Here is a 1,075,885-nt window from a genome sequence, read left to right as displayed (position 1 = left end):
TGGACTACATCTCCCATCAGCACAATGCGTGTTTTCATACAGGGAGATGGTAGACGTCGTGCACTTTACTGCTGGCCCCTGATGAGGAAAAAAAATTCCGAAACGCGTCGGGCCTATTACAAACACGCAACTGCCCATACCAACTAACGCCTTGGGGAAGGCGCACGCAGGCTCGGGTGCTACCCGCTAGTTGGACAACCCCACTGAGCGGAATACATTAGCGGCGGTTCTGCCGCTGGGTAGCACCACCCCGAAGAAACGAGGGCCACGAGACCCGCTATCCAAGGAGTCTCGTATGTGGAGCTGCGTGACGGATGAGGACAGGAGTGATGTTTGGGGGCTCATGTTAGAGCCTTTGGAACGAGCAGTAACTTGTAAGTGCATCCATCCAGGATATATGGACTACATCTCCCATCAGCACAATGCGTGTTTTCATACAGGGAGATGGTAGACGTCGTGCACTTTACTGCTGGCCCCTGATGAGGAAAAAAATTTCCGAAACGCGTCGGGCCTATTACAAACACGCAACTGCCCATACCAACTAACGCCTTGGGGAAGGCGCACGCAGGCTCGGGTGCTACCCGCTAGTTGGACAACCCCACTGAGCGGAATACATTAGCGGCGGTTCTGCCGCTGGGTAGCACCACCCCGAAGAAATGGGGGCCACGAGACCCGCTATCCAAGGAGTCTCGTATGTGGAGCTGCGTGACGGATGAGGACAGGAGTGATGTTTGGGGGCTCATGTTAGAGCCTTTGGAACGAGCAGTAACTTGTAAGTGCATCCATCCAGGATATATGGACTACATCTCCCATCAGCACAATGCGTGTTTTCATACAGGGAGATGGTAGACGTCGTGCACTTTACTGCTGGCCCCTGATGAGGAAAAAAATTTCCGAAACGCGTCGGGCCTATTACAAACACGCAACTGCCCATACCAACTAACGCCTTGGGGAAGGCGCACGCAGGCTCGGGTGCTACCCGCTAGTTGGACAACCCCACTGAGCGGAATATATATATATATATATATATATATATATATCCAAGTTCCTAGGTTGCTCCAAAGGGTTGCGGTCGGCCCCGTGGGAAGTGGCGTGAACGCCGGCAGAGCACGCCGGTAACTTCAATTGACAATACTTCGTCTCACAATTCACCACGCTCTCAGACACCAAGTAAACGCCAGAGATCAGCAGGGTCCAAGGGTGTTTATTGACACCTTACGACATGTTTCGGCTTGCGAGAAGCCTTGTTCACGTAAGTTTGTGCGTCGCATCTGTACAGCATAAATACTGTACAACAACAGAAACAAAGGACTCAGGTCGCAAGTCAGATGGCAAAAAGTGTGTCGGCCATATTGGAACGGTCAAATTATGCTGTTAATGCGTCTTAACCAACATAACACATGCACATATATATAAAATCAAAGAGTCATGGTCATGACAACATGTATATCTTAACAAATCAAATTAAATGCATGTTATTGACATGTGCATAGAGCGAGACAAGTGCAGTCAGTGCTGGTACTCGTGTTAAATGGCCAAGCTAGATCGTGAATGATATATTGGAGGTGACCAACATGCATGGCACAAAAAGTAGAAGACTATCCAAATGGATGACAGTGTCTAAGCCAGTTACTAGGTAAAATACCTGGGTTCCCATAGTGCCTACAGAGTATTGCGGTAGGCGGCGAAGCGCCACAGTTTTATCAGGCGGCCTGGTCATAAAAGTCAATGTCTGTGAAGTGAAGCCAATGAAGGCGTGCTCTTATCTTATATCAGGAACGTGAAGGGAAGATGACTGGTGCAGGTGCAGTGAAGGGTCTCAATCCCAGTGATGTTCCTGTAAATTTAAAATAGCAGATGTTAAAATCTAACATGAAAAACAGCGTATGCATAAGGTCAATAAACCTGATGGTAGGCGCTAGGAAGGGAAGATAAGGACATGGAGAGCATGTTATATCACAGTACATTCAATGAGACAATAACAGGGTGTTTAAACATAATCGTTCTTGAGATGAATTGCTAGTTCTTCATCATGGTTCAGCCCCCCCGGGGCCTTGGTTTGGAAATTGATTATGTGTCTAGATTCCCTCTGTCTCATTTTGAGGACACGGTTCCCACCCCTGGGATTTCTCTCTATTTGTTCCAGAATGAAAAATCTCATAAGGGTGGGGTCAGAGAAGTGAAATTTACTAAAGTGGCGTGCCACAGGGTATTTCGCATCCTTGTGGATGATAGCACGATAGTGCTCTAGGATGCGTTTCTTAGCATGGGCGGTTCCTGATATAAGATAAGAGCACTCCTTCATTGGCTTCACTTCACAGACATTGACTTTTATGACCAGGCCGCCTGATAAAACTGTGGCGCTTCGCCGCCTACCGCAATACTCTGTAGGCACTATGGGAACCCAGGTATTTTACCTAGTAACTGGCTTAGACACTGTCATCCATTTGGATAGTCTTCTACTTTTTGTGCCATGCATGTTGGTCACCTCCAATATATCATTCACGATCTAGCTTGGCCATTTAACACGAGTACCAGCACTGACTGCACTTGTCTCGCTCTATGCACATGTCAATAACATGCATTTAATTTGTTTTGTTAAGATATACATGTTGTCATGACCATGACTCTTTGATTTTATATATATGTGCATGTGTTATGTTGGTTAAGACGCATTAACAGCATAATTTGACCGTTCCAATATGGCCGACACACTTTTTGCCATCTGACTTGCGACCTGAGTCCTTTGTTTCTGTTGTTGTACAGTATTTACGCTGTACAGATGCGATGCACAAACTTACGTGAACAAGGTTTCTCGCAAGCCGAAACATGTCGTAAGGTGTCAATAAACACCCTTGGACCCTGCTGATCTCTGGCGTTTACTTGGTGTCTGAGAGCGTGGTGAATTGTGAGACGAAGTATTGTCAATATATATATATATATATATATGAATCATCAAATGCCCTTGAGCTTTCCAGGACACACTCGTGTTCGGCCTGCCATCCGGCTTATCTGGATACTTCTCTCTGAGTTGTGGTGCCTGACGCATTTCAGGGCTTGCTGCCCCTTAGTCATAGGCGGCTCAGTATGTGCTGTTGAAAGGATCTTTTTTATTTGTATTTGATTTAAAAGCATGCTTTCCATTGGTTCCCTGCCCTCCAGGGGCTGCACTCGGTTCGTGTTCAGTTTTGTTGCATGCTGGGAGATATATTATTTACATTCGAGACAATATTATTCCTTTCAGTAAGTTCAAGGTCACATACTTGATTAGAGGAATTTTTCATGTCCCTGAGTGGGGTACCGTGAGTTGTGGCGAGTCCTTTACATCCGGCTTCACACGCTGGGCAGATTGAAAGCATTTCAATCCGCAGCCTCTCCTGTCCATTCCCCGCACACACGGTGACAGAAGATGGTGCATCCTGCCGCGGTAAGGGCCCCGCGCTGTAAATAGGAATCATCAAATGCCCTTGAGCTTTCCAGGACACACTCGTGTTCGGCCTGCCTTCCAGCTTATCTGGATAATTCTCTCCGACAGCTCCCAGGTGAGTTGTGGTGCCTGACGAGTTTCAGGGCCTGCTGCCCCTTAGTCATAGGCGGCTCAGTATGTACTGTTGAAAGGCTCTTTTTTATTTGTATTTCATTTAAAAGCATGCTTTCCATTGGTTCCCTACCCTCCAGGGGCTGCACTCGGTTCGTGTTCAGTTTTGTTGCATGCTGGGAGATATATTATTTACATTCGAGCCAATATTATTCCTTTATGTAGGTAAGCAGCTGATTTATGATTTATTTACATTCGAGCCAATATTATTCCTTTAAGTAAGTAAGCAGCTGATTTATGGTGCGCAATCAATAAAGTATAAAATACCGCAGGACAGGCGTATGCGTGTTTTCTCCTTCGCCCAAGCCTCTGAGGAAGAATAATTGAAACGCATCAGGCAGTCGTGATTGGGGCTGCTAAAGGATGTGGCAAGCAGGCGGCTTCTAGATCGAAGATTGGGCTGCATCTTGAGGCCCATGGCCGTGCTCGCGTTCCTCCCGCCCGTTGGTGCAAGCGTGAGCCTGATGTATTAGCGGCTGCCATGCCGCTGGGAGAGAACTACCCCGGGAGCCTGGGGGCCACGGGGGAGTGCATCCAACAAGCTTAATTATGTGGGTTCACGGACACTGAATACAGAACCTACCTGTTTGTCAGGGCCCATTGGGGGGCCTAAATTGCCAGCAGAACATTTTCACGCACACTCTGAGGGGATATCTACATACCTCTGCACTGCAGGTACCAGCAAGCAATGCTCAGGCTCATATGAGCAGCTGATTTATGGTGCGCAATCAATAAAGTATAAATAACACAGGACAGGCGTATGCGTGTTTTCTCCTTCGCCCAAGCCTCTGAGGAAGATTAATTGAAACGTGTCAGGCAGTGGTGATTGGGGCTGCTAAAGGATGTGGCAAGCAGGCGGTTTCTAGATCAAAGATGGGGCTGCAGCTTGAGTCCCGTGGCTATACTCACGTTCCTCCCGCCCGTTGGTGCAAGCGTGAGCCTGATATATATATATATATATATATAGCACACGAGCAGCAGCTTGATATATGTGTAGGTGAGGACCGGAATCCGCTTGCAGATGCCGCTCCGTAATGGATCTGCCCGACGCGTTTCGAAGATCTATATGCTTCTCTTCAGGGGCTTTAGCGTAAGCGGCGTGCGTGACCGCTAACCCACTTCTCCATTTTCCATATGACTCGCTAAAGCCCCTGAGAAGCATATTGAGCTTCGAAACGCGTCGGGCAGATCCGTTACGGAGCGGCATCTGCAAGCTGATTTCCGTCCTCACCTACTCATAAATCAAGCTGCTGCTCGTGTGCTACTCAAAGGTGGACAACCATGGAGCGATAATTTACATGCGGCCGTCCAGCAGCAGAGTATGCAACACCCTGCTATCCTTGGGGGTCACGGCAGTGAAGCAGCAGCCGTACATGGAATCGAGGACGGGCACTCTTGCGGGGTCCATACGGGACTTGATTTGTGCTTTCCGCACCACACTTCCCATAATACACAGTCTCATTTGAGCCTCCCATTAGTGGGTGTGTCATATGGAAAATGGAGAAGTGGGTTAGCGGTCACGCACGCCGCTTACGCTAAAGCCCCTGAAGAGAAGCATATGGAGCTTCGAAACGCGTCGGGCAGATCCATTACGGAGCGGCATCTGCAAGCGGATTCCCGTCCTCACTTACACATACATCAAGCTGCTGCTCGTGTGCTACTCAAAGGTGGACAACCTTGGAGCGATAATTTACATGCGGCCGTCCGGCCGCAGAGTATGCACCACCCCGCTATCCTTGGGGGTCACGGCAGTGAAGCAGCAGCCGTACATGGAATCGAGGACGGGCACTCTTGCGGGTTCCATACAGGACTTGATTTGTTCTTTCCGCACCACACTTCCCATAATACACAGTCTCATTTGAGCCTCCCATTGGTGGGTGTGTCATATGGAAAATGGAGAAGTGGGTTTGCGGTCACGCACGCCGCTTACGCTAAAGCCCCTGAAGAGAAGCATATGGAGCTTCGAAACGCGTCGGGCAGATCCATTACGGAGCGGCATCTGCAAGCAGATTCCCGTCCTCACCTACACATAAATCAAGCTGCTGCTCGTGTGCTACTCAAAGGTGGACAACCTTGGAGCGATAATTTACATGCGGCCGTCCAGCCGCAGAGTATGCACCACCCCGCTATCCTTGGGGGTCACGGCAGTGAAGCAGCAGCCGTACATGGAATCGAGGACGGGCACTCTTGCAGGGTCCATACAGGACTTGATTTGTGCTTTCCGCACCACAATTCCCATAATACACAGTCTCATTTGAGCCTCCCATTGGTGGGTGTGTCATATGGAAAATGGGGAAGTGGGTTAGCGGTCACGCACGCCGATTACGCTAAAGCCCCTGAAGAGAAGCATATGGAGCTTCGAAACGCGGCGGGAAGATCCATTACGGAGCGGCATCTGCAAGCGGATTCCCGTCCTCACCTACATATAAATCAAGCTGCTGCTTGTGTGCTACTCAAAGGTGGACAACCTTGGAGCGATAATTTACATGCGGCCGTCCAGCCGCAGAGTATGCACCACCCCGCTATCCTTGGGGGTCACAGCAGTGAAGCAGCAGCGGTACATGGAATCGAGGACGGGCACTCTTGCGGGGTCCATACAGGACTTGATTTGTGCTTTCCGCACCACACTTCCCATAATACACAGTCTCATTTGAGCCTCCCATTGGTGGGTGTGTCATATGGAAATTGGAGAAGTGTGTCAGTGGGTGCGCACACCGCTACCGTTAAAGCCTCTGAAGAGAAGCAGATGGAGCTTCGAAACTCTTCGGGCAGATCCATTACGGAGCGGCATCTACAAACGAATCCCCGTCCTCACCTACACAAAAATCAAGCTGCTGCTCGTGTGCTACTCAAAGGTGGACAACCTTGGAGCGATAATTTACATGCGGCCATCCAGCCGCAGAGTATGCACCACCCCGCTATCCTTGGGGGTCACAGCAGTGAAGCAGCAGCGGTACATGGGATCGAGGACGGGCCCACTTGTGGGGTCCATACAGGACTTCATTGTGTGCTTTCCGCACCACACTTCCCATAATGCACAGTCTCATCGGAGCCTCCCATCGTCGGGTGTGTCATATGGATATTGGAGAAGTGTGTCAGCGTGTGCGCACACCGCTTCCGTTAATGCCCCTGAAGAGAAGCAGATGGAGCTTCCAAACGCGTCGGGCAGATCCATTACGGAGCGGCATCTACAAACGGATCCCCGTCTCCACCGGAGTATGCACCACCGCGTTACCCTTGGGGGTCACGGAAGTGAAACAGCAGCCGTACATGGGATGGAGGACGGGCCCACTTGTGGGGTCCATACAGGACTTCATTGTGTGCTTTCCGCACCACACTTCCCATAATGCACAGTTCGGAGCCTCCCATCGGCGGGTGTGTCATATGGAAATTGGAGAAGTGTGTCAGCGGGTGCGCACACCGCTTCCGTTAAAGCCCCTGAAGTTCAAGAATACGCTTTTTGACAGGGAACATTGTGTTCCCTACGTATTTCTTAGAACATGGACAAACCAGAAAATATACACAATGATCAGATAAACATGTAAGATGTTTACTAATGTATTTTTTTTTCCACTGGAAAATACACCTACTTGACATTAGAACAGAATTTACATGCCTTGCATTTCAAGCAGGTAAAAAAGCCTTGTACATCATTTTTCTTTTGCTTGTTGATACTCACTTCATTTTTGCTCAATTTATCTCTTAGTGAGTCAGCCTTACGGTATGCTATACTAGGAGTGCTCCCCAAAACGTCCAACAATGTGGGTTCCGTTTTGAGAACGTTCCAATGTTTCTTAAGACTCCTTTGAACCTGCCAAGATCTAGAATGGTAAGTTGAAATGAATCTTACCACTTCATCATCTGTCTTCTCTTGTCTATCTTGGGGAACCAGCAATGTAGCATGACTAATCTTGCTGGCTTTCAGGAAAGCTTCCTGAATAACTTTCGGATGGTAACCTCTTTCTCTGAAGCGTTCTTTCATGCATTCACCCTCAAGATTGAAATCATGATCTGTACTACAGTTCCTCCGGGCCCGGAGGAACTCGCCATACGGTATACTGTGAAACAGCGATTTAGGGTGTCCACTTTCTGCATGAAGCAGCGTGTTTCCCGCAGTGGCTTTTCGATAAAGTTTCGTCACTAGTGTACTGTTTGAAACTTCAATTAAAAGGTCCAGGAATTCCATATGCTGATTATTGATTTTCCCTTCCAGTTTCAAATTCAAATCATTTATGTTGAGATCTCTAATAAAGAGCTCAGCCAAATCCTGTGAACCGTCCCATATGATGAACAAATCATCAATATACCGCAGTCACATTTTCACGTGGCTGCCGTATAGGTCATGTGTCCTTGCCACCTGCTGCTCCCAGCCCGCCATGAACAAATTGGCGAAGCAGGGAGCAAAACAAGTTCCCATCGCAGTCCCTTGTTTCTGCCTATACTACACATCGTTGAAGACAAAAAAATTATTCTCAAGGCAAAAGGTCATCATCTGCAAGATCATTTCTGTATGATTCAAAGTGCATAAGTCATTTCCACCACAGTGCACAATTATGAGGTCAGGGTGTGGGAGATGCATGAAGGATTTCACCAATGGTATCAATTGGTGACATCTCAATCCTCTCTGGCCAATCCATAAAATATCCACATTTGGTAAACCAAGGTTTAAAATTCCTCTGTTTGTTGCATACCTTTTAGACCAGAATACAAAGCTGTGTCCTACAAACCATACTGAAAGCATGTTCAAGGCAGATCTGGTTGTACTCAGATGAGGGCTGTAAATGAAATGGCAGTTGGAAAGCTTGCAGTTTAGAAAAAAAAGAGGAGGACATTCACTGTACTTGAAGCTTAAGAAATGATTGGTGCTTTCTGAAAATGCAAAAGAGCATATTAGGGTGCATAGTTTTGTTTTTTAAAAGAAGCAATTCTAATGGTTCAGAAAAGGTCATTGAAAGGAACATTGCACATGATTAGCTGGTATATTGAAAGCTCTAACAACCTTGCTGGATTCATTTGCAACATAGTATGATGAACTTTTAAACTCTGTTCTTCCTTAGGTGGGAGTTACCATGGTAACAGGTTGAATGAGCAGTAGGGGGTTGGGTGAATATTATGTGAGTTTGAAAGTGTGGAAATGTAGAACCAATTGAAATGTTAGTTTAGTTTTGAAATAGTGTGGGGAGACATTTCATTGGTTATGAGCAGAAATAAGTGAGAAGAATGAGTGGGAAACTCTGCCATTTCTGTCTCAGTGCCTGAGCTGCAGTTCAGGGATTCTGCTTTAGAAAATCTGGTGTGTGTTTCACATTGTTCTACATTTTCAAAAGTGTTTTTAAAGGTGAGTAATGGTTCTTTTAATATAGAGAGAGTGCTGTTTGCAGTATTGGGAAGCATAACAAGCATATTGGGCTTCATTACTGTTGTATTTTGAAAATAAGTCAGGTTTCTCAATTTATGTCATTAGTAAAATCCTTTACACATCTCTCAAGGCATTTCATATTCTTGTCTGTGTGCCAATTTTATTACTCTGCATGCATTTTCTGCTTGAACCCATGTCAAACATTGTGCAAGGGGCTTGTAAATATGCCTCTCTTTATTGTATATTCTATCTCAATTTATGCCATTAGGAAAATCCTTTACGCATCTCTCAAGGCATTTCATATTCTTGTCTGTGTGCCAATTTTATTACTCTGCATGCATTTTCTGCTTGCACCCATGTCAAACATTGCGCAAGGGGCTTGTAAATATGCCTCTCTTTTTTTGTATATTCTATCTCAATTTATGCCATTAGTAAAATCCTTTACGCATCTCTCAAGGCATTTAATATTCTTTTCTGTGTGCCAATTTTATCACTCTGCATGCATTTACTGCTTGTACCCATGTTAAATATTGTGCAAGGGGCTTGTAAATATGCCCCTCTTTATCTTATATTCCATCTCAATTGATGCCATTAGTGAAATCCTTTATGCATCTCCTGCACCATTTCATATTGTTTTCTATCTGCTATTCCTATCCCTCTCCATATATTCACTGCTTGCACCCATGTTAAAGGTTGCGCAAAGCGCTTGTAAAAAAGGAGCATATTTACAAACCAAATTAAACTATTAGCACTATCTCTGTACCAGCATTGAATTGAAGCATGAGAAACACTTTAAAAAGAAGTCTACCCTGTAAGCTAAAAGATACAAAATGTGAGCACACACAGCTAACATTATGGAAAAAGATGAAAATATAATTCCTTAATTCACATACACACTCAGTGTGTTCCTTGTCAAAAAACTTAAATCCAGACATTTCAACAAAAAACATTTAGTATGGTAAATCGTTTTAGACACAGAGAGTGAGATGAGAGACACACACAAAAAGACAGATGGTGTAGGCAGAGATTGAGATGACACACACATACAAACAGAGAGATGGTGGAAGGAGAGAGTGAGATGAGGCATGCAAAGAGGGAGATGGTGCAGGCAGAGAGTGATATGAGACACACAAAGAGAGATGTGAACTAGTGTTTATATTGTTTAGTTAATGTAATTGCTATGTGCTATGTTGGTAGTGGTCTATGATATGTCATATTTTTCTTTTCAACAGATTGTAAATATCTACAGAGTCATAATAGATTATGCCTACCAAGAACCGCAAACAAAGACTTTATAAGCAAGCTTTATCAATCAAGAGGACTCAATTAGAAGATTCATCCAGAAAACTATCTTCAGAGAAAAGAACAAATGCTCCTGGTAATGCACCTGTGCTTCCTGTTTTTTTGCAGGATAACTTGAATGGACTCTTGTGCAAAGGTTATTAGTTTCTCAAATGCATTGCATCATCAAATTCTTAAGTTCACGTTGGTTATTTGCAACCATTGATGCTTGCATCGGTGGTGCTGTTGCTTCAGAAGAAGTGCTGGGAGCAGAGCCCTCTTCCTCTGATGATCTTTTTATTACAGCTTTTCTCCATTTGTTTGGATGTATATTCCGGACATGGCGTTCCATGCTATAAGTTCCAAAGCTGTATTTCTTCTGTGGATCCCCTTTTGAAAGTACTGTGTCACAGATTTTACATGTGACAAAAGGCCCATTTACCTTTTTCTCTCTTTTTGGGTATTTTATAAATTTCCGTACTATGGACTTTCTCTGTGTTCTAGGGGTTTCAGGAACAAACTCTTCTGAATATGAAGTAGAAGAATCCTCAAGTTCCTGGTGTTCAGAATGCTCTTATTCAAAGGCTATTAGTTTCTGGCAACTAATGCATTGCATCATCAAATTCTTAAGTTCAGGTTGGATATTTGCAACCATTGATGCTTGCATTGGTGGTGCTGTTGCTTCATAAGAAGTGCTGGGAGCAGAGCCCTGCTCCTCTGGTGATCTTTTTATTACAGCTTTACTCCAATTGTTTGGGTGTATATTCCGGACATGGCATTCCATGCTATAAGTTCTAAAGCTGTACTGTTTCTGTGGATTCCCTCTTGAAAGTACTGTGTGACAGATTTTACATGTGACAATAGGCGCATTTACCTTTTTCTCTCTCTGGGTTTTTTTAAAATTTCCGTATTATGGACTCTCTCTCTGTGTTCTAGGGGTTTCAGGAACAAACTCTTCTGAAGATGAAGTAGAAGAATCCTCAAGTTCCTTGTGTTCAGAATGCTCTTGTCCAAAGGCTATTAGTTTCTGGCAATGAATGCATTGCATCATCAAATTTTTAAGTTCAGGTTGGATATTTGCAACCATTGATGCTTGCATTGGTGGTGCTGTTGCTTCAGAAGAAGTGCTGGGAGCAGAGCCCTGCTCCTCTGATCTTTTCATTACAGCTTTACTCCAATTGTTTGGGTGTATATTCCGGACATGGCGTTCCATGCTATAAGTTCCAAAGCTGTACTTATTCTGTGGATCCCCTCTAGAAAGTACTGTGTCACAGATTTTACATGAGACAAAAGGCACATGTACCTTTTTCTATTTTTCTGGGTATTTAAAACATTTCCGTACTATGGACTCTCTCTGTGTTCTAGGGGTTTCTCAGGTTCCTGCTGTTCAGCCATTTCAGTAGATTTTTCAAGAGCAAAGTGCTGATGAAAAAAGGTGTTGCTTCCTCGAAAGCCAAAGAAGAATGATGAAGAAGGGAGGGGTCTTTCAAGAATTAGAGTAGGAAGTATTATAAACCAATAAAATCTTTTGTTATAAGGTCACATGGTTGGACGTAAGCTTACGGAGTGTTTACGGAGCGTTTACGGAGCGCTCACGTAAACTTATGTTGCGTTTACGTTTTATTTACAGAGCGCTTACGACATCTTATGATGTGCTTACGTGGTACGCACCCTCATGAGATTTATAATTGTTTAAATAAAGTTATATATGTTGTTTAAAAGTTTAAAATAAACATGTTCTTTATTATCCCAGTTAATATGTTCCTTTATATTGTACAATGAATACGTAGATATAACGATTTAAATTTCATAAAACTTTCGAGGTAAATAATGAATTTCTGTGTACATGCATATCTATGCATGTACATTTGTGCCATGTGGCACACATACATGCCCTAAAACCATGTATGTGTGTGACATGGCACACAAATCAGAATCAAGGGTGCAACAGGGTGTCAAAGTGACAACCTGTCTCCCTTGACAATTCTGTAATTTTACCGATTCGGTATTTACTGATTCAGTAATTGCCATTCATTCCTATTGGCCTCAAGACTTATAGGAATCAATGGCAATTACCAAATTGGTAAATACCGATTCGGTAAAAATGACTCAATTATACAGATCCGGTAATTTCAAAAGAGAAATTATCTACATCCGAATTACCTACTCTTAAATATTGAAGTGGTATGATTTGGTATTTATGAGTAGGTAAATCGAGATTACGTACATCTGGCCCATTGAGTTGTAACATATTTATATACATATGTTACATTTCAGTGCCTTGGAAGTAGTACAGTATACTATAGGTAAACACCTTATAGGTTTATGCTGGACCACATCCTTATAGTTTGCACTTTGACATTTACTATGACAAACTTTTACATACAAACATAGAAATTAAGTTCTTTCTTTAACCAGTAGAGGTAGTTCTAAAAAGAACTGGGGTTTTTTTTGGTTTTGTTTTGCTTGAAAAACGATGTAAAAAATAAACTTTTAAGGCAGATAATTGTTCAACCGGGACAAACTATGAAAAATAAAGAAAAAAATGATGGGGTGCACCTGTGCTTCCTGTTTTTTTTGGCAGGATAACTTGAATGGACTCTTGTCCAAAGGCTATTAGTTTCTGGCAACTAATGCATTGCATCATCAAATTCTTAAGTTCTGGTTGGATATTTGCAACCATTGATGCTTGCATTGGTGGTGCTGTTGGTTGAGAAGAAGTGCTGGGAGCAGAGCCCTGCTACTCAGATGATCTTTTCATTACAATTTTACTCCAATTGTTTGGGTGTATATTCTTGACATGGCGTTCCGTGCTAAAAGTTACAAAGCTGTACTTCTTCAGTGGATCCCCTCTGGAAAGTACTGAGTCACAGATTTTGCATGTGATAAAAGGCGCATTTACCTTTTTCTGTCCTTCTGGGAATTTAAAAATTTTCCAAACTATGGACTCTTTCAGTGATCTAGGGGTTTCAGGAACAAACTCTTCTGAAGATGAACTAGAAGAATCCTCAAGTTCCTGGTGTTCAGAATGCTCAGGTTCCTCATGTTCAGAAAGCTCTGGTTCCTCATGTTCTGAATGCTCAGATTCCTCATGTTCTGAATGCTCAGGTTCCTGCTGTTCAGACATTTCAATAGATTTTTCAGGAGCATAGTGCTGATGAAAAAAGGTGTTTCTCCCTCGAAAGCCAAAGAAGAATGATGAAGATGGGAGGGGTCTTTCAAGAATTGGAGTAGGAAGTATGATAAACCAATAAAATCTTTTGTTATAAGGTCACATGGTTGGACGTAAGCTTACGGAGCGTTTACAGAGCGTTTACAGAGCGCTTACGTAAGCTTACTGTGCGTTTACGTATTATTTACATCATCTTACGATGCGTTTGCGTAGTACGCACCCTCACGAGATTTATAATTGCTTAAATATGTTAATGTTAATGTTAATGTTATTAATGGTTTTATATAGCGCTCGGCTACTCCGAGGAGTGTCCCGGCGCTTTTAACAAACCAGGTGTGACAGTTGGGAGCGGAGGAGGGACAGGAAACTATTGAACAAAGAGCCAGGACTTTAACTCTTTCCTAAAAGTCAACAAATTAGGGACTTTCCTCAAGTGAGCTGGCAAGGAGTTCCATAGCTTGGGTGCCAGAAAATGGAAGGAACGACCCCCGATCCGGGCCCAACTTATGAATGGAATAGATGCCAAGGCCAGACAGGCTGACCTCAGCGTTCTGGCCGGCATGTAGAAAGCCAATCGTTTTCTAATATATTTTGCTCCCGAAGCGTGCAGTGACTTGAAGGCGAGTGTAAGTGCCTTGAAAGCCACCCGTTTCTTAATAGGGAGCCAATGCAATTTTGCCAATAACTCCTTTGCACTGGTGCTACGATGGAGGCCATAGGTGGCTCTAGCAGCCGAATTCTGCACTACCTGTATGCGCGATATCAGGTAATCAGGCATACTTAGGTAGAGGACATTGGAATAATCCAGGCGGGAGCCTATCAAGGCCTGTACAGTGACATTTCGATGCACCTGAGAAAGCATAGGAAGAAATTTCCTAAGCATTTTCAAAATGCCAAAGCACTTTCCAACAAGACCCAGAATCTGAGGTTTCAAAGTAAGACCCTCATCGATCTGCACTCCCAGATTCTTAGCCCTGGTGGAAACAGCCGATGGAGGGAACATGGACGAGGACCACTAAGACTACCATCTGGGATCGGCGGGACCGCCATAAAACAGCAACTCCGATTTATCGGAGTTGCATTTGAGGCTGTGATGTTCAAACCACTCGAACACTGCCCCCAGGCAGCCTTTGATCTGCACGATGTCAAAATCTGATCCCTTCTTGCAGGTGAAGAGAAGCAGGGTGTCATCAGCATAGGAAACGATCTGGGCACCAAAGGACTCCGCCAGGGCCGCCAAAGGTGCCAGATAGATATTAAAGAGGGTGAGGCTCAGGACAGAGCCCTGAGGCACCCCGACCTCCAATGGCGGCATTTCAGCAGAGAAAGGGGGACCCAGACCATTTGGCGGCGGCCAGCTAGGAAGGACTTAAACCAATTGAACACCACTCCCCGTAGCCCGATCTCCCAGAGTCTCCCATCACCAGCATGGCCTTTCCACCTTCATCTAACACCTCACGGATGGCATCGGTGACTTCAAGGAGAGCAGTCTCCGTGCTCATGTTGGCACGGAAACCCGACTGAGTGTCATGAAGGATGTTATTACATTCCAAGAAGTTGGAGAGAGAGGTGTGAACATGCTTCTCCACCACTTTTGCCAGTGACGGGAGGAGGGAGATAGGCCTATAATTGGCATAGGCCAAAGGATCCAGATTAGGCTATTTTAACAGCGGCAGAATCCCTACCACATGTTTTAAGCAACAACCACCTACAGACATAGAGAGTCAAGGTATTCTTTCGCTTTGATCTCAGAAGAGAAAAACAGAGTCTTTCCATTATTGATTATCTTTAACTGTGCTGGGTTTATCCGGAAAGCCTGCAAGTTTTTATCCTGACAGGGCTTGATCAATCCTCTCAACCGCCACCGCCTCTCTACCGTGGTATGGCAGAAATCCGGCCTTACAAAAAATGAAATCCCTTCAGCGCTCCGTCTTGCATTTGGCCTTGCCAGATCTGATATAGCTTGCCACAAAATAAAATTTCGAATAAATATCGAAACGGTCCTTGGTTTATCCCCCTCCTTAGTGTTTCTTCTCATATTGAAAGGGGTGCGGTGAACTCTTTGCACCTCGGTAGACCAGTTCCATCCATTTAACTCAGGAAAAGCCTGACTAAATAGCTTGATTATATATGCCCTAATGTCCGACCCTTCGGCCCCCTCAGGAATTCCCAGCACTCACAAATTGTTCCTGCATAACCTATTTTCCATTGCCTCGAGCTTCCAGTGAATGTCGTTAATTTATGCACCATATGTATTAACCTTAGAGACTGCTTCAGCCACTTCGGTTTCTGTCGAGACAATCCTATCCTCTAAATTTGCCACTCTATCATCGGTGGTAGCGCAGGCCTTTGATAATTTTCTGACTACACCCTGCATCTTTTTCATGGCAATATGGGCTTTCTGGTTGTCTTTGCAGGTTTCCTCTCTATGGGCTATATTCTCCTGGAGTATTGTCTCTAAAAGTGACATCTGGGCGGACTCCCGACCGGGGCTATCCTGCAAGGATTTATTCGTGGGATGATCCCAGCTTAACTCGTGCTGGGCAATAGATGTCGCCCCCTTAGTTGTAGACCCTGAGATCTTTAGGGCCGTAGCTGGTTGATCTGGTTCAGGGTCGCTCTCAGAATCTAGATAGGAAGAGCATTCTTCTTCGTCCTCAGACCATTCTTGGCCATCTGAAGCCGAAAAGAAAGCCTAACTTGGGACGCTGTCCTTCACATCCCCAATAATGGCTCCGCTGATTGGTACTTCCTCGCCCCGCATTTCCTCTTCGGTAGGGGTCAAATGGACTACTGTCTCCTCGGTGGCGCCCGGACAAGTATCTAACAATGCAGGTACCGGGATCTGAGTACTGCCCTGTAAAAGCTCCATATCAGTCGGTGCCTCGCAGTGTCCCTGAGTCGCCTGCCCCTCATTTAGAATTATGACCATCTTCTTAGACATATTCTTAATCACCCCATCCGCCAATGTTAGTACTTCGCCTTCCTGCTGTGTAGTTTCCAACTCTAAAGGGGGCATACCAGAAATATTGAGTCCACCAGACGCTAAACAATCTTGGGGTAGCGCTGCAGCAGCTCCGTAAGCAGCATCCGTCTGAATTAATGTGAGCCCATCAGCCTTCCCGGCATCTTCAGCCCCCTTCTCCTTACCGGCTTTAGCAAAAAGCTCGGCGATTGACGCAGTTGCTAACCGGGTCCGTGCGCCTGTCGGCTGCTGAAGCTGTTTCTTCTTGCGGCGCTCATCAGCAGGGGGTGTATGCGCTCCACCGGTCCCCGCCATTTCTTACTCCCATAATACCTGCTGCTTCTTTCTGGCACCAGGGAGTTTGACAGCAGGATTAACTTTTCGGGGCCATAGCTTTTGGGGAAATAAAGCTCCTCTCTGATATGTGGCAATCACAACACTTCTCAGGCGGCAGCCGCTTTACGTAGACCTTAGTACTGTATTCAAGCTCAGGTCGCAGTACGGCTACGGCGTTCCGCAGCTGTGGATGCTTACGGCCCTTGCTCCGCCTCCCAGCCGTGTCGTATCCTTTCCACTTAGGCAGAAGGGCGGTAAGAATACTTGCCAAGTCCTGCAGGAGCTGTTTTGCTGATCCGCGGCAGGAAAGCACAGATTTCATCACTCTTTAGAAAGCCGCGCTTTGGGTTTTAATAGAGCAGTAACCAGTGCGGTGGGTCCCGAGCCATGCCTAGACCTTCAGAGCTCCGATCCAATACAACCTCACTGCACCACTGCTACAGCCGCTAGAGAGCGGCCGCCATCTTGCCTGATCTGTATTGATATTTCACTGCTACAGCCGCTAGAGAGTGGCCGCCATCTTGCCTGATCTGTATCGATATTTTTCTACTTACCATTATATATATAGAAAACAATATTTTTATAATTGATATTTTTGACACAATATTTTGGTATCACAATATTTATGCTTTCAATATTGTGTCAGTGATCCAATTTTGAAATGGTGTGTGCAGTGAGATCAATTGGTGGTGCCATGAATGAGGCTTTGTCGGAACAAGAGTGGCTGAGGTCAGTGTCTGAGGACAAGGATATTCAGGAGGTAGTAAAGTTTATTATTGGTTGTTGGCCTGATCATAACATTTCCCCTGAATCATTAATTCCTTACAAGAGATTGTCCGATGAGTTGTCGGTTACAGAAGGTTGTCTCCATAAGTGTGGGCGATTGGCGGTTCCAGTAGGCATTCACAAAAAGGTTTTGAATTTAGCTTATGAGGGCTATTTTGGTGTGTGTGTCATCAAGCGTAGATTAAGAGAAGATTTTTGGTGGCCAGAAGTAGATGTGGCCATAGCACTAAAGGTTTGCCATTGCTGTGTATGTCTCCTCAGTGATAAATTACAGGTGACATGTCCCTATCCTGCCACTCTAATTAAGTCACCCTGGTGCAAAGTAGTGGTTGATGTATCTGGACCTTTTGGAGATTTAGGTGGCACACAATAGTTTACCCTTGTTCTCATTGAATATTTGTCAAAGTAGCAAGAGGTGAAATTTGTAGAGCCTGTAAATTCCAGTGTCATCATAAGTTTTTTTCAAGGACATTTTCGTAAAAGAAGTCTTTCCCAAATAACTAGTGACAGATAACAGCAGTCAATTTGTATCAAAAGGATAAGTTATACTATGACTTCATTGTACTATTCCCGCACCAGTGGTTTGGTGGAAAGGGTGAACCTTGTCTTTAAGGATCAATTGCAATTAACATTGATAAATGGTTTAAATTAGAGATCAGTAGTCGATGTTATTTTGTGTGCCATGAGGACAACCCCTCATATTATCAGAGTGTCTCCTTTTACTTTGTTCAGAGGAAGGGTTACTGGGTCCAAATTGAACAAGGAATGGATGCACGGGAAGTCTGTTGATACTGTGAAATTAGCTAACGTGATGGAAGTGAGAACTTGCATTCAAAAGAAATATATTACTGTTGGGGAACATCACAAAACTGTTTTGAGATAAAAGACAAACACAATGATAATTCAAGTAGTCAATGGAACAATTTTAAGTACAGGAAGCAATACATAACACAAAGTTGATGGCGCCACCAGCACATTCTCACAACAGCTGTACTCTCAGCCCAAGGGGGCAGTTAACGGCGTTCACCATAGTCATCCCCAGCCCGCAGTGAACACGGGGGTTCCCACTGAACCCAGATGCCACACCATATGTCAAAGAACACATACAACCCAACATCCACAGGTCCCATTCCAATGAGCACTAATTCAATATCTCTGATTCGACATCTCCCTCTCCTGCAGCCACAGTTTCGCCATCAGTTGCTCATGCAAGAAATGCCTGATATCACCCCGTATATCTTTTGGTCGGGTATGGACCGGCATCAGGTCATGATAGGCATCAGAATGCATGTTGCAATATGCCATCTCTGCATGCCATTCCTTCTGCTTCGGAAGCGTCCCCTTGGCCCTTCGCTATTCTGCATTTCACAAGCAGCAGTCCCAGGGCACCCTTTTTGACATACCTTTGTCATAACCCTATAGTGCTAGCAAGGGGGAAGACTCAAAGTTCTAGTCAGTGATCTCCTGCAGCTTCACCAAACAAGCATTTGCAATGCAATAGGTCTCGCATTAGGAAAGTTTGAGCTATTGGTCTTGTAAATGACAATTTTTTTTATTTATGTGTTGGTTTTGAAAATAGCTAAATTAATAGCTTTGTCATTTACAATGCCAATAGTTATAACTTTTGCAAATGTGACACCAATAGCATTTGTAATGCAACATGTTTTGTATTTACGTGACTTAGCTGTATTGATATTACAAATCACAATGGCTTTTAATTTTTTTAAATAATGAATACTTAAATAAAAGGGATTTTAATTTATAATGGCAATAGCTTAAACGTTTGTAAATAACTTTTGTGAAGATTATGTTCAGTGTATTTTATTATGACGAAAATCCAAGAACAGAAGTGAAATATTAACATATTTTTGTGACATTTGTAATAAAGTTTGAAACATTGAGAGAACATATTCGAACCAGTTGTTGTTGAATGGTTGCGCAGATTGATGCTGGGGTGGAAATGTACTATAAAAACACGCTCAGAGCATGCCATAATATAACACTTTGTAATGTGCTGTAGTGTAGGTGTGCTGCGTGTCTGCTTGCGGTTGCATGTGTGTGTTGCAGCATAGATAAACAGCAACCGTTGCGGTTTATCTATGGAATCATATGTCAGTATTTTGTGTTTTCTCTGTTTGTGTCTCCGTTTGTTGCCTGTGCGTGAGGTGCTTTTGTGCTTGTGTGCACGTTATGTCAATTTTTACATGTATCTGTCTGTCTTTGCTTTGTTTTTTTTATATCTGTACATGTCTGAATTAGCTCATATGTGCGTGAGTGCTTTTGCGGTCATATATGTAACAGTAATGAATGTAACTGCATGAACGTGTGGGTTTGTGCTTGTGTGTGTGCGTATTGGGGTAACTGTGCATGGTGTGGGTTGCATGTTAGCATCTGTATGACTGTATGTATTTATAATTGCCTGTGTGTGACAAGTCGTTGTGTGTGCATGCATTTTACTTGTCTGTGTGTGTCGGTGAATTTGTGCTTAAAGATTTGTGGCTTTGAGTTCGTGCCATGTTTAGAGCAAACCGCAATGATAGAGATAGAGCGGGAGTAAGGGCTGGAGGAGGTGGACAGGTTGGGGGCAGAGAGGTGGTGAGCGCGTGTGGGCGGTGGAATGAGCAAGAGAGAGTCAGGAAGGAAGAGGAGAGGAGAGGGTGAGTGGGAGTCAGAGAGAGCTGGGGGAGGCAGGGGTGCGAGGGAGAGACAGAGAGCTAGAGAGAGCGAGGGGGAGGAGGGAATATATAATTTAGCTGCATTCATAAAACCCTATGCGGCTTGTACCAGCACAGCGCTAAAAAAGTAACGGAATGATTGCAATTCTATGGTTCCTGAAAATAAGGGGGGAAATAATTGCCTGCGACGAAGGAAGCAGTGGTCTTTTTATTGGACGCGGTGAATAGGTGTGAGGGGCATGTCAGGCCCGACCCTGGGCAGCGGCACCTGGCGAAGGGGGGCGGGGGCACGCGTGAGTGGAGCGCCTTCAAGGCTGCACTTAAAGCGCGGCTTGGTGCTGGCTATATTGAGAGACGCCGTTCCGGAAGCTTCCAGGGCTCGCAGTGGTGGCGTTTCTTGCTAATGCTGCGCTGATTTAAAGCCTCGAGCACACGATTCACTGCTCACCTGTTCCCCAGCAGCCTGACCTGCACAAGCTCAGGACACATCCTAAAACACCCACCTGTTTACTCCGAACCACAGCGCAAGGCATCCCTGTACCCCAACATCCCAAATTACCAGGTTTCAAAAGACAACCCAATATGCACGAACCCCAATGCATCGAACTTCTACAGCATAGGCAAACTAGCAACCGGAAGTTCGGCAGCGTGAAGCCGGTCGTGGGGCGGGAGTTCCGCCTTCGGCGTGAAGCCCGCATCCACGGAGTGCCAGAGAGCAGCATTGGTGACGCGGGCTCCCATGCCTGAGGGAGAGCCCCGCAGTGGCTGCAGAAGTCAGGAGTGGCGGCGATGCGGTGAGTGGGGCTTAGTTGTAAGGGGGGACGGGGGTGTGTGTGTGCAGGGGGGGTAGGGGGCGGCGGCGTGTGTATGCGTGCATGTCTGTGTGTGTGTGCGTGTCTGTGTGTGTGTGTGTGTGTGTGTGTGTGTGTGTGTGTGTGTGTGTGCAGGGGGGGTGGGGGGTGGCAGCATGTGTATGCGTGCGCGCGCCTGTGTGTGTGTGTGTGTGCAGGGGGGTGGGGGCTGGCTGTGTGTGAGTGCGCCGTTAGTGCATGCGAGCCAAGCGAAAGCAGGGGCTGTGTCTGCGTCTGCGCAAGCGCGTCTCAGAGCCCCGCTCCCGCGGTCAAAACTGAGAATGGAAAAGCTCGCGTCTGACTCGTGTCTACATTCCCAGAAACGGGTGACAATAGTTGTCGAGCAGACAGCAATCAATGCTTCGCATTGATTACACGTCGAGCTCGACCTAAAAACAAGAGGCCTAGTACCAGCTCTCTCATCAAAAGAAAAATCGAACTGTTTCTTCCAGAAAACATCTTGAGAACTGGTGGTCATGCTCAACCTGAAAAACCTATGGGTCTAACTTCTGATTCTTATATCAGGAAAGGAGCTATGGTCTCAAATTAGTACGAGTACCAGCTCAAGGCGTCATCCAGAAGATCGTTGCCCCTGTGTTAGCAAAATAAACACCCGTGTTGGATTCCCATCAATATCATGTATGACCAATATTCTCATGTGGTCCTCCGTCCTGGGTACAGTGTCTCTAGATCATTGAGACCAAATAGTACCGTCTGTGGACACATGGTTTACACATGCCAACACAAGGAACAACCATAAGGATCTGGTCAGACGGGTAGGTGCAGTGCAAAAAAGAAAAGTGTATGTGAAAAGTTAAAATAGGATAGAGAATCTCATTCCAATTTTATTCTACCAAGAACTCTTACTAATTAAAAACTAAGAACAGCGCAAAACTATACTACTGCAGTTTACCAAATATCTGCATGGGGGCCGACATGTTTCTGCCTAAGCGGGAGTATGACCCTAGGCTTTCATCAGGGCCTCTGTTCTCTCAATAGTGCGACTGCAAAGAAATTTGTGTGGGTGAAAAACTTCAAACAATAATTATGTGATATATCAGTAAAGGATATGAGTCTCCAAATACTGTGGCTTCACTCCTCCATGACACCTGGTAAATTTAGTAGATCTGTGGAGGGAGAAATAAAACATAACACAGGGAAACCATCTAAAAGCAAGTTATTAGCCTTAAGTATGCGTCTAAATATAGTACGTATAATCACTCACCCAGGGTGCCCGGGGAAGAGACCTCACCTCGTCCTGGTCCTGGCTCAGGCGTAGTGAGACCCCGCTCTGTAAGAGGAAAGCACACCGGAGCTGAATGTAGGCTGCGTGGAGAAATAATCCACTGCAAACCAAATTCAATTCTATACCAGTGAAAGTTGCTTTCCTTGCCTAAAAAGAGCTTGTATTGCTGAACCCCCACTCACTGGGACCTCTACCCACTAAAACCCTCCTCAGTTGCTCCTCACATGTCTTGGTAAGTGTGGTTTCTAGGAGGTGACTGAATCTCCTAAACAAGTAATATCTATCTCTCTGTTACTTTGCCACAGAGCTGTCTTCTGCTGTAGTCTGTCAGAAATTACTACATAAAAAGAGTCTGTCAGAAATTACTTCATAAGAATTACTGCATACGAGGAGAAGCACCATGTGGAGCTCCTTACCTGTCCGGCGTTGTCTCTGGCAATAGCTGAGACAGGGGGAGGCACCGAGCATACTTAAGGCTAATAACTTGCTTTTAGATGGTTTCCCTGTGTTATGTTTTATTTCTCCCTCCACAGATCTACTAAATTTACCAGGTGTCATGGAGGAGTGAAGCCACAGTATTTGGAGACTCATATCCTTTACTGATATATCACATAATTATTGTTTGAAGTTTTTCACCCACACAAATTTCTTTGCAGTCGCACTATTGAGAGAACAGAGGCCCTGATGAAAGCCTAGGGTCATACTCCCGCTTAGGCAGAAACATGTTGGCCCCCATGCAGATATTTGGTAAACTGCAGTAGTATAGTTTTGCGCTGTTCTTAGTTTTTAATTAGGAAGAGTTCTTGGTAGAATAAAATTGGAATGAGATTCTCTATCCTATTTTAACTTTTCACATACACTTTTCTTTTTTGCACTGCACCTACCCGTCTGACCAGATCCTTATGGTTGTTCCTTGTGTTAGCATGTGTAAACCATGTGTCCACAGACGGTACTATTTGGTCTCAATGATCTAGAGACACTGTACCCAGGACGGAGGACCACATGAGAATATTGGTCATACATGATATTGATGGGAATCCAACACGGGTGTTTATTTTGCTAACACAGGGGCAACGATCTTCTGGATGACGCCTTGAGCTGGTACTCGTACTAATTTGAGACCATAGCTCCTTTCCTGATACAAGAATCAGAAGTTAGACCCATAGTTTTTTCAGGTTGAGCATATTCTGTTATGCAGGGGATACAACCTATGCGTGGTCTTTAAATATCCCTTAGGCCCTCCCGAATGATGTGTTTATATAAACTGGTGGTCATGCCCACAAACCCCCCCATCTCAGTGGTGGTAATGCCCTACTCTATCAATGCCCCCTGTAACTCCACATTGGTGCCCTTACGAGCATCATAAACACCACAGCACATCTCATCGAGGGCCAGAAGAAATAGCATCACATCACTCCTATCCTAATGTAACTCTAATGGTGCCGTTTGCCAGTCTGCAGCACCATCTTTAAAACCAGCTGCATCATTTACAACGCCGTCACTACCTGCACCACTGCATATGCTATAGACAAGTTCATCTCTGGTGGTGCTCAGCACACCCGCAACCAGGACACTGTCCGACTGTCCAATAAGAAATTTAAACAAGTAATATAGAGTTAGTAGAGTTGCAGATAGTGAGTAGTAGATAGTAGAGAGTGATTAGTAGAGTGTGAGTAGAGCAGAGAGTAGTAGAAAGTGAGTAGTAGAAAGTGAGTAGTAAAGAGTGAGTAGTAAAGAGTGAGTAGTAAAGAGGAAGTAGTAGAGTGAGTAATAGTGAGTAGTAGAGAGTGCGTAGTAGAGAGTGCATAGTAGAGTATTAGAGTGAGTACTGGAGAGTAGTCGAGATTGAGTAGTAGAGTGAGTAGGGAGTATTAGAGAGTTGTAGAGTAAGTAGTAGAGTAGTAGAGTGAGTAAGAGTGGGTAGTAGAGAGTGAGTAGTAGAGTGTGAGTAGTAGAGAGTGAGTAGTAGAGAGTTCGTAGTAGAGTATTAGAGTGAGTACTAGATAGTAATAGAGTTATTAATAGAGTGAGTAGTAGAGAGTTGTAGTGAGTACTACAGTGAGTAGTAGTGAGTATTGTGAGTAGTAGAGAGTGAGTAGAGAGTAGTAGAGTGAGTATTAGAGAATAGTCGAGATTGAGTAGTAGGGTGAGTAGGGAGTATTAGAGAGTTGTAGAGTAAGTAGTAGAGTATTGGAGTGAGTAGTGAGAGTATTAGAGAGTGAGTAGTAAAGAGTGAGTAGTAGAGAGTAGTAGAGTTGAGTAGTAGAGAGTGAGTAGTAGTGGGTAGTAGAGGATAGTAGAGAGTAGTAGAGAGAGTAGTAGAGAGTGAGTAGTAAATAGTGAGTAGTAGAGAGTAGTAGAGAGTGGGTAGTAGAGAGTAGAGAATGAGTAGTAGAGAGAGTAGAAGAGAGTAGTAGAGAGAGTAGTAGAGTAGAGTAGTAGAGGGTGGGGGGTAGGGTGAGGGTGGAGTTTTATGGTGAGGGTGGAGTTGGTGGATGGAGTTGGTGGGTTGAGTTGGTGGGTGGAGTTGGAGGGTGAGGTTGGGTGGAGTTGGAGGGTGGAGTTTGAGTTGGAGGGTGGAGTTGGAGGGTGGAGTTTGAGGTTGGAGTTGGAGGGTGGAGTGTGAGTTGGAGGGTGGAGTTTGAGTTGGAGGGTGGAGTTGGAGGGTGGAGTTTGAGGTTGGAGTTGGAGTGTGGAGTGTGAGTTGGAGGGTGGAGTGTGAGTTGGAGGGTGGAGTTTAAGTTGGAGGGCGGAGTTCTAGTTTGTAGATACTCAGCTGATCCCAAAACCGCCACCCTTCTGTACGCCCCAGGTCTTTCAATACCATGGTCTCCCAGAGTCTCTAGTCTTTATTAAAATACAGGCTACATTTATGTGTGACTTTTTGTTTGAGAGCATCAACTGTGGTGGCTGGGGCTTGTTACTACACTGGGTCATAGAGACTGAAAGCCCAGAAGAACTGCACATGTAAGGTGCTGTTCATGGGACAACAACGCTTTTGGATTAGTGTTTAAAGGCCAAGGCAATAAATCTTTCTAGAACAAAAACCTCCTATCCTTCATGGGTTAGGACTATGGCCAAGTTATTCCTAAACAACAAGGTAAGCTGTTCTTGCGTGTAAGAGAGTGGCAGGTGTCATTCCACACTGTTTAAAGAAGAGAGAGGGGTATAAATAAGGAAAGAAATATGATTTTTTTTACTTGAGATTCCACAAAAACAATATCTACGCCAGCGGATTGGTCATGGACTGACTGATGGGGTAAGGCATCTAAAAGGAGGCAGTGTCAGTCTGTTGTGTACTCCAAATCAAATCATCAGAGAGGAATAATCAATAAATTTCTGGTATTGTAACTAATTGTTAAAAGTTTATTATTTTGCTTATTCAGATGCCCTCAGGGTAATCACAGTTGATCTTAGATTCAGATGGCGCCAACCTGTTCATGAGAGTGCCAAATTCTTTACTTGGACTCTCTGAATGAGTGTTGTGTAGTCTGCAATATGAGGAGGTGCTGTAATCAAAGGTGATGATTAATCGCCTCACTTTAAACCAAAGCACTATTTTTTCACACTAGAAGTTGGTTGGACATGCAGAGAGGCAAGTAATAGTTCCCTTGTTACTTTCTTCGAGGATGCTTTATTTATATAAAGTTTTATGTAGCGCGGACAAGACCCAGGCGGGTATCTGAGCGCTACAGATGTTCCCGGACCAAAAGAGGTAGGCCAGTAGGTCCGTAGAAACAACAGTGATTGGCAAGATATTGGAGTAAAAAGAGGAACAAAGGGATATATAGGAGCATATATGCACAACAAACAAATATGCTCGGTTCTGCACGCATAATTGGTAGGCTCGTGTGGTATGTGGTTGGTCAATAAATATATCTGGTGGTCACGAGTATTCTATTGTGGGTCAGGTACATTGAAGTTAATACATGCCACTCAAATGTATTGAAAATGTATTATGTGGCATATAAACAAAGGTCGGCTATTGGGATTTGCTGACAAGTTTTCCTCCTCGGGCAGACATGTAACTTAAAATATGAGTGATACAACGTCGTGTGAAATGTTGCCAGCCTGCAAAGAAGTACAGCTCCTGAAATCCAGACAAAATACTGTTTTTAGCTGCTTTGATACGAAGCTGTGACAGTAGGGGCCTGGTTTGCAGAAATCTAAGAGCTCCCATCAGGACTTATTTTTGTCTCGTAGCCCCCGTGTGGCCCACTCCTCACACGCACCCACACACTCAGACACTCTGCGCCCCCCACTCAATCACGGGCTCTAATTGTGAAGCGGCTTCATTTCCTCGCTGCTCCCACAGCGCTTCTCCATCCAGCCTGCAACCACTTGGCTCGCCCAGCTCCAGCTGATGCGAGACCATCATAGTTGAAATAAAAAAACAAGAGATGAAACGTGGATGAACATTTATCGAGATGAATTATAACATTTACGGATGTTGTATCGACCTCAAAATGATAAAGGCTGAAAGAAGTCAATTCCGTCAAAGAGGCTTTACACGCAACTTCAGTAGCAGCAGGTGCATTAACTACTTTGGCAGTGAACCATCGGAAGACGCCAGCGTTGGGAGAGTCTGCCAGGGGAGGGGGGTTGCTGAAGAAAGAGATGACCGCCTTGGACAAGCAAAGAGAAGAAACTAACAGTGAGAGCGCAGAGAGAGAGAGAGAGAAAAGACAGAGAGAGAGAGAGAGAGAGAGAGCAATGCGGGAGAGGGAAAAGGGAGAAGAATAGAGCAAAAAAGTGGGTTGGAAGCGTGGAGACAGAAGTGCGTGCCTGGGTTAAAAGCAAGCATTGGCCGCACAGCCATCAAACAATGCGGCCGCAAAAGTGAAAGTGATCGCGCTCAAGGTGGTGTGCGATGTGATTAATGAGAATGACAAGGATCGCCATATGCGCTGGGTCAGGCCTAAAAACCGAGACCCCAAGAAACTGGTTTTACCCTCTCTTTCTTCCATTCCTTTATTTGCACCTATGTGAAATGGATCCAAAAAAGAACAAGTCAAAACGAAACCTAATAGCCGCGCGCGTGAGCTTTTACCGTAGACAGCTCACGTCACGCGGCTCTTAGGTTTCGTTTTCCAAGGCGCATGGCAGAGTCGCGCTCGCACGCAAACAGCCAGCAGCAAAAGCGCGCTCACGAGGCCAAATCCGAGACGGAAAATGCGCGCCTCCGACTCGTGTCCCCATATTCAAGTATACTAAAGTATACATGAGGTCCATCGCTACGCTCGACCTAAAAAGCAGTCCAAAAATGCTATAAGCCAGAGCAGAAACAGGCCACCTGGGCAAATCCTGCATCCACAGCCCTGCAGCAGAAGCAGCAAGAACTGAGACAGTAAGACTTAGCAAAACAGTTGAGCAGGTGTGTAATTTGCTCTGATAAGATACTTGAAATGAGTTAGCTGGTGCCAATCATGGAAAGAAATAGACCAGACCGCAATAAGACCATTGCTGATCACTAATAAGTCAGCCCAATTCTTACTGCCTGTCCAGCTGTACTTTAAGAACTTGCAGTTGCAGCGCTTCCTGGAAGCATACTTACAGCTTTGCGATGATGAGCTGAAAGGTGTTTGCCTGTCTGTAGTAAGTAGGTCAAAGTAGGCAACTTGTGTGGTTTTGTAAAGGCTTGCCCAATTAATCCCACAGCATGTGGCACACCCTGTAGTAGTGAAACTGAGCAAGAGTAGTAGGTATGTCAAAAATCAGCACACTCACCTGCTCCCCACTGCAGACCATTCCATCTGTAAAGAAATTACCCAATCAAGGCAATCCCAGCTCCTACAGTGCTCTCGCGGCCACCCTTTCCTGACCCAGGGAAAACCACATGCATCACTACAGCAGTACATGCGGAGAGTAGAGCAATGGGCCATCGTTCAATGCAGTCATTCACAGCCAACACATTGTGTGGTGCACAGTAAGTCCACAATGTTATATTTTCGCATTAATTTAGCAAACAGCACCTTCTGCAGTGTCAGAAGGGTAGCTGCATCAGATGAGGAAGGTCGCCAGGGCCATGTAGCCAATAGTGGGCGAACATACATTGCGTGGCACTATTATAGGCTTCAAGGCCCGGTGCAATCAGTGCACCCAATGCATGTGGTCACGTGCAGTTGCTTTCTGGTCTAGGCCAAGCACACCATCAAGGAGCACAAGTTGCTGAAGGCAAAAGAATCAGAATATTGGAAAACAAGAGAAAAAACTAGGAAACACTACCATCTTCAGAATGGCAATGCAGCCGCACAACAGGTGAAGCCGGATCCAGCATTCAATTGCCTCCATGAGCTGCTGTGTTGCTCTGCCATAGTTGTATAACAATGCCACAGCAACCATACTGAGTCTGTTGTCCACAGTAGTGGGTACTCCATCTACCTATGTAAATTGTATTGGTGATTGGGTTAGCCATGATGGGCATATCTGATTTACTAGTAAATCCCTGTAAAGTGCACCAGGTTTGACCAGGGCCTGTAAATGAAATGCTACTAATGGGCCTGCAGCACTGATTGTGCCACCCACATGAGTAGGCCTGCAAACCTTCTCAGACCTGCCACTGCAGTGTTTGTGTGCGCAGGTTTAAGCTGCAATTTCAACCTGGGAAGGGCACTCACTTGCCAGGCTCAAACTTTCCCTTTCACTACATGTAAGGCACCCCTAAAGTAGGCCAAAAGCATCCCCATGAGCAGAGTGCAGTGTATTTAACCCCTTCCCTGCTCATGACGAGCTCAGCTTGTCAAGAGGCACACTGGAGCTGTGCTTATGATGAGCTGAGCTCGTCATGAATAAAGAAGAATAGCAATTTCCAGCACAGGATGGGAATTGCCTTAGCAGTCAAGGTGTTAAAAATTAACTAATACGACACATCAGCAGATACTTAATGGCTATGTAGATTTTTTGATTATGTATTTCAGCTAGACAGGGGACCCAATCTCTCTCACAAATCCGACCCACCAGCCCTAAAAATGACCCAGACTACCCATTCGCCTCCCACTGCCCTAAGGCCTAAAACCCTGCCCCTTTACTTACACTACCCCCACTAACCGCACTGTCCTTTAACCAACCACAACCTTTTCCACTGCCCTGAAACCTACCCCGACCCCAGCCCTGAAAACTACCCGACTACCCATTCCCCTCCCCTGCCCTAAAGCTTAAGCTAAAGCCCCTTTACTTATACTACTCCCATCCCCACGCTGTCCCTGAAGCTACCCCAAACCCTTTCACTGCCCTGAAACCTAACCCTCAGCACTAAAATCTACCCCAACTACTCATTCCCCTCCCACTGCCATAAAGCCTAAAACCCTGCCCCTTTACTTACACTACCCGACCACCCAGCCCCTCCACTGGCCCTTAATTTTCCCCAACCCCTTTCACTGCCCTGAAACCTACCCTGACCCCCAGCCCTAAAAACTACCCTGACTACCCATTTCTCTCCCACTGCCCTAAGACCTAAAACCCTGCCTCTTTACTTAGACAACCCCCATCCCCTGCACAGTCCTTTAACCTACCCCAACCCCTTCCACTGCCTTGACACCTACCCTGACCTCCAACCCTAAATACTTCCCATTTACCTCCCACTGCTCTAAAGCCTAAAATCCTGCCCCTTAACTTACTCTACTCCCCAGCACCACACTGTCCCTTAAACTACCCCAACCCCTTTAACTGCCCTGAAACCTTTCCCGACTCCCAGCCCTAAAACCTACCCCAACTGCAATTCCCCTCCCACTGCCCTAAAGCCTAAAACCCTGCCCCTTTACTTGCACTACCTGGACACCCCCACCTGTGCTGTCCCTTAAACTACCCTGAAATCTACCCCGACCCCCAGCCCTAAAAACTACCCTGAGTACCCATTTTCCTCCCACTGACCTAAAGCCTAAAACCCTGCCCCTTCACTTACACTACCCCCCACACTGTCCCTTAAACTACCCATTCCCCTTCCACTGCCCAAAGGCCTAAAACCCTGCCCCTATACTCACACTACCCCAACCCCATTCTGTCCCTTAAACTACCCCAACCCCTTCCACTGTCCTGAAACCTACCCTGACCCCAAGCCCTAAAAACTACCCCAACTACCCATTCCCCTCCCACTGTCCTACAGCCTAAAACTGTGCTCCTTTACTTGCACTACCCTGACCCCCACCCCTGCACTGTCCCTTAAACTACCCCAACCAATTCCACTGCCCTGAAACCTAACCTGACCCCAAGCCCCAAAAAACTACCCTGACTACCCATTCCCTTCCCACTGCCTTAACGCCTAAATCCCTGCCCCATTACTTACACTACCCCACCTCACTCTGTCCTTTAAACTACCCCAACCCATTCCACTGCCCTGAAACCTACCCCAGCCCTAAAAACTAACCTGACTACCCAATACCCTCCCCAGCCCTGATGTTTACACCCTGAACCTTTACTTACACTACTCCCATCCCAAACTGTCCCTTAAGCTACCCCAACACCTTCCACTGCCATGAACCCTACCCTGACCCCGCTGCCCCCTCACCTCACCACAGCATCTTCCTACTTCCGTCTTCACTGTCTGCCGTCCCTGCAGCAGCTAGACCACGCACTGCCATAACCATGCATATGCCTGGATAAAGCAAGCCTGGTTACGCTTGCATAGTCAGGTCACCTGTGATTAAGACCACAGTGTTCCAAATGTTCCCCTATGATAAAGCATGTCACCTCCGGGTAAGTGAGGGTTCTTGTCCTAAAAAAGGTCTCCTCTTTTTGACGCTGAGTACACCTTGTCTGTCACCATCACTATACTAAGCATGGGCGAATTTTGCGAATCTGACATTCGCGAATTTGCGTATTCGCGAATTCGCAATCCGCAAAATCCGCGAACTCTTGCAAATTTGCATTTTTTTTATTTTTGCGTGTTCGCGGGTGTTCGCAGGGAACTTTTGCGTATTCGCAGGGCGCTTTGCGTGTTCGCGGGGTTTTTTTGCCTGGTTCTTCACTGCCACCCTCTCATTTTTTATGCCCTTCTGCCCTCGGTACCACTTGTTTTTGTGCCTTTCTGCCCTCTGCCCCACTCTTGTTTGTGCCCTTTTGCCCTCTGCCCCACTGGTTTCTGTGCCCTTCTGCCCTCTGCCTAACTCACGCCCTCTGTCCCACTTTGTGCACTTCTGCCCTCAGCCATAAGCAAGCTTCAACAGGAAGCACTAATAGATAAAGTATAGCAGGTGCTTGAGTTGAAGGTCAAATTAAGTTACACAGTCATTAATCACCCCCAAGGTTGGGGTGATTAATGATTGTGTAACTCAATTTGAGATTCAACTCTAGCACCTGCTTTACTTTATCTATTAGTGCTTTCTGTTGAAGCTGACTTTTTGTAACTATTTTAGAGGCTCTGGCAGCTTGTCGGCGCCATTCTAAAATAGTTACAAAAAGTCAGCTTGAACTTTTGACCCAATCCGTTCCGTTCGCGGATATTGCGGGAAATTCGCGAATCTCGAGGATTGCGAATTTACCAAAAATCCGCAAAATTCGCGAGCGGAACGGATTTTCCGCCCATGCTTACACTATACTATATTCAGGGACATCAATTCCCCTTTCTCTACGATCAGAAGAAAAGCTCTCAGTTTTACATTAAAAAACAGAAAATTCAGATTAGCAAAATCAAGGAATATTATAATGTATTGGCCTATTTGGAGCAAGAATATGTAATGATGATAATGTGGGGTTTGCAAGAGGATGCAGGAATTCTTTATCAAAAGATAGCTCACATGTATCAAACATGAAGAGCAGTAAGCTAGGAATGAAGAGACAGGGTAGGAAGGGTATTTGCTTTAAAAACAAGGCAGAGAGAAACTCAGATAACCAATAATGCAATTCAAGATGCTGATGGGCAGGTGGTATATTTCACACATCATATCATAAGAGTTTTTGTGGAATTCATCAATATTTGTACCAGAAAGAACCAGTGTTATCTGCAATTGGGAAGAGGAGTGGCGCAGTGGCCATGGCAACTGACTCCGGAACCCTGGGGCTCACTGCTAGATCGCCAGTGGCAGATCAGCTCAGCATCATGTGACTATGGACAATAGCTCGCTTAATCTTCCCGATGGCCCCCAGCACCTTGACAGCCTCGGGTAATTGTTCGCGCTTTACAAATACTGGATATATATACTGGATATTTACGATTGGCATATAAGTCCCTAGTAATGTGCACTACCTGTGCCCAGAGACAGTAAATTAAAGGCTACTTTTGAGCCTGCAACACTGATTGTGCCCCTCCATCCACTTAAGTAGCCCTTTAAACATGTTTCAAGCCTGACATTGTTGCCATTTTTAACTACCATGTCGACCTGGCAAGTCAATCCTCTGGCCAGGCCCAAACTTTTCCTTTTCATACATATAAGCCACCCCTCAGGTAGGTCCTGAACAGCCCAGGGGGCAGGATGCAATGTATTTAAAAAGCAGGACATGTATTGTTAAGTTTTACGTGTCCTGGAAGGGAAAAGCTCTTACATATGTCTTTAACTACTGCAAGGCCTGTCTCTGATCACTCATCTGGGGTGGGTGAACGCTGAGCTTTCTATGTTTCCCCTAGACAGCCTAGACATTGTGTGTGGCCACAATGGAAGCTTAGGTGTGACCTGATGGGCCATCCTGACAGGATGTGAGGGAAGAGGTGGACACAGCCTCACTTACACCTGAAATAGGATGTGTCCTGTCCACACACAAAGGGCTGCATACCTCCCTGTAATGGGTCTGGAACCAGGGCTGGAAGGTATGGCCTCTGCACACTTCAAATGTATCTCTTTGACGTCCCCCCACATCAATGGCACCCCTGGGCATAAAAACTGGAACTCAGACATGATTATTTTAGTACACTTCTGAAACTGTGGATATTCTTCCAGGAAGAAGGACTGCTGTGCTGCAACTCTGCTGGACTGCTGCTATGGAAGAACTGCTGCCATTCTGCTTGCTGACCACTCTGCCTGGGTGAGAAGGACTGGACCTGCATCACTTGACCCCAGAACCCAGAGTGACTCCAAGGGCTAGTTGGCTGGCCTCCTGATATGAAGTTTCAAGGGACATAAAATACTTTCAACCACCCTACTTCTCCACATAGGTTCTTCCGTCTGTGAGCCTGCCCTGCCAACTGCTGCCACCCCGAGTCCTTGACCTTTGGAAGTGGGCCTACGGTGTTTGCTGTAGCTGGACCGACGCATCCTCTGTCAAACCGATGCATCACTACTATTTTGTGAATCAGAAACAACGCTTTAACTCTGCTGCGCAGATCAGAACCCATGCATTGCCTCTGCTGCATGGATTGGCACCGACGCATAGCCACTGCCACATGAATTGGAACTGGCGCATTGCCTTCAAATCCACCACTGCATGACTCTCTTCCTGGTGCAAGGTCTTCACATCCTTGTCGACGGCAGCCTCGATAATGATGCCTAACCCCTGCAATGCAGCTCCCTGGTCAGCGAAGCCTGCATTGCTGCTGCATGGATAAGCACCAGCACATCGCCGCTGCTGCATGAATCAGCACCGACACATCACCTCACCTCGACTGCACCACAAAACATCAACATCGACAAATCCAGGATTAAGGTACTTTTGTTCAGCGGGACTCACTAGGTCCCTGTAGCTAGCCAGCATGACATCACGGTCAGCCTGAACTTTTGACGTTATCCCAGTCCAAAGCGACCAGATATCCGAAATAGCCTTCTTTGACTTCTAGGCACTATTTTCACTTAAAAAGTTAACATTCAGTATCCCGGGTTTCCCTGATTGGATTTTGGTTCCTTTGATCTTGTTGTATTTATTAAAATATCCTTTGTTTTTCTAAACTGGTGGGATTATTTTGTGTGGTGTGTTCACTGTTACACTACAAAAATACTTTACACATTGCCTTGAAGTTAAGCCTTATTGCTCTGTGCCAACCTACAAGAGGGGGAGCACAGGTTAATACAGGGATTGCTGGTGCCTTATCCTGACTAGGGTTGTGGTTACTGCTTGACGATGGCTCACACTCCAGTCAACCAGGAACCCAATTTCTAACAGCCAGCTTCTCCTCAGTATATGCTAAAACAATTTTAGCTCTAATTAGATGCAAATGTTTAACCGCGGAAGATAGAGAGGCACTCATATTCCCACTAAGTATGATGGAGTTAAAAATAGCACTGAACTCTCTTGCCTCTAGTAAAGCAGTAAGGAATTCTACTGATGATTTTTCACTCTTCTTTCTGCCAATATCTTAGCAACTTTCACAACAGTTCAATAGGGAGTCTCTTTACCAGACTCAAGAACTACTACAAATATCATAGTATTTGTTTATTAATAGCAAGGCTGAAATTTGTTTTAAAATAAGGGCTATGTGTTTGAGTGGCATCATTGCAGATTGGTATGACCATGGCAGTATGCATTTGTCCCAGGTAGGGGCACTATGGGTCACATAAGACTGTTTGATATTGCTGAGGTCCAACACTCACCTTTGGCAATGATCCTGCTCAAAGCAGGAAAGGCATTTGATCGTGTTACCTGGGCATCTCACTGGGATGTCATGGATAGAATGGAGCTTGGGCCCTGTTTTAAGACTGCCAAACTGATAATATATAGAAACCCTTAAGCTAAACTTTGGATAATGGGATTATAATCAAACAATGTATTTATATCTAGGGGTACAAGGCAGGGATTTCATGCTCCCCCAATCCGTTTGCTTTATACATGATCCTTTCCTCAAAAAATGATGCCATCACATCTGTCTGTCTCTATGTGGTTAATGGCTTTGCTACTAAAATGTTGGCATATGCTAATGGTATTCGGGTTGTCACCAAAGATGCTGAACATTCCATTCATGAAGTGGAAATTGATGCTGTTAGCTTTGAGGAAATTCCAGTGAAGTACCGAAAATTATTTACAAACCCCCAATTATAGTCATTCCCATAAGCAATCCCATTCCCATTACCAATAATCAGTCGGTTGGCAGTGTAGAAGGTCCAAGCATTTATTGGAACAAACAAACTCTGCCAGAGGAGCTCCTTGCGACCTAACCCCACGAGGTCCGTCAAGAAGACTGCTGGCACATTGTCAGGACATCACATATATACAGTTGCATTGGCTAAACCATGGCCCAACATGGAAAAATACAAGCTGGTACAGGTTGGTGCAGAAAGGAAGAGACCATATAAGGCACACAAAGAACTCTTGGTTTAGCTCATCTTAGTTTAGCAAGGTCGAATGGGTGACTTCCTTCTGCCAGCTCCGGCACAGCCCACCCCACTCCCTCCTGGAATGTGCTTATCGGGCCTTCCTCTGCTACCTGCAACCTTGACAGGCCTAACGAGCTGAAGCAGCAATTCTGCAACAGTTGGGTTATTTCTCAGGAGAGCGCTGACAGAGGGAAAGGGATGAGTGTGGCTTGTTAGCTTAAGGCTGCCAGCGAGGCCACAAAATGGCACCCGCCAGGCTAAGAGAATGAAAGTGCGGGGAGTGGTGCAAGATGGAGTTCTAAAATATGACAAATGGTTTTATGCTAATGGTTACGTACATATGAGGTAACATTTAGATACATTATGCTAATTATAAAATATCGATTATGTGCATGGTATTCACGAAAATAATTGCTAGATTCTCACCAGGTTATTTCCTAAATTTTGGTAAGACCCAAATAATGAGTAATGATGATGCTCAGCTTAAACACCATGGAAAGAGAGACAGCACTGCATATCTTGAGGGTTAATATAACAAATATAATTACAAATGGTAATATCTTCCAGCCTGTCATTGATCCATTATTAGTTAAAATCAGATAAAGACTTGAAAAGTATGCATCATCTGCACTTAACAATTCTAGGGGCTGTCATATATTTAAATGGTTACATTGCTGAAAATTCTATGCCTTTTGATAGCGATCCCCTTAGAGTCCGAATTGAGCTGGTTTAAGAAGCTAGACCCGTAATCTCAAAGTAGAGCCCACGGGCCACCAGCAGCCTGGCAGGCCTTCCTTGGCTGTCAGCGGACCTTGTAGGTAATGTACCCATGGCCCCGCACAGAGAGAGAGAGAGTGGAGAGAGAGAGAGGAGAGAGAGAGAGAAAATGGAGAGAGAGGGAAAGTGGAGAGAGAGAGAAAGTGGAGAGAGTGGAGAGGGAGAGAGAGAGAATGTGGAGAGAGAGAGAGTGGAGAGAGAAAGACAGTGGAGAGAGAGAGAGAATGGAGAGAGTAGAGAGAGACCGACTGACTAAGAGACTGACTGACTGAGAGAGAGACTAAGAGAGAGACTGACTGAGACTGACTGAGAAAGAGAGACTGACAGACTGACTGAAAGAGAGACTAACTGACAGAGAGACTGACTGACAGAGAGAGAGACTGACAGAGAGACTGACAGAGAGAGACTGACTGACTGACAGAGAGAGAGACTGACTGACTGACTAAGGGAGAGAGAGACTGACTGACTGAGGGAGAGAGACTGTCCGACAGAGAGACAGAGAGAGAGATGGACTGAGAGAGGCAGAGAGAGAGAGAGAGAGAGAGAGAGAGAGAGAGACTGACAGAGATTGACTGACTGACAGAGAGATTGACAGAGAAAAAGAGAGACTGACTGGCTGAGAGTGAGACTGACAAATAGAGAGAGAGAGACTGAGTGACTGAGAGAGAGATAGACTGACAGAAAGAGAGAGACTGACACAGAGAGACTGGCTGACAGAGAGAGAGACTGATTGAGACTGACTGAGAGAGAGACTGACATAGAGAGACTGACTAGGAGAGAGACTGACTGACAGAGAGACTGACTGACTGACAGAGAGTGAGACTGAAAGAAAAAGTGAGATTGACAGAAAGAGACTGAGTGACATAGAGACTGACTGACTTAGAGAGAGAGAGAGACTGACTAGGAGAGAGAGAGACTGACTGAGCGAGAGAGAGACTGACTGACTGAGAGAGACAGACTGACAAAGAGAGAGAGAGAGACTGTGATGGAATTGGGGTCAAAGTGTGCTTTCTGAATACAGCATTGTTGCATTGTCTAATGATTTGAAACAGGTTTGATTTTTTCTACTCTAGCCCCGCTCCCCCCACTGACCCCGCCCCCACTGATCCCACTCATACCAGTGTACACACTATAATTTTGACCTCGACAGAAAGTTTGTGAGTACCCTTGAGCTAGACTCTATTGGTGATATCTTCCTCTGCAAGTATATAAAGGCAAGAAAAGACCTACAATTTCTGGGGCTACAACTAAAAAGAGGTGATTGGGCATGTCTCAATTTTAAATATTATTACCATACATCAATGTTACAGCATATGGATATCATTATCACAAGACAGAGTGGCTAGGAATTCAAGTTAGAGTGGTTATCAATAACATCTGAATTAACTTTGGAAAAAGAAGTTAGAAAGTGCTTTTGTTTTTTTATTTTGGAGGCAAGCTATTTAAAAATAGTGAGACTTGAGTCAATCAGTGTTGATCATTAAATTTGGACTAAGTTGAAGTCCAAATGTGGCTTAACAAGGTACAGCTATTATACCCCGCTTTGGCATTGTGCCCCTACTTCCTGCCATTTTTCAGGATAAGTATTGCAAAACCAGGGAACATGCAAGAATCTGGATAGGTGTGGAAGCAGAATCAATTTAAATATCTACAAATTATAGATATCTTTTCTAAGCTTGAAAAGAGCAACATTTTACTGGTAAAGGTATCAATTGTTCAATATTTTATCAATCCCAGTGGATCTAAAATAAAATGCTACATTACTTACTATTGGATCTTGAAATGAATTATATGGAATTACTATTGGCAAACTGAGCTAGTAGATTAAATGCAAGTGACTTTTTTTTCCAGACATCTCAAAGTCGAGGCCACAAGATATTATTGTGAACAAGATTGAAGAGACAACATTATAAAACAATCTAAAATGTTTATTATACGTCAGATAAATTATTTACATGGGGTAAATGTCTTAACCCTATGTTTCCTCGCTGTGGAGTCAGCGATGCTGACATTGTTCAAATTTTTTTATAAGTACAGGATTATCTACCTTTTGAAAGAAAATTGCTGAGTTTTTGGGTACTATTTTAAAAACCCAAATGATAATCACTGTGCATTTAATGTTATTGAGGTAGATACACAATAAATAGCAGATACAGCTTAACAATATCCAATCTTTGTGGCTATTGTTGTTGCACAGATCAGTATTGCAGCAGATTGGCTAAAACTGGGGCCACAAGCGTATGATTACTGGCTATCCATATTCTTATTGGTGTATTATATCTAAGAGAATCAGTATCAGAGTAAGAGGAGGAGAGGATAGTTACTGGAGCTAAGATAGTGATGCCTGTGTATAATTGGTTATATGCAATGAATCCTTGACCGTTATGTTTTTCTCCTATTTTTCTGTTAGGATAATGTTTGGTAACTATCGTCCAATAACAACCATCAGATAATTCACAATGTACTTCAAAGTATGATTATTTGCTAGGCGGACATATGGATCTTCCCTATATTCGAATATATACATTTCTCAGGTGATATATAATGGATTATTATGTATTTGAGAATGTGGCTGGGAATTTAACCTAATTAATACATTTATATCTGTGTTTCCTCCTCAAATTAAATAAAAAGTATATGGGTTATTCACTGAAAGCAAAGGTGAACGTGATGTTGTACTTAGGTCTTCTAATAATATAAAAGCAAATGTTTAAAAACAAATAAAACCCTGATATTCACCAGCTAAATTTTATTGACTATAACGTCTGCCCCACCATGCACTGCTGATAACCTCCCATATCACATCACTTAATACATGATAAATTACACCATTGATGGCATCACTGATCACCATCACTGATGAGATCATCAAAACTACTGCTTCACGATTAGAAACAGTTAATTACTGGAAACAAGTCTCATTCAGTATTGAGAGAATTATATGGTGCACATTTTAGATACCAGTGAAGTTTTAAGTGCATGCAGCACTTCATTAAAGCAGGGTAGAGACTGAGCGCAACTAGTGTGAATTGCCGTAGTACATTTCAAGTCGGCGGTGCTAATATTCAAAGGCCTGTTACTAAGCATATGTGAGAAAACTTAAAACTTCTCTTTACAATTCATTATTTTGTATACAACCTGGCAGTTTAAGAATTGCCGTTAAGTGCTACAGACAATTTATAAAAAAACTAGAAATATTATAAAGTGCAGATATTTATATTCAAATGTTCTGTGAAAATTCTGATACATACATTATTGTAGAATGAAATGTATCTAACAAATTGTCCAGATCATAGTATGATTGTATGCAAAAAGAACAATTGATGGACAGAATGCAGAACAATGTCATACATTCACCCCAGTACAGAGATCTGGGCCTAAATCCATTGTTTTGATGCTCACAATGCCATTCCAGTTTGGACCCAGTCATATGCCAATCAGTCTTGACCCTGCGCCCAAAGGGAACAGTCCAGGCCGAACCGCCAGGCCAGTTACACCCTGGACTGGAAACAAGCATCCGGTTTTGGGCTTTTAGCCCTCATCAGCAAGGATAACTTGACTCCAGTGGCATGGAGAGCACTGGACCCACGTCTAAGCATACCCGTCCCACTCGGGGTGACAAATGCAAAAAGAATAATTGATGAACAGAATGCAGAAAAATGTCATACATTCACCCCAGTACAGATATCTGGGCCTAAATCCATTGTTTTTTTGCTCGCCATTCCAGTTTGGACCCAGCCATATGCAAACCAGTCTTGACCCTGCGCCTAATGGGAACAGTCCAGCCCGAACTGCCAGGCCAGGTCCTCCCTGGACTGGAAACAAGCATCAAAGGGTAAGGGTATGCCCAGATGTGGGTCCCTTGCTCACTGTGCCACTGGATTCAAGCTAGCCTGGCTGATGTAGGGTAATACCCAGAAACCAGTCCCAGGATGCTTGTTTCCGGTCCAGGGAGGACCTGGCTTGGAAGTTCGGTCTGGACTGTTCCCAAGAGGCACAGGGTCAAGACTGATTTGCATATGGCTGGGTCTAATCTGGGGTGGCATGGTGAGCAAAAGATCGATGGATTTAACCCAGATCTCTTGTCTGGGGGTGAATGTATGATTTATTCAGCATTCCGTCCATCATTTGTTTGAGTAGCACATAGTATGATTGTAAGCATTGTTAAAATGCTGTACACCATTCTTCTTATTACAGAAATATGTGTATGCTATTTTTACATACTACAGAGGGGTCTCCCTAGGGCCTGGTAGTGCAAGCCTTATAAGTGGGTATTATATAGAAGTGAAGCTTTTGACTTAAAATTATATAACGGATGACATATTTAACAGAAACATCTCATTAAGATAAATAATAAACAAATGCTGTTTTTGAACAGCAATCAGGTCTAATAAGTTGCTGATGTCATTAATATCTAGAGAGTGATTTCAATTGTTACACACCTTTAAAACAGTTAGAAGAGAAACATATGTACTTAATGAGAGTGAATTCACAAATATACCTCTTGTTCTGCTGTTTCTTCTTGTTGCGAAATGTTACAGCAATTTGTACAATAGATGTCATGGAATATTGGATCTACATGTAGTTTGCTGAATATCTTCCAATATGAAGAACTTATAGCAACCTTTCATATTCTTTGGAGGATGTCATCAGTGATGTGATCATTGAAGTCATCAATTATGTCAATTGGGATGTTATTAGTAGTGTTATCAGTGATGTCATTTAACATAGCATGAGTGGTGTATCTTGTGAGATCATATGCAGTGCGTGGTGGGAGCACAAGGCATATTTAGGTCAGTAAGGTATAACTGGTGAATTTCAGTGTTTTTAGTTTTTTTATTGTAACTATAACTAAGTCACTTTAATTTTAGTTTTTTTCAGTGAGTGTCAGTGTTTTTTTTAACACATTCACCCAACTCTCTCACTGAGCATAGTTTTAGCCCATGGTTAACATTGTATGGCCATAAGCCTGGCCTTGCACCAACACCCGCTAGCAGCCAACCCATCCACTGGAGGCCAACAGCCCATGGACCCCTCAACCCATATTTTTCTGTTTTTCTTTACTTTTATTGCAGGACCACTGTAGTCTTGTGGTACCATCGATGCTGTGTGGTGTCACAGTACCACAGCTTGCACAACAGTGCTGCTGGTCCTAATGGTAGGCCTTGCTGGGTCCTGTAGAAGTGCTGCAGGACCCATCTGCGGGAACCAGGGGCACCATTTGTTTCATTAAGGCACCCTGCCATATCGGCCAAGGGGTCAGGGTACCACTACCCAGCTACTTGTATTTTAGTTTTTACCATAAGAAAGGATACTGGGACAGATGGCATGATTCCTGAAATGGCAGGCACAATATTTCTGTTTATGTTGCAGCCTGCCAATCTGATTACTCAGCTGAAGGGACCAAATGTCACAGAGCTGACACCTGACAGAAAGCCTTTGGCTGCTGCTTGGACCTGAGGCCCAGGTTTTAACACTTCTTGACTCCCAGAGGTAGGGGCGACTCCTTCTAGTGGCCATATTGCAGACAGCAAAAGAAGCGCCTAAGTAAAAAGTGCCTTCAGGAATTGACACCTGGAAGGAGGAAAAAGCCTGAGGGCAAATAACCTCCAAGATGACTTCTGGGCACTGAAGAGACTTCAAGTCAGGAAATAAGGCAGAGGTGAAGGGATCCAAACCAACAGGAGATGACTGGAGAAATACAGAGAGCAAACAGGAAGGAGACAGTCGATTCCTAGAGCTACCTAAGAAAGAACTGGAGAGCTAGAACACACAACAGGAGTTTCAGGAGCATTGTGACAGAAGGAGTGAACAGAAACCTTTCCTTAAATAGGTATAGGACAAGAAATAATTCACAGGAAATCAGACCACTATGTTGGTTTGGGACGGTCCCATAGAGAGCAATGGAGGAACCACCATTTTGGATAGAGCAGTATAACCTATCCCAGAGATCCTCACCAAAGGACTCCGGGAAGAAGAAGTATTTGCAGAATGGAGAGGCCAAGGCTGTCTCCCAGAATGTATCCAAGAAGAAAGGGTACACTGGCGGGCTAACCACCTTAAGGTAAGTAGTGAGAAGGATTGCGGCAGCCCATCAGTGCCGCCATGGTGTCTGTTGTTGTCTCTCTCACTCATGCCGAAATGCATATCCCTTCTGCCACACAAAGTGTTGGGTGCAGACTTCTGGTGGAACAGACACTGACAGGAAAAAAAAGCCCTCTTAGCCAAACAAAATACTTTATTTTTCAAATTTTCTGTACCGCTGGAGTATTGCAGGACTTCAGTGGGACCAACTACCCAGATATCACTATATTTTGAAACTAAGTTTCTGAAAAATGGCTAAACAGATTTACACCACATCCAAAAGCACGCATTCTGAATAAAACTCTAGCTTTCAGACAAATTTGATTTAATTCTGCTCAGTTGTTTTTTCTCTAACACTTCCCAAAATTCCAATAAGAATCTGCTTGTTAAAAAAGGAATTTGAAGACCCGACTTATTGTTGGCCCTTGCTTGAAGGATCACCTCAAAACTTTCCAGAAGGAGCTAAGGTGGATGGACATTTTTTTGTTGGAAAGTTTCATGAAGATTCGTCAAACAGCACAAAAGTTATGAACAAAGCCAAAAATACTCTTACTGTGGAAACTGTGACCTAACGTATAATTACACAGTTCTGACCACCAATGTGTAATAATAATAAATCCATACTTAGCTATATATACACCTACCTTCACAATATTTTGTTATTTGACATTCTGGATGCATTTCGGTACCGTGATATTTAAAATTTGATATTGTCAGTGCTTAATTTGTAAACAAAGAAGTGCCAGGGCACTTGTCAGGCGGTCACTGAAGCTTGCACCACCCATTGGCCCTGCCACCACTGCCAATGACAGTATCAGCACAACTACTAACCATCACATTCTACAAACGTGACAGTTCAGACTCGTCCAAGCCACACTAGGCTGTATGAAGGGCTTAGGTATCAGGCATGAGTTATTTTTAATGTGTATGAATCATTAAACAACTGTTGGTTTGCTCATCTGAAAATTAGACAGACAGCACTACCATTTGGTGTAGGTATTAATATTTAAGTGCTGGTGCCAAGCACCAGACCCCACTGGCTTAAATTAAGCACTGAGTAGTGTACCCCTGTTTTTAGCAGACACAAGTATGTTGAGAATTCAGAAAAAATATGCCTTCAATACTAATATTGTAGACCCTAAACACTTCCCTTTTGTACTACACTCAGAGTATCTGAACTATGCAAAGGTGAGAAAGAGACCATCCCTCACTTGCGTTTTCAGTGCCCATTGGCATATTACCGGTGGCAGAGACATATATATCAGTAGGTACATGTTGATTGTCAGGCAATTACGACTGGTAATAAGATTTATTTGCGGTAATAATGGTCCACAAATGCAAAATGTAGGAATTGTTATCTCCTAATTGCGATTCTTACTGAATTGCAGTCAGGAAATCGCAATTCCTACTGTAAGAGAATGTACATATATCAAATAGCGATTCCTAATGTGTCACAAATTGACCTATCTCATGATGTTCATATGTTTTGCCTTATGGATACCATGGAGCTATACTAATCTTGGTGTGCCAGAGTGGGCACTAGGCTACAGGTCTCTGAACAGAGGGCACTCAAAACAGACCCAAATGGTCTCTGGACGTAGCGTTCTGGTTATCCAAATATGTGTCAACTAACTTCGCTGTGTGCGATCCTGTGGGAGCAAGATGGATTCACAGAGGCTGGCTCCAAACTCCTTCACTAGACTTTTATCACTTTTAAGACCAAATAGTCACCGGAGGTAAAGTTAGCTCCTCAGGGGAAATGGGAATGAAATGAAAAGAGAAAGAGAGAGACTGCTATAGTTGCTGGTATCTGAAAGCCGGCTAGTCCAGCCTTTTTCCCAAAAGCCCAGTTCCTCACTGCTTGTTGCCTCATCTGAACTTATTCAGGCCCATATGGGAATCCATCTACATGTAAAAAAGAAAAAGATTAGTGGTTTGTGGTGCACAGTACATTGTTCTCTTTTCCATGGTTCCTGCTTCCCTTCCCTTAACATTTCCTCTTTCCCACAAAATAATCACTGGTACCCTGGAGCATCGGGTGTGTGTTTCTTCTGAACCCTAAAGGACTTTACACAAAATTGTTTATACTGTATTATAGTAGAATAGTTTTGCATTGTTGATTTGCTGTTTCTTTTCTTGTTTTGCAGATTGTGGTCGTCGTGTTGCTATCAACCGGTCTGGGGATCTTTGAGAATGAATCTGAAGATGAGAATGCAAGAGGACCTTCAGATTTATGCCGACATCTAATGAGCTTCTTCCTTCAGGTAGGTTGAACAATAACAAGCATTAAGTCATGATTTGGGCCTGGCTTTTATAGCCAGGTGAAACCAAGATGGCCGCCGCTTTCGTGAGTTCAATAAATGTTGCCTGAACTCGGTCAAATTTTATTGAGGGCCCACAAGATGCACATGCATACACTGCCCTCCCTGCTTCTGATCAGGGTATTTTTGGGCTTCAATTTATTCTTGCTTTCCTGTCAAACTTTTGCCATAATCTGGAGGTATCATGTCTTCCCTGAGCTACCTGCTGCACTGCATTATGTTTTCCCCGAGGCACACTTTGCACCGGCAATAAAGGTAAGACCACTTCAGATAGCAAAATAAATGCAGCTAAACAATATTAATGAAGATTAGGAAAATCCAGTGCGCAGAAGCTGTTCTAGCCACAGAGATTCACCACTATCTCACCTGTACACGCAGTAGTTGATTTCTTCGGGAGCCTGCCTCTTTCTCTGGAGAGGGACTTTTATTTAAACACAATTTTATTGATTTTCAAGGTTTACATGTACCATGCAGTGGTGCAGTACTGCATTAAATCGCAATATTCATCTTTCATCATTAGGAAAAACATGTTACAGCACTTCCTGTCCACTGTTCTACATTAACATATTTGATTTTCTTTTATGTTATCCACTTGACAATTCCTCTATGACTTGACTGTTGACATCACAATTCGTCAATGAAGTGGCATCATGTTAACTTTCTGCATCTGTACTATGCTCCTGTAACTGCTTAAAACACCGTGTTATCGCAACGTATGATGTACAAACCCACAACTGTACTTTTCCCTCCCCCCCACACCCTGGTCCTGTATACATACAAATTCTACAAGGTTGGTCATCGGTATTAACATACTTGCATCCTACAGTTTGCACTTTACATTCGGCTTATGTCTGGATCCGTGCCGGACAAAGTCCTAGTTTCAATCACCCCCTTGCGTATTATTAACAGTGATATCCTCTGGAGAGGGACTTGAGGAGCAACGTAGAGTTTACTGAACAACATTAGTAACTGTGATTGAGTCTTCAGTATACCACCTCGGTGCTTGTGTCCGGGGATAGGGTATGTTCAAAGCTCTCTCATGTCTGTCTCCCATGGCTCATTGGGTTGGTTCAGAAATGAAATGAAGGTCAATGGCAGAAGCTGGGCAAGAGAGAAGAGCCTTACAATGTTTTTAGGTTTAGTCCTAACCAGGAGGAGGTGGGCAGCACACCAGTTACATACTCAGGATGCACAACAGCCACATGGGTCTATGCAGGAGTAAATCCAAGAGATGATCTGTGAGCAAAAGGGCAGCTCCAGCTTATATTTCCAAAGCCAGAGAGTTAGACAGATGCCCACTACCAATCAATGACTGGGGGATCCTTACAGTTCAAAGATCCAAACAACCAAGTTGGGCAAAGTACACCTAAGAGAGGAATCAAGGATAGACCAGCTTCCCAAACTCCAATCGAGCACCTTATCAAGAACAACAAGAAATAAGTAGCGGATGGAGTTCTTCTCTGTGGGCAGCACTTGTCTTCCATCTTGCAAAATACCATGCTTAAACTTAGGTAAATGTTTGAAAACAATTGCAAGTAACCCTAATGACAGCTGCATCAGTAACATTCACAAAGTATTTATCGTACCATGAATTCTAATGTTCAAGAAAAAAAGTAAAAAGTGGTCTGCATCTCCGCTCAAGCCTCTAAACTTCAATTTGCGCAAGAGACCAGTAGACAACTCCATTTGGTGGTTTGGAAATGAGCAGCGCAAACGAAATACAACAATGAAATACTAAAAAATCATCCTTTCAGCTCGAATTAGCTCCTGCACCAAATTAGGTTTCAAATAAACAGCCAATCCTCCCTTCACCTATAAGCCATGGGTAACTAAATGTGAAAGTTTCACAAACTTCTCAATTTGAATTAATTCAGTGTTTCTACAGATATCCATGTTCCAGGATAATCAGTTAATGGCTTGACTAGTAAAGCTTCAATGTTCTAGCTATGGACGAACAGTCACCTTCAATTGTACACACAACCTCTGCAGTGACAGGCAAAAAACATTCTGATCATTACAAGATAACATTTCATGGAAATGGTGGTAATGGGTTTAGAAATATTCTCTTACTGTTCCTCCCACTTATTTGTATTCATCTAGTTATCTTTCAAATTGTGATACCTGTCATAAAAGAACTAAGCATATTTGAGAAGTAACAACCTAGGCAATTTAACACGTCGAATCACCTATAGATCAAAAGATATATAGCAATGGACTACAGCTGCTTAAAAAACAAGTTTTTATTAGTTAATTAACACAAGTAAAAAAGATTCATTTTATATGACATTAAAAATAACAGTAAAAAAGTTCCATAGGGTACAGTTGACAATCACAATTTAACACTTTACAGACATTAAAAATTATATTAGGGATGAGTGGCATGAAAATTCAATCTCTACGCGCGTTTCGGCGGCCAGCGCCTTCTTCCTGGAGCAGCCACACAATATCTAAAGATGAAGATATATACAGAACATACAATTATTTCGATTCTTACTCATATAAAACATGTGACTAACTGTTATACATTTTGTTTAAAAAAAAAGAGACAATTTTTGTAGCAACTGTAGATTAAGAAAAGCAGCATTGTGAATTGCATTTGTCTTGTCATTTCCTTGTGAAAACTGGATTTATTGTTTAAATATTTTTGAGAATGATGTTAGAGTAAGTGCCAATAATGGGCATTTGCCTAATGATTTTTTCTTAATGCAGTCCCAATTATCGGTAGGGCCATGATAGGCAATATATACTGCAATTTCCATAAGAGATCAGGGAATCTAATAGATGAGATAACATTTCCTTAATCTCAACCATGAGTATTTTTAAATAAGATTGTGATATTTCAATTTGGCATAACAAAAAACATTGGTCATCTTGCATTGATCTGATACTTACTAAATGGTAATGTTAACAGAAGGTAGTTGTTTAAAAATAGGTATTCAATTTCTTTTTTGAAATCCTTTCAGTGTCGGATGTGATACAACTAAGAATAAAAATAGGGACAGTAACATAGATACTTGTTAGTATACAGGGATAATTGCCCTTTTCTTTAACAGATAGTGCCAATTGTCACTGTTTTTACCTGATTGTATAGATGCTTAAGTATCTAAGCCCGCCAGCCGGAACCCTTTAGCGTGGATGGGTGCCTGATAAGGATCGGTCCTTGATGTTCTAGATTTAGGATCTTTGTTACGGCGGGTAGGAAAGAGGTAAAGGGATGTTTAATATTTATTTATTATTATTCTCTTATTTCATAAAGAAAAGAGAAAATTATGATACATAGGACAATTTAGGTTCTACATTGTCCAGGGTAGCGGTGTTATTCTTACCTATTGGATTATATTCGTTTCTTTTGTTTGTTGATATATATTCTCCTTTGATACAGTCCTGAGCCCTTAAGAGAAAGCACATCAAGAATACATTCAAGGAACCGCTATCTATTAATCACTTTATATAAATTCGGTCTCTTCTAATATAACCTCAGGTCTTACCTAAAATGTTGGGTACTTTTCTTTTTTAATTCTCCGAAATGTGAGAAGCTTCTTGATCCTCAATAGTGTTGAGTTCAAGAGATTAAAAGATCTCCCTGCCTAAAATAAGTGGGAGAGTATGATTAGAGGGAGGATAGTATAGTTTACTATTCCGTCTTCTTGATAGTAAGTTTTTCGGGGTTTGGGATCGGAGTCTTACCTAGCAATGGTCGGCAGGGCTCCCTATGTCCGGTGGCGGGCGGTACGTCTCGTCGGATGGTGAGCGCGGTAAAAAATGGTGATCAAGTACCTGTCAAAAGGCGTTTATATTTGTGTTCACGTGATTATTAGTGATTACTTGCACCTGTTCAGTCTTTGTTTTTCTCTTCTCTTTGGCGCGAAGTTGCGGAGTATCAAAGTTAGGTAAAGCGGAGTTTTGAAAACTCCCATATGATTGGATGTGTGTTCGTTGCGCCCACGTAATTGGTTACTTCGATGTAAACAGAAGGCGGTATTGGTGGAAATCACGCACAATACAAATGTGCTTTCCCGTTCCAAATGTAAACAAGGAGTTCTAGAAAATATTGAGGGGGCTAAATCAGAATTGATTGTTGTTTATCTAACATATTTACTACTGGGAGCGGAATAATAGGTGAATAATTTATATTTATCTTTAGCGCCATGTTCACTGAATTCCGAATTGGATGAAGCGGAATTTTCTTTCTGAAAAGCTGTTACTAGATTGAGTATATACTTAGGCAGCCTTCGAAATTGGTTGCCCTATCATGTTTTAAGTAAGACATTGAGTAAATTATGATGACATCCTATTTTATATTTCAAGGATTCAGCAAATAGACACAGCGTATATTGGGGAACATCTCTAGGGTGTGTTGGTTGTGCGTCTAGTGTATGGGAGATCATAATGGATGCAGAAGGGTCTCAGTGCAGAACTTGGTATTTTAACGTGAAGTATATATTCAATGTGTCACTAAAGTGGGGCTATTTCATTTTTAGGGTTAATGGGTTCGTTCAGGGGAGAGGGAACACTGGGATTTCATAATCTTTTAGCATCAGAGACAAGTTGTTTGAATTTATGGTAACCCGGGTCACATAAGGTCCCATGTCTCATTAAAGTATTCAGGTATGCAATGCATTGACTATAGTTCATGTAAACATGAACGTATACGACTAGTAGCGTTGGGGGTACTTTATTTTAAAGTATTGCGTGTTCCCACGGGATTTCGCTATTTAGGCCCTGTCTGAAAGAGTTAAAAACAAAAATCCAAAAGACTTCTCTTTTCTTTCGAATGGACATGCCTCCTTTTGAGTCTGGAACATGGATTTTCTCTAAAATCCTCCATTTAAAGTCGTCAACATGATGACCTTTATCCAAGAAATGTTTGACCATTGGGCATGCAGTTTTTTTAGTCTTTATCGCTGAACGATGTTCGTTCAAGCGTGTTTGAATTGCTCTCGAGGTCTCACCTACGTATCCTTGGGGACACGGACACTGAATAAAGTAAATTACATTGTTTGTTTTGCAATTCCACATTTCCTGTGCTTTGGTTTTGTGGCCATTGTATTCGAATTCCTCACCTGACAAAATGTTACAACATGATTTGCATGATGAACATGGAAAAGTTCCTTTTAGGGGGTGATTGGTCAAGATTGAACGTTGACTAAGGGTGTCATTTTTGGTATTCTTGGCAAATCGGGAGTGAACAATAAATTCTTTTATGTTTTTATTTCTCCTGTGAGCAAAAATCGGTTTCGTCAGTTTTTGGTCGTTCGTACAGTTACTGTTTAATATATGCCAATTGGAGTTTATGACATGTCTTACTCTTTCATTTATCGTTGAGTGCCTTGTGATGCAAACTAATTGGTCATTGGGTTTGGTTGGTTTTATTTTTAGAAGACAATCTCTGTCATAATATCGGGCCCGTTTATAGGATTCTCTTATTAATCGATGGGGGTAGCCTCTCTCGATAAGTTTAGTCCTCATTACCGCTGCTTGTTTATCGAAATCTTTTACATTTGTACAGTTACGTCTAACGCGTAGAAACTGTGAGAATGGGATACTATTTTTCTGAGTACGCGGATGGAAGCTTTGATAATGAAGTAAAGTATTTCTTGCTGTGGGCTTTATGTGGAGGTCTACTTCTAAAGTCCCAGCATTGTCTAAAATTTCTATGTCTAGAAATTCGACTTTCTTGTTACTGACATGGGAGGTGAAGTTAATATTAGGATTGGCTCCATTTATCCATTCAAGGAATTCTAGTAGAGTTTCTCTCCCATCGGTCCAGACAAAAAAGATGTCATCAATGTATCTGGACCAATGGGAGATCGACTCGTAGAAAGGTGCAACTTCATTATGTACAAATTCTTTTTCAAATGCTGCCATAAAAATGTTGGCTATGGATGGGGCCACTGAAGCACCCATGCTTACGCCCTTTATTTGACGATATAAATGATTGCCAAATTCAAAGACGTTCTCTGTTAATACAATTTCAAGACATGCAAGCAGGAATCTTTTTGGACAAGGGATTTGGTGTAGATCAATAAACCAACTGGTGGTTTTCAATGCGTCGGTAAGAGGGATGTTGCTATATAAAGACTCCACGTCCATTGTGACCAATAGGTCATTATTGGAATTGAAGGAAATTCCTTCAATCTTCTGTATTATGTGACCTGTGTCACGAATGTAAGATTCTATTTTAGGGACAAAGGGGCGTAGGTAATTGTCTACATATTTGGAAAGTGGCTCAGTAGCCGTCCCTATTGTAGAGACTATGGGTCTATAAGGGGGGTTATTGGCATCCTTATGGATCTTTGGAAGACCATAAATGCAGGCAATTTTTCCTTTGTTATGATTCAGGTAGTCGAATTCTTTAGCATTGATTAAACCATCTTCTAAGGCAGATTTAGTTAGGGACATAATTCTCTTTGATAGATTAATTGTAGAATGGAGTTTGAGGGGGACGTAGAAGGTTGGGTCATTTAGCATTTTAAGCATGTTTACTTCGTATTCTGAAGTATCAACAATCACAATTCCTCCACCTTTGTCACATCCTTTAATGGTGAGATCTTTATTGTTGGAGAGGGATATTAGGGCCTGATGTTCTTCTTTCTCTAAATTGTAAATGGGCTTGGGAATGTATCTGAGAGCTTGATCCAATTTTTTTAGCACTACTAATTCGAAGGTGGCTACTTCAGGTCCCAATTGTTCGAGACCTGGGCAAAAAGTAGAGGGAAGATGAAGTGGTTTAATAGAGGAGCTATCATCATCTGTGGTCGTATTTAAAGTGAAAAAAATTTTTAGACGGATTTTACGAAAAAAAGAAATGATATCACAGTGTAGTTCAAACAAATTTATTGTAGAGTGTGGGACATATGATAGTCCTTTGGACAACAGGTTTGTGCTATGATTATCCAGCTCTAACTTGGTTAGGTTGAAGATTGGGATTATATGCCTTGCTTCCAATATTGTCTGCTTCTGGTTTCTCGCACAAATTGCGGTTCTTCCTGTTGGTGGTGGTGCTGAGGTTGGTAGTTGCCTCTCGGCTGACCCTGGAAATGAACTCTGGGGCGTCCCCGTCCCCCTCTGCGGTTCCCTAAAAAAGGCTGTCTACGGTTGCCTCTGTTGGGTGTTTGGTTATAAAGTAATTCGGAGTCATAGTACCCCTCATTGCTTTCATTTTCAGAATCAGAGGTTTCTGAAAAGGTGTTTACTCGTTGGTTCTGTGGTTGGTTTTCTCTAGTGTCAGTAGTGTAATGATTCTGTTGGTAGAAGTCTGGTCTTAAATAAGGATATGTATTTTCTACGGTGGCATATCTCTTGTCTTTCATCAGTTTATCATTTTTCCTTTTTTCTAGATAGCTTGTAAAGGATTCTATTTCTTTGTTACATTCTTCTATCTTCTTTATGGCTTCATCTATGTTACCTATTCTTTTCAATTTGGTTTCTAATTCTTCTACTTCGGACCTTACTTCTGCAGCTAATTCTTTAGCGGTCTCAACGATGAGCATCATCAGATCCCTGGAGCATCTACTGGCTATTCTGCTCCATTTGTCCAGAAAGGCCTTGTGATGAACGAATAAGCCAGGGATATTTCTCACTCTGAGGCCCATGGGAATGATACCCAGCCTGAGATAGGCCAGCATAAATTCTCCATGTGCCTCAATTCTTTTTAGTTTCTTTTTTAGGTCTAAAAGTTTTTTAGTGTCATCGTTGTGTAGATTAGAATTCGAGGTGGAGGCACCAAAGGAGGACGGTATACCTACGAGTGTTTCAAATTCTTCGTCTGTGAAACCGAAGGTTTTTTGGAGTGCCATATTGATATTAATGTGAGGTAGAATCTAGAAATCGGTATAAGTGGCAGAATTTCTACAAGGAAATGACAAGGGGGAACAGAATGATATAATAGACTGATAATGGAAAAATAGCCCTACACAGACCAGCTGTGGGTAAACAATTGCGTATGTAACAAGGACCCCCTGAATAGACGAATTTCGTAATTCCTAGGTCAGGGAAAAGACATATTTGAGAAGTAACAACCTAGGCAATTTAACACATCGAATCACCTATAGATCAAAAGATATATAGCAATGGACTACAGCTGCTTAAAAAACAAGTTTTTATTAGTTAATTAACACAAGTAAAAAAGATTCATTTTATATGACATTAAAAATAACAGTAAAAAAGTTCCATAGGGTACAGTTGACAATCACAATTTAACACTTTACAGACATTAAAAATTATATTAGGGATGAGTGGCATGAAAATTCAATCTCTACGCGCGTTTCGGCGGCCAGCGCCTTCTTCCTGGAGCAGCCACACAATATCTAAAGATGAAGATATATACAGAACATACAATTATTTCGATTCTTACTCATATAAAACATGTGACTAATTGTTATACATTTTGTTTAAAAAAAAAGAGACAATTTTTGTAGCAACTGTAGATTAAGAAAAGCAGCATTGTGAATTGCATTTGTCTTGTCATTTCCTTGTGAAAACTGGATTTATTGTTTAAATATTTTTGAGAATGATGTTAGAGTAAGTGCCAATAATGGGCATTTGCCTAATGATTTTTTCTTAATGCAGTCCCAATTATCGGTAGGGCCATGATAGGCAATATATACTGCAATTTCCATAAGAGATCAGGGAATCTAATAGATGAGATAACATTTCCTTAATCTCAACCATGAGTATTTTTAAATAAGATTGTGATATTTCAATTTGGCATAACAAAAAACATTGGTCATCTTGCATTGATCTGATACTTACTAAATGGTAATGTTAACAGAAGGTAGTTGTTTAAAAATAGGTATTCAATTTCTTTTTTGAAATCCTTTCAGTGTCGGATGTGATACAACTAAGAATAAAAATAGGGACAGTAACATAGATACTTGTTAGTGTACAGGGATAATTGCCCTTTTCTTTAACAGATAGTGCCAATTGTCACTGTTTTTACCTGATTGTATAGATGCTTAAGTATCTAAGCCCGCCAGCCGGAACCCTTTAGCGTGGATGGGTACCTGATAAGGATCGGTCCTTGATGTTCTAGATTTAGGATCTTTGTTACGGCGGGTAGGAAAGAGGTAAAGGGATGTTTAATATTTATTTATTATTATTCTCTTATTTCATAAAGAAAAGAGAAAATTATGATACATAGGACAATTTAGGTTCTACATTGTCCAGGGTAGCGGTGTTATTCTTACCTATTGGATTATATTCGTTTCTTTTAAGATGTTGGGAAGGACTTGTTGTTTGTTGATATATATTCTCCTTTGATACAGTCCTGAGCCCTTAAGAGAAAGCACATCAAGAATACATTCAAGGAACCGCTATCTATTAATTACTTTATATAAATTCGGTCTCTTCTAATATAACCTCAGGTCTTACCTAAAACGTTGGGTACTTTTCTTTTTTAATTCTCCGAAATGTGAGAAGCTTCTTGATCCTCAATAGTGTTGAGTTCAAGAGATTAAAAGATCTCCCTGCCTAAAATAAGTGGGAGAGTATGATTAGAGGGAGGATAGTATAGTTTACTATTCCGTCTTCTTGATAGTAAGTTTTTCGGGGTTTGGGATCGGAGTCTTACTTAGCAATGGTCGGCAGGGCTCCCTATGTCCGGTGGCGGGCGGTACGTCTCGTCGGATGGTGAGCGCGGTAAAAAATGGTGATCTAGTACCTGTCAAAAGGCGTTTATATTTGTGTTCACGTGATTATTAGTGATTACTTGCACCTGTTCAGTCTTTGTTTTTCTCTTCTCTTTGGCGCGAAGTTGCGGAGTATCAAAGTTAGGTAAAGCGGAATTCGGAATTCAGTGAACATGGCGCTAAAGATAAATATAAATTATTCACCTATTATTCCGCTCCCAGTAGTAAATATGTTAGATAAACAACAATCAATTCTGATTTAGCCCCCTCGATATTTGCTAGAACTCCTTGTTTACATTTGGAACGGGAAAGCACATTTGTATTGTGCGTGATTTCCACCAATACCGCCTTCTGTTTACATCGAAGTAACCAATTACGTGGGCGCAACGAACACACATCCAATCATATGGGAGTTTTCAAAACTCCGCTTTACCTAACTTTGATACTCCGCAACTTCGCGCCAAAGAGAAGAGAAAAACAAAGACTGAACAGGTGCAAGTAATCACTAATAATCACGTGAACACAAATATAAACGCCTTTTGACAGGTACTTGATCACCATTTTTTACCGCGCTCACCATCCGACGAGACGTACCGCCCGCCACCGGACATAGGGAGCCCTGCCGACCATTGCTAGGTAGAACTCCGATCCCAAACCCCGAAAAACTTACTATCAAGAAGACGGAATAGTAAACTATACTATCCTCCCTCTAATCATACTCTCCCACTTATTTTCGGCAGGGAGATCTTTTAATCTCTTGAACTCAACACTATTGAGGATCAAGAAGCTTCTCACATTTCGGAGAATTAAAAAAGAAAAGTACCCAACGTTTTAGGTAAGACCTGAGGTTATATTAGAAGAGACCGAATTTATATAAAGTAATTAATAGATAGCGGTTCCTTGAATGTATTCTTGATGTGCTTTCTCTTAAGGGCTCAGGACTGTATCAAAGGAGAATATATATCAACAAACAAAAGAAACGAATATAATCCAATAGGTAAGAATAACATCGCTACCCTGGACAATGTAGAACCTAAATTGTCCTGTGTATCATAATTTTCTCTTTTCTTTATGAAATAAGAGAATAATAATAAATAAATATTAAACATCCCTTTACCTCTTTCCTACCCGCTGTAACAAAGATCCTAAATCTAGAACATCAAGGACCGATCCTTATCAGGCACCCATCCACGCTAAAGGGTTCCGGCTGGCGGGCTTAGATACTTAAGCATCTATACAATCAGGTAAAAACAGTGACAATTGGCACTATCTGTTAAAGAAAAGGGCAATTATCCCTGTACACTAACAAGTATCTATGTTACTGTCCCTATTTTTATTCTTAGTTGTATCACATCCGACACTGAAAGGATTTCAAAAAAGAAATTGAATACCTATTTTTAAACAACTACCTTCTGTTAACATTACCATTTAGTAAGTATCAGATCAATGCAAGATGACCAATGTTTTTTGTTATGCCAAATTGAAATATCACAATCTTATTTAAAAATACTCATGGTTGAGATTAAGGAAATGTTATCTCATCTATTAGATTCCCTGATCTCTTATGGAAATTGCAGTATATATTGCCTATCATGGCCCTACCGATAATTGGGACTGCATTAAGAAAAAATCATTAGGCAAATGCCCATTATTGGCACTTACTCTAACATCATTCTCAAAAATATTTAAACAATAAATCCAGTTTTCACAAGGAAATGACAAGACAAATGCAATTCACAATGCTGCTTTTCTTAATCTACAGTTGCTACAAAAATTGTCTCTTTTTTTTTAAACAAAATGTATAACAGTTAGTCACATGTTTTATATGAGTAAGAATCGAAATAATTGTATGTTCTGTATATATCTTCATCTTTAGATATTGTGTGGCTGCTCCAGGAAGAAGGCGCTGGCCGCCGAAACGCGCGTAGAGATTGAATTTTCATGCCACTCATCCCTAATATAATTTTTAATGTCTGTAAAGTGTTAAATTGTGATTGTCAACTGTACCCTATGGAACTTTTTTACTGTTATTTTTAATGTCATATAAAATTAATCTTTTTTACTTGTGTTAATTAACTAATAAAAACTTGTTTTTTAAGCAGCTGTAGTCCATTGCTATATATCTTTTGATCTATAGGTGATTCGATGTGTTAAATTGCCTAGGTTGTTACTTCTCAAATATGTCTTTTCCCTGACCTAGGAATTACGAAATTCGTCTATTCAGGGGGTCCTTGTTACATACGCAATTATAAAAGAACTAAGCAGCATAGTATGATGGCAGTCGGATGAGCATCTGACCACCAACACCATGGGCAGGGACTGCCCTACAAGAAATCGGCGGTCCCACCGCCCAATTACAATATGCCCGCTGGGCTGTGGGTCGAAAAGTGTTCAGTAACACTGCGGATAAGCTGCGGCCATGAAAAAGACCTACAGCACAAGCCGCAGTGTTATTTAGCACATTGTGCACATTCATGCACCGTGTGCCAGTAACAATGTGATGTCTGGCATACGGTGCATGATTGAGCATTAGGGCACTACATATGCCCCCAGGGTCACATTACAGTGGTCCATGGGGGACGGGCCCAGCTTGGGGCCCCCAAGTGCCTTTCTGGCTACTTTTTCATTGCAGTGGGACTGCCATAAACAGGCAGTAGGAACGGGACATCATGATCCTGACAGATGTGCCTGAGCAGGCACCGCCTCACGATTCTGACCGCCACCGAGTCGGGATCAGTAGAGCCTGTCGGAGGCGTCAGTCTGTCCCCCAACAGTCAAGGGTACGACCACATGCATCGAAAGGCAGCAGCCGGCCCGAAGGGCTGTCTGTCGGTGGGACCGCCACCAACAGCCTGTCAGTGGAGGACTCACTTGCATCATAAGGATGCCCAAAGTATGTAATAATAACTAGGATACTCATTAAGTCAATACTCATGTAGATAAAATGTTCATGGGTAGGTTATAACTATAAAAACTTGTAGTTTATTCATCACTTTATACCACACTTCCTCTATTTCAAGGTCTGTAAAGAAAAAGCGTTACTATTACCAAATTTAACAGTACTCTATTTGCTCACCTTAGAATGATAGAAAGCTGAGCTGGCTTGGCCAGGATTCTACCTCTTGACCTTAAGATCACAATAAATGTCAGTATTGAGCCATTTTCCTAGCTATCATTTGAGAGATAAAGAGAGATAGGAAGAGTAAGTGGCATCAGAAAGAATGCGATACCTTCAAATTTCTCAATTATTTTTTCTCAGCAAACCAGCTGCCTGTACGTGTTATCCTATCTGAAGACTTTGAGGGTTGGCGATAAGGAAAACAGTATCTAATTCATGTAAACTCCTCACATGTGAAAAAAGTAAAGTGTAAATTTAGAAAATGAAATCTTCTACTCCAAATTAATAAGAATGATTTGACAACTATAAGGCTGAACCTCCATTCTTACCAGGATATCAGTCATGCGAGCAGCTTCACTTTGTCACATCGTGATCAACTAATTCCCATTTTTTAGGTCGAGCCTGGGCAGTGCATGAGCTGCTCTGTTAGGCATGCTGTATTCGAGTATGGACTTGAAGCTCCGCCCACTCTCCGCCCATATTTGTCTTTGGCGTGTGTCATTGTCCTTTGTAAAAGCTGGCTTTTGATTTGCTAATAGGCTTGTTAGTCCCACCTTAGTACCGCCTTGTCTTCATTTGTAACCTCCCATGAGGACTGCCCCTTTTACTTCTGTTGTTACACTGTATGTCTTATTTAGTCTGTAAGCACTAATTTATTTAATGAGTTTCTCCTACTGAAGGCGCCACATGCTATCCTGCAACATTCAGCGCGCCATGAACGCTTTCACTTTCCAAGCAGCCCAGTACAATGGCAGTGAAACCGGTCTCGCATTTACAAGAGTTTGACCTATTGACATTTTAAATTACAATGACTTTTATTTATGTGTTCATTTTCAAAACAGAAAAGTAAAAGGCATTGTCATTTACAATTCCATTAGCTTAATCTCTCTCAAATGTGAAACCTATTGCATTGCAAATGCTTGTTTATGTATCAATCAAGCCAATCTTCCATCTCTACTTTCACTTTTTCAACTGTCCCTTCCTACACAAGACCTTTCAAGCTTAGCTTACAAAGCTTTACAATGTGAGCCTGAACACCAAGCACGCAGAGCACATTTCACAATTAATAAAACGCACAACATTTAAATATTAGCTCAAGTGTAGCCTCGCTTTATTCAAAATACGTTTTTAAGTCTGTTAGACCTGGCATCATTGGTGTGGGTTTCCCCTGTAGTTTTGCCTTTGCCTCCTGTTATTTGCTGTGTGTGGACTTCGTTTTTGCTGGTCTAAATGGTTTGGGCACTTAGCCACTGCTGTTTAGTGCCTAAGTGCAAGCGCTGCCTGTGAATTGGTATGGATAGGTGATTTAATGACTGGCATATTTTATTTATTATCAGTCCCTAGTAGAGTGCACTGTGTGTGCCCCGGGCCTGTAAATCAAATGCTGCTAGGGGGCCTGTTCTGAGCTGGGATGGTGCAGTGAGATAAATAACAGTGATGGATCAAGCCCTGATCTTTGGACTGGGTAAGAGTGGTCTGCTTAATTCAGACACTCTGTTCATCACCACCCCCTTTTCGGAATCGTTTTTGGCCACTATAGGTGTGGCAGGGTATACTCAGACATGAGTCCCTTTCTCACTGCATCATCAGGATTCAAGCAAGCCGGGCCGAAGACGGCTGAAATGCCAGATACCGGTCCCCGGTAGCTTGTCTCCTTTCTGGTGAAGAATTGGCTTGGTAGTTTAGTCTGCCCTGTTCCCATGATGCACTGGGCCAGGGACAGACTGATTTGCATATAGCCAGGTTCTGAGCTGGGATGGTGCAGTGAGATAAATAACAGTGATGGATCAAGCCCTGATCTTTGGACTGGGTAAGAGTGGTCTGCTTAATTCAGACACTCTGTTCATCGCCACCACCTTTTCGGAATCGTTTTTGGCCACTATAGGTGTGGCAGGGTATACTCAGACATGAGTCCCTTTCTCACTGCATCATCAGGATTCAAGCAAGCCGGGCCGAAGACGGCTGAAATGCCAGAAACCGGTCCCCGGTAGCTTGTCTCCTTTCTGGTGAAGCATTGGCTTGGTAGTTTAGTCTGCCCTGTTCCCATGATGCACTGGGCCAGGGACAGACTGATTTGCATATAGCCAGGTTCTGAGCTGGGATGGTGCAGTGAGATAAATAACAGTGATGGATCAAGCCCTGATCTTTGGACTGGGTAAGAGTGGTCTGCTTAATTCAGGCACTCTGTTCATCACCACCCCCTTTTCGGAATCGCTAGGGGGCCTGCAGCACTAATTGTGCCACCCACATAGTCAGCCTGTAAATGTAACTCGGTCCTGCCACTGCAAGGTCTGTGCGCAGTTTACTACTGCAATATTGACCTGGCAAGTGAACCCACTTGCCAGGCCCTCACCTTCACTTTTCTTAGATGTGAGTCACCCCTAAGGTAGGCCCAGGGTTCCCCTGTGGGCAGGGTGCAGTGTCTGCGAAAGGTAGGACATGTTGTGATATGTGTAATATGTCCTGATAGTGCAATAATGGCAATGTCGTTTTCACTATTGAAAGGCTATCTGCCCCATAGCATAGAATGGGAGTTTGTTTATAACATGTTATAAATATAACTTGCCATTGGGACAAGATAGGAAGGTAAAGTTTAGTATGCTTGAACTCAGTATATAAAGATACATCTTTTTGTGAGGATGATTTTTACATTCTGTGTTTGAAAATACAACTTTTTAGAAAGTAGGTATTGTCTTGCCTAACCACGCAGTGTGCCTCTGCTAGGTTGTGTATTGACTGTCTGGCTTTGGAGTGACTGGGGCTGGAGTTCAGACAGCCACTTGGGTGGGTTAGGTGTGTCCTGCTTTTCCAGAGTGAGTCAGGGCTGGGCTGAATGGACCTGTGCTGCATTCAGAGTAGGGGGAGGAGATTTTTTTCACATCTTAATGGGCCTGTTCGGTCTTAGACAATGCTGTCTCCACCTCCTGCCAGGAAGCTGCACCAGAGAGAACAGAACTTGTTTTGGCTGGGCAAAGAGTGTCTCTGCCACTAGAGAACAAACAATTTTGCGTTTTAAAAAGTGGGGCCCAGACCCCATCCTTTTGATCGCTTCTGGGAATCAAGAGGAGCCTTTGCCTAGTAGAAGAGCTGGAGAAACTGAGGAGGAGCAATACCCCTTTGCTGTTTGCTGTGTAGGATTTGCCTGCAGTGCCTGTTTCTGCCAAGGAAAAGAGAAGGACGTTGCTGTGTTCTGTGTTCCCTGCTTGAGGAAGATCTCCTAGGGCTTAAAATACAGCTTATCTCCTGTTCTGAAGTCTCCTGGACACAAAGACTTCACTGTCAGCTCCTCAGAACTTCCTTACTGGGAATTCTGACCCTTTACAAGGTGCCTGCTGCTGTTTTGGACCTCAGGTGGTTGTTTGCCGCTGGGAGCTGGGAAAGTGATGCAACTTCGAGAAGCGCAACACATCCGGACTTGTTTCTGACTTTCTGACACATCGCCGAATCAACCGACGTAGCGCCTGCAAGCGGCTCGAGAAATCGTCATATTGCCGCATCGAGTGCACCGATCTACAGAGGCTGAGAACACCGAACCGATTCTGATGCAGGCCCTGCTGTGCGGCTGCCAGAAGCAATGCATTGTGGGACCGTGGCTGAAGAAACCAACGCAAGAGCCATTGCCGCCACCGCATCGAGAACTGACTGTTCACCCAGACATCGCATCTAAGAGCCACGCCAGCAAGAACACTGGGGTCGCAGTAAAAAACGACGCATCACCTCCCCTTCAGTAAGGAACCAATACATCACCACCTCTGCGTGGCAGTGAGGCACCAACGTACCACCTCCCCTGAAGTAAGGATTCAACGCATCACCTTCCCTGCTCAGTTTTTGTTTGCGACGCATCCAAAGTACTGTGTGTGTAAGGTATTGCATCTGCAATTTGCTTTGAACAGAACTATTTTTAACTTTTGAAATTCACATTTTTATTACTGTATGGTGGATTTTTGTTGTTTAGGTGTTCTTTGGTTTAGATAAAGATTATTTGCCTTCTCTTTCCTGCTAGCAGCTAGAACAATCCCAGGACACACTGCGCCATTCCCACGCCAAGCATTGCAGTACGCGCATGCGCAAGCGTCGTAACGCCTGAAGACGTTTACATAATTTGTTTGACGATGAAGAGGTCTTGCACAGAACCCAACTTCCTTTGCTGCGCTTGTTGCAGCTGACCTCCAAGGTACCTGTAATATTGAGTTGCACCGAAGGAGGTCTGCAGAATCACCAGCGCGTCACAGCAGTGCTTCTTTCAACATCTTGCCGCACCCGCTCCGCGGGTGCCGCTTCGCTGTGTGAGGCAGGGCAGAAACAGCGTGGAGAGGAGTCCGGGTCCAGAGAGGCTGACAGGCGGTTCTGGGCGTGTGCAACCAGCGGGGCTGCGAGCGTGCGGGGACTTCAATACCCAGAAGTCCCTGCAAGACCGTTCCGGTCCGCTCTCCCTGCCGGCCCGCCCCCGCCCCCCTGAGACCTGAAAAGGGCGTCCTAGCGGCCAAGCGAGTGGGTCAACTTTACCTTTTGCTACAGAGTTGCACCGAAGGAGGTCTGCAGAATCACCAGCGCGTCACAGCAGCGCTTCTTTCAACATCTTGCCGCACCCGCTCCGCGGGTGCCGCTTCGCTGTGTGAGGCGGGGCAGAAACAGCGTGGAGAGGGGTCCGGGTCCAGAGAGGCTGACAGGCGGTACTGGGCGTGTGCAACCAGCGGGGCTGCGAGCGTGCAGGGACTTCAATACCCAGAAGTCCCTGCAAGACCGTTCCGGTCCGCTCTCCCTGCCGGACCGCCCCCCGCCCCCCTGAGACCTGAAAAGGGAGTCCTAGCGGCCAAGCGAGTGGGTCATCTTTACCTTTTGCTACAGAGTTTCACCGAAGGAGGTCTGCAGAATCACCAGCGCGTCACAGCAGCGCTTCTTTCAACATCTTGCCGCACCCGCTCCGCGGGTGACGCTTCGCTGTGTGAGGCGGGGCAGAAACAGCGTGGAGAGGAGTCCGGGTCCAGAGAGGCTGACAGGCGGTACTGGGCGTGTGCAACCAGCGGGGCTGCGAGCGTGCGGGGACTTCAATACCCAGAAGTCCCTGCAAGACCGTTCCGGTCCGCTCTCCCTGCCGGCCCGCCCCCCGCCCCCCTGAGACCTGAAAAGGGCGTCCTAGCGGCCAAGCGAGTGGGTCATCTTTACCTTTTGCTACAGAGTTGCACCGAAGGAGGTCTGTAGAATCACCAGCGCGTCACAGCAGCGCTTCTTTCAACATCTTGCCGCACCCGCTCCGCGGGTGCCGCTTCGCTGTGTGAGGCGGGGCAGAAACAGCGTGGAGAGGAGTCCGGGTCCAGAGAGGCTGACAGGCGGTACTGGGCGTGTGCAACCAGCGGGGCTGCGAGCGTGCGGGGACTTCAATACCCAGAAGTCCCTGCAAGACCGTTCCGGTCCGCTCTCCCTGCCGGCCCGCCCCCCGCCCTCCACGCCCCTACTTAAGTTCCTTTAACTCCCGCAGCGCGGGACGCAGCGTGGGCGAAGACGGGGCAAAGACTGGGCTGTTACAGACCGAATAAGACCGGACCGGGCCATCTCCCTTGGTTGTGGTCCATTTACATCACAGTACAATTTTCTATACACTAGGACAATATCCCCAACCTAAAATATGTCGGTTCGAGCCTCACGAAGCAAAACCACAAAAAGTGGCAAAAAGGTCACTGGGACACTTGATGATTTCATCACGAGGACTAGCCTGTCCATCGACAACGAGATTACTAAGCTCCAGCACAGAGTTTCCTTAGAGCTGGAGTCTGCTAGGAAATTGTCTATAGAACTGGCACTAAAAAAGAAATCTTCCTTGGGCCATATTGCTACCTCCAAAACACCGGAGCGCGTTAATGGCCCTGTCCCCATTATCGCTTTGGCTGAAATACACTCTACTAATGAGGGGGCAGCTTCCATTGTTACTACAGAAGTAAGTAGTAAACACCTACCTGATAGCATAGTTCTAGAAAACATCTTACCCTCTGAACTTCCAATTGAGTCAAATCAGGAGGCTAAAATACCGGGGGGAATTGGCTCAAGTGATACTCAAGACAATGTTAAGCCAGCCCCCAAACGCAAACGTAAAAACCTTTCCGTCTATGCTAGAAAGAAGGCCAAGGTAGCATCAAACCAAACATTTTCGGGGGGCCTGGAACAGCCAACCATTAACACAACTACTGGGACTGATCCTATTCCATCTAATAACCAATGTAGTACGGACAATACAGAGTTTCCTAATTTGGCGCCAAGCATGGATACACCAATAGAAGAGGGCGAGAATATCTCTACATCTAGATATTCTACACAAGGGGACAGGGAAGAATTTTTGAAAATAGTGTGGGAAACGCTTAAAGTGTTGCTGAGGCCGTTAGAAGTTAGGCTAGCTGGTATAGAAAATCAATTACTTGAAGTAGAGAAGAGGGTTATAACATTAGCAAGTATAAGCCTTAATGGCAATGAGGCGCCCATACAAGTTCAAACTTTGGCATTGGCTGTTACCCCAAATACCAACCCATTTAGTGTTCTAAAACAAAAAGAAGGGGTAACAAAAAATAAAAACTCAAACTTGAAAGTTACCACCCAAACTGCACCAGCTTCTACACTTTTGAAGGGGCCACCGGCAAATGCAACCATATTACAGCATCCTGGGGCTGCTCAAAGTAACAAATCGCAGCCAGTAAATGCTTCCACCACTAATTCTATGACCACTAGTTCTAAGCCCACTAATTCCTCTGTCTCCCAGAAGCCTGTGGAGACACCTAGACTCCATCAGGGCCCCAATAGATCCATGCAGGACAGGTCCCAAGTGCGTAGAACTGACCCACATAACCACCAGACAGCTCATCCAAGAAATAACTTCAGGGGAGGGTATATTGATTTGCCACCAGATGCTAGCCCATTTGTTATTGTCCTTACTGGTGTCCCAGAATTACAAAATCATAATGAAGAGAACTTTGCTTCACTAAAAAACAAGGTGATTTATTGGTTAAACACAAATAAACCGATTCCAAATCACATGAGAAGCAAAATTCTGATGGTACGTAGGGTGCCATGGGTTGGCCAAATGACAAAGTCAGTACCGGGTGATTGCATAGTTGTCTCCTTTGAAGAACCATATAGTGCGGAACAAATCTGTGCCTGGAAATCGTATGGAGACACATTCCCTATTACAGCTAGACCCCTTTCCTTTTTTTACCCTCCTCCTATAATTCCAAAGTATGGCCCAGCCTGGAACACTCCTAACTTGTTTCATGGCTACGCACCAAATACAGCCAGACAAGCTGAGCTCAACGCATGGTCTGGGGTCCCAACCTTCAACAGGTTTAGCTGTTTGGACGCAGTGGACTGACTCAAAACCATGCCCAATTGTATTCCTACGTTATATGACCTGTTCTGCACTTTGGGAGTGGGGCTAGATCCCCAAAGATCAGGAATAACTATTTCACATAACCTAAACATCTCTGAAGGTAATTCGGCATGTACCAGCATGCTGAAAGAACGTCATGGTGAAATTCTTAATAGTACAATAAGGGCAGTGGTTTACAATACTGAGAACCAAACAGATAGTATACATTCTTCTTTGTCGGCCCCAGTAGTGCCTACTGCTAACTGTAATTACTCCGATAAAGCACTAATTCCTAAACTGAAGTTCTTATCCTGGAATATTGCTGGGGTTGAAAAAAATTTGAAGGACCCTGATTGGGCGGATTATATTGATTCTGGTGAAATCTGCCTCCTGCAGGAAACATGGGCTATGGACACCCCACATAGGATGGGTTTTAAAACATTTGACAAAGTGGCAACGCAATCAGTGAGGGGAAGACCAGCCGGGGGTTTAATTATTTGGATTAAAATTACATTATCTGTAAAGGCCGAAAGTATAGATATAGGAACTCCTGATATCTTAGCTTTAAAGATCACTACTGCAATGGGGCATCAATATTACATTATTAATATCTACAATAGGCCTATAGGTCGTTCCAGAGTTTCACCCACGCTGGAAATTTTGGATTCCTTTCTAAAAACAGTAGTTGGTGATGTCCCAGTAATTTTGGGGGGTGACCTAAATTGTAATTTCGAGCCGATACTTGGCATTACTGAAGCCCTCGAGGATGAAGACTATGCCTATAATATCCCCCAGCTCGAGTCTGTCAAACACGTTAAGTGCACTACCCTAGCAGTCCAACTTCTAAGGATAACAGTCGACCATGGTATGCGAGCTTGCAATGGTCGCTTTCCTTCTGACCTATCCAAACAGCCAACCTTTGTAAAGTCTGAAAGTAGGCTTGATTTTATTATTGTATCATTGAGCATCTGGCACTTTATGGTGGGTTTTAGAGTATCTAACAGGGTCGAGAGTGATCATTTTCCCCTGGAACTCCATATTGAAGCACACATGTTCAGTGATTCTATGCCCAATGAAGCTGCAGTTGCACTATGTGAAAATGTACACATCAATAACAACAGACGTGCTTTAAAATGGCCGCACCTGCTATCAGATGGCAAAACCCTTGCAGCTGTCTATTCTCTCTTTGACTCGATCTTTGGCCCCATAGCTGGTTATCCTCTCCTAATTGAGAACTATGCGCATTTTGCTGAATTGCACAAAATCTTCTTTGACACACTCAAGATTCACATGTCCAAAATGCCAAAGAAGCATCAGCAAAATATAAGGATGGGTTGCCATGGGAAGCTTTGGTTTGATCGTTCGTGCAAGATGGCCAAAAGGAAACTTTTGACTGCAATCAAAGAGGGCTCTAAACTGGATGTCAAACTTGCAAGGGAAGAATACAAGCACGTCTTAAAGGATTCCAAAAAAGCCTGGGAAGAGCTTCTGTGGGCAGATATGTTGGCTGCTGCCAAAACAAACGATAATGCTGCCTTCTGGAGGTTGGTTGCCAATGGGGGGCATGCAGGAAGAGCAGTTAAGGATACTTTCTTGGATGAATTAACATGGGTAAACCACTTCACATCCATGTATAAACAATATGACAGTGCTGCTGTTGAGGACTCATGATCACCCCCACCTCCCGAATGCCTTGACTTCACACTGGAGGAAACAATGAAGGCAATAAACGAACTAAAAAGCAGTAAAGCCCCTGGTCCGGATAAAATACCTGGTGACCTTTATAAACATGCAATCGAAGTCTGGGCTCCTTATATTATTATTATTATTATTATTATTATTATTATTAAAAAATTTTATAAAGCGCGTAGTCACCCGTGGGTATCCCAGCGCTGAAACAAAACCCTAACCAGTGAGAGGGGAGGGGGGGGGGAAGGGGGTACAGCAATTTTAGACAGAAGCAATTTTAAACAGAGCAAAAAAGAAGTGGTTAAAAGCAGTTTTAAGGGAACAAGTGGGCTTTGAGTCGTTTCCTGAATCGTAAATAGTTTGATTCTTTCCTCAGGTCTCGAGGGAGAGCGTTCCATAGGCGTGCTGTGTGGATCGAGAAACGTCTTCCACCTGTTCGGGCTTTTTTGCACCTGGGCACGATGATGAGGGACTCCCTGTCTGATCGGAGAGATCTGGGGGCTTTATAGGGTTGTATGAATTTCCTCAGAATGGGGGGGCCCTGATTCTGCACTAGCCTATGAGCCAAGCTTAAGGCTTTGAATGTTATTCGTTCTCTCACAGGAAGCCAGTGGAGGAGCTTCAGGGCAGGTTTGGCCGAAGCTCTGGCAGGAGTATGTGTGAGGATCCGGGCGGTTGATTGTTCGTTCCCTGAAAGCTGGCGTGCAGCAGAAGTGGTACTAATCTTTAAAAAGGGTAGCAAGTCTGATCCCTCTAATTATAGGCCCATTAGCTTAATGGACACCCTGCAGAAACTCTATGCCAAACATCTGTTATTTAGAATGAATGATTGGCTGGAGGAGTCACAGATTTTTACTAAATTTCAGGCAGGCTTTAGGTCTAAGACCAGTACATTAGACCAGGTCTTCAGATTCTGTTGTATATACTGGAAGTATGTACAAATTAGGAAGGGTCATTTGTATGTAGCATTTGTCGACCTTAGAGCTGCATTTGATCTTGTTCCTAGAAATTTGCTCTGGGGTTCCTTGAAAAAAGCCGGGATGCCAGGGTGTCTGTTAAGCCAAATAATTGAATTACATGCTAGGAACCATGCCAACATTAGATGGGGACCAAATGGCGAATTGTCTCGCGACATTCCAATCGAGCGCGGCGTTCGTCAGGGTTGTGTCCTGGCCCCCACTCTATTTTCTATTTTTGTTAATGATATTCCTGAACATCTAAATGCCTGTACCAACGATTCACCCCAGCTAAATGGAGAGAGAGTACCTGCGTTGCTCTTCGCAGATGATACCATCCTTATATCTCAGACCAAGAGGGGCCTCCAGATACTCTTAAACTCATTTAGTGGCTATTGTGAAAAAAAAGGCCTGGAAATAAACACTAGCAAAACTAAATGCATGGCATTAAATCCTAGCAGACCAGATAGAGGGATCTTGCCTCTAAATGGACAAACTCTGGGAGTCGTTGACAACTTTTCTTACTTGGGGGTGGCAATCGACTCAAAGTTAACATGGAAGGCCCAAATTGAGAAGAGTAGGGTGGTATATGCTCAAAATGCCAAACCTATAATGAGCAAATTGAATGCTAGTATGAGTAAGAGTGCAACACCTGCTCTTGAACTCTTTAAATTTAAAATCCAATCTGCCTCTTTATACGGGGCTGAAATTTGGGGTCCGTGGGCCAAAGAGTGCTTTCAAGGATTGGATAATAAATTTATGAGATCTGTTGTAAGGGTTCCTACTAGCACCCCCCTAATCCCTCTCCAACTAGACCTAAATTTTAAACGCACTGATCACTTTACAATTTTAAGACCCCTGATGTTCTGGATTAGAATTTGGTCCACCCCAGAATTGTTGGACTATAGGAATAGTCTCCAAGAGGTACTAAACCTCGACACTTTTAACTCCATTCTATGGTTTGGGCATATACAAAAATGGTTTAAACTGCTGAGGTTGTACTCTTTTTGGGAACACCCCGAAAATCTGCCACCATTTGCAAAAACCATGGTGAAGAGAGTTTTTTGGTCCTATAACAATAACAAGGTTGTACACGAGAGCAGTACTGGGACCTTAACTAAAGAATTCCTATTGTTTAAAGATGAACCTTGTTTTGAAACATTTCTTGATGAGGTTGAGCCTCCTTTGGCCAAGACCCTCTATCTGAAATTCAGATACGGGAATCTAATGTTATCTTCCAATCTAGAACGATGGTCAAAGAAAAATATGGCATGTACAATTGATAATAACAGAAAATGTCCTATGTGCTCTGCCTCCTGTTCGGAGAATGAAATTCACATGCTTTTTGTATGCAAAGCTTACACAAAAGCACGGAAAAAATGGCTAAAACCGATGTGTGCTCTCCTAGGAACTAGAAGTTGTCATACTGCATATAGGATTGTTAAAACGAATACTGCCCAGTTCATTGTGTTCAGTATTAGCAGATTTTTAACATCAGTTTTCTTTAGTCGGAAAAAATTGGGTCAAATGCTTCGAGTAAATGTGTCAGATTCTCCAAGGAGGAAAACCTGTTGTGCACTTCTGTTGCTAAATTGAATCACGCTAAAATGAATTTTTTTACTGTTAAAACGTTTTTAAGGAGATTGTTGATTGGTGACCCTTCTTAGTAAAAACGCTTATGTACGTTTCATTTTATGAATTGAAAACTGGAATCTAATTCGTTCTGAATTATGTATGTATATATATGTGTCTTTTATGGCTATTTTGCCGAAATAAAGATTTTATAAAAATAAATAAAAATAAATAAAGATTACTTATTTTTCTAAACTGTTGTGTTGTCCATTTGTAGAGTTTTCTCACTGTATTGCTGTATGCATGCACACATGTTTTACACACTGCCTCTGAAATAAGCCTGTCTGCTCCTGCCAAGCCACCAAGGGAGTGAGCAGGGGTTATTTTACAAGTATATCCCCCTCACCCTGACTAGGAAAAAGGGTACCTACTTTGACAACGGTGCAAACTATTGCCAACTAGAGACCCCCATTTCTAACAAAGTCCCATGTTATACAAAATAAGGCTTTCAAAGTCACTTAGCTGTCAGTTTAGAAATTACGTTTTTCAAAAGTAGCAGCCTTATGTCATGAAGTAAAAAAACAATAAATGTAACATGAAGTAAAGCACTAAAAACCTCTCTGCAAATACAAAACTTTTTCATGTGAGGCACTTTATTATAAAAAAAGGGTATCCCCTTACCCATAGGGTTATAGTCTTTCAAGATGTCACTTCTAGTACCAATTTAACAAGGGCTCATCAAGATGGTGATTTTCCTGTGAAGGGGGGGCCCTGGGTCTTAATAGTGCAAAAAGCCAGAATTGGAAAAAGAAAAGAACTCAACACATGATAAAATATAAGTCTACAAATCTCAGGTTCTCTAATGTTTGAGAAGAGTCCGCTCCCATTATTCAGCTTCAAAAAGTAGAAGGGCCAAAGAACACTGTCCTTCATTCAGTGCACCAGCTAGAGTTCCCAGAAGTAACTAGTATGCCTTCCTTTCCTAACATACTAGAAGTACCAATCCTAGATTGCCATTAGCTGAAAAAGGAGCTCATGGATATGGGGGTAACTGTCCATAATAATTGGTGTGGCACGAACGTGGGAATAGTGAAGAATGATGCTGGGGATGGTAATGTCAAATTGGTGAAAACTGATGAAGAAGGCTCTGATGTGCCCCGAGAGGCTGATTCAGTCTTTAAAAGATTTTCCCCAGCTCTCCTTTGCTGAGAATCTTCTTTATATACTGCTACCAAATTCATGACGATCCTGAATGGGGAGGATCCACATTTTCTTCCTTCAGCACATTCACTTAATTCAGGGGCTGGGCTAAGGCATAATAACAATCCTGTTGATGGAATGGGTATTGGCCATCTCTCTATTACCTTGAATTTTATTTCCTGATTTAATTGTGAACTGGGCCCATTGAATAGAAGTTTTATCTTGCCGCTCTTATTAGAAATCGAGGCCCTATGCCTGGTGTCAAGAAGAGATATTGATTGGGTGCGTTTGGATCCCCTTGCTCCACTTCCGAGTTCAAGGGTTACAGTTAGCTCTAGGCTTGTTGTAATGCTAATCCTGGCCAAAGTGGACCATATCCGGACAAAAAACATTGTTGTTTTTCCCTCTGAAGTGACCATATAGTCCCTAAGCTTGATAGCCTTAGATTGGGCACACGGGAGTCCACTAAAGAATCATGCAGTAGCAGGGGGTTGCAAATCCGAAGGATGTCACAATTTCAGTTGGTAGAGATACAGGGAGGAGGGTGATAAACGTGGTGGGATATGAGGACCAGTGGGCCAGGGAATCTAGGAAGGGAGATGAGTTAGCCCCATGGAGTTGGGTAGCTGGTGCATTGAATGCTTCAAAGAAAAACATAAACTTCCAATGTTGCAGAGGTAGCCCTTTGGGTAAAATCCTTTTCTGGAATATGACAGGCTTGGAACACTCTAATTCCAAGCTAAACTTTTGTATGTGTTTCAGTCCGTTTATTTTTACTTACTGGAGACCTGGCTATGTTCTGATTTTAAATATGAGAATTATTTTGTATTTTCTTGTGTAGCAAAATCCACTGTAAAAAGGTTGTGCCAGTGGAGGTGTAGCCATCCTACTCAGTAGTAGTAAAAATTTGAATCTTAAAGTGTGTGTCCATCCATTAAAACTTTGCATGTGCTTAAATAATCCATTGATAATCCACCAAGGAAGGCGATGTGTCAGTTCCGAGCTGTGCAATGGTGAGGATGTGCCGAGAATACAGTCGATGCACCACACAATCGGCAATGCGTCAGAGTCTGCACTGGAGAAGAAGGAGTTAAGTAGGCCTTTGTGTGAGGACAGCAACAAGCCTATTCAAAGTGTGAGTGTGAGGCTGTGCCCTGCTCCTCCCTCTTCTCCTGCCAGGATTGCCCATCAGGTTACACCTAAGCTCCCTTTGTTTGTGGCTGTCTAGAGGGAATGCACAAGCCCAGCTGTCACCCACCTCGGACGTGTTTTGGAGACTGCATGGAAGCACACAGGGCTAAGAGCAGAAAAATGTCACCTTTCTAAAAGTGGCGCTTTTAAAACTGACTTGATAAATTTGACTTTACTTTAAAAAGGATTTCTCATTACAATTCCATGGGTGCTAAACAGACAGCTCTACCTCCATGTAATTTGGAATTACAGCTTATTGGATGTAACAAGAAATCCCCAATATTAACATATAGGAGGGGTAGGCCGTGTAACAGTCAAAAACGAATTTGGGACTTTTTGAATACCAGGACATGTAAATCTTAAAAGCACATGTCCTGCCATTTAAATACACAGCGCCCTGCCCTATGGGCTACCTAAGGCCTACCTTAGGGGTAGGTAATAAAAGGGGAGTTTAAGGCTTGGCAATGGGTTTTAAATGCCAAGTCAACATGCCAGTGTAAACTGCACACACAGGCTCTGCACTGGCAGGCCTGAGATGTGTTTTAAACGCTACATAAGTGGGTGGCACCATCAGTTCTGCAGGTCCACTAGTAGCATTTAATTTACAGGTCGTGAGCACATATAGTGCCCTTTACTAAGGAATTATAGGTAAATGAAATATGCCAATTGGTAAATTGCACAGAGTCCTAAAGCCAACAAAAACAAGTTCAGCAAAATTGGAGGCAAACAGGCAAAATATTTGGGGGAAGATCGCCCTAAGGCTGGCAGGTCTAACAAGCAGTATCCAGGAGAAAGACATGTTCAATCACTGAACCTGTGGGTAAGCCTGTCTTATACTTGCAAATTCATAAATAAGTCCAATTCCAATACTTTATCCAGTTTAAAACAATAATACAAGCATACAATAACCATGTAAAATTTCTGATCATCACACAAATATATGTACAATAAAATCATATCACTATATAGAGTCGATTAAAGTGCTGCAGTGCAGATTTAAATCAATAAGCTATTGATAAAAAAGATGTTATTCAATAATGCTTTGACCGGGGTATAAACAAGTCATATTTAAGCATGATGTCATACATGCCTACTCATAGAAGGCACTTTATGAATCAGGTCCAGAGTTTGTCCTGACCTGTTAGAAGTTCTTTTAGAAGACCTCGCACACAGCAGTATGTGCATCAATGATCACCTAAAACAAGGAATTCACTAGAACAAGCACATCACTCCATCCTCTGTAGGACCTACCGTTTTTGCAGGGTTATCCCCAAACATTTTGCTTCCTTCCTCCTATTTTGTCTGACCTGTTTGTGTTGTCTTTTTGACTCTGGGAACTTTACAACTGCTGATCGGTGCCAAAGTGCATATGCTCTCTATATAATTTGTGATTATGATTGGTTATCCATGATTGGCATATTTGATTTACTGCTAAGCTCTTGGTAAAGTGCACTTAGTGTGCCCAGGGCCTGTAAATCAAATGCTACTAGTGGGCCTACAGCACTGATTGTGCCACCCAGACAGGTAGCCTTACAAATGTGTCTCAGAACTGCCCCTGCAATGTCTGTGCATGCAGTTTTTAGCTACAGTGTCTACCTTACAAGTGTGCCCCCACTTGCCAGGCCCTCACCCTCCCTTTTCTTACATGTGAGTCACCCCTACTGTACGCCCAGGGAAGCCCTGTGGGCAGGGTGCAGTGTATGTAAATGGAAGGACATGTACTGGTGTGTTTTACATGTCCTTATAGTGAGAAATGTTCATTTTATTTTGTATTTCGCTATTGCAAGGACTAGCTCTCCCATAGGCTATCATTGGAGCTTCCTTGTAACATTTTACAAGCGTAACTTTCAATTGGTAACAGCTAGAGATTTGGAGTTTGGGCTCACTGAGCTTGGAATTTAATAACACATCTTTTAGTGAAGGTGGTTTTTAATTTGTGTGTTTGAAAATGAAACTTTTAGAAAGTGGTACTTTTCTTGTTTAACCATCATGTGCCTCTGTCATCTTGTGGAATCATCTGGTTTTAGATTGACAGGGACTTATATGCGCATTCACTCCAGACACTCACATAAAGGGAGCTGAGGTGTGCCCTGTATATGCTAATGAGCCATCCTGGGCTAGAGTGGTGGGAGGAGGAGTAGGCACCAGCACCTAAATAGGCTGAGGCTATCTTGCACATTGCTGACCCCACCCGCTGTAGAATTGGCTGGACCAGGGAGGACAGAACTGGTTTTGCTGAGCAAGAGAGACTTTCTGAACTAAGACTTCAAAGGGAAAATAGGGTATATGTATTAGACCTAAAACCCAGAACTTTAGAAGACATCTGGATCAAGAGGGACCTCGGACATGGAGAAGAGCTGAAGAGCTGTGAGGAGGGATACTGCCCCTTTGTTGGCCTACAATTGCTGCTTCTGCCTTAAATAGGACAAAGATGGGACTTTGCTGTGAAACTTGGTTGAGATGACTCTACAAGGGCTTGATGTAGAGATTGCCTCCTGTTCCGAAGTCTCAGGGACACAAAAAGTTCAACTACTGTAACCTTGAACTCCACTGCTTGGAGTACTGACCTGCCTCGTGGTGTCAAATCCAATTTCTGTGTCCTTGAAAGTTTGCTTGCTTACTTACTTAAATCTGTTTATCGCCCTTCCAGCGCTGTTTTTCCTGCTGCAAAGTGCGGTGCGGCCGAAAAACACATACATCACCGAGGTGTGTCCGAAAAGATTGATGCAGCGCCTATGTGCGTCCTGAAAAATTGCTGCAACTCGGGCCCTGAGCAAAACCAAAACTCCTCTTCCAACGCAAGTCTGCTCTGCACCTGGAAGGATTGATGCATCGCCTATCTGCGGCTGCAGAAAACAACACAGTGCCTGGATTGCCACTGCATCGACCTGCTGCACCTCAATCTTCATCACCCACGATGCACCAAGTTCGACTCCCGCAGACCCGAGCGGTCCGGAAATTGACACACCACTTCCCCTTACAGTCTGGATTAGACACAACACTCTTGGGTGCAGCAGAACTGATGCATGGCCTCCCTGCGGACTCAGGAATTGACGCATCACTGTGTCTTACCAGGACTCGATCTTCTGAGGCTGCTTTGTTTGGTGAATTTTGACGCATCCTAAGGTACTTTCTGAAAAACACCTGCATCCATAGTTTTCTACAGACAGAATTGCTTAAATGTTTCAAAAGTGGTATTTTGATAAGTGTATGTTGGAAATTTGTTGTTTGGGCCTTGTTTGGTTTAGTTAAAGATACTTTCTTTTTCTGAACTGTTGTGGTGTCCTTTTGTTGTATTTTCACTGTGTTACTGTGTGCTTAGGTACAACTGATTTGCACATTGCCTCTCAGATAAACCTTTCTGCCGATGCCCCGCTATTGAAGGGTGAGCAGGGGTTGTGCAGGTCCATGACCATGAATCCAAGGTAACTTGCAAGATCAGAATTAGAGCTATCTCTTCTTAAATCTTGGGTAACACAAACAGTACAATAATCATCCGAATGTTTTGACCAGTGTAAGCAGCTAAAATATTACAGCCATTTAAAATTTCTTTACTACTAATTTCCATAGGCAGGCTTGTCAGGGGCTCCTGTTGCTAACCAGAAATCAAAAGGTCTGACTGGGGACCGTAAATCCCAAGGTATTGGTCCTATTAGCCATGTAACTCTAGGAGTACCTACAACATCTTTTAGAAACTGAGATAACATATCTATATCCCTCAATAATCCAAATGTGATTAACATTGGTGAAAAGAAGAGGATGATTCACCAGGTAAGTTCAATTTCTTTTATTTAAGCTTAGATGAGGTCTAAGGTAAACGACCGGCCAGAGCAACAGCAAACTCCAACTGCCCTCCTGGCCATTCCACTTGCCACCATTCCAACATGGAACACGTAGTCATGGCGACATTTGGAGGTAATAAAGATATTCCGAACCCAACACATCTCTTTCCCTAAAACATAAAGAAAAGAATAGTTATGCAAAATACATATAACTGAAAAACAAACCAAAAGAGCAAAAACAAAAAGATATGGAAATATACAAAGAACTAAAACAGGGATAATCCTAAAAATGCATCAAGGTTTAACATAATCCTTAAACCAAACAGGAGGTCTCCGTTCCCTTGCAGAAACATTAGAACTAGGCTCACCGTGAATGATGGAACTGGACAGGCTTTGAGAAGTGGAACACATGCTTTGGTCACCAACAAATCTCTGTTTGGATAACCTCTCCGTATTCCACCATTTTCCATCACTCAGTTTAACAGATCTGTTTCTCAATGCAATGATTTGCATAGGATAAGAACATTTGGAATAACCTTTGGCAACAAAACCAGGAAGTCTCACTTTAACCCAATCCCCTTCTTTGAAAACCACCTGTTTTCTTCCATTAATTGGTTCATTAGTAACATACTTACTCTGAGCTTTGTCACAATTGTCTTTCACTAACTCAGGTTTCACATTAGAAACATTTAGATCCCGCATCCAGGGTCTAACCATTTAGTGGAGGCTGACCTACCCTTTAATAATGCAAAGGGAGATACTTTGGTGACAGCATTGGGAGTGGTACGTAAAGCCCAAAGCAAGTTTGTTAGTTCATTTTTCCAGTTCAAACCATTGGCTATGGACAATTGAATGCTATATTTTATGACCCTGTTGCAGCGCTCCACTAAACAACTGCTGCCGGGGGTAAACATCCATTTGTACGTGGTCATTACACCGCGTACCATTACTACGCAAGAGTTGCAACGCATGCGCTGTAATAATGCTTAGCCTTTACTACGCATGTTATTACTTTGCCTGCGATATTACAATGCATGCGTTGTAATGGGTGTATGGATGACGGGAGTCGGGGTATTGTTCGAGGAGGCAGCGATGACGGAATTGAATTGAATTCACGGAATTGCAGTGAGGAGGAGGCCAGAAAGACGGAGTGGTGGAAGGAGAACAAGTGATAACAGCATTGAAGGAAGGGAACGAGGGGCTCCGGGCACCCATTGAGGAGAGAGAGGTAAGAGGGACAGTTACATTTTGAAGGGTTTGTGTTTGAGGAGTAGTGTTTTTAGTTTAAGGGTAGTGTTGTGGTCATGTAAGGTAGTGTTTGTGTGTAGGTACAGGAGTGGGGGATGGTGGAGGGTCGTGCAGGGGTTAGTGTTTTAGGGATTAGGGTAGTGTTGTGATGTTTGTGTAGTGTAGGGTAGTGTCGGGGGTCATGCAGGGTAGTGTTTAAATGTAGGGAGCGGATTGGGGTAGGGGCAGGGTCGTGCTTGGGGTTTTGTTTTAGGTGTTTAGGGTAGTGTTTTATTGTTTGTGTAGTGCAGGGTAGTGTTTTAGGGTTTAGGGTAGTGTCAGGGGGTCGTGTAGGGAAGTTTTTGCGTGTAGGGGCAGGACTGGGAGTAGGGGCAGGGTTGTGCTTAAGGTAGTGTTTTAGGGTTTAGAGTAGTGTGTGTGTAGTGTAGGGTAGTGTTTTAGGGTTTAGGGTAGTGTCGGGTGTTGTGCAAGGTAATGTTTCGGCATAGGGGATGGACTGGGGTAGGAGCATGTTCGTGCTGGGGGTAGTGTTTTAGGGTTAAGGGTAGTGTAGTAGTGGTTGTGTAGTGTAGGGTAGTGTTTTAGGGTTTAGGGTAGTGTCAGGGGGTTTTACAGGGTAGTGTTTCAGTGAAGGGGACGGACTGGGGGTTGGGGCAGTGTCCTGCAGGGGGTAGTGTTTTAGGGCCAGATGTAGGTGAAATAGATTTACGGATTTTAAATTACCGAATTTGACCGATTCGGTAATTAAAAATCGGTAAATCTATGGGGTCGACATGTAGGTATTCCAGATGTGCTGGAATAACGAATCAGATGATTTCGGTATTTACCGATTTGTTAAATACCGAATCAGTAATGCCCATTCATTCCTATGGGCTTTGAAGCCCATAGGAATGAATGGGCATTACCGATTCGGTATTTACCGAATCGGTAAATACCGATTTTCACAAGGGTGCAGGGGGTGTCACTTTGACACCCTCTGGCACCCCCAAAACAGGCTTGGGTGCCATGTGGCAGGCATACATGCCCTAAGGGCAGGTCTGCCTGTCACATGGCATAGGTGTGCATGCACACATGTGCATGCACACCGGAATCGGTATTTTACCATCAAATTGGATATGATGGTAAAATACCGATTCGGTAAGGCTCCTGGGACTCTGAAGAGTCCCACCTACATATGGGTGGCTCAGATTAGGTAAATTTACCGATTTTTTTATTTTACCGAATCGGTAAAATTACCGAATCTGTAATTTTACCGATTCGGTAAAATAATGCCCCCTACATACCAATCACCTATTTACTGATCGGTAACGGCCAAAAATACCGATTTTCGGCCGTTACCGACCGACCTACATCGGGCCCTTAGGGTTTAGGGTAGTGTTGTTGTGTTAATATACTGGAGAGTAGTGTTGTAGGGTTTAGGGTAGTGTTGGGGTCCTGCAGGGTAGTGTTTGGGAGTAGGGACAAGACTGGGTCACAGGGCAGGGTCGTGCTGAGAGTAGTGTTTTAGGGTTTAGGGTAGTGTTGTGGTGTTAGTGTAGTGTAGGTTACTGTTTTAGTGTTTAGTGTAGTGTCAGGGGTTGTGATGGGTAGTGAATGAGTGTAGGGACCGGAGTGGGGAATGAGTATGTTCGTGCAGGGGGTAGTGATTTAGGGTTTAGGGTAGTGTAGTGGTGTTTCAGTAGTGTAGGGTAGTGTAGTGTTTGAGTGTTTTCCACTTTTAGATGTGTAGAGTAGTGTATTTCTATATATTATTTATTGTAGTCTTGTGTTTTAAACATTTTAAAAAAGGGGTTAAATGTCTTTTTTTAATATGACACGTTATTCTGCATACCATTTTTATTACTAGGCAAGTGTTTACTTCGTATACATTTACACTTTCAATGTAATGGTATGCGAACTAAAAACTTGCGAAGTAACGGTTATTGCTAACTAATAACCGCATAGTAATGGCATGCGAAATAATGGCATGCAAAATAACGTGTCATATTCGCTGCTGGGATGAAAAAAGGAAGTAGAGATGTGTTTGATGCCCCAATGACACAAAAACTCTTGAAACGCCTTAGACATGAACTGCACCCCATTGTCAATGACGAGTTTCATTGGAGCACCTTCCCTCAAAAAAAAAGACTTGAGAAAATCCATAACCTCTTCAGTGTTTGCCGACCTCACAAATTTCACCTCGGGCCACCTAGAACCATAATCCACCACCACCAAACCATACCTGCTCTGTTCATCCAATACAAATATGGGGCCTATGATGTCTATAGCTAATTCGACCCATGGTTTGTCAGGAACCGGGAACGGCCTCAATGGGACTGGGAAACGTGATTTGGGTCTCATCACTGACAGTGCATGAAATACAGTCTCTTACAAAATGATCAACAGAACGATCCATTCTGGGCCACCAGAACCCTTCTCTAAGTCTTCTCTTCATGACTCTTATACCAATATGGCCGTCATGTGCGAGCATCAAAATCTTGTTCTGCAAAGAAACAGGCACCCCCAATAAATCTATTCTCTTCAAAATACTCGAATCCATACTTAACTCAGGAAAAACATGTTTAAATGAACTTATTTTACCATCTTTGGTATCCAACCCTTACCTAACATGCCAACAGCTTCTTAAATAAATTCATCCTGCTGGACAGCAAACTTCCACTCTTCATCTGAAATACAACTAAAATCAGAATCCATCAATGTAGCCACAATACAAAATTCAACCTCCAATTGTCACCTGATTGTTCATTCGAAAGAGGCAATCTGGATAAGCAATCCGCAAAAATATTTTTAACACCAGGAATGTACTCCAAATTAAAACAAAATTCCATCAACCTGTAGTGCCACTTGGCAAAACAAGGAGTAGCATTACTAGCACCTTTAGTAGAGAACAAATTAACCAAAGGCTTATGGTCCATGCGAAAGATAAACTCCAAACCCCATAAGTATTTTCTCAAGTAATCCACACCCCACCAACAAGCTAAGGCCTCATGCTCCAAACTAAGTAAGTGGACTCGGCACCTCTTAAAGCGCAAGGCAAAAGCCACTACTTCCTCCTTCCCTTCTCTTCTCTTTTTCGAAGAAGAACAGCACCCAACCTGTACTGGCTGGCATCAGTGACAACAAATAGATTGATCATGTATGTTGAAAGGTTATAAAGGAATAGCATTACTCAATTCTAATTTTATCGACTGGAATTCCTTCTCCAGATAAGATAACCATAGGAAATGTTGCTTGTTCTTCATCAGCAGTATCATGTTATGTGTTTTATTACTGCAGTTGGGGATAAACCTAGAATAAAACTTTAACATGCCAAAAAAAGATAGAAGTTGGTCTTTGTTCTGTGGAGTAGGGAAACCCTTTATGGCCATAACCAAATCTTCCTTAGGTTCAACTCCCTTGGCAGATAATTTGTGACCCAGGTAGTTCACCTCATTAACAGCAAATTTACATTTCTCTGTTTTTAAAGTTGCACCTCGGTCTGTTAGAATCGATAACACTATGGCTTAAGTCTTGTCATGAGATTCCACATTTTTACCATAAACCAAAATATTGTCCTGAAAACAGTTGACATTGGGAACCTTCACAAACATAGCCTCCATGACTCTTTGAAATACAGCTGACGCAATACCAAAAGGCATCCTTTTGAATCTGCAGGCACCAGACGGAGTGACAAAAAATGTGAGATGAATGACGACAATCTTTCTTAAGTGTAATCTGACGATAAGTGGAGGACAAATCTAAAGTAGTGAATACTTTTGCATATTTAGTAGAACTCAACATCTCTGTGATGTTGGGCTGAGGATGTCTGTCCACCCAGATCCTTTCGTTTAGGTCCCTCAAGTCTATACACATTCTAAGAGCCCCATTCGCTTTTCTGGCTAAAACTACAGGGGACAACCATTCTGAACTTTCTATGGGCTCGATGATGCCTAGACTGCAAAGAGATTCGAGTTCTTGAGATAATTCTTTCCTCATAGCAAAAGATACTTGTCTGGCCTTGTGCACAATAGGTTGAAATCAATGCTTTAAAATAATCTGATGGGAACAATCTGTTATTTTCCCAAGACCTTCACTAAAAACATGTGGAAAAGATGCTCTCGAATCATGTGTCCCCACATTAAAAAATGGTTTAAAATCATCTTTAAGGAGAACTTGTTCAGGACTACTGGGATTCACAATGATACCCACATTTTTCTGCTCCAACCACCCAAGAAGTGAAGATCCATCTTCTGCTACATAGACAATGGTCGGAGTTGAGTGCTCTTTCAAAGTTAAAGAACAATCAAATTCTCTGAATACCTGAACAGGCTGGCCTCCATAAGCTACTGGTTTGACTAGGGATTTTCTCAAGGGAATATTAGTTAACCTACTCCATTCCTCAGGACCAATTAAAGTGAAAAAAGAACCAGAATCAGTCATCATGGAAATATAATTACAATTTACCCCAATTTGACAGTATGGTCGCTTTACAGTGGCATGTTGAAGATTTAGCTCTTGTGGATCATTAACCACAAGACTGGAATTACGAGAAACACGCAAAACATTCAGGGTTTCATTAACCTGATATTCATCAGCATTAGATATCATCATAATTTCATTCCCATCCTTACTGTCTGAATTATGATCCACTTCAGATTTGGTATCAAACGCAAGGACCTTTTTAGTTGAGGTTTTGATGTTAGTATCAGCAGGTCTGGATTTGCAAACCTCAGAAAAATGCCCTTTCGTTTTGCATTTGGCACGATATTTATAAGCAGCAGGACAAAAAGGAACATTTCCTAAAGGATTCCTACTCTAGCACCTGTAACATTCTAATGGTCTGCGTTTGTCATACTTAATTTCTTTCTTGTTCAAAACGTTGTCAACAGTGACAGCATTGACTTGGTCTCCAAAGCCATTTGGTCCATGTACATTGCTGTAGTTTCTATATTTTTAGCTATTTCCAAAACTTTATCCAAAGTTTAATTATCCGTTGTTAAATGTTTCTCTTAAATCTTTTTACTGTTGGTCTTCTCAACTAACTGGTCTCTCAACATTTCATCCTCCAAAGTTTTGTAATCACAAGTAGATGCTAAAACCCTTAGATCACTCAAAAAAACCTCAACAGGTTCACCAGGTAATTGTTTTCTCATACAAAACGTATGCCTTTCCATAATGTTACGCTTCTTTTTGAACCTGGAATCCATCATCCTTATGGCAGAAGCATATTCATTGATGGCCTCACCCTCCCCCATAACTACAGCTGGAGGCAAATGTTTTAAAACTATCCTTCCTTCTCTGTGCCCAAAGAGTGACGCAATAAAGCTAGATTTTTCTTTTGCCTAAAAACCTCTGCTTCAATGGCTTCTAGATAGGCCTCAAAACCTTCTAGCCACAACTCCCACTCCACAGGAGGATTTCTTGGAGTGGAGAGAAACGGAGACGTAGGAAGTACAGATTGTTGCATTTTAACTATTTAAAACTCAAAGAAAAAATGATTAAGTTAACACACTTTTGGGAGAAAAGAGAATGAAAAATGTTATTAAAAGGAGTTAAGGTGTGCGTGTCACAGATGCGCCATGAGGAGAAAATGCACTTAGACAATTTTAATAAAGAACTTGGTGTGTACGTCACCGACGGGCACTTGAATGTAAATTAGGGAAAACAGCTTAGGTGTGTGTATCACCGATACACAACATGAGAGACGCAGTCCGTGTGCGTCGTGATACGAATTGAGCTTGTTGATTGTCTGTGGTTGCTAAGGAAACCAAAGTAAGTACCTAGTGAAAACAAAATGTCCAGTGGGAGCCCGTCAGGAAACGTAGACATTGCAGAAATTTAAGGATGACACTGGTGTGCATGTCATCGAACAAGCAGTTTGCATGTGATATTAAGTAAGGATAGGTGTGTGCATCACCGTGATGCGCAATCAGCTGATCGCAAACTGAAATTCACTTGGTTAAATCCAGAAGAAAAATGTCTGCTATACTTTTCCATGTAACGTGAACATGTCGATAAGGACTTTAGTTGCGATACATCTAGAGCCAAAATGGCCGCGGTACATCGTAAGGAAACGTGGGCGCATTATTTGTTTATTTATTTATTTATTTTTTAAATTTCTAAAGCGCGCAAATACCTTTCGGTGTCTCGGCGCTGGAGTTTGCAGATTGCAGGGGTTCCACTGACGTCTTACTGGTTAAAGAGCCAAGTCTTGAGATGTTTGCGAAATGAAAGTAGTGAGGATTGATCTTTGACAGAGGAAGGGATCTGATTCCATAGTTTTGATGCTGCCACTACAAAACGTCTATCTCCCCATGATACTTTTTTTGTGCATGGGATTTGGAGCTGTTGGGCCAAGGAAGAACGTAGTGTTCGGCTGGGTTTGTACAGTTTGAATGCTCTTTTGAAAAAATCAGGTCCATTGTTGTTCAAGGCCTTGTGAATGATACACATGGCCTTAAACTGTATCCGGCTTCTTATTGGTAACCAGTGGAGCTCACGAATTGTGGGAGAGATAGAAGCGTGCTTGGGTATACCCATGAGAATCCTTGCAGCAGCGTTCTGGACAAGCTGTAATTTGCTCAGAACTTGCTCTTGTGCGTTAAGCAATAGACCATTGCAGTAATCCACCTTAGATAACACCAGGGAGGACATTAAGGTTTTACCTGCAGTTGGGGGAAGAAATGGGAGCAGTTTCTTCACCATTCTCAGGGTAAAGAAGGAGGCTGACACCACCGCGTTGGCATGGCTAAGAAACGTAAGCTTATTATCGAAAAGCATGCCCAAGTTTTTCACCTTGGCTACAGGTGGTGGGGGAGCTCCCAGTTCCGAAGGCCACCAGACCGGAGACCAAGACGGAGTTAGTTCGCCAAAAACCATCACCTCCGTCTTGTCGGAATTTAGCTTTAAGCAATTCCGATTCATCCATGAACTGATGGCCTTCATGCCCTCCTGAAAGTTCGCTGCCACTGCTTCTCCGTTTTTGTGTATCTCCAGGACCAGCTGTGTGTCGTCGGCGTATGATGTTAAACCTATACTGAACGACTTGATTACCCTCGCCAAGTCCGACACGTAGATGTTAAAAAGTGTCGGACTTAGAGAGGAGCCCTGGGGAACGCCACACGGGAGAGTGAAATCAGGAGAGCAGAAGCATCCCATCTTGACGGACTGTACTCGGTTGGCCAGGAAAGATGCCAACGTTGCTCTTGCCCTGCCCTGAATGCCTAGGGCGGCGACACAGTCGATCAAGATGGTATGATCGACCGTGTCGAAGGCCGCGGATAGATCTAGGAGTATCAGGATAGCTGCACCACCTTTATCCATGATTATCCTGACCTCCTCGGCAGCTTTTATCAGGGCAGTCTCCGTCCCATGGCCCTTCCTAAAACCAAACTGCGTGTTGTCAAGTAGATCATTCTGATCAATAAAAGTCGACAACTGTTGGTTCATTACCTTTTCAATTATTTTGGAAGGGTAAGGGAGAGAGGCGATAGGACGATAGTTTTTTGGCTCTAAAGGGTTTAGAGCGGGTTTTTTTAAAAGAGGTGTTACAATTGCTTTTTTCCAGACAGGGGGAAAAGCACCTGTCTGAAATATGGAGAAACAGATGTTGCTGAGTACTGGCGCTATTAGGTTGGGTACTAATTTAAGGATTCGTGGAGGACATGGGTCCAGTGGTGAACCTAATTTAACACTATTTATAAGCTCCACCATGGACAGGGGTGGAGAGAAGACCTCAAAATTAGGATTTGAAGACAAAAGGGGGGATTCCGGGATGGTAGGGTCAGTGATCGTTATTTTGGTAAAGTTATCGAAAATATCCAAAACCTTGGCCTGAAAAAAATCCGCTACCTTGTTGCAGAATATTTGGGATGGCTCAAATGGGAGGGGGGCTGGAGGATTGGCTAAATCTTTTACCACAACATTAGGCATGTTGATGGAACTGGTACGTGCTGCACCAAGCCCTGAAGCACACGTCACAGTCAGGAGCTCGAGAACAGTGTGCGGAACTTCATGCTCAGAAGCTTGGGGACAGCGTGTGGAACCAATGCGAGCTGCCAACTGCTAACACAGCAAAATCCAGCAAAACAGAAGAAAATAAAGAAAATGAAGATCCTAACAGAGACCAATTGGAACATGGAAAATGGAAGAACTCCAATTGCAAGTAAGAAGATGGTGGCAGTCAGCAATAGAATTCAATGAGTTGAGTCACAGCAAAACTTTCCAAGGAAGAAGAAGAAGATGCTCTCTGCTGGTCCAAGGTCCGCATCCAATCGTCACCAGTAAAAAGAAGAGGATGCTTCATCAGGTAAGTTCAATTTCTTTTATTAAAGCTTAGGTGAGATCCAAGGTAAACAACCGGCCGGAGCAACAGTTAACTTCAACTACCCTCCTGACCATGCCACCATTCCAACATGGAACACATAGTCAGGGTGGCATGTGCAAGTATTAAAGATATACAGAATCCAACAATTGGCTTAATATATTTCAGACTGTGTCATATTTCGCAAAACCATTCAAAAGACGTTAAGATTGGATCACTGACAAAATTTCGACCTCCAAAATATCGACCTACAGGAATATCGAGTCAAAAATATCGAGGGCAAGAATATCAACATCCTATCTACAACATGGTAAGTACAAAAATATCGAAAAAATAATATAGATGTTAAAAATATCGATGTTAAAAATATTGTTTTTTTAATATAAATGTAAAATAAAGTAAATAACACTAATAAATAAAATCTACATAGTTAAAAGTATCTAATAATATTTAAAATTAATAAATAATACATATATAATAATAATACATTAATTAAATATATACAGTAAAAATATTATATATATGTACTGAACAATAAGTTGCAATAATTATTTTATTAATATATAAATTAATAAAATATATTCTAAATTACAAATACATTTACAAACATAAAACAATAACATAAATAAAATGTAAAAAACATAAAAAATTAAATATAATTTTAATATTTTTACAATTAATTATATAAAACGTTGGATAGCGTAAGGGTAAAAATTACTATTCCCACTCCGGAGAGTGCAACAGTAGGGAAAGCGTTGGATAGCGTAGGGCTGCGGTTCCCAAACTGTGCGCCGCGGCGCCCTGGTGCGCCGTGATTAGCAGCCAGGGGCGCCGCGCCGCCACACAGGACAGGAAATGGGACATATGGATTGCAGGCCCGTAGGACCCTTTTCAAATCGGTAAATAAGCGTCTCTCTGTCTGATTGTTCCCTTCTTCTCAGACCCTGGCAGGAAGTTCTTTAGCCGTAAATTTGTCACATATGTTTATATTTTTGCTGTACATCCTGTGCGCGCTGTGTTTACATTATTTTCTTTTTACCTGCGTTGTTTTGATTCTATGGCCTGCTCATGCAAGTAGGGGAATTTTTTATCGTATGTGTGGCGTTATGGTTACATATTTAACGAATATGTCCGTTAGAATAAATGCAACAGTCCAACGCCTAAAATGACGGGAATAGGTTGTAATTACAGGCATATGGACTTGGACCACAGGCAGTATCATATTACTCAAAATCGGGGCATGCGAACCATTTGAGTTGGAAAGTTTCCTGACACGTCCGAGCCACTCTAGCAGAGTACAGAGCGATGACTGCTTCTCTCAAGCTCTATGAAAATTAGTTAACTTGAAACTAGAACAAATACAGAACCGTGGAGATAAATTAAGGGGCCGAACGATCATGTTGCTTTTGAATATGACATTGTTTATTGATGGCTACTCTTGAATCAATTATGTTTTTATGTCTCAACTGAACTCTTCAAAGTTGATGGGTGGGTGGGTCTCTGAACTGGGGAAATGTATTTATTTAAGAATGGAACGGTAGGGGCACCTGCAGCTTTTCTGCTAGCAACCCAAGGTTTTGCCTTTTATGTGGACACGGTAAGGTTAAAGGAGATGGAGGTATCACCAAGCAGGCCACCGCACAGATTTTTTATTTGTATTTTGAGAATTTATAGAGCGTGTTACACCCAAGTGCATCAAAGCGCTAGCAAAGAGTAAGAATGACTGCAAGACAGGAGACCAGACCTATCCATCACAGAAGAGCCAGGTTTTCAACTGCTTGCAAACGGCAGCATGGGAGGAAAGACTTGCAATGTGAATAGTTAGCGACAACTTGAAAGGACTGCCCCCTCACCTGCCTTTTTAAAATGTAGGTATCTCAACCTTCCTAAGAGAGGCAGACCTGAGCTGACTGTTGGGATACATGAGAAAATTACAACTGACCAAATTACAAAAGCAAACGTTAAGTTACATGAGGCAGTAATATGAGCAATCAAAATACAAGAGGTAGCAAAAGGTACATTACAGGGGGGAAAAGTGACATGTGTGCAAGTTACAAAAACGTACAAACTACAAGTAGAGGTATAATACTGCAATAATGGCAGACACTCAAGCACAAGAACAAACGTTATGTAGGCAATGGTGGCACTTGTGCAAGTATCTAAAGCAAACAAAATGTAAGCGGTAGCAAACAGTGTTACAAGAGAAAAGTGACGTATGCATGTTACAAAAGAGTACCAAACACAGGTAGAAGGATAATACTGCAATAAATGGTAGACACTCAAACCACAAGAACACACTGGGAAGGCACTTCCACAGTCATGGAGAAAATTATTTTCTGTACTTGAAGGTCTTCCTTAAGATAATAGAGAGGGCGTGAGTTACATTTGGAAGTGTCTTTGAATAAGGCGAACTTTGAGGTCAGTTTTAAAGGCCTGGGAAGAGGTGGTGGCTCCCGAACACATGTAGACAAAATTGGATTTGCCTGTTTAGCTTTTGCAGAAATTATTTGTGCTTTGCAGCATTTGCCTTTCGTCCCAGCAGAGTTCATCCCATTGCATCCTGGTAAATGCAGTATGCTTACTTTCAAAGTTGCTGTAGTCTTTCACCAAATTTGATGCAGGTAGTGCTGTTATCTCTAGACTGATTTGGATTAGAAACTATATGTCCGTTCTATAGCGTACTCTGTACTACTGTGATATGTCCTTGGCTGGGCCCAGGAATTATTGAAGTGTGGTCTTTGGTGTTACAAATCAGTCTGATGTACACATTAGCTGCAATTTGGCTTTCTTCATTGTTTGCAAAAATGTGCCATCTTAGATTTCATTACAAAACTGAATACTCTTTCTGTCTGTGTGGGGTACCAATAGGAATAATTAATCCAAATGGTCATCATCATCACGTGCTGCTATTGGAAATTAACATCAATAATAGATCCATCATTAGAAAGAGGATCACTTTTGTTCTTCTTATACTTGTCTTACCTGGATGTTTTGTACTTCAGACTTATTATACGTGGAGACTGGATGAGACCCGGAAGAAACCTGGAAATACTTGAGCAAAGGAAAAGAAAAGAAGACCAGGAACTTTACAGATAGAAAGGCTCCTCCATCGGAATAATTCAGACACGTGGAACTGATTTCCATCTTTCTGATTGACAATGAAGAGATTTCTAATGCCAAGTTCAAGTTCATCTGCGCAAAGTGAAGTTGGAGGTTCTTCTGACAAAGATGACGGGAAACGAAAGGCCAAGTACAGAAAGTATGATGACGGGTATCTGGATTATGGTTTCACGTGTGTTCAGGTTAATAATGAGGACCGACCTCAATGTGCAATCTGTTTAAAAGTTTTGGCTCTGGAATCCATGCTTCCAAGTAAACTTAAGCGGCATCTTGAAAGTCTTCACCCAAATGTGGTCGGAAAGCCAAGGGAATTTTTTGTAAGAAAAGTTGCGGAAGCCAAACTACAAAAGTCCATATTCTCTAAACAAACCAAAATGCATAGCAATGCCCTCCTGTCCTCATATCAAGTGGCCTATCTAGTTGCACAGAGTAAAAAACCCCACACAATTGCAGAAGAGCTGATTTTGCCTGCTGCTGTTAAAATGGTAACAAACATGGTCGGCGAAGATGCGGGTAAACAGCTGCTGAAAGTGCCTCTTTCTAATAATACTGTCAGCCGGAGGATAAATGATATGGCCGAAGATATTAATGATCAGCTCATCTGTAATCTAAGAGGAAAAGACTTTGCACTCCAGTTGGATGAGGCAACAAACAACCACAAAGACACCCATCTTATTTGCTATGTCCGGTTTGTTCACGAAAAACACATTGTTGAGGATTTGTTGTTCTGTAAAGAAATCAAAGGTGGAACTACAGGTCAAGACTTGTTTGTAGTTGTGGATGATTTTATGCAACATAATCAAATTGACTGGGAGAGATGTGTTGGATTTTGTACAGATGGGGGGTCGTTCAATGGCAGGATGCTACCAAGGACTTCAAGCTCGCATACGATCTAAAGCGCCCAATGCTGTTTGGACACACTGTATAATACACCGAGAAGCACTGGCAGCAGGAAACCTCAGTGAAGAACTGCATGGTATTTTGAAAATAGTAATCAAAGTGGTAAATCATATTAAAACAAGACCAATGAAAGCACGATTTTTGCTAAACTGTGTGAGGACATGGGTGCCGACCACTCATGCCTCTTGTTCTACAGCAGCTCTAGGTGGCTGTCTCTTGGTAATTCCCTGCTTAGAGTGTATGAGCTGAGGAATGAAATATACTCATATTTACATGATGATGAACATTGTTTTGCTGACAAATTTATTGATGCAGACTTTCTAATACAAATGGGTTTTCTTTCTGATCTATTTGAAAAACTGAATGTACTGAACAAGTCCTTGCAAGGCAATAACACTAACATCTTGCAACTGTCAGGCAAAGTTTCAGGCTTTAAGAACAAGGTGATCCTTTGGAAAAGCTGTGTAAGCAAGGGTGACTATAAATGGTTTCCTTCATTGGACCAGTTTCTGCAAGAGAATGGAATGGTGTTAAAGGAGGAACTGCAGACAGTTTTTGTTCTGTATTTGTCTCAACTGCGTTTTTACCTTGACAAATATTTTCCAGAGGATGAAGTGGAGCCAATAAAATGGGTGAGCAACCCTTTCAATGCTGAGATACCTCAGCATCTCAACAATGAGGAAGCAGAACAGCTTATTGATGTTGCAAGTGACTTAGCATTGAAAGCAAGGTTCCAGTCTCAGTCACTGTTTGAGTTCTGGTGCCAAGCTGGGGATGAATACCCAATGATAAGCAAGAGAGCCCTGCATGTTTTGATCCCGTTTGCTACTTCATACCTTTGTGAAGCTGGTTTCTCAGCAGTTGCAGTAATAAAGTCCAAATATAGGGCAAAAATTAACCTTGAAAAGGAAATGCGTGTTGCGATCTCAAAAATAACTCCGAGATATCAAGAGCTATGTAAGGGAAAACAAGCACATCCATCTCACTAGGATTTGCAAGGTAAATTTGGACTCTGTTGTTTTTCCTGGTCATTAAAAACTTCTGTATAATAAAATATCTTTTTCAAACTATTGTTGTGTGGTCTAAAAATGTCTTGTATTGTTTCTCACTTAACATGTTTTTATTAAACAACTTATCTTCTTATTTTGTTACTAATATCATTATAATACCTTCATTGCGTCCCAATTACTTTAAGGAAGACAACTGGAAGTACTCCCGATGTCGGGCTTGCATCCCGTCCACCGGTAAAAAAAAAATAATTGTGGGGAGCCACGGCCAACTGCTGATTAGGTCAAGGGAGCCACGGGTCAAAAAAGCTTAGGAACCACTGGCGTAGGGGTAAAAATTACTATTCCCACTCCAGAGAGTGGAACAGTAGCGAAAGCTTTGGAGAGCGTAGGGGTAAAAATTACTATTCCCACTCCAGAGAGTGCAACAGTAGGGAAAGTGTTGGATAGCGTAGGAGTAAAAATTACTATTCCCACTCCAGAGAGTGCAACAGTAGGGAAAGCGTTGAATAGCGTAGGGGTAAAAATTACTATTCCCACTCCAGAGAATGCAACAGTAGGCAAAGCGTTGGATAGCGTAGGAGCAAAAATTACTATTCCCACTCCAGAGAGTGCATCAGTAGGGAAAGCGTTGGATAGCGTAGGAGTATAAATTACTATTCCCACTCCACAGAGTGCAACAGTAGGGAAAGCGTTGGATAGCGTAGGAGTAAAAATTACTATTCCCACTCCAGAGAGTGCAACAGTAGGGAAAGCATTGGATAGCGTAGGGATACAAATTACTATTCCCACTCCAGAGAGTGCAACAGTAGGGAAAGCGTTGGATAGCGTAGGAGTATAAATTACTACTCCCACTCCACAGAGTGCAACAGTAGGGAAAGTGTTGGATAGCGTAGGAGTAAAAATTACTATTCCCACTCCAGAGAGTGCAACAGTAGGGAAAGCGTTGGATAGCGTAGGGATACAAATTACTATTCCCACTCCAGAGAGTGCAACAGTAGGGAAAGCTTTGGATAGCGTAGGGGTAAAAATTACTATTCCCACTCCAGAGAGTGCAACAGTAGGGAAAGCGTTGGATAGCGTATGAGTAAAAATTACTATTCCCACTCCAGAGAGTGCAACAGTAGGGAAAGCGTTGGATAGCGTAGGAGTAAAAATTACTATTCCCAGTCCAGAGAGTGCATCAGTAGGGAAAGCATTGGATAGCGTAGGAGTAAAAATTACTATTCACACTCCAGAGAGTGCAACAGTAGGGAAAGCGTTGGATAGCGTAGGGGTAAGAATTACTATTCCCACTCCAGGGAGTGCAACAGTATGTGGTTCCGTGGTTCCGAATTGGGTTCGATAGTTCCGAAACCCGATTTATAAAGATCGTCGGAAATGGACCATTTTGGTCTCCACGGACCGCAAATGGCGAGTATAACGTGTCTGAGTGTTTTCGTATGAATCGATATAGGAGAACACTCTGCATTTGAGGATTTAGTCTGAGTACTCGGGTTCCATTTTGTATGTGGCAGCCATCTTGTGTGGTTGCCCTAACATAGGCCCGATGACTGTGGCCGAACGAGTCCTTGACACGTACGCCTTAGCTGACTTCTGGTTGACCTGGCCGAACTGACTCCTTGCCTGGGGCGAATCACGCTGAGCCAGTTCCTTGTTCAGCAGCTGGCCTGATAAAGATCAAGGAGCAGGACGTGCCCGACTTTATGGCACACCGTTCCCACTCCTCTATCTCCTTTCCATCTGTTTCTGCCTTTCCTTTACAACATGTTCATCGATCTGGGTTGAAGGTTTTATGATGGGTTTGTCCGGCCTGATCGAACAGGAAACCAAGCATGTGTGCGATCGTTTTGGTGGGCTGGACAACGGAAAGTGGGATTATCTATGATTGTCGTCATTCGCTACTTTTTGAAATGCTACTTGTTCATTGGTCAGTTTGTATGCACCAAATGTAAATTGTGATGTTGCCAGAGGCGTAATTTTCGGCATAAAAGACAGAGTTTCGTTCATTGAGGTGGTGCAGCCTCTGTCGAACTACCCGTGTGTACTTCGTAGACCTCTGTCCCTGGTTGCAACCAATAAACTTTGGTCTTTGACGTCATCAAGAAGTATCTTGTGTCTCTGTTTGCCAAGACAGGAGAATCTGGGTGTTGCCCTGACACCGCTGGGTTATTGTAATAGTATCGGTTCCGAAAAACCCAGTACCTCAATTGGTGCCCAACGTTGGGCGACTTCAGCGGTACCGGTCCAAGCCAGAGGTTCGTGAGGAGCTTCGTGTGAAAATTCCAGAGGACGGCCAGCCACTTCAGCTGCCCCTGTATGTCGACGTGGTTCCGAAGGTCTTTGCTGCAAGGTTTCCTGCGTCCCGACGGCTACGAAGGACTGCTGCCCTGACTGTCGCCCTGTTTTGGAGCCTTAGACGTTTGTAGAGCGAGACGATTGACGGGTCTTCTGGTGACGCCATCGACAACTCAGTTAAGTATAAAGGGAGCGTCTCCTAGTGCTTAGTTTGTTTTGTATCCTTTAGTGGATAGCTTTGATTTGGTACCTGCAGGCCCCAAAGCCAAGGGATTCGTGTATTCACGAGCTTATCGATTTTAGATTGCCCTTGTTGTTTGAAGCTAGACTAGTGAGCAAGATGCCTGGTTTTAGCAGTCTTAGGAATTTGTTTGGTTGTGGTACTTTGAGGGATTCCCGGTTAGAGGATTCGTGTCCGGTTCCTCCGATCGGAACTCCTACATACGAGTTGTATGTGAAACATGGTGTAGGTCCTATCAGCTACAATGAGATTTGGGTAAAATACACGAAGAATGACGGTGTCCTACAATGGCCCCGTTATGGTAGTTTTGATACAGAAGTCTTAGATAACCTTGAAGTGAAGTTGTTCAAGAAGAAAGCCCGGCCGGCGATGTTTGACTCTTTCCGCATATGGCGCAAAGAAGCCAAACAGAAAGAAATTAAGTTAGCGAAGAAGAATAGAAAGGGTATGTCAATGGTGCAAGCTGCCGTTGCATACAGACATGATGAAGAAGAGAAAGAAAGTGAGCAGATGCTTAGAGTGAGGAAGTTAGCGGTAGACAGATGCTACCCAGTCTTGCCGGTTAAAGAGCAGAAAGACGAGAAGGATCTTGTGAAAGACCCTTTAATGTCGCATTTGCTAAATTCACCGCCACCTTACGTGCAGAATGCTACGGCACCACCACCACCGGTTGTGGCCGTGCAAGCACCTATTGCTTTGCCTCCTGTTCTTCCTCCACAGCCAGCTCCTTCGTTGGCTGTTGTTCCTTATGCGCAGCCTTCTCAGGGATTGCCAACTTTGCCTATTCCTGCTACTACTGTCTCTATGCCTGTTCCGACTATGGATCCTACAACTACTGCTTTGTCCCCTCTAGTCCTTCCGACTACTCCTTCTCCTAGACAGCGGATGACCGCTGCCTTCTCTAATTTTCTAACTCCTTGGTTGGGACAAATGGGTATGTCTCCTGTGAATGAGCGTAGACAGTTGCATAGCCAATTGCCCGATACAGATGAGCGAGTGGTTTTGGACCATATGGCACGAAGATGGGTGACGTATGAGACCCAGTATGATCTAGAGGGTATTATGGATGTTTTCCGACAATGGGAAGCACCAAAGCAACGTTATGTTTTTGAGCTTATTTGTGCTTCCCTCCATGAACAATGGATGGACGAATTGGGTAGAGTTCCTGCAGAATTGTCCCGATTACGTTCCGAATTTGCTAAAGGAATGATTGTGAGTCTACACGATGTCGAGAAAGCGGTGTCGACGTTATTGTCGCTGCGTAGCGATGTTCCTACTGAACGGCTGTTTGAGCCAGATTCGTCAGTTAGGAGACATGCGCGTCAATATCCAATGCGAGAGGTTCCTCCAGTATGGAGACCTGCTGATGCTGCTGCTATTCCACCTGTTCAAGCACACTTTCAGCGTGTGTGGGTACATGTACCATGGAAATGTGCAGAAGTTCTAGCGCTTAAGCAGACTTTGCCAGATCCGCGGAAGAATCCGGCAGGATATTATAAAGAACTTACGCAAACTGTGAGTTTGTGTGTTATGAATTTGGCGGATATGGGAAACATCACTTACAACGCAACTTTTACAACGACATACCATTACAACGGAACTTTTACAATGCAAAAACTTTTACAACGCATGTATTTACAATGCATGTTTTTACAACGCAGGTACCTTTACAACGCATACCATTACAACGTAAGTATTGGTAAGTATATAATTATATTTTAAATGTTATATGTTTGGGGTAAAGGGGTATTTTTAGGGTTCAGGGTCAGTTTTGGGTTTTTGGGTAAAGGGGTATTTTTAGGGTTCAGGGTCAGTTTTTAGTTTTTGGGTAAAGGGGTATTTTTAGGGTTCAGGGTCAGTTTTTAGTTTTTGGGTAAAGGGGTATTTTTGGGGTTCAGGGCCAGTTTTTAGTTTTTGGGTAAAGGGGTATTTTTGGGGTTCAGGGTCAGTTTTTAGTTTTTGGGTAAAGGGGTATTTTTGGGGTTCAGGGTCAGTTTTTAGTTTTTGGGTAAAGGGGTATTTTTGGGGTTCAGGGTCAGTTTTTAGTTTTTGGGTAAAGGGGTATTTTTGGGGTTCAGGGTCAGTTTTTTGTTTTTGGGTAAAGGGGTATTTTTGGGGTTCAGGGTCAGTTTTGGGTTTTTGGGTAAAGGGGTATTTTTGGGGTTGAGGGTCAGTTTGGGGTTTTTGGGGTACAGGGGTACAGGGTAAAAATAAATTAAAATTAAATTTAAATTAAATTACATTAAATTATATATTTTTCAATTATTTTACGATTATAAAATTAATATATATTTATCAATACTTACGTTGTAATGGTATGCGTTGTAAAGGTACCTGCGTTGTAAAAACATGCGTTGTAAATACATGCATTGTAAAAGTTTTTGCGTTGTGAAAAATGCGATGTAAAAGCATGCGTTGTAATAACATGCGTTGTATCATCATATATCCGGCGGATATAGATATGCTGTTTGGGAATGTTGTTCCACAGCCCATCTGGAATGTCATTCGACATACAGATCATGATAAAGAATTGGGTGAATCATGGGTGAATCTTGTTGCAGCAAATGATAGACAAGTTGGAGGTGCTAAGCCTGAAGATGTTATTGCTGAACTTCCTGGTAGAATTATCACTTTCATGAAAACTTTGATGCCTGAGGTCCGTGTTAATTGGGACAAATTGTCTGCTTGTAAGCAGAAGAAAGATGAGTCTGTTTCGGACTTTTTCTCGCGTTTCGAGGAAACGTTCGTTGACCATAGTGGTCAGGATATGGCTACCGAGGGTGGCCAGAGATTATTCGTTGATAAATTTGTGCACAACCTTCTTCCTGAGTTGTGTACCAAGTTGAAGGATTCCGAGAGTGCTTGGCCTGTTTCTACTTTGGCGCAAATTCTTGCTACGGCTCAGTACTACGAGAATCGTCGTAAGGATGAGTTAGAGAGAGCAGATAAGAAGACTAAGGAATTGAAGACTAAAGTTCTTCTACAACAAGCTTATCCACCCCGCGTTAATAATCAGCGCGATTATCAGCAGCCTCAACAGTATTTGAGGAACTCGCAAAGAGACGAGACTCCTCAACAGCGTATTCAGTATGGGCCTAATCAGTGTGCGTATTGTAGAGAAGAAGGCCATTACAAGAATAGTTGTCCCGTTCTGTTGCAACGTGCAAGTAGTGCACCTGGTGTTAGAGGTAGAGGTGCTCAACAAACGCCAAGAGGTAGAGATCGCAGACAAAACGCGCGCCCTTTGCCTCCGCAGAATTCAATGAACAGTTTTGACCAACAGCAGAATTCGTCTGGTAGGTCTACACAGTACTACGTAGATGATTATTATGTTGAAGGCGATGGAGAGCAAGGTAATGATTGTTAGGACAGCCATAGACAAAGAGAGGGAGTTGTTTCAGTTCCGGTAGATCAGAGTGGACCCTACGTTGAAGTGATTGCATCAGGTGTGTCAGAGCCTTTTCTGCTAGATACTGGTGCTACGAAGAGTTCTATTATGAATTCTAAACTCCCTGGCGCACCTTTGTCTGGCTTTAATAATGTTTCTATAGGTTTTCTGGCGCCCCCGTTATGAATCCGATTTCCGTTCCATTGCCTCTCTCTGTTGGTCCTCGTAGGTTTGAAGCACCCCTTCTTTTGACTACAGGTTGTAATGAGAACTTACTAGGCCTTGACTTGTTGAAGAGATTGTATGCGACTTTGTACTGTTCTCCGTCAGGAGTACATCTTACTTTGGGTGAGAATGTGATTTCTCCAATATATGTTTCAAAAGATTGTCTTCCACCTGAATTGTCTTCGTTACCGGATTCGCTATGGGCTACGGGTCCAAATGATGTGGGCCTGTTGGACATTCCCCCATATGTTGTGACGTTGAAGGCGAATGCTCAGTTACCGCGCATTCCGCAATATCGTATTTCAAGTGATGGTGAACGAGTGCTTTTGGCGATCATTTATGATTTGATTGACAAGGACGTTATTGAAGAGACTCGAGGTAATGTGTGTAATAGTCCGGTTTTGCCTGTCTTGAAGAGAACTGATTCTTCACAGCCTCCTGTATATAGGTTTGTTATCGACCTTCGTGAAGTGAACAAAATTGTTGTTCCGCAATGCCCTGTTGTACCCGACATTACTGCATTATTGACATTGATTCCAGCTTCTGCTACTTGGTTTTCGGTGATTGATTTGAAGAATGCTTTCTTCAGCATCCCGATTGCCATAGAGAGTAGAGATATCTTTGGATTCTCTTTAGGAGGACAAAGTTTCCGCTTTAAGCGCGCTCCTCAAGGCTATTGCGAGAGTCCATCGATTTACAGTCAAGCTCTGAAGACGCAACTTGACTTGCTGACCTTTCCCGAAGGTGCAGCTCTTATCCAGTATGTCGACGATTTGTTGGTAGCTGCCGATACTGAAGACATATGTAAGGATGCCACTGTGTCCTTGTTGTCTCATTTATCTGAATGCCATCATAAAGTTTCTCTCTCGAAATTACAATTCTGTCGCCAAGAAGTAACCTATCTAGGTCACCTCTTATCGAAGGAGGGAAGGAAACTGACCCCAGAAAGAATCCAGACTATTGCGAGAAGGAGTGTCCCTACGACACAGAGAGAAGTACATGCGTTTTTGGGTATTACGTCGTACTGCAGACAGTGGATCCCAAATTTTTCTCTTCTAGCGAAACCTCTGATAGCCCTTACGGTTAAGGATACTCCAAATCTGATTCCTTGGACTGGGGAATGTCAGAAGAGTTTCTCTGAATTACGCAATGCGTTGTTTTCGGCTCCTGTGTTGGGTACTCCCGACTACAGCAAGCCTTTCACATTGTATGTCCATGAGAGAGAGGGATGTGCATTATCGGTTTTGACTCAACAATTTGGCGGGAAGCAACGCCCATGTGCGTACTTTTCGTCAACCTTAGATCCTGTAGCTAGAGCGTTGCCGAGTTGCTTGAGAGCAACAGCAGCAGCGGCTGTTTCAATTCGACAGTCTGCTGGCTTGGTTATGGGCAATACGCTAGTGGTTATGGTTCCACATGCAGTGGATACCTTGTTGAATCGTACGAAGACACAGCACTTAACTAGTGCTCGGTTGTCAGGGTATGAACTTACGTTGTTAGCGAGCCATGTGCACATAAAAAGGTGCAATACTCTAAACCCGGCTACATTGTTGCCGATTTCGCTTGAGATAGACGATGATAGCGAAGAGCAACACGATTGTTTTCTGAGAACTGAAGAAGAGACGAAAGGGAGAATAGATTTGAGGGATACTCCTCTTTCTGACTGTGATGATGCCTTGTGGGTTGATGGTTCGTGTTTTAAATTACCGAATGGTGATACCACTGCAGCATATGCTGTGACGACTTTACATACAGTTGTCGAAGCTGCATGTATCCCGCACAATTCCGCGCAAGCGGCTGAACTGATTGCACTTACGAGATCATGTGCGTTAGCGAAAGGGAAACGAGTGAATGTGTATACAGATAGTCAGTATGCGTTTGGTGTGGCTCATAGTTTTGGACGATTGTGGCGTGAACGTGGATTTCTGACATCGCATGGGACGAAAATCAAGCATGGACAACTGGTGAATGAACTTCTTGAATCTCTTACGCTACCTTTGCAAATAGCGATCGTGAAATGCAGTGCTCATAGAAAGGTTACGGATGATGTTGGTCGTGGTAATGCGTTTGCGGATGAAGTTGCGAAAGAAACTGCTAGGAATGTGATGAGTCGAATGTATGTTGTGGGTCCAGCGAGATGGGTTCCAGAGAAGAGTATGTGCGAAGACACCATTGAGAGCGTGAAAGTGTTCCAGAGTGAGGTTACAGAGAAAGAGTTGGATGAATGGAGAGAGAGTAAGGGTAGGTTGGATGCGAATGGTTGTTGGACTGATTTGTCCGAACATCAGAGATGGTTGTTGCCTAACGCGTATGTGCTTCCAGTTGTTACAATGGCACATGGATTGGCACACATTAGTGTGAAAGGGATTTGCAAGTTGTTGGCTCCGGTTTGGCAGAATGTAGGGATTCCCAGATGTGCAGAGAATTTAGTCAAGAACTGTATGGTGTGTTTGATGCATAATCCTGGTAAGGGAATTCCAACACCAGCTGGTCATTTTGCTCCTCCTACGTATCCGTTTGAGGCTTTGCAGCTAGATTTTATTCATATGGAAAGATGCAACAACTTAAAGTATGTGTTAGTGGTTGTTTGCTCTTTTTCTAGATGGGTAGAAGCTTACCCCCTTAAGGACAACACTGCCTTGTCCACAGCAAAAGTTCTGATAAAAGAGTTTTTCCCGAGATTTGGTTTGCCAGAATCATTTGGAGTGATAACGGAAGTGAGTTTGTGGGTCAATTGATGAAGAGAGTGTGTGATGGTCTCGGGATTAGGCAGAAATTCCATGCTGCAAATCATCCCCAATCAGCTGGTTTAGTTGAGTGCTATAATGGCACTCTGAAGCTTAAGTTGGCCAAAATTCAAGAAAGCACTGGTTTACAATGGCCAGATGCTTTGCCATTAGCACTTTTGTCCACCCGAATGACTGTGCACTCGAGAATGGGTTTGAGTCCATATGAAGTAGTGTTTGGTCGCCCGGCGAATGTTTGGGGCGTACCAAGACCGACGAGGTTTAGTGACCTCGAATACCCTGTTTTGCTTGACTATTTGCGTGAATTGACAACTAAAATGAGTGTTTTACGCCAACAGGTATACGATACTCTTCCACAAGCTACATAAGATCCAGGCCACGCGATTGAACCTGGTGCCTGGGTCTTTATCAGAAATTTCCAGTGTACGAAGAACGATCAGCCCTGCTGGACGGGACCCTTCCAGGTCCTACTGTCTACGAGATCTGCGGTACGGGTGCGTGGGAAGCGCCATTGGATTCACGGCTCCCACACCAAGAAGGCACCCTTACCTTTGCCGTATGACAAGTGGGTTCAGGATGGTCTCGCAGATTCTGAGACCGAGACAATCCCGAAGTTTGTACCGTTCAGTGATGCTCGCTTGATTGGAACTAACGCAGAACAGGAAAGTGATCGACTTTTGCAAGCATCAATACCTCCTGCCGAACGATTGGACACTACCGAGCCTCATCTTCTGTTTGCCGATCAAGAGTTACCTGGAAGAAATCGATACAATTTGAGATCGAGAATTAAGGACTAATAAAGATCAATAAAGTTGATTTTTTTTACTGTTTGCAGGTTAACTCTCCACCAAGGATCTACTTATTTTTGTTTTTCTGAACTGCCATCCAGTTCTTGCTGCTAGGGTCGCGATTGCTACCAGTCTTGGGAGTGTAAGCCTGAGACGCTAGGTCTAGGGTTCTGTTGGTCCGAGGCAGTCTTCCTGGGTGCAGCAGAGGCACTCTCAAGCAGAATCAACCAACCACCGCGGGCAGCACCCTTAGTTTAGGATGGATTTCTTTGAGTTGGAGAGACCTGTGCAGACACTGACTTTTAGAAAATGTATATGCAAAATAGTGTCGAAGAAATGCTTTTTGATACCATGCATACTTTTGCTATTGAGTTTCGTAATTTTCATAGTTGGTTATGTAGCATTTGTTTTTAAAATGACGTCTAATTCCACTCTGCAATCTACACCTTCACCTACTATTTCTTCTCATTCTTTCCACCCTTTGCCAGAATATGAGGTAGTCAGACGTAAGTAATTCTCTAATAATTCTTTCATACAGCTTTTGCACCAGCATCAGTTAGTGATCAATACAACGAACTGCTGGATTTGTGGTTTGATGCCTCATACAACCGATAAAGGTATTCCTTATTTGGTCTTGCCCTTTAGTCTGAATGGTTCGATTCGAGCTTACAGAACCATGTTCATATATGCCCACAGTGTTGACCCCTTACGTTCACCGAGAGATAATCCGAAGAATAGTCCTATAGCTAGAGGCATAGTCGATATGATTAAAGGGACTAATGCAGTAGAGACTATTCCGAAAGATGAGAGGCAACCATATAGTGGTTGGAACGTTACTGGATATGGAGTTAGTCTGAGTATTAACCAGCGAGCGAAAAGTCCTCTACCGATCTGGATAGTGCCCCATAAAGGCTACTATTGTCTGCAGGGCAACGGTAAGAATCCGAAGGCTCAGTTAGGGAAGAGCGTTTGCGCTGAGACTTACGTGTTTACGTCTCAGTCTTCCCCAGCATTCTTAGCTGCTAAGGGTACCTATTTTGTTTGCTACGACAAAGCGTATACATGGTTGCCCTCCGACTTCTCAGGCATACGTTTTGTTTCCTTTCTGTTACCCCCCACTTTTACAGCTGCGGCAGATTACCACAAGACGAGAATTGCGAGAGATGTCTTTAGCCAAGAAGACACCGCAGGACAAGAATTGGGTGATTTCTTCAAGGGTTTTCTGCCGTTCTGGGGACCTATGGCTAACAGTAGGAATATTCGTCAGCTTACGAGAGTGGTCGAGTCCACCATAGTGGAGACTGCTGGTGCCCTTGGTAACCTGACTGCTGAGCTTCAGTCGGATAGACTTATGACACTTCAGAATAGAGTTGCCCTAGACGTTATTCTAGCAGATCGAGGTGGAGTTTGTAGACTGATTCAATCAAGCTGTTGCGTTTTTATTCCAGACAACGCTCCGTCAGTCCTCCAGGCCATTTCCAAATTGCACAAAATCTCCGATTCTGTCCATCTGGACAAAGGAGATTGGTCTTTGATGGGATGGTTATGGGGATTGATATCCACTTGGGGTTGGAAGATTCTGATGGTCATTGGGATGGTCTTAGCGATTCTGTTCATGTTTTGTCTCTGTGTACAGTGTGCTCCAGCTATTTGTGGCCTTTGTGCTACTTTGTGCGTACGGAAGCCTGTCCGGAGAGAGATGCATAGTAATAAGATGATGCTACAGCAGCATATCGATGACCTGATGAACATAGATCCGGATTCAGATTAAAATGGGTCTGGGTTTATTGCCTATGATAGGGCAAAAGGAGGGCCTGTTGTTCCGTGGTTCCGAATTGGGTTCGATAGTTCCGAAACCCGATTTATAAAGATCGTCGGAAATGGACGATTTTGGTCTCCACGGACCGCAAATGGCGAGTATAACGTGTCTGAGTGTTTTCGTATGAATCGATATAGGAGAACACTCTGCATTTGAGGATTTAGTCTGAACCCTCGGGTTCCATTTTGTATGTGGCAACCATCTTGTGTGGTTGCCCTAACATAGGCCCGATGACTGTGGCCGAACGAGTCCTTGACACGTACGCCTTAGCTGACTTCTGGTTGACCTGGCCGAACTGACTCCTTGCCTGGGGCAAATCCCGCTGAGCCAGTTCCTTGTTCAGCAGCTGGCCTGATAAAGATCAAAGAGCAGGACGTGCCCGACTTTATGGCACACTGTTCCCACTCCTCTATCTCCTTTCCATCTGTTTCTGCCTTTCTTTTACAACAAGTTCATTGATCTGGGTTGAAGGTTTTATGATGGGTTTGTCCGGCCTGATCGAACAGGAAACCAAGCATGTGTGCGATCGTTTTGGTGGGCTGGACAACGGAAAGTGGGATTATCTATGATTGTTGTTATTCGCTACTTTTTGAAATGCTACTTGTTCATTGGTCAGTTTGTATGCACCAAATGTAAATTGTGATGTTGCCAGAGGCGTAATTTTCGGCATAAAAGACCGAGTTTCGTTCATTGAGGTGGTGCAGCCTCTGTCGAACTACCCGTGTGTACTTCGTAGACCTATGTCCCTGGTTGCAACCAATAAACTTTGGTCTTTGACGTCATCAAGAAGTATCCCGTGTCTCTGTTTGCCAAGACAGGGGAATCCGGGGTTTTTGGGTGTTGCCCTGACACCGCAGGGTTATTGTAATAGTATCGGTTCCGAAAAACCCAGTACCTCAAGTAGAGAAAGCTTTGGATAGCGTAGGGGTAAAAATTACTATTCCCACTCCAGAGAGTGCAACAGTAGGGAAAGCGTTGGATAGCGTAGGAGTATAAATTACTATTCCCACTCCACAGAGTGCAACAGTAGGGAAAGCATTGGATAGCGTAGGAGTAAAAATTACTATTCCCACTCCAGAGAGTGCAACAGTAGGGAAAGCGTTGGATAGCGTAGGGATACAAATTACTATTCCCACTCCAGAGAGTGCAAAAATAGGGAAAGCGTTGGATAGCGTAGGAGTATAAATTACTATTCCCACTCCACAGAGTGCAACAGTAGGGAAAGCGTTGGATAGCGTAGGAGTAAAAATTACTATTCCCACTCCAGAGAGTGCAACAGTAGGGAAAGCGTTGGATAGCGTAGGGATACAAATTACTATTCCCACTCCAGAGAGTGCAACAGTAGGGAAAGCTTTGGATAGCATAGGGGTAAAAATTACTATTGCCACTCCAGAGAGTGCAACAGTAGGGAAAGCGTTGGATAGCGTAGGGATACAAATTACTATTCCCACTCCAGAGAGTGCAACAGTAGGGAAAGCGTTGGATAGCCTAGGAGTATAAATTACTATTCCCACTCCACAGAGTGCAACAGTAGGGAAAGCGTTGGATAGCGTAGGAGTAAAAATTACTATTCCCACTCCAGAGAGTGCAACAGTAGGGAAAGCGTTGGATAGCGTAGGGATACAAATAACTATTCCCACTCCAGAGAGTGCAACAGTAGGGAAAGCTTTGGATAGCATAGGGGTAACAATTACTATTCCCACTCCAGAGAGTGCAACAGTAGGGAAAGCTTTGGGTAGCGTAGGGGTAACAATTACTATTCCAACTCCATAGAGTGCAACAGTAGGGAAAGTGTTGGATAGCGTAGGGGTAAAAATTACTATTCCCACTCCAGAGAGTGCAACAGTAGGGAAAGCTTTGGATAGCGTAGGAGTAACAATTACTATTCCAACTCCAGAGAGTGCAACAGTAGGGAAAGTGTTGGATAGCGTAGGGGTTAAAATAACATACTTATAAATAAAAGCTTTTTTTAATAAAAATAATATAAACTGTTAAATAAATATAAACCATATGCAATACCTATACATAATAATAAAAAACATGATTAACTAAATATATTTAACCTAAAATAAATTTTAAAAAATACCATTTTATAATATTTAATTACCAAATATTAAGTAATTAACAATTATATTATTAACAAAACAATTATTTTAAAAACATTATTACTTAATTACATTCAAATTACTTCCCACCATATTCCCCTATAAAGCCACTACCCGCAACAGAACACATTTATCCATTTACGAATTAATTAAAATTATTTGCCAATCAATTAAAATTATTTACCAATTAATTAAAATTATTTACCAATTAAGTAATTTTAATTAAAATTCCTACTAATTAATAATTAATTAAACATAATTAAATAACTTCCCACCCTATTCCACTATAAACCCACAACCCGCTACAGAACATATATATCAATTAATCGATTAATTAAAATTAAATACCAATTAATTAAATTTATTTACCAATTATTTAAAATTATTTAATAATACCTACTAATTAATTTTTATTTTAACATATTTAAATTACTTCCCACCCTATTCCCCTATAAACCCACAACCCGCTATAGAACATATTTATCAATTAATCAATTAATTAAAATGATTTACCAATTAATTAAATGTAATTACCAATTATTTAAAATTAATTAATATTAACTACTAATTATTAATTAATTTAACCTAATTATATTACTTCCCACCCTATTTCCCTATAAACCCATAACCCGCTACAGAACATATGTATCAATTAATCAATTAATTAAAATTAATTTCCAATTAATTAAAATTAATTACCAATTAATTACAATTTAGTAATAAATCCAACTAATTAATAATCAATTTAACATAATTAAATTACTTCCCACCCTATTCCCCTATAAACCCACAACCCGCTCCGGTACTAAAACATATAATGTGCTTATAAATAAATGTATTAATATATAATTAATACACATATAATATAAAATATTTTAAATACTTAAGTAAAACATATAACACATACATAATAAAAAACAAAAAATTAGACAAATATCGATATTACTGTCATCGAAATTAGTAACATCGATATATATGCTATCGATATTACTAACTTCGATATAAAGAATTTCGATATTACTTACCTTAGGGTCGATATTCTGTCCAACGATATTCTTGACATCGATATTCTGCACCTTCGAATTTTCACACACAATATTTTGGTAGGTCGATATTTAATACTCGATATTTTGACTGTGTACCGTTAAGATTTTAAGTAGGAAATTATTACCTGAGGGTTACAAACTGGCTTTTGAATGCTGAGGAGCACCAGTGCTAATTTCTAGTAGGGTAATTTTGGTCCATAATTTCCTTTGAGTGGCAATTGGCAGAACTGATCCATTGAACAGTATCTATCGAAACCTGCAACACTTACCCCAAACGAAGGCTATTTTTGCCCATATTCTCTTGAATGGTGAGGGCCAGAGACTTGAGGCCACCAACATTGTTGTCCATTCTTTACTGAACTGCAATGTTACTCTATTAAATAAATTGCTATTTCTTTTTAAGTAACAACCCTGGGAGGACAGTATTTCCCACGTTCATTTACCACACATCACATCAGCAATGTTAACTACGATTACTTGTATGTTAAGTGGCTATAAAGGCCCTGGAGAAATTTTTAGGCCCTGGGATGAAAAGAAAAATGTCTTATACCAAAACCCTGCTATTATCTTTGCTCTAGAAGGTGTGGACTCTGAGGCTACAATTGAGGCTACATTTGGGTTACTGTGGTCTGAAATGAGCTGAAGTGCCTGAAGCCCCCTTGAGCTCCTGCTATGTGCTTGCCTGGTGAGACAGGAAAGGCACCTTCAAAGATGGAGTCCTAATTTATTTAAAGTGGCTGAAATCCAGCATCAGATTCGGAAGGCAGGCAGTCGGGAAATAAGAGTTCGGCTGCTTCCTAAGGGTGACCTGTGACCCGTTTTTTTTTTAGGCCTCTGCTTCATTCCTCCCCTGACAGGCTATAGCACTGAGGCGGAAATGAGTTTGAGAATAGGCTCTGCAGGGGGCAGGAGCTGCTCTGGCTGTTGGGCCATCTTCACTACACCAGGGCCAGGCTGGGGTGCATTCTCACCTCGGACCCCCTTTGGTCACCTGGCCCAGAAGCAGGAACTTTTCCCTGACCCCTTCCTATCCGGGTCATGCCATTCAGGCCATGGTGGGCAGGGGAGTGTAAGAGTTGCCCGGTCCTCTGGGCAGCCATGTCATTTTGTGACTATTTGGGCCACCTTCACCTCAGCCCCCAGAGCAGTAGCAGCTGTGTGCTTTTCTTGGCCCCTTCCCTGCCAAGCCATCCCCCTGAGACTATGGTGGGCTGGGGAGGGGCTGAGTAGAGAAGCATCCTCGGACTCGCTGGGGGCCCGGTGTTATCACCTTGGCCCCAATGCCTCCAGGCCTTTTGTAGAGGAAGTGTGTGCATTAGCAAATGCCTCACTTTGAGGTCATCATGTCCAGGAAACGAAATGAAGAGAATGTGCTTTTGGGCCAAACCTGCCTGACTTTGAAACTGTAGAACTCAATTTGGGTCCCAGCCTTGGCTGAACATCCTGTGATGCAGAGCAAATCACTTGATTACCCTATTCTTCAGGCAAACATTAATTTGAGGTTGTGTAGTGTAACCGGCACTCTTGAAAATTGCCCCAAAGCCACTGAGCTGAGTTTACCCTATATAAAACTGCAAACATGTAAAACAGCCATTACTTCATGTTTTAAGATTCTGCAATGGACCGCACAATAATTAAAGAGGACTCTTTACATTAAAACATCCATATTCTTTTTAACGTGACTTTTCTGCCTTTGTTCAATTTAACTATCAGTCACGATTCAATAAGCCAGCTTTGGAACACATTTTAAAGTGCTATCGCCTTAGGTTTACTGTCTAAAATGCATACTAATCAGAGGAAAATATACCAGCTTTGGGTAAATTAAAAACTAGCCAGGTGGCTACCCTAGCCAGATCAGGTGTTGTGGCTCTTGAAGGAAATGAAATGAGAGGGGCCCCTCATACCAAAGGGACAGGGCTCCATGTCAGACTATAAAGTCATAAAATATTCTCATTGGAAACAAAAATCATAACAATGACTCATTCATTACATTTCCATCTCAAAAACAGTCTCAGGCTTATCCACAACTCATACATACAACCCCAAAAAAACAAGTTTAGTGCCACAGAAGTCACTTACTGCAACAAATATTTTAATTAGACTTTGTGGTGATTTTTGTTTCCAAAGGGAATATTTTATGAATTTGTCGTTGTATCCCTTGAGCCATTTTATTCCATCTGATCCACCCAGCAAAAATGAAGTGCGTCTAACTATCACCAATGTTACTGGTTTTGTAGGCTGTAAAGTGCTTACGTTACCAACCATTTAACTCAAAATGATTCCTGCTAATCAAAGGGCACGATCCTGGAACGTGGGCCGCTTTTTGGGGAGTGCCCGGACTTAATTGTGATCCCAGTCCGATTTGGGCAGCAGAATATCGAGCAGTGCGCAAAGGGACTAGTGAAAGACAGCTGCACAAAACAGGAACGGATAACTTATTTTGTCCAAATAGAAAAGTAGTGGTACCTGTGCGGGCCCGGTGCGTGGCTTCACTTTCCAAGTTCCCGCGCATGCGCTCTCGAGTTCTCTCTGTCACAGAAGAAGGCTATTTCAAATGCGCCTCTCTCCGGTCCATTTGAGGAGCTGAACCTCGATTTATCACGCTAATTGCGAGGCCAGGCTGGCCTTCAGCTGAGCACCCCCCCCCCCCCCCCCCTAACCCTCCCTGCCGTGTTGCCTTTCAAGTTCTGCCTTGTTACTTGTTGGAAGCATTAAAAACAGATAAGGGTGCCATGTGTGCCGCTCTTTAATTCTTCCAGAGATGACGAGGGAGCAAGTCACTGTGAAATCCCCCAGCTACGGCCAATCCCCCAGCTGCAGCCAATTTCATTTCCAGGGGAAATAAATCACTGCGAACCAGGAAAATAAGCGTGATAATGTGCTGTTTCTGCAGGCCTGCTGGAAACATTTTAATCTGGCCATAAATAAATAATACTGACCCACTTAGCTCCCTAATAGGTCAGTTCATTGGAGAGGAAGGTGACCAGGAGAGGGGGGAGCCGGCTGCGATGTCAGCTGCTGCAGCCTCGCTCCTCAGACTTGCCATTCGTCGGCAATCGAAGTGGACGCACCCCAGAGGATAGACTGAGGAAAATGAACATAAAAACAGACAGAGTAAATGTCCTCTTGTTATATGGCGCTTAATAACAAAGCTCGTCTGCTTCTAAGCAGTCGCATCGTTGGTAGGTATCAGACCCGGGGCACCAAGACATAAAATACCTTAGATTAGGATCACACGGTGTGAGTATATGAAAGGCTCGCGCTGGGATTCGTTTTCTACCTGTGGAGGAACCTGCGTTAAAAAGTCGTCCGAATCGACTGCGCTTCCCGGTGCCAGTGTCTGGGGCAGAGCCTGGCACGGACCAGCGTCAGTGACATCAGAGCCCCTCAGTGCCCCTTTTCTTCACCATCAGCTGGCAGTCTCCTGGCGTGCAGCTGCAGTGATGTCAAAGTGGTGTGATTGGTCGCCAGGCATTGTCAAGTGTGCGTCCTTGGGCGCGAGGGGGAGCTTCGGGACCTGGTTTTGTTACTCACATCCACATCACATACCACACTGTAACGGTGCTGCGCAAGGTGTTTTAACCGACATTTGGAATTCAAATCTGACCTAAATACATCTAATGTTATGCATTAAATATACGGACAACATCCTTCCTGGTCTAGCAGAGTCACACGCCACGGTCAGTTCTGTGACCCCAGAGCTGATGTAGTCCTTTCAAGGTGCACCACTAGCCGGGGGGGGGGGGGGGGGTGGGGGGGTCGTAGATCAAATATGTCATGGCGAAGGGGGCAGAGGGAGGTTATTCCCACTACTTAATTTGTAAAAAAAATAAAAAAAAGTTCATGGGTCCTAAATTGATCTTGGGAACCCGGCCATTGGCCCCAAATTGACCTAGAGAACCCAAGGATGGTGCTGCTGAATGCCAGGGTTATCGAATACCAACACTGCTTATTTTTGATTTTACCTCATGCCTCTATCTGTCAACACTCTTCACATCTTGTCTTTCTGTCTCACTGTCAGCGGTTCTTTTAATCTCTGCTTTCTCTCCGTGTCACTGTTTTTCTATCTTCCTCCTTCCTGTTCCCTTTTCTGCCTTTTTTTAACTCTCTTGCCCTGGGTGAAAAGCTGATGATGAAAAATAAGGTTGGTTGCCTAAAAATGAATGTCGGTGCCCCTTACCTTGAAGAACAGACAGAAACTATGCACCAAACTGTTTTTGCATCCTACATTAGGCGACGTGGGTGGGGGAGTTGCACACTTGCTCTGGACTTGAAAGGATATTACCCAGCAAGAAGTGTACATTCTAAAATGCCCTACACATCACACTCCAGGGGCCTGTATTAGTGGCTACGAAGTACGCACATCATAAAGGGAAAGGGGTCAACAGTCACACTGTCCGCCTAGGGAGATTCTGGCAGAAGGTTCATTTGTGCTTCGTCTGTGTTCTTTTTTCAATTCGGCACCCACAGCACCCCTAAGAAACACCTGGCAAAGCACCGGAGAAGTAATTACCTCTATATTTTGTAATCGGCAGAAGCATGTTCGAATCCCGTCGTCCTACTGTAATGAACTTTCTGATCTAGAACATGTCACATCCTTCTACAATACCCTACTGGTCTTATTTGCCAAAATAAAAGGAAGGTAGATGTGATATAGTTCTCGTTTGTTAGTTGTGCGTTAACATGCATTTATTCAACGCTTCGTCGGGTGTAGTAAGCGCTATATTCAATTTACACGTTTGCTGTTCCGAAATCTCACAGGGATCTAGGCATCTGCCCTCTGGTCCTTCCGATAAAGGACTTATCTCTGTGAACCCTGCGACGTGCAACCACGGAAGAGACTGCCTTTGGGGAGGGGTGGCGGTGCTAGACACCTTGTGGGCGCTAGCGGTGCCAAGCACGGAGAGGCGCAATAAATGTCTGTGGATGAGCCGAGAATTAATGCTGCGCAAAAAGTGCGCGCTGCGCATTGAGGCGCGCAACACTTCCCTCACGGCGTCGCCAGGTGCGGCCAGGCCGGTGCCCAGGGCGGCTTTGGCTCCTCCTCGCAGGGGCACAGGGGGGTGAGCGCGGAGCCGGGAGCTGCCGCCTGTGCTGTGACGCGAGGGAGGGCGGGGGCGCTGCACCTGGCCTCGGCTCCCTCCCTCCGGTCTGGCTCTGCTGCTGCTGAAGCGCATGGAAGGAAGGCGACTCCGCGCCACTGCCACCCCTCGCCGAGCCCAGCGCCAAGGTCCGGAGCCTGGCCGTGTGCTCTGAATCACCCCCGCTTCTGGGGCACCGCTGCCTGCCCTCTGTGTCGCCGGTGGTCGGGGATGCCTGCTGATGCTGCCGGTAGGTGCGCTGCGCTCCTGCAATAGGTTGTCGGCTGGTTCACAGGTCGTGCCTGGGAGAAAAGGGGCTGTGTCAGGTGTAGCAGCGGGCACCAGAATGCCACTGGGTGGGTCTGACATTGGTCCTTGCGTGGCACTCACTCCGGGTGGAGAGATGCTGGCACTGCGGTCACTGACAGTCAGTAGGTGCACGGAGTGTCCCCTTGGAGCGGGGTGGTGGGGTTGTGGACATACTGGGACACCACTGGCAGCCTTTTACATGTGCCCCTTGTGCCAAGAGAGTGGCTGGGTAGCCCTTGGTCCATCAAGGGCGTCCTCTCTGCCACCGAGCATCCCAGCATCCCTCGTGCCACATCTGCCCGCTTAGCCAGCGTCCGAATGGCATACGTCCTCTTCCCCACATACGAGTTAAAGAGGGGGTTCTGGGTTTTTATCGGTTTTATTATCCCAGCTGCCCTATCCCAGTGTCTAGCAGCCACTTCCTGCATCAATGCGAACATCGCACTTTCCGATTTGGTACCGCACCCGGGCTCAGGCGGGCAATTTATGCAAACATCCTCTGCACATTCAAGCCCCTGACTGAAAAGTGCAACTACACCAGAGACCCAGTGGACTCTGAATCATATCAGGGTGATCTTATGGGAAGGCTGCGGACTTCGCTGTACTACACAATGTTCTTAATGCGCCCGTTCAGCTGAGTGCCCATATATATTACCAAGTGACTTTGAGCCGAACTCCTATGTCTACTGATGCCCCTACTGATGCCGTGATGTCATAACAACCACTGCTTCGTCACGTATTTTGGGCGGATATCCTACCAGGGTGCAGGGGCGTAGGTCTGGTGGTGGGGCTGTTAGTCCTTCAGAGGTGAGGTTTGAGGGGTGGGAGGGACGCCCCCTTGGGCCCGCCTTCGGAAACATCCAGGGGTGAGAAGGGAGACACACCCTAAAACTCGCAGGGTGTCGGGGAAGCTCTGGAATTTGGTTCGTAGGTTATCTCCGCTGAGGTGTGAGGGGATGAGAGGGCGGGGGCGTAGCTTCCCTTGGTGCAGCAGGTGCAGTGGCACCGGGGCCAACTGAACCCTGGTTATTGCTGGGTTTCACAGTTCAAACAGGGGCCAGTGGCCTATTACCTTCTATGCCCTGGGACCCATGGCAGATAGAGTCGTCGCCCGGAGAAACCCAGGGGCGAGCAGTGGGGGGCAGCGGGATGGCCCAGTATGAGCTTTAGGGGGATTGGAGGGCTGCACTCAGGAGTGAGTGAGCAGGGACACTGCATTCTATGGTACGCAGTGAGGGAAAGACCCTCAAGAGACCCTAGCGGTGCTGTTTCAGGGGCCGAAACGCAGTCGTCCTCAGATACACTTAGGGGCGAGTAGGGTTCCGCATTCCGGGTGGAGGTGTGAGGGGATGGGAGGGCCAACCCCGCGTGTGGGGACACGCCCACCACCATCGCTCAGGGGCGAGCAGGGCTCTGTCTGCACCTGGTGCTGAGGTGTGAGGGAGAGAAGGGGTCCCAAGAGCCTCCCCAGAGACACCCAGAAGCGAGCAGACGCCGTTTGGGCAGAAATGTGAGTGGACTGTACCTACCGTAGGCAGTACGCAAGTTTAACTTCAGTGCTGCGGTGCGCCATGGGCAGAGAGTGGGCAGATCTCCGGCTCCAGGATTCGTCCTGTTCCACTGCCGCTGACGGCAGGAAGATGCTGCCCATTAATATTTAAAAGGGGCTGTGTTTTTTCAATAGAGCTGCTCAGCTCGTCATCTTCCAAGTGCCAGGGCTTCTTGAAGCACCAAAACTCGGTGTTTTGACGTGTGTTAAACTGCCCTTCTTCGGTGCTGGTAGGCTGGAGTGTTTCCGCTCTTTGGAGGTCCGTCTTGGCGTGTCTTCTGACTGGAGATTTGGCCGGTGAGTCGCACAGACACTCTGAGGCGATTGTTATTTGCAGCAAAACCGAGCAGAATGTCGGGTACAGAGTAGTGTTAGCAAAATACTCTTTCGGCAACGGCCATGGATAGACATGAAAGAAACGCCAGCGCTGCATGCTTGTCCCATTGTCCCATTTTAAGGTTCGGTGTAATTTGTGATTGATTTTATTCGGTCACGAATGGAATCAGCGGAATATGTTGGTGTTTTGAGGAGTTTTCTTTTAGCCCGTTTATTGATAGGGTGACACCCTGATAGGAGAATTCTCTGTGAAGCTTCGTTCAATGTTACACTTGCTGAAAAGGAGTCTCGCTTCTGACTTTCCACACAGCATACAGCTGAGTTTGTCCTTACTGAGCACATGGATGGATGTCTGTGTAAGGAAGGCAGGCTGGCTAATGTATAAGAGTGGATGGATTGATTATTTTACTGGGTGGATGGATTGATAGACGGAGTTGCTGGGTGGGTGGAGGGATGGAGGGATGGATGACGGGATTGCGGGATGGATGCATGGATGGGGTTGCTGGATGGACGGATGGGATTACTGAATGGGTGGTGAATGGATGGATGGACGGATGGATGGGTGGGCAGAAAGACAGATGGGTGTGTGAATGGACCGGATGGCGGGTGGTAGGATGGATAGATGGTGACGGGACGGGAGGACGGGATGGACGGGAGGTTGGGTGGTGGGTAGATTGGTGGGTGGACGGACAGATGGATTGGTGTGTGAATGGACAGGAGGGTGAGTGGTAGGATGGATGGATGGATGCATGTGTGGATGGGTGGGTAAACAAACGGACGGATAGATGGATGGGTGTGTGAATGGACAAGAGAGCGGTTGCTAGGATGGATAGATGGACGGGTGGGTGAATGGACGGGAGGGTGGGTGGTAGAGTAGATGGATGGGTGGGTGGACAGACAGATGGATGGGTGTGTGAATGGACAGGAGGGTGGGAGGTAGGATGGATGGATGGATGGATGAATGCATGTATGGATGGGTGAATGGGTGGACAAATGGACGGATAGACGAATGGGTGGGTGAATGGACAGGAGGGCCGGTGGTAGGATGGATGGATGGATTTGTGGGATCAGGTGAAGGACGGATTTGTGGTTGAATGGATGGATAAACAGATGAGTGAACGTGTTGATGTGTGAGTTGGTAAGTAGGCAGACTGCCTGGGCAAACAGATATGACCAGTGAGTGAAAGATACCCATAAGTTTTTCTCTCACACTGATGGAGCGGTGTCTCCCTCACACCACCGCTTACCAAATAGGTATACATTTAACTGACCAATGTGCAGAGTTCATTTGCATCAGTTTCCCTGACGAATTACCTCTCTTTTGGTTGGGCATGTTAAGTTTGCTTCCACAGAGTGTGAAAATTGGTTAAGTGTATCGTGTATGTTATACACATTGGCATGTAGCAACAGGGTAGAAATTTTCTGTAAGGGAGGTTCCAGGGTAGCACTGAGCTATGCGCAGCCTTTTACAATACAGTGGGCACTAGACATGCACGTTTGCTTGTCCTCACAAGGCTGGACCCCTGAAGAGTGGCTCGCATGCCTGGCTTTTCTCTTTCGTTTGTTCATTTCTAGAGAGTACCAGCCGAGTTCAGGATCTATTGTCCTCACCCTGCTTTTTGTAAATCCAAATACAGCTTCAGTGTTTTCTCAAGCCCCAAGCAGAAACAGGCTTCGAGCACTGGGGCGCTGACTCTGAGATCAGAGGCACAGGTTCTGAACAGGGCTGCTCTGAACGTAGCTGCGCAGGCCTTGAACTGGGCTCTAAGTTTCACGCCTTGAACAGTGGTGGTCTGGGCTCAGAGTTTCACACCTTGGACAGTGGTGATCTGGGCTTAAGGTTTCACGTCTTGAACAGTGGTGGTTTGGGCTCTAAGTTTCACACCTTGAACAAGGGTGGGATAGGCTCAAAGTTGAATGCCTTTGAAGTGGTAGTGTGATCTCAAAGTTTCACTCCTTGACAGTGGTGTCCTGTGCTCAGAGTTCCATGCCTTAGAGAGTGGTGGTGTGGGCTCAATGTTTCATGCCTTGGAAGTGGTATTTTGAGCATAACGTTTCATGTCTTGAACAGTTGTGGCCTGAGCTCAAAGTTTCTTGCCTTGAACAGTGGTGGCCTGGGCTCAAAGTTTCATGTCTTGAACAGTTGTGGTCTGAGCTCAAAGTTTCATGTCTTGAACAGTGGTGACTTGGGCTCAAAGTTTAACTCCTTGAACAGTGGGGCCTGGGCTCAAAGTTTCACGCCTTGAACAGTGGTGGCCTTGGCTCAAAGTTTCACGCCTTGAACAGTGGTGGCCTGGGCTCAAAGTTTCATGCCATGAACAGTAGTGGCCTGGGATCAAAGTTTCACGTCTTGAACAGTTGTGGCCTGAGCTCAAAGTTTCATGCCTTGAACAGTGGTGGCCTATGCTCAAAGTTTCATGTCTTGAACAGTGGTGGCCTGGACTTAAAGTTTCACTCCTGAACAGTGGTGGCCTGGGCTCACAGTTTCATGCTTTGAACAATGGTGTCCTGGGCTCAAAGTTTCACACCTTGAACAGTGGTGGCCTGGGCTCAAAGTTTCACGCCTTGAACAGTGGTGGCCTGGGCTCAAAGTTTCACGCCTTGAACAGTGGTGGCCTGGTCTCAAAGTTTCATGCTTTGAACAGTGGTGCATGGGCTCAAAGTTTCATGCCTTGAACAGTGGTGGCTTGGGCTCCAAGTTTCATGCCTTGGAAGTGGTAGTTTGAGCTTAAAGTTTCATGCCGTGAACAGTAGTGGCCTGGGCTCAGAGTTTCATACCTTGGACAGTGGTGGTCTGGGCTCAAAGTTTCACATCTTGAACCGTTGTGGCCTGAGCTCAAAGTTTCATGCCTTGAACAGTGGTGGCCTGGGCTCACAGTTTCATGTCTTGAACAGTGGTGGCCTGTGCTTAAAGTTTCACTCCTTGATTAGTGGTGGCCTGGGCTCACAGTTTCATGCTTTGAACAGTGGTGGCCTGGGCTCAAAGTTTCACGCCTTGAACAGTGGTGGCCTGGGCTCAAAGTTTCATGCCTTGAACAGTGGTGGCCGGGGCTCAAAGTTTGATACCATGAACAGTAGTGGCCTGGGCTCAAAGTTTCACGTCTTGAACAGTTGTGGCCTGAGCTCAAAGTTTCATGCCCTGAACAGTGGTGGCCTGGGCTCAAAGTTTCACGCCTTGAACAGTGGTGGCCTGGGCTCAAAGTTTCATGCCATGAACAGTAGTGGCCTGGGATCAAAGTTTCACGTCTTGAACAGTTGTGGCCTGAGCTCAAAGTTTCACGCCTTGAACAGTGGTGGCCTTGGCTCAAAGTTTCACGCCTTGAACAGTGGTGGCCTGGGCTCAAAGTTTCATGCCATGAACAGTAGTGGCCTGGGATCAAAGTTTCACATCTTGAACAGTTGTGGCCTGAGCTCAAAGTTTCATGCCTTGAACAGTGGTGGCCTATGCTCAAAGTTTCATGTCTTGAACAGTGGTGGCCTGGACTTAAAGTTTCACTCCTTGAACAGTGGTGGCCTGGGCTCACAGTTTCATGCTTTGAACAATGGTGTCCTGGGCTCAAAGTTTCACACCTTGAACAGTGGTGGCCTGGGCTCAAAGTTTCACGCCTTGAACAGTGGTGGCCTGGTCTCAAAGTTTCATGCTTTGAACAATGGTGCATGGGCTCAAAGTTTCATGCCTTGAACAGTGGTGGCCTGGGCTCAAAGTTTCATGCCTTGAACAGTGGTGGCCTGGGCTCAAAGTTTTATGCCTTGGAATTGGTAGTTTGAGCTTAAAGTTTCATGCCGTTAACAGTAGTGGCCTGGGCTCAGAGTTTCATACCTTGGACAGTGGTGGTCTGGGCTCAAAGTTTCACATCTTGAACAGTGGTGGCCTGGGCTCAAAGTTTCATGTCTTGAACAGTGGTGGCCTGTGCTTAAAGTTTCACTCCTTGAACAGTGGTGGCCTGTGCTTAAAGTTTCACTCCTTGAACAGTGGTGGCCTGGGCTCACAGTTTCACGCCTTGAACAGTGGTGGCCTGGGCTCAAAGTTTCATGCCTTGAACAGTGGTGGCCGGGGCTCAAAGTTTCATACCATGAACAGTAGTGGCCTGGGCTCAAAGTTTCACGTCTTGAACAGTTGTGGCCTGAGCTCAAAGTTTCATGCCCTGAACAGTGGTGGCCTGGGCTCAAAGTTTTATGCCTTGAACAGTGGTGGCCTGGGCTCAAAGTTTCATGCCTTGAACAGTGGTGGCCTGGGCTCAAAGTTTCATGCCATGAACAGTAGTGGCCTGGGCTCAAAGTTTCACGTCTTGAACAGTTGTGGCCTGAGCTCAAAGTTTCATGCCCTGAACAGTGGTGGCCTGGGCTCAAAGTTTCATGTCTTGAACAGGCGTGGCCTGGGCTCAAAGCTTCACTCCTTGAACAGTGGTGGCCTGGGCTCAAAGTTTCATGCTTTGAACAGTGGTGGCCTGGGTTCAAAGTTTCACGCCTTGAACAGTGGTGGCCTGGGCTTAAAGTTTCACTCCTTGAACAGTGGTGGCCTGGGCTCAAAGTTTCATGCTTTGAACAGTGGTGGCGTGGGCTCAAAGTTTCATGCCTTGAACAGTGGTTGCCTGGGCTCAAAGTTTCACGTCTTGAACAGTGGTGGCCTGGGTCAAAATTTGATGTCTTGAACAGTAGTGGCCTGGGCTTAAAGTTTCACGCCTTAAAAAGTGGTGGCCTGGGCTCAAAGTATCACGCATTGAACAGTGGTGGGCTGGGCTCAAAGTTTCACGTCTTGAACAGTGGTGGCCTGGGTCAAATTTTCATGTCTTGAACAGTGGTGGCCTGGGCTCACAGTTTCAAGCCTCAAACAGTGGTGGAATGGGCTTAAAGTTTCATGCCTTGGACAGTGGTCCTCTGGGCTCAGAGTTTCATGCCTTGAACAGTGGTGCTCCCTAGCCATGGTTCTCTGTGCACAGTGACAGGTTCTACACAGTGGTGCTTTGATCCTACTGCTGTAGGTTCTGAAAGGTGGCGCTCAGAGCACAGTAGGGTTCTGCATGGTGGTGCATTTGACTGAGCGGTGCAGGTCTTTGACAGTAGTTCTGTGGGCCAAGTGGTGCAAGGTCTATGCTGTGGTTACTGAGATTAGTGGTGCAGGTCCTAAACAGTGGTGCTTTGAGTTCAGCGGCCCAGGTCCTGTGCAGTTGTGCAATGAGTTCATTGGTGCAGTGCTTAAATAGTGATGCACCAAAGTCATTGGTAAAGCTCCTCAACAGTGTTGCCCTGAGCTCAGCAGTCCATTACCTGTGCTGTTGTGCTCGGAGCTCAGTGGCACAGATCCTGTGCAATGGTGTTCTGAGCTCAGTAGTGCAGGTCTTAAATAGTGGTGCACTGAGCTCAGTGGCACAGATCCTGTGCAGTGGTGTTCTGAGCTCCGTAGTGCAGGTCTTAAATAGTGGTGCACTGAGCTCAGTGGCACAGATCCTGTGCAATGGTGTTCTGAGCTCCGTAGTGCAGGTCTTAAATAGTGATGCACTGAGCTCAGTGGCACAGATCCTGTGCAGTGGTGTTCTGAGCTCAGTAGTGCCGGTCTTAAATAGTGGTGCACTGAGCTCAGTGGCACAGATCCTGTGCAATGGTGTTCTGAGCTCCGTAGTGCAGGTCTTAAATAGTGGTGCACTGAGCTCAGTGGCACAGATCCTGTGCAGTGGTGTTCTGAGCTCAGTAGTGCCGGTCTTAAATAGTGGTGCACTGAGCTCAGTGGCACAGAGTCTGAGCAGTGGTGTTCTGAGCTCAGTAGTGCAGGTCTAATATAGTGGTGCACTGAGCTCAGAGAGGAAGGCTCTAAACAGTGGTGCTTAAAACTCAGAGGTGCAGTGGTTGTTACATGGTAGACTGCACTCAGTGGTGCAGCTCATACAAAGTGGTGCCCTGAGCTCAGCGGCCCAGGATCTGTGCAGTTGTGCTCTGAGATCAGCGACACATATCTAGGGCAGCGTAGTTCTGAGCTTAGTAGTGCAGGTATTTAAATAGTGGCGTACTGAGCTCAGTGAAGGAGGTTCTAAACAGTGGAGCTTTAAACTCAGAGATGCAGTGGTCGAGACTTAGTGCACTGAGCTTAGTGGTGGAGCTCCTGCGCCACGGTGCACTGAAATCGGTGGTGCGCATCCCGTGCCATGGTGCAGTGAGCTTAGTAAGGTAAGTCCTGAACAGTGGGGCTCTTAGCACCTGCGCTTTGGAGTTTTGCACTCAGTACTGCAGTTCTTGTACAGTGGTGGCCCTATCTCAGTGTTGAAGGTTCTACACTTTGGAGTATGGATCTCAGGGGCACGTGTCCTGGAATGTAGTGATTTCAGCTCAGAGGTGCAGGTCCCATACAGTGGTGCTTCAAACTTAGCGCTGTAGGTACCCTAGTGATGCGGGACCAGTACCTTGGTACTATGTGCACAATAGGCCTTGAGCGGTGGTGCATTTTGCTCCCAAGTGCAGGTCAACTGTTGCGTCCTGAGCTCAGGGGTGGAGGCCTCGAGCCTATTTATTTATTTATTTATGTATTTATTGTGACTTATATAGCGCCCTATAACCCAGGGGTCTCTAAGCGCTGATGGTGCACTGATCTGATTATTGGAGTTCCTGAAGGGCGCACCTGTGTGTTCAATGGCGCGCGCAGTAAACAGTGGTGCTCTGAGCACAGTGGTGCAGGTTCTGAAAGGCGTTGCCTCGAGCTCAGTCGCGCGCGCCCCAAAGACGGGTGGACTGAGATGCGTGCGTCACGAGCGCGTGCTGGCTGCCTTCCTCTCAGGGATCTCTATCTTTCAGTCACCGCTCTACCTGTCGTCTGACTGGTTCCGGGCGTAGTTTCCATTGGTCCCACAGGTGCAGTGGCAGCTAGGCCCAGAGAGACCCACTGAACCCGCAACAATGCTGTATTTCACAGTTCAAACAGCGGTCAAGGGAGGAAGGTAAGGGGGGGGGGGGCATTTTCTTCCTTGAACTAGGGACCACGATACACTGGCTACGCCACTGTGGGTGGCATCCTTTCAAAACGGAAGAGACGCGTCTACCCATGTAATGGGCTTAGGTGACAAGGAAGGGCCCTGTTGGTGTGAGATTAATGGAGAGGGTGTTTATTTCAGCGGATGCTGTGGAGGGGGGCAAACGCACTCAGACCCTCTGGTTCTAAACCCCCCACTTTGTGGTAATGAGCGATGGAGGGGCCGAGGTGCTCCATCACTGTTCCGCCCGTGGTCTCATTAGAGATCCGGGTGTCAGAGACTCTCGCTCTCTAATTTACCTAGGTGGGGGGAGATGGGGTTATCTGCAGACACGTGTGCTGAAATCCGATGCTTATCTCACAGAAAGGGGCTGGTAATTGTCTGCGAGAGGACAGCTCACAGGATGTGCCAAGCAGAAAGCAGCACTCGTGTTTTTAGGTCTCGCCTGTCGATGCGCATGCGCATCGAGCAAGCGAGAGTATTGCGACTTATCCACTCTTTATCCACACTGCAAGGAATCGTGGCGATTCCTTGCAGTGCCAGTGACTTTTAAGGTCAATGCGCATGCGCATTGAGCTTATGCGCATGCGCATTGACCTTAAAAGCGCGTGCGCGTGCACGTCCGTCTTTGTTTACCCGCTCCGCCCCCTCCCCTTCCCGCCGTGTCGCATTTCTCCTCCCCCTCCCCTCTCTTCCTTCCGTCTAACGCCGTCTAACTTCCTTCCGCGTAACACCGCCGCCCGCCGCGAGCCATGCTCATCTACCGGGCTGCAGGCACACTGATCCTGCCAGTCATTCCCACAGGCCGGTCGCAGCTCCCTCGGTGCCGCCCGTCCTCCAGCTGCAGAGCACAGCGTCACAGGCGCTGACCGGCTCCACAGAGTGCCCGCCTGCACAGGAGCAGCTCACAGCCAGCGGCCTCCCACATCCTCTGCAGGGCGGTCCTTGCCGCTTCCATCTAGGCCGCGGGACAACGCCTGCTTCACATGTACGGTGGCAAGCCTATTTTGTGTGCTCAATCCCCTACGAAGCACAGGTCAGCTTCTCTAAATTCTAATTATTTTGTTTACCGCAGCATATTGCTGTTCATTAGGTGGCAGCCAAAGGAGCTTGCCTAGAGCGCAGCCATCTTCGCGCAAGGCTAGCTCCATCCCTCTGTGTCCGCATATTTACAATAAAATACAAAATAGCCCTTCCCTGCCCTCCGTTTTGTTTCAGCCCTTCCCTGCCCTCAGTGTTGCTTCAGCGCTTCCCTGCCCTCCCTGTTGCTTCCGCCCTTCCCTGCCCTCCCTGTTTCCGCTCTTCCCTGCCCTCCCTGTTGCTTCCGCCCTTCCCTGCCCTCCCTGTTGCTTCTGCCCTTCCCTACCCTCCCTGTACACTGATCCTGCCAGTCATTCCCACAGGCCGGTCGCAGCTCCCTCGGTGCCGCCCGTCCTCCAGCTGCAGAGCACAGCGTCACAGGCGCTGACCGGCTCCACAGAGTGCCCGCCTGCACAGGAGCAGCTCACAGCTAGCGGCCTCCCACATCCTCTGCAGGGCGGTCCTTGCCGCTTCCATCTAGGCCGCGGGACAACGCCTGCTTCACATGTACGGTGGCAAGCCTATTTTGTGTGCTCAATCCCCTACGAAGCACAGGTCAGCGTCTCTAAATTCTAATTATTTTGTTTACCGCAGCATATTGCTGTTCATTAGGTGGCAGCCAAAGGAGCTTGCCTAGAGCGCAGCCATCTTCGCGCAAGGCTAGCTCCATCCCTCTGTGTCCGCATATTTACAATAAAATACAAAATAGCCCTTCCCTGCCCTCCGTTTTGTTTCAGCCCTTCCCTGCCCTCAGTGTTGCTTCAGCGCTTCCCTGCCCTCCCTGTTGCTTCCGCCCTTCCCTGCCCTCCCTGTTTCCGCTCTTCCCTGCCCTCCCTGTTGCTTCCGCCCTTCCCTGCCCTCCCTGTTGCTTCTGCCCTTCCCTACCCTCCCTGTTGCTTCCGCCCTTCCCTGCCCTCCCTGTTGCTTCTGCCCTTCCCTGCCCTCTGTGCTGCTTCCGCCCCTCCGTGCTGCTTCCGCCCTTCCCTGCCCTCCGTGCTGCTTCCGCACTCCCCCTCACCCTCACTCACCCTCAACCCCTCACCCTCACTCACCCTCAACCCCTCACCCTCACTCACCCTCACTCACCCTCAACCCCTCACCCTCAACCCCTCACTCACCCTCACCCTCAACCCCTCACCCTCACTCACCCTCACTCTCACTCATCCTCACTCACCCTCAACCCCTCATCCTCGCTCACCCTCAACCCCTCACCCTCACTCACCCTCAACCCCTCACCCTAACTCACCCTCACCCTCACTCACCCTCAACCCCTCACTCACCCTCACTCACCCTCAACCCCTCACTCACCCTCACTCACCCTCACTCACCCTCACTCACCCTCACCCACCCTCACCCTCCCTCACTCACCCTCACTCACTCACTCACTCTCACTCACCCTCACTCACCCTCACTCTCACTCACCCTCACTCTCACTCACCCTCACTCTCACTCACCCTCACTCTCACTCACTCTCACTCTCACTCACCCTCACTCTCACTCACCCTCACTCTCACTCACCCTCACTCTCACTCACCCTCACTCACCCTCACTCACCCTCACTCACCCTCACTCTCACTCACCCTCACTCACCCTCACCCTCCCTCACTTACACTCACCCTCACTCACTCTCACTCACCCTCACTCTCACTCACCCTCACTCTCACTCACCCTCACTCTCACTCACCCTCACTCACCCTCACTCTCATTCACCCTCACTCTCACTCACCCTCACTCTCACTCACCCTCACTCACACTCACCCACCCTCACTCACCCTCACCCTCACTCACCCTCAACCCCTCACCCTCACTCACCCCCACTCACCCTCAACCCCTCACCCTCAACCCCTCACCCTCCCTCACCCTCACTCACCCTCAACCCCTCACCCTCACTCACCCTCAACCCCTCACCCTCAATCCCTCACCCACACTCACCCACACTCACCCCACTCACCCTCACTCACACTCACCCACCCTCACTCACCCTCACCCTCACTCACCCTCACCCTCACTCACCCTCACTCACCCTCACCCTCACTCACCCTCACCCTCACTCACCCTCAACCCCTCACCCTCACTCACCCTCAACCCCTCACCCACCCTCAACCCCTCACCCTCACTCACCCTCAACCCCTCACCCTCAACCCCTCACTCACCCTCACCCTCAACCCCTCAGCCTCACCCTCACTCACCCTCAACCCCTCACCCTCACTCACCCTCACTCACCCTCAACCTCATGCTAAAGATTTACAAAAAAACCCATAATCAATTCTAAAAGCACTAACTCTAATGCTGCGAGACCTATTGCATTTCTAATGCTTGTTAACTGGGCAGGTACTGTAAAAAAAGATGACACGAATTTGCACAAACAGCTGTCTAGCTTGGCTTCATCAAAACATGTTCGTGTGTGACACGTACTCCTGCATGCTTACACTTTGGAAGTGTAGTAGTTTACGGGTAAAGCAACTGGGTCACAGGTAATCTTCAGATTATGTGTACTTCCTGGCACCCATCTTCTGGAACGAACTTCTGCGGCAAGAAAATGCCAATTCCCACTTGCTTTTCTTTCTGTGGAGCAGGGGTCAAGCACAGATTGATTCAACTTAGTTAGTGCAGTCTGCTGCTCGCAATGTATATGCTGTCTTCTGCAGTCAGTGCACAACCCACCGAGCTTTTTCACTAGGTTCAGACCTTTCGATTGCTCCTGGATCTGGTTAACAAACCCATGAACCCACTGAGCTCTTGCAATGGGGATTACATGTGCGATCTCCATATTGCACAGTGTGTGCGGCAGTAGACTTATTGACCTCCTGAGACATCTGACTTGAATTGCAAGTTGAGACCTGCTAGATTCACCAAGATCTGTGCCGCATGTGCACCAACCTGCAAAGCTGTTTTAACAGTTGATACACTTGACCAGCAGATCTGGCTGTTAACATAGCTCACTGGGTTAACATGCATACTGTGAACGTTTATTGGAAACTAGATTTCGTTATGGGCATCTCAGATATTCAACCATTTAAGGTTCAGAAAATGATTTAAATCAGTTTAATATGTTTTGTTTTAAACAAAGTTGGTAACCCTGTTGCAAGCCATCCTTCGCTCCAGCCTGTGGGGAGTAGTGGTGAAGGAAATTGACACATTTGTGCTATGAGAGGGTGGGGAACCCAGCACAGCTGGTCACTCAATTGACCCTCATTATCATCCTTGGTAGGTTCTTGTAGTGTGCTATTCTAACCTAAATGGGTAAATTCCCAAGATTAAGAGGAATAGAATAAGAGAGTTTCTGTTTTCCTCCCATCAATCCTCCTATTATCATCCCTAACCCCTTGCTGCTAACGGGAGGAAGTGAGCATGGGATAGGTGAGTCGAGAGGTATTGGCCGCTGTTGATTAAAAGTACTAGTCAAAGATTCTTTGGAGGTGTGGCTAGCATGTTGCACACATTTTTAGGTCTCGACTGCAGATGGATTTAGCTTTACATTACATAGGCTCACAATGGCATTGGGACAGCCCACTGCTTATGACTGGATGGCTTTGTAGTCTATCTCACATCCGTGCTCCTGTTTCTTTGACTTCACTCCCTGTTCCTGTCTTAGGCCGGAAGGAACATTTCAATCCCACAGTGTTTCGACAGGATGATGTATCTTTTCACTACCAATGTCTACCCTTAGACTGCAGGGCTTCCCTAATCTAGGGCTAGGGCGACTGACTCTGGAATCTGGGGATCATGGTTCAATCCCCGGGGCCGGCGGCAGATTAGCCCAGCACCATGTGACTCTGGGCAATAGCTTGCTTAATCCTCCCGACGGCCCCCAGCGCCTAGAGACCCTTACGGGTGATTGTGCGCTTTACAAATGTGGATTATTATTATTATTATTATTATCTCTCTCACTCATTCTCTCTCTCACCTTTTCTCCCTTTCAACCTCTTCCTGATCCTTTTTTCCCATTACCAACTCTATTTTTTAAACGACTCCCTTGCCACTCACCCAACATCCCCATAAACTATGAGTGGTGGCCAACATCACTATCAATAGCATTCATCTTAAATGGTCCTTGTTAGAAATAGGGTCTCTAGTTGGCAGTGGTTTGCACCCTGTCCAAGTAGGGACAAGATGGGATCAGTTTGGTTGGCCAGTGAAACAGTGATTAAAATTACAGTTCCAGAGTTACTAGAATTACGTATGGTTGGAACATTTTGATGAATAGGACATCTGTGGAGCGCTTCATGCAGAAGTGTATATGACTTGCCAGCAAGTACTTATAGGCTTTACTCCATCGCAACACTGAGTCCAGAGGATGATCTTGTGGACCTGATGTGCCATATCATACCGAAAGTCGACAATCTGTCCTCTCTTACAATATCAATGACACTGCATGGTGCTTTCAGACATTGATTTATAGTTGAAATGTGATGATTTGTATCTCATGTCTTGGATGTATATGGTTAGGAGGATTCTTGCACTTCCTTTGATCCCCAAACCTAATTAATGTGAATATAGGGTTCATAAGGTGGTATCAATGTTGCTTTGTGGATGTACAGATGTATACAAAATGTTATTTGTATTATATCATTATGCATAATTGATATTATTGTTCTGTTAATTCAGTTCTTATAAATATGTTCATGTTCACATCATAACTTTATTGGTTTAGTACATGAGCATTTTGTTGATGTCATTGGATCATTTTCTTGACCATCATAAGAATAACTGAGTAGAAATCATTTCTCCAGTAACATATTCTTTTGGTAAAACACTTTCTAAAAGTGGCATTTTCAAATACGCAATTTAAAAACCAACTTCACAAAAAGATGTATTTTTAAATCTTGAGTTCAGAGACCCCAAACTCCAAATCCCTACCTCCTTTCAATGGTAAATTACACTTAAAAGATATTTCAAGGCAATACCCATGTTACCCTATGAGAGAGATAGTTATTGCAATAGAAAACAAGCATTGGCCCTGCAGCCGTGAAAGTGACGCTGTTGCGTGGCCGTGAAAGTGATCGCAATCGCGGGCTGTAAGGGTGCCCGCGAGCGATGTGCTTAATAGCCATGATGAGACAGAAAAGCCAGATGGCGGCTGTGCTCGTAACTGTGCGCATAACCACACGCTCTAGGCCACACAAAAAGTTGTGGTTGGCTTTTTGAAGCCCACTTACTAAAAGTCTCGCCAGTGCAGCGCATGTGCTGGCTCTGGCGAGACCTAAAAATGAAGGGGCAGATGTACAAGCCCTTTGCGTCACTTTTGCGGCACTCTTAACATGGGAAAAGTGACGCAAAAGTGGCGCAAGGGGCTTGTAAATAAGCCCCTAAATTAGCAGTATTTCACTATTAGGACATGTAGACCATATCAGTACATGTACTACCTTTTGAATGCACTGCACTCTGCCCATGGGGCTGCCTTGGGCCACCCTTAGGGGTGACATACATGTAATAAAAGGGAGAGTTTGGGCGTGGCATGAGGGTGCACTTGCCATGTTAAAATGTCAGTTTAAAACTGCACTCACAGACACTGCAGGGGCATGCCTGAGACATGTTTGCAGAGCTGCTCATGTGGGTGGCACAATCAGTCCTGCAGGCCCACTAGTAGCATTTGATTTACAGGCCCTGGGCACACCTGGTACATTTTACTAAGGACATACTAGTAAATAAACATGCTAATCCTGGATAATCCAATCACCTATACAATTTACACCGAGCAGTTGCACTTTAGCACTGGTCAGCAGTGGTAAAGTGCCCAGAGTCCTAAAACCAACAAAAATGAAAAGCAGCACACAGTCAAAAAACAGGAGATCAGAAGCAAAAAGACAGGGGAAATCATGCCAAATATGTCGGGTCTAATAGTCCTCATCAAAAACTCAAAATTTGATTGTGGTTTCCTTAAATATTACAAACTTAATTTACAAAAATGGCCACAACTAATGTTTTCGCATTCATGGTGGCCATCTTTGAATAATTTTTTTATATGTGAACAAAACTTGACTTAAAGATGACTACCACAGAAACTTGCACATTCTCAGCAGAAATCTCTGATTGGGCTCTTTTCAAATATTGCAAAATGAAATTAAAGAAGGCTCCATCATATGCACGCACATTCACTGTGACCATATTTAAATCATTTTTTGTTATATGTGTACGAAAGCCCATTCAAAGATTGATGCCATGGCTGCACATGCATACATAGCAGCCATATTTGATTGTGATTATATTAAATATAACAAAATATATTTACAGATAGCCATCATTGATGCAGACATCTGAGTTGACTATCTTTTAATGGAGTGTGTAGTTTTGAACAAAAATCAAAGATGAGATTTTGTTTGCATCCCTTTTAAGATGGATACTACACTTCAGTCAGAAAACATTGTACTATTTGTCACGTTCTACATTTTTGACTTCTCCAGCAGAGCACACCATTCGCACACCCCTAATCATAGAGCAAGTTCTTATTAGACCAGGTCTACCACCACCAATGTGTTAAGCTCTGCGGGGAATGAGATTTTGATATCAATTTATGATTATGATCAATTCAATAATTTATCCCATTCGTCAATTTCGGACCGATTTGTATCTGTCTTTGAGTAAAAGACAACCCCCGCATAGGTTAGACAAACCCCATTAACTGACGCCACTCTGAAGAACCACTTACGACTGATAAAGTTTAAGAGTTTTATATAAAGTTAATTTGAATGCAATACAATCCACTCAGGATAAAATCTCAAAGTATACAAAATACAAAATCAGTTACAATATCAGCAACTTAAGCTTCAATGTGAAGTGGTTCCTTCTGCGTCATCTGCAGTAAGATAAAATAATCAAGTTAAAACTGTCCCTACTCTATGCTACGTGACATCCCTACTTCGCAAGTTTCTTCCCTAAAAAGGTGTCAGCAGTTTGACTTCCAAAGAAGTTCAAACTCTCTTAGCCTCTAAAGGAATCTTAAGTTTCAGAAGCAGTACCCTATCTGCCTACCCATCCGCTCTCTCTAAGGGTCCTCGGCCTACTGCTCCCTTGCGCTCTGATCTCTCAGCGCATCTGCTCAAGGCATCTACCCTTGCCTTCGCTCTGAGCAATTCGCCCTTCTCTGATTGCCCTCTCCTGATCGCCAATTGCTACTTCCTCCCCGGGGTGCTGTCCCTAAAATACACAATCACAGTGTGGGTGGAACGCCCCTTGACGCCCACCACGGACTTTCCCCGATGATGTCAGCTTCCTGCTTCTTCCATTGGTCCATTCCTTGCTTCGTTCCTTAAGTTGACCTTTCTCCTTAGTTGTCATCTTCATCATCTCATTGGCGACTTTTACTGACTCTTTCGGATCAAATGTCATATGAACTTAGACAAGTCTTTAACTTATACCTGCAACTCTTTAACCTTCTAGATCCTGTGAATGCTCTTGTCAAAACATAGTTCACATTCAAAAGTGTCTCTCCTCACGTTCGAGCAATAAGCTCCGTCCGGCATTGTCACCTTAAATCTAACAAGTGCTAGACTTCTTGGCTCTCACGTCCACATCAAGCTATTTACGACTTTTACAAGCCCTCTAAATTACATACATTTGACTATGCTCCTTCGAACTCTTGGTCAGTCAGGTTACAATCACAAATGACCTAAACTCCTCTAGCATTCCTGAAACCCCTCTACACAGTATAACCTTTGGCATACATTTATATATTCGTATTTTAGCAAAAAGTCTTAGTTATACTTTGAATACATTTTTACATAGAATATATATTACATAGAATACGACTGCGTAGAGTATAGCTTATGCATTCTCCTTGGTTACATCGTTATGTAAGTTCTCTTATACATTTATCCATGTTACATTTCTCTACGTCTTTCCATATAAAGTTACACACGTACACGAATTCTACTGTGCACGTTCTACATTTCTTAAGCATTTCTATATTTACCCATTATGTATATGGGCCTTCTAAATCTAATGCATGTTTAACACGTGAATATATTTACATTTTCTATACCATGTTATCACGTTAGTTGGCCTTTATGCTATAATCGTCAATTTTACATTACGGTATGCGTTTCATTCTTGCGTTTATAACATATGCGTCTAGATATGACTACTATATATTTTATATTCAAATTGCGCTCTCTCAGTTCCCCCCTTTGATGACTTTTAGGAGTCATCACTAAAAGCAATTTGAATACATCTTTTATACAGAACTCGTTACATCAGTTCCTCTTTTTATCGATTCAAGTGCTCTCAGACTTTTATACTGTTGATCTTGTAGAACAGCTAGTCTCCTTTCCTGGTCTCTCATCGATTTTGTAACTGGTTCGACCTATACCATTTATATAATTTTACTAATCCTAATAATGTAATTATGCAAATTAATACTATTAATACAGGCTTTAAAATGTACCATATTATACTTTTGCCAAGATTAGCAAACCAACTTCCAACCTTTCCCACTCCATTTCCTACTTTTTCCCAAACATTTATTTTTGATAAATCTTCAATTTCTTGATGAATCTGTGTAATGTTCCGTATGACTTTCTCAAGTGGTTTTGAATTATCAGGAATATAAGTACAACATTCCTGAACTTTCAAAGCTTTACAAACTCCGCCTTCTTTTGCTAGTATTACATCTAAAGCAAGTCTGTTCTGTAAAACCATTGCTCTGATCGACTGCATCTCACCTTCTACTAACATTAATGACCTTGCAGTACTGGCAGACAATCTATCCACGACTGTCGCTAACCTTCTAATTTTAACATCGTTGAGGATCAAGCCTAACAATGGAAACATCGCTCCAAATACATCTCCTACTACCTCTGCATCTCCTACTTCCCTTTTCGTTCTCGTCGAAGCCTTTCCTTCTGTTATCGCCAAATCCTTTGCATGATATATTTTGGGGAAGACAATTGCCAAGTAACATGAACCATACCAATTATCAGGTAGTTTTACATAGGCATTTCTCCCACATACAAAATACACATTCGGAATAGCTTGCATCCCTTTCATAAAATCTTTCGTGTAGTACTCCAGTTTAAAAGAGTGCTCGCAACTAACTTCACCTACAAATTCACTCTCATAATATGTCTTGCTTCGAGTTAAACATAACTTTCCTCTCTGCGTTCTATCCAATGCTATTGGACCATTGCTACCTTTCTTTTTATGTGCCTTCTCTTCTTCTGTCCAGTCTATTTTCCATTGTCCTGACATTTTTAGAATCTTCTGCCTTCTGTATCGGTCATCTACTTGTGCAATAAACCTTTTCTCTACCTCTGACACTTTGCAAGTCAGATTATTTCTACGTGCATATGATGTATCTAATGTATCCCAAGGAAGAAAGAATTTAGCCAGTCTATCCTCCTTTTTGTAATAGTCCCACTTATTCATTTGCTTATAATTCGGAACTTCAGGCAGTACCGAATCATAATTTGAAAAGTAGTACTCAAATCCTTCTCTACCATAAAATATGCTAAGCAGTAAACTACATGTTATCCCATAAGTCAATGGGAGATGGTGATATCTAATGCCTTCGTCTACAGAAGCCGGCAATTGCATACAAACGTAGCAATCTTTGGCCTCCATGGCATCGATATACTCATATAACAGTTTAGCGCATGCATTTGACCTAAAATTTCCCTGTGACTCGTCTACGTGCAATCTACGAGCTTCATCTGTAAGTAACGCCTTTTCACGTATAACATTGCTCTCTTCGTTCTTCCCCACAAGAGCAGGTTTCAAAGTCGTTACAGTTTTTACATTTGCTATTTCTTTATCGTTCTCATGTCCTATTATGTAAGATATTGTCACTACTGTAATTATGAGAGATATCACTACTGCTATAAGTGTACCTACTATACATCTAGCTTTTCTGTTTGGGTTGCCGCTCTCCATGTCATCAAACAGCGTACCTCGTTCTCTAGCAAATGGTTTCCTTTCCAATCTTCGGTTGCTTGGTTGCTTTCTCAGTCTTTAAAGTGCTTTTTATCAACAAAATCTCTTCTTTCACAAAAATGTCATTTCTCTTTTTAGCAGCAGACAACCCTAGCCCTTCTCCGTCCTCTAAATGTAATCCCTAATTTTATTCTTCTTTCCACTCGGCGCTAGGTTATCTTCTTCTTTATAACATACATACAAAAGTCCTTTTTATGCATCAACAATGATTTTCGGACCCGCAGCTTTCACAACAATTATCAATAATTCAAAGCGAATAACTTTTTCTTCTTCTTCTGACATTTGCTGACCAACTGTTGGAAATTGTAATCTTTTTAGTACTAGATCTTGAATTTGACTCAAACGTGGGGGTATGGGAAGTGTGAAAGTCAGTAACCCCTCAATCTCGAGTCCAGGCGCCAACATCCATATCTCCACTGCCACAAATGGATCGAGATCGATTACTTTCACACTCTTCACTCTCCCAGATTTCTGTCCCCAATACATCTGCTAGATAAGTCCACTCTGGGGTGGCGTACCTTCTGCAGGGCACACGTACCCTTCTCGATCTTCGTGGACTCTCCGTTCCTGAGTCTGTCGTTTCTTCCTCCTGATCCGATTCTTCAGCGATCGGGACAAGAGTTCTTTCTTTCTTTTCTTTCGTACTTGGCCTTTTCCTTCTCTCCGGCCAACTGGCTTCGTCACTCTTTGTCTTTCCGCTCCTTGTTCTAGGACCTGTCTCTTGGTCACTCTCAGTCTGCTCGATATCTGTGTCGGACTCCCAATTACTTTCTTCTCCTGAGGCGACTTCGGTCCCGCTAGTGTTCTGACCTTCGTCGTCCTGTTCCAACACAGTTTCAGTTCCTTCGATCACCTCCACAGCTTGGTTCTCCCCCTCTATGGCTTCTCCGCTTCCCGTCGGATTTTCATCCGAGAGAGGAGCTGTTTCTTCTGGAGGTGTTGGCACTCTTCGGGTGTGTGAGGCATGTATCCAGTTTGGCAGACCTCCACACTTCACTGCGGTATTCGTTACAAGTATGACTTGAAACGGTCCTCGCCAACGCACGTCTAAGCAGTTCTTCCTGACGTGCTTCTTCACCAGGACCCAGTCTCCTGGACTCAGGTCATGACACAAGTCCTGTACTGATGGAACCTCCGCAGCCTGGACCTGGAGGGACACAGAATTAACGGCATCAGATAGTCCCTTGCAGTAGTCCAAGATCAAATCGTCTGTGATGTTCACTAGCGCTGCAGTCGGAACCGATGGCAACCTCATAGCTCTCCCCATTAGCACTTCGTGTGGAGAGAGGCCTGTCCTTCTATCAGGTGTGCTACGTATGCTCATAAGAACCACTGGAAGTGCGTCTGGCCAACTCAGGGATGTCGATGAACAAACTTTAGCCAGTCTGGACTTGATGGTACTGTTAATTTGTTCTACAATCCCTGAAGCTTCTGGTCGATAGCTGCAGTGTAACTTCTGATCGATATTCAAAGCTGAACACAGCATCTTCACCACTTCGCTATTAAAATGAGTTCCTCTGTCCGATTCCAAAGAGGATGGCACCCCAAACCTCGGTATCAACTCCCTAAGCAACAATTTTGCTACTGTAAGTGTATCGCACCTACGTGTAGGGTAAGCCTCAACCCATCTAGAAAATATGCAGACAATCACTAAAACGTATCTGAGTCTGTTGCACGGAGGCATTTCTATAAAGTCAATCTGCATCCTATTGAAAGGCCCCCCAGACCTCCCAATGTGACTCAATGTAACTGGTGTTCTCTTACCCACGTTTAGTTGTTGACAGATCGCACATCGCTGACATACTGCTTCTGCCGCTACTCTAAACTTAGGATTGAACCACGTTTGTCTGAATACTCTCACCATAGCATCTCTTCCTATGTGTGCTGATCCATGCAATTTCCTTGCCATTGGACTAACAAGTTCATTTGGTAATACTGCCCTTCCGTCGGCAGAAACCCAGAAATTCATCTCACTTTTTCCGCAACCTGCTGTTTCCCAGCTCCTTTTCTCGTCATCTGGTGCATTTTCTTGTACTGCTCTTAATTCATCCCATGTATCTACAGTATCTAGTAACATTGTCAATTCAGTTCTTTCCTGGATTCCCCCCACTTTTACATCAGTGTGAGAATATCCCTGCTCCGCGCAATAGCGCGCTACTTCATCAGCATATCTGTTTCCTAGTGATACAAAATCAACATTTTTTGTATGCGCGACACATTTGACCACAGCTATGGCCATAGGTTTTTGCAAAGCCTCTAACAGAAGTCTCACGAATTCTCCATTCCTAATAGGAGAACCCGAGGAGGTCATGTAACCTCTTTGAGACCATAACTGCCCGTAATCATGAACTACCCCGAAACCATACTGGCTATCGGTGTATATGGTGACTCGAAGTTTGTCGCCTGCTAAGCAAGCACGAGTCAAAGCGACAATTTCAGCTACCTGTGCGGAGTGTACTCCTTCCAGGCAAGCGGCTTCTATAACTCTGGTAATCGTGCATACTGCATAAGCTGCTCTCAGCTGACCGACATCGTTTCTTACGCATGAACCATCAACGAAGAAAATTTCGTCTGGGTCTGTCAATGGCTCATCTACGATATCAGGTCTCGGTTTGGTACATAGTTCAGTCACATCGAGGCAGTCATGATCTGTACAATTTTCATCGTCCACTTCATTCGGAAGTGGCATCAAAGTTGCAGGATTCAAGACAGAGCATCTTTTTAGGGTCACATTCTCGGCAGCCAGTATGACTTGCTCGTAGCGTGTGAGCCTGCTATTCGTCAGATGCTGAGTCTTCGTCCTGGTCATTAACAATTCCACAGAATGCGGCACATACACCACTAACTGGTGTCCCATTACTACACTCTCCGATCTCTCAATGCTGACACCCGTTGCAGCTACGGATTTGAGACATCCGGGCAACGCTGCGGCTACTGGATCTAATGTAGCCGAAAAATACGCCACTGGCCTGCGCGCATCTCCGTGGATCTGAGCTAATACCGCTAAAGCGCATCCCTCTCTCTCGCAGCAGTAAAGCAAAAAAGGTTTAGTGTAATCTGGCATTCCCAAAGCCGGGGCGCGACATAAGTCCTCCCTCAGCTGCAAAAATGCCATCAAACAATCTTTGTCCCATGGTACCGGATCACTTACTCCTTTGTGCGTCAGTTGTAATAACGGTTTAGCCTTCAGTGAAAAGTTTGCTATCCACTGTCGACAATAACCGACCATGCCTAGAAACATCCTGACTTCTCTTTGTGTTGTAGGCGCGTTCATTTTCATAATCGCCTCTATTCTGTCTGGAGACACCTTCCGCTTTCCCTTTTCAATCCTATGGCCCAAGTATTGCACTTCAGTTTTACAATATTGCAACTTACTTGGAGACACCTTGTGCCCGTTCTCGGCCAAGTGATTTAGCAAGGTTATGGTGTCTTCTCTGCAAGCTTTCTCAGTTTCTGACGCAACTAGGAGGTCGTCTATGTACTGGACTAGAACCGAATTCTTGGGCAGTACTAGACTTTCAAGGTTTCATTTTAATAACTGGTTAAAGATCGATGGGCTTTCTGTATACCCCTGAGGGATACGACACCATGTTAAGACGCGATCTTCCAGTTTAAAAGCGAAAAGATACTGACTCTCTTCATCTAAAGGTATCGAAAAGAAAGCCTGGCACAAATCTATCACGGTAAACCATTCAGCTTGGAACGGTATCTGAAATAATATCACTGATGGATTCGGTACCACTGGACAACATGAGACAACAATATTATTAATCTTCCGAAGATCCTGCACTATTCTGTATTTTCCACTAGGCTTCTGCAAACCCATAATCGGGGAGTTACATGGACTACCCACGATCTCCTTCAGTATTCCTTGCTTGACCATGGATTCGATCACAGGCTTTATTCCTGCAATCGTTTCTGGCGTTAGCTTATACTGTGGTGTCCTTGGATACTCAGCATGGGGTCTTACCAAGATTTTTACCGGTTCCACTCCCTTGATCAATCCTATTTCTTCCCCTGTAAAATCCCATACCTCAGCTGAGACTTTCTCCCTCAAGTCCTGTGGAAGTTCCTCCACTGTTAAGGTAGGATATAGTTCCACACACTCTTTTGAGTTTACGACTTTAAAATCAGCATCCTCGTCATTAGTCTGCACTTCTACTCCTTCTGGTGTACAATGTATCGTGCAGTTCAGTTTACACAGCAAATCTCTCCCTAGCAAGCACACAGGACTAGAATCGCAGATCACAAACTGATGTTCGTCACTGTAATTCCCTATACTTACTGACACTGGTTCGGTCAGGGGATTCGTCATCCTTTTGTTCGCGACTCCTACCACCTGAACCATTTCTCCTGATATTGGCAGACCTGGGACTACCGCGGATCTCAACGTGGATCGAGTGGCCCCCGTATCCACCAAAAAGGTTGTAGGACATCCCGCTATTTCAGCCTCTACGTATGGTCCTCTCTGATCTACTTCCAAGGCGGCTCCTAGAGTACAATCTTCCTCCCTGTTCGCCCGCTGCCCTGTAAGTGGATCAACGTAGTAGCATTCCTCTCCTCCTACAAACAATGGCATCTGTCTGTAGGTTTTCCCTCCGTTTGAGATGCGAGGTGGTTGAGGAAACGGGGCTCGAGGAGTCTGAGTCCCCCCTTTGACAAACTTGCCCTTCGGGACTGTGGCTCCCTTAACCACGTTGTTCTGAACCTCTTCCTCCTCCTGCTCTAATTCCCCTGACTCAACATTGTAAGGACACTCGCGTCGCCAGTGTCCCACCTCGTTACACTGATGGCATCTCGTCGTCTTTTTCAGTGTCGCGATATCCATTCTCGGTCTCGGTCTTTCTTCCTCATCTCTGCCCTGATTATTCTGTTTCTTTGCCTGCATTCCTGTTCCCTGCTGCCGTGGTTTATCCTTTCCAGCAGCTTGCATTTGCACTAGCATTAACTTTTCTTTAAGCTTCTTTGCCTTAGAGTCTATCTCGTCACTACAGTACCTTGCATACCTCAGAATTTCATCCAAAGGTTTGTTCTGCCAACAGATCAGATGCTGTTGGATCATTAGGCATATTTCCGGTCTCAACCCGAGGACAAACTTTGAAACAAACTGTCCAATGTCCTTAGGATCCATTACATCTAACCCGCTGTACTGCTTGAATGCTTTCAGTAATCTCTCATAGAACTCATGAACTGTCTCTTTCGGTTCCTGAGTAGTTCGATCTATCTTAACCCAGTCTATGTCTTGCACCGGCACTTTCTCTTTTAGCCATGTTATTACTCTCTCGTATTTTTCCATGACTCTAACTGATGGACCATTCGTCCGGGTATCTCTCGGAGGCTCACAATTAGGCCATTCGACACTAAGCTTGCACACCGTCCACAAATCTCCGGGTACTACGATATCGAACAGTGTGTTCAAATCGATCCACAGTACCTTCGAGATCTTCACGAATCTTTCTACCTGTTTGTACCACTCAACGGGATTATCCCTAAGCTTTGGGAAGGAATTGGTAAATGCCGCCAAATCCCCCCTACTCCAGGGCACGTGAACGTAGCTTCCATTCGCGATTTCTCGCAAAGGGAAAGCTTCCATTCGCATCAAATCTGCGTCCTGGGACCTCCCAAGTGCGCTCCGTCTGACAGAGCCCTTCTTGGACCATCTTTCCTCCCATCTATCCAGATCTTTCCATATTCTGATACTTAAGATCAATTCCCTTATGTGTACCTTCAGCGCGATCGTTCTACGCTCATCCAGATCCCGATCTGTGCAAGTTAGCCTATGGTTACTCTGTAAAGCCTTAGTTCGCGACAGGTCTACCATATACCTGTTTGCCAAATTAGATAGGTTCTCATGAGCTGACCTTGCTCTACGAGTAATATCCTTGGATAAGAACAGTATTTCATCTGGTGTATACAAGTCTAATCTCTCTAGTGACACTGTACCATCAATTATTTCATCCAAGTCTGACTTCAAACTCATTACGTCAAGCCGTTTTGCTTTTATTTCAGCTTTCAGCATTTCTGTTCTGTGTTGTTCTCTCATATCCCTCTCACCTCCACTATGCGCCCTACGCCTGAGCACAGGTGAGTTATGAGGAGTCTTCCTTCCTTCTCTTCGTTCCCACCCCTCTAGATCCCAAGCCTTTCCATCTTCACGTGGGGTATGGTGGAATAATGCTCCGTCCCCCAACCCTACGTTCCGACTTTTCGGCTCGGTTTCTCCAGATGTGAGATAGGATCCACCGTTCTGTTCTAACCCACCGTAACTCGCTTGTTGTCTGGTGTCGCTTAATAAACGATAAGGTCCTTCACGGCCCTCCATGTTCCCGTGATCTCTTTCGCGATCACCGGATGGATGGCGAGACGTTTCGCGACTCCCTATGTTCTCCTGACTCCGTCCACTATCGCCGGATGCATGTCGAGACGCTTCGCGACTCTCCATGTTTCCGTGACTCCAGTGTCTCACATCTTCACCTGGGGCATGGTGTGTGCACCTAAAGGTATTCCGGTACTCCTGTGTCCTACGTTCCCCTTCACTGAAGGTGACGCGAGGCACTTCGCCACACCCTGCACTTCTGTCTTCGCACATTGGCCTATTGCCGCTATTGGTAGGACAAATATCTCTTCTGCTCTCTTGACTTCCTCTCTCCCACTCGGGGCTGCTTTCGCCAGCTCCACAATGGGAGAGAATCCTGTTGTCCTCTTCTCTCCATTCAGGTCCCGTTTCTAAACTCCTACCCCGAGCCTCTTCGACAGTTTCCCATTCTTTCAAATATTCCCTTAACTCCTTAAAAGACTTCGGTTTAGGACCTCTCAAATCCATTGGCCCTCTTTGACCTCCCTGTTCTATCCTGGGACCCGTTGCAGAATCTAATGGGGTACTCCGACTTATTGGTGCTCGTATTTGCCTGTGGGGATTCATTGTGGCATTCCTATTCTCCACTTCTGCTCTTTCACTGTCCCATCGTGCCTGTTCATCCTGCTGAACCCCTTCTGGGTTATAGATTGACACAATAGGGCCTATGGTAACCGGAACCTGCAAGGCGTCCGGCATTTGGTACGACCTAGCGCATTGCGTCTCTGGCACCTTCTGGACCACAAATCTTCCCACTACTCTCTGTTCAGAACTAGTTTGGGGTATTTCCTCAGTCTTGTTAGCGTCCCACTCTGTTACTGGGATCGATTTATATTCCCCCCATCTAGCTCCGTCTGCTTGCGGTAATATGGGACTCGCAAGTTCACCGCTGTATGGAGGTGGTCTATCTGTTAATAACCTCTCTATTAGATCCTCCTCCGACTCGCTTTCCTCATCTTCTTGTTCTAGAGGTTTCCTTTCTCCCGTAGCCTCTATCATGGTGAACAGTTTGTCCGCTTCTATCTTTTGTACTCTCCATTTCTTAGCTTCTTCATCCCATTTGGCATCCTGTACTGCCTTTACTGATCGTCTCACTCTCTCTTGGCGCCTCTTTACGCCCCTTTCGTGTGCTGTTCTAAACCACACACCAAGAGCTTCAAATTGTGTTGGCCTCGGTAAAGGTCTCATTGAAAGCATCGTCGCCTTCAGTTGGTTCAACACATCTAGTTTAAATGTTCCAAATCTCGGAAACGCCAGTTCTTTATGCCCTTCAGTTAGCCTGTGCCACTCGGAAATCCACAATATCGAATGTAAGCCTACATTGACTGCCATATGATATGCTGGTGTGCCTTCTGGTGGAGCTTCTTCTCCGGCATATAAATTTCTCCTTTTTCTTTTAAAGATTTTTCCTAAACCCTTGAAACACTTCATTTTGATCCTTGCTAATTCTCTTCCTTATTTACGTCTTGATGACTACCACCAATCCCTGTACGACTCTCGCTTCTCTTCTTCAGCAGCTTCCCTTGTTTCTCAACTCGTCTCACGATCTCACATGCGTTTTCATTCATACACTGAAAAATGACTACTTCCGTCCAAGCGATCACTTTTCTCTGACTGTACGGCCACAGTCTAACTGTAATTGCTACCTCAACTGGCACGGCGTCTTTCCTCTTACGGTCGGACACTTGCCTCAACTGATAGGTTACTTACACACAGTAAACGTACGACCAGCGTCCGCTACTCATTCACTCACACATACGCTCCCCCTATCATCGGTCTGTTGGGAAATCAATGGTACCTCATGACCCCCTTTCAATGGTAGACAAATTACTCTGGGTGTTCGATACACCCGAACCACTTAAGTCCTCTGGACATAAGATTTCATCCGGTTGCGCGCGCTCACAACCTTCCCTCAATCACACTACAGGCATTCAACTCCGCTTGACATCACAACACAGGAACAACATAAAACACCGCAATCTTACAACGCATGACCCTTATACTCACTCTCGACCGACTCTGCTGCTTTTCTCTTGGCGCACCGTCAGCACCGTCTTCGGCTGCAACTCTTCTTCTGGTCGACGATGACTAGGGACCTTGGGGTAAACTAACCTGGCCTAGGTCGTCTTCCTCAAGAAGATAACCATCATACTCTGCTACCAACTGCGGGGAATGAGATTTTGATATCAATTTATGATTATGATCAATTCAATAATTTATCCCATTCGTCAATTTCGGACCGATTTGTATCTGTCTTTGAGTAAAAGACAACCCCCGCATAGGTTAGACAAACCCCATTAACTGACGCCACTCTGAAGAACCACTTACGACTGATAAAGTTTAAGAGTTTTATATAAAGTTAATTTGAATGCAATACAATCCACTCAGGATAAAATCTCAAAGTATACAAAATACAAAATCAGTTACAATATCAGCAACTTAAGCTTCGATGTGAAGTGGTTCCTTCTGCGTCATCTGCAGTAAGATAAAATAATCAAGTTAAAACTGTCCCTACTCTATGCTACGTGACATCCCTACTTCGCAAGTTTCTTCCCTAAAAAGGTGTCAGCAGTTTGACTTCCAAAGAAGTTCAAACTCTCTTAGCCTCTAAAGGAATCTTAAGTTTCAGAAGCAGTACCCTATCTGCCTACCCATCCGCTCTCTCTAAGGGTCCTCGGCCTACTGCTCCCTTGCGCTCTGATCTCTCAGCGCATCTGCTCAAGGCATCTACCCTTGCCTTCGCTCTGAGCAATTCGCCCTTCTCTGATTGCCCTCTCCTGATCGCCAATTGCTACTTCCTCCCCGGGGTGCTGTCCCTAAAATACACAATCACAGTGTGGGTGGAACGCCCCTTGACGCCCACCACGGACTTTCCCCGATGATGTCAGCTTCCTGCTTCTTCCATTGGTCCATTCCTTGCTTCGTTCCTTAAGTTGACCTTTCTCCTTAGTTGTCATCTTCATCATCTCATTGGCGACTTTTACTGACTCTTTCGGATCAAATGTCATATGAACTTAGACAAGTCTTTAACTTATACCTGCAACTCTTTAACCTTCTAGATCCTGTGAATGCTCTTGTCAAAACATAGTTCACATTCAAAAGTGTCTCTCCTCACGTTCGAGCAATAAGCTCCGTCCGGCATTGTCACCTTAAATCTAACAAGTGCTAGACTTCTTGGCTCTCACGTCCACATCAAGCTATTTACGACTTTTACAAGCCCTCTAAATTACATACATTTGACTATGCTCCTTCGAACTCTTGGTCAGTCAGGTTACAATCACAAATGACCTAAACTCCTCTAGCATTCCTGAAACCCCTCTACACAGTATAACCTTTGGCATACATTTATATATTCGTATTTTAGCAAAAAGTCTTAGTTATACTTTGAATACATTTTTACATAGAATATATATTACATAGAATACGACTGCGTAGAGTATAGCTTATACATTCTCCTTGGTTACATCGTTATGTAAGTTCTCTTATACATTTATCCATGTTACATTTCTCTACGTCTTTCCATATAAAGTTACACACGTACACGAATTCTACTGTGCACGTTCTACATTTCTTAAGCATTTCTATATTTACCCATTATGTATATGGGCCTTCTAAATCTAATGCATGTTTAACACGTGAATATATCTACATTTTCTATACCATGTTATCACGTTAGTTGGCCTTTATGCTATAATCGTCAATTTTACATTACGGTATGCGTTTCATTCTTGCGTTTATAACATATGCGTCTAGATATGACTACTATATATTTTATATTCAAATTGCGCTCTCTCAGCTCCCACAAAGTGCAGTGTTTCTATCCATAGATAGTGCCCACTGGGTTCTGCCACACGAATTTAATGAGGTATAGTTAGAGCCTAATTTGTGCCAGTGTTTTGCTGATGCTCAGCACTGGCACTCATTTTTAAAAGTCCACCACAAGGTGCACTACTTGTCTATTTTAGAGCACAGCATATCAGCAACCTAGTGTGGCACTTCACTATGCATCAAAAAATATTAATGTTAGTTCAGTAGGCCATTCACACCGCTTTGGGTGACCTCTAGTAGTCCAAATGTCACATTCGTTGGAGTATGGTGGGTTGCAGGTGTTGTTTTTACTGATATTTGGCAGCACTACCTGGGACAGTGAATGGTGCAGGTTGCACCCTAGGGCCCTGGTACCTATTATTTATGTTATTGTTTTACAAATTAAGCACTGCTTTGAGTGATCATTGTGAATTGTAGGGAGTGATAATTCTCTAGGACTACCTTGAATGTATTGTCATAACGTGAAAGTTTGCAATGTTATCTGAGTTCTCTCCATCCCCTCCCCCGATAGGAGTGCAGAATATTCAGCTTTTTTACAGTTCTGTCATATAGCCTGTAAAACATTATTCATTTAATCCCTTCAGATTGAATAAACAGGCAACTAATCAGCCAGGGGAAACAAAAAATTCAGAATAACACCTTTGGTGGGAGCTCTGTCAGACAGGATAGGCTGAGCATTTCTGCTCCCTTCTCTCAAACAATGAATATGGCTACCAGAAGAACATATCACTCTGTATCAGCTCTAGGCCTAACCATAATCATCCCATGTATTAGCTTCTACTCAAATTTCACTAGAGTACCATTAAAACCTATTGTTCATGAAGGCAACAGTCAGTACTCGAGAGATGCCTACTTAACTACTATCTGAGAACTAGCTATATCTGGATAAGAGTACCTGAATTTCTCAAATCATTGGTCCCAAAACATTGGACTCAAACCAAGTACTACACTCAGCTCTAAACTGTCTACTCAGTATAAGAAAATTGTAATGTTGGGAGCTCCATTAAAGACAATTGAATAGCTCAAGGCTAATAATGGCTGATATAAGGCTTTCGCTCCAAAATTCCAATGTTTGTCATCCTGTTTCTCCCTTTTTAATTAAGACATTTCTACATTCCGTTGGTCGAATGTTCTAATATCCTTATATCCTTTCTACCTCATGCTATCCCTTGCGATAGGCCCTCACCAGTGGCTATAACTTACAACTTCGGTTTAGGTCCTTTAACAACTGGTATAGCCCTTGGCAGCGGGCTAAAAGGCTATATTACAGTCCGCTCCCGAGATCCTGAGCATACTTCCATTAACATGCATAGTGCATCATGCCTTCATTGTAAAGAGTTCCGACTCCCCATGGCCTGGTTCCACAAAATAAAACCATAAATAAATAAAATGAAGAAGTCCCCTGCCCTCAGTCTAGACGTTTGAAATTAGCTATTGCAAATACAGTCTATTGCTGTCATCGCAGAACAGTGTATTTCATTGGATTTATGGTCTAACAAATGGCTGCATGATGGGTAATTCATGTTCGGTTTCTTTCATCTCCACTTTTTTTGTCTAAATTACTCAACATTAATATCAGATCAACTTTTATGTCGTATTTTATTGGCCTATTGTAGGCAATTTCCCCTACTGGATTACATAAAAGGTGACGCTTTCCGCTCAATCACCAGGAGCTGCTGGAAGATAAAATGAACTGCATTTCTCAGATTCGTCAAATTTCAGAGTTTACGGAATTTATTGAGATGCATGGACGATGGTGTCATTTTTAAATATCTTTCTCTCTACTATTGTCATTTTCTGAGTATAAAATAACAAAACAATTTCACTTCAATTTGGACTTAGTTCTAAGTTAGGTAGTAAATGGGTCATGAATAAATCCTTTAAACAAATCTTTTTGGAGGAACATCTGAGATAGTGATACATTTTAAGTATTATAATTATTATTCATATATCCACGCAAAATTATTCTAAACCAGAAAACTGTCTACAGAACAGAGTTGTGTATACCGCTTTATTCAGAATTGTCGCTGTGGTAGGCACATGTTATGTTTTTTTTTAGCCATGCAGGTTTTTAATCTGCCTGTTTCTATAGACTCCTAAGTTTAACAGGTATGACAAAAGTGGCAGAATGGGATGAAGTGATTTGGTAAAGATCACACCATTTGATCAAGTGAGGTAGCTGGCCTTACAACTAGGAGGCTGATTACGATGTTGGACACCTTTGCTGTCTCAGGACCGACCAACTCACATCGTAATCAGCCCCTATGTGTTTCTGTTTTCACAAATAGAAGCCAAAGGACAGATCCTCAAATGAATGTGCAGTCAAAAATCCCCAAAACAGATTCATGGAGTCAGGTCTTGTGGGTATCTCTGATTACAGATTCCATTTGCAAAGTGTAAAGCTCCACAGTTGGTTAACTTTCTGCAGCCATATGTTTATGGTTAGAAGTAGTATCACAGAGTTTCAAAGGACAGCAGTTAGAGGGAGGTTTTTGGGAGAGTAATGAACATCTGGAAAGTCATAACCTGGTGGATATTCACTAACCTTGCAAAGGAACATTCATACAAACAATTACACATATGCTTAATACCAAAAAAGGGTGGTGTGAATGTGTGATTTGAATGTGGGAGTTATATTTATCCAGCGAAAAAATATAAAAGCTACCGGTGCTGATACCCAAGCCTACAAACCAGACTTCTGGAATTGTTCACTCTCTTGATAATCTCCAATTCCGCAGGAGTAAGTAGGGAAGGGGCAGTAAGTATGGAAATCTAAGATTTGTGAAGATTCCATGAATGCTCCTTGGGTCGTCTGTGAACCACACCTAAGTGAGAGCTAAATAAACGAAAAGTCTTAGTCTAAGATTGATTGATTTTTCAAACTTTTGAGATCAGGTTCATACCCAATAGATAGTGTCTCCTTAAGAAAGTAGTTTTCTTTCAGGTGTCTTTGCTTTACTTACTTGTGTTCATGAAGATTAGTTACTCTTGCACTTTTCAAGGTAGCATGTTCGACTGAGAATCTACATACAATTGGGGGCACCGGAAATCTAAAATACCTTTAAACATCCCTTTCTCAGTATGAGCCACAACAGTGTTAGGAGGAGATTAGCCCACTTCACTTACCCAAAAAATGCTATCTTAATGCGCCAGTTTGATTCTGACGTGGAAAACGTGCTCTTTTCTGGGGGTATCTATTATTTTTTTAGCTGAGTGAGAGAAATACCCAAACTAGCTTGTCGCTCATTATAAAATAGTGGAATATATTAGGCTTGCATGAATGATTTTCATATTGGACTGTGACAAGTCAACCGAGCAAAAAGTAAATTCAGGGATATGTTTTAGGATTACCAACAATGATGCAAATGACCGGCACTGCAGCCCATTGGATGGGAATGCTTCTCATGTGTATTCATTGCTGAGAGCCTGAAACCTGTTTGGATTGAAATATTTGGTGAGCCGACGCGCTCAGATCTATTTGTGACACATTATTGTTGGAGCATATTCTGCTTGCATGTGCTGCAGGAGTTAGGTCAGAAGGTTTTAGGTCGTTTTTCCAGAAAAAATATAATTTTTCTGGATATCACCATCTAGCTGTGAAATAGGCAAGATTAGGCATACTCTCCCTGTACATTGGAAGATTCAGTGCGCCCTTTTTTGGGTCTTTATATCTGTAAGGCTAAAGCATGAGTGTAAAGGAGGTTAGAAATGCACAACCCAGTCCAACATAGATTATACACTGATCTAAGAATTATTTGAGCACAAGTAGGACAGATCATGCTAAGTTTGATCCACAAACTCTCTATACTGGGAGTATGGCCAGAAGACCCCCCTCTGAAATACACTAGATATTTTCGGTAATATGAGCCTATTGGTTGGCAGGAGACATGTAGAAAGAAAATAGGGTAGCAGAGACACTCCAACATTATTGGAATGGAAAAAGCATGGATTGGTTATGCTTGCCCGAAAGAGGATATATGAATGTAGAGGCTTCTCTACTAAATACAAAAAGATTTGGGAAAGTTGGGAAAAATACTGGAACAGTAATTGAAAATGTGAATTGCTGATTCATCTGCTCTCCCAAGCTCTCCTCACTGTTTTACTGACTGCTCCTGTTCCAATCTCCCTGTACCTTCTCGGATAATCCCCATTCGAAGATTTGATTGGACAATGACAGAAGACTACATTATTTATGCCCCTGAACGAAAAAGATATATATTGTTAACAAAAACATTTAACTTTAGCAGCACAATTTTTAAGCAAATGATAGAAGGAAATACGTTTTGTAATAAAATAAGAATTTCAAAAGTTATATCTCCTGTGTGACCATGACCGGGATTTCCTTCAGTGATCATGAACGAATCAATGCAACACAGCCTGCAGCCACTTGATAGCTCAGGCCATGTGACTATATTTTGCTGTCCCTTCCATCAGATGGGCATAGTGTAGGGGCATAGATGGATTTCAAATCACAGTCCCACTAAACTAGAAGTCCGCCTCTCACTCATGAAGTCGAAATGATACCTTCAAGGTCCCTTTTCTTATTCTTTTGAAAGGTTCACTGAGCTATAGGATGTTCTTCAGGTGATGGGAGTGAGAATCAGCTCGAAAGCCAAACAACATTTAAGTGGTCTAGGTAGGGAATCTTTCGAAATATAGAACTTATAAAATAACCACAAGAATAAAAGAAATTGGTTATAAAACATAAACATTTTGTGGCCAACAATATTTAAGTAGTTTGCTTGGAACAAACAAAATTAAAGACTGGATTGATTTAACAACCAATAACAACAACGTCACTGATTAACATCATTAACAATTCACTTAGGAAAGCTTGTGCCATTAGAGAGCTTTTGGAGAACAACATTTCGATGCCCTTTGTTGAGTTCAAAGAAATAAAGTCCAATTGAGTGATGGGATGAATGTGTGCAATGGTATTCTACCTTAGTATCGACTCCAGAATATTGTGCTACCAATCAATCGATCAATCAAGGATTTATAAAGTGTGGCAAATCACTCATGAGAGTCTCAAGGCACTGGAGTTGCTACCTGCCAGGTGGGGATCTGCTCATTCAAACAGTTAAGTCTTGAGTCCTTTCCTGAATTGCTGGAGCGATGAGACGGTCCTGAGGTGAAAGGGTAGGTCGTTCCAAGTTTTGGTCACTAGGTGTGAGAGGGAGCGCACCCCGCCTGCTGTCGCTTCGGCGGACCCAGGGGTGTCTCCATGCAAGGGAGAGGGTGGCTGATTGTGGGTGTCTGATCAGTAGATGTAAGGTTATGCATTTGTTGATGTATGCCAGTCCTTCATTGTGCAGGGCTTTGTATGCGGTGGTCAGCATCTTGAAGCAGCATCTCTTACGGAACGGGAGCCAGTGTAGCTTCTTGAGGTGGGGTGTGATGTGGGTACGTCTTGGGAGGTCAAGGATGAGTCTTGCCACTGAGTTTTGTATTGTCTGTAGTCTCTTCAGTGATACCAACATAAAGTGTGTTCCTGTGGCCCAACCTTCTGGTTGAGAGGGCCCGCATGACGGTCCTTCTGGTGTTGACTGGGTGCCACCTGAAGATCTTGCAAAGTATGCGTAGGGGGTGGAAGCAGGCGGATGAGACTGCACTTACCTGATTATTCATAGATAGCTTGCTGTCCAGGATGATACCAAGGTTGCAGGCGTGGTCTCTCAGGTTGGAGGGTGGGCCAAGTTCTGCGCAGGCCACCATGCGACTTTCCATGGGGAGGTGCTGTTCACAAAGGTGAGGACTTCATTTTTGGCAGTGTTGAGCTTGAGACAGTTGTCCTTCATCCAGTCATCAACACTCATCATACATTGTTGGAAGTTGGATCTGGTGATAAAAGGTCTTTTGACAGTGAGAGGATGAGCTGTGTGTCGTCAGTGTAGGAGATGATGTTGAGTCCGTGCAATCTGACGGTGTTTGTCAGGGGGTCATGCATGTGTTGAAAAATGTGGGGGTGAGGGATAATCCTTGGGGGATGCGGCTGATTATCTTCTTGGGTTTTGAGGTGAATGGTGGAAGACGGATTGTCTGGGTTCTTCTGTTGAGGTTTGAGGAGATCCATTTGAGGGCATCTACCCAGATTCCCATGGATTCCGCATCAGAATCCAGGGAGATGCCTTGTTGGTCAAGATGTGGTGAGGATAGACAGGACCGAAGGCAGCTGACAGGTCCAGGAGGATGAGGGCTGCTGTTTCGCTGAAGTCCAGGAGGGCCCTGATGTAATCGGTGGCTGCCATCAGGGCTGTCCCTGTGCTGTGGTTGACTCGGAATTCAGATTGAGTTCCAGATGACTGATGAGGTGCTGGTTGATTGCCATCTCTAGAATCTTTGTCAAGAATATCATGGACAAAATATCAAGGACCAAAATATTGTGAAGGTAGATATATCAAAAGTATAGATTTACTTAGCTCCACTTATATGTTCCTTAATGTTGCATATATCTACAAGGTTGGTAGATGTAGAGTTAAGAATATTAAATCTATACTTGCCAATATGTTCCCACCTTCTTGATTTCTGGTACTTAGTATTTTGACCATGCTATTTAGGTAGCACAATGTTTTTATAGCCAATAATTTGTTGTACAAGCATGTGCAAGTCATATTGTAAGCTAACCCACCACTGTCCAAAGATGTCCCACTAAAAAACAAAGTTTGGTCATTGAATTTTTGGGACAAGATGCTTGCACAGATAGTGTCTTGGCTACAATGCAGGTCACTGGATGATCTTGAATATATTTCGCACCGGCCCCCAATAGAGATCCTCTGGGATTTGTTCTGGATCAGAAGCGACACTTTACTGTCTGCATCAGTAACACAATGAACAGTCCTACTTATATCTTCTGCAAAAGACAAAATGATATACTTCCTGAATCCTTTCAAAGATGTGAAATTGCTAGTCGTTTCCAGTATCTTGGAAACATTATTGGAGGGGTATCTAAAGGGGCACCTGTACTCTCACATACATCTAGCATAAACCAGTACACCTGATTTTAGGCACACGCCAGCTTAAGCCAAAACATTATTTTGAGGGTGGGAAAGGAGAGAGAATACCCTTCCGATTGGCAGTTTAGGTATGGTGGTTTATCAAGAAAAAACATACTTTCACTTTGCAAATTGAAAGAATGGTTCATACCTTTATGTGATATTGCTGCATACTTTAATGTATAAGTTTACTTGTGCATGGCTGAACATTTTTACACCGATAAGTAGTCCAGGGGATATGCAACATTTGAAACTCTACAGGAGTAGTTGAAAAATTATTTGAACATTTCTAAAATTGATAGATTTTGCTCAAAACTTAAAAATAAAGCCTAACAGAGCAAATTTCTATTTTTGTCAGAATTGGGTCTAATTTAAACATGTAACTAATGCTCATTAGAAACAACAGTTCCTGCATATTTCTGCATAAAGCGCACCACTATTGTTTGTTTGTACCTTTGAACAATTTAGAACATCTTTCCCGTAGGACCATATTTTGCTGTGAGCTCAAAAGATAATTAGTCTGAACAGCTATGTCTGGTTTTCTAGAGGCAAGCAGCACGAAAGCTGTTCAGGGATGAGCCTAATTCATCATTGCGCCTGAGTCCTGAAATTCCCCACCTGTAGTGACAAACTACCGGTCCCACCGTGTTCAGAAAGTGCTACAATGCCTTCCTTTCATGGCGGCCATGATTTATGTGTGGATGTGTCCTTCTGCAAGGATAAACACATTTCCAATAATTGCAGAGGAAAGGAGACTTCTAAGCTCGCCTCTGCTTTCACTGCCATGCAGCCTGGAGCCATGTATTGATTTTATTGGATCATATAAATATTGTGCTTTAATATACATACGGAAATGTTAGCGTGGCAGGGTACAGAGTGGCCTGATTTAAGGTCCCTCTCTTCTGAAAAGAACGATTTATAAAGTTATTTTACTTATCTGCTTACCAAAAACCCATTAACCATTAATGCAATTATTACTGTGCCTCGCATAGACGAATTGGCTCAAAGTGAAGACAAAGCATGATGCAAGCTCTATACTTTGATAAATGTATATTTCCATTAGGACAACCTTTCTTGTAAAAGGCATTGGCGATAGAGAACTGTAAAAGTTACTTTGCTTTTCCATCATTCAGGTTGACAATTCTAACTTGTGTCTAACATCTGGACTTTTTAGGGCAACATTTACAGGGTGGTGATAAAAGTAGTAAAAAAAACGAAATTACACTTAATCAGTGCTTAATTTGTGCCGGTGCTTTCTGGTGCTCAGCACCTGCACCTATTCCTCAGCACTTATAGCACCAATTAAGGACGCACTCATTTGGAAGGCATGCAATTTTCCCCAGAATCACAGGATGTTGAGCCACGCCGAGACACTAAGCGAGTTCCCCAGCTCCGAAATCGGCAGCTCTAGCCATTAGGCAAAGTCCTCCCCAGAATAATACGTGCCGGTAAATACTCGTCTTAGACCCTCATTACAAGTGGCCCATAAAATTTCGATCGCTGTGTAAACATCTGTTTATGCGGAGATCTCAAATTTAAGCATTTCAATGTAGATCACAGTGGGTAATAACCAGATCCCATAAAGATCGCTTCCCTTGTTAAATTTCAACAGGTCAAACCTGCCAAAACTTATAAAGGGGAAAAATGCCAGCTAAGTCCAAGCACATTAAGATTGTGATGCAATAAACACCAAAATCAGCATGTTATGCCCCACTTTGAGGGCAAAACATGCAATAGGCAAAATTATCGAATCCGATAAATTCTGAGCATATTTCTGTATGATTACGTAGGATGCATTAATGATTGCACCAAACACTGGGCTATTTAGCATGTAAAGATGTTTACAATGTTATGTTCTGTTATGTTATGTTTTGTTAATTTAAAGTGCACTTCTACCCAAAGGTGTCCTGGTGGTGAGCCGTGCCTAACTGGTTACCCCCCAAAAAAATGGCAATTCGGAAAACAGCCAAGTTTTCAGCCCCCTCCTGAAGGAGAGGAGCTCTGAAGCATTCCTGAGATGTGATGGTAGGTTGTTCCAGGCTTTAGCAGCACAAGCAATGAAACTTCTGCCACCCCAATTGGCTTTTTTAATTTGGGGGACGGCCACTTACTTTGCTTCCGTGGATCACAGTGTTCTCCCGGGAACATACCATTGAAGGAGTTTCATCAGATATTCCGGGCCCCTGCCTGTCAGAGACTTAAAAACTGTGCAAAGCACTTTGAATTGTGCATGCTGTTTCACTGGGAGCCAGTGGAGCTGCCTAAGTTCCTTCCTAACGGAGACAACCCTAGGTGTGCCGGTTAACAACCTGGCTGCCTCATTTTGCACTAGCTGGAGTCTGTTTAGATGTTTCTTGTGAATGTTCAGATACAGACTATTGCAATAGTCCAGCCGAGACAAAATGAGCACTGTGACTGCCATCCTAAAACTATCCTCAGGTAGAAAGAATTGTATTTTTCTCAACATTTTGAGGAGATAAAAGCTTGTTGAAACAACTCTGCTTACCTGTTACCCAAAGGTAGTTTTATTGTCCATGATCACCCTTAAGTTCTTGGCTTTCCTAGTAGGGGCTGGGGCATTCCCATTTCTTCAGGCCACCAGTCAGGGGTCCAGATGTTAGGGTTGTTGCCGAAAATAATGACCTCTGTCTTGCCTGCATTTAATTTCAGGCAATTTGAGGACATCCAGCTGGCAACAGCTTTCATGCATTCACAGCATTTTAGGCCAGTTTCCAGTTCCTTGACTCGCTGTAGGAACAATACAATTTGTGTGTCGTCTGCATAGGATGTTAATTGGAGCCCATAAGATCCTATCAGAGCTGCCAGCGGGCCCACATAGATATTAAAAAGCGTCAGACTAAGGGAAGAGCCCTGCGGGACCCTGCAAGGAAGGAACCCCAGTTTTGACCTATGCCTACCCAAGCCCACCGTCTCAATTCTGTCAGCTGTCAGCCAGGAAAGATTTCAAAAGATTCCAGGCTTTGCCTTGAACCCCTGCAGCCGATAACCGGTCCATAAGAGCTTCATGATGGACCGTATCAACGGCTGCCGACAAATCCAGCATAATCAGAATTTCTGCCCCACCCTGGTCCATCGCCTCTCGATTAGGGCAAGCTCTGTGCTGTGTTCCGCACAAAAGTAGAATAACGCAATAGCATGCCCTGTGTCAAGGTTTTCATCATGTTTGGGGTGGGATGTCTCATGCCCGTATGCAGTGAGCCAAAGGCAGCCATCAATATGCCAGGGTTAAGTCCCAGCATTCAGGGGATGCCCATGATACGTCAAGAATGACAATCCTTATACCAGGGCCTCTACGTTGCAAGGCACATGTTCCAAAATGGTAAAAGAGATCTTACATAAATACTTGGATGACAGGTTCGAGTTATTAAAACATTCTCAAGGAAATTCCTAAAATTATTTGTTTTCCTTCACTTTGTTTCATATCTGAAGAGTGGAAAGCTTTTATTACTTGTACATCTTACCCTCTGCAAAGTCTACGATTTGTGACACGTGAATTCAATAGTTTCATATTAATCATGATCTGTACACTTAGTAACATATGCAGCACAATGTGTCCTGAAGCCCAAAGCAGAAAGGAGTAAGCCAGATTGTAACATAAAAGGTGTAACTTGCACAGGTGTGTGTGGTGTATACTTATGCAAGATGTACTTCCACATGTGAAAGGCTTGCAGACGTAACTTGCACCATTGTAAGTGTTTGATATATTTCCTCATGATGTACTTCCTCACAAATGGATTCTGCAATCATAATGTTTGCCAACTTTGAGCATTAGTGTAATACCAAGGACGAGTCAGTGGGACGGTCAGGGAAATCACATGAAATTGTGGAGCACTGTGGTGTGCACATACTCAGACATGTGTATATGACTTTCTCATACTTTGCAGCACATGCACATTACCCCTAAAAGATCCAGTGTTGCTGAAACTCAGTGAAAGTGCGCAAATAACCACCAATTTCAGTGAGAGGCGAAGAAAGGAGAGAGTTGTTAGGAACATAAAGTTTTAGCTGAAAACAAAAATATAATTATTTTTTTTGCAAATGTCCTTGCATGAAATGTGTGCTGTACCTAGTGTGTAAGTTATGCCCTTGTAGTGTTAGAAAAGGTTTAGAAGGTCTAGGTAAGCTTTTTCCTGAATACCTTTTACCTGCACCTACTGTGTGTGACACTCATAAACTAAGCATGCATGTGTTACAAGTTTTGTAAGAACGGGCAGCATATATAATTTACTCCCAGCAAGGGCCTAAATACTGAATCAGGTTAACTCTAAATCGAGACAAATAAAACCTGTGTTTTCGTGCCTTTATACATAACTATCAGCCCGCCCTAGCGTTGCCCGGGGCAGAAGGGGGCTGGGGGCAGCATTTTCAGGCTTTCGGCAGTGTTGCCCGGGGCAGAAGGGGGCTGGGGGCAGCATTTCAGGCTTGCCTGTACCCATGGCTCCCGCCCGTCCCTCCGCCCGTCCCTCGTTGCGCACCGCAGCTCTTGGATGGTTCACTTACCGCGGCTCTTGGATGGTTCACTTACCTTACTCCCCGCTCCTCCTCGCGCTGCTGATTTTACCGCTCCACTGCTCCTCCGCTTCTCGCTGGTCATTACCGCTTGTCCGCCGCTCGCCGCTCACCGCTCACCGCTGCTCCCCGCTTGTCTGCAGCTCCTCCCGCGATCATGTCCTCCGCTCTTCCTGTTGCTCCTGAACGCTGCTCCTCTCCACGCACCCGATGTCATGACGCAGACGTCGCGGCCGGCGCTTCTTTCAGGGGACTACTTTGTTTTTAAAGTAAATTTTTTAAATGTACGTTTTTATTTTATTTTATGTAGCCTATGTCCATCTACACACCCTGACAATTTCAAGGATGTATCGGGTGTGTGGATTGGCGCTGTGGTTCCCGAGTTTACTTGGCTCAAAGGGTTGTGTTCTCTCTTTATAATAGTAGTATAGATAAATAATGCTCCATACCACTACTAGTTGAAAGTGGTATATAGGATTGAACCTTTGCCATATCAAGTGCACACATGTGGGATGCACACACTTTCTAGGCAGGCTTGCCAAGTTACAATGTGTTAAAGGGAAATTCGATGTGAGATCACATTTCTCAATGCTATTGGTGATGGTACACATGTCCTTCCAGGTCCATATCAGTGAAACAACACATCTGTAGAAAAAAATAGGGTAAATAAATAATTTTCCCTCTGCATCGTCCCTCGAAATCCCCCCCCCCCCACGTGGCCCCACCGCCCCACCGCTGTTACCTGCACAGACCACTGCTGTACTCATTGACTGTGTCAAATGCTTATGACAGCATTGCCAAAGCAAAGTATTCTGGTAACACGCATGTCTGGGCTAATGGAATGCAAAGTAGCAAATCTGAACGCTTAACAACTGCATAAACACATATTTTTAAGTGCAAAACTGATGGAATTCGTTTAAAAGAGGGAATATAAATTGCTTTGTCCGACATTGGGAATATTCTGCCTTGTGAATGAAAGACGAGGAGTTTGGTTGAGTAGATAATTGTCATCTTAAAATCTTGACTCAAAAGTCAGGTGGTTATTTACAAAATGACACTGCGGCTTATTGTAAGATATTTGCGACGTGCATTATGTCTCATAACATTGTCACTTGGTGAGTACGTCTTGTCTGGTTGAAGACTGAGAGAAGGATGAGTAGACAACACATGAGCGGCGCATAGATGTTAATCTAACAGAGGTAATGATGGCAGACACAAGGAAGTGGCCCAAAATTACTTTTGTGGTAAATGATACACAAATGCAGAAAAAATAGACATGTTTATTTGTTGAATATATAGCTTCATTACCATTTTTTTCACAGTCGTTATAAAACAGAAACATGTAATTTGTGGTCCAGTTGGGACCAGTACTCCATGATGAGATCCCTGAGAATACAACTCAAGTAAACCAATGGGAGATCATTTTAGACAAGCGAATGAGTGAGAAACTGGAACTAGCTTGCATGTTGGAATCATATGTATGCAAGTCATGTGACTTTTCTTATGGTTCATTTCCAGGTGTGAGTAATGGCCACTCATAATACATAGCACCTTACACCATGAATGGTTTATTGGCATGCTTCGAAAAAAGCCACTCAGGCAGTTCTTGAGGGACTATTACAAGTAGGCAACATACATACATGAAGTATGTGCGCCCTACATGCTTGCGGACTACATACATAAAGTATTGGATAGGTAAAATGTGTGTACATCTTCGTGGTCAATATGATTATGTGCAGCTCCTGCAACACTAAGATATGAACTGCAGGTAATCTTAATGTAGCCTCCAGGGGAGTGTAGAGTCTGCAAGTATCTCTGTCGCTGTGATAGGCTTTTTCTAAATGGATTCTCCTCTGTGTGACTAATCTCTTCTCAGTAATATCACAACAAATGTTGTACCCCTCCTTTGGGATCTCATGGGAATGTCAAGTACATTGATTTGCTCTTGATTCTGGCACACATTTAGCCTTCTTGGCATTTCTGACTTTCTGGGACCTAAAACTAAGTTTTCCCAGAATCAGCGTCCTGGTCTTGTGCCTTCTCTTCCACTCTTGTATTTGTGCAACTCCTGATAGTTGAACTACATTACACATTATGCTGATCCCTTTGCCTAGGATATATAAAGTATCATAATATTTTTGTCTTAAAATGCCTAACCCACAGCTGTTTGTCGGAATTGTATTTCAGAAAATCATGGAGGTAACAGAAAGGATTTTCTTGTCAGAGGGCAGGGTGGGCAATACCTTGCGGAAATCAAAAAGTACTTGAAAGCAGTACTCTAACAAAGTGGCATTATTAAAACGAATTCAAAGTGATATTGCTTCGCTGCCAACATGTATCGCTTTGCTATAGCAAAGATTGATTTAAGTCTGTGAAGCCAAAATGGAGGTTGTATGAGTTGTCTATGATTTGGTGCATTGTCTGACTTGGCCAACCGACTTGTAATGTGCTTACTGCAGAACTGTCCCTACATACTGGTCCGATTAGTAAAGCTGCCAGGTGTCAAAAAGAGCAAGTTCCTAGGTTCTGGTTTTAATAATCAGATGGGTTGTTGAATGGAAAACCTTTCCCATTACATGGTTCTTTTACCACCAACCAATGACGTACCTTCATAACCAGTTTCAAACGGTTGGAGAAAGTGTGTCTGATCAACCTATGGCGTCTCAAAGTATTATGGGGTTAAATACTCGGTGGTGCAAGGTGAATGTAACTTGCCATTACATGTTTGATCTAAGGACCTCTTAGTGGATTTAAATCTGTGGTGAGGTTAAATTTTTTATTTCAAACATACCAATTATACCATATTTCTCACCAGATGTGCCAGCATGCTGGTTAGTGAACAGTCTAAAGACTGTGTTAATGTCTCAGGATGAGGTTACAAGTAGACTTGCACTGCGAAGATTTGGCAAGGAGGCTTTGATTACATCAAGAGGCAGCATTCTACATCATAAGGGTTACTCCTCGCCTCCTCGTTCCTCTCTTATCTCTTATTGTGGTGGGAGGGGATATGTCTGCTGTAGAACAGTCTCTGTAGTTAAAATTGTATCAGATGAAAGACAAAAGCAAAAAATTATAACCTCCCTCATCATTGGCCTTGCGGCATTCAAGTCGGTAAACAGTCTTTCGTCAGGAAAACCAAGACCCTCCCACCTGGCTGAACCTTTGTACCTTCAGGGTGCCAAGAGATTACAGGATTCACCAGGCCATCAGAAAATTATCCTATAAGAATCAATCAGAAAGCGTTATTTGGTAAGCAGCCCAGCTGTGCATCACACTTTTTACCTGATATCGCAAATTATTAAAAAAGGGAGGAGATTCTCCACTGCTAGTTCCCAAGCAATTTGTGAACCACCAGCCTTTCAACATACCTTCTGCAAATACACACTAATGAGGTGCTCCAAAACCTTTTTTTGTGTGTTGCTGCTAACAATAGCTCACCTAGGCTAACTTCTCCAACCTCTTAAGAGACTGGGGAAAGGAGACTTTGGAGCTCTCTAAAGTACCAGCAAGTTGTCACCAGGAAACAAACCTCTCTTAGAAGTCTATTCCTAGCATTGTTTGTCTCACCTGGTGTGTTCAATGATATCTTACATGACCGCCATTAAGCCTGTATTCTGGGGACCTGGTAGAATCCTGTGAGACTTCTGCTTGATGGGAAAATGCAATAACCTATTGTGTATTTGTATGTTTGGCATTTGCATCAGCCTGCAGCATGATTCGTCCTTGCATACAACATCATCTTCTCATGGTAGAGAGCATGTCTAACATTTGGTTTGTCCTACGTGTGACCTCGGTGATGTAGACCAAGAGTTTGTTAACCCCATCTTCGATTCTGCCTTGCCTGAACAAAATCATCAGAAATGGGGTTTAGTGTTTGTCATAGAAAAAATGCTTAGTAGTTTTGATGTCCCTAATGGGCAACTGTTATAAACTTGTCTTAATTATATCCTTATTCATCTGTCATCGTGTTGTTCTCATTGTTTGCAAAAATATCCTTTAGAAAAAGAAACGTGTTCTTATTAAGTGCCATTTCGGTTCATAGCTTGAAAAAGGAATTCTAAGTATTTCAGATAGTTTGCTCAGTCAATAATCAGAACTTGGGTAGTTTCTTGGCATGGCCTTTTTAAAGTTGGCATGGATAATCTAGTGAGATAAAGCATTCCATTTCACCTCGTCAATCCCACCATGGGTATCTAGTGATAGATTAAAAATCCAAGCCTTGTCTTTATAAAGCAGTCAATGTTTCAAAGGTTAGACCTAGAACAGAGCTTTGTGTTGGCACTAACAGAACATAAAGCTATCTATCGACCAGTCCCAACTTTGGCTAGCACTGAGTTCATTGGGTTTACCAGCGTATTTGCTAAGACTTTTGCTTAGGTTACATCATGATACCTTCGTCAGGGCCAGGTGGAATACTGAAGGCTCCCTGACTAACACCGTAGCTGTCCAGAAGGGCGTTCGTCAGGGATGAATTCTTGCTCCTACAAAGGGTCTAGAAATAAATGGGCTGAAGACCAAATATACGGTCTTTAGTCCATATAAATCTAATAAGAGGAAACTTACCCAGGGCACGCATAGTCTGGAGCAGGTTGGTTCTTTTGACTATCTGGGTATCCGTATCAACGATACGCCTGAATGGACACAGCAGATAGAAAAAAGAATTGCGACCCTTCAGCATGTTGATTGTGCTATAGTTCAAAGGGCTAGAGCTTCTCCTTTTTGGCTAATATCTCCCATTATTAAAATTCATAGGGCTAGGGTATTGGGTGCAACCCTCAAAGGGGCTGAATTGTGGGGGTTGGAAAACCTGACAGAACTAACTTGTGCTGAAAACCAATTCATGAGAGCCATTCTGAATCTCCCACTGAATAAACCACTCCTGCCACTTAGATTAGATCTTGGCCTAAAACCTATTGACCATTATGCCATTTTGAGGTCAATCCTGTTCTGGATCAGGGTGTGGATAAGCAAAACACAGGTTCCCCTGAGGAAGGCTTTTGTAGAGCTGACTGCTCTGCATAATCAAACAGGCCGCATCAAGTGGTTTAGTAAGATCAAGGCCTAGTTTACAAAAATTAGGATGGTGCAGATCTGAGAAGACCCAGAGTCTATGACTAAATTTACGATCCCTTTAATCCAAAAAAGGTTCTGGGAACTAATTGTCTCAGAAAGGGTTGCCCGGTTGCACATGGCACTTTGACTGAGGGGTTTTTAAATATTAAAGGAGTATTTGCGTTTGAAGGGTTTCTGGATGATATTGAACCGCCCCAGGCTCGAGCTCTATATGTTCAGTTTAGATACAGAACCCTACCTTTGAATGCGTCGAAGAGTTCATGGGGAAACCTGTCTGTTAACCCATTGTGTCCTTTATGCCATATTTCACCTGAAACCACTGAGCACTTTTTTTTCTGCTGTTCCTTTTACACTGAACTTAGGAAAACTTGGCTGTCCCCTGTATGCCGTATTTTATCTTTTAATTGTCCATTCGAAGCCATGCGTATTTTTAAGTCAGATACCACAAGCCTGTTGGTATTCGCTGTTTTGAGGTTTTTAATGTTTGCGTGGTGGAAAAGGTCAAAAATGGGCAAACTTGTTCCTGTGTTGTAGCACTGTTCACATAATTCCAACCAGATTCAGTGGTATCCTTGTTCAGACACAGGCTCTTTTTTATGGAAAATGCATAAAATTGTCTTATTGTGTTATATAAATCACTTTTAATGGTTTTATACTGCTGTACTTTTTAATGGTATATTGATTTTGTTTTGTATTTTAAGATGTGAATGATCATATTTTTGATCGATCGAATAAAAAAAATTACCAATGCATGCTATACATTTTCCAGTACAAAACGAGTTTTGTACTAAGTAAGTGCAATTTTCACAATGCAAACAACCTGTATTCCAGCAACATCTACAAAAATTCAAACAATAGTCTGCCCCCATATGATCCATGTCAAAAAGTGGTAATATATTGTTTGCGAGAAACTGCTGCAACCAGAAAAGCACCTGAGAAGGTCAATGAAGCTGTGTAACCAAAGGAATGGCAGGCTCCCAGCGACGCTGTTAGAGGAGGGGCCCAACAAATCTGTATCAAGCGAGTGTGGTAGTGGCCTGACAGAGACAACTCGGCTACAAGAAAGATAGTTGATGGTCATCAAAGTGGCCAGAGCCCCCTGCAGAGATAGACAGTAGCACTGGGCTGGGCTGATGTTCTTATGTGGTGATACCTTGAAGGTGATCAGGGTTAGTGCAGAGAACGTGCCGCTGGTGGGTACCTGCTGTGAGACTGGGCCTGAGCAACTCCAGACTAAAATGCTAGAAACAAGGCCATCTAAGCAGAGAGGGGAGAAACCAGGCAGCTGCAAAAAATGCAAACTAGCCAAGACCAACTTTAAAGCAGTATCTGAAAGTATAGAGAGTGAAAACACAAGAAAGAATACACATTTGCTGAAATTATTGCAGGAGGAATAAATTGGCCTGAAACTCAAAAAGACAAAACCTAACACTGTTGCGGCGAGTACACAGTTGTGACAAATAGTTACCAGAGAAAGAACAGTAAATTGAAAGGTGGGAAAGAGTTGCTGGCGCCCATGATGTGAAAAGACAAGCAGTCAAGAAGTGTCAATAAAATAACGCATCGCACTGCTGCTATGATAGAAGAATGTATTCTGTTAGGATCACTGACATAATATTGAGGGACAGAATATCGACCATCAAGAATATCATTGAAAAAATATCGACAGACAAAATATCGAGTTTCTTTCTACAAACAGGTAAGTACAAAAATATTGAGTTAAAAATATTGTTTACTAAAATATAGTTTTTAAAAATATTGACTTTACTAAAAACAATGTTAAATTAAATTGATATTAAAAATTAATTACTAAAATATACTTAAAAATACTTAAATTAACTTATAATAATTAAATAATTAATGAAAGTTAAAAAAAATGTATTCATATTTGTTAAAACATATATATATAGTAACAAAATATAATTAAATAATAGCCAATATTATTACCGTACAATAACAAAAGTGTAAAAATTACTATTCCCACTCCAAAGAGTGCAAGCGTAGGGAAAGCGTTGGATAGCGTAGGGGTTAAAATTACTATTCCCACTCCAGTGGGTGCAAGCGTAGGGAAAGCGTTGGATAGCGTAGGGGTAAAAATTAATATTCCCACTCCAGTGGGTGCAACAGTAGGGAAAGCGTTGGATAGCGTAAGGGTAAAAATTAATATTCCCACTCCAAAGAGTGCAAAAGTAGGGAAAGCGTTGGATAGCGTAAGGGTAAAAATTACTATTCCCACTCCAAAGAGTGCAACAGTAGGGAAAGCGTTGGATAGCGTAGGGGTTAAAATTACTATTCCCACTCCAGTGAGTGCAACAGTAGGGAAAGCGTTGGATAGCGTAGGGGTTAAAATTACTATTCCCACTCCAGTGGGTGCAACAGTAGGGAAAACGTTGGATAGCGTAGAGGTAACATTTACTATTCCCACTCCAGGGGGTGCAACAATAGGGAAAGCGTTGGATAGCATAGGGGTAAAAATTACTATTCCCTCTCCAGTGGGTGCAACCTTAGGGAAAATAAATACTTCATATATTATTTAAAATTTTTAAAATGAATGTCTATTAGTAATTAATTAAAAATAATTAAGATTTTTATATAATATAATAATTAATATACTAAAATTACTAATTAACAATAATTATTTCAATTGATCACCTACTAATACAAATTAATTAAAAATTAACAATTAATTATTTAATAATAAAAAATTATTTAACAATTATTTCCAATTAAATAAATGTAAATAAATTTAATTATTAATAAATTACTTCCCACCCTATTCCCCTATAAACCCACAACCCGCTACAGAAAATAAATTATTAAAATTAACATAATTATCAATTAATCAATTAATTAAAATTAATTACCAATTAAAATGTAATTAATTAACAAATATAAATTAATTAACAATTAATTAAAAATTACTATCAATAAATACATTTACATATTTAATTAATTATAATTAAATGACTTCCCACCCTATTCCCCTATAAACCCACAACCGGCTACAGAAAATAAATTATTAAAATTAACATAATTACCAATTAATCAATTAATTAAAATTAATTACAAATTACAATTTTATGAAATAACAAATATAAATTAATTAACAATTAATAAAGAATTACTATCAATAAATACATTTACATATTTAATTAATTATAATTAAATTACTTCCCACCCTATTCCCCTATAAACCCACAACCCGCTACAGAATTAAATTACGCAATAATTATAAAACAAAATTCTTTAATTAAAATTAATTATAACATAAATACACACTTTTCACACATATTATAACATAAAAATACAATATAAAAAATTAGATATTATTAAAAATCGATATTTTTAACTATCTATATTATATACTTCGATATTTTAACTTTCTATATTTTTAACAGTCGATATTACATCACTTACCTTAAAAACGATATTTTGGTTATCTATATTCTGTCCTGTCGATATTTTGTCCAGTCTATATTTACAACTCGATATTATGTCCAATCGATATTTTGGACTCGATATTATGTCTGTGCACCATGCCGTTACAACGCATACATTTACAACATATACCTTTACAACACAGTTTTCACATCACAACATCCTTTACAACGCATACATTTACATCGCATACAACTACAATGATTTTTTTAAAACTACACTTACAACGCATTCCATTACATCGCACTATACCTTTACAACCCATACCATTTAAGTATGAGCGGAAAATCCGTTCCGCTCGCGGATTTCGCGGATTTTCGGTAAATCCACGATCCGCGGACTCCCGCGAATTTACAGAAAATCCGCGAGATCCGCGAGCGGCGGATTTGGGGGGCAAAAGTTCAAGCCTGTTGAACTTTTAACTATTTTAGGATGCCGCCGGCAAGCTGCCAGCGCCATCCTAAAATAGTTACTAAGTTAGCTTCAACAGGAAGCACTAATAGATAAAATAAAGCAGGTGCTCGAGCACCTGCTGTATTTTATCTATTAGTGCCCTGATAAAGCTAATTTAGTAACTATTTTAGGATGGCGCTGGCAGCTAGCCGGCGCCATCCTAAAATAGTTACAGGATGATGTGTGTTTTGTCGAGGCTGGGTAGGTGTGCGTTCTCCCCATATCTATCATTGAAAATTAGCTATGATGCTTGATGGAGGCCTTTGCATAATTGACTTTCACAAGCTCAATCCCTATGCAGTTCCTGTGACCACGAGCTTCTCTGATCCGTGCTTGTCCTTTTATACACACAAGAGGCATGTGAACTTGCATATAAGCCCCGTCCGTTTGGCCCCTCCCCACACACTAGTGGTGTGTGCACCGTCTTCGCTCCCTTTACCCACTTGATGGACAGCTCACTCGAGGGACCCCGGCGCTCTTTGGTGTGATGGCAAAGTTAATCAGCCCCCCAAAAAATGTGTGTTTTGTCGAGGCTGGGTAGGTGTGTGCTCTCCCCATATCTATAGTCGAAAATTAGCTATGATGCTTGATGGAGGCCTTTGCATAATTGACTTTCACGAGCTCAATCCCTGTGCAGTTCCTGTGACCACGAGCTTCTTTGATCAGTGCTTGTCCTTTTATACACACAAGAGGCATGTGAACTTGCATATAAGCCCCGTCCTTTTGGCCCCTCCCCACACACTAGTGGTGTGTGCACCGTCTTCGCGCCCTTTACCCACTTGATGGACAGCTCACTCGAGGGACCCCGGCGCTCTTTGGTGTGATGGCAAAGTTAATCAGCCCCCCCCAAAAATGTGAGTATTGTCGAGGCTGGACAGGTGTGCGTTCTCCCCATATCTATCGTCGAAAAATAGCTATGATGCTTGATGGAGGCCTTTGCATATTGACTTTCACGAGCTCAATCCCTGTGCAGTTCCTGTGACCACGAGCTTCTCTGATCCGTGCCTGTCCTTTTATGCACACAAGAGGCATGTGAACTCGCATATAAGCCTCGCCCGTTTGGCCCTGCCCCTCACACTAGCGATGTGCACAGTTTTCCCGCACAATCCGCAAAATCCGCGAATCCGCAAATTCGCGGATTTTGCGGATCGCAAATTCGCAAATTCGCAAAATTCACGAATTGCGAATTCGCAAAATTCGCCCATGCTTAATACCATTATAACGCATACCATTACATTGCATGTAAGGTAAGTGTTGGATAGTGTAGGGGTAAAAATTACTAGTCTAACTCCAGGGGGTGTAACAGTAGGGTAAGAGTTGGATTGTGTAGGGGTAAAAATTACTATTCTAACTCCAGGTGGTACAACAGAAGGGTAAGTGTGGGATAGTGTTGGGGTACTATGCGTTGTAATGGTATGCGTTGTAATGACATACAATGTAATGCCTGCGTTGCAGTGGCATGCGATGTAATGCCTGCATTGTAGTGTCATGCAATGTAATAGATGCATTGTAGTGACATGCATTGTAAAGGATGTTGCGATGTAATGCCTGCGTTGTAAATGTAGTGCGATGTAATGGTTGCGTTGTAAAGGTTGTTTCCCATGATAGAAGATACAATGGAACAAACAGGAGCACCAGCACATAGCCCTAAACTTCTAAATACACAACGAATGGCCACCATATTCCAGCAATCAAGGATACAAAAATGCCATTGAATATAAAATAGACATAACAGTGGTGAAAATGACACTGATACAAGCAGATTTGAAAAAAGTTGCAACAAAAAAAGTAAAAAGTGCAGGCAATCCTGGAAACCAATGTAAAAGGGTTTAGAAACAGTATACTTAAGCTACAGGAAAGCTACTGTACCTTCCAGGAAGGGGCAGAAAATGTCTGAGGAAGAGCGAAGAGAAATAATCTCCGCTTCACAGCTTTCCTGGAATGGGCATCAGATCAATCTGTGCAGAAATTTCCTAACAATGTATTGTCGAATTACTAAGACCGAAAGGGTTGTCCAAATGTGTTCTCAATAAAAGCCTTGACCTGGCATGCAGGCAAGAGCACTCATAGTCCGATTCCTTAATCAGTGCAACAGGGATATCGTCCTTCAAGCCACACAGAACAATACATAGGCACAGTATAAAAGTACAAAGAAACACGTCTTCCTCTCTACAAGTAGCTCGCTAAAAGAAAATTGCTGTTCTTTTGAAGCATTGGAACTGTGATATCTGGAGCTGAAATGTATGTTGTTTTTCCCTGCAAAGCTTAAAGTGAGGACAGGGCAAGGCATATTTCTTCACGACACCAGAAGCGGCCTGGTCCTGGGTTGAAAGATGGGAAGATCCTTAAAAGAATATTTAAATCTGTTAGGACGCAAAGACAGAAGAACAATAGAATTACAATAAACATTGCCTAGCACAGAAATTGATGAGGGAAGATTGGAGAAAGAGACTGAGGTTGAAAGAGTGACAGTGAATGGCAATAGAACACTGGGCATGCAACAGACAAAGTCGACACTAAAGAAACACACAGAGGCTAAACATAGAACTGTTTCTAGACCCCACCAAGAAGCTATATGTATTTTTCTGGAGAAAGCGATGACGGTCCTATGCCCCCCTATTGCAAGCGGAGATGGGGAGACTGCTGAAAAACTGTTTCCCCCTTGAAATGTGTTATTGAATGTAACAGATATTCATCACAGTAGAGGTAGTTTTTACTAGTTCTGAAAGTGTGGTGGCTATTGTGCACATTCTAATGGTGAAAGAGAGGAAAACACTAAACGTGTTGGACTGGGATTGATGAGATGGGATTAAGGGACCAAAATCAGTTCTGAGGAAGGGTGTGACATTTGTTGTAATGGCTTTGCAGTTCGGGCTGGAGGGTCCCCATGAGGCAAAGGGTCAGACTGATTTGCATATGGCCATGTCTGAACTAGGGTGGTGGAGTGAGCTAAAGAATGGTGATGGATTAAACCCAGATCAGTTCACTGGGAGTGAGTATTTGATTTGCTCCAACGCACCATCCATCATCCCCTTTGGTATCGATTTGTTGCATGGACGGCACAGAGATATAGAAGTAAGACATCTTCTGCACACCATCATGATGAGAACAGACAGCAGTGTAACTCAAAAGCCCTGATTTGTTAATTTCCAACAAAATCTTTGAACCACCATGACAGGTACAGTGACCTGGAATGTATGTGGGCTAAAGATTTTTAAGAAGCGACACAGAGCTTTGTCTTATCCAAGGCATCAAGGGATGGGAACCATCATGTTCCAAAAGACCCATTGAACGAATGCATAAAATTAAAAGCAAGCTACAAAATGGAAGTTTACTACTCCTCATTGGCATCATATTTTAAGAGGATGGCAGTATGGGTGCAGTGGGTGAGGAAGCCTTTATGTTGTTGTTGGAAATGGCACTTTTTCAAGGGTTATCCCTAAACTTTTTGCTTTTCCCTCCTATTTTTTCCTGACCTGTGTGTGTTTGTTTTAGGACTCTGGGCACTCTACCACTGCTAATCAGTGCTAAAGTGCATATGCTCTCTGTGTAAACTGTGCTATGGATTGGTGTTTCCATGATTTCCCTATTTGATGTATGTGTCAGTCCCTAGTAAAGTGCACTGCACGTGCTAGGGCCCATAAATCAAATGCTGTTGGTGGGCTGCAGCACTGGATTGTGCCACCCACACGAACAGCCCGTAAAGTGTAACTCTGGCCTGCCATTGCAGAGCCTGTGTGCAGTCTGGGGATGCCATGTTGACTTGGTAAGTGCACACACTTGCCAGTCCCTAAACCTTTCCTTTTCTACATGTGAGTCACCCCTAAGGTAGGCCCAAGGTGCCCCCATGGGCATGGTGCATTGTATGTGAAAGGTAGGACACGCCCTTGTGTGTGGCATGTCCTGGTAGTGAATTACAGCCTACTTCGCTTTTCACTATTGCAAGGCTACCTGTTCCCAGTAGGCCAGGATGGGCAGTTGGATTATAACATCCTATAATCCTAACTGACTCAGGGAACATGGTAGAAAGTTGAGTTTAGTATGCCTGAACTCAGAATGATAAAATGCATCTTTGAGTGAAGTTGGTTTTAACATTCTGTATTTGAAAATACCACTTTTAGACCTAACCATCCAGCCTGCCTCTGCTAGCTTGTGTATTGTCTGTCTGGGTTGTGAGTGACAGGGGCTGGGAGAGACTCCAGGAGACAAGGTGAGTTGGCACAGGGCTGAATAGACACATCTATACATAGATGGGTGGGAGGAGTATCATCTGGGTCTGAATAGGGCTGGGATTGCCTTCCACAATGCTGGCTCCACCTCCTGTGGTGCGTCTGATGACCCTGGCCCACGCTGACAAAGGAAGAAGGTGCACACTGGCCGAATGCACCCAGAACTGGTTTGAACTAGGTCCAGACTCCTCTGCCTTCAGAGGACAAAGGAATTGCTGGTATAAATATTGGGACCCAGTCCCCAAGACTTTGGAACTTGTTGGAATCTAGGAACCTGCCAAGAAGAAGAGCTGGAAGAGCTGCCAGGAGGAGTACTGCCCCTTTGCTGTGCTGTTGGATTTTTCAGTTGGCCTGCAGCTGCTGCTGCTGCCTTGGACAGTGAAAGGGCTGGACTGAACTTTCTCTACTTGTGCTGAGTATCTGCAAGGGCCTGAAACTGAGCTGGCCCCCTGTTAAGAAGTACCAGGGATGGCAAAGACTTCACCAACCTCTGGGTACCGCTCCTGGAACCGCTGTTTCAGTTGCCACAGAGAAGAGAGAACCGTGACCGACTGCGTCATCCGACTCCGTCGCTGGCCTTGTGTTCTGAAGGCACCGCAGGTTGCACCGTCTCGCCCTGCACCGCACGCCTTGGTCTCACCGACGTCGTCTGCATGACCATCACCAAGCCGCTGCTTGCACCACATTGGGAGGCACTGCAACCCGCACCGCCTCGCTCCACTTCGCTGGCCGGGTCTCACCGACATGGTAGCCGCTGGCTCGACACCCATGACCGCCTTGTCACGCACAGCTCTCCGGCTCAGCCAGCACCAATTCCCACTAACCGGCTCTGTCACTTGCATCACAACCTGCCAGCACCGCATTGAGCACCGTCTTGCCCTACACCGCACGCCTTGTTCTCACCGACGCCGTCTGCATGATCATCACCGAGCTGCTGCCTGCACTGCATCGAGAGCAAACCGCACCCTGCATCGCTTCCACTTTGCACCGTAACCGCAACAGACGCCACAACCTGCTCTGTCACCTGCACCGCAACCTGCCAGGAGGAGCAGCTTTGCAGTACAGCGTTGACATAAATGCACAAGGCTTGTTCCACACATTTGCCTAGGCAGCAGCACAATTTACATGTTCAGGGGACACTTCCTATTATTTGCCAGATTGGTAAAAGGAGCAAGATAGATATGGGAAGGGTCCCTGGGTAGACCACCGGAGTCATCCTCATTAATGACAATGAAGGCACTGACATCAGAGGGCTACAAGACACAGAGACAAATAGGGTGAGAAAGGGATGGAGAAGGGAGAATAAGAAAATGGATCGGTGAAAAAAGAGAGCATTTTTTTCCAGGGTTGTTTTTGGTTCTCCAGTCCGGCCATGGGCATGGTAGAGCATTCATTTTTGTGCACCACGTGGAAACGTTCCTCAGTACCAAGATAATGGTGTACAGTACTACCCACGTTGAAGGAGATCTCTTGATGTGGAAGTCAGCCATTGCATGCACCACATATACTTTTTTTAGTTTCGTTTTCGTTTTAAATTTTCGGATTAAGATTCCTTCTCTGAGCAACAAACACAAGCCAACAGACATACGTTTCTATGTAACTCATGCTTCTCTGGTCAAAGAAGAATAAAAAAGTGTGTACGTTCCTAATCTATCCTCTGAAATTATTTGTATTTCTGGAGTGAATATTTATAGATCTGTGAGGCAGCTGAGAAAGAAATTGTGTTTTTGACTGCTTTCTCAGTATACAATAAAAAAATTGCCAGCCTTACAGAGCATTTTATGAATAGCCTTCGTAATGACTAATTCAAACAGAAAATTGTTGAAAGGAACATGCAGTTATATGAGATTTAACAGCTACCAATGTTTAGCTGAAAGGTAATGTTTGGCGCTTATGTGAAAATATGTTTAGGAAAGAAAAACACTGAACAATAATCTTTACTCATGTCACTGTGGGGGATCAGCAAACTTTATGTTCATTGTGGCAAGCTACACTTATGTCAAGCCTGTTCCATAAGTGACAAATTAAAAGTGTCAAAACTCGTTCCCAGTGAGAGAACACGAGCTATTATGCAGAAGCCCTGGCGTTATGGATCTCACAAAAGGATCTATGCACATTATACGAAGAGGGATGGTTATTGATTAACATAGTTTAGTCTGTGCTGTGTGCAAAACTCCCGGAAGTAGATGCTGGTGTCATCACTGTCATCAAGAAACCATTCGAGTAGGTATATTTCACCTCCAGGGTAAAGGCAGACTGAGAACTGTATGGGTCACTGGGTAGCAAGAAAATGCCCCTTTTTAGATTTACATTTATTTATATTGTGCAAAAAATAAAGCCAGTAAATAGCATTTGCAGGATCCCAATGCGAAAAAGCTAATAAATGTAAAAAGGATTCAAGATGAGTGGGTCACCATGTAGCATAACAATAGAAATGTTTGTATTTGTCCTCAAATAGCAACCTATACATTGAGCAAACAGGTCAGCAGTTGGAGTTTACATCATCTTCATTTAAATGAATGCGAGAGTAAATCGAGAGATTACAAACATAATTTCAAAATCATTCTCACCCGTGATAATTATCACTGCAGTTGAAAAAAAAATAATGTGACATGAAATGCACTGATAACTGAAACACAGAACCATTCAGTGACACACAATCAGTGCTGTACAGAGCCAACTGTGTGCCTCTGCTATAACAATATCAAAGTGTAAATGAAATGAACCCTTCCTGGTTGTCCGGCCATTGTTCAGTAATGCTGTCTACAGTCACACCTTTTGTTTCCACTGCCTCTTAATGGAAGTGACAAACCACCATCCCCAGCGGCCCATTACATCCCTCATGCTCTCACTAGTTTTGCTTGAGCATCACTTCAATACCTAACTTTGCTATGGATATGTGGAAAACATTTTTTGCTGAATTTTCTCTGTACTGCAGAGATCAAATTTCGTGCTACAACTAACACTCCATGACCCATGAATAGTGTGAAAGACCAATTTATTAGGACATGGTTGCGCATCAACAACTTTATTAACCATTAACACCAACTTTATAGCTAATGCACAATCCCTTGACATCATGCGTCCACTCACTTCTCACACCAACTTTCAACCCCGAACATCATTTCACATTCAATTCTACCCCAAAAAGGTATCCTTTTCCTCCTGAGCACCGTTCTCCCCACCCCCCCACCCCCATCCCCCCAGGGTGTCGAAGAGTCCGCATGTGACTTTCCACCCCAAGACTTCCGCCTGCCTGCTAACCCTGAAATCCGTCCTAAATTTGGCAGAAGAAACACTGTAACATTGAAACAAGTCCCCCACTCCTTGACCACTTATAAAAGTAGGGTGGGGCCAACAAACTTAACAACTTCCCTGGACCAATAGACCCTACCCTGGTGATGCACGGGCAGGTCGCGCCTCTCTGTAACCTTAAGTGCTAATGACTCGTCCCCTTCCCACCTGAGCTACCTATCCCCACCAATGTCCTGTTGGGGCATTCCCCCAGGGAAAGATGTTGTATTCTCTTATTTTGTTACTGCTTGCATTTGTCTCTAAATAGAACATTCTAACTTGGCTGATGTCACGATGCAACTTGGTGTTCTTGTATTCTCTGACTGCCAGTTGCTCCTGAGCCTTTAATGGGAACACCAGCTTCTACTCTGTACTTCTATTAAATCATCATAACTACAAAAGACTAGTCTGCGCCCTTCTTTCCCCAGGAGCCAACAATCATAGGATGCAATTTTATGGTAAATGGTTGTTATACAAACTCATATTTTCTTTTGCACAAGATGAATCAGAGTATTAGTACTCAAAGCTTTCTACCTACTTCTGGGAAAATGGGCCCTGGGTTTCCGCTGGATGGACTTGTCATTTATTATCAATATACACTATAATTGAATGCGTATCATGAATAGGGAAGGGCACAGTGGGGAAAAAACGTCTGATACCATATTGAACAAAATGTAACGCTGTGCAGTGCAGAAAGTCACCTTGCTCTGCTGCGTTACAGGGCATGGCAGGAAGGCCCACAGTTATCCCTATACGATGCATTCCTGTCTTTTCCCAGCACTCGCGTACAATGTGCTGACTAGCACCAACGCAGGCACTCTTGCACCACGGTGATAGGGGGCCTGCGTTGTAAGGAGGATTGTTTTTGTGCAGGAAAGGACATTGGCCTACACAAAAACAATCCCCTGAGGCATTTACCCCTTACTATGTGTGCTGCACAATGCAGCACAGATAGAAAGATGAAGTAATGAGGAGAAATAAACATATTTCTCCTTGTTATGCCTCCCTTTGGAAAGGCGTTCCATTGTGATGCAAACCCAGGTATACCAGTAATGGTAAATCTGGGAATGCACCAATATCCATGGGTTTTGCCTGGGAACCCCCAACCACGCCTTTAGGACACCTCCCTGAGGCAGACTAACGCAATGCAGTAATTTGCCCTGCGTTGCATTGGAATTATTAAGCTGCTCAGGGCCACACAAGGTGTCCTTGCGTGGCTTGCAAAATCACAATTCAAGGGTTGCGTCAGTTTTGCACCATGCAACGTGGTTCAAAGTGACGCAACCCTTGATAAATTTATCCCTCACTGTTTATGTGCGAAGACCCCCGAACACCCAGTAGGTGGCATGAATCCTTCTCGGACCCTCCTGATGTTGATCCAATGGAGTATAATGCAAGCTATTACCTACCACTATGCAAGCTTCTTGATCAGAAAATTCTAACATATTGGGGCGCTTGGGGGAATTGATCATGGAAACTCTGTTACGCCACTCATTTGATAGATAAAGGAACTAGAGGTGGTACTGACTGCCTTTTAATCCGCCTAACCCTTTTGTGTCTTATGACTTGGCATTAATTAGCCCAATTTTGGGAGGTTATTTTTAGGGATAGGGACCTAATCTTTATATATTATTTCCATGAGATTTGTTTCTGAAATTGAAGGACCATCTAGCTAAGGCAGTCACCCAATCAGGAAATTTACAAAAGTGGAAATCAAAGGTAATACCATTTGTTATCAGAAAGTTTATGAAACAGGCATAGGGTGAAATTTTGGGAACGAGTAGGTGCAACAAGGGGTGAATTCATTAAAACATTCAATAGGCAATGGCAGGATTTTATGTAATATACAGGTGGGTGTGAAAATGATGGGTTTGTATGTAAGAAACGTTACTTTTTATCGTAACATTTAAATATTACATGTATTCTTTGAACTTTTCAGTGCAGTAGTACAATGGATGTCGTTACCTCTCCCTATCAATACATAAAAAATAAAAAGACATACCCCCAGATCCTTTTAATATCTGACGATTCTTGCAATTTGTATGAAGCCGGCTGTCACTAGATTTCCCGATTTCGTGCTGGTATGAGAGTGTGTAGGGGCACGAAGCAATGACGAATCTGTAGTGTAGTGTATTTGAACGTTCATGCCTGAGAACCTGTCCCAGCCTCTCATTATGAGTGGCCCATTATAGTCCTGGGAATTTCCCCACCTCTGTATTGCCATTACCGGAGTTCCCAGTATTTTCAGAGGTTGGTTAATAACGGGGATTATACATTTTTATGGAATGGCATTCCAATACCATTCCATACCATACCATACCATTCCATTTCATGTTCCCTATGTTTTCCTCCAGTATTCCACACCGAGATTTGCTGGCAGAAGGTACAGTCTGGGGGAGGAATGCAACTTACCAAGCAGTGTTCCAGCTAAACTCATAATACTGATGGCCCAGTGGCTCTGGTTAAAGTGTCCATCAAAATTAGCAGGTCACTTGTAATATGGGGACAGTGGCTGTCACCCATGCCCTAACTAGTAGAGAAACTGCAAAAAAAATTGCCTCTCAGTTCTGCGGTTATCATTTCATCGCTGGTAAAGTCTGACATCATTTTTACTCCGATATGTCTGGTTTTGGTGGCTACCGAGGACGGAGTCACTTGTTGGTCAGTATCTTTGGAGAAGGTGTCAATGGTATTGTCATTTTTGGTTATTTTATCTTTACTGTTGTATCCATGTGTGCTGTGTATTTGAATACTATAGGTTTGCTGCAATGTTGGGAGGACCTGTTAGAGGTGCCTTCATGGTGTTGTTGTCGGCGTGGGGAGTGGTAGCTATTTTTTAGCTCCCCACATCAGGTTTAGTGCTGCAATTGTACTGCTCTGACGGATGTCTGAGCTTCTCATCTTGCTTCCTGGACCAATCCGTTGCTCTGGTAGATTCAAAATCAGTGTAAAATGAGCCTCCATTTCTGATGGGCTTTTGTAGGCAAAGATGCAGGTATACTGCTTGAGCTGATGATGGAATGCACGTGTTGAGTGGCTCCCAGGTGCAAAGTAAATGAAACTAAGATCTGCAAAGTCAAAGCTTGGTGGTAGGGCAAAGTGATATTATTGTTGGAATTGTGATCAGATGTGAATTCCTCCAGTTTTGCAGATCCGAGCTTCATTTTCAAACAAGCTATGAGTTTTCTTCAGCTTAGAGTCAAAGAGGATTTTACCTGTGTGTGTGTGTGTGTGTGCATCACAGCTCTGAACTGTGCCCATCTTGAGAGGATGATATACTGATGGACAATGCACTGGCTGCTTTGTTGACATGCAGTTGTTTTTAAGTTAGCTGCATGTTTTTCTCAGTTTGAGTAAATTAATAGCCAGTTTTGTTGGTACTTGTTTTTTTCCTGCATGATGTCTAATTGGATGCATGTTTAGGGTGATGAATGAATAATCAACCACTGTAGAATGTGATGACACAGTGTCACCCTAAGGATTTTGGGAGCCCAGAGCAAAACATATTTTGGGGGTCTCTGTATGGAAAGAATGTGAATTTTATTACCCAATTGAAGCTCACATGATTCCAAACAATTCTAAATTATGTTAGTGCTGGACTTGGCTCTTTCTGCTGGGTCAACCCCAAACTTTTTGCCTTCACTCTTCTATTTTCTGAACCCGTTTTTGTTGACTTTTAGGACTCTGCACACCTTACCATTGGTAACCAATGCTAAAAGTGCCTGTGCTCTCCTTGAAACAAGGTAAATTTGGCTCACATCCAATTGCCACATTTAATTTACTTGTGAGTCGCTAGTAGCTGCATGTACCCCAGGCCCGTAAATTAAATGCTACTAGTGAGCCTGCAGCAGTCAGTGTGCCACCAACTGGAGTAGCCTTTTAAACATAACCTGTCTCAGGCCTTCAATTGCAGCCTGTGTGTACAGTTTTAAACTGTCAGTTCGATCTGGCAAAATAAACCTCTTGCCATGCCCAAACCATCCTTTTAAATACAATAAGTTAACTTAGGGTAGGCTCTAAACAGCCCATAGTGCTGTGAATTAAAAAAGGGTACAGTGTATTTAAAAAGTTGAACATGCACTTTTAAGTTTTGCAGGTCCTAGTAGTGAAAACTCTTACATTCGTTTTTCACTAGCAGGAGGCCTACCTGTCCAATAGGGTAACATTGGGTAGCATTATTACATTTAATAAGTGCTAGCCTTTCATTTGGAACAGGTAATCCTTTCATGTTTGGTGTCTGAGAAATTGTAATTAAAAATCCTCCTTAATGGTAAAATCGAATTTTAAGTTAAGTTTGAAAATACCACTTTTAGAAAGTTTACATTTTCCTGCCATAAAAATTTGGTGCCTGAACCCTATTTCTGGGTTGCATGACTAGGCGTAGTTGGCAGTTCGACTTTGTTTATTCACTCTAGACAGCTACACAATAGAGGATTCGGTTTGCCTTGAAGGGCCATCAACTGGCAGGATGGGGAACTGAGAGGGGCACAGCTCAACTTGCATCTGTATATGCTATGCCCTGCCTTCATCTAACTGACTTGTCACTCCTGCATTGGTCACCCACAGTTCCAGTACACCTCTGGACCTGTGGAAGACTCAAAAAGACTTATGTGCTGCTCTGCAAGAAGGACTGCTACTCGGTTGCCCTGCTGCCTCACGCCCTGCTACCTGAATGAAGGACTGGGCCTACCTCTTGAAGACAGGACCACCAGGTTGACTCCAAGGGCTAGTTGACTGGACTCCTGATCAGAGCCTCAAGAACAGAAACGGCTCCAACCACCTTGAACCCAGCATCTGGACTCTGTCTGCTGTGAGTCCTACCCCCAAGTGGTACCACCACGGTCCTGTGCCCTTTGAAGTTAGTCTGAAGGTGTACTGCCAGCCAGCTTTGGTCCTGTGAAGCAGAACTCACACAGTGTATGTATTTTCTCACAGCTGCATTGGAAACTCAACAGCACTATGCATCCCTTGATGCCAGACTTCGCATCATAGCTTCCAGTCTCTCCGAAGTGGCAGCTGCATGATGTATGCTTGATGCAGCACTTCACAAAGCAAGCCTGTTATATCCTGGTATGACACAACAAAGCCCTTCATTGACAGTCTCCTCGACGAAAATGCAGGACTTCGCACTGTAGCCCTGCTGCTTCTTTGGAACCAACCGGTGTTCAGCACATCTTCGACGCAGGACTTATTATCACAAGCCCCTTGTTGAATGCATCCTCAATGACAATGCAGAACTCCAAAGTGGACCTAATTTGGTCCATGTATCTGGCCCGCGCTCCATCGCAGTCAGCCTGCACTTGTGACTTTGTCCCGGTCAGGCGCAACCAGATACCAACAGTTGGCGCTTTTTGCTTCTATACACTGTTTGCACCTAAAACTTTGTATTTGGATATCTACAGTTCTCCTGATTAGATTTTTGTTATTTTGGTCTCAAATAATTTACTACATTTTACTCTATTGCTCTAAATTGCTGTGGGATTTTTTTCTTGGGTTGTGTTTTCACTTTAATACTGTTTTGAAGTGCTGCAAAATACCTCACACATTGCCTCTAAATTAAGCTTGACTGCGTTTGTGCCTAGTTACCAGAGGCTTAAACACAGGTTAATTTGGGGCTTGATTGTGTTTCACCCTGACAGAGATTGTGGTTGCTGCTTGAGTAGGGTTTCACCCCCCTTAACCAGTAATCCAATGTCCAACATTTACATGTTTTCACAGTCACACAAAAACAGTTGAAATATGTCTTGCCAGATTGCCAGAAATCCTATAAATGACACCTGTTATTAGAGACAGGGTTAAGAGTGTAAGGCAATGAGTTAGAGAAGTTTAGATAAAGAAATAGAATAGACAGAGATCAAATAGTTCAGTTGGAAACGGACCCGAGAGATTCGGGTCCTGAGCAATTGTCCAGTTTACAATGTCTTTAAACAGTGCTGTGCTAATGGACTGCTCTGGGTGTTAATTGATTGATTGAGTGAAACAAGCTTTATTTCGATATATTGCACATATCTTAAAAAGCATTACAAATACACATATATATTAAATGTTAAAAACTCAATACAATACTAAAAACATTTCGTTTCATTATTTACATGACAATATGAACATTGATACAGGATAGGCAACTGGCTATTAGGATACTGTTGAGAGCTTCAATGATCGGATCCGCCATGCCCAGGCCAGAAATTTAGCAAGACAGAAAGCAAACAGAGGACAGGGGTCAGATCTTAGAATTCGTAAAGCCTCAAGATAGGATCTGGTTCCGAAACTCCGGCACAAAGGCTTTAGCCAGATGCGGCGCGGGGCAAGATAGGCTGGGCACACAAAAAGTATGTGGGGCACAGACTCTAGCCTACTATTACAAAAAGGACAAGATGAAGATAAATGCGGCGAACCCCTCCAGCTGGCAATCAGTTTTCTCACTGGCAGTAACCCCAGCCTAAATTTAATATAGAGGGGCAGATTTATGTTAACTGGCGCATCCCCAGGGAAGCGCCAGTTAACATGCGCCACAGTGCGCCACAGCTCCGCCAGCCATGGTGCGCCGCATTTATAATGCGGCGCACCATGGTGCAAAAACGGCACAGATGCGTGACGCATCTGTGCCGGAAATGTGGCGCATTGCTAGAGTTGCGTTGCAAGCGCGACGCAGCTCCAGCAAGGCTTGGGGTTGCCCCATTTTAACAATGCTGCGCCAAGACCTACGCCTGCTTCAAGCAGGCGCAGGCTTTTGACGCAGCATTGGCTTAAAAGTGACTGAGTGAAATCTCATAGATTTCACTCAGCCACTTTGGCGAGGCGCACCTACCCCGGAACGCCCACCCTGCGCCGGAACGCCCACAAGCGGCGCAGGGCTTTACAACATGACGCATCTGCCTAGATGCGTCACGTTGTAAATCGGTCGTAGGGATGCGCCACGTTTACGCCGTCTTGCGTGATGCAACAGTGGCGTAAATGTGGCGCAAGGGCCTCATAAATCTGCCCCATAGTGCCCTGTCCCACGATTTGGTAATCAGGTCTAAATATGGCTCACAGTAAGGGACGTCCTTGATCAAAAGAAATTCAACAGAAGTTCTGCAAAGTTTGGAATTGCAATTTCTGGTGTCCGTCACCCATGACCAATATAGCGACTTTAGATGCTGTTTGGGCGGGGCAGATCTATTAACTCACGCGTCCTCAAGGCCAAGTTCAATGAGAAATGTAATGTAATGTAATGTATAGGCATTTATATAGCGCACTACTTACCCGGAGGGTCCCAAGGCGCTTCGACCGCTGCAAAACCCTTCCTGGCTTCCCTGAGAGATGGTCCCTTAATGGGTATCTCCAGGGTGAGACCAGGCATCCCCGGTGGTCTGGTGGGGCCGTTAGTGAAGATGAGGCAAGCTAATGCCCAGAGTTGCCGAGTGTGATCGCTGATCAGAGTGGGCACCGAGGCGAGAGAATTATCGAGTCCGCTGACCCTGGTCCAGAAACCTGCCGCGCCGGGAATCGAACCCTGGTCCCGGGCCGTCCTCTGCTCTCGGGTCTGCCGCCTCTAACCAGTGACTTCCTTGAGCCAACGGATTTTGGACCAACCAGGTGTTAAAAGCAGTTCCCTTAGACCATCAGCATAACTAGACAATTCTGGTACCCTCCAGATGCGAGCCCAGAGGAGGAGGGGGCGCAACCTCGCCTGGTCCCCTATGGGTCGAGTACCTGCGTCTAGGAAGATTGGAAGAACAGGAGTGCTATGTGGTAGGCCCATAAGGTCTCTGTGAAATTTGTTTTCCGCTCTGGTCAAAAGGTCTATGTTCTGGAAGCCCCATAGTTCGGATCCGTAAAGGGCTGCACTCACCCCCCTTGCCCTGTAAATGTCCAATACAGGACCGATGGGTTTGAGAACCGAGGCCCGTTGTTCTTTCAGAAGGGCCCCTACCACCTTCTTGTGGGTCAGAGATGCCTTTTGAAGGTGGGGTTGCCAGCTCATTGAGTCACTGAGACGAATGCCCAAGTAGTCAAACTCCTTTACCCTTTCAAGTGGGGCGAAATCCAGAGATGGTGGGATGACAGTTTTCTTCCGAGCATTCAGGACCAGTAACTTGGTTTTACTCACATTTATTGATAGTCCCCTTGCGTCGCAGAACTCCTTAAAGGCAGTAAGTAGGCGTTGCAGTCCTACTGGAGTTTTTGAGATCAGGAGGGTATCGTCGGCGAAGAGGAGAGTAGGAATTTTCCTGCCAGCCAGGGAAGGTGCATCAGCCGGATGTTTTAGGAGATGCTCCACCACTCCATTAACATATAATGAAAATAGAGTGGGGGCTAGCACCCAACCCTGGCGGACTCCCCTATTCACAGAGATACGAGATGTTTTTTGGCCCTGGTCTCCCCACCTTATCTGAGCAAAGCTGTCCTCGTGCAGTTTTTTGAGCATGATTAGTAAATACTGGGGCATGCCCATTGTGTCCAGAACGCACCACAGTTGGTCTCGTGGGACTAGATCGAACGCAGTACGTAAATCTATAAAGGCGAGGTACAAGCTGCCCTTACCCAGAACAACCACTTTCCAGAGGATCATTAAAAGCCGGAAAGTTTGCTCGATAGTACCAGTGCCCGATCTAAACCCCGCCTGATAGTCCGAGAGGATACTTTCCTCCTCAATCCACTGTTGTATCCTTCCTAGAACTACTTTGCCAGCTATCTTCTGCGTAGAATCAAGCAGACTGATTGGGCGATAGTTTGCAGGGTCGTCCCGAGCCCCTTTTTTGAAGATAGGGACGACCTCCGCTCCCTTCCAAGAGTCCGGGAGGGACCCGCCCATCAGAACAGCATTCAGAAGAACGGCGATTAAACTGCTCCACTCTGGTGTACTGACCCTTAATAAGTCACCTGGTATTCCATCGGGCCCCGCGGCCTTATTCGGGACCAGACACTTGATTGCCCCCTCGACTTCTTTGATGGTAAAAGGACCAGCCTCGTTGAAAACTGAGCTATTGGAGTGAGAGTGAGTGCCGGGATGTTGGACCATGGGGCCGGATGTAGGACCCCCAATTGAGGAATAGAGCTGGGAAAAATGAGCAAACCACACCTCCCCAGTAATGTTACAAGTCATAATGGAGTCTTTGGGTTTGTTTTTCAATCTCACCAGGTCCCAAAAGCCCTTCGAGTCTTTCCTAGAGCTCGCCACTTTTAAGTCAATCCACAATTGAGTTTCGTGCTCAAGCCTAGCCATGGTTAGTGCCTTCCGATAACTTTTCCTGGCAAGTTTAGTGAGGTTGGCATCCTTGGATTTCACTGCTCTGATGAGTTCACATTTTGCAGAGCGACAGGCAGGGGTGAACCAGGATGCTCCACCTTTTGCCGTATTTTTGCCCTTACGTTTCCCATCTGCTGGGGCGATGGTGAACAGTTCTCCCAAAGCTTTAGTTGTTTCAACAAAAAGGAACGGGACATCCGCATTTCCATGGCTCATGGCGTCAAGCCCCGCTTTAGCGCTGGACATTATGGAATTTGCTAAGGTCATCTTCCCTTCATCCATAGCAACTTTTCTCCATTTAAGCCTCCTTCCACAATTTGAGAGGCACACATCATGCGTTGATTTCCATAGGTGAGGAAGAGGATTTGACTTTGAACCCCTCCAAGGGGAAGACAGTGTCAGTGCTAGTTGGTTATGATCACTATCGGTGGTTGTCAAAACCTCCATATCGAGCAGGTGAGCCCAAAGCTTGTGGTTAAGGAGGATAAAATCAATACGGGAAGTATGACCAACCCTATTGTAAGTGTGTGCCCCATTGGAGTCGGATTTGGATCTGCCATTGGTTGCCCTTAAGCCAAATTCCATACAAAGGGTATTAAGATCTAAGGCCCCTTGTGACCATTCTTTAACAGGATTAAGTGTCAGTAAAGGGATACCTCTCCTAGTGTCTTCCTCCCAAGTGTCTAGGATGTCCTCACTGGAGAGAGGTTCGAAGGAATAATTAAAATCCCCAGCGAGTAAAACAAGAGAGTTGGCATTACAAGTTCCAAGTTCATCCTCTAACCCTGTCAGTGGCAACGTGGAGACACCACCCCTTGCCCCCCTTAAGTAGATGTTAAATATTTCCAGGTTTCCCCCCCCCCCGGCCTTTAGCTAATATTCTCTGTAAGTCAGGGGATTTAGTAAGTAAATGCCTGATGGAAAGGCCCAGGTAAATACTAACCCAGATTAAGAGGCCGCCTGATGGGCGCCCTTTGGTGCCAGATGGTTGTGATGCAGGGACAAAGTAGGTAGTATAACCCACTTTGTGGCGGGGTTCTAAACACCAAGTTTCCTGCAGTATGCAAATCCCAAAGGATTCAACGAAGATGTTCCAGTCGGGAATATCAAGGTTGCGAACAAGACCTGCTACATTCCAACTCAGGATCCGGAGCGTAGAGCCCGATACAGTGCTCACAGTAGCCCTCGCTCCCGATGTTGGAACAATTACAGGGGGAATCGGCTGAAGACCCAGGCTCCTGACTACAGGTGGCGCCATAACATCTACTATAAAATTATCCACTTTGGGATGAGACCCCACCCCAGCTAAATGTTTGCCTACCATGGGAGCGAGTACAAGGTCTACATTGTCACTATCAGTTGGTGCGAGTGTGGGTGACCGTGGTGGTAAATTAGGCTGGGGCGAAATAACCAAAGCATGTACTTCCTTATGGGTGGCATTACTCATCGGCCCCATATCAGCTTCAACATCTAAGGTTGGATATTCGGATGGATGGCTATTAGGAAGGTGGAAAATGGGGGCGCTGGGCAGTGACCTAACGGGCTTCTCTATTAAACACATGGCAGGGTTACACCCAGTTGGGCTGCTCTCAGAAGTAGGGGGAGCTGTGGTTGCTGGAGACAATTTGACCTTGGTTTCATAGGGTAAATTGAGAGGCAGAAAAAATCAGTCTACCTCTTCTAAACAACCAAATCTATTGGCGGTTTCTACTCCGTGCCACCACCCATTAGAGCCTTGCCAATCCCCTCTCGCCCCTCCACGTGCCGGATAGCGAGGTTTAGACCAATCGCACCCATAGTTTAAGGCAGGGCGTGGGGGGTAAAAAAATGTTAAGGGTCTTACAACAATAGGTGATTTGACCTCCCCAGTGTTCCATGCACAAATGTGTTGTGCAGTCTGTGGATCCTCAAAAGAGACTACAATACAGTCGCCTTGGATAGTTTTGCGTGAGGGTCCTATCCAGGGAACTCTATGCACCATTAGGACTTTGCTTCTCAAATGCCTTGGAATCTGCCTGTTAGTACTTAACCAGTGGATAATCTTATTTTTAAGGGACCAGTAATTTTCTTGGTTGGGACTCCCCAGTTCGGGAACACCCGCTAATACTACCACGTAAGGCCTTGCATCCGGGGGTAAATCAATGTATCCCCCACGGAAATTTTCGGCATTACGTGGGCCCTGCTTAGTACCTTGGTTATACTTGTTGTCGTTCGCCCTTTGGGCAACTGTCTCTTTGTTTGGTTTGATTGACTGTTGTAAGGGCTGCAAGGGTGGCTTAGCGGGGGGATTGGTGGATTTGAAGTCAAAGCCCTTTGTGCGTGGTTTGGGTATTGGTATGGCAGTACTGTTGGCACAATAATGGATGTGTCTACTTCGGCTACGGCGGGCCCTTTATTGTGTTGTAGACTAAGGCTTGCTAGGGTTAGAATACTTTTTTCCACCTCTAGAAGGTGGTTTTCAATGCGGGAGAGTCTTAAATCTAGCGGGGTAAGTAGCTTTTTGAGAGAGTTCCAAACTATACTTAGAAACTCCTCATCGCTTCCCCCAACCTCACTTGGTTGCGCCCCAGTATACGCCTCCGTGACGTCTGTGTCTTTGGGGTCCAAGCTTGGGCAGTTCTCAGCAGCACTTGGAAGGACCAAGTCTTGGACTACAGTTCTTACTGCTACTCCCTGTTTAGGTTGATTAGTGTTAGTTGAGCAGTGTACCCTGGCTATTTTAGCCTTCTTCCGTGAGTAGGCAGACCTTACAGTGCGTTTCCTTTTATGAACTGAAATATTAATAGTTTGGTCATTTTCCTTTTTCCTTGTTATTGTATGAGAAACCTATTTGTATGTAATTTATATATGTTGTCTATTTAATGTTTTTGGTTTCACATGTACACTTGGGACACTGCGCACAATTTTTCTATTTTTCTCTTTGTGTTCACATGATTATGTGACAAGCTGCATAGAATTGTACAATCTTGTGATCTGTGATTTAGTTTATAAACAGTTTTTGAGTACCCTCTCAAATTGACGGTGCGGCCTTTTTTGACATCCCTGCTAGCCTTTGTCTATTTGAATTGCTATTTAGCCATAGTTAAAAGATATATTTGTAGTACTAGTCCACGGGAGCCGTTGTTCTTTGATATAAATTCATGCCCTGGTTCCTATGTGAGTAGGGTTCTCCTTGTTCTTTTCTGAGACATTTGAGTTAAAGCATCTCACGCTAAGAAGGTACACTTGACCTGTTATCTGACTGGGAGTGGATAAGATCTAATCTGTGATATGAGACTGACTGATTGCCTTGTCCTAAATACATCATTGTGAACGCGAGGAGACCAATCAACCATTTTTCTCTTTAAAGAGAAAAATGGCTTGGTTGAAGTAAAGCCTCATCATCTTTGGATACTTAGGATTACTCTTTTATTAAACTACATTTACAATAATATTTAATACATGATACGTCGCATTAATCAGCAGTTGTTTGGCATTTAAGCAACCATAATGATAGTAATTTATTAGATCGCATTTAATTACCGAAGATTATGTTACATGACTTTTGTTAGGGCTAAATGAATCCAGAAACGTGTCTTATTATTTTAGTTACTTAGTATAATCATACAGCATATTCCATAACCCAAATGACAAGGCAGAGTGCTTTACATATTTAAAACAAAAAGCAAAATATACGAATAAGATATCAAAGCAATGAACCACCAATAAGTCATACAGCATAAGGTATATCAAAACAATAGGAGACTGATAAAAATGTAAAGATATTAATTATACAGTTCGGCATAAAAGCAAGATGTTTTAGACGAAATGTACACAATAATGCTACGGGTATCAATGTAAACATTTGGAGTAAGAGTGGGTGAAATTTAAATTATGCTAGTGAAATTCATAAATTGACCAATTTTTCATTCATCCGAATTCACAAATGTCGTGAAATTTAGCATTACGTGGCCACAATTTTCGACTGTGGGCGCCTGAGTTACATGAGATACTGGCAAACGGTATTTTGTGCTAAAAGATTACTTCCAATACATTGCCATTACAATTCATGAACATTCACAAACATGTACACATTTTTGCCCGTCCCCCAGGTCATACAACGAATAATCAATCAATCGACAGCTTGTTCTTCTGGTGATTCAGAGAGATTCTGAATCACTCTGAACTTTTTACATGGGAACCTACCAAATACTTCACACCATTTATACCTACCTATGGCTTCTGGTATTCTTCAAAAAATGCTGTTTCATTAACAGAATACTTCAAGTGCTGAGAATATTAATTTGCACAGAACCATTGTTTTATCCCTTTGTCCAACACACTTCACCTCTTAGGATACATGTTAATGTTGGTGTACCTTTCCCTACAACCTTTTCACAATCATAGGTGATTAATGGTATCAGAACTCACCAGTCATCTGCCTTTCTTGTATCTGGACATCAAGGATTACCATCACCATATTTTGTATCCGCCATTGTGTTATTCTGTTGATTCTAATACAAGGCCTTTCGTTAGAAAATGTATTGGTCATTCATTATTAAATATTACTTTTTTATTTTCCTCATTTCTCATTATTTTTGGTTGTCAGTGCTTCCTCGACAATCAACCTTGTAATTTTCTCCATGATAACTGAACATAATATGAACACTAGCAGCACATCATCAGTCTCCATATTCTAATTGTAGTCAGCACCATATTCCTTCGTATGTTGAGCCACAGCATCGTTAATCTGCAGTGTCCTTGAAGCACACAGTGGCTTTCTAGCACTCTTCCTGGGTCCTCTGTGCCCTTGCTGGAAGTCCTTTGCCACTACTTTCTGAGTAGTTATTAACAGAATTCAGTAATTGCCCGCGTACTCAACTCGCAGCAATCCTTACCTTCATGCTCTCTAATTGCTTTGTGCTAGTGATGACCTGTTGAATCATGGAACGCTGAAAAGCTGGCAACAATATTCCAATAGAAAAACATGCTTATTATTAAAAACTCAAATGTGCAGTGAAATTACCATGAACTGTTATTCTGAATTTATCCATGCACATTGCCAAACTGCGTATTCTTTTCGCCATCTTTCTGTTTCTTATTGTTCACCATTTTGCACCACCACCCACAAAAGTTTTTCGAGCACTTTATGTTCACCCTGCCCCTTGTGCACTTATGCCGTAAAAAGACGGCCAGCTTTGCTGGGATCAAGCATCCTGCTGGCCCAAAGGTCTAAAACCCGCCTGAATATGCCCAAAGTGCTGCTGACATCCCCGCCGAGCATATTATGAGTTGCCTTTTCACCGCCATTTTCATGGCGATGAGCCCGTCATGAAAAGGGTGGTGGATAGGCAACGAAGGGGGCCCTAACAGGTCCCTCTGCCTGATCTGAGTCTGGGGGTGCACGCAGGGTGGGGGCGCATGTTATACCCCCTGTAATTGCAACCCCTTCCTGCATGGCGTGGCATGCATGCCATACCATGCAGGAATGGGCTGCAGGCACTATCATGGAGGCGGGCAGTATAAAAGGTTCTCCTATGAACCTAACACCCCACCACCGTGAGACCGCCACAGCACCGCCCACCCACCGTGGATTACACTCATAATCCAGTGGGTACACTATGGGCTTGGCGGTCCTCCTGTCGGCTTGGCAGTGACTGGGCGACAGTAGAATGGCCAAACTTGTTATAAGGCCCTTATTATTGTATAATTGCTGAGATTCTGTTCGTGAATGATACCTTTAGGACACCGTTGCAGATATACAGCTTCATATTCCAGCACTCTGCAGCTCTTGTTAACTAATTAAGCCTTATAATAATAAGTTGCTTCTATATAACAAGTGCTACTGCATGTTGAAGTCATTCTGATGCTGTAAATAACAATAACACTAACAAATAATCAGCTGTTTGTTAATCAGATTTAGTAAGGGAATTCAAATTGATCAAGAGATCATAATCTACAAAGATTGATCCAAATTTCTTAAAAAGAACCTCTATGTGTTGCCCCCTTTATAGTATGTTAGTGTAATTTGGAATATGCAATCACTTTCATAGTTCCAGTTGTTTACAATGGGAAAGGATATTACTCCACTAGTAAATATATTGTATATCTAGAACTTCTTGCTATCCAGCATGTCAGCGTTGGTAAATACCAATGTTTCTATAAAATATATAAAGAAGCTCAAAGGCCGGGAATATGATAATTGTCCTTATCCTTATTTCATCGTTGACACATTTTCTCAACAAGACTGAATTACACAGGCACCGTACATTTTTATATTTATACTTTTGAGTAAGTTTACTACTTTTCCATATTCACAAACTGCACTTTTGTGGTAACTTACACTTTGCTAGTAATTTATTCTTTTGTGCTGAGTGTAGCACTACACATGACCACACATGACCACCCACTGATACTGCAACACCCTCCCATAGAAAGTAATGGAGGTAGGGACTTACTACAAAAGTGTTAGTTACTATACAAATGTATGTTTCGACAAAAATGCAGTTTGTGAACACTAAAAAATATTAATTTAATCAAAAGTGTAGGTTACACAAAAAGGCAGTCAATGAATAGCACTGTTTAGTGGTTTTGTAGTAGTACTATTGTAGTACTACATGGTGCAGTTTGTGAATCAGGCCCATATGCAGCCCATTTTTCTAGACTTTTTTAATACAATTCCAAAGAGCAAAGTCATAGTTTCTTTTTAAGTCTTTAACCTTGACTCCAGTAGCACCTGCAAAATAAAGGTTCCTTAAATGAAGAAGAAAGAAAGATATCACAAGCATATACTCAAATGTTTCAAAATGAGCAGGGGGGCAACTATCTTTCTTGTCTAGAGGCTTGATGCAAACCTTAACCAGCACACTAAAGGAATGCAAAGACTGCTTTTCAGGTTCTTCAAGTTTAATACAGTATTATTCTATTCTTTTTGCACTTTTATATTGTACAGCAAAGCTCAAAGTAATGGCATCAAAGTGAAGTCTACCTCCTATCCAACTTAAGCAACTTTAACCACAACCCTCCTTTTGATCTTTGTAAGGGAAGAAAGAACACCCCCTTCAAATAGTTAATTTGTGTGGACTCTATGTTCTACTGAATGGAAAGAATCAGAGATATTCACAAAAGTAACTTACACTTGTTAGTAACGTAGACATGTAATTTACTCATATACTTTTGAGTTACTGGCTATTAAAAAACAAGTGTAAAGTTACTCAAAAGTGTAGACTTACATGTCTGCACCCCCTAAAAAAGTGTCTGAAGCCAAATTTATGCCAGTAAGTTACTACTGCTAAAAAAAGAGTTGTAAATGCTGCCCCACACATGTCAATCACTGATAATGCTAAACCCTAGAAAATAATGCACACAGAGACTTAAAACAAAACCACATATGAAATAATGATAAACTACATTAAATAGTTTAAAAAAGTTTAACATATCAAGTAATAGAATTTAATGTGATAAAATATAAAATAATATATATGTATTAGTAAACATTTTAACAACCTTTTTTGAATTTGTAAATTAATGTAACATTTTTTGTATTATTGTTATTAGCAATTTATAAAGTGCATTTTTCACTTGACCGGTATCATGGAATTATCAAACCACCAAAACTGCATAAGAGACCTTTCTTAATATTGCAGCAGAAGACCCAGTGGCTTACATCCTCTGCTTAGGAAAGAGCCACGTTTTTACGCTCTTCCTAATACTCATAAGATTTCCGTTAGCTCTGAGGGAGTTTGGTAGACTGTTCCATAACTGAGCTGCTTTGACTTGGATAGATCTCCCGTCCATCCTTGTTTTCCTAAAGCTTGGCATGCAAACAAGGTTCGCACATGAATATCATAAGGGCTTTGGAGGTCTATAATGGCCGAATTTCCTGTGTAGTAAACTCGGTCCTGATCCATTTGTAGCTTTGGAGGCATTATACATGGCTTCAAAAATACTTCTTTCTTTGACTGGTAGCCAGTAAAGTTCCTTCAAGGTACTTGAAGCAGAGCTAGATCTGGATTTGTTCATTGTCAGTTTCATTAAAATATATTTGTCCTACTTAATTCTATGCATCGCTTTTAATATTTATTATCGCGTAATGAAACAAATATTTTTACTTTATGTGGGAATGCATTTTTTTATATGAAACTTCATAAAATACCTTTAATTTAATGTAATATATTTAAATTAGTTAATGTTAAATAATGATGTAAATAATATCATTATATATTTATTTTAAATATAGAACAAAAAACAATGGTACAGCACTATTTACTTGGATTTGGAATTACATCTTAATTAGTTTAAACATATGATATTAAATATTTTTTTAGGACTTTGAAGTAAAAAATAATATTTTGTATCCAATAATAATTATTAAAGGTCAGGTATATCATTAATTAAATGTAATTTAATTATAGTTGAATAAAAGTACTGTTACATTTATTTATAAATTCAAATGTTAGAATTGAACTATCAATATGTTTTGATTTTTAGCATGAAAATCCATTTATTTATATTTGTAACTATTTTAACTAATTTAATTATTTCGTATGGGATTTTATTTTAAGTCACTACCTCCCTTATTTCCTATGGAAGTTTGCTGCCTTACCAGTGGTTGGCCATGTGTAGTGCTAATTTACTATTGTGTTGGGTTCCTTTTTGGCTGTGGTATATTTAGGATGGTGGGCAGATAGCACCCGCCGGCTGGGGCGATCCGCCCGCCATCCTTGCAGCAAAGACCCCCCACCATATTACAATGGCTGGGGTGTCCGCGGCGGACGGAAAGTCCATCCGCCGCTATTCGACCTGGTCGACAAGTCAACCGGGCGGAAAAGCGTTTAATATGGTGGCGGTGTCTGAAAGACACCACCAGCCATATTACAATGTGGCCATTAACATGACTTTCCGTGGCGGCAAGGGCCCGTTGCAGGCCCCCAGGGACTCCGTGGGGGGGGGGCTAAGTGGTGCACATGGAGGGTACCTAAGGTACCCCCCTGCCTTGCAATGAACAACATGGTGGGCACTGTGCTGTGCCTGTCACGTTGTGCATTGAAACGCACAACCTGCCTTTGTGGCATAGCGGCGGGCGGTGCTCTCTGCACCACACGCCGCAATGTTGCAAATGCACCATGTACCGCCAGTGTGGCGGGGGCATCCTAATCGGGAGTGCAGGGCCACCACACCCTCAGCTAGCGGTCCCGTTTCCCGAGGGCTGCCCGCCATACTAATGGGGACCATAGTTTGTACATAGGAAGGGGCTTTCGTGGTGTGTGAATGTCCTTCCCTAAGCCCCTCAGTAGTTCTCCCTAACTCCTCCTTAACCCCTCCCTAGTAGTAATTATGCTTCATCTTAAACCATCCCCCTGGTTCCTTCCACATTTACTACAAGGGGGTCGATTTCGATGTCAGACAGACCTGAGTCCGTCTGACTTCGTTCTGGAACTGGGACTGAACGACCTCCTGTCGGCGGTCCCAAACCAGAAAGTAAGATGTGACCGAACACTGTTGGTTACACTCCTATTCTTTACAATGGGAGTGCTCTCATTTTGTAGTACTTTAGTAATACTGCTGTAGTTCTACTTAGCATACTACAAATGCAGTTTTTGATTAGTCTTCAATAAGTTCATAATATGCCAATGTTCAAATCCTTGAAAGCATGGAAGCCTATGTTGAAAATCAATATTGAGTAATGTCATAAAAAAAAATCCTTAGGGGCCAAATAAGTGAAGGAATATTAAGATAATATTATATTTTGTGGGTCTACTTGTAAAGAGGGACAAGTCCAGAGTTTTCCTGAGACTGGAATGTTTTACCATCTGTTAATTTAATATTAAGATTTGTAAAAAGCAAAGGGCAATCAAATGTCTATAGTGTTGGACCCTCATCTAATTTTGTTTTCATGTATATCATGGTTGCCGTTATTGGGCTTGTGCTGTTGTATTAACCAAACCAACAAGAAACATTTATTTTCATATAAAACTGGGAATGTATTTGTAATGTTGGGTGATGCAGTTTAAGATACAGTAAAACCCCTTTTGTGTATTTCAAGACAGAGGCGGCTGGTGGATTCTGAACATAGTGTTGCATAAATACTCGCTTTGAATTGAGCAAGTTAAGGAGGTAAGCCCAAGGAGAAAAGACGGACAACTAAGGAGAGGACAGTAAAATGTAAGTTCGTGTTCTTATTTTTCTGAATATTGAATAATAGCAACATATGAAAAAGGAACAATACTTTCAGCCTGTAATGGGTGTTATACCATGGAGTAGAGGTTTAACTTAGAACTTTGTTAAGGTTCTCTAGCGTGGTAGAAATTAAAGCGTTTCCACAATTAAATATGGTGCTTGAAAACAAATCACAAGTTTTATGTTAAACTACATTCTTGTTCTTTGTGCTCAATTGATTGTACAATAGTAAAACAGTACAAAAGAAACTACATACTGATATGCACACAAAAAGAACTGGAATAGTTATACTACAAGAGTTTGACCCTTCTTTTGAAACTCCCGGGTATCCAAAGATTTTGGATTAGACGCCGTACTCAATTGATCGTGAACTGCTTCATCATCGGCGCCTATCCACACCTTGGTAGGATGGTACCACCAGGGTGGACGCAGCCCAAAAATGTGATGGGAGTTCTTATGTAAATCAAGACTGGATAGGCAGGGATCCAGGTGAAGTGTATATTATTAATACCTACATGTATACCCTCCTCTTCTATTCTTTATTCATGCGTTACCTGTGATATGTTAAAAAAAGATCATTGGGGGTTTTGTGGTTCTATGTTCATTTATGCGTAATTCCATCTTCCTTGTTGTCATGCCAATATATTTTAGGCCACATTTGCATATGATCATGTATACCACATTTGCACTATTGCAATTCGTATGTGTATGTAGGAACCATGGAGTGCGTAAACCCAGATCCAATTCTTTTGCTGTTTTTGTGAATGGGTTACAAAAAAGGGGGTATACCCATTAAAGTCACTGGGACCTGGGTGCAATATGGTACATAAAGGGGGGCCCCAGTACGTAATATTTAGTCAAAACAAGGAAAACAAAAATCAATATACATATATACAAATACTGAAATACAAATGCATATCCTTAGTTAGCACACTGTTATTTAATCACAATGTGCATGGAGGTGCAGTAAATCATACAAACAATACATCTTATATTAAAATTACATTAGTGCCCCAGGGAGTGAAAGAGTGGGATGGGGTGAAGGTGAAGGGGAGAGAAAAAATATAGAAAATTATATGCGAGGTTTTACAAGGTAAACAATGCTGGTCCTCAGCTCAAACGTTTTAAGGGTGACTCAACCCTGGCTTCAACGTAGAGCAAGCTGAAAAAGGAACAACCAATGTTCATAGCATCGTACCAGGGTGTGGATAGGTGCTGAGGTTGACGCATGTCACGATCAAGTGAGTGAGGCATCTAATCCAAAATCTTTGGATACCCGGGAGATTCAATAGAGTGCAACTGTTCTTAGGATCTCTTGCTCTCCTACCATGTGGGAACTACATGATGATCACATAAAAGGAGGCCTGTGATTGTCTACTTCAAAAAATCCCCATACTGTGTTGTTAGTAAGGTACTGTCTTACCTACAAATACATGTTAATACAATGACTGAATGGGTTTTGCTGGTTATACATTGCATGTCCTTCATGGTGGCTTTGTGGCATTTGTTGATTGATGCAATAGAATTTAAAGAGAGGTATCTAGTCTCAATGTTTTGCTGAGTGATTTCTAGTTTGGGACTGAGTGCATTCAACCACTACCTTAATGAAGTTTTGTTTGGAAATCTATTCTTCTAATGGACATTATTCTAAAATAATTTTTTGGTGTCTGAGTTCAAATTAGGTGCAGAAAAGTATCATTCTGTTCTAGAGAAAATACCACATCTTGATTTGCACAACAGGGTTTGGCAGAAGTTGGCCGCTACAAATGTAATTCATAAATATGGAAATTGCATATATATTTTTAAATTTTTAGAGTCACAAACATATGATTGAGGTAGGTTGGCAGCAGTTATGGGGGAAAGGAGCTGTCTGCAAAAATAGATGAATACTCACAAACAAATGTTTTTCTAAATATTCACATATACATATATTCAATGCAGATTGTTTTACACAATGGAAAAATTGGCAAATTTACTCCCGTTTTCAGGGTGGGAATGGGTTGAGAACCACCATACATAGGCAAGGAATGTTGAGAAGAGGGGTTTACCTTGGGGAAAAAATGTATCTCCAGAGAAAGAAAAATATGAAATGTGCAAATTGTGGCAGATATCTGCACATTCAAGATCCATGTATGCAGGTGTGCGCGCACATGTGTGTTTGTCTGTCTGTCTGTATGTTATAGTTGTGTATTAGTAGCCGAGCTGCAAAAAGGCAGCAGATTGCTCACCGGGACAAGGTCAAAAAAAGTCAATAAATTATTTAAGCTCTACTTGATTCATCTGGTAGAGATTTCACATGCATACATGTTATGCTTTTATGCTTATGTGTTCTCCTGGAAATCTATAACTGTTAAAAATTTCGATGACTATTTCTGTTTTTTTTTTGTCAATCTTTCAAAAGACCTAAGTTTTTTCCAAACATTGAAGTGCATCTAAACAAACACGTTTCTGTCTTTGCGGGAAAAATAAGTATTGGCCGCTTGGGTTACACAGTCTGCATTTATCCCGAAGTAATGCCTGAAAATCTTTGTGCATTTTGTGATCAATGAATTGAACCGCGGTCTGGAAACAAGTGTGACTTTCAAGCACTACCCCAACCAATGTAGCATGTCCACAGAGAGTAGTAATTTCTTTCTGTCCCTCCAAAGTCAACATTTTTAATTGTATAAATTATTAGAACATGAGGTATTACTGTGGATATTGACAATGACCATTCTACTATTTACATCCAGGGGTTAGGAAAATCAAATCAGCTAATGTAATGTACAAGAAAACAGAGCAGCTCTTTCCCAGCTTCCTTGCATTTGATAAGAAGTACACTCCGTCAGATTGAAACTATGTTTCAAAGCAAATGGCAACTTGCATCATCCCTTGAAGAGTCATGTTCCTATCCCTATTTCTATAATGTAAATACCGTTTTAAAGGTTATTCCAAAGGCAAATCGTCTAATTAGAATATCATTTGAAGTTCTTATTCCAAATCTGAATGTATGTACAAACAAACATGACTAAGAAACTAATGTCTACTTCTTGATACATTAAGTACTGCAAATACTTGATATAATCAACATGTTCCCTATGCCACTTAACATTATCCCCTTTCTCTTTTTGCTGTATGTATGATACGATCTGCTTGAATAATGTTCATGCTATAGAAAAACACAAAATAAGTATGTTTTAAGAGCAAAAGGGGTACTACTAACTACAATACACAGGCAATGTGGAATTTAGTATAGTTTGAAAGGGTATTTATCCCTGCAGGAAGCTATAGGAGGGTGAACTAATCAACAAACACAATTCAAAACAGCTCAAGAGATAATACATTTAGTTTCCACACAGAAGAAATTTACTTAAACTTTTTTTTTTTACTAAACCAATGCTGGTAGAAAAACAAGATAGTAGACATACGCAAATCAAGATAAACTAGGGTTATCCATCCCACTGAGATTCAGGGTTAATGATTTAAAACTTAAGTTGTTCCTGGTACCCATTAGGTTTATTGAGACCATTTAAAGCTGCACAGGGGGCCTGCCAGCCCTTCATGTCAGTGGAGGCTGGGGCCTCTCTAGTGGAGGATTTCCTGCCATATTGTGCCATTCCTCCCTGCATGTTTAGCCCGTTATAAAATCAGGAAATACAAGTCCCTAGATGCAAAGAAAAAAACCTTAACTGGATGAACTACTCACACATGGATCTTGAAATCATGAAAGAGTTTTAGGCATTGATAGATGCACAAACTCCTTTGCACATGTGCATGTCAGTGCCTGCATTTGTGTACTATAAATATATTCTATGCATTACCCTTCCTGGACAGTTAGTAGCTTTCTTTGTGCCTGGACCATTCATTGTTATGTTGCCTGTATATCAACCATGTGTTTGTTTGCTTTTGCAAGCTGAATTCTTCATGCAGTTAACATAGTGTCTAAGCATAAACTTATCATGCAAACTAAGTAAGCATATCACAAGCAACTCTTCCTTTCTACGAGTCATGATCTCTGAATATTTATTGCAATTATCTTGAAGGATTTGCAACACAGAGAGATGAAGGTATTTAAGGTACATCTAGTGGGTGCACTCGAGTAATGATAAAAACAACAAACAGCGGGATTATTTACACAGCCAGGTGGTATTTACTTCGAATATGTACAGCATTGGCTAAATGTAATGATGAGCCTGTCAAGCACTCTCCTAGCTAATTGACTTCTAAATTCTATTAAACACCATAGTATACACCTAGTCATAATCATATTCCATCTCTGTAAAGAAATGTAGCAAAAAACAGAATGCATATTAATATTAAAAATATGCCCAAAGACTTCACAGAGTTGTTATACTGCAAACTGACAACATACAATGGCATGTTGAAAAGGAAGAAAGTTACATTGCATATAGTGGTAAAAGGTAAGTAGGAGCTCATGGGAGGAAAAGGCATGCATGGTCCATAAAGTGCTTCCGAAAATGTGAAATTCTGGACAATACTAAAATAACTTTCCACTGACGTAAAAAAGCGCACAATTGGTTTAATGCTCAGATATTTCTGAATGGAGCCAATTACTATTGCCCTAGATACAAACGTTATCACGGGGGGTTGAATGAAAAAATGGATTGTGAAGCCATTGCTGTACATATATAACACACTTTTGTGCTTATAAATCATTTTACAAAGAAATCCTAATCCAAAAATATTGTGTCTCTGTACATTTAGAAGTTGGGAAACCATTGAGCTTCTGTCGGCATGATTTCTGCTGGCTCCACCTTTGGAAGCCCTTGTCCTGGAGGCCCATTGTCCACTCAGTCAGCATCTCACAGTGATTATTTAGAGCATGCGACTATCACAGTTTTTTGTACTCTCCATATACCGAAACCATGGCACTCCTGAGAAAAATCAATTAGAAAAAAATGCCACTGATGCCATAAGGAGACATTTATCTTTAGCTTTGCAGCAACAAGCAGGCACTTTGGTGGCCCACTCAGCACTCAGTAGCAAAGAAAGTGCATCCGACTCCACAGCAGATTTACTTTGATTACCACGATCCCTGCCAGGCAGGAGGGGATATCTAATTATGGTGGGAGTCCACTGACAGCGGAATTAAGGCCAAGAAGGCCTGCCAAGCCACTCACCATGGTCTTACTAATGCCTAAGTTCCTAAACATATTATTTGCTAAATTTAGTTACCTGTTTGAAAAAAATCCAATAGCATAGAACACACTGAGTGCCTTTATCAGTGTTTGAATATATACTGCAGTTTACCCTTTCTTGCATATTGTATCGTAGTAAGATTAGCAGCAGAGTTAATAATTTGAGGTGTGTAAAAAAATTAATGGGAACCTTAACGAGTGTCCAAAGAATCTGCAGTATCATCAGTGTAACTCTGTGCCATCCTTCATTACAACATAAAAAGTAGGAAAAAGCCAAAAAAGTGATGATGAATGATCGGCTTATTTTATCCAATCACCCAAAACATTTTGCCAGTCATCAAAATTACAAAAAGCATGGACATATCCTGAAAATGCAAAATTGTGTGACCACTAACTAAATCAAATTTGTAAACGCGGAAAATTTAGTGAATAAACAAAATGTGCCCCATGCAGGCAACTGACCCCTACACAAATCCTGTGTTTAGGGCCAGGAGATGTGGTAAGCATAGATTACAACACCTGTTGCATTTTTCCTTCCTCTAGGAATGTCTGTTCTACCTTAGGTGAAATGTAGGCAAGAATTTCCACATATTGGAATTGTAAATTGTGTGAACCATTGATCATGATATACCTGAACGGTGGAGAAAAAATTTACAAATATTTCCTAAACATTGTGCGCGAAATGTAAATCTGTTATATAGTGGCCATTAAAGGTTCAAAGATGTTAATACTGCTACAGTGGTGGTGGGGTTTCAGGGTAAAATCCTACTGACCAGGGCAGGCCCCTCTCACCATTGTCACATCATTCATGAGAACAAATCCACAAACGGAATAGCGTGTCTGTCCTAGCTGTTTCGTTATGTATGGAAGGGCAAAATTCAAGCACACATTATGTCTGACAGCCAAGCCTTCCCATTGGCTACAGGTCCCATTTATAAATCATGACTGGCTGTCGAAAAAATGCAACCGCACATTAACAACTATCATTTTGCACATTACAAATATGAAGCCTCATTTTTTATGAAATCCAGTCTGTCAAGGCAGCAAGGAAAGTTCTAAAAAGTTTGTGGGGCTTTTTGTGTGTAGGGGCAACCAAGAGCAATTTACTCTACCAGGAATTTGCCAATTGGCAATGATTGATTCATTATTTCACACAAGAAAGGGGAGAGGGTGAATAGTGAATCTCCCACCCCGAACCCCCTAGATAATAATTATACACACGTAGAGGGGTGGAGAAAAGTGAACACAAACAACCCCAACATGTCCCACAAAACAAAAAATGTAATTGTTTTGAAAAAACTGCCCTCACTCACACACCGAAGTGTGTAACATGCTTCATCATCGGGTCTTCTTACAATACGTAGCCACACTCTGGGCGGAGCATGGGGGGGAGTTTAAACAAAAAAGACCACAGAACAACAATACACAACCAAACAACATATATGTAACAAAAAACAAATAGTGATCAGTGGATGTCACCAAGTGACTTGAGTGGGTGCGCAACACGTGCAGTTAAAGGGAATAGTGTTTAAAACTGGTTTGGGGATACCAGACAACACATTTATTAATAGGTTCCACAACCAGGATGAAAAAGAAAGAAAGGATGGAAGCTGTTTCCAAGAGGTAAGTTAAAGTTCTCAAAACAGCCCTCCTAATACCGCCTTTGCCAACATGTTTCGACCGACTTACTGTGCCAAGAAGGTCACCCCGGTCTTCTTCAGGGCATGTGCCGCCACCCGTCCCGCTATCGGTCACACCGTAATTCGGTTGGAGTACCGATATGCTGATCACATATGATTCCAATTGAACGATATGTTTGGAGGGGCTCCCAACAGTCCGGGAAACATATACTGGAAAGATAAGGGACCCCTATCAATGTGTTGTAAGGAACCACGGGGTGGGATAACATAAATCATACAATCATACACCCTATGATTCATTAAAGGTATTATCTTATTGTCTGTGGTGTATGGGAATATTAAATCCTATTCCCCATCAATATTCAATTAAAAACAATTAAAAACAATGCTGTATACTCTCTTCAACCTACATTCCTTGAAAGCACTATGGCCTCTGTCTCTGATGGCGCTTCCACTGATAACCAGTTTCACCCTCTACATTATTACTGGCAGTAAAGTGGTTAATGTATCAAATGCACGACTCACCGAGTTTATTGCGAGTGTAAACTCGACATGGCGTCTCGCAGGTCGGTGTCCCAAGAACACAACCTGTGATTGTAAAGAAAAAGACACAAGCACAAACAAACCCTGGAGCTACATCGTATCTCATATGTAATTACACCGAGCTCATTATAGCGCTTGCATCAGTATCATAGATAGCGTGTTAAAGTCCAAGCGCTACGGGCGTTCGTGCTAACCCAAAACAGCCCAGATCAGAACTTCTGCTCGCCGATATGCGAACGGCGCCTCAGTCCCGACCCCCTCGCTTTATGCCTCCTTACTGTTCCGAGGATCCCTCCTCGTGTGTTAGCCTGCTATTCAGATCGCCGCGTGGATGATGGCGATCCGTTTAGAAGCATAGAAATAGTGAAATTGCTCCACCTACAGCTGTAGCGCTTCTTGGGACGCACTGAAAGACGTCATACGTCATTCCGTAGCGTGTGCCTGCCCCAGGAAACTTGGGAAGTTAAGTCCCGATGTGTATGTTTGCAGATATCTCAGCCTCAATAACTCTAATGCGGTCACCCCTGTAAATAGTGTCCGATATTGAGTACAAGAGCATGATTGATCAGGGATGGGCATTAGGGGCAACACTTGCTAGGATATCTGGCAGTCCGAGTTAGGTCGGGCAGTATTCAGTTAGTACCAACCACTGCCCTTCCCCTGTAGTATCTATTACTGGGCACCCTCTAGGTATGATGACCTCTCCCAGGGCCTCCCATAAAGTAATGTATGCAATTTGGGTAATTGTGATTGGATAGGGATTCCTGAACTGACTCCTAGAGTCCTGACGTTTCTATTTATATGTCATGATGGAGGGAATCTCGCGCTGACAATATTAAACTTCTAGTAACCAAGGTTAGGGACTACTGTCTCCCCAGTGCTTGCCAAGGTATTTAATCGTTTAGGCCATTGATGTGACTTCTCAGGCGGTAAACCCATTTTTGCTCACGAAGTAGCAGAATCCGATGTTCATCTGTCATATGTCTCCCAAGATTTGGTTATTCAATTACAGTCCATTTCAGCTCATCAGCAGAATGTCCCATTTCCAGGAAGTGTGCTGTCATTCTCGTATTTGATCTACCACAGTGTATTGTGCTCCGATGTTCTGTAATCCTCGTGCGTACCTTCCTGCTCATCATCCCAACATAAAATTTCTTGCAGGGGCACGTGATTAAATAGATCACTCCCTGAGAATTACAGTTGGTATGGGATCTCTGTTCCCAGGGAGTGCGGAGGCCCAAATCCAGCTGTTTTGTGTTTGATGTCAAAGCCCACACACTGCAGGAGCCACATCTCGTGTGGCCCATCAGTCTAGGGAGACCAGTCACTTGTCTGGAATCCGTGGTCGTATTTGTACTCCTTGGTCTCGTATGGACCAACAGGTCCTTAAGATTTTGGCTATGCCTGAAAGAAATTAGAGGCTTCTCTAAATGGAGCCCCCCGTATTCGAGATCTTCCAATTCCGCAGTACCAGACGTCTTACCTGCTGGGATGCTGTGTTAAATGTTGAGACAAAGACAGGTTTGTTAGTCTCAGGTCTGATGGTCATTGTGAGGAGGGCGTCGCGATTGGCATTCGGTGCCCGTATCTTCCCTCTTTTAATGGTTTGGTCTGGGTATCCCCTCTGTCGTAATTTAGTGGTGAGGACATTCGCCTCAGTAACAAATTCTGCCCGGTCAGAGCAATTGCTGCTGATCCGGAAGAATTGGCCCATGGGTAAATTCTCCCGTAGGGATTTTGGATGGAAGCTTTGATAAGCCAACAACGCGTTTTTATCAATTGGTTTATGAAAACCCCTGGTTTTCAAGATGCCCTCACTGGGTTCCAGTAGTAGGTCCAAAAAGGGGAGGCTGGTCTTGGTCACCGTCGCGGTAAAATGGAGAAGGGGGTTTCTTTCATTCAACCACACAAGAAGGTTTTCACAGAGGTCTCATCCCCTCTCCAAATGACCAGGACGTCATCTATATAGCGACGCCATAGCCTCAAGTGTGAGGACCACGGTCCGGTGGTGTCTAGGAAAGTGAGTTGTTCAAATGCCCCCACGTACAGTCTGACCAGGCTGGGGGCAAAAACACTGCCCATGGACGTGCCATGGGTTTGTAAATACATTTTGCCCTCAAACTCGAAAAAGTTCTTGGTCAAAGCCAATTCTGCCAAATGTAAAATGAAGGCTCTGGGTGTGTGATATGGCCATTCCTCTTCAAACAAGATGGATTCCAGCATTCAGAGGGTTTCTCTTTGTGGAATGTTGGTGTATAGTGCCTCTATGTCGAGGCCTATGAGGAATTCCGTGGTAGGATCAAAGGAGATGTCTTTCAAAAGATTCAAAATATCCAGGGTGTCGGGCAGATATGCCGGTAGTTTCTGAACAAGGGGTTTAAAATAGAAATCACAAAGCTGTGACAAAGGTTCTAGTAAGGACCCCATCCCAGAGACAATTGGTCACCCGGGAGGGGGTCTCACCCCCTTATGAATTTTCGGCAGCATATAAAAGTAGGGAGTCTTGGGATGTTTGTTCAAAAGGAAGTCAGCCTCATGGTTTGTACTCCAATCATTAATTCGAGCTTCCTCAACTGTCATCGTGATTTCCCTAGTGATGGTATCAGTGGGATCCTCCTCCAATCTTAAATAAGTCCTGGAGTCAGAGAGTAAACGGGAACACTCGTTGCGATAGGTCACCTGATCCAGAATCACCGTGGCCCCACCCTTGTCCGCTGGCTTCAGGATAATCTCCCTGTTATCAGATAGTTCCCATTTATTTTTATTTATTTATTTTATATTCTTATAGAGCGCCAGATTAGACTCCCGAAGGGGTATCTCCGCGCTATTACTGTGCCACAAATTAGTGCTGTTACAAGAGAGTGGTTAGTATAGGGTAGCGAGGCCGGGAAGTGATTTATTTGTCAGAAAACAGATACGTTTTTAAGTTCTTCCGAAAACTCAGATGGCTGGAAATTGACCTGAGTTCTTGGGGTAAAGAATTCCAGAGTGTTGGGCCGGCATAAGCTAATGCACGGCCACCTTGTCTGGTCTTCTTTACTCTTGGTGTCTGCAGGAGCTGCTGTTGGCTGGAGCGCAAATGTTGTCCCGGGATGTAGGGCTGGAAGATCTTAATCATATGTTTCGGGCCCTCCCCTATCATGCTCTTATGGATGGTGCATAAGATCTTAAAGTGGACTCGCTTCCTAACTGGAAGCCAGTGGAGTCTCATCAGCAGGGGACTGGAAGGGGTCCTGGCTGGAGCATTCAGGACAACCCTTGCTGCTGTGTTTTGAATTATTTGCAATTTACTGAGCTGCTCCTCGTTAGCTCCGAGGAGCAGCCCGTTGCAATAATCCACCCTACTGATGACCAGAGCCTGCACGAGCGTTTTTCTGTGATGGTCTGGTATGTAGGGAAAGACTCGTCTCAGCATCCCGATAGCCCGGAAACAGGTACCAGCAACCTGATTGACATGTCCCTTAAAAGTAAGTTGCTGGTCAAAGAGCACTCCCAGGTTCCTGATGGAGCTCTTGGGAGTAGGGACAGGACCTAGTTCCACGGGCCACCAGTCAGAGGACCAATATGTTGCCGCTTGTCCAAAACACATGACCTCCGTTTTCCCCACATTGCACTGCAGACGGTTAGTTGACATCCAGTCTGCTATGGCTCTCATCCCATCTGCAAAAGATCTTTTTATTGCAGATGTGAGGGTTTTGAAAGGGAAAAGGAGTTGGGTGTCGTCAGCATACGACACCGGGGTGAACCCGAAAGATCTAGCTAAGTTGGCTAGGGGTGCCACATACACATTGAAAAGTGTAGGACTAAGGCATGAGCCTTGTGGCACTCCCTTATTGAGCTCCCTTAGTGTGGATTTGTGGGAGCCCAGCCTAACTTCTTGGACACGACCAGTCAAAAAGCTCCTCAGCCAAGTCAAAGCCTCTCCCACCACACCCACCTCACCTATGGTGATGTTGTTCCAAACCCGAGGTCTCCAAGTCATGGATAACAGCCTGTTCAAATGCCGCCATTTGGGATAGCAATAAAGACAATTGGGGACTGAACTGAGATTTAGGTCAAAAGGTGGTGTCACCTCTTTCCTGCTCCCTAGGCTCCTGATCCTGAAAGAAGACCCTGAGCCTCAGGTTGCGAAAGAAGGCTGCCAAATCTTGGCGGACTCTAAAAAGATCCAGGGGATGAGTCGGTACAAAACCCAGCCTTTTATTCAGTACCTGTTCCTGTAGTTTTGATTAAGGGTAGGAGGATAAGTTAACTACTAAAGAGGGGCTCCGCGGGTACTCGGCAGGCTGGTCTGTGCCATGCTCCGGGTGATTCGTTTGGTGATTTCCTGGTTCGGGTCCTCCCAAGTCACTTGTTGTTGACCCTTCTGCTTGCCCCTACGTGTGTATAATGATTGATTCATCCCATAGCTCCTTTTTAAGATGTAATGACTTTACCAAATATCCCTACATTTTGCTCCCATGTGTTCAATATACAGGACCCTTTACGCAAACTGCGCAAGACCTTGAATTTGACAAACAGCTACATTTTGATAGTTTTACCCTCTGGAATGGTCAGAGTGAGGGTAGCTCACTCTGTGGTGAAATTCCTTACCTTTGGCTGTAATGTAATAGGGATTCTTCTGGAACATTATCAAGACCTGGTTATTTCTTCAAGGGCATATTGCAAAAATGTTTCAGTCTAGGTTTGCAGTCATTTTCCATCATGTAATGATACCAGTATGGGACAAATGCTGCACTCTACAAATAAAATGTCTTACCAATGTCAGACAGAATAGTAACCAGGAAATGTAAGTGCTGTATAAATCAGTACAATACATATATATTTCAAAAGTCAAAATGCATGTAAAGGAAGATAACAGGCCAGCCTGTATGGGTATGGCCCCGGTCCCAAAATCTGAAATAAAAAGCTTAGGTATCTGGCTATACCAAGACCTCTCCTTCAAAATCCAAGCCAGGAAGTCGGTCGCCTCATGCTATGGTCTGCTTAAAATGATCCGTAAAGTACTCCCCCTACTTCCATACCAAGCAAAAAAGCTACTGATACAGGCCATGATCCTTTCCAGGACAGACTTTGGCAACACCCTATATCTGGGAGCCCGAATGCAGTGTTTGTGAGACTTCAGTTTGTTCAGAACTCGGCGGCAAGACTGCTTACCGGCACTGGCCATCGCTGTTCTGCAAAACCAGCACTGCACTCCTTGCACTGGCTCCCGGTGCAGGAGAGAATCAATTTCAAAGCCCTCTGCATGGCCCACAAGTCTCTTGAAGGGAATGGACCACCAATAATGAAAGCCTTGATCCGCCCGTATAAAGCCTCCAGAAGCCTCGCTCCATCTGGCAGAAGTGCCCAGAATCAAGAGAGCCAGAAGCCGGGGCAGGCTTTTTCATACAATGCCCCCAAACTTTGGAACAATCTCCCACTTCACCTCCGTAGGGAACCTAACCACCTTTAGTCCCAGATCTCTGTACTGGGGTGAATGTATGACATTGTTCTGCATTCTGTCCATCAACTCTTATTTTTGCATTTGTCACCCCGAGTTGGATGGGTATGCTCAGACGTGAGTCCCATGCTCTCCACACCACTGGAGTCAAGCTATCCTGGCTGAAGACGGCTGATAGCCAGAAACCGGTCCTAGGATGCTTGATTCCGGTCCAGGAAAGACATGGCTTGGCAGTTCGGGCTGGACTGTTCCCATGAGGCACAGGGTCAAGGCTGATTTGCATATGGCCATGTCTGAACTGGGGTGGTGTGGAGTGCAAAAAAATGATGGATTTAGTCCCAAATCTCTGTACTGGGGTTAATGTATGACATTGTTCTGCATTCTGCCAATCAACTGTTATTTTTGCATGTCTTTTTGGACTCCATACCCAAATATAGTACTAGTCATGTCATCCATGTGTCCCCCACAAGATGTAACTATGCTGAGCTCCTTCCTTGGTATGGCCGGTTACTGTTCAAGGCATGTACAAGACTTTGCCACTGTACATGCCCCATTGAGAGACTTAACTAAACAAAATGTCCCAGTTTAATGGTCAAGTGAATGTGAACAAAGTTTCAAGAAAATCAAGCTTGTAATTGACAACACATCTAATATGGGATGCTTTGATTTGAAATGGGACAGAGGTTATTGTTAATGCAAGCCCAGTGGGGTTGAGTGTGATCCTTGGCCAGCACAATGGACATCCCAATTCCCCAATACATTGTAGCTTATGCAAGCCGAAATTTGTCTATGACAGAACGTAATTATACACAACCAGAAAAAGAAAGCTTCGCTGTGGTGTGGGCTTGTGAACATTTTTGTGTGTTCCTGTATGGAAAACATTTCACAGTTGTCACTGACAACCAAGCATCGCTCACACTTTTTGGCAAATTTAAAGCCAGGATGCCCCCTCACATTGAGAGGTGGAGGTTGTGATTGTAGGAGTATGATTACACAATTGTGCATCGTCCAGGAAAAAATCAAAACCCTGCTTTCTAATACTCATGTGTACCAATCCAGTGTTTTGACTCTACTTCTAAAGCATCTGATGCCTATGTCAACTTCATTGTGAAGTTCAGTACACCTGCTGCCATACCGTGAGAACAAATATTGACTTTTTAATGAAGGACATATGATGTGTGATAAACAACAATCAGTTAACCAATACAGTAATCTTGTGCAACATCACAACAGCATTTGAATCCGGCATCTAATGTCAGATTATTTCATACCCCCACATCTGTGAAAGCAGTGTCTAGTTATACAAAAAAGGCAAAGCATAATAGGACCAATGTGTAACAGTATAGCAGTCAACAAATGACAATGGACCATGTAACACATTCTGGGCACGCATCTTAAATACTGCACTACATGGCTGTAGGAAGGCCCCGTTATGGCTCTGTCCAGGCTGCACTATGCTCTGCATAGAATGACTCAGGCTATGTATACTGCTGTGGTAGCAATTAGGGGTAATCTCACAGGGACTGAATACAAGGAGGTTTCATCCACGGAGTCAGATATCCGGGAAAGTAGGGAAGATTGAACAGCTCCCAGATGTCCCTAAGTAATGAGCTAGGGGGTAGAAATTCAGCATAGGTGGTCAGCTGATCTTTACAGTAGGTCAATTCTTGCAGTCACTCCTTAAATTGTGGCGCATGTCCCCTTCCCCATTTAAGCACAATCCTATGTTTGGCCAGCAGAAGGCTGAGCTACACATTTTTTAAAAACCAAATTCCACCCCCGTGTGTTCTAATATTGCCATTAGCAGAGTGAGGGTAATTTTTGTGGCCAATAGACCTGTATCTGATCACATGCCCAGGCCAGGTAGAGGAAGTCTGCCTCTGCCATGCCGCTTCGGGGACACCTATCATCAGGAGGGAGATTAAATCTGTACAGCTTGACAGGTATATAATATATTGATGTAAAAATGTGTAATGGATATTGTGGAGCCTGCTGCTCTAAGCGATGCACCCGGTCTGCAGACAACATAAAGACTATTGCTCCTCAGTAAGAGGCATCCCCAATTCTAGGTCTAATCTGGCATGAGTGCAATCAGCCGAACATGGCATCTCCAGCTGAGCCAAATGATACAAAATGGAGACCAGGTGTCTTGGGCCTGCGGATCTGAGCAAGGTGTGTAGAGGGCGAATGTGGGAGGTTCCCAAGGAAAGTCGGGGTAGCAGCTTTTACATTATGTCATAATCTGATCTATAGGAATATATCCAATGGCATTGGCGCTTCCCTAGCAAACAGTGTTTTGCAGGTAGCAAATAAAATATCTGAGGTCTTGGTGGCATAGAGAAATAATTTTTATTTTATTTATTTATTTATTTATTTATTGAGTTTTATATAGCGCTGGCTAGACCCGGAGGTATCAGAGCGCTTTGCATGAGGAAGAAACATTGTTTCAGAACATGGTTACAAAGTTACATCAGTTACTGGAGCGTAGTGACAGTAATTACAAGAGCACAAAAGCATAGCAATAACATGAGGGAAAAAATAGGTTAGGGGAGAGAGGGAAGGAATAGGGGCGGTAAACGGAGAATAATGTAGGGAAGAAGAGGGGGAGGGTGTAGGAGGCACAACAAGGAGACGAGGAAAAACAGTGTCTGACGTCCAGCTGGGTAGGTGACGGCTGAGGGGTGAACCAGAGTCAAACTCCTCTATAGCTGCATGCATCGGCCAAAGGTTGCTCGGGCACCTCAGTACATACACAAAAGGTTATAGTTTCCGCCTGGGGGGGCACAGTCAAAAGTTCCATCGAGCGCGCCGGTCACAGTGTACGGTGCTGTGCTCCCAGCAGTAATGGAATAAAAAATGGGAGAAATTCCACAAATGTGGCAAGATCCAGATCAATGTCCTGTAGGAGCTCAAAAAGGGTGAGAAAATTGTGTGATATAGCGCATCCAGGGATAAAACCTAACTGGCCCGGTCTAACCAGAAATGTCATTAAGAGACCGCTAAGGTGATTTGCTAGAATCTTTGTGAGACTTTTAGCATCACAATTGATAAGGGACAGGGGGCCGTAGGATTCGCAATTGTTTATCAGGTTTCAGAAGGCTGATTATCATGGTCCCCTCATGGAGGGTGGGGTAGACCGGAGTTCTTCGCCTCTCGATAGGCAGCCTGCAGACTCAGCAATAAGGTACCAATATAAGTCTTAAAAACATCTGTGGGTAGGCCATCAGTGTTGGTGGCTTTTCCAGATTATAGCCTTCAGTATTTCATCTTCCACTATATCAGCTGACAGATATTCCCTCTGTTCGTCTCTTAACAAACCCAATACCGCCCTCCCAGCATTTTGCGTCCTGCGAGAGATATCCCAGTTGCTAAAGAAAGTGGAGAAAACATTTAATATCTCTGGTGTGTCCCAAACCAATCCTATCCCAATGTCCATCACTTTATCTGATCTCAAGAACATTGTTTGTAAAATGGGAGTTGCGTGACATTGTCACCAGCATGTGACCTGGGCGCTCTCCCTCGCCGTATGGCCTCGCATATTTGCTATGGTACAGGCATTTGCATTTGGCCATCTCCTGAAAATCTGTAAAAAAGCAAAATAATTTCGTAGACACCTTAGGAGTTCCTAGTTGATTCTCCAAAGATTTAATGTCTCTTTCTCTCTCTAGCCCTCGCAGTTGATCGCTGATAGAATGTAAGACCCTTCCATTCTTGACCACATATATACCCCGAACATTAACTTTAAAAGCCTTTGGGACAGAATCTTTGTTCCTGTCAAAGAAGTCAACAATCTCCTGTATCACTTCCTCTTGGAAAGGGGTATCCAAAAGGCAATATGGGAGCACAGTTCAAGCAGGTCCTGGTAATGGTCTGAGTAAGTGATTGCAAAAAGTGTTACACCATGTATCCATGTACCTAAGCCTCTAGATATGAGCCAATAGTCCAGCATTGGCCAACTGTTATGGACCCCAGAGTAGAAAGCACCTTATTTGCCAGCGAATAGAGAGACTGCCATGTGTCCAGCATCTCATGTTCCACCATGATGGTACGGATATGTCGGGCTGCAGAGCCATGAGAAATGGATGGGGTGGGAGATCTTTCCATAGCCACATTAAGCACGGTATTAAAATTGGCTCCACAAATAACATGAGTGGAGCCGATCTCCATGACCCGCCCCCAAAGTCTATTGAAGTAGGCAGGGTCATCAGTGTTTTGTCCATAACAGTTAACAATGGTGATAGACACAGATACCAACCTGCCCCATATCAAGGTATAGTGACCTAGGGGATCATTCATAGAGCCCTGCGGAATGGATTAGAGTTGCAGTGCATATGAGGAATATGTAGTGCATTGCCTGTAGGAGGCCCAATAGGTAGCACAGGTGATGTGCACGGTTACACTAAGTGAGTCTCCTGCAGGAGGGCAAATTAGATGTTATGCCTAGCCAGATAAGCTAGAATGTGTCTACGCTTTTGTGGGTTACCCACTCCTCTAAAGTTCTGGCAGAAAAGAGGAGGGAAGCCTCTGCCATCAGTCCCCAAGCACACAGTCCCTGATTAGTAGTCACCAGCGAGGCCGTTTCAATAATGAATCAGGCATGAGTCTGAGCTTGAGAGACCCCAGCTCCAGCAGCAGAGCAGAGTGCCCCCAAGGTGTTTGGCTACTTCAGCATTACACACACTCATCCGGTGCCACACCGCCGCAGGCCACATGCCCTTGTGTATCAACATGCACTTCCTTGCATCATAGTCGGGAGGGGTGGAGTTCTTTGCCACACCCGGCTGAAGGCGCCGCCGGGGATCTCTAAATGAAGGGGTTATATGTGGCCCTCAAATCTTGGTATGTGCAGGGCCCCTGCTCAGCCACTTATCAAGCGTATGGTGCCAGACCACTGGTCCAAGTTGCTGTGTCCAGCGAGCAGCACTTGACTCGACTGCCTCCTCCTCACCAGGGTAGGGCACTACTGATGCTTGCAGGAATGTATCAGGGGTTGTCACATAGAGTGGGCGAGAGGGAGAACTTGTGCCTTATAATTATGGGGTTGCCTAGAACCTCAGATTTCAAAACCCATCAGAGGATATGAATGAGTCTTACAGCAGCGGGACCCGAGTTATGCAGGCCGAGCCCCATCAAAGGCACCCCTTGGCTGGCGCCTCGCAGGCATTGGCCCGCAGAATGCCACCCCTCCAAAGCAAGGGGAACTGGAGTGAGCGACAGTCAGTATTCTGGTCGCCCTCCCCTCTGCTACAGTCAGTCTTTTGGTTGCGCTCCCCTCTGCTACTCACTGGGGCCCTTCATCCGTGCCTCAGGCCTTATGCATTACGGCGGCCGCCATTACAGCTGTCCGACTTTTCGGCAGACCAAAAGGCAACAGCCTCTCTATGGAGGATAAGTACAGTAATCACACCCAGAATCAGCATCAGTCTTCTCTCAGCAGTATCTAGTTATCTGGAAGCAGTCTTTTTACGGCGTGATGTGGTAAATTGGTATCGGATCTATGCCCTGGAGTGCAGGAGCCTCACATTGGTGTGGCCATCTTGCTCGCCAGCTCTCAAGCGCACCCCAGAACAAATCATTGCTGCCAGGAGTACTGACAGGGATTTGCTAACACACACCAAACGTGGCAAACACATACTCAACTTCTTTATGATGACCTTGAATACCAGTAATTCAAAAATGTGCAAGAAAAACTTTCAGTTACTCCAATAGGCATGCTCTTACAAAGGTCGAGAATTGTCATGCCCGAGAGACTAAGACAACAAGTTATTGAACTGGCCCATGAAAGGAACCGTGGGGTTGTTGCTACGAAACAATCTTTACGGGACCGAGTGTGGTTTCCCTGTCTTGATGAAAGAGTTGAAAAAGAGTTAAAGGCGTGTAATTTGTGCAACAGTTTATCATCTAATACATCCCTCCATCCAGTTAACATGTCTGATCTCCCAAAGCATGAGGAGGGAGAAGATTGGAATTGATTTCCTTGGGCACGTTAAAAATGGATATCATCAAAGAGTAATTGTTGATGAATATTCCCATTTTCCTCTGGTGGAAGATCTGTCGTCAACTACTCATGACAGAGTCATTAAAAGACTCAAAAGTATTTTTGTGACTTGGGGTGTTCAGTCGATTTTTAAATCTGGCAAAGACCCGCCTTTCAATAGTCGTGAATTTAAAGGTTTTCTCATTCATTTAAATATCAAGCGTCAGAAAAGCACACCTCTCTTGCTACAGGCAAATGGTGTGGTCAAGAGATTTATGAGCACCCTCAAGAAGACTGTTCCGGGCGCTGTGCTGGAAAAGCTTGAACTCAAATCAGTTCTTCAATCTATGCTTCGTGCATATAGGTGAACACCGCATTCTGCCACGGGTGAGAGCCCTGTCACCTGAATATTTGGGAGAGCTATAGAAACCAAAGTGGCACAATGGACCACTGAGAGATCTATTAGCCTTGATAAACTTTGAACCATTGATTCGTCTCACAAACACAAGTCTGATGCTCCATTTTGATGCTGACCCACTGAGGATTGAAACCAATGAAGGACACTTGGTGACTGCTCACAATCCTGGAAAGTTCACTATGCAAGATTCTTTGCATTTCAAGCACTTGGCTCAATCTTATTCAACTCCAGATGTCAGGAGTGAGACTTTTCCACCTGAGAATCTAAAAAGTGCAACGACTGTACCAATGTCTCTGTCACCACTGCTAGTCATGGACATCTCTGCAGCCTCACATAACTAAATCTGGGTGACTGATTTGAGCACCAAAACAACCTATTGAAGAGTTGTAATGTGTATATGTATTATTGGTACTTTTTATTTAATCCTTTCGATGCTCATGACGAGCTCAGCTCGTCATGAGGCACAGTTGAGCTGTGCTGATGACGAGCTGAGCTCGTCATGAACAAAGAGGATTCATAAAATGTCAGCACAGGAGGGGAAAATGCACAGCAGCCATGGTGTTAACAAAGAGGGAGATGTAGTGTATTCTGAGTTAGAGATGATGGGACTCTTTTGGTTCCTGGCGGACTCCTTAGAACAGTGCCATGAGTGCGTGGGTAATGGAATTCATGATGCAGAATGTTTAGTTAACGTTTTCACGATGAGCAATTCAGATGTGCAATACTAAGCTCTGTGTGAGGCATGATCATTTACAAATACCCGGGCTGGGGTAATACGCAACAGTTATCATACCCGATAATTTTCAAATAGAGAGGTGTTAGATTTTATAAGATGTGATTATTATCGCTTTCAACAACTGATTAATCATGATCTAGTCCATAGCTAATTGAAGAATGACGCGCATGCCATGAATGAATGATGGGTGAATGGTTAGATAGTACGGGCAGGCCCTGTGTGTGCTTTATCAGTTCCAAGAAAGTACTTCTCCCACCTGACTGTCATCAACATATAAGCATCATAGTGAGCTGAAATGTCCATCTGACCTTTCCAATGAAACAGCCCAACTAGAACTCTCTCCGGAGGCTAATAGCATATTGTGGCACCTTGTCGCAAGCAGGTGGTAGATTTTGCTGCTTTTTTCATGATGGCCTTTGGATCATGGCCGCTATAAGAGCGGCCATTTTATTGTGAGTGCTGCTGACATAGTTGATAGAGCCACTTACGCGATCAGATGACATTCTGGCGCAATTCAAGCAAATAACTGTCAACAGGCAATCAAATCGCTGAAATAAAAAAAATAATAATACCCGCTGACTTCCGAAATGGGATTAACGGATAGCACATTGGGCTGTTGTCAGGCGTTCACAGTAACGATGGGCCAATTTGTTCTGCGTTGTAATAAATCCAGCAACTGTTGATTGAAAAAGTCTCACGTGCGCGTGCCTACCTCCATTTATCCTAATAGCCGCGCAGCACTAGATTGTATCATGAATTGAAAAGCCGTTGTGTTTTTGAAAGCCTTGGCAGCCTGCGGTGACCTTCAGGAGAGAAATGAAATGTTCTGCTGGCCGGGGAAACAATTGAACTGAAACCAGTGAGGCGCGGTGAATTCTGAGATAGACTTTCCAAATTAAAAGCTGTTAGCAATGGCTCAGTACGAGGGAAGTGTGCTGAGCACCCTCGAGCCTCCTCATTTTAAATGAAACATATGCGGCAGAGACGGTGAAGCTGGCCAAGGGAAGAGTACAGATATATTTCAGAACATGGAAAGTCAAATCTCTAAAGTGTATACACATACTCAAGGAGCCGGATTAAACACTGTGCAGAAAAGTCTGCACACAGCTTGTAATTAATTGGAACTAAGACCCAACTTGAAAGATTGTTCCTGGGGTTTGGGACAGTCGGGGGTGATAGGGCAATGATTATGACACTTAGGGGCATATTACCACCAACTAGCGATATTTATCGCTAAAGAAGCTTAGCAACTTTTTTTTATCGCCAAGCATCGCCGGATTTTATCGCAGAGATAACGTGCTATTAGCAATGTTTATCTCCAATGCAATAAAATTACTGGCGATAGCGGCGAAATGCGTGAATATCGCTGGAAAACCAGCAATGTTCACGCATCATCGCCAACAGGGTCTTAACCTGAATATCCACCTCTCATTGGATATGCAGGCTAAGAACTGGTCTGAGCAGGCGTTAGTTTTCAGCGACTGCTTTCAGTTGCTAACTGGTTGGGTACGCTCACTTTGCATGTCATTAGCGATAAATATCGCTGACATGCCAAGCGGGCTCCAAAGCGCTTGCTATCACCTAAAAGCTGTCGCTAACTGATGTTAGCGACAGCTTGCTAATAGGGCGATGGAATTATCGCCGCTTTGCGGCCGAAAACAACCGCAAAAGCGGCGATAATGTAATTTCGCCTGCCTTGATGATATGCCCCTTAGTGTCATTTACCACTGCCGTCAGTCGAATGACCAAATACTTTTAGCCCTTGTCTCACTGTAGGTTCAGGGGCCAGAGTGGGACTGGCCTATAGGGCAGACAGACAGTGTCGAAAGCACTGGCCTGACAGCTCAGTTTGTGGGCCCTTTTTCTGTCTCTTTTTAGACGGTTTTATTGTCTACTTGGCCAACTTTTACTGTTTATTTGCCTGATATTAAATCAAGCATTGTGTGCAAGCAAGCTCAAATCCATGCAGTCTTCCATACTTTGCAAAACACTTATACAGCGTGTCTTGATAAGTCCCAAACTGACCCAATTTGCAAACAAAGTCCACTTTTTTAGCTATATAATTCACTGATGGGGTCGCCTTTATTTTGGTGCCTGTGCCTATATCCTTACACAGTCCAACCCTGAGAGGGGCGAGCAGTTCAGGATCCCCTGACAACACAAGATTGACACAGAATAGCTCAACTTTCGGGTCACAAATGAAACACGTAAAAAATATTCATGTTATAATCGATTATATTAACATTGAGAAGACGAGACAGCGCATGGGAAGAGCTTACACAACATCTCAATAAGTTAAAACCACCACTGTTTAAAGGCTGCTTATAGAGATTACTTGGCAATGGTTCGTTAAATCCAGTAAACTGAATTTAAAATACGTAAAGGATATTAGTGCAGTTAAACATTTTCCAAAATTAAGATCAAGAAAATAACGGCAACAAGGTACAACCTTCTTCAAAAACAAACAATGCAGTTCCAAAAGGCCAGCTAAAATATAAATGACACTATCTAAAAATACCGTTTCAAATAGATCTAGAGCAAAAACCTTATCAAATGCTTTTTAAATTGTAATAAAAAAGTGAAAAAGTGTTAGAGAAGTCTTCACTCTAAGATTACAAACCAGAAAGTGTTGTAGTGCTGTAGAACTTTTTAATTTTTACTTGTTAGACTTTCCAAAAAGAAGCAATTGCCACTCTGAAAATTTCTGTATGCTCCTTATGTAATTTTGGAAACTAGATATTGCTGTGTTACAAGCTGCACTTCCTCATAAGCCATGAAGGCAACTAGATATTGCAGCTGGGCCACTCTAAATAGTTGAGTCAAACGAAAATTGGCGATATGGCATAATGCTTCTCTCCTAATACTATATGAGCTGATGCAGGTACCAAGGTCTTTACAGTTACTAAGTATGAAAGTGGAGTCCCATGCACCACATTATTCCCATCGTGAGCAAGGTGAGATCCTGCTGCATTATTTTAGAGTAGTCATGATGTGCTAGGGAATATTTGAACAACAGTAGGTGCATCAATGACAAAGATTAAATGACAGCAGACACATACTGTAACAGCTTGAAGGCCTTTAACAGTTCTAAAAATCTTCCTATGGTCATCAATTTCTATTATCTTAAGGTGCAAAGGGGTCCAAAAATTGATTCCTTTGGTTAACTGTCAAAAAACAAACAATATAACTGCTGACCAGTGTCTACACTTTATTTATATATGTGCTTCATCATCACAGTTATTCTGTTAAAAGATTATCAAGAGGCTATGTTTGAAGTTTCACTGTATTGAAAATTCATCTTATTACACGTTAAGGACCATTCCGTAATATTGTCTCTAAATCCAATAGAATTCATAAAATTGCATAATTTGCTTTAAGTTGTGAATTCACCTCCCAAAAACTGGCTATTTTGCACAGTTTTTGAAAGATGGAAATCTTGAAATCAAACTGGTATGTTTTGTTTGTATGACTTTATAGTTCGTGTTGTTTGAACGTGACATGTATTCCCTAATTTAAAAGTGACTACTATATTGTTAAGTGCTGGATTATTTTGTAAAGTGACCAACAAGGTACTTTTATGGATCTTTGTGGACTGCAATATGCTTGAATGTATGTGCATGAGGACATTGCTGCTTGACTAATTCTGCTGGGTCTACAGTTGTCCTCCATTGCTTGGCTTCTGCTGGCTGTCATGTTTTGAGGTATCTTTGCCCATAGTTGGCATGTACCCAGTAGTAGTGAGCTGTCCCTAAAATGTATTTGGAGTGGAGATGGGAGGAGACTGTGCATTTCCTTGTCCACTCCTCTGGTTGAATACAAAGAATCCACACAAGAGTGGAAGGATTCCACCATCTTCGATTTTAGGAGTGAACTCACTGTGGGATTTGCAATAGGGCAAACAGGAACTGCTAAAAGAAAGTGGGAGGGTAACTCCCTGAGAACATTTACTCCATTGGTGGTTAGGAAGGAGCCAGCAGTCCCTTCCACCCATAGGACAGTGCCAACGATGAACGTGGCACCCCAAGGAACCCCCTCAGAACTCTGAAAGATTGTACCCACCAGAACATGGATTACAAGGACATAATAAGCTAATAAAAACATATTTTCCTGGATGACCAGTTGCCCACTCACCACTAGACCTTCGCTGGACCCTGAACAAGGCCTTTGCCGAACCAAACACTGAAACCCTAATAGCCCTCTTTAAGCCTGGAAGCATTAGGTAAAGAGCTAAGAAAAAAGGGGCATACAGTTCAAAGTTGTGGGGCTTAGACAAATTCTGATTTCCAGCTGCCAGAGGACCGGGATCAACCATTAGAGCAAATCCTGCAAAGGCGTGACTTTGCTGTGCTGAAGTAACAGGTTTGTCCTACTTGGAGCTTTTCTGCAGCAGCAATTCTGACTCACCAAGCCCTCAGTGAGAAGGGTACTGAATTTATGGAGTTGTCGTTGGAAACACCGTGCCACCTTGTCCCACCGGAGAAATCCATTCTGCAGTTCAGAGACTAAGCGCCAAAGTAGAAATCGTGACTAAGTGAAGGCCACAAACGTATTCTAGTGAGGTGACATCAGGCCTGGGCAAAAAATTGACTTTTCCAACTCTGAGCTTTTCCTGTCAAAATGAATGGCTTCAGCTGGACCTTGTGCAATGCCTATCTCACTTCACTGAGACCTTTCATGATACAGCTTGCTGCCTCGCCCCAACAAAAGATTCAGACTTCCATTTTGCAGGCTAAATCCTTGCCTGGGCCATCCCTATGGGAGTATCCATCCTTGGGATCCATTGTAGTCAGTCTCAAAGTGCACTTAGATCCCAGTCTACTATGATCAGAGACTGTCATTGGCACTTGGTATGTTTTTGGCGCTATTTTCATTTCAAACTTTACAATTTTATATCTTTGGTATTTACTTTTTGGATTTTTGTCAATTTGATGTAATTTTGCTTTTAAATGTACTTTATTTTTCTAACTCTATTCGGGATTTTTATTGTTTATTGTTTTGACTTTATTACTGTTTTGGTACTCCAATACTCTAACACTTTCCACAATGCCTTAAGCTAAGCCTATCTGCTCTGTGCCATAGCTCCTAGGGGTTTGAACTCTGGTGAATTTAGTGACTTTTGGGGTTCACCTTGACAGGTATTCCTTGAGATGGTGCTTCCCAAACAATACTCCACTATCTTGTAGTCATTTTTTTCCACACCTGTTTTTCCGGTCGTGAGATAACCAGACCTGATTTTACTGTGCAATAATTCTGCATGGTAAAATCACATGAGGCAGCAGCAGCCAAGCCTCATTCACCCTTTTATTTTCCTGTCAGCTGGAAGCCTACCAGAAAATTATTTCCCCTTCTCTCTCCACTCTTCACCTCATACCTTGAAACACCACCTACATGGTCATGCATACATTTATCAACTACCCAGACCAGGTGGTAAATGTATGCATTAATCCACATAGAATTGGGAATGTCATGTGGTTATACAACTGGAAAAATCAGTCCCACAAAGCAATTACTCATTCCATGGGATTAAACTTGTAATTGAATGGCACTGGGGCAGATTTACAATATGGTAAAGGTAGAATTGCATGAGATTTTACTGTACCCAGAGTGAGGTGCAAGATGGTTTGGAGCTGTGGTGTGTGTAAGTTGGTGCCAAACGTAGTTTCTAAGTTTATCTGTTGATGAGGTGAGATATAAATGTAACTTGGCTAGGCTGAGATGCTGTGTCAAACTCTTAGCCAAATAGGTAGCTTTGAGCTCAGTTGTATATATACTGCCTATGTATAACGTGAACTGTTGATGTATGACTAGAACTTGATGAGTTGTCAAAGACTTGGTTAACTATTTGTCTTAGAGCTCGATGTGTTCTATTAAATTGGTTTACCATGTAGATTAAGGAGATTTTTATTGACTGGAGTCAAGGTAGATTTGTGTTCTAGGATGTATTGTATATCTGTTAGGAATTGAGTTGTCCTGTTTAAAAAATAGATGTCAACAACTTTAGAAATAATTTGGTAGAAAAATTCTAACCCTTCCACGACTGAAAATAGTACATGATGGATGTTTTTGGGTGTTCTATGGTGCTCTTTTCCTCAGCTACAATTTTTCTTTTCATCAGCTACAGTGTCTTATTGACCTCTCCTTTTAATACATGTCTGTGATATTTCTGGTTATGCGGTGTCATCATGAGCTGCAAACAGAGTAGGTGACACTAATCCAACCAAACTAAGTAGCTAGGGATAATTAAGGCTGCACAGCCCAGATAGTCACTCAGGTGTGTAAGTACCAAAGTAGTGGCAAGAAAAACCTGTTACCCACCTCCACGGTCCGCTGCTTACGGACCATACAATAATGCATAAAATACAAAAACAGAGAGGCAATATAAATATTCAATTCAACCAGCAAGAACAGTCTTCGGGTGAAGTTTCAAATTCTTCTTTATTAGCTTCAACCAGACAAACAAGCAGCCAAAGCATTTCTCCCTAAACAGGGCTTCCTCAGGGCTATCACAGCACCACCAACAAGTACTTATTTGAGGTGTAGCTAGTTGCTTGATAAACAATGTCCCACTCGAAATAAGTAGTCTTCTAAACAAACTGTCAGGAGATCTGTAGTGGGTCTGAAAAATGCTCAAGTCAAATGGTGACAAGAAGATGTCTCGAGAGACGTCGTCTAAGAGTTAAGTCCCGTGAGACACTTGTATGGACACTCAGTACTGCCCCACAAATGGAAGTCGTAGAAGGTTGCTGGTGCATGCCTTGTTCGGCTCAGGTTTCTGTACATGTAATCCGGTGAAGATTCGTCAGTCCAACAGTTGGACTAGTGTTGTATGGCGTTTTAGATTCCGAATGGATTTTCCCAATTCATGCCCTTATATAGGTACAATTCTCATTGCCCTTATATAGGCATAAGAAATCCAGCCCTTATTTAGGGATAGCTCATGCTATCCAAATACAGGCATGGCTACTTCCATCCGTTCACCAAACGTCACAACGATTTCTTGGAAAACCAGTTTAAACCGTTAGGGACTTCCCCTTTCTTGAATATTGATTTCTCCGGGAACTCAGTTACTTTACAATAAACAACAACTCCCCAGGGGTTCATTCATGACGTTCATATGCCTGACTTTACGCCAAACTATGGCATTCCTAAACACCTTCAAGGTATAAATATACCTTCACTTGCTCTAGCAAGATACCGTGGTTCGGAGCAGTTCTAAGACCTACTTGCCCGACACAGCTCGCTACAGCAAGTGCTGAAGAAAGCCAACTCTTCAGCTGACGCACTGATCAGGAAGCTGCCCTTCTCTGCTGAGAATCCAGATCCAGTGTTTCCGGCTCCCCTTGCGGGGTGTTGTGAAATCGAGCCCCGAGACAGAGATACCAGACCGCCTTCATTCTAATAAGGTATGGAGCTGATTAGAACCTAGAGAAACCTTTGGTAGATTCTTGGCAAAACTAAACCTATGCTAACAGACAAACACCTACTTCTTCCCTCGTACTAGACTTAGGTTAGGTACATTGGGGTAGGTGTGTTTTAGAAGCGCCAGTTGAGTATTTTAGTCTATGTTATTTATGTATGTATTTTTATATGGCTTAGAAACCATACAATGCTCTTACAGTATTATTTCATATTACTGTTTACACTGTACACATTATACTTCGCATTCTGCCTAATGATTGTAGCAGTTCACTTCTCTTGCATGAGAAAGAAGACTGTTCAATAAACTCTTTTATTGAAAATGCCCATCTCACTATTTCTCTGCAACTCTGTAGAAACGAAGCATGCACGATTGAATGAGTGAAATACTTATCTATTGTTTCCACGACTCTGAGAGATCTATTCTTATTCTTGGGAAACAAAGTTGTCATGTTTATGCGGTTGTCAGAAACAAATCCCTTCTTGTGTATTTGAGGAAGTTTCTAGTGACTCTGAGTTAGCTGGCACACACACAATTAAGTTTAGTATATTCGATAGAGACCTATTGACTTAAAACCTACGTCAAATCTATAGGATATTTTATTCCAATGCACAGAGCCTATTGGGAATATAGGAACTACACTACATGGCGCCCAATGTGGGGCGCCATGTAGTGTAGTTCCTATATTCCCAATAGGCTCTGCGCATTGGAATAATATATCCTATTGACTTAAGTCCTACATCAAATCTATAGGATATATTATTCCAATGCGCAGAGCCTATCAGGAATTTAGGAACTACACTACACTAGTACTGAGTGTCCACACAAGTGTCTCACGGAACTTAACTCTTAATCGATGTCTCAAGAGACTTCTTGTCACCATTTGACTTGAGCGTTTTTCAGACCTGCTAAGGATCTGCTGACCGTTAGTTTTGAAGACTACTTATTTATAGTATTGAAGAGTGGGGGGTTCTGTGGAGATTCAGCCGATGATTGCCGCCCCACTACGGCCGCTTTGTAAAGCAAGGGACTGGAGTTGGTAGCCCGAGATGGCAGGAAAGAGTGGGAGGAGGTCACTGCCCCCAAAACTAGTGCCGCCCGGGGCAGACCCCCTCTTGCTACGCCGCTGGAGTTGAGAGGAGGTGGTGTTAGGCTAAGATGCAACATTTGGAAGCATAAGGAGGGGAGAAAAGCAGACCCCTGAAGAGGGATCCAGAAGGAGCAGTTTGCAGAGGGTGACAGAGCTGCTATGGTTAGCCTTGATAAGGGTCATGGGAGGAATAATGGTGGGGACAGACTCAGGAAGTTGCAAGCCCAGAGAGCATAGAGGGGAAACTGGAAAGTGAGTTGAAGTGTGGGACAAAGGGACCATAAGACTTGAGCACTGTTGGGTAGGAGGTAGGTCAACAATACAAGCGGGCATAGGGTCATGCAGAAGACCAAGCAGAGGTTGCACAAGGAGAAACAATGAGCAGGAGGTCTAGTAAGGCGTGTGGAAAGTAGTAAAGTTAGACTTTTGGTCTAAGTTTACCTTTGTGAATACCGAGAAGTAGTAAAGTTAGACTATTAGTCCAAGTTTACTTTTGTAAATACCAAAAGGTAGTAAACATACACAAAAGTGTAAGTTTACCTTTGTGAATTGGGGCCGGAAATTGGAAGTAATGAGGAGAAATAAGGTATTTCTCCTTGTTAGATCTTTGTCTGGTAGGCACACTATTTTGGAGCAAATCCATGTTTACGAATCTTTGTAAATTTGGGTTTACGTCAAAATACAAAGATGGATGTTTGGGAATGCCCGTACTCCACCAATGTATGTGCTGCATTGTGTTACTCTGTATCTAGTAAAGCTCGTAAAGCCTCAAAGAGGGGTTTTGTGTGGCTTAGTAAAAAACAAAAAGGATTCTGCTTCTCCCTGATGCAAATCATATTAAATCTGGGCCTTGGTTAACCTAGTTCTAAAGTCTGCAGCTCTGGCCAGTAGCCCACATATTAATTATCAGAAGTGTTGTTGGCCTGGGAGACAGTGAAAGAATATAATGATTAAAAATGTACATATAAATATGACATTAAATAGATACCTAGGTTATAAACAGCAGATGATTCCCGGTATTTGTCTGCACCAAAAGGTTAAGTAATCACTTCTGGTATTTGTCAAGCTGATTTTAGTACACTGGGGATGTTGGAATTCCATTATAGACTGTTTATTAGGCAGGTTGTTTTATAATCAGAAGTTTAATTATTCTTCTCTTCCATTAATAAAATTTGGCTCTGAGGCATAAGAGTGCTTCCTAAATGGATGTACTTGGCAGTCATATGTGGTTGTTATACCCTTTTTAGATTTCCTTGCATAAGGTTGCCATAATAGGCCATTTCACTGCAGCTAAGCTATTCACTAGGAGGCTGCTGGAACCCTAGTGGTTTAAGACAAGCTTATGCCAGCCAAATTAGGCACGGGTTTACGGAAATAATTTAAGGGTCCATTATTTAATATTATAATATTACTATATATACTTAACATTTAATTTGAAGTTTCCCTTGCCCTCTCTCTGACCGAGAACTGGTGAAGATATGCACTGAGTTAGCAGGTAAATCAGAGTGAACATATTCAGTTTAAAAATGGCTGTAACTCCTGACAACAGCAGTTTACTAAAAACATTATGCCTGAGAAAGATATATATTAAGTGGTTCAGAGAAACACTGATTCACATATTTGAATAGTAAATCATTGTAGCTTGGAAAGTTGACACAATCCGGGGCACTAGGGCTGAGAGAAACAGAATTACTAACTGGGAAGTCAGACTCTGCTTTATGCACTGTAACAGAACAATCATAATTCACTCACTCTGACAAGGAAACATGAAAATGTGCATGAATTCCACTGCAGGGAGTCACAGACAGTCACTCTAAAGATAAACACTAACTGGCACTCTAGGACACAGGAACACTAACAACAGACCTGGTGAGGTTGATACTGGTACACACACATTACCTGAGAAACAAGACACAATGATCAAATTCGTACAGTTTTAATTAGTGATGGAGGACATAAGGACATTTTTATGTCTGGTATTAGTCAAGACTGTTTGATTTTAATACAAAATATATATACTTGTACATTTTTTCATACAGGCGCTTTCAATCAATTCTCTTCATCCAATAGTCTGTTGTGTCATCATTCACATTTTAATTCCACCCACCACATTTTACAGCATGGGATATTCCAATAACCCTCCTCAGCAAATAGTTAGATCCTGAGTGAGTTGCAGCATTCTGCCCAAGCAAAATGTCATCACTCATCAAAAGAAGTGTTGCATTCAGGGAATAGGACTTGTGAGACAATGTGCAGATTGGTAACAGCTCCCCACACACTGTTAACAGGCCTTCCCCACCAATTCCAGTGCATCACATCCTACCAGTGACAGAGTGCGAAATGATAGTGGCGCCCATACAGAATGTAAGTAGAAGCCCCTGAGTCTCCGATACCTTGCAGATATATATGTGCTTTTTGCTGAATGGGCCCCCCTTGAAGGGCTGGGGGGGCCTGAATGGTTGGGGCCACTTGTGCCGCAGGTGCTGCAGGAGTCTGTGTTAAACCCCTGCATCCTGTGTGTGCAATGCAACCCATACCCAGCCTTGAAAAGCATTGAAACTCTTCAAAGATGGTCTCTTTTGCATGTCCATGCACTGGCTGATAATTTTGAATGGGCTTTAAACCCAATGAAAAATGGAATGCACTCATACATGCATCCATCTTTTAATGTTTTCAATTGTGTAATAAACATGATTGTCCATACATGTACATATGTGTTTGCAAATGTAGGTGTCCATCTGTCATTGTTTCTGTTTATGTATGGAGGCATGTGTATACAGAGTCAGACATTTTTAAACTCAATTTTTTGTAAATAAAGTTTTATACAAACAATTTAGGAGCTCATTTATGAGCTTGTGACACAATGGAGCACAGCAAGTCACCTTGCTGCACTACACGACAGGGAAATAATGAATTGTTTTTAAGGCAATAAGGCTCATTCCTGTCCTTTCCCTTGCCCTGCTGTCCTTTTGGCAGCCTTGCTTCAACTCTTGCACCATACTGCAAGGGTGTCTCCATATCATGCAGAATTTAGTTTTGTGTAGGGAGGGACACCTTCCCACACAAAAACAATCCTGGGAGGCATATTCCTGCACACATAGAAAGAGGAAGAAACAAGGAGAAATAGAGATACTTCTCCTCGTTACGCCTCCCCTGGGAAGGTGTAGGATTTTGCCACATCCCCAGGTTTGCAAGTTCTTGTAAATCTGGGAATACATCAAAATCCTTGGGAGCTGTGTGGGAACACATATGCAACGCCCATCGAACACCTTCCCAGGGCTGAGTAATGAAAAGCAGTAACTTGCACTGTGTTACTCCAGATTTTTGAGGCCACTCAAAGCCACGCACAGGGCTTCAAAAGCTTACTTACAGGTTTACGTCACGCATGTACCATGTTGCGTGTTGCAAATGTGATGCAACCCTCTCATAAATAAGTCCCTAACGTGAAAACAAGTGTTGCACCAGACCTATTGGCTGCACTTGGTTTGGTAGAAACCCCTAGTCCGCCCTGCTGTAGCCACAACCAGGAAATACCAATCTGCAGATGGATTCGTCTAACAATGTAGATATCACTAAATGCACCAGGATACCCTTGCGCGTGACAGTGTGCTTTACAAATACACATAACATAACATTCCACATATATGGCAAAATCGGTGCTGCCCAAAATACACGCATCATGATGTCACAAAGGAAATACACACCTGCAAAAGCTGTGGAATTAATGTGTTTGCATTAAGTTCATTTTCACCCTATGCCTTTGCAACCTGTCATGTGTTAATGAATCATTAAGTACATTGCATTAATTCTCCATCCACGCGAGCCAGAGCAGAGAAATGTACATCTTCCAAGAAACTTCCTTTATCACTCGTCAGCGACGGAAGGTAAATATTCCAGACGTTTGACAAACCGGCTCTAGTATGCTTCTCTTCCTAGACGTGAATCTCTGTATCTGATGGCCTCGATGACAGTCCTGCTCAGTGATGCTAAGGACACGTTTTAATTGCTGCATTAATTCCTTGACATTCTCACACATTTTGCATTATCAGGTCTTGCTATCACTGGAAATCCCCTTTGGTTTCATTTTGTAAATATATTCTACTTTAGTCGTTACATCTCGACTAGTCTTTCACAAGTCAAAGGCCCTATAAATAATCACACGTGCGCGCACACACCTGTACAGGCATACACTCAAACACACACTCTTGGGTTTTATGAGCTTATAAAAGTGCCTTGAAATAACTATTTTACCTGAGAATTGCTGTAGGGCACAATTCTGAAAGCTTCTGTAAAATAAAATAATATCTTATCCATTAGTAACATTATTAGCCTAATGTGCTTTAAAAAGTCTCACCACGTACTGCTAAAAGAGTTTAAAGAAAATCTTGATTTGTGATACACGTTTCCTTTCAGTGCCCAGGGCTCTATTTTGTTTCAGTTCGGCCCCAATAACCATTTAAGTGACTTTTTTGCCCTTGAGCAGAGAATGAGCATCCCGTAAAGACAATATAATTGCTTTATTTGAAAACTAACCGAGTTTTATTATTTTTTTATTAAAAAAAATAAGATTCTGTCTATAATGTAATCGAAAAATGCTGGCAATGAAATTCAAATCCAAAGCCTCGGTGCATGTTTCTGTAAAAGAGTGATCCCCCCGGACTTTTGGAACCTATAGATTAGTATCTACAGGGACAATGTTCACAGCCACTGGAGTTATGCGGTAAGGGAGGAGCAAATTATGCACAGGGTTGGCTAAATTATGCAGCAAGAAAAAGCAAATTAGGTAACCGAAAGTGTGTAATTTCTTGATGGTATTACTTAACATGTTAACTCGGGCTGGGCAAATGTTCCACCTCATTAGTGCCAGTTTAACATTTAAATACAGTAATATGCACCTAAAAGATGACCAGTCAACAATGGAATAGGGCCTTTGACTGTGCAGCAGCACTTGTTGCCGCAGTTTTAGTAACTTTTTATCTTTGAGCTAGAAATAATCCTTTTTTAGGTTTTGACTAGCAATGCTTACGAAGTAAGCATTCGCTAGAAAAAACATAATGAGAATAGTATATGGGGCTTGGAATCCGCCCCGTCTTCTATTGGCTAGCTCCATAAATGGAGCCTAGCCATTGGACGACGGGCCTGTCCGTCAATGCCGGACCAGATTCGGGGGCGTTCCCGAGAATTTTTGGCTTTTGGCGACGTCACGCGACGTCAGCCAAAAGCCGGGAACGCCCCTGAATCTGGTCCGGCATTGCCGGCACCTGATTTTCGAGTATTTTGTCCGCTGGCAGGTGCCCACCCTTCCAGGGACCTTGCCGCTGTTGTGGTACCCTGAGCGAGTGCCCACCTCGCTTAATATTTAGATTTAAGGCCGGTGCCCACCCGGCATTGCTCCGTGTATTCACCGCCGCGGCCCCGAGTGAGAGGAGGAAGCAGCGCCCGCCTTCAAGCCCGGGCCCCGCTGGGATTGGCACAGCCGGCCGAGCCCCCTTCCGCGTCATCGCAGGAGGAGGAGGAGAGAGCCGGAAGGAGGAAGCAGCCTGGCCCCGTTCCCGCCCCCTCCCGCTCTCCGTGTCTCCGGCCCCGTTCCCGCCCTCCTCCCGCTCTCCGTGTCTCCGGCCCCGTTCCCGCCCCCCTCCCGTGGCTCTTGTATAGCCATTATGTGAAAATCAAGAAACCGTAAGAAAGAAATGCCATCACGGGACCACTGGGGATCCCGGCCCTCAAGTGAATCATGTAGCAGCAGTCTTGCATGGCCAATGGGTTGAACGAAAATATCACTGCTCGGGCCCTGGTGATAGTTTTGAAATCTGTGTCGAACAGGGGTGAATCATGATAATACCAATGCCCTAATATCAGCCTCATCAAAGTGGTAATCTGTGCCGAGCACTGACTGTGCAGTGGTGGAGGGAATACCGATGCCGTGATGTCATCACCCTGGTAAAGCGTTAATCTGCTCTGAGTTCAGCTGTGGTGTTGCTGCTCTGTCTGCATTAACCGGTCTGATCACATAGCGACAGTCAGCAAAGCAGCACGCCTTTCATTGGACCGCCCTGTCGACCAATGGAAACGCAGACTCCTTTCAGCGGGAAAGCAGTGACGGAAAGACATAGGGGGAGAAGGGTGGCTCGAAGTGCTGAAAATAGCAGGAAAGAGACATTGCCACAAAATATGCTCCCTAACAGAGCAGGGACGTAGAGAACCAATGCTTTGAGACGCAGAGAAGCAGAGACACAGAGAGGGAAACAAACAGAGAGGGAGAGCCCAATGGCAAGGCGGGCACGAGGATAGGGAGCCAGCAGAAGAGACATTTTAGGAATGAAGGTACTGAGAAACCGGCACCGCCGGCCGTAACAGGAGCCGTGGCAGAGCATGGGGATAGGGCGAAAGAGGGGCAGAAACTGCAGCGTAAAGGGAAACTCGGAATGGAATGGTGCAGATGTGTTGTGTCTGAAACATAATTAGCAAAAGTATTGCTCGATGCCTCAACTGTGACGATGTTGTTGTAAATTATGTCAGGAGATATTTTGTTAACATACATAACACAGAGAAGAGGAGTGAAGAGACACCATACTGCCAAAGCAGAGCGAGAAACAGCCATGGCAGAAGAGAGACCACCATAGCAGAAGAAACAGTGAGACAGCCATTGCAGAGGAGAGAGACAGATGTAGCAGAAGAAACAGTGAGACACCCATTGCAGAGGAGAGAGACAGATGTAGGAGAAGGAACAGTGAGACAGCCATTGCAGAGGGGAGAGACAGCTGTAGGTGAAGGAGCAGTGAGACAGCCATTGCAGAGGAGAGAGACAGCTGTAGAAGGAACAGTGAGACAGGCAATGCAGAGGAGAGAGACATATGTAGCAGAATGAGCAGTGAGACAGCCATTGCAAGGGAGAAAGGCAGCTGTAGGAGACGAAACAGTGAGACAGCCATTGCAGAGGGGAGAGACAGCTGTAGGAGAAGGAGCAGTGAGATAGCCATTGCAGAGTAGAGAGACAGCTGTAGGAGAAGGAACAGAGACAGCCATTGCTGAGTAGAGAGACAGCTGTAGCAAAAGGAGCAGCGAGAAAGCCATTGCAGAGGAGAGAGACAGCTGTAGGAGAAGGGACAGTGAGACAGCCATGGCAGAGGAGAGAAACAGCTGTAGGAGAAGGAACAGTGAGACAGTCATGGCAGAGGAGATAGACAGCTGTAGAGAAGGAACAGAGAGACAGCCATTGCAGAGTAGAGAGACAACTGTAGCAGAAGGAGCGGCGAGACAGCCATTGCAGAACGGAGAGACAGCTGTAGCAGAAGGAGCAGTGAGACAGCCATTGCAAGGGAGAAAGGCAGCTGTAGGAGAAGAAACAGTGAGACAGCCATTGCAGAGGGGAGAGACAGCTGTAGGAGAAGGAGCAGGGAGATAGCCAGTGCAGAGGAGATAGACAGCTGTAGGAGAAGGAACAGAGAGACAGCCTTTGCAGAGTAGAGAGACAGCTGTAGGAGAAGGAACAGAGACAGCCATTGCAGAGTAGAGAGACAGCTGTAGCAAAAGGAGCAGCGAGAAAGCCATTGCAGAGGAGAGAGACAGCTGTAGGAGAAGGGACGGTGAGACAGCCATGGCAGAGGAGAGAAACAGCTGTAGGAGAAGGAACAGTGAGACAGCCATTGCAGAGTAGAGAGACAACTGTAGCAGAAGGAGCGGCGAGACAGCCATTGCAGAACGGAGTGACAGCTGTAGCAGAAGGAGCAGTGAGACAGCCTTTGCAGAGGAGAGACGGCAATGGAAGAAAAGAAAGACAGTCAGAGAGAAACTACGGAAAAACAGAGAGGTCCACTGCAAACCAGGGAAATAGCCACGGCTGAGCTGAACAGTGAGACAGTCATTGGAGAACAATGAGACAGTCATTACAGAACAATGAGACAGCCATTGCAGAACAGAGGAGCCCAAGGTCAGCTATGACAAGGCAGAGAGGCATGAGGTTCTAAGGTATGAATGAGACATTATGCCAGGGCATAGCTGGGAGATGAGTAAGTAAGGCGGGAGGTGATTTATGGAGCTGTAAACGTGGCCTGGAAGGGAGCCCTGGAGGAGTCATTGTGTGGGGAGCTTTGTGTGGCTGTGTGTGTGGGGGGCTTTGTGTGGCTGTGTGTGTGGGGGCTCTGTGTGGCTGTGTGTGTGGGGGGCTCTGTGTGGGGGGGCTCTGTGTGTGTTTGTGTGTGTCATTTGCGAGAGATAAAGCTAGTGGCATTGTAAATGACAATGCCATTTATTTATGTTAAAAAAAAACATAAATAAAAATAATGTCAAGAGCAATGCCAATAGCTCTAACTTTAACAAAGGCAAAACCATTGCATTGTAAATGCTTGTTGTTAAATCTGCAGATTATAAAGCTGATGATGAATTATGTGGCAAATGTGGTAAATCTATACTTTTGTTCAAAATACCACAGAATCACATAATTCGAGTGGCCCTGAGAATCGTGCAGATTTTTTAAAATCACAGTGGTAATTGGGGTTTTGCAAAGTATCTAGGGCCCGATGTAGGTCGCCAATTACCGGTCGGTAACGGCCAAATTCGGCCGTTACCGACCGGTATTTGGGAATTGACATGCAGGTGGCATTTAATTTACAGAATCGGTATATTTACCAATTCGGTAAATTTACCGATTCTGTAAAATACCGAATCAGTAAATTTACCGAATCGTAAATACAGATGTAGGTGGCACTGGAAACAGTGCCACAGGCCATTACCGATTCGTTATTTACCATGTAATACTATTTCATGGTAAATAACGAAATCCAGTGTACATGCACATCTGTGCATGTACACCTGTGCAATGTGGCACACAGACATGCCCTAAGGGCATGTATGTGTGTCACATGGCACACAAGCCAGTAACAGGGGTGCAACAGGGTGTCAAAGTGACACCCTGTCCCCCTTGTAAAATCTATAATTTTACCGATTCGGTAATTACCGAATCGGTATTTGCTATTGAATCCTATGGGCTTCAAAGCCCATAGGAATCATTGGCAAATACCGATTCGGTAATTACCGAATCGGTAATTACCGAATCTTACCGATTCAGTATTGTTACCGAATTTTTTACCTACATAGCAATTACCGAATAGTAAATACCGAATCAGTAAAATTCGGTATTTACCATTCAGTAATTTGCTATTACCTACATCTAGGCCCTAGTGTATGATAATTATAACTGTATTACTTACTTCCTTCCAGAAACCAGTGCAGTAACCAGAAAGTGTGGGATACAGGTTTCCTTATATGAAGATTTATAAGCAAATGATTTCCTGTGTTTTGAATTGGAACAGGTACAGCGCCTATAGAGAACTTTACGCTAAAATATGGGGGCATATTACCAACGAGTAGCAATATTTATCGCTAACTAGGCTTAGCAATTATTTTTTTATCGCTAAGCATCGCCGGAAATTATCGCTGAGATAACATGCTATTAGCAATGTTTATCTCCAAAGCGATAATTTTTCCGGCGATAGCGTGAATATCACTGAGAATACAGCGATATTCACGCATTAGCGGCGATATGCTCTTAGCCATGTTATCCACCTCCCATTGGATAACATGGCTAAGAACTGGTCTGAGCAGGCGTTAGTTTTTGGCGATAGCGGGAATGTTTCCATCGCTACGCCTGCCTTGCTAATAGGCGATAGCGACGTTAGCGGCTGCTTTCAGTCGCTAACAGGTTGGGTACGCCCACTTTGCATGTCATTAGCGATAAATATCGCTGACATGCAAAGCGGGCCCCAAACCGCTCGCTATCGCCTAAAAGCTGTCGCTAACATCAGTTAGCGACAGCTTGCTAATATAGCGATAGAATTATCGCCGCTTAGCGGCCGAAAACGGCCGCTAAACCAGCGATAATTGCCTATCGCCCCCCCTTGGTAATATGCCCTATACACCAATAAATGCTGAGTACTGACATCAAATAATGTTCATATATATATATATATATATATATATATATATTAGAACAAATTATGAAATGCACCGCTCCAACAGTCAGTTTTACACCATATATCGGTGATAAAGTCCCTGTTCAAATTTTTTTTTTTTCCCAAATAAGAGAACGCTGAGTCCGTAATTGCAAAAAAAAGTGTTCAGAATTGCTTTAATGTTCCAATTGAAAGACCAGCCAACGCGTTTCGTTCCGTCAGGCGGAACTTCTTCAGGGCGTAATGGTAGTTGACAAATGTGGATATTTCTGTAGTATATGGTTATTGTTAGGAATGACGCGCGTGAACGCACGCGCGTCATTCACAACAATAAAACATCGTGTTGTGATTTGAATGTGGAATCGCTGCGTGTAGTGTTCGCGTGAGGTGTGTTTGTGGGTTGGTACCGCGTGTCTGTATGTTGTTCTTTGAATGTTTATGCGTGCATGCAGGTCTGAGTCGCGTGTGTGTGTCGCGTGTGTGTGTTGTTACTTAAATTAGGATGTCTTCGTTAAATAGGCTTGCCGTGCGGTTAAACGGCACTTAAGACTGTACGCTGCGACGGCAGGATGATATTAAAGGTTTCCCTTACCGGATCTGTCTAAATCTACTTTCTGGAGTATTTATTCATCTTCTCAACACTGGCGACGATCGGCAACACGTTCCCATACGTGCAACGAGTACATTTTCCAAGGATTTAGCTATTTTCTTCAACAAATCGTGCTGATTGGCTGTTACACAAGGAAGTTTTACACTAGTACTTTCTATTGGATGTTCTTCAACGTTTCTCATTGGATTATACCAAATGGACTAGTAAGAGAGCTCTTTTCATTGGTTATTTTCTTGGCTTCATAAAAAAAAAAAAAAAAAACTTTATTTATTTAGTTCACCTTGGATTTGGATTACCAACTACTGAACATTTTTGCCTTGAAGAGTATTTACCAAGAAGAAATTAACCGTAAGTGACATCTGTGATTCACACACACTGTTGTGAGTCATACATATTTATTTTCTTTGTTGAATAATTAATTTTCTTCACTGTTAAATCTTTCATTTCTTATTAACCATGACTGGGATTCAACCCCCTCCTTCATTTTTAACTAGTAAAGGTGATCCTCCTATTGAGTGGGACATTTGGGAACCCATGTTTTTGGCATATGTTGAAGTCTTAGAGGAAGAAGAATGTGGAGCAGAAAGGAAACTGGCTTTATTAAAGCACTGTCTTGGTGGAATAGCACTTAAAGAGTTCAAAAGTCTCCCTCCGTTAAGTGACACGTCTAATTTAGATGTATATCAAATTGCTACCAGGCAATTAGCTATTAGATATGGAAAAAAAATCAACATGGTTATGGAAAGATTTAAATTTTATTTGAGGAAACAACAAGCAGATGAGTCTATTGACAATTACGTATCCTCATTGAGAGCATTAGCAGTCACTTGTGATTTTGAGCACATTAACTCTGACCAAGTTTTAAGGGATCAGATCCTTATGTGTACTAATAACTAGAAAATACAACAAAGACTATGGACAACTTCAGATATGACTTTAAATGCAGTCATTGAAATTGCAAAATCAATAGAACACTCAGAAAAATTTGTAGATGAAATACGTTCACAAAACAACAGTAAATCTGATATTTCAACTATAAATAAAGAAAATGAAAAATTTAAAGATCCAGGGAAATATGGGAAATATACTAACACAAGAAATGACAACCAGTATAAGAATGAAAACAGAAATAGATGGCAAAAACCTGATCAGAGAATAAATACATGGCAAAGACCTGATCAAAGGATGAATATGTGGCAAAAACCTGACCCTAGAACTTATAATATGTACTGTTTCAGATGTGGTAGTAGTTACCATTTGGGAAACTCAAGATTGTGTCCAGCTCTGGACAGAGTTTGCTCAAGATGTGAAAAAAAGGGGCATTTTTCAAAAGTTTGCAGATCTGCACCAAGAAAAGTCAGTTTAATTCAAGATCAGGAACAAGGAAATTCAAGTGATTGTGAATTTGATGTGAATACCATAATGTGTATAACTAGAGAACCAAAAGTAAGAAAGTTTCCTTCATGTTTCATTACTATTAATGGAGTTTCTACCAAAGTATTTGTTGACTCTTGCTCATGGTACACAATTTTACCTGATGTCCTGTTTAAATCCAACTGGCCTAATATTAAATTGACACTACCAGATATTACACCAAGTGCTTATACAGGGCATAAATTGCAACTCGTTGGATATTTTATTGCTGAACTTAAATTTAAAAACTACTCCACACATGGGAAAGTGTATATAACTGAATCTGGTGATTCATTATTGGGTTGGCCACATGCAGAACAATTAGGAATGAAACTTGATCCTAATGCTGATCCTCCTGTTTATTGTATTGATTCTGAATCTAGCAAATCTGCACAAAGTAAAACTGGAGAAGACTTAATTTCAAAGATTAAAGAAGAATTTCCTAAATTATTTTGTGATGTTCTAGGCAAATATAAAGGATTCGAACATCGAATAAAAGTACATGCAAATGCTTTACCTGTCCGCCATAAAGTGAGGAATGTTCCTCTTTCCTACAGAGAAAAATTAAAAGAAATTCTTGATGACATGTGCAAAAAGAATATTATTGAACCCATCGAATCATCTCCATGGGTTTCTCCCATCGTAATTTCGATCAAATCTGGGGGAGATCTTCGTGTATGCATAGATTTACGCAGTTTGAATAATGCAATTTGTGTGGATTCACATCCCTTGCCCAATCTACATGAAATGGTTTCCACATTGAACAATGCCAAGGCTTTCTCATGTTTAGACCTAGCAAGTGCGTATCATCAAGTTATTTTGCATGAGGATTCAAAAGATTTGACTGCTTTTATTACACCTGAAGGGCTATATAGATTTTGCAGGATGCCTTTTGGATTAGCAAGTGCAGCCGCCGTTTTTCAGAGGCTAATGAAAGAGACACTGGATGGATTAACCGGAGCAATTGCATTCCAGGATGATATTTTAGTATTTGGAAAAGACATAATTGAACATGACAAGCATTTATTTAAAGTATTGAATGCCTTATCGGAGAAGGGTTTAACTCTACGTGCGTCCAAGTGCAAATTCAGGAAGGAAGAAGTAGAATATCTTGGACATTGCATTAGTGCTAATGGCATTAGACCTAAAAACTCACATTTGGAAAACATCAGCAAAGCTCCTATTCCTCAAAACAAAGAACAGTTGATTGCTTTTTTGGGCCTTGTGGAATTCTATGCAAAATTTATCCAAAACTATGCAAGTGTGATTGAACCTTTCAGGATGCTATTGAAGAAGAATGCAAAATTTGTATGGACAGAAACTATGACTAAAACCTTCGATGCTGTGAAGTCAATGATTACTAAGGCGCCCTGTCTTAAACCATTTGTAATTGGGAAAAAAATGTATTGTGACAGTAGATGCAAGTAGTTGTGGTTTGGGTGCTGTATTGATTCAAGAGGAATGGGGTAAAGAATGGATTGTATCTTATGCCTCAAGAACGTTGAGGGAGTCTGAACGTCATTATTCAGTGATTGAAAGAGAACTTCTGGCGTGTGTTTGGGGTGCTGAACATTTCCGACCCTTCTTATGGGGAACGAAATTCACCATCAAAACTGATCACAAACCCTTGGTACATATACTATCACCAGGAGGAGGACGTACTCTCTCTTCAAGATTGGCTAGATTATCTTCAAGATTACAGAATTTTCAGTATTCCTTGGAATATATCCCTGGGAAATCAAATGTTCATGCAGATTGCATGTCAAGACTTCCATTAGCTTGTAGAGATTCAGATGTGGTTGACAAAGATGAATGTTAAGTAGCACATGTTTATAATGATGTTAATTTAGTGTTTGGGGAACACTCTGTAGTAGATGAGGAAACATGGAATGAAGAAATGAATAAAGACTTAGAACTCATGAAAGTTAAGGAATTTGTGTTGGAAGGTTGGCCTGAAGGAAAGAACTTCATTGGTGGTTTAATGAGTTATCACAAAATTAAGGATGAATTGGCCATAGAAAACGGGATATTACTAAGGAATGATAAATTTATTCCGCCTTTCGGTCTCAGGAAAAGGTTTTTGGATTTAGCTCATGTTGGGCATTTTGGAATATCAGTTACTAGAAGACGTTTAAAGAATAATTTCTGGTGGCCAGGTATTGATTATTTCGTTGAGCAACAGGTGTGGATTATGTGCTAATAGTGACAAAACAGCTAAGGCTTTGCCCAGTGTACCACAACCTGTTAGTTTACCAGCATCACCATGGAATAAAATTGGGATTGATATCATTGGACCTTTCGGTGTTCTACCACAACAACATTCTTTTGGTATAGTGCTCATAGATTATTTCTCAAAATGGCCAGAGATAAAGACAGTCAAGGAAGTCACTAGTGATGCTATTATACAATTCATGGATGAAGTTTTCTGCAGGGAAGGTATTCCCCAAGAGGTAGTGACAGATAATGGACCGCAGTTTGTCAGTAAGCAAATGGAAAGGTATTTTAGCAGATGTGGCATTTTTCACAGAAGAATAGCAGTATTCCATCCTGAGGCCAATGGTCAAATAGAAAGATTCAATAGAGTTGTCAAGGAAGCTATCCAACTAGCTGTTAAAGGTGGATTGTGTTGGAACAAAGCTTTACAGTCCATGTTATTATCTTATAGAACTGCTCCCAATGCAATTACTTCACTATCTCCTTTTGAGATGTTAAGAGGGCGTAAACCTAGTACTAATTTAGTGCCTTGGTGGTTAAAGAATAAAGACAGTAATCGTGTTGACTTTGCAGAAGTGGATTTTGAAGAAATTCGCAGGAAAGTTGATACCTATAAAGAAAAGATGAAGAAAGATTTGTCAGGAGGTAGAACAGGGAGTTGCGTGCCTGTTCATGTTGGTGATTTGGTGAGGTTGAAAAAAGGCAGCTATGTACATAAGGGATTGGCGAAGTGGTCTGACCCTGTTAAAGTGATTGAAGTATTTAAGAATGCTGTAAGAGTGACTGATGGAAGTGTGTGGCATTTCAGCAGAGTTTCAAAATATAATACTGGCAAGGGAATCCCTGAAATTCCTTTATCAAATGCTGTTTTGAATGAAGATGACTCATCCAATGTATTTTTGGACGTTGACGCTAATGATTCCAAGTTATCTGTGCTACCCACTGTTTCCATTGACAGTGAATTATCTTCTGCCCCCATTGATTGTGACTCACAAGAGTTGTTGAGGAGCTCGAGATGTCGCAAGATTCCTTCAAGGTTCAATGACTTCGTTCTTTCTTAAAAAAAAAAAAGAGGGAGGTGTGTAGTATATGGTTATTGTTAGGAATGACGCGCGTGAACGCACGCGCGTCATTCACAACAATAAAACATCGTGTTGTGATTTGAATGTGGAATCGCTGCGTGTAGTGTTCGCGTGAGGTGTGTTTGTGGGTTGGTACCGCGTGTCTGTATGTTGTTCTTTGAATGTTGATGCGTGCATGCAGGTCTGAGTCGCGTGTGTGTGTCGCGTGTGTGTGTTGTTACTTAAATTAGGATGTCTTCGTTAAATAGGCTTGCCGTGCGGTTAAACGGCACTTAAGACTGTACGCTGCGACGGCAGGATGATATTAAAGGTTTCCCTTACCGGATCTGTCTAAATCTACTTTCTGGAGTATTTATTCATCTTCTCAACAATTTCCTGAGCCGGGATCACATGAAGCGATAAATATCCTTATCCTCTATCTGGATTTTGGCGACTACAGTAAATCTCCAGGTGTGAATTGCGAGTATGATGGTCACCTTATAGCTTCAAAAGAAAATACTCCTTGTGGGAGACCCTCCTATTTCTTCATCCACGATAACGGTAGGTTGTTTGATTTAATGCAGCGTATAGACCTTAGAGCATATGATGTGCAAGTTATTCACTGTCACTTAGTTTAGCTCGTACGATCCCTAGTCGGCTCCCGAAGACACAGTTACATTGAGGTAGTTACCTGTCAGGGTCCTATTCGAATCCCCAGTCGGCGTCTCTCTCTCTCTCTATATATATATATATATATATATATATATATATATATATATATATATATATATATTTAAATCTAGAATTAATAAAATGCAATGCTAAAATACATTAACATAAATGTGTATTAAATAATTCATTCCTTTATATATATGTATTTCATGTTTAAAAAATATTTCTTCAAGAATGATTTTAAATAAAATGCAATATCCAGTGTTTTTATTTGTATTTAATATGTTTTAAAATGCAATAAAAATATGTAAAAAATTCATATGAATTATTTTTAGTTGTTAATAAACGTTTTTGTACTTCATTACGTTTATATGTTACTGTTAATATTAAAATAAGTGTATTATGAGCTTTTATAATACTATAATAAATATTTATTAAATTTAAATATATATATAGTAACATTTAACAATATATATATATATTTTTTTATTTTTAACTTTAGAAGTGTCGTTTTAGAATAGTAGTGGGCTTACTCTTTTGTGGGTGGATATTTGCTTGTCCCTTCCTAATCCCTTCTGTAAACCACTTTGATTTAGATGTATGTATCTCTAATTTTCTGGCCACTCTCCCTTTGCCGTCCACGCCATCCACATGAATTGTTAAAACAGAAAGTGTCAATGGTGGAGGTTCAAGGACATAGATTAGTGGTTAGGATTTTGCAGTACATGAGTAGTACCTTAGTACTACTTCACCTACTGTAGAATTGAGCATGTGAATAGGTGTCATCTATTTATCAGGGGTGTGTGAATTATAAACGTTGCCTGCATAACCGGCCGAAATTGGAACACTTCATGAAGATGGGTGAAATATTTTGATTTCACAGAGGTATAGCTTCTCATTACCAAGTCCTATTCCCTTCACACTGAAGTCCTGTGTGATATCTAGCCACAGGGAATTGTTGTCCCTGCTGTCACAGCTGTCAATCCTGAGTGAGCAAAATAGGTACCATATTACAATATGAGTGCTTTCCATTGTTTGGTGCTGGTCTGTAGCAGCAGAAAGAAAATTCCAGCTGTCGGTTGGGTAACATTTTGGGACTTTTCTCGCACTTTGCAAAGCTGGTGGTCATATTACAAGTTGTGAAACACCAATCCTCACAATATTGCACACCCCAGCTCAAACCAATAACTCATTTAGGGATAGCACTCCTTTCTGTTAAACTGACAGACCACAATCAGTTCACGCATTTGGTAGTAGTTTAGAGAGCTTTAGCTAAATGTAGAGAGGATCTGGTAATTGAAGATGGAAGTGATTTCCATGTTTTTTCAAATACTTTTTCAGGTACAAACTATGTATTGAGTCCAGGACTTCAAATATTGACTAACCCTTTTCATCACAAATGCTTAGTCACATCTTACAATTTCTTATTTAAATGTTTTATCCTGGTAGTTTTGGGACATTGTAGTTACACATTGAATCTAAACAAAAATCAAATGTCAGCAATTATGTGCAAAGCCTCTCTTCTTGAACCTTCTGAAAATGTATTATCTGATTTTTCTAACTGAGCTCTTAGGCACTTAAAGGTTAACAAAATAATGTTAAACAATTAACATGGTTTACTGGTTTTTTTAATAGGATAGAAAGCACAAGAATATTTTACGAATGCATAGGTCATAAGGTGCCTAATCACCAGTGGTATCTCCATGGGATGGTTCTGTTATATGGTTGTTGGGGGAAGAAATATAACTACTGATTTTCCTTCATAGTGGCCTCAAGTGTCACCACAAACACATAGTTAGTTTACCTTAATAAAATGGTCGAAATGCAGAAAAGAACAGAAGAAGGGACTCTTTAGGCTGTCATTAAAGTGTGGAGGCATGTTGGGAAATTTAAGGATCATCGTATATGCGATACAGGATGTATTATCATTGAAATCTTAAAAAAAAAAGTTTTGGGATGCACTTCTCAATAGCTCTTGCTCCAGCAACTTTGAACAATAAAATGGTTTCATTTCATTGGGACCTATAGTCATCATGTAGGGGTCACCAGGGGCTACAGCTGTGACCCTGGCTTTCCCCTTGCGACCCACCGGGATCTGCCTTGGAAACCCCTGGCCTCAGAGATCAGAAACCAGTGCCAAAAACAGAGGGGTGTATCACAATATCCACATGAGTCTCCAACCTCGTTTTCTGCTGATTTGTATTACATTATTAATGAATAATAGGCTATTATACACTATTAGTGTAATGAAAAGTGGACCAGTAGGATATGGAACAAACCTTCACTGACATCTTAGGTAAGTAAAATAAAAGGGTTTTAAATGTATGTTGTGTGTGTGCATGTGGATGAAAATGAGTTTGTGTGAGACAACATGTGAATATGTGAGCATGTGTATTTGTTTGTGAGATTGTGTGTGTGTGTGTGAGTGAAAATGAATGAGTAAGCATAAATCAGTCAGAGTGCGAATGAGGGGAGAGTGCAAATGCGTGAGTCAGGTTCAGAGTGCGTGGAAGAGTCTGAGTAAAAACTAATGAGTGCAAGTGGGTGCTGATGAGTGAGCAAGACTGAGTGTGAGTGAATGAGGATGACTATGAGTAGGTGAATGTAAGTGAGCAGGAGTGAGAATCTATTGTTATGCTTGCAAGTCTGCTGTTGAACCTTGCATGTTTCTTGGCTTATAGAAGCACCCTGTGCAAAATGCTGGCACTGGCATACAGGAGGCAATACTTCCATATGGGATACCCGCTGCAAAATGCTAGCATTGGCACACTGTAGATGAAAAAGTGATATGGGGCACCCATGGAAAAATGAAAATGCTGGCATACTAGAGAAAATTCTTGGCATTGGTAGCGCCTGAGGCAAATTCCTAACACTGGCACATTGAAGGGAATTCCTAGCATATGTGAGGAAAACCTTGGAATACATCCGGGTGCCATCCATGACAACACCTGGTCCTCGACATACGAAATGCAACTTTAAGGTCCACCATAGTACATGCACAGTAATATTGGCAACACTCAGGGATTGGTTTATTGTATGTATTGTTTGGGCAAAAGGGGGACAAATGGCAAAATGCTGGCATTAGCAAAGGAGGTAATTCTTTGACATATGGGGGCATCCATTAGGCATTTTAAAAACATAATTGGGCCATCTCATGGGGACTGTCAGGTTTCATTAACTTGGCACACCATGCAAGGACTTTAATATTTAATGATGGTATTGGCAGAGCCTCAGAACCATGGATATTAGCTGATTTATGTGAACATTGTACATAAAAATGCACTAGAGACTTTTTTTCATGATTTTCTCAAGGGAGAGCATCCTCACCCTACAAATTCCCCTACCAGATGTAAGACTTACCCATCCTTGCTTACTACAATTCAGGTAGCAGTTCCCTAAACATAGCATGTCCACACCTTTATATAGATGATAGACAACATAGACGTGTTTGTGTTATGTTGTTGTATTAATCATGCAATTATTCTGGAAGTTCAGCAATGTTAATTATTGTGATATCACGAGGATGAAGATCATGTAACCTCTCTTTCTGGGAAGATTCAGGGTCAAAGGTCATATGATGTAACTTCCTCTGACTTTACTAAGGTCAGAGGGTATATTTTGTCACTTCCACTACCCCAGGCATTTTAGTGCATTGATGTTCATGATGGGATCTTTTGATAATGAGTTGAGATCACAATAATTATTGGTGTATTTATATATTTCTCCAATTATACATAGAAATCAATCCTGTTAAACGTGAATATTTTCTGCATGAAATTTTGATAAATCCTGGTAACGTGCACAGTTAATCTCCATCAATATGACAGGTTAAAATGTTAAAAAAGATTTGATCTGTATTGAATAGAAGAAATTCTAGAAAACCTAGTGTATGTCCTCTGCTTCTGTATGTGTGCACTTGGACCAGATGTGCTGTGTGCAGACCAGTGCCAGGCACATAATCAACAAGAAAAGCAGTGGCCCTCTCGCTGTCATCATTAGTACAAATACAAACAACAGAGTTCAATACACAGACATACAGTGATGGGTGATCAAATTACCACATGTCTGTACATGATGTTCCACAATGCTCGAAGAAGGCCTGGGGGCACTACAAATGTGGGTAACATGGTCATTTGCATAGCCCATCATATTAACATGCAAGGACTACCTCAGGCACCAGCATGAAATATCCTTCTGAGCAGACACTTCTAGTGCAAACCATGCTACAAGGTCTGTCTGTGAACATAATCACCTCTGGCCTTCTTTTTGAACTGGGGAAAGCAAACCCCCAGAATGGGCAACCTGTGATTATATCAACCTGCTGGGGGGTCTCACAAAGCTTTCTGGATCCTTCCATACCATCCCCTTAAAGGACATAAATGGGGGCTTTCTAAATATTTCCAAAGTCCAGGGATCTTCACAGTCAGCGTTAACCTCCACCGCCAGAGTCTCTTCAATAGTAATACCATGTCCCCTTATAAAAGAGGGATGGTCCATATTTCAACACACTCACACCTTAAGAGTGGGAGTGCATTCGGTTCTGAAGAAGGTGGCATCATTTTGATGTATTTCTTGCAGCGCAAACCATATACAACTATAAAGGCTGAATATTGACAACAGTTATTGCAAATAATATTCACAAAAATAAAGCAGTAAAGGACCCCCTCCCCGTTTGTGAATGTGTTCGTCAACATTTTTGAAGAAACTTACCACTGCCTACTCTTAACAAATGAAAGGGTAGCTTTTCATTTTTATTTTTGAAATAAAGGACCACCAGAATAAAATTGCTTTCGGGTACCTTGTGCCACATTTTATCCTCACCCACACTATCTACTCTGTCCTGGCTCCTCACCCCCACTTCACCCATAGGCAGTTGGATAAAAGATCTCCGATAAAGAGCCCATCTTTGAGGTGAGCCCGTTGGGCATTGCACCGCCTGCCCAACGAGGAGCATTGCTGATGATGAAGCATGACACTCGCAAGGGTGTGTGAGGCCATTATATCCAACAAATTGGATACCCAGGGGTTGTCCTCCATTGAGCACTAACCCTTTTTCCCTAGTGACCCTTTCCTTCTTCCTTCCCTAAGGAACAGCCCAGTCATCTCTTTTGTTGTCTTCATATCTGGGGCTACGACTGTGGCCGGACCTTCCATTCCCTTCTCTTGTGAATGGTAATCAATGCCCTACTGGATCACAATTGATCCTTGTCTTCCCCTACCTATTGTTACATGTTTATAGTGTACAAATGTATCAAAAATACACTGGCACGAACCAATAGATGTATTCCATTACTATAAAGCATGTTTTATTTGAATTTCTATAGCACCACTCCACCAGTTCGTATTGGAGTGCTTTACAGGCAACATTATGGGTCATATTCACAAGAAGTTATCTCCGATCTATCACCACCTTAACGCATCAAAAGTGAAAATAGAACTAACACCCCATTCACAAGCTGGTGCAAACAGCAGACATTGTCAGAATTCCCACGATAACAGCTACAAAACCTAACACCACGGCGAACACCACCAACTAACGCTAATGAGATGCAGAGTAGGCGTTCCTGTGCAGAAACACACAAAAAACAGCAACACCACTTTCACAACGAACTGACAGATCTGCGAAGCAAACTGAAAACACGTGATAAGCTGCGTTAACCGCAGGTATTTAACACCTGCCTCAAGCAGGTGTGAAGATGGACGACTACCTGCAGTAGGCAATGGAGTCCCGTACACAGCCAGACAAAAAGAAGGAACAACACCATGGAGCTACTCATCATGCAGCTTGGAGCGCCAACAGGGCCACAACACTCACTGCCACCACCCCCAGGACCGCCACCACCCCCTGGACCCGGACCCCACAGAGGCAGCGCAAAGTAAGACAGCAAACCTACCAAAAATGCACCCCTCTCACAGACCTAACGCCCAAGGAAATCATTGCCCACTACAGGCTCAAAAGGACAACCATTCACCGCATCCTGACCCACATAGCCCACAGGCTGATGGTCCCAACACAGCGGAGAACCAACATCCCTCCGCAGACAAAGCTGCTGGCTGTGCTGCATCAGTTGGCCTCTGGTAATTTCCAACCAACAACTGCCAGAGTTGGAGGGGTCTCACAGACAGCCCTATCAAAGTTCATCACACCTGTCCTGGATGCCATCCTCAGCTTCATACCCCAGTACCTTCACTTCCCCAACTCTGCGCAGGAACAGCTGGAGACTAAGCAAGGCTTCTACACCATAGCCAGATTCCCAGCCATGTTGGGGGCAATCGACTGCACACATGTCCCACTTGTGCCCCCTGCGGATACTGGACACCACTACCGCAACAGAAAGCACACGCATTCCATCAATATGCAGGCAATAGTGGACCACTGGGGACTCTTCACCAATGTCGTCGCCAACTACCCAGGCAGTGTGCATGAATCCTTCATCTTCTGACAGTCCATCATCAAACAGCGCTTCCAGGATGGCACATATGGGACAGAACTGCTCATTGGTAAGTACCAAGTCGTCAAACCACACATCACAATGCCTCCACAGCACAATGTACAACTGTAGGGATGCACACAAAACCAAACCATATTCAACATGTCAAACTAAATGTACACCTACCAGACATGAAAACAACACTCCATGGTCATCCTGGCCTACCCCTGCACCCTATACAGACTGGTGGTGTAGTTGCCAGCATCAGCTAATCCCCGCGGGCGAGCGAAAACTCACCCCACACACAGCCAGCCCAGGCGTCACTGGATTGGTGGACCTGCCCTCACATTCTGCCGAACCAAGTATTGAATCTTTTCTCCCTTCACTGTCACAGGTGATCAAGGATATGCACTCTGCCCTTCGATGATGATACCCCTCCGAGAGCTGAACATACCGGCCCAGAGGCAGTACAATGCAGCTCACATACGTACCAGGGGCATCGTTGAATGCACATTTGGCTTGTTGAAGTCACATTTCAGGTGCCTGGATGGCACAGGTGGGAAGCTCCTGTACAGCCCAGACATCATGTGCAAGCTGATCGTTGCAGGTTGTGTGTTACACAACATCTGTGTTCGCACCAGGACCCCATGGATCCCAGTTTCAGAGGTACTGGCCGATGATGGTGGTGATGGGGCAGGTGGCCCACATCCCACTGCAGCTGCAGCAGGAATGGCCCGTAGGAATACCATCATTGACACTTACGTCTCATGAGAACGTCACATTGTGATCAGCCATGGCAATCAAGCGACAGTCGAAAATGTCCAAATGCACTGCATGTGTGAATTAAACATTTTTGCAGGTCTCAGCTTCTACTTGTACATTTTGATATTATGTTTCCCCGCATTCCAGATGTGATTTGGCAGGTTGTGCACATTTGCAGAACCAATTGTGTCCTGTGTTCAAATGTGGTGGTGGTGCTGTTTCACCCAAGATGTTGTCACAGCCGGGGTGCATTCCTGATTGTGTGCGTTTGCTGCACAGTGGGTGTGTTGCTCCTGCGGCTCTGCTCTGTCTGCCACTGGTCTCTTTCGTGAGGTGTGCCCGTAGGTTCTGTTCTTCCACGGTGCTTGGATGTTGTGGTGTACATTTTGTCCTCTGCAGTTGGCCAAGGTGCATTCGTCGTACTCCGCAGTTGATGATTTTTGTTCAGTGGCATTTTCCGTGTGCTGTTCTTGCACTATTTTCCCGCATTGCGCATGAGTATTGCTGCCCTTGCGCTGGTTGTCACTGTTTTCTTATTGCGCTTTTGACCATCGCAGGTTTGTCGCATTGGGGATTGTGTTTTTATCTCCGTCGCGGTGGTTGTTTCACGGACATGGTCTGCGGTGTCATCAAACTATCGCATGCTACCGCGGTGTTGTGAATTCCACGTTGTCACCGGGTTATTTTCCCGCGATGGGCTGTGATGCTGAAAGTTGCATTACGCTACTCTTGCGGTAGTTATCACACATTCTTGTGAATATACCCCAAATTGTTTAAATTCGATAAGCTTTCAGGGCAACATTTGGAACCATAACAGTTAATCATAAGTGTAATGCTAAAAACCAATAATGGAATAAATAAAGATAATAAAAACAACAACAACGATAATAATAATAACAATAAATACTAGCACTACTACTATTTCTACTACTTATAATAATAAAATCTACTTATAATATTAAAAATAATAGTAGAATCAGAAATAGAAACTATAATAGTGATTCCTGCATTCACCCATTTAAAATGCGTCTGTCAGGACCTCAGACTTTTGTCCTAGGGCACTTGACACTGTAATATCAGTGTAGCCTGTCACAATTTTGTGGGAAAGTTACACCCAAAAGTATTAGCATTTTTTTGTATTTCACACACTATTTGTTTAAAGGGAACTGTTTTCCAGTATTCTACAAGTAAACATTATACACTATTCCCTATTAAAGTTAATCTCAGTTTTAATTTGTAATCTTGCCCATAAGGTTGCTTTAGTGCATGAACAGTGGCTCAGTTTTCGATGCAGCCAATGTAATTAGATCACCACTTTGATGCATTGTGCCTTTCCTCTTATTGACTCATCAAAATTGCAGCATCATTTTTATATTATAGGCCTTTAAAGCAAATGGCAACATATTTCACAAGAAACTGTAGTAAGCTGACAGTGCCCTGTCACAGATATTACCCTAGCTATGACAGACTGCTGCATGTAAGCACATGGTAGGCTAGAGCGCAATGGAAATCAATAGAAGCTTACATATCAATAATATTTAGAACTTATACTTGGCTTCAAGAATTGCAGCAAGGTAGCTGATTAAATGATACGATTATTTTTCCTCACAGCACTAAATAAATTGGTATACAGTCTAGGTCTAAAATGAAGGGAGTCCAAACTAAGGACAGCAAGCCTAGAAAAAGAACTTATGACAAAGTCATATTACATTTCAGCCACACCTTTGTTCTGTTACATAGTTGTCTAAATGAAAGGTGAATCTAAAAGACCTATGCACAAAATGGTGCAAGACAAATCAATTGTTTGTGTAAAATAAACACTATTTGAGATGCAACAAAATAAATAACATCTATTGTTAATTTGTCTCAGTCAATAAAAAGATATGCAGATTCTAAATTCTGACTTGAAATTATTGAGACCTGCTACATTTGCCTTAACACTTCAGGTTCCTCCCTTTGGTGCATCGGGCTTTTGAGTACAAACAACTCCGGTTCCATCAAGAATATATCCTGGATTTATATCGGTAGAAGATTCTAGAGGCTTATAGCGACCAGTCTTGAACAATGGAAAATCTTACATTTAGAAGCATGTTGATTCTATGACACGTGCATTGTAGTTTCAAATCTATTAGTATTAGGAGTTATAACAATCCCCTAAAACACGACCAGAAGTAAATCTATTTTGAGGAAGTAATGCCGCTGTAACCTTTTTCTTTCAAATCAAAATTGCAAGAATGCAGTAATAGCAGAGATGAGAGAAGAGGTGTCAAAGGCAAGGTCTGCTGAGGTGACGTGCTACTGCTTTGTGCAAATCCTGCCTGATTCGAAAACCATTTAAGTGTCAAGATGAACCTCCATATTTTTACCCAGAGGAATAAGTGAAAGGATCCCCTAAGGTCCCATATGACCTTTCATTTTAATTGCACATTTATTTTGTGTGTGAATCCTGTTTTTACTAAGTCATATTGGCATCCTTAAAAAATGACACCGCTTCTAATAAAAAACATGCCTCATAAAAAAATAACTACTAACCATATATTTAGGCTGTTGCTCTAAACAGCCACACATTTCACAAGACAGCTTCTACACTACAAAGAGTTGTGTAGGAAGAGAGGTTGTTTCTATAGTTATGAAGTTTGTTGTAGTTGTTCATTCATTTGCTTACGTGTTATTTTGTTGTATTGATACACACTTTGGTTCCTGACATTCTACAATTTCTAATAACAGTGACACAATAAGGGTAAATTATTTAGCAATGACAATATCCAATTCCAGTGATTCTCACAAGGATTTAAATGGAATGAATCAAAAGATTATCAAATGACCCACAGAAAGATGACCCATTTACTACTGAAGTAGAAGTCAGAGTAAAAGACATTTATCTGAGCAGTCATAAACATACTACTCATAAATCAAGCCAGATTGTAAGATTTGGGACTGACTGCACAATTAATCGAGCCACATTATAGTCAAAATTTAGAAGGTTGCCCATATAAAATCTGGAGAATATGGGGCAAAGATGGACTTGACCTGGAGGAGGTTGTGATTTAGTGCAAAATAGTCAAAGACAGCAGAGCATGCCAGTGGCGAAGAGACATCATTTATTCCTTTATATAATGATCTGTTTATTTGTATAGTCATTACAATTTTGCGCAACTTATCATATTTTTGCCTGTGACAAATATGTAGTGGGAGATGTTAGTGGAATTGACTAGACAGCCTACCTATGGCAAGAGTGGCGAGTGAGCATGTGTTCTGGAGACTTCAGGTAGTCTTTTGTGAAAGTAGGTTTTTGTTTTCCTAGGAAACCATGATGCAGCACATCTGAATTATAAATGTTTGTTTTAGGGGGAGGTGTTTGGAGAAGAGGGGAGTAGAAAGCATTGGCCTGGGCAAGAAAAGAGGGGACAAGCCGCAAACGGACTTGAACACCAACAATTGACATTTGTCAGTGGACTTGTAATCAATGCAGAGTAGCAAGTTATGTTGCATCAACAAGAAGACACAGTGGATTAATATTGTACGTCAATAATTTAGGTTGGAGATCGCTAGATTATTTTCATATGTTTTTGCTTGAATGGGGAAGAGGAGGAGGCCTTGTTTATGTTGAGCAGGTTCAGTCAAGCTGCATTGCCAGACTTAGTGATTTAAGTGGACATGTATATTTCACAATACAAAAGTCTGTTAGCTTATGGGCAGATGTGATGCAAGCTTCAGCATCAGTTGAGAGTGAGATGTAAAATGATGTGGTGTTCAAACAAGTGCTGGTAAAACATAGCTAATATCATGGTACAATTATAGCTCTTTACAAATATATGCTTTAATTTGCGTATTGTTTCTCAAAGCACAGAGGGAGCTATCCATTTATGTGCTCTATCTCAGTGACAATGACTTCTTGGGGTACTCTGAGTATCTTACAGACGGATCTATACATAACCAAATCATTCCATGATTGATTCTGGAAAATCAATTGCTTGTAATGTTTTTTTTGCGAAATCAGATCCTTCCATCTCCAAAAGAGTACAAAATAGATAGATGTACAATATTTAGATTTAACTAATGCACTAATGAATTCCTTGAATTGGTTCAGTAAAATCTCCTATTGTCACACAGATTACTGGAGTTCCAATTGTGGCTTGATAAAGCCAAATAAATGCGATACTGCAGAAATAAACAGGGACTACCTTCACATCTTATGCACTGCGTTGGACTTCGCACCATGCTCAAGTCACATTTAATTCATGCACTAGAGGATTCGTTGATGAGGAGTAATAACACCTTCTGTTGTAGCGCGCTGTGGCTGATTCCAAGCTGGGTCCTATGGAAAGGCAATGATTACACCAGTAAATTGCATCACAACGTGCATTGACCTGCCTCTACATACTTTGGATGCAGTTTGTAGCTAGCTAACATTGTATATACTTCCCTTATCTGATAAAGCTGCTAAAGCAATTGAACAGTAGCCTCCCATTCTCTCTCTCTCTCTCTCTCTCTCTCTCTCTCTCTCTCTCTCTCTCTCTCTCTCTCTCTCTCTCTCTCTCTCTCTCTCTCTCTCTCCCTCTCTCTCTATTACACTCTCACTCTTTGACCTCAGTGTCAGTCTTCAGAGGGTGTAACTACTTGAAGCTCCGCTTCGAGCCTTTGAAGCTTATTCACAAGCCTCTTGCGCTGCTGGTGCATTACTTTTAATATGTGAAAAGGTTAGGTAATAGTGGCGCCAGGTGCTTGTATAAGCCTGTTAGACCTGGCAGCGTTTGGCGTGTTTCCCCAGTCTTTTTGCTTTCTGGCCTCCTGGTTTTGATGGCACTTTGGACTTCGTTTTGCTGGTTTAGTACCTCTGAACACTTTTTTACTTCTGTTCAGTTTTAAAGAGCAAGGACTCATTCTGTAAATTGTGTTTATGGATTGGTGTTTCCATGTTTGCTTATTTGATTTACTGCTAAGTCCCTAGTATAGTGCACTGTGTGTGCCTAGGGCCAGGAAATCAAATGCTGCTAGTGAGTCTGCAGCATTGATTGTGCCACCCACACAAGCAACCTTTCAAGGGTATCTCAGACCTGCTACTGCAGTGTCTACATGCAGTTCTTACTGCCATGTCTACCTGGCGAGTGCCCCCACTTGACAGGCCCCAATATTCCCTTTTCTTACATTTAAGGCGTCCCTTCGGGAGGCCAAAGTACCCCCCCTGGGAAGGGTGCAGTGGATGTGAAAGGTAGGGCATGTTCTGGTGGTTGAGACATGTCCATATAGTGAAATACTGCCAATTTTGCTTTTCACTATTTCAAGGCTATCTCTCCTATATGCTAACATAGGAGTTGCTTTGTAACATTTTTCAAGTATAACTTTCCATTGTGACAAGATGGATAAATGGAGTTTAGGTTCTTTGAAGTTAACACATTTTTTCAGGGTGATGGATTTTTAATTGTCTGTTTGAAAATGGCACTTTTAGAAAGTAGGCATTTAATTGTTTGACCATTCTGTGTGCCTCTGCTGGTTTGTGTATTGACGTCTGGTTTTGGAATGACAGGGCTGGGAATGTGCATTCACTGTAGACTGTCACAAGGGGGGGTTAAGGTGTGTCCCGACATTCCTGGGTGACTCCTAACAGGGCTGAATAGGCCTGGTCTGCATTTAGAGTGGTGGTAGGAGTTTGCACTAGCACCTGAATAGGCAGTGTCTCCTCTGCACAATACTGTCTCCACCTCTATTAGTGAAGCTGTACCAGAGAGGGTAGAACTGATTTGGACTGGGCCCAGAGACACTTGCCACAAAGGAAAAATGTGGTATTAACATTGGGGCCCTGATCCCAGAACTTTAGAACTCTTTTGGATCAAGGAACCTGCCAAGAAGAAGAGCTGGAGAAGCTCTGAGGAGGAACTACCTCTTTGCTGTGTGCTTTGCTGGGTTACTGCAACAAATGATGGACGGAATGCTGAATGATTCAAACATTCTCCCGCAGTCAAGAGATCTGGGTTAAATCCATCATTCTTTTGCCCACTACACTACCCCAGTTTGGACCCAGCCATATATAAATCAGTCTTGACCCTGTGCATCATGGGAACAGTCCAGACCGAACTGCCAAGCCAGGTCCTCCCTGGACCGGAAACAAGCATCCTGGGACCGGCTTCGGTGTATGTCACCCTTCATCAGCCAGGATAGCTTGAATCCAGTGGCACAGTGAGCAAGGGACCCAATTCTGGGCATACCCATCCAACTTAGGGCGAAAAGTGTAACTGCAACAAATGATGGACGGAATGCTGAATGATTCAAACATTCTCCCGCAGTCAAGAGATCTAGGTTAAATTCATAGTTCTTTTGCCCACTATGTCACCTCAGTTTGAACCCAGCCATATGCAAATCAGTCTTGACCCTGTGCCTCATGGGAACAGTCCAGACCGAACTGCCAAGCCGGATTTGCATATGGCTGGCTCCAAACTGGGGTGGCGTAGTGAGCAAAAGAACGATGGATTTAACCCAGATCTCTTGACTGGGGGAGAATGTTTGAATCATTCAGCATTCCGTCCATCATTTGTTGCAGTTATGCGTTGCTGTGTTGGCCTGCAATGGCTGCTTCTGTCTGGGCAGAGAGAGGACTGGATTGAACTTTCTTCAACTTCTTTGCTTGAGTTTCTCCAAGGGCTTGAGGCAGATCTAGCTCCCAGTTCAGGAAATCTCAGGAACAGCAAAGAATGTGGGAAGTTCATCAGCAACCAGCTCTGGGAACTGTGTGTTTTGTGCTGCGACAGAAGACAAAGCAACCCGAAGCCGTTAATGACAACCCTGATGGCTCCTTGTCCAGAAGGCACCACAGACGGCACCACCCTTCACATCGCAACCCTGGTTTCACCGACAACGCTCGATGATGCCACCGAGCAGCTGCTTGCACTGTGATCTGTGGGCACTGCAATTCACACCGCCTCACTTCACACCGCTGCTCTGGAATCCCTGATGACACCACTCCATGCTGACATCAACACTGCTGCTTACATTGTGGTTTGAGGGCACCAATCATAAGTTACATGACACATAACCCTGCCCCACACCGCAACCTTGGACTACTGATGCCGGAGCCATCGACTCCAGTTCATCAGCCAACGATAGCGCTTCAGCAACACTGACACTGATTCCTGCCCCGTGACCTGCTAACACCACAACGAGAACCACACCACTTTGGACAGCAGCCCTGGTCTCACCGATGCTGCTGGATGACGGTCACCGAGCCGCTTCCAGCACCACGACCTGAGTGCACCACACGCCCAGCACTGCACTTTGCACCACAGCCTCAATGCCAGCAGATGCCAACGCTCCGGACTTCAACTGCACCGAGTTCACTCTGTAACGCATGTGACTTCCAGCGCCTGACACTCCTGCACCAACCTCCTGAACAGTGCCAGCTCCTCAAGGCTCATCGCGAGGCCACCGATGCCCTGCATTTCTTGAATGTACTGTTTGTGGGTCATCCAAACACTGTAGCTGTTCCACAACACCACGGTCAGCCAGACCTGTTTGGATTTGTTGTTCACGATGCTGTGATAGCCCCTTGTGAAGCAATCGACTTCAAGGAACATTTGTAGTGTTTTCACTGTATTCCTGCTGGTTAAGTGGAAATGCTTTACATACTGCCTCTGAGATAAGCCTGACTGCTTGAGCCAAGCTACCAAGGGGGTGAGCAGGGGTTATTTTAGAAGTGTATCCCCCTTACCCTGACTAGGAAGAAGCGTCCCTACTTGGACAGGGTAACAACCTGCCAACTAGAGACCCCCATTTCTATTGTTATTATTATTATTATTATTATTATTACAGTTGCTTGTAAAGCACAGCTGACACCCTTCGGGTAACCTGGCGCTATGTTAAGATGATAGCTGAGTGTGGAAAGAACTATAGCCCCTCCCAGACAGAATTAACAGGGACGCGGGGAGCATTCCCGAGGATAGAGCCAGGTTTTTATCCTTTTTCTGAACTGCAGAATATTATCTATATGTCTAATAGCCGATGGAAGTTTATTCCATAGGTGAGGGGCTGCCGTGCAAAAGGCCCAGCCTCCCTGATTTGACTCTATGCTCCCTCACCAGATTTGCTGAAGAAGAACGAAGCGTTCGGGGGGGGGGGCGGCGTACCAGATACATTTTTCCTGCATGGATTTAGGTCCATGTCCATGCAGGGCCTTGAACATTATGCATAAAGCCTTAAATTGTATTCTCTGCGAGATTGGCAGCCAATGCAGATCAGAGAGTGCCAAGGAGGCAGAGGAATGGCGCGGTCGCCCTAATGCTGTTTTTGCAGCCACGGTCTGTATTCTTTGCAATCTCTCCATCAGATATTGTGGGGAAACTAAAAGCAGAGCATTGCAGTAATCCAGTCTGCTGAGGATTATACTCCGGACTATCAGTGTTCTGGCCTCCAAGGAGAACATCGGGAAGATTTTCTGAAATGCTCTAATCAGACTGAAGCAGCTTCCAACTGTCTTGTTGACATGTTTCTCTAATGTCAATATGTTATCAAACATGACTCCCAGATTGTGTACAGCATTACTGGGAGCCAGTGAGATGCTGGCAGGAGTTGGCCAGAAGTTAGATGGAAGTGTAGGGGGAATTCTTTCTACTGCACAATGTAAAATCTCTGTCTGAGCCAGGTTGCTATATCCTGCAGACATGCATGAAAGTCTGTTAGGGACACTACTTGCTCACTCTCTAAAGACAGGATAAGCTGGGAGTCATCTGCATAATTTACTAGGTTAACATTATGAGATCTGATGATGGCAGGTAAAGGGCTTATGTAAATGATAAAAAGGATAGAGCTTATTGCCGATCCCTGTAGGACACCATGCAGTATGTTAGAAAACTTGGACCAAAAAGGAGGAGGGCTACTGCTTGTTGTTTGTTGGAGAAGTAAGAAAGAAACCACTTAAGGGCGGTACCCGTCACTACCACCTCTTCAAGCTTGGACAGGAGAATCCCATGGTTTACTGTATCGAATGCGGCAGACAGGTCAAGGAGAACCATATGGCCGACTGTCCCCTGTCTGCTCGCATCCGTAGAACGTCCATGATGGTCACCAGGGCAGTCTCCATCCCATGGCCTGGGCGAAATCCAAATTGTACCCTATCCAGGATGTTGTTTCTTTCTAAAAACTGGGAGAGTGCTTTACTAACCATTCGTTCCAGAATTTTTACTGGATATGGTTGGGGGAAATCGATCTGTAGTTCTTTAGACAGGCTGGGTCAAGTGTCGCTTTTTTCAGCAGGGGTATCATCGACGCCTGCTTCCAGCAGGCCTGCACAGTGCCATTCATCAAGGATTGATTACAGATTTGCCGTAATACTGGAAATAGTTCAGGAGCCATCCCCTTCCAGATTTTATGTGGCAGTGGATCCAGAGGAGATCCTGAGGATACTGCCATGGCTATTTTTCCAAAGTCACCTGTAGAGAGCATATCCAAGTGGTCCAAGGAATATAATTTCCCCCTCACGGCTCGACTCGCGGAGAGTGACTCCTTGGGCATATTCCCCGGATTTAAGCCATTGATAATGTTTCTAATCTTGTCCTCAAAGAAGATTGCCAATCTGTCACATAGTACCTGACTGGGCACAATCTCATTCTTTGAACATTCTGGGTTAATCAGAGTATCTACAATCCTGAATACATCCTTGGTGCTGTTTTGTGCCTTCAGGATGGAATTAGCAAAGTACTCTATTTTAGCTACCAGAATTTCTTTCCAATATTCTGCTACGGCTGTACTCTAGGAGGTTTTAGCCCCCTCAGCGTAGGCTCTGCACCATTTCCTTTCTGCTTGCTTGCAGCCCAGTTTCAGAGTTCTAAGTTTTTCATTAAACCATGGTGCTGATGGTCTGCCGAGTTTTTTATGATTTTTTTACGGGGCTATTTGATCTTGCCTGGTGGTTATATTATTGCAATAAATTGCATAGTTCTCCTCCACCGTCTTATTAGTGTCACATTTCTCAATGGGCACGAATACTGGGAGAGCCGTTGCCTTCTTTAGAAGGCCCTTCCAGTCCCTACTTTGGAAGTTCCGGTTGTTCTTAGGAATTGAGTGATTCAATCCAACATTGTATAACTGGAAAATGATCAAGTGGTGGTCCGACCAACAGACTGGTAGGGCCTCAATTGGTCCCATTATTTGTTCATTAGAGAACACTAGGTCCAATATATGTCCCCCCGTGTGTAGACTCCATAACCCACTGTTGTAATTTAGGGTTTCACAGGATTGAATAATGTTGTGGTATCCTGAGTCTAGTATCCCATTAGGCCATAAATTGAAGTCCCCTACAACAAGTAATCTGGAATTGGACAATTTCAGGTTGCTCATGACTTCGATAAGCCCTTGTTGAAATAGAGGGCTAGCTATTCCAGAGGGTCTATAACTGACTAAGCCAGTCAGTAACTGTCCCTTGGGATCTTTTATTGAGAATCCCAGAAGTTCTATGCCCTCCGGCTCAACAATATCAAGAGGGTGAAACATGCCAATTGTCTTTAAAGATATCCCCCACCAGCCTCCTTGACCACCCAGGAGAGGTTTATGGAAAGCTTTAGATCCAGATGGACCGGCCAGACCCAGCTTCAGGTCTGAGCCAGGACGTGTCCATGTTTCAGTCATGAACAACACACCCAGTCCATACATTTTACCAGTAGTTGAGTCTCCAGATAGCGCTTTGGCAGAGACCTTACATTAAGCAGCCCACACCTCAGGCTATCTCTTTTTACAAATTCGGATTCCAACCCTGCAGTCTCTTCTAGTCTAACCCTACCTCTCCTACCCCCTACTACCCCTGGCTCAATCAACTGTTCCCTTGCGTAGTAGTACCTTCTGCCTTCAGCTCCAATTTTCCTGATACGGACAGCATGGCTGGCACTGTGCGCAGTCGGTACGCGGACGGGCGCAGACGGGCTTGCCTTAGGCGTGCACGCTGCGCGGCCACGCCAACGTGTTGCTTTTATAGGTGTAGGGCTAAAGACTAGACCGGCGACCTTAGCGTCGGTGGGTCCGCTCTAACAGGCGGGCACAGCCAGGTCGGAAGGATTCCAGTAAGCACAGGAAATAATTTGTATTAACTGCGAGCAGTTTGAGCGAATTTAATTCTTTAAAACCAACACAGTACAATTTTTAAAAACAAGAGTTATTTATAAAGTGCAAAAAGTGCAGCAGCAGCAAAAGCTATCACGCTCTCGTGCACGTCGCGCTTAACGCACCAGTCACCTCAGAACACGCTGCGCTGCCACGCCAGCGTGTTACTTTTATGGGTGTAGGGCTAAAGACTAGACCAGCGGCCTCAGCGTGGGCGGGTCCGCTCTAACAGGCGGGCACCGCAAGGTCGAAAGGATTCCGGTAAGCACAGGAAAACATTTGTATTAACCTGCGAACAGTTTGAGCAAATTTTATTCTTTAAAATCAGCACAGTACCATTTTTAAAAAACAACAGTTATTTATAAAGTGCAAAGAGTGCAGCAGCAGCAAAAGGTCTCAAGCTCTCGTTCACGCAGCGCTTAATGTACCAGTCACCTCAGAACACGCTTCTAATAAAGTCTCTTGCTTTTATAAACAGTTAAGTGCTAATTAGGGCCAGAAAAACTCTTTACAAGTGTAAACTCTACGTTGATAAAGCGTTCTTAGAAATGGTTATTCTGCCAGCTTTGTAAAATTTGGTAACTATATGGTCTCTATACTTTCTTTTAATGCTTTGTAAAACAACAGTTTTTTTGCATGCTGTTCATGGCTCAGGTACCTCCTGTCAAATGTTTCAACTCTATAAAACTGGTAAAATACAAGAAAACGAAATAAAATACCTCAAGTGAGGCATTGGATACAGAAATAACAAGAGTTATAGGTGACAAAATGATGACTCGAAATATCAGACATCTTTGGGTCAGTGTTGTGTAATGAACCCTAAAAGATATTTTTTTTAAATTATGGTTCGTAAACATTCAATGATCTTCCCAAAAAATCTGGGGACACCACGAATATTCTGGTCTCCTGAAGCCAGTACATGATTTCATGAGATTTTATTTTAGCCCAGGGGCAGGGGGGTCGCAGACCCCAGCAAGGCAAGAGGCATTTCCAGACCTCAATGTATCAGAAAAATATTTGTATGTAGATGTTAGCCAAGAGCAGCGGAAAAAATAGTAATACCCTTTTAAAATGCATATGGGTGAGTGGAATCCAGTGCTAGCGCCTTCTCCCTTCCAAAGGTTTGGGTTGAAAACAATGGGAATATCTCTTTTCCTATCAAGACGTTTTCTTCCATACAAGTTAGTCTTGGCTCATCTGACTGCAGAGCATGCCTCTAAGGTTTTAATAATTCCTCCCGCACAGGTTTAGTTCTCAGCATGTTCAGCCTCAAAATTCTCAGATCTATAACGTGACTACATATTGCAATGGATTCTTTTTGTACTTCCTTCTTAAGAAGTGCATAAATCCACGTCAAGATATTTATTTTTTTATTATTTCAGTTTTATTTTGCACTGTTTTAACCTTAGGGTATCAGTGGTCTATAATGAGATCTAGGGGCATATTAGCAAGAAAATTGTTAAAATTATCGCCATTTTAGCGGCAGGAAACTGCCGTCAAAACGGCGATAATTTTAACGAGGGTCTTGCTAATATGCCCCCTAGTGAGTTGCAAGTAACCTCAATAGTGAAACAGATAAGGTGTCATGAGAGGACAGAGGGAGGGAGGAAATGGAGTGGGTGAAAGAGTATGTAAAATGCGAGAGAGAGAGGGTGTGCAGCCCTCCAAATATTTATGATAACTCAGTGACACAAAAAGCCACAGAGGTAGACAACAACAGAAAGAGAACCTTACTTGACATCTATCTGACTTCTGCATCTATACAATTAACATGAATGACTGTTTCATTCTCATATATTGTTGCACAGTGGTTTACACAGAAGCTGAGCTAAGCAGCTATGAGGGAGAGAAATCACATTTTAAGATCACTCTTGCCCTTTCTCCAATTATTATGTTTTAGGAGCCAATCGGCCCAGTTTCAGCTATGCGCTGCAGCAAATTGTATAAATGATGTGGAGAACCACAATGCGACTTTCTTCACTTAATATTGTCCTAATGATGCTGTGAATAGCTCGGAATCCGTTTTCTAACCTAATCAAATGCTAATTATTCGGAGGTTGCCACAGGAGCACTGTGTTGGACAATTCATCTTCTAAAGCTTGCTCGGCGGTATGCAGGAGGCATTGTACTTCTGGGCGGCCAGCGCGTTGGAAATGAGGACCCTGCTGTGTTTGGTGCACTGTTCTAACAGAGGCTTGTGCATGTTAATATGCATCTGAAACTATACCTGCTATAAAATCCCAATCATACAGATGACCATTTAAATGCACTTTATTTCATCAATAGGATATATGCACATGGGTGTCTTTGTGGGCCTGGAAGTGGTTGTGTGGCAAATTAAATATTGACCCATTCTTTAGCAAAGTCCACAGGCATTGTCGCCCTCACTACTGGAGGGTTTATGACATTCCTAGGATTCAAATAGTTATTATCGTACATCATCTCTAGACATTATCTTCCTACAAGACTATTCACACCTTGAATGCTAAGGCAATTCATCCCGGATGCTGAACTCCCTTGAATGCCATTGTTCATGACGAACTCAGCTCGTCATGAGCACACGAGCAGTGCACTGGTCATGAGCATGGAAGGGGTTAAATAGCTTTGTGGTTGGAATTTCATCTCTTGGGGCTCTAGTCACTGCAACAGGTAGCCAGACAATCAAGTGAGTTAGGGTGCACGCCAAACCACAATGAAACAAGACATCAAATTTCTAACATTGGGCTTACCATAGCATACTACACCACTACTGATATGGTCTTGAGAGAGTGGTTGTCTTTATGGCATATTTAAAAAACCCTATGGGCCTCATTTATGAAAAGTGATGCATCACTTCTCACTGCGCCCTTCTTGTGACATGCTGGATCCATCATAATTACAATATGACGCATCATGTCACAAAGAGTTACAGATATGTCAGTATTTCTGATGTATCTGTAGGCGCAAAAATTACGCATAACTGGAGTGTGTCACAAAAGTGACGCAACTTCAGCAATTGGTCATTTAACATGGGTATTTTAATGTGCCTGCGTCAGTCTTACACTTGCTGTGACACAGGTGTAAGATATTGACGCATTTGCGTCCTAGAAGGGGCGCAGTGAAATCTCATAGATTTCACTGCGTCACTTCTACAAGGCTTACTTGCGTCGGATCACCCACCCTGTATACATTATGCCTGGCGCATGTATAATGTGGCGCAGGGGTTTACAAAGTGACGCATCTACCTAGATGCGTCACTTTGTAAATATGATGCAACATTGTGCATTTTTTACGCCACTGGTGTGTCACAAAAGGTGATGCTCCGGTGGCCCAAAAGGACGCAAGTGCTCATAAATAAGCCCCTAAATTCCTAGTGGAGACCTCTATGCCTTCAAAAGGGTTTCTCTGTGGGGGATCCTATTACCGCACTGTACATTTGCTGAGAGGCTACCATGCTTCATACGACTGCTCTGCAAACAAATGTGTTTTTCAAAAATAAGCTGCTAAAGCAGGAATTGGTTTTTGATAGACCAAGCACTAGTGGCCTTGACACCTTCTGAAGTTTTTTTTCTGGGAGTGGGAAAGTAATTTTTGTGAATGTATTTCTCTTTGGCACTGTCAGGCTTTTTCTGATGGCCCAGAACAGGGGTAAACAGAACATGTTAGAACGGGTTAGGATAGGGTAAATTGTCTGGGGTACTTAGATCGATGGCTTAATATCTCCACAAGCAGAGCCAATGGGACTCCAGCACCAGATACATGATGGTGTGCCAAGCTCTAAATAGAGCTGGCAGACTATATGTTTGACAGGCAGGGGTTCTGCCATGTTTGTGGCAAAGTACTACGTGCATCCAATGCAAAATAACCCCCTTAGAGGGATAGATGTAAAATACACATTTATTTTTCCAGCCGAACTTAAACTGATCACTGAGAGAAAACCTGATTCATTCACTGAAGTAAAAGATGCACAGAACTGGACAGACCATAGGGCAGCTTCTAATGGTATTTCTGGAGTGGAATGCAGATGATTTAGTATTACTGGACAAAACCAGAATTGACATGAAGAGGGCCTTGGAAACATTGCACCGGTATAACACTAAGTACATTGTACGTGCCAATGCGACAAAAACAAAGGTCCTGGTATTTGGCCTCAAACCAAAAAAGCAATGCAACTCGGCCCCCTAAGAATAGCCACAGCCAACAAATATAAATAACTACCAGGGCATACAATTCTCAGACACATGCAGCCCAACCCTGCAGGCCAAGGCACTGGAAGTCAAGGTGGCTAAGGTCAGATACACACTATGCAAACTACACCATAACCTCCAAAGTCATTCTGCAGAGGGCATCCAATGAGTCCTAAAGGTGAAATTAATACCAACACTAAACTATGGGCATCTTGCCTCTCCGGTACTGCTAATTGAAAAAATGGAGCACCTACATTTAGTGGCATTCAGAAAGCTATTCAATCTCCCAAAAAGAATAAGGTGTACACGGATCCGGCTGGAATTTAATATTTCAACGATGGACATTGAATGCAAAAATGACATAGTCAAATATCACCATCATGTGACCAATGCGGACCTGACTAAAAGAAGAAAGCCCTAAAGGTGATTTTCCAGGATAACAAAAGTAGTTGGGCCAGGTACCTGTCAAGGGCCAATGATACACTCAGCCTGTCCTTAGAAACGATAACTGATACATCACAAACAATGGACAGCTTAAAAAGATGGCTAAATATACAAAGCAAGCACATCTCAAGGGAGCATGACATCAAACGGATTAGAAACATCCCCGGAGCAGAGGGACTCGCCCACTCACATAAAGTCACAGTGTACCAACCATACTTGAAGGCAGGTTTGGGAAGGCAAGCTTAATAGAACATGTTGTGGACCAAGCTCCAAATGCTTCCAATATGGAATTATAGGAGCCATTGGAAAAATACTTTGTCAGGAAAATAGGAATGTTGCCTGTGCCAATACCACACAGAATCAGACGTGCACATTGTCTGCTGTTGCCCAGCCTTGTCACATCAGAGGCGATTGTACCTCAGAACGATTTTTCTGCAAACTGGCACGAGAACTTGCAAAGAGGCCCTAACAAACATCTATACAACTGCGGTGCCAAGAGATCTTGCACGGTTTGGCAAATTCTATGCAGAATTAGGAAAGACATTGTGAATTTCAAATGAATTGAAGGCATAAAACAGCAAAGCACACGCTGAGGTTGAAGACTATCACCTTGCACAGACACCAATGTAGATGGACATTATCGTAGAAACATTCTCCTGGGAGGTACCTCATATGAATTGGGACTATATGGCTTCATACATGCACCTGTCACTTTAGGACCTATAAGCACACAGCCCGACGCATGAAGCATGCACTTTACAGATTCATGCGTGGGCCTGAATATGCATTCCACACCCTATGCACCTCCTGCACATTCTCTCTGGTGGGGCCGCCCACATGACTTGGCATCATTCGAACGTAAGAAAAAGGTGTGGGTCACGCACTCCTCGATGTATCAAATTTGATATTCTGTGGTGTGCTGCGGAGATATCACCCCCCGACAAGAAGGTGTGGAAAATTAATTGTAGTTGGTGGCACCTAGTGTAGATGCCAACTCTCAGCGCACAACCTTGATTGAAACCAACCAGTTTCTTAAATGAATAATTCCATCTTGTAGTCAAAAATTAAATCCAGTTCATCATTAATCATCCATGTTTAATTTCACATGTATTGTTTGTTTCAAATCAATGAGATAGACATGTCATGCATGTATCCGATATCACAAAGTATGAATGCATGTTGTTTCCCAATGCATTTCGGATACTAGATCCTTCATCAGGGGAATCCTAAAAGCAAAATAAATGAACTCAATATGATCCTCGACGGTGGAATAATGTGTACAAACATTTAAATGCAAAAAGATAAATTGAAGAAGATGATGGCTGTGAAAGAAGCCTAGTTGGAAAGGTGCGCGAAAACGTGAATGAAGCAGTGACGAAAAGACACCAGAAACCAGCGTGTTCATGCATAAGAAATGAAAGATAAACGCTTTAGAATGAGAGTGCTCGGGAAACATAATGTGTACACAAATAGCTACTCGCAAATGTACTAACGTATGCAGAAACATGGTAACGAGTCAAAATCACCCCAGAGTGAAAGCGCTGAGATAGCCCTACTAGCGTGAGCGTTAAACCGATTAAACGTGCACTTACGGAAAACTGCAGGCAAGAACGCGCGTCCTGCCGTTTGCGCTCTTCGCCATCAGCTGAGAAGCGTGGTGTTTGGTGAAGGCGGAAGTATAACGAAGATGCCGGGTGAACATAAAAAAAGGACCAAAGGTGTGGCGGCCATGTTAAAGTGGTCAAATAGGACGCTAGCCTCAAAAAATAGCGGGTTTGTGAGAAAACATATAGACATACCCAATGTTGACAAAATAAATGTGAAAAAGCACAAATCATTAAATGTCAAAAAGACATAAACAAACAAATGAACAACACAAAATTAATAAAAAATAGTTCACAGGTGAATGATAAGTATCACATCAGTTAAAGCAGTTGCACTACAAATAACATTGAAACTCCATCCGATCATTCAGACCAGATGGTTTCATGGTCTGAAGAAATTTGATCCAGTGATTTTCACGTTGTAACAGAAAATTGTTGTTGTCTCTGTCGTCTCGCCTATTCACCACTTCTACTGCAGCGAACCTCAATTGACTGATGTTGTGTCTGTGTTCTTTGAAGTGTACTGCTAGATTGGATTTGATGTTCACTGTCCTTATATTGCTCTTATGCTCGTTGATTCTTATTTTGAGCTTGCGTGTGGTTTTTCCGGTATACATCAGTCCGCACGGACATTTGATGATGTATATGACATTTTCAGTGTCACATGTGGCGTTCAATCTGAGTTTCACATCTGTGCCTTTCATGGGATGTTTCAATGTAGGGCCCTTGATCAGGTTATTACAATTCTGACAATTCAAACAAGGTTGGTTACCTTTGTGGTTGACATTTTGTATGGTTTTTGGTTTTTTTATGAGTTCCTTTAAGTTGTTGCCCCTTTTGTAAGCAAACAGGGGTTGTTCGCTGAAGATGCCATTAAAGTCTTGCTCTTTGCTGACAATTGCCCAATGTTTTAGAATAGAAGATTTGTAAGCTCTTGATGCCTCTGAAAATTTGGATACGATGACAGGTCTTGTGTTTTGACTCTTTTTTTGAGTAGCTAACGCTTCCTCTCGTTTGATTTTGTCACATCGTTCTTTGGCATGAGTCAAGATAGGTTCAGGGTATCCCCTTTTGGCAAATCGTTTCAACATCTCAGAGGCTTGTTCTTCGTATTTACAACTGTCAGATGCAATCCTTTTTACCCGTAATAGTTGTGAATATGGAAGATGGTTTTTGAGTGATCTTTGATGATATGAGTGATAATGAAGAGTGTTATTCTTATCAGTATCTTTCCTGTGTAAGTCCGTCTCCAGGTGATCTCGCATTCTTGTTATTCGTACATTGCACAGTACAGTGGATTTAATATTGCTTATTGTCGATGAACTGTCCAGAGCACTGGAAGAACTCAATAGAGACATCCAATTATGTAAACAAGAACTGAATGACATGCTGCCCAAGGAGGAATGGTCCAAGATATTGGAAGATATAACAATTCAACTCGACAAACATACCAGGGAAATCAATGAACGCAAAATACGCAAGTATCGCAGAGATACTATAGACTACAAGTTAGGCGAAGTATACTCTTGGGCAGAGGTTTACGCTAGGAGACGTCAAAATAAACCACCAAGGTCCAACACCGCTACAGAGACTTCATCCTCAGAAGACGACACACGACCTCGACCACAACCTACCAATCGACAAACACCTCCAACCAGTACAGAATCCTCCACCCTCTCTACGGTTCCTTTTTTAGGAGAAGGCCCGGGAGAAAACGACGACCCAGGAGGAGCAAAGTCAAAAGAAAGGGAGAAAGAAAGGGAGAAAGAGAAGGAGAGAGAATTGAGAAGCACCACACTGAACCAGAGGGTGGACAAACCAAAGAAGAAGATAACCTAGTTATCAACATATCATCCTATAGGCTGTCTGAGCAAGAGATCAATGTACTACAGAAGGGTACCTCGTTCATACCAACCAGCCATACCAACGAGTTAGAACTTGAGGTTAGTTTGTTCAAATTTATGCGTAGCTTGCGCTTAAGACATTTCTTTGACAATGTTTTACCTCCTCAAGACACCAACCGAGAAGACCAATTGAGAGGACTACGTGCCAAGAGCACATTCATGGCACCCATCAGCCATAAATCACTTGACATTTTTGAAAATCTGGTTAGAAATGACATTAGCAAAATCAATTTCTCCAAAAGGACGAGACACACCAACTTAACAAAAAAGGAATATTCATTGTTGATCAATTTGGCTAACAGGAAGGAAATCACATACCAAACTGCTGACAAAGGGGGTGCATTGGTACTCATGGACACTTCATTCTACAATGAACAAGTTCAGTTACATTTGTCTGATACCAACACTTATGGTCCCATTCACTACAATCCTACGAAGCAATATGGGGAAGTTTTGAACCACATACTGACTACTGCCGAAGAACATGGAATTATAGACAGCAAAACCAAGAAATTTTTGACACCTGTTAATTCCAGCACTCCTAGCATATATATGCTACCGAAAGTCCACAAGAGCATCACGCAACCTCCATTTAGACCCATTGTGTCTACACGTGGCAGTATCCATGAGAACACAGGCAAATTCATCGATCGTTACCTTCAACCTCTCATTCAGCAATCCCGGACCTATGTCAGGGATACCACACATTTCCTACAGAAGATCATTGACATTCGATTTGAGGAAGACACCACCATCTATCTTTGTTCCATTGATGTCAAATCGCTATACACAAGCATTCCGCATGATCTAGGGATGGAAGCAATGGAGAACATTTTGCTACAATCTGACCTTTCTAACGAGTTTCAAATTTTCTTGATGCAACTGATGCACTTCACGCTCTACCAGAGTTATTTCTCTTGGGGAAATCAATGCTATGCACAGTTGTCCGGGACCTCCATGGGCAATTGCGCTGCTCCGGTTTACGCAAATGCATTTATGAGATACTTCGAGGAGACTCATATCTTGAATCAAACACCTTGGGCACAACATGCCATGTCGTTCTTGAGATATATAGATGACATTTTCGTACTATGGAAAGGTGACCATGAATCCTTAACGAAAGCGTTAGAAGATTTAAATCACATCAGCGATCGAATACAATTCACTCATGAAATCAGCCTGAACACCATTACATTTCTTGATGTACGAATAACAAGAATGCGAGATCACCTGGAGACGGACTTACACAGGAAAGATACTGATAAGAATAACACTCTTCATTATCACTCATATCATCAAAGATCACTCAAAAACCATCTTCCATATTCACAACTATTACGGGTAAAAAGGATTGCATCTGACAGTTGTAAATACGAAGAACAAGCCTCTGAGATGTTGAAACGATTTGCCAAAAGGGGATACCCTGAACCTATCTTGACTCATGCCAAAGAACGATGTGACAAAATCAAACGAGAGGAAGCGTTAGCTACTCAAAAAAAGAGTCAAAACACAAGACCTGTCATCGTATCCAAATTTTCAGAGGCATCAAGAGCTTACAAATCTTCTATTCTAAAACATTGGGCAATTGTCAGCAAAGAGCAAGACTTTAATGGCATCTTCAGCGAACAACCCCTGTTTGCTTACAAAAGGGGCAACAACTTAAAGGAACTCATAAAAAACCCAAAAACCATACAAAATGTCAACTACAAAGGTAACCAACCTTGTTTGAATTGTCAGAATTGTAATAACCTGATCAAGGGCCCTACATTGAAACATCCCATGAAAGGCACAGATGTGAAACTCAGATTGAACGCCACATGTGACACTGAAAATGTCATATACATCATCAAATGTCCGTGCGGACTGATGTATACCGGAAAAACCACACGCAAGCTCAAAATAAGAATCAACGAGCATAAGAGCAATATAAGGACAGTGAACATCAAATCCAATCTAGCAGTACACTTCAAAGAACACAGACACAACATCAGTCAATTGAGGTTCGCTGCAGTAGAAGTGGTGAATAGGCGAGACGACAGAGACAACAACAATTTTCTGTTACAACGTGAAAATCACTGGATCAAATTTCTTCAGACCATGAAACCATCTGGTCTGAATGATCGGATGGAGTTTCAATGTTATTTGTAGTGCAACTGCTTTAACTGATGTGATACTTATCATTCACCTGTGAACTATTTTTTATTAATTTTGTGTTGTTCATTTGTTTGTTTATGTCTTTTTGACATTTAATGATTTGTGCTTTTTCACATTTATTTTGTCAACATTGGGTATGTCTATATGTTTTCTCACAAACCCGCTATTTTTTGAGGCTAGCGTCCTATTTGACCACTTTAACATGGCCGCCACACCTTTGGTCCTTTTTTTATGTTCACCCGGCATCTTCGTTATACTTCCGCCTTCACCAAACACCACGCTTCTCAGCTGATGGCGAAGAGCGCAAACGGCAGGACGCGCGTTCTTGCCTGCAGTTTTCCGTAAGTGCACGTTTAATCGGTTTAACGCTCACGCTAGTAGGGCTATCTCAGCGCTTTCACTCTGGGGTGATTTTGACTCGTTACCATGTTTCTGCATACGTTAGTACATTTGCGAGTAGCTATTTGTGTACACATTATGTTTCCCGAGCACTCTCATTCTAAAGCGTTTATCTTTAATTTCTTATGCATGAACACGCTGGTTTCTGGTGTCTTTTCGTCACTGCTTCATTCACGTTTTCGCGCACCTTTCCAACTAGGCTTCTTTCACAGCCATCATCTTCTTCAATTTATCTTTTTGCATTTAAATGTTTGTACACATTATTCCACCGTCGAGGATCATATTGAGTTCATTTATTTTGCTTTTAGGATTCCCCGATGAAGGATCTAGTATCCGAAATGCATTGGGAAACAACATGCATTCATACTTTGTGATATCGGATACATGCATGACATGTCTATCTCATTGATTTGAAACAAACAATACATGTGAAATTAAACATGGATGATTAATGATGAACTGGATTTAATTTTTGACTACAAGATGGAATTATTCATTTAAGAAACTGGTCGGTTTCAATCAAGGTTGTGCGCTGAGAGTTGGCATCTACACTAGGTGCCACCAACTACAATCATTCGAACGTATGCACTCCTCTTGCACTTTAGGATCCTGAACATTTCTGCACATTCCCTCGGGTGGTGCCTCCCACATGATTTGGCAAACCATGGATTTATGCACTCATTTTGCACTTGGCCCATGGCTGTATGCATGTACTCTGCATTTGATGGCTTCTTGCATGCTTCTGTTCTCCTCTTTTCTTTGTATATGCACATCCGTGTACTTTAGAGCCTCAAGCATGCCTGGCTATGGTCTAAAATGTCTGGCTCCACAATCTAACACTTGAGTAACCTACTGCAACTAGTCTATCCACACCTACGCACTTTACAGCTTTATGCATGCCTGTCTATGACGTAAAATGCCTGGCCCTACAATGCAATAACTGGAGCTATCTACTGTACTCTCAATACCTTACCATCGCACATTCTGAAGCTGCTAATTTTGCTTGGGCTTCATACATTGCACCAATATATTGTCTTAAATTGATTTTATAATCATGATCTTTATTTTATGTTGCACATACACAAGCTGTCAATCTTGTTTGGGCTTTAAAAAGTCATGCTCCTAAATATTGTCTTTAGCAGATTTTATGAACGACTTTCGCACAGGTTTTAACTTCCTGGTTTTATACTTGACCTTTGCTTTTATGTTGTAATAAAGATTGTTCCTTGTAAATAATGTTAAGTAATCATTCAATAAAGACCTTACTTACTTAATGAGTGCAAGCTGACCTGTCAAACACAGTGCAAAACAAAGGAATGGGACGTGCCTTTATAGAAGAACAAAAGCACAGCTAAGCATAAATCACAGAAGTAACCTTTAGTGTTGGCTAGGGTCGCCATATGGTGATCAGAAAATTCACCAGAAGTGATGACAGCTTCTGCAACAGTTACATCGCAGACATCAGAAGGCCAAGAAGTTGTCCATCACAGTCCACTGTTAGTATCCTGACAACAGCAGACAGCATTGTCTGAAATAATAGTTCTGGGAAAACCTTGGAGGACACCATGGTAGGACATTCAAGACCTTAGATACAATTCTGGAAGATGAGATGGTCCTGCTGCTTGAAATAATTCTATTGGAGTGAGGTGACTTTGCTGTCTGGGTCGTCGACTTTTGGGGTACAAGATTCAACTGTGGCATTCTACTCCCTGCCATGAGTAACAAACTATATGTCATTATTTAACTCATAATGGTAAATGGGAAGCAGGGAAGAGAAAAGAGCATACCCCACCATGCATCATTAACTCATATCTTCGGCTGACAAGGTTGTTTATTATAATTAGTTTTCTGTTAATTCTTGAACAGGACTAGATCTGTGTCCGGACCTGGGGGGAATCGAAGAGGGGTGTTACAAGGGTAGCTATCAAAATCGAGAATATATCAATTTGAACTAGAACACTATACACAAACCTCATCCAGTGGGGCTTATATAACTGTAACCCGGTGTACACCCAGGCACATTTTAATGATATATTTTCTCAGTACTACAGAAAATATATCACCTTATCATACAGATCCTCACCTACAACTGTAGGAGATTGTTCAAATTAAACAACTGAATTTTTTTAACTCAGCACAAGCTGAGGAGTTATTGTCTCCACTCACCTTTACAGAACCTAAAACTGCAATCTAAAACTGCAATTAAGTCCATGGCGAAAGGTAAAACGTTGGAAAGCTATGTCCTGCCCTTTGAATTCAATGCCACATTTCAGGATATACTGGCACCTCAACGACTGTTGGATATGTAACTGGCTATCTGAGAAGTTAGCATCCTTCCCCCTGCCATGAAGGCGGCCCAAGTCCCCATGAAACAAAAAAAGCATCCTTTAGATATGAGGGACCACTGCCCAATATCTATGCTTCATCTAGATTATAAAATACTCAGCAAGGTACTGTTGAGTATGCAATTCCGAATTCTCTTGTATGTTATATATCCTTATCAATCTGCATTTATACAGAAGCCTCTTACCAAATATCAGGCAATTATTTAATCTCCAGAATAGTTCACAGTGGGCAGCGCCTTCTCCTGTAGTAGCCTGGAGTACCATGCGAAAGGATACCTTAAACGTGGATTACTTTTTTATGGTCTTGAGTGAAATGGGTTTTGGTGACCTGATATTGTGCTGGATCAGACTTCTCTGAACTTCCCACACAACAAGTGTTAGAGCTGCCTTGGACAGTGCACAGAAGGATCCAACAGGGATGTTTTTTTAACATGCCTATTATTCCCAGTTGTGATGGAACCCCTGGCTGTATGACTTCAAAGAACCGTCTATAGGCACATTTGCACAATTATATGCAGTCAATCTCACTATATGCAGATGATGAATTGAATTAGCTTAGAGATGTACCCCCTTATCTTAGCCAGTTATGATGGAATTAGACTACTGTGTTGCGTTGGCTGGCCTATGAGTAAACAAGACAGTCAGGACACCTCAAGACTTTATTTCACAAGGACACCCATAATTAAATATTTATGTATCTAATTTCATCATTATATTTTTTAAGTTGTAGAAGGGAACATAACTAAGAACCTAGTAACAACCAGCCAATCTGTTGTGTTAAGAAGAATCTTCTTCTTTCAGCTCTCCCTAAGAAAAACACTTTCCTTAAGGATTATTCAACTCCTATTTCTTATACTATTTCACTAATATACCAGATAAACCACAATGATGAGAATTTAAAGCCCTAAACACAATATTTGTGCACTTTAGGTGTGCAGGAGCTCGACAGAGGATTTCCCACCGGAAACTCCAACTCGCAGTAAGAAGGAGGACTAAATGCTTCGAACTATGTACTTTACCATCTGACCTGACAATTATAGTGGGTGTCTGGGCGGTTTATTGATTTGATTACAGAAGAGGCTTGGGCCAGATGTATTAACATTAGGAATTGCGATTTTTCTAACTGAGTCGGTATTTAAAAATCACAATTCCTAATGTATTAAAATGTAAATGTAATTTAGCAATTCCTAGTGGGTCACAAATCAATCTTTCTCATGAATATTAAAGGGGTAGGTAAAAATGTACGACCTACTACGATCAGACCCATCACAGGGATGCTGGCTTGCTGGGTTCAGCAGACCACCATGTCTGTGATTGCCTTTCAATACAGCAGACTTTTTTTAAAGTGCAGCCAGTTTTCCTTAAAAGAGACGGGACCACATAAAAAAAAAGTTTCTTTCCTTTTTTTTTCTTTGTTTAAGAGGAGGACTGTGGACCACTGCCTCCTCTTAAACAAACATTTTTCACTCGAAACTCTGTCGCAAAACATTAATAACGACTTTTGGACTTTTGCAAGGGATGCTCTCAACATGCCCCTTCCAAAATACCAAATCAGATTTGGGTCTCCATCAGAAATTGTGATTCAGTTACAAGTTAATGAATCACAATTTGGTGTTTGCCCATTCAAAAAAGCATTTTTACGGTCACAAATGGCCCGATTCCTCAATTGGGCCATTTGAGACTCATAAAATGCTTTGTACTTCTGTCCCTAAGTATCTGCAATAAGCCTTGTGAACCTAGTATCATTAAGAGACACTATTTAGTAACTGGGATGAATCCTTTCATCATATCCTAAAAATATATACTGTGAGAAATTTCTAAAAGCGATGCCTTTCATGACCATGGAAAAGGGTGGCCTATGAACCACTCTTGCTAAACGGGTGCTCTCCTAGGTTCAGGGATTTGATAAACACTGTGGACACAACTAAATGGGCTAAAGCAGAGGTGATGTTTGTAGGGGACCTTCGAGAACTTAAATCAATTATAGCCTATCATATCTGGACAGTTCATACTATATGCAGGTTTGGTATGGGCAGTTCAGCATGGCTGGGGAGAGGAACTCAAAGAACTACATACACATTTAGGCCTCAACACAGTGTTCACATTGGGAGTAACAAGGAAAGCCATCAAATCACTATATCTCGGGATCTAGATGATGGTCAGGTTTGGACTGAACCCTCTCAGGGAATCGAGCAATGGGAAGAAATCTGACAGAAGTAGAATAGACACATTTATGACAAAAGTAGAATAAACACCTTTAGTCAGTTATTGAGTTATAATTATTATTATTATTACTATTGAGTTATTGAGTTATAATTGAGTTCTAAACTCCTGCGATTTTAATTGATTCAATGTAACATATTGTACCGGGCATATATCAGGTCACACAAATGAGATAAATACAATGCTAATGTGTTGGATCTGTGTCTCAGATATAATACCACTGAGGCTAACTTTATTCATGTGTTCTAGTCCTGTCCCTCCATGAAAGTATTTTCGCAGTCCATTGTGGATAGAATAACACAGTTAACTGGTTGATCAGCCGTTAGCAAATGAAAAATTGCCTCTTCAGCTTGTTGCAAACACATAAAGCTCTCTTACTGGAAAAGAGAAGAATTGAAATGCAGCTGACATTCCGTAATCACCCTCAAGCCTCCTCATTGCTAAATGAAGTAGTAAATGTGGCTTAGACCGAGAGTGAGGTCGTCCATTGTCTTCAGAGATTCAGAGATAGACACTGTAATGGACCAGATCCGCGAAGGAGACACACATGCATGCTTTGTACCCAGACCCTATAAGAAACTAAAGAAGCTCAGACCCCTACCTGGCTGCCTTGTGTCATTTCCCCCGCTTCATTACCACAGACACTGAGTAGGAATTGATTCTCATTAAATTAACTTGGAGAGATGTGGAGAGACCTCCATGAACTGCACCTTGAGCCGACACCATGGACCCTTTGCACCTACATCAGGCTTATGCTCCAGATTGAATAGGGATTCACTCCACTGAGCTACCACCCACTGAAACGCAATTGAGGCTTAACAGTGCATACATTCCCTCCCCAATATATTTTGCCGGCTAAGACTGAGTTCCTTTAAGAATAGAAATGGACCATGTGGCCTTCCACCGTCAACATCGGTTGTATTTGTGAATGATAGAATCTGGGTCTCGCTGATATATTTACCATTGGTGTAAAAAACTCTACTTACATTAACCTGCAGTAGCTTAACAATGACTTTAATTTTGTACACAAGAAATATGATAGTGCTTAGAAGTTCACAGATCTGTGGTACATGTGATATAAAAATAATTTTAAATAAAAGTGTTGTGCATACTGAAATCAGTGAAAGCGACATAGCTGCAGGAGAGAGGGATCCATGTCAGACTTACAAAGTAACCACTGACTATATAAACTAGTTTAATTTAAAATCATGGTAAATAACTTGATATAATTTGGATATCCACCTAGTTCTACGTTGAACAACTGCTTCTGGCCGTGCTGTACATAAATGATTAGTTAACCCGCCTTTGCTACATTGTCTTCTCGTTCAGAACTAAGGGGCCCATTAGGATGGCGGGCGGATCGCCCCTGCCGAGCCGGCGGTAGCCACCGCCGGCCCGGCGGGGGCGATCTGCCCGCCATCCATACCTAAAAGACCCCCGCCATATTAGGATGGCCGGGGGATCCACGGCGGACGGAAAGACAACCACAGCATTTCCGCCGGTCGATTCGTTAACCGGGCGGAAAACGTGAATAATACGTTGGTGGTGTCTGCAAGACACCGCCATCCATATTATGATGATTGCGGAGATGTGCCTTTCCACGGAGGCATTTCCACCATGGAAAGGCATGCAGTTTCTGCTTGCGAGGGCCTCTTGCGGTCCCACAGATTGTGGGGAGGGTGGGGGGTGCAATTGGGGGTACCTATGGCATCCTCCCTACATTGGCATGGACAAGGTGGCAGGCACCGCATGGTGCCTGTCACCTTGTGCATGCCAATGCACAAAGTGCATTCACTGCATTGTGGCGGGTGATGCTGTGAGCACTGCCCGCCCCAATGTTGTGAAAGAGGGATGCCACCGCCACAGCGGCATACTAATGCCCACAGCCGGACTGCCGCACTTCTGGCGGACGGTTCCGTTCACCGTTACAGTGGCGGACGGACAACATAATAGGGCCCTAGGAGTGGAATGAGATTAAATAAATGGAGGCAGCCACATCTCTCTGCTCTTTGTGCTTATGACCCGTACTGGAAACTCATTTACTCTTCCCTTGACACGAGTGAATCTCCAACCATTTCCAAGATAGCAACAAGCTGAGAAAAACTGATGAATAGCCAAAAAATGTTTTGGGTGCTCTTAAACTCTTTATGCATTTCTTCCCTCGGAACGCTCCTGGGAGAAGAATCACTCACTGGCGTAATGAAAAGTGAGGGGGCCTCCCTGCACGGTACTTAGAGTGGCCCCCTCTGGGCTCAATCAGGAGCTCTCCGGATACAGTGCAGTGCCGAGGGGGCCCCTTGGAGCTAGAGGCCCCCCCTGCACCGCGGGGGCTGCGTGGGCCTGTGTTACGCCCTGAAGAACATACATATAAAACCATGTTTTGTTAATCACAAATTTAGGTTTTCCTTTTTTAAAGTGTCTAATTTCATGCATACTTTGAGACACGTGTACAAATATACTTTAAGCTCCTATTTTACACATATTATGAGAATTACGTTTACAAATAAATGGGTCTCCAAGGACAAGTTTCTTTATATGCTTTGTGGTAAAAGACGGCAGCTCCAACCCTGATATTATATCTTGGGCAGTGCACACTCTAAAGTAGATCTGTGTGAAGTTGGCGATTGCCTGTGTTGTATAAATAATAATAACAAATACCTTGAAATAAAAAAAAAAGAGAAAATGGAGTTTGGTTTGCGCGGGGCAGTCAATACTATTCCCACTGCTAACAGCTCCTCCCAAGGAACCTCTAGCAACCTTGGATGAGAGCCAGCTGCTTCTTGAGGACCACTGGAGACATGGTTAAACAACCTCAATTGCAAGGCAAGTGACCTTTAGCCTGGTGCATCAAGAAAGCACTTGATCTCTTTCACACTGTATGCCTCTGTTCATCTGCAGAGTTGAGAAGCATGCAGCTGTAATCTGCCTTACATCAGATCGTACAGCAGCATCCTTCTTCAGACCTGGTGCGCAAAGTTCACCCTGTTGTCTGGTGTGATTCTTCATTAATTTCTTTTAGGTTATTTTTTATTTATTTTTTATTAATGATCTAATCTGCTTTTCACACTGATTTGGAAATAGCAAATGCCACCATTCATATCAGTCTGAAAAGAAAGAGTTTTCACAATGCTAGGTAAACATAGATTTTGTAGATGCTTATGTGTTAGAACATTTAATTATTTTCCAAAGTGCCTCCCTTGACTCAGTAAAATAAAATAACGCACTCAACATCCTTTTGGAGCTAGCCCACTGGTGAGTACTCAGTTACTGGATGTCCCTTTTACCAAGGATTCTTATTTTATTTCATGTAAGTCAAATCACAGATCATGACCTTCAGAATTAGAATATGATCCCAGATGGCACCACTGCAGAATGTTTGGCAGATGGATGGGTTTTTCACTGACATGAGTGTTGCTTCGGGAGTATTCCCTTGGTAGTTCCATGGACTGTCATGAGTAATGACATTTTCAATGTTGACAAAGCTGTACATTTGTGGGTATTTCTAAAACATTTCCTCTCCGTATTGCCACACATATTAAATTAAGCGTAGGTTGTGTAATGAGCATGAGAAAGTGCTTCAGTGAACCTTATTTTTATAGGTTGTTAGGAAGATGTATTTATTACAATTGATGATGATGATGACGGAGATTTATAGAGCGCACGCGTACTCCAAGGAGTGTCCAGGCGCTAAATGTAGGCTGCTTGCAGTAGTGCTGAGCGTCATGCTTGTTAGAAGGGCCATGTTTTTAATTTCCTCTTAAAGATGGACATCTCTGGTGTGGCACGAGGTTCCAAGGGAAGCTTATTCCAGGCCATCGGCCCAAGATAAGAAAAGGATCTGCCTCCAGTCCTGCCCCACCAGATTTTGGGAATTGTGGCCAAATAGCCATGGGCAGACCATACATTTCTGGGAGGGGCATAACCACAAATCAAGTACTCTGCTCCTTTGTCACATAAGGCTTTATGAACCAGGACCCACGGTTATAAAAAGAATCTTCTTGTTCATCAGAATCCAGTTAATCCTTTTCAAATGCAGGGTCATAAGGAGAGCACCCTTAGGCCAGAACGCCCTCCAAAAGTCTGGTGAAATAGGGCCAACAAACACAATCGCCATTGAGTCAGGATTACATTTTTGTGGTTAGTGGTCAGCAATATATTGAGGAGGCAGGTTTTAATAGCTTCTCCATCGAGTTATGCACCTTTTTCACATGTGAAAAGCAGCTGAGTGTCCTCGGTATAGGCTTCGCCCCGAGAGCCTCAGCTAACACCACCAAGGTTCTTAGATAAGTATTAAATAACATAGGGCTGAGTGCCGAACTTTGGGAGACTCCAACTGCAATCTCACATATAGGGGAAGAGAAAGTATGTGTCCGTACATGTTGCCTTCTATCAGCCAAGAAAGAGTTCAGTGAAATGAAAAAATTTCACATTCACCTATATTTATACTAAAAATTGTCACTTTCAGCCTACTGTGGCAACTGTGGATTTTTCACACTGCAGACAAGCTTTAGTTACAAGAAGTATGCCAGCGAGTTTGTCCTGCCAGGTGCAGATAATTTGAGAAGAATTTAAAAAATGTAGGCTTAGTCCTGTGCCTGCATGGATTTACAATTTTTTGTGGATCAGCCCCAACATCATTTAATTTCACTTTTGATATCAATCAATCAGGGATGTGAAGTGTGGCTACTCGCCTGTGAAGGTCTCAAGGCGCCGTCGTGAGTTAGGGTGTGTTGCAGCAAATCAGACTAAGTGCTGAGTTAATCCAAAGAGCCAGGTCTTGAGGTCCTTGATGAATTGAGTCTGCGAGGGTGATTTCCTTTGGTGGATGGGCAGGGTGTTCCATGTCTTGGAGGCGAGGTAGGAGTAGGACATTCCTCCGGTTCTGGTCTTGCGGATTCATGGGACAGTAGCCAGGGAAAGCTGGGTGAAGTGGAGGAGTCTGTTGGGTATGTGGAATGTGAGATGGTGATTCAGGTATGCGGGTCTTGCATTGTGAATGGCCTTGTATGTGTGGGTGAGGAGTTTGAAAGGTATTCTTCTGTTGACTGGTAGCCAGTGGAGGTCCTGGAGGTGTTAAGTGATGTGGCTACGACGGGGGATGTTGAGGACTAGAATTGCTGTGGTGTGATGGACATTCTGGATTCTTCTGAAGAGTTTCTGGGTGATGCCGGCGTAGAGTGCGTTGTCGTAGTCTTACTGAAGAAGAGAAATATTCTCTATTGTGCTTGTAAATAGCTGCAATAGCTGAAGTCTTGCAAAGTAGTTCTAGTACAAAATTTGTAGTACCTCTAGCCTTACATCAGTAAAATAATGTTAAATAGCATGACCTGCTCCAGGCTGGATTATGATGATGCCCGTGTGCTGTATGCACCATGTGGTTCTAATTGACATTTTGACTGCCCCGCATTAAAAAAACAGCCCACTTAATACCTGAAAGAAACATATCAGACTGCAAAACTCCAGTATTAAAAGCCATCCACTGACTCCTAGTTAGGGAACGAGTGCAGTTCTGCCTGAGCCATAAGTAAATTACATTTCTGCTTCCACTTTATTGACCGCAAAACTATATGAACTATGTAGACACACGCTTGGCCAAAATCACCAGTCACCTAACAAAAGATGCAACAATAAAGCGGGATGAACACGTAATAGAAGGAATGGACAGCTTTCTCATATCCACATAGGAAATCCAGTGGATTATTATAAAGATAGTGCATTCATTTTTCAGGAGGATCTTCGTGGTCTGGCTGCTTAGATGTTCTTTCGATGTCCATGAAGCTTTCGGGCTCCTAACCCTTAAATGCTCCTGATCTAATGTCTGCATTGATTCAACAGGTGTCCTTGAGTGTTTTCCCTCAGGAAGGACTTGATTTTTCATTTTCCCCTTCACTCACAAAGTCTGTCTTCACTGTCTTTCAAAATGTATGGTTATATAGTTGAGGTGTCATGTAGTGGTTGTCACAAAGAGGTGTGCCTACTGTGTTATGGTTTCACATTGAAAGTTTTGAACAGCATAACTAGTACATATATGTGTTAGTATTGAGCATTTGTAATACAAAATCTATAGATAATTTATGTCCTTTAGTATGACAAGCATTTTCCTTTGAATATAGACTCATTGGTGTCCCTTTGCACCTTATGTTCAATAGTCTTATTAATATTGCTATTTTTTCTTTAGGTTGACCCACCTATGGAAGGGGACCCTCAACTGGTTGTTCCACACCACAAAAGCACCTACATTAATTAATTTTGGGAATACTTTAAACATTATGACTCCATACTACAAAAAGAACATCACATATAATTTCTTAGAAACAAGTCCTCAATAACAAATTTGCTGGCAATACCAAATAATTGATAATATTGCATTATAGCCCTCTGTTGAGGGCTATACCAATTGGTAAAGGCCCCAGTGATGTACAAAATACCCCCGCAGGCCCCTCGGTGCGGGGGGCCCCTCAGCACTGTACCCTGGCCTGAGAGATCCTGAGTGAGTCCAGAGGGGTGCCCCTCCATTTACTTTGCAAGGGGGGCCCTCAAGTTTCATTATGCCACTGAAAGTCCCTGAACCCGAGTTATATACCTGAGCTGCAGGAGAGGGTCTGTTTAACCTCATGCGCGCTAGCGGTTTTCCCGCTGTGCGCTGAGTTTTTCAAAAACCCGCGTTACATGACGAGCTCAGCTCATCAAGAGCGTACGACAGGTGTACCTCATGACGAGCTGAGCTCGTCATGAGCGTCGAAGGGGTTAACAAAGGAGAGGGCCTTTAACAACCAGCTCAGCCCATGGCAGATGGGCTATAAGGCTATTAAAACATTCCACCGACTAAAAGTAGAATGTTCTAAATTAAAAAGGGAGAAACAGAAAGATAAACATTGGAATGTTATACCCGACATGCTGCTGTAGTCAATCGACCGTTACTAGCACAATAAATAGAATGTTAGTTTAGTGACCTCTGGCAGAGTTTTCCTTGAAGAAGTGGTATTTTGTCTGATAAACCCTGCAGCCTTTCAAGGGATTAGGTCACTCGCTGACTGCATTTGACTGGTTTTGACACCACAGTAAGAGCCAGACCAGTAGGCAACTATAGGGCGGCAGATGGCTACTCAATGAGATACCCACTAATGACACATTTATGCGAAGTTGAGTATGTAGAAAATCAATGGAAATTGCCCTGTAAGCCTGGATTCCTAGGGGACCCACATTGTCTGCGCTGCCCCAGGAGACAGCCGAGGAGGGAAAACAGAACAAGATCACGATTACTGCACAGTGAGAAAAACACACAAAGTGCATTTAACCTTTGCTCGTTGTTACTGGGAGCGCAGCTTTATTGCCTACTTCTGTAATCTGGATACTTCCCCAGTACACTGTATACATCTGATATATATTTTTTAGTTTTGCACAGACTTACATTGTGCTTGATAGAGTAGCTCTAGGCCTGACATGATTTTCTGTCACTGTAGTTTTTTTTCAGTGCTCTGTGTGCTCCCGTGGTCAGCTTGCAAGTGACATCTGTCGCAGTTGCTGCCATCCTTCTGGGTACCATCTGCGGCCCTTTGATAGTTTTTGATTTGCATGCCCTGGTGATTTTTGCTTGTCACTTATGTGTCCCGCCACCGGCCGAGTAGGCGTAGTGAGGTTTTCGTAAGTGCATTTGAGGTTTGCTACACAGCTTCTTCTCCCTAATTGCACAATCGGCTTTTGCAATTTGTTTACTTTGATTTATTGGTCTGATGTTTTAAAAATAATAATGCATTGGTAGCAGTTATTATAATAAACGATTTTACTGCCATAAGTGCTACTGACCTTTCCCACTGTGTCTGTGGGATGCTAATCACTTTATTACAGTCAGATCTTTAAAACGCGGCAGGAAAACAGGGTGGTGGGTGCCTTAACAGAAATAATTTTATTTAAAAATGTGTTTACTCATACCATGTCAGCATAGTATTTTCTTTCTTTACAGGGGTTGGTACTTCACACTTCAGGCTCTATTATATTATTTAAATGGGGTATAGTCAGTGGTGCAGAATCGTGTAATTGCCCCTCTTTTCACATTTTCTACCCACAGCCCTATTAAAAATCTGCTTTTATTACTGCAGTGATGCTGGGTCCACAGAAATAGGGATACTGCAAGAGGTGGTATTTACTGGATGTGGCGCTTGAGGATCATTCCAAGTTACGCACCACAGAATGAGGAATAACCTGGCAACACTGCATGTTTTTCCCTGCTCCAATCCAAATTGCCAAATTCGGAATGACTCACGCTTCCTAACACAAGTTCTGATACAAATCAGGAGCGTAACACTCTCCCCTGCAGCACCTGTGGCACAGGGTGGCCCCAACCCTTAGGGGCCCCCAAACCCTTCAGAGGGGCCATATTTCACCCAAGGTCAATGAATATCTGTGAGATATGGAAGACTCTGGGGCCCCTCTTCACATTCCGCAGTGGGGACATCAGTTTACATGATGTCACTGAAAGAAATCGTCCATGAAAAATCTTCAAGGTACAGCAATTATCATGCACCTTGGAATCCTGGTTAAGAAGCAAACAGAGATTTGCACCCAAACCATGACTCCTGTGGGATTCGTGTAAAACAATCTTGTACGAAACCATTGGCTTACTGGCTCGCACAGAAATGGTCTCCCTGAGAGATATTTCATTATGAATGCATCATTTCACATAATCCTTTGATAAATAATTATCAGTTTTGCAAAACCGCTGTTTTTCCCTCGTGTGTTCTAGATTCCAAGAACCTGCACTTCTCTTGTACTCCTTGCCAAGGTTTCTCCTTCACAAATACCTGCTTTGTCTTGATTTTGCAACCAAATATTAGTCACAAATTCAAATTAAAAATAAAGGGTGATAGTCATGAAAACAGGGACAACAAATAAAATGATCAAGACCTCGACATGCAAATTAGGGTCAAACCCACAATGTTTGATTTTTCAAAAATGTTACAAATGTGTAAACTTTTCACAGTTCTCATAATTTGTACTTGCACCAGAATACTTTGGTGCAGGTAAGGCAAACCAGTACTAAAAGTGTTTCTTTTAGTCTAATGTTTACATGATGCACATGTGAAGGTGGCATCTATTGCAGGAATAGGGTCAGAGGTATAAATGGCCAAACAGTAAAACGTGGAAGTTGATGACATTCCTATACCTGGGACTGGCATTGTGGCCTCTACTGCCTTACCAGCATCAGGCACAGGGCTGGATTAGGGAGTCAAAAACATTCCAGGCAAAACTGCTCAACGCAGCCCTGCTCAATTTCTCTCCTCGCTCTATCTCTCTCTTTCCATCCATCTTCTCTCCCACTCTCTCCTTTCACTTCTGCTTCTCTATCCCCCCGACATTCTCTCCCTCTCTATTGAAAACCTCAGCGCTTGTGGTAATTAACCTTGAAAAGCTCTGGAAAGTGACAGAGGCACCAGCAGCAGCTTTTGTTCTAGTCTCCAAGGGCCCCAGCCCACCGGGGAAGTGGAAGTGCAAGATGGAATAAAAGACCAGTCCAGTCCTGACCAAGAAACCGTATACTGCAGTGAGGAGTCTTGGAATTCTGCAAGACAGTTAAGTATTGGTAATGGGCACTTTTTCGTAGGTGCCACTGAAGGTAAGTTATTGACAGGCTACGTGGATACAGACTTAATCTGATCCATGACTGATATCTGACACTGTCCAAACAGAAGACCTCACACGGGTAGTCAGGTTTCAATAATGGTACTATTGTCTCACTTTCATAAGAAAGTTTGCCTGAGGTACAAACTGATCCTCAGCAACAACCACAAACTGTGAGGTGCTGTAGTTCATTTGTATTTATTTATTTTATTTTGGAACTCCGACGGAGGTCCACAAAAACACATCAACAGATTAAAAAATACAACTTTACATACAATACAAAATTCTTCCTTTATACATCGCTGCCTCCTAAGGGGAATTCTTATATCAAGCGTGCTGTATAATGTGCAAATAGTGCAATAAACACATAAAACAATAAAATATCCAACCCACACACATATTATGACATAGGAAAAAGAATACTATTAAAAATGTCCTAATAAACATAGAGACATTTTTTTAAAAACTGATATATCTTATGACACACCATTTCATTCGGAGGAGACAGAACCAGAGATCGGGCCTCCCATGCAGAGTGAATATTACATTTGATAAAAAAGGGCTTTAAGAACACGCACCTAGCACTTTGCAACTTTGTACATACAAATAAAACCTGATTTAGATCTTGGATTTGTAACTGGCACATTTCGCAGATTCTTTGAGTTGCTGTATGTAACAAACCAATCAAACAACAGCAGAGGTAAAGAGCTTAAAGAATAAGATCAGTAAACTGCTTTTAAAGCAAGAAGCCAAGCAACATTGCCAACAAACTATATGCAAACAGGGCTTCATGAATTTTAGATACATGAAGTTAGTGTTATTGGTAAATTCATGTTATTGAGTGGAAAAATCTCTGAGAACAACAAGGGAGAACAACTCGATTTTCAGTTTTGGCCAATTGGGATAGTCCAGATTTCAGAGTCAAGTTGGCACTTTGTGGCAATTGTCATTACTAAAGATGTGCATTGGTTTCTGAATAGAAGAAATGGATCAGGCATTGGAAAAAGATGAAGAACTGTTTAATAAATAAACAGTGTTGCTTACCAGAAAACTGATCTGGAGGTAAAATGCCACGACTGTGGTTAGACTGACCAGATATGTGTCTGGCTTTGAGTAATAAAATGTCATCGGACAGGATATGGGGTGAATCTGGGGGCCAGGGCCAGCATTTTCTTTAGATTCTAAGAACAAATGTTTAGTTTCAAGTTCCTAGGGATCTTTTATCGCTATCCCCATTTTTGATAAAAGACAGGGCAATAGCTAGGGCTCTCTATTTATCTTGTTAATTGGTGATTTCAAACACACCATTTAGAATTTCAGAAGTGGTAAACGGGGTTATGACTGACTTTCGCATTGAGAAATAAAAGTTAAGGAGAACAGGAGATGAGCACCACTGAAGAGGGGTTATTTTGATTTTGTTAGTGTACATATATTTTGCAATCCTTCTTAACACACTTGCATTAGCTCTCCTCGTTTTGACAATTTACCCTTATTTGCCCTTCTTGTGGACAAGGTTTTAGAGAAATGCATTTTAGCACCTTCCTTGCCCATATCTGCTATATCTTGTTCTATTTGTGTTCTAGATTTCTCTCAGCCTTCCAAAATCACTTTTCATTTTATCAAATATACTTTTCTGAACTTCTACTAATGAAAATCCATTCAGGTCTCCAACAGCAATATGTTTGCTCTTGCTTATTTTTAACACATCTATTGAGAACAATGAAGTTTTCCTCCCATTATTTTATCTAAAACACCCATTATGCATTCACCACAATGCACTACAGTGCCAGCAATCGGAGAAGCCACAATATGCCTCTGCTATTGTCTTTAATATCTATAGAATTCAGGCATTTGCAGTCTCTCAAAACAGCAACACACATTTGTTTTCTCTCTTGTGAATGGATTGAACCAACCTACTTGCTGTCTTTATTAACGGTAGCCTCTTCAGCATATCACTTCATGTGTTTATCCAGTTCCGGTTCTCCGAAGCCTCAGAGAAAGCATCTGCAACCTTTTAGTCACTAGATTTCTGCATATTTTAACCCTTGCTCCATAAACACAGCAGTTTCACCCCCTGAAACACTAAAGGTACCCCATAACAAAATATATTTAATATATTACACCCAATTGAGCACTCTTTTTGGCATAATATATCTTCAAAATGTCCATTGCATCATAACCCAGACAACATTCAAATCTAGGATTATTTTCTTTAATTAATGAGATATCAATCACAATCCGAAATCCGATAACATAAATTTTAAGATTGGTTGCCTCTTAAATATTTGTGTCAATACTGATTCAGTAGCTGCAAAGTATGTGGAAATGGCTTGATATCTACTAATGGTATGCATACACATTTCCTTCAATTGCAAAAAGATTTGTATGGTGTGAAACTTCCAGAGCTCATTTACTATATGAGTAAATGGAAGCCAATAACTATTGAATTCCCAGTTCAACCATAAAAGATGGCAAGAAGGTAAGCAAATTACGCATGGCATTTGCTGGACAACCCCATCATATGTAGTGTGAATGCTCCTCTAAGAATATAACAGGTAAGTAATCAGGCATTAGCGGATGTGCCGCACCTCCTGCTGTGGATGCAAAGGATATGCATAGTGTTACAAAGGATGAAAAATAGATTTAAATTTTCCTGGTTCAAGCTAAATCTTATGGTTTCAAATTGGGTCATTGCTATAAGACCTGTATATTCTACCTATCATTTTACTCAATTATCAATGAAGGAGCAAGTATGATGGGAAAATGGATTGATTGTGCATACTTAAAAAACACATTATTCTTTTTAATTGCACTTTAGAGTACTGCCCCTCTTTTCCTGGTTTTTCAGATTGCAGTCCTAGTTGGCTGAAGTGTGTATTTGAGGCAACATAACTCGACTGCCACACTGCAAGTCGGAAAGGGTAAGGTACATTGTTATTTGATGCAGGGCAGAGTTTACACAGATCATCCATGGCTTAGTCCTGGATTTCAGGAGTATGTCAGCAGTACTACTAGAGTAAGTCACATATATTGACCGACTGACTGACTGACTGACTGACTGACTGACGGTATTTATAAAGCGCACTATTGCCGAGGCGTCTTGGCGCGGAGGTAAAAGTGACTGATACATAATAACTGAACGTGTTAGGGTTGTGAAAACAGATAAGTCTTGATTTCTTTCCTAAAATCCGATCTGTTAGGTAGCCTTCTCATGTGTCTCGGTAGAGTATTCCAAAGTTTAGATGCTAAGAAGGAAAAACGTTTGCCTCCACATCCTACTCTCTTTACCTTAGGAAATTGTACCAGGCCAATAGTGGCTGACCTTAGAGACCTCGAAGGGAGGTAACGTGGAATCAAGGATTGCACATCCACCACCCCACCACCAAACAAGGCTTTGTGCACCAGGCAGAGTGTCTTAAAATCGATACGTCGTCTTACTGGAAGCTAGTGGAGCTGTTTTATAGCTTTAGATGTAGGATGATGTTTAGGCAACAAAAGCAGAGTTCTAGCTGCCGCATTCTGAATGGATTGTAGTTTAGCAAATTGGGCAGCGCCTGCTCCCAAATAGAGGGCATTACAGTAGTCGATTCTAGACAAGATGGTGGCTACTACCCTGTTTTCCTCAAGGTAAAAGGGATGTAAGGAAGAATCTTTTGCAAGCCCCTTAACATGAAAAAGCATGCAGAGGAAACTTGGTTAATCTGCGAGGCCCATGTGAGATTTTTATCAAATATAAATCCACGATTCCTGGCCTTGGTAACCGGCAGCGGACCGGTTCCGGCTGTTGTAGGCCATCATTGCTGTTTCCAAATTGAGACTTTCTAACCAAACTCCAGGACCTCTGTTTTCTCAGTGTTCAGCTTCAAAAAGTTGGAGCTCATCCAGGTCATCAAAGCCGAGGTGCAGTTAAAAAAATCAGCTGCCATAGCATCCGCTGACTCAGTTACAGAAACTATAAGCTGAGTATCATCAGCGTATGATACTAGTGTGAAACCATAACTCTTTATTAGTCTAGCCAGAGGGGCTACGTGCATGTTAAAGAGTGTGGGGATAAGGCTGAACCCTGAGGATCTCCACCAGGGAGTATAAATTCCTCCGACCGATATCCATCCCAGAGGATTATTTGTTTTCTGGACAGTAGAACGGAAGATAAAAGGGCAAGTGCTGTACCACTGATACCTGCATTCTGTAGTCTTTGAATTAATACCGCAATACTTACAGTATCAAAGGCTGCTGTTAAATCAAGCAGGGCCAGTATCGCCCTTCCTCCTTTATCCATCACCTTACGAATTTCCTCTGATGCCATAATCAAGGAAGTCTCTGTAGAGTGTTTCGAACGGAAACCATGTTGTGTGTTGTCAAGGATGTTATTGGTCCCTAGATACAAGGTTAATTATAGATTTATATTCACAGCAACATCTTTATGAATCAGGCCTTGATATACAAATCCACTGTGTGTGTGTGAAAATGTAATGTGTGTCAACTTGATTGTATGACTATTCTTGTGTCTCAAAGAAGAGTATAGCTGGCAGTAGTGTAGCAGGTGCTGAAGTACCCTAGCCAGGCTGTATGCAGGGCTCTTTAGAACCCAGGTATGTCTGCCTTTTCATAGAAAACTGTGAATTGGAAGCAGTTTTTCTTGCTTGAATTAGGGCCCCTGCTTTGGAATTAGTGCCTTTATCGCTTTCTATGAAGATAGGCTGTATTCCACACTTTTGTGAAGTTATTGTATAAATAATAGGCATGCAGGCAAGCTAAACCCCAGGAGAAGCTAGGCCTGTTTTCCATAGCTACTGATTGCCTGATAGAAATTATTCAATTTAGTCACAATGAGTAGGTTTTAAATTAAATTACATGTTGTCCAAAGCAATGAAAGCAATATTTAATTAGGCACAAGCCACAACTGCATTTAGCTGTCTGCAGCTTCATGCAGTAATGTTATTAGCTTTAAGGTAACATGCGGGGTCATAGAATGTATTTCTAACCTTGCTCTATTGATCTGATAAACACAAAATGAATACATGATATTGTTTGGGATTTTGTTTTCATAAGTTTAAACATACAATATAATAAAACTATTGGAGTAGGGTCAAACCCTGCTAAGAACAAAAACTTCCAAAAGAAGCAAGAAACAACACATCCGGGAAAGATTTAATTTATCAAATTGTATGGGGTTGGTCTATTGGGCGAGCACGGTAGCTTTGTAGGACTTATTTTCCAAAAAAGCACTAGAAGTGTTGAAAAAGATAATAGAAAATTGTGTGGAAATTTCAGTTTTATAGTCTTAGGAAATGTAATAACTATGGGTTTATCATTATTGGCGCTGAGGTCTCGAGGCTGACTGCAAGGAGATGGGTTACACCTGGAGTCAGATCGAAAGAAAAGCTCAGGACAGAGATATCTGGGGAGTCCTGATTGATGGCCTATACTCCAGAAAGGGTTGGAGGCATGAGCATGTAAGTAAGTTAGCATTAAAATTACTGCTGTTATCACATTTGAAGGCAGTGTGTTGCAGGTAGCCAGCATATAAGAAGAAAGGAGAAAGGAGACCCCTATGGAAAAAATTCTGTGGAAGCTTGAACTAATCTCAAAGGAAGTATAATTTAATTTATACCAAGTCGACTAGAAAACCAAAGGCAATGGAAGTGGACAAGAAAATGAATTTGCTTCTCTTAATTATTAATTATACAACAGCTAATACAAAATGTCTGATCAAGAATGTTCTATTGAAAAATATTCAATTAGAGGACTGGTTTGTCACAGTCGAAGGCGTAGAGAATATTACAAGATCATTTCTGCAGAAAGTTATTTTAAGTGCATTAAATATGTCAGCAAATACCTCATTTCTAAGTAGTGTATGTGTCTGTCCTTCTTTTCCAACAATGTCAAAATATATAGAATTGTAGATGGGTAACAATGAATTATATAGAGATGATTTTCACCGAGGAGTTCTGAGTGACGTCAGTGGGCAAAGCCCATGAGAATATATGATCTTTGATGATCTCAACAGGGAAGTGCTGGACAAATACAAAGACTTCAATGAGGCCACTGAACCTGCCAAGTTAAACAGTCTGACATACAGTATAATAACCTACACAAGCACTGTTCAAAGTGAAAACTATATGATAAAAGGAATATATCAACAGACCATATGAGAGTAAATTCTTTTATTGCATTTCTATGGATTTAATTTTCTTGGCCTTGCATTTTTATTCTTGCCTTTGTATAGTCACCTGATTTAGGGCCATATGTATCAAGCCTTTTGCGAATCGCAAAAGGCCTTTTTGCATGTTTTGGTATGTATGAAATATACGCAAAATAAGGAATAGCAAAGATTTGCGATTCCTTATTTTCACATAGCATTTAAGGAATCGCAATTTTGCGATTCCTTAAATGCTATGTATGTAGCATTTTTGGGCTGCGAATTATGGTTAAGAATTCGCAAATTACCACCAACTTGTAGTAGATGGTAACTTGCGAATTCTTTAAAAAATGCACAATTTGGCATTTTTGAAGGTGGCATGTGATGCACACACATGCCCATAGGGCATGTATGTGCGCCATATGCACACTCATGTACATTTCAGGGGTGCAGGAGGGTGTCTTTGAGACACCCCTGCACCCTTGAAATAATTCTCCAATTGCGATTAGCAAATTGCGAATTCGCAATTTGAGAATTATTTTGCAATCATTCCTATGGGCCTCCTGGCCCATAGGAATGAATTGGAAATTATTCCTTAATTGCGAATTCGCAAAATGCGAATTTGCAAATAAGGAAGATTAAGGAATCGCTAAAAAAAGTGAATTTCTTCATACATACCATTTTGCGATTTCTAAACAGCGATTCCTTAAAAATCGCTATTTAGAAATCGCAAAAGAGTTTGTTGATACATATGGCCCATAATGTTTTCAGCGTGGTTTAAAGTGATGTTCAAATTAGTTAGATATAAAGTGTCCAAACTCTTAATGGGCCAGGAGTGTATGTAAGATTAAATATATGACTAATAGTTTTATATGGCATCACCAGGTCATCAAGTTTCAAATAAACCTTGGACACTGCTCATAGGTCATCATCCTCGTCGGGCTGTCGCTCTCCAAAAAAGAGCCCCCTTTATGGTGCCCACCGGGCCTTGCAGCACTGGGCCAACAATGAGCATGCCCTATGGTGAAGCTTGACGCCCACATGAGTGTGTGAGGACCCTAGTTCCGAAAGGAACCATCCCACCAGCTCCAGTTCTTTTTTACTGACCTGATACGTTCCCTCCTTTGCTCTGCCCATGAACTGCATACCCTTAGTTGACAGTAAATAATGCTAGGCCACATGTATTGTCAATGGCATAGCATAAAACAGCTTTTAACCTTACTACTTAGGTCAAATGAAACTAGAATTATTTTCATGCAGAAGAAGCTTGCAAGCAGATCACTGGAGTTCGAGGCCCAAGACTGTGAAATCCCCTGTGCACCCCTAGAGATCAGACTCAACTCACCTTACTTCAGCAAACTTAAGAAAACTGAAAAATTCAGACTCATCTTTTAAATGACTCCAGAGTTCTCAAGGCTATGATCACAATACATTAGCTTTTAGATCCTCCCCATCTGGTGAAACTCAGAGGTACAGGAGGAGCATTCTAAAACCTCTAATTAAATAAATCAATAGACACATTCAAACCCCAGTTGGTCGAAATGAAGAACTTGTTTTTCCCTGTCGTGGATAAATAATAAACTTGATGAAAAGCAAATGATTTGAAATCTGAGCTCTTTGGTGAGTATCTATTGGAAAATAGAAATAGCTCCCTATACCCCTTCAATTACATAATGGGGAACGAATTTAATGTCGTCGATGTACCAGGTACACTGGAAAAAGGAATCAATGTATACAAGACAGAAAGCAATATGTGAGGACTTGTCCACAAACCCCTTGGAGCTACTATGTTTCACCTACATAAAAGAGTGTAAATTCGAGTTAATAACTGAGAAAAACAAGAACTTGAATCACTAATACTTAAAAATATACTAGCATGTTGTCTTTTTCAAAGCGATTAAATCTTATCCTAGAGGCTGATTGTTTGTGGGTGAGCCACGGAGCGAACGCCTATAAAAGAAAGTGAGGACTAGCACATCCAAATACTTTCAAGTAATCACATAACATTTGTAGGTAGATTCCCACCCTGAGAGCACTTGCAGATTTGCACCAGTCTGTGGCAGCTGTAATTCAGTTATCATGTTTATAATGAAGGAATACAGTCCAAAAATCGATGGGGAGTTAAAAGATTTTTTCTGGTAAATATTCATGCATGCGAGTATTCCAGGGAAGCTGTAACACTAGCAGATTCCCAGGTGTACACGTTCAATTGTTTGTGGATACTTAGAAATTAGAACAGCTGCTCCAATTGTTGTTATAGCTATGACTGTTCCTAATCAGAATTATAACTTTCTAAGGGTTGCTGTTGTGTGGGTGTGCTGCTAAATGGAAAGTCAATAAAGGCAAATAAAAGCACTGAACGTCATCAAATACAAATTCGCAAAAATGCTTTATATCAAGATCGTCAGCATTCCAAGACTAAGGGAGACACTTGTAAGGCAAACTCATTCAATAAAATTCAGACTTATACAATCAAGAGGCAGATTTAATAAGGACTTGCCTTTTCCTTACGCGACACAAGTTGTTGTAAGGCAAAGCAAGTCCTTATGGGGGGTTTACAAATGCGCTCAAGGGGTTATTTGCACTAAGCCAGTAAACCTGGGATCTCGCCAAAATTGTGCACCTACCACAGAGAGGTGTAATGAGGAGAAATATCTTTACTTCACCTCACTACTTCCTCTTTCCATCCTTGAGGCTTTCTGCCTCTTAGAATTGTTCTTGTGCAGGAAAGCATCTCTTCCTACAGAAAAAAATCCTGCATGTAGTGCAGGCAACCTTGCAGCATGGACAAGCCTGCCAGCATTGGCGCTAGGCAGCGCACAGTATGACAGGACCAGGAGAGAGCATGTTTTCTCTTTCTCTTTCACTCGTAACACAACAAGCCTTGCTCCGTTGCATAAAATATATGCAAATCTGTCACCAAGTAAATAGGATAAATTGTGATTGCAACATGTGCACTGCCAAGTAACCATACGCGCCACTTCTGCAGGTAAAAAGGTATGGAAAGTTGATATATACGCTCAAAATGAAGATACACAATGTGTAAGATGATCAGGAATCTAAATGACCTGAATATTGACATATCATTAAGATCCACAAAAAATTTAAAAATATGGCAGCCCTAATGAAATCTTCCTTTTGAAACTAAGAGAAGCACAGGACTTCTCCGTGATTTGCATATAGCTGGGTCTGAACTGAGGTGGCAAAGTGAGCTAAAGAATTATGAAGGATTCAACCCAGATCTCTGACTGGGGGTGAGTGTGTGAAAAGTTTCAGTACTCCATCCATCATCTCCTTGTGTTTGCTTTGTTCGCCCTAAGTTGGCAGGGTATGCCCAGAAGTGGGTCCCTTGCTCACTTTGCCACTGGATTCAAGCTACCCTGGCTGATGAAGGGTGTTATCCAGAAACCGGTTCCAGGATGCTTGTTTCCGGTTCAGGTAAGACCTGGCTTGGCAGTTCCGGCTGGACTGTTCCCATGAAGCACAGGGTCAAGACTGATTTGCATACAGCTGGGTCTGAACTGAGGTGGCAAAGTCAGCTCAAGAATGATGATGGATTCAACTCAGATCTGTGACTGGGGTTGAGTGTCTGAAAAGTTTCAGCACTCTGTCCATCATCTCCTTGTTTACTGCTTTGTTCACCCTAAATTGGCAGGGTATGCCCAGACATGGGTCCCTTGCTCACTTTGCCGCTGGATTCAAGCTAGCCTGGTTGATGAAGGATGTTACCCAGAAACCGGTACCAGGATGCTTGTTTCCGGTTCAGGGAAGACCTGGCTTGGCAGTTCAGGCTGGATTGTTCCCATGAGGCACAGGGTCAAGACCTTTTTTGCATATAGCTGGGTCTGAACTGAGGTGGCCAAGTGAGCTAAACAATGATGATGGATTCAGCCCAGATCTGTGACTGGTGGTGAGTGTCTGAAAAGTTTCAGTGCTCCATCCATCATCTCCTTGTGTTTGCCTTGTTCACCCTAAGTTAGCAGGGTATGCCGAGACATGGGTCCCTTGCTCACTTTGCCCCTGGATTCAAGCTAACCTGGCTGATAAAGGGTGTTACCCAGAAACCAGTCTTAGGATGCTTGTTTCCGGTTCAGGGAAGAACTGGCTCAGCAGTTCGTGCTGGACTGTTCCCACGAGGCACAGTGTCAAGACTGATTTGCATATAGCTGAGTCTGAACAGGGGTGGCGAAGTGAGCTACAGAATGATGATGGATTCAACCCAGATGTGTGACTGTGAGTGAGGTTCTGAAAAGTTTCAGTGCTCGGTCCATCATCTCCTTGTGTTTGCTTTGTTCGCCCTAAGTTGGCAGGGTATGCCCAGGCGTGGACTCCTTGCTCACTTTTATTTACAAAATATATTGCAGGAAATTTAGAAACATTATCCTACAAAATAGATTGCTGAATAAAAGAAGTTGCAAGAATCAATGAACTGAAGCACATAATACAAAAGGGAAGCCCGCCTCAAGAAAAGTAACAAAAGTACATCGAGAAGAGTAGCAAGGAGAATGACTAATCTCAGGTGGTGGGGAGTTCCACAATCTAGGGAAGGCACTAGGGAAATCTTGAGAAGAAATGTCATCATAACAGTATTTAGTTAGATCATGGTGCAAACGGTTCTTTCGTCAGTCTCACTGAACCCCCAAGCATTCTGTAACCAACAAACAACATAATCAAGTAACGCCACAACAAACGCCTTCCTAGTTGATGTAGCAAATGTAATGGCTGTTCTATATTGGTGGTGTAATCAGTTAAAAAATAAAGTAACACGTTTGATGAGATCAAATTTCCCTGACGAGGGGATGAGAGATGGCATAGGTGAAGCACTGCTTTACTAAAAGACAGAATGAGGAGGATCAGCAAGAATGATATTACAGCTGTACACACTAGAAACATTAAAGATTTGAACAGTGACGTATAATTTAATGCAAAGGAAAGTGGTTTGATCATTTCAGACTATCTATTTTAAAGGAGCAAGCACAGACCTAGAGAGATAGTAAAGTACGACAGTATTGGGCTACCAGGATTATAAGAAAAATAGTTGATTTGTAATGGCAAAGGCATAATGCTAATTTGCCTGGAGCACTAAATATCTATGCTTTGTTCTTACCAAGACCAGATTTCAGATGAGATAGAATATATATGTGGAACCAAGAGTGTAGCCCAGAGGTTTGACTAAGAAAGACCCTGGGGTGTTTCCAAGAGTGTGGAGTGATGAGAGCTAGAAAGCCTCTGTAAGATATTAACTGAGAGATTAATGAGTAGAAATCCACTTTTAGAGGATGTATGTTTTAGAGAGCAACATTACACCCTGACCAAGATAATAGCCAGATAGGCTCTGTGGTGTTGGAGGTTTTAAAGGCACAAGACCAAATATAGAGGTGCGCGTTAACCACAAAATGGTTTATTGAGATGGTTGTGGATATGGCTATGACCCATATCCACCAGTGACTCCAAACAGATGTTCAAGAGAGTTAGCACCAGAATGGAAATGTTGCTATTTTTTTAGGACATAGTGACAACATTGGATCTGTTTAACATATTTGAACAAGTTGGGAACAGCCAGAGAAACAAGAAAATACACATCCAGAGAGACTACCTTCAATACCCATGGATGCAGACATGAGGGGCAGGAACGCTGCATGATGAAGTGTACCAAAAGTCACCAAGAGATCTAGCACTGTGTGCAGAGGCTCCTCCACCATCCAACATGGTAAAGTTGTTATCTATTATTTGAACCAGCTGTGCAGCATTTGATTAAGATTGAGCTAATTAAAGTCTACTCAAAGATCCAGAACTTCAGTTGGTGATTAAGACTGTGAGTAGTTTGTTGGCTGATGGCTACCTCAGAGCAACCAGACCCAAGCGGATGACCTAGTTATTCCAGCCCAAGTCCTGTTGTGGAATTGCTGTGCAGAGACTGCACAGCTGAAGAAAATGTATAGTTGTGAAGCACTGGCTACACAAGACATTACCTTGGTCTGGACAATCTCACAAATGTGGATGATTTTAATGGCATTGTGATGTGGCATGTGGCATATATTGGTATGTTGATTGCAAGGATGATGAAATTAGTTTGGGCCAGGTGCCTACGGTTAGTAAATGGATGAATGTGTCTGACACACTGTGAATTCATGGCAACAATCGGTTGTGAATCAACAGCTGATCTAGTACCTGGAACCAAGGTTACCATCAACTCTCAGCATTCTTACTTTCAAGATGTCTGATGGAACATGCATCTGTTTATCCCAAACCTGAAACCTGACTGCTGGACTCCCAACAAAAAAAGTTTCTCTCTAGCTGAAGAGTCACTAGGTTGATTTTGGGTGGTCCATGTATGCTGAAGGTTGAACATAATGGAAGTCTCTTCTGCTATCCCTCCACCATGAGGTTGACTTAAGAAAGAATTTTTCAAATAAGGTGCAGCCTTCCTGTCAAATACATTCTTGCTCCTCCTCCTGCTTTATACTTCCCTTACTTCCCCCAATGCTATCCAAAGGGCTGCAAAAAATCTAAATGACACCAAGATCACTACACAAAAATAAAAAATATTATAAACATATGTCTAGCACAATAAATCATGATCCCATGGCTTTTGCAGTTTGAGATTCTATTAGACAGTACTTTCTCTTGAACTTATGCCACAACTGAGGAGCATCTAAATTCTCAGCTGGAACTGGTTGGCAATTTTTCTTACAAACTGCTACCCCCATCTTTATAGAAACAGTGGTAACTACTACTAGATACAAAGAATTATCTTTAGTTGTTAGGCTTCAAATATGGTGCAACGTGGCAGTAAAGTAGGTGTCCTTCAAGCAATGTGAGAGATAATTCAGTGACCATGACATTGTTCTTTGGAGCTTGTCTGTGGGTTTTTGCTCCTTGGGGCACATGACATATCTAGTGCAGACTGCTTCTTCACTGGCACCAAGCCACTGATCTAAACCTATGCATACCCCAGTTTACTGCTATGAGGGGGAAGTGACAGAAAACAGTTGGCTCACTAACACTGCTCTCAAACTCAGCTAGGCAGGAGCAGGAGTGTAATTAATGGGAAATTAAATAAGTCTGGGTGGAGAATTTTCTTTGAGTGGCAGCATAGTAAAGTGTACACGGTGTTCATTCCTAAAGGGCATGATTTGCATAGAAATGTTTTTGCCATGTTATGTTTTTGTTCCTGTTGTATGTGAATATGTTCTGTGGAATTTGACAACGTGTATTTCAGTGGCAGTGATATGGGGGAGCTGCCCAAAATGTTATTGTAAAACGATGAATAATCACATTTCTGGCAGCTTAATTCCATCAAGTGAATTGTGTACTGCTAAAGTGCAACAGCTGTTTCATTTCAACATCCCACAGTGATGTATGAGTTTTCAGCAAATTGAAAGCCTGCATAAGGGGAAACTGAAAAGTGGATTCACATTATAGCATTTTAACCGTAAGTGAGCTACCTTATATTTTGTGCCAGATACAAAAGTCAGTTGCATGTGCTGACATGAGTGTTACACACCGCAATTATGCATTGAATTCCCTGAGCGCACATGCGCATCAACAGATGACCATGCACACATTTATACTTCCACACATCTACAGTGGTAATGAAAGGCGCAAGTCCAAGCAGGGAAACGAGCCCCATAAGCTTGTTGAGCAGCAAAATGCTGCAGCCAAAAGGAATTCCATGGGTCCCTCTGCCTCTGGGACGTGGTGTCACTGCACCGCTGCACCATTGATCGCCATGCCACTGGATGTTCAGACATTCTGTTCCAAAGGATGTGAAAGCAAGCTATTTGGCAACCCCGCTGTGCATGATCCATAATGTACTGAGGGATGAGGTCCAGTAATTTGCTCTAGCATCCCTCTGCGCCTATCCCTACCCAAAGAACTAATAAATAAACAAGAAAAGTTTCAATGGTCACTTCTGGCCCATGAATACTTTGATGCTGGATTTATGGTCAGTGTGAACGCAGTTTCACTAAATGTCGTTCTAGGCTTTCAAATAATAGGTGAGGAGAGGATGTGGTGTTACGGCCAAAGCAGGCAAAGCAAAGACCTACAGGATGATATTGTTGTACGTTAAAAGGTCAGGAGACAGTTGCACTGTCAAACTGGTCCTACAAATCCATGTAGGTTAATAAATGCCCTCCTCCCATCTGTGCTGCTGCCAGAGAAAAACAACATAAATTATCTATTTATCTAAGATACTTTATTAGCATTACAATGTCATGTGTGTAACTTTGAAACTTCAATCTCAGGCATCTAGAAAATAAGCAATGATCACAGCTGTTTAGAGGGTAAGGATTTTTTTTGTAGAAGTACACAACTTCCGCCCAATCAAAACATGTACTCCTTGGCTCCAAGCATGTGGGTGGAACAAAAGGCCTCTCCTGCAGATTCTCACATAATTGTCTGGCGACAGCTGCGTTGTAAAGCCAGACCGTAATGAATCTGAACTTGTGCACATGTAAAATGTTTCAATGCCCTTGGGACTAGCTTGTGTATCAAAGATTGCAAAAATAAAAAATACAATTAGAGAAATAATGATATTTCCACTTGGCAGAAGCAGACACATAAATGCTGTTCCTGGTGATTAAGCCATCTTGAACGAGGAGCTGAGTCATAGATGATCAAGTGAACAAATGACAATTAAAAGCCCATGTTCAAGCCATGCTCTCGCATATTGAATTAAAGGCTCTCATGCTAGCTTGATATATGGAATTGGCTAGTCCTAAGTGGACATGTGATCTTTATGAGTTAGGGCTATGAGTCAGTGCTTAATTATTTAAAAAATATAAGCACAAGGGCCAAAAGATTTGTTAAGGAGCTCGCCCCCGGCACATGCTAGGTTTTCCAAACCCCATAGCTGTTAATCTTGAATCCACCCCTATGTTATTTCTTCCTCCACCCTACACTTCCGGTATGTTAAGGAACTTTTGCAGGTGCCATTCATCTCTACTTTCAATCTTTGTCATTGGTTTATCATTTCCTTCCTTCTTTTTTCTTCTCCATGTTGCTCAAGGAGAAAGTCACAAGTTGAAAAATAAGCTCTGATCACCAGAAACGAGTATCGGTTCCCACCACCTGTAATCACCAGAACAAAGTGAGCACTATTCTTAGGTCTTTGGGACAGCTTGATCAAAAATGCTGAAGGACAAAATTGAGTTTCTCCAATCCTACACAAACTTAAGAAAAATAAATCTGCATGCATATCATTCACAATATATGTGTTTAGTAGCATTATATCCCCAAGGGTATTCCATAAAAGGGTGAATGATCATAAGAACTGGATGCTTTGCATCCCCAGTCATAATGTGTGTATAAGATAGAACAAATTTGCAGAAGACTGGATAATTGCTTAGCCCTTGACAGAAGAGCACTATGGGAGCAACTTAATGGCTTCATTTGCATAGATACATAATTATTTAGGAGGCTTTGTAATTGCCTTATTCAAAGAAGCAAATGCCCTCACGATGAAAGAACTGTGGTGATTAAGAGCAGATGAAGAGGTAATGGAGTGTGAGAAGACGAGTTTGTCTGGCGCAGCAGTCTTCACAGTTTGTCGATCATAACGCAAAAAGTTTGCCATGAAGAAGTAATCTCTTAAAATTGAACACACGCTCATAGTTTTCTTTATATCGTGATTTCTTCTGTTCAACTTTCAAATGAGAGGTTTCCACTTGAACCCCCCTAAGAACATTTCCAGCAGTGTACACTGTAGAGCACACAAGACTTCAGTCAGCAAGGACCATCAGAACCAGAAGAAAGGTGCTACCTCCAGTTTCATAAATGACATGAAGATGGTTAAGGCGGTCACCTTGCACCAGAGGTGTATAATCTCTCATATTAAATCTCTTGCTATTGGAAAAAGGGTTCATTCTAGATTGTGTTGGTATGGTACTATTCATTCTGTACCTCAAATTGAGAGCAATGTAACTATGTCCTCTCTCTTTCTCCTTTTACTACCATTACGCACTTCAGTGCAGTAACACAGGACAAGTAAGAGCACCACTCTGGTCTTTCATGCACAACACAAAAGTTAACATAGAATAACAACAATTACAACACTCTGTCATCTGCATTCAACCTGTCGTGTAGCATGCTAACCAACCCCTGATGTGTTTCAGTGCCTCATCAAGGGTAAGAAGGGCTATACAAATTAAATTACAATAGAATACAATACATTGTCTACTTCTTAGCATTGGTATGGAAGGTTTCTCACAGGGATATATTTTGAACATCATTTGCTAGTACCTTAATTCTGGAATGCAATCTCCTTAGAAGCACCTGCAAGCTTTATTGGTTGTGTGACTCATCTTTGCAATTGTGTATTTACTTCTGCACAAAGCCATGCCATTTTTTGTGAATTTGTGTTGCAGTAGCGTTTGCATTGCTCAGAAATCTGGTCAACAACATTCAGTTCCAAACAGAATGAATCATGTTCATGACTACTGAATGTATGTTGGATGTGGAAGTGCTTTAGATTATGATATTTTTCAGTCCTCCTGCTTCTCGCTATTGAAGGAAAACTTAGTTGGCTCATCAGTAAAATATCTAACATGAATCACAATATGCGTCTTTTTATGAATGGCAGCACCGCCGACTTTTGTGCATGGTGGACCTTTCTGTCGGAGGTAGAGGAAGGGTGAGGTTAAAAAAGTGGTGAAAAGGGAGGATGGCCATGCAAACTTATATGAATACCCACTAGCCTTTAAGGGATTTTCACAGCGTTTTCTATGCTGGAACCACAAAGTGACCTAAACTACTCCTGAAAAAGCCTGGGACAGGTGTGTTTCCAGCCAGGAGAATAGATGAGAACTATCCCCCATTTTAATAAGGGTGTTCGGGAAAGATTTTCTCCATATTAGTCCCAATGAAGAAAAAAATAGGTTTACAGATAATTGCAAAAAACACTATAATTTAGATTTGGAAGCCAATGATGCCTTAGTGTGTAGGGGATGGGACTGCACCCCTACTAATGGGCGTTTCTTTTGTTTAACCCTCCAGACTTCAGTGAATTCCCCCCAAAAAAGAAAAAGAGTTAATATAGGATAACGTGGGCTTGGGAATTTTCAGATGGTTTTCATCCATTATTTTGTAAAAGAGCTCGAGGTGTACAGCAGCAACACAAACACAACAAAAACATACCCTGGGTTCAGATAAATATTCAAAAACATGATGCAGGATGCTAGTGGGCATGTGTTTGAATATTTATCTGAGCCCAGGTTACGTTTTTGTTGTGTTTGTGTGGCTGCTGGATGATGCACAAATTTGTATTCTCTGTACTTTTAATTAGTCACATTGCCGATGATTACCGATCAGCCTCACGACCCTAGCCATTGACTAAATGCAAACAATACTGCTGCCCCATGGAGAATTTAACTTCGTAGAGGCTTTAAAGGTAGGGTAAAGCATAGCCACAGTTTCAGTGTTCTCCTACATCCTAAAAAGGCGGCTTTATATTGCTATTTTTTCGTCTTCTCTGTGAACATGAGGGCACAAACGCTGCATGGTACCAGAAAGTCGAGAGACAAGATGGCTGCTCCTAATTACTCCCTGGAGTACGAGAGTACATAAAGGTGCCCTTTTTGAAAAGTCTGACAAGACTGCTGCCACAGGCCAAGAATTAAAAGAAGCCTCTTGTGATGACAGCATCGAAATTCTCATTTGTTACAACCCAGGATACATTATCAAGTCCATCATGGCAGCTGCAACTTTGAATTGCGGTGGTTTCTGGCACTATGTCACAGGTTTGGAACTGCTTTCATCATAAATATATTATTAGCTATGAATTAAAATCTGAACTCCATTGCATTACAGAAGGGATTTATGGAAGGCAGGCTTGCCTTGTGGGCAAATGCATTTACATTGTGTCGAACCTCTCTGTTAGAATCCGACTGGATGGTTTACGGGAAATACACGCTTCAATAGGATACAAAATCTGAAGAAATGTGATTATTTTCCGGCGATTGCAGGAATCATTTTCTTTTTTAAATGTATTGTGTACTTATATTTGTTTGCTTTTGTTGATAGATAAAGCAACTATGCAACCAGATCTGTGGCAACTGTATTCAAACAAAGTTGTAGGGGTGGGTGAAACTCGTGGAGTTTCACTCCAAGGAATTCTGTGGAGTTACCTAAAAACTCTACAAGATTCTGTGGAGTTTTGCCAACTGTGGAGTTCCGTACATCACGCTGCTTGTGCTGATTTTTAGCACCAGGAGCTTGTCCTGTGCTCTAAATTCTGCACAAATGGCACCATGCCATTCGCCAGAGGGCGTTGCTTCATTTTGATGCTTGAGTAGATTTTGTACTATACCAGCAGGTTTCTCAACGCAAGCGGCAGCTTTCTCACCATGAGCGGTAACGACCTGCAATGACCAGCATTCAATTTTCTTGCTTGTGCACACCAACTCAATGTTGGTGAGCCGCACATGAGAAAAAACTCTCCCATTCGGCGGTTGGCAGAGTTTTTCAGCAACTCAGCGGGGAGTGGGCAAAAGTCTGTGAACTCTTCCGGAGGAGTATAGTTTATCAGCCACCCCTGCAAAGTTGGTGACAATACCTTGTATTGAGATAAGAATTGAAATTTGTTTTCTCAGAATTTAAAAAGTAAAGGCTATTGCATCTTCGCCAGAATAGCATGATTTTCGCTGGGCAAACTTTTAGGTCTGATGTAGGGAACCTTATTCTTGAAATATAGAAGTCAACTTTAAAAATAAGAATGTTATTTCTTGGCTAGTATTGTAATGCTTGACCTACAATAACACCATATTTACCAATGTTTCATTCAATGTAGGGCAGAAACCAAAGTTGCAGCGCTATGTTGCGTGAAATGGATAGAGCAGAAGTGCCCCATAACTAGTAAGATATGGCACACTTCTGTCCTCTCCTAGTGCTGGTGCAGAATGCATCATGCATTGAAAGAAAACATTTGTTGTCCTCGTTATGCCATGCTCTGGGAGGCGTACCGATTTGGCACAATCACAGGTTTACAAACCTTAGTAAATCTAGAATTGCATCAAATCCATGGGTGGATTCAAAGGAATAAAAGAGGAGGCCATTATATTTAATTAACTACTATAATAACGATTTTACTAACGTGCCAAACACTAATCTAACATAATTATCTGATTATATATCCCTACTTCAGCATAAGATCTCAGACAGTGGGCAGCCAGCAGGAATATGCATAGGAGATGACATTTACACAAGGCTTCACTCGGTTTCCAGACATGTTTCTCACACAAGAAACCCGCACTCCGATCTAACAAAGGCTAGTGCAATTGACAGCAACCTTGATGGTCGGGACGCGAGTTGATGTCCCTGTTGGCCACATATGATCGAGTTAATGTTATGGACCTCACCTGTACTGATGCTGATACTTCCCCTATGTTTACAGGACAAGGTTCTGGTTCCACCATTGAGTACATCTTTATATCTTCCTTTTTATAGACCATTTACCACATGGTAATGTGCTTTCTTCCAGGTTCAGTGATCATAATCCCATTGAAGTCCATCTGATGATGGCTTCTCGGACAAAGTACAATAAGGCTATTAGGGAGCAAGAACTTGATCCCTCAACACAAGGCCTAAAACTAAGATGAGATCTGTAGCACCAGAACATCTTTTTCATAAGGTTATAGTGGGAAATCACGCCCTGGTACAGGCATGCCTCACAGAGACTGACTCTAGGAACGAGGCAGTAGTCCCCTTTATAGATCTCTGTAGCGCAATAAAAAAAGAGCTTACGGTCCCAAACTCAGAGTGCATTAGTAGCCCATGGTGTTTAACTAGGATTGCTCGCGTGCTAATAATCATTTGAGATGCACACTTAAAGCTATACCGAACAATCCTGTAGATATAGCCGAAGCACGAAAGCTATACAAGTAGGTCCTACAAAAAAGAAAAACTGAAGTGATGACTCAACAAAGGGTTTCACTTATATTAGCTGCAACCGGGAAGAATGGTCATCTTTCTTGGGCCTCAGTCGAACAGATGAAGCAACCTAATTGTATGGATCCTAAGATCGGGTGTCATATCTCTAGTCAAAACTAGGAGAATCATTATTCTAAAATTTACAACGCTAACTTAACTACAGATACCCTGCCGGACCCTGATTTTAGTTTAAATCAATTGACCCTGGAGGAGGTCGAGGAGGCATTACAACAGAGTGCCGTGGCAAAGTACCAGGCCCTGATAGAGTGCCTATAAACCTCTTTAAATATAATACAACATTTTGGGCTCCATTATTATTAAATGTTTTCAATAACCTCGCGACTGTTCCCTTTCCAGAATCCTGGTCAACATCTTTCATAGTCCCAATCTTTAAAACAGGGGACCCTTCTCTGCTCATTAATTACAGACCTATTTCTTTAATAGATACCACTTTAAAAATACTGGGCAGAGTTTTATATAAGCATATAAATGACTGGACACAAGAAAAAGCAATATTGAACCCCAGCCAGTATGGCTTCAGACCAAAAGTAGGTACTATAGAGCAGTGCCTAAATCTCACGTTAATTATAGGATTGTATGCAGTGGCAAAAAGCTCCCCTTTGTACCTAGCTTTTATGGACCTATCAACAGTGTTTGATAATGTTAACCGGTCTAAGCTATGGTCTATTTTAAATTCTCTTGGTCTTGATGAAGTACTAGTTCACTTTCTAGTATATATGCACAGAGGAATGAAAGCCAGAGTAAGGATCAACATCAATGGTGAGGTCTCAAATGATGTCAGTATTATGAGCGGTGTGAGAAAAGGTTGTGTTTTAGCCTCACTTTTATTTATTTTGTATATTAATGATCTCCACCCCTTTTTAACTGCTGTTACCACTGATGTTCCTTCGATCAGAGGCTCGCTGCTACCTGCTCTGTTGTATGCGGATGACGCAGTGGTAATGGCCCATACACCAAAGGCTCTTTCTCTTTTAGTGAACGGCTTTGTTAAATTTAGGGCCTTATTAGATTTGCAGACGAATTTTATGAAATCTTTTTTTATGTCCTGTGGCCCTAAGAAATATAAAACACCCTCACTGAAGGCAGGTGACCAAAGACTAATAAGCACAGGCACTTTCACTTATCTTGGTATGACTTTTAATGACAGTGGTACTTGGAAAACACACATAGTTAATAGCGGGAATAAATTGTCTAGAGCCGTAAGGTCGCTACTCAGCTTGCCACGCCCTAAGAAAGGGAATGATTTAACGCCTTTATTGCAGATTTACAGATCACAGTGCCTGCCATCTGCAACTTATGCGGCAGAGATTTGAGGGACTGAGAGTAGGCTCTCAGTACAAACAGAGGAAAATTGATTCTGTATAAAGATGCTGAGAGCACCGATCTCTAGCTCTAGTTTTTATTTGTCATAATGAGCTAGGCCTCCTCTTCATTGAGGATTATATTAGTGCCCGCCCCCTGCATTTTTGGTATGCCATTTGGAGAAACACAGAGGGAGCACTCACAAAAGACATCATAAAAGATTGTCTTGCATGTGACAATGGCAGAAAAAATCCATGGATAAAGTACATTGAATCTTGTCTGTGCATGATTGGTCTTAACCAACTATTTGAAAACCCGGAGGGCCCTTGTTCCATTACTAATAAACAGCTGCTGGCGTGTTGGTACCAACATGGGCAGGAAGAGAGAATAAAGAGGGAGATAATAAAACCAAGAGTCTCGGGCTATCTCACTAGGAATCAGGGACGAATTGGCTCACCCCAAAGTTACTTGACCGGCAATATGAGTGACTGGGAGCGCTGTTTACTTTTTTATTTTAGAGAAGGCACTATAAAATATCTATTGAACTTGCCATTAGGCTTCCAAGCTAACTTTGACACCCCTCCCTGCCCCTGTGACGGGAAATCTGATCAATCGATGCTGCACTTTTAATTTTTTTGTAATTTGTATCTCTTATATACTAAATCTATCCTTCTTCCCTTGATTAAGAAGCAACAGTTTAGTAATTTTAGAGAATCTAATGATGCACTACTTCGACTGGATGATGAGGCCATTACTAATTGTGTCATCTTGTTTCTGAAAGTTGCAGTGCTGGCATGCAAATCAATGTCTGCATTAGAATTTTAGTTTGTTTATGATTCTATATTTGTATTTTAAAATCTGTTTGATATGAATTGTGCTGTTTTTATTATATGTTTTTATCATATATTTTATTCTATCTTCATCATGTGCTTTTATGGTTTAAAATGTTTGAACTGAATAAAGAATCTATTGATTGGTTGATTGAATGATGCACACATATGTATTCTGTGTACTTTTAATTTAGTAACATTGTCTATGCATACTGATTGGCCCCATGACCCTAGCCATTGACCAATGCAAACAATACTATTAGCCCCATGGAGAATTTCACTTTGTAGAGACGTTAAAGGTAAGGGAAAGCAGATCCTCAATTACAGCCCCTCCTACATCCTAAAATGCCGGTTTCTTACAGCCATGTTTTTATCTTCTCTATGAACATGAGGGCTCAAGCGCAGCATGGTACCAGAAAGGCGAGAGAGAAGATGGCTGCTCTTAATTACTCCCTGGAGTACGAGAGTACATAGTGGTGCCCTTTTTAAAAGTCTGGCAAGACTGCTGCCACAGGCCAAGAATTAAAAGTAGCCTCTTGTGATGACAGCATCGAAATCCCCATTTGTTACAACCCAGGATACATTATGAAGCCCGTCATGGCAGCTGTAACTTTGAATTGCGGTGGTTTCTGGCACTATGTCACAGGTTTGGAACTGCTTTCATCATAAATATATTATTAGCTATGAATTAAAATCTGAACTCCATTGCATTACAGAAGGGATTTATGGAAGGCAGGCTTGCCTTGTGGGCAAATGCATTTGCATTGTGTCAAACCTCTCAGTTAGAATCAGACTGGATGGTTTATGAGAAATACACGCTTCAATAGGATACAAAATCTGAAAAAATGTGATTATTTACCGGCGATTGTAGGAATCATTTTCTTTTTCAAATATAGTGTGTATTTATATTTGTTTGCTTTTGTTGATAGCTAAAGCAACTATGCACACAGATCTGTGGCAACTGTATTCAAACAAAGTTGTAGTGGTGGTTGGAACGCGTGGAGTTTCACTGCAAGGAATTCTGTGGAGTTACCTAAAAACTCCACAAGATGCTGTGGAGTTTTTCAAAATGTGGAGTTACGTACATCACGCTGCTTGTGCTGATTTTTAGCACCTGGAGCTTGTCCTGTGCTCTAAAATCAGCACGAATGACACCATGCCATTCGCCAAAGGGCAGTGCTTTTTTTTTGCTAGTTGGATAGATTTTCTACTTTACCCACAAGTTTCCCAACGCAAGTAGTAGCTTTCTCACCATGAGTGATGACAACCTGCAACGACCAGCATTTAATTTTCTTGCTTGCACTCACCAACTCAATGTTGGTGAGCCACACATGAGAAAAAACTCCCCCCATGCAGCGATTGGCAGAGTTTTTCTGCAACTCAGCGGGGAGTGGGCAAAACTCTGTGATCTCTGCGGGAGGAGTATAGTTTATCAACCACCCCTGTAAGTTGGTGACAATACTTTGTATTGCGACAAGAATTGAAATTTGTTTTTTTCGAATTTAAACAGTAAAGGCTATTGCATCTTCACCAGAATAGCAAGATTTTCGCTGGGCAAACTTATAGGTCTGATGTTGGGAAACTTATTTCATGAAATATAGAAGTCAACTTTAAAAATAAGTATTTTATTTCTTGGCTAATATGGTAATGCGTGACCTACAATCTCACCATATTTACCAATGTTTCATGCAATACAGGACAGAAACCAAAGTTACAGCGCTGTGTTGCGTGAAATGGATAGAGAAGAAGTGCACCATGACTAGTGAGATATGGCACACTGCTGTCCTCTCCTAGTGCTGGTGGAGAATGCATCATGCATTGAAAGAGAACATTTGTTGTCCTTGTTATGCCGTTCTCTGGGAGGCGTACCGATTTGGCACAATCACAGGTTTACAAACCTTAGCAAATCTAGAATTGCATCAAATCCATGGGTGATTCAAAGGAATGACCATGCATCACCTATTCAGTTCCTACCAGCTTGAAATATAGTACAAGTCACTGTGTTGCATTACATTTCTTTACAAAGTCACATAAGGCAGAGCAAATAGATCATTGAAAGGCTTTGTAAATCTTACTAAAGCCTTTGTGTTGAAGGCGACCCAAGGAAAAACCAAAGGCTTAGTAAATATGGGCCTGAGTTCACACCAAATGTTATGGAAAATCCTTGTCAAAGTTTCACATGTGCAGGGGTTCTTCTTCGTGTTACTCAGAGTTTATGGATGGAATGATGAAAGAAAGCGATCACACCTTCATGGTACAGGGGTTCAAGAGTGGGCTGTAGTGGTTTTATGCTCTTTCAGAAATGTGTGTTCTAAGCACCTCTAGTCCAATAAGGATCACAGAGATCCCTCGCCAAACTGAAATGGTTATTAGGGAGTTGTCAACTGATTGTTCTAGAATTTGGATGGTGCCATGAGAGAAATAAAAAGGATGAAAGATAAGTACACACAAAATCTTTAGTCATTGTTTTCTAAGGAACAAACTAGAATTGTGCCACAGCCATCTGATTTTCATCCTTGGTACCTTTAATGGGCATTTAATCAGGTACTAACCCACTGTCACAATTTTATGGCCACCCTATCAGTGGTCTAAAACTTGTGCTCCCCAGATTTGGTATGGATTCAGTGGCATTATTTGTGCCATCAGAAGTACACCCAAGAGCATCTGGAAGAGACAGTGTGCATAGACCTATTCTACTGTAAAAGAGCTTCCATCAATGTTACAAATGCATCATTCGACTGCCAAGATTTTGCTAGTTTATACACACGGAACAACTCAGAGGAGAAAATGATGCCTCTCTAAATGGCTTCCTTTTCCCTTAAATTTTCCTCAGAGTTATGTGCACAGTACATTTTTTTAGTCCAGACACATAATTTACTTGACGCACAATTTATTTTCCCTTTCAGCAAATACGTATTTTCTTATTTTCACCCCTGCACCCATTTTGAAATTTTTTACCAAATGTGTATGTGGACCTATAAAGTGCTCTCTAGTTGTTAAAATTCCAATGAGATGGGAGAACCAGAGAAAGGGGGAAAAGGGGGAGCTCAATGATGTCAGGACTGTACTTGATTTCTGGATGTAGAGATGAAGTGTGTTATAGTTGCGCATGTGTGATGTGTTGCTTTAAAAGTAATGCCTTCAGTGTTGTCCGAAGTGCAGGAGGGAGAGATCCTAGCGTATTTGCATGGCGTGCAGTTTTATATCAGATATCAGAGTGTTGTGGCAAAAGTTCCTGTTTTCTACATCTTGTGAACTTTAGTATGTTGATGCTGTTCCTGTGAAGTCCTCATGATGTCTTCTTTCTGGCATGAAGGTTGTCTTTAGTGATCTCTTTGTAGAAGATGCAGAAGGATATTAGGGGTTGTGGCTTGTGGAGGGAGCCAATGTAGGTCTACGAGTATAGGAGTTAGACGGTCAAGAATACAGAGGCATATGATGTTATAAGTGTTTTTCAAGGGTGCCAGTTGGGTGTCCAGCACGCCAGCAAATAGTACAGTGCCTCTGTCAACATGTAGGAATTCTAATGTGTGTCCTGCCAATCTGAAATTATCTGCAGGGAACAACAGGTCAACTTTTTGGAGTACTGAAAGTTAAAGCCAGGTGTTTTTCGTTATCTATGTGATGTTTGATTTGAGGCTGAGGTTGTTGTTTATATGGAAGGCAAGGGACTTGGAGAGCCAGTTAAGTTGTGGAATGAAGTCCTACAGGTTAAGTTTGCTGAGCCATCTTTGGTTTCTTTACTCTTATAGGTGATAAAGATGAACTCAATACTGATTACGTTTAATTGAAGGTAGCTTACGGATGTCCATGCATGGATGGTTGTGAGGGAGGTCTTCACCTTATTGATGGTGTGGATTTTTAGGAATAGCTGGGTATTAATGGTGTATTGGTGGATGTTGATGTTTATTGTGGTCAATAACGTCTTGAAGAGTTTTATTCAGCTGTTTCCGACTGTTGGATAGAGATGGGACCTTTAAGAATGGTGAAGGTTACCAGGATGGGCTACTATTTGGATGATCTCCTTCTGGATCAACAGATATATTATTGTTAAATCGAGAGACACGTGTCTCATGTAGTCCATATTTTCATTTAAAAAAAAGAAATCGCTTAATCGCTTCTTCCATTCCTTCCATTATTGAGTTGTCCATTGTTCACTCATAACAATAAGAATTAATTAATCTGTCATTTCTTCCCTTGACTGACCTTTTTCTCTTGTATTATCTGTCTTGAGACTGAGAACTAAACACAAGGCTCTAAATGAACACTTATCATTATTGGGAATATTGGTACAACTTTCTTTATTTGTGTATGCCACAATTTGTTCCAGAAGAAGAAGACTTTGACCTATGAAGCTTGATCTAGTGGGGTGGATATTTCTCTGATCTGCCAAATTGGTAGGTAGAGTTTATTGCCCTTGGCTAAGAAGTACTTGGGACTTCTGGTGAGAGGTCAGGTTTACAAGTTGTCTAAAAAGTGGAATGTCTCTTCGTTGTTTTTAGTTGTTAAGAATGGCCCTGATTTCCTGGATCTTCTAGGGCACATTTGTCCTTCCAACTCAACTTCTATTGCTCGACCCAAGTAGACAGTATTGCTCTTAGCTTCCTAACTGTGTCATTTTGGTGTTCAACTCCAAGGCAGCTTTGTGAATGGTGCAAAAGATTTTGAGCTCAATTCAGCTGCCGTCATCGAAGGGCATTTAGAGCACAGTGGTTTTTAGGGCAAAGTGATCCATGTTCGTATTTTATATTGACCAAAATTTAAAATTCACCTGCAAAATTTGTTAAATGTTCTGTGTGTGCAAATTGCGACCCTTGAAATATTTTAAAAATATATCAAAACTTTATCTGCAAGGCAAACATTTTTAAAGTAGTTCTAGAAGAATTCAGAATAAAAAGTATTTTTGCAAGTTGTTTCTTCCACTAAAAGTGAAGTTTTGATCAGATTTGATTTACTTTTGTGGGATTGTTTAGCTCCTTTTAAACATTTATGAAAGTTGCAAAATGTGAAAACCTGTATCTGTAAAGTGCACCTTCAGTCCTTATGGAATCTTGTTTCTGAATAACAGTTATTAATTATTAACCAACTGATTTGTACTTGTTTTGTTGATCTTAGAGGAATGAAAGGCTGAATGAGTCCACCAGGATTTAAACCTATGGCCATTAGGTAAACACACAGATTCCTGGAGTAGATGCATTAGTCCTGTATGCAACTGGACCCAGCGGAATAAGAATGTGACTTAATTGTGCTCTGAAATGAATGATCAAATCTACCCCAGTCTAGAGAAGCAACTTTGTGGTTAATGATTGATTAAAGGAACGAAAATCAATTTGTGGAAGGATGCACATGTCTGATGGACTCTGATTTACTCGGGCAAGACATGTCATATTACAGCATCGCAGCAGAAGTTCTTGTAAAAAGAAATCACTTGTAAAATACGATAGTAAAGAGGCATTTGCACTGGAATCACCGTTAACCCAGCCTGTGCTGCAAACTTAGGGGCCTATTAGGATGGCGGACGGACCTGCGTCCGTCCACCACCCCAGAGGAGGAGCGACCGTCCGCAGGGGCAGCGGCGGTCCCTCTGTGCTAATTAGGATGTGACCGCCACCCTGGCGGTCACATCCTGTATTTTTAAAATTGCGGCGGGTGCTGCTTGAAGCAGCACACGCCGCAATGTTAAAAAAAAAATGTTTTCCTTTGCGTGCACGAAGCTGCAGGCACCGCGTGGTGCCTGCTGCTTCGTGCACGCAAAGGCAGGAGGTACCATAGGTACCCCCCATGTGCACCCCCAACCCCCTTCACCCCTGGGGGCCCGCAACGGGCCCCTGAAGACAACACCGTATGCCTTTCCACAGCAGAAATGCCGCCGTGGAAAGGCATATGACCGCAGCTATCGTAATATGGCTGGCGGTGTCTGATAGACACCGCCAGCCATGTTAGAGCTTTTCCGTCGCGGTCGGAAGGCGCCCGCGGCGGAAAAGTGGCGGACGGAAAATAGATCCCCCAGCCATCCTGATCTGGCGGGTGGTCTTTTTCCAGTCCGCAGCGGATAATCCGCATCCTCTTGGCCGGCGGTGGCTTCCACCGGCCCGGAGGATGCGGATTATCCGCAATCCTAATGAGCCCCTTAGTACGGCATTTACGGCATATACACTAACATTTTAACAGGTTCTCACAAATATGTGTTTGACATTGTGGTTGCTCTTTCAACGTCACATGTATTTTAAGTAAGTTCACATTTTCTTGTGGAGTGATTTTTTTCAGCATTTGAGGATCATGCTCTCACATAGTGTACAGAGAGTCAAACACAAGGAATATGTATTGGGATACTACAATCTCTGGGTCTATCCAGTGTATACTTTCTGAAGACAAGTGCAGGGGCCCAAAGCTTTTGTTAGGGGTCAGCCCCCAGTGCTGCCAAAAACCTAGGCCACCTAGGTGTGGGACCAGCACATCATATACAGAATATCAGCAAACCTAAATATTGTGTCCTAAATATTATCTAAACATAAACATACTGCCATGTCAGACTTAACTGTAGACAATATGGGACAATATTTTTGCACAATATATTTAAGACTCCATATTTATTCCAGGCAATTTTTCATTAGTATGGTCTAACATACAACTGGCTCATAGATTTGATTCATTCTTGTGGTACAGAATGCATGGAGTAGCATGGAATTCATGCATCAAAAGTGCTTAATGCCTTGTTAGAGGAATGAACTGCTCTATAAATCAATTAAAAAACAAATGACCTTTTTTCACCTTACTCTCCTTCCTGCAGGTCTTGTCTCCTTATCTCACTCTTGAAAGTTTTTTTTCCTCTGTGCTTTCTCCCTTTATTAATGTTTCCCTATTTACTCTTCTTCCTTTGTTACTTTTCTATTTTGCTCTGGGTCAAAGTCTAATGACAGATGAGTTATTTTCCCCAACCACCAGCTCAAAACATGCATTAATTGTGAATCTAGGGCAGGGGCTCTAACAGTGGTGACACGGGGTCAGGGACTGGCCTGTGGGGCAATCAGACAGTGCTTGATGAGCCCATCAGACAGGTCAGTGTGTGGGACCAATTTTCGGCTGCGTTTGGGCCTGTTTTATGGTCTGCTTGATCACTTTTCTCTGTTGATTTCACAGATATAAAAACAAACATTGCATGTAGCAAACTCAAGTTCCTACCGTTTTCCATAGTTTGCAATACACTTATACAGAGTGTCTTTGCGAGCACAAAACTGCCCCAATCTGCAAGTCACCCTTTTGCAATTTAATTCCATAATGGGGGCCACTTTTATCTTGATGCCTATTTTCTGTCCTAATCCGGCCCTGCAAGTGGAACTTTTATGAGTCGTAGTGTACTGACACGAGCTTCACACATATTTCTAAAAATCGATTATTTTGAGTTTACATAGGGCATGAATTAATTTTTTTCCACCTATGTGTGAATCTGCATTTTTTCCGAGGGCCGATATCTGGTTGTGCTGCGTGTCGTTTTAAGACTCGACGGTGCTGCTGACATTCAATTGAGCTGGACTGCTGGGGCTGGGAATGAATAGGAAACACGCGAAGTTCAGGGGCAGGATTAAAAGCCAATGGCCAAGAGCTATCAGTCCCACGTGCCCCAGAGATGACACAAATAGGAACCGGTCACGTTAGCGAGAGACAAGCCTCGCAGGGACGAGTGGAATAGCTGCGTTTATTCCACTTCCTTGCGCTTTCCTTTATTTTTAGCATCTGAGCTTCTCTCTGAATATATCATAGCCTCACAGTGTTGTTAGCAGCCTCTCCCGATTCTCTGGATAAGCTGTCAGGTTTTTATTTTCTAGCTTTAGAATAAAACACCTTCAATGCATCAGAAAAGATGCTTAAAAGATGACATTGCACATACCTTTTTCAGACCATCAGACCAAGTAAGCAGATCCTATTCGTCTTTTTTAGTTGTTGTTTTTACGTTCAGCTGTTTAAGTTAGTCTGTTTTCCATGGGCATAGGTCAACAGCAGGCCTCGCGCGTTTCTGTGAGTCAGGAGCTGAAAGCAAAAGGGGAATGAAACATTTGTGTCAAGGGAGAATTGACATTCTGACACTGGAGCTGCATCTTGCAAGCATTGATCCCTCTGACTAATAAAGAAGATGGCCACGTTTGTAATCTCTCTGTATTGGGTTGGCTAATTAACATAATTAGCAGTTAATGATGTTCAGTGTAAAGCACTGAGGCTTGCATGAGTGATGGGTCAGGACTCAGGAGCATGTCGTCTTGCTCACACTGGACTCTTCCATTTTCTTAGCAGTGTTGTGGGTCATCCTCAACTTCGCTTTTGTTTTCACCGGGTTGATATTGTCCTCCATATTTCTTGTTAAGAAGCAAAAAGAAGACGGAATGCTGAACATATCAAACATTCACTCCCAGTCACAGATCTGTGTTAAATCCATTGTTTTTTTGCTCACCACGCCATTCTAGTTTGGACCCAGGCGCATGGGCGTCCGCATAGGGGCAAGGAGGGGAGCTTGCCCTCCCTGCAGACACCCATGACCATCCCCAGGCAGCGTCTTCAATCCCTCGTTCACCCCTCTTTTAAACCTCACGCCAACTCATCTCCCTCCTACCTCGACTTTAAACAGAGGCGCAACTAGAGTCAAATTTGGGGGAGGGGGCCTAATTCATTCAGCCATAGGCAGAGTGGCGCTGAAGGGGCTCTTAGAAGGGGTGAAAACCATCAAAGCTTTGTTAGCAATAAATGGTCTTTTAAAGACCTGTGAAGTACTTGGGTGCGGCTGTGTGTGTGCCTGGGAAGCTGCCTCAGCCGAGCTGACACACACGAGGGGGGCTGCTGTAGCCCTTTGAGCGCAATGGGCATGGCGCACCTGACTTTAAACACTCTTGGTGCTAAAATCTGTGAATTTGTTGCTAGTTTAGTCTTCGATGGCAGCTTTGTCTCCTTTGGGTCTTTTGCTCCTTTCCCTATTTATTTGTGATTTTATTTTTTCCTCGTTCTTTCTCTGCTTCCGTTTGGTTTCCTTCTTTTCCGGTCTTTCTCTGCTTCTTTCTTATTTTCTTTTTTTTGCTCTCTTGACTTTTTCTTTCTCTGTGTCTCTCTTCCTTTTCTCTTACTCTCCTTGTTTTCTCACACATTCTCTTGCTCTCTTTCTCTTTTTATATTTCTAACCTTTTCCCTTACCTGTTTGGAGAGCAAAGGGACAACTCTTATCCTTCAGGACCCCAAATGTGAACCTTTTTCAATACAGTTCCTGTGCCATTATTGCTATATGCTCAGTGTTGCCAGACTGGGCTACCCAAGTGTATAAATGTTGACTGTTTGTCAAAAATACTGGATCTGTGAAATATTCATCAACCCTGATCAGGGAGTAGTGCTGAAATCGGGGTAGTCCTCTAATTACAGCCAGGGCACAAGTCCTAAAAAAAGAAGTGGGGGGATGCTCCAAGTTCGGTGGTGTCACCGGAAGTGACGTCACAACAGAAAGTGATGTCACGAAAGGTGGCTTGCACCATCAGACTCATTGGCTCCTCTCGCTCACCCCTTTGATGCAATTGCATCAGAGAAGTCAGCGATCTCGCCCCAGAATTAGAAGAGTTTCCTGAGACAAATAAAACGTGCATTTTAGCGGTTGAAAATCAGCGCAGACATTGGACAGAGCCTGTAGAGTACAGAAGACGTGCCCTCCTGGGAATTCGGTGTAGCTGTCTTGTTTTGCTACATGGTAGCACCTTCACACTGAGCACGCACCACCACATTTGAAAGGGAAAAATGGCAGCAGGCAGGGCGGACGGCGTCCGCCCGGTAAAACAAGTGGGGGGACGCCGTCCATCCACGTGCTTACAGCTGGATATTAGAGTGTGAGATTTTAAATTTTGAGTCTTTCATCTAGCAGGGAACCCTAGAGTTATTGCATTACGTAAAATCAGGATCCCGGGAAGTTGCCTGTCATGTTAAGTTATTACACGTAGGCATGAGTTTGTTGGTGATAATTCTAATGGACCTGTACAATAACTATCTCAGATCCATTTCAGTTCTGTTAAGTTGGGAGCATACAATCATCACACCTATCATGAACAAGCATTGGCATAGCCAATAGGTCTCGCCTATGGGACCTGCTGCATAACTAAATACTTATAAGGTCCCAAAGGCGAGACCTATTGGCTATGGCCAAGCTTGTTTTTCCCAGCCTGGCCTGAGCATTACCCAATCCTGATTTTCTGCCATTTTAGCCCCGTCCCTATTGATTAACATTAGCCACGCCCTTTCATTTGCCAGGTTAGCCCCCCCTGGAATAATTTCTGCGGACACCCATGCCCAGGTGTATACAAATCAGTCTTGGCCCTGTTCCTCTTGGGAATAGTCCAGCAGAAACTGCCAGGCCAGGTCCTCCTTGGACCAGAAACTAGCATCCTGAGACTGGTTTTGGGGTTGCACCCCTCATCAGCCAGGCTAGTTGAATCTGGTGGCATAGTGAGCACGGGACTCACGTCTGGGCGACAAATGCAAAATAGAACAGATGACGGACAGAATGCTGAACAAATCACACATTTACCAATCATGATCTGGGTTAGATCCATCATTTTTTTGCTTGCCATATGTAAATCAGTCTTGACCCTGGTCCTCATCGGAACAGTCCAGCTCAAACTGCCAAGCCAGGTTCTCTCTGGACCAGAAACAAGCATCCTGGGATGGGTTTCGGGGTATCAGCCCTCAACAGCCAGGCTATGAATTTAACCCAAATCTGTGACTGGGTATGAATGTTTGATTTGTTCAACATTCCTCCATCATCTGTTCTCTTTGGATTTGTCAACCTAAGTGGAAGGGTATGCCTAGACATAGGTCCTGTGCTTGCTATGCCACCATATTCAAGCTAGCTTGGTATTACTAAATCTGAACCTCCCTATCACAATCACTTCTTTGCTGAAGATGTTATAGCCCCCACCGAAGTGCACATCAAGGCAATGTTCAAAGCTAAGTATACAAGCATTGGCAAAGCCACAATGTCTGACATTAGCTACGATCCATTTGGCTTCGTGACTACTTGTTTTGATTTATGTTGATTTTACCTAAACATTATTGTTGAAGTAGCCTGCCGGGTCCTTGTCAATCTAAAATAAAACCATTTACTAAAAGAAAAGTGTTTTTGGTTTGAAAAAGCACACATCAGCAGTGTAATCCCTGGCACTAAAGGGAACTAGTTAGTGTGACGATGTGCTCCGAACGCCGTCAATCACAGTGCAGCTAGCCTATGGCTGAAGAAGCCGAACCTTTGCCCCATGCTGAATGCTGTTGTGGTGAAAGGATGACCAATGTTAATGAGACAGCAACACACCACTGGATGAAGAAGGCTGGCAGAAAGCACCTATGGATAAGTATTATATGCACATAGTTTTTTGTAAAATAAAAAGGTATTGCCAAACACAAAACATAAAAATAAAAATAAACAGTTCCAGCTATTTGAAGACAGAGTGAAAAAAAAAGAGTGTATATGCCATGGACCCCTTTCTGACTATTCAGAGATAGAAAGGCTAATAACCTTGGAGCAATCCTTAAAAAAAGATATGTTTTCCCCTTAGATTCTTGCAATAACCAAACATGGCAGTTCTGAGAAGCACGGAGAAAGTGTGACAAAGGGAGGATTTTTAGAGCCACAAACTTTGTGGGCTGAGATAATTGCAAGTTTTATAAAACATCCTGTGAAAGACCTTAACTCTTCATGGAAGCCAGTGCAGGCCTAGGAGAACGGATCCTAAATGTAGTGTTGGGGTGGAAAGGTAACCTGTCAGACAGTTCCACAAGCAAGGATAACAAAAGGAGCTGTGTTGCAGCTGGCATGTTCAAAACAAGCATTGGCAAAGGCATCACGTCTTATCTTTGTAACCTATTGGATTTGACAATGCTTTTTAGTCATGATGTGCAGTACCCCCAATCCCAGATGCTGTGCAACATGTCTAAAGAAAACAAACAAAAAAAGGTGCTATGATGAGGGAGCCACGTCATGTGGTCATTTCATAGGTGTGCACCCCGCATGCCAGCAATAAGATGCAAGTGCTTTTTAAAAAAATGTACAAGGTTAGACAAGTAAATAAAAAAATAAGGAAGGCAAAAGCATTTTGTTAAGTGTGCATAGGGGAACAACACACAAGGCATGGGTGGGAGAAGCATCACAAGGTACGTGATTCGGGGACTCAAAATGAGGGCGCAGGCGGGGGAAACAGCACAGAGAGCACCGGTGGTGGGAAGCCACACAGAGGGCACGGGTGAGGGGAATGGCAAGAACATGTAGGGAAAAGTTAGCAACAAGGAGCAGGAGGAAGAGAAGTACATGGGCAAGGAAGCAACTCCTGGGAGAAATGTATATAAGGGTGAGGGCAACATGGCAGCCATGGGGTAGAAGCATAAATGCAACAAAAAGAAACATAGAATGTGGCCCGGGGAGTAAAGTACACGAGGGAGACAGTGAGGACACAAAAACTCTCTTGAAGAACTTACCTAAAAAAAATAAAAAATGAAAATGCTTAAAAAGCAAGCAGTGGACTGACTCAGAGTATGTATAAGTTTATGCTATGCATATTTAGGGAAAACGCTCACTTAGCTGAAGGATTCACACAAGGCAAAGTAAATGCAGCAACAGGCTTGACCATTTATGGGAGCCACATTCAGAGGCGTTAATAAAAAGAGTAATGCAGTCAGACAGACATCAGAAATGATTGTAGCATGGGACCACCCAATGGAATGTGTTGTATTTGCCTAACTATAGGCCTTAAAGTCTGAAATAGGCCCAAGGGTTCAAGTAGGACTATTCCTACAAACCTATTGAACACAGGAGATTTGAGGCATATTTTGTTTCACCTTATACTTGTCCTCAACTGAACACCAAAAAAACAATACTCGCATGTAAGAAATCAGTCAAATGTCTTACTCCATCTAGTACGAATGAATCTTCTGTCCCACCCCAAATGGCCTTTCCAAGGCACTGGCCTTTGAATGAAATGTCTGGCCTCTCTGGAGCCTAATACTGTTCTGATATCATCAGCAGCCTCTCTTACAATTCTGGATTGTTTTGAAGGGTTAAACTACTGAATATTGACTCCCAGAGTATCATGGTACAAGAATATCAAGGGACAAAATATTGAAAGTTAACTGCATACAGGGAAACAGGCGATGGTGGTGGGGCGGGGCAGGGGGAAGTCGTCAGACGACGGATTAGGGAAAATAAATTAAAATAAATAAATAAATAAATAAATAAATAAATCAAACCACTTACAGTGCTCTCGCCGCATGTGCGAGCGCGAGGAAAGTGGTTTTCATTTAACATTTTTTTTTCCTATTCCATCGTCTTGACTTCCCCCCAGCCCGCCCCCGTGCCTCCACCCCACCGCTCTTACCTGCACCGGTCTCGCACTGGACAGGTCAAAGACGATATCACCAAGGCACATCTAAAAGAGAAAATCCTGAAGATTTCTAGACCCCCGGACTTCATATTTTTGTTTTCATGTGTTGAAAGGGTGAAAGTGAATGTAGTGAAACTTTCCTGATAATAATCAGTGTACACTGAGCTGTGCACCAAACGTGCCAAGATTGTTTCCCTGAGAAACTGATAAGACCACGTGACCCAAATTGCCTAGTGCATGAGCCCCTTTTTAGCTATAAATGCGCCTGAAACCCCTCACACACACACCATTTTCCCTCTAAGATTCCATATAACTAGGAGACAGATAGTAAATTAATGCTATCAGCATTTTTGCTAACATTATGGGTATTTATTATTGTGATATTGATTGTATTGTTCTTTTGCAATGCGCAAGCTTCTTGCTGCATCCATATTGATGTGTTCTGGTTGCATAATATATACAAAAAAAGCACTGCGGAAAATGGATCATTTATTACTTGTATTACTCCTTTGTCACTCACAAAGTGCTAAAACCATTAGATGTTCCCTATTCCGAACATCTCACGACAGTCTAATTAATTACTGCTGCCAAATTCGAGCCTGAATTGAGAAAACTAGACTGATCTATTGCGCCGGTCCAACGCCTCTTTAGACAATGTTTGAAAAATGACGCCGTCTATTTAAAATTTTTAATTGAATTTAAAAGTCAAAGAGAGGATTATCAGCCAGATTTAAATGTTGTCAATTTCTCTTTTGTGGAAAATGCTGGTGTGTTGTGACTACTTGGTGCTTCTCCAGTGCAAACACATACGGGCCTGTGTCTGGTGTGGTCCGTTTTAATCAGATGCATCTTCTTTTAGGTGAATATCTGAAATGGAATAAGCCAAGGGATAATGCCCCATGTAATTGTGACAGCTTTAATGACCAAGATCTGATGCATTTTGTATTTTTTTGCCCCTTTTTTGTTGAGGGGAGGAAAAAATATATTTTACCACTTCTGAGGGATAAGGGATTCAAGCAAGTAAAACCCGCGCTGTTGTTTTTACAACTTATGGAGACCCCTATTGTTATGTTTGGGGTTGCCAGCTTTCTGGTAGCGGCAATGCGTGCTAAACGGAAAAGAATATTGAATTCTACAATGATGGAAAGTGTTTTGGATTAACAGAAACTGGATTGATTTAATTCATACCTTCATGAGCTGTTCATTTTTCTTTAAGAAGTGATAAGATAATGAAATTACTATACATTCAAACTAATGATTTACTGGGTATTATGTATTTTGCCAAATGTTTAAATCGTCTCAGAGTATTGCCCACACAAACTGTTTTAACCGTTTTTATCCTTTTTATCGTTTTTAATAATTGCATGTAAATTGGAAAGTATCAATTGTGAATGTATGTAGTATACTTTTATGATTTTAATTAATCGAATAAAGTATTTTTTGACTCTTTGACATACGGGCCTGTGTCTGGTGTGGTCTGTTACTATTGACTCAGACTAAAAAATAATAACAGATAATGACAGGTGAAAAAGAAGCTGACAAAATTCCAGCCTTAAAGCATGCCGTCATAGTTGCTATGTAGGGCAATCCGTCAATATGTTGGCCCCTCTTCACTTTTGAATGTGTCTGCTTTAGTGTTTGCTGATAGATTTATTTATAATATTTATAAAGTTTTATATAGCATGAATACCCTTATGGGTATTTTTGAAACTCCAAGTGGGCGTATGGGTCTGGGGTTAATGTATGCCCAAAAATTATCCTTCATGTTGGGTAATGTGCCTGCAGTTGTTCGCCCACAGACGATCCTTCATGGGGGTTCATGTGACTTGGGTTAAAATGCAGACAGGATCTACCATGGATGGGTCGGGTGTCCACGATTAGTGTTTGTGGATCCTCTATGGGTGGGTTGTGTGTGTATGAAGTTATTGCTTGCCGACAGATGGTCCTTCATGTGGGCTTATGTGTCTGCATTTAGTGTTTGCCTAGAGATGATTGAATCCTGGTGTATTTGTCTGTGATTATTGTTTGCCCACTCATGATCCATCATCAGGTGTATGTGTCGGCAGTCAGTGGTTGCCTGCAGAGGGTCCTTCTTTGGGGTATATGTTTCTGCAGTAGAGGTTTGCGCACATGAGATCCACTTAAAGCGTGTTCAAGAGTAGAGCTGTGTAATGTTTTGTGCTGTTGTGTTGGATTTGGATTCTCTTCCATTTTCCAGGCAGAAATATATAAAACAGTGATACAAACCCTGTCATTTTAGTCAGGTTCCTGTTTATTGACTTAAGATGGCATCTTCCAATTTCTCAACAGATTCCATTTATTAATGCTCAGCACCCACTCACTTACGGGAGGAAATAGCCACAAGATGTTCCAAGTCTTCGTGGAGAGAAAGTAATATGGTTTCTGAGTTCTGCAATAAATGCCTCCATTCCACAGACCTACAAGGAATGTGTGTGTTAGTCCTAATGATGCAGTTCAGTGTAATGTTCTTTCACATTCAAAGGATAGCCAAAATTGGGATTTTTTCAAGGTTTTGACATAGAACTCAATATCTCCTAATAATTCTTCAAAAGTTTCAAGTTTTGCATTGAAAATGACTTCGTGCCCTGCATGGGCACTTTGTACAGCACAGCATGCAGATCAGAAGCAAGCACATATGTTGCTGGTGGCGCTGTTCTTCTCCTGCATGCTCACTAGTTCCCATGCTCTTTCTTATCACATGCTTCTTTTTTCATTTTTCTTTTTCTCTCTACTTTTATGTATATAGCTTTCTTTGTCCCTCTCTTTCTTAAAGACTCTTTTTAATATTGTTTTTATCTTTGCCACTGCTTGCTAATGGCCACGTACTTGAGCAATGTTTCTATTGGTTGCTATATTTATTGCTTCTCTTGAAATACCAGGGGAAAAAGTACACTGTGTGATAGATAAAGAACGGCACAAGAAGAGCATAGCGTTTTAGAACGCCCTTGGTTAGTCACTGTCCAAGGTTTAGTTAGGTTTAAGATGTTGTGCCTGGATTAATAAGCAAATACTTTCATACCACTGTCATTCAATGTAGGGCACTACATTCACATGCTTATCAGCAGATCTCAGCTACCTTCTAAGTGTGTACTTCTTTAGACACCATTTCTCTTTCCCAAATTGGCTAGATGAATCATGGCTGTTGACTTAAACTCGAACTGATGTTGATTAGGAACCAGTTCAGAGCTTCATTTGAGCTGGTGGTTGCAGGTGGCCCTCACCAGCACTTATTTATGGGGGATGGAATTTATTTTTCCTCATCAGACTTTGACTCAGAGTAAGACGAGGAGAAACACACAAGATGGGAAGAAGGGAAAAGGGAAAAACTGAAAAAAATGCAAAGGAAGGAGGTAGGCACCTGCAAGAGAGAGATAAGGAGGAAGGAAGGGTCTGATGGTGGAAGAAAGAGGCATGAGATGAAATCAATACTACATGGTTGCATTCGGCAATCCTGACATTCAATAGCGCTAGATGTGGGCTTCTGAGCAAAGCTTTGGCCCCGTCACTTATACTTTTACAGATTAAGCACTGAACCAATTTATAGTCCCCAGAAAACGTCGTCTGCCTTCACTCCAAATTCAGAGTATCTTACCTTGTCCGTAAGCAGATGCAGTTTGTTAGTAGCCTTTTTTAAATACCTAGGTTTATTTGCAATGATCTGTTCAGAATTACACTAATGCAAAAAGAACAGATGATGGAAGGAATGCTGAACAAATCAAGCATTCACCCCAGTCACAGATCTGGTTTAAATCCTTCCATTTTTTTGCACGCCACACCATTCCACTTTAGACCCAGCCATATGCAAATCAGTCTTGATCCTGCTCCAAATGGGAGCCAGTGTGGCTGGGTACAAACTGTAGTGATGTGGGAGTAAAATAATGATTTATTAAACACAGATCTGTGACTGGGGTAATTGTTTGAAAAGTTTCAAAACTCCATCAATCAATCCTTTTATTTTGTGATGTTGCTATTTGAGCCCTCAGTGGCTGAGGGTATGCTCAGACGTGGGGGGTCCCTTGCTCGCTGCACTACTGGATTCAAGCTAGCCTTACTGATGAGGGGTGATACCTCGAAACCTGTCCCAGGATGCTTGTTTCCAGTCCAGGGAGGACATAGCTTGGCAGTTCGGTCTGGACTGTTCCCATGGAGAGCAAGGTCAAGATTGTTATGCATTTGGCTTGTTCCAAACTAGGGAGACATGACAAGCAAAATCATGATGGGTTAAACTCAGACCTGTGACTAGGGGTGAGTGTTTGAAATGTTTCAACACTCTGTCCATCATTTTAATTTTGTGATCGTGCTGTGTGCGCCCTAAGTGACTAAGTTTATGCCCAGACATGGGTCCTTTGCTCACTGCGCCAGTGGATTCAAGATAGCCTGGCTAATCAGGGGTGATACAACAAAAGCGGTCCCATGATGCCTGTTTCTGGTCGAGGGAGGACCTGGCTTGGCAGGTCAGGCTGGACTGATCCCATGGAGATCAGGGTCAAGCCTGATATGCATATGGCTGGGTCCAAATAGGGGTGATGTGGCGAGCAAAATAACAATGGATTAAACCCAAATCTGTGACTGGGGGTCAGTGTTTGAAAAGTTGCACACTTCCACCTTCATTTTAGTTTGTGATGTTGCAGAACTACACTAACCTCTGAATAAGCAGATGACAGAAAGTTCTGTTAATGGTAAAGTTGAAAATTTGTTTTTTCTGATAATTTACTTGATCTGGTGTTCTTGGAAAAAGTGAAAGTCCAAAGTTGGCGTACTACTGGTATACTGAGATTTAGATATCATACTACTAAATATCATAACAAAAAGTAAAGATTTACTATTCTTAGCCCTCCATATATGTACCTTGATGATAGTCCATTCTTCTACATCTTTTCTTGCGGTCTTACCCAACAGATCTACCTTCAACCTTTGGTCTCGGAGAAGAAACCGTTTATTTGTGGTGTCCCTCAGGGCTCTGCCCTGAGCCCACTGTTTTTTAATGTCTACCTATAACTGCTGGCCACTGTGGCAGAATCCTGTGGGGTCAGAGTGATCTCATATTCTGATGACACACAACTATTGTTTTCATTCAGAGATCACTTTGAAGTTCGTTTTTCTAACTTCAGACACTGCCTTAGCAACATCTCCTCCTGGATGTTACTTAATACTCTCAGGCTCAACTCGGATAAAACTGAGATGTTATTTTTTAATCAGAAAAATCCCCCTCTACCCCTACTTTGATGGCTACCTGAATTGAAACCCCCTTCTACACCTGTGGAATCTGCTAGGAATCTTGGTTTCCTATTTGACAACGAATTGTCGTGCAAGGCTCAAATAAATAAGGTCACATCTGCATGTTTTGGTAAACTTCGCATGATCCATAAAATTCTTCCTTTTCTTTCCTTGGACGCTTGCCGGACCATTATTCACGCCCTTATAACTTCACATCTGGATTATACAAACAGCCTGTATGTTGGGGCACCAGCCTATCTGGTCAAACATTTGCAGATTGTACAGAATGCGACGGCAAGGATGATTTGCAACATCCCTTATCGTCTCTCAATTTCTCCTCACTTGAAAAAGTTACACTGGCTGCCCTTGACTAGTCGCATTCAGTTAAAATCCCTGGTCCTGGCATTTAGAGCAATGCAGGGTCAGGGGCCTGCCTATCTCAGAGCTAGACTCAAGCATGCGCAGTCCACTTGATCTGTCTTAGATTGAATCTTCTCTGCCTCTATGTACTCCGCGATATCGTCACTCTAGAATGGGGGTCAGAGCTTTCGCAGTTATCACCCCTCAATCATGGAACAGCTTGCTACTGTCCCTTCGTATGACAGAATCGGAATGCTTATTTCAACGCAATTTAAAAACGTGGCTGTTTTCCAATCCTTAACTGCCCTGAGATATGTACAACTGCTTACCGTTGGTAGCGCCGAGACACCCCCGTTGGGGGTAGCTGTGCGCTCTATACGTTTCTAAATAAAATAAATAGTACGTAGGTGTAGATTTACGAATAGTAAATCTATACTTACTTATATGCACCTATCTTTGCAATAGTTTGGTGGTTGATAATCTACTACAATGTTTTTGCAGTACAATAGCTTTGTGCTCACTATTTTAATAGCCCAAGGTTATTGACCAAAGAGACTTCATCGACTCTATGGAGGAGTCTTTTAATATGATTATCACTGTCATAGAACCATTGAATGCTGATTAGGCTGAAGGCAATGGAGCAGCAGCGGACAATAAACACTGCTATTGGCCTGCTGCTTTCAACATTGCAATGTCCTGTTCCACAGCCTCTGCCTTTCTTTTTCCCATGCCTCTCCAAGATATGTGGATTTAGCAGTGGAAGGAGAGAGTCAGAGGCTGTGCACCAGGACAAAAAGGAGTCTTCCCCCATCCCTCCTTCCATAGCTCACAGTGTCACTGGAGCCTTGGAAGGCGGGAGGAGGGAATTTGCTCAGCTCCTGGATCTCCCTGGCTCTGCTGAATGAAGAAAAGGAGTGTGGCCAAGCCCCCGGAGAACCAGCGGCTGACTTCAACATCCTTTCACAGATGTTGCTTTTTATCTTCAACAGTTAACAGCCATGGCACTATACACAGCAATAATAGTTGAACATTTACATCAAGAGCTTTGAAACAAAGGCTTCGGCACCATGGTGGGTTTCAACCCCCCTCTGTCTCCTGGAATGCATTTCTTTTTAATTAGGACATTCCACCCACATGTGGCAGAATGTTCTATTAGCCTTATGGTCCATCATAGCGGGCTATACTGGACATTGAAATCCCACTCCCTAGTTATAGGCACTCGCCTTTAGCTCAGGCCTTTAATGCTGGAGCAAACCCTCAGCGGCCGTTACAGCCAACTATGATGAGGCTATGGTAGACATTCAACATTCAGGTGAAAGGATCTCAGAGGACATTATGAAGGAATAGTGAAATAACCGGATTATTTTGGAAAGATTTCTCTCCCTCCTTCAGGTTTTAGTCTAGTTAGGGCAATAGAATTAAACCCAGACTTCAACTCCCAGATTGCATTAGGTTGTCACTTGAAAGCCCATGGCATGAAGTGAGGTGTTTCCCATGCTCAGGGAGCCTAGTTATCAAAGCATTGTAGGGGTCGAGCCTTGAACAAATGAATACACTGTCCAGTGCAGCTCTGTCCTTCATGGATTAAATCCAAAAAAAGATGTTTTTAAAAAGCTGCATCGTATAGAATCGACATTTGACTTTTATGCTCAGCTGTGAAGCCAAAGATATTCCTTCATCAACTGTTACCACAGATGTTTCACCTTATGTAGAAGAACTTCTGGTTTACCAGAAATACCAAGGTAACTAAGCTCAAAGTTAGGAGCGGAACGCTCCCTTAAAGGGACCCATAGGGTTACTGATGATGCTAATGGCCAGCCGGTACATATTCACAAATTGACATTTTGCTCTTTAATGGTACAAATGTGTTTTGGGGTGTAGATGCACAGTGAGTTGTTAAGCATCTTAGCTGAACTGTAAGTAAGGTCCCTACATTTTTGTATTTATTGATCTTTAAATACAGGCAGAAAACAATCTATTTTCCTGTCTCCATTTATATTTAAATATGAAAAAATACAGAATACATGTTTTCTTTTGGACGAGTCTCACTGCTAGCTATGCAGTTTTCCAGGTAGGGGAGTTAAAAAAAAGATATCCTAATAGATATTAAATACCTGCAGCAGTACTGCTGTTTAAGCTTCTCTCTGTTTTATATGATTCCAGAAGACTGTAGGATACTGTAAATGGCTAAATCTCATTGGGCATTTAAACAAAAGTAAGCATTTGTTGGTTAAATAAATATGGAAATTATACTATTGCTGCTTTATTTTTTGCATTAAGCACAACATAAACATGGATAAATACATACAAAATTAGCAAAAATAAATATCTATAAGTACAGATGGAAATGTCAAAAAAGGAAATTCCATAAAATCAGTAACCCAACTAACAAGACAAAGCACAGAGCGGTCTATGATGCTGTAATATGCTGTTTATTGCACTTTACTTTGTACGCTACTCCGCTTCTTTTTTAAACCTGATTATTTTTATCTGAGTAACTTTTAAAATACCTGTACTTGCACTTACTTTGCAATAAGGCTCGCTGCACTCGTCACTTTGATCGCCAGCGTCCAACCATGGGGTTTCCCGCTTGCTGTGGAGGGCGCCGGCACAGATTGCTGGTCTCTCGTTGATTGAAGACTCAGGGTCACGCGCTAGCCTCTCCTACAGGCGCCGCCCTATTTAGTCTTCATGGCCTGCCCAGTGCTTAGCGGTCTATGATGCTGTAATATGCTGTTGATTGCACTTTACTTTGTACGCTACTCCGCTTCTTTTTTAAACCTGATTGTTTTTATCTGAGTAACTTTTAAAATACCTGTAATTGCACTTACTTTGCAATAAGGCTCGCTGCACTCGTCACTTTGATCGCCAGCGCCCCGTTCCACCGCGGGTTTTCCCGCTTGCTGTGGAGGGCACCGGCACAGATTGCTGGTCTCTCGTTGATTGGAGACCCAGGGTCACGCGCTAGCCTCTCCTACAGGCGCCGCCCTATTTAGTCTTTATGGCTTCTTCCGCGCTCAGCTGACGCGCGCAGCGGGCGCGTGCCGAAGTCGCGCCTAAGTCCAGCCCATCTGCGCCCGTCCGTGCTGAGATCGCACCTGGGGCCTGGGAGGCTGGGCTGGCCACCGCTGATTTACAAGTGGGCCTCTGCTATCCCAGACGATTTTTGCTTGCCCTGAAGCCTTTAGCTAGGCCCTGCAACCACACCATTGCCCCTGAGGCTTTCTTAGTTAGGATGGGTTGTGAATGCTTGAGCAATGGTTCTGGAAACAATATTTCCCGGAATGTACAGCCTAGTAGTGGTGCTCCTAAGCCTGCCCCCAACATAACGACTGAAGGGGGTTTCTTATTAATGCTAGGTCTTTAATAAAAAAACAACATTGCTTTCATGGACTTTGTTTCTGACAGGAAACCTACGTGGGTTTTTCTCACAGAGACTTGGGCTTCCGATGCCTCGGGACCTGATTTGATAGATGCTATTCCCACTGGGTATGCCCTGGCTAGGATGACAGAATTGGCCGTCGAGGAGGAGGAATAGGAATTCTTTACAAGGAATCTCTCATATGCCGTACTGAATTTCTTTCCACTCCCTCTGACTCCTTTCAGGCCTTGTACTTTTCCATCAACTCCACCCCCTCTGTTTCCTTTTCTGGCCTCCTGTTTTACAGACAGCCAAGCCCTAGGTCATCTTTTAGCCAGGATTTGATCAAGCTGCTAGAGCCATTTATTGAGAGTCCCAACATTACTCTCCTGGGCGACTTCAATTTCCATTTGGAAAAGATGGGATCTAGAGACAATCAGATCCTTCTGGATACACTGGACTCCTGTGGTTTTACTCAGTTGGTGGTGGGTCCCACCCACCTGGCTGGGCATACACTTGATGGAGTCTTTTCCAATAACCCCAGGCTGAAGCTGGGCCCTTCGGTCCCTTTGGCTTGGACCAACCATTTGGCTGTTGCGCTAGAGCTGTCATTTCAGGATGTATCCTCTTTTTCTCCAGATGCTAAGAAGTGGGAACTCAGAAGGAACCTTAAAGCCATTAATAACGAGGTTCTCCCTCCTAACTTGAATAAATTGATAACTGCTGAATTGCAGGATGCCAACTCTGCTGCCCTTGAACTCGCAAGCACCATTTCAGGAGCTTTGGATATTGTGGCCCCCTTTACACAGCACTATTCTGCGAGAAAGAGTCCTTTTGCCCCCTGGTTCTCGGACAGACTTAGGCTGCTGAGACAAGTTTGTCGCAAACAGGAGAGGATCTGGAGGGCTCAGTTGGATCCCTCAGAGAAGGAACAACATAAACTCTGTTTAAAGGAGTATAAGCTAGCTATTGTGGAGGAAAAGAGGGCCTATTTTTCCAAGATCACTGCCTCCCCTACCTTTCCCAGAGATCTTTTTAAAATCATAGACTCCCTATCCTCTCCCCAGGTAGCTGACCCTAAAGTGCAATCTCAGGAGCTGTGCGATAAAATCTCGATCTTTTTTCGACTCAAAGATCGTGGATATCTACAGCTCTCTTGAATCCCTAAATCTTGGTACGGCCCCTCCCACTAATGTTGCCCCTCTTAGAGATCGGAGCTTGTCTGGTGCATACCCCTCGAGCTTCCTGTCCTTCCCCCTTCTTACATCTGAGCTGACGATTCAGCTTCTGGATAACATCAAATCGGCCCTCCCTTAGACCCCTGCCCACTTAAAGTTTTGAAGGCTTGTCGGGATGTTGTTATCCCCCCTCTCATGAATGTCATGAATCGTGCAATTTCGGAGGGAGTGTTCCCCTCTCCATGGAAGATGGTAGTTGTTAAACCCCTTCTTAAAAAATCTACATTAGACCCAGGGGTTTTGAAAAACTTCCGCCCTATTTTCCTCCTTCCTGGTCCTGCTAAGATGCTGGAATCTCATCTCAATCGGCACCTTAGTTCTTTCCTCCGGGATTCTGCCCTCCTGGATATTTCCCAGCATGGCTTTAGGAGTTCTCATAGTACTGAGACCGCCCTCATGGCAGTTGTCAATAACATCCGCTCCCAGGTCGATAAGGGCCATACCACTCTTTTGGTCCTACTAGACCTGACGGCGGTTTTTGACACCCTATCACCATCTATTCTGGTTACTCGTCTTAGGGATATAGGGGTCGGAGGTCCTGCACTGAGCCTCCTGGCATCCTTTCTTAATGAAAGGGAACAGAGAGTAAAGCTGGGCCAGTTTCTTTCTGCCCCCAAGCCTGTGCATTGTGGGGTCCCCCAGGGGTCTTCATTGAGTCCTATATTATTCAACATCCATGTGGCCCCACTTGCCAGGGTAGTTAGATCTTTTGGGCTGGAAGTACTGTCGTACGCTGATGACACCCAAATAATGGTCTCCCTTATGGAGGCCGTGAATGATTCAGCCCTGAACTTCAGGAACTGCATGGAGGCTGTGTCGCAGTGGATGGCACAGAACTTCCTGAATCTAAATGGGGAGGAAACGGAGGTGCTGATATTTGGGGTAGTCAGGATATCTGGTCAAATGATTGATGGCCTGCCTCTTTTGGGGATTGCCCTCCTCCCCGTCAGTTTGCTAAGAACCTAGGGGTGCTGATGGATACTACACTCTCCTTCGACCGTCAGGTCAGTAGGACTGTCTCCACCTGCTGTGGTATTATTAGGGTTCTTAGAAAGATTGCCCACTATCTCTCTCCTGATGCCCGGAAACAGGCCACTGTGGCATTAGTTTCCTCAAGACTGGACTACTGCAATGCCCTCTATGTGGGTATAAATAAAAGCCTTCTACAACGTCTCCAGATGGTCCAGAACGCGGCGGCAAAGATGGTCCTAAACCTCCCTAGACTGGCCTCGGCCTCAGCAGCTCGGAGAAGCCTACATTGGCTTCCCATTGAGTCCAGGATTTCTTTTAAGATTCTTTGCCTTGCCCATGGGGCCCTCCACGGCACAGGTGCTGAGGGTCTCAGGTCACTTATCCATCTCTACTCTCCTAGTCGATCCCTTCGATCTTCTAACAAAAATATCCTTGAGGTCCCTAGGTTTGTAAGAGCCAAATGGGGAGGCAGAGCATACTGTTGTATCCAGGTTATGGAACTCCTTCTCCCCTGAACTCTGAGGGCAACTTTCACTTGCTCTGTTCCATAAAGTACTGAAAACCTGGCTTTTTTCTGAAGTGTATTTGTAAAGGACCTCATCGGTGTCTACACATTACATGACCAGCTTAGGCGCCTTGATGCCCTTGGGCTAAGTTGCGCGATAAAAGATTCCCTTCTTTCATTCATTAATTCAGAAGACCGTGTGCAAGGAACTTACCTATTTCACTCCCTTAGGGTATCAAAGTACTCAAGAACTGTATTGTGAAATACATTTTAGGATCTGAAAGGTGTTTCCCATATTTAATGAACTAAAACATTAAATGAACATTATCTCCTAGTGATCCAGAAGTTGACAGAGAGAATAGACAGTGCAAGATTTAGGATAAAGTGTTTAAAATAGGAAATGGCTTAGAGCATCAGCTCAAGAACTTTAAAAGGGATGCCTTAGCTAATAAAAATGGTAACAATTAAATCAAGTATTCACTTGAAAAAGAAAAGTCCAACTGAGTAAAAGTTATCTTTACAAAGCACAAACTAATTTGTTTAGCTTGGTACACAAAATGTGAATGTATGGTATTTCGGTGTGTATTCACCATTGATGTACCAGAAGGTTAACACGCTGGTGTTGTTTAACAGGGAATGTGCTGTGTTGGTTTTGTGTTGCACCTAAAGAAAATCAGTCGCCTGGACCCAGTTTATGCTCTGTGTACTATCACTTTTGTAATTCCGGGTGTGCAATGTGGACCAGTAAAGCTGGATCCATGCCAGATCTTCAAAATGTCAACATGAGCTAAGTTTATATGCAGTGAACCTAAATCGAACTCATTTACATAGTCAGTGATTTTGCCTAAAAGCTGGCATGGTTTCTGCCCTCTGGCAACCTTCGTCTGTGTAGTGGGCATGACCACAGCCCGTCCAATTTAAAACAAAGGTGCAAAAGTGTTGCCTTTTTTCCCCTTTAAAAGATGTCTATATCAATGAGCATCTACATGTGAGTGGCTGTCTGCTAACAATTATGGCAGACTTGTGTGTAAAGCTGTGAACAAATTAGCCGAGTCACCAAATGATTCATTATCATTCTCCCAGCCGGTTTGCCTTTCTATTTATCTGTTTGGCTTTTTATTTGTCTATTTGTATGTCTTTTTTGTATGTGCCTGTCTGTCATTCAGTAGCAATGTGCATATTAATGGCACATCACACTGATGAGATGCAAAGAGAGTTAATGTATCTGTGAATTGTGAAAGTCTTGGGTCGATGTGGGTCTTAGACAATTAAATATACGTTTATTTTTTAAGTTTGATTTATTGAGAAAAAAGGGGGGAAGGGGGGGAGAAGAATTACAATAAGTGGATCGAAGAAATAAACAATATAATAACAATAATAAATTCATAAAAAGGGGTAAGCATTACAAGCATGAAATCATGAACATATCAGATAAGTGAAAAATCATAAATAAAAACATAGCACAGTAAAACGCAATAATGATAAGTGATCAAATAATCTAGTAAAAAGAGAAAAAAAACAGATAGTAATCAATTCATGGAGGTTTGCGAACTTCAACTAAGAAATATACGTTTATAGTTACTGTTTTCTTACACACTATCGCTTTTTCTAACTGTTTTTGCCCTGACTCTTACTTGGTGGTTCCCGTGACAAATAGCATACTAACTTGCTTCTACCGGTGCCTTGATTGCCTGGTGATGTTCCTCGACAAATGGCTGTATGTGAAAAATGTCTCAGCAAATGATTATTTTCATTTTACCTCGTGTTTTCTACTCTTATCATTAGGCTAAATGTCGCTTCCCTGAAGCATGATGAGACTCCCACATAATGACAGTCGTCTGTGACTGTTGAACAACTTTTTGAGATGTTTATCCTTGCCTGTCAAAGTCACAATGTGACACTGACTTCAGAATTTATCATTTTCAAAATTGCTCTGCTGAGCACCTGACACTGAGAATGGCACTCACCTGCTCAGAAATGTCATGCACACAAATTCTGGCATTGTCTTTTTTATGGGGCTCAAGTGACTTAATAATTTTCTTCAATTGTGCTGTGTGTTGTGTAGATCCTAATGACAAGTGTACATTTTTTTCACCGGTGGCACTACAGCTGAGATGGGTTGTGAGCTCTTGTTTTTTGCTTACCCTTTGCCAGCCATAGGCGGTTATCTGCAATGGCTTGTTCGTTCCTGTTATCTTCACGTGCTCTAAGTGCTCTACAGGCATCGCAGCAGGGGCCCCGGCTTGTTTTCCTCCTTTAGTCTTCAGTTTGTGCTCCATCCCTCTGTCTCCCTTGGACCCACTTCTTCTCGGACCAGGTGTAGGCCTATTGGGATGCATCTACTTCGGCCATGTGGTTTAGCGCCAGCACTTGGAGTGAAACGACAAGCTAACGGTCATTTGGGCACATTGATGGTATGGCCCTACTTAGGGTGCTCCTTCTTAGGTCACGGACTTGGAGTGAAAAAACACGCCATCAATTGGGTGAAAAGATAGCAGATAGTAGAAGCACACAAAGCAGAGAAAACTGTCAACCATTTACCTCCTCCCCTGATCTATGGCAACTGCCGCCACCACCACCCACAGGTGCAAAAGTATTCAGATGGTGTTTGGATCAACACGCTCTTAAACGACTGCTGATGGTCCCCGAGTCCAGTGGGTGTCACTGCACCCTGCTTTTGCCCAAATTAGCCTCTGCAGAGGCAAACCACTCTGCTGCACGCCCAAACTATCTCATCCCCTCAAGGGATTGGACTAAGTAGCGAAGACGAGTCATGGGGCGAGATGAGGTGGGCTGACTACAGGGGGTGAGGGCTGGAGGTAAACCTGGTGGCCGGACCTCCATGATTCCCTGACAGTGTGGCAGTGCAGAAACGTGGATGGGGGGTCAGTAACCTTTGCAACTCCATCTGCGACCCACACAACCTCTTCGCCACCACCTCCTCCTGTGCAGCGCCATGCACGGTGATCGGCATTCATGCCTGCACTCTCCGCTCCGCTATCTGACCTGGCCTGTCTGTAGGCTCAAACGCGGCAATGGGGAGGCGGGTTCTTATCTTTTTGGTCTCACTGCATGCACTCTAGGAGTAGTGTATAAATGTGCTTCAATCTTAAAGACTGTTGTCACTGTAGTCTGCACATATCCCAGCAATTTGTCAACAAAAATCACCCAATGCTGATCATCTCTGACAATAGTTCGTATGCTGCGAAATTCAGATGCCTCTTGAGACCAGATGAGGGTGGGTTGAAATCATGTCTTCAGTTGGCTATACTTTTGAATAACCTAACCAATCACCACATAATTGTAAACATAGCCATTTTCTGTAAGTCATCTAACTAACTCTCCTCCTCCTAAGCACAATAAAATAAGAGGCCATGGCCTACAAATGTGAATGTGAATGTGTTTTGGACTTATAGACTTATTTTTGGTCTCAATGTAACACTGGACAACACAGGAGTAGGAGCCACATTTTAAAGGTGTGCAGCTGCAATTCACACCCTTTGTGACACAAGGCCAATTCATTATAGTCTTAGGAAGGATGACATGCGTAAGGTGGGGCAGGGAGAACGGGGCGGGGGGAAGTAGGGGCAGGGGACCTGGTTTTGATTTGGGATGCAAATGGGATAATGTGCCATTGATATATTTGCAACAGGGTATCACTTTATTTAACCCGTTGCATGCTCGTGACGGAACCGTTCCGTCACGAGCCTCGGCTGGGCTGTGCTGGTGACAGAATGGTTCCGTCACGGCCCGCTCGCCGCTCCTGCGCAGCGCTGATTTCACGCCTGCACGGCCCGTTCTATTAAGCATAGCCCACCCGAGGCTCGTGACGGAGCGGTTCCGTCACGAGCCCGGGAGCGCCGTGCGGCGCCCCCTCTCCCTTAGCACTGCGGCGGAATAGCTGCCGCAGCTAAGGGGTTAAAGTGAATGGAGTCGATTGACAAGGACAGAGGTCAAACTCACCCCCATCTCCTCTGTATGTTTAGCAAATTGGTACTTTCTGTTATCGTTCTGCAAACCATACTTATCTTCACGCTGGAATTTTTTTGTTTTAAAATTTAGTAACTGTACACCTTCTAAGATCTATGGAAATTCCATAAATATGTCTTGTAAAAAATAGAGTGGACCAGTTCCAACAGAGTGGATCATGTTCAATGTTTATATTCTACTGTGTTCTTAAATGCCTCAAAAGGGTCACTAGGTTTGAGAAAATAAGTATTGAAGTGATGATGCTTATGAATAATGCCTTATTGAATATAATCGTAAAATTACACAAATCATTCGACAAAATTTACAAATGAACAGAAAATAAGCAATCGACATGTTCTAACCTTGGTCACTCACTGGATTTCAGACAGTAAAGAACAGAAATAGAGCTCTCCTCTCCCCTTGAGTTAAAAGCTTTTAGACTAACCAACCATGCAGAGGTATCTCTCATCCTGTAAACAGTCTCATCTAACATTCCATTGTCCCCTTGGCTGCTTCCTGGGCCCATTTTCTATTTCCAAAAATCTTATTGTAGTTCACTCATTTTAGAGCATCTACTAGGGCTATGTCTTCCTATCAGAATTGGTTTCAAAACAGGATCCTTTCATGACCTACAATGGTGGACCATAAATTGTAAAATGAAGGCCTTTCGAAGAGGTGCTGTACTCATTCTTGATGGTGTAATCAGTTGTGTAGCTCATTGTGCAGAGGGAGTTTCTGGGTACTGTAAAGCCCAATGTCTTTAAGGCTCTCGTAATTGTGATAGGAAAATGAAGTTCATTTGAGACTGTGATTATGTAAACACATGCATCATAAGTTTAGATTTACTTTTGGAAAAGAGTATCTTTAAAAATTGAGATAATAGGAAGGTAGTGCCATTGCTAGACCACTTTGGTAAAAAAAAAAAAAAGCTTTCCAAACTATATCAGTCAGGGGTTTGTAAAGCGCTCTACTCACCGGCGAGGATTTCAAGGTGCGGGCCGCGCAGCTCTGGATCAGTCGAAGAGCCAACTCTTGAGGTCCTTCCTGAACATGTGCAGGGTCGGGAAGCGTCTGATGTTCACGGGAAGCTTGTTCCAGGTCTTGGCTGCGATGTAGGAGAAAGCTCTCCCGCCTGTAATGTTTCTGCAGATGCGGGGGACCTCAGCCAGGGCTAGGTCGGCGGAGCGGAAGTTCCTCTTGGGTATATGGAGGGGGGGGGTCTTTGTTAGTACGAAAGTCAATTTAGTCTGGTGAAATTTTATTTTATTTCCAAGGTGTCATATGCAGTCTTTAATTTGTAATAATAATAATAAAAATGTAACAAGGGCATGGGCCCAAGGATTTTTTAAGAGCCCACAGCTGCCTCTGTCGAATGCCAGGGTTGCTGAGTATCAAAAACTGCCTTATCTTGATTCTGCTTCATGCTTCTTTCTTCGAGCACCCTGCACTTCCTGTCTCTATTTCAGCTCGCAGGTTTTCTGTATCTCACTTCTCAAAGTTCTTTTTCAGCTCTTCTTTTTCTCCAAATCACTTTTTTTCTCTATCTTTTGCTTTGCAACCTTTTCTGCATTTCTCTCTCTTGCTCTGTGCCAAAGTCTGATAAAAAAATATTATTCCTGATTTCCGAAAAAGGCAACCACCTGCCCAAATAAAGCACTGCTTGGTTTATATAGTTAGAAAAGACCACGTTGCCTTTGTTTCGACTCACAATCCATCTAGCAGCGGAGAACCCACGTCTTCTCAGGAAAAATAAATGTAAAGGTCAGTTTGGAGTAACAGTCGGTTTTGATTGTTAATATGTTTTCAGGCACAGGCATAAGATGTTGTTTTTACGAGGAGTCGTGAAAGTGGTAAGAAAAATTGAAACGTTGTGATTTATTGGGCCGTAGAGGTCCAAGATATAGTGTATATTGTAAAGGGTGCATAATAACGGATACTCTGACATCTTTTATTTCGATGACTAATACAGCACACTTAACCTTTGATCTTGTGGTTTATAGGTTACCACAGAACCACTCAATATAGTAATAACTGCATTATGCGTAATTGGGAGTGCTCTAACCTATACATTATTATGAACCATAAATGTACTGAGCGGTGAGATTAAAACCATGAATTGTGGACTTTTTCTTTGACCCTCTTTAGGCTGCACACTTAATATGTGGTATAAATATAGAAAGGCAGCTTATATACATATAAAAAGCCAAAAACGCATGCTATAAACCCCTCGGGATAGTCAGGTATTAAAGTTGGAATGCTGCTTTGTCCTGAATAAAATGTTAAAGAAATGAGTGATGCAGGAGTATTCGGGAATATACCGAGCTAAATTATAGAAATTTCATTTTGTTGGATTTATGTTTTGTATTTTGTATTTTAAAAAAATACAGCTACTCCCCTCATTTTCATTAGGATAAAATAGTGAGAAATATTTTGACCTGTGGTTACCAGAACCACTTCCATTCACCGATTCACTTTTAGTTTCTGTTGGAGACACACACTCTGCTTCACTTTTTGAGCCCCCAAAAATAGTTGAATCATCTAACACGGTTCTTGTTTTTAATGGTTAAATAACTAGGATCAAAAGGCCTGAAATCAGGTTCGACAAGGAGAGACATTATCCTCTTCTTACCAACCTTGCGTCCACATCCAGTGACCAATAAGTTTACAGTGAGAGGTAGAGAAGGAGCACAATAGTGGATAGTGGATTCCTCAGACCTAACACTACAAGCAGACCACCAGCATGTTACCATATTAGAGTCAGGCAACAGGATTTGCTATCAGATTCTGAAGAATGTTGGTGTTCCTTCTCATCCCAGATGTAAGCTGAAGGAAGTTCCATCATCCATTGCATTGACTTTGTGACTTCTGGAGTACCCCCGCCCATTCTACATGTAAGGTATGGGGAACATGAGTGCAGGTATGGGAACATGAGTGCCAGCTAGATATTGAGAAACCTAGGGATTCTGCTGCCTGTGACTCTCTTGGTAGACATCTGTCAATCTCCAGGATTTTTATTGGCCTCTCACCCTTGTATTTTATGTACTGGAAGGACTCTTAAGGATTCTACAGTTTACAGGAGGTACACACTTGGGGGGGGGGCGAACTGTTAGGATTCTCACAGTCCTTGGTTATGGGTATATACTGAGATTTCTGTCCTTGAATACACATATGCATTACCCTTAGGGACAGCCATACCTTTATCAGTCCCTGACTTTGACTATAAACTTTATTTAAGATGAAGTTTATCCTATAAATTGTGTTGTAAAAAAGAAACTTCACATACATTGAATTATTCTTGGCCTATAGCATGCTTTAGAGCATTTCTAAAGTGGAGCAGTGTTAGAAAGATTCTGGTGTTTACTGGGGTGAACAAAGCAAACACAAGGCAATGATGGACGGAGTGCAGATACTTTTCAGACACTCACCCCCAGTCGCAGATCTGGGTTAAACCCATCATTGTTCTTTAGCTCACTTTGTCACCCCAGTTTAGACCCAGCCATATGCAAATCAGAATCGACCCTGTTCCTCATGAGAATAGTCCAACACGAACTGCCAAACCAAGTCTTCCATGGACCAGAAACAAGCATCATGGGACCGGTTTCAGGGTAACACCCCTCATCAGCCTGGTTAACTTGAATCCAGAGGCAAAGTGAGCAAGGGGAGTCGTCAAGATCAGAGTGGTTTGTCCTAATTTGGGGGGTTGTTTCTAAATATTAAAATGCCTGCAAAGGAGGTTGAAATAAAAAGTGACCCACTCCACATTCAGGCTGTGTCTACAGTGCATTCTCCCCAACTGTGGTTGCTTAAACTTAAAAGGTCCTTGATTATTTCCTCCTTTGTCTTCTTGTATCATCTATATGCTGACCACCATCAATCATTGTTAGTGCTTTAGCATACTCTGATCCTTTTCATCTCTATAACTATTTACCACCCTGAGTTTCTCCAAGCCTTACTGGCAGCTAGAGTTCTGCCTGGTCTTTGCTTGTGACCTTAACCAGCTGGAAAACCCTGAAAATCTTTAGTACTTATTCCCAGAAGCAGAGCTCCATCTCTTATACAATCACACGCATTTGGGAGTCTGTTTATTTTTGGCTTGAGTCCAATTAAAATGTATGCCCTAAAGAAAAGTAGACCTGTGTCTAGTTACCCCACAATTTTCCCATAGACCTACATTACCTACCAATGATTTCCACCTTAACAGTCGTCCACATTGTCTTTCTTTGACAATGGTTAAAGTTGTTTTACCAGCTTCACTTTACCAAGATTCTTTAAACGTTTTGTGGTATTTAACTAATGTGCACCTTTATGTTCTTGGTTTGGACCTTCATTTCTTTAATTATTTACTTGTTTTGATGTTTTTAACCTCTTAAGTGCTGCGTCGGGGCGTTGGCCGACGGCAGCACTACCTCCCCAGTGCTGCGCACGTCCATTGGACGTCCATTCAGCACTAGTTCGAATGGACAGCGCAGCACTGGGGAGGGATATTTGCGCCGCATCTAAGGTGCTAAGTTGTTGAATCCTTGTCCCTTCCATCTGAATTAGTGTTCAGCTCTTCACAAGCTTCCCTATGGGAGCGACATGGATACTTTAAGTCTATTTTCTGTTTGCATCTGTGGAGCCTTCTGATTTCACGTTGGAAGATTATGTTAAGCACATAGAAGCATTGATCCACCTTTCCAGGGTGGTTTCTCACAGATCTGTTCAGTGCTGCTGCTCTAGAGGTCTAATGTATTACAAAATGACAACAAGGTGTAGTACCCCCTGTTGGACTTGGCCCCACGATTGGATTTGAGCGTATATGAATTACCGCCAGTGGAATTAAAAAACCTGGTAGCTGATACTAAGAGCGAAGGTCTCCCGATGAGAAGCTGCGGTGTTATCTAACCTGCGAAGACAGAAATAGGATTGAATAGCTCACTCAGGGAGAGATGGAATAAAGGAAGTATTTGTTTGAATTGCCCTAAGTCCTGAAGAGGCCTGGAGTAAAAGAAAGGCTGAAGCGCGTCAACTGCTTGTTTACTGCATCAACATAAGATAATTGATATTAAACATGTGAAAGTACAGAAAAGGAGCTTGATACTAATGGAGGGAGAAATGATTAGACCTTCATAAGCTCCGCTTATTGTTGGTGACCTCAGTACAGGGAATGTTTTGACATAATGATAGGGTAACATCCCTCATTTGAATTGATTGTGGGCATTTGAACCAGAAATAAGGTTCTTGATTTACGTTTGAATTTTTTCTATGTTTGTAATTTGTGATTTTGTACAAATATTGTATATATGTGTATATATATTTGTTAAATGTTTGTATATGTATATGTGTTTTCAAAATAAGAGAAAAGGAGAAAGATAAACATAATATACAAATTAATTTTTTGAATTCTTTCTGAGTCATTAATTTGATGGATATGCATGTATAGGAATAAAGTTCATTCGGAATGCGAGATTGATTTAATTCTGAAGATAACTTGGTGTGTCAAGGAAAGATAATTAGTAGTATCTGTCCTACGATTAATATATATTAAAAAACTGCACCGTGGGCATCATTGTTCCTACTTATTAGGACTTTGCCCTTTGTGCAGGGTCAACTCCAAACTTTTTCCCTTTACCATCCTTTTTTTGTAACCCGTTTTTGTTTGATTTTGGGACTCTGCACACTTTATCACTGCTAACCAGTTCTAATGTGCTTGTGCTCTCTCCTTAAGGCATGGTAAAATTGGCTTACACTCAATTGGCAAATTTAATTTACTTGTACGTCCCTAGTGAGGTGGCACCACCTGTGCACAAGACCTGGAAATTAAATGCTACTAGTGGGCCTCCAGCACTGGTTGTGCCACCCACCTAAATAGCAATTTAAACATGTGTCTCAGTCCTGCCATTGTATCCTGTGTGTGCAGTTTTAAACTGTCATGTAGATCTAGCAAAATAAACCTTTTTGCCAGGCCCAAACCTTCCTTTTTAAACCATATGTCACCCCTAAGGTATGCCCTGGACAGCCCAGAGAGCAGGGTGCACTGTGTTTAAAAAGTTGGACAAGTGCCTTTAAGTTTTACATTTCCTGGTACTGAAAAACTCTTACATTATGTTTTCACTACTGCAAGGCCTATTTCTCCCATATGATAACATTGTAATTACCTTATTCCATTTAATAAGCTGTCATTTCCAATTGGGACCAGGTTGATGGGTCATGTTTGGTGTCCCTGGAAATGGAATTTAAAATCCTAGCTTATGGTGAAGTCGGATTTTAAATTACAAGTTTGAATATGCCACTTTTAGAAAGTTGTCCTTTTTTTGATTTGGTCATTTGGTGCTTGCAGCCTGTCTCTGGGTTGCATGACTGGGTGTAGTTTTCAGTAGGGCTTGATGTATTCCTCCTACACAGCCACGCACAATGGGGAGTTAGGTGGGACTAGATGGACCATCACTTACAGGATGGGAGGGAGGAGCTGGGCCCAGCCTCATCTTTACTTGAATAGTCTGTATACTGTCTCCTTATAAAGGGCTGCATACCCACTCTAGTTAGTCTATAGTCAGGGCCAGATAGGGAGGGCACCTGTTCACTTCGAAGGCATGCCTCTAGCAGCTTCTCCCCACTTTAAAGGCACAACTGGGAATAAATACTCAACCTCAGACACCAACTCTTCAGTACGCTGCTGGGCCTGTAGATACTCTGCCAGGAAGAAGGACTTTTGAGCTGCTGAAAGGACTGCCACTCTGCTAGACTGCTGCTCTGAAGGATTGCTTCCCTGCTGTGCTGACCTGCTGCCTGGATGAGAAGAACTGGACCTTCATCTCTTGAACCCAGAAACTAGAGTGACTCCAAGGGTTAGATGGCTGGCCTCCTGACCTGCAGCCTCAGGGACATAGCAGACTTCCAACAACCTTGCGTTTCCACCTGGACTTTGCCAACTGTGAGTCTACCCTGGCAAGTGGTGCCACCCCATTCCTGGGTCCATGGAAGTGTGATTAAAGTTTTCTGCTAGTTGGGGGATCCAGCAGAACCATTGCATCTCCTCTGGTGCATGTGCAACCCCGAGCAGAACCAAAGCATTGACGCTGCTGCGTAGATTGGACCAGTTGCAAAGACCCTGCAGCCTGCAGCACCTACTGAACTGAACTGCGCGATACATCCTCAGTGCAGGCCCTCACATCCATCATCGAAGGCAGCCTTGTTGATTACACTGGACTTCATATTGCCGCCTTGCAGTTCATTGGAACTGACACATCGCCCTGGGTGTGCACCGCTTCCTAGATGCCTAATTTGGCATCACGATTTAGAAAAGGGGGTGGTGATGAACAGAGTGTCTGAGTTAAACAGACCACTCTTACCCAGTCCAAAGATCAGGGCTTGATCCATCACCGTTATTTATCTCACTGCCCCATCCCAGCTCAGAACCTGGCTATATGCAAATCAGTCTGTCCCTGGCCCAGTGCATCATGGGAACAGGGCAGACTAAACTACCAAGCCAATTCTTCACCAGAAAGGAGACAAGCTACCGGGGACCGGTTTCTGGCATTTCAGCCTTCTTTGGCCCGGCTTGCTTGAATCCTGATGGAGCAGTGAGAAAGGGACTCATGTCTGAGTATACCCTGCCACACCTATAGTGGCCAAAAACGATTTAGAAAAGGGGGTGGTGATGAACAGAGTGTCTGAGTTAAACAGACCACTCTTACCCAGTCCAAAGATCAGGGCTTGATCCATCACCGTTATTTATCTCACTGCCCCATCCCAGCTCAGAACCTGGCTATATGCAAATCAGTCTGTCCCTGGCCCAGTGCATCATGGGAACAGGGCAGACTAAACTACCAAGCCAATTCTTCACCAGAAAGGAGACAAGCTACCGGGGACCGGTTTCTGGCATTTCAGCCTTCTTCGGCCCGACTTGCTTGAATCCTGATGGAGCAGTGAGAAAGGGACTCATGTCTGAGTATACCCTGCCACACCTATAGTGGCCAAAAACGATTTAGAAAAGGGGGTGGTGATGAACAGAGTGTCTGAGTTAAACAGACCACTCTTACCCAGTCCAAAGATCAGGGCTTGATCCATCACCGTTATTTATCTCACTGCCCCATCCCAGCTCAGAACCTGGCTATATGCAAATCAGTCTGTCCCTGGCCCAGTGCATCATGGGAACAGGGCAGACTAAACTACCAAGCCAATTCTTCACCAGAAAGGAGACAAGCTACCGGGGACCGGTTTCTGGCATTTCAGCCTTCTTCGGCCCGGCTTGCTTGAATCCTGATGGAGCAGTGAGAAAGGGACTCATGTCTGAGTATACCCTGCCACACCTATAGTGGCCAAAAACGATTTAGAAAAGGGGGTGGTGATGAACAGAGTGTCTGAGTTAAACAGACCACTCTTACCCAGTCCAAAGATCAGGGCTTGATCCATCACCGTTATTTATCTCACTGCCCCATCCCAGCTCAGAACCTGGCTATATGCAAATCAGTCTGTCCCTGGCCCAGTGCATCATGGGAACAGGGCAGACTAAACTACCAAGCCAATTCTTCACCAGAAAGGAGACAAGCTACCGGGGACCGGTTTCTGGCATTTCAGCCTTCTTCGGCCCGGCTGGCTTGAATCCTGATGGAGCAGTGAGAAAGGGACTCATGTCTGAGTATACCCTGCCACACCTATAGTGGCCAAAAACGATTTAGAAAAGGGGGTGGTGATGAACAGAGTGTCTGAGTTAAACAGACCACTCTTACCCAGTCCAAAGATCAGGGCTTGATCCATCACCGTTATTTATCTCACTGCCCCATCCCAGCTCAGAACCTGGCTATATGCAAATCAGTCTGTCCCTGGCCCAGTGCATCATGGGAACAGGGCAGACTAAACTACCAAGCCAATTCTTCACCAGAAAGGAGACAAGCTACCGGGGACCGATTTCTGGCATTTCAGCCTTCTTCGGCCCGACTTGCTTGAATCCTGATGGAGCAGTGAGAAAGGGACTCATGTCTGAGTATACCCTGCCACACCTATAGTGGCCAAAAACGATTTAGAAAAGGGGGTGGTGATGAACAGAGTGTCTGAGTTAAACAGACCACTCTTACCCAGTCCAAAGATCAGGGCTTGATCCATCACCGTTATTTATCTCACTGCCCCATCCCAGCTCAGAACCTGGCTATATGCAAATCAGTCTGTCCCTGGCCCAGTGCATCATGGGAACAGGGCAGACTAAACTACCAAGCCAATTCTTCACCAGAAAGGAGACAAGCTACCGGGGACCGGTTTCTGGCATTTCAGCCTTCTTCGGCCCGGCTTGCTTGAATCCTGATGGAGCAGTGAGAAAGGGACTCATGTCTGAGTATACCCTGCCACACCTATAGTGGCCAAAAACGATTTAGAAAAGGGGGTGGTGATGAACAGAGTGTCTGAGTTAAACAGACCACTCTTACCCAGTCCAAAGATCAGGGCTTGATCCATCACCGTTATTTATCTCACTGCCCCATCCCAGCTCAGAACCTGGCTATATGCAAATCAGTCTGTCCCTGGCCCAGTGCATCATGGGAACAGGGCAGACTAAACTACCAAGCCAATTCTTCACCAGAAAGGAGACAAGCTACCGGGGACCGGTATCTGGCATTTCAGCCTTCTTCGGCCCGGCTTGCTTGAATCCTGATGGAGCAGTGAGAAAGGGACTCATGTCTGAGTATACCCTGCCACACCTATAGTGGCCAAAAACGATTTAGAAAAGGGGGTGGTGATGAACAGAGTGTCTGAGTTAAACAGACCACTCTTACCCAGTCCAAAGATCAGGGCTTGATCCATCACCGTTATTTATCTCACTGCCCCATCCCAGCTCAGAACCTGGCTATATGCAAATCAGTCTGTCCCTGGCCCAGGGCTTTCTGCTTAATTCAGAGACTCTGTCCCTCACCACCCCTTGTTGTAAATATTTTTGTCCACCCTAAGCGTGGAAGGGTATTCTCAGATGTGAGACCCTTGCTCATTGCACCATCAGGATTCAAGCAAACCGGGCCGAAGACGGCTGTAATGCCAGAAACCGGTCCCCGGGAGCTTGTTTCCTTCCCAGTGTAAGAATTGGCTTTTGTAGTTTGGTGTGCCCTGTTCCCATCATGCACTGGGACAGGAACAGACTAATTTGCATACAGCCAGGTTCTGAAACTGGGATGGTGCAGTGAGCTAAAAAACGGTGTTGGATCTAGCCCTGATCTCTTGACTGGGTGAGAGCTTTCTGCTTAATTCAGAGACTCTGTCCCTCACCACCCCTTGTTGTAAATAATTTGGCATCACAACCCCGTCGATAGAATTCTCAAAGACGACGCAATCCCTCGCATTGCAGCCTTACCGCTCCTCATGAACCCAACGCATCACTTTGGCTGTGCAGCACATCTTCGACACTTACCCTCACAATGATCTGAAAACCAGGATTAAAAGTAATCCTCCATCGTGGTCGTCTTGAACTTGTGACTTTATCCTAGTCTGGCCAGACCAGATAACCACAGTTGACACATTGTGCTTTTTGGCACTATTTTCTTTTTGTTTTGTCCTCATTTGTCATGAGCAGTTAAAGATTGGTGATAAAAAGTTGGCTTTTTGGCTTTTTTTCGGGCACTCAATATGTGAGGAGTCCGATCTCTCCTTTGTGGAGGGGATCGGGGACATCTCGAACCCTATATTGGCCTAGCCACTTAACCTTTTTCCTTTTTTCTCCATTACCACAGGAGTAGTAGATTTACCGCCGCAGGGCTACCAGTCCATCTTGGTCAATCCCTGCCGACCTGCGTTACTGCTACTTATTCATAGGACTAAATCAACCATATGCAGAAAAGTAGAAACATAAAAGAAAAAGAACTACAAAAAAGAAAAATACAAAAAGGATACTTATAGCAATTTCTATTACGGATGCGTACTCTTACACCAGTAATTCCAAAATTTAGTTTTTTTCGAATTGTATGTTGCCCTGTCTAATTTTGCGATTCTATGTATGGAGTTAAGTCATTCACACTCTGAAGGTGAAACAGGTAAAATCCATTTAATGCACAGTTCTCTGTGCACCAATAGAAGTAACAAAAAAATAAGGGTTTTGTGTTGTTTAGATATATTAATTATAGAGTCTTCATCTGGAATTACTCCGAAAATAATTAGCGGTAAACTCACCTTGATTTCCTGCCCCACAATACTGGAAATCGTTGCACCTACCTTTTCCCAGAAGGTTTGAATAGGACACCGCCAGAACATGTGTGCTTCATCTGCATTTATTTCCTCGCACTTTGGACACTTCTTCACAACTTGTGTACCCAATTTGGATAGCCTTTGCGGAGTCCTATATGCTTTATGGATAGTAAATAAGTGATTTCTTCTTAGAGGTGCAGACTTAACACTATGCCATAAAAAAGATAGAGATACTTGCCATAAAATGTCAAGTTAGTAGTTCGGCAGTTCCTTCCTCCAAGTTGTTTTATACCAAGGCTGTTAATCTTCATGAGACTGTACTAGCATCCAGTACCAAGTAGTGATTTCCTTTCGACCCGGTGGAGGCAAAGCTATTTGGGACTAAAAAAAGTCAGTACCCTTTCCACATTTTCTCAACTATTACCAGCTTCATAACTGGTAATATTTACTTTTGTAGACAGAACCTTCTGTAATATCCTGTATGTTCTGCCACGAGATTAGCTCCGACCCCTTTAACAATTGGCCAAATTTCTAAATTCCCTTTGCTTTTATTGGAGCCGTAAGAGAGTCTTGTAAACAAATTGGTGTTCCGGGTGATTTCCAGATTGGGGCATACTTGCTATAATACGGAATTTGCAGTATCGCTCTCATTTGAAGCCATACCTTACAGGCTGCTTGGATAATTTTGAGTCTCACCTTATTAAAGAATTTCAGTTTACCAAATTTAAAAAGAAAAAAATGGGATTGGGCCGAGGAGCCGAAAGCAAGTGCTTGAAAGAGTGGCGAAAGGGAAGCAGTGTCTCCTAATAGTTGCCTGAAATTTTTTTAATGAAATGCTCTCTGGTATTGAAGGAGGTCTGGGCTGGCAACTCCACTGTTTTCCTTTTTTCCCCTGAACATACACCAGGTTATTCTCGGCCTTTTTCTTGCCCCAAATAAAACTAGAGAAAAAACCTTGTACTTTAATTATTTTTGGCACTATTTTCACTAACATCTTTAAAATTGCATATCTCCAGTTTCGCTGATTGGATTTAAGATGTTTTGGTCTTGTTTTATTTTTTAAACTGTACCTTATTGTTCTAACTTGGTGAGGGATCCTTTTGTGTGGTGTTGTTCACTTTATTACTTTTTAAAGTGTTGCACAAATACTTTACACATTGCCTTCAAGTTAAGCCTGACTGTTCTGTGCCAAGCTACCCGAGGGTTGAAATTATTTTGAGGTTGGCTTGTGCTCACCCTGACAAAGACTGTGGTTGCTGCTTGACCAGGACTCACACCCCAGTCAACCAACAATCCAGTGTGCCACACCCCCAGAACAAATTTGGAGTCTGCTTTAGAATTTAGTTAATTTTCTCATCGTTTTCCTAGATTTTCCTAGATTAACTTCCTAGATTAACTCCCCCACCCTTATGGTCTGTTTGTCTGCGCCAGCCTGAATGGTGCTTATATAAATGACTCTTTCTTGACTGCAGACAGAAGTGGGGCATCCAGCTTCACTTGCTATGCCAATTTAAAATTAAACATTTCTACAGCCTCCTGGTTACATGCTAAATAGGGCAGCTCCTGTGCAGATGTCATGTGGCAGGGTTTATGTGCTGTGAATAACTTGTAATTCCACATCGAATGGTTCCATTAATGCTGCTTCCACAACTCCATGAGTAAATAACCTGCCTACTATTGCACTAGAAGAGTCTGTCAAAGCCTGCATTTTTAACAAATTAATATTGGAGATTTTACATGGAAACAGGATGAGAAATGCTTCTGATAACTCTCTTATATACTGCATATTTTATCATGTTACGAGCAAGACAGCACATCAAATTAAAATGTATCTTGAATGTTTGCCTCCTGTTCAGCCTTAGGGGTATAAAAATGTGTTTATGCTGCTACTCCTCAGGTACTGTTGGAAATTGGGTTACTGGTTGAGGGGGGGTGGAACCTTACCCAAGCAGCAACCACAATCTCTGGCAGGGTAAAACACAAGCAAATCCCAAATTAATCTTTGCTTAACCCTCTGGTAGCTTGGAAAAAAAGCAGTCAGGATTCACTTAGAGGCAACTTGTAAAGTGTTTATGCTGAACTTCAAACAGAAATAACATGAAAACACAAGAAAAATACCACACAGATTTAGACTAACAGAGTAAAATTGAGTAAATTATTTTAGTCCAAAATAATAAAAATCGAATCAGTAGAACCGGAGATATGCAATTTTAAATAATCCAGGCACCTAAAAACACTAGCGGCTATCTGGCCGTCCGAGACCGGGGAGAAAGTCACAAGTTTATGCCCACTACCATGGAGCTCAGGCTGGATACAGGGACAAGGTTAGTCCAGCTGAAAGAGTTACTTTCAAAAGTCCAGCGCAAAGAGTTCCATTGGCCATGGAGGGGGCCGCAAGGAGCAGGGACAGCATAGTGGATGGTCATCAATGTATCATGAAGAGCAGGCCAGGCACCACAGATGGTCATTGCTGTAGAGTGAAGATCCTGTCGGGCGTCGATGACAGTTGTTGCTAGAGCTTTGCGTTGGTGGTCACTCCAGGCTGTCGATGCCGTAGCACGAATTGCAGAGCTTGCATTGCAGGATGTCGCTTGAGCGCGCTTTGGAATGAAGAATTGGGTTTACCAGAGCTTTGAAATTGTGGGCAGTGTGGTAGGCCAGATCTTAGCACATACAGGCCCACTTGTGCTCGGGAAGAGCTCCACTGGTGCCACACTAATGGTCCAGGATGTGAGAGGAACTTCTTGTGGATCTGGAACTCACTACATCTGAGGCCAGCAGGGTTCAGGCAAGTCCAGTTGCAGGTCCAGGGAGGAGGTCAGCTGGACAGATGTACGGAGGCCTCTGGAGCTTGTTATGTCCCTGTAGCTCAGAACAGGAGATCAGTCAGATGACCCTTGGAGTCATTAATGCCTGAGATGAAGGGTGCAGGTCCAATCTTCTTCCTTAGCAAGAAGGGCTGTAGGCAGCTGGGCAGCACAGTAACAGGGCAGCAGAGTGGCAGTCCTTCTTTCAGCAATTCAACACAGCAGTCCTTCTTCTGTAGTATCCACGGGTCCAGGTGTGTACTGAACCCTAAGTGCTTTCCCGAATGTCATTTGCTGAATGCCAGCTTAAAATCTGAAAGCAGCTCGTGCACCGTTAAAGGACCGGGGAGGTACTTTAAAATCGATGTCGGCATTCAGTGAATATGAACGTATGGATGGGGTGCTGTTGTGCCTCACAGGCCCTCAACCTTGTATTTCCGACAGTTTGCAAGCATCAGCAAAAGTACTCATGCCTTACAAATGTTAATGAGACAGGAGTTTGTGTGACTCCCGGTTAATTGGCATTTTGCAATGCAGCTGAATATTAGAGGTGCCCTTTTACTCCAGCCATTGATCAGAATTAGGGATGACTTGCTGCTCCGTGGGAAGAACAAAGGCAGAGGTGTGGCTCAGCATCCAGGGTGCCTGACCACGGGGTTCACTGTTCGATCCCAGACGGAAGGTCAGCCCAGCACCAGTTGGCTCTGGGCAGTTGCTCGCTTATCTTCCCGAGGGCCCCCAGCGCTCGGAAACCACTTCAGAGGTAGCTGTGCGCTTTACGAATTCAAGGTTATTATGTTGTAACACAGTTGCTTTTAGAAGCACCATGATTGGCCGTGCAATGTACTTACCTTACTACAAACAGCATTAAAGATATTACATTGACCAGACCCTTAACAAAGCGCTTCCAATAATGTTCCCCGTCAGGGAGGTCTGTGTGCCACTGCTCAGGGTCTCCTTGGTGATCTAGGATACAGGTGCCACACATGTTCCCCTGCGGAGAAAGTAGCACCCATTGTGATTAACTTAATATAGTTACCCTTATGGGAATCAGATTATCTGGCCCATACAGTGCTAGACGGCACAGGAGTTCCTCGTTCAGGCAATTCCTCACTGATTTGAACATGGCTTTCTTGTTCTGAAGGGCATTTTACTTGTATTTCTCACGGTTTTTAAAATCTGGGGGCAAGCAGGTGCAGAAACAGCGAACCTGTCCACAATTTTTCATCTGATTACCGAAAATTGATAAAAGGATTTTACCCATCCCGAGTGATTAGTGCACCTATCACAACATATGAAGGGCTTTTCACAAAGCAATTATGCCGCAAAAAACAACATACAGTAAAAGTGCTTAATTTGAGCTGGTGGTTTTCAGTGCTCAGCACGGGCACTTAATTAGGAAAACCGGCGCCTGTGAAAGTCTGCCTCAATTGCCTAATTTATAGATGACCACCACAACAGTTAATTATTAATTCAATATACATTAAAAACTACTAATACCTGCTACCCAAGCCATTTTTATAGCTTTGGGGCCCTGAAATATTTAGAATTGTCACACTTGTAAGAGTGTGATGGTTGGTAGTTCCGTTGTTACTATCACTGGCAGCATGACTGGGGCAATGGGTGGTGCAAGCTGCACTGGCCTCCTAACGAGAGCCCTGGCACATATTTGTTTACAAATGAAGCGCTGCTTACGACCCCACCTTGATGCATTGGACGCACAATGCGCCATCTTGCATGATGTTATGTTCACTTCCTTGTTGGCAATTCTTTAATGCTACTGATTCCTGCACAATGTTAGTAAACCTCCCGGTTTGTGTGAAAGATATTACCGTATTGTTTTTTTTTTAATAGCATATTGTATTGATTTTATTTTAAACCTTACAGTAGGCCAAGGTGGTATGAAGCAATACAGCTTAAAGAAGAATTATCAAGGTACATATATTATTACTGTATTGTTTATGAATGTTCAATAAAAAAAAAGGCTTCAATAGTGCAAATTAAAAACAGAAAAAAATACATGCACACGTTTTAAGTAGGTATTGATCTGTTTTGGTATTATTTACAGGTGCCTTTGAGTCTGCACGCCGAGTTATAATGGAGTTGAGCTGCATTAGGAATCTAGCTAAACACTGCATTAGTGTTCCCCGGGGAGAAAGGCTTTCGGCTTAGGACATTAATGACCCGCCCGTGTCCAAGGACTGCTAGGCGACTGTTGCACCGGCTCACACGGAGCTTGACATTAAGACTAATTATTGTTCAGAGCGCTGCACACATGAGCGGCTTAACTAATGGGCGCTAGCTGCGGCGCAGACATTAAGGAGCTAGACGGCCGCCGACGGTACAAAGGGTCCCCCTAATAGCTTCGTTGCTTTTGTTTTCATGTTTAATTATGAATTAGTGTGTATATATAGACTCCTAACCTGACATCAAAAAAATGTGGCAGTGGGCGATGGAGTCAATGTGACCCTTTTCTGAAGGTTCCAGAAGAGGAAGAGAGGGAGACAGAGAGGAAGGGCAGCGCGCGGCGAGGGCATTGATTTTGCATGCTCCATTTGCTGGCAGGCTGGCAAGCTGAGCTTTCTGCTCGAGGGCAGCAATGCAGCATGACACCCGTGCTGGTGGTGGAAGAGAGAGAGAGAGAGAGCTGTACTGCTAACTTTCAGAGATTTGTTCGTGGCTTTTTAGTTTTCTTTCGGTTCTACCGTTTCTTTAAGGGAAAGGAAACGTGGGCGTTAGCACGTGCTGCGAGGTGGGGTAAGCGGGTTTCTGTATTAAGTTGATTAATACAGACTTATGATAATGACTTAAAGCACTTTAAGATGTAGACGTGCTTTCAAACGGGCTATTGAGCAAATCTGTTTAATGAGATACATTACAGTGCTTAACTCGGTGCTTTAAAGAGGCGTATATGCACTTCTTTAGTTTGAAATGGGCAGTACCTTCACTCACTTCTCAGCACTGCTCCAATAAATTTAATGGAAAGTGCTTGCACTTCTCAGTATTAAACAGGTACTCTGGATAGTACGTACCAGTACTTCCATCGTTCCGTTTAAATCACTGGATTATTTTAATTTTTTTTTAAAAACCAATGCGGTCCAAAGTCTGTTCTAGGTGACCACCAAAAGTGTCGCTAAATTTCAGGCCTGAAGAATGCGGGTGCCTCACCTTGATTCCAGCTCATGTCTCTTTCTTTCCATTCCACTACACTTCCTATATTTTTTTAATCACAAGCTTGAGGGTTCCTTTCCAGTATTTATTTCTTCTTTGTTACTGTTTTCCTACATTTATCTTCCTATTTCTAACTCCCTTTTCACCTTTTTTTTGTTGTTGCAGTTTTATATAGCACAAACTCGACCCGAAGGCATTGGAGCACTTTACATGAACACTAGTTATATTACACAAGGACACACATTAATTTTTTTGTAGGCACGGAGAGATTAAGTGATTTGGCCAGAATTTTAGGATGTTGAACCAACGCTGAGATACAAACCTTAAGAACTTTGTTCCCCATCTCCAAAGTTGGCAGCTCTGGCCGTTCGTTACCCCACATTTCAGTCAAAGCCTGATAGTAAAAAATAAATACAAGGGCCCACAAATGAGCGCCAAAGTCCACAACCTGCAACCACTGGCACAAATTAATCACTAGGCAGCAGATACCATTTTTGTGTAAATATGTAATTATGAACTTGTCCGCACACAGCACTCCTGAATGGTTTAATCCACACTCCTAAGGGAAACTTAATAGTAGTCTGTTTGGAGACTTATGAACATTTTTGCGGATGTACATTATACTGAGAAGTGCAACTTGGGCCCAAAATTAACTCTTTTTTCTAGCACTAATTCAAAAATGCCTGGTAACATTATTAGCAAATAGTACACATAATAATCAATCTGTTCAAATGGATTAACAGCGAGATAGCTGTTGTCTACGTAAATAAAACCTGCACGCTTTCTAATGATGCAAATTTTGTGGTTTTCTCATGTAAAGATACTTGGTGCATATTGCGCTTCAGCTGTGCATAGCCCCACCCGCTGCATTGAGGGCACAATCTAGAATGTCTTCATATTTACAATGTAAAAGTGCTGTGATTTTGGAGGATCTATTATCAGCCCCTTTTTGTGATAGGAAAAATGCCAGAACTGGAAAAGGGGACACATTTAATTGAATTTGGTATTGATCAAGAACTCATACCGAACTATAATGGCATCATTACTATGGTCCCATCAAAATGTATTCCTTATCGGGTGGAAGATTTGATGTGGGAAATCAGTGCTGAGCATGTGAATCGAAATGTGTTTAATTTTCAGGACCTCTTTCAAATACAGCAGAGTCTGATCATCAAAGATATTTACTTATCTGGATCAGGAGCATCCACTACCGGAGGCTGACGCTCAATGGCCCGAATTGAAAACATCTGACGGGCGCAGCAATGTTGCCCTCAGGAAGAGATTGGAACCTACAGCCCTCCACCAATCAAAAGTGCCAAGCTAAAAAAAGGGGGTCTTTTGACACGAAGCCCTGAGGCAGCACACAATCATTCTCCTTGTCTCCAATTTGGTCATGGGAGGCAAACCAACAAACAATTCCCAGCATGCTTCTAGGGAAAGATGGTATTGGTACTGCTGAACCAAGGCTAGTTTTAAGTTCATCTAATATTGGTTGAAGTCAGAACTCTGAAACAAAATACTTATGTGATTTGCATAACATTGCACAATATGGTCATTTGCAGAATCTGGGATAAGTCTCCTAGAAGCCTGGCTGGGTTGCCTTAAAAGATTGATATTTGGCTGGCAGGTAGGAGGCATTGATTACCATTTATCTGCTAGAAGTGGCATCTATCTGAGTAAGTAGTGTTAGTATGAGAATCTAGAGAGAGGCCTGGCCTGCCTCTAGTTGAGTGAGTATCACAATCATAAGTTCTGGAGTGTTGTATTGTTCATTGCAAAGCCAAAGAGGGAGTTTTGCGGTGGCAGCAGTCAGTAAAAGATTTGACGTCTGCACTATAACCTCACCTATTGGAACTTGAACTGTCCTGGCTTCCACTGCCACTAATAGAAGCCCTCGCCAACTCTACATTGACACCATTGGGGGCTGGTGGAGTTTGAAAGTGGTGTGGTGTAATACCAGTTAACAACACTTTGCAAGTCGGAACGATTGGGTGTTCTCCCCCAAGAAAGTCTTTAAAACCTGATATGAAATGGTGCGTTTTCCAGTATAATTACTTCAATAAACTGACTGAAAACACAAACAGTTCTTAAGGAAATTTCAAAGAAAACTCCCAAAATATTTAATTGAATTTCTCGTTAGACAAGAGAATCTGCCCTCCTCAATGAACGGGCATCGGCAAGAGGGCGTGGGATCTCCCCCATTAGTGTAAAATGGCAGAGAGACAAAGAAATCAATCTAATCACTGATTTGCACACCGTGAAACCTGAGATCAATATCAGCTTCCCGACTTCACCAAATTGTACGGTCCTAAAAAATTGCCTTAGATCACTGTGTCGCCTTATTGTTTATCATCACATTTGAGAGCACCTTAAAATATTTCAGGTCAAGATGTGCAGACTATGAAAACCTCTCATAGATATTTTAATAAACTATGATATTGCCCCATCTATAATAACAATGCAGGCCACATATGAGGTGCACATGACAACTGATTTTTCTCTCTGGTCACTACTGAGATCTTCGTGAGGGTAGTGGAGCTAGAAGTATGAGTGTTTATGTTTAGAAATAGCCATCTAACAGTTGAATTGCAAAATTTAAAACCAGAAAACTTATGATCAATCCCGGCTTCCTAATTTGACCATATTGTGTGATCCTGGGCAGTTTTCTTATGTCACTGTGCCTCTTTGTCCTTCATCATAGAATGATGATAAAGTGCAAAGATGCACAGTCAAATAAGACAATTGACTAGGATCAAACTAGCGATGGAATTAAAGGGGAACCATTCAGATCTATTACTGAGCCGTATCGAGATCTGTCTGGTCCCAGAGAGATATGCTGAATTTGTCCCGGTTAGAAAATGGCCCTCTCTGAAGGGTCAACTTAAACGTTTTGCCTTCCCCCCCCTATTTCTTTACCTTCTTTTTGATGACTTTAGGACTCTGAGCGCTTTACTACTGCTGACTAATGTTAAAGTGCATCTACTTCTCCCTTAAACATGGTCACATTGTTGTATACACAATTGACATATCTAGTTTACTTGTAAGTCCCTTGTAAAGTGGTATACCATACACACATGGTCTGTAACCTAATGGTACTAGTGGACTACACACAAGTTTGTCTCAGGCCTGCCATTGCAGGGCCTGTGTGTGCAGTTGATTACCACTTCGAGTTTGCGTTTAAAACTACCTGCCAAGCCTTAAACATTCCTCTTATTTCACACAAGCCACTCCTGAGGTAGGCCCTAGGTAGCTCAGGTGGCAGGGTGCTCTGTAAATGAAAGGTAGGACATATACAGTTAAGTTTGGTATGTTCTAGTAGTGACAAACGCCCAAATTCGGTTTTCACTACTGTGAGGCCTACTATTATCATAGGTTAGCATGACCGTTGAAAGCCGTTATTCCTGATAAAAAAGGAATAACTGCATCATGTCTCATATCTTTGGAATGGTAATGATAACTCCTCTTTGATGGTAAAGTTGGATTTAGCATTACTATTTCAGAAATGCCACTTTTATAAAGTGGACATGTCCCTGCTCTTACTGCTCTGTGTTCCTGCAGCCTTTCTCCATTATACATCTGGGGTGTGTGACAGCAATACTTAGTGCATTCCCTCTAGACAGCCACAAACACAGGCTGGGTAGATGTAAAAGAGAACGCATCTGCATTCAGCTGTATTCTGATAGCTCTTCCTGGGCAGGAAGACAGGAGGGATCTAACACTACACCTGAGTAAGTAAGTAATACATTTATTGTGCAGTTAATTAAAACCATTACAATGATTGACCCACTATTATAAACAATAAAACCTCAATTTTCTTTATAAAAAAGCAGATAGCCATAGTTAAACAAAAACATGCGTTAAGATTGGGAAGAAAATCCACACCCCCGGCCTCGGTAGTCCATAATCTTGTTTCTTCACTTCGGCCGGCGAATATTAATGGCAGTCCGTGAGATAAAAGTACCCCCCTTATTAAAATCTTGACTTCAGAACGATGACAGACCGAGATGCGCCGATTTAAAGTGCATAGTGCTGCCTCGGCTTCCGTTGGTTTGTGCAAAGTATGTCGTATAGTTAGCCTTTCAATAGTTTCCTTTGAGGCTTGGGTGTGGAGAAAGAAACTTGACATTGTATGCTTAACACACTGTTATGGTTGTGTGCACTTTTTAAAAAAAATGTAGGTCAGCTGCAATTAAAAACTTTACCAGACAGCAGCTTAGTTGAGTATCTTGGCCAGAGAAGCTTGCAAGCACCGCTTGTCTGCATGACCGTATTTGGTTTTTGTTGAAAATTGGTCTGAGTAGTTGCCGGCGCTCCTGCATCAGCTCGCGGCAAATGGTTATAATGTGGACTATGTCCTCCTCTCCTTCCCCACAAAGACGGCACACTGCTGGCTTTGGAGGGCGCAGCCAAGGGGGCAGGTGGTATGCTGTCGGCAGCAGACCTAACCGAAATTTCAGAAACTTCTCTTTGATGGTTCTGGAGAAGTTAGAGAGGAGGTAAACTTGAGCAGTCGCTTTACTATAAGATTGTATAGTTAGCCAGCCATGCGAACGTTCCGTCAAGGCCGCTTTGTCCTGTAAGATTGACTCTTTTTTAACATTATGGAGAAAGCTGCAGTAAGTAACAGCCAGCTACTTGGCTTGATTATACCATCGCCATCATTATTAATGGAGAACTCAACAGCGACAGAGGACACCCTGGACCAACAATCAGGGTACTCAGGCGCTACAACAGCAATCATGTTTCACCCAGAGTATTTATCAAAGGGACGGGCTGATACTCTAAACAGGGGTAACATCTTGCGTTTACTGAGGTCTATTAACACGCTAAAAAATATCAAAACCACCGACCTGGAGTCAGTTGAGTTTAAAGACTCACCCGATTGCCCAGGCTTAGAGCTAACGAAAACAGTATGGGCCACACTAGACCTGGCTGAGAGAGTCCTAAAAGAACAGAAAAGGTTCAACGAATGGGGCATTAAACTTCAGCCAATAGCAATACCAAGGTATCCTGACCCACTACTGGTCGAGTCAAAGCGCCAAGAAGAAAAACGTGGCCATGAACAACTGAGCCCGCGATTATTCTCGGTACTGCGAGGGGCTCGAAGTAACAGCATAGAGTATAGGGGTAACAGAGAATATAACGCACCTAGGGCTCACATGGAGATAAGTAGATCCATGCTGGAGTGGAGCAGGGTAACCAGGACAATAAAAATCAAAAGTGGAATACCATGACCTTTTAAGCATAACATACCACCAAAAAAGACCTTTTTGAAAATCTGTTCCTGGAACATCAATGGACTGGGAGATAAGACCTCGGACCCTGAACTGCTAACTTATCTGCAGAAATTTGATATAATTTCACTCCAGGAAACATGGAGTGTACTACCAACGGCACTGCACGGCTTTAACATGCTCTACCTACCTGCAATCAGAAGCTCCAAATTTGGCCACAACAAGGGAGGATTAGTCACATATACCTCCACAAGCAGCATATATGCAACAGAACTTTTACCATACAATTTAGTGCCACCAAACGAAATGCAAGTATGCCGAATCACCCTGCAGGGGAAGATAAGCAAGGAATACATAATACTGGTAAACCTCTATCTACACCCACGCGATAAAAATAAAGGGAGTCAACAACTAAAGGAGGAGTTGATGAAAATAATAACAGATGAGGAAACAAATAATTGGATAATCACAGGAGATTTCAACTTAAACATGCTGAGGAGACAAACTGATGACATCAACACAGAGGAGGACCCATTTGCATGGGAGGAGACGCCCCAAGACATTAATACAGAAGGAAGACTCGCAAACAACTCAGAAAGTCTACTGTCATTCTTAGAGCAACTGGGTGCACGTGCATTAAACAGCAGATTCCCCGGAGACCGCCCGCACACAGCGACATTTAATAATGCAGCAATGAGGTCAACAATTGACTACACCTTCTGCTCTCGCTGCATGTTCACAAAAGTAAAAAACTACTGCATTGGGAGCGAAGAATGCAGCGACCACTTACCCCAGGAAATCATGGTAGACGAGCCATCATTACACAAACTGCCCCCAGCAAATATAATCTGCTCAGAATACACCAACAACGAGAGAAGAGTAAAATGTAGCACCAACGACCCTGAAGGACTACTAGCTCGAGCAAAACAGCTCTCGGAAGAAGGGAAAGCAGTTACCCCCGACATAATCGGAGGCTGGGAGGCATTTACAAACGCCCTACGTAAATGTTACGGAGATACAAAGATCCGCTCTGGAAACGGGAGAACAACGTCCCAGCAAAATCCACAGTCTGGCTCCAATCCACGGAACAGAGCCAAATTAAAAAAGCTAAAAACTCGGATAAATCTTACACTGCGGAGGCTGAAGAAAGATCCCTCGGCCTTACAGGAGTTGAGGTTGCTAAAAGCCACTCGCAAAAAACTGATTTGGCAAAACAAAAAGGAAACTGAAGAATCCCTGTGGGCCAGACTTCTGTATGATGTCAAGAACAATAATAGTGCACAATTTTGGAAGAAGATAAATGCCCTATCAAATCCGCTAGGTCAGCGCATCAGCTCCAATGTTACAGAAGAAGCATGGATAACCCACCTCAAATCCCATTTTAACAAAGATCAGACCCCCCAAATCGGTGTAAATATCCATGAGCCTAATATGGACCTTCGACCGCTCCATGAAAATCTCAATGCATGTCTTGGGCAGAACTCCACAATCACAATCACAAACATCCAAGTTCACAAAAGAATCTTGAAAGGCAGACGAGAAGGAGCTCCTGGCCCCAATGGGATTCCGCCCATATTATTCAAACAAGATCCTGCATATTGGGCTACAGTTCTAAAACCAATATTTGAAAGAATCCTGCAGACGTCAACATTACCATCATCATGGAGAGGCTCAATAATCTTCCCTATATACAAAAAAGGCAACAGGAACGATCCCAAGAGCTATCGGCTGGTAGCTCTTTTGGATAACGAGGCCAAATATTATGCCGGGGTACTTCTTCAAGAATTAACAACATGGGCCACGGAAATCAAAGCAATACCCTACAATCAAACTGGATTCTGTAGGGACATGGGCACTGCCACTAACATCTCTGCCCTCTCACTAATGATAGACGCAGCACTTACAATTAAACAGCCTCTGTATATCTGCTTTATAGACTACAGTTCAGCATTTGACCACATAAACCGAAATATTCTGTGGCAAAAATTAAAAACATTAGGTATTCCATCATTGCTCCTAAGACAACTAACCCTTCTGCACAGTAACACCTGGATACAAGTAAAGCTGGGGGCAGGTGACCATCTATCGAAAAAGATGAACACAACCTCAGGACTAAAACAAGGGTGTGTATTAGTCCCCACACTATTCAATCTATTTATGGCTGAGCTTTCAGTTCAACTCAATGGAAGCAACGCGCATGCACCAAAGTTAGGTGGTCACCAGCTATCTAATCTCCTATATGCAGACGATTTAGTACTTATCAGTCGGACACCCATAGGTTTACAACGTCTGCTGGACATTACATCTCAATACTCGGATACTAACAAACTAAGCATCAACCAAGACTAAACAAAAGGCATGTGTATAAATTACCGGAAAACAAAAACAAAACACAACTGGCACTTGGCAAAATGCAAGCTTGAAGTCGTACAAGACTACAAATATCTGGGGGTTATGATCGATAGTAAAGGCAATTACAAAGTACAATTTGAGGCAATAAAAAAGAGGGGGCTTATGACAGCAGTAGCACTAAGAAACCTGAAGAACATAACCGCGGGCCCGAGCTTCCTCCCTCTGACCAAAGTGATACAGGCCAAACTCATACCATCTATCACCTATGGAAGCGAAGCCATGAGAGGGAGGGATGTGGAAACATTAAATGGTACCATCGCCAGAGCGCTAAGAATTATATACGGGCTGCCTGGATATACATCTCCAGCGCAAATGAGGCTGGAATTTGGTATACAAAAACAGGAGCTGGACAGGAAAGGAGCCTTTGTTAAATCCTGGTTTAAGATCAAAAAAGTGCAACCAGAAACTAAATTTCTATTTGTGGAGAGAAGTAGAAACGAAAGTAACTTGCCCAGCCAGACTGTTCTTGGACACTGCACTGGACCAGTTGGGCTTACGGCAACTCTGGGCAACGCCTGGGACCATGGCAAGCTTCAAGAAAATCGTAAATAACACTGTTAAAAAAAGAGTCAATCTTACAGGACAAAGCGGCCTTGACACTACACCTGAGTAGGCTGTGTCCTTTTTCCCACACAAAGGGCTGACCCCTTACTGATAATCTGGAGCCAGGGCTGGGAAGAAAGGGCCTGTGTGCACTTCAATGACCCGTCTTTGAAGTCACCCCAATTCAAAGGGACAACTGGGTATAAGTTACTGGGGCTCTGACCCTACTAAGACAGAACACTACTGGACCTGTGAAGAACTCTGACAGGAGTAAAAATTGCTGTGCTATAATGATTGCCACTCAGCTTGACTGCTGCTCTGAAAGAACTGCATTTCAGCATTGCTGTTCTGCCCTTCTGCCTGCTGATCTCTGCCCTGCTGAGGACACGGACTGGATCCATCTCAATTGAACCCAGAGAGATTCAAAGGGCATACTGGCTTGCCCCCTGTTCATAAGTGTCAGGGCATCAAAGACTTCCTTCAACATTGCAACAGAACCTGGATTCTGTCATCTGTAAGCGCTGCCCTACCAAGTAGTGTCAATACAGTCCTGGGCCCTTGAAAGGTGACTTCTGTTGTCCAGAACCATCAAAATCGATGCAGTGATGACTTTGCGCCAATCGGAACAGACACCCTTCAGCAACAATGCAGGACCTGATCGACGACATCGCTTCGACGGACTGTGTGGCTCACTGACGATGGACAGCGCAACTTGACAATGACATAGTGCTTGCATCGTAAAGGGGTTCGTCAACAAAGCCTTCATGGCCTGCGAAGACTGGAACCAATGCATCGAGTCTTCGATGTCGACGTTTCCTCCATCCAAGGAACTTTTTTAACGGGACCTACATGAGTCCTGTAGCCAGCCCAACCTCCATCATGATCATCATGAAATTTGGATTTACCCCTCTCCAGCTTGACCTCATGTAATCACTAAGCGCTATTTGCTTCTAAGCACTACTTTTTGATTTGTTTTTGGACAAATTCATAACTCTGGTTCTACTTATTGGATTTTTGTTGTTTTGGTTTTGTTTTACTCATAGAAATATAATCAATGCTTCTTACCATGTGTGGAGTATTTCTGTTGTGTTTTATTGTGTTACTGTGTTTGTTGTACAAATACTTTATACATTGCCTCTTTAGATAAGCCTAACTGCTGTGTGCCAAGCTACCAGAGGGTGAGTACAGGGTATCTTTTAGTGTATATCTAGCTTACCCTGCCCAGGATTGAGGTTCCTGCTTGAACAGGGTGCATATCTCAGCCAACCTGCCAACCAGAAACCCCATTCCTAACCGTCCCTGTGTAATTTGCCAACACAACTCAGCAACGACTGCAAATTGCTGATTTCTGATTGATGCTGCTATGTGAAGGCCGTAAGAATGGTTACCTGTTTTAGATGTCATTTGGGCTCAAAACAAAAGCCTTATTTAAAGGGGCAGTAATCCTTTTGTTCATGTACGTGCTTGGCCTGGAAGCTAACTGGAGACTAACACCTACATGCCAATGCAGAGGAAGGAAGCTAAGGGACAGAGCTTGTTATCACTTCTCGAGTACTTAAGAGAGCCTATGATTTGGAAGCAAGCTTTTGCTGTGTTCAATCCCTGCATCAAAGCGATATGCATGCATTGAAAGAATGTCAGATGTATCGGTCCGTACTAAATTTACATGAATAACAATTTAATTAGCACTTACGCTATTTTTCTAATTCTTTTATAGCACTATTCATCTCAAAAGGTTGCCTAAGCGCTTTACATCACACACACCTAATATACATTGACAATAAATCATACAAGTGTTTAAATCAATGTACAGGATGTTGTATGAGACAAAAAGGGTTTCAAGGTGTACGATGTTATATAAGACAAAAAGGGTTTCAAGGTGTACGATTCACACATCATCTCAAGGTGTACAAGTCACACATTGTCTTTACTGGAAGGGATTATATGTTAAACGTTCAAGGCAGAGAGAAATACACACTCAGGATTTAAAATGTAAGGCAGTGCTTGGGTTTGTCTGTACAAATAAGATTTCATTGTTGCAAAAAGAAACCCCTTTTTGCAGCTTTATAATAGCAGCAGATTGAAAAAAACAATAAGGCTCTAAACCCATGCCTTGCAGTTTCCATACAGGTCCCTGATGCCGGATCATAGCTCACTGTGCTACATTAGACAGACTGCAATTTATGAACTGTTAGTAATAAAAAAAAAATCTGTATGAAAAGCAGTAACCCCACTTACCTTTCTGAATAATATAAAAACATGTTATCTGCATGATGCATTATGTGCTTTGCAAGAGTCACATTAACCCTGTATGCTACTTTAGGAGTCAAACAGTGACTAGACAAAACACAGATTTCTCAGGCAAGAGTATTAACCACCAGAGGTATGTTACCATTATTGTTGTTCCCTGAGAGTTACAAGGAAAACAGAGCTCTCTGCAACAGGTGCTTTAAAATGACTCCTTTCCAACCAATTAAGCCAGAGCAGGTTTACAGTCACGTTTCTCCTTGTTGCCGATTTCTTTGTGTCAGAGTTATAAAAAAAATTAGAAATTGACTGTCAGACTGCTTTTCATGACCGCCCCCCCCTGTGTGACTCCACCCCTTTTCTTGTAGCCACACCTTGACCTCTACTTTATGGCACCCAGAGTTAAGTTTTTCCAATTCTAGTACTGGATCAAACAATGTTGTCATAGAGGGAAACCAGGACTGATAGAGCAAGAAATACTTCAGTTCAGGATGCTTCATCCATCACTGACACAGCCCATTCCCACCAACCATGTTTGTGGAGTATTTTACTGGGCATTTTCCATATAAACAAACCTTGTAGGCATGCTTGAAACAGGGACTTCTGTAATGTAAGAAGAGCGAGTGGAGGGAAAAAAAGGACAAGGTGTTCTCTTCTCTGTGTACTGTTTGTGTTTATACACGAACGAAAAGGACCAGAAAGTTGTAGAATTAAGAGTAATGTGTATGAATTAGAAAATCAGAGGGGATTATCACACTGAGGAAGTTCCATATTACAAGCAGTATGTATGCATGTTCTTCTGATTTGTGTGTAGGATTTTGTGTGTGAGATATGTGTCTGTGTATAAAAAGAGAACAAGTTGTCTCCATTTAGAATAGCCTGCGTGCATTCGTAGAGCAGAAGTCTTCTCTTTATGTATACAGGGCATTCTTTTAAGAAATAAGAGTCCTCTCTTTTTCCACTGTAAACAGTGTGTGTGTTCTAGGGTTGCGAAACAACTTAAGATGGGGACACACTGGGCCTTATTTATGAAGGCCTTGCCCCGCCTGTGCGTCACTTTTTCCCATGTTAAAAGTGACGCAGTGGCGGCGCAAGGCCTTCATAAATAAGGCCCACTGTTTTTACATTTAACGATAAAGAAACAGAACGTGTACAGAATGCCTGAGACTCTTAAAGACTGCTTGGACCACTTTACCACACACTTCATTTCCTTTATATGATATTTTACAAACACAACCAGCACAGCATTTTATGCTTTAAAATAAACTAGAGAACCAAAGGGAGAGAGATTAAAAGATGACGAGAATGAGAAAAAGGTTTGAAGAGAGAATTATAGAGAGAGGGAGAATGACAGGGATAGACGACAGGGAAAAAAAGAAAGAAAAAACAGACAGAGATATAGAGAGCGGTGTCTTTGCTATTCTCGGTGTCCATATGGTGCATGAATCTTACACTATGCATACAAGGTGGAATATTTCTAACACAGGACATTTATAAAAGAGCCTATTTGTGAAATAAATAAGGATGAAATCATTAAGCAGATTTTTGCTCTTTTAGAATGGCTGAGGGTAATTGTAGCTAAGTATAGCATACGGTCTACAATGGAGTCTGGTAAACAGTAAGATCGTGCTAGACATCCTTGCATTATACCAGGCCCCTACCTCCAAACACACACTCCTAGCTGCAAATTTAGAGCTTCCAATCTTTAAGCCAGTGACAGGGGCAAAAGAGCTGTTGAAAACAATAGACTTTATACCATGTTGTTGGTTTGTATATCGCTTTATGCCAGTGCTTGATTTGTAAAAAAACAAAAATGCCAGTTCCCTCATTAGGAGCCCACTGCAGCTGGTGGTTCCCATTGCCCCTTCCAGCATTGCCAATGACAGTACCAATACAGCTACTAACATCACACTCTTACAAGTGTGAAATCCCAGACAATTCCAGGCCCCCAGTGCTCTAAGAATGGCTTGGGCAGCAGTTAATAGTAACTTTCAATGTGTTTTGAATTAATAAACAACTGTTGTTTTGTCCATCTCTAAACTACACAAACAGCGCGGCCATGTGGCAGACCATCATAAGTGCCGGTGTTGACAGTTAAGTGCTGATGCTGAGCACCAGAAATCACTGGCTCAAATTAACTACTGCATTATGTCATTGTAAGCATGTTTCAGAGCAAAAAGGGCACTTAATACTAGTAAAATAGGCCCTATATCAAGGATGCCAGATTGTTGTAGATTCCGGTTTTCAAGAAGTGTAAATTTGCATTAAAATGTAGTTATACCCATCAATTAACTTCACTTTTGCTTACAGTGCTGCAGCTACCCAGTCTCTCCTCCAGGGACTCCAACAAGCGGGCTGTAGTGTTCACACCATCAGCACCCCGGGAGGGGTTTATTTATGGCTTCACTCTCTCTTTGGTGCCATAATATCCAAACTTGCACATTTAAAACTTTATGAACACTTTAATTGCAGCCCTCTGTGCACTGCCAGTCCCAGACGGGGAGGGTGTATGAAGTCAGGCTGCAGTTGACTGATATGCTAAGGGTTGTCTGTAGTCTGCCAATCCATCACAGATGTGTAACGGTATTGTGCACTCCACACAGTAGGAAGGCTGCAGGAGGTTGGGTGGGGTAGGCACCAGGGACGGCTCTAGGCTCATGGCGGCCCTGGGCAGGGAGCATAGATATGGGGCCCTGGAAGAGGGGGTCCGGGTGGGGTGGAGCGCGGAGGCCAGTGAAGAGGTGGGGGGGGGGGGCAGGGTGTTTGCAAGTGGAACAGAGCCGGATGCCGCCAAATCCCTGCCAGGGGCCGTCATGCAAATATGTAGCCATCCTCAGAGGATTATTATATTAAGGATATATATTGGCGTGGTGGCCCCTGGGGTTTGGTGGATCTGTGCAGGTGCACAGCTTGTACGTGCCTAAGGCCGCCCCTGTAGGCACAACTTATCTGCTACAGCGCCTTGGTAGACACTTCAAGGTAGCAGCAAAGCATGACAATGACAGGTAAGGAATGAAACAAAAAAGTCTCTACAGGTATTATATCTAGACAGATTGACAAACTGTAAAATCTATTACCATAGAATAGAAACAAGGGGAAAGCAATGATTTTTTGAAAATGCTTTCTGTATTAATAATTGAACTAGTTATAGCATTGCTAATACATAGTTTAATAGTGTAATCCAAAAATTAGTGGACACAGTGTGCTTGTGAAAACGGAGAACGGTGCAAGTGAGTCTCGTGACAGGTGAAAAAAAACAGCATGAAAGGCGCAAACTTTCTTTTCTTAAATGGATACAAAACATGGGCAAAGAAGCAGTAATGAATAAAGAACATGTTAAGTACCAAAGGACGCCATGATGTATGCTGAGTAGTCAACCGCATTTCAACCTGTTCAAATTAAGGACATCATCAGAACAGGATGACACTTTAATTAGACGGTGCTGTGATTAAAGAAAGAGTACTGCAGTCATGAAGGAAACAATAAATTGTTTTTGTCAATCAACTTGAAAGTGTGTCCCAGGGTGGGTAAAGGAGTGCACCTTACAGGCAATTTTGCATAAAGTGCAGCCGTTTCGAATTTCCGAGTCAGTAATGAAGGCGTATGGTCAGTCCATCAAGGGAAGGTAACGTTCTCTGTCAATGGTGGCTACTGATAACAGCTTTAATGAGGTTATTTCGACAAAGTAGCTATTCAATATAAAAGATGCTCCGTGGTGTGGCTCTCATAGCGAGGCGTGCATGCTGTCACATGTCCCACTTGCTCCGTTCACCTTTTTCACGAGCACAGTGTGTGCACTCATTTTTATAACTAGTACAATTGTTCATACAGACCACAGTTTTAGAAAATCATTGCATTCTTTCTGTGTCTGTTTTTTCGGAACTGTTTTTACAGTTTGTCAATCTGTCGAGATATAATACCTGTTGAGACCAGTGGCGTAGCAAAAGCCCGCACAGCCCCTTAGTGCGGCCTGGCCCCCAAGCTCCAGAGGGCCCCCTTAGCAAAAGTGGTAGGTGGTGGGCCGGAGAGAGCCCTCCCTCTAGTACTTTGCAGGGGACCCTCTCAATTTGTATTACGCCACTGGTTGAGACGTTGTTTGTCACAGAATTTACCCAGGATTCAACTGGGTTTACTGCTTTTTCTCCTGTTGTTCTTCAAGGTCAGGTAGAGTGGCATACTAAACATGACGATGCAATTGCGCTTGATCACCCCAGCTGGGCATATCATTCAGTCAGGCAGCCCAGAAATAATTTTTCACTAAATGTAAATTAACTTATGCGCACCATACCAATGTATGCGGCTCACATGTTCACAGACTAGTGTAACCCCACCTTTTCCCTATGCATCGCAGGGTGGGGCAGGGCTGAACTGGCCTCTGATTCCATTGGGCATTTCCCTGGTGGGCTCAAGGTCAAGGGAGGGAGGGAGAGGGAGACGGAGAGAGAGAGAGAGGGAGAGAGAGAGAGAGAGAGAGAGAGAGACAGAGACAGAGAGAGAGAGAGTCAGTCAGCAAAAATATTCTTTTACTACGGGTTTGTCAGTGAAAGTGTGTTGCAGCACAAACAGCTGACTGCTTAACAGTCATTAAAACAACAATGGTCACCCCAATGGTTAACTATATGCTCAACATGCTACCACTGACCAACACAGCAGACTTCCACAAAAAGCTGGACAAGCTACTTAACACATTCCTATGGAGAGGGAAGAAACCCAGAATTAGCCTTCAAAAACTCAGACTCCCCAAGACACTAGGAGGCCTTAACATAACAAATTTCAAAATATTTCAAACAGCTTGCATAGCAAAACAAGGCTTGTACTGGCTAACTTCAAAGAACGACTACACCCCAGCCTGGCTCTCATTAGAAAGGAGACTGTTAGGCGGAATGGAACCCATAGCCCTGCTCATGGCGACGAAGCACCCTGCAATGAAGCAAAACCCAATCCTAAGGAACACAAGACTGGCCCTACTAAGAATAGATAAGCTACTAGACACCAGCATCAGACACACCCAACAAGAATCCCTTTGGCACAACCCTAGAATAAAATACAGGAATAGCACACTAGATATGCATACATGGTACCGACACGGCATAACCACAGTAAGCCAGCTACTGCACAAAGGAACTCAAGCCACCTTTGACACACTCAAAGAGCAACATAAGCTTGATAGCGCAGAGCTGTATAACTTCCTTAAAATAAGAGTGGCAATCACCAAAGTAGACATAAACAAACTCACCCCCTCAATACTACAATACGCCACTAGCCTAAACATAATAGGACACCAAGTGGCGCACCTGTACAAAGCCCTGTGCCCCAAGACCTCTAAACTAAATAACAAAACTACAACCCACTGGGGCACAGTGGCCGGGAGGGAGCTCAGTGAGGAGGAGAGGGCCGACCTCTGGTCCTCCACATCAAGAAGGAAGGTGACAACAACCCTGGATCAGACAAAATTCCGGCTGATACACAAGGTCTACTGGACCCCAGCCCGGCTAGCCTCCATGGGTATCCGAGAATACGACTCCTGCTGGAACTGCAATAAGCAGAAAGGGGATCTGGCACACCTCCTCTTCCACTGCACCAAGGTCAGAAAATTCTGGGACTCAATAAACACACTAATCAACGACGTAACAGGAGCCACACTAACACTTGACTTTCACTATCTGGCACTGGGGTACACCGATCCCTCCATAACATCCGAAGAAGACAGGGACCTGATTGACCTCCTGCTCACAGCGGCGGTCAAGACGGTATTGAATAACTGGAAAGACACAGCGAAAGCCACCTTCAAAGCCTGGTTCAACTGGGTCATATTCCTGCGGGGAGCTGACACCATCACAACCAACAGCCTACAGAACTCACGGAAGAAAAGTGAAATGTGGCTCTCGCTGGACAACTACCTGTCCTCACACAAGCCACCCTGAACGTTAGGGGGACAACCGGGAAGAAAGCCCAGAGCCCAGACAAGGCAGCACTACACAGATCACCTACTCTGTAACACACTGTGCCTCTCTACTCTCTTTACTCTCTATATCTCTACACCTCTCTCTCCACGCCACCAGGGGTGCGAAAAGACAATCGGGCAGTCTGTAAGGGGGAATGGGGAATGCCGAAAGGAACGACGAGAAGAAGAAGCAAGAATGAAAGATGGACAAATAGCCGCGAGCCAATGCTTAACCCCCCCCCCTCCCCCACCCCCCGGGCGCCTTTTCTCTTGTCTATGTTTTCAGTTATCTCCCATGTATATCCTCTGCACCATGTAAATATAATTTTCAATAAAAAATTACTGAAATTAAAAAAAATTAAAAAAACAACAACAAAAACGACAATGCAAAACTAAAACAGTAAAACAGTGACCCTTTAGGTCTATATAGGAAGGTGATTAGTATTATGGCAGCGCAAGCGAATGTAACGTTTGGAGTCATTTGGGATATCATTTTGGTGGTTTAAAAAAAAAACATTCTGCAACAAAACACCAGAATCTACGATGAACAAAACATAAGTTCATCATTTGACACAATGGACATCACTGGTAAGAGGCCTCCCAAAGAAAGGAGAAATGCAACTCGTGTGATGCCTAACAAACACTGAAACACAATAGCATCTACTTTCAAGTTCACAGAATCAAGACAACAACCTAAATGTTGAGCTGTTACTTAAGGCACTTTTTCTTCTGATGAGTCATTGCATTGATTGTTCTGCCGGATATGTCAAAGCCACTTTCTTCAACCGCCTCCGTGTTGCCTTGTCCCTTAGACAATAAGTACAAGCCCCATTAAAAGCAATTCGGCTGTTGCTGTTTGTGAACTCTGAGTGGCTTTCGCGTCAATTACCTGTGTAATCAATACCCTTCATAAAACAGTAAATGCGTTAAGAGGCAGCTCTGGCATTTTGGACACATCTGATGAGCTGAGGAAAGAGTTTGACATGGCTTAAAAGCTTAAACCACTGCACATAGATGTTACTGAAACATTGTGTTGTGTTATTTTACCCTGCTGCTCATCACCTTTTTCAAAATGGCTCAAAAATCAACAAAAATAAAAAGCATGCCAGAAAATACCATGATGTTTTTTTATTTCGTTCACGACAACCCACTTGTTAAGACTTATGTGCCTTTATATGATCAAATAAACACCTAGGAGCATGTTTATGAGGATATGGCGCAGCACAGCAAGTCACCTTGCTGCTTTGCGGTACAGGGAAAGGGCAGGAATGCACTGGCGCCATTTTGGCTGCCTAGCGCCAATGCAGGCACCCTTGCACCATGATGCAAGGGTGCCTGTGTTGCATGTAGAATTGATTTTGTGCAGGAAGGGGCACCTTCCTTCACAAACACAACCCTGAGAGGCACATTCCTCTATGTGTGCAGCAGAAAGCAACACAATAGAAAGAGGAAGTAACAAGTAGAAATAAAGAATGTTCTCCTCATTACACCGCCCCTGGGAAGGCGTATATTTTTGGCATATTCCTGTGTTTATCATTTCTGGTAAATCAGGGAATGTGTCAAAAACCATGGGAGTTGTGTGGGAACACCGCTGCAACACTCATGGAACGTCTTCCAGGGTATAGTAATGCAATGCAGTGATTTGCATTGTGTTGTGTTACTCCAGATTTATGAAGCCACTCAGGGCTGCGCAAGGTGGCCTTAGTGGGTTCATAAATCAGAATTTTGAGTTGTGTCGCGCTTGCACTACTTTGTGTGGTATAAGCACGACGTAACAGGGCTCATAAATATGCCTCCATATATTTTGACAATGTGCATATTCGAAGGCCCTTTATACCAGTTTACAATGTCTTGTGCAGGGAAAAGATCTAGTCCAGGATGCACATTTTATAATACCGAACTTTGGTCCCTATGTTCTAATCAGGCTTTGAAACTTGACTAGCTACTCTGTTTTTCTGTGTAAATTTATTCTGCTCAGTGTCCCTGATATGAAACATATGGATATACATTACATCATGTAAATCATTGTGTAATTTAAACATCAACTGTATAGTTTACTGATGAAGTTACACAGTCTCACCCATTCCTGTTAAAACAACAAAGGGTGATACATGGAATGCTTGCAAAAGTCTGAGCCACTTGCAGTGTCTCTGGAGCTGCGTGCAAGTCAATCTTTTTTTGACCGCTGTGTCATTCAAGCTGGAGAATGGCCAGATGTAGGTCCCATGACCACTGTGCCCGCAAACTCAAGCTGCACATCACTGATGCGGCACAAGTAGGCTGATACCAAAGTGGCATTGTTCATGATCCTGTCTGGAGGATATCTGTCGGGCAGTGCCTACTGGACTATTCCTATTGGAAAAGGACCAAGTCTGATTTGTATATTGATGGGTTTTGTCTAGAGTGGGATAGTGGACAAAAACAATAGACTGGTTGCAAAACACCAGTGTCTGAAATTAATTCAGCTTTCCACCATAAAGGGTTTTGTTTTGCTCTCTCCTTTCCATCATTTTAGTTCTGTAATCACTCTTAACTTGACGCTACACACTATTATGTCATTCTACAATAAAATTGTTCTCTGCAACAGATTAGAGCTAAATGTGCGCTAAAGTAAAAGTCTAAACTCGGCAGGCAGCTCATAATAATACAGGCTTTATAATTTATAGTCCACATTTGTATTTTTAGGACAAGATAGCTAGCTCTCGTTTCTAGCTGGCACCATTGGAACTACTTAGTTATGTTGTCGAGTAGAACTCATTTGCCCCATATTAAGTGTGCAGAGCAAATACACACTCACCATCTTCCATTCGCTTTTGAACTGTGAAGCCTGCTTATTTTGGTATTATATAATGTTTGTGTATTCACAAGGAGGATAGATTAAAGTTTTTCTAAATAAATCTTCTCATTCTTTCTTCTTTTCTTTTCTTATCTATTTTATTTTGGGAATGGGGAAATGAGAATGTAAACAATCCTGGTTTAGAATGGGATGGATATATATAAATTACATTTTTAACTCATTCATAAAGGATGGAAATGTTGTAGCCTATCTACAAAAGACATCACAGGCCATCATTACAAGTATTATATCAAACCTACCAACAGTTATTGGGAAAAAAGACCAGGGGAAAATGTAAAACAAAGGTAATTTGTGCTAAATACTGATTCTGAATCCTAAGATTAATTTGCAAATTAAAAACTAGTCATAGGACGTATTTACCACATGTGATAAATACTTCACCATGGGGTAATGGTATTTACCATGTGGTAAATACTTTAACCTATTGTACCTAGCTTCTATTGACAGCCTAAGGTTAGCCTTGGAAAGTGGAGGCTTGTGTTGTGGTTAAGGCTTTTTGAATGATGAGAACAGGAAGAGGATTCCCAGGCAGAAGGCAACACAAGAAAGAAGAGAGCATGCTAGGGTATCATTTCGAAGTACAACTAGTCATGAAGAACATGTTTCATTTGAAATGTCTTTTTAAGTGGCACATTGTCTGCCTGTTAACCTAGATTAAACATATTTCTAATGGGATCTTACATCCACCACGGAAACAGCAGTATGGTCGAATGCTTTTTAACACAAGGCATGACAGAGTTGTTCATTTGCACAGTTTTGTATTCATTAAGAATATCAACACAATTTTGTGGCAAACCCACCCACACACCCACACAACACACACATACACATACCACACACACAGACGGCTCAGACACTCACACACACATGCACACACACACGTGCACACACACACAAACATTGCCATTCAAATACATCAAATAAGTAATACTTCATATTAACAAAATGTAGGCATAGATTATACTCCTTAAAATACTTGTTGTCCGTGGAACAAATGTCTGTAGAGAAGCTAAATATGACAAGTGTATATTTTGTACCAACATATGATTTATATCTCAGAAACTAAAGACAAAAACTCTAGATTGTAGGGCATGTTTTCAATATGCCTATCTTCTTGTTAAGATGATCCTATAGTTTCTCTAAACATGTTTGAAATTCAAAGGAGATATATCAAGACATCTCTGTGAATTGTCTATGCAATGAATACCAACAAAATCTTCTCATATAAAATCATGTAGGAGATTTACTGGGCATGATCAAATTGGCATAACTAGATCAGCAATGATGAGGTAAATATCTCAGGTAAATAAGTTAGTCATTTTAAAATTGTGGTAAACTAATGTAAAATAATTTTTGCAGATAAAATCATTAGATAAAATGTATCATTTGAAACTTAACAGAAATATGTTTCAGGATACCCGACAAATACAAATGCCAATAGAATAGCTTGATAAATCAGTGTGTAAATTTTCTACTCAGAAATGATTACTGAAATGAAGTAATGGAAAATGGAAGAGGCTTCTTTTAGTTTTTGAAAAAAGGTTTTGGAATGGTAATGGCCAAATTATGGATATACATTTTGTTCTTACCTAAGAGGTTACATTAAATAAACATTTTACAAGGACAAAAAGGTTTTGCCTGTAGGAAATTATAAATAATACTTTTGACACTGCGCATACATTATTTATTTATGGGTTCATTTTTAAAATCAAATAGAACAGCACAATTAAAACCAAACGTTTTTATTTTTGGATTCTTTTATCCAGATACTAGGCTTGCATTTGTAAAGAGGACAATGCATTGACATGATATCGTTTTATTTGATCATATATTCAGATCAGATATCCACAAAGAAGCCTAGCATTGTATTTTATGATCATCAATAAATCAAAATGCATGTTTTAATGGCAAATTATTCTTACAAATAGTGGACACTATAATTGGCAAACACATATTTAAAAGTTTTTGAAATGCCCTTACTGTGGGCATTCTACACCTGCCACCATAAGCGCCCCTGTTCCTTCTTCTCTAAGAGAAGTCATGCAGGCACTCCCATTTAGTTTAACAGTAGGTCTAGATGGATGGTTAAACATTAAAGGAATGATCAGGGCAAGAATACCCTCCAAACATCACAGCTGCTTCCTCGTCCATACTTATGGAATGCTGGGCTAGGATGAAATGAGGGCTTCAGATCAGCATGATGTTATGTTTTTAGCAACCTGGTCCTCTCCCTAATATCTCCTACAATGTAAAGGGTTTGTTAGATCATTGGTTTCTTCTTACTGTTGAAAATTCCTCTAAACATGTACCTATGTTTGCTTCAGGAATAATGATTAAGAGTATGTCATTAAAAGGGTATGTCAGTCACTTTAACCCAGCAGTTAAACTCATGACAGTTCCCAAAGAAAAGGGTAATTACAATGCCCTAGCGGATTGGATACACATTTAAAAGTACTCTCGTCATCCTTTAATAACCTATCGCTATAAGAGCTGACAAACTAGTATATATCATCTACTATCCATTCAGTCATGTGGAATGTATGCTATCCTCTGATTGTCCTATATTAGAATCAATTCTTAGTAGATTGGACAGGCATATTCAATAATTGAGAGGATTCTAGGGCAGCAATGTGTTATGACTTCTGAAGGAGTAGAATGCACAATGCTGATCTGGTATTGCAGGTCAATTTATGATCAATATGTTCTTCACTATTTTCATATTGTAAGTGCACAAAACACCTGGGCTCAACTTCACCATACATCTTGGTAGTGCTGAATTCCAGGTTGCTGAACATTTTTGTTTTGTTTTGCTGTACATTAGGACTCATTGCAAATAATATATTTAATCTATCTTGGATAAGACTTATTTTGTCTCCTTGTACTGGAGGTACTGGGTTTTTATCCTTACAATGGAATTGTGTAAAGAAAACATTTTGGGTAGAGTGAGGTAAGTGCTACACTGTGATTCAGAGATGTATGATGTTAGCCATATATGTTTGTGGGATTAGTTATGCAAGAAATGCTTGAATCATGTGGCTTGTGTGCAGTATGGTTTTCTTTGTAGGTAGTCAGGATGGGTTTGATTTTCCTTCTGAGAATATTATCACCACCCCCTAGGGCTTTGATACAGGAGATCAGCCTTTCTCAACAGCATGCTAAAGTCTAGATCTCTCTGCTTCCTATAGAATTCTCCCACTCCTACACACAGACTTTCACATAGGGCATCTTGCAAGAATTTCATCTGCACTGATGGTTTATGAAATCTTCAAAATGTGTTCCTTTGATACAGAAAATGTTCCTAGATAATTTTTTTGAATGCAAATGGAGATATGTTTGGTGCAATACTTGTAGCATGCTTAAAAATCTTGGTCTAACCAAATAGATTGCTTCCAGTAGAGCAGACTAGCTTCAATAAGGGGAGTTCTAAGTATTATAGTAGTTATGACTTGGTCCAGGTCAGGAGTCTTGCATAACTTCATACGTCTATTTCCCTGCCCTGTGTTTATTGTGAACATGAAAACTATTTATGGGGTAAACATGCTGGACGGTGATATCCTTTCGATTAATTAATCCCCTGCGCAGAGACGGTGTTCTGCCTTAGGGTTTGGAAGAAATGTCAATTTGTATCTGAGCACTCAGTGGTGCCAAGCATGGATAAATGCTCACATCCCTCTTACCATTTAGTTAATATCTGGCAGATCTCTATATATTTCTTCGAACTGAGTATATTTTTTGCCTAGATTAAAGGAAGAATACCTATCCACTGTATGTCAACGAATATGATCCACCATGAGTACAGAAGTGTTTAGCTGTTTATGACAAATCAATATCATTCAGACATTAAGAGAATGCTAAGAGTATGATCAAATAAGCACGCTGTGGAAATGGCTCATTTCATCTTGAAATATTCCAGACCCACAAGCCAGGTACTTCAGTTTGAAATTTTGAATTTCAGATAATAAGAACAGGTTTCATGAAGGCATATGTCCTCTTTTTGAAGAAGTAGAATATCTTTCAACTAGTTGATATGATTGATGGTTCAAAGATGTTCTTAATTATTTATTCACAAAGATCCATGTCATCCTCTTCTTAAGACACTTCTTAAGACACTTAGGCCCTTATTTAGAGTTTGGCAAAGCATTTTATAGATCACAAACATGGCGGATGTCTCAGACTCCATGTACAAATGTATTGTAACCTATGGGACTTGTAATTCATTTGGTGGGATATGCATCATATTTTGACAGAGTGTCCTGGTCGCAAACATTAAATCAGTACCTTAGACTGTAGTCTCAATCATAAAATTATCTTTCGCACCCATCCCCCCAAATGCTATGGACTTCTGAGAATTCCACTTTTGACCACAACAGATTTGTGAGGATGAAAGGTACTTGAGTTGTGATATCCCCACAGTGTTATTCTTCTGCCTCCATACAGTTCCTCGATGTCAGCATAAGAGTAAGAAAAATGTAACTCTTAAAATAACCATAAGCAAAATGCCAGTAAAACCGAAGTGATAACTTTACTGGAGAACATTCCAGTCAAACCAATGAAATCTGTCTTTGGATCTCTCATACTATTTCTCCTCTTGAAAGAGTCTTCAGACACCAACAGGAGATTGGATCAGCATCAACAACAGCAACAATTTGTCCTTGGAGTTTATGTCACAATATCTACAGTTTCTTACTGTACACCTCCCCACTCTATTGGCTCCTGCCCTTTCAGCACAATGATAGGTCTTTGAGCTTGGCCAACTCTTTCTAAGAAACTTGTGTGTGGCATCAGTTGTGGTTCAAGCCTAATGGTTGCAGTAGTGAGCGAGAGCCCAGATGTGTAGCAATGGTTGTACTTTCTGGTCTTCTTGTAGGGTCTAGTCTACATATTGGTCCAGACTATGTTTGACAGAATAAAACGAGTGATACAAAAAGTATATCACTTTGTAGTCTCATTATCCTAATACTGAGATATGCACAAGCTTTCATTGTCAAAAACATGGGTTCCTTTCTGAATATAATGAGCCGCAAATATCCGTAATATAAAAACAAGTAATGGTAATTCAAGGCTAGTGCACTGTTGCAGTCTCACCCTTCTTGAAATATACCTTCACCTTCCACAGGATAAGATAGATTTTGAGATTTTAGGTCTGGGGCCTCTTATTGGTGTCCACATTCTTTTTGTCAGCCCCACCAAAACTGTATTATTTTTCCTTCCACTTCCTGTCCATGGGCAGCCAAGCTCAACATTCCCATGTCAAACTGATGACCTTCTAATCTGTGAGGGATTGTTCTACATTATGAACAAGAGTGAATACATAATGTGGTTCCCCAATATTTGGGTTTATAAAGTCTGCGATGAATATGGAGGTTTTGCAAAGCAGCAAAAGCAATATAACAAACACACACATTATGCAAGGTTCTCATACAAACATGCATATCACATCAATGAGTGTTAAGATAAATGTAAGGATTGAATACAAAATGTGGACATCTATAAACAATGTATTCGAGAAATCACAGTTTTTTTATCTCTCTGACTCATCCCAAACCTTTCTGACTATTATGAACTCCCAATCAGCCTTTTCATACTTCCGCTCCTTTATAACTAATTCACCCAAATAACAGTCACACAATGTCCACTACTCCCAATAAGGACTCAAAACGTTCCTTTTGTAATCTACTTCCAATATTCAATCCCGACTCAAAACACTACTAAATGTGTAAGAACTTGATAGCACAAACTTAATAAACTACAACTAATCACATGGAAAAACAAAAGCAGATATCACTAAACTACTATTCAACTCTAACCTTTGGTTCTGGAGTAGTGTGCTACTCGCCACATCAACGCCTCGTAAGGTGTAGTAACCGTGACTTAAATGCAATTTCAATTGCAATAATCTAGTACCATATACAGAACCAGTGCAAAGAAGTGTTTGGAAATGGTTAAAGTCCAAGATAACTCTGCAACATGCCTTGTGAAATTGGCAAAATAATTCCAATAAACATGTAACATAAAAAAGAGCTCTTTTCATCAAACAGATTTAAAAGTCATGTGTTATTCAATATGCATGTTTATTTATTTCTTGTCATCTTCACTTTACTGTAAAATATGTTGTCTTTTATTCAGAAAGTGTGTAAAATAAGTAATCAATTTGAATTGTGTCTTTTCTTCCAGTGTTTCCTCGAGTTTACTTAAGTCCTGAGCCGATGAATAGAAGCTTGCCCATGAGTGATTGAATGGCCTTAGTATGTCACAGCTGGGTTTTTAGAAAGCAGGAGATCTGTCACTGCTGGTCCCTTGAGCCATCAGGTTCCATCCACATGAGGTCAGTCGTCTTGCTGCATTTTAATACGTGTAAGATTTCTCCTATCAATGCTTAACCATAGGTTTATATTTCCACTTTTTTTAAGAGTATTCTACATGTATAGATGAGAGGATAATCATTCCAGCTAAACTCAAAATATGTGGTTTGTGTTGTACTTTAGGAGTACATATTTACACATCCTTATAGATACTAAGTTTATTCTAAGCTGCATTCTACTCTGCAAATATCTGTTCATCATTAAAGTGGTAGGCTCAGAGCTTGTGCATCCAAATTTCAGATTTGGGTGACTGGCAATGCATGCTTTCATTTTGGAATAGTCCTGGTCCACGTCCTCCTAAATGTGTTTTATTAATTGTTCTGTAGACTGTTCAGTTGCTTTGCTTATGATTTAATTTGTATTTAGGAGGAAATTTAATCTAGTTGGGCAAGTGTCTCCCATGCAAACTGACGCTCATATTTTGGCTGTAACTTTAGGAGACAACGTTTGAAAAAAATTCCGAAACCCCTGTATTTACTTTTCTTATTTCAGGTGCATTCTGATATCAGAATAGACTTGTAATAAGAAAATAAACATACTATTTGGCATAACCTATTAAGAGCCAGTAGTGATGTAACCGTGTTCACTGCATCAGTCACAACGAGCAAATTGCGATCTACTCTGGAAACAATGGGATAAAAATGGGATAAGGTTAGATGACCTGCACACATAAAATATACACTGGAATCAGGGGGACAAAAACAAGCTAACACCCCTCACAGAGGGCCCGATTCACAGAACTAACTTAAGACAAGATCCTAAACATACTACTTTTGGTATTCACAGAAGTTAGGATTTTGTCTTAAGTTTGTCTTAAGACAGACTTAAGACAAAATCCTAACTTAAGTCTGTCTTAAGTCTGTCTTAAGACAAATTTAAGACAAAATCCTAACTTCTGTGAATACCAAAAGTAGTAAGTTTAGGATTCTGTCTTAAGTTAGTTCTGTGAATCGGGCCCTGACTGTCTGAAGAATGGTGCCAACCCAATGCTGGCAGCATCAGTAAAAACAAAAGGGGCGTGATAATGTGTATGCATGCATGCATCATGACACTATGGTGGCTCAGCGATACGCAGTATGTACAGGCATTTGTCACTACAGATGTGTGTGCCTACAGTTATTTGTTCCCTGTTACAAAATGGCAAACACCACTTAGAGTAGCAGATAAAAAACATTTTAATGCAGAAAAGTGCTTTTAAAAAAATGATTACCCGGGCAGCAAATGATAGCCTAGCAGCAAATGACAACTAAAAGTCCCCGCAACATTACAAAAAAAAAAAAGCATATATATTTTTAGAAAAACATTATGGAAATGTGGGTCCCAATGGAGGAGCCATTAGGGGGACTGGGTGCTGGAGAAGATAATGGAAGGAGTGGGGGTAGGTGAGTGGGCGCCAGAACAACAGAGAAGCCTTAAAAGGAAAGTTGGAAATAAAAAAAAATGTAACCAAAAAATACAAGTTAGAGGAAGCAATAGACGTGCAGACGTGGGGGAGGGGGAGTCTAATGTAGCATACAGGAGGGGGATGTGGGGGTATTTGTGGGAAGACATCATGCAGAGGCGGAAGCTCAAAAATACATGTAAACTTGTGGTGTGTTGAAAGAAAACATAGCTCGTTGAATATGATCCAGCACCAATCAGGGATCGATAATTAATAATGACACAAATACAGGCCCATATACATTTACCCGACTAACGCAAAATCCCTGTTGCACTATGATTCATGTTTGAACAAAAATCAGTTGTTCATAATACAGACTCGCATCTAACACTCTAAATACATAACTGAGCCTGTATATAAACTCATTTCCTCTGGTCGATGGACCTAAAGTTGAGTAGTTGATGGCAATAATTAGTACTATTTATCTATCTATATTAATAAATAATCACAAACTCAGTGTAAGGTTAATAATGTTTATCCACAAATAATGTGAAGATAAAACTCAACATGTACAGTTTCACAAGGCAAACAATGCATTAATCACAGAGAGAGAGAACATTATCAATGCAAACAGTGTCAAACTCATATCAAAATGAATAAATGCAAATGAACGAGTGGATAGGCGGAGAGACAGTAGTGTCAGAGATAAAATACATTTGCAAAATATTTTGCAAAGTGCAGATCATTTAGCTATACTAACCTAAGGATACTCAGAGAAATACCACGCCCTGGCGACAGGGATAGCAGGGGTCCCCTTAGAAAAGATTCAAGGAACAAAGATTTATCAGGATACTGGATACAGGACAAGAACAGGAAACAGGTAGGCTTCTATCAGCAAACCGACGGACAGCGACAATCTCCCTCTAGCAAAGCTTCCTCACACTCTCCCTAATCGCTCCTAACCACACCTCCTAGGGCACCTCAATTATACCCTAAAACTTACATGTCCAACCCACATTTGTTAAAACATTTACAGAAACTCAGTCTCTCATTGGCTTATTTAGGGGGTGTTCTATCACACCACCATTGTCACGTTCATAGTTTTCATAGTGTTCTTTATTTTACACTCTTCACATTACGTTAACCACGTCTCATGAATGCACATTTCCTCCAAAAAGTACCATGTTGCAAGTCTCTGCACTTCCATTGTTCATCTCTGCCGCTTCTGCGGAAGAAGTTTGTACATTTCCACCTGTTTCTCACGGCCATCCTTCCGTTACTTGGCAGACATACAATATTCCTTGAAGGTTATCAGCCTTTGCCTTCTCCATTCTCTCTCAGAGCTTGATTTTCAGCTTATTTATTCATATTTATTTTCTTTAACCCACAACTGGCATGCAGAAATGAAGGCTTATGCCTGTTTCACTACGATGAAAAGACACAGTCATTATTAATTTCACGAAATGTTCTTCTCACTGTTTACCACCCACCATTCCACTATCCCATGTTATATTCCTAGCAAGAGCATTAATGTGCAAAGCAGCATTATTTTAATTTTATTCCAAAACAGAATGCAAATGCAGCCTAGTCTTTCAGGCATTAGTCCCCGCATTAGTGCATGCAGGCACAAAGCATTTCCCCATGTTATTCGTGCTTTTGCACGTTATTTTCACAGCACTCTGTTATATAATATTACTGAGGACTTAATCCAAGCAGGTATTATTTTCTCAAAACCCTGCTCTATCAAATGTGAGCAGTGAAAGGATACAAGTCCACCAGGCAAAAGAATGGTAAAGAAGCTATGCATCAGGGAAGGGATAAAACAAGAAGAAGAATGAAGACCATTGAATATGAAGCAAGCAAATGAGAGTGACAAGAAAGCCAGCCAGTGATAAACAATAGGCTGGCAAAAATCCCACTGTAAGATTTGATGTAGTCCACAATAGGTCTTTTGACAACAGGCAGCTAAGAGTTGTTGGTAGGCAAGACCTAAAAAGGAGGCCACTCACTGAAAATATGGCTAGGAGGCATTGCTCTGTCCGTAAATATATAAGCCTTTGAACACCAGGATAAAAAAATAGAGCAACTATCTAGAGATTAGTGTCCTGCAACAGGTCAAACTCTCTTTACAAATATAATCAGAGAGATTATTATAGTATTTTACCACATTTATGTTAGTCATGTTTTTAGTACTGGGATTCATCTAAGAAAATCAAAGTTAAAAAAATTGTTTATTGTTGTCGTCTACAATTTTTACAATTTTTACATTTCACTGATGGACATTTTATGCAGATTGAGATAAAACAAGAAGATATTCATATTCTAGAGCATAGCAAATTCACGTTGACATGTACTATACTTTTTACCTGCATCTAAGTTAATCCTAAATATGCAATACAGATGTTACATAAATTAGACTTTATAGAGCTTAAGGAAAAATAATGTTTCTCTGCTTTGAGAGTCAAAGACAAAGAGCCATCCTCGTCATTCTGTTTCTAAGGCAGCCAGCCATAATGACAATGTTTTACAATGCTTCAGCTTTTCTGTCCAGGGTAACCTCTTCTCATGACCGCTTCTATATCCTTTGTCAAGGTTATCTCCATTATAGACTGCCAGTACTATAGAAATCCGGAGTTGACTGTCTGCAATGCTTCTTAATCTATCCTCTTGCTCAACCTGTCTCTTTGAATGCAGTTATGTATGTGCCTACGTGATTTAATTTCTGACAAAATGTAGGAAATAGTCAAAGGTAAAGATGCCCAGCCACCAGCGTAAATATCAGAATCTGTCATTTTTCCTGTATTCCTTTGACATGAGTAAAAAAACTGTCCCACCAAAAAAACACTGGTTTTAAAGCTGACTGTAGCAAGAACAGACCCCTCACTTAAAAATATTTTAGACTAGGTGGTACATCCTAGATACATATGCCAAGAAACATTGTCCCACAAACAGTAGTTATTCAAAAAATATTGTCACTTTTTATTTACACATTTTTCTAGTACTTTGAAACATAATAGCAATATAAACTCATATACGTGACCACAATATACAGCAAATATTCTATATATACATATTCATATTATATACATACACAAGAACCCCCATACACCAAAGGCACAGACAAACATACCCAGTCAGTCAAAACCACACATACACTTCATCTAAACAAGCAATATCGATACAATCACAAACTCACTACACACAATATTCAAAAGGTAAATGATAAATAACAATCCATTTCAATCAATAATACAAAAACATAAAAAGAAGCAAGGAGAAGCGCTGACGCGCGTTTCGGAAAAGGAACTTATTGGTCCTAAACTCCTTCGTCAGGGCGCAAATATATCATAGGTTCCATATAAAGGTTTCTTATACTGGATATTAGGATACAAGGTCAAAGGATGTACCACCTGGTCTAAAATATTTTTAAGTGAGGGGTCTGTTCTTGCTGTTGTTCATTTTTCCCTGCCCCCCCCTCACTTTATCAGTTTTCAGGGACCCTATGTTGTTACTTTTGAAGTTTAAAGCTGACTGCTCCTCTGCAAAATGGCACACTGGTACATGCTATCTAAGCTGTTCTTACTGGTGCTTCGAAGCCAATAATAATGCTACGAACAAAGAGGCCAATTCGTATTGGTTTAGGGGTGGCCAGTCAATTTGATATAAAAAGCAGGTTGTCATATTAATTTTGTTTTGCCGCATTTTGACCAAAAATTTTGGTCTATGATTGGTCACCCTTTTAGGCTTCCTCAGCCTGATCCTTCTGCTCCTCCTCCACATCCTTTTACTCATGGCCCTCCTCTTCCTGCTCCTAATGTTGGTGTTGCTTTTGAGCCTTATCCTTCTTTTGATCTTTGTTCTCTTCCAAGTCCTCCTTCTAATACTTCTGTCCTCTTGGTCCTTCTCTACCTTGTTTTCCTCTGGGCCATGGTACTATTCCTGGTCCATTTTGTCCTCAATTTCCAGGTTCTTCAGCTCCTGATTCTCTTAGTTTTCCTCTTCCTGATCCTACTGGTGCTTTTCCTCCTGGCCCAACTGATTATGGTGCTCTAGTCACTGACCCAGGCACTGACCCAGTGGTCCTGGTCTTCTGGGTCCTGGTCTTCCTAGTCATCCCTGCACTTGTTCACCTGTCCCTGGTCCCCCAGTCCTCATGGCTCTTGTCCTTCTGCCAGTCAAAGAGAAATCCCCGGGTGCACATTCATCTGAAGTTAATACTATCCTTTCACGCACAGTTCATACGTGCCAACTTAAACACAGGGAGAATTATAAAATCACTCTATAATAACCTAGAGTCAATTTCCACACCAAAATTTTGAACGTTCACAATCTTATTTCAATGAGAATATAAAAAGAATTATACACACAATAACAAGTTAAAATTTCAAAGAACAGTCTTTGAAAATAAGGTAAAAGCAATTATAATAATTCATTACATATAACCAATGTACGAAAAATTCAATATAATCCTAAATAAAGGAGAATCATAAACACAACAACTAGGCATATAATTCATTAAGAAACAATTTAAAAAATACAAAGCAAAAATACAGACTTTTCCTCAAAAACAACCCCCTCTATTCGTTGTGGCCTATTGCTGACTTTACCACTATAATATCTGATCCAAAGGTCATTCATAAATGCGAGGGTGACGTCAACAGTAGCATTAGTGCATGTCTATCCGTTGCTCACTTGACCCTATTTGGATTCAATGTTAAAACACAGTGCGTCGACGCGTTTCGGTGCAGACAACAGACCGATACTGTAGCACCTTCTTCAGGACTTCTGTAATTAGGGGTCACCAGCTGAATAATATATGTAATTCGCCCTCTCCCAAGGGAGACGGGCAAACTCACTTGCGTAGGTAGTTCTATGATCCTTTCCGGGCTTCCCAGGTTGAAAGTAAGGTTGATCCTTTTTACATACGTGGGGGTCAACAAATATCCAGCCTCTTCTCTGTTTTTCAAGTCTTTGGTTCACTTGTATTGGTATCTTAAAATTTTATAAAACCCTTCTTGAACGGGCATATGACGCTTTTGGTTCCGTCTGTGAACTGGATATGTTCTCGCGGGTAGCTCCTTCGCGTGTCTGCCTTGTCCTTCTGCTCCTGATCCTCTGTGCCCTCCTTTTCTTCTTGGTCCTAATTCTCCTGGTCTCCTTGGTCCTGATGTTCTTGACCTTTATCTTCCACTAAATCCTTGTGCTTTTCTTGGTACTTCTTGGGTGGTATTCTGATCCTGTTTCCATTGGGCCTGGTCCCATTGTTCTGGCCCTCTTGTCCCTGGCCTTCCTAGTTCTGCTCTTCTTGCTTCTGCATGCCATGGACCTCCTGGCACTCATAGTTTCCTGGCCCTTGCCCTTCTTGCCCCTCTGGTTCTGGTCCTTATGCCTGGTCTTCCTAGTCCTCCAAGTGTTCCTTACTGATCCTCCTGTCCTGCTATATATTCTTGACTTTCTACAGGGCCACCTCAGCTCCCTCATGGTTCTCCTCCCTTCATCCTGAGATAAAAGCAGGCGATCGGTTTGAGCAGGCGATGTTTCACAGCGAATCACTCTCACCCTAATACCTTGTTTTACAATTTTTTTAATGGGATGTGTGCACTCCGATAATAAAAGTTACTACAAAATCCCAGACTGTGCAATTTCAAGAATGTAAATTTAATTTTGGAAAAGGTGATGGACAGAGTTTCTGAATGATGCAGAATACTCCTACCCAGTCAAGAGATCAGGGCTTGATCCATCGCCGTTTTTTAGCTCACTGCACCATCCCAGCTTCAGAACCTGGCTATATGCAAATTAGTCTGTTCCTGTCCCAGTGCATGATGGGAACAGGGCAAACCAAACTACCAAGCCAATTCTTATACTGGGAAGGAGACAAGCTACCGGGGACCGGTTTCTGGCATTTCAGCCGTCATCGGCCCGGCTTGCTTGAATCCTGATGGTGCAATGAGCTAGGGACTCACGTCTGAGTATACCCTCCCACACATAGTGTGGATAAAATCAATTTTGGAAAAGGTGATGGACAGAGTTTCTGAATGATGCAGAATACTCCTACCCAGTTTTTTTTTTTTTTTTTCAATGTCAAGAATGTATCATAACACAGAATGTGGGAATTTTGCAAATCCTGCGATATAATCAAAATTTTACCCACGGCTAATTTAAAAGTAGTTTCGACTAGCTGGAGAGTGCTAATTGCTTGTTAATGATTGCGTGATGCAGGTTTGTTATTTGTTTTACTGTTATGGAAGAGGATCAGTCAACTATGTGAAAGCTCTTTATTTACTTTTGGGCTTCTGAAGGTTCAGGAATTTGCACAACACTGACACATTCTAACTTTACCTTTGATGCACAGTTTTGGATGCCCATTATATGATTTATTTAATGTAGGTAGGTTTTAATTCGTGCACGTTTTGTGCAGTGACCGTAGGTATTTTTTCAATACATTTAAGTGTGAAAAGATTTCTGCTCATGTCACAAACTGCTTTTTTAGCAGGGCGTCTTAAAACAATATGATGTTCTGATTAATTTTGAGGAGGCCTGTGACAGGCCTTTCTTTACTGCAATCAACGTGGTGTGTGCCTCAATATTTTAGCTTCAGTCCAAATTTTTAAATGTATTTATTAATTTATTTACATCTAATCAAATCACTGTACAAAATAACTGGTACAAAGTAAGACTACTCCAAGAGCTACTGTCAAAGCAGATGAGTAAGCTTGAATAGAGAGGGGAGAATCATAAGGTGGTAGTGGAACAACTATAAGGAACATAGCGTCTGAATGATGGACTGAGAAGCAGTGTAAAGAGAAACCAAGGAGAATTTATGATGTGGAGACATAGAATTAATACATTTATTTGAATGCAATGTAAACAAAGTAAAACCTTTCTTTAGCTGGAAGCATTGTAAAACAGTCAGGTATAGAGAAATATTCACTTGTTTGGCATCAGAACAAAGAAGTAGCAAACAAGAGTTCTGAATAATTCAAAGAGTAGCAGTAATAATAACTTAATTCGGTTACATAAAAATAACCATCAAAACAATCGAAAACTAATTTAGCGTAAAAACACAATAAAATAACAGTTCTTTAAAAATTATTGTACATCACGCAGCAGCAGACAATCGAAGTATAGGGACGCTGGACTTGTCCTATTAGGAGTAATAAAGTGTTGTTCTATTGGAATTAAACATTCCTGAACAGTAACAATTGTGTGCAAACCAAGTGCACTTCCATCAGGATTAGAAAATGGAATTAAACATTCTTAGTCAATGATGAGTGATGTGTGCAAAACTTGGGAATTACAGGCACCAGCCTTTGAACTCACTTAGGCAGCATGTGACTTCCTTGACATAATAAAACAATGGATAATCAAGTGACCTTATAAGAAACCAATGTTGCATAACAATAAACATAAAATACCATTATCGAGACTCTAGTTTTAGCTTAGCTTGAGCCATACATTAATTCAGTTCAGTTCATAAACTTCATTCAGGTACCTTGATACCCATAAAAGCACAATGTCATAACAAGTTAAAATAACAATCTGAGAGTTTGAGAACACACAGCAGTATAAAAATTTACAATGGTATTACACAACATTTCAATAAATTAAATTTACAAATCAGGAATAACTTCATTGGTAATAAATAAATGAATAAATTGCTAATATATAAACCATTAAAACTTTTTATAATGTACAAAAATAGAGTCTCAGGGATCAGACATGAATTTGCGTTCTCTAATAGAAATTCTGAGGAAAGTGCTTATACGAAAAATCAGATCTTCATCGTCCAGAGTTACTATGCACAAATAAGCCTCATCCAAACTGATAGGCCTCCTCTTTTTGAAAAATGGGTTTAAAAGCCACTTAGAGTATTTATTATAATACTTACAAAAGAATAAAAAATGTATAATTTATTGACCACTCCTCCCATCGCAAGTGCATGGTGTGTTATTGAGGTTGGGGTGGTAACCAAGAGGAAAGCACAGTGCAAATCTGACAGTTCCAGCTCTTTGACGGAGTAATAGCCTCCTTTCCCAACGACTCATGAGTAAGGTGCGATATAGGGGCAAAGGGTGATAATACTGTTCGATGGACATATATCTAAGAACACAAGGTTTTGTAGATTCTAGATCAATCCTTTCTGTGTTATATAAATAGTAGAGGGCATCTCTTAATTCCTTTTTGGACGCAGTTTCAGCTGTGCTTGGATCTAAGAAGATAGATTCCTTATTGATGCTGCCCAGACTTTGTTACACTCCACTCAACCAAGGGATATCCATCCCTTTCTCACTCGTAACACAGTCGTTGGTAATCTCTCAGGTGAGGGAGGCAGACTGATTCTTCCATACTGATAGCCAAAGAAAAGCAGGTCAAGCACGTATAAAGTCAGATATAAAATTAAAAGATTAAGTTCTCTGTGATATATATATTGTGGGTTAGAGATTGGGATACCCAGCAGTTTCCTCCAAAACCTGTTGTCTTCCTGCTGGATGCATTAACTGTTTACACTACCCAAGATCTCAGCCCCATATGTGGCCACAGGAGGGCCCTGTAGTTTATAAATGTTATTTTTGAATAGCTAAGATGGCTCCGGTGGGCCTAGGACGAGGGAGACCAAAAATTGAATTGGTGGCCTTTGAGAACTTGCTCCTGGAATGGGCAAGATGCTCATTCCAGGAGCCGTACGCAGCAAAGACCAACCCAAGATAAGGAAATGTGCGAGTGCAGGTCAGTTTTTGGCTATCCACTGCAATAGAGCTCATTTCTCGCTTCCCAGGACCACAACACATTAAAAACGATTTTTTTAAATTGATGCACAGATCCAAGCCGTCTATATGCCTTACAAAATTTTGTACTAAAATGCGCAGAGAATTTGGAGTGCTATAAGGACTGCATCATCTGCGTATAATAGCATAAAGAGGTTTCCCATTAATTATGGGAACATCTTGAGTTACAGTTTACAGAGAGCTATTCAACCCATTGATGTAGATAATGAAGAGAAGGGGGTCCAAGACACAACCCTGTCTTACCCACTTCCTACTTTGATGACTCCCGAAACCTCTCCACCCATGCCAATCCTCACCTGTGCCTGGAGATATTTATGAAGGTACACTAAAAAACATACCAACGGCTCATCCAGCCCATTGGCCAAAAGGATTCTCCACAGCTTTGACCTATTAACAAGGTCAAAAGCTGTGGAGAGATTCATAAAGGCCAAATAGACCGGAGACCTCCGTGCAATGGTGTATTTCCCAATAACCAAATTAAGGTTAAGGAATTGTTCAATTGTACCCACCTTGCTCCGGATGCCTAGCTGGCATGGCTCTAAAATGCCGTTTTCTTCTGTCCAGGTTAAAATTTTGTTATACAGAACTCTCCCCAATATTTTTAGGGTATTATCGATCAATGATATTTGTCTGTAATTACTCGTCTGGGGCCTCTCTCCTTTTTTAAAAATTGGGACTATGATACTCTTAGCCCATGTTTCGGGTAAAGTGGCATGAGTTAGGCTATTAAAAACATTCAAAAGTAGCGAGGCCCAAAAATCTGAGCTCCATTTAATTAAGTCAATTGGCAACCCGTCTGGCCCAGGTGCCTTGTTCCCTATGCTCTGGTGGATGGCCTCTTCTACTTCTATGATGGTTAGCTCTACGGTAACCAATGGACCAGGCTCATGATGTTCTGCCTCTAGTTGGGGGTGGCGTACATTTTTGAAAAATTATTTTCCCAGGACTCGCTGGAGATGTTACAGCTGATGGAGGTTGGTAGCTTGCCCATTGAACGGAGGTCCCTTACTGCGGACCAGAAGATATTGCCCTTTTTTATACTAGCTTCCTCAGAAAGGGTTTCCCGGCTTTCAGTTAGGAGAACTTTCTTCCTATTCGAAATCTTCGTGTTATATTCCCTCCTTGCCAGCTGAACATCTAAGGCACACCTCGGATTGGCTGGCAGGGCTCTGCGTAAATTCCTCTTGGCCATTGAACATTCTCAATCAAACCATCTAGGGGTAATTCCTGCTGGAGATACAGGTTTTGATAGGAGGGTTTTTGTGGCTTGACAAAGTATTTTATTTTATTTATTTATACAATTTCTAAAGCGCACTACCACCTAACAGGCATCTGGCGCTGGTAACAAAGGTTGGTAAAATCCTGGATTACCACAGTATGTATAGGATGCGATGACAAGCAGGAGTTAATAAGGTGCATATGGCCCTTGATTAATCTTTTAAACACTTCACCACTATCGACACCCTTCCATATTAATATTAAGTTATCAGTTGAGGGGATCAGATTTATGGCCCAGCGTTCAGTTTAAAACATGGGTCTAGGAGCAGAGCTCAGTCCTATTTTGATAGGTTTATGATCCCCATAGTCTTTGACAATGACCTCTGCAGCCTTTAGTTGATCTTCGAGAGAAGGGGAGATGAAAATAAAATCAATAGTTGAACAACATCCCCTTCCCCTGAATGTTGGTTGTATATGGTCGGTTGCATTGTGGCCTCCCAGCAGATCCATGATATTGACCAGATTATATGATTTTAGGAACATAGATAGTTCAGCACCCCTATGAATAGATGGTCCAGAGTTACTCATCCCTGCATCATACCCCTTGTTAGTAAGTTTAGCGTTAAAATCACCCCCCAACAAAATACCAGTGGGACCTTCCATATTAAGCTGAGTGTCCAAGTTTGAAATAAAATCAAAAAGCCCAATGAAGTTCTTATTAGGAACGGAGTAAAAGTCGTTGTTATAAAAGTTTACCAGGTGAAAACAATCTTTCTTTTTAAAAAACACAACTTGATAATTTTGGCTGTTGGTCGGAAGGGCCTTAAAACTGCCCCCAGCAGCCATGTTAATCCCAATAAAAAGGTCCCCTATTTTGGGACTATGAGCTACCACACTGAAACAATGAAACCCTTCAATATATGAATCTTCAAGTGGCCCAGGTCTCCTGGAACATGACTATATCATGTTCCTTTATTATGCGCAACCAGTCCTGATTGTCGAGCCTAGTTGGGAGCCCCGCCACATTCCAACTTAGAACGCTCAGATCGGCCCCAATGCTAGCCCTAGTTGTCACTGCCCTATCTTTGTCCATTTGGGATAAAGGTCAGGTGCCCAATCGGGCCCCCTCATAGACCTGTGTTTTGGGCGTCGACAGTGGTTGTCAGTCCTGAGTGTCCAGGTTGGAAAGTGCATGGAACCTATTAGCTGCCAGAGCAAGTACGTCAGGTTTATAAAAATAGCCTAGGGGGAGTGCACAAATGCCTATGTATGTGGTAAAGGACTGCTCTCTGGTGGTTAGTAAGCGACGGACCGTTTGCGGTCTCCGAAAGTTGAGAACAATACAATTGCCATTGATATTCTTACTTGATTGGCCAACCCACCCTACTCTCCTGGCCATAATAATTTTATCCATTGAGGAAGGGTGGAAGCTTTTGTGTTTACGTAGCTAGTCTACAGATTTATTTCGGAGATCTGACCAGGACTCCCTCTGACCCCCAGCAAGGTTTGGAACACCGGTCAGAACTAACACCTAGGGACTAGAGGCAGGCGGTAGACTCAGTACATCGGTGTTTGGGCTGGTGTGTGTATCTCTAAGGTGCTCTTCAGTGACATTAATGGAATCAGCCGCGGTGATGCTCGACTGGGGCTGATTACAATTGACACTCCCTACTGCCGGATTTAGATTATTTATGTTGTCTAGTCTTGACGTAGCCTGGTTTACTCTCCCGCTAGAGGTAGGGTTAGACACAAAATGGTCTCCTCGGTTTTGACAAGATACACATGAAATAGCGAAGGGTATGTCTATGGGAGGAGCAATACCAATTGGTTGCTGCTCGGGCCACTTTTGTCAGCCACGGATGTTATGGATGTTATAGGATTCCCCCCCGCATCAGTAAAAACATTATTCAGCTTCCCCCACTTAACTTGTCCATAGCAGAGTTCAAATGCGTTAATTTCCCCCAAAGCGAGTCAAAGTTCTTGGCAATCGCTTCCTTTATGTAATCCAACTTCATTTCAAGCGCTTCCGTTGTAGGCCCCAAGGATGCGGCACCCATATCAGCCTCATAACACCTAGTCTCTGAAGTGATATCTGTCTGAGTCGCAACAGAGTTTGTACTAACAGTCTCATATACTTCCAAACTACTGGTTGATAAACCGCTTTTGACATTTTTAGGTTTGGGCTTGGGTTTGGGTTTGGGCTTAGCACTTACAGCGTTTACAACATGTTTCTTCCTTTTAGTGGGTTGACAGTTAGTTTGATGTTTCTGTGTGATTTTGCTGCATATCCCCGGGTGTTGGTGCAGGGTGCGCCTAAGGCGGATGTGTAAGAAGAGTCCAGAGGTGGTGAAGGTGGGGTCGGGATGGCAGGATCAGCCATAACTGATGATGCATTCACTGTGTCTGTGCGTAATATATTGGAGACAACTTGGCCCCCCAGCGACATACGAGACTGTAGCGTGGCAGAGTCCAAGGACAATCGTCTCTCCCTTAGCTGGATCTCGTGCGTAAGGAGCGACTCAGCCCTTACGATAAAAGGATCCAAAGTCCAAGGACAATCGTCTCTCCCTTAGCTGGATCTCGTGCGTAAGGAGCGACTCAGCCCTTACGATAAAAGGATCCAAAGTCCCGGCTACCCCTCTCCGTTTACTCACTGTACGTCAATGATAGCCAATTATCCCAAGTATAACAATAAAAATCCACCAGACAGCAAAGTAAAGTCAATAGTTGACAAGGTGCTTCACATTACCTTGTGCCTAGGTGTTCCGGTGGCCAAGACGACATTAGAGGGCTCTCCCGAATCCAAAAACCAAATAAGGTGGCCCAGCCCAGCCTCCTTTGGCCTCTGACGGCCTCAGACGGGCCCGCCCTTGGTCCGGGCTTCGTCCCGCGCGCGCCCCGTGCCGTGGAGGGAGAGGCTGCGCTATGAGCGCGTTGGCCCCACCTCCCCCTCACTCGCGGCAGGTGTGTGGCACAGTGGTGTACTCTGGGGATTGGAGTCCCAGAGTGTGCAGACCCGCAATAGCACGGGTGGCACGACAATGGTAACGTGGCCCCTGGGACCCTCGTCCCACCAGGGGTAGTCTGGATTTGCAGAAGGGCGGCAGCAGCAGAGGAGCGCCACAAGAACAAAGGCAGCAATGAGAACACATTAATTCAAATATCAGGAAAACACTCGTACTAATGCAAACTCTAAGGAGTGCCATAGCCAGAAGAAAAGTTTTAGAAATAAGGTGCTCCGATTTACATTTGCTGGACTCCCAACTGTGGCTCCTTCGAAATAGTGGCCATAAGCCAAGTGTCATGTGCATTCTCATAGTAGGAATAATTCATTACAAAACAGAAAGAAAACCTCATTCGTTGGAACCAGGTGTGAGGAGTAAGAATAACAGCCTGTAAGAGGGCAGGCAACACGGGGGCAGATACTAGCTATCACCAAAATCCCTGTGCTATTCCAAAATGTTTTGAACATAGGCTGTTTATCATACATACTAAATTCTGTTCATATGAACCACCAGGCAACTGGTATTAAGGGCTTACGTATCTCTGTGCTATAAGTACGATGACACACACAAGCATATTTCACTTCTAGATACAGCGATCAAGACTTAAGATGTGTGAGGATTCCCAGGAGTAACAAAAGGAATTTACAGGAAAGGGTGACAAACATATGAAACCTCAGTTCATTGAGAGTGGTGAAGTTAAAAGCCACTTAAAAAATTAATAATAGAGCCAAAGCAAACACAAGGGAGTAATGGTAATGTAACAGGGAAAAACAGAGCTGGAGACTGAATAAAACATCAATATTACACTTAGGAGTGTGTTAAATTGATTAAATTTAAGTCCACCAATATTTGAATGTCTTTCCCTTATTTGTCTCAGCGTTGCCAACTTTAAAAAGTTGATAAACTTTACAGAAAGAGTGAGAGAAAAAACCCACTAAACATACCTTTTGACAGGCATAATAAGCCCTCACAGGTGTGTTTCAACAAACTCGTTTTGCAGGAAATTTCAACCGAAATTGAAATTATGGGAAGGTGACATATTTTACAACTTTCTGATAATGCTCATTACCTCCCTTTAAAATGTATTTCGGGTATTTGGTCACCAATAACGGTACTATTTACAGAAATCGATAAAACCCTACATTTTATTGGCAAGTTTACAATTCATCTTCTTCCCCTATCCAAGGTCTCAGAACGATTTTTTCTTTAAAACTGGAGTTGAAAAATTACACCCTTTATTTCCGATACTTGGTGGTAATACCACCCTATTCTAAGGTGGTTTACAAGGTTAGATCCTCAAATGCATAATACCGTGAGGCATCAGGGATTTATCCATACAAAAATACAGAAATAACTCTCCAAACAACTTGTAAAGATGTGTCTACGCTCATTCCCAATAACTATAATTAATTAATTAAATTGTAGATTTATATAGCGCGGCTTATCACCTATGAGGGTACCCAGCACTGTCGTACTAATAATCAGTACACACAACAGGCTGAAAAGCAGCTGAATGCTTTCACTGGTCAGAAAGTTGCATATTCTGTGGATGGGAGCTTAAAATTTGCCGGTACATTTAGGCAGTCTATGCACTAAACTTTACTTATGAAAAAATTTACTACACACAATCATGACCTATGCAAGTAATTCTTTATTTTCCAGAGAAAACCTGAGAATAGGGTTGGTAATTTACCACACCCTGTAAATACTGCACACCCCACGCTTTTGATATTTGCCAGTTCTGTAAATGCCTCCAGCTTCCCTGGTCCAGATATAATCAGGGCCTTGAAGTGGTTTTAACAGTAGTTCAATGCTTACAAGCATTACCATCATTGTAAATGCAATTTAAAACATTCAAGTGGATTGTAAATCGTTGCAATTGTGACTGCTGCTGTTGTCAGAAGCGAACTAAAATGGAATCAAGTTAAATTTGAAGCATGAAGGGATCCCTGGGGAAAGGTGCCACTGGAGACAATGAAAGGAAAACAGCACAGAGCTTCACTCCTCTGGGGATGCTGACTGCTGCTCCTCTGCATAGGCTGACAGATAGTCAGTGTTTACTATTTTTAACACAGATGTTGAAGATGCAAAGCACACACATTTTCTCTTTTGTGAGCTGTGTTTTATTTGTTTGTGAATTATTCGTCCTTCTTTTTAAAAAGGTTGGTTGAAGATCAACGCGATCTTACTATTTCCACAAACAGATCTCAGAACAAACCTAAATACCTGAAAAGATAAATAAGAGACAGACAATCTTCAATGGTCTGAATATCTGTTGTACTGTTTTTGCGTCAAGTTAAACCTATGGGGATATATTCTTGTTTCGTTCTTAGCATGACACATGTAGGTCTGGTAATCCGGAGTCCTGCCACGTCGCCTTTAAATCCCGAATTTTCACTCTAACTGACTAACGAGTCCTTGAATAATCAGACACAAACTGTGCTAAGCTTCCGAGGGTTAACTGCATGTGTGTCTGATAAGAGATTATGAATTTATGTTGTGTATTTATGATATCTTGCATGTGCTCTTTCTCGTGTAATATCTCGCGCATGTATTATCTCGTGCATTTATTATCTTTTGAATGTATGTGTCTCGCTACACGGCACAATATGTTATCGTGCCGTTCTATACTGTACAGTTACTGTTAGGGCAGTTGCTGTTGACTGTCCGGAGCCTTCAGATGTGTTGCTGGGAGTGCTTCCTTATCCACAATTAAACTTCTTCATTTACCATCTATTTTCGTGATTATCGACTCAACAATTTGGCGACGAGGGACGGAGCATTTTGGAAGCATTTCCTGGCTTTAACGATTTCAGACCTACAAAGTGAAGTTTGGAATTTCTTTACTCACCTTTTCTTTGAATATCGACGCATCTCCTCTTCAGCTCTCTACTTTGCGCTTTGTGCGCGAACATCGTCACCGTTTTTCACATGAGATTACCGTGCTGACGTATGAATAATTTTGGGCAGAGGTGATTGGTTGATTTCATTTGGGACGCTACTCCTCCGTTTTCACTAAGGAAAGAAAAGAGGTGACTTCATTTTCTTCGGGTTTGAATGCAGTTTACGAGGTGAAAAAGAAAAAGTGAACCACACGCTCAAGGATTGAGTGACTGTTTATTTCTTCTACGATCACTGGTCATCTCCTTGTTCTGTTCTGTTCCTGATAAGTACTTTTTCTCTTCATCGACGGAACTTATTAAGAGTTTGTGAATATTCCTGACACATCGTTTTTATTTATTTATTTACCTGAGTGTTATTTAGTAATTTCACTCACTATTTACTTGTTTAATTAATCTTATTTTCACACCATCATTATTATTACTAAGTGTGATTTTAGTTCTACATTTTTCACATTATGTGTGCGCAAGGTTACACTCTGTCTCCACCTCAAAGCTATTGGTCAGCAGGTAGTTCTCTTTGTATGCCTTGGATTGAATGGAAAGCTTATTTTTTAAACTACATAGAAACTTTAGATGCCAATGGAAAGATGAAAGCTCCAGAAAAGAAAGGTATTTTCTTACACTGTTTAGGACCTGAAGGTTTAAAAGCTTTTAATCAATTGCCCATATCAAAAGCTAGCGGTGATATGAATGTTTTTGATAAGGCTGTATATGACTTTGATAAATATTGCTCTCCTAAGGTATGTATAGGAATCGCCAGATATAAGTTTTTTCAGAGGAAACAGTTAAGTAAAGAATCTGTAGATAATTTTGTCTCTTCTCTTAAAACTCTGGCTTTAGATTGTAAATTTGGAAATTTACAAGAGGATCTTATTAGAGATCAAGTAGTTATGCACTCAAGTAATGAAACCATACAGGAAAGATTATGGATCAATGGTGATAAAAATTTAGATTTTGTTATAGCCATTGTAAGAAAAGCAGAACTTTCCTGTAGGAGTGCGCAACAAGTCAAAGGCAAAGAAGTTTCTGTTAGTAAGGATATTGTTTCTAAGATTAATCCTAAATATGATAATAAGAATAAGGATTTTTCCAAAAAGAAACAAACCTTTACTTCCAAAGGGAATTCTGAGGAGTTCAAAGGTAACTTAAAGTGTTTCAGATGCAACAGTAAATCACATTTGGCTAATAACAAAACCTGTCCTGTTTTGAAACAGAAATGTTCGAATTGTGGTTTAATGGGGCATTTTACTTCTGCATGCAGAAGGGGTAAAATTAATCAAAAAGTGAAATGTATTGAGCAAAGTGACAACAGTGAAGATGAAACTTTTTCAAATGACTCTAACAACTGTTCTTTCGTGTTAAATGTAAAAGAGTCTATGATTCTGAATGTAAATGATACTGTGATTAAGAAAAAAACATTATGTGATATGGTTATTGGAGGTGTAAAAATCAATATCTATGCTGATTCTGGTTCACCTTATTCTATTGTATGTGAATCTGTCTCGAAAAAACTATTTGTGGACAGATTAGGTGGCCATTTGGAGAAAAGTGACATTAATCCTGAAGGGTACTCTGGAGGAAGGATAGACATTTTAGGATTTAGAACATTAGTTTTCAGATTCAAGAACAGAAAATGTATTGCAAAGTTGTATGTTTCGAAAAAAGGCCCTTCAGTGCTTAGCTGGTTTGATCAGGGTAAACTTGATATTATTTAAAATCCTAATAGTCCTAATCCTGTAATGTTGGTTGATGAACAAAATGGAATTTCTACTTTGATGTTGAATAAGTTCCCAAATGTTTTTTCAAAAGGCATTGGGAAGTTAACCAATTTTCAACATGAAATTCGCTTAAAGGAAAATGCCTGTCCTAAAGTACACAAAGCTCGCAATATTCCTTTTGCTGTTAGAGAGGAAGTGAAGAATGAATTAGATGCTTTAGTTGAAGGTGGCATAATAGAAAGAATTGAATCATCTGAATGGGTTTCTCCCATAGTGGTTGCCAGACGAGCCAATGGCAAGGTCAGACTCTGTATTGATCTTCGCCATCTCAACAATAACATTGTTGTGGATCAATTTCCCCTTCCCCGCATCTCTGAAATGTTATCGGTTGTTGGTGGTTCAAAATTTTTCTCAACCATAGACTTATCTGCTGCCTACCACCAGATAGAGCTTAATGAGAAGAGTAAGGACCTTACTGCATTTATCACCCCATTTGGGTGTTTCAGATTTAACAGGATGCCTTTTGGCTTGGCGTCGGCAGCGGCCATTTTTCAGAGAGTAATGCAAGACATCCTAAAGGATTGCAAGAATGCCATCCGTTTTCAAGATGACATTTTGGTTTTTAATGACGACAGGGATAAGCACATTGTTGCTCTGGAAGAGGTTTTAGGTGCACTCAATTTACATGGTCTTACCATCAAGTATGAGAAATGTAAATTTGGTGTTCATTCTGTTAATTATTTAGGCCATGAACTATGTGAAGAGGGCATCAAACCAAAATCTACTCTTTTAGAAGCCATTAAGTCTGCACCTCATCCTCAGTCTAAGGATGATGTAAGATCCTTTTTAGGACTAGTTGAGTTTTATGCCAGATATGTTCCTGATTTTTCTTGTAGGACATTTAATATCAGACAATTAATTAAGAATAGGGTTACTTTTGAGTGGACAGAAGAATGTGAGAAAGAATTTTGTGATGTGAAGAGTGCTATTTGTTCTGCCAATGCACTTTCTTGTTTTGATCCTTCTTTACAAAATATTATTACCACTGATGCTAGCTCAAAAGGTCTTGGGGCTGTGTTTACTCAAAGAACTAAGGAGGGAAAAGAAGTTATTATTGCACATGCCTCCAGAGCTCTTACTCCTTCTGAGGAAAAGTATTCCACAATAGAAAGAGAGAGGTTAGCGTGCATTTGGGCTTTGGAACACTTCAGAGTGTTTGTTTGGGGTAAGGAGTGTATATTGAGGAGTGATCATAAACCCTTAGTACGTCTTCTCACTACTGAAGGGATGTTGAGAGCTTCAGCCCGCATTGCACGCATGTCCATGCGCTTACAGGATTTTATTTATGACATACAATATGTACCTGGAAGGGAAAATGTCTCTGCTGATTTTTTGTCAAAGATGCCTTTACCCATTCAAGAAGATTTGTATAATGAATGGGATGATTTTCAGATTGCTATGATTCATGATGAGGGTCCTATTTCTATTGATCAGACTTTATGGAGGGAGAAATTTGAGGATGATGAGATTTTGAAGAATGTTGCAACTTATATCACTGGTGTTTGGCCTGATAAGAAGTATATTAATTCAGAGCTGAAGAGCTTCTGGGAAGTAAGATCAGAACTTTCATATTGTGACGGTGTCATTAAAAGAGGTGAACGTATTATTCCACCGGTGGGTGTGAGAAAAGTTATAGTTTTACAGAGTCATGAAGGTTATAGTGGCATGGTCAGGACTAAACAACAAGTTAAGCCTCTGTTTTGGTGGCCAGGCATGGATGTGTTTATTTAACGTTTAGTTAGGAATTGTGTTACTTGTGCAAATTCTGATAAGTCTTTGATTACTCTTAAACCCAATATGGGTGAGCACATCATTCCTGACAATCCATGGGAAACTATTGCTATGTACATTATGGGTCCAATTGGATGTGTTTTTAAGTACATCATTGCGGCTATTGACATTTTTTCTAAATGGCCTGTTATCAAGATTGTTCATAAAATAGATACTGACTCTGTTTTGTGTTTTTTGGATAAGGTATTCATTGAAGAAGGGCTACCAGTGAGAATCATAACTGATAATGGAGTTCAATTCAATTCTAACAAAGCAAAGGATTACTTTTCAAGGCGTGGCATAGTACATTCCACTACTTCTCTCTATAACCCAAGTGGGAATGGTGTGATAGAGAGGTTCAATAGAGTTTTGAAGAGTGCTATACAGTCTGTTGGTAGTGAAGATAAAAAATGGGAAGTGGAAAGTTTTTAAGAAGGTGTGGATGTACAGAACAACTATGAATTCCATGACTGGATATTCTCCTTTTGAAATCATGAGGGGAAGACTTCCCAGAACCAAAGTGAATCCGTCATGGTTAGTTAAGTCAACTTTTTCAAGTGTAGATTTGGGAAAGGTTAAGGAGAATCTTGCTCTGGAAGAGGTTTTAGGTGCACTCAATTTACATGGTCTTACCATCAAGTATGAGAAATGTAAATTTGGTGTTCATTCTGTTAATTATTTAGGCCATGAACTATGTGAAGAAGGCATCAAACCAAAATCTACTCTTTTAGAAGCCATTAAGCCTGCACCTCATCCTCAGTCTAAGGATGATGTAAGATCCTTTTTAGGACTAGTTGAGTTTTATGCCAGATATGTTCCTGATTTTTCTTGTAGGACATTTAATATCAGACAATTAATTAAGAATAGGGTTACTCAACACATCTGAAGGCTCTGGACAGTCAACAGCAACTGCCCTAACAGTAACTGTACAGTATAGAACGGCACGATAACATATCGTGCCGTGTAGCGAGACACATACATTCAAAAGATAATAAATGCACAAGATAATACATGTGCGAGATATTACACGAGAAAGAGAGCATGCAAGATATCATAAATACACAACACACCTTCCTCCCTTATAAAATAAAACAAAAAAAAACAATAATAAGGAAAAAAAAACTAAACTTCAAATCTTTCTTTCACATAAGCAACAAAATCTGACAACCATTTTGGTTTTCTTATAGTTCTTTTAGGCAAAAAAACATTATTGCTACAGATAGGTCGAGATTGAGATTGAGATTGGACATCCACATTCTGAGTGATATTATTTTCCCCACTGGAACAACTGGGTGTTGCATCAATATCATTACAAATTACATCTCCACTCAAATCCTCATCCAAATACGAATAGTCAGAATGGTTCAAAGTAGATCCTTTACAGTAAACATCCCTATCAGCCTTGAAAATAGCAATCCTACTGAGATTCCAAACTTTATTGTCTGATAATCTCACTGAGTTTTTTTAAATCTCAGTAACTTCAAAAGGACCCATGAACAAACTTTCACCTTTCCTGACCTTCCAAGGTTTTTTGACTTTAACCATCATACCAATTTCTACTTTCGGATTAGTTCTGGAACCAAACTTCTCATCAAAATACTTCTTATTGGTATTATGGGTATGAGCAAGATTCTCCTTAACCTTTCCCAAATCTACACTTGAAAAAGTTGACTTAACTAACCATGACGGATTCACTTTGGTTCTGGGAAGTCTTCCCCTCATGATTCCAAAAGGAGAATATCCAGTCATGGAATTCATAGTTGTTCTGTACATCCACACCTTCTTAAAAATTTCCACTTCCCATTTTTTATCTTTACTACCAACAGACTGTATAGCACTCTTCAAAACTCTATTGAACCTCTCTATCACACCATTCCCACTTGGGTTATAGAGAGAAGTAGTGGAATGTACTATGCCAAGCCTTGAAAAGTAATCCTTTGCTTTGTTGGAATTGAATTGAACTCCATTATCAGTTATGATTCTCACTGGTAGCCCTTCTTCAATGAATACCTTATCCAAAAAACACAAAACAGAGTCAGTATCTATTTTACGAACAATCTTGATAACAGGCCATTTAGAAAAAATGTCAATAGCCGCAATGATGTACTTAGAATCACATCCAATGGGACCCATAATGTCCATAGCAATAGTTTCCCATGGATTGTCAGGAATGATGTGCACACCCATATTGGGTTTAAGAGTAATCAAAGACTTATCAGAATTTGCACAAGTAACACAATTCCTAACTAAACGTTCAATAAACACATCCATGCCTGGCCACCAAAACAGATGCTTAACTTGTTGTTTAGTCCTGACCATGCCACTATGACCTTCATGACTCTGTAAAACTATAACTTTTCTCACACCCATCGGTGGAATAATACGTTCACCTCTTTTAATGACACCGTCACAATATGAAAGTTCTGATCTTACTTCCCAGAAGCTCTTCAGCTCTGAATTAATATACTTCTTATCAGGCCAAACACCAGTGATATAAGTTGCAACATTCTTCAAAATCTCATCATCCTCAAATTTCTCCCTCCATAAAGTCTGATCAATAGAAATAGGACCCTCATCATGAATCATAGCAATCTGAATATCATCCCATTCATTATACAAATCTTCTTGAATGGGTAAAGGCATCCTTGACAAAAAATCAGCAGAGACATTTTCCCTTCCAGGTACATATTGTATGTCATAAATAAAATCCTGTAAGCGCATGGACACGCGTGCAATGCGGGCTGAAGCTCTCAACATCCCTTCAGTAGTGAGAAGACGTACTAAGGGTTTATGATCACTCCTCAATATACACTCCTTACCCCAAACAAACACTCTGAAGTGTTCCAAAGCCCAAATGCACGCTAACGTCTCTCTTTCTATTGTGGAATACTTTTCCTCAGAAGGAGTAAGAGCTCTGGAGGCATGTGCAATAATAACTTCTTTTCCCTCCTTAGTTCTTTGAGTAAACACAGCCCCAAGCCCTTTTGAGCTAGCATCAGTGGTAATAATATTTTGTAAAGAAGGATCAAAACAAGAAAGTGCATTGGCAGAACAAATAGCACTCTTCACATCACAAAATTCTTTCTCGCATTCTTCTGTCCACTCAAAAGTAACCCTATTCTTAATTAATTGTCTGATATTAAATGTCCTACAAGAAAAATCAGGAACATATCTGGCATAAAACTCAACTAGTCCTAAAAAGGATCTTACATCATCCTTAGACTGAGGATGAGGTGCAGACTTAATGGCTTCTAAAAGAGTAGATTTTGGTTTGATGCCTTCTTCACATAGTTCATGGCCTAAATAATTAACAGAATGAACACCAAATTTACATTTCTCATACTTGATGGTAAGACCATGTAAATTGAGTGCACCTAAAACCTCTTCCAGAGCAACAATGTGCTTATCCCTGTCGTCATTAAAAACCAAAATGTCATCTTGAAAACAGATGGCATTCTTGCAATCCTTTAGGATGTCTTGCATTACTCTCTGAAAAATGGCCGCTGCCGACGCCAAGCCAAAAGGCATCCTGTTAAATCTGAAACACCCAAATGGGGTGATAAATGCAGTAAGGTCCTTACTCTTCTCATTAAGCTCTATCTGGTGGTAGGCAGCAGATAAGTCTATGCTTGAGAAAAATTTTGAACCACCAACAACCGATAACATTTCAGAGATGCGGGGAAGGGGAAATTGATCCACAACAATGTTATTGTTGAGATGGCGAAGATCAATACAGAGTCTGACCTTGCCATTGGCTCGTCTGGCAACCACTATGGGAGAAACCCATTCAGATGATTCAATTCTTTCTATTATGCCACCTTCAACTAAAGCATCTAATTCATTCTTCACTTCCTCTCTAACAGCAAAAGGAATATTGCGAGCTTTGTGTACTTTAGGACAGGCATTTTCCTTTAAGCGAATTTCATGTTGAAAATTGGTTAACTTCCCAATGCCTTTTGAAAAAACATTTGGGAACTTATTCAACATCAAAGTAGAAATTCCAATTTGTTCATCAACCAACATTACAGGATTAGGACTATTAGGATTTAAAATAATATCAAGTTTACCCTGATCAAACCAGCTAAGCACTGAAGGGCCTTTTTTGGAAACATACAACTTTGCAATACATTTTCTGTTTTTGAATCTGAAAACTAATGTTCTAAATCCTAAAATGTCTATCCTTCCTCCAGAGTACCCTTCAGGATTAATATCACTTTTCTCCAAATGGCCACCTAATCTGTCCACAAATAGTTTTTTCCAGACAGATTCACATACAATAGAATAAGGTGAACCAGAAACAGCATACATATTGATTTTTACACCTCCAATAACCATATCACATAATTGTTTTTTCTTAATCACAGTATCATTTACATTCAGAATCATAGACTCTTTTACATTTAACACAAAAGAACAGTTGTTAGAGTCATTTGAAAAAGTTTCATCTTCACTGTTGTCACTTTGCTCAATACATTTCACTTTTTGATTAATTTTACCCCTTCTGCATGCAGAAGTAAAATGCCCCATTAAACCACAATTCGAACATTTCTGTTTCAAACCAGGACAGGTTTTGTTATTAGCCAAATGTGATTTACTGTTGCATCTGAAACACTTTAAGTTACCTTTGAACTCCTCAGAATTCCCTTTGGAAGTAAAGGTTTGTTTCTTTTTGGAAAAATCCTTATTCTTATTATCATATTTAGGATTAATCTTAGAAACAATATCCTTACTAACAGAAACTTCTTTGCCTTTGACTTGTTGCGCACTCCTACGGGAAAGTTCTGCTTTTCTTACAATGGCTATAACAAAATCTAAATTTTCATCACCATTGATCCATTATCTCGCGCATGTATTATCTCGTGCATTTATTATCTTTTGAATGTATGTGTCTCGCTACACGGCACGATATGTTATCGTGCCGTTCTATACTGTACAGTTACTGTTAGGGCAGTTGCTGTTGACTGTCCGGAGCCTTCAGATGTGTTGCTGGGAGTGCTTCCTTATCCACAATTAAACTTCTTCATTTACCATCTATTTTCGTGATTATCGACTCAACAATTTAGCACACATTTTGTTAGCTTCAGGTATATGGCTGCATAAATTGCCCCTGGTGTAACTACTCAGTGCCTAATTTGAGCTTGTGGTAGCGCTGTATTTTTTTTGGGAGGGCACAACCCAAAAATCATCTGCCCCTTCAGCTCGCCTCATTGTGCAGTGATAGTGGCTAAAAGCAGAGAGATTTCGGAGAGTGGGAGGCAAGGTGTAGAGCCTGTCTGGAGGGCAAGCCCTGCAACCAATCCCTGCTACGCACAGTCAAAGGCAAAGCCCAGTGGCTAACATCTGCTCTACGTGCCTGAAGATTGTGTGCAGCAGGGGTTAGAGGTAATTGAAAGAAAATGTTATACAGCATCCAAAAATAACGAAATCACTGTTAACAGGGTAACAACAGAACATCATTAAATTATCGAAACTAATTATTCCAAACCTACAAAGCTATCATCAATAGTTTCAATTTTAAGGAGCTATGCAATGCTACCAGTGATGTCACTGATGTAAAATGTGATGGGTATGTAAAACATCACGGTAAGACCAAGAGCAAGGCATTTGGGGTTATGCTTTGCATTGCATTAGCATGAGTTATGGTTTTCTGGTGAATCTATTTAAACCTACACTCCATCCTCAGATTCCTTTTGTGAGACTACAATATAAGATCCACCTTCAGCGGATGTTGAGAAGTTCAGGCATAGATATTTACATCAGTCTATCCAATCTTTATGACACCTTGGTAAGATCACTGACTTAAGAGTGCTGGGACAATTCAGAATCATTGTTTAATTTTGTTGGGCAATTGCTGGTAGGTTTGCCGTTTATCCTACATCTAAATTGGGCGGTGGTGTTCAATTTCAGCTATTTTTGATATTTAGGAACAAGTTATTAAGTGTTAGATTTTATAGTTTATGTTTCAGGATTTTACTGCTTACCTTGCTCAATGCTGAAAGTCAGCAGTTCTTTGCCATTGAATATTTTTGGAAGCAGATAACGTTTGTGAATCTACCTTTTAATGATGTGAAATTGTTTGATTTTTAGATCCTTTTATTGCATTTCTTTTGCACAATTTGGAAAGGAGAAACAGCCCATCTATAGAAATCTTACTGTCCACATCAGACGACTCAAACATACAGAGTATACAAATACTTCTCATATAGTGCGTTTCAAGATTGGCATATGCTACAGATCTATCAATTCGACTGGTCTTTTATTAAACTCAACTGTGCTTCATACAATAAAAACAAAACTTAGCAGTCACTGGTCTGGTCGTGCATTATCATATCTGTTTTACTCAGGTTTACAGGTTAAATGATGAATGTTGTGGGGCGATGTTCTGACTATCCATCTCCGGCAGGGCTCAGTTCTGCGATGCTAACTTATCAGGAGGCACAAATGCAGCTAAAATTTCTTCCCACATATCTGCAATCGAGTTTTTTTTGCCTCCTCCGCTTTCCTTACGTTTTAAAGCTGCATGTACACTTTGGGTCCTTTGATAAACGTCCCTCTCCCAGCATGTGAATGGTGGTGCTTGACTAGCCTTCCAATGCATAGCTATACACAAATTGAACAGTCAAGTGCATATGTCAGGAATATAGGACCTACCCGTCCTGTAATTGTAGCATTCATGAGTCCTAGTAATTATAACTCAGGGGTATGGCTTATCTCTTTTCCCAGCACAATGCTAAGGTAGTTCAATATCTTGCTCCAGAATTCACTATTGCAGCACAGTCCCAGACAATATGAACGAAGTCAGCTTCAGCTTGGTTGTATCCTGGACAGCTCAATGGTGTTGCAAGACATGTGTGTGAGTCTTGTATGTTGAATGGAGGTAGTTGAATTGTGTATATTTGAGTCTCGCATTGGGAAATGCCTTCTGTATACTTTCCCAAACTCTCCCCCACTGCTTATCGTTAATCTCTCTGTGGAAGCGTTTCCCACTTGACCCTGAGGGGGTGCAGTGTCACTTTAAACAAATCTGTTGGAGTTTATAAAACCATGATATCAGTCTGCTCCATTGTGAATAGTAGTTGCAAGGCCTCATGTGCAGCAGATTTCGCAGAACAGGTACCCCATGCTTCCCGGACTATGCCGTTCAGTTACCCGCAGAGGAGAAAGTGCATGGCTTAGAGTAGAATCTCCGTGGGGGTGAGAGATTTTCCATCGTTTTAGCAATCTTCTACAGTAAGGCTGTCCAATTCTTCCCACTTCCTTCGGAACACCCTGCAGGGTTTCATGCAATGTCACCTTACATTTTTCAGTGGGATCATGGGGCATACCGTAGTGTGTCCCTGCTTTCATATTTACACCTGGATCAACATTTCATTGCAATGTTTCCCAACCACTGCAAACCCCTACCTCTCAGCTTGTGGCAAAGAAACAAAGGAATACGTTCCTTGCCGGCATGCCATTTCACATGGCAGCCAAGTCAGACAAGTTTCGACCCCCTACCTATCTTACTATCCATTGCAACTGTGAGGCAAAAAAGTAGGCTTCAAAGTCTGGGTTACCCAATCCTCCAACCTCTATCACCACCTTCCGAACTGCCATACCAACTCTGTGCCGTTCTGCTCCCTGTATGCACCCTATACGACGTCCTGTGGCAATCCATCGAGGTCTTAAAACCAGTCTAGCTTAACTCATACTGGCAGATTGGCAAAATAATGCAATAAGCACAGCAACATGATAATTTTTTTAAGTGGAAAACGGTTCATCAACAACAGTGGCAGTGTCCTCCAAAACTCTGCACTGCCCCTTAAAGAACTCAACACCGTTCCACGATTGCCCTCTCTGAGGTCATCCTCAGTATGAAATATCCTAACTCGAAGGTATCTGAAAGTGCCTTCGCACTTGCTCAATTTCATTTTCTGCTAGTATTGTATGGTCTTTCCTTCCCTGGGGGACTATCGAGTATAAAATATATCACAATGTGGCCTGCATAGAGGGTGATCGAGGGCACCCTGTCTGCCAACTGAATTTTTCACGGTGCATGCTCCTCAAAGGTTTCCTCCAAGATACAGAAAAGGCATCTTAGGTTATTGGACGTGTTTTGTCCCCAGCAGAACCCACATTGATCCGGGTGTGATAACAAGAGCATCATGGGTAGAAGAAGACTAGTCACTACCTTGGTCAGTATTTTATAATCTAGGTTTAGCATGGAGAGGGGCCAGAACAAAGCCACATCAAAAAGATCCCTGTGTGGTTTCAGGATGGACACCATTAAGGTCTCTCTCATTGTTGGCGGGAGAGCCCCCACATTTTACGCAGCTAAATATATTCTAGTGATGTGTAGTGCAAGAATACTGCCTTGGCTTTACAAAGCTCGGCAGGCAGCCCATCCAAACCTGGTGTCCAACCAGTCGCTAGCTTTTCAATCGCCAACTTGACCTCTGTCTCCATAATAAGCTAACTGAGACATCCACCCTGCTCTGCAGTCACTGGTGTAAGCTAGCAGGGGGCTAAGTAACCCTCGATCTCTTCCTTGGTTGGTTGATAAAAAGTTATCAAACTTTTTATTGATGTCGTTTTGGGAGGGTCGCGTGTGTCCCTGCCCATCTTTGATTTTTGAGGTAAGACCTTCCCTAAAGTGCGAGTTTATAGCCACACTAGAAGTCGCCCTGCCTTTTCTCCCTCCTCCTGTTGCCATGCCAAGTATTTTTTTGTACTTCAAACATCTGAGCCATTCCACTTGGTTGTCGTGTTTCTCCCTTTGGTTACTCATTAATGGTTTGCAATCCAGATTTAAGGTTGCCTCTCTCTTCCGAATTATCTCCGGGGATTTTCTAACAAAGTCAATTCTCTTTCTAAGGTTTACATACTCCTACTTCTGCTTCAATGCAGTGGATGCGTATCACCATCTTGAAGGTCTTCCACTTCACCATGGGGGAGTAGGCTAGTCTTGATTGTTCATGAGTCACTGATTACTTGCCACGGTCATTCTAGGAATGCACCATCATGTAACATTGCGTCCTACAGTCTCCATTCTATATAATGTAAATTTGTGAACTACTTTACAGCAGCTGCTCATTAACATTCTCATAAAATATGTTGAATTTTAGATCCGGTAGAAAGTGGCTCTAGGAATCGGGAGTCTGGGCTTGGGCTGTAGCTACATTTGTATCAGTTTGCAAATATATATGTTTCTAAGTAACATTTATGGCAAGAGATATGGATTACTACACTGCCAAGACTACAGCCCCCAGATGTATTTCCAAAACAATTATCTACTGTACGAATAACTCCCTACATAATGTTTCAAATAGTGATCCACCATGGTCACCATGATGCCCAGGATAATGTCAATCTGACATATGGATGTACTGTTCAATTTGGACTCTGACATGACAATAAATGTACATTAAGCACATAATGTATTCTCATAAAGTCGTGCAGGTAGGGCACAGTATAACTGAATGCAGGACACCATTTCCGTCATCAACCATTCACCACAATATTTAGTCTCCATTATAGATATCACCACTACCTGCAACCCTCCCCTCCCTAAGGATAGCCATTGATTTCCAACCCAGCCATTTTCTCATTTTTTGTGTGTGCGTGTTTATACTGTTAATGTTCCACAGGCAATATTCTGTTCCTACTCTACTTTTAGAATTGTTGGGATATTATTCTTTAAATTGAATGTGAGTGGCCTAGGAAGCAGATGGTGCCTGCTTACTCTGAAAAACGCCCATGTTCCCTATGTTTCCCTTAATTGTGTCTCCTTCTTGGCCACCTGTCTATTCCATCAGCTCTCATGTTGCCCTTATGCTCTGTCACCTTTGCCGGCAAACTATGACTGCTTGCTAGCCTCCCACCTGCTTGCCTCCATCGTCTTCCCAAGGGTCACCCAAGTTTCCCTTTCAGCACCATTCCCCATAAACCCTGCCTCTTGCCATCTATGTCTTCTCTTCAGGCCTCAAATCTCTCCCTTACAATCCTTGTGTCCACCACAGCCTACAGATTTCGCGCTACCCTGGAGTTTCCTGCATGGCCTCTCCATGGCACACGATAAAGCTCCTAATGTCCTCCATTTAGGAAGACAGTATTGGGACGCAGTGTGAATTTTTTTTCACCTACAGGTCCTCAAGTTATCATCCATGCTCTCTTCTTATTGCTCTTGATTTCCTGAAATGGCCTTCCATGACGTATGCCCTGCCTCATGTATGCCTCTCCATGTCTCTACCCATCAGCTGCCCTTGTGCACTTTATACCCCATATGTCCTGGAATATCTGGTATGTATGTATGTATATATACAGGACCGGACTGGCTACTGGACGTTTTGGTGTGCTGCTAAGCTGGGGGTTAAATTCACTGCGGTGGGGGCTGATTTCATTGATGGAGACCTGCGTTTATTTGGAATAACTTAATCAAAACGAATGGTTTTGAAGCACACTTTAAAACCATCATCTAAATCAGCCCCCAGCTTGACAGCACACCAAAACACCCGGTAGCCAGTCCGGCCCTGCATATATATCCTACCATCACAACCTTTCTCTCACCCCCATGTCTTTGAACCAATCCTCCATTACTTCCATACCCTTTTATTATTCACCATATTTACCCCGTGCACCAGTCAATCCTCGTCTTTTTCACGGCCTCCTTGTAAATGTAAATGTGGGTGTACTTGTAAAGCACACTGCGACTCCATGGAGTATCCTGGCGCTGAAGACCACTGGGGAAACCCATCCTGGTTTTCCCTGTGAGATGGTCCCTTTCTGGGTATCTCCAAGGTGAAACCAGGCATCCCCGGGGTCTGTGGGGGGCCGTTGTAGAGATGAGGCAAGTTTAATGCCCAGAGTTGCCGAGTGTGTTCCCTGGTTAGAGTAGGCACCGAGTGTGTTCCCTGGTTAGAGTAGGCACCGAGGCAAGAATTATCGAGTCCGTTTTGACCCTGGTCCACGACCCTGCCGCGTTGGGAATTGAACCCTGTTCCCAGGCCGTTCTGTGCTTACGGGTCTGCCGCCTCTAACCAGTGAGCCACACCACTCCACTTGTCTCCATTAGTAATGTTATCATATGTGCATAGGGTATAATTCAGTGTCCTTAGGTAACCCCGGATAAGCCACTACTTCAGATTAATTGGATATTCGCTATATTGAAGAAATCTGGCCCACTTGCACCAAGATGCCCGCATAAGGAGAGCGGTGAGGGTTGACAAATTTCCTCTGTGCTTCAGACGTGTACCCAAAATAGATCCGGGTTGCTTTATGGATGGTGGGCGTGGCGGTTGCATATATTGAACATGAGTTCCTCTAGACATGTGACAGATAATAGGAATACTTGGTCTGGGCTCTGTTGAAGTGAAGGCGCCTTCTGTCATCAACCCAGATCTTTTCCTGTTACATTTTTTCTATTATTTTCTATTACAATTCACTGATTTAATTCCGTTCACTTCAAAACACGCTCCATTGAGCGGGCTGGGGGCCAGTTTTGGACATTGAGAGTTTGAGCAATGTCCAGAAGTATCCATCACAGACGCTATGATGCAAATCAGCACGTTTCCTGGGAGTGGTGCAATCGGAGTTCGCAGAGCCCTGTGTCCGCCTCACAATGAATGTATTCTTCAAAGTGGAAGGGTACCACGCCTCCGTGTCCTTTTTCTGATGAATATATGAGTGACAGTGCAGCAATTGCTTGGCGATTGCGCGTGATGCAACCTCGTTGATTTTCAATCTCAGACTTTTCCCTCCACAATAAATCACGCGGAGTTATCACGCCTGCCGGGTACTGTTAAGCCGCCGCCATACAAATGAGGCCTCGTCTTCGACACTGATATCTCACTGTGCCTGCGCCGTGTGACGCTTGATGTGATTTGCGAGTTAGCATAATCTCAGAGTTATTCCAATAGACTCTTCTGACAACAAACCGGGCAGTGTGCGCGCGAACATTGCTTGCAACTTGTCTGTTCAGCAGAACTAATCAGGGAGAACAGTTTAGCCAATATTTTGCGCACATGATTATGACAAGCTTTCGACGATGAGTGACAACATTACAAATGAACGGACGTCAGTCAGGCAGCAACTGTTAACGCAGGACGAGCAGCAAGGGCCGCTTTTCACCTTGAAGTCGAGATTGGATGTCGCCACTCGTCTGACAGAATGATCTGGAACAAGCTGCTGCGTATGAGCAATATCTGTGGAGGACACGGGCCTGTTATGTACTTGTTCACCTGTTTCTCGTCTCCCTATCTCGGTCTCTTAACATCTCGCCTGCGTTCAGTCCCCTGGTGCCCATTGTCATAAATTTCGCTTTTAAAATAATGCTCGCGCTCAGACCGTTTACCCGCTGAATTATTAAAAAATGTATAGACGCGGCTGATGAAAAAGGGCGCCTTCAAATGCGCAGCGGTTCATATTTCAAGGGAGCGGGCAAAATGAATCCCTTATTGATCATCTGTAAACTGTTTATGAGCTGTGGATGAACCGCTGTTTATGAGCGGTCTCGCCACTAGGAATAAAAGAGGACCAGTATACTTCTCGAGGCTCTGCTGTTGGCACATTTATACCAGCATCGCTTTTTTCCCGCCATGCGATTGATCAACATGTGTTTACACCATGGCATTTCAAGATGAAAGCAATACTCCATCTGAGTCAATAGGGAAAAAGATGGATGAAGGCATGAATTCTAATTGCATCTACCATATTTCTCTCAACTAGCGGAGACATCCTAGAGATAGTCTCCCACTCTCCTCGTGGCCACCTAGATGCAGAGGAGGAAGAGCAAGGAAGTCATTTGGCTTGGAAATTAGTTATTTTTAGGAATGGCATAGAAGAGACAGCTTTAGCTGTCCTGCCAGGATCAGAGAGTCCAAAAAAATTGTAAGTTAAAAATGCATACATTTATATCTACAAACATTGTGAAGCTTTGGGTAAGCCCTTTTTTTATCTATTGGTCTGTTCAACTCTCATTCACATTTTGCTTCCGCCTTTAACAGCATACATCATGGGGCAATGGGTCAAAAATGGCTTGCCAGAATCGGCCTAGATGAATCAGCCACCGCACAACCACCATGGTCCCAATCTCAGATATACCATCTGTTTCATCCGGTCGCTCAACCCCCAAATCCTCCATAGGCCTGTCTTTCCCCAGCTCACCGCTGCTACAGGAGGAACCTATATCTTACCAGGATCACAATACCTTATGCTCCGCTGCTACCACTGCTGGGGACACCCAGAAGCAGGATGGGCACCTTCAGTGGGGTGCTCACATGCTGGCACACAGCTGAATTGCACATTTTGGGGGAACTATACGCTGACGGAACTCTGATACCTTTCGAGAATCTGGTGGAAGACTATGACTTACTGACGGGCCAATTCCTGTTACACAATTCCATTACGAGATCGCGCTCAGCGGTTTGGGGAGACATAACCTCTGAGCCGGAGATGCATCTCCTAGCACAATACCTACATGTGATGGGCAGTGGATCACAAATAATACACTGGTTAGCGGAGGCACTACTAACCCACACGACAAAACCTATGGCGGCCCTGCTTTTAAAGTGGGAACAGGACAGGGGAAACCCATGGACGGACCGTGAGTGGGACATGATTGTAGCCAACCCCACATGCATGCAGAGAAACTCCAAATTCCGCCTTGTACAAAAATATATTGCACATAGGACATACCTTTCCCCGGACAAGTTCAACAAATATCTTCATACAACCACCTTGGCATGCCCCGCTGTCTACAGACAAATACAGACCTCCATATGCTGTGGTCATGCACATATCTCACCACATATTGGCAGGCAATCATAGCAGCACTTGTGACATACACTGGAAGGCTGCCACTACAGACATGGGAGGCATGTAAACTTGCCTTTCACCCCAGACCAAACAAACATAAGGTCACTGCTAGTTTTATTGACCTGGGCCTCACAGTGGCCAAAAGGTTGATTATAAAATACTGGAAACACACTGACCCTCCGCTCTTAACAGCTGGAAAAATGTGCTCATAGTGTTGGCCCAGGTAGAAAGCACATCATTACACGGGGACGAAATAGCCGGTCTGCTCAAATATCCCATTGCACAATATTGGGATGCAATACTTGTGGAATTGCGGTACACAGATAGAGAGGCTGAGAACAACTCCTCACAGACAGCAGAAGAGCGAGAATCGGACGCTGAACTCCAAACACATCACACTCCGGACCCATGATAAACCAAGTATTGGTATGCAAAGGAGTGATACCGCAAGGGATATAGGATGCTAGGGGGCTAGAGGCCTGATCACTCATCCCATGGAGAATTGAGAAGGTTGGAAAGCAAGTATATTACAGTATAGATGAGACAATAGCCTGCTCTCCTTGCATATCATGACCCAGATGCAACGGATTGATGATGGTTTCTTTTCCATTGTTTGGTTAATAATTGTATTGTATTTGTATCAAACTGTATTCCCGAACCAGACAGTGAGATACGGGAGATCACAAGGAATGCTGTATGGGCATTCAGATAAACAACATTATTGGGGCAGGGTAAGGCACATATATTGCCACCCTAATGGACATATGTGTGCCACTCACATGCAGTATGCATCCGACAGCATGTATGTAAATAATATTCATATGTATATTCGTTTAATATGCATAACTGGAACCGATTACAATTTAAGATGTATGGATAATATGACAATGTCCACTGCACCAGCTATGGTTACCTGATCCCCATCTCTTATGTGTTCATTGGGATGTATGACGGTACAACGCGTACCGTCACAACGCATCCCTTTACAACGCATCCCTTACAACGCAAGTCATTACCACGACTTGCGTTGGGGGTGCGGATTTCGAATAGTATAATTTACTATTCCAACACCAGTCCCCGTGGACCCTAGGGAAGGTGTTGGGATAGTAAATTTACTATTTGTAATCCTTTAGCGCCCTCCAGCGCAAGTCGTGGTAACGACTTGCGTTGTAAGGGATGCGTGCTAAAGGTACCGCGTTGTTAAAACTTCGTGGTAAACGATGTTTACCGTTCATTGTTACTTATATTTGATAAATGCAAATAAAGATCTTTTTTTTTAATGGGGCAATGGGTCAACCCATGTCACTCATTAGCTATCTTGCACTATGAGTTACAGCATTTTGTCTGATCACGTGTTTACATCTGCCTCAAAAGAAGTATATGTATGTGGTATTTGCATAGTACGAACCTAGTCAAAAGCAAAGAAGCATTGGGGCCTAGCTTGAAAGATTGCATGTATTGAAATAACAATCTACTGGCTTCAGCACAGCATTATAGCAGTCCACCCATTAAGGCCTTATTAGCTTTAACATATGCTTGTCGCAATAAATAAATCAGGTCTCCTGCCTCTGTCTCAATTTTTTCTAATAAGCAGGTCAGACATATGTCATCATACATAACCTTTTCCAGTGAACAAGTCAAGCCATAGGCTTTATCATTGATGTTGGAATTGGTCCTTTCTGCAGGGTCACCCCCAAACATGTTGCATTCCTCCTCCCCTTTTTGCTGAATTCATTTTTGTTGGCTTTAGATCTCAGTGCACTTTACCACTGCTGACCAGTGCTAAAGAATGATGTGCACTTTACCACTGCTGACCCGTGCTGAAGTACTTGCGCTCTCTCCCCTAAACATGGTTTGATTGGATTATCCACAATTGGCAAATTTAATGTACCTATAAGTCCCTAGTAAAGTGCACTACATATGCCCAGAGCCCATAAATTAAAAGCTACTAGTGGACCTGCAGCACTGATTATGTCACCCACTTAAGTAGCCCTTTAAACATGTCTCAGACCTGCCACTGCAGAGCCTGTGTGTGCAGTTTGCAGTGCCTTGTTGACTTGGCATTTAAAGCCCATTGCCAAGCCTCAAACTTTCCTTTTATTATATGTAAGTCACCCTTAAGGTAGGTCCTAGGAAGTCCATAGGGAAGGGTGCTGTGAACTTAAAAGGTAGGTCATGCATTTGAATTTTACCTGTCCTGGTAGTGAAAAACTCCCACATTCGTTTTTTACTACTGCGAGGCATACCCTTCCCATAGGTTAACATTGGGGATTCCTTATTACATCTAATACACTGTAATTTCCAGTTGCAAGAAGTAGAGCTGTCATATTTAGTACCTATGGAATTGTAATGGTAAATCCTCTTTACTGGTAAAGTCTAATTTATCATTACAATTTCCAAAATGCCACTTTTAGAAAGATGGAGATGTTCTGCTCCTAGCCCTGTGTGCATGCAGCCTGTCTCCAATACATGTCTGGGGTGGGTGACAGCTGGGCTTTGTGTATTCCGTCTAGACTGCCCCACACAATGGCAGCATAGGTGTGACTTAATGGGCCTAAAAGGGCCATTAGCGGGCTTGATGGTGAGGCAGAGCTGAGTGCTGCCTCACTTACACCTGAATATGCGGTGTCCTGTTCCCACAAAAAGGGTTGCTTAACCCTCTGTAGTGAATCTGAAGCTACGGCAGGAAGGGAGGATCTCTGTGCACTTCAAAGCCCCTCTTTGACGTCTCCTTCACTTCAAAGGCACAACTTTGTATAAGTACTGGGTCTCTGACCCTACCAACTCAGACACTACAGGACTTGTGAAGAAACTTCAACAGCATACTGGCTTGCCTCCTGTTCTAAGACTGAGAGATATCAAAGTCGTACCTCCTGCTCCTGTGCCTGGTCCATGCGAAGTGGATCCAAATGCTTGCTCAAGTGGAACCGATGAATCCTCTGTTGCATGAGGCAGAAACGACACATCACCGCTGTTTCAGGAGTAAAACCGGCGCATCGCACTTGGAACCAGCACATCACCATCGGAACTGATGCATCTGAACCAGCGCATCGCATCTGCTGCAGGAGAGACAATCGACGCATCCCATCGACTGCGTGGAGAAACCCGGCTAAAGCAGCTTCAGAACCAATGCATCTCAGAACTGGTGCTTTGTCTTTGGAACCAGCTCATCACCATTGTTACAGGGAGAAAAATGACGCATCACCTCGACTGCGGGATTGACAACGATGCATCCCTTGGCTGCATATCGCTGTTACAACCATGATAAAGGTACTTTTGTTCAACAGGCATTGCATGACTGTTGTATCTGGCGCGTGCTCCATCGTGGTGAGCCTGAACTCTTGACTTTGTCCCGGTCCGGCGTGACCAGATAACCCCCATAGGCGATTATCGCTTCTAAGTGCTATTTTTACTTTTACTCTTTAAAAATGTATATCTCAACTTCTGCTTATTGGATTTTTGTACTGTTGGTCTTGTTTTATTTATAATCTATTCTTCTAAATTGGTGTGAAATCTTTCTGTGGTGTTTTCACTGTATTACTGTTTGAAGTGCTGCACACATACTTGACACATTCCCTCTTAAGTTAAGCCTGCCTGCTCTGTGCCAAGCTACCAGAGTGTGAGCACAGGTTAATTTATGGTGTCTGACTTACCCTGACCAGGTATGTGGTTCCTGCTTGGATAGGATGCATACCTCTGCCAACCAGAAACCCAGTTTCTAACAATTGACTTCTAAGCATAGTGTACTGAGCATACTCCTTCCCCTATGTCAGCCACCAGGCACACTGCCTTAATATTTCAACTGTTAACACAATTACATGTGGCAAAACAATATGCAGCACCTCCTAAGAGGGCCTATACAGGATTATCACAGTGCAAACCTTTCACTCCCCATGTGTGTCGGAGGTGCAACCAGCACCAAACCTCTTCCCTAGAATGGAAATATCTGTGTGTCAATGTAACCAAATATCCATCTAGAGCCTTTAATAACCGACTATAATCCACCCTTAAACACTATTGGCTTTAACTTAGCCTTTTCACAGTAAAGCAGCCAGGCAGCAGCCTTTTTAAAACATTTCCTAAGAAATATATAGGATATTCGGCATCTGACATAACCAATCCCAGGCCGAAAGCCTTTATTGTTGCCTTTTCACCATAATATGATATTGAGCATATGTTTTCTAAAGAAGTAGTCATCAGGCATACAGTCATAATATTTCAAATATGTACAAAATTATACTTGGCTAAACAATATACAGGAAATCCAAACAGGGCCTAACAAGAATTATCACACTGCAAATCTTCAAAACGCAGGTTATGTCAGAGGAAAAAGCAACACCAAATTTCTAATATGGTAATCACTGAGATTCCAGGTAATAAAATACCTGTCTAGTAGCTTTAACATAGAGTAATAATATTTCACCAAACTGCCTAATGGCTTTATATATGCTTTCCACAATAAATAAGTGAGACTTACTGCCTTTGTCATTACTTTTCTTAATAAGTAGATCAGGTCTGTGGTATCTCAGACCGAAAGCCTTTAACAATGTGTTTTTACCAAAACCAACTTAGGCCTAAATAATTGAGCATAAGCTGTCCCGCAAGGCAATGATCAGGAATACAGTCATAATTTTACAAATATGTACAGTTACAAAAATAATGTTCATGATTATCACTGTATACATTTTAAGATTCAAAATGTATAGAGTGCAGAGAATGCCCGAGGACATCTTCAATCCTAAAGTTTGTCAGTGAAGGGTAACCAACCCCATAACCCCTTGCCCAACACAATAATCGGTGAGAAACCCTGCAATACAGGCTTTAATATAATGTAATGAAAATTCATCTATAAAGGCCTACTGCCTTTGGCATATGTTTTTTACAATAAAAACGTCAGGCAACTGCCTTTATTATAACACTTCCTAATAAAAAGTTCACCCTTGATCATTGGCATATCACCATAACCGTCCAGGTCTCTTGTCTTGCACATAAGCTTTCTCACAAGACAAAAGTGAAATGCAAACACTCTTTTTCACTTCAAGTACATGTCTTCTGGCCAATCAAAACGTGTTGGGAGGAAGATAAACATGTTGACAGAGATGAAGCCCTTTCCTCAGTACTGCTTCATAAAGCTCATTTTTTGTTGTTGATCACACTAGGTCTGGGGTTTCAAGCAAGATCTATCAATGTGGAGTTGTACAATAGTCAGGTTACCAGTAGCTAGAGTTTTTCACTTGCACTGGAAAGGATGTATGCTTTTACATTCCTACTTTTCAAAAGTATTTAGAGTAAAAGCTGTACCTACTGAAAGCCAAAATAAATAATGTGTGCCATTATCTCAGTGTGTAGTTTGGTTTGTGTGATTTTCTAAAAGTACTTCTATTCCTATGTGTAGTAATTGTTTTTCATGCAGTGCTAGTATTTTAAAATCTCTCACACTTCATCCAGGAGACATATCTTTACTTCACTTAATCAGAAGTGGAAAAGAAACATTTTCTTTGGAGACTTTGCTCATCTGTAACATGCAGATCTGCACATAGCAATCATTTTGACTATAATTTTCATAGCCTTTACATGCTGATATATTCTTTAAAGTTTGCTCTAATGGTAAAATAATAAGGGGGTGAGTGACACATTTCTACCCCCATTAACCTTTCAAAAAGTGATTTGGTAGCTTTTTGTAGCATTATAACCGGCTGCCAAAGTGTATACTTGATGATAAAGGCCTTCTATCTGAATATAGGCCAGCTGCTGTAGAGGTATATAACAAGGTAGAAGGCCTCAAATTACCTTTATTCAAAAGTAGAAGGGCTAAAATGTAATTCAAAATTCCACCCACTCAAAACAAAATATAGAGGAACAGAAAAACAAGCATTGGAATGCTGGAGCAAAAGGTCTGTACCGGCCATTAATTGCATCTGTCAATCCTTTGTCCTCAATGAAGCGTTCACCATTTGAATGACCTTATGCTTAACAAAGGCCACTTAGTTTGGTACATTTCACCTCACTGGCATTCGCCTCCTACTTGATCACCCACTCGCAAGACCTTTGCAACAATCTCAACTCTTCAGCAACCAAATCAATGCCATTTACAGCAACTTCTACCCATAACCTGAACTGACAGACCTAGCCAAAAGCCACCGATTGCATCTCGAGAACCAATGGTAACCTCTTGGCCTGTTATCCCCCTAGGAAAAAAAAGCTGCTACCATGGAGTCCATCTACTCAGGGCCTCTATTGGACCCCTACCTCCACCATGCCAATTTCAGAGGATTGAAACCCATCAGCTCCACGCTCATACTCATTTTGAATGCCTCCACCCCTTCTGCAACCTATCCAAATGATTGGAAACAAGCAACTGTCCTTCCTCTGCTGAAAAAACCCTCTGCGAACCCATCAAAGCACTCCAACTGCAGGCTGATCTACCTGCTATCATTTCAGGCCAAGGTCCTAGAAAAACCCTCATCAGGCGCCTCACTGAGTACTTCAATGACCACCAATCCCTAAACACCACTTAGTCTGGTTTCAGACCCAACCACAACACGGAAATTGCCCTCATCACTGCCATGGATAACATCCGCCTGACTCTGAACAATGGAGACATAACGACACTCATTCTCTTGGACCGCTCTGCAGTGTTTGACGCAGTTTCCCATCCCCTCCTCATCCATCACCTACATGACATCAAATTCCAAGGAGATGCACTCCAATGAATCTGCTCCTTTCTGACTGGAAGGACCCAGTCACTCAGCCTGGCACTGTATACCTCAGACACCCGCAACCTCTTCCGCGCAGTTCCACAAGGATCCTCCCTGAGCCTGACCATCTTTAATGCATACATGATCCCTCTAGCCAGAATCATCCACTCTCACAACATCAACATCCTCTCCTATGCTGACCACATACAACTCATTCTCTCCCTCATGGATAAGATGCCCAGTAAAACAATCAAGTTCAATGCCTACATGACTGAAATCACCCAGTGGATGAACACCAACGGTCTAAGGGTGAACTCTTTCAAGACTAAAATCTTGGGATTTGGGAAGAGCATTTCACTGTGGGACTTCACCTGGATGGCAACAGTGCTAAAACCCACGCCAAGAACCTGGGGATCCTCATCAACAGCAAACGCAACATGACCGCTCCAAGTCAAAGCTGTCACCGCATCATGCTTCCATACCCTGAAGATGTTGAGGAAAATGTTCAAATGGCTCCCAAGCAGCACCCGTAAAACCATCACACGCTCCCTTGTCACATGCAATCAGGACTACGGTAACACCCTCTGTGCCGGAATCAGCAAAAAAACTCAGCAGAATGCTGCAGACCATTCAGAACTTAGCAGCAAGAATCACTCTCAACCTCCCACATCACACTCACATAAAACCACACCACACCTGAAGGAACTCCACTAGTTCCCCATACACAAACAAGCACAATTCAAACTCCACACCCACAGTTTAAAGGCTCTACAGAACACCGGCCCAGAATAACTCAACTATTGCATCTGCTTTTGTAAACCTTTCAGACACCTCCGCTCATCTGGACTCCTACTTGCACACATGCAGGGTTTGGAGGCTTAGTGAACTAAAGTATCCATTGTAGGGACCTATGTTCGACCTCATAGTCCCAGGTTCAAATCCTGGTGCGTCCATACAGCCTTTCATCCTTCTGAGGTTGATAAAATGAGCATCATTGAGCTGGGTAAAATTAAACATCTGTTATTCAGCACCAACATACCCTTGGGTGCACGGGTGCTTTACAAATACACGTTATGTTATTCCACACATATGAAAAAACAGATCCAGCCCCTGAGCCTTCTCCTACATTGTTCCAAAAGTGTGTAACGACCTCCCACTACAGATTACAGGCTTCTACTTCTTGAATTCCGCAAGAAGGTGTAGACATGAACTTTCAAGTAGTCACACTGGGCTTTTCGCTTTCTTGCGCTCACACCTGCTCAGTGTCAGGATACCCTCCCATGGGATAGTAATCTTCAAAAATCTGCATTACAGAACATTAGCTTAACATAGCTTGAAATAAAGCTTTCGTAACAAGAATTATCAATGATGGCAATAGGTGAGAATTCCTGAAATATTAACATTTCCTCATAGAAAGACATTAAGAGAGAGACAGTGAGAGAGAGAAAGCACATACATATTCAGCTTTTGTTTGCTACACATGCTTGTTCTCATATGTACGGCACAACGATTGTCAAAATGCTTAAGAGAATCAAGTTCAGATGATTCCCTCTCACCTGCAAAACCATTCTTCGGAACACTCCTACATACCTGACCAATTTACTCATCATCTCAAGCTCCCAAAGAGCTCAAAGCAATTGACACTCCCTACAGTAATTCAATTCAACACTTCGCAGCCCAAAAACACTAAGGGGGTCATTACAAAGGCGGATGGACTTAAGTCCGTCCACCATCGTCATATGGATTGGGACCGGCCACCTATTTAGCGGCGGTCCTGCAAGTGCAATTACAATGTGACCGCCACTGTGGCGGGCGCATTGTGCTTGTTTACCATTGCGGCATTGCTGCTAGCTGCAGCATCCGCCGCAATGGTAAAAATGCAAGTTTTGCATTTCCCTGCACTACGTGGCAGGCACCATGCGGTGCCTGCCACATGGTGAAGGAAAATGTTGGGGGGCACCTATGGTGCAAAACTGGAGTGCCCCTCCTTAAGGGGGCCTGCTATGGGCCCCCAAAGTACATACCGGCCATCTCGTCCAGCCTGTAAATGGCAGTTGAACTGCCATACACAGGCTGGTGGGGATGCAGCATCTAATCTGGCGGACAGTGCCTGCTAGGCACCGCCACCATTTTGTGGATGCGGGGTGGGTTCGACAGCCAATCATAATGATTGCCTGTGTCGAAACCGTGGTGGACAGACTTCCTGTCCACCAGCAATCCACCCGCCATCCTTATCTGGTGGGCGGAGAATAGCCGCACAATGGCGATGAATCCAGCACAGACAGGCTGCGTGTGGCAGATTCACCGCTATCGTAATGACCCCCTAATTCTCTGGAGTCTTCTCAGCCCAAAAATCACTCATTCTCTAGAGCCACAATCACCGCTTGGTTCTCTCTACCCCTGGTATCAGAACTAACCTACTCATCTCACTTTTCGAAGGATCCTAAAAGCTCACATTTTCCGTCTTTTCCTAATAAATGTACCCTCACAATGTCTGCTAAGTAATTTTGCACCCAAAAATTATCCAGTGACTGTTTACTATTAATTCAAGTCATATGTAATGCTTGTTTTATTTGCTACGTGTGCATTATTTCCTGTTTCTCTTTCTGTTTTCAATGGAATTTAAAATGCCATAGTATTTTTTATGTCTCAGCACTCAATGTAAAATAGATCAATTAATAATGTGATTTAACCTCAGTAATAACTTCGATATAGCTAACAAAATGTGTTTTTGCATCTAGAAGTGATGCTACATACCCAAAAGTATCCACTGGGCAGTTATTTTCGAAAATGCTGGTTAGCATTAGTACTCTTTCCAGAAGAAGTCCCAAAAACAAGATAGCACTGTGAAGAGGCATAAACATTATGAAATCCCAGGGCCATGTGAACAGAAACTTGCCCTGAGGCTGATCACAGAAATATGCAACAACCTTCTTCCAACTGCTCCTGTCATCTGCAGGGATATTGCAGGGAACGAATTTCCATGTCATCGGTCATGTGATGGATTATCTGCAGGCTCTCATTGGCTTAGCTGGCCTCCTAGTTACCTCAGCCAAACATCCCAGTACATTCCAGACCTCACAGAATGCCATGGATCCTGAGCATCCTTAACACTATCAGTGCTCATGACACTATTCTGTAATCCATGCCAATGTTCATAGGCGCTTGAACCCTGGAAGGTGTCCATGGAGACTGGAGATGTGTCACTTTCATAAGTGACGTCCATTCAAGTTATTTTTCATAAGAAACCTGTCACCTGCAATCTTCTTGCCAGTGCAATTTACTGACGTGCCCATTTCTTTGGCTTTTTCGAGGGAGAATAGTACTAATACTTCCTGTAGTGTCCAATGTTTTTTATAGTTTAGGGGAATGTTTGAAGTGGAATTTCCTCCAGTCTTCGAGTTTAAGTCTTTTTTTTCTGGCTCTCTTCATCTCCCATTTCTTGATACTTGTCCATCTCGTCTACACCTCTCATCCATGAAGCTTTCATGCAGTCATTATAAAAAATTATGCAATGTAAGTCAAACAAATGATAGCTATAAAAGTTTCAAAAAGTCTCAATGTTCAACCCGGAAATTGCTTCTCACACACTGGCAGTGTACCGCTACAGCGCACCCGCTTGCAGAGACACGAACGACTCTCCGTGCTTCCAGATACACACAGCACGCTATCGACAGGTTCAACAATAACCGCAGCGTAACCGCTGAAGCAATATGGAATATAGTCTATTGGCTGTGACATACAGCATGCCCTGATTTGTTTGAAAGGACCATAGATACTGACGTCTTGACTCCACAGCTCTTTGCCTAACGTTGTCAACAGCCATGTATTTTCTGTCATAGTTTACAGTCAGTCTCAATGATCCGTTGCTGACTGCGGCAACATAACTTTGGTGATACTGTACTTGTTTTATATATTTTGGACTCTTGCACCTTATTTTACAACGACAATAGACAGGTTGGAATTATCACCGGCAGCTAGCTGACACGAAGATTGCATCACTTCTTGCAAGCTTTTATTTTTCTTCAGACATTGACCGTTCTTATATCTGAAACTTGGACACCAGCCGGATTGGAAGTATCACCGCAGAGCATTCGAATCAAGACTATCACCATTGGTCATAAGCCCTGAGGAAGTCGCGGGATAACTCCCAATAGCGACGAAACATGTGTCGGCTGGTTTTCGTGTGTTGCATTGATAATAAAACAAGAATGAATACACTGGAGATTGAACATTGAGATTTTTTGAAACTTTTAAAGCTATCATTTCTTTGACACCTTGTTCACGTGTGCCCGGGAATTACATTGCATTAACATTGTGTAGGGTTTGACCCTACATACATTTTGGGGTTTTAGGGAAATTTCCCCTTGCCTGGTAGCACCATACACTCAGAATCAGTCACTAAAAACCCTTCAGTCATAATTTAAAAAAATTATATTTTGACCAAACAGAAGGGAACTGCACTTCAATTCATTGACTGGGAGATGTAGACTAAAGTGCCTTCTTTGAAGCAATTGTTAGGGGATTTGACATACTTAGTAAAAAGATGTTCAATAAAAACTTTAATCCTGACCAATTCCTGTCTTTTGCAATTGTTTTTTGGAAACTTTAGAGGATTTTGACATACAGACTTTAAGCAGCAAAGATGTTCTCCCCCATAGAACAAGATACATATTCAGAGCTGAAGAGGCCTTTGGGGTCTTCTACTTAGAACTTTTCACTTAAACTCAAAGTGATTAAGTAGAACACAAAATGCCAGCAAAGACAACAAAATCGATTTGTCCATTGGAAGATTGAAGTTGAACTGTTGGTAGGCAAGATGAATAAGTAATGGATCCACAGCTCCCTCAGTATTTCAGATGCCAGAAAGCCATCAGCGACATGCTGCCTTCTTCATTACTCAGCTCAGCCCTACACACGCTAACTTAGTCAAGTGTAAGCCTGCACGAAGTTTGCAAAGTAGGGCTACGCGTAGCTACGCAAAGTGCACTTCGCACTATGCGAGCTATGCGTAGCTACGCGAACTGCGTAGTGCACTGTGCAAAATGCTGTTCGCACTGATTGCACATTGCCGGATGCTTGTCCGCACTGTGCAATCAGTGCAAACTGCATCTTGCACAGTGCAAGCAGTCGTTTTCTGCCACTCAAGTAGATTTCTACTTGAGCTGCAGTTTTCTCAACGCGGACTGGTAGTTTCTCATCGCGAGCGGTTGCGAGCATACGCGACCACTCGCAATGAGAAACCTGACCTCCCCATGTTGTGAATCTTGCCTGGAGGTTTATTTTCCACACTCGCGATTGGCAACTTGATGTTGCTGATTGCGAATGAGAAAAAAGTCTTGCCGAGATGTCATTTTGCTTGCTCACGGTCGCCAACTTGACGTTGAGGACCGTGAGCTAGCAGAATAATGACCGCTATGCTACGTGTGCTTGCACTGTGCTACGTGCAATTTGCATAGTGCGAAGTAGCGCAAACTTCGCAAGCTACGCGAACATAGAGTAGTGCTTTTCCATGGGTTAGTCAAGTGTTAACAGTCTGGGGCTGGACAGTCCCATCTGCAGCTTCAGAAACCAGCAGCCTATTAGGGCGTTTGTTTCTTATATTTCTGCTGCAGCTGACCACTGGCGGTGTTGGTACTTTTATTGAGATGCTCACATCATGTAGCCAGTGCTTGGCCACACCCTTTTATCAAAGAATGGTGGAAATATTGAAACATGCAATAGCTGTGCATTTACGTAGTTTTACAAGTCAGATGTGACAATCTACACCAGAAGAAAGCGTTCTTTCAGATGAACCTTGTGTGCAGGATTTGTTGTAATGAATTTAGTTACAAAATGGGTCCAAGCCAAAGTTTGAGGTTCACTCAACTTCAGCACCTTTTATCAGCCATTTCCTTAGACAGAATATAGATTGCAAGGCTTCTATCTTTGCAGGCAGTGGAAATGTTTGACATAGGTATACTGTGGGAAAAAGCAAGAGCATTGATTTAAATTTGAGCAGAAATTGTGTTAGAGAAGCATTGTCCACTGGAATACATTAGCTGTGCTAGGTCAAAACTGGTGCCATACAGTAACTGCTGACACAGAGGACAGAGAGAGTGTATTCCGGGCTCTTAGATCAATTGTAGGCACCTATTGAATCATCCACTTCTTAATAATAATGGTTAGAGATTAACAGTTAGGTCTGTCCTCAGTCAATGAGAGCAGGGCCTGCATTTCTTTCATTGAACACAGCTCATTGTAACTGCAACGGTGCCTGCGCTTTGATGTGTGCTGCTCATTAGCCTAACTGGGTTTATACATTTGGTATGCTGCAGTTGAAACGTTTCTTAATCACTTTTATTTTTCCACTTTTTTCTGTTTGGGAGGACATGCTATACTCAATCCTGGTTGGCTGATGGATAACCAATCAGGAGACTTGGGGGAGAAGTCTGTCAGAATGTCTCTCCCTCTTAATATCACAAGTAACACTAAAGGCAAATCCGTCTGCATCCATCCACATCCGGCCAGGGCTAGGGTCTAGCCCTCATGCCCAACATTATACTTACACCTCTAAAGAACTTAGCCTGTTACACTCCGCAGTTCAGACTCCTCCACCTTGTCACTCTTCTCCAACTAAACACACCCAGCACTATCATTGTCTGGCGGAACCACTCACACCTTCCTCCATTGCCTCCCCCACCCCCTGAGATTGCCTTCCTCCATTCAGATACGGACTGTCTACTTGAATACCAGGCAGGGATAACTTAAGGATTTTCGGGGCCCTGGGCCAAACAGAATTTGGGATCCCCTGCTTGGAACAACTCTAATTGTATTATCCATTTTCAGTTCATTCACGCCCTCAGCAACTATTGTTTAATCATTGGTAGCTCTCTCCCATGGCCTCCCCATTCTTCAGGGGGCCTTCATTCAGTGCAAAGCCTTTGAATATTTACGAGATATTGGAGACCTGGAGAGTGTTTTCTGAGTCATTTTGATAATTTTTCTGTTAAGCCACTGTCTGGGACTGTTTTGAAAGCTTAATGATAGGGCCCCTAGAAAGGTGGGGGCCCTGGGCCAGAGCCCACTTTGCCTATTCCTTAAAACGTCTCTGATACCAGGTCCATGACCAAAGACCAAATCAAAATCTTCCATTTATTGGACTTTGATAACCCTGAAATACTGTTTCTAACAGACACCTTGTTAACAGCTAAGTCATCCCCTGATATTCTTGGTACCCTCACAGAAAGCTACTCACCACTCCCACCCTAATAAAATGAATGGTGGTGTAGCGGTCATCATGTAGAAGAACTTAAAGTTCTCCAGTCTTGCACCATTAGACATCCCGCTGACAGACAGCCTCATAATCAAACTTTACTCCTCAACTTCCCCCCTAATCTGCATCCTTGTATATAGGCCCCCGGGTCATAGGCCTCATTCCACTCGGTCATTAGCAGAACAGATCTATCCTCTAGTTACAGAATATGCAAAGATCTCAATTATAGGTGACTTCAACTATTGAGCAAATGTGGACAACAGCGACCAAGTTTCCCTTGACTTCTTTGTATTGCTCTGTAGCATAAATCTTATCCAACATGTGTCCTTACCTACCCATAATAAGGGGCCCATTTTGGATCAGGTTTGGACCATGAACTTCTCAGTTTCTCCCATAGTTGTACTGCCATGCCCTTGGTCGAACCACTGTCTAACTAAATTTCTGCTCCCTGATGTGACCCTCTCCAAACCTCAATCTAGTGGTGGCAGTTTCTCTAGAAACTGGGCCCATGTCAATATTGATTCCTTTTGTAGCACCCTGGCTAATTCTATGCCTGACAGTATTGGTAGCTCTGACCGACCTGAGGAAGGTATCACAAAATGGTTGATAGAAGCCAGCATGCTCCTCTTTGGAAAGCCAGGCCATCTAGGCATAACAATGCATCAAAATGTCTCTTTGATGACCTAAAGTTAGCAAAACTTGAACTGCGTCATGCAGAACGCAATTGGGGGAAAGACTATTCTGCTGTTAAAAAAGCAACTTACCTGTCACTTCTTAAACAATGCAAAATGGCTCATCATCCAAGTCAAATAGGCCTTTTTTCTGACAAAATCTGAATCAACTAATAAGTCCAAGGAAATCTTTAAAACTGTGGCCGAATTGTCCAATCCTGAAAAAGTGACTCCCACTCTGTACTTATGTGAGGTCCTTAACCCTTTTTTCATCTACAGGGTTTCTAACATTAAAGCCAGCATCCTCTCCTGTCCTTCTCATTTAGCTACATCTATAATAGACTGTACCTCAGCCACAATGTCTGACCTGCCTGCCATCAGTAAGGCGCATCTTATGGACCTATTGATTAAAGGTAAATCAGGCTCCCCAGCTGATCCCTGCCCACCTGAGGTCCTAACAACTGTCTTCTATTGCTTCCTTGATCCAGCTCTATCCATCCTTAACAAGTCTCTGAGCTGTGACTGGGTTCCCAGATCTATTAAGGAAGTGGTTGTGGTTGATTTACTGAAAACAGTTGGGGATGATCCATCTATCTTGAAAACCTACTGCTCTATATCTTTGCTTCCCTACCTGGCAAAGGTACTTGAGGCTCATGTAGCCGAATGCCTCAGAGCTTTCATGGAGGGACCCGTTTTTCCTGATCACCACCAAGCGTGCTTCCGGCCAGTCCACTCCACTGAGACCTTGATTCAGTCAGTGGTAGACGACCTTCACGAAGCAGCTGACAGGGATACCAGCCAGGCATTGGGACTTCTTGATCTCTCAGTGGCTTTTGACACAATCGACCATGATATTCTGGTGGAGCCCGCAGGCTTCCGAGGCACTGTGCAGGACTGGACTACTTTGTTTCTAAAGGACTGGTCTCAAGCGGTTAACCTCTCTGCCTTCTGCTACCCCAAGACCAGGCTGACTTGTGGTGTTTCTCAGGTATCCTCCTTGTTACTTTACCTCTTCAATCTATACATTCATCCACTGGTCAATGCCTTGAACCAAATGATGGTCAAAGTCTACAATTACTCAGATGATCTGCAACGGATCTTCACTAAAGGCAACTCCCCGGAATGCAAAACGTCTTTTCAGAACACAATGCTGTTTATCCAGGACTTGATGAATGATAATCAACTCAAACTGAACTCCGACAAAACGGAAATTGTCATTACCAGAAATAAAAATGACCTGTAGAGGTCCACATTTTGTCCTGCCATTATGGACTCTCCTCCTTTGCACAAGAAATCAGTCAAGAGTCTCGGAGTACTGATAGATGCTAACCTGTCTATGAAATCTGAACTAGGAGCTGTAATCTCTAACTGTTTTCTACAACTCCAGAAAATCAGAAAGATCAGCAAACTTCTTTCATTTGTGGTTCTCCCTCCGGCTATTATTGCATTGCTCATCTCAAGGCCAGATTATTCTAACTCTCTCTACTTGGGCCTCCCTAAGGGTCTGAGCCGCAGACTCCAACTGGTCCAAAAGCAGGCAGCCAGATTGCTTTACCAACAACCTCAGAACTGTCACATCACCCTCCTCCTGAGGAAACTGCATTGGCCTCCATCTTTAAGGCCTGTTTTCTTAATGTTAAATCATTGCAGACTGTTAGTCCTGCTTTTATCTCTGCTCATATGCAAAAATAGACCCCCACTCACAACCTGAGGTGTATGCACTTGAATTTTCTTATCACTCCTACCTTTAAAAAAAGTCACTTGGCGTTTCCAGATTCTCTGTACTTGCCCCCTGCATCTGGAACTCCGTGTTTAGGAAACTCCTGACTTTTCAGGCTCGCTCATGAGTAAAAGTCAGTTGTGTGCTACGTTCCAGTTATCTTAGTGCCATGAAACCATTGCTGTGTACGTGCAGTTTAGGAATTTAAGTAACAAAACACTGTACTTTGTGTAGATCAGGGCTCACAAAGGACTCTGTATGTGTTGCCTTTCCATAAATGATTCAGCCTTTTTGATAATGGGGCAAAAAAATTATTTGGAAGCCACCATGGCCCATCCAAGTATGCAATGAAGCAGGCTGTCCACTTTGTGTTGGTGAACTACTTATCAAAACCTCTAATTAGGAACATCTGTGTTCTATTGCATTCTTTGGTTCATTCAACTTCTGTTGCATATGTGAACCATGAAGGATGGTAAGACTTGACCCACCGCAGGCTGGTATCTGTCAAGCATATCTGTCTGTCCCTGTTAGGCTTCTCATGTGGAAGGTGTAGGAACCTCAATGCTTTCCTGAAGGCGTGCACCCAGCTCCACTGCCGTCTTCATACACTTCCCACTAACCTGAACTTCCTAGGCTTGGCCTTCATCCTACTTATAAACCCTGGGAGCACAAGAGAAGAATAGCAGTGGAATGGAAACATCAACTCTTCTCCCCACAACAGAGAATAGAAGTAAATGGAGTACCTGAAACGTTTATACATCCGGCCTCCAGTGTCTCATCAGTCACCCATCTATGTCGCTTAAACACTTAGGGCCTGATTCAGAGTTTGGCTGACAGAGTTTACTCCATTGGGATTTCAAAGGAGAATGCCTCTGCCATCCAGAGGAAACTCCGACCACAAACATTTGGGTTGTCCACTGGTCCTGTGGAAAACTCTCTACATTGATAGGAAGAATGTCATAGAGGTTCCTGTCAACAAAGAAAACGTTTGAGAAACTGTATCTTCAGTCATGATGGTCCACCATCAAAATTTTCAAAAGTTGTTTGTTTTTCAAAACAACCCCCTCCCCCAAAGCAAGAGTTTTATTTTTGAAAAATGGCTAATTAATGGCCTCCACACCCTGGGAGCTTTCGACTAGGATGTGGGGGTCAGTATTAATTTTTTTCCTGTCCCTTACCACCAGGTATTTCCTGCCAGTGACGGACAGGAAAAAAAGACTTTCAAAATTCTTCCCCCCACGGCCCGAACTCCAACGGGTTGACAGAGCAATACTTACAATCCGCCCACTTCTAAATGGCGGCTACTTCATCACATTTGCAACAAAGTACCCTGGCCACCAAACCCTGAATCAGGCCTCTAGTCATGCAACTGCAGGTCCAGGAAGGCCCATACCAGTCTGTTAATTGCTGACTAGCTGAATCTCTTGACAGGAAGTTCCACTGCTTGGCCTCACTCTAAATTGTGCCGGGCATTCGAGAAAGGTCTAGCTGAGTTGAATCCCAAGCTGTTAGGAGTCTCTGAATGCTCTCTTTTTTCTGCAGTGGACCCAGAAGCAAATGTTCGAAGTTCTCTGTGCTATAAAATGAGCAAACACCAAAAACACCCCCCTTTAACTCCCTGCAAGGCAGCATGTCAAATGAGCATCCAAGTGCCAACAATGCTCTTTGTACCCAGCTGGATCGTAACCTTGTTGTGTGATGGTGAGGGGGTAGAGGGCACAGGGGACAGCTTTGTAGAATGGGTAGTGGTGCTTTATATAAATACAAAATAAATAGATATGGTACAATGTATTGTTATGGCTTAGAACTTGTGACACCTTGGTACACTAACAACTGACATTCCAAGAAAAGGGGCAGACAGAAGTATTTCCAAGCCTACTAAGGAATTATGAATCTTCCCCCACAGCAGAGCCTCCTATATAGAAGGTCTGAAGCAGTGGGTCAAATTAGGAAATAGACAATCTTCAGGACATGAAAGGCTGTGGTTAAAATGCCACAGTGAAGCATTACAGTGAGGGAGATGCAAATCAGAACTTTATGGAAGGGGTTACCATCTTCTCCATATTTTTAAATACAGAAAAAATATGTATCTTAGTGCACAGCAGGTTAACAATGTTCCTCTCCCTGGAACATGATCACCCTTATAAAGGAGGACTGTGCTATAGAAGAGGGAAGAGTGTGTGAAGCAGTATTAGGTAAGAGGATTTTCTCAGGGAGCTTGAAAGGGAAATTAACAATGTTTCTGGTCCAAAAACACGACAAGCACCAAGAAGCAACATTAGTATATTCATTTTTTTATTTCATGCACATGCAAAACTCGTTGTGAAGAAGTGGGCAAACACTTAAACCAATGCCAATATGCCAATTGTTTTTATAGATCTGTGTCAACCCTTGATCATACATTATATCTTTGTAAGTTGGCATAGATAGTCACCTGATTTGCTTGTGAGGGGTTGTAATAGGATTATATTAATGGTTTAACTGCATTATTTTATTCATTTTGTGGTATGCTGTGTATATTTAATAGTTTTAAATCAAGCTCATTCACCCAAATAAGGATCCTCTTGATGGTTCAGTGATGTTGCACCCCCTTAAATCGTCCTTCAGCCAATGAACGATAGCTGTACACCCTTCCCGTTGGTTCGACATGAGGGAGGGTTAGAAAGGCCCCTCTGGGGATTTGCAGCATAGTGTTTCCTTTTTTTCTGCAGCTCGGGCTGCCCAAGCAGCCTGTGTTTTAAAAATATATATATATATCATATTAATTTGTAATGACGATCAGCGTGCAGGGCATGCTGAAGTTATTACTCCTGAAAGTGAAAGTAAAACGAGCCAATGGGCTTGTTTTACTTTCACTGAAACAGTGCACTGGGCATATCTCATCCCCCTAACCACTGATTATCTCAGGAGATGTATTGTTGGAAAGGGGAGAATCTGCCCAGTGGATCCCTTCTGCAGGCAAGCGATCCCCAAGAAGGGATCCACCTAGTACCCACCAGGCATAGGGGGAGTGGCCCCTTAGGCAAGAGCTTGTGCTCCCCAAACACCCCTTCAACACTGTCAGTCTTTCTGCACCTCCTAGAGGGCAGATGGGGTAAATTACACTGGACCTGACCCCATCTGGGGGGCATAAAGCCCACTAGACATTGGGGATTTCTTTTCTCATAAGAATATAGAGGTGGGGGCTGCCCTCCAGGATGGCCATGCCCCCACCCCTAATGCATATGGAAACAGTCTTTCTGCCCTCCCCCAGGGGTGCAGGTAGGGTTGATTGCCCCCAATCTGCACCGCTGGGGGCAGAAAGCACACTAGACACCAAAGGTTTTTTTCTTCTTACATAAATAAAGGGGTGGGGGCTCACCAGGGCATTGGCATTCCCCCATCCTAAAGTCTTTCTGCCCCTCCCGGGGGCCGATGAGGGTAATTACCCCGATCTGCCCCGGGTGGGTACAGAAAACCCACTAGACACCGGGAATTTCATTTTTTATTAAAAATAATATAGTAGTGGGGACTGCCCAGCTTGGCCATGCCCTCACCCCAAGTAAATTGTGCATTTCTGCCCCTTGGGAGGCAGATGGGGTAATTTTTCCTGATCTACCCCCTGGAGGGAATGATTATTTTAAAAAATACAGGGATGGAGGCTACCCACCATGGGTATGGCTATGCCCCCACCACAACTAAATGGGGCAATAGTATTTCTGCCTTCCCTAGGGAAAGATGTGGGTAATTACCCCAGGGGGCAAAAAGCCAGGAATTGTTAAAATAAATATTTAAATATATAGGGGTGGGGGCTGCCCACCATGGGCATGGCTATGCCTGCAACTCAAGTAAATAGGGCAACATTATTTTTGCCCCCCAGCGGGCCAGATGGGGATAATTAACCCTGATCTGCCACCTGGGGGCAGAAAGCCCTCTAGACACCAGGGAATGTTTGGTTTTTTAAATATGGTTGGGGGCTGCCCACCATGAGCATAGCCATGTCCCCAACCCAAGTAAATGGGGCAACAATTTGAAAGTTTGGAAGAAGACTGTTCATATTCTGTGTGTGTAGAGGGAGAAGGCTTGCTTCTAAAATGTTTCCTTTTTATTGGCACTTTGAGTAGCTTTACCTTGTTTTGATTTTTAAAGATTATTCTGATGTCTTCCTTGTACACACTGTCGAACGCATGTGCTTCTTGCTTTCTGACTCGCAGTCAACACTTCACAATATTTTGGCTATGATATTTTGGCAGCGTACAATTTGGAACTCAATACTTATGTTGAGTGCCTGGAATTTTCCATCATTAGCCGAATGTGTCTTATTTATCTGCTCCATACCAGTATACTTCATGTTTGTTTAAATTCAATAGTTTAAGATTGGGCAAGGAACAAATACTTATTCCATTATATCTGCATTGTTTGCCAATATTCAGTTGCTATTATGTTCTGTGGTTTTATGTTTGTGTTATTTTTGGTTTGGTTATGATACAAGCATAGGCATATTTTATTTATTTTATTTTACTTTGTTTTATTTATTTTATTTTACTTTATTTTATTTATTTTATTTTACTTTATTTTATTTCTGTTTCTGGCTATTGTGCTGTGTTACTAGCCACCTTTCAACCAATAAGGATCAATCAAAGTGCTTTATGGATGTTTCAAGTGTTACCTTCATTTTCCATAGAAAAGAACAGCCAGTCAGAAAATGTGCATGTTGCTGTGCAGTGTGCTTCAAAAACTCTGATATTCAAAGTTCCCTTTCCTTTTCCCAGGTTCAACTAGTGGGACGTGTTTCCCAGTCGAGATGCCGTATCTCCCTACGCGCCGGAGTGTATTCCCGTCCTTACTTCGGTGAGCTCATTAATAATCAGTAGAATGTTCTGGAGGCGGGAGATATGACCTGCTAAATGAATACCCCTTCAGACGCGAGCTATCTTACTGAGGCTTGGTGCAGAGCCCCGCAGAAGGCCTGAGAGATTGTTGAAGTCTCGCGCAGCAGGATGTTACAGGCTTGTTTTTAGGAAACTATCATTCGTATTAATCATATTTCCACAGCATGCAGCTGGCAGAGACCCCGTACTGCTGAGTGTGGGCTTTCAAAGCATCAAAGGTGGCATCTGCTCAAACTTAGAATATAGGCACATTTCTAAACAGGAACAGTTTACCGCGTTGTGTCAGGTTTTCCTAGAAGTACTCTATCAGTCATCACACTGTAGATGCAATAATGTGTGTATTACTCACGCTTGATGATGCATGTTTATTGCACCCCAGCAGAAAAGTAAATTAAAATTATATGCAATTCAATGTTTTAAAAACTTCGCCTTGATGCTTTGTGTGTGTGTTTACGTGTGTGTGGGGGGAGAATTTTCAGCGTGCCAACGTGGTATAAATAAAAATCCAATATATAAAAAAATTGGATTCCTTGTCCAAGATGGAGGAAACACTGAACATATAGCATAGCCCTTGTCTTCGTGTAAACATGGTGGATGCCCATGCTTAAGGCCAGTTTAAACAAGAACAAGAGCAACCCTAATGTCCATGTGAACATGGGTTTCAAGAGACATTGAAATAAGTGTTCATGTGGAAATCATTTAAAGAAAAGATTCATAGTGTCACAGACTTTTTCTGTGTGGAATTAATCTACGTAACCAATTCAAATTAAGCTAACTTGATATGAACATTATTTCAAAAGGAGAGATAAGCCAGTATATTGTGTTGTACTTCGATTCAGCCGAATTTGGTTATATTTTTCTTTAGAGAAACAATTGTGAAATCTAAAACAGCTGTTAGATTTGAAAATGATAAAAGATGTTGCTAGAAAAGAAGAAAAATGGGAATAAATAAGCCCCAAGTGATAGAAAACCAAAATCGAACCAGAAGGAAACACACTAGTGAAGTAAATGGTGTGAATATTTACATTATATTGGTTATTTCAATCAAAAGAAAGCCACCTAGATTTAATACAATAGAACTTTTTCAATGTGCCACCTATAAAAAATTACAGTCTGTCTATATAGATGTATCTTTTATGATTCACAATTCAGACAGATGTTTTAGATTGCACAATTGTTTCTCTAAGGAAAAATAAAAACTAAATTCAGCTGAATCGAAGTATAACACAAGATATTGGCTTATCTCTCCTTTTGAAATAATGTTTATATTGATGTCATCAAGACAGGACAATTGTTGCCATGAAAAAAGCTTAATTTGAAATGCTTACATGGATTAAGTCCATGCTTAAGGCCAAGCACATCCCTAGGTAATGCTCCCGTAGCCCACTCCATTATCACGTTTCAGGCATTAGAAGCACCTTCCGAGTCATCATCAAAAGTCAACCCCATCATTTCAAAGGCAATGCAGCAATGCGTGTTAATTAGATGACTGAAGAAAGAGCGGCAACATTAACCTATAGATCCGTGTCCTATAGATCCATGACCTTTGGCTTCATTAATCCACAAATCTTTTTCTCAATATTCTTCACTGTTTTATAAGTTCCCAGGGAAGGAGGTTAACGTTACTTCTCTGCGTTGTGCTTTGATTAATTGATTGGTTTGATAGATTTTTTTCCGACTTTTTATTGGTTTGTCTATTCTAATTCTGCACCGCAAACAGTTGTCTTTAGTCTTAGTGGCAGGACACCTTTTAAGCTTTTGTTTGTCATAAAACCTATAACATAATATATTTATCCACCATATTTTCTGCCATATTGTGAATCTCCCTACCTTCCACAAATCCAAGAGAGACTACACCTTGGAACCTTTGAAAGGACTTGAAGTGGGTTGCACTAGCCAGCAAAACATGGGTTTAAGTTAATCATTGCTAGTAGTAAGAGATGTAGAAGTAGTTACATGGGCTTCTGAAGAGCACATTACAGCTGCAACTGATGTATCTGGTTTATGCTTTCTTGCCCAATTCTTTGTTTTCTAATTTTCTGGTAGATAGATGTTTCATTAGAAAATGTGAGCATCGTAGCGTGTTTTAATCATGTAATCCTCCTCAGAAGGGAAGAGAGGAATGTTTCTGAAGATGAAACAATTGAGATGCCATCAGGGCCGAACTGAGGAACAGAAAGCAGCTCTTACAAATATTCGCAAATCAGCCCCACTCCCTTCATCTCCAAACGCAGTCTCTCCTTTTCCATCCATCCATTCTCTTGCTCCTTCTCTCCTCACCCTCTCTGATCCCTTTCTCTCTATATTAGCCCTCCCTCTCTTTCTCTTAAAGTCTTCCAGTACCTGGTTCAATTAGCGGGGGTGTCTGCTGGCAAAGTGGCAAAGGTACTAGGTACAGCTCTGACTAGTCAACGCTGGCCTCAAGGTCTCCAGCCCATGAGGGAAATACCTAGTGGAATACCAGGCCTTTCTGGCCATGGATGCAACCTGGAGTAATGGAAAGGTTGTACAGGGTGGGAGGATATGTGAGATTCAAAGATTAATAGAGCTGCAGTTGTCAAATAAATGAAGAAATAACTATAGGGGGGTCTAAGATTTAAAGGAGTCCACTGATGGTGCTGCTGAATGCTGAGGTCAGTTACCAAGGTTGTCTAGTCTTTGTTCCTCTGCATGCTTCTTTTTACTACCGCCATATATTTCCTGTCCCTTTATCTCCCTCTAGCAGGTTCATCTCATGCATGCTTTCTCCATTTCTTAATGCTTTCTATCTTCCACTCCCTATTCATTTCTTCCTTTTCTTTTTCTCTCTTGCTCTGGGTCCAACTCTGATATTGAAAAATGTGCCTTAGTGCCCGAAAAATTAGTGTCTATGCCCACTACCTGCAATGACGCACAATGTAAGCATTGCAGATAAACTAATGGATAGGAAGAGTGGCCTCCTATTCAAAGTAAAACAAAGGTGTACTACTATTCATTCATAGAGTGACAGGAAACTGTTTACAATACATGGGCCACTGCAGTACCTATACAAGTCCTCCATTTAATGTGCTTACTATAGTCTAGATGTACTATTACTAGTCACCTATGTTTAGAAAAGCACATCACTCCTTGGCAGTGATCACGCGTCGCTCTTCATCACTGTGCTGCTCCAATCCAGGAGTTTTTCCTTTCATTTCTGAAACATATACTCTTGTTTATTTCATTATAAGCCAGGACTAAAAGTCCCAGAATTCAAAGGGGAAAAAACGAGACTGACCTGGGAAGCTTGGCAGGGCTGGTCTTTGCTGACTGCTTGCACTATCCGATGACTCTCTTCACACTCACATATTCACAAGCAATCTCAGAAACAGTCTCTCTCTCGCACATGCACACAAACACACTGACATAAGCATGCGCACACACGGAGACCTGAAAGAATCGTTCACTGTAGAACCTATTCAAATATCCTAGCATTGTAAATGCAAAGCGAATCTAGGTCACCTTGTTGCAACAAGAAAGGAAATAAATGTGCCAGAGCAAAAATGGAAGAGTCTCATAACAACACTCAAGAATGCTGTTATCTATTGACATTGTTTTCTATCCACACATTCTTCACCAACATTGCTTTCCATAGTGATGTTGCTGAGTTGAAACATTATCACTCTGGGCAGACCCCAAATCCTCTTTGAGAGTATCCAGGGAAATAGTGAACAATATGGAGGATTTAGCCTTACAAAAGAACAGACTACTGAAGACATTGGTGTATTATATGTGTGCGCACATACAGTAACATCTGTGCCTATTTCAAAGAAACGAGTCCCCACAGAAATAATGTTTTATTATCTTTTACATATATCTCTCTTGGTATGGAGCTTCAGGGTTTTAATATATTTTGAAAACAAATGTGATGGTGTTGAATACCATATGTAGCAGAAATATAAACAGGTTAATGTTTATGCTGAATTCGTGTTGTGAACATATTTTTACATTTTGTACAGATAGATAGATAGATAGATAGATAGATAGATAGATAGATAGATAGAGAAATAAGATCAGAACTCAACTGTAATAAGTTATTACAGTTGAGTTCTGATATCACAATTCCTGCTAGGGAAAAGGCTGGTCAGGTTGCAAAGCATAATTAAAGCATCTGTTCAAGAAACAAAACTAAACGTACTTTTCTTTCTTCTGCTCAGTTTTTTCTAGCTGTATAGTGATAAGCAGAAAGGAGATGTTTATGGCAGCATATTTATTTTTTATACTCCTTAGCTAATTATAATAAAGTTAGAATCTTTCTCCATGTTTCCACACATTCCAAGCTCCTGGGCTTTTTTTCTTTTTAAATGACTTGTGTGTTTCTAATATCTTTTTACAACCAATATCTAACAGCTTTTTTGATGTGTTTAATTTTGCTCTAAAGATTCCATTTTTATTATGTATGCCTGCAAACATGCTGTCTCTTTCATATGATAGAGCTGTGCACCAAGGATTTACGTGATTTGTGGGAAAGGTGATGGTGTCATGTGAACATGTATTATAAAAAATAAATTACCCCCTACCTTTGGCATCACTCTTTATATGGTCATGGAACTCCTAGGTGACTTCTTATAGCCTTCTAATGTGCGGCTGAAGAATTTATCCCACATGTATTTAATGGTACAGTTAATGTAATTGAAAGAAACAGGCTACATTGCCTACCTGTGATGCTGGGAAAGCCACAGAGTCCTTCCTTGGAGGATCATCCTATTCTTTTTTCAAAACATACGCTTCGAGGCCCTAGATACCATGATCAGAGCAATCTTAACATTAGAGCAGATATACGGTGCTGTGCATAGATAACAGAAGCTAAATCCTGATCAGATGTTACCGTCCCTACCTCACTATTTCACTCAAATCAACTCAATGCTGAAAAAGCTCCTTGTTTGAAATTGGTAACTTTAAGATACAAATTGTACGACTGGTCATTGTACTTTCAATATGAGCCTAGTTTAAATACAGGAATTTGAAGGAAAGCAAAAAGTCTGAAAATCAATCAAAGATTAAAATTGCTTCTAGAAGATTGTACCAGAGTTTATGAACCCCAAGTAGCAGGCAATTTATTGTCACAGGAGCCTTCAATTTTGATATGCCTGCAGCACAATCAGTCACAAATTGGTGAGCAACTCTTGAGATTTACTCCAGACTTTGTTTTGAGGAGCATTTTGGACTTCATCCCTCCTCACTATACTTAAATTATATGATGATTGACTAGTGCTAATTTCTTTTACTGATAATTAACTTTACCAGTAATGAGACAGGATCAAAATATGTCACTGGGTCTTTTTGTTTGTGCAAAATTTGTTGAGTAATAAAATCAATTATTCAAAAATGTAATATAAAAATACATAATGAATACCTTATGTAATATGGTTCTATTTTGCTATCTTGGGGTTCGGGTTATATTAATAATCTACTCAGCCTTCAGCCTCATGGTTTGTAAATGTCACCAGAACCCCAATGGCAATATAGGCCCTTATTACTCAGTTGTCTATTACATGTATATCTATATCTATACACACACACACACAGAGAAACACACATGCATACACACACACATACAAACACACACACTAGCATACACAGGGCCACTAGAATTAAGTGATTCTGCAGCATTTTTCACATAATTATGGATCTGCTGCATTAGCCACAGAATCCATCATCTGCTACATAATCTGCAGTTTTCAACAAAAAAAATGTCTAGCTCAAACAGATCAAAAGTTGCTAAAACATGGCAAAGTGTTTGTGCCCAGTCGAAGGCCCTTTGTAAAGGTTAACTGGTCATTATTCGGTTGCTTATTTCTGTATTTGGGTGTTAAACTGGTACTAATGTGATGTGAAATATTTGCCCAGATAGCATTACCATGAATAAAAAGTACAAAATAATGAAGTTAAACTGAAAACAATGTGCCACATTATGGTGCATAATTTGCCTTTTCTTGTGCGATAATTTATTCAACTATTTCACATCATTTGCTGCTCCCCTGCCACATAGTTCCAGTGGCCTTGTATTTACATTACACAATGATGGCTTCCACCGTGTAGTTACAGTTAGGACCTAGTTACCAGAGTAAGATCTTTTTGGTGTGCTAATAAGTTTGGCACCATTTTGCACATTCTGATGCCACTGTCCCAAAATATGTTCATCTTCCTCAGCTCCTTCCCAGAAGGTTTTGGAGTGGTCCATCAATCAGGGTCTAAGAAACAATTAGGATCCTAAAATGTAATCTCTCCATGCAATTTCCATGGGATTTTTTAACAGCGCTTCAGCCTAAACAGTCAACAGAATTACACCAAATGTGTCAGAAAGCTAGAACTGCACCCAGAAAGTGTGTGTTTCACGATTTCGTAAAAATCCATTAAGAAGTTTGGGAAAAATGAAGGTACAAATTTTATGTATATCTGGATGGTTTGTTTTGCTGGATTTTCGTAGGGGACCAGAGACATGCAACTTCACATGATAGAGTGATCTGATTGGCTGACATGGCTTTTTTTCCCGTCAACCGTCTTGCTCCCACAGGAGTGAGAAGCCCTCTGGGTACTGCGGGAGCTTGCGTTCTGATTGAGTGGACGCATCAAGAGAAGAAATGTTGTTGCAGCCCTTTCAGAGCAAGGGGACTCATTCCTGTGTCGTGAAAATTTTAAATAAAAAGGAATAAAGAGGCAGGGTAGGGGTATCATGACCCCTGGAGATGTAGGAGCAAGCTCAGGAGACAAAAGGTATTTTGGAGGTTGCGGCGAACCTACAGGATGCTCATGATAGCCAGCAGGACTCCCCCACTCCAGTGAGAGCCCCACAGAAGTGCAGACTTGCACTCGATTCTGTGAGAGTGCAGCAGGATCAGAAAACCATTTTTTTAAAAAGCATTGCAATGCAATAGGTCTCGCATTTTCAATGACTTTAAACTATTGCCATTTTAAATGACAATGCTTTTTATTTATCTGTTTTGATAATTAGCTTATAAATAAAAGGCATTGTCATTTAAAATACCAATATCTCAAACTCTTGTAAATGCAAGACCTATTTCATTTCAAAGAAGGGGCCGCCATTGTCCTGGGCTGCTTGGAAAGTGAAAGCATGCATGGGGTGCCGAATGTTGCAGGAGAGCATGTCGTGCCTGCAGTAGGAGAAACTCATTAAAGAAAATAGTTCTTACAGACTAACTAAGACATATCGTATAACAACAGAAGTAAAAGGCCAGTCCTCACAGGAGGTTACAAATGAAGACCAGGTGGTACCAAGGAGGGACTAACAAGCTTAATAACAAATTAAAAGCCAGCATTTACAAAGGACAATGACACAAGCCAATGAAAAATATGGGCGGAGAGTGGGCGAAGCACCAAGTCCATACTCGAATACAGCATGCCTCGCGGAGCAGCACATGAGCTGCCTAGGCACGACCTAAAAAGGGGGTGTGAGTGTCTGTGGTGGGTTGGCTGTATGCAGGCGGTTGGCTCTGTGGCTAAACCACATAGGGGGTTGGGTCCCATGCCAAGCCCTGCCACCAATCCCACACTCAGCCTTTGCATAGTGGGGTGGTTGGTTGACTGCGGGGTGTTGTGCACAGGGACTAGCTATACTCAGCCCAGCACCGAAGTCCATGCACAGTAGGGGATTAACTGCCCGCAGGGGAATGGGAGCAGGGTCTATTCTTCAGCCGTGAATGTGGGGGTTGGCATGCCTATGGTAACAAAATATTACTTTACATTAAAACACCCTAGAAATGCACTGAAAAATACAGACATTGAAGTGACATGATCGATGAAAAAGGAAGTTCAAATTCATCCTTGTCAACTTAAAAAAAGTTACATTCACCAGTTATAGTTATTTCTATTAACCATAACTTGCGCTCTCGACATGCACAGTCTATGACCTTACATATTGTATCACTCATGACATAGTCTATCACATTACTGATAACATATATAAGACATCTGAAATGACATAATTGGCAACACTGTGTATGTCTGGAGCGGAAGGTATAGTTACTTGAAAAAAACTGGAACTGATGAATTTCAGTGTTTTTGGTCAGTCAAAATGGTGCATGCCTTTGGTTTTACACACCCAAATGTATTTTCGCACAATCAATATTTGGCATGTCTAAATATATCTTTGAGAATCAGGCCCAGTGTACTTATTCAGAGAAATTGATGCAATAGATCACCCAACATCAGGTACATAACAGCTACTTTTAATAAGTATACCTTTTATCACATGCTGCGTTGGAAGCCTCCCACCCCAACTTAAAAAAATGTTGAATTCAGTCATCCAGATTACAGCCCAACTATCTTCAAACTCTGTGCACTTTAAATGGGGTTTCGTTGCAAGGCAGACTTTTGGTAGCTGATACAAAATTGGCCTATGTTGCAGCTCACTTTCTAATTTCATTAGCTAATCGACAGTAATTCCTTTTGTCAAAGTTGGTCCTTTGTTTGTGGGAAGTTGGTGGCAGGAGAGAGGGTGATAGGTACAATGTGTAGAGATAAACCTTTTATATTAAAAGGGTTCTAATTTTACATCCTATCTCAAAAGTGTAAATGATTTTGAAGGAAATGTGTGTGATGGTAGAACAAGGAAAGTGGGGAGCAGCAGCTGTTATTGCACGATATTTCCACTTTTTCTTCAACATAGGTAAGGAAAATAACATGCTTTTTATATGAACTATCGTGTGCCATAAACATGCAGATGTTTTCTGTTTATTTTATTATTTTTTAACATAGCGCACAAAATACAAACTGAATTAGTTTGCCATGTAATATTAATTCATTGATATTTACTACCCAACAAAATATTAGGCATGTATATGTGTGTGAAACAGCTTTGAACTTAGCACCTTTACAGCGTCGTCCTAGAGGGAGTCTTGCACCTATGGATCCAGATCCATCATCACTAATAAGGATGCAGTGTAAAGGTGCTAAGTTCTAAGTTGTATTACTTACATATACATATTTCGCCTACCATGGGCCTGGAAAAGGACATAAGCGGTGGCGGCCCCCACAATCAAAGGATGGAGGGAACACCGGAGCCATTGAGCGGGGTGGTGTGGGGGGGGGGGGGCGGGGGGGGATTATTAATAATACATATATTTTTTTAGCTTACCTGAAGCCGCTGGTCTTCCACGTCGCATCGCGCCTCCTCTCTTCTCTCTGGTCCCAGTGACCCCGAGACAGACTCGTATCCAATCCCCCTGTAGCAGAGCAGCGTGGGGATTGCCTGAGCGGGCGGGAAAGATGCTTCGCTCAGACAAGGGAGTCTGTGGCATTTCTCCAGCCCGGCTGTTCAGCACAGCCGTGCTGGAGAAACCTAAGTGAGCATATGTGTTTTGGCCAGCCTGAGACGGCCGGCCAAACACATACGCGCACTTAGAGAGTGCACATAGCACTCCTCCTCCCATGCCTCGGCCTCTCCCTGCAGCGCTGGCTCAGAGCCGGCATATGAAAAATACAACGATGCTGGAACATCTTTTATTTTTCATTTGCTGGCTCTGAGTCAGGCAGTGGGCCGACGCTCCTCCGCCATTGCACAGGAGCCGTCGCTGAACATAAGTGCACATAGTGGATACCGAAGTGCGCCATTCACTGTTTTTTTGTGGTTAGTCTGCAATTTACAGGGTCAAAGTTACCCTGCGCACAAAAAAGGGTTGTGAATATCGAACATAATGTCTGGAGACGATACGTACATTATGGCATATGCAGAAACAGGAAATTTGGAGCTTGACTTTTACACAAACCCCATACTTTATATGAAAAGGGATATTCAAGAAGTGGTCCTGAAGAAGGTAATTTTGAGTTATCAAGGCCACCTAAACGTCCATTGGCCGTGTTTTGAACCCCTGGCCAGGGCATATTGATGGACGACCGGAGCGGGGTCTCCTCTCTGTGCTACTATAAGGACATCCGTGGGGGGGCGTCAGGCGGGTGAGGGGGTGTATTGTTTAGAGTATGCTTGATTGAATGCTAGGTATGAATGTAAGATCAGTTGGGGTTCTTTTATTCATTCCTTTTGTGCTTGATGAAATTGTTGTGATGAAAAATCATACTTTTTAAGTAATCTTGGAAGAGATAATCACATTTGAAAGTGTATATTAATGAAGTTTGTCTGTTATTGTTATGAATTTTACATGAATAATGTAAGTTAATGAAATAGAATAAAAATATATTTTGGGTTAGAAACGATTGCAGATTGGTTCGTTGCAAATAAACAGTCCAGCAGGTTCTAGAGAGTATATTTGGATTAACATTGATACTAAAGCGCCAGTCTGTGGGAGGAAGTGGCTTGTAAAACAAAAGTAATCATGTGGGCTCTATTTTCCTTTAAAAATGAAGAACTGAGAAGGTGTCTGCCAGTTTTAGGTCAGCTCGTAGGTCGGTACGGCTACAACGCCACATTTTGCTGTCAGGTGTGGTCCAGAGAAGCATTTTAAAATCAATTAAAGTGAACCCGAGCCTGTCCCGTCCATTGTGGATCAGAGAAATGCAGGCTTGCAGAAAATAATCAAATTGGGTTGCAGCGACTGCTATTTGCCTTTGAGCACTCACAGGAAGCATAAATTGACCCCAGGTAGGACACCGTAGTGTGCCGGATGCCGCTGGCCTCACATGCTGTGCAGTGAAAGAAAAGGCGCGAGGACTAAAGTCTCCTCTCAGTAAAGAGTATATCCCACAATAGATGTTTTCAGTCAAACATTTTCGCGCCGGTATCATGCCTTGGAAAACAAAAAAAGCAAACAATGAAGTGTGTCATCCGTCCAATCAATCAAAGCCTGAAGACACAGCTGCTTTCAACTTCAGCAGACCAATTTGAGCACAGAAATGCAGAAACTGGCATGGCTGTCTGGGTAATTTGATGTTCCTTTGATTTTTTCCCATTGTTTGAGACAAAGGGTGGAAATTGCATTCAACTCAGAGAAGGGCACAGGTATTTAAAACTGCAGGAGGTAATTTCAGGCTATTTGCAGTCAAGGGGTTTCAACTGAGCAAAACGCTTATTCAATTTGAGGATGCAGATTATAATAATTTTCCTATCTCCCTCTCAGCAGGCTCCCCGCTGTCATTTTGCAGACTTGTAACTTACCATAGGATCTAGCTAGCCAACTTCACTTCCAGGTAGCGCAGGCGGCGCGCCTCGCCCCCGCTGTTCCGCTCAATGCAGGCAGGAGGCGACGCTGCTTGGCACCAGCTTGCGGAGATGAGATGCATAGGAAAGGTTCTGTGAAGTCAAAGTCGTGAAGCGTGACAAATGGTGAGCTGGCCTGGATATCTGACAGGCTGTCAAGGCCAAATCGTCCATTCACACAACAGCTCCTGACAAAGGAAGTGGGCTCTGTTGGACCAGATGCGCACAAACAAATATGTATTTAATATTTGTTGGACAGAAAGCATAGCTGCCGTAAATTTGCTCTTTCAACCAATATCAAGTTATTTGGTTGGCCATCAAGTGTCACACTGTTGGCAAAAATTGCATCAATTCCAGTGCTAGGTGAGCCCCTTTGAGTGTAATGTCAATGGGGGCGTAGGAACATCCCACGCTGTGTCTTGGGGAGCGCCAGTGGGCCTTGGCCTCTGAGTAGTCAAACGTTACTCCAATTTCAAGTTGAAAGTGTTTTTTTATTCCAATTACATCATCATTGTATATTTGAACGTCATATAGTCAATTATAGAATCATCATTGGAATCAATATTTGCATTTTAATCCTTTGAAAATCCCGTGGTTAATCCCAATGCATTTCGGGACAAAGAGTCCCTTCATCAGGGGATCTAATGAGGAGATAAACATCGTATTAGGGCGGACCCTGGAATAAGGCTCATCTAACACCCGTGTGATAAAGAACCAAACGATGTGTGTGTGACATTAGTAAAGTCCAATGAAAGAAAATGTGATCCATAGATTATATCATGCAGGTGGTTACAAGCTGAAAAAATGTAAAAAGCGGGGAGCTGGAAGAAAGATCGGGTTCAGCGACATAAAATAAACAAAAGGCTATCAGAGCCCGTGAGGGTAAACCCACTGTATACGAGGCAAAAAACCGAGTGAACAATTCAGTCTACAACAGGAACAATTAAGGTACGTAAATGAAAGTGCTCGCAGCGTGACGAAATCTCACTGACCTAAAGGTCCGGTGTAGAGAGCATGCAGTGACTCACCGAAGGATCGAGCGTGTGATTAGAGATCTGGCGTTTCCGCGTTCAGTGAAACTGACAACGAGTGCTGCTGGTAAATGAAGTAAAAGACGGACTAACGCAAAAGTGAAACAATACGTGAAAAAAACGTGAGTGGAGAACATAGAAGATGGACTTCAGTGGAAAGATGGTGAATTCGAAGACGGACCAAAGGGGAAGAAAATAACACAAACAATGGACTATGTAAACTGATATCAAGGAAGATTACAGATGGCAAATGTAACGTTGAATCACAAATGTTCGTGGAAGGGCTTCGAAGAAACTCTATTTTACAACAAGGTTGAATAATAAATGTATAGGGAAAAAACAGAAAGTAAGCTGATAATATAAATGAATAAGGAAAGTAAGAAGAAAGGATAAATAAGGAAAGTAGGAGAAAAGGTAAGTGAAGATGAGCTAGATGGTATAAAATAGGACAGTATTTATAGGAAACAACCAAATTCTGTACGGTCATTGAGACCAAACGGTTGACAAGAATCCAGAATTTTCATCCAGATAAGTTCTCGTTGCAGAAGTCTCTTGTGGTTATCAACTCCCGGTCTCATGGGAACAACCTCCAGTGCTAGGAACCTCAGCTGACTGATGTTGTGTGAAGCTGAAATGAAATGTGCGGCCAGTGGAGATTTGGTGTTTTGGGTTCTGATGGTGCTTTTATGTTCCGTCAGACGAGTTTTCAGTTTCCTCTCAGTCTTTCCAACATACGGTAACCCGCATGGGCATTTGAGTAAATACACTAAGTTCATTGAATCACATGTAGCATTGGTTTTTAAGTGTATGACTTTGCCCGTACGTGGATGGTTAATGGAATTGCCACAGATTATATTATGACAATGACCACAGTTGTGGCATGGTTTCGTTCCAGTGAAGTTTTCAGCTTTGAGTGGTGGACTGTATTCTAACATATTTTTTAAATTCTTTGCTCTTTGGTAGGCGAACAAGGGGTTACTGTTGAAAATTCCCTGGAAGTCAGGTTCTAGTTGTACCATAGACCAATTGTGAAGAAGAATTTTCTTGATGTTAGGGCTGTTAGATGAGTATTTTGACACGAATACTGGTCTTTCCAGTTTTTTTTGACGTGTGCACTGAGACAGTAATTCCTCTCTGTTTTTTGTCTTTATGCGTTCTTGAGCAGCTGATAGAATCGTGTCGGGATATTTCCTGTCTCTGTATTTCTGTATGATGTTGGTTTCGGATTTTTGGTAATCTTGAGTTTCCGAACAAATTCTTTTAGCCCGTAGCAATTGGGAGTATGGTAAGTGTCTTTTCAAGGAAGACGGGTGACAACTGGTGTACAATAACGCATTGTTGCGGTCAGTGTCTTTGATGTATAGACTGGTTTTTAATCTGTCATTTTTGATGGAGACTTGAATGTCTAAAAAGGGCAAGCTGTTGGCATCCATGTTGTGGGTAAAACGTATATGGTCGTCGACCTGATTTAGGTAGGTGAAAAATTCATTTATCTCATCAGGAGTCCCAGACCAGATTAGGAAAATGTCGTCTATGTATCTCCAGTATGTTAAAATTTTGCTGCGCCATTGTGTAATTTCAAGAATGTTATCAATTTCAAGTCGATGCATGAACAAATTAGCGTAGCTCGGCGCTGCGCAATTTCCCATGGCGGTTCCAACTCTTTGAAGAAAGAACTCGTTGTTCCAAGCAAAGTAGCTGTGATACAGCATGAAGTGCATTAGTTCTAGGATCAGTACTTTTAGGTCATCATCAATTGGGTGATGTAGTAGGAAAGATTCCATAGCTTCTATGCCTCTTTTGTGGGGTATAGATGTGTATAATGCACATACATCAATTGTGACTAGAGTGTATTTGATGTTGGGAAGCAGGATCACTTGGTTCATTTTGTTTAAGAAATCCGTTGAGTCACGAATGTAGGTGGACATATCTTTTACTAGTGGTTGCAGGTACATGTCCACGAATTTCCCAATAGGTTCATGGATCGAGGTTTTGGTTGAAACAATTGGTCTAAAAGGTGGTTGTTGTAGACACTTGTGTATTTTGGGCAGCATGTGGATGCTGGGACATTTTGGATGTGGTTGAGTCAGATATTTTAGATCTTTTTGAGAAAGAGTACCCATTTGTAGAGCTTTGTCAAGAATGGTTTTCAAAATTTTAGAAAATACTTGTGTGGGATCTGACAGTAGTTTCATATACAGTTGTTCGTCATTTACATGGGCTGTAACACTGAGGTGATAATAGTCGTTGTCCAAGATTACCAACGCTCCTCCTTTGTCGGCTCTGCAGCAGGTGATATTCCGATTGTTGGTGATTTCGCGTAGGGCCCTGTAATCGTTGGTACCGAAATTCTTTGCCTTGGATGGTGTTTTTTTATGATAGTCTCGAAGTGCCTTAAGGGTTATTGTCTCATATGAATCCAGTATCTTATGGCTGACTGGGGCCATGAACTGGCTCTTGACTTTCAGATCTTTACATGCGTGTTGAATTTTGGGACCCATTGGAGGGTTGACATTAGTGAAGTAATGGCGTAATCGAAGAGTCCGCATGAATTTGAAAAAACTGATTTCCGTCTCCAATTCGTTAGAGTGGTATATAGGGACAAAAGAAGTCCCTCTTTGTAGAACTTTCATTTGGTTCGATGACAATTGAGTTCGAGATATGTTTATGACAAGTTGGTTTTGCTCCTGGTTCCCTGAGCTATCGACATGGTTATAGGCTCTTGGGCGGGTTCTACTCCGCCTGAGTCTTCGTGGGTAACTGGGCCTTTCTCCAAAAAATGCACACCAGAAGTAGTTGGTATTGATTTGGAACTGCTTGCTTCTGTGTGGACTCCAGCATCCTGTCTGGAGGTATCCGTTTGTGGGGTTGTTCTGGTGGGTTTATGGTGTGGTGGACCTCGTCTTTGATAGGAGGACCCTTCAGAGGAAGTGTCATCAGGAGATTGATTAGCGGACGATCTTTGTTGTCTACGTTGGGCATAGACCTCTGCCCAACTATATACTTCCCCCAACTTATAGTCCATGGTATCTCTTTTATATTTTCTTATTTTCCTGTCATTGATCTCTTTAGTGTATTTATCTAATTGAGAATTGATGTCTTGTATAGCTTTATCCAATTCGTCTTTATCCATGTTTTTATCAAGGTTGTTGTGAATTTGCTCTATTTCTTTCTCTAGGTCGCTGATGACTTTGAGTGTAGCCATTTCACTTTAAAAAGTGGCATTTTCATACGAATTTCAGAAATTGGGCTGGACCCTAGGCTGTATGGCTGATTAATAGCCACATTAGCCTGCAGTCATGACTTTGCATCATTATTGTGAATTCTAAACACCTTCAAAAGATGAATGTCTGGTTTATAAACAAATGTCCAAACTGGCACCATATTCTGATCTTTTCTTTCGATTCAATTTAGCTAACAGGAGTGATCTTCGAGTGCTTAGTGTGTGTCAGTGGTTGGAAATGTTGGGCGCTGCCACTCACTTTTAGGGACCAGAACTTATTTTACATCCTCACATTTAGATGCCGAGCCTAGCAAGAGAAAGGCAGGAAATGGAGAAAGGAAGAGAAAGACAGGAAAACAGTTACAAAGTGAGTGAACAAGGATTACAAATCCTGTAAGAGTGAGAGAGAGATTGGCAGTGTAGGGAGGCGAGTGAAAGGGACCCGGAGGTGGAATGCAGAATAGGGAGCCTTGATAATCAGCAAATCCGGCATTCAATAGCAGTGGTGGTGGGCTTCTGGGAACAACTTTGTGCTCTTGAACCTAGATGTTTCTTGTAACCAAATTAAGCTCTGTGAGTATCCCCAGTAGGGGTCGGTGGTGGGAGTGCTGCCGGGCGGTGACTTGGGGCGCGGGGTAGTAAATTATGGAATACGGCCAAATGCAGGGAATTAAACATATAAATAAATAAAATGAATTTGGTTGCGCCCACTGCATCGCCAAATTCGATGGAGTGCGCGCTAAGAAATTCATTTTATTTATATGTTTACTTACCTGTATTTGGCTGTATTCCATAGTTTACTACCCACCACCATGCCCCTCCCCAGCCCCACGTCACTGCCCGGCAGCACTCCCACCACTGACCGCTACTGAGTATCCCAGTGTCAATGTGCTTATCCAGAACATCTGCTTGTGTCTTGGTTCTGGGGTAAGGTTCAAAGGCGTCCCCTTCAGTTAGAAGATGAAAGCAGTAGCTATGCTACTAGGTTTAATGGCTGGTTGTCTTGGCAACTTATCAATTAATATGAGTTTTCAAAAAAGATTCCTCATAAACTATACACTGGCAAGACATTGTTGTCACAGTTCATATGATGTCACTTGCTGTGTTGTCATCATAGTCAATGGGAATGTAATATTACTACTGCTAATGTTCTTGTGGTCTGTGAATTGAGGATTATCAATGGCTATGTATTATATTGTTTCAATTTATGCGAAAGAGATGAAGAAATACGGAATATAGAAAAATAAGAAAAGGAGAATGCATAACTTGGAAAAACACCTCCTGTTTCCAATTCAAATTCCTAGTATTTGTAACCCAGAAAGGTATGAATCTCAAATTATAAAATGAGACTCAGAGAGCATGAGACAGCTCTGTGGGAATAGTGGAATCCTACATGCGGTGGGGTCAAGGTGGATTTGCTCTGAGCCTAGTCGCAAAATAACACCTTCCGAAATAAATGTGAGTGCTTTGCCAAGATGCTTTGAGTCTACTTTGCTCCAATCAATCATATTCCCTTCTTGTTAGTTGCAGTGTCAGTCAGTATTGAAATCAATACATAGACCATCTCAGGAGTTAGGGAGATATTAGGCAGAGGTGAATTCGATCATATCGCAAACGCATTGATTACCCAAGCTGGAGCATTTTGACGTACTTGGATCTTATACTTCTTCAGCTGATCTTTCACTTTTAATCTAAAAAATGTGATTCATTAAGTTTGACAGGTGTCTTCTCCTGGGGCTTCTAGAAATTTCAGTGGGTTTTAGGAAAGTGTACGAAGCTAACAATGTGGTGCTTTCACTGAAGTGCTCTGCTGGCCTATTCCATTAGAAAGGTAATTGTATATTACTCCAGTGTTCTTCCCTTTGAGATGATCAATAGAAAAGGTGACACGAGCTCTTAAGATGATACTGAGGGAAAAGGCTGTTTTTTGTATGGACAGAGACGGGAGCGAGTATCTTTGACTGTGCTTTGGGTGTGGGTTGTATGTCACAATATCAACTAAAATAACTGCACACCACTGATTAAAAATCTTGTTAAGTGGATGAGGAGATAAAAACAGTAAGTCTATAGTTCCCTACTTATACTGAATTTGATGATATAGTAATGGTCGATATTTTGGACTAGCTACTGCTGTAAATATTATTCTAGTTGAATTCACCTCTACCTAACGTCTCGCTAACTCCTGAGCTGGTCCGCTTATTGAGGTTATCATTGTGTGGAATAGATAGTGTCACAGCTCGATATTTTGACCACAATATGATGTTCCCCCCCATGATATAATATTTTCTGACAAATAACCTTGATTACTAAAAATAATGATCTTTATTTAGCATTGTATGTTACATCAAAAAGAGTTATATGCTATTTTATTATCCAATCAAAATGTTGCACATTTTATAACCCCTATTAAAATGAGCGTCTGAGTCAAACTTGTGAAGGGTTGAATCCTAAGGCTGTTGAGCGTGTGTAGATCTCATCAGCCCCAACAACTGAACATATTGAATGATCACTTCTGATGAATGATGAAAACACATCAAGTAGGGAATATATGTTGCCTCCACTTTATGACATCTAAAAGTTCAATGCTTATATGTAAAATACTTGCATCAGGGGCAACTGTGTCCTGGTTCTGTTTTAGGAGAAAGAGTGACAAGGGATTAGGAGAAAAGTGCTATTAACAACAAATATTGGACAGTTGTCCTGTGAAGATGAATTAACAGTGCACTATGGCTCAGGTTTGGTACCCATATCTTTTTTCATGAAATTATTTTACTTAAATTAGTGATATTCATGCTTCTTTTGAAAATTGATTGTTAGAAATTGGGTTTCTGATTAACTGGGGTGTGCGCCCCGGTCAAGCAGCAACCATAATCCTTGTCAGGGTAAGGTGCAAGAAAACCCCCAAATAACGTGTACTCAACCTCCTGGTAGCTTGGCACACACAGTCAGGCTTAACTTAGAGGCAATGTGTAAAGCATTTGTCCAACACTTCAAACAGTAAAACTGTGAAAACACCGCACAAAAAGTATCCTGCACCAAGTTAGGAAAATAGAGTAACATGTAATAAATAAAACAAAGCCAAAATGACAAAAATATTATCTGTAGAAACAGAGATATAAAAATTGATAACAATAGTGCCAAAAAGCACAAAGTACCAACTGTGGATATCTGGTCGCAACTGACCAGGGCAAAGCCACAATTTCAGGCCAACCACGATGGAGCATGGGCCGGCTACAGGGACCCATTTCGGCCCACTAAACAAAGTACCTTAGATTGTGGTTTACGGAGCATTGGAAGGATCCGTGTAGAAGATGACCTCCTCAGCTGAAGAGATGCGCGGTTTCAAGATGCGCGAGTCTGCTATGTGGGGGCCTTAATTGTTGTTGAGGAGCCTGTCAGTAGAACCGGAGTTATGAATTTTTAAAGAATAAGCATCAAAATAGTGCCATAAAACAGAAAGTGACAACCTCGTCTAGCTGGTGTAGCCTTTGAAGCTCAATGCTTTGAGGTGCCACTTCACTAACCTTCCTGGGAGGGAGTAGGTGTGATCGCTTTCCTGCTCAGGCATTTGTTACTGACTCCTGGGAGAGAGCACACTGCCTAGCAGGTGGTCAGAATCCTGTCTTGGTGAAGCTGGGGCAACCAGGGGGGCAACCTCTAAGTTAGCCACCTGTGTGCATGACACATCACCCCAACACAAGATTGGTGTCAGGGGTGAGAAGGCACATTGTTTGATACCAAAAACAACATATTTAGATGGTACCATATGTAGCTGCCAACGTTGGGTTTGCAGTGTGCCAGCGCAGAGTGTCCTATGGACTGCCTATCACTTTATAGTGTCCTTTAATGGTACTGGTCACTATTGGGACATATAAGCTTTCACTAACATGCCCCTACCTTTAATATAATGCACCCTGCCTCCTGGGCTTTAGGAGGCCTTCCTTCGCGGTGACTGACATATATTAAAAGCAGTGCATTAACTTTACTGCACATGATGAGGGCAAAGTCGAAGTGGAGCAGTTTACACTGCTCCTCCAGTCTGCAATGGCAGGACTGCTGTCCGTAATTTACTTGGTTCATTGAGGGTGGCATAAACAGTGCTGCAAGCTCTGGCGCCCCTTTTAACACCTATGCCCTGGGTACCATTGGTACCATATACTAGGGACTTATAAGGGAAGTAAAGTCCTTATTAATTGGGGATGCCAATTTACACATAACAGTTTAAGGGAGAAAGCACCGGCAATTGGGCTTGAGCAGCAGGCTCCAGTGCACTTTCAGAGCCTTAACCCTCAGCATTGGGGCACTTTCCTGCAGTCCTGCTGAAGGTTTCACTTCTCAAATTGTTTGCTAAGAGTCCAGTTGGTATTGGAGAGGGTTGCAGAGGCAAGGAGAGCTTGGTGGGCAGTTGTTGGTATGGCACAAAGAGCAGGCTGGGTGTCATTGACGGGCGGGCTGGAGCTTTGTAATGGCAGTGTCAATGCTGCTGTGCGTAAAGATGGGCTGGACGAAGCCTGTGCGGATTTTTAGTACAAGCAGCGCTGTCTCGGTACTGAAGGGCCAGCTCGTGGTCATGAAGAGCTCAAAAGCTTGTTTTAAGAGCCCTGAGTCACACCAAGGTTCCAGGACCTGGAAGGCACCACTTGGGGTTCAGAAATTCACAGCAGAGCCCGGGAGCTTGTTGGGTATCTAATTATGTAAACAGAGGCTCAGATCCTGAGGCCAGTAGACTAGCCCTTGGAGTCTCTCAGGGGTCCTGGTTTCAAGATGAAGCTGAAGGTCCAGTTCTACTTCCCTAGGGAAGAGGGCAGCAGGTCACACAGCAGGGCAGCAGTTCCTGTTGAACAGCAGTCTAGCAGAGTGGCAGTCCTTGTGGCACCACAGCAGTCCTTCTTCCTAGCAGAGTATCCACTGGTCTAGCCCTGGTTCTGTGAGGTGGGAGAAGTTTCAGGAATTTGACTTTGCAGTGCAAGGCCTTCCCTGCCACCCCTGCCCTGGCTCCAAGTTGGCTTTAGTGATAATTTTGGGTTGTTAGGCCCTTTGTGCTCGGCTCTGCCTGCCCCCCTCCTGCCAGTAGCTGGATCGATCATGTGCACCTAATCTCCCTATTGTGTGACTGTCTGGGAGGAATTCACAAACTGTAACTGTCAGCTACACCCAGTCATGTGGCCCAAGACAGGCTACAGGCACCAAAGGGCTAAGGACAGGAAAATACCAACATTCTAAGAGTGACATTTTCAAAAATATAATAAAAAATAAACTTTAACATTAAAGAAGGTTTATCATTAGAATTCCATAGACGTCAAACATGACACAGCCACCAGCTCCCAATTGAAAATTACAGCTTATTAAATTCAATAAAGAATCCCCAATGTTATCCTATGGGAGGGCTAGACCTCACAATAGTGAAAACAAAAGTAAGAGTTTGTCACAACCAGGACATGTAAAACTTAAAAGTACATGTCCCACCTTTCTAATTACACAGCATCCTGCCCTATGGGATACCCGGAGCCTACTTTAGGGGTGACTTACATGAATTAGAAGGGGAGTTTAAGGTTTGGCAATGGGGTGTAAATGCCAAGTCAGCATGGCAGTTTAAAACTGCATTCAGACTCCAATGACAGGCCTCAGACATGTTTTAAGTTGGTGGTACAATAGGTGATGCAAGTCAAGTCCACTGGTAACATTTAATTTACAGGCCCTGGGTATATGGCATACCACACTACAAGAGACTTGTAAGTAAATTAAATAGGCCAAATAGGTTTAAGCCAGTTTAACCATGTTTAAAGGTGAGGGCATAAGCACTTTAGCACTGGTTAGCAGACCAACAAAAACAAATTCAGCAACAGTTGGAGGAGGAAGGCAAAAACATTTGGGGGTGACCCTGCAGAGAGGGCCAGGTCCAACACAGATGTAGGTTACACATGTCACTCAGAGATGTTAACAGTTTTGTTGGGATGAGGACACTGTTGGTGCCATTAACAGTCATTTTCACATGTGATACGAGCCAGAATTGGTTTGTACAGTTTTAAGACACTAGCAATGTTTTCTTTGGGGGAGAAATATTGAATGAGGGATTGATGCATAAAAAAATAGACAGGCTACTGAAAACATGTAGCATTGGTGGACCAAATTTGCAGCAACATTGACTAAATTATCTGATAGGAATAGACAATTATGCTGTGAGAATCTGCCACATTATTATTTCAATATTTTGTCATTTTAATACACATTAATACTATTGAGGCAAACGTTTGACCTCATTAGTAGTAGTTAGCATTTCACCAGAGAAATCAGCAAATAAATATTGTCCGGTTGACCTTTGTAAATAGTCTTCCACTTCACAGCTCCACTTGTGGTACTTTTTAAAATAACATTTGATATGTTTGATAGAAACAAGTTTATTTTTGTTGACATCTGCAAGCTATGCAAAAGATGTTGGTCTATGTGATAAGGGCATTAAATCCATAATTATGTGAAATACATTGCTGCTGCTGACCTGCATAATTACAGGGTCCATGGACATAGCCTGGAACTCAAGGGCATTCTTTCCTCATGTAACTATACCAGGTGGGTTAAGAACAGCTGTCGATAATGTTTAACATATATAAAACTGTGAAGTGTCAGGACACGATTACACCAAACTTGTGCAAAAAAACAATTGGGTACATCAAATATAAAAAGGATTGGCATAGCCAATAGGTCTCACCTTTGTGACCTTATAAGAACTGTCCTTAATAAATCATTAACTATAGGTCTGTAATGTATAAATAAACACAGAAGTAGTTCTGGCCATCCCTTAGCTCCCACTTTCTTTCAGTGGCGATGGCAGTGTTGGGGGTGTGTGGTTTCCTTCGTTCCTTTGATGGTTTTGTGGTTATGGTTAGGAAATGTTGCAATGGTGCACATGTGTACTAAAACAAATTCAGGCAATGAAATATACATCTTTGATGTGTACAATGATGTAAGGTTAACAATTAGTAAAGCCGACAGGATTACTATTCTAGTGTACCAAAGTAAACACCCGCCCAAACTGCGCTAGAAAGAACACTGCCCATAAAGGAACTCAGAAAGATAAACAACTCTCTCTCAAAGGCCACAGTCTCCACAACCCACAAAAGCAAGCAAGGCAGCAAAATACAACCAGTCTTTTACAAATGGCATTGTAAAACAGGACAGCCTTTATCAAAACACAGCAACGCACATAAAGTACACGGTAAAACAATACTGCCGTACACTCAAGCGACCCCATCTTGGAAGTGACATGATAATACAACACCTAAAAGAGTACAGTACCACACTCCAACCATCTCTCAAATGACACAACATGACCACACAGCAGAGGACAGTGGCAAAGCACAGCCACACAAGCCCTCACATAAACTGCAAACTACAAGTGCCTTTCTGCAAAGGATACGTTAACAAAATTGTCATTCATAGGACAGCAGTGACTAATACAATTGCGCAGACAAAGGCTACGGTAACAGAGACGTAACGAAACACAACCCTAATCACAAAAGAGAACAGCTCTAGAGCTCGTTAGAAAAGCAGAAGCCCCAGACAGGAAAAAGAGGGAGAAACGCAAATGCCTGCCATGAATGCGGGCCTCTCAGTCATGCTGACAGAAATCCGAAAGGAGGTATATGTTTACTCTGGAATGTTTTAAAGTGTGCCCTGAGGAATTCTCGGTTCGCCAAAAATCTGAGGGCTCGATCAGGCTTCCACTGCAGCAGGTGACCAGGGAGCAGATCGGGGAACTCAGTTATCACAAAAACAGTTGGCTGATAATCGCAAGTGGCCGAGGAGAAATTGGCACCAAATGCGACGAGAGCCTCAGGAAACATCCAGGATAACCTGACGCGGCTGAGCTCATGCACGTTGTGCAGCCAGTTGCCACCGCTGGCCGCGTGCCACTGCGATGACGTTTTTGCCAGTATCAGGGAATGTCTATTCGTCCACCCAGCTGCAAGGGGAGGACGTGAAAGGAAAAAGTAGGAAAATCAAGGACATAACAAACAAGAACAGACACTCACAGTGCACCTCCAGCCAGCGAGCCACACGCACCGCAGCCGGCCACCGGTGTGGCTGCTGAGCAGCTGAAAGAAAATAGTGCTCACCAAGTATACAACGCCGAACGTGTTACTCTGCCAGTAAAAAATCCAGTCCGGGTGGACGTGGCCAAAAGAAGAGATGGTGGTAACCAGTAGGGACAAAAAAGCCTTTGTTACGATCATAAGACACTGTTTAGCATAACCAATGATGCAAAATGACGCACACCAATGGAAATCATGGCCGGAGCCGAAACTCAACTTCTTAAAGTACATTGATTCCAAGAAGCCCTCGCAGAGCAAGCAACGCATGCGCGCTGCAACACCAGGCGAGACCTAAAAAAGGAAAAAACACACTATGTAGTATATACTTATTCGTACGGTGGAATAGTCACATGCCACAAGTACAGTGGAAAGGTGACACCATATTTCAGTTACAGCTACCCGTGATCACCCTATTTTATCGCTCCCAGCAGGTGAAAACACAATTATGTGAGCAACCAGGGCTCCTGCTGGTGCTCAGCACCGGAAGTTCTCAAAAGCAAGTGCTGAGACGGGTCTCTATCGGGCACTCCATTTTTGCCGTCACACTTGGTGAAAAAAAATCTTAACTCTGCACCATAACAACTCATCATTGCATTTGATGTATCTTCGAAGAGACTCGTTATAATTCTTTCACAGTCTCATTTCAGACCTGAAGCATTTTCAATGTTCTATACAAGGAAGGCATAGCTGTTGCTTGTTAATCTTACGCAACTTACAACTATTGATAAAGCAAATAGTCCTGGCTTCTTGCAGGTCCAATGTTACTTGTTGTATTATATAACTGGATGCAATGACAGAACGAGCAAAATACCAGTCAGGCGGCACACTATGCTAAGCACACATTTTTAGCTTACCAGCTTTAAGCCACACCCTCAATTACATTGGCCATGACCCTTTGAGAGACCCCCAAGTTTTTTCATCCCATTTAAAGCCCTGTGAGTAACACTGAGGTAAAGGTTGAAGGAAAAGGCTTTCAGTTCATGCTCCATGAAAAGGTATTTTAAAAGAGATTTCAGCCAACATATCGATTACTCCCATTACATCACAGAGCTACAGTGAATGAATAGAGGAATTACAATATTTGCATAGCTCGCAGCTATCCCTTGGAGAATAGCTGGGAGGAAAACTGTAACTGTGTGGGAGATGGTACATGCACAATGGCAGGCCAGACTAGGAGCCCACCTGGAAAATATGCCCTCGCCCCCACCCACACTACCTTCCCCTGTGTATACATCTTTGCAGAGCACCACCCAGTCCTCAATGTCTAAACATTCTAAACAAAGACACATATTATAGATCTGGTGAGATTTTGTCCATTTTTTCTCTCAATTAGTCTATTGATAACTCTGCCCAGTCCCGGACTGGCCGTTGCGGGCACCGGGCAATCCCCCGGTGGGCCGCAAGGGTGGGGGCTGGTTTGGGGCCCCTGGGGGCCGTTTTTGTTACAGGGACGTTTTTGCGACCCTGTAACAAAATCGGCCGAAAAGAGGCCCTGGCAAAGAGCTAGGTCACCCCCCCCCCCCCCACTCCCCTCCCCGGGGGAGGTGGGGAGGGGGGGCGAGCTCTTTGCCAGGGCCGATGTTCGTTCCCAGTCCGGCCCTGCGAGTGCCTATAAGTGGCATTATTTTGTTTTAGCTAAGTAGAGAAGGCTTTCGGGTCTATGATACCAACCTGCTACAGTATCATAGACCCAAACAGTTGCTGGCATTTACTACCCATAGCCCCTGTGAAGAATTGTCTCTGTCTCTCTCAAAATATTTCTATGTATGGTAGCATTTTAGACCCCCTTCCTCGTCATGTATGAGTTCATTATTTGGAGCTGCAATTGCTTCCCTAAGACATAGTCCATTACAATTCTACTGAGTCCTGTATTCAAAATTAAACCATGGCCCATGAACCCAGACCCTCAGTTCCCCGATAATGTCACAGTCCCTTCTGCATATGTTTATCGGTGAAACATTTGAGGATCCTCTTCTCCATGTTGTCGCTCTTCTTCTCCCCTTAGTTTCTGGTTTCTATATTCTACTCCGCTCTTTTCAAAGCGGCCTTTAGCTGGACCGCCATTTTTACTCCATGATGAGCGTACTTTAGGATTCGAAAATACTTTGGGGCATATTATCAAGGGGGTTTATCTCCACTTTTTTGGCTTTAAAAGCCAAGAAAGCGGAGATAAAATGATCTCCCTATTACCTAGCTGTCGCTAACACCAGTTACCGACAGCTAGTAGGAGATAGCGACCATCTTGGGCCCCACTTTGCATCTCAGTTATATTTATCACTAATGACATGCAAAGTGGGCGTGCCAGGATGTTAGCGACTGGAAACAGTCGCTAACATCGCTATCTCCTATTAAAAACTTTTGGAGATATTCGCGCTAAGCGCGAATATCTCCAAAAGCTAACACCTGCCCTGAGCAGTTCTTAGCCATGTTATCCAATGGGAGGTGGATAAAATCGCTAAGAGCATTAGCTCGGTAATGCGTGAATATCGCTGACTTTTCAGCGATATTCATGCATTGCGGCCGATTTTTATCGCATTTGCGATAAACCTTGGTAATACCAAGGTTTATCTGCGATAAAAATCGCTGCAGCTCAGCGGTAAATTTTTGTCTCTAACCAAGCAATAGCGATAATTATCGCTATTGCTTGGTAATATGCCCCTGTGATTTTAAAATGGTATTTTTAACCATTTCATTTTGATTAGGAGTTTACATTGTAAAAAACATTTGAAACAAAGCATACCGAAAAGCTCTCTAACACCATTGTTGTGCAGTTTGTGTACTACACATCTTCCAAAAGCAATACACTTAAATATGCATTGTGTTGACTATTTAGGCCACCAATTGCGTGATAGCTGATCCCTGTATTCTGAAACCACTTAGCTCTTTGGACCTTGCTGTTGCTTCTTATTTATTTATTTATTTATTTAATTTATAAAGCGCTCTGTCACCAACTGGTATCTTGGCACTGGGCACTAAAACGATTAAAACGTAGAGAGCTCAGAGTTGTAGAGACCACAGAGAGAGAGAGAGAGAGAGAGAGAGAGAGAGAGAGAGAGAGAGAGAGAGAGAGAGAGAGAGAGAGAGAGAGAGAAATGATCAAAATGAGCCAGTCTTGGTTTCCTTTAATGATGTACTCAGATTCAACTCTGACTTTTACTACTCACACATTTACAGTAAAGGTCGGGTATGGCCACTTTCTGGCACTTCATCCGCGAAGATGAAGTTCTAGATGTTGGGATGTAGCATACATATATAACATGCTTTACTCTGTGTAGCCTGATTAACAGGTGTCAATGTAGGTAGTGGCAGGGGTGCTGCAGGGGCTAATTATTTTACCTTTATGAAATGATACATACTATTTTATGTTTGTGTTAATACTTGAACTGAGATTACCATCATACAGATCCATGTTTATCAAACAGTGTGAAAACGTTTGCTACAGAGATGGGAAACCAAGGCCCAATAGACATTATGCTCTATGTATAATGCCTTTAAGTATATTATGCCCTTGACCGGCAACAAATTAAGAGATTTCATATGGGTAAACTATGAGCCTTCCTTTATATACAAGTTGTCATATTCAGCACACAATCCAGCCATTTCACTAACTAATTTGCAAGCTGAGAAAGTAATAATGTCAATACATGTTTAAGACCCACATCTAACGTATCTTCGAAGGGACATTTAGGAATGGGAGGATGGGTGTCAAAAATTCATATGTAATGTAAAAATATTATCAAATGAGGAAATGCCATATTGCCGCACTTTTATCGGATAGATTGGGCTCCTGACTATAGAGACAATTGAAACAATGTGCGGAATCCGGAAAAATGGAAGTGCCTGTCAAAATAGCAGAACATCTAGCAATAGCAACATAATAATATAATGAATAATTTCTGATCCAGGTGGCGAGGGAACTTTTGGAAACCGGAATTCGCCTGTTTTTGCCAGAAGCCGTTTCGTGTAATTTTTCTGGCGACCCCAACAAAATGGACAACACGTTTCGCCATTGATGTTTGCCAGACACGAGCACTGAATAAAGTTCTAAATTGCTTTAGCCAAAATGGAGAGGCCGAGCCGAGGCAGCGTCAAGAGAATCTAAGTAGAGCACCGCATCATCTAATATTTATCATTATGACTGGAGGCATACAGCTGGGATGTGTTTTCTCAGGTTCATTAAATATTAGTGCAAGATGTCTAGGGATGGAAGTACTTCCGACGATCAGGTGGACAGACAGGGATTGGGTTGGCTACACTTCATACCAAGAAGGCAATACAAATATCAGATCTCTCACGCGGGGTTGAGGTTCCACCAAATCAATTGAATGAGAGATCCCAATTGGTGGGTGGAGGTTTGACGTGAAACCATCCGCAGTGACGTCTGTTCAGCCTAGGTGAATGGTGGTTTGCGAGCACCCCTGCCAGGTTCGCCAGGGCCATGAATGCAAGTTTACAAACATTTCAGGCTCGCATAGCTCAAATTAAATATGACAGTCTGCATAGTAAATAGCAGAGATTGCACGCGCGTCGTGTACCTCGGCGGTGTTTGAGGCATGTTGCGCTGGTCCTTTCAGGGAATGAGGGGGGCTGCGATGGGACTTCCGCAATCAGCGTAACAAGCAACTTGGCTGCATGCGTGATGAGGTGAACTCCCCAGCCTGTGAGATGTATTCAGCTCCCTCCGTCAGTCCAGCAGAACATTACTTATTAATGAGCTCTTCATGCTTTATTAAGCCTAATGCCAAAACACCTCAGTGGGACTCTGAGCTTGTTCGCTGTTTGGATCAAACCTTTTGGAACACAAATGACGAGACAGTAATGTTGTTGAGAGGCCCCGACAGAGCTCAGTTACATTATTATAACTGTGTATCCACAGATGGTGCGGCTGGATTGTGCCGGGTTGTCTCAAGGCTCAAATGAAATACAATTTGTTATTTTTTTTGTGTGCAAATCTTTTACCGCAAAATAGGCCCTGGTATGTAGGAACCCACCAAGATTTTTTTTACACTTGCTATTTAGTTTGTGAATGGTAAGTATATTATGTCATCAATGATTGTGTAACTTTGATTTTATTGAATGACTATAAACCCCATTTACCTTCCCCCCCTCCCCCGCATTCAGCTAGGGTCACTACATATAAGGCCTGTGACATCATGACCGCTACCGCACTCCTCAGCCCATTCAGTAGGGGACATCACTGATTACCCACAGCCCAAACATACTCTACTGTGCTCATTCATACCAATACAGACCTGATTGGGTGCCCATTTATGTGTCATGTGGTTTTCGTTTCCCCAAAACTTAAAATGGGGAATGATACAAAGAAAGAGGGCAAACGCAAGGATGTTTAAGTAAAAGTGATAACATTCAACACTTGCTTGTGGTATAGAGTCAAGCAAAGGGGCCAAGGAGGTGTATGTGTTAGCCCCTTATTCTGACTCCTGCATCATTTGCAGTCAATAAAACGGAAGAGGGGAAGAACCTTTACGGAAAAATGCAATTGTGCCACTAGGTCAGTGTTTAAAGTCAGAATCAGGAGCAATATTTAAATTTGGTTTTATTGAACAGTTAATCCATGTGTGTTAGAAATGGAGGTCTCTAGTTGGCAGTAATTTGCACCTTTGTCCAAGTAGGGACCCTTCCCTTCTCAACCCCTTGGTAGTTTGTCACAAGCAGGCAGGCTTGTCTCAGAGGCAGTGTAAAGCATTTGTGCACACATACAGTAGTACAGTGAAAACACCACAAATGGACACCACACCAGTTTAGAAAAAGAAGTAATTTTTCTCTAAACTAGACCAAAACAACAAAAATCCACAATACAGTAATCAAAATATAAGTTTTAAATGGTAGAAACAGTTCTGTCCATAGCAAACCATAGATGCGACACGTTCAAAACAAAGTACCTAGGATGTTTGAAAATCATGAGCAAAAACAGCTTCAGGGAAGGTGATGCGTCGGTTCCTTACTCAGGGGAGGTGATGGGTCGGTTCCTTACTGCCACCCAGTGGAGGTGATGCGTCGGTTCCTTACTGAAGGGCAGGTGATGCGTCAGTTTCTTACTGTGCAGGGAGGTGATGCGTCGGTTTCTTACTGCAGCCCCATCGTTGATATAGACCTGGCTCCCTGGTGCGATGCGTGAGGACCAGGGATGCATCGGTTCTCGATGCAGCAGCGGCAACAGTGCTGTGTTGGTTTCTCCAGCCGGGGTCCTACGATGAATTGGTTCTTGCAGCCACACAGCATTTCCTGCGTCGGAATCGGTGCAGTGATCTCGGACTTTGTAGATTACTGAACTCGTTGCAGCATGCAGCGATTTCTCCCAGCGCGGGCAGGCGCTGAGTCGGTGTCTTCGGTGATGCATCGGAGACAGATGCGGATGCGTCGCACTTCTCGTTGTTGCATTACTTTTCCAGCTCCCAACAGCAGGAACAACCTCCAGAGGCCCAGAAGAGCAACAGCCACCTCTTGGCAGGTCAAAACTCCCAGCAAGGAAGTTCAGGGGAGCTGGGGGTGAAGTTTTTTTTATTACTGAGACTTCAAAACAGGAGACAAGCTCTACTTCAAGCCCTTGGGGATCTTCCTCAAGCAGGGGACACAGCAAAGTCCTTGTCCTTTCCTTGACAGAAACAGCCACTGTAGGCCAACCCCAGACAGCACACAGAAAAGGGACAGTATACTCCTTCAGTTTCTCCAGCTCTTCTCCTTGGCTAATGTTCCTCTTGAATTCCAGAAGTGATCTAAAAGTCTGTGTCTTGGCCCCACTTTTTATAGCACAAATTCCTTTGTTCTCTGGTGGCAGAGAATCTGTTTTGCCCAGCCAAGACCAGTTCTGTCCTCTCTGCTGCAGCTTCCTCACAAGAGGTGGATACAGCATTGTCCAAGGCAGACCAGGCCCATTCAGGTGTGAAAGAAATCTCCTCCCCCTACTCTGAATGTAACCCATGTCTATTCAGCCCAGCCCTGACTAACCCTGGAAAGGCAAGACACACCTCACCCCCAAGTGTCTGTCTGAACAGAATGCACATCCCCAGCCCCTGTCACTCCAAAGCCAGACAGTCAATACACAAACCTAGCAGAGGCACACAGGATTGCTAAGCAAGATATTACCTACGTTCTACCTTTATAGGGCCCTGGCCAGTGTCAGTGAGCCCCTTTGCTAATTCATAAAGTCAATTGCTGTTTCTCTTTGTCTAATTAACTGTTGTCTGTAGGTTAGCCTCTGCTGCTTTCTACATCCCAGTATTTCTGGTTACGTGTCTGCTCCTCTGTATGTTTGGCTTCCCAGTATCACCACCCCTTAGCTGCTGTTTTGTTACTGGTTGCCATGGCAACACTTTTAATGCTTAATAGTTGAGTTAGCACTAGCGGTGAAATCAGAATTTACTATGACAAAAGCAGTTTGTGCAAAGATGGCTAAGACATTGTCTTAGACAATATTAGACGGGAATATTAGGTCTGTATTGCTTGAGTACTATGCAAGTTTTGATGTTGAGTTTGCATATTTAATTAACATACTTGTTTCCTCCTAATATGACTAACAGTTATGTTCAATTACACAAAAGGTGAGCATATATAAATAGCCCTTTATATCTTTAGGTTTCTTCTCGCTTTATGGATATGTTTTGTTAAGTGTTACAAGTAGCTTGACAGCCCCTTCAGACCCCTCTAACAGACAAGATGAAACATTTGGCCTACGTATTTGTACTGTTCTTGAGTGGGATAGCTTGGTTGCTGTAGATCAAATATATTTTATGTATTTATTTGGAGTTTTATATTGTGCGAACATGACCTATTAGGTTGACCGACAGCTTTACAGAAACTGTACAAAAAACGTGATGGGGACGGGAAGCAATATAAACATATTAGATAAGAATTCAATAAATACAGAATGCTAAATATATATATGCATGTGATAATGGCAGACCGTTAGAGAGGGGCTCGCTAGTATAACATGGATCTGTGTCTAGAATATGAACTGAAGCAATATGAGGCAGATGTCATATAGGCGGACGGAAACAAACAGATGAGTCTGAACCAAGTCCAGGTCCTCAGTGGGAGAGGAATTTGTTGGAAAGAGAATGTTTTACTTTTTTCCTGAAGACGGATGTGGATGGGTTGCATCTGATCTCAGTAGGGAGAGAGGTCCACATTTTCTGAGCAATTCCGGAGAAGGATTGATTGTAGGTTGTCTTTTATTTTTTATTTGTGTGGCTTAAGAAGTAAGGAGCTTGTTCTTCTGGAGGATCTGTTTCAACATGAGAGGGCCAGTTTCTGGGTTAAGTAAGTTTAAGTTTAAAATATTTGTTGAGCGCAACATACACCTGAACGGTTTCTTGGCGCTAAAGTAGAAGACAGCCCACTGAGCGGGGACAGTCACTGAGACAGGGCTGGAAAATAAACGATAGACTAGGGAAGAGCCTGAGGGAATAAAAAGGTCTTCAAAGCTTTGCGGAAGGCGGAATAATCAGTGAGGGACCTAAGATAAAAAGGGAGAGAATTCCAAAACATGGGGGCAAGAATGGAAAATTTTGAGCCACCCTGTTTTTTTTTCCGGTAACGGGGCACATCTAGGAGGAGTTGGGCCGAGGAACGGAGGTCTCTGCCAGGGACATAAGCCTTGATGGCCGATGATATAAATAGGGGGGCCAGGCCAGTCCTGGCCTGGAACACCATGCAGCCTAGTTTAAACAGGGCACGCTCCCGCACCAGGAGCCAGTGAAGAGTTTTCAGGAGGGGGGAGGAGTGGTGGAATTTAGGGAGACCAAAGGCAAGACGAGCAGCCTGGTTTTGCACTAATTGCAATTTACGGAGGCTGTACTGAGGGATGCCATTATACAGAATGTTCCCGTAGTCCAGGCGGGACAGGACCAGTGCGGACATAATTAGCTTGAGTGCAGGGAAGGAAAAGAAACGGGAGATAGAGCGAATAGTGCGAAGAGTAAGAAAGCAAGAAGAAACCACAGAGCCAATCTGGGAGTGCATAGTGAGTTGATTGTTGAGCTTAATACCAAGAGTCTTAACAGAGGAGACCGGAGTAGGAGGAGAACCAAAAGAGGGGGGCCAGAAAAGAGAATTCCAGGGACTGGAACAACCACCCGTCACCACAAGTTCCGTTTTATCGGGATTGAGTTTCAGGTGGTTGAGGTTCATCCAGTCCCTGATGAAAGATAAAGTAGATTGGAAATTAGAGATAGAGTCAGGAGTAGAAGAAAGATTAAAGATGAGCTGGAGGTCATCGGCATAGTTAAATACCGAGACCTCCAGGTGCTGTAGAGAAAAGATGAGCGGAGCGATGTAAAGATTAAAGAGTAAAGGAGAGAGAGAAGAACCCTGAGGAACACCGCACTGGACCTGGCAGGGGGTAGCTGAAAACTCCCCAAGATGAACCGCCTGGGTCCGGTCCCTCAGAAAGGACGAGAGCCAAATGAGGGCTGATCCTCCTATGCCCGCCGCCTTGACACGGGAAAGCAAGATGGAATGATCCACCGTGTCAAAGGCGGCGGACAAGTCGAGAAGGACCAGCGCCTGAGATCTACCGGCGTCCATACCCTCTCTGAGGGTATCTGATACTGACACCACCACTGACTCAGTTGAGTGCCTTGGCCGAAATCCCGCCTGACAAGGGGCCAACCTCCCGTTCTCCTCGGCGAAGGCGCTGAGTGCAGATGTCACATGCCGCTCCAGCACCTTCGCCAAAAAAGGGAGGAGGGAGATGGGGCGATAGTTAGCCATCACAGAAGGGTCGGCTCCCGGCTTCTTCAAAATGGGAACGATGGAAGCGGCTTTTAGCGATGGGGTAACAACCCCTCGGGCTAGTGAATCGTTAAGGAAGCCCAGAGGGGGCGACGAGCAGACAGTGTAAATCTGCCGTAGAATATGAGCCGGGCATATATCAGATGGAGAACCGGACTTGATTTTAGGGAGAAGGGACAAAAAAAGTTCTTCCGAAAGTGGAGGAAAGGAATTAAAAGTAGCTGGGGACAGGTGAAGGACGGGGTCAACAAAAGAGGGAGAAGGGGGAGGGATGTTGGATTTAATTGTCGTGATTTTATCGACAAAATAAAAGTTCAATGAATCGCAAAGTTTCTGGGAGGGGGGGGCTTAAGTGTGGTCCGGTCCGAGAACGCCAGGTCATGGGTGATGGCAAAGATCTCCTTTGGTTGATTCTCGGCCGATAGGATTTTCGCCGAGAAATATGCTTTCATGGCCTCAATGATTTTCTGCTTATAGGTCCCCAGGAGGTGAACGTAGCGGGTCCTGGTACTCGAGGAGTAATCCAGTCTCCACTTGCGTTCAGCTCTTCGAACGGTGAGCTTCAATTCCTTCAGCTCATTGTTAAACCACCGATTGGCGTCTTTAGGGCGCCTAATCGAGGTACGTCGGAGAGGAGCTAAACGGTTGCTTCCCTCCGTGAGCCATGAGTCAATGGCTGTGGCTTGGGCTGCGGAATCTAGTCCCGATAGGGGGGGAAGGGAGGCCAGGAGTGCGGTCGAGAGATCAGGCAGGTTAACCTTACCCCAGTTGCGGGCCCAGGAGTTTTTGATGTACATAGGGGTCTTAGCCGCTAAGAGACTAAGGGAAAACGAAATAATAAAATGATCGGACCAAGTGCAGGGGGCGACAACCAGCGTGGAGAGTGTACAGTTAAGAGACCAGACCTGGTCAAGGATGTGCCCGTGAATATGAGTAGGGGAGTGGACAAAAGAAACAAAATTGAGGGAAAGAAGGGTTTCTGAAAATTCCTTAGATGACACACACTCCTTAGGGTCCGAAGGCCAATAATTAAAGTCCCCGAGGACTAAAGCTGAGGCATAATTGACCGACAGGGTGCCAAGTAGGTCTTGAAAGGCCGGGAGAAAAGAAGGAGTTAGTTGAGGAGGGCGATAAACGAGCACTATGGCTAGATGAGGGGAAAGGGAGGAAGAGCGGACCACCAAATAGTCGATTCCGACCAGGGAGGGAGAAGGGAGGACTTGAAACTGGAGATCAGAGCGGGGGCATTGCTGTGCAGCACTTTGTGGCTAATGCAAGGAATTTTTAAGTGAATCCTGGCATCGAGGGGTAGCCATTTCAAAGCAAGGAGGTTTGGGGTGATATGATCACTCTTTTTTGATCCTGTGATGAGCCTAGATGCAGCGTTCAGTGTAGCCTTCAGTAGTGTAAGTGAGGTTTTCAGGAGGCCCACCGGTTGTGAGGTCTGCTGCGAGGAGAAAAGGTTTTAGTTTCCTAAGAATTTGCAACTGATGGTTAGCTCCTCTGGTTATAGCGCTGATGTGTTTTTGCATGGAGGGGTCTTTGTCCAAGGTTATACCTAGGGATTTGGCAGAGTCAACGATGCAATTCAAGGCAGTAAGAAGAGGGAGCCAGTCTTTGACAATTGAATTGGAGGAGGGTGGAGCGATTAGTCGAAATTCAGTTGTATGGGCATTGAGCTTGAGGTGGTTACAAGTCAGCCAATGTTGCAATTTTGTTAAGGTGTTGTTGATGTTGTGGATATCCTAAAGGGAGGTGATTTTCATGTACATTTGAGTGTCATCAGTATACATGTGGTAGGAGAGGTGCAAGAGTTTGAAGATTTCAGTGAAGGGCTCCATGTATAGGTTAAACAGTGTTGGGGAGATGATAGATCCTTTGGGAACGCCCAATGATAAGGGAGAATTATCGGAAAGCGTGTTAGTGATTAGAATGTGCTGAGATCTGTTCTGTAGAAGAGGGGAGAACCATTTTAGTAAGTGCCAGAGAGACCCATCCTAAGTTCTTAAAGGGCTAGAAGGGTAGCATGGTTGTTGGTGTCAAAGGCAGCTGACAGATCCAGAAGTATCAAGTGGAGAGATTCATTTTGATCGAATGAGCATAGGGCGTTGGCGTTGCTATTACTCTATTGGAATCCTAATTGACAGTGGTCAAGGAGTTGGAATTCTTCGATGTGATATTGAAGCTGTAAGCGCTTTGACGCCTCGTCAGGGGTAGTAAGCGCTATATAAATGCAATTACAATACAATACAATACATTTTTCTAAGAGTTTGGCCAAAGTAGGGATGTTGGTGATGGGGGGGTAGTTGTTGGGGCCGGATTTATTGGAGTTGGATTTATTTGGGATAGGAGTGACCTGGCCACTTTTGAGGCAGTTGGATAAGGAGCCTTGGGTGAGTGAGGCATTAATTATCATAGTCAGTAGTGGGAGTAGGCGGTGAATGGACTCATTTAGGAGTTTGGAAGGGAGGGGATCATTGAAGTGGTTTGAGTATTTCAAGGTCAATAGATTTAGAGAGTCAGTCTCATCAAAGGTCTTGAAGCGAGCCCAGGAGATGCAATTTTTGGGTAGGATGAGGGGATTATTCGGGCATGCTTGAGGATCGAATAAGGTGAGGTGTAGGGGGGTTGCTTGGAAGTAGTTCAAGAGCGATCTGGATGTCGCTAGTGATTTGTTTGGTTTTCTTAGCGAAGAAGGCGGCAAAGGTTTCACAGTTAGGAAGTGCTTTGCTATTGGTGGAAGTGTGATTGTTTTTGAAGGTCAATTGGTTTCTGATAATTTCGAACAATTTTTTCGGTCGATTGGCTATTGTGTCCAATTGATTTTGGAAGAGCGTTGCTTTAGAGTTCCTAATGTGCCTATTATAGATGACGTGTCTTTGACGAAGGGATATGAGGTTGACGAAGGAGGGTGTGTGTCTCTATGCTCTTTCTGCACTTCTGAAGAGTCGTTGCTCTTCATTCAGCTTACAATTGAACCAGGGGTTGGTACTTTTAGAAGGGATTTGTTTTAGGTGTTTAGTGGCGAAGGTCTCCATGATTTTGGACATGGAATTAATGTAGTTGTCAGTGAGGTTGTGGACATCGAGTACGATGGAGGGCGGATTAAATGAAATAGAGTGTGAATTAACATTGCAGGTGTCAGGTATCCAGTGTATGGCTTCCTTTGGTTGCCACTTGGTGGTGATTGCCTTTATTTTTAAGGAGAAGATGATGCAGTGGTGATCAGTCCAGTCACATGGGAGAATAGAATCAACTTGTAAGCTGTCATCTTTTGCAACAATTAGGTTTAGGGTGGCACCTTCCTTATGGGTTGGGCTGTTGCAAGCTTGGATGAGGTCCAGGATGAAGGATTTGAGACTGTTCACAACAGGGTCATTGGAATCGTTCCAGTGAATGTTGAAGTCTCCAAAGAAAATCTGGTTATTGCGTTCATTGTTGTTAGTTGATCTAACCTCCATGACCTCTTAAATGAATTTGCGATTTTCCCCTGGTAGGTGATAAAACATGTGGAAGGAGCACTTTGAGTTGTTAGAGGTGGAGATGTTGATCTTGAGGTATTAAAAAGAGGGCAAAGATGTAGTGTATGATTGTTTCACAGAGAGGTGATCTGTATATACAGGCGGAATTCAGGGATGCATTAGAGGTGGTCGAGGGCGAATGAGACATGGGAACTTCAATGAGGTTAGTCTTGTTAATAAGCCTACTACTGGGGCATGCTATCCTGATAGGGTGAGTGATGATAGTCTTAATTTTAGCGGCAGGTGGATGAGACGAAGCAGGGTTTTAGGTTTCATAGATGGAGACTAAATCCTTGTTTGATAGCTCTCTGACTAACCTATTTGGTCGTGAGGAGTGGTTGCAGTTGGGAGTGTATCTACAGACATGGTGAGTACTCCCTGGGTGGGTAGGGATACGAGTAGATCAGTAGTTGGAGCTTCAAGGGGGTATTGCTAGTCAGGTGGTTAGTAAAGTGCATAGACCACTTGGGTTCAAAGTTGGTGATAATACATAATAGTTTGAGAATGTCAGCAGGGATCAGTTGCAGTTCAGAATTTATAGCTGTGAGCATTGAGTCACTAGGCAGGTTTCTGAGATGTTCTTGGTTGGGGAAAGCATTGGAAAGTAGGGAAGTACCCCAATAGTAGAGGGAACTGGAGTTGGAAAGGTTCACCAACAGGGCCATGGTGGTGGTTGGTTGAGGGGAGGTGGAGATGGAGATGGAGGATGAGTAAGGCAGGTTGATGGGAGTATGGATGATGGTGGCTCTGGGGGTGTGGGGAGTTGTGATGTTATACTGATAAAGATGAGGGGGGAGTTAAAGTTGTACCTGGGAAGGGGCGTTTTGGGCAGCAGTAGTGCCTGTGGACAGGTGGGTGATCACCCAAGTTGATGGGTGGCAGTAGGGGGAATGGTGGAGAGGAAGAATAGTAGGGGAAAGGAGGTTGCTGTAGGGGAGGAGGCAAGGGGGAGAGGCAAGGGGGTAGGCAGGGGAGTGGCTGTGTCAAGTTTGTTCTTGAGGTAGGAGAAGAGATTGCTGAAGAGTTACAAGTTGTAATCTGAAGATTGAATGAGTACAGTGCCATTGTTGTAGATGGAAATTGTGGAATTGCCATTGTATAGTGCGGATAGCGCAATGGAAAGTTTATGGCCATGTGGAATTTTCTTGGTGATCGTGGTGCTGAGTAAGTAGTAGAGGACTGATCTCCATTTGGCGTGTCAGTTGGTAGGAAGATAGGTCATTCTATAAGGTGCCTTTCTTGTGACAGAAGTAGTAGTTGTTAAAAAGAGTTCCTTTCCTAAGAATGAGGATTTTATGTTTAAGATTTCTCCTGGCATTTTTGGATAGTTTGAGAGGGTAGTTTATGAGAATCAAGCCATTTCCCATTGGAGATAGAAGGGCTTTCAGTGTACCGGCATCATTTGGGTCCATGTTGGATGGAGGGAACAGGGGGGGATGAGGATAGGAAGGGGCCACTGATGGGGAATGTCTGACATGAGCATGTGCAGTTGCCAAGAGGGTCGGGAGTTTGTTACCCGTGGTTATTTCATGGATTAGTCAGTATAGAATATTACCCATGGTTGTTTCCTGGACAAGTTAGTATAGTCTGAAGGCCCTAACATCCAATACCAGAGACGTCATATTTTTGTGGCTCAAACATGCATGGACAAAAAGTAGGGATAGGAAAGAAGTAGAGGGTAGATACAGTATTGGAGCAGGAAGTAGTCTTCATGGCAAGGTTATCTGAGTCATAAATGAGGCAGGATGACATATTAACAGAGCTGAGAGAGACAAGATACAATGTGTAATGTGTGGACATAGCACCATATAGACAAAGCAAAGCTGCACATCAAATGTTGTATTAAATAAAATAATCAATAATGTTCTGGAGCTTAACACACTACAGACAGAGCAAAGATAGACATCAAAGATTGCAATAAATAAAATCACAGATCATGAACCAGAGCATAACAACATACAGGCAAAGCAAAGATAAACAGAAAATATTGCATTTGGTTAAAACACAGATAAACATCAAATATTGCAATAGAAAATAAACATGGATTACGTTCTGGGGGCATTCTGATAACACTGAAGATCATAGGACAAGTGACATGATCCACGGACCAGTAATGCAGTCAAACATGGGTTGATTGAAGTATCACTAGACAAGAAAATGGCTAGGATGTAAGGGAGTGTACCATATGTTGTGTTGGCTGTAGTAGGAACAAAAGGGCATGGAAGAGGGCAAGCAGATCTCAAACATACAGCAAGTTATAGGGCAAGGATGTGGAAAGAAGTCAAGCACTGAGTGATGAACGCTGAATCCGGTGACTGGATCCTCTGATTGGTGTTGTGACCAAACACAGGAACAGTGAGTGAGGTAGCGGTGGAGCAGATCAAAGGTAAAATAGAGTGCTAGAGGACCCCAGAGTGTATTGGAAGAGGTAGGGGTAAGGTGGATGGAAGAGGGATGCTCGGTTCGCTCCTGTGCCTATAGATGGAGGTCTCCTGCTCCGTAATGAGTAGGTCTCAAAACAAGAAGAACAGGGGGGAGCGAGGTGAAGGGGGCCTGGTGGCAGAGTGGGGGAGCTCACTTAAAGGTAGCACCCAGCAACGGATCTTACTATATCTTCCCGTTAGTCTGCTGGGTGTATCTGGCAGGATAGTTGTGTCTTTTGAACTAAAGGTCCCAATACCTCTTTAGACTGGGGTGTTACCACTGCATGATCATAGCCTGTGGTTGCTTGTACAAAATAGTTGTCTGAAACTCTCTGAATAAGAGATATATCCTTTGGTAGCATTTGCGAGGGTCATGAGCCTTCCAGGCATGGATAGATTTGTCACTGTGTATGGCCATTTGAATTTGGAATAATCAATGGAGAAAGAGGGGTTGGGGCTGGAGCAGTGTTTCTCTCTGAAAATGAAATGAGCCTCCGTTTGCTCACTAACCTAGGGTAACTTTTATATGATGCGCGGAACCTAGAATTTGAAATTAAATGATAGCGGAAGTCAGTCAAGTGATCTTAGAACTAGTGTTATATGTTCATTTAGGATTCAGCATAGCCTGATTTCATGGCTAGGAATGTCACTGGGGTTTTGCAGTCCCCTTCAGAGCAATCTCATGAGTTGTCCACATTAGCATTAGTATTAGCAGATTTATTAGGTATTTGTACTGATCTAAGTTCCAGGAAGTGAGTTCTTACTAAGCATGTTTAATTTTAGGGTGGCTCCTTGGCCGCTGGTGTTTCAGGGTTTTTCAAGTTTATGGGGCGGTCACCTAAAATTAAAGATCAACAAACAATAATGTTTTCATCGTTTTCATGACCCCATGCATCTCTGTCTTCAAATTCCTTATGCGCAAGCATTTCTTTTGACACTAAAGTAGGTATTGATGATGTCTTGGTTATTTAAATTCTCAGATACGTCTGTCAACCGGGCATGAGTTTTGATATCTTTTAATGCAATGGGAATTGTACAGAATATTCTTTAAAGACAAAAGGAAAACGAAGCATATGAATATTGAATGAATGGCTAGCATGGTCTGTGGGGATTCTGATCGGCATTCTTTCTGAAAAGAGCGCCAAATCAAACCTTGCCTGCTCAATGCATTTTTAACAGAAATAATTAATAAAGTCCAGGCAGAATTTGCAATCCCTAGCCATACACATGTTGTGCATAATCTCGTTATCCACAGCCAGCTGCTGAGAGGTCCAGGAAGTTCAGAATTTAGGACAGTCATCATCAACAGCAGACAGCAGATCCTCTCTGATATGATATGGGGGTTTTCAAATTTTTCCCTTTGTGGGTCTAAAGTAGGGATGGGTGAAACATTCCGCTCCATCGGCGCAGTTCGTGGAATTTTGCCCAGTTCTGGCAAAACTCCGCCAACTACCGTTTGGCAGAGTTCTTTCTCGCACGCAGCTCTCCATCGTTAAGTTGGTGAGTGAGAATAGGCATCCCCTAGCACAATTTCTTGGCACTAGGATGACACCCACCGAGATTTTCTAAACATAGGCAGTCGTGGGCCATTGGAAACGTTTGCAATGAGAACGCTGCAGCTCAAGTAGAAAATCTACTCAACCAACAACAAAGAAGCAGCGCCCTCTGACGTGCTATGTGATGACGGTTGTGCCACGTTTGTAGCACAGAACCAGCGCCAGGCACTAAAAATCGGTGTGACACGCCGATTCTGCTTGCTCGTGGAACTTTGCAGATGCTTGTGAAGGTTATATGTAAGTCCGTGGAATTTGGCTCAGTGAAACTGTGCGAGTAACTCCCACACCTACTCTAAAGTCCAACTGATGGCTGTGGAGAAGGGTGTGGTATTTGCTGTAGTCCTGTAATTGCATTATGACTCAGCATTCCAGGATCTTGTTTTTAAATGAATATGTGGATATTGGGTACCTTTTAGTAATGGGAGTTAAAAATAGCATGTCTGAGTGAGTTACACATAGTGCTTTTCCTAAAAGGATTTACAACAAAATGTTTTCCAGTGGATGCTAAGACAAATACAATTTTATTGTTGCCTTGTCCTTAAGGAAACGATATTTTTATGTGCTCAAGTCTCAAACATTTAAGTAGTCTAGATATATTTTTACCTTCAAAGGTTCTCTTACAGTGATTAAAACTGGTGATTTATTTCAGTCAGACAGTGTAGTTTGTATGCAAACAGGTTGTTGCACCAAGTGTCTAGGTTAAAAATAGTTTTATCAGAGGCAGAACTTATTTTCAAACAGTGCCATCAATTTAAGCAGCAGGTGTCACATTAGCATGGCATGGCTTTTAAACTCCGCGCAATATTTATGGTGCATCTCTTGCTTCTTCAATCGCAAATCTATATTTACACAGTGCACACTCTTCTTCATATATTTATCTAAAAAGGATGCAATGAACATATGCAGCAAACAAAATGAATCTGAATATCAAAAAATATTCTCTGACTAAAATGTACACACTATGGTTTGTACGTGGGCAGTGCCACTGTACAATTCAGGGACCTTACTGCTGTTAATACGAAGGCCTTGCAGTGATTATAACACCTGTGTTGCATTCTGCAGATTTGTATAAAAGAAATGGGTGCAGGGACCCAACATATTTTTTAGGAGAACGTCACGGGTGCTACCAAATGCCAGGTTGATGAACACAAAGGATGCAATATTTTGAATCCACTACACGCTTTTTCTTCCACATCCTCTGTATCTGACTCTTTCGTCCATTCTTTTTAGGACCGCCCTGGTAGCCCAGCTATCTTCAAGATGGGTCTTTACCAATCCTTTAAAATATACACAGAGTGGGATTTGGTTCCATTCAGAGTAGTGCTCTCTCACCTCATGCAACTGGCAATTTTGTGCATCCTTACACGTCTCGGAAACCCGGGCCGAACTGGGAACACAAACCAGCCCTGGCAGTTCAGCTGGACTGGCCTTTGGTGATGGGGTGGGGCTGTGCTAGCGAGAAGCACTTCTTCCGGACGCTTTAGCACTGCTGCCGCTATTGTTACAGGGGGCTAATATTGCAGCACTGCTGCACATTCTGCCCCTAGAAACAAAACCGGCCCCACCACCCAAAAACCACTGTTACGGCCTACTGGGAAAATGCCCGGTGCCTGCTATGGACAGTCCGGCCCTGCCAGGAAGTGCTTCCATCGGATAGCTTGAGTGCCTATTTGCAGCTGAAAAGTAGAATTATCTCACTGTTTGTCACATTCAATTCAATGGATCCTTTATAAATTCTATAAGAAAGCGTTCATTTTGTATTACTTTTTCCCAGCACTGCTAAAGCAAAAAGGGCAGACTTTAATGTGGTGAACAACATTTGTGCATGCGATGCTTGTAAACGGCATTTGAATGCCTAAGTTTACATGCGATGGGCAGGGGCGGCCTTAGGCATGTTCAAGCTGTGCACCTGCACAGGGCCACCAAACCCCAGGGGCCACCACATCAATATATATCCTTAATAAAATAATCCTCTGAGGATGGATACATATGTGCGTGGCGGCCCCTGGTAGGGATTTGGCGGCCTCCGGCTCTGTTCCACTTCCAAACACCCTGACCCCCCCTCTTCACTGGCCTTCTCGCTCCGCCCCGCCTGGACCCCCTCTTCCGGGGCCCCCTACCTACGCTCCCTGCCCAGGGCCACCATGGGTCTAGAGCCGCCCCTGCGATAGGGCTTCAAAGCCAGACTTTTTGGCATTGTCAGTTGGTTTTCCCTTTGCTTTTATTTTACATCTTTATCCTCGCTTTCCCGCCTTTATCTCTGTTGTTCTTGAACAAAGTCTGATAATTAAAAAAACATATTTCCCAGTTATCTAGAATGAGTGCTGACCCCACCACCTGCAGAAAGGAAAATGTCCTTTAACCACAACATCCAGGGCACAAGGATCGAGCGAGAAAGTGAGATGAAAGTTGAGATGAATAAGAAATAAACACCATTACAAACTCATAGAAGCAGCAGCAACATGAACAGAGGGCATATTGTTTAGGGTTTTTTTTACTGCACAAAACTCAATGTCGCCTCTGTTTTGTGCAGAGATACAAGATGCAGCTCTAGATTTATAAGTGCCGCAGTGTAAGCTCTTAATGGCCCACAGCAATAGCTGACTGTGAAGAACTCAGGCGTGCAGCACCCCTCTGCATCCCAACAGCATATGGCTGCTCTAATTTAGCACACTTCTGAGGATCCTGCTCGGAATCTCAATAAGAGACAGAAGCGGCATTTGGAAGAGGGATTGGGCCTCGTGCGTGCCGCAACAGAGCAGCCTGTTCCTGCGTTAACTCGCGAGAGTTACCGGGGACCTTAAAGACGGCGCGTGCCGTCTCCGGGGTGCACGAGAGCGCGGCGCGAGCCCTGTATCCTTGCCAACCTCCCAGGAGGACCTCAGCAAGATGGAAGCCGATCGAGCAATCTCTTCATATCTATTGGCTTTTAATAGCTCCCTTTGAGAGCAGGGGCGCTCTATGCTATATCTGGCTCTCTTTTGAGCCTGTGCGACCACAGAAGTCTAAAAAAAATCCATTTTGGCGGTATGTTATTTTTTCTTACGAAATACTTATTATTTGCAGCGATCTGCACGTTTCCAGGATTGTTATGTTAACTCTCCTATATGTCTAAAGGGCTAACATTTTCCATAGTGTAACAAAGAGTTACAAGAGCTGTGTTTGCTTTACTTAGAACAAGTTGAAAAGGGGCTTGATGAAAACATCCAAGGACAACTTTAATGGGTTTCATTTGGATTCCTTGACAGGCAGGTGACGCTAATGCTCAGCACGCAAATCCTTCATGGCCGTTTGCAGGATGAGAGAGAAAGTAGGGTTTGAACATTAACTGAGAGGTTACTGTATTACACATTACACTAATGGGGCTAGTTTTTAATACGAAACTGCCGCAGCGATAAAACATTTTCCAAAATAGAGAATCACGCCGGAAGTAAGAATTGTGATAACGTTAAGGATTTCAGAGGCTAGTTCAGTTGGAAAAGGGCAGACTGGGGTTAAGACAATCACACCCAAAACTTCCAGGCCCTGCTCACTTTGTGAATGGACTTGCTTTATTCTCTTCCTACAGAGTCTCTAGTGATAGGGGTAGGTCATTTCAGTGTGTTCATCAAACTTGTCTGCGCCTTTTCTTGGTCCTACACACTTAGGATGCTCGACATGTGTGGGTGTTTCACTAGCAACAAAGGGGCATATTATCAACAACTAGCGATATTTATAGCTAAATAAGCTTAGCGCCATTTTTTTATATTGTCGCGCATAGCAGGATTTTATCGCAGATATAACGTGCTATTAGCAACGTTTATCTCCAAAGCGATAAAATATCCGGCGATAGCGGCGAAATGCTTGAATATCGCTGGAAATTCAGCGATATTCAGGCATTATCGCTAAAAGGGACTTAACCTGAATATCCACCTCCCATTGGATATACAGGCTAAGAAGTGGTCTGAGCAGGCGTTAGGATTTGGCAATATTCACGCTTAGCGCAGATATTTTAATCACTACGCCTGCGTTGATAATAGGCGATAGCGATGTTAGCGACTTCTTTCAGCCGCTAACAGGTTGGGTATGCCCACTTTGCATGTCATTAGCGATAATTATCGCTTACATGCAAAGCGGGCCCCAAACCGCTCGCTAATATGGCGATGAAATTATCGCTGCTTTGCGTCCAAAAATGACCGAAACCGGCCACAAAAGCGGCGATAATTTAATTTCGCCTGCCTTGGTAATATGCCCCAAATTAACTAAGGCCTTCATCCTTGAACAGTCAATTATTTCATAATGATGGGGGAATACAAGGTCTGGTCTGCTGTTTTGAATACTTTTCCTCACGGTTCAGGTGGGTGCCTCTTTTTTTCTCTACATAGTTGGCATACAAGAATGAATTTGGTTCTCCTAGGTAGATTGTAGCAAAGGATGTACGTCAGAGCTTGAAATGGAAGGAATACTTCAAAGAGCACCTTTTTCAGAAAATCAGCAATTTGTGGATCCATTTCAAGGCACCACCTGGCCAGCAAAATTAAATGAGACTTATGGGCATATGTAGCAAACAATGGTTTTGCGATTCTCAAATAGCGATTTTTTGAGATGTAATAAAAAATTCGCAAATATTTTGATAATCCCTGACATTCCTTAATTGCGAGTCGCAAATTGCGAGTCACAATTAAGGAATGGCTTCCTATTCATTTCTATGGGCCAAGAGGCCCGTAGGAATGAATGGGAATTGCATGCACAATTTCAAGGGTGCAAGGGTGCCTGAAGGGCACCCTGTTGCACCCCTGAAATGTGCATGTATGCACATGTGGCGCACATACATGTGCCAAATGTGCAGCAGCCTACGCGTTTTGTCCCTTTTATTTTCTGATGGGACTTCTTCAGGGCTTGAAATGATTTCTTCCAGCAATCGGGTGATTCTAGCCTACCTCTGCAACGTAGTTTCCTGCTATTTTTCTTACTCTCTCTGAAATCTATTACTAAAGAGTCCCAAAATTGACGAAGTTTGTTCGTGTTCTCTCCAAAGTTCTTTCATCATCATTGACACTCTCTTTCACATGTCCATTTCAACCTACCGAGGAGTGTAGTGCCTTCTGGTTACCGACGCAGTCCGCTGTCACCCGATGCAACAAACAGCCCTGAGGAAGTGCCATCAGAAAATAAAAGGGACGAAACGCGTAGGCTGTTGCACATTTGGCTGTTGCACATTTTTGGAATTGTCCATCTATAATACTATGAAATTGAAAATTAAAAGAACATGAAAAAGAACATGCTTTAGAGATTGACTTGTGTGATGTATGGTGTCTTCTACTGTTGTTTTAGAAGTTGTAAATTATAAAAGGAATTCTTTAAATGATGTAAGAATCTTACTGTGCTCCTCAAACCTTTGTTTTTCAGTATTGATGAACTAACTCTGTTAGATCTTTAGCCTATTATATTACCCCATACTTCGACCCAGCATGTGTTGTTTGGGTACAACAGGTTTGTTGTGGTTCAGGGAGAAAATGTGGCACAGTAGGCAGAGCTACCAAATTCGGAGCAGGGGGATCAGGGTTCAAGACTTGGTGTTGGATCAACATCCTATGATCCTGGGCAAGTTACATATTCTCCCAGTGCCTGGGTACCCTCATGGTTGATAAGCTTCACTATATATATCTACATATTCAGAGTCCACCCCTCCCTGGTATAACATTCTAATTCTATCACAATAGGTGTTTTTTTTTCATTCCATAGGATAAAAGTCAATTGTGGAGAAACACCGGGCCTGTTCCTACCACCTGTTCATCATTTAAGTGAGCCTCTTGACAGTCAAGATTACTACAAATGGATTTGGGTTTAATGCATAAAAATGAATGTAAAAAAAATCCTCATACGTCACCATCTATTTTAGTGTGTGCCAAGCAGACATTAAGTGCAGGGATGGAAACCGGCTTCCTTCAAGCTGAAAATAAAGAAAACCAAGACACTTGTTTTGGGATGTAGTTGAGACCATGATGCCTGGCCATATATCATGTGCCCTTATTTTTTCCATAATATCTTTAGTTAGATACTTGGTTTCCTTGGTCAGTATTGAGACATACATCATTACAAAATTAGTTCAGATAAACACAAGGTACTCTCTTGTTCAACCACTTGATGTTTTCGTCACTGGACTCATGTACCAGCCTTTAGTCAGGCAGGTCACAGTACATTCTGAACTGACTACACGGCACACAGACTTCCACTACCAGGCTGATATCAAGCAGATATGTGAGGGAAAACATATCAATAGTTCTTTTACACTTTCATTGTCTCTTTTTTGATGGTCAATGTTAAAGTATTATTGAACTAGTCAGAAGCTATTCTGTTCTACAGAGTCTTTTTTCTTACATTAGCAAAAAAAATGCACACTCAACCCTTCTAAATCAGCCACTGGCAAATTCATGGAGGCACTGCATTCACTTAAACTATATCTGAATGGCGGGGGGCTTTTAGTTCTAGTGGTGTGGCTCCGAAACTGTGCATCACTGTATGTGTAAACTCTGGAAAACCTCACTATCTTGCACCAACACCTGAGTTTTACACTCCTACTAGTGGCCTACAGTGATATAGTGCCAAAAAGCCACTTTCTATATATGTACATTGCAAAAGACCGAGTGACATAAACCCATTTCACAAATAGACTAAAACCCTTAAATTAAGGTCACACTTTTTAGCCCTCAAAAGACAACAGGGTGCTCAGTAAGGCAGTGTTAAAGAAGTGTTTCCAGTCTAGTTTATATGCCATAGCCCTGTTGGGCTCACATTAAGCCAACTTTAGACTGAGGTTAACATTCACCGCCAGCAACTGGTATATAGGTTGAGGTGCACATGTATTGTTTTAAGATAGATATGCGGTTGCATTGGGATGTGCTTTGGGTGTGTGCATGTGCATGCAGTGTGTATGTGTGCATGTACATTTGTGTGTTTCTACATATAGTAACACAACCATTCCCTATACCATTTCAGAACACTTTATGACATGTTGTATGCACATATTGATTAATTGATATCAAGGTTAGTGATATTAGTGTGACACAGTCTCGAGTGGCAGTGGTTAGTTTTTCAGTGAATCTGCTGGATAGAGGACAATTCACCAAATTCAGGGCCTCATTAACAACAAATTGGCATAGGGCAGCACCACAAGACTGTTTGCTGCACTGCCCCATGCTAATTTGAAAGGGTAGGAATGCACCGTATTTATGAGGTACAGTGCATTGCTGTCCTTTCAGCCAGCATCAGCACACAATTTGGTGCCTAGCGCTAACACAGGCTCCCTTGTATCATGGTGCAAGGGTGTCTGCGCTGTTGGCAGGATTATTTTTGTGCAGAAAGGGACACCTTCCTTCACAAAATCAATCCTGAGAGGGATTTTCCTTGTTCTATGTGTGCCGCAGAATGCAGGACGCATGGATAGAGGAAAAACAAGGAGAAATTAAAAATGTCTCCTCCTTACGCCTGTTCTGGGGAGGCATAATTATTGTATCACAGGAAGGAGTTCCAGTAGATGTGGTTAGGTTACAGATGAATATGTTTATTGTTCTTAGATGATAAGTAGGTTTTCCAGTAAAGATGTGGAAAAGGCCCCATCAGGAGCAGCCTCCCTTCTGCTCAGCCCAGGATCCAACTGACACTCCACCTCACAGCAATCCACACATTCCAATGACATCACCATCCACACCAATATTCTACCTAACACATTCACACTGGCTGAGCAGCAGAGGCAGAGAAACAGAGAAGATGCACAAGGACATCTTAAGGATTTTGGGGGCCCATGGCCTAATGTATTTGAGGGCCCATGTTAGGAAAAGCTTTTAATTTATGATCCAATTTACCCTCTTCCATGCCCTCTTTGGCAAAGTCACTGAAAGAGCACAGGCGCATACGTCTAGTAAAGTGAGTTTTCAGTATTGTAATACAGTACCAGAACACTTAAAATTACTGCAAATAAACTCTGTGACTCCCCCTCCTTTCCCATTTCTGATATGGGAGGTCCAGTTTTGATCTACAAGAAGCTTTCTATGGATGTTGCATAACACAAACAACATTTCTCTGCAACATATCTGCAATAGATTCTCAAACATCAATCACATTCACAATAAACAAGAGCAACACAGTATTCAAAACTGGCAGTATCAGGGGGACCCTGAAAGGTTGAGGCCCTGGGCCAGGGCCCACTTTTCCCATGCCTTGAAACGTCTCTGAAGATGCATAGTATAAAACCTTAGATATAACAATAAGGTTTTGGCGCTGCCCCCGGTTTACGTGATTTTGCAAATCTGGGGCAGCATCAAAAATTGATAGTTGTTGCGTAGGAACACCCATTGCAACGCCCATGAGACACCTCCTTGACTCAGGGTAAGGTTTACTCAATATCTATGAGGCTATGCCTTATGCATGCTACACTCTACTATGAACTTTACACTGCAACAAAAGAGTGATTTTAAAGCGGGTTTAAAAAGTTCTTGTTTCTTCATGTGAGGGCACATCCTGACCACATATTTTTGTACTCTTCTTCCAGAGCATTACTCGCCAGAAACCTGAACTAGCAAGAGCAAAAACCACTTGAGGTTTGACATTTAAGGTGGCTATATAACGTTCATTACCATTCTTCTATGCAGTGCTCATCTCATCACATTTAATGTCATAATGATCATAATGCTGTGCGCTTAAGACCTCAAATGTGTGTGAGTTACATAGAGTGGCGCATTGGCATTATTTTCAAACCCAATTAACTAATCACATATATCTAGGTTGTGATTGGTCCAAGCATGCCATTGTTAATTGGCAGTGTGACATATTAGCCAATATCAGGCCATATTACATAAAGTGCCCCAGGGGCGCAACAGATGTTTGTGCCCGCGTTGCATGCCCGAGGAACTTTGACATTACCAAAGGGGCCGCTGACGCTTGTGTCGCCCCTTCTGTAAATCCAATAGCGCTGGCACACATAAAGTGCCAGCGCTATCTTCAAATGGGCATTCCCTTATTTGCATGGGGGCATGCCCAATGCAAATTTGGGAATCCCTGTGGCTCTGCGCCCATGCCATTTTACCGATGTGGGCGCAGGGGCAAAGAAGCATACAGGAGGTGCACTGACAGTGCACCATCTAAAAGGTGGTGCACTGTCAGTGCGCTTCTTGAGAGCAACCCTCTGCAGGTGGTAAAGTGGGTCCTATGGATCCCCCCGACATCTTCTTGTAGGTGGGTGCAATCACTGACTGCCCCCACCTGCAAGGGGATCTCTATTCCCCTTTAAAAGTAAAGGTGGGTTACCGCCTGCGCAGTGAAACACGTAGTGGCTTTAAAGCAGCTGCTCCCTATTTCATGCGCTGGGCAGCACGATTTCGCGGCTGCCCTGGGCTACCCATTATGTGGTGCATTTTCCTTCATTGCAATGGGCGCACCCTTTTAAAGGTGCGCCTGTGCAATGAAGGAAAATGCGCTGCATGTATAATGCGGCCCCTGGAAGCAGATTTAGGTTTTATTTAGTTTATATTCTTCTTAGATCACATTACCTGTTGGAAATGTTTGTTATATTTTAAGTGTGAGGTGCTAGGATTGTGGGAATATTGTGTGGAAATGTATTTAAATATTAAATTAATAAACAATATTCATATTTAATCATTAAATTTATTAACAATGATGTAAATTGTTTAATTGTTTTTTTTATTTTTATGAATACAATTTTCAGAATAAGAGTTTTATATTTTTTGTGAACTAATAGGGTTATTGATGTTCGTTATGTGTTTGAAGTGAAATTCATTTTCTACTGCTGCATAGGCTGAAGTGGAAATATTACCTATTACCACACTGGAGTCCAACACTTTCCATACTGTTGCACAGACTGGAGTGGGAATAGTAAATGTAACCCCTCCATAGTACGCTTTCCCTACTGTTGCATGGACTGGAGTGGGAATAGTAAATGTAACCTCTCTGAAGTCCAGCTCTTTCCCTACTGTTGAACAGACTGGAGTGGGAATAGTAAATGTAACCCCTCCAAAGTTAAGCACTTTCCCTATTGTTGCACAGACTGGAGTTGGACTAATAAACTTTACCCCTCCAAAGTCCAACGTTTTCTCTACTGTTGCACAGACTGGAGTGGTGATAGGAAGTTTTACCTCTCTGAATTTCAATGCTTTACTTACTGTTGTACAAACTTGAGTGGGAATAGTAAATTTGACCCCTCGGAAGCCGAACACTTTTCCTACTGCTGCAGACTGGAATGGGATTAGTAAATTTAACTCCACTGAAGTTCATTGTTTTCCCTACTGTTGCACAGATTGTAATGGTAATGGTCAATTTTACCCCTCTAAAGTTCAACACCTTTTCTACTATTGCTCAGACTGAAGAAGGATTAGTACGTTTTACCCCTGTGAAGTCCAACGCTTTCGCTACTGTTGCACAGACTGAAGTGGGAATAGTGTATCTTTAATTTTATTTTTCGATTCAAATACTTATTTTTAATTTATGTATATATTTACATATTATTCACTTGTTTGATATATATATATATCAATAGACCACTCTTCACGCCGCTTTCCTCACGGCACCCCAATTGCCAAGGGTAAAGAGAGACGGACTCCAGGAAATTTTCTTTTTACCGCAGCCGCAGGTAAAGTTTATTTAGCATTTCTGTCAAACGTGCATATTCCGAACAGGAAATCCAAACGCGTTTCGGCGTTCTCAGATGCCTTGCTCGCTGATGATCAGTGCAAATATCCCCGCCCCACATTTAAACTGAGGCTGACCCCGTGATTGGTGACCAGTGTGTAATAGACATAGAGGATATACTAGTCTCGTAACATCAAACTGTTATGTATCAAAAAGATGGCAAAACATTCTTTAAATACTGTGACTTAGTTACAATTCCTGAGACACAATCACAAAAGCTCCGTAATTGAAATGGATTGCTTACAGTCATATTGGATATATACAGCAGTTTTTTCAATTTTGAATGGATATTATTCTCAAATATCTAATATCTCAAATATCTACTGCTTCTCATCGCTATTATTTACAGCTCACATTTTTCCAATGGTGACATATACGGTTCATAACATGCCATGATATCACGAAAAATACAGTTTGTGATGAGAAATAGTGACTTTCCATACCCTTTAAAAAACGCACTTTTTTGGTCATATCACCCTAAATAATTGTGAAAGTGAATTAAAATTAATTAAACTGTGCAGGCGGTTTGATGGAGCCTCTCAGCCGAGAGTACTGCTACAACAAACCACCTGTTAGATGATAGGTTGAGATAAGGGTGTCAGGGGTAGGAATGAACGACTAGTTTAAATTCATGGTGGACATATTTCTAGCTGTACAAATGCCTGGGCAGTGCTGAGCATTAGTTGATGGGATGGTATATTTGAGAGAGAGTATTACTCCTGTTAGGGAGATAAACCTTGTTTGTCCTGGGTTACTCATTTTTGGGGTATTATTTTATAGTGTTTGCTGTCCAATGTGTATTGTATAGTCATGTGTTAAAAAGAAATTGCCTTTATTATTAACGGCTCATTCAATCCTTTGAGGCTTCAGAATTCATGGTAGGTCTCACAATTGCATTATTACCTGAAGTCTACCTGTGCTTATTACAAAAGGATTTATATCTAAGACTATAAATATGTGGTTTGAAATAAAATGTTTAAGAATCTCATTAAACCATTTAAATTCTGACTGTACATATACATCTAAGCTATTGTTGTATCAGGACGGACTTATCAGTATTTCTTTTTAAACCCTCATTTAAAGATCTTTATAAAAAGTGGAATAGGTCTTAGCAGATGTTGAGTTCCTTTAGGGCTCTTACTGTCTAACTCGATTATATATCTGGTTTCGAGTTGGCGAAGCAGCTTCTCCCTGTCACCTCCTCTCTTATTGCCAGGAACATGATCAATTACATAGTAAGAGAGCACATTCAGATTGCTCTCGTGTTCGGCTTTGACATGACGAGCAACCGGATACGGCGGGTCCGAATTTACGGTCGCCCTTAGATGTTGGAGGATTCTGGTTTGCACTGGTTTTATCGTGCTACCAACATATCTCAGCCCACACTCACAATTCAGAATATACACTGCGTATTCTGTCTTGCAGTTAAAGTTGCCTTTTATTTTTATGGGTTGATCAGAGTATGCATTGGTGTACGTAGAAATATTGACTCCAAATTTGCATGCTCTGCATGTATGGCATTTAAAGAATCCATTTCTGGAGGGGAGCCAGTTCTTATTCCAGGTCTCAGGACTAGTTTTCACCAGTTCGGATTTCATAGAATATGCCTTCCGAAATGTGAATTTGGGTTTTTGATTATATATCTCTCTCAGGATACCATCCGTCATTACTATGGGCCACTCTTTACTCATTATTTTTCTGATTGTGTTAGATTGCCTGCTGTATGCTGTAATAAATCTGCATGTTTTGTTCAGATTTTCTGTACTAGGGGCCTCTATTTGTGAAACTTGTTCTACATGTTTTTTCAATAGGTTCTCCCTAGGGATTAGCGAGACCTTTTGTCACTTTCACACGAAGCGCACTCTCAGGAAGGAAGACAAAGTGCCAATTGCACTTTGTCTTCCTTCCTGAGAGCGCGCTTTGTGTGAAAGTGACGAAAGAGATTAATTATGCCACTCTCCGTGGGTCCACTGAAGTCCAGAAGGAGCACAGTGGTCATTTTTGTAACATTATTAGTTTGTTTTTCACTTATAGTTTTTTATATTTAATTAATTAGGTAATTTATTTTAATTTTTTTACATGTGTTTTAATATTTATGTTTCATTTAAATATATACATATATATATTTGTATATATATTTATACTTTTTATAGTAGTAAATAAAAAATATATAAATTAAAATCTATATTTTTATTACTAGTGTTACATTATGTATGTATAAAAATCTATATATATGTGTGCATTTTTATATAAGTTTATTTTTATATTATACTAATATTATAAGTTAAAAAATTCAAGATATACTATTTTATACTATATATATATTTATAATGAATATCGATATTTTCTATTCTTTTTATGTTAATAGTATAAAACAATTATTTCTTTCGATATTATACTTACCATTATAAGTATAGGGAAACTATATTTTTATAATCAATATTTTTGACACTATACTTTTTTATCACGCCATTTAAGTGATCGATATTCTGTCAGTGATCCTATTCCCCATGTATATTTCCAAGAAAAATCACACTTTGTGGATCACCCTTGCACAATTTTGCCCCACCATGACCAATCTGCAACACATTTAGGGGCCGATTCCGATGTCGGACGGACCTGAGTCCGTCCAACATCGGCCTGGAGCTGTAACCGACTGACCTGCTGTCGTCGGTTACAGCCCTGCTAGTACGATGCGACAGAACAGGGCTTGGTTGCATTCGTATACTTTACAATACAGGCATGCATTCTGAGCAGAATGCATGCCTGCATTGTTGAAAACAGGGGTGCAGTTCATCCCTGCACCCTGTGGCCGGCACCCCAAAGGTGCCTGCCACTGGGTGCAGGGATCAACAGAGGGGCACCAAAGGGGCCGCCATCCGGCAGCCTCACACCCATTGGGGCCCTGCTGGGGGCCCCCAGAGACAGCTTCTGACTGCCTTTTCGTGCCGGACACACCGGCACGAAAAGGCAGTGACAAGCTGCCATCGTACTCCCTCGGTTGTAAAGAGGCGACCGGGGGAGTACTGGAGGATTTTCGGATGGCAGACGGGCTCTCCGAACCCGTCGTAGCCCATCCGGAAATCCGAATTGGATTCCTTTCCGACCGAGCCCATGGGAATGGCTCGGTCAGAAAGGAATCCGTTCAATACATTCCGGGTCGCTCAGAAGGGCTCCGACCATCGTTCGGAGCCCTTCCGGCCGAAATCAGAATCGGCCCTTAGTGCAAACCTTTGGAATATACTAATCTTATTTTGGTGCTGTTAGAAATGGGGTAGCATGGTGAAGAGCGGGCAGACCAAACTCCAGAGGACATGTGCAAAGCATCCACACAGTACACAGTACACACAGGCGACACACAAGTCACACCACAAAAAGAGACCACACCAGATTAGATGGAATGAATAGCTTTTGTATTTTATAAAACAAACAAGAGTAACCACGTAGGTAACCACAGTAGTCTCTGGACTGCACCAACTGGCGCCAGGGCAATATATACAAGGGGATTATTTACACGGCAGGGCCAATCGGGCCGCTGCCAGAACCATTACTCAAGGATAAAGAATAAATGAAAAAGGTAAGTCCATCCGTGCCAAGGCTGTAATTCCTTAGGCAGGGATACCTGAGACCTGAACAAGTTAACATTGGCAACATCATTTTAGGCACCACTGGGGCATTAGACACACTGTGCATGGCATAGCACAGGGCCTAGGAAACTTCTTTAGCATGAGTCAATTCAACATGGGGGCATAAACCATTAGCATAAACATCTTGACAGGCCGGGTATGGCCCTTTACCTGGAGGCAGAAAGCGTTATGTAGGAGATTAGGGGTATGAAGACATCATCAGGAGGGCCCTCAACAAACCTCTCCCCTAGTAGTGTCCTCCCTGCTATGCAAACAAATGTGCCCCACGTGGCAACAGGGCACCAACAAGGCCCACAGGTTGCCTGTTAGGCCTACGCCCCTCTCCTGGCACTCTCAGATTAACAAGGCCCCCCTCATGGCAACTGTCCCTTGTCCAGGGGGCCAGTTGGAGCAAAACCAGTCATAGGACCCAACCGTGTCTCTGGAGCCCCCACCCCAGGACTCACTTAACGTAGGCCCAAAGCTGTGAGTCATAGGAGGCCCAACCGTTGCCACTGCCCACTGTTCAGCGGGGTAGCTGGGTAAAGTCAGCCCTGTGCAGGTGGCAGGTGGGAGTCCCTCTTCCACAGCTCCCTAATTACACAATCACCCCTAGCGTTGGAGCTCCCCTCGCTCCAGTAGGGCAGCTGTGAAATCCCTGGCTCGGGGCGGGCACCAGTAATATGCCCACCGCGCCCCTCTACAGCAGAATGACTGTGCCCACACTCACTGGGTCTCTCCTTGTTTTCACCTGCGGGTCCTTGGGGACTTCCATGCGGTGCTTGGGAGGGGCAGGCACCGACACCGTGCCTCGACGCCCCCTCTCCCTCTCTCGCTCACTCGGCAGCTGAGGGCACTGGGGGGCTCTGACCGGCGGTGTGGGCTCCCGCTCCGGTCTCTTGGCACTCCCAGGGCTCCCTCGTCACTATGGGAGCCCCGCAACGTCACCACTGGCTTCTGGCTTCGCTTCGGGGCTCAGGACCAATCCGGGCACGGTCCTCTAGGGGCGCACCCGCAACTGCCTATAACAGCGCGGCTTGCAGGGGCGTGGCAGCCGCAACCAATGGCTGTGCGGCGGCAAGGGGGCGTAGCCGATGACGCGGTCGGCGCCCCTTCGCGTGATGGGGGTTGCGTTAGCCTCCCAGGCCCAGCTGCGGCGGCCCTCCCCAGTCTTCGGGGCCGCGTCGGTGATCTTCGGTGGCGCCACTTTCTCCTTCAGCGCGGCAAACTCGGCGCAGTTTCCCACACACCTCCTGGGCTGCAGCGATGATTTTGGACTTCGTCGCTTCTCTGGGGCAAAGCGCTGGCATGCAGATCCCCGGGCAGCAGCGGTGAGTTCCCCACGCTGGCGCCCCTCCTTTTTCCTCGCCCCGGGCGGCGGCGGTGATTTGCGGCCAGATAAAGTGCGGCGATATGCGGGATAGGCACCTGTGGCGGTCAGTACAGCGCCACCATTACACGGGGTCGGCTCCTGTGGCGCGTGTAGGTACAAACAGTTCTTCCTGGCCCCACAACAACACAGATAAGTCCGGAGCATGCAGCATTTTCAGAGGCGATTATAGCGCTTAGGGGTTCACAGCGCTTTCCTGGTAGCACAGCGCTGCTTCACAGGAGCCGTCTCTGCAAGAGAGCGCTTGGCAGGCAGCAGGTCTTCCCAGTCCAGGGTAGGCAGTGCCTAAAAGCTACACAGCGCTTCCGTAGCATAGCACAGGGGTGGCCCAGTCGCCTCAATACAGCGCTTCGAAGGGCTCAGTCCCACCAGGGTTTTGGGGACGACAGGTAGTGCTCCTCACCTCCTTCTGGGCACTGGCAAAGGTGCTCCCTGACCATCAGAAAAAGCTCTCTTCTTCTCCAGGCGCTTGCCAGCAGTCAGGGCCCAGGGGTAGGGCTCACGAGGTGCTAGGCAAGAGAGCAGCAAGCACTACTGGGCCAGGTCAGCAGTCAGTGGGCACTCATCAGGACAGGGTGTTAGGTCCTAGAAACCATCCTACTCTGTAGCATGGCACTCCTCCTGTACAGCAGCCTGAACTCCAGAAGTGGGGCTTTCACTAGCCCTGTGGACAGCAGAGGGGTTCCAGTTAGGTGAAGGGTGTCCAGCACACAGGCCCAATTGGCCGTACCCTCTGACAGCAGGTCCTCTCAAATTCCTGTTCCTGCTCTGAGCACATGTTGGCACATCCCCCTTATTTATGCGCCACTCACCCCGCCTACCAGGCAGTGTCAGAAGCTTCTAGAAGCCTCTGGGGAACTGGTTCTAACTGGCTCAGGGGGAGGAGTAGAGAACCCTGGGTGCCAGGCTTTTTTCCAAAAGCTGGGATGGCTGGGAACCAAATATCTAGACTGCTAACCTACCACAGTCAGGTGGCACAACACACAGCCATGGCATCCATTTTAAGAGCGACATTTCACCAGGGTGCATTTTTACAAAGGGGGGCAAGTGCGCACACCAGGGCATTACATTTACTATGACATCTCACACCACACATGGCCTATGCAACTCTTTACCATGGGGGAGACATCCTAAAACAGGGGGGTGAAAAGCGAAAAATGTTGGGAAAATAGGCCAAGTCCAACAGGTGCAGATTGGTTAAGGTGGGGCAAAGTCATCAGTGATCTCAAAGATCATGTTGCATGAAAATCACATGGGTGCTTTACCTTTAGAAGAGCAATTGATGTGTATAATGAGAGACAATACATAACAGCTAATTGTGTAATATAGCCTTACAGCCCGCCATAGCGGGCTATACCGCTCTGAGGTGTAATTCAGAAAAAACTGTAATCATGCCATTGGAGAAAGGAAATATTTTTGCCCCCAGTCTACCATGGCGGGCAGACATCCCTACTAAGCATGGGCGAATTTTGCGAATTGGCAATTCGCGAATTTGCGGATTTGCGAATTGGCAATCCGCAAAATTTGCGAATTCGCTAATTTTTTTATTTTTGCGTGTTCGCGAGGCGCTTTGCGTGTTCGCGGGTGTTCGCGAGGCGCTTTGCAATTTCGGGGATTTTTTTTTTTGCCTGCTTAATCACTGCCACCCTCTCGTTTTTTATGCCCATCTGCCCTCTGTACCACTTGTTTCTGTGCCCTTCTGCCCTCTGCCCCACTCATTTTTTGTCCCTTTCTGCCCACTGTCCCACTTTTGTGCCCTTCTGCCCTCAGCCCCACTTAGAATGGCACCGGCAAGCTGCCAGCACCATTCTAAAATAGCTAGAAATAGCTTCAACAGGAAGCACTAATAGATAAAGTAAAGCAGGTGCTCCAGTTGAAGGTCAAATTAGGTTACACAATCATTAATCACCCCAAGTTTGAGGTGATTAATGATTTTGTAACTGAATTTGAGCAGCACCTGCTTTACTTTATCTATTAGAGCTTCCTGTTGAAGCTGACTTTTGTAACTATTTTAGAATGGCTCTGGCAGCTTGCCGGCGCCATTCTAAAAGAGTTACAAAAGTTAGCTTGAACTTTTGACCCAATCCGTTCCATTCGCGGATTTTCGTTCGCGGATTTTGCGGGAAATTCGCGAATCTCGCGGATTGCGAATTTACCGAAAATCCGCGAAATCCGCGAGCGGAACTGATTTTCCGCTCATGCTTAATCCCTACTCCCCCTACCACAGTAGTGGTAGCCAGAAATTTGGGGGTCAAATTTGAATCAGCTCTGTCCTTCAAACAGCAATCCCTAGCTGTGGCTGGCACCGGCTTCCACTTGATAAAATCACTAAAAAGGTTATTTGACTTACTCCCCATCACAGCGAGAAAGCAGTTACAGTGGCCTTAATTACATTTAGACTTGACTACTGCAACAGCCTCTATGCAGGAGCAAAGAAATTAGTCCTTCACAAACTACAGATTGCACAATGCGCTGCAGCTCGACTAGTACTAAAATGACCTAGGAATTCATCAGCACCTGCAGCCCTGAAAGCACTCCATTGTCTGCCCATCCACAAAAGAATCTTGTTCAAAATCCTCTTAATTACCTTTAGAATCTTACACTCCTCAGGCCCCCAGTACCTTCGGCTCAGGTTTGCACGCTATATACCATGCCGCATCCTCAGATCATCTAACGCGAATCTATTGAAATCCCCAGTGTTCAGATCTGTCTCAAAAGGGGGGAAATCAGTTGCAGTTATAGGGTAAAAACCCTGGAATCAACTCCCTAATAACCTTTGTCTAATCCAAACAGAAACTCTCTTCAGGAAAGCCCTGAAAAAATGGATTTTCAGGGCCCCAGAAGCACTATGTAGAGCACTAATTTAAACCATCCCACCAGCCTCAACCTCCCTGTCTGTTAAACCATCCACTCAGCACCATGATGCTCCTCGGAGTGACAGCTGCACTTTACAAATACTTTTTAACATAACATAACATAACATTAAAGGCCTACTCCAGTGTTAAAGGCCCAAGCCTAAGTCACAGGCCTTTAACAAGGGAGCGGGATTTTAATGTCAGTATAGCCCAGCTACGGAAGGCTAAAAGGCTTTTAGAACATTCCACCACTAGTGGACAGAATGTGCTAACAAATAAAACAAAGGCCTCACTGAGCCTGAAAGGATTGAAATCCCATTGGGCTCTGTGAGGCTTTTGTTCACAGAAACAGCTGTGAACTACAACATTTGAATGTTGGAGCTCTGGGCTTCTACCAGCCATTAGAAGCCTGGAGCACTCCATTGTCTTCAATGTAACTCCCATCATCCCAATGTTGTAATGTCTATTAAGCAATGAGCAATGGTAGAGCTGTGCAGAGCGGTATGGGGGTTTTAATTATGTTGATGAAACCCAAATCTCACAATGATCATGGAAATATTCCAACTTCCAAGATTTCAACTGAACCTGTTAAATATTTTCCATATGTCCCTGTGAAATATAGATATTTATGTCACTGCATTTTGAGCAATGAAATCACCACAAGTCATTTAAAATAATGAAAAAATGGGTCAGTCCATATAAGGTAAAAGATTCTGTCGCTCTATGGGTATCACCCACCTCCTTCTTCTCTATCCACAGCACAATATTTTTCCTCCTTCATCTGCGCCTAATTGAATCAGCTGGTGTGTTATCCCGCTCAGCGAATAAATAGTGACTGCCTTTTGTATTGCTCCATCTAATGATTCCCTTTATTCGATTAATCCATGTTTCTCATTATTCTGTCATTCTATAAGTGTTGATTTGCAAGTTGATATGGTTTTGACTAATGAGCCATTTTTCTGATTTGCGAGTCATATGGATAATGTCTTAACAGTTTTAAATCCAGAGCCTTGGTCTTTGTTACCTTGAGTGTATAAGTAGGCAATTACCAGCAAAGAGGTTGTGCTGATTATCTTGAGATATTTTTGTCTGAAGATCATCATGTAATCGTAGAGGAAACCTAAAAATCTGCTTTCAGAAATGAAAAATGGTTACCTCTGTCTTATATGGACTAATGCACTTTTCTATTGAAGTCGACAGCTGCAAATATTTCTCCTGGAAACCAAACTTTCCCAATGCCATAATTAAAGTGGAACACTGTAATAGATGGATTACACTGAGGCTACATGTCTGGCTCAATTTGAGGATTTTGAGGGGACACCACAGAATTTATGTGACTAGAACGTCATTTCCTGAGAGGCTATACTCACCTTTAACAAACAAACAACTCTTCTCTTATTTACTGACGGTTGTTTGTTCACTTGCATGAGGCAATGCAATGCAATGATGCCATGCAGTCCTTTAAAATGGTTAGTAAACTGAGACTCTGTTTTGCGTCGAGTGGCATCACACTATTGTAAATAAGGACATTTATCTTTTCTGCATGATCATACTTTGGCTTTATAAAAATAGCCGTGGCCCGGACAGGTAGGAGCGGTGGGCCGGATGTAGTGAAGGATGGGGGGGGGGGGGGGGGGGGTGCGACATACGTAGCCGAGAAAAAATAAAATAAAAATTGATTTCCCCTCGTAGTCGTCTGTCAAAATCCCCCTTCCCCCAACCGCCCCCCCAACTGCTCTTACCCACAGGGGCCACGGATGGTATTTTGCAAAGAATTTATAGGTGGCTCAAGAAAATGTTTTATTCTGAATGGCATATATTCTGGGTAAATAAAACGTTAAACTGCTCAGGTGGTGGAAATTTGAGTCGTATGACTTCTGTGAGACTCTTTTTTACGACGCTAAATTCAAAACATTTAAACTAGAGTTGTAAATGGATTCAGTCCATAGTGAATGGTAAACATTGTCAATAGTTCTTAAAAAGCTTACATATGACAATTTAAATTTAATACATTGTAACAGTTTACCTGTTGGTGCAGAATTGGTGACGTGTACATCAACTGATCAAAGAGTGAAGTAGGGAGAGGAAGGAACGGACAAAAAGTGGAAATCCATAACTGACCAAAATTGGTGAACTGTTAGGTGGGCCTAGTATTAATGCTATTGAGGGAATATGATTGAGGCCTGTTATAGAGGATAAGGGTGGGGACGCAGGAGGAGTTTTATTCTCACTACAGGCTGAGATGAAACCACTTTCTCACTAAGGGGCTGATTACTATGGCGTAACGTTCACCACCTCCATGCCGGAGGTGGCGACCGTCACGCCATCGTAACCTGACCTACTCTACTCACCGCCATATTACGATGGTGGTGGGTATCGCGGCGGACAGAAAACCCGTCCGCCGCTTTTCCTCCGGTCGGCAATCGTTATGATTGCTGGCAGGGCAGGGGCACAAATATGGTGGTGGTGCCTAGCAGGCACCGACATCCATATTAGGATGTAGAGCATTTGCAGGCCTTTCCATGGCCGCGATGCCGACATGGAAGGGCTGGTGGCGATTTGCTTTGGGGGCCTGTTGTGGGCCCCTTGGGGAGTGGGGGGGCTGCACTTGGGAGGGTACCTATGGTGCCATGCACAAGTTGGTAGACACCAGGCAGTGCCCGCCACGTTGTGCATGGCAATGCACAACATGGCATTGTACCATTGCGGCGGGTGCGGCAGCCAGCAGCACCCGCCGCAATGTTAAAATTCCAGATGCTACCGCCGTGGTGGCGGTCGCATCATAATTGGGGTGGCGGGACCACCGCATGGCAGGCGGCGGTCCCGTTACCGCTAGGGTGGCGGGCAGACTTAAGTCTGCCCACCATCCTAATGACCTTCTAAGTGTCAGTTCCACAACATGCTCAGTGTGTGATGAATAATACGGCGTTCTCTCTAAGAATGCTGCAGTTTGTGAGACGTATAGGCCCTAAACAACCTGAATTAATTTTATTAAGATGGACTTCAGATGGTATTAACTGCAAGGGCATGTCTGGCTCAGAGAGGAGATCTCGGTAAAAATAGTTACTCACTTTTGGGATGCATGTATATCCTAGGAAATAATGCTTGTCTAAGGAATTATGTTTCTCTGTTCTTGTGTTCATAATACGAGGATAAGGAATTCAATAAGAGAGCACTAAAATGCACTGGGTACCTGCTGATAATTCCCCCTAATGTTTTCTGAAATTATATTTGAACCGTTGTTAGTATTTCTTTTGTATCGGTAAGCCATCTGTTTAAGGCTGATGGAGTGATCTTCTGTGGCCATCACATAATTATCTTATCCCCTATGCATCCTGACACCAAACATGAAAGGCAACCAAGACTTGTAAACGTCAGTAGCAGTCAAAGAAATGACACCGGTATGTAATAGACGAAAGGAGTGTTTAACTAGGTCCTGCATGCACCTCATTACCACCTGTTATTGTTCTCTAGCAATCGCCTTTTACATTTTAGGTCAACAGATGACATCAAGTACGGTTATGGGCAAAGATGTTGAGACCCCCCCAAAAAAGCAATCAAGTATCAATATTGGAAGCAATATAAAGCTCACTTCTGTAACTCATTCCTAATTTTAGAAAGGTTTGGCAGTACCAATGCTTTTCTTGTCAGCCCAATACAATAGTATAGATGATGTCTGGTCGGGAACAGGGACAAGAATATGTTCCATGATGGAAGGAGAAGTAAGATTTTAGTAGCTTCCTCTTTAATGTAGGAACATGCGTCCTCTAATTGTTCACTTTACCCATGTTGTCTTTGGGTCAAGTGCTTAACTTGTGAAGGCGGTTACTGGAGTTTGGCAACCACAACAATTTTTAGAGATCATGACATATTTTTTATCATCAGACTTTGACCAAGAGCGAGAGATAGAAATGCAGAAAAGGGAGAAAGAAGAAGGAAGAGAAAGGAGGAAAACTTTGACAAAAGAAGCAAGAATTAGATAAAGTGGTCAGAATTATAGGGTGGTGGAAGTAAGAGGCATTTTGTGGAAGCAAGGTGTTGTAACCTTATGCATCCTCCCCAGTGTTCCATGTCCCTGTTGCTCAGCCAGTATGTGAGGGCATCAGCGAGTTGAGAGTGTTATGAGTTGAAGGAGTGTCAGTTTTTTTATTTTATTATTATTTATTTATGAACAGTTGGCAGCAAGTAGAAAATCAACATTATTCCAAAGTGCAAAGGAGAGGCATAGTAGACACCGTTATACAGCAGGCACTAACTGTACAGAGCAAGATGGTGAGTTACATCAATCATAGCCAAGAAACATGCACTATAGCCCAAGAGTTGACATTTGTATTGTTAAACAATGTGAGTTGTGCGCGGTGTGGATGAAGACGGGTTCACTGCAAAGATCATGTCTGGGGAGGAGAACAATATGGGTCTCCCATGGTTCCCTGACAGACTAGGGGTGTTCCCTGATCGTGGTGGGAGGTCGAGTTTCTACAGAGGAGGAATGATGTGAGGGGACCCCAGATGTCACAGGCCTGGAGTTTGGTGGCATTAGGTCCCAGAATGCAGATAGTTGCTCATGACAGTACATGCCATTGGTGAGCCAATGTTGAATCATTGGAGCTTTTGACCTGTCCCAATGGATCGCCACTCTGCACTTGGCCATAAGGAGCATGATAGTGAGCAATCTGCGGGATTCATGCTGTATGTCTCAGACATGGCCCAGCAGCCCAGTGATCGGGAAAGGAGAAACTTGTGTGCCAGTAACGTCCCCTAGTTGGTGAAAACCTCAGTCCAAAAAGTGGAAACTCTGGGGAAATAACAGGCTAGGTATTTGAAAAAGAAATGGGGTGCCTGACAGCATTGACAGTGGAAATCGGGAATTAGTTCTATGCGTAATAACTGTAGAGGTGAGCGGTAGAAGTGATGCAGAAATTTAAAGTGGATGAGGCGGAGCCGGTAATTGGGGGATAGTCATTCAAGCAGGCTGCAGCAAAAAGACCACTGAGCATCAGCCAGGGGGTGTCAAGATCAGAGTTCCAAGCTGCCCAAGCCCTCTGTGTTGATCTTGGAGCAGACTGCTGTGTGTGAGTGTACTAGCGGGTAATCAGTTTACGTTGTGGAGGCTGCACTGTAAATGTATTCTAGCGATGTAAGTGTCTGTGGGAAAGCTGGGAAAGTTTGGTGGATCGCGCAGAATGGGGCCCGCAAATGAAAATACAATAGGGTGTCAAGCAGGGCAGGGGTAGGCGTGACTGTGGCAGTAAGGGGTGGTAGGATATGGTTGTCGGGATACAGATCTGCAAAAATATGAATACCTAATCAACTTGCGCACCCTATTGCACCTTTGTCTTGCAGTAGCAGTAGCTGGGGTGATTAGCTGTGGAGACCGACGAGGCATATAACAGTGGGATATTAGCCCGTTTTTGGAGTCTGATCCATGTCCAACAAACACATTGTGTGGTGTTGATTTAAAGCCCAGGTGGTTTGTAAGGGAGGAATAATGTTGTCATGAGTGGTCATGGGGACGCCCTGTCAGTTTCAATAGCCATGTGGGGTTGAAAGGAAGTAGGGTGGATCCAATAGTAGAGATACTGGGCTTGGGCGCATTTGCTGGTTGGTTGGTTGATTGCTTTATTTCGATATGCATATATCATAAAAGCAGTACAAAAGATAAAAACAGCATGTCGAAAAAAGTATGACTGTACATTAGATAAAGGAGTAAAACACATTTGATCAGCATAAATTAGTTTAAAAAAAGGATTAAATTGATATGGACAGTCTTCTAAGTCTAATCAACCAAGCCCATTTTAAAAACTTGGCAACGGCACAAACAATAGGAGGGGCTGTATTGGTTAAAAGAATCCGAAGGGTGACAGAGAACTGGCGGGTACCCAATTCTCTGCAGATAGGTCCAAGCCAACGTGATCTGGGGCGACCATAGTCCGGGCATTCGAAAAGAAAGTGTGGCACCGTCTCTGGTTTATCGGGACAAAGAGCACAATAGCGTGATGAGGGCTGGGATTTATTCCACCTGGAACAGAGGTCGGCCAAGGGTAGAGTTCCTAGCCGGAATTTGATGTACAGGGACCGGTCCATGGCGATTGTTATTATGTCCATGTACGGCTCATAGGCGACGACATCTTTTATCAACAGAAAAGCTGCGGTGGTTTTGCAGTGCTGCTGATTACTGATGCGCTTCACACGGACCCACTCCCAAAAAAGTTTTTTTAAGGTCTCCTTCGGGGGAGCGGAGTGGCTATGCCAGCAGGAGTCCAGGCCTAGGTCCCCTAAAAGATGTTTAATGTCCTTCAGCCATTTAATGCTGTGCCAACCGTCGGAGTGCATCACCTCAGCTAGGCCATCGGCATAAGGTTTTAGCTCCGGTACCCTCCACAGGCGAGCCCAGAGCAAGAGGGGTCGAAGACGGGCCTGTTCCCCTATTGCTTTACAGCCAGCATCCATGAGCACTGGGATAGTCGGACTACTCGATGGAATGGCAAGGAGATCTTTAATGAATTTGTTTTCAGCCTTGCTCAGTAAATCCACTTTGCCCAGGCCCCACAGTTCGGCTCCATAAAGTGACGCAGGGACTGCACGTGCTTTATATATATCCAGTAGAGGGGCAACACAATGTTTTGTTGAGTTGTTGAACTCCTTAAGGAGGGCCCCCCCCACCCTTTTGTGGGCCATTGTCATTTTATTGATGTGGGCGGTCCAGCTTATCGCGTCGTTAAGTCGGATTCCCAAGTAGTCGAATTCTGCCACTCTTTCAAGGGGTGTAGAGTTCAGAATGGGAGGGCGGCCAAGTTTGCGGGGTGGGTGCATAACTAGGTACTTGGTTTTTTCCACGTTGATGACAAGTCCCCTGGTGGTGCAAAAGTCCTGGAAGCGATTCAGTAGTGTCTGGAGACCTTGGGGGGTTTTAGAGATGAGGAGGGTGTCGTCGGCGAACAGCAAAGTTGGAATTTTTACGCCTCCCAGAGTGGGAGCGTCTGCTGGTTCGCCGAGTAGATGATCTACCACCCCATTGATATAGAGGGAGAATAGGGTGGGGGCCAGGACACAGCCCTGCCTTACTCCCCTCTCGACCCTGATCTTGTCGGTCTTTTCCCCATTCAACCCCCATCTGACCTGGGCATAGGTGTTGTTATGCAGTTTGATAAGGAGGTTTAGTATATACGGGGGCATCCCTAGACCATGTAGCACCCTCCAAAGTTCCTCCCTAGGAACCAGGTCAAAGGCAGTCTTTAGGTCAATAAAGGCCAAGTAGAGACTGCCTTTGCCTAGCTCCACCACCTTCCAGTGTAGTAGCAGGAGCCTAAAGACCTGTTCGATAGTTCCGGTGCCTGAACGGAACCCGGCTTGCATATCGGACAGGATGTGGTTTTCGTCCACCCATTGTGAGATCCTCCCCAAAATGGCTTTCCCCGCCAGTTTCTGGCTCGAGTCTATTAGGCCTATGGGCCTGTAGTTCCCAGGTAGATCCCGGCTGCCCTTTTTGTAGATGGGGACTACCTCAGCACCTCTCCAGGAATCTGGCACAGGGCCTCCCACAGCGATTGCATTGAGGAGTGCAGAAATTAGCACCCCCCATTCTTCCGGATATGCTCGGAGGATGTCGCCTGGTAGGCCATCCGGACCAGCTGCTTTTAATGGTACCAAGGTTTTAATCTGCTTTGTGACATCCAAAACAGAAAAAAGTTCCAGGTCTTGAACTAGGGTAAAGGGCGGGAGGTAAAAAGGGTCGTTTAGTGGGCCTTCAGCGGCAGAGTAAAGTTTTTGGAAGTGGGAGAACCATGTCTGGGCATTGATGGTACAGGTCCTCAGAGTGTCGTCGGGACGGTTCCTGTTGCCCACCAAATCCCAAAAACCTTTGGCATCTTTCCCTCGACTGGCGGCCAAGAGGTCCTGCCAGAAGTTATCCTCCCACTCCATCTTGGCGTTTTTTAGGCAGAGTGCATAGTGCCTCCTGGCCACCCTAGTCCTGGATGGTAATTTGGACTTGACTGCTTCAATGAGAAGTGACTTCGCCTCCCTGCACTTCTGATTGTACCAGCCCTGTCTAGCTCGTGAGCTTGGTTTCCTTCTGTTCGTGTTAGCTGGGACTATAAAGAGGTCACTGATAGCCTGGGTAATGGTGCAGAACCTTGAGGCCACCTCCAGCAACCCATCCTCTTGGGGGTCAAGATTGACTAGGGCTGAGGCAAGAAGCTGCCTAATGGCAGAGGTTTTCTCCTCTGAAAGTGCCAACTTCGCCCACTTTAGCCGCCGTCCACAGTTGGCGACTACTGACAGGTCCGGGGCGGGGTTACTAGAAGTTCTGGTCACAGTGCTAGTTAGCCACCTGTGAGACAAGGTGAGAGAGAGGAGGTTGTGGTCACTCTCGACAGATGGTATAATCACCATGTCTTCCACCAAACTCCACAGGTGTACGTCAAGGAGGAAGTAATCGATCCGTGACGTGTGCCCTGGCCTGTTGTAGGTGTGGGCCCCTGCTTTGTCGGACCTAGTCCTGCCATTGGCACCCCTCAGACCAAACTCCATAGCTATTGAGTTGATCTGGAGGGCCACTTCTGTCCACCTTTTAATGGGACTGAGTTCAAGGGACGGAATCCCCCACCTAGTGTCGTGTTCCTCTTGGTCAGTTAGGATTTCGAGGTCCAGGGGCTCAAAGGTACAATTGAGATCGCCCGCCACCAAGGTACAAGACCTGTGAGGTGACGAGCGAAGCAGGGCTTCTAGACAAGATATTACTGGGGATTCTCTACCCCCCTTTGTGCCTCGGGCGTAAATGTTAAAAATATTTAGGATGACTCGGCCCTGGGGGTTTTTCAACAATATGTTAAGGAGATCCGGGCATTTGGTATCCCGCTCCACCACCCTACAGTTGAGTTCTGAAGCCACCCAAATTAAGAGGCCACCCGAAGGGCGGCCCCTACCAGTTACGCTATGGACTGCTGGCAAAAAATGGGTGGAGTATCCTGCCTTGTGCAGGGGCACCCCGCTCCAGGTTTCCTGGAACAGGCATATGGAGTGTTGCTCCACTAGCGAGTTCCAGTCCGGCAGCGCTAGCTTCCTCTCGAGGCCCGCCACATTCCAGCTGAAAACCCTAAACGAGGGGTCCGTCACAGCCGCAATGCTACAGTTCTCGACAGGAGGTAGCGTGTCCACAACACCCCCAACAGGGAGGCTAACCAGTGAGTCAGAAGATGCCCTGGTCTCCCCTTGCTCTTTTGCAAGCTCGGCAGTAGCCTGGCTTTGTGGTGTAGTCGAGGGGTTACGGGTTTTAAGGAAGGGGGTAGGCTCGGCAGCAGGACTCAAGACCACAAGGGCCTCCCCGGGAGCGTCACAGAGTCAGCAACCCCAGGAACCCCAATTCTGCATCACTGGAGCTGGGTATAGCTGCTGTGGGAAGATTCCCGGGGAAGGATGACCATGAACGATATTTTGGGGAGGGGGCCCGACAGGGCAGAGCGGGGTGGTCAGGTCCGGCCTTGGGTAGAAAAAAGTTAGGTCGACAGCATCCACCCCCGTGCCGGCCGTTCGGCCTTGGGAGCATATTGAGTGGGCGGCTCTTATATCTTGAAAATTGACCACCACGCAATCTCCCTCAAAACGTTTCTTCCCGTGGCCGATCCAACCCACCCTACGCACCCCAAGGATCAGGCCATCTACACCCAATGGAAGTGGTCTATTGGTTTTCATCCAGTGGATGACTTTGTTTTTTAGCGCCTGGTGTGTTTCCTGCTGTGATTCTTTTAGGGGGGGGGCTTTGATGAGGACAACAACATACGGGTGGCATTCGGGAGGGAGATTTACCGGGGGGCACTTGCGTGGCGGAATCTGCTGGGTGGCCACTGGGGGAGGATTTTTTGGCAAGGAGGGATTTTTAGACAGAGGGGGGTTTTTAGGCAAAGAGGTGGGATGGGAAGCCCTAGAGATTGGTGCTGCTCCATTGGTTTTAGCAGGCGCAGCGGAAGCCGAATGCACATTTGGACCAGCCCCTTTCTTCTGAGAGGTCTTTTGAGCAGGGTTCGGCGCAAGAGCCGTCGCTGCTGTGGGGGCAGTGCAGTGCACCTGAACTGCATGAGTGGAATCACTCGGCATTGCCTGCTTCGCACTGGCCAGAGGGACTGGGGTAGGAGCTTTCCCTGTAGCCAGTGTTTTGGCCGGCAGTGACGACTGGACTCTGGTTGTTTGGCTTACTGGGACCTCTTTAGCAACATTCCTATCTGGGTTGATCTCACTAGGTTTAGGTTGCACTTTCAGGTGGGTTTTCAGGGAGAAAAAGTTGTCCCTAGTGGCCTGTTCAAAATTGTCCAGTCTGACCCCCAGGCTCTTAACTTGGTCAAGTAGTGGATTAAACAGAGACTTTACCAGTTTCTCGAGAGACTCGAGAGAGGTGCCCTGTTTTTTAAGGGCCGGTGTTACTGGAGGCGAGGGGGACGGTGTCTGGGACGGTGTCTGGGACTCAGCTGCGTGCTGGGGGGAGCTAGAAATCCTGAGGAGTTCCAGCTCTCCAGCGTCTGGGTGTGAGGTGCCCCTATGGAGCTGTGTCCTAGAACGCTTGTAGAGCATGGAGTGATTTCCCCTCCGAATGTTAATCCCCCTTTTCCTTTTCCTATGTGCCCGTGAAGGTCTAGTCTGGGGAATTGGTTGTGGGTCGGGTGAGGGGACAATAGGATCCGAGTGAGACCTGTTGTCGGGAAAGCTGGCTAAGCAGTGGGATGGTCCAGAAGCAATAGCCTCAGTACAGCGACTGCCTGGGGAAGGCAGTAATATGAGGCTTTCTATCCTATCTAGACCTGCCTCTAGCGCTACAATGTGTTGCTCGTCAGATGGGGGCCCAGGCGGAGGTAGGTTGGCAATGGAAGTAGGTGGCGACAAGGCATATGCCGCAGCTCCCAAGGATGAGCCCTTGGATGGAAGGAGGTCAAGTGAGAGGCGGCGTTCCGTCATTGCGATCTCCTTTTCAATGACGTTAGCCACCCGGGTGATAAATTTGTCCATTGTGCCGATCATCGTGGAGCCCCCTAGAGCACTTGCTCCACCGCCCCTCAGGACTTTACCGGATCTGGTGGACATGATGGATTCAAGAGCTACAGTTGGGCTCAGAGGGATTGGATCCGTAGAAGCCTCTGCCGGCCCCGGACGGCCACAGACGGCTGCCCTCTGCCCGGGCTCCGCCCGGCGCCGTCCGCGTGCGTCCGCCACGCGGAGGGAGCTCTCTCCTTTTCTGCGCCTCCGGTCACGCTCCGCCGGAAGTGGGCGTGGTTCTGCCTCAGGGCAGGCTGGGAGCTGTAGTTCTTCCCTGTCCGCGGCCGAGTGATGGAAACTACTCGGCGGCGGGTGAACAAACAGCCTCAGGGACCCAGCGCTGCCAGGGAACACAGGTGTGCCAGCAAACCTCTCCGCAAACCTTCAAGTGTTGGTAAGCCTCCCGCTCCTCAGTGGGAGCTCTCTCCTTTTCTGCGCCTCCGGTCGCGCTCCGCCGGAAGTGGGCGTGGTTCTGCCTCAGGGCAGGCTGGGAGCTGTAGTTCTTCCCTGTCCGCGGCCGAGTGATGGAAACTACTCGGCGGCGGGTGAACAAACAGCCTCAGGGACCCAGCGCTGCCAGGGAACACAGGTGTGCCAGCAAACCTCTCCGCAAACCTTCAAGTGTTGCATATTAGTTGCATATCATGGGCTCCCATCCCCCCCTGCGATTGTGGCAGAGTTAGTAAATCATAAGTGACTCTTGGCTGATGACCGGCCCACATTAAATAGATCAGGTTGGACCGTAGACGTTTAAAGAAGCAAGCAGTGAGGGGGGATTGGAATATTCACAAATAAATAAAGGAGTTTGGGCATCACTAACATTTTGGGTGGGGCGATGCGGCCGGCCATGGACAAATGTAATCTGGCCCATACCAGGATCTGGTCCTCCAGACAGTCAATAGCTCGTCTGTTGTTGAGCCTCCACAGTTCCTCTGGATCCCTACTGATCCAAATTCCCAAATATTTATTTGGGCCAGTCACCCACATCAGTGGATATTCCGAGGAGAAGTGTAAGGAGTGTCAATTGAAGGAATGGGCTAAGCAGCAAGGATACTGCTCCTGGTGCGGCCTACCTCTAACCTGAACTAAGCTTAATAAACCTACTCCTTTTGTAACAAAACGGAAATGCCTCCCACCTTAAGCAGCCTTGGTATTCAACGACTCCAGCCACTCAGCACCACCTACGGTGGACACCTAAGCAGTAGCGGCCCGTGGTGGGAGTGCTGCCTGGAGCTGACGTGGGACGGGGGAGGACCAGGGTGGGGGATAGTAAACTACGGATTATAGCTGATTAGAGATAAGTAAACATATAAATCAAATTAATTTTGTTGCGCCAAATGCGATGCAGCGCGCGCAACAACATTTATTTTATTTATTTGATGATTTTACAGTTTGTAAATGAAGCTTGACTTAAAAGGTCAGCATCAATACAAGGGCAGTTCTTTCCTCATGGGGGCAGTAGGGATATGAGGGAAACGGTACAAAACGGCAAAAAAAAACACTTCCACCATCAGCAGCCACTAACTCAAAGAAAATCCTCAAATGCACCCTTAATCGAGTTCAATTATTTACACAAACAAGAGAAAAATATTTTCTCATTGCTTCTTCCGTTTCATTGATTCACGTTACTGCCTAATGGCTTACAGAACGCTTTCCGGACCCTAATTCCCAGAAATGCGAAGGCATTTCCATTTTTTACTGAGCGGGGCCAATGTTTTATGTTACAAACAGAGGCAGACAACAGATGGTAATATTAGTAAGCCTGTTCCGAACAGGCTGAGGGTCACATTGATTATTTTTGTAAACACTCATTAGATGCAGCATGGCAGACTGTTCGTTCGCAGCGCTGTCGAACTTTCAAGTCAATCAAGCATTTCTGCGAAAAATTAGTGTGTGTGAAATACATTTTTTTTTGCTAATGGCTTGTAGTATTTTTAGAACCATTTTAGCCTCAATTTGTTCTTGATTTGGATATACTGCATGTCAGGATCTGTGTTTTTCCATCATGCTTTGTTTGTCGTTTTTAAATGTATTTCCACGTTGTTTTCTTAAAATATATCCTAAGAGATACATCACCCATGTACTTGTCTCCACTCAATGGAAATTGCAGTATGCCATAAAAGTGCATTTTCCCTTCAGATGTCAACTGGTCAATTTGGTGAGCCATCTGGATATAACCTCATATAAAAGTCTGTCAGTCTTGCAACCCCTACCCAGAAATACAGTTTAAATTTGGGGATTGGGTAATAACCTGCGATAGTGTGGAAAAATGAGCCCTATGTTCCATCTAGTGGAATCTCTCATTATTTCATCATTATTCTTTACTGAATGAAAGTCAATTCAAGAATCACATAAGAAAATGAACTGTTTGTTCGAGGTACTGGTCATAAAGGGGGATGCTGAGGTTAGGCCCATATGGACGTACTATGTGTTAAGACAGTTCTGAACACTAAATTTAGACGTAGGGGCCTGAACATGGGTTTTGTCAGGGAAGGGGCCAAGATCTGGCCAATAGGAAACTGAAGAAAAAAACCTTTAACACATAAATTTGTTGGATTTTGTAGCCATTTACATGTGTTGCTTCTACCCCATGAAAGCACGGAAAGCTATGCCATAAAGGGAAAGTGATGAGAAAAGGTGTTTAAAGTTGCCCAAGTGAACACAACTCGGAGAAAAAAATGGAGATTATGGGGCTGATTCGCAAATTTAAGTTACACTTTTGAGAATGTTTAAACTTTCTAATAAGATTACTACTTTCTGTATTTAAAAAAAACTGAGTATAAACTTATCCTAAAAGTGCAAATTAGATGTCTCCAACCCAAGAATAATGCGAATGGATTACTCTTGGGTGCATGGATGATATTCGTCCCTAAACCCCTTCATAACCCTTCAAAACCCCCTCATCTTCCTCCCTAATCCCACCACCTTAAGTAGCAAGTATGCCCTTTTTCCCACCCACCCACTCCAACACCTCCCACATATACTACCAAAATGTATACTCACATCTGCAGAGACTCCGTAGTTGGGGCAGAGAACTCAGCACATATAGGTGTAGGCAGTTCAGAGTCGTAAGACTCCTCACATAGTTTGGGGGTTGTAATTTATATTACAGTATAGTAGTACTATAAAACATACTGCAAAGTACAATTTGTGGATCAGGCCCAAAACGTTTAGAGGGGTAATTAACATTTCTAGTGCAGAAAACAGAAATCTGATCGATGGAATGCTGGATTTAATCTCAACCATTAGTTATTACTCTGGATTGCATTCCAGTCCATTGTGTTTTTCTGCCCACTATACCACTGTAGATAAAATCCACCTGTATAAAAATCAGGTTCAGTCTTTCTCCAGTAATAAAAAACTTCCTTGCCTGGAACCTTCAAAATGGTAAAACTTGCAACCGCACCCTGGATTCAGCCTGTTTGGGCCTCATCAGTGATTTGCAGTTTGATTCATATGGAACAGTGAGCAGGGGACCTACATTTCGACATATCCTTCACACTTAGTATATTGGTCTGAGGAAAACAAAAAGGCTATGGTAGAATGATTGAATTTCAGCCACTTGTAATTAGTCTGTGCCACAATCAAGTCAATTGTTTTTTGTTTACTGTGTCACTTCAGATAATAACGTTCCTTATGCAAATTAGGCATAGTCCTTCTTCATTAGAAACACTTTAACACAAACTAGCTGGCTAGATACCCTTTAAATGGGAAAACAACCAGATTAGTTTTAACCTGTTTGGATCCTATCAGTGAAGTGCAGCTTGATTACCATAGCTCAGTGGGTTTGGGATGCGTCTGGTCAAACCTGCAGCAGTGTCATACTGAGGAAAATAAAATGTTGATTGGATTAATTACTTAATTAAAGTCAACAACGGGTAATCACTGTGGGCTGCAGTTCAGCCCATCATGTGTGCCAACTGGACACTCCAGGCAAGCCGTATTTTTTTGCAAATCTGTCTTTATCCTATTCCAATAGGAAATGCCAGGTAGCCTCGGAGTTGGAAACACACGCATCTAAATTCTCATGTCGGTAGCACCTTTTTCACTTGAATTGTCGGTCCTACTTAGGAGTGGATGAAACGGCAAAGGCTTAAGAGTATGCTCAAAAACATAGAATTTGCATGGATTTCTAAGCATATTTCTTGAGACTTGTGATTCCTAACAAAGTGTAAAACCTATGAAAATCACAGCAAATATGCAGTTCACTGATTTACCTGTGTATGAATCAGACACAGTAGACTATATATTAAACCCTCACTCCAAGCAAGGAGCATCACTCTGTGGGGCAGTAGAGGGCTGATCGCGGATAGCAAATTTAGCAGCAATCACAATACAGAAAAGGTCTACAGTGTTCAGTAAATAGGTACACAGGGTTTTTTTATAGGTTTGCAAGAATGTGATGCATTCACATGCATTCATAATTACACTCACACACACGCGCACACCCACACACATACACACACACACAGATACTTGATTCAAAGAGGTTGTGGAAAGGTCCTAAAGCGGCAGAGAGGAAGGTCTGATGCCAATACTGAGCAACATTTGAAGCAGAAGGATTCTACTCCTTCTGAACTCAAATTATGAATGGAAGGTTGCAATGGAAGGCGCAACAGAGTGCTTCATGTTCAAATAAAATAGCACAACAGAAGAGACCTAAGTAAATATAATTAACTGACTGGTGCTAGATTGGTGGCTTTTGTGCAGATTCTGTTTTGGTGACTATCTGGAAGGCGAAAAAGATGGGGTTCAATTACAGCCAAGCCACGCAAGCGGACTGTCAAATTGACGTCGAGACCCAGAGTACCACTAAACTGTATGGCGCCAGCAACAGGATTTGTTCAGGAGGTGATGCACAAAGTTTAGATAGTAAACAGCAACATTATTTGCCTGGGTTGTCAATGGAATCACTTACCATTGACTGGGTGCACTGATTCTTGGAAGCATCTGTTACTTTCCTGTTCCTCAAGACTTGCTCAAATGCTAGGGTTAGATGTAGGATTTGTTTTGTGCAGGAAGGGGCACCTCCCTGCACAAAAACAATCCCCAGAGGCATATTCCTCTTTATATGTGTGCTGCAGGAAGTAACGAGGAGAAATAATTATATGTCTCCTTGTTACACCTCCCCTGGGAAGGCGTAGCATTTTAGCGCATTTCCAGGTCTATCAGTAATGGTAAATCTGTCAATGCGTTAAATTCCATAGATGTTGTGTGGGAACACCCATGCAACACCCATGGAACGCCTCACTGGGGCAGGATAACACAGTGATTTGCGCTGTGTTGCATTACTCTGGATTTATCAAGCCACTCAGGGCCACACAAGGGGGCCCTGTTTATTTCAATAGTGCAAAAGCGACTCATCCCTTGATGAATTGGACCCTCAGTGACTTTTGTGCTCTGGTATATCCAGATTGAACCCCAAGCAAACTTCAACAAACTCCTTATTACAACACACATAATATATACTGTGCAAATGGTGTGGATTACCTTTTCTACTATCAATTTCTTTTCCTGATCTACACTGATGTGGCTTTATATTCTAGAGTTTGTGACTGCTCTACAGTGTACCTTACTGGCTTTCTTTCCTCAGTCTTTCAATCCTAAATATACCTTTCTAACCTTTAACTATTATGTTAGAAACATGTGTTAAAGTCGTATATCTATGAAAGAGCGACCAGGCGGATGTTCGTTAAGCCTGATTATAAAATATTAACCTTTGCTATGAAAGAAATTGCAAGCTTCGTTTTCAGGGAAGCAGCTGAGAAGGAGGTGAAAGCCTTGTGGGTGTTGCTTTGATTATCCTGCTGGCTTTTTCTCTGTGCACTTCCCAGTGTGAAAAGGTTAAACAAGAGAGGTGTAAGGTTTGTTTCACAGGCAGCAGGGGATGGAAGTGCTCCAAGGCACAGTTCATTGCAGTACTCGTAGACAGCAAAGGCTAAACTGCAAAGAAACGGCATGAATTGTGTTCGAATTGAGCTCATGAAACATAAAAGCAGCAGCCTGCCAGCAGCCTGCCAGGTTCTTTTTTGCAAGTAAGTAGCAATTTAGAAGCAAATATGCAAAATGGCTACATTTAGTTATCAAGCTTCCTGGTTATTGGCCAATTTGGAATATGTCCCATTACAAAACATCTAATCTAATGTAATATGGAATTTATGAAGCACACCAATCAGAAGATGTGCACGCGGCGTATGGTTTCTAACTTAATCTAATGGACGCAGGTTGATATTTTGCATTTTTAGCTCAGTTGGGTTAATGCTTTCTTGTTATGCAGTCTACTCCTGGCTAAAGGCTCAATCTCTGTAACGAAAATAGTCTGACGTGCTGATAATGAGAAGCCAGGTTTCTGAAGAAGCAGCTATGCATCAAATAAAATCCAACATCGACATTTTGGAAATGTATTAGGTGCGACAATTATCTACTGTTATACGTTTTACACTTGAAATGGGGCAGAACATGTGTATTTTGGTATTTTCATGACAAAATAGTATTTCCCAGTGTTTTTACAGCTTTTTATTGGGGCCCAGAGGGGGGAGGGGGGTGGGGAAACAACATCGACCAGAGACAAATTAGATGTGACAAAGGGCGCTTTATTGGAAGCAGGTGCACCTTACACAATGAAAAGCCCTTGGCCTGTGCCGAACAAAACTAATCCTCACTAAATATATATTTTTCCTAACACCCCCCCACCCCCTCCCCTAAAATGGTTCCCCACAAAACCAACAAGAAAACAATTTGCAACCTTCAACTTGCCTCTCTACCTAGCTACATAACTTATTGTACTTAAACATTCCCCCCCCCTGATAATGCAACAGACCTCCTGCGGTTCCCCCATAACTTAAAGACCGCCGCCCAATTGGCTTAGGATCACACCCGCACCTGTTCAAGCAACACCACAAGAACCTTACATCCACAAAGCACCCCCGATGCACCTGCTCCCAGGAAAACACCTCTCAAAAAAACCCACCTCACAAAAACACCTGCCGTCTAACGTACCCCTAGGGGAATACCTCACCCCCAAAAAACCTGGCCAAAAACACCCCAACCACAAACAGGGAGGGAGGGTGGGAAATAAAACTTTTTGCCCTGACAAAGACCCCACCCGGCTGCCTTGTCACTGCCACCGAAATGGTGGCTAGTGACACAAAATGGCTGGCCATATACCTCCCAGCCCAAAAAGATCCCAACCCTAGCCCAATGTCACCAGACAGCCCAAAGCCAGCACACGTACGGTGCTGGTCACTATGCCCCCCTCCCCAAGCCCCAAAACCCCCCAGGGGGGCAGGCCTCCCGCTGGTTGGCCGCTCCCCCCAAAGCCCTATTGAGGCCAAGAGGGGGTGGGGGGGAAACAACACTGACCAGAGACTCAATTTAGGTGTGACAAAGGCTGCTTTATTGGAAACAGGTGCACATTACACAATGAAAAACCCTTGGCCTGTGCTGAACAAAACTAATCCTCACTAAATATACATTTTTCCTAACAACCCCTACCCCCTCCCCTAAAATGGTTCCCCACAAAACCAACAAGAAAACAATTTGCAACCTTCAACTTGCCTCTCTACCTAGCTACATAACTTATTGTACTTAAACATTCCCCCCCTGATAATGCAACTAGACCTCCTATAATTCCCCCATATCTTAGAAAGACTGCCACTCGAAAGGCGTGCTAATGACTTTCGACCCCCCCTAGGACGCCTGACCCTTTGGATACCTTCGTACCCCCACAGCCCGATCCAGCGCCTCCTTCAACTGCAAAATATAAAGCTCCATCCCATACCTAGACAGGTGGACGCCGTCTTCACGGAAAAAATACACTGCCCTGCTCTGGGTGCTCCATCCTTCCAAACCCCTCCTTTTCACAAAAGACCTTCATTTCTCTGTTAATTTTTCTCCGAGTTTTATCAATGGCCGCCGTCCTTTCTGCCCCCTCCAAACTCACCTGGGAACAAACTCTGACCAAATCACATGGCATCCGGCCCACTTACGCCGTATCTCCAACAAGTCCCTCTTCATCTGCTTGACCAATGCCAGCCCTTTGCACAGTGCCAAATCATTCTCTCCCAAGTGGATTAGTAATACGTCCGGACACACACCCCCTCTTACCACTGTCTTCAAAACTGGCAACAACTCCTCTCAATGCATGCCCCCTTTCCCCTGCCACTGACAGTGAAACAGCCTTTCATCCAATTCCAGGTTCAGACTTCGGGGCTTGTCCCACTCAGCCCTCTCCCTTCGTTTTATAAAAGAGTGTCCTACAATGTATATTTCCAGTGCCACCGCAGCTGGCCCCGCCACTGCACCTGAAAAGACACACATGTAAGAGGGCGAGAAAATGTCCTTCGTTTCATTGTTCCATCCTGACCCCCGCATCTTGACGTACGTCCGGTAGCAATTTGACTTCCAATGCCCAAGACGCTTGATGTCCTCCTTCCCCCATCCCTGACGCGCCGCCTCCATCGCCGCCCCAATCTGGAACGAATGTGTCCCAAAAGCCTTCAGGTCCTCACCCATAACCCGCAGGGCGTGCCGCAGGACCCACAACACCTGAGCCGCTGTCACCCTCCCCTTTCCATCCCTGTCAAAAACCTCCCCCGCTAACTCCCGCCGTCCAGACGCCAAACGTCGGCCCCACGTCACCGGGCAGACCGCCGTGCACCGCACTGGACCCAACACCACCCACGTCCCCTCGCCCCGCTGATCAGTTTTCAAACATCGAAGCCTCACCGCCACCTCCCGTTCTCTCATGTCCACCTCCCCCCATAGCAACCCCGGCCCACCTTTCACTCCTACCAATTCCGAAACAATGAAAGCTTCGAAAAACAACCATGACATAATAGTGGCAAACAAAGTAGTCACCCCCTGGTCATGACATACCACTGGCAACGTTTCCAACAAACCCTAGAGCAGAACCTCAGTAATGGGCCTCCATCGACTCACCTTGGCCCCTTGCCCAGCCCTCCAGAAGGCGCGTCCACAATTCCCCCACCAATGGCGAGTAACCCCACCACAACTTCCCCATGAATGCCACAGCCGACAGCTTACCCACAATCAGCACCCTCGACAGCCCCCTGTCCATCAAACTCAACATGAACTGTACCACTTGTTCCTCCCGCCGCCACCGGTCCCCCTGTTTTACCGCTCCACAGCACCGAAACTCCTCCCATGCCTGCTCATAGGCCTTCCACGTGGATGCTGCCACAGAGGCTCTCACCAGCTGAACGACCCAGCGTCTCCAACCGACCACAGTTCCTCCGGTATCGGCGTCTTGTGCACCTCCGCCTCCGTGGCTAGCCCATGGAACCTCTGCCACTGCGAATGAGACAAAGCATCCGCAATGTCATTGTCCACCCCGGCACATGTTGAGCTTGAAATAAGATATCATGTTCCAACCAACGCAGCATGAAAACTCTCATTAGTTTCAACACCTGCGGGTCCCTGGCCGACTGCCTATTGACCACCTGCACCACAGACATGTTGTCTACCCGGAACAACACTCACTTGTCTGTTGCCCACACCGTAACCGCCACCACCAGAGGAATCAATTCCAGGAAGGCGATGCTCCGCACCCCCGCCCTGCCAATGTTGCGGCCACTGTTGCGCGCACCATCTCCCCGCCCAGTAGAGCCTACAGCCACCAACCCCCCACCGCATCCGACGACAGCGTGACATCCCAAGCCCAAGCCCAATCCTCCGGCGGCACCATGGGAACACCATTGAAGAGCCCCAAAAAACCTGCCACATGCACAGAGAGTCCAAACTCTCTCTCCTCTCTGTCACCACATATGAGTCCGCGGCCTGATCCACATCCTCTGGCCTCCATCCCTGTCCCCCGGCGGCCGTCTTGACTCTTCGGGGTGGGGCCGGCGGGGACCTACCGCCCCGCCTCCCAGCGCGCTCACGTGATTGGTCCCTCGGTGGAGCGTGACCGCCCGTACAAGGCAGAGCCGGCCCATCCCCTCGGTGGAGTGGAGCCGCATGCTGCTCTCCCAAGCACCAATCCCAGCGTTCCTGCCAAGAAAAAGAGGTGGAGTCCAGCATGCCGGGGAAAAATCGGCCCCCGTCCCCCTCGCGCCCCATACAACCCTCAACCCCCGCACGCCCCAACCGCAAAATGCCCCGCTCTTCGCTGGCTGCCCCCCACCCTTCACCCGCTACCCCCGCCCCGACCAAGTCCCCGCTCCCCCTCTACTCCCCCATCCCCCACTCGACAGGCTCCCCCGAACTGACCCCCCCCCACATGCCCCACACCCCGCCCCTCGGATCACCCTCCCGCTCTCCCCCCAAGGCCCCCTCCCGAGACCACCCCACCCCCCCTACCCACCCCATCATCCTTCCTTCTGGCCCCCAGCAAAAGCCCCAGCCCAAAAAGAGCCCAATGCCACCAGACAGCCCAAAGCCAGCCCGCGTACAGCGCTGGTCACTATCCCCCCCTCCCCAAGCCCCAAAACCCCCCGGGGGGCAGGCCATCCGCTGGTCGGCCACTCCCCCCAAAGCTCTATTCCCTTTGAATTCCAACAAGTTTTATCGCATCCAGGCATCCAGATGTATGTGCTGGTTATCTGGTCACTCATAATAGGGCCACTGGAATTATGCGGCAGACGAGGGCCAAATTATGCAGCAGCATTGAATAAATGATGCAGCAAGAAAAGCCAAATTATGCTGCATAATGGGGCACATTTTGCCATAGTATTACTTCATTATTTTGCAATTTTTACACTTGTTAACAGTGTCAGGGCATCGGTTGCATCTCATCAGTACCAGTTTAACACTCATATGTAGCAATGAATAACAGAAAGATGACCAGACAAACTTTGCAAAGGGCCTTGCACTGCGACACGTATCACTGCATTTTTATAAACTTTTAACCATTTGAGACAAAAACAAATTATGTGTTGTTAAAATCTGCAGATTATGCAGCAATTCATAGTATTCTGAGTTTGTATTACATTTGTTTAAACCTCAGATGAGCATTCTTTCTATTTCTGTATGTAGAACCAGATGTTCAGCATGAATGTTTTGAAATAAAAGAAATGCTGCAGGCCTGCCAATTAAAGGTTTATTGTAGTTATGAGAACATGTTGTTATGGTACATCAGTATATGACAGCTGAGAAAGTAAATATCTTCTTCAGCACATGAAATTGTTCATGGGAATAAAATCTCTGGAATGCAGCTGTAACTCGGGAAGTAGTTGAATGGATGCATGAGTCCGTTCATAATACTTTATTCGTTTTACATGATAGAAAACCATAAAAAGTTACAAATCCTCATAAAAATATACAAAACACATATATACATATCAAAGCATACTACACAAATAGTCAAGTATATATTTTATTTATTTTATTTGATGTTTTATATAGCGCGAACATGTTTTTTTTTTTAAATATAAGAGGAATGGAATGTTAAAAGTTACTACTTAAGCAGATAAAATACAACAGCCGATTATTAAGGTTCCAAGCAGGTTCTGTACATTAGAGAACATTTCAGAAACCCAACTACAAATGGGATACATTCTGGTTTTAGTAATTGTAAAAAGTAGAGAGCTGGGCGGAACTGTGTAAAACGTAACTTTTTAAAAAGCGATTTTAAGAAGAACCTCTGGGGGGACTTCATAAAGGCAACAAAAAAACACGAAGTGCAGCAGGTCCTGTGGGACACTCCGTCGCAGCCACAGGGTTTAACACTTGTCCTTTATGGCACCACTTCAGAACGGCAAGTAAAAAATGGAAATAATCCATTCTGAAACTGATCAGTAAAAACCGCTTGTGAGCAGACAGAGGCCATGAGAGATATGGCACCATTTCAGGGGTGGATTTGAGCATCACATATTTGCCGTCACTAGCTTTAGACAATTCCTTCCCAACTCTATTTAATTTATTTTGCATTATAAAAGAGTGCTTCACAAAGGCCACATCTACTCTAGTAATACGATCAGTTCTTTAAAAAGGTCCGGACGCCCCAACTTTCCAAAGCAGCCCTTTAAATAATTTAGCCACGGGATATCAATCATGTGGTCCAGGATCAAGATTTCTTTCAATAACACTTGAGTAAGGCCTAGATCTTCATTCAGCCAGCAATTAAGCCAGAAGAGCAATGGGCGCATAGCTAAAATATTGCAAATGAATGTTAAACCAGTCTCTTCATGAACTATTAAGTTCGAAGTTCCTTTAGGTACCCCCAGCAACTGTTTTAAGAAATTATTTTCTGCCACTTGGATACCGTCCGGTGCTGCGTATCCCCACAATTCGCTACCATAGCTGGCAATCGCTACACTCTTTGCCTGATAGATTTTCAGCATAGCCGCTATTGGGCGCATTCCCATTTTTGCAGCAAAATTAAAAATCGCTGCATTAGTCCTTGACACGTCCCCCCTTCTCCCCCGGACTAGCAGTCCCCAATCCAGGTGGTCATCCAATAAGACACCCAGGTAGAAGAAAGTAGATGTTATAGGCACTTTTTCCTCGTTCACCTTAAAGGTGTACTGCCTCTTGGGACGTAACCCGACTTGCATTGCATAGGATTTTGAATTATTTATGGCCAGATCTCGTTCAGCCATAAACCTACGAAAGGTGTCGATCAGAGTCTGCAGACTTCTAGGGGTACGTGCTAGGAGAACAGCATCATCTGCACAAAGCAAGACGGGCAGTCCCTTGCGTCCCACAAAAGGGAAGTCAGCCCCTGTTTCTAGCAAGGTCTTACCTAAATCATTGATATAAAGATTAAAAAGAAACGGGGCTAAAATGCACCCCTGCCGTACACCCCTTTCAGTGCAAAAATCCCTCGAGACCCTCAGATCCTGTGCGAATCTGATGTTTGCCTTAGTGTCTCTGTGCAGATCCATCAGAAAGTCCACCAAGTTAGCCTCTACCCCCATAGCCCTCATGGACTGACGCATCTTCCCCTGATTGGCACAGTCAAAAGCGGAGGAAAGATCCATGAAGGCCATAAAAAGGCCATAAAAAGGCCCTCAGCCCCTTGGTTTTCAGAACACCTCAGACTCCTCAGACAAGAAGTGAGGAGGCGGGAGCGATTGTGGCACTCTGGTTGGGACTTAAAGGATAAGGAAGCCCATAAGACTCTGCTGAGGAAGTACAAGGCTGAAATTATAAAGGCCAAACAAGAGCATTTTACGGCCCTGACTACCTCTCTGTCGTCGCCTAAAGAGCTCTTCAGGGTAGTGGATTCCCTTATAACCCTCCAAACCCCAGATCCCATTGTAGCTTCCCAAGAGCTGTGCAATAACATTGCCTCTTTTTTCCAGTCTAAAATATTAGACATCTACTCAGCCTTGGAGCTACAAAGATCTCTCATCAGTGGGCCTCCTGCTCTGGGGAATATGGACCTTGCCCCTGCAGAAATACTTCCTATAGAAATTTTAGACTCTTTTCCCCCTCTCTCTCTAGAGGATATGGATATCCTCCTCAATAAAACTAAATCTGGCTCACCCCTGGATGTATGCCCCCTCAGGATTCTTAAACAGTGCAGGGATACTCTCCTGCCCCCTCTGCTTGACATAATGAATAGTGCCATGAGGGATGGCCTTTTCCCCACCCAATGGAAAAATGCGGTGGTAAAACCTTTACTCAAAAAGGCCTCTCTGGTCCTGCGATTTTAAAAAACTTTCGGCCTATATCTTTGCTCCCAGCTCCAGCAAAGATGCTGGAAACACATCTTAATAAACATCTTGCCGCATTTGTAGAGAGTTCGGGCTGTCTTGATTCATCCCAACATGGTTTCAGGAGGGCACACAGCACCGAGTCGGCCCTCACCATAGTGTTGGATAATATCCGCACGTGTGTCGACGGGGGCCAGACCACCCTCCTGATCCTTTTGGATCTGACGGCGGCCTTCGATACCCTCTCTCCCTCAGTGCTAACAGCTCGGCTGAGGGAGGTTGGGGTTCAGGGCTCAGCCTTAGATCTACTCACTTCTTTCCTCAGTCATCGAGTGCAAAGAGTGAAGTTGGGGGAATATCTATCTCCATCCCTGCCTGTGCAATGTGGGGTCCCCCAGGGGTCGGCTCTTAGTCCGACCCTATTCAACATCTATGTGACCCCACTTGCCAGGCTTATAAGATCTTATGGGATGGAGATAGTATCCTATGCGGATGACACCCAGATCTTTGTCTCTCTCTCCCAATCAGGTGCCCCGACTGCCTCCAACTTTAGATCTTGCATGGAGGCAGTCGGACAATGGATGATTCACAATTCATTGAAACTGAATGGAGAGAAGACGGAGGTGATGGTGTTTGGTGGGAAAGAAGACGTATGGTCATCTTCCTGGTGGCCAGACTCATTAGGAGCTTGCCCCACCCCTACCTCCTCCGCGAAAAACCTCGGGGTCATGATTGATCCTGCCCTCAACCTGGGTAAACAGGTTAGTAGAACTATCTCTACCTGCTGGGGCATTATCCACATCCTGAAGAGGATAAGGCATTACCTGTCACTGCAGGCAAGGAAACAGCTTGCAGTTGCCCTTATTGGTTCTCGCCTGGACTACTGCAATGCGCTGTACACTGGACTGAACAAAGGTCTAGTGCAGCGCTTGCAGGTAGTCCAGAACGCTGCTGCCAGGTTTGTGCTGGATCTCCCCAAACGGGCTTCAGCTACAGCGGCCAGAAAGTTGCTACACTGGCTCCCTGTTGAGGATCGTATCCGTTTCAAGACCCTATGTATGACTTATAGGGCCCTTGCCAAAAATAGCTCCACTGGTGTAGGATCTATCCTGTCCCGCTATACTCCCTCCAGGGACCTGCGTTCCTCCAGTAGACTTCTCCTGTCAGTCCCTCGCTCTAGAAGAGCCAAATGGGGTGGCAGGGCTTTTCCACTTTGGCGCCCAAGTGGTGGAATGCCCTTCCACTGGAACTAAGATCACTACCCACTCTGCAGGCATTCAGAAGTGCTCTGAAGACACATCTCTTTGTGCAGGCCTATCTGTAATGGTGTCAGGCTTATAAATTTGATATGCTTTGTTAGGCGCCTTGATGCCTTCGGGTTATTGTTTGCGCGTTATAAATTTTATTCAAATCAAATCAATGTAGATTGTCCCCTGGCGGGCAACAGTATACTTTCCGAGGTTCAGATAGAGGTTAAGGCATTGAGCCAAGGTTGAGTGACCCATGCGAAACCTGTACTGAATATCTGATAGAATCTTATTTTCTTCCATCCAGGCCGCCAATCTATTTAATACGACTCCACCTACAACCTTAACCACAGAGTCGATTAGGGAAATTGGTCTATAATTCATTGCGCAATTACGACCGCCCTTGTTAAACACAGGTACGATTGTGGAGATACCCCATGATACCGGGCACCCTTCCTTCGCTGTTGCATTAAGCACCGCCACACAAAATCGATGCCCAGAGAGAGGGATTAGATTTTAAAAGGTCCGGTGGAACACCATCTGGGCCAGGTGCCTTATTACACAACAAACTGGCAATACCTTCCTCCACTTCTCTTTTTGTAAATACAATCGTATCATTATTCTGAGTTCTCACTTGCAGCCGGGTAAGGTTGAAGCACTCTTAAAAATACAACTAAAGTGGGTCACCCATTCCTCTTCCGTTATATTAGTACCCAGATCCTCATCTCTGTCCCTGGCAAAAAGAGGTCTATTAACAATACTCCAGAATCTAGTACTGCTGCATAATGTAGATGGATCTAATAATTCCCACCAGGTAGCCTCCTTCAGTTCCGTTTTACGATTTGCCAATATCTTTTTATATTTGAGATGGAGAATACGAATCTGGGTTTGATCCCTCGGATTCGCTTTTGGAATTTCAAATTTAACTCTCTTGCAGTTTTGGAATATAATGGATTAAACCATTTGGGTTCGTCAATCAACCTTTATTTTGTCGGCACTGATAACAATGCCCCCACCTTGGAGACAATCCCTTTAAAAGCTTTAAGAACGCCCTTAACAGTAGAATCAGGTTCCACACAATAGGTAAATTCTGCATCACAAGATTCATGAACCTTTTCATAAAATAGGGATGGGGTTACTTGGGACCATTTAAGGCGACGCCTACCATCAGTCTGCTTCAGCGTACCCGGTGCTACCACCCTGCCCTGACTTTTCAATATGCTACCCCCCAGGTGCACACACACAGGATTATGATCACTAAATGCACTCTCCATTATTACAAATCCCAGTAAAGAGGACTGAATGCTTGCAGAGATCAGAATATGATCTATAAAGGACCCACCACTACGACCTTTAAAGGTCAGGACCATCTGTTTACTGGATGGTGCTGCAAAAGACATAGAAGAGAGCAAGTCATATTCATTAAGCAGATCGTTAAGTGTGTCTCCCTGAATGGAATGCTCAAAATGGAGACCCTGGGTCCTTGCACAGCCCAAATCTCTCATACTAGTGATTTCAGGATCACCGCAAGGGTGAACATTAAAATCTCCTGCAATCATAAGGCTGTTTCTAAAGGAGCCACAAAACTGCTTAACAAAACTATTCAGCTGAGTTCTCTTACTGACCCCCTGTCTGTACACTGCATTATAAAAATTAATCAGACACAGTCTAGAATGACCTTGCCATAAAACAATTGCTTGAAAATCACTATGAGCAGAGGAAATATCCTTAATCTTACAATTCAAGGACAGAGATACAAAAATAACCAGACCACCCCTGGCTCTTCCACTGACTACTGGGGAGGCCGGCACAAAAAAAGCTTTATACCCCTCCAAGAATAGGTTACAGTTCACCGTCCAAGTCTCATGAAGGCAAATCATGGAGAAATGCCTGATGAACTGCACCCATAATGGGCCTATGATCTTATCTGCTAGCCCAGCAATATTCCAAGACAGAACATTATAGTCCTCTATCTTGGATTGATCCACAGATGGTGCAATGGATAAATCCTCCAATAGCACAGGGATAGGTAATTCCAACTGTGCCTGAGCTGGTAATTCTCCATCAGTTAAATCCTCTAATGACTCAGCAATAGATATCAATTGATCTAGAAACCCTGCACCAGGAGAGACGGGGTCAGCAGACACTGATAGCCGGGCTATTGAATCTTGGTGCTCTGAACTATATCTCAGTCAATCGCAGTCATTCGACCCAGAAAGGACTGCAAATCTATTTGGCCCCTGTACAATAGAAGAAAAATGACAATCCCCCGGAAAATTAAACCTTTCAACCAGAGGGTTAAAAAATCTGGCCCTAGTCAGCTCCACCGGCTTATGAAGCTACGTATGACGCACTGGGTTCAAGTTAGTCTGACTTGGGTTCTCCGCCTTATAAAAATATCCCAAGGGCAATATCTGAATGCCTTGCACCCTATTTGCCAAACCATCATTGACCTCCCACAAAATTCTCTCTACGGGCAATGGGTTGTTAAAATTCACCACAATGCAGTCACCCTCCCTTGTTTTCCTAGAACTTCCCAACCAGGCAACACGACGAACCATGATAATATTGCGATCAATCGCAGGACCAACATCAGTGCTGCTGGACAGCCAATGAATAACCTTATTTTTACGTTGAAAAAAGTCCTCCTTTGATCCAGTTGGGAGAGACGGCACATTCCCTAAGATAACCATCAGCGGTGTTGATTGAGGGGGGAGATCGATAACTGCTAAATTCTGCTGTGCATCATTGGAGTACCCCTGCGGCAAGCCCCCATTCTTTCCCACAACACTAGGAGCTGGACCAGGTTGCTTTACTGCCTGAGCCCCATTTATCGTCAAACAATCCGGCGCCTTATCACACATCCCCCTGAACTGCTGGAGAACAAAACTGCAGCAGGTGATGCACTAATAATTGGTGGACAAGGCCCTCCAGACTTCCCCTCTATATGCACCTTAGCCAATGCATTTTTTAATTCAGAAGGGAAGGACACAGCACAGCATTGAGTTTGCAAGGATTGTATAATTTTGTGCTGGTCAGCTATAATTTGCTCAATGATATGTAGCTTAACCATAATTGGGCGTAATTTATCTTCCAGTATATTACACGGGGTGGATTTAAACACTTCCATCAGTGGGAGGTCAGCCGCAGCGGTGGCTACTGACAAAGGCGCCCTGATATCTGGTGCTGGTGATAGCAATACATTTGATTTAATCTTTTTATGCTTGGCTGCTTATTGCTTTACCTTTTCTCTTCCTGCTACCATTTGATTGGCGTGCCCCCCAATTGTTGCGGCAGATTAAGGCCACCCGATACCTCGATGTGAGTAGTAGAAGCCGTCCTTCCTTCCCCACTCTTTCTTCTAGTAGCTGCAGTGACAACCCCCTGCCTATTTGCCACAATAACAACAGGTAACAGGGGCAGAGCTGCAGCATCCTGCTGTAACTCTGGTACAGGGGAGAGCACATCCGTATCTTGAGTAACATTACTCAACCCCGTGTAAGTATGGTGCTTCCAACCTCGTCAGAGCAAACTTTTGAGTGATTAGTAGCCCCACCCAGGAGCGGTAATAGGTCGCTAGTAGGGGGTCTGGATAACCGTCTGTTTACCTTCTCGATCTCCCTATCTGTCACAGTAGCAGCTCTAGATAAGAAGGCATCCATAGTAGTTACAGTTGCCTTTGCAATACCTAAAGCCACATCCTGGTTTACCTGAGTCTTACGCCTCCCGATAATGGATACACTAGGTTAATACACCAAACTTGCCCTAGACAGGTAAAGTCTCAAAGAATAATTATCCAGTAACAGATTTAACACTGGGCTTCCCTGTTGCAAGGCCGCCCAGTAATAACATAAAAATAGAACTAATATTTCAAATATAAAATAGAGACACCATAAAAAATAAAACAATATTCATGAGACTAGATATAAACATTTAAACATTAAACAAATACTAAATATCCTAGCTCAGTCCAGTCTTTTCTGGATACAAATCAAAGTCACTGACCAAGTCCTTGGAAGCACTGATATGCCATCGAAAAGGGGTTAGCCCAGCCCTGCCTTCTCCTGGCTACGACGGGTGTGGAGGGCCTGCCCTTGGCCCGGGCACGCTCACGGGTGTCCCTGGTGCTTCTCTGTGGCATTGGTAGCACGCGCCTTGCTGGGGACGCTGGTAAATTAAGTCCCCCACTGGCCGCGACTCTTCCTGGCTTCCCCTGCAGCAAGGAACGGCGAGGTCGTTGCAGTCTCCTTGGACTGTTCCTGGTAGGTGACAGAGTTCACCAAGAGTGAAGAGCACTGTCTCTGTGCTGAGCCTGGCAGCCAGCTACTAGGCACAAGCAATCTCGACGCGTTCTCAGGGCTAGAAAATAGGGCAAGGCAAGGCAAATGCAGGGCAAACCTCGGCCCCTTGGCCCCTCAGATCAAGCCCGGTTGAGGCGAGGAAAAGAGAACAGCTAGCGAGGGACCACACCCTAAGGCGGCTGGGTCGGGTGGAGCCGAGGCTCTGAAGCCCTGCGCTAGCTCCCACCGCCGATTACCTGGCTGAACCTTGACCACGCTCTTCAGCCAAAGGGCCCCCCCTGCGGTTGTTGGCTTGTTTAGCGGGGTTAGCTGGGTTAAGGGCGGGTAGCGACGGGATGAGGGTACTTAATCTCTGTGAGGCTCCTTGTAAGCTTCTGCACTCCTCCTCTGCTCTGCGCCGCTCACAAACCCCAAGCACAAAGCACATAGAGCAAGCCGAGAGGCACCTCATGCTATGGTTGCTCAGCTGCCTCGCCTTCTTGACAGCTGGCTCCTTGCTCCTACTGACCCGCGGTGCTGCAAACCGACGCCCACCACTTCATCAAAGATAGCAGCGCCCAAACCATGTAAGTTGAAGCCGAGTGTGGTTTTCTCTTCAAAGCCGCTCACTTTGGCCTGGTCCCGCTTCCCCTTCAGCTACAGCAAATCTCTCAATTTCCCTTTTTTCAATGAGTCGCTCACCGTACTTTTAAGAATGTCTTTCGGGGTTGTTAATTTCCTATATCATATGTTGCTGCACCCATCGTTTTGTTTCTCCTCTCTTCCTCTATCTTTTTTTCCTAGCAATCTGTAGACCTATTTACAAACCTCACCTCACTTCAATGCATCGCCTCCTCTTCTATATTGCACAGATTTCTTTTTTGATTTTCACCTAGTCATGATCTCTATACTCAACTTTGAACACAAAGCCTTATTATAATGTTTATAAATGTGGCCCGGGTAAACAGTGTCAGTTGGTATCTATAGGAGGGGAAAGGCGTGCACACAAAAATATTTAAAAATATAACTCACCTGAACCGACATCCTCTGCTCCAGACCTCTTCCGACGAATGTATGCTGCTGTGTGGGCACCAAGTCTGGTGCCACTCTCCATTGGAGGGAGCGGCCTTTCACGGCACTCCCCAGCACCCTGGAGGCTGTACTTACTCTAACACAGCTTTCCTAAGACGGATGGGTTAGAGTTTTCAAATTGGGCATGTCTGGCTGACCTTCATAGGACGGCCAGCCAAAGAGACTCCTCCCAGCCAAAGAGACTCCACCCTTCAACTCCACCCTCCAACTCCAACTCCACCCTCCAACTCCCCCATCCAACTGCCACTCCAACTCCACCCTCCAACTCCAACTCCAACTCGACCCTCCAACTTCAACTCCAACTCCACCCTCCAACTCCAACTCCACCCTCCAACTCCAACTCCACCCTCCAACTCGAACTCCAACTCCACCCTCCAACTCCAACTCCACCCTCCAACTCCAACTCCACCCTCCAACGCCACCCTCCAACTCCAACTCCACCCTCCAACACCACCCTCCAACTCCAACTCCACCCTCCAACTCCACCCTCCAACTCCACCCTCCAACTCCACGCTCCAACTCCAACTCCACCCTCCAACTCCACCCTCCAACTCCAACTCTACCCTCCAACTCCACCCTCCAACTCCACCCTCCAACTCCACCCTTCAACTCCACCCTCCAACTCCAATTCCACCCTCCAACTCCACCCTCCAACTCCGCCCTCCAACTCCAACTCCACCCTCCAACTCCAACTCCACCCTCCAACTCCAACTCCACCCTCCAACTCCACCCTCCAACTTCACCCTCCAACTCCACCTTCCAACTCCACCCTCCAACTCCAACTCCACCCTCCAACTCCACCCTCCAACTTCACCCTCCAACTCCAACTCCACCCTCCACACTTCAACTCTACCCTCCAACTCCACCCTCCAATTCCACCCTCAAACTCCACCCCCCAACCCCACCCTCCACCCTTCACCCTTCAACTCCACCTTCAACTCCACCCTCCAACTCCACCCTCCAATTCCACCCTCCAAATCCACCCTCCAACTCCAACTCCACCCTCCAACTCCAACTCCACCCTCCAACTCCAACTCCACCCTACAACTCCACCCTCCAATTCCACCCTCCAAATCCATCCTCCAACTCCACCCTCCAACTCCACCCTCCAACTCCAACTCCACCCTCCAACTCAACTCCACCTTCCAACTCCACCCTCCAACTCCACCCTTCAACTCCACCCTCACCATCCAACTCCAACTCCAACTCCACCCTCCAACTCCAACTCCACTCTCCAACTCCACCCTCCAACTCCGCCCTCTAACTCCAACTCCACCCTCCAACTCCAACTCCACCCTCCAACTCCACCCTCCAACTCCAACTCCACCCTCCATCACTCAGGAGCACCACCACATCACTCAGGGACACCACCACATCACTCAGAAACACCACCACATCACTCGGGGACACCACCACATCACTCTGGGACACCAACACACCACTCAAGAACACCACCACATCACTCAGGAACACCACCACATCACCCAGGAACACCACCACATCACTCAGGGGCACCACCACATCACTCAGCCCAACCACATCATCACTCAGCACCACAACAGCACTGTCCTTGCTTGCTACCAACAAGCATTGCCATAGCCAATAGGACTCGTATTAGGAAAGTGTACGTTATTGGCTTTGTGAATAACAATGCTATTAATTTATATATTTTCAAATCCATCACATATTAAAAAAATGTGTCATTTACAATACCAATAGCTCACACTTTCCTAATGCGAGACCTATTGCATTGCAAATGCTTGTTTATTTTGGGCACTTGGTAGACTACCTGTGTGCCAGATCTTAGAGAGCAGGGGGTACATATTTGATTGGATAACCTTGATAAATTGAGTTATTAGCATTATAGAAGATTTTGTGCAAAATACATGCTGCTTTAAACTGTGAATTTTGTTTCACTAGAGACCAGTAAGTTTTCTGCCGGTCTCAGATGCATGAAAAACCTAATCAGCACTGTAAGCACGATGACAGACACATTCTGAATGTGTTGCTTTCCTTTCAATGCTTTAATATTAATAATAATAAAGTAGTTTATAAAGCGCATGGTGACGCCTTCCCGGCGTGTCCCCGTGCTGTGGAGATCAAGTTATCAAGCAGCAATTAGCACCCCCCTCCGCCTACCTACTGTTTTATAGATTATACAGATGTGTTTTCAAAAGACTTCTAAACTTGGTTTCGGATTCATCCAGTCTTAGGGATGTCGGGAGTGTGTTCCAATTTTTTGCCACTACAGCTCTATAAGAGCGGCCACCGAGTTTTGCTCTTTTTACACGGGGGATCGACAGCAGACCCGTCCCCTCTGAGCGTAAAGCTCTGTTAGGCTCATACCTATGTACTAGATCTTGAAGATAGGATGGAGCTTTATGCTGGAGTATTCTATGGCACACTAAGAGAGCTTTAAACATCACTCTCTTCCTGACCGGTAGCCAATGTAGGGCCGCTAAAGCTGGTTTGGATGCTGCTCTTCTAGGGAGTCCTAGAACAAGACGAGCTGCTGTCTTTTGGAGGACTTGCAGGCGCCCTAGACTATTTTCTGTAGCGCCTAAAAACAAAACGTTCCCGTAATCCATAAGGGACGTCACCAGCGCCTGAGTCATAGTGCGTCTGGCATCCAGCTGGAGTAAGTCTAGGGTGTGGTTTAGTGTTTTCAATACCCAAAAAGACTTTCCCACTAGGCGACGAATGTGGCCTTCGTAGGACAGAGTGGGATCAACCCATATTCCCAAGTTCTTAGCTTCCTTGCAGGGGACCGGCGTTGGACCCAGACATGTTGGCCACCAGTCTGGTGTCCAGCTCAGGTTGCTCCCACCCACCACCATTACCTCCGTTTTTGATCCATTTAGCTTCAGACAATGCAAGTCCATCCATTCAGCTAAAGCTTGCATACAAGCCTTAAAGTTGGATGCCGCCGTTGAAGGTGCTTGAGACAGAGAGATCAGCAGTTGGGTGTCATCTGCGTAGGAGACCAACTCTACACAGTACGCTTGCACACCCTTTAGATGACAGACACATTTTGAATGTGTTGCCTTCCTTTCAATGCTTTACTGAGTAGGCCTACGAACAACCTATTGCAGTGCTAACACCATGGACGAACACACACAGTAGCTACCAGTGAGAGTTCCCTGAGTGAGCATAAAATATGAAAACAGCAAGAGGAAAATTAATTGCCATGCTCATTTAGGAATCGAAAGTACTTTAACCAAACCCAAGGGACTTGTAACTTTCTCACCAGACTGGGCGGCTGCCCAAGTAAGGTTGGCCTGACTGAATCTTGCCAGCAACCTTGATTAGCCCATTAATAATTAGCTCAGATTTGTTTGCAATGAGTTTCAGGAAGTTCTGTTTCATTCCAACCGGAAATCAATTAAGCAGCCACCTAGATTCTGAGGGCAGTCAAGTGTCATTTTATCTAACCTGTCTACGATATGAGGTGCATTGGTGTACATCATTGCTCAGCAGCTATGTAGCTTGATAAGCTAAAGTAAGCATGTGATGTAGATGTTAAACAACAGTGGAAACAAACGGGAGCCCTGCGGGATGCCACATTTAATCGGCAAGACATTGGACCAGAAAGGACATAATATCAACTTGCAAGCAGTTGGGCGGGAAGGAGATAAACCAGTTTACAACTGGACCACATAACTCAAACTGCTGCAACTGCTGGATCAAGATGAACGGTTCCACCATATCAGATACAGAAGGATAGGCTTTCAGAATCCCTGTTGTCTACGATGCTCATGAACCAAATTAATCAAAGCTGGCTTTGTTCCTGGCTTCAGTTGGAAGTACATTGGTGCTTGATTAAATACTTTTATCACTTTCAGGTAGGATAACAAATGCTCCCCCACTAGTTTTCCTATCAATCTCTCAAGTGCTGATATCAGAGTTATAGGGAAGTAGTTTTCAACTATGCCATATTCCGTTTCTGCTTTTTCTGAGATGGAGTAATGAACTCTACTTTCCATTTCTTTGAGACAAAACCAGTGGAGAGGGACAGATTTAATAGATGTGCAAAGAAAACCCGCCATTGCCTTGACAAGGATCTTTTACAGGCTCTTAACTTAATTTGTACAGAGAGACTAAATGCAATGTTTCCAATAAATGAAATGGTACATTACTTGTAAATTAAAAATACTTTATTAAATAATTTAGAATTAGATCACAAATATTCTATTTTATATATATTTTCTAACATTAATGTACTTGTGTTTATATTTTAAGTATTGTAAGTATTTCATTTTATTTAAACAGTATTTCCTATGGGGATTTACTTTAAGTCCCTACTTCCATTATTTTCAATGACAGGGCGTTGCAGTACCACCGGATGGCCTTGTGTAGTGCAGCACATGCTACAAAAGTGTAATTAACTACAAAAATGTAAGTTACTAAAAAAAGTGTCGTTTTGAATACAAAATGTGGAAAACTTACTTTAAAGTGTAAGTTACTTTGTGAATCGGGCCCTGTGAGATCAAAATGCACCTTGGAAATACCAAGAATAGAGAAGGAAGCATTTGAAGATCACTCAAAGCCTTCTCTTAGGATGTTTTATGTATTGGAAACAAACAGGCACATGCATCAAGAAAAGCTTTTGCAAGTCCTTAATTGCAATTATTAATGAATCGCAATTAAGGACTCTCAAAACCCTATACATGTAGGAATCACTATTAAAATAGCGATTTCTAAACATTCCTTAATTGAGACTCACACTTTGCAAGTTGCAATTAAGGAATGGCTCCCCAGGCCCATAGGAATGAATGGGAGATTGCATGCACAATTTGCGAGTACCAATAGGTACATGCAATTTCAAGGGTGCAAAGGTGTCATAAGGACACCCTGTTGCACCCCTGAAATTGTGATGTGCACCCATGCTAGACACGCACATGCCCAAAGGGCATGTGTGTGCGCAACATGAAACTTTAAAAAATGCACTTTAGTGCATTTTTAAACGTTTTTGCAAATTACTGACCAGTTTAATTGCTCAGTAATTTGCAGTCCAAAATAGCAAAATCGATATTTAAAAGTGATTCTTTCATTGCATTTAAGGAATCGCAAATTGCGGTTCCTGAAATGCAATTGCAATTTAAGAAATCGCAGTAAACTGCGATTTCTTAAATTGCGAGTGCCTTACACCTTGATGCATCGCAAAAGTCTTTTTTGCGGGCACAAAAGGCGGATTTTTGCGAATCACACCGTTTGCGCTCGCAAAAAAGTTTGATGCATGTGACTGAACATATCCAACAGACAGGTTAAGTAAAATATGCGAAACCCAATTATAATTATTAAACAAAAATTGCAATCAAGAAAATAACTCCCCCATATTTAGATATATTTAGTTTCAAGGGTCTGATTAAAACATACCAGCTCAAGAGCCACTCAAAAGTGAGGCTTGTTTTCAGTAATATGGACAACTGGCCACTTGGCACTGGACTGAAAGCCCCAGCATATTTGTCCCAGCTGCAGAGACTCTGCCATATGCTAAAGACTTCCTATCGCCTCTGACCTTTTTCCGGTCTGACTCCTCAATTTAATTCTGAAAGTCTGCTTTGCAGAGTGCCAAGTGGCCGAGACACTCACACCTGGGGGCAGTGATGCGTTCATTTACCTCTGTATCAGCGTCTGTCGCTGGTTGCTTTGATCTAGGATACTCTAGGTATGTATTCTCACATGTGAAGAAGAAGGATGAAACATTTCAATGTTCCTTTGATGGGCTGTACTTGATACAGACCAGTGCGCCTGCTGAGAATGCCAGGAAGGCACATTTTTGGAAGCATGTCCCTGGTTAATAAATGTTGTTATCACTGTACACCTGGACAGAAGAAACTCAAAGGTCCTGATTACAAGTCAAACAGAGCACATTTACTGCATCGTTTGTATGCATTAATTTCACTCCATTCGGATGCAAGTCTTCCATGTGCGAATTTTTGCATGTAATTTAACAGTGCTGTAAAACTGCTTGAGAATAAGCCGTTTGCAGAAAAATGCGATTTAACTGTGTTGTAAAATACCATGCAGAAAAATGAGATTTAACTGTCTTGTAAAATCCCATGCAGAAAAGGAAAAAAAGCTTTTACAAGTTAAAAGTTGTGAGGAAACTTTTGGGACATAAGGAATTAGCAGCTAAATTCACCACCTGGCCACAGCAGATGGTAAACACAAATCATAGATGTAATCAGCTTATGAAAAAGGAAAGCATATCTAAACTTATGTTTTTGTAATTTGATATACGAAATATTTTTAAAAATGTAATTATGAACACAACTATTTGCAACTTTTTAAAAAAGCAATATAAAATTATCGATTTCTTTGAGGTATAGGTAGATGTGTATAATTATGGGCCTAGGCAGAAGCAAAAATTGCAAATAAAATATTTACTTTAAATGTTTCAAAACTAATAATTTGGAGAAAAATATTTTTATGTGAATCAACCAAAACAGTGTATTAAAAGTGATTTCAATAGAAACAAAACATTTTCAAAAAATGCCTTTGCTGTACGACAAATGTTACATAAAGTATATAAAATAATAACAAATAAATAAAAAATAGTTCACAAATACATCGAAGAAGGTCTTATCATGCTATACACCTTGTCAAGTATAATAAATAGCCTATTAACACCTAAATATATATGTTACACAATACCAGACTCAAAAACATTGTAATTTCCTCTTAGTAGCAACACTTACGATGCACTCTTTTTTGCAGGAGTAGTATCGTGTCCTTGTATATTCGCCATCTGAGCAGACCTTCTTCACAGCTTGATAGAGCACAACTGTTCAGAAATCGTTGAATAGGTGGCTACTGGGGAAGAATGGCAGCTTGAGCTTGTGGTGAGTGGACAGATTTGCCTATGTGGAAATTGTCTCAGTACCCCTGTCTGGAGGGCACAAGTATGTGCATCTGATGAATGAGGCATGGTGACATGACCTTCTGCTACCCGTCTTGTGAATTGTCTAACTGCATGTTTCATGTCGCAGATGACGCATTGATTAGTCCTGTGTTCAGCAAGGTCCACTAATATTTGTCATTGAGCAGACCTCATGTCACATCACAACCTCACCCTATGCCGTGACATGTATATATTTTTTTGTTGCTACAGTCTGATGACTTAACCCATTTTGTCACGCAGGGTTTCCATTCTGTTGCTTACTGCAATGATGGAATTTATTGATTTCCATGAGTTGTGCTATAAAGCAGACTGTGTTCCCTCCATTATGGAAATTGTCTGCAATATTTGGGCCAAAGTGTGTACAACTGAAGTTGTGGCTAACGATGCTGGAACTGTTGAAGCAACAGTTTATTCTTCTTCACCAGATGGGCTCCACTCTATATCAGCCCCTTCATCTGTTTCTCTGATAGGGTCATGTGAGAACGTCATCCTTTTTGCTCTGATCACCCCGTTTGTTGATTGCTACTGCTGGTAGCTGACTCATTGTGCCCTGGGCTCTGCTAACCAGACCCAGGGCCAGCGCTCTGTGTTAAAGATATATGGTAATTAGGTATCATTACAATTGGTATAACAACCTACCAGTAAGCCCCTAGTATATAGTAGGGCATGTAGGTTAACAAGCTTTTAAAATCAAAGTATATGCAAATTCGATTTCGAAATTAAAGGTAATTGCAAAGTCTTAAAATATTTTTTTTACATATAGGTGACCCCTATGGTCTCCCCTAGGTGCTCCAGGGGTAGGGTGCCTAGTAACTATAAGTAGGGCGTTTTAAAAGATGTTTATATGCCCTGGTGAAGGAAAAACTGCCAATTCTGTTTGTCTCCATTGTAGCAAAATAGCTCCTTAGGCTAACATGGGAATATTTTAATAAAGTATAACTTTTGAAAGGAGTGAGGTGAACATATAAATCAAAGACTTAAAAGAATTGCTATGATAAATCCAACAACTTTCCAAGGTTAAATTAGTTAAAACTTACATAAAATATGTTATAGAACTTGCTTTTCTGATGTGCCAAAATCCAGCCTTCTAGCAGCCTCTCCTGATTGGCCAGACTTTGACAGGCTGAGCCAAACTGCTCTGATGAGGTGTGAACTGGCCTGCATAGAGGCAAAGGACATCTGGTGGGAGGAGATCTGTAGCTGCAGAGCAAAAGGTAGTGGGGTTGGAGAAGCTAAACTGGTCTTTAAAGAGGGAATGACAGTTAGGACAGGACACAGGCTCGCCCCTACTTCCTGCACCCCAAGTCAGACTGAAGCCGCAGTGAATTGAATTAGCACAGGGACTGGAAGCGGAATGTTAGGAAAAGTTAACTACACCAGTGGATTGACTTAGCCAGATCTTAACCTCCAGGAGAGAGTTTTTCCATTTTGGATGCTATAAAATAGTGCTTTGTGGAACTACAGTATGCCACACTTTGGGGGAAGTTGTCATACCCGAGGGTAGCACACTGTACACCATTGGTCAGGAGGGCCCTCTGCTTGTCACCCCGAGTCACGGATAAGTATGGAAGAAGGGCCTGGCAACTCAGATCCCTGCCAGAAAATACAAGAAGAACAAGGACTGCCCTGCTGGAACCCCTACCCTGCACCAAGAGGGCTGCACTCTGAACGACTACATTCTCTGCACACGTTGGGTTTCAGCAAAAGAAGGACTATGCCTGAGCAGTGGAATCCCTGAAAGCAACTGGTTATAAGAGTCCCACCTGCATCATCCCCGCCTAGAAGAGTGCAGCTGGACAGGGTGCAGTGGACTTTTAAGGAGTTGACCAGATGCATTGTGGGTCTTTTAGTCCCAACTTCCCAAGGAGCAATTCAGAGATTCTAGAACCCTGGATTGGTGTTGTGGATCCTCAAAGACCCAGAAGAAATATCTGGAGAAGAAGGTCTGCCCTGCTGGACCCTCGGACTGCACAAGAGAGGGCTGCACTCATAAGGACTGCACCTGCTGCACTCACGAGGCTTCATAACAAAAGGACTTTACCTGTCTTGTAGGATAAGGAGTGGACTCCCTGATCAGCAAAAGGCAGAAAAGGGCTAGGGCAACTCTAGCTGACAAGCTTCACCTAGATTTTATTTCGATTGACCATGTGCACAGTTAGAATTGTAGTCCCAGACCCCAATAGACACACCTTAGCTTCTGAGCCCTTGGCTGGTGGTGTAGACCACTTTCCTGCATCAAGAAACACTTTTGGAAGTAAGGGCCCGATTCACAGAACTAACTTAAGACAAAATCCTAAACGTACTACTTTTGGTATTCACAGAAGTTAGGATTCTGTCTTAAGTTTGTCTTAAGACAGACTTAAGACAGACTTTAAGACAGACTTAAGTTAGGATTTTGTCTTAAGTCAGTCTTAAGACAAACTTAAGACAAAATCCGAACTTCTGTGAATACCAAAAGTAGTAAGTTTAGGATTTTGTATTAAGTAAGTTCTGTGAATCGGGCCACAAGTGTAAAAGTGTTACATCTTGGGTGGACTGAACTCAGGGCTTTGTCCTGGTCCAGCATGCCCATTTTTCAATCCTTTGAGCGCTATTTGCTTCTAAGCCCTAGTTTTACCTTTAATCTTTAAAAATTCGTATCTCTGGTTCCCAACAGTGGGTGTTTGTTGTTGTCATGCCATTTTAATGATACAAATATTTTCTATTTTTATAAATTGGTGTTGGATTTTTATTATCGGTTGGGTCTTACTTATTTAATGTATTGGCGTTTTTAAATGCTTTACACACTTGTCTCCTAAGTTAAGCCTGCCTGCTCGCAGCTAGGTACCAATGGTTGAGCAAGAGAATAATGTATTCAGACCTTGACTGGACCTTATATTGTGATTGTGACCTTATTACTCGTGGTAGGTACCTACGTACACCAGCTAATAAACCACCTTCCAACATGTCATATTTGATTAACTCTTGGCCTTCAGCCAGGGTCACATCTGCAAGACCTTGGGGAAAGTGTGCCAACAACAGTGGTTGGCTAATAGATTCTGTAGCTATTGTACTGCTCTAAGATTTCGTTTTTCAGTGGTCACTATTACTGTGGCAAACTGACCTGATACAATTGTTCTTGTGGTTATTGAAGGCACAGTAATTGGGGTTACAGGTTTAGTTGTGGTGGGCTGCTGAACTGGCAATGTGTGTGCTATTATAGAAATACTATTTGCTGTTTTTCCAGATTGTGTTTTAGGTCGTTGTGCAGAGATTGGTGATGGGGTATGACTTGTAGAATCTAAATATTATTTAATTTGCTATGAAACAATCATTAAGAAATAATACATATATTTATACAATACAACATGATTACTATTGGCCATATTTTTGTTGTAAGGATACTACCTGTACCGAGTCTATGATTCTTGATTTATCACAATTTATACAGCACTATTACATGATTGCTCTTGGGAGATGAAAAACACTCTTGAATTAGCAATAAAGAGTTCTTTACTGTGCATCATTCAAAATAACTGATGAAATATAAGCGTTGTATGCATGCTACTTTACAATATAAAGAATAATTATATGTTCGGTTCAGCGTGGCTTTGGAAATGGAATAGGGGAGGGGAGGGGCATGCGTTCAGAGCAGAGGTTACACTGTACGGGGATAGTATTAAATGCTGCCTCAAGACTGCAGCTGATGTTTGGTGTAGGGCAGGAAGTCATGCTGCCAAAAGCCCCTGCTCCAGAACCAGCTGTTACAGTTTTCTGCATCCAATGATTTCATGTACTTTGAGGGGCATATCAGTCATGCTTCTTAAACATTTGTACTTCAGGAATGAGTTCCCCCACACCTCCAGCTTCTTCTCTTCCTTGCGATATGTAAGAAACTGCACACCTCTTCACCCTAGGGAGTTTGCTTTAGTGCAGGACTACCACCAGTCTCCAGGCTCTCCCTTCCGTGTTTAGGAAGCAGATCCTAGCTCAGCACCCGAGGTCTTGACATTTTTTTTGGGACTAATCCACAGTCGAGGGGTGTGAAAGACAGCATTCAGTTCATCTTTGATTTGTTGCCACAATGATGATCGACTTGTGCGATTGTGTTGGACCTCAAATGCCCCATTAGGTGGCATCTTTCACCACCTCCTCTACAAGTACTTGTAGATCTTCCTCTCTGAATTTTACTTTCTGATTCGCCCATGCTTGACAATGGAATTAGATAAATAGATGGATAACTTTTTTAAATTGTGGATTAGATTGGCTTTACACTCCAGAAAATGGCTGCCAGGTGGTTAAAGGTTGGACGATATGTATCAGGAACAAAGGGATGCTAATAATGCTCAAACAAAACACCCTTCACAGCACTAGCAATGAGATGGGAAGTAGGAAATGATATACCATTTTTATATGTCATTCCTGTTGATATGGTATTTCTGCCGACGCACAGTTTTTGTGTGATTTTACCAGCCTGAAAAATTGCATGAGGGAAAATTACACCTGGTAAAATCAGATACACTAAAATAGTTTCTGTGGGACCCTGAAAATTGGCATATTCAGGCACTTTTCTAGGCCAATGGATGATTTTACCAGCTACTAATGGCAAAATATGGGGTGAATTACTGATGAACTCAAGAACAGAGCCAAACTGAGCATTTAACCTGCTCTTAAAGACCATGCACTACCTCATTCATGAGATAGTATTTCTCATTGATAACATAGTATGATTCCATAACGCGCATATGTCACAGTGTACCACTATTATATTAAGACCAATAGACATGTATATTTTTTAACTCGTTGTTTTTTAAATTTGTTCCACAAATTTTTAAATGTTTCCTCACTTTCAGGGCCTGGTAAATATTTTTAGGGAAAAGCAAGGAATGTTGTGAAACTGTAAAACAGCTTCAGGTTGGTGTGCCAATTTCCACCCACTGCTCTTTTTATCTATGAATATCGGTTATACACACACACAAACACACACACGCCCACCTATTTTCTGAAATTGAATACGGGAAATTTAGGGTCTGATTAGGAGTTCGACAGAAGGGTTATTCTATCACAAAATTAACAGGTATCCTGCCCGCCTTATTATAAGTACCTCATCCAGTGACACAGGTAGTACGGCGGAAGTGATATCCGTCAGAGTAACCCATCAAACTCTAACTCTGGCCCATAGTCGTCCTATTAGGGAATATGAAAAGTTACACGTACTATCCCTTAAAATTACAAATTGCTCCAGAAACCAGGCAAACGAATAGGACCATCATTCTAAGTATACAAAGCACACTAGAAATAAATGGAGCAAATGTAAAAAAAAAAAGAGCCAATTAGCTTCGGACGAATAATGCAAGCGGAACGAAAAACTTTTAACATCTAATTGCAGGTATACACTTTATATATCTTCTGGTGCTGTGGGTTACATTCAAGGCATCTGAAGTATGCGACTGCTGCTCCAATAATCTTTCCACATTTTTATATGAAGCAGGATCCTGGTACACTGGCCACACAATCCTTTACATTAAAAATGCATTGGGGATGTAATTACATGATGATGAGTGTGAGTGGCTATTAGACTGAGACAGAAAATGTTTTGTTTTCATAATGCTTGTGAGCCCTAGCGAATTGAGGTAATGTCCTATTGTGTGCCACCATCAAACATCTATGCAAATACGACAAATGTGAGAATGTGTGGGTGTCCACCATCTTTTATGGATAACCAGCCCTAAAATGCTTATAAACTGTATGTTATTATTCATGTTAGCGAATCACAAATATGAATGCGCTCTTGTAAAGGACTCTATTTGCATACCTAGTTCAGATTTAGCTGGGCAAATATGTTTGGGAATCAAACTCTCTGGGATTGGAAGCGTTCAATCCTCATCTGGGTTTTCTTCCGCATGACCCTAGTAAAATCACTTATCTTTTCTGTATCTTACAGTGGCGGCTGATAGGAGATGGGGGCAGGGTGGGGTGTGGCAGTAGGAGTAGAATATTATTTTAAAAGAAAGAAAACTTACCTGCGGTTGCGTCGCAGCCACCGCCTCTCCTCTGTCACAGGAAGCACCGGGGTTCCCCTAAGCCAATCTCAATGCTTCAATGTTTTAATTGTCTCATGTATAACAATGAAGCATTGGTCTGAATGCCGGGTTTCGGCCCTCAGATGGGGACAGGGAGCCTGTGTATGTTCCTCACCAGGCTGGGCATTGCAGCCTGGTGGGGAAGATACAAAGTGTGCATGATTGTTTGGCAGTTTGGGAGTGAAAATCACCAGGGACTGGCCGTAGCGGGCACCAGGCAATCCCCCGGTGCGCCTCCCAGGTGGGGGGCCGGTTTGGGGCACCTGGGGGCCGTTTTTGTTACCGGGCCATTTTTGCAGCATAGCTGCAAAATCAGCCCTGTACCAAAATCGGACAAAAACCGGCCCTGGCAAAGCGCTCGGTTGCACATCCAACCCCCCCGAGTGGGGAGGGGGGGGGGGGCGGCCGAGCACTTTGCCAGGGCCGGTTTTGGTTCCCAGTCCGGTCCTGAAAATCACTCCTCCCCCTGGTCCCTGTTCTTGACAGCCATGCCCCTCCACTCACCTAGGAACAGAAAAACAAAAAGATAATAACGTTAAATTATTTTATTTTTCCTCTTCAATGATTTCAAAGCAGTGGGGCAAAGAGAGCTGCCACTGGTATCTTATCTTCCTTCACTGCCACCTCAACAGTGAAGTAGTGTGGCTCACTGGTTAGAGGCGGCAGACCCGAGAGCAGAGGACGGCCCGGGACCAGGGTTCGATTCCCGGCGCGGCAGGTTTCTGGACCAGGGTCAGCGGACTCGATAATTCTCTCGCCTCGGTGCCCACTCTGATCAGCGATCACACTCGGCAACTCTGGGCATTAGCTTGCCTCATCTTCACTAACGGCCCCACCAGACCGCCGGGGATGCCTGGTCTCACCCTGGAGATACCCATTAAGGGACCATCTCTCAGGGAAGCCAGGAAGGGTTTCGCAGCGGTCGAAGCGCCTTGGGACCCTACGGGTAAGTAGTGCGCTATATAAATGCCTATACATTTACATTTACATAACTGTATATTTTCTTTTCTTGACTATGTCATATCATATTTAGCCCAGTATCATTGTCCAGACAGATGAAATTCCAATGCCAGCTCCTGTCTCCAACTGGAGCTTCAGAGCAATGACAAGCTCCCATAGGGAGTGTGTGGGGTAGGGGGGAGAAAGTGACACAAAAACCAGCAGCTAAAACATTTCCTGGTAGAATATTTCTAAGTTTGCTTAGAAAGTAGAATATTTAAAATGCGTTTACAGTTTTGTCATTCGAATAATTGTCACTGAATGAAAGAAGCTAAAACACTTGCAACTGTTAAAGATATATATGTTTGTTCTATTTACAATTCATGTCCTTCAATGGCATAGCTCGTGTTTTGGCTTTTAGGGTCAAGCTATCACTCTGACTTGACTTGGTAACATCAACCTATGAATATCCTGGCCGGCAGCTTGTCTTAAGTAAATGGCATTTATGCCCTCACTTCTAAATCTCTTGCTACTTTCGGCATAGAGTTGTAGCTTCTACCTAAAACTGAACTAAACTCAAGGAGAAGTCGGGCTTGTGGATCACTACAACCCGCAGTATCTTTCCTTTACTACCACAAACACCTACTTAGTATTATCCTTTTTACTTTTGACATTTGTATTTATTGTTGAGTGTGTGAGCTACATATTCAACTCCGCATTGAATCTTTCTCCCAGATTGTCATGAGAGCTTGCTTCACCTGGTCTTTGGTTACTCCTGTGGGTGAGGAAGATGAGATTTGTGTAAACAAATCCAACTTCAAGAGCAAAAAGGAAATACACCTCAATGGCACAAGTGCACTACAATGGGAATCTCCTTTTGTGATTAACTAAACCCACCCTGTCAGGTTTCCCTCGTGGACAGTGTTTTCTACATCTCTGCAAGCAACACAGTCAAAGATATGACAACTCGGCTAAGGAAAACCCACACAAATTATATTAGGTACGCACTAGGTCCTACAAGAAAACCCTGTGACTCATTTTTTAAATATTTTATTTAGTTTTAGTTCTTTAGCCTCTCTAAAATACATACAAAAGTCAATGAGGAAATGGTAGTTTTGAAGCATTCTCAATTACTTTTCCCTTGATCCTAATAAAGGAGATCTGCCTATGGATTTGATGGATGTCCTAAATTTCAGGGAGCACCGTACTTTTATATTTATTGTAGAATACATATCTACGTGAACTTCTGTTCTTCCACGCATGGTTATGTTCACTGTTTTTTCAAAGATACGATTTTAGGACTTTGGCAGTGAGTCATTTTATTGAAATATGGTGTCAAGATTGATGATAGCTAGGTCAATTAGAACAAACTTATAATGAATCCTATAATGAAAAGCTAAATATATCTCACGAAATTGGCAGGCTGAGAATGATAACTACCTCCGATGTCTTGATTGCAGATTTGCTACTCTTCTAGCTTCATGGGTAATCTACACAAACAAAATTTGTCTGCCAAATAAATTGATTTTGTTCAGTCATGCTTTGAAGAAAAAGAACGAAAACTGAACCCTGTTGTGTTTTTTTCACTCAACGGATATTAATAATGGCCCATCTTCTTTTCAAGGTTGACTCTCAATGGCAGCTATCATTTGGCCCACATGCCTCAGTGACTGTAAGTCAATGATATCGTTTTCCTTCAAAAACACTCAAGTTGCCTTAAAAATGAATATGCAGCATTTACTCAAAGTTAGTCATTCAGCATAAAGCAAAGTACTCATACTCTGACCTAATATAGTAGACAAATCGATTTCAGTGTTCATTTTAAATAGCTAGTGCCAAGCAAATTAAAACAAAAGTTCTTGTGCAGAAAAGGCCCATTAGGGTGGGCGTACACTCAGTGTAGTGCCTTTCTGGATGCCTAAAAGTGCCAGGACATGCTTCCGAGTAGCTGTGCACTATAGATTTAATTTCATTCATTCATTTGTGTTTTCTTGTGCTGTGGCGTAAAGTAAATCCTGATATTATTTTTAGAAGGTTGTGGCTGTAGTATGTGTGCTAAATTATAACATTTGTGGCTAAATCTCCAGCAAAGCGAGAGACAAAACTAGAGAGGAAGAGAGAGATAAAGTGTGAGTGGCTGCAGAGAAGAGGGCACAGAGAATGGAATGAGATTGAGAGAAAGAAGGAAGAGAAAGACAGATGCAAAGAAAGAAAAAAGAGAAGAGAATAATTGATGCTGAGTGAAAGAGGAGATGGGGAGAAAGTGTGTGAGATGGAGAGTGAGAGAGAGTGAGGGTGAGAGAGACAATGGTGTTGGAGACAGCGAGGGAGAAGTGTACTGAACAGTGTATTCTCTTCATCAGGGCAGAACAAATCTTCACGATAGAATATACCACATTCCAGGTATAACCTGTCTGTGGACCCATACAGCATGAGACTAAAAGTATTCAATTTTCCTAATAAGGTCGCGTATCCTTCAGTCGTTTGTCCTAATGTACGGCCAAATTTCTCAACAGACTATAAGTCAGGTCCAGGCCAGAGTGAAAAGAGTTTTCAGGTCTAGCAGAGTACTCCCATCGTCTTCTTCAGCGTTTCAAAAATAAGCTTATACCTGGAATGTGGTGTATTCTATTGTGAAGAATTGTTCTGCCCTGATGAAGTCATCGGGTGATTTTCCCCGAGACGAAACACATGTCGGCTTTCTGGCTACATTATTGGTGATGTCAATCAACTCATCAACAAGTTTCATCATTCTTTGAAATTGTGAAGAAAAAAGGAAAATTCATTGTCTGAATATATAGAAAAAACAGAAATCTCTTTGGGTTGTTTATACTATAAACTGATTTATTCTAAAAAAACGTTTATTTGTGTTGTGCTTGGGAACAATAATCTGTTTATTGTTTATTCGCTGTGTTTCACACAGAGGATCTTTTGGGACGTGAGTGGCCGTTCCCTTTTTGTTCCTTAAGAGAAATTTGTTATGAAATTTATTACTTGTTTATTGGCTTGTGCAAGGTGCAACCTAGCAACGTTTCGTAGTTCAGTGTATTGTCTTGTTCTAGCATCAATACAGTGTGGATTTTGCGCATCAAATATTTACCTGGAGCAAAATACTTCCTGTGTTTGACACTTCGGTACTTAAGCTTCCAGACAAATTAACAGTGCTCCTGCTTGGAGAGAGGCTGCGTGTGGTAATGAATGCTCTGACAACCTCTTGAGCTAAGCAGGCTAATTGTTTGTAGAAGGGATAATGATGAGCATTTTAATGTATTTGGAAAATTACCGCAGCCGCGGTTTTCCATTTATCAGCAGGAGCCGGTGGAGAGATCACTTGAACGTTCTGTTTACAGGGCCCTGTTTTGGCATGCTAGATAATCTGGCATTCTTCAGAGGCAATTTTATGGAACAAATATTTAGCTTTGAGCGACTTTATTTCCAATTCCCTGTCAACATGTAATTTATGGGGCTGTATTTAGGCTCTTCACAATCTGACTTTGTCTGGGCTCTTCTTGTCAAGCTACGCGGGGTGAATCACGTAATAAGAGTTTTTGTGGAGACGTCTGTTGGATACCACTCTTCAGAAGTATGCAATATGATGAGTGTCTGCGTTCTTGCTTCAAAAGCCAATGAAATATACACAGCCCTGGAGCAGGGATTTGTGTGGAGAGGGGCCATTTAGTGAGGCCTGCGTGTCACTGTTGAGCGCAGCTTAGTTAAATGTACTACATGTATTAGGGACAGGATTTTCAATATGGTGGCCATTTTGTTCCATGAGCATTATCCCCTCCACTGCTGAATATCATACTGAAAATGTTTTAGACCCTGCCATGCCATTTGAACCTGGCAGAATAATTTTTTTTGCAGATTTATATAGCTCAAACTCAACCTGAAGGTATTGTAGCACTTTACATGAGCACCAATTACCTTATACTAGGCCACATTCATATTTTTTAGTTAGGCACGAGGAGATTAAGTGATTTACCCAGAATCACAGGATGTGGAGTCGACCCCAAGGTTCGAACCTTGGTTTCCCAGCTCCAAGGTCGGCAGTCTAGCTATGAGAACACATCCTCTCTCCCACATTTCACTCCCCAGAATGAGGAAGTGATGTCAAGGATGGAAAGAATTGGTCTTATTGGCCAATTTATGTCCTCTTCCACCGACTCCATTTTGGCTTTGTGAAGTTTGCGAAAATGCTTAAAAGAATAGACCCTGCTCCCCCATCAGATAAATACCTATTTGAAAATTGACAGCACAATATAAAAGAGGGAACAGGCAAGATCAGGAAGCAAGAGGGACTTTCTTTCATTGCCCCTCACTGTAGCCTACCTTCTTCTCATACTTTCCTTAAGATCAGAGTTTATCAGGGAGGGCGAAAGCGCTAGCACAAGAATTTGTAAAATGAAAGAACATTTAAGCCCAGCATGTGCAGATAGGAAGGAAACAGATGGGCAAAATAGCAATGTCTTTGAATTGTGCCTCGGAGAGATGTTTTCTCCCGTCAACTGCTCGAGAGCAATTCTTTGAGAATATTTGAAATGCTCACTGTGAATTGAGTGACTTTAAAGCACAGACAGAAATTGAACGACTGACAAAATTGATTGTTGTTTGTCTGCAATGGGGATTGAAAGATGCTAGTTGTTTTAATTGTCTCATGTATAACTTTGAAGTTGAATTTCAAATTATTATTCTGTATCTTTTAAGACATCATTTTTGTAATGGTTCTAAAGCCCCATGTGCATACTGGTGTTGTGAAGTAAAATTGCTTCATAAATTGACACAATCTACAATTTTTTTGCAAGTTGAAGATGGATGCTTTGTGGCATCAGACCTACTTTAGACTACTCAGGGGAGACATTGCCATCTGTCATGCTTGCACGCATTCGAAGCTGGGCTCAATTTGATCTTATAGCTGTTACTGCAAATTTAATTCTGACTGGCAATGTAAGTGTGCTTAAAAAATACAGACACCCATCTACAACTTAGGTGATTGCTAATCCTTTTTAGGTCTGGTGTTAGCCAAGATCATTCGATTTAAACATTTTATGTATAATATACTTATTTCGAGGGGCTTCCAGACACCCATCTTCTTCCATTGGTCTGTTGTTGTGCCAGTGCCATTTTGCTTCTGCCCACTACAGCATACAGCATGCAACAATGGGTCAGACCACTTCAGCCTATGGCTGACTTCATTGTGAGTGATGGCATCATACTCTTTCAGAACAAACACATCCACACTCAAAAAGGTCCCCTTCAGTGCCAGGGACTAATATGGGAATGGGTGCGTTTTGAAATCAAAAACATATTTATGCTTTAAGACAATTTTTTATATATATTGTTGAGTGCTCAGCATCTCCTCTAACAATATAGATTTCTAAAACCATAACAAAAAAGGCTCAAAAGTGGTCAACCAGCACCAGACCTATTGGCTTTTCCAATGCTTATTAGTTCTGCAATGAGAGTTATCGGTGGAAAATGGAAATATAAATAGGACATGGCTACATCCAGTGTGGAAATATGTTTCAATAACGATGTCAAGTGTTCTATTCCCTATCTTGTACACAGTTTGCATAGTAAAGAATAATTGCTACATTGCTATATTCACCCAAAACCCTACAAACCCATTTACAGGGACTATTTAAGGAATGGGCAAAGAGGACATTTGCCCGGGTCCCCCACCTTCCAAGGGACTCCCTGGGGCAGTAAACCTTTGTCTACCTCTCTCCCTCTCTGCCCATATGAGTCTCCAACCCAGTGTCATTTTAAGGCATTTTGGGGTCCCGGCAAGACATATTTCAATAGTTTATTGTGATGACTGTAACCCCTTGCATGCTTCTGTCGGCCAACGGCCGTCGCGCGCACTACCTTCGTAGTGCTGTGCACGTCCGTTGGCCGACACGGGCCCGACCACATTATGGAACGCCCCGCACCTCTGGCGGAATTGCTGCTGCAGTTAAGGCGTTAAAGCTTAATATATAATTCAGTATTTTGGGGAATTATGTAGGCTTGAATTAGCAGGAAATGGGTAATCGAATTCAGATTTATTCTATAAGAGAGGCCCCCAAAATATGCTTTACCCAGTGCCCCCAAATTATGCCCAAATTATGCCTTGCTCCGGCCTCCGAGATCCTTAAGATGTTGCCCAAGTCTTAATGCTTTTGCAAGCATGAATTTTGCTGAGTAAATATAATTGAGTGCAACATCATTTTCGAAAAGTGACCAGAAACTAAGTGGCAATGTGGGACTGCGAGCCATTTTGTTGACTTTTAAGTTTTACATCGTTACAAACGTAACTCTCTCAAAGTCTTGTACGGCCATTCCAGAGTGGCCAGTCAATTTAGGAATTTACTGAACTACACTCACAGCTGGAATTCTACTTCTTTTGCTCTTTTGATATAAGTCAATGTGTTTCGCCACATGCGATTACTTAAGTCATGGGGTTTTGCTTTTATCTTGTTTCGGTTCAGCAGGATATTGTAGAACGGCTTGCTTTTCTTTTACTTTTGCACTTTAAGGCCTGATATGCAAAGGTAAATCCTGTACCTTACGGTTCCAAATGTAATATAGAAAGCATATGTTAGGATTTAATGAAAGAATTACAATTATGGTGGGTTAGGTAAAATATTTTTGGAAATAATGTGTGATGATGAAATGACGAGTTTTCATAATGAATCTAATATGAGTGTTGGTGCTTTTATGGGAATAATTTCTCAAATAAACAATATTTGATTGTACTAATTTGGGGGCATATTATCAAGGGGGTTTATCTCCGCTTTTTTGGCTTTAAAAGCCAAAAAAGCGGAGATAAAATTATCTCCCTATTACCTAGCTGTCGCTAACACCAGTTAGCGACAGCTAGTAGGAGATAGCGACCATCTTGGGCCCCACTTTGCATGTCAGTGATATTTATCACTAATGACATGCAAAGTGGGCGTGCCAAGATGTTAGCGACTGGAAATAGTCGCTAACATCGCTATCTCCTATTACAAACTTTTGGAGATATTCGCGCTAAGAGCGAATATCTCCAAAAGCTAACACCTGCCATGAGCAGTTCTTAGCCATGTTATCCAATGGGAGGTGGATAACATGGCTAAGAGCATTAGCTCGGTAATGTATGAATATCGCTGACTTTTCAGCGATATTCATGCATTGCCGCCAATTTTTATCGCATTTGCGATAAACCTTGGTAATACCAAGGTTTATCTGCGATAAAAATCGCCGCAGCTCAGCGGTAAATTTTTGTCTCTAACCAAGCAATAGCGATAATTATCGCTATTGCTTGGTAATATGCCCCTTGGTTCCTTTCAACTGGATGCCACCAAAATCCCAGCAATCAGGGATACTGTAGTCTCCGAGAAGGTAGCCCCTCCCATCACCTTTAGAGAGAGCTCTATTATTAAAACATACAGCTCAACGGTGCGCCGCTCCTGGACTGCCTGCAATAAAAAAAATATATAAATTCTGTTAAGAAAGAGGTCACAGATCCATTAAAACGCACGGTGTGGCAGAATGAGGCTATATCGCACGGATTGCTGAATACCAGACATGGGGCGCGTGACAGCGTTCCAAATAATATTGGAGCAAAAGGCTTGCATTTATTTTCTTTCTCTACAAAATGTTTAAAAAAAGAGCTGCCACTATATGAAATTCAGTTGTCGACGAGGTTGTGATCAAGTTTTAACCTTGTGAATGTTGATGGGCGGTGGAGTTGGGCCCCGAGTTCAATCAGTCATTAGACATATGCTTCGGTGGCCACTGGAATGACAACTCTGTCACGCCAGCCTGTGGATGGAGGCAGTTGCCATGGCTTTGCTGAAGTTCACCTAATTGGATTTTTTCGAAACCTGTAAAATTATTAGCAGCCATTACTCTGAGCTACAGAGAACCTGGGAGATTTATTTGGAAATAAAAAGAATGCCCAACAGCATTTCTTTTTAGTCTGCCATATGTTTTGCGAGGGGTACGTGCTGGGATTGTTGAGAAGTGTTGCCGTCAATAAGCAGGGCCTCAGAGACCACCTTGGCAGAGGGGCTGGACACAATGCCACCAGAAAGTTCCAGAATGGAATGGCTGCATGCTTCCTTCGTGTTGACTAATGTACAAGTGTGCAGCTATTAGGAAGGGTTGGTATAGAAAATATTCAGCACTTTTGTGCAACATCAATAACTTATGGCAATGCTGGCAACAGATTCTCCTATGTGACACTGAAAAAAACATTTATGGATTTGAAGGTTTTTATAGAAATCACAACAATTTCCATAATATCAATACAATTTTACTAATATTGCACTTATTACCACTGTGTTTGCTATTACAAAGTGCTCTAAAGAATGTGTTGCTGACCCCGGTTTATGTCTGTATTTACCACTTAGAGACCAAGGGTCACAATTTAATTGCATGCATTGGGGTCCATGACACCTTTGCTTTGCCACAGTTTTTTTAGCATGATTTCCAAGTTGTGTGATCAAACCCTCTGGCAGATTAAAGCTGCAAAAAAATAATTCACTGATTTATTTTAGAATTTAATTCCTATGACAGCAGAACAACACAGCTACACAGCTGTGGCCCATGCAGGTAAGGGCGGTGGGACCCAGTGGGGGGGATTTTGACAGACGACGGCAAGGGAAAATTAATTATTTAATTTCCCTTGCTCGTCGTCCGTCGAAATCCCCCGCAACCCGGCCCCATCACCCCACCGCTCTTACCGGCACGGGCCGCAGCTGCAACAATAGGCGGATACAAGGGGACCTCACAGTTTGAGCCGGTGGTTGCAGTGGGGCCCACCAGCACTCATTTTTGGGGAGAGGCACTCATGTTTTTTCATCAGAATCTGACCCAGTTCAAGAGAGTGCAAAAACACAAAAGGGAACAAGCATTGGCATAGCCAATAGGTTTAGCTTTTGGGACTTTATAATTGTTTAGTTATGCAGCACAATATCCTTGGTGCAACAACATCAACTGTTGCATGGCTAAACACTTATAAGGTCCCAAAGGCGAGACCTATCGGCTATGCCAATGCTTGTTAGTTTGTTCAATGTGTGAACTGTTTTGGCATGGTTTATGTAATACCATATTGGTATAGAAGCTGCCGGGCCCTCCCCATTATAACAAACACTGGCAAAAGCAAACATTGTTTTTGGTCTTAAAAAGCACACACTGCCACTGTAGTTACTGGCACTGAACAAAACTACTTTGTGTGCCAATGTGCTCATTGTGAAAAGAGCAGAATGCGATCACTGTAAAGCCAGCCAATACAGAGAGAGAGAGAGAGACAACATTTTAACAAACACAAAAGGTCATGGTCAACGCCAGACCAAATTAGGGGCCCATTTATTAAAGAAAGTCTCAAAAGTGTACCCATGCTTAATGTCCTTGCATGAAGTGCAGCTATACAGCTTTCGTGAATTCCCAAGAATTTACAGAAGTAGGACAAGAAATAGTACTCCTAGAAAAATATTTGCAAACTGCATTTTAGCATGAGCAAATGTGCATGTGTAGATTTGCTCATGCGAAAATCTGAGTGTTAGCAAGTTCACTTTCCCTCCAACCACTTTTTTCTCAACTCTGGAAGAAGGTGTACATCTGCCATTGTCAAGAGTAAATTTCCAAAATTTCTCAGTATGTTTAAAGATCAGAGAAGAGTTGTTGAAAACCCTTAAAACATGTAAGTTAGTAGGTTTGCACAGACTCAAAAGGGCATTCTAACCCTGGAACTATTGCTTACCACTACCTTCAAACCCAGTATGTACATCTGCGGAAACATGGCGACATAAGGGGATTGTAAATATTCACAAACTACTATGGCATGAGCCCAATCAGAGAGGCTATATCAGAACTCTTATATAATGAGATTGCGGCCATAGTTTGTCACTGCACTACATGACACCAAAGGGACAAGTGAATTTTGTTACAGGACAAGCAGATTTATGAAGCAACCTGCCCGCTGGACAAGCAGATATTTTATTAAATTCCACAACCCTGTGGGCTCAATTGCACCTAACATTAAACCTCCACTGCATATAATACGAAAATGTAACTTTTTGTAGGCATTCTAAAGAAATCAAGTTTTGGAAGAAGTTGCCAAAATAAAAGATTACTGTCAGTATTTTTAGCTTCTTGTGCCTGGCGCATGAGTTCATGCGTAACTTTAAAAATAAAGAACATCACTCACATTTGTGCAATCAGCACTTCCATAGCAGACTGGGAACAAATATTACAACTCCTATACTTTTATATATCTTTGATCAGATAGTTTACTAACATTTATTTAATTTATCTTTAGGATTTATAAAGCACGCAATTAACATAAAGGCATCTCTGAGCTAAATACTGATAAATAAAGCATCTAGTCACTGCCAAATCATAGACTAGAACAGCCAGGGTTTAAGGACTTTTCTAAAGTTAATTCAGCGCAGCTAAAGCGGGAAGAGGATTCCATTTAAAGACAACTGTGTAGGAAAAGGTACCACAACCATGGCAGCATTTCTTTATCTTTGGTAGAGTCAGTAACTGGTCCTGTTGCTAAGCATAATGAGCACGCTTGAATACACCAATTGAAAAGACGATGGAAGAAGCGAGAACCTTTGATGTACAACTATTTAAACACCAATGCATAGGCTTTTAAAGATGGCACGCATATGTGAAGAAAAGCCAATGCAATGTATGAAGAAGTGCCGAAATCGGAATCCTCAGCTGCAATTTAAGTAGGAGATGGGCTGTCAGATTCTGAACAAGTTGTAAAGTATGTGAATGCAGTCCCAAATACTGCATATTAACATAAACAAGCTGTAAACTTACTAGCCTGAAGCATATTAAAGCGTGTATTCTCTAGCAGGAAGGGAAGATTCTTCCTTAGGACTTTAAGGTGGAACAAGCAAGAGGCCAAAACATTAGTCATCGAATGCAACACCAAGATTTCTCACGGTCTTTGCACGGCTGACAAAGATCTAAGAATAACGCCATTAGACAGACAATCAAGTCGATGGGAAATCCTCCACTTCCCCCAACATAGTGACCCCGATTTTATCGGTGTTTAGTTTGAAACAAATGTGTGACACCTAGTGTGTAGACAAAAAAACTTTGCAACAGGAGGAGGGTCTAAGGGACAGTTTACCGACCAAACGAACAGATTCAATCCCCAATTCACTTATATCTAATCCCTGCACAATGGAGCAAAAAAATGCAGCAACCAAAGTGACTATTCCCATCCATCCTGACTGAGAATAAACTGAGTGTCATCGCATAGCACATACAGGTCGCATTGGAAGATTGTAAATTGGCTAGAGAGGCCACATACAAATTAAAGAGCATGACGGACAGAGGAGCCTTATGAAACGCCACGAGTCGATGACCCAGCTGTAAGAAGGCACAATGGCCGTCTATGACCAGATAATGAGGACAAAACAAACAATATACTTTTTTTTAACCACACTTTTATCAATAATTATGGATTTATTAATCTATATATATAAAAAAGAAAGTATGTCTGTCTGTTGGTCCTTTATGCATTACTACACCATTCATCCGATCGGCATGAAACTTTGGGAAGTTGTTGAGTACACTCCCGCGAAGGTTTCTGGCAAAAAAAAATTTAAAAATTGTTAAACGTTGTTGAGTACACTCCCGCGAAGGTTTCTGGCAAAAAAAAAAGGAAAATTTGTTAAATATCGGCCCCCCGGCCCCCCAGGGCCCTCATAATCTTTCCAATATTGAAAGTTTACAGTTTCCTGTGCGACTCGCTTTTGTAATGACCATCAACAAAGCACAAGGACAATCGCTGCAAGTGTGTGGACTAGATTTGGAGAATCCGTGCTTCTCACATGGACAACTGTATGTGGCCAGCTCACACGTCGGAAAACCTTCTGATTTATTTGTGTACGCACCAGATGGAAAAACAAAAAATACTGTGTATCCACAAGCAGTCGAATAAATAAACAGAATTAAAACAACACTTTAAAATGTTGTCCATATTACAATGAATAAGTTTCAATAAAAATGACACAATGTGAATTGAATGTTATGATAACAAGTTTCCTTAAATTTCCTGTCTTATGAGATCGCAGCAAGGCGCGACGGGTAAGCTAGACTATATATATAAAAACAAATGTATGTTTGTCTGTCTGTTTGTTCTTAATACATTACTACACCATTCATCCGATCGCCATGAAACTTTGGGAAGTTGTTGAGTACACTCCCGCGAAGGTTTCTGGCATAAAGGTTTTTTAAATATCGGCCCCCCAGGGACCTCATAATCTTTCACATACCGAAATAGACAGCGAATTTGTGAGCATTGTCGACAGTTATGACCCCCAAACGGAAAAAGATTGGTCAATCTACATCAGAAGCACGAAAGAAAAAGGCATTACGAGCTTAAGAAACAGACGAGCAATGGGAAGCAAGATTAGAAGCTGTTCGAATACAAACTGCTCAAGCCCGTTCTTCTCAAACGAACGAGCAACGAGAATCAAGATTGGAAGCCGATAGAGTACGTACTGCTCAAGCCCGTTCTTCTCAAACGAACAAGCAATGAGAATCAAGATTGGAAACAGATCGATTACGCACTGCTCAAGCCCGCTCGAATGAAACAGGAGAGCAACGAGAATCAAGATTGAAAAACAATCAATTAAGCACTGCTCAAGTCTGCTCGAATGAAACAGGAGAGCAACCAGAATCAAGATTGGAAGCCGATCTAGTACGCACTGCTCAAGCCTCACTTTGAAATGTTTTCCATATTTAAATGAATAAGTTTCAATAACAATGACAGAATGTAAATTGAATGTTCTTATAACAAGTTTCCTTGAATTTCCTTTCTTCTGAGATCGCAGCAACGCGCGACGGGTAAGCTAGTCACCATCTAAAATATTGACAGGTTGACTCGGGTAAAATGTGGCTGCAGTTAACAATTAATGCATCTATAATGAAGACTACGGAGACTCGCTTATAAATCTGACTGTGTCAACAGAAGTCTATGTGTGATCAAACACAGGCAAACTGCTGCCAATTATTTTTAAGAAAGATTAGAAACGCAACAAAAATCCAGTGAGTGGGCAGCCTCGAAAAGTGAACAAAAACAATTGCACATTAACAGCTGTCCCTTACCAAAGTTAACTTAATCAGACAAACTTGCTGATTTCAGTTACCCTCAGCATGAGATTAACAAGCGATGGCCGCGTGAAGAGCTGAAGTGAAAGGAAAATGAGCTGATGAGAAGGGAGTGGGAGGGGTAGGGGAGGGGAATCACGCGCGCGCTGTAAGGCTTAATGAGCCATTACAGCAAGCCAGATGGCAGCTGGGCACGTTGTGCGGTCTTGTGCGCATGACAGCAAGCTGGTGGCCAGCATGGGTAGCACTTTTAAAAGCCCCTTACTAAAGTTGAGCAAGCAGAGCATGCGCTGCGCTAGGCTCGACCTAAATAGGAGGAGGAAAAGAAAGATGGAAAAACAGTGACAAAGTATAAAAACTCGGATGAAAGGAATCCGAAAGAGTGAGACGTGGTCAGGGAGAGTTGGGGCGTGAATGAAATAAGGATGAAGTAAAATCCAGACTACAGACCCTTGAGCTCTAGCCCCATAGCAATAGTTCCAGCCATGGACCTCTACACAAACTTTGTGGGCTTCATCACTTATTATTTTACCAATTATGCACTGACTGAGACAAAAAGGCGTAAACATTGGAAAATAAAGTAATTTACAGCAGGACTTCCAGACACATGTATAAAGACAGGAACGCACATAGGCTAGGACAAGTCTAACACTCATTATAACATGGAGATTCCAACACAGAGTTAGACAGTATTCTGCATCTTTTGAGTGTCAAGAACTTAGCATGTGTGTTACTTCATCTTTAACAGTGAGTGGCAGTCATTATCAGGCTGCACCCCAGGTTTTAGCATGCACAGGCACTGTAGGTGTGGCTGGTGTTTGAAATTGGGCAATTTGTTTTGAAGAAATTCACAGAATTTCTGAAATATGAAACAAAATGTTGAGTGCTACTATTACAAAATACAAGGCTCTAACTTGAATAAAAAAAAATCACAATAGATACTGGGAGGACACGGTTTTACTCGAGCTAGTAGTTTTCTATGCAAACCATTCTCTTGCCGCTGAAAATTAAAATCATATAATGAGAAATTGTAATTGTAATTTACTCATTTCATTAATTTCACTGATATAATTAAATTGTGAAGAGACTAACTCAACAAGTGAGAAAGAGAGAAAGTGTGTGTGTGTGTGTGTGTGCGCGCCCACACGCTGACCGCACAGCATAGGGCGGGGTAAGGCAACCTTACTGAATCCCAGTAGCAGAACCCTTGACCTAGCTATCACTCTATCGGGTAGATCAAATTATTGTCATTTGTACTGAGGAAAAGCAGCCTTTCAAGGTATCTGAGAATTGGTTTAGTGGAAAAGCTATTTGTGTGTTAAAAGGGTGGCCAGTTGTTTACCTCACAGCCACATGTAGCTTCTATTTCTGCCATATGGATGCGAGAGAGAAGGAACACTACAACAGGCACATGCATCTTCATTCTGGATGTATCTCATTAAGGTCAGAATAAGTGAAGAGCCTGAGGGAAACAGAGTCTGAAAGGGTAAGAAAAAGGTAGAAAGCAAAGTCACTCCTCTGCCAGATTTTTTTATTTGAATATCTACTTTCATCAATGAGAGACATCAGCCAAGCAAACAATTTACAAACTGTTCTTAGTGAATAATTGTTTCTTGGAAAGCCCAAATGGATAAAAGTAAACTAATCTTTGCTCAGAATGTTAAACCAATTCTCAGGGAGCAAAGCCTGAGCACCAGTAAAGCGGTGTCCCCAGTGATGGAACTTTTTAAATTCAAGGTCCAACCATCAGTCCTGTATGGTGCAGAAATATGGGGCTCTGGGTCCAAGGAGACTTTCAGTGTCTTAGACAACAACTTTATGCGAAGTTTGGTAAGGGTCCCGAGAGGCACCCCACTAGTACCCTTGGAACTGGACCTAAACTTTAAAAGAACTGATCACCAAGTCCTGATTCGTCCTCTAATGCTGTGGGTTAGATTATGGCATGTCCCCGAACTCCAAGATTATAGAGACGGGCTAAAAGAAATCATGGCACTTGACAGCCAGACTGCTACCCCATGGCTGAGGCACGTTAAGGCTTGGTTCAGTAATATAGGATTGAAACACTTCTGGGAGAACCCGGAGCAATTACACGTCAACCCCAAACTAATCTTAAAAAGGGCTTTTTGGACCTTTATAGTAAATAGGACTGTAAGCAATACAACTAGTGGGACCCTAGTCTCAAAGTTCTTAAATTTTAAGGGCGAACCTCTTTACGAGATTTTTATGGACGAAATAGAGCCCCCACTTGCCAAAACCTTATTTTTAAAACTCAGATATGGAAACCTTTTAATTAAAACAACTTTGGCTCGTTGGGCTAGGAACCGTGATTTATCGTCCCCAGCAATGGACGAAATTTGTCCTATGTGTGAACATAACCAGATTGAAAATGAGCAGCACATCCTCCTTTTCTGCCCTTTTTATGCTCAGGCCAGAAAGAGATGGATTAAACCAATATGCCTACTGCTAGGTCTGAGGTCATGTTCACAGGCTCTGAGAATCCTAACTACAAATACATCGGAACAGATAACATTTAGTGTCAGTAGATTTCTACTTTCTATTTTTTATCAAAGGAAAAAAATGGGGCATCAATTGTAACTGAACTGATTTGCTTGGAATCGATGTGATGGTCCATCCTATGATTTACGAATGTATTGTTTCCGCCCCAATTATCCTCCAACATGAATTGTATTCTTTTAATCAATGTTTTTATATGCAGTGAAATGTTTTTATTCAATGAAATGCAATGTAATGTATGCACTGTTCTTTTATGGCATTTAAGCCGAAATAAAGAATTTGAAATTTGAATTTGAATAATTGTTTCTTTGTGTTTTTTCCAAATTTATAAAAGGAGCTGAAGACATTTTTATTCAGATGTTAGCTACGAGCAAGGGCAGCTATCTCCTGTTTATTCACCTTTGGCATACCGGAAAGCGCTGAGACACTCTTTTTGAGTAGCTGTGCGCTATAGAAATACTTAATTAATTAATTGAATAATTACTTAATTCATTCATTCATTCATGTAAGGATTAAACAGAGCAGAGAATTAAGGAAACAGTAAAGGAACAAGTAAAATAGAGACAGCAGAAGAGGATAGAATGATGGACACAGGAATGAAGGCTGACGTAGGGTGCGGAAAACAGAAAAAGCGAGGAGAAAGTGATTTAAAAAGTTAAAAACAAAGGGAGTTAAAACTCATTGTAAACAGACATGCCCTATTTAGAAATATGGCAACCATATCTAACAGCATATAATTCAGGCTTTAAATTCTGCCTCTGTGCTCCCAGTGATGCGCAGATCTCCTCAGCCCTGCACTCAAAGTTTTATGACACTACCCGAATTCTAATAAAGTAAAAAAAACGTGTTTTTCATTCGTAGTATACATCCATCCATATCCGTTCAATGTTGTGAGCAATTCACAGATACCCAGAGCAAAAGCTGCAAATAATGTAGACTTAGAAAACACCTAGACAAAATCCACGCACTATGAAATGCATGTTTTCTATAATAATGTCATTTCAAGTGTACCTGCAAAAACAGGAGAACACCATAAGCTTGCAGGTTTTTGGGTATTCATAAACCTTTTACAGTTAGTTTCATACCCTGAAGTCAGTAGCAGGTTTACTCTTCTCAAGTATTTGTTGAGTCATTTTCAGGGTGAAAATGTGGAGGGACCATCCCCAAAATTAGTGTTGGTTTATAGGGTGGATTTCAGCCCACCGGAGTGTACATCTCCAGGGACAGGCAGCAAGCATGTCCCTCCAGTACCAAACAGAAAGAAGTGCCTCCAGCACCCCATCCTGACAGAGACTTGGAGAATGTGCGCAAAGCCGGGTATTCTATGAGCAAATCAGGTTTCGTGATCAGAGCTGCTCTTAAGCCTCTGTCGTTAATAATAATGAGCTATATGACTACAACAAAGACATCTAGGATATTGATGTTGCCATAATAATACCAGTAATAATGATGATGGTGATGATGATGATGATGATGATGATGACGTGATGATATGATGACATCACCACCATCAACAATAAAAAAGCAAGTGGATATGGTGAGGCTGAAACAGCCACACTTCAACAGAGGCAGTCCATTAACACCCATAGCATCAACAATTCTTGAAAATCTCACTGACAATGGAAACCAATAGTTTTATCAGGCAGATTTACATAGTCTTCCCAAGTGTCTCCTGCTCTCCTCATGCTCCCTCCTTGTGTGTGCCCGGATATGTGTTTTTCATGGTTTGACAGCTACAAGCTGCTTCCCATCAGAGAAATCAAGACTCGGGTGGGGCATCAATGTTTTGCTTCTTTTCCCCTGTGTTCTTTTTGGTGAAACTGCGCATAATGGTGCATAGCTTTTTGCCTCAAATCAACCCAGAATTGAGAGGCACAGGAGTCTTCACTATTTCGGGAAAAATGCTAATGATGGCACAATGGTGACAGGTACCTCTTAAGATGACAGCACATGTATATGCAAGCCCTTTTCAATGCTGCCCATTAAATATGTCAACCCCCTTTGAAATAAGACTATGCAGAGCATATTACCTAGATAATATTCTACTGGATATTAATGTGATACTTTTTGAGTAGGTCTTTTTGAGTTAGAACTAATTAAATTTTTAATCTTAGCAATATATGAGATTACAAAATTGGTACCACAACAGTGGCTTCATTACTTCATTCGTTTTTATCCATTGGTGTCTTGATCCTTAGTTGTTCAACTGTGAAATCATGTAATGGGCTCTACAGATCTGTGGCATGTCTTGTGGGATGAGTTGAGTGAAGCAGCAATGTTAATGCACTCAGTATGGCCTAGTCAAGTGTGTTGTGCTGGAAGAACTTTCAGAGTGGGGTTACTATAATCAATGTTACATCACTGAAGCTATAGGGAATGTTAAAAATCTAAGCATTAGACAAAGAACAAATATAGAACATGAGCCATGCTCGTTCAGCAAAAGTCCGGCAGAGAAATAGTGTGCCTGGAGTGGTACTATCGGGAGCACATTATCCCAAATATATGACTAAACCATGATGTTGAAGGGTACTGCAATTTACAAAAAGCACAATTTTCAACTGAAAGGGTCAAACCCTTGCATAAAACATTCAGTTTTACTGCTAAACCTATATGGTGCACAAATGATAATGCGTGAAAATCTGTTTCCCGCAAATATTTATAATTTCTTCATTACCCAAGTAAAGTGTCTAGGCTTGTTTTGATCTTCTTGAAAGCTTTGATTCCATTACACTTCCAAATTATAAAGATAATGTGTTAGAAAACATGACATGGTACAGCCTTCCCTTTCACACTCCCTGCTCCAGGACATAAAAAGTAAACTAGAATCTCCTTGATAAAAGAATAAGCAGCGATTTGTCAGAAGATATTGCCTCTGTAATACACAGCCAATATAAAAAAGATACAATCAAAATGGACAGGACTTTTTGTTGCTCATTCTCCTTCTGAACTCTTTCACAATCCTTTTGGGGGTGATGCAGCACCTTCTACACCCCTACTTCCAGTGCCCCTAGCACTAGTAGCTATATCTAAAGAAGTGACCTAACAGCTGGAGCTAGCAACTTTGTTTAGTTTAGTTTAAAGTCTTGCCCTTGGCCTTGGCTCAACATCCTGTGACTCTGTACAAATTATCCTTGCCTCAATATGCTGAAAAGAACCTGTGTAATATTTGACTGTCATATCAAGCAATCTAATGCCCTTGAGCAGTGCTTACTTAATTTGAGCTAGTGGCTGCCGGTGTTCAGCACTGGCACTTAATTGTCAACAGCGGCTCTATGATCAGTTGCCACATGGTGAAACTGTTTGTTTAATTTAGAGACAAGTACAACAACAGTTGTTTATTATTTTAATATATATGAAAAGGACTAATACTGGTCGCCCAAACCATGTTTATGGATTTGGGATCCTGGAATAGTCAGAATTGTCACACTTGTAGGAGGACAATGGTTAGTAGTTGTGTTGCTACTGTAATTGACAGCACTGGCAGGGGCAACAGATGGTGCACGCTGTAGTGGCCTCCGGACGAGGGTCCTCAGACTTATTTTGAGGTTCTAATATTATTTAGTTCCTCCATTTTCTGTGACTGACTTCTTCATGTGATTGGTTTGACCAAGGAGAAGAGTTATTTATAGACCTCTGGAGTGTGTGGAAGCTACTCCTTGGGTCTTTTTGCAATGCTTATGATACAGTCACCCCCTTTGAAAAGGGGGCTGCAATGCCATACATAGAGTCCAATTGTGGAAATTGTCTGTGAAACCTGTAAGAAAGGGCCTTGATTGCATGTCCATAATGTTTATGAGACTCAGGAACACAAAATTAGGCAAAGACAGAGCTCTTATGGGGCAGTGGAGAAAATGTATTTACAATAATGAATGGAAATAATACTAAACAGGTCTGTCCTGATACCACAAGAATATACAGAAGCAGAAATAGAGAGAGTGTGTGTGTATTTGTAAGAAAGAAGATAGAGAGACATAGACTTACATAACATCTATGGGGTTTTCTTTTGAGATAGTGATACACAGGGGCATATCTTAAAACCACTTAAATGAGTTTTGGAAGTGCATGCAGCCGTCTCTAAAGGTAACAGATGTAGCATGGGTTGTAAAGACTGACAAGGAAAATACAACAATATGAGAGTGGATTCACAAAGGTAAATTAATTAACCTTTTCTTTGCCAGGAATCAACAAAGGGATTCCTGCCAGCCATGTATGTATGTACAAGCAAGAATTTATCTGCTACAATTTCTTGTAAAACCCATTCAAAGGGTCCGAAATTGGTGCTCCAATGGCAGAGTTAGAGTAGCAGGGTGGGCATGCGGGCACTAGGCGACAGGCCTGAAACCCGCAGTAGGTCCTTTTATTAGGTCTCGCCTATGCAGCGCGCAAGTGCTGCTTAGGGGGATCTTTAGCCATCACTCAGAACTTTTGCCTGAACGTGTGCTGTTTTCCATTCGTTTGTATTGCAACTCATGCACATTTGGCGTTTCCCTTGCGGGAGCGAGCAGCAGCACCATCTGTTTTTAATTATCTTGATTGCACTTTCAAAACAGATGGCGCCGCTGCTCGCTCCTGCAAGGGAAATGCCAAACGTGCATGCGCGTAAGCAAAAGTAAATGCTCTGCCTGTCTGGTCCCTCTTACCATGCAGAGACTGCTTGTTTGAAGGATCTCGGGATGGGTCATGGGCAGGGTTCCCACCATATGTTAGCAGTAGGCACTCAGGGCAGACGCGTGATCCCAACATCCTTCATCATCCGGAACACTCGCACACCAAGCCCACGCTGCTAGCGACTCCACCTCTTTAGTGCAAGAAATATGTGGCTTCAAAGCTCTGCCAGGCTTCGTGAGCTCTGTGTGACCCCATCTCTGTGCGGATTCTGTGTATGCCAGAGCAATCGCTCCTAGTATCACATCCAAGGCCTGCACTTTGTAGCCATCCTCGCTGCGAGTGTGAAATGGGCACAATGCATTTCTGGCAGTGCTTTGTGTGCCCACTGTAAGCACTTATCATGCTCCCACCATTCTCACTATCCCTAGCACAAAACAGACTTCAAAGCACTCTGAACTTCACTACTGCCTTTAATTGACCCTCTCAGTAGATTCCTCTTAAGGGTAGTGTGCACTTCAAAGACCTGCTCACTTCTTTCTGTAGCTTATCTGTTCCCTTTGAGTACCTCGAAGGTAATCTATGTAGTGCAAGAAGATTGGTGTTTTCAAACACTTGGGCAGTGCTTTCTGTACATTATCTGACCCTGTACCCTAACCATTTCAGCAGACATGCCCACTTCCTATTCAGTGCCATGATAATGTCACTTTAAAGCTCTGCGCATTCCCCTGTATCCCAAGGCAGTCAACTGAAGGTCACACGCCAACCAACTACTTTGTTTTTAGTATTTAGCCTTAAACATTAAGCAGGTAAGTATTGCCTGTGTCTCTTGCTTTCACTATATTCACTGATTTTTTGATTTTTCTCAAACGCACTTTGTGGGCCAGAGTGCAGTCTAGTATCCTTCTTCCCCGGTGAAGGAGCTGTATGTAGTCGTCTATATGCCCCATTACATGAATGTCGGTGCTAGTGTCTGGAATACAGAAAGTGAAAGACGTAATGGAATTTTGGTGTTTGCTATATTTTCCCACTCAATGTAAATGAAATAATATAACTTCATGTTCTGTTTTCTTTTGGCCTAGTGATATTTATCTTTGAATTTTAGACTTGCACCTATCATCCAAGAGTCATGATGCTTCTATTGTAAAATATGAACTCTTCCACAAAGTACACATACTATAGATTTTAAAAGCCCACTTTCACTATGTGATTTGCACAACATGGTAGATTCCTGAAGGAGAAGTTAGCATTGCCTCGTCTTTTCAGCACAATGTTGTCGTGTTTATAGAAAACTTGTTGTTTTTTTGCAGTAAGTAATTGATCTTATTGCTGCTCAAAATTAACTTGTTTCTAGCAGCCACATTGCTGTACAACATAGGTTAAAGACATTGGCAAGGCCAATAGATTTGGCTAAAAACTTGTAAGGTCTTAAAGGTGAGACCTATTGGCTATGCCAATGCTTGTTCCTCTTAGTATTGTCCTGTCAGCCAACCTGCATATCCCATCACATTACACAAAACAGGGCTGCTACAGGCTGATGAATACAAGTTCTGTGAGCTTAGTGTTCTAAATCCTGACTCTCAACTTGTCTCTCCATGCTGAGTGGGGGCCAGCCCTGTTTCCACAGTTCAGTGTTGCTGGAATGATTGGGGTGCTACCATCAACAGTACGTCAGCAAATTCATGGTGATGGTGAAAAGTTCAAGTTGTAGACAAAGAACAACTGTAGCAAATGAGCCTTGTGTAGGAAAAATGTGTGCAAAGTGGTGCATTTTAGAACACAATGTTCGACATATAGTGCTAGCCATGTTGTGCTAGGGTACTGTCATTTACAGAGAGCCTACTTTCCATTGAAATGGCCTCTTGAAACGTCCACTAAATTAGCATCAGACGTGCAGCTTGCCTGTGAAACCTATATGCGCACAAATGTGGAAATGAGACCTCTATGCATATTTACCATATGCATATCACACAAGCAAAATGTCTTGATTTGGTTTGACCCTATTTCAGTCTTTAATTCCATCACATTTCAAAATTGCAAAAAGATATGTGCCTTATTTGTACTCTATTTACTGTTGATATATTTTGATATAAGTATTAATTAATTTACAAGCATTTAAATATTATTGTGTGATAGAAAATTCTTAGCTCCTCCAACCTTTCCTTTTGCACTTTCTGCACCTCACCAATATTGCCACTTGGTTCACATTACAAAATTTCAAATGCAAAATCAAGTAGCAGAAAACTAAACACCAATATTCATTTTAAGTAAATGGCAGTTTGACAAAATACAGTCCCTGGCACTGACAGCAATATACCGTGACAAAGAAAAAAGCTATGAACAGTTCTGGTTAAAATTAGTCCATGCAAGCAAAAACCGTAATCCAAAGTTATTCTGGTCACTTGTGAACAGGAGGACACAAGGCCCTAGAGGGCAAAGCAGTGCTGATATAGGTGAAGACAAATGGGAATAATTTTTAACAGATCGCTTCAAAGTGTTTTTAAAAATGAAGAGGGACGATCTGCTAAATCCATATCGCCCGCCTTCTCGCCCATCTCCAACTATTTGCAGCTCTCCTTGGGCACAACATGCACCGGAAGGCAAAAGCACCCAACAGACACAGCTCCCCAGACACAAGTCACAAACATTACTGAAAGCTCGCATCAGCATGATGTGCCTTTGATTTGGATCAGGCATCAAAGGCACCTGAAGCACTGAGAACCAAAATAGCAAAAATAAATCAGCAATGGACAGTCGGATGGGGCCCCTGGGCCCAACAGTTTTCCTCAGGCTTTGTACAAAGTAGACATCAAGCTGTGGTCTGAACACCTGGCACCCCTATTCTCCTATTGCTGGTTCAGTCAGCATATATGAGAGTCCTGGCATGGAGCCACCAGCTACCCAATTTGTAAAGTGGGTAGTAGAGTTGACCCCAAAAACTGCAGGATGATAGCCCTCTTGGATGTTGAATCCAAATACTATGCCAGCCTATTGCTCGAAGAGCTGTCATCCTGTGCCTGCAATAATCATCTCTTACCCTTCAATCAGACCAGCTTTGTGGCAAAATCAGGTACCACAACGAATCTGCTTGCATTATCTGTACTGATGGAGAAAGCATCAGCCTCAAGTATGCCACTCCATTGTTGCTTTGTTGCTTTGTAGACTTCAAGGCGGGTTTTGATCACGTGCCAAGGGGTCTTCTATGGCTTAAACTGCCGAAACGGGGAATGACTTCTGCTCTCTAAAAAGCCATAATCCAGCTTCACTCCAATACCTGGATCTGCATAAAATTGGAGGACGAATCTCACTGCTCAAGGAAAATACAAACATCCTGAAGTGTAAAGCAAGGATGCATGCTGGCTCCCCTTCTTTTTAACCTTTTTATCTCAGATTTATCACAGCTATTTAATGACGTTAATTCCCGTTCTCCAAAACTTGGCGCCACTTGCGTAAGCAATCTCCTATATGCAGATGATCTTGTTTTGCTTAGCCATACAAGGGACGGCTTGCAGAGGCTTCTCGATCAGCTGCTTCCCTACACAATTGGCAACGAGCTGGAATTAAACCTTTCAAAGACAAATACAATTACCTTTGGGAAAAGGAAGCCTCTAAGTGGTGGGTGGCAATTTAACAGAAAAAGCATCGAAAGCACAGCCTTCTACAAATATCTGGGGGTTTACATGGACTCAAGGGGCACTTTCTCCAAACAGAAGTAAGTGGTCGGGCCAAGGCTCTGTCAATCGAGGCAGAACTAACGTAGCTTGCGAAGTAGCTATCCAGCCCAAATCTGACCCCTCTCTCAACTTTTTTGAAAGCCAAAACTTCCAAATACTTATTGTATGGTCAGGAGATCATGCTGGCGAAAGACTCCCATATGGTGAACAAGACAATAACAAGACTTTTCAATCGAGTATGGTGCCTAACTAAATCTTCGTCCCCAGCTCAGTTAAGACTTGAATTAGGCCTTCTATACCATGGGGGGGCGGCGATTTCATCAAGCTGTGTATCAAACTGCGCACCTCAATTGAAGGAAGCCTGGAGGCTATGCTGTGGCAAGAAATATTATCCAGCCAAGTGGGACGAAAACATCGCCAATATCTAGAACACTCATTGCAAATGCTCGATGCAACAAAATCTGGGGAACTAACCCACCCCAGCAGGCCCTTAAAACAAACATCAAAAAAAGCCTCTGGTCCTAGTCTTTTCACTCCGACAGGGCATAACTTGCAAAACGTAAACATGCCTGGATGGTTTTATTGTGGTTTAAGCCAAGAGTTGCAGTGCCACATCTATCATGCAGTAGCATGGAAAAAAGTTTTTGGGCACTCTGGATGGGTGAATGGCCTTTCTTGCACCATCTGCCAGATTGGCGCAGCTCAAACGACAATACAGTGTGCAGGGGGTCTGGGTGCATCTCGAAGTCGATTGAGCATGTGGCATGTGTTTGTCCCGCCTTACTTAATGTTTAAAGGATGCTGCTACGAGGCGAATAGAATAAAGTTGGTGTTCGCTCCTGCCACCAAGCCATCATAGCAGCCATGAATCGAGAGAACCCGACGCTTATTATCTGGTTCACCAAGTTCGTGATAAGAGCGGTAAAAGCTTTACCGCAGTGGGTGCGCCAGTAACCATATCTCCGTTTTTACTGCACCATATCATTTCTTTCTCATAAATGACAGTGAGTCGTCATTCTTTTTCTGACCCAACCCGTTAGCTGCACTGAGTGGTTTACTGGCTGCTCACTTCATTGCAATACTCTGAATTTCACGGAGACACTAGAGACCATATCCTTTTTTATGCACAGATCACCACCCTTCTTGTGACATGTCTGTCTTTTTTACGGTGTTTTAATGGAATTGTTCCCTTTTTAGTAATGAAGCTTCTGCACCCCTCGTCACACATCTTTTTTATAGATAACGCATGTTGTTTGAAAAATCATGAAACTTAATTCTGGTATCTTTGGCCTTGTGCAATACTGTAACGTCAAATATTTTAACTTTTGTATCATCCATTTTTTTTATTTTTATATACACCCTTTCTTTTTTTAAGTGTTTTTCTGTTGTAAAGATTTTAATTAATCAAACAATAAATTTTCTTCCAGGGCCTGACACTTGACCTCCGCTTTGAACTAACAGTGGTACCAAAAGTGGAATTTCCTTTCTCCGCATGAAATCACAGTTTTGTGTGTCTTTCGAAAACTAATGCATCATTACATTTATTGGGTTAGCAAAATGGTCACAAACATGATACTATTTTTTCTTCTTGAGACAACAATCTGGTGATCTCAAGAGGTAAAATAGAATCATACCTTCTGGTTACCCATTTTTTTTTATTTACTAAAAGTTTTACTCCCTAAAACATAATTACCCCATTGCTGCTACAGAAACAGAAGAAGAGGACATGGAAAGCAACTAGCCTTTTCTATTTATCAATCTACCAGCCAGTCCGGCCTATTTATCCAACATCACGTTGGAGCCTGCGAGTTTTATAACTATAAGAATAAAAACAAAAATCTTTATCCTAAAATGCAATGTGTTGTTGGGCGAAAATACAGAACTGGATGAAAATGTTGCACAAGAAATGTGCCCACTCGGAATCCATAGAAGAGGGTGATACTGTTGTTCAAAACTGAGGTTCATCTACAAACTCTAGTTTAGGTCCTAGTACTGGAAGAGCAAAGAGTACAGCATTTACAATATTTGTAGGCCATAAGTGCAGTGGAGGCTTGCTGGCTGATGGTCTGACAGCACTGACATGCATAGGTAGAGCTGTGTATAATCCTCACTACTGCAATAGAAGAAAGAACTGTGTGTTAGGATTGAGGTGTACCGTATTTTCAGGCGTATAAGACGACTTTTTGACCCCTTAAAATGTTCTGGAAAGTCGGGGTCGTCTTATACGCCGGGTGCCAAATTTTAGGGTATTTATTCATGCGCTTTTATGTAGCGCGGACTTTACCCGAAGGTGTCAGACCGCTTCACAATAGGAAATGGTGCTTTACAGGAGGAAAAAGTGACGTGTGTGCAAGAAGAGGACTTAGTGCTGGTCTATCCCCGCTCTGTTCTAGACTTTGGTACAGCAGGACTTCACAAGGACAAAAACTGTTTAAACTGCCTAAAACCTCTCTCACTGCGCTGCCTCCATACAGTGTGGCAGGGCCCCTTGGTTCTTTCTAATGTGCTGTTCACATGTGCCAGAAGTGCTTAGTGGCTTTCACATACACTGACAACCCCTTGCCTCACATTGGCCGCAAATTGAAATTGTTCTCACAGCCTCAGATTGCCTGCACAGCAGTTGGCTCTCGAGCTGTGGGCGTATTGTATACTACTCACCAAACCGGCAGACTCCTACAGCCACTGACTGCTTCTCACAGGTGCTGACTTACACAGCACTCACTCACTAGCATTGGCATCAACTCCCTCTTGTGTCCTCTCACAGCCACCGCCTGACTCACATGGGCATTCAATGCTGCTAAGTGCCTGTAACAGAAACAGACCGGCAGTCACTGCATCACCTGTGCAACAAGTGAATGAATATTGACACTTGCGGTGAGTTTTTTGAAGAAATGGCTATGCAGGACTGTGTGGACTGCGTTGGAAGTGGGGGTAGTCTTATACGGTGAGTATAGCACGAAACCTACATTTTATCAAGAAAAGTAGGGGGTCGTCTTATACGCCGGGTCGTCTTATACGCCGGAAAATACGGTACTTGAAATGTGCTGTGAGAGTTCTAGTACTAAAACAAGAGGGGGTGCAGGAGACTGAAGGCAGGCGTAGGCCGTTTCCATTTTTTCAATAGCAGGAATGCTAGAGGCCTTAATTGAAGTACAATATCAGAGTAGTGTGGAGGGCTGAGGCACAGCTGTTTGTGGACACCTGCTCTGGTGTTGGTTCAACCGTATAACCATAGGCCAAACAATTTGCACTGATAAAGTTATTTATAGGTCACAGCACTAGACAAATGTTAGACTTGGCATCCGTGACATGGTTTCCCCTGTCTTTTTGCCTCTACCTCCTGTATTTTTTGCTGTTATGCTGTACATCGTGTTTGCTGGTTTATATACTCTGGCACTTTACCATTGTTCACCAGTGGCTAAAGTGCCTGTGCTCCCTGTGCAAATTGTAATTCTGATTGGATCTCCATGATTGGCATATCTGATTTAGTGTTAAGTCCCTAGTGAAGTGTACTATGTATGCCCAGGGCCTGTAAATCAAATGCTCCTCGTAGGCCTACAGCACTGGTTGTGCCCCCCACCTAAGTAGCCCTGTAAACTTGTCTCAGGCCTTCCATTATAGTGTCTTTGACTGCAGTTTTCAACTGCCATGTCGACCTAGCAAGCCCACCCACTTGCCAGGCCCAAACCTTCCCTTAAGGCACCCCTAAGGTAGGCCAAAGATACCCACATGGGCAAGGTGCAGTGTATGTGAAAGGTAGGACATGTACTAGTGTGTTTTACATGTCCTGATAGTGAAAGACTGCCAATTTCGTTTTTCAGTAGGGCAAGGACTGGCTTTCCCATAGGCTATCATTGGAGCTCTCTTGTAACATTTTGCAAGTGTAGCTTTCACTTGGGGACAGCAAGAGATTTGGAGCATGGGCTCTCTGAGCTCCGAATATAAAAACACATATTTTAGTAAAGGTGGTTTTTAAATTGTATGTTTGAAAATGCCACTTTTAGCAAGTGGGCATTTTCTTGTTCAACCGTATTGTGCCTCTGCCTGCATGTGGAACAAACGTCTGGTTTAGACTGGCAGGCGCTGTTTTTGCATTTACTCAATCATGCAAAGGGAGTTGTGGTGTGCCCTGCATATCCTGATGGTCCATCACCTGGCTAATGGGCCTTCCTGAGCTAGAGTGGTGGGAGGAGCTGCTGACTGCACCTGAATAGGGCTGTGCCTGGCTCTCACAATGCCTTCTCCATGCACTTGAGTGTGTCTGGAATGAAGACCAGGCAGAACAATAACTTGTGCACTACAAAGAAAATACTTTGAAGTATCCCTACTTCTTAGGCCAAAATGGGTATACGTATTGGATCTAAAAACCAAACTTTTAGAACACTTCTGGATCAAGAGGAACCTCTGCCAAAGGGAAGAGTTGAGGAGCTGTGTGGAGGAGGTCTGCCCCTCTGCTGTGTGTTGCTTTGCTGTGTTGGCCTGTAGTTGCTGTTTCTGATGAGAAGAGGAAAAGGACTGGAATTTACTTTGTATCCGGCTTGTAAATTTTATCCAAGGGCTTGTGTGTGCTTGCCTCCTGTTGGAAGTCTAAGAGCCATCAAAGACTTCATCTGCAGAACCCAGAACTCCACCGCTGGGACTTCTGACCTGCTTTATGGTGCCAAATCCAGATCTGGGCCCTTGCAGGCTGCAAAGACCTGCTGGAAACCATCAAAAAACAATGCATACGCCTTTCCAGCAGCTGTTTTTCCAATGCAGCACCTCCATGCTGGAGCAATTTCCATGCACCGCTGCTGTGTGGATGAAGTAATCAACTCAGCGCCTGTCTGTGGCCGAACAAACCGCCATAGCCTGAGTTCAGCGCACTGTGTATCCACAGTCGAAGACTGTCGCACTGACTACAACGCAGGCCCTGCTTTGTGGCTGAAATAATCAACGCATCATGGGACCGCAACTGAAAAATTCAATGGAACGCCTGTTTGCCACCGCTGCTTCGACCTCCAGCTCGTCCGGACTTCCACGCATCTCACCTGTGCGCTAAGTTTTCCGACGCATCAGCCGTGACCAGAACTGTCTCAGAATTGATACATCGCTTCCCCATGCAGTCCGGATTTGATGCAACACTTCTCCTGCATGCAGGAGAACTGACGCATCACCTCTAAGCAGACTCAGGAACCGGCGCATCGCTGTGTTTTCTGACACTTCCCTCCTCTGCGGCTGTTATGCCTTTTGGATTTTTACTTTGTGTAAAATCATCACTTCCATAGAGTTCTATGGACAGAATTGCTTGAAACCTTCTCAAAGTCATATTTGAAGTTCTGTATGTTGGATTTTTATTGTTTCCATCTTGTTTGGGTTAGATGATACTTTATTATTCTAAACTGGTGTGATGTCCATTTGTAGCATTTTCACTGTGTTACTGCGTGTGTTATGTACAAATACTTTACACATTGCCTCTGAAATAAGTCTGAGTGCTCGTGTCAAGCTACCAATGGGGTGAGCAGGGGCTATCATGGGTGTGTAGCTCCCTTATCCTGACTAGAGGGAAGGGTCCCTACTTGGACAGGGTGCAAGCCACTGCTAACTAGAGAACCCCATTTCTAACAACCAACATGTAGTGAAATCAACAGACGATGGCACCCCAAATGTGGGTGGTTGGTAGACAAGAGCAGGACAGAGATCAATTATTTTTTTTAACATTATTATTTAGTGTGCCAGCATTGGAAGGTACTAAAACACAGTTTACATTGAACCAAGTGTGGGAAAGTCTCAAACTTGAGTCACTGCAAAATAACAGAATACTATATGACAGTAAAAACCGTTGGAGACAGAAAAAAAAACGGAAACATCAATCTGTGGATATATTTGTTTTACACAAAGCATGAAGAGCATGCAGACAGCTTACAATAAGGAGGGTAACTGTATGAATAATCTATAACATGAGTCATGGCTTTCTGCCTTGGGCAGCAACATGAAATTCCATTAAAAATTAAGTAGCATAAGGTGGGTGCAGGGAGCACAGGTTTCAAATGGGAAAGGTGCATTAGGCATAGGTTTGCAATATAGAGAGTTCAAGAAACACACATAAGCTCTGGTGATTGTTCCATAAACAAAGGTATCCCATATAGGAGGGGACAGAAAATACAACTACTCCATGAGTACACAGTGAAGAGGCGCAAGCATTCCAGTTGTCTAAATGTCAGGCAAAACAAGTGCCAGGTATGTCAGGCGGTGCATTGGTCTACTCTACAGGGGGCACAGCAGGCACAGACCTGTCCTATGGAGGATGCCCTGGCAAGAAAGGGTATGCTATTATCCTGTGTATTCAAATCACAGTCCCCACTGCTTGCCTTCTTACTCTTTCCATTATTTTCTAGGTGAACATTACCTAGAAATAATGGCCCCTACAAGGTTTTTAAGACACTTAATGTATGATAAATGGCTCCAAAATTAGCTTATAAAATAACAAAGCAAAGTTTGGCTAAAAGTTGTGATCTGTGAATTTTGTATACTTTGAAGCTGGTCCTAATTTTGTCCCAATCTGACCCTGAACCCTGGCATCCCCCAATTGACATCCGTACCTGATCGCCTTCTGATTGCCTTCCAGGATCCTTTTCAGTGGTAGTGGTGGGACAGAAAGTTAAATATGAACTTGGATCAAACATGGGGTTGGTGGGGTTTAAAGCTCTTTTCTCCCCCACAAGTACATTTGAGAAAAGAAAGCAGGCTATAATTTGTTTTTCAAAGAAAAGTGAACATTTACTCACAAAGGGTCAGCACTCTCTGTGCACTCACGTAGACACATCACACACCCTGCACTCACACAGACACAATACTCACCATCCACCCTACACCCTACATGCACACACACACACACCCCTGGCTGCAGCAGCTCCAAATCCTATCTGCCCCCCACCCACTCAAGCACAGCCCTGCAGGGTGTTGAGGAGAAGGGTGTTGTTGCACGAATGCCAAGCAGAGACCCAAAATTGTTACAGGAGTGCGTAAGGCTGGAGCTAGTGGCTACTTCCTACGAAATGCCAATTGAGGGTAGAGCAGGCATGTTCTGACCTCTGTATTTACAGCTCATTGTAGGCCCAAGGGACCAGGAGTCAGAACAGCGACTGCGGCTACGATCAGTATATCTTCAAATGTGGCCACCTTTAAATATGTCTTGGGCCCAAAAGAGGCTGTAAAGACAGAGGACAGAACAAAGACCTTTTCAGGCACATTTGAAAGTATATAAAGGTCGAAGTGCATCCTGCAGCTAGTGTTTAGCAAAGAGACATATGAGAAATTAGTGTATGCATGCTATGAAATGGCATCAGAAAACAGTTACTCACCAGTGCCTAGAAGCACACACTCTGGGCAATAGAGACATTAGGAAAAATAATCTGCTCTCTTCAACCTCGCATGGGAAAATGAATCGTGGGACTCTGCAAGGAACATAAGCATGATTAATAACAGGACGTGATTAAAAATAAAGTCATAAAGTGATTGGCCATGTTCAATAGCAATCCCAACCCCATCCTACTTCCTTCTGAGCACTAGTCAGCTGAGATAGACCAGCCTGAACTCATTGCTTTAAAGACAAGCAATCTGTGCCTTGCTCTCATGCTGTTTTTATTAGTAAATAGAATGAGAGCAAGCCAGGATTGGTCTGGGCAGGTGAACCCAGAGCTCCAAAGGAGACTGGGGCAGCTGTGCTGTGTTTCCCCCTGGCTCCTTAGCAGTGCGGTTTCAAAAAGCCTAATGTACGCAAGTCTGGTTGGCCACAGTAGCTGCCTGTCCAACCCAACATTTGCACCAGGCTTTAGCGGCTGACTGTCAATCAGCAGGATTGGCCGTGCACTGCCCAGACACATGAAAATACAATGCTACTACAGTAAATACCCTATGGCATTTTGGTTATTGAAGCAAACACAAGGAGATGATGGACGGAGCACTGAAACTTTTCAGACACTCATCATCATCGTTTTATAGCGCACTTCACCACCTCAGTTCAGACCCAGCTCTATGCAAATCAGTCTTGACCCTGTGCCTCATGGGAACAGTCCACCCCGAACTGCATAGCCAGGTCTTCCTTGAACCGAAAACCAGAATCCTGGAACCGATTTCGAGGTAACACCCCTCTTCAGCCGAGCTAGCTTAAATCCAGTGGCAAAGTGAGCAAGGGACCCACGTCTGGGGGTGAGTGTCTTAAAAATGTTAGCGCTCCATTCATCATCTCCTTGTGTTTGCTTTGTTCGCTCTAAGTTGGCAGGGTATGCCCAGACGTGGGTCCCTTGCACACTTTGTCACTGTATTTAAGCTAACCGGTCCCATGATGCTTGTTTCCGGTCCAGGGAAGACACGACTTGGCTGTTCGGGCTGGACTGTCCCCATGAGGCACAGGGTCTAGACTGATTTGAATATAGCTGTGCCTGAACTGGGGTGGCAAAGTGAGTTAACCACTTGGGCGTGGCCACGATTCTGCGCCTGTGCGGCACATTCCGATCGCGGGTGCGGTCATGACGGCCGGGAGCCGTCACCAGCACACGAGCACTGTGTGCCATGATGGCTCCCGGCCGTCATCAGCATGGAAGGGGTTAAAGGACGATGATGGATTCAACCCAGATCTGTGACTGGGGATGAGGGTCTGAAAAGTTTCAGCGCTCCACTCTTCATCTCCTTGTGTTAATGGCAATGCATGTGGGGCTTGCCCACACACCCAAATGAAAAATGTGCATCTGATCCTTTCCGATCACTATTGCACCTTTAAAATCTAATACCACGGGGATCATAATTTAAAAGGTGTGATAATTAATGGCTATTACCACCTCACCATTGCCAGCAATGGGAAGACATAACCCAGGGTTAATAATTCCAACAGCATCCCTATCCACAGTGGTCATGAGTTGGATTGTTTACTCATCGGCTCTAAGGCCCTGATTACAAGCGCAGGGCTAAATTCCGATCCCTGTGCAAACTCTGGTTTGCACAGGTGTCGCAATTACCAGTTTGTGAAAATTATTACACCCTCGAGTTTTCACCTAATTAATTCCTGCACGTCAAAGCTGCCGAAATTTATCAGGGAAAAAGGCTTGTAAAAAGACAAACATGCAGAATTCGGAGTGTTAAGAAAAAAATCCTCATGTTATCCCTCCTTTTAAAGGACGCAACTTGTAATAGGCGTCTCTCCCTCTCCCTACTCGGAAGTAAAGCAAAAACTGTTGCAATGCCTGTGGCAAAATAGATTTTTAATTTTATATGCTACATAAACATAATATCCAGAGCTCATAAAAGCCAGACTTGAACACCAATTAATTCTCAAATTAGAATTAAAGAGAAATGACTGCCGTGCTGCTCATAAAGCCTGCGTACCTTTCTCTGCTCTTCACCTCACGCATACAGTGCTACAGTCAGGGCTAGCCGCCTTGGAGGCCGTCAGCACAAAGGAATATTACCTTCCAGGGGTAATTTATGTTGTTCGACCATTAGGGTGACTTTACGGCAGGCAGCGCGACCAGCGTCCCCTTACTTGGAGCCTTGGGCCTACCCCGGGCCTAGGCGAAGGCCGCTTGATACCTGCCCGCTTTATGGCCGACCTTGAGTGGGAGTTCACTTCGGTAATTTATGGCAAACACCGCCTGAGAAGAGCCGTTTGCAAGATTCACTGTCAGTCAGGCCTAAACGATTGCTCCCGACTCCAAAGACAATCCCCGCTTGTGACAGGCCAATCCCATAAAAAATATAGCCTCGCCGCCCAGGTGTCCTTTCCAATTATATGGAGTAGAAATTAATACTTTTAAAAGCTGCTAGTTTTTGAAAGGTTATTACAATTTATTCCAGCGGTTCCGTTTGCACACTATGATGAATTGGTTTATTACGCCGTTATTTTCCGTGTCAGCTTTTTAGAAGATTGAACCATAATGTTGAAACATTAGACTGAATGGCAAACATATTATTTTACAGGAGAGCTATATATTTCCCTGGGAAGAGTGTGCTCAGTTTTTAATAACAAGTAATTTTATGTTTGCGTTCCCTAATGCTGTTGCCAGGGGTTATTTATCTCAGTATGTGTTTTTACTAGATTCCTGCTTTAAAATGTTAATGTTGTTTTGCTGTTCGGAGAGTGGTTCAGAGTCCCCGCTAAGGAATGTGCTGGCAAAAAAGGGAAGTAATATACATTGTGGCTGATCTTTTCTGAAGGCAGGGGGGCTGCGGTGTCTTCCCGAGCATAAATTAAGTAAGTAGGGCAGCTCCAGTGAGAATAAAGGTCTTAGCTTCCTCTTGTTCTAAACTTAGGAGCCGGAAAAACACATCCTTCATTGTGCAGTGGAATGTTGCCCTCTAACATGTATTAATGCATGATGTACTCTCGTGTTCGAATAAAAAAAAAACATGCGCTGTAATTTAACATTAATTAGCATTTTAATGGGAACAGTTGCCTTTTCCAATTTAGCGGTCATATTCTAATTTTACCTCAAACATAAAAAATAAAATAAAATACAGCAGCCATTGGCAATACCAATGGGTCTGGCCTATACTTAAACTGCCTCTTCAGTCCCCAGTGAGTTTAGACTCTCAAAAAGTCATTATACATGCACTGTGCCAGTCTTATTACACTCGTGCATCCATTCAGCCATCCACTGACTCATTCATGTATTCACTCATTTAATCATGCACATTGAAGCACACAAAAACTCAACAAGCATAGGCAAGATAAATTAAAGAACAAAAGTTGTAAAAAGGAAAGCATGCCACTGCCTGCATACAAAATAGAATTAAACATAGCAACGGGGCGCCATCTGGAAGTGGTATTGTACATAGTATATTTTTGTTTTACAGTTCCAACATGGCTGCAACATTTAGAAGTAATGGATTGGGCACCCAGAAGCAGGACAACCATAAAATACTGTGCGCAATACCAATCCATGATGGTTGCTCAGTAAACATCACACTGGGCAACCGTCTTGGTGATGTTATTGTGCATAGTGTTTCATTGTTCTACAGATCTAAACAGGTCAACATAATGCTTTCAAACATCGTGGCCATCTTGTAAGGGTAAAGCAATGGTGCGGAAAATCCATTTCAAGACGGCTGCCAAGTTTAGAACTAATGGCCACATGGCCTTTAGTTCGGAAGCGGCAAGTGATCAGTTTGGTATCGTAGCGGCAGAAAGTTCTTTTAAAAAACAAAGAAAAAGGAGAAGGAAATAAATCAAATGTGGCCTATAAAAGGAGAAATGGAAAACTAAAGGACTGGTCCACCATCCCTGGCACTCAACCAGACTCATTTTCAAGGGGAAGTTCACAAGAAATCAAAAATCAGGAATCAGGGAAAAAGCCATCACTCACAGGGCAATAGTGGGCTGACCAATTCTGCTTCTGCCTATGACAGCCTACAGCATGGGTACAAACAAAATTTGAATAACACTCAGACAACTGAAAGAAGAGGGCTAACACTAAGCTCCTCTATTTATGTTTATGAATGTATGTGCATGTATTCATTTTTATGATCTTTTTTTATTACAGTGCCTGTCTGGCAATTAACTTTGTCAGTCTGTCCTCTGAAGAACTGTTAAGGATTATCCAAGTGCAAATCACATACCTCCGGATTTGAGAAAAGGCGTAACCAACACTAACTCCTTTGACTACTAATTTAATTTTCGAGATCCATGAAACAAAATATCCATCAATAGGCCTTAACAAAGGGTAATAACAACTCAGTTTTCAAGGCTATTGGCATTAATATATTATTTTTACAATGAATAAGTACGGTCTTCTGCCTTTGCTGCAACTTTTTATAAAAAAAAGATCAAACCTTTGACGTTTCACATTGCCTTTCTCAATGTACCAATCAGGTCTACTGCCTGTAAAATTTGATTTTACTCACAAGTAACTCAGACCTTCTATATTCAGCACATGCTTTCCCACAAAGCACACATCAGGCATATTGCATACAATTATAAATATGTACAAAATTACAGTTTGGAAAAGAATATACAGCTCATCTCTTAAGGGATGCAAATAAGGAGTCTTGTAGTGTAAATGTATTTCCCCCTAGGTTTTGCCAGGAGGCAACCAGCAACAAAAACCTTGTCTACTATGATAATTTGTGATATTTGTTATAACAAACTGTCATTATGTTCTACCACAGTGTGAAAACAAGTCACCTTAGAGGCTGATTGGCTTTAACATATGCTTTTCACATGAATTCACCAGGCTGAATATTTTTGTTTTAACGCTATATTGCATCTGGCATGTTTCCCAACTAAGCAATCAAGCGTATAGACGTTATCATTCATTAGCTTATCACTGCGTCTGTATGTATAAAACTAAAAAAGGGTAGAGAATTATAATTGCCAAAACATTACACAACCTCTCATAATACATAGTTATAAGAATTATTAAAGTGCAAAGTTTCTAGCCCCAGGGTTTGTCATAGAAGGTGACCAAAAAGAAAACCATGACCGACTACGGTAAACTCGGATATTCCATGTAAAACAACACCTCTCGCATCGTAATCAGAATCCACCTTTAAATGCGTATTGGCTTTAACATATGTTTTTCACAATAAATAAGTGACACCGATGCTTTTTTTGTAACTTAAAAATAGAATACAGATCCGCCATAGGGCATCTCACATAATAGCCTTATCATAGGCTATTACTCCACCTGCGAGAACCAGCAAACAAGTACAAGTTTGGTGGAAACTGCCTATAAAACCCTGGGTGACTATCCTGAAAGATTCCGTCCCTACACTTGAAACTAACCCAGTCACTGCGAATGAGGATTTCGACAGCTGGTTACAGTCGTCACTTGACACTATTCTACCAAAGAAATTGACTCATGATAAAGCAGGATCCAATCAAAATGCCTGTTACACGCTCAAACTTCGGGAGCTTATCCAGTCCAGCAAAAAGCTGGAAAGAAATTGGAGAAATTACCCCTCAGTACCTAACAAAATCAAATATAGAAAGGCCATACAGAGCTACAAGTCTGAAATAAAAGCTGCCAAAGTTTTTTAATTTGAAGATAGAATTACTCCGGCGGCAAACTGTCCCCGTGAAATCTTTTGGATTGTAAAATCACTTCTAACTCCTCCTGCACCCCCCATCGCTTTTGCGGATATCCCTCTTCACTGCAACCAAATTGCAGAATTCTTCTCTGATAAAATACAAAGTATCTACAAGTCTTTTCCTCTGGTGATGGTTTCACAAACTTTACTTCCACCTGACGGGACAGCCCAAGATGGAGATTGCCTATTGGAGGCTATCCACCCCCGGAGTCTGATCTCCATTCATGGGTTTCTTAGCCAACTTAAATCTGGAGCAACGTCAGATGTTGCCCCTTCTAATATTTTAAACTTAATTTCTGAAACGATATCCCCGGTAATCCCAAATGTGATAAATGCTCCGTTGGTAACCAGAGTTGTGCCCCCCCACCCCCGATGGAAACAGGCAATGGTTACAGCACTAAATAAATAAATAAATAAATAAATAAATAAATAAATATCTATTGATTATGAATGAATGAAGAGGCATTTCTAAAGCGCATGGCTACCCGGGGGCATCCCAGCGCCAGTAGTGGTGTAGCTTCAACTTCGGGACATATTAGGGAAACAAATATGTTTTTAACTGCTTTCGGAAGGTAAGGTAATTTGTCTCAAGACGGATACCAAGAGGCAAAATATTCCACAATTTAGCAGCATTATGCGAGAAGGGATGTCCTCCGCTTCGTGTTTTTCTAATTTTTGGAACAACCGCCAATTGTTTATTATCTGGCCTTAAAGACCTATTGGAGCGATAAGGTGGAATAATGGAACTAATAATGGGCGGGCCTTTACCTGAGAGTGCTTTGTGTTTAATACACAAAGCCTTACACTGGTTTCTCTCTTGAATGGACAGCTAATGTAGCAATGCAAGCGCAGGCTTAGCTGAAAGGCGCTTTGAAGTGTTCATGAGCAGACATGCTGCACAGTTTTGCACTACCTGCAATTTTTTGGTGGTGGTGAGTGGGGCTCCCAGATATAAAGCTTTAGCATAGTCAAGGCGTGACAGGAACAATGCTTGGACCAGCAGTCTTCTAGCAGTGAAGTGAAGCAAGGGAATGATCTTTTTTATCATTGTTAAAATCCCAAAGCAACAGGATCCCACTTTACATGCTTGCTCTTTCGAATCAAGATTGCAGTCCAGCCATACACCCAGACTCTTAATTTGTTCTTTTAGGGAAGGTGGTGTCCCCAAACAGCTAGGCCAGAATAAGCCTATGCTCAGTATAGTAGAGTTACCCAAGAGCATCAGCTCAGTCTTAGCTCCATTCAATTTTAGACAAGAGCTGTCCATCCAACTCAACACCTTTTCAAGGCATAAGGCTAACCCCGAGCCTGACTTATCCTGTTGATTAAGAGAAACCACCAACTGGGTATCATCAGCGTAGGTGATGATCTGAATGCCGAAAGGTGTTACTACTTCTGCCAGGGAACTTATATAGACATTAAATAGAGTGGGGCTCAGGGAAGACTCCTGAGGGACCCCACATCTAAGGGGCATTCGCTTTGAGGTGATTTCCTCTTCAAAGAATCTGTCCTCTAAAAAGGACTGTAGCCATTTTAACGCTGTTCCAACAACTCCTGCCTTCCTAAGTCTTTGGATTAACAAATTATGGTTCACCTTATCGAAGGCTGTGCTAAGAGCTAACAAAATAAGAGCAGCGCAGCCCCCTCCATCCAAATTTTTTCTTAATTCTTCCACCACTGCCAAGAGTGCAGTTTCTGTGCCTTGCTGCGGTCTGAACCCAGTCAGTGAGGGATGAAGCAGATTATTATTTTCAAGGAAGGATGAGAGAGTCTGGTTTACGTGCTTCTCAGCTAATTTACCAATTCCTGGTAGTAGTGAGATTTGACGGTAGTTTGCCAACATGTCAGGATCTAGGTTGGGTCTTTTATTCATTTTGAAAGTTTTATAGAGCGCGAACATGATCCTTACGGATATCAGAGCGCTTTACAGACAGAGTGTGACTAAAAGTTACAATAAAGAAGCAGGAGGTCAATAAACATACAAAGTACAATATAAAACTAGTCACAAGAAGGAAGTATTGAGTTACCAGATTACATGCAAAATAAAGTCAAAATAGTCCGAGGAGGAGAAATATTGAGTTAACCGAATACAATAGACAGAGTTCATGATAATTTGTCTAGGAGGAGAGCTTTTACTTCTTTTTTGAAGGATGCTGTAGATGAGATAAGTCTGATTTCTGGAGGGAGGGCATTTCAAATCCTGGGCGCCATTCCTGAAAAGGAACGTTTGTAGTTTTTTTTCTTGTGGAATCTCTTAGGTTTCAAAAGAAGATTGTCTGCGCTTCTTGTCACTCTTGATCCACCAGATATTTTCAGTTTCTGTGCGAGATAACTGGGGGAGTTGTAGTGTAAGGCTTTGTGGGTCATACAGGCTATTTTCAGATGTATTCTGGCTTCGTAGGGCAGCCAGTTTAAAGCTTTTAGATCAGGAGTGATGTGTGACCTTTTTTTCGAGCCTGTGATAAGTCTGGCTGCAGCATTAATAGAGGCTTTTAATGGTGCTATAGATGAAAGAGGGGAGACCACAGAGTGTTGCACTGCCATATTCCACTCTAGGGATCACCAAGGCTTGGACTGCAGTTTTGAAGTCCTTGGGAGGAAGGAAAGGTTTCAATTTACGCAATGTGTTGATATGGAAATTAGCTCCCTTCGTTGCATTGCTGATGGGATGTTGCATGTTGAGATTACAGTCGAGTGTTATGCCTAACGTTTTCGCGGAGTCCACAATAGTAGGTTGAACGTTAAGAGCAGTGAGATGATTGAGCCAGGGCTGAATGATGTGGACTTTGGACGGAGGTGCTATTAGGAGGAATTCTGTTTTTAACTCGTTAAGTTTGAGGTGATTCTCTGCTAGCCAGGTCTGAGTGTTCCTAAGCGTTGTGTTGAGTAATTTGATGTCATTGATGGTGTTTATTTTGAGGTAGAGTTGGGTGTCATCAGCTTACATGTGGAATTGAACATTAGATGCTTGGAGTAGTGCGGTAAGAGGTTCCATGACTAGATTAAACAAAGTAGGGTAGAGGGAGAATCCTTGAGGGTCCTCCCTCTCCCCTACTTTGGAATTGATTGTAAGCTCTCTCTCAAGGCAACCATCAGGTATACAGTCATATAATTGTAAATATTCAAAAGTACAGTTGGCAAAACAATATTTGACCTCTTTTAAGAAGACCTAACGAGGAATAACACTGTGAAAATCTTCTACCCTCCAGAGTTTATCAGAGAAGGGTAACAAAACCCATTGCCTACTGTGGCAATCTGTGACAATCCATGTGGCTAGCCTGCAGGATTTATTACTGTGTAAAAACAATCCACCCTTAACTGCCCATTTACTTTGTCATATGCTTTTTATGTTAGATACATCTAAGATATTTAAAATTACATATTCAGGGAATATACACTTTTCGTCCTCGATCAAACAGGTGAGTCTCATCCAATATTTAATGTTTACATTGAAAGAACAAAGGGTCTCAGTTAGTGTTGGAGAACACTGAACACCTCTCTCTTTTCTGAAGGAAACTCTAAATACGGAGTGAAAATCCACCAGCAAAAATTACTCCACTGTAGGGTGAAATGGATTCAACCGTTGGATGGCAGTTCATCTATAAAAAGGGAGAATCTTCCCTTTACATCCAAACGCTAGATGAGGTCCTTAAGCAATCAGAGCTCTGTGGCAAGATCACCATTTCATTTATTCACTTAATAATGGCTGCCCAATGCTGCACGCTGCATTAAACAAATGGCAGCATTGCTGACAGAGTTACAGTAAGGTCTATTAAGTGCTTATTTAAAGAGCTGGCAACGGTAAACAACAATAAATAATTCAAGCAGCACCTCTAATCTTGTTTTCTTTCTCCTTAATTGATTTTACAGCATTGTTTTGACATTTAACCTTGAATTAAAAAAAATACTTACACAGTGGAAGATGCTCGCTGTGCACTAATACAGTTGCCAGTGAGCTGCTTCTGTTGGCTCACAATGTGTCATGGTGCAAGAGCGACTGGAATCACAGTCGCGACTGGCAGTGGCAGCATGGCACACGTAAGGCATAATTCAACTTAAGGCATTCTGTTATCAAAATGTAGTTGTGCTAGCTCATTATTTGCAGAAGAGAAAGTGTCAAAAGCCTTCTCTACACCTGACCTCTGCTCAGTTCTAGCTTACAGTAGCATTAAATCTAGCAGGTTTCTGAACCCTGGTTGGTTGATTCCCTTGGCCCGCCTTGTACTACCAGAATATTGGGTTTTAACCTCTTCGACGCTGATGACGGAACCGCTCCGTCATCAGCCGCGGTGGCGCTGTGCTGATGACGGAGCGGTTCCGTCATGGCCCGCCCGACACGCCTGCGCGGCGCGGATTCCGCGCCTGCACTGGGCATTCTATTGAGCGGGCGGGACTATGACGGAATTGCTCCGTCATCAGCACAGCTCACCCAACGCTGGTGACGGAGCTGTTCCGTCACCAGCGTGTGAGCGCCATGCGCCCACCCCGCCCCCTTAGCGCTGCGGCAGAATAGCCGCCACAGCGAAGGTGTTAAAAATTTACAAAAGTATAGTAACTCATGCCACCTGCCACTTTCAAAACACCATTTTACCAACGGTACATACACAAAGAAAAAAGGTATTAAGAAAGTAACATGGCAGGAGGTGCAAGTAATAGCATGTGTTGTGAACGTTGATAAACATAACTGGCAAATATCTGTATTTTTTGTGGTTGAGTGAGACCTATAACCCAATTTTTAACTGCGTTTTTTCAATGAATCTCTCTCTCTCTCTCTCTCTCTCTCTCTCTCTCTATCGCTACAAATACAAGTATAGATATATAAATAGCTATAGTTTCTAGATTATAGATAATATTGTGACAGCAACACTTTTGAAGCAAAATAATTTGTACTCAATATTCTGACATACAATCAAGACCACATAACCATGATACTTTATTCTTTGAGGAAAAAGCGAATACCATCTGAACACCATATTTTTTAAATGACTAACCGCTAAACATAACATTAATGTCATATTTTACTGTTAAAAGCAGAGGTTAATTTGGATAGTGCATTAAGTCCTCAAATGATGATAATGGGAAGCAGTGGTACACAGACGCGAGACACAGATGCCATCCGTCACTGTTAAAACCGCGACAGCGCTGAGTACTGCTGCCTCAGGAGTCTCACATATTAGTTCCTCTTACCCATTTGATTATAAAAAATGACATTGCCTGATTCCAGCTGAGGCTACTGTTGTCTTGTTAGTCCTTCTCAAGCAATATTAACGGATGTAGCAATCTATAGACAACAAAATAAGGACCTGGAAGGGTCGTTAATGACTGGGGTACATTCCCCATCAATCACTGCTGTCACTGACAGGGGTGTGATACTACATGTATGTTCAATATAAGAGAGCATAAAGATGGACAAACATAAGACTAGCGAGAGATGGTTGGTAAAGATGTCTATGCTATTTGCTTCCTCGATTAACGTGATGTGTAGAACAAGTGTTAGTAAATGTTATGTTTAGATGTGTGACAGGGAATCAACAATATGGATGTATGTTAATTGACCATAAAATTCCGTTAAAAAAGTGTTACTAAATATTATAAAAAGCGAGTGGACTGGTTCATGGCGGTTCAGAGAACCCAGGCATAACATGGCCTCTGAACAACCTAGCACTAAATGTCACTATATAGTGACACTTAGTGGCACTGAAATACATACACCATGAAAGACAGTATATTAAAGCAAAGTAAGTTACGTAGCAACACTAAAATGTACAGGTCCTTTCTTTTGTAACATTGTCTTTCGGGCAGATTAGAATAATGACTGTAGAAAGCACTGACACGGCCACATGTTGTTGACCAGGAAATTGTAAGGTGCAGTGAAAAAACATACCTGCAATATTTCAAAAGCAGTACACCATATTTCAGCAGAAGCAGTTTCTACAAAGAGAATTATAATGGGCATCCCTGAGTAGCCTCACAAGTTTGATCTCTATCGGCACTGTCCTGTCTCCATTACATATTCTGATAATAAGCATTGGGATAGTCAATTGGTCTGGTGTTGGCCACAAGGTTTTAAGTTTTGCCAATGATTATTTTGGTTGGTCGTGTTTTATACAAAACACTATTGTTGGGGAAGCATCTGGGCCCTCATCAACCTAAAAAAAGAACTGACTAAAAGTATAATATGTTTGGGTCTAAAACACACAACGGAGCAACTATGAATGGGATGTGTCCCTTATTAAGGAGCAGAATGCTGTTACTCACAGTGAAGGTAGCCAATGGCCGCAGCAAGTGAAAGCAAAATATGAATGATCCAACCAATAAAGCCTAGAGAATTAAGAGGGTTGGCTGAAAACACCTAAAAGTAAGTATACGTAAGACCTAAAATACCAGTATACCGCATTTCATATGATAAGAATGGCGCACAGGCAGCCCAGCCTGTGCCGTAGTGACTGTTCATATTGCACATGCCTAAAGTGCATTGTGTGAAAGGATTCAATTGTCTGTGCTTCAAATATGATGCGCTGAGATATGACTGAATCAGGAAAACAGCAGTGACCACATTCGGCTCTCCTTCGACAAGTCCATGATCATGGTCTACACCTACCCCTGTAAGGAACCTGAAAGTAAACTTTAGTTTTCTCACAGAGCCTTAATGCCATTAAATGATCAAACTAGTCATTCTATATATAAGATTCTTACATAAAACTTCATCTCCCTCATTTAATAGAGTTTCCTGCCTGGGGAGTGGTAAAATGTCACACCGGGCAGTAATGTTGAGCAGAATGAGTCCTGTTAAAGCTCCATTGGCCAGAAGAGAGGGCAGCCAGACCCAGGCAAATGACTCAGTGTCATGGATAACTGCTTGCTCCACCTCAGGCCACAAAGGATAGATCCATCAGATAGTTTCCTGTGCAGCTTATGTATATCTGTGAGGCAATATACCACTGCTGGTGTGCAAGAGGAACTAATTTGCATTATTCATGCCTGCATGTAAATAAGGTCTGCCAGCAGGGGGATCTTTCTTTGACACCTAACATCATAATTCCACATTTTCCCTCTCTTGCCAACTATCTGTAATGTATTTCAAGCTCCTGTGCATAATCTATCTTCAAACCAAGGGGTTTGGGGCCCACCAGGGAGGGGGGAACAGCACCGACACAGACTCAATTTAAGGTGTGACAAAGGCCGCTTTATTGGAAGCAGGCGCACCTCATAAAAATATCCCTTGGCCTGTGCCATACAAAACTATGCCTTGCTAAATAATATGTTCCTAACCGAACCCCCCACCCCCTCCCCTAAACATGGTTCCCCCCCAACAACAACAACATGACCAATTAGCCAATTTCAACTTGCCTCTCTACCTAACTAAATAAACTGTTGCACTTACCCCCCCCCCCCTCCCCCCCACCCCCCGGCAAAGGCAGATCTCCTAATTCTCCCAGTCCTTAGGTAAAAAAAACACCATCTGGACGACCGAACAACACACCAGCACCTGCTCCAGAGACAGTACCCCATACAGCAGAGCCCCCCTGATGCACCAGCTCCCAAGTAATCGTCCCCAACCTGTCAACACAAAAAAAACACACATTAAAGTACAACCCAACCAGAATCCCCCCACTAGGGAAACCACGGGTGAGCGGGCGGGCAGGAAAAAACGTCGTACCGACCACAGCTCACTACAAGCTGCTGTGTCACTGCCACCGAAATGGTGGACAATAACACAAAAAGGCCGGATATATAAACAAGGAGCCCAATTGCAGCCCAGCCCCAGCCCAAACCAGCCCAAGCAAAACCAAGAAGCCCAAAACCAGCCCGATTACGACGCTGGCTACCGCCTCCCCGGGACCCCAAAAACCCCCGGGAGAAACAGGCCTCCCTCTGGTCGGCCGCCCCTCCCAAAGCTCTCTTGGTTTTGAGCTAACTACAAAAAGTATTGTTGTTCTAACCTTATTACTTAAACCAGATTCATGGGAACATCCACAGAAGATTTACATCCAGTACTCAGTGCATAGCTATGGAATTTGCTAAGCCCAGACTTGAAAAACGAACTCAATTTACTATCCTTTAAAGCAAATGTAAAAACAAACCTTTTCTGGTGGGCATTTCCAGACATCCGGATGACTCAATAAATATATTTAGTGCATGATACAATGGTACTGTATCATATCTCATGCACTAAACTAAGACTGTTCTAAATTTTTGCAGCATTATTTGGGTCTCTACAGGGTTGTCAACATTAGCTAGAGTCATAACAATGTCCCGTAATTAGACTACATAACATGTTTGTGACTCTGCATCACTAGCAGCATCTCCAAGATAACCAGGAAAGGACAGTCACTTTTTGGTACTAACAGAGATGTCTCTGGCCAGACTTTTGCTACTGGAGCAGATATGTTATAATGGCAGATGAAAGTAATGTTTGTTTAGTTCTACCCCAAATAACTAGTCCTAAAGAAGCATACTAGCTACAGGTAACAATGATTGTGGTGCATTTTGCATATGTACCAGCGGATTCATAATTGGAGACTTCTTAGTCTCCAATTATGGGACTCATTCCCATGTAGAGTTTGGTAGACAATTTACACCGTCACAACTGTGGCGCAGTACCCTGTCTGCCATACTGATGGATCACTGTCTCCATTTGGAGCAGGGCTGCCATGTTTCTGCTAGCGGTATCCCCAAATGGTGTGCCAGGGGAACTTTACAATAATGGCCAGGCAGACTTTGTGCTTTTGGCATAAGTACCTCAGACCATCCGCCATATTAAGGGCGGATGTTCTGATGTACTTTTTTCTGTTTAAGACTGCCAGAAAAGCACCAGGCAGTCCCAAACAGAAAAACATCAAAAATGGCCACCATATCTTTGGAGAAAAATGCCAAACTTCCAGAGTGTGAGATTCATATTGTTGATTTGAGAGTTTGTTTTTTGATGAACAAAACAGTCTGCACAGCGGCCTCATAAAACATGTCAGCAGTTCGGCAAATTTTCACTGTCTTTAGAGGGTTTGCCATGGCAGCGGCTCCTCTGAAGGCACAGAGATACCCACCAGGCAGGCGGAGATCTCTTAATGCATGGCAGGATGTATGTTTCTCTGGGGGGCAGAGTAAATGTCTCCATTTCCCTGGCAGAGCCGAGTAAGGTCTGCCAAATCAGAAATACCCCCCTATTTCTACTGAAGCATTGGATGAAAAGGATAATAGGTCTGGCTCATGCACTAATTTCCAGATGTCCTCAGTAAAAGCCTGCCATTGGCCCAGTTCCCACAGTTCTCACAATTCCACTGCTGATCAACCAAACTTATTTACATTTGTTTTTGTAGGTAATTGACACAAAGTTACTAGGGTTATTTTAATTGAATTCAAATAAATCTGTCTTAAGAAGGATACGTGGGAATCTGCTGAGAAAATACTTGATGGCCCAGGTAGAATAGACCTTGTTCATCTATTCTTACCAACATACAATGACTAGGCTCAGGAAAAAATGTAACTACTCATGTGTACTTCACATTATTTAGGAATTTTTTTATGACCATGTCACACAAAACTCCTGAAATTATTATATCATCCTACATCGCATATTTACACTGCCATTCATTCACAGGGGGTATGGGAAGAACATAAACAAGCAGAACACAAGCAGCTATTGTTTAGAGCAATTGTATTGTATTTTATTTGCATGAAATGCGTCCTTACATTAAAATGTAATGCTAAGTGACGGGTTTGCATTTCGTATATTTACGCATAATTTCACCTACTTTTTCTAAAATTTCTAACTAAATGAAAGCAAATTATGCGAATTTCGCAAGTAACTATAAGCATGAGTAGTATGTTTAAAGCTCTGTTAGCCATATGAAGTCGTCTTGAGTTCTATCCAAATTTACCTTTTCACATACTGGACCAAGAGGCAGTGGAAGTATTATAAGCCAGATAATATGTTGCACAGGGAAGGACTCTAAAGCTATAGAATGTAATGCTTAGCATTTACATCTCTGCTTACTTTCTGTTCCTACCTTTGCCATCACGACAACTGAGAACACAGACAGTAAAGGCAGTATCAGTTGTACTAAAAGCCATTACATCCATGAGAATGTGTGATGTATCAATACCTGTGAAAAACTGACCCTGATAGCCATAAAGGTCTTATGTTGTGAGCATAGCTAAGGGGACAAAATATGCTCTTTCAAACGTAAGCAAATGGAAGGAGTCTATATATACAGTAACTGTCAATTTGGTATTCTACCAGAATATCATAACAAAATATTGTCTGAAAGAACCATTGTGTCCCAAATACCTTTATCAAAGCTATTGCCCCCAATGGCTTTAATAATAGTCTTTATCAATCCTATTGCCCCAATGGCGTTAGTAATAGACTTTATCAAAACTATTGCCCCAATGGCGTTATTAATAGTCTCTTTATCAACACTATTGCCCTAATAATGTTAATATTAGTCTTTATCAAAAATAGTGCCCAAATGGCGTTAGTAATAGTCCTTATAAAACTATTGCTCGAATGGCGTTAGTAATAGTCTTTATCAAAACTATTGCCACAATGGCATTAGTAATAGTCTCTTTATCAAAACTATTGCCCCAATTTCGTTAATAATAGTATTTATAAAAACTATTGCCCCAATGGCATTAGTATTAGTCTCTTTATCAAAACTATTGCCCCAATGGCGTTAATAATAGTCTTCATCAAAACTTTTACCCCAGTGCCGTTAATATTAGAAAAAACGATACCCAATAGGGTGATATTTTTTAGAACAATATTTATAACGCAATATTTCAGTCAGATAATAGTTTTGCTAACTATATTTTGCCATACAACCATCAATGCTCTGCACTGCTCCTTGCGGGTGCACCTGTGCCCAAAGAAATGCATCCGTCCTGTCAACATTCAGTTTGAGTCAGTGACAGCTCCTCCTCCTGGACGCGGCCTAAGCCAAAATGACAACTTTTCATTGTTTTCATTTATAACCCCATCAAGAAGCAAAGCCCTGCATCGACCTCTCTTGCTCTCCATTATCATAGGATCATGAGCAGAAGTGCATATAATGGCCTCCTGCATGCAACTCACCTACCTGGATTTAATTTCACTGACAATTGAGCACTCTATTATTTTAATATAAAACAGCTGAACACACAGCCTTGGCCAGTAGTTTCCCGCAGTGACAGTGGATTAATGGGCTGCTGAGGAGCATCAAATAGTGAGACCTGGTTTAGGATTCTCATCTCCCCATCACACCGCTGTGTCGCATCCACATTCACCAGCCGCTCATAACCTTCACTGTCCGCCCCATGCATCATTCCCGTCTGTGCTAGAGAGCCAATTGCATCTGCCCTGCCTTTGATTTCCCAGCTGCAGAGGCATTTATCAAACTTCTATTTAGACATAATCCATGATTAGACAATTCCACAGACACGTTAGAGCATGAAGAGTTGGATGGGACCTCGTGGATCATCCAACGCGTGGGTAAATCATATTTCGACATACAATGTATGAGTCTTGATTACTCCCACGATTGAATTATCGTTTTCTTGGTGCATCAGGGAATACCTGGGAGAGAAGACTCTCGCGCCACACAGAATAGACCCCAAGCAGACATGCATGTCATGGACATTGCAGATTGGCTTTACAGTGACTATGTTAAGATTGCATCATAAAGTTTGCGCGAGAACACAAGTACTGCAAGACCAAAGCATACATTATATAGACTAAATGGTATATTTGTGGAGATTTACAGATGTTGCGTGGATTGGCGCTGCTCAGTACAGTAACCTGGAAGAAAAGTGTAGTGTTGCAGAACACCTATTTGGCATCAGGTACACAAGGCTAGAATGTATATCTCAGAGATGCAGAGAATAAGTGTTCCTAGTTTGTCTTTTCTTATGCCTATACAGTGAGCCTCCAAAGTGTTGAAATGTTTCTGATTGCTTCCTCCTATACTTTTACTCCTTGCATAGACTACTTCCTAGAAGATTTTTTAAGGATAGTGCATGAACATCAGAGAGGGCATTTTTCTTTATTCATTATTATATTTATGTACGTTGCATGGAAATCTAAACTTAGGAAAAAAGGGCAAAGTACTGATGTCACCCAATTGTATACTATAAACAATTCTAAAATATGATGAAAATGAATCTTTGAGACTCAGGCACCATTTCTAAGTCTATTTCTGAGAAGCATCCATTCTTCTCTTCTGAAAGTAAACAAAGATACTTCTCTTTGTACAGCATCTTACAGCACCCTTACACTGTCTCTTGTCTCCCAAATCCTCCTGAATACTATTTTAACGTGTCCCCTTTTTCCCTACTGGGACCACCTATTTTGTAACTAAGCCACTTACATTTGTAATTTCACTTGTAAAAGGTGCAAATTTTGCAACGTATGTGTTAAACAAAGCTCATGAAATTCATATTTCATATTCGCAACTTCAAAGCAATTTTCGTTTGTTACAATCTGGTTTGGGGTAATAATATCTCACTGAAAGACAATTTGGACTCGAAACAGTTTCCTGCTGGTATTTCACAATACCTTTTTAAGCGAGGTTTGCCCTACATGAACATTTTGGGCAAGATATTAGCAAACCATGGGCCCCCTTTATGGGCCTTTGGCATAGGCAGAGCAGCAAGACACTGTGTTGCATTGCCCTAGACCAAAGTGAAAGGGCAGGAATGCACTGTATTTAAGCAATACTCTGCATTCCTGTCATTTCTACCTGCTCTGTTGCCGTTTTGGCAGCCTAGAGCCAAGGTAAGCACCCTTGCACCATCCAGCACCCTTGCACCATTGGGTACCACTGCTGCAGGCAGGATTTTTTTGTGCAGGAAGGGACAACTTTCTGCACAAAAACAATCCTATGAGGCGGTTTCCTCTTTCTGTGTGTGCGCCTCCTGAGGTGAGGCATAACGAGGAGAAATATGTTTATTTCTCCTTGTTTTTGCTCTTTCCATCTGTGCTGCATTCAGCATTTCTATGTGTGCTTGGGTAGATAGCATGCACCGGCTCCCATTCCCTGTCTGAGCGCCAAACCAGGCTATTCACACCAATCACAACGCTGCTGTCTTGCTAGTGACAGCCGAGTCGTGGTTGGCTAGGGGAGCCTAGGTGCTACCAGGAGCAAGGAATACAAGGAGTACAGAGGAGAGACGGCAAGTGGCAACCGGCGAGTAGCAGGTAAGTCATCTTTTTTTCTTTTGTTTTTCTTATCCCCCTGCACTCCCACCACCCTTCGCACTGTGCAATACAGCCAGGGGTGAAATATGCTAAGTGCCCATGATGGGTTGGCCAGCCTAAGGTTGTCGGCCAAACTGTCATGTGCACTTTGGGGCAACAACCACTCCTCCTCCCTCTGAAGGGAGCCCAGCCCCGCCCCACCGTAACCTGGCTCCGTACTAAAAATGACATGATAATAACATTCTGTTATTATTATTTTATTTTTCTTTTGCACTGCTAAGAGAGCATTAGGACGACGCTCCTCCGCCTTAGCCGAGGAGCTGTCGCTGGCTCCTCCACCCGGTACACATGAGCTACAAAACTTCAAGCTCACACCCACCTGACTACCTATCTAAATAGCTCTCTTAAATGACACAATACATAATACTAACCAAATAATCCAGAAGTGCCTAAAATAATAGGAAGTTAAAAACGAACTTTCTTCTCTCTCTTATTCCTCCAGAATGATCCATCCCACCTGAGAATTATATCCTCTGTTTTTTAACTTTCAGGAAAACAGTTTCTCTAAATCCACTTCCACAAACTCACGACCCCCATTCCCATTTCAATAAACAAAGACTTGGATGTAACTATGCCATACCAAGGACAAAAGACGAAACTTAGTTCATGCCAAACATCCTGATAATTTATGTTTATTAAGAATTTGAACATGCAACCTGCTTTTGGAACCAAAGGCCAGCGCTCATGTAACTTCCTACAAATTGACCAACACTCTGTAAAGTGGCCATCTGCCCCCCAGTGTTAGGTCTGCACTATAAAAAATAAACCTAAAATTAAATACAAAATACTCAAATATTTTAATGTGTGGAAATTGAAGCTCTGCTTTTTATCATAAGGGCTGATATTGTTGATTTCTTTGAGTTGGGCCTTTTCTTATTAACTCAAAAAAGGTTGCACAAATGCTGCATTTTGAATTTCCAGATCTGGGGCTCTATGCTCACTTCATGCTCACAGCTGTCAGTCACAATGGGAGCGCCATCTTGGTTCAAAATAGTCCACCCACTATTAATGGCCAGACCTTTTGCGTTTTAAATATTAGATCTCAGATGCATATAAATGTTTTGAACTCCATGTGCAGCCGATGCTGTCATTTTTGTCATTTTCGCATGTCTGGTTTCACGCTCATTGAAACGATCTGCCATAAGCACATTGTTAACCTGCACGAGAAGAAAAACTATAATTACCCCAGTCGTTTCCAATGTGTTGACACCTGTTGCTGAGTTTTACATCTGTGTCCTGAAGATTATAGGGATCAGGACACTGTAATTACGATGATGATGAAAGACGCCCTGCAGCCCAGTTGGCTGATTAAAGCACGTTGCATCGGTTGGCACAATACCACAGGAGCCCTTCTGCCGCATTTGCACCCTGCCGTGACGCTCCCCTCGCGCGCTGTTTAGCGCCATCTGATGCCACGCGCTCCCTGCTAACTCATTTCTGCTTTACATGTCACAATTCAAAAGACGAGCCCGCGTGAGCCCACCTTCCTGGAGCGGCCATGTTTTGTACTATTTCAGGGTAGCAGTTGCACACATTGTATGTAATGTATTGTATTGCGATTTATATGCGTATAACATATGTCACAAGACTTGTAATACCCAATGTACAGAGGTAGTCTTTCATTCTGGGGTAAAACTAGACTAGACTGAAATTTCGTGAGGCCTGCATCATTTTGAATATTTCTGGCATTTCTTGTTGTCTTTGTTATGAGAAATGCTATAAAACGACAGCATCCCACATCACCTAACTGAGCTTCTGTTCAGGTAGAAATCTTATCGCAGCAGCACATGAACAACACGAACAAAGGGAACACAAGTGGATGTTGTTCGAATCACACACAATTGTACTCCATTTTTTTTAGAGCAAAATGCGTCCTTACGTCCGAAATTGAAAGCGAGGAATCATTTATGGTTAAAAAAAATAGCACAAAATACTTGATCTGCGTTTAGTGTCACTTTTTGTAATTTTTCAGAAATTTTACTCAATTTCCTCAAAGGAGATTACACAAATTTCACGCACCTCTGAGAATAATGTGTACCCCTGCACAGCTCTAGAGGCCCCTAATCAGGCCAGTACCTCAGAGTATCTACGAGGCAACAAACCCTGGTGAAATTTTAGGTTTCCCTTAGCACGTTTTGGGGGTTTTACTTATGTGTAAGTCACACTGCTGCTTTTAGTTTTATACAGTTTCACCTGCTTCCAAGGCCAATTGTGTTCTGGCCTGTAAGTGCCCCACTGCACCTGCTATGGCTAAAGCGAACGCTGGCCGGCAGCGTCACAAGAGCCTGTTATCTAGTGAGACATGCCTTAAAGTGTTCCCCTCAAAAGTACTCTGAGAATTTGTACCGGAACAGCAGAGTGCTATGGGTTATCAAAAATAAGAGAAGGCGGACAAGATCCATCCATGTGGTGGCATGACCACTTTCCAAAACAATAACAACAAAAAAATACATGTGTAGATTTCATATTAACAGTGGATATAAAAAGTATAGCAGACACTCCTTGGAAGGTAATATTCCTACTGGTTGATAATTTATTGCTTGTTGTCAAGACACTAAAGGCCTATGCATAATTTTATTTGTAAAATGATCAATATGGAATGTTGGTGTACACATTTGTAATAGCAAAATTGACTTTTGTAAGGACTTTTGTGTATCTAAGAAGTACAGGGAGTAAAGTTTAAAGGCAGAGAGTGTGCCACATTATATTATGCGGAGCACAGTTCTGAGACTTATGGGTCGCAGAGAACCTCAAAATGTAAATACCACCCCCCTTTTCAAAACAACTGTCCCTCTTTGCTTTCGGCCTGCTCACAGAACCTTTGCACATTTTAATCTTCCTGGACAATTTCAATGGACAAGTTAATTCCCCACAACCCCTGACAGTAGTCCTGCCCTCAATGCATGCCTAGCCAGGAGCAAAATTACATTTTCATTCATTCCTCCAGGCCGCTCTTAAAAGTCACACCCAGTATTGTTTGAAGGAAATACTGACAGCACCATAGCTTCCTGAATACTTTCAACAGAGATCAAGCCTCGGACATCTAAGTCCATTCCAGGGAGTGATCGAGAAGCGAACATCATTATCACTCTTGGAAGCTGGAAGGACGACTCTCAGCAACTCAGGTAGGTTGAAGAGGTCTTTATTGTAAAAAGAATTCCCTCATGTACAAACGTGACTGGCTGCCCATCGGCCAACCAATCTTCAACTGACAAGTCTGGAACATCCCAGTAGTTTGTGGAATGTGGAACACAGTAAGGGACCGTTCTCCACATTCTCCACAAGGAAAAAATACAATACATATGTATACCAATCACCTGTGTCTGAATTAGAACATTTAGACCTCAGACACCTTTGACGTAAAAATTGAAAATGCCACCACTTCGAAAAGGGGAGCTGATAACTGGAAAACAAATGTGTTAGGTAGTGAGTATGATGAGAACCTGCTTTGCTGTATACTCACTTTATGTTTTTATGGCCTCCCCAGAGCAAGATTAAGTAGGCATTGGTTTACTTTACTTTTGAAAAATTGTAGAGGATGTGACATCCCATGACATTTCGATGTAAATTGCAGCCCGTTGTACGGGTATTTACTAAACAATCGTTGACAAAAACTTAAGCAGCAGAATGGTAATAATGACTGACAGCAGAAATTCAATCAGCCATGTTAGCATCATAAGGTCCTACCAACCAAAACCATCTAAAACTGTCACTAAAAACTAATAGCTAAAGGCATACTTAAATAACAGGATTTAAGAGCTCTTCCCACAGCTTGCAAAAACCATGCAGGGGCCATAATTGAATGCCTCAGCCCTCAGCCCTCTAGACCCAGGTGCAGCCCTGAATTTGGGGGATCTGGTCAGTGCTTTTGCCTTTAGTCAATCTACTCTGTTGACAACGGGGAGTGTTGTTTACTGTGATCTTTCTCAAGCACCATCCACGGTTTACTGACAAAATATCAATAGCAAAAATATAGATGACAAAAATATCAATGACACAATATAGAATGCAAAAATATCGACTCCCTATGCTTAAACAGGCAAGTACAAAAATATTGAATCAAAAATATCGAAGTTAAAAATATAGATGTAAAAAATATTGATTTAAAAATATAAATAAAATAAAATAATATATACTAAATAGATCAAATATTAATATTATCTTTAACAAAATAAATAAATGTATTATGCATTTTAACTAAATATAAAAAATAATATAATCATTTATACATATACATATATTTACTTTAAAATAATGTATTCATTTTATCTTTATTTAATTTTGAAACTTTTAAATTATATAAAAATATAATATATACATAGATCAATAATTTAAAATTAAAAACAATTCTATAATTCATTAAAACATTAAACTATTTTAAAAAAATTAAACCGTACATTTTGCAATACAATAACTACAACAGTAGGGAAAATGTTGGATAGCGGAATAATTAAATTTACTATTTCAACTCCAGTGAACACAACAGTGGTGAAAGTGTTGGATAGCGGAGGGGTAAAATATACTATTTCCACTACAGTGAGTGCAAAAGTAAGGTAAATGTTGGATAGCAAAAGAATTAAATTTACTATTCAAATCCAGTGAGTGCAACAGTAGGGAAAATGATGGATAGCGGAGGGGTAAAAATTACTATTCCCACTCTAGTGAGTGCAACAGTAGGTAAAGTGTTTGAAAGCGGCGGGGCAAAATTACTATTGCCACTCCAAAGAGTGCAACAGTAGGGAAAGTGTTGGATTGTGGAGGGGTAAAAATTACTATTCCCACTCCAGTGAGTGCACCAGTAGTGAAAGTGCTAGATAGCAGAGGGGTAAAAATTGCTATTCCCACTCTAAAGAGTGCAACAGTATTGAAAGTGTTGGATAGCGGAGGGTAAAAATTACTATTCCCACTCCAGTGATTGCAATAGTAGGGAAAGTGCTGGATAGCAAAGGGGTAAACAGTACTATTTCCACTCCAAAGACTGCAACAGTAGGGAAAGTATTGGATAGAGGGGTACAAATTACTATTCCCACTCCAGTGAGTGCAAAAGTAGGGGAAGTGTTGGATACCGGAGGGGCAGAAATTACGATTGACACTCTAATTAGTGCATCAGTAAGGAAAGTGTTGCAAAGCAGAGGGGGAAAAATTACTATTCCCACTCCAGTGGTTGCAACAGTAGAGAAAGTGCTGGATAGCGAAAGGGTAAAAATTACTATTCCCACTCCAAAGAGTGCAACAGTAGGGAAAGTATTGGATAGCGGAGGGGTAAAAATTACTATTCCCACTCCAGTGAGTGCAACAGTAGGGAAAGTGCTGAATGGCATAAAAATTACTATTCCCACTTCAGTGAGTGCAACTGTAGGAAAAGGTTTGGATCTTCGGGATTCCGTGCAGGGCTTTATCGTAGGTGGATCGTGGGTAGCATGGTTTGGCGTAAGTGTGACTAGAGCCAGTACCCTCCCCATGGTCTCTATGAAGTGAGGCTGAAACAAGCCCATAATTGTTCCTCTCTTGAAAGGATGAGAGGCTACCATACGTGAGTACACAATATGGTTCATTTTTTACTCAGGGTTGAGGTGCATTTTAGTGTGTGCACACAGCTCGGGTCATCTCACCTGGTCCTGAAGAAAACCTAGTACTATCACCCACAGGTTGAAACGTGTAGACCATCACTTCCACTTTAATAAAAAATATAATAAACATTCATTCAGTACACATTCTTTAACACTATAATATCCACAACACATATCTAAAATTAATTAAACAATTAATGATTAATTAATTTAAATTAATTAACAACTAATTAATAATTCATCAATAGAAAATAAATGACTTCCCAACCTTCCGACAATTTACACCTATAAACACCACAACACACACCTAAAATGAATTACACAACTACCATAATTTATTACTAATTAATTTATTTAAATTAATTAACAACTAATTAATAATTCATCAATAAAAAATAAATTACTTCCCACCATTTACACCTATAAACACCACAACACACACCTAACATTAATTTCACAATTACCATCATTAATTAAAATGAATAACAACTCATTATTAATTCATCAATTAAAAATAAATGACTTCCCACCCTTCCCACCATTTTCACCTATAAACACCACAACACACACCTAAAATTAATTACACAATTACCATAATTAATTGCCAATTAATTAATTAAAATTAATTATCAACTATTACATAACTAATAACATATTAATTTACACATTTAACACTATAGCATCTCAATTAAACAAATATTAATAACTAAAAAGTATTCAATAAGGGGTCAATTCCGATTCGGTAAAATCCCCTATGAATAGCTGTACGGAGCATTTTTCCCGTACGAATCATACACCTTCAACGTCCCCGTACGTACGATGAAGTACGATACGAACCCAAAGCAGATCTCTGTACGATGAAGTACGAAAGACCATACGACTTACAAATACGTACAAATCGCATTCGGAACACGCAGTACGCGACGTCCGTATGGATCGAAGCAGCTTTTCCAGAACCAGCAAGTACGATTCATTACGTCAGCACTCCGTACAACCCTTTTTCTACAGGAGTTTAAAACGTCCGTAAAAGCAGATTTCGACTCAAACCGCGTGCTAAACGGACCTCCCCGGTACGAGAGTATACCCCATGATTGCAGGGGTACGGTGCGTAGGGGTACGGTGAATCGGGGTATGGTGCGTAGGGGTACGGTGCATCGAGGTATGGTGCGTAGTGGTACAGAGCATAGGGGTACGGTGCGTACCCCATGATTGCAGGGGTAGGGTGCGTAAGTGAATGTGTGGCTCTCCGTACGAATTGCTCACACAACGGTTTCCATACGAACCACGTTCTCGGTCCCCAGGCCCGATCGTAATTGTCAGGTCGTACGGCATGTTTACGATTTGTACGGTTCACTTTTAGGGTCCGTATCGTATGGATTTTCCCTTGCTTTTCGTACGATTCGCAACAATTTGGATGTATTTTTTTCTTACGGATTGTCCTGCGCGATTTGGATGGATTTTTATGATTCGTATGGAAACGGCTACGAATTCGAATCGTCGTCTGGATTCGTTTTCCGAATCGGAATCGACCCCTAAATGTAATATAATTAAATTACTTCCCACTCTATTCCCCTATAAACCCACATCCCGCTACAGAACTAAAATCGCAAAATTCAAATAAAAAAATATATTTACTAAAATAATCAATAAATTGTATTTATTTAAATTACTTCCCAACCTATTCCCCTATAAACCCACAACCCACTACGGAACTAAAAAACGCAAAATTCTAATAAAAAAGAATAATTAATAACTACTAAAATTTTAACACATATAATAAAAATACAAACAATTCTTATACAAAGAAATACATCACACATATATAAAATATATACTAAAATACGTAATATTATTACAAAATCAATATTTTTAACAACTATATTTTTGCAAACGATATTAAACACTTTAATATTTTTTAAATCGATATTCTTTATGACGAGAATTTGTCTGTTGATATTCATGACCCACGATATTTTTGACACGATATTTGAGCAATTCAATATTTTTTACTCGATATTCTGTCTCTGCACCATCGGCCTGTCCGCGTCATGTTGTCTGTTATTGTTATTCTTATTATTAGTATTAGTAGTAGTATTATCATTATTATGTAATGTCTGATATTCTGTATATCTTATATATAACTATATTATAATTATATTGTTATTATAAACATGTTCTTCCTTTTATTCTTCTTCCTCTTTCTGTTCTTCATCTTCTTCTTCGTATTATTATTAATATTATTATTAGTAATGTTACAAAGTTGAGCAAATCTGTCCTGCTGTATGGTTATAGCATTTATAGAAATTCTGTATGTTTTACTTGCCAACTTGTCTTTTCTAAAAATAAAATATTCAGTGCACGATGGTTGAAATTCAGCAATTGCTCACAAATCCACAACCTGCAAGTGATGAAACTTATAGTGTCAACCTATGAGTTCTGACTATATAGCCTAGTTCTGCATCCATCCTTCCACACCAGCCCCAGTACAGCATAACCTTCAGCTACTTATAATGATGACCACCTGATAAATGGCATACTGAAATCCTCAGAATTTGAGCAATTTCAGGTACATCACACAAAATGTGGGGTGAAGTCAGAGATCATTTTGGAGCCTATGGGTCCCTTGCATTCCTGCCAAGAGCTGTTGGGGTACTGGGTCACCAACATCATGTGGCACCCCTCTCTGGTGCATCATAACCTCCTTCAAAATAAAAATAATATCCTGGCTCACATTTTATGTCTGTTCTTGCAAATTGCACCACCTAGTGGTGAATGACCTTACCTGCCTACTCTATATATATGTATTTGCAGTATATAAATACATTTAGCAGTGGTAGAGCATTTATGTGCCTCGACTGATCCTGCTTGTGATGGTCCTGGTCCATTGACATACAGCAGTGGCTAGACAGCACTGACCATGACTGATAGTCCATTTTCCACACCCAGGTTGTATAAAGGTGGCAGAGGAAAGCAGGGGGAAAGACACATCGCAAGGCTTCGTTTGCATTTCCTGCTTGTCCCGGCGTATATACGTAATATTTCACCAACCACATTATATTACATTTCCCAAAGGTGCAGCAGGCTTGTATTCTGGCTTTCTGTGCCTGTGAGGCACGTTGGCATTACCCAAGATGCTGCAGACGCTTGCAGGGCCCCCAGTGAAATCTCTAAATCATATCACATAATACTATGTGTGCACCAGCAAAATCTCCCCATGCAAATTACCCCCATGCACACGAGGAAACACTTTGCTGCATGCAGAGACAAATAAGCTCTTGGATTGCGCATTGACACAGTGAGCTGGTTTACAATGAGTGCGCCCCCGGGTGAAAAAACAGGCCCCCATGGACCCCTCAGACATCCCCCACTGCACTCCCTTCGCCTGCCTGCTGGGGGATCTGTGGCCCTCTTTGAAGTGCAAGCTGCTTACCACCTGCACAGTGAAAGGCGGAACGATGGCTTACAACAGCTGGCCTGTCTTTCACTAATGTGCTTGCCCCCTAGGGCAACTGCTCTGGGGTTAGTGCATGCATTGTAATAGAGAGCACTGACCTGGTGTGTACCCCGTGCATCCTGTTCTATCAGTTACATAGGTGCTGGTCTTATTTTATGTACCTTTATATTTGCATTGCGCTTACCTCCATTTGTCTGTTCCCAGTCAGTTTCGGAATCTGAGTACCATGGAGCAGTGAATGGTAATGTGCAATGCCATTAATTGTGCACTGCAACTCATGTGTTAACCTCATGCAATGTAATACTTATTACAGTGCATCATATGTTATCGCATGGGATGAAGTGCACTTAAAAGGGAATTATTTTTTGGTGGCAGACCAAAAGTGGGCATTATTCACGCGAATGTGTGTGGAATGGGTCACACCAAGAAATAAACTTAACACTAACCAGAATATTCGATCAAAATTAAGCAAGACTCACACGAAGAGAGCAGTGAGAAAAAACAGCTAGTTTCAGTGAGAAAAACAGCAAGGTTGGTCTGAACTTCTTTGAAGAGGATTGTGGAGAAAGGGTGGTGCCAGGGCTCGGTGTTCTTTGAGATGAGAAGGCCAGGAAGCTGTGGTTGTAAACAATAGTTATTTCCTCCACAGAAACAGAAGATTGTTACTACGTCTTTGCCTGACAGAAGAAGCATTTCAATTACATTGTCTCTAATGTTAACAAGAAGGATAATAATATGATAATTACAGCTTGGCATCCTCGCCCCTCACAGCTGTGTGACACCTGGTGCCAGTTACTATTCCAGATGGCACCTTCGTGGTGCTTCCAGCCAGACACCCAGCAGCCGCACAGGCTATGCATTCAAGGTGGGAGCGTCGCGGCGCTTTATCTGTGGCCTGCCACAGTCTGCAGGCAGGATTAGCGCCTTGATCCTCAGCGTGGCGGCGCACAACACGGCGCCCACAGCCGTCAGCTGGCGCGTCATTGAGAATGGATGCACGCATTTCTTTACAGGAAAGAACAATTTCTGAAATACTGCCGGTCTGCTGCGGCTGCCATTAGCTGGCACCAAACAGGCGAGGGTGAGTCGCTGATTGCTCCGGGCAAAGGCCTCTTGTCCTGCTGGGGTGAAGATTGGCCTCTGCACCGGACAGCTGCCCCTCAACGAACGGCGTAACTGGCAGGAAGCCTGACCAGGGAGCGCATTGGACGCTCAAGCAGGTCAGTTTGCAAACCGCCCCATGCCCTCTGCGAGGTAGGTGGTCCTCAAACCTTCGAGGGGGAGGGGGAATTCAGCTCCAAACCAAGTAATATTTGTGAGATATGGGCGACTCGGGGACCCTCACCACATTCTGCATGGGGGCAAGATCATGTTGCTGTATACCGCTCCCCCATGCACAAGAATGAACAATGGAAAATATCTCCTATATTTTATTGGTTTTGCATAGTCCTCGGAGTGGGATTTCACTACTCCTTTTCCTCCACATTCCAGTAGACAAAGTTCCCCGCAGGGATGTCACAGGGAGAGGTCAACAAGGGCCTTTGCCCCAAGTCCTTCGCTTACGGGGGGGGGGGGGTGGAGGGGGGGGGCTCGCACTCATATTACAATATGCATTTAATTAACAAAGAAGGCCTGACCTTTTTCCTTGTGTTTCAGTTGTTTGCTACGGTAAACTACATTTACCCCAAAACTTTTTCCCTGCAGGGATTCACAACGCGGTCGTTACAACAACTGCGTTCTAATTCCGCATACCAATACTCCGCAAGTCGGAACAACGACTTGGATGGGGGGGGGGGGGGGGGGGGGGGGGAGGTGTTGGATTTAAAATCCAACACCTTCCCTAGTGTCCACACAGACTGGAGTTGGAATAGTAAATTATATTATTCCAACATCCAGCGCCCCCCCTCCGCAAGTCGTTGTCGACTTGCGGAGTAATGGTATGCGGAGTCACAACGCGTTGTTGTAACGACCGCGTTCTGATTCCCTGCGCGGAAAAAGGCTGCGGGATTTCGACACAGATTTGTTTGCTACACCACTAGGTGGCGCCAAATACAGTGTTTTTTTCTTTCACCAGCATACTTATGTCTGCAATTACAAACTGCAAACGGAATATGAAAGCAATAAGTGGGGTGGGTGAAGAATTCCACCTCGCCAGCGGAGTTTTGCCCAATCCGCACTGTGCACTAAACGAAGAGTTCTGAAAAACTCTGAAAAGTGACACAGAGTGTTCTTTCTTTCTCTGGAGCAGTGTTGGTGAGCGCTTGCAAGAAAATATCACGCACTAGGTTTCCTGCCGGTGAGATTTCTCAATGTGGGGGGCGGCGGTATGTCGCAACCTCTTGTGGTGCGAAACTGCCGCTCGCATTGTACAAGCTGCTGCTCGAGTAGAATGTCTACCCGAGCGGCAGAAAGAAGCAGCGCCCTCTGGCACGATGCAAAGTGCGTTTCATGCAGATGTTACAGAGCAGGACAAACTCCCAGTGCTAAAAATCAGCGCGAGCAGCACATCTTAGCACATTCTGGCGCTGACGGAACTCCGCGCAGCACGGCAGAGTTTTTACATTACTTCACCGAGTTACGTGGAGTAGAACTCCACGAACTTCGCCCACGCCTAACAATAAGATCCCCTCAAAATATCTGCTCCCTAGATGCTATGCCGGGCCCTCTGTACCACAGTGTTTCTAGATTGTGTCGCATTGAATCACAAAAATCTCACACTTGCCTAATCTGTGAGCTAGAGATTTGATATGCATGCTGCTTCCACCATTGTACTATAATTGCATTCATATAGTGCTTACTACCACAGAACCTAAGGTTAGTGGTTAATCGAGGTTCTATTGACTTAGTGTTTGTTATTTGGATTAGCATTATGCTCTCAAGGAAAGCATTTCATGCATCTACTGCAGTTTAATTGTGGTAGGTTAAACTAATAGATGTGAGATGTGATCCTTAGTGGGGGCTATGTGAGTTCCTTCAAATAGTGTGATGAATGTTTTGGCTAAAGGGGATTAGGTATTGTTAGGTAGCAAAGATATGGGTTAGAATAAGGTGAGATAGAGATCTATGAAAAGAGATGTTGGCAATTTGCAGAAATACAACAAACAGTTAAGGCAGAGAGAGGAGGCATGCAATGGACCAAAAGTAAGGTGGGAGATGATCATTCGAAAGACAGAAGAGATAACAATCAACACTTTTAGGTCAATGTTAATTATTCATGCAGGGCATTAGGAATATAGGGAGATGAGACTTTTTGAGATAACATGCAAACTGAGGATGTAAAAGTGTAGAAAGAAATTATATTTTCTTGTGAGACAATATTATAAAATACTTTTGATAGGCACTAGAATCAGATAAACAGTCAATTTGCTGCAATGATTAATTGAACTATGTTATAGTCCTCCGTCAAGTTGGACGGAGGTTCTGCTAAGTGGACAAAGCAGCCGGACCTCTTTTGACGTATCCTGGCTTTAGGATGACGCACATCAGGGCGTCTTTGATGATGATCTGGATAGGAGTAACTAACTGTTAACCTTTCGTCTGAATTCCAGATGGTTTTCAGTGGTTCTTATTTTTGCTGTGAAAGCATTCCAGAAGTTTGCAGCTTTTATTTGGAAACTAATGCCACCTGCTGATTTTCTCTTGTAGGGAGGAATGATTAGATATGGAGCAAGCCTTGAATATAAAGCACTTAAGAGCAGCGGCAAACAATGTCCCTTTAACCCAGCTGTAAATTATGTCATGGTAACAGATTATGGAGAGCTGAAGTGCCACTGAACAATGAGGCAGAAGGTGCTTAATTATTGCAGTTTTCCGCTGGCCCCTCAACAACTCACATTTTATGGGAATAGTCAGATCCTGCCTTTTTCCCATGAGTAACTCAGGGGTTATAGGTGTCCAGATGCATAGATACATGGACTGCTAGACTGCAGGACACTTCATTTTTGAACAGACATGCATTGTTTCTTAAAAACACATTTATTTGTATATAAACATATGTAGGCAACATTGCCCCTGCATCAGGACATGGACCCCCCTCAGGAAGACGTGCATGTCAACTTCAAGACAAGCAAAAACCGGACCCCAACACATCCTCCAATTTTAGTTTTATAATCTAGAAGCTGCAGCTGCAAGGCTCACCTTCTCTGGAAGATTCTCAGGCACTGGATTTCACAGCCATACATGTGCCCTGGGAGCTTCCATCCTTTGCAGTTTGTGGGTGAGTCACCAGCACCACAAGGTGACCAAGTCATTGTAAATATGTTGTATTCTACACCTACTTTATGAGGCTTTGGGTCAACGGTAGATCACCATTAGGTTTTTCTGCTCTGGAACCTTCAGCCAGTGGGTTGGGTATTGTCAATATTCTCTTGGGTCATCTTGGCTCAATCTGCAGAAGTATCTAATCCTCACTATTTGTCTAATTTCTGTTTGAGCGTGTCCTTCCACCTGCAGTAAAGGGCATGTGGGACTATTTCATAATGGAAAGTCATCAAGCAGCATACTGGTATTGGAGAAAGAACACAGAAAAAATGGTCTAAATAATGGATGCACCCGAAACAAGCATTGGCAAGGCTAATAGTTCTTCCATATGAGAGCTATTGGCTTGGCGGGGGGGGGGGGGGGGGCAATGTGTTGTAGCCATGCTGTGAAGCAGCATAAAAAAGGGCTAATATTTGATTTTTTTAAAGTGCTATATAGCAGCCAGCACAATTAAAAAAAATTTTTTTAAAATAAAGGACATTTGCACTGGCTGCATCATAACACTTTTTTAAGTAGCTGTGTGCTCCTGAGGCAACACAGAGGGAAGGATGGACGAAGGGAGGTTTAGAAGGAAAGAAAAATGCAGGTGGGGAGAACACAGGAGAGAGGATTTGGGAAACACATGGACAATGGAGTGTGGGTGGGAGGGAATGGGGCAAGTAGATGGACAATGGAGGGTGGGCAGGAGCGGCTGGGGCAAGCAGACAGATATCAGAGGACAGGTGGTTGGGGTCAGGGCAAGCAGATGGACATGGATGGTGGATGGGATGGGCTTGTTGCAAGCAGACACACAACAAAGGGTTATGTGGGAGGGGTTGGGGAAAGAAAATGGAGGGTGGGCAGGAGAGGCTGGGGCAAGCAGACAGACAATGGAGGTAGGTCAGAAGGGGGCAAGTATAAGGACAACAGATTGTGGTCTGGAGCAGCTGGGACCAATTACATGAAAATGTTAGAAATGGGGGTCTCTAATTGTCCAAGTAGAGACCCTTCCTTCTAGTCAGGGTAAGGGAGTTAAACAATTTAGATAACTCAAGCTCACCCCATTGGTAGCTTGGCATGAGCAGAAAAGTTTATCCCAAAGGCAATGTGTAAAGTATTCATACTCAAATACACAGTAACACAATGAAAACACCACAAATGGACACCACACCAGTTTAAAAAAAATAAAGTATCTTTATCTAAACCAAACAAGACCAAAATGACAAAAATCCAACATACACAATTCAAAATATGACTTTAAAAGTTTTTAAGTAACTTGTTTCATAGAAAACTATTGATGCGTGATTTTACACCAAAGTACCTGTAAATGCATCAAAGTTCACATGGCCGACCAGTCGCAGTGGGGTAAGCATTGGAAAACACAGCAATGTGTCAGTTCCTGAGTCCTTGGGGAGGCGATGCAACAGTTCTGCTGCAAGCAGGAGAAGAGATGCATCAAATCTGGACTGTAGGGGGAATCGAGGTGTCAAAAATCCAAGACAATTCTGGTCTGCGAGTGATGCATAGAAAAACTTGGCACACAGGCACGATGTGTGACACACCGGGAGTGATGAGCCGTTTTGCGAGGCTTTGCACTGTCTGGCATTGGTACTGGGGGCTGTGCGGCGAGGCTTTGTATTGTCCAGCATGACACAGTGAGGCTTCTGAGAGGCTGGCAGGTGTCCAGTGGGACTCTGACGTCGGTTACAGGAGGCTTTGCACGGTTTTGTAATGCTTCGTGCAGGTTCTTGTAAAGATTAGCTGCAAAGCCCACCTCTGAGGCCCTGTAACTGGAAGGAGGCACTTCAGGCAAGGGCAGGGCTCAAAGATGGCAGAATCCAGCAGCACCAGCAGAGTTGCACGAAGTCTTTCGTGTCCCTGAGACTTCTTAACAGGAGGCAAGCACACAAAAGCTCTTAAAAACTTCACAAGCAGGATTCACAGCAAAGTCCAGTACTTTGTTCTCTCCTTGGCAGAATCAGCAACTGCAGGCCAACCCAACAAAGCACATACAACAAAGGGTTTGTAATCCCCATCACAGCTCTACAGCTCTTCCCCTTGGCAGAGGTTCCTCTTGATTCCAGAAGTAATCTAATTCTCTGGAATTTAAGGTCCAATAGCTATACCCCATTTTCTCTTTGTTCTCTTTGTGGCAAGGGTCTCTGAGCCCAGTACAAACAAGTTCTGTCCTCTCTGGTGCAGCATGACCAGAGGGGGTGGAGATATCATTGTGCAAAGGAGGCACAGCTTATTCAGGTCCAGGTGAAACTCCTCCCACCACTCTAAATGCAGCCAAGGTCTATTCAGCTCAGCTATGAGTCACCCAGGAAAGGCAGGACACACTTCAATCCCCCCTTGTGACTGTCTATAGTGAATGCACATTTCCACAGTTAGGTGTCAGGTAATAATACACGCCAAGTGTTTATTCAGCCGATCGTCGGTTACTTAAGAGCGATTCGCTATTCAGATGCCCACAGAGGAATTGTTGAAGGAAGTGCTATGACATAACACCCACATCCCAGGCCACCCTAAAAGTAAAGACAAACGCAAGAGGCTGGTGAACGGTCAAAGCAGCTTGTCTCGGTGTGCAGCTGCACGGTCTGATTATTCCGAGGGAAGCGGACATCAGACACTCCTGTACGCGAGCAAGTTCTGCTCAAACGCCGCGAGCGCAGACAGGAGATGTGCGTACGCGCACGACTTCTGTCCTCTGCACCAGCGCGTGCACATGTCCTGTCCCCCTTCCTCTGACAAACCGACAGCAATAGGTCTCCCCATGGCGTGCAGCGCATGCGCTGCATCGCTAGGCGAGACCTAAAATTGTAGTGTCTGAATCCGTGAGCAGTGGAAGGACACAGTAATGAGGTTATGCTCCAGAGGCAGGACAAACACATGAAGTGAAAGGAAACCTACACACGTTGAGAAACAAGAAGCAATCAAACGAGAGTGGCATGAAGTCCATCAATGGTTAGCAATGGGCAGTCAATAAGCCCACTGTAATTTAATAAAAATGCTCACAAGATGCAAAGCATGTGCTTTCTTCGGAAAGACTTAAAATGGGTTGCATTCTTTTCTTTAGCATCAGTTTTTCTGATGCTTTTTTCTCTGCATAGGTACAATAGTTGTGATGTTAATACAGCATGCACATGTCCACTCTGCATGCCATACAATGCCAAACCTACAGTCTTTGCCAATGCTTTTTCAGTAACAGAGTTTATTCCAATTACGAAACAGGAACCAGGGACATGTGTTTTTTCTCACTGCATAGATAGGTAAGGATGATCTGCTGAAGGGCCTTTAGTTCATTTTGGCTATCTGATTGCCTTTCAACATGCACCCTCTGACAAATAACACCTGGGATAGACATGGTTACTGAAAATATGATACTTTTTCCATTCCCTTCTCAAAATCATAAATCAATGCGATTTTATTATTCAACTTGATTTAGATTTTATTTTGAGACTACAGAGCTCAAAAATAGCTCATCTATGTGCTACAGAAATAGAAAAACAGAAACAAATATTTTGATTTTAACAGGTTTATGTAGGGCATTGACGGTTGTGGACATAGTCCAGTGGAGCAATGTAGCATTGCTCATAGCAGTTGGGGGCAGAGATGATTTGGTAGAATTTATGAACTTGAACCACGATCAGATAGTGTATGCATCTCTTATGCATTGGTAAGATGTACCGAAGTGATGGACAACACAGAAATTGATGTGGGCTCATAGCAACACCACCAAACAAGCAGAGTTAATGGATGTGGCAATGAAGTCCAGATTTTGATCCGTTAGGTGGGGGCGGGGATCGCATACGTCATAGGAAAGGGCTGATCACGAGAAAACAAAAGTAAAGCGCACATCTTGTCTCCTGAGATGGTTGTAAATGGAAAGCTAATCTTGCTCACACTTTCGAAAAGAAATGTGTCACTGAAAAGGTCAGGACAGGGTTAAGTCATACCCTTGCAAATTGTCGTGCTGATGCAATGATGCAACGCAGCGACAACATGACCCTTGAGACACTGTGCAGAGAGGCAGTGGGACAGCGTCCTGCAATCAGGCCTTCGGAAATGTATCGCTACACTGATAAATGTGGCTGTCACATTGAAAAATGGAGCTCTTTGGGGTGTACATGTGTACCTGACTTAAGACCTGAGGGTCAAAATTCATAGTGAGCCATTTGGAATCACTTTCTGCTCCTGGAGGTTCTGCAAAGAGGGGGCATTACTGCACCGGAAATTCGTATGCGTTATTGAAATTGATGGCATCACCTGTACAAAATGATTCAACTGTGTGTGTGCAGAATTTTGATTAAGCCAGAATAATCAGAGTAACTTTGGTAATTTCGTGTTACTCTTTGAATTGAATTGATAATAACTACACCCTTTCCAGCTCATGTAATTAAGAGTAATTTGGGGGGAAACAGCACAAGCAAATTTCACGAGTGCAATTCATATCCTGCTGAATTTAGCGCTGTTTTCCAGTGCAAAATGTATCCCCGTGTCAATTTTGGTTATGAGGGGGCAATTGTGCACTGAGAAATAGTGCTAAACACAGAATTACTCTTCTCGCATAATTCAAGCATCATCCTGCTGAATTTTTAGGTAATTCCTCATGATTACGCTACACAGAATTATGTGAGTTATGCCCACCCCTATAGCACTGATATATATATATATATATATATATATATATATATATATATATATATATATATATATATATATACATATATATATATATATATTTTACCTACTGGCAGTGGCCAGTAGGTAGTTTAGTTATAATTAAGATAATGTTTCCATAGGAAAAGCATTTTTTACTTGCCTATAACTTTGGCGTCATATAACGAATCTTCACAAAAGTTTCCAAAACCGATGTGAAGTTAGGTCTTGTTGTTCATGGAAAGTTTCGGGGCAATCAGTCAAGAAGGGGTCTAGAAAGAGGGGGGTCAAAGAAAGTGCGTTTTCGCATGTTAATTTCCATAGACTCTTTAGACATGCCTTCAGCCTGAACTGCTGAATTTTAAATTACACCAAATTTGGCAGAAAGCTAGCCTTTGTTCAGCAGATTGTGCATTTTGTTATTTGGTATAAATCTGTTCAGTAGTTTGGGAGAAATTAAAGGAAATCCACATTTGTATATCTACGATCGTGAAACGTACACGAATAATGACAAGCTCGTGCAGAGATCTGCAGAGCTCTGATTGGATGCTAACACTTCAACCAGGAAGTGTTGGCAGCCATCTTGGGACTCAACTTCAGCCGAGTCCCAAAAACGACCACAAAAAAGAAAAAAAGGGGCAGAGTAGGAATACCCTGAGCCTTGAGCTCTGGTGCTGGGGTCCCACAGGGACCTCACTAGGGCAAAAATTCATTTTAAAAAAACATCTTTGCTGCAAATCATGAAAATCCATGCTAATATTTCACAAAAAAAGTGCAGTCTCCTGCGCTTGTTTTCAAAGAAAGCCCTCGGGTGGGTCAAGTCCGCTTAAAAAACAATTGAGGGGTGTACAGGGTCCCATTCCTAGGGCTTATTTATGCCCCAGGGACCCCCACCTCTCAGGGGCTTTTGGTTATATAAATGCAGGGGGAGTGCATGGACTCCCCGGGCCTCAGGGACCACCACCTCCCCGGGGCTACAATTGTAAACATACATGGGGCAGTGCACACCCCCCAGGCCCCAGGGACCACCTCCTCCCAAGGGCCAACTCGTGCACGGCCACCACAACTGGAACCCTATATGACCCTGGGAACTCCCACCTTCGGGGCTGGCTCCCGCTATGTCCCTGGGTGCCAACCCCCAGGTCATCGCTGTTTGCTTTTGCTTCTCCCACCAAGCAAAAGCAAACACTCATCTTCCACCAAGTGGGAGCTGCCAAAGTACTCCCACTTGCTGGAAAAAAGGTTTCATCTCTTTTCCTGTCCGCAGATATGCGTGCAGGGAAAGAGATGAAGCTATTGCTCTTGCTTGCAGGGAGCTGCCTTTCCAGCAGCTCCCTGGGAGCAAGAGCAATGCCAGCTACTGCAGGAAGTGGGTTGCTGGCTTTGACTGCGGGCCTAGAGGCTCCCCCATGGTCCCCATCCTGCACACTGGGTGCCTTGGGTGAGACCAGGACACCCAGGGACACATGGGTGGACCCTGGGAGATGGGGTACCGGGGCTAAAATCAGCCTGGGGAGAGGGGATGCTCGGCTCTCCTTCCCTATAACATTTCAGCTGGGCCCAAGGAGTAGGGTTCCCTGGGCCGAAAGGGGCCCAGGGCGGCAGACTGTGTGAGCCATCTTACCCCATTCATTCAAGGCCGAGCAACAAGGAATGGGTTCCCTGGGGCCTTCCGGGCACTGATGCTCATTTCACACAAAAATGAAACCTCAACAGTAAGCACTTACACATATAACTATAGCAGGTGCTACAGTTAAAGCTCCTCTTCTGTAAAGGACAAATGATTTTAACTCCTGGGCTTGGCAAATGTAAAGCAAGTGTGTTTTCTCAGCAATTCCATTTTGAAAAATGATTTGGAATGCTTTGTGGAGGTGACTGCATCTTTGATCTATTGGAGTGCAATCTGTATTTGACTGTGACGAGTGGGTTCTTTATTGTCCTCTTCTGAAGAGAGCAGAGTCCATGGTTCTCTCTTTAAATGACGATGAGTATGTAAATGCGCAAATCACTTGGAAGCCTTGCCCATTTGGCCCTGCCCACCTTAGTAGTATGCAAAGGTCTTCCTCAATTCTGCCAGGTTGATGGACAGCTTCACAAGCCCCCCCCCCCATGCGTATCCCATCAATTTTGGCGAGGAGTTCTTGATACAGAGAAATAAGAGGACATCTCCACCAAACAAAGAAGCACTTCATATAGTTAAGAGGAAGGACCCTGTTAACTATGAGACAAGGACATAACTTGAGCCCTTAGAAGGCATATGGACAGTGAAAGTATTACATGGAACCAAAGCATGATGTGTAAGGTGTCTTGAGCTCTTTCTAAAACTGAAATCACCATAACAGAGCCCAAAATATTTTTGCCAAAATATGGAAGAGAGACAGAGTCAGCAGGTGGTGTTGATATAGCATGAGTGAGAGCTACTGAGAGACCCGAGTACTATCCTGAAGCACATATTTCAGGGAAGATGGTAGTTCCTGGAGTCAAGTGTTTCCAAAACAATTCCAGGAAATCCACATCCATGCCAGATTTTAAGGATAGTCACAAAAACAAAATTTGTCTATTGACTCCAGATGAAACACTGGCACGGATCTCGTCCTCCTGGACCTACATTAGTGAACCTGGCCTATATGGAGCTACACTCGAAGCCTGAGAGTGTTTGCAAGGGCTATTCGATCAATAAACTCAAGCTCAAATTAGACTGCCCAAAATAAAAAAATTCCCAGCAGTACTGCTCAGGATTTGTGCGCAGGTACCTCCAACAATCACCAAAGAACAGATAATGATTAATACAATTATCTTTCTTTGAATCTCAATTCTCATAGAGCACTGACATAAAGTTAATGTCTTATATTATTTTAAAGAAATTTGTCAATTTCAGTGTGTCTTTTCTGATCTAATACGAATATCAGAGTGCCCTGATGTGCTTAACCCCTTGAACGAGAATCAATTTCCTACAAGATAAGTAGGTCTAAGAAGCACAGCACACAGGGAGCTGTCGATCCCGAATAACATTTCTCATATCAGTGATACTGATGTGTCACTTTTATCTGATCCTTCGTGTGCAGAGTGGAGGAATGACAAATTGATTACTGTGTAGGTGAAAGTCACAGTGTGAAATTGTCTGAATAATTCTAGGCGAAAAGCTTATCATAGATAGGTAATATTTAGTAGAAACATCAATTTTCATACAGTACATTGAGCCTTCCGATAAGGTGTTTCTTGATCTGTTAAAAATCCTGAAATGACAAAAATCGCACACAAGGGGCCTTATCCAAAAAGGTATTTTCAGCTATAAATGTACATTTGCACTGGAAACTGCTTTCATTTACTCCCACTAGGAATTCACAAATTGATTCCTGGCAGGCATTAATAAATTTTCTACAGCGGATTTCTTAGCTACGAGTGCAAAAATGTCTGCAGTCGTAATTTCCACCCAAGGGATGGGAAGTGGGCTTTCCAAGGCGTGGTTTACCTTGGATGTTTAAGCTTGTCCAAAAACATATATGTTTGTGGGCATTCCCAAGCTCTGAACTCATCTCTTCTCCCCATGGAAATGATTAGTGATTTACTCCATCCAAGGTCTGAAGTAGGTCCTTTTCCAGGAGGGGAAGAGAAAATGTTCATGCTCAGTTTTTATTGGGGTATAGAGGAAGAGCTTGCTGCACAGGGATGGGTGTTTTATTGATAGAAAAACTCCCCTCCCCCAAGCAGAATTCTGTGTGGGGAAAAAGGAGTCCACTGGACACATAAAATCACATTTCCAATAGTATGGCTGGAAACCTGCGCCTGGCTTAGGGTTGAAGGAGTTGTACTGTCAATGTTGGTGTATTACAAAAAAGTAATACATGTGCACCCGTAATTAGGGGTACTTCTACCAGTGCCGATGTACTATTTTTTGTGGATAAGGCCGAATATATTTTGATGTATATAAATACCAACCGAGGAGGACGAGGCTGATGGGTCTGCTCAGAAAGCTCAAGCGGTCGTGACTTAGAAGGTGACCAAACAACCGCATTGTGTACTTATGCTAACCCACGCTTGAAAACCTTGATATGGTGCCATGGTGCCATGGGTGATGTCATAAAAAACACTTTTGTAATGTCATTGTTGGTGTCATCTGTGGAATTTGAGCAGCAAGGGTGGCAGCAGCATTACAATTATCGTTATTGGTGTATAACGTGAATTTTAGGTTTTGCTGTGGAGCCTTTTTTTCCCTGCATCTAAAAATGTGCAGTTATTATTATTATTATTGTAAATTAGAAAACATTGCTATTTTTTGTATTTTTCGATGCTTAATACATTTCCATCAGAAACCCTAAGAGTAGACCCACCATAATCGGAAACTTCATTTAATGTACAGTATGTATCATTTTATTATAGTTTCTTGTCAGTAGTGAACTCATGTTGCATTAGGGTACGTTTCTGTTGTGTTCATACCATCTAATGTTTATTTGTGTGTTCTCAGTCCCAAAACAGTAGCCCACGTGGGCTTTGTGTGAGTTTAATCACTGTTGCGGACTGTGGATGGTGAACTGTTTTTGTGTGGAGGTGGTGGGGATTTAATAATTATTGTTGTCTGGGTTAACCGTGTTTGAACTGAACGTGACGTGTTTAATACTGTGACTTTGGTAAGTCTTTAGTATGCAAATAAAGGAGTTGTAGTAAACAAATGTCTGATTTGCTCTTCGTGTTGAACGATGGTTAATGTCGCCAATGTTTCTGTAGACGGTTCATGATACAGAAGGATTGCGTGGAACAGTTAGCACCGAATGACTATCAATCAGTTCCTTTCATTTTTAAATAATTTGATCACTGCTATTTACACTTGTACCCCACAACAGTTCAGACCTATGTTTACCCCAGGGAGGGTGGCACGTATGGTTGCACCTTAGAAATTATTAGATTATCATAATTAACGACTCACTCAGAAGAAGCCTGGGCTTCTCTAGAAACAAGATCAGGGTCTTGTTTTGTGGCTCCTCAGGTATGGACAAGCCTATAGGCAGTCGCGTAATGAAATTTACAGGAGGCCCCCTGCAAAGTGAATGGAGGGTGCCCCGCCATGCTTCTGACCCAGTCAGGAGGGGAAACAACCTTAACAACGACGTTTTAATAACGAGTTACCTGAATCACGAAGTCCGAACCACGAACAGTCCTTAACAACGACTTTCCAGAACCACGACTATTCTAAACAACGAACGATCTAAGACTGCCGAGACCTGACACGAAAGGCTTCAACATTTTTGATTAAGCAATTTACAGACAAACACTCTGCCTCGTACGTCACTCCCCTTCGCACCCCCTGACCTGACAAGCTCATTGACCCCTGGCATGATTCACTCGGAACTGCAGCCACCAGGCAAGCGGCCTCTGAGGAGCCCGGGGTCATGCAGTCACCTTTCATCCTGCCAGCTTCGCAGTAACGTCAGGGGGCACAGCGTTAATAGGAATGCTCTGGCCTCAGACACAAAGGGAAGATGGGGGCGTGGGAGGTCTCCCCCCACAAATACACTGTTTAAAATAATATATTCTTAGATTTATTTTACAAAAAATGAAAAAGGTTAAAATTCAAAAGAAAAATATGGTGTAAATGTGTAATGAGCAATGTAAGTATTTCGTGGTTTCGGAACTCGTAATAAAAAAAGTAGTGGTTTGGGATTGATCGTTGTTTAGCCTTCGTGTCTAAGGAATTCGTGGTTTAGGGAGTAGTGGTTAAATCATACATCCAGTCAGGAACTCTCAGGCCCGCCTTTGCACAGTGCCGGAGAGGATCCCCCTGGAGATCGCCCAGCACCATGGCGGCTGCAGGGATTATTGCTATGCCACTGGCTAAAGGGCAATAAGGTAGAGCCTGATGGGTGGTCTGATGGGTCAATGTATGCCCTGTTTTTTGGGCTATTTGTGGGTCTGGTTGACAGTCTGTTGGGACAGATTTACTGATGATTGTCCTAATATTAAAACAAACATTGCCTGCAACAAGCACAAATGCATGCAGACTCCATTTGCAAAACACTAATACAGCCTGTCTTTACAAGTTCAAAACTTCCCCAGTTCGCAAACAAGGGCCACTTTTTAGCTATCTAATTCACTAATGTAAGCTACTTTTATTTTGGTGCATGGTCCTGACCATGGGTTCCCCTGTTCAGCAGCTTGTAAGCAAGTGCTGAGCCGTTGATAAAAGTCCTAAGATCAGGTTAATTGTGGTGACTGGCTGCATGAACCGAGGCTCATATATCAGCAGAGCCCACCTAACCTTCCCTGCACCGAATGACAAAGTGCTGCAAATAGCACCGAGGTCAGGTCACAGAGACATTAAGACGCGCGTCCTTCAGCTGAGGACTCTGTCCGACATGTCTCAGTCCATCACCTGCAATCTTAAATCAGAGGCGCGGATAAAATACATGAACTCCAACAAAGCCTCCTTGCTTCCGGTCCACCGCACTCATTTTTCAGTAAAACAACCTAACTGTGGAATACCTTTGGATAGCATAATCTCAGACAACCATCTGAAAGTCTCTCAAGGAAAATCATGGTAATTCATTTATACGAATGATAGAAGGGGACAAAAAATCTGAAATGCTGTTTTTTATTTTTATGTTGTTGTGTGCAGGTTTTTGCTTGGCTCATGAACAATGACCTTGTGTGCAGCAAGGCCATGCGTGCCAGTCCACGCAGTAGTAAATGTACCATTATCCCTAGTGCAGGAAAGGAAAATTGACCCTTGTCCACTGTTTGGATAGTACACTATTGCCAGTGCCACTGGAATTATGTGATTGTGTAGTCGCTGCAATTTTTTGTATAATTATAGATTTGTTGCATTTGCCAAATAATCCATTAGCTGCTGCATAATCTGCAGATTTTAACCAAATTCTTTATTGTTTCTAGTGCAAACGGTTCAAAATTGCTAAAAACTCTATGACACATGTTGACGCGCAGTAGAAGCAAATCTGCAAGCTGAGACTGGTCACATATCTGTAGCTCATTGCTATATTTGGATGTTAAACTGGGACTAAAGAGGTACAACTAATGCCCAGTTTTAACAAGTCTGAAAAAAATCAAAAGAATGAAGTATACTATCAAAACATGTGCCGCATAATGCCGCATAATTTGCCTTTTCTTGCTGCATAATTTACTTGACTCTGATGCATAATTTGGCCCTCTCCTGCTGCATAACTCCAGTGGCCCTAATTATAGCTGCAGTTTGAATACTCAGGGGCTCTAACACCCATGGGTCTAAGTGCCACTGCACCTACTCCTGTACTGACTGGTACACCCCTGAGAACAAACTTACTTCTAGGCAGATTTATAATTTTTTAGTGCAATTCGGAGCAGCATTTGGTAGGCGTCATTGAACAAAAGGGAGAAAGCAGCTGAGAGCCATGAATATTAAAATTGGCCTGCTGCACAAACAGGCTGCCTAGCGCCATGCTCAGCTTTGGAACAACATTTGCACCTTGGTGCACAGGTATGCCGTCTAGTGTAGCATTTGGACTTGAGGCCTACTCTTTCAGTACAAAATCCTATGCCGCAACAAATTCTTAAACATTACACACCTTGTATGTGCGCTGTGCTGTGCTGTGCAGTGCACATGCAATGTTTGGAATGTTTAGAGATACGTATGCACTTCTTGTTGGCCCTTGCATTGAGGAGGTATTATTTATTTATGCAGAACTCGGTCTGACAATCTTACTAGATCCAATTGTGCATCAAAAAGCAATGGGTGCTGGAGCGGATCCTCCCAAGTTACACCCAAGTAACGCATCATTGACGCAAAGTAGCGCAAACCTCTGTTTGTGCTGGGAAAACGGCACCTTTCCAGCACAAAATACCTTTTGCACTGCAAAATATATACCTTTGCAAGAGTTTGTGCCACTGTGCATTACTGTTCCCTGGTGCAAACCCTTATTAAATCTGTCCCTTCATGTGTGCTGCCTTATTCTGCTCTGCCAGCCCCATTTCTTCTTGCATATTTACTGTGAAAAGGGCTTACACTTCAACCATCTCATTCATTTGGTGAGAACTCGTCAAGTGCAAGCACCATTTGCAAGGATGCTCTACTATTGAGTACAGCGGCCAGTGTGCGATGCAAATTCATCCGATTTGTAATATGTTTTTCGTGATTACTTTCACTCTTCAATGTAGAGCACAGACATACAAGAATGACACAATGAATGAAAGCCCAATAGCACTCTTCATTGATTGTAAGAGAAGTGGATGTGTCTTTTTGCAGCAGCTACTTAACCAGTGCCAGATTAACGCCTGTGGAAGCTCCTAGGCGGTCCTAGGCGGTCGAAATTTTGGAACCCCCTCACAAATTATCTCTTAATACCCAACGCACCAGGGGACATATTATCAACAAAAGCGATATTTATCCCTAAGTAGGGTTAGCGGCAATTTTTTTATCGCCGCGCATCACAGAATTTTATCGCTGAGATAACATGCTATTAGCAACGTTTATTCACGCATTATCGCTAACAGGGTCTTAACCTTTATGTCCACCTCCCATTGGATGTAATGGCTAAGAACTGGTCTGAGCAGGTGTTCGTTTTTGGAGATGTTCGCGCGTAGCACGAATATTTCCATTGCTACGCCTGTGCTGCTAATAGGCGATAGCGATGTTAGCAACTGCTTTCAGTCTCTAACAGGTTGGGTACGCCCACTTTGCATGTCATTAGCGATAAATATCGCTGACATGCAAAGCGGACCCCAAACCGCTCGCTATCGCCTACAAGCTGTCGCTAACTGCTGTTAGCGACAGCTTGCTAATAGGGCGATAGTATTATTGCCGCTTAGCGGCCATACTAACAGCTGCCAGAAGTGGGGTTTTAAGAGACAACCCGTTATGTGAATCTGGTGTCCCTGGTTTATGTACTTTAAGTTGTATTTTGATCCATTGTCGTGGGGTCCCTAAAAGGAGTGGGGCCCTTAGGCCGGTGCCTACTTTCCCTAATTGGTAATCCTGAACTATGCTTAACCCAGTGGCAGTGGTGGGACGGACAAGTACTCTCTGCGTTTAACTTCCCTCCCTCCTCCCTCTCCCAGTCTGTGAATGGCACACTCTTGGAAATACTTCTTTAATACTGCACCCTGCTTTACTACCTCATTACCTTCTTAAGAGCAATACTAAGTAATAGAAGTAGTGGAGTAGCAAGGATGACATTGCCACTGCTGCAAGCAAGAATAATGGCCCGCTCTGGCTTCTGGTGCTCTGTGAAAGGCAGCCATAGCTGTGGTGCAGTGGGGCCTTAACAACTCCGAGACCCTGGTGCCACCGCACCTGCTGCACTAATGACGGTTGTCCCTTGCTTGAGATGGTTCATCTTCAATAAACTTTGAACCTTTTACAGCGTAAACAGGTTATGTTGTGTTTATGCAAGGCTATTCATATTTGTATAGTGCCAACTAGCAATGGTATTGCACCATTGGGCAGTCTCTATCTTGGCATCATTTTGTGCAGACCTGGGAAGGCCATCAATTGGATGATGGAGCCATCGCTTGATATTGTTATATTTGTGTTTCATTGTGTTGGTTAGTGGAGTTGATTGTGTACAGATTTATGATTCAAAATGGTGGGCATGAATTAGCTGGACAGTAAGGTGACTTTGACATAGGAAGATTAGTACGGTGTTTTTCATGCATGGATCGGTGAGTCGATGGACACAACTGCGGGAGGGGTTTCAATGTCCTTTGCTCTGCTAGAATATAGTGTTTTTTACACAATATCACAAGCCAGGTATTTTTCTTAGAATGTATGAGAAAGGCATCAACCACAGGCGATGACAGATGGCAAACAGGCAGCTGCATGACAGCATTTTGTCAACATAAATATCATATGACCTAAATAGAGTTTTATTAATACAATTTACAGAAATGTCTTCCTATTGGGTGAATATTTTCTACTATTAACTCCAATGGAGTGATATTTTTATTCGTGATATTTAAGACAAAATATTTGTATCAGAAGATATCCCGACAAGGAAGTCTTTATGTTCAATAGGAACTATGAGAAGAATGGTGCCCGCTCCATATGACCGTAGGTAGCAATAGTGCATTGGCACCACACACAGCAACCCAGGGGTGTGATGGGCTCACTGCTTCTCCAATATGGCAGTCTCTTACTGTCCAAACAGGGTGCAGCAGACTGGTTTACCTTGTTTGAATTATGGCTGATGGTTACCTCATTATGGCTCAAATTTGATACCATATGTTTGGGTGGGTAGACGTTCAGCCTTCAGCCACAGAACCAAGATGGCGTCTCTTGAACATATGCGCATGCTCTGTGCCCATATCTGTTCTTCCTCAAGGTAGGCCTCCAAAAATCATCATAATGGCACGCTTCACGAATGTCACATTTATATATCTATGGCTCGCAAAGAGAGAGACCTGACCGTATGTAAGCCACACCTTCACAGAAATGGCAACTCAAAAATCCATTTCTCTCCTGAAACATAAACACGATGCGCAGGAAATGAAATTCTTCAACCCCAAAACCCATCAGTATGGATTGTAGCAGAACTAATCCCTTCCGCCAAAGACTTTAGGCACAATTTACACCGAAAGCCAGCCAACTGGACAGAAGCGATTATTGTGTAATTGTGTGACATGATTCTGAATGTTGCGCACCTAGCCATCTCTGCGCGATCTTGAAAATCAATGACTGGGAAGTGAAGGCATAAAAAATGTAGCAACAGAGAAGAGCAGATTAATACAAGGGCTTCACACTAACCTTTGGCCTGAAGTTTCAACCTCATACTTGTTATCCCTGCCTTTTATCTGCTTCTCCTTCAAGGCCCCGATTCAAGAATGTGCTAAACTCGGGGTGCACCAAATAAATTCTGATAACCCGTGTAAGGTATTTACTCATGCAGTAAATATTTTGTATTCCTATTTTTGTCCCTGGGGTTGAGGCAAAACATGTGGATGCTCTGTTTACCACACTAAGGTCTGCATGATTTACCTACTTTCTTGGCATTTTCCCCCAATACATTTTGACAGGTTTGATCTTCCAAAGTTTTTTCTTTTTTTTTTATTTCCAAATGAATTTTATTGAGAAAAGAGTTTTATTTACATAGTACAGTATACAGGAGTGCAGTATAGGTCGCCTGAGGTCAAGAGCTTGATCACTTTGTATGCCGGTTGGGTTACATACGGCATCTCTTGGAGCATGCATGCGGCAGCCATGTACTTGGTGTGTGGCGTTATGAGCGGCTTGTATTTGTACCCACAGGTGGTGAGGAAAGGAAAGGAAAGGAAAGTAGGAAAAAGAAAAGAAAGAGGGGGAGAATGGGTAGTGCGGGAGGAATACGTGGTTCGAGTGGCATTTGGATAAGCTGGGTTGCCGTAGCCAGACTATTCGCCTCCATTGGCTGCGGGGGTGCCATGCCTCCTTAGGTGACTACCTATGGGGGCTTGTGTGTGGACAGGTAGTTATCCAGGGAAAGCCACATTTCGCCCCTTGTGCTGGTGTTTGGTGTTTGGTTTGCGGTTATGTTGTCTGCCCCCCTTAGGAAGGTGATCCAGTTGAACCAGCTCCTGAAGGATGCTTTCCCTGTGTCTTTCCAGTTAGTTAGGACCGTCTTAACCGCTGCTGTGAGTAGGAGGTCAATCAAATCTCTGTCTTCTTTGGATTGATTGCCGGTGCCATGAAGGCGGTGGCTAACCCGTGGAAGTCTAGTTGTAGTGAGAGACCTAGGGCGTTATTTATAAAGTCGCTTATTCTAGTCCAGAATCTTTTGACCTTAGGGCAGTAGAAGATTAGGTGTGCCAGGTCCCCTTTTTGTTTGTTGCAGTTCCAGCACACGTCGTTGTCTCGTATCCCTTTTGCCGCTAGGCGGGAAGGGGTCCAGTATATTCTGCAGGAACTGGGATGTACTAAAATGAGACAAGACAGAACAAACAGCACTGTTCTAGACTTCATCTTCATAGTAATACTTCCAAACTCGAACATCAGCCAATGTATCATTACCCAGAGGTATACAGAAAAAGACAACAGGGCTTAGCAGGCATCAGGTGTTTCCCCGGGAGGCTGGAAGGGTGGGGCCAGTTTTACAGCGGCTGGGCCGGTTTTGCAGCGGTGCTGCAATATCGGCCCCCGATAACAAAATCAGCAGTGCTTCACACTTGCACCGACCCCTCCCTGGCCCTCCCCCCAGAGTCTTGCTTCTGCAGCTATGCACTAACTTAGAGAAAATGTATTATAGTATATTAAATAAAAAATAAGAGGTTTTTATTTGTTATATAGTGCAAAATTCTGATATCACATGTATGAAGGTGCTGTCTTATGTGATGTAGAAGAAAAAGAAGGTTTTGTGAAAGAATATATTTTCCAAAGATCCTTCTGGTTACTGATAGAAAGCTGATCTCCATTCCATGCATGGAACTGCTTGGATGCAGCAGTAATTCGAATCTCCTGACTCGGTACCCATCATTGGGTATAATTTCTGTATACCTGTAATGAAGGAACAATTCCCGAGATGTTACTGGTGGTAATGTATGGTACTCAAAACATAAGTCCCAGTGGACTCCAAAGGAAATCACCGGCTCAAATTAAGCTCTGGCTACACAATCTCTGCCTTACATAAACAAAATACTGTTTATAGATGGGATATTTTCCAAAGTAGGATACTTGTCTTTCAAAAAAACTATTGTACAAGCTCATAAGCAGAGTCTTGGTACAAACAGAGAAGAGAGATGCACATTCTTTCCTTGAATAAATTAAAATTGGCATCTTGCGAATCGCGTCTACAGGATCTAGTGTGATGTGAGTTTTGGACCGGGCATTACATATATCTAGAGTAAGAAATCTGAACTGAACCCAAGAAACGATATTTAATACAAAGAAAAGACACCTGGTATCATTTCCACATCAGTTAAGCATATTTCCAAAACACTACATAGTGGAACCATTTGTAACTGGTCAACTGGAAACTCCATCAGCAGTTCTATTTCTCTCCTTGCTCCTGCATCCGTGGATTGCTCTGCATGTTTGAGATCTCATTCTAGGTAGAATAACCAAAAAAACATAAACATCTGAAAATGCACTGTAAGTGGACTGAAAAGTTTGGAGTCGTAAATATTCCACTGGTGTTCTCCGTATGTACCAAAACCTCAAGAAAGCGGTCCTTGGATACAGGTAATATTTTAAAGCAAGGAAAATGGTAATTAAACCGAAAACAGATTGGGACCAAGCTCGTGTTTGTTTATTTTTGTCAGCTGGTGGTTATTGGTTTAATTAGCAAACGCATGCCCATGTTTGAGTAAAAAAAATGCTGGCCTGCTCAAATACCGTTACTATATCAGGTGCAGCTATTCATTTTCTTGGCACGACAGATATGGCTCCCCTTAGAAATCGCCCTGCAAAGCAGGCATTTTTATCCTGCAGTCAACAGCAAAACACCGCGGGCCTGCAAAAAGCATGCGTGTGCAGAATGAATGCGCCATTGAAACTCGAGACGGCCTGTCACGTTATTAGGAGGCGATTACTCTTGTCTCCCTGTGTGTGACTTGTCAGCGTGCTTACTAACACATGACAGCTTTTGAGCGAAGATGACCAGACCGTTCGTGGCACCCCCTGTAATTTGCAAGCCCCATTAGGGCTTCAAACAGATGCGATGCTACGGGAGCCGAGGGGGGAAAGGGAAAATGGTCGGCGAGCAGCCGCAGCCGGCGCGAGCCTTGGAAGCGGCGATAAGAACCCGGAGAAAATTGAAATCTCCTCCCCGACATGTTGATGGTGTAAGCCACGCGCCCGAGCTGCCATTATGCGACGCTTTCGACGAGAAATGTGCCCTGGTGACTGACCCCTGGAACTGCCAGGCATCAGAGCCGCTGACGGCTTTTTTTTATAAGTTGTAATCTTTTGTCCAAAAATTGGCACTGCTGTTAAATCAAGCCAGCCCATTAATGCTCCACAGTGGGGACCTCTGACATACATGATAATTAAAATATAAATTTCAACCTGGGTAAAGTTTTGATAGTCTTGGCAACACAGAGTGCGGGTGCCCACTAAACTCGCGCGCAGAGAACTGTAAATCACCCAAGCCAATCAAATATACTTTATGTTCGTTCTCAGGCCCTTCCTTCTGCTTCCACAGTGGACTAGAGCTGAAGCCTCACAGCTTCTCTGGGTTGTAGAGGCGTAGCAAAGGTGCCAAGGACCCTGACGCAGGTTGTAAATTGCCCACTTTGATTGCTGTTGGAGTAGTCAAGTACAGTCATTACTCGGATTCAATGGGTCCTTCAATGTTCCGGGCCCGGTGCCACTGCACTTGCTGCACCATTAAATACTTTAATACACACACAGTCTGAGTTATGTTCCCAAAGCTCACACCCAGTCTGACCAGAGTCTTTGCGGTGGTCGACTGATTGTTTCAGCTGTCTACTATGTCAGTCACTCCATTAACCTATGCTGTTCTACTGTCCTCATATTGTAACTACCTTGACTGCCCAACAATTTTCTTTGTCTGTATATATTTACAAACTTCAATCGAACGATCTCGCATTATATGTAAAGCTCTCCGATACCTTTGGGACTAGCTAGTTCTATATAAAACCTATAAATTAATCAATAAAAGGTACTTACGCCCCTGGTATGATGATCGAAGTGCATTCAATGCCCCCAAATGACTAGCAGATGAATGATGTGCACACTGCCTTTGTGAAGAATAGCACATGTGTAATTGCTTGCTTCTTTGTTGGAGTTTCTAGAGGAATGTTTTTGCACTCTAGTGCACAGGTGCTGGACGAATCAGGAGTATATATAACATTAGTACAGCAGGTGCCGCGACACCAGGGTCTGTGGGTTTGAGGGGCCCACTCATCCCAATTTTGGACTGTCTATTCCAACCCAACCGTAGGTTAGGGAGTCCATTTTCCTTGCTTGTGTTAGGACTTATGGCACCCTTGCTTCGCCACTGGAAAGTACAGGTTAAAGAAAACATGGCACCTGAAGAGATGATTGTGTTTGTCCACCTGCAAAGGGATTCTTTGGGAAGCAGGACTGTAAAACTGCAACTTCAGCCAAAAAGAGAAGTTTATGACCCGCAAACAGAACATTCCAACCATAAACTTGCAACTGTGAACCAAGCTCAGCACACCGAACAACACCAATAAATCCAACCAGTATGAAATTCAGAGCTAGTGAAAGTATCAATACAGGGGTGTAACACAGGCCCCTGCAGCCCCCGCGCTGTGGGGGGCCCTCACCCTCCAGGGGGCCCGGTCAGCACCGCACTTCTGCTGGGGAGCTCTAGATTGAGTCCGGAGGGGGCCCCTTCACGTACCCTGCATGGGGGGGCCCCCTCAAGGTTCTTTACTCCACTGTATCAATATCTTGCTTCCCATTTATCGTCAACTCTTACACTTCACTTTTTAGTTTTGGCAGTCAGTTTTAGGTCTATTCAATAGCACTAATGCAATGGGACATCCTTCTAGCCTCTAAAAGAAATTCTTCTGTTAGGTGATCAGCAGGTCTGCATGATTGAAGCTGAGATTCAAACTTCAACATCGGTGAAGCTCCTGGGCCACAACACAGCCAGGACACTAACAGTTTGGAGAAGAAGTGCCCCAAGACAAAAAAAAATTAAGGCAACTTGCTATTTCAGCGCACTTAGGATCTAGAATGACATTCCGTATCCATCAGAGGTACCGCAAACCCACGCAAATTTATGAAAAAGCTGAAGACACACCTCTTTAAAGAGCACTACATCAACATGCTGAAACAATGCAGTTTGACTCACTGATTACAGCTACGTCTTCAACAACTTCTTGTTCTTTGCTTTTGACCCTGCTGTGCAGGGTCTGCTCTGTTGCCTTTCCACTAGGTTTCCACTATACAAATAACTCCTATGTACACACATACATAGGTACATACAAGCATGAGCAGTCTGGGTGGTTTCATAACAGTGGGTGATGAGGATGAAATTTGAGTAGTGAGTGGGGACGCGGACAGCATGATTAGAAATGCTAACTAATTGTACTACTTTTTTGCTATGTACATATAATACATATTTGTATATCACAAAATGTGTGCAGGTTTTCAATAAATCAGAGCTTGTAGGCCTGTCCAGCATGCCAGTCTCACAAGGTTGGCTATGCTCTAATCTGATGGCCAGTTCAAATGATCTCTAATGTTTTAAGCATTTGTAAAGGCTGAGTGTGTGCGAAAAATAGAGAGAAGCACAAAGAACTTGTCAAACACACTGTGAAGAAACTTCGAAATAATAAAGTCTCACGTTCAAGGTAGGGTGCATCAAAATGGGATGCTTTGAATTACTTTTAAACATTGTTTATGTTCAGTCATGCTGTCCTATTAGTTGACTTTTCCCCAGGTCTCTTGTATGGCTCACAGTGAACTACTAACTCCATTTAAGACCATTATCTGCATTAAAAAGTGCATACTTGAGCTACGCACCAACCACAATTGTGCATTAAATAGGTGACAATGCTGCATTATAGCATCCTGCTGCTGCTTCGTCGAAGAGAGAGGTCTTGAGTCTCTTTCTGAAGTCTGCCAGTGAGAGTTATGAAACTCAGAAACAGAAATAAATGATAGACGCTCTCAATGAGAGTCATACATTACAAAAGTATAATTAAGGTCACTACATAGGCAATTTTCCCTTTTCACAAATTCATTACATCGCTTCACTTTAATTGCCACGAGGCTAGTATGCCCCCTAAATGCACCATCAAGTACATCATTTTCTAAAAATATGGATAAATGCACACAAGTAAAGTTATTCTATGCACTAATTGGGTCTGTGTTAGACAAGACCTTTTGATTTTAGTGAGATTGCATATACATATATATGTATATATAGTATTCGAAAGAGGGCTTCCACGCAGCCGTCTCCATATACTGGTTTGCTGTTGTGACAGTCTGGTTTTTCTTCTACCCACCACAGAACGGGGCATTGCGTCAGCCCACTTCAACCATTGGCTAACGTCACTGTGAGTGATGGCATTCTGCTGTTTCACAAGGAGCACATCTCCATATAAAACAGTTCCCTTCAGTGCCTTAGACTACTATGGCAATGTGGGTTTTTTGAGACAAAAACATTTTTTTTGCATTTTTTTCTCATTTCTTTTTTTTATTCTTGCTGAGGTCCGGGAAGTTCCCACAACAATAATGTTTTGTAAAAACAATATCAAGACAAACATTTATAAATCCAAAAGATAGCGGTTAAATGAGACTGATTGGCATTACCAAGGGTTGTTGGAACTATACAGATGAAGTCTGAGAGCACAATGCTGGGGCTGTGTGCTGGCATCCTCATGAATATGCATATATTGGTTCACGTCAAGCTTACATATTGGTTGCTGTTTTAGAGTGGCATAAGGGTGGTAGAAGAGGCCGTATCACAGAGATTGCCCCAATATCATGCAATTTTAAATTGGTGTCATTTGATTTTTACATCCCGTAATAAAATAATAGCTTTTGCCCTGACCGAGCACTGCAAAGCATCCTTTTTTTCCCACTTTTGCGTCGTTAGGAATGCCATTTCCAAATAAGTTGGTTTGATCAATAATTATACTTTATTTTTATTATAAATTATAATCATAAAAGTGCAAGAGACAAATTCACAAGCATCAGTTTACATTCATCATTACATTTGTATAAAACACAAGAATTTGATTTACCCATACACAATAAAAAATAGTAAGCAAGAGATAAATGAAGGTCAGTAAAAGTATAAAAAACAATCTGATCAGCTTAAAAAGTCCTAAAAAGCAATAGAATTGCACCAATAAAGTGCATATTTCAAAAATGTGGTACAAAAGGGGGTGGTAATGGATGGAGCATCTGAACCAATCAAACACTCACACCCAGTCAAAAGATCTGGGTTTAATCCATCACCGTTCTTTAGTCCACTCTGCCACCCCAGCTCAGACATAGCTATATGCAAATCAGTCTGACCCTGTGCCTCATGGGAACAGTCCAGCCCGAACTACCAAGCCATGTCTTTCCTAGAACGGAATCAAGCATCCAAGGACCGGTTTCTGGCTATCAGCCTTCTTCAGCCTGGATAGCTTGACTCCAGTTATGTGGAGAGCCTGGGACTCACGTCTGAGCATACCCAGCCCACATTTGGCCATGTCTGAACTGGGGTGGTGTGGAGTGCAAAAAAACGATGGATTTAGGCCCAGATCTTTGTACTGGGGTGAATGTATGACATTGTTCTGCATTCTGTCCATCAACTGTGGTTTTTGTATTTCAAAAATGTGCCCACCGAATAAGTCACTTGGGGGTTCAGGACCATCCGTAGGAAGCATAAGGCTGATTTGTACTGATGAAAGCAACATTTGTAAGTATTGGTAATCATAAGGGTTTTCTAGGTACCTCATAGAATTTACAAAAAAACATAAAGTTTGCTAGGGGTAGGGCGAGAATTCACCACAGGGACAGGGCATGACGTTTTTAGGGTCAAACTGACCAATGGGAAAACTCAAGTGACATCTAATGGTGCATAAACGGAACTTCGTCAATAAAGCTCTCTCCCTTATGTTGCTGAAATATAACAAATACGGCTCTACCCCAACTGTCGATTGTAGACCCATCACTTCTCGTATATTAGGTCTTGTGATCTTGTCTTCCCTATTTGATACTGCCTTAGATAAAAAAAGGTCTTTTGCTTTTGAGAGTACCCCTTTAAAATAGATTCCCGGTTAAAGGACAGATCAGGTCTGCCAATGACTTTCAAGGTTTTTTGTAAGTAACTCAGCCATGGGACTCTTAAACCTTAGTCACAAAACAGATAATCCTTAATAATCTCATGATTGAGGCAGGCCTCATGATTACTCCAGATAGATGTCCATAAAATAAGAGGGATAATCCCCCAAATCTGATACATAGGACAAACCAAATTCATCATGTATGAAGTACCGTGAACTGCCAATGCCAAGTAACTGCCTACAAAAGCAGTTTTCCTCCCTCTGCAGGTTACTGCAATCCCTGTACTCCAGAAGTCCTGCCCCATAGATGAGAACAGGTAGATATTTTCGTTTGTAAATTTGCAACAAGGGGGCAACAGGTTTGCTGCCTACTCTCGTAGATACAGTAATAAGTTGTTTGTTGTAAGTGACTGGGCACAATTGCACCAAGACAAACTTGATTGACAGCAGAGTGGTCTTTGTAAGGGAACTGCAGAATAAAATTCAATATCTCACGAGCTGTAGACCTGGAACGGCAATAATTGTGAATTCACTCATAAATAAGATATAGTTCTAAAGGTACCATGATGTCGTTTTATAACAATGAAGACAGCACTGCGGAGTAAAGCACCGTAAAGGTAAAAAGGGGGCATTTGATAATTCATGCCATTTATACCGGTTGATTGTCACATATCTCAGTCAGCATGAATCCACTGTGCTCCTTCATGATTAATTCATTGGCACCTTGCTGCTCACTGTGCCACAGGGTCTATGCGCAATATCTGAACTACCCCAACCACAGGATAGATTTTATGGACTTTCTTAGACCCTCTGAGAGTTGTAGGCATAAACCTGTCAGCTAAAGAAGAAGAGTTAGAAACCCAAGCCTGGGCTGCTATTCTGTAGGCTGGAGCGGCCAACACTACTCAAAATAGCCAGCGACATATCTGCTTATTTCATGAAGGCAGAATCAGATCTGCAGATACATGGCGTTAAGACACACTGGGTTTTCAGGCCCACTGCTACCAGGTAAAAAAAAATCAGACAGTGTAGTTGAAACGGGTCAGTTGCAGAAAGCGGGACTATTATGCTTGCAGGGTGTAAGGTGCTTGAACATTCCATCCACTGCGGTACTTCAGAAACTGGATATTCTATACATGCTCTCGGAGCAGCTCAACATAGGTGATGCTTTGCACACCAATGTTAAGGAACACACTAGTAATATATTACAACTGGACAAAATGGGAGATAAGTAAGGATATGTGATATGTTCAGTTTCATTTTGTATAATAATGTGAAATTTTGAAAAAAAATGACACAAAATCCAGAGAATGTATAGGAAATTCAGATCTGGGATTCACATTATATTCTAGTGGAAATGCGTCCTTGTGCCCATTTTGGGTGCATTTTGTGCTAAAATAAGTGCAAAATACACAACGATGGATTTAGGCCCAGATCCTTGTACTGGGGTGAATGTAAGACATTGTTCTGCATTCTGTCCATCAACTGTGTTTTTTGCAATTTTCACCCCGAGTGGGCTGGGTATGCTCAGACGTGATTCCCAGGCTCTTCACATCACTGGAGTCAAGCTATCCAGGCTGAAGAAGGCTGATAGCCAGAAACCGGTCCTTGGATGCTTGATTCCGTTCTAGGAAAGACATGGCTTGGTAGTTTGGGCTGGACTGTTCCCATGAGGCACAGGGTCAAGGCTGATTTGCATATAGCCATTGTCTGACCTAGGGTGGTGTGGAGTGCAAAACAACGATGGATTTAGGCCCAGATCCTTGTACTGGGGTGAATGTAAGACATTGTTCTGCATTCTGTCCATCAACTGTGTTTTTTGCAATTTTCACCCCGAGTGGGCTGGGCATGCTCAGACGTGAGTCCCAGGCTCTCCACATCACTGGAGTCAAGCTATCCAGGCTGAAGAAGGCTGATAGCCAGAAACCGGTCCTTGGATGCTTGATTCGGTTCTAGGAAAGACATAGCTTGGTAGTTCGGGCTGGACTGTTCCCATGAGGCACAGGGTCAAGGCTGATTTGCATATAGCCATTGTCTGACCTAGGGTGGTGTGGAGTGCAAAAAAACGATGGATTTAGGCCCAGATCCTTATACTGGGGTGAATGTAAGACATTGTTCTGCATTCTGTCCATCAACTGTGTTTTTTGCTAAAATACGTGCAAACATCACAAGTGCTGCAAACAACAGCTTTTCATATGATATTTATGCTATTCCAGTGCTCAGTGATACGATTTTTACCCTAATGGACTTGAAATTACACAGCATGGCAAAATTTACTAATTTCAGGAACATCACATAATGAGAATAAAACAAAATTCCATAAATTATGGAAGAATATGCCAGCTGACAAAAATTTCACCTGTGCCCACTGGTAACTTTAAACAGGCTAATATAAGAAAGATGCAGCCTAAACCAGCTGTTATGGGACCGTGTGTACTGGCACATCAGTGAATGATGACCTCTTGGGTGTAGCCTTGGCAGACAGAGAAAGTGTGGCCAATAAGTTAGCACAGGTTCATGCTCTGCATGGTCCAACCACAATCTTCACCAGAACACCAAACCAGTGTTTAATTGATAAAATAATGAGTGCCAGTGCCTTGAGCTCTGTTCCGACGGTCACAGCTGGGGCAATTAAATGTTGGTGTGCCAATCACCAAGTCTCTGTAGTCTTGAATCCACCTCATGCCTCTTTTATCCACTGTCAGACACTCCCTGCCCCTTTGTCTCACTCTTGCAGGTTCCTTCTTTTTCTCTTTGTGCCAGTCTTCTGTGGTTCTCTTCCTCCATCTTTCCGCTTTATGTGTTTATGCTTTTATTGCAGTCAGTAAATGTCTTGTGCGCTAAAATAAGTGCTAGTACCCAAAAATAAATGCCCCTGACCGCTTCTGGCTCAAATTTAGCACTGCGCCAAATCAGCAGGCACTAAAAGCCTGGTAAGAGTTTCTATATATAGATAAAGATGGCAGATAAGGACAGTCGAGATGTAATCTAGGCAGAAGTAGATTACATTGCGGCTGTGCCATTATTCTCCCATTAGGTTTACTCCGCTCGAGCTGTTTCAGGCCTAGTGGAAGTGTAGCAGACTGTGATTAATCAATAATGCTGTGAGGCTTCGACATTCATCTACACCTACTTCTCACTTATGAACTCACATCAGTATTGATATTTTGAATTTTTCCGAAAGTATGGTTTAATGATTTGCTTTTTCAAGTCTGTCTCTACTCTTTGCTTAAAATTCCATCAAAATTGGTCCCTAAATCTCAGTGTGTTTTCTAGGTTGCTACTTAGTATTTGGACTAAACTTTAGATAACTGTGTTGATCACAGTGTTACATGAGACACTAAAGGACCATCTATTGCTGAACAAGAAAGAGTCACACCGGTTATATCATTAACAAATCTAGGACGCTGCCTAGAAGTGATTTGGTTCAAAGAGTCCCTACAAAAATATACACATTGCATTGTTCCCTCTTTTTTTATATACCCATTTGTGTTATTGTTTTTAAGAGTACAAGGCATACTATTGTTTCTACATTGCAGCACGTACATCTTTTGTTTTCATGTGAGAAATATCCACATAATATCACCTAGTCACGTTTTTTATCCAGATACCAGTACACATTCCTTTTGGCGCCTTTATGTGGCTTTTCTGAAGAGTGCCATGCACTAAGAATGACAAATGAACTCGCTCTCTCATGCTTCCCTTTCAAGAGCATCTTTACACCGACTTTGTATTCTGCAGATCTAAAAGCCCAAGGTCAAGAGAACGCGGATTGTTACACAGAACTGAGTGAAAGAGTCTGAGATTGAAAGAAAACCGGCATAATTTTAACCAATCAATACAACTTTTGCTAAGCCGTAAACAACAGCCCAGCCTGCAAAAGAGAACGCTTGCAACCTACTTTGCAAATCCCTGCCGCCTGTGAGGTGCGTTAATGTTATCCTCACGAGGTAATTCGCTCTTTACCGCGCAGCAAGAATTTGAGCTTATTCAGATGCAGAAGCAATTCCTTTGTGCTTAATAAAGTGTGACTGAGCACATGGTGGCCTGGCTCTAATCGATGTACTTTTCATGGTATTATGCGCAGTTTTATGCAAGCATGAAAGGGTGTACATTCAAAAGACACAGCCGCAGCACGCGGCGGGAAGGGAGCGGGCTTTAATCCTGCTGGTCGACCGCGTTATTGTCGCGCGGACTCCCCTGGGAAGGTGGGAAAGAGCGGAACAACATTACGTGTGATCTGTTGACCTTTAGCGCGTGCACTTGATTGTCCACTAAAGACATCCGAAATTCCTTCAGCGCCTTGCACAGGAGCATCGAGACTTCTAAGCAGCATAAAGAACCTTATAATGCAGACGGGTGCTGGAATTAGAAAGCAATAATTTAGGGAACCCTAAAATAGGGGGACTGGGGAAGTGGGGTTAAAGGGGCGGAGTCAGGTAAAGCAGAGTCAGAAGTATGCATTCAGAGGAGGCAATCTAAGGTCATATTTATCAAATAACCACGCAGTTCAGCAAGCCACCTTGTTACTCTGCGTGATAGGGAAAGGGCAGGAATGCGCCATATTTAACATTACACAGCGGATTTCTGTCATTTCCCAGCACTGGTGCCTGGCGCAAACGCAGGAATCCGTGCACCATTGTGCAAGGGTGCCTGCGTTTTAAGCAGGATTGTTTTAGTGCAGGAAGGAACACCTTCCTGCACAAAAACAATCTCCATAGGCATGTTCCTCTTTTTATGTGTGCTGCCGAACATAGAAAGAGGAAGTCATGAGGAGAAATAAAGATATTTCTCCTTGTTACTCCTCCCCGTGAGGAGGTGTAGCATTTTGAGGCATTCCCAGGTCTACCAGTAATGATAAATCTGGGAATGCACCAATATTCATGGGTGGTGCACGGGAAAACCCACGCTCCAGCCATGAAACACATCCCTGGGGCAGAGTAACGCAACACAGCTATTTGCCCTGAATTGCGTTGCTCAAGATTTATAAAGCTACACAGACAGTTGCGTATCAAAATTTGAGGGCTCCCCCCCTGCAAAATACACCAATATCAGCCCGCTGCACCGCTGAGGTTGCTGGTGCGTATGTTACCCCACTTCACACATGGCCACAGAAGGTGGCCTTGCGTGGCTTGATAAATCTAACTTAAGAATTGAGTTGCTCTTACGCCTGGTTGGGTGGCACAAGGGAAAACAACCTTTTGATAAATATGCCCCCTAATGTCTAACATCTGTAAGTACATATTGTTATATTTTGCACTTTACAATGCATGTTATTTGCATCTCTCTGCACTGTTACTTTCCCTCAATGTGCATTTTACAATGTGTGCTCTAATTCCACCTGGAACCCTGTGACTGCTGCCAGCTAGAGGTGTTCAGTTATGTTTGTCCTTCTTGCTTGTCAGTCGTGCTATGGTTGTAGTGCTGCATTAAGGAAATAAATACTTTTATAACCACCTGGCTTCTTCAGTTCAACAAGTGGCTGAGGAGAGGAACACCCTGTCAACAAGTTAAGGTAATACAGGAGATTCCTCATTTCAACACATATGCATTATTATTATTATAAACTCTGCTCCAAAGTAAATTGACAATTAGAAAGGCAATATTAAAGTTGCAATGGCATAAATCATTTGTCTTGTATAGAAAACAGTTTACAAATCCCATCTCTTTGCTTAACAAAAATATTCATACTGGACATAAATAAATGTGAATTCAGTTACAAACAACCAAAAGTAAAAAAACACTACACTAAAACATAAGCTTAACCCGCTGCATATTAATCAATCAATCAATCAATCAGTGACACTTATAGAGCGCGCTACATACCCGTAGGGTCTCAAGGCGCTGGGGGAGGGGGGGTGCCGCTACTGCTCGAACAGCCAGGTCTTCAGCTTCTTCCTGAAGGAGAGGTGGTCTTGGGTCAGGCGCAGGTCGGCCGGGAGGGAGTTCCAGGTCTTGGCGGCCAGGTAGGAGAAGGACCTTCCTCCTGTAGTCGCTCTTCGGATGCGGGGGACGGCGGCGAGGGCGTGGTTGGCTGATCGGAGGTGGCGTTTGGGAGCGTAGAAGTTGATCCGGCTGTTGAGGTAGCTCGGGCCTTGGTCGTGTAGGGCTTTGTGTGCGTGGGTGAGGAGGCGGAAGGTGATTCTTTTGTTGACGGGGAGCCAGTGAAGGTCTCTCAGATGTCCGGAGATGTGGCTGGTTCGTGGGATGTCGAGGATGAGTCTGGCTGAGGCGTTCTGGATCCGCTGGAGTCTCTTCTGGAGCTTGGCGGTGGTACCGGCGTAGAGGGCGTTGCCGTAGTCCAGTCGGCTGGTGATGAGGGCCTGGGTGACGGTCTTCCTGGTCTCGGTGGGGATCCACCAGAAGATCTTCCGTAGCATGCGTAGGATGTTGAAGCACGCCGAGGAGACGTTGTTGACTTGCCTGGTCATGGAGAGGGAGGAGTCCAGGATGAAGCCCAGGTTGCGTGCATGGTCTGTCGGTTTGGGTGCGGTGCCCAGGGCGGGAGGCCACCAGGAGTCGTCCCAGGCGGAGGGTGAAGAGCCCAGGATGAGGACCTCCGTCTTGTCAGAGTTCAGTTTCAGGCGGCTGGTCGTCATCCACTCGGCTACCTCTTTCATCCCTTCGTGTAGGTTGGCTCTGGCGGTGGCGGGGTCGTTGGTCAGGGAGAGGATCAGCTGGGTGTCGTCGGCGTAGGAGATTATGCTGAGGTTGTGTTGGCGTGCGATGGCCGCGAGGGGGCTCATGTAGACGTTGAAGAGGGTGGGGCTCAGAGAGGATCCTTGAGGGATGCCGCAGATGACTTCGGAGGCCTCTGACTTGTACGGTGGTAGGCGGACTCTCTGAGTTCTTCCATCGAGGAAGGAGATGATCCATTCCAGCGCCTTGTCCTGGATTCCGACGTTGCTGAGGCGCTGTACTAGGGTGCGGTGGCAGACAGTGTCGAATGCCGCGGAGAGGTCTAGGAGGATGAGGGCCGCTGTTTCTCCGTTGTCCATCAGGGCTCGGATGTCATCGGTGGCGGCGATGAGGGCGGTCTCGGTGCTGTGATTGGCTCGGAAGCCGGACTGTGAGGGGTCGAGGGATCCATTCGTCTCGAGGAAGGCGGCCATCTGCTTGTTGACGGTCTTCTCGATGACTTTGGCTGGAAACGGGAGGAGCGAGATGGGGCGGTAGTTCTTGAGTTCGGTGGGGTCCGCTGTTGGTTTTTTGAGAAGAGCGCTGAGTTCGGCGTGCTTCCAGCTCTCAGGGAAGGTGGCGGTGTCGAAGGATGTGTTGATGATGTCTCGCAGGTGGGGTGCGATGACAGCGTCGGCCTTGTTGAAGACGTGGTGAGGGCAGGGGTCGGTTGGTGATCCGGAGTGGATGGAGTTCATCGTGCGGATGGTGTCTTCGGTGCTGATCGGGGTCCAGGCGTGGAGGGTGGTGGTGGGGGGTGGTTGTTCGGTCATGGTGTGCGTTGGTTGGTTGTTGAAGCTGTTGTGTATGTCCGCGATCTTGTTGTGGAAGTATGAAGCGAGGGAGTTGCAGAGGTCTTGCGATGGGGTGATGTCGTTGTTTCCGGCGCTGGGGTTGGATAGCTCTTTCACGATGTTGAAGAGTTCCTTGCTGTTGTGTGCGTTGTTGTCCAGCCGGTCCTTGAATGCAGTTTTCTTGGCGGCGCGGATCAGCTGGTGGTGCTTCCGAGTGGCCCGCTTGAGGGTGGTCCTGTTGTCCGGTGTAGGTTCCCTTCTCCAGACTTTCTCGAGGGCTCGGCAGTTCTTCTTGGAGCTCTTGAGTTCGTCGGTGAACCACGGGGCTTTCTTGCTGCCGGGTCTGCTGGGCGGGGTCCTCAGCGGGGCGAGCTCGTCCGCGCAGTTGCTGATCCACTTCGTGAGGTTGTCGGCGGCCTGGCTGGGGTTCGCTGAGCTGGCAGGAGGGTGCTGGCTCAGGGAGGTGGCGAGCTGGTCTGCTGTGATCTTGTTCCAGCTTCTGCGGGCGGCCTGTTGCTGGTGGTGGTGGGTCGTCGTTCTCTTGAAGGTGAAGTGGACGCAGCTGTGGTCCGTCCATTGAAGCTCTGTGGCGTGGCTGAAGTTGATGTCTGTGCTGGAGGAGAAGACTGCATCGAGTGTGTGTCCGGCGAGGTGGGTGGGGGTGGACACCAGCTGCTTGAGTCCAAGATTGGCGAGGTTGTCGAGCAGGGTGCTGGTGTTGCGGTCGTTGTTGTTCTCCAGATGGAAGTTGAGGTCTCCCAGGAGGATGTAGTCAGCGGAGGGGAGGGCATGCGGGCTGACGAAGTCGGCGATGTCCTCGCTGAATGGGGTGCGTGGTCCCGGGGGTCGGTAGATCAGGGTGCCTCTGAGGGTGGTGTTCGGGTTGGTGTGGATCTGGAAATGCAGGTGTTCGGCGCTGGTCAGGGTGTTGTCGGTGCTGGTCGTGAGACGGATGGTGTTCCTGTGGATGATGACGATGCCTCCTCCCATCTGGTTGGCGTTGCGGTCCCTCCGGACGATCTTGTAGCCCTCTGGGATGGCGATGGCGATGTCGGGAGCTGAAGAGGCGTTCATCCAGGTCTCCGTGAGGAAGGCAACGTCAGGGGCTGTGGCGTCTAGGAGGTTCCAGAGTTCGATGGCGTGTCTGTGGACGGAGCGGGTGTTGAGCAGGATGCACTTGAGGTGGGTGCTGCTGGTGTTTGACTTGGCGGGTGCTGGTGCGAGGCAGGTCCGGATGCAGGTGAATTTGCAGGCGTGGCAGCTGAAAAGTCCGTGGGTGCGTCGTGGTGTGGCTTGGTGGCATTCTGGGAGTCGGCCGGTGTTGAGTGCGATGAGGGTGGCGGCGGAGTACGTCAGGCGGGTAGGTCGGGGTCTTCGTGGGCCAGGGGTCCTGGCGCTGGGCGCGGTCCGGTCGCGGACGGGCGCAGACGGGCTTACCTTTGGTGTGCCTTCGGCGCACAATCGGCGCGCCCGCTGCGCGTGACCGCTGCACGTTCTCACGGTCGCCATTTAAGGCGAAGTGCGCGGGTGGGCGGAGCAGCTGGGAGGCGGGAGCGGGGAGGGAACAGAAGAGAAAAGGGGCGGGGCAAATGGCGGTGGCGGGAAGCGGGGAGGGAGAGCGGAGGGCGGCGAGGTAGGCGGGCAAACAGGAAGGAAACTGAAACACGGCACAGAGATTACATTAAATGAAACAGGCACAAATGGAGGGCAAAATAAATGGCAAAAACAGGAAGGAAAACGATGTCACGGCACAAAAATACAAGCACAAATGGAGGGCAAAACAATGGCGAAAACAGGAAGGAAAACGATGTCACGGCACAAAAAATACAAGCACAAATGGAGGGCAAAACAAATGGCGAAAACCAATGGGGAGCGACCAAGGCGGCAGCGAGGCCGGCGGCGAGGCAGTAAGGCAGGCAATGGGGCACACGCAGCAGCTGGTGGCCGTGCGGCGCGGGGGTGTCCCACAAGTGGGATTAATTTATTTATTTATTTATATAAACTGCCTAATTGTACCTGTAATCTACTGCTCCATGTGGCGATGAGCTGTGAAATGCCCACCTGACTCAAGCCCAGAGACAACCTATTGAAAAGGAATGAATTGCCTGGGAACTATGTAGGTCTGGCGAGCCTTGTGCAGATTGAAAGGAAAGTAATTATCTTTCAATATTAGCACCTTTAGTTAACAATTCATCACACTACCAGGAACCTCCCTGGCAGGCAGCTGATCAGCAAGATCCAAACACAGTGTGTGAGAGGCTTCTGCATTTGGCGAGAACAGCCTGTGTCTTTGTATCGGGACAGAGGCAAGGGGGGTTTTGGGGAAACTGCTGCCACCATCCAAGAACCCCATTCCTGAGAAATAATACCCAGTGGCGGGTCCTCTGCTAAGGCAAAGGAGTGTCGCCCCTCTGCCTGGAAGCAGCAAAAGAAAGGAAAAAATAAAATGATAATAACTAATGTTATTATCATTTTATGTTGTCCTCCTGCTGCGCAGCTTCCGTGATGGGGTGGGCGGGGCTGAAGAGAAGGGGAGGAGTGGTACTACCTCTCCTAAGTGGGCAATGACTGTTTGGTCTGCCCTTTCGGGCTGCCCTAAAGAGTTGTGTGAACTTTCCCTGTACTCCATGCAGGCTGCATTACAGCCTGCATGGAGAACATGACAGCGCTCAGATTAATCACAATGCTGCAACTGTTAATACCTGCTGGATTGGGAGCCCTAGAGAATATATATTCACATCTAGCTCTGCACAATAAAATACACATAATACAACCCTCACCCTTATGGCATAGATATATCGATCTCCGATCTCCATTATGAATAACGACTTTCCCTACACCATCTCTACGAACTTTAATTTTTCCCTCTGCATCTACACCTTCCCACCATATTTCACATGGAACACCACCTGCAATTAGTCAACAAACAATAAACCGATAAATAATTCTTTGTTGTTTTCAATCATTTTCTCAAAGCGGGTGGTTGGGAAGAAAGTACGGTGCAAATTTCCAGAGGAAAATGGTTCTGACAATTCAACTTGGCATTACTGCCTATGCCACACACTTGGGCCAGATTTGGACTTATGGGATGCTCACCTTTAAAACATTGTGTCCGTCCTCCCCATACAAGATAGTAGGAGCAATGGAGAACCTAATCAATGAGGATTTGCTAGTGTAGATTCACAACTTATCTGTCTATTGCATATTTAGGAGCTGTGCTGTGCTTCCTGATGTGTACTTAAATGTTAAATCACACATGCTGTGAAACTTACAAGGGCCAGCACAAGAAACACACATATTTCAGTTTTCAATCATAGAATAGGAGAACTATTTTGGTGTAGATTAAGGGCCTGATTTAGATCTCGGCAGATGAGTTACTTTGTTACAACAGTGACGGATATTCCGTCCACTTAATTATAAAACCCTTCTGGTATTATGGGATTTATATTTCAGCGGATAGAATATCTGTCACTGTTGAGATGGAGTAACCCATCCGCCGAGATCTAAATCAGTGTTGTGTTTTTACGGGGTTATGCCCAAGTAAAAACTACCCGGCCTGGGTCAACAATACGGTACGTTTGGAAGGTTGTTCGGAGTAGTCAGAATGTTAGATACAGATAAGTAAAATAAAAGTGTGTGTAGTACAAAACATAAACAGATCACCACAAATTAGAAATTGGTTCAACAGTGGAAATTTAATTCCCATATATTACCAGCATAAAGTGCGATTGTCATTCAAAGCATTACTGGGTTTATTATGCATTACTTTTTGTAGTGCTCACGGACAATGTTCGATCCTGGGTGGGCGTTCTCGGTGCTCCGAGACTAATTGGTTTGGCTAGCACATGGGGAATTAATCTCCCGATGTAGACACTGGTTAATCCGGCAAAGAGTCTGGGGGGCTCATCCGGATTAAACTCGGAGCCCCGTGAGAGCCCACCCAGAAACGAACATTGTCCGTCTTTCCTACCATACAAGTGCTCCACTGTCCTGATGAAGACCCCGCTGTGAGGCAACCACTCACCCTCTCTACTGTGGTCGAAACGTAGACCATGCTACCTAACTCCTACATGCTCATTGAAATGAATGTATCAACTGAAAATTTACCTATGAGCAATGTATATATAGGAACCAACTGACCTTATTTGGCTGTGAATGTCAATTTGTATATATTGTGTATTGTTTTCCTTGTCACAAACACCTTTTCCCTGTCCCTCACTCGTCAATTCACTACCAATAAATCTCAATTCCCTTTGCTTCCTACACCTCTGAGCACTACAAAAAGTAATGCATAATAAACCCAGTCATGTTTTGAATGCCAATCGCATTTTATGCTGGTAATATATGGGAATTAAATTTCCACTGTTGAACCTATTTCTAATTTGTGGTGATCTGTTTATGTTTTGTACTACACACACTTTTATTTTACATATCTGTATCTAATATTCGGACTATTTCGACCAACCTTCCAAACGTACCGAGATATAAATCAGGCCCTAAGTTATTTCATGATGGCAGGTATTCTTTTATATTTCCAGTACTACAGGTTAGGAACTTTTGGGCCTACTTTAGAATAGGGAGGTGACGTAAAATCCTCAATTTTTTAAGAAAATACTAAATATTGAGGGGATTCGAAGAGTGGAATTTTCTGTGCCATATGCCTACCAAAGTGGAATACATTCCATCAGTTGATCGCCCTACAGATTTATCATTATCTACATACATGAATCTGTCCCTAAAACCTTAGAGTGGTTATAAATACATCATCGCACTGTGGCTGCAAGATCATACATTTTGTCTTTTGCTTTTGGAAAGTCCATGAATATTTCTGATACAAACACCATTATAAATGATTTTGGCATAACCTTTGATCTGCTGTAGCTGTAAAAAAACATTCTTATTGGAAACAGTATTTGAGGCTTCCGAGAGGAGGGAAGTGCATATAGGTAAGAAGAAAGTTACTGTTATTAACTCCACATCTACATAACTTGAAAATATATATATATATATATATATATATATATATATATATATATATATATATATATATATATATATATATATATATATATATATATATATATATATATATATATATATATATATATATATATATATATATATATATTCAACAAATCTCTTTCGCAAGTTTCTCTCTGCCACTTGCGACGGCGGGCTTCCGGCCAGGTTGCGAACCTCAATATTCCAGCACCAAGTCCTTACGTTTTGAGTAAGAAGAAACGCCGAGCCCCAATTCTTCAATGAAGCAGTTTATTACTCAACAAGCAGTTGCAAACATACCCGACGCGTTTCGGAACCAGCCGGTTCCTTGGTCACGGGTCAGTTGTTAATGCACAGTGTTTACGTGATATAGTGCAATACAAATAGAAAGAGGACTACGGATTTTACTCTGCCCATCGTTTTCGTTGAATACTGAGTCGCCATGTTGGAACAGTTATTTTAAGCCAAACATCCCCAGTCAAATTTTTTTACATAATTTCGCCGTAATGTGATTACATCATTTTTTTCGATTTTTAACTTCTGTTTAAATTCGGTAAAACTTCACTTGATACTGAAGATTATTATAACCCTTACAGCCTTATGTAGGCCCCAATTCGAAATTGTGATATAATTCATGCATTTCTAAAAAAGAAAAGAATTGTTTACTAATTAACCACATTCATACAATTCCGCCCAAGTGGGCATTTGATGACAGTCAATCTAAGCCGTTGTTCAAAAAAAAAAAAAAATATATATATATATATATATATATATATATATATATATATATATATATATATATGTGCAGTAAAGGATGACTGCACTCGGGGGGGTTAAATCCAGGACGGATTTATTATGCACAAAAGTAACAAAGATCAAGACGCATTTCAGCGGTATATATTTTATGTCAAGTTGCCCTAAGCAGTCAACACACTCGGGCTGCTCTCTCTTCACAGGTGAGTTAGGCAGGATACTCTCCCTTTCTTATCTCCCTTTCTTAAAAGCCAACGCGTTTCGGGTATTTGAAACCCTTCTTCTTGGGCATGTAAAGGAAATGACTTCAGGGAAGCACTCCAGGCGTAATCCCTCTTTTATTTCTCAGATATCGCCTATCGTCAATCATAAGGCATTATGGGACCTGTGGTGCATACATTAAAACCCAATTGGGCGCCGTCCAAAGTTTCCTTTAAGACAATCAACTGCTTGGGGGCAACTTGACAGAAAACACAGTGACCAGCCCTTGGTCACGGTCAGGCACCACCATTCCAGCTGTCGGGGTCTGGGTGCCTTGGATTGTTCAGGCTTACACAGATCGGGGTTTCTGTGTGGCATCCGCTGCTTGAAGTTCCACCCTTGCAGCTCTATGGGTCTGCTCACTGCGAGGATTGCACAGTTAGAAGTGGAATGGGACCGGCCATCTAATATGCATGGGGAACTTTGCAGGACTTTTATCCCCTGTTGATTGTCTTAAAGGAAAATCTGGACAACGCCCAATTGGGTTTTAATGTATGCACCACAGGTCCCATAATGCCTTATGATTGACGATAGGCGATATCTGAGAAATAAAAGAGGGATTACGTCTGGAGTGCTTCCCTGCCGTCATTTCCTTTACATGCCCAAGAAGAAGGGTTCCAAATACCAGAAACGCTTTGGCTTTTAAGAAATTGAGAGTATCCTGCCTAACTCACCTGTGAAGAGAGAGCACCCCAGAGTGTGCCGACTGCTTAGGGGCAACTTGACAGAATTTTTTTTTTAAGGTAAATATATGTGGAGTTAGGTATAGAAAATCTATACATACCGTACTGCCAATATTTTGGCCCTTGTATATTTTAGTCACAATAGTGTAGCGGCTCGATAGTGGTACTTCGTATCTACACGAGTAAGTTTTCAAGGCAGAAACGCCAAGCTTTCTTAGTCATTTTAGTGTATTTTACTAGCTACACTACTTTTAAATAAAAAGTCCCTTTTTAACTTATCTAACCTATTTAATTGGTTACTTTCTTTGAGCTGAGAATTGTTTTTCTTCATAAAAAATAATTTTAATAATGAAAACTGTATCAGATGGATAATGGCTGCAAACCTTGATGGCCACTTCATAGAGCTGCAGGTAGTCTATGCCATAATGTGCTCTTTTTCAGTTTTTAGATTCATATGAAAATCCATACATTACTGTCATCAGTGTCTTTCAGTGCCATAAAACTCTGTCCCCTGTGTTTTTTTTTAGATAAAAAGAAGACTGGAAACTAGTTCGAGAGCTGCTGCAGCACTTACCCAGTGCCTGATATTATGGCCAGAGCTGCAGACTTTGGAAGTAGATTAGCAGGGGGCTTATTTATCAGAGGCTTGAGCCACCTGAGCACCACTTTTTTGACTCTTTGGCAGTGCAAGCCTCTCAATCATATCTAAGAGGCGACACAAAGCCAGTCTTCGTAGCTTTGCATGGTCTCATAGACAAGACAAAGTAGCGCCAGTCAATACCTTGCTTACTCTGCATCAAGGAGGTGTTCCATGGGCGTTGCAGTGGGCTTTCCTACGCAACACTCATGGATTTTGACGCTGCCCCAGATTGACCTAATCACGTAAACCTCCAGCAGTGCCAAAACCTTACGCCTCCCCAGAGCAGGCGTAACAAGGAGAAATGTTTTTTTTCTCCTCGTTTTTTTTTATTTCCATGTGTGCTGCACACATAGATAAAGGAAAACGCCTTTCGGGATGGTTTTGTGCAGGGAGGTGCCACTTCCTGCATAAAAACAATCCTGCCTGCAATAGAGGCACCTTGCACCTTGGTGCAAAGGTGCCATGTTGGCGCTAAGCAGCAAATTGTGTGCCAGCGCAGGGGGGAAAGGACATGAATGCATCATATCTCATTAAATAAGGTGCATTCCTGCTCTTTCACATTGGCACATGGCAGAGCAGGAAGACTTGTGGCACTGGCCTATGCCAATTCCTCATAAATGATAACACAGGTTTGAGTCCCGGCATCAGCTCAATATCTTGTGGTTCCGGGCAAATCATTTATTCTCCTCATTGGTAAAAAAGAGAAATGAATTTGACCGTATGTAATGTAAGTGGTGTTCATGTAAAGCATTCCAATGTCCATTGGCCAAGTTTACACCACATAAAACTGCTATAAAAAAAGCTTAAAGGCACACAATAGGGCACAGTTTGGTCTGGGTCTCGTGCTTCACCTGTCTAGGGAGACAGTATAGAGCATAAGGCTTCTTGCCTGGCTGCAGACCTGGGATGGGGTAGCCATGCAGCCATTTAGTCCATGTCAGCCATTGTGGACAGACGAAGCTGGTGGCTGTATGGTTCTTTCAATACTAGGGATAAGGTTCCCTCCTCACTGCCTCAGATCCATGCTGACAGACGTACTCTATATAGAGCACATAGTGAACGGCTACGAGGAAGCCGGCATTTCACCAGTGTACACTTGGGCTTGAAACCAGAAGTAATCCTGCTTAGATGTACTTCAATTTGCCTACAGAAGAGGTTTTGTCTGATGCCGGTATTTTCCTGGTTGCTGCCTGTGATGGTAGGTATTTTCAAGGAGGGGAGATTGTTCATCTCTGTTGCACCACAATGCTGCCCTTTATCTTTGTGTCTGCTTTGCTAAATCTGGAAACACTGAGAAAGACAGCAACAGTTTACCACCTGTCTGCATTCATTCATATATGTTGAATATGATTTAGGATTAGGCATTTTATTTCTTGAAATCTGGAAGATGGAATGTTGCTTGGTACAGAAAGGCTGCAAACAGCTTCTCTTCTCACTACTTGTACATAGTTTAATTTTCATGAAAGGTGGCAAATTTGACCATGCTAGACCAGGGTTCTCCAAAGTTGGTCCTGGAGGGCTGGATTAATGCCTGATTTGTAAGACAACTACATTTATCTAAATGGGGGTATGCTAAAAATTTGGCATGGAACCGGTCCTCCAGGACCGACTTTGGAGAGCCCTGCGCTAGACTCTACTCTTGCAACAAGGCAAGAACCACCATGCTTCCTTCCAGCAAACACTAATCATGCTCATGAGGGCGAGTGTTTTTAATTTGTCATGCTCATTCACTTCTTGGTCTCATTAATGAGTCTGCTATCAGTTGTGCTAATTATTTATTCATGTGTTTACTTAGTTAGATGGTTTGCACATCACTGAAATGTTATATGAGAGCATTCTTCCTGACAAAGGAAGCCTGGGTAGTGAACAAGATTTGAGGGCAGAGTCCAATTGGGTGCAAGAAAGCTCTTCTGTCCACCAAACTTCAAGTACTGCCCTGTTTCAGTACTTCATTATTTCATCATTTTTAAACTTAGTAACACTGTATGGGGATTGGTTGCACCTCATTAGTACTAGTGTAACACCCAAATATAGCAATAAGCAACAGAAAAGTGACCAGTCCAGGTTTGCAAAGGGCCTTCCATGGCCCGGCAACATGTGTTGTCATATTTTTAGTAACTTTTGAACCATTTGATCTAGAAACAAAATCATTTTTGGTTAAAATCTACAGATTACATTTCAGATGTGGCAAATATATAGTTATGCAAAAGTTGCAGGAGCCGCATAATCGCATAATTCCAGTGGCCCTGAGTTCAAGTGCCTTTTGTTATAGAGGTCTATACTGCAGGGGAATGAGCTGTTTCTTTTTACTTCCAAAGCTACCTGCTCACACTTAGAAACTCAAGCCAGCCCTTTGAACATGTTGTTCCAGTTTTTGCCCATTCCAATGATGCATGAGATTGTAATGCACTGCCATCCTAAAGCAGACAGAATCATCAGTAAATTCAATGTGGTGGAAGAAGTCGGACACTTGACTCAAAACCTTGGTAGAAGGTTGCAGTTCTGTAGACATAAGGACCTATATGTTTTTTGTGGCTTTGAAAGCAAAGGCATAAAAACAGTTATTTACATTTCTCATTTTTCCTCCAGCACCGTCATCCCTCAGCACTGCCCAGACTCTTAAAGGTGGTTATGGTCTGGCTTGAGAACACCGCTGTCACCAGACAATTAAGTGATAAAAACCAAGAGAGGGGTTTTGATCCATCCACATGTTGAGAACCAGGAGTACGTTTTGATTGGGAAGAAGTTGTGAGCATCCACAAAAGTGCTTGCCCTCCACACATCTATGATAACTTGTTTTATTTATCCATCTACCTGAACTTGAAGTTTCAAGGCCACACACATGAAAAGTTAATGCTATTAAAGTGTCTTAGATAACTAGGCAGCTTACGTGTTTTCTCTGTCACCAGCACAGAGAGGACAAGGGCAGCCATTAACATACATGGATGTTTAGGTCTGGCTTGCCAGTGCAACTGTCCTCTGACCTTTTAATCAATATTATTATACATTTGTTTGCTTCCACACATATGCATATCCATTCCCATGCTATCAACTTGTAATGATTCACATTACTATATTGCTTGAACATGAAATACCTTGAAAAAGAAAAAACAAGAGGTAAGAGATGTTTGGCAAAACAGAAACAGTTTGTTTAATTAAACAATGCAGCAGAGAGCACAGTCACAGGCATAGGGTCTGAGGACTGTCTCAATTTGCAATCGTTCTAACACAGACTTGTATACAGTTCATTGACTGTAGTAAAAGGTTTCGGCCAATCATTTTTTGGTAAGGAATGTGTACCTCTGTCTTTGGAGCCATAAAATAAGAAATTGGATTAGGAATTCAGGTGGGCCTTGACCTTCAGTGGACACAATGCAGCCAGTGGGTAACGTGTACAGATGTCTAGCATGGGGAACGTGTGATCATTGCGTGCACTGCTTGTGCTGTGTTTTGATTGGCTAAGTGTTCCTAACTTCATGTGGCATCTGACTTTAAGGTGTTTTGAGAATGCGCGCACCCCTCCAGCCATGTGTGCTTTATTGGGGCCAATCTCCCTGGACCATTGTGGTGTTGCTGTGCTAATCTGGTGGTAGGTCTGGGATTTACTGTTTGTGTGTTTGTATGCTGGCTACATGCTACCCCACCTCTGATCTGTCAATCTGTAACCACAGGCCGGCTTGCCTATGTATTTCCGAGTTGGGGTTGATGTAAATGCCAGCATTTGCAAAGCGCACAGCTACTTCCGAGAGAGGTGTCCCAGCACTGGGGGCCGTCGGGAAGATTAAGCAAACTATTGCCCAGAGTCACATGGTGCTGGGTTAACCTGCCACCGGAGCCAGGGATCGAACCGTGAACCTTGTGGTCCAGAGTCATGCACCCTGGCTGCTGCGCCACATCTCTTTCACCTGATGTGGAGATAACAACGGGTAGATTTGTTAATAAAGATGTAATTTAGTTTTTATACATGAATGTATCATTATTCCTATTGACATCGACTTTCTCAATATTAACATTCCCTCCTCTAGTTGAATTTTCAACTACACTATGCACCCCATAGTTCATGACAGTTACTTTATTGGGGGACTGTTGTCCTTCGGTTCTGACTATTATTACCTTCCTATTTACCTGCATTTTACCCAATTTGAGGACTGCATTTTTACAGCAGGAATTCTCCAAGTGCACTGACCCACACACAAACAAGAACTCGATGTGGTAGCAATGACGTGAATAATTCAGAAAGCCACCAGGAGAGCCAGGAGAACCAATTTGTAAACCACTCCTGCTCAGGGGCACCTCCCTCCTCACGCATGTCTCTTTGTAAACTGTGCAGCAGTGCTTGGCCGGCAAGAGTCAATGTCCTATTATCCAGGTCATTCCCTGGGATCCCTTATGAGCAGGGTTGCCTTGCTGATAGTACAAGCTGAACTAGACGTAGAAACAAAGCCCATAGCCTGAAGATCACAAATAATGGACCCTTGTTACATCGTTTTCTTTAATATCTGATTATGGGCTTGGTTTCTATAGTTACTTCAGCTTGTTCTATGAGCAGGGCAGCTCTGCTCACACAACAAGCTCAATTGACTATATAAAAAAGGCCCAGAATCACAAAACGATGTTGCTTAGTTAGCAGCAACAGAATAAAAACAGAATTGAGCAATGTGCTTTATTTCTCTGGTGCAGTTTGCGATGTCCCCAGAGAGGAAGGTCTGCAGGCCGCAAGGAAAGGTCTGCCACCCGCAATCAGCCCACGGGCCGTACTTTGAGTACCACTGCTCTAATTAGTTAAATAGAAGAATAACAAATACTACAAGTCCCAGAAAGCAGTAGGCTGTCACATAGAACTCAATGGCTACAAACTGTGTCCATAATGACCTCATCACCCTACATAACAACAAAGCTTAGGAATGGCCTCAACATGGTAATAAAATAAAACAAACCTACTTATTTAATGCACCTGGTAAGGGTAAAACATACTTTTCAAATTATTTTCTTGTATCACTTTCTTTGACTAGTAATTACCTTGCAAGGGGAGCTTTGACTCAGGATCTAAAGTTGCAGTAGGAGTGTTGCAAGATACCCCGCTGTATGTTTGCAAACAGGTAACAAGGTGATAAGATCAGTTATCATCCCTGGATTGACACCTACCCACTCCGACATTTCAAACAGCTCAAATCATTATTTAATAATGAACAGATGGATTGTGACCCACAAGCCAACAGGAACTAATAAGAAAAGAAGAGACGGTGGGTTCTCCAATTGTGATTGGGCCCTGGGACTTCCCTGATGGAGCCAGACCCATCCCCCACAGAGCCGGGCCTGTGCTGTGCCTGAGCAGCTTATGCAGCATAGGCAAAGCAGGTGAAGTGTACTTCATGCCCAAATGTTGGCCTCAGCGCAGCACGTGATACAGTCATACAAGCTATAGATGAGAACGCACCCTGTAGCGGAGGGTCAAGTGCTATCTTTTTGTATCACTTTTCTTCTCAGACAGTGGGAACCCTTTTGAAACAATAAAAATAGTTTCTTACCCTGGTACTACCTATTTTATTGTGTGCATTCAACCCCCGCACAGCATCCATGCCTAGATTCAGCTTTTGAAAAGTTTGGCCTTTCTGACTAACTTTTTTCCTTCCAGGTAGTTAAAAAAAATAGGAATGCTGAAAAGTTAATTAAAAAAACATTAATACATAACTTACAATTCGCTCTGTATACACGTATGGTTGCGTGACAATCAGTTTAAGATGTGGCAAGGCCAATAGAAGCAGGAAAGGGAGAACGGAGCATGCTTCATCACACAATTCTGAATGTGTACTACTTACATTTTAGCTGTAATGCAACCACCAGCCTACACTTCAGGCTCCAGCACAGAGTGCAAACAAGCAAAAATAATCAGCCAGAGAACATCAAAAACAGGGATCAAGAAAACACTAGGAAACAGTAGTTTTGCCAATTTAACATTTAAAATTGTATTGTATGGATTCATTCATTTGGTATCTGAAGTCTCTGAAGGTTTGCATTCTTCCAACTCTGCCCCCCAGCTTGCCTTATTCTACATCTTTGATATCAACAGAATCTATGGCTGGATCACATAAACACATTTGTGCTGGCAGACATTTTTTGTCGGTGGTATTGGCTGGATCCTGTTAACAATTTGTGTCAGTGGAAGTTGAATTTGTTGGTGGTAAAAGGTCCTGCAATGTTTTAATTTACTGTTATGTGACTCAGTGGTGAAAAGCTGAAGTTAAATACGGCAGTTTGACCCAATGGGACAATCCCTCGACTACTGCAGAAAAAAACAAATACTCACTTCACAGTGACAATCTTGTTTAATGACTTCTGCAGACAGCCATGGTGACGGTGGAATGGAGAAGCACCAATGTGATTTTAAATAGGTCATGTTTTCTGTGTTTCAAAAAACACCATTTTATTTTGCTCTTTAAATACATTACATTTGTTGCAATGCTGCTAATGGTTGCGTTAGGTTCACCTATTTCCTGGGTTGTAAAGATTGTAGTGGCGGCTGGCACAGATCAGGGATGGTGCGGAGGAGGGAGGATTGAAAAAAATGTATCTTCCACTGACCTCTTCATGGCGGCAGTCTGTCCTCCATTGCGACATCTATCCTCAGCTTCTTTTCCTGATGAGTCCCAAAGCAGGAAGCATACAGGCTTCCCAAAACCAATTGAGACACTGCTGTCACCAGCATGACAGCAGCGTCGTGATTGGTCTGAGTGCGGCGTTTGGTGCTCAGACACGAGCTGGGAGCTTGTGCATGTTCTCCACCTACACTGTGCAATGCAGCCAGTTGGAGAACATGCTGAGAGCACATGACTGTTTTGCCAGCCCAAGATGGCTGGCCAAACTATCATGCGCACTTCAGAGAGTGCCCACCACTTTTCCCTGTGCTGGCTGTGGCGACAGCCAAGCCTTGCCAGCCTGCCCCAAAACTGGCTTCAGCATTGAGAAATAAAATGATAATAACTTTGTGTTATTATTATTTAATTTTTCCTTTTTTGAACTGCTGAAAAGAGGTGCGACGACGCTCCTCCTCCTTAGTGGTGGAGCCGCCGCTGATAGAATGTTGAGCAAATGCAAGCACAATCACTGCAAATCCAATAGGGTCTGAGGTCTTGGTGTCTGAGTGTGCTAATAATGTCTAGGACTCTAGGTTATAATCAGGGTCAATCAGCTTCCATGCAATGACTCTGGTTATTGACAATTTAGTATAGAAAAATGCTAAATTAGAGGATGTTGTAATGGCCTTAAATGATGTATGATGCTACTCTACTTCATTAAGCCACTGGAATTATGACATTTCCCGGCCACAGCATCTTCCTCATAATTATGGATTTACTGCAGTTGCCATATAATCCATCATCTGCTGTATAATACACCAGCCTTATTTACAAGCCCATTGTGGCGCCGGTCCATCACTTTTATTGATGCACTGGCAGTGCAATGGACTTCCCCACATTTGCAAAGCCATGTAAAGTCACCCTGCGTGACTTATCATGGCCTTGTAAATATGTTCCCCATTCACAAAACATCCATGGAACCTCACACATTCCCAGATTTACAACGTTTTGTAAACTTGGGAATGCATCAGAATCCTAAGATTCCCCAGGGGAGGCATAAGGAGGCGCAACGAGGAGAAATACTTTTATTTCTCCTTGTTTTTTCCTCTTTCTATGCGTGCTGAAAGAATAAAATGCCTTTAATGATTGTTTTTGTGCAGGAACAATCATCGTCTCTGAAAAGGTACCCTTGCAAAATGATGGAAGGATGTCTGCGCTGGTGCATGGCTGCAGTTTGTGTGCTGGCACAGGGGAGAAGGACAGGAATGCACCGTATCTTGTAGATATGGTCCATTCCTACCCTTTTATTTTGAGGCACAGCAGTGCAGCAGGAAGGCTTGCTGCGCTGCAGTGCATCAAAATATTGTAAACGAGGCTCCACATATTTTTGTATCTGAAACAGCTCAAAGTTTACTAAAAACACAGTAACATGTGTTGCTGCATAGTAAAAGGCCATTCGCAAAGGTTGACTGGTCATCTTTCTGTTGCTGATTGCTGCATTTGGGGGCAGACTAGTACTAAGAAGGTGATAATGTTAACATTAAAAAAATACAAAATATTGATGTAATACTATCATAAAATGAGCTGCATTATGCTGCATAATTTGCCTTTTCTTGCCATACAATTTACTAAAGCCTGATGCATAATATGGCCTCCCTGCCACATAATTCAAGTGGCCTTTGTTATATTAGCTTCAATCCAGATAGCACGCCCTATAACTGTGTGATTGACTCTAGCAGGCACGTAGCTTTGTCAGTAAGATTGGGAGGGTTAGCTTCATGTTTTCCAACAGTTAGACTGACATATAATGTTTAATTCATTATATGACGAGCAGGGTGCATGAGAGGGGCCTAAGGGGAAGTGGAAAGAGAGGAATGCAGATTGGTAGGAGTACTAAGAGAGAAAACACAATATTTCGTAAAAAATACCAATATTTTGAGGGCTTTCAAAACAGAAAGGGAGAGAGCATGTTTGCATTTTTCTGTGTGAATGTAAACATCCCTGGTGAAATCCGACTGACATCTCACAATAGCCGACTGAAAGCACCTGTAGCCAACGATTTATCCGAAATTATGGGGGTGTTACACCCCAAACACCCACCCTCCCCCTTGAGCTACGAGGGACCCCAGAGGGAATAAATAGTACCACTGACTGAAGACCTTCTGTGCTCTTGGCATGCTGTCTCCGTCTAAGCAGCATTAATTGTCTATGACATGATGGCTAGCTTTCGAGCGGTGACCATGCTAATAGTCAATGCTCCAGGAAACTAATGCATGCCTTCACAGGAAACGATCATTAACCTAAGGAAAACCTACTCAGAACATATGAATGTATGAAAGCAAGCCTGCATCAAAATGCTGGGTGACATTCACAAAGTACATTTTCTACGGAAGAGGTGTGTTTCAGGTTTTGCAGTTATACACAGATGGATTCTTCCATACTAGCATTGAGTCCAATTGTAAGGCTTTATTTAACCCCTTCGACGCTCATGACGAGCTCAGCTCGTCATTAGTTACGCCTGTCGTACGCTCATGACGAGCTGAGCTCGTCATGAATCGCTGGTTTTTAAAAAACTCATCGCACAGCGGGAAAATACGTAGTGCGCATGGGGTTAAAAAGTAATTGCGTCAATTTTATAACAGGATTTAACGAAAAATTCAGGTTTGGCACTCTCATGGCTCCCTTGCCAAGTAAAAAGAATGATGCCCCGCTATAAGAAGCCCATTTCATTGAACGGGCGGACATAATAGGTTGGTAACAACGCTTTAAATTGTTAATTTCGAAAATAGGCGAAGAGAGGGTGTGCATTGAAAATTTTCCTTGACTATTTTCTGTTTTCTATGTAACCTCCTTGAGCTCCCAATCTTTTTGAAGGGGTGAGTTACCCACGCTAGTCTGCTCAGGAGTTTGAAACTAAGATCCATGTTTTTAGTTCAACTTTCTGAAACTTTTGACACCCAGTAATCCAATTATCTACGGAAACAGATACCTCGTTCCGAGATATTGGAGAATGTGGCAGCTCAGACGGACAAGCCACACAGACTCTGCAAAGTGTAGCGTGATGAACTTCCATAAACAAAAAAAATTAGACCCTATAACGGTACTATTTTTTTTTAATTATTTATTTTTGATTTTCAATAGACAAAAATAACAGAAGCATACCAAGAAACATATCTCCTATTGGGGACACCTACCTCAGTTATCCAGGGAGTAAGGAAATCCCTAATACCTCCTCCCGCCTTCCCCCTTGAATAACCCCACAATCCCCCAGGAACACCACACAAATGTTCTCTGCCATCAGCAGGAAAAAAGCCAGAAAGTACAATAAAGCATAGCGTCCATATGAGCTTGAATTAATTCACAAGCACCCCATCCACTTCTCAGTAGTATCTACAAGACCTCACGAATGGTTTAAGTTCACTTCCAGAGTGTTCTTGGGCACAATAAGCCGGTATAGAGCATTGGAGGTAGTCGCTCAAAGGTTTTCAAATGGTCTCAATCCTTTATTGCATGTCTCGTAATTTGTAGGTTAGTCTGTCCATGGCCATCAGTGACCAAAGTCTTCTGGACCAGTTTGCAGTATCTTGTGCATGCAGCTTTTTCCATTTGTATGATATTTAACAATGGTATGTATGTCAATGATCAGGCTTCAGTGTAGGTCCCTCTGTCATTGACAATGAGTCCCCTCCCTGCCCTTGGTGAGGAAGCTGCTTCTTGAGTGGGATAGCCGGACGACATTTTTTTTCCTTTTCATAAAAAATCAAGAGCTCCTGGGGAGCACATCTCTCTTGAAAGCTCTTCATGGCTCACTCCTAATCTTTGACTCTGTTATGCAGTGGCAGCTGGTAGAGGAAGTGTGGTGGGGCGGGGAGGGCAAGGGTGGGGGGTAGTGGAATCGGACATACGACGGCAAGGAGTAAAGTAAATAAATAAGTAAATACAACTATTTATCTTGCGCCCGCTGCATCGCCGAGTTTTGTGAAAAGTCACAAAATGAGATATTTTAATATAATTATGTTTTACAACAAATGAACATGCTTTGCTTAGCCACGAATTGCATTGAAACCTAGAATTGGGCCTTGGATCAAAGACGGAGGAGCTTCCTAGAACATTTATGACATGACATTTCATGGCTATATACTACAAAGAGATGACGTATGACATCATTCATTGCAGCGCTCACAGAAAGATAGTCAGTCATTTTGCTTGAAATGTATTACATTTCCGGTGAAGTCACTTTTCTAAAGTTCTGGATAGCTGCACTTAACAGGATTTAGGAACAGCAGAGACAGAGTAACATCAGTGCCATACTCTTGCTCTAAAAGTATTATTTACCATAGAATGGTTAATGAATAGAGGTATTTTTTATCACCTTGTTTTATCCGCCTTGAGTGTGGCTTAGGGTTGTAAGTCATGTACTAGGAAATTACTTTGTATATTGGACAATTTAGCATTACAAATGCTAAACTAGAGAATTCTGCAATGGCTTTATACCATGTATGATGCTACTCTATTTCACTGAGCCACATCCCTTTGTCTGGCGAAAGTGGCAAACACAGAATGTTCTCTGCTGCTGATATTCCTAGAAATCATGCAAGAGTGGCTTTGTGGGGCTCAGTAAATCTCGCTTAAGACCTTGGGTCACTGTTGTATTCATAAGAAGTCTAATTATTTTCCTTATAAAATCCTTTATTTATAAGTACAGCATATGCGAGCCCACATACAATCAGCAGTGAGCATAATAAGCCTCAAGGAGTCTTCCTCGCAATCCGTACAACATTCTTAAACGTCAAATAAATAATCTAACAATATTATATTTATTATGTGTGGCACCAGGTGGTTCCTGATAGGCAGGGCCAGACTGGCCGTAGCGGGCACCAGGCATTTCCCCCGGTGGGCCGCCAGGGTGGGGGCCGGATTTGGTCTCCTGGGGTCCATTTGTGTTACCGGGGGCTGGCAATATCGGCTCCCTGTACGAAAATTGGCCGAAACCAGCATTATCTAACAGCTCGGCCGCACCTCCCTCTTCCCCCTCCTGGGGGCCGGCCGAGCAGTTTACCAGGGCCGGTTTTGCTTCCCAGTCCGCCCTGCTGATAGGGCAGTGACCATGTGGCATGTGTTTCTGTGAGCGTATGTGCCACAGTAAGTGTGTAACATGTATTACTATATCAAGATTGTGTGAGTGAATGTATGAATGCTATGTGTAGGTTAAAGCTATGTGTGTGAACTATATACAACAGTCGCCTTGTGTGACACAAGGGCGGTGTAAGGACTTTGTAAATCTGACCCTGGGTGATTTAAACAATGGAAGGCACAGACATGATTGACAAAGACACTTAGGAGAAACTGAATAGAGAGCCAGCAAATAACATCCCACCCCAAAAAAATCCAGGCTACTGGAAACCGCACACCCATACACCAATGCATTGCCCAGAAATCCCCCAAACACGTATGCCATATCGAGGACAAGTGTGCTATATAAGTGCATAGTGACATAACAGAACAGGTAACATGACACAATGATTCTTTTTTCTTGCAGAAGGGATCTTCAGATTTTTGACATAAAGTTCTTTTCGGAGTAACTGTAACGTGTCAGCTACGTTTTACAGCATAAAAAGAGCACATTTTCGCCCACGTATTTAAAACCCGAAACCAAAAAACACTGTGCAGGCAGCATCTACGGAGGCAACATCCATACGAGGGCCTAAGTGAGTATCCTTAAAAAGAATGGTTATAACAACAAAAAATGTTGTTACAACTATTAACTGGGCGATAGTACACTTACATAATATCCTTTAATATAACGGTTTGTGGGGAGGGGTGTGTGTTCCTTACACAATCATACTGTCATTCAAAAAGCTCACAAAATATAGTTTGAAGTGCAATACACAAAAGTATTTAACTACGAACAGAAACAAGACCTTGTGGTGTTCCCGTTATTGAGTCTTTTTTTATCAGTATTGAGATTCGTTTTGTTATGTTGTCATTAGCAGAATGTGCGGCAGCCATTAGTATAGTCTTGTAGTCAGGGTTTCTATCACAAACTGGAGGTAGGTCACCCAGGCATGAAGTGTTCTAGGTATGTGTTCTTGTCTGACTCTGTCTGGGTGTGGGAGCCATGTTGAATGAGATGTGTATGGGTGGATTTGGTGTCCAATGAACTGATGGAGAGTATTTACCAGTTACTTAGGCATGTAACATTTGTTTGGCCTTGTGCTTAGAGAGAATTTAGGTCTGGTGTTAGTGGCTGCCTGATTGGTTGTGTTTTTGTGTCTTGTTGGCTAGTGCTGGTGGGATCAACATGATAATTCAATACATGCATACGGATTCTGTGTGGGGTGTATGTGGGATGTTGTGTCTAACATGTACTGCTGTGGGTGTGTCTGTGTGGAGTTTCATAGTTGCAATTTGGAGCAGGTCAGGAGGTGTTGAATTGGATATTGGATAACTCTGCTTGAACTTTAAAGGGTAAATGTGTTTGTACTGAATGTTGCTCGCCTGTGTCGAAAGGCTGACAGGCCACTGGGAATTAAATAATTAAGAAAGACCAATAAAAGGAGGCGCAGAAGAGAGACATACCAACCAGATCCCACAGCCACTGGAATGAAATGTTGTCTAAATGCCATGTTCTTCTGTTGTAACTTTAGTGTAATCACCCATTGCCCATTCTAGCGGACAAGTGTGAAATGTTCAGCTGGAGCTCAGGGCAAGTGTGGGGAAGTGACTGGCACCGTGCCATCATTGGACGCCTTGCCGCCAGTCTTGAGACGAGATCTTTATTCTTCCTATTGACTTCTTGCCCCGAAGAACATAGAGTTGGCTTCTGCAAACACTTTCCTTGAGTGCAAAGTCAATTGACTGTAAATAGGGATGAGGAAAATGCTGCGTGATTGATGTGTGTAAGCTTTGGAGATCCCGCGCGCGCTGCAGACAGGATAAAGGAAGCCAAGCGGACATCCAACTTCCTCTTAAAGACGCGCTCTGCCCTCAGGTGGGGAGAGCCTGCAGGCCACCGGAAGAACCAAGCCAAGCAAAGCAAATGCTCCTTACTTTACAAAGAACAAACTAGTTGAGCAGTGTTAAAAGCTGGCTATTGATCTGGGCGCGCAGGGAAAGCCACGCGCCAATATAAATGAAAATGTGTCAAGAGTCGATATTGATTCTTTTCCCAGCACAAGGCCATCGCTTGGGAAATACTGCACGGCCACGCTGCTGTGCTTGTCAGGGAGTGAAATCAGGCCGTTTCCACAAGACTACACATGTCCAGACATCAGGCCTTCCTTCTTTTCTCTGGGGTAGCTTGGGCAGCCTATGGATGTCGGCATCTCCCCCGTGTAGGGGCCGTGGGGTGAAAAAAGAAGGAACTGGAGACGGGGACTGAGGTTTAAAGCGGTCGTCCCTCCATAGCATGGCAGACCCAGCAACTCCACCGAGGAGAGAAGCAAAGATGGCTGCCATTGGCATACTGTGCTCTTCACTGGTCTGTCAAAACAAGTCGCTGCTTCTTACAATAAACAGCTATTCAGAACTTCTGGGGTCGTCTTTTCGTCTGCCAACAAAGTGTTGCATGCGTCACAGCCTACAATCTGCTCCGCACCAAAATAGTAGCTGGAAATCAAGAGTAAATGTAAAATGATTGAATTTCACAGTTTAACCATGGAGAAATAATCGTCTTAGTACTGAGAACGACTGCCCCACACTGTGAGACTGTGACAGGAGCTTTAAAGTCATTTTCTGTGAGGCTATGCGTCAATTTGAAGATGTCCGAATCTGAAAGTTTCACTTTTTAGGTTTCGCTGGGGGGCGGAGCCGTTAGGCTCCTCCTCCAGAGAAATCTAATGAGTACAGTAAGGCACTATGGAACACGCCCCCCGTCCCATTGGCTAGCTCCATAAATGGAGCCTAGCCATTGGACGAGGGGCCTGTCCATCAATGCCGGACCAGACACGGGGGCGTTCCCGAGATTCTTTGGCTTTTGCCGACGTCACGCGACGCCGGGAACGCCCCCGTGTCTGGTCCGGCATTGCCGGCACCCGCCTTCCGTCGTCAGCGTCTCTCCTCCCCATTTCCCGCCCCCTCCCGCTTGTTATATTTTTATTTACGGGTGCCACCCCGTTTTTATTTAATTATTGGAGGCCGGTGCCCACCCGGCATTGCTCCGTGTTGATTTCACCGCCGCTGGCCCGGAGATCGAGCAAGAGGAGCTGCGCCCGCCTCCCTGCCAAGGGCCGCGCTGCCATTGGCGGCCCTCAGCGCAGGAAGCCGTCTCTCCTCCCCCTTTCCCGCCCCCTCCCGCTTGTTATATTTTTATTTACGGGTGCCACCCCGTTTTTATTTAATTATTGGAGGCCGGTGCCCACCCGGCATTGCTCCGTGTTGATTTCACCGCCGCTGGCCCGGAGATCGAGCAAGAGGAGCTGCGCCCGCCTCCCTGCCAAGGGCCGCGCTGCCATTGGCGGCCCTCAGCGCAGGAAGCCAGGCACGCAGTGGTGCGACGTGGGCGGGGCCTCGAGGCGGCCATTTCCGCTTCCCCCTGCCCGGGGGAAGCCTGCTGGTGGTTCGTTGCCGGTCTCCCGTGTGGAGAGGGAGACCGGAACTGCTGGGGAAGCCGCCGCGGATGCGAGAAGAAGGGTGGCCATTGTCCTGAGGGGCTCCCAGTGCGAGAAGGGGAGCCCCGCGCTGAGAGGAGAGCTGCCGGCTGCATTGTGGTGACCGGCGGACGCAGCACTGTTCCTGGCCTCTTCCGGGGCTCCCGTAGTGAAGAGAGGGCCCAGGGCTGCGAGGGGAGCAGAGATGACCAGAGAAGCCGAGCGGTAGAGTGCTGGAGTCCCCCGAGAGACGCCCGGTGAGTGATGGCTGGGCAGGGGGACATGGCTGCGTGGCGCTACCACTCCAATGTTGGGGGCACAGCGGCACAGTCCCGCCATAGTTGCCTCTTCGCAGGTCTCCAATACGAGCCTTCGGGGTCGGAATGCCGCCTGGTTCCTGCCGCAGCTTGCCTGCCGCGGGGCTCCATTCATTGGAGCTGATCCTAGATGTACTGCATCGGACTTGGCTAGGGGACAGATCACCTCTCTCCTACCTCTGTATCTGCATCCGGACTCTTCACTCCTCAGCTAGCGGCCACTGTTCTTGGCTACCATGAGACCGTCTCTTCATTTCCCTTGTGTGTAGAGCCCCCCTCTCACTTCATTGCTATTTCTCCTTCTTTCTTTTTCTTACTCTCTCTCCATCCCTTCCTCTCCCTCCCTAACTCTTTTCTTCCCTCCCTTCGTCTCCCCCTCTCTCTCCCTCCCTCCTTCCTCTCTCCCTCCCAGCCTCCCTCCCTGCCTCTCTTTGTCCCTCCTACTCATCATCCCTCCCTCCTTTCCTCTCTCGCTCCCTTTCTTCCTCCCTCCCTTTCTTCCTCCCTCCCCTCCCTCCCTCCTTTCCTCCCTCCGTCCCTCTTTTCTTCCATTCCTCTCTCCAGTCCCCCTCTCTCAACACCTCCCTCCCTCTCCACCTCCCACCCCACCCCCTCTCCCTCACTACCTCTCTCCATCCCTCCCTCTCTCCGTCCGTCCCTCTCTCTACCACCCTTCGTCTCTCTACCTTCCTCCGTCCATCCCTCTCTCCCTCCCTGCCTTCCTCTCTCCCTCCCTCTCTGTCCCGCCCCCTCCCTCTCTGTCCCTCCCTCTCCCTCGCTGCCTCCCTCTCCCCCCCTCGCTGCCTTCCTCTCTCCCCCGTCCCTCTCTCTCTCCCTCCCTCGTCTCTCTCTCCCTCTCTCCATCTCTCCCTCTACCTCCCCCCTTCCGTCCCTCCCTCCCTCTCTCCCTCCCTCTCTCCCTGCCTCTCTCCCCCCTGCCTCCCTTCCTCTCTTCCTCCCTCACACTCTCCGTACCCCCCTCTCTGTACTCCCTCTCGCTCTCCCTCTCTCCCTCCCTCTCTCCCCCTCTCCCCCTCTCCCCATCTCTCCCTCTCTCCCTCCGCCCCTCCCTCTCTCCCATGCCCCCCTCCCTTCCTCTCTTCTTCCCTCACACTCTCCGTACCCCCTCTCTCCCTACCTCTCTTCCTCACTCTTTTGCTCTCATTCGCTTTCACCCTCTGTGTCTCGGAGACTCCCTCATGCTATCGGTCCATAAGCCTGAAGACTACTTAAGGAAGCCTGGGACCCACAATTCCCTGGAGCTCGTGGGGGATCAGTACCACTGAACCCCCTGAGATGTGAAACCGAACCCACTGCACCCTCTTATGTGTGAGCTGCTGCTATGTTACGATATTCTAAATACACCTCACTGTCTCCGAATATTACATATAAACACACATTTTGAATTTGGACGAGTGCCCCTGTGCACTGTCAGTGATCTGGCCAAAGAGGGCACGAACTACCTGAAACTGGATCATAAATCCAAGATGTTCCAAACAGGGTCCCCAAAAATACGTTTGGCCCAGAGCCCCCAAAATCCTTAAAATGTCCCTGATGACAGCACTGTAGTGATGGACTTCCATTCCTGGAACGTGCCAAACCTGGACCATAGGGCATCCCGACTGACCATACATCCTCCTCCCGGTGACGGGATCAAGTTCCTTCATAGCTCATCCTGCAAAGTGGTTCACTTCAAGGCGTTCAGGTGCGTTCATTGTGTCTGGTGGTTTTGAAAAGCGCCAGATTAGGAATATTGGGGTTTTAAGCGTTGTACAATACAGCGCCCCTACACTCAAATCACACAAGGTCAGGTAGGTGAAAGGAGAGATGAGACTTCATGCCCATTCAATCCACAGGGTTTATTCTAATACTGGCAGCGGGAGGAGCTTGTGTACCAATTACATAGATGCCGCCAAAAGGGAACAAGCATTTACAATGCAATGGTCTCGGCATTCTTAAAGTTAGAGCTATTGGCATTGCTCATGACATTATTTTTATTTATGCTTTTGTTTTTAAAACATAAATAAATGGCATTGTCATTTACAATGCCTATAGCAGGTCATAAGCCTCCTTTTGTTGGAGTCTCCTGGCTGTTAGCAGTCAGGAGCCTCACACCTGATGCAAATGGAGCAGAGGGCTCTGTGCGTGTGTTTGGGGAGCTCTTTGCGTGTGTGTGGGGGGCTCTTGTGTGTGGGGGGCTCTTGTGTGTGGGGGGCTCTTGTGTGTGGGGGCTCTTGTGTGTGGGGGGCTCTTGTGTGTGGGGGGCTCTTGTGTGTGGGGGGCTCGTGTGTGTGGGGGGCTCTTGCGTGTGGGGGAATCTTGCGTGCGCGTGGGGGGCTCTTGTGTCTGTGGGGGGCTCTTGCGTGTGTGGGGGCTTTTGCGTGTGTGGGGGTCTATTGCATGTGTGGGGGGCTCTTGCATGTGTGTGGGGGGCTCTTGCGTGTGTGTGTGGGGGGGGGGCTCTTGCGTGTGTGTGTGGGGGGGCTCTTGTGTGGTGTGTGGGGGGGCTCTTGTGTGGTGTGTGGTGGGCCTCGTGTGTGTGTGGGGGGCTCTTGTGTGTGTGTGGGGCTCTTGTGTGGGTGTGTGTGTGTGCAAATGCAATACGTCTCGCATTTGCGACAGAGTAAGCTATTGGCATTGTAAATGACAATGCCATATATTTATCTGTTTTCAAAACCAACACATAAATAAAAAGTTTGTCATTTACAATGCCAATAGCTCTAACTTTTCCGAAGGCGAAACCGTTGCATTGTAAATGCTTGTTTGAAAGGGCGTTGGGCTAAGGGTTGCAACTTTAAATATGCAAATGGGATTAAAAGGAGTGGGATTTCAAGCTAAATGTTTTTACTCTTCCCGTTTATGAAGGAGTGGCATATGAATACAAAAAAATACATTTCCTATTAAAGTCCGTAATAGGTAGGCCTGTTCCTTCTCTTGTCATAGAGGACAAAGGCATTCAGCCGCCATTAATATTAATACGGGCGCGAGCTGTTGCCTAATTGAAAATGCCTGAGAGGGGAAGCACGCGCGCGGATCCGATGAGGCCTTTTCATGAAGGATAACAAATGAAAGTCAGACTCCGAGGAAAGGAAGGGAACTGAAGCTTTGTTTCGAAATGAGGAGCATTTTGAAAAGCACAGCTTGATCGCTGGTGTCAAATGAGTCTTAAACAGCAGATCTGAAGTCGTTCAAGGATTTATTTAGACAGAGACAGGTCTTCACGGGAAATGCTTCAGTTGTCTGAAAGCATCTGAAATGTTCATACCAATAAACTGATCACTTTGTAGGTATGTGTGATGTGCTCAGGGCTTTAAGTGGGATAAAAAAAACTGGGGGGTCTCTCAAGGGGGCGTGAACATTGTAATTAAGGGCGTGGTTTAAAAACAGGTAAGCTAAAAGTTTGTTCTTAGCATAGCGTGCCGCCCGACTGGTATTTTGCTGTTTCTGTCATTGCATCGAGAAATATGTTACAATAAGTAACATCATACCTACAACAATTCAGGACTATTGGCTTTGTCAATGGTTGTTAGTTGCATAAGATAAATTAGCAGCAACTGTGGCTTGTATATAATATTGAAAAATCTCCCACATAAAGCCCTGGTGACACCACAACAATGTTACTGCTCCTGAGTTCTGAAAAGAGAAGAGAAATCCAGAGAGAATACTATCTCTTTAAAGGATTTCCCTTCCCCTATAACTAGGGTGACCAACCGTCCGTAAATTTCACGGACAGTCCGTAATTTTGGCTGTCTGTCCGTTGTCCGTGAAGGATTCTTTAACGGACGCCATTTGTCCGTAATTTTAACCGGGCACAGCTTGCCCCCACCTCCCTTCTTGACTCCGATGTTGTATGAAAGCTCAGACCCCCAGCAGCACTGTAGAGGCACAGCGGGATGGCAACCCTCACACCTCCAGCCCTTGATGAGCTGTTAAGAGGTGCTCGAAGGTGACAGAGGGAGGGGCTGCAGGTTCAGGAGCAGGGGGCATCCATTCACATGTAAACAGCCCTGAATGCGTCTTGTATCTGCTATTTAGAGGGGGGCTCACACATTCCATTTCTACCCAAGGCCCCAAACATCCTAGACTCGGCCAGATTACACCCCTGATTACACCGAGGCAGCACCTGCTTCTCTTCACCCAGCTTAATTACTGTCACTAATTTGTAAGCAAACCTCGGTTCTTCAAACATGCATAATGTAATACAATAAAGAAATGGCACAATCGCACCCACACTGATTAACAAAGTATGGAGGACAATCAGTTCAATCAGTTCTCTTAGAGTGTCTCTTGTAAGTACTGCATATCACAGTGGGAGATGGCATTTTGGACAGAGAGCCTGTCTTCTCGTTGTCTTGTGCAGGAGAGGGCGAGAAGCCCAAGATGATACTAGAATACTGCATGCCCACCCCTGAGCCCACCCTGGTGGATCACGTTCCCTCTCCTGTGATGACTCCTGCTCCTGTCCCCCCATGTGGTGGCTCCAGTCCACCCCCTGCCTGTGATGGCTCCTGTCCCCCATATTGTGGCTCCAGTCCACCCCCGCCTGTGATGGCTCTTGTCCCCCCTGTGGTGGATCCTGTCTCCGCCCTGGGTGGCTTCTATCCCAGTCCTGGAACGGCCCCTGCAGCGAGGGTGAAGTTTTTGATGGGCCTCTTCTCAAAAGGGCTCAGCTCAAAATTAATATGGAAAGGTGATGAGGGGAAGGATGGATGGATGATGGAAAAAGATGGATGATGAGGGGAAGGATGGATGATGAGGGGAAGGATGGATGGATGGATGATGAGGGGAAGGATGGATGGATGATGAGGGGGTGGGTGAAAGGATGGATGGATGATGAGGGAATGGATGGATGATGAGGGGGTGGGTGAAAGGATGGATGGATGGATGGATGGATGATGAGGGGAAGGATGGATGGATGATGAGGGGATGGATGGATGGATATATGATGAGGGAAAAGGATGGATGGATGGATGGATGATGAGGGGAAGGATGGATGGATGGATGATGAGGGGAAGGATGGATATATGATGAGGGAAAAGGATGGATGGATGATGAGGGGATGGATGGATGGATGATGAGGGGATGGATGGATGATGAGGGGATGGATGGATGATGGGTGGGTGAAAGGATGGATGGATGGATGGATGGAGAGTGGGTGGATGGATGGATGGATGAATAAGTGGGTGGATGAAAGGATGGATGGATGATGAGTGGGTGGGTGAAAGGATGGATGGATGGATGGATGATGAGTGGGTGGGTGAAAGGATGGATGGATGATGAGTGGGTGGGTGAAAGGATGGATGGATGGATGATGAGTGGGTGGGTGAAAGGATGGATGGATGGATGATGAGTGGGTGGGTGAAAGGATGGATGGATGAGTGGGTGGGTGGATGGTGGGTGGGTGAAAGGATGGATGAGTGGATTGGATGGTGGGTGGGTGAAAGGATTTATGAGTGGGTGGGTGGATGGTGGGTGGGTGGATGATGAGGGGTAGGTGGATGAGTGAAATGATGGATGGATGGATTGATGGATTGATAAGTGCAAGGGTGAATTAATGGACATATGAGTGAAAGGGTGGGTGTAAGGATGGATGAGTGAGTGAAAGGGAGGGTAGATGGACAAAAGGATGAATAGATGTGTGAAGGAATGAAATGATAGATGGATGAGTGATAGGGGCAATGGATGGATTCATGAGTGGATGAGTAGATGGATGGATGGGTGGGTGGATGGATGGATGGATGGAAGGAAGGCTAAGTGAAAGGGTCGATGGAGAGAGAAAGGGAGGATGGATGGATGACTAAAAGAGTGGATGGGTGGAAGGATTAGTAAGTGAAAGAATGGCTGCATTGGTTAAAGGGTAAATGGCTGAATGGATGAGTGAATGGATGGATGGGATGAAGAGTGGATGGATAAGTGTACAGATGGATAGGGGGAAAGAGTGGATGGATGGATGGATAATGGAGGATGAGTGAAAGGATGGATGAGGGGATGGATGAGTGAAATGATAGATGGAAGGATACATGATGGATAGGTTTGCAAATGGTTGAATATGTTTGGAAATGGCTGGGCTTACTCATATACTATTGCGCGACCTCTGATGTGTCTGTAAAACGTACCTATTGTCCTGAAGTTTTGTCCTGAATTTTGACCTCCTGTCCTGAATTTGTGTCCTGAATTTTGACCCTTTGTCCTGAATTTTTACACTCACCGTCCTGAATTTGCACCAATGCCAGTTGGTCACCCTACCTATAACGCTCGAAAAAAAACGGACCGTCAGGGCACAAAACAGAGCCCGATAGAGACCCATTTCGAGGCCTCCTTAAAAAAACTATCGGAGCTCAAACCGGTGAGACCCAGCCCACTTAAAGCCCTGGATGTGCTGTTCTTTTAGATGTGAACATGGTATTCAGGAACTCGTATTTAGCTTTCTGGCTCATGACTTTTGGGCTCGAGGTACACAGTATTGTCCTTGCTGCCCATGGTCTCAGGTTTTCGAGAAAGCACCCCTAGGAACATATAGGCCCAGATACCTGAATCATAAATAACAATACCCCGGAGTAGGCTATCTCTCGAGTGTGATAAAAAGCGCCTATTTCGGTTTTATAACATGTGCCTTTTGGAGCTTGACTCACCAAAATCTGCAAGGTAAATACCTTTTTTTATTTTTTATTTTATTTAGCCATAAATGCAAATCGATATACAGAAAGTGAGCAGATCAGAAAATTGCATTGACAAATTTAAAAAAGAAATAGAAGGGGAGAACAAGGGAACAGAAAAGAAGAAAAACAGAAAAAAAGAAATAAAAAAGAACAAAGATTAATTATAAACTCGAACCCAGCAAAGTGTGTATAATACACAATTCTAATCACAATTCTAAAAATCCAATCCACTAAATACCATATACTGCACCTCCCAGCTTGGAATTCTTGCAGGGGTCAGAAAAAACCGACCCACTCATACTCCAGTTGTAGGAGAGTAGGGTCTGCTATCCTATGGTCACCCCAATTTTTGCTTTTTGCTTCACTGGTTTTCGACTTACTGAGGCTGTGGGCCTGCTAATCAGACCCCCAGCCTGCTGTTCTCTCTCTAAATTTATAATACATGTGCTATAGGTACATACCACAATTGGAAATGGACTCCTTGTCAGCCCCTGTACCATGCACTATAGGTGCTCAGGGCATAGGTGCCACCAAGGCCTACCAGGGGCTGAAGCATAGCTTTTGCCACCCCTGGCTGGTTCTTAAATTGACACAACTGGCTGATCACTCAGCTGGGGCAAGTGGGTGTAATCACCCCTTGCTTAGATATAGTATACCTATATCTAAACCTATATCTGGACACATATATAGCCTGTAAGCCACTCCTATGGAAGGCCTCATCAATCCTGGAGGCAGAGTGCGTGGTTTTATGTGAGATGGAGCTCTGGCATGAGCTGAGCCTGTCTGCAGCTGTCGGGAACAACTCCCTAAGCTGATCCGGGATAATGCCATACCATATACTCTTAAGCGCCTTATAATCCTCGCGGTTATATAGCAACTTTGGTTTGGCTTTATCAAAACATGTCGTGTAAGGTGTCATACGAATTGGAATACTACCCCCTCGCCAGTTCTGGCGACGGGGGTAGCATTCCACCCTTCTAGAGGGAGAAGACATGTTACTTTACTGAAACGCGGTTGATTTAAAATGAGCCTCAGATCCACAAAATGGATGCCTCTGCCACAGACACGGGTCTGGCCTCCTGCTGCTGACCGAAACTCAGCAAATGGTGGCCTGGACAAAGGGTTTCCTGTCGAAGGGCGGTGTTAAACCCCCCCAGACAGGAGATAGTGGATTGTAGCAGGGAGGTTTCAAAGAAACCAGACACTGCCTGGGGAGCACAAGGCTGCCCCTTGCATAATCCGGCCAAACCGGTTCTGGGGCCTTCCAGCCCCAGTCCCAGCACGGCCTGGATCAAAGGAAAGGGGTGTAACCACCCCCTTCCTGGGTCCCACCCATAGGAGGGGACCTAGCAGGATGTCCAGCCCACCAGATTTGAATAAGAGTGGGAGCAGTGCCAATGCAACTCAGATCATCCTGAAGAAACATAAGAAACGAATTCTGGACCCTTCGACTTTCTACACGACGTTAGAAGACTGAAGAATCTCCCTTGTGGTCAAGGAGTGACCACCCTGTGCAAACAGGTACCAACCAGCCCTCGACCCTTGCTTTGTTGCAGTTCCCGCCGGAACTCGAGCGACAGAGATCGACGAGATCAAGCTTGCCTGCCTTCTACCTGCCCGATCCACAGTCCCTGCAGAGCTGAGACCCGTGGAGGCGACCGGAACCGTGGGGCACGCCATCTTGAAAAGGCCACGAGACGCTGACCGTGCAGCCCACGAGTGACCCTCGAAGCTGTACACCGGGGTTTGAGAAGCCCCAGCCCCGAGCTCCACTTGCACCAAAGCTCACCCCTCCACACTCGACGAGTGCTGCGTGGGGCCCTTCTGCTTGTGTGGGCTCGACGCGTTGGCCCGGTCACTTGCCAGCTGGCTTGTGGCCCCTGTGCCGACGAAACTTGAAATACGACTCGCTTTTCTGGTTGCTCCAGATCTGCACCAGCTCCTGTGAAAAGGAGCCCCCACTCTGACCCTCCTGGTTTGAGTGATAAGCAATCTCCCGGTTCCGCGTGGATTGCTTTTGCCAAGTGCTGTTTGCTGCAATCTTGAAGCCGACGGTGCTGACGGTGAGAGCCTACGTGGGACAGATCGTGACCTGCTCCTGGATGTCGCAGATGCCCCAGAGCCCACGTGACAGCGGAGAGAAGCCTATCGACACCCACCTGATTGCGCCCGACATTGCCTGGTTCAGTCCTGGTTCCACCCTGGTCACTGCTGAGTGACCCAGACTCTGTCCCCTCTGCTTTCAGGTACTTTTCTACTTCGATCCACCCTTGGTTTGCACCGGACACTTCTGCCTCACATCGCCTGCAGCTGCAACAGCTTCAAGCACCAAGAGCCTGCGTGTCAGAACCCGACGCCACTTCGACCCTGTGCACCCACGGCCTGTGGGTGAGGTAACATTGCAACGCCGGTGTACATACACTGGTACACACCTCTAGGGTCTGTGTCTAAAGTTTTGTGCCCCTAGGTTCAGCGGAAGTATCTTTTAATTCACTTTAACTAACTTTTACGCACCATTGACATTGCATTGGTGCGTGCCGCACTTTCCGTGCTGCACCCGTCTCCTGTGGGCTACTCCCGACTTCAGCATTGCTAGTCCTGACTGCTCCCAGCGAATCCCTAGGCCCTAGGCCTAACCACTGTTCGAGAAGTGTTACTTATACCACTTTTTTAGTATATGGTCTGAGTGGCCACCCGCCCTCATCCATAATTGTGCAACTTTATATGTTTTACTGTGCTTTTGATTTAACGCTTGTGCCCCTTTCCTCATAAAGAGTACTGGGGAGTAATTTAGAAATAAATACATATATTTTTACAATATATACTTGTGTGGTGTCCTTTCATTTGATTACAGGATTGTATGTGGTAAAACAGCTCGCTTAACACGACCTCTTAAGTTAAGCCTTTAAGGCTGCTTAGTCCATGCTACCACTAGGATAGCTTGTCTAACAAGGTTGACTTACAACCTGACATCTTTGGGGTTTGTTTGGACTGATACCCAGTGGTTCCAGAATTGGAAACACTACATATCAGGCCAACTTCTCACATTGGTGTGCAGCGGTGCGGATTTGAGCTTGCTGTTTGTTTTACCATTGCAATCTTTATCAAATTGAAAGATCACATCAAGTACCTCTAGGTACATATAAATCAAAAGCTTAGCATATTAAGTTCTACTGAACTTAGTAGTTGTAGATTAAAGGGATTAGCACACCCTGACTACAACTCACTAGCAAGGTACAGTAGGAAAACACTTAGTGTAGGTAAGTGCATCACTTACACCTCACTAGCAGTCATGTCTGATACAGGTAGAGCCTCAGGCTCTGCTCCTGTAATAGTTGATCCTATAGGGACAACATCCAGATATGACAACCTTAGCCACAAAGACCTGAGTGCCTTGTGCACAGCCAGGGGGCTAAAAAAGGGCAGAGGCCCTACCATTCCTTCCCTAGTAGCTCTCCTAGAAAAGGATGACTTAGATAAGGTGAGTCAGGCTCCCTTAGAAACAGGTGAAGGGATACACTCCCCTGAGAATGAGGATCTTCCTGAAGATGAAGTAGAGGAGGAGGAGGAAGAGGAAGAGGAAGGCTCTGATTTAGAAGAGCCTGAAGATCAGGATCAGAGGGGAAACCAGGTACAGGTTGCCAGGCTTAACCAGGCCAACCTGGACCTACATGAGAATGGAGAGGGCCAGCACCACTCCAGATCTCATAACCAAATTCTCCCAGGTAAAAGGAGGGTGAGATCTCAATCAAGGGACTCTCATCTTTCTAGTGCCTCAAGAGAATCTCAGAGAGGGATGACTCCCTCCCAGAGGAAAGAGCATAGGGCCAGAATGAGGGCTGTCCAACTCCAGATAGAGAGGGAGGAGGTAGCTCTGGCTCAAGCTAAACTTACCTTGGCTCAAGCTAAACTTACCTTGGCTAGGGAACAGAAATTAAGTGGCTTAGATGCCACTGGTGGCAGCAAAGTTCCTAAAGAAAAAGACAGGGCCTATGACAATAGAAACCTGACAAAAATTGTGCCCGCCTACAAGGAAGGGGATGATATCCACAAATGGATGACTGCTCTTGAGAGGGCCTGCATGGTACAGCAGGTCCCTGAGGATCAGTGGGCAGCAATTTTATGGTACTCCTTTTCTGAGAAAGGGAGGGACAGGCTCCTCACTGTTAGACCTGAGGATGCCAAAAACTACTCTGTTCTGAAGAGTGCTCTTATTGAAGGGTTTGGCCTAACCACTGAGCAATACAGGTTGTTGTTCAGAGACACCCAAAAAGCACAGACTCAGGACTGGACTGATTTTGTAGATTGTGCCACTAAGGCTCTGGAGGGTTGGCTGCAGGGAAGTAAAGTTTCAGACTATACAGGATTGTACAATCTTATGATGAGAGAGCAGATCCTTAATAACTGTCAGAACCAGCTGTTGCATCAATACCTTGTTGACTCTGATTTGACCTCTCCCCAAGAATTGGGAAAGAAGGCAGACAAATGGGTCAGAACAAGGATTAAGCAGAAAAACCAGAACCAAGGTGACCAGAAGAAAACAGACCAGAAGGGTGGGAATCAGAAAGATAAAGAAAAGGACCAGAAGTCTTCAGGCCCCCAAAATAGCAATAAGGAGGGGGGTTCCCAAAATGGAAACAAGAAAAAGAAGAATGATGGCCCAAAGAAACCTTGGTGTAATACCTGCAAATCAGTTTCACACTGGGGCAGTGAATGCACTAAGAAAAATCCAGTCCCCACCACTGCAGCTCCTAAAGCACCTGCACCCCCTAGTACAGTTAACAGTGGTGGTACACAGCCAAAGGGTTTAGTAGGGTTGACCCTGGGTACTGAGGTGGAATCTGGCCTAGTCAGAATCCCCACACAGGCAGTTCTCCTATATGATGTGGACTTATCTTTGACCACTGCAGTAAGCCCCAGTAATCTGGGCAAATATAGGCAGGCTCCCTTAATCAATGAGAAACTGGCTCAGGCCTACAGGGACACTTGTGCCAGTGTCACAATGGTGACACCTGACTTTGTGGACCCTGGACAGATTGTACTAGGTGAAAGTTACCTAGTGACCAATGCAAGCAACTCCACTACTTCCCATAGTGTGGCTGTTGTGAACTTCTCCTGGGGAGGGGTAGATGGCCTAAAGAAAGTTGTTGTGAGTGCAGACCTCCCAGTAGACTGTCTGTTAGGCAATGATCTTGAAAGCTCAGTTTGGTCAGAAGTGGAGTACAGGACTCATGCAGAAATGCTAGGGATTTCAGCTCATGTCCTTGCGGTGACAAGGTCTCAGGCTAAGAAGTGCCTTCCTGAACCAGTGGTGGATCTTGAAACAATAGACCAACCACAACCCAAGAGAAGGAGCAAGAGGGTTAAGGCTGTGCCTTCCCACTTGCCCCAGGTTGAGGATCAAGTTTCACAGGAAACTGATTCTGCAGTCCAAGAGGAGACTGTCTCAGAGGAGCTTGAACCTGATCAGGTTGAGTTTCTGGGGACAGGGGGACCCTCAAGGGCAGACCTGGGGCAGGCCCAATTAGATTGCCCTTCACTTGAACCCCTCAGACAGCAAGCTGCTGCTGAGGCTGCAGGGAATGCTCAAGGTACCCATAAAGTGTATTGGGATGAAGGACTCCTTTATTCAGAGGCTAGAGACCCCAAGCCTGGCACAACCAGGAGGTTGGTTATACCTTTGAAGTTTAGGGGTTTCCTTCTTACCTTGGCCCATGATATTCCCCTTGCAGGACACCTAGGCCAGAATAAGACTTGGGACAGGCTTGTTCCACACTTTCACTGGCCTCACATGTCAGAAAATGTCAAGGAGTTTTGTCCCTCCTGTGTCACTTGCAAAGCCAGTGGTAAGTCAGGTGGCACAACAAAGGCCCCCCTGATACCACTACCTGTGGTGGGGGTACCCTTTGAAAGAGTTGGAATAGACATTGTGGGTCCCATGGATCCTCCAACAGCATCTGGGCACAGATTTATACTGGTGGTAGTGGATCATGCCACCAGGTACCCAGAGGCAATTCCCCTGAGGACCACCACAGCTCCTGTGGTGGCAAAAGCCCTCATTGCAGTTTTCTCAAGAGTGGGCTTTCCAAAGGAGGTTCTTTCAGACAGAGGTACCAACTTTATGTCTGGATACTTAAAAGCAATGTGGAAAGAGTGTGGAGTAAACTACAAGTTTACCACACCCTACCATCCACAGTGCAATGGGCTTGTTGAAAGGTTCAACAAGACCCTAAAGGGAATGATAAAAGGTTTACCAGAGAAGCTTAGGCGGAAATGGGACATCCTTTTACCCTGCTTGCTCTTTGCTTACAGAGAGGTCCCACAGAAGGGGGTTGGCTACAGCCCTTTTGAACTTTTGTTTGGCCACCCTGTAAGGGGTCCATTGAGTTTGGTGAAGGAAGGATGGGAGTTACCTCTCAAAAAGCCTAAACTAGACATTGTGGACTATGTACTTGGTCTCCGCTCCAGGATGGCTGAATACATGGAGAGAGCATCCAAAAACCTTGAGGCCAGTCAAGAATTACAGAAAGCTTGGCATGACCAAAAGGCTGTTCTGGTTGAGTACCAGCCAGGACAGAAGGTGTGGGTGTTGGACCCAGTGGGGCCAGCAGCTCTCCAGGACCAATGGACTGGACCCTACCCTATCATTGAAAAGAAGGGAGAAGTCACCTACTTGGTTGACTTTGGTACCCCTAGGAGCCCCCACAGGGTGCTCCATGTAAACCGTTTGAAAGCATTTGTTGACAGGGAGGACATGAGTCTCCTCATGGCCACAGATGGGGAACAGGAGGAAGAGAGTGACCCTCTCCCAGACCTGCTTTCCCAGAACCCTGATGATGGTTCAGTTGATGGAGTAGCCTTGGCAGGCAGCCTCACTGAGCAGCAACAGGTGGACTGCAGACAGGTGTTGCAGGCCCACAGACATTTGTTTTCACTCACACCCAGCCAGACTAACTGGTGCACCCATGAGGTGGACACTGGTGACAATCTGCCTGTGAAGAATAAGATCTACAGGCAACCTGACCATGTCAGGGATTGTATAAAGGCTGAGGTGCAAAAGATGTTGGAGCTTGGAGTGATTGAGCCATCAGAGAGCCCATGGGCTAGCCCAGTGGTCCTTGTGCCAAAACCTCATACCAAAGATGGGAAGAGAGAAATGAGGTTTTGTGTGGACTACAGAGGTCTCAATGCTGTCACTAGGACAGATGCTCATCCCATTCCAAGAGCAGATGAGCTCATTGATAAATTGGCTTCTGCCAAGTTTCTGAGCACATTTGATTTGACAGCTGGCTACTGGCAAATCAGACTAGCTGAAGAGTCAAAAGCCAAAACAGCATTCTCTACCCCCAGTGGACATTATCAATTTGTGGTAATGCCCTTTGGTTTGAAGAATGCACCTGCCACCTTCCAAAGGTTGGTGAATCAAGTCCTTGCTGGGTTGGATGACTTTTGTGCAGCATATCTAGATGATATTGCTGTCTTTAGCTCCACCTGGGAGGATCACCTGATCCACCTGAAGAAGGTTCTGGAGGCCCTGCAAAAGGCAGGCCTGACTATCAAGGCTACTAAGTGCCAGATAGGGCAGAGCAAGGTTGTGTACTTGGGCCACCTAGTAGGTGGGGGTCAAGTTCAACCACTGGAGAGCAAGATCCAGACCATACAGGACTGGGCTCCTCCAACTACCCAGACACAAGTCAGAGCCTTCTTGGGCCTGACTGGGTATTACAGAAAATTTGTAAAGAACTATGGGTCCATTGTGACACCATTGAATGACTTGACATCCAAGAAGATGCCCAAAAAGGTTCAGTGGACAGTTAGCTGTCAAAAGGCATTTGATGACCTGAAGAAGGCCATGTGCTCTGCACCTATCCTGAAGAGTCCTGACTACTCCAAACAGTTCATTGTACAGACAGATGCTTCTGAGTTGGGGGTGGGAGCTGTGCTTTCACAACTTAATCAAGATGGTCAAGACCAGCCCATTGCTTTTATTAGCAGAAGGCTGACCCCCAGGGAGAAACGTTGGTCAGCTATTGAGAGGGAGGCCTTTGCTGTGGTTTGGGCCCTGAAGAAGTTGAGGCCATACTTGTTTGGTACTCACTTCCTAATTCAGACAGACCATAAGCCCCTCTTGTGGCTAAATCAGATGAAGGGAGAAAATCCCAAACTGCTCAGGTGGTCCATTTCCCTACAGGGGATGGACTTTACAGTGGAGCACCGCCCAGGGACTGACCATGGTAATGCAGATGGTCTCTCCAGGTACTTCCACTTAGAACATGAAGACTTATCTGGTCAAGATTAAGTTTAATGTCCCTGCGTTTGGGGGGGGGGGTTGTGTAGGAGAGTAGGGTCTGCTATCCTATGGTCACCCCAATTTTTGCTTTTTGCTTCACTGGTTTTCGACTTACTGAGGCTGTGGGCCTGCTAATCAGACCCCCAGCCTGCTGTTCTCTCTCTAAATTTATAATACATGTGCTATAGGTACATACCACAATTGGAAATGGACTCCTTGTCAGCCCCTGTACCATGCACTATAGGTGCTCAGGGCATAGGTGCCACCAAGGCCTACCAGGGGCTGAAGCATAGCTTTTGCCACCCCTGGCTGGTTCTTAAATTGACACAACTGGCTGATCACTCAGCTGGGGCAAGTGGGTGTAATCACCCCTTGCTTAGATATAGTATACCTATATCTAAACCTATATCTGGACACATATATAGCCTGTAAGCCACTCCTATGGAAGGCCTCATCAATCCTGGAGGCAGAGTGCGTGGTTTTATGTGAGATGGAGCTCTGGCATGAGCTGAGCCTGTCTGCAGCTGTCGGGAACAACTCCCTAAGCTGATCCGGGATAATGCCATACCATATACTCTTAAGCGCCTTATAATCCTCGCGGTTATATAGCAACTTTGGTTTGGCTTTATCAAAACATGTCGTGTAAGGTGTCATACGAATTGGAATACTACCCCCTCGCCAGTTCTGGCGACGGGGGTAGCATTCCACCCTTCTAGAGGGAGAAGACATGTTACTTTACTGAAACGCGGTTGATTTAAAATGAGCCTCAGATCCACAAAATGGATGCCTCTGCCACAGACACGGGTCTGGCCTCCTGCTGCTGACCGAAACTCAGCAAATGGTGGCCTGGACAAAGGGTTTCCTGTCGAAGGGCGGTGTTAAACCCCCCCAGACAGGAGATAGTGGATTGTAGCAGGGAGGTTTCAAAGAAACCAGACACTGCCTGGGGAGCACAAGGCTGCCCCTTGCATAATCCGGCCAAACCGGTTCTGGGGCCTTCCAGCCCCAGTCCCAGCGCGGCCTGGATCAAAGGAAAGGGGTGTAACCACCCCCTTCCTGGGTCCCACCCATAGGAGGGGACCTAGCAGGATGTCCAGCCCACCAGATTCGAATAAGAGTGGGAGCAGTGCCAATGCAACTCAGATCATCCTGAAGAAACATAAGAAACGAATTCTGGACCCTGCGACTTTCTACACGACGTTAGAAGACTGAAGAATCTCCCTTGTGGTCAAGGAGTGACCACCCTGTGCAAACAGGTACCAACCAGCCCTCGACCCTTGCTTTGTTGCAGTTCCAGCCGGAACTCGAGCGACAGAGATCGACGAGATCAAGCTTGCCTGCCTTCTACCTGCCCGATCCACAGTCCCTGCAGAGCTGAGACCCGTGGAGGCGACCGGAAGCGTGGGGCACGCCATCTTGAAAAGGCCACGAGACGCTGACCGTGCAGCCCACGAGTGACCCTCGAAGCTGTACACCGGGGTTTGAGAAGCCCCAGCCCCGAGCTCCACTTGCACCAAAGCTCACCCCTCCACACTCGACGAGTGCTGCGTGGGGCCCTTCTGCTTGTGTGGGCTCGACGCGTTGGCCCGGTCACTTGCCAGCTGGCTTGTGGCCCCTGTGCCGACGAAACTTGAAATACGACTCGCTTTTCTGGTTGCTCCAGATCTGCACCAGCTCCTCTGAAAAGGAGCCCCCACTCTGACCCTCCTGGTTTGAGTGATAAGCAATCTCCCGGTTCCGCGTGGATTGCTTTTGCCAAGTGCTGTTTGCTGCAATCTTGAAGCCGACGGTGCTGACGGTGAGAGCCTACGTGGGACAGATCGTGACCTGCTCCTGGACGTCGCAGATGCCCCAGAGCCCACGTGACAGCGGAGAGAAGCCTATCGACACCCACCTGATTGCGCCCGACATTGCCTGGTTCCGTCCTGGTTCCACCCTGGTCACTGTTGAGTGACCCAGACTCTGTCCCCTCTGCTTTCAGGTACTTTTCTACTTCGATCCACCCTTGGATCGCACCGGACACTTCTGCCTCACATCGCCTGCAGCTGCAACAGCTTCAAGCACCAAGAGCCTGCGTGTCAGAACCCAACGCCACTTCGACCCTGTGCACCCACGGCCTGTGGGTGAGGTAACATTGCAACGCCGGTGTACATACACTGGTACACACCTCTAGGGTCTGTGTCTAAAGTTTTGTGCCCCTAGGTTCAGCGGAAGTATCTTTTAATTCACTTTAACTAACTTTTACGCACCATTGACATTGCATTGGTGCGCGCCGCACTTTCCGTGCTGCACCCGTCTCCTGTGGGCTACTCCCGACTTCAGCATTGCTAGTCCTGACTGCTCCCAGCGAATCCCTAGGCCCTAGGCCTAACCACTGTTCGAGAAGTGTTACTTATACCACTTTTTTAGTATATGGTCTGAGTGGCCACCCGCCCTCATCCATAATTGTGCAACTTTATATGTTTTACTGTGCTTTTGATTTAACGCTTGTGCCCCTTTCCTCATAAAGAGTACTGGGGAGTAATTTAGAAATAAATACATATATTTTTACAATATATACTTGTGTGGTGTCCTTTCATTTGATTACAGGATTGTATGTGGTAAAACAGCTCGCTTAACACGACCTCTTAAGTTAAGCCTTTAAGGCTGCTTAGTCCATGCTACCACTAGGATAGCTTGTCTAACAAGGTTGACTTACAACCTGACATCTTTGGGGTTTGTTTGGACTGATACCCAGTGGTTCCAGAATTGGAAACACTACATATCAGGCCAACTTCTCACACCAGTCCATAGTCAGCAAGATTCTAAGAACCCTCTTTACTTTCTATAGTTTTCGTTCCATTCGCTTTCCATAACCACTCAGCTGTAAATATAAGGCTATTGAGAGTCTGATTTTAGGACAAGAGGTCAAAGTTGTGATGTCATTGGGGGTCATCAGGCGTGGTGATCCCACTTCTGATTTCACTGGCATTTTGGTGAATCTCTGACCATGAAGCATCCAGAGTTTATCCGTACATTTAATTAGAATGCATGCTAGAATTCGGATAGCAGCGTGCTACTCAGTTCTGAAGAAACTTTTAATTGGCCATTTTGTGTTTTTTAGGTCTCGCCTTTTCCATTCCGAAGGAATGGAAAATGGAGAGAATTCAAGTGCTCAAAATACTCGTGAAACCAAGGGTTTTTTGGTGCGGTTTTCTTCGAGTTCACGTGGCCACAGGCACGCGCTTTTGGGCCATAAACTTTCACGGCCATTTGTTCCCCAGCTCCAGCACCTCCCCTCTCTCTCCCCGCACACAGCCTTACTTGGATTTCTCCTCCCCCTCCCCAGCCAGCTTCCCCCAGGCCGTGTTCCCTCCCACCTTTCCTTCTCTCTGTCCCTTCTTTCATTCACAACTTGAGTCATCGGGCTCTTTTAACACACACACGCATACATACACACGCATATACACACACGCGCGCACACACACGCATACACACACACACACGCGCCCCCCCCCTGTCGGACTCCTCTTGTTTTCTAAGCAAATCACCTTATTTTGCAATCATGAGTACAGCAACTGGTGGTCCTGTAAAGCGCTCGGGCACTGTAAAGTCGGAAGCCTTCGGGTCAAGTTAGCTCTATATAGAAACTGCCCAAAAAAGGGACGCGTCAGCAGCTGCTGCTCTCAGAACGAGGCTCACCTCGGGTGAAGATTGTAAACCGCCCTTTTGAGCGTTCCTCTGAAATCTAGAAGCTTCCGGGTTCACAGATGACTGGAAATCACACACGAGTTTCAGCTGAACAAGGCGCTCACTACGGCTGCTGCTCTCAGAACGAGGCTCACCTAAAGTCATCCACTGTGCACGCATCGGCTTTCACGGTGCACAGTGGACGACTTTAGCTAAAAGTAGTTACTAAGGCTGTGGATTCAGAACCCATCTAACCCCCATTGCGCGTTTAAGCCTCGTCTTACCCGAAGAAGACGCAGAATCCTGGGCGGACACGCACAATACCGCCACCAGGAGCAAAGTCCACAGCGGGCTTCAACTCGATCCACTGTGCGCCCGGCCTATGACCGAAGGAGCCGCCGAGAGAACAGAACCAAAGCAGTCCCTGCCCACAAAAGGACATGAATAGCATTCTCCAAAGCCACCTATTTTTCCGGTCTCGCCGACACCAATCCTGCTGCACCAAAATGCAAGTAAGTGAAGCAAACAGAAACGGAAGATGAAGGGGTAGTCCGGGCCATTGGTATCTACCGCTAGGCCATGCCAGCAAGCAAATGTGCCTGTGGAGGGAGAAGGCAGTGAGAGGGAGGCTGAACATGTGACGCCCAGGAGAGGTGAGTGCAGCCTCCTCCTGCTTTCCGTTCGCTGCTTGCGGCGGTTACTATTTGTCCTTATGCTTCTCTCCCCCAGCATAGTTTTGCTCTCTGTAGCGCATGTGCTTTTCACCGCCCCCTGTTACGTTTCTCTCCACCCATGCACTTCTTTTCTATGCCTGATGTTAATTTCACCACTTGCACCCTTTGTGTTCATTCCCTCTTCCCCCATGTTGCTTCTGTCATCTTCCACCATCCCCGTGTTGCTTCCACGTACCCCGACCCTGTTTGTTTCTTTAGTGTTCCCCTGCCACCCCCTATGGAGCATCTGTCCGCTATGTCGCATGCGCCCCCGTTTGTTCTGCCCCGAGTATTTTCTGCTACAGCCGTCCTCCTGCTTTTAATAAAACATATGTTTTTAAATGCCGCTGCTTTTTTCTTCGTGTTGTCAGTCTGTTGCCCACATTTACATGTAGATTTTCCATTTCATCACTGATTGTGATGCATGAAGTCCTCTGACCCCGCCAAACTCTTATCTGATCTTTGGGTAATGATCCTACTTCTATTTAATTGCTATGGCTGCTGTGTGCATGGTTTTCTTGATTACAATTGTACCCGGCTGCTTCCATTTTCAAAGCTGGCCTGCAAATCCCATAACGCATCAGTAAAAAAACAGAACAAGGATGCTTCAGCTAAGCTGTGTTATTTTATTGCCATGGCCTTTGAAGGTAATGTTAGCTCACACTGCCACTCATGCCCTCCTTCATTTGTTAGGGTGCTGGCTGAGGTGATCAGATTGTTCTGTGCACATGAGTGCCCTCTTCATCCTGACACCACTGAAGATAGGAAACCCCCCGCCCAGAGCTTCCACTGCCAAGTTATTATGTGGGTGGGAGCGGGTGAATCACGCCCTACTCCCAGACTGCTAATCATAAGGGCTCTTGCGTGGGGCGAGTTATCGGATGTAGACTAAAATGGCAGCGGCCCCTTCCCAAACCATGGGAAATGCTTTGTAGCTCAGCTAAAGGAATTCACCATGACACAGACTCTCAAGGGCACGTGAACACTCTTCTGCTTTCGCCCAGTGCACCATGTTAGTTGATATGTTCTGCCGCATGCACTCTTGTTTGCAATGCATTGATCTGTGTTTATATTTATTAACTGTATGGAGATCTCTGCTTTACCACATCACAGAGAGAATAGGATTTTGGAAGACTTTATAAAGTTGGTTGATTTAGTACGTGTTTAATTTTATCTCTTTGCATGTATTTTGACACATTTCCATTAAAAACGGCTTTTGACATAAATTAACAACATGCCAGCCAAAAGTGTTTCGGTTTTAAACCGCTGATTGTAGCTAAGTCGGATACGTTCCATTCACACATTTGGTTAAATACAGTTATCTACAACTATTAACTTGCCCTTACTTAGGCGTCCCGCTGTGTCACAACTAGACTCTCCTGAGATCACATTGTGGAAGAGTGAATGTGAGTTTGCGGCTACAAAAGTTTAATACTATGGTAACTACAGTGAAGGGGGTTGTGTATATTCTAAAATATTATGATAGTCCCATGGCTCTCAAGCTTGCCCTCTCACTACACTTTACAAATGCAAGCAGATGCCACAGCATCACTCAATGCCACAGCATCACTCAATGCCACAGCATCACTCAACGCCACAGCATCACTCAACGCCACAGCATCACTCAACGCCGCAGCACCACTCCACACCACAGCAACACTCAATGCCACAGCATCACTCAACGCCACAGCATCACTCAACGCCACAGCATCACTCAACGCCACAGCATCACTCAGCACCACTGACTGCCACAGCATCACTCAGCACCACTGAATGCCACAGCATCACTCAGTGCCACTGAATGCCACAGCATCACACAGCACCACTGAAGGCCACAGCATCACTCAGCACCCCTGAAGGCCACAGCATCACTCAGGACCCCTGAAGGCCACAGCATCACTCAGCACCACTGAAGGCCACAGCATCACTCGGCACCACTGAAGGCCACAGCATCACTCGGCACCACTGAAGGCCACAGCATCACTCGGCACCACTGAAGGCCACAGCATAACTCTGCACCACTGAAGGCCACAGCATCACTCAGCACCACTGAACGCCACGGCATCACTCAACACCACTGAACGCCACGACATCACTCTGTGCAACCATTCAACAACAACTGGTTCTAATATGTTCTCTCAATGTTTCAAGCTTTATTACAAATGTCACAAAAAGATGTTAATATTCCACCTCTGCTCTTGGATTTTCATCACAATAAAATACACTGAACATAATCTTCCCAAGTTATTTACAAAAGTGTAAGCTATTGCCATTATGAATTACAATAACTTTTATTTAAGTATTAATTATTTTTAAAAAAGCCATTGTTATTTATAATATTAATACATCTAAGTCATGTAAATACAACACATATTGCATTACAAATGCTATAGGTGTCACGTTTGCGAAAGTTAAAACTATTGGCATTGTAAATGACAAAGCTATTAATTTCGCTATTTTCAAAACCAACACATAAATAAAATATTTGTCATTTACAATACCAATAGCTCAAACTTTCCTAATGCGAGACCTATTGCATTGCAAATGCTTGTTTGGAATGACGTGCCGAGCATGGCTTAAAGAGTACAAGTAATACAATGTTATATTTCTGCAACCTGAAATATCAGGGAGACCTTATTTCCAATATTTGGACCTTAGTAGGGCTTTTGAGATGTTAATTTTCTTTTACCAGATGCGTGAGCTCATTAGAGAAGTCTTCTGGACAATGCTCCATTGGAGAGCTCTAAAGTGGTGTGCACATGCCTGGACCAACAGTGCTTAGATGTTTTCTAACACTTCAACTCACACCTGTGAATATGTGGCCACACTGAGGAAGGCGTTTCAAGGTTGGTGTTGTATAGCAGCTGTCGTTTGGTGTCACTCCTGCCACAGCACATCTAGGTAGTATGGGGGTTCATTAGAACAAGATAAATGTTGGGCGTAAAAATCTATTAATCACCAGAAATGTTGTTTCTGCAGAACAAGGCAGGTCAATGAGCGTGCAGATGTTTTAAGGGTTCCTTTTCAGGGCAGACACCGGGAAGGACTTGTTTTTTTTTTATATCTTGGCATTTTTAGCAGGAACAGGATATTCTTCTTTGATGATGGAATTGGCGGCATCTGGGGAGCTTCCTCTCTTGGTAGGGTGGTAGTCACTGATGGAGGGATTTGTGGATGTTGCAGAAGAACTGGAAGTACATGCTCATCTGTGTAGATACAATTACTTGGTGTAGCAAATCCAGAACGTTTGCCCTTGCGACTCAGCTGATTGCGGTTTTGGAGGAATATTTCAGCCGGCAAGACTGGTTCTAGGCAAGCCTGTCTGGATGGCATTTCCCCAAAATAGTCTCAACAGAACCAGCGACCATGTACGTCTCTGAATTTGTTGTGCTAAGAGACACCTGCCTTTTGACAACAACTCTTGCTGTTGAACTGGTTCTCACGTGTTTTACTGTATCCCTCAATGATCATCATCACCTGAGCTAAGGGCATAGCTGACCAGCTTCGCCTGCTCACTTGATTATTTCATAATCTCAACCTCTGACCTTTAATTCCAGAGGGAGAGAAAGTCAAGGGACAGCAAACTGTAAACTGTAAAAGATTTAGAGCAGTACCTCAACGCCAGTCACCTGAATTTAGGACAAATTGTCTCCTATTACCTTTGCTACACCAACCCCCAACCCTGTTTAAAATGTATGATGACCACATCATTCATTGCCCATCTTTGTGAAACTAAAGTACAAAAAAGAAAAAGGTAAAAAGTCACAAAAGATCACCTTACTGACATAATACACCACATCACAATGCATCACGGCTGGAGCCGAATGGTAAGCAAGACCATGTCTAAGAATGTTTTTCACACCTTGAAGACTGGAGCTTAAAAGCAACAGCAACCCCGCATGGTGGCAACACTAGAGGTGGTTTTGACAAAGACTAAAGATGATGCTGATCAAGTAGCTCACGTTGCTATGGAAGTGATGAGATGCAACAAGGACATTGATAGAAGTGATGATACTCCTTGGCCTAGACCCTGTGGCACGCCAGCTCCTGTATTCTGAGACTGTCCCAGAAAGAACTTAATACTCTGAGATATATTCACAGATGCATTTCGGAGTATGTACGGTAATACTCCTTTAGTTTTCTTTTACATCCTCTTACATGACTATGCGAATACATGTCTAAAATTGGAATATTCCAGCAATATTCATACACAAATAAAATGGACTGTCCCTTCTTTACACTTTTACTAACAGGGTGCTGAAACTTTCAGTTCAGGGTTGATTCACAAGGGTATTTAGGAATACATAAAAAAATACCCCAGAAGCCTTTACCTTCCTTGAAATAGGGCTCATAAAACCCCTGCAACGTCTCTGACGGCAGTGTCCCTACAGGGGCACCCACTTAAGTGTGGTCCAAAAACAATCTTACAGGAAAATTCTTAGTACACTTTTCAATGGAGATTCACGCAGAGAAAATTGATAATATTGTTGTGCAGCAACAGTTTGAAGAAGGAGCAACAGAAGATTGCTGCAGGTGACGCCGCTCTCAAACGGGGACGGTGATGGGCTGAATGTTGGTTCACTTTTATTCTAAACCCCACCAAAGTGTGAACATTCTGTGCAGCCCCACTTCACGTTCAGACATGCAGGTGAAGCAAAGTTTGCAGGTCAAACAGTATCTCATGCTCCAGTCCTGTAAAATCCTCAAATGCTGAAGCACCAAAGGTTTCCCTGATATTGGAGATTTTTCTGACAGCTCCTGATCCAAGGTGTAGCAAGTCACAAGCCCATGCTTTTTGCCTGGATACTGACAGCTGGGCTGGATGTCCTTCTTCTCCTAACGCAAAAACATAAGTCAACCAGAAGTCTGCGCCATCCTCAGCTGGTACTAGCTAAATCCCAGATCTTTGGCACTACACAATTCGTAGAAATGATAGGGGTGGCATTGCCCAGGGTAGAGCCAGCCCAGAACTCACTGCCAAAGTGGGATGTGGGTTCAGAAAGCACGTGCAGCTAACTCACGGCCTGCATGAGGCCAGTCCCTTCTCCAAAAGGGTGCTGGGTATGGAGAAAGGTTGAACACAGGGGATTTAGGGTGATATGTGAAATGTGGTGACATTGATGATGTCATCGGTGATTTCCTCTTTGAGTTAACCTGCACAACGAAGATATGACATGCTTGTGCCTTAGAAAAGCATCTTGCATTAAATGAACCGTTCGAAGATATGTAAATGGATAAAATATTTAAAATATATCAAATGTTATCATGAATTCTGGAGTATATACGTGGAGCTACATTTTCAGCTGCATTTCCAACAAGGGGCTTCGATATAGGTTTCAATTAAAACGACTCTTTAGAAGGGGGTGCTTTTTTATTACTTTAAAATTCTACAGCTTTTGGTGAATGTGTTATGGCATGTTTGTCATTTCACAGAGTTGAAATGCTGGCAGCCTGAACAGAGAAGGTCGGCGATTTCCACGAGGCACCTGGGCTGTCAGATATATATGATAATGACGTTTTGGAGGAAACAGGAATCCGATTACATTGCACCAGTTATAAAAACTGTCTTTGTAAATGATAACAATGGTATTTCATGTTGGACGTTTTGATGTTTTTTTTAGGGGGGAGGCTGTGCATAGTGCAAGAGCCTCAGATGAAGGGCTGGTTGTGAGTGCTGACATAAATTTAACTGACAAGCCTTTGTTATCCTCAACATTAATACTTGTTGTTCCAGTAGGTAAATAACTGCCTGCAATAACTCTCTGACTTTGGATTCATAGGGGAGAACCCCTGCATTGAACCAATAAGATCTATTAACAGGGATTTGTTCTGCATTCCGTCCATCATTTGTGTGTCTTTAGCTTTCTCGCCCTAAGTGCTCTGGGAATGCCCAGGGTGGGTCCCAGGCTCACTATGCCACTGGATTCAAGCTATCCTGGTTGATATGGGGTGAAACCCCGAAACCGGTCCTAGGATGCTTGTTTCCGGTCCAGGGATGACCTGGCTTGGCAGTCCCGGCTGGACTGTTCCCACGAGGCACAGGGTCAAGACTGATTTGCATATGGCCAGGTCTAAACTGGGGTGGCATGGTGAGCAAACATATTATGGATTTAACCCAGATCTCTTGAAAGGGGGTGAATGTTTTGATTTGTTCTGCATTCCACTCATCAACAGTGTGTCTTGCTTTCTTGCCCTAAGTGCACCAGGTATGCCCAGAAGTGGGATTCGGGCTCACTGTGCCACTGGATTCAAGTTATCCTATCTGATGAGGGGTGAAAACCCAAAACCGGTCCTAGGATGCTTGTTCTCGGTCCAGGGAGGACCTGGATCGGAAGTTTGGGCTGGACTGTTCCCTTGAGGCACAGGGTCAAGACTGATTTGCATATTTCCAGGTCTAAACTGGGGTGGCATGGTGAGCAAAAGAATGAAGGATTTAACCCTGATCTCCTGACTGGGGGTGAATGTTTTGATTTGTTATGCATTCCGCAGCCTGCAAATAGAGTGAAGGTTGAAACCACAGCACCCATTCCCCCTCTCAACACAAGCTGATTATGGCACATTGCATGCTCCAATGAGGATGGATAAAGGGGTGTTGCTTGGTCAGCAAGATTAGGGAGTGTGAGCTTCAGAATTTTGGCAATCAATTTTGACAATAATGTGTACGTAGAATATAGGACAAGTAGGGTTCATGAGAGGGGCTTAGGGGGCCATGGAAATGGAGAGAAATGCAGATTGGTAGGAGTACTAAGAGAGAAAACACAGTATTTTGTAAAATAACCAAATCTTTTAGGACTTTCTAAATAGAGAGGGAGAAAGTGTGCGTACGTTTTTGTCTGTGTGTATGTAACCATCCCTGGTGAAATTCGACTGACATCTCCCAATAACTGACTGAAAGCACCTGGTCCAACTTTCTGTTTGAAAATACATTTATTAAGGGGGTGTAACATCCCAAACACCCCCATGAAGCTATGCCTCTAGATGGATGTGGCCAGTACACATCGCACTCATTCATGTCTTGCCTTTCAGTGCTTATGTGATGTGCAAGCAGAGACAGTGACAGCATGACTCCTTTGCTGAATGCATCTCTGCAGGGGTACCCAGTGGATGAGATTTTGCATTGAGCTGGCTCTAGCACTGTGGAGACTCCTCTGGTGGTTGAGAACTTTGACAAGATTGGTTAAGCAATCAAGGAAGGAGGGCTAATAGTCTTTGTATCATATAGCATTCACATCTTTACTTTTCTTTTTTCCCATAACACTTTTAAAATAACACTAATTGGCTTGACAGGGACTTTTCTTGATAAATGGCCATAAATGAGGGAGGCTTTAGAGAAGGCTGAAACATGCAGTTAACACCATCGTGGTATATGTCTATTGAGCTATGATTTTAACCTTGAAAGAGAGAGCTAATAATAAATGTCAACTTTTTGCTTACCATACCTGACACATTTTTAATTAAGGTCCCAATTTCCAGAGCCTCAATGAATAGAACTGTTAGAAGCTCCAGCACTCTTTAACAGACTGTACTTATTACCTATGCCTTCATGTGTGCCAAAAAAAGAAATCCAGCTTGGACATTCCTTGCAAAAGAAGCCCCCATGGACCAGTAGTACGGTCATGGTTTGTAAACAGTGTCTTAGCTAAACCTTTGGCCGCCCATGGCGATCCCTGCATTTACTGCACGTAAGAACGGGGGAGGGGGGGGGGGGGGTGTTGCTGGCGAATCCTGCATTTGCTGCCCCGTGTCCCCTACGCCACTGTTTGGAAGACTCCGTGATGTAGCATGCCACTGGACACTGGTGAGCGGAGAGGGTTTCCATCCGTTTTAAGAGAATACTTTCCTTGAGGTGCCACAAGCAAACATATATGAAAATACTTTTGATTCTCTCTAACTTCAAAGACATAGTCTTATTATCTGATACTTCACAGTGGTCTGGAATTTGGAGTTAAGACTGGTTTAACTACTGCAAATTCCTCACAGTCAACAGCACACGACATTTAAACATGTACTATTCAAATTATTTCATCAAAGGCATCAGTTAGTGCATCACAAAGGAGACATGCTAAGGCTTTATTGAATACGTCTACTCTTCAGCTAAGTCCCTGTAATTACTACATGGAAGACACATTACAACCCTATCAGTCTACAGCAATATACCAGTAGCACCAGAGGATAGCAACAATATACCTGTAGCTCCGGAGGAAAGAAGCAATATACCTGTAGTACCAGAGGATAGACGCAATATAGCAGTAGCACCGTAGGATAGCAGAAATGTACCTTTAGAACAGGAGGATGGCAGAGAGATGCCTGTAACACCAAAGGATAGCAGAGATACACCTGTAGCAGCAGAGGTTAGCCGAAATACACCTGTAGCACCAGAGGGTAGCAGAAATGTACCTGTAGCACCGGGGATAGTAGCAACACACCTGTAACACCAGTGGATAGCAGAAATATATCTCTAACACCAGAGGATAGCAGCAATATACCTGTAGCACCAGTGGATAGCAGGAATATACCTTTAGCACCAGAGGATACCAGCACCAGAGGATAGACACAATATACCTGTAGCACCAGAGGATAGCAGCAATATACCTGTAGCACCAGAGGATAGACACAATATACCAGTAGCACCTGAGGATAGCAGCAATATACCTTTAGCATCAGAGGATACCAGCATCAGAGGATAGCAACAGTATACCTGTAGCACCAGATGATAGCAACAATATACCTGCAGCACTGGAGGATTGCAGCAGTATACCTGTAGCACCAGAGGATAGCAGCAATATACCTGTAGCACCAGGGAAGAGCAGGAATATACAGGTAGAACCAGAGGATAGCAGAAATGTACCTTCAGCACCAGAGGATAGCAGAGGTAAACCTGTAACACCAAAGAATAACAGAGGTATGCCTGTGGCACCAGTGGATAGCAGAAATATATCTCTAACACCAGAGGATAGCAGCAATATACCTGTAGCACCAGTGGATAGCAGGAATATACCTTTAGCACCAGAGGATACCAGCACCAGAGGATAGACACAATATACCTGTAGCACCAGAGGATAGCAGCAATATACCTGTAGCACCAGAGGATAGACACAATATACCAGTAGCACCTGAGGATAGCAGCAATATACCTGCAGCACCAGAGGCTAGACACAATATGCCTGTAACACCAAAGGATAGCTGCAATATACCTTTAGCATCAGAGGATACCAGCACCAGAGGATAGCAACAGTATACCTGTAGCACCGGATGATAGCAACAATATACCTGCAGCACTGGAGGATAGCAGCAGTATACCTGTAGCACCAGAGGATAGCAGCAATATACCTGTAGCACCAGGGAAGAGCAGGAATATACAGGTAGAACCAGAGGATAGCAGAAATGTACCTTCAGCACCAGAGGATAGCAGAGGTAAACCTGTAACACCAAAGAATAACAGAGATATACCTGTGGCACCAGAGGATAGCAGAAATGTACCTGTAGCACCGGAGGATAGACACAATGTACCTGTAGCTCTGGAGGATAGCAGCAATATACCCGCACCACCAGAGGATAGCAGACATATACCTGTAGCACCAGAGGATAGCAGAAATATACCTACTCCACCAGAGGATATCAGCACCAGAGGATAGTAACAGTAAACCTGTAGCACCAGAGCATAGGAGACTTATATCAGTAGCACCAGAGGATAGCAGCAATATACCTGTAGCGCCGAGGATCGCTGCAATATACCGGTAGAACAAGAGGATAGCAGAAACGTACCTTTAGCACCAGAAGATAGCAGAGATACACCTGTAACACCAAAGGATAGCAGAAATATACCTGTAGCATCAGATGATAGTAGCCATATACCTGTAGTACCAGTAGATAGCATAAATATATCTGTAGCACCGGAGGATAGCAGAAATGTACCTGTAGCACCGGAGGATAGACACAATATACCTGTAGCACCAGATGATAGCAGCAATTTACCTGCAGCACCAGAGGATAGCAGATATACACCTCTAAAACCAAAGGTTAGCAGACATATTCCTGTAGCACCAGAGGTTAGCAGCAATATACCTGTAGCAGCAGAGGATAGCAGAGATACACCTGTAACACCAACGGACAGCAGAGATACACCAGTAGCACCAGAGGATAGCAGAAATATACCTGTAGCACCATATGATAGGAGCCATATACCTGTAGCACCAGTGAACAGCAGAAATGTACCTATAGCACCAGAGTATAGCAGAAATGTACCTGTAGCACTGGAGGATAGATGCAATATACCTGTAGCACCAGAGGATAGCAGAAATGTACCTGTAGCACCAGAGGATATCAGAAATGTACCTGTAGCACCAGAGAATAGCAGAAATGTACCTGTAGCACTGGAGGATAGATGCAATATACCTGTAGCACCAGAGGATAGCAGTAATTTACCTGTAGCACCAGAGGATAGCAGCAATTTACCTGTAGCACCAGAGGATAGCAGCAATTTACCTGTAGCACCAGAGGATAGCAGCAATTTACCTGTAGCACCAGAGGATAGCAGCAATTTACCTGTAGCACCGGAGGATAGCAGCACCAGAGGATAGCAGCAGTATACCTGTAGCAGCAGAGGATAGCAGCAATATACCTGTAGCACCAGATGATAGGAGCCATATACCTGTAGCACCAGTGAACAGCAGAAATGTACCTGTAGCACCAGAGTATAGCAGAAATGTACCTGTAGCACTGGAGGATAGATGCAATATACCTGTAGCACCAGAGGATAGCAGAAATGTACCTGTAGCACCAGAGGATAGCAGAAATGTACCTGTAGCACCAGAGGATAGCAGAAATGTACCTGTAGCACTGGAGGATAGATGCAATATACCTGTAGCACCAGAGGATAGCAGTAATTTACCTGTAGCACCAGAGGATAGCAGAAATGTACCTGTAGCACCAGAGGATAGCAGAAATGTACCTGTAGCACTGGAGGATAGATGCAATATACCTGTAGCACCAGAGGATAGCAGCAATTTACCTGTAGCACCAGAGGATAGCAGAAATGTACCTGTAGCACCAGAGGATAGCAGAAATGTACCTGTTACACCAGAGGATTGCAGAAATGTACCTGTAGCACTGGAGGATAGATGCAATATACCTGTAGCACCAGAGGATAGCAGTAATTTACCTGTAGCACCAGAGGATAGCAGAAATGTACCTGTAGCACCAGAGGATAGCAGAAATGTACCTGTAGCACTGGAGGATAGATGCAATATACCTGTAGCACCAGAGGATAGCAGCAATTTACCTGTAGCACCAGAGGATAGCAGCAATTTACCTGTAGCACCAGAGGATAGCAGCAATTTACCTGTAGCACCGGAGGATAGCAGCACCAGAGGATAGCAGCAATATACCTGTAGCACCAGATGATAGGAGCCATATACCTGTAGCACCAGTGAATAGCAGAAATGTACCTGTAGCACCGGAGGATAGAGGTCCTGAGGGCCCTCTCCTGTCTGCTCTATACTTAAAGCATCACTAATGTGAAGCAGCTGCTTCTCTTTTTGTGAAACCCTACTTTACAGAGATTGCAATCCAAAACACTAGAAAAATATATTTCATGTAACACATTTAATTCATTGTGTTTCCGCTATTTCTGCCTCTAATGACAAAATCAACACATTTCTGACGTAGTGTATTACTATCAGATGTAAGCATTTATATATATTCTCCTAATTAGATACATATGATCAGAGGGGAAAAGAGAGCGAGGGAATAGGATAGAGGAAGAGACAGATATACCTATATACAGTTGAAGAAGGGTTTATCATGATTTTATGTCTGTTAACACAGATAATCATTCGGAAAATCGAATATATATGCCCTGCTCCTAAAGATCGCTCTATTAAGGCCGTAGTGGTAAGAAACCCTACACGTAAAACAACGCAAAAAAAAGTGATCGCGCTGAGACCGTGCACAAACGTGAGCTTGAGGTATTATTTGAGACCCGGCAATTAACTCCACCTCTCCACAATTGAAGCAGCTGATTCTTTTGAGATTAGAACGACAAATCTAAGATTAGCACTTGCGTGCTCAGAGGGTTAATGAGACATGAGGCATTACCCTCCAAGAAGGCATTAATTGGTCACAGGGGCGCCGCACGTACTATGGTTAAACACTCCCCGGGGTATTAGCGCCTGGAAGGCGGGGATGAGAGAGCCGGGGAAGGCAAGTAAATTCACCTTGCAGGTGGTGATGACGTTTCTCTTGGAGAAAACTCACGCTCTGACACATTTCTTCAGAACAACATGGATTTAGGATTGGTGAACAAAGAGAACATTTAACTTCCGACCAATCCTTGATGACGGAGCTTGAAATTCACATTTCGTCAAGGTCCCGCCTACGTAACTTCCGGCAGGTTGTTAGGCGCTCTCTCCACTATTTACGTTTTAATCTACTTCTCAATAACCTTTGAGTTTAACAAGGGATCTCATTCGAAAAGGGCTATGAACATCAATTTACAAGATGAGATGTCGTTGCTGACTGACAAGGGGGCGGGGCCTGTGATCTAAGGTCAAACTGTTGCTCGTCAATGCACAGAAATCAAACCAATAAAACCATGTTGTGTTGCAGGATCACAGTGGAATAGGGAAACACCTACGAGCAGGGAATGAGGATGGCTGAAAAACAGTGAATCAGTATGCAGCACCACTCCCATCAGGGGCGGCTCTAGGCTCATGGCATCCCTGGGCAGGGAGCATAGGTAGGGGGCCCCGGAAGAGGGGGTCCTGGTGGGGCAGAGCGGGAGGCCAGTGAAGGGGGGGTCAGGGTGTTTGGTAGTGGAACAGAGCCGGAGGCCGCCAAACCCTGCCAGGGGCCGCCACGCAAATATGTATCCATCCTCAGAGGATTATTATATTAAGGATATATATTGGCGTAGCGGCCCCTGGGGTTTGTAGGCCCTGTGCAGGTGCACAGCTTGCACATGCCAAAGGCCGCCCCTACTCCCATTCACCAAGCAGCGTGTACAGCACCACGATTTATCACGTTGTGTTTTCCTACAGTTGCAACCGACAGTTTACAGAGAAGATGAGCTAACTTCAGGGAAACCACAGTGTTATTTACTATATACTAAACCGGAAAGAAAGGCAAATCATTTTCTTTGCACAAAAAGGCCACAAATTACTCAAAGTTCTGCATTATTATGTGTAATGCCGTTCTACACCATGCATTTAAACTGGCCAAAAAGCCACATTTTGTGCTAAACAAACCGCAAAATTCCATGTGACGCAATGCTCGTGGATGGATATTTTGCAGGGCGTGGCATTGCAGAATACTGCCTGCTCCTGCCTGCCTGTTTCCCTACTCATCACACTCCAGTTTGATCTTTCATCTATCAACCTGTCCTCTAGTTTTTACTTTTTTTTCTATTTCTGTTTTGTTTCCATGCTCCTGTGCTTACATATTTTTTTTACCTCCAGCCAAGCAGTCATGGCAGAGGTGGGCAGGCATTAGGTCCTACTCATGAGATCATCACTCGAGGGCTGGGGGTAACCATAGGGTGTTAATATATGCTTTGTTTCTAGCAAAACTTCTAGATCAGGTGTGTACAATCTAGTCAAAGATGGTCGAGTCTATGCAATATTTCCACGACTCCCATGGACTATTTAAATGTAATTAATTGAGAAGCAGTGTGTAGTAATTACTTTTACAAAGTATGTTGAAAATTTGACATGGATTCTTCCTTCCTGACCTATAATGGATATCACTGTTGCAGATTGTGAAGTACAGTTTTCTCTTCATGCAGTTTGGATTTTCAACCTATGGTTGGATGAATGATATACCTTTACTATTTAATTTATCCGTTATTGCTATAGTTTACACTATTTCTCTTCTAAGTGTAAAACTGCTAACCCTAAACTCTTATTCCTGGTAGTAAGAATGTTCCTAAAATCTCAGTTCTTGCAGTTGAGGAAAGTGGAGGTCTAGCAAAAACTCCCTCTTTCTGGTGCACTCCGACCTCTTTTCTCACATCCTTCTTTCGGCTGAGACCCATAGAGCTTGGAAGCTATGCAATAGCAGCAACCATAGTGACATTAGCAGACATAACATCCATTGTTGAAAAGCAAGAGGATTGAATGGTGAAACTAAACGGGCCCCCATGAAGACTGATTATATTCTCCTGTAACTCAGCCATGCCAGTTTCGTATCTGATAAACTTTTTGGGACCGGTCTTTATGGAGCAGGATGGTCGCCCAAAGCACCAGCCTCATAGTCGTGAAAGGCTACTGCCTTTGCTAGGAGTTAAGTAGCATGAGCGCAGTGGTGGCAGCAGTGATCTGTAGAGTTGAACAGGCCTTTTCACCTGTATCACAGGAGTGAAAACTACCATCTCACTCATGTTGAGTTCCACAGGGACAGAAGGCACTGGGGGAACTTGTTCTGACACTTATCACTTTGGGCACTTGAACACTTTGACTTTTAAAAGAGTCGAAGGGGGTCTCCTGAGACTTAGACTGCTAGTTGGGCTTAAACTGAATGTCTAGTGAGTAGGGAATATCCTCTACTCTTAGCTAGCGGGAAGTGGGACTCAGGGACCAGCCTATCTAGCACTACAGCCAAACCTTGTCGATTGTGTTAATTGTGTATGCAGTATTTTAGTTTGTGTTCAAGTATAAATAATAAAATCAAGTATTTGACAGAACAGTTATTTTTTGCTGCTATTGAACGTATTTTGAGTTGTGAGTTTTTGTTCACCCCACTGTATCTACCACCCCGAGAAGTATTGGACTACTCAACCAAAGCTAAAGCTGAAAGTCAAGTGCTGAAGGGGTACTTGGTGCAGTTGCTTAAGACCAATAGAAAGCTAGGCCCCAGGACATCAGAAGTAAAAAGCCTTCACCCCCACAGTTGAGCCATTAGCCACTGCTTTCCCCATCGGCATCGAAAGGGGTTCTAAAACAACCCCACATTCTCAAGAATATCATAATGCATTTCCTAGTTAAGGGAAGCTGGAACAGCACGCTGCTGTGTAGGTATCTATCATGCCTGCTGAACAAGATCACTCATATGGTTTGGAAATTTGTAAGCCGCATATTAAATTAAGGATGACATTTGTTCACCTCACTTGACCTAAAGGTTAGACATTGGAGGTTTAATATCCATTTTCAAATCAAAACTGGATTGAGGAAAGGGATTGCTGAAGATAATCCAATAAGTAAGAATGTTTTCTGTCTCTGAATTGATAGGGTAAGCATTCAGAACCTACCAGAATATGCTTGAACAATACAACAATATAGCGCCAAGAGTATTTCTCTGGACCAGCTTCGGTGGCACGAATGCCCATTGCTTTTTGCCCACTCTCCCTTGCTTGTTCCTTCATTTGAAACAAAAAGTCTTAACTGGGAACTTGCTTGTGTTGGTGAATTGTCTTTGTTTAGGTCCTCACATGGCAGTTTATGCTGAAAATGAAGACCAAGGGCTAAATTATGCATATCCCCCATGGGCATAGATGGGCCTTTGACTTTGATTTTTGCTCTAAAGAGCACAAAAGAGCTTCAGATGTTTTTTGCAGTGCCATCTCTAATACATATTTCAGATGGACACTTTGTGCTCCTATGTTATGTACAGGAGTCATCTTCTTATTGCATGAGGACATGGTCCCATGCAAATGCCTTTAATCTGGGTCCAAACCATGTTTCTGAAGTGGGCAGAAGGATGGAGAGGCTCCTGGGAGTCATGTCACATTGTGCACTATCTGGTAAGTGGTGCACATCTAGAATGCCTTGATGGTGCCTTTTGAGAAGGGTCACAGGGTTGTCACAGGCACTACCTCCACTGCTGGATGAAGTCTGACATGGCATCCAACTGTTGATGTTTCCCAGCCTGCTCCCAAAAATCAGGTTATTGCAATTTCATTGAAAAACTAAGCAGCAGCTTCAATCCTCCACTTTGTCTTTCACTGCTGTGTACTCCCTGGGCCACGCATAAACTATCCACTTCCACACCTGTTCATGGAAGAGTACATTTTTGTGCAGTCAGGCACACAGTAGCGGCCTGTGCCTGATGCACATTAATGATGCTGCTCCCGGTGAAGCCCAGAAGCAAGTACACTTTAATGCAGCACCAGTAGAGTGACTGAGTGCAGGCAGAAAACAAGCAAACACAAGAGTTAAAGTTTGCAGCCATTGCCCAGGCTACGAATTGCTATCTTGGTGAATTTAAACATTTGTGATCCATGTTTGCACATCGTAAAGTCTGATATTGGAAATTGCTGCTGAATGGTCAAGAAACGCAGCTCTTTATCCTCTGCTTGTACATAAAGGGAGATGTTCTAGCTCTGCAAGAGGGCAGCAACATGGTGAAAGCAGATATTAAGAAGTTGTGAAAAATGAAAGAAGTCCTAGTAGAAACCACAAAACTATTTTGGAGTAAGAGTCGGGCCTGAACTTCACTCTTTATGCTAGTGGGTAGGGGAGTTGGACTCTCTAGCTCTATCTGGTGCCTACTGAGTTAATTATTGATCTAACATGGGTAGCTAAGATGTATTAATTTCTGGTATCCAGTGCTGACTACTAATGCAGGAGCCTGAGGGCCACAGGTCCCACTCTGCGTTGACCATGGTGTACATTGTGCTGGATATGGAAGAGTGACTGAGGTCCCTTTCGTAGATAATGATTAGTGATCATAAGCAACAGAACACAAAGTCTGTTATTGTTACTCTGCAGACATATTGTGGATTCTAGGCGACATCTTCTGGGTCCCGGAATTGTATCAGTGCACAAAGGCAGAAGAAGACGTGTGCAAACATTTTTTCCAATAAAAAACAATAATTCTCATTAGAACTTTGAAATATTGAACACTCATTGGAGACAATGAAGGGGCTCAGGGCCAAAAATGGATGACATTGAGTTTCTGCTACATCTTTTTAATCTGTGTCTGTCTGTTTCTTCCTCTTTAAGTTAGACATTCAACCCTGAGAGGGTAGTATGTTCTAGTAACACCATTCCCCTTGTTCCTCTGTATTATAGGCCCTCATCTGTAGCTCATGCCTATAAATCAAGAACAGAGACTTTAAAAATCAATACAGTCCTTTGCAGCATGTTATAATGCTATTTTAACATAGAGGAATCACATTTGTATAAAAACTTAAATAAGTGCAACCTTCGATCAAATGAAAATATATATAGACAGTGTTCAAATTTTAATCAAACAATTATACAGTCAGAAACTAATAAGTTGCAAAGTTTATACCATTTTAAACTAAAAGAGAAAGTTTAACAACAAAAATGGTGCAATGTAAAGAAACTGGATAAAGGGATCACAAGAAAGAAAAATGAATTCATAAGAGACCAAAAGAAACTATTATAGTAATATCTATGATAAATGTTTCATTATGTTTATTTGTGCGCTGGCCACGATTTAGGCATTGCTTGGGGTAGCCATACAGGGGTGCATGGGTAAGTATAATCTGGTTTATTTCCAGGTACAGAATTTAACCATAAAATATAGGAAAACTGGTCTAGAAATGTCTAGTGAGACCAAGCGGGAAGTTATATCCAACATGGGCTCCAGTGGTGCTGAGGAAATCACCAAAAAAGTATAACCATTGGGTTCCATAAACCCCTAGTAGGACATTGTATTAGTGTGTTTGCATGGCCAGGTTGAAAATGTAGGTCCCGTTTAATCAGTATGTTCAAGGGGGGCTTTGACATGTTTCTGGAGCTGTAGGTGCTTCAGTAGGATGAACTCACAAGTGGCACCATGGAAGGGCTTTGTAGTGTTGCCTTGACTTTTTACAGGCTTTGGTAAATTAATATAATGATTTCCAAAAAGTGTGAGGGGGCCAAAACCTATTCAGTGACTGCAGCTTAAAGGAGGCTTACCTACTTTAACCACTTGGATGCTAATGACAAGGGTAACTTGTCATGCACTGCCCATTCATTTCAATGGAAATCTCATTATATAGCCTAATAGGTCTTAGTGTCCAAGTGGTTAAAAGTCATGACACAGTTCAAAAAATGGTTCTTGGTACAAAATTACAAAAAGGTTAATAGCAAGTTTACCTTAACAAGCACTTCAGTAAATATTTCAGACAAGCCTGAAATGGCCAGGCATCTTGGTAAAAAACTGCTGGCTACCTTTGTATCGGGTTAATCGAAAATACCCAGTACAATAGGAATCATAGATCTCAAAAATCAGATCACAGATCAATGACAAACAGTCCACAGCAGCCCACAGCAGACCAGTTCTCCCCACTAAACTGTTTCCTGTTCAACCAAGATTGGTAGCAGTTCCAGAAATATGTGAATCCTGGATATGACAGCAGTTCTCTCTTGGTTCCTTGGACTTCTACAAGCTACTTCTCTATTTAGTCAGTCAGACTATTCACAAGTGACTTACGGGCACATGCATCATTGTCAATTGCATTCGCAAACGGTGCGAATCGCAATTTTCGGCCGTTTTCGAATGCAATTGACAAAATTGGGATGCATCATGTTTTTCGCAATTTTAGAAATCGCAATCATGTTGCAATTTCTAAAATTGTGATTGCATTTAAGAAATCGCAATTTGAGATTTCTTAAATGCAATGCATGAACATTTTAAATTTGCGAATTCGCAAATAGGGAGAGGTAAATTACCATGAAGTTGACCTTCATGGTAATTTGAGAAAACTTTCAAAAATGCACAAAAGTGCATTTTTGAAAGTTTAATTTTCCACAAACACATGCCCTTGGGGCATATGTGTTTGAAAAATGCACTTAAAGTTATATTTCAGGAGTGCAGGGGGGGGGGTCCTTTGGACCCCCCCCTGCACCCTTGAAATTGCATTCTCAATTTGCGATTCGCAAATTGCTAATCGCAAATTGAGAATGACTTCCATTGATTCCTATGGGCCTCTTGGCCCATAGGAATCAATGGGAAGGGATTCTTTAATTGCGATTCGCAAATTGTGAATCGCAATTAAGGAATTTTTAGAAATCTCAAAATAAATTGCGATTTCTTAATGCATAGCCTTTTGCGATTTCTTAATTGCGATTCCTTAGTTTTCACATTTAAGAAATCTCAAACGGCAACAATGATGCATGTGGCCGTTAGTCCTCCCCATTCATGGTGGCCTAATCAGAAACATGATTTTCCACAAGTCTGGACCAAGTCCTTCAGAGAAGGAAAACAAACACTCCACTGTATGTAGGTAGGGATCCTCACTGGAACAGTCAGGGATGTCCTCCTTCATGGTCTCGTCCAAAAGAACACATTTCTTTCCCTATCTCACCTTAAAACTAACAGTTAGGTCCTCCAATCTGTACAACCAATATGGAAGGGATAGCTTCCACTATAAAAAGAACCTGGAAAAAGCCAAAATCACAACATAATATGTGTATTTGTAAAGCACATGTTCACCCAAGGGTATCTTCGCACTGATAACAGATGTTTATTGTTACCCCATGGTACTCCTTTTATTGACCACAGAAGGATGAAAGGCTGAGTGGCCTGACTGGGATATGAACCTGTGTCCAGGAGGTCAAACACAGGCCCCTACAGTTGATGCATTAGTCCAGTAAGCCAGCAGACCCAGCCCACATTACATATTACTGGTAGAGGCAAATTAAGCCCTAGCAGCTCTAGCTTCTCTCCCTGGTGGTTGTTCTAGGATGTCTTTGCACTTTATAGTTGGCAGAACTCAAAACAGATCTATTAGCATAAAATATTTTATATTGCCTTCAGCCTAGGAGAATTAGCTCTGTCATTCATCTCTGCCTGAGAAACATAGTAAAGTTCTAAACTCCCATAGCATAGTGAAAAATAAAACAGACATTCCAAATCCCTCTTTGGATTTATGTATTGCAAGTAGAATATCTATATTAAAATAATTACATTAACTGCCGGTGCATTTAAAATGTTATGAGCTCAGAATGTAGTTATGAAAAATCATATTTCACAGAACAACAGCTTTCTCTATGTGCACTGGTATCTTCCAATGTCAGTTTAAAATCATGCCTTCATGTAAGGACATGCCTTTAGGATCCGGGTCAGGGTCGACAAACAACAAGGTGATAGATGGAATGCTTGAATTAATACCAGCCACTGGATATCGCTCAGGGTTGCATTCTAATCCATCGTTTAGTGAAGAGAAATGGAATTTTATACAAAGATGCAATATCTGTGTCCTACTTAGCAACTCATCAGACCAAAGAAGAGGCAATAAACTAGAGGCTCAAAAACACTAGGGATGAGATTAAGTAATTTCCTACAAATATGAAAGCATAGTGTTAAAATTGTCTTCTAAAGTCTCAAGGTATATGTAATAGCTCTGCTAGGCAACACTGACCAGTCAATGTTAATTATAAAAGTGAATTAAAAGGAAAATATATTTGACAACATTCTGATAAGAAATAGGCAATGTGCCACTTCACCTTTCCAAAGAGAAGGCAAGACCAAAATCTACTATACGTGGAATCAACTACAGGATACGAAATGCAACAGCCAAAGGTAAGCATGATGTCCTCACAAATGAAAACAGTATCTTCTAGGAGGTAAGGAAGGGCTATGGTGTTGAGACTGAGAAGAAGCAGCCTTTAAAACACAAAGACATGTACATTTGGTGGCATTCAATGATATGACAGCATTGTATCCCAGTATAATGCTTGTGAAACAGAATCTAAAAGGTCAAAGGTAATGCAAGATAAGGACAGAGAACATTCTTCAGTGTAAAGTGCATTGAATATCTAAATATTTATGAGGCTAGCCACTCAGTTGCAAGTGACTGGACACCGGCGCTCTCACAACATACCAATAAAGATTGTCATCTTGAAGAATGAACAAAGAAGTAATTATGCACGACCCAAGTGGGCGACATCATTTATCACCCCTGTTTTTGGGGGAACAGCCATTTCGATGTAATGACATGCGATGTCATTGACATCGCGTAGTAATACTTGTGTTGTAATGGCACGGGTGGTATTAGTATGCGATGTAATGAGATGCATCCCTCTTTTTGTTCTCCTTCCACCTTTTTTCTGTATTTTCATCCTCTTTTTTCATTTTCTCATCCCTAAATTTTAAATTCGTAGGTTGAAGTGACGTACTTCTTTTTGTAGAACACTGCTCATTCTGACAATCCTCTGCTAATATTTTAGAATATTTTTCAAACACAAACTGTCTTTTGTATGCAATAATCAGTGTATTGAAATTTCTAAACTGCTCTGAGCTACACAGTATAATCCATAATCAAAACAGGATATTTATCTTTGCACATTCTGATAATTAAGTAAAAGGTTATGTGCACTACAGGTGATTAATATGGATTATCTACAGATTGTGTAGCTCAGCTCAGAGCACAATAAACAGAGTAAAATAGTAGGCAGATGAGAAAGAAACGTCTCATTATTTTTCTAGATTACAATTAATCAAAGATTTGTGTGGGGGAGGGGGGTCACTGTGCATCTTCTTAGGTGTCTTGTATGTTCCGGTTTCCCTCACTGCACCTCTTAGCATGTAGCTAGAAGGTAAAATGAGACTACTGAATAATCTCTTCCTATCTAAGGCGACTATCCATGACAATTTGATTTCATTGCTGGTGTTTTCACTATGTCACTTTGTATTATCTTTTCATGCTGTACATTCTATATTTTGCTACTTGTATATTTGATGGTATTTGTTAGGTTGTACAGCGCTCTGACACCTGTATTTTGATCATGTTTGCGCTTTATAAAACTTCATAAATAAATAGCAGGTAAAAGTAGCCATGTTTCCCCACTCTCTAAAAATAGAAAGTTCCATTTTGACACATTTACAACAAAGCAACAGTTTGTCTTCATATAGTTCACTAATTATTTGCAATATTTATATGCTGTTATTTTCTATCTCTCTCAGTTTCACTCTTCCTCTCTCAATAACTCTGTGGTTATTGATAGGTGGGTTACTCCTTAGAAAAAGCTAATTTCTGTTTGCCAATAACTTTACCACCATTGACGAGTATGCACAAAACGTTCCAAGAGGAAATGTATTGCACTTCTGTTTCATGCTGGAAGATTTAGCACTGATTAATCAAGGAATTGAAAGTTCTTGGCAAGTCATGAACAGCCCTGTTTTAATGAGGTTGAGGTGTCTAAAGTTCATGCATATAACATACTTTTTTCCGAGTTGATGAGTGAAATGCAGACATCACAAGTCGTAAATAGTGAGCAAGATTGCCCCTCTCTGTTTTCAACTTGTGCTGTCTAAAATTCATATATTTACTTTGGGAAATTCTGATTTTTATGTAAAAACTTTAAACACTGCCAATGCCCCCCAAAACGGCACTCAGATTTGTGAAGTGACAAGGGTTTTGTTCATGATATGGCCAATGGTGGCTAGAAGGAAGGTCGTTTTATTGATGTGTAGATTAAATCCACATGCTCATTTTTTTGGAATAAGGAGGCAGAAAAACAGTTGTGCACCATGCACCAAATTCTTATTAAAACATTAAGCCTACATCTTCAAATACCCTCAAAAGTGAAGTGGATGCGGGCACCTAAGTGAGACACTTAAGGCTCATTTACAATCCAAACAAGCTTATATTTTGGGGGTATTAGAGTGGAGATTAAGATGATAATAGCAATTTTCAATTTTATGTTTTTAATGCTTAGGTCTGACCACTACAATATATAGTTAAGCGTTCGTGTCATAATACCAGTGAAAATGAATGTGGCCGACTGAACATGTTTCTTAGAATTGTACTACTGGACATATGCATATGCCACGGTGCAAACATTACATTAAATGTTACTAGCGCAGCAGAGACTAAATAACTGGAGAGATTATTGCTTACTTCCTTGAAGGTTTCAATTTACAATTATTTTATAATTTGTAAGTGTTAAGGTAATGCAATCTCGATGTTGTAGCCTTTATTAGCTCAAATTGAAGTAAATGGACTAGCATGCCTGACAGCACTGGTCAATAACAGAACATCCCATGTCTAGAAATATGGGGCCTCATTTATGAGGCTGTGCGTCACTTTTACGCCGCCGGACGCACCAGTGGCGTAAAAAATGCGCCTTGTTGCGCCATATTTACAAAGTGACGCATCTAGGTAGATGCGCCACTTTGTAAACCCCTGCGCAACATTATACCTGCGCCAGGTATAATGTATGCAAGGGGGGCGTATTGACCAAAGAAAGGGTCCTGGAAGTGACGCAATGAAATCAATGAGATTGCACTGCGCCACTTCTAGGATGCAAATGCGTCAATATCTTACGCCTGCCTCATGGCAGGCGTAAGACTGATGCAGGATGAGAACTAAAGCATAACGATGGACCCTTCCTACTAACAGCACCTAACTTACTTTCTCCCCAAACTAATATATATTCCCCTCAAATTACAATAGGGGGTTGTGTGCACACTTTCTAGCACCCACCGTTACTGTGCCTACTCCCTAGGGAGTCAAATACAGATAAACAACTGCAAAGGTGCACCACACAAAAATTCCAAGTGACAATTTTATTAATGATTTGCAGAAAGATGATGTTTTTCTTGTTTTTTCAAAAATCTTTATTTTCAATCGTTTAGCACCGTACAGCCGACGCGTTTCGTTCCAAAGGGACTTCTTCGGGGCTGTTAATACAAATATATTTACAATGAGTTTTTAATGAATGGACGTAAATTACACACAATGATTCAACATTACATACACAGACTAATAAAAGCAGAGACAAATAATTTATACAAACATCATTAAAAAACTTAGACCTGTAATTAAGAACCAGCCTATACAGACATGACAACAACAAGCCTATTTACACATTTAATAAAAACATTGCTGAAAAGACAGCTGGAAGATTACAAAGGGTAAGGGGGCTTACTCAACCACCTGATGTACATGTTTCCAATATTTATAATAGTAAGAACAAAATATATCAACTGGATAAGTTTGGGAAAAGAAGGGAAACAACGGGTAGAGAACAATTAAAGCTCTTATGGGAGTACCTAAATTAGAGTTCAAAGTATCTCATGAATGTTTGTTGGATGGTGTTGAAAAAAAGTGGGAGAAAGGAAGAAGCAGAGAGGCTAAAGCCAAGGGGACAGTGGAAAGGAGGAAAGAGGTCTTTAAATTTATTGAGACTGAATACCTTAATAACTGGAAAGCAATGCTTTCAAGTCGATCTTCCAAGTCAAAATTCTAAGTGGCGCCTTTCCCAATGTCAAATTCTTTGTTAAGACTTGATGTGGGCCTGGGCTGAGTCTTCTAAACCGAATTCAGTTGAAATTCAATATCAGAAAAAGAGAGAAACACAATAAAGTGTAAAGACAAAAGTAAAGTGAGGCTTGCTTGACTATCATGAATGATGGTCCTGTGAAAAAATGATCCTAAAACCCCAGATATCACGCCTGAAAAATATCATGCAAAAAACGTACTGTTTATGTATGGAAAGTCTAAGATGGAGGTAATATGGAACTCATGTGGATGTGTATCAGCTCTGTCACATAATGGAGATGTGTCTATAAATCATCAAGTTAATCTGAAAAATATAAGTACATAAAGAGAATCTATAACAAGATGTGGGGTTCCCTCTAAATCCAACAGAAAGGGAATAGTATCTCTCTTGTAAGAGACAATTGAGGTTAAATTTGAATTTAATTTTAGATAAATAGAACGAAGCAAGATAGGGCCAAGGTGACATTGAGTCCCCTGATAAGCTACCAGGGAACATATCAAGATTAGTTGCCATGACCTAAAGAAAAGTAAAATCTTACAGATCTCTGCAGTTATTACCTGTAATCAGTTTCTAATTTCCAGTGGATATAATATCCTGTGAACCACTTGGACTAGGATGTGGGCACTGTGTACCAGTAGGCCTAGAGGAACAGAAAAGGGAGCTAAATGAGAAAGCCAAGGGACAATAAGGCAAAAATAGTCCAACAATATAAAGTCAGGTAGTAAAGCCATAGCCCCTTAACCCAGTGCAAGTTCTATCCCCCTATGGTATGAATCTCTTTCTTTGCGGACTGTCCTAAGAAATAATAAGTGTGGTGCTAAAATAATTCTAAGCTAATGATCCTATATCGATCACTCCTCCTTTCTGGGTGGGCGAGGGATACCCATGCGCAAAATCTGTCTCCTCTGTATCAAAAGAAACACTGTTTCCACTGTAAGACTGACGCAGGCCCTTTCACATGGGGCTTGCCCCATGTGAAAGGATGCATTGCTGGAGTTGCATCACTTTTGTGACACACTCCAGCAATGCGTCACTTTTGCACTTACAGATACGTCAGAAATACTGACGTATCTGTAACTCCTTGCGACATGATGCGTCATATTATAAATATGACGCATCAATCATGTCGCAAGGAGTGCGCACTGAGAAGTGACGCATCACTGCTTTCACGCAGCGATGCGTCATTTTTCATAAATAAGGACCATGGTGTCCTACCGACATGGAGCAATGCGGCATGCCTAACGGTGATTTTTGGAATTCAGTACCATAGAGAGATCTGGTGTCTCCATATTTCAATGCTGATCATTAGTTGCAAGGGGTGGGATATGCCCTTTTGTCTCAAGGAAGGTACACAATGGCTTCTTGGTACCGGCAACTACATCAAATGCATATCTCCATTGTAACTATCACTCTGTTTCCTGTGGTAAAAGGTACCAAAGAAGTATAATGTGTCACAGTCACATATTTCAGCAGCGTGGAAACTAGCACTGTCCCACCTTAACTGGAACATCACCAATTTTCACATTCAATGCTCTAAAAGCAATAGGGTGGTTTTAGCCTAAGTTCTGTTGTGATATTGGTCAACACGTATGTCACATAATTCACTTTGTTTCAGGATATATATCCCCTTGAAGGTTTTATAAAGCAGAGTCCTGAATAATGGAGTCTATAACTTAAAAACACTGAATTGTGATGGGATTACAATTGTAATTAAGGGACATATCTCATCTAATACGCCCTTACTTCATCAACACTACTCTTGAATCCAGCATCAGTCATCACTTTCCACATCCCAGTACTACTGAGAAAAGGGACAAGCTCCTCCCACCTGTAAAAGAAGTGTTTACAAAATTTTAGCCAGTGTTTGTGAATCCCAACATTATTTCCCAAACGGCGAACTATTCGCAAACAGGAAATTTGGTCATCAACGTATATTTACGTACAAAAGTTAGCTTTTTACACTTGCCAGGAATTCACATAGGGATTTTTGGTAGGAGTAAACCCATTTACAATGGTGGAGAACTCTTCCGAGAAGAGGGAGATCTGGGCACTTATAATTTCCATGGGAGGAATTGGAAGAGATCGTTCCAATGTGTGGTTTGCCTAAGAAAATTGAAACCACACACAAACATTGGTGTTTGTCAGACTTCCCAAACTTTGATTCTTCCCCTTTGTATTCAGAAATGCCCAGCACAATGCCGGGATAAATCTCCTTCCAAGGTGGGAAGGGTAATGAGTCACCCCCTTATTTTGTGTTGTTGTAGGGGATAGAGTATCGTGAAATTAAAAAATATTTTTCCCATGTAGAAATATGTTATACTTTTGCATAGGGGGTCCTATTTCCCCTGTGCAGACTTATCTGCCATGTAGGATTTTGCCCTGTTGGAATACCTTGTCACAGGTAAAGAAACCTGACTTTCCCAGGAGTACCTCTAAAACCCTGCACCTAGTGCAGCTAACTTTTCGAGTGCCCCCCTAGGAATGTTGCCGAATAGCAAAAAGTTGGAAAAGTAGATTCAGGTAGCAGCGGAGATCTCCACTCGTAGTATTCCCACTTTATTTTCATGGACAGATCCACTACCTTGTTTATTAGGTAAGCCATGTCTCTTAGGAACAATTGTGGAAGGTTGTAGCAGCAGCAAGATGGAGTGCTGGGAGGTTGTCATAGAAGCATTCTATAGGTGTTATTTCTTCCTGCAAAAGGTAGACATACACACCTAGGATATTCCTCCATCACAGTGAGCATCAATTGGATATGTTTGGTCCCTGAACTCAGAAAAAGATGGTGTTATCTCATGTGTAAGGAATTATCAGGATGTACAGTGTGCTGACACAGAATCTGTCAAACAATCAGGTTTCTAACACAGCACGACTACTCGACCATAAGGGTCTTAAGGCGCTGGGGGGATGGATCTGCGATTCAGTCGAAGAGTCTGGTTTAAAGTTCCCCCTGAATTGCAGCAGCAATGGTGATTGCTTGAGCTGCAGAGGCAGGGAGTTCCAGGTCTTCGTAGCAAGGTAGGAGAGGAGTCTTTGTCCAGCCGCGGTCTTGCAGATCCGTCGGATGGTGGCTAGGGCCAGTTGAGCGGAGTGGAGGTGTCTTGTGGGAGTGTAGAAGGAGAGGCTGTGATTGAGGTATGCAGGTCCAACCTTGTGGAGGGCTTTGTAGGCGTACGTGAGGACTGAAAAGCTTACACATAATTCTTTTGTTGATTGTCATGTGAGAAGAGACAACTTGTTGTTAACAACAGCTAATGGAATTCTCAATCAATGCAAAAGAAGGGAATATTTCAGATACCCGAGTGGAGGTGACAATCAATCCTATTAGGAGAAACAAAGCAGATGTGTACCCCAGAAAGACTTTTGCTGCAAGTGAACGAAATGTAGTATTTACTGTTTATACAATGAAATCCCCAAAGCATTTTTTTCACTAGTTCAAATCGACTTGTGTTTTTTTGTTGCAACTGAAGGAACTATACATTTCAAAATAAATAAATAAGCAATCTGTGCAGTTGCTTTTTGGATGTTGAAATGCCTGAGCATTAAAAGTGGTCCTGCAATTATAACTGTATATGTCAACATTTCTGAGCAAAAGGCAGCCTATGTTTTAAAATGCGTTCTATTCATAATATTGCACTATGTGCTTTTATGTAAACAATGCTGCTTTGCCTCAGTTTCTCTTTCATTTTCATATGTATGGAGTAGCCGTTTCCTTCCGGTTCTGTTACCAACCAACGTGGCATTAGGGAGCTAGGTACTCGTATTGTGACAGAGAAGCTTTCATGCCTGACTGGGACATCAATTTGAAGACGTTTAGGGCCATATGCATGAACACATTTTCCCATAGACACAGAATGGGCAAAACCCTTTGGTGCATCTGGCCCTTAATGCCCGAATAAATAACACCTATTATAGATGTTTTAGACTCAAGCTGTGCGGTTTATCTGGCACAAAACTCTAACCAGCGAACTATTTATTTAGCAGTGATTAACTGCTGCGGAAAATATCTATACGTTTCCCTGTCTTTGTCTTAATGTGCTCCTTTCCGTGCATTTCATTTGTGTAAATTATTTATCAGCCACTTAAAGCTCAGGCCTTCCCTTGACTTAGCTCAGTCTGATAATGCCTCAGTGCACTGCAGCATTAACATCGAATTGCATAAAATTACTTCCATGCTTAATGACCTATGCCGGGAGTTCTTTTGCTGTGCTTCCAATTAATTAGTTTTTTGTCCGTGATGTCATTTAGCAAACTATATTGGAGTAGTTGAAATGACGTCACACATCATTTGACACCACATCACTATAATAAAACCATGCTATTTTTAATCTTAATAACAAACATATATTTGCAGGTTCTGAAATAGTCTTCATTGATAATTCACATTTGCAGAATGTTAGCAACCAGTGATGGAAAGCAAGCTCAAACAAACAGCTATGAAAACCACACAAGCTAGTGGTATGACCAGTGCTTAATTGCAGCCGGTGGTTTCGGGTGCTCGGTACCAGAACTTAATTGTCAACATCGGTGCTTGTGACAATCTGCCACAAGATGGCACTGTCTGGCTAATTTAAAGAAGACTACAACAACAGCTAATTATTAATTCAATATACATTCAAAATTACTTATTATCTGCCACCCAAGCCATTCTGATAGCTTTGGGGGTCTGAAATAGTCTGAATGGTCACACTTGTAGGAGGGTGACGGTTAGTAGCTGTTTTTAGTATCATTGGCAGCATAGCTTAGGTAATGTGTCCTGCAAGCTGCAGTCAATCAATCAATCAACCACAGGTTTGTTAAGCGCAGCTACTCACCTGAGTGGGTCTCAAAGCACTGCAGGGTGGGAAGGGGAGCGCAGGTCCAGGATGTTCAAGGAGATCCATCAAAGAGCCAGGTATTGAGGTCCTTTGTGAACTTGGAGATTGTTGGCATTTGTCTGAGGTGGAGTGGGAGGGTGTTCCATTACTTGGCCGCAACGAGGGAGAAGAAGCGACCTGCTGCTCTGGTCTTCTTGATGCGAGGCACCGTTACAAGGGAGAGCTGGGCAGAGAGAAGGGATCTTTGGGGTGCGTGGAATGAGAGGCTGTAGTTCAAGTATGCAGCTCCGGTGTTGTCGAGGGCTTAGTTGGCATGGGTGAGAAGCTTGAAGGTGATTCTCTTCTCGATGAGGAGCCAATCTAGTGCCCACAGGTGTTGGGTGATGTGGCAGTGATGTGGTAGGTTGAGGACCAGTCCTGCAATGGCGTTTTGGACGTTCTGGACTTTGCGGGTGAGGTTCTTGTTGATTCCGGCATAGAGAGTGTTGCTATAGTCGAGTCTGCTGCTGATGAGGGCGTGGGTGACGTTATTTCTGTGTTCAAGGGGGAACCATTTGAAGGTCTTTCTTAGGAGTCGGAGTGGGTGGAAACAGCATTGATTTGGAGGTCCATTTTGAGTTCAGAGTCCAGGATGATTCCAAGGTTGAGTGCGTGGGGGAGGGCGGGTTACCGAAGGTGGGGGCCACTAGGTGCTTTTCCAGGCATCAGGGTATCGGCCCGTGATGAGTACTTCAGTTTTGTCCGTGTTGAGTTGTAGGCAGCTGTTCTTCATCCACTTGGCGACTGCTTCCATTCCTTCTTGAAAGTTACGTTTGGAAACTTTGGGTTCGTTGGATAGGGAGAGGATGAGTTGGGTGTCATCAGCATAGGATACAATGTTGAGTCTGTGGGATCTGACGATGGGGCGAGCGGGGCCATGTAGATGTTGAACAGGTTGGGGCTGATGGAGCATCCTTGGGGAAATCCTCAGGTGATCGGCTTGGGATCCGAGATGAAGAGTGGGAGTCCGACCGGCTGCGTTCTGCCACAGAAGAATGAGCGGATCCAGTCAAGGGCTTATCCTGGATCTTTGCGTCGTGGAGTCTGCGGGTTAGGGTGCGGTTAAGACTGTGTCAATTGCTGGTGAGAGATCCAGGAGGATGTGGGCCACAGTCTCCTCTCTGTTGAGGAGGGAGCGGATGTCATCTGTTTCGGCAAGGAGGGCGGTTTTGGTGCTGTGGTTTTTCCTGAAGCCGGATTGGGAGGTGACAAGGATGTTGTTTTCTTGAATGAAGGAGAGTTGGCTGTTGACAGCTTTTTCAATGACTTTCACCAGAAATGGGAGAAACGAGATGGGTCTGAAGTTTTTGAGATCGGTGGGGTTTGCAGAGGGTTTCTTCAGGAGAAGGTTGATCTTGGCATGTTTCCAGTCATCAGGGAAGGAGGCGATCTCGAAGGAGCAGTTGATGGTTAGCCGAAGCTCAGGGGCAATGGTGTCTGCGGCTCTGTGGTAGACGTGATGCGGGCAGGGTTCCATGGGGGCCCCAGAGTGGATTGACTTTAGTGTCTTTGGTGGTGAGAGAGGTCTACTGACAAGTGTTGGCTGTGTGGGTTCCGCATGTTGGTTTTTGTCATCAGAATTGTCATAGATGGTCTTGATTTCATGGTGGAAGAAGGAGCTGAGTTTGTTGCAGAGGTCCTGGGAGGGAGGATGTCTGTAGTCTCACTGTTGGGTTGGGCAAACTCTTTGAAGATGCTGAAAAGTTCCTTGCTGTTGTGTGCCTGGGTGTAGATTCTGTCCTCGAGGGATTTCTTCCTTGTGTTTCTGATGACCTGGTGGTGGGCGGTTGTGGCAGCTTTCAAGTTGTCATGGGCTACTGTAGTCTTGGAGTTCCTCCAGATCTTTTTGAGGCGTCTGAAGGTTTGTCTGGATTCTCAGAGTTCGGTGGATAACCAGGTGGCTCTCTTGGCGTGTGCGTTGGTAGTTTTCTTGAGAGGGGCGATGGTGTTGGCGCAGTCGGTGATCCATTTGTGCAGGGTTCAGGCTGCGGTGTTTGGGACATCTTCCATGGTGGTTTGGAGTAGAGCTGCTGAGGGAGTCAATAACCTGGTCATCGGAGATCTTGTTCCAGTTTCTGCGTGGGAGTTAGTGTGGAGGTTTGCTGGTGATGGTTGTTTGGAAGGTTAAGTGGATGCAACGATGTTCTGTCCATGGGATTTCGGTGGTGTGGCTGAAGGTGATGCAGTTTCCTGCTGTGAAGATGGGATTGAGGGTGTGTCCTGCTGAGTGCATGGGTTCTGGTACGATCTGTTTGAGTCTGATGTTGAGGAGGTTGTCCAGGAGGGAGGTGGAGTTTGGGTCTTGGAGGTTGGCGAGGTGAAAGTTGAGGTCTCCCCGCAAGTTGTAGTTGTTGGGAGTGATGGTCTGCGGGGTGATGCTGTCAGTGATGTCGGTCATAGGAGCGCAGGGTGGTGGGGTCTGTAGATGAGGGTGCCCCAGAAGGTGGTGGTCGGGTTGGTGTGTATCTTGAAGTGTAGGTGTTCTATCGGGTTTGTTGGACCGTCGGTGTGGGTGCTCAGTCGGAGGTTGGATTTGTGGGCGATGGCGATGCCTACTCCGGGGTGATCCTTCTGGGTGATCTTGTATCCTTCGGGATGGCGATATCTAGTCCCGAGGCGGCATTCGTCCAGGTTTCTTGGTGAAAGGAGATGTTGGGGTGGTGCTGTCGAGGAGGTCCTAGATTTCTTCTGCGTGTTTGTGGAGGAAGCGGACGTTGAGGAGGATGCATTGCAGAGTTTTGGATACAGTGGTGTTGTGACGGGAGGGTCGTGGTGGGCCCTGGGTCTTGGCGAAGGAGTTGCGGCAGGTGAAGGGTCCGTGGGTGTGAATTGGTGTAGAACGCTTGCAGTTGTTGTTCTGGTGGTGTTGAGTGAGTGAGGGCCGATGAGCTGTAGCACTGGCAGGTCAGATGTCCAGGGTCCCTTGCGCTGATCACTTCGGGCGCAGATGGGCTTGCCTTTGGTGTGCCTCCGACGCACCAGTGGCATGGTCGCACAGGGGCTGCCATTACGCAGGGGTCGGGGAGCGCGAGAGCAGCTGGGAGGTGGGTGCGGGCCACACAGGAGGGGCTGCAGGGACAGTAGCAGCAGGAAGGAGGGTGAAAAAATAAGAGGAAAAAGGAGGGAAAAGTGAAAACTGAAAAATATGGCAAAGTGCAAAAAAGTGCAAAAAGTCAAGTGAGAAAAGAAGCAAAGACGCAGAGAAGACACAGTGAGAAAAAGCACCAGGTGAAAGGCGCAGGTGAAAAGGTGGAATAAATGCAACAGTGCAGGACAGAGAGGCAGAAGGAAAGCACAGCAGAGGGACCTCAGGGAACGAAGAGCAGCACAAGGGCCTCGAACACCAGCCTGAGGTAGTGTCTCTAAGACGGGGCTACACGAGAGGATAGCAGTTTCTTGACCAGGAGGTCAGAGGTCTTGGTCACCCTAACGCTCAGCAGCTCCCATTAAGTAGGGATCGGAGGGGGGGGGGGGGATAGAGCAGCTGGGAGGTGGGTGCGGGAACACACTGGATGGGGAGGGGCCTGAGGGGCAGAAGCGGCAGGCAGGAGGACGAAGAAAAACGAGGGAAATGTGAAAAATGAAAAATAAGGCATAGTGCAAAAAAGTCAAGTGAGAAAAGAGGCAGAGAGGACACAGTGAGAAAAAGCGCAAGGTGAAAGGCGCAGGTGAAAAGGTGAAATAAAGGCAACTGCAGGACCGAGAAGCAGAAGGAAAGCACAGCAGAGGGACCTCAGGGAACGAAGAGCAACACAAGGGCCTCGAACACCAGCCTGAGGCAGTGCTGGGGGCAGAGGGTCTAAGACGGGGCTGCGCAAGGGGAGAGCTGTGTCCTGACCAGGAGGTCAGAGCTCTTGGTCACCTTAATGCGCAGCGGCAGACATGCCACAGTGGCCTCCTGGCGAAAGCCCTGACACTTTTTTATTTTACAAATTAAGCACTGTATGACCACTTTTAAAGAACAGTAGCCAGACTGGCTACAGCACAACGACTGCAAGCAGCAAGATAAGCGTAATGTTTGTTTCAGCTAGTTCCCGCTAAATCCCCCTCCCCTTCCCCTCACATACACAATTCTGACTCATTTTAGCCTAGGCAGACATATCAAAAGCTTTTGTGGGGCATAGGTCCTTAACTTTATGCGGGGCCCTCTCTGGTTTTCATAAAAGCAGCTCCTTCTATGAATAAATAATACATTCTGGGGAAAGACATTAACTTGGCCAGGCAGCTCCAGGATTTGACATTAACATACCTTGAATGAACAGGTCAGGCCTCCTTTTTTATTATACAAATATATTTTGCATTAGAAGACAGGTACTTGAAAGCTCAAGGACCAGGGAAAAGCCATGAACCTGTCCTAGGCGTGGGCTTTGTAATTTTGCTGCCACATCCTGTGCTTTCTGAAGCCAATCCAAGCGCTTTTTATATGCATCATAAAATGTAGAGCACGAACCTTGCTGAAATGCAGCCCTGTGACATAAACACTAAACTTCTATTCTTATTTAGTCCAAAAGGCCATAAATGTAAGAATTGTGCAGCATTCTTGATGCGCATAGGAGCTTGTAACTCACGTCCAGTTTTACACAATGTTTTAAAGGGACAGCATGATCTGCATAGCATTACCTACTGCCATTGAGAGCAGACGTTCTTAAATTTTTAGCTTTTGTGGACCCTCGCTGAATCACTAATGACATTCAGGGAACTCCCTCGAGTCTCCCTAAGCAATTTCTATGACTTCAGCCTCGAAAAATGCATAAAAATATAGAAACAAGTACACACCAACAAATACTCAAATATTGAATTTTTTTTAATTCACACTAAAATATAGATGTTTAATATTGCTTCTTTATTTGTAAAATATTTTAGTAATGTTAATAATATTTAATTTTGGAAAACAGTTGTGGAACCCCTGAATAGGCCACGTGGACACCCAGGGGTCCTCGGACCACAGCTTAAGAACCACTGATCAGGAATATCAGTCCATACAGATTAAGGTATAGCAAGCATGCACCCGTGACCAAGCCCTGGCATACCCTACTCTCAAACTTACCAAAGTTGAACGTCCTAAAGTGAAAGCCCGAAGTTGAACCTTTCCAAAAGAACTGCCTCCATCTTCAACCATGGAAGGCAAGACAAAGAGAGTTCTGTTCTGATCAAAAGGCCCCACTGGAGCAATAGATTTGGGTCCCTTATTCTAGACCCTGGTTTACTGACTAAACTTTTAAGACTACTCACCACTTTTGCAAAAAAATCTAACAAAAGGCTTAAAACCCAATTTTTCCCTTACAGCCCCATCTACCTTCCTATCGAGTATCCAACAATAAGATCTCTGACAGTGATCAGCGCAACAGATTATGCACTTTTACTGATTGTGATGAATATTTGGTCAAAAAATATTTGACCTCCTGAAACTAGTGATCAGCAATTACATATGGAGACTCCAGACCTCTTTAAGGTAAAACTCCAAACCTTCATGGATTTGATAGGCTGATTATGAAACCGCCACATGGTTTATCTGGCACAGGAACCGTAAGTTTATCAATTACAAATTAAGGACTGTAGTGTTTAAAGAGTGCAGGAGACATGGAGCTCAAAAAGCAAAGACATCTTGAAAAAATCCTACAAAAAACACAATAAGGGTGTGATATTCTTAAAAGCTAAGGCAGCAGTCATGGCATACCCCTGTGGGTGCTCCTTTTATTTTTATTTATTTTACAGAGTTTTATATAGTGCAAACTTGACCTGAAGGTATCCAGTATCAGAGAGCTTCACAAAGCACCAGTTGTATTACATGAGAACACATTCATTCATTCTTTGTTTTTATTTGTTAGGCATGGGGAGATGAAGTGATTTGCCCAGAATCACAGGATGTTCAGCGTTGTTGCCGAGACTTGAACCCAGTTCCACAGATTCAAGGTCGACCCCACTAGCCTTCATGCCAACTCCTCTCCCCGAAGCTCCTGGCTTCAACATACACCTCATAGCACAGGCTAATACTTAGCGACAATATTACTGTTTAGGCAGCACATAAAAAATGTATTTCTGTGCTACCCTGGGCCTGATTGCAAAGTGGCCGTTAAATGGTGTGAACTTTCTCATACCTGGTAATTGCAAGGTGTGATAAAGATCATACCCTTTGTTAATACAAGTCAAACTTGCTGGAATTTAACAAAGAGGAAAAGTGTGGTATTTACTGGGACATGTGGATTTTGGCACAAGAATATGGATGTTATTCCCCGAAAATTCAAAATATGTGACAATTATCGCATCTCATAAGTTGCAAACATCTCTGTCCTATTTTTATCGCACCTGGCATGGCCTACTGGTGATCAGTCCCCATGGCTTGTGAGAAATAGAAGTGATAGATAAGTGAGAAGTCAGTAAGTATTCAGTTGGGTACTCTAATGACCATTTGCTCCCAAGGTAAAAATAATTATGAAGTGTTCTCATAAATCCTCAGGATGTGAAACTGGATATGCATGTCCACTGCACTGTCAAAGAGATTTGTATTCACTGGGAACAAATCCTTTCATGGTACCTGATTTAAAAATCAGGAAATAATGCCTGGCTGTCGCATTTTGATTAGTAGATGGTTAAGGCGTGCTTGCTACTTAAAAATGCCTGTCTAAATTGCAGGACCTAGCAAGAAACTCACTCAGTTTAAGAAGATTTGGACAGCTCAGTGCGGCAGGAAAACTTGCAGTGCTGCATTCAGGTCCAGACTGGGAACCAAAGCAAACTGCTCGGTCAGACCCCATGGGGGGGAGAGGGGCTGGATCCGAGCTGTTCGCCGGGGCCGGTTTCGTCCAATTTTGTAACGGGGGCCGATACTGCTTGCCACCAGTAGCAAAAACAGCCCCCCCCCATGAGCCCTAAATCGGCCCCCAGCCTGGGGGCCCCCAAGGGAAACACCCGGTGCCCGCTACGGCCAGTCCGGCCGTGGCCGCATTGCACGAACAGTAACATTCTATGCAGGGCCATTTAGAGAGTTGTACATTGTTTTTTTAAGTGAACCTAAGTGTTGCCCCACAGCACAAAGGAAAGAGAGTAGAGTCTTAGGTGACATTAGTGTGTGAAGTACACTCTCATGTACAAATTCAATGCAGTGACACCAGCACAAGAGTAAACTACTTAAAATATGCAATTTTGCCAAAATTGGATGCTACGCTTTTGAATATCTGGTGCTTAATTTGTAAATGAATGAATGCCGGTTCCCAAAGCTCTGCTCAGAAGACCGTGGCCGGTGCAATTAAATGTTGGTGCGCTTAATACCAAGGTTGCATAGTATTAAATCTGCCTCATGCCTCTTAAATCCTTCACCTTTATCTTACTATTGCAGGTTCCTGTTTTCTCCCTTTGTGACAGTTTTTCTTACTTCCACTCCGTTCCATTTTATATATTTTTCCATTTACTGCTCTTGGAAAATTAATGATAAAGGAAAATATGTGCCGGTCTCAAAAAATAAGTGCCAGTGAATTCAACCGGCAACCACCAGGTCAAATTAGGTATTGGAAATAAAACACGATATTCCATTTGCCCCTTGTTTTGCTACTGGTTTCATCTGGCGAACCCGAGCCCAGCACAGCAGACAACCCCAGCCTCCTCACTCCCACAGTCACAATCTCCGACCAACGGATCACCGCTTGGTACCAGCTCATCACGCAGAGCACCACTGATATTGTGCATTCTATCCACTCAAGAGTGCCCACGAACCCCTGTCCCCACCACATGTAGAACCTCAGCAACAAGACCATCAGCGACAAGCTACAGTGGAAACACGCTGAAGTCACACCCCTCCTCAAGAAACCATTTGGCAACCCAAACAAGCTCATAAACTACAGGCCCATCTCTGTGCTCCCTCTCCCAGCCTGTCCTTGAACAACACCTTGATCAAGAGGCTCCATCAGATCAAAATCCAAGAGGAGGCCCTCAATTGGATTTCATCCTTACTCACAGCCTTCAGAGGTAGCTTCTATTTCTTTAAGTTGCCTGCCTTGTCCTCGTTGCTTTCTCTGTTGTCATTGCTTGCCCTACTCTCCTCCGGCATTGTTGCTGTTGCCCCGCTCCTCCCACTCTCTCCCATGTTGTGCTGCTTCACTCCTCCTGCCCCCTCCCTCCCACATTGTGTTGCTCCTTCCATCCCTCCCACCTGCTACCATGTTCTGATGCATGTCCCATACCTCCAGTTGTATGTGGTCTTGCTTGTCCCCTTTCACCCTCCTTCCGCTGTTCCTCATGTTGCTTGCCCCTCCTGCCCACCTCCTGCTGTCCGTCATCTTGCTGGGCATCCCCTCCAGAGTGTTATTAGCCCCTTCCCAACCTCCTCCCACTGTCCCTCATGTTGCTTGCCCCCTTCCCCTCTCCTCCCACTGCTCGTGTTGGCCCACCCTTACTTGCCATAACAAAAAAGAGTTATAATGCTGCCATCTTTTTAGTTTTTTAATTTTACTTAACTCGCAACATCCTGACAGATTCTTTCTTGCCCCCTCTAGCCCTGCCACCTTGTCCCGCTTTGCCTGCCCTCCTGTCGTGGCACATAAAAAACATTGATAAAGCCAAATACCTCTCACATGCATGAGAGTTACTTAGCTTTGTCAATATTTTTAGCCATTGTTTACAGCAGCACGGTTGTTGTGCAGCACGGTTGAAAGTAAAAACAGAAAAGCACCGTGACATGGCCAGTGTTGACAGCGCCATAGCTCTCTTTTTTATTTCCATCCATGCTGCACAGCTGGCACACTGCTGTACAACATGGATAAAAAAGAGCATTGCCAAATCCAAATGATCTCGCGTAGGCGAGACCTGTTGGTTTTGCCAATGCCTGTTTCTTCTTGTAGATGAGTCCCTTCTCTGCAGGCACTGGTTCTTCTTTTCATTAGAAATCCATGTAAGTACATTGTGGCTATCGGAAGATGTTGCCCTTTGCAAGAACAAGCCAGGCAAAGCACTGAGAGACAATTATGTATTTAACCCTTAACAGTTATCAGTTGCTGCTGGCGTCCTGGCTGTTCGCATTGTTCCTCCTAAGCTTTATTTTTACAGCAAACGGTGATTTCAACTCTGCGTGTACTTCAAAATAATTAAAGCAAAACGAATTTCGTTCAGTACACGCAGGTCAGGCGCGCAACACCCATTGGACTCACCGGGCTTCAGCCCTTCCCCGTCGTGTGTGGCAGCACGGGATGAGACAGATCCCGGGCACACACACAGCCACACCCGAACATTTCACAGGTCTTTAAAAGACCATTTGAATGTTAATTAGGCCTTGCTGTTGTTTCACCCCTTATTGGAGGCCTTGCCGCTCCACTCTGACTACTGATTAAATGTTAAGCCGCCCCCGAAATTTTTTCTTAGCCCCCCGGAAATTTGGCTCTAGTTGCGCCTCTGACGCCGGTCCCCATCAATGAAATCAGCCCCCAGCTCAGCAGCATTCCAAAACACCCAGTAGCCAGTCCGGCCCTGGTTGTATAAAAATGTATACAACATTAGATAACCGTGAAAGATTAGTTGCATATAAAGCCAATTGAAAATGAGAAAAAGAGTGAAAAAAGAGTTATAGAACTGCAAAGAGAGGGACAAGGGAAAGAGAAAGAAAGGGGGAAGGGCATAGGTCAAAGGCAAACCCAAATTACGGTATGCAATAATATTGTGTGATATAGGTGTAATTAACCAATCACAAGATTATATCAAATGAAATCTGTTAAATGAAAATATTTTTGACATTGTGAAACATAATTCAAGTTCAAGTCCAAACAAATTAAGTTCAGCACCAAAGAAATGTACGTATGCATTATATGAATGCATTATGATACATTTTTTTAACAGATTATAAACAGTCTAGTGGTTTAGTGTCAAGATAATGATCATTGGTTAGACAATGGTCAAAGAAGGGGCATATTTGTAATTTGTGTATGATAGGAGTGAGGTAATACGTACAAGTCACAAAAAGATTTTGCGATTGTTATGGCGCAAATTCACACTGAGTCTGTGCAGCCCCATAGATGAATGGTGGAAAGAGGATAACTTTATAAAGAACAGTTTCAATTGGATACAATTTGGTATGCTATGAAATAGGAGCGTCAGATAAATATAGTCCACTCCAAATGGAATTTACAACAGCATTATTAGGAGTCAGGAGCTGATAAAGTGAGAATGTGCCTTGTGCCTCATCAAAAAAGAACATGGAAGAGTTGGTAGAAGCGTTCTGCTATTACATCAAGCTCTAGACACAAAGACAAAACCAAAGTAATCATAAAGTGAAAACGATAATACTGGCACTGAAGGGAACTTCATTATGTGTGGATGTCCTCCTTGTAAAAGAGCAAAATGCAGTCACTCAAAGTGAAGTTATCCAGTGGCTAAAGTAGGCTGACCCACTGCTCCATGTTGTGTACTGTAGTTGGATGTAAAATATGAATGACACTTTAACAGACCAATGAATGAAGACAGCTGGCTGAAGGCCCCTTTAAATAAAGGTCTTGGCTAATGCCAGCCCTAAAAAACAGATGTGTGGCTCTGTGCTGAGCCAGCGCTGATCCTCATGACACATTCACTGGTGTGTAAAAATCTGCATCTGTGCCTTTTCTCAAATAAAAACAACTACCCTGCAAAGTCTATAAATAGCATCAGTTTTCCTCCTTGTCTTGTTGAATTTCTATCCAGGTCACAGTAGCTACTGACAACTGAAATATTAATTAGTTGCATGCAGGATTGTAAAGGACAGGATAGAGCAGGGGATGAGGGAATTGCTATGAGCCCAAAAACTCAAATTCTGCATTTAATGATTTAAGAAGAATGGGAAATTTGAGAGCACCCACATTTTGAAGGGCTCAAAGACTGGGACCTAGATGACACGGTGGACTAGGCTATTGCCTCATTTAATCTTGAACGTCTACCATTACCTAAAAAGTTCCAATGAGAGCATAAATGTGTACGCTTATCGCACCCTTCTGTGTATTCTTACATTACTTTATGAATCGGCTCTAAAATAAAGTGTGAATATTCAGTTAATATATGTATACAATTGGTACAAATAGAATTGATTTTGCCCGCTTTGCACACTTGCTAATTGGGAAGGGGGTATTTTGGGGCCAGTAGACAGAGGCATGCAAGCATGTATCAAATAACACTCTTGGGGCAGTATTACACAAAGTGCCCCGGGGGTGCAACGGGCGTTTGCCCCTGCTGTGCGTACCCCGGGGCACTTTGGTATTACAGAAGAGGCCGCAGACGCTTGTGGGGCCCCGTCAGTAATACTGATAGAGCTGGCGCACATCCAGCACCGTCGCTTCCTCAAGAGGGCAGTCCCTCAGTTGCATGTGGTGTGGCCCTATGTAAATGAGGAAATCTCCTTGCCTCTGGTCCAGCGCCGAATTACAGACACGGGTGCAGAGGCAAAGAAGCTCTCAGAAGGCTCACTGACAGTGCGCCACCTAAAAGGTGGCCGGGTGGTGCACTGTCAGTCTGACCCCTGAGATCAGGCCTCTGGAGGGGGGAAAGTGGGTCACATAGACCCCCCGAGCCATCCCCTTGCAGTCGGGTGGAGTCCCTGAGTGCACCCGCCTGCAAGGGGATCTCTAAACCTCCTTCAAAGTGAGAGGGGTTACCGTCTGCACTGTGAAAATAGAGAGCAGCTTCAAAGCAGCTGTTCCATTTTTCACATGAGTGGAGTTCACGGCTGCCCTGATGGCAACGCAGTCAACATAATACGGCGCATTTCCCTTCATTGCTATGGGCAGACCTTTTAAAAGTTGCGCCCACCGCAATGAAGGAAATTACGCCGCATGTATAATGTGGCTCCTGTAGTGCTACGTCCAGTACTTGTAAATACTTCTGTGTGAAACGGACCGTTTAAGTGTACACCAAAGTACTACAGGATATCCAAGATGAGGTGCACAAAATGCGTTTTATATGTCTGCATGTGCTCACGTGTGTCTGTGCCACTGTGGTTTGTGTGTGCTCAAGCGTGGGTGAGAGGGTGTTTGTGTAAGTGCGATTGTATGTGTGTGAGAGAGAATTGTGGCCCGGGTGCTGCTCACGCTGAAGACATTTGTTTCTACACTTCTGGACAGGGCCGGACTGGCTGTAGCGGGCACCAAGCATTTCCCTGGTGGGCCACCAGGGTGGTTGTCGGTTTTGGGCCGCAGGGGGCTGTTTTTGTTACAGGGACATTTTTGCAGCATAGCTGCAATATGGGCCCTGTAACAAAATCTTCAGAAACCGGTCTTGGCAAACAGCTCGGCCCAACCTCCAACCACCAGGGGGGCTGGCCGAGCACTTTGCCATGGCCGATTTTGGTTCCCAGTCCGGCCCTGCTTCTGGCTGGGTCTGCACTCTACATTGAGGGCTATAGGGCTATAAAGTACTTTCATCCCTCCCTCCCATCATCAGCGTCATCTTCGTTTGGCATCACGCAACACGCGTATCTTTTCATTTGTCTCCTGTTCTTGAACCATAATCTAATATTATGCTCATGTTTATGTTATAAATACGATTTTAAAATATGCAGCGTGTGTGCAATGAAACCTTCGACCAGCCAAGTGTTGCCAAGTCTGGCAGTCCTTTAATTAAAATGTTTTAATAAAAAAAAAGTTGACAGCTTTTTTTTTAGCAACTGAATAAACTTTACCTGCAAGACTCGCTTGATTTTCTCATAGCAGCTCCACCTTCCAAACATGCCATACAGTCAGTCTTCCTCGCCGCGGGCACGCATCCATATCTTTCGCCCCCTCTCACAGTCCGTCCTCTCCTTCTCCCTCTATCCTCTACCTTCTTCCTGCATTTTTCTTCTCTCTATCTCTCTCTCTCTCTCTCTCTCTCTCTCTCTTGCTCGCTTTCTGTAAGTAAAGCTTAGCAGAGACAGGTGAATGAATTCAAGATTTTGGGAGAAGGACACAGATCTTCAAAAGACGGCTGGTGTGAGGGAAGGTCAGTAGAGAGGGGGTATATGGAAGGCACAAGGCAGAAAGAGGGGTTAGCAAGAGGAAAGAAGGGAGCTCCGAATTTGTGAATATTAGCCAGATAAGGTAGCATCAGGGCTCGAGTCGGGGTACCACGCGGGTGGACGGCGTTCCCCCACTTATTTATCGGGAGCACGATAACTGGAGCAAATGGAGCCACACATTCATATTTCATATTTTTTCTAGTGTTGTGTGACCAAAAGATTGACTAAAAGATGATACGCAGCTCAAGGAAGCCCTTGGGAAGTAGCCACCTTTCGTGACGTCACTTCCTGTTGTGACGTCAGCGTCCCCCCACTTCTTTTTTTTAGGACTTGTGCCCTGGGTAGCATATTTAACCCAGATGGAAGATAGCTAAGTTGGTTAAGGCAGTTGTTACAGCGACGTGTAAGTATAACCTGTTTGAAGCCAGATAGTTATGTAATGCCAATAAAATGCTCGAAAACGATTATAATAATGTATAGCTGAGACTCAGGAATATACCCAGGTGTTTATGCTCAACCATTAATAAAACCATTCTTCGGAAAATCTTCTCTGGTATTTTCCGGCAATTAAAAGAACACTTTCCATATTACATACATATACTACATTGAACCCCACAATATTGGTGTTACATGCAGTTGCACTGGTAGCTTCTACTGGTTCCATAGGGCTCGAATCTGAATATATGTAAAGAAAAAGTTCCATCTGTGGGTGTAAATATCCTATCTCCACTCATTAGAACTATATAATGCCCAGAGGACATTCATGTCTGTAGATGTCATAGTCTATACTCTGTAGTGCTTATTAAGCACCCAAACCTCTCTATATCTAGACTCCACAGCAGCATTAGAGTCTGACTCCCACTCATCTCTAAAAATCTGCCAGCATGGTAGGTTTTCCTCAGTTGTATTATAAAGGTGAGGGGCGGGAGCATGGATATTTCCAAGACAGAGTGGGGGTTGGCTTTTCGGAAGATGATAAACACATACAAGGTATTAACTTTGTAGGTATTCACAAAACTTTCCTATTTATTCTGACTCCTCCCCCCGCCCGCCCCCCCCCCCGAATTTATGTGCTTAACTTTAGTTCCAGAAAGGTTTGAGCAATTGTGAAAAATAACTGCGAAAATCATGTAACTGCTCCCTTCTTTTCAATAGGTCTTGGGGAAACTTAAGATTTCTCATAGGTATCTAAATTAGGTCTTTGACTTTTAAGGACTCGTACCCCTAGCCTTAGTATGGCTTACACAACATGAATTTTAAAGGCCTGTCAGGCCCTTGGTAATATGACTGATGATGTTCAGAGTCAACCACCGGATAAAGAGACACCATGTTGTTTCAAAAAAAAATTCCAGTGCAGTCACACTACCTTTTAAACAAAGGCCGTCTCAAATTATTTTGGGCCATGGATGAGGTAAGTTTTTTTACACCTCACTCCAACAGGTGGCACAATAGGCAACCACCTAGGGCACCTATGCTCTGAAAAGGCCCCGATTTAGGCCAGGTTTACACAGATTTCATGTAAAGTGGTACAGGAATTGAAGTGGATGTGCTTTGTTGTGTGGAAAGGTAAAAATCTGATGTATTCTGGATTGTAAATCCCCCCAGTAGACTGTGCTTCGGGTCTGTTTTGAAAAAGTAATGCAAACCTGACGCAAAGTCTGTGTAGATCTAGGCCTTGATGTTAGCAGAAAATGGTGTGTGCATGTGTGTTTTTTGAATTCATAAATTAGGGTAGCTTATCTGAGTTCCTGCTGTAACGCAAATGCGAGCCAAGGTTTGAAACCTATTTGGGTAAGATCAAACCACCATTTACTAGATTGTTGTATATACAATCCAGGCAAGGTACTCTGACACTCGCCTCTTTTACCTGTAAATGGAGGTTTCACCCAGAAAGTAGTGCAGCTTGTCCAGCTTACCGAGCGGACCAGGAAACAGAAGACACCTGCTCTTTTTCTGCCCAGCATTCATTAGACAACAGAGATGCTGGATTGGAACCCTGTGTAGATACTCTGGGATACACCTCCATAAACAAGACTTACATATCTGTAGGTCAGACACTGGGTCTTATGTGGTCTTCTCTGTAGCTAAATCCCTAGAAGCAATCTGGCCCATCATCCGTGTCAGGATACTCACGCAAATGTCAGATGCTAAACTTTGAAGAAAGGGATTAGTTACAGACATGATAGCTGTTAATGTAATTTTTTTCCAGCTGACCGGTAAATATAATCTGCTGATAAATGATGTACCTTACAACAAAATCGTGTCTTTATGCCGCTTTTGCTTTTAAAGTTGTGTTTTACTCCTAAAATTGACTTTGCACATAGATTTTATTTCATTGAACATTTTTAAATTGTCGTTGTCTTATCTGAAACTTTTAGCTTGTATTAACTTGACTAATATTACAATGGGTTTTCTGTCTTGTGTTGCTTTTATGATCTCCGACCAAAATAAAGTATTTAACTCAAAATCAAATTCATAAATACGATGCCCGAAGCAAGAGATGGTACTGTATTGTCTCCATTAGAGGCAGTCGTCGGTATGTATATGGCAATGTGTTGATGTGTGCTTTTCTAATCTGGTCCCAGCAGAATGAAGAAGTCCTGAAGATTGATGGAGGGCCATGCTATTCAAACAGCAGGCGTTGCTGAGACAGAAGCTCTTTGTGCTAGGCAGCCTGGCTGTTGGAAGTCTCCTTTATCTAGTTGCCAGAGTTGGGAGCTTGGATAGGTAAGTCCAGTAAATATTAAATGTTTATAAAACCTAGTATGTGCATGTGTGTTAATATGCTTATGTGGTGCATGATCATGTACTCTAATTTGTTTGCTTACCTGGAAAGAACTTTTGAGCCATCTGCTCATACCTGAGAAAACAGCTCAGCGGTGTAAGCTCTTATTCGTGTGGTTCGCACACAATGCCTTTACTCCATAGGCTTCAAGACTGCCTGGGGGACTCAGTCACTCAGAATTTTGGATACCATTAAATTAGCAACTAGGAACAATCTGTTAAACCCTTCGCTGCGGGGGTTATTTTCCCGCTGTGCTGGGGGGGAGGGGGCGCGCACGGCGACCGCATGCTCATGACAAGCTGAGCTCGTCATGAGGCACGGCGCTCCTGTGCTCATGACGAGCTTAGCTCGTCATGACCTCACCCGTTCCCGTGGATCGCTCAGCACAGCAGGGGAATTATCCCCGCATGCGAGCGTTCCACGGCTCATGACGAGCTGAGCTTGTCATGAGCACCGGAGCGCCGTGGCTCATGACGAGCTCAGCTCGTCATGAGCATGGAAGGAGTTAAAAAATACAGCTGCTTCAGAACTTCACCCAGCAACCTGTCTGCGTTCCGTGTGTACTAACAATATACCACCAATGGTTCCAGACGGCCATATCACCCAAAGTGATCTGTGACTGCTTTGCAATAATGTATACGAAGAGCAGTCTATAACTTTGAGATGTAATCAAACATGGCAGGTCAAGGCACTCTAAAACATGCTATAGCTCTAAGATGTAATCAAGAGGCGTAAATCGTAGAAGACTGAAAGGTTGCTATAAGGCTGAGCTGTAATCAAGAAGCAAAGGTTGAAGAGCACCAAAACCATGCTATAATGCTGAGATGTAATCAAAAGACATAGATCATAGAACACCAAAAGCATGCCATAACGCTGAGATGTAATCAAGAGACATAAGTCATAGAACCCTAAAAGCATCATGCAACACTGAGACGTAATCAAAAGACATAAGCTATATACCCATAATCGAATTCCAGACCTGAAACCCAAATTTTCAATACTCTGGATTTGACTCCTTGGAAACTACTTGCAGCACAGCCTTCCCCTGTGATCAGGAGAGGACTAGACTTGTTTTCATCAGTGTGCAATTACTAATTCATCCTTACCATTAATTACTAAAACAATGGAAATGTAATGTGACAAGCTACCCAGGTCCAATTCTCAACCTTTGGGACAAGATTCAAGCTCTTAAAAGAAACAACTGGATAGGCTGTCCCCCTCCACTGACAGACATTTATCCCTAATACCACATAAACGCTCTGTGCCATACAACTAACACAGCCCACAGCACATGGCTCCCCCATACTTTATGCCATCATTCATCACTGAACACCAACACCACCCCTTCTTGTCAGAAGGGAGTACCTACAACTCCATGCTCATCAAACATCTTCATCCACTAGATACCCTGCCGGGCCGACCCATCCCTCTACATTCCTTTCCCTGGATCCATCTCTAATTTCTCATCTATGCCAGACCTTAAGAGGGAGCCACCACTGAACTAACCAAATGAGCTGCATAGTCACACTCAATAAATTATGGTTAATTGATTTGATGGGTCGATTCCCCGTTGATATTATCCCACAAGGTTATACTTTTTTATTAAAGCACTATTGTCGTGGTGGATCTTATAGATCCATTAGTCAACTATCATCTGTAAAGAACCGAAGAGGCCCTCTAAGAACCCACCAGTGAAATATGTTACAGGCCCAAGCTTCTGTATTGACTGTGTTTTTTTAACACACAAAATTTCACATATTTTGGCTTTTTTAAATGTATCTTTTTATTGACAGTTGAATTCAACTACAGTCTGTCAAACTGGCACCTTCATACATTTCACATTAACTTCGAGCATCTCTCCATGACCGACGACCCTCCAGTATCTCTTCATTCATTGTTCCCTTCAATCACATTGTCTCTTGGGCCTGCCACCTCAGCCGAAATTCTTACATATCTGGCCTCTAAAGGTATTTCATCTGTTCCAGATTATTTCCCATCTCCAGGGACAACCTCTACCCTCATAACCCACCCATGCATCAATCCATGTCTCGTTGCCCCCTAGATCTGACCCTGTCTGGCTCCCCAAGCTTTTGCAATAATCCTTTTGCACTGGCTTTTTTATGGAGCTTTGGTCCTGATGAAGCATTGCAGCTTTTATATGCGGTAATATATCAGGGGGAAATTGCGAGGGTGTGTGATTATTATCTTGCAACTCATAATTCCAATCCATGCGAAAAGAAATGATTGCAGGGTGTCGGAATTCAGACCTGCACTGGGTGTGAAGGTCTAAAGCTCTGATTTTTAGTTTGTTAGAGGGGTAGGCGCTATTTATCGCTTTAATACAATCTAACTCCCAGGGGTTCGTAATTTATCGGTTGCCAAAATAGCACCTATTTTGGTTATTTTGGAATAAAGCGGATTTTGGTGTCTCGTTTAATGAAGAATCAGGCAATTAATGCACTCCCTTATTACCGAGGTTGGTAAATAAACAGGCAACTTCGAATTCCGAACCCTGCACAAACAGTTTTCTCAGGGGTGGGAAAACTCTGACCAACTTGGAATCAGGGCTTAAGTCTTTTAAACCTTCTGTTTGCTGTTGTTTTTCCTTGCCTTAGCCTCTTCTCCTTGGTTTGTATTTACTACCTGCCTCGGTCAATTATTTTCTCTTTTCTTGTATTTTAAAATTCCAAATGCATTTCTCTACATATTTTCAGTGGGGAAGGGATAAGCCAGTATAGCATAAAATCATGACATTCCAGTAACTCTTTTTGTTCTTGCGCGTTCGTACACTGATCTCTGGCCTCAGCAAAACAGGATCTGACGTATTTATGCTTCCTGTTCCCTCAATTTACGAGTGGGCAATGAATGTGCTACAGCGGCAGTTAATGTTATGTATGAGCCGGCGGAGGAGCCCATCAAGTGCTGATTTCCGATTTCGCTTGAAAAATGGCTGCGAGGCCTAGGAATCTTTAGCCATTTTAATTAACTGAGACTTTCTCCGTTTGAAGGTAAGAAACTGAGGCTTGCTAGTGCCCTCGGAGCCGGGATCGGCTTTCAAGGGGAATTACAGAAGAGCTTTCGAGCAGAGTAGTTCAAGAGTACACCCGGATAACCATCTGTAGTCTCCTGAAATAGAGCTGCTGTCAGCCAGCGTCTCTCTGGGGAAGTAGGTGAGCTCGCTGTGATTTAAATAAACCTTACAAACCTGTACTGCCCGAGACAGGGGTTTTCCATTGCAATCTTGTAGATTTTTTGGGGGATTTTTTTTGGCAATGAGTGAAAGCTCTCTATTTTTTTTAACTGTACCCAAGAATCAGAATCTAAATTAGGGATATGGGACATTTGTTCCACCACAAATTTTGGATTACCAGATGATTCTGAGGACATTTTTGCAAAACCTTTAGCTGTTAGTTAATGTGCAACTGTGGTTGCAGGTGTTGGACAGACCACTCATTTTTGGCAACTGGGGTTCTATTTTTTATCAGCAGACCTTGACATCGAGGATGAGTGAGGAAGGCAGATAAAGGAGAAAGGGTGAGGAGAAAGATAAGGGAAACATTTACAGAGGGACACGGTAGGGATGAAAAAGAATCTTCAAGGGTGAGATGAGGGGAGAGGAAGTGTGGGGTGGTGGTAGAGGCTTAAGGTGGTGTCAACGGCCTAGGCAGCCTTGGTAAGGGTATTCAGCACCGCCAGCATGCAGCCATTCAGCAACGCTGGTGATGAGAGCCTAAGAAAAACTTTGGGTCCTTTTTATTTTTATCTTTTTACAAATGAAACACCATGTAATACATGGCTCATAAATAACAAAGGAAGGCTCAATCGATGTCCACTGATTTTGTCGCTCGATTAGCTTATTTTGCAGTTTAAGTATTATTTCATGCTGCCCCCAGAGCACAAACAGGTAAATATTTTGTAAGTTTCACTATTTACTCCACCTCTTGTGCTCCAAAAGAGAACACCAAAATGATAGTGGACTCCATCCCTCCAAAGATTGATATAGTAGACTTTTCTATTTATGCTAGGCATTAGATGATATAGAAACCTAACTCCAGGGAGGAGCGAAGTACTCTGCAGAGAACATTTGTATTGCAGCTTTAGCATCTTAAACATGGGGTGTTGTACATAGAATACTGTGTCTGTTTATGGTGGCCAGTCGAAATAACTTTACAGAAATCAAGATGTGCTAGGCAGGAAGAAAGGCTGCGTCAGCCCTATCACCGTTGACACCCATGTCCATCCGCATATAAAGAGCACTCTGTAGCAGACTGCTAAAGCAACTAAACAATCTTAGTGGTGAAATTGACAAAGACATCCAAAGTGCTCACATTGGGTTACATATTTTTGTTCACATGTATTTATTTATTTATTTAGGCGTTTTATAAAATGCCGCCTTTTCAGATGTGTCAGAGTGCTACTGATGATCAAAGTCTTGAAATCTTGATTAGACGGTAGGAGTTGTAGTTAGAGAAAGGGGTTGGGGTGTTCCCATATTCTTCAGTTACAGGGCCTCCATTTGTGAGAAGGCCAGGTAATGATGACCTGGAAAAACGCGTTATTATGTATTTCCTGAACAGCAGATTGTTTGTCTCTGCTCTTGGATTACATTCAGTGTGCTCATAGAAATTATGGCCTACATATTTCCTTTGTGTCGAAAGGCTCAGAGTCAAACATTCAGTGAAGACACCTGTGAATTAGTGTGACTAGGGTGTGCATATCTCCATTTTAATGAGGTAAAATGAAGCACCGACAACAGCAGAGTGGTCACAACCTAGTCCCTGCTTGCACCAACTTGATAAAGCGATTCAACATGGACCTCTTTGTTTTGCAGGAAAGTTGCTTTCCATTCACCGTTTAATGGCGTCCTCTTTTTAAGAGAGTGGAAGTTCAATTGTGGCTGATGGTTATTGATCCCTCTTCACTGTGATCATAGCCGACTTTGGGATTAGTGAATGCTCCTGATAAGCGTTCACTTGCACCATCAGTGTCAAATATCCTGCTGGAGTGATACGTTCATCAACCAGTTGTCCCATTTCCTCTTATAGATGTGTTTCAGCCTTTCTTCATCAGCATCCCTGGAAAGTGTTTCTTTATTGTCAACTCGAACCACTGGATATGAAGCTGCAGATCTTTCCCTAGATCTCTGGCAAAGAGATGTTAGTCTGGGTTGTGAGAAGTACTATGCTGCACTTAGCCCGAGATCGCCAACTCGAAGTGCTACTTGAAGTGGTGGATGAATGAGACACGTCTGCAATGTGCTTAGTCATCTACCAGAAAGGGCCAAATCCATAACAGAGTATTAGAAAGCTTATGGTTGGCAAGGTATAATTTTCTTTAAATAGAGACATTATGTTACACTATTTTACTTGTCAGCTGTCACATGCGTGCTGATGACACATAAATATATGAGAAAAAAATCAAAGAACTTGAAAGTCAAAGTGAAGTTCTTGCAGCCTAAAACAAATATAGAAACTGATGACAAACAATTAGTTATGCCCTAACAACATCTAAACGTGGGTTCTCCACCTCAGCCCCAGAAAATCACATATCCTATCTACTGTCTGCCCCCAGCCATCAGCTCTTCCCACCCTTTCAAATCCCTAAATAATCCATGAGTTTTATTTGACTATAAATTTTACTTTTCTACTCAGGTCACCTCTATTTTCCAAAGAGTATTCTTCCAGCTCTGTCGTCTGTGATTCCCATGCCCCCATTGACTATTGCAATGGAGTCTTCATCGACCTGCTGCGAAAACTTAGGCCGTACCACGAAGTGCTTAAAACAATGCTGCTCCTCAGCCTCAAATCTAACAACACAGATCATAACACCCCAGGTCTAGAATCACATCACTGACTCCCTGTTGGACAAAGGATTTAATCTAAAAACCCATTGCCTGTTCTTTAAAGACCTGTGCATCTCAGCACCAGACAACCTTGCTTTATGAAAGTGGATTATTATTGGGGCGGTCTGTCGCCCACTATCAGGAATAATTACACTAGCTTGTCAGGGTGACTCTCAAAGTTAATAAATTAACCTCATCTCAGCCCCCTGGCAGCTATGGCACAGAGCAGACAGGCAATGTGTAAGGTATTTATGCAGTACCCAAACAGTTTTAAAGTCAATGCATTGAACATTAAAAATCCCAAACCAAATTATAAAAAAGAGAGTACATTTTAATACAAAGAATGGCACCAAATGGCAAATGTATATCAATGGGAGCTAGAGATGTCAATTTTTAAAGATTTAAATAAAAATAGCACAAAAAACATGAAGCACCAAAGATAGTCTAAGGAAGGCTGACCACGATGGAGCAGGGCTCGGATACACTATTCGAGTTCATTTCAGGCACAGATTTTACCTTCTGACCTAGGGCCTGATTAATATTTCGGCAGACAGCCCATTTCTCCTCCTGGGCAATGGAGTAAATTACTGTGTTGCCCTGGTAGAGATACTGCCCGCCGAATTTAGCTGGCAGTCATAAAGAATTGGCAGGGACTGCAATCATGGCGGTTCCTGCAAATGCTTATCACAATACTGTTCCCATTTATTTTTAAAAAGCTGGATTTTTATTTAAAATAAAAAAAGATCATGACACCCTTGCCATAGTAGTTATCTCTGATGGCGAAGGGGGTATTTTATGCTTTTATTGTCCCTTTCAATTAGTTATGCCCTAACAACACCCAAACAGAGATTCTCCACCTCAGCACCTCAACCACTAGCCAGTGAGTAGAGGTGTCTCTGGGACACTCCCTAAGCAATGGGAAAAAGATTCCCAGAGGTAACCTTCCTCACTTTTGCTCCACATCCCATTTGCCTTATTGCAAACTATCTCACATTCCACCATTCTAATGGAAATATTTGCTCTTGGAGGTGAAGGTCAGTAAAAATGTCTATCTGTCCGCCTATTGTAATTGGGTAGATGGATGACATATAGCCAATTTTCTGACTGCCCTTATTCCATCGGGCCATCTGAGCAGTTTGGCCATGATTGACATGGAGTAATCACCGCCGTGGCCAAACCTAAGGTCCGTCCACATCTAAATCGAGCAGGCAGACAACTATATTGATGTGAAGGGAACTCAGTCACCGATGCATTGGAATTTCCTCTCCTCTAACAGATAAACCTTGCCCTTGGCCTTTGATTTGGATTTCAAAATCCTCTATTGGGGCAAGCCTGAAGATGTATCAATGAAGTTGCATCAGAATCGGACACCTTTGCCATGATGTCCCGCTCATGACTCCAGAGTGCTAGAAAGTCCCAACATTTTCATAGTCCCCATTTTTCAGGGTTTCTGGAGCAGCTTCTCAGACTCAACTCTGAGGCTTCCAGGACAGCACTTCCGGGCCGTACTCATGGGCCACAACCCACTTTAACAGAGGCCAGAAACAAGGCCCAGTCCAGTTCCAGTTAGCACTACTCACCTGCGCACTTCAGGTCAGCCAACTCACTCTTGAAGTCCACTTCTTTGTCTTGGATACAAACTGGAGCAGTTCCAGTCCTTTTGGCGTCCTCTCATGTCACAGGCAGTAGGGCCATTCCTCATCTGATCTTCAGCTGGTCCAGAAAGGGTTCTGAGGGGAATCCCTTGTGGTGCCACATTCATGGTTTCCAGAAGTTAGTGGGTAAGGGTGATTCCGGGACACTTCCTAACCAAATCGGTAAAATGTTCCCAGAGGCAACCCTCCCCACTTTTGCAGCACATCCGATTTATGTTACTGCAAACTATCCCACATTGCACCATTCATTAGGAAATCCAAAAAGGCAGAGGACTTCCACCCTTGGAGGGAGACTGTGTATCGTTTTGAAGTGTGTTTAGGGAAATGAACTGTCCCCTCCTCAGAGTCCACTCAAAACTAGTTCTGAGAGTAGCTTTCCTCCCACTGGGTTCAGACCCAGGCCAACCAGTATGGGCGTTGGGGACGAAGGTTTACTCTTCTTCAAGTCTCCACTCACAGTAAACTGTGAATGGACAGGCTTCACCTCGGCCCTCTTTAAGTTAAAAAAAAAATACCTAGGCCTACCAAAACTGCCCTCCCTGAACTGATAAGGGTCAGATGTACCATACTCAATCCATTCTGTCACCATCCCTAAGTCATTGTTATGTGACAGTTTTCACAACCCTTTAAGGTCAAGTACTGGCTGGATAGCTGCTGGCAGGCCTATGCGAATTAGCCTGCAGGCACTTCCTGTTACCAGGAAACAGGTAACCTTCTAAAAGTTACTTTTCCTAAATATTTATTTATTAAACATCTAACTGCATCAATCAGTTGAAATTTTTATAAATATCACAAATAGACTGAATTCATATTTTAGCTGTTTCCTGTCAAAAGTTACTGATGAAAGTTTTGAATCTGTACTTTGACCCTTTCTAAGATCCAGCTATAACACTGCCAGTGAAAATAGTTTTTGAGGTCTAGTCACTGGAGGAACATGCCAAAAGTAATTTCTAACATGTTCTACTACTTTCAAATATTAGGCACCCTACCCTATGAGTGACTAGGAGTAGTTAGGGGTGACTTAATATTTAAATGCAGGGTTTCCAGCCGGTCAAAAAGTGTTATTTTGATTTTAATAGGAGGGTTTTAAGCTGCAGCAATCATGCTATACATGATAGGTCTGAAGCCATAGATTACAGGCCAACCCTATGATTGGCACAATAGGCGCTGTAGTTCTTTAGTGGATTTAAACTTCTTGGCCCAGTGTGCATTTTGTACAACATATAAGGCCTTATAGTCAGGGCCACTGGAATAATGTAATTTTGCAGCTTCTGCATTTTCCACATACTTATGGATTGCCTCATTTGACACATAATCCCTCATCTGCTGCTTATTCTGCAGATTTTCACAAAATTGTTTTAGTTTAACTAAATCAAAAGTGACTAAAACGCGGCAACACATGTTGCAGTGCAGTGGACAAACGTTTGTAACAATTGTCTCCTTTCTGTTGCTTGTTGCTGTATTTGGTTCAAATGAAGCAAAACCTTTCCCCAGACAACGATAACCTGTGAAAAAATGACTAAGTAAGGAAGTAATACAATCACATAATGTGCTGCAATACGCCATATAATTACCCTTTTCTGGACATATAATTTACTGAACCTTGATACATAACTCAGTCCTCCCGTGCTGCATAATTCTAGTAGCCGGCTTATTGGCAAGTTAAATATGTCAATCAGGAATAAGGTAATTTAGCCATGTTTATAGAGGTAGCACCAGCACTTTATTCCTGTTAGGAAAGGCAATAGTGCACAAAGTGCAAAGTTCTAATGCCAGCAATAATAGGTTCCTTAAAGAATCTGAAGTGACAATGCAGAAAATGGGGATTTGCTACACCTACCAAGACTTGTAATCCATACCATCGGACTAGAAGTAGAAGGTGGGTCTCTCAACACCTTTTCTCAATTTCTAAGGCAAACAGGAAATAGTTTTGGGTAAGTTTCTTGCACCAACATGGCTCTACCCCTCAGGAACACTGTCCTCTGGATCTCTGCCATGAAACCAACATTTTATCATTCCATAGACACCTGAAGACCCTTGTCTTCTGTCGAGCATCTTCATCCTAATCAAGCATCTTCATCTTAGTCAAGCATCTTCATCTTAGTAGAGCAAATTCGTGTCGGTATAGAGATATTTTCATTGACCCCACTAGGCAATTTCGACAATCGCTGGATGACGAAATCCAGGATTATGGCATGTAGTTCACCCCAGGTAAGTTTGAGGGAGGGGTAGAATTCCTTGTTGAGGAAGGAGTATGGAATACCTTGTTTTGTGATTTCGAGCATTGTTAATTTGTGGCTCAAACGCTATTTGTCTGCACTGATCAGTGACTTTTTTGGAGCCTTATGCTAACTGTTTGTCCATAAGTATGAAAATGTAATAATATTTTTATATAAAAATAAATATCTTACAATTGTGAACCAAACTCAGCGTACTTGGATTATGGTTTATGTGAAAAAATAAATTTTCATAAAAAGCCAAATATTTTGGGCTCGAGCACTCCTTTTTTATTTTCAGTCCCTTTCAAATGAATAAGTCTAAACAAGTTTTGTGGCAGAAGAGTATAAGCAGCGTGCACTGGTAGACTTTTAAAGCAATGAGTGGATAGTGAGTGGACATTCATAATTGAGTTAAAGAGCAGAACCAGAAAATATTTTGTGTCCTCAATTTTAACAAGAGTGGTCTCCTTTAAGGGATATTGTTTTCTGACCTTCAGATCATACACTGATCTTGGGTCAGATTATTCAGAAAATCTTCAAACCATAGATGATGGTGAAACAGCGGTGACCAATATGGTCTTGTCTTTTACCTTAGAGTGAATTTATTTTAGAGAAAATGTATTTTCCATCAGGGCTCCACACAATTCTCATAAAGGCATGGAAGACATTTCTTGTTATTGAACGCCAAACAAGTACACTTGGAAGTGACTGACATCTTGCCAATTAAATCCTTTTGAGATGGGATGTAGCAATTATTATGTGGGGAATTTCAGACACTTCTAATAAAATCTCAGCATCATGGAATTGTTTGCCTCATATGCTCGGTTTAGATCTGTCTATAGTGGTCCTTGACACATTACGACATTCAACTTGTCAAACGAGCTACAGGTATCTGTTACTATTGATAAACCGCGATTGACATGTTATCATAGGCACTTACGCCCATCAAACTAATCTAACAAGGGTTTCACCACCACTTACTAGGGTTACCAAGACCAGAAGGGTCTTATTCCTCATATTTGAAGTATGCTGGTTTCATTTACTTAAAAAACGAACCCAGATCTATCTGTAGAGAATACCCAACTATAGATCAATTTATGCTCTTCGTTTTTTGGTGAAGAGTAGCAATTCCATAAATCCAACATTAGTTTAAAATCCATGATCAACTTCCTACTTAGCAATTAAGTTTCAGGCAGATGCACCCCGTTGAGTCAGTAGTAACTGGCATTCAGTAGAAGCTGAACTTTGCATAGATGTTATGTTATTTAAATGTATAAGGCGCTCAGCTACCCAAGGGTTTTCCCGGCGCCGGCAGGTAAGAGTGAAAAAGAGTAAGTATGAATGAAGTACTGATTGAACAACCAGATCTTCACTTGTCTACAGAAACTACCATATAAAGATAGGAAGAGAGTTTCACAGGGAGGAGCCCAAGAAAGGACCTACCACCCATCCTGATCGGTATGATTCTAGGGATAACAAATTTAGACTGTCCAGCAGAACGCAAAAGACGAGAAGGAGTGTGGGATGAGGTTCTGATCCATGCCTGCTTGGTAGCTTACATTGGCAGACAGTGTTCATCTTAAGTCCAGAGTTTGGTAACACTGTCTATGAATGTCCTCTGAATAACACGTCATGATGGTTTCATTCTGAAAATGTGCATTTATATCAGTAATTAGTTGAAAGGTGCAATGTGGGAGAGAGAATGCAGTTGAAATTGATTTGCCTGGTTAACCGTTCTTTGCACAATCATGGCCAAATCTGTTTGAGATCTAGAATGAGTAAACACATTCACTCAAGGCTGTTAGAACAGAGTCAAGAGGTAAACTTGTAAAGTCAGTGCTTTGCTCGAGAGATTAATGAGTGTCCTGTGCAGTCCAACAGGTGCATTTGTGGTACAACTTACAAGCTTTGCTCTAGAGCAGAACAAGCCGCCTGCAACTTTGAAAAAGTCTTATAAATGTGTTTTCCACAGTTTTTATTCATCTCTGACATCTTTTACACTATTCAGAAAAGGGGGTGGTGATGAACAGAGTGTCTGAATTAAGCAGACCACTCTTACCCAGTCCAAAGATCAGGGCTTGATCCATCACCGTTATTTATCTCACTGCCCCATCCCAGCTCAGAACCTGGCTATATGCAAATCAGTCTGTCCCTGGCCCAGTGCATCATGGGAACAGGGCAGACTAAACTACCAAGCCAATTCTTCACCAGAAAGGAGACAAGCTACCGGGGACCGGTTTCTGGCATTTCAGCCGTCTTCGGCCCGGCTTGCTTGAATCCTGATGGAGCAGTGAGAAAGGGACTCATGTCTGAGTATACCCTGCCACACCTATAGTGGCCAAAAACGATTCAGAAAAGGGGGTGGTGATGAACAGAGTGTCTGAATTAAGCAGACCACTCTTACCCAGTCCAAAGATCAGGGCTTGATCCATCACCGTTATTTATCTCACTGCCCCATCCCAGCTCAGAACCTGGCTATATGCAAATCAGTCTGTCCCTGGCCCAGTGCATCATGGGAACAGGGCAGACTAAACTACCAAGCCAATTCTTCACCAGAAAGGAGACAAGCTACCGGGGACCGGTTTCTGGCATTTCAGCCGTCTTCGGCCCGGCTTGCTTGAATCCTGATGGAGCAGTGAGAAAGGGACTCATGTCTGAGTATACCCTGCCACACCTATAGTGGCCAAAAACGATTCAGAAAAGGGGGTGGTGATGAACAGAGTGTCTGAATTAAGCAGACCACTCTTACCCAGTCCAAAGATCAGGGCTTGATCCATCACCGTTATTTATCTCACTGCCCCATCCCAGCTCAGAACCTGGCTATATGCAAATCAGTCTGTCCCTGGCCCAGTGCATCATGGGAACAGGGCAGACTAAACTACCAAGCCAATTCTTCACCAGAAAGGAGACAAGCTACCGGGGACCGGTTTCTGGCATTTCAGCCGTCTTCGGCCCGGCTTGCTTGAATCCTGATGGAGCAGTGAGAAAGGGACTCATGTCTGAGTATACCCTGCCACACCTATAGTGGCCAAAAACGATTCAGAAAAGGGGGTGGTGATGAACAGAGTGTCTGAATTAAGCAGACCACTCTTACCCAGTCCAAAGATCAGGGCTTGATCCATCACCGTTATTTATCTCACTGCCCCATCCCAGCTCAGAACCTGGCTATATGCAAATCAGTCTGTCCCTGGCCCAGTGCATCATGGGAACAGGGCAGACTAAACTACCAAGCCAATTCTTCACCAGAAAGGAGACAAGCTACCGGGGACCGGTTTCTGGCATTTCAGCCGTCTTCGGCCCGGCTTGCTTGAATCCTGATGGAGCAGTGAGAAAGGGACTCATGTCTGAGTATACCCTGCCACACCTATAGTAGCCAAAAACGATTCAGAAAAGGGGGTGGTGATGAACAGAGTGTCTGAATTAAGCAGACCACTCTTACCCAGTCCAAAGATCAGGGCTTGATCCATCACCGTTATTTATCTCACTGCCCCATCCCAGCTCAGAACCTGGCTATATGCAAATCAGTCTGTCCCTGGCCCAGTGCATCATGGGAACAGGGCAGACTAAACTACCAAGCCAATTCTTCACCAGAAAGGAGACAAGCTACCGGGGACCGGTTTCTGGCATTTCAGCCGTCTTCGGCCCGGCTTGCTTGAATCCTGATGGAGCAGTGAGAAAGGGACTCATGTCTGAGTATACCCTGCCACACCTATAGTGGCCAAAAACGATTCAGAAAAGGGGGTGGTGATGAACAGAGTGTCTGAATTAAGCAGACCACTCTTACCCAGTCCAAAGATCAGGGCTTGATCCATCACCGTTATTTATCTCACTGCCCCATCCCAGCTCAGAACCTGGCTATATGCAAATCAGTCTGTCCCTGGCCCAGTGCATCATGGGAACAGGGCAGACTAAACTACCAAGCCAATTCTTCACCAGAAAGGAGACAAGCTACCGGGGACCGGTTTCTGGCATTTCAGCCGTCTTCGGCCCGGCTTGCTTGAATCCTGATGGAGCAGTGAGAAAGGGACTCATGTCTGAGTATACCCTGCCACACCTATAGTGGCCAAAAACGATTCAGAAAAGGGGGTGGTGATGAACAGAGTGTCTGAATTAAGCAGACCACTCTTACCCAGTCCAAAGATCAGGGCTTGATCCATCACCGTTATTTATCTCACTGCCCCATCCCAGCTCAGAACCTGGCTATATGCAAATCAGTCTGTCCCTGGCCCAGTGCATCATGGGAACAGGGCAGACTAAACTACCAAGCCAATTCTTCACCAGAAAGGAGACAAGCTACCGGGGACCGGTTTCTGGCATTTCAGCCGTCTTCGGCCCGGCTTGCTTGAATCCTGATGGAGCAGTGAGAAAGGGACTCATGTCTGAGTATACCCTGCCACACCTATAGTGGCCAAAAACGATTCAGAAAAGGGGGTGGTGATGAACAGAGTGTCTGAATTAAGCAGACCACTCTTACCCAGTCCAAAGATCAGGGCTTGATCCATCACCGTTATTTATCTCACTGCCCCATCCCAGCTCAGAACCTGGCTATATGCAAATCAGTCTGTCCCTGGCCCAGTGCATCATGGGAACAGGGCAGACTAAACTACCAAGCCAATTCTTCACCAGAAAGGAGACAAGCTACCGGGGACCGGTTTCTGGCATTTCAGCCGTCTTCGGCCCGGCTTGCTTGAATCCTGATGGAGCAGTGAGAAAGGGACTCATGTCTGAGTATACCCTGCCACACCTATAGTGGCCAAAAACGATTCAGAAAAGGGGGTGGTGATGAACAGAGTGTCTGAATTAAGCAGACCACTCTTACCCAGTCCAAAGATCAGGGCTTGATCCATCACCGTTATTTATCTCACTGCCCCATCCCAGCTCAGAACCTGGCTATATGCAAATCAGTCTGTCCCTGGCCCAGTGCATCATGGGAACAGGGCAGACTAAACTACCAAGCCAATTCTTCACCAGAAAGGAGACAAGCTACCGGGGACCGGTTTCTGGCATTTCAGCCGTCTTCGGCCCGGCTTGCTTGAATCCTGATGGAGCAGTGAGAAAGGGACTCATGTCTGAGTATGCCCTGCCACACCTATAGTGGCCAAAAACGATTCAGAAAAGGGGGTGGTGATGAACAGAGTGTCTGAATTAAGCAGACCACTCTTACCCAGTCCAAAGATCAGGGCTTGATCCATCACCGTTATTTATCTCACTGCCCCATCCCAGCTCAGAACCTGGCTATATGCAAATCAGTCTGTCCCTGGCCCAGTGCATCATGGGAACAGGGCAGACTAAACTACCAAGCCAATTCTTCACCAGAAAGGAGACAAGCTACCGGGGACCGGTTTCTGGCATTTCAGCCGTCTTCGGCCCGGCTTGCTTGAATCCTGATGGAGCAGTGAGAAAGGGTCTCATGTCTGAGTATACCCTGCCACACCTATAGTGGCCAAAAACGATTCAGAAAAGGGGGTGGTGATGAACAGAGTGTCTGAATTAAGCAGACCACTCTTACCCAGTCCAAAGATCAGGGCTTGATCCATCACCGTTATTTATCTCACTGCCCCATCCCAGCTCAGAACCTGGCTATATGCAAATCAGTCTGTCCCTGGCCCAGTGCATCATGGGAACAGGGCAGACTAAACTACCAAGCCAATTCTTCACCAGAAAGGAGACAAGCTACCGGGGACCGGTTTCTGGCATTTCAGCCGTCTTCGGCCCGGCTTGCTTGAATCCTGATGGAGCAGTGAGAAAGGGACTCATGTCTGAGTATACCCTGCCACACCTATAGTGGCCAAAAACGATTCAGAAAAGGGGGTGGTGATGAACAGAGTGTCTGAATTAAGCAGACCACTCTTACCCAGTCCAAAGATCAGGGCTTGATCCATCACCGTTATTTATCTCACTGCCCCATCCCAGCTCAGAACCTGGCTATATGCAAATCAGTCTGTCCCTGGCCCAGTGCATCATGGGAACAGGGCAGACTAAACTACCAAGCCAATTCTTCACCAGAAAGGAGACAAGCTACCGGGGACCGGTTTCTGGCATTTCAGCCGTCTTCGGCCCGGCTTGCTTGAATCCTGATGGAGCAGTGAGAAAGGGACTCATGTCTGAGTATACCCTGCCACACCTATAGTGGCCAAAAACGATTCAGAAAAGGGGGTGGTGATGAACAGAGTGTCTGAATTAAGCAGACCACTCTTACCCAGTCCAAAGATCAGGGCTTGATCCATCACCGTTATTTATCTCACTGCCCCATCCCAGCTCAGAACCTGGCTATATGCAAATCAGTCTGTCCCTGGCCCAGTGCATCATGGGAACAGGGCAGACTAAACTACCAAGCCAATTCTTCACCAGAAAGGAGACAAGCTACCGGGGACCGGTTTCTGGCATTTCAGCCGTCTTCGGCCCGGCTTGCTTGAATCCTGATGGAGCAGTGAGAAAGGGACTCATGTCTGAGTATACCCTGCCACACCTATAGTGGCCAAAAACGATTCAGAAAAGGGGGTGGTGATGAACAGAGTGTCTGAATTAAGCAGACCACTCTTACCCAGTCCAAAGATCAGGGCTTGATCCATCACCGTTATTTATCTCACTGCCCCATCCCAGCTCAGAAGGCTTTTGTAGTTTGGTTTGCCCTGTTCCCATCATGCACTGGGACAGGAACAGACTAATTTGCATACAGCCAGGTTCTGAAACTGGGATGGTGCAGTGAGCTAAAAAACGGTGTTGGATCTAGCCCTGATCTCTTGACTGGGTGAGAGTATTCTGTTTAATTCAGAGACTCTGTCCCTCACCACCCCTTGTTGTAAATATTTTTGTCCACCCTAAGCGTGGAAGGGTATACTCAGATGTGAGTCCCTTGCTCATTGCACCATCAGGATTCAAGCAAGCCGGGCCGAAGAGGCTGAAATGCCAGAAACCGGTCCCCGGTAGCTTGTTTCCTTCCCAGTGTAAGAATTGGCTTTTGTAGTTTGGTTTGCCCTGTTCCCATCATGCACTGGGACAGGAACAGACTAATTTGCATACAGCCAGGTTCTGAAACTGGGATGGTGCAGTGAGCTAAAAAACGGTGTTGGATCTAGCCCTGATCTCTTGACTGGGTGAGAGTATTCTGTTTAATTCAGAGACTCTGTCCCTCACCACCCCTTGTTGTAAATATTTTTGTCCACCCTAAGCGTGGAAGGGTATACTCAGATGTGAGTCCCTTGCTCATTGCACCATCAGGATTCAAGCAAGCCGGGCCGAAGAGGCTGAAATGCCAGAAACCGGTCCCCGGTAGCTTGTTTCCTTCCCAGTGTAAGAATTGGCTTTTGTAGTTTGGTTTGCCCTGTTCCCATCATGCACTGGGACAGGAACAGACTAATTTGCATACAGCCAGGTTCTGAAACTGGGATGGTGCAGTGAGCTAAAAAACGGTGTTGGATCTAGCCCTGATCTCTTGACTGGGTGAGAGTATTCTGTTTAATTCAGAGACTCTGTCCCTCACCACCCCTTGTTGTAAATATTTTTGTCCACCCTAAGCGTGGAAGGGTATACTCAGATGTGAGTCCCTTGCTCATTGCACCATCAGGATTCAAGCAAGCCGGGCCGAAGAGGCTGAAATGCCAGAAACCGGTCCCCGGTAGCTTGTTTCCTTCCCAGTGTAAGAATTGGCTTTTGTAGTTTGGTTTGCCCTGTTCCCATCATGCACTGGGACAGGAACAGACTAATTTGCATACAGCCAGGTTCTGAAACTGGGATGGTGCAGTGAGCTAAAAAACGGTGTTGGATCTAGCCCTGATCTCTTGACTGGGTGAGAGTATTCTGTTTAATTCAGAGACTCTGTCCCTCACCACCCCTTGTTGTAAATATTTTTGTCCACCCTAAGCGTGGAAGGGTATACTCAGATGTGAGTCCCTTGCTCATTGCACCATCAGGATTCAAGCAAGCCGGGCCGAAGAGGCTGAAATGCCAGAAACCGGTCCCCGGTAGCTTGTTTCCTTCCCAGTGTAAGAATTGGCTTTTGTAGTTTGGTTTGCCCTGTTCCCATCATGCACTGGGACAGGAACAGACTAATTTGCATACAGCCAGGTTCTGAAACTGGGATGGTGCAGTGAGCTAAAAAACGGTGTTGGATCTAGCCCTGATCTCTTGACTGGGTGAGAGTATTCTGTTTAATTCAGAGACTCTGTCCCTCACCACCCCTTGTTGTAAATATTTTTGTCCACCCTAAGCGTGGAAGGGTATACTCAGATGTGAGTCCCTTGCTCATTGCACCATCAGGATTCAAGCAAGCCGGGCCGAAGAGGCTGAAATGCCAGAAACCGGTCCCCGGTAGCTTGTTTCATTCCCAGTGTAAGAATTGGCTTTTGTAGTTTGGTTTGCCCTGTTCCCATCATGCACTGGGACAGGAACAGACTAATTTGCATACAGCCAGGTTCTGAAACTGGGATGGTGCAGTGAGCTAAAAAACGGTGTTGGATCTAGCCCTGATCTCTTGACTGGGTGAGAGTATTCTGTTTAATTCAGAGACTCTGTCCCTCACCACCCCTTGTTGTAAATATTTTTGTCCACCCTAAGCGTGGAAGGGTATACTCAGATGTGAGTCCCTTGCTCATTGCACCATCAGGATTCAAGCAAGCCGGGCCGAAGAGGCTGAAATGCCAGAAACCGGTCCCTGGTAGCTTGTTTCCTTCCCAGTGTAAGAATTGGCTTTTGTAGTTTGGTTTGCCCTGTTCCCATCATGCACTGGGACAGGAACAGACTAATTTGCATACAGCCAGGTTCTGAAACTGGGATGGTGCAGTGAGCTAAAAAACGGTGTTGGATCTAGCCCTGATCTCTTGACTGGGTGAGAGTATTCTGTTTAATTCAGAGACTCTGTCCCTCACCACCCCTTGTTGTAAATATTTTTGTCCACCCTAAGCGTGGAAGGGTATACTCAGATGTGAGTCCCTTGCTCATTGCACCATCAGGATTCAAGCAAGCCGGGCCGAAGAGGCTGAAATGCCAGAAACCGGTCCCCGGTAGCTTGTTTCCTTCCCAGTGTAAGAATTGGCTTTTGTATTTTGGTTTGCCCTGTTCCCATCATGCACTGGGACAGGAACAGACTAATTTGCATACAGCCAGGTTCTGAAACTGGGATGGTGCAGTGAGCTAAAAAACGGTGTTGGATCTAGCCCTGATCTCTTGACTGGGTGAGAGTATTCTGTTTAATTCAGAGACTCTGTCCCTCACCACCCCTTGTTGTAAATATTTTTGTCCACCCTAAGCGTGGAAGGGTATACTCAGATGTGAGTCCCTTGCTCATTGCACCATCAGGATTCAAGCAAGCCGGGCCGAAGAGGCTGAAATGCCAGAAACCGGTCCCCGGTAGCTTGTTTCCTTCCCAGTGTAAGAATTGGCTTTTGTAGTTTGGTTTGCCCTGTTCCCATCATGCACTGGGACAGGAACAGACTAATTTGCATACAGCCAGGTTCTGAAACTGGGATGGTGCAGTGAGCTAAAAAATGGTGTTGGATCTAGCCCTGATCTCTTGACTGGGTGAGAGTATTCTGTTTAATTCAGAGACTCTGTCCCTCACCACCCCTTGTTGTAAATATTTTTGTCCACCCTAAGCGTGGAAGGGTATACTCAGATGTGAGTCCCTTGCTCATTGCACCATCAGGATTCAAGCAAGCCGGGCCGAAGAGGCTGAAATGCCAGAAACCGGTCCCCGGTAGCTTGTTTCCTTCCCAGTGTAAGAATTGGCTTTTGTAGTTTGGTTTGCCCTGTTCCCATCATGCACTGGGACAGGAACAGACTAATTTGCATACAGCCAGGTTCTGAAACTGGGATGGTGCAGTGAGCTAAAAAACGGTGTTGGATCTAGCCCTGATCTCTTGACTGGGTGAGAGTATTCTGTTTAATTCAGAGACTCTGTCCCTCACCACCCCTTGTTGTAAATATTTTTGTCCACCCTAAGCGTGGAAGGGTATACTCAGATGTGAGTCCCTTGCTCATTGCACCATCAGGATTCAAGCAAGCCGGGCCGAAGAGGCTGAAATGCCAGAAACCGGTCCCCGGTAGCTTGTTTCCTTCCCAGTGTAAGAATTGGCTTTTGTAGTTTGGTTTGCCCTGTTCCCATCATGCACTGGGACAGGAACAGACTAATTTGCATACAGCCAGGTTCTGAAACTGGGATGGTGCAGTGAGCTAAAAAACGGTGTTGGATCTAGCCCTGATCTCTTGACTGGGTGAGAGTATTCTGTTTAATTCAGAGACTCTGTCCCTCACCACCCCTTGTTGTAAATATTTTTGTCCACCCTAAGCGTGGAAGGGCATACTCAGATGTGAGTCCCTTGCTCATTGCACCATCAGGATTCAAGCAAGCCGGGCCGAAGAGGCTGAAATGCCAGAAACCGGTCCCCGGTAGCTTGTTTCCTTCCCAGTGTAAGAATTGGCTTTTGTAGTTTGCTTTGCCCTGTTCCCATCATGCACTGGGACAGGAACAGACTAATTTGCATACAGCCAGGTTCTGAAACTGGGATGGTGCAGTGAGCTAAAAAACGGTGTTGGATCTAGCCCTGATCTCTTGACTGGGTGAGAGTATTCTGTTTAATTCAGAGACTCTGTCCCTCACCACCCCTTGTTGTAAATATTTTTGTCCACCCTAAGCGTGGAAGGGTATACTCAGATGTGAGTCCCTTGCTCATTGCACCATCAGGATTCAAGCAAGCCGGGCCGAAGAGGCTGAAATGCCAGAAACCGGTCCCCGGTAGCTTGTTTCCTTCCCAGTGTAAGAATTGGCTTTTGTAGTTTGGTTTGCCCTGTTCCCATCATGCACTGGGACAGGAACAGACTAATTTGCATACAGCCAGGTTCATAAACTGGGATGGTGCAGTGAGCTAAAAAACGGTGTTGGATCTAGCCCTGATCTCTTGACTGGGTGAGAGTATTCTGTTTAATTCAGAGACTCTGTCCCTCACCACCCCTTGTTGTAAATATTTTTGTCCACCCTAAGCGTGGAAGGGTATACTCAGATGTGAGTCCCTTGCTCATTGCACCATCAGGATTCAAGCAAGCCGGGCCGAAGAGCCTGAAATGCCAGAAACCGGTCCCCGGTAGCTTGTTTCCTTCCCAGTGTAAGAATTGGCTTTTGTAGTTTGGTTTGCCCTGTTCCCATCATGCACTGGGACAGGAACAGACTAATTTGCATACAGCCAGGTTCTGAAACTGGGATGGTGCAGTGAGCTAAAAAACGGTGTTGGATCTAGCCCTGATCTCTTGACTGGGTGAGAGTATTCTGTTTAATTCAGAGACTCTGTCCCTCACCACCCCTTGTTGTAAATATTTTTGTCCACCCTAAGCGTGGAAGGGTATACTCAGATGTGAGTCCCTTGCTCATTGCACCATCAGGATTCAAGCAAGCCGGGCCGAAGAGGTTGAAATGCCAGAAACCGGTCCCCGGTAGCTTGTTTCCTTCCCAGTGTAAGAATTGGCTTTTGTAGTTTGGTTTGCCCTGTTCCCATCATGCACTGGGACAGGAACAGACTAATTTGCATACAGCCAGGTTCTGAAACTGGGATGGTGCAGTGAGCTAAAAAACGGTGTTGGATCTAGCCCTGATCTCTTGACTGGGTGAGAGTATTCTGTTTAATTCAGAGACTCTGTCCCTCACCACCCCTTGTTGTAAATATTTTTGTCCACCCTAAGCGTGGAAGGGTATACTCAGATGTGAGTCCCTTGCTCATTGCACCATCAGGATTCAAGCAAGCCGGGCCGAAGAGGCTGAAATGCCAGAAACCGGTCCCCGGTAGCTTGTTTCCTTCCCAGTGTAAGAATTGGCTTTTGTAGTTTGGTTTGCCCTGTTCCCATCATGCACTGGGACAGGAACAGACTAATTTGCATACAGCCAGGTTCTGAAACTGGGATGGTGCAGTGAGCTAAAAAAACGGTGTTGGATCTAGCCCTGATCTCTTGACTGGGTGAGAGTATTCTGTTTAAATCAGAGACTCTGTCCCTCACCACCCCTTGTTGTAAATATTTTTGTCCACCCTAAGCGTGGAAGGGTATACTCAGATGTGAGTCCCTTGCTCATTGCACCATCAGGATTCAAGCAAGCCGGGCCGAAGAGGCTGAAATGCCAGAAACCGGTCCCCGGTAGCTTGTTTCCTTCCCAGTGTAAGAATTGGCTTTTGTAGTTTGGTTTGCCCTGTTCCCATCATGCACTGGGACAGGAACAGACTAATTTGCATACAGCCAGGTTCTGAAACTGGGATGGTGCAGTGAGCTAAAAAACGGTGTTGGATCTAGCCCTGATCTCTTGACTGGGTGAGAGTATTCTGTTTAATTCAGAGACTCTGTCCCTCACCACCCCTTGTTGTAAATATTTTTGTCCACCCTAAGCGTGGAAGGGTATACTCAGATGTGAGTCCCTTGCTCATTGCACCATCAGGATTCAAGCAAGCCGGGCCGAAGAGGCTGAAATGCCAGAAACCGGTCCCCGGTAGCTTGTTTCCTTCCCAGTGTAAGAATTGGCTTTTGTAGTTTGGTTTGCCCTGTTCCCATCATGCACTGGGACAGGAACAGACTAATTTGCATACAGCCAGGTTCTGAAACTGGGATGGTGCAGTGAGCTAAAAAAACGGTGTTGGATCTAGCCCTGATCTCTTGACTGGGTGAGAGTATTCTGTTTAATTCAGAGACTCTGTCCCTCACCACCCCTTGTTGTAAATATTTTTGTCCACCCTAAGCGTGGAAGGGTATACTCAGATGTGAGTCCCTTGCTCATTGCACCATCAGGATTCAAGCAAGCCGGGCCGAAGAGGCTGAAATGCCAGAAACCGGTCCCCGGTAGCTTGTTTCCTTCCCAGTGTAAGAATTGGCTTTTGTAGTTTGGTTTGCCCTGTTCCCATCATGCACTGGGACAGGAACAGACTAATTTGCATACAGCCAGGTTCTGAAACTGGGATGGTGCAGTGAGCTAAAAAACGGTGTTGGATCTAGCCCTGATCTCTTGACTGGGTGAGAGTATTCTGTTTAATTCAGAGACTCTGTCCCTCACCACCCCTTGTTGTAAATATCTTTTACACTAAAGCACACTGGGTGCTTAAGTGATTAGTAATCTGCAACATGAGCTTTGAAGACAAATAAGCAAACAAACCAACCGTTCCAAAGGGTTCTTTTACTATGATTTGATCTACCATAAATATTCTCCATTTAGGCAGGATATTTGTCATAGGCATTCTAGTTTTGTGGTCTACCAGCTGTCACATACAATACTACATAGAGTGGGCTTTGTGTCAGCTATTGATATGAGGGCCTTTTTGTCTATCTCGGTTTCCTGTTCTCGATCGAATCGCCTCCCTTCCTTGGATGTGTTTGTTCAACCACCTGCCCAATTCTTTGTGCCAATATCGGTAACACTCCCTATCCCACATACAACAATCTCCTGAAGAAATAAACAGACAAGACACCTTTCTTCATGGAGAAAATTGCTGCAGGTTTATTTGCATACCAAAATATTAGCTTACAGGCGATCCAAGGGCAGTCTGCCCCTCGCCGCCTGCCCACCGGTTGAGCCAAATTGCACAGTGACCCTAGCCAATCAGTTCTTACCAATTTTGGGGGAGAGGGTTAACCTTTTTCCCACTACCCTTGACGCCGTTTGGACGTGTCGCTGGTCGGGCAGGAGCTGTTACACAATGAGTTCGTAACCCCCTGCCTTCCCTTTCATCTCCTCAGCTTAAGCGTCACCGCCAGGCCATTGCCTTGAACGGGTGTCCGCTGGGTAGGGGGGGTTAGGGGGGGGATGCAGCTCCTCCGGCCAGTGTAGGGTGTTTCTGTCCTTCCTTTACCAGGCATTGTTGGCTCTCCACCGACGTGCATGACCGTAGAGATGTGGTGGGGACAGAGTATCGATGTGTGTCCCATGGTTACGCAGATCAGCACGCGGGGGTATCCTTGACTTGGGGTATATTCCCCAAGTCAAGATTCAGTTGGTTGTTGGGGGAACAGTAATGTGAGCCTTATGGTGGTACCAGGTCCGGTTTTTCTGCCTCATTTTGTCAGCCATTCCGCTTCAGTGCCGCGACCGCTGGGGGCGTGGTGAGTGGGCGGGCTGGGCCTCCAGGAGTGCTGGAGGCCCTGGTGGCATCAGGCGGCACTGGGGGAAGGGGCACACATTTTTACCATCGCGTCGTCCATACCCCTAGCCCTATCCTAGGTATTATAATACATAATATAATACATAATATAGTTCGCAGGTGTGGGGAACTATTGCGTGGGGCCTAGTAGTGGCTGTTGAGTGCGGGCCGGGTAGGGCCTTTGTCTGCTCTGTTAGTGTGGGCGGTCTGGGGTCCGGTTTGTGTCCACTTGCACTGGTTCGAGTCTTCGGTATTCATACTCGCAACCCCCTTTTTTAGCACTGATTACCAAGCCTTAATTTCTGGTGTGCGGAGGGTAGAGCCGGCCGGCTGTGGCCAGCGGAGTAACGCCTGTTCCTTCCCGGCTTGGGAGGGGCAGGAGAGCAGGATGTTGCAGTAGGCCGCGGGCAGCCTCAGACCACCCTGTGGGCCAGCCAGATGGCTCGCGGCATGGAGACACCCTCGGTAGTGCTAGGGGCGAAACTGGAGAGCCTGTCCAAACGGAGCTCTCTCAGACGGCAACTGGGTAAGGTTTATAGGGGCGGCGGTCGGTGATGCAACGGGATTTATGATCCCTGCAGTGGAATAGTGGTTAAGGTCTCTGACTCCAACGCCGAAGGTTATGTGTTCAAATCTACACAAGGCATGGGTGCCACGGTCACGTGGCAATTTGGGACACGGGCAGACTTACACAGGAGCGAAGGGTAGTACCTGGTCATGAACTACACGGGTCGACTCACGCGCTCTCTCCCACCCTCTCTAATCCTTCACCACCCTATCTCTCCCCTCCCTCTGACACTCTTCCGCAACACGACAAGTGCCACATTACAACCTCGAAATGACCTGGAGGTCGTCCCATAACACCTCACCGTGGGCCTTATTTATGACGGCCTTGCGCCGCCGGTGCGTCACTTTTAACATGGGAAAAAGTGACGCACCGGTGGCGCAAGGCTTTCATAAATGAGGCCCCATATTTTCTCAGACGTCTCTCTTCCCCACAACCGTCTCACTCCACCTCACTTCCGTTGGGCATCGTCCACTTTGTGATGCGAAGCTGCAGCCATCTTGAAAGTACAGAAAACTGTGACACTTCCTTATTACGAGTGGCCCATTCGATCCCGATCCCCGTGCAAACTACTGTTTGCAAAATAATCGGAATTATGAGGGTTGTGGTAGTTACCACATGCCGAACGATTTTCTCCAAGTAAACGAGTTTTACCGAGGAAAAATATCCAGTACATACTGATGCATGCGGATGGATTCAGCATGTTATGCCCCATTTTAAAGGGCCCAACTTTATTATATTCTACAATGTTTTCATTTCGGATCTTGTTTTCCTTCTGATGCGAGAAAACAAATCTTTGAGGAAAGAAGGAAACTTTATTAGGTGCAATTTAACATTGTCTGCACTATATAAGCGCCAGGTTGCCACTAACTAAGGTAATTAAATGGATTTAAAAATGTTGCTTATACTGATGCTATTCTGAATAAAGTCTTGTAAAAGTAAAGGGAGAGTAGATCTCAATATGCTATAAGATGTAGGTTGCTATCTTTTCCTTACCACTTAAAAAAGATAGCAGATATAATAAGTTGCTTTACCTATCATATAAGTGCATGTTTCAATCGATGTAGGCTAGGCATTGGAAACACTTTAGGAATGAAGCGTTAAGCCCAAATTCACAATTTATTGTACATGGAAACAAATACATGTCACATTTCTGCCATCTTGTGGTAAGAAAAGTAGCTGCACGCGAGTCATTTTGTTTTATACGGAAGCTGACATTCAGGCTTAGAAGCTCAGGTGCGTATCTTATTAGTATGCCCATTTTACGGTCGAGTGTCATTTAAATGACATATTCAAAGCACTTAACACGGGCAGATGCATTTGATTTCCAATTCTTCCTGTACTGAACTTAATATAGTCTTTGTAAACTGGGTCGTGCGGGAAACCTAAAATAAAAAAAAACGGCCCCCATTCTGGGTTCGGTAATATACGTGTCTAACATTGGTAAATAGGGCAATTCTGAACTTTCTGTGAGACAAGCATTTTGGGTGATCTGTGAAGGTTTGGGGCGGGCTGTAATCAATTGTGTTTGCTGCAGGCAAATGCAGCAGTGAGATTTTCTATGTCCCTGGACTCTGTCAAAAAGACAAAAACGTTTGTACTTCTACGTACATACTTACAAAATGCTATTAGTCCGTCGATAGGGTCTTAATAACATCATCGACTCTGTATTCAATCTTGACCCCGCCATCTCTGAGCTCTCCTATTAGTCCGTCGATAGTGCCTTAATAAAATCATCGACTGTGTATTCAATCTTGACAACCTCCCCCCATTTCTAAGCTCTCCTGGTCCCTCATTTATACCCATGTTGCCCACCTTGAGCTTTCGGCAACTGCGACCACTTATTGGACATTCGAAAAATGTGATCGACAGATCACATGCAGTGCTTTGCAGCAGGCGCATTATCCCTCCGAGATGTTTTATGATTGTTTAGACAAGCGCGAAACAGATTACTTGGGTTTGAATTTTGTCTGCCCATGCTCTTGAAGTTTCCACTAGCGATTTAGCCCAATGGGATAATCTTAAGCACAGTCTTTTGGAAACTCTTCCTAAACTACCAACAAAGTTCGATGAGGTGTTTCACATTGACACCTCTACAATGCAACTTTCCCTTGGTTCTGGCTCTTACTTAAGTTTATTGTTTAATGGTGACTGGTGCTTTATATGAGTTGGTGGTTGTTGGTGGGTCGTAATGGCCCTCATTTTTGAGGACCGGCTCGTATTTTACCCCATCACACTTTGGCCTAGAGCAAGACACATGGGGAGAGTGAAAGACTGACTAACCATGCCAAATGGAGAAAGCAAAAAACCTTTAAGTGTGAGATAAGTCGTCAGGAAGTGTCTGGTCAGACTGTACAGCTTTGGTATTCAGCACCCATGACATCCGATAGCACCTCCAATGGACTTCTGAGCAAAACTTTGGGTCCCAGCACTTATTCTTTTACAATAAAGCACTGATGGTGATGTTTTAAGGTGCCTGTGCATTCTTGCCCTGATGATTACCCAATTGAAAATCATGCATCAAGGTTTGAAACGTTGATGCTCCTTCTTTCAACAAACTATATATACTGATGTAAAAGTGTACCTATGTGTAAGGAAAAAGACTTTTGTGCAGGCCCTCCGACACTTTTTGCCCCATTTGGACTATTAGCTGCTGGTTTTTCAACTCTGAGAGTGTACTGATGCTTGTTTTAATCCTATACAAAGTGATGTATAATTCTATACACCCAATTGGCAAGTACTGACTTCCATTTAAGCCACTAGCATATGGTATCCAGGTACCCTGGGCATATAAGACAGAGTGTTCACCCAGGGCTGCAGCACCGCATGTGACAGAGACAACATGGAACGGGCCTCCTACTGCAAACTGAAAGGACAGTGTGTGACACTGCCAGTTCGATTTTGCCATTACACCTATTGGCAAGTCCACTACATCCATTAAGGGTATATTTAAGTCTACCCTAAGGAAGGGCTACGAGGCCCTATGAGAGGGATCTATATACACTTAAGTAAGACATATCAATTTTAGTATGTATTAGCAGCAACACTTCTAAATTGTCGTTTTGCTGTGGAAAGTTTAGGAGCCCCATTCGCTAGCACTGGGTTAAACTGTTGGCACCCCAACCAGTCTAACTCCTAATGGGACCACCTAACAGGGTCAAGGTATCAAATTAATTGGGCATTAATTCTGACCTGAAGACCAGGCCAGATTTAAAGTCACTATTAAAGTTAAGGAACTGTAAGAAAGTTGACACTCTCACTCTGCACTTCAGTTAGTCCAGTAGCCTCACAAAGGCACTGACACATAGATGGGTTTCTGGTCACCCGATGAGAAGTGTCAACGACTCCTAGGCTTGGGAATTAAGGCAATTGGCAGAGAGCAAGAGGTCTCCTCCTCTCTCAGGATGGCCACTCAGGGTGTTAGCCAAAAAGGCAGGCTTCAAAGATGTAGCCACCTTTGAAGAGCCACTTGTGACAACAGCCGTGAACAGAATGCCTTTTGTTCCTGCAAACGATGAGGAGACAGAGCTAAGGGAGGGAAACCTGGGTCCAAAATGGTTTTCCCATGGGCATTGATCCCACTAGTAGCCATACCTCTAGGGTGGGCTATCGCGCTCCAGCCGACCAAAGACTCATGCCATCTTTAAGGGGCCAAGAATGGGGCACTCTGGGATAGCCATATGCCACACATCACAGGAACTTTGTTGCTCGAAAGAAGGGGACCCAGTAGCCCATTGGCTAGTGACAGTGTGATCTCCTCAGGGCTCTTACTTGGGATAGGTAGGGAACCGCTGGCACCCTACCCATCAGTCCTCACTGGATTTTGAAAGAGGACAAGAAGATTACTTTGCACCCGGTGGAAGCGCGCAAAAAGAGTCTCTGACGTCAGAGCGATTGCACCTGCTGCACTTCCGGCTAGCGGAGTTTGGACACTTTTCTACATGCCTGTCTCAGGGAAAAGTTGATTCTCGTTCCCAGTCCGAGCCAGAGAATCTTGACTACCCAGAATGCCACTGAGGACACTAAGGCTGATGAAAGAGCCTAAGTCGCATCTCTGGTAGACACTGCAGAAGTTTTGCTGCTACGCACACCGGGTAAACCAATGGAAATTTTGGAGATAGCCAAAAGGTGAACCCGTGTCTGCTGGACTTCTGGGTGTTGGTTGTGACTGAGTTCCTTGTCCAAGAGGGACACTAGCCGCCACCAAAGATTTGCACCAGGACCGCTGGGTTGCAAAAGCACAAGGTCTGTATCAGCAGCCCTAGGTACCTTGCACAGAGGGCTTTTTGGGACTCCGAGATCAATGGAAAGAGTATCCTCCAGTTACCTGGGGACCAAAGATTCAACTGGACTTCCCCCCCCATTGACCACACAGCACCAAGAGCACCCTTTGCCTGCATTCCTCATCATCAAGACCATTCCATTAAAGTCTATGGGGGTCATCCTGTAAAGCTGAGAACTTGTTCAAAAAATGCTCTAGTGTTCAGGTATCATTTCCGGCTGGCTAGACCTTATTCGTACAGGATTTGGTCACCAAAGTCCGACCGGAGTACTCGCACTAGCTTTTCCAAATTTTTCAAAGGTGTTCAAACTTTGTGTTTGCCAATGCTTGTTTGCAGTTCCTTTGAAAAGTGATAAACAGTTCTAAAATCTGTATTTCCGGCACCCTTTAGTGGGGTTTGATGATCGAGGTCTCTACAAATTCTTTACAATACGCTCTATTTTTATAAAGTGTTGCTGTGTCTTTATTGGTGTGTGATTTTCTTATTTCGTTGTTTGATGCTGTCAAATGCTTCACAGTACGTTTCTTTGCCATGCCTTACTGCTCACAGCCACAGGTACCCAAGGTCGAGCTTAAGGTTGAGTAATCAATGCTGACTGGACCCATGATGGTGTCTGTGAGTGTACTCCACATAAGGCCCCCACAGCCATGTCATATAGTACACCAAGGTTTTCACAATATGTATAATGTTTCTATACTATAGATTGCTGTTGGTATTTTTTTTAAGTGTTTATCTTTGTGCACCCTATTTTATTTTTGTTTGGGACTTAGTGGTCACACCACCATATTTTACAATGTGTGTCAAAATAATTAATTATCTGTACCATTTTGTATAGCTATGCTGAATACTGCTGAGGTATTATTAGTAGGTCCTCCTACCTCGTTCAGGCAGACCTTGACCTAGTGCTTAGTGCTAACGCTGCTCCAGCGCTGCGCGCACATTGCTCCTTTGCTTGTAGCATTTTAAGCTTTATTTGCCGTTTTATGTAAATCGCGCCGAGCGCTTCGCGCTTTTAATTAGTATTTGCCTACCGCTTAGGGGGAAATAAGGGAGTCTTACCCGCACCATAATTCGCCACACACCCACATTTGTGGGCTAGAAGGGACTCGGGGGCTCTGTAGTATCATCGCGCCGGTTGTGAGCGCCATCTTGGAGTGGGGAGAAGTCCTTCCACTCCCAGCGCCATCTTGGTGAGGGAGAGACACTCGCCCTGCCAGGACCCTCGCATTGGAGGAGGAGGTATTATTAGTAGGTCCTCCTACCTCGTTCAGGCAGACCTTGACCTAGTGCTTAGTGCTAACGCTGCTCCAGCGCTGCGCGCACATTGCTCCTTTGCTTGTAGCATTTTAAGCTTTATTTGCCGTTTTATGTAAATCGCGCCGAGCGCTTCGCGCTTTTAATTAGTATTTGCCTACCGCTTAGGGGGAAATAAGGGAGTCTTACCCGCACCATAATTCGCCACACACCCACATTTGTGGGCTAGAAGGGACTCGGGGGCTCTGTAGTATCATCGCGCCGGTTGTGAGCGCCATCTTGGAGTGGGGAGAAGTCCTTCCACTCTCAGCGCCATCTTGGTGAGGGAGAGACACTCGCCCTGCCAGGACCCTCGCATTGGAGGAGGAGGTATTATTAGTAGGTCCTCCTACCTCGTTCAGGCAGACCTTGACCTAGTGCTTAGTGCTAACGCTGCTCCAGCGCTGCGCGCACATTGCTCCTTTGCTTGTAGCATTTTAAGCTTTATTTGCCGTTTTATGTAAATCGCGCCGAGCGCTTCGCGCTTTTAATTAGTATTTGCCTACCGCTTAGGGGGAAATAAGGGAGTCTTACCCGCACCATAATTCGCCACACACCCACATTTGTGGGCTAGAAGGGACTCGGGGGCTCTGTAGTATCATCGCGCCGGTTGTGAGCGCCATCTTGGAGTGGGGAGAAGTCCTTCCACTCTCAGCGCCATCTTGGTGAGGGAGAGACACTCGCCCTGCCAGGACCCTCGCGATATCCAGTCAGCCATTTAAGATGGCTGCTAGACTAGTGCGCAGCGACGGTGCGCAGCGGGGGCGCCGCAGGGGCGCCGGAGGTGCGCCAGAGGTAAGCCCGTTTGCGCCCGTTCGCGCAACGGACGCGCTTAGGGCCGCTACCTCTGGCCCATCCAGTTCAAACCGCATAGCTTACACTCGGAGTGAGCTCATCGAACTGAGACCTGGGCATGACCCGATTAGACCTTCTACCTCCAAGCCAATCACCTGTGGTTTGCTTAATGTCAGATCCCTCTGTAAGCACCACACGGAAATAGCCTTCCTTATTGAGTCTGAACAGCTCGATGTCCTCTTTCTCACAGAGACGTGGACTCGGGAGGACTGTGAGGTCGAGCTGGGTTTAGCCTGCCCTTCAGGATTTAAAATTAGCCACTCACCGCGCCCACTTAACCGAGGGGGGGGAATCGGATTCATTCACAGAGACTCGCTCACTCTCTCCCAGTTAAAGATTCGAGAGGTGCCGGGTTTTGAACTGATGGGTTTTTCAGTCAAACAGCAGGAGTCGATCTGCTGCTCGGGTGTTCTGTGCTACCGTCCCCCAGGACCAGCACCATCCATTCCTCTCTTCATTGACCTGATTTATGAACTCGCCAGCTCCCACTCCAGGTTATTAGTTCTTGGAGACTTCAATCTGTGGGCAGGCAGCTCGCTGGAAAATGCTTTTTTCTCTCTTAGCCAAGCCTGTACAGATATCAACTTAGTACAGCTGGTGAACGCCTCCACGCATCAGAAAGGCCACATGTTGGACTTGGTGTTTGCGGATCCTCAATGGGCATCATTCGTGGACATCAAGTGCCAATATTGGACGGACCACTTTCTGATCAGGTTCTCCCTTTGGTCGGAGGACCCTACTTCGCGTAAGGCTGGACTACCTCTAGCTAAGCTAGAGAGACCTTGGTCCCGTATCCTAAATACTGTTCCATTGCCGAATATCTTAGATGAGGACTTCAAACTTGGTAATACAGTCGAAGACAGTTACACTCTCTTCTGTCAGTCCATAGCTAGCTCGCTGGATAAGTTAGCGCCCCTTCGGAAGTCGCGAGGGAGAGTGAACCGAGCTAGTCCTTGGTACACGAGCGAACTCCGCCAGCTCAAACTCGACTGTAAACGCGCGGAAAGGGCCTGGAGGAAGCAGTACCTAGATTCTGAGAAAATTGCATTTAGGTCCGCTATGCATAAATATAAAGCCCAAATTAAGATAGCGAAAGCGACCTTTCTTGAATTCACTCTGAATCAGGCCCCAAACAAGGCTCAGGCTCTCTTTAAAATTGTTAAGGACCTGGCCCACCCGACGTGTGTGGCTAGCGCTGTTCCCTCGTCGCAAGTTTTCTGTGACTCTCTGGCGGATGCCTTTGAGGAAAAAATCCGTAAAATCCTAGCAGGTCTGCAGGACCCACAGAATTCCATCACTGAGGAGGGAGCTCCGGAGGAGACGGCCAGTCGACACCTGCAGAGGGCTACTAATCTCTGTCAGGAAGCTCCGGTCACGCCCTCCAGTCGACCCCGACCTGAAGAGCAGCCCCCCAGCTTGGGAGCTCCGGCGGCGGAAGCCAGTCGACCCCAGCTGAGTAGCCCTCCTTTTCTTCTTTTGGATCAGGCCCTCAGTCTGGGAGCTCCGGCAACTGCGGCCAGTCGACCCCAGCTGAACTGTTCTTCCTTCGCAGTCCCTGATTCGGCTCCCTGCTTGGGAGCTCCGGCAACTGTAGCCAGTCGACCTCAGCAGGGCAGCCTCCACCTTTTTCCTGTGGAACCAGCTCTCAGCCTGGGAGCTCCGGCGAGCGAGGCCAGTCGACCCCAGCTGAGTGGCCCCTCTGTCCCCACTTCGGATCTGGCTTTCTGCTTGGGAGCTCCGGAGACCGCAGCCAGTCGACCCCGGCAGAGGAGTCCCTTTCCTCCTTCCTTGGAGCCGGCCCTCAGTTTGGGAGCTCCGGCGAGCGAGGCCAGTCGACCCCAGCTGAGTAGCTTCCCCCTTCCATCTCTGAAGGAGTTCGGCGACTTAGCCCTGACGATTTCTTCCGGTTCGCCTTTGGATCCTCTCCCTCCAAGACTATGGAAGGTGTTTCAACAGGACCTCTTCCAGCCCCTGCACGCCATTTGCTGTCAGTCATTCGAGACAGCTACTGTTCCAAGCAGCTGGAAGAAGGCAGTGGTATCTCCGCTCTTGAAAAAACCTACGCTCGACCCTGCCTGCCTTTCTAACTACCGGCCAATTTCCCTGCTCCCTTTTCCGGTTAAAATAATGGAAAAGCTGGTCACCCGTGCTCTGTCCAGTTTCCTAGAAGGGAACAGCTGGTTGGATGAGACGCAATTCGGCTTTCGCCCAGCGCATGGGACGGAATCCGCGTTGGTGACCGTGTTAGACAACCTACGGGCGCGAGTCGACAGTGGCCGGGCAGCATTTTTGGTGCTGCTCGACATGTCGGCCGCGTTCGACACGGTCAGCCATCCCACCCTGATTTCTAGGCTGGAGGAATGCGGGGTCAGTGACAAGGCCAGGGATTGGTTAATCTCCTACTTGGACTGCCGTCAGCAACGGGTTTCGTTACCCCCCTTCAGTTCAGAGGAGCGGAGAGTGGGACAAGGAGTACCTCAGGGCTCGGCCATCAGCCCTATACTCTTTAATGTCTACCTCAGCCCCCTAGTCCAGCTCATTAAAACCTTCGGTATCTCCGCATTTAATTATGCGGATGATACTCAGCTGGTCTTTTCGCTGGAGGGTCCGGATGCAGTCACACTGGAGACCTTTCACCTGTGCATGCAGGCGACAGCGGAATGGCTCCGGTTGAACTCGCTACAGTTCAACGGAACAAAGACGGAGGTCCTACACTGCTCCACTGATCGAGTCCCTCGTGACCTCCCAGTGGACTTCTGGCCTCCGTCCTTTTCAGAGACGGTGTCCGCGGCACAATCAGCGCGCAATTTAGGCGTCACTTTTGGGCCTAACCTGCAGTTGGATCTACATGTGAATAAGATCTCTTCAACATGTATGATGCTGATTCGTATGCTGCGTAAGGTCCTTCCTCTCCTCCCTGCGCAAGCTAGACCAGAAGTAGTGCGTTGTACCATCCTAAGTCGACTTGACTATTGTAACGCACTACTTCTGGAGGCCCCGGTAACACTCTTGGGCAAGTTGCAAAGGGTGCAAAATATCGCTGCTAAACTCGCCCTTTCTCGCCCTTACCACAGTTCTTCTACGGCAGCACTGCGAGAACTTCATTGGCTGCCAGTTCATCTACGGGTGCGCTATAAAGCAGCTTGTATTGTGTTTAGAGCTATTCATGACCTGGGCCCCATTCCTTTGCGGCGAATGTTTGCCTGGTACTGTCCATCTAGAGCTTTACGCTCTTCGTCATCCAGGCTTCTGGTAGTTCCACGATTCCAGAGAGTGAGGATGGGAGGCCGCTCTTTTAGAGTAGCGGCAGCCAAACTCTGGAACTCTCTACCTATATCCTTGAGAAGCCTTGGAGATCTTTTATCTTTTAGAAAGGCTCTAAAAACTCATCTTTTTCCCAGGATAGGCTGAGCTACTGTTTCATTGAGTACGGGTCAAAGCGCCAGGATGCCCTTGGTGGTGACAGGTTGCGCTAAATAAGTATGCCACAATACAATACATTACTGCTAGCTTTCCCTATAAATAGTGATATCATGGAGTCCCCTTTCTCGTTAAAAGGTCTATGTTTGCTGATGTAGTCTCATAACAATTACACAAACAGAACCAAATGTCTCCTTTGGGAACCCTTATTCATTTTGTCTATATAATACAAGCACAAACTTCATGAGTTTGAAATGGACTCAGAGTTCCACTTCACACTGAGAGAATGGTGGTGTCACTCACCAATGTTTAGCTCTGTATTGAGGCAAACATACTATTTGAAAGTGGACGGAGTAACCTTGTCAGAATATAATCATTCATGAGTCCCCCTGGCTCATGTACATAACTCTTTCCTTTGTTAGAAAGCTGCCTGGTGCCCCCACTCACTTGAAGGTCCATTTGTGGATCTCCCATAGGCACTCTGGCTCATACCTGGCTGCCTGTCAGAGTTCATCCATTATGCACAAATCACAGACTACACCCAGGTTACTTACCAACTTGCTCTGAAGTAAGGGAACTTTTTCACTGAAGAATATTTTCTAGCAAAGGTTTCTTCTGGAATATATTAAACAAAGAGAGGAGTACCACCAAAAGAAAAACAGAAGATCTCCTAATGGCGTGTTTTGACTGACAAAAGGAAAGGATTCATCCTTTTGTAAAAAAAACCCTCACTCACCAGCCTAGTGGTGACATGCTTCATCATCGGGGTCCACCCTGGTGGCCTAGCGTCACCAGGGTGTGCTACAACACCTGAAGTACAGTGGAGCAGGTTGTGAATGTAAGTTCAAAAAAAGGTGTTAAAAATTGTCCTGGTTTAACTTATAGAAAATATGAATTTTATTTTAAAGCAACTGGACAATATTAAAAAAGGGGCGAGATACTGAGAGGGAAGTTACGACCAGAGTATCTCTATATGTGTATTGGTCAACATGTTTCTACCTTACGTGGGAAATACCAGGTATTCATCAGGACCATAAACAAGGAAATGGACGGTATGTACCCCCTAAAAGGCACACCCTATCCTAGATCCTGGTGTACCTATTAGCAAAGATCGCTAATGGTGGAGTGCTCAGTCAAAAGTGGTTGAGCATGTGTAGTAAAAAGCAAAAGACTCCTATTATGTTGTCAATTGCTTCGCTGGGCAGGGGGTAGTCTCGTCACTCAGTGAAACATATTAGTTCTGTTGTGACGCGCGAGGGCAAATGCCTACGTCTACCTTCCGCTGCTCAGCTCAGCTGAGCAGCGGAAGGTAGACGTAGGTATTTGGCCTCGCGCGTCACGACAGAACTAATATGTTTCACTGAGTGACAAGACTACCCCCTGCCCGCCGAAGCAATTGACAACATAATAGGAGTCTTTTGCTTTTTACTACACATGCTCAACCACTTTTGACTGAGCACTCCACCATTAGCGATGATCCTCGTGTACCTATTAGCAAAGATCGCTAATGGTGGAGTGCTCAGTCAAAAGTGGTTGAGCATGTGTAGTAAAAAGCAAAAGACTCCTATTATGTTGTCAATTGCTTCGGCGGGCAGGGGGTAGTCTCGTCACTCAGTGAAACATATTAGTTCTGTTGTGACGCGCTAGGGCAAATACCTACGTCTACCTTCCGCTGCTCAGCTCAGCTCAGCTGAGCAGCGGAAGGTAGACGTAGGTATTTGGCCTCGCGCGTCACGACAGAACTAATATGTTTCACTGAGTGACGAGACTTCCCCCTGCCCGCCGAAGCAATTGACAACATAATAGGAGTCTTTTGCTTTTTACTACACATGCTCAACCACTTTTGACTGAGCATTCCACCATTAGCGATCTTTGCTAATAGGTACACGAGGATCTAGGATTGGGTGTGCCTTTTAGGGGGTACATACCGTCCATTTCCTTGTTTATGGTCCTGATGAATACCTGGTATTTCCCACGTAAGGTAGAAACATGTTGACCAATACACATATAGAGATACTCTGGTCGTAACTTCCCTCTCAGTATCTCGCCCCTTTTTTAATATTGTCCAGTTGCTTTAAAATAAAATTCATATTTTCTATAAGTTAAACCAGGACAATTTTTACCACGTTTTTTGCACTTACATTCACAACCTGCTCCACTGTACTTCAGGTGTTTTAGCACACCCTGGTGACGCTAGGCCACCAGGGTGGACCCCGATGATGAAGCATGTCACCACTAGGCTGGTGAGTGAGGGTTTTTTTTTACAAAAGGATGAATCATTTCTTTTTGTCAGTCAAAACACCCCATTAGGAAATCTTCTGTTTTTCTTTTGGTGGTACTCCTCTCTTTGTTTAATTTAGTCCTTGATCAGGGGAACAGGAGTACTCTCCGTTCACCTTGAGTGAACACCATCCCTTGCTCTCCCTTTTGTTTTCCCACATTCTTCTGGAATATGCCATTCAGTAGTTTTTCTTGAACACACATCTTTTAATAGCGATGAGTGTCATGACAGATAATCTGATGACATTGCACCAGATCTCTGCCCTAGCTACTATTAGACTATAAGGCCCTGGAAGTGTGGAGTTGAGGATGAATGTGAGAATGGCTTGTCTGTGCTTCTTTGTACAAGATGATCTACAATTCCTATTAAAACCTATTTTTGTCTATTGCAGACTGCAGCCCATTTGCCCAATTGATGGTCGATATGGACCACATGGTCAGGATGAAATCCCTCTTCGAGCACTGCAGTTCAAGCGTGGCCTGCTGCACGAATTCCGTAAGGGCAATGCCACAAAGGAGCAAATCCAACTTCACAACTTAGTCCAGCAAATTCCCAATGCAATCATTATTGGGGTTCGGAAAGGAGGCACCCGAGCTCTCCTTGAGATGCTAAATTTACATCCGGCAGTGGTGAAAGCGTCACAGGAGATTCACTACTTCGACAATGATGAGAACTATGCCAAGGGCTCAGACTGGTACAGGAAGAAAATGCCCTTTTCATACCCCCACCAAATCACAATTGAGAAAAGTCCAGCATATTTTATAACAGAGGAGGTACCAGAAAGGATTTATAAAATGAACTCATCCATCAAGTTACTGATCATCGTCAGGGAGCCCACCACACGAGCTATCTCGGACTATACTCAGGTGCTGGAGGGGAAAGAGCGGAAGAACAAAACCTACTACAAATTCGAGAAACTTGCCATGGACTCAAATACCTGTGAGGTAAACACCAAGTACAAGGCTGTGAGGACCAGCATCTACACCAAACATCTGGAAAGGTGGTTAAAGTACTTCCCAATCGAGCAGTTCCACATAGTCGATGGCGATCGCCTCATCACAGAACCATTGCCGGAACTGCAGCTGGTGGAACGCTTCCTCAACCTTCCACCAAGGATCAGTCAATACAATCTGTACTTCAATGCCACGAGGGGTTTTTACTGCTTGCGGTTCAACATTGTCTTCAACAAGTGCCTGGCGGGTAGCAAGGGACGCACACACCCAGAGGTGGATCCTTCTGTTGTTACCAAATTGCGCAAGTTTTTTCATCCCTTCAATCAAAAGTTTTATCAGATCACGGGGAGGACATTTAACTGGCCATGAGCGCCATCTTTTACAACACTGTGTGTTGCACCTTGAGACACCCAGCAATGTCTGCTTGAGTATAAATATGCACTTTTCATGGACACCACTATCAAAGTATTTTTTGTTCATGCATAGTTGTAAATAGTATGTGACCAAATATTAGGTAAGAACAGTTTTGTACACATAACTGATTTTAAAGAAATATTTACTCAAACATAGTGACCCAGCTCTATATTATTGTTTTAAGCTATACACACCAAGAATGGAAAACAATTCAGCTAGTGTTCAAAGAGCAGGTGAGAAGGTATCACATTTAGATTCTGCTTTGTGGCATGGAGGTAGCCCATACTTGCAGGAGCAGGCACCCAGGGCACAGACATACTCAGGTTGTAACCATTTGGAGGTGCCTCTAGTTCACATCAATTCCATTCTGCAAAAAGGGAACTGAAGAGTGTTAAAGGAGTGATAAAAGGGTTGGGACTTCAAGTCTTCAACTTCTCTCTATTGTGTGCCACCTCAAATTAGCCCCTTGTCCCTTTTTTAAAAGTTAGTTTGGCTTCAATTTCTATTTATGTTTTCATTGCACCCATTTCCCAGTCATAACTTATTCAATCTAAATTCTTATCTTAATTAAACTATTTGCATTTTAGTGAACTGCCTTTAGCTCCTAGCAAAGTAGCATTAGAATCTATTGCGGGGTAATCTCGACAATATATGGTGGGCCACCTCCAATTTGTTTTAATCTGATGGGCTGCTAAAACACATTTATAATTTTCCCCAACTTCGTTCCTTTAGACCTCATATAGATCTACTTTTCACTTTGCCTCTTTTTGTAATATTAAATATATTTTACCTTCTAAAAGTAGACGTCCAGGCTCTAGATGCATCTGGGTAAGATATATATATGTACAGCTCATGAAGAGTGAAACACATGTCTGGGGCTAAAAAAAAGAAATATAGGAAGAAATGAATAGTCATCAACCTAGGAAAATGAAATGCTGGAATGAACTAAAAGATATGTAGCTTTCTTTCTCCGGAAGATCTACAACTTTGCATAGACGGACCACACTGAACAAGCAGGAATGTGAGGGCTACTGAGTTGTGTTTCACCTGAAAAATACAGCTGAAGGCTACTGATGAATGCCAATCCAAACACAAAAAGTGACAGAGGAGGTTTAGAGACCTGCAGGGGTTGACTCCCCTATTAAAAAACCAACAACACAAAGGAACCCCTGGGTCTGTAACATGTGAAAGAGTGCTAACGTTGTGTCCCTTTTAAAGGACGGTTTCCCTCACCCACCCAAAGGTGGCCTGCTTCATCATAGGGTAATCTTCTCGCATTATGAACACAGTCATAATGCGGGCTACCACCCCCTCTCTGAGACGGAGGAGCTCAGGGATGTTTTGTTGATAAAGAGAGGTATACTAAAACTTAGGTGAGCGGGGTGTGATGAGGGGGTAACAAACAAAGGTATAATGTGAGTTCAAACTAACTACAGGGTGCACAATACACTTTATTGAGACACCCTTTGGCCAGGATTAAAAACCAAGCTGTGAAGGGAGGGAATTGAACCTGTCTCAGAGTGAGGAAATAGGTGCTGGTGAATGCCATTCATGTGTTGACTGATATATAAATAATCAAACTAGCATACCTGTCAAGCTATCAATAGCAAACATTACTCATTCAAATAGTAACTCCGGTAATAACTTGAAGGGCCTCTTTACTCCTATATGTCATCTGTAGGGTCTAGAGCTAAGTTTGTTTGAGCAATGGAATACCTAAAATGTATTAATTCATTTCAAAATATTTATTCTGCTCACACTGGGCATAATTCAGGATCACAGAGTACCTATGAGAACCTCTTCATTTCCTTTTGTGTAGGAAGGAAAACTGGTGTAAAATCACTCAGAGCACATTTTTAAAATACATATAGATAATATCTATGATGGTCAACATCAAGTGTTGCGGGGACTGGATATCAGAATATCATGTTCAAAAATGTAATATGGTAAAATGTCCTTAATATTGTTTACAAAAATATTGTCCCAATTATGTAGATGATTTACTATTATTAACTCCATTGAGGTAATGTTTATCACAAAATTATATATAGGATACAATGTTTACGTCAGATGATATTCTCACTATCATATTCTGGGTCCACAACACAGAACTCCATAGAAGGACAAAGTAGTGAGGGACTGTAGCCCAGAAATGCATAACTGTGAAAAAAGGTGTGTCTGGTAATAATATAAAGGAAAGCCTTATAGTATGTAGGGAAATGGTGAGAATTGGTTTGGTTCGCCAACCTATAGGCAGGTGGCAGAGTTTGAATGCAGCTCCTAGACCATGCTCCAAGTGAGGTTTCATACTCCAAGTAGAAGAAGAAATGCTTAACAAGTTGATTGTGGCCCTGTAGGGCCAGAATGATCCTTTAGGTAAGACAGTAACAATGTCATACACAGGGTTAATTTTCAGTTTAGCCAATTTTAAATAGTCTCCTCCAAATTATTTAAACCCAGTACACTTAGTGGTTTGGAGGATAATATTGTCTTGCATCCATGATGGACCTTTGCAGGATTACTGCCACATTCCACAATCCCTTCTGTTATACACTTAGCATTACACAGCAGTCAGGATCAAAAGTAATGCAATAGTTCAAACTATAGTGATGAAGGCCATGCCAAAGCTTAGCAGCCAGAGATGGATTAGTAAGGAAGTAGAATGCTGAAAAGATGTGAGAAGAAAGTACGTCAAGTGGTCATTTCATTCTAGAAATCCCGACATTTCATGGCTGCAAATTCCTTTTGAGTTATTCGCTACTTATGAGTGTGATCTCGTTCTAAGGCTACTTGATAAGCATTCACAAGTTTCCCATGTCTTCACAGAACCAATCAGATTATCCTAACCTTTGCTGTTTGCTCAGTCTCTCAGGCAACTGCTTTGTTTGGTGAATATAACAAATTTTGAATCCTGACAGCAAAAGTTTGAAAGTTTTATTCAGATGGTGTCAACATCTTACTGAGGGTGGTACAGTTCTGATGATTGTCAGTTGGCATTGATGGAAAGGGGCTATTTTTGATCCCTGTGGAATCAAAAAGTTATTGCCCATCGTGCTGAGTGACCAGATTATACCGCTTGTGTGTTCCACAACACATGAAAAAGGGAAATGCCCGAAATCTTCTTGCCACAGTCTGAATTCACAGCTTGAGAGTGTACACACGTTAAATGTCTGGGCCTGGAATATCGAGATAGGAATCTTGATGGCACCAAATATCGTAGGCACAATATCGAAGGACAACATATCGAAAGGTAGGTAAGTATGGATTTTCTATTCCTAACTCAATATATATAGGTTCCTTGATGATATATATATATATATACACCTTCAAGGCGTGTAGAAGTGAGTTAGGAATAGTAAATGTATACTTCCTGTATATGCACTTTACGTTCAATATTTTGTCCCTCAACATTCTGTCCATGATATTAGGGTATCTCGATATCTCTATCATCGTTAATCCATAGTATAATCCTTGAAACAGGCTCCCATGTTTTAGATTTGTTGTCAGTGAGAGAGGGTGTGGGCTTTTAGAGTGAAACCACAATGCATTGGGGTTTTATGATTGTGATATTTTATCATTTAGAGAAAACCTGAAATGGGGATCAGAGAACAGATCTAGGATTGCAACTGGTATCCAATACAAATGCTAATGGTATTAACATTTCTGTCATGCCCTAATCGCTGATCAGTGCATGCCATGGAGACATCCTGAACCCAATTCAAGCAACACCAGGGACATTTGTGATCCCCTTTTTGAGGTTCAGTAAAGGTTGATTAAATATTTCAAGTCTCCTCTCTAGTGAAGCACTGTAATGCAGGATTCCTACAGCTTTTTACAAGAATACCCATAATTCATGAGGGAAAAAAACAACTGGACCATTCACAACCCTGCAAACAATCTGGTCCTAATGCTTGTCAAACGAAAAATAACCCTACATAACTTGCTTGTGGGAACATTATCAAATAGATTGCTTTTGGCACATGGCTCACAGGGTAGAAAAGAGAGGTCCAGACCAATAACATTTTCTTTTCTGCATCTTTCCTGGCTACTTGAACAATGCACTACATTTAAAGGGCATCATTGCCAAGCATTTCCTTGGAGACATCATTCTATGACTGACATTGTGTCAATCCGCCCCAAAAAACATTTACGGGCACATGCATCATTGTCAATTGTATTCGCAAACGGTGCGAATCGCAATTTTCGGCCGTTTGCGAATGCAATTGACAAAATTGGGATGCATCATGTTTTTTGCAATTTTAGTAATCGCAATCATGTTGCGATTTCTTAAATTGCGATTGCATTTAAGAAATCGCAATTTGAGATTTCCTAAATGCAATGCATTAACATTTTAAATTTGCGAATTCGCAAATAGGGAGTGGTAAATTACCATGAAGTTGACCTTCATGGTAATTTGCGAAAACTTTCAAAAATGTACAAAAGTGCATTTTTGAAAGTTTCATTTTACACACACACATGCCCTTGGGGCATGTGTGTGTGAAAATTGCACTTAAAGTTATATTGAAATTGCATTTTGAATTTGCGATTCGCAAATTGCTAATCGCAAATTGAAAATGACTTCCCATTCATTCCTATGGGCCTCTAGGCCCATAAGAATCAATGGGAAGGGATTCCTTAATTGCGATTCGCAAATTGTGAATCGCAATTAAGGAAATTTAAGAAATCGCAAAAAAAATTGCGATTTCTTGGTGCATAGCCGTTTGCGATTTCTTAATTGCGATTCCTTAATTTTCGCAATTAAGAAATCGCAAACGGCAACAATGATGCATGTGGCCGTTAGCCACTTAACCCAAAATTATTTAGGACTAGATTTGTTGCACAGGCGCTCACATGGTGATATATAGCAATGCGCTTATAAGCTTTAATAATCGTAAGTAAATTGACACAATGCTATGAAGCACTTTGCACCATGCAACCACCAATGCAATACAGTAGCTCAGCAGCCTGAAATCTGTCTGCAGATTAATTGGATCATCTTTGGTTTGTCAGCATGAGCCTTGAGTTACCAGAAGCCAGTTAGGAGCGTGACTGTCTATCAGTGACTCCAACCATGCATGCCGGATACTGGTAGAGAGCCCTGTACTGGCATGGATCATGTGACCCATGAGTGCCATGGAAATCACATATACATTTTGGGGCCTATTTATGAGGCCGTTTGCGTCACTTTTGCACCACACAAAGTGGTGTAAGGGCGACACAAACCTTATGACAGTTTTTTGAAGCCATGCAAAACCACTTTGCGTGGCTCCAAAAATCTGGAGTAACCCAGTGCAGCGCAAATCGCTGCGTTGCGTTAATCTGCTCTGGGAAGGCGTTGAATGGTTGTTGTCACGCAACTCTCATTCCGAGATTTACAAAACTTGTAAACCTGAGAATCCGCCAAAATCTTACCCCTTCCCAGGGTAGATATAATGAGGAGAATTATCACTTTCTCCTTGTTTCTTTCTCTTTCCATGTGAACTGCACACACATAGAAAGAGGAATATGACTCCCAGGATAGTTTCTGTGCAGGTAGGTGCCCCATCCTGCACAAAAAGGCACTAGTCAGCCAAAAGGGAACCAGCGCAGGGGAAAGGACAGGAATGCTCCGTATTGACTTAAATAGGGTGCATTACTTCCCTTTTCTTGTCATGCAGTGCAGCACAGTAGGTTGACCATAAATAGGCCCCTTATTCTTTCCTTTGCCATCTCTATACGCCTACCACCCTAATGGTATGGGAGAAGGGGTGTAGGATACCCTTGCAGTCACTCCGCCACCCTGTGCTCACGATACCCAGCTCCTAATGCTCATTTCTGGTAACTGGTCTCTGGAAGTGGCACAGCCACAGATGCCAACAGCGAGCGGTCCTGTCTTTCTGCATTGAGGGCCTAGCACACAGACTTTAGAAGCTCTATGGTTAAAACTGTGGTGTACAAAGAATATAAAAAGCATATAGTGCGAAGCAAACAATGGAAAAATAAAAACTATTTCCAACGTTCACAAAGATTCACAACAACAAATGCAACACTCTTCCAACCACGCACACCTCCACAGTGTAGCTCACTAGCGATAGAAAATGATGCTGACGCACACGAGTGCAGTGGTGTGCGCACTCACGCTCATGCGCCTAGGCACACATCTACCTATGCACCCATGCCGGTCAATCACCACTTTTTAAACCAGTGGGCCCCCCCAAAAAGGAGAACGCATATTTCAATACTGACCTGATTTGAAGCCATGAGTAAGGGTAGTGCTATACTTTATTTACCTTGTATAAGAATGCCATTGTTCCAAAGTTTCTGTGGTGAGTTTGCACTATTGTTTTGTTGTATAGGTCATACTGACATTTGTAGCATGTCTACCATGTTGTTAACACAAGTCCAATAATTTCTGTTTCTAAGCAAAAAAAAGTTAACAAAAATCTTTATGTGTATATACTGTATATTTTATTGTACATACTGGTTTCACACTAACTAATTCTATTTTGTAAAACTGAATATGGTTATTTAATTTATTGTGACAAATTAAACTTATTGTGGTATTTAAAAATGGAATGAATTAAAATCACTTGAGTAGAAACACTTTCAACTTTTTTAGGTGCAGTTCGGTTTGCTTCAGCAGCATTAACTAAGAACATTGTGTGCGTGGGTACAAAGGCCTGAAGGACTTTGGCATTTCAAGAAAAAACTCTTTAATAAATGAAGAAGCAGGTGCACGATGCTGGCTAATGCATAGTGCAAGGGTGCATTGTTCTACTACATCGCTCAAGAGATGCATGCTGCTGTGATTTTGATACAATTCCCTCACTCAGAGGTCTTTTAATTACAGATGTTCACTTTCAAGGGGATTTGTGGGGTACAACAGCCTTCATTGTGCCTCAATTATCTCTATAGGTATTAATTATCTCTACCCTCCTTGTGTTTTGGGGCCTAATTATGAATCGACTGGTTTCACCACACACGAAAATACCAAGTCCCAGATTTACAAAGATTTTGTATCAGGGTTACAACACTTTTTTGCGTGACTTTCTAAAACAAAAATGACTACGCATTGCGCTGTCTTGTGTTACTTTCGCAACAGGTAGGTAGGCATTCTATGGGTGTTGCATGGACATTTCCATGCATCCATCCAGGGATTTTAATGCAAACCTGTATTTACAAAGAGATGCAGCCGCGGACGGTGGAGGGAGTTCCGTGGGGCAGAAAGGAAAGGGGGGCATTTTACGATTCTGCGCGCGCTACGAAATTCGTTTTATTCATATGATTGTTTACTTACCTCCAATTATCCACATTCCGGTGTTAAGTACCCCCTTCCCTGCCCCTCCCCCGCCCCGCCTTTACGCCCCACGGAACTCCCTCCACCGTCCGCGGCTGAAGAGATGTAGTAATGGGTTTAAGGCAAACTGGTGCGCCTGCCTGAACCTGTCATAGTTCGGAAAAATATCTTTGTCTCCCAGTTCTTCTCTCTTTCCATGTGTGCAAACAGCCTTAAGGGATATCTTTAGTGCAGGAAGTTAAACCTACCTGCACAAAATCCACCCTGACCATAACACAGGCACCCTGTCACTGTGGTGTCTAAAAATGGATAAAAATACAGTCTATTTTGCTCAGAGCTCCAGCTAGCTAGGGTTGAGCTGGTGATTTCACAAACTAAACCTAAGGGTCCTAAAGGGGTTGGTAAGTGTATTACACTGTGAGGTCGCACAATCACGCCATATCATCATCATCTATAACTTTATTTCGGTCACCGCGGACCATAAAAGTGCAGATAAAATACATACATTGCACAAAAAAGGAGTAGAACAATAAATAGCATATGTACAGATAAAAATCAAACATCTAAAATCGAATTAACCATTTAGTAGTTATCGAGATGTACATTAAATACAATATTGCATTTACAAATAGTCTTTATGTAAATTTTCTCCATCTGTGCCACATACCAATTAAGAACTGCGAAACAGCAAAAACTATTGGGGGATGGGTGTCATACTTTAAAACCCTGCATGCTTGAGCGCATTGACTGAAACCTAAGTTTCTACAAAGTGGTATCAGCCAGCATTTCCTTGTGACCTTATAGGCAGGGCAAAAAAACAGGACATGGAGTTTATCCTCTGGGTTGCATTTACATACCGGGCACACAGGGTTCTCTGTATTATCCCATTTGCTGGTGAATGCCCTAAACGGGAGACTGCCAAACCTAAATTGCATGTAAAGTTTCCTCACCAATGGGGGGTAGATTAGATCCAAAAAGTCCTCCTTTTTAGGTTCTATTTTTACTTGGAGGAACTCTGCTGTTAGTCTTCCCACTGTAGTGCTCCTATGAAGAGATAGTAGGTTATGGTGCTTAAAGTGATGGACCAACTCTGTCTTAGATAACCCTGGACAAGTTACTTCAGGATTATCCCAAAGCTCAAGTAAGCCAATCCTGGTACTGACTGCCTTAATATGTGAGAGCCACGGAATTTTCTTAATTCTTAACGTAGCCCAGACCTCCAGGAATTCTTTTTTGTAGGAGACTAATTCGGGCACAGACCATCATCTTTTCCAATACATCAAAGGCCGTAGTGCTACTTCCTCCTCTATAGGGACTAGCCCCAAGTCCATGCGTAGGGGAAAAAGCGGTGTGCTGACTGGTAGACCCAGTAAATTCCTCATAAAGGTATGCTCTACCTTCATGAGGCTGGATATACTTGATGTCCCCAAAGTTCTGCTCCATACATAGAAGCCGTTCTAGCCTGAAGTTTATACATTTCTATGACCCGGGCCGCTGGCTTAAATTCAGATATTCTGTGCACTTTTGTAAATTGAAGATCAATACGTGTTAGAGCTTTTATTAATTCTTCATGGGGCGTATTTCTGCTTGCTCTGGGTTGTTGGTTCTCGGACCCACTCACCCCCCCAGTCACCCCCCTTCTAATCAATTCATTATTATTAATTACAGTAATATCCCTTGGTCGGGGTAGGGGGTCATTAGGTACTGCCACCAAAAGAGATGGATCAGGTATATTATTACTAGGAGACAGGGCGTGTTGGTTACCATCTCCATTATGTTGCAACCTATCATGGTTTCCATTCACCCCTGTATCCTGTAAACCATCCTGTACCTGAGCGGATTCATACAAAGATTCCTGGTGCAAGAGTCTGCTTTCTATCATAGTGAGTCTTTCATAGATTGGGAGACAAGTCTTTGTAAAGATGAGTTCCAGTTTGGCCCAAAAGACAGCTCCCAGCTCAGTAGGACACACATCACTAAAACTCGTTGTAGATATAGCTGCTTGTACAGTGAGCGGGCTTGCAACTGGGCTGTTTGGAGTTCTTGTACTTTGTCCTTCCCCCTCGTTATTCCGTTTTTGGATTTTCGCTTTCCTATTTTTCAAAGGGGCGCCCCCACGCTTCCTTTTAACAACCGGATCTACTACAGGATTTGTGGCCTCCAGTTTGGAACTCTGTTTAGATCGTGTGTTTGGCCTGGGAGTCGACGAGCCTGAATGTTCATGGTTGGGGTCAGATGTGCTTTGGGTGGCTAGGGGAGTACCTGTAATATCAGGGGATATGTGTGGATCTTCAGTGACTTGCAATCAATGTTCCCTCTAATTTTTTCCCTCTGTGGGCGGCAGTGTAGGGTCTATGTGCGCTGCAAGGAAGACTATGTGCGCCAGGAACCAGACCACGCGTGGGGGAGCAGCCCCAAATATCACTCTAAACCTTTGCTTAAAAAAGGGAAAAAAATGCATTTCCGCACATACAGCGCCATGTTAAGGGTCTTAAGGCAGGTTTGCAAGTTGGATACACACACCATGACATGAATTGGTTACACGGGCAAGTACACTTCGGGTTTAGAAAAGCACAAGACTCCAACAGTGGTACCATCATAAGATTTTACTGCTGTAGGTATACTGTTACTTGTTGTATTATATATCTCGATGCAGAGACAGAACGAAGCAGCAAAACACCAGCCGGGCAGCACACAAGCTAAGCAAAGATTTCAAACTTATGTGTTACCTAAAAGTAAAGCCAGCAAGTCCAAAAGCACGACCTGTAAAGCATGATGAAGTGCAGACCTGTTCAGGCAGCCGCCTCTGTTCAGGGGGCACAGGAGCTAAATTATTGGCCATGCTGGAGAATTATTTCCAAGCATCCCAAGGCGGCCGACTCCAGTCCACTGGGCATGGGAGAGTGCACTGCTGCATCATGCAGTCAGGAGACAGCAGTGAGAGGGCCGGTCGTTACCAGTAGAGAGTCAAGGTGCTGAGGGGAAAAAAAGAACTACAGAACGAACACAGTAAGTATAACCACCAGCCACTGTCAGTCACTGTATTAACAGTCACAATCAAATTGAGTTAATTTTGGGAAAGAGCGTGATATTCTTTCTTTGGAAGTTCCCGACCACCTATTGAGGAACATCTTAAGCAAAGCCTTAAGCCATACACTGGGTATGGTAGCATGCCCGACTTATTATGGGCGATGTAAACTTTGGAACACGATTTGTTGAATTACCTGGTGTGTATTCTAGCACCAAATGTTAACGTTTCGCTGAATACATCCGCCTTTGACAGAATTACTGAATAACGCAATCCACAGTAGGAACTGAGCTACACTTATGCAAGGGGCCCTGTAAGAAGCAAAAACTGCTGGGAGCCAGAGTGAGAATCTCCTGAGGAGAACTGCCTGTGAATAGCGAGACGACTAGGAAACAACTGTCATAACGTAAAGTGAAAAGCTCTCTGGGAATCTGACCCCTCTCTCAGTTCCTCTCCATGGTTTCTCGTCCACTTGGACAATATGTGGGGTTTGAATATGCCAATATTAGCCTGGCTATACTTCCTCCCTGGAAATTGTAGTTTTATACCCCGAGGATGGATCTACCCTCATCACTGCACACTTCTATAACATAGTCCTTTCACAAAGGCAACAGATGTTCCCATGTCTGAAAGATGGCAAATACATATGCCAAAGTGATAAATCAGCCACAGGGCAGATGCTAGTTGAAGAATGTGGGATGAGCAAGTGTAAGGCCTGACAATGCCAAAGCTCAAGATCAAAAATAGGCAACAAAATCAGCCTGCATTGCACTGTTTAGTGCACAGATGATCTTGGATGATTGTACCTCGGAGATTAAGAAACATGACAGAAAATAAATATTTGTAGCATCCTGAAAATAAATTCAAGAAATTCATAAGCAACACTAGACCCATTATTAGAACATTGGAAAGTTGGGAGCTCCATTGTTCTCCCTGCTTCTACGGGCCAGTAAAGGCCCGGCGAGCAATATTCCAATGTTTTACATAGGCATCTCGGAGCTCGAGGGGATTTAAATCCTCTCGAGCTCCGAGAGGCCTTTGTTTTATTTGTTAAAACATTCTGCCCTCTAGTGGCAGAATGTTCTAATAGCCTTATAGCCCTTCGTAGCAGGGCTATACCGGCTATTAAAGTCCTGGTACCTTGTTAAAGTCTCTCGCCTTCGGCTCAACCTTTAACGCGGGAGCGGGCCTTTAATAGCCGGTATAGCCCGGCAGGCTATAAGGCTATATTAGATATCAGGTCATAAGAGATCCAGAGTACAATAGAGGTGATATCTCAAGTAAAAGAGTGTCACATAATACTGAATAGCTGTTAGTGAAGAGAAAATTGAAGCAAAAAATTGAATGTGCAGGAGGCAAATGGAGAGGAAAATCTCAGCTCTACCAATGTAAGGTAGTCAACGCAATAGTACATACATCTGTCCTTTATTAAGAATTGGTATAGACCTCAATCGAGATCAACAATGTAACAAATTAATAGTCATGAAAATATATATATATACAAAGGGAAGGCTATTCCCGAAACGCGTCGAGTGGGATGTGAAATAAATCCAGTTTGATATACAACTGAGGCTTGGACGTCGTTCTTTGAAACGTGGACGAAAGGTTGGAGTATTTTGGGACTGGCGATCCCGTCCAAAGCCCGCCGCTGTAAGGGGCCAACACAGCTTAGCGCCAAAAACTCGGCTGGAATAAATATATATATATATATATATATATATATATATATATATATATATATATATATTCACAGAAAAAACCATAGGTTATAGACCATATATAGTTAGGAATTTGCATTTACAAAACCTTGAAAATTCAATGAAAAAACCATAGGTTATAGACCATATATAGTTAGGGATTAGCATTTAAAAAACCTTATTTTATTTGCACAAAACCATTGAAATTCCATATATAGTTAGTTGCACTAACTATATATCGCGGACCCGCAATCCACTGCTAATGATGTCACATATTACATCATTCATGACATGGTCAGTGACATCACTGATGACATCACTGATGACATCTCAAATGACATCACTGATGACATCACTGATGACATCTCAAATGACATCACTGATGACATCACTGATGACAACACCCAGTGACTGTATGTTTCTGTAAAGTTAAAATATGTCTTACATATTGAAGAATGAGTGGATGTATAAGTGTCTGGATGAAGGATTTAGTAGGTGCATGACTGACTGTATGAGAGAATGATTAAATGTGTCTCACTGAGTGCATGGGTTAGTGATTAAAGTGTCTTAATTTGGCAATCATTATTTATGTTGTTCTGTAAACTGCTGCATGTTTAAATCAGTAGCTATATCAGAAACTATATGGGTTATTGAATGGTTGCCCAAGTATTTGTATGGGAGACTGAGTATGTGTGTAGGTGGCTGGGAGGTGTATAACTCTGTGCATAGATGTGTGAGCAGTTGATTCCCTAGGTGTATGGGTTCAAAAGTGCATGTAGAAACAGCTGTATGGACAGTTGACTGTGTGCATGAGTATATTGGTGAGTGAATGGATATCTCAGTGCTACATGTCAAAGTAAGTACATATGTAAAACACACTCCATGTGAGAGTTGACATATATAAATAACTGAACATAAGAGCCAGTGAATGTGAGAGTGGCTGTATGAATCATTGTGAACTTGTATCAAGGATTGTATAAGAGAGTATATATGTGTTAGTATATGTTTGAATAAGTAAGGTGTGTATAACTGTATAGTTGAGGAAATGGAGATGTGATTGATTCTTTGCATGACTGACTAGGTGTGTGAGTAACTCCATGGATGTGTGACAGTCTGTGAGTGCCTGTTTACACTGAGTGTATCTATGGTTATATTAGAGTCTGAAGATGTATTATCACATAAATGATATCATCAGTGATGTAATCAGTAATGTCAAATGAGATGTCAGTGATGTCATCAGTGATGTCATTTGAGATGTCATCAGTGATGTCATCAGTGATGTCATTTGAGATGTCATCAGTGATGTCATCAGTGATGTCACTGACCATGTCATGAATGATGTAATATGTGACATCATTAGCAGTGGATTGCGGGTCCGCGATATATAGTTAGTGCAACTAACTATATATGGAATTTCAATGGTTTTGTGCAAATAAAATAAGGTTTTTTAAATGCTAATCCCTAACTATATATGGTCTATAACCTATGGTTTTTTCATTGAATTTTCAAGGTTTTGTAAATGCGAATTCCTAACTATATATGGTCTATAACCTATGGTTTTTTCTGTGAATTTCATTGGTTTTTTAAAAGCTAATATCTACAGCTGTAAAATATATTCTTTATTAAGTGACGTATCATGTAGCCCGTGAGACGCCTCATGATGCATCGCATAACCGTGACGTATCGTCTCTGCAGCGCAAACCAAACCCAAAACGTAAGCGCGCCAGAACACGCTTAAAGATATATATATATTTTTTTAACCTTAATTAGACAAAATCCACACGTGCACAAACGTTCAAAAAACACAATATGTCGGACTCCCATTACGCTGCCGGTTAACTGCCCGGTTAACGTACCAGGAAGCACCTTTACCGCGAAAAATCGCAATTTTTTTTTCTTTTGCCCCGCAGGGAACTTTAATAGCCCCCTCATCAATCCTAGGGGTTCAGGAGGGGTCTGCCTTACCCCTTTCATTCATTTACACCTTTTTTTTTTCCACCTCTTGTCTCTCGATCCCACAGAGAGACAAGATGGCGGCCGCTCCAGACTGTTTACAATGATAACAGCCAATCAGCTTCTCCTCAGACTCCCGTTACACTGCCGGTTAGCTTCCCGGTTAGCTGCCCGGTTAGCTGCCCGGTTCGCGTACCAAGACGCGTCTCTACGGCGAAAAAAACGGATTTTTTTTTTTTTTGGCCCCGCGTGGCTTTATAATATCCCCCTCATCAATCCTAGGGGGTCAGAAGGGGTCTACCTTGCCCTCTTTCCTTCATTTCCCCCTTTGTTTTGGCCTCCTCTTGTCTCTCGATCCTACCGAGAGACAAGATGGCGGCCGCTCCGGACTGTTTACAATGTTGACAGCCAATCAGCTACTCCTCAGACTCTCGTTACACTGCCGGTTAGCTGCCCGGTTAGCTGCTCGGTTCGCGTACCAAGACGCGTCTCTACGGCGAAAAAATCGGATTTTTTTTTTTTTTTTGGGGCCCGCGTGGCTCTATAATATCCCCCTCATCAATCCTAGGGGGTCAGAAGGGGTCTACCTTGCCCCCTTTCCTTCATTTCCCCGTTTGTTTTGGCCTCCTCTTGTCTCTCGATCCTACCGAGAGACAAGATGGCGGCCGCTCCGGACTGTTTAGAATGTTGACAGACACCGGAGAGCCAATCAGCTTCGCTTCGCAAAGTTCCGATACGCGAAAAGTTCGCGAACCGGAGCGCTACCCGGAGCGCTGTTACAGATATATATCTTGTTTTAAACGTTAATTTCTCAAAATCCACTGAAGCACATATATTGAGACCTAGCAAAGGCACATCGGGCTAACAGTCCCTACAATTTTGCCAAGTTTCGTGGAAATCCATTCAGCCGTTCGGGCTAAAAGTGAGGCCAACCGCCCTATGGAAATTAACATGGGAAAAACGCGTTTTGGGACCCCCCTTTTTTCTCGGCCCCCCCTTGACGAACCCCCCCCAAATTTTCAGGGGCTGCTCAGAAACAAAATGTGCCATTTTCCTGAAAATTTCAGCCAATTCCGTCCACAAACGCCAAAGTTATTAGACATAGAATTTTCAAAAGTTCCATAGAGAAAAAATCCTAACTATATATACCTACTGGCTATCGCCAGTAGGTAATATATATATATATATATATATATATATATATATATATATATATATATATATATATATATATATATCTGCCACTCCACTCCGCAAGCAGGACGCAGGCGCTCTCTTCTCCCGAAAAGACACATGGAGCACAGACCCAAGTAAGTGGAAAAATTGTCGGTTTATTGAGCTGTTACTCAGTCGGCCATCACAGACCCAAGTAAGTGGAAAAATTGTCGGTTTATTGAGCTGTTACTCAGTCGGCCATTTTTTATTTTATTGTCGGTTTATTGAGCTGTTACTCAGTCGGCCATTACGCGTTTCGGTACTGACGTACCTTGATCACATGACACAGTAAATGGTCACCTGGTTTCTTATATACCAACATTTGCATTTTTTTCTCTTTTTTTGGTGATGCAATTTTAAAGTGACAGTGCTCTAGTAATTACAAATCTGTACATTGGTTGTTATAACATTTTTAGGCTCTGTGACGCATTTTTGCGCGACATTTCATGTCGGTCTAAATACCATAAGATACATTCACATAACAATATATACATGTTCAAGTCATATTTACATCTGTTCATGTGCAAATTTTGCAATAAAGTGCATTTGATCACGGTATAAATACCATAGAGCATATTATAGAGAGTGTTATAAATATATAAATAAATAAATATATATACATTCGTTAAAAGAACTCATTTTCTTTACAGCTCTATTCCTCTTTATACAAGACGTGCAAGGTCGCATGTGCAAAATAATGCTTGTTCATGGTTTCATGTTATATATTTGTGGTATCTTTGAGATTGATTTTTTAGAGCCACTTATATACTCAGGACAGATTATAGTGTGATTTTAAAAAAAATCCTATTCAGAAGCCTCTGATAAGGATGGTTTTGTAAAGAAGAAAAAAAAGTGTTGTTGTGTAAACCCTGATGACAAAAAGCAGAAAAAGAAAACTCCCTAAAAAGTGTTACAACTTACAATTCATAATTTTTTATATATATGAATTGTTTTGTTAAAAAGCAGTTACCAATAAAAACTTTTTATTTTCTATTTCTTGTTTTATGTTGAGGCTCTATTTTTATCGTGATACACTTGGATTTCATTTAAGTTTACCGGGGGATGTTGTTTTTGTGTATATCTTTTGTTTCTGTCTATTTTGATATACTCCATTTTAAGAATATTATTGTTACATACTTTTTGACTGTTCTTATAGGCTTGTATACAGATCTTCAGTTATATTGAGCCCATACGGATGTTTAGAATCCAGCTTTAATATGTAGCAGGTTTCTAATATTCTTAATTTTTCATCCCGATCCCCCCCTCTCTTACTTGGGGGTATTGTGTCAATAAGGTAGTATTTGAGTAATCTAACATCTCCCTGGTGTTTTTCATTAAAATGGCGGGCAACTGGGTAACTAGGGTCTTTGTTTTTAATTGCACGTATATGTTGCAATATTCTTTTATATATATATATATTCACTGAAAAAAACATAGGTTATAGACCATATATAGTTAGGAATTAGCATTTACAAAACCTTAATTTACTCGCACAAAACCATAGAAATTCGCATATATAGTTAGTTGCAATAACTATATATCGCGCACCCGCAATCCACTGCTGATGATGTCACATATTACATCATTCATGACATGGTCAGTGACAAAAACATTTTCGTATTTATGCACGCTGATGTGCTTTGAACGCTGCCCCCCCCCTTCTCTTTTCTTTTAGGAGTATTCTCTCTTTGCAGATAGTGAAGGGTAGGGAACGTAAGCCTTTGCCCCCATTGTAACCCGTCGTGCCTGCTTCCCTCTACATTTGATTGATTGTTATCGAAGCATTTACTGTTTTAGAATTGGGTGCTCTCATGCTGACGCCAGCTTCAATCTGAAACATCCAGAAACACTGTAGACTACCAATTCAATCAGTTCCGGTGGAGCCCCAACGTGACCCGGTAGAGAAGAACTTGCCCTCCCCTCTTTGACTGATTGTTCTTGTTGCCTGTCCCTTCTGTTGTCATTTAACAGAACTTTTTGGACTGCTGAAAGGGGTTGTATTCCGACCGCTGGTTGGTGGAGACATTTTGACTATATTCTGGACCTGCGTTGTCGCGTAATGCGTCATATGACGCACCGCGTTAGCGCACCCGGAAGTGCTCCGGTGCGCAAGGCGCAGCTTCCTGGAAACGATCCAGAGCGTGGCGCGCAGCGCGTAACGTAAGCATAACAGGTCATGTGACTTGTTAATAAAACTTTTCATTGGTTCATTTTACTTTTGGTTTCCTAATGATGGAAGGCTTGATCATATGACCTAAAAATATCACTTTTCATTGGATTAAAACATTTTTTTTCCCAAACGATGAAAGCCCCACCTTGTTTCTAGATGTTTCAGACTAAAGCTGGCGTCAGCCTGAGAGCACCACCATCTCGTGGCTCCGTCGTGGTCATTCCGCGAGCAATCATGGCAGCCGCTCCCCACCGGAAGCCTGCAGGAGTCGGAAGCCCCCAAGACTTTTGTAAAATCTTCAAGGCTCAGGGGACGTCCGAGTTCCAAGGTGTCCCAGGGCCATGTTAGTGGACCAGGCCCAAATCCGAAGAGCCGTCCGCCATTTTAAGACTCCTGTGGCAGCCGCCTATCGCTGCACCGCAAGAGTGGGAGCAACTCAACTACATGGTGAGCGAGACGCTGTAGCCGCAAGAGCGGGCGGTAAACAGCTGAATGGCGGATGAGGCACAGTGTAGCAAAAGCGGGCGGAATGGCAACTGAAACGGTAAAGGGGCACCCCACTACAGCAGACGAGCCTCCACCTGGGGAGGCCCGTTCACGCCGCCTCCCCCCCCCCCCCACCGGGGCGCCCCACACCGTTTTTCGGAGCAGCATTGTAGGATTCCAAAACAGTGCGGCAACTTACTGGACATCACCTGGGTGCCGTCCAGATCACAGCGCGTTCTGCTGCCTTGGGACTATTCGCACAACAGACCGCTACTGACGAGGCACAGTGCAGCTAAAGCGGGCAAGTACCATGAGTGACGTTAATTCGATCTTTCAATAGTACAGTAATCAATAACACATCAGAACTTAATATCAATAGGGATGTCAAAATGTTCAATCAATTCTCGTCCCTGCTCGCCATGTGCTTCAAAACTGCATACGTATCTCGTGATATCAAGGTTGGGCAACCAGTACACAACAAGGAGTTACGAGTCCCATTTATACCGGCTCCATTTTGGGCGCGGCCGGGCAGGTCCAGGCTATAGTCAAACATAACAAATGAGGCTGACGTCTCTGAAGCAGTTGACGCACAGCAGGACATAGCAAATAAACATGAAGTCTCTGAAGCTGTTAACTCACTGCAGGACAAAACAAGTGAACCTGAAACCTCTGGAATAATTGTCGCTCAGAAGAACAACACACAAAACTCTGTAGTGTCTGAGGAAAGTAAAACAGAAGGGCACTGTAGTTTCAGACACACTTAACACTAATGACTTAACAAAGATATCGTCTGTCTATGAAGCAGCTGTCATGTTCACAGAATTGACAAAGAAGTGTGCAGACACCAATGCTATTAAGAAACACAAGGAAATCCCTAACGCATCAGCATTCTCGGAAGAGGTTGACACAGATGACATCTTAAGGAACAAAGAAAGACAAATTAAGGATGAGGAAGTTGTCACTTTAGTTTTTTCATGGCGTTTAAAGAAGGGATGGTTCTTCACCTGGGTGCCGTCCACAACTCAGCACGTTGTGCTGCCTTGGAACTATTCGCACAACAGACCGCTACTGACCATTGTTGCTTCTGTTTTAATAAAAAAATGTTAAGGTGTTTACTGTTTTTGTTGCGATGTATATATTTATAAGTTATTAAAGTGTTATAAACCTACTACTTTGTTGGAGTGCTATATATTTTTAATGTGACACATAATTGTGAAGACTTTGATGTACAAAAAGGCATCCCTGGAATCTTCCGCTTCAGGCTCGGACCCACACACCCTCACAGTGAGAATCCCCTCCCCAAGCACAATACAGGATGGTTATCAGATAGTAGGAACGCGTGTGGTGTGACGGATCTCATCGGGTGGGGGCCTTGATCTACTTAACTCCTTTGAAGAGGGGTGATTCTCTACAGCTGGGGCCATAAACTACATCTGCAGGGCTAGGTGATAGCCTGGGACCGGCCTGGACAATCGGACACAGAGGAAGAGGAGTGTCAGAGGGTGCGGTAGTGAATAGGGTGAAAGGCAGGTGTCGGGCGGGCACAGGGTGTGATTTTCAGAGAAGAACAGCGCAGATGGGAGGAGGTTTCTAGCCCATACATGAGAAAGAGAGCGGGAGTGACCAGTGCGTGGGGGAGATGCTTGCGAGGGTGCAGACAGTGGGTCTGGTCAAGGCATCTAAAATGGCTGCTGTGCTCGACAAAAGTGTGGCATTGCAAAAAAGGCAAGATGGCGCAGACAATGTTTATCAATAATGATTTATTTATAACAAATAAAATATTTACTCGCAGTGACAAAATGGCGGTCAACACTTCCTGATTTCCATCGAATCGAACGTTAACAGACGTCACGCAGCAAAAAAAAAAAACGCTCACGCACAGCCGCTGGAAGACATGTATCAACATATATGAGCCTCCTCAGCCACCCTCAGAAAACAAAAGGGGTCAGGATACGTCTCCCGTACCCCCTTATACCTAGTAATTTAATGAAATCGAAACACAAAATGGCGAATTCACGTTTCGCTACCAGTTTGCGAACCGAGAAGCGCTTCTACCGCGAAAAATCAATTTTTTTTATTTGCCCCACGGGACCCTTTAATAACCCCAACATCATTCCTAGGGGGTCAAGAGGGGTCTACCTAGCCCCCTTTCATTAAATTCCCCCTTCGTTTTTCTCCTCCTCTTGTCTCTCGATCCTACCGACAGACAAGATGGCGGCCACACCGGACTGTTTAGAATGTTGACAGACACCGGACAGCCAATCAGCTTCGCTACGCAAAGCTCCGTTACGCGAAAAGTACGCGATCTGGAGCGCTATCTGGGACGCTGTCACAGATATATCTGTTTTTTAAAACGTTAATTTCTCAAAATCCACTGGAGCACATATATTGAGACCCAGCAAAGGCACATCGGACTAACAGTCCCTATAATTTTGCCAAGTTTCGTGCAAATCCATTCAGCCGTTAGTTTGCGAACCGAGAAGCGCTTCTACCGTGAAAAATCTAATTTTTTAAATTTTCCCCACGGGACCCTTTAATAACCCCAACATCATTCCTAGGGGGTCAAGAGGGGTCTACCTTGCCCCCTTTCATTAAATTCCCCCTTCGTTTTTCACCTCTTCTTGTCTCTCGATCCTACCGAGTGACAAGATGGCGGCCGCTCCGGACTGTTTAGAATGTTGACAGACACCGGAGAGCCAATCAGCATCGCTTCGCAAAGCTCCGTGACGCGAAAAGTACGCGATCTGTAGCGCTATCTGGGACGCTGTCACAGATATATAAATTTTTTAAAACGTTAATTTCTCAAAATCCACTGGAGCACATATATTGAGACCCAGCAAAGGCACATCGGGCTAACAGTCCCTACAATTTTGCCAAGTTTCGTGCAAATCCATTCAGCCGTTCGAGCTAAAAGTGAGGCCAAACGCCCTATGGAAATTAACATTGGAAAAACGCGTTTTGGGACCCCCCTTTTTTCTCGGCCCCCCCTTGACGAACCCCCCCCCAAATTTTCAGGGGCTGCTCAGAAACAAAATGTGCCATTTTCCTGAAAATTTCAGTTATTAGACATAGAATTTTCAAAAGTCCCATAGAGAAAAAATCCTAACTATATATACCTACTGGCGATAGCCAGTAGGTAATATATATATATATATATATATATATATATATATATATATATATATATATATATATATATATATATATATATATAAAACAAGCAAAGCCCAACTGATAAAAATTACCAATCCATCAATTTAAAATATCAGGAGATAGGAGAGGTATGGTTGGATTTGACCAAATGGAATATTAGGGGTAAACCTTTTTGATATTTTCAGGTTGCCACAGTTTTCTATGTCTCAAGAGAAGTGTAACCTAACAATTCGGGCTTCAAGATAATGAGGCAGCTGCCCTGGAGTCTCCAACCTAAGAAGACCCATATTGCAGCCCAAACTCTCAAGTGTAAATTTTACATTTCTAAAAAGAATCATTTTCTCAGCAGGTCCAATAACGAGGTTCACATTGAGAAGTGGCCTTAAAGGCGAAGCTGGTGCGTGGAGACGTTTGTATGCCCAGTGGATTATATTTGTCAGTGCTTGCACGAAGAAGCTAGAGAGCCCAAGTTCCAGGCTAAGAATTTGTAACCATATAGTAGAGCTAAGGCTACAACATTTTCGTAAGATCGTCCCGTCAGATAGATTTAAAAAATACCAGTTAGAAATAGGAGTATATTCCAGAGTATTGATAAGAGTATGTGGTATCTCTGTTTTTATAAACATATAATAAATTGTTAAAATGTTTTCTTTCCACTGATTTATATACATTTTGAAGAGCACCTGCGTGGGCCAAGGCTTTATTCCTTAGATTTGTAAAGTGCACCTAATGGAACATGGTGCTAGAAAAGCTTCTGCTTAAATAGACACAGTTATCATCCTCTAGTTTTTTATGTCCCACTTGCAAATTATATGATAAACCTCTTTGAACCTTTGGTTTTGCAATACTAAAACATACTTGTACCATAATTACCCAATCTTCGCAGGTTTCTTTTGATAGCCAATGGGATTAAATCAAGCAAGATGATATTTCCAGTGTGCATGAGAGTATACAATGATTGGGACCCCAATTGAGGTAAAATGTATTCAGTTGGAAGTTTTTTAGTTGATGAGGACGTTTACCCACAGGGTGTTGATACGTAACGCCACTTTGCTTCACTCCAGCTGCCTTAGTTGCCCCTAACACAGTGTATATCCATATGCACCTGTTAATCACTTTATAAAGAGCATGCTGCAGGGCCCTGTCCAGCTGTACGCAACACAAAAGGGGGGAGTGAAAAACGGAGTGACTTTCACATACAGGCAGAGTTCGGAAAGCTGTAATTTGCGCCCCCACCCAATATAAGTCAAATGTCAGAAAGGAATACAGCCCAGACATCTGCTTACAGCGGACACCGTGGCAATGCCAATGTAAATCCTCACTGGGCAGCTTGAGATTTTAGTGTTACATCACATTGCTGCAACAATGCTTCTCTGGACAAACCAGGCCCCCAGTAATTGCTGCTGCAGCTCAGTGCTGGTTGAGTTAAATTAGAGAAAGACAGATGCCGGTCTTCGACCTCCTGAACTTGACACACAAGTGCGTCTTTGTGCCCTTCCATTACTGGTGCTTTACAGCAGTTAAAATCTTCTTTAGGTTTATGTATGCACTCTAGTCATCTCCTCAGGTCTTGTCATTCTACATGGCCCTCCAGCATCTTCTGAACCCAGCAACTTGAGTCTTTGCAGCTACAAGAACCATCTTTACTGAGGCCACCACCTGCAGCCCTCCTATGGCCCCGCAACCACGCTTTCACCCTAACAACCCTCGGCTTCGAGACACCCATTCCGTTTCTCTGTCCCCTACTTGCTTGGTCTGCCTTTCACAAATAAAAGCGATACAAAAGGGGATGATGGACGGAGCATTTGAGCAAATCAAACATGACCCCCAGTCAACTGATCTGGGTTTAATCCATCACCACTCTTTAGCTCATTCCGCTACCCCAGTTCAGACATGGCCATATGCAAATCAGTCTGACCCTGTGCCTCATGGGAACAGTCCAGCCCGAACTGCCAAGCCATGTCTTCCCTGGACCGGAAACAAGCATCCTGGGACCGGTTTGGGTTCATAACCCTTATCAGCCAGGCTATCTTGAATCCAGTGGCAAAGTGAGCAAGGGACCATCAAAATCCCCATCCCCAACCGAGAGAGGAACGAGAAATTCACACATCTCTGATGAAAAGCACTATTGCACAATCAATGGGGTGAAAAAATGCAACACCACAAGACCTCGGAGCTCATGTATTTCTTGTGTCAGGCAGAGAAGGCAACATTTCATAGCCCTGGTCCTCACGAACACTTGTACTGTGTACTTGCTGGAGCGAGACTCCTGCACCGCAAATAAAGCACAGTCCGAGTGAGCCATCAAGGAAAAAGCAGGCGTCGCTGATAAGATGCAAGAAAACTAGCACAATGTATTTCAGTTATGCCAAGCAGTAGGTAGAAATTACGGTGCATAACAGGGATGACCTTCACAGTTAAGTCAAGTAGCAGATCCTGCCCCACAACTACAACATACAGTATGTGACAGGTTAGACACAAGTACAGTGATTCAGAGGTATGTAAGACAGCATTAAACTGTAACACTGGGAGCAGAGTCACAGTTGTATTAGGCATCTTTTACAGCGGCATTTGGTTGCATGAACGGTATGTGATAGGTCAACCACATATGCAGTGCATCACAGTGACTTTAGACTGGAGGACCTTAAACAGTAAGCGTGCGGCACTGTTTTATCAGTCATAAGGTACACTGGCTGTCCATTGTATGAGTCAGCTTGCACAGTGTGCAGCACAGCTATGTACATCTACATGCACAGTATCTGTTGTCATTATGTCAGACCACATATACGGTATGAGCTTACAATATTCAAGTCAGAAGCAGTATGCATTAAAGGTATGCCTGGATTTTTACCAAAAACACCACGCATCTCATTTGTGTTGGATCTAGAATTATAGCATGAGCAAAATAAGTAACCAAATATTCACAGTGATAGATGAGCTGAATATGCTACATCCACGTATTCGAAAAAATAATACGTTGTACTATACCAATGTTTTTCTAACAGTTGGTGAGAACACAGTTGCTAGTCTGAAATATGCCAGACTACAGACTGTTCTGAGCAAAAGTTACGTCAAGGCTACTGAAGAAAAGACCCTAACACATAATGTAATACATTATCACACTGTCAACTCAAAATGGTGTATTTGATAAAACCTCTCAGGATAACTATCATCCTCAAACCTTTATCCTCAGGTTCTACCACCTCTAAACCCAATGCATTTTCTCGTTTCACTCATGTCTCTCTCCCCGCAACCCTAACTTTCACCAGTCTCTACGATCTTTGTCCCCAGCCCCTGTTCTAGTGTCACTTGCCCGAGCTCTAACTCTCGCTTGGCATAACCCCACGTTCAGCTTTGTCACCATTCTCCGCTTCTTTCATGCTGCCCGGCATCCCTCTTTCCTTTCATGCCTAGTAACTCATCTACCCTGCACACTTCTCGCCTCTTCCCCGCCCATCCACTCCGCATATATTTCTCTTTAGCTCCATTTAAACCCTCCTCAGCCTCTAATGTCCCTGATGTCCTCTGAACCCTGGCTACCCAACATCTGCACCCTTGCATCTTTAGGTTTTGACTGGCGATGCGCACGTAGTGCGCATGCGCCAAAAAACCTTATGAGTTGTGTGTGCAGTCGGGTATACGCCCCCTCCTCCCATTGGCTAGCTCCATAAATGGAGGCTAGCCATTGGGAGAGGGCTCTGTCCGTCAATCTCGGACCAGATTCGGGGGCGTTCCCGAGAATTTTTGGCTTTTGGCGACGTCACGCTACGTCAGCCAAAAGCCCAGAACGCCCCCGAATCTGGTCCGCCATTGACGGCACTCGGCGCCCCCTCCACGAGTCCTGGGACCAGGTCCGCCTCACCTCGCAGCGCCCGATGGCAGCTTTAGGCAGAAGGGGATGTCCGCTGCACGCCTTCTCTCGTTTGCTTTGTTGCCGTCATGTGAGCTGATCTGGTGTAGCACTGTGACGTCGGCACCCGTAGAAAGGTCTCGCGCAGCCGGAAAAGCGCTGCATTCCAGGAAGAGGCAACACACTGCAACAGAGTCAAGATGGTGAGATACAGGCGGGATCTGTAGAGCTAGGGAGCTGACTGCAGTCCGGCGGGAGGGGACCCAGAGCGCACAGGAAGGCCAGCGAGCTTAAAGGCTGTACAAACACGGCACCCCAGAGAGAAATATCTTTATGGCGTGTACGATTAAGGTTAGTGTAGGGTGTGGCTCTTCAAGACAGAGGGCAGTACACCAGAGCTCGGCCGACTGACATAGTTGCCCGTTCCCACCCTCTCTCCCGCTCTCCGTGTCTCCGGACCCCGTTCCCGCCCCCCTACCGCTGCCTCACTCTCCGTGTCTCCCCGGCCCCGTTCCCGCCCCCCTACCGCTGCCTCGGCTCCCAGTTCCCGCCCCCCTACCGCTGCCTCGCTCTCCGTGTCTCCCCTGCCCCGTTCCCGCCCCCCTACCGCTGCCTCGGCTCCCAGTTCCCGCCCCCCTACCGCTGCCTCGCTCTCTGTGTCTCCCCGGCCCCGTTCCCGCCCCCCTACCGCTGCCTCGGCTCCCGTTCCCGCTCCCCTACCGCTGCCTCGGCTCCCGTTCCCGCCCCCCTACCGCTGCCTCGCTCTCCGTGTCTCCCCGGCTTCGTTCCCGCCCCCCTACCGCTGCCTCGGCTCCCGTTCCCGCCTCCCTACCGCTGCCTCGCTCTCTGTGTCTCCCCGGCCCCGTTCCCGCCCCTCTACCGCTGCCTCGGCTCCTGTTCCCGCCCCCCTACCGCTGCCACGGCTGCCGGAGTTGCAGGAGAGCCCCACTGGCTGAAAGAAGATGCTAGGTTTAGCTTTTTTTCTCGTGTCTTTTCTTTTATTGAGCCATGGGGAGGGGTAGGGGGTAGGTGGAGAGGGTAAAGGAATAAGCCCTTTCAGTGCAATGCAGTTCTCTCCAGTCATCCATCATATCTACGCTATCTATCAAGTCAGCCAACTACATTCGAAAATATGTGCTCTGTCCCTGTTCATTGAGGATATCCATTTTACCCGTCATTACACAGTTACCATTGCTTGTCCGTTTCATAGGGCTCTTGCTTATGAAACATCTATCAGAAGTAATCTTCCTGGTCCATGTTTATCACTTCTAGAACAAATAGATAGCCACCCCTCTGTTGACGGTAGAAGACACAGAATAATATCACTGTCCACCCCATTTCTCTGCTAGCTTGGAATACTCCATGTGCATTTTAATGTATTTCCTGCAGGAACTCGATTCCTACCCTGTTCTGTTTAAGGAAAGCAAAACAAGTGATGGGTCGACTTCATGAAATAATGTCAGCCACCAGTAATCGTGTGCCCCTGTTGCCTGCGTGTGCCTCCGTGTGCCCCTGTTGCCTGCTTGTACCTCCGTGTGCCCCTGTTGCCTGCTTGTGCCTCCGTGTGCCCCTTTTGCCTGCTTGTGCCTCTGTGTGCCCCTGTTGCCTGCTTGTGCCTCTGTGTGCCCCTGTTGCCTGCTTGTGCCTCCGTGTGCCCCTGTTGCCTGCTTGTGCCTCCGTGTGCCCCTGTTGCCTGCTTGTGCCTCTGTGTGCCCCTGTTGCCTGCTTGTGCCTCCGTGTGCCTCTGTTGCCTGCTTGTGCCTCCGTGTGCCCCGTTGCCTGCTTGTGCCTCCGTGTGCCCCCGTTGCCTGCTTGTGCCTCCATGTGCCCCTGTTGCCTGCTTGTGCCTCCGTGTGCCCCCGTTGCCTGCTTGTGCCTCTGTGTGCCCCTGTTGCCTGCTTGTGCTGTGTGGGTGTGTGTGGAGGGCTCTGTGTGGCTGTGTGTGTGGGAAGCTTTGTGTGGCTGTGTGTGTGGGAAGCTTTGTGTGGCTGTGTGTGTAGGAAGCTTTGTGTGGCTGTGTGTGGGGGGGGGGCTTTGTGTGGCTGTGTGTGTGGGGGGCTCTGTGTGGCTGTGTGTGTGGGGGGCTCTGTGTGTGTGTGTGGGGGGCTCTGTGTGTTTGTGTGTGTCATTTGCGAGAGATAAAGCTAGTGCCATTGTAAATGACAATGCCATTTATTTATGTTAAAAAAAACATAAATACAAATAATGTCAAGAGCAATGCCAATAGCTCTAACTATAACAAAGGCAAAACCATTGCATTGTAAATGCTTGTTATCCTTTTTTACCACTTAACAACTCCACATTCTAAGCCTATACTCAACCTGTCTGCTAAGACTTCTTAACTCATTCTTAACTCTTCTTCTCTCTGGCCACCCACTCCTTTCGCTCACCCCAGCATTCTACCTCTCCATTCTCAGCATCTGTTCTGCCATTACTTCTCCAGACTCTCTTCTATTCCTGGTCATGCTCTCTTTCCTCTGCTCACTCCCACCTAAATGCTGCCTTTTCCCTTTCTCTGCCACTTCCATTACAAACCTTCTTCATCTCTCCACTCACCCAATCAGCCAGCCATTCATTTTCACTTTTTAATGCTGTGGGGGTAGAGCATGTCCTCTTTCACTTTTCCTTGCTTTCACCCTAACAACCCTCGGCACTTTTTCACGCTTTCAACCCTCGGCTTCGATACACCAGTTCCGGTTCTCTGTCCCCTGCTTGCTTTGTCTGCCTTTCACAAATGAAAGGCAGCAAGTCTACAATCACAACCTGGTTGTAGACATGCTGCCTTTCATTTGTCAATAGGGCACAACACTGAACAGCAGGGCCGATTGTGTGCCTTTGTTAAACTAATCATGTTAATCGCAGCGCTTGATGGGCGCCGCGATTAACATGATTACTTACAAAAAGGGCCACAATTTTACCGTTTTCGCGCCGCACGCATCGCATTTTAAAAGCGGCGGCGCGAAGGTCCTCAGTTGCCAGTGCGCGCTTTGTAATTTAAAATGCGCGCTCCAGGAGATAGATGTGCGCGCCCGCACATCCGCGCAGCTTGGAGGGAACAGTGCTTGCAATAGATTACTCCCCTCACCATTAACTCTTATCATGGCAGTTTCAGGCCCTTGTTGGTAATTAGGCGACACTGCGTGTACCAACATACCCATAGATGACCGCTTGTCAAAGGCAGGCTCCAACGATAGCCTTCTTTCAGTCAATTCTGTTTCGTGGGCCATCACGGATGATGCCCTTGTGAGAAATTGGTCCAGGGTGCCCACTTTTGACCCGCCAGTGATGGACTTCCCCCCCTTCCCTGCCTTGGTGGTAGTCATGACAGTGTTGGGAAGGAAGACAGCTTCTACAGTATTTGCTTTTAGATTTGATAGCGTATTGATTATCAATTTATCAGGCTGCCAATATGGATGTTCTTGCACTAACCTTAATTTGCAGATGGAAAGGGGTGGGCCCGTCCTGTCCTCAACCTGCCTCTAACGGGCTCAAACGGGCCCGCCCTTGGCCCGGGCTTCGCCCACACGTGTCCCGCGCTGCGGGAGTCAACACCACCTTTTAAGCGCCGCCCTGCGCTTGGGATGACGCCTCAGGCAAGCGCCGACCAGGAATGCTGGGACTTGCAGTTCTGGGACCGCTAGCGTTGCCACCGGTGGGACGGTCTCGGCAAAGAAAGCAGCAGGCGTCTGTATGCGTCTGGTTTAAGGGCGCAAGGAGCGTGTCCTGTTGAAACCCCCGTCAATGCAACAGGTAGGCAGATAACTCGATCCCCATATACGCCATATAATACACCCCATTTCCTCACAATAAGTGTATGGATGGAGGATGAAAGCAATCTTAGAAGGGGGTCTGATTTGCTTGCTTTGTGTTCTTGATGGGAAAAGAGGACTATTTTGAGTGCAGGTTATTTTAGTTTTCTAGCTGCTCCCTTGTCTGGGTGTTTTCCCCCCACTCAATTGCTGTCTTCACTGAGTTACTCAGAATGAGCACTAAAGTCACTCTTTAAAAACTCACAAATAATCCCTGCTGTTTTCCTTATTTGTTAGAAGAAGGTTTCTGTCTTTATTAGGGGTTGATAAACATTCCCATGTGTACTCCTGGGAAAATACACCAGATATATGTTTATAGTAGTTCCCTTTTCTTTCAATATTTACCTTTGAAGATTTACCACTACTAGAAGAATATACACCAGTAAGCCAGGTGGGAATGTACATGAATGTTTACCATTTTTCTTTTGTTTTGTTTTTCTTTCCCCCCTGTTCCATGACTGATTCTGGAAATGCAATTATTTCAATGTTTTCGAGCAGCCTCAGGGTCTTTCCAGGGTAGAACCTGCCATTCAAAATGTTCTTCCTACTATGCATCAACTTCCCCACTTGGTTCACCCAACATTGTGACTGTAGTGGACATATCTTCTTGGTGCCTTGTGTAGGCAAAGACTGTCACGCCCTGGCCCACTGCATACAGGCCCCTAATCTGCCTTCTCTTAGCATTTTCATGCAGTGTTAGGTGTGCAGTACCAGTTGCACAGTAAAGAAAAGGAGCCAAGGGCATATAGCCATTACCTCCCATATGCTGTAGGATGCTACCTGTGCCTGCCACTCTACTTCGTGGCTGCCTTATCTTTACATCCTGGCTTGGTCTTAGTGTTGTGTACCCCATCATGCCTTTTCTCTCCTGTAATCAGGGCCACTGGAATCATGCGATTTTGCCACCATGGCGGTTTTCACATAATTATAGAATTTCCACATATGCCGCATAATGTGCAGATTTTAACAAAAAATTATTTTGTTTCTAGCTCAAATGGTTCAAACGTTATTAAAAATGCAGTTACAAGTATCGCAGAATGCCGGGAGGCCTTTTTCAAAACTGGACTAGTCACAATTCTGTTGCGTATTGCTATATTTGAGTGTTAAACGGGTTCTAATTAACCCTGGGCGTAGTTTGCGAAGAAGCGCTATGCGTAGCTACGCAAAGTGCACTTCACACTAAGCGAGCTACTCGTAGCACTGCACTACGCGAACTGCGTAGTAGACTTTTATCACTGTGCAAGGCGCCGTTTTCAATGATTGCACAGTGCGTACAAGCATCCAGCACTGTGCATTCATTGAAAACGGCATCTAGCACAGTGCGACCTGTAGTTTTCTGCCGCTCAAGTTGATTTGTACTCGAGCGGCAGCTTTCTCAACACGGAGTGGTAGTTTCTCATCGCGAGCGGTCGCGAGCATACGCGACCACTCGCAATGAGAAACCTGACCTCCCTGCGTTTAGAATCTTGCTGGGAGGTTTATTTTCCACGCTCGCGATCGGCAATTTGATGTTGCTGATCGCGAACGAGGAAAAAGTCTTGCAGGGATGTCATTTTGCATGCAGGCGGTCGCCAACTTGACGTTGAGGACAGCGAACAAGCAAAAAATGACTGCTGCACTACGGTACGTGGGTTTGTACTGTGCTACGTTCAATTCGCGTAGTGCGAAGTAGCAGAAACTTCGCAAACTACGCGAGCGTAGCGTAGTGCTTTACCCAGGGTTAGTTCTAATGAGGTGCAACCAATGCCCAGACAGTTTTACCAAGCTTAAATGAGACTAAATGATGAAGTAATACTTTCGCAAAATGTCCTGCATTATGCCACATATTTGGTTCTCTCCTGCCGCATAATTAAAGTGGCCCTGCCTAAAGTCAAAAATTGTTATTATATTTGAGAGATGATTCTCTCATTTCACAGGACATTTAGAAATGGCTTGTCAACCCAGGTCTCTGTGGTTCATGGCCCTTGAGCAAGTATTTGCAACCAACAAATCCCCTACTCAGGGCTTGCTTACCTAATATCTGTTCCACTGATGAAGATCACAAAGAAATGAAGATCGTAATTCAGATCAGACCAACCAGCTAGATCTCTTATGGCGCAGCAAAGCATGGCATACTCGGCATATAGTATTGCTGTCATCAAATTCTTAGTGCTTCAGGACCACAGGGGCTTGTATATCAAACACACAGTAGGTGATGGAAGATATGTTTACAATTTGTCTAACCAATGGTAATTGTTCTGGGTAGCATTCAAACCCATAATTTCTTTGCCCACCATGCCACCTCAGTTTCGTCCCAGCTGTATGCATATCAGTCTTGACCTTGCTCCAATAGGAACAGTCCAGCACGATCTGCCAGGTCAGGTCCTCCCTGAATTGAAACACAAGCAACCCAAGACCGTTTTGGTCTTTTTTCAGGGGCTTTTCAGTCAGTTATAGCTTGGTTTCAGTAGCACAGTGATTAAAATACCCATGTTTGCACATAACCTTGGCACTCAAGGCAGTACATGAAACACACAGAAGTTGAGAGAAATCCTCCAATTTGTCTAACCATTGGCAATTGCTCCTGGTAGCATTCCAACCCATCATTAATTTGCCAACTACTGCGCCTTAGTTTTCGCTCAGCTATATGCAAATCAGACTTAACCCTCCTCCAAGAGGAACATTTCAGCCTGAACTGCCAGGTCAGGTCGTCCCTGTAATGAAACATACGCAACCAAAGACTGGTTTGCCCTTATTAGAGCTCATCAGTCAGCTATAACTAGGTTCCAGGGGTATATTTAGTACACAGCCCACTTCTGGGCATTCCCTTATCGCTTAGGGCCGTACATCAAATACACAAAAGTCGATGGACAAAATGATTTCAATTTTCCTAACCACTAGTAATTTCTCTGGGTAGCACTCCATCTCAACATTCCTTTGCCCACCATGACACCTCAGTTTTGTTCCAGCCACATCAAATCAGTCTTTACTCTCCTTCAGTAGGAATTTCCAGCCTGAACATGCCAGGGCAGGTCCTCCCTGAACTGAAACACAAGCAAGCCAAGACCCGTTTGCCCCTATTAGGGCTCATCAGTTGGGTGTAGCATGGTTCCGGTTGCACAGTGAGCACTGGGTCTACATCTGGGCATACCTCTCTCTCTTAGAGCAGTACATCAAATATACAACAGGTGATGGAAGAAATGCCTGCAATTTGTCTAACCACTGCTAATTGCCCTGGGTAGCCTTCCAACCCAGCATTTCTTTGCCCACCATGCCACCTCCATTTTATTCCAGCTAGATCTAATCAGTCTTTACTCTCCTTCAGTAGGAACACTCCAGCCCAAACTGCCAGGTCAGGTCCTCCCTGAACTGGAACATAAGCAACCCAGGACCGGTTTCACCCTTATTATGGCTCATCAGTTGGGTATAGCTTGGTTCCAGTGGCAAAGTGAGCACGGGGACCTAAATCTGGGCATACTAATGTCAATTGGGTGGTAAAGCAAACAAACAAAAGGTGTGCAAGTAGGCCGATCTTCATGTAAACCACATTTTTCAGCCCTGCCAAGTGCCACACATCCTAGGTTAGAGCAGAGGTCTTCAATGTGTTTTGCTTTGAGCCCCTCTATAAGCAAAATGTATTGAAGACATGCCTCCTCTAAACATTATGGCAAAGATTGGGGGAGCAGGAGGGGCAGGGCTGAGGATAATGGCTGTGCTTATGAGAACATTTCAGGAGTACATTTGCAGTAGCTCCTAATCCATATTAAATGTGAGACTTATGAAGGATCAAACGCATCAAACAAAAACAAACTGGTCAAAAACACTGCTCCTCAAAGTTGAGGTGATATGAACACCTCAGACTACTGAGTCCGAATGCACCTGCCCCTAGTGCACTAACAATAGCAGCGGGTCTGTGTAACTGCTTCCTACGCCTCTTTCACCCTTTCCAACCACGCTTGGTCATCACTCCAATCTTGAAGGAAACAGGCTCGCTGTCCCTGTCAGAAAAATAGATCCCATGTGCTACCTCCAACCCCTGTTCAGCCAGGGTGCTCTCTGCCCTAATGCAAGGAAAATATGCCCCCATACACCTTTTGTAAGAAAGGATAATAACAGAGCCATAATTGGGGTTTAGTGGGCCCTTCTCATCACAGGGCCATGGTGCCACTGCACTTTAAGCACCAGTGACACCCACAGCCCTGTCTCCTCTGTCCACTCCACTGGGCAATCACTTCTACGCCTGAGGCCCAAAGCAGGATGTCTGCCTCTTTGTGAAAATAAAAGCATCAAACCTCCACATCTCGCACCTGTTGCTTGGTCCCTGTTTCCTACACAGCAAACGTTAACCTGGCCCAACTGTTAGCAGGAAAACTGTGCTTCTTTTCACTTTTTGGTTGTAAAACAGCCATAAAGGGGGTACAGTGGCCTTACTCACTCCTGGTTCCAGCGCCACTGCACCTGCTGCACAAGGATAATAAATGCTCTTTAATAAAAAGCAAGCCCCCAAATCTTACCCCCTTCCTTTGTGCAAGTCTCGGAGGAAGCAGTCTGTTCATTTGTACATTAGAAAATTAGCTCTTAAATTATGCCCACTCCTATGGGCCATCTCTTTAATAGTATCATTGGGTCTCGCTCCTTTTCTCTTTCTCCAGGATCATTAATTTAAGGTCTCAGAGCTGTGCATCTGAATGTGACCCCACTGGCCTCCTCCCTGTCACCCACTCAACTCACCTGAAAGGATATCTGCATATATATGTGGTATGCAAATAGTTGAGTTAAACCAGCCTGAGGCATGCTGAAATCACCAGTTCACTGGGGGCCAGCCTAGCCTCATGCCAATCTGCATCATCGAGTTCTCCCACCCAGGTCTCCCATTGCTGCCTCAGTCCAAGGAAACGGTTTAGGGCGTTGATGATAAGAGAATGGTAAATCGGAGAGATAGCCCCTTTATGCATGTTCCTCATCATCAAATTTGCCTCTAAGGGACTAAACTCTGGTATCTGCATTTCTGTAGGGCTGTTGACTGTCAGGGTGTGACACAGCTGCAGATATTTGTGAAACTGGGCTTGATAGAGCTGATATTGCTCCCACAATTCACGAAATGAATTCACATGAGTGCCCGCACAGACGTCCCCAGGTAGGCAATGTCGATCCTATTCCATCGTACAAAGCCGTCTAGACCCGCCATATGATGCAGGCACGACCCCTGCCGAGGGGGAGTCAGCTCGTTAAGGTGACGGTCCCAACCCAGAAATTGGAGCAACGCCCTCCAGCATGATAACACCACCCAGGTGACTAGAAAGGCCAGCTCTGCCCGATAACTTGGATCTTCCCAACCCCCATTATTCCAGCTGCTAATCACAACCAGTTGCAAACCGAGATAGTAACAATACAAATCCGCTATCCCATTTCCACCTTCAAATCGGGATTCCCAGCAATTAATAAAGGCCACATGTGAGGAGCTTCCGACCCAGAGGATCTTACGGATCATGACAGCAAGAGTCCAGAATCATCGCCTGGTGTGTGGATAGTTCGAAAACAAATACAAGAATCAGGGCACGATCATCATCTTCAAAAGTGCCACCCTCCCTAGGACGTGCAGCGGCAGGTGACTCCACTTCTGAAGGTCTCATTTCATTTTCATCCCAGTGACTAGTGGGGTCAGATTGAGATCAATTGCTAAGGCAAACTAGAAGGGAGAAAGAGGACAACCCTGGCGGACACATCTCTGGATAGGAAAGGGAGGGGACATAACGCCCTTAACTTGAATCCGAGCAGTAGGAAAGGCATAAAGAGGCCAACAAGTGTGAGAAAACAAGACCAAAACCCAGCTCCTTCGAGCACAGTGCTTAGGAAGGAGCACTCAACCACATCGAAGGCCTTCTCAAAATCCATTAGAAATAATGTAGCAGGAGAACAGAGGTGATGGGTCTGCTAGAGTGCTACATGTACCCTCTGGGTACAGTGCTGGGTACCACAGGCCAGCATGAAGCCACATTGGTCCAGATGGGGCATCACACAGTGCAGTCAGGTAGCTAGAGTTTTAGCAAAAAGCTTAAATTCTGAATTAATAAATGAGATAGGGTGGTAAGATGAGCAACTATCCAGCAGCTTGCCTTATGTTGGGATTACCACAATGGTGGCCGCATCCAACCCCTGGGGAAATGTCCCTGGGTCGGCTGTCTCCTTGTACATTGCTAACAGGTGTGGAAGCAGAAGACTGGGAAATCTCCAAAAGTATTCAATCAGAAATCCATCCAGGCATGGAGTCTTCCTCTGTGACAAATCCAAGAGGCCTCTCCAATCTTCTCCATTGTAAGCTGCTGATTGTCCACCAGTGATGCAGGGTTGGAGGGCAGCAGAATATCATAACACCAGGTGACATCGTTCACACAGGGGCCGCTGCCTATCTCCATATAGGGAACTATAGTAATCAGCAGCACGACCTCAAGGACCTGCTCCTGTAAGTGCCAACCCACGTCTCTAACCGATGATCCCACCATGGGGACCACCCCCTTGGTGGGCAACTAATAAAGAAGGTAAGGTAATTCTTTATTGTTTAGGTTAATAAAAACCGTTACAAAAAGTGCATTAAAAACAATCTCATAAGAAATTTAAAAGGCCTTAAAAGCAAAAGTTTGTAATTGATCGAATATCAAGATAAAAAACAGTAAAACCCCGGCAGGGAAAATTGTTCAAGGCACTTGGTCCTGTCCCGGGTTTCCACTTAGCCAAGTGCCTGGGTTATTTGTTTCCGTTCCGCTAGTTTCAGGAATTTCACTAGCTTCCCATTTAGTGGCGGGAGACAAGGATCAAAACAGGCGAGGACAGCTTGTCTGCGTGAGCGGACTCCTAATTCGTTGAAAGCTGTTTTCAACAGAGCTACTCTTTCATCGTTCAACTTCGGACAAGTGCACAATAAATGTTCCAAGTCTTCGATTCCTGTTCCGCAGAGCCGGCATTTGGTCCCATAGTTCTGCCTCAACCATGGTGGTAGGTAAGGAATAGCGGGTAGAATCCCTAGCCTGTGTTTGAAAAAGGCCTCTTTTGTTTTCCAGCCATACCCCAGACCAAAATATGCTTGGAGCCCCAGTGTTTTGTATGTGCACAAGGTCATCCAGGCATGGCGCCTGTAGGAGAGCAAAGCTTTGTCCTCCACATGTGAGTGTCTCTTCAAACTCTTGTTAACTATGCGCTTGAATTGCGCATGTGATAGAGGAGTCTCCCATAGGTCTTTCAGTCCTGTGATGGTCAGGGACTCCTCTAAGTATTTTTTCGCCGGCATCCGCGATGATGTAATCATGTCTTGGCAGAGCTGTCGATTCAAGGTGTTTTCTGGTGAATTCTTTAATTTGTGCCAGCACTTGATGTATGAGCCTCTTCGAGCAAGTGTTTGGCACGTCAGCCCAAATTCCAACCGAATCTGGGCCTGCGAAGTATAGAGTGGCAGATTAAAGAGAAATCTGTAGGCCTTTGAGATGGTTGTGTCCAGAAGTTTTGCGTCAATTCCTCTTAGGGCCTCACTGCCGTACGTGATTGATGACTCTATTTTGATTTTAGCTACTCATAATAGTGGAAGTAAAGTCTCGCCGGTCAGGTTAGTCTTTAACTGTTTCAAAGTCACGGTTATTAGCATGCCTTTCCTCTTGATGGCCTCTAGTTGGTTTTGGTAGCGGCCACCATTATCGACTTGGATCCCAAGATATTTGTATTCAGAGCAGTTTGAAATTGCTTCTGAGCCGAGCGTCCAAGTGTACGTCTTTTTGCTCCTAGTTATAGAAAGAACTTTTGTTTTGCTAATGTTCACTTCTAATAGGTTTTTGACGGCGTAACCGTGAAGGGTATTAATAAGGTTTTGAAGACTAACTTTCGTATGACTGACCAGGACCACGTCATCCGCATAGGAGATGCTGGACAGCCCTTTACCTCTTAACCGCGGAGCATGAGAATTACAGGCGTCTAAGGCGGGTGGCAGGTCAGCTGTATAGAGATTGAAAAGAGTTGGAGCTAACACGCACCCCTGCTTTAGGCCCTTTGTGGTAGAAATGCGCCTAGAGAGGTGCGAGCCATTCCCAAGCTTTACCTGGACCCACGTATTTGCGTGCAACTCGATCAGGAGGCTTAATAGAGGCGGGGGAATCCCCCAGGAGGCCAGTTTTGCCAGAGGATTTCTCGGTTGACGTTGTCAAAGGCCGCCTTAAAGTCCACAAAGCAGAGGTGGAGAGCCTGCTTGGTCGATCTAGCCTTGTCAATGAGCAGCGAAATGGTGATCAAATTGGTTGTTGTCCCCATGTCTTTGCAGAACCCCGTTTGGCTAGATGGTATCAAGCTTTGGTTTGCAGCCCATTCTCGCAGATGGATCAATAGGAGTCCTGCAAAGTATTTGGCCTCGACGTCGAGGAGTTCAATGAGCCGGTAGTTTTTTGGGAGGAGTCTATCCCCCGACTTATAGATCGGTGAAATGATCGAGCCCTTCCATGAGACGGGAAGACACCCAGAGTTGGTGACGGATGAATAGAGGGGGATCAATATGTGGGCTCAATAATCAGGTTCAAGTTTGAAGAGGGCCGGGGGAATACCATTTGGTCCAGCTGCCCCGTCTTTTCTACCTTTGGAGATTAATTTCCTGATTTGAGCCGCAGAGGGTGCTAGAATGTCATCTTCTCTTGGTGGGCAAATTTGCGGTTGTCGGCCATCCAGAAGATTAAGAGGCTCCCTTGTTTTGCTCTCCTGGTGATTAAAATGATCATCAAGAAATAATTCCCAAGTTGATTTCGATATATGTGATGTTATACCACTGATTTTTGGGTTTAGCAATTTATTTATGATCGACCAGAACTGGGCACTGTTATTGCCCTTGGATGCATGATGAAGTTTGGCCCAGAAGTCAGCGTTGTTAGCTCTTTTGATTTCCCTATTCAATTTTTTGAGATCCGCTCTGTGCTTGCGAATCTGTGCTAGCAGCAATCCATCCCCCGGGCTTTTCTTCAGCAATCTTAAAGATTTATTAATCGCTTTTTTATATGATTTCATTGCCAGTTTCTGGGTGCCCGAGATCTTCCTTGTGACACCATGTGCCGGTGGTGGAAAATGCCGTACAGTTGTAGAGTAGTTGTTTGCAAACTCCATCGTAAAATGTTCCCAGCCTGCGACTGTATTGCCGGAAGGATAATTTGAAGTGCTCAGTTGAGTCTTTGCGGCCAGAAGTACCTCTGCAGTATTTGCTACTGACGTTTTAATTCGCTTAAGGTTGATTGTGTAACTGTCCTGCGGCCCAGTTGCGGTTGAGAGAATATCGTCTGGGAGGGCTCCTAAACTGATTTCTTGAGGGCGATGGTCGCTTTCACCCTTGTCTCCTAAGTTGTAGCCCAAAACGTGATGAAATAGCGTGAGGTATACTAGCGTGTAATCAATAAAGGAGGTGGTAGTGCCAGAGTTGAATGAGGCCACAGATGGCGAATCCTTTGCGAATCTTCCGTTTAAGACCCTCAGGCCCATGTGTTCAAGGTCTTCCAATAGTGCCTTTGCAGCCTTTGATGCCTTGCAATGACCGCTTAATGATTGGTTCGGGATATCCCAATAATGAGACTGTGCCTGAATATCATTGTTTGCTGAAGTCCCCAAGATGCACTGATTAAAGTCTCCAGACAGAATTAGATTTGGGGATGTTCGGGTGTTCATAATGTTGTATAAGTGGTCTGTTAGGACTTTCCCCTCCTTTCCCTTGTTTTTTGGGTTGATGTAGGTGTTGGTAAGCTGTACCTCTTTTTTCTGACCCCCGAAGTTAAATAGTACCTCCACTGTATTTATAGCCAAGGAGGTTGTGCTGAGTGCCCGAGCGTAACCAATCGTTGATATTTTGAGGTAGGTTGCTAGGCCTCCTGACAGACGACCAAACTTGCTTTTCCTTGTGGATGGGGAATGATGGCAGGTATAACCCTCCAGATGGATTGGCACTTCCAGCCATGTTTCCTGGAGGAGGATAATGTCAAACGATTGTACATATTGTAGGAAATCAGTATCCGCTACTTTATTGTACAGCCCGTTGATGTTCCAAGAGCATAGGTCCATGTGCGATGCCTCCATGCGCGGATCTCTCTCTGTTCGACGACCTTGTCATTGAGAATTTCCTTGTGAATTACATATCCTGATGAGCCGATGTTCAATTGTGCGATACGTGTTAGTAAGCCTTGAAGTATTTTCCGTGTGTATCGCCTGCGGTGCTGTAGTGGTAGAGCGACCCAGTGCACCCCTCAGCACGGACCTAGTCATTGAGATTGTGTCTGGTCGCTGATGGGGCCGCTCAAGCAGGGGCAGCGGGTATCCTGTGTTGTAGTGGGCAGCTGTGTTGATCCCCCATGCTTTAAGGAGACCTTGCTCCTTGAAGATTTTGTTGACTATGTCAGTGGAAGTCCATGTAGCTTTTGTTGCCTCATTCACGTCCAACCTGCCTGTTTTTATGAATTCAATGGACAAAAGGTCCGCTGAAGACAAGTCCTTAAGAGCTGGTAATGCTGCTAAGTAGCCGCAGTAAGTTCCCTCTATTCAGAATGTCAAATGGGCCCTTTGATTGATACTCTGGAGTAAAAAGAATGCTAGAAGAGAGATCATTTGGATAAGATTGCAGGAGGATTGACGGAGGCTTACATTGCTTGCAGTGGTTGGGTCGTTCCGTACAGGGTCCGAGTTTTGAGTTGGCTGAACTGTTACGGGTTCAGATGTCCGAGGTAGAGTAAGAGGACTTACATCGGTCGCTTTGCAGATACAGTGTTCCTCAGGCTTATGTTGGAATCCGTTGCTACCATTGGATAAAACTCTGCCATCCTCCAACATGGAAGGGGTAAGACTAGCTTTTGGTGGTTCTCCATTAGGAGAGAATCCAGGGGCCGTAGGGGGTGGATCCCTACTGACAGGGCTTGCTACGATAGGGCTCCTGACCAGCTGTTCAGGTTTTTTCCCTGATTGAAAGAGTGGGTAAATTTCTGGTATGCTTATTAAGGTCTGTTTGTTCCGGCCTTTCCTTTTCAGTTGGCGCCGCCCTTTTGCGTTGAGGGGCGGCTTGCAAGCATTTGGAGGTGGAGTGGAGCTAGTTGCAATGTGAGACGGGGCTGGTGGCTGGCAACCCAGCGGCGGCTCCGGTGGAACTTTATCGAAGGTGCTCGGTGCGATTGACCCTCCTATTGGAGCTACGCAGTTGGCTGTTCCGTCCAGGGTGGTGCACTGAGGTCGTGCGTTTGTACCTTTTGGCAGCCCTTCTAAAAGACAAGATACGATTTCCGAAAGTGCTGCAAGTTTATCAATAATGGGACCGCAGCTACATGACAGCTTCGCCTCCTGCTCGGCCCTACTAATTAGCGAGTTTAATTGGCCGAGTTTGTCGTCTATCCGCCCAACAAAAACGGCCAGGGTGTCTAGTAGAGACAACTGTAGGTCCATTTTATCTGATTGGAAGTGGAGGGTGTCAACAGTTCGCTGCATAGTATTGAGCAAAATGTCCCACGTGTTTGACACTTCTGTTCCTTGTGATCTTGTTGGTTGCCCCATATCAAGGCCCCTTTTGTTGGGGGTTGAAGACAATGAGGCATTGGGCACAGAGGTTGAGTTTGAGAGGGAACCCTCCTGGCTGGGACCCTGTCTGAAAGCTTGAGTGTTATTTGTTGGATCCACCTTTGGCGACGCTAGATCCATGCGCGTGGGTGGAATATATGTGGCAACGAGATCGGCCCATTCTTGCGAGCCCAAGTAGGTTGTATTGGCAAGACTGTCGCTCCCAAGGTTTGGTTTGTTGGCACAGTCCTCCTTGCTATCATCTAGCTGAACTTTTGCTGCTCCTTTTAGGGGCTGTGAGAGGGATCTTGTACTATCTGGTTGGGGCAGATGGCTGGTATCTTCAACCAGCGAGTTGTTTGGGAGACCTATGTCATCCCTGCTCGGGGCTTCTTGCCGTTGGTTGAGCTCCACACCGCTGCTGGAGGGAGAGTTGTGCATGAACCTATTCGGTGTCTCGCTTGCTGTGCATGAGTTTAAGGCCGCTGGATCCCATGGAGTATTTAGGTCCATGGCAGAAGAGGGAAGATGAAGAACAGACGTTGCCCCCCCGCCACCTGCTAGTGGTGATGGACTACCGATAGCCTTGTTGGAGGGCTCGTTGTCGACCAGGGCCCCCGTTGCCCCTGCTGTCACTAGACTCAATTCTGGTTGACTGACTAACGTGGAAAAGTGAAATGAGGTACAACTGGCTTGCTGCAGAGATTGAGAGAGCGGCGTATCCATCGGGGAAAGAGGAAGAAGTGAGTCCTGAAGGCCCGCAATTTTCCCGCTAGACGAGAAGAGAGTGGAAAAAGGATCTTTCATAAAATTAAATTTTGATGTAATTTTTGGTTGTCGCAAGTTAGGTCGATGGATCACAACTGGAGAGTTTAGATCACTTGACACTCCAGGTTCACCTTGAATCGCTGCCCAGCTCACACCGACTTCTTTGACGTTTCCTGTCTCGCTGGTGCTCGATGTAGGTTCTTGTTTTGCTTTTGACTAGGATTTTGATTTGGCCTTCTGCTTGCTTTCCTGGTAGACCCTTTTCTTGCCAGACCTCATCTTGAGTTAGCTGAACTCTGCAGACTGTCAAGGGTAACCTCACACCCCAGCCGAGGAGGTAAGGGGTCGAGTTGTTGTGGTGCTGGCTTCCCCTGTGGAGTGGGACGTCCGTGAAGCGGAGTGTCGGTAGGCGGGGTGATGGCGGGGACTAGGAAAGACCACTAACCTCCTCCTCAGGTTGTAGCATTATGGAGGGTTCACAACCCCTGCTTCCTTCTCCGTGGATCAAAGCTAATCAAAGCTGATGTCACTGATGTCTCGGTGGGCCACAGTAGTTCACAGTAGGTCACAATGGTGGTTCCACAGCTCGTGGGGGTTGCCGCTCACCTTCCTCTCACCTTCCCCTCACCTACCTTGCACCCATGCCCGTTTTCACCGTTTCCTGTTCGCGTTCCTAGTCCCTGGCTCAACCACTGCTGCTGCGGTGAGACACAGAGGGGGGACCCAGTGCTTGATGCTCGGTGGGGCTCAGAGGCAGAGCTCACAGGTGCTCCAGGGCCCCCAACAGTCACTTGTACTTTGTACAGGTATGCAGATATGCAGATACCCCCCCGCAGGTTCCCCCCGCAGACACTCCCTGCAGGAGGCACGCAGTCCGTGCTCGAGGGCTCCCGCAGGTGATGAGGTGATATGTAAGTGAGGGTTCGGGAACGCTTACCGCAAGCTTTTCCCCCGGGCGGCTCGAGTGAGCTCCAACAGAGGCCGGAGGGTGCAGGCAGTGGGTTTCCCTGGTAGCTGCTGGGACCTTGGAACGAAGGTGGTGCGCTGAGACCCCCTGAAAGGAGTCGGTTGGTATACACCATAGGCTGTAGCTGCGGGCAGTGGAAGAGCGCGGTGTCAGGCCCCTCTCTCAGTGCTCAAGCTCAGAGCACTCCGTGCTGTCCCTGGCTCCAGCCGCCTCCGCTTCTCAGTTTGTCTAGGAGGGCCTGGCTCCCAAAACTTCCCAGGTTCCCGGGTTCTCGATGGCAGGTTACGGCCCCCCCACTGGATGCTACAGGCCACGGCAGTGTTGTTATCCCAGCGCTCCGAGCTCCCAGCGCTCACACCAGCACGCAGCCTGCTCCTCTGCTCTTACTAGAACGGCTGCAAAACACGGACTGGATACGAGTAGCACACGGACTGGATACAGAGGGGACCTCGCCCCTGATGTCTCTCAAGGTGTTCCAAAGTTTTTCCAAGAGCCCCCCGCTCCCACTGCCCCAGCCGCCCGTGAAAGAGCCTCGCAGCGGCTCCCGCCGCTACCGGGCCGCTCCCGCTTTTTGCCCGGTGCAGCTGCTGCTGAGGAAACCTCTAGCTCTGGCGGCCTCCTGCCAGGGCCGGCTCTAGGGTCATGGTGGCCCTGGGCAGGGAGCGTAGGTAGGGGGCCCCGGAAGAGGGGGTCCGGGTGGGGCAGAGCGCGGAGGCCAGTAAAGAGGGGGGGGTCAGGGTGTTTAGAAGTGGAACTGAGCCGGAGGCCGCCAAATCCCTGCCAGGGGCCGCCACACAAATATGTATCCATCCTCAGAGGATAAATATACTAAGGATATATATTGGTGTGGTGGCCCCTGGGGTTTGGTGGCCCTGTGCAGGTGCACAGCTTGCACATGCCTAAGGCCGGCCCTGCTCCTGCACTCACTCTCCCCGTGCTCCGCACCTCAATGCAGGGGGGGGGGGCAGGGTACGGCAGGGAGATAGCAGGGAGATATCCAGCCCGGAGAGGTGAAGAGGCGGAGGGGCTGAAGACGGTAAGGATGGTAAAGGCTGTGCACCGCAGCCAACACCTCCTCTCACTAACGCCTCCAACGCTTCCACAGCTTCGGCGATCTGCACTCTACTGCTTCAGTCTGGTGGGCAACTAATAGAGAAGCTTCCCGACTTGTCCCCATGCTCATAGACTCTTTGCGTGGAAGCTCTCCAACATTGTCTAGCCTCCTCTAATGATATTTGATGCAGTCGAGTGTGTGCCAATGGGAACCGGCGTTCCTGGTCAGCAGAGGGCTGCCAGTATACCTGCCGCTCTAGGGAGAGAACGTGGGCTCCAGAGTCGTAGTCTGTGCAATTTGAGGTTTTTTTTTGCCCCTCACATAACCTTCAATTAACCCTTTCAGGCAGTGGCGGCCGGTAGGTTTTTGAGGGAGAATGGACACACACAAGAACACACACATAAACACATAACACTCACCGCCATGCATGCAATGCAAGCGCACACACACAAACACATCCATTCAGAACACTCTTTACTAAACATTCATTCATACACACACGCATGCACCAAACATTAATTTAAAAGAAAATACACACTTACCTGCAGCCAGCTCTGCCTCGAAGTTTCCAGGAGGCTTGGGACTGCTGCATTCCCTCATCAGCCAATGAGGAAAGGCAGCAGTCCTAACATCATCACAGAGTGGGATGGGGTGAGTGAGCCTCTGACCCCACCCCACTCTGTGATGAAGTGTCACTGATTGACACACGACCCTGGGTGCTTCAGGGTTTAAAACTGAAGCGCCCAGGTGTGAGGCAATCAGTGACGAAGTCCCTCGTCACTAAGGGGAGGCCTCAGGGACTTTTGCTGAGCTGAAGACGTCACACCCACAGGTTGTGTGATTTCCTAAGCCCAGCAAAGTTCATCTCAGGCAGCCAGGTAGCCCCTCAGCCCGATTAGACCGGCTGCTGCTGCTCTCAGCGGTACAAAAGGGGTTGGTGATGGACGGAGCCTCTGAATCAATCAGACACTCACACCCAGTCAAGAGATCTGGGTTTAATCCATCACCGTTCTTTAGCCCACTCTGCCACCCCATTTCAGACATGGCTATATGCAAATCAGTCTGACCCTGTGCCTCATGGGAACAGTGCAGCCCGAACTGCCAAGCCATGTCTTCCCTGGACCGGAAACAAGCTTCCGAGGACCGGTTTCTGGCATTCCAGCCTTCTTCAGCCTGGCTTGCTTGAATCCAGTGGCAAAGTGAGCAAGGGACTCACGTCTGAGTATACCCTGCCACACTTATGGCGGCCAAAAGCGGTACAAAAGGGGTTGGTGATGGACGGAGCCTCTGAATCAATCAGACACTCACACCCAGTCAAGAGATCTATGTTTAATCCATCACCGTTCTTTAGCCCACTCTGCCACCCCAGTTCAGACATGGCTATATGCAAATCAGTCTGACCCTGTGCCTCATGGGAACAGTGCAGCCCGAACTGCCAAGCCATGTCTTCCCTGGACCGGAAACAAGCTTCCGAGGACCGGTTTCTGGCATTCCAGCCTTCTTCAGCCCGGCTTGCTTGAATCCAGTGGCAAAGTGAGCAAGGGACTCACGTCTGAGTATGCCCTGCCACACTTATGGCGGCCAAAAGCGGTACAAAATTGGTTGGTGATGGACGGAGCCTCTGAATCAATCAGACACTCACACCCAGTCAAGAGATCTGGGTTTAATCCATCACCGTTCTTTAGCCCACTCTGCCACCCCAGTTCAGACATGGCTATATGCAAATCAAACTGACCCTGTGCCTCATGGGAACAGTGCAGCCCGAACTGCCAAGCCATGTCTTCCCTGGACCGGAAACGAGCTTCCGAAGACCAGTTTCTGGCATTCCAGCCTTCTTCAGCCCGGCTTGCTTGAATCCAGTGGCAAAGTGAGCAAGGGACTCACGTCTGAGTATACCCTGCCACACTTATGGCGGCCAAAAGCGGTACAAAAGGGGTTGGTGATGGACGGAGCCTCTGAATCAATCAGACACTCACACCCAGTCAAGAGATCTGGGTTTAATCCATCACCGTTCTTTAGCCCACTCTGCCACCCCAGTTCAGACATGGCTATATGCAAATCAGTCTGACCCTGTGCCCCATGGGAACAGTGCAGCCCGAACTGCCAAGCCATGTCTTCCCTGGACCGGAAACAAGCTTCCGAGGACCGGTTTCTGGCATTCCAGCCTTCTTCAGCCCGGCTTGCTTGAATCCAGTGGCAAAGTGAGCAAGGGACTCACGTCTGAGTATACCCTGCCACACTTATGGCGGCCAAAAGCGGTACAAAAGGGGTTGGTGATGGACGGAGCCTCTGAATCAATCAGACACTCACACCCAGTCAAGAGATCTGGGTTTAATCCATCACCGTTCTTTAGCCCACTCTGCCACCCCAGTTCAGACATGGCTATATGCAAATCAGTCTGACCCTGTGCCTCATGGGAACAGTGCAGCCCGAACTGCCAAGCCATTTCTTCCCTGGCCCGGAAACAAGCTTCCGAGGACCGGTTTCTGGCATTCCAGCCTTCTTCAGCCCGGCTTGCTTGAATCCAGTGGCAAAGTGAGCAAGGGACTCACGTCTGACTATACCCTGCCACACTCACCCCATCCCAGAGTAGGATGGGGTGAGTGAGCCTCTGACCCCACCCCACTCTGTGATGAAGTGTCACTGATTGACACACGACCCTGGGCGCTTCAGGGTTTAAAACTGAAGCGCCCAGGTGTGAGGCAATCAGTGACGAAGCCCCTCGTCACTAAGGGGAGGGCCTCAGGGACTTTTGCTGAGCTGTGGACGTCACACCCACAGGTTGTGTGATTTCCTAAGCCCAGCAAAGTTCATCTCAGGCAGCCAGGTGGCCCCTCAGCCCGATTAGACCGGCTGCTGCTGCTTTCAGGGCAGGTTTGTTGGTCATCCATAATGTGCCTGGCAAGTCCACTGTGCCCCCATTCACCTTAAAGTAGGAGCTAATCCCCGTGCTATAAACTTGGAGCAATCCTGATCCGTAAGGTACCATGCATGGACACTCCATTTGGGTCACAACACCGCTGCAGGATATCTGCCACAAGGAGCCAGACCAGGTCAATGCTAGAGAGTTTTATGTGCCGCTGATGTGTGAGTGTAAGTGGGGTGACAGAGTTCCAGGTTCACCATGGATCACAGAGCCTCATCGAATCTGCCCAGGATGTAAGCTGTCGGAAGTGGGCCTGATGCCCCGGCCAAGGCAGTCTGGAGGCATCCATTTCAGAGTCTGGAACTCCATTAAAGTTGCCCCCTCCACAGCGACTCCATGTGGGAGGGTCAGGAGAAGAGCAGATTGCAGTTTGCTCCAAAGTAGGTATTGCAGGACTTACACCAGCAGGAGTTTATAATGCACCCTGTCCAGCTAGCCGTCTTTCCCCATGTACCAACCCTAGGTGTCCACATGAGACACTATCACAACCAACGGGAATCGTTTATGCAAAAATATGGTCAACACCCTTGATCCCCAGCTAAAGCCCACATGATAGAAGTGATCATAACCAAATTGACCCAGGAATGGACAATGGGCACCCAGCAGGTGCTTTTCCTGGGAATCTCCGTCTGGAACGTAGCGGAGGACAGCAGATCGCTTAATCTGGTCCAGGAGGCCATTAACATTCCAGGACATTATCTTAACCACCCCCATCTAGAGGAGCAGACACCCAGCACAAGCCCAAGTGCCATATTCTCAATGTGCTAGGTGAGATCCCACTCATGCGCAGGGCAGCAGCATCACTGGTGTGGCCAGCATGGCCATGGAATTTGCTGGATGTGCTTATGAACTGCATGGTCAAACAAACCAAAACCAACATAACATCCCACTCCCCAATTCGGCCTCACCTCATACTTCTAACCCGGAAGCATCTGTTGCCCTAACCCTACTTATAATGCTAGAAAAGCAGGGCCAGAGGCCAAACTCCACAATGACCCCACAAGCATTTCAGTAGGATCCTAGTCAAAGGTAGTGTCCCGCTGTGACCCACAGGAAAATATCACTACAAATATGAAACCAACCAGAGCCCAGTGAACAGGAACCCAGAGCATCCTCATGCCTGTACAGCCTACAGGGGTCCAGGACAAGCCCAGCAGGCCACACAGGGCCTCATGGGGGGGGGCAAATTCCTCGCATTGAGACTGGAGCAAATCTGGCGTGGCTGTCAACAAGGTGGTATGGTCAACCCATTCGGCATTCTCTTCCTACCGGTCCGGGCCAGATTAGCCCCTTGCCAGCAAAGGCATGAATGTGTCCTTCAAAAAATGGTCTTGACTATTCATGAGTGGCCTGTTAGGAAGATGATGGGCACTCCCCCTCTGTCAGAGGCTTAAGAACCACAGATGCCTCAGGTCGCCAGATCGCCCTCCTTTCGGCTGCCCACTCCAAAGGCTGATCTGGGGTGTCAAAGAAGTGAGTGTCAGAGTTAAAGATCACCTTCAGCCGTGCTGGGAAGAGGAGCATGTAACATAAATTGAGGGATCGGAGCTTCAGCTTAACTTCTGTAAAGGAGAACCAGCATTGCTGCCTTGTCCCGATATAGCCAGGAAAGACAATGCTCTCTTGGTTCTGAAAGTGAAGATCCTGGTGCGTTCGGGCCTCTCAAAGGATAACATCTCTGTCACGATGGTTGAGAATGCATGCTATCAGCGGCTTGGCTAGTTCCCCAGGAGGCGGTTGATGGGCCAGGAACCTATGAGCCTTCTCCACCACATACCATGGTGACAGCTTGTCAGGGGCCACAGGATCACAGCCACCTCTCCAGAAGCTGCTCCATGCCCGAGGTCTTGCACCCTCCGGGAATCCAACAAACCGGAGGTTGTTCCTTTGGGACTGTATCTTCACATCCTCAGCCTGCTCTTCAAGCACTGATGTCACCGAGAGGAGCTTTGAGCCCTGCAGTTTATGGGTGGCCACTTGCTCTTCCACAGAGGACACCCAGATCTCAGCAATAGTCACTCTACTAGCAAGGTTACGCAGGTCTTGGCACAACAGGGAGACATCCGCCCTGATTTCACCCACTTTAGTTTCAACCACCTCCCTCGAGTCTTGTATCAGCAGAAGGATAGTAGCAAGATCAGAGTGAGTGGTAACATCTGGGGACTACCCACAGCCCCAGAGGCACTGGAGGTGGGCTTGGTGTATGATGGAGCCTTTCATGCCTCATCTTCAGCAGGACACCTCCCGATGAAACAGAAGAGGGACACCTACTCTCACCTCGTGGCCTGCTGACCCCGATGTGCAGCACATGTCAGGGACCTAGGCACCACTTTATCAGTTGGAGATATGAAGGTCAGGTTAAGGCAAGACAGTCTCAGTACACAGGCAGCTCCACGGGTGAAACCACCCCCAGAGAGCATGCTCCTTTGAAAAGGAGGGTAGAACGGGACGCAGGCGAATCCAACAGTGTATAAGGGACACATCCAGGTGGGGTCTCTGGCCAGAAGCAAAGCTACAGTCATGTGGAGGGTGGCACAGCAGTAGTCAGTGAGTTATCAGTTGAGGGCGGACGCGAAAGTGGCAATCCTTGCTGTGAGGTCCAGATGTTCTCTAGCCCCAAATATGCAGCCACTGGCCTCCCCCAGCAGTAGTCCCTGCGGGTCACCCAACAGCCTCCCAGGCAGGGTCCAAAGTACAGGCCGTCCTAGAAGTCAGCAGTGGTAGCTGGGCCACCGACTAGCACCCACACCCAAGGCCCCATTTACTTCCCCGGCTCCCAGATAGCCCCTCACAGCAAGTAGAGGGCACGGGGGCATAACTTGGTATGTAAGATTCAAAAGGTGTGAGCTTCAGATTTTCCAACAGTCACACTGGTATATAATGTTAAAATACATTTTATGGCAATCAAGGCGCATTAAAGGGACTTAGGGAAAGGGAGAGAAATGTGAATTGGTAGGGGTCTTAAGTAATAGAAATCACATATTTTGTAAAATAAATATTTTTGAAGACTTTCAAAACAGAGAGAGGGAGAGATTGTGTGTGTTTTTGTCTGAGTGCATGTAAGTATCCCTAGTGATTTCTGACAAATACCTCAGTATACCTGACTGAAAGCACCATTACCTTACTATTTACCAGAAAATACATTTATTAGTTGGGTGTAACCCCAAACACCCCCTGAAGCTACGCCCCTGAGAGGGTGTCACCTCAATAGATATCCCTGGAGTCAAAGAGGGGGAGGGCTACCTGTACAGCAAAATTCACTCAGGTCCACCAGCGTGATGCCCTCACCCCAAAGTCAATGGGCCTCTGGCTCTTACCCCACTGATGGGCCTCGATACAGGTCCGCCTTCAAAGTATGGCACAGCCGAACTGACGCAGCTTCAGGCCAGCCTGCTGAGCAGGATGGTCCAGCAGCAGTTCAATTGAGTCTCAGGGCCTCACCACAGTAATTGTCCCTCAGCAACTGTGCCTCCTCTGCACAGGCCTCACTGGTCCGCACCATCTCTCAGGCAGTCGTGCCAAAGTCTGCCCCCTCTAGTCAGCAGGAGACACCTGCATGGACTCGCAACAGCCACCTGTGCCTCCCCAGTAGGGGGCACCTCCTGTCTGCACCTTTCAGCCACCATTTCTTACGTCCTCTGCACTGGACCAGTGCTTCTGCTGGTCCCCAGGCTCCTGAACTAGCCCCACATCATCGCTGCCACCACGATTTAGGAGTAGCCCACCATCATGGGTGGGCAGCGCAGCGGTTGAGGATGCTTTGACCCCAAGCGGCTTGAGGCATATCATGCTAGTAAGTGCAGTGTAGTCTGCGTCATCCTTGACCCCCAACACAGGTAGGGGGGAGAAAATAAAAAACACCTGTTGTCATGCCAGGATACTGCCGGAGTACCATGGAGCCTAAGAGCAGCCTTAACTCGAGGCCGCCATCTTCATCACCATAGTTACCACCTTTTTAATTTTACAAAAACTGTTTTCATACTTTAAAAAACAAACTATATCAGGATGGATAATATGGACCTCGAGCTGCCTTTAGCTGAAAGTTAACTTGATGTTCTGCTTCCTGTGCTGTGAAGCCGAGAGAGGGACAGAGAGCTAAAGGAACATATCTTCTCACCTGAGTGCCTACTACCTGAAAGAAATGTAACTGTGTGCAATTGTTTAATCACCAAATCCAAAGGCTCCTTGGAAGCCTGTATAGACTTTATGTGTTGGAGTCACTCAAAGGTTCATGGTGACAAAGATTTATTCTTTTTGAGAGGTAATTTAAGGGGGTTATAATCTGTGTTCTGCAATGCATCATTTTAAATGGACACATACAAATATTTGCACTAGGTAAAATCTGATTACATATTGTTAAAATATATATTTAGAAAGCAATTGTTTCATCCTAAACACTGACTTGTTTTGCAACAGTCTATCTTATACTGTGCATAATACACTATTAAAATAAGGACTTACATACTCACAGTGCTTTCTGTCATAGACTAAGATCTCGTAGCACTATATATACGTAAGTCACTATTCCCACTGCACCAACCTTGATTCAATTCTGTGACTCTTTTCACAAACATCTGCAGTGATTGCTAGGGCCTGACAGGCCTGTTATTCTGCTGGGCATTTCCCCAGTGGGCTGGGGCCCTTGGGGCTGATTTGTATTCCCTAAGCTGCCCTAATGCCTTTGTCAATTTCCCTATCTCCTGAGGTTAATTCAAGCAAGCTTGTGAGGCTTTAATAGAGAGAGGGGGGAGGGGCAAACTACAAGCTGTGCCTGTTTATAAATAAAACCAAAAAATGCCATGCATGCTAGTTCATAATCCAGAAGCGAAATCTGCTGACAAGCTAACATTCTCTTCCTTCCCCACAAAGAAGCCTTTATTTTAATTTAGTACTTTAGTCCAAAAAGATCTAAGCGGGTATCACTTGCTTTGCTTTTTAGGAGAATTGCATTTATTTGCAGTTTCTGCTCAGCATAATTAGCATTTACTTAGCATAGCTATAAAATAAGTCAGAACTCAACCTCCCTTGTAAGTTCCTTGTACAAAGAATACTTGTTAGCAGTGCTATGTTTGTCACAAAATTTCAAATAAAAACAAAACTATAAATCACCTCAGCACAGAAAATTAAACATTGTGGTGTATATATATTTGTATATGTATATGTATGTGTATATGTACATATATATGCAGTAGTTTAGTATATATCTTGAAGAACCAGAAATGTTTACAAAACATTTGCACTCACTGGATGTCATCAGTGATGTTATTTGAGATGTCATCAGTGGTCACTAACATGTCATGAGTGATGTAATATGTGAGGTAATAAGTAGCCCTGGGTGGAGTAGGCGTAGCGGCACTCCGCAGGTCGCAAAGCCTCATGTTGTATGTCTTGTGTGAACTGCGCATGTGCAGTTCATGCAAGACGTACAACGTAGGCGTTTGAGACCTGCGAGGATGAGGAAAGTGAGGAGGAGAGACCCCAGCAAGCAGGAGGACAGCCCGGAGATGGCAGAATAGGTAAGTGTTTTTTTTCCCCTATTGTTTTGGGCGTGGGCAGGGGCTAACTCTGCTCCATCACGGAGTCTGAGTTTTTCCTGAACTCCACATTTTCAATGAAGGGCAGAGTTGGCAAAACTCTTCAAACTCCGCTGGTGGAGCGGGGTTCGCCAGTGTCGCCACCCGGGCCTGGTCATAAGTAGTGCATTGCAGGGGTGTAAGTTTTAGTTAGCTCAGGTAACGATAACTGCTGAATTTCTATGGTTTTGTGTGTGTGAAATCTGAGTCTAACAATAACGTCCCTGTAACCTTTGTCTTTTTTAGTGAATTTCTAAGGTTTTATTAATTCTATTTCCTAACTGTAACCTGTAACCTTTGAGAGTGGGTGTGTGAGTGGCTGTATAGCTCAGTGAGTGGGTGTGTGAGTGGCTGTATGGGTCTGTGAGTGGTTTTGTGGGTGCCTGAGTGGCTTTGTTGGCGTGTGAATGGCTGTATCAGTATGTGAGTGGCTGTATTAGTGTGTAGCGTGGTGTGTGAGTGCCTGCATTGATGTATGGCTGGCTGTGTGAGTGGTTTTGTGGGTGCCCTAGTGGCTTTATCTGTGTGTGAATGGCTGTATCAGTATGTGAGTGGCTGTATTAGTGTGTAGCTGGGTGTGTGAGTGCCTGCATTGGTGTATGGCTGGGTGTGTTAATGGCTGTATCAGTGTGTGAGTGGATGTGTGAGAAGCTTTATGGGTGTATGAGTCTATGCTAGGTGTTTGCATGTGTAAATGCATACGTGGGTGACTATGGGGTTTTGAGTGGGTGTGTGAGTGGCTGTGTGGATGTGTCAGTGCCTGTGTGAGTGACTCGATGAGTAATAGATTTTATGTATGGGTCCATATATGGGATTGTTTGTGAATATGTGGGTGTGTTAGTAGCTGTGTTTGCATGGGTGTGCAAGTGGGTATGTAAATGACTGGATGTGTATGTCACAAGTGATAGTGTATATAGACATGTGAGTGAGTATGTGAGAAGCTGTATAGGACTGTAAGTGAATGAATGACTGTATATTTCTACGTTTGTTTGATGACATTTTCTAACTATAACATCTGTGTAACCTTTGGTTGTTTAGTGAATTTAAACACTTGCCTTAATCTAAAATGTATGACAATTTGAGCCATAAGTTCAATTCAGTAACATACATTTGTATAAGTTTATAAATACATTTTATTAATGCATTACTGTACAATGTAAATCAAACAATTAACAAATAAACATAACATAACTTATTGAACTATTTACAAATACAGAAGCACACTCAAACCTGAACTACTGGTTAGCTATACTAGGACCCATTCAAGTGCTTACAGTGCTGCTCTCTGTTTACTTTACATCTCCAAATTTGATAAATATGATGGTATGCTAACGTGGGACCAGTGAGTGCTAGTGTCGTCGTCAGGGTGAGCTCCAGTTTATATTTCGAAATTTAGGAACACCAACCTATTTCCTAACCCTCAGATGTGCAGAATATACATTATGTGACTTACATTACTTTTTGAGAGAAGCAAACTCTAACATTAAAGGCATCAAAGTCGAGACACCAGGAGAACTCAAAGATGGAGGTGTGTATTCACCAAGTTTGTGCAGGGTAACATCTGCGATAAGCAATTCTCAAGAGAGAAACTGGTATAAAGTATTTTTATGGGACAGGTTCCATGCGAAACCATCCTAAAACCACCTACGAAAGGACAAATAAACACTTGATGGGGGAGAGGGCAGGTGGAGAAGAACCACACTCACTATCTGTAGTAATCTTGGCGAAACCTTCAAATGTTCAACAAAGAACAATACCAGCTTACTGCAACAAATTATCCGAGTTGGTAACTTTCATATACAATCTAAACAAAACAATGAACAAATAAGCATAACATAATTTAATTAACCATTTACAAATATACTTTTGTGCACACGTACTTCAGATAGATGAAGGCAAGTCTTTAGACTAGCAAGGACAACCTGACTTTGCATTTCATGAGCAGGAAGAGATGCCACCTCCAAAAAAGGAGAGTAATGTTTGGAAACATTGCAATATTCCTTCAAGAGTGAAAAGGGTTAGTGCCAGGTTTGTCCAGTGCAATGTCTGTAGCAAGTAATTATTGAGACAGAGTGTTAAGAAGTATTCCCATGAGACACGTTCCATGTGGAAGCACATCAAAACTATCCATCAATGCATGTACCACTGCAAAATGCGGGAGGAGGCAGGTGCAGCAGAAGAACAATCATTATCTGCAGTAGCCTTAGAGGAATCATTGTCCCTGGCTGTCATAACTGTGCCTGCTGTCTGAAATACGTTTCTGAGAAAGTAACTCACTGTAGCAAATGCCAGATGCCCTTGGCTCTAAATATGTTGTCTGTGTCTGCATACCTGGATACAGTGAAGAATCATTGCTTTTTGTAATTTCTTTGCTCCCCAATGAACCTTGATGTTTTCAAAGACTAAAGCCAGGTGCTTCTTCCCAGTTGCTTTCCATTACCCATTGAAATAATTTGTTTAATTTCTTCTTTAAAAAAAATTGAAAAAAATATACATCTGTTAGTGCTACAGGACCACTACTAACATTTAATATACAGGCCCCTGGCAAACCTATTGCACTCTACTAGAGACCTACATATTAATTAAATATCCTGATTGTGATTAAGTCAATCAAACAATGTTTGGGAGAGAAACACACATACTTTACCACTATCTAGCAGTGGTAAACTGGCCACGTTCCTAAGGTGAACTGTGTGTCTCAGTATGTAACAGTGACTTGGTGACTATATGGGTGTTCAAATGGGCATGTACGTGTAGATTGGTAACTAACTGTGTTAGTGGGTGTTTCAGTGTGTAACTGTGTGTGCAAATGTTTCTATTAGTAGTGGATACATAGTACTCTGTGAGTGTGTGATGCTTAAGTAATTCTGTCACTGTCTGACTGGATGTAACAGTGGCTGTGTGGTTTTATAAATAGGTATGTTTGCGGCATATAATTGGGTGACTACCTGTAAACTGAGTGTATGGCTCTGTAAGTGCGTGTGTAAGTGACTGAAACTTAATAGTACATGTCTTACCTTTTAACTACACAGCATCCTGCCCATTGGGCTACTAGGGTCTACCCTGGGGGTGACATATGTGTAAAAAAGGAGAGTTTAAACATTGGCTAGGGGTATTAAATGCCAAGTCAAAGTGGCAGTAAACTGCACACACAGCCTCCGCAGTGGCACGCCTCAGACTGGTTTAAAGGGCTACTTGTATGAATGACTCAATTAGTGCTGCAGCTTCACTACTTGTAATGCAAAAAGGAATACCCCTGACACCATAAATCACACAATTAATTTTCAAACAGAAGCCTTTTTAATTGACTCTGTGTTTATCAAAGACTATTTTTCTTCTTATTTTGTATATATTTTCGTTAATAATGCACATTTGTTTCTATATCATACATCTACAATATTTACACCTTATTCACCTTATTCATCATATGTATGATGAATAAGGTGTAAATATTGTAGATGTATGATATAGAAACAAATGTGCATTATTAACGAAAATATATACAAAATAAGAAGAAAAATAGTCTTTGATAAACACAGAGTCAATTAAAAAGGCTTCTGTTTGAAAATTAATTGTGTGATTTATGGTGTCAGGGGTATTCCTTTTTGCATTACAAGTATATTTGATTCACACCCCTGTCTCCTTAAAGAATCATCCCCTTTATATAGGCAGCTTCACTACTAGCATTTACTGTACAGACCGTGGGCATAGGGAGTGCACTCTACTATGGACTTACAGATTAATTAAATATTCCAATTGTGGATAAGTCAATGAAACCATGTTCAGATGAAAAAACAGTTCCTTTAGAAGCAGAATCAATGAAATGTAGCTAGATTAGCACAATAACGATTGGCTCAGTCTGTGTCTAAATTGACAGTATCAACAAATTTAATCGCAATAAATGAAAAACAACACAATACATATAAAGTGAGTGAGCTGGACGTGACAGGGTAATATCTCAAGTTAAAGTTCACCTTTCTTTCTGTCCCTCCTGTTCCCCTACCCCGCACAATACTCCTCCCCTTTTCCTGCACTGGTTTGATCTTGGAACGTTGCAGAGTAAACAATCTGACCATAGCGGTTAATGGTCATTCTTGGTTACCTGTAAATAGGAGATGAAATAAAATAACGTTAGCTTCCAGTCACACTTCTGTGGTTTGTTAGATTTGACAGATGGTCATAGTTTCCTTTTAAAGGTTCATTGGAAGAAGACAAATCTCATCACAAAAGGTGAGCTTAAACATAGAAGTGCTCCATCAGGATTCAAGCAAGCTGGGCCGAAGACGGCTGAAATGCCAGAAGCCGGTCCCCGGTAGCTTGTCTCCTTTCTGGTGAAGAATTGGCTTGGTAGTTTAGTCTGCCCTGTTCCCATGATGCACTGGGCCAGGGACAGACTGATTTGCATATAGCCAGGTTCTGAGCTGGGATGGTGCAGTGAGATAAATAACAGTGATGGATCAAGCCCTGATCTTTGGACTGGGTAAGAGTGGTCTGCTTAATTCAGACACTCTGTTCATCACCACCCCCTTTTCTGAATCGTTTTTGGCCACTATAGGTGTGGCAGGGTATACTCAGACATGAGTCCCTTTCTCACTGCACCATCAGGATTCAAGCAAGCCGGGCCGAAGACCGCTGAAATGCCAGAAACCGGTCCCCGGTAGCTTGTCTCCTTTCTGGTGAAGAATTGGCTTGGTAGTTTAGTCTGCCCTGTTCCCATGATGCACTGGGCCAGGGACAGACTGATTTGCATATAGCCAGGTTCTGAGCTGGGATGGTGCAGTGAGATAAATAACGGTGATGGATCAAGCCCTGATCTTTGGACTGGGTAAGAGTGGTCTGCTTAATTCAGACACTCTGTTCATCACCACCCCCTTTTCTGAATCGTAAACATAGAAGTGCTGCCAGCTCTAAATAGGAATAAAGGCAAATAAAGAAAGACAACATCTCCAGAAATAAATGAGAAGTAAACTTATTTTTATGTTTACAGACTTTTGTACCTCCAAAGAAAAGAACCAGTGAGAGTTAAACGTAAAACTTGGGCCCTCATTAACTTAGGTGTTGCATGGTGCTCATGTGATGCAATGCTACTTACCAATTTAAGGTGTGCAACACTGCACTGTGTTGCATCATGTGAGCACCTACAAACTATAGTAAATGAAGACCAAACTAAATATGCATATCAAATGGTGAAACGAGATCAGATGCATACTAAAACAGGCAACATGGGGAATGTAGTCAATGAACAAAATGCAAGACAAAGACACAACAATGTTATTACTAGAGAAAAAAAAGATCATGGTGACTGTCGCATGGAGTGCTACTACTGGCACTGGTGTTGGAGATTCAATGTATTCTAACTGACGCTATCCTGGCTGATGAGGAGTGATACCCCAAAATCGGTTCCAGGATGCTTATTTCCAGTCCAGGGAGGGCCTGGCCTGACAATTCGGACTGTACTGTTACCATGGGGAGCAGGGTCAAGAATGATTTGCATATAGCTGAGTCCAAAGTGGAATGACGTGGTGAGCAAAAAAACAATGGATTTAGGCCCATATCTGTGACTGGGGATGAGTGTTTGTCATTGTTTATTATACCATCCAACAACTTTTCTTTTGCATTTGTTACCCGAAGCGGGACCGGTATGCCCAGACATGGGTCCTGTGCTCGCCATACCACTGGTTTCAAGCTATCCTGGCTGATGAGGGGCGTGTAGAATTGGTCATACAACAAGCACGACACGTCTGGAAATGAATTAACCATTTATTGTAGTTCAGATGGTGAGGGAAAATACAGCGACCCCAGCCACAGCACTAACCACAACAGGTGGCAGCTTCATTCTGTCCCCGGCGCTCGCCTTGGAACGCTGGTCGCGGTGACATTCTAAAATGATGTCACCGCGAGCAGCTCCATTACAAGCGTAGCTGCGGGGGGGGCGAATAGGGGTGAAAGATACCACACATCCCCCTTCCCTGCGGAATGAAAAGTAGGATTAAACATCAGAACCAAAAGTACAACAGAAAAATTACATCATCACATACTGTTCCAGATGTCTGGGTGGTCTGGTCATTCTCCGACTAGTCCTTCCACCCGGGTGAGGGACCGGCCACTGTTCCCTGAGAGGGGGACCCATGCTCCCCTCGGAATTTCCTTCACCCTCACATTCTCTACGGGAGTCTTGCCCGGGGGGCTGATATCTCACTACTCTTCCTAGGTTCCAGATCTTCCCTTCCTGGGTCTTAACAGCATTCCTGAACAATTTTGTGATCTTGGTGGGCCCACTGTATCCTGACCAACTTGCCCTGCCAGTAGGGGTCCTGATCTTAATGTCGTCCCCTACCTTGAGCCCAGCCTCCTGTGTAGAGTGGAGTCTGTCGAACCTTTCTTTCCTCCCAACCATGGCTTTTTCCTGTCTCACTAACCCCTTCGCTTCTTTGGAGTGATCCGACCAACCCTTATGCCACACCATCCAGCCTGGCGATAGTTTGGTGTTGGGTATTTTTGCTCGAAGCAACTCGAAAGGGGTGACTCCTGTCGTTTGGTGTGGGGTGAACCTGTACGCTTCTATACGCCTCCATACTTCTTCCTTCCAATTCATGCCGCTGGTCTTGGCTAACTGAATGCTCTCCTTGAGGGTCTTGTTAAAGCGCTCAACCATGCCATTGGTCTCAGGGTGATACAAGGCACACCGCTTGTGTGTGATTCCCCTCTCCTCGAGGAAGTCTTCCATCTCTTTCGAACACAGTTGCACTCCATTGTCCGTGAGTAGGCTGCTGGGTAATCCTTCCCTAATAAACAACTCTTGCAGGAACTCAATGACGACCTTAGTTGTGACTTCACTCACCAACTTCACTTCCGGCCACCTGGAGTACAGATCCATGAGCACTAGAATGTACGGCGTGCGCACTTCTCCCGTCAGTGGACCAACGATGTCTAACGCCAACTCTTCCCAGGGTCCTGAAGGTGGTGGCCTGCACACCATTGGGGGTGTCTGTTGTCTCAGTACTTTATCGCTGATGCTACACGGAACACAGTCTCTTACTTTCCTTTCAATTGCGAGATCCATGCTCGGCCACCAGTAGTCTTCTCTCAACCTTTGTTTTGTCTTGGTGATGCCCAGGTGGCCATCGTGAGCCATATCTACCAGATTCTCTCTCACTGTCGCGGGAGGTACCAATCTCGTCCCCCTGAACAGGCATTCATCGACTACGAACAGCTCATCTTTAATAGTCCAGAATGGCCGCAGAGCCTCATCTCGTTTATCTTCATGTTTCCATCCGTCTTTTACTCTTTTGCACACCTCCTCTAAGACTTCGTCTTTCTTTTGTGCACTTTTCCATGTTTCCTCACCTATCGCCTTCTGTATGGCGCACACATTTTCCATTTGATAGTCTTCAATCTAATCATCCTCCTTCTCATGCGCTTCATTCGCTTCATTTTCTTTCACAAGCCTTGACAAACAATCTGCTGCAAAATTACGCGTTCCAGGGACGTACTCGACACAGAAAGTGTATTCCTGGAGACTGACCACCCAACGCCTGATCCTGCTTGAGATCGCATCCAGGCCCTTCTTGCTGAAAACCTCCACCAATGGTTTGTGGTCAGTACGAAGGATGAACTTTGTGCCCCACAGGAAATCCCTGAACTTGCCCAATGCCCAGAATACTGCTAGGGCTTCTTTTTCGATCACCGAGTAGTTGTTTTCTGACTTCTGAAGGGATCTTGAGGCGAAAGCTATTGTTTCTTCTCCGTCTCTGCTTACTTGAGTGAGGACCGCTCCTAACCCTTTTGCGCTAGCGTCGGTGGTGACTACTGTCGCACGGTTGGGTATGAAAGACTTTAGGCTGGGTGCTTCTGCAAGTGCATTCCTCACGTCCTCAAACTCTCTCTGACACTCCTGACTCCAGTTGAACACCGTCTCCTTTTTCAACAACAGCCTGATGGCATACGTCCTTCCTGCCAGGTTCCGTATGAATTTCCCGTAGAACTCCAGCATTCCCATAAAGGACTTGATTTCGTCCTTGCTCCTTGGGGGCACCAAATTTACAATGGTGTTCTGGAGCTCCGCTTTGGGACGGATACCTTCTGCCGTCACCTTGTGTCCCAGGAAATCCAGTTCCGCGCAGCCAAACACACATTTTTCTCTCTTCACTGTTAGACCTTGTGACCGAAACCTGGCCAGCACTTGTCTCAGCCTCTCATCGTGCGCCTCATGGTCTTTCGCGAACACTAGCACATCGTCTTGATAGCATACGACACCAGGAATCTCTTTCAAGATATTCCCCATGAGCCTCTGAAACACGGCTGCCGCAGAGACCAATCCGAAGGGCATCCTCTTGAAGTTGTACGCCCCCATGGGCGTCACAAACGCTGTGAGTTCTTGAGACTCTTCGTGCAGTTTGATCTGAAAGTAAGCTGAGGTAAGGTCGAGTGTGGAGAATACTCTTGCACCCTCCAGCATGCTCATCATCTGGGTGATGTTGGGCAGTGGGAATCGGTCGACCACGACCTCTTTGTTCAGAGCCCTGAGATCAATGCACAGCCGAACCAACCCATCCTTTTTCTGGGCGGAGACGATAGGCGTCAACCATTCCGTCGCTTCCACCGGTTCGATGACTCCTGCCTTGCACAGTTTCTCGAGTTCCGTCTTCACTGCTTCCTGGATGGCAATGGGTAGCTTCCTGACCTTGGCCACCACTGGCTTCGTGTTTTCTTTCAATTTGATCTTGTGTCAGTAGTTCTTCAAACATCCAAGCTCTTCACTGAATATCTCCTTGAACTCTGTCACTAAGTCTTCCTTTGGCTCTTGTATCTCCTGTATTAAGATTTGGGGATTGCTATTGGGATTAAGATAGACCCCCAACTCCTTCTGTGCCTGCCAACCCAAAATGTTGTCACTGACTGTAGACACATACACCTTAGACACTGTTGTCCTGTCCTTGTATTCAATTTTGTCCCAGAAGTAACCTTTCATTGAGATGGGGCGACCAGCATACCCTCCAGGCCTCACATCCATTTTCCTCAAGATTATCCTTCCCTTGGACACTCGGGAAAATTCTTTCGCACTGATTATTGTTATTCTTGAACAGGAATCAAACAATGCTTCCAAATCTGTACCCTTTACTTTTATAGTGTCTTTAGGGCTGCAGACCTGACCTTCACCAACTTGCACAACTATTTCTTCACATGTAGTGTCTTTGAGGCTGCAGATCTGACCTTCACTCACTCGCACAACTATTTCGTCACATACTGTGTTGGTCCTGTCTTTACCCTGTCTGCTGAATCCCTGTCCACTGATGCACAGTAACATGTGTTCTACTTGTTTGGCTACTATTAAAACCTCCCTCAGGGATGGTCATCCTTCAGCCACAACTCCTCACGTACACGCTTCATCCTGCAAGCTAGCACGAACTGGTCCCTGATCCTTTCTTCACTTGCACCACCAAACTTGCATGTTGCAGCCAGTCTTCTTAGTTCAGAGACAAAATCTTCAATAGATTCCCCCTCCTTCTGTACTCTTTTCCCAAAATGATACCTCTCCATTATAGTGCTAGTCTTTGGGAGATAGTGCAAGTCTAATTTCTTCAAGCTTACTTCTAGCTCATTTAGACCTCTTGCTTCCTGTGCCCCTAGATCTGGGAGGTGATCTAAAACCTCTTCCCCTTCTGCTCCTAGGTAATACGCCAATAATGCTACCTTCCTTTCTAGCCCAAGGTTTGGGCCACACACAGTAGCATAATTTAAGAACACTTTTTTCCACTTTTTACACAGAATAGTAGGTTCCCCAGGGTTAGTCAAGAAGAAGGGTGGGGGTGTTACACTCTGCATGCTCACACTAAGTCACTACAAGCCCTCCTATGAGTCAATAGGGAAGATTAAGTACAGGGTACTACGGGGTATAAGCAAAAATGGTAAGACTCTAGGCGGTAATGAAGCAATATAAATTCACCTTTCCCAGGAGATTTCCACACAATATCAATTAAAATGGTGACCTTACAGATAGTATCGTCAAAACATTTGAGTATGGGAAAATGCAAAATGAGTAAATTCACAAGTAAAACGATGTACATGCACTCATCCCAAATAGATTTACAGAACAGAATAGACCAACCCTGTAACCTTAAAATTAATGTGGAATAAAGACGTTTTAACCCACTAGGTGGCACTGTGACACACTCGTCGATACCCACTGAGGCAGAAGCACACTTGAGCAACTGTCCTGTTGTCGTTAATTCCCAGGGCGTCCCTGTCTGAGGAGGATAACCCACTGTAGTTCCTACTAATCACAGCAGTGCTGGTAACCAAGTCTATTTCCCTGTGAGCAGATGACAGAAAAGTCGCAGAGAAGACACAAGTAAGATTGCAGCCTACACAAGGAGTGCGGCTCTTGTCGTCGTTGCAATGCCTCAAGTATTAGACCTGGGCTCACACAGTTTTCAGGATACAGCGCACGACTGGGTAGCACGCAGTTCACGCCACCCGTCACCACAATTATTGCAAATCCAGTAAGACGTTAACGCTGAACAGGGAGCCCGTGTCTCTATTCGCTGACGATTTCAAGCTCGGTGGGGTCACCGAGGGTGGTCCACTTGTGACTCACTGCCAGCTTGAGTCCACTTTTCACGCTCCGCCAGCACCTTCTTCAACAGTCAAAACACGCTGCTATCTAGCGCCTCGCAGACACTCCCTGCATTGCACGCCGCCTTCCCCCGTCCAGTTTTCACCGCTGGTGCTCATTCACGGAGAGCGTGTCACCCTTCCGCTAAACTTCACTACCGCCCCACAGCTCTTCCTTGAAGTCCGCCACCTCTTCACACACAGGGTGCGCTCCTCTTTCCCACTCACAGTATAGACTACGGCACAGTGCCTCAGAACGCGGCTGACACTTCACCACTTACGTTGCTTTTCTTTTCATGTGCCAACACTGGTTCTATACAGTCCCTTCCGATGCCGAAATACTTCCACTCCTCACCGCAGTCGATCGCAGCGCTTCAGTCTGCCTCGGGAGTTTCAAGGGTAAATTCCTCACACTTCTCACTGCGCTGCTTGACCTCGCGGGCGTGTTGAGGTCGCTGTCCCCAGTTGACCCTCATCGCCAGTGTAGAATTGGTCATACAACAAGCACGACATGTCTGGAAGTGAATTAACCATTTATTGTAGTTCAGATGGTGAGGGAAAATACAGCTACCCCAGCCACAGCACTAGCCACAACAGGTGGCAGCTTCATTCTGTCCCCGGCGCTCGCCTTGGAACGCTGGTCACGTTGACATTCTAAAATTAAGTCACCGCGAGCAGCTCCATTACATGCGTAGCTGCGGGGGGGGGGGAATAGGGGTGGAAGATACCACAGGGTGATACCCTGAAACCCTGGTGGAAATGGTGGGACCAGAGGTCGACATACAAAAAATCAACAAGATGACCAAATATGTGCCCTTACCAAAAGCCAACTTATCCATCCAAGAAAATAAAGCCCTGAAAGAACTGGAAACTAACAAAAACATCACAATTAAACCTTGTGATAAAGGTGGCGGTATTACACTACTTGATACCACCGACTACAAAAGGAGAATGAACGAACTGCTGTCGTCCTCAGGCCACTACATTCGGGTTACCAGGAACCCCGAAAATTCCCTTAAAAAACGAATATTGACTATGGTCCAAAAAGCGGTCAATCAAGATTACATCTGTGAAGCTGAGGCTGAGTTTCTGACTCCTTCCAATACCAAAATACCTATCATATATGGTTTACCAAAAACACACAAAAACAGTGTAGACCCCCCCATGCGACCAATAGTCTCGACCATTGGCTCTGCCACCGAGCCATTATCAAAGTACATCGATAAATTCCTAAACCCGATGGTTACAGAATTGGAGTCATACGTACGGGACACCGGGCACTTTATTCAGCAAGTGGAAGGTACTCCGTTCTACGAAAACTCCGAAATAATGGTCACACTTGACGTGGAGGCACTATATTCGAACATACCTCAAAAAGGAGCATATGATGCCATTGAAACTGTTCTTTCCAGAAATACCAATATAACCAACTCTGATTTCATCCTTAAATGTCTCAAAGTAGTCCTTTTTGAGAACTACTTTGAATTTGACAACACATTATATAGACAGGCCTCTGGTGTAAGTATGGGAGCGAGCTGTGCCCCTAGTATTGCCTGCCTATATATGGGTGAATTCGAAAGGACAAATATCTTCAATGAGATGGCCCCCTTCTTCGAAAACGTCATGAACTGGAAACGGTTCATCGACGATATCTTTTTTATCTGGAGGGGGGCAGAAGACCAACTGATTGAATTCATTGAATGGCTTAATATGGCAGACAACAATCTGAAATTTACCATCCACACCATTAGGTCTAGAATTGAATTCCTAGACATCTGGATTGAACATCAGAACAACATCATCAAAGTATCTTTGTATACCAAACCAACAGCGCGAAACACCTTGCTCCAATATGCGAGCTTCCACCCATGCAGTCAGAGGGATAGTATCCCCTATAGCCAGTTCCTTCGCATTAGAAGGAACTGTACTGACTTACAGGATTTTCTGACCCAGGCTGACATACTTCAGGAGAAACTGCGCTTCCGTGGATACCCCCCGAGACTGATTAAAGAGTCCTTTAAACGTGCCAGATACACCAACAGGGAAGCTATGTTCACAGAAAAAGAATCGGAGAAATTAAACCAACTAGTATGTGTAACTCGTCACTCCGAAATGAACCACAAGATCAGGCAAGCGATAAATTCAAGCTGGCATATCTTGAACCTGGAGAGTGAGAAAACACACTTAAGACGACCCATCTTCGCCTTCAAAAAAAACCAGAATCTAAAAAACCATCTAGTAAGAGGAAAAATACAGGAACCCCCGACGAGCAAGCAAACCACCATGACAGGAATGGATCCAATATATGGCAATCACAAATGTGGGACGTGTCATATCTGCCCTCAAGCCATTGTGGGCGATACTGTCATCACTAACACTCGCACGGTCTCAATCAGTCGAAATGCCACTCTAACCAATTGTCGTACTAGCAACATCGTTTACCTAATATTGTGCCCGTGCAATCTCCCATATATTGGAGAAACTGGTAGAGAATGCCGGGTACGCATAGGGGAGCATAAGTCCAATATAAGAAATAAAAAGATGGCAGCCCCGATTGTGGCTCACTGGCTGGAGAAGGACCACAAAGATGCGGAAATCCGTTGGTTTATCTTGGAAAAGATAAAAGCAAATCCTGGAATTGATCCCACGTGCCTCCGAAAGAAACGGGAGGTGTTCTGGATTTTTTATTTGGATACTGTTCGAAAAGGATTAAATGAAGAATGCCCTTGGCATCAGGCCTTCCTATAACAATACTGCAGTAGCCCTATGCCTACAATGGGAAAACCGATACTGGAACTGACTACAATGGGAAAACCGATACTGGAACTGACTACTATAGGGAAGAGTGTCTCACATTCTACAAATGCTAGCCTGACCCCACTTATGACAAAATCTATGATTCATAGCAATGGAGTAAGCTGTAACCTTATCTGAAGAAACTGATTCCGGGACCACAAATATAGGACAGGGATCCAGGAGATGCTAACCTTTATCTAACTAAGATGGTCAATATAAGTTTTTTAAAATATTTGACCATTGGAATATAGTGCATCAGCTCCATGCTATATATTGGAGGATGACAAAATCTAAAAATAAGGAAAGGCCAGCCTATTATCTATAGGATACCGTATATATGATCTTAACATTATTGTAGAACAAATAACCAACTAGAGGTCCCTAATAATAAAAAAACGATAGCAGATTAGCGGTTTGACCAAGATGGCCATCACAGTACTTCTAACCCTAACCTATAGAACAGCAAACTAGCTCTCCTCCGGTATACACAAGATGGCGGCGAAAGTTGAAGAGGAATGGACAGTCCGTCTTTTATCTTCATGAAAGTGTACACAGCTGGTATCGCTAGCCCGAAGGCGCGAACATGGCGTTATTTAATCGAGACGCCGGAAGCAACTAGGGAGAATCCAGTCTTCACCAGTGGGCCGGCAGACTCGGTCGGCGGAACCCCTGTTTGACAGAGACAGCTTTCGGGACAAAGGTAAGCCCTCAAAATCGAGTATTTGCTAAATAAGAATCCGGCAAGGGCTAAACATAATTGACAACACCCCTCCGTCTTTTTATACTTAGGCTTTATACCAGCCAGCCCCCATATGGGCTACACGCCACCTAGAGAAGACGTCGCTTAGACCCGTGACCGACGAAGAAAATCCACTAAATACTACAGGGATTTCTATCTGATACCCCGTCTAGGAACAGCTGCCTATCATATGGAAGGTAAATTCGGGACAAATTCGTAAATGATTATGCTGTCAATACCGAGCAGCTTAGCGCTTATCAAATGCCTTTTCCACCCACAGGCTCACCATACGCCTAATAAAATTTGTATACTCTTGTGGACCCCTGGACATTAAAAAGAAAAATCCAGCATTCACGATCCGGCGGCGCTGGCTTGACTGATGCCCACCATTGTTTAAAACCTGCATGACCTCTGTGGCATTTGGAAGAAAAAGTACTACGCTGAGGTGCTGTTGATATCAGTAGGTACCTTTAACTATGAAAGCGCAACATTATGCCCAGTTTGTAAAAGATCAACTCCCTCCAACTAGATCATATGCAGGAGCCCCGATTTCCTTTAAAAACAAGAGGGATGTAGAAAGGGGTTTTAATACACCAACAATTCTTAAGTTGAGTATGGGTACGGGTTATCGATTAAATTTTTGGCCCCATTAGAGGCACCTTAGCAGTCTGATGTAGTAGGATATTAATCTATCCCCCTTACAGGACCCGAACCGACCGGAAGTCTTGCCTACGAAAACCAGCCACAGTGGTGCTCCCATATCTCTTGAATAACTGAATAAAATACGCCTACAGGTAAAATATTGAGACAAAAAGATATAATAAATAATGGTTTAGCCTTTAACTAAGACCTCCATTGACTAAATCAGGATTAGCATAACTATCTGCCTTTCCAGGACCGTGCTCCTGTCCTTATTTATAGGATCATGTGTGTACAAAAGAAAACAGTTCTGGTATATACCATGAACTATGTGAATGTGGTTGACAAAAAAAAGTTTTTAATAGCTGCTTGTAAGTGAAGACTCAGTGTTGTTGTGAATTGTGCTCTATGGTCCATCCAGTGAAGGCCATCTTGATGCCTTTTTAGATTCCACGTAATAGGGAATCTTTTTTAGGGAGTGTATCTAGAGGGTTTGACATTGCATGGCGATCACCGGTCAAGTGTAGGAGCCTTGCTCCAATGTTTATCAGATGGTTAAAATCAATTTTCTTGAATCTCAGTAATTTCATAGATGTCTGAAATGTTTTATTGCATACTAAATCACAAAGAATATATGTTGTTAGCACAGAATTATTCTCTGAAAAGCACGTGCATATATATAAAAGTAAAATGAAATGTGTTTTCGCTCTCTATCTTTCAGATTTTTACACCTGTGCCCCCTCCCAGTATACTGCCCTTTGCCCTGACGAAGGTGCGGCCTCACCGGCCTGTCACCGAAACGCGCGTCGGCTTGTGTCTCCAGAAATATGGCTATTGTCCTTATTACATCAGGACCCGTAGTCAAAACCATCTCCCTGGACTAAACACCCCAATTTATACAACACGCTTAACCATCCTTGTGTTGTACTCGCCAGGACTAGAAGAACGAATGTAGTATGAATGGTGAATGATACTAAATGAGAAAGAGTGCGTAGAGATTGAAGTGAAAGAGATAGAGTGTGTGAAGTGTGGCCGTTACTGGGTAGGATAAAATTCCCCTAATCATGTTGTTCCCTTATCTATGTCTGTCTTATTTATGACTTATATATACATGTGATACAAAAAAACTTTATATTTATATCTCTGTTATCCTTAAAAATTAAAAAAAAATATATATTTCTAAACATGAACTGTACAGTCTATTTTTGATTTGACCATGTGATTGTTATGTGTATTGTCAACCCCTAGGTGAATCACCCCTTTGCATATATCTGTTGGACCCTTTGGCTAGGGCCTTTATATCCTAAGGCAGGGTGTTCTCTCTCTCTATTTACATTGGTTTCTCCCCCCTACTACCTGCCTATATCCTAAAGCTACCCTCGGGAACCCCCTTCTTTGTTTACTTTACGATACCCTGAAACCAGCCTTAGGATGCATGTTTCAGTCCAGGGAGGAGCTGGCCTGTCAGTTCAGGCTGAACTGTTCCCATGGAGAGCAGAGTCAAGACTTATTTGCATATGTATGGATCCAAACTGGACTGGCGTGGTGAGCAAATAAATAATGGAGTTAGGCCCATATCTCTGACTGGTGGTGAGTGTTTGACATTGTTCAGCATTCCGCCCATCAACTGTTCTTTTTGCATTTGTCACCCCAAGTGGAACAGGTATTCCCAGATGTGAGTCATGTGCTCACCATGCCACTAAATTCAAGCTGTCCTGGCTAATGAGGAGTGATACCCCAAAGCCGGTCCTAGGATACTTGTTTCCAGTCCATGGAGGACCTGGCCTAGCAGTTCGGGCTGGGCTGCTCCCATGGGGAGTAGGGTCAAGACTGATTTGCATATTGCTAAGTCCTAAGTGAAATGGCATGGTGAGCAATAAAACGATGGATTTAGGCCCTTATCTCTGACTTAGGGTAAGTGTTTAACATTATTCAGCATTCTGTCCAGCAATTGCTTTCTTTGCATTGGCCACCCCAAGTGAGAGGAAATGCCCAAACCTGGGTCCTGTGCTTGTCATGCCACTTGATTAAAGCTATCCTGGCTGATGAGGGGTGATACCCCAAAACCTGTCCTAGGATGCTTGTTTCCATTCCAGGGAGGACCTGGCCTGGCAGTTTGAGCTGGACTGTTCCCATGGGGATCTGGGTCAAAAGTGATTTGCATATGTCTGGGTTCACCTTGAATGGCATGGGGAGCAAAAGAAAATGGATTTAGGATCAGATCTCTGACTGGAGGTGAGTGTTTGACATAGTTCAGCATTCCGTCCATCAATTGTTCTTTTTGCAACTGACACTACCACTACAGCAGCAGATAACTCAATAAGCAGAGTGCCACAAACATATGACCAATCAGGAGGACAGATGCTAACAAAGGTTCACCGCTAACCTCAATGTGGCTTCTTCATTTATGGCAGCAGATGACCATAGCCTGTGCCCCATTTGAAGGGAGAGACTGGAGTAAATGTATACCTTTCTTAAAGTGCCAGGGTGAAACACGACAAACAAAAACTGTGTCTTAGAAAGTACCTGGTGGGGTACCATGGTCAGGGTTTAATCAGAAGATTCTAGATCACAGAAACCTAAACAAAGATTTAATAAATGCACCCTGCCCAATTTCAAACCCAAGGAATGACTAGCCATCAACACCATACTTCAAACTCTGCCCACCTTGAGCCAATTTGAACCAAGGACGCATTTGCTGTAAGGCTAGGAGACGTGTGCAGCAATTTACCTTCAACACAATCACAAACAAGCATAAAGTTTGAGAACTGCAGATCACCAAGGGTTTCCTATAATAATTTCTGCAATGGAGGCTCCCCAAATAATCTTACCCTTTTGCAAAAATCCTTGAGAGAAGAAGAGTAATGGATTTGTCAGAAAAGACATTAGTGGGATTCAAAGCAAGCCACATGGGCGAGAGGGGAGCAACACTGCTGGTGCCATCACAGGTCCAACAAGACGTCAAGAAAAGGTGAAGGTGAGAAAGGCTTTGCAAGAATATTGACTGGCCTAAATATATAGGATAAAAAGATACCAGTGATATGCCATTGGATGCCAAGAATGTAATTATCAACTCTCAGAACAATGTGAAATGTGTACAGAGAGCTTTCCTGGTTAAAGCAAACACAGACACACTCCGGAAGGCTGCTATGACAAGCTCAAAGGCATGCAAAACATGAGATACGGATACAACTGAACAATCCAATGCAATCTCACAATAAGATAACACGGACCTGGGGGCACATTATCAAGCCTAGGCAATAAAATTATTGCCGCTTTATTGGCAGGAAACTGCAGATAAAGTGGCAATAGTGGGCTTGATAATATGCTCTATGGAATTCCAATCGAAGCTCAAGTTAGATGTCCTTCACATTTAACATGAGCTTCGATTATCAAGCCCATTATCACCACTTTATCGGCAGTTTCCTGCCGATAAAGCAGCAATAATTTTATCTCCCAGGTTTGATAATATGCCCCCTGGTTTCTGACACAAAACAACAATGATACTAATTGGAACATAAAATACTCATTGGCATCAACAGGGGTCATTAAAAAGAGACAGGAAGGAGATGATGGGAACATTGTCCAATGAAACACACAAAAGGGAAAACAAGAAGAATGAAAGCTCCCTGCAAGCATGAAGAAAGAAGTGCATGAAAACAAGTGAAGGTTGCACCAGTAATAGCAAGTGAAAAAATATTACAATACCTTACGTGATGCAAATTCTGAAAAAGGAAAATTTCCTAAAGATGGAGGGTCTGATTTAGAGTCTCGTGGACAAGATACTTTGTCACAAACACAACAGAATTTCCTGCCTGCCAAATACTCCGTTTGCACACCTCATTTAGAAATGGGTGGACTTAAGCAATCTGTTAAAAGTGCCCCTGTTTGCTCCCTCCATAGACTACTTCCTCCAATGGCCTGATGGAGAAATGGCAGTCTAAAAAAGGACATTACACTGCACTCCCTATTAGGGTGAATAGTGTAATCTCTTTTTTCTGTTTATCACTGCTGGAAAAACCTGGCGGAGAGGAGCAGAAAAAAAACTATTACGCCCACATGTAGGGATAAACTTCCCAAGGTGTTGGGGTTGTTAGTATTTTTGTGTTATGGAAGCGAGCTCCCACTCTGGGAGTTTGGTTCTGAAAAACAAAAAGACTTATATAGTTTGGGGAACGGCCGTCAAAACAGATGGCATCCATCCACCAAACCTTTTGTATATTGAAAAGAAAATGCAGAGATGACCGATGGGCTGGTGATAATCTCAAAATATGATAGAGGGTAGTCCAGCATGACAACGGAGATGGTGTGAGAGGCTACTGTAAAGATCCCTAAAGACCTGCACCTTGATGGAAGACCAGCGTCAGGTCTACTGTACTTCAACCCTCACCATACACTCACCGAATGAAGGACAAAAAACATACCCAGCTTGGAGCCACTAAGAACCTCCGGTCGCTGAGGCTGCATGTTATTGTGCCCTGGGCCCCTTCCTGTGACATCTCTCTGAATCAAAGTGCACCCTTTGAATTGTACTGGGGGAGCCTGCCTCTTCCTTCTCCAGTGTGCCCCATCCAGCTTACAGGAACGCAGCTATACACAAATCCGTCTGGGGATTCCTCTACTTCCTCTCCTCATGTTTCACCATGCAGCCTTTGGTCTCCCAAAATGGAACTCAGTCTTCAATGTATTGTACCATTCACAGGCACACATACACCCAGTTCATTGGGACTGTGATGCAGCAGTGTCCTAAACCATGCTCCACTATGCAACAGATTTACAATATGACACATTTAGTGAGATGTGTTAAGTTGTAAAACCCTGCGCTACATTATACCTGCGTTAGATATAATGTATGCAGGGTGGGCGTTCTGTCGCAAGGAAGCCCTGTAAAAGTGACGTAGTAAAATCTACAAGATTTCACTGAGTCACTTTTACGTCCATGCTGCGTCAAAACATTTCGCCTGCTTGTAGCAGGCTAAGGAGTGACACAGCATTGCAAGTATAGGATGCCCCTGAGCAGTGCTGGAGTTGCGTCGTGCTTGCGACACGACTTGAGCACTGGGTCACCTATATGCTGACAGATGCATCACGCATCTGTCTCTCCTTTCGCCACAATGCGCTGCATTTTCAATGCAGCGCATCCATGGTAGCGCAAGCGGTTCTTAACGTTACACAAATAACTGGCGCATCGCTGCTGACCTGCAGTGATGCACCAGTTATTGTAAATCTGCCCCCCTGTGTCTTATAAGCAACCTAATGCTCAGAAACCTTTCCAAAATGTCATGACCTTCCACATACATATGCACTAGGGGCCTTATTTATGAAGGCCTTGCGCCACCGGTGCGTCACTTTTTCCCATGTTAAAAGTGACGCACCGGTGGCGCAAGGCCTTCATAAATAAGGCCCTAGATCTTTTGGAACCTTGGCCATAAACTGGTCTAAACGGAATGTAGAGTCACTTCTTCCAGATAAAGCTGTCATTGCTGGCATCCAGAGTTTCTCTCTTTCAAGAGACATCCTTTCCCTTTCCAGTTCACTTTCCTTTTCCCTCTGTTCCTCCTCCAGGGCCTATTCCTCCTATCTCTCTCACCTCCTCTCTTTCAAGGTGAGGTAATCTTAGCTTCTTCCTCTCGAATTGGCTGGCTTATTCTTCTCCCTCACCCTCAGCTTTCTTTTTTTTGTTGTTGTATTCAAATCATTTTTATTGAGAATAACAAAAGACAAACAAAGGAAAAGAAGTACCTATCACATATCCCAATAAAGCAAAAACATGAGGACGAGAATACATCATCATGTAGGGATGATGCTAAACAGAATAAAAGTAAATTAACGAAATAATGAAATAAAGTAACAAAGCAATAAAGGAAATAGGAACAATGTGTATGATGTCATTAATGATCGGAAAGTGGTCTAGGGCTCCGTGGCACTACATCGGGAGGGTTAAGTCACCTAGCTCTAATTGTCAGAACAGCCAGTATGTACAATAATTGAAAGCAAGGCAGCATTCTGGTTATAAGGGGTAAGAGACCTCCTAGGAGCAGGATTTGCGGTTTTATGGGGGGTTATAGCATGTGTACGAGGAATCGAGGGAGCTCCAAAGTTTCCTATGTGATTTGCGCCATGGGGAATTTTTGAGATACTCGTTATCTGCAGCTCTCAGAGAGAACAACCATTCCTGCCATGTTTTAAAGGCAACTTCACTAGCATTTTTCCATTTGTTTAGAATGACCTTACAGGCTAGAGTAAGCATGAGATCCATAAGATGTCGGTCCTGGGCCTTTACAAGTTAAGGATCTATAGCACCTAGTATAATGTAAGAGAAAACTTTTGGAGGTCGTTTATGAAAAGTACTGTGTATGTAGTTGTAGATCTTGTCCCAAAATGTTTGTAGGGTAGGGCAATAAAAGAGCATGTGCGCCAGATCGACCACGTCAGATTTACAATTGCAACAGGTGGGACTATCATTGAGTTTAAGTTTAAAAAATGTTCAGGGGTCCAGTATACTCTGTTTATTAACATTATCTTGGTTTGTGAGACTATAGACAATAGTTTGTTTGCGAAAGGGGTCAAATGAATTTTCTCCCAGTAAAATTGAATCAGAGATGAATTTGCCTCACTTTCCCATGCCGTCTCACATTTTCTATGTGATTTTTGTGAGTTACCCTCAGCTTTCTGATGAACCAGCTGCAACCTCAGGGTTTGTGCTAAACTCAACTTGTGCTAGACTCAACTCGCCCCAGGTAATTACTCCTGGAATTGGCACAAGAGCAGAGGTAAGTTCTCCAGTGTCAAGCAATATTAGGACATCACAGTAGGGCCTATTCAAACGTACAAGACCTAGGGCCCAAAAATGAAACATCAAACTATTGAGAGATTAGCCAAATTACATGACTTTATATCATCCATTCCAACGCCTCCGAAGCACAACACAAATTTGTTTCAAAGTTCCTAGCCAAATCTATTTACTTTGTCAAACATTACGTTGCCATTAGTGGCAGCTTGATTTAAAGTACAGTACTAAAAGAAGGCACCTTATCAGAAAGAATCAGATCATTTAATCAAAGTACCACAAGATGGCAGCATTGCAGAACAGATGGCATATTTGCTCTTGTTTGTTTTTCTAGTACAAGGTGGTTTATTCAAATCATACAATAGGTAGTTCAAAATTATTCATCAATATTTGAAAATACTGAGCATTCCAAAAATGGATGAGTTTCTTGTGATGACTCCAGATACAACTACCCAAGGTCCCTGAAATGTCCTCTAGTTTTATTTGTCGTATAAGGTTTTAAAAAAAAATTAGCACACTGTTTACATCACATACTTAGGTAGAAAAGTCTCCAGAAGTGTTTGCAAATGCATGCATGTGAGTGTAAACTGATAAAAGACATACATCATACATATACATGAAAGGACTTCAAACAATAACACTCATAGTAGTACGATGGCAGCAGTTCAGATTAGGAAACCAATATTATCAAGAAAATCAGAAAAACATTGGGGGATATGTACTAGGAGGTGGCGGAGAATGTTGTTAGCCTTCCTTGGTTTACCGCCACGGTCCGCCACTTCTGAAATGCAAGTCTGCACCATATTTGCAAGAATGTGGTGCAGCCTTACAACTTAGCGACATCTCAGGCACCCTTGCACCAGAGTGCAGGTGAGGATTGGTTATGTGTAGGAAGGTGTCCCTTCCTACACATAAACAATCCTAAAATGCAATTCTGTCACATTCATGTGTGCTTGCTTCATGCAGCACACATGAAAGTGACAAAATTGCAATTTCTTTAAAGGTTTGTTTATATACAGGAAGGGTCACCTTCCTGTACATAAATAAACCATGGCATTTTGCTTTTTCTATGTGTGCTGCACAAGGCAGCACACATAGAAAAAGCAGAAACCTTTTGTTGCCACCCACCACAACCTACGCAATGGTTCAACCCGATTGAGCCTTTGGATCTTCGTGGAGAGATAGCCTTTTCCTTCTGCACAAAGTGTACTCCCGCAAAAAGCTGCAAGGGTTTTTTAAGAAAAAGAATCCCCCTGTATTTTCACTCTGCGAGGGTCCGGCACCTACCACGATACTGCTTCCAGGTCCTCGCCGCTGCCTGCCATGCGGGTGTTCCGGTGTGCGTACCGCTAGCAGCATCACTTTCTTAATATTCTTAACCCATTCTAAAATGGCCACCAGTGCATGTGCATGGACCTCTTTGTCGTTGTTATCACCACTGAGATGTGCGAGGCCTCCTAGTGCACTCAGCAAAGGAGACTACAGACAGCGAGTTGCAGGCATTCTCCTTCATTCCTCATCACATGATGAGAGTCCAAGGTATGTACTCTGAGAATGACTATTTACTTTTGAATTTAGAACTTGTATGGTTCATACTCAGCCCAAACATTTAAGAGTAGCACACTCTGTATCATGCATGTGTCTGTCTGTAACGAGCACAGAACAGCCAGCACTTCCAGCTAAGAGGTGTGATCTCTAGTGAAAGGCTCAGGATCCTATACATTTAGGGGTATATTCACAAGAACGTGTGATAACTACTGCAAGAGTAGCGTAACGCAACTTTCAACATCGCAGCCTATCGCAGGAAAATAACCCAGTGACAACATGAAATTCACATCAAGGCGGTAACATGCGATAGTCTGCCGAAACCGCGGACAATGTCAGCAATACAACCACCTAGATGGAGACAAAAACACAAACCACAACACCAAAAAACCTGCGATGGGCCAAAGCGTGATGAGGAAATCAGCGATAAGCAGCACCAGGCCTGCAACACACACATGGCAGGTGGGAAAAATCACCATAAAAGTAGAAAAAACACCCAAACACAAACTGACCAACACCGAAGCACCATGGAGGCAGCCGGAGCAGGCGCAGAGGATGAGCGCAACCACACAAGCCCCCCGGGCGACCAGCCCGGGACCTCGGGGACAGGTAAGGGCAAGGACAAGAGGAAGACAAAGTTCAGTCGGCAGGCGAACAGGATCATAGGTGATGGAACACCATCAACAACTGTTCGTCACCTCCAACATGTCATTGGGCACCAAAAATGGAATATGGTGGGACATCATGGACAGGGTGAATGTCGTTGGAGAGCACAAGAGGACAATGGACGAGGTCAAGAGGCGATGAAATGACATCAAGCGGAAGACCAAGGAGAAACTCTCTGCCAACCAGAAGGCAGCAACGCATACTGGAGGTGGGAGCCCACCGCCACAGCTCGTGCTGGATGACATGGAGGAGCTGGTGTCGACAGTCATCAGTGTGGAGACTGTAGCCGGAGTCGGGGGATTGGACACTGCTCGACAGGACACAACACAACCGCAACAGGGTGAGTGACCACCAGGTACTGGGGGGACGGGTAGAGATGGGCGCAATGGCATACATGCACAATCAAGCAGAACACTCTGCACACCCACAATGACTCTGGGTCCTCGCCCAGATCTACAGACTGTCACAATGTACAATGCCATGCTGTCTGAATGTCAACATGTACCATGCGCCTACATACATGTGGACACATTGTAATACACCATCTCCCCTTCACATCGCAGGGGCACGGTCAACACCTCCTGCAGAGCAGTACCAGCCACTCTTCACTGATGATGAGGAAGGCAACACTAGCATCGACACCCAAACCATCCAAGACATCATTGACCTCATCCGCCACTCATCTCCAGGATCAGGGCAACCCAACTGCAACGAGGATACCCCACCCACTACCCAATCCACCCAGCAGGACGTACCCACAGCTCTGGCACTCTCCCAAGACCCCCAGGAACAACACATGGCCTTCCAACGCCGTGTGCTGGAGTGCCAGCGGGAGACCGCTAAGCAGGTGCGGTTGGGCTTCGGCATCATGGCAACCAAACTTGACGTCATCCTTGGGTGTGTAGGTCTGCTCCTTGGTCTCCAATGAGCCCTGACTGACATCGCTGGAGTCATGATGCGGAGAGAAGAACACCTGTCCGCTCAGAGAGGCTCCAGCGATACCAGCCATGAGCTGGCACACATGCGGAGGCTTATGGAGGACATGGTGCGGATGGAGGAGGAAAGGATGGCAGCCAACGCTGCACAGCCGCGGAATGTAGCTGGGATCTACCATGCCCTGCAGTTCCTCATCATGGCATTGCTGCCACAAGGCGTGGCGATGATGAATACTGCTGCCCACACACCATCCACATCTCCGGCCCTTGGTGTGTCAGTGTCTCCCAGTGCAGCAGGCCTATTAACTCTGGCCCCTGATGTGTCAGTGGCACACAGTGCCGCAACCGGTACAGCAACACCCACAGGTGGGGCAGAGCACTCATCCGGGGATGAGGATGTGGATGTGCCTGTGATCAGAAGGACTCAGTAGCATTCATTTTCGCCACCTGGCCTGCTTTTGCTTGGTCCCGCACATGGCCTCATGACCTTCCACTGACCCCCGATTCACTCAGATGCGCTCACCATGGACAGCAACATGAACTGCCATATCCTGTTTGATGACCAATGACAAGGCAACCAGACTGCGGACTGTACCTTCCTCGTCCACAGTACTTGTCAACCCCAGATGGACTTTAATGTCCACTTTGACAACACCTCAGACACCACCGCCATAGAAATCACAGCAAGCTTAGCTGCAATGCAATTGGAGCAATTCGTTTCATCTCCAACACATATCAAGGGACATCTTTTGGACCCGATTTTTAGTAACTGTGAATATCTCAAAGTGGGCACAATTAATCGTCTCCCCTGGACAGATCATTTTCTGGTGCCCTTTAGTTGGACCACACATAAAGCACCCTCCTCTATCCCTATTCCGTGTAAAGTACGTAACTGGCCCAAGCTTCACATAGACAACTGGTCTAACATCCTTAACACCACTAGACCCGTACTTGTCTGTGACCCTTCTGCCAGTAGTAATTTATTTGACGAATGGATTACAAGCTCTCTGGACACCGTTCTTCCCCTTCGCATATCAGGCCCAAAAAGGCAGAAAAAAACTGCGCCTTGGTACTCTGAGGAGCTTAGGGAGAGGAAACGTGTCTGTAAGAGACTGGAGAGGAGGTGGCGTATGACCTTCAATGAGGCGGATAAAGCCACTTATAGGGAAGCCATTAGGACGTACAAATCTGAAATTAAAGCCACTCAATCAGCTTTCTACAATGGAAAAATAATGATCGCTAAGTCCAAACCCAAGGAGATATATAAGATACTAAAAACCTTGACTACGATTCCATCTCCTCCGGCAGGCAACCATAATCCACTCTCCCGTTGTAATGAACTAGTCAATTTCTTTTTTCATAAGGTAAACACAATTTATTTTTCCTTCCCGGATCCGGTAACAGAATTTTCTACTCTTAACTCAGACCCAGATACAAAAATAGGAAACTCTTCTCAGAACTGCTTAGCCAATTTTACCTTGATGAATCTTGAAACACTCAGGCTCCTGATGCATCAAATAAAGTCTGGTTCTCCACTGGACTCTGCCCCCCTAGTGCATTGATCTTGGCTGACACTGTCATTCTTCCCACACTTCTGGAGCTTCTGAACTCTTCCATAAGGACAGGGTTGGTGCCATCGGCCTGGAAACATGCCATGGTGCGGGCACTACTGAAGAAGCCCACTCTGGATCCGGGCAATCTGAGCAACTACCACCCGATCTCATTGCTTCCCTGGATTGCCAAAATCCTCGAGAAACATATTAACATTCTTCTGACTGAGTTTCTCGAGCGTAACCATCTGCTCGACATTTCCCAGACGGGCTTCCGCCCCAAACATGGGACGGAGACTGCCTTGTTGGCAGTGACAGAAGAGGCAAGGCAGATCTTGGATCGGGGAGGATCAGTGGCAGTGATCCTCCTCGATCTGAGCGCTGCCTTTGATACGGTAAACCATAAAATCCTCATAAACCGTCTATCCGATCTGGGAATATCAGGAGAAGCCTTTGGCTGGTTTAAGTCCTTCCTGAGTGACCGCTCCTTCCAGGTGTTTGAAAGCTCAGCCGTCTCTTCAAGCAGGCCGTTGGGCTGTGGGGTGCCGCAGGGCTCTTCGCTGAGCCCTACACTTTTTAATGCATATATGAGGCCACTGGCTGGGATTGTCCGTCCGCATGGTATTAACATCATTACCTACGCGGGGGGAACCTTACTTACAACGCATTTTTTACAACGCACTACCATTACATCGCAACCATTACAACGCATACCATTACAACGCATTGCGCTGGGGGGCGCTCTAGGATAGGGAATATATTTAATTTACTATCCAACACCTTCCCTGCTATCCACGGGGACTGGAGTTGGAATAGTAAATTAAATAATTCACTATCCAGCGCCTAAAAGCATTATGCGTTGTAATGGACTGCGTGGTAAAAACCGCGTTGTAAAGGCATGCGATGTAAAAGCATGCGTTGTAGTGACACCAATCCCCTACGCGGATGATACCCAGCTAGTGGTCTCCCTTGTGCGAGGGAACGACTGCCAACCACAGACCAACCTAACGACTTGCCTGGAGGAGGTTAAGAGTTGGATGACGATGTCTTGTCTGAAACTCAACGATGATAAAACGGAGCTCATGCTCCTAGGCCCTGCAGCCCCCACCACCTTGGAGCTGTTATGGCCTCTGAGCATGGGTTGCTCCCCCCTCTCCCAGAGATAACATAAAAAGTCTGGGAGTGTGGTTGGACAAATCGTTGACCTTCAACACTCAGGCAACCAAGGTATCGGCAGTCTGCTTTGGCCTCCTTAGGACGATCAAAAAAATCCTTCCTCTTCTTCCCTTTGAGGCCAAGCAGATAGTGATTCAAGGCTTAATTCAATCTCGCCTTTACTTCAGCAACTCCAGCCTAATAATCACTCCGCTCATCAAATGCCTTTTTGGCTAAAGTCCCTAGGATCTATAGAGCTAGATCAGGAGGCCGCTCTTTTGCCTATAATGCTTCCAATTGATGGAATACTCTTCCTTGTCATCTGAGAAGCAATCGCAATCTGGCGAGCTTTCGTAAACAGCTCAAGACCTTTCTGTTCAACTAAACCCTGACTTTCCCTTGATCGTCTCCCTGGAAGACACTGTTCTAGTCCTAGCGCCTGGACGCCTCAGGGCAGCTGTAGCGCTCAATAAAAACGCTTTTCATTTCATTTCATTTCATTTCATTTCACTCTGGCTGGCCCTCCATGGGCCCATATTGTGTAGTGTGCTCAGCATTGCCCTGTACCGCTCCAGCTGCAGAACTGCACTGGATGTGCAATAAACATTTAGTGATGCACTGCTGTGTCATGTCTATCATCATTCATGTATGTATGTGTGGATGGATGTAGGGACAGTGATTTCCCTTGCGTCAATGTTGCTCATCCTGTGAGATGTCAGTCAGAGGGTGCTACATTGCAATTTGTGTAACGGATCCTGTGGACACCACAACAGGGACACACGCATCAGCCACTTCCTTGTCCGGACATGGACTGAACCACGTCCAGAGCCCACAAGTCATTGTTGCAAGCCCTGCGCTGTTCTGGCATATGGCAGGCCGGACTACTTCACTAACGCCCGAGGAGGGGGGCCTCATTGCTACCCGTCACAGGCGTACTCGCTGGTGGTGTGCAGGTCACTGGTCTAGTTGTCAGCATGTCACAGCCACTCCCTGAGGGCAGGTTTGCACGCACAACACACCCATCTGGCACAGCTGTCACAGGCCATGTGACCCCGCAAAAATAAGGGGCCGACAACGTCACATTCCCCTCTGCCAGTGGTGACTGGATGACGGACACTCCACGTTGCCCATGATTTGCTGCGCACAGGGTTTGTGGCAGATGGTGCATTGCGGCTGGCACAGGCACCCCGCCACGGGACGGTGACTTTGGGTGCACTGAGTCATTGGCACCTTAAGCTGCTGAGTGGGTGTGCAGCTTGCAATAATGCGGGATCACAGAGTTAGTGGCACCCATTGGGCTGAGCGGGTGTGCAGACTGCGATGGTGCCAGATGCACTGGTATGTCCTATGCCATGGAGTAATCAAGACCCAGCACCAGACGTGAGACTTGGTGGCCTCCGCAGCGTGGCTGCATGGTGTGGGGGGTGCTAGCGGCACGTGGTGGGACCTCCTGTCTACACGCCGGTGGCGGAAGGTGAGCAGTGAGGCCCGGGTGTGCATGAGCGGGCATGCTCCGATGGGCGGCGGGAGGGGTTGGGGTGCCTCTGCCTGGATGTGCATGGGTGGGCGGGGGATGTTGTCTTGTGCAAGTGTGTGTACTGTGCCAGTCATCTATCTGGACTCTGTCTCAAATAACGGCTCTGACTCTGATGTGTGGGTATATATATATATATATATATATATATATATATATATATATATATATATATATATATATATATATATATATATATATATATATATAAACAGACACAGCCTATCAATCAGAGCGGGACACTTAAAAGGCGTGAACATTTCCCTGCCTGTTATTCCACACGGCGCTGACGAAGGCAAAGACGCCGAAATGCATTCGCCCTCTGTGGCATTTTGAGAATAAAGAGACTCCTGCCTGTCCCCGATGTGGTCTCCGCCTTTTCATTGAAAGGGATTTGCTGCATATATATATATATATATATATATATATATATATATATATATATATATATATATATATATGTTTAACAGGGGTCATGCCCAGCTAACCCTCATCTACCTGAGCAATAAACATCAGCGATGTGGAATCAAAAGCAAACGGTATTAAGGGATTAGTCAAAACACATTTATTATCAGCCAGAGTATAATTAATTACCCTGCTTCTCCCAATTCTTATTTATAACAAATTCATTTCTACTCTTTTAACTTGTGTACGTTTCAAGTGACAGGACAAAAACATAATAAGGTCACAACAAACGACTACATATAAAGTTTTCAAATATATACAATATACACGTCTTTACACAAACATTTAAATCACACTCATATATATGATACATTACATATCTACAATATATACAACATAAAACATATACAAATATCAAAAACTAATGGTTAAATAATTAGTTCCCCTACTGCGAACAAAACAAACAGAGCGTACACTCTTGATTCAGAGTAATACACTTTGAGGTAGTCCCTATAGCGCTTGAGAGATGACACCTCAAAAATTATTAAAGTGGAGCATTATTTCTGTCTCGCAACTCTAAATAGTGGGACTCCTTTGTAAATGTTGACGCTGGCGCGGTCGCGTTTTAGCCAGAGGTTCCTTTTGGCTTCATCAGGACAGGGGATTCAGTATTTCTACAATAACAATAATAAATAATATATACTGTATCTCATCACACTTGACCAATTATCCAAACTCAACTCACCCTTCAGTGACCGTGCAGTGCCAGCGAGGATTACACACAGTGCTCAAAAATCCACTAGCAAGAGCAACACACGAAAGTGCCCCAAACTCATAAACAAAAAGAAACAAGGAAAGAGCAGCAACCAACGTGTCGCCTAATCAATTACATGCTCAGAATATCAGTGAAAGGAAAAAAAGACAAAACAATCGCCACACACCGAGGAAAAAAACAACACTGAGGCAGCAAGGCAATAACACACAGATCAAGAAGGCCAAAACTACTAATACCTGAATGGAGGATGAGCTCTCTTGAAAAAACACACACGGCTAGCAGGAACCTATCCCTCTGCCGCCTGGCCAACAATGGCCAGTGGGCCCTAATACATGGACAAAAAATACGATATACATGTTGCAGTATGGTATTTTTCTATAAGACGAGCTTCTGTGCGGTTCAATTTGATTTCTAATTCTTTCTTGTTGTTAGCTTTGCTCACTGCTAGCACCGACCAAACTAACTCATCTTCACTGTGTCCACATTCACTATGATGTAGCACCAAAGGTGCATCTGGCGTCCGACATCTAATGCGTGACGTATGTTGACCAATACGCATTTTGACAGCTTGTATGGTCTGGCCGATGTAGGCAAGCCCACACGGGCACATCACCACATACACCACATTCTTGGTGTTACAGTTCGAGAACGATCGCATCATGTGTGTCTTATTATTAATCAAGATGGTTTTGAGTCTGTCGTGTTGTCACACACAGTACAATTGGTACATCTAAAATGTCCCACCACAGCCAGCAGACTAAACAAACTCCTAGTGTCCTTTTTCGCAACAGCAGAATCCCTACTGGCTCGAACAAGATGTTGTCTAGGGTTCCTGCGCCTGCCCGAGGCCACGCAGTGGCCATCAGGAGGGCGGGCTCCTAGTCACGGAGGGCTGTCCCGCCCCCGCATGACGCAGTAGTTCCTCTCCTGAGGCAGTCTCCCCTGGTTGGTGGAGACTGGTAGTGATGCACGTCCGGGGCGGTGGGGAGGAGCCGTCTGGAGTTCATCAGACCTCTGCCCTGCTGGGGAGGCCTCTTTGCCGCCCCGGACGTCGCAGTTCCATGTTGGGACACTCTTTTGTATCGCTTCTCGTCGCGTCCAGAGGTCCGGTCTTGCGTCGAGACGATGTGTTTTTCCGGTTGACGGTTTGCGTTGCCTGCGGTGAGTGGGGAGGATTTGGGTGGGCCACGTTCCCACGGAAAAGTGTTGTAGGCGGTTCCTTGGTCCGGGGGCATGTGGGGTCAATGGTGCGGCCCCCCCCCCCCCCCCGCCCGTCCCCATCCTCGTCAGGTTATTCCAGTGGCAAATTTTGTTTGACGTCGGGCCGCTGTGGAGGTAGGGGGTTGCAACTCCGGTAATTTTCCCGCACTCACTCTCGGGGTGCGGGCGGGCCCGGGGAGCCCCACGTGGTGGGCCTGTCGGTTGGGGTATTGGTTTCTTTGCAGCCTGATGCCGCTCCCTTGGCCACTTCTCCCCGGCCATCACATCTGTGGCCGCAGGGTAGGGTAAGCGGGCTTCCCTCGTGTCCCCATGCACTTGGTATCTGGTGCATCCGATAGCCTCGACCCGGGCCCCTGAGTTGGACGTTTATTCCCATCGTTCACTCGGGCTGGGTTGGGGATCGTGGTGCTTTAGAATTCGCTCTTCGAGCCCCTCGTTGTCCACGTGTGTGCCTAGACGCGGTGCCCTCGAGCACTACGCGGTAGTGCGGTATTTCAATTTCGACGGTGATTCATGTCGAGTGGGAAAGGGTGCAAAGGGTTACAGCATGCTGTGTGGTGCGCGGGCTTTTAGGCGATCGCAAATAGACTTTTCTTATAGATGTATTGACGTGGATGGGGGGGAGATGTGAGGGATCAGCCCCTTTTATCCGCATCATCATCAAGCACGTACTGGGTATTCTTGCTTTTACCAGAAATGCGATCGTTCATTCCAAGTGTTCACGGAGCATGCAATCATGTGTGGTTTTAAGGTGATGTTGTGTGGGAATTTTCGGCGTCTTGTACGCAATGTTGCTCGATTCAGAGGAGGGTTTGAGAAGGCATAATATAGGCCCCTGAGTGGGGCGGCATTTGCGACTAGGGCACTATGGTGGAGATGGGTGCTGTGCGTTTCTCACGCTTTAATGCCAAAGTTAATGAAGTTACGAACGAGAGTCTGAGGTCAAGCCTGGACGCCTGTAATGACCCGATGCGTGTTCATGCCTGGTTTATTCCGATAATTGCTGATTCAGGACTGTGTTCATTATCGTGTTTTGTCATGCTTTACGCCAAAGTTAATGAAGCGCAAACGCTAGTCCGCGGTCAGGCCTCCACGGCCGAAATGACCCTACGTGTGTTTGCCTCGAATTCCTTAATTGCTGATACTGTGTTTCTTTCGTTGTGCTGCAATATTCTACTCGTTCTTCCTCCGACTGCCTCCCGCCACAGCCCCCCTCCCTCCTAGGCCTGGGAAATTTTTAGGCGCCTGGCTTGCGATGCAGCCGGGTTCTCTATGACTTGCGGTGTTAGTCACGAGGTTCAGCTTCTTAAGCATGTGACTGTTGCTTCCGACCCACGCAGCACTTCTGGTGTGGGCTTCTATACCTAATTTTGCCATTCTTATTTCAGACTCCGCCACCTTTGTTCGCCCCCCCCCCCTTTTGCGCACTCCCGGCGCCGCGCTGACCAGGCAGCTCCTGCAACCACTCTTTGTGAGGTATGTATGCTGGCAAACAGGAGGGTGTGGTGTTGAGGGGGCCTCAGGTATCCGATTCGCTGCATCAGGCCTCCTGCTAGGTAGTATTATCAGATGGGGTCATAGTCATGTTTAGTCTCCTTCCTTTGCAAGTACAGCGCGAATTTTGTCATCTGGCTTCTGTTACATTAAGTCTCACCACATTTATATTGTCATATACAAGCAGTGATTATGGGTAGGTATTGTCTCGTGCAGAGTACATTATCGTCGTGTGATTTGAAAGGGAGTTACCTGCAGGTTCAGTACTGCTGCAAATCATTTAAGGGAGATTGCCGCACCTCTAAGGAGCATTCGGGTACTCAGTAGTTTGTGTACCTGCACTTGCTTAATTCTTTTGCACGAGATATATGTACGGATGAATGTCTAATTACGCCACCCTGCTAAAAAATGGACTCGCCCGCAGTCTTTAGAATTTTGCTGTGAAGGTTTTGGAGAGCAAAAAAATATATTATCTCAAAGGGGCAGTCTGAATCTCTGTAAACTTCTTGGTCTACACCTTCATCGCGCATCCAAGTCTTTGTATTCTCACATCTGCTGATGCACGCGTCTAATCCATACACAAGTTCCTTCTTCAGCCTCTCGTGCGTGCAGGTCGACATTACGGTATATTTATGGGTTGAGTAATTGCAGTTGTTAGGAACGACGTCCGGGACCACTAGTTCTTACCTGTGCCGGATACGTAGATTGTCTTCTGGCTAAATTATTTATTCCTTAACGAAGCACGTTGGTGTGTACCGCAGCTGTATCAAGCTTTGGCTGTGGGTGGGAGAAAGATATGTCTTTATGAAATCTTCGGCGTGTTTTGATATGTTTTTGATGGGTGTTGCCTGTGGTTAAAGAAATGCTCAATATTGTCCGTCATTTTTAGAGGTAGCATCATGGTATTCCAAAGACACATCTTTCCCCCCCATGGGAGCAAGTCCCCTAGCTCAGTTCCCAGTACTAGCCTCAAATATTTAGGCCTCTTACCTAAATCGGAATTTTTAAGATGCCGCTAGCCCGGAAAATGAGGGGTGTAGAGTAGCCATGTCAGCCTAGCAGACGAGCACAAACCTAGAGGCCCGGGCCCCAAACTGAAAGTGTTGCACAGATACTTAAGTAGGTAATTCTGGTAGGCTGAAATAACTATTCTGGTGTGTTCACATGTACCCCTATTATGAAATTGACAAGCTATTTATAAGGAAGGGCACTATACGATTTGAAGGGGGACCAGCCGTGCGGTGCTAACCCTTAATTCATGTTACTTCTTTGTAATTTCACCCCGCATCGGTTGTGCCTTCCCTATAAGTCTCTATGAACAGGTGCGAGTGCACAAGCCTTAAACGTCATCAGTATTGTTCATTTTGTAGGATGTGCAGTTAAGAATATTTTCAAATTCATCGACCCCCCTGTACGCCAATTTGGTCCGGTTTGGGAGCCCGGCATAGGGGGAAGTCGAGGCTAATGCGCAACATCCTGTCCCAATGGTATCTTACTATAAGTTGTCTAACCATTCCATTACAATGTGTGGCATTTTGGTGGCGAATGACATGCCTACGATCATATTACCCAAGATAAATATTGGATATTCGACCAGCGTCATCTTGAGTTTAGCAGGACAGTTTCTCTGGCGATGGAGGGTGCGAGTGGTTCATTATAGACTTATTGAAAGCGATCCTTCCGTCGAGCCCTGCTTCTATTCCTAATAATACATTACCTTAAGCCCCATGTATGACAGAGATTAGTGCTGTGTTCTTTCTGCTATTATCAGGAATAAAAATGGAAAGTAACCCTCTAACCATACGGGAACTGATCAGCTTTGCAGGTAGTTATCTACAATGGTGTGGGTGGGAGTATGTCATCAGCATAGCATGTGATAGAACTGGTTTGATAATATTATAGCTGGATGCTGGACAGGATTTGAGAATAAACCCATTCCTGTTTTTTTTTTATATGAAGAGACTCCCTCACTGAGACAGGCAAACAAGAGCGTAGCTGCAGCGGGTGCAGTGGCACCGAGGACGCCTGTCTCCTCCTTATTGTTGTATTTGTTCATGGCTGTAATTTTCATTCTATCTCTATCCTGGGACCCATATCTTTCCGGTAACAGTGCCTATGACACACCAACTACTCTATTAGGCTTGCTCCCCGCACCCACACCTTGCGATTCCTGCTCAAAGAAAACAAGGCATTTGCAGTTATAGATAATGCTGCGCGCCGGGCCATGTTTCGGAAAGTAACCTGACGCTTTGGCAAGGCACGACTACTTTAATTCGATAGTTCTGCCTTGCATCTGATCCGCAGGTAATCTTACAGGAAATCCAGTATAGTTTTATGTTATTATTATTTTCGAAGCACTTTCGTTATAACTTGGTCCCATTCACCACACATGAGGTGGTCATCATACTGATAGGCTCTACGGCTGATCTCTTTTCAGTCCTTTTTCTAACATGCGGCGAAGTGCTAGATATTAGACATCATATGTCAAACGTAAAATGAATGGATATGCCACACATACTTAGTTTCAAACTGTCAGCTATGTATAGGTCCCCGTATTTACTCCAGGAAGTTATACAGGAGGCTTGCTATTATTTTAAATACTAGGGGTTCAATTGTTTTACAGGTACAATAAATATTATGTATGGGTGTGAATGAGGTGTGAATATACAAGCCTACAAACAGTGTATGCGCTAGGGCACAAGTCATTTGAGCCGCTAATTTCGAGCCCTTGTGGAGCAACTGTTTTCCCCTCGTTTTCACGAGAAAGCAGCACTGTGAGCTATTGAATTGTCACTCATAATTACACTCAAATTATAAAATGTCTCACATAGCAGCCTGCACTTGGTAGGATGCGGATTGGCGTAAACTCCCCTGCGTCAGTTAAGTTTCATGTTACACGAGTGAGCGTTCATGTTAAATAAGCCAATGGCATATGGGACTGCCTTGGCGTGCCCTGTAGTCTGTTAGCGCCAGTAAAGGTGTACTGTTCCCAAATGTTTTGTTTGCATGCTAACCAACAATTTCTTGCTACGATAATATACTAAATTGTGGGCAGACACCTCCTCCTGGCATGTCCCAGCTACCCAGACTGTACTTTGTGAGTGGGTGGGTGGGTATGAATTGTGCGCCTCACACTTATCAAATCTGCTGTAGCCATCACCAGGCTTAGTGCTGTGGCACACCGGAGAATTCGGAATGGATCTACATTCTAGACTCTTCCCCTATGATATCTCATTCAGAATAAACCTTCTCCCAACTAAATCGTCCCTGTTAGACATGTTTTCTTATGCCAGGCAATTTTAGTGGTGTGGCCATTCTTGGGCTTCTTCTGGCCAGAACCTGAAAGCGATTTTCTGAGTGTTGTATTCTGACTAGGGTAATCATAAATGCTAAAAACTCCGGGAGTTGATAGTACCCCCCCCTGGTATTTTGGGCAGATGAAGGGAGTGCAGCACAAGCGCTTGTGCCATGCTGGTCGGCTAACTTGCCACCCAGTGTGGAGGCAATAGGTATAGCACGCAATAGACACCAGGGCGTAAGAACATACGGGACGTTGGCAATGTTAGCGCTGGTGTAAGTGCAAGCTAAACACGTGAGAAAGTGTAAGTGCAAAGATAAACACGTGAGAAATAGCAAACAGTGCGTTCAGAGAAGTGGCGTGGCTGGCAACAAAGAGTACCACACACAGGTACATAGGGAGCACTGCAATAATGGCAAACACGTAAATTGAGAAATACTACCTGTACACTCCTGATAACAGCACATGTGTTGCTCTACCATGAATAGGGAAGGTCGTATGTCAATAGTCATTTCCCTCCTTCCTTTGGTCCTGCTGTCTACCTTTCATCTTAGGCTCGGGTACCTGTTGGCAGCCCACCCGCGGTCTGCAGCCTTAGTGTAACAATCAATTCAGGTATAAGGAGAACATCTGTGGCTACCACAGCCCGAGCCCGGACTGTCAATAATCATTGAGGTGGGTCCCTAGAAGTCCTTTAGAGAATGTTCTATCTGGTATCTTACCCGGTGCCCCCCCCCCCCGGTGTCGGTTCCCTATCCCTAGGGGGGGGGGGTCCTAGTTAACTTAGGACAAGCTATCCCTGTGGTAGGATAGACTGGCAGCCGGCAGGCCGGACTGGGGGGCATGTGTTATCGGCTGTCCCCGTGGTTTTTTCTGTTTTCACTTGTTAGACCACGTCGCTAGTTATTCCAATATATACATTTGCATACTGCAATAGACTTCTGTATTCTGTAGGGGTTATGCCAATGGGTGCCTGAGTGGCTTTTATTTCTCCAGGCATATCCCTGCGCAGGTCAGGAGCTTAGCGGGCTCTCCGTTGCAGGCGCAGTTCTCCCCGGGAGGTGGTTGTAAGGTGGCTTACAGACTAGTTAACTTATGGTATCATGGCCGATGCTGCTTACCAGCCCAAAACCCAAGTCGGCCTTCAGTCTAGCTAACTTAACGGTATGTCTGAAGCCGCTTCCAGCCTAAAACCTAGAGGGCAGGGGATGCCGGCTGTTTGGCCTGGGAACCCGTATTATCGCTTATCTGGGACTCGTCCAAGTTCTATAGTATGTCCGGTGCCCTCCTATTCCCTCGTGTCAGTGAGCACAATTACTCTCCCTGCTGGATTATGAAGACAGTAATTCAGATGTATCTGTGACTCCATGGCGCAGTTTTCTGACGCTCTGTGGGAAGGGATATGGTGGTGTCCTAACGGCTTGCGCTGGACAGCCTATTTCATGTTACTGAGGGCCTCTGTGGTAGGGGCCCCTTCCTATCCCTTTTGTTTCCCTGAGGGGTTGTAGGACAGGTTTATTGGTGCCTGATGGTAGCACCCCACGCCTTGGGCGTTGCCCTGTTCCTCCTCTGTCTGGAGGTAGCAATTCTAGGTGTAGGTTTCAGGTAAAGAGCAGTAATAATGGTGGGGGGCCCGTGCGGCAGCGGGAACCACCTCACGGGCTGTGGCGGAGTTACTGGGCGATCCGGAAGAAGAGAGGTGCAAACGCTGGACGTCAGCGGGCACATAGGGGTGCCAGAGCATAACCTCAGAGCCTAACCTGGAACCTCATGGGAGGTGCAGGAATCCGTGTCGGCGCCCCAGTAGTCCTTCGGGCGGTTGTGGGCCTGTGCAACCGGGGGTTTGCCTAGTCACGCCCAGCAAATGGGCGTGTCAGTATAATTATGGTATTTGTACAACAGTTGGGTGGTTCGCCACTGTGTTGTTTGGCTCAACAGGCGGGCAGGTGGCGAGAATGCGGCCTGCCCTAGGATCGCCCGTAAGCTAACCCACCGTCATTACATATGTTGTATGTAATAAACCTGCAGCAATTTTTACCCAAACCTAACATTTGTGTCCTTGTGTTATTTGCGGGTTTGGGCATGTGGGGCGGGGGTTCATGTGGCCCTGATGTGACTATGCCTTTTCTGAAGGCGTACTCCAGCCGCCACTAACATAAACGACGGACCAGCAAAAAGGGAGCCCCATCTAGTGTACGCATCTATCCGCCAACCCCACACCAACTTCCTACGCATTCGCCGGAAGGTCGAAAATGAACCAAGATGAAATTAATTGAAACAAAAATCGACCACACAAAGTAAACGAAAAATAAAGAATTACTATAATAATATAGTTCAACAAATAATAAGCAAACAAAGCATCTAAAAAAGAAATATCAGTGGCACCAAATCCACAAACCCAACTCTCACTGCTAAAATTCAGCAGGAGTACAGGCGCTCTCACGTGCTACACTATCTATTGGTAAGCTTACCATATAATGTGTATCTCTACAACAGCACTGGGGTCGTCTTAACGCAGCCAAATGGCATATACCGGATGTCAAAATACTCGGATCCTGTAATCAGAGGACATATCCATATTAAAGGCATTAAAAACCTAACAGGCACTACAAGGCCACCTATGGGCGTACACTCTACAAACTGCAATGAAGAGTACCTTAAAGAATTCAGCGCCTATAAGGGAGGAATGGCAAAGATAACCAGAGGAATCCCACCCAAGAAAAGAGGTCCTAATGTCAGTAATCTCAGCAACATAGTATATTACATCTCGATACAATTAGAGAAAGATTGACAGCAACACTTTACAGAAAATCATAAATGACTTTCTGCATATATAATATACAAGGAAAAAAAATATATACAAACACATAGTCAGCATAGGGAACACTCAAACCAAGCTACTACTTCATTCAATAATCCCCCTCACCTATATCTCCTTCTCAAACTACAGATATCACAGCTGTTTAAATCAGTGCCCATATCTCGTCTCTATCATTCAAGCCTTCTGTTGCAGTATGTAACTTCTGACTCTGATGTGTGACCTGCTGTACTGCTATACATACCAGCAAGTAGTTGGAGACACACCGGTGGCAGCAGGTGAGCAGTGTGGCCTGGGTGCACAGGAGCGGCACTCTCTCTCTCTCTCTCTCTCCCGCCTCTCTTTTTTTCTCTCTCTCTCTCTCTCTCTCTCTCTCTCTCTCTCTCTCTCTCTCTCCTGCTCTTTTCTTCTCTCTCTCTCTCTCTCTCTCTCCCCCTCTCTTATTTTCTTTCTCTCTCTCTCCTCCTCTCTTCTTCTCTCTCTCTCTCTCTCTCCCTCCCCTCTTCTTTCTCTCTCTCCCCCCCTCTCTTCTTCTCTCTCTCTCTCTCTCCCCCTCTCTTCTTCTCACTCTCTCTCTCCCCTCTCTTTCCCCCGTCTCTCTCTCTCCCCCTCTCTTCTTCTTTCTCTCTCTCCCCCTCCCTTCTTCTCTCTCTCCCCTCTATTCTTCTCTCTCTCTCTCCTTTGCTCGCTCTCTGTCCTTTTATGTGTGCAGGACACACCTTCTCATCATGTTTCTTGTCTTGCAGGCAGTGCCCTACAGATTGCCCCGAGGGGAGCCGCCATGTGTCTTCATTTCATTTCAGTGTTTATTTCAATAAAATTTCATGGTTGCTTCAAAAGTGAATGTGTGATGCTCATTTCTGTGACGACACCTGCATGTCACCAGTTGTGATTGTGCGACATTATGCGGATAATTCTGTACATGCTTAGGTCTAGTTCATGTGGCATGTCTTTGGTCGGGGGGTGCCAGGGGGGGGTGGTCCTGGGTGTGGTGTGGGTGGGTGTTGTGTCCCTCTTGGGTTTCCGTGCTGCATTTTCAGTTGCTCCAAGGCATCTGTTTGTCTTCAGGTGTGGCTCTGGGCTGTGCTCCCTTTTGTGGTGCAGGCTGTGGTCCGACTTTACACCAGGTCAGAGCACATGTTAATTTCCTGCTGCTAACGTGCCTTATCACGTTTGTTGTGTTCTTATCGCCGATCTGTAAAGTCGTTGAGAATGTTGCAGAGTGATGTGGTCGCTGCTTTTTGCTTGGGAGCACCTACTTTGCATCTCATTAGCGATAGTTGCCGGAGTCATCCATGGTGATGTTTGTTGCGGATGCTAACGCAGAAAATGTGGTGCTGTGGCCTGTTTGCACCAGCTTGTGAATGCGGAGGTACATTTATCACGACTTTGGCTGCGCTAATGTGCTATTAATTTAGCGATCGCTCCTTGTGAATAGTCCCCCTAGAGCACAGTAGATTAGGTAAAACCCGGCCCACTGTTCTCACCACTGCAGTCTATACCTTCCTCCTAACGGTTACTTTCATTTTGGGACCCTTATCCCTAACCTTAGAATTAGTACCCTAGGTAAACCTCTGAGAACCAACATGGTTGCTCATACTTACAGGCCCCCATCACAACTGTTATTATATATGGGGTGACCCAAAGAAAGTCCTAGGACCTGGGTATTAAGTGTTACAGATAAGGTGGTCCAAGACGTTAACTCTAAACACAGTTATTGGTACTTTGTTAAACAACTCAATTCAATTTTATTCCACATGCGATTGAATCCTGCAAAGAAGAATTTTGGAAACAAAAGAGAAAACAATAGCCCAAAAGTAAACAAATGTCCAACTCACACAGTACGTTTTGAATGTCTTAAAAGTAGAGGAAAAGACTCTACTATTTATTTTTAAAAGAATTCCTCATCATGGTACAATATACAAATATACAAATTTTGGAGAAACAAAGAAGGGGTTACCAACAGGTAAAGTGCATAGAGTGAAAAAATGTTTGTGCTCGTGCGGGATAGAAAAGGACCAAGATGGTCAAAAGAAGGTAGATTCCAAATAATTTTTGAGTCCAAGGTTAAATAATCCTTAGAGAAGTTCTGCAGGAGCCTGCCCTCAACGTTTGTTCTGCAAAAAATTTCATTCTTTCTTGCTATGTTACAGTGAACAATTCATCCGTTGCTCTTATTTTCCAAGGGAGTGGGGGACAGGGGCACACAAGATGCAGGCTCCAGGTAGGGGAATGGTTGTCGACGTTTCGACCCAAGGATAAGAAGGGCAGTTGATATCCTCATGAACGGGTCTTCATCAGGACAGGTGGGGTGGTGAAGGGAGGGGGCTAAGTTACATTGAATTCATGTAACCCCAGTAGTGTGGGCAGACACCTGTAAAAACAAATATTCGGGCTAAGTATCTCAAACCAACAACATGAAGGTCAAAATGGATATCAGTACTCCATAAGCACTCACCCTTTAATGGTGTGCCATGTACGAAAAATCAATTGGTTATAGAAAGCCGTCCAAGCGTGCTCTCGAGTACTGGAGAAAGAGGAGAACACATAGCCATCAATGCTGTATTTCCAAAGTTACAAATAAACATGAAACATTAATTAAACCAAGACGGAACTAAACAAGACGAAACTAAACAAAGGTGCTTGAGACCGCTAGTTACACTCACCCTCGCTGTCAATGGCGGCGGGTGGGGTCCGATTAGTTTTCAAACAGTTATACACGATGTGTCTGTGGGCAAGAGTGTATTATTAGCCAACCGGACTATAGGTCCGAACCAAAGGATTATTCTGAACCTGACGGAAACGTGTTTCCAAACATACCTCATCTGTCGGACTGCACGGGCTGTCAGTGGGGCTCTGTCTGCTGACGACTGCTGAGAGATGCTCAGACTCTGCCGTCTAAAGAGTAGACGTGACGGCAGCGTGCACTCCTCTAAAGCTCACGCTAGAACCGGAGTGGTTGCCTAGCAACACCTAATGTTTGGAATGAAGACAGACTCCGGACGGATCATGAAGTTAGGGAGACAGAAGTGACATAGGCTGAAGAGCTAAATGCATTAAAAGATTACAAAGTACATATTTGTTCATGGTGTATAGTACATCAATACAGGATGCAAATTGGAATATACATATACAGTTCAAACAGTTGTATACATTATTCATGAGTGCCGACTAGTCACATGCCCATGATTACCAAATGGAAATGAAAAGAGTGTTAGAGTCAACCATTGTACAAACTAGCCATTTGCCTCGTTGTTTCCTCATATTCATTAAGGCCCCGGTTTACCGTGTCAAATATATGCATCCATTTGCATTCTCTGTTGCTAAGGGTACTGGCAAAATTCCCACCCCTTATATTTACGAGTACTTTCTCCAATACCCACCATTTGATGCTCTCAGGTGGGTGGTCAAAGCTTAAAAAATGCTCCACAAGAGGGGCACCCTGCACCTTACAGCGTATCCTACTTACATGTTGCAAAATACGAGTTTTTACTTTCTGTATGGTCTGGCCTACATACAGGAACCCACATGGACATGCAATCGCATATATAACACCAGCAGAATTGCAATTTGTGTGTTGCCGCATGGTGTGTGTGTAGTTATTATGCGTACACGGCTTGAGTTCCAGAGTCATGGGGCAAGCTTTACATGTGCCACATTTATAGTGTCCAACCACTGGTGGAGTGTTCCAGAGAGTCATTTGCGTACTGGTGGGTTTACTAGGAAGCAATGATTGGACTACATAGTCCCTCACACTCCTCCCTTTTTTAAACGCATGCATGGGTGGGTCAGGGATCCCAATTTCATCTGCCACTAGGTGCCAATGACCATTAATGATTTTCTTAATGTCACTGCTCCTGGTGTTAAAGGTTGTGACACAGGTCATTCTCTTACTGTTATCCTTCTCTTTGGAAAAAGGCATGGTTTTGTCATAGGGAGTTTCTCCTAGAGCCCAAATCCAAAACCTGGGCCTTAATGAATATGAGGAGACAACGAGGCAAATGGCTAGTTTGTACAATGGCTGACTCTAACACTCTTTTCATTTCCATTTGGTAATGATGGGCATGTGACTAGTCGGCACTCATGAATAATGTATACAACTGTTTGAACTGTATATGTATATTCCAATTTGCATCCTGTATTGATGTACTATATACCATGAACAAATATGCACTTTGTAATCTTTTAATGCATTTAGCTCTTCAGCCTATGTCACTTCTGTCTCCCTAACTTCATGATCCGCCCGGAGTCTGTCTTCACTCCAAACATTAGGTGTTGCTAGGCAACCACTCCGGTTCTAGCGTGAGCTTTAGAGGCGTGCACGCTGCCGTCACGTCTACTATTTAGACGGCGGAGTCTGAGCATCTCTCAGCAGTCGTCAGCAGACAGATCCCCACTGACAGCCCGTGCAGTCTGACAGATGAGGTATGTTTGGAAACACATTTCCGTCAGGTTCAGAATAATCCTTTGGTTCGGACCTATAGTCCAGTTGGCTAATAATAGACTCTTGCCCACAGACACACCGTGTATAACTGTTTGAAAACTAATCGGACCCCACCCGCCGCCATTGACAGCGAGGGTGAGTGTAACTAGCGGTCTCAAGCACCTTTGTTTAGTTTCATCTTGTTTAGTTCCGTCTTGGTTTAATTAATGTTTCATGTTTATTTGTAACTTTGGGAATACAGCATTGATGGCTATGTGTTCTCCTCTTTCTCCAGTACTCGAGAGCACGCTTGGACGGCTTTCTATAACCAATTGATTTTTCGTACATGGCACACCATTAAAGGGTGAGTGCTTATGGAGTACTGATATCCATTTTGACCTTCATGTTGTTGGTTTGAGATACTTAGCCCGAATATTTGTTTTTACAGGTGTCCGCCCACACTACTGGGGTTACATGAATTCAATGTAACTTAGCCCCCTCCCTTCACCACCCCACCCATCCTGATGAGGATATCAACTGCCCTTCTTATCCTTGGGTCGAAACGTTGACAACCATTCCCCTACCTGGAGCCTGCATCTTGTGTGACCCTGTCCCCCACTCCCTTGGAAAATAAGAGCAACGGATGAATTGTTCACCGTAACATAGCAAGAAAGAATGACATTTTTTGCAGAATAAACGTTGAGGGCAGGCTCCTCCAGAACTTCTGTAAGGATTATTTAACCTTGGACTCAAAAATTATTTGGAATCAACCTTCTTTTGACCATCTTGGTCCTTTTCTATCCCGCACGAGCACAAATTTTTTTTCACTCTATGCACTTTACCTGTTGGTAACCCCTTCTTTGTTTCTCCAAAATTTGTATATTTGTATATTGTACCATGATGAGGAATTCTTTAAAAAAATAAATAGTAGAGTCTTTTCCTCTACTTTTAAGACATTCAAAACGTACTGTGTGAGTTGGACATTTGTTTACTTTTGGGCTATTGTTTTCTCTTTTGTTTCCAAAATTCTTCTTTGCAGGATTCAATCGCATGTGGAATAAAATTGAATTGAGTTGTATAACAAAGTACCAATAACTGTGTTTAGAGTTAACGTCTAGGACCACCTTATCTGTAACACCCATCACAACTGTGGCAGCTCACTGCCAAGGTGCCAATCTGCAGGCAGACTTGTTCAGATAGCTACCTACCTCTGGGCAACCCACTATCCCGGCCCACAACAGCCTACACATATACATTGTGTGATCACAATCCATGCTGTGCAAGCCTCTGATCCGGTATGCTTGACTTTCCAAGTCTAAGTAAAGTTCACACCGGTGCCCAGCAGGCTAATCCCTCAGACCTCCTAAAAGTACTTTTCAGAAACCTATGACCTATAGGTAACCCTCAGGACAAACCACAAAAACAAAGGGAAACTAAAAAGTGCTTTATTCCCCCCCCTGTCATCTCAGTTACCATACTTTCTAAACCTATCCCATCGCTGGCTTTCTTTGAAGAATTCCCACTAATTTGGTTGTCGCTTCCTTCCCTAAAATGAGTCCCCCTCACCTGTCTTTTCTCACAACACACACTCTTCAGCTAAGCGCCGTCAAATGATGTCTTTTCTTCTTAGTATCTAATCTGCTTCTTTCCAGAAGCAAATGGCTAGAAATTATTTCATGTTTCTGTTTATAGCATAACTCATTTGCATGATATTGCATCTCCTAGTGATACATCGTTGTTGACATGTTCCCTCAGACAGACACAGACCAATCATTCACTCACAGTCTACCCGTCTCCTGCCCGCATACACAACTCCTTCTCTCAGATACACAAGCAACTGCAGATGTCTTCGAGTTTTAACACATTTAGAAATGCATACAAACACAAGTTTGCAATGTCTGCAATGTATACAGTTCTCCCCCCCAGGTTTGTGCTCCACTGTCTACTAACCATTTTTTGGCTTTCAGGACATGCAGGGAGACTTTTCCCCTTTCTACGTGAGCCTAAAAATACAGGGGCAGATTAACAATAACTGGCGCATCCCCAGGGATGCGCCAGTCATTGTGCGCCGCAGCTCCGCCACCCTGGATGCGCCGCATTTACAATGCGGCGCACCATAGGGCAAAAAGGGCCCAGATGCGAGACGCATCTGTGCCGTAAAGGCGGCGCATTTCTGGAGTTGCGTCGCAAACGCGACGCAGCTCCAGCAATACTCTGGGGGGCCCTATTCACACAATGCTACGTCAATCCCTACGCCTGATTCAAGCAGGCGCAGGGTTTTGACACAGCATGGGGCCAAAAGTGACTGAGTGAAATCTTGTAGATTTCACTCAGCCACTTTTAGGAGGCGTTCCTGCGCCGGAACGCCCCCCCCCCTCCCCCCTGTGCAGGAATGCCTCCTTCTGGCGCAGGGTTTTACAACTTGACGCATCTCCCAGATGCATCACATTGTAAATACCCCACAGCATGGCGCATCGTTTGCGCCGCCGCTGTGTCACAAAAGTGATGCAACTGCGGTGTAAAAGAGGCGCAACGGGGTTGTAAATCTGCCCCACAGTGTGGAATGCTGCGTGCAACTAATGGAGATGGGAGGGAAGAGGAGGGCGCTAGTGCGCTCCTGTTGGCCAGGTGAGGTGGGCTCCGATTCCGAGTCATGTTTACTGATAGCGAGATATATTAGTTACGGTACAAAGACAGAGTAGTAACCTGCGGTATTAGGCCTTTTGGACATGGGACTCCACAGCAGACATCACGCATGCCCTTGGGGTGTACGATGCTGTGGCATAATTCACCCTCTTATTTTCTTAGAAAAAAGTCATGTTGTGTAGTGTAGTTCCTATTTTCCCAATAGGCTCTGCGCATTGGAATAACATAAACTGCAGTGTAGACGTAGGACTGAGGTCATCTAGGTCTCTACTGACTATGTTAAACTTAATTTAGGTTTGCGCCAGCTAGCTCAGAGGTCACTGGAAACTTTCTTGAATGAATAGGGAGAGATCAGCTTCCCTGGCTCAGACAAGAAGGGATTCAGCTTCCGACAACCATATAACATGACAACTTTGCTCCCTCAGAATAAGAGTACATCTCTAGAGTTGTGTGAAAACAATAGACAGCTATTTCACTCAGTCAAATGTGTGTTCTTAGTTTCACCAGAGTGCAGAGAAGGGAGAGACGGGCGTTTTCAATAAAAGGTATTATTTATTGAGCAGTCTTCCTTCTCATGCAAGAGAAATGAATTGCCACAATTGCAATACTTAATATAAAGTAAAGTACGTACAGTAAAAGGAGTATTATGAAATAATACTATAAAAGCATTGGTATAGTTTCTTAGCCATAAGACACTTTAAAATGGATAAAATATATACATACATATATACATTGGCTAACGTGCTCAACTGGTGCTTCTAAAATACGCCTACCCCGGTGTACCTGACCTAAGCCTAATACGTGGGAAGGAGTAAGTAAGTAGCGGTTTAAGTTAAGTTGGTTTTGCCAAGAATCTGATTCAAGAATAGGCCTGGGCGAAGCACTACGCTACGCTCGCGGAGTTTGCGAAGTTTACGCAACTTCGCACTACGCGAGCTGCACGTAGCACAGTGCGAACACGCGTAGTGCAGAGCTCATTTTTTGCTTGTTCGCGGTCCTGAACGTCATGTTCGCGACCGCGAGCAAGCAAAATGACATCCCGTCGAGATTCTCAACGCGGGGAGGTAAGGTTTCTCATTTTGAGTGGTTGCGCATGCTCGCGACCGCTCTCAATGAGAAACTACCAGTTCGCGTTGAGAAAGCTGCAGCTCGAGTAATAATCTACTCGAGCGGCAGAAAACTACAGCTCGCAATGTGCAAGATGCCGTTTTCAATGATTGCACAGTGCCGGATGCTTGTCCGCACTGTGCAATCATTGAGAACACTTCTTGCATAGTGCGAACATGCTACTACGCAGCTCGCGTAGTGCTACGTGAAGTTCGCGTAGTGCGAAGTGCACTTCGCGTAGCTTCGCGTAGCTCTACTTCGCGAACTACGCCCACCCTTATTCAAGAATTCTCTCTAAGGGTTTAGTCAGCACTGTACCTAGCGAATAGAATGTAGGAGGTCTGGTATCTCTCTTTCAGGACTTGATATCCCAGTCACCCGCAAGGGTAGGCTGGAAACGCCGGAGCTGGATTTTCTCGGCAGGAGAAAAGACAGCGTCTTTCTCAGCGCGTCAAAGAGGAGGGGCAGCGTCCGTGGGCTCTCGCATCAGCTGGGCTCTAGGGCAAGTAGATAGCTGCTCTGCTCCAAAACCACCACCGTGTGTTTGCTTAAGGCAACGTTGGTATATTTATACCTGAAAGGTGCCGAGTTTGACGTAAGGTTTGGACATAAGACGTCAATAAAGATGTCACTAAGAACTGGCCGTTCTTACAGTGCTCGCAGGAGTTCTATTACAAATCAAAACAAAGCAAGCGGGAATTTCCCAGGTTGCTGGAGGTTTGGTGTGTCGAAAGAACTTGTTGTGCTTTCTAGGAATCTAAGGAAGTGGCTTTTGCCGTGCCTTGGACTGCAAGGGCGATTTACTAAAATATGGATCTGATTCTTATGCCATTATATGGATATTATTGATTATAGCCGTACAAGGGCATAAAATAGCAATATTGATTCAGGTTCCTAGATAAAAAGACAATAGTTGCTGCTGTGAGCAGCCACCACATTAATCTCCAGTGGCGTTGTTTTTAATGAAAAATGTAACAGAAGTCCAGTTTATCATTATCAGGCGTGCATGGTGAGTGGGGGCAGGGTGCTGGCTGACATGTGCAACCCTGCTCTGATGTCAGTGCTTGAGGCTGCTCGCAAACACAGGCAAGCGGGGGCAGTGGGCCACATGCACACTCACTGCTGGCCACCTGTATGTTGAGTGAGTGATGTTGAAGGAGGCATTGATGCCTGGTGCTGAGGAGGTTACATTTCATTAGAAGATTGGCACCTGGCTCCAGGTGTGCATGGGTCTCTGGAGAAGTTACAGCACACTTTATTCATTATTTTCTTATTAACAGAACAGCGATTTTACCTCTGGTGAATCCATCAACGAATTCCGTGTTATTTCTTCCTTAGTTGTCGAAACCTTGCTTTATTCTGCGCAGATAGCTCTTTGTTTTGACTCTAGTTTATCCAGCATCAAGCAGCCCGTGGGGAAAATGAGCAGTTATCTTAGCATGGTTATGTCAGATGCACATTTTGTTATTAACTTCATCCATGAGCAGGGCAAGTCAGGCTCGCTTGCAAGGCTCCCTCACTATAGTGCACTCAGCCACAATTTGTACGCCTCACCACTTTCAAATGTCACCAGCCGCCACTGCTCTGTACTTTGTTCTTTCATCAATCCCTTTGGTCCTTGTTCTGGCTAAACCACAGATAACAACACATTGAAGAAACTGTGTTTTCTGATCAGGTGTAGGATGTGGACAAGGGGTATCCATCGATCTTCTAAGTGGATGGGCATTGGGTTTGGTTGTCGTCGCTCTCTCAGAAGTCTTGGATTCTTGTTGTGATTCACTGGATTCTGCTATTTTTTAACTCATGTTTTCCAGTCTTTTTTCCAGGGTATATGGCTTGTAGCATGTGTTGTTACAATGATAAAATATTTGTTCCTTTTCACCCAATAGTTTCAATCTTTTGTGAACTTGGTCTTGCTGTATTTCTGCAGCATCTCAAACTCTCATTTTGTCCAGCCGCAGTTGATGTGGCATATGACACATTTTTCTTTGTTGAAGGAGTCCTCAGATTTGTAGTTAGCAACACTCTGTCAGGAGGTAAAGATTATCTGCTACCCACTTGCTTTGCTCATATTTACAAATTTGAATAAACGGAAAACCTGAAACAAAAATGATATTAAAATACATTACCAATATGATGGCTAAAACACGTCATTATAGAGCCGCCATTTTGGTAAATGGCAGAAGGGGTTGCTCTAAGGAGTTATTTTCTGTCTCTATAAGACATTTTGACCCCCAAAACCTATGCTTTGACACCAAAATGAAGTATATAGAGCTCATTGTTCCTGAAATATTACATCATCACTGCAACACATCCGTCATTTTTAGAGATGTCGTACAGAAAAATCCAGCACAGATTAGCAATTTATACTTAAGTTAAATTACTTCTCTAATGATACAAAAACACGAATCAAAAACTTAAATCTCTGGACAACAATTTTTTATGAAGGTATATCAAATGGCCTGAACAATTTATTTTTTATAACTGTTTGTAGGCTACAGTGTGCACCATTCCAACATGGATGACATGATGTATTGCTTTCAGTAACTACTTCTCAGTTTGAGATACAGCTCTTCTTCTGCAACTCTTCCTTTTTACCCATGCATTATAGAATCTGTGCCACTTTAATCTACAGCAGGCCTCATCTCTCTCCTGGCACATCTTGTTATCCCCGGCTGCTGCCCTCCGACATCCACCCTGGCAACCTGCTGGTAACACTGAGGGGTGTCTAGTATTGGGGCCAGGAAGACAAATGCATTGATTGGATTTAATTACTTTTAAAAGAACATATATATGTATATTCTTATAGCAAAGACTGTTTTATTTGTTTAAATCATTTTCTCTGTCAAGGCTTTACAGGATGCCTTCCTCTAACAGTGACCATGGAATGGTGCAGTAAACATTTCCAAAACCCAATTGAATAATCACAGCTTTCATAAGACATTGGTGCTGATATCCATAAAAGATCTTAAACAAGATTAACACTGGACAGGAAAGACTTTTGAATATTTCCATAACTGAGAGATTAGAAGTCCAAAATTAAAACTCAAACTCAAATAGAGTTGGGATTGTAAATCCCCTGTGTGGGTTTGGAGACCATGCTGATATGCCCTATATTGGTTTGTTTTTCATGATCACTCTCAGTCATTAGGCTCACCAAAGGTCCCTAAGAAGTGCACTGAGGTCGATGTAGCACCCGCACTGCATCCCTCTTTAAGATCTTAAAGAGAGTTGCTGCTTGCATTTTGTGCAAGGCTTTCAGGGACTAGCAGTGGAGAAAGCGTGATTTATAGTGAAAGGGGTATTCCCTGTCTCCTTCAAAGGGAGAAGCCTACTGGCCTCCCCAATACAAAGAGTTCTCCCAGCCATTCTTACTCAGGTCTTTCTTTACTAGCTGACTGTGTTGTGGATGGAAGGTGCATGCTATGGGTTGAGTGTGACAACTGTGCATATATTGACACGAATACAGGGTGGAATCCACTTTGGATTCCCTTTATATATGTGGCAATCTGATATGGTGAGTGTCTTCATGTGATCTTTTTCACCCATCAGTTTCAATCTTTTGTGAACTTCGTCTTACCGTATTTCTGCAGTATCTCAATATCTCTTCTGTCCAGCTGCAGTTGATGTTTTTCTTCCAGATTGTGTGATTGCTTGTGTATTATTTTGTCCTTTTTTATTATTGCGTAAATTTCTTTGTTGAAATTCTGGTGTTTTATTGCGTCATTTCTATTATTTATTGTTATGGTTTTGACGCCTAACGCCAGAGACGGCGCCGTCAGACCACACTGCATAATTCAGATATCATTCACTCAGTAGTGACCTGGAGCTTACACTTTGGGCATTCCCTCTCAACCCCAGTAGTCTGTTGTAACTTGATACGGTGTTCAGATCAGTGTGAGAGGCTCTTCCCTTGTATGCTTTTAGGTGTCTTCCAGAGCACTTCCTGCACCTCACCTCTTTCTGCCTGATCTGTATCTGCAAGTGAGATAGCTTGGTGCCTGAGCCTAATAAACATCTTTACCTGTACTTCTTGGCATCAGCTCAGGAAGGGCTTTGTAGGAAGGGGGAGGCTCTAGTTGGCGCAGTGCAACACTAGCGACAAGCAGGGACTCTCTCTTCCTCGTCAGGGCTGAGGGTTGTGGAACAGGAGCCCATATTACCATCGATGCCCAGGCTGCTGGCGCAAGACGCCTCTTAGTTCCCATTCTGAATAATTACCAAAATAAAGAGACGGGCGCTGGAAGCAGGAATCAAGAACAGAGTTTAATTCTCATGAGGAGAGCCTGTCATGTCAGACACGAAACAAGGTGCCATCGGGAGGTGCTCTAACAAGTGAGCTGAGACTCTTTCTTTTATACCTTACAAAACTCTTGACATTACAATCAGGACAGTGTGACGCAAAAGAAAAGACATCCCTATAATCCTCGTGTCAATCCTACCCCACATGTGTTCACAATAGGGACCCTTGACCTGCTGATAAGAGGGGAGGGCAAAAACGCAGCTGAGTGTTCCGTCAACAGTTTAGGATGTGTGCGCCTGATCATAGCCCAGGGGGTGGGGTGGCCAGGATCAATAGTGGGTCCTTTGAAGAGGAGTGACTTCATACAATAAGGGCAGTAAATGGTATCTCCCGGCTCAGGCGATGGCCTCGGACATGTGTGGTCAGCCGGACTCGGGGGAAGGGGTCATCAAAGGAGTGGTATTCATGCCGCGTGGACAATCGAGCGCGGAGGGAAGGCTTGTCAACAGAGGGGCATTCATGGAAGGAAAGGAGGTGTTGGTCAGGCGCGGCCGTGACTCCCAAGGACAGGGTCTTGCAAAAGAAGAAGGTTTATGACTTGCCCATGTGAGGAGAAGGGAGGGGGTCAGGGTGCGCGCAGGGTCAGAGTCGCACAGAGAGAGAGGTCTTATGACCCGTACATGAGAGAACAGGGGCAGTCAGATACAGCTGGGGGGCTATGTCAGCTGAGGCGAAGGATGCTTCTTCAAGAGGGAAATGGGGGGGTTGCCTGGGTCAAGCAGGAGGGTTGCCTTTCATAGCAGGGTCGCGCAGAGTGCTGGGTTTCATGGTCTATGCATGTGAGAGTGGGAGGGGGGTGCTCAAATGCGCGCAGGAGGGAAGCCAGTGATTCTATAAAAACGGACAGAGAGGCCATGGCCTAAAATGGCTGTCATGTACATATGGGCACAGGCTTTCATTGGCAGAATGATGCGGTCAACATTTCAGGGTATACGTGGTGCCTACAGGGAGGGGGACGGGAGAGGGCAAATGAACGCCGCTTAGGTACATTAATTTTGCTAATTTCCACAGTCGCCGCTTTTAACATAAGCGAGTTCATTTTCCTATTCTTCCTAGTTGATGGGCGTACATATAAACAACAAAGTTCATTTTCCTATCCTTCCTAGTTAAGGGGCGTACATATAAACATGTGGTTGATGAAATAGCATTTGTCAATACTAACATATTGCACAAAAATCATGAACAGTTGATGTGATGGGCAGAATGCAGCACATAGGAAATTGCAGTTGTCGAGTTCCTATCATTTCAAAAGCACTACATAGCATAAATGTTTCTGACTTAAAAATGTGACCAATGAACATTTTTACCCAGCAGTTGAGGGCGGAATCAGTTCAATATACAAAGTCTCTTCGTCACAGTGTCTTTTAGCAGTGAGCCATCACTGGTAGGCTCTAGTCCGTGTCCTTTCGTTGGCGCTGTTGAGCACCGGCGGTGGAGCTATAGGTCCAGCTCGGTTCTATCCTTACGCGTTGCAGGGTGCGGTCAGTCCTCTGCTGTTAGACCACAGTCCTGTTCCCTAAACAATCCGTTTAGCGGCGCCTTATGTTCGGCACCTATATTTCCGTGGCAACACCCTATTCCCACCTGAATGCCGTTCTTCCTTTTGGCGTGAAGTCACTTGGAAAAGAGGGTGTGTGTTGTTCAAACAGTCGATAGGAGAGAGGAGGAGTTGGGTCAGAGTTCCTGGGACACACAAAAGAGACCAAGGGAGCAAAGGATAACAAGCAGGCAGGCCCATCAATCGGGCCCAAAGAAGGGGGACGGAGACTCCAGGCACACGTGGGTTAGCAGACGGAGGGCTTCAGGGCAGCCCGTCAAGTTTCATTTTCCACGTTTGAAATTGCTGTCTCGTCCCGCATCTTGTTGCTCTGCAGCTCCACCTTTGGTCGAGGTCACACGTGTCTCAAGATCTGCAGCCAGGCTGTACGTCACATCCGACCCTTCTCCTTCGGTGGTCGTGAATCTTTGAATAGGTACAAAACAAGCTTTTAGAGAACTGGCAGACGAAGACATTTATGCATGTGAGTTCCTCCCTTAATCCTACGCATTTGGGAGATACGCTCATCGGTCACAGTCAGAGGTCTATTACCAAGCAGTGCATATGTCGGCATTCCTACTGAGTTCATGCCAAGTTTACTCATCGTCCTATTTATAACTCAAGTGAGGACAAACAAGATTCCCATCAACTGTGCATTTCATCATATTCAACATTTCGGAACATTTCCCTTCAAGGCTGGCTAACCTTTTCAAACAGGGCGGGGGCGCTATCATCGAGAGTCAGGTAAAACAGGGGTTTCTCGAGGGACGACAGTTACTCATGGTCATCATGTTTATATCCGGGACAGCAGCTGGGGTCTATCAAATGGGGCGGGGATGCTTCGGGCGCTCGCGCTTGGGTGCAAAAGGGGGTGGGGCAATCTGGGCATTGGGGGTCAATCTAGACGTTGGTGTTCGTCTCTGATGAACAGAAAAATAAGGTGCCATTGACATACAGTTCCCCTATAAAAGGCCAAATTGGGGGACCTTAGTCGTCTTACCTGTCCTTTCCTTCTCAGCCAATTCGAGTTCATTCATTTTTGCAGAAAGGAGAGGTAGTAATATGGCGAGATACAATCATTTTAGTTTCGGTCAATTTCGCTGAACACCTTCGCGTTCAATAAGTATCCAATCAGGCTGGTGCCAGTGAGGCACGGTTTTACCATAAAAAGGAAGAGGAAATAGGGAGACTCTCAGAGAGTGAGAGTCGTCCGCAATCTAAACGAGCCATTTGGTACACGTATGACATGTAGAGAGAGAGAGAGAGAGAGAGAGAGAGAGAGAGAGAGAAAGGGAGAGAGATATAGAGAGGAAAAAGGTGGGATAGAGATAGAGAAAGACAGAGAGATGTGTACAAAAATAGGTCATTTAGTGCGTTCACAACACAGAACAGCAGGGGGTCAGGTAACGGAGAGACGCAAACAAAGGGAGAACATAAACCCCTACAGCACATACACACGAACTCAGACAGAGGAAGACAGTACATGTATTACATATATATAAGACATTCACGACAAAACACAAAACAACAGTTGGCCAACAAAATCTATTTTTTTTTTTTTTTTTTTTTTTTTATATCCTTCATGTCTTTACTATCCTATTTATCTTCGTGCTTAGTTCTTTTTACCTTTCCCTCCTTTTCCCTCTCGCTTGTTATTTCTGCGAGCGTTCTCAATTGCCAATACTTACACCTCGGTCAGTCGATCTGAAATTAACCTGGTCGCGCTATTTACCCATGGTTGGATCTTAAACCATTTTTCAGTTCCTTCCTTTGGTGGGAAGTTCTCCAGGCTGAGGCAACGGCAAGTATTGATCGGGAGAACAGTCAGACAGCTTGGCTAGATCTATAAGAGTGTGAGAAGGGGGGCAGTACATTTTGAACATCAGCAACATTTCTAACTTCCCAGACGGGTGGTGCCGTGGTAACCCTTACCCACACACTTTCCTTTGTCCTTTCCCTACCTAGTCAAACGTCTAGTTACATTATCTAACGTATTATTTCGAGTCAATTTTCGTCCTACAGTACCCGTTCAAGTCTCTATGTCAGTCCATCCTCCCAGTCGCTACGTTCTAAGGAGGAACAGTCATGTTTAAGTCTACGTCTTTTTAGAAACTTATCGTCATAAGGACTATGCTCATATTCCCTCCTTCCCTTTTTCGTTGGTGGTTCGATCATCGTTTTCCCATACTCCAGCCGATGTTCCAACGCGACCTGCAGAAGGGAGGAGAAAGAAGGGGGTGGGGGCAGCATTTAAACCACATCAGCATGCAGTAGTCCGAAAATGTTTTTACTTACCACATACTCGACCTATCTCCATGTAGTGCATTTCTTTGCCATCTCGGCGTTTAAGCCCAGAGGGACCAGTAATGTCAGGTATATAATATCTACATGAGTTACTTGGTCGCAACCCCTTTTGTTGGGTGCAAGGGTGGCGGTCAGGTGGCATTTCTGTGGTGTCGTTTTAAGTGCGTCTAAAACATTTTTCCAGCTGCCTGTGACACATAATGTAGCTGCTAAATATCTGGTCCTTTTTAACCTTCAGCTTTCATCATACTTATTCTTTGCTCATAGTAGCAAAACATCCAAAACTCATTAATGCAACCGCTACAACTATGCTTTCTTTTTCAAAATACTTTTAATAAAAAGTGTTGATGTATAAATACAGGCCTACAACCCAGTGGACCGGCCACGGAGCAGATTGGAACTGTACATAAGAAGAACGAAGTTGGTGGCAGTTCATTGCATAAAGTGCAGCAGTGCAATAAAATCGTATCAATCTTCCCTACAGAGCAAGCATGATGCATGTCAAGAATTCAGGTTTTTCAATTAATTCATTAATTCATTATCCAAATGCTCATTCACTGTCTAAATTACACCAATTCATTTTCCATATCATAATTAGTACCCACCCTAAGTCAGTTCATTGTCCAAACGTCTGATCGATATCTGTCTTACATTGTTTCTTTCTTTAAACACATACTCATTATCCATCTTATCGACTTCCATTGTCCAAAAAATGCATACATATCTCAGAGCATCAATATTCGAGCAATCCGGGTGAACAGGGAGTTTGAAAGTTTTCGTTTCGTGTATCGGCGCCATTTTGGGCGAGGTCAGGCAGGTTCCGGTATAGTCAGAATGTCTCCAATGACTCATGGTTGGACCAGAACCTTCCGTTGGCAGTTCAAAAAGTTTTTTTTTTTCGCAATGTGGTAACAGTCTACGGTGGCCGAGGCAAGACAGCCCCCCCCCCGTGGCCTGCAGGGCAGCAGAAGAGGGAAAGGGGAGACCTCCATGATTCCTCGGGCCGTCCGCCCTACAGCCTCCCCTTTCGACTGCGGCCAGCCGAGCCCTGCATGCATCGAGGCCTCGCCATTCGGATGGGCGTAACCGCGGACCTGTTGCACTTCGGGAGCTTCCGGAATGGGGGTAGGTACCTATTGATTTGTATCTATTTCATGTGACCGTTATTTGGGCGTGGTGGGCAATGAGGCAGACATGTTTGGGGCAGGAATAGGCAACGGAACCTAGCTACCTCGTGGCCGCCTTGGTGTCAAGCTTGTCTTCCCTCGCCATTTTTATGTTTCTTATTGCGGGTTATTTCTAACGTTTCTTATTTTATTTTTAGCGAAGTTGATAACTCATCAGTGGCCTACTGATTTCTCTCAACTCTTTTTCTTGTATTTTTATGCCATAACCTATTATAAGCTATAGCGACTAGTCCACACTTAATGAACATGTCCTTATTAGGTGTGCCCTCCAGTGGAGCTGGATGGTTCATCTCTAATAAGCGGTCCAGGCTAAACAGGCTACCAACCAGTGGGGAGAAGATAGGCATGACGGATTACAACGGGGACAAAAGTCTGCATTACCTATCTTATCACGGCGGGCAAAGACTAGGCAGAATATTTCTATTCTCCGTTGTTTGGCGGCGGTGAATACCTCAAACGAACCAATACCGAACAATCAATGCTCGGTCAATCAAACAATCAGTGGGGAGAATAAGTGGGCACGAAAAGTTATCGTTACCTACTCTTTCTCTACCTGCAAAGAGAGACCTTGTTCTTCCCTGTTTGCAGACAAAGAATCTCCAGACAATAATCCACGAACGACAGTTCGGGAAACAGTGGGGGAGGAAGATAGGCACGACGGATTACAATGGGGACAAAAGTCTGCGTTACCTATCCTTCACTGCTTGCAAAGGGAGAGCCTGTTGTTTTCTCCGTTTGCAGACGGTGAATCTCCAGAGGTTTCAACAAAGCGTAATACTAGTATTATCCAACAAACAATCATTTCACAATTTGTCGCATTTATGCGACCTTACCCGGACCGGACCGTGTGGGCAGTTCTTCGCCTTCCTCCTTCCAGCGCCCGATCGTTCTCTTACTCCATGATTTTACCGCAGCAGTCCTGTGGGATTCCAGTCAGGACAGCAGGTCACTCAAGAGAGGTCCGTTCAGAATAGGTGAAGTTCATTCAATCGGCAGCCGGACGAGGGCCCTCTCAAGGCAGGTATACTCCGATCATTTAGATGTTCACCTCATCGTCTGGATCTCTCTTACTGGACCTTATGTCACTGATGGACCCCGCGTTGGGACGCCAATTGTGGAACAGGAGCCCATATTACCATCGATGCCCAGGCTGCTGGCGCAAGACGCCTCTTAGTTCCCATTCTGAATAATTACCAAAATAAAGAGACGGGCGCTGGAAGCAGGAATCAAGAACAGAGTTTAATTCTCATGAGGAGAGCCTGTCATGTCAGACACGAAACAAGGTGCCATCGGGAGGTGCTCTAACAAGTGAGCTGAGACTCTTTCTTTTATACCTTACAAAACTCTTGACATTACAATCAGGACAGTGTGACGCAAAAGAAAAGACATCCCTATAATCCTCGTGTCAATCCTACCCCACATGTGTTCACAATAGGGACCCTTGACCTGCTGATAAGAGGGGAGGGCAATCACGCAGCTGAGTGTTCCGTCAACAGTTTAGGATGTGTGCGCCTGATCATAGCCCAGGGGGTGGGGTGGCCAGGATCAATAGTGGGTCCTTTGAAGAGGAGTGACTTCATACAATAAGGGCAGTAAATGGTATCTCCCGGCTCAGGCGATGGCCTCGGACATGTGTGGTCAGCCGGACTCGGGGGAAGGGGTCATCAAAGGAGTGGTATTCATGCCGCGTGGACAATCGAGCGCGGAGGGAAGGCTTGTCAACAGAGGGGCATTCATGGAAGGAAAGGAGGTGTTGGTCAGGCGCGGCCGTGGCTCCCAAGGACAGGGTCTTGCAAAAGAAGAAGGTTTATGACTTGCCCATGTGAGGAGAAGGGAGGGGGTCAGGGTGCGCGCAGGGTCAGAGTCGCACAGAGAGAGAGGTCTTATGACCCGTACATGAGAGAACAGGGGCAGTCAGATACAGCTGGGGGGCTATGTCAGCTGAGGCGAAGGATGCTTCTTCAAGAGGGAAATGGGGGGGTTGCCTGGGTCAAGCAGGAGGGTTGCCTTTCATAGCAGGGTCGCGCAGAGTGCTGGGTTTCATGGTCTATGCATGTGAGAGTGGGAGGGGGGTGCTCAAATGCGCGCAGGAGGGAAGCCAGTGATTCTATAAAAACGGACAGAGAGGCCATGGCCTAAAATGGCTGTCATGTACATATGGGCACAGGCTTTCATTGGCAGAATGATGCGGTCAACATTTCAGGGTATACGTGGTGCCTACAGGGAGGGGGACGGGAGAGGGCAAATGAACGCCGCTTAGGTACATTAATTTTGCTAATTTCCACAGTGTTACCTTCCAGACAACCTCTGCTTACCCTCTAGGTAGTGTGGCTTAAGCAGTCGCAGGCTAATCTTTGGGGCACATAGGGTTAAACACTTGCAACAGTACACCTTCACAACCAACCCACCACACAACGAGACTAGACTGTATTCTGTAAAAATATATATCTTTATATAGATTTTAAGCAGGCTTGTGAATACAGTCGATATGCTTTATGAAAACGGTTGCAGGATACTGGATTCAGGTTACCACAGTTCTTATAGCAGTTCTCTTGAGGCCCGTAGGCCGGGGTTAACCAAAGTTCTTTGTGGAGCCGGCGGCTTCCAGGGGATCTGTCCCACGTCGCGTTGCCTTCCCGGGGTCACTGATCGTTGCGGCTCTTCTGCCGAGCAGGTCACTGGTCGTCCGGGGCAGCGGTGCTCTGTGGCGGCACGGTCCTCTCCTCGTCGTCCGCTCCGACCTTGGAGATGGCGGCTGTGCGGCGGTGACAAGTGGCAGTACGGTCCCCAAGTGCAGGATGTACCCAGCCAAATGTCGATGCAGCTGTGGGCTCACAGCTGGGCTGTCGGGCAGGCTACCGACCTTGTGGATTCTCGTAGGGCAACTGCCCGTCCTTGCAGGTGAGTGACTACTCGCTGTGCAGTCTCCTCGAGAGCTCAGACCGGACGGGTCCTCCTTCCCTTTGCTCTCGGGTTCCCTGTGCAGTTGCGGTCACGGTGTTCGGGCCAGCGGCGGCTGGTCCTTGCTTTGCTTCCGCTGTTGCTGTGGGCCCCGGTCACGGTGGTCGGGATGACGTTGATGCCTTAGAGGAGATTCCTCTTTGTCGATACTGCGGCGATGGTCAGCACCCGCAGTCGCTTTCTTCCAAGGGGGTAGCGTCCACTGGTCCTGGGACGCTGGTCAGGGGGCAAGTTCAGTTGCAAGCCCTTGGAGATCTCTTCAGCAGAGTTTGGCACAAAGTAAAGCAAAAGTCTTCTCGTAGTCTTTTCTCTAGTCTCTCCTTCAGCAGCAAGGCACCAGACACAGGCAAGAGTCAGCACTCCTCCTTGTCTCTCGCGGTCCTTCTCGTCGGGCAGAGTCTTTCTGTGGCCCAAACTGGATCTAATTTTCAAGGAGCAGGGCTCCGTCTTTTATAGGCCAATTCTTTTGTTCTCGCAGGCCAGGGGGGCCTTTGCATAGCCACTCTCAGTTCTGGAGTACCCCGGCGGGTGTGCTCCGGCTTCTGCTTTCAGTGTGAGGGGCAGGCGCATCAGACGCCCCACAGGAGGTGGAGCCAGCATTGTGCGGACAGGGGTGGCCAGAGTACCTTGTTGATGGGGGCTTCGCCCTTCCTGGGCCAGGTGCCGGCAGAGTCATCCGCCGCTCCCCAGGAGGGTGGAGCCAGCATTGTGGTGGCCGAGCACAGTGACAGTTCGAGTCAAGAGGCACTCCTACCTCCCACTAAGGTGTAACCTGCGCATTCACCACCTGTCATCCCTCCAGCCCTGTCACTCACGCATCCCAGACAGTCGGATACACATACAGGCAGAGGCAACTGAAATGGTTAGGCAAGCAAATGCTAACTTTCTAAAAGTAGCATTTGCAAACCCGGGATATTGAAATAAACTTGCCTACAAGAAATATCTCATCATCCTGAGTTCAGGCATACTAAACATGACTCACTACCATGCTCCTTGAGCCTGCGGGGATTATAGGGGGTAATAATCCTCGCAGCTCAGTCTGGCCTAACGGAGCAGGTAGCCTTCAGCAGTGAAATACGGTCTTCGTTGTAAGTCACTACCAGGACATGCCACGCACATCAGGGCTTGTCCTACCTTACACCTACAACGCACCCTGCCCGCAGGCCTACCATAGGGGTGACTAATATGCAGTTAAGGGAAGGGTCGGTGCGGGCAAGTGGGGACACTTGCCCAGCTAGCGTGACAGTACGAGACCGCACGCGGGTTCTGCGGTCGCAGTTCCCAGACACATCTTTACGGCTGCTTCGGTGGGTGGCGCAACCAGCGCTGCAGGCCCACCAGCAGTATTGGCATTTACAAGCCCCGGCACTCTCTCGTGCACTCTACTAGGGACTGACAGCAAATCCAATGCACCAATCAGGAATACCAATCGTATATACAATTTACAGTAGGGAGCACTTGCACTGCGGCAGGGATCAGCCGTGGCGCAGTGCCCTGAGTATCGGAAAACCAGCAAAACATCGGAGGCACATCAGCAAAAAGTGGAAGGGAGACTCACGCCAAGGTGCCAGGTCTAACATGTGTCCCCTCCAGCTGAAATGTGGGGGGAACTACCCTTCCCCAGGGAGTTCCACATCACTAAGGCGGAAAAATCTGGACAGACCGTCAGCGTTGGCGTGATCGGTGCCAGGGCGGTGTTCCACCGTAAAGTCCATACTCTGTAGAGAAATGGACCACCTCAACAGTTTCGGGTTCTCACCCCTCATTTGCATCAACCATCTGAGGGGCCTGTGGTCCGTCTGAACTCGGAAGTGAGACCCAAACAAGTAGGGTCTTAGCTTCTTCAGCGCCCAGACCACAGCAAATGCTTCACGCTCTATTGCACTCCACCTACTTTCCCGTGGAAGTAACCTCCGACTTATGAAGGCTACGGGTTGGTCAAAGCCCTCCTCAGTCATCTGTGAAAGAACAGCCCCTACACCATGCTCTGAAGCGTCTGTTTGCACAATGAACTCCTTGGAGAAATCTGGGGCCAGGAGCACGGGCGCCGTGCACATGGCAGTCTTCAGGGTGTCGAAAGCTTTCTGACAGGTGTCAGTCCAAATCACATTCCTGGGCTGCTTCTTCGAAGTCAGCTCTGTCAAGGGGGTCACGATCGTGCCATAGCCCTTGACAAACCTCCTGTAATACCCAGTGAGCCCCAGGAAGGCTCTCACTGCAGTCTGGGTCTTGGGGGGTTCCCAAGCCAGGATGGTTTCGATTTTGGGCTGCAAGGGGGCTACCTTGCCACTCCCAACTTGGTGTCCCAAGTACACCACTGAACCCTGCCCAATCTGGCACTTGCTTGCCTTGATTGTGAGGCCTGCTCTGCGCAGGGCCATCAACACTTCCCAGAGGTGTCGCAGGTGTTCGGGCCAGGTGCCGCTGAACACCGCAATGTCATCCAGGTAGGCGGCACTGAACTCGTCCAGTCCAGCCAACACCTGGTTGACCAATCTCTGAAAGGTGGCAGGGGCATTCTTCATTCCAAATGGCATAACCCGGAACTGGAAATGCCCATCTGGTGTAGAGAATGCCGACCTCTCCTTTGCCCCATCGGTCAAGGCGATCTGCCAGTACCCAGACGTCAAATCAAACGTGCTGAGAAACCTGGCAGCCCCCAGCCGATCAATGAGCTCGTCAGCTCTGGGGATGGGGTGTGCGTCAGTCTTCGTGACTGAATTGAGTCCTCTGTAGTCCACACAGAACCGGAGTTCGGGTGTGGCTCCCGGCGCAGCAGCCTTCGGTACCAAGACCACGGGGCTGGACCAAGGACTGCTGGAAGACTCAACCACCCCGAGGGCAAGCATCTTGGAGACCTCCTCCTTGATGCAGGCCCGTACCCTGTCAGTTACCCGGTAAGCCTTATGCTTCACCGGTAAGCTGTCTCCAGTGTCCACATCATGGACGCACCAATCTGTGACACTCGGAACCAGGGAGAACAGGTCTGGAAACTGCCCCAGAACTGGCGGCAGTCCTCCTGTTGTTCGGCGGTCAGGGAGGGTGAGAGGTTAACTCCATCCACTGACCCATCCTTCTCACAGGCCACCAAGAGGTCCGGTAGAGGCTCTGACTCCTCTTCCATTCCGTCATCGGTTGCCAACAACATGCCCCCTTCGGACCTTCGCAAGTGGGGCTTGAGGCGGTTGACATGTAGGACCCGCAAAGGGTTCCTGGGTGTCTTCATGTCCACCAAGTATGTCACGGGGCTCTTCCGCTCCACAACCTCAAATGGACCTGTCCACTTATCTTGAAGGGCACAGGGCTCCACTGGGGCCAAGACATACACCTCCTGTCCAGGCTGAAGCTCGACCAGAGTGGCATTCTGATCGTACCACCGCTTCATTTCCTCCTGGCTCGCTTCCAGATTTGCCTCGGCAAGTTGTCTGAAGCGCCTGGTTTGGTTTCTGAAGGCCAGCATGTAGCTATATACATTCTGGGGAGGTTTCCTGGGAGATTGCTCCCAGCCTTCCTTTACCAAACTCAGTGGTCCTCTCACGGGGTGACCGTACAGCAGTTCAAAGGGGCTGAACCCTAGGGACTTCTGTGGTACCTCGCGATATGCAAACAGCAGGCATGGTAAGAGGACGTCCCACTTACGCCTCATCGGGCCTTCCAGGCCCATGATCATGCCTTTAAGGGTTCGGTTGAATCTTTCAACCAACCCGTTACCTTGGGGATGGTAGGGTGTGGTGAACTTGTACGTTACGCCACACTCTTGCCAAAGGGACTTCATATACTTCGATATGAAATTGGTCCCCCTGTCGCTCACTACCTCTAGAGGGAATCCTACTCGTGAGAAAATTCCCATCAGTGCACGCCCCACCACGGGAGCCGTCACTGTCCTCAGAGGAATGGCTTCAGGGTACCGGGTGGCATGGTCCACCAAGACCAGGATGAACCTGTTGCCCATGGCTGTCTTGGGGTCCAGAGGCCCAACGATGTCAATACCCACTCGCTGGAATGGCGTACCGACCACAGGGAAGGGTTGGAGGGGAGCCTTGTTCTTCCCTCCCGTCTTCCCACTTGCCTGGCAAGTCGGACAGGTTCTGCAATACGCATCTGAACTCTTATGCATTTGGGGCCAGTAAAAGTGGGTGACAAGCCTGTCATAGGTCTTGTCCATCCCCAAATGTCCTGCTAAAGGCACATCATGAGCCAGACCCAGTAGGAAGGCTCTGAACTTCTGGGGTACCACCAGCACACGGGCTGACCCAGGTTCAGCAGCCTTAGGCTCCGAATACAGGAGGTCGTTCTCCCAGTACACGTAATGTGTTTTGGCCTGAACACCATTGGCCTGGTCTGCAGCCTGCTGCCGCATACCCATGAGAGAAGGGCATTCGTTCTGCTCCCTGCAGAATTCCTCCCTGGAGGGTCCTCCTTCTTGCTGCCAATGGGTCAGCTCAGGCAGGTCCCCCAGTTCAGCGATCTGTTCCCCTGTAGGCTCCAGGGCATCCCCCTCAAGGTCTGCCTCCTCCTGGACCGTAGGAACTTCCGGGGCCGGTTTCCCGCACCCCTTGCGCCTTCTCCCTAAGGCCGGTTCCTGGGCCTCACCTTCAGGCCCCAGGACCTCTCGATCACCCCTACTGGCTGCCATAGACCGGGTGGTCACGCACGCCCAGTCAGGCAGACCCACCATCCGCAGGTGAGTCGTTTTCTCCACCTTTTCCCAAGGGGAGTGCTCCAAGTCGTTCCCTAGCAAACAGTCAACAGGCATGGTTTTTCTCACACAGACCTGCAGAGTACCAGAGACCCCCCCCACTCGAAGGGAACTTGAGCCATCGGACACTGGCTCTCGGAATTATCAGCATTGATAACCCTACAGTAGGCATGGGGTACAACCTGCTCTTGAGACACCAGGTGCTGCCTCACTGCAGTCACACTGGCTCCTGTGTCTCTAAGAGCCTCGGCTTCCTTACCATTGATGATCACCACCTGCCCATATTTTTTAGTGTTAGAGGGCAGGTAGTTCGTAGGGATCATCTCGCTGTCTCCTAACGAGACCAGGGTCATGTGAACGGGATCTCCACCCCCCGGGACCATCATTTCTTCTCCCAGGTGAACGCTAGTCACTTGTCGGGGTGGAGCACCAGTGGGTGCGGGTTTTCCAAATAGGCGACACTTGGGGTCACTGGATATGTGCCCAGGCTCGCCACATTTGAAACAATTGAAGGGCCCCTTTGGAACAGGTTTACCTGTCGGGGCCCCATTCTGCTTCGGGGGTGGGGGAGGCTGAGAACCCTGCTGCGGATTCCCTTGGGAACTACTTTGGGGGCCTTTTTGGAACCCTTTCTGTTTTCCCCCTTTGTCCCCCCCACTCTTCTGCTGGGGACCCTGCCCACTCTTGGCGGAATCTCCCACGGGACCCTTGTGGACCCTGGTGCTGAGCCAGCGGTCCGCCTCCTCAGCAAGCTTCCTCGGGTTGGACAGCTTGCTATCGATCAGGTGTTGGCGTAACTCAGGAAAACAGTGATCAGACAAGTGCTCCCATGCAATTAAATCAAAGAGACCTTGAAAATCATTAACTTTGTTACCTTTCACCCAACCATCCAGCGCTCTGCAAAAGTAAGTCACATACTCCACATACGTATTCCCAGGCCGCTTAGTACACCCCCTAAACTTCTGTCTATACATCTCAGGGGTAAGCCCGTACCTGTTCAACAAAGCTTCTTTCATGTGGATATAGGACCTCTGATTCTCAACGGGCAAATCTAGCAAGGTATCTCTCCCTTCGCTAAGGAACCTTCCCCACAACCCCGCTCCCCAATCCTTGTCAGGGACCCGGTGGGAGGACATGGCTACCTCGTATGCCCTAAACCATTGTCCTATGTCATCCCCCTTAAAGAACTCCTTGACTACGTCCTTCGGGATATGCACTCTTGACTCTACCTGCACTGGCGATGTGCTGCCACCAGAGGGAGGACGATCCAAGTCTCTCTCCTTGAGACTTATCTCCCTCATTTTCACCTCATAATCCATCTGGTGCTTTCGCTCTTCCAGCGCCATTCTTTTCGTTTCAAGCTCCAGCTGGATTTTCAATTCTGCCAACTTTCTTTCGTGATTCCGGGTTTCCTTCCTGTCCGCCAGCTCCTCTGGCGACAGGCCTTTTCCCAAGCTGTGTTCGCTGTCTTGCCGCTCGAGATCGATCAGATCCCCAAGCGCATTCTGCTCCTCCGTTGCATTCTGCTCGGCGAGGTCGTCTTGCTCCTCCGGGGTCTTTCGGGACTCCACCCAGGCTTTCAGGGCCTTGTAGAGCTCCGGCTTGTTCTTGCAGCCAGCGTGCGGAACTTTGAGTTTCCTACAGAAAAACTTCAGCTCCATCTTTGAGTATTTGTCCAGCTTTGCGGCGTCCCACTCGACCTCCAACACCTCGGAGGTCGTCGACTCTGCTCCATCCAGGCTCTTTGTGCCCGGCATGGCTCCTGCACTCGGAATCTTCTTTCGGCAAAATTCAAAAAGCAAAGTCTGTGGCTAAGTATCTGGACCGTAGTCCTTGTGTAGTGGTCAGAAGCTCAGGTATAGATATTGCAAGTGTAAATTCGAAATCCTCACCGCTGCGTCCAATGTAGGAAGGGGGAGGCTCTAGTTGGCGCAGTGCAACACTAGCGACAAGCAGGGACTCTCTCTTCCTCGTCAGGGCTGAGGGTTACCTTCCAGACAACCTCTGCTTACCCTCTAGGTAGTGTGGCTTAAGCAGTCGCAGGCTAATCTTTGGGGCACATAGGGTTAAACACTTGCAACAGTACACCTTCACAACCAACCCACCACACAACGAGACCAGACTGTATTCTGTAAAAATATATATCTTTATATAGATTTTAAGCAGGCTTGTGAATACAGTCGATATGCTTTATGAAAACGGTTGCAGGATACTGGATTCAGGTTACCACAGTTCTTATAGCAGTTCTCTTGAGGCCCGTAGGCCGGGGTTAACCAAAGTTCTTTGTGGAGCCGGCGGCTTCCAGGGGATCTGTCCCACGTCGCGTTGCCTTCCCGGGGTCACTGATCGTTGCGGCTCTTCTGCCGAGCAGGTCACTGGTCGTCCGGGGCGCCGGTGCTCTGTGGCGGCACGGTCCTCTCCTCGTCGTCCGCTCCGACCTTGGAGACGGCGGCTGTGTGGCGGTGACAAGTGGCAGTACGGTCCCCAAGTGCAGGACGTACCCAGCCAAATGTCGATGCAGCTGTGGGCTCACAGCTGGGCTGTCGGGCAGGCTACCGACCTTGTGGATTCTCGTAGGGCAACTGCCCGTCCTTGCAGGTGAGTGACTACTCGCTGTGCAGTCTCCTCGAGAGCTCAGACCGGACGGGTCCTCCTTCCCTTTGCTCTCGGGTTCCCTGTGCAGTTGCGGTCACGGTGTTCGGGCCAGCGGCGGCTGGTCCTTGCTTTGCTTCCGCTGTTGCTGTGGGCCCCGGTCACGGTGGTCGGGATGACGTTGATGCCTTAGAGGAGATTCCTCTTTGTCGATACTGCGGCGATGGTCAGCACCCGCAGTCGCTTTCTTCCAAGGGGGTAGCGTCCACTGGTCCTGGGACGCTGGTCAGGGGGCAAGTTCAGTTGCAAGCCCTTGGAGATCTCTTCAGCAGAGTTTGGCACAAAGTAAAGCAAAAGTCTTCTCGTAGTCTTTTCTCTAGTCTCTCCTTCAGCAGCAAGGCACCAGACACAGGCAAGAGTCAGCACTCCTCCTTGTCTCTCGCGGTCCTTCTCGTCGGGCAGAGTCTTTCTGTGGCCCAAACCGGATCTAATTTTCAAGGAGCAGGGCTCCGTCTTTTATAGGCCAATTCTTTTGTTCTCGCAGGCCAGGGGGGCCTTTGCATAGCCACTCTCAGTTCTGGAGTACCCCGGCGGGTGTGCTCCGGCTTCTGCTTTCAGTGTGAGGGGCAGGCGCATCAGACGCCCCACAGGAGGTGGAGCCAGCATTGTGCGGACAGGGGTGGCCAGAGTACCTTGTTGATGGGGGCTTCGCCCTTCCTGGGCCAGGTGCCGGCAGAGTCATCCGCCGCTCCCCAGGAGGGTGGAGCCAGCATTGTGGTGGCCGAGCACAGTGACAGTTCGAGTCAAGAGGCACTCCTACCTCCCACTAAGGTGTAACCTGCGCATTCACCACCTGTCATCCCTCCAGCCCTGTCACTCACGCATCCCAGACAGTCGGATACACATACAGGCAGAGGCAACTGAAATGGTTAGGCAAGCAAATGCTAACTTTCTAAAAGTAGCATTTGCAAACCCGGGATATTGAAATAAACTTGCCTACAAGAAATATCTCATCATCCTGAGTTCAGGCATACTAAACATGACTCACTACCATGCTCCTTGAGCCTGCGGGGATTATAGGGGGTAATAATCCTCGCAGCTCAGTCTGGCCTAACGGAGCAGGTAGCCTTCAGCAGTGAAATACGGTCTTCGTTGTAAGTCACTACCAGGACATGCCACGCACATCAGGGCTTGTCCTACCTTACACCTACAACGCACCCTGCCCGCAGGCCTACCATAGGGGTGACTAATATGCAGTCAAGGGAAGGGTCGGTGCGGGCAAGTGGGGACACTTGCCCAGCTAGCGTGACAGTACGAGACCGCACGCGGGTTCTGCAGTCGCAGTTCCCAGACACATCTTTACGGCTGCTTCGGTGGGTGGCGCAACCAGCGCTGCAGGCCCACCAGCAGTATTGGCATTTACAAGCCCCGGCACTCTCTCGTGCACTCTACTAGGGACTGACAGCAAATCCAATGCACCAATCAGGAATACCAATCGTATATACAATTTACAGTAGGGAGCACTTGCACTGCGGCACGGATCAGCCGTGGCGCAGTGCCCTGAGTATCGGAAAACCAGCAAAACATCGGAGGCACATCAGCAAAAAGTGGAAGGGAGACTCACGCCAAGGTGCCAGGTCTAACAGGCTTCTACTGTCAATGGCTCAGACATGAGTGGATCATGCAGTAGCAACGTGGTGTGTGACTGAAAGAATCCCCCAGAGTTGCAACCCTGCAAAATCTTTCATTGGCCTCTTCTGATTATAAATACTGGTCCATTTGACCATTTGAGGGATGAAGACTTGTAAGTCTATATCTAGTTGTAAATCATAACTTGGAAAGGGTCAACAGCAAAAAAGTGGAGATTTACACCTTGGTATAGTAGTAGATTAATACATAATTAAATATACACATGTATATTTACCTTTGTGAATTAAGCCCAGTGCAATTATTGATGCAAGCTTTTACCCGAGAACAATCATTCATAATTTACCATATAGTCAGTTGTTAAGAGTAAAATAAATTGCGGTCAAAGAATCAAAATGCAAAGAACAATTTGAGGAAATTGAAAGAAACTATAAAAAAAGGAATTATCACAGTATTGAATGCATCATTACCTAAAGCTGAATGAATCTCAAAGAAGGAAGGTTATTAAAAATAGTAGACAAAATGCATGTAAGTGATCAAATAAAGGAGCATATGTACAAGGGGCTAACGTCGCGTTAGCTGCACTTTGCCGATGGTTATGCGGCGATATTTTTATCGCCATGTGTACATGCTGTTAACAACAGTTTTCTGGCGAAAAGATCCATTATAAAGATCATGCAGAGGAAGGCATTCCCGTGCAAAAATGGTCGCTAACCCCACTTCACAATATTCACAAGGGGAATCTTTAAGTTTGAAGGACCAAAAAATCTGCATCTAACTACAGTTGGAGGCAGTTTTTTAAGTCCAGAAAATAACTGGTCTTGGGGACTCATTTCAGCAGGTTTTGTTGCTGGACTGCGCTGCAAGCAATGTTGCTGCGCATCCCCTGCGACAAAACTACAGGGCAGGACTGCGCACCATCAATAAGATAGTGCGCATTCTTGGGCCTCACTCATGAAAAGTGTTGCAGCACTGCGACAAGACAGCGTTGCAACATTTTTCACTTCCCTCTTCTTGCGACACCATGGATGCGCTGTATTCACTGGACAGCTCTCCAGGACGCAAGTAATGATAGATGCATCTGGAATCCTGAAGTATCTGTCTGCGCTAAAGTCAAGTATTGCTGCCTCTGTGTCACAATCATCACGCAACTTCAGCAATTCATGGGGCCAGCCAATCCCTGTGGCACTGCGTCATCCTTACGCCTTCCATCATGCAGAAGTAAGGGACTGACGCAGTGTCGTTCTTGAGGTGTGCCCGGGTGTCTGCGAAGTTGGAGATCCATCAGTGGCGGTTGCTAGCTGCGGTGTCATCGTCTGTAAGCGTTGGTGGAGTGGTAGTACTGAGGGAGTTGACTAGATGTACTTCGGTGGCCTTGATCCAGCTGTGAGGGGGGCAATGATGGCGGTTGTGTACGGTGGGCATGGTGAAGCCATGATGTATGCAATGTCCAGGAGAGTCCAGTGGTCTGGCTGTAGTTCAAGGTCCCGATGGTGGAGGAGATGGGCTCGACCGTGTGTCCTGCTATGTGACTTGCTACGGTGACTAGCTGCTTGAGTCTGATTTTGGGGAGCTACTCCAGGAGGGGGTAGTATTATGGTGACTTGGGTTGTCCAGGTGAGACTTGAGTTCACCGGGTAGGTTGTTGTCGGTGGATGGGAGAGCCTGGTGTGCAACGAGGTCTATTGGTATTGGAGAATGGGTGTCCATGGCCTGGGGACCCTGCAGATGAGGGTGTCGCAGAGGATGGGGTTGGGGTTGATCTGGATCTGAAAGTTGAGGTGTTCCATGGTCACCGTTGGGTCATTAGAGTGCCTGGTCAGTCGGAGTGTGCTTCTGTAGGTGATGGCAATGCCTCCTTGTGGACGGTCGGGCGGTCCTTGCGGGTGATTTAGTACCGGTCCAGTCCGGAGACGATGTTGGTCCTGGCAGGCGATGCGGCGTCCAGTTTTGATGGCAAGGTGGGTGCTGGCGCCATAGGTATGGAGTGTCTGAAAGAAAGGGTCCTTATTGCTGAGCGCAGTCCAGGGGTAGACAGACGCAGACGAGCTTGCCTATAGTTTGCCTTTGGCACGGGAGACATCTATTACAACACAGGCATTACATCGTAATGCCTTTACAAAGCAAATCCAACAACGCAGTTGCCTTTACATCGCATTCCATTACAAAGCATTGTGAGGTCAGTAGTGGGGTATTTTTTATTTTTAGGGTGGGTATGGGTTCCGAGTGTCAGAGATAAAAAGTGGGGTGTACTGTGGTGTAAAATTTGAAATTTGGTGTCTTTTGGGGTCAATCATGAAAACTGGGGTGTGCATTTGGGTCAAATAGGAAAATTAGGGTGTGCATTTGGGTCAAATATGATTTTTAGGGTGTGTTTTGGGGGCTCAAAGATTCATTTTAGGGTTCAGGGTTTGTTTTAGGGTGCAAGGGTCAGTTTTAGGGTTGCACTCACTGAAGTGGGAATGGTAATGTTTACATATCTGCAATCCAACACCTTCCCTTCTGTTGCAATATGCCTAATATTAGCATGTATTGTAATGGAATGCAGCCATAGCTGTCTGAAATCATGAACCACGCCAAACCCATACTGGCTGTTGGTGTAGATGGTGATTCGGATCTGATCAGCTGCCAAACAGGCACGAGTCAAGGAAATGATTTCGACCACCTATGCGGAGTATACTCCTTCCAAACAAGCACCCTCGACCACTCCCATAATGGTACATACAGCAAACGCTGCTCTCCACTGACAAACATGGGGGCATATTACCAACAACTAGCGATAATTATCGCTATGTTGGCTTAGCGGCAATATTTGAATCGCCGAGCTGCGGCGATTTTTATCGCTTAGGAGCCTTGCTATTATCAAGGTTTATCTCCTAAGCGATGAAAATTGGCCGAAATGCATGAATATCGCTGAAAAGTCAGCGATATTCATGCATTACCGAGCTAATGCTCTTAGCCATGTTATCCACTTACCATTGGATAACATGGCTACGAACTGCTCAGGGGCAGTTGTTAGCTTTTGGAGATATTCGCGCTTAGCGCGAATATCTCCAAAAGTTCGTAATAGGAGATAGCAATGTTAGCAACTGTTTCCAGTCGCTAACATCTTGGCACACCCACTTTGCATGTCATTAGTGATAAATTTCACTGACATGCAAAGTGGGGCCCAAGATGGTCGCTATCTCCTACTAGCTGTCGCTAACTGGTGTTAGCGACAGCTAGGTAATAGGGAGATAATTTTATCTCCGCTTTCTTGGCTTTTAAAGCCAAAAAAGCAGAGATAAGGCCCCTTGATAATATGCCCCATTGTCTCTTAAGCATGAACCATCGACGAAGAAAATTTCATCAGGGTCAGATAAAGGTTCATTCACAATGCCAGGTCTTGGTTTGGTGCAAAGTTCAGTCACATCGAGACAGTCATGGTCTTGGTCTTCACAATCTTCATCATCTGCATTAGACAAAGGCAAAAGTGTAGTGAAATTTAAAACAGAACACCTTCTCAGAGTCACATTCTCCGCAGCAAGTATGACTTGCTTGTAGCGGGTGAGTCTAATATTTGTCAGGTGCTGTGTTTTAGTCCTCGTCATCAACAGTTCAACTGAATGCAGAACACATACGATTAAAGGGTGACCCATAACAATGCTTTCACACCTCTCAATGCTGACACCGGTTGCAGCAATGGATTTGAGACATCCGGGCAACGCTGAAGCTACTGGATCTAAAGTAGCTGAGAAATAAGCAACTGGTCTACAGACACCTCCATGATTCTGCGTAAGAACTGACAATTCGCAACCTTCTTGCTCCCAATAGAACAATGAAAAGGACTTATTGTAGTCAGGCATTCCCAGAGCCGGAGCACGGCGCATGCCCTCTCTCTACTCCAAGAATAAAAACAGACAGTCATTGTCCCAGGGTACTGGATCACTCACAACCTTGTGCGTCAGCCTCTGCAAAGTCTTCGCCTTCAGGGAGAAATTAGGAATCCATTGACGACAGTAGCCAACCATTCCCAGGAACATTCTAACTTCCTTCTGAGTGGTAGGTACAGCCATATTCATGATCGCGTCAGTTCGATCGGGTGACACCTTTCTCTTGCCTTTCTCTATTCGATGACCCAAGTACTGTACCTCACTCAAACAATACTGCAACTTATTTGGGGACACATTTTTTCCATTATCAGCCAAATGATTCAGTAAGTCAATTAGTGTTGATCCTGCAAGCACCCTCCCTCTCTCACGCCATCAGGAGATTGTCGATGTATTGCACAAGAACAGAATTCTGCGGCAACGCGAGACTCTCAAGATTGGTTTTCAAGATCTGATTCAAGATCGATGGACTCTCTGCATACCCACAAGGTATACAACACCATGTTAACACACGGTTTTGCAGCCGGAAGGCAATCAAAAATTGACTCTCCTCATGAAGGGGTATCGAAAAGAATGCTTGACACAGATCAATCACCATAAACTATTCTACTTTGCATGGTATCTATAGAAATAGTATCACTGATGGATTCGGTACCACTGGACATCATGGAACCACAATCGTGTTGACCTTGTGCAGGTCTTGCACGATTCTGAATTTCATGCTTGGCTTCTGTAATCCCATAATGGGTAAGTTGCATGGACTGCCCACTATCTCCTTCAGGATTCCCTGCTTAATCATGGAATCGATTACAGGCTTGAACCCAGCAATCGTCTCCAGGGACAGATTATACTTGGGTGTTCTCTGGAACTCAACATTCTGCTTAATCTGGATCTTAACTTGTTCAACACCCTTGATATAAAATCCCACACATCCAATGAGACAGAATCTCTTAAGTCAAGTGGAAGCTCCTCCACTGTTAACACTGGGTACATCTCCATACACAAATGCTGATTTGCAACCTTAAAGGTGGCATCATCATCGTTGGTCGGAAATACCACTCCCTTGGGGGTGCAATAGATAGTACAATTCAGCTTGCACAAGAGATCTCATCATAGCAGGCAGACTGGACTTGAGTCGCACACCATGAACTGGTGTCGATCTCGGAAGGTCCTTATTCTCACAGGAATTGGGTCAGTCAATGGGTTAGTCATTTTCTTATTTGCCACTCCCACAACTTGGATTCACTGTCCCGAGAGGGGTAAGTTGGGAACTACTGCAGATCTCACAGTAGAACAGTAGCATAGGTAGCACCAGTATCAACTAAAAAGGTGATGGGATGACCGTCAACATCCGCCTCAATGAACGGTCCCATCTGGTCTATCTCTAAGACTGCCCCAAGAGTGCAGTCTTCCCCCCCCCCCCCTCAGGCATCGTCATTTCAATGGGTCTGTGCTATACTCATCATAATTTTCAAAAAGGGGCATCTGCTGGTACATTCTAATTCCCTGCGGAATTCTCGAAGGTTGCAGAACTTGCACTTGCGGGGCCAATGTCCCCCATTGCATAGATCTAGTTCTCGTCACTTTATTGACGACCTCAGGTACCTGCACCATCTCTTCCTCTTGTTGCACCTGGTTCGCTGGGTTCAATCTACACTCGCACTTCCAATGCCCGATTTTGTGACAAAGGTGACACACAGTAGTCTTTTTCAGTGTCGCCACATCCATCCCTGTCTTGGGGTCTACAGATTTCCCTTTTCCTTGGCCCTGAGCATTCTGCGTTCCTCCTTGATTGTTTCCCTGTATTCTCCCTAGCGTCCCTCTGCTTGGCTGTGTCTGGAGTTCCCTGTCAGTGGTGTGCATTTGGACTAGCATCAGCTTGTCCTTAAGCTTCCTGTGTTTCGAGTCCACCTCATCGCTGCAGTACCTGGTATACCGCAGTATTTCGCCCACTGACTTGCTTTGCCAGCAGATCAGGTGTTGCTGAATCATGAAACTAATTTCTGGTCTCAGACCCAAGACGAACTTGGAAACAAAGTGTCCCATGTCTTTAGGGTCTACGGTGCTGAGTCCATTGTACTGCTTAAAGGCTTGCAGGAGCCTCTCATAGTTCTCGTGTACAGATTCCTTTGGTTCCTGAATTGTTAGATCTATCTTAACACAATCAATATCCTGTGGCGAGATTTTGGATTTCAGCCATGTAATTACCTGTTCGAACTTTTTCATGACAATAGGTGAAGGATCATTTGCAACAGCAGCCCTGTCTGGTTCAGAGGTTGGCCAATCAACTGCAACTTTACAAGCTGCCCACAAGCTAACATTTTTGCTCCTATAGCAACTTTCAGGGTCCCTCGACTAGATGCACCAATCGATTCTTCATCCTCGCTGCTCTGATCCCCACATTGGTTCCCTTCCGCTATATCCCTAAGGGCTGGTCAATTTCCTTCATTTCCATGATCCCAACCTCCTGTCATCCTGTCGTTCTGATTTCTCACTGGTGGTTCCCACATCCTTAGGTCGGATCTTGAATCGGCCAAAGGCAATGGCGTACTCGAATCAATGGGTCTTGGAATGTGAACTATTCCACTTACTGTGCCATTCCTTCCAGACCTAGTACCAGTCCCCACACCTACTGCTGACTGTGCCAAAGTTCCATTTCTCACTTGATCTGGGTCTTATACTGACACTATGCGGCCAACGGTAACTGGCACTGTAAGAGCATCCAGTAGCCTTGTAACACCTGCAACTCCATTAGCTTCCGTACCTACTAGAGTCTGCATTCCCATCCATTCTGTTCCTGTTGAGATTCTACCAACCACTGTCACACCAGGTTGAGTCTGTGACCCTCCATTTACCTCTATTGATCATGCCTTTTCCTCTACTGAATCTGGATTGTATGGAGGTAGCCTCTCTGGCAACAGTCTATCTCTCAGGCTGTCATCTGTGTCACTCTCATCCTCCTCACCACACTTCTTTTGGGTATCTCCTACTTTTACCGTCAACGGAAACAGCCTATCCCCTTCAATCGTTTCCACTCTCCACCTCTTTTTCAATGCATCACATTGTGCATCTTGAAATGTCCTGATTAACTTTTTCACCCTTTCCTGACTTCGATCTCTCCTCCTGTCATGTGCTGCTCTAATCCACGCATGTAGCGCCTCAAACTGTGTTGGTCTTGGAAGAGGTCACAAAGAAGACATCACTGTTTTCAATTGATACAACACTTCCAACCTGAAAGTACCATAACACGGAAAAGTTAATTCTCCCTTTCCTTCACTCATTTTATGTCAATTTTCGAGCCAAAATATAGTATGCAATCCCACATTTGTAGCCATGTAATTGGCTGGGGTATCCTCGGGTGGAGCTTCTTCCCCTCCTCGAGTAACGACCGTTCTATCTCCTCTGCACATATCTCATAAAACTTTAAAACATTTCATAATTAAATCAACTTTTATTTCTCACTTGTTTTCGCTCTATTTCCTGATGACAATCCACCGATCCCAGTGCGGCTTCACACCAACCGACCTATCACAGCGCGGCACCCTCTGACGTCACTCTTCCTCCGTATGCAGCAGTTCCCCTCCTTTACAGTTTATCTCTCCACACTCACGAGTCTCTTTCATACAATGAAATAACTGTTTGTCCACAAAACGACCGAACAGTCACTTCTCTGACTGTGTGTCCACCAAATGACCAGATAGTCTCTCACAATTGTCGACCTCAACTCTGGAAATCGTCTGTCCACGAAACGACTGGACTACTGCCTCAGACTATCTGCCCACAAACGGCCAGACAGTCATGGACTTAATCGATAGGATGCAATCACTCAATTTTCTACATACAGTAACCCACGACCTGCATCGGTTAATCACACACTCACACACATGTATCCCTCTCACCGGTGGGTCAGTCAACGATGTCTCATGACTCCCAAGATCTCTGGTCAGACAATTTCAACTCTGGGTGTCTTCTACACCACAATCTCTTATCACGGGATATCAAAAATCAAATCTCATGGACCGCACGCATTCGGCGCGAAACCACAATCACTCAACTCTCATTCCAACTCCGCAAGACAACACACAACCAAAACAACACCGCAAAATAACAGACACACAACCCTGTTCATACTCACTCTCCCATGAACTGCTGCTTCTGCCGAACCGTCACTTTCCGTCAATTTCCATCCATCGTCCTCCACTCATGATCCGCCGGACAAACCATCACCATGGGCTCTCCAGCTGTGAAGACTAAATGACTACCCTTCTCTACGTCTCCCCTTACTCCAGAGATAACCATCCTACTCTGCTACCAACTGATAGTGCCAGATTCTTTATCTCACCTTATCTTATCTTCTCACTCTCAAGAATCCTCGGTGAAGTGAAGTGTGAACGTGAGAAAACCAATGCATTCACCATCCACCAGTATAGGCCAACCAACTTAGACTGAAAAGATCACTGACTCCAAATAACAATTTAAGGGTTTTATTAAAAAGCCAAAAATAATGAACATACAAGCACCTCACGACGAGGTTGAAAAAATACATGGGCACTAATACAAAGTTCATTCTACACACCAGTCTATTCCGGTGTAGCATAAAAAGAATAAGCAACTCTAAAAAGATTAAACAAGCAACAACGGCTCCAATATCTAAATCAGTCTTCATTAGTTGTACAAAAGGGGAAAATCAGTTAACTCTGTCCCTACACTAACACTAAGGTGACATCCCAACTTAGCATTTTTCCCCTGACATGATCGAGAAAAAGGTGTCAGCTCGTGAAGACTTCCTAAGAAGTACACTCACTTTGCAAGGGTCAGTGGCCGAACTAAGTCTCCATTCTAAAAATAGTTCGCTTCTTCTACCCTCCTAACAGCTCTCTGCTCGCTCATCCCTCGGGGCACTATCCTGAATACAAAATGCACATTTGGTAGAACACGCCCCTAAAGCACCTCATCTGGCCGGGCACCTCTCGAAGGTAACTTTTCACTGAAACTTGTACTCAGTCCAGCAACGGTTGGTATGTCCTTGGGTCCCAGGCTTCTTCAGCGAGCTCCCAATTATCAGCATTCCGTGATACACTGTTTCAGGTCTCCTCCATACCTAACTCCTAAAACAAACAGCATCAGTCTAACTAACGAGAACAATGTCCTTGCACCTGCAACGAAAAGTATGCGAACAAAACAACTTTGCACGCACAAGAAATCTACTGACTATTTTCAACTGAGAGCTCTTCAAGGGAAACTCATTTCGGCCTACACAATTCAGCTAACATAAGAAATCATGAATAGACCTTCTATAGCAAAACGTGAACATTCATTTTAGGCCTTTGCACAACAGGAATTACAAGCATTAATAAACATTGCATCTATAAGCATTACATTTCTTCACTTTAAGGCACAGTCATCTCTCCACGTGCAGTCTATATAGTGCATGCTTAGATCTAATGCATTACATTACACATGAATTAATTTGTTAGGCATTTTGCAATAAGCGGTTACATTTAAATGTTGTCTTACTTTCTCAATTAACAAAATCTAATTTTTATCATTACACTTAAGCATTGCATTATTGCTTCCACAATTCTAAAGATCAGTCTCTAGTTCAACACAAGAATATATGCGGGTGCGGACTGTCCATGATTATAATGCACCCCTACGTTTTTAAGGCTAAGTTAACGTTTCTCATGAAATACCTAAACAGTGACAGAGTTTGAGTGAAAGGATACGTAGCTTTTGCAATATTGTATAATTTTTGAAGGGGGTAACTATTGCAACTTTAATTGATGTTATTGTGATTTTTTTTAATCAGTATTGGTATTAGTGTGAGGCAAAAACAATCTCCTGAAGAAGGGGGTTTGGTTTTCCCCCAAAAAATCAAAAAATTAAGAAGCTGATTGAGAAAATTGACTGGTTGAAAAATATCACAACGAATGACTAAAATTGCTAAAATGAAGAAGTATCAAGAGATTTTGTATAATTTACTTCATGAGAGTGCCCTTTTTATGGGGTTGTAGAAGTCAGTTGAATTTTTAGAGTAACTTGCCCATTTGGTGACAGTCAGCATAAGCACTCCAACCCCACTGAAAAACAACAATGGCGCACCTGTTTCACCACCCATTCGGCATCCCCGGTGCATCACAAAACAAAAGCCCTAAAGGACCACATGAGGATGCCGATTCTCATGGTGGAAGGCACTTCATTATAGGTAGCTCGACCAACTCTTCAGAATCACTGTGGCCCCTAGGGACATTCAAACGACATTCATGAGCAAGGCAAGTCTACTTAGTGATATGGGCAGCACCAGAGTTGCAAGTCGTGGTTTATCACTTGCTCAATCACATGCTGAGCAACATAGGTTCATACTCTGTGCCAACAGATAGCTACAGGGCACTGTACATCAGTGTCTCCATTAGAAATCATGAGCAGGTTATTGGAACAGACTGAGCAAACACTTAAGCTTGGCCAACACTTCCTTAATACTTGTGTATTATTGCGTAATTTCTTGTTATGGTTGTGATGACTCACGCCAGAGACTGGGCCATCACACCACACTGCATAATTCATATGTCATTCAGTTCACAAAAACATAGGATCTAATTTGCTGGATTTTGGTGTAGGGCAGCACAGCAAGTCACCTGCACTGCTCTACGCCAGAGTGAAAGCACAGGAATGCACTGTATTTATGTGATACAGTGCATTCCTGTTCTTTCTCCCTGCGCTGGCACCGTTTTGGCAGCCTGGCGCCAATGTAGGCACCCTTGCACCATGCAAGGGTGCCTTCATTGCATATAGGATAGTTTTTGTTCAGGAAGGAGCACCTTCCTGCAGAGAAACAATCTTAAGAGGGGTTTTCCTCTTTCTATGTGTGCTGCAGAATGCTACACATATAGGAAGAGGAAAAACGAGGAGAAATAAAGATCTTCCTCCTCGTTGCATCTCACCTCGGGAAGCGTAAGGATTTTGGCACTTCCCCAGGTTTAATTGATTTTGTAAATCTTGTGCAGTGTCAAAACCCATGAGTTTTGCATGGAAACACCCACCACAATGCGCATGGAACGCCTCCCGAGCACAGAGTAAGGTGACACAGCGATTTGCCGTGCATCGCCTTACTCAAGATTTATTAGGCCACACAAAGCCACGCAGGATGGCTTTGCGTGGCTTCCTTAATCTGATTCACAGCACTGCGTCTCACATGCACCACTTTACGTGGCGGAAAAGTGAATCAAGGTTCTCATGAATAACCCCCTTAGAGCGTAAAGAGGGGATCAAAGCCAGAAGGCTTTACCGAATTAGAGTGGCTATTGTATGTGCTATGTATTGTCATTGAGTACCGATTAGCCAGCAAAATTCATTCTGAATTCAGATTTTTTTTTAATGCAAACATCTATTTTTTTATTATTTTTTACAGGCTATGTATCATAAAGGGTGAGGTTTCTGTACATTGAATAACATTACCTGCCCTAAAAAATTCCTCTTGTTCTTTATTGATATCTTGAATATTTTTTTATTGGATTCTTGAGGGAAAGCATCACTGTACATAGGGGCTCAAATTCCCAAAGGTTTAGCGTCTGGTTAGCATTACTTTTGTAATACTAACCCGTCGCCAAACCTTTTTGGGGATTAACAAACCAACACTAATTGGTATTAGTGTTCGTTTGTATAGAAAAGTAACGCAAAGCTGCACAATACGCTACTTTGCATTACTTTGCGTAAAAGGGTTGTTAAATGGGTGGTACATGGGCGTTCCCTTGCAACCACCCTTTTATTCTAAACCCTATCTACTAACGTTAGTAGACAGAGTTTAGTGTCAAAATTTAATGCAGCTGGAAAGCAGGCGTTAAGAGACTTGTTTTCATTTCTCCTGTGCAGCACACTTACAAAGTAGGAAAAGGTTTTAAATTTGTCTAGCCATAGTATTTTACAGTAAGGGTACCCTTCGTATACAAAACCTATGGTAGCTCTGGCAGCCACCCTAGCGCTATGGAGCTAAAGTGTGTGCCTGGTGCATGGCAGCTGAAATCAGTGCTGGCGCTAGGGAGAGGGGAGGAGAGAGCAATATTTCTGTGAATATGGTGCTTACCCATGTTTTAAAGCCTAGACGTGTTTGAGGATCATTCAGCATGCTAACAGAAGTCCCTGTGAAAGCCCTCATTCAGTAGGTTCCACCCCATTCGATTTCGATCCTCTATGGTGTGAGGAGGACAAAGGGCAGGAGATGCTACTTCAAAAGCTATGTTAATGGGTATTGACAAATAGGGATTAATAGAGTGTCTGATCAAAATGGAGTCAGTAATTCCAGGTCACAAAAGGTATTCTCCAATTTAGGCCTTGGGGGCTCGCAAAGGCCAGTGACCAGATCACAAACAAAATCATACATTTTTGGCCATAATATCTCTTACGCATTCAATTGTTGATTTTGTAACGAAAGTGCTGGATAATGAGATCTGTAGTGGACTTGAAACATGTCAACAACACCCTAACTGGTGTGGGCTCATTTTGACACATTTTAATCTTGTTATGGACATTATGTTAACAGTTAAAGGTACAGCTGAACTCCTTACACAATTTTAACTGCAATGTTCACCACTGCATAGCCTTCGCTGGCTGCCTGCAGAGAGTTAGTGAGCCAAGGTATGTACTGAGGCCCATATTTATCAAAACGAAACACAGAGCAGGAATTCACAGTATTTAACACAGCATTGCACTTTCCAGCCCTTGTGCTGCTTAGAGTCAAAGCAGGCACCATGTCATCATGGTGCAAGGGTGCCTGCGTTGCAAACAGGATTGTACTTGTGTAGGAAGGGGCAGCTTCCTGCACAAAAACAATCCCCTAAGGCATTGTCCTATTTCTATCAGCACACATAGAAAGAGGAAGTAACAAGGAGAAATAAAAGTATTTCTCTTCGTTCCACCTCCTCTGGGAGGGTGTAGCATTTTGGCGCATCCTCAGGTCTACCAGTAATGGCAAATCTGGGTATGCCTCAAAATCCATGAGCGTTGCATAGGAACACCCATAGAACCCCCATGGAATGCCTCCCTAGAGGGGAGTAACATAACGTAGAAATTTGCACTGCGTTGCCTTACTCCAGATTTATCAACCAACTCAGGGCCACGCAAAGTGACCTTGTGTGGATTGATAAATCGTAGTGTGGGGTTGAGTCATGCATGCACCCCATTGCATGCCGCAAAAGCATTGCAACCCATACATGAATTTGGCCCTCAGTAATTCACAATAGTGAAAAAGAAAAAAATTAAAATTAATTGGTCCTATAACCCATTGTAGCTGTCAATCTCAGCGACCTAATCCAAACCTTAGATCCCTATTCCTAATTTCAGTTTGATTTGATTTGCTGTTTGTTACTGAATTGCTCTCTGGAAAGGGAATGTGTTGTTCTGAGCTGAAAGGATGTCAATCATACGTGTCTGAGCGAGTACGATTGTATATCTTATGTTTTATTTCACTGCAACATTACACATTGAATTACGGACATATTTTTGACATGGTTTGCATCGTGTTTGCACCACGCAACATGGTACATGCACGACACAAACCTTAAGTGAGATTTATGAAGTCACAAGGCCACTTTCCGTGACTCTGAGTTGCTCCACAAATCTGGAGTAAAGCAGCACAGTGTTGCCTTACTAAGGAATTCCCTGGCAGTTGCATGGATGTTCCCATGCAACTTCTTTGGATTTTGACACATTCCCAGATTTACCAGAATTGGTAAACCTGGAAATGCGCCAAAAAAATATGCCTTCCCAGCAGAGGAGAAATATCTATATTTACTCTTGTTACTTCGGGACATATTTATGAGCTCCTTTGCATTGCTCTTGCGCCATGCAAAGTGGCACATGAGCTATGCAAATAAAAAATGAGGTTTACAAAGCCATTCAAAGCCACCTTGAGTGGCCCTGGTGGCTTCACAAATCTTAAGTGATGTAACACAGCACATATTGCTGAGTTGCATTACTCTGCACCAGAGCAGCATTTCCATGAGTGTTGCGTGGGTGTTCCCATCAATCAATCAATCAGGGGATTGTAAGCACAATACTCATCTGTAAGGGTCTCAAGGTGCATGGGGGTGGGGGATAGCAGATCCTTTCCATCGAAGAGCCAGGTATTGAGTGTCTTCTTAAAGATGTTCAGGGGTGGAGCGCGCCTGATGTCGATCGGAGCTTGTTCCAGGTTTTGGCCACGACGTAGGAGAAGGCTCTTCCTCCTGTTCTGGCTCTGCGGATGCGAGGGGTTTCGGCCAGGGATAGGTTGGTGGATCAGAGGTTTCTTTTGGGTTGGTGGAAAGAGATTCTTTCATTGAGGTATAGGGGCTTGGTGTTGTGGAGGCATTTGTAGGTGTGGGTGAGTATCTTGAAGGTGACTCTCTTCTCGACAGTGAGCCAGTGGAGGTTCTGCATGTGTTGGGTGATGTGTTTGTGCCTAGGGCTACCGAGTAGCAGTCTGGCTGCTGTGTTTTGTATGGTTTGGAGTTTGCGGAGTAGAGATTTGTTGATCCTGGCGCAGAGGGAATTGCCGTAGTCAAGTCTGCTGGTTATGAGTGCGTGGGTGACGGTCTTTCTTGATTGTGGGGAGCCATTTGAAGGTCTTTCGAAGGATTGTTGAAGCAGCTGGAGGTGACGGTGTTGACCTGGTGGGTCATGGAGAGGGAGGAGTTGAGAATGATGCAGAGATTTTGGCCGTGGTCAGTGGGGTTGGGAGGACTGTGTAGGGCGTTGGGCCACCAGATGTTTTCCCATGCAGAGGGGGAGGGTCTGATGAAGGGAACTCTGTCTTCTCCGAATTGAGCTTCAGGCAGCTGCTGCTCACCCAGGATGCGACGTCCTTTATTCCTTCCTGGAAGTTAAGTCTTGGTGGTGGTGGGGGTGCTTGCTGAGGGAGAGGATGAGCTGGGTATCGTCTGCATAGGATACTATGCTGAGCTAGTGTTGTCTGATGATAGCGGCAAGGGGGGCCATGTAGATATGGAAGAGCATGGGGCTGAGTGATGATCCTTGGGGTACTCCACAGTTGATATCCGTGGGTTTGGAGATGAAGGGAGGTAGTCTGATTCTTTGGCTTCTTCCGTTGAGGAATGAGCGGATCCAGTTGAGGACTGTTCCTTGTATGCCGGCGTCATGGAGTCTGGCGGGTGAGTGTGCGGTTGGAGACGGTGTTGAATGTTGCAGAGAGGTCGAGCAGGATCAGGGTTGCGGTGTGTCCTTGGTTGAGGAGGGTGCAGATGTCATCTGTGGCAGTGAGTATGGCAGTCTTGGTGTTGTGGTTGCAGCAGAACCCGAATTGGGAGGGGTCAAGGATGTGGTATTCTTCTGTGAATTTGGTTAGTTGTGCATTGACGGTCTTCTCTGTGACTTTGGCCATGAATGGGAGAAGGGAGATGTGCCGGTAGTTCTTGAGGTCTGTGGGGTTGGCTGAGGGCTTTTTGAGCAGAGGTCTGACTTCTGCGTGTTTGCAGTCGTTGGGAAAGGTGCTAGTCTTGAAGGTGGCATTGATGGTGCATCGTAATTCTGGAGAGGTGGCGGCTCGGTGGAAGATGTGTAGTGATCAGGGGTCCGTGGGGGCCCCTGAGTAAATGCCTTTTATGGTCGAGATGATGTCTTTGGTGGTGACTTGGGTCGAGGAGGTGATGGTGGGCTGGCTGGCAATGCTGGAGAGGGTAGTGGTTTCAGAGTTGAGTGTCTGATCATTGAAGTCGTCGTAGAGGATCTTGATTTTCAGATGAAAGTAGGAGCCGAGCTTGTTGCAGAGATCCTGAGAAGGAGTGATCTCCTTGGTTTCACTGGGGGCTTGGTGAATTCCTGGATGATGCTGAAGAGTTCCTTGGAGTTGCTGTAGTTGGCGAGGATCTTGCTTCGCATGAAGGTCCTTTTGGTGGATCTGGTGTATTGGTGGTAATCCGTCATGGTGTTCTTGTAATTGATGCCGTCTTCCAGAGTTTTGCGGTTTCTCGAGTTCTTCTCGAGGCGTCTACAGGTGCGTCTGGACTCTTGGAGGTTGGTGGTGAACCAGGTGGCCTCATGGGGCGTTGTTTGTCAGGGTTGCATAGCGGTGCAAACTTGTCTGCGCAGTTGGAGATCCATCTGTGGAGTTCTTTGGCAGCAAGGTTGGCGTTGGTCGAGATGGTGGGGGTGTCGTTGTTGAGGGTAGAGATGAGCTGTTCTTCAATTTCTTTGCTCCAGTTCCTTCGTGGAGGGCGTGGTGCGGGTTTGGGGGGCGTGGAGTTGTCGATGTGGACGTGTACGCAGTGGTGGTCCGTCCAAGGGGGTTGCGTGGTGTGGCTGAAGTGGATGTTGTTGGCTCCTGCGAAGATCGGGTTGAGGGTGTGTCCTGCTTTGTGGGTAGGCGTGGTGACAAGCTGTTGCAGTCCGATATTGACGAGGTGGTCCAGGAGGGTGGTGGAATTGGGGTTGTTGGGGTTGTCAAGGTGGAAGTTCAGGTCCCCGATGAGTATGTAGTCCACGGAGGCAATGACGTGGGGTGCGATGAGGTCAGTGATGGCGGTGGCAAATGGACCGCTGGGTCCAGGGGGTATGTGGAAGAGGGTGCCGCTAAGGGTGGTTTTTGAGCTGCCCTGGAACTGGAAGTGGAGGTGTTTGGTGGTGCGGGAGGAGTTGCTCATGTTGGAGGTGGAGAGTTGGAGGGAGCTCTTGTATCCGATGGCGAGTCCTCCTCCTAGGCAGTTGGGGCAGTCCATCCTCTGGATTTTGTATCTGTTGGGGATGGTGGTGGCGATGTCGGGGCGGATGAGGCGTTGGTCTAGGTTTCTGTAAAGAAGATGCCGTCAGGTGAGAGTGTCGATGAGGTCCCGGATCTCCACGATATGTCTGTGCAGGGACGTACATTGAGGAGGATGCAGGTGATGGCTCTGGTGGTGTTGGCATTCGTCATGGGGGCGGTGTCTGCAGGGGCACGGTCAGAGGTGAAGTTCTGGTGGCAGTGACAGCATGTAAATTATCCCTGGGTGGTGATCGGCGTGGACTGCTGGCAGTTTTGAGTCTTGAGGGCGAAGAGGGCAGCTGCGTCGTAGCGGTGGATGGTCATTGGGCCAGGGTCCCTGGTGCTGGTCGTGGTCAGATCGCGGATGGGCGCAGACGGACTAGCCTTTGACGCGCCTTTGGTGCCCCCGCTGCGCGCCACCGCACAGCAGCCACCATTAAATAGGGGAGGGGGAAAGACATGCAGCTGGGAGGCGGGAGCGGGAATCAGCAGGGGGGAGGGGCCACAGGGACAGCTGCGGCGTGGAGGAAAGCAGGCAGGAGCAAAAACAGACTGAACAAGGCACAATAACACTGACACAATGTCAGCAAAATCAAAGAACAGGGCACAATAAAAGTAAAAACTGGCACAAATTACAGCAAGCAGAAAATGGAAGCAGGAGAACAGGCAATATACCGGGCCTGAAGTAGCCTCGAACACCTCCTCCTGGAAGTCCTGGGAGTCAGACGTGGCTGCACAGACGGTGGAGCTGCTGGGGAGAAGGTTGATCTCAAACTTCTATGGATTTTGATGCATTCCCAAATTTACCAGACCTGGGCTTGTGCAAAAACCTATGCCTCACCCTCCCCATATGAGGTGTAACACAGATAAATATGTTTATTTCTCCCCGTTTTTCCAATTTCTATGAGTGCTGCAGAAAGAAAGAGGAAAAAACCTCATTTGATCAGGAGGGTGGCCCTTTCTGCACAAAAATAATCCTTCCTACAACAAAGGCACCCTTGCACTATGGTGCAAGGGTGCCTCATTGATGCCAAGCTGCCAAAACAGCACCTGCGCAAGGGCAAATGACAGGAAAGCAGCATATGGATAAATACAGTGCATTCCTGCCCAGCAAGGTGATACGCTGCACTGCCCTGCATCACAAAACTAATAAATATGCCCCTTCCTCTATCTATATTTGCTGAATTCTGCAGCACACATAGAAAGAGGAAAATGCCTCATGGGGTTGTTTTTGGGCAGGAGGGTACCCCTTCCGGCACAAACACAATCCTGCATGCAACTGAGGCACCCGTGCACCATGGTGCAAGTGTGCCTGCATTGGCGCTAGGCTGCCAAAAGGGCACCGGCGCTGGGAAAAAGGCTGAAACCTGCCATATTGACTTAAATGCGGCTCATTCATGCCCTTTACCTGTCACGCAGTTCAAGGTGACTTGCTGATCTGCACTGTGTGACAATTTCGCATCTATGCCCCGTAGAATATTTTAGTTGCTGGCCACGTCCAGTCTACATATGTTTTTACATGTTCACAGTGCTGGTTGTGGCGAAGTATATTGTAACTAGCAAAGAAAAAGCGACAATGAAGTGACAAAATAGCGAAAAGTTGAAGAAATAAAACGTGGAAACGAGCTAGAGTATGTAAATGAAAACTAACTAAAATCCCACAAGGTGGCAGCATTGCACAACAAATCGTTATGTTTTCACATTGCTTGCATTATTGAATTGTATACCTTTCAATTTATTTCAGTAGCAAACGCCACCATTTCATTCTTTTCTTTCACATTTTTCCGAAGTAAGAAACCTGAATAACTGCTTTGAAGCTACCCATCCAATAATTCACCGCTAGCCAGGGAAATATTGCAGAAAATAACTTCTTTGTATCAGTCATGTACCCAAATGGTGCTGGAAAATTTAACCTAAATGGAGCTAGGTTGGTTTCTATTAGTAGTTGTGATATTTCGTGGTGCACAATGAAAACTTTTAATTTTTGTTTTTGTCAAAATTGTCTGAAACATTCAACTATCTGATAAGCATATTTTTAATGTATATGTATGTTTCGTTCATTGCAGCAATATCACATTGGTGAAATATTTTGGGGGAGATTTACCAAATCTCCATGCAACGCAGCGCAACCTTACGCTTGGCTGCGCTGTGCTGTGTTGCGTGACAGGGAAGGAGCAGGAGAGCGCCATATTTTCAAAGATATGGCTCTCTCCTCCCCTTTCCCTTGCGCCAGCACTGATTACAGCTGCCGTGCGCCACGCACCACCTTAGCGCCATAACGCTAGGGTGGTGTGAGTCTAGCATAGGTTTTGTGCAGGAAGGATACCCTTTCTGTACAAAATACTATACCTCGACATGAGGGAAAGCTTTTCCCACTTTGTATGCGTACTGCACAGTGCAGCATGCATGCAAAGTTGGAAAAGGAAAGAGAAATGAAAGCATTTTTTGCTTTCTTGCGCCTAGTTTAAAAGGGTGCAGTTTTCTCATGCTAAACCCAATCTACTATATTTAGTAAATTCGGTTTAGCATGAGAAAGCATGGGTGGTTGCATGGAAACGCCCATGCACCACCCTTGGTATGCCCCCATGGCGCAAAGTAATGTTCATATTACTTTTACGTTATTTCCAGCGCTAAACAAGTTTTACGCTGCAGAGAAAATTAGAAAAAAAGATTTTGTGCCATTTTGTGTCACTTTTGTGATGCAAACACAGCGCAATATCTTAGTAAATCTACCCCTTTGATTGACCCTTCCTACACACCCAGAACTCCAACCATGCGCTCCTCTGCAAAAGACCAACACAGCTCTTAAAGTGAAATGTAATATTTCAGACTTGTGTTTCAAACATAATAATTTCACCAAAATGTATTGCAAATTAATGAACCCATGGAATGTTCTGTTGTCACTGGCTTTGACCAGCTGACCTTGAAAGAACTCAGCCCCAGTCAAATCTCCTTTGATGCATTTTAAAGTTCAATATTCCCAAAGAGCAATTCACTCTGGCCTTGGGTCATTTCTGCTGACCCTGACTTTGGGGCATATTTATGAGCCCCTTTATGTTGCTCTTGAACCACACAACGAGGTACAAGATCGACGCACTTGAAAAATGAGATTTATGAGGTCGCGCACAGCTATCTTGCATGGCCTTGCGTGGCTTCAAAAATCTTGAGTGAGGTAATGCAGCACAAAACGCTGTGTTGCATTACTCTGCCCCAGGGAGGCATTTCCATGGGTGTTCCCACGTAACATGCATGGATTTAGATGCATTCCCAGATTTACAAGAACAGATAAACCTCGGAATGTGCCAAAACGATACGCCCTTTGAGTCCAAGGAGACCTCCATTCTCTCTGCTGTGGACCTATGAGTTTTTGATACACACCTGATTTACCTCGGATGTCATATCATAGTCCTCATAGTCCATGAGTCTCCTTGCATGCAGGGCCAGCTTTAGAGGAAGTGGCGTCCGGGGCAACAATCTTTTTGATGCCGCTCCCCCCAATGACCTCCTTCTCCACAGATTCTCTCACTATCGCCCCCCAACAGTGCCCCTCATCTCTCTATAGGCCTTCTCTCATATGCATTTCATTTGTTTTATAGCGCTACTAATGCCAATGCAGGATATCGCTAGCACTTTACATTTCACACGTTCCACAGAGGCAATGAATCATACCTGTGTAAAGTAGTGTATAGAAAATGTTGCATAAAACAACAAGGATTACAAGGTGAAGGAATCACTTGTCATCCATATCGGTAGGCAGTACTCTGAGGGGCATATTCACAAGGAGCTATCGCCTAATTAACATCACTTTATCGCAGCCAAAGTCATGTCAAATTTACCCCCCCCCCCATTCACAAGCTGGTGCTAACAGCACAGAGCACCAGTTTACCCGCGATAGCAGCAGCAAAAAACATCGCCACAGAGAACTATCGCTAACGAGATGCAGAGTATGCGTTCCCGTGAAAAAATCCGCGACGAAACCTCAACAATCACAACGACCAGCCAGGTCGGCGATAAGAACACAAAACACTCGATAAGGCGCGTTAGCAGCAGGAAATTAACACCTGCTCTGACCTGGTGTAAAGTCGGACCACACCCTGCACCACAAAAGGGAGAAGGGAGCCCAGCCCAGGGCATCATCGGAAGGGCAACAGATGCCATGGAGCCACTCATCATACAGTCCGGACCCCCAAGAGGGCCACAACACCCACCCGGCACACCCCCCGCCCCCGGACCAACACAGAGGCAGTGCAGACAAACACAGCAGCCCCCCAGGAATCGCACCTGCAGCACAGGCCCAACATCTGACAATGTCACTATCCACTACAGGCTGAAAGGGACAACCATCCTACGCATCCTGACCATCACCGCCTAACAGGCCAATGGCACAAACACAGTGGACAACCAACATCTCACCCCACACCAAGCTGCTGGCTGTGCTGTACCTGTTGGCCCCTGGCACACTCCAACCAACATCTGCCAGAGTTGGCGGAGTCTCACAGACAGCTACATCCAAGTTCCCCACACCTGTCCTGGACATCACCATCACCCTGGCACCCCATTCCCCATACTTCCAACACAATGCGCAGGAACCGCTCGAGACTAAGCAAGGACCATACGCTATAGCAGGATGCACGCACATGTTGGGGGCAATCCACTGCACACATGTCCCACCAGTGCCCCCTGGTGAAACAGAACACAATCACCGCAACAGGAAGCACACGTCACACATCAATGTGCAGGCAACATCAGAACATGTGGGACCTTCACTAATGTCGCCTCCAAATACACAGCCAGTGTGCATGATCCCTTCACCCTCCGACAGTCTATCAGCAACCAGCGTTCCCAGGATGGCACCAAGGGAAATGCACAGCTCCTTGGCAAGTTCCAAATTAACACCCCACTCACCTCAACTCCACAACCATGCAATCCACAACTCTGGCAATGCATGTGTCACAAAATCACAACCAACATGCACAACAACATGTCCACCCACCAGACAGGACAGAACAACTTACAATGGTAACCTGGGTAAGCGGTGAACATGACCAATCAATGGCATTGCACCTCAGCTACACAATAGCCAAATATGGGGAGAGGTGGCAACCAGGCATGTGTAAAGGATGCAGTAGAACCATGATTGGGAAAGTACACAATGTCAAGAGTGTCAGTGATGTGCTGGACAGACCACAGAATGCAGAACACACCCATCTCCACAGCGATATACAACTCTGGTGTATGGAGTGTAGTAGACAGTGGGCGCAACCATGTCACCCCAGCCAGTGGGGGTCCTCTCGGAAATGTTGCCTGTTATGCCCCTTGTAAGCGTGAGCAGAGTGGGATGGCCCCGCGCTACGCCAGGCCTGCATGGGGGTGTGAATAAAAAGCACGTAACCCTGGCCGGGGTCTTCTTCCGAAAATCCCAACGCCTCTGCCAGGGTGGTGCCTCCCACCCCTCCACGAGGCTGACGCCATCCTCGTTAGGGGCGTTGCCTGCGATCCTGTGAGCCTGCCGTACCCCAATCCACTGGACCATGAACCCGTCAGGCCCGACCCTGCGCAGCCAGGCCACGCTGATCACCAGCCGACACCGTAGTGTGTCATGGAGGGCCCACCACGTGCCTGTGTAAGCTCCAAGCCCGAGGCCCGTGACCCTGCCAGCCTTTCAGACCATCGCTGGCCCCCCAACACTGGCCTCCATTACTCCTTCCTCATTTACGTACTCCACCAGCATCCTATGCTGCCCAGTAGGTCCCATATGTGAAACTGTGTCCTGGCTCCTGAATGGCAGTGACCCCAAATCTGGGCCAGTGGCCACAGCACCGGACCTCCCCGATCAGTGAGGCATAGTTCCATATGAGCATCTTGCGACACGTGCTGGCACTAACCCTGTTCAACGCCAGTCAGCGACACGTGCTGCCACAAACCTGTTTCAATGCTAGCCGACGACACATGGATGAGGGACCAGGACTACCCTGCAGACCAGTAGGTCTCACATCCAGCACCCATTCGTGAATCACGAATGACAGAGTCCACACCAGTGGTCGCATGGAGAGGAGAGAGGAAGATGTGTCTCAGTCTGGACGAAAGCTGGGTCACAGTCACAGAGGTGACCGTACACGTGGTGCCACTGAACCTGAACTACGCAGGCCGGTGGGGCCCTTCAACCTATGCCGGCGACATTCGGTGAATGGCCCATGCTGACCGCTGCCTCCGGCCTACACTGCTCTCGGCCTAGGTTGCGCTCGAGTAGGTCACAGATTTGGAACTGAACATCGATTATGCAAAGGCAGATTACATATCATTGCACACAAAGAGAGGCATAAGGGGATGGCGCATTGCATCTTAGAGGAGAAAAAAGGAGCATCATTACAGAGGTGATTGTACACTACCAACAACTGCCCTGGCGTTACTAACTCTGTGCTGTGCGAGCCAACGACATGTGGCTGTGGGCCACTGCTGACCGCTGCCACCGGTCTACACCGCGGTCCTGTGGGTCATAGAGTCTTCATTCTGCAATGGCGGAGTTCATATCAGTGTACAGGCAACATCGCAGACTGCATTCCCTCTAACCCCCGGTGCCATTAATTCTGTTTCCTGACATTCATGGACACTCTCTGGTCGTACTTTGGTGACGTCAGAGTGTAGGGACTAGGGGGCAGTTTTCATCCTCATGAAGCTGATACCGAATTGGTGGCGGCAACGAGGCTGTTGCATTCAACTCCTCCATTTGCTGCTTCCAGATAAAATCAAACCTTCCGCATCAAGCCCTGGAGAACACCTTCCACTGTCCCCCACAACCCTCCGCAACATACACCTCGGATATTGATGAGGACCCGCTCAGCTCGCATGGCCCGTCTGAATGCACCATAAGTCACCGTCCCGTGGCTGGGTGCCTGTCATGGATGCAATGCATCCGGGGACACTAACTCTGTGCTGGCCCAGGCAGGGACTCCTTCTCCTGAGATATTGGATGGCCCCTGAAGCATTGGCCTTGGGGTCATCAACTCCATTTCACTGTGGCCTTGTGCTGCATGCAGCCTCTGTTGCTGTTGCTGCCTTCCTGTTGGCAGCGGGTTGGTGTCTTGTTTAGGCTGTCACGTCATGCTGACACCTCTTGGCCTCCTCCATTAGCCTCCTCGGCTCTCCGACTGCAATCCAGGTGGTCTGCTAGTGGGTCAGTTGCTTGTAGTGTTCTGTCACCTCCGTGACGCTGGTCTTGTTTTCCTGTCTTCTGCATCCTGTCTTCCTCTCCCTCCTCTCCTTGGCCTTCCCTGACCCCGTTGTCCCTTGCCGGTAGTCTGTGGGGGTTTTGGAGTTCGAGTTGGCCTCTGTACAGGGTCAGGGTGCATCTGTGTTGCTACGTACTTTGGCTTGTTTCTGGTGCATTTTTTTCTGTGGTTTTTATGGTACATTGTCCCCCCAGGCATGTGGGATTTGCAGGCCTATGGCTGGTTTTCGCTGCTTTTTGTACCAAGGTTGGCCTCATCGCATTTTTGCGGTTGGCGTTGATTTTCACACAGACAACTGACGCGTTTTCTGGTGTCTATCGCATGCTACCACCGCGTTTTGAATTCCACGTTGACACAGGGTTATTTCACTGTGATGGGCTGCGATGTTAAAAGTTGTGTTACACTACTCTTGCGGTAGTTATCACATGTTATTTAGAATATACCCCTAAGAGTGTTTGTTCTGGAGAAGCACAGACTCATGATTTAAAATGGACCCCAGGGGTTGGGGCTAGCAGTACTAATAATAATATATTTCTACTTAAAGAAACCCTTTGTAGCAACATTAGGATAACATATGACTGGGGAAAACATAGCATTCTAACCTATACTATGAAGTATGCATGCAGCTCTTTGATGACAATTCATAAGTCACTGTGCTATATTAGGATTATAACTAATGAATTGTAAGTAAGAAAAGGATCTCTATAACAAAAGCAATAATCCACTGAGATATCCATATACAATACAGGGGCATATTACCAACAACTAGCGATAATTATCGCTATGTTGGCTTAGCGGCAATATTTCTATCGCCGAGCTGCGGCGATTTTTATCGCTTAGGAACCTTGCTATTATCAAGGTTTATCTCCTAAGCGATAAAAAACGGCCCAAATGCATGAATATCGCTGAAAAGTCAGCGATATTCATGCATTACCGAGCTAATGCTCTTAGCCATGTTATCCACCTACCATTGGATAACATGGCTAAGAACTGCTCAGGGGCAGGTGTTAGCTTTTGGAGATATTTGCGCTTAGCGCGAATATCTCCAAAAGTTGGTAATAGGAGATAGCGATGTTAGCGACTGTTTCCAGTCGCTAACATCTTGGCACTCCCACTTTGCATGTCATTAGTGATAAATTTCTCTGACATGCAAAGCGGGGCCCAAGATGGTCACTATCTCCTACTAGCTGTCGCTAACTGATGTTAGCGACAGCTAGGTAATAGTAATTTTATCTCCGCTTTCTTGGCTTTTAAAGCCAAAAAAGTGGAGATAAACCCCCTTGATGTTCTGTGATATGCAGGGTACACATTCTTTGCAGTGGCATATAAACCCTCTGCGCTACTATGAAGAGTCAAAACTGCCATTAGTCAAAACTCAGTCCCTCTCCAGCACGAACATTATCCACCAGAGACATCTTGACATTTTTATTGATGACTGAAAACTACTGGACACGCAAGGACCTCTGCAGTAGATGCTTTTAAAATTAACAGTCATAAATAATTCCCTTGGAGTTCACTTGTCTATCACCACAACCTGCATACAACAAATAAACCTCACAGTCACTCACCCACCCAGTCTTGAAAAAGCCAAGTACTACCCAGAAGGTTTAATATTTTTAAGTTAAAACATGTTTTTAAATGTTGTTTCTTCAATTTAGAAGTTAAAATTGTACATAAATATTAATATAAAAACAAGTACATGAAACCTGAATCAATGCAATAATGAAAAAAGGAGAGATAACACATGAGACAATCACATCTGTAATAAAATCATATTATTTTGTCAGAATCTATAAGCACAACACATTGTAGAAACCAATTTCTTTTCAGAATGTGATACTATGTTCCACTAATTTAACAAACACTAAGTTGGAGAACCGGGCCTTATGGGCCGGGCGGCGCAGGGCACGCCTAAATCCCCGAGTTCACCTGCCTTGCAACTAACAGAGACACGAGACACTCCGTTGAGCGTGGAAGCCAGGTTTATTAGCTGCAGCTAAGCACAGTTGTCCCAGAAGTTACACACAGGGTGGATTCTAAGGAGACTGCCACTTCAACCCGTGGAGCACAGTCTTTTATAGGAAACACATTTACAATATCCCACTCTTTGCACATACAAAACGAACCAATGAGAAAAGCTGAAAAAAGGAGAGATAACACATGAGACAATCACATCTGTAATAAAATCATATTAATTTGTCAGAATCTATAAGCACAACACATTGTATAAACCAATTTCTTTTCAGAATGTGATACTATGTTCCACTAATTTAACAAACACTAAGTTGGAGAACCGGGCCTTATGGGCCGGGCGGCGCAGGGCACGCCTAAATCCCCGAGTTCACCTGCCTTGCAACTAACAGAGACACGAGACACTCCGTTGAGCGTGGAAGCCAGGTTTATTAGCTGCAGCTAAGCACAGTTGTCCCAGAAGTTACACACAGGGTGGATTCTAAGGAAACTGCCACTTCAATCCGTGGAGCACAGTCTTTTATAGGAAACACAAAACGAACTAATGAGAAAAGCTGAAAAACAAGCTATCAGGTGTCTCAAATACGCCCCTTTCTCAGACCTTGTGTGCTACTCCTCCCGACAAATTATGATGGTGTCCACAATCCCCTCTTGCAGGTTGCAGGACGTATTTGTGTGTCTCAAAGGATGGTTGTGTAATAGGAGCATACAAGGAGAGATAGGGAAGGCCAGTCGGATAAGATAATATAAGGAAAGAATAGGAGAGGGCAAATAGTCGGCTGAGACAGGGATCAATCGAACCAGACATGGATTAACAAACTCGGCCAGACCCTGACATCAGGTTTCATGAACAAGGACAATAGAGTTACTTTTTAACTGAAAGGACACGTAGCAGCTGGAAAAGCAAAAGCACATTGTTTGCCGTGCTGCGTGAGTGAGGGCAACACAAAACTTGCGACAGGACACAAAATGGCGGCTAGATACGGGACGAAATCCGAAATCGTAGAACCTCAAAGTGTCTACTCGTTTCAGTGGATGGTGCAGAATTAAACCACCCTCTTCAGGACTACAAAAAATATCCCCCTCCTACAGGTTTTGCCAAATAAAATAACTTGTATAAAAAAATATAAATATATATAATGAATAAATAAATCCTTCCATCCATTTGCTCATATTTTTAATTTATTTTATTTTATATAGCGCAAACCAGATCCCAAGGGATATCAGAGCGCTTTACAAAATGATAAAGGTAGAGTTCTACTCCAGTATCGATAACAAAAGGAATGCCAAACAGTTGTAGTCACCAAAAATCACATACAAGTGATACACAACGAGAAGAGAAGGAGAATACAGCTCCAGTAACGATATCAGATGATGATACAAAACTGTTATAGTCACAATAATCATAGACAGGTGGTACACAGCGAGTAATGCAATAAACAGGTCAATACCAGGTTGCTGTGAGGGCAAACCTTCCATCCGAGAGGAGCAGAGAGCAAAAACACAGGATGATAAGAAGGATGTAGAGTTATTCAAATCGGCCACGTTAAGGTAAGAATTTGTTCAATAGGAATCTTTTGACTTCAAGTTTGAAAGTAGTTATTGATGATATTCTGTGCAAATCCGGTGGAAGAGAGTTCCAGATCTTTGGTGCAGCACCTGAGAAGGCTCGACGACAAGTTCTCTTTTTATTCGTGATACGTGGTTTCAGGAGGAAGTTGTTAGCGCTTCTTGAAGATCTCTCGCCACATGATAGTTCAAGCTTTTGTGCTAGGTACCTGGGGTTGTTGTGGTGCAGGGCTTTGTGTGCAAGAACGATAATCTTTAACTGAATTCGGGCTTCGTATAGCAACCTTTTAAAAGACTTTAGGACTGGTACCAGTAACTATTCTGGGCGCACCGTTCATTGCTGATCTCAGTGGAGCCAGGTTGTACTTGGGAAGGCCATGGAGTGTAGCGCTGCCATAATCTAGCCTTGGTAATACCAATGCTTGGACTGCTTGTTTGAAGTCATTCTGAGGAAGGAATGGCTTGAGATTTCTGAGTGTCCTCATCAAGTGATTAGCTCCCTTACATACGTTACTGATATGATTTTTCATATTCAGGTGCTTGTCCAAGGTGATTCCAAGGGATTTGGCAGAGTCTATGATGAGAGGGGTGTAATTGAAGGCAGTGAGGTGAGTCAACCAAAGGTCTAGCTTGAAGGGGTGGTTCGGAGGAGAGATGAGAAGAAATTTAGTTTTGGCTGTGTTGAGCAGAAGGTGGTTCTCAGTTAACCAATTTTGAGTAGACATTAAGGTAGAGTTGAGTGAAAATATGTTATCCAGGGATGAGATTTTCAGGTAAAGTTGTGTGTTGTCAGCATACGTAGGGAAGGGAATGTTCATGTCATTTAGAGAATTAGCAAGAGGTTGAAAAGGATAGGAGAGAGGGCGGACCCTTGGGAGACACCCATGAGTACTGGTGAGGGCTGGGAGAGGGAGTGGTTTGCCTTAACTCTTTGTGTTCTGTGGTGGAGGAAGGAGGGGAACCATTGTAGCAGCACCAGACCCACAAATCCCATCCTGTTCTTCAGAGTGGAAAGGAGGTTGTCGTGATTAATCGTGTCAAATGTGGAGGAAAGATCAAGGAGGATCAGGAGGCAAGAGTCATTTTGATCGAGTATGTTTAGTATGTCGTCCATAACGTGCGTGAGTGCGGATTCTGTCTGTGCCCCTTCCGAAAGCCTGATTGATGTTGGTTAAGAAGTTGGAAGTTCTCCATGTGAGCACAAAGTTGGGTTGTACACATTTTTCAAGTAGTTTAGCTAGAGTGGGGATGTGAGAAATGGGGTGGAAATTTTTGACGTCAGATTTCTCAGCAGTAGTTTTTTTTTAGTATGCATGATTCCTGCGCTGCTTTTAGACAGTCTGGGATCGTGCCTTGGGATAGAGAAGCGTTTACTATCCTTATCCAAATGGGGATGAGAGCATTCTTGATCTCTTTGAAAATGATCAGGGGCAATGGGTCATTGAAGTGGTTGGATGGGTTGATGTTCTGAAGAATCCTATTGATCTCTTTTTCACTGAATGGGGTAAAGGTGCTTCATGAGGTCTTATTCTTGATGATCAGGCTGGTGAGATAGGGCTTTTCTATGACAAGAGGTGGTGTAGACCCAGCAATTGGCAATAGAGCCTTCTTGGAGTCCTATGCCGCTTATCTCCCGGCCTACTACCTTCTCCTCTCCTGCTCTCTCCCCTGCCCTGCCGCCTCTTATGGCCTCCGCGTACTTGCTAAACACTAGATCGGCCGGTATGCATCAGATCGAACTTTTTAATTTACTGGACACCAAGTCTCCTGACCTTCTGTTTTTAACAGAAACTTGGTTCTCTGCTGACTCTCTTCCTGACCTACTATCCACCCTACCTGATTCCTACTACGCTCTTCGGGCGGATCGCCCAGCAGGTAAATCAGGAGGAGGGGTGGCGATAATAATTCGTTCCACCCTTCAATTCTCGCTTCTCCCCCACCCTCCCATTCCCGGTGTTGATTTCTTAGTCGCTCGTTCTACTAACCTTCTGGCTCCCCTCACAATAATCCTTATGTATCGGCCCCCACAGAACATGCCTTCCTTCGTATCTACTCTTCAGGAAATACTGGCAACGCTCGTGGTTAACAACTCATCCGTGATCCTCCTGGGTGATTTTAATTACTGGCCAGGTGATCCAAAGAAAGACCAGTTCTCAAAAGACTTCTCAGCCACTCTTCAGTGTCTCAATTTCCTCTCCCACGTTCACTCTCCCACTCATGCCCAGGGCCACATACTGGACCAGATCTGGTCGGCCAGATGCCCCATATCTTGCCCTACTGTTCTCCCCTGCATATGGTCTGACCACTCTCTGATCTCCTTCTCCATCCAGCTTGAACCTCCAGAGAGACCCTTCATACCCAGGAACATCGTGGCCCGCAACTGGAATCGAGTTGATCTTAGTTCCCTTGGGGCCTCCCTCGCTCTTTCCCCTCCTGATCTTGCGAATCTCTGTCTTGATTCTCAAATAGGTGCTCTGAACCATTGGTTATCCTCCTCTTGGGATTTGGTCGCTCCCCTAAAGAAAGTTAAGGCCTGCCGCCCCCATGACGCTCAAAAATGGTTCACGGATGAACTCAAAAACCTCAAATTAGACCTTCGGCGCTCTGAACGCCATTGGAGGCGCAACTATTGCCCTCTGCTGCGTGCTAAATATAAGACTCTATTAATCAACTACAAAAAGGCCATTCTCTCTGCCAAAACGACCTATTTTTCGGAAATAATCACCTCCGCAGCCAACAAGCCTAAGGAGATATTTTCCACTATTCATAATCTAATTTCCTCGGATAGGGCCAACCCTAATCTTATTCCTTCTCAAGATCTTTGCATTTCCCTTAACAATTTTTTTCTAGAGAAAATAAAAAAAATCAAATCTAATATTCCTCCAGTCACAACGCCGCTCTTTTCCATTGCTCTTCCCTCATCCTCCGCTTTTCTTTATCAATTTCCCCACATTTCTCAGCATGCCTTTTTTGAACTCCTTCAGAAAGTCAAGTCGGGCTCCCCGACTGACTGTGTTCCTGCTCGTATCCTGAGAGAGCTTCTTACCCACTGTCCTGCTCCCCCCCTTTCTCTCCTTAATACCTCCATTTCATCTGGTCATGTACCAACATTCTTCAAGTCAGCTATAGTTTTTCCTATTTTGAAAAAACCTGGTCTGGACCCATCTCTCCCATCCAACTTCAGACCCATCTCCCTCCTCCCATACCTCAGGAAGATCCTAGAGAGCCATATCACGATGTGTCTCTCTACCTTCATCGAGGGAAACCATCTTCTGGCCTCACACCAAGCGGGATTCCGCCCTGTCCACTCCACTGAATCAGTGGTCTTGTCCGTTCTTGATGAGCTTAAGAGCAAGGCTGACCTTAATCTGCCCCAAGCCTTGGTACTCCTCGATTTGTCCGCTGCGTTTGACACGGTCAGCCATTCCATTCTACTTGACCGTGTCCGTGCAGCGGGCATTCGAGGCACTGCCCTCTCTTGGCTCACCTCTTTTCTCACCGAACGGACGCAGGCGGTCCAGCTCTCTGGTTTCTCTGCCCCCTCCCGCCTGGTTCCCTGTGGAGTCCCCCAGGGTTCTTCCCTGTCCCCCCTTCTTTTCAATCTTTACATTCACCCTCTCGTTCTTTCTCTTCTAGAAATGGGGGTCTCCGTATATAACTATGCGGACGACCTCCAGCTGGTATTCGATCTTTCCTCCCCCTCTGACTCCTTACCTAAATTTAATTCCACCCTAACCTTTATCTCCGAGTGGATGAACTCCAACCAACTCAAACTAAATCTGGACAAGACGGAGTTGGTCCTGACTGGCCACACCATTTCTCCCTGGTCGGCTGCCTTTTGGCCTTCTACCTTCGGCCCCCCGTCCACGCCAGTGGCCTCTGATAAAACCTTAGGCATTAAAGTCAGTCGGGACCTCTCCATGCACGCCCAGATTAGTACAGTGGTATCTTCCTGTTTCCTCACCCTCCGGATCATCCGGAAAGTGTCCCGTTTTTTTTCTTCTGACGCCCTCAAACTTATCATTTCAGCTCTGATTCTGTCCCGTCTTGACTACGGAAATAGCCTCTTCGTAGGCATTCCAGCCTACGAACTTCGCCGTCTTCAGGCTATTCAGAACCAAGCTGCCCGTCTCATTTTTCACCTCCCCAAATCCCTTCACATCACCCCCGTGCTGAAATCTCTCCACTGGCTTCCCATCCGCCAGAGAGCACTTTTTAAAATTGGTTGTCTGGCCTTCATGGCCCGTGCTCGTACTGCCCCGGTCTTTATAAATTCTCTTATCAGCCCCTACATTCCCAACCGTACTCTCCGCTCTTCCAACCAAGCCCTCCTAAATGTTCCGCGTTTCCACAGATCCAAGACCGGAGGCACCCGCTTCTCCGTACTAGCCCCTTGTTTTTGGAACAGCCTTCCACTGTCCATCAGATCAACCCCAGTCTACATCCAGTTTCGTAAGGCCCTTAAGACCCTCTTATTTTCTCAAGCGTACTCCTGCTAAACTTCCTCAGTAGAATTCCATCCTCATCAACTGCATACGTCAGCGCCAGGAAGCCGCCAGGTCACAGTGCGCTTTATCAAGTATTTTCAATTTTAATTTCAATTTCAAGATCACTGGAGATGAGTCTTGATTTCTCAATGAAGAAATCTGAAAATTCATCACCAGACGGTGGGCTGACATTGGAGACAGAGTGTATCCCCAGTTAATTGTTGTTTTACCAAATCAAAGAGTTTCTTGGGGCCATTAGCAGCTTGCTCAAGTTGTAGTCTGAAATAGTCTGCCTTAGCGCACTTGATGTGCTTGTTATAAATACTCCTAACATCTCTAACGAATTTTAGGTGTTCCAGGGAGAGATTTGACATCCAGGCTCGTTCAGCTGCCCTAAGGTTGCGTTGTTCCATGTTTAGATTGTCGTTGTACCATGGTTTGGATTTTTTTGTTGAGTTATTTTTTAGTTGAAGTAGTGCAATGTCATCCAAGATGTTAGAGATGGCCGAGTTGTAAGCGTCGGTGATTAACTGAACTTCAGTAAAGTCGGCTTGGGAGGAGAGGGTAGATTTACAGTGTGCAGCTAATTCAACTGGGTTTATTGATCTGAAATCCCTTTTCCAGATCTTAGATTTCGTTGGATGAGCCTACTTCAACTTCACCTTCAAGTTGATATAGAGGAGAATGCAGTGGTGGTCTGACCAATTGCAAGGGGTAATGGAATCCAGAGTGATGAACGGCCCTTTCGAGATAATGAGGTCTAAAGTTTCACCTTTGTTGTGTGTTGATTGGTCACAGGACTGTTTAAGATCATGATCCAATAAACAACAAAGGTACCAGAGGGTCTCAGGTAAACGTGCCCATAAACACAAAAAAACCAGTCAAGAACTCACCCTTACAACCAGGTTATGTCACAGAGAGCTCTCCGTGAATGAGGACAAATACCCATCAGTCACCATTCGGATCCGCCCTTCATCATTTGGGATTTTATCCGTACCACCCGTCAGAGATTATTGGTACTCTCCTAGGAGGTCAACCCGGTGGTAGGGGTATCCTCACTAGAGTAAAGAAATGACAGTGTGGTATACCACTCGATGTAGGTGAGTGGTGGAAAAAGATGGGACTGGGGAGTGCAGTGCAAGAGAAGGTGTATAGGAGAGAAACCAAAAGAAGTGGGTTTAAAATTGGTTAAGAATAAGCACCAGACAAAGATTTATTTCAATTGTGCTTACCATACCATTGTTAAAAACAGTGCGTCCGCTGACTGTCTAGTTATGTGGACAGCCTCAGGACAAAAGATGGTCGACTAGTTTCAGCAATTAAAGGACTAATTTTGTCATTGCTTTCTTCAGGACCAAAAACTAAAATATGAAAGCTACTACACCAAGTGAACAAAGTCGCACCCTAGAAACACAAAACAAGTGCATACAGTCACCTGTGCGTTCTGGGTGTCCTTACAATCTGTGCAAGACACTGTGGGAAGAAGGTGAGGAGAAGGTTTTAAAATAATATATGGGCTGAGTGGTCCAACCATCAAGTATGATTTGGATTTAAACTTAACTATGTGTTGTTAACAAATGCACTACCTGAATGCAAACGTGAATAAGGTACATTTGGGTCAAAAGTTTGTTATACCAAATGCTAGTGAACTCTTAACTTAACATGTAAGGTCAGATGGCCTCACCCCACCTGGCTGTGGCTCAGGGGAAAATGAAGCACCGCTCTAGAAAACATGTAGGACACACATTAACACATAAAATGCACGTAATACAGACAAAGCTCCCATGGCTTTCAATAGCCATAATTAATAAGCTTATTAACATTCCCTCACCAGCTGTCGGTACCTCCCCAGATGGCCAGGACGCCGGCCAGGAGTACCGACGGTTAGGTGAGGTGAACCCACACGCCATTGCTAACATATTTATAACAGGGCTGTCTACCTACGCAGAGCACGCCTATTTCAACACCTAGTTACTCGGATTGGTCCAGATGACCGACTATTCTCTGCTATTGAAAGCCATGGGAGCTTTGTCTGTATTACGTGCATTTTATGTGTTAATGTGTGTCCTACATGTTTTCTAGAGCGGTGCTTCATTTTCCCCTGAGCCACAGCCAGGTGGGGTGAGGCCATCTGACCTTACATGTTAAGGTAAGAGTTCACTAGCATTTGGTATAACAAACTTTTGACCCAAATGTACCTTATTCACGTTTGCATTCAGGTAGTGCATTTGTTAACAACACATAGTTAAGTTTAAATCCAAATCATACTTGATGGTTGGACCACTCAGCCCATATATTATTTTAAAACCTTCTCCTCACCTTCTTCCCACAGTGTCTTGCACAGATTGTAAGGACACCCAGAACGCACAGGTGACTGTATGCACTTGTTTTGTGTTTCTAGGGTGCGACTTTGTTCACTTGGTGTAGTAGCTTTCATATTTTAGTTTTTGGTCCTGAAGAAAGCAATGACAAAATTAGTCCTTTAATTGCTGAAACTAGTCGACCATCTTTTGTCCTGAGGCTGTCCACATAACTAGACAGTCAGCGGGCGCACTGTTTTTAACATTGGTATGGTAAGCACAATTGAAATAAATCTTTGTCTGGTGCTTATTCTTAACCAATTTTAAACCCACTTCTTTTGGTTTCTCTCCTATACACCTTCTCTTGCACTGCACTCCCCAGTCCCATCTTTTTCCACCACTCACCTACATCGAGTGGTATACCACACTGTCATTTCTTTACTCTAGTGAGGATACCCCCTACCACCGGGTTGACCTCCTAGGAGAGTACCAATAATCTCTGACGGGTGGTACGGATAAAATCCCAAATGATGAAGGGCGGATCCGAATGGTGACTGATGGGTATTTGTCCTCATTCACGGAGAGCTCTCTGTGACATAACCTGGTTGTAAGGGTGAGTTCTTGACTGGTTTTTTTGTGTTTATGGGCACGTTTACCTGAGACCCTCTGGTACCTTTGTTGTTTATTGGTTCTGTTGGGGATAGTACCCAGAGCTTGGTCTTTAAATCTCCCCTAGGTCCCCCTCCACCGTATTGTGTTTGCTAAGATCATGATCCTTCAAAAAGTCTTTAAGGCAAATAACCACTTGATCATTGGGATTAGACCAGTGTAGATTTAAATTACCAAGAAAGATTTGGGAAATGGCTGTCGACATTACCCGAGATGATCTCCAAAAGTTGTTCAATGAAGGGGAGGTTGTCTCCCGGAGGGTGATAAAAGGTGTGCAGTTTGCAGACCGGACGGTTGTTACTTGCGATGTTGAGACAAGGATATTCACAAGCAGAGGGTGGAGAGGACTCTATGTGGGAAATCGAGAGTGTGGTCCTGTGAATACAGTCTAGGCCCCCTTCAAACTTACTAACTCTGTCTAGCCTGATTATGTTGTGAGTAGGAGGTACAAGGAGGTCAACGCTAGGAGTGGAGGCTGGATTTAGCCAGGCTTCAGTAAGGATGATGATGTCAAGATCATTGTGTTGAATTAGGTCGAATAGTTCGGAGGCATGTTTGCTGGCTGACCTGCAATTGAGTATTACACATTTCAAACATGGAAGTGTTGTGACTGAAGGAGTCTGGGTGACATTCAATCTAGTGAGATTGTCTTTATTAACAACTCTAAGATTATGCAGTGGGTCTCTTTGCCGGTTAGGATGGATAGCTTGTATGTGCTTTGGCGGGGTCAAGCTGGGATTGGACCTAGACGAGTAGGAGTTGAGAAGGTCATTGAGATCATTGGACGTCAAGGTCTCAGCTCTTCTGGGCCGTGTGGGTGCGTTGGCTAAGGGAATGGTTTGCGGGACGGCTGAGACTAACAACTGGCCCAAGCAATCACTATCACTAGGAGAGGTTTTAGGCCGATTTGCAGAGGTGAGACTGGAACTGATCATTGGGAGAAATTCCTTTGAAAGGACTTTTAGGTCATGTAGTTCGGAACTGAGAAGGTGCAGCTGAAGATATATATCATCAAGGCACGCACCAAAGTCTGAAAGGGGTATAGGTAGTGTTGAGAGAGGGGGGGAGTCTCCGTGTAAGCCTGCATGCACTAAGGTGGTGGATAGTTGTTCCTGAGGAGGGAGTTGAGTGTGTGGAACTAAGGGTGTACTGTGAATATGGGAATTAAAGATGTAGTGTAAGACAATAAAGCATGTACATATATCTTTGAAATATTACATATACGCATAGTTGCTGTAAATAATGAACTCAGAGCAAAACATATTTTTCTTTATCACACAACCATGATGCTCATTTCAAGATTGGAGATAACACAAATTACAAGCTTCACAGATTTTTCATACCATCCATTCAATGTGAGGTAAGAATCCCACCTTCATTCGTCCAGTGCTCTTAATATAACTGACTCACCGGTGGGAAGCACTCGGGGACAAATAATTCCTTCACTTGAACCGTTATTAAATACGGGAAGTGGAAATAAAGACGTACATATGCACAGATAACGGTGGAACATCAATAATTAATCCATCCCGTCTTTCCAGGGTGTTACTATTATGAGAATTAGTGCTGTTTTGTATTCCAGAAAGACCTACCTCTTCTTATTATAAATAGTAAATCCAGTTATAATCGGAAGTATCAAGTAGTTCTAAAAGTCACTATATCCTCAGTGGGGACCACAATATAAAATCTCCATGACCTCACTCAATAGAAAATTAAGAAATACAAGGCCTCATTTATGAGAAGTGATGCATTGCTGCGTGAAAGCAGTGATGTGTCACTTCGGGAAACACCCGTTACAACGCAACTTTTACAACGCACTACCATTACATCACAACTTTTACAACGCAGGATCCATTACAATGCATGCCTTTACAACGCATGACATTACATAGCAGATGCTATTACAACGCATGCCATTACAACGTAAGTATAGGTAAGTATATAATTTTATTTTATATTTTATTTATCATTATTTAATTAATGTAATTAATATTAAAATAAATACATTTATTAATTTATGTATTTTTTTAAAATAAATTAAATATATTAATTAATTTTATATTTTATTTAACATTATTTAATTTATTTAATTAATATTAAAAATAAATAAATATATTAATTTATGTATTTTTAAAAAATAAATTAAATATATTAATTTATTTTATATTTTATTTAACATTATTTAATTAAGTTAATTAATATTAAAAATAAATAAATATATTAATTTATGTATTTTTTTTAAAAATAAATTAAATATATTAATTTATTTTATATTTTATTTAACATTATTTAATTAATGTAATTAATATTAAAAATAAATAAATATTCAGGGCTAGGTTTGGGTTATGGGGTACAGGGGTATTTTTAGGGTTCAGGGCTAGGTTTGGGTTATGGGGTACAGGGGTATTTTTAGGGTTCAGGGCTAGGTTTGGGTTATGGGGTACAGGGGTATTTTTAGGGTTCAGGGCTAGGTTTGGGTTATGGGGTACAGGGGTATTTTTAGGGTTCAGGGCTAGGTTTGGGTTTTGGGGTACAGGGGTATTTTTAGGGTGCAGGGCTAGGTTTGGGTTATGGGGTATAGGGGTATTTTTAGGGTTCAGGGCTAGGTTTGGGTTATGGGGTACAGGGGTATTTTTAGGGTTCAGGGCTAGGTTTGGGTTTTGGGGTACAGGGGTATTTTTAGGGTTCAGGGCTAGGTTTGGGTTATGGGGTACAGGGGTATTTTTAGGGTTCAGGGCTAGGTTTGGGTTATGGGGTACAGGGGTATTTTTAGGGTTAAGTTTTAATAAAAAGAATGTAAATGAATTAAATTAATTAAATTAATTTAATTAAATTAAATTAAATTAATTAAATTAAATTAATTAAATTAAATTAATTACAATTTTTAAAAAAAGATATACTTACCTATACTTACGTTGTAATGGCATGCGTTGTAATAGCATCTGCTATGTAATGTCATGCGTTGTAAAGGCATGCATTGTAATGGATCCTGCGTTGTAAAAATCGCGTTGTAATGGTATGCGATGTAAAATTATGCGTTGTAACGCCATACATCCGTCACTTCTCAGCGAACCCTCCATGCAACATGATGGATGCGTCATAGTTACTGTATGACGCATCATGTCGCAAGGAGTTACAGATACGTCAGTATTTCTGACGTATCTGTAGGCGCAAAAGTGACTCATTGCTGGAGTGTGTCCCAAAAGTGATGCAACTCCAGCAATGTGTCTTTTCACATAGGGCAAGCCCCATGTGAAAGGGCCTGCGTCAGTCTTACGCCTGCTGTGAGGCAGGCTTAAGATATTGACACATTCACACCCTAGAAGTGGCGCAGTAAAATCTCGTTGATTTCACTGCGTCACTCCTACGAGGCTTACTTACCTGAGAACGCTCACCCTGTATACATTACACCTGACGCAGGTATAATGTAGCGCAGGGGTTTACAAAGTGATGCATCTGATAAGATGCGTCACTTTGTACATAGGGCGCAACAGAAGGCATGTTTTGCCGCCGCCGATGCGTCACAAAAAGTGACGCAATGGAAGTGCAAAAATGCCTCATAAATAAAACCCACAATTTTTATATATTCCTATAATTGATTTGTAAATATAATAATGAAGGTGATTAATGAAATTTTAGTGGAGCTACTCTCTTTGCAGATGCTTTTAAATGCATAAGTTGTTTCTAAACACAGCGCGCCTACCCCAGAGCTTAGTGCCAGGTTTGGCGGTACCAGTCGCACCGCCATAAAGCCTGCCTCGCTTGCATGAATGCCATTATGCATCCTGCGCTAAAACACCAGCAAGCACTGTAGATCATATGGTACCACCTTTACTTCAGCCAAACTCCAAACGTAGGGATACTCTCTTCATCTGAAAGATCCGAAAGGGATCTGTCCTTCTGCAGCAACATTTATCACACATAGAACCTGAATATATAAGTTGCTTGGTATAGTCTGACCCGTGCGTAAATCCCTGTTTACGCACAGGTCAGATTTGTGAGTTGGTAGGTATTTAATGCATCCCATAATTATCAGATGCGTTAAATACCTCAACTGTAGTTAAATGTCGGCAGTTTAAACGTGCTGAAATTTAACAGAGGAAAATCATACAGTATTTACTGTACCATATGGATTTTAGTGCGGTATTCCCCACCAACTCGTAGTAGGTGTTATTTATCACACCCAATAAATAACGTTTCCCGTGGTATCATTATTTATCAGGTGCGATAAATAACACCTAAACTAGTAATCAGAGCCACAATTCATATTTATAAATGTGCATACAAACTTCCATGCTTCTTTTTATTACATGCCACAAGTTACAACAGTTTTGTACTCTTGTGGTTTAGCAGCAATGCTAAGTCTTCTGCACAGCAAGTCATGTAACTTGCAAGCTTAAATCCTATTAAGATGGCTCAACATGTTCATGCGGAGGTTTCAGAGATCGCTGTGAAACCCGAAGGTCACAAGTTCTGCTTATGGAAGATAGTTCATTGGGTTATGCACTTGCTCCAAACATTTTGTGTATGAACTGCTTGGCATACGCTTGAATCTTTGGAAGCCTAGTAAATATTCATTCTTTGGATGGCTATAAAACAAATGCTCTTGAGTTACATGGTAATATACTTAGAGACAACAAACAATTACATTATTATTGTGTGCTGTTTACATTATTATTAGTAGCGTATTATACATATTTATTACACATATGGTAGATTCCATTCCATTGAATGCCATTTTTCATGCGTATAACGAAAACGGGATGCCTCTTATGAACTCCCTCTCCATAATATATATATATATTATGTATTTGTGTGTAAGTATATGCCTGAAAAGATATTGTTGTCACTTATACTGGGTTTCCCTTTGTGTCTGGATAAAGCTATACCTCTCTGAAGAGCTCCAATTAGAGTGAAACACGTGTCAAGGGTTGCTTTTATCAATTTCAGGTTGGCTTGGTTGGTATTTTCCCATTTCAAAGCTGTAATACTGTGCCTGGAGTGGTAAAAGGCTTTTGTCATTTTACAGCTCAGCATGGACAGCACTGTGCTAGTCCTATTCTTAAAGGCTTTGCAATAGGAATGGCAAAAGACTTTGTCCCTTTCTATCTCTGCATGGATGACACTGTGCTAATTCTATGCTTAAAAACTTTGATAGAAAAGCAGATATTTGAAGTGAGCAGATCTAGAGTGCCGCTGGTGTGGAAGGTGCTCTATACCGGAGCTGCTTGCCACTGAAACTTGAGAACTACCCAGAGTTCTTTGCTTCTTTTTTGCATAATGTATGCATCACTCTATGCTTGAAATATATTTAAATATGCCACACAAAAAAAGGTTAAAGTAAAGTCAAAACAACATAACTCTAAAAACCACAGAAATTCACCACTTAAAGTTATAGGTATCTCAAGTAACTATAATTTGTGCACTAAGGCCAGTATTACTCGTGAACCCGCCATGCTCAATTTTCTCCTCAATAATTTAATTGCAAATGTTGCAGTGATACTATCAAGAGTGTCAGATGTCTTGAGTGATGTAAGGTGTGGGGTTATTAGCAGCTCATGGTGAGGACCTACAATTAGACAAGAGGCTCCTGAAAAGGTGAAGGTGGCAAGGGCCATCTTTAATGAGGAATTCTGTGTAAATTTTGATATAAAGTGAGAGAGAAAGTGATGCAAATGTGGGTTGTCTTTTCATGGTATTGTTGCCAGGATTGGGTGTTGGTAGTTCTCCGGTCACAAGCTAGTGCACAGGATAAAAATGCCACCTCTCCACTGTCTTCTCAGAACATTTATGGAGCTGGATGAACACCTGAAGGAAGAAAGAAGATTTCACCTAACTGCAAGGTAAAGAAAAAAGAAGGACTCCTGTTCTCCATTGTATCACAAGGACTGGAAATGCCCTATGAGCGTAATTTGCCTTTCTTCCTGTTTACTGTTTCAGGATCATAAAGGACATAAAGGCTCAGTCTTCTGAAGAAGATCTAGTGGGCCAATCAGCATCTAGGATCATTAGTGCCTGAGTATCTTGAGAGGCACAAACACACATTACTTGTTTTTATTGAATTGAGCCTTGCCAATTACCAATATTTTGAAGTGAAAGTTTTTCATCCAGTGCTTGCGATTTTCCAAGGAATGCTGTACAACGGCCCTTAATTGACTCCTCCAATTTGGTAAATATTACTGCAGAGATCTCAGATTTTGGTACAGAAAAGTGCTCTGCATGGTTAAAGACGTGTACCCTTGCCCAGAGTGCCCAACTTTACTGTTTTCTGGATCCTTAATGCTGATGTTTGTGTCATAGGTAAGCATGGATTATTCGTGTGCACCATGACATTGACCTGTCTCACAGATTGCAGTCTTTCTGGACCTGGAGGGGTGCCTAAATCGCTACCCTCATAGTGGTGGAAGGCTACCGCCTTCACCAGGAGTTAAGCAGCAGTAGTGACCAGTAGTAATGAACAGGACCCTTTTACCCTCTGTCACTACAGTGAAGCCTACAGGCTCACTCACTCTTTAAAAGTTCTGCTGCTGTGTGCTTAACTCACCCTTGGCGTACATCAGATAGATTTGGAGTGTTGCGCAATGCAGGAGTAATGACCCTGAGCTGGTTGTATGTGTGCCTAGGAAGGGTACAGTACAGGGATAGAGTAGTACTGTATGTGCATGTGTGGTTAGTGCATAGACTGGGCGTATGTATGCTTGTGAGGAATTTATGATGCTAAAGATGTAGCACTGTGAAACGGGTGCACATTTAGAGTATGTGCTGAGTGTATCTGTGCTTGTGTGAAGTACGATTCATGAAGAGTGAAGTGCTGTGGAGCCCACACATGGTAAATGTGTGTGCTGGAAGTGTGTGTGTTTATAAATAACATGCCCTGATTAAATAGAAAAGAGCTTCAGTGCTGAACAGTGTGTTCTGAATGCATGTGTACATGTAAGGGTAGAATGCATGGAGGTACTAGGCCTGGGCATTACTCGTAGAATTTCTCTCCACAGAATTCCAGTTAGTTACATAGAAACTCAGCAAAATTACGCAGAGTTCCACCAATAGGATAAAAATTCATGTTGTGCTGTGAATCAGAGCTGGTAGCGCGTTCACGGCACTACGATATTTTTGAGTTGATTTTGCTGCCACTCAAATAGAAAATCTACTTGGGAAGCAGCCCTCTGACCGCGACCGCTCGCAGCTGCCTACATTAGAAAATATCATGGAAAGTCCTCCTAGCAACCTGAAACTCATGGTCATCAGCTTCTATTCTGACATCTTGCATTGTTCCTGCTATCATCTCATTGCTGAAACAGGAAAACAATTCTGCAATGCAGCAATTGGCAGAATTTGGTGGGAGAGTCCCCAAATTTCTCAAAATCGCAAGTGGAATCAAAAATTCTACCCAGGCCTAAGAGGTACTAGTGCTGGACAGTATGGCCCTGATTATGAGTATGGAGGTCCAAGGACTACCCTATTAGGACTTTGGAAGTTGGAACTTCATTGTACAGCGACAACAGCCAGGAAACCATGTTCACTGCCGGTCATGCGGCAGTCTGAGGGCTGCAATATGGTTGGTGGTGCCCTGAGAATTTCCTCACCGCCAGCAGTCTCATAAAGGTTCTTCCTCCATGTAACTGCTGGCAGTTGTGCATAGGGATACATGCAGGGGGGCACATGTTGTGCCCCCCTGTACATTTGCACACCAAGTTCCTGCACAGGAAGGAATGCACAACATGACACATTCCTTCCCGAGCAGGAACATGCATTGGCAGTCCTGTGGCGGAGCTGATAAAGGCTCACAATGAGCCTTTAAACAGAACTGTTGCGGAACAGCCATGCCGCCCACCTGCCAGACCACAAAATTACTTTTTTTTTTATTTCAAAAGATTTTATTAGACAATTTTTTACATATACAGTACAGAGCAAGTGAAGGCAATACTGGTCTCGTTATAGCGCCGTCAGTTGCCGTTAGCATACAATAGATATGATGGGACGCTTATACGTTGAGTATACATACATGACCTATGACATTAGCAGCCTATAATGTTCTTGTGTGTTGCCTTCGTGAGAAGGAAAAGAAAAGTGGGAGATAAGAGGAAAGTGGGAGATAAGAAAAAAGGAAAGGGCGGACAGGAAGATTGGTGTTTTAGTTAGCAGCCATGAATCCAGAGCTTGTGATGGGAGGCAGCTGGGTGAGGTTTGACGAGACGTGTGTGCTGCTTAAGGTGGTTTGTGCGAAGCCAGGTAGTTGTCCAGGGTATGCCACATCTCGCCCTTTGTGCGGCCTTTGGGTAAGTGTTTTAGTGTTATGTTGTCCGCTCCCCTTAGGAAAGTGATCCAGTTGAACCAACTTTTGAAGGATGCTTTCCCTGTGTCTTTCCAATTAGAAAGGATTGTTTTAACATCAGCTGTCAGTAGGAGGTCAATCAAGTCCCTATTGTTTATTGACTGGATTTCTGGAGCCATGAACGCAGTGACTACACTTAGGAGGTCTGGTTGTGGTGTGTACCCCGTTACGTTATATATAAATTCCCTTATTCTTCCCCAGAATGTCCTGACTTTGGAGCAGTGAATGATAATGTGCGCTAAGTCTCCTTTTTGTTTGTGGCAGTTCCAGCATAGGTCGTTGTTACTGAGCCCGACAGTCGCCAGGCGAGCTGGGGTCCAGTATGACCTATGCAGGAGCCAGTATTAATCTGGCGCAGAGAGTTGCGGCATCCGGGAGCAGAGCGGTGATGTGCCGCCCACTCCAGCACCGCCAAAACTGGTAATCCAGCCCTTAATGTGTTGTGAATAAACACTGAGTGAATGTGCCTGCAATGGTACATTATATGGAGGATCCTGGGTTCCAATTTGGGAAGCCCAGGCCCGCCTAGTGAGCACTGTTTGAGTCTCGCTAAACCTTTTCTGCCATGCAGTGGTTATTCAGTGTGCCTGAGGGGGTCACAGCTAAAATGACTACTTTGAGGAGTGCCAAGACTTTGACTCTCCAGGTTGGAGCACATGTGCTGGAAGAGCCTGCACCCATATTACCACAGCAAACCCTTATGCCAGGAGGCATTGCCACAGGATTCAGGCTGCTGCCTGAAAGAAATACAGAGGCTACGATGAGGTGGGTTGGATCTGCAGTGAGAGGTACTTGCCCCCAATGCACAACTGAGGAGTGCCGAAGACTCAGGGGATGATGTAACACCCTCGTGGGCTACAGTCGGGGGTTCAAGAAAGGATTCCCCACCCCCCTGTAGGGTAAAAGACAACTTATTGAATATTTGCGAGCTGGAAGCTGCTCTGACAAATGAGAGACCTCCGGCAGCACCAGGCAGGTGAACTGCATGGACAGCAAGCAGCCCAACTTCTCTGAACTGAGCAGGATTTGCGATTATGCGTTGAAGGAACCCGCTGCACTGCTGAACTCTTCCATGCTGTGAGAGTGGGTAAGACATGAATTTGGGCCAGTTGAGCCCCAGGGTAGTCACTGATAATGGTGCAGCAGCACCATAGATACTTTTGACTAAACTCCTGAAGAGTCAAGGGGGAACTTTTGAGTACGTCCTAATACTGGCAATTCCCTGGATGTGACCACTGGTCAATGGGGAAAAAACCCACATATGTTACCCGAATGAGGGTGGAATAGGGATTTGCCTGACAGATTTCAAGGAGATTGTGCTATTGCTTGCGAAAGTTGTATTACTTTGCCTGTGTAGAGCTAGAAATAAAATACTCCTTTTTCTTATAAAAGCAAGTATGTCGCTGCATACTTATTAAAGTTTTTACTGTTTACACTTTGAGTTATGAGTTACATTCCCTGACCTGTATCTACATCCAACCTGAAGGAGTCATGAGTGCTCGACCACAGCTACTATTGCGGGTCAAGTGGAGAACTGATACTTGGCTCAGTTAAGCAGGATCAATAGTAGGTTGGCCCGGGGGCATCAGAAGTAAAAGACCTCAACCACCATGGTTGAGCCCCCAGTAAGACCTGCAAGCTTGTGGCACTCTGACAGAAATGATGCTTCCGATTTCAAGAAGACCATCTTTTGCCTATTAAATGTTTCTTGAGTTTTAAAAAATTACGTTTGTAATTTTATTGTGTTATTTTCTTAACTTTAATGAGGTTTGGGAGTGCTTTGGGAATTGCCTGGTGTTTGTGCCATAGCTATCAGTGGTTAAGCAGACATTAACAATGAACTATGTTGTTGCCCAATCATATTGTGTCTATTAAGTTGGCAGGGTAATTCGCTCTCAAATTAATAACTAATTTCTTTCACCAATTATATATAGTCATAAATCCCCATCCTTATATTGCTACCCCTTTATTTGAATTATCTACAGCATTGCATAGTGTATCTTGAGGTTGACTGATACACCGAGAATGATGTTCAGGAAACCCACCTCAGTTAACACTGTACTGCACACACAATCTACCTATGCTCGCAAACACTTTGCCACAGGTAAAGTTCTTAGTACTAACTTTTTACTGCCCAAATTTTATAAAGCGTTTAAAGAATGCTTGGCTCCTCGGCCATTGGAGTAGGCAGGTGCACAAGGCAGGTAAGCCCCCTATAAATAACCTTTGGTTTTTGCCATTGCCATATAACTTATGGCTTCTCTAATCAGTGAAAGGTACATTCAGAGGTGTATTGTGCTTCCACATGAACATTTTATTCTGTCATTATATTCTGTTGATATTATATTATTCGTTAAGAAGCCCAGTGAGAATATAGGCCTTATTATTTTAGATCTAATATGATTTGGGGGCTTTCCAGGGCTCCAAATCAACTTGGGTAAATCTGACATATTCCCACTTAAAGAATCCACCAAAAGCCCTAAACTGGACCTCCACCAAACTGGAGGGAGGATTCTATCTGATATTTATGCATCCACATCAGGAGTCAAGGGTGACCTGATTCTTAGAAACAATTACAGTCTGGCAGTGGATAAACTAGCTGCCTAGGTTGAATGATAGATCCAATTACCCTTTTCTATGGTGGGTTGTATTGCACTCATTGGAATGCTAGTAATCCCTGTATGAGAAGTTTGCGTCAAGTTTGCACCACCTCACAGGCTCATAATTGAACCTGAAATGTCTTTTCTTTTTTTTATCAACATTCCAATACTTCCTGGAAGACTTGTCACCAGAGTGTGAACTTTACTTATAGGACTGGTTTGGAGGTGCCAGGTCCCCCGATTATACTGGGAAAAGCTGTTTCAATCATGTGAACGGGGGGCTTTACAGTACCTTAATTTGACAGAGAGCTTTGAGCAACACAGTCCCATATTGTTATTTACCAGATCAGCTCACAGACAGTGGATCCACACTTACTGATGAAGAAGGACCAGTCAGATTGAGACCAGGTCAAATGACATAATTCTTGCCGCAAACAATCCCAGACCAGACAGGTTCATAGATAGAAATAGGTGAACACCTTCTTATTGTTTCCCTCGCGCCTTGTCTCAGATGCAGCTCCATGTCAAGTGGCTGAGAATGGTGCTAGATCTGGGGTGACCTATGAGAGATGTACCTTGGAGAGTGTGAGTTCATCAGTGAAAAGTGGAGTAGTATTCTCATAGAAAATAGTACTTGGCAAGCACCAATTCGGTTGTTTGCAGTCTTGAGGATCCTATTCAATGTCTGAATGAAGTCTCTTTATTGACTTGAGGTCATGGTCGGCTTTAGGGCAGTGTGACGGGTACAGCCGCACTGGGCGCTGACCTGTTAAGGGGCATTGAACTCAAGGAGGGCGGCACTGTGTTTAGCAATAACTTGTATAAGAGAGTTGAGGGCACTTTTGCCCGGTGGTAGTGGGAGAATCCAAGGAAGCAGTCATGGGGTGTGGGGGTGCCAAAAATTATTTTTGCACCGGGTGCCACCAGTGCTAAAGCTGGCCCTGCTTGAGGTAATTACGGTGTGATTAATGATGTCCAGGTCTCCTAGGTGTTTTTGCAGTTCTCTCACTTGAGAAGAAGCCATTTATCTGTTTTACTTCTAGCAGTCCTGCACAAGGATACGTTTTTTTTACATCTTCATAATTACCCCTATTTCTTTCCTAGGTACCTGGAATGGGCAATAGTGAGGATTATACAAAAGTCTGCATTATCTCCCGTAGGTTTTTACTCGTCTTTCGAGAAATTATAGATGTTTCTCTGTTGTAGGAAACAAAAATCATCAAAACACATGCGGCCACATGCATCATCCCGGGTGTTTGCGAATTCTTAATTGCGAAAAATAGCGATTCGCAATTTAGAATTCGCAAAACGGGATGCATGAATATTTTAGGTAGATTTATGCGATTCGGTAAAAATCGCAATTTTTACCGAATCGCATAAATTACCGAAATACAATTTGCGAATTCGCTATTCCCATTGGTTCCTATGGGCCAAAAGGCCCATAGGAAGCAATGGGAAGGCATTAGCAAATTGCGATTTTCACTTTGAAAATCGCAATTTGTTAATGCATTTCATGGGTGCAGGGGGGGGTCCAAAGGACCCCCCCATGCACCCCTGAAATGTATTTTTCGCATCATGTTTCACACACACATGTCCTAAGGACATGTGTGTCCGTAACATGAATGTTGAAAAAAATGCATTTTCAGCATTTTAAACACTTTTTGCAAATTTACCGAGTGGTTCAACCACTCGGTAAATTTGACCCCCTAATTGCGATTTCGCAATTTTAAAAGTAATCATGCATTGCTTTTAAGAAATCGCAAATTTGCGATTTCTTAAAAGCAATCGCAATTTTAGAAATCGCAAAAATGTTGTGATTTCTAAAATTGCTTCATGCATCCCAAAAAGCACTTTTGGAATCGCAAACGGCCGATTTTAAGGAATCGCACCGTTTGCGACTCCAAAAATGCTTGATGCATGTGGGGGATGGCCCTCTATCAAAGTATCAACTCTTGAGAAGCAGGCTATTTTGCAGAGTTACACCTTAAGGCAATATTTAAGGTTTGGATTGCTGCCTGCCACATTTAGAGATCACCACCTGCCTGTTTGAGATTTCTGTGCCTTCGGAAGAGCTGCTGCCTTGGTAGCTCCTCTGAAGGCACTTAAGCCATGGTGAGTGGCTGCCTGGTGCCCAGCAAAGGTTTTTGGACTCAAAATAAACTTCCAAAGCAGAGTAAGTTGGTTTTTAAATATAAAAATAACGAATAGCCCTGACCCCTGGAGAGCTTTCTTCAAGCTTGTGGGGTCATTTCTATATTTTCCTTGTTGAGACCACTCCTAAACAGGAAAATATTTTGAAATGTCCACCCTAAATAGTGTGGATGGTCTGCGATCACTTGACCCATTGTACAATATCTGATGGACCATCAATCAATGGTTTCCACCGGTGGAGCCAATGGAGGTACAGCCAGCAGAAATATGGCAGTCTCTCTAATGCATTATAGAGCAGGGCAACCAACATGTATTCTGCCATGTTTGCGGAAAAGTATGCTGTCCACCAAGCTCCAAAAAAGGTCCGTGCTCTCCACCCGACCAGGCCATCCAATATGTGGTAACTGAACTGTGTAAAGTTCCAGTGCTTCGTTCATCAAAAACAGGACTTTCTGAACACTAGTCTTTTTTTTACGTAGTTGACACGGCCTGCCTTCAACATTCATAGGAGTGACATCTACTTCCCTCAAGAAAATTGCCTGGGGCCACTCGCTCACTTGTGGCAGGCTTCATCGCAATTTCAGTAGAGGTGCCATTCCATCAGCAGCCTCTCTTCCACCAATACTTTATCATAGACTCACAGTTTAAAAGTATGTCTAAATGTTCTTTCAAGATGGCAATCTTCATGAGGGTTTCCTTGGTGTGTGCTCATCATATTTTTACAGTTTTCTAGAGCACCATGCTATAAAATCTTCTCGAGAGACATGAATGGACTCACATTATCCGGTGCTACAACTGTGACCTGCATATCAGAAAAATGTACACCCTCACCACCTCCTCATTATTCACTGTGACATATTTGTGCTTACAAGTTAACTTTGGAGGTTATAAATGTGTAAGCATCCCCTTTTATCTTGCTTGACCCAGTGGACACAAAACTGCTCATACTCAGTATTAACAGTGTTATCTTCCAGGGGAAAGTGAGAGTTGAGCGGCCTTGTCACTACCATGAATTAATCAAAGGCACCATACGAGGGAGTTAGGGACATTGTGCATACTCGTGGCATGGTGAGACAATAGAGTGCTTAACAGTGTCATCAATCTCCTAAGCTGACTATAGGTAATTCAACAGGCACACCATCCACAGCTTCCAACACTGTCTATTGAATTTCAGTGAAATGTGTGGCACATAGGGAGAAAAAGCTTTCAGAGGTAATGTATGTGCCTGTCTTGTCACTACAGTGTCAGTATCATCTCCTTTGACTAAACATGTGTGGCATCTCTGACACTCTGCCTCTTGTTAGATGTGAGGCACACCCTCATTGTGTATGTACCAAGAGCACAGCATTTGCCCCACCTCTCAGCCATCAGGGTTTAATCACACACACAAGAGATTCGCAAGGTACCACTCATCTGCGAGTGGGATTATATCACACCCATTACATCTGTAAAATGCCTCTTGGACATGAAGAGTGTTAAAAATGGGTTTCCTGGTTGGCTGATGTATTCACCCAAGACATGCAGAAACCACTACTCTAGTCAGGGTAAGCATAGTACACAATAAATGTTTACCTGTGCTCACCCTCTAGTAGCTTGGCACAGAGCAATCAGGCTAAACAAAAGAGGCAATTTGTACATCATTTGTGCATGCACACACACACACACAGTAACACAGAGAAAACACCAAAAAAAAGTACTCCACATCATTTTATAAAAATCCAATACACACAGATCAAGATATGAACTTTACAAGATTAATAAAAAATGAAGTGCTTAGAAATCATTCGCTTCACCTTGGGCTATCTTGTTGCGCTTGACTGGGGCAATCCAAAGACTGCACTGGAGCGTGGGCTGGACATGGGATGCAAACAGACCTGCTGAAAGTACCTTGGATGCGTTGAAGATCACAGGCAATGTGTTGAGCAAAGGAGAGGATGCCTCTTTGTCAAAGTCGATGCGTCATTTCCAAAGTTGGGGCAACATCGTGGATGTGTCAATGTCAAGACGTGACATGCATTAGGCCAATTTGGAACCACTGGGCTGCTTGAGGGTCTGGGGATGGTGCATCGCAGATGTCGGTGATGCAGTGTCCTTGGCCTGTGCAGCAGTGGTGAGGCAGAAGCGCTGCATCAGCAAAGTTGGGGGTATGAATTGTAAGATGCACTCACTGTGTCACCGTCAATGAGCCGTGTCTGTGGCTCCGGTGCAGGCAGCGGTTATGTGTTGAGATCAAAGGCCAACGCGCTGGTTCCAATTGAAGCTTTGTGGTTGCATTTTTTTCTTGGGTCGCAGCCACAAACACTCACTCCCAAGGACTCAGGATTGGATTTGGTACCACTTGGCAGAGCAGGAATCATAGCAGAGGAGTGCAGGTGCTGGTAGTAAGATGCAGGTGAAGTCTTTGATATCCCTGAGACTTCAGAAACAGAAGGCAAGCCCAATAAGCCCTTGGAGAACCTTTAGAGATGCAGGATGTAGAGAGTCAAGTCTAGTCCTCTCACTCCCAGGCAAAAAGCAGCAGTCCAACACAGCAAAGCAAGCAGCAAAGAGCTGTCCCAGTCGGTCCCTCCACCTCGCTCCCGCCTCCCAGCTGCCCCTCCCACCCACTGAAGCTACAGGCCGTCCTCGCCCTCGTGGAGAGCTGTGACCATCCTGTCCTGCACAGAAACGGTCGCTCCCCTCACCTCCTCCACACCTGGTATTGTAGCGCTTGACTCTGCCACTGCGCTTTCAACCGCTAGCAACAGCTATTCTGTTGCGCACTTCTGGGCTCTGTATTGCTTGTGAAATATTGTATTGCTTGTGACATATTTATTCGCTGAGTGCGTCTCGACTGCTTGTTTGTCGAATAGTTAGTGCAGAGTGCATTTGGGAGTGCTTTTGATCTCGATTGCTGCCAAATATCGTAGCGCTTTGACTGTGCGCTTTCAACCGCTAGCCACTGCTGCAGAAACTTTAATCTCCCCCATAGCGCTCCATTGTTCCCACTGCCTGTGCCCCAATCTCGCCCTGCCTTGCAGCATTTGTTATTGTTGCGTCCATTTTGTTTGTTGTGCCGTCCCAGACAGTCCATCCACCTCGCTCCCGCCTCCCAGCTGCCCCTCCCACCCACTGAAGCTACAGGCCGTCCTCGCCCTCGTGGAGAGCTGTGACCATCCTGTCCTGCACAGAAGCGGTCGCTCCCCTCACCTCCTCCACACCTGGTATCATAGCGTTTGACTCTGCCACTGCGCTTTCAACCGCTAGCAACAGCTATTCTGTCGCGCACTTCTGGGCTCTGTATTGCTTGTGAAATATTGTATTGCTTGTGACATATTTATTCGCTGAGTGCGTCTCGACTGCTTGTTTGTCGAATAGTTAGTGCAGAGTGCATTTGGGAGTGCTTTTGATCTCGATTGCTGCCAAATATCGTAGCGCTTTGACTGTGCGCTTTCAACCGCTAGCCACTGCTGCAGAAACTTTAATCACCCCCATAGCGCTCCATTGTTCCCACTGCCTGTGCCCCAATCTCGTCAGGCCTTGCAGCATTTGTTATTGTTGCGTCCATTTTGTTTGTTGTGCTGTCCCAGACCGTCCCTCCACCTCGCTCCCGCCTCCCAGCTGCCCCTCCCACGCTCCGCCCCTCCACTCTCCATTTATGACAGATGAACCAACGCGCAGCGTCCACGCGCAGCGGTCGCACCGAAGGCGCGCCAAAGGTAAGCCCGTCTACGCCCGTCCGCGCCTGGACCGCGCCCAGCGCCAAACCCCCTGGCCCCTGCAAACCGCACTCTGGCTGCATTAAGTATGACGCAGCCACCCTCCTAGCCCTTAACCCCGGACGCACACCCCAATGCTATGAAGCTGACCCTGGACGTACCCACGGGCCCTTCGCCTGCCACTCCTGCAAATTTTCCAGCGTCAATACCCTTACCACAACCACTAACCCCAAACACAGCTCCGACTCTAACCACCTGAAGTGCATCCTGCTGAACACCCGCTCGGTCCACAGACACGCCACCAAACTCTGGGATCTACTCGACGCTATATCACCAGACGTCGCCTTCCTCACTGAAACATGGATCAATGCATCATCAACACCCGACATCGCCATAGCCATCCCGGACAATTACAAGATCATCCGTAAAGACCGCACCGTCCAAACAGGAGGAGGCATCGCCATCGTCCATAAAAACACCATCAAAATCACGACCAGCTCCGAGGCTAACCTTAACACCGCCGAACACCTCCATTTCCAGGTCCACACTGACCCCAGAACCACACTCAGAGGCACCCTCATCTACAGGCCTCCAGGAACACGTAAACAATTCAGCGAGGACATCACTGACTTCATCAGTCCACATGCCCTCGCCTCCGAGAACTACATCCTACTAGGAGACCTCAACTTCCACCTGGAACAGAAAAACGACAGCAACACCACCACCCTTCTGGACAACATGGCCAATCTCGGACTCAAACAACTTGTTGACACCCCCAACCATGTAGCCGGACATACGCTAGACCCAATCTTCACTTCCAGCAAACACATCTCCTTCGATCGCACCACAGCTCTCCACTGGACGGACCACAGCTGTGTTCACTTCAGCTACAAAACCACCTGGACCCACAACCCCCCACAACCTATTCCCCAAAGAAAATAGAACAAAATCACCACCGACCAACTCCTCACATCGCTCAACCAAAAACCACCCGCCTTCTCATCGGACCCAAACCAAGCTGCCATCAAATTAAAACAATGGATCACTCACAGCGCTGACAAATTAGCACCCTTGAAAAACCATTGCACCAAACAAGACAGCAAAAAGGCCCCCTGGTTCAACGATGACCTTAAGAAATCCAAGAAACTATGCTGTACTCTCGAGAAAACATGGGGAAAAAAACCCAACCACCGACAACATGACCACCTTCAAGGCAGCCACCCGCAAACACCACCAGCTGATTCGATCCACCAAGAAATCAGCATTCAAGAATCGACTCGACTCGACAACAATGCCCATAACAGCAAGGAACTATTCAACATCGTCAAAGAATTCACCAACCCCACCGCAGCCTCAAACGACATCACTCCCTCCCAAGACCTCTGCGATTCGCTATCCTCCTTCTTCTACAACAAAATTGCCGACATACATAACAGCTTTGAAAACAGTCCCAACGAACAATCCTCCCCACCACCCTCAGAACCTATACCGCCCTCTAACAATCTCATCGCCTGGAACCCAATCACCAACGAAGACACCATCCGCCTAATAAATTCCATCCACTCTGGTTCGCCAACCGACCCATGTCCTCACCACATCTTCAACAAAGCAGACTCCATCATCGCACCCCTTCTCCGTGATGTTATCAACTGCTCCTTCAACTCTGCTACCTTCCCAGAAAGCTGGAAACATGCCAAAGTCAGCGCCCTCCTGAAGAAACCCACAGCAGACCCCTCTGAACTCAAAAACTACCGTCCAATATCCCTCCCCCCTTTCCCGGAAAAAGTCATCGAGAAAGCCGTCAATAGCCAACTCGCCGCCTTCCTCGAATCCAACAACTCCCTCGATCCCTCACAGAACGGCTTTCGAGCCAAACACAGCACTGAAACCGCCCTCATCGCAGCCACAGACGGCATCCGAACACTACTGGACAACGGAGAAACAATGGCCCTCATTCTACTCGACCTCTCCGCCGCCTTCGACACAGTCTGTCATAGCACCCTCATACAACGCCTCAACAACATCGGAACACAAGGAAAAGCATTGGACTGGATTGTCTCGTTCCTCGCCGGAAGAACCCAGAGAGTACGACTTCCCCCATTCAAATCAGAGTCTACCGAAGTCATTTGCGGTGTACCACAAGGATCATCACTCAGTCCCACCCTCTTCAACGTTTACATGAGTCCACTCGCATCCATCGCGCGTCAACACAACCTTAACATCATCTCCTACGCTGACGACACCCAGCTGATCCTTTCCCTCACCAAAGACCCCAACTCCGCCAAAACCAATCTTCACGAAGGCATGAAATAAGTAGCCGAATGGATGAAAAACAGCCGCCTAAAACTTAACTCAGACAAAAAGGAGGTGCTCATCCTAGGATCATCCCCCTCTGCCTGGGACGACTCATGGTGGCCTTCGGCTCTGGGCACAGCTCTAATACCCACAGATCACGCACGCAACCTGGGCTTCATCCTAGATTCCTCACTCTCGATGACCAGACAAGTCAACGCCGTCTCATCCTCCTGCTTCAACGTACTCCGTATGCTCAAAAAAATCTTCCGTTGGATCCCCTCCGAGACAAGAAAGACTGTCACCCACACACTAGTCACGAGTCGTCTGGACTACGGAAACACCCTCTACGCCGGAATTACAGCCAAATTACAGAACAAACTCCAACGCATCCAAAACGCTTCAGCGAGACTCATTTTGGAGATCCCTCGCCAAAATCACATTACCGGCCACCTGAAAGACCTCCACTGGCTCCCCGTCAACAAGAGAATAACATTCTGTCTCCTCACCCATGCACACAAGGCCCTCTACAAACTAGGGCACGAATGCCTCAACACTCGACTATCCTTCTACACACCCACCCGCCAACTAAGATCCTCCAATCAAGGCCTCGCCGCAGTTCCGCGTATCCAAAGATCCACCATGGGAGGTAGATCCTTCTCCTACTTGGCGGCCAAGACCTGGAACCTACTCCCCACCCACCTCCGCCTCACACAGAACCACATCTCCTTCAGAAAAGAACTTAAAACCTGGCTATTCGATAAATAATGAACCCCACCCCCAAGCGCCTTGGGACCCTCTGGGTGAGTAGCGCGCTATACAAATTCTTGAACTTGAACTTGAACTTCCTGGCAGCACAACAGCTCTTCTTCCTGGTAGAATATCCACAGTTTCTGAAGTGTTCAAAGTATATGGTGCCAGAGATCCAATGCTTATACCTATTTTAGCCTTAGAAGTAGGGAATCCTCAAAGGAAGGTCTTTGCAGTGCACAAGACCCTGCCCTTTCCTGCCCTAGCTCTAGACTCACTAGCCATAGCCATATTCAGGTGAAAGTGTCAGCTCCTCTCTCTCACTCTAGCTCAGGGAGACCCATCAGCCTGGTGATGGGCAATCAGGATGTGAGTGGCACACCTCAGTCCCCTTTGTGAGTGACTGTCTAAAGGGAATGCACAAACCCAGACGTGTATTCCAGAGACTGGCAGATGGCTCAAAATGGTTAAAGTAGGAAATGCCAACTTTCTAAAAGTGGCATTTTCAAGCTTGCAAATTAACTAAAAGATGTGTTTTTAAATTATGAGTCCAGAAACACCAACCTTATTTTTCCTATATTTTCCTAATTGGAAGTTACACATGTAAAATGTTACCAGACAGCTCCCATGTTAACCTATCGGAGAGATAGGTCTTGCAGCAGTGAAATATGAGTTTAAGAGTATTTAACTATCAGGATATGTAAAACTGAAAAGTTCATCTCCTACATTTTAAGGACACTGCACCCAGCCTATGAGCTGTCCAGGACCTACTCTAGAGTTGGTCTATGTGTAATAAAAAGGAAGGTTTAGGCCTGACAAGTAGGTTAATTTTTCAGGTCAAGATGGCAGTTTGAACTGCACACAGAGGCTCCACATTGGCAGGCCTGAGACATGTTTGAAGGACTTCTTCAAATCAATGTGGCATGACTACTAGTAGCATTTGATTTACAGGCCCTGGGGCCATGGAGAAACCAAATGCCCTGGGGACATGGAGAAACCAAATGCCCTTACATTTTAGTCAAAAAGCACATGCACTTTAGCACGGTTCAGCAGTGAAAAAGTCCTAAAGCCATCAAAAACGAAGTCAAAAACAGGAGGAAGAAGGCAAAACGTTTGGGGTAATACCTTTTTTCTTGAAATACATGAGTCTCAACCCCATATCCGTCATGACCATTACTGAAGCAGAAGTGCAGGTGGTTTTGACATGCTGTCCTGGATGAGATTCCAGCCAAAGTCATCTAACTCCAAGTCAAAATTAATGGATTTAAATAAACAGATAGTGTGCTGCTGCTTCTTGGAGCCCTCATGTTGAGGATTCTAACCTAGATAATTTAGAAACAGCACTTTGACTATCCTGGGTCCACTTTGCTTGTGAGTCTTGATCACCAGGAGCCATATCCCCTGGTGCAATGGGCATGTGTGCCAATTTTGTGCGCCCTCTTCCTGGGCACTTCAGTATGACAGAAGGGGTTGCAGATGCTTGTGCGGCCCCTTCTGTATTACTGATATCGATTGTGCGCATGTAAAGCAAGTACTATCATTAGAGGGCATTTACTCATTTGCATGCAAATGAGGAAATCATTTTTCCTTTTCACCCACGCCCCATTATGGACCAAGGCTCAGAGGTAACCATGCCTTCAGAAGGTGCACTATAAGTGCACCACTAAAAGGTGGCACACTTTCAGTGCACCTCCTGAAGGCAGACCCCTGGAGGCGAGAAAGGAGGTCCCATGAACCGCCTAGACAGCTCCTTACAGGTGGGTGCAGACACTCACTGCACTCACCTGCAAGGGGATCTCTACTCCCCCTTAAAAGTGCAGACAGGAGGCAGCTTGCACAGTTAAACATTGAGAAGCTTTTAAGCAGCTGCTCCGTATTTCAGCTAAATACGCTGCCCTAAGGCAGTTGGAGTTCGCAGCAGCCCTGGGAGCGGCACATTGATTCTAATATGGTGCACATTCCTTGTTTGCACTCAGCGCCAGGAAGACAATTTCTCTATAATAAGATAGAGATGGAAATCCCATCTCGCTTTTATCTTGATGCAATCTGTTTGGCAGAAGCTTCAGATCAGGATGCCCATTCTAATTTATATGTTGGCAGAGATTTCCCTACCCACCAACATAGTGGTCTTCCCGCTCGATTTAGATGCAAGCGGACCTTAAATTTGACTATGGCAGGGACAACTTCATCATTGCTTTAGCCGAACTTCCCAGATGACCCTTTCCTGGCAGTGAGGGATAGTAAAAATGAAATAATGCCCCCCCTCGCCATTGAAGACGGCTCCCAAGGGTAGTGGGCATTATCTTTTTTATTTTCACAAACAAAATTCAGTTTCCAGATTTTCGATTTTAAAAATTAAAAAAGAAAACTCTTTGGTGCAAGGCTCCATCATGTGCACAGAGCCCTGCACCCAACAGCGAAATGCCTTGACAGGAATCACCATGACGTCAGTTCCTGCCAATGCTTTATAAATGACCGCCAGCTTAATGTTCATTATAAATCTGGTGGCGGTCGGGAACTTCCCAATAATTGAAGAGTTTTCCTACTGTCCTCTAGTTCTTCTGGAAAATGGTTTTTGGAAATGATGTCTTCAGTGTCAAATCTCAGTGGCCACTGAATATCTTTGGACAGTCACAACTGTGTAGCAGACTGACACAGAAGGCCCTTCCAAGGCTTCAGAGAATTTTTTCTGCTTCACTCAGTCTTTCAGTCCCTCAATGAGACATGGTGTCTGTGTCACATGGACCACTTTGCATGCCAATTAAGCACTCACAGCCTAATTCATCATTGTTAAATCCGGTCGCAAAGGGCCAGATTCTGAGAATCTGGCCCTTTGCGAGCGGTATTTTTGCATTTGGGATTCATCATCCCAAATGCAAAAATCGTTATTTAAGAATTCGCATATTTGCGAGGAATAGCATTTAAGGAATCTCTATTAGAGATTCCTTAAATGCTATTCTTGAAACATTTTTAAATTGCGAATTCGCATAAATTTCCCGCTATTTACCGCGAGGTCAAACCTCGTGGTAAATAGCGGAAACTTAGAAAAATGCATTTAAATGCATTTTTCTAAGTTTCATGTTACACACACACATGTCCTTGGGACATGTGTGTGCGCAACACCAATGTAGCATACATTTCAGGGGTGCTACAGGGTGTCCTTTGGACACCCCTGCACCCTTGAAATCGCAATTTCAATATGCAAATCGCTAATTGCGATTCGCACATTGAAATGTCTTCCCATTCATTCCTATGGGCCTTTGGGCCCATAGGAATGAATGGGGAAATATTCCTCAATTGCGATTAGCAATTTGCTAATCGCAATTAAGGAATAATTAGAATTCGCAATTTATTTCGCGATTTCTTGGTGAATAGCATTTTGCTATTCCTTAATAGCGATTCCTTAATAATCGCTATTAAGGAATAGCAAATACTCACCTTGATGAATCAGGCTGTCAGTTCCCTTGCTTTTTCACATGGAAGCAACAATCAGAAGCTCCAGCTTCAGATATTTTCCTTCAAGATTGGACTCACTCCTTTTGTAGTCATCTCGATATAATTAGCTCATCTATGAAGGCAATCACCCACAGAGGATCATATAACGCTAATCTTAAAATCTCAGGCTTGGTTTATTTCTCGCCAACAACTACATCATTTTACTTCCTTTCTTTCTGTTCCTACTATTGAATCCATCAGTAGAATCCTAAAATCTAGTTCTGTCCCACAACATAGCGTTCATGGATTGGAATGTTTCGGGTCACTCTAGGTCTATTGCAACAAGCTATAATTCAGAATGGGAAGCTTGGTGTAATGGGTGTTTAGAAAGGGCTGGCAATCACGTGTCAGCAAATGTCTCACTCATTCTCATCTTCTTAGGCCACTTCTCATCAAAACGTCTTTCTTATAGGGTTGTTAATGACAAAAGGTCAGCGATTTCAGAACAACATCTATGGGTATACAGTATGCAAATAAGTGACCATCCACTTGTAGACTCCTAAAAGGAGTCCACCTCCATGCAAATTGTGTGCAGCTCTCAGTTTGAAAGAATACAAACTTTGACATACTGCACTCGGGCTATCCTCTTATTTCCTTCTACTCATATTCTTTCATAGACTACATAGGCCAGTGTCCACTCCTACTTTGTCTAAATAGTTCAAGTGGATTATGCGATTGGATTCCAAAGGCAGCAAATTAGTTTAGAGAATCTGCGTTCCATTAATTTTCAGGTCGAGCGTAAGCGTAAGACCTCTTGTATACTTTAGTATACAAATATCTCTGTGAGCCAAATGCTATTCCTTGCTTCTCATTTGTTTGTTTCAAAGTCCTCCAAAAATCCTTGCTTACTAGTGGCCAGTCTTGCCTCTTTGTCCAGCCTTTTTTCTCCAAGGAGCAGGGACTTAGTACAAAATCATTACACTTTGTTCTATTATTCTGCTCATGGGGGGACTATTTTCAACCCCTTGTTACACTGCGGGTGCTCAGGCGTAACTGCTTACATTTTATTGAAGCATTCACATCTTGTCCTTCCTGTATGAAAAGGTGAGAGTACCTTCAAGGGATTTTGTTAATGTCAGTTAGAGCTTCAAGCTCCTGATAATAATTGATGACCGAAAACAATTTAGGTCAAGGGTGCAAAAATGCAACAACAATAATTCATTCACTCTAAAACAGTCACAGTGAGTGATCAGAGAAAGAACAGAGGTGGCGGGTGTATATGAAAAATTGTATTTAATATTTAAAAACAGAGTACAAAAATCAATGTCAACAATGTTACAAGAAGTACATGATAGACAATCAAATGAACACTTCTTTGGAACAATTGTCTATGCTTGCCTTCCTTATTACAATTGATTAACTAATCCAGGTAGGAAAAGCGTGAGTCGACGTTTCGGTCTCTTATATATTCATTGTTGAAACGATCTTCAGGACAAAGGACAATTTCTGAAGACCCTAAAAGTGATATAGAGTTATTATTAAAAAACATTCTATATCATGTCAATTACATAAGACTAGTCACTAAACATATAACACCCATACTCTGTTCTAACTTAAACAGATATTTTACATCAACCTCCCTTTTGGGCAAAAATGTACTGTAAAATTCATTTTAAGAAATATAACACACCTCAAAATTCCTATAATTATGAGAATTCATAATTTATATCCTGTGGCAAATTTTCATTAACCATGCACATGATTTCAACAGTGTCGGAAAGGGTGCACTGAATCGCCCATAACCTTTTATATCCTTCAATTCCAAGTGGGGCACTATTTGTAATAGCAATAGACATTTAGTTTTGCATATATCTGTACCTTAATTGTTGAATCACAGGTAACCTGACTATTAACTGTCGATGTCTTCACTGCTTACTCAAATGGTAACAATATCTGTAATATATGCATATGGACATTCTCAGAACATAATTCATTCTGCCAAGCGAATACATTGATATTGCAACAGTATTATTCTGTATTGCCGTAGAAATACATTTTTAATTGCATCTTGAAACCCTTTTGTAAGTAAACCTCATTTTGACAGGCAAAGGTTGCTGTAAAATTGGCATACACTATTTTATGCATTCGTATTTAACTGCTGTGGTGACATCTGAACGATGTTTATAACTAGTCACATATTATGGTCAGGTACAGAGAAAATATTTTTTAATTCACATTCTGCTCCCCTGATTATTATGGCGTTATAGGTAAGTTACTGATAGCTCTCCTATTCTCATGCCCGCTGTTAAGAATATGGCTACTCAATACAAATCTCCAAATTCCATATAAAAAGGTCTAGCTGGATCATTACCTGAAATTATAATAATCGTCACCGTGGAGCGTAATGGTTTAGGTGCGGCATATACTCAGCATCCGCAATGTCGATAATTGACCTAAATAGGAAACCGCATAGGATGTTAAAATTGTCTATCTTATTGAATGGTTTACGATAGGGTAGCAAACATGAGATCTATTTTAAAATTGTTATCATCATGCTGGAACCCTATCTCACAACTGAATCTACGTACATCTCTAGGTGATCCGTTTGGAAAGTCAATTATTTTCCAAACAATTCGGCAACTAATAGCTTTTAATGCGTAATGCGCTTTAATGTGTCATATTTGCTTTAAAAAAATATATATTTTTATTAAGAATTTCTGGTGCGTTACAAATAGTAAAAAGGAAACATATACAATTCATTATTCATTTCATTTCACACGATGTCAATCTATGTCTAGAGTTTAAAAAGGAAATAAACAGTTACAGGTTCAGCACAATTATAATATTAATCACAGAATAAAACAATGTTAATAATAGAGACGAAGCTCTATTAGTAATACAATTTTAACCATGGGAGGCTATATCGAAGATTAAAAAGTTACAATCTTTGCTTCCTCCATTCTGTTAGTGGGGCCCAAATGCGGCTTCCCAAGTCCCGCATTTTTTTCCATTCTGTTCATAAAGACATGCTTCTATATTATGTATACCCAGTAGTCTGTTAAGCCACATTTGGAATGAAGGAGGTATCTTTCCAGCCCGAAGAGATTAGTATCCGCCATACCGCTACTGATATAAAAACTAAGGCTTCCTCATCTTTCTCGAGCCTTAACTTCTCATCTATGCCCAGTATCATCAGAGTTGGGGATAGATCGATCTTATGACCTAGCAGCCCCTCCATAAATTTTTCTATCTCATCTCTCATTGCGGCTAATGCGCTACAATGGGAGAACATATGTAATAGATCAGCTTGTCCCTCATTACATCTGGGACAGCAGTCGTCCTCCCTAACCCCCCAAGAAAATAGTTTTGCTGGCGTATAATATAAATTAAATAATGTTTTATAATGCTGGGCTCTCAGATTTGAAGACCGGAGGATTTTCCTATTCAAATTTAGGGCCAAAATCCAAATCTACATCAGGGTTAGACAGTTTATTTGCTAGAGCAGATTCAGTTTTCTCCAAATCATCTTGGATTCTCATCAGGAGAAAAATATAAACTACTTTTATTTTATTACATCCTTTGGCTAATAAGTCTAACAAGGGGAAGTTAGCCAAATGTACCAGCTTAGGTCTTAATGCTTTCAAAATACATTCAATTTGGGCATATAGAAGCCAATGGGAAGATGGGACAGAAAATCTACATTGCAGGGCATCAAATCTCGCTATTTCCTCGCCTTCCATGATGTCACCTATACTCTTAATACCTAGCCCTCTCCAGACCTGAAGGTTACCTTCTACACACAAATGAGAGAAGAGGCTAGAATTATAGAAGGGTAGAAATACATTGACCGTGGGAACATTAGAGAACTTCAAGACAGTCTTCCATATACTCCATGCCCCTTCCAGAATCTTTAGCCGTGCCCTCTTATAATACCTGTGATCAACTTCACATAATAGCAGGCCTAATGCCTTCCTTCCCAGTAAAAGCTCGAATATTGATGGAGGATTCTGAGTTTCAGTATCTAAAAAGTCCAATTTAGGCTGCAGCAGGATTACCATTTGTGTAAGAAGACATGTCCAATGATATAACCTTAAGTTTGGTAAGGCCAACCCCCCCTTTCCATAGGCAGTGACATATAATTAGTGGAACGTCTGATCTTGCCATACTGCCAGATAAATCTTATGAATACAGTTTCCAATTTCTTCATAAGACCTTCTTCGATGTACAAGGGGATGGCCAGGAATAGATATAATACTTTGGGAAACATTGTCATTTTCACCGCGTTTACTCTCCCAATCAGTGAAAGATGGAGCACATCTATCCGTTTCAACTCTATTTCCATTGATTTAATTAGAGGGAGATAGTTTTCATCCAATATTTTTTCGACTGAGGCATTTATTCTAACCCCTAAATATACAGCAGCATCAACATATCTGGGGTCAGATTTCACGATATTTTTTGTACAAATTACCTGAGTTTTGGCTTCGTTCAAGAGATAGCCTGAACGGATGCCGAAAGCCTTAGCCAATTCAGCAAGAGTTGGCATCGCTTGCTGAGGATCGGTAGTGATAATAGCCAAATCATCGGCATATGCCAAGATTTTATTTACATGGCCATTTAGTATTACCGGGCTGATCCTTGGGCAGCTTAACATTTTTTGTATAAACGGATCATTATAGAGTGAGAAGAGAATCGGGAAGCAGGGACACCCCTGGCGCGTACCTCTCTGGATAGCAATCTTATCCGATCTTTCACCCATAACGACCACCCTGGCCTCGGGCTCTCTATACATACCTTTTAGGGCGCCGATAATTTTATCCCCAAAGCCTCTACCTGCCAAAATGGACCAAAGAAACTTCCATACCACCCTGTCAAAGGCTTTTTCTGCGTCGAGCAGGATCATGGCCATCTCCCTCCCCAAAGCAGCATGAGCATCGAACAAAGCAATTGCTATCCTTATATGGTCCGTCGTGCCGCGACCAGGAACAGAACCATGCTGCCACGGGGAAACGAGTCCGCCTATGATCCTGCCCAACCTCTTAGCCCAAATTTTAGAGTAAAATTTATTATCTGCATTTATCAGCGAGATAGGGCGGTAGGATCCCGGCTTCTCCGTGGGTTTCCCTTTTATATGAAAGATTACAATATTGGCCTCTCTCCAAGAATCTGGAATCTCCCCTGAATAGGCTATACCATTAAATAGATCCACAAATAATGGGGTGATTACTATTTCAAGACATATATAGACCTCCAGGGGAATCCCATCGGGGCCCGCAGCTTTACCCAAGGCCAGCTCATGTAGTGCAGCAATAACCTCACCACTGTTAATATCCCTATCCAATTCTATTCTAGCTAAATCGTCCAATCGAGGGCCATTATCCCACCCCTCCTCCTCCTGTACTCCATTCCTATCTTCCTCCTGATATAATTTTTGGTAATAATTCTTGAATACCTGTAAGATTTCTTTGGTCTCGGTAAAGTCTTTGCCGTTTTCTTCTATTCTGACAATTGTATTCTTTGCTCTTTCCTGCCTGATCCTTAGCGCTAAGACTCTACCTGCCTGTTCGCCAGTTTTGTAACGTCTAGCTCTAGATGTTTGGTATTCTGCCGTAACCTTCTGTGATACCACTCTCTGAAGCTCTGCTTTAACGCTTATTAACTTCAATTGGCTCTCATTTCCAGCTACCCCCTGAGATATATCTCTAATATGCTGTTCTTCTGCCTCGGTAAAGTTTGCCATTAGCCTCTCCACCTCCTCTCTATCATCTCTTCTCAATCTAGCCGAGCAGCTTATGGATTCGCCCCTTAAGGCCGCCTTAAATGCTTCCCATACCCCGTTCCGTGAAGTGCTGTACCTGTTAGCAGCGAAAAATTCATCTGCCCATTTGGTAAGGTGGTCCACAAATCTCTTATCCCCCAAAAGCTTCCTTTCAAAGGTCCAGCTGGTCCTTTTCCTGACTAATTTATCCAATTCATAGGTTAAAATCAATGGGTTGTGGTCTGAAATTAGTCTAGGAAGTTTAATTATCCCAACCTTGTTTACTTCGGGAGAAGAGATGAAGAAGTAGTCCAATTTTGTATACTTTTTATAGGGATTTAAAAAATATGTTACCCCTGGATCCTGTGGCTTTTTAACCGCCAAACATCCCTGAATCCATGAGAGCTAATAAGAGCCTTTACTGCCCTAAAGACGCTTGGTTTCCGACCTACGTAAGGCAGACTGTTATCCCAGTCTGCTGAAATATTGAAGTCACCGCAGATTATTGTGGGGGTTGACCAACCAGCTAATTCTATTTCTAGAAAATCGTAGATTTCGGGATCATCACTGTTTGAGCCGTAGACTGCACATACTGTGAGGCCCATTTCCAGTTCGACAATTACCCATCTACCCAAACTATCTGTCTTTTCTCGTTTCATCCCTCCCAAAGACGTCCGTGCCAGAATTGTAACCCCTCTAATCGTCGAGGATTATGTAGAACAGGCCAATAGCTCAAAACCACTGAGGAAAATTGGATTTCGTTTGGCCCATGGGAGATGAGTTTCTTGGAGAGTAAGAATGTCAATATTGTTATATCTTACAAGATGTGCTAATCTTTGATGTTTCCTCCAGTCATTCAGCCCCCCAATGTTAAGCAAGCATATCCTAATGTTTACCATCCTGGCAGATTGATTGACCGACTGCAGTACCCTGAACCTTGATCGTGCTATTCTTCAATACCTTCCTGAATTGTATAAAAGAAAGAACCAAAACCTTATAAAACGCACCATTATTCTTAATTTTTCCAATTTTCTCCCCGTCCCCACCCACCCCTCCCTTGAACTCCAACCCCTCCATCCCACCCCCCGGACCTCCTAAACACCCTCCCAGAACCCCACTCCGTGAAGCACTCAGACCTATTGTGTGTGCACGTGATGGTCATGCAGTGTGTGCAGTGAGGGCAAACTGAAAAAAAAAAACATATCTTAAGAGTTCCTGTACGGCCCAACAACAGATACTCATATTAGATTTTCCCACAGCCAATAGCCCCCCCCCCAGTTCTCGGCCTATAACAATATACTATCCACTTTGAAAAACATTAGGCCCAGCCTTCGTTGTGCGTTAAGTCACTTATCCTACAGAGTTTAAAAACTCCTTAGCTTTTATTTCAGAAGAGAAATATAGAGTCTTCCCGTCGTGGATTACTTTTAGCTGAGCCGGGTTTATCAGATAAACTTGGATCTTTTTGTCCTGAAAAGGCTTAATCATTTCCCTAAGGCGCCACCTTCGCTCTACAGTTGAGTGGCAGTAATCCGGGCGGACAAAGAAAGATACCCCCTCACTGCTTCTCCTGGCGTTGGGTCTGGCATTTTCCGCAATTGTCTGCCTCAAAATGAAATTACCAAGGAATATTAGATCTGCTCTAGATTTGTCCCCTTCTTTGACATTCCTTCGTATTTTGAAGGGTGTGCGATGTACTCTCTGCAGTTCGGTGGACCAGTTCCAGCTAGAGAGCTCAAGGAATGCTTTCTCAAAGAGCTTCATCATATATGCCCTTATGTCCGAGCCCTCGATCCCCTCCGGGATTCCCAGGACCCTTAAGTTTTTCCGGCGTTGCCTGTTTTCCATCTCCTCAAGCTTCCATTGAAGGTCTATCACCAGGGCACAGTGGGCATCGACTTTACTTGCAGCCGCAGCCGCTTCGGCCTCGGTTGACACCACTCTCTCTTCCAAGTTGGAGACCCTGTCCCCGATGTTAGAACAAGCCTTGGATAGGCTTTCTGACCACCCCTGCATTTTTCTCATGGCGGCCTGAGATTTCCGATTATCTTGCCGCGTTTCCTCCCTATGGGCTAAAATCTCGTGATGGATTGTCTCCAAGAGAGACATATGATTAAGTTCCTCACGGGGACTTCCCTGAAGAGGCATGTCTGAAGAATGGTCCCAGCTCAACTCTTGTTGTTTTTGCGGGCGGGCTTGGGGCTTCATAATCGCCTGAGTCTTAATCACAGTTGCAGGTAAATCCAGTTCTGGGTCACTTTCTGTATCTGGATAGGAGCTATGTTCCCCCTCTTCCCCCTCCTCCTCCGACCAACCAGCGCCATCTGAGGCTGAATAGAAAGCTTCGCTTGGAACTTTCTCCTTTTCGGTACCACCGCTGCCCGTAGCTTGATGCACTTCTACTCTATGGGGATCACTCTGAATATCCGTGTACTCTGTGTTTAATGTGACCCCCTGCTTTGGCGCTTCTACCATATGCCCTTTACTAGGTGTCCGCAGGGGAGTCTGGTCATCACCAGCCGGTGCTTGGATTACAGGGCACGGAGAGGAAGTCTCAGCTCCTCTTTCCAGATTTGAGACTGTTTCTTCTTGAAATATCATGTCTGCTGCAGCCTGCTGTTTCTCGCTAACCACCGGCGTGGCCTCAATCAAAGGTGGGGCAGGAATGAGGGGTGATTCATTGAGCTCAATGACCTGAGACTGATTTTCCCCCAATGCTTCACCCGCAGCTTTCACCTCTTTAGCCTCTTTTCCCTCCTTCTCCTTACCCACTTTGGCAAACATGTCCACAATTGCCGCCTGACGAGTCCTCCCTGCAGTTTGCTGCTTCTTTTTGACCTGCTCTGCCGGGGGCGAGTAATCTCGCAGTGCCTCCTCGCTCTCTTCAGTCTCCTCCTGGGTGGCTTTTTTCTTTGAGTGGGCAGCCTTCAATGCAGCGTTTGTTTTAGGAGCCATCGTTTCTTTCACTCTCCGTAACTTCTTGCTGCTGCTACGGGCTATGATTGAAGCCCCTTGGGACCCGCCCGCTTCTTCGGTCTTTCCCCGCTGCTCCGCTCCACACCGCCAGCTCCGCCAACTCCAAACGCGACTCCGCCCCCTGCCTCTCGCAGCACGTCCATGGCCGGGAGTGAAGAACGCCGATGCCGAAAGCAGCGCCCGCACCAATTGCCTGGCAGAACCTTGGCAGGTAAGAACTATCAGCATGCCGGTTGTTACATAAAAATATATCCTTCGGTTGCAATTACGGGGAGGCTTCTTTGCCGTGAGAAATTACATCTCCATGGGCTCGCTCGCTTTCACCCTCACTGCACTGCTGCAATGGCTACGACTACGCAGCCGCCATCTTAATGTGTCATATTTGCATTGCATGGGCAAGGACTGTATCGTATATTTGTAGCATGACTCCAAAAAACCTGTCGCCCATTTATTATAGACTTGGCTATATATCTGTTCATATACGATATAACAAGGACCATATCTTATAATTGTATCATAAATTCAGGAAACTTATCGTCTGTTTGTTCAGGGCGAGGCTGAATGTCTGGTCATAAATAACATGAATTCAGAAAACTTGTCCATTTCTTAGAGACAGGTCTAAATATCTGGTCATACACGATATCACAAGGACTGTATCGTATTAATGTAACATGAATTCAAAAAACTTCTAGTTCTTTTATTAAAGGCGAGACTAAATATCCGATTTGTATTGAGTAGCCATATTCTTAACGGCGGGCATGAGAATAGGAGAGCTATCAGTAACTTACCTATAACGCCATAATATTCAGGGGAGCAGAATGTGAATTAAAAAAAAAATTCTCTGTACCTGACCATAATATGTGACTAGTTATAAACATCGTTCAAATGTCACCACAGCAGTCAAATACAAATGCATAAAATAGTGTATGCCAATTTTAAAGCAACCTCTGCCTGTCAAAATTAGGTTTACTTACAACAGGGTTTCAAGATGCAATTAGAAATGTATTTGTACGGCAATACAGAATAATACATGTAGCAATATCAATGTATTCGCTTGGCAGAATGAATTATGTTCTGAGAATTTCCATATGCATATATTACAGATATTGTTACCATTTGTGTAAGCAGTGAAGACATCTACAGTTAATAGTCAGGTTACCTGTGATTCAACAATTAAGGTACAGATATATGCAAAACTAAATGTCTATTGTATACTTCTATTACAAATAGTGCCCCACTTGGAATTGAAGGATATAAAAGGTTATGGGCGATTCAGTGCACCCTGTCCGACACTGTTGAAATCATGTGCATGGTTAATGAAAATTTATCACAGGATATAAATTATGAATTCTATTAATTATAGGAATTTTGAGGTGTGTTATATTTCTTAAAATGAATTTTACAGTAAATATTTGCCCAAAAGGGAGGTTGATGTAAAATATCTGTTTAAGTTAAAACAGAGTATGGGTGTTATATCTTTAGTGACTAGTCTTATGTAATCGACATGATATAGAATGTTTTTTAATAATAACTCTATATCACTTTTAGGGTCTTCAGAAATTGTCCTTTGTCCTGAAGATGGTCTCAACAATGAATATATAGGAGACCGAAACGTCGACTCACGCTTTTCCTACCTGGATTAGTTGATCAATTGTAATAAGGAAGGAAAGCGTAGACAATTGTTCCAAAGAAGTGTTCATTTGATTGTCTATCATGTACTTCTTGTAACATTGTTGACATTGATTTTTGTGCCCTGTTTCTAATCATTTTTAGAGTATTAAATACAATTTTTCATATACACCCGCCACCTCTGTTCTTTCTCCTCTGATCACTCACTGTGACTGTTTAAGAGTGAATGAATTATTGTTGTTGCATTTTTGCACCCTTGACCTGAATTGTTTCCGGTCATCAATTATTATCAGGAGCTTGAAGCTCTAACTGACATTAACAAAATCCCTTGAAGGTACTCTCACCTTTCCATATTGCTTGCCCGAACCATCAAGGGTATATTGGGTTGCTCACTCTTTTTGTTATCTTTCTGTATGAAGCCAGCAGCAGCCAGTCATGAATCAGTTTTGGTCTGAGGCCAAAATGTTTCCTTCTGGAAAAAATCCCCTTCAAAGTGTGCATTTGAATGTATTACATTTCATAAAAGCAGAACAAGAACACAGGGCCAGCACAAGGGCTGTGCAATTGCACTGGATACTGACTTCAGAGGGGCAATGTTTCTGAGTTTATTTTGCTTTTAAAAGCACTCATCACATTCCTGGCCTCCTGCAATTTCCAGAAAAAAAATGTCAAGATAACTCCGGTGATTGATGTTTTTGCTGGAGAGATCAGAATTGTCTAGTGGAAGAAGTTTTAACTCATTGCAAGGTATCCAGAGGGTTAATATGCCAGCTGTGAAGAAAGTGTTCCATGCAGATTACAAAGTACATACAATGTAAATAGGTCAATGGGTTACTGCTCTTCTGTTACTTGCAGCTTATAAGTTAAAATCCTAACGGAACAGTGAATTTATAACTGTGATCAAATCACTGCATGCACTGCAAAGTAAAGATTAGAGGAGATAATACAGTTGCAAAAAGGGTTCCTCTGGATGGAATTTGATTCTCTTCATTTAAGAGAACCCCCCACTATGGTGTTTTGTTTTCAGGTCTGAGTTTGTGCTTCTGGGCCCAAGCACTCTTTAGCAATGCTGCCTACCAATATGCATGACTTGTGACTCTGTGATGGGTAACATTTCCTTTACACTAATTTATACACTTATGATTGATTGTCTCTGTGTAATTTGTGCGTGATGCAAAGTGCTCTGACACCCTACACTGGTATGTGTGGTGCTTTATAACTAATTAAATGCTTCTGAGCATTAGTGGTTATGGAGCCTTAAGGGACACTGTTAAAGAGTGGTGGTGAGGGAATCCGCATCACTCAGCCTTACCTCAATATCACCTGAGCACCGTCTTAGCATCAACACAGCACCACCTCCTCATCAGTGCACCACCAGTGCAGCACCAACCCAGCATCAGCGCAGCACCACCTTAACATCAGCACTGCCCAGGACTATCTCAGCATCAATGCCCCGCCTCCAACGCAGCCACACCTCAGCATCAGCCCACCACTACCTTAGCACAGCACCACCTCAACATCACCCAGCACCACCTGATCACCTGATCACCTGCTCAGCACTATCTCAGAAACAGTGCAGCATCACCACCTCAGCATCACTCAGCACCAAATCAGCATCAGCACAGCACATCAGCATCAACACAGCACTACCTCCTCATCATCAATCCACCACCAGTGCAGCACCAACTCAGCACCAGTGCAGCACCAGCGCAGCACCATCTCCTCAATAGCACAGCACCACCTAAACACCACCACCTTAGCATCAGCACAGCCCCTTCTCAGCTTCAGCACAGCACTACCTGCTCATCAGTGTAGCACCATCTCGGCATCAGCACATCACTACCTCCTCAGTGCACCACCAACTCAGCACCAGCGCAGCACCACATCAACATCAGCACAGCACCATCTCAGCATTAGCACAGCACAATCTCTGCATTAGTGGCATTAGTGCTCCACTACCAGCACAACACCACCTCAGCAGCAACTCAGGACTCATGCAGCACAACTTCAGCATCAGGGCAGCATCAACTCAGCATCACTCAGCACCTACTCAGCACCAGCGCAGCACCATCACCTCAGCATAACTCAACACCACTCATCATCACTCAGCACCACCACAGCATCACTCAGCACCACCTCAATATCACTCAGCACCACCTCAATATCACTCAGCACCACCTCCTCATCAGTGCACCACCAACTCAGCATTATCACAGCACCACCTCTGCATTTGCATAGCACCATATCCACATCAGTGCACCACCACATCAGCACAACACCACATCAGCATCACCTAGCACCAACTGAGCACCAGGTCAGCACCACTGAGCGCCTGTGTAGCAGCACCACCTCAGCATGAATCAGCACCATCTCAGCGCCACCTCAGCATTTGCACAGCACTATCTCCGCATCAGTGCATCACCACCAGCTCAGCACCAAACCAGCCCCACCTTAGCAGCAACTCAGTGCCAATGCGGCACAACTTCAACATCAGCGCAACATTACCCCAGCACAGCACCAACTCATCACCCAGCACCACGTGAGAACCAGCTCAGCACCACCTCAGACCCAGCGCAGCACCACCACCTCAGCCTCACTCAGCACCACCTCAGCCCTATTCAGCACCACCTCAGCATCATTCAGCACCACCCCATCATCACCTCCTCATCAGTTCACCACCAACTCAGCATCAGCGCAACACCACCTCAGCACCAGCACATCACAACATAATCATCAGCACAGCATCATTTCTGCATCAGTGCATCACCACAATCTCAGCAGCAACTCAACACCCATGCAGCACCACAGCAGCATCAGCAGAGCATAACCTCAACACAGCACCATCTCAGCACCAGCGCTGCACCACCACTTCAGCATGACTCAGTGCCACAGCGTCACGCAGCACCACCTCAGCATCACTCAGCACCACCTCAGTAACATTCAGTATCACCTCCACATCAGCACACAACTACCTCAGCATCACTTAGCAATACCAGAGTTTCATTCAGCATCACCTGAGCATTACATCTGTACCAGCACACCACCACCTCAGCACAATTCAGCATTTCTCAGCACCACCCTAGTGTGCCCTCAGAATCTGGCATCTGTTGGTTCTCTCCTAGTGTCCATTCGCTGCTCATGTTGTAATTCAAGTAGTTTTTCTCAATCTCCACCCTCCTATTCTTTATGTCCCTGCATAACAAAAAAAAGCTATAACAAACAAGCATTACAACAGGTAGGAGGAAATTGCCAGCATTGCAAGGACAAAAATAATTCTTTTTTTAAAAGAGTCATTCAGTGGACACAATGTCTTCTTTAAACTCCACTACATAACACTCCACAACACAAAATACCACTTCACATACCTACACTCCATTACACACATTCCCACACCACATAATTCCAATACACTCAAAAATACATCATTACGATCCACATAATACAACTGCACACAATACCACATATGTTATATTATGTTATGTTAATGAAGCTTTTAAAGCACACTTTTACCCAAGGGTGTCCTGGTGCTGAGCACTGCCTAACTGGTTTCCAGAAGAGAAGATGGGCTCTCAGATTTGAAGACCGGAGGATTTTCCTATTCAAATTTAGGGCCAAAATCCAAATCTACATCAGGGTTAGACAGTTTATTTGCTAGAGCAGATTCAGTTTTCTCCAAATCATCTTGGATTCTCATCAGGAGAAAAATATAAACTACTTTTATTTTATTACATCCTTTGGCTAATAAGTCTAACAAGGGGAAGTTAGCCAAATGTACCAGCTTAGGTCTTAATGCTTTCAAAATACATTCAATTTGGGCATATAGAAGCCAATGGGAAGATGGGACAGAAAATCTACATTGCAGGGCATCAAATCTCGCTATTTCCTCGCCTTCCATGATGTCACCTATACTCTTAATACCTAGCCCTCTCCAGACCTGAAGGTTACCTTCTACACACAAATGAGAGAAGAGGCTAGAATTATAGAAGGGTAGAAATACATTGACCGTGGGAACATTAGAGAACTTCAAGACAGTCTTCCATATACTCCATGCCCCTTCCAGAATCTTTAGCCGTGCCCTCTTATAATACCTGCGATCAACTTCACATAATAGCAGGCCTAATGCCTTCCTTCCCAGTAAAAGCTCGAATATTGATGGAGGATTCTGAGTTTCAGTATCTAAAAAGTCCAATTTAGGCTGCAGCAGGATTACCATTTGTGTAAGAAGACATGTCCAATGATATAACCTTAAGTTTGGTAAGGCCAACCCCCCCTTTCCATAGGCAGTGACATATAATTAGTGGAACGTCTGATCTTGCCATACTGCCAGATAAATCTTATGAATACAGTTTCCAATTTCTTCATAAGACCTTCTTCGATGTACAAGGGGATGGCCAGGAATAGATATAATACTTTGGGAAACATTGTCATTTTCACCGCGTTTACTCTCCCAATCAGTGAAAGATGGAGCACATCTATCCGTTTCAACTCTATTTCCATTGATTTAATTAGAGGGAGATAGTTTTCATCCAATATTTTTTCGACTGAGGCATTTATTCTAACCCCTAAATATACAGCAGCATCAACATATCTGGGGTCAGATTTCACGATATTTTTTGTACAAATTACCTGAGTTTTGGCTTCGTTCAAGAGATAGCCTGAACGGATGCCGAAAGCCTTAGCCAATTCAGCAAGAGTTGGCATCGCTTGCTGAGGATCGGTAGTGATAATAGCCAAATCATCGGCATATGCCAAGATTTTATTTACATGGCCATTTAGTATTACCGGGCTGATCCTTGGGCAGCTTAACATTTTTTGTATAAACGGATCATTATAGAGTGAGAAGAGAATCGGGGAGCAGGGACACCCCTGGCGCGTACCTCTCTGGATAGCAATCTTATCCGATCTTTCACCCATAACGACCACCCTGGCCTCGGGCTCTCTATACATACCTTTCAGGGCGCCGATAATTTTATCCCCAAAGCCTCTACCTGCCAAAATGGACCAAAGAAACTTCCATACCACCCTGTCAAAGGCTTTTTCTGCGTCAAGCAGGATCATGGCCATCTCCCTCCCCAAAGCAGCATGAGCATCGAACAAAGCAATTGCTATCCTTATATGGTCCGTCGTGCCGCGACCAGGAACAGAACCATGCTGCCACGGGGAAACGAGTCCGCCTATGATCCTGCCCAACCTCTTAGCCCAAATTTTAGAGTACAATTTATTATCTGCATTTATCAGCGAGATAGGGCGGTAGGATCCCGGCTTCTCCGTGGGTTTCCCTTTTATATGAAAGATTACAATATTGGCCTCTCTCCAAGAATCTGGAATCTCCCCTGAATAGGCTATACCATTAAATAGATCCACAAATAATGGGGTGATTACTATTTCAAGACATATATAGACCTCCAGGGGAATCCCATCGGGGCCCACAGCTTTACCCAAGGCCAGCTCATGTAGTGCAGCAATAACCTCACCACTGTTAATATCCCTATCCAATTCTATTCTAGCTAAATCGTCCAATCGAGGGCCATTATCCCACCCCTCCTCCTCCTGTACTCCATTCCTATCTTCCTCCTGATATAATTTTTGGTAATAATTCTTGAATACCTGTAAGATTTCTTTGGTCTCGGTAAAGTCTTTGCCGTTTTCTTCTATTCTGACAATTGTATTCTTCGCTCTTTCCTGCCTGATCCTTAGCGCTAAGACTCTACCTGCCTGTTCGCCAGTTTTGTAACGTCTAGCTCTAGATGTTTGGTATTCTGTCGTAACCTTCTGTGATACCACTCTCTGAAGCTCTGCTTTAACGCTTATTAACTTCAATTGGCTCTCATTTCCAGCTACCCCCTGAGATATATCTCTAATATGCTGTTCTTCTGCCTCGGTAAAGTTTACCATTAGCCTCTCCACCTCCTCTCTATCATCTCTTCTCAATCTAGCCGAGCAGCTTATGGATTCGCCCCTTAAGGCCGCCTTAAATGCTTCCCATACCCCGTTCCGTGAAGTGCTGTACCTGTTAGCAGCGAAAAATTCATCTGCCCATTTGGTAAGGTGGTCCACAAATCTCTTATCCCCCAAAAGCTTCCTTTCAAAGGTCCAGCTGGTCCTTTTCCTGACTAATTTATCCAATTCATAGGTTAAAATCAATGGGTTGTGGTCTGAAATTAGTCTAGGAAGTTTAATTATCCCAACCTTGTTTATTTCGGGAGAAGAGATGAAGAAGTAGTCCAATTTTGTATACTTTTTATAGGGATTTAAAAAATATGTTACCCCTGGATCCTGTGGCTTTTTAACCGCCAAACATCCCTGAATCCATGAGAGCTAATAAGAGCCTTTACTGCCCTAAAGACGCTTGGTTTCCGACCTACGTAAGGCAGACTGTTATCCCAGTCTGCTGAAATATTGAAGTCACCGCAGATTATTGTGGGGGTTGACCAACCAGCTAATTCTATTTCTAGAAAATCGTAGATTTCGGGATCATCACTGTTTGAGCCGTAGACTGCACATACTGTGAAGCCCATTTCCAGTTCGACAATTACCCATCTACCCAAACTATCTGTCTTTTCTCGTTTCATCCCTCCCAAAGACGTCCGTGCCAGAATTGTAACCCCTCTAATCGTCGAGGATTATGTAGAACAGGCCAATAGCTCAAAACCACTGAGGAAAATTGGATTTCGTTTGGCCCATGGGAGATGAGTTTCTTGGAGAGTAAGAATGTCAATATTGTTATATCTTACAAGATGTGCTAATCTTTGATGTTTCCTCCAGTCATTCAGCCCCCCAATGTTAAGCGAGCATATCCTAATGTTTACCATCCTGGCAGATTGATTGACCGACTGCAGTACCCTGAACCTTGATCGTGCTATTCTTCAATACCTTCCTGAATTGTATAAAAGAAAGAACCAAAACCTTATAAAACGCACCATTATTCTTAATTTTTCCAATTTTCTCCCCGTCCCCACCCAACCCTCCCTTGAACTCCAACCCCTCCATCCCACCCCCCGGACCTCCTAAACACCCTCCCAGAACCCCACTCCGTGAAGCACTCAGACCTAGTCTGTGCACGTGATGGTCATGCAGAGTGTGCAGTGAGGGCAAACTGAAAAAAAAAACATATCTTAAGAGTTCCTGTACGGCCCAACAACAGATACTCATATTAGATTTTCCCACAGCCAATAGCCCCCCCCCCAGTTCTCGGCCTATAACAATATACTATCCACTTTGAAAAACATTAGGCCCAGCCTTCGTTGTGCGTTAAGTCACTTATCCTACAGAGTTTAAAAACTCCTTAGCTTTTATTTCAGAAGAGAAATATAGAGTCTTCCCGTCGTGGATTACTTTTAGCTGAGCCGGGTTTATCAGATAAACTTGGATCTTTTTGTCCTGAAAAGGCTTAATCATTTCCCTAAGGCGCCACCTTCGCTCTACAGTTGAGTGGCAGTAATCCGGGCGGACAAAGAAAGATACCCCCTCACTGCTTCTCCTGGCGTTGGGTCTGGCCTTTTCCGCAATTGTCTGCCTCAAAATGAAATTACCAAGGAATATTAGATCTGCTCTAGATTTGTCCCCTTCTTTGACATTCCTTCGTATTTTGAAGGGTGTGCGATGTACTCTCTGCAGTTCGGTGGACCAGTTCCAGCTAGAGAGCTCAGGGAATGCTTTCTCAAAGAGCTTCATCATATATGCCCTTATGTCCGAGCCCTCGATCCCCTCCGGGATTCCCAGGACCCTTAAGTTTTTCCGGCGTTGCCTGTTTTCCATCTCCTCAAGCTTCCATTGAAGGTCTATCACCAGGGCACAGTGGGCATCGACTTTACTTGCAGCCGCAGCCGCTTCGGCCTCGGTTGACACCACTCTCTCTTCCAAGTTGGAGACCCTGTCCCCGATGTTAGAACAAGCCTTGGATAGGCTTTCTGACCACCCCCTGCATTTTTCTCATGGCGGCCTGAGATTTCCGATTATCTTGCCGCGTTTCCTCCCTATGGGCTAAAATCTCGTGATGGATTGTCTCCAAGAGAGACATATGATTAAGTTCCTCACGGGGACTTCCCTGAAGAGGCATGTCTGAAGAATGGTCCCAGCTCAACTCTTGTTGTTTTTGCGGGCGGGCTTGGGGCTTCATAATCGCCTGAGTCTTAATCACAGTTGCAGGTAAATCCAGTTCTGGGTCACTTTCTGTATCTGGATAGGAGCTATGTTCCCCCTCTTCCCCCTCCTCCTCCGACCAACCAGCGCCATCTGAGGCTGAATAGAAAGCTTCGCTTGGAACTTTCTCCTTTTCGGTACCACCGCTGCCCGTAGCTTGATCCACTTCTACTCTCTGGGGATCACTCTGAATATCCGTGTACTCTGTGTTTAATGTGACCCCCTGCTTTGGCGCTTCTACCATATGCCCTTTACTAGGTGTCTGCAGGGGAGTCTGGTCATCACCAGCCGGTGCTTGGATTACAGGGCACGGAGAGGAAGTCTCAGCTCCTCTTTCCAGATTTGAGACTGTTTCTTCTTGAAATATCATGTCTGCTGCAGCCTGCTGTTTCTCGCTAACCACCGGCGTGGCCTCAATCAAAGGTGGGGCAGGAATGAGGGGTGATTCATTGAGCTCAATGACCTGAGACTGATTTTCCCCCAATGCTTCACCCGCAGCTTTCACCTCTTTAGCCTCTTTTCCCTCCTTCTCCTTACCCACTTTGGCAAACATGTCCACAATTGCCGCCTGACGAGTCCTCCCTGCAGTTTGCTGCTTCTTTTTGACCTGCTCTGCCGGGGGCGAGTAATCTCGCAGTGCCTCCTCGCTCTCTTCAGTCTCCTCCTGGGTGGCTTTTTTCTTTGAGTGGGCAGCCTTCAATGCAGCGTTTGTTTTAGGAGCCATCGTTTCTTTCACTCTCCGTAACTTCTTGCTGCTGCTACGGGCTATGATTGAAGCCCCTTGGGACCCGCCCGCTTCTTCGGTCTTTCCCCGCTGCTCCGCTCCACACCGCCAGCTCCGCCAACTCCAAACGCGACTCCGCCCCCTGCCTCTCGCAGCACGTCCATGGCCGGGAGTGAAGAACGCCGATGCCGAAAGCAGCGCCCGCACCAATTGCCTGGCAGAACCTTGGCAGGTAAGAACTATCAGCATGCCGGTTGTTACATAAAAATATATCCTTCGATTGCAATTACGGGGAGGCTTCTTTGCCGTGAGAAATTACATCTCCATGGGCTCGCTCGCTTTCACCCTCACTGCACTGCTGCAACGGCTACGACTACGCAGCCGCCATCTTAATGTGTCATATTTGCATTGCATGGGCAAGGACTGTATCGTATATTTGTAGCATGACTCCAAAAAACCTGTCGCCCATTTATTATAGACTTGGCTATATATCTGTTCATATACGATATAACAAGGACCATATCTTATAATTGTATCATAAATTCAGGAAACTTATCGTCTGTTTGTTCAGGGCGAGGCTGAATGTCTGGTCATAAATAACATGAATTCAGAAAACTTGTCCATTTCTTAGAGATAGGTCTAAATATCTGGTCGTACACGATATCACAAGGACTGTATCGTATTAATGTAACATGAATTCAAAAAACTTCTAGTTCTTTTATTAAAGGCGAGACTAAATATCCGATTTGTATTGAGTAGCCATATTCTTAACGGCGGGCATGAGAATAGGAGAGCTATCAGTAACTTACCTATAACGCCATAATATTCAGGGGAGCAGAATGTGAATTAAAAAAAAAAAATTCTCTGTACCTGACCATAATATGTGACTAGTTATAAACATCGTTCAAATGTCACCACAGCAGTCAAATACAAATGCATAAAATAGTGTATGCCAATTTTAAAGCAACCTCTGCCTGTCAAAATGAGGTTTACTTACAACGGGGTTTCAAGATGCAATTAGAAATGTATTTGTACGGCAATACAGAATAATACATGTAGCAATATCAATGTATTCGCTTGGCAGAATGAATTATGTTCTGAGAATTTCCATATGCATATATTACAGATATTGTTACCATTTGTGTAAGCAGTGAAGACATCTACAGTTAATAGTCAGGTTACCTGTGATTCAACAATTAAGGTACAGATATATGCAAAACTAAATGTCTATTGTATACTTCTATTACAAATAGTGCCCCACTTGGAATTGAAGGATATAAAAGGTTATGGGAGATTCAGTGCACCCTGTCCGACACTGTTGAAATCATGTGCATGGTTAATGAAAATTTATCACAGGATATAAATTATGAATTCTATTAATTATAGGAATTTTGAGGTGTGTTATATTTCTTAAAATGAATTTTACAGTAAATATTTGCCCAAAAGGGAGGTTGATGTAAAATATCTGTTTAAGTTAAAACAGAGTATGGGTGTTATATCTTTAGTGACTAGTCTTATGTAATCGACATGATATAGAATGTTTTTTAATAATAACTCTATATCACTTTTAGGGTCTTCAGAAATTGTCCTTTGTCCTGAAGATGGTCTCAACAATGAATATATAGGAGACCGAAACGTCGACTCACGCTTTTCCTACCTGGATTAGTTGATCAATTGTAATAAGGAAGGAAAGCGTAGACAATTGTTCCAAAGAAGTGTTCATTTGATTGTCTATCATGTACTTCTTGTAACATTGTTGACATTGATTTTTGTGCCCTGTTTTTAATCATTTTTAGAGTATTAAATACAATTTTTCATATACACCCGCCACCTCTGTTCTTTCTCCTCTGATCACTCACTGTGACTGTTTAAGAGTGAATGAATTATTGTTGTTGCATTTTTGCACCCTTGACCTGAATTGTTTCCGGTCATCAATTATTATCAGGAGCTTGAAGCTCTAACTGACATTAACAAAATCCCTTGAAGGTACTCTCACCTTTCCATATTGCTTGCCCGAACCCTCAAGGGTATATTGGGTTGCTCACTCTTTTTGTTATCTTTCTGTATGAAGCCAGCAGCAGCCAGTCATGAATCAGTTTTGGTCTGAGGCCAAAATGTTTCCTTCTGGAAAAAATCCCCTTCAAAGTGTGCATTTGAATGTATTACATTTCATAAAAGCAGAACAAGAACACAGGGCCAGCACAAGGGCTGTGCAATTGCACTGGATACTGACTTCAGAGGGGCAATGTTTCTGAGTTTATTTTGCTTTTAAAAGCACTCATCACATTCCTGGCCTCCTGCAATTTCCAGAAAAAAAAAATGTCAAGATAACTCCGGTGATTGATGTTTTTGCTGGAGAGATCAGAATTGTCTAGTGGAAGAAGTTTTAACTCATTGCAAGGTATCCAGAGGGTTAATATGCCAGCTGTGAAGAAAGTGTTCCATGCAGATTACAAAGTACATACAATGTAAATAGGTCAATGGGTTACTGCTCTTCTGTTACTTGCAGCTTATAAGTTAAAATCCTAACGGAACAGTGAATTTATAACTGTGATCAAATCACTGCATGCACTGCAAAGTAAAGATTAGAGGAGATAATAAAGTTGCAAAAAGGGTTCCTCTGGATGGAATTTTATTCTCTTCATTTAAGAGAACCCCCCACTATGGTGTTTTGTTTTCAGGTCTGAGTTTGTGCTTCTGGGCCCAAGCACTCTTTAGCAATGCTGCCTACCAATATGCATGACTTGTGACTCTGTGATGGGTAACATTTCCTTTACACTAATTTATACACTTATGATTGATTGTCTCTGTGTAATTTGTGCGTGATGCAAAGTGCTCTGACACCCTACACTGGTATGTGTGGTGCTTTATAACTAATTAAATGCTTCTGAGCATTAGTGGTTATGGAGCCTTAAGGGACACTGTTAAAGAGTGGTGGTGAGGGAATCCGCATCACTCAGCCTTACCTCAATATCACCTGAGCACCGTCTTAGCATCAACACAGCACCACCTCCTCATCAGTGCACCACCAGTGCAGCACCAACCCAGCATCAGCGCAGCACCACCTTAACATCAGCACTGCCCAGGACTATCTCAGCATCAATGCCCCGCCTCCAACGCAGCCACACCTCAGCATCAGCCCACCACTACCTTAGCACAGCACCACCTCAACATCACCCAGCACCACCTGATCACCTGATCACCTGCTCAGCACTATCTCAGAAACAGTGCAGCATCACCACCTCAGCATCACTCAGCACCAAATCAGCATCAGCACAGCACATCAGCATCAACACAGCACTACCTCCTCATCATCAATCCACCACCAGTGCAGCACCAACTCAGCACCAGCGCAGCACCATCTCCTCAATAGCACAGCACCACCTAAACACCACCACCTTAGCATCAGCACAGCCCCTTCTCAGCTTCAGCACAGCACTACCTGCTCATCAGTGTAGCACCATCTCGGCATCAGCACATCACTACCTCCTCAGTGCACCACCAACTCAGCACCAGCGCAGCACCACATCAACATCAGCACAGCACCATCTCAGCATTAGCACAGCACAATCTCTGCATTAGTGGCATTAGTGCTCCACTACCAGCACAACACCACCTCAGCAGCAACTCAGGACTCATGCAGCACAACTTCAGCATCAGGGCAGCATCAACTCAGCATCACTCAGCACCTACTCAGCACCAGCGCAGCACCATCACCTCAGCATAACTCAACACCACTCATCATCACTCAGCACCACCACAGCATCACTCAGCACCACCTCAATATCACTCAGCACCACCTCAATATCACTCAGCACCACCTCCTCATCAGTGCACCACCAACTCAGCATTATCACAGCACCACCTCTGCATTTGCATAGCACCATATCCACATCAGTGCACCACCACATCAGCACAACACCACATCAGCATCACCTAGCACCAACTGAGCACCAGGTCAGCACCACTGAGCGCCTGTGTAGCAGCACCACCTCAGCATGAATCAGCACCATCTCAGCACCACCTCAGCATTTGCACAGCACTATCTCCGCATCAGTGCATCACCACCAGCTCAGCACCAAACCAGCCCCACCTTAGCAGCAACTCAGTGCCAATGCGGCACAACTTCAACATCAGCGCAACATTACCCCAGCACAGCACCAACTCATCACCCAGCACCACGTGAGAACCAGCTCAGCACCACCTCAGACCCAGCGCAGCACCACCACCTCAGCCTCACTCAGCACCACCTCAGCCCAGCCCTATTCGGCACCACCTCAGCATCATTCAGCACCACCCCATCATCACCTCCTCATCAGTTAACCACCAACTCAGCATCAGCGCAACACCACCTCAGCACCAGCACATCACAACATAATCATCAGCACAGCATCATTTCTGCATCAGTGCATCACCACAATCTCAGCAGCAACTCAACACCCATGCAGCACCACAGCAGCAGCAGCAGAGCATAACCTCAACACAGCACCATCTCAGCACCAGCGCTGCACCACCACTTCAGCATGACTCAGTGCCACAGCGTCACGCAGCACCACCTCAGCATCACTCAGCACCACCTCAGTAACATTCAGTATCACCTCCACATCAGCACACAACTACCTCAGCATCACTTAGCAATACCAGAGTTTCATTCAGCATCACCTGAGCATTACATCTGTACCAGCACACCACCACCTCAGCACACTTCATCATTTCTCAGCACCACCCTAGTGTGCCCTCAGAATCTGGCATCTGTTGGTTCTCTCCTAGTGTCCGTTCGCTGCTCATGTTGTAATTCAAGTAGTTTTTCTCAATCTCCACCCTCCTATTCTTTATGTCCCTGCATAACAAAAAAAAGCTATAACAAACAAGCATTACAACAGGTAGGAGGAAATTGCCAGCATTGCAAGGACAAAAATAATTCTTTTTTTAAAAGAGTCATTCAGTGGACACAATGTCTTCTTTAAACTCCACTACATAACACTCCACAACACAAAATACCACTTCACATACCTACACTCCATTACACACATTCCCACACCACATAATTCCAATACACTCAAAAATACATCATTACGATCCACATAATACAACTGCACACAATACCACATATGTTATATTATGTTATGTTAATGAAGCTTTTAAAGCACACTTTTACCCAAGGGTGTCCTGGTGCTGAGCACTGCCTAACTGGTTTCCAGAAGAGAAGATGGCTATTTGGAAAAAAGCCATGTTTTCAGCTCCTTCCTGAAGGGAGGGAGCTCAGTAGAATTCCTGAAATGCACTGGTAGGATGTTCCACTCTCTGGCCGCACAAACAATGAAACAATGAAACTCCTGCCACCCCAATTAGGTTTTTTCACTCGGGGAACGGTCACTTGCTTTGCTTCAGAGGAACGCAAGTTCTTCCGGGGACATACCATTGAAGGAGTTTTCTCAGATAATCAGGGCCACTGCCCATCAAGGACTTAAAGATGTGCCCATTGTTGTACTGGGAGCCAGTGAAGGTGTTGAAGACCCATTCTAACTGAGACAAACCTTGGTGTGCCTGTTAGCAGCCTTGCTGCCGTATTTTGCACCAGCTGGAGTCTGTTCAGATGTTTCTTTTGAATATTCAAGTACAGACTATTACAATAACCCAGCCGTGACAAAATGAGCGCTGTGACTGCTGTCCTAAAGCTATCCTCTGGTAAAAAGAATTGTATTTTCCTCAAAATTCTGAGGAGGAAGAAACTCGCCAAGACAACCCGACTAACCTGATCGCCAAAGGTGAGTTTGTTATCCATACTCACTCCCAGTTTCTTGGCTTTCATTGTAGGAGCCCCCAGTCCAGAGTCCAGAGATTAGGGTTATTGCTGAATATGAAGACCTCAGTTTTACCTACATTGAGTTTCAAACAGTTCGAAGACATCCAGCCGGCAATGGCTTTCATGCAATCAACTTGTTTTTAATAGCTAACTGCTTTTTTATTCCTGATTTTGTGTGTTTATTATATGTGCACCATTGAACCATTGGTAGGGTGCTGACACTCTTTTTTAATATTTTACATTGTGGCACTGTAATTGAAACTTGACATTGTATATTTTGTAATAAATTGTCTAAAAATGTTACCAGAATTGTTTTCTTATTGTGTATATAATTTATTAGAGTGGATTTAAGTGTAAGGATCTCTTGAGCTATGGTGGCATACTATGGATAGTATTATCCTCTTTTTTAATTAAAGATAGGGACTGTTTTGATTTCTTGTTTCATGCAATCATGGCATCTTGAACCAGTTTCCGCTTCTTTGCCTCGCTGTAAGGACAGCAGAATTTGTGTGTCGTCCGCATAGAATGTTAGTTGAAGCCCAAAAGATCTTATCAGGGCTGCCAGCGGGCAAACATATATATTAAAAAGTGTGGGGCTAAGGGATGACCCTTGTGGCACCCAGCAAGGAAGGGAAAAAGGTTTAGTCCTATCCCTTACCCAACCCATTGTTTGAGTTCTGTCGGCCAGAAAAGATTTCAAAAGCTTCCAGGCCTTACCCTGAACCCCTGCAGTCGATAATCGATCCATCAAAACTTTGTGATGGACCGTATCGAAGGCTGCAACATAATCGGAGCACTTCCCTGGTCCACAGCCTCTCATACTTCCTCCGTGGCTTTGATCAGGGCAAGCTCTGTGCTGTGTTCATAATTCCACTACACAAATCCACACCACCTAGTTTCAAACCATACACAATTCCACAACTAACAAGTACAATCCAACCCACATAATTAGTACACACCAGATACATCCACTCCGATCCATAACACATAGTTAAGAGACATTTACATTTACAATGCCGATAGCTCCAACTCTTTTCTTTTTTTTAACTCATAGATCTGATACATAGCTCCTACCTATTTGTTCTTTTCCGTCACCAAAATCGCAAAGCTATGCACAAAGTTCCATGCCACACAATTCAGCTCCACACATTTCCAACAAACGTCATATAACTTAACACCAAACCACATAATACATCTCAACAACACAATGACACAACACCACATACATCCAATCCACACCACACAATTCCACATCGTACCGCAAAATTCAACAGCACAGCACATAATTAAACTGTACAAGTTACCAATCCACACAATCCCACTACATGTAATGCCACTACACTGAATGCCCCAAAATTGATAACCATATATTTCCACAGCACACCATGCCACATAATATCACTACACGCATCCACTCCACACCACACAACTACACTCCACACAATTACACAACTAACTAAGCCAATCCAACCCACATAGTTCCACTACACACCACATATATACACTCCATAATACATAAGTAATATACATTGCCATTTACAATGCCAATAGCTGCAACACAAACAAATGCGAGAACGGTTGCATTTCCAATGCTTGTTTGTATTGCAAACCAGTGGCTCACCATTCCACTTTTGTAGAGTATGTGCTTCAATCAAGCATATTAACCCATAAATTGTGTATTTTCCTCAATAAATGGTGTTAAGAAAGTCATGATTTTATTACAACCTTTTATCTCTTTGTAAGAAATTGGGTTATGAGTTGTGAAGGATGTGAGTCCTGTGCAAGTAATAAGTCTGTATCTTTTTACTGGAAACCAAGTACCACACTGTAGCACTTTCAAGGTAAAGAAGTAGAGCACTCCAAGGCCTACTCAGGGGAGGTGGTGTGAGTTAGTAATCTCAATTCACTGGAAAATAGCAATACTTAATACATTGTTGTCAAGTCAGTGTTCCTTCTTTAAAAAAGGAAAAGTACTTGTATTAGACACATTAGCAAATACTACACATTAAATTACACATTTATACATCGGGTAGATGGAAGTAGCTTTGGTGTGACTCTCAACATATTTCATCTCAAGTGGGTGCTGAACCCATAATCAGAAGGCCCCCACATATACCACATGTAAAATCACACTATAAGGGCTGTCATTATTTATAAGGCAGTCCCACTGGCTTTGTGAGATTACCCATTAATATATATGACAAGCCTATTGACTTTGTTAAGGGGCCACCATAGTATTAATAAATAACCACATTTTGCATTTTACCAAGATACCATCATTAGGAACAATAATTCCACTCTGTCATATATATATAGACACGCACACACACACAAACACACTAACACAAACACACACAAATATATATAATATATATATATGTGTGTGTGTGTGTGTGCCTGTCTATATATATATGTAGCGGTACAAAGGGGGTGGTATATATGTAGGCAGATAATATAGTAGGCCAACTACTTAAGGAAAGACCTCAAATTACCTATAGAAGAGGTAGAAACTTGAGAGACATTCTGATAAAGGGAGATATATCTGAGACTAAAAAGCAGCACATACAAGGTCTTAAAGGCTTCTATCCCTGTGGACATTGTAGGGCGTGTAAAGCAAGTTTTATGGTAAAGGAAGTTGAAATCCCGGGGAATCCGAAACGTACAAAAATTAAACAGTTTTTGACATGCAACCCTAACTATGTCATCTATGTTCTGGAGTGTCCATGCAAACATAGATATGTGGGCAGTACCATCTGCATGGTTAAAAAACGCATACAAGAACATCTTAGAGCAATCACACATGTAGATAGTCGGTACCCCATTGCGAGACACTTCATGAGATCCACCAATCAAACACCTCCCTTCTGAGATACTTTGCAGTTGAACAAGTGAACATAGGGAGACGGGGGGGGGAGCAACCGAGAACTTGCCCTAAGGAAAAGAGAATCTAGATGGACCATGGAGCTCGAAACTAGATTCCCTGGAGGACACAACTTAGATGAAGAACTTGCAACTCACCTCCATGAAGAATAGTGAATATCATTACTTTGCAGGTATCTGTCAAGTAAGAAGTGTAGAAAAGTATCATTATGATGCAGGCATAGAATTATGTTTGCATCAATGTTTATGAAATAGTACTGCTAATCTGTGCATTGTTTTTTAATTCCTTGGGAATATTTTAACTGTATGTTTATATGTTTCTTTCAGGAGGACAGGAAGGGAGAATTCACTTTTCACGTACACTGCACGGTTTCTGCACTGTTTCCCTACCCTTTTCTTCAGTTGGATGGAAGACAATACATCATTTTCATGAGATAAGAAAATTACTTTTTTGCCCTAGTATCTGACCATTTCTGGCATCTTACACAAAAAAAGTTTTTTAGGATATGAGGTGGTTGGGGTTTCACTTTTCTAGAGAATATTCATAACCATGGACTTGGTTTTTGCCTTAATCTTTGACTCTGTTTTTAAGGTGAATTCCTTCTAGAAAGAAAATTCTCATTACTAATGCAATGTTTGGAGTTTCCTTGAGAATGCACTGCGTGCCCTGTAGGCTGCTTCGGCACTAGACCGAATACATATCTATAATTAATTTGCCATTTTGGGTTTTTCACTTTTTGGGCACTAGACCGAGAAAAATCGAATGTATGAATTTGTCTCAGGACTATGGTTCAAGCAGTTACTCTGACTTACTTTGTAATTGTTTCCACGTTGCCTCAATTTCGAGGTTTTATAATCATAAGGCGCATTGATTCACTTAGTGTAAGAAAGAAATCATTTCTGTATGTATTACATTTCATGCCAAGATTATGATTTGTATACAGTGAAAGAGAAACCCCATTGTTTCATTATAGTTTACCAGTCCAAGATGGCGGAGTATTTTCCTTGTGAATATCACATGACCTTACCCTCGACCTCTTTTATGTTTATTTTTGTACTTAACATGCGGTAATGGCAGAGAGGTTAACGTGTGATCAAAGCACAATCTGTGTCGCAACGCGTAGCGTGAACTAAGAATAAAAGAAATTCTGCTGTAAATTCCTGAGTGCGCGTCCTGCTTACGAGCAAACTGTGGACTTATTGAAAATTTCGGCTGGGAGGTCCGCCGAACTTGCGCGCCACCTGACTAAGGGAGAAAGGATCTCGGAAGGACCCTTCCTGTTTTACAAAATATATATATATATATATATATATATATATATATATATATATATATATATATATATATATATATATATAGAAAGCAATTTGCCTGTGGCATTTGAGGGGCACTCTGCAGGGCTCTGCCCTCCGGGCTTGTAAATTCCAGCACACTTGACATTTTGGCAAAGTCTTCAATTGCCCGACGCGTTTCTGGGGGAACCTCCCCCCCTCCTCAGGGGCTGCTTCCTTGAGATCCTCGATGCTGTACCACGTGATTTCCTGACTTTTAAAGGTACAAGTCCTTCAGGTAGGCGTATATACATATATATTACCTACTGGCGGTCGCCAGTAGGTAGTTATAGTTAGGATTTTTTTCAATGTTAAATCTCAAATTTCTATTTGGAATAACTTTGACACCGGTTGACGAATCTAACTGAAAATTTCCTCAAAATGGCCTCGCGGCGTTCCGGTCTTTCTCTGAAAGTTTGGGGGGGATTCGTCAAGCGGGGGCCGAGATAAAAGGGGGGTCCCAAAACGCGTTTTCTCCATGTTAATTTCCATAGGGCGGTCGATTTCACTTTTAGCCCGAACGGCTGAATGGATTTCCACCAAACTTGGTAAAATTGTATGGACTGGTAGCCCGATGTGCCTTTGCTATGTCTCAAGATATGTGCTCCAGTGGATTTTGAGTAATTTAGGTTCAAAAAAATATATATATCTATAGGCGCGCTCCGGTGCGCGCACCGGGGAGCGCACCAGGCGCGACACGCGACTTGCGCGCGGAAAGCTGATTGGCTCACGGGTGTCTGTAAACATTTGAAACAGTCCGGAGCGGCTGCCATCTTGTGTCTCGGTAGGATCGAGATACAAGAGGTGACATAAAAAAAGGGAGAAATGACTATAAGGGGGCAGGGTAGACCCCCTCCTGACCCCCTAGGTTTGATGTGGGGGCTAAAATAGGGTCCAGCGGGGCATTTTAAAAAAATATTTTTTTTCGATTTGCGCGGGGGGAGCGCCCAGTACGCGCACCGGGAAGCGCACCAGGAAGCGCACCGGGGAGCGAAGCACGGGGAAAATCCAGGGCCTTATTTATGAAGGCCTTGCGACAGTTTTGCGCCACCTATGCGTCACTTTTTGTGACGCACCAGCGGTGTAAAAAAATGTGCCTCGTTGCGCTATATTTAAAAAGTGACGCATCTAGGTAGATGGGTCACTTTTTAAAACCCTGCGCCACATTATACCTGCGTCAGGTATAATGTATACAGAGGGGGCGTTCCCCCGCAAAAAGCTTCGTAATAGTGACGCAGTGAAATCTATGAGATTTCACTGCGTCACTTTTAGGATGCTGTTGCGTCAAAATCTTGCGCCTGCCTCACAGCAGGTGTAAGACTGACGCAAGACCTTTCACATGGTGCTTTCCCCATGTGAAAGGACGCATTACTGGAGTTGCGTCACTTTTGTGACGCACTCCAGCAATGCGTCACTGTAACGGGGTGGTGAGGCTACGTACTGGTGACGAGTGGTGGGCCCCCAGAATTGACCAAGTACACCCTCCTTCCTTGCAGACTGAGACATGGGGGACGGATCACGACGAACTTGATGAGGAGGAACATGGCTCCTTTAAGTGGGCGTATAAGGAGGAGGGGGACCCGCCTTCGACACGCGTCAACGGACACGGATTGGATAAGAAGGAGGAAGTGTATTACATGGCGTGTGACATCACCACAGGAGAGGCGGCGAGGAGCGGAGACGGAGACGAAGAACCGATGAACGAGAATATCGAGGAGAGAAGCAGAGAACCCGAGGAATTCCTGGAAGCAAGCGGAGGAGAGTCCGAGGGAGAGCCAGGAGGCCAACAACCCTGCGAGCCGCCGTGCCACTCTCCCGGAGGAGGAGCGTGGCTTTCCCAGGTACGGCAGCGTATGGCGGCTTGGGTAGAAAGCAAGCTTGTGAAATAGTGTACATAGCCCCTGTTTGAGTCCTACGTGCTCCCCACCCTTTTGTTTCAATTTTACCCCGCGTTTTCCCCTCACCGTCTTGTACATTCCCTCCCCACTGCATGGACCTAGGAGTGAGCTGCACGTTCACTGGTGACAACTATTCCCTCACACTTCACCTGGTCCCCTCGGTGCATAAATACCCTAGCGGACGGCTGAACTAACGGCTCCCTCTCTGTTGGTCTTCTCTTTTCATGGGGCACCGGAGCCAAGGATTTGCCTAACCCCAGGACCCTGACCAGACCTCGAAGGCAGCGCTGCGTCCAGGATAAGAAACAGAAGAACTCCCACCGCCAAGACGGATCCTAGCCAGTTCGCAAAAGAGAGACTCACATTTAGAACAAGGAGAACATTGATGTTAAAAACAAATCGAGGAATACCAATAAAACCCTCATTAACCCCACGTACCGCTGTCCCAGTCGTTTCTGCACCACAATCAGCTATCTCTATTGCCCCGGGTCAGCAAGCCCAGTTCACAGTGGTGTCAGAAGTGGGATCTACTCCCTCAGAACAGGACCCAATCATGGACCAAGTCATTCAAACCTTAATCGAAGGCCAACAGAAACTGGAGTGGGCTATTGGCCAGCAAATCAGTACTGCGGATGCCGACCGAGCTCTATTCCGCAGCACCATGACCCAACAGATGGACAACCTTCAAAAAGTGGTGCAGACCACAGGAACCGCAGTGTCGGTAGACCGGAGACCCTTCGGGCCCCATCCATCGGGGGTCTCCCTACAGAAGTACATTATAGGCGAAGACCCGGACGCCTTCTTGGTCAATTTTGAGCGAGCTGCCCGCGCATGTGGGTGGCCAGAAGATAAATGGCCTTTCTTCCTCGCTCCCTTGCTGACGGGAGAAGCACAGACAGCATACCAGGTTGCTAACCATTCCGGAACGTCCACCTATGCCGAGATCAAGGAGGTGATACTGGATCACCTTGGTATGGACGCAGAGGCATACAGACTTAGGTTTTGGAAAGAAAAAGGAGTCACAGGGGAAAATCCTAAAACTTTATACTTGCGTCTGAAAATGGCGGCCAAAAAATGGCTGAGACCGGACAACAGGAGCAAAGAAGAGGTCATGACAAGTATTATACTGGAACAATTCATGGAAGCTCTACCATACGGGACTCAAAGATGGTTGAGGCAACATCCCGGCCTGACCGCAGCTCAAGCGATCGAAATGGCAGCAAACTATACAAGGGCCGCACCTCGGACCTTTCCATGGGAGATGGAGAAATCATCTAAGACCAAAGTCCCTCCACCCAAGTTGGAAAAAAAGAAGACCGTCTTCGAACCGGTGAAACCAAGGCCCTTCCGCCCAGACATTCCTCCTTTAAGGGGTCCTCAGTGCTTCGAGTGCGGGGAATGGGGCCACATAGCAAGGTTGTGTCCCAGAAAAAAACCCGCGGAGGAACCCATGGAAGTTGGGTACATCCCTAAGGCAGTAATGTACAGCGCAGAAATGGGACCTTCATACTATGTAAAGGTACGGGTGAACCACACTCCTGTAAAAGCACTCCTGGACTCTGGTTGTAGACAATCCGTAATAAGGGAGAAACTAGTGTACCCCGGTCAGATAGGGCAGGAGGGCGAAGTGCACATTCGGTGCGTTCATGGGGACGTCAAAACTTATCCCATAGCGCGCATAACCATTCACCCTATAGGAAGGGAACCCTGCACCGTAAGAGTTGGAGTGGTGGGGTCCTTGCCGGAAGAACTGATTTTAGGGGTGGACAATCCACAATTCCTAGCCCTGTTCAAAGGGGAGATAGATAAACGCCCTGCAGAGGCATACCTTTCCACCGAACCGTGGGTCATAGACAGGGGGTTTAGGTATGCACAAGCTAACGATCCCACCCTGCTGAATGCGTGGGAGGCCGCACACGTTGCCCTGACTTCTGACTCACCTCAGCGATACCCCCGCTTTAGTATAGACAATGACCTGTTATACAGAGAAGGGAAGGAGGGAGAACCCAGGCAACTAGTGGTGCCCTGTGCATTCCGAGAACAGATACTGTTCTATGCCCACACACATTTGACAGCAGGACACAGTGGGGCAGAGAAGACTACCCAAAACATATTGCGCTTGTTTTTCTGGCCAGGCATCTATAAAGAAACGGAGGCCTATTGTCAACACTGTGAGGTGTGTCAAAAAAGGAACATGACCAAGCCCCCAGCGCTGCCGTTACAACACCTACCCGTGATTGGCAATCCCTGGGAACGGGTGGGTATGGACCTCATAGGGCCCTTACCCCGTTCCTCTAGGGGACATACCTATGCACTAGTGGTGGTGGATTACGCCACCCGTTTCCCGGAGGCCTTTCCCCTAAGCAGTCCCACCACAAAGAATGTGGCAGAAAAGCTTGTTGAACTGCTAACCGCCTATGTACCATTCGAATTATCAAGCAATGAGGCAGGCGCCGGAGACCAGAAGGCAGGAAACAGAAGTTTATTCCGACGGAGCAGAACACATCAGATCAGACAACAAGGTATCATCTCGAGGTGCTCTAACAGCCTCTCGGAGGCCTGGCCTCTTATACACTGGTTTATGGCATGTGACCTTCCTTTATTACAATCAGAACATTGTGAAGTGAAAAAAAAGGGCATCCCCATAATCCTCGTGCCAATCCCACCCCCATATACCTTCACAATAGAGGTCCTCAACCTGCTGATAAGAGGAGGGGGTCATCACGCAGCTGAGTGTTTCGCCAAGTCTTAGGATGTGTGCGCCTGATCATATCCCAGGGGGTGGGGAGGCCCTGATCAACAGTGTGTCCTTTGAAGAGGGGCGACTCCATACAATGAGGGGCAGTAAATGGTATCTCCCAGCTTAGGTGATGGCCTCGGACTTGTGTGGACAGTCGGACACGGGCTAAGGGTCATCAATGGAGTGGTATTCATACCGCGTGGACAATTGAGCGCGGAGGGGAGGTTTATCGACAGAGGGGCATTCATGGGGGGAGAGGAGGTGCTGGTCAGGCGCAGGCGTGACTCCCAAGGACAGGGTCATGCAGAAGGGTTATGCTCATGAGGGGGAGGGAGGGGGAGCCAGGGTGCGCGGAGGATGCTTGCTGGGTCAGAGGGGCGCGCTGGCGATCGATCGTGGACAGGGAGACCATGATACCTAAAATGGCTGCCGTGCACGTCGTACGTGGGTGACAAGCTGGCGCAGATGATGTTTAGATCGCAAACTAAAATTCCACAGTCCTCCCTTTTAACATGTCTCGCCAACTTGTCAGTTTGGATTTATCCCCATAAGGCCACGTATTTCTACTTCGTAGAGGGGACTCATGTGCTCAGTTCGGAAGTCCAAAGTCTTTGGGCACATACAGTTAGAAACGAAGCTGCACAAGGAGGGTAGACATTGAATACCCAAACAACACCCACATAATATCACAACAGGTATCAGTATGAAGGAAAACAACCTCCAACCCCAGTTCCTCAAAGTGTCCCAAAACCAGCTCCCAAGCGACCATCCTTCCTGCTCTTGGTGAACCTCTGAGGAAAGTCTGTGGAGGTGTTCAATGGCTTTGTAGACTGAAGGCGAGTTATCTGGCACGTAGGTGCAGCAGCTAGATCCGATGATGCGGCATGCTCCTCCTCGGTCGGCTAGGACCACGTCTAGGACAAGGCGGTTTTGAAGGGTCACAAGGCGGACCGCCTGAAGCTCCGCCGTGTTGTTGGCGAGGATGCCAGCCGTGATGTTGATCGTTGTTTCTACTGCCTGGGTCAGGTGTCGGATAGCGCGGCTGTTTGCCATTGGGCCCCACAGAGGAACAAGTCCCTTTGCTGCATCTAGGAACTGGGCTCCAGTGGAGTCGGCTTGTCCGATGTCATCTGCCCGCCTCTGTCGGTGATGGTTGGCAGGGGCCACATACGTGGGGGGAAGAATGAAGGCAATGTAGCAGATACCCTTCCAACCTTTCGGGAGCCAGGTGTAAGCTTTGGTGCCACACACAAAGTACATATTTGGAGAAGCAACAAAGGAAGGGGGATCAACGGAGTCCAATGTTCTGGTGATTCGGCAGGAACTGTGACCCACCAGCTGTGTTCCCTGGCCTTCGAGACACACAAGACCTGTGACATTGATAACAGACAGAGCCACAGTCAGAGTGGCGGTAGTTTGTTTTTGCAGATGAGAGAAGGTGGTTCTAGCTGGATTGTGGAGTACCTGTACTTCAACACGTTCTTTGGCTGGAATGTCTTTAAGGAAGGTGGCGTTGTCCTTGTGGCTCTCTTGCATGAGGATCAACCAGGCGAGGCAGGAGCCGTGGACTGAGAAAGGAGAAGGGATGAAGGGGATGGAGTGTCCAGTGGCATGCGGGAGCAACCCGCAGATCCAGCAGTTCGTAGCATTTGCAGCAAGGTTGTGTTGGTGCAACAGTTGCACGAAGGAATTGTTCCAGAATTCCCTGCGCCTTTCTCGGAGCTGAGGCGACAGGGAGATTAGGTGATGCTCTTTCAGGGATGTTGGTTGTGCAGTAGGTAGCAATGCCTCATGAGCCGGTGTGCTTTCCTCCAGAATCCAGAAGGAGGTCATGAGGAGGAGGCAGAAGAGGAAGACAATAAAGAGGGCGATTGTCTTTGATTTGTGCAAATTGTCAGTCTTTGGGTTTCTATAGTGGGTATTTCCTGTTGCTTCCATCATCTTCTTATCTGGCGCTTCCATCATCTTCTTATCTGGCGCTTCCATCACCTTCAAGGGGCTCGGTAGCGGGCAGAACCACAGACTTCGTTTAGCTTCTCTCCCGGCAACCCTTGGTTGTGCTTAGGTCACCGTTCTGAGATTCAACTTAGTCCGTGGCCTACTTAGCCGAAGCTCCCTCCTTTCGACGCAGGAAATACCCTTCTCTGGATGGCACAGTGGGATCAGAGAATTTAGCAAGTTCAAGTGCCTCAGTATCGGGATAACAGTTCAATGTCGGTCGGTCTTTGTTCAGGAGCTCTTCTTGGGTGCTGACGTTTTCTGTCGTGGCCAGGTTTGCAGAGACCTTCCGGCAGTGATGTGCGTGCAGCCAGTGCCTCTTCCCCTCCACTCGAAGTGCCGTCCGTGTGGTAATCAGCACTTGCCAGGGGCCCGTCCACCGGGGTTCCAGACTCTTGGTTCGTTGGAAATTTCGTATTAGGACGAAATCTCCCGGTTGGATGTCGTGGCCGGGGCCCCTGGAAGCATCGGGGATGGCCTGCTGCACCTGTTGATGAATGACAGACAACGTTTTAGTTAACTTGCACAAATAATCAGATAGGAGGACGTCCGGGACGTCATGAATGGAGGTTGGCTTGGGAGCAGTCCAGAGGTTCATCGGTCGCCCGAATACAACCTCGTAGGGGGTCAAATGGTGTTTGGTGGGGGTAGAGCGCATCGATAGCAGGGCCAAAGGGAGAGCGTCTGGCCATTTAAGTCCGGTGGTTGCCACTATTTTTGACAATTTCAACTTCAGCGTGGCATTATGGCGTTCCACCAGGCCGGCGGATTGGGGGTGGAAGACTGCGTGAAATCTCTGTTTCACCCCCAATCCTTTTAGGATTAGTTGGATAACCTCAGCTATGAAGTGGGGGCCATTGTCGCTCCATAGAATTCGACAAAGGCCATAGCGAGGAAAGAATTCCTTCAGTAGTACTTTGGCAGTAGTCATGACAGTGTTGTCTCGGGTTGGATAGGCCTCTACCCATTTGCTGAAGGCACATACGATGACTAGTACATACTTCAGGCTTTGGCATCTCTCTAGTTGGATGTAGTCCATCTGAAGGACCTCAAAGGGGTGATTGGGGGTCCCAAACCCTCCCCGGGGTACCACAGTTCCCTTCCCGGGGTTGTGTTGCAGACAGATAAGGCACTGCTGGACTAGGCGTCTGGCTGAATCGGAGATTTTGTCGTTGTGCCAGACTTTGGAAATGAGTTCGATCATGGGTGCAGATCCTATGTGTGCGGGGGAATGTGTCATCGTCAGTATGGGGATCAGGTAGGAGTCAGGTAGCAACCATTTGTTTGCATCTTTTGTTCGCCAGCAGCCCTCATCATCCTTCAAACCCACCCCTGCCCATTTACTCAGTTCGTGAGGGGTGCTGGCCGACTGGATGTCTCTGATCATTTCCCTAGTGTCAGTCCATTTCTCTGCTTGTGACCTGGTCACATACATGCGTGTCACCGTCCTATTTTCAGCTGTGGTTCGTGCAGTGATGTCGGCCAGCGCATTCCCTTGTCCGACTATGTCTGTTACCCTTTTGTGTGCCTGACATTTGATCACCGCTAATCGTTTGGGGAGGAGAACTGCTTCAATCAGGGCGGAGACTAGATCTCCGTGGAGGATAGGGGTGCCGTGGGACGTCAGGAATCCCCTCTCCCTCCACAGGAGCCCAAAATGGTGAACCACCCCGAAGGCATACTGGCTGTCTGTATATACGTTCGCAGTGGTTCCTGTGGCTATGATGCATGCTCGTGTGAGGGCTATCAGCTCTGCTGCCTGGGCAGATCGTTGTGTGATGCAGGCTGTTTCAACTACTGTTCGGGCTGTCGTTACTGCATAGGCAACTGAAGTGGTGCCATCTGGGAGTTTGATGCATGAGCCGTCTACCCATAGCTCTCCATCGGGGTCAGTGAAAGCAGTGTCTCGGAGGTCAACTCTACTCCTAGTTTGTTCGTCCGTGAGGGTCACACAGTCGTGTATGGGAGGAACGTCGGGTTCATTTTCAGGCAGGGGCAGTAATGTGGCAGGATTCAAAGTCGTGCATCTCTTTAGTGTGATGTGGGGTGCAAGTAGCGTCAGTTCGTACCCTGTCAGTCGTGCGCTAGTCAGGTGTTGAGTCTTGGTTTGGTTCAAAAGGGTGTCGACAGCATGGGGTACTAACACGGTCAGAGAGTTTGAAAGTACAATTCCTTCGCTCTGGCGGATAGAGACAGCAGCAGCAGCTACTGCTCGAAGGCAGGCAGGCAAAGCTCTGGCTACAGGATCAAGAGTGGCGGAGAAGTAGGCACAAGGGCGCTGCTTAGGACCAATCGATTGAGTTAGGACAGACAATGCACACCCCTCCCTTTCGTGGGTGAAGAGGGAGAAGGGTTTGGAGTAATCCGGGGTTCCTAGGACGGGTGCTGAACAGAGTGCATCCCGCAATTCCTTAAAGGATGCTTGACACTCAGCGGTCCAAGGGAGCGGGGAGGGGACATCTTTGGTCAACAGGGCAAGTAGTGGTTTCACAATGAGGCTGTAATTAGGTAACCACTGTCTGCAAAAAGAGGTTAGGCCAACCAAAGAGCGGACTTGCTTTTGTGTTTTTGGGAGGGGGGTGTCTAGGATGGTTTGGATTCGGTCAGGTGTAAGTTTCCTCCCTTCTTTGGACAGGAGATGGCCTAGGTATGTCACTTGTGGCTGACAGAACTGTAACTTCTTTTTGGAAACTTTATGGCCATTTTCTGCAAGAAAGTGTAGGAGTTGGACGGTGGCTGTGGTTGCGAGGGGGGTGGTGTCGGCCGCCAAAAGGATATCATCGACGTATTGGATCAACACCACTCCATCTGGTAGCCGGAAGGCATCCAGCTGTCTTTTGAGGGCCTGGCTGTAAATGCTCGGGCTTTCAGTGTACCCCTGGGGAGCTCTACAAAATCGGTACGAGCGGGATTTTAAAGTGAAGCCGAAGTGATAACGGCTGTCTGGATGGATGGGGATAGAGTAAAATGCATTCTTGAGGTCGATAACAGTGAAGGTGGTGGCAGAGGACGGGATGAGGGTCAGAATGGTGGTGATATCTGAGACTACGGGGTATTGGGGTACAACCACTTTGTTAATCTCTCGCAGGTCGATGATGAAGCGGTACGCTTTCTCATCTCCTTCACCTTGTTTCTTAACAATAGGTAGGATTGGGCTGTTGCAGACGTTGCTAACCACTTCTTCAACCACTCCCGCATCCACCAGAGATTGAATAATCGCTACCAGTGCCTTCTCGCCTTCGGGAGATATCCGATACTGTGGGAGTTTCGGGAGCATAGCGTCCTGTCTTACAGTTATATGAATGGGGTCAATCATCATTCGTCCCACATCAGAGTCATTTTTGGCCCATAGGTACGGAGGCAGAGTATCAAGCAAGGACAGGTCAGCATCGGTTATGGAGCACATGTGTCGTGCAGGGCAAGATTTAGGCATGTCTGGGTTGTCGTACAGGATGACTCGGATTCCATCCGGGGAACACCTAATGGTAGCTCGAAAATGTTTCAGTAAGTCAATGCCCATGATGGCGTCAGGGGAGTTGGAGGAGAGCAGAAATGTTGTGTCAGTGGTGTTGTTTTCTAGGTCAAAGGTGATAGGTACGGACAGGGGGTTAGTGGAGGGCGTTCCATCGAAACCTATCGATGTAATGTGTGAGCCAGACAAGGGTGCCCTTGGAATCAGTCGTTTTGATAACACACTACGTGTCGCCCCAGTGTCTACCAAAAATGGAGACTCTGTACCCAGGACCTTAGCGGTGACATAAGGACCTTGCTGGTCAACACAGAGCTCGACTGGATCCCTCCCTTGCCCCTGGCAGTCCTATGCAAAATCGGGGGCATTCTCACCGTCGGATAGTTGATATTGGTTCTGTTGGGTGCGGTCAAATGTGTTCAATCTCCCTGATCTGTCATTGTTGGTGTCGTTTGTGTGCCCTCGCCCTTGTCCCCTATTTCTTGGTCCACCCGCTACGTCTTTAGGGTCCCTATCTCTGTTTATCTCTAGCAGAACCGGACACTGGGTTTTCCAATGGCCGAATCCTTTGCAAAAGGCACACTGGTCATTGCTAATGTCTCTACGTCCAATGTGGGGTGCTGGGGTGTGGTCTTTAGGAGGTAGATTTCTGGGGGTGGCCGATTGGTAGTTCCCCCTTTGGAGTTCCCGTCCTACCGCTATACCTTGCATCTGGGCTATCATCACCCTTTCTTTTAAATCTTTCTTCTTTTTCTCGGACGCCCTATCATTCTCATTCTTTTGGTGCTCGTAATACTGAGCCATCTGAAGGATAGCTGCAGGTTTGGAGGCCCCCCAACTACTCTCACTCGTCTGCAGTTTTTGGGAGACCTCTTGTAATAGGCCCTTTACATAGTTTTGTACAAACAGGTGTTGTCCGGTTGCGGTGGTCATGTCTTGGCCACTGTAGTCGGAGAACACTGTCTCGAATCGGGAGAAGTATTCTGACACATCTTCCTGGGGTTTCTGACGGCAGGCCGTGACTATCGACCAATCTACCTTTTTCTCTGGGATCAGTGTCTTTAACTTCTGAACTAATTTGTCCGGGAGTTCTAATATATCTTTTACTGGTTTCCTTCCAGGCTCTCGCTGTCCATCTAGTTTACTGAGTTGGTCCCAGGTATGTCCAAACAGATCCGTGTGGTCAGCCTTCCGGATTTGCTTCCACACGTCAGCTGGCAGGCATAACCCGAAGAACAAGTCAATGTCCGCTAAAGTCATTATCGTTGAACCCAAGGCTGTGCCTAATTCGGTATAGAATGCCGTCGGGTTCTTTCTTAAATCGGGCAGAGTTTGTTTAAAGGTTAGGATATCTTGTCGGTCCCATGGTTGGTAAACCCAATTGTACACAACCCTCCCTTTTGCATCTGCATGATTAATATCATCGCTTGTTCCCTGGCCACGTGGCGGGATCCAGTAAGGGGCCGCCTCTCTGATGGGCATCATAGTATTGGCTACTTCTACTGAGGTCGTTTCAGGGACTGTAACCTTGGCTTCTGGTTTTTGTTCCGTGAGGTGGCGGAAGACCTCAAGCATCTGCATGAAGAGCTCCGTCGCCTCACATTCAGTCCCATCTCCAACATCAATCTTCCTATACAGCGTTGTTAGTTTAGCGGGGCCCTTACTTTGATACCCATCCTCATATGCGTTCAGGGTGTGGTAGCTGAATCGCAAAATGAAATGCCGTCTATGGCTGTCGGCATGTGAGTTATACATGTTCATTGTGTATTCTTCGCTCTCCCTTCGTTCTACTAATGCCTTTGCTATTTTGTCAATCCCATCCCGTTCATCTTTGCTCAATCTGTTTGGTCTGGCTGGTGATTGTTTGCTAGCCTCGGGGTCATCTGACGATGCTGTTAATGTGGCTGGTGCGGAGGCTGTGAGGGCTGGTGCACTAGCGCTAAGGTTACTTTCGCTCGCACTCGGGGCTTGCAAACTTTGTTGGCAGGGGGCATATAGATAATTGGGGGACCTAGCAGTAACTCATCATTCGCCCGTTGTTTGGGGGGCAATTCAGGGTAGAGCGCAGAGGGGGTCCTAACAGGACATTGACCTGTCGACCCTGATTCTTGGTTTCGTGCAACTTCTTTTCTTTCTTTTATTTCTTCTTCTAGTTGCTTAGCGGCTAGGTGGGCTGCCTTTCGTAATTCTTTCCCTATTTTTGCTTCTTCTCTTTTCTTTCGTTGTTCCGTTTCTTTGCGCCACATGCCTATACTATCGAGCATGGTGGGCGTGGTCTTATTTTTCTGGAGCGCTATTTCCAATGTTTTTATTTTATTTTCATCAAAGGAACCTATCAGTGGCCACTGACTTTCAGGGTTCTTCTTTGTATATTTATGCCATAGCTTAGTATAAGCTATAGCGACTAGTCCATGCTTAGTGAACATGTCCTTATTAGGGGTGCCTTCCAGTGGAGCTGGATGGTTCATCTCTAATAAGCGGTCCGGGCTGTACAGGCTACCAATCAGTGGGGAGAAGATAGGCATGACGGGTTACAACGGGGACAAAGGTCTGCACTACCTATCTTATCACGGCGGACAAAGACTAGACGGAATATTTCTATTCTGCGTTGTTTGTCGGCGGTGAATACCTCAAAAGAACCAATACCGAACACTTAATGTACGGTCAATCAAACAATCAGTGGGGAGAGTAAGTGGGTACGACGTGTTAAAGGTTTGCGTTACCCACTCTTTCTCTACCTGCAAAGAGAGACCTTGTTCTTCCCTGTTTGCAGACAGAGAATCTCCAGACAACAATCCACGAACGACAGTTCGGGAAAACAGTGGGGGAGGAAGACAGGCACGACGGATTACAATGGGGACAAAAGTCTGCGTTACCTATCCTTCACTGCTTGCAAAGAGAGAGCCTGTTGTTTTCTCCGTTTGCAGACGGTGAATCTCCAGAGGTATCAACAAAGCGTAATACTAGTATTATCCAAACCAAACAATCATTTCTCAGTTTGTCGTGTTTACACGACCTTACCCGGACCGCATGGACGGTTTCCTGTCTTCCGAATACTGCGCCCGATCGTCCTCTCTTTCTTCGTGACGTTCGATGCACTCCTGATGGTTCCCAGTCAGGACCGTAGATCACTCGAGAGAGGTCTGTTCGGAACTAGTGAAGGTCGGATGATCGGCTGTCAGACGAAGGTCTATCGGACACGAGCTCCCCCGATCGTTGCAGTCGTTCACTCTGTCGTCAGGACCTCTCCCACTGGATCCACGTGTCGCTGATGGGCCCCACGCTTTGGGACGCCAATTGTGGAAAAAGGTAGGGCTAAGACCTTTTTCAAGATTTGCCCGGCGCTAACCGCCTATGTACCATTCGAATTATCAAGCAATGAGGCAGGCGCCGGAGACCAGAAGGCAGGAAACAGAAGTTTATTCCGACGGAGCAGAACACATCAGATCAGACAACAAGGTATCATCTCGAGGTGCTCTAACAGCCTCTCGGAGGCCTGGCCTCTTATACACTGGTTTATGGCATGTGACCTTCCTTTATTACAATCAGAACATTGTGAAGTGAAAAAAAAAGGGCATCCCCATAATCCTCGTGCCAATCCCACCCCCATATACCTTCACAATAGAGGTCCTCAACCTGCTGATAAGAGGAGGGGGTCATCACGCAGCTGAGTGTTTCGCCAAGTCTTAGGATGTGTGCGCCTGATCATATCCCAGGGGGTGGGGAGGCCCTGATCAACAGTGTGTCCTTTGAAGAGGGGCGACTCCATACAATGAGGGGCAGTAAATGGTATCTCCCAGCTTAGGTGATGGCCTTGGACTTGTGTGGACAGTCGGACACGGGGTAAGGGTCATCAATGGAGTGGTATTCATACCGCGTGGACAATTGAGCGCGGAGAGGAGGTTTATCGACAGAGGGGCATTCATGGGGGGAGAGGAGGTGCTGGTCAGGCGCAGGCGTGACTCCCAAGGACAGGGTCATGCAGAAGGGTTATGCTCATGAGGGGGAGGGAGGGGGAGCCAGGGTGCGTGGAGGATGCTTGCTGGGTCAGAGGGGCGCGCTGGCGATCGATCGTGGACAGGGAGACCATGATACCTAAAATGGCTGCCGTGCACGTCGTACGTGGGTGACAAGCTGGCGCAGATGATGTTTAGATCGCAAACTAAAATTCCACAGAGAGACTCACATTTAGAACAAGGAGAACATTGATGTTAAAAACAAATCGAGGAATACCAATAAAACCCTCATTAACCCCACGTACCGCTGTCCCAGTCGTTTCTGCACCACAATCAGCTATCTCTATTGCCCCGGGTCAGCAAGCCCAGTTCACAGTCACTTTTGTGTTTACAGATACGTCAGAAATACTGACGTATCTGTAACTCCTTGCGACATGATTCGTCATACATTAAATGTGACACATCTGGAATGTCGTAAGGAGTGCGCACAGAAAAGTGACGCATCGCTGTTTTCACGCAGCGATGCGTCACTTTTCAGAAATGAGGCCTCCAGTTTATTCACTGTGTCACCTCTACGACCCTTTCTTTCGTCAATACGTCCCTTTTGCATACATTACACCTGACGTAGGAATAATGTGGCGCAGGGGCTTACAAAGTGATGCAACTACCTAGATGTGTCACTTTGTAAATATGACTGAATAAGGTGCATTTTTTACAGCACTGGTACGTCACAAAAAGTAACGCATCGGTGGCGTTAAAGTGATGCATGGCCTCATAAATGAGTCCTTCAGTCTTCTACTCATGCGTCATATTAAATTTATGACGTATTATATTGGAAGTTCTTTTAGATACGTTAGTATTTCAGACGTATCTGTAAGCGCAAAAGTGAAGCATTGCTGGAGTGTGTCACAAAAATGAAGCAACTCCAGCAATGTATCCTTTCACATGGGGCCAAGCCCCATGTGAAAGGGCCTGCACGCCTGCTGTGAAACAGGCGTAAGATTTGGACGCAACAGCGTCATAAAAGTGACGCAGTGATATCTCATAGATTTCACTGCGTCATCTCTACGACCCTTTCTTGCGTCAATACGTCCCTTTTGCATACATTTACACCTGACGTAGGAATAATGTGGCGCAGGGGCTTACAAAGTGACGCATCTACCTAGATGCGCCACTTTGTAAATATGAATAAATAAGGTGCATTTTTTACTGGACTGATGCGTCACAAAAAGTGACACTCTGGTGGTGTTAAGGTGACGCATGGCTTCATAAATGAGGCCTTCAGCCTTCAACTCCAGCAATGTATCTTTTCTTACCCTTCCACACCCCCGTTCCTTTTCAACATTTTCTTTGAATATCAACATTCCCTATATTCACTCTTCTTCTCCTTACTTTTCTTCCCAACATTCACCTTCTTTCAGTCCCCCTACTTCACTTCCTTTCTCCTCTCATACCTTTCTGTTCTTTCTTACTCATTTTCCTTTCCATTATCAATGCACTCCATTTCACTTACTCTTTTTAATTTTTTTAAAGAATATAGCTCTTTGATGAGAATTGGAGGTAGTTCTGAAAATAAATTTTTGTTTTCTTCTTTTTTCAAAACAGGAACAAAAACAGGGAATGGAAACTGCTCAACAGGAGCAAAAAGAACAAAAAAATTAGGGGTGGAAAGGGCAGCGATGGTTTTCCAATGCTCGAACCATGAGCTGTACACTTGGTTCCCCAAAGGTAAGGAGTTGATTGCAGTATCTGCATCTGAGGGCACCATGGTTAAAAACAGTTTAAATATTTGGCACGAGCTCCTGCGATTGCCCTCTCCCAGAAGTAGTTGCTCCTCTGGTGGATGTAGAGGCCCCATCACTGGGAACCTCTTGTGCCAGAGCCCTGACACTTTCCCGGGCAAAATTCTGGGGGTGCTTCCTCTCCACATGCCGGATCATCGTGAAGTTTCCAAATGAGTATTTTTTTAAGGGGTTACCCCGTGACAGGACTTCTTTGCAGATCCGGCACTCTACTTTTGGAGCATTCACTTTTTTTTGGTTAGGTGGTATTTTAAAAAATTTCCAAATAAAATGTTCCTTCACCTTTCGTTGAGGAGGCTCTTCATTGATGAATTCAGGTTCTTCATCACTGCTGGATTCTCTGGCAGCCATGGTAAACCAAGAAAGATCCAGGAGCAAAAAGGCAGGTCTTGCAGTCACAAAAGTGAAAGAAGAAGTGAAGGAAATGGTTGGGGATTTCATTCTTTGTAAAAAAAACTGTTAGCAACCAATGAAAAGTGTCATTTTAAGGTCACATGACTTGACGCGCTGACGCTGCGCGCACCGGAGCGCTTCTGGGGCAAATACGCGGCGCAAACGTAGGCGCTTCCGGGGCGCATACGCGGCGCGAACGTAGACGCTTCCGGGGGCTCATACGCGGCGTGAACGTAGGCGCTTCCGGGGGCGCATACGCAGCGCGAACGAGGTGCTTCCGGGGGCGCATACGTTGCGCGCCGAAATGGCGTCATCAAAGTTTTACGGAAATGCAAAATCATTTTCATTTCCTTATAAAAAAAAATGCTTTCATTTGTATGGTACAAAATGTTTTGCGTTTTTATTAACTTTTCATTCATATTTTTTTCACGAACGAAAGTAGCGCTCTGGGTGCGCTTTCCGGAGAGCTTACCGGAGAGCTTACCAGAGAGCTTACCGGAGAGCTTACCGGAGCGCGCACCCAGAGCGCCCCAGGAAAAAATGATTAAAAAAAAAAACCTACAAATTAATACTTACACAAAACAGCAAATTGTAAAAAAAAACATAGGTTAGAAACTCGATATAGAAAGGAATTAGCATTTAAAAAACCTATGAAATTCACTGAAAAAACCATAGGTTTCACACCAGTTATAGTTAGGAATTAGCATTTAAAAAACCTATTAAATTCACTGAAAAAACCATAGGTTTCACACCAGTTATAGTTAGCTGGAAATTTTACTGACATAAAACCATTGAAATTCCCACGTTATAGTTAGTTGGACTCACTATAACTTGCGCGCCTGCAATGCACTCCTGATGATGTCACATATTACATCACTCATGACATGGTCAGTGACATCACTCATGACATCACTGATGACACCATCCTTGTGACAGAGTGAAAGACCTCCTTTCAGTGTAATGTAAGCCTTGAAACACATATTCAAAAATAGTATTTAACATTTTCAAAAAAATTGAGATACCCATACCAGTTACAACAAACAATTCAGTAATTCCACCATCTATATACACATCCACTCATTCACCAACAGTTCTATATAGTCACAAATACATATACTCACTCATTATATGTAGTGATACACCTATACATCCTGTTACATTTCGACAGTCATCCAAAAGTTACTCACACACATATTCACACATGCAAAAAACGATTGAACATCCATTTATTTGCATATACAGCAATACACACACTACCACTTTACTTCTAAGAATACTTACACATACTTACTCTCTTAAACAATCACTTATAGAAACACATACTTATTTAAACAGGAACTCTTGTAATCTCTCACTCTCACATATACTCACTTTTATAAATCAATACTCACATATACTAGATTAAAACATATGTCGTTACTGAAAAAGACAATAGTGAGACAGTCGTTTACTCACTAACATACACATATACACACTCATCCATCCATACAGTCCTGTACATATGCTGTCTTTAAAACACATACAAACAGTGAGTCAGTCACCAACCCATACAGCCACTTATACACAAAGTGAAACACTGATACATACATTTCAATATTTAAAAGTTACTTGCTAATATATGTATTTACTAAGACACACTTAATAAGGCAGTTAACCAATCAATTCTTTTAAAAACAAACATCCATTTACACACTTATTTAACCATTTATTCTTCCATCGTACTTTACAAATACATATACAAAACATATTTATTTTTCAGAAAGACACACATTCACTGGATGGTGTCATCAGGGATGTCATGAGTGATGTCACTGACCATATCATGAGTGATGTAATATGTGACGTCATCAGCAGTGCATTGCAGGCGCGCAAGCTATAGTGAGTCCAACTAACTATAACGTGGGAATTTCAATGGTTTTATGTCAGTAAAATTTCCAGCTAACTATAACTGGTGTGAAACCTATGGTTTTTTCAGTGAATTTAATAGGTTTTTTAAATGCTAATTCCTAACTATAACTGGTGTGAAACCTATGGTTTTTTCAGTGAGTATATATATATGTATATATATATATATATATATATATATATATATATTCACTGAAAAAACCATAGGTTATAGACCATATATAGTTAGGAATTCGCATTTACAAAACCTTATTTTACTCACACAAAACCATTGAAATTCCATATATAGTTAGTTGCACTAACTATATATCGCGCACCCGCAATCCACTGCTGATGATGTCACATATTACATCATTCATGACATGGTCAGTGACATCACTGATGACATCTCAAATTACATCACTGATGACATCTCAAATGACATCACTGATGACATCACTGATGACATCTCATTTGACATTACTGATCACATCACTGATGATATCATTCATGTGATAATACGATGAACCTCTTCAGACTCTAATATAACCTTAGATACAATCAGTGTAAACAGACACTCACAGACTGTCACTCATCCATGGAGTGACTCACACACCTAGTCCGTCATGCAAAGAATCAATCACACCTCCATTTCCTCAACTATACAGTTATACAAACTTTACTTATTCAAACATATACTAACACATATTTACTCTCTTATACAATCCCTGATACAAGTTCACAATGATCCATACAGCCACTCACACATTCACTGGCTCTTATGCACAGTTATTTATATATGTCAACTCTCACATGTACTGTGTTTTACATATGTACTTACTTTGACATGTAGCACTGAGATATCCATTCACTCACCAATACACTCATGCACACAGTCAACCGCCCATACAGCTGTTTCCACATGCACTTTTGAAACCATACATCTAGTGAATCAACTGCTCACACATCTATGCACAGAGTCATACACCTCCCAGCCACCCACACACACACTCAGTCTCCCATACAAATACTTGGGCAACCAATCAATAACCCATATAGTTACTCATATAGCTACTTATCAACACATGCAACAGTTTACAGAACAACAGACATAATGATGCACAAATTAAGACAGTTTAGTCACTAACCCATGCACTCAGTGAGACACATTTAATCACTCACTCATACAGTCAGTCATGCACCTACTAAATCCTTCATCCAGACACTTATACATCCACTCATTCTTCAATATGTAAGACATATTTTAACTTTACAGAAACATACAGTCACTGGATGTTGTCATCAGTTATGTCATCAGTGATGTCATTTGAGATGTCATCAGTGATGTCATCAGTGATGTCACTGACCATGTCATGAATGATGTAATATGTGACATCATCAGCAGTGGATTGCGGGTGCGCGATATATAGTTAGTGCAACTAACTATATATGGAATTTCAATGGTTTTGTGTGAGTAAAATAAGGTTTTGTAAATGCGAATTCCTAACTATATATGGTCTATAACCTATGGTTTTTTCAGTGAATTTTCAAGGTTTTGTAAATGCTAATTCCTAACTATATATGGTCTATAACCTATGGTTTTTTCAGTGAATTTTCAAGGTTTTGTAAATGCTAATTCCTAACTATATATGGTCTATAGCCTATGGTTTTTTCAGTGAATATATATATATATACATACATATATAAACATATATCATCTGTATATCTATATAAATACAAACATAAATGCATGCATACATATACTTATATGCATTTTAGGGTTGTTAGGGCGTTTTCGTGTGTATTATGTTGCTTTTTTAGGGCTTTTGGGTCAATTAAGTAGGGTTCCCGGAGCCTAGGGCTGAGGGGCCGGTTCAGTTTCGTGCGTATTGGTGTTGGCAAGGTTTTGAGGGATTTTGGCGGTTTTTGGTCGAGATTTGGCCGTTTTATGGCTTTTTTTTGTGTTTGCGGGTGGGCGCGTATTCGGGTTGAAATTCGTCCCCGTTCCAGTGAATGGATTGGGCTGATTTTTGGTGAGATGTTAGGGAATCGCTGGAACTAGTGTCCAGCCAAGTTTGAAGTGGATCGGAGCAGTGGAAGTGCTTTAAAGAGCAATTTCTGTGCGGAGTAGCGAATTGCCATGTTATTCAATGGGAGTTTTTGGTGCGCATGGAGAAGGTGAATTTGGGGTGTTCCAGTTGCGCTAGAGGGACGGGGCTTGGGTGAGCTGTAGGGAGAGTGGATCGGCAGGTGTGCCAAATTTTTGGGATTTGTTGGCCGAAGGGAAGGGTGTGCTTGGGCAAAGTCGATTTGGTGAAAACGGTGCGTTATTTACATGAAAGTTGAAAAAACACTAATAAAAGCAAAGCTAAAAAGCCACCTCATTACAAACAGAATGGCTTTAACTTAAACGAGGGCGAGATCTATTGCATTTTCAATGCTTGTTTACTTTGGTTCCATCAAGAAGGCATTGAGATGTGTCACACATTTGCCATAAATTCTGAATGTTAGCACTCTAGTTGCACATTAGATCACTGTAGTAAAGCCACTGCTCACCAGGGACGTCTGCTGCTGGTATTCAAAGTGCATGTTTCAGTCTGCATGTCAGAATTTTTTTAATGAAATAGAAGAGGATTTGAGAAGTCACTCAAAATGATCCCTAATTTTTCTTTCTGAAGCACTAATCATACTTTCTATGGCAAAATTAACCCCCTCATGTTGTTCCTTTTTAAATTGAGTGTTTTCAGACTTACCACTTCATTCCAATCAAGATGGCTTCTGGTGTGCCATACTTTTGTCATAAGTAAGACTGTTAGCGCTCTAGTTGTTCTTTAGAACACTCTGGGACATTCTGTCATTGGGCTATACTTGGGGTACATCTGGGTGATATTTGGGCTACATTTAGGCTCTTTTGTCTCTGGTTGCCATCTTGGGAGACTATGTCAGAATTTTTTAATGAAATTAAAGAGGGTTTGAGAAGTCACTCAAAATGTGCCCTAATTTTTCTTTCTGCAGCACTAATCATAATTCATATGGCAAAATATACCCCCTCATTTTGTTCCTTTTTAAATTAAATGTTTTAAGAGTTACCACTTTATTCCAATCAAGATGGCTTCAGGTGTGCCATACCTTTGTAATAAGTAGGACTGTTAGCGCTCTAGTTGTTCTTTAGAACACTCTGGGACATTCTGTCATTGGGCTATACTTGGGCTACATCTGGGTGATATTTGGGCTACATTTGGGCTCTTTTGTCTTTGGTGGCCATTTTGGGAGACTGCATGTCAGAATTTTTTAATGAAATAGAAGAGGATTTGAAAAGTCACTCAAAATGTGCCCTAATTTTTCTTTCTGCAGCACTAATAATACCTTCTATTGCATAATATACCCCCTCATTTTGTTCCTTTTTAAATTAAATGTCTTAAGAGTTACCACTTTATTCCCATCACGATGGCTCCAGGTGTGCTATACCTTTGTAATAAGTAGGACTGTTAGCGCTCTAGTTGTTCTTTAGAACACTCTGGGACATTCTGTCATTGGGCTATACTTGGGCTACATCTGGGTGATATTTGGGCTACATTTGGGCTCTTTTGTCTCTGGTGGCCATTTTGGGAGACTGCATGTCAGAATGTTTTAATGAAATAGAAAAGGATTTGAGAAGTCACTCAAAATGTGCCCTAATTTTTCATTCTGCAGCACTAATCATACTTTCTATGGCAAAATATACCCCCTCATGTTGTTTCTTTTTAAATTAAATGTTTTAAGAGTTACCACTTTATTCCAATCAAGATGGCTTCAGGTGTGCCATACCTTTGTAATAAGTAGGACTGTTAGCGCTCTAGTTGTTCTTTAGAACACTCTGGGACATTCTGTCATTGGGCTATACTTGGGCTACATCTGGGTGATATTTGGGCTACATTTGGGCTCTTTTGTCTCTGGTGGCCATTTTGGGAGACTGCATGTCAGAATGTTTTAATGAAATAGAAAAGGATTTGAGAAGTCACTCAAAATGTGCCCTAATTTTTCATTCTGCAGCACTAATCATACTTTCTATGGCAAAATATACCCCCTCATGTTGTTTCTTTTTAAATTAAATGTTTTAAGAGTTACCACTTTATTCCAATCAAGATGGCTTCAGGTGTGCCATACCTTTGTAATAAGTAGGACTGTTAGCTCTCTAGTTGTTCTTTAGAACACTCTAGGAGGCTGCAGTAGAACACAAAGGAATCAACTGACAGTCTCTGTCCTTGTTGGATGTACATGTTTTACTGAGAATGTCAGACTTCATTTTCACATGACTGAGAAAGATAATGTGAATTTACAGAAAATATGCTTTCAGTTTAGCTTAAAGATCCCCTTCCAAACCACTGTGGGAAAATCATGAAATATTAGTTTTCTTTCAAACAATATTCATGATATCACAGCAGAAGGTTTTTCACATGGTAAAATCACCTTAGAACCCACCACAATTCCTAAAACGAGTATGGTACCATCAACAAATGATTTATAATGTAACTAAAGTCCTAAAACCCTCTATTAACTACAATGCTTTTTAATGAGGTGCTATCATGTATATTGGTCCCAAGATGGCTGCCAACACTTCTTGGATGAAGTGCTGACAGCCAATCAGATCAGATGTGTGGTTAGGCTCCGCCCAGATATATATCTTGTTTTGAACCTAAATTACTCAAAATCCACTGGAGCACATATATTGAGACCTAGCAAAGGCACATCGGGCTAACAGTCCCTACAATTTTGCCAAGTTTCGTGCAAATCCATTCAGCCGTTCGAGCTAAAAGTGAGGCCAACCGCCCTATGGAAATTAACATGGGAAAAAAGCGTTTTGGGACCCCCCTTTTTTCTCGGCCCCCCCTTGATGAAACCCCCCCAAATTGTCAGGGGCTGCTCAGAAACAAAATGTTCCATTTTCATGAAAATTTCAGCCAATTCCGTCCACAAACGCCAAAGGTATTAGGCATAGAATTTTCAAAAATCCCATAGAGAAAAAATCCTAACTATATATACCTACTGGCGACCGCCAGTAGGTAATATATATATATATATATATATATATATTCACTGAAAAAACCATAGGTTTCACACCAGTTATAGTTAGGTGGAAATTTTACTCGCATAAAACCATTGAAATTCCCACGTTATAGTTAGTTGGACTCACTATAACTTGCGCGTGCAATGCACTGCTGATGACGTCACATATTACATCACTCATGACATGGTCAGTGACATCCCTCATGACATCACTGATGACATCTCAAATGACATCACTGATGACAACATCCTTGTGACAAAGTGGCAGACCTCCTATCAGCATAAAATAACCTTTGACACACACATTCAAAAATAGAAACTAACATTTTCTTAAAAAAGGAGAAACCAATACCAATTACAACAACTTATTAGGTAATTCCAACATCTACATACACATCCACTCATTTTCATTCATTTAATTTCAAAACTTTATTCGATTCATAAAATGGATCATAAAAGTACTGAACATACAAATCATCTTACCTCATGGAGGAAAGAAAAAAATTTTAAGTACACAATTTGCCCAAATTTATAAAAGGCATAGTAAAAATGACCATTATAAAAATATATAAATACACAATTTTCACCAGAGAATATTATATACATTTTAGTACTAGCCATAGGCCTTCCTAATCTTTAGCGAAACTCTGATAAAATTTAACATAGCACAGCAGGTTTTAACAGAGGATAGTGCTGACAGGTAATCATACCCTTCCTTATAGGTGCAAGGTTGCCTTCCTTCAGAATTGGTTTAATAAACCGGATTCTTGGCTCTTGGTATAAGGAGCAAAAGAGGACCACATGTATAGTGCTTTGACTAACCCTGTTATTACATGGACAAGGGGGCAGCCTCTCACATCAACCCCCTTGTTTCGGGAAAGCGAGCAAAAAATGCAGAATATCCAATCTAAACCTTGTTAGTAGGAATCGCCATTGCACATTAAGAGTAAATGTTAAATAGAACTGAGGTTGGGGCTTACGAGCATAAACATTAACATCGTCCAAAGATGGTGGATTCAATGATTTCCAATACATTGTCTTTATGTCCGCCTTTTGGTTTCCCTCTATTTTTTAAGGATTGTCATAAAAGGAACCCAATCCAATCTTATTTAACATATTACAAACATAGGGCAACCAGGGGATCTGTTTTGAATTTTCTAAGGCCATGCAATCCATGATGATATCTTTAGTAAGTTGCAGGTCTTCAGATTGCCATATTTTGCCCCATAACAATAAAGGGGACAAACGAATCGTATCAGAAACACTGACCATTCTTATTTCTTTGTGGCAGAAAATGTTTGAACAGCCTTTGGGGACTGATAAAACCCTTTTTATGAAATTATTTTCCACCACCTGTATCACGGTTGGTGTTTCAGTCCCCCACACCCCTGCCCCGTAGGTGACCACCGATAAACATTTAGATGTGTAGAGGGTTTTGAGGTGCGTAACATGTTTTTGGCCCAATTTGCTACAAAAACGGAAGATGCCCTCTATAGCCCGGGTCGCACTCTGGGCTCGAACCTTCATAACTGGCGTCCAGCTTAATTTGCTATTAAACAAATTACCTAGATAGTAAAAATTTTCCACCTTTCCAATTGTGCGATTATTTACCACAAACTTCCTGATGTTTGACCCTTTGGGACCACAAGACATTACAAAAGATTTGTCAAAGTTTACCTTTAAGTCGAGGTCAAGCATGAAAGTATTAAAGGCATCTAAACATACTTGCATGCTATTTCCAGTTAAGGTCATTAAAACAGTATCGTCTGCATAGGAAAGCATGGGAATACTTTTGCCTTTAATTTTTGGGAAGTCACAACCCTGGTTTAATAAGTACTTTTCTAGCCCGTTTGTATAAACCAAAAAAAGAAAAGGCGCCAAAATGCATCCTTGACGCACACCCTCAGTAGAAGGAATTGATTTTGTCATTTCACCTCCAGGGCCAAATCTAATTGATACAGTTGTTGCTGCATGTAACCTGCGAAGCAATGTGACCAATGGTTCCTCGAAGCCCATGTCGTCCATCATCCGCCACAACTTATGTCTACAAACAGTGTCGAATGCACTTGACAAGTCCATGAAGGCAAGATGTATTGCGGACTTTTTTGCCTTCATGTACTTGCCTAAAATTAGTGCCAGATTCAGGCACTGCTCGACGGTCCCCTTTCCACGCCTAAATCCGTATTGGGAATCAACTATAAGACCTGTTGAATCTGCCCAACTTTCTAATCTGGCTAGGATAACCCTGCCCAGGATTTTGCATGAGGCATCTATTAGGGAAATAGGACGATAGCAACGTGAGTCGCACCTATCACCCTTCTTGAAGATCGGCACTACAATTGCCTCCTCCCAAGTACCAGGGATGCGCCCGACCACAACAGCCTTGAAGACATTCAATAATATGGGTGCCCACAAACTAATATTATGTTTAAAAAGGTCCAAGGGGACAGCATCTGGGCCTGGAGCTTTTAGTGATGATCCCTTCTCTAAGGCTTCCTCAATCTCTGTCAGTGTAAGTGAAGAGCTGAGGGTCAAAGCCGAGGGAGATGTCACCAATTCCCCTGTACTATCCAAACTTGCCATTATTGAAATAGAATTAGGATTAAAAATCTTAGTAAAATGTTGAACCCACTGTTCAGCGGTGACCTGCATAACTATAGATTCTTTATTGTCATTCTTAAAAAGGGGGTGATTTAGGACCTCCCAAAAGAGTCTGCTATCTTTTAGTTCTGCAGCCTTTTCAAGGTCTTCCCAGGCAATGTTTTTTAGGTCCTGCTTTCTTTTTACAATAGCCTCCCTATAGGCCTTTCTGCTAGTTCTTACAAGTTCTCTGTTTCTTGGTTTTTGGCGCAAGGCTAGTTTTAGGGATTGGTGTGTGGCAGAACACACGGAGTCAAACCATCTAAAGGCCTTTTGGCCACCCTTTCCCTTGGGTTTCCTAAGGTGCTTTGCTACATGCCCACACAATTTCTAAAAGCTCTCAATAACCTGATGGGGGTCAGGTGCTGGGAGTAGACATGATTCCATTTCCGTTTTGCAACTAACAAGAATATCTTCCTCCAATTTTATCACGTTTACCTTCCCCCATTTCAAACTAACACCCTGATTCTTGCTGTACTTGATTGACTGTTCCCAAATCTTTGATGATTCTTGTGCTGGCAAGCACAATGACAACATTAGGGGATTATGGTCACTTGCGGGATTGGCCACCACCTCAAGCTTATCAACATATTTAAGAAAGCTACTGGATACCAAGACAAAATCAATGGTGCTCATCTCCCCCCTTGTACCCTGAAAAGTTGGTATATGCGGTATGTCGGGGGCTGACCAAGGTTCCACCACACACAAGTCATTCAGGATAATAATATTGTTCAGAGCATCCCCCTGGGGTGTGTGTTTAAAGTGCATCAAGGGCTGTATGTTTAAGTCCTCCAGTCCACACACGTTCGAACCTCCAAAACTGCACAACGAACAGTTGAAGTCGCCAACCCAAATAGCAGACGATAAAGGGTGCTCGCTTCGTGCTTTGCCCACTGCGTCCTCTAGACTTTGAATTATCGATATGTCATGTCCATTAAAGATATTGTGATACCAGTTGACTAACAACACAGGTTCTGGAAAAAGATGCTCTAATAACAACAATTGGTACCAATTTGTGTCCACCAGTTTCGAAGTTGTCAACTTCTGTAGTTTTATAGACAACGCTGTCATTATACCACCCTTTGCCCTCCCAGATGTCGATGGAACGGCCAAAACATTGAATGATTGAAAGCCCTCAATGTCATAGGCAGTCCTAGTCCAAGTCTCCTGTAAACACAGGATTCCCTGGGCACCCACATAATGCAGCCACGCATCATCCTCCAATCTGCCTGTAAGTCCGGCAATATTCCAAGATATTAAGGACAGCCCCTGTTTCCCATAGGTGCTTCCCAAAATATCTCTTGTACTTGAGGGGTCTTGCCCAGGCGGTAGTGTGTAATTCTCACAACCCAAAGTGGTGTCTCCCCCAAAGATAACACCATTCTCTGCGTGTGGGGGGCCAACACTCACAGTATCACAATCACCAGTCACCACCGCTGGGTCATCATTGCGGGCTATCCCTATGTTTTCCCTCTTTCCCAAATCTAGAGCGATAGGCGCATTGCCCTCAGACCTAGTTGATGTCAGTCTACCCCGTCCATACCCAATAATGGGTCAAAACGGTTTCTCAATGGGATATTATTATTTGAGATCCATCCTGGGTGCTCCTTGCCCTGGAACCTTGGTCTTCGCGGGTTAAACGGGACTTGTGTAAAAGGACCCATACTTAGTGGTCCCATGAAGGGGCCATTTATCTCATGCCAAGAGACACAATAGTTTTGTGTGCCTTGATTCATGGTCAAGTTATGCGCCCAACCCAAATGATTATTGCCGTGTGTTCTGTACCCGCGGTGGTTGGGGTTTGAGACGGTGTGATAAAGGTTGGGGTAAAAATATTCGAGTCCCACACACTGGATGTCCCCCATCCTACTGAACCTTGCTTTGCTGCAGATCATATCCTTAACCCAGATGTCTCTAAAGTTAATCAGGATGCAATCTCCCTCCAGATCTTTCTTACTTCGCCCAACCCAGGGGACCCTCCGCACGCTTAGGATTTTTGTAGCAGTGTCTTGGGATAGGGGCCTGTTATTATTTAGCCAGAATTTTGTTTTATTTAGAAGGTCCTCCATTTTCTCATATTTATTCGCTGCAATTAATGGAACACCTGTCAAAATTGCCATATACGGGGCAGCCTCAGGGAGTATGTTTACATAGATCTGTTTACCAGGCAGGGGTGTTTTGCTAGGGGCTAAAGGTTTACTAACTGGAGTTTCTTTCCCTTCAGCATTTGGCAGGGCTGGGGCAGCTGTGTTTACTGGTGTAGCCACCACCATAGAGTTGTTTAGCTTAGATCCCACAGTAGTCGCCAGCGTAGTTTTAGACAAAGTAGCTGGTACTATACAAGGGGTAATACCATTCGGATCTGCAGATACTGCAGTTTTCGGTTGCTGGGATTGTGTCTGGCTTTTTTTAGCACCCTTTTTTGCTAAAGTAATATTATTACCGCCAGTAGCAGCGGGTTGTTTGCTATTATCTACAAGACTCTCCAGTAAAGCAGTGTTTTTAGATGTTAAGAACTCTAGTTGATCTAGTTTTAGATTAATGATTTGGGTTTTTTCCATCAGGGGAGTCAGCAGGCTTTTTACCAGCTTCTCAAGACTGGCCATAAGGTCCTTATCTTGTGTGTAGGTTGTTTTTTTATCTAGGTTCGAAATACTTTTTCCCATCTCCAAGAGCTGGGATCCTATATGTGAAAGTCTCACTTCAAGGGGAGTTAAGAGTTTTTTGAGTGTTTCCCATACCACAGTCAAGAATTCCACGTCTTTCCCTTTTATGACGCAAAGTGGAACCCCACTAATTTCATTCTCTATTACGAGATTATTATTTTCATGAGTTACCACCAGTAATTCCGGGCTGGGTTCTGGTCTTAGTTCAGGTGGCTGTGTGTTGCTCACTGGGAGTGGATCTAGGGATAGCAAAGATGGTGCCTTGGTGGATAACTGTGCCTTCGCAATCTTGGCCTTTTTCCTTGCGTATGCTGTTATGTTATTACGCTTCCTTTTATTGTGTGGCCCTCGTTGTTTGGTACAAGAATTTCCCCCGCCCGGTTCCATGGATTTGGGTGTTGGCGCCATTCCCAAGGGATCGTCCTCACCCTCCTTCTCTTCCCCATCTACCACGACCATTAAAGATTTTAGAGAATTAGAGGATACTAATGGTGACCCCCCCTTTGGTATAGATGTAGTAGGTACTAATGGCTGGTGAATATCTGCCTCAGTTACAATCAGGGTAGGAGGAGGACCATTTGAACGATCAGGTGTTTTAGCGAAGGCTATGGGCCCTAGGGAAGATTTTTTGGCCGCTGCTAACTCCTGTGATAATCTCCATGCAGCATCTAATTCGATGGACACTCGGTGCTGCATTTTGGCAATCTCCGTGTCAATGGCTGTGTGGGTCCTGGTGATAAAGTCATCTAGTGTACCATTTTTCAGTTTGGACTTGGCTGCCCTATCTTTGTACTCACGGGATGACATGGTGTCTAGTCAGACAAACGAACTGGTAGTACAGTTAGTACCGAGGGTTAGGGCCAAAGAAAATGGCCCAGTCCAGTCTCTCCCAGCCTCTAACGGCCTCAAACGGCCCGCTCTTTGCCCGGTCTTCGCCCCGTGCTGCGTCCCGCGCTGCGGGAGGTTAGAGCTGAGTTATAGGGGGCGTAGAGGACGGTGGGCGGGCCAGCGGGGAGAGCGGACCGGAAGCTGGCTGTCGGTCACGCAGGGACTCCTGGTTGTTGGAGTCCCTGCTACGCTCGCAGCCCCGCTGGTGTACCTTGCCCGGTTCCGCCTTTCCTCCTCTGTCGTCAAGCACGCAACACCCGGCACAGCAAGGCGACGCGGCACCCGCGGAGCGGGTGCGGCGAGGTGTGGAGCCGGCTGGCAGGGAATCCACGAGTGTACGCTCCCAACTGGCGTCCTGCAATGGCAAAGTCCTTAGGTAGCAAAGTCCCACGCTGGTAAGATGGGGGAGATGGTTTTTGTGATCCTCAGGTGGGCGGTGGGCGGGCCAGCGGGGAGAGCGGACCGGAAGCTGGCTGTCGGTCACGCAGGGACTCCTGGTTGTTGGACTCCCTGCTACGCTCGCAGCCCCGCTGGTGTACCTTGCCCGGTTTCGCCTTTCCTCCTCTGTCGTCAAGCACGCAACACCCGGCACAGCAAGGCGACGCGGCACCCGCGGAGCGGGTGCGGCGAGGTGTGGACCCGGCTGGCAGGGAATCCACGAGTGTACGCTCCCAACTGGCGTCCTGCAATGGCAAAGTCCTTAGGTAGCAAAGTCCCACGCTGGTAAGATGGGGGAGATGGTTTTTGTGATCCTCAGGTGGGCGGTGGGCGGGCCAGCGGGGAGAGCGGACCGGAAGCTGGCTGTCGGTCACGCAGGGACTCCTGGTTGTTGGAGTCCCTGCTACGCTCGCAGCCCCGCTGGTGTACCTTGCCCGGTTCCGCCTTTTCTCCTCTGTCGTCAAGCACGCAACACCCGGCACAGCGAGGCGACGCGGCACCCGCGGAGCGGGTGCGGCGAGGTGTGGAGCCGGCTGGCAGGGAATCCACGAGTGTATGCTTCCAACTGGCATCCTGCAATGGCAAAGTCCTTAGGTAGCAAAGTCCCACGCTGGTAAGATGGGGGAGATGGTTTTTGTGATCCTCAGGTGGGCGGTGGGCGGGCCAGCGGGGAGAGCGGACCGGAAGCTGGCTTTCGGTCACGCAGGGACTCCTGGTTGTTGGAGTCCCTGCTACGCTCGCAGCCCCGCTGGTGTACCTTGCCCGGTTCCGCCTTTCCTCCTCTGTCGTCAAGCACGCAACACCCGGCACAGCGAGGCGACGCGGCACCCGCGGAGCGGGTGCGGTGAGGTGTGGAGCCGGCTGGCAGGGAATCCACGAGTGTATGCTCCCAACTGGCATCCTGCAATGGCAAAGTCCTTAGGTAGCAAAGTCCCACGCTGGTAAGATGGGGGAGATGGTTTTTGTGATCCTCAGGTGGGCGGTGGGCGGGCCAGCGGGGAGAGCGGACCGGAAGCTGGCTGTCGGTCACGCAGGGACTCCTGGTTGTTGGAGTCCCTGCTACGCTCGCAGCCCCGCTGGTGTACCTTGCCGGGTTCTGCCTTTCCTCCTCTGTCGTCAAGCACGCAACACCCGGCACAGCAAGGCGACGCGGCACCCGCGGTGCGGGTGCGGCGAGGTGTGGAGCCGGCTGGCAGGGAATCCACGAGTGTACGCTCCCAACTGGCGTCCTGCAATGGCAAAGTCCTTAGCTAGCAAAGTCCAACGCTGGTAAGATGGGGGAGATGGTTTTTGTGATCCTCAGGTGGGCGGTGGGCGGGCCAGCGGGGAGAGCGGACCGGAAGCTGGCTGTCGGTCACACAGGGACTCCTGGTTGTTGGAGTCCCTGCTACGCTCGCAGCCCCGCTGGTGTACCTTGCCGGGTTCCGCCTTTCCTCCTCTGTCGTCAAGCACGCAACACCCGGCACAGCAAGGCGACGCGGCACCTGCGGAGCGGGTGCGGCGAGGTGTGGAGCCGGCTGGCAGGGAATCCACGAGTGTACGCTCCCAACTGGCGTCCTGCAATGGCAAAGTCCTTAGGTAGCAAAGTCCCACGCTGGTAAGATGGGGGAGATGGTTTTTGTGATCCTCAGGTGGGCGGTGGGCGGGCCAGCGGGGAGAGCGGACCGGAAGCTGGCTGTCGGTCACGCAGGGAGTCCTGGTTGTTGGAGTCCCTGCTACGCTCGCAGCCCCGCTGGTGTGCCTTGCCCGGTTCCGCCTTTCCTCCTCTGTCGTCAAGCACGCAACACCCGGCACAGCAAGGCGACGCGGCACCCGCGGTGCGGGTGCGGCGAGGTGTGGAGCCGGCTGGCAGGGAATCCACGAGTGTACGCTCCCAACTGGCGTCCTGCAATGGCAAAGTCCTTAGCTAGCAAAGTCCAACGCTGGTAAGATGGGGGAGATGGTTTTTGTGATCCTCAGGTGGGCGGTGGGCGGGCCAGCAGGGAGAGCGGACCGGAAGCTGGCTGTCGGTCACACAGGGACTCCTGGTTGTTGGAGTCCCTGCTACGCTCGCAGCCCCGCTGGTGTACCTTGCCCGGTTCCGCCTTTCCTCCTCTGTCGTCAAGCACGCAACACCCGGCACAGCGAGGCAACGCGGCACCCGCGGAGCGGGTGCGGCGAGGTGTGGAGCCGGCTGGCAGGGAATCCACAAGTGTACGCTCCCAACTGGCGTCCTGCAATGGCAAAGTCCTTAGCTAACACATCCACTCATTCACCAACAGTTCTATATAGTCACTCATGCATGTACTTACTCATCATATGTACTCATACACCTATACATCCTGTTACACACTAATACTCATCCATATAGTTACTCACACACAAATTCACACATGCAAATAAAAAACCATTTACTTGATTATACTGCCATATACACACCACTACACATACTTCTACAGAAACGGAAACATATTTACTCTCTTAAACAATCAATTATAAAAACACATACTCACTAACCTATCCATACACACAATCATCCACCCATACAGTCTTGCACACATGCTGTCTTCAAAATACATACAAATAGTGAGTCACTCATTCATGCATCTGTGCTCTAAGTATTATCCCCCACCGAACCATACAGACACTGATACTGATACTCAAAAAAAAACTAATAACCCATATACACACTCATGTAGCTACTCACCAACCCATGCAGCCACTTATACACAAAGTGAGACACAGATACAGATATTTAAATATTTAAACATTACTCGCTAATATATGTATTCACTAAGATACATTTAATAAGTCAGTTAACCAATCAATTTTACACCAAAAAACATCCATTCAGACATTTATTTACCCATTTATTCTTCCATCAACCTTTAGATATACATATATAAAAAATATTTATTTTTCAGAAAGATACACATTCACTGGGTGATGTCATCAGTGATGTCATTTGTAAGCATGGGCGAATTTTGCGAATCTCGCGTTCGCGAATTTTGCGGATTTGCGAACTCGCAATCCGCAAAATCCGCGAATTCACGCGAATTTGCGGATTTTTTTTTTTGTGTTCGCGCGGGTTTCTGCTAGTTCGCGAGGGTATTGTACAATTTCGCAAAACGCGAACTTACCTGTCGGGTTGCAAGTTTCGCGAACTTGTTGTTTCTACGTGTCCAGCCTGTTTGGGACACTCTTCTTCATCACTGCCACTCTCTGTCACCACTGCCACTCTCTGACTACTCATGCCACCCTCTGGCCCACCCATGCCACCCTCTGTTTCATCACAGCACCCTCTGGTTGTCCAGTCAGTGTACATTATTGTGGCAAAGCAAGCACACCTTCCCTGCCTCAAGTGACCTGAATTAATTTGGGGCTGATTAATGTGTCACAGAATATTTTTTTAGCTGGCACCTGCTTCCTTAGTGCTACCTGATTAGTGATCTTTTGCACTTGCTAAGTGCTTTCATTGTTGCAAAATTAGTTACAACACCTGCCCTGCCCCAACTGACAATAATGAATTAGGGGCTGATTAATGGATTTGAACTTCCAGCCTGGCTCCTGCTTGTCTCCCTTAGCTGTAATTCAGGACCTTTGTGGCATATGTGTAACTATTCTGAGGTTCAGAGCAGGGTCACATAATAGTTGCAACTGGCAACTGAACTCTGGAGGGGCCCCTCAGGAAGCACTACAGGAAATGGCTACTAATGATGAGCCTGAACTTTTGAACCTGGTAAGTAGTTTCAGTTTTGCTAAGATCGTATTTCTGCAATTTTGCGCTTATTCGCGGGGCGCGAAGTTGTACTGGGAAGCCGCGAACTCACGCGAACAGTGCGAGCAAGCCATAAAATCCGCTGCTCGCGGATTTGCGGATTTTGCGGGAGATTCGCGAATCTCGCGGATTGCGAATTTACCGAAAATCCGCAAAATCCGCGAGCGAAACGGATTTTCCGCCCATGCTTAGTCATTTGAGATGTCATCAGTGATGTCATGAGTGATGTCACTGACCATGTCATGAGTGATGTAATATGTGACGTCATCAGCAGTGCATTGCACGCGCAAGTTATAGTGAGTCCAACTAACTATAGCGTGGGAATTTCAATGGTTTTATGCGAGTAAAATTTCCACCTAACTATAACTGGTGTGAAACCTATGGTTTTTTCAGTGAATTTAATAGGTTTTTTAAATGCTAATTCCTAACTATAACTGGTGTGAAACCTATGGTTTTTTCAGTGAATATATATATATATATATATATATATATATATATATATATATATATATATATATATATATATATATATATATATATATATATATATATATATATATATATATATATATATATATATATATATAAAATTTCTATGGCAAAATGAAACCCCTCATTTTGTTCCTTTTCAAATTAAATGTATTAAGTGTAACCACTTTATTCCAATCAAGATGACTTCAGGTGTGCCATACATTTGTCATAAGTAAGAGTGTTAGCGTTCTAGTTGTTCTTTAGAATACTCTTGGACATTCTGTCATTGGGCTATAGTTGGGCTACATCTTGCTGATAGGGCTACATTTGGAATCTTTTGTCTCTGGTGGCCATCTTGGGAGACTGCATATCAGAATTTTTTTAATGAAATATAAGAGGATTTGAGAAGTCACTCAAAATGTGCCCTAATTTTTCTTTCTTCAGCACTAATCATAATTTCTATGGCAAAATGAACCCCCTCATTTTGTTCCTTTGCAAATTAAATGTTTTAAGTGTTAATACTTTATTCCAATCAAGATGACTTCAGGTGTGCCATACTTTTGTCATAAGTAAGACTGTTAGCGCTCTAGTTGTTCTTTAGAACACTCTGGGACATTCTGTCATTGGGCTAAAGTTGGGCTACATCTGGCTGATATTTGGGATACATTTGTTTTTTTTTTGTCTCTGGTGGCCATCTTTGGGCTACATTGGGCTACATTGGGCTACATTTGGGCTCTAACATATATATAACCCAATGTAGCCCAATATATATTTTTTCAAAGTTAATTTTCGTAAAAACCACTGGAGCACATATCTTGAGACATAGCAAAGGCACATCGGGCTACCAGTCCCTACAATTTTGCCAAGTTTGGTGGAAATCCATTCAGCCGTTCGGGCTATAAGTGAGGTCGACCACCCTATGGAAATTAACATGGGGAAAACATGTTTTTGGACGCCCCTTTTATCTCGGCCCCCGCTTGACGAATCCCCCCGAAACTTTCAGGGAAGGACCGGAGCTCCGCAAGGCAAATTTGAAGACATTTTCAGGCTGATTCGTCAACCGGCGCCAAAGTTATTCACAATAGAATTTTGAGATTTTGCATTGAAAAAAATCCTAACTATAACTACCTACTGACGACCACCAGTAGGTAATATATATATATATATATATATATATATATATATATATATATGAGCACCAACTCGTAATCCTCCCCGCTTAGAACGCGGAATCACGGGCGCAGACCAAACTTTTGTGCAGCATTTTTTTATTTTTCTCTTACACAGAATGTCAGGACACGTTTCGGCCGTCCAAGTGGCCTTGGTCACCTGTCCATGCATAGAACATTACCCAATTTAAAGTGCTAGTGCATCATTATCATAATAGAAATAGAAGAAATACAACAACTGTTTAAATACATTTTTTGGTATGAGAACTGAAAAAAATGAAGGTTCTATATAATAACAGCTTAAATGCATAAAACCAATTAATTCAGAAATTTGTAAACATATCAACATTTTGCCATTAAAGCAAAAAATTACTGCATAAGTGCTTTACATTTCATTTCTCCTAAACTAACCTGGATGCACTACTTCATCCTTAAATCTATGTACTCACCATGAATCTTCCAAGAAAATATACAATTATAGATCTCGGAAATTAAAACTAAAAAATTGTTTAAACAAATCATCCAGTCACCTAATTACTTTTTTATGTAGTAACCAATGCATAGTTTAAATGTTTATATTTTACAAATCAAACTACAAGCAAGTTGTTGGGTAAAATACCAACAACAACATTTCATCTTGATGCACCCATAATCCTCCATAATTCTGTCAAAAATATAGACAGTTTAGAATTAAAGAAACATTCAATTTAAAATTCATTGAATAAAGTGCTTGGGTGCTACAGTACTACATATTTTAAAGTGAATGGTACCTTAGTGCTAAATTTTAAAGTGACTAGTGCCTATACAGTAAATACAGGGAAAAATGTATATATATTCGAAAAGATTTGATGCAAAAGCAATTTCAACACAGAACTTCATATCACTACTTCGTAGTCTGTTCATTTGATTGGAGGATATACTCAAAACAGTAAATATAAATATAAGGCCAGTATACACAAATCTTTACCCAGTAACACATTTAAAACAATTCATAAAAAGAAGCATAGATAAAAACTACCCATGACATCCTAAAACCAATCATTAAAAACAGCGCCCCGGGAAAAGCCTGTGCATACGTTATTTACCCTTAAATTAATCTTGATATTACATCAGGGAATCCTTATATAAACATTATTGGTAAAATAGATCCTGGCTAATCATTTCATAGTTATATCAACTCGAGAAGCGATTTCATGATTTGATAACAATAGGGACCAAGCTACAGTTGGGGGAACTTCAATACCACATTTGTTTTTTCATAAGAAAGTATGAAGGTCCTCAGTTGCATTAAGACCCCTGGGCCATTTAGAGTCAAACTCAAGTATGTAGCTTGTTTCCAATCTACGATGACTAGCCTCTCTATCCCCTCCTCTCTTCATTGGGGGAATTGACTCTATGGCATAGTATCGAAGAAATTTTGGGTCACTATTGTGTACTGTTTGAAAGTGTCTGGCAACTGGGTAATTCTGGTCTTTATTTATAATTGCTCTCAAATGCTGTAAGATACGTTTGTGTACAGCCAGTTTGGTGCTGCCAATGTACTTTAAAGGGCATTCACACTCCAGGACATACTCACAATGCTCAGTCTTGCATGTAAGATGCTGTTTCATTTCTCTCATAACATCAGAGAAAGCTGTCCTGTAGTTTTTAGTGTTAGTACCAAACTGGCATGCACGACAGGTTGGACATTTATAAAATCCCTTTCTCGAGGACAGCCAACTTTCTTTTCTAAAGTTTTCTTTGCTGTTAAAGGACAACGCATTGCCCATACTTTTAGATTTTCGGAAGGTTATAGCCGGGTTGAAAGGCATAAGGTCGCCAATCACAGGATCATCCTGGATGAAATGCCAATTGCGCCTTGTGATATTCCTCAACTCCTTTTGTTGTTTTGAATATGTTAAAATCAAATGAAGCGGCTCCGCCTTTTTACTTTCTACTCCTTGGCTCAAGTTAACTCTTTATTGAAGGAGTTCTTCCCTTGGTTTTAATTGGGATTTCTTCATGGCTGCTTCCACTACCTTATGGCTGTATCCTCTAATTAAAAACCTTGTCAAGCTTTCCATCTGTTTTTCCTTCGCATCCAGTGGATCACTACATATGCGACGGATGCGAAGCATCTCCCCATATGGTATACTTTTTATTAAATGTCGGGGATGTGCACTTGTGGCATGTTATATGTTATGTTATGTTATGTTATATATGAGTCTTATATAGCGCAACGGCTACTCCAAGGGAGTGTCCCGGCGCTTTGTGCTCCAGACCCAAGAGGAGACTGAAAAACATAACAACAGAGGAAAACAAAAGCTAAAAATGGAAGCGCACTAACCAGAGAATAGCCAGGTCTTTAGACCCTTCCTAAAGGCAAGCAGATTGGATGTGGCCCGAAGGGACAGCGGTAAAGAGTTCCATAGCTGGGGGGCCAGGAATCTAAAGGACCGGCCGCCCAGTCGGGCCCTCTTTATACGGGGAACCACAGCAAGTGCCAGTGACTCCGATCTTAAGGATCGTGTCGGTCGGTAAAAGTCCAGCCTCTTCTGTAGGTATTTTGCACCAGTGGCATGCAGGGCTTTATGGGCTAATGCCATGGCTTTGAACATTATCCTCTTCCGTATGGGAAGCCAATGAAGGGATTGCAGCAAGTTAGAGGCACTGGTACGGCGATGCAGGCCAAAAATCGCTCGTTCTGCAGCGTTCTGGGTCACCTGCATGCGCTGTAAGAGATATTCCGGCAGACCCAGATACAGAGCATTAGCATAATCCAATCTGGATCCTATGAGTGCCTGTACAGTTATCCTCCGATGTTCCTCAGAGAGTAGAGGAAAGAACTTTCGAAGCATCCTGAGGATACCGAAACACGTCCCTGTGAGAGTAGCCACCTGGGATTTGAGCGTGAGCTCGTTGTCGATTTTAATTCCCAGGTTCTTAGCCCATTTAGATGACTGAGCTGGGGGGAACATGTCGGCAGGCCACCAACCATGCCAATCCGGTTCCGATGGGCATCCGAAGAAAAGTATCTCGGATTTATCCGAGTTGCACTTGAGGCTGTTCAGTTGGAACCAGTTGAAAACAGCCCCAAGGCACTCACGGATACTTTCCCCATCGAAATCTTCGCTCTTACGGCAGGTGAAAAGAAGCTGGGTGTCGTCAGCATATGAGACGATCCGGGCCCCATAGGACTCCACCAATGTCGCCAGAGGGGTCATGAGCATGTAATATTGTATTGCCAGCTGTAGGTTTTCTAAAAAGGGTAGTTGTTAAAATGTTATTTTGTATTAAAACCTGCACATCTAAAAATGTTACTGAGTACCTGCTGATGTTAAAAGTGAAATTTAGATTAAGATCATTTTGATTAATATCATCCACAAATTTAAGCACACTCTCTTCAGTCCTACGCCAAACAATAAATAAATCATCAATAAAACGCAGCCAGGAGACTATGTTGTGGGTGCAGATCTGTTCATAGTTCCGCCTGAGGACCAGTTCCTCCCACCAGCCCATTAAAATCCAGGCATAGCTGGGGAGAAACTGGCCCCAATCGCTACACCCTGCACCTGTTGGTAAAATTGGCCATTAAAAAAGAAATAGTTGTTCTCTAGACAAAATGACAACATGTCACGCAACATCCTGGTGTGATCTGCATATTCTATTGATCTAGTATTTAAAAAATATTCTGAAGCTCTCCGCCCGTCTCTATGCTTTATACAAGTATAAAGTGAACTGACGTCCAATGTCACTAGCAGTAAATCAGCACTCCACGGAATGTTCTTGATCTTCCCAAGGAAATCAGAGGTGTCCTGTACATAAGATTCAAGGTTTTTCATGTGTGCCTGTAGGAAGTACTCAATATATCGTGAAAGATTTTCCAGAGGGCCCCCACATGCTGCAATAATGGGTCTTCATGGCGGGGAGACTGAGTTTTTATGAACCTTAGGTATAAAAGAAATGGAAGGTACCAACGCATGTTCTTTTTTAATGAACTTATATTCGTCTCAACTCAGGAGTCCCAATCCTTTCCACACTAGTAGACTTTGGAATAACACCTCTTGCATTGCTTTATATTTCAACTGAGTGCTTTTTCTGTAACAAGTCACGTCATTCAATTGGCTGTGTGCTTCCTTTAAATAATCTAATACTGGCCATAAAACAATATTTCCACCTTTATCCAAATTGCGTATAACCAACTCAGCCTTCTGCAGTTTAAAAATTAATTGATGATATTTTCTTTCAAAATTTGAATATTTTTTCCTTGTTCTATTATTTGCGTGAGTCAATTTTTTGATCTGAGTCACTACATGTTCACTAAAAGTGTCCAGCCCATCATGTGCTACTAAAGGGATACATTTTGATTTTGGTTTGAACGGTGTTTCCGGTTTGCTTTGCCCCAAAGTTATAGCTACTGCTTGTGTGTTGATCTCTTCTCCTAAAGCTAATTGGCACAAGTCTTTGTATACACTGAGATCGGAGATCACAAGGTCTGGAGCCTCATTACCGGCTGTTACAGTTGCTTTATATTCCTTAGCAGGTTTTTGTAAATGTAACTTTTTGAGCTTTAATTTGCGGATGAATTGATATACATCAGCTCTAGTTCTGGTGCATGAAAAGCTGGATTCAGGACAATAGCTTAAGCCCAAACTGAGCAGTTGTTTTTCTGCTTCCGATAAGTTGACATTACCCAGGTTGATAATAGATTTAGTTTCCCAGGTTTCCACTTGATTTTTTGAGCTTATGTTAATTTTGCCTTCAGTTATGGGTTCTTCCGTGCCCGCCCCCGGCCTCTCTTCTTTTGCTCTCCATTGTTTGCGGACATGGCATATCCCCCTTCTCCTTTGGCACTTTGTTTTGCACTGTTCCTTGAAGGTGCGGTCTCAATGTGTCCCTCTGACTTTGTTTTAGAATGTCCAATTCTTCCCCCAAGGTCAGCTTAACTCCAGCTGAACTCGATATTGATGAAGTCTCCACATTTTGTTTTTGTGTCCCTTTGTTGCCTTCTCCATGTTTATTTGCAGTGGCTGCCCTCAGAGAGTCATAACGACGGGCAAATGTAGAAATGTGGCCATTGGCATAGTCATCTCTATCTCTTTTGAACTTGTAGCTATTGCGCGCTTTGGTCTTTTCCTCTTCTTTCGCCAATCTACTGGTCATATCTTCTCTCATTTTCACTTCTTGGCGTGTTTCATCTCCTTGCTGTCTGATGCTCGCTTCAAGTGCATCAATCTTTATTTGCAAGTCAGCCCCATCAATCTCGGCATATTTAACCAATATTTGTACTAGGCGTCTAGATGAATCGAGGTTACACTCACCCCATTCTGCCATCATCAGTGGATTCGGCACCTCGTAGCTGGGGGCCAGTATAATGCGTAGCCCCCTAGGGATTCTCCCTACATCCAAATATCGTTTTAAAGAGCCTGCCTCCCACTACTTAGATTGCTCTTGTCTTTTATACTTTTCCAGCAATTTGTATGAGTCCCTTAGACCAGTAGATTCAGCTACAGTTTCCATGCTTTGTTCTGTACTTGCAGTAGCCTCATTTTCTAAGGCGTCAGAAAACATTTCGTCCGTGGCAAGCTCACAGGCTCTACGCACGTCACTAGACATTTTTTGTGGTGAGAGAAATTTCTTTTTTTGAAAATATGCTTTTTCCACACTGGAGTTTTATTGATTACACTGTTTGTGGGCTTAGATGTCAGACAGGACTCCACGTCTCTGTGAAACCAGATTCACCCACTATTATTCAGCTTTTCTTACTCCAATGCGTGCACACCTCCCAACCCGAGCCTTCACAACGTTTTTTAGAAATGCACAAATGCCGGCTGCTTCTTACCGCGTGGAATGAGTTGCCAGGAAGTCGAGCAGTTCCTCTGTTGGGTGTCTGCTCAGCCGAGCGACACCGTCCAACATGCTTCAGTGCTCCTTTGTCCTCGCTCCTCTGAACTCCTCTGAACTGCACGCTTGCAGTCCGGATCTGAAAACAGCTCGATAGCTCAGGGGGCTTCCCTCCTTTCCCTTCCAGGGACTCCGTACAGTCCCCCAGGGGTCCCCGCCAGTTTAACACCACGCGGTGGAGATGGACGTGAGCCTCAGCGGACAATCAGACTACTTGCCGAGAAGCCTTCTTCATGGGAGGGAGTCTGCGAACCGGCAGCAGTCCAATGCCGGTAAATATGAGCAACAACTCGTAATCCTCCCCGCTTAGAACACCGAATCATGGGCGCAGACCAAGCTTTTGTGCAGCATTATTTTATTTTTCTCTCACACAGAATGCCAGGACGCGTTTCGGCCTTCCAAGCGTCCTTGGTCACCTGACCATGCATAGAACATTACCCAATTTAAAGTGCTAGTGCACCCTTATGGTAATAGAAATAGAAGAAATACCAATAACTGTTTACATTTTAAAAAAAATCGGTACAAGAACTGAAAAAATGAAGGTTCTATATAATAACTGCTTAAATGCTTAAAACCAATTAATTCAGAAATTTGTAAACATATCAACATTTTGCCATTAATGCAAAAAATTACAACAATATATATATATATATATTCACTGAAAAAAGCATAGGTTTCACACACGTTATAGTTAAAAATTAGCATTTAAAAAACCTTAGAAATTCACTGAAAAACCATAGGTTTCACACATGTTATAGTTAGCTGGACATTTCACTCATACAAAACCATTGAAATGTCCCCGTTATAGTTAACTATAAATCGCGCGCCCACAATGCACTGCTGATGACGTCGCATATTACATCACTCATGACATGGTCAGTGACATCACTCATGACATCACTGATGACATCTCAAATGACATCACTGATGACATCACTGATGACATCACTGATGACATCATCCTATGAATGTGTGTCTTTCTGAAAAATAAATATGTTTTATATATGTATATCTAAAGGTCGATGGAAAAATAAATGTGTAAATAAGTGTCTAAATGGATGTTTTTTTTGTAAAAATGATTGTATAACTGACTTATCTTAGTGAATACATGTATTAGCGAGTAATGTTTAAATATGTAAATATCTGTATCAGTGTCTCACTTTGTGTATAAGTGGCTGCATGGGTTGGTGACTAGCTACATGAGTGTCGATATGGGTTATTAGTTGGTTTTTAGAGTATCAGTATGAGTGTCTGTATGGTTTGGTGGGGGTATTACTTACCGCATAGATGCATGAAAGGGTGACTCACTGTTTGTATGTGTTTTGAAGACAGCATGTGTACAGGACTGTATGGGTGGATGAGTGTGTGTATGGGTGTGTTAGTGAGTGAATCACTGTCTCAATAGTCTCAATAGTCTCAATAGTGAATCACTGTCATCAAAGTGATGTATATAACTGAGTATATGTGAGAGCCAGAGATTGTAAGAGTTCCTGTATTAATAAGTATGTATTTCTATACGTGATTGTAGAAGAGAGTAAGTATGTGTATGATTCTGTAGAAGTAAGTGTAGTGGTGGGTGTATAGCTGTATATGCAAGTAAATGGATGTTTATTTGCATGTGTCAGTGTGTGTGTGAGTAACTCTATAGATGAGTGTCGGTGTGTAATAAGATATATAGGTGTATGAGTACATATGATGAGTGAGTACATGTATGAGTGCCTATATAGAACTGTTAGTGAATGACTGGATGTGTATGTAGATTTTAGAATTACTGAATAGGTTGTTCTAACTGGAATTGGTATTTCCATTTTTTTTTTAAATTTTAGTTTCTATTTTTGAATGTGTGTATCAAGGGTTATATTACGCTATTACGCTGAGAGGAGGTCTGTCACTCTTTCACAAGGATGATGTCATCAGTGATGTCATCAGTGATGTCATTTGAGATGTCATCAGTGATGTCATGAGTGATGTCACTGACCATGTCATGAGTGATGTAATATGTGACGTCATCAGCAGTGCAATGCGGGAGCGCGAGTTATAGTTAACTATAACAGGGAAATTTCAATGGTTTTGTATGAGTGAAATGTACAGCTAACTATGACATGTGTGAAACCTATGGTTTTTTCAGTGAATTTCTAAGGTTTTCTAAATGCTAATTTTTAACTATAACGCGGGTGAAACCTATGGTTTTTTCAGTGAATTTCTAAGGTTTTTTAAATGCTCATTTTTAACTATAACATGGCTGAAACCTATGGTTTTTTTCTGTGAATTTCAAAGGTTTTGTAAATGATAATGTTTAAATGTATTAATTGTTATTTTTTTATACTGATTTACTACATTATTTTAAATTATTTATTTTTAGATATTTTATTTTTTAAATTACATTACATATTTTTTATATAAATTGAAAAATAAATGTTTTTTTAAAATATTGAAATTGTAATAATTTTATTTTTTTTAATATTTTTTAATTTATATATATTTTATTTAGCAGGTAATGATATCCTATGGAAGAAAATTCAAGTTACTGGTAAGTACAGTTAAATCTACTTTTCAGGAACAGTAGTGAGCTGAAAGATGCAGCACTGAGGTCCCTCCTCAAAACAGCTGAGTAAATCGGAATTTGTAGTTCGGCTGATTTTTGAGGAATTTTTTAAAGTTCCAAAACTTCACACTTAGAAAAATTTCCAAGTGAAACCAGTCAATGTTACCCGATTGAAGGAAATTCAAGTTACTGTAACTACGATTAGAATCTTTTTTCAGGATCAGTAGTGGGCTAAAAGATGCAGTACTGAGGTCTCTCCTGATAACAGGTGAGTAAATCGCAATTCGTAGTTCGACTGATTTTAGAAGAATTTTTAAAAGTTCCAAAACTCCACACTTAAAAGAATTTCCAAGTAAAACATGTCAATGTTAGCCTATGGAAGGAAATTCAAGTTACTGTAACTACGATTAGAATTTCTTTTCAGGATCAGTAGTGGGCTGAAAGATGCAGCACTGAGGTCTCTCTTGATAACAAGTGAGTACATCGGAATTCGTAGTTCGGCTAATTTTAGAGGAATTTTTTTAAGTTGCAAAACTCCATACTTAGAAGAATTTCCAAGTAAAACATGTCAATGTTAGCCTATGGAAGGAAATTCAAGTTACTGTAAGTATGGTTACATTTACTTTTCAGGGTCCGTCCTGGGCTCAAAGATGCAGCACTGACGTCTCTCGTGATAACAGGTGGGTAATTCGGAATTCGTACTTCGGCTGATTTTAGAGGAATATTTTGCTCAATAGTGAACGAAGGGTGCGGGGCCTGAGGACACATGTGTGCAAACACGCCCTGTGGTGTGTTTTAGATTGGGGAATATATTCCTCTTAAATCCTGAGGTCACTTGTGAGCCAGCTAGCCCATCAGGTACATCCAGTTTGCGCCAGGGAGCTGCTTTGTAGAGAGGTGTTCAGAGGGCACGCCCCCTTTTTACAACACTCTGCAACGCAGCTCCGTGGCACTTACTAGAGGTACCCGTTGGACTAGTTGGCCCCTAGGGGACCTCTAGATTGAAGAGGAATATATTCCCCAACCTAAAACGCGCCACAGGGCGTGTTTGCACACATGTGACCTCAAGCCCCGCCCCCTACCTTCACCACTGTGCAAACATGCCTGTAACGCGTTCTAAGTTGGGGGATTAAGTCCCCTTGCACACTGGTGGTCCCTGGGGGCCAACTAGCACACCAGGTACGTTCAGTATGCACCAGGGGGCTGCGTTGCAGAGAGGAGTAAAAAGGGGCGTGGCCTCATTACACCTCTCTGCAACGCAGCCCCCTGGCACGTTTGCAGAGGGAGAACTAATTCCCCTTGCATACTGGAGGTCCCTGGGGGCCAACTAGCCCAACAGGAACCTCAAGTATGCGCCAGGGGGCTGCATTGCAGAGAGGTGTGATGAGGCCATGCCCCTTTTTACACCTCTCTGCAACACAGCCCATTGGCGCGTTTGCAGAGGGGGAAGTAATTTCCCTCACATACTGGGGTCCCTGGGGGCCAACTAGCCTTCCAGGAACCTCCAGTGTGTGCCAGGGGGCTGCATTGCAGACAGGTGTAAAGAGGCCAAGCCCCTTTTTACACCTCTCTGCAACGCAGCCCCCTAGCGCTTTTTCAGAGGGGGAACTAATTCCCCTTGCATACTGGGGGTCCCTGGGGGCCAACCAGCCCACCAGGAACCTCCAGTGCGCATACTGGAGGCTCCTGACCCCTAGGCCTGTTCAGGGGGTCCAACAAGGACCCCCAAGGTCCCCCTAAATTATTATTTGTTAAATCCCAGGATAAGCGTAGGGTACGCATACCCTGCTGATCCCCCAAAAAAACATTAAGGCACCACTCTGCAAATGCACCCCCTGGTGCATTTGCAGAGGGGGAAATAATTCCCCTTGAATACTGGGGGACCCTGGGGGCCAAGTAGCCCACCAGGAACCTCCAGTATGCCCCAGGTGGATGCCTTGCAGAGACGTGTAAAGAGGCCACGCCCCTTTTTACACCTCTCTGCAAAGCAGCCCCCTGGAGCTTTATCAGAGGGGGAACTAATTCCCCTTGCATACTGGGGGTCCCTGGGGGCCAACTAGCCCACCAGGAACCTCCAGTGTGCGCCAGAGGGCTGCATTGCAGAGAGGTGTAAAGAGGCCACGTCCCTTTTTACACCTCTCTGCAACGCAGCTCCCTGGCGCTTTTTTAGTGGGGGAACTAATTCCCCTCGCATACTGGGGGTCCCTGTGGGCCAACTAGCCCACCAGCAACCTCCAGTATGCGCCAGGGGGCTCCATTCCCCCTCTGCAAACGCGCCATGGGGCGCGTTTGCAGAGAGGTGCAGGGAGGGGGCCTGGCCTCCTCCCGATCCCGTATATATTTTTTTAAAACTTTTAAGAAGGGGGCCTGTGTAGCCCCCATCTTTTTCTTTTTTTTTGGCCCTGGGGGCCCCAATTCCTAGGGCCTGCCCCAATTTTTATTATTTCTTTTTTTTAAATTGGGAAAGGGGCCACGTGGCCCCCCTCCCGTGGCCTATTTCGGCCCCGGGGACCCCATCCCGCAGGGCATGGCCAACTTTATTGTTTATTTTTTTGTGGAGGGGGCTGCATAGCCCCCCTCCTATACTCCCTTAAGGCCCCGGGGACCCCATCCCCCGGGGCCGGCCTTCCTCCTTGGTGGGTCCCCAATCCCCCCAAAGTCCCTGCCGGCTCCCCGCATCCTGCGGGAGCCTGCATTGCTTTTCTGTATGGGGAGCAGCTAACATGTTGCTCCCGATACAGAAAAGCAATCAGCTTTGATTTTTGAAAGAGAGAGCAGGTTTCCTGCTCTCTCTTTCAAAAATGAAAGCAGTTTGCTGTGGTAGGGTGGGAGCCGCAAAGCTCCCGCCCTACCACAGCAAACAGCAGTGTCCCGGGGGTGGGCACCCCAGGACACTACAGGAACCGGCCCTGGGGGGTGGCGGTCCCCAGGGCCATCAAGGGCTCCAGGAGGGGGGCCGTGCGGCCCCCCTCCCAACATGTACAAAGCCCCGGGGGGTGGTGGTCCCCGGGGCTGGGGGGTCCATCACAGACCCCCCTATTTGCATATTAGTGCCCCGGGGTGGTGGCGGTCCCCGGGGCGTGTGGGGGGGGCTTGAGCCCCCCCACACAGGTTCTATTACTGAAAAAGGAGCCCCGGGGGTGGCGATCCCCGGGACTGCGGGGGGCCGTGAGCCCCCCCTGCATACTTAAAAACAAAGCCCCGGGGGTGGCAGTCCCCAGGGCTTGGGGGGCCTCTAATGTCATTGCTCCGGGGGGTGGTGGTCCCTTGGGCTGCGGGGGGGCCCTGTGAGCTCCCCCACTAGAATAATAACTTTGCTCCGGGGGTGGCGATCCCCAGGGCAGTCTGGGGGGGATTGGGCCCTTGGGCCCCCCCCCACACTTTTTATAAAATATGCCCCCGGGATTTGGTCCCCCCGGGGGCAAATTTTGAAAAAAACACACCAGGTTTTTTCGTTTTTTCACAGGGTACACGTACGTACGCGTACCCCATGATTTAAAAAAATAATAATTGTTTTGGACCTTGGGGGTCCTATGGGACCCCCTGAGCAGGCCTAGGGGGTCAGGGTGTGTCTACCCTGCCCCCTTTGCTGCCAACACTTCCTGGTTTGGAGTGTTGACAAACAGTTGACATCCAGTTAGCATTCAGCTCGTGCTCAGGAAGGTACAGGGTACAGTAAGCTTACAGTAAGCTTACAGTAAGCTCCTATATATATACTTATGATTTTCCTTATGATTTTCTCAGGAACTACTGAACGGATTTACACCATTTAACAAAAAGGGTGATCTGCGAACCAAACTCTACCTTTTTGCCAAATTTGGTGTCATTCTGTTCAGCCATTCGGGCTGTAGCCCTGGCTAAAGGTCCCATGGAAAATTGCATGGGGAAAACACATTTTGGGACCTCCCTTTTTTCTCGGCCCCCGCTTCATGAATCACCCCTAAACTTTCAGGGAAGGAGCGGAGCGGAGCAGGCCATTTTCTTGGAGAACTTTGCGAAGATTCGTCCACCGGCGCCAAAGTTATTCCAAATAGAATGTTGAGGATTTCCGATGGAAACTAGGTTTTAACCTTAACTACCTGCTGGCGACCGCCAGTAGGTAATATATATATATATATATTCCACCAACAGTTTAGGCGAAATCAACCTTACAATGGCAGGCTGCAGCGAGGTTCGCCAACCTCCATAAATCCAACCAACAAAGTTGTCTCCTTATTAACCAGACAACACGCTTTAGCCCATTTGCTTCCAAGTGAGATTTTTTCAGCAAAATCTACCCTGAGAAATTTAAAAAAAGGTCCAAAAATGCATTTCCCATAGCAAACTTTAGACACGGCTACAGCTCGAACTGCTGAACGGAATTACACCAAATTTGGCAAAAAGGTAGCCCTTGCCTCAGCAACAACTCTTTTTCTTAAATGGTGTAAATCCGTTCAGTAGTTGCTGAGAAAATATAAAAATAAAAAGATTGATATATAGAGGCACGAGAAAAGAGAAAAAGAAACGCAGAAAACAAGAAAAGGGGGCAGGGTAGAAACACTCTGACTCCCAAGGCCTGCTCAGGGTGTCCCACAAGGACCCTCAGGGCCCAAAAAAGCATTAAAAAAAAAATCAGCAAAATCCATGGACGATCTGCGGTTCCAGCTGCGAAAATAAAAAAACGAAAAGTGGGCTCCTGTGCTTCCTTAATTTTTAGCTCCTGGGTGGGCCATGTGCCAATCACCCCCACACTGCCCTGGGGACCGCCACCTCCCAGGGCTTGATTACATAGTTGGGTGGCACGCAGCCCCCCCAGCCCCGGGGACCGCCACACCCGGGGCTAACTTTAAAATGTGTGGGGGCCTCAAAGGCCTCCCTAGCTCTGGGGACCACCACCCTGGGGCTTTAATTGTTTAATTTGCAGGGGCACACGACCCCCGCTGCTCCAGGGACCGCCACCCCTGGTGCTTTTTTTCTTCAAAATAACACCTGTGGGGGGGCCACACGCCTTGGGGACCGCCACCTCCCCGGGGCTCTGCATGTAATGGGAGGGGCCCCCCTCGTGGAGCCTGTGATGGCCCTGAGCACCGCCAGCCCCCAGGTACCTCCAGTAAGGGCCACAGAGCTGCATTGCAGAGAGGTGTAAAAAGGGGTGTGGCCCGGACCACCTCTCTGCAATGCAGCTCTGGAACCCGGGACCCTCAGGATTGAAGGGAACTTAATCCCCCACCTTAAAACGCGCCACGGGGCTGCCAACACTTCCTGGTTTGGAGTGTTGGCAGCCAATTAGTATGAAGCTCGTGGTCCGGAGAGGTCGCAAACCCACCGCGGCAACAGATATCAATATTTTTATTTTTTTGTTTTCTCAGCAACTACTGAATGGATTTACACCATTTAAAAACCGCAAACTACCTTTTTGCCAATTTTTGTGGAATACCGTTCAGCAGTTCGGGGTGTAGCCTTGGCTAAAATTTCCTATAGAAAAATGATTTTGAAGTTTTTATTTTTTGATTTCTCAGCAACTACTGAATGGATTGACACCATTTAAATAACAGGTCGCTTTCTGAACCAAGTACTACCTTTCTACTAAATTTGCTGTAATTTCTTTCAGCAGTTCGGGTTGTAGCCTTGGCTAAAGTTTCCTATGGAAATTTTCAGCCCTCGCTTGACGAATCACCCCCAAACTTTCAGGATAGGAGCTGACCTGAATAGACCTTTTTTTGGAGAATTTCGCAAAGATTAGTTAGGGCCTCGTTTGCATAGGAAAAGCTTTGAATACATTTCTAAAGAAAGGATTCCTAAGTGTGGTGTACTTCTGTTTCCCCTTAAAAAAAAATCTATATACATATATATATATACATATACATATAGATTACCTACTGGCAGTCGCCAGTAGGTAGTTATAGTTAGGATTATTTTCAATAGGAAAATTGCAGCATTCTATTGGGAATAACTTTCACGCCGGTTGAGGAATCTGCCTGAAAATTTCCTCAAATTTGCCTCGCGGCGCTCCGATCCTTCCCTGAAAGTTTGGGGGGATCCGTCAAGCGGGGGCCGAGATAAAAGGGGGTTCCCAAAACCTGTTTTCCCCATGTTAATTTCCATAGGGCGGTCGACCTCACTTTTAGCCCGAACGGCTGAATGGATTTCCACCAAACTTGGCAAAATTGTAGGGACTGGTAGCCCGATGTGCCTTTGCTATGTCTCAAGATATGTGCTTCAGTGGATTTTGAGTAATTTAGGTTCAAAAAAATATATATGTCTGTAAGCGCGCCCCGGTACGCGCACCGGGGCGCGAACCAGCGCGCTACGCTAGTTCGCGCGCGGAAAGCTGATTGGCTCTCGGGTGTCTGTAAACATTCCAAACAGTCCGGTGCGGCCGCCATCTTTTGTCTCGGTAGGATCTTGACACAAGAGGTGGCAAAATCAAAGAGGGGAAATGAGCCAAGCGGGGCAGGGTAGACACCCCCTGACCCCCTAGGTTTGATGTGGGGGCCATAAAATATGTTTTTTTCAATTTGCGCGGGGGAGCGCCCGGTACGCGCACAGCGGAGCATACCGGGGAGCGTACCCTAGAGAAAAAAGAATGACAGAGTTTTTAAAAAAATTTAGTTTTTTTTTATAAATTGGAGGTAGTTCTAAAAGGAACTGTTTTTTTTATTCTTTTTGTTGTTTTATATTTTTTTTATTGTTTTTTTGAACATTTTTTACTTTTTTTGGCTTTTCTGAACAGTTTTTTATTTTTTTGTATTTTTTATGGGGAGAAACAAAAAACAGGGAATTATAAACGGGTCAACTGGAGCAAAAAATACCAGGAAAAAAATTAGGGTTTCTTCGGGCACTTGTGGTTATCACCAGCAATGTTGATGAGGGTAATACTCTTCTCACCATAAGTAATGGTTTTGCCACAATATATACAAACGATTTTGAAACCACCAAACTTAGTTTGTATATTTAGAACCATCTAACTTGCTTCTGGACCCGATGGAGTGGGTTCTTTGGTTGTTGAGGTGCTGGCAGACGATTGTGGAAGGTTTCTGCACAGTTCTCTCACCTCTGCTGCAGAATAGTTATTGGGGTGCAATGGTTGCATGTGCCGAATCATTGTGTGATTCCCAAATGAATATTTTTTGCAGGGTTCCCCCTGGATAGAACAGCGCCACAGATGAGACAAGTCACCTTTGCAGCGTTTACCTTCTTTGCACCCCTTGGGATTTAAAAAAACTCCCATATAAAGTGCTCCTTAGGTTTATATGGGGCTTTGTCTTCAGGCAGGAAATGCCTTGTCTGCCTTCTCTCCTCCTCCTCTTCTTCTTGACCACCAATGTGATGTTGTGGTGGTCCTTGTGGTGGTGGTGGTGGTGGTGCAGATGCTCCAGCTGCTGCTGCTACTGTAGCCATTTCTCTAACAATAGAAGCAGGTCTTCCTCACTCAAACAACAAAGTGAGAATGAGGAAAAAAGGTGGGGTTTTTTATCATTTGGAAACCAAAAGTGTTCTGAACCAATGAAAAGTGTTATTTTCAGGTCACATGACCTGTCACGCTTACGCTACACGCCCCGGGGCGCATAGCGTAAGCGCGTTAGGGCACGCCCTGGGGCGCTTACGTAGCGCGATCATATGTGCTCCGGCGCTTCCGGGTGCGCTTACGCCGTGCGTCATAACACGCATCATGCGGCTACGCGATACGTCATGATGATGTTTTCGTTCGCGGCAATAGCGCAAACGGGGCTCGAACCGGTGCGCGGCAAAACTGTGCTTACTGGTAAGCGCATCGGTATGCGCCCCGGGAGCGCTCCGGGGCAAAAAAATAAAAAATAAATAAATAAAAAAACATAAAAAAATAATATTATATAAATATACAATATAGGATTCATTTAAAACAATATTACATTTCATAGCTATAGAAATTTGCTATTAAAAAACCTATTAAATTCATTGAAAAAACCATAGGTTTCACACCAGTTATAGTTAGGAATTACCATTTAAAAACCCTATGAAATTCACTGAAAAAACCATAGGTTTCACACCAGTTATAGTTAGAAATTAGCATTTAAAAAACCTATTAAATTCACTGAAAAAACCATAGGTTTCACATCAGTTATAGTTAGCTGGACATTTTACTGGCATAAAACCATTGAAATTCCCACGTTATAGTTAAGCATGGGCGGAAAATCCGTTTCGCTCGCGGATTTTGCTGATTTTCGGTAAATTCGCAATCCGCGAGATTCGCGAATCTCCCGCAAAATCCGCAAATCCGCGAGCAGCGGATTTTATGGCTTGCTCGCACTGTTCGCGTGAGTTCGCGGCTTCCCAGTACAACTTCGCGCCCCGCGAATAAGCGCTAAATTGCAGAAATACGATCTTAGCAAAACTGAAACTACTTACCAGGTTCAAAAGTTCAGGCTCATCATTAGTAGCCATTTCCTGTAGTGCTTCCTGAGGGGCCCCTCCAGAGTTCAGTTGCCAGTTGCAACTATTATGTGACCCTGCTCTGAACCTCAGAATAGTTACACATATGCCACAAAGGTCCTGAATTACAGCTAAGGGAGACAAGCAGGAGCCAGGCTGGAAGTTCAAATCCATTAATCAGCCCCTAATTCATTATTGTCAGTTGGGGCAGGGCAGGTGTTGTAACTAATTTTGCAACAATGAAATCACTTAGCAAGTGCAAAAGATCACTAATCAGGAAGCACTAAGGAAGCAGGTGCCAGCTAAAAAAATATTCTGTGACACATTAATCAGCCCCAAATTAATTCAGGTCACTTGAGGCAGGGAAGGTGTGCTTTGCTTTGCCACAATAATGTACACTGACTGGACAACCAGAGGGTGCTGTGATGAAACAGAGGGTGGCATGGGTGGGCCAGAGGGTGGCATGAGTAGTCAGAGAGTGGCAGTGGTGACAGAGAGTGGCAGTGATGAAGAAGAGTGTCCCAAACAGGCTGGACACGTAGAAACAACAAGTTCGCAAAACTTGCGACCCGATAGGTAAGTTCGCGTTTGCGAAATTGTACAAAACCCTCGCGAACTGGCAGAAACCCGCGCGAACAAAAAAAAAAAAAATCCGCAAATTCGCGAGAATTCGCGGATTTTGCGGATTGCCAGTTCGCAAATCCGCAAAATTCGCGAACGCGAGATTCGCAAAATTCGCCCATGCTTAGTTATAGTTAGTTGGACTCACTATAACTTGCGCGCCTGCAATGCACTGCTGATGACGTCACATATTACATCACTCATGACATGGTCAGTGACATCACTCATGACATCACTGATGACACCATCCTTGTGACAGACTGACAGACCTCCTTTCAGTGTAATGTTACCCTTGGAACACATATTCAAAAATAGCAACTAACATTTTCAAAAAAATTGAGATACCCATACCAGTTACAACAACCAATTCAGTAATTCCACCATCTATATACACATCTACTCATTCAGCAACAGTTCTATATACTCACTCATACATATACTCACTCATCATATGTAGTGAAACACATATACATCCTGTTACACACCGACAGTCATCCAAAAGTTACTCACTCACACATGCAAATAAACTATTAAACATCCATTTATTTGCATATACAACTATACACACACTAGCACATTACTTCTAAGGAAACTTACACATACTTACTCTCTTAAACAATCACTTATAGAAACACATACTTATTTAAGCAGGAACTCTTTCAATCTCTCACTCTCACATATACTCACTTATATACTTCAATACTCACATATACTAGATTAAAACATATGTAGTTACTCATAAAGACACTAGTGAGGCAGGCATTCACTCACTAACACACACATATACACACTCACCCACCCTTACAATCCAACACATATGCTGTCTTCAAAACACATACAAACAGTGAGTCAGTCATTAATGCTTCTATGTGCTAAGTAATACCCCCACCAAACCATACGGACACTCATACTGATACTAAAAAAACATCTAATAACCCATACACACACACATGTAGCTACTTACCAACCCATGCAGCCACTTATACACAAAGTGAAACACTGATACTTATATTTAAATATTTAAAAATTACTTGCTAATATATGTATTCACTAAGATATACTTAATAAGCCAGTTAACCAATCAATTTTTTTTAAAACATCCATTTAGACACTTATTTAAAAATGTATTCTTCCATCGACCTTTACAAATACATATATAAAACATATTTATTTTACAGAAAGACACACATTCACTGGATGGTGTCATCAGTGATGTCATGAGTGATGTCACTGTCCATGTCATGAGTGATGCAATATGTGACGTCATCAGCAGTGCATTGCAGGCGCGCAAGTTATTGTGAGTCCAACTAACTATAACGTGGGAATTTCAATGGTTTTATGTCAGTAAAATGTCCAGCTAACTATAACTGGTGTGAAACCTATGGTTTTTTCAGTGAATATATATATATATATATATATATATATATATATATATATATATATATATATATATATATATATATATATATATATATATATATATATATATATATATATATATATATATATATATATATATTTAAATATATATATAAATAGCTGGACCTCATTTGCATAGCAAAAGCTTTTTTTGTTTTGCTACTACACTTTGGCGCCGTTTGACATATCTTTACACAATTTTCAAAATAGTTTGCCACTCACTTCAGCAGCTGTTTGGAAAGAAGTTTCAGGGTGATTAGTCATGCGGGGGCAGGGAAAACGGGGATCCCAAACTACAGCCGTACCTTTGGACGGAATGGCCACAATTTTGGCAGAAACTCCAACTTGGTCCAGGAAGATCTCTTTTCGTAATTTGGTGTAAATCTGTTTAGCAGTTTTGGAGTTATTAAAGGAAATAGTGTTTACACATATCTAGAGACACAAAGGATCCTCGATTCCGACAGATCTCATGAGGAGATCTGTTTGTCTGCCACAACTTTAACCAGGAAGTGGGGGCAGCCATCTTGGGACACAGCCGATTCCAAAGGCAATAACGTTTTAAACAAAACATAAGGAGGCAGGATAGGAATCCCCTGAACCCCTAGGCCTGATGGTTGGGTCCCACTGGGAGCCGAAAATGTTTTTTTTTACATTTTGCTGCAGAACCATGGAGGATTGACAGATCTCAGCAAATGTTTAAAAAAAATAACAAGTACGGTTTTCCACGCTTTTTTTTTAATGCTCCCTAGGTGGGGCAGGACATATATATTTTTTGAGGGAGGGGAGCATGCGCCCAGGGCTGGCTCCTGCTATACCCACCCCGGGACATATCGGTTTTGCTGCTCACACTGGCACGGGCAGGGAGACCTGTGTTTGCTCTTACTTGGCGGGAGCAATTTCAAAGCTCCGGCCAAGCGAGAGCAAACACAAAGCCTGCTCCCATCTGGTGGGAGCATTAAAAATGCTCCTGCCAGCTGGGAGCGGCTTCCGATCTGCTTCCCTTAGGCCGGAAAATAAATCTGAAGATTGCTCCCGCCCGCTGGAAGCAGTCATTTTAGCTGCTCCCTGATGGTGGGACCAATACCAGCTCCCACTGGATGTTGGAAGCCAACTGGGGTTGCCGGGGCCTTGGGCTACCCATCGTGATCCCCATCAAGACCTCTGTGGTCTCCAGGGCACCCACCCTTTCTTGGCTGGGACTACCTGGATAGGGTCCCTGGACCGAAATAAGCTCTGGAAGGGGGACCACGTAGCCCCCTCCCCATCAAGTAATTGGCCAGGCCCCGGGGGAAATTGGCCTGGGGAGGGATTCTGCATGCCCACTCCCCCTTTAAAAAGGAGGAGGGCCCTAGGGGATGGGGTCCCCGGGGCAAAATTGGCTTGGGGAGGGGGCCTATGTGCCCCCTTCCTGTTTACAATATGGCTGGGCCCCGGGAGATGGAAACCCGGGCCGAAATTGGCCTGAGGGTGGCTGCATGCCCAACTTCCCCATAAATCATGTTGTGGGCCGCAGGAGATGGGCGCCCCAGAAATGGCATCCTTGAGGCCAAAAATGGCCTGGGGAAGGGGGCCATGTACCCCTCCTCCAAAAAACTGCACCTGGCCCCAGGGAATTAGGTCTGGGGCCAAAATCAACCCAAGGACGAGGACATGTGTCCCCCCTTCCCACAAAATGTGCCAGCCCTGGGGGATGGGATTCCCAAAGCGAAAATCGGCCCATTGAGTGAGGGCTTCGTGCCACTTTCCCAGTTTGGCTGCCATGGGAATGGGGTATTGGCCACAGGGCGTAGCTGCAGCCGAGGCCTTTCGACAAACCGCCCAGTGCGCACGGCCAAAGACCATGCGCAGCGTAGTGTTGGCTACATGCGGAGGTTTGGCTATATGTGGCGGGTTAGTCGTAGGGCCAGGCCACAGCCCAGGCCTTGCAGATAGCTCCTTGCCACGCACGGACTAAGGCCAAAGGCTGTGCACTGCGGCAGTTGGATTAACACATTGTAATTATATATTAATTTATGTTAAAAAACTTTAGAAATCCACTGATAAAAACAAAGCTTTCTGGAACTTTATATTTAAGTTCAGATTTTACACACACAAAACAATCGAAGTTGAGTTATCTCAAGCAACTATAACTCGTGCCCAAAGGTATCTATGACTCGCACCTTTGTTTTTTTAGTTAATATATATACATATATACATACATCGCAGTGTATGTCAGCAAACCCCCCAAAAAATCAATAACCTTCAAAAACAACCACAAAATGTCTTGTTTACATGCTTCAAACCACATAATGATGCCAGAGGAATAGTCTCTAGGACTCCCTGCCCTCCAAATTTAAAGAGCAAAAGACTAGAACTAATGAGCGAAACTTCAGCTTAGTTAAATGGTAAACATTTCTTGGTGGTCATCAATTCAATAGCCTCTAAATATTAAGGAATATTTTTGTAAAACAAGGGGCATAGGGGTGTTTGTTGGGGGGGCGTGGCTTGGACGCCGATGGGGATGGTCGCCTAAGAGCTCGGCTCCGGGACTGAGCCCGCTTTTATCCTGCAGATCGGGGACCGTGGGGCACCCCGACCCCGACAAACCAAAGATCGGGTTGGGGTGGACCTGCTGAGACACCCGGAGACACTCGAAAAACAGTTGTTCCGACGAAAAGGCGAAGTTGCGAAGAACACGGAGCGGAGCCCAAGATGGCGCCCGGACCTTCTCGATGGCTTTGCCGAGACCCCAGACCCGTGGACGCTTAGCAGATCTACATGCATCTTCTCCACATCCTATCTTTCCGAGGAGCGACCGTCCGGCTGATGGTTTGGGAGTGTCTGGGCACCGTGGCCATCCCTGAATGGATAGTTAGTCGCATTTTTCGGTGTAGGCTGGTCATGAACGGCCGGAGGCCCTGAGCGGAACAACAATACCACGCGAAACGGCCGGCTGCCTCCCACTGCGTGCCTGACCTCGCCGGCGCCCTGAGAACTTTATGGGCAGCACGGCCACCTGGCGCCATAGAGTCTCCGGCCGCACTGGTGCCTCTCATTCGAGGTCTTCCTCGACCCGACGGGCCTACCCAGATTGGCGCCGATCGCCCCCGCCTCCCCCTCGGTGGCCTCCGGGGACACAGCGGTGGCACGTCCCGAAGAATCGGAGGAGTAGTAGGCCTTGGCGTAGACGATCGAAGGCCCTCTGCAATACGACCACGTACCAGGAGAGCCATAGTCAACGCCCACACTTGGTGGAGATTCTGCCAAACTTTCCCCCACGAGACTCATCCGCCATGGGGAAACCAAGGGGGCCTAAAGGGACCACCCCGGCTGCCTCGAATTTCCTGCAAAATCCGCAAATCCGCGAGCAGCGGATTTTGCTCGCACTGCTCGCACTGTTCGCGTGAGTTCGCGCCCCGCGAATAAGTGCGAAATTGCAGAAATACGATTTAAGCAAAACTGAAAGTAACTACTTACCAGGTTCAAAAGTTCAGGCACATCATTAGTAGCCATTTCCTGTAGTGCTTCCTGAGGGGCCCCTCCAGAGTTCAGTTGCCAGTTGAAACTATTATGTGACCCTGCTCTGAACCTCAGAATAGTTACACATCTGCCACAAAGGTCATGAATTACAGCTAAGGGAGACAAGCAGGAGCCAGGCTGGAAGTTAAAATCCATTAATCAGCCCCTAATTCATTATTGTCAGTTGGGGCAGGGCAGGTGTTGTAACTAATTTTGCAACAATGAAAGCACTTAGCAAGTGCAAAAGATCACTAATCAGGGCGCACTAAGGAAGCAGGTGCCAGCTAAAAAAATATTCTGTGACACATTAATCAGCCCCAAATTAATTCAGGTCACTTGAGGCAGGGAAGGTGTGCTTTGCTTTGCCGAAAATAATGTACACTGGACAACCAGAGGGTGTGGTGATGAAACAGAGGGTGGCATGGGTGGGCCAGAGGGTGGCATGAGTAGTCAGAGAGTGGCAGTGGTGACAGAGAGTGGCAGTGATGAAGAAGAGTGTCCCAAACAGGTTGGACACGTAGAAACAACAAGTTCGCAAAACTTGCGACCCGACAGGTAAGTTCGCAAATTGCGAAATTGTAAAAACCCTCGCGAACTGGCAGAAACACGGGCGAACACAAAAAAAAAAAATCCGCAAATTCGCGGGAATTCGCGGATTTTGCGGATTGCGAGTTCGCAAATCCGCAAATTCGCGGATTGCCAATCCGCAAAATCCGCTCATGCTTACTATCTAGAAGCTTGGCTCCGGGAGACGGTGGCCCCGGAGGGTCTGTCCTCCTTCTATACCCTGGAACGAGCACACAGGGTGCCGGCGAGGCCGCCGCAACAAGGTCGCTCCCCACGCCCGGTGGTGGCGAGTTTATTGCATTTTCGGGACAGGGACCTGCTCCTCAACGCTGCCAGGCACAATGGCCCCTATCAGGTGGAGAATAGCCAGGTGAACATTTTCCCAGACTATACGTATGAGACCCAACGAAAACGGACCTCTTTCCTGGCGGTCAAGCGTGAACTCCGGAGCGAGGGCATCCAATACTCGCTCCTCTTCCCTGCAAGGCTCCGTATTATCCTTGACGACAAGACCCAGTTCTTTGATACCCCGGAGGAAGTCTGTAATTGGCTCGAACTATATAGGGCTGGCAAAGATGGTTTCGGCTCATCATCCCAGTTGACTACGGAGCCCGGACAACAACGTCGTTCCAAGAGACTTCGGAGCCGCCGCGGCAAACCGGGCAAGCCTTCGACTATAGAGACTATGGCGGAGCGGCGGGGAGTACTGGAAATGGTTTCTAATCTGTCTGGTTCACAAGGCGGCCCCATTGTTGAAGAATCGGAACCCGGCGGCGAGGGGGCTCATACGGACACAGAGGAGTCGGAGACCGATAGTGTTCACTTGCCAGTGGTTACTCCGGACTCGGCTGAGGGCATGCTGGACGGGCAGGGATGACTGGGTGAGCTAATTCCATTTGGGCGGGGGTTTGCAGAGGGGGTTGTGGAGGATGCAATTAATGCCATGATCCGCTGATGGGGTTGGGGGGCCCTGATCGGGCTGACACTTTTGACTTGGGGCTCGAATTAGTCTCGGTGGTCCGAGACTCGAAGGCCCATTACTGGCGCCCGGCCCGCACCTAGCCCTTAAAGCTTCCCTGCGGTGGCGACTGCAGGATTAGTCGGGGAACGGGGGGTTTCTGGGGACACGGTTTGGATGGGAACTAGATGGTGCTATTTGGGTCCTGTTCTGGGGTGGGTGGGGTGGGGTTTGTTTCGGACGGATGTTGGGTTTTGGTTGGGGAAGATTGCCGCCATCAGTGTTGACTTGACTGTTTTTTGTTTGAGCGTTGGTGGGAAAGCCCGGGACAGACGAGGTGGGACAATGGCTGAGATCGCTAATGTAAAATGCATCACTTGGAATGTACGGGGGCTTCACACTATGTCCAGGCGTCACAAGGTCCACGCTTATCTAGTGCGTAGAGGGGTGCAAATAGCGCTGCTGCAGGAGACACATCTCACCAAGGCGGAAGGGGCGGTGCTGCAACGTAGATGGAGAGGGCATGTCTACTGCACTTCATACTCAGCTTACGCGAGGGGGGCGCTAATATGGATAAGGGCTGGGGTTCCCCTGCAGGTTACAAAATCTGTGGTGGATCCAGAGGGCCGCTATGTAGCTATCTCTGGCACATTGGGGGGTAGGGACCTGAATATTTGTTGTGTTTATGCACCTAATGTGGACCAGCTTGCCTTCCTCTCCGGGTTGTCGGGCTCCTTGGCCCATTTCCTCTCGGGAGCCCTCTTACTAGGTGGTGATTTTAACTCAGTAGTGGACGTGGAGGCCGACCGCTCCCACCCCCCCTCCCGGACTCTCCAGTCCGGCGAGTGGCTAAAGGGAGGAAGGAATGGCAGATGCACTGGGGGCTCACGGACATCTGGCGAGCACAGCACCCTGACTCTGGAGACTATTCCTACTTTTCCGGCCTACACGAATTGCACGTGCGGCTAGATGGGTTTCTGGGATCGGCGGAGTTGGTGTCCGCGGCGGTGTGCTCTGAATATTTGACTAGGACCATCTCGGACCACAACCCCCTCCTAGCGGACTTCCGTTGGTTTCCCGGGACCCCTAGTGTGCCCACCTGGAAATTGCGCCTGGAGATTTTAGAGGACATAGTCTTTAGAGCGGACCTGAAGGACAACATTTCTGATTATTTTGCGACCAATGGGGGCACTGCTGGATCGAGAGCGTCAGAATGGGACGCGTTTAAGTTAGTGGTCAGGGGCTATTGTATCTCTAAGAAGGTGGGTATGCGACGGGTCATCCTTGATGACCTGACCACGGCTGACCGGAAGCTCCGTGAGATGGAACTTCGCCGCCCCGGCCATCCTGAACTCCAGGAGCGTACTGCTGCGGCGAGGGAGGCGGTGGCGGCGGAAGTCGAAAGACTGCGCTGCTTCGATTATAAGGCCTACACCACTAGGTCACTCACGGAGGGGGATAAGTCGGGCGCGCTGCTAGCTTGGTTGGCCAATCCCACATGCCGGACCTCTCTGACGACGTCAATGCGCACAGCGGAGGGGCTTGAGGTGCACACCCAACCGGAGATATTAGGTTGTTACCAGCGCTACTACAAACGGTTATATCGCAGTAACCCGAACAGGGACCCCGCCCTGATTGATGATTATCTGCAACCCTTGGAGATGGCAGCGCTGGAGACCGATGTGGCGAAGGCCCTGGGCTCAGATATCGAACTGGGGGAAATCCGTAGCGCCATTAAGGGGATGGCGAGGAATAAGACCCCGGGCCTTGACGGACTCCCGGACGAATTCTACTCCACCTACGTAGACCTATTGGCGCCCCGACTGTTGATAGTCTACAGAGAGGCGAAGCTTTTGGGACGTCTCCCCGGTTCGATGTGTGAGGCCTTAGTAGTTCCCCTCCTCAAACCTGGTAGAGAGTCAGCTGACCCGGCGTCTTACCGACCGTTATCAATGTTAACGGTCGATTATAAAATCCTAAGCAGCATATTGGCATCGAGGCTGCTAGGACACATGCACTATTTAGTGCACGAGGACCAGGCAGGATTCATACCCAAACGTAACACGACCATAAATATTTGCAGGTTGTTTCGCTTGTTAGGGGAACCGCACACAAAGGCCCTGTGCCTGATGGTTCTTTCGGTCGACCTGGAAAAGGCCTTCGATAGTTTGGAATGGGATTACCTGCGCAGAGTGTTGCTACGCTTTGGTCTAGGGGAGGGCTTTGTCAGGTGGACCACGGTGCTTTATACCTCGGCGTCGGCCAGGGTGAGAGCAGGCCCGCTGATCTCCCAACAATACCCAGTGGAACGAGGCACGAGGCAGGGATGCTCGCTATCCCCATTGCTCTTCGCATTAGCGGTGGAGCCACTGGCGCTGTCAATCCGGTCCGGAGTTTCTTTCGGCGGTTTGCAGACCTTATCTGGTCAGCACTATATCTCGCTATATGCTGATGACCTGCTGCTCTTCCTCGAGAATTCGAGTACCGCTTTGGATGGGGCTACTGAGGCACTGACGTCTTTCGGGGAGGTCTCGAGCCTTCGGGTGAATTGGGCCAAGACTTGTCTGTTCCAGGCTCGCAGGGGAACGCCCTGACCCGACACCAGCAGAGAGATTAGGTGGGAACCTAGCTGCCTCAAGTGCCTGGGGGTATACATATACCATGACCCCACTGACCTTCTGGACGGCAATATAGCCCGCTGTACTCGCGCGTTGCGAGGTAGTATGGAATTTTGGGCTACCCTGCCGCTTTTGGTGGCAGGCGGATTGCACTATTGAAAATGGTGGCACTTCCCCGGTTGCTATACTATTTTCGAGCGCTTCCGATTTGGATCCCGCCGGCCACCTTTCGGCTTTTGCGATCCATGGTCGTGGGGTTCCTCTGGGGATCGGGCCGCCGGAGAGTGGCTCTCAAGACGCTGATGAGACCAAAGTCAGAAGGGGGCCTTGCGGTGCCAGATTTTGAGAAATATTATCTGGCAGCTCAATTGCAGACCTTCACCCAGGAAATCGCGAGGGAGTTTCGTGGCCCGGATGTTGGGAGGGGCACGGGAATGCCTACGCATGTTATTTCCTTCATCGCACTACGCCAGCGTTTGGCCCTGCAGGACCTGACGCTCGAAGAAAAGACTATTAGATTATGCTGGAATCGCGCCCACGCTCGGGGACAGCTGAGGCTTCCATATGCACCAGAAATACCGCTGGGGATGCTGACGGCCCTGCCTCATGGGGGAGACTGGTCGCGCCTAGGACAGTGGGAAGACGCGGGATTGCAATTGGTGGGAGACCTTTATGAGGACGGGGTGTTACTGCCCTTCCAAGAGATTCTAGACCGTTTCGATGTTCCCCGAGGCGACTTCCTCCTGCACACGGCTCTGGTTAGAGCGATTCAGACGTACTGGAAAAGTGGTCTAGAGGAACCGCCTACGTCTCCGGTGTGCCAGTACGTTATGATGTTCGCGGGGACGGTCAAGGCAGTTACATGCCTATATAACAGATTGATTAACGAGGGCTTGCCCCCCCTCACCACACTGCTGAATCATTGGGAGGCCGACATAGGGAAAGAGATACCGGAGACGGCCTGGTCGCAACTCATGCGCCAAGCCTGGAAGGGAGTACGCCATGCCCGATTCCAACTGGTTCATTTTTATATACTCCACAGGGCCTACTTGACCCCGGCGAAAATTCAGCAATACTTCGCCACGGATACAGCGGATTGCCCCAGATGCCGAGCGCCTGAGGCAGACCTCATTCATATCTTGTGGTCCTGCCCGGCGCTGTCCTCATACTGGCTTTTGATCGAGGACACTCTAAATAGGATTACGGGGAGAACTTTGACGGTCGACGCGGCGGTGGGGCTTTTACACTGGTTCCCGCATACCCCTAAAAATAAAATTTCTAGCAAATTTATTGATTTGGGGCTCGTCCTCGCTAAACGGGAGATAACCAGGAATTGGAAGGCAAGAGTTGGTCCGACGGGAGCTAAATGGCACAACGAACTTTTGAAGTGGGCCGCGGGGGAGAGCACTCTGCGATACCAACTGGCGAGGCGGCAGCACAACGAGAGGGCGCTAGAATCAGCACTGGAATGGGAGACGATAGTGCAGGCCCTTAGAGATTACTGTGCTTCCAGCGATTCCGAGGGTGATGATGCAGCACAACCTGAGTCCTGTTAGACGTCCATGATACGGATCTCTATACAGTCATCTGGGTTTTTTTCCCATAAGCTCTTCCTACGCATACCACCACACACTGATGGCGGGGTTGGGTGGGGGGAGGGAGTTGAATCATGAGACTGTTGGGGGGGGGGAGTTTTTTCTGTTAGGTTGATCTAGAAAAGCAGATGATGCCCGTGGGATTATCCGGATCAGCTTTGACGTTCTACCAGATCCCCACCTGTGTTCTGTGTAAGAAGACGCCGCCCGACCCTGGGGTTGTGGGCTGAATGGCTGTGTACCCACGTTGTTTTCTCACGGGGGATCGGATGTTTCTACCCTTTTATTCCTGCAAATGTGTTGCTGATCTGACATGTAACTTTGGCTAATTCCTGCAATAAAAATATATTTAAAAAAAAAAAAAAAATAGGGGTGTTTGTTGGACCCTGCACTCCCTGCAACCCTATACAACACATCAGTCACTAATGCATTGGTGGCACTCGATCTAAGATTGGGGCACCACAGAGCAAGAAAAATGTGCAACCATAGACCACGCAGGCACTATTGGGTGCTCCATGCAGGCCTTTTTGAATAAGGAACAAACATGTTTCTCTTCTCGCTGTGCTGGTATGGAAGGATTATCTTCTTGGTTTTTTTTGGTGCCACCATCCCACTTGTCTAAACTTAGGTGGCATGGTGAGCAAAATAATTATGGATTTAACCCAGATCTCTTTACTGGGGGTGAATGTTTTTATTTCATTTATTCATTTCCAGAAGTAAAAAGAAACAAAGTCAAGGTATACAGTACATAGCACTTGGCTCGGCATTGGCATATTACAATTAAGCTGGTGATTCTGAATAACACATGACATGGCTGTATATACAATCACAATCAATATATTACACTAAAAAAGGGGCATTACATGACATTATACTCAAGAGAGAAAAACAAAAGGGACACATTTCATGACAGTGGAAGGCAGAGCATATATATATATATATATATATATATATATATATATATATATATATATATATATATATATATATATATATATATATATATATATATATATATATATATATATATATATATAACCTACTTGCGGTCGCCAGTAGGTAGTTATAGTTAGGATTTTTTTCAATGTTAAATCTCAAAATTCTATTTGGAATAACTTTGGCGCCGGTTGACGAATCTGCCTGAAAATTTCCTCAAAATGGCCTCGCGGCGCCCCGGTCCTTCCCTGAAAGTTTGTGGGGGATTCGTCAAGCGGGGTCTGAGATAAAAGGGGGGTCCCAAAACGCGTTTTCCCCATGTTAATTTCCATAGGGCGGTCGATTTCACTTTTAGCTCGAACGGCTGAATGGATTTACACCAAACTTGGCAAAATTGTAGGGACTGGTAGCTCGATGTGCCTTTGCTATGTCTCAAGATATGTGCTCCAGTGGATTTTGAGTAATTTAGGTTCAAAAAAATATATATATCAACAGGCGCGCACCGGGCGCGCCACGCGACTTGCGCGCAGAAAGCTGATTGGCTCTTGGGTGTCTGTAAACATTCTAAACAGTCTGGAGCGGCCGCCATCTTGTGACTCGGGAAAATCGAGACATAAGAGGTGGCAAAAACAAAGGGGGGAATTGACCATAAGGGGGCAGGGTAGACCCCCTCCTGACCCCCTAGGTTTAATGTGGGGGCTAAAATAGGGTCCCGCGGGGCATTTTAAAAAAATATTTTTTTTCGATTTGCGCGGGGGGAGCGCCCGGTACACTCACCGGGAAGCGCACCGGGGAGCGAAGCACGGGGAAAATCCAGGACCATATTTATGAAGGCCTTGCGACAGTTTTGCGCCTCCTGTGCATCACTTTTTGTGACGCACCAGCGGTGTAAAAAAATGCGCATCGTTACGCTATATTTAAAAAGTGACGCATCTAGGTAGATGGGTCACTTTTTAAAACCCTGCGCCACATTATACCTGCGTCAGGTATAATGTATGCAGAGGGGGCGTTCCCCCGCAAAAAGCTTCGTAATAGCGACGCAGTGAAATCTATGAGATTTCACTGCGTCACTTTTAGGATGCTGTTGCGTCAAAATCTTGCGCCTGCCTCACAGCAGGTGTAAGACTGACGCAAGACCTTTCACATGGTGCATTCCCCATGTGAAAGGACGCATTACTGGAGTTGCGTCACTTTTGTGACGCACTCCAGTAATGCGTCACTTTTGTGTTTACAGATACGTCAGAAATACTGATGTATCTGTAACTCCTTGCGACATGATTCGTCATACATTAAATATGACACATCTGGAATGTTGTAAGGAGTGCACACAGAAAAGTGACGCATCGCACCAGCGGTGTAAAAAAATGCGCCTCGTTGCGCTATATTTAAAAAGTGACGCATCTAGGTAGATGGGTCACTTTTTAAAACCCTGCGCCACATTATACCTGCGTCAGGTATAATGTATGCAGAGGGGGCGTTCCCCCGCAAAAAGCTTGGTATTAGCGACGCAGTGAAATCTATGAGATTTCACTGCGTCACTTTTAGGATGCTGTTGCGTCAAAATCTTGCGCCTGCCTCACAGCAGGTGTAAGACTGACGCAAGACCTTTCACATGGTGCTTTCCCTATGTGAAAGGATGCATTACTGGAGTTGCGTTACATCTGTGACACACTCCAGTAATGCGTCACTTTTTTGTTTACAGATACGTCAGAAATACTGACGTATCTGTAACTCCTTGCGAGTTGATTCGTCATACATTAAATATGACACATCTGGAATGTCATAAGGAGTGCGCACAGAAAAGTGACGCATCGCTGTTTTCACGTAGCGATGCGTCACGTTTCAGAAATGAGGCCTCCAGTTTATTCACTGTGTCACCTCTACGACCCTTTCTTGCGTCAATACGTCCCTTTTGCATACATTACACCTGACGTAGGAATAATGTGGCACAGGGGTTTACAAAGTGACGTATTTACCTAGAAACGCCACTTTGTAAATATGAATGAATAAGGTGCATTTTTTATTGGACTGATGCGTCACAAAAAGTGATGCTTTGGTGGTGTTAAAGTGACGCATGGCTTCATAAATGAGGCCTTCTGCCTTCAACTCCAGCAATGCACCTTTTCTTATCCTTCCACACCCCTGTTCCTTTTCAACATTTTCTTTGAATATCAACATTCCCCATATTCACTATTCTTCTCCTTACTTTCTTTCCTAACACTCACCTTCTTTCAGTCCTCCTACTTCACTTCCTTTCTCCTCTCATACCTTTCTGTTCTTTCTTACTCATTCTCCTTTCCATTATCAATGCACTCTATTTCACTTACTCTTTTTTCATTTTTTTAGAATATAGCTCTTTGATGAGAATTGGAGGTAGTTCTGAAAAGAACTTTTGGTTTTCTTCTTTTTTCTAAACAGTAACAAAAACAGGGAATGGAAACTGCTCAACAGGAGCAAAAAAAACAAAAAAAATTAGGGGTGGGAAGAGCAGCGATGGTTTTCTAATGCTCGAACCATGAGCTGTACACTTTGTTCTCCAAAGGTAAGCAGTTGATTGCAGTATCTGCATCTGAAGGCACCATGGCTAAAAGCAGGTTGAATGTTCGGAACCAGCTCTTGTGATCTCCCCCTCCCAGAAGAAGTTGCTCCTCCGGTTGATGTAGAGGCCCCATCACTGGGAACCTCTTGTGCCAGAGCCCTGACACTTTCCCGGGCAAAATTCTAGGGGTGCTTCCTCTCCACATGTCGGATCATCGTGTAGTTTCCAAATGAGTACTTTTTTAAGGGGTTACCCCGCGACCGCACTTCTTTGCAGATCCTGCACTCCACTTTTGGAGCATTCACCTTTTTTTGATTAGGTGGGATTTTAAAAAATTTCCAAATAAAATGTTCCTTAACTTTTCGTTGAGGAGGCTCTTCATTAATGAATTCTGGTTCTTCATCACTGCTGGATTGTCTGGCAGCCATGGTAAAATCAAGAAATATCCAGGAGCAAAAAGGCAGGTCTTGCAGTCACAAAAGTGAAAGAAGAAGTGAAGGAAATGGGTGGGGATTTCATTCTTTGTAAAAAAAACTGTTAGCAACCAATGAAAAGTTTTATTTTAAGGTCACATGACTTGACGCCCTTACGCTGCGCGCTCCGGAGCGCTTCCGGGTGCGCACACGCAGCGCGAACGTAGGCGCTTCTGGGGCGCATACGCGGCGCGAACGTAGGCGCTTCCGGGGGCGTACACGCGGCGCGAACGTAGGCGCTTCGGGGGCGCACACGCGGCGCGAACGTAGGCGCTTCCGGGGGCGCTTACGTTGCGCGCCGAAGTGACGTCATCATAGTTTTACGGAAATGCATTATCATTTTCCTCATTAAAAAAAACTGCTTTTATTTGTATGGTACGAAATGTTTTGCATTATTATTAACTTTTCATTCTTATTTTTTTCACGAACGAAACTAGCGCTCTGGGTGCGCTTTCCGGAGAGCTTACCGGTGAGCTTACCTAAGCGCGCACCCAGAGCGCCCCAGGAAAAAATGATATAAAAAAAACTCAAAAATTAATACTTACACAAAACAGCAAATTGTAAAAAAAAAATAGGTTAGAAACTCGATATAGAAAGGAATTAGCATTTAAAAAACCTATAAAATTCACTGAAAAAACCATAGGTTTCACACCAGTTATAGTTAGCTGGAAATTTTATTGACATAAAACCATTGAAATTCCCACGTTATAGTTAGTTGGACTCACTATAACTTGCGCGCCTGCAATGCACTGCTGATGACGTCACATATTACATCACTCATGACATGGTCAGTGACATCACTCATCACCTATGGTTTTTTCAGTGAATATATATATATATATATATATATATATATATATATATATATATATATTTTTTTTTGTTCTTTTATAAATACAGTACATCAGATAGTGGCTACAGTCAGCAAATAAGTTGTAAGGGGAGCCCAAAAGTCCTGTGGTTTTGATGACGTGGGCAATTCTTCTGCATAGAATGTAAACTGATCACGACAATAGGTCAGGTCCTGCAGCCATAGTTTAGTGGTGGGTGCAGGTCTACCTCCCAGCATATAGAGACTCTTCGCTTGGCCATTAGTAATGCTATAGCCACAAACCTCCTATACGAGGCCTTAATGTGAGCGACCAGGCCCAAAAGACATAGTTTGGGAGTACAGGTTAGAAGCAGCCCAATCATTCAATGTATAATCCGTATGACAGACCCCCAATATGAATACACCCTTGGGCATTCCCAAGCTAAGTGATAAAAGTCAGCGTTAGTCGCTCCACATCTCCTACAGCTATCTGAGTCCCGCAGACCGTATTTATACAGCTGGGCAGGTGTGTAGTACAGTTGATGTAAATACTTAAAGTGGACCAATCTGAAGTTACCGTTCACTGTTAAGTGCCCCATCAGGCGGCAGCATCCGGACCACTCGTCTTCAGATATGGGATTTGGTAAAATCACATTACATTTATTAAATGCAGATACACCTAGTGCAACCACCTCCCTCTGTGATACCTGATATAATCTAGTGACCAGCTTCGCTCGCGAAGTGGCCATGTATAAAAGTTGCAGTGCTTCGAACGCAGGTGGTTTTGTAGGAAATTGTGGATAAAGCTCACGCATAGCAGATCGCAATCTAGTATAGATAAAGAGCTGCATAGCAGTGACGCCGCCACCTGCAGCCACAGACGCAGAGGCTATGAATTGGCCACCAGGAAACACATCCTCCATTTTCACCATGTTCATATCTTTAAGGGTCTTAGTGACAGAGAGACCTGTATGGTATAGGAGTGGCATATTGGGCGCATATAGCGGCAATTTCTGTGCTCGTTTGCTTTGGCCATGGTTTGAACTGTGTTGAACTCCTCCAACTCAAAGACTGTGTATGTATTCACTATCATGGTGGTATTGGGTGAGCGGCTCCCGCCTCTACCGCAACATGGGGGACGTAAGCTAGATCCTGCTGCCAGTAGTAGGTATAGTGGGTCTGTGCACACAGGTAATATAGATGAAAATCGGGAGCCGTAAAACCTCCCTGCTCATAAGGGAATGTGAGTGTCTCCCATTGGAGGCGAGGTTTCCTACCCCCCCCCCGCATGCCAGCGTAACCAGGAGGGAGTGGAGTGTATCAAAAAAGTGACGCGTCAACTGGACAGGAATGTTGAAAAAGAGATACAGAAAGCATGGAAGAATTACCATTTTCATTAACGCTATGTGATTTGCAGAGGACAGGGGCAGCTTGATCCAGCTGGTCGCTTGTCCTTCAAGTCATGTGATGGCTGTACCGTAATTAGATTGCATCACAACTTGTGGATCTCTATGGAGCCATATACCCAAGTATTTTACAGTATCAGAACACCATACTAAGGGATAGTCCAGGTCGAGTGGGGGTGTGCAATCCGTGAGAGGTAGGATAACCGATTTGGACCAGTTTATACCAATCCAGAGAACCACCCAAAACGGATATATTCCCTGATGAGGGGTGCCAGGTGTAGGTGGTTCAGGGTCATACAACTACATGTTTTCTGCATACATAGAGACTGCCAGAGGGTGTTGGAGAAAACCCAAAGCAGTGTGTGAGTGTGAATAGTAAGGGGGACAATGGACATCCCTGACGTGTGCCGCGTTGAATATGGATTACCTCTGACAAGCGACCATTGACCCTCACCCGTGCAGTAGGACGTTTGTAGAGCAATTTTATCCAATTAGTAAAAATAAAGGGTACCCCCATGCGATGCAGAATTGCAAACATATAGGACCAGGAGATAGAATCAAATCCCTTAGCGGTATCGAGGAGCACCGCCATTGCAGGCAGAGTGGGCTCCAGTACATGCATAACCGCAAAGAGAGATTATGGGAGGTTGAGCGAGTAGGGACAAACCTAGACTGATCTGGCAGTACCATAACTGGAAGGAGTAGCTTCAATCTGGTCGCTAGAACTTTCGCTAAAATCTTAACATCAGTATTAATTAAGGAGAGTGGTCGATAGGAATCACACCTGTCTGGAGGTTTGTCAGGTTTGAGCAATGTGACCACCAGCGCCTCTCACAGAGTTGGAGGTAAGCACTGAGTCTCATACGCTTCTTCGTAAACCTAGTGAAGACAGGGAGCGAGGATGTCTATATGTGCCTTATAAAATTCCGCCGGGAACCTGTCGGTGCCAGATGACTTTCCATTAGGTAGCGCAGTAATGGCTTCCAGTATTTCGTCTAGGGTAATAGGATGCATTAAAAACTCTTGTTGTCCCCTAGAGAGCCATACCAGCGCTATATCATCTAGATACTGTTGTAATTCAGTCTCATTTGCAGCTTGTCGATGAGCATACATTTCAGTATAATACTTTGCGAAAGTTTGCAGTATATTGGGTGTGTCATAATGCAGTACATCGTCAGCGAGGACTGCGTTAACTATATTTGCTTTGTCTCTAGGTTCCGTCATACGGGTGGCAAGCACTCTACCAGATCAGCCACCTTTCCCATAGTATCTAGCCTTACTTCTATGGGACATATTTCGTATTTCCTGGTCAACAACGTCGTTATATTCGATGATTTTTGCTTTTATGAGTGCCAGTGTGGCGGGATCAGCCCTGACTTCATATTGTCGCCCTAGTTCTTTCAACTCACGTTCAAACGAAGACATGGTGCTGTGCAGTGATTTCAGAACACCGGCCTGTAGACCTATACAGGCCCCACATATGGTCACTTCAAAAGCCTCCCATAATGTCCCCACTGTCTCGACCGAACCAGTATTATGTGAAAAATAGTCAGTAATGGTCTCACGGATCCCCTCATAGAACACAAGTTCCAATAGAGAAGAGGACTGCAATCGCCATTGAAATTGAGAGGGGGTATAAGATGGTAACGCCATGCTAAGATATACAGGGGAGTGCTCTGATAACGTCCTAGGTAAGTGCGTAATCTGTCCTATCCAAGCATTCACGTCCTGCGTGACTAACCAATAGTCAATACGAGACCAAACTTGTTGTGCATATGAGTGGCATGTACCTTCTTTAGCACCAGGGTGACGTAACCTCCAGATGTCTGTAAGCCCCAAGGTTAGCATACCATCATGAAGCGAAGCAGCAGCCCTCTTAGGAGTGGGGTCCGTCGTGGACAACCTGTCCACGGCGGGGTCAAGAATCACAATGAAATCACCCCCGCAAATAATAGTAGAAGGAGGTACCTTGTAAAGCTTACCCAATAATGCATCATAGAAAGCAGGATCGTCAACATTCGGTCCATACACATTTACTATCACCATCGACGTACCATATAATGTTCCCTGTACTGTTACATATCTGCCACCGTCCTCTTCATCTACAGAAATCGGTACAGAGGGGTCCCTTTCTTGATCAGAATAATTACACCCCACACATAAGAGAAGTAGGATGTGGCCAGCCTCACCCCGCCCATCTAGTGGCTATGGTGGATACCGCCCGCTTAGTGAGGTGAGTTTCTTGTAGAAGGGCTATCTGGATATGATGACGATCCAAATAGGACAGTACCTGCCAAACCTATTTAGGACTGTTAAGCCCCCTGAGATTCCAGTTAAGCCATGATATCATCAATACTTTGGATTCAGTCATGTCCTAACCTCACAGCGTATTGTCAGTAATATTGGGTAAATAGTATCACTGTATTAGGCCTGCCAAACCAGTGCAATGTCGCCAATGTGCTATCCATAAAATATCGCTCCCCAACAACCCCTCCCACCCCCTCCAGCAGTGGACACCTGCTGTGATACCCCCCCCCCCCGGTTCAACAAAAAAACAATTGGATGGTTGCATAGCTGAATAAGCGAGCCTGAAAGTTAGAAACATAGAAATCATTGCAACCAAGGCACCAAGAAGTGCTTTAACAGAAGGAAAGACTTTGTGGGGTATTCCCATACAGTGGGACGATAGTAGCCAGTGGCACCCCATATAGACAGGGTGGGCCAAGATATAAAGTGATAGGCTAAACATTCATGAGCATGAATACAGTACAGTGGCTATAAACCATGAGTGTCTTTATATACCATTTTAACATATCAGGCAGCCCAACGCTGTAAAAATAAAAAAGTAGGCCATATGTACCTACATATAGGTACATATGGCCTACTTCACATGTAGGAAATCGGCATTAGGGCCTACTTTGATGTATGGGTGACACGACACGAAGAGATAAGTAAGAACAGAACGGAGCGCATGTAAGATATATCTGTCAACAGTGAGCAACACAGCAATAATGAGTGCACAACAAGGCCAATCTCACACAATCAGCTGCCTGAGTCCGAGTCCTCTCCTCTCTCCTGCCTCGGCGTCTGCCGTTCTATCCAGCGAATGTATTGAAGAGCTTCCTTGGGTTCTGAGAAGATGCAAGCTTTCCCATCATGTTGAATCCGCAGACGGGCTGGGTACAGCATTGCGTATTGGATGTGCAAGGATTGCAATTTTTTTTAACAGATTGAAACTCCCTGCGCGCTTGTTGCACTGCCACAGTGAGGTCAGGAAACAGCTCCACCATCATTCCTTGATAATTCAGGCTGCCTTTCTCTCTGGCCAAACAAAGCGCAGTGTCCCGATCACCATAGTTCAGCAGCCTGGCTATAATGAGACAGGGCGGTGCTCCATGTACATGCCGGGCAGCTATAGATCAGTGGGCTCTCTCAACAATTAACACTTTTGGAAAATGTCTCACCCCCAGAAGGGTTGTGAGCAGTGTCTCCACATACAATTCTAAAGGCCCAGTGTTGATTCTGAAATGCCAGTAATACATAGTTTGTTTCTTCGGAAACGGGACCCAATATCCTCATTCTTGGCTCTTATTACCTTCAGTAGCTTCTCCATGCTAGCACAGGATGTGCTGACCGCCTCAACCTGATCTTCCATGGTAGAGATGCGCTGCTCAGCCTCCGCAAGCTGAGTACCATGCTTCTCCAACTTTGTCGCCATATTGTCAATGCGCAGGTTCAGATGGCCTATCTTGGCATCGAAGGTGTGAAGACTCTGTTGCATAGTCATCATCAGACGCTCCAGTTTAGTGCTTGAACTAACTTCAGGATCTAGCTCAGTGTCGGCGGCATTTGGGGTTTGGAACTTAGAATTATTTTTTGCTTCAAAATTCAATTTGCTCTGCTGTTTATCCGTTCTCCCCATACTTAGGCGTGACTTAGAGCGGATACACACAGTGAGAGCGGGACTATAAGCAGTGGTCAGAGGGAGCACCAGGGCCACCACTGTCTCAGCAGTCTCCAGAGAACTTGGGAGATAGAGCGAGAGGAGATGCATGATTCACCTTTGCATTATGTTTGACACCTGTACAGCACACCAGCTTCAGGTCTCTTGTTACGCTAGTGCCCACTGCGCAATGCAGAGCGCTATACAGCCACTAGTGCCCAATATCATCCAAGCAGCAGTAGCACAGTAAGGGCGATTGTCTTTACACAAGCAGGATTGCGCCTTAGAGAAACACAGGCACCATATTCTGTTTCTCCTTTGTTTCACAGAACGGACAGCGTTCCTTCCCAATACCGGTGAGGACTTCCCGCCCGTGTTGAATTATCCAAAAGTAAGTGTTCCCAGTGAGGTGTGTTCGCCTCCGTGCATGTCTTTTCTTTTTTGGATTGATTCCAAACCCCGCTTTTTTCTGATTTTGTCCCCCCAGCAAAAAATTCATGCCAACATTGAAAATTAATTCCGATCACCGGCACATCGGCCCCCAGGTTTCGAAGACTAAAGGTAAATTTTAAACCTTTCCGCTTCGCTACCTGCTAGCATTTATCCCGGTACTACGAATTGTTGACACCAGTCTTGCTTTGTTGCAGCCCAGACCCGCCTGCTATAGACGATATTGCCAAACAGAAGCCACTTGGGACAAATAATGACAAGGTATGCCGCATGCTCATGCGGGTATAGCTCTAATAAACTGAAATGGCGAGAGTATGAAGTTTGTTAAACAAACTTTTTTCATTCATTTTCTTGTAAACAGTTCCCATGGACTAGAATCACCGCCCTGATGAGAATCCTGCAAATAACGCAACAGGATTTGAAACGCGTCGGCATTTGACTTGACATTAATGGCTTGTGTCAGTTATGTATAAAATGGGCTTTCTGATCATTAGATAAAAACGAATTTAGTTCATGAGCAGGGAGTCGATCTGTTGAAAAAATATTTCCTCCCGCTCTCTCTTTTTTGCATTTATGATCTTTGATTGTGAATTGTTTATCTGGTTTTTTCACTTCACTTCTGATTTATTGTGTCCATGCACGTATGATTAAATGCAATGTCCTTGATTTAAACCTTTTCACTGTAAAATTGCACATATCGTTTTTTTACGTATGGCTAGAAATGAAGTTGATGGTAATTCATTGTCTGTTTTTGTATAATGAAAATTGTTTAACTAAAGTATTGATTCAGTGACAAAAAGTTTTGTCTGGGTAAACTAATAAATGTATTGTTTATCCTCAATCATTCAGTGTCCAAATTCATAAAATTGGAGGCATAGGCAATCCTTTTGATTCCCCTTTAAAGGTGAGCATTTCTCTTCGCTGTTAAAATGGGCAAACGTAACGCTACAAGCAACACAACAGATCTAGTCACCCAGGACGCTGAAACTTCTGCATCCCTCATAACGTCTTTTGAGACACAAATAGATACTGCTTTCAATGAGATTGCCGAAACTGAGAGGAGGCTTTCCATGGGTTCACTTACCACTAACCAATTAGGTACAACAGGTAGTTCAAACGGTAATGCGCATATATTTCCTGAAGTTATTGCGGTAAAACCACAATCTGCTGTCTGTTTGCCCATTGTCCTTGAAGACGGAAACACTACCATTTACACAGTCCCAGTCGCAGCTCCGGATCCTGTCTCATTATTGCCAAACACTGAGTTCACTGAGATTACCGAGAATACAGGAGCCAAGCGAAAAAGGGGCCCAGTAAAATCTACACATAACAAAAGGAAGCAGCCCCCCAGGAGTATTAATCAACCAACACCACAAAGTATGTGGACCAGGGGGAAGAAACAAAAGCAACATACAGTATCCTTGCCAGACCAACCTCATCTGGGTGATGTCGTTGTCATAAATGATGGTTTAAATTCAACGACTATTTCCACGCAGACAGAATTCCCTAAGGAAAATAGTCCCCATTCTAAATCAAAGGGGAATCTTATTGAGACCATTGCGGATACTATTTTTAAACAACTTGAAGGTCAAATGATCATACATTTTAATAATATTTTTAAGAGACTTGACAGACTGGAAAATTTAATAAAAAATGATGATGCCAAGAGAAAAGGCACGGTGTGCCTGGATAAGATAAGAGGTGAACGTCTGCTAAAAGACTTGGAATCTACCACCCGTGCCCTCACTAGTGGCGACTATATAAAAAACTGTAATTTGCCCACAACAAATGGGGTTAAGGAATCACAGGCTGCCATCAGTCCGCCAACGACTATAACATCTGTGGCGGACGCAAGTACAAGGGAAAGAAATCCCCCTGTTTCCTCAAGCACATCATCTACCCCTCAGTCTTCCTTGCCCTCCACTGTTACCAGTGCCCCTAAGAACAATCATAAATGTAATTCTGCTATAGGCACGACCAAGCAGAAGGCTTCCTCAAACTCCAGCCTGCGCCAGAATAAGACCCCACATGAGGACACTAGGCCTCTCAAACATCAAGGCCCTGCCTTACATCTTCCACCTGAGGCGTGTCCTTATGTCTTGGTTCTGGCAGGCATTCCACCCCTTAGGGAAGGGCAAGGAGAATCGTGGGTTCAATTGCACAATAAATGTATTGACTGGCTAACTAAGCATAAGGGGGTCGGCTACGACATTTCCAAAGAAATTATATCTACACGCCGAGTAACCTGGGTTGGTCCTCTTTTTAAAAACATTAATGGGGACTGTATTATAGTCAATTTCAGGAACCCTGGCACTGTGAAATTTCTGTTAAACAAAAACTTTGTCCAACATGGCCCATCTACTGTGGTGACCCCTTTACTGCTAAGTTACTTTTATTGACCCCCACACAGAATGATGCAGCCACCACCTGTATTCCCACTGCAAAACAGGTTCTCAATACTTCGTGACCTGGGCACTCTGGATTGACTGTCATCCACTGCTGAAGAACTTGCCTCTGTGTCCTTGGGCCTTGACCACACAGTGGAAACATCATCTGAGGCACCCTCGTTATTACCCGAAACCTTTCTGTTTGAAACACCACGTGAACAACAGGTGAATAAAACAACAGTACTCACCCAAGGAACTGACCAGGACCTTTGTTTGAGGCCCGATAAAAAATTGTTAATCCTTAGTTGGAACATTGCCGGCCTGAAGGCTAAGATGGAAATCAAATCTTGGAAGGACTGGGTTAACTGTCATGATGTGTTAATGTTCCAAGAAACCTGGTGCACGGATGACCTGTTATTTGAGGGGTACAGTTGTCATAACAGGACTGTTTTGGCCCCCCCTCTAGGCCGTCCGAGTGGGGGCCTCTCTATTTGGGTCAAAATATCTGCAGAAGCCAAAGTCGATACACTTCAAACTAACTGCCCAAGTTTTATGGCATTGACATACACTAAGAGGACAAGGCTATGTTTGATTAACTTCTACAATAACGACTTTTTGTCCCAACCCAATCGTAATTTTATCCTTTTGTTTGATTTTATTGATGAAATTATGGATGGACAGAAATACGGGAAATTTGACGGTATCTGCCTAGGAGGGGATTTCAATGCACATATACATTTTAGAAACCCCCCCTGTAGAAGAGGTAAAGAACTGTCGAATCTCCTTGCAACTAGAGAACTCGTAAATTGCATGGAGCATGCTGGTACCGAAATGAGCGCTGCCCCGTTTCCCACTTTTATTGGTCATGGGAGCGGTACTACAATTGATTATGTATTTGTTTCACCTTCCATTGCAAATGTTTTAACTAAGGCTGAGGTAGTGTGCAAAGTACATAGTGACCATTATCCTATTGTAATTCACCTACAACTTCCGGGGGGTAAGTGTTCACAAAATGAAATAGGTGCAAGAAACTTGGAAGTTTCAACGGATACATTGAGGGTAATTTGGAGGGGCGTGGATAACAGGGGAGTCCTGGCAAAGGTTATTAAAAAACATCCAGCTTTGATTGACAGTTGCCTAACCATTGATGATCGTGGGGGTAATGTAATTAAATCATTTAGTGAACTCTGCTCCGCAATAAAAAGTGAGATTTCTAGACCTGCCTCGAGGAAATTTGAGGAAATACCTAGATGGTTCGATGCCTCTTGCTCTAGGGCAAACAGGAAGTTAAGGGCTGCATTAAAATCCGAACCCAGGGATATTCCTCAAATAAGGCTACTCAGAGCAGAGTATAAATCTACCCTACGTATTAGAACTAATGAATTGGTTAAGACCCACTGGGATTCCCTGGTACTCACGGCCGAACTGAAAGATACTACTGGGTTTTGGAGGGAGGTAAAGAGCCTAAGATCCATAGGTTCGAACTTAACAGCAATCAATTGCAATATCACCGGATCTGGGTGGGTTGAACACTTTGCTAAAATTTATGCTACACCTGACAACCCCGCTGTAACCTCCCTCCTCTTAAGCCCCCTTAACATCTCTGTGTCTGAGGTCGAGGACGCCATTGCTGAAAGCGCAGGAAACAAAGCGCCTGGTCCCGATGGGCTCTCAATTGATCAATTAAAGTGCGAACTTAACTTTTGGGCCCCACTGTTATGCAACGTCTTCAATAACCTAACGAATGAATACATCCCCGAAACATGGTCATGTAGTACTATCGTGCCCATCTTTAAAAAAGGCGATAGGCTGGATCCCGGGTGCTACCGCCCTATATCGTTAATCGATAACACCTTGAAAGTCCTGGGCAGGGTCATCTTTAAAAGGATTAAAACCTGGGCAGATGAGAGCAAGATTTTACATCCCAGCCAGCTTGGTTTTCGCAGCAATGTGGGTACGGTGGAACAATGTTTGAACTTGAGTTTGATTATGGCAAAATATAACACCGCTAAAAAATCCCCCCTATATTTTGGTTTCATGGACTTAAGTTCTGCATTTGATTTTGTTAACCATTCTCGTTTATGGTCCACCCTCCTTAATTATGGTTTGGATGACTATTTGGTCCACTTTTTAGCTTTCTTACATAGTGATCTAAGAGCACGTGTGTGCATTAATCAATCTGGCGAAGTTTCTGACGACATCAGCATTGGCAGGGGGGTCAGACAGGGGTGTGTGCTGGCCCCCCTGCTTTTTATTCTTTATATTAACGATTTGAGTTGCTCGCTGAGTACTTTAACAAAAGATGTACCCCATGTGAATGGGGTCCCCATACCCACCCTCCTTTACGCTGACGATGCGGTCCTAATGGGCCGCACACCAAAGGCACTCCGCACTTTAATCTCAGGCTTCGTCCATTTTATGGCAGACCTAGGCTTGACCATTAATTTAAAAAAATCTCTCATTATGAATTGTGGTCCCAAAAAATATAAAATTGTTGAGATTAAATCAGGGTCAAATGTTTTGAAAAGCACTTGCACTTTTCCCTATCTGGGGTTGCTATTTTCTAATACTGGTTTGTGGCAACCGCACGTTTCTAACGCTAGGCATAAGTTGGGTAAAGCGATAAACTGTGTCATTTCTCTACGACAACCCAACCATGCTGATGTGATTACACCACTAGTAAAGATTTATCAAACCCAATGCATCCCAACTGGTACTTATGGCGCTGAGGTTTGGGGTTATACAAACTGTATCCATATCCAGACCGAAGAAAATAGGTTCTGTCGGAAGGTGCTGGGTGGGGTTATTTGTTCCCCACACTATATATGCCATAGTGAATTAAACATCTCATATATAGAACATTTTGTAAGATCCAGACCAGCACTCTTCTGGCTAAAGATATGGATTAACCCGGCTGCCACTTTGACCCGTGATATAATCTTGGACTGTTTAAAATGTGATAGGGCACACTGTATACCTTGGTTAAAAGCTGTAAAAGAATGCCTTGATAGCGTAGGACATGGTTATTTATTTACTTCACCCAGTTTAATAAACCGCTCACATAAGACTATTATCCATAGGGCGTTATACCACCTGTATAGAGAGGAGCGGGAAAGGAAGAACCTGTCAAAGTGTACCGTTACAAAATACATGGGCTATTCTGAACCCCAAATTAACCACCCAGGCCCTCCATACAGGTACTTACGTTTACTCCTTGGCAGATGGAACAGGAGCCTACTGTTTCGCTTTCGAGATGGGAGTATAGTAAATCTACTAAACTTCCCCCTGGGTTACAACAAACATCTGGAACTTTTGTATTGTCCTTGTAATCCAAATATGAAACAGAGTCTTTTGCACTTTTTGTTTTTCTGCGATTTTTATAAATTGTTTTCCGCTCACTATTTAATGCCCTATTGTAGAAAATGTAAGTTGACTAATTTTAGAATAGCACTGAGGACCTTTTTACTACTGGGCTCAGATGAAGTAATATTCAGAGTGAGCTGTTTTCTTAAAGCTGCTGTCCGATCACGAGCCACTTTACATATTGATGTATAACATTCGCACATTGCACTTTTTTATGCACTTTATAACTCTTTTTGCGCATTCTGCATTTTTGCACATTATTGAAGTGGACCTATTAACGTTGCTGCTATTTTTCATCCATTTTTTTTTTATTATTTTTATTTTGTTTTGTCTTTAAAAAATACTTTTAATTGTATATAATGTTGTTCTTAGCAAGGTGGGACATTCTGTGTGTTACTGTGAAATTGATTGATTGGTTTATGTCTTACGCCAGCTGTCACATTATTGTACTGTACTGTTTTGAAACTGCAATTGCATGTACTTTTATTGGATGTTTTTATTCCGAATAAAGATCTTTTGACTTGACTTGACTAAAAACTACTATGATATATATTTTCATTTTACTATTATTGCATTCTTATTTTTTTAAAACTTTTTTTTCCATTTTTTTACAGTAACAAATTCACAATAAATGCTTTTTATATAATCATTATTCTGTACATAAATAGATTCTCAATATGTACGAAATTCAAAAAAGTGTATAATACAATTCATTCGTCAATGTTCATATACAGAACCAAAATTCCATTCAACGCGTTTCGGCCTGTGCCTTCTTCAGGAATTCTGTATTTTTGTTACATACGTGGTTACTGTAGATGACCAAATGAAATATCTCTGGCGATAGATAATGGCAGAATAAGAGATTAACCCGTCCACTCGTGAATGTGTCCCCACTTTAGGGACAGCTGGATAAACTAATTTTCTGCCCCAATGCTTTCTACTGTGAAAATTCCATGTAAAAATTCAGGTAGTGGATGGACTTGTTTCGAGAGTATTATGTGCTCATTGATGACTTGAATCACTGAAAATTGTCACAGATATAGGTGATATTGTGTTGCTTCAATTCGCCATAGGTATAAGTCACCATCGGTGAAGTGGTGTTTCTTGTGTGAAATGGTATTTCAACAGAACGATGTGTCTCTCCTCTGGTCGCTCTCAGGTTAAGGGGTAGCACCAAGGCCCCCACAACCTAGCTGGCTCTACACCCACAGCTCCTGTGCTGCACCCGAGCCAGAAAGGAGTTTTCTAGTACTGCTGCAGCAGGAGCAGCTCGTCTTGAGTACCCACAGTGAGAGTAGCAGGTAGATACTGGGCATTTGTTGGACACATTCACCACCTTCCTCACAGGCAAGGGGAGCAGCCATGCTCAAAGACAAGGAGTATTTCCTCCGGGTCCCGGGGGTTGCGAGCCCCTGGCTAAAAGTTGGCTCACAGATTTGAACCCTATGCAGGTAGCGGAGTGCCATACACTTGTTTTTTTCATGTTTTAGTTTGCAAGAACAATTCTTCAAAACTGCATAACTAGGCTCCCTTCAGCCAATCTTGACATCTTCAGCTTATTTTGCTCCTTGTGGCCAGGCCCACCTTCCAGACCAGGTGCATTTTCAGTATGTTTCCTGGTCTATAAAGTGTGCATCATGCAGGATGCTGGATTTGTTGGCTCCCTGTGCCAGACTTCTCCTCTACCTGATTCCTAGTGCTCCTCTCCTGCTGGTGGGGGCATCTTGCCGTGCCCCTATGTGACCAGCCAACAGAACACCCTTCTGACCACACTCCCCAGGAAAGAAGCCTCCTGACTGTCATGCCTAGCACCTGTGGGGAGCAGTGGGTTCCTAGACTTTCCCCCAACTGGTCCAAGGGGGTGTAAGAGTGCCAGCACCACTGTCCCCGGATGGGACCCTTTCTAGGCTTGGGAGTAAGGTGAAGTCCAAGTTCTTAGTCCATATCTGTAGTGCATCAGGTTGTTTCTCTGTCCAGCTGGGTATCCTTCCCGCCTTTGTCACCTCCCTTGTCCATTGTCTTGCCAACTGTCTCCTACTTGTGCAAGTGTGTTTTAAGGGGGGCATAGAAAGTTCTGGATGCCAGATACCTCAGGCAAATTGAAGGATGCCAATTCATTCCTTGACCCGTGTCCCAACCGCCCTGCACAGCATTCTGGCTCAAGAACTCAGGCATGTTAAAGGTTTTGGCCAATCATATTCCAAGTGACAATATGGGGAAGGTAATTACGTCAAAAGCTCCTATATCTGGAGCTATTTCATCATCCATTCAGACTCCAGCTAACAAAACCCCTGGGGCTCCTGTTAGTAGTGCACAAACAGCTACAACCCCTGAAAGCATGGTACGTGATCGAGAGAGAAGCTCTCGAGGGGCGATGGAGGAGAGGGTGAGAAATTAGCAAGGTCTTGTGAGGCAGAACAGGGACATTCCAGTGGCAAGTAAGGACATTTCTAAAAACTCTAAGAATAAACCAGCCCTGGCCCGTATTGATCTGCCACCGGAATCTTTCCCATATGTCGTGGTACTCACTGGTGTCCCTGAGCTAAGGAATGACAAAATAGAAACCTACCCAGAGCTGGGTGGGGCAAAGACCAAAGAATATAGCAGGGGACTCCATCATTGTTAACTTTAGGGATGGACGGGAAGTGGGTTGCATTTGTGATCAATCCTACCAAAGTGATAGTGGCATACACAATTGTGATCTGAGATACTTTTATCCTCCTACTCCCGGGACATTAGTGAATTATAATTCCTTTGGAAGACAACGAGTAAGGACTATGGGTGGTTTTAAAAATTACTTTACCATCCCTACTACTAATCGTTTCGAAGAGCTGAATGGTTTGGAAGAAGTAGATTGACTCAGTGACAAAAGATTAAGTGGGCTAGCAGCATTTGACTTGGAGGTTGAAATAATATTGGGTGTGTGTAATAAAATGACGACTGAAAAATTCCCTAGGAGACAAGCAAGGTGACCATCAAGGAATTTACATCCTATATTCCTTTTAAATAGTGTGGGAGAGGGCCTAGATCTGGAAACTAATATTAATTATGAGGCTAAAGCTACTGAATCAATTAATGAAAAAATTTGTGTGAGTAGTTATATGCACGGAGTAGCACAGACGAGTGTAGATCTTCTCCTTTTGGAGTATGAAAACTCGGGTCACATAATAGAAGGCGATCTCCCAAATAGTAGCGAACAGTATGATAGCGATGAGGTTAGGCAAGCAGTAGAAGATACTAGTATAAGCTTGACCACTAACATAGCCGACACGGGTGCCGAACAGAGCATTACAGTAAGGTCCTGGAATATAGCAGGTATTAAAAAAAACTTGAGTGACCCAACTTGGCAGGAGTATATCGACAACTGCGAAATTATATTATTCGAAGAAACCTGGGCAGTTGAAAATCATCATAAAGTTGGATATAGATCATTTAATGTACCTGCAATCACTGTAAACAAAGGGAGACCATCGGGAGGCTTGGCAATAGGGAGTAAAATCACGCTGGGAATCAATTTTGAGCAGATTGATTCTAACAGCCCAGATATCCAAGGAGTGAAGTTCACAGGGCCTGGTAAAAGAAAAAATCTGTATTTTAAATATCTACAGTAGACCCCTGGCAGCCAATAAAGATCCAAAAGTCATTGAGCAATTAAATAACATTATTTCTAAGCTCGACCAGAAAACTTAGATAATTATTGCGGGAGATTTTAATCGCAAATTCGAACCGATAACAGGCCTGGAAAATATTTTTGAACCAGAGGATAATGCCAATAATATCCCATGAATTGAGACCAGCCCCTCTGTGCCATGCTCAACGGCGGCAGCTCAACTGCTGCGACTGACCGCAGCATATAGCTTACGTGCCTGCAATGGGCGCCTACCATCAGATAGTCCGAGTCAGCCAACTTTTAAGCGTGGCAATTGTAATAGTCATTTAGATTATGTAATGGTTTCAATTTCACTATGGCCGATGGTAAGAGACCTTGTAGTAGAGAATCGAGTCGAGAGTGATCATTATCCTCTCAGTTTGACACATAGTGTGTCATTATTTAATCCGTTGCTCAAGGATAGAGACTCCCCATGTGGCACCGTCATTGACCCGCTGACTTCTAACAATCGCAGATCTCTAAAATGGTCGGTAGTGTTGGGGAATGACATCACTGTTAAAAAAATGTATGATCTGTATGTAGATTTAATTTCCCTATATGCCAATATTCAAGCACAGGAGATCCCCATCATGCGGATCCATGTGAATATGTCCTTGGGACTTGGTGACATACTGACCAAGACTATTAAGCCACTTTCAAATGGCCAGAGAAATGTAGCTAAGGGTGATAAATGGTATGACAAAGGCTGCCGCAATGCCAAAAAAGAACTTATAGCGGCCGCTAAAACGAATAATGTATTAACATTAAGGGAGAAAAGGAAGTACTACAAGGGTATAATCACTGCGGCAAAGAAAAGCTGGGATGAAAAAATGTGGTCTGATCTTCTGGAAGCATATAAGGTAAAAAGATCAGGCTCTGTTCTGGGGCCTGATTGCTAGAGGCTCCAGAAGTGGAACCCCGAGTAGGGACAGGTTTTTGGAAGCCAATACGTGGGTCTCGCATTTTTCAGATTTATATTCACCCGCCAATAACGAGCTTATTTTTGTCAATGATGGCTCAGGACCCAATTTGACTGCGACATCCCTGTCATTAAGCATAACAGAAACTATCAACACTATTAAAGCAATAAAACCAGGAAAGGCCCCTGGACCGGATAGGATCCCCGGCGATCTATGGAAGCACGAAAATATGATATGGGCCCCATATATTAACTGCATTTGTAATAACATTGCCAAGGGGGCTCCTATCCCTGATTCCTGGTGGGGCGCCGAGATTGTACCAATTTTTAAAAAGGGGGATCGTATGAATCCGGCCCATTACAGACCCATTACTCTTATTGACGCCCTTCAGAAAGTATTTGCGAGACAGGTTTTAAGTAGGCTGAGTACTTGGATGGGGGAAACTAGTACCCTAACCAAGTACCAAGCTGGTTTTAGAGAAAAAATTAGTACAATCGACCAGGTGTTTAGATTTTTATGCATTATCCGGAAATATATTAAAATTAAGAGGGCACATCTGTACGTGGCTTTTGTTGACCTCAGGGCGGCCTTCGATCTTGTCCCTAGAAATGCCCTATGGTTAAGATTGAGGGACCTGGGAGTGCCTGGGGAAATTCTGGGACAGATCGTCAGGCTGCATGAGGCCAACTACGCCAGGGTGAGATGGGGCCCAAATGGAGATTTGACTGAGAGTATTAATATAAAGAGAGGGGTCAGGCAATGGTGCGTGCTGGCACCTACATTATTTTCTCTGTATGTAAATGTATGTGGAGAAGCGTGGCTCAATGGTTAGAGCGGCAGACCCTGATGCAGAGGTCTGGCCCGGGAACAGGGTTCAATTCCCGATTTGTCGGCTCTTGGACTCAATTTCCCCGGACCTGATAATTCTTGCCTTGGTGCCTAGTCTAATCATGGGTCCTACTCTGTGACTCTGGGCAATAGCTTGCTTAATCTTAATGGCCCCAGCAGCGCTTGGATGCCTGGCTTCACCTTGGGGGTGCCCAGGAGTGGACATCTCACAGGAAAGCCAGGAAGGGTTCCACAGCGGTATGAATACAGCGCTACGAGACCTCTGGGTAGAAGGCGCTATATAAATGCAAACACATTAAATGACATACTGGACACCCTCTTGGGCTGCGAGCATGACTCTCCCAAGTTGGGTGGGGACTATGTGCCTGCACTGCTATTCGCAGATGATACTATTTTAACATCACAGACACCCTGAGGTTTACAAAATTTACTGGATACCTTCTGGTGCTATTGTAGGAATAAGGGTTTAGAGATTAACTCGTCTAAAACTAAGTACATGGTGGTTAATCCACATAGGAGTTTTTGAAAAACACTGACGGTCAATACTGAAAAGATTGAATATGTGTCAAATCTTAACTATTTAGGCATTACCTTAGACACTAAACTCAATTGGAAATCCCAAATAGACAAAAGTAATACGATCTTCACCCAGAACCTGGTCCCTATAGCAAGACAACATAAGAGCAGTTATTCCAAAGCCGTTTCCCCAGCATTAGAGTTGTATAAATCCAAAGCCCAAGCTGCTTTATTATATGGAGCAGAATTATGGGGCTATGGCGTTAAACATGCCTTTACGACACAAGAGAACATCTCTTTAAGGAAAATATTAGCGATCCCTCTGCGCACACCCCTTCTTCCCTTGACAATGGATCTGGATATCCCCCGTACTGTTGACCACGCGGCCCTGCGTCCACTGTTGTATTGGATCCGCGTGTGGTCAACAGACGAATTAGTTGAATACAGAGAAGCCCTAAAGGAAATCATAAAAATAAAAAATTTTACTAAGCTGGTATGGCTGAACCATATTGAGGATTGGCTTGCCAAACTGGGGTTAAGCCATTACTGGACGGACCCTGAGTCTCTTACTTTGAGCTGCAAAAAGCTACTGAAGGAGAGATACTGGGGATTCGTCGCAAACTCAAAGTTACATAATCCGGAATTGGGGACGTTATCTCTTAAGTTTCTTGACATGAAGGCAGAGAGTAGATTTGAGCGATTCATTATGAAGGGCACATTCGGCGGCTTGTAGGGAAATGCTTCGGTATCTTAAAAACCTTAAATAAAACCCTGGATCTGCTTCCAGTAGGGGCCAGACAGACATTGACCCAAGCGCTCATTACGTCCCGTCTGGATTACGGGAACGTATTATACTTGGGTGTGACTGAAAAGAATCTTGGTCGCCTACAAGTTCTACAAAATGCGGCAGCCAGGTTGGTAATGAGACTCCCTAGAAGAGCGGCATCTAAGCCCATCGTGGAAGCCCTCCACTGGCTTCCCATCAAAAAAAGGATCCTTTTTAAATCCCTCCTTATATGCCATCGCATTCTCTGGCATAGGGCTCCCTCATATCTAGGAGACCTGGTTATCAGATATGTGCCAGGTAGAGCGCTGAGATCAGTAGGAACTGGACAGCTAGTGATCCCCAGGTTTCAGAAAGCCAGGATGGATGGCCGTTCTTTCAGATTCCTCGCCGCACATAGCTGGAATAAACTCCCTACATGCCTCAGGCTGGAAAGATGTGAGTCCAGATTTAGGAGTCTTCTTAAAACTCACTTATTCACTTCTTAGGGATGAGCAGGAAATGGGGATGGGTCTCTGACTTCTGGTAGGTTCTTTCCCTCCATAGCGCGGGGAAACGCCGGGACGTCATTACCAGGCGCTCTATAAGCTCCTTTATTATTATTATTATTATTATTTTACTATTCTAATGTGTTATGAGAATACAAAGGCTATTTTTGATATAACCATGTGTGGAGTTCCTTATGTAGTGTGCCTGGGATGTTGTTGCTGTGTGCGTGCGCAAATGCTTTACACATGGCCTCCTGGATAAGCCTGACTGCTGGTGCCAAGCTACCAAGGGAGTGAGCATGGATTATCTTTGGCGTGTAACTCCCTTGCCCTGGCTAGAGTGGTGGTCTCTGTCTGGCTTTGGCGCAAGCCTTAGCCAACCAGAGATCCCATTTCTAACACTGGGGGGGAATGTTTCCATTGTCCAGCATTCCGTCCATCAATTGTTTCTTTTGCAGATTATTCAGTTGAAGCAGAAATTTCAGGCATTTGTATTCTCGTTCGAAGGAGCGGTAAGGGTGCACATGCACCGTCAATCTTTTCCTTCATTTCCTTGCTTTTTGACATTCCACGCCTTGTTCTGCCTTTAAGCGAAGTCAGCGGGCATTAACTTCCTAGTGCTGGTGCCTTTCGCTTGTGAGACTTCTCTCTGTAGGAGATACTTCCTCTGCTCGTGCTTTCAGAGACAGAGTCCGAGCTGACAGGGGCTTATGGTTCGTGTTATCAGTGTTTGATCTGCGCTGAAGTAACTGGTTATCCTTGTGACAATTAAAACAAGAACAGCACTTTTATTATTTCATTTCTAAACACTTGTGGATTTGTCCATGATTGACGCTATGAGACTGCAAATCGCTCAAGACACTATACTTGCTCGAGAAATATGATAAGAAGAAATACTTAGTAATCTTACATTTGGTGTTTTTGATGACCTCTTGCTAGCAGCGGGTTCAAGAGGCAACTGTCTGCTCTTCCCCTGTGATGTGAGCTACTGGCGGACTATTGGTGGGTATACAAGTATCCCTTCTGAGAGTAGGTTTCTTCTCTTTTACAAAAACAGGAAAAACGTAAACCTTACAAAGCCATGTTTAATGAGAATTGTGTTTCTGCCACTACAGGGTTTATATAATCTGAAGAATTAAGCACTGATTAAGACATGGCGTTCATGCCTTTCAATTCATAGGATTGTGGAGTTATTATTTTCTTTTACAGGTGCCATAATTAACATCTGCTACTTAAGGTGGTATAGGGTCGGTGGGAGCCTGTTCTTATTTGTGTTATTTTTTATTTCAGGTCTCCCTCCCAGCTGATTCCTACCCTTTCCTTCCCCCGCTTGATCATCCTAAACTCCTGTGCTATGATAGCTATTCAGGGTTGGGGCTATCGGGAGGTGGGCCCATTTTGAGCCTCCAACCTTTCCTGAGGAATGACCAAGCTGACAAATTATCAATAAATCTAGAAACTTGAGCTCCCAATGTAGGCAACCAGTAACAGTGTTGTACATATTTGCATGGGCTACTGACCCCTAAATGACCCTTGTGTGTCTCCTTAATAATATCCTCCCTGATAGTCAGAGGAGGCACACACACACATCATTACGTACTAGAACCCCTTTAAAAACTGGTTGGTCTTCTGAAATCAGTAGAAAAGATCTCAAAGAAGCCTCAACATTTCTTTCCTTGGGCCAAGCTTCTTTGATGAATTTGAAAACAGACTGTAAAGTGGCATCCTGTTTGGAAGCTTCTAACCAGTGGAGAAGTGTGGCTCAATGGTTAGAGCTCAATTGTGAGCCCAAGGAAAACCCTGGACTGCTAGAGGCACAGCTACTGGGCCGGAGGCCTTGAAAATCCTTGTCACATATATTAAATCTGTAATCCTGCTATGTTTGTCAATCACATTTATTAGTAATATGTATGCTTTAGCATTCTGTTCAATACCACGAAACAAAAATATATGTATGTGTTATTTCACAACCGTATATTACACACATGAAATTATCTGAAAATATTCACTGGTCATATTTCCAAGTCACATATTCTTAACACTGTAAACTGTATAACTCTCATATACATGAATACATAAAATTAATATCCAAAGTCCCAATGCATTTCGGGTTGCGATGTCCAACCCTTCGTCAGGGGATTAATAAGATGTAAATGAAGATACAGAACTTATGCAAGTGTCAGCGTCCTTTGGTTCAAGTTAATCGAGATCTACAAAACAACAACAAAGAAAGCAACTGTTTCCAACTTTCACAGCAGTAATACAATATCATCATGTACAAGGCTGGGGAGTGCCGCTGGGAGGAAATCCCCAAAAGAAGAAGAGCAAACGTGCCAGGGACAGATGACCAAAGTTCCCTTATTTTTGTAGAGAAATAGGTGAAACGGTTTGTAAATATGGATGAAGCGAAACCCAGTGTGATAGGAAGGGTGATGTGCTCAAGTGAAAAAAAGTGTTTCAGTGAAAAGCAACCGATAGGCCTTGAAACCTATGAAGGTATTGCTGAGTTAATGGTGTCACCCTAATTCCAAAGAAAAGTTACTTTTAAAAGCATGCGAGCGTACATGACTCTTGGTGCTACGTCCAGGTTATGCCTACTGAACAAAGACTCCACTCAGGAAGATATGCCTGAAGATGAGACATATCGAAATTAGTATCAGGAGCAGACAATTCGCTGGGGAAGTCATGGTGTATGCCAAATGTTTAAGACTGCTTACCGCCTACGTAATCCCCGAACTCAAGCCGAGTCTATCTGTGTGGTCTGCAGCCTCCTGCAATAATATAACACGAGTGTCACGGAAACCTATTTCACCTAATCAAGAGTAATCAAGAAGCTTTACCGGTCGGACTAAATGTCCGTACACTAACCTGAAATTATCGACGCCGAACACTGCGAGTAATCAGAGAACGCGAGTCCGCCCATCTGGTAACGTGGTGCGGAACTCGCTGGTATTATGCTGGAACAAACATGGAAATAGAGAGAGGACCGTCCGTAGTGAGGCAAATGCCGGAAAGTACCTTGGTAACAGCGGAACATGAGAGCTGGACGTTTTATTTACGTGTAATTACAGGGAGAAGGCTTTAAAAGCCTATTAGTCTAATTTATGCACGCACAGCTCAGGAATAAAAATAATACCTCGAGGAGGTATGTAATAAAAAAATGGAGTGGTAGTGTGTAGGAAAGGCAATGCGTTTCAAAATATGTGAGAGTGTGTAGAGGAGATGTGGAAAATATGTAAAAAGGAAAACTGAAACACTGCTATAGGCTAAGCAGCTAACTGAAATAGTGAAAGGATGATAGAATGGATTGGAGCAAGGATGAAAAAGTGTGGAAACATGCAAAGGCATGCAAACCGAGTTCATGTGAGTGAAACTGTGTGGGAGGAGTCCCAGCGTGCTCCCTTACAATCTGTGTGCAAACAGTTTGATATTTAAAGAAAACATAGCAATTCATAATGATCATTAAGACCTGCAGGAAAAACAGTTTCCAACAGTTTTATCCAATAAGTTTCTCTCCTGGCCAGGAGAGTATTGAATTCTAAACCTTGAATATGTTCAACTTTCTCTAAGACTGTGAATCTCAATTGGGGAATTGTGTGTTTTGCTTCGACCCAATGTTTTGCTAGTGGAGAAGTAGTGTTTTGGTTTCTGATACGACTTTTGTGTTCCACTATTCTGGTTTTAATTTTCCTGCTGGTCCGTCCTACATAAACCAACCCGCAGGGGCATTTAATTGCGTATATCACTCCTTCTGTGGAACAATCTGCATTATATCTCAGTTTGATACCTTGTCCAGTTTGTGGGTGCATAAACTGGTCACCAGTGATGACGTTACCACATTGACCGCAGTTGTAACATTTCATCATGCCTTTTGTTTTTAATCTGCCACTTCTTTTTGAGGGTTTCAATAATTCCCTCAGGTTCTTAGTCCTGGTGTGCGCAAAAAGTGGAGAGCCTTGAAATACTGTAGAAAAGTCTGGTTCATTTTCGATTAGTTCCCAGCGATTCCTGATTATGGATTTGATTTGAGAAGTTTGCACTGAATTTTTTATTACAAATACTTCCCGTTTCATAGGGGTCTTGATTATGGGTGTTAAAAGTTCATCACGTGTTTTTTGTGATAAGGTTTGGACTGCTTCATTAAGTATCACATCCGGATAGCCACGCTCCTTATATTCTTGTGTTTGTCTCTGGATGTCTTTTGTACATTGTTCACCATCTGATGTAATCCTCTTGATGCGCATCATCTGTGATATGGGAAGGTGTTTTTTCAGGCTGTACGGATGAGCACTCGTGAAAAAAAGGGCATTGTTGACATCTGTAGGTTTTCTGTATACTGATGTTTCTAGACCATTGCTGGTTCTCTTTATCTCAATGTCCAAAAAGTGAATTTTCTCCTTAGCTATTTCATGTGTGAATTTTATTCTGGGATTTACTCCATTCAATGTGTTGATACAGTCTTCAAGTTGATTTTTGGTACCTGTCCAGATGACCAATATATCATCAATGTACCGTAAAAAGATCGCGGCATGTGTTTGCCAAATGGGATTTGATGTGATGTACTGGTCCTCCAAGTAAGCCATGTAGGTATACGCATAACATGTCGCTCCTGGAAACCCCATGGCGGTCCCAGTGCGTTGGATGTAATATTTATTCTGCCAGCAAAAATAGCTATTGTACAGGGAAAAGTGTAGTAATTCTAGCAGAAAAGTCGCTTTTGAATGATCAATTTCAGAGTTAAGTAACCGCCATTCAACTGCTTCCAAACCTTCTTTGTGTGCAATAGATGTATATAATGCAACAACATCAGTGGTACAAAGCCAGATGTCTTGTGTGAAAAGATGTTTATATTTCTCCAACTTGTTCAAACAGTCTGTTGTGTCCTTTACATAGGTAACCCAAGATTGAACTAGGGGTTGTAAGTAAAAGTCCAAGTAGTATCCCAGAGGCTCGTGAATGGATCCACATCCCGCTACTATGGGTCTGAAAGGTGGATGAGTTCTGTGCTTGTGCACTTTAGGTAACATGTATAGTGTTGGAACCTTAGGAGAAGAATTGAAAAGAAACTTTTTGGTGTTTTCATCAATGACACCTAATTCAAAGGCTCTCTGAAGGAATTCACCCAATGTTCTTAGTAATTCCTGAGTAGGATCTTGTTCCATGGGGAGATAAGTGTCTATTTCCTGTACATGCTCGCTCACACTCTGGTTGTAAAAATCTGTGTCTAATATCACCAAAGCTCCCCCCTTATCAGCTGGATGAAAAGTGATAGTAGGATCCTGTCTCAGTTTGTTTAGGATCCGTCGTTCCTTGGAGCTGAAGTTGTGGTGTTGTAGTGTGCCATATTTTATTTGTTCAAGATCTTTCTTCACCAATGTTTCGAAATTATCCAATGTCTTATGTGAAACAGGTGAAAGAAATTTACTTTTGGGTTTGAATTTCTTCTGTTCCTCTGTCAGTTCCTCTGTGCTTGGATTGATGGTAAAAAACCACCTTAATCTCAATTTGCGCATAAATTTAAAAAGAGCTACTTCAGTTTCTAATGCATTTGACGAGTAGGATGGAACGAAAGATGTTCCTTTGTTTAATACCTGTATTTCTTCTTTGGTGAGATGTTTGGATGAAATGTTTATAACCAGAGAGTTCACTTCTTCAAGTCCCTCTTGGGCCTCCCTTGCTCCTTTGTGGCCTTGGGTTTTTCCACGCCTGGTGTTTCTTCTTGGGAGGTTGTTGTTTTGTCTGGCGGAGCTTTGGATGTTGGGCCTCCCGCTAAAAAAGGTGCAGTACTGGTAGAGGCAGATGCTGTGTCATCAGGAGTTGTCGTGGTGGTAAGTGTTAAAGAGGCGGGTGGCCTCTGAAGTGATAAATCTTCATCTTGGACAATACTTTCTTCAGATGACGTGGCCCCAGGTTTTTTATATACTCTCCTCTGTGCGTATTTTTCAGCCCAAGTATAAACCTCATCCAGTTTATAATCTATTGCGTCCCGTCGGAACTTGCGTGTTTTCCTTTCGTGTACTTCCTTGGCGTGTGTATCCAAATTTTTGTTGATCTTTTCTAATACTTGGTTCCAATCCTCTTGTTCCATCCGTTGACTGATGTCATCTTTCAATTTGTTGATGTCAAACGTTAGCTCTCCCAATTGAGACGATATCTCTTCGATAATGAGCAAAATGAGATCGAGCGAGCATTTATTAAGAATGGCATTCCAGCGTGCCATGAAAGATTTGTTGAATTTGAAAAGCATGGGGCGCAGAGCAATCCTTAAGCCGCGGGGTATACGTCTAACTTTGTGATATTCAATCAAGGTTGTAGCATGTAATCGCTGATTCACTTCCTTTTTCATTAAATACTCAAGTTGTTTTAGTTGCTGTGTTGTAGTGCCCGTAGATGTACCATACTCTCTGACCTCTTTTACTAATGCATAAATTGTTTGTGCTTCTTCAGATGTATAAGCTTTTGTTTCTGCCTGGTTAGTAGTGAGATTTGAAATGTCTTGCCAAGACATGATTGTTTTGTGGGTGCTGATCCACTGGTGGGGCACAATGAGTACAAAAAGTTATGTTTGAGGAGGGTGGATCTGCACACCGCGTGTACACAAACCTATTGAATATCGTTTGTCACCTTAGATCTTTTTTGCGTGCACTCTAGTGAATAGGGAATGTGCCCAACTCCCTATGGGGTAACTGAAGTTCAATTGTGAGCCCAAGGAAAACCCTGGACTGCTAGAGGCACAGCTACTGGGCCGGAGGCCTTGAAAGTCCTTGTCACATATATTAAATCTGTAATCCTGCTATGTTTGTCAATCACATTTATTAGTAATATGTATGCTTTAGCATTCTGTTCAATACCATGAAACAAAAATATATGTATGTGTTATTTCACAACCGTATATTACACACATGAAATTATCTGAAAATATTCACTGGTCATATTTCCAAGTCACATATTCTTAACACTGTAAACTGTATAACTCTCATATACATGAACTAGCAGCCCGTCCCAGCGTTGCCTGGGGCAGAAAGGGGCTGGGGGCAGCATTGTAAGCCTCTGTGCACCGCATCGCACCCCCCCCCCACATTGCCCAGTCCGCATCCCTCCCGCCTTGACATTGGCTATACCGCCTCCCGCTTTGAGCCTGCCGCCCCCCGCCCCGACATTAAGCATTGAGCATAGCGCCGCTTTGAGCCCGCCGCCCCCCGCCCGACCCAAAATTGAGCATAGCGCATAGCGCCGCTTTGAGCCCGCCACCCCGACCCGACATTGAGCATTGAGCATAGCGCCTCCCGCCTCAAGTCTCCCGCCCGCCTCCCGCCTCGGCTTTGTAAACCACCCCCCAGGTCCCGACTTACCTCCCTGCGCTGCCACTGCTCCTCCGCTTCTCACCGCTCCGTATTGCTGTTGAACTCCGCTCCTCCCCTCAGGCAGACGCTACTCATGTCCTCGCTCTTCCTGTTGCTGTGAACGACGCTACTCCCCTCACGCAAACGTCGCGGCCGGCGCTACTTGCAAGGGACTACTTTATTTTTATTTGTAAATATTTTAAACAACGTTATTTTTTTATTTTTATGTAGCCTATGTCCTTCTGCTTGCCCTGAGGTTTTCTAAGATGTCTTGGGTTGTAGTGTAGTTCCTAGTTTCCCACTAGGCCCTGCGCATTGGAATAACATAAACAGTAGTATCGACGTGGAACTGCGGATATTCCAGGCCTCCATTGACTATGCTAAACTTAATTGGGTGTGTTACCAACTAGCTCAGAGGTCACTGGAAACTTTCTTCTCTGCATAGGAAGTGATCAGCTTCCTTGGCACAGACAAGAAGGGATTCAGTTTTCCAACAACCGTGCAACATGACAACTTTGCTCCTCAGATCAAGAGTCAATCTCTAGGGTCGTGTGAAACAATAGACATGTATTTCACTCAGTCAGTCTAGTGCAGTTTACTTTCACGAGATGTAGAGAATAGAGAGACGGGCGTTTGTCAATAAAGGGTTAACATTTATTGAACAGTCTTTCTTCTCGTACAAGAGAAATGTATTGCCACAATTGCAAGACTTGTTATTATAAAAAGTACGTACAGTAAGATAAGTATTGCGAAATAGAACTGTAAAAGCATTGATATGGTTTCTTAGCCATACAATGGTTTAAAAGTAATAAAACATATATGCAGTCATATATACATTAGGCTAACATACTCAACTGGTGCTTCTAACTAAGCCTACCCCAGTGTGCCTGACCTAAGCCTAACACGTGGAAGGGGAGTAAGTAAGTAGCTTTAAGTTAAGTTGGTTTTGCCAAGGTTTGTTTCAAGAATTCTCGTCTAAGGGTTTAGTCAACACCATACCTCTGAATAGAATGATGGAGGATTGGTATCTCCTTCAGGGGTCACTCTCGATATCCCAGTCACCCGCGAGGGTAGACCGGAAACGCCGGGGCTGGATTTCTCTGCAGGAGAAAGGCAGCGGGTCTCTTCAGCGCGTCGAGGAAGGAGGGGGGACAGCGTCCGCGGGCAGCTGGAATCTGCTGGATGTCTTCGCAGAGGGACGGCTGTTCAGCTCCTAAGCGTACTGCACCATCGTTCGCGCTTTAGCAGCGATAATGGTATCAGTAGCTTCACCACCACAGGGACAGCAGGCTGCAGCGACAGAGTGCTAGATTCACCAACACGGGGTCTTGCAGGCAGCTAGCATCAGCAACAGTAGCTCATTGCTTAAGGCAGCGTTGGTAATATTTATACCTGACAGGTGCCGGGTTTGACGCAAGTTTGCTGGACATAAGACGTCAATTAAAGATGTCACTAGGAAGTGATAGTTATCAGTTGCTCATTAGAGTTCCATTACTAATCAAAACACAGCAAGCGGGGATTTCCAGGTTTGCTGAGTTTTTATCTTGTTGAAGAACTTGGAGTGTTAATCTAGGAATATCAGATAGTGACTTCTGCTCTGTCATTGCACTAATTGGTCGCAAAGGAAGTGGCAGAGAACTATGCTGGAATGTGGCTCTGTTCGTGTGAGGCCAGAGATGACTTTTCTGAAAATCGCACTTGAACGGTTATGCCAATATAGGGAATAAATGGATTTATAGCCGAATAGGGGCATAAGGTCACAGTATCGTTCAGGAACCTAGATAAACACGCAACACCCACTCCACGTATTCATGTCCATCAAATTACTAAAACTAAAGCAATTAGATGCATGTGTAACATTGCCCACCCCAAAATACATAAATGCATTCGAAATAGGCGTACTTGAAATACATGAAATTTAGGTACTGTACGTTTTTTAAAGCATAGAATCATTCAAAAACTATTGCATATGAAATCAATGAACGATTATGCATAAGAATTACACATGAAGTATCTCTAACAGAAGAAGGGCGAGATAAATCATCACATATAAATGCATTGTAATAACATGTGCTAGAGGCTGGTGTAATATTGTTATGTCTCTAGATGTGTTTAGAAATAGAAGTGTGAAGCTTCTGTTCTCTAAGAATAGTTTTTACGCTAAGCAAAGAATTGTTCGTGCCAAAAAAAAGGTCAATATTAGAAAAATTGTCCAAATCAAAAAAAAAAATTCTAATGCTTGAACGGGGAAAAATAGAGTTCCAAAGCTTTTTGCAGTTTTTGTTGATCAAAACTGAAGGCCGAATTCAGAGTTAATGGGAACGCTGTGTGTCGGAAAAGCTTCTAAAAGTTATTGTTTCTGTACGGGTGAGAACATCGTATCAGACAGGCTCTCAAAGAATTGGTCTACAAATTCAGGTGATAGTTCAACCAAATTAGATAGCGCTGTAACTTGGCAGGTGTGAGAATGATTGCTGTCTTCATAGTCGGGACCAGCAATGCTCACAGAATGTTGTACCTGGGTGATGTTGCTTTTGTCACTCGCTCCACTGTTACCACTTGGTTGTAGCACAGGAGTCTCCACGAATGCCGTCATCAGGATTGGTAGCCGCTGGGGACAACACAATGCGTGAGCCGTTATTGGACTGAGCAAAGTATCGACGTCCATTGGTACTGCTGATGGAAGTGAAAGACAGATGTCCAACACGCATTCATCGCCGCAAAGCATTCACTGTAGCACAGGTAAAATGCAATTTTGCCATATCGGTCTGAATGAAAGGAACCAGGTCATGTTTAGATCTCTCAGCCTGGCCAATCCAAGGACGTTAGTTATCCTGTCCCGGTAGCGCATTGCTAGGATTGTCTCTTCCATTCCCATGGGAGCTATGTCTGAGCCGAGGCTTGCCATAACGAAGCAGGAGGGTCAAAAATAAAATCCCTGCTACAAGTCCCAAAAATAATGGTATGCCGCCAAAAACAGAGTGAACAAAATTAGGAACGATTCCCAAAATTGCCTGGAAGGGTGTTAGAAGTCCCGTAAAGACTGTCTTAAATATGCCTGGGATGCTTGTTGCACTAGACATGTTAAGGAGTTGGCTGAACATTTCTACGAAATGCACGGGGCAATTTGTTGATAAAAGGTCATGAACTTCAGTAGCTGTCCTTGCAACTAGAAGATCATACGTCTCTTTAGATGACGTTATAGGCACTGTTGTCTGTAAAAGTACAGATTTCATTTTGCTTAATGTATCAATTCGTATAGAATAGAGATTCAGACGAGGCCAGATGGGAGTCACTGTGTCTGCAGGCCCACTCGGAAACAATGCTTGCATACAGCATTTGACCATGGATGTTACTTCTACTAGATAACTTTTCCCTGGCACGAGGCCACAACATCTGTGATCCGTTCTAAGAATGTAACTCCCGTTCGAAAGTTGCATAAAGAAGGGCTCTATCTGAGTTGCAGGTGTGACTAGCTGGTGGCATGAAAGGTTGTTAGAATTTCCATCACATGCTCCGTGTAAATTAATACCTTGACACAAAAGTATACCGCTTAGTGAATGTTTACAGTTCTCACCACTAAGAAATACATTTTTGTCACTGTCACTATAGCAAGAATGAGTGTATGGTAATTTCCATTCAGATTTTACATATCCTTTACCCAATTGTTCATATTGGCCAGCAGGTATGTACTCAAGGCACTTTTTAAATCGGAAAGTTGTTATCGGAATTGTGATAATTCCGTGTATTATCCATTCAATGACAGGACTCTCTGACATTGTCAATGGTAATCTCTCGAGTTTTTCGATGCTCAGGATTGTATAGTCTGCTCCTTTCTGTGCCAAACTGATCTGTTTATCAGTAAGGTTAAAACTGGAAAATAATGACGTCGTGTTGATTAAACGCCAAGGCACATAGCCTGAACGAAGATTTTGCAGCGTCCAGCCTAGTTCTATAATAGAGCGTAATTGAGACTGGCCATGTTGTAACATTAGCAAGTCTCTGTCTATCACATCAAAGGCAGAGGATACAATATTGTCCAACGAATATATTCTGGAAGACAGAGTCATTAACCCATTGTCTACTACAGAAAGTGATTTCTCCAAATTAATACGATCAATTTCTCGTATTTTTTCAGCAGTTTCAATTTGCTTTACTTTCCAAGCCTCGTTGTAAGCAGCATAGATACTGGTCGCTATGAAACGCTTTTGACGCTGTTTGCGTGGTCCAAGAATGAAATCGCGCAAATCAGCACCATCTTTTAGTAAAGACAAGTGTTGCTTAATTTCAGCCAGTGTGGATGTTGTTAGCCATTCAAGGCAGAGTTTCCCTACACTGTATGTTGTTATAATCCCTGGATGTTGTCTCTGGGAATATCTCGAGTCTAATCTGGTCATTTTTAACCCCTGTGTTTTATTCAGGAATCTATCTTGACAGCTGTTTGTGTCAGTAGGCCAGATTAACCACTTTTTCCAATCAGGATGTGTTCTGTTAAAATGTAAAATTTGTGTTACGTCTAACTCAATATCTGTTGTTGTATTTTCAGGTATTGGCTTTGGTATAGACGGTGTTTTAAGGTCTTTGATCTTAGCTAGGCCAAGACAAGATGTTTGGTGTATTGTGTCATTTAAAAATAACATTTGTTCTGGTATCATGCAGGTTCTAAATAGTGCTTCAATGCCTTGCACCTACCAATCTTTTCTACCCCAAATTGTTTTCGTTTCAATATTATTTTTCCAATAATCAAAACCAAGTGTCATCATTTTGTCATAAAATGCTTCTGAATATATCAATTTAGAATTTGTCAGCATTGTTTTCAGTCCTGTTTTATCTAATAGTTTGTAATAAAACGTTTCTGCATTACTGGTGTTAAACCCTGAGAAGTATTTGAATTTCTCAAAAAATGCTTTAGAACTGCTTTTAGGTGGTGTAGAACAATGTTCCCATTGATTATACATAAAAACATTTCTAGGCTGTGCAGATTTATGCAAGTAATGATCCCCATAATGGGTGTAACAGAATAACTGCTCATAACTAGATGAACCTTGTAAATAATCATGATCTGTGAATCTAGCTGACATTACTAAATCAGACATCATGTCATTAATACTGTTAAAGTCCCAATCATCAGAGAATGTACTAGGTGTCACAAAGTCACTTAAGGAAACCTTTAGTTGATGAGGATACTTCAGGATTTCGACCGGACCATAGATCTCATAGTCTGTTTTCTCCCATACTACCCCACCGGGTATTGGAATTGCTGTGACATTTACTGTTGACAGTTCTCTTTTCTTCACGTGGGATGATCTGTGTGGTTTCAGGACTATGTTGATGTTCTGACTTGCTGTGTCCATTGTAATATATTTTCCTTCAATGAATTTTCCCAAACACAGTACCATGATGAGCCAAAGCAGGAGGAAAAATACACCTAGACCGAACCAGAACTCTAGCCAAGGGGAAATAAGGTAGATTTCCTTTAGTTGATGAAAGAGTTCTGTTGCTTTTTCTTTAAAAGTCTTTTTGTTTCTGGCATCACTTCGGGGTCATTAAAATCTTCAGAGAAGTTGTCGAAGTTGATGAAATAACCAGAGGCAGTTCTGTCAATTGATGGGATTGTTCTTTCAATCTGTCTTTCGGTAGCACTTTCTGATGCCACATCATTGTAGACTGGTGTTGTTTCTTGACGAACTGTTTCAATCTGTGTCTCAAGAGGCACGAGTTCCATGGCTTTATTGCATAGTCCTTCATTGTGCACTGCAGGCTGATCGAATGTGATTAGTCTTTCAGTTTGAACCTCTTGGATTGTTGCAAGTTTGGGCATTCTGTTGTTTCTTGGGAGTCCACTGGGCCTACTGTTGATTATAGGCCACATGCTTGTGGTTTTATCAGAATGATAGACACAACTCTGTTCTCCTTTTTACCAGCAAGGGGCGGTAGCACAACTGACCTTGTTCCGGTGACTGCCAAGACAGGTACTGCTTTTCTGTAAGAAGGCCCAAATTCCTTCTTAACCGCGATCTTTTCTCTGACTAGATCCCCAATCTTTGGAATCCAGACAGGCCTTGCTGGGGCTGTTGCTGGTGGTGCCTCGTCAGTGGTAGTTGGCTGTTGCTTTAACTTTATGTTGCTTAAGGATTTTCTTGTTTCATTAAGTTCCTGTAAAACAGCCAAACGATCCTTTACATCAAAGTGCGTTGTTTCTTCTTGTACCACTGACATCTGACTATCGAGGTCCTGAACACGCATTCTAATTCCGAACAATAGTTCGTATGGGCTGAAACCTTTTAGAGAATTTCTTGGCATGTTATTAAGACTAGTCTGGACACTTATTAAATGTTTGACCCACCCAGCGCCTGAACCTAATACCTTCGCTGTTATAGATTGCTTTATGTCACGGTTTTTTCTTTCTACCACACTGTTCCCTTCGGGGTGCGACGGACAAGAATACCGCAACCCAATTCCCATGCTGGCCATGGCCTCCTTATAGGCTCGAGAGCTGAAAGCAGGACCCTGATCAGAATGGAACGTGGTAATTGCGTATGTGCCGATAAAGACTCGCAAATCTTTTATAACCGTTCTAGCGTCAGCCGAGCGCTGGGGTCCTCATTTTTTAAGTGCTTTTTGTCTTAATGGTGTACACTGGGATGCGCTTCTCTTCTTTGATTGCGCAGATAGACCGCCTTATGCTGTCTAGAAGGGATCCTGAAACTACACTGGCCTGTTCATTACTGCGATCTCTGTTGCAGTTTTCACAATTTTGAGCAAAACCTTGAATGTCTATACTCATTCCTGGCCACCAGTACTCTGATTGTAATTCTTTCAGAGAAACCTTGATTGTTTGATGTCTCAGACCCAACCCCATGTGTGCTTCCAGTAAGAGGAAGCCCCTCCTGCTCCTGTTTGGAATTACTCTGTCCCCCACTCCAGGGATTCGAGCAAAAGGAACGGAGTTTGCATCGATTATGTATGCATAATTGAGTGGATAGTTTACGGGTAGTGCTGCACAGTCGCCTTTTACGGTCGTTTTTACTGCCAGCATGGTTTCCCCGTCTATGTATTTATCTGTACGCTTTTTTGTGGCTACGGAAGCCGGTTTAGTTGCTTCCGCTTTGGCTGTTTTAGCCAATGAATTCCCTGCAACGTGTACGCCATCACGTCGAAGACTCTGTGCGTGAATCACGTGAGTCTTTTGTAGTTCTTTGTGTAAAAGAGCTACCTCGTTCCAGAGCAATTTATGCTTTATTGTGGCACCTGTGTCATCTTTGTAGTCGTTTTCGATCCAACTCTGCAGTTTATTGTAAGAGTTGACGCAAAAATGAGAATCGCACACTATAAGTGTCGGGAATTCACGTTCTGCATTTTCGAGCGCCATCTTTAAAGATCTGATTTCAGTTCTCTGAACCGAACAGTTTCTTACAGATTCAGTTTTTGTTACTTTCGGTCTGAATTTACCGCACAGCCAACGACCTTTAATGATCGCACACGCTGCATTGTAGAATTTGCTCTCTACGTTGAAATGCTGTACAAAGCTATCTGTATAGATTATACAGGCATATTGTGGGAGAGGCAGAATTTCTATTGGCAGAGGATATTCTTCTTCATATTCTAAATCATTCAGTTCTTCAAATTGCGGGGCGAAATAGTATTTCACGTCTTCCGCTCCTAGAGAATCTACACACTGTATCCATTTCGGATCCAGTGACACTGTAGGCAGGTTTACTGGGCTGAATAGCGCCTCAAAGGCGGATTCCGCTGTAAGGATATTAATCCGTTTGCCGTGTGCTAGTTCTCTTTCATTTGCTAATACGATTTGCACTGCTTTCACAGTTCTTTCTGTGTGACTGAATGCTTTTTCTGCTTGTGTGTACAAGTGAGATTTAATTGAAATTGGTACCTTTTCTCCCTCATTAGAGGTTAGGTACGTGAATCCGCATCTTCCTGGGATGACTCGGATTACAAGATCGATCGTGTTGTCACGTGTATCTAATTTTGTTTTTGCTAACATGTCTGTTTGCAGTGATCTCAAAATTTCTGTGTGTTTTTGAGTCCAATTGATTTGTTTAAAATCAGGTTTAATTAGTTCGTAGAGAGGTTTAACCCTCTCTGCGTAATTTAGGATGTAAGTTCTTCCGAAATTCAGAAAACCTAGTATGGATTGTAAATTCTTCAGCGTTTTTAGAGCTTGGAGTACAGCGCACTTCTCTAAGAAGTTGTCCGCTAGGCTCTTTCCTTCACTTGATAATTCGTACCCTAAGAATAGTACTGTCAGATGGGCAATTCGAGACTTTTTAAAGTTGAATTTGTAACCCTCTGCTGCGAACCCAAGTATAATGGTGTTCACTCTTTTCAAGTGAGTATCCAAGTCGTCGTCTGTGAGATAGATATCATCTACGTAAGATAATGCTTCATCATCATATATTTGTAGTAACTCTGTTACCCTAGCTGAGAATAGTCCTGGGCTGTTCTTGAACCCCTGTGGGAGTCGACAGAATTTTTTCTGTGACCCAAATGCAGAGAAAGCGGTCAAATATCTGCTTTCTGGTGCAATGTTTTGACAAAAGAAACCATTAGAAATGTCTAATGTTGTTTTATATTTTTTCCTAACTATGTTATTCATTAGGGCTGCACTATGCGAGTTTTGTACTGCAAAAGTTTTGCAACATGTATTAAGATGTCTGTAGTCCAAAACTAGACGATATGAATTGTCTGGCTTGGAGACAGGAAACAAAGGATTGTTCATTTGAGAGGTGCATGTTTCAATCACCCCCTGGTATTCAAGTTGATCTAAAATCTCCCTGACTTGTTTTTTAGCTTCTTGCTTTATGGGATACTGCCGTTGGGCAGTTGGTTCACTTTTTAATTGGATTTTGTGAGGAGGTGAGTCCTCATCCCATCCTACATGATTTTTATATAATGCAGGTGCCTGGGCTACTGCCCATTTCCTTGCATATGTATATTTTTTGTGAATCGGAATGTGATTCGAGAAGGCAGGCATAATCACTTCTTCGCCACGAGGGCACTCCCTGACAAACTCCGGGGGCCAATCTTTTTCAGCTAACAGAATATCATAGCCTTTTGAGAGCTTATCCCAAAATAGACCCTTAATTTTCCTAGTCTTATCACCCTCTATACGCAATGTTATTTCGTATATTTTATGGGGCTCGCTAAGTCTGGCGTCGGCAGTTTCAACCTGAATGTATTCATTCGTGTCCACTGTCTCCAGATGACTCATCAAGATCTTGCGCGCTATACTGATTTCTGCTGCACTGTCCAACATTGTCAATGCCCACTCCCCGTTTTTCAACTGTGTCCTCAGTATTCTCGGCATGGTTGATTACTCTAATACTGGCTACCTTCTTTTTCTGAAATTGAGATTTTTATTTTGAGCAGGTTCCTTGTCTTTGGACTTGGTGTGCTCTCCTGGGTCTGACCGTCCTCTTCTTTCCGAATTCTGTGGAAAAGATCGAGAGGGACGTGTATCAATACTTTGATATCTATCAGGTTTTTTCAGTTTATCCCTATTTCTAAGGTTATATCTTTTCTCAGAGGGCTCCCTCTGGGGAGACTGGCGTTCTCGAGTCGGAGTTCTTTCCCTCCGTCGAGGAGACCTTCCTCTGGACTGGAAAACTTTTTCCTTGGGAGTGGATTGTTTATTTCCATCCCAGCTCTTTTTAGGAGTGTTTAAATTATTTTTAATAAATAATTTTTCAGGATTTTCGAGCAGTTGGGGCTTTACCGGTTTCCCACCCAAGCTGTCTCTACCTAATTCTTCATAGCATTTTTCTATGATTTTGGCAAGCTCAACAGGATCTTTTATATCTGTTTCCTTCAACTTCTGGCGAATCGCCACAGATGCTGCTTCTCCTTTAATGTTGGCTAATAATATAGCTGAGACCTGCTTGAAGTCTTTCAGTAATTTCATACCTAGATTTAAAGCGGGCTCTGGACCGAATTCATTTTGAATCTGTTTTAGCACTTCTGGTACTACCGCCATAGACGGAACACCGTGTGTTTTTGTGTAAATGGAAGCAAAGACTGTACCCCAAGTGTCACAGTCCTCCACGTGTGGTGCGATTCCCATAGGAAGGCAGATGGTCAAGATTCTGTGTTTCTCAATAGGGGTAGTATCAGGAAATACTGCCTCTATTTGAGTGATTTTCTGTGCTAACCAGAAAGGAATTTGTTCCCGTTTTACGGGTGTTTTACCAAGACATGACTGTATGTTCTGTGGTGTAATTTTATTTGTGTTCCCCTGATGAGGGGTCAGCTGTGGTGTATTAACAGCTGGCTGGACTGTTGCAGTCCGCATTACATATTGGACTAATTGCCTATGTATTTTTATTAATGGTTTTAGCTGTACTAACAGCTCTTCTCTAGACATTTTTACAATGTCAGGATGTGGTGTGTAGCTGGCTAGAACCGGCCACGTTGCTCCTGGTCTACCTAGTGGACCGAGCCTGGTAATGTGATCATTATGTTTTAGGGCGCCATTAAACCAGAGCAGGTGCTCTTGAAATTTAAGTGGAATTTCAATCTCCTCGAAAGGAGCGTACTCTTCCGGAGGTTTCTCTATTTTGTAATAGTGAAACTCTTTTGTTCTAGCGTTTACCGCTGGAAAGTTTATCCATGAATAGAATACCTCTGTCTGCCGATATTCGTGAGCCTCTATCACGAAAATTACTGTACCACCTTGAGGTGTCAGTCCGTTCTCTATAAGTTTTAACGTTATAGATCTTCTTAAGTGGACCGGGATGTCGATAGCATCCGGGTCAATCTGTAGGAGACTCGAGTCTTCCTCTATTAGTTGGGCTGCCAGTCTAACTGCTTCCCTTTCTTCTTCACTGTCTGTCATTTTTTAGAAATGCAGGCTTTGCAGAGTAGGTCTCCAAGGAGACAAAGATTAGGTGCACAATATTTTGGAACACTGTATCCTTCAACGTTGAATAAACCAGAGCTTTACATAGGAATCTCTTCCTACTAAGGTCGGGCGGATTTTAACCTTTCACCCACTCCAGACGTCTATTGGAGTATTTACGGGAGAAAGGGGTCTGTGTGAAATATGCACGACTGAGTTACTCTACCGTCTTGCGTTAGTTTATCGCCTTACCAAACGTTTGGGCGCCATGTAGTGTAGTTCCTAGTTTCCCACTAGGCCCTGCGCATTGGAATAACATAAACAGTAGTATCGACGTGGAACTGCGGATATTCCAGGCCTCCACTGACTATGCTAAACTTAATTGGGTGTGTTACCAACTAGCTCAGAGGTCACTGGAAACTTTCTTCTCTGCATAGGAAGTGATCAGCTTCCTTGGCACAGACAAGAAGGGATTCAGTTTTCCAACAACCGTGCAACATGACAACTTTGCTCCTCAGATCAAGAGTCAATCTCTAGGGTCGTGTGAAACAATAGACATGTATTTCACTCAGTCAGTCTAGTGCAGTTTACTTTCACGAGATGTAGAGAATAGAGAGACGGGCGTTTGTCAATAAAGGGTTAACATTTATTGAACAGTCTTTCTTCTCGTACAAGAGAAATGTATTGCCACAATTGCAAGACTTGTTATTATAAAAAGTACGTACAGTAAGATAAGTATTGCGAAATAGAACTGTAAAAGCATTGATATGGTTTCTTAGCCATACAATGGTTTAAAAGTAATAAAACATATATACAGTCATATATACATTAGGCTAACATACTCAACTGGTGCTTCTAACTAAGCCTACCCCAGTGTGCCTGACCTAAGCCTAACACGTGGAAGGGGAGTAAGTAAGTAGCTTTAAGTTAAGTTGGTTTTGCCAAGGTTTGTTTCAAGAATTCTCGTCTAAGGGTTTAGTCAACACCATACCTCTGAATAGAATGATGGAGGATTGGTATCTCCTTCAGGGGTCACTCTCGATATCCCAGTCACCCGCGAGGGTAGACCGGAAACGCCGGGGCTGGATTTCTCTGCAGGAGAAAGGCAGCAGGTCTCTTCAGCGCGTCGAGGAAGGAGGGGGGACAGCGTCCGCGGGCAGCTGGAATCTGCTGGATGTCTTCGCAGAGGGACGGCTGTTCAGCTCCTAAGCGTACTGCACCATCGTTCGCGCTTTAGCAGCGATAATGGTATCAGTAGCTTCACCACCACAGGGACAGCAGGCTGCAGCGACAGAGTGCTAGATTCACCAACACGGGGTCTTGCAGGCAGCTAGCATCAGCAACAGTAGCTCATTGCTTAAGGCAGCGTTGGTAATATTTATACCTGACAGGTGCCGGGTTTGACGCAAGTTTGCTGGACATAAGACGTCAATTAAAGATGTCACTAGGAAGTGATAGTTATCAGTTGCTCATTAGAGTTCCATTACTAATCAAAACACAGCAAGCGGGGATTTCCAGGTTTGCTGAGTTTTTATCTTGTTGAAGAACTCGGAGTGTTAATCTAGGAATATCAGATAGTGACTTCTGCTCTGTCATTGCACTAATTGGTCGCAAAGGAAGTGGCAGAGAACTATGCTGGAATGTGGCTCTGTTCGTGTGAGGCCAGAGATGACTTTTCTGAAAATCGCACTTGAACGGTTATGCCAATATAGGGAATAAATGGATTTATAGCCGAATAGGGGCATAAGGTCACAGTATCGATCAGGAACCTAGATAAACACGCAACAGGGTGTTCAGATTGGTGGTGTAGTTTTCGAGTTTACCTTGCCCAAAGGTGCAAGTTCTCTCTTTATAATAGTAGTATAGATACATAAAATTAATATCCAAAGTATACATGAATTTTATGTATTCATGTATATGAGAGTTATACAGTTTACAGTGTTAAGAATATGTGACTTGGAAATATGACCAGTGAATATTTTCAGATAATTTCATGTGTGTAATATACGGTTGTGAAATAACACATACATATATTTTTGTTTCATGGTATTGAACAGAATGCTAAAGCATACATATTACTAATAAATGTGATTGACAAACATAGCAGGATTACAGATTTAATATATGTGACAAGGATTTTCAAGGCCTCCGGCCCAGTAGCTGTGCCTCTAGCAGTCCAGGGTTTTCCTTGGGCTCACAATTGAACTTCAGTTACCCCATAGGGAGTTGGGCACATTCCCTATTCACTAGAGTGCACGCAAAAAAGATCTAAGGTGACAAACGATATTCAATAGGTTTGTGTACACGCGGTGTGCAGATCCACCCTCCTCAAACATAACTCAATGGTTAGAGCGGCAGACCCTGATGCAGAGGTCTAGCCCAGGCCCAGGGTTTAATTCCCCGTCTCGGGGGATCTTGGGCTCAAAAATTCCACACACCTGATAATTCTCGCCTCGGTGCCTATTCCAATCACGGAGTCCCACTCTGCAACTCTGGGCAATAGCTTGCTTAATCCCCACAACGCTAAGGATGCCTGGCCTCCACCTTGGGGGTGCCCAGGAGTGGACGCCTCACTGGGAAAGCCAGGATGGGTTCCACAGCGGTATTCGTACAAGCGCCTTGAGACCCTTGCGGGTGAGTAGTGCGCTATACAAGTATCAATTTACAATTTTACAATTTACAACCACTGTTTATGCGTCATCAGCCTGTTGTTCTGCACAATCCTTATTGTGCACAATTACAACAGGACTTACCCATTCAGAGTAGTCTGTGTGTTTGATACTGCCATCCCCAACTAACTTCTCTAATAGCATTTCAATTCAGCTCTTACACTTAACCCCTTCGATGCTCATGACGAGCTCAGCTCGTCATGAGGTACACCTCTCGTGTGCTCATGACGAGCTGAGCTCGTCATGACCACACCCATTTACATTAAGGTCCAGCACAGCAGAGGAATATCTGCAGCATCCATGTGGTTAAGAGGACAGGTCTAGCTTAGTGTGTAACAGGTAAAGCATGCCTCTTCAACTTAAATATGTGCAACTATTTCTGAATGAGCCCAATCTTACCAGAAAAAAATGCAGGAAATCTTTTAATAAATTCTTTATGTGGGATTAAAATCATCAGTAGTCAGTAAGGATACATTTGCTACCCTGACTGACCACGTTTTGCAAGGTCCTGCCAGTCAACTATATTTCTAACCTTGACTTAAGTGTAGATTTTAGGTGACATCGACCTGCCAAGTCAGGACACAGTGTGTATGAAGAACCCACCCATATTGATTTCCTGATCACCATAAGCTTTAGGATGTTCTCCACAACAACAATCACATTCTTGTTATCTTAAAGTGTGTTGGATTCTTCACCTCTCATAGATCACCTGGAGTGACAGTTCGCTCTTATGTTTTTCCCACCAGGTATGTTTTTCACTGTAAAATTAAATTCTTGCAGCTTTGATAACAATCGGACCAATCGTAATGATGCTTTCCTTGAACCATTGCCACTCAACAGGTGGGGCAATGGTTTGTAGTCTGAATAGATCAATATGGGAACCCCAAATGAAAGTTTTGAACTTTTCCCCCGCCCAACAGCATGCCAATGCCTCTCACTCAATGATGAAGTAAATGGCTCCAGCACTGCTGAGAGAACGAGAGGCAAAGGCAATGGTGTTTTCTTTGTCCCGACATAGCTGTGAAAACACAGCCCCCAAACCAACTTTACTGGCATCAACAGTTATGATACAGTTTTTGCCTGCTACAAATGGAGCTAAAGCTGGAGCTGAAATAATAAGATTCTTCACTTCCTGATAAGCTTCTTGTACGTCATCAGACCAGATATACTTCACTCCTTTCTTAAGCAAATTTCTCAAGGGCTGCTCAATAAAAGCATACTTTTGCACAAACCTTGAATAGTATTTGCTTAGCCCGAGAAAGAAGCAAAGTGTATCATTGACACTGGGTGTATGTGCATCTTCAATAGCTTTAATCACTGAGAACTTTGGAGAAAAACAATTGGGAGTCATATAGTGTCCTGAGTAGTCAATGTTTTCTGCTGAAAATGTGCATTTATCTGTGCAAGGAATGATGGCAAACTTTAAAAATTTAGTGAAAACTGTTTCAAGAGTGTGATTTTGTTAGGTAATGATTCTGCAAAAATCAGCACATCTTCTTGAAGCTCTGGTCCCCACTCACACCTTCCAATATGTTACCCATGAAGCGCTGAAAAACACTTAGCTGCTGAAGCCAATCCAAAAAGGTGTCTGCAAACTTAAAGGCTCTAAAATGAGTTACAAAGGTGGTTAACTCTTGGGACCCTTGAGATCCAAAAGTGCAAAAAATGTAGAGTCTCCAATGTTGGCAAGTAAGTCTTGAACCTTGGGTAGAGCATGGCAATCAACCACAATGTTCCTGTTGAGACTGCGCAGGTCAGTGCACAAGCGAATCACGCCATCCTTATTGTGCACAATTACAACAGGACTTACCCATTCAGAGTAGTCTGTGTGTTTGATACTGCCATCCCCAACTAACTTCTCTAATAGCATTTCAATTCAGCTCTTACACTTAACCCCTTCGATGCTCATGACGAGCTCAGCTCGTCATGAGGTACACCTCTCGTGTGCTCATGACGAGCTGAGCTCGTCATGACCACACCCATTTACATTAAGGTCCAGAGCAGCAGAGGAATATCTGCAGCATCCATGTGGTTAAGGGGACAGGTCTAGCTTAGTGTGTAACAGGTAAAGCATGCCTCTTCAACTTAAATATGTGCACCTATTTCTGAATGAGCCCAATCTTACCAGAAAAAAATGCAGGAAATCTTTTAATAAATTCTTTATGTGGGATTAAAATCATTAGTAGTCAGTAAGGATACATTTGCTACCCTGACTGACCACGTTTTGCAAGGTCCTGACAGTCAACTATATTTCTAACCTTGACTGAAGTGTAGATTTTAGGTGACATCGACCTGCCAAGTCAGGACACAGTGTGTATGAAGAACCCACCCATATTGATTTCCTGATCACCATAAGCTTTAGGATGTATGTCCTGTGTGCTCAGAATAACATTAGACCCCACTGTTGGTAAAATAAAGTATCAGATATGATAGTATTATGTGCACTTGAGTCACACATCATGTTAAGAGTTATTTTGGAACCTAGAGGTACCTTAGATAAAGGCTCCTTCATTTTGTTAGTAGACCAATTTCCAGATTCAGGACCATATTTGATAGATCCACGGGACAGTCCCTTCATTTAAAACAACACTGTGTACTTTAACTTGGTGTTTACCAGATCTGGAAACACTGTGAAAGTGACCTAATTTCTTGCACTTATTGCACTGTTTACCTACTGCTGGACATTGCATATAATTGCTTAAATGCACCTATTACTATCATATCATGAATGGGATTTAGATCTGCACCTGAAACAAAAAGAGTCAGTGTTATTTTGAAAACTCTTAATAAGTTTGCCCTTAATTTGTACAGCATCAACATGTTCAGAATACCTGTTAGACTTGGCATTTTTGGCGTGTTTCCCCTGACTTTTTGCTTAATGACCTTCCGGTTTTGACTCTGTTTTTGCTGGTGTAATGATTCTGCGCACTTTCCTCACTGCTATCCTGTGGTAAAATGCAAGTGCTCCTGTATAAAATATGTTGTGGATTGGTATTTCCATGATTGGCCTATTTGATTTATGTGTCAGTCCCTGGTAAAGTGCACTGTGGGTGCCGGGGCCTATAAATCAAAAGCTGTTGGTGGGCTGCAGCACTGGATTGTGCCACCCATGCAAACAGCCCATAAAGTGTAACTCTGGCCTGCCATCGCAGAGCCTGTGTGCAGCCTGGGGCTGCCATGTCGACTTGGCAAGTGCACACCCTTGGAAGTCCCTAAATCTTCCCTTTTCTACATGTGAGTCGCCCCTAAGGTAGGCCCAAGGTACCCCCATGGGCAGGGTGCATTATATGTAAAAGGTAGGACATGCCCTGGTGTGTGTGGCATGTCCTCATAGTGAATTACAGCCTACTTTGTTTTTCACTATATCAAGGCTACCTGTTCTCCATAGACCAGAATGGGCGGTTTGATCATTACATCCCATGATCCTAACTGTCTCAGGGAACAAGGTAGAACTTCGAATTTAGTATGCCTGAACTCAGAATGATAAGATACATCTTTTAGTGAAGTTGGCTTTAACATTCTGGGTTTGAAAATACCACTTTTAGAAAGTAGGTATTTTCTGACCTAACCATCCAGCCTGCCTCTGCTAGCTTGTGTATTAGCTGTCTGGTTTGCGTGTGACAGGGGCTGCGGGAGAAAGGGCGAGTCAGCAGGGTTGAATAGGCACATCCACACGTAGATGGGTGAGAGGAGTAGCACTTGGGTCTGAATAGGGCTGGGCTCACCTTCCACAATGCTGGCTCCACCTCCTGTGGTGTGTCTGAGGACCCTGGCTCACACTGACAAAGAAAGAAGATGCACCCTGGCAGAATGCACCCCAAACTGGCTTAAACTAGGTTCAGGCCCCTCTGCCTTCAGGCGACAAAGAAATTGCTGGTATAAATATTGGGGTCCAGACCCCAAGACTTTAGAACTTGCTTGAATCAAGGAACCTGCAAAGAAGAAGAGCTGGAAGAGCTGCCAGGAGGAGTACACCCCCTTTGCTGTGTTGGTGCTGTGTTGGTGCCTGCAGCTGCTGCTTCTGCCTTGGGCAGTAAAAGGACTGGACTGAACTTTCTCTACTTGTGCTGAGTATCTCCAAGGGCTCGAGGTAGAGCTTGCCCTTTGTTCAAGAAGTCTCAGGAACAGCAAAGACTTCAAGCCTGACACCGTCTACAACGCTGCTGCCGACAAGTGTCCTGAAGGCACCGCAGAGAGCACCGCCGCAAGGCTGCACTGCGACCCTGGTCTCACCGACGATACCTGCTGATGTCGCCACTGAGCCGCTGCTTGCACCGCAACCTGTGGGTACCACACTTCGCACCGCCTCTCTTCATGACGACGCCTTGGTATCCCCTATGACGCCTCTCCACACCGGACTCGACGCCGCTGCTTGCACCGTGTTTCGTGGCACCCCCCGTAAAGGTATACGACGCTCTGCCCTCATTCCGCACTGCAGCTTTGGCCTACTGACGCCGGTGCCATCGACTCCAGTTGTCAGCCGACGACAGCGCTTCAGCGACGCTGCTGAAGCACCGTGACCTGCCAGCACTGTGACTAGCATGATCCTTGAAGAATTCGAAGACGCCTTCAAAGGTATTGGATGTCTCCGGGGAAAAGAAGTTTCTCTACACATTGACAAATCCATCCAGCCAGTGGCCAGTGGCCCTCCGTCATCGAAGGATAGCATTTCACCTAAGAAAGAAAGTGGAACAAGAGTTGGAGACCCTTGAAAGACAGGGGATAATCGAGAAGGTCAGTGGGCCCGCCCCATGGGTGTCACCGATTGTGGTGGCGCGGAAACCCAAGCAGCCAGGGCAGGTCCGCATCTGCGTCGACATGCGCTTGCCCAACGCAGCCGTGAGGAGAGAAAGACACCTAACGCCCACCATAGACGACATTCTGGGAGAGTTAAATGGAGCGAAATGGTTCTCCAAAATGGACCTGAGATCAGGATACCACCAACTGCCTCTGCACCCGGACTCCAGATACATTACCACTTTTTCCACTCACGTAGGACTCCGGCGCTATCGGAGACTCAATTTTGGAATATCAAGCACCGCTGAAGTCTTCCAAAACACAATCCGAGAAGTACTGAGCGGGATCACAGGTGTCCTAAACGTCAGCGATGACCTGCTGATATACGCTGACACAGTGGAAGAGCACCACAGGAGGCTCAGAAGCGTGCTACAAAGGATTAAAGACTCCGGCCTTACACTACACAGGGAGAAGTGTCAATTCCTACAGAACACAATCAGCTTCTTTGGATACACGTTCTCCGACAAGGGAGTAGCCCCTGACCCTGAAAAAGTGAAGGACGTGCAAGCAGCCCCAGCGCCGAACAACACATCAGAAGTTCGGAGTTTCCTCGGGATGGTGAACTTCTGCGGGCGGTTCATCCCAGACCTCTCCAATCTCACCAGGCCACTAAGGGAACTCACAAAATCCACCACCCCATGGCAGTGGGGAGAAGAGCAGGAGCTGGCATTCGAGAACACCAAGGCGGCCCTGTCAGCCAACATGACCCTGTCATACTTCGACCCTACCAAAGTAACTAACATAGCGGTAGACGCCAGCCCCTATGGGCTCGGTGCAGTACTGACACAGAGCCAAAACGGTGAAGACTGGGCGCCCATAGCCTATGCCAGCAGGTCACTCACAGAAACAGAACAACGCTACTCACAGATTGAGAGGGAGGCCATCGCAATCCACTGGGCCTGCAGGCACTTCCATGTATACGTCTATGGACATCCGTTCACTGTTTCCACTGATCACAAACCTCTACTTCCTCTGTTCCAAGAGTCAGTCTCCAAGCCTCCCCCGAGAATCGAAAAGTGGATTCTACAACTCCAAGAGTATGATTACAAGCTAGAGTTTAAGCCCGGTGCGTCCAACCCGGCCGACTACCTCTCCCGGCACCCCCGAGCGGCAACCACCCAAGAGAAAGAAGATGCCGAAGAAACAGAGGAGTGCGTACAGATCATCCTAGAGCGATCACGTCCACTGCCCATGTACATCAATATGATCGTGAGCGCGACCCGAAATGATGAAGTCCTGCAGCTAGTGATAACCGCCCTGAGAGACAACGACTGGAGAACACTCCAGGCCTCGCTGAGTCAGAGAACGCCGGAAGCCAAGCGTGCCCTGGAAACCATCCTCAAGGTGAAGGACGAACTGTCAGTGGACAGTCAAGGCTGCATAGTCCGAGGACCAAGGATCGTGATGCCAGCAAGCCTGACTCGACAAGTAATCGAATTAGCACACCGAGGCCACCAGGGAGTGGTGAAGACAAAGAGCAGACTCAGGGCCAAAGTGTGGTTCCCGAAGCTGGACACAAGAGTCGAACAGATGGTCAAGGAGTGCCGCTGGTGCCAGGCGGCAGGTCCACCCGAACCGCCACCACCGATAATCACCGAAGAGAACCCGGAAAGACCCTGGGAGCGAGTGAGCGCCGATTTCGGGCATCTCCCGGATGGACGGTACATGCTTGTCGTCATTGACGACCTGACCAAATATCCTGAAGTGGAAATAATACCATCACTCACAGCCAAAGAAGTAACGGCAAAATTCGAGAAACTCATCGCCACCCATGGCATCTTCGAACTGGTCAAGACCGACAACGGACCGCCGTTCCAAAGCCAAGAATTCACCAACTATCTTCAAGAGTGGGGGATCCAGCACAAAAAAGTCACCCCCAGATGGCCTCAAGCCAACGGAGAAGCGGAGAGGTTCATGAGGACCCTCAATAAAGTGATTCGGATCACCCATGCGGAGGAAGCACCCCTGGAGAAAGCCATTTATACGTTCCTGAGGGAATACCGGCTCACACCCCATCGCACCACCACAGCTGCCCCCGGGCCAGCAGCCATGGGGCGAATTGTCCGAGACACTATTCCTCATCACCACACCTGGACCCCAACGGAAGCAAACCCTCAGAAAACCCTGCTCAACAGAAAGCGCTCGAATTAGTATGCTAGCTTCAGACGCCGAGCCAAGGAATCATACATTGGAGAAAGAGATCGAGTATATGTGCGAGACCGATACCCAGGAAGCAAGTTCAGGCTCCTGTTCGAACCCAAACCCTGGACAGTCACCCGCCGGACAGGCACGATGATAACTGCTCAACACGACGGAGAAACAGTCACCCGCAACGTGTCTTTCTTCAAGCGGGCCTCGGCCCCATCCGATGATCTGTCCAGCCAAGACCCGGACAGAGCGACACCAAGCCCGACAACACCAAGCGCCAGCTCACCCGGTGAGCGGGTATGGTGACACCGCAGACCAGTCTGGGGCGAGCCCGCCGGAATCAGAGAGGCCCAGCATGGCCAGTCACCACCCCTCCGGGGATAGGCTGTCGCCAACTCCAGCCCGACCGGACACCCCGAGGCGAGTGCTGTTTCGAGGAGAGGCCGCAGGCTACGGGCTGAGGAGAAACCCAGCCCCCTCATCACAGCTGGCGGACTTTGCCGTAGGCTGAGACTGTAGGACCTGAGCGTCAGACTGGTAACAGGCCTGCCGGCCAATTTTGTTTGTTTTCACACGTTCACCATAGACTCTCAGCTTGCATTTTGTTTCATTTCAATAAAGGTAAAAAGGAGTGTAATGTTTAAGACTGCCTAGCGCAGTCTAGTGTTTGCGCACGCAGACGTGCGCCAGCGCGGACGTGGTACGTGGCGTCTGCGCGTACTATATAATAAAGGAGGCGTGGTCACGGAATTAGTCCGGACCACGTGGAGAAGTGAATGCGTGTCCTGGGTCCCTTCTGTCCCCCGCAGCGTCACCCGCGCGGCGCCAGCAGACATAGGGGCCTGACAGGAACCTCGGCAATGAGATTCTGCCAGAGCGCAGCTAATTATTGGGTAGACTTCCCACGACTGCGGGGACTCCGCCACGAGTGCAGAGGCCCTTTGTGAATCAGGCCCAGAGAGGGGTTAAGCTCAAAACCATAAAGTTTTATTAAAGGATTAGCAAAGTTACAAACTCAAACCATCAGTATGATGTTCTGATTATGATAATATGCAAACACAACAGGTGATGGACCGAATGTGGATCAATGTCACACACTCAACCCAGTCCAAAGATCTGGGCCCAAATCCATCGTTATTTTGCACTCCACACCACCCTGGGTTAGACAATGGCGATATGCAAATCAGCTCTGACCCTGTGCCCCATGGGAACAGTCCAGTCTGAACTACAAAAGCCATGTCCTTCCCAGAACGGAATCAAGCATCCGAGGACCGGACCGGTTTCAAGGTAACACCTCTCATCAGCCCGGCTAGCTTGACTCCAGTGGTGTGGAGTGCCTGGGACCCACGTCTGGGCATCCCCAGCGCACTTAGGGCGGAATATGCAAACACAACAGGTGATGGACCGAATGTGGATCAATGTCACACACTCAACCCAGTCCAAAGATCTGGGCCCAAATCCATCGTTATTTTGCACTCCACACCACCCTGGGTTAGACAATGGCGATATGCAAATCAGCTCTGACCCTGTGCCCCATGGGAACAGTCCAGTCCGAACTACAAAAGCCATGTCCTTCCCAGAACGGAATCAAGCATCCGAGGACCGGACCGGTTTCGAGGTAACACCTCTCATCAGCCCGGCTAGCTTGACTCCAGTGGTGTGGAGTGCCTGGGACCCACGTCTGGGCATCCCCAGCGCACTTAGGGCGGAATATGCAAACACAACAGGTGATGGACCGAATGTGGATCAATGTCACACACTCAACCCAGTCCAAAGATCTGGGCCCAAATCCATCGTTATTTTGCACTCCACACCACCCTGGGTTAGACAATGGCGATATGCAAATCAGCTCTGACCCTGTGCCCCATGGGAACAGTCCAGTCCGAACTACAAAAGCCATGTCCTTCCCAGAATGGAATCAAGCATCCGAGGACCGGACCGGTTTCGAGGTAACACCTCTCATCAGCCCGGCTAGCTTGACTCCAGTGGTGTGGAGTGCCTGGGACCCACGTCTGGGCATCCCCAGCGCACTTAGGGCGGAATATGCAAACACAACAGGTGATGGACCGAATGTGGATCAATGTCACACACTCAACCCAGTCCAAAGATCTGGGCCCAAATCCATCGTTATTTTGCACTCCACACCACCCTGGGTTAGACAATGGCGATATGCAAATCAGCTCTGACCCTGTGCCCCATGGGAACAGTCCAGTCCGAACTACAAAAGCCATGTCCTTCCCAGAATCAAGCATCCGAGGACCGGACCGGTTTCGAGGTAACACCTCTCATCAGCCCGGCTAGCTTGACTCCAGTGGTGTGGAGTGCCGGAATCAAGCATCCGAGGACCGGACCGGTTTCGAGGTAACACCTCTCATCAGCCCGGCTAGCTTGACTCCAGTGGTGTGGAGTGCCTGGGACCCACGTCTGGGCATCCCCAGCGCACTTAGGGCGGAATATGCAAACACAACAGGTGATGGACCGAATGTGGATCAATGTCACACACTCAACCCAGTCCAAAGATCTGGGCCCAAATCCATCGTTATTTTGCACTCCACACCACCCTGGGTTAGACAATGGGGATATGCAAATCAGCTCTGACCCTGTGCCCCATGGGAACAGTCCAGTCCGAACTACAAAAGCCATGTCCTTCCCAGAACGGAATCAAGCATCCGAGGACCGGACCGGTTTCGAGGTAACACCTCTCATCAGCCCGGCTAGCTTGACTCCAGTGGTGTGGAGTGCCTGGGACCCACGTCTGGGCATCCCCAGCGCACTTAGGGCGGAATATGCAAACACAACAGGTGATGGACCGAATGTGGATCAATGTCACACACTCAACCCAGTCCAAAGATCTGGGCCCAAATCCATCGTTATATTGCACTCCACACCACCCTGGGTTAGACAATGGCGATATGCAAATCAGCTCTGACCCTGTGCCCCATGGGAACAGTCCAGTCCGAACTACAAAAGCCATGTCCTTCCCAGAACGGAATCAAGCATCTGAGGGCCGGACCGGTTTCGAGGTAACACCTCTCATCAGCCCGGCTAGCTTGACTCCAGTGGTGTGGAGTGCCTGGGACCCACGTGTGGGCATCCCCAGCGCACTTAGGGCGGAATATGCAAACACAACAGATGATGGACCGAATGTGGATCAATGTCACACACTCAACCCAGTCCAAAGATCTGGGCCCAAATCCATCGTGATTTTGCACTCCACACCACCCTGGGTTAGACAATGGCGATATGCACCACCCTGGGTTAGACAATGGCGATATGCAAATCAGCTCTGACCCTGTGCCCCATGGAAACAGTCCAGTCCGAACTACAAAAGCCATGTCCTTCCCAGAACGGAATCAAGCATCCGAGGACCAGACCGGTTTCGAGGTAACACCTCTCATCAGCCCGGCTAGCTTGACTCCAGTGGTGTGGAGTGCCTGGGACCCACGTCTGGGCATCCCCAGCGCACTTAGGGCGGAATATGCAAACACAACAGGTGATGGACCGAATGTGGATCAATGTCACACACTCAACCCAGTCCAAAGATCTGGGCCCAAATCCATCGTTATTTTGCACTCCACACCACCCTGGGTTAGACAATGGCGATATGCAAATCAGCTCTGACCCTGTGCCCCATGGGAACAGTCCAGTCCGAACTACAAAAGCCATGTCCTTCCCAGAATGGAATCAAGCATCCGAGGACCGGACCGGTTTCGAGGTAACACCTCTCATCAGCCAGGCTAGCTTGACTCCAGTGGTGTGGAGTGCCTGGGACCCACGTCTGGGCATCCCCAGCGCACTTAGGGCGGAATAGGCAAACACAACAGATGATGGACCGAATGTGGATAAATGTCACACACTCAACCCAGTCCAAAGATCTGGGCCCAAATCCATTGTTATTTTGCACTCCACACCACCCTGGGTTAGACAATGGCGATATGCAAATCAGCTCTGACCCTGTGCCCCATGGGAACAGTCCAGTCCGAACTACAAAAGCCACGTCCTTCCCAGAACGGAATCAAGCATCCGTATAATCAGTACATGAATGCAAAAGTCAATGCATAGTTCAAAGCAATTTAAAGTCGATAAAAACAAAGACAAACTGTGTCTCAAAAGGAAAGTCAAGCTAGGTCAGTTCTTCCACACTTTATAAAATAAACAAATAAAATAAAATACATGTCAACATTTAACAAACTTTTAAGAAAAGGAAAACGGGAGATTTAAAAACATAATTGGGAGCATGTATTTCTTGCATTGACTTCTATTTAGGGAGAAACAATTTCATGCAGGAAACAGCAAAGTAAAGCCATTTTTGGCATAAAAAGTCAAGAGTCTTCCACCTGAATCGGGTCTATCGGCATGTATGCTTCCATAAAAAAGATCACCCTACACAGTCAGAGAAAAGGGTTATTCTAAGAAGTCAGGAAAAACAAACCAAATGGGAAGAGGTATCTGAATCTGTGTTTAGTTTGCATTTGTCTAAATCACACATTTCGCTGCACATACATATGATTCTCAGACAAAGAACCAATGTGGCTAAGACACAAGGGATAACTAAGTTCAATAGTTTTTTAAGCTTCTGCTCAATGAGGCCTCTTTAAATGTTCTTCGAACAAACAGTCATCTGCAACATAATGATACATTTGGTTCAGGCAGCAACTTCCAGGTTTCACTAAGATTACACAAAGAATACATTTCACAAGAGTACAAAACAAATGATACATCTTTAAAGCTAACTGGTTCCGTTTTCCCCTGAAATAAACAAAGATACACAACATGGAAAAAAATGGCAACCAGACGTTAACCATTTTAAAATGCAGCATACGTTAGCTATGGTCAAGTTAAACGTGAAAGATACACATTCAGTAAATTTTCATGTTACATGTTAATATCAATATTGAAGCAAATCATTCAATTATGAAAAAATCTCCATCACAAATTCCAGCAGTCAAACTAACCCTTCTGTAATTCCTAAAGAGCTTTCCCAGTTGTTAGTCTCATTTCCATCAGATAGGATTCACTACCTAAAAATAAAAGATGCACTGAGTCCTGCCAACATTATGTATGGTTGTCCGGCACAACCATAGCATGCTTCATCGCACCTATGCTCTGCTCTGTGCAGAAACCCCTTCATTAATCTCCCTATTCACTTTGCATCTTTGCTTCTCAATCGCGCTGGACTTCCTAGCCCCTCACCACCACACCTTCTCAGTCCCAAGTCCATTCATATTATGTAAATCTAGACCATCATTTCTCAGCCGCCTAAGATCTTGTTTCATGTCCTTCCATATCCCCAACCCTGATAACTGGAAAAGGCTGTCTTTCTTCAAGTGCAGCAAGTAGGCCAGGGCAGACCCTCTCCTGGAAATATTTCACCAGGCATGAAATCAACTGGCCGCAGTACATTCTGATCTCGCCCAACCAGAGAAGACAATGTGATACACTACAGGGACCATCATCCTACTTAGTGAGAGGAAGGGGTAAGCGCTACAAAGAGTGGTTGTTTACCCCCAAAGCGGAGGATGCACATTTTGAACACTCTTTCCCAGTGTACAGGGGCACCACAAAGATCATCATTCCGCTTCATGAGAGGAGGGGCTAAGTGCTACATAGTGCACTTGTTCGCTCCACCATGTGGGACGTGCACTTTGGACTCTCTTTCCCAGTGTTCAGGCACTACAAAGATGATCATCCTGCTTGGTGAAAGGAGAAGGTAAGCGCTACATAGTGTGGTTGTTTGCCCTGCAGTGCAGGATGCATGCAGGGCGGATCCGGGCGCAGCACGATCTAAGACCGATCAAGGGTGGACCCGTCTGCAACTGTCCACGCATTATTGAGACCAGGCCATCCCTCTCGGTTGTGTTGTCTGGCCTGCACTGTAATGGGTAACCATAAGTCTACCACTACTCACAGCTACTTGCAATGGCTCAACAATCATGTATTTTCTCACTTCTGGTGTTGGGGCAATTACAGAAGAAATTACAACAGTGGAGGAGGAACTAGGGATTTGGTCCTCATGATTGTGGCACAGGGTATGTTACAGATGCCACTCCAGCTAACACCATGTTGCAAAACTCAGATGTCTAAAAGACTATACTCAACGCGTATTTGAGGACGGCTTCTAATACACATGTGATTGAGGGAGTAGTTCATCAATC

At 44.1% G+C, this 1,075,885-nt stretch overlaps 3 protein-coding genes across 7 annotated transcripts; all 3 read left to right on the top strand.

The window, feature by feature from the left end:
- Positions 1-87,819: 87,819 nt before the first annotated feature.
- Positions 87,820-88,677, top strand: LOC147708027 (zinc finger BED domain-containing protein 5-like). Its single transcript, XM_086925698.1, has one exon. It carries the CDS (start codon positions 87,820-87,822, stop codon positions 88,675-88,677), a length of 858 nt encoding a protein of 285 aa, XP_086781824.1.
- Positions 88,678-88,842: 165 nt separating this feature from the next.
- LOC147708026 (protein FAM200A-like) lies at positions 88,843-89,670 on the top strand. Its single transcript, XM_086925697.1, has one exon. The coding sequence runs from the start codon at positions 88,843-88,845 to the stop codon at positions 89,668-89,670; it is 828 nt and encodes a 275-aa protein (XP_086781823.1).
- A 19,823-nt stretch (positions 89,671-109,493) lies between these two features.
- HS3ST5 (heparan sulfate-glucosamine 3-sulfotransferase 5) lies at positions 109,494-748,653 on the top strand. 5 transcript variants are annotated; one of them, XM_086926836.1, is made up of 6 exons: positions 109,494-109,676; positions 187,039-187,153; positions 368,412-368,562; positions 424,327-424,405; positions 709,853-709,991; positions 746,956-748,653. In XM_086926836.1, the coding sequence occupies exons 5-6, from the start codon at positions 709,885-709,887 to the stop codon at positions 747,884-747,886; spliced, it is 1,038 nt and encodes a 345-aa protein (XP_086782962.1). In that variant the 5' UTR covers positions 109,494-109,676; positions 187,039-187,153; positions 368,412-368,562; positions 424,327-424,405; positions 709,853-709,884; the 3' UTR covers positions 747,887-748,653. The 5 variants fall into 5 exon arrangements, with proteins under 5 accessions (XP_086782962.1, XP_086782960.1, XP_086782961.1 ...); XM_086926834.1 differs by having other exon boundaries at positions 187,035-187,153; XM_086926835.1 differs by having other exon boundaries at positions 187,035-187,153; positions 709,850-709,991.
- The last annotated feature ends 327,232 nt before the right edge of the window (positions 748,654-1,075,885 follow it).

This window comes from Lissotriton vulgaris, chromosome 6, assembly GCF_964263255.1.
Source record: "Lissotriton vulgaris chromosome 6, aLisVul1.2, whole genome shotgun sequence".
In the NCBI taxonomy this organism is placed as follows: domain Eukaryota; kingdom Metazoa; phylum Chordata; class Amphibia; order Caudata; family Salamandridae; genus Lissotriton; species Lissotriton vulgaris.
Note: the sequence above shows the minus strand (reverse complement) of the source record. Positions and strands in the feature narration are given on the sequence as shown.

Bases quoted from the DNA above. Each gene is read 5' to 3' on its own strand.
- LOC147708027 (XM_086925698.1), top strand. From the start codon at position 87,820: ATGAAGAGATTTCTAATGCCAAGTTCAAGTTCATCTGCGCAAAGTGAA.
- LOC147708026 (XM_086925697.1), top strand. From the start codon at position 88,843: ATGGGTGCCGACCACTCATGCCTCTTGTTCTACAGCAGCTCTAGGTGG.
- HS3ST5 (XM_086926836.1), top strand. From the start codon at position 709,885: ATGCTATTCAAACAGCAGGCGTTGCTGAGACAGAAGCTCTTTGTGCTA. The intron at 709,992-746,955 runs GTAAGTCCAGTA...TGTCTATTGCAG, and splicing joins AGAGTTGGGAGCTTGGATAG to ACTGCAGCCCATTTGCCCAA.